Below are 1,112,082 nucleotides of genomic sequence, written 5' to 3'. Positions count from 1 at the left end.
TAGACCATAACACAGAGGGGAAGGATCTCTGTGCGGTCCAATGTTCTCCAAGAAATTGGTTTTACAGGTAAACCAAAACAATCTTATTTTCTTTACTGTACATCACAAGACACAGAACATCTTCTTAAATCCTTACCAACAGGGATGTCCCACTAAAACATGAGGGAAGGGCAACAAGCCAACAAGCACCAAAAAACAACCAGAAATTGTGAAAAACGCTCATGCAGCAGCCTGCAAAAATTCAGTGCCCAAAGGGCATTGTTTTCAGTTACCAACACCAACATCCACCTGGTAAACCTCATAAAGAGTGCACCGAAAACCAGGTAGAGGCTTTACCAACAGGATAGGATACATGGAAAAAGTTAGAAAGTGTTGTGCCCAATTAAAAACACTTGACAAAACACTTGACAAAACCTACACCCCTAGTGACTGAGCCTGAGGACAAAGAAGGTAACACACTATCTTAGTTGAGATGAAAAGGTAGAAACCACTTTAGATTAAAAAAAGATGGCCAAGGCCGAAAAAGCATCTTAGCATGAAGAAAAAGACCAGGAAAGAATCTTTACAGATAAGGACAACAATTTCCAAAACCCTATGAGCTGAAGTAATGGCAACCAGAACACAGAACCTTCCATGTCAAAGAACAAAATAAACAAAAATGGAAGGTCATGATTAAGCTCAAATGGAGAATTCTGTAAAAACAGAAAGAACCAGATTAAGATTCCATGGCTCTAACTGCAGGCTGACCAGTGGACCAATGTGTGCAAAATCTAGTACAAAGGCATGCACCAAGAAATGGCAAAAAAATCAACCTCTGAAAGATGAGACTACCAAGGCCTAAATCGGACCCTTGACCATACACAAGGCCAGACACAAATTAACACTTTTGGAGGAATCCAATTATGGCCCACAAGAAGAAAGAAACCTCTTAGGCCAACACCAAGCAACATACGATTGCCAAGACCTGTGGGAATTATTCATCGGCTTTTCCTTCTTAGCCTTCAAAAGAGCAGAAACAAAAGGTCCACACACCCATCTCTTAAAACCTTTTTGGCTGCAATAGCCAATTAGGTATGCCCACTAATATCATAAGGCTAGAGAAATCAGGCCTTGCAATGGCAGGGCTTGATTATCCGGAGATCCAAGGACTGTTCACTAACAAGTCACAACCTTGGAACACCATGTTCTCCTAGTCCAAGTACCTGAGTTCCCTGCACCTGAATCCCATGAAACAAATTAGGGAAGCCTGTTGAGAAGGAAAGGCAGAAGCAGGGATAATTGATCCCACAATGTCACCAGAGCAACTAACCAGATGCATGAAGAAGAACCCTGGTCTTAAGCCAAACTTGCCAAGTCCCCATTGAACCTGGACTTCAGATGTGAGCCCCACCATCAATAGTGCTCTGGAACACCTCTGAATAAATTGCTCACTCCAAAGACAAATGCTGACAGCTGAGGAAAATCCACCTGGCAATTTTCCATTCCTGGAGGGTGAGAGGCTGCTAGAGGGTGAACACAAAGATCCTCCCAAGACAGAGTGAAATTCAATTCCTCCTTCCCAATGAGTTACATATGTCCAGCCACTGTGTTATCTAAGTGAACATTCACAGGGACCTTAAAGAGGAGGGCCGTTTAAAAAAATAAATAAATTAAAAGTCAGCAGCTGCAAACACTGCAGCTGCTGACTTGATAAGCCGACTTACCTGTCCAGGGCGCCCGCGATGTCGGCCGCCCGAGGCTGACCCGTCCCTCGGCTCTCGGGTCCCGGCGCCGCCATTCTTTCTAAGGGAAACAGGCAGTGGAGCCTTGCGGCTTCACTGCCCGTTTCCTACTGCGCATGCGCGAGTCGCGCAGCGCTTTGTGAATGGGACGCGCTGTGTTCTGGGACACACAGTTCCCAGAACACAGCGCAACCCATTACCCAGAAGACAACGCGACAAGGAGAGAAGATCTCTGCGGAGGAGGAAGTGGCAGATTTGGATTATGTGCCTAGCAACAGGCATTTCTGGTAAGTAAAAAAAAAAAAAAAAATCGTTTTTTTTTTAGATTTTTTTCTAATTTTTAATGTATTTTTTTTTTCAGGGTGGCCCTCCACTTTAAGCCATGTTAATCAATGCAGGAAAAAAAGAATACGCCTGTATCAGGGCATTGTGAAAACCCCAGCTACAATATTGTATAAAAAGGGAAAAAACTTTCACAGAGATGACCACCAGTCCAGATCAAAGTTTGCCGGAGTGAAGACATAATGAAAATCAAATGAGTGTGCCCTCCCATCCCATGACATCAGGACATTCCACAGAAAAGGCCTGAAATGGAACTTGGAAAAAGGAAACCTACTTCCCAAGACCCTCAGGTGAAAATAAATAGAGGAACCTTTTAGCAGTGACCTGAACAAATCCACCTGAGCCTGTATAGCAAGGTTTTGTCCCCAGAGGGAGAACCACCCTTGCCTGAACAGTCTTCAAGGACAGGCCCTGATATTCCAACCAGGATTAATGCAACTTACTGGAAATGGAAAACCCAACAAATCTGTATAAAGTGGGCACCAGGAGAGACACCTTGTGACTAACTCACCTTGTGCAAAGAACTTGGCAATGTCTACCATGGCTTAATTAGATGGTTGTGTATTGCTATGGTAAAAGAGAGAGTTGTAATCATGACATTTGTAGGACTTAACCCAGTGGTATGTATATATATATATATATATATATATATATATATATATAAAACCTTCCCCATGACAGGCATACTCTCTCCAAACCCCATCCCCATTAACAACGACTGGACTAGATTTGGAGTAAATGGCCATCAGGCCTAAACTTTATTAACATAATATATTTTAATAAAATTCCATAAACCTTTTAATACTATAAACATTCCCAGCCTTTACAATGGGTCATGGGTACGTAGCATCACAACATACTGGTCACTGCGAACAACTTCAACTTTGACCTCTTGACCTCCAGACGGCAACCCCTGTCTCTGAGGCTATAACCAACTGTAGCAGTAACCTACCCTTTTAAACCCTTCCAGGTTAACCCCTCATAACCTGGAAGTACATTAAACCATCCCATCCCATGTATGGGTACAACAGGCTTTTTACGTGTACCTCACTTCTTCTAAAGCCCCAAGAACTGCCTAAAGGATTACACCCTGATACACCCCAACCCAACCCCCAGTAAAAAACAGGGAGGGTGGGTGGGGATCGCTTCCTCCTCCGCTCTCGGACTGGTACCCTTACACGCTGCTAGCACGTAAGAGTGCCGTGGCTCCGCCCCCAGCTCCGCCCACCCCTTTTCTTAAAGCGGCCAAAACCCTCTCTTAAGACGGCGACTGTGCAGTCCAGCACATGTCATGCCGTCCCTACGCCTACCCCCCTGTGGTTGTCAGCAGCGGGACTCTCTTTAGACATGTGCAGAATGGAAAAATTTGTTTTGATTCATATAGATTCTTTATGTTACTAATTTTGTTTTGTTATGGAATTCGTTTAGTTTGGTTTCGGAATTTATTTAGTTTAGTTTCGTTTTTGTTAAATTTCATTTTGTTTTTGTTAAAATTTTTTGATTTATTCATTTTTCTAATGAATTCCAACTTTTTAGAACGATTAGAATTCTGATCGGTCGACTATCGACTGATTCAAATTCTGTACGAAGAAATAGCTGGTTGTTAACCGCTTGTCGACCGCCGCATGTAAATTTACGTCGACACAATGGCACGGACAGGCAAATGGGTGTACCTGTACGACCCTTTAAATTTGCCGCCATGCCATTGCGTGCGCAACGCCACAAGCTCCGTGAGTGTGATTGGTGGACCCGATGTCCGCAGGGATACCTGCGATCGTACTCACGGAGAGGAAGCACAGGAAAATGCTGATATAAACAAGCATTTCCATGTTCTGCCTAGTGACTGGGCACTGATCACAGCTTCCTTTAATCGGGAACGGTGATCAGTGTCATGTCCTACACAGCCCCTCCCCCCCACAGTTAGAATCACTCCCCAGGACACATTTAACCCCTATAGCGCCACCTAGTGTTAACCCCTTCACTGCCAGTCACATTTACACAGTAAATGCATTTTTAATGCTGACCTCCTATTGAAGTCTCTGAGTCTGCCCATTGAATCTACAACTACTTAAAGGTGTCCTGACCCTAACCCTCTTTCCCCCAAAAATACATAAAGGACTATTAAGAGAAATAAAACCTTTTTTTACATCCAAGAAGTGTCTGGCACACAATGACTTTTTTTTTTTTTTTTACCAAAATCAAGTTTATTGAGCATAGAAATAAAAATGTCATCATACATATTTATAAGCCCTGGTGCAACAAGCACCAATATACACAGTACCCAATAACATAAGCATCTTACGTCTGACATACAAAAGTGAAACATCTTGACTGCTGCACATACAAACATTTTAAACTGATGTGATCAGGAACAAATGCCCCAAGAGGCCATGGTAGCGTAGGGGAGTAGAGGGGAGGCCGGGCCCCGCAATGGCATGGCATGTGCCCTTCAACCAGAGCAGCTATCTGCATTCTCCATCCAGCTATCCCACACTTTACCAAATTTGTCTGGGCACCCCCGGTTGGCATACATTACTTTTTTAAACGGTAAGACACTGTTCACTGCCCCTCTCCACTGCTGTATCGTAGGGGGAGTAGGCCTAAGCCACAAGCAGGCTATCTGCATCCGAGCAGTGAAGAGGACCTCCTGCAAAAATGGCCTAAAGTATTTGTCCTCCTCAGGAAGAGGAAGAAGACCCAGGATACACTGTCGTGGGCATAGGGCAACGGGGGAGCCCATATGGTCATGCAGGAACTTAATTACCTGCTCCCAGAAACCCTGGACAAGCGGGCAGGCCCAGATGAGGTGGTAGAAAGAACTGTTGGCGTCACCACAGCGGGGGCAAGCAGGGTCAGAGTCCGGCCTGAACCTGGATATGCGGCCAGGGGTAAGATACGTGCGGTGAAGCATGTATAGATGCGTGAGCCTATCTGACAGCCTCGGAGACACCACCCTAGATACATTCAGGACATCACTCCACTGGTCATCCTCCAAGGCCCCAACATCAACCTCCCAGCGTGCTTTTAACCTGTATGCTCTAGCCGTGGCCTGGGGGGTAATGAGAATCTGGTAGAAACAGGAAATCAACTTCCTCGAGTCGTCCCCAAACACCAAATCCGCCAAGGCTGTGGATTCCAGTGGTGGAGAGGAGCGCCCAAATTGGGTCTGAGCCGCATGACGGACCTGCAGGTAGCGAAACAACATAAAGTTCGGAAGGTCATACTCCTCCTTTAGCTGCTGAAAAGTTTTAATGCCCTGAGCCCCGTACAACTGGGACAAATACACTATCCCTCTGCATATCCACAGCTTATAATCCGGCACCCTCAGCATCTCGGGCAGGGAAGGGTTTTCCCAGAGAGGTGTGTGGGCATGTAGGGTGGGAGCCGCAGTCGCCTTCAGGGCCCCCTTCCAAATTCTACTATGGTGTAAAAGCATGAGCTGCCCCGACCCCAAGCGGGAAAGCCCCCGATGGCCACAAAATAGAATCTGAAAGGGGTGCGCAACCACGTCCGTCACCAGCGTACATAACAGAGTAGAGTAGCAAAGTCTATCATAAGTGTTAATATAGAAAAGGTGGGACAATTGGGAAGCCATGTAATAAGCCGCCAGGTCCGGAAGCGCCACCCCACCTAGATGGACAGGACATTTGAGAGTCTGCCAAGCCAACTTGCGCCTGGAAGACCCCCAAATAAAGGAGTTTAAAATAGATTCCATATCGCGGAAAACATGGGCTGGGATAGATACTGGAGCGTGCCAGAAGACATAAAGCAATTTAGGGAGGAGGATCATTTTCACAAGCCCCAACCGTCCCATAACCCCAAGCGGCAATCTAGACCAAACCTGGGTCTTATGTTTAAGGATGGGGAAGAGTGGCTGTATATTCAAACGGAGATAGTCCGCGATGGAGCGGGAGCACTGTATTCCCAAGTACTTGATCCGGTCCGTCCGCACCAGGGGAAGCGCCGCCTGCACCGACGTGGGGGCAGTCACATCTATGGGGAGGATTTGGGATTTAGACCAATTTATACGTAAGCCCGAAAAGTTGCCGAATCTCTGAATCAACTCCAATGCTGCCGCCAATGAGGGGCCAGCATCCTCCAGGTACAGCAGCATATCGTCAGCGTAAAGGCTGAGAACCTCTGACACCCGCCCCCTACAGAGACCCCGGATGTCAGGGTGAGCTCTGATGGCGATAGCCAGAGGCTCCACAGCCAGCGCGTACAACATAGGCGAGATAGGGCAACCCTGGCGCGTGCCGCGGGATAACGGGAAGGAGTTGGACATCTGTCCATTAACCAAAATACGAGCAGTAGGGGCCTGATAAAGAAGCTGAATCCAGCGAACAAATTTAGGGCCGAATCCGAACCTGCGGAGGCACTCCCACAAATACTCCCATTCCACAGAATCAAACGCCTTTGCGGCATCCAGGCTAACCACCACCCTGGCACCAGCGTTGTCATGAGGAGCCTGTAGATTCATGAAGAGCCTCCGCAGGTTAAACGCCGTGTTTTTCGTAGGCATAAAGCCAGTTTGGTCTGTATGGATAAGATGGAGAATTACTTTATTAAGTCTAAGGGCTAAAATTTTGGCTAATATTTTAACGTCCAATTGCAATAGGGAAATCGGTCTATACGATTCGGGGTAGAGGGGGTCCTTGTCGGGCTTCGGGATGAGAATAATCAGGGCCTCACTCATGGAACGGGGGAGGGAGCCGGTCATAAACACATGGGAATAAAGCGCTTGGAGCCTGGGAATCAACACCTCCTGGAACTGGGAATAAAACTCCCGAGGGAGGCCATCGGAGCCCGGAGCCTTAGCCGGCGCCAAGCACGCCACGGCCTCCGCAATACATTCTTCAGTGATGGGGGCATCCAGGAGCTCAACCTGAGAGTCCGTAAGAACAGGGAAATCTATCTCGTTCAACAAGGTATCTAACTGCTCTCGAGAGCCATCAGCTCCCGAGGCATAGAGATCCATGTAAAAGCGACGGAACGCACCCGCCACCTCCACGGGATCAGACAATAGTTCCCCCGCAGCCGAAGTCAACTGAACGACTACAGGAGGGCTATGGTCCATTCGAGCCAGATAGGCCAATATCTTCCCCGCTCTCTCCCCATACTCATAGGTTTTTTGTTTACTATAGAATATGGACCTGTCCGATTTTTCGTAGTGTAGTTGAGCTGTAAGCCTGGACTGCAGGCGCAACCTGGCAGAGTTCGAGGGCGTAGGATTCGCCACAAACTCCCCTTCAAGCTCCCTCAGTGTCTCCTCAGCCTGTCCCAACACCAGACGCGAGGAGGCCTTATGCCGGTTAATACGGGTAGTCAAAATCGTACGGGCATGCAATTTAAAGGCCTCCCAAACTGAGCCAAACGAGACCGAACCCACGTTGGTTTGAAAATAGTAGTCCCACTCCCGCTGGATCTCGTCCAGATCCGGGAGGACCGTTAACCAAAATGGGCTCAGCCTCCACAGGCGAACAGCGGAGCCAGATGGCACTCCAATACGGACCCAATAGGGCGAGTGGTCCGACAGGGCCCTATCTCCAAAACCCACCTCCCGCAAATACGGGAGCAGGGCAGGGGAGAGCAGGACCATATCTATACGGGACATGGCATTGTGCGCCGGTGAAAAGCAGGAATACGCCCTATCAGTAGGGTGCTTATACCTCCATGTGTCCGTCAACGCGAGCTCAGAGAGAAACTTACCGAATCTAGTGAGTGATGGACGGGACAAATGACCAGCAGAGTGAGTGACCCTATCAAGGGCAGGATCAATCACCGCATTGAAATCACCCGCCCATATAGCAGGCAACGCAGGGTGTTGCAACATATATTGGACCCCCTCTTGGAGTACCCCAAAATGAAAGGGGGGGGTATGTAAAAAGCAAGCAGGAGGAACTCCAACCCCCCCACCGTGACATGTAAAAAGAGGTATCTCCCATGTCTATCCGATTGCAGGCTGTGTAATTTAAACTGAGTACCCTTGGCCACGAGGACAGCCACCCCCCTAGAGTTGCTCGTGTATGAAGTATGGTACAACCACCCCACCCACGGCCTTTTAAGGGATAACTGTAGCTGACCCGTCATGTGAGTCTCAAGCAAAACCACTATATCCGCCCGCATCTGCTTAACACACGAGAGAACAGCCACTCGTTTCTGTCTGGTCCCCAAACCCCTCACATTCCAGGTGACCAACTTAAAGGTTCCCATCACCATTCAGTCAACTCACACAGAGCCAGAACCCCATCCGCGGGTCACCCCACTTCAAGGCCCAGATATGCACCCGAGCAGAGGGAACCAACCATACCCTCCCCACCTCAATCACCCTCCCACACCAGGTAAAACAACATAGCAACTACATAACACTTGAGCAGCAGTCAGATACAGTGATTAGGAAAACAAAAAATACAGACTTATAAGAGCTAAACAGTGCAAAAATAACTTGATCAACTCTGGACCGACAAAACAGCTCGAGCTCCACGCCACCCTCCACCTCCGCGTGGGCCGAGGCCGGCCAGGGAAACTCATCTTGAACAGTCTGTGGCGCCCGCATCGGTCCACAATGGCTTACGTGGAAGGCACCGGATGACAAATAAAAATGAGGGCCCGCTGCGTGCGCCACCGGCAAAAGGGACGAACAAGAGTTAACTGTGCTGCACAGCCGGGTGATGGCGTACGGCATCCAACACCAACAGAGGACGGGGTGCAAGTGTCCGGCTGTCAGAAATGGTTGTGAAAAGGGGGGACCGATCCAGTGTGTAAAATTGTAAAAATCAAAAGGAGGAGAAGATAAAGGATAAAAATAAAAATAAAAAACCGGGGGAGGGGGGGGGAACAGGTAGGAGAAAGACCCCCCGCTGCCACCATACACATAGGGCAAAGGTAAGTATCATGGAGTACGGAACCACATATGGACAGGCAACATCAGGAACCAAGGCAGTCATAAGGGTCCATCTCAGGGGGGCAACAGTCACGGGTACCTTACACGGTGAGTAGCATGTTTCCCCCTCCACAGCCTAGGGGCATAATGCAGCAGACGAACAAACATCCTTCGGGAGCAGCAATTCACACTGGGACAACTGCAGGGGCCTGCTCCAGCCAAGAGAGCACCGCATTGGGATCTTCAAAAAAATGCGCTTTTCCATCCCGGATGATCCGTAGTTTAGCAGGGAACAGCATGGCATATACCAAATGTCGGGCCCGGAGCCGGCGCTTCACCTCCGAAAACTGTGCCCTCCACCGCTGTACCTCGGAGGAGAAGTCCGGAAACACTGCAATACGCTGGTTTTCAAAGGGGATATTGCCTTTCTCCCGGGTAAGGCGCAAGACAGCATCCCGGTCGCGGTAGTTAAGCATCTTCGCAATGAATGTGCGGGGAGGGGCTCCTGCCGGCGGGGGTTTAGAGGCCAAGCGGTGTGCTCGCTCCACCGCAAAAGTAGTAGAGAAGGCCTCCCTACCAAACGTGGCAATAAGCAGGCGTTCCAGAAACACAGGAGGATCCGAGCCTTCAGCCCTCTCCGGCAGCCCCACAAAACGGAGATTACACCGGCGCAGCCTGTTCTCGATGTCATCTTGCTTGCTCAGTACAACCTGTAGCTGATGCTGCAGCCGTTCCGTGGTAACTTGGAGGGCGGGGATGTCATCTTCCACCTGCCCAATCCTGTGTTCCGTTTCGCCGACTCGTTCCCGCAATTTATGTAGGTCCTGGCGGATAAGGGAAATGTCCACCTTCACCTCCTCAATTCTGGAGGTAAGAGTCGTGCGGCAGAGCGTAACAGCCTCCAGGATACGCGCGGTGTCGCCCGATGGCACGGTGTCCTCGCTCGGGCCTGACGCGGCGCCATCTTCTTCCACGAGGTCCGGACCGTCCGCCCGGAATTTCCCGAGCTTCGCGATCGCGCTCTGAGCCCTCTTGGTCGGTGACATGCCACCGGGGTGTACACCGAAAGTAGGTAGTCCGAATTGCCCCCAGGGAAGTCAGAATCGGTCCTCTAGGATAAAAGTAGGATAGCAGGCAGCCGGAGCTCACACTAGAAGCGTCCTACGCCATGCAGCTTCAGGCCACGCCCCCCCCCCCACACACAATGACTTTTACCATCTTTGCACCCACTATGCCTCACAACCCACTACATACAGAAGGACGTCTGCTATCTTTGGCCTTAGAGGTACTCATTAGACTGGAAGAGGATAAAGACTTTGCTACACAAGTATTTGGGCAGAGGCTCTGAAGGTGGACAGGTTAGGGGCTGATCGGATATACAGGGGCAGAGAGTTCCAGAGGATGGGAGGGGCTCTGGAGAAGTACTGAAGGTGGACAGGATAGGGGCTGATCGTATGTACCGGGCCAGTGAGTTCCAGAGGATGGGAGAGGCTCTAGGAAAGTCCTGAAGGTGGGCAGGTTAGGGGCTGATCGGATATACCGCGGCAGGGAAATCCAGAGGATGGGAGAGGCTCTGGAGAAGTCCTGAAGATGTGCATGAGAGAAGGTAACAAGGGAGCTAGAGAGCAGGAGGTCCTGGGAGGAGTGAAGGGGATGATTTGGGCGATATCTGAAGATGAGGTTGGTGATGTAGATGAGGCAATGTTGTGGATGGCCTTGTATGTTATGGTTAGCATTTTGCATTTTATACAGTGGGGGAGGGGAAGCCAGTGAGGGGGTTGGCAGAGAGGGACGGCAGTCACGGATCAATTAGTGAGGTGTATTAGTCTAGCAGCAACATTCATAATAGACTGAAGGGGAAGAGCCTGCTTAAGGGTAGGCCATTAAGGAGAGAGTTGCAGTAGTCAAAGCGGGAAATAATTAGTCAGGAAGGGTCGTATTCTGGAGATGTTGCAGAAGTTAAGGCGGCAGGATTTAGCCAGTGATTGGATGTGGGGGCTGAAGGAGAGGTCAGAGTCAAGGATTACACCCAGGACCCTGCCATGTGTGGAGAGACCAATGGTTGTGCTGTTGATATTAATGGTCATGGGGGGAGGAAATATAACAAGCTCAGTTTTAGAAAGATTGAGTTTGAGGAAGTGGTGTGACATCCATACTGAGATGTCATTTAGTAAATTTGAGATCCATGAGGAGATTGAGGGGGTGAGTTGAGGAGTGGAGAGATAGATCTGGGTGTCATCGGCATAGAGGTGGTATTGGAAGCCATGGGAGGTTATTAACTGTCCCAGGGAAGAGGTATAGAGCAAGAATAGGAGGGGCCCAAGGATGGAGCCTTGGAATATCCCAACAGAGAGAGGAAGAGGAGTAGAGGAGATGGAGTTGTAAGTGACACTGAAAGTGCGCTGAGATAGGTAGGAGGAGAACCAGGATAAAGCAGAATCACGGAGGCCAAGGAAGTGTAGTTTGCTGAGGTGGAGCATGTGGTAAACTGTGTCAAAGGCAGCAGAGAGGTCTTAGCTCTTGTACACACGGTCGGACATTCCGACAACCAAATCCGTCGGATTTTTTCCGACGGATTTTGTCTGACCGTGTGTATGCAACAGTTTCGGACAAAATCCGTCTGAAAAAATCCGATCGTTCAGAACGTGATGACGTTATTTCGTTATGACGGGACTACGTTCACGCTAGTAGCCAATAGCTGGTTGGTGTAGGAATTTGATCTGAGCATGAGTGGCACTTTGTCAGATCGTAATTCTCTACACATGATCGGACAAAGTCCGATCGGATCATGTTGTCGGAAAATTTTATAGCCAAGCTGGAAAGCTTGGTCCGTCGGATATTCCGACGGAAACAGTCCGATGGAGCCCACGCACGGTCAGATTATCCGACAGATTATCCGACAACACGGTCCGATCGGACATTTTCCGTCGGAATGTCCGACTGTGTGTACAAGGGCTTAGAGTATGAGTATGGAGTAGTGCCCATTGGTTTTAGCAGTTAGTAGGTCATTGGTGAGTTTTAGTAGGGCAGTTTCAGTGGAAGGTTGTGGACGGAAGCCAGACTGTAGGGGGTCGAGAAGGTTGTTGTCCATGAGGTAGCGACTCATTCGGACAGGGAAAAGGTGTTTGATGAGCTTGGAGGCAAATGGGAGCAGGAAGATGGGTCTTAAGTTATTCAAACAGGTGGAGTCAAGTGAGGTTTTTTTTTAAGTATGGGGGTAACAAGTGCATGTTTGGGCGGGGAAGGAAAGGTGCCGGAGGAGAGGGAGAGGTTGAAGATATGGGTTAGGGAGTTTAGGATAGAGTGGGAAAGTGGTCTCAGTAATTGTGTGGGGAAATGGTCTTCTAGTTGATAAAGGGAATACTTACCTTTGTTACAGCAGCAGTCCGGTATAAGTTATTTTTGTAGGTATTTGACTTGTTACACATAGCACAGGTTTTATTCTATTTATATTGGTGACTAGGGATGAGCTCAGTGTTCGAGTCAAACGCATGTTCGACTCGAACACCAGCTGTTCGCCTGTTCTGCGAATCCAGAACTTTGTGGGCAGTTCGCGCCATATTCGTGTGGCGCTCATGGCCCACAATGCACTGCGCCATCGCAGTGCATTGCTGGCTGATGATTGGCCAAGCATTCACTGTGACTCTGCATGCTTGGCCAATCACAGCGCCGGCAGCGAGGATAGCCATAATTGACCACAGGCAGGATGCCTGTGGCCAATTATAGCTCAGGGGGTTTAGTACACGCCCCACACTATATAAGGCCGCCAGCGCGGCGGCCTTGTGTAGTGTGTTGGCGTGCTGGGAGAGAGCAGGATAGAAAGAGACAGTGTCATCTTTGCTTGTTAACCTAGCGTAGTTACTGTGGGGTTAGTGTGCCTCCTGCACAGTATACACCCGGAGCTACCCCTTATTCCTGGTGTTGTTCTGTTTCTGTAACACAGGCATCTGCAGCAGTTAAAGTGGGTGTAGTGTGCCTCCTGCACAGTATACACCTGAAGCTACCACTTAATTCTGGTGTTGTTATGTTTCTGTAACACAGGCATCTGCAGCAGTTACAGTGGGTGTATTGTGCATCCTGCGCAGTATACACCTGAAGCTACCCCTTATTGCTGGTGTTGTTCTGTTTCTGTAACACAGACATCTGCAGCAGTTACAGTTGGTGTAGTGTGCCTCCTGCACAGTATACACCTGAAGCTACCCCTTATTGCTGGTGTTGTTCTGTTTCTCTAACATAGGCATCTGCAGCAGTTACAGTTGGTGTAGTGTGCCTCCTGCACAGCATACACCTGAAGCTACCACTTATTGCTGGTGTTGTTCTGTTTCTCTAACACAGGCATCTGCAGCATTTAAAGTGGGTTTAGGGTACCTCCTGCACAGTATACACCTGAAGCTACCACTTATTGCTGGTGTTGTTCTGTTTCTCTAACACAGGCATCTGCAGCAGTTACACTGGGAGTAGTGTGCCTCCTGCACAGTGTACACCTGAAGCTACCCCTTATTGCTGGTGTTGTTCTGTTTCTGTAACACAGGCATTTGCAGCAGTTACAGTTGGTGAAGTGTGCCTCCTGCACAGGGTAAACCTGAAGCTACCCCTTATTGCTGGTGTTGTTCTGTTTCTCTAACACAGGCATCTGCATCAGTTACAGTGGGTGTAGTGTGCCTCCTGCACAGCATACACCTGAAGCTACCACTTATTGCTGGTGTTGTTCTGTTTCTGTAACACAGGCATCTGCAGCAGTTACAGTGGGTGTAGTGTGCCTCCTGCACAGCATATACCTGAAGCTACCACTTATTGCTGGTGTTGTTCTGTTTCTCTAACACAGGCATTTGCAGCATTTACAGTTGTTTTAGGGTGCCTCCTGCACAGTAAACACCTGAAGCTACCACTTTTTGCTGGTGTTGTTCTGTTTCTGTAACACAGGCATCTGCAGCAGATACACTGGGTGTATTGTGCCTCCTGCACAGTGTACACCTGAAGCTACCCCTTATTGCTGGTGTTGTTCTGTTTCTGTAACTAAGGCATCTGCAGCATTTACAGTGGGTATACTGTGCCTCCTGCACATTATACACCTGAAGCTACCCCTTATTGCAGGTGTTGTTCTGTTTCTCTAACACAGGCATCTGCAGCATTTACAGTGGGTGTAGTGTGCCTCCTGCACAGTATACACCTGAAGCTACCACTTATTGCTGGTGTTGTTCTGTTTCTGTAACACAAGCATCTGCAGCAGTTACAGTGGGTGTATTGTGTCTCCTGCACAGTATACACCCGAAGCTACCCCTTATTGCTGGTGTTGTTCAGTTTCTGTAACATAGGCAACTGCAGCAGTTACAGTGGGTGTAGTGTGCCTCCTGCACAGTATACACTTGAAGCTACCCCTTATTGCTGGTGTTGTTCTGTTTCTGTAACAGAGGCATCTGCAGCAGTTACAGTGGGTGTAGTGTACCTCCTGCATAGTGTACATCTGAAGCTGCACTTTATTTCTGTTGTTGTTCTGTTTCTCTAACACAGGCATCTGCAGCAGTTACAGTGGGTGTAGTCTGCCTCCTGCATAGTGTACACCTGAAGCTACACTTTATTTCTTATGTTGTTCTGTTTCTGTAACAGAGGCACCTGCATCAGTTACAGTTGGTGTAGAGTGCCTCCTGCACAGTATACACCTGAAGCTACCCCTTATTGCTGGCGTTGTTCTATTTCTGTAACACAGGCATCTGCAGCAGTTACAGTGGGTGTATTGTGCCTCCTGCACAGTATACACCTGAAGCTACCCCTTATTGCTGGTGTTGTTCTGTTTCTGTAACACAGGCATCTGCAGCAGTTACAGTGGGTGCAGTGTGCCTCCTGCATACTATACAGCTAAAGCTACCCCTTATTGCTGGTGTTGTTCTGTTTCTGTAACACAGGCATCTGCAGCAGTTACAGTGGGTGTAGTGTACTTACGGCACAGTGTACATCTGAAGCTACACTTTATTGCTGGTGTTGTTCTGCTTCTCTAACATAGGCATCTGCAGCAGTTACAGTGGGTGTAGTGTGCCTCCTGCACAGTGTACACCTGAAGCTACACTTTATTGCTGGTGTTGTTCTGTTTCTGTAACAAAGGCATTTGCAGCAGTTACAGTGGGTGTATTGTGCCTCCTGCACAGTATACACCTGAAGCTACCCCTTATTGCTGGTGTTGTTCTGTTTCTGTAACACAGGCATCTGCAGCAGTTACAGTGGGTGTAGTGTGCCTCCTGCACAGTATACACCTGAAGCTACCCCTTATTGCTGGTGTTGTTCTGTTTCTGTAACAAAGGCATCTGCAGCAGTTACAGTGGGTGTATTGTGCCTCCTGCACAGTATACACCTGAAGCTACCCCTTATTGCTGGTGTTGTTCTGTTTCTGTAACACAGGCATCTGCAGCAGTTACAGTGGGTGCAGTGTGCCTCCTGCACACTATACACCTGAAGCTACCCCTTATTGCTGGTGTTGTTCTGTTTCTGTAACACAGGCATCTGCAGCAGTTACAGTGGGTGTAGTGTACTTACGGCACAGTGTACACCTGAAGCTACACTTTATTGCTGGTGTTGTTCTGTTTCTCTAACATAGGCATCTGCAGCAGTTACAGTGGGTGTAGTGTGCCTCCTGCACAGTGTACACCTGAAGCTACACTTTATTGCTGGTGTTGTTCTGTTTCTCTAACACAGGCATCTGCAGCAGTTACAGTGGGTGTAGTCTGCCTCCTGCATAGTGTACACCTGAAGCTACACTTTATTTCTTATGTTGTTCTGTTTCTGTAACAGAGGCATCTGCATCAGTTACAGTTGGTGTAGTGTGCCTCCTGCACAGTATACACCTGAAGCTACCCCTTATTGCTGGCGTTGTTCTATTTCTGTAACAAAGGCATCTGCAGCAGTTACAGTGGGTGTATTGTGCCTCCTGCACAGTATACACCTGAAGCTACCCCTTATTGCTGGTGTTGTTCTGTTTCTGTAACACAGGCATCTGCAGCAGTTACAGTGGGTGCAGTGTGCCTCCTGCATACTATACAGCTAAAGCTACCCCTTATTGCTGGTGTTGTTCTGTTTCTGTAACACAGGCATCTGCAGCAGTTACAGTGGGTGTAGTGTACTTACGGCACAGTGTACACCTGAAGCTACACTTTATTGCTGGTGTTGTTCTGCTTCTCTAACATAGGCATCTGCAGCAGTTACAGTGGGTGTAGTGTGCCTCCTGCACAGTGTACACCTGAAGCTACACTTTATTGCTGGTGTTGTTCTGTTTCTGTAACAAAGGCATCTGCAGCAGTTACAGTGGGTGTATTGTGCCTCCTGCACAGTATACACCTGAAGCTACCCCTTATTGCTGGTGTTGTTCTGTTTCTGTAACACAGGCATCTGCAGCAGTTACAGTGGGTGTAGTGTGCCTCCTGCACAGTATACACCTGAAGCTACTCCTTATTGCTGGTGTTGTTCTGTTTCTGTAACAAAGGCATCTGCAGCAGTTACAGTGGGTGTATTGTGCCTCCTGCACAGTATACACCTGAAGCTACCCCTTATTGCTGGTGTTGTTCTGTTTCTGTAACACAGGCATCTGCAGCAGTTACAGTGGGTGCAGTGTGCCTCCTGCACACTATACACCTGAAGCTACCCCTTATTGCTGGTGTTGTTCTGTTTCTGTAACACAGGCATCTGCAGCAGTTACAGTGGGTGTAGTGTACTTACGGCACAGTGTACACCTGAAGCTACACTTTATTGCTGGTGTTGTTCTGTTTCTCTAACATAGGCATCTGCAGCAGTTACAGTGGGTGTAGTGTGCCTCCTGCACAGTGTACACCTGAAGCTACACTTTATTGCTGGTGTTGTTCTGTTTCTGTAACACAGGCATCTGCAGCAGTTACAGTGGGTGTAGTGTGCCTCCTGCACAGTATACACCTGAAGCTACCCCTTATTGCTGGTGTTGTTCTGTTTCTGTAACATAGGCATATGCAGCAGTTACAGTGGGTGTAGTGTGCCTCCTGCACAGTATACACCTGAAGCTACCCCTTATTGCTGGTGTTGTTCTGTTTCTGTAACTAAGACATCTGTAGCAGTTACAGTGGGTGTATTGTGCCTCCTGCACAGTATACACCTGAAGCTACCCTCATTGCTGGTGTTGTTCTGTTTCTATACCACAAGCAGCTGCAGGAGTTAGAGTCAGTGTATTGTGCCACCTGCACAGTATGCACCTGAAGCTACCCCCAATTTCTGGTGTTGTTCTATTTCTATAGCACAGGCAGCTGCAGCAGTTACAGTTGGTGTATTGTGCCACCTGCACAATATACATCTGAAGATACCCAGATTGCTGGTGTTCTTCAGATCCTATACCACAGGCAGGCAGCTGCAGTAATTACAGTCGATGTACTATGTCATCTGCTCAGTGTGCACCTAAAGCTACCCCAATTGCTGGTTTTTCCAATCTCCCTGCAGGCCATTAGTATGTCTGGAAGGCCAACAAGGAGAGGCAGACAGTCACGAGCCAGCAGGCTCTGAGTCTAGAGACAACAGTGCTGGTCGTGGATGCGGTGCATCGCCATCAGCACGTGGCTATGGGACACACTTGTCCTTATTTTCGGCAGCTGGATGTGTTGAGCCGCATCATGCCGAAGACTTGGTAGAGTGGATGACCAAGCCCTCCTCATCCTCCTCATCCTCTCTCACCCAGGCTCAGGGTACTGGCAAAGCAGCTGCCAACGCATACTCTTCCCTCGTCTCAATGTCATCAGTCACTCCTTCCTTAGACCCACCATGTCCTCCTAAGGAGTCCCCCGAACTGTTTGAGCACAGTGTTGGGTACATGCTCCATGAGGATGCCCAGCGTTTTAAAGGCTCTGATGATTCCCAGATAGAGGAAGGCAGTAGCGTGAGCGCAGAGAGAGGGGGTGCTCAAGAAGGACAGCAATCTGGCAGTTATGTTCCAACAGCTGCAGCATACTGCCAGGTTTGCTCCAGTGATGAAGAGGGAGGGGATGATGAGGTCACTTACTCCACATGGGTGACTGATAGGAGAGAGGAGGAGGAGGATGGGGCAAATCTCCAATGAGGCAGGATGCCCTCCAGGGACCAGCTTAAGGACAGCACACCAACTGAATCAAACCGCAGAGCTCCGCCTCTGCAGGGCTCTGCCTCTGCACGTTATTCCAAAAGTTCTTTGGTGTGGGCCTTTTTTGAGACGAGTGCATTAGATCACACCGCTGCTATTTTCAACATATGTCTCAAGCGTATCTTGCGTGGCCAAAACATCAGCCTCTTGGGCACCACATGCTTGACCAGACATATGTTGACCTGCCATGCAGCTCGTTGGCCAGCGTACCTTAAAGACCAACACCAAAGAACAAAGCGGGCCTCTCCTTGCTCCTCATCAGCTGGGATCTCCAACCCCCTATACCTTCAGTCCTCTCTGAAACATGCACTGAGAGGAATGAAGGTGTGTCACAGCCAAGTACTTGCGGGCACTCTGCTAGCAGTACACCGACGTCTGATTGTACCAGGCAAATTTCCCTGTACCAGCTGCTGGACCATCAAAAGAAGTTCACTCCCAGCCATCCACATGCCCAGCGGTTGAATGCTAGCTTGGCTAAATTGGTAGCACTTCATCTGCTGCTTTTTCAGTTGGTAGACTCAGCCCTCTTCTGTGAGTTTGTGCAATCTGCGGTTCCTCAGTGGCAGGTTCGCAAACTCCACTTTTTCTCACGGAAGGCGATTCCGGCTCTCTACCGGCATGTGGAAGGAAATGTCCATGATTCGCTGGACAGGATGGTCAGTGGTAAGGTGCATATTACCGCTGACTCATGGTCCAGCAGGCATGGACAGGGACGTTACCTATCTTTCACGGCACATTGGGTCACTCTTCTGGCAACTGGGAAGGATGCAGGACAAAGTGCAGTAGTGTTGGAGGTTGTTCTGCCACCACACCTCCAGAATGCTACTACTGGTTGTGACACACCTCTCTCCTCCACCCCCTCCTCTTCTTCTTCCTCCATGGCCTCTTCCTGTGCTTTGTCCTCAGATCCAGCGGTGCTCCATAGGCGTTCAAGGGGCTACGCAAGTATGCAGGCAAAAAGATGCCATGCCGTGCTTGCGCTGGTGTGTTTGGGGGACAGGAGCCACACTGGGGCAGATATTTTGTCAGCTCTGCAGGGGCAGGCCGAGAGGTGGTTGACGCCATGCCAGCTTAAGCCAGGATTGGTGGTCTGCGACAATGGCACCAACCTCCTCTCCATCCTCCGACAGGGACAACTGACCCATGTGCCCTGTGTGGATCACGTCCTTAACCTGGTGGTGCAGCGGTTCTTGGGCAGGTACCCGGGCTTACAGGATGTCCTGAGGCAGGCCAGAAAAGTCTGTGTGCATTTCCGCTGATCATTTAATGCCTGTGCTCGGCTGGCTGAGCTCCAAAAGGAGTTTAACCTACCCAAGAACCGCCTTATATTTGACATGCCCACCAGGTGGAACTCAGCATTGGCCATGCTGCAGCGGCTGCACATGCAGCAGAGGGCCATCAATGAGTACCTGTGCGACTATGGCACCAGGACAGGGTCAGGGGAGCTTGTTTTTTTTTCCCCATGCCAATGGGGCATGATCAGGGATGCATGCACTGTCCTGTAACCATTTGAGAAGGCCACGAGGATGGTGAGCAGTGACAGTGCATGCATCAGTGACACTGTACCTCTTGTCCAACTGTTGGAGCATATGCTGCGTGGAATAATGGACAAGGCACTTGAGGCAGAACAGAGGCAGGAAGAGGAGGACTTCCTTGCCTCTCAAGGCCCCCTTTATCCAGACAGTGTTCCTGCTGTCCCACCCATCACACATGAAGAGGACGAGGAGGAGGAGGCTTGTGTCAGCATGGAGGTGGAGCCTGGCACTCAGCATCAGCAGCAACAGTCTTTTAGGGATGATTTACAGTCCCAAGAAACCCCTGGACTTGTACGTGGCTGGGAGGAAGTGGCTGGGGATCATGTCGTCCTTAGTGACCCAGAGGACTCTGGACCAAATGCCTCAGCTAACCTACGCTGCATGGCCTCCTTGATCCTGCAAAGCCTGCGAAAGGATCCTCGTATTCTTCAGATCAAGGAGAGGGAACATTACTGGCTGGCAACTCTCCTTGATTCACGGTACAAGGGTAAGGTTGCGGACCCTATCTTGCCATCGCAGAGGGAGCAGAGGATGAGACATCTCCGGGAGGCCTTGCAGAAAGGTCTGTGCAACACGTTCCCAGAGACTGGGAGGTTACAAATTCCTGGTCCTGGACAACGTGTTGCTGAGGCTTCGGTCAGTCACAGAAGGAGCGGTGGAGAAGGTGGCCGTCTGACTGATGCTTTCAGACAATTTTTTAGTCCACAGCCCCAAGGTATGATCAGTTCCAGCAACCATCACCAGCATCTGATTTACATGGTGCATGAATACCATTACCTAGGGGCAAGGTCAGACTTGGACACCTTTCCCACCGAAAATCCTCTGGCTTACTGGGTCTTGAGGATGGATCACTGGTCAGAGCTTGCACAGTATGCAACTGAGCTACTGGCCTGTCCTGCATCCAGTGTTCTTTCGGAACGCACATTCAGTGCTGCTGGAGGCTTTGTAACCGATCACAGGGTGCGCCTGTCCGCCGACTCGGTTGATCAACTGACCTTCATAAAGATCAGTCTTGGATCACCACCAGCTACCAAGCACCTGAAGCTGATATATCCGAATATTTTTTTTTGAAATGTCACATCCCTTCAAGACTGCCTATGCTGAGTGACTGTCCTGTTATGTTGACTGACTATCCTCTTCCTCCTGAATGATCCTGCTGATAGCTTGGAAGGACATTTTTGGTTCTGGGTGTGCCACCAGAGGCCCAAATTTTCAGCCCCTGTATAACAGGGGTGTGTAATTACAATTTTTGATGCAATACTTTGCAGCAGGGCTCATTCCTGCGCTCCAACTAGAGTATCTGTGAGGGGTTGCAGTGTTGTGACACCAGTGCCTAAGGCCCCATTTTTCAGACCCTGTTTAACAGGTGCATGTAATTACAATTCTTGATATAATATTTCACAGCAGGGCCCGTTCCAGCGCCTACGGAGAGTAACTGTGAGGACTTACAGTATTGTGGCACCAGCACCACCACAACCACCAAAGGCCCAATTTTTCTACCTCTGTTCAACAATGGCATGCAATGACAATTCTTGATATAATAGTTCACAGCAGGGCGCTCTGAGGGCTTACAGTGTTAACTTGTGGCAACACCAACACCTTAGGGCCAAATTTCTGTAGAGCATATAGGGCAGGCCCCTACTTTCAAACATCAAACTTACAAACATCTCCTACTTGCAAACGGAAGGAGACAACAGAAAGTGAGATGAAAAAAGACGGACGGCCAAAAAAATTATACGGGGGTGATAACCCTTCCCTATGTTTTCCAAAAAGCTTAAAAATAGATTTTTTGACTAGAGCTACACTTTAAAAATGTACCGGCTCAAAATTACAAACAGATTCTACTTAACACAACAAACCTATACAGTCTCTATCTTGTTTGCACCACCTGTATACTGCTGTTCTGAGTATATATGGCCTGGGGGCCCCAAGCCTTTCCTTTTTTTAATTTGTGTATGGGTTTCCCCTTAATATCCGTACAAGACCCAAAGGGGCTGGTAGTGGGCAGGGGGGCTACCCATGCCATCTTTCTCAATGATTTTCATCCATATTGCCGGAACCAGACATTATATTAAAACCGCAAGCAGTCTTAAATTACTTTTTTTCCGTTAAATGTCATTTTGTGAAGGGTAGTGATGGACGAACTTCCGACGAGACGTTTCACGAACACGAACCGCGAAAGTGGCCAAAAGTTTGCGGCTGCCCCCATTGATTTAATGGCAGGCAAACCTTTAAAACCTACAGGTCATATTTTCAGCCACAAAATACTTAATAGCTGTGAACACATAGTCCCACAACATGGACACTGACATAACAAAAGTATTAAGTGAATCTGCGATCGACAACGACAAGCATTCTTTTATTTATCTGTGAAATTTTGACAATTCAGGAGCGCATGAAGGCCATGGAGGAGAGGCAAGGTCAGGGCAGGCTATGAAGGGGGTGCAGGAGATGATCAGTGCCACAGTCAGGGCATCGCAGTCCTGTGCCAGTGTCCCAGTGTGCCAACATGTGCTTGAGTCCCTCCCTCTGCCCGGCCCTTACCCCCACCTATGCAGGGCTCCAATGCGGTGGTCCAGAGGTGCCAGTCCAGTGCTGATCCTCAGCCATGGTGCTGGCACTGCCTGCTGATTGGCTTCTCTGCTGCTATCTTCCTCACGGTATGAAACCAGCACCGCGATAGAGACTGAACACTGCCACCAGCACCGTGATAGAGACTGAGCCCTAACACCAGCACCGAGATAGAGAGCATTGACACCAGCACCGTGATAGAGAGCACTGACACCAGCACCGAGATAGAGAGCACTGACACCAGCACTGTGATAGAGAGCACTGACACCAGCACCGAGATAGAGAGCACTGACCCCACACCAGCACCGTGATAGAGAGCACTGACACCAGCACCGAGATAGAGAGCACTGACACCAGCACCGAGATAGAGAGCACTGACACCAGCACTGTGATAGAGAGCACTGACACCAGCACCGAGATAGAGAGCACTGACCCCACACCAGCACCGTGATAGAGAGCACTGACACCAGCACCGAGATAGAGAGCTCTGACACCAGCACTGTGATAGAGAGCACTGACACCAGCACCGTGATAAAGAGCACTGACACCAGCACCAAGATAGAGAGCACTGACACCAGCACCATGATAGAGAGCACTGACACAAGCACCGTGATAGAGAGCACTTACACCAGAACCGTGATAGAGAGCACTGACACCAGCACCGTGATAGAGAGCACTGACACCAGCACCAAGATAGAGAGCACTGACACCAGCACCATGATAGAGAGCACTGACACAAGCACCATGATAGAGAGCACTTACACCAGCACCGAGATAGAGAGCACTGACACCAGCACCGTGATAGAGAGCATTGACACCAGCACCGTGATAGAGAGCACTGACACCAGCACTGTGATAGAGAGCACTGACACCAGCACCGAGATAGAGAGCACTGACCCCACACCAGCACCGTGATAGAGAGCACTGACACCAGCACCGTGATAGAGAGCACTGACACCTGCACTGTGATAGAGAGCACTGACACCAGCACCGTGATAGAGAGCACTGACACCAGCACCAAGATAGAGAGCACTGACACCAGCACCATGATAGAGAGCACTGCACAAGCACCGTGATAGAGAGGACTTACACCAGCACCGAGATAGAGAGCACTGACACCAGCACCGTGATATAGAGCAATGACACCACGCCAGCACCTTGATAGAGAGCACTGACACCAGCACCGTGATAGAGAGCACTGACACCAGCACTGTGATATAGAGCACTGACACCAGCATCGTGATAGAGAGCACAGTTGGTGGTAGTGTCTTTGAGGGTGCACACAGCAGAGAGTGAAGAGGGTGCAGATCGAGAGGATGAGGAGGGTGCAGAAGAGTAAGGCTGAGTGAGCCACTCAACCAAGTCTGGTGCATCCTTTGACGGAATCGCACGCACCTTCTGCAATTTGCCACTTTGGCTCAAGTCTGTTGCTCCGGCCCTACCCCTACCACCCCTGCGGAAGGGCCTGCCTCCTTCTCTGCCTGTCATTTTTTAAATGACCCTGTGACAAAAGTCTCTCGAGAAGTGCAGTATGTATGTGGAAAAAGGTATATAACACCCCGCTTCAATCTGTCGTTTCTGTGGGCCACTGGTCTATCACACCAGTTATAATACTTTTTTTATTGCATTTGTCACTCTTTGTAGTATCGCTGCAGAACCGCTCAGCAGTCACAATGCTGCACAGTGGAAATGCACTGTACTATGCTTTCTATATGTGCAAGTATTTTATACGTGTATTACACCCCTATATACTGCACACCAAATAGTACACCTATACCAGTCCTTAAAAGGACCTTTGTGGACCTAGTAGCTAGTGATTTGCAGACTGTCCCTCAGTCCCTACACTGATAAAAGACAGCTGCAGAATCGGTCAGAACTCAGTACAGCAGTCAAGTATAATATGCTTTCTATATTTGAAAGAAAGTATATTATACGTGTACAACCCTATATACTGTACACCTATACCAGTCCTTAAAAGGACCTTTTTGGACCTAATAGTAATAGCTAGTGATTAAATTGACTGTTCCTGCTCTACACAGCGTCCTGTCCCTACACAGACAAAAGACAGCTGCAGAATCGGTCAGCAGTGCACTCAGCAATCACCAGCACAGCAGTCAGCAGCAGTGCACCAGAACCCTATATACTGTACACCTATACCAGTCTTTAAAAGGACTTTTGTGGACCTAATAGCTAGTGATTTGTGTCACTACAGTCTGTCCCTGCTCCACACAGCAACCTCTCTCTACACTGACAAAAGACAGAATGTAAAATGGCTGCCAGATCAGGTTTTATTATTATTTATAAGGTAGGGGGAATGTCCAATTGTCCATGTGCTGAAATGTCTCAATTGGCTGTCCTGTACCCCATGATGGATGTGTCATCATGGGTCAAAGTTCTTTCACAATGTAAACGCATATGTCCGCCGCGTGAACAGCGCCAGAAGTCTGCCGGTTTGGCGAATCGCGAACACGCAAAATTTGCCACTAACAGACCGCCGGGCAAACCGCAAGGCCATCCCTAGTGAACGGACTGTTCTAAACACGGGAAACACGTGCCACTTCACAGGCATACTACTGTATGTCTACTATGTACGAGGCACGATATTTAAAGGAATATTTCACTTTTTTTTCACTTTAATCGTCATTAAAATCAGTGCTCCAGAAAAAACGTCAGTTTTAAAAAAAAATGTTTGCATTGATCCATGTCCCCTGGGGCAGGAGCCGGGTCTCCAAACCCTTTTTAGGACAATATCTTACATATTAGCCTTTAAAATTAACACTTTTGATTTTCAACGTTCGAGTCCCATAGACTTAAATGGGGTTCTAAAGTTCATACAAATTTTTGGTCTGTTCAAAGGTTCTGGTGCGAACTGAACTGGGGGGTGTTCGGCTCATCCCTATTGGTGGCATAATTGCCCAAATCTGGGGATCAGGAGCCATTTCCACCTTTACTCTCGGCTGGGTTTCCATATAAAAGATGTTCTACATGACTAAATCTGACATCAATTTTACTACAAAATCAAAGAGGCCAAAATGTCTTCCCCCCCGAGCAGTAATATATTTCTATCCCCCTTGGTGGGAGTGGAGATGACACGTCTATAAGGATATACAGTACATACACACACAGCACAAGGCTGGGTTCACACTACGAGATGGTTCTCAGGGCTGCAGTTCCTCTGATCTCCACAAGGTGGTGATCTCACCTCTACCCAGACAGGCAGTCTCTATGGAATACAGGAAGTGATGTCAGGTACAGACAGGAAGTGATGTCATATACACGGGACATTCCATTTTGTAAGACGTAGAAAGAGGAGACCTTGCTGAATCTGGTGACAGAGGAGGTAATACGTGGATTAACCCCTTCAGGGGGGATCAGTTGATGATGAATATATCTTCCTTCCAAAGCTGGCGATACATGGTTCAATTTTATCATTCATCCAGCGGCATGAGAGGAAAAAACTGAAGTGATTCCCCCATCTACACATTGGAGGGGAATGGGGGAATGCTGCCCACTGCACTATTGTATTCTGACAATGGGGGGCGCTCCTCCACTTTCAGAATACACAGATCAGTGATGAAGCTATTGGCTGCAGCCGCTGATGGAGTGACTTTTATCCGGCAGTGACCACACATGGATGGAAATGTGACCGATCCCTGCTGAACCAGCTGAATTTCCATGTCTCTATGGTCACCATAAGTCGGGGCTCAACAAATCTCAGGTCACCATGGTGACTAGAAATGGCGTCCTGGCCCCTGGGCTCTTGTCAGTCCATTCTCACTGTTGGTCTGAATATTGTTTCTGCCTGAAACCTGAACACATTATTCAGACAGGAATGTGGCTCAGAGCAAGGCCAGGTGAGAGGGGGAGGAGGAGATGAGGGCACCCGACCTGAAGTCAGGGGTGGACTGGGCAGGACAGCGGCATGAGAGGACTCATCTCACTGAGCTCCCGCTGCCGATCTTTCTCCTTTCTACGGCTGCATTACTGTCACCATCGGCTCCTCCTTCCACCCACAGCTGCCTGTGTCCCTGCAGAGCTCTCCGGCAGAACAGAGAGAAAGGAGCGGGACCGAATCTCCAACATGGTGCCCCCTCGGCACTGCCACAAAGATCCCCACAAGGTGCTGAGAAACAGGACTACAGGGTCCTTACAGGAGGAACCAGGACAAGCCTGCAAAGCAGCCAGCTAAGAGACCAGCCAGGGAGGGACATGCTGCTTTATGTACACAAGATGTCCTCTCCATCCACTCTGCTCTCACACATTGCTGGGGGAGATGTACAGGACATGCAGGAGGACACAGGGGAGGGGGGAATTGGATTTCTTTCCTGATTTCTAAACCCTTACCCTGCACCCCTTGTCCAGCGTTCTGAACCCCATGTCCTCTGAACGCCACCCTTCTCCTGTACCCCATGCCCTGTGGTGACCTGAACCCCATGTCCTACTTTCTGCACCCCATGTTTTGCACCCCTGAATCCCATGTTCTCCACCCCATGTCCTGTACACTGCACCCCTTGTCCTGTGTTTTTCACCCTGCACCCCACATTCTGCACATTGTACCCTTCCCCCCATATCCTGCACCCTTCTCTTGTACCCTGTACCCCATGTCCTGCATTCTGCACCTGACTCTCCATGTCCTGCATTGTGCAACCTGCACCCCATGTCCTGCAGTGACCTACACCCTTCTCTGGTACCCTGCACCACCTGTCCTCCATTCTGCACACTGTACCCCTGCAGTGACCTACAGTCTCTGGATTCTCTGGTATCCATCACCCCATGTCCTGTGTTCTGCACTCTGCACCACATGTCATGCATCCATCTCATGCACCCTGTATGCCATGTCCTACGTTCTGCACCTCACAAATTACTCACACATTACTTGCCCGGCCCCGGGTGCTGACAACCCACACTGCTCTAAAAAACTCTCCTAACTTTTTTAGCTGGCTCCTAGAGTCAAAGCAAATTTGTCAAGCCCCGCCTTAAGTGACTTCCTCCCCTCCCCCTCATTTCCTTCATTATGTAAGTCATGCTGAGATAATCTCCCATTGGCTGAGCCATATTCTCATTTGTCTCTGAGCTTTTTCTTGCTATTCCTCATCCTGCCGGTTTCCTTGGATTGATTTTCTGCGTAGTGACCCCGGCTTCATCTCTTGGATGCGCTCGTCTGTTGCTTGTCCTGACCTTTATCCTGATTCCTGGATCTCCTCCTCATCTCTCCTCCAAATCCTCTTACACAGCTTTTCTCCACACCTGCAGTGATCCTGGGGGGGTGGAAACTTGGCACCAGCACTCAGCAAAATCCATCCCCACCATTAGGAGCTCTGGAGAAATTTGTCTGCTATTTACACTCCATTCTCTGCACATCACCTGATCACATGAGAGCTTACTTTCACACATTCCTGTCAGATTTCTGTATGGTAAAGGTCAAAGTTAACTCTTCAGTTTAGGAGAGGAAGGGCACACCCAGGAACAATGATTTGGTTTGTACAGGAGCCTCAGATAGAGGACCCCTCAAATCTCCCCATCTCAATGTGCCTCCATACAGAGTCTGTATGTCCTATGACATCACACTGACCTCACAGCTCCTCCTCCCAATGTCCCTCCATCTGCTTTTTTTCCCCCTGATGCTCTTAGGATGTGGGCGGACCCTTGGCATCCTCACTTACAAAGTGGTACTGTTGGTCCTGCATTGTATGTATTGATGTCAGAATACCTGCACCAAGTTTTTATCCTGCATAGTGTGGGGGTCCTGTGTGGGTAAATTATATCTCAGACTGAAGTGGGGCTTTAATAAAATGGAGACCTGAATGGTGAGGTGAGGAGGATTCTGGGAATAACATTTAATTTTACTATTTCAGTTCAGATCTAGAGTTTTCCTCCTGTGAAGTCTGGAGATCATATGACATCACATTGCCTCCACCTCCCTCCCTGATAGAATAGAGAAATACAAAGAAGATTCTAGAAGTCACCAGAGAGATGATGGAGGAGAGGTGAGGAGGATTCTGGGAATTCTGGGACATTATCCAGTAACAGACAAGGGATGTGTCTGGATGGTGACTGTATCATTGTGTGTGTCAGGTTCCTATAAGGTGTCAGGATGTCACTGTCTATTTCTCCATGGAGGAGTGGGAGTATTTAGAAGGACACAAGGATCTCTACAAGGACGTCATGATGGACAATCAGCCGCCCCTCACATCACCGGGTAAGAGGAGACTTTATTGTAAAGGAGAGAGCAGTACGGAGGCTCCACCTAGATCCCCCATCATCTGATAAACACATAAAAACAATGTATTCAGTCAGTGTGTGTGTTTCCTACAGATGGATCCAGTAATGGGAACCCACCAGAGAGATGTCCCCGTCCTCTGTATTCCTGGGATTCCACACAGGATGGTCACACCATCCCTCACCATCATCAGGTAGATGAGGAACAATCAGTGATAGTATCATTAGGATCTGTACATTATCTGAATGGAAACCTGAGAGATTCTAATGTTGAGGTTAAAGAGGAGATAAAAGAGGAGGATGATGAGGATGGGGTGAAGGAGGAGTCAGAGTTTCTAAAAGAACACAAAGATCTGTACCAGGACACCATGATGGAGTCATCCAGCTACAGAAACCCACCAGAGAGATGTCCCCATCCTCTGTATTCCCAGGAAGATCACACCATCCCTCACCATCATCAGGTAGATGATTGACAATTATTGGTAGTTCTGATTTATACACAGCATGTTTGTTACAATGAATGTTTTATTATATATTCAGAGTGGAAATCTCGGGGATGATAATATTGATGTTAAAGAAGAGTATAAAGAAGAGGATGAGGAGTATGGAGTGATGGAGGAGTTTTCAGAAGGACACAAGGATATGATGGAGCCACCTAATATGAGGAACCCACCAGAGAGATGTCCCCGTCCTCTGTATTCCCGGGATTCCACACAGGAAGATCACACCATCCCTCACTGTTACAAGGTTGGTGGGATGGAGGTTATAAAACACACTTATAGAGACAATGTGTGGATTTTTTATGTGATGTCACAATATTAAAGCTTATATCTGACAGATGATATTCTCTCTCATTTTCTTGATTTAGAGTGGAGATCCAATCGATATAGAATTTGAGGTTAAAGCAGAAGAAGAAGAGAGGTATGTGAGGGATGATCAGCAGTCTATGGAGGAGGATGGAATAACGGGGACATTTATAGAGGAGGACACTCCTACAGAGATCAGCACAGGTGGGTCATTAACACTAAATACATTCCTCCACCCATACTGCTTACTGATTGGTCCAGAGTAGGATGAGGACCGGGTGATATCAGCCTGTAATCCCCTGGTCACTTTCCTGAGCTGTGTTCCTCATCCTTTATTCCTGTATTTCTTTCAGATAATCTTCCTTCTCTGTGCTGCAGACACAATTTATGTATCTAGACTGGATTTATGGAGATTCTGGGGTTCAGCTGGCAACAAAATGTTGGTTTTCACCATAGATGTTAGTAGACCTAGGCACCTGGGGCATGTGCTTTTGGGTCTTCTACCTCATGCCCAGGTCTAGCATGATCTCTGACAGAACAATTATCCCAAGATTACTTACTATGTTATCTGTTGGCTGTGCCGGGTGGAGGGATATGTCTGTATAGTCTCGGACCCAAGTCACTGAGTGCAGTCTCAGGAGATGGGAGGCAGCGGTGTGGGACCTCTGCAACTTGTCTCATGTAAACATTTAATCTTCCACTGATTACTGAATACCAATATTATGAGTCTTGACCCTTACACTGTATCATTTATATTGTACATTACATACTCCTGACCCTTACACCAGGGCTCAAAATTTCAAGTCTTGAGCTACTAGCCAGGCCTTAAGAGCTGCTCGCTACCAGTTGCTCCACCCAACCCAACCAGTCCCGCTCCTAAACACACCCTCATAAAATATATCATGAAATGACACTTAAATGTTTTATGTAGAATTAAGTTACAAAAATAAATATTAACAACTTTATCAGTGCCCCTCAGGACAGCCTCACTTTGCCCCTCAATACAGCGAGACCTGTGCCCATCAATACAGTCTCACCTGTGCCCGTCAGTACAGTCTCACCTGTGCAGAGGACGAGTCGAGCTGCCAATCATCAGAGAGCGGGGATTGCCCACTGTAACAGCTTTCATTTGAATTGCTGGGTTCCTGGTGCCGCTCACTGTAACACGGTCCCATCTCCTTGCTCGGCGCCTCCCGGCATTGGACCGATGTTCTGTCTATCAAATGCGGCGGGTGAGGAGGCGGGACTGTGTGACATGAGCAGTTTTGGGTGAGGAGGCAGGGCTGTATGTGGCGGTGAGCGGCGCCGTGAACCCAGATATTCAAATGAAACCTGTTACAGTGGGCAATCCTCTGTACTCTCCTCCTCTGTAGTCTATACTATACTTTGTATCTTTCTATAGAGGAACTCTATACTATACATTGGGGCTTCTTATAGGGGAACTCTATACTATACTTTGTAGCTTTCTATAGGGGCAATCTGAAGGCAGGCGGAGCCAGTGGGGGAGGGGGGTCCTGAAGTGGAGAAACAGGGCTGCTCTGTGCAGAACACAGAGTATATAGTTAAAAAAAAAAAAAAAAAATCCAACATTTACAATGACTTTAAAGAGGAAGTAAAGGCACTTTAAAAAAAAATGCATCCTTCAAGGCAAAGGCATAATGAGCTAGTATGCATAGCATACTAGCTCATTATGAATAACTTACCTGAGAACGAAGCCCCCGAAGCGGTCCTCCTTCTTCATCGCTGCCATGTATCCAGGAGTGACTTCCTGGACTCGCTGCTCCAGCGCTGTGATTCGCCGGAGCCACGATGACATCACTCCCGTGCATGCGCACGGGAGCCGACACTCGCAGCATATCGCCGTGATCTGCAGCCTGCCTAGTGCACCTGCGCGCCGCTGTCTATGGTGCATGCACCGTAGACAGAGGTGCCTGTCTTTTTGTAAATATCTCCTAAACCATATAGGTTTAAGAGCTATTCCTTGGACCTACAGGTAAGCCTTAATCTAGGCTTACCTGTAGGTCAAAGTGGTTTGTAAGGGTTTACAACCACTTTAAGGTCTCTGTGCAGAGAAGATCAGCATCTGACCCCAGAGAAGGTGGAGGCTGATAGACTGGAGGTGATAGAAGGCATTACTATTATATGCAGTAAAAGTTTACTGGTATTGTGCATTATATATAAAATTATTATATCCATGAAAAAGTCTCAGCTTTCAGTATTACTTTAATATAAATGTCCCCCCCTCCCCCCTCTAACCTCCATATATGTTCATGTGTGACTCCCAGGTAAAATCCCCATATATCCTACTTCTGGGTATAGTTATTATAATAGATATGATATAAGATATATTACTTTCACTATTTCACAGTATAAATAAATGCCTTATAGTAGTGATTATCTGCTGTTTCTGTACTATAAATGAATATTTTTTTAACCCCATCATAACACATGATTAAATAAAATCATGCTGCTGCTACTAAATGTCCTATGCTGGCCATACATGGTTTGTTTTTAGGATGAGAATATTCACACAAATATTTGCATGAAAATTATTTGTACATTCGATGAATGGAAGAGTGTAGTTAAAACATTCCACTTGCTTTTAACATTTAATTATAAAATGAATGTAACTTCTGAGCAAAAACCACATACACCATGTGAAAATTTGTTCGATGGAGAAAAGTTTTCTGTTCTGCTTCTTTGAATTTTCCCGTCACTGTGGTGGAAAATGAACACCGATTCGACCCACTAATGGTTAGAAAATTGGATGAATGTTTTTGTGAAAGAAAAAGGAGTTTGTGTACGGCCAGCATAAGTGACATCAGGTGCAGGGAGCTTGTACCCACCTACCTGTCTATGACAAGGGAGTCAGTCATCCATCATATTATATTACACTCCTGTCTGATCTTCTGCAAAACAGCGTTTTACATCTTTTTTTTTATATTTTAATAATGTTGATCGCTGATTTTGATATGTAGCAGATTCTCCCTCTAATAATACATCTATCTGTCTGTTATTCTCAGAGTGGATTAAATATCCAACTATATATCTGGATATTTATATTTACCGCTGTATATAGATATTCAAGAATATTAAATTAGACACCAACCTTTTTTTTGAGGTTTTTATCCAATTAGTCGATTAATCGAAATAATAATCGGCCAACTAATCAATTCTGAAAATAATCATTAGTTGCTGCCCTACAGCGGACCCATTTACTAGATACCTTGAGGGGGGAATTGTAAGATCCTCAGAGACAAAGCTGTCTGATGTGGGCGGGGTCCTGGTTTAGGGGAACCAATCAGCTCATGTCTAGTAATAATCTTTGTATTTCTATTTTAGTAGATGGACGGGAGATGAGGAAAACCTCAGAGGATTGTCTCACTTTGTCTCCAGACTGTAAAGTAGAAGATGAGGACATCACACAGTATAGTCCAGGAGAAAACCCGACTACCTCAAATGTCCATCCAGCACCACACAGTGTAGATGGACCATCGTATTCCTCTTATCCTGAGGAACCTCAGACTGTGAGGGACGGTGCCGTCCTTCCAACAGGGAAGAGGCTTTCCTGTGCTGACTGCGGGAAGTGTTTTTTACGGAAGTCTCATCTTTACAGACATCAGAGATCTCACACAGGAGAGAAGCCGTATTCCTGCCCTGAGTGCGGGAAATGTTTTTCAGTGAAGTACAATCTTCACACACATCAGAGATCTCACACGGGGGAGAAGCCATATTTCTGTCTTGAGTGCGGGAAATGTTTTTCAGTGAAGTACAATCTTCACACACATCAGAGATCTCACACGGGGGAGAAGCCGTATTCCTGTCCTGAGTGTGGGAAATGTTTTTCAGTGAAATCTGATCTTTACAGGCATCAGAGATTTCACACAGGGGAGAAGCCGTATTCCTGTCCTGAGTGCGGGAAATATTTTTCAGATAGGTCTAGTCTTTTAAAACATCAGAGATCTCACACGGGGGAGAAGCCGTATTCCTGTTCTGAGTGCGGGAAGTGTTTTTCACAGATCTCCAGTCTTTACACACATCAGAGATCTCACACGGGGGAGAAGCCGTATTCCTGTCCTGAGTGAGGGAATTGATCCTCACTGAAGTCCTGTCTTCCTGTACATCAGGGATCCCACACAACCCTTGATGTGTATTAGCACCTTGAGTGTGGGAAATGCCTTCTATATGAATGTTGCTGGACATCACAGCTCTCATGTGGGGAAGAAGCACACCCTGATATACACCTCAGATATACTCCATGGCTGATCTTCATCATGTTAGAATCAGTTCCAGGGGTGTGGAGATTTTATTGATAAAACGACTTGTGTAAGAGACTTCTGACAATCTCCTTGTTCCTCATCTACCAGAGAGCTCAGCAGCGATGTGGAAGTTCATTGAAAACTACAAGCCGACATCGACAAAGGACAGAACTCTGTGAATGAATAGCACGGCCGCACTCTTTTCATAAAGTGACAGCCAATACCGGGAACTTCTCCCCGCACTGCTGTCACACAGAGGACTCGGATCGCTGAGCCGCTGCAGGAACAGAAACATGTAACATCTTCCCGAAGGGGAACGCTTTCTTTAACCCTTTCAATGCCAGAGATGTTTTGGTGGGTTTTTTTTAGCCCCTTCAATACCAGACACTTTCCTGCCTAATTTTCATCTGTCAGCGCTCTCACACTTTGAATGACAAATGCGCGGTCATATAACACTGTACACATATGACATTTTTATCTTTTTTTTTACCCACAAATAGAGATTTCTTTTGGTGGTATTTGATCATCACTAGGATTTTTTTTGTGCTACAAATAAAAAAAAAAGATAGACAATTATGAAAAAAATAGTTTTTTTCTTTGTTTCTGTTATACAATTTTTTAAATAAGTAAGTTTTCTCCTTCACTGATGAGGAGGCACTAATATGCAGCACTGATGGGTGACACTGATGAGGCACTGACAGGATAGATACCTGGTGGGCACTGATTGGCACCACTGGTGATCATTACTGATGAGCCTGTACAGATAATCAATGCTGAATATTAGGTGCAGATCCTCCTCTATCAGGAGATCCACTGATTGGCTCTCCTCTACTCGCACCTTGTCAGCATGAATAAAGGAAAGCCGATAACCGGCACTTCCTCGTTACGATGTGATTAGCTTTGATTGGACACAGCTGATCACACGGTAAAGAGCCTACATCATAGGCTCCTTACCAAGATTGGAGATGTTGTGTGTCAGAGCGACACACGGTACCATCGATCACCGTGCACCCAAGCGGCTTATTCTTCTGGACATCATATGTAATCCAGTCATGATAGTGGAACCCCCGCCTGGCTGTCATTCTGCTATAGGCTGGGCGGGAAGGAGTTAAAAAATCCTTTTAGGCCTGAAGATTATATAAAACCCCAAAACATGATATATTTTCTGAAAGCAGACACCCTAGAGCAGTGATGGTGAACCTTGGCACCCCAGATGTTTTGGAACTACATTTCCTATGATGCTCATCTACTTGACACTGTTGTTGAGCATCATGGGAAATGTAGTTCCAAAACATCTGGGGGTGCCAAGGTTTGCCATCACTGTCACGTGATATTATTGCGAAAGTCTAGGAAACACAACATTTCTGTAAAAAAACACACTAAAGTTCATTTTAGGGGGTACAAAAACACAATCAATTACCCAATTTTTTGGTAAAATATAAAAGATGAGGTTGCATTAAATAGATAACCAACATGTCAAACCTTAAATTTGTGTGTGCCTGTGAAATGGTGACAAACTTCAGTACTCTATATTTTCTATAGGCGACGCTTTAAACGCACCATATAGGTCATCAGTTTAGTGTTATGGAGGAGGTCTGGTGATAGAATTATTGCTCTCATTCCGGTGTGTGTGGCGATATGTAACATGTGCATCACAATCTACCTTTTCAGGTGTAGGCACCCCAATGTGTGAGTTTATGTTTGTACATGTGTATATGTGGGGGCGGGGCCTCAGATTTTTTTTATTTTTTGGTGGAGGATTTATGTGCCTGGGTATAAATTAAATTTTGTACAATTACAAAAAAAAAAAATATTTTTCATCACATAGAGCAGCCTTTTTCAAGCAGGGTGCTTTGAGGTTTCTTCAGGGGCGCCTTGGCAAAATGCTGAACAATTGCCCCAAAATTGTATACAAGCCGGAGGGTGGATGAAGCCTTTTAGTTACGCAAAGCCTCAGGTTTTCATTGTACACCAACGTACTAGCTGCCAACCTCCTAACGACCAATGACATCATGAGCTGATAAGGAGGATGTCAGTTGCCAGAATATCATCCTTGTGTGACCCTCCCCCGCCTCTCTCCATCATCTTTGGGGTCTCATTAGCTGAGTGATGGAGAAAAACTGAGGGAGAAGAGAAACATTGGAATACTAGTCAGTACCAGTTTGCAAAAATGTATTTGCTTTTGAAGATCACTTATAACGTTGGATGTCGTACATGTGTTGATGTTGTTGCATTATGTGGAACTATTAGAATATTTTTTAATTTTTTTTATTGGGGCGCCTCAAGACTGCCCATAATATTGGAGGACGCCTCAAGACTGTCCATAATTTTGAAGGGCGCATCAAGACTGTCCATAATTTTGGAGGGTGCCTCAAGACTGTCCATCATTTTGGAGGGCGCCTTGACTGAAAAAAAGTTGAGAAACACTGACATGGAGGATAAAAAGTCCCCTATGTGATGATTTGTTTGGTGACAGGTTCTCTTTAATGAAACATCCAGGGTCTAAAAGACCCCCAATGTCTCCCCTGTGCTCCACTGAATGTAAAGTAATACAGATCACACGGCATTGTATTCTTTCCCAACCTTGATGGCTAGAAAACTGTCACCAGGGACCCGGAAGTGATGTCATACATGTCACTTCCGGGTCAGGAAGAAGAAAGGGAGGAGATCGGATGTGTGACCCCTCTTCTCCCTCCCCTCTACCCATCATCACCCGCTATGCTGGTCCCAGGTCCACAGTTGGGCAAGAGGAGCCTGGGATACATAGCGGGTGTGTGTCGGGATGGGGGCACTTTACCGGGGGGTGTGTGGAAACATTCACTCAGCCACCCGAATGCTTCCATATGACAAGTAAACCTGCTCCTTGTTCGCCCACAGCAGGGCTAAATGTTAAAGAAACTACGCGTCTGCCCCTCAGAACTGCATGTCTCGGGTGTCAGGCGATAGGAATTGTACATCCCTGAGTTCATAAGGAGATCAGAGATCACCAAAGACATGGATGAAGTGTTGTACCGTGTTGGCCATTGATAGCAGGAGAAAAATAAAAATGGAGTCATTACCTCCCTTTGGTTGAGTACATTTTGTGGTGTAAGGTTTCACAAACACTTAGAGGTCTATTTAAAAAAAAAAATAGTTAAATTAATGTGATCGACATTCACCCGGCTGTGATGAATATTGGATGTATTTTATTTCATACACTGATTTCCTTGGCTCCATCTAGTGGTCGTATTGTGCTATTTTTACTAATGGAGGTATGTCAGGAAAATACCCCATTATGGATTTCCTTGGCTCCATCTAGTGGTCGTAATGCAGTATTGTGCTATTTTTACTAATAGAAGTATGTCAGGAAAATACCCCATTATGGTCACTAGATGGAGCTGACAATCATAGGAAATCACTTTGTTACATTATGGTAAGAATATGTAATGACTGGAAGAGTGATTGTCAATTTCATCCCACAAATTTTCTATAAGTAGAGCCCTTAGTCTCCTTCATCAGACATGTCTTCATACTAATACCTGAGGTCATACTCATACACTTATAATTACCAAAACAGCACACAGATCCCCCAATGTATATATACAAGGAGTATCTCACCCCATGCCTTGTGTCAGTGCAGTCTTGATTAAGAGAGAAGTATTTTTGTGGATATGGTGATATATGGGGCTCATCCATCAGTGGTTATTTGTGTCCACATGAATGAGTTGTACCCGTATTACATATCTGAGAGATCATTTCATAGGGCAGAAGACCGATAGCCCATATCTTCAGTAAGACATTTACTGGCATACTTTATCTTTTTCTGTTCATCTCATTTTTATATGTGGCCAATAGATGAGAGGAGAAACAGATATACCCCCAGCTCTTGATACCAGGTGGTGTCGGTGAGTAGATGGTGAGTAGACCTTGAATTTACACATCCTCTATACAGCCTGGAGCCTTATATTAAATGTAGGAGGGGAGAACATTATAACCCTCATATTGTCTATATGTATATATCAAGAGAAGTTTCACTATTTAAACTCTGTGGATGTTATTACCACATAGAGATAAAAAACTTTGATTCATATATAATGGCATTGACCTCATTCTATAGGTATACCTGATATGGTCATACCATACATACATACATACCTTTTATGATTTACAATAACGGTTACGTTTCAGTTAAGTGGCCTTTGGTGCGCAGGAACACGCACCCTCATCTAGTTCTAGACCATTATTATTTACATAAATTGTTTATTGCTCAAGGAACCGCTAGAAACATTTGAAGGAACCCTGGCTGAGAAAAGCTAAACTAGACAGTAATATATTTCTATCCCCCTTGGTGGGAGTGGAGATAACCCATCTATAACCACATCCCGACTGCCTGGCATCGTTTGACGGTGGCAGAATGGCTTCCCTGTGTGAATCGCAGTAGCTGTACGTCGGCCGCTTTAAGGGGTATAGGGGGCGCATGGGCACGCCAGACGCATCACTGAGGAGCCGATGTGCGTGCCCGGCGGCCACAATGTCCACTGGGCACCCGTGATCGCTCGTGATAGAGCAGAAACGTGGATCTGTGTGTAAACACACAAATGCACATCCCGTCAGGGGAGAGGAGACAGATCGTGTGTTCCTAGTATATAGGAACAATGGTCGGTCTCCTTCCCCAGTCAGTCCCATGTGCCCATAGTTAGAACACACAATGAGGGAATACATTTAACGCCTTGATCCCCCCTAGTGTTAACCCCTTCCCTGCCAGTGACATTTATACAGTCATTCCTAGATTGTAAGCTCTCGTGAGCAGGGCCTTCTGATTCCTCTTGTACCAAATTGTAAAGTAACTGTAATGTCTGCCTTTATTTTGTTAAGCGCTGTGCAAACTGTTGGTGCTATATAAAGCCTGTATAATAATAATAATAATCATTGGCTATTTATAGCACTGATCACTGTATAAATGTCAATGGTTTCAAAAAAGTGTACAATCTGTCAGCTGCAATGTCGCAGTCCTGATAAAAATCACAGATTGCCACCATTACTAATAAATAATAATAAAAACATCATAAATCAATAACCTATTTTGTAGGCGCTATAATTTTTGCGCAAAGGAAATCAATATACGCTTAGTGTGATTTTCTTTTTTTTATACCAAAAATATGTAGAAGATTACATATTGGCATAAACTGAGGGAAAAAAACGTTTTTTAAAAAAATTGGGATATATTATAGCAAAAAAGTTAAAAATATAGTGTTTTTTTTTTTCTAAATTGTCGCTTTTTTTGTTTATAGAGCAAAAAAAAGAAAAAATCACAGAGGTGTTCAAATACCACCAAAAGAAAGCTCTATTTGTGGGAAAAAAAGGACATCAATTTTGTTTAAGTACAACCTTGCACATTTTTCAGTTAAAGGGACGCAGTGCCGTATCGCAAAAAATGTCTCGGTCAGGAAGGGGGTAAATTCTTCTGCGGCTGAAGTGGATAAGGATATACATGTAGTGGATGACATTTTGGACAAAGTGTCACACAGGTGTAAATGTAGTTTTTTGCCTCAGAACAGTAGGAGTTCTGTGGGTTAATTATGTAGGTTCACTTTGACGTTTGGCTGGGCTGTGTTGGAAGTTCTGCCTGGTCATGTGTACAGTGAGGTGCACATGACAAGCCAGAACCAGGCCTGGTTGAATATTTTGAGTATCAGCCTTCTCGGAACCAATCAGTGGGTGTGCCGGGTCTCTCTGAGGAGTCTGGGAGGGGGAACTTTAAGATGTTGGGGGTCACGTGTTAGGGAGAGGAGTTCGTGAGGCCCGTGTGGTCTGTTCTGGTTCCAGGACCGGGGTAGCCCCGTGAGGGGTCCTGGTCACGGGGTGTTCGACATCCCGCAACACTCTTCTGTTGGTTACCCCCAATAGACCCGTCTGGTCTGGGGTAGGGATCCGTCTGTTCCCGAGTCTCGGAAGCGGCTGGTCCGAGGCGCAGTAACTGAGGGAGGATTCAAGGTGTCCAGGTGTGCTCTCGGCTTGGAGAGGCACCACAGCTCGTGGAAGTGACCGGGGTAGGACTCTTCGGAGGAGGGCCGACAAGTGGCATCCTGAGAAGTGCCTGGTTACTGAGTTGGGAAGGACATTGACGAATCCACGCTTTTTCCAGTACTATTAAGGAGAGAGAGAACGTTCCAGGTACTGAGGAAAAAGGTTCCTATTCACTCTTAGTTACAACTTGTACACATTCATAGGATTGTTTCAAGTTTTGAATCAATGCACTGATTGGCGCAATCTCTGGCTAGAGATCTATTCAGCCTTGAAGTGCCCAGCTGGGAGTGGATACTCTCTGGGTGGAATTAGAGACTTTGTTATATCTGCAGTTCAAGGTACCTAAGTTCTTCACCCGTGCCCTCTATTCCCATATGAGACTGTGTTATCGGATGTTATCACTGCAAAATAAAACCTTCCAAAATTACTTTATTGGTGTCAGCATCCAAGTTGTTGGGTATCAACCCTGGGAACCCCTAGACGTGGAGGAACAAGCCAAACAGAGGTAACCAGTAAGCCCATTAAGTCAAGGCCCCCCTACAAAGGGTTATGGCTGCTACATACTGTACATACACACACAGCACAAGGCCGTGTTCACGCTATGAGATGGTCTGATCTCTGATCTCCACAAGGTGGTGATCTCACTTCTACCCAGACAGGAAATCTCTATGGAATACAGGAAGTGATGTCAGGTACGGACAGGAAGTTCCGGGTGAGAGACGAGTCGGGAGGAAATAGAGCGAAGACATTGCTGGATCTGGCAGCAGAGGAGGTAATAAGATCTTATTCTCTATTTACACCCAGTAACCCCCCGTCATGTCCGTCCTCTTCCTCCATAGTCACTGTGATGTCTTTTATCTCCAGCAGATGATGATACACACATATATAGTGTGGAGACCTAGATTAACCCCTTCAGAGTCAGAACATTTCCCACTTGTGGGGCCGGAACATTCTCCTCATTTTGGAGATGTGTCACCTTTCCGACCAATCACCTTCTCACCTCATCAGTCTTACTAACGGGTTATATGACTTTTATTAATGATGGGGAAGGGGGGTTATTTAGGGGGGATTGGAAAATGTATGTCTTTATTTTATAAGATTCAAACAGGAATTTTTTTTTTAATTTGTAGTAAATGTCCTGAAAACAAAGTTCTCCATAATGATCCCAGTCTCAGATATTCATCCTAAAATGTGATCAGTAAAGTCTCCAGAGTACACGGAGATCACAGGAATATGACGTGTCCTGGCAAAGCCCAAGGACAAAGTTCATCTTTCAGTTTGGGAGAGGTGGGACACACCCGGGAGAAATGATTCTATGTACAGAGACCTCACAGCTCCTCCTCCCAAATTCCTTCCAATCCGAGCAAGAGAATCGTATGACATCACACTGACCCCACAGCTCCTCCTCCCAATATCCCTTCATCCAGTGTCAGAGAATTCTATGACATCACACTGACCTCACAGCTCCTCCATCCAATGTCCCTTTCACAAGCAAAGCACGATTGTTGGTCCCAGAATTTCTTGCAACCTATAGAGTGGGGGACCCTGTCTGGGTAAATTATATCCCAGTGGGGTTTTGATAAAAAATGGAGGCCCAATTGGTGAGGTGAGGATGCTTCTGGGAAATATCATTTGATTTTACTATTTGTGTTCAGATCTAGAGTTTTCCTTCTGTGAAGTCTGGAGATCATATGACCATCACATTGCCTCCACCTCCCTCCGTGATAGAATAGAGAAATACAAAGAAGATTGTAGAAGCCACCAGAGAGATAATCAAGCTGCTGACAGGAGAGGTTATCAGAGCTGGGAAGGACAACATGATGGAGAATCAGCCGCCCCTCACATCACCGGGTAAGAGGAGACTTTATTGTAAAGGAGAGAGCAGTACGGAGGCTCCACCTAGATCCCCCATCATCTGATAAACACATAGAAACAATGTATTCAGTCAGTGTGTGTGTTTCCTACAGATGGATCCAGTAATGGGAACCCACCAGAGAGATGTCCCCGTCCTCTGTATTCCCGGGATTCCACACAGGAAGGTCACACCATCCCTCACCATCATCAGGTAGATGAGGAACAATCACTGATAGTATCATTAGGATCTGTACATTATCTGTATTGTTACCATTGATGTCATTTTTATTCTATATTCAGAGTGGAAACCTGAGAGAATCTAAAATTGAGGTTAAAGAAGAGATAAAAGAGGAGGATGATGAGGATGGGGTGATGGAAGAGACGGAGTCTCTAAAAGAACACAAAGATCTGTACCAGGACACCATGGTGGAGTCATCCAGCTACAGAAACCCACCAGAGAGATGTCCCCGTCCTCTGTATTCCCGGGATTCCACACAGGAAGATCACACCATCCCCCACCATTATCAGGTAGATGATTGACAATTATTGGTAGTTCTGATTTATACACAGCATGTTTGTTACAATGAATGTTTTATTATATATTCAGAGTGGAAACCTCGGGGGTGAGAAGTTTGTTGTTAAAGAAGAATATAAAGAGGAGGATGAGGAGTATGGAGTGATGGAGGAACTTTCAGATGCACACAAGGATACGATGGAGCCATCTAATACCAGGAACCCACCGGAGAGCTGTCCCCATCCTCTGTATCCCCGGGATTCCACACAGAAGGATCACACCATCCCTCACTGTTACAAGGTTGGTAGGATGGAGCATCCAAAACAGTGGTCTCCAAACTGCAGCCAGATGTGGCCCTTTGCTTTCCTTTTTCCGGCCCTTGGGGCACTATTCCTCTCACTGATCTGACTCGCTATTCTGCCAACTGACACCAATAATGGGGCGCCATTTCTTCTAAAGGTGCACTTATCCTCCCACTAAGGCCAAATATGGAGATGTTTATGCCCACTGATACCAGGACAATTTTCACTGCTACTGGCCACAGTTCAGCCCCCCTAAAGTCTGAAGGACAAGAAACCGGCCCCTTGCTTTGAAAGTTTGGAGACCCCTGATCTAGAACATGGACTTATGGAGGATATTTTATGTGAGCTTATATTTTACAGATGATATTCTCTCTCATTTTCTTGGTTTAGAGTGGAGATCCAATCGATATAGAATTTGAGGTGAAAGCAGAAGAAGAAGAGAGGTATGTGAGGGATGATCAGCAGTCTATGGAGGAGGATGGAATAACGGGGACATTTATAGAGGAGGACACTCCTACAGAGATCAGCACAGGTGGGTCATTAACACTAAATACATTCCTCCACCCATACTGCTCACTGATTGGTCCAGAGTAGGGCGGGGACTGGTTGATATCAGCCTGTTAGACCCTGCAATTTATCACACAGAACTGTCAGGTAGTGTGTGAGTCAGCGCTCACTGGCAACTATAAGGTGGATCATAAGGTATTAATAACAGGGAGGGGGCAAACAACAAGATATACCCAAAATGAATTAATAAGAATTAGTCCATAGTAGTAAGGGATATCAAGAAGAAGGCCACAGACTGATGGATCCACAGGTGGATTTTATGGGCCAGATACATTGACAACATCCTCCTCCTACGGAATGGCACTGAGGATTCTTTGAAACAGTTTTTTGTCTCTCTGAATTTGAATGATAGAGGCATTTCCCTGTCATTCAAATCCAGTCGAAGTAAAATTCATTTTTTAGATCTTGAAATTGAACTTAAGGATTAACAGTTCAAATTTCAAACTTATTTTAAACCTACTGACCGTAACCCCATCAACAGTTGCCATCATAGATCTTGGCTTCGCTCTGTACCACGTAGCCAGTTTCTGTGATTACGCAGGAATTGTACTGAAACAGAGACTTTCAAAATGCAAGCCATGGTCCTCAGACAGAGGTTATGATCCAGTTGGGTTAGACTCCAAGTTACAGAATACTCTAGGTGTCGAGAGGAGTTCTCTATTGGCCGTTGAAGACAATTATAAATGGTCCATGGTGACCTCATTTTTGACACAACATAAACAAATCAAAATGATTATGAATAAACATTGGGATATACTTAAGAGTGACCGTATTCTCGGTACCACACTATCTGACCAAGTCAAGGTCATTTTTAGGGGGCCTCCTTCTCTACATAGTAGAGTAGCACCCAATATAATTAATCCACCTATTCGTACATCTTTTTTTCACAATTTGATTGTTTTTTTCATGCAAAAGATGTGGTGTTTGTCAACACAACTCATTGGGAAGGCCCTAAACAGTAGAGGTTAAATCTTCCATAACCCATCGCGTGTATCCCATTAAACATTATGGCACTTGTGCGACCAAACATGTTGTCTATTTGATCACTTTCCTGTGTGGCAAACAATATGTTGGCGGAACAATTCAAACATTCTCCATCAGAGTCAGTGAACACATTGCCTTGATTGATCAAAAGTGGGGATACCAAACACAATGGGCCTAGACACTACAGACAGTGTCACAACAGAGATCCCAAAGGGACTGAATTCTTAGTCATTAACAGTCCTTGGAGGAGAGGTACCATGACTAGAGGCGTCTCACGTTTACTCTCACTGTCCTTCTGGGCATTTACTATTAACTATTGTTGGACTGTTATTCACATCCCCTATATTTTTTTATCAATGCAGGCACTTTAAGGCATGTTTGGACATCATGTCCTCGCTCCCCCTCTTGGGGGGCATGCTGTGTACGTCATCGTGCCTTTCCTCTGTGGGTTATTTGGCACATGTCTCCCCTTGTGAGAGAGGTGCGCGATGCGTGTCCTTTTTTCTAGGGGAAGTGACGTACTTCGGCTGTATGCGTGCCTTGCCATTCATTGGTGGGCTTGACGTGCATCCAGCTTTTCCATACACTTTCCTTAGAGCGAGGCATGGAGCGCACGTCTCCACGCATGTGCGCTCTACAGTTTCAGTGAGATTCCAATGCAAGGAGTGATACACACGCCGATTCGCCATCTTTATTTCACAGGAAGTGATCGCTGACTTGCACTTCCGAGATTGATGTTGCATCACGGGTCTGTTTCTCATTATTGGGGTCATATTTCTTATATAATCAGAATGGCTACAGTGGACTGGCACCCCAGATGATGTCTGTTTAGACTAAACGCATCGGGACGGACTTCACTGCTGCCATACACATTTCTTAAGCACTGTTTATTTTTCTGAAAGATATGAGGTTTTTAACTTTATTAAATTTCAAATTTTTATACGGAATTACGCTTTTTTAGTCTCCTTTCCTCGATATATACATGAACATATGGGAGAAACTGTCAATTTTTCTTATGAAATACCCTCTATGGAGACTACTACCCCAATGACTGTGTGAGGACCTGGCTTCCGTGTCAAAGGTCTTCAGATCGGATGTCTCCAATTTTGGCATTTGGCAATACAAGCCCGTTTGACTCATAGGACGGATGTCCTTTTGAGTTCAAACCATCTGGTAAGCCTTCGTCCTATCGGTGGTGGACTATATTCACACATTGTTCCAATATTGTTTTATCATTCATTCACCATTTTCAGATGTCTTAAAGATGTAATGAACAATTGGTGAATGTTCCTTTTTAAGGTCCATCCAGATTCATCAAATTTTTCACTTCACCTATGGACTCAATGTCTATTTTTTTTTTTATACAGAATTACTGAACATTTATCGCATTGGAGTTCCACATCACTTGTATTTATTATTTGTGAGATTTACTTTGTCTTCTTGCTGTGTTAGCTGCTTTTTATCAGGGCACAGCACGGTATTATATTTGCACTTTCTATATGGAGGTGAATAACCAGCAGCATCTCCAGCTCTCACACCGGCTTTCACAGAGCTAGCAAGAAACCAAATCAGGACGGGGGTGAGCCAAAACACGTTTACGAGGTGCCGCCTCCTTCTTCAGGCTAAACTTTTTTCTCTTATGATGCCTGACTGCTTGATTGTTGATCCACATACACCCTGTGTGCAGCTTGCAAGATACGTTTATGTAAGTGTATCTGAATAAAGTGTTACTTGCTTTTTTTATCACACCAATCCAGGCGCCATCTTTCTGATATTTTTGTAATCCCCTTGTCACTTTCCTGAGCTGTGTTCCCCGTCCTGTATTCCTGTATTTCTCTCGGATAATCTTCCTTCTCTGTGCTGCAGACACGATTTATGTATCTAGACTGGATTTCTGGAGATTCTGGGGATCAGCTGGCAGCAAAATGTTCATTTTCAACATAGGCGTTACTCAACCTAGGCACGTACCTTGGATCTTCTTCCCCGTGCCTGGGTGGGGACACTTGTCCTATAATCCCCTTATCATTGTCACTCCTATAAAAGACAGTTCTCATTGTTATCTCACTCTCTAAGGTCCATGAATAAAGAAATCAATTCTGAAAATAATCATTAGTTGCCACCCTACAGAGGACTCATTTACTAGTTACCTTGAGGGGGGAATTGTAAGATCCTCAGAGACAAAGCTGCCTGATGTGGGCGGAGTCCTGGTTTAGGGGAACCAATCAGCTCATGTCTAGTAATAATCTTTGTATTTCTATTTTAGTAGATGGACGGGAGATGAGGAAAACCTCAGAGGATTGTCTCACTTTGTCTCCAGACTGTAAAGTAGAAGATGAGGACATCACACAGTATAGTCCAGGAGAAAACCCGACTACCTCAAATGTCCATCCGGCACCACACAGTGTAGATGGACCATCGTATTCCTCTTATCCTGAGGAACCTCAGACTGTGAGAGACGGGGCCGTCCTTCCAACAGAGAAGAGCTTTTCCTGTACTGAGTGCGGGAAGTGTTTCCCTTCTAAATCCCATCTCAATGTGCATAAAAGATCTCATACAGGAGAAAAGCCGTATTCCTGTCCCGAGTGTGGGAAATGTTTTTCACAGAAGCATCATCTTTACACCCATCAGAGATCCCACACGGGGGAGAAGCCGTATTACTGTTCTGAGTGCGGAAAATGTTTTTCACAGAAGCATCATCTTTACACCCATCAGAGATCTCACACGGGGGAGAAGCCGCACTCTTGTCCTGAGTGCGGGAAATGTTTTACACAGAAGGCCAGGCTTTACACACATCAGAGATCTCACACGGGGGAAAAGCCATATTCCTGTCCTGAGTGTGGGAAATGTTTTACACAGAAGTCCATTCTTTACACACATCAGAGATCTCACACGGGTGAGAAGCCGTATTTCTGTTCTGAGTGCGGGAAATGTTTTTTACAGAAGTCCCATCTTTACAGACATGAGAGATCTCATACGGGGGAGAAGCCATATTCCTGTCCAAAGTGTGGAAAATGTTTTTCAGTGAAGTCCAGTCTTTACAGACATCAGAGATCTCACATGGGTGAGAAGCCGTATTCATGTCCTGAGTGCGGGAAATGTTTTTCAGTGAAGTCCAGTCTTTACAGACATCAGAGATCTCACACAGGGGAGAAGCCGTACTCCTGTCCTGAGTGAGGGAATTGTTCCTCACTGAAGTCCTGTCTTCCATCAGGGATTCCACACAACCCTCGAGGTGTATTAGTGCCTTGAGTGTGGGAAATGTCTTCTATATGAATGTTGCTGGACATCACAGCTCTCATGTGGGGAAGAAGCACACCCTGATATACACCTCAGATATACTCCATGGCTGATCTTCATCATGTAAGAGACAGTTCATAAGGAAATCAGAGATCACCAAAGACATGGATGAAGTGTTGTACCATGTTGGCTTTTCATTGGCTGAGTACATTTTGGGGTGTAGAGAGGTAAGTAGAGCCTTGAAATGAAGGACATCCCATTTAGAATGTCTTGTCTGTGTGACGTTTACTGATAATGATATAGCGGGTTACAGAACTAGAAGCTGTGAGATCGGATATATCTTTATCAGTAAACTTTACACAGGCAAGACAGAAATTGTGAAGTTGATGTCCTTCATTTCAAGGCTCTACTTACCAGTGGTGATCCCGAAGTGCGTCTCTCTGTCTTCAGTCCATCCTTCTCCCATCCCCCAACAGGAAGGAAGGAGAACTTGGAGATAAATTAGATGGGAACTTCTTTCCTTTGCTCCTGTGTGGGTTTGGGTGGCTTGGCGGAGTGCGGGACGAGAGGGAACACCGCGTGTCTTTATATCTATACATATCTTGTCTGGGTAGAGGTTATTGATTGGAAAATATTTATACTGATTGATTTTGTGTAAATCATTTCTGTTTTCACTTTGAAGGGAGATATTATTTGTTGTTTGATAAAGTGATTGGCTCCATAGTTACCACTTCACTTACATGTTTAGTTTTTAAGTAATAGATGAACAAATATGACAAACATTCATTCATCCATATAAGATATAAAATTAAAAACAAGAGCTAAGCGGGACTTTAAATGAAGTACGGGGTCTTTTATTGAAAAAAAAAGAGAAATATTGTTATGCGATTATATGATGCGACAAAATTACATGTATATTGAAGAGGTGCACAGACAGACACATTATTAACATTGACATTTTGTTTTATATAATCTTACTGACCAATACAGAGTAGGTTATAAAAGCGCACCTCCATTATATACATAAGACAACCAAATATGGAAATAAATTAAACAAATAATACAATGTAGGCAACAACTTTGAATCTATGACTTCTTGGTTGTTGCAGTGGATTAGTAAAAAAAAAAAAAAAAAAAAACATAGTTGATGCAATGTTTCAAGAATTGATGCTAGTTGAAATTGGGGTACCAAAATACACGGCGATTATTGGCTCTACGCGTTTCGCGGCTTACTACCGCTCGTCAGGAGCAAGCTCGTGATTGGTCTGAAAATACAGAGTAGTGGTAAATTAATGTTTGCAATGATGGAACATGGGGAGATTGAAATGTCCCTACCTAGTGGTCACTTACACATAGCCATGCAGTCAAAAGTGCAGCGCCGAAAGCCTAGGCACCCAAAGCGATGATACGGGAGTTGAGGAGGCCCATCCAAGGGCGAGGAGGCCCACAGAATGCACACACAGGCAACCACCGGGACAACAAGGGCGTTTAGTAAGTGAAAACGAATATGGAAATATAAAACTGAGCCTAATGGGTGAAAAAATGCATGGTAAGAACTACAGATAATCTGAGAATTGTGAAAGAAAAATGCGTTGAAAAAAGAAAATGTTGGGGTGGATGTGTGATGAGTGTAGGAGAGGGTTAGCATGGGAAAGGGGGGGAGGGGGAAGAGGGCGGAAGAAAAAGGGGAAGGAGGGGGAAGGTGGCTGTGTGTGACATGACCCAGTCTGAATGCCAGGTGACAGAGTGAGTAGTAACAGAAAAAAGTAAAGAAAGAGGGACATATGGATTGATTGTGCAGAAATACCTTGTGTGTGGAGAAAACGCGAAAACAAGAGGTGACAGTGTATGGTAGGTGAATAGCCCCAGTTGTTCCGGTCCCGCCTGCCGCCGCCAACCATGGATACAGCCAAACCGCCGTCTGGGGGCCCCCAGCGTCACACACTCAAGGACACCAAATGGAAGAGTGAGCAATGCCAGACCCGGGATAAATACACACTCCGAGTCAGCGTCCACACCCACACTCCAGGTGAAATGAGGATGTAAATCAACCTAGCCTGAAAGGCGGCACCCATAACAGTGATGCCGTACAACCGGCGGTGAAAAATATTTCCATATTTGGTTTTTCCCTTGGCTGGGAGGCGGGGCGCGTTCACCCACTGCGTATCGGCGTCACACTTTCACCGCCGGTTGTACGGCATCACTGTTATGGGTGCCGCCTTTCAGGCTAGGTTGATTTACATCCTCATTTCCCCTGGAGTGTGGGTGTGGACGCTGACTCGGAGTGTGTATATATCCCGGGTCTGGCGTTGCTCACTCTTCCATTTGGTGTCCTTGAGTGTGTGACGCTGGGTGCCCCCAGACGGCGGTTTGGCTGTATCCATGGTTGGCGGCGGCAGGCGGGACCGGAACAACTGGGGCTATTCACCTACCATACACTGTCACCTCTTGTTTTCGCGTTTTCTCCACACACAAGGTATTTCTGCACAATCAATCCATATGTCCCTCTTTCTTTACTTTTTTCTGTTACTACTCACTCTGTCACCTGGCATTCAGACTGGGTCATGTCACACACAGCCACCTTCCCCCTCCTTCCCCTTTTTCTTCCGCCCTCTTCCCCCTCCCCCCCTTTCCCATGCTAACCCTCTCCTACACTCATCACACATCCACCCCAACATTTTCTTTTTTCAACGCATTTTTCTTTCACAATTCTCAGATTATCTGTAGTTCTTACCATGCATTTTTTCACCCATTAGGCTCAGTTTTATATTTCCATATTCGTTTTCACTTACTAAACGCCCTTGTTGTCCCGGTGGTTGCCTGTGTGTGCATTCTGTGGGCCTCCTCGCCCTTGGATGGGCCTCCTCAACTCCCGTATCATCGCTTTGGGTGCCTAGGCTTTCGGCGCTGCACTTTTGACTGCATGGCTATGTGTAAGTGACCACTAGGTAGGGGCATTTCAATCTCCCCATGTTCCATCATTGCAAACATTAATTTACCACTACTCTGTATTTTCAGACCAATCACGAGCTTGCTCCTGACGAGCGGTAGTAAGCCGCGAAACGCGTAGAGCCAATAATCGCCGTGTATTTTGGTACCCCAATTTCAACTAGCATCAATTCTTGAAACATTGCATCAACTATGTTTTTATTTTTTTATTTTTTTTACTAATCCACTGCAACAACCAAGAAGTCATAGATTCAAAGTTGTTGCCTACATTGTATTATTTGTTTAATTTATTTCCATATTTGGTTGTCTTATGTATATAATGGAGGTGCGCTTTTATAACCTACTCTGTATTGGTCAGTAAGATTATATAAAACAAAATGTCAATGTTAATAATGTGTCTGTCTGTGCACCTCTTCAATATACATGTAATTTTGTCGCATCATATAATCGCATAACAATATTTCTCTTTTTTTTTCAATAAAAGACCCCGTACTTCATTTAAAGTCCCGCTTAGCTCTTGTTTTTAATTTTATATCTTATATCTGATAGGGATGGAGGCTATGACCTCATTTAAAGTCCCAAAATTTCCCCCTCCCCTTTTCCCATCATGTTACTATTCATTCATTCATGTTGGTCTTATTTTATTTCATACAGTGATTTCCTATGATCATTGGGTCCATCTAGTGGCCATAATGTGGTATTGAACTATGAAATCTTTTCTACAATACTGTTATAATAAAGTAACATGTTGTGTATTGTAGTGTACACAAATTAATAATGACTCCGCCTCCACATTCCAGACAAGTGATCATCCTGACCAATTGGATTTCTACCTTTACTAATTCCTGATTTTTTTTTTTTTTCACTCTTGGTAAAAGTAAAATTGTAATAAAAAAAGCTGCGTGTGTCGGTGCAATGATGAAAATATGTTATACAAAACATTTCTCACCGGTAACGCTTTAAAAGTCATCCCGCTGTATTTGTTGTCTTGCCGTGTTTCCAATGATGGAGATCCAGAGGTTGACTTCTCAGTGTCACCAGTAGAGGTCGACCGATATGGGTTTTTCTCTGGCCGATGCCGATGCCGATATTTAGAAATCATGGCGGCCGATAGCCGATATATGATGCCAATTTTTTTTGGGCCGATATGTTAGGCCGATTTTATTTTATTTATTTATTTATTTTTAATCCCCCTTGATCTAACACACCTTTCCCACTGTGGCGTTTTAAGGCGCTTTTGGGCTAAAAATAGTGCCTGTAAAGTGCCTGTAAAATGGCTCCCCTGCAGTCTGTGTGAAAGACAGAGTGCTTTCACACTGAGGCGATGCGCTGGCAGGATCTTAAAAAAAAGTCCTGCAAGCAGCACGTTTGGAGTGGTGTATACCGCTCCTCCACCCCTCCTGCCCATTGATATGAATGGGCACCACTGCCGAAGCGCATGCAATGCGTTTTGGCAGCAGTGCTTCATGGGCGCATTTAACCTCTTCCTTGGCCGCTAGCTGGGTTATAAGTGCCCCACTAGCAGCCAAATAGCACCGCTAAAATGATGGTAAAGAGCCGCTAAAACTTGCGTTTTACCATCAACGCCTGTCCGCTCCAGTGTGAAAGCAGCCTTCATAAGTGATACAGAAAATTTCTTACAGTTAAACATTTATTAAACAAAACAAACCTCCAATCAGTTTACTTGTATGTATGATTTAGATAAAAAATATATATATATATATTAAATAAAAACAGGTAGTCAAAACTTTTGGACAAAAAAAAAAAAATGGGCTAACTTTACTGTTTTTATTTTATTTTTATTTTTTAAATGGTGTATTTTTTTCCCAAAAAAATGCATTTGAAAGACCACTGTGCAAATGCCGTGTGACATAAAATATTGCAACAACCGCTATTTTATTCCCTAGGATCTCTGCTAAAAAATATATATATAATTTTTGGGGGGGTCTAAGTGATTTTCTGGCAGAAAATACAGGATTTTTACTTGTAAGCAACAAGTGTCAGAAAAGATTTAGTCTTTAAATGGTTAAACTGAGAACTTCTACACACAGAGATGATTTCATTCATTCAAGTGTAAACATTGCATCATTTTGTTCTTTTCTTGGCAGCCTGCCCAGAGAGGAGGAAAGGGTTGCTATGACGACTCAGTCAACTTAGACTGACTTCTATACAGAAGTCATTTCAAAGTCCCGCTGTAGTTCTAAATCGGCTTTTTATCAGCACAAATCGGCCGATGCCGATTATTTAAAAAACGGCAAATATCGGCCGATATATCGGTCGACCTCTAGTCACCAGACCACCTCTTCCTCTACTATTGGGGGTGTCTTATGTTGTACAGATTCCTCATCTCATGTTCCTCGATACGAGCTCATCCATTGTGCTTGTTTAACTTTCCAACCAGGAGTGAATGGACTTGGTAAGATATCCTCCTTATATTCAGGGCATGTGGCCTGGTATGGTTCAGGAGAGGAACACTCACCCCATCTCCTTCCCCACCCTTTTCTGGCCACCCAGGCTGCATGCTCGGATTAGTGTCTGGTATGGATTTTGGGGAGTACACCACACTTTTTTCTTGTTTTTTTTTTGCATAGGGTTTTTCTGTTAAGACTTAGTATCTATTATAATTTTTTCACGGGAAGATGTGACCCCCTTAACCGCTTGCCGACCACCGCATGTACATTTACATCGCCAGAATGGCATGGCTGGGCAAATGGGTGTACCTGTACATCCCTTTGAATTTCCCACCGTGCCGCTGCGCGCGCCCCCGCCACTGTGGAGAGATAGGAGCTGGCAATTAGCCGACAGCTGAGTGGCCAGCTCAGAGAGGAAAGGGCTGGGCCCAGCCCTGACAGTACCCCCTCCTCAGTGACCCCTCCCCCTCAGAGGACCACCAGGCTTGAGGGGAAAACATCTATGGAAATCACAGAGGAGGACAGGGGCATGTACGTTCCAAGGATGAGACCCAAGAGCGTTCCTCCGGACCATATCCTTTCCAATGCACCAGGTACTGTATGCGCCCACGGAACCTACGGGAGTCAACAATGGACTGTACTTCCTACTCCTCATAGTTCTCAACCTGAAGGCCCCATTCACACCTGAGCGTTTTGTAGCTTGAAGCCTGAAGCTACAAAACGCTGGAGGGGAAAAAATCCATTATTCTCAATGGAAATGGTTCACATCTCCACTCCAAGTCGCCTGAAGCCCTACGCCTGAAGCTCAAACAAGTTCTGGACCCTTTTTTGTCGGGCTGATTTGGGCGTTTTTATTACCATAGAAACGAATGGAAACGCTCGATTCAATCGTTTTAGCGCGACAACGAGCGTTTCTATGGGCGTTTTGTCGCTGTATCTGCTCAAGAGAAAATATAATTTACATAAGGAAATTACATAAAACATTCACAGGAAGTGCACAGATCACCATTTTTAGCACACATGGAGACCAGCAATATGGAAGAACTGGATGAGACAGTATGTCTCCTAGATCAGGAGAGCTTCATAAGAATGGTGAAGGAGCACCCCTGTCTGTATGATACTAGAGATCCATGCTAACAAACTGCGAGCGAGCAAGAGGAGGGCATGGAACCAGATTGCCATCCAAGTTTTTACAAACTGGGCAGACCTAACTGGCCGAGTGAAGGATGAGAAAGGTAAGAGAAACCCCTGCAAACATAACCACAATAGGGACATAATAGGATGATTAGTACATTATGAGGCCCCTTTCACACTGGGGCAGTGTGGGGGTTGGTGCTTTGCCGTCATTTTGTTGGCGGTATGCGGCCACTAGCGGGGCTGTTTTAACCCCCACTAGCGGCCGAAAAAGGTTTAAAATCGCACACAAAGCACCGCTGCAGCGGCGCTTTGCCAGCGTTCTAGCGGCCGCTAGCAGGGCGGTTTTAACCCCCGCTAGTGGCCGAAAAAGGGTTAAAATCGCACACAAAGCACCGCTGCAGTGGCACTTTGCCAGCGTTCTAGCGGCTGCTAGCAGCGGTGCTTTGCCGGTGGTATAGCCACACTGGCCTATTGATTTCAATGGGTAGGAGCGGTATTCACCGCTCCAAAGATGCTGCTAGCAGGACTTTTTTTACCGTCCTGCTAGCGCACCGCCCCAGCACTCCTGCTTTCACAGTGCAGTGAAAGGAGTAGCTTTTTCAGGTGCTATACAGGCTCCTTTCTCTCCATTGTGAAAGCTGGAGGACTTTCACACGAGCGGTGCGCTAGCTAGTGAATACACCGCTCCTTCACTGCTCCGCCCGAACAATGCCTCAGTGTGAAAGGGGCCTATGCATGGGAGTATGAGTATAGTATTAGCAGAATGTCATAAATACATGATGACACACTCTCACCCCTAGTGGATATTGTAAGGATACTGCACACAAATATAAATATATATTTCTAAAAAAAAAAAAAACATGGGACTTCTTATCAATACATCAAGCATTTTTATTAATAATTCAGTACAGCATAGTATATGGTCGTATTTACAAAGAACTAAAGTTTTTAATTTATTATATTGCCTCAAGCTGCCATGGGACCTGTCCTGCTGGAGACATGAAGTAGGAGGCAAATTGATCCCTGACCTGTGTCCCTTGTCTGCTTCCACAAACACCGGTCCAATGAGCTCTTTCCATGTTCTCATGTACTGGGTCCTCGAAGTCAAATCCATCCCGCTGCCGAACAAAATTATACAAGGCACATGCAGCTTTAACAACACAGACTGCATTTTGCATGTTCAGAACAATGGGAGTGTGCAGTACCCGCCATTTGTTTGCCAATATGCCAAATGCACATTCGACAACGCGACGTGCTCGTGTTAGTTGATAGTTAAACACACTCCTCTGTACAGTCAGGTTATGCCCAGAGTAAGGCCGTAGAAGATGCTCACTCAGAGCAAAGGCCTCATCTCCCACAAAAACACTGGGTAGGGGAGGGCCATTTGTGCCAGGGAGTGGGCTGTTTTCTGGAAGGTTCAGAGAATTGTTACACAGCAGGTGTCCAAATGATGAATGGGAAAAAAATAGCAGTCAGAGTCAGCGCTGCTGCCATATGATCATATGTCAATGTAGCTGAAGCAATAATTAGCATCAGCCACTGCCATTAACACAAAAGAAAAATATTTCTTATAATTAAAATACTGGCTTCTGCTACCCATGGGCTTTATGATGCGAATATGTTTCCCATCGATGGCTCCAACACAGTTGGGGAAGTTGCAGCGTTGCCAGAAAGCATCTGAGATCCTTGACCAATCTTCCGCTGTAGGTTTTTTGAAAACAATATCCTTTAGAATGTCATAAATAGCAGAGCAAGTGTCAGAAACTATGTAACTTGCTGTGGATTTTCCAACACGAAAGGCATAGTGTAAACTCGATAAAGATTATCTGGTTGCTAGGTACCTACAAAGAAATAAACATATATATTTTAATGTGTTTTTTAACAGTTAAACTGCTCAAAATAAAGTGGAAGAGTATACGTAATCCCTACACTCAACATCTAAGACTGCAAAGGGAATTTAGGAGTGGATCTGGGGCATGTGCTCCGAGAGATTATCTGCATGCAAAAGAAATGGAATTCCTTCGGCCATTGCTGACTTTGGGGCGGTAAGCTATCATCTGTACGAATGTCATTAAACAAAATGTAAAGAGAAAGTTATAATAATTCAATTCTATTTTCAGGACTGAAAACTGCTGGGAGGACAGTAATCCAAATGATGATTTGGACACAGATGCTAGTCAGCAAGCAAGCCAAGCATCAGGTGATCAAAGTCAGCAAGCAAGCCAAGCATCAAGTGATCAAGCAGGCCAAGATCTGGAGAGCCAATTGTCAACTCCAGCACGGTCTACATCTGAGACACCTGTGGGAGATGAGGAGTCCCCACCATCCATTTCTGCTCATGTACCTGCTAGAGCAACAAGAAGGAGGGCTCCTGAACCTGACTTCAACCGCATGCTGGACATTATGGCCAGTATGTCAGAAAAAATGAACAGCAACAGGTCTCATGTGCAGGTTTCTGCAAGATGTCTGGAATTTCTGATGGAGAAGGTACCATCAGAACTCCAGGCAGACATGTTGGCAGGTACCATACGCTATATTGCGACTTTTATTCCACCAACCGCCACATATAGGTCCTCAGAGCCTCCGCCAGCTTATGGTCCCTATGCAAATCACCCCCTGCCCCATCTGCCAGCACCACCACCCTCTAATTACCTTCCTCTGCCAACACCACCACCTTCAAATTACTTTCCTCTGCCAACACCACCACCTTCTAATTGGCAGCAAAATGAGAATCCCTCTACCTCCACCTGGTCACAATATGGCCATGAATGTGGTGAATACACCCAATGAGGGAGTCAACTCCTCCCAAACATTCCATCGCCTCTAATTTTTTATTTTTTTTGGTTTATGAGCTACGTTAGCTCTATTTCTTTGTTGAGCTGTATATGTGCAAAACGAACAAATGAAGAGAAAAAGTTATATTTCAGTAATATTTTAAATGAAAAAAATAAAGTTTTTATTTGGCTTTTAAAATGTGTGATTGGTGTTTATTTTATGCATATAAAAAATTATTCATATTAGGTTCTTCATTAATCTCAGTTAAGCCCCAAACCAATTTGCAGCCAAAGGACCAGGCCCCTTTTTGTGATTCGGCACTGCATCGCTACAATTGCGCGGTCATGCAACGTGGCTCCAAAACAAAATGTATGTCCTTTATAGGGAATAGGGGATAGTTTTATAGCATTTTTATCATTTTTTTTTCTGTAATGGCGGCGATCAGCGATTTTTATTGTGACTGCGACATTTTGGCAGACACATGGGACATTTTTAACACATTTTTGGACACTGGCAGGAAGGTGTTAACCACTAGGGGGCAGTGTAGGTGTTATGTATGATGTTATCTGTTTTTTATTTTAGGGGGCGTGGCCTGGCATGTGACGTCACTGATTGTCTTTCCGATCGGTGACAGCCACAGTAGGAAGCACGGGGAGAGGTTTGTCTACTCGGATCTCTCCTAGTTCTTCAGCTCTGTGACCCGATTGCGGGACACCAGCGGCGATCAGGTCCGCTGGTCCCGAGGCCACGGTCACAGAGCTCAGGACCGGGTCAGGAACGCACCACCGGCGGGGCACTCCCGATCCACGGCTGGGCACTGAGCAATGTACAGGTATGTGCTTGTGCCCAGCCGTGCCATTCTGCCAATGTACATTGGCGTGAGGTGGTAAGTGGTTAAAAAATTAAATAGAAATATGAAAATATTACCTCAGTGTGATAATTAGTCGTTCCACAGAGGGTATACTGTTCCGAAAATATGTGTCCATTCGTTGCAACCGACTACTGAGTAAACCCAGTAACTCATCAAAGCTGTGAAAAAAAAATAACAAATATGGCGTTTATTAGTGGACGTTATAAAATAAGACAGGAACAATATCAAACATCATGAATCCAATTATTTTGACTAACCTTTTTATGGACATCCTGGTGTAGTCCAAAAATTTATCTTCATGGTCACGTAGGTCACTGTACATAACCCAAAATTGCCCTCTCTCTTCCCGATCGGCAATTACGGGGTGGATCCAATATCTGCGTGCCCTCTTCTTCCTCCTCTCTCGTTCATGCAGACAAAATGTGGCAACAGCAGATGCTGCCACAAAACACGCCATCTCATCATCACTCATCTTTGTAGTAGATAGTAGATATGGAGCAGGGAGCACAATGCTGAACCGGAAGTACAATAACCAAGTACAGTACCCAAGAAGCAGATGAAAAAAGAGATGAATATTTTTCCTATTGGCTAAAAAAAAAACACCAAAGTTAAAAAACGCTGCAAAATGCTGTATGCAAACGCGCGAATACGCGTGACAAAACGCTCAAAAACGCTACGCTGAGGTGTGAATGCAGACGAACAGGGTGAGGACGTGGCACCAAGGTGGTAAAGTGGTTGCAGACCAAAGGTTATAATAAGGAGACATAAGATACATTTGAGATACGCATATTAGAAGGAAGGTCTAATGCGTAAGCCACTGGGTTAATCCTGCTAAAAATACGGGAAGGCCCAATAAACCGAGGTGTGAAATTCAGAGAGGGAACACAAAGTCAGAGGTTGGGAGATGAAAGCCAGACCCTGTCCCCAACCTGGTAGTAAGGCGCAGGCAGGCATCTGTGGTCAGCATGGAGTTTGTACCTATCATTTGAATGTCGCAAATCCTCCTGGACTTGTGCCCAAATGGAACGAAGACCACGGAGATGCTCCTCTAACGCAGGAATACTCTGCAGAACAAAAGAGTCAGGCAACATGGAAGCTTGGAAACCATAGTTTGTCATAAACGGTACAATCGGGAAGCAGAATTCAAGCACTATTGTGAGCAAACTCTGCCCACGGTAAGAGGTCTGACCAGTTATTATGATGGTAAGAAATAAAGCAATGTAAGAATTGCTCCAAGGACTGATTGGCTCGTTCTGCGGGTGATACGCAAAGGAGAAAGCAAGCTGGATTCCCAACTGTGCACAAAAGGCTCGCCAGAACCGGGACACAAACAGACTACACCTGTCCGAGACAATCACCTTGGGTAGCCCATGTAAGCAAAAGATCTTCTGTGGAAAAATGGAAGCCAGTTCCTTAAAAGTGGGCAACTTCTTAAGTGGAATACAATGAGACATTTTCAAGAACTAGTCAACCACTGTAAGGATAACTGTGTTGCCCTGGAATTTGGGTAACTCCACAATGAAATCCATAGACAGGTGGGTCCAGGGCCTCTCTCCATTGGGTATGGGTTGTAGGAGACGCACTGGAAGATGTCACACACGGAGACTAGGCCACCAGAATTGTTGGGAAATGGCCCAAAAGAGTTGATTCTTTCAAGGGTTGCCAGCAGCCTTGGGAGAATGGTAATTCTGGAGCATGGCAGTACGGAGACTCTCTGGGACAAAGCAGAGGCCACAAGGTTTCTCAGGAGGGGCATGGACCTGAGCAGCGAGAATTTTGTCACCCAAAGGAGAAGTGAGACTGGTGCGAACTGTAGCCAGAATACGATCAGGAGGAATCACAGAAACCAGAACCAACTCCATCTTGGAAGTGGAGGAACATTGTGACAAAGCGTTAGCCTTACATTCTTAGTACTAGGTAAGAATGAGACAATGTAATTGAATCTTGACCAGAAAAGAGCCCATTGTGCCCTTCTGGGAGAGAGGCGTTTAGCCTCAGAAAAGAATTTGAGATTCTTATGGTCAGTCATGCCGCGTACACACGATCAAACAATCCAGTGGAAAAGTCCGGCAAACTCAAGTCCGCCAAACAATCCCCCCCGTGTGTAGCCTCCGGCATACTTTTTTGACCCGAAAGTACAGCGGAATAAGAATGCCGTGTTGCACTCCAATCTTCCCGCCGGACTCGCATTTCGGCGGACAATCCGGCCGTGTGTATGCCAGTCCGCCTGTTAGGATTTCAGATAGTGAGTCTTACTTGGTGGAAGGAGACCTCTCTTACGACTCTGGTTCAAGTCTCTCTGGAATGGGAACAGGGAGACAGGAGCGCAGCGGGGTAGGAGTGTCCGGCCAGGTGCAGCAGCAGATGCTAGGCAGATGGAGATCTTCAGGTGCAGGAGCTCCCTGTAGCAAGAAGGCAGCTGGTGGAGAAAGGCCACGGGCCGTGGAACCAGGATGGATGGATCTCTGGATGAGGAGGTAGCAGACACAGAAGCAAGCAGGAGCCAGCAGAAGAATCAGATAACAAGCAGAGGTTCGGCAACAGGTATCAGTCCAAGAAGGGTCAAACAAGCCGGGGTCGGAGCAGGAGAGATCAGCAGAGTCAAACGGAGCCGGGTCAGGTATCAGATAGGGTTCAGGCAGAATATCAGATCACTTCAGGTACTAGCTGCAGACGAACAGCACAGAACCTCCGCAGCTGTGCCTTTAAAAAGGGCCACTGGCGCCAATCGTACTAACGCGCACACGTGCGTGCGTGTGCCGCGCGCACATACGAATGGCGTGCACCCGCGCGCGTCTGAAGACGCGCATGCCCACGACGACCCGCGGCACGAACTCGCGTGCGCGTACGGAGACCCGATCGCACAGAACGGACGGATTCCTGACATTGCCCCCCCACAAGGGGCAACCTCCGGGTGCCCCTAGCGACTCTTTTCTCTGGATGTGCAGCAAAAAAGGCCTGGATTAATCTATTAGCATGTAAATTAGCAGCAGGTTCCCATGAATTATTCTCCGGGCCATAGCCCTTCCACTTAATCAGAAACTGACCTTGTCCTCATCGTCTTCTGAAGTCCAAGATGGCTTCTACTTCATATTCCTCACTGCCATCAATCAGCACAGGGTCAGGTGGCCTTGTTCCTCTACCAGGGAAGGGATCAGGTACAGCAGGCTTAAGCAGAGCTACATGGAAGACTGGGTGTATTCTCATGGAATCAGGTAAGGACAATTCATATGACACCTCGTTAATCCTCCTCTTAACTGGAAATGGACCCAGAAATTTGGGTGCCAACTTCTTAGAGGGGCAGGCTAATTTTAAGTTAGAAGAAGACAGCCATACCTGGTTCCCGACTTGAAGGATCAATTCTCCCCTTCTCCCTCGATCGAAGCTCCTCTTGCTGTCAGCCTGAGCCTGGGTTATGGCCTCCTGCAGGGTCCGGTTATTCCGCTGAAGAAAAGATACTGTGTCCTGTACCGCTGGAACATGGGACTCTGTAAGGATATCGGGAAGAAAAGACAGGTTAAAACCGTAATTAGCAAAGAACGGGAATTGCCCTGTGGTAGCATGGCTGGCATTGTTGTAGGCGAATTCCGCCAGAGGTAACAGGGAAACCCAATCGTCCTGAACAAAGATGAAAAACATCTGATGTATTGCTCAAGGGTTTGGTTGGTGCGTTCCGTTTGCCCATTGGTCTGCGGGTGGTAGGCGGAGGACAAGGCCAATTCTATTTTTAAAGCTTCACATAGGGCTCTCCAGAAACGAGAGGTGAACTGGACCCCTCTATCAGATACGATGTTGATGGGTACCACGTGAAGCCTGATTATCTCCTTGATGAAAATGTGGGCCGTCTCAGTCGCGGAGGGGGTTCCCTTTAAGGGTAGGGAGTGGGCCATCTTAGACAAACGGTCACAAACCACAAAGATGGCTGTACAGTTCTCAGAAGGGGGAAGTTCCACAATAAAATCCATAGTAATCATCCGCCAGGGGCGGTCGGGTGCGGGAAGTGGTTTAAGCAGCCCCCAGGCCTGGTTTCTGGGGACCTTATTCCGGCTACACACGGGGCAAGAATTCACGTATTGCTTGCAGAACTCCCTCATGCCTGGCCACCAGAAGGAGCGTTGTACAAGCTCCAAAGTCTTGCGGACACCAAAGTGCCCTGCGAGAGGATGATCATGGAGGAGACCCAAGATCTTTATTCTGACGTCTTCAGGGACGAAGATCAGATTGTCCTTCCAAAGCAGACCCTCTCTGGATGCTAATGAAATTCCTGGGGGACAGGAGGATGTGGAGGAAGCTCTTTTTAACAGAGACACTAGGTCTGGCTGAACGAGTAGAAAGGTGTTAGCAGGGAGGATGGTATCCGGGGGTGCGGTGTCCTTGGAGCTATCAAACATGCGGGAGAGCACATCCGGCTTCACATTTCTTGACCCAGGGCGATAGGTAATGTGAAAGCAGAACCGAGAGAAGAAGAGGGCCCAGCGGGCCTGCTGAGGTTTTAGACGTTTAGCGGTACGGAGGTACTCGAGGTTCTTGTGATCCGTGTAGATGAGTACAGGGTGTACCGCCCCCTCAAGTAAGTATCTCCACTCCTCCAAAGCAGACTTAATGGCAAGTAATTCTCGGTCCCCCACATCATAATTCCTCTCTGCCGGAGAGAGTTTTCGAGAAAAGAACCCCACGGGGTGCATCAGGTCATCTTTACCTAGATGCTGGGAAACCACTGCCCCTACTGCTATCTCAGAGGCATCTACCTCCAGAATATAGGGTCTAGACGGATCCGGGTGGCTGAGGATGGGAGCAGAGGTAAACAAGTCCTTGAGTTTCTTGAAGGCGGCCTGGGCCTCAGGACCCCAATGAAAACGCATATTTTGTTTAGTGAGCTGGGTGATGGGAGAGATAATGGCTGAGAACCCCTTAATAAATTTTCTATAAAAATTGGCGAAGCCCACAAAGCGTTGGATTCCCTTTATGTCGGTGGGGGCTGGCCATTCGAGGACAGCAGCAACCTTTTGCGGGTCCATCCTGATGCCTGCTGGGGAGATTTCAAGGCCGAGAAATTGGATATCCTGTTGCTCAAATTTACATTTTTCGGCTTTAGCGTAAAGTCCGTGTTGCCGGAGCCGAAGCAGTACTCTGCCGACGTGTCCACGGTGCTGTTCCAGGGACCTGGAGAAAATCAGGATGTCGTCAAGGTATACGATAACGAAAATGTCCAAAAAGTCCCGGAAAACTTCGTTAATCAGGTGCTGGAAGGTGGCTGGGGCGTTGCACAACCCGAAAGGCATCACTAGGTACTCGTAGTGCCCAAAGCGAGTTCGGAACGCAGTCTTCCACTCGTCACCTGCTCGTATACGGACCAAGTTATAGGCTCCCCTCAAATCCAACTTGGTGAAGATAGTAGCCGACCTCAGTTTTTGAAAAAGTTCCGGAATCAGGGGTAGGGGATAGCGATTTTTAATCGTGATTCTGTTCAGCTCCCGGTAGTCCACACAAGGTCGAAGGGTCTGGTCTTTTTTAGTAACGAAAAATATTCCAGCACCGGCAGGAGACGTGGAGTGACGGATGAACCCCTTCTTGAGGTTCTCGGAGATATAGGCCTTCAGGGCCTCTTGCTCCTTCTCGGACAAAGGGTAGACACGTCCAAACTGAATCTCTGCCCCAGGAAGGAGCTCAATGGGACAATCGTAAGGGCGATGCAGGGGAAGGGAATCAGCCCCCTGTTTACTGAAGACGTCCAGAAACTCGTGGTAAGGCTCGGGGACTGACTGACATAAGTCCAGGTCTGGGTCCAGGCAGAGAAGCGTTCTGGGCTGTACAGAAGCCCCAGGAAGACAGTGGTCCTGGCAGTAAGGGGAGAGGAACCTCACCTCCCCGGAAGACCAGTCAATGGAGGGATTATGTGCCTGCAGCCATGGTATGCCCAGGATCACAGGGAAAAGTGGTGATGAAATGACGTCAAGAGTTAATAGTTCCGTATGTTGGCAGGAGGTGGTGGTTGGTAGTGGAAGGGTCTCCTGGGTGACTCGGCCGGATTTAATTTGGGAACCATCGGCCAGGAAGATAGAAAGTCCATGAGATTTTTTCTGAAGAGGAATGGAGTGTAAGTTGGTGAAGGCAGCGTCAATGAAGCAACCGCAGGCCCCGGAGTCAAGGATGGCGTTGACGTGGATCGTTCTTTCCTGCAGCTGAAATGAGAGCAGAAGGGCAACATGGAAAGTGTTGGGAGGCAGGGTTACGGAACTGTGAGACACAGAAGAGAGGCACTTACGTGTCTCAACAGGGCAGTTGGCCACGTAATGTCCGGAACCGCCACAATACAAGCACAAGTTCATCTGTCGGCGGCGGGCTCGCTCTTCAGGAGACAGAGTAGGCCGGAGTAATCCGAGCTGCATGGGTTCCTCAGGAGCAAGAGCAACACTGGCAGGCCCCCCTTGAGGGGGAGGAGAGAAGAAAGGTGTGGAAGACGGGGTTCTGGCGGTCATCCAGGCTGGTCTTTGGGGTTGGGAGGAGCGTTCGGCCCTACGCTCGCGAAGTCTCCGATCGATCCGAATGGCCAGGGCAATTAAGTCCTCCAAAGAGTCGGGGGTACCAACACGGGCTAATTCATCCTTAAGGCCCTCAGACAGGCCCATGTGAAATTGATGTCTTAGGGCCGACTCGTTCCACTGGGTATCTGCGCTCCAGCGTCTAAAGTCCGAGACATAGTCCTCAGCCGTCCTACGGCCCTGCTGGAGCGCAGTTAAAGCGGACTCCGCAGTGGCAGCCCGCTGAGGATCATCGTAAAGTTGAGCCATCCCCTCGAAGAAGGTAGAGAGAGTCTGGGTAAGGGGATTGTCATTCTCTAGAAGGTGGTGGGCCCAGGACTGAGGTTCTCCTTGCAGAAGGGAGATAACGAACCCCACTTTAGTTGCCTCCAGAGAGAAGGTTCGGAATTTAGAGCGGTCCCCTGCAAACCTCTCCGGAATGGGAACCCTAAGTTCAGGTGGAAGCATCATGACGGCCGAATGGGTGGCTGGCTGAACAGGAGGAGGCTGAGGTGCGGTGACTGATGAACCGGGAGTAGAGAGATGCTGAACACGCTCCTCCAACCTGGTGTAGCCATCCTGAAGGGACTTCATGGCCTGGGTGAGAGCCGCAAGGTGCGAGCAGATCTCCTTCATGGCGGAGGCCCCTTCCGCAGACTCAGTCATGGCTGTTCGTACTGTTAGGATTTCAGATAGTGAGTCTGACTTGGTGGAAGGAGACCTCTCTTACGACTCTGGTTCAAGTCTCCCTGGAATGGGAACAGGGAGACAGGAGTGTAGCGGGGTAGGAGTGTCCGGCCAGGTGCAGCAGCAGATGCTAGGCAGATGGAGATCTTCAGGTGCAGGAGCTCCCTGTAGCAAGAAGGCAGCTGGTGGAGAAAGGCCACGGGCCGTGGAACCAGGATGGATGGATCTCTGGATGAGGAGGTAGCAGACACAGAAGCAAGCAGGAGCCAGCAGAAGAATCAGATAACAAGCAGAGGTTCGGCAACAGGTATCAGTCCAAGAAGGGTCAAACAAGCCGTGGGTCGGAGCAGGAGAGATCAGCAGAGTCAAACGGAGCCGGGTCAGGTATCAGATAGGGTTCAGGCAGAATAACAGATCACTTCAGGTACTAGCTGCAGACGAACAGCACAGAACCTCCGCAGCTGTGCCTTTAAAAAGGGCCACTGGCGCCAATCGTACTAACGCGCACACGTGCGTGCGTGTGCCGCGTGCACATACGAACGGCGTGCACCCGCGCGCGTCTGAAGACGCGCGTGCCCACGACGACCCACGGCACGAACGCGCGTGCGCGTACGGAGACCCGATCGCACAGAACGGACGGATTCCTGACACCGCCGTACTTTTGAAATGAGCAGACTTTTCCCGCCCGGAAAAAAGTCCGCTCATTTTGAGCGGGTCTCCAGGTAGGCGGGGCCCGCGAAGGAGACGTCGCTGGCCCCGCCGCCTGGTATGGACTGAAAAAAAAAATCGGAGTGGGGTCCCCCCCAAGTGGCCCGGCCTTCTGTCGCCGCCGCCGCCTTCCGTTCTTCTTCTTCTCCAGGAGATGTTGACTCGACGATCTCTCCGGCCGCAATGCCAGGGACGTGCTGCGCTGCCACTTATATAGGGACAAGGGGCGGTGTCACATGGGTTTATGTCACATGGGTTTATGTCACATGGGTTGATGTCACATGGGTTGATGTCACATGGCGACAGTCCCAGCATCCTCCGGGACTGTGACATCGTAAGGGGGCGGGGTCACCATGTGACACCAACCCATGTGACATAAACCCATGTGACACCGCCCCTTGTCCCTATATAAGTGGCAGCGCAACGCGTCCCTGGCATTGCGGCCAGAGAGATCGTCGAGTCAACATCTCCTGGAGAAGAAGAAGAAGAAGAAGAACGGAAGGCGGCGGCGGCGACAGAAGACCGGGCCACCGCCTGTAAAAGAGCTATAAGAAGGCGCGGTGGCCCGGCAGAAGAACCGAAGAGGGGGACAAGACCCCCGAAGTCGGAAGAAGAGGCCGGCGGCGAGGAAGAAAGCCGGACTCCTCCGCTAGCAAAAGAGCTACAAGAAGATAGCGGAGGAGTCCGGCGAGAAGACCCCCGAAGACGGAAGACCCCCGGAGCTGTGCAATAAAGTATTTTATCTTGTGTGTTGTGTTTTTTTTGTACTTTTATTTTACAGGTGAATGGGTAGGGGTACATTGTACCCCATACTCATTCACATAGGGTGGGGGGCCGGTATCCGGGGGCCCCCTTATTAAAGGGGGCTCCCGGATTCCGATAAGCCCCCCGCCCGCAGACCCCGAAAACCAACGGCCAGGGTTGTCGGGAAGAGGCCCTTGTCCTCATCAACATGGGGACAAGGTGCTTTGGGGTGGGGGGCCGCGCGGCCCCCCCTTCCCCAAGGCATCCCCCATGTTGAGGGCACGCGGCCTGGTACGGCTCAGGAGGGGGGGCGCTCGCTCGTCCCCCCCTTTCCTGGCCGGCCGGGTAGCGTGCTCGGACAAGGGTCTGTTGTGGACTTGGGGGGGACCCCCACGCCGATTTTTTTAGGCGTTGGGGTTCCCCTTTAAGTCCATACCAGGCGGCGGGGGCCAGCGACGTCTCCTTCGTGGGCCCCCCCTACCTGGAGACGCGCTCGAAATGAGCGGACTTTCCTCTGCGTGTGTGCGCGAGTCCGTTCATTTCAAAAGTAGGGCGGATAGTACGGCGGACTTAGTACGCCGTGTTCTGGTATTAAACGCAGTTTTCCACTCGTTGCCCTCCTTAATCCTCATGAGATTGTATGCTCCTCTCATATTAAGCATCGTGAAAACCGTTGCTCCCTTGAGTCGGTCAAATAACTCTGTAATCAACGGAATCGGATAGGCATTCTTAATCGTGAAACGATTGAGACCCCTATAATCAATACAAGGTCTCAGTTCATCACTCTTCTTCACAAAGAAGAAACCAGCGCCAGCAGGAGACAAGGATTTGCAGATGAAACCTCAACAAAAGTGCGTCTGCAACATGCTCCTCCATGGCCTTATCCTCCAAGACTGACAAAGGGTAAACCCGGCCACAAAGGGGTATGGCACCAGGTTGAAACTTCCGGCTTGACCTGTGTCATAGACATCACTAAAATCGCGGTACTCCTCTGGCAGGGAGGAGAGTGAAGAGGTGCATAGGACCTTGGCTACCTTCTGGAAGCATGTCTTACTGCATTGTGGGTATCTTAAACCTTGCCACACATTGGGCTTAATTGTATTACCGATGTTCAGACATAACAAGTCTTTACTAAGACACCCACAACAATGCCAAGGATGAGCTCCTAGTCCCAGAGTGCATCTGTGGGCATTTACCCTAGTTTCCCCAGAAGGAACCGACACCTTTAATTCAGAACCTTGGAACCCTATTGTCTTAGGATAGTCTTCATCGGTGTCTAACTCTGCTCTCTCTCAGGTATGGCCAAGGCATCCTTCATGTCCACAGGGACCTCACTCTGGACTTTCTGGCTGTTTGTGCTCAGATATCAGGGCCCTCCTATATAAGCCTGAATGCTAATGAAAATGGTGAGACAATGACAACGTATCCCTGTGATCAGTTCATCAGACTATTCATAGAGCTATAGAACAAACTAGTATTCTGCTGCCACCTGCTGGACACTACCTGGTATCACACTAGTCTCAGTTTCCTTTATTGGTGTGTACAGTATTTATCACCGACAATGTATAAAGCACTTATTGTACAGTCACTTCAGTCTCTGCCCCAAGAAGCTTACAATCTAAGGCCCCATCTCACATACAGTCATATATTGTATGAAGTTCATTAGAGGAACATTTGTTGTATTTTTATATTTCTATATTTCCTCTTATTGGGTGTAGCGGTATCGCCGTAGGGGCTGCTGAATAATGTGATCCCACCTGTCACCTCTGCCCAGCCTTGCATTCACTTCTCAGACACACTTGAGACAATGAACAGTCCTGTGAATTGTTTTTGTAGTTTTATTGAGGGATTTGAACTTGGATGGGTATAGGGAATTACAGGATACCCCGAAATCAATTAAAGAATCAATATATTGATAACTTGGAACCTTTATTTACACTTCTAGAGCACCAGTCTCCTCCAGCACAATGCTATCTTGCAGACTGTTAGTCCATCTCTCCTGTACAATACTTGTTTCCTGGTACAGCTAGCACATGGTTAGGCCCAACACTGCCACAGTCAGACCTCAGCAATTGCCATTTGCAAGCAGGGACCGCGGGCCCATCTGGTGTAGCAACAACAATAATAAAAAGTCATTAGTGCTAGCTGACCTATGGAGGACTACTGCTCCCAGTCAGTCCTTTTTAGGCCCTGCCCAACTGTGCCTGTCACTCACCACCCCTCCTGGCTGTGAACTGGGGGATCCCTCCTGAAGACTGGCCTGGCAACACTAGCTCCTGTTGTCCTCTTTAGTTCCTCTCCTGGTGCCTCCTGTCCAGATCCTTGCCGCTTATCGGAAAGGCCTCTGTCCTGTGCTCAAACCCTCAGGCCCATGGTCACGCCCCCCCCCCCCAGACTATGGCGCTCCTTCAAAGATGCCGACAACCTAGTGCTCCATCTCGAGTTCTTCCACCCGGACAACTCCTCAAGGCTGACCCTGGGTATATCAAGGAGGCCTGCCCCCTGCCAATCCTAGTTGGGGATTGGTCAGAGCTCCCTGAGACACCTCATGCCACTCCAATCCTTTTCCCCGTGTTTCTTCTAGAATCCTCTAGAAGCAAAATGGAGGTGACAGAGAAGTGACGCTGCATGTGAGTCACCCGCTACTACTCTAGGCCACTTCCAGCCCACACAGATCAAAACAAACAGGCCTAGCTTGCATCTAGACCTGAATAAATTTACCTGCACTCACAAAAATTCTCACCCCCCACCAGAATCCAGCTGGTCCCTCAGCTGTGAAAATTTGAAAAAAAGTGGCTCCTGGGCAAGGGCATCCCATAAGATAAATTGGAAGGGGGAAAGGAAAACAACTTGCATGGAGAACTGTACAAATAAATTACGCACAAAAATAGACCGATATATTTCTGATAAGTATTTACATCTGTACAGAATAGATAAAGCACTCCTAACTACAGGTCTCTGCTGCTAACAGCATATACACATTTTGTGCCAGAGCATCTCTCCCTCAAGAAAAATACTCTGCCCACCAGAAACCTTGTCTCCAGATGAAAAATTTTGATTTACAGCCGTCCCATCCCAGGAGATCCTAAGAGAAGACAAAAACAACACATACAACGCTTACACCTAGCTTTACACTGTACATGATTTCTGTTGGGAGGGGGGTTAGCATCCTGCCAACAGAAATATAGAAGAAAACAAAAGCACACACATTTTTCTTGTCTTGTTCTGTCAGGAAGGGGTTATAACCTAACATAAACAATATGGAAAAAAACATATGTACAAAATGAACAGTCTTCTTCAGGGTTCCTGGTGGGAGGGGCCCCTCCTCAAACAGACAGGCTCCTAAAAGATTTAGTGTGGGAACAAACCTCGCCCAAGTGTCCTTGCGACAGGAAGTGCTTCCATCGGGCACACAGGGCGGCAGGCTGGTTTGTTCCTGCAAGTCACGAAAAAACAGAAGGACATACTCTGCTACTCCTCCAGCAGTTCATGTGGCTCACTCCTATGTATCCTGTGGCTCCTTACAGTCCTCTTTAGGCATAGAAGCGATGATCAGGCAACCTCTTCCGGTTCCCTCCTTCCCTGGAGACCGAGTAACTCTACGTGGACCAACCCGCCCTGGGACACAAGTACTCAGTCTCTGTAGATCGATCTCTCAAGCCTCCATTCCTCCTGAATGTCTTTAAAACAGGCCCAGGCCTCACTGTCTTGCACCCACAATGGCTTGGCGACATGTAGGTAATCCCAGACTAGGTTGTCCTTCCACTCTTCTCTGGAGTTCTCCACAACATCCATAACCTGGGATGGGACATATGGGAAGTCCAGGCTCCACTCCAGAGCTACCTTCCTTTGCACATCTCATTGGAAACAGGAGAATCTCTGCAACTTTGTGGGATTCCCTCTCCCCTGGAGAACGCAGGCATCTGGGAACCTCACGACCCACTGACTGGTGGGCGCTCTGGTCTGGGTGGTGGAAGGCCTGTTCAAGAAGAGCTGCCTGCTACTGGTCAGAGCCCCTGTGGCTCCTTCAGATTCCAAAACTGGCTCTAGCCCATCTCCACTTCCATGGACTTGGGATTCCCCGGTTTCCTATTCCTCTTCAGAACTCTCACTAGGGGATGACCACTTCACCAATCTCCCCAGAGATCCAAACTCAGTCTGCACACTGAGGGCATCCCAATCAATGACCCGGCCGTCACTTTCCCTGTCCAGCTCACCTGAAGGTGCACCTTCCTCTGACATTGGCTACCTCCGGATGGCAGTACTTACAGTCGCCAGGTCCCTGGCCAGGCCACAGGTCAAGGCAGTCTCTCCTCTTCTGATGTCCTCTTTCTTCACGGTGGGAGTCACTAGGCCGCAACTCTGCTGTGCCCTCTCCAGCCTTCTGGTACTTTCACGGTTGCAGACTACAAAGTCCTGAAAGCAGATCCATGGTGTAGTATTTCGGCTCCTGCTGGATGGGCCCCAGTCAGGTAAGTTGTTCCTCACAATGGCCGCACTGGGCTCAGGCAGTGACCACCGTGGTCAGAATATAGCACTCTGAACAGAGCAAGCACAGTCACTCCGCTCCATCGATCACCCCAAGGGCGAATCCCCTGCAAGGCTCCAATCAGACACTGGTGTCCACCAGCGTCTTTTCCTGCTTGTCAGGCAACCACGTTAGGGTGGGTATCAGCGGCTACTTTCCTCCATCTTCCTCAGTCTCCTGGTGTCTGCTGCTAGCAGGAAACTTTTCATCTCCTCCAGGACGTGGCACCGCCCCCTCGCTTCAAGACGGGCTGGCGCCTTTGGAACTGATGGACCGGCTCCTCCCTGGGCACGCTGCTGTAACACCTTGTTAGACACACTGAAGTTTGCAGGCATGCTGATGCTAGCAGGACTTGTCCAGGCATGTCGCTCTGCACTGACTATGCCCAAGCATAGGGGGTAGATGACTGCTGAATTTTCTGATGATTGCCGGTAGCAACAATAAAGATTGAAGCCAGTGTCCTACTGAAAGGATCAATTTTAGTACAGTCCCCCCCCCACAGGCACCCACAGGTTGACCTGATCACCCCGGGCAACAGTAAATACTCTCAGGCATTCTTTATTGTCTATAGCAGAAGGTTGGAGCAACAGTTCAAGATGTCCAGCATTTGCAGAGCACTGGGCATATTTGTAATCTTACTATTATGGTACTGTAGAGCAGGCAGAGCACACAAGTCCTTACCAAGGTTCAATTTCCTCAATACTGATGGAACAAAGCAATTCCCCAGCTCGCTTCCATGGTTGTTAGGGGCAACGACTGGCAGGTCACATGAACAGGTGGTCCCAGAATGAGCCCCCAAATGTAGTGGTACCATTGCAGGGGTTGCTGAAAGATGTGGTCCACCTGTCCCCTCTGCCCAGCCCAGTATTCACTCCTCAATCATTCCAGAGACAGTGAACAGTCCAGTGCATTGTTCTTGTTTTATTGAGGGGATATTGAACTTGAATGGGTTAGGGGATTATGGGATGTTTAGAACAAATTAGTAGATCAATTGATAGAACACTTGGTTGATCGCACAACACTTGCTTTCAGACTGTTACTCTCTCCTTCTCTCTTGCACAACACTTCTCTTCCCAGTACTTGCTAGCACATGGTTAGGTCCAACACCAAACTCAGTTAAGCCTTAGCACTGACCATTTGTAGGCAGGGACCACTAGCCCCTTTAACTGATTGTCGACCAGCCACCATCATTATACTGCGGCATGTTCCAGCGAACTGTTGTAGCTATACGCCAGGATAGCAGGCGCGTGCCCGCTACACTACGGGGATGACGATGCGCATGGCCGACCGTCGCGATGATGGCTGGCCATGTACGATCACGGGTACAAGAGCCAAAACAGGGATGTGTGTGTGTGTGTGTAACTTTAAATTACAATGCCGCCTATCAGTGCCTATCCATGCCGCCTATCAGTGCCCATCCTAGCCACCTATCAGTGCCCATCCATGCCCATGCGTGCCGCCTATCTATGCCCATCCGTGGATGGGCGCCTATCCATGCCGCCCATCCGTGCCACCTATCAGTGCCTATTTGTGCCACCTATCTGTGTCGCATATCAGTGCCGCCTATCAGTGCCACTTCATTAGTGCCACCTCATCGGTGCCCATCAGTGCCCGTCACTGCAGCCCCGTCAGTGCCCATCAGTGAAGGAGAAAACTTACTTATTTACAAAGTTTTGTAACTGAAACAAAAAAAACATGTTTTTTTTTCAAGATTTTCGGTCTTTTTTATTTGTTTAGCAGAAAATAAAAATCCCAGAGCCGATCAAATACCACCAAAAGAAAGCTCTATTTGTGGGAACAAAATGATAAAAATTTAGTTTGGGTACAGTGTAGCATGACTGCGCAATTGTCATTCAAAGTGCAACAGCGCTGAAAGCTCAAAATTGGTCTGGGAAGGAAGGTGTATAAGGGCCGGGTATTGAAGTGGTTAAGAACAAACCTAAAGTCCCTGTCTTGTTTGCACCACCTGTATACTGCTGTTTAGAGTATATAGGGCCTGGGGGCCCCACGTCTTTCCTTTTTTTAATATGGGTACAGGGTTCCCCTTAACATCCATACAAGACCCAAAGGGCCTGGTAATGGGCTGGGGGGTACCCATGCCTTTTGTCTCACTGATTTTCATCCATATTGCTGGGACCCAACATTATATTACAGGTGCAAGCAGTTTTAAATTACTTTTTTCCTTTAGAAATGTAATTTTGTGCAGGGACTGTTCAAAATGACATTTTTTTTCCATTGATACATGTCCCCTGGGGCAGGACCCGGGTCCCCAAACTCTTTTTAGGACAATAACTTGCATATTAACCTTTAAAATTCACATTTATCACGTTCAAGTCCCATAGACTTTAACGAGTTTCGCACAAACTATTGGTCCGTTCGCAAGTTATGGTGTGAACCGGGGGGTGTTCGGCTCATCCCTACTCAAGATGAATGTCTGCTGAGTTAAAGGAGACCAAAAAGCTCAAGAGTCAGTTTCCATACTCACTCTTATGCCCTGTACACGTGGCCAGACTTTCCGACAAAAAATGTGCGATCAGACCGTGTTGTTGGAAAATCCAATCGTATTTTTCCATCGGAATTTCCAACACACAAAGTTTGAGAGCTGGATCTAAAATTTTCCGACAACAAAATCCGATCATTTAAATTCCGATCGTGTGTAGACAATTCCGACGGACAAAGTGCCACGCATGCTCAGAATAAATTACGAGACGAAAGATATTGGCTACTGGCCTCTTTATAGTCCCGTCACATGTGTTGTACATCACCTCGTTCTGAAGGATCGGATTTTCCGTCAATTTTGTGCGACCGTGTGTATGCAAGACAAATTTGGGCCAAAATCCGTCGGAAAAAATCTGATGGATTTTGTCGTCGGAATGTCCGGCCGTGTGTACAGGGCATTACTCCAGAGAGGTTAGCTTCTGCATTTCTGGCTGGGAGTCAGTAAAGAGTTCCCTGTCAGGATGCTTTCTGGTATGTTGGGATTGTGCCACCCATACATGCCCTATGGGCACTTTGTGGCTCATCTGTGGACATAGGTAAGGCTTTGGTGATTGACACATGGTCCCTTAAAGTGGAGTTCCACCCTAAGAAATAAAATGTCATTTATTTCCATAAAAAAAAAAACATTTGGAGAAATTATTTTTTTTACTCACCTCTAAATACCTGTTGCTAGGGGGTCCCTCATAGTCTGCCTCCTTCAGTGCCTGGGCTCTTGACCTCAGTTCCCTCGGTGCAGGAAGGGAGATCAGCTCTCCCCCTCCCTCTTGTCAACCATCTGGGACACGTCACAGGTCCCAGATAATAGTGCGGCCAATCACGGCGCACAGCGCCACTCACGCATGCGCAGTGGGTGCCTGGCTGTGAAGCCACAGCCGGGCGCCCACAGTTACAATGCCCGCCGAGCGGAGGGGGAGATGAGCAGGGCTTCAATCCCCCACATCGCTGGACCCTGGGACGGGTAAGTGTCCGATTATTAAAAGTCAGCATCTTTAAGGCAAGCATTTTAGGCCATATTTGGAGATCTTTCATCCTTCACATACAGTGGTGTGAAAAAGTGTTTGCCCCCTTCCTCATTTCCTGTTCCTTTGCATGTTTGTCACACTTAAGTGTTTCGGAACATCAAACCAATTTAAACAATAGTCAAGGACAACACAAGTAAACACAAAATGCAATTTTTAAATGAAGGTGTTTATTATTAAAGGTGAAAAAAAATCCAAACCATCATGGCCCTGTGTGAAAAAGTGATTGCCCCCCTTGTTAAAACATACTATAACTGTGGTTGTCCACACCTGAGTTCAATTTCTCTAGCCACACCCAGGCCTGATTATTGCCACACCTGTTCACAATCAAGGCATCACTTAAATAGGAGCTGCTTGACACAGTAAGGTCCACCAGAAGATCCTTAAAAGCTACACATCATGCCGAGACCCAAAGAAATTCAGGAACAATTGAGAAAGAAAGTAATTGAGATCTATCAGTCTGGAAAGGGTTATAAAGCCATTTCCAAAGCTTTGGGAATCCAGCGAACCACAGTGAGAGCCATTATCCACAAATGGCGAAGACATGGAACAGTGGTGAACCTTCCCAGTAGTGGCCGGCCGCCCAAAATTACCCCAAGAGCGCAGCGACGACTCATCCAAGAGGTCACAAAAGACCCCACAACAACGTCCAAGGAACTGCAGGCCTCACTTGCCTCAGTTAAGGTCAGCGTTCATGCCTCCACCATCAGGAAAAGACTGGGCAAAAATGGCCTGCATGGCAGAGTTCCAAGGAGAAAACCACTGCTGAGCAAAAAGAACATCAAAGCTTGTCTCAATTTCTCCACAACACATCTTGATGATCCCCAAGACTTTTGGGACAACATTCTGTGGACCGATGAGACAAAAGTGGAACTCTTTGGAAGGTGTGTGTCCAAGTATATCTGGCGTAGAAGGAACACTGCATTTCATAAAAAGAACATTATACCAACAGTAAAATATGGTGGTGGTAGTGTGATGGTCTGGGGCTTTTTTGCTGCTTCAGGACCTGGAAGACTTGCCGTGATAAAAGGAACTATGAATTCTGCTGTCTACCAAGAGATCCTGAAGGAGAATGTCCGACCATCTGTTCGTGTACTCAAGCTGAAACGAACTTGGGTTCTGCAGCAGGACAATGATCCTAAACACACCAGCAAGTCCACCACCGAATGGCTGAAGAAAAACAAAATGAAGACTTTGGAGAGGCCTAGCCAAAGTCCTGACCTGAATCCTATTGAGATGTTGTGGTATGACCTTAAAAATTGGATTTTTATATACAGCTTACCTGTAAAATCCTTTTCTTGAGAGTACATCACGGGACACAGGAGCTTCATTACATAGTGGGTTATATAGGCACCTCTGGTGATTGGACACTGGTTGACCCTAATTAAAGAGAATTCCTCCCCTATATAACCCCTCCCATTTGGGAGGCACCTCAGTTTTGTAGCAAAGCAATAAGAACCACGTAAAACCCAAGAGGGGCGGGAGCCCTGTGTCCCGTGATGTACTCTCAAGAAAAGGATTTTACAGGTAAGCTGTATATAAAAATCCCATTTTCTTGATCATACATCACGGGACACAGGAGCTTCATTACATAGTGGGATGTCCCATAGCAATGCTCAGGTTGAGGGGAGGGAGACACAGATCATAAATATAGACCGCCAGGGACCTGAGGACCTAAACTGCAGCCTGCAGTACACTGCGCCCGAAGGCGATATCCTCTTGCCCTCTGACATCCACCTGATAGAATCTGGTGAATGTGTGGACTGATGACCAAGTCGCAGCCTTACAGATCTGAGCCAGGGAGGCCTGGTGATGCACTGCCCAAGAAGCACTGACAGCCCTAGTAGAGTGCGCTTTCACCTGAAAAGGAGGAATCTTCCCCTTTAAGCTATAGGCCTGAGAAATAACCTGTCTGATCCACCTCGAGAGAGTGGACTTTGACGCTGCCTGACCCCTTCTAGGGCCTTCTGGCAGAATAAATAAACAGTCAGTTTTTCTTATCTGAGCAGTTGCTTGAAGATAAAGACTGATTGCTCTAACCACATCTAAAGTGTGTAAGGACTCTTCCTCTATGGACTGAGGATTTGGAAAAAAGGATGGTAGGATTATATCTTGATTCAGATGAAAACCTGAAACCACCTTAGGTAGAAAGGACCTATTGGGACGCATAACCACCCGGTCCTTATGGATAATTAAATAGGGCTCTTTACAAGAAAGAGCTGCCAATTCTGATACCCTTCTAGCCGTGGATATGGCTACTAGGAAAACTAGCTTCTTTGTCAAGAGGACTAAAGAAGCCAGATGCAAAGGTTCAAATGGTTGGGCTTCTAAGGCCGAGAGAACCAAATTCAGATCCCATGGGCATACCGGAGGTCTGACTGGCGGTCTTATCCGCATAGCCCCCTGGATAAAGGCCCGTACCAGGGAATGTGATGCAAGCGGTCTTTGAAAAAAGACCGACAGGGCCGAAATCTGCACTTTAATGGTGCTTATGGCCAAATTCAATTCAAGGCCTGATTGGAGAAAGGCCAAGATTCTGCTAATGACATACCTTCTGGGATGCCATCTCCTGGGTTCACACCAGGAAACATATGCCCTCCAGATCTTGTAATAGATACGCCTGGAGGCCGGTTTTCTGGCATTGACCAGAGTGGAAAGGACTGGCCCCGAAAGACCACGGCCTTTTAAAATGTGGGTCTCAGCAGCCAGACCGTCAAATTCAGACTGCGTAAAGCAGGATGGTAAATTGGACCCTGTGAGAGCAGATCTGGCCGGAGAGGGAGGGTCCATGGCCTGCCCACTGCCAGCTTCATGATTTCTGCGAACCATGGTCGCCTGGGCCAAGCCGAGGCCACTAGAAGGACCGACTTCGCCTCCCTCTTGACCCTTCCCAGGAACCGTGACAGTAGCGGGCTCGGGGGGAAGGCATAGATCAGATTGTACTGATCCCAGGGAACTGTCAGAGCATCTGACCCCTGAGCAAGTGCATCTCTTGTCCTTGACACAAAGTTGTCCAGTTTCCTGTTGAATCTGGATGCAAACAGATCCACATCTGGAGTGCCCCACTTGTAACATATGTCTCGAAACACATCGGGGTGCAGAGCCCATTCTCCTGGGCACAACTGCTGGCGGCTGAGATAATCCGCCTGCCAATTCTCCACTCCTGGGATTGTGAGGATCAAGGTATAAGAAAACCAAGATGGTTGACAGTATGTTTCACTAAATGCTTATCTTGTCTGTTTCATTCTTAGTATCTTAAAGACACCTCATCCTTAAGTCCTTAGTATCTTAAAGACACCTCATCCTTAAGTCACGTACACACAAGAGGAAACCTTATCTTAAGGACCATCTGCCACATCAGCTCTAAAAGCAGAAGACGCCTAGAGAATTGCCTTTTATGGAAACTTGTTGTTGTGTTTCAACATTCCTGAAACCTGTCTTTTGTGTATATAAGAGCTGTGTTAATAAAGAGACTCAGAGAGAGTTGGGTGCGACCGTCTGAGCAGATATACTGAGAACTTCTTTCCGTGTCTCCTTGCTTAGATAAGAACTCTACTAATAATTGGGAAACGGTAACATAACTTGACAGATAGGTGACTTGCTGTAGTCACACCTAACATTTTTGGCGCCCGAACACGGACTTCGCTGAAGAAACTACAAGAGGCGAACGAACATAAGGACAGAACAAAGAGGTCGGGCACATCAGGAACCACAGACAAAAACCTGCGCAGGTAAGAAAAGCTTTATTTTCTTATAAACTCTGTGCTTCTTAGATTTGTGCCCACCCGATCTGTCTGTATTGTTCTTCAGGTAAATACCAACCTCTGTAGTAAGCGAGTCTTGAATTTAATATTTTGACTTATGTTACCGTTGTTTCTTGTCTGTCTCCTTGTCATCTGTCTGTTGTGACTGAGATAAGCCCTGTTTGTATGGTGTGAATTGAAACATATATCATCCCAATGAGTAACGGAATGCGCCTTTAACTCGTAAGAGTACTTTGGGGGTCCGACACTTAAGTTTGATATACGCTTTTTGATTCATGAGCCTAAAAACGGGTTGAAAGTATAAGTCCTGACTGCCTCGATAAAGCAGGAATAAGAAACGAATGCTGAGAGATTCCATGGTAATGGGAAGGGAATAAGGTCTCCACAAAGTCCGGAGATCTAGTTATATGTGTTTGGCCACCAAAAGGAATGCTTGTATATGTTGTAGCCGTCAGTCTGGTCATAATATTTGTCAGTTGGCTAGCATATAAAGTAATTCGATTTCAGAAATCTCATCTAGGAGAGGTTTTTAGTATTTTGGCACCCTAGGAGGAGAAGGCAACGAGACACTTAGTAAGTGATCCAAACGTCACCTAGGCAAGACTGTCAAAATGGGCCAGACACATGGTATACCCCAGGAGGAATCTCAGAAATGTTATGCTGTTAAAGACATAATTACAATGTTGTATGGGAAGGACAAGGCACAGGGCACGAATAGAGTTCTCAAGAAATTTGGAATGGATGGAGAAAATGGGCTAAGTGTAGAAGGTTGGGAGAATATAAAGAGAGACAGACAGGGAGAGGTCCTGCAGAACAGATGGGTATCACAAATACAATGTTTAATTAAGGTTTCCAACAGGGCTAAAGAGGAGGGATGGAAGTATTGTCATGAACAGGGTGGATGGGATATGAAGGTCCGACGCAAGAGTCTCCCTTCAGCTCCCGAGGATGGAGTAGAAACGGAAGGTACTCCACCTCCTTATAGCACTACCAAACCGGGTAACGAAAGACCAAAACTTTATCCTTCCTTAAGAGGAAGAGGATGGGTATGCCGAGTATGCGGTACCCAAAATACAGACTGGGCACAGGAATGTGTACATTGCGGAGCTCAAAGACCAGAGCCCGTAGCTCCAGTCCACAGCCGGACTAGGGTAATACAAGTAAATAATCCAAATGCGGGTCAAGCAGGACAGCCACCTACAGTGACTCGACAAGTCGTTCTGAGGACATGGACACCTTGGTCGGCTGACACTCTTATGGCATTAATACAGAATGCTCCTGATCCCGTAGCAAAACCTGCCGCATTCTGTAGATTCGTGACACAATTACTAGACACACATGAAGCAGCTTGGCAAGATGGGGAAGATTTGTGTAGACATAAAATGACACTGACGATGTTTAATCAATTTATGAATGAAATTGCTCCACATAGACCACAAGGGGATCCAGCGGCAGATCCACCAGGAATACACCCCCGTCATATAGACTCTAGACCCCTGTTTATTAATCAGTTACGAGAATTTTGCCAAGGGAAACAGCAGGAAAGGGGTTCGACAGCGCCCATAAAACAGGCCCCAGGTCAGACTGTTACAGAATTTTACCTCAACATGGAAAGCATGATGGCTGACGAAGGTCTAGATTTAGCCTTACCCGTCACCATTAGGGCTTTCAATCGACAGTTTATGGAAGGACTAGTACCCCAAATAGGTGACAAATTGAAGGCATGTACTCCCGAATGGAGAGCCATACGGGACAGAGGAACATTGTTGCAGAAAGCACAAGGCATAGAGGCTGATTTAGCAGAAGCTAAACACAGAAGGACACCGGGAGTTAACACTGTTGCCCGGGTCAATGAAGGAGGGAATTCCTCCCGTAAACCTCTTACCTGTTATTACTGCAACAAGGTGGGACATATAAGAAGAAACTGTAGGAAAAGAATAAAGGACGAACAGGAAGCACCAGAGGGCGCGGACATGGATGTGAGCCAGGCCTAGGACATTTGTTAACATAATGGTGTTGAGAAGGCTAGGGACGGCCCTTTGTGGTGCAGGAGGAGCAGATAGTCACTACTATAAGGGGTTAATTTGTACTGTAGATCTGTGAAAGTGTTGTTTTTTTTTGTACAATAGAGGGCTCAATTTTGTTTCTTTAACCCCATTATGTTACTGGCCGATTGATCGATTTGTGAAGGTAGTAGTCAATTGATTTCATGGCCGATTGATTGTCGATTAGTTGTTTCGGCCCTAGTATGAATCTGTCTTTTTGTGAACTGCTAACTGTGGATGGTAAGCTTTGTAATTAGACCTGTAAACATTATAAATGCTCGGAAAGAATTTCAAACTTACCAAACAGACGTTATGGGTTTAACAAGAAGTACAGGTTCTGATAGAAAACATGTTAGTAGGTGTCATATCTTTTAGCAGATGATCAAAGCTCGCCACAGCGCCTAGAGGCGATTCAGTTCGCATTGTGCGCTATATAAGTATTTCATTCATTCATTCATTCATTCATATCTAGAGGTCATCTTTGACCTAATTTTGTGAGTGTGGGGGGTGTGGAGTATGCAATACTGATGTGTCCTGTGAAGTTTGTTCACAGCTGCTGACAGCCCATTCAAATGACCCCCCCTTCTTTCTGACCAGGTCAGTGAGAATGTAAAGCAAACTGTATTGACATGCAAATGACCTGAGCCAAGACTTGTACTAATGAACTGAAAAGGTGCATTTACTAAATTGTGTTTGTTTAAAGGAATTTTTTGGCGGTGTGTGTGGTTTTCATTCAGAAATTACGTTGATTTTTATGTTAAAAACAAGTTAAATTTCAAACATTCAGCGAATGTACATGGATTTTTCGTCAATGTTTTCTCGCCTGAGAGTTTATATGTGTGGCCAGCATGGAGCTTGGTGCAGGCCTATGCAATTTGCTTTTGATCTATTTCTGCAGTGCCTTTTTGCTGTGCGTTTTTGATACCCCCGGTTACTCTACAAATGAAATGTTTCTGGGAATGGTGTCATATTGTAGACAATGGATACCACATGCCAGTTCTCTGATGCAGCCATTATATGATTGCTTGAAAATAGTACCCTATGTACTCACAGAAGCAGGTCATAAGTCTTTTAGCACCTTAAGAAAGTTACTAATTTCGGCACCTGCGATCGGGATTCCTGACTATACCAAAACATTTCATTTGTACATTGCTGAAATCACGGGACATGCAACAGGGGTGTTGACACAACAACACATCAAACAAAGGCCGGTAGCATACTTCTCAGCGGCTCTCGATCCTGTCTCTAGAGGATCACCGTCCTGTGTACGGGCAGTCGCAGCAGTGTCAATTATCATTGACAAATCCTCAGAAATTGTCTTAGACAATCCTGTAGTGGTACACACCACACATGACATACACGCCATCTTGTCACAGGTTCAGCCAAAACACATATCAATGGCGAGGCAGCTGCGTCTGCAATGCACCTTGCTCCTACCTCCCAATGTTACCTTCCAGCGATGCACTTCCTTTAACTTAGCACAACTTCTACCCTTACAGACAGATTTGACAGGGGGGAGTAATGGTGAAGGCACAGCACAAGAAACTCAGGATTCTGACACACTTTCATTTCATGACATAACATCTGATGAACACGATTGTTTTCAACTTATGGAACAAGAGACCACGGGGTTCCCACATGTCACAGACACACCCATTGCAAATGCAGAACACACACTGTACATAGATGGTAGTAGATTTGCCGATGACAAAGGTAAATATCACACAGGTTATGCTGTGGTAACGGACACACAGGTAATTGAGGCAAAGTCACTACCAGCACACATGTCTGCACAAGAAGCGGAACTAACAGCTTTAGAAAAAGCCTTAGAACACTTAGAGGGACAAGAAGGGAACGTTTACACTGATTCTGCATACGCCTACGGTGCGGCACATGATTATGGCCACATATGGAAAGCTAGAGGTTACCTTACAGCAGCAGGCACACCTGTTAAACATGGTGAAGGAATCAAAAGAGTCCTGAACAATCTTCAAAAAGTTAAAAGAGTAGCCATTATGAAGATAGCGGCACACACGAGCGCAAAAACAACTGAGGCAAAAGGAAACGCATTTGCAGATTTAGCTGCAAAGAAGGCAGCTCTAGGGGAAGTAAGCCCTGAGACCTTAGCCACGGTACAGGTGAGTATGCCCGAAACCACATGGCAGCAGCTGATCGAACTACAGGAACAAGCAGGGACTACTGAGAAGGACCGTTGGGTTAAGGAGGGAGCTGCACCAGGCCTTGACAATGTATGGAGAGAGGGAGGAAAAATATGTCTACCCGCCTCTCTATACCCCGCAATGGCAGCAGCTGTCCACTTGCCCACTCATGTCAGCTCCAATTCTATGTATAGGATTGTAAGCCAAGGATGGCTAGCCCCTGGATTCAGTAGTACTGCAAGGAACTACTGTGCTGCATGCCAAATCTGTCTGTTAAATAACCCAGGACAGAGAGTGAAAACCCCACGTAAACATCAGGTTCGGGCCCAATATCCCTTTCAGAGACTGCAAATTGACTACATACAAATGCCTAAGAGCGGCCCCTTTGAATTTGTTCTCGTGTGCATCTGCCTATTTTCAGGCTGGCCAGAAAGTTATCCTGTGAAATCAGCTACGGCAAAAGCCACCGCCAAGAAACTGATTACTGAGCTGATACCTAGGTTTGGTCTCCCAGAAACAATAGAATCGGATAGGGGGACACATCTCACGGGAGAAATAATGCAAAATGTGATGGCAATGTTAGGGGTTCAACAAAGTTTTCACACCCCTTACCACCCACAGAGTTCAGGATCAGTAGAAAGAGTAAATGGGACAATAAAGCTAAAAATACAAAAAGCCATGCAAGAGTTAAATAAACCATGGCCTGAGTGTCTACCCTTAGCTTTGTTCTCTATTAGGTACACCCCAACAGGAAAAACAGGGTTATCCCCATATGAAATACTTTTTGGGAGTGTACCCAGATTAGGTTTATATTTTCCTCAAAGTATGCAATTGCAATGTGATAGTTTAACTACATATGTGATACAATTGCAACAGCGTCTAACTAAAATCCACAAGAGTGTGTATTCTTCTCTTCCAGACCCTAATTCTGTCACAGGTACTCACGACTTACAACCGGGAGACTATGTGTATGTAAAGAAACATACCAGGAAGACACTGGAACCAAGGTTCGAGGGTCCTTTCCAGGTGCTATTGACTACAGCAACCTCAGTGAAATTGGAAGGGAAACCTACCTGGATCCACGCTTCACACTGTAAAAAGGAGCCAGTCGGCAAATGACAATATGTATCTTTTTATTCTTTTTGTTTCAGTAATCCTGACCAATTGTTTGGTTACCTCACAGAATGAAATTCATAAGGATGAAGGATTTTCTAAAAAAATGTTATTACTGAAGTTTAAATATGCTTATGCTCGGAAGTCAGGATATGAGAAATGTTGGGTTTGCAGTAAATTACACCCCAGCACGGCTAAAATACCACTGATGGCAGTTCCTATAAATTATACTGATCTTGCTAACAGTAGCATTAACATAATTGGAACAAATACCAGCAAGACAGTAATGTTTAAATCAAATGGCCTCGCCTTTCCCCCTGATTGGTGTTTCAACCTAGGAAACACAACGGGAGGAAATAGAAAATGCCAAGACAGCAAGTTTAACTTGTCCATTGTCGTATTAAATGGAAGCTTCTACCCCAGTAATACCAGTACACACCAGACATTATCTGACTTCCTCACTAACATTGTGGATAATAAGGTTAGGTGGTTAGTGTCCAACCTTTCCCTCTATGGATACACCTCTCGTTATAGACGTAATATCAGTTCAAGTCCAGTAGCCTTAGGAAACAATATATACATCTGTTGTGGGGATAAGTGTTATACCTGGATACCTAGAAGGGCTCAGGGATGGTGCTACCTCGCAAGTTTGGTACCAGTAATGGGAGTAGTGGGTGATGAACGAGGTGATCACCTACTAGAAGCTAGTATGCACCCCAGATATCCCCTCAGATATCGTAACAAAAGAGAAATATTTTTAGAGCAGGACATGGCATGGGCTTGGTTCCCGTCCTGGACAGGATGGGGTATAGACTTAATGAAGCGACTAAATAACTATACTGGAATAATTTATGATATTTTGGAGAAAAACTCTGATGACATTACTAAGTTAAATCTAGAGACCAGAGCCATCACAAAACAAATAGAATTACATGAGTTAGCGATTGAAAGTATGAGTGCAGCATTAACAGGACTCTGTGAGACCACAGAAGACTATGAATGTTGTACTTGGATACATAACACCAGCATCGAAGTACCCGATTATTATGACATCATTGCACAACACCGCACGGAAGTAAAGGATCTACAGGAGAAGGCCCGTAATATTGGCCGTGACTGGGATCCTTTTGGTGGAACTTTTAGTTTCTCAGGGTTATTTTCTTGGTTCAAGAAGGCAGCAATGATGATTATAGTAGTGCTTATATTCATATTTCTCATTTATTTGTGTTTTAAGTTGTTTATGTGTTTTTGCAAGAAAGCCAAGGTAAATGCTGTAGAAAAGATGGAACTTTTGTAAGTTGATAAGTTGGATGAGATAGGTGGATTTAGTTTCTTGACATCACCCATCTTTCAGAAAGGCCACTCTTCCTGAATTTTAGATGTTGGTACTATCCAGGGGGATGGGTGTATACCCCTCTGACAACTCGCGGTCAGGGAGAGTACTTTGGACATAGGCCGACTAGAACTTGTTCAGGTGGACCCAGGGTAAGAGGGAAGGGTGATGTCAAAGGGGGAAATTGTGAGGATCAAGGTATAAGAAAACCAAGATGGTTGACAGTATGTTTCACTAAATGCTTATCTTGTCTGTTTCATTCTTAGTATCTTAAAGACACCTCATCCTTAAGTCCTTAGTATCTTAAAGACACCTCATCCTTAAGTCACGTACACACAAGAGGAAACCTTATCTTAAGGACCATCTGCCACATCAGCTCTAAAAGCAGAAGACGCCTAGAGAATTGCCTTTTATGGAAACTTGTTGTTGTGTTTCAACATTCCTGAAACCTGTCTTTTGTGTATATAAGAGCTGTGTTAATAAAGAGACTCAGAGAGAGTTGGGTGCGACCGTCTGAGCAGATATACTGAGAACTTCTTTCCGTGTCTCCTTGCTTAGATAAGAACTCTACTAATAATTGGGAAACGGTAACATAACTTGACAGATAGGTGACTTGCTGTAGTCACACCTAACAGGATGAAGACTGCAGAGAGGCACGGAACATGCTCCTCTGGCCAGACAAGTATGCGATTCACCTCCTTTTGGGCCACCAGACTTCTGGTACCGCCCTGGTGATTGATATAAGCCACTGCGGTGGCATTGTCGGACTGAATCCGAACTGGGAAACCTTGCAGTCTGTGAGACCACTCTCTGAGTGCCATGTAAACTGCCCGAATCTCCAGGATATTTATGGGCAGCAGACTCTCGGTCGCAGACCATTTTCCCTGCGAGCATGTTCCCTCTAATACGGCTCCCCAGCCTGTCAGGCTGGCATCCGTTGTGACAATCTTCCATGAGAGGGGAAGAAAAGTTTTGCCTTTCAGCAAATTTCTGGTTTGTAACCACCAGACAAGACTCTTGCGTGCCCGGGGGGATAAACGCATAGGAAGATCCAGGGATTGGGGTTTCCTGTTCCAAATCGCAAGGATGCATCTTTGCAGGGGCCTTGAGTGGAACTGGGCAAATGGGACGGCCTCGAATGAGGCGACCATCTTTCCCAACAGTCTCATACATAGGCGAATAGGGGAAGATCTTCTGCCCAGAATCAGGCGCACCAGATCTCCAATGGCCAAGGCCCTTGGCCCTGGAAGGAACACCCTGCCCTGAGCGGTGTCGATAATGAGACCCAGGTAATCCAACCTGGTGGTCGGTTGCAAAGACGATTTTTCTAGGTTTATAATCCAACCTAGGCGGCCCAGATGTTCTAGCGTTTTGGTGACGCTGCGACTTAGGCTCGTTGTAGTTCTCTCTACGAGAAGCAAATTGTCTAGGTAAGCCATGACGGCTATGCCCTGAACTCTTAAAATTGCTAAGAGAGGGTCTAGAATCTTCGTGAAGACTCGGGGGGCCGTAGCTAGGCCGAACGGCAGGGCCACAAACTGAAAATGGCGCTGCTCTACCGCGAACCTTAGAAACTTCTGGTGTGCGGGAAATATTGGCACATGGAGATATGCATCTTTGATATCTATTGATGCCATGAATTCTCCTCCCTGCAGGGAGGAAACCACAGTGCGTATTGACTGCATCCGGAAGGTCTGGATGTGTAGAAACCGGTTTAAGTCTCTCAGATCCAAGATAGGTCTGACACTTCCGTTTGGTTTTGGAACGGTGAAGAGATTCGAATAAAAACCTGAACCCTGATCTTTCGGGCTCACCTCTACTATCACACCTTGGGATAGTAACTGATCTAAGGCCAGGAATAGCGGTTTCCGCCTTATCGGATCCTTGGGGATCCTTGACCTTAGAAAACGAGAAGGTGGAATCTTCTGAAACTCTAGCCTGTAGCCCAGAGATACTGAAGAGATCACCCATTTGTCCTGAATCTCCTCCCGCCAGGCGCCTGCAAACTGCAGGAGCCTTCCCCCCACTCGGCCGAGCGGGGGCGCCCCTTCACAAGGAGGTCTTGGAGGTCTGCTTGGCAGGCTTCCGCCCCCAAGTCTTTTTCTGTCCCTGGGCTCTGCCCTGAGGCTTTATAGCAGCGGAGGGCTGGGAAGGCCGTCGCCACTGTTTAGAGCTTGACGCTTCGGGAGAAAGAGTACGCCTGAATGAGGGACGTTTACTCTTCTTGACTGGAAGGAGTGTAGATTTACCTCCCGAAATATTTTGGACGAATTTATCTAATTCTTCTCCAAACAAACGCTCCCCTTTAAATGGGAACCCAGCCAAATGCTTCTTGCATGACATTTCAGCAGCCCAATTTTTTAGCCATAGAGCCCTACGCATGTGTACCAACATGAGGGATAAACGTGATGATTGTTGGACAGAATCCAAAATCGCATCAATTATGAAACATAAGATGTGAGGCATCTCTGCATATTTCTCTACTTCCTCGCTGGGGAGGAGTTCAAACATTTGTTTGACCTGTTCCTTAAGGAACTGACACAACCCCACGGCTGCGACTGTAGGTTGCACCACAGCGCCGGCCATGGAAAAGGAGGCTTTTAACAAGGTTTCCAGCCTTTTGTCAGCTGGATCCTTAAATACCTGCGCATTATCCAAAGGACAAGTTAGGCTTTTATTCACACAAAAGATAGCCGCATCGACAGATGGGGCCCCCCATTTCTTGGTGAAACTCTCCTCCACGGGATAATACATGGAAAACCTCTTGGGAGGAGTAAACAGTTTATCGGGATGTCCCCAGTCCTCATACATCAAGTCAGCCATTAAAGGATGAATTGGGAAGGAACAAGCAGTCTGTGGGGCTTTCCTGATTCCCAGGGAAGAGACAGAGGATGTAGCGACTTCAGCAGCCGGCATTCTGAACGTGGTACGCACCAATTCAGTGTAATACTGCACCTGCTTTCTGAGTGCCTGGGAGGAGGGGACTAACTCCTCATCCTCTGACTGATCCGACTGCTCATGATCCCTATCCAAAGATAGGGATCTCTCCTCATTTTCAGAACAACTGTCTGAGAGAGGGATTTCAGCAGAGGGAGGGGATCTACCCCTTTTTCTGCTATCTTTTAGGGAAGCAGAAATAAAATTCATTATCCTCCCTTCAAAACTCTCCAATGTAGCCCTCAGGGAGTCCTCAGTGACATAGACCGGGGCTGCGACATTAGGAGAGGCTGCAAAGCCTGAAAGGGGCACTGACTCGTCTTGAGATGCAGGCTCCACTCTTGCAGAGGGGGATGGTAATCTGCATGCACTTTTGGAACCCCTGGACCTAGGCGGTGATTTGCCAGTGCTTTTGTTACCTGCCCCTGAAACCCTCTTATGAGGAGACATAGTACTGAGCTACAAAGCAGAGGTACTAGTACAAAATGCAATCACTTGTTGTGCTTAAAGTCTCACAATAAATCAATATAAGCTTAACTGCACAATATGATGCCGAGTAGGTGTCTTAAGGTTCGCCTGGATCCAATCCCACGGATGCTTACAGCCCACAGCTCCTGTGTCTCACCTTACAGTCCCCTGACGCTCTGGGCTTTTTAAAACGGCCGTTTGGCGCCTGCACTGCAGCATTGAGCACCTAATTGTGCACAGCTGGCAACCACACACCCCCCCCCTCCTCCATTAGGCCGGGAGCGCGCCCAGCGCGCGTGCACGCGCCCGCGCGCGTGCACGAGAACCGCGGGATCCGGGGGGGGGAGGAGAACCCAAAGGAGTAACGTGGGACCCCCTGATCTGCGTGGGACCCTCTTTTACCTTTATTGTGGCAGGGACTGCAAGGAGACGTGAGTAGCTGGGAGAACCAGGCATTCACTGAGCGTGTTTGTATTGAAAGGCATGTAAGTATGCATCAGGCTGCTCTTACTCCCTCAAGTGGTGGAAACCAGGTAAGACATACAACTACTCACAATGAAGAAATCCATTCATATATTAAATATATAGGATGACTTCCCATACCTGTTCCCCGCCGCAGGAATTGCTGATTTCAGACCAATCCCAGCCTTCACCCATCACGGCGGGTATTGTTAGCCAACCTTCAGGCGTATCTGGGGTTCTTACGAAAAGATCCTCCTACCTGGGCCTTGTAAAAAGCTCTGCCAGAAACTTACGGGCGCCCTGAGTAAACAGTACCCCAAGTCTGGTTGTCCCAGAGCCCAGTCTTCCAATGGAGAGGACTTACAGGCAGAACCTCGTTTCTTCGGCAGACGAGGCCCGGGTACCATACCATCTTGGGAGTCAATTATCGGCCCGAGGTATGGATCCGGTTTGTTATAGCCCTTCGGCCCTCGCCGGGACCCGCATAGAGCTAAGTTTTACGTGACCATCGACCAGACACTGGCGAAAAAACTGAGGTGCCTCCCAAATGGGAGGGGTTATATAGGGGAGGAATTCTCTTTAGTTAGGGTCAACCAGTGTCCAATCACCAGAGGTGCCTATATAACCCACTATGTAATGAAGCTCCTGTGTCCCGTGATGTATGATCAAGAAAAGGCCGTTCATGCTCGAAAACCCTCTAATGTAACTGAATTAGGACAATTCTGCAAAGATGAGTGGGCCAAAATTCCTCCAGGACGCTGTAAAAGCCTCATTGCACGTTATCGCAAACGCTTGGTTGCAGTTGTTGCTGCTAAGGGTGGCCCAACCAGTTATTAGGTTTAGGGGGCAATCACTTTTTCACACAGGGCCATGATGGTTTGGATTTTTTTTCACCTTTAATAATAAACACCTTCATTTACAAATTGCATTTTGTGTTTACTTGTGTTGTCCTTGACTATTGTTTAAATTGGTTTGATGTTCCGAAACACTTAAGTGTGACAAACATGCAAAGGAACAGGAAATGAAGAAGGGGGCAACCACTTTTTCACACCACTGTATTAGATTGAGCCATAGAAATTGCCTCGCTCCAGCACCTTAGGTAGGCTCAGTTTAAATCTCGCTCCCATTCAAGTCTAGTTTCTGGACTAGTGGCCTAAACTTGGGGTTGAAGAAACAAAATCATCTGCAAGGTCATCCCTTTCTGGGGACCTAGATGCTGGTGGTGCAGTCAGACACCAGCAAAGTAGTAGGGGAGCCCTACTTCAAGAGCAATGGGCTCAGGGCCAATAGTCTTTTTCAAGGGTCCAAGATGGTGTCCTACGTCCTGGAGTTGAAAGCAGCATTTCAGGCTCTTAGATTTCAGTCACCTCATCCGTGGTAAGCCTGTCCTGGTAAAGTTGGACAGCGCAACGGCTGTGGCCTACATCTGGAAACAAGGCTCCGTCTCTCCCTTCTGAAGAAGGTTTCTCTAATTCTAGAATATACCCAAGTCAATCTTCTGCAGCTATCTGTGGCCTATGTGCCTGGTCAGAAGAATCTTCAGGCAAACTATTTGTCCAGGACAAGTCTGGATGACAATGAATGGTCCAGACTAAGTCTTTTGAGAACTAACACAAAAATTTTGCAAATAAGTAATTTTTCTTCATAAATTTGGGCCAAAATTTATACTGCTACATATCTTTGGTAAAAATAACCCAAATTAGTGGATATTATTTAGTCTGTGTGAAAGTTATAGAGTCCACAATTTAGGGTGCAAATCACTGAAAATTGATCACATCTGATCACACCTGATTTACTGAAGACCCTAACAATCAAGGAAAGTACAAATACCCCCAAATGACCCCTTTTTGGAAGGTATTTCCAAGGTATTTAGTAAGAGGCATGGTGAGTTTTTTGAAGTTGTAATTTTTTCCCACAATTCTTGCGAAAATTGAGACTTTTTTTTTTTTTTTTACACAAACTTATTGTATTGACAGGTTATTTCTTGAACACAGCATGCGCATACTTGCAACAACACCCAAAAATACATTCTGCTACTCCTCCTGAGTATGGCAATACCACATGTGTGAGACTTTTACATAGCCTGGCCACATAAAGAGGCCTAACATCCAAGTAGCACCTCCAGGCATTCTAGGAGCAAAATTTCACATATAATTTCATGATGACCTAGCTCACTTTTGAAGGCCCTGGAGCATCAGGACAATGGAAAAGCCCACAAAATGACCCCATTTTAGAAAGCTAACACCCCAACGTATAATCTATGATGCATAATGAGTCTTTTAAACGGTTCATTTTTTCCAGAAGTTTTCGGAAAACATGGAAAAAAAATGAAAACGCATTTTTTTTTTACACAAAGTTGTCCATTTACAAGATATTTTCAATTCATAGCATGTACATAGCAAAAATGACACCCCAAAATGCATTCTGCTACTCCTCCTGGGTTTAACGGTACCAAATGTGTGACACTTTTACACAGTCTGGCCACATACAGAGGCCTAATATCCAAATAGCACCTCCAGTCGTTCTAGGAGCCTAAATTACACATATCATTTCCTGACTACCAATCACATTTTTGAAGGCTCTTCATATTTCTAACACATAACGTGTACAGTACATACCAAATAACAAAAGATTACCTGTGGTCTTAGTAGTGTAGTGGTCTACAGAAGAGAGCATCGGTCCAGGCAGCAGGCAGGGATATGGTCAGCGAAAGCAAAAGCAATCGTCCAGGCAGCAGGCAGGAATACTGTCCATAGTTAGTTCAGGCAGAGATACTGTCAGCACAGCCAAAGCATTGGTCCAGGTAGCAGGCAGAGATGTTCAGGCAGAAATACTGTCTATAGTCAGTAGAGGCAGCAGGCCGAGATATGGTCAACACAACCAAATTATTGGTCCAGGCAGCAGAAAGAAACACAGTCCATAAAGTCCTGGGTCATTAGAGGCAGCGATATGGTCAGCACAGCCAAATTATTGGTCCAGGCAGCAAGAAGGGCCATCAAGCTTAGGGCCAGGGGGGCAGGGGTAGAGGCTTCTCCCACCCAAATCTCTTTGAAGCCTCCGGGCAACCAGACCCTGATCTGGGAGCACAGAAAACCAAAAACTGATTTTCTCTATTCAGAACGCTATTCTGAAGCCCTTCACATATGTGAGATCCCTGTGTACTGAAGTAGAAGGGCAAAAGATCAGTCCAAGTGGCAGGCATAAACATGGTCGATTTAACAGGCCGAGGTCGGTGCACGTGGAAGTCAGAAACGTAGTTAAAAAACGTCAGGCAAAGGCATCATCGGTAAACAGGCTGAGGTTGGTGCACGTGGAAGTCAGAAATGTGGTTAAAACGTCAGGCAAAGACATCGTTGGTAAACAGACCAGGGTCAGTTAACATGTAAGGTAGAAACAGGGTGGCAGGCAAATGATGCACACAGGTAATTGAAATGGGGAAATGGCAGTCTGTTACTAATAAGGGGAACTAATATCTGATGCATGTGTGATAATTTTTGAAGCAATTACCAATACATAGGCCAGGTTGGGAGGGACAATCGGGACAATAATAACTTGTATCTCTTCTAGCTCCTCTACTTGCGCATACACAACATTTCTTTTGGCGTCTTCTTCCGGATTCTGTTAGTGGAAACTTAAACCGGAGGTCCACCCTAAAGTGTAGCTTCCGCTCATTGGAACCCTCCCCCCCTCCGGCGCCACAATTGGCACCTTTCAGGGGGGAGGGGGGTGCAGGTACCTGTACAGTACAGTTATCTGCACCCACTTCCGGCATAGATATCTGCAGAATATACGCCCCTTTCCGCAGATATCTACGCCCCTTTCCGAAGGTCCCCCGCTGTCTGCTGGGAAACACACGGACCCCAGAGACAGCGGGGACGATCCTTATTGCACAGCGCGACTCGCGCATGCGCAGTAGGGAACCGGGAAATGAAGCCGCAAGGCTCCACTTCCTGATTCCCATACCCAAGATGGCGGTGGCAGCACCCGAGAGACGATCGAGAGATCGGCTTCGGGTGCCGACATCAAAAAAAAAAAAACGGCAGACTCCCGCTTTAAAAGGGAAAATGTTGCTCATGAAGTCGACTCACACTATCAGAGTGAATGCTTCCTGGGGTGGGTCCTTGCTGGTAAATAAGGGCAGTGATAATGTTTTTAATATATTTGAGGTAGCTGATGGGTTGGTTTTCGGGTGATTTTTGATAGCAGACAAATGAATTGAACAGGGCCATATGAAACAGATGAATCGCAACTTTTTTATACCAATAATAGGACTTGCGGGTTGACAAATATGGTTGCAGCATCTGATCATTTAAATCCACCCCCCCATATAAACATTGTAGTCATGGACACATTTGGGCTTTACTACGGGGCCACGTCTTCTCTGAATCTCCACCAAGGTGTCATTGTGAATGGTAGTTATCATGTGCATATCCTTCTTGTCCCACCGCTTCATGGCCAACACCTCCTCATTCCTCATGAATGCGGGTTCCCCCTTTTGTAGCCGTTTTGATAATAAATTCTGTGGGAAGCCCTTCCTATTTTATCGGAAGGTACCGCAGGCCAGGGTTTTTTCATGATACAGGTGACGGAAAAGGGGCAAGCTGCTGTAGTAATTATCTACATATAAGTGGTAACCTTTTTTGAACAGGGGGTATGCAAGGTCCCACACAATTTTACCACTGGTTCCTATATATGTGGGGCATTCACAGGGCTGGAGCTGGGAGTCTTTGCCCTCAAATACGAAATGAGTACATGTACCCGTGGCTCGGTCACATAATTTATTCAATTTCACCCCATACCTGGCTCTCTTACTTGGGATATACTGCTTCATATGCAGCCAGCCAGTAAAGTGGATAAGGGATTAGTCTACACAAATATTTTGGTATGGGATAAAGACTTCAGAAAATCGTTTGGTAAAAGAATTTATTAGGGGACGAAGCTTATATAATTTGTCGTGGTTGGAATGATCTTGGGGAGGGCACTGCGAGTTGTCGTTGAAATTTAGGAAACGTGTAATCATATTGTAGCGTGTCCTGGACATAACAGAAGAATATAAGGGCATTGGGTGGGTGGATCAGTAGGTATGCTGATCGTTTTTCTTTGTAAGCCCCATGTTAAAAGTAAGGCCCAAAAACAATTTGAATTAGTCTAGTGTGAGACGTCGCCAATTGAACAATCGGGCGTAGGACGAACTGGGGGTTGGCAGCAATAAATTGCTCTGCATAGAGATTTGTTTGGTCCACCATGTACTGAAAAAACAAATAGAAAAACAAATAGAAATAGTCCAATTGTGCAAAATTTGAGGTGTTGGGCTGCACACCTGGCTGTGCAGTGAAAGGGGGGATTGTAGCGGATCCTGAGTTGGCAGGCAACCATAAGGGGTTTGCCTGGGCATCGGGAAGGTAGGACTGGGTCCGGATTCTTTTGGCTGAATGTGCAATTCCAGTACTTGTACTGGGCTCCTCTTCTTGGGGTCTGGCACTGCTGGCGGTAGGCAGGTGTTCTGATCTTGGTCCTGATCTAGGTCCTGATCGCCTTACTCTTTTAGGAGGGGGGTTTCCTCCACTGACTCGGACTCCGATCCACTACCCTCCAATTTCATTGGCTGTTTACCCTGATCTGGGATGCGCTGTGTACGAGGGACAAGCGTCATCCCCGATCGCCGTGGTGCGCGCCCCCGGGGGCGCGCAATAGGGGTGAATCCTGAAGGACATCCTATGGAGGTCCAGTCAGGATTTTAAAGCACTTTGCAGCCGTCATTTTACAAATCGGCGGGCGGCAAGTGGTTAAATGGATTTTCCCTGCAAGCTTTCTTTATTTAGTAAACAATGGATTGGGGAGACAGTCTCTAGGATGAGGCCACAATTTAGTGCACTTGGAACAAGATTAGAGATTTTTTGTATACATTCTGGTGTCTTTTTGGCAGAAGGAGGAAATGGAGGAGGACACGGAAATGGGACTGGAGGAGGACACAGAGGGGGACTGGAGGAGGATATAGAGGGGGACTGGAGGAGGACATGGAGGGCATACCTCCCAACTATTTCTGATGGGAATGAGGGACACCTATCAGCAAAAGTATGCAGGCATAGGACACACCTCTTGCCACGCCCCATTAAAGGAGAGTTGCACAAAAAAAACAAGATTGGTTAAACCCACAAATGCTTTTTTTACCACTATTCCTTTATATTGGCTTTTGGAATTTACAAATGCAGACATTTAGAAATCAGTGCCCCCTGTGGCCAGGCTGAACATCTTACAGTTCAGTCAGACTGATGCTGAGGCCCAATTTAGACAATTGGGCCCAAACCAAACTGCAGTTTAGGCAATGTACCCAACACTGTGCTCAAACAGTTCGGGGGACTCCTCAGGAGGACATGGTGGGTCTAGGGAAGGAGTGACTGATGATGACATTGAGACGAGGGAAGAGGACGCGTTGGCAGCTGCTTTGCTAGTGCCCTGAGCCTGGGTGAGAGGATGAGGAGGATGAGGAGGGCTTAGTCATCCACTCTACCAAGTCTTTGGCATGATGTGGCTCAACAAGTCCAGCTGCTACTGACGTACAGTCTGCTAATCAGTCACACACAACCTACTTGTTCCACAAAGGTCCTTATAAGGACTGGTAATAACCTAGTGTAGGGTGCTATAGTACATAGGGTTGAGTGAGGTACAGTCTGCTATTCTATAAGGACTGGTATAGGTCCACAATACATAGGGTTGAGGTGCACTACTGCTGACCGCTGCCCTATACTGCAGCAGTCCTTTATCAGTATAGGGACTGACGTACAGTCTGCTAATCAGTCACACACAACCTACTTGTTTCACAAAGGTCCTTATAAGGACTGGTAATAACCTGGTGTAGGGTGCTATAGTACATAGGGTTGAGTGAGGTACAGTCTGCTATTCTGTAAGGACTGGTATAGGTCCACAATACATATGGTTGAGGTGCACTACTGCTGACCACTGCCCTATACTGCAGCAGTCCTTCATCAGTATAGGGACTGACGTACAGTCTGCTAATCAGTCACACACAACCTACTTGTTCCACAAAGGTCCTTATAAGGACTGGTAATAACCTGGTGTAGGGTGCTATAGTACATAGGTTTGAGTGAGGTACAGTCTGCTATTCTATAAGGACTGGTATAGGTCCACAATACATAGGGTTGAGGTGCACTACTGCTGACCACTGCCCTATACTGCAGCAGTCCTTCATCAGTATAGGGACTGAGAGTTTTGTCACAGTGTCATTTAAAAAATGACAGGCAGAGGAAGAGGCAGGCCCTTCCGCAGGGGTGGTAGGGGTAGGGCAGGAGCAACAGGCTTGAGCCAAAGTGGGAAGTTGCAGAAGGTGCGTTCAATTCATTTAAAGGGCGCACCAGACCAACACCACCACCACATACCTTCCGCTTGAGTCACAGGAATTATTTTCAGATCCATATCAAGACATTTCTGATGCGCAGCCACTCTTGGTATTGGATCAGGAAGAGGAGGTAGCAACAACCGCTACTCAGCAATCTGACGACAGTACCCAGATCAACCCAAGGAGGAGGTTGGTCCCCAGTGTTGCTGCCTACTCCGAGATCTCTACTTATGGAGAAGGTGACGTCGATGATGACGTGTCTAGTGATGTCACGTGGGTGCCCATAAGAGAGGAAGAGGAGGGGAGTTCAGAGGGAGATATGGACCAGCAGATAGGGAGGAGAAGCAGGAATAACTTACATTGCACAGGAGGGACAAAGCAGACTGCAAATATATCAGGAGCGAGTCATCGACCATGTACGGTCACATCTGGCGCTCCCAGGACACCGGCACATGGCTCCGCAGTGTGGGCTTTTTTTAACGTGTCCGCTGCTGACAATAGCGTTGCCATCTGCAATCTTTGCAGTCAACGCATTAATTGCGGTAAGCCCAACACTCACCTAGGGACGACCTCCTTAAGAAGGCACATGAGCAGCCATCACCGAGCCCAGTGGGAGCAACGGAACACACAAAGCCACACTCCAGGCTCTCACCGTCCAGCCTCGTCTTCTACTTCTCCTCTCTCCTCACAATTGTCCTCCACTCCACCTTCCATCACGCCAAGCTCATGTTTTTCTGCAAAAAGGCAGGCTTCCGTGGGCCTAATGTTCGAGCGTAAAAAAATGATGACACCGGATAACCCTCTTGCCCAACGGTTGACGGCTGGCTTGTCAGAACTCATAGCCCGCCAACTACTGCCATATAAACTGGTGGACTCAGAGGCCTTTCGCAAGTTTGTGGCCATTGGAACACCACAATGGAAGGTCCCAGGAAGGAAGTATTTCTCACAGAAGGGCATCCCAGAGCTATATGGCCATGTTCAGCGGCAAGTGAATGTATCTCTGGCACACAGTGTCGGTGTCAAGATACATCTGACCACAGACACGTGGTCTAGCAAACACGGGCAGGGAAGGTATATCACTTTTACTGCCCACTGGGTGAACCTTCTGACAGCCGTCAAGCATGTAACCCGTGGCACCCGTGTAGATTTGGTTTTACCGCCACCGATTGCATGCAGGCCTGACTCTTCTTCTCCTCCTACTCCATCCTCCTCCCTCTCCTCCTCGGCTGACTCCTCCTTTTCCGCTGCTAGCGTCTCTTCCGCTGCGCCACCCAAGCTCCCCAGAACCTATTCGACATGCCAGGTGAGACGTTGCCGTGCCGTGCTGCATCTGTTGTGCCTGAAAGTCAAGAGCCACACTGGCCCGGCACTCCTTTCAGCTTTGCGAACACAGGCAGATCAGTGGCTAACACCGCTCAATTTGACAGTTGGTAAAGTGGTGTGTGACAACGGTGCCAATCTGCTCAGCGCATTGAAACAGGGCAAAATCACGCACGTGCCATGCATGGCACACGTCTTAAACTTGGTCGTGCAGCGATTCGTTGTCAAATACCCTGGGGTCCAGGACATCTTGCGGCAGGCAAGGAAAATCTCGGCCCATTTCAGAAGATCTTACACGGCCATGGCTCGCCTTGCTGATATTCAGCGGCGACACAATCTGCCGGTCAGACGTCTTATTTGCGATTGCCCAACGTGATGGAACTCAACCTTCTATATGCTTGTTAGGCTGCTCCAGCAGAAACATGCAGTTAACGTCTACCTGTATGAACTCTGCGGCAGAACAGGTTCTGGGGAGCTGGGTTTTTTTCACTGCGCCAGTAGCTGCTCATGCGCGAGGCATGCAGACTTCTGCGGCCATTTGAGGAGGAGATCACCAAACTGGTCAGTCGCAGCCATGGCGCCATCAGTGACATGATACCTTATGCCTTCTTTATGGAGCGTGCATTGCGTCGTGTCATTGATCAAGCTGTGGAGGAGCAGGAGCAGGAGCGGGAAGATGAGGAAGTTGCAATGCTGGATGAATTCCCAAGGGGGGCTACTCTATCGGAGACAAGTGAACAACAGGAGTCTGAAGAGGAGTCAGAAGAGGATGGTGCCTGGGCGGATGAGGAGGAGCAAGAAGAGCATGCTTTAAACCTTTCTGGGACCCCTGTTGTTGTGCGTGGATGGGGAGAGGAGAATGAAGAAGACGACATTATCCTGGATGATGAGCAGGAGCCAGGCCACCACACCGCTTCCACTTTAGTGCAAATGGGGGCCTTCATGCTCCAGTGTTTTAATAGGGACCCCCGTATAAAAAGCATAAGGGTCAAGGACCAGTACTGGGTGGCAACGTACTTAGACCCCCGGTACAAACACAAAATGGCGGAAATGTTACCGCCGTCACAGAGGGCTGGCAGAATGGAGCACTTCCAGGCCTTGCTTCGAGAAATGCTGCATTCTGCCTTTGCGTGCGCTGGCAGAGGAGCAATTCTCACTCCCAGAGAAGGAGTTGCGGGTACCAATCCAACAGCGCCTGCAAGAAGAGGCCGGCTTGAAGATGTGTTGGTGACTTCGGATATGAGGTCATTCTTTCAGCCGACCCATCGACAGGTGTCATCCGGATCCAGCATCAGGGAACGCCTAGACCGTCAGGTGTCCGACTACATCGGGTTAACGGCCGATGTGGACGCTCTGAGGTGTGATGAACCCCTGGACTACTGGGTGGGCAGGCTTGACCTCTGGCCAGAGCTTGCCCAATTTGCAATCGAACTGTTGGTTTGCCCCTCATCCAGTGTCCTGTCCGAAAGGACGTTCAGCGCAGCAGGAGGGATTGTGACCGATAAGCGTACTCGCCTAGCTCACGACAGTGTTATCTACCTCACATTTCTAAAAATAAATGAGGCATGGATCTCGGAGGAATTCAACACGTGACCAGTAGACCATGTACATGTCTATAAACAATTTTTGGAATTGAGCGCACAGACCTTCTTTCTTCATTTGGCTCACTTCCTTGTCCAAAAAAAGCACACCATACTATATGCCCGTACCCTCCTGTTTGAAGAGGTTGAGCGGTGTCATATTTCTACTGGGGCTGCTTATTATGAGGGGCTTCCACCATCCCTGTGCTATGCTGACTTCCTCCTGGGGCTGTACCTCTGCTGTGCATATTAGGAGGGGCTCCCACCATCCCTGTGCTATGCTCATTATGAGGGGCTCCCACCATCCCTGTGCTATGCTCATTATGAGGGGCTCCCACCATCCCTGTGCTATGCTGACATCCTCCTGGGGCTGCTCATTATGAGGGGCTCCCACCATCCCTGTGCTATGCTGACTTCCTCCTGGGGCTGCTTACGATGCAGGTGTCAGTGCTGTATATCACGGTGCTGGTGTCAGTGCTGTATATCACGGTGCTGGTGTGAGTGCTTTATGTCACGCTGCTGATGTCAGTGCTCTCTATGACGGAGCTGCTGTCAGTGCTGTATGTCATGGTGCTGGTGTTAGTGCTTTATGTCACGCTGCTGATGTCAGTGCTCTCTATCACGGTGCTGGTGTCAGATCACTCTATCATGGTGCAGGTGTCATTGCTGTATGTCACGCTGCTGATGTCAGTGCTCTCTATCACGGTGCTGCTGTCAGTGCTGTATATCACGGTGCTGGTGTTAGTGCTTTATGTCACGCTGCTGATGTCAGTGCTCTCTATCACGGTGCTGGTGTCAGATGACTTTATCACGGTGCACGTGTCATTGCTGTATGTCACGCTGCTGATGTCAGTGCTCTCTATTAGGGATGAGCTTCGTGTTCGAATCGAACGTACGTTCGACTCGAACATTGGCTGTTCGTCCGTTCGGCGAAATTCGAACTCAAAATTTGTGTGGCGCGCACGGCCCACAATGCACTGCGATGGCGCAGTGCATTGCTGGCTCGTGATTGGCCAAGCATGCACTGTGACCCCGCATGCTTGGCCAATCACAGCGCCAGCAGCGAGGAGAGCCATGATTGGCCACAGGCATCCTGCCTGTGGCCAATCATAGCTCAGGCTGTGTAGTGCACGCCCCACACTATATAAGGCCGCCTTTGAGGCGGCCTCGTGTAGTGTGTTGGCATCTGAAGCAGTGGGTGTTCTGTGTACCTTCAACACAGTTACACACCAATCGTTTTTGGCTGATTTCCTATCTTGCTCTTGTGTAGTGGTTATTGTCTGTGCCCTGACCGCAGTATACACCACTATATTCACCTCACCTATATAGCTAGTGATCTAGCTTTAATAATAGAGCTTGCAGTCAGTAGTGTTAGGAGATAGTGCGTGCTGTCTGCGTGCTCTGTACCCAGTACATACCGCTATAATCCACCTACATAGCTGTTCTCTATTTGAGCCCAATTGCCATCTGCAGGAGTTATTGGAAGTTGTGTGTGCTTCCAGCACAGCACAGTATACATCTGTATATACCCCTTTAACTCTGCTGTTTTCTGGTTATTGTCTGCGTGCCCTGACCGCAGTATACACCGTGATATTCACCTCACCTATATAGCTAGTGGTCTATCTTTAATAATAGAGCTTGCAGTCAGTAGTGTCAGGAGATAGTGCGTGCTGTCTGCGTGCTCTGTACCCAGTACATACCGCTATAATCCACCTACATAGCTGTTCTCTATTTGGGCCCAATTGTCATCTGCAGGAGTTATTGGAAGTTGTGTGTGCTTCCAGCACAGCACAGTATACATCTGTATATACCCCTTTAACTCTGCTGTTTTCTGGTTATTGTCTGCGTGCCCTGACCGCAGTATACACCGTGATATTCACCTCACCTATATAGCTAGTGGTCCATCTTTAATAATAGAGCTTGCAGTCAGTAGTGTCAGGAGATAGTGCGTGCTGTCTGCGTGCTCTGTACCCAGTACATACCGCTATAATCCACCTACATAGCTGTTCTCTATTTGGGCCCAATTGTCATCTGCAGGAGTTATTGGAAGTTGTGTGTGCTTCCAGCACAGCACTGTATACATCTGTATATACCCCTTTAACTCTGCTGTTTTCTGGTTATTGTCTGCGTGCCCTGACCGCAGTATACACCGTGATATTCACCTCACCTATATAGCTAGTGGTCCATCTTTAATAATAGAGCTTGCAGTCAGTAGTGTCAGGAGATACATCTGTATATACCCGTTTATCTCTGCTGTTCTATAAAAAAGGCATCTGCAGGAGTTAGTGGGTGTTGTGTGCCTCCAGCACAATATAAACTACCCAACTACTGTTTTACCCAACTCCCTTCAGGCCATTACCATGTCTGGAAGGCCAGCAAGGAGAGGCAGACAGGCGCGAGCCGATAAAAGAGGGCAAGCAGGCTCTGTGTCTAGAGACAACAGTGCTGGTCGTGGACGCGGTGCATTGTCATCAGCACGTGGCCATGGGACATGCTTGTCCTTCTTTTCTGCAGCTGGACATGTTGAACCGCAACATGCCAACGACTTGGTAGAGTGGATGACCAAGCCCTCTTCATCCTCCTCATCCTCTCTCACCCAGTCTCAGATAAGTAGCAAAGCAGCTGCCAACGCATCGTCTTCCCTCCTCTCAATGTCATCATCAGTGACTCCTTCCCTAGACCCACCACGTCCTCCTGAGGAGTCTCCTGAACTCTTTGAGCACAGTGTTGGGTACATGCTCCAGGAGGATGCCCAGTGTTTGGTGGGCTCTGATGATGACACTCAGCTAGAGGAAGGCAGTAGCGTGAGCGCAGAGAGAGGGGATGCTCAAGAAGGACAGCAATCTGGCAGTCATGTTCCACAAGCTGCAGCATACTGCCAGGTTTGCTACAGCGATGAAGAGGGAGGGGATGATGAGGGCACTGACTCCACGTGGGTGCCTGGAAGGAGGGAGGAGGAGGAGGAGGCACATGTCCAATGAGGCAGGATGCCCTCCGGGGGCCAGCTTAGGGGCAGCACACCGACTGAATCACACCGCAGAGCTCCGCCTGCGCAGAGCGCTTCCTCTGCGCGTTATTCTAAAAGTTCTTTGGTGTGGGCCTTTTTTGAGACGAGTGCATCAGATCACACCGCTGCTATTTGCAACATATGTCTCAAGCGTATCTCACGTGGCCAAAACATCAGCCACTTGGGCACCACATGCTTGACCAGACATATGTTGACCTGCCATGCAGCTCGTTGGCAAGCGTACCTCAAAGACCCACACCAAAGAACAAAGCGGACCTCTCCTTGCTCCTCATCAGCTGGCATCTCCAACCCCACTAGACCTTCAGTCCTCTCTGAAACCTGCTCTGAGAGGAATGAAGGTGTAGAATTAGGTGTGTCACAGCCAAGTGCTTCCGGGAACTCTGCTAGTGGTACATCCACATCCGATTATAGCAGGCAAATGTCCCTGCCCCAGCTGCTGGACCGGCAGAAGAAGTTTACTCCCAGCCATCCACATGCCCAGCGGTTGAATGCTAGCTTGGCTAAATTGCTAGCACTTCAACTGCTGCCTTTTCAGTTGGTAGACTCGGCCCCCTTCCGTGAGTTTGTACAATGTGCGGTTCCTCAGTGGCAGGTCCCCAAACGCCACTTTTTCTCACGGAAGGCGATTCCGGCTCTCTACTTGCATGTGGAAGGCAATGTCCTTGCCTCGCTGGACAGGGCGGTCAGCGGTAAGGTGCATATTACCGCTGACTCATGGTCCAGCAGGCATGGACAGGGACGTTACCTGTCTTTCACGGCCCATTGGGTCACTCTTCTGGCTGCTGGGAAGGATGCAGGACAAGGTGCAGTAGTGTTGGAGGTTGTTCCGCCACCACGCCTCCAAAATGCTACTATTGGTTGTGACACACCTCTCTCCTCCACCCCCTCCTCTTCTTCTTCCTCCATGGCCTCTTCCAGTGCTCTGTCCTCAGAACCAGCGGTGCTCCGTAGGCGTTCCAGGGGCTACGCAAGTACGCAGGCAAAACAATGTCATGCCGTGCTTGCGCTGGTTTGTTTGGGGGACAGGAGCCACACTGGGGCGGATGTTTTGTCAGCTCTGCAGGGGCAGGCCGAGAGGTGGTTGACGCCACGCCAGCTTAAGCCAGGAATGGTAGTTTGCGACAATGGCACCAACCTCCTCTCCGCCCTCCGACAGGGACAACTGACCCATGTGCCCCGTGTAGCTCACGTCCTTAACCTGGTGGTGCAGCGGTTCTTGGGCAGGTACCCCGGCTTACATGATGTCCTGAAGCAGGCCAGGAAAGTCTGTGTGCATTTCCGCCGATCATTTAATGCCTGTGCTCGGCTGGCTGAGCTCCAAAAGGAGTTGAACCTGCCCAAGAACCGCCTTATATGTGACATGCCCACCAGATGGAACTCAACATTGGCCATGCTGCAGCGGCTGCACACGCAGCAGAGGGCCATCAATGAGTACCTGTGCGACTACGGCACCAGGACAGGGTCAGGGGAGCTTGTTTTTTTCTCACCACGCCAGTGGGGCATGATCAGGGATGCATGCACTGTCCTGTCACCATTTGAGGAGGCCACAAGGATGGTGAGCAGTGACAGTGCATGCATCAGTGACACTGTACCTCTTGTCCACCTCTTGGAGCATACGCTGCGTGGAATAATGGACAGGGCACTTGAGGCAGAACAGAGGCAGGAAGAGGAGGACTTCCTTGCCTCTCAAGGCCCCCTTTATCCAGACAGTGTTCCTGCTGTGCCACTCATCACACAGGAAGAGGGTGAGGAGGAGGAAGAGGAGGAGGAGGATGATTGTGTCAGCATGGAGGTGGAGGCTGGCACTCAGCATCAGCATCAGCAGTCTTATAGGGATGATTTACAGTCCCAAGAAACACGTGGACTTGTACGTGGCTGGGAGGAGGTAGCTGCGGATCATGTTGTCCTTAGTGACCCAGAGGACTCCGGACCGAATGCCTCAGCTAACCTACGCTGCATGGCCTCCCTGATCCTGCAAAGCCTGCGGAAGGATCCTCGTATTCTTCGGATCAAGGAGAGGGACCATTACTGGCTGGCCACTCTCCTTGATCCACGGTACAAGGGTAAGGTTGCCGACCTTATCTTGCCATCACAGAGGGAGCAGAGGATGAGACATCTCCGGGAGGCCTTGCAGAAAGCTCTGTGCAACGCGTTCCCAGAGACTGGGAGGTCACAAACTCCTGGTCCTGGACAACGTGTTGCTGAGGCATCAGTCAAAAGGAGCGGTGGAGAAGGTGGCCGTCTGACTGATGCTTTCAGACAATTTTTTAGTCCGCAGCCCCAAGGTATGATTGGTTCCAGCACCCATCGCCAGCGTCTAATTTACATGGTGCAGGAATACCTAGGGGCAAGGTCAGACTTGGACACCTTTCCCACTGAAAATCCTCTGGCTTACTGGGTCTTGAGGATGGATCACTGGCCAGAGCTTGCACAGTATGCAATTGAGCTACTGGCCTGTCCTGCATCCAGCGTTCTTTCGGAACGCACCTTCAGTGCTGCTGGTGGCTTTGTTACCGATCACAGGGTGCGCCTGTCCACCGAATCAGTTGATCGACTGACCTTCATCAAGATGAATCAGTCTTGGATCACCCACAGCTACCAAGCACCTGAAGCTGATGTAACCGAATAATTTTTTTGGAAATACCACATCCCTTCAAGACTGCCTATGCTGATGCTGAGTGACTGTCCTGTTATGTTGATTGTCTATCCTCTTCCTCCTCCGCTGATATGTTGGAAGAACATTTTTGGTTCTGGGTGATGCCAGCAGCCCAATTTTTCTGCCCCTGTTTAACAGGGGCGTTTAATTACAATTTTTGATGCAATGCTTTGCAGCAGGGCTAATTCCTGCAATCAAACTAGAGTATATGGCAGAGGTTGGAGTGTGGTGGCACCAGCACCAGTGCCTAAGGCCCAATTTTTCTGCCCCTGTTTAACAGGGGCGTTTAAGTACAATTTTTGATGCAATGCTTTGCAGCAGGGCTAATTCCTGCAATAAAACTAGAGTATATGGCAGAGGTTGGAGTGTGGTGGCACCAGCACCAGTGCCTAAGGCCCAATTTTTCTGCCCCTGTTTAACAGGGCCGTTTAAGTACAATTTTTGATGCAATGCTTTGCAGCAGGGCTAATTCCTGCAATAAAACTAGAGTATATGGCAGAGGTTGGATTGTGGTGGCACCAGCACCAGTGCCTAAGGCCCAATTTTTCTGCCCCTGTTTAACAGGGGCGTTTAAGTACAATTTTTGATGCAATGCTTTGCAGCAGGGCTAATTCCTGCAATAAAACTAGAGTATATGGCAGAGGTTGGAGTGTGGTGGCACCAGCACCAGTGCCTAAGGCCCAATTTTTCTGCCCCTGTTTAACAGGGGCGTTTAAGTACAATTTTTGATGCAATGCTTTGCAGCAGGGCTAATTCCTGCAATAAAACTAGAGTATATGGCAGAGGTTGGAGTGTGGTGGCACCAGCACCTAAGGCCCAATTTTTCTGCCCCTGTTTAACAGGGGCGTTTAAGTACAATTTTTGATGCAATGCTTTGCAGCAGGGCTAATTCCTGCAATAAAACTAGAGTATATGGCAGAGGTTGCAGTGTGATGGCACCAGTGCCTAAGGCCCAATTTTTCTGCCCCTGTTTAACAGGGACATGTAATTACAATTCTTGATATAATATTTCACAGGAGGGCCCCTTCCTGTGCCCACCCAGAGTAACGGTGAGGACTTATAGTGTTGTGGCACCAGCACCACAACCACCAAAGGTCAATTTTTCTACCACTGTTCAACAATGGCATGTAATTACAATTCTTGATATAATCGTTCACAGCAGGGCGCTCCAGCGCCCACCAAGAGTCACTTTGAGGGCTTACAATGTTGTGGCAAAACCAACACCTTGTTCCGCCATTTCTGCAGAGCATATAGGGCAGGCCCCTTCTTTCAAACATCCAATTTACAAACATCTCCTACTTGCAAACGGAAGGAGACAACAGCAAGTGAGATGAAAAAAGATGGACGACAAAACAAATTATACAGGGGTGATAACCCTTCCCTATGTTTTCCAAAAAGCTTAAAAATAGTTTTTTTGACTGGAGCTACACTTTAAAAATGTACCAGTTGAAAATTACAAACAGATTCAAGTTAACACAACAAACCTACACAGTCCCTGTCTTGTTTGCACCGCCTGTATACTGCTGTTCTGAGTATATAAGGCCTGGGGGCCACACGTATTTCCTTTTTTTAATATGGGTACGGGGTTCCCCTTAATATGCGTACAAGACCCAAATAGGCTGGTAATGGGCAGGGAGGGCTACCCATGCCATTTTTCTCAATGATTTTCAACCATATTGCAGGAACCAGATATAACATTAAAACCGCAAGCAGTTTTAAATGGTGTTATTTCCGTTTAATGTCATTTTGTGCAGGGACTGTTCTAAACACGGGAAAGACGTGGCACTTCACAGGCATACTACAGACACCCCCCAGGCACCATATTTAAAGGAATATTTCACTTTTTTTTTCACTTTAATCGTCATTAAAATCAGTGCTCCCGCCAAAACGGCCATTTTTAAAAACATTTTAGGCATTGACCCATGTCCCCTGGGGCAGGAGCCAGGTCCCCAAACCCTTTTTAGGACAGTATCTTGCATATTAGCCGTTAAAATTAGCACTTTCCATTTCGAACGTTCGAGTCCCATAGACTTCAATGGGGTTCTAATGTTCATAACGAACGTGGGGTCCGTTCGAAAGTTCTGGTGCGAACCGAACCGGGGGGTGTTCGGCTCATCCCTACTCTCTATCACGGTGCTGCTGTCAGTGCTGTATATCACGGTGCTGGTATTAGTGCTTTATGTCACGCTGCTGATGTCAGTGCTCTCTATCACGGTGCTGTTGTCAGATCACTCTATCACGGTGCAGGTGTCATTGCTGTATGTCACACTGCTGATGTCAGTGCTCTCTATCACGGTGCTGTTGTCAGATCACTCTATCACGGTGCAGGTGTCATTGCTGTATGTCACGCTGCTGGTGATCATCTCCTGCACCCTCTTCTTTGCCTACCCTGGTCCCTGACCTTCCCTCTCCTCCATTGCCTTCATGCGCTCCACAGTCCTGAATTGTCAGAACAATTTCCCATATAAAAAAAAGAATGCTTGTAGTTGTCGATCCCAGATTCACCTCATACATGTGTTATGTCATTGGCCATGTGGTGGGACTATGTTTGCACAGCTATTAATTATTTTGTGGCTGCAAATTTGACCTGTAGGTTTGCAAAGTTCGCCTCCCATTGAAGTCAATGGGGCTCGCTGCGAACGTTCCGGTTCGCAAACTATCGGCCGCGTTCGCGAAACGTCCCGTTGGAAGTTCGTCCATCACTACTGAGGAATGTTTCTGATGGAGAGTCTTTTTATTCTTATATAATGAGGTTTATTGGAATTCTAAAAGAAATGAATATTTGGACTTTTTCTGTTGATTCTTTTGAATACCAACATAGTGACCCCTCAAAAATCCTCCAACCAGATCGCTCCAAATTTACACCCCCCCATACACCCAGCCTGAGGGAGGTTTAGACTTGTTCTGATCTCTGTGTACAAAGAGGAAATGGGATGCCCAGAGAGGAGTTTTCTAAGAAATGACGGAAATCAGAGCAGACTCTAACAATGGTGTAATTAGGAAACCCCCCTCCCCCCTCTTCATCCCCCTTCCCCCTCTTCCTCCTCCTCCCCTCTCCTCATTTTCCTGTGTCAGACATAATTTCAAGTAAAGTGCAGAAAAACAACTCCGCTCACTTCTGGTCTTCATACAGTAGAAGAAGTTGGACTCTCTTGGTGCCGTGGTTCCGGGTTTTATCTTCCAGAATCTTCTGCGATTGGACTCTTCACCTTTCTAGAACTATCTTCAGGTCTCTTCATTGTCAGGAAGTACAAACAATCCGATTGGAGGATGTATGGGCAGATCTAACAAGGTGAGACCCCACCAATCATTCTTCTGACTGCTCTAAACAAAGTCTATATCCATATAGATAATGTATAAATGAATGATGTATACCCTATATAGATAGGAGAGTCTGTATCATTTGTAGTATGGGGGATTGTTCAGCTCAGTGGTAGATGCGTTTTTATGTAGTGAGTCCACATCAGACAGACATTTATAGTTAAAGAGGTTGTAAACCCTTACAACACACTTTGACCTACAGGTAAGCCTAGATTAAGGCTTACCTGTAGGTCCAAGAAATATCTCCTAAACCTACACGGTTTAGGAGATATTTGCCGAAAGACAGGCACCGCTGTCTACGGCGCATGCGCCGTAGACAGCGGCGCGCAGGCGCACTGAGCGTGCCGCGGTCAACGGCGATATATGTCGCGAGTGGCGGCTCCCGTGCGCATGCGCGGGAGTGACGTCATCGCGGCTTTGCCGAATGACAGTGGCTGAGCAGCGAGACCCACCGAGAAGATGGATGCGGCGGACTACAGGGGACAGCGGTGACTTCGCTGGCTCCTGTGTCAGGTAAGTGACACATAATGGACTACTATGTGATACGTAGTAGTCCATTATGCTTTGCCTTTGCAGGGAATGAAAGAGGAAGTAAACTCATCAGGGTTTACTTCCTCTTTAAGGGCCTGGTAGCCCACGTTTATAGAATGATGAACACAAAGCAAAAGTCCACTCAAGAATCCCACCCCGGGGTTTAAACTTCATTCAGACACAACTGAATATAGAAGCCCACCTGGCTACTCTTCAACAGCACTGCTGTTACAGGTACTGGTCCTCAAACCACCGGCTCTTCTAGCAATCAAACAACAATCAACTTCTGCTCTACCGAGCCTTACTGTGTCCTTAGACTGACCAGTCTTTGGTCTTGTAGTAAGTGTCCTTACAAACGCAAATCCTTTATATCCAACATCAGGGATGAGCAGCCGTGCTCCTGGGTGTCTCCCCACATGGAGATACACTCTCTCTGAGAGCTAGGACCGGCTGCCTTAATCAAGACCTGAAAAGAAAACATTAAACTGCGGTCCCCGGACTTGGGAGTCTGTCCCACCCGGATCTCTATCAGACTCCCAATAAAACCTCCAGATCCCCACAAGACCACCTGTACCTAGCTGAATAAAAGACAGCCCCTCCCTCAACTAGGAGGTTCTTCTTCTTTTGGTCTGCTCTAGGCCACCTATTGATTGGAGTTGGTAAGTAATTTGTTTGCTGCATCCCCCCTGCTGAGCCTCCCCCTCCATGTTCTAACACCCTCCCTTCCCATCTCTTTCACGGGCTGTACGGTGTGAGTTACTGGCCCCGCTATGATTCATGTAAAAAAAGTGTCAGCCTGTTCTGTACAGGTCCTCATACCACCCGCGGAAAATGCTCTGTCTTCTCTTCTGCACACCCTGCAGAAATTGTCCTGGAGCGCTGAGAGGTGGGCGTGTCCAGCGGAGGGAAAACCATCTCACTGCTCACGTGCTCGGTCCGGAGACCTGAGCTGCAGACAACGGGGTTGACTGCTTGGTGAAGCCTCGCCCCCCACGTGTGTTGTGGATTCACCCCAGCAATGCAGAAGCTTCTCTGGGTGCCAGTAGTCTGATGAGTTTGGGGATTGGGGCGAGTCCGATGACAGGGAGGATCAATTTTTCTGCACACACATGACCGCTCTGCCCATCACCCAGCAAACTACTCCTCTTCCATGTGACCCCCCTCTTCCCCCTTTCCTTGTCCCCATCTCACCTCCTCCCTCCTCTCCCTCTATCCACCCTCCCGCTCTCTCTCTCTCCCTTCTCCTCCATCTCCCTCTCTCCCCTCCCTCTCTATTCTCTCCTTCTCCCTCTCTCCTTCTCTCTCTCCCCTCCACTCTCTCCCCCCCCTCCCGCTCTCTCTCCCCCTTCTCCTCCTCCCTCTCTCCTCTCTCTACCATGTCCCTCTCTCTCTCTCTTCTATCCCCCTCTCTCTATCTGTCTCCTTCCTCTCTCTCTCTCTCCCCTGCCCACTCTCTCCCCCTTGCTCTCCTCTCTCTCCCCCTCCCACCCCTCCCTCTCTTTCTCTCTCCCCCTACCTCCTCTCTCATCCCTCTGCCTCTCCCCCTCCCTCTATCTCTCTCCCCCTTGCTCTCCTCTCTCTCTAACCTCTCCCTCTCTTTCCTCCCTCTTTCTCTCTCTCTCCCTCCTCTCTTCCCCCTCTGCCTCTTTCCCTCCCCCCTCCCTCTCCCCCTCCCTACTCTATCTCCCTCTCCCATCCCCCTCTCACCCCTTTGCCTCTCTCCTCCCTCGCTCTCCTCTCTCTCATCCCCCCGCTCTCTCTCACCCCCCGCTCTCTCCCATCTCTCCCCCCTACCCATCTCTCTCTTCTCCCCTCCTTCTCTCTTTTTTACCCTCTTTCTCCACTCCTCACCCATCCCTCTCTTTGTCTCTCACCCTCACACTATTTTGCTCCCCTTTTGTCTCTCTTTCTCACAAACTCTCTGCCCCCACCCCCCCTCCCCACACTCTCTCACATATTTTCCTACTTCCTTCTTTCTCTTCTTCCCTTTCACCCTCCTCATTCACCCTTTTTGCTCCCCCCTCTCTTTGCAATGTATTCATTTTTAATTGCTTGAATTAATTTTTCCCCATTATGGGCGTGAGTGGGCCCTCGTGTCTAAATTTTGCCTAAGGCTTCACAAAGCCTAGAGCCGCCTCTCTCTGATATTATAAGAGCTCTGCAATGTCATCATTGCCTCTCCTTTTGTTTTTCCTGTCTTTATATGCAGTGCACCGCACTGCTCTCCTGGTTTTATTGTCAGTCTGAGAGCGGCTGTGAATGGTGTCACAGGGGGGCGGGGAGAATGGTGTGGGAACCGCCAGACGTCATACAATGGGGTAAATAATCTTGGAGGTCTGCAGTTTTGAGGGCTTCTCTCCCTCTCTCGCTGTAGTCCTGCCAGGTAAAGGACTTACCTCAGATTCTGAGTCTCCTGTCTGTCCTGGCTACCCTGCTATGCTGTGTACTTCTGTGGGTTTGAGGGTCTAACTGTTTTTTGTCTCAGACTCTGACTGTGTCTGCTGTCTGCCTTTGGAAATGCTCCCTGACCTCACCTGATGATGCTTTAAAGTGAGTGGATGGAGGCAGATGGCTCTTATAAAGACAGTGTACCTGTTTTTTTTTTTTTTTTAGCTTGGTACACCTGTTAGTGGCACAGAAGATTAGCAAAGGTAGACGGGGCCAAGTGGGGCATGGTTCTTAAAAAAGTGCTCAAGGAAAATATGCAAATTAGGTGTTTTGCATTATTTTAGGAGCAGAAATCCTGAACGCAACCGCTCCAAAAAACATAAGACCCACCAACGATCATCTTATCCCGACCAGGATGACGACACCTAACAGGTTGTCACATTCATAAAGCATGTGGTCAATATACTCAAAAGGAGTTGTTTCCACTTACCCTGTGAAAGGACACAATCCAGGAGATTGGCACATGCATTTATACCAGTATAATAGGAAATGCCTTTCCCAGCTCAGGGTGCATTTTGGGCCTGCATGCAGTCTGCAGTGGCAGAGAAATGAAATTGCACAGGTTGCCTCACAAGGATTGGGGGTTGTGCAAAATTCTAAGTCCTATCAAAGCGGCTATAGCAGAAAGTATGCTGCAAATATCCACACCACAAGCAACACCCACAATGATAGAGCGTAAATCACTCGCTGATGGAGGATGGTCTTTTCCCATAATGATAAGAGCGTAAATCGCTCGCTGATGGAGGATGACAGAGACCTCGTCAGAAGGTCAATTTACAATAACAGCTTTATTCATATAATGGATATGATGTATACCTAGTTCCAGGGGGTCAAGTCCTGGGGGAAAAAGTGTGGGAACTCCCACCCAAGATCCACTCCCCTACCAAAAAAATAAATATGGATACACTTATATGCACGAACGCTTCAAAAGTGGTATTTTTCATCCAATTTTCGTATCGTGTGTATGAAGCCTAACTGTTAGTACATAAAAAAAAAACAATCCTCAATAAACAAGAATACGGTAATTCTCAGAATAATCAGCATTCATTCAATTGTGCTTCCATGCAAATGTGAACATCATGTTCTGATCTTTATTGGGGAATGTTATTTTGTATATAGAGTGTTTATGTGGTGAGTTTATACTTTTTATTGAACAGAGTTTGGATAACACAGGGTTAAACGGAAAGGTCATAAATGAACTGCACATTATCTGGACAGAATGCTTGGGGAGATAGTGATGTGTTCCTGCTTAGATGTATGTTAGCTTGGGGGGCTGTAAACTCTGCAGGGGCTCCAACACACACTCGCTGCTATTCCAACCCTTCACATATTTCCACATAAACTTTCCTCCTGGCATTAAACTTTGCCAGGTATTGTGCTCAGCTTACCACCCCAAACTGATGTTCCTCCCTCAGCTCACCTCTCTCCCTGCATGTCCTGTGAGCAGAATAGCTGTGCTCCTCCTCTGGGTTCTCTCATCATATGGCACTGAAAATAGAGGAGGGGAAATTCAGCGGGACACACAGAGCAAGGATGCAGGAGACTGGAGGGGGGAGATGAGGAGACAGAAAATCAGGAGGGGCCAGCGGTGAGGAGTGCACCATGAGAGGTCTGACTAAATACAATCTCTTAGCAGCAGGGACCTGATCTACCCGTCAGCCATCTGTGATTGACAGGTAGATTGAAGAGGAAGCTGTCATGGGGCCCCCTACTGGCAATGCCTGAATGGTCAGGTGTGTGGCACTTACTATTGCGAGCTGTGTCGGCGGCTGCTGGTGTAGCACCGGCCACACAGCTTGCATACTTCAAAGTCTTTCAGGACGCGGATGCTAACGGGAACTGAGTTCCTGTTGTGGAAAAATTACAGGAACTCCGTTCCCATGCGTTCCCGCAGGACTTGAGCCCTGCCTAGTTCACACCAGTACAGCAAATTCTAGTCCAGTCTACAAAAGTAGAATGTTGCATTGTTTCTGTATGGAACACATCTGCAAAGTGGCAAAACACATTGAGAATGCATCAAAAACACTCATGCAGAAGCACATCTGGAACACAGAAATTGTGGTGATCTGGCCACCAGGCTTGCACAGAATCTATACAGTGACAGATTTTTCCTGCCAATCAGCAATAGAGTTAAAGAGGGAGTCCACCTAAAAAAAAAATATATATATTAAAAGCCAACAGCTACAAATACTGCAGCTGCTGACTTTTAATAAATGGACACTTACCTTTCCTGGAATCCAGCGATGTTGGCAGCCGAAGTTAAACTTTGGTATATTCCGTTATGTGCTGACAGGAGGTTGGGCCAGGAAAGGAAAAGTACAAGTATTTGATAACAATTTCCTGTTATAGGTGGATAGGTATACAGAGAGAGGTGGATACTGTAGGTATACAGGCATATATACATAGAGTGGGGTATACAGGCAGATATACAGAGAGGGGGGTATACAGGCAGATATACAGAGAGGGGGGTATACAGGCAGATATACAGAGAGGGGGGTATACAGGCAGATATACAGAGAGGGGGGTATACAGGGAGATATACAGAGAGAGGTGGAAAGGTATAGAGAGAGGTATACAGAGAGAGGTGGAGAGGTATACAGGGATATCTACAGAGAGAGGTGGAGAGGTATACAGGGAGATATACAGAGAGAGGTATACAGGGAGATATACAGAGAGAGGTGGAGAGGTATACAGGGAGATATACAGAGAGAGGTGGAGAGGTATACAGGGAGATATACAGAGAGAGGTGGAGAGGTATACAGGGATATATACAGAGAGAGGTGGAGAGGTATACAGGGCTATATACAGAGAGAGGTGGAGAGGTATACAGGGCTATATACAGAGAGAGGTGGAGAGGTATACAGGGCTATATACAGAGAGAGGTGGAGAGGTATACAGGGCTATATACAGAGAGAGGTGGAGAGGTATACAGGGCTATATACAGAGAGAGGTGGACAGGTATACAGGGCTATATACAGAGAGAGGTGGACAGGTATACAGGGCTATATACAGAGAGAGGTGGACAGGTATACAGGGAGATATACAGAGAGAGGTATACAGGGAGATATACAGAGAGAGGTGGAAAGGTATAAAGGGAGATATACAGAGAGAGGTGAAGGGGTATACAGAGAGATATACAGAGAGAGGTGAAGGGGTATACAGGGATATATACAGAGAGATATACAGAGAGAGGTGAAGGGGTATACAGAGAGATATACAGAGAGATATACAGAGAGAGGTAAAGGGGTATACAGAGAGATATACAGAGGTGGAGAGGTATACAGGGAGATGTACAGAGAGAGAGGTATACAGGGAGATGTACAGAGAGAGAGGTATACAGGGAGATGTACAGAGAGAGAGGTATACAGGGAGATGTACAGAGAGAGAGGTATACAGGGAGATGTACAGAGAGAGAGGTATACAGGGAGATGTACAGAGAGAGAGGTATACAGGGAGATGTACAGAGAGAGAGGTATACAGGGAGATGTACAGAGAGAGAGGTATACAGGGAGATGTACAGAGAGAGAGGTATACAGGGAGATGTACAGAGAGAGAGGTATACAGGGAGATGTACAGAGAGAGAGGTATACAGGGAGATGTACAGAGAGAGAGGTATACAGGGAGATGTACAGAGAGAGAGGTATACAGGGAGATGTACAGAGAGAGAGGTATACAGGGAGATGTACAGAGAGAGAGGTATACAGGGAGATGTACAGAGAGAGAGGTATACAGGGAGATATACAGAGAGAGAGGTATACAGGGATATATACAGAGAGAGAGGTATACAGGGAGATATACAGAGAGAGAGGTATACAGGGAGATATACAGAGAGAGAGGTATACAGGGATATATACAGAGAGAGAGGTATACAGGGATATATACAGAGAGAGAGGTATACAGGGATATATACAGAGAGAGAGGTATACATGGATATATACAGAGAGAGAGGTATACAGGGATATATACAGAGAGAGAGGTATGCAGGGAGATATACAGAGAGAGAGGTATGCAGGGATATATACAGAGAGAGAGGTATGCAGGGAGATATACAGAGAGAGAGGTATGCAGGGAGATATACAGAGAGAGAGGTATGCAGGGATATATACAGAGAGAGAGGTATGCAGGGATATATACAGAGAGAGAGGTATACAGGGAGATATACAGAGAGAGAGGTATGCAGGGATATATACAGAGAGAGAGGTATACAGGGATATATACAGAGAGGTATTCAGACAGATATACAGACATATATACAGACAGAGGTATACAGACATATATACAGAGAGAGCTATAGAGGGAGAAGGTACAGAGAGGATATAATATAAAAGAAGATGGACAGATGGAGGGAGAGATCTCTTCATGATAATAACATGTGATCTGCTTGCAGCCTCCTATTCACCTCACTTTCCCGCCCTTTATTTCCTGCTTCCTGGTCACATGTTTCCTGTGACATCACAGAGCAATCTACATGATAGGAAGTAGCTGCTACTATTCGGAAAGACGTAGAGAGGAGATGTTGCCGGATCTGGCGGCAGAGGAGGTAATATGTAGATTAACCCCTTCAGGGGGATCAGTTGATGATGAATATATCTTGCTTCCAAATCTGGCCATACATGGTTCAGTTTTATCGTTCATCCAGCGGGATGAGAGGAAAAAACTGAAGTGATTCCCCCATCCACACATAGGAGGGGGATGGGTGAATCCTCCCCACTGCACTATTGTATTCTGACAATGGGGGGCGCTCCCCCGCTCTCAGAATACACAGATCAGTGATGAAGCTATTGGCTGCAGCCGCTGATGGAGTGACTTTTATCCCGCAGTGACCACACATGGATGGAAATGTGACCGATCCCTGCTGAACCCGCTGAATTTCCATGTATCTATGGTCACCATAAAGCAGAGTTCCACCCATGAAAATAAATTTTCATGACTGTGCAGCAAATAATCTTATAAATGACATTTGGAGATTTTTTTTTTACTTACCATGTAATCCCTGTTGCTATGTGGTCCCTTCAAATCTTCCCCTTCCTCACCGCGGCTCCTGACGTCACTTCCCTAGGTTGCCATAACAACGGGACGGGCACTTCCGACAATGCCGCCTGTTGTGATGACAACCTCTGTATAGTTTATAGCGCTGCTACGTGCTATTACTGCGCATGCGCGAGAATGGGCGGTGCATGCTGGGAATACAGCAGCACCGTATCCTGGAACAATATGCTTGTGGGCTTCTCCTGCCCACAAGTAAGATGGGAATCCCCCTGAACTAAGAATATAAGGTATTTTTTTTTTAATTATTATCTTTTAAAGGCAGCGCTAATGACAATTCAATTTTAATGATATTCATTATGCAAGACTAATAATTATTAAAAAAGAACAAAGATGTGGGTGGAACTTCGATTTAAGTCAGGGCACAACAAATCCCAGGTCACCATGGTGACTAGAAATGGCGTCCTGGCCCCTAGGCTCTTGTCAGTCCGTTCTCACTGTTGGTCTGAATAATGTTTCTGCCTGAAACCCGGACACATTATTCAGTGGGGCCAGGCGGGAGGGTGAGGGGAGGAGGAGGTGGGAGATAATGGCACCCGACCTGTGAAGTCAGGGGTGGACTGGGCAGGACAGCGGCATGAGAGGACTCATCTCACTGAGCTCCCGCTGCCGATCTTTCTCCCTTCTGCGGCCGCATTACTGTCACCATCGGCTCCTGCTTCCACCCACAGCTGCCTGTGTCCCTGCAGAGCCCTCCGGCAGAACAGAGAGGAAGGAGAGGACCGAATCTCCAACATGGCGCCACCTCGGCACTGCCACAAAGATCCCCACAAGGTGCTGAGAAAGGAACCAGGACAAGCCTGCAAAGCAGCCAGCTAAGAGACCAGCCAGTTAGGGACATGCTGCTTTATGTACACAAGATGTCCTCTCCATCCACTCTGCTCTCACACAGTGCTGGGGGAGATGTACAGGACATGCAGGAGGACACGGGCAGGGGGGATTGGATTACTGTCCTACACCCTATACCCCATTCCTTCAGTGACCTACAGCCTTCACCCCACTTTCTGCTCCCTGCACTCCATGTCCTGCCTTCTGCACCCTTCTCCTGCCCCCTATGTCCTGCAGTGATTTTCACCCTTCACCCCATGTCTTGCATTCCTCACCCTGAACCCCATGTCCCTGCACCTCCTATTCTACACCCTGCACCCGATGACCTGTGCTGTACACACTGCAACCCATGTTCTGCATTCTGCACCTCATATCTTGCAGCCCAAGTCCTGTGTTCTGCATGCTGCACCACATCTGCACCCCATGTCCTGCATTCTGCACCACATGTCCTGCATTCTGCACCACATGTCCTGCACCCTTCTCCTGCATATTGCACCCAGTGTTCTGCACCATGAAACCCATTTTCTGCACCCCATGTGCTGCAATGTGCACCTCACAAAGTACTTATAAATTACTTGCCTTGCCCTGGGCACTGACAACCCACAGTGCCCCCAAAAAAACGGTCTCCTAACTTTTTTAGCTGGCTCCTAGATTCAAAGCAAATTTGTCAAGCCCCACCTTAATTGAATTCCCCTCCTCCCCTCATCTCCTTCATTATATAAGTCATGCTGAGATCATCTCCCATTGGCTGAGCAATATTCTCATTTGTCTCGGAGCTCCTTCTTGCTATTCCTTGTCCTGCCTGTTGTTTCCTTGGATTGATTTTCTGTGTAGTGACCCCGGCTTCATCTCTTGGATGCGCTCGTCTGTTGCTTGTCCTGACCTTTATCCTGATTCCTGGATCTCCTCCTCATCTCTCCTCTATATCCTCTTACACAGCTTTTCTCCACACCTGCAGTGAACCTGTGGAAACTTGGCACCAGCACTCAGCAAAATCCATACCCACCATTAGGAGCTCTATATGTCCTATGACATCACACTGACCTCACAGCTCCTCCTCCCAATGTCCCTCCATCCAGAGTCTATATGTCCTATGACATCACTCTAACCTCACAGCTTCTCCTCTCAATGTCCCTCCATCCAGAGTCTATATGTCCTATGACATCACATTGACCTCACAGCTCCTCCTCCCAATGCCCCTCCATCCAGAGTCTATATGTCCTATGACATCACACTGACCTCCCAGCTCCTCCTCCCAATGTCCCTACAACCAGAGTCTATATGTCCTATGACATTACACTGACCTCACAGCTCCTCCTCCCAATGTCCCTCCATCCAGAGTCTATATGTCCTATGACATCACTCTGACCTCACAGCTCCTCCTCTCAATGTCCCTCCATCCAGAGTCTATATGTCCTATGACATCACATTGGCCTCACAGCTCCTCCTCCCAATGCCCCTCCATCCAGAGTCTATATGTCCTATGGCATCACACTGACCTCCCAGCTCCTCCTCCCAATGTCCCTCCACCCAGAGTCAATATGTCCTATGACATCATACTGACCTCCCGGCTTCTCCCCCAATGTCCCTCCTCCTCCCAATGCCCCTCCATCCAGAGACTATATGTCCTATGACATCACACTGACCTTGCAGCTCCTCCTCCCAATGTCCCTCTATCTGGCTTTTTTTCTAATGCTCTTAGGATGTGGGTGGATCCATTGACATCCTCACTAGCAAATTAGGAATGTTGGTCCTGTCTTGTATGTAATGACATCAGAATGCCTGCAACAAGCTTGTAACCTGCATAGTGTGGGGTTCCTGTGTGGGTAAATTATACCTCAGTGGGGCTTTAATAAAATGGAGACCTGAATTGTGAGGTGAGGAGGATTCTGGGAATATCATTTTATTTTACTATTTGTGTTCAGATCTGGAGGGTCCACCTAGATACCCCATCATCTGATAAACACATAGAAACAATGTATTCAGTCAGTGTGTGTGTTTCCTACAGATGGATCCAGTAATGGGAACCCACCAGAGAGATGTCCCCGTCCTCTGTATTCCCGGGATTCCACACAGGAAGGTCACACCATCCCCCACCATCATCAGGTAGATGAGGAACAATCAGTGATAGTATCATTAGGATCTGTACATTTTAAAGAAAAAAGGACCATTTGAGCAGACTTTAATGGTACCAGAAAAGGAACAATACATAATGCTATGAAATACATAGATATATATATATATATATATATATATATATATATATATAAAGTTATAAGAAGAAATATTTAAAAACAAGAAAATTTGACCTCTCATTGATATAATCACATCATGTATGTAAAATGTATTAGATCCCTATTACTGTCAGAGAGGTTGACGTTTCGCTTTTATGCTTCCTCAGGACCTTCATTCTTTGATTGTAAGTAGGGGGGTTCTGTATGGTAGACAAAGGAGGGAAACATCATGTTTCAGCAATGGATACAAAATGCAGCAAAAATTTAATAATGTAGTCCCCATATTGAATATGGAGATACGAGTGCCACTCACATGTCGGTGAGCGCTCATACTTGTAACATGCCATGTGCTATCCAAGGGCATCTAGATCAGCGATAGCCTCTGAAGATCAATCGGCCAATAAATCGAAACGCCCCTTCTATGAAATGGACAGAAAAGGAAAATCAGCCTACAGAGAATAAGCACAGTAATAGTCGCTGCCAGTCAATGATAATAATACTTACTGGACAAAAGAACCCCCAGAGTCACTACCCTGGGATAAGGGTTAATAACCAGTATACCGTGTTGTATCAACAAACGGTAACGAAAGTGCAGAATCCGAAAACCGAAAGATCCGACATTCAATACAAACAAATGCTTTATTTTCGTTTTCGTTGTGACAACATTTTGATATAGATAAGAGATTCGACATGACGCTGACAATAGTGATCTGTGTCCATCGAACCTGTGGTCGAATGTGCCTAACCTTAGCTCTATTAGTCCAAGATTATTTGACATAGAGAGAAAAGATTTGACATTATAGAAACAATAGCAAAAAAGGTTGAATGTGCCTAACCTAACTCTATTAGTCCAAGATTATTCGACATAGAGAGAAAAGATTTGACATGAAGATTCAGTGAAGCAGTCTCCGCAAGTGGACATTTATGGTCAAATGCTCCGTCCATAGGCTATAGAAGAATTCTAATGTTGGTTGACTACTAATAATTAGACATGTGCAGAGTGAAATATTTTGTTTCGGAAATTTAGTTTTCGTCCGAAAAATATGTTTATTTAGTTACTCCCGAAAATTAGTTTTTATTTATTTCGCTTTTCGTTCAAAAATTGTATTCGTCCGAAAATCCACATGAATTACGGTCTGAAATGGATATTTTATAGATAGGCAAATCCTATCCTCATATTGATTAGTGGTTCCAAATTAACAACTACTGCAGTAGGGAACAGACACAAAAGATACGCTCGGCATCTTTCCAAATAACCGTTCTCCTTTATTATGACGCATTTGAAGGTTGTTATACACATGATTACGTAGATAGGTACAGTTTCGATGCTCCGTCGAATATTATTATAAAAGTGTGTGTTTTTCGTTGCTTTGTCGAATCTCCGTCGTTCATGTTGAATGAATGGTTTAAGTCTCACAGTGTCAGGTTTCAGATAGTGAGTGACTGATAATAACGAATATGGCGGCAACCTATTGTGAGAGCTACATGGAGGCATTGGAGGATGTTCCAGGGCCATCTACAAGTGTTTCTGTATGTATATATATTCAAACTGGTGATAGCGATCACTGATCAGACAGGTAACAAGATTCTATAATAATAAATCCCCCCCCCACAACACAGGCAGCCTCTGGCCTCAGGCTATCACAACAACACTAGCAGCAACATTATATCACTATAAGGATTCTCACACTAACACAATAGCAGATTATTAGGAAAAAGCTAAGTTGAACTGTAACTTACTTCACTATTGTTCTGCTGCTGTGCTTATGCTAAATAATAATTCGGGTTCTCTGACAAGTGACAATTCAAACTGACCAGCTAAGATTGACTGTCTTCTGAAATGATTCAGTGTGTGTCTCTCTCTGCTAGCAATCGTAAGTAAAAGTAAATTGGCTGTACGTGTGTACTTAGTTTTAGCTATTTTACTGCTCATTCTCTTTGGTTACAATCAGCCAATAACATTCCTCACCATCATTATTTTTATTTTACTTCCCCCACCCAATTCCAGAATCTTTTCTCTCTATGTCGAATATTTTCTCTCTGTCAAATCTTTTCTCTATATAATCTTAGAGGTAAAGTTAGGCACATTCGACCACAGGTTCAATAGACACAGATTGTTATTGTCAGGCCGCGTACACACGGGCGGATTGTCTGCCCAACTAAGTTCGTCAGACAATCCGACAGACAGTCCGTTCAACTTTTGAATGAACGGATTTGACCACACACGATGAGCAGACAGTCCGCCGAAAGCTTGCGCGATGACGTGTACGGCACGTACGACGGGACTAGAAATTCGACATCCAATACACTGCAATGCAACCTTCGGCGTGTAAATCCTTTCTGAGCATGCGCCATACTTAGTCCGTCCAACTTGCCTACACACGAGCGGACTGTCCGCTGAAACCAAGTTTGGACGGACAAAATTACGGAAATTCCGAAAGACTTAGTCCGTCAGACTGTCCGCTGAAAAAGTCCGCTGAAGCTCACACACGAGCGGATTGTCCGCTGAAACACGGTTCAGCGGACTAAGTTCGGCAGACAATCCGCCCGTGTGTACGCGGCCTCAGAGTCACCTCGAATCTCCTATGCTATATCAAACTGTTGTAACGACGAAAACGAAAATAAAGCATTTATTTATGTCGGATCTTTCGAAAATACCTGAAATTCAGACGAAAATACATTCAGGCGAAAACGAATGCACATGTCTAGTAATAATAATTAATAAATATAATTACTAGTGTCATACAACATTAGAATTCTACTATAGCTTGTAGGCGGAACATTCCAATGGGAAATGTACGATTGCAGCGTCGTACAGTTTAGCTGCTCCGTCAAATCTTCTTAGAACATTTGACAGATACCATAAGCCTTCAATGACAGATTTGACCTTAATTATTTCGTATTTTTTAGACTAATGCATTTTTTAACGAAACAAAATAAATAAAAACGAATTTCGGGAGTAACTAACTACATTTTTATTTTTCAGACAAAAAAACGAAATTCCGAAACAAAATATTTCAGCGTGCACATGTCTACAGACCAAGCAGTGAATAGTCCGAGATAAAAAGTCATAATAAATTCTCATAAAAATAGCCACCAGACAACTGAATGCAATCAGTTACCATGTGATTGCACAGTACAGATCTAATCAACGTTCACTGGCGACAATATCAGCGAAGATGTCTAATAATAATTAAAAATAATTCTAAACACTCTGTAGTTCCATGGCGCACATCAATAACACTGACAATGATAATAAGAATCACCATCATAGTACAATCACTAAGACCTCACCCTAGATCCAGCCACAACAACACCTCCTGCTAACACCATCAGCCTTAAATAGAAACTGGTAAGTAATTGCTGACTTCAATCAGGCGTGAAGGCACACACCCCGGGGGTCGGAGGGGGAGGCATGACCTTACATGAATATGTAGGGCTGATAATTAAACCATAAAGAGACCAAACCTCCAATGGTAGTGATGTCACAAAGACAACCGAGACAGAACAGGGACACCTGTGGCCAGATGTATTCTACCATATTAATATATAGACTGCTCACAAGGGGCTATGTTAGATGACAGCACCATAATCTACCAACAAGGGCCTATTTCTAGTACAAAATAAGGGCATGTCTGTATGATCCACGCCTTTAGGGGGACTACATTATTCAATGTTTTGCTGCATTTTGTATCCATTGCTGAAACATGATGTTCCCCTCCTTTGTCTACCATACAGAATCCCCCTACTTACAATCAAAGAATGAAGGTCCTGAGGAAGCATAAAAGCGAAACGTCGACCTCTCTGACAGTAATAGGGATCTAATATGTTTTCCATACATGATGTGGTTATATCAATGAGAGCTCAACTTTTCTTGTTTTTTATTTATTTTTTAATATTTCTTCCAAATGTTTGTAATAAATTGTATTTCATAACATTATGTATTGTTCCATTTCTGGTACCGTTAAACTCCGCTCAAATGGTCCTTTTTTTCTTTAAACAGTCTATATATGGATGTGGTACCCCCTTAGCTATTCTTTTTTTAAATACAGGATCCGTACATTATCTACATTGTTACCATTGATGTCATTTTTATTCTATATTCAGAGTGGAAACCTGAGAGAGTCTAAAGTTGAGGTTAAAGAAGAAATAAAAGAGGAGGATGATGAGGACGGGGGGATGGAGGAGTCTCTAAAAGAACACAAAGATCTGTACCAGGACACCATGGCGGAGTCATCCAGCTACAGAAACCCACCAGAGAGATGTCCTCATCCTCTGTATTCCTGGGATTCCACACAGGAAGATCACACCATCCCCCACCATCATCAGGTAGATGATTGACAATTATTGGTAGTTCTGATTTATATACAGCAGGTTTGTTATATTGAATGTTTTATTATCTTTCAGAGTGGAAACCTCAGGGATGATAATATTGATGTCAAAGAAGAGTATAAAGAGGAGGATGAAGAGTATGGAGTGATGGAGGAGTTTTCAGAAGGACACAAGGATATGATGGAGCCACCAAATACCAGGAACCCACCAGAGAGATGTCCCCGTCCTCTGTATTCCCGGGATTCCACACAGGAAGATCACACCATCCCTCACTGTTACAAGGTTGGTGGGATTACATAGTTACATAGTTAGTCAGTCAGGTTGAAAAAAGACACAAGTCCATCCAGTTCAACCATAAATAATATAAAAATATCATACAATCCCATATACCCAATCCTATACCCACTGTTGATCCAGAAGAAGGCAGAAAACCCCTCAGATAAGCATGATCCAATTTGCTACAACAGGGAAAAAATTATTTCCTGATCCCAGAGAGGCAATCAGATTTTCCCTGGATCGACTTTACCTATAAATGTCAGTACCCAGTTATATTCTGTAAATTTAGGAAATAATCCAGGCCTATTTTTAAAGCAATCCACTGAGCTGCCCAGAACCACCCCTGCAGGGAGTCTATTCCACATTTTTACAGCTCTCACTGTAAAGAAACCTTTCCGTATTTGGAGATGAAATCTTTTTTCCTCTAGACGTAAAGAGTGCCTCTTGTCCTCAGTAATGACCGTAAAGTAAATAACTCGACACCAAGTTCACTATATGGACCCCTTATATATTTGTACATGTTGATCATATCCCCCCTTAATCTCCTCTTATCAAGAGAGAATAAATTCAGTTGGATGGAGCATCTAGAACATGGATTCCTAGAGATGATGTGTGGATTTTTTTATGTGATGTCACAATAATAAATCATATTGTTTACAGATGATATTCACTTTCATTTTCTTGATTTAGAGTGGAGATCCAATCGATATAGAATTTGAGGTGAAATCAGAAGAAGAAGAGAGGTATGTGAGGGATGATCAGCAGTCTATGGAGGAGGATGGAATAACGGGGACATTTATAGAGGAGGACACTCCTACAGAGATCAGCACAGGTGGGTCATTAACACTAAATACATTCCTCCACCCATACTGCTCACTGATTGGTCCAGAGTAGGGCGGGGACTGGGTGATATCAGCCTGTAATCCCTGGTCACTTTCCTGAGCTGTGTTCCCCGTCCTGTATTCCTGGATTTCTCTCCGATAATCTTCCTTCTCTGTGCTGCAGATGCTATTTATGTATCTAGACTGGATATATGGAGATTCTGGGGTTCAGCTGGCAGCAAAAGTTTGATTTTCACCATAGATGTTACTAGATCTAGTCACCTGGGGTATGTGCTTTGAGTCTTCTTCCCCATACCTGGATCTAGCAAGATCTCTGACAGAACAATCCCCCCAGGATTACTTGCTCTGTTGTCTGCTGGCTGTGCCGGGTGGAGGGATATGTCTGTATAGTCTCAGACCCAAGTCACTGAGTGCAGTCTCAGGAGATGGGAGGCAGCGGTGTGGGACCTCTGCAACTTGTCTCATGTGAATATTGAATCTTCCACTGATTACTGAATACCAATATTATGAGTCCTGACCCTTACACTGTATAATTTATATTGTACATTACATACTCCTGACCCCTGCACTATATACTCTATGGTGTACATTACATACTCCTGACCCCTGCACTATATGTTCTATGGCAGGGGTGGCCAACCACATTTTTTACCAAGTTACCGCAAAGAGCCACATCATTCGCATGGGCACACATGAACATCACCCCATCCCTTCCTCATACACACATACTTTTGCTCAGCTGGATTTATTGTAAATGTCACACACTGTTTTAACACTACAAAGACCACAGGCCAGTCATTTTCATCAAGTCAGTAATCTTCCTTTGAAAGTACATCCATGTGACAGAAGACAGCAGCTCATCTAATTTCCAAAATACAAATTGTCTTACAAACAGTGAACTGGTCAGGATAAGAATAAACAGTTAATGGGTCTTCTAGCCTGAACTAGCAGTACATTCTTCCAAAAAATATCACAGAAAGCATGCAGCACACACAGAGCTCTGGATAAATCAGTGAAAAGAAGCTGAAATGGTTAACAGCCAGCCGTGTGTCACACTATCAACAGACAGAGAATGTGCTGAGCAGATCTTATCAGTGTGCAGGTAAAACAGTTATTTAAAAAAAAAAAAAAAAGTACAGAGCAAGAAAGAGGGAGAAGGGAGGACAGATCAGTAACCTGCACACTTGTGGTCATACCTTCTTGTATCTCATCGGCTTCAGATACAGTGTGTTTCTCCTTCCTCTGCCCCCCTCCAGCCTCACTCCAGCGCTTACATATGCAAATGTGGCGGGCTGGGGACACTACATGCTGATTGGCTGTTGATGTGTGGGAGGAGCGGAGCAGGTCCTCGCTTATACTCTCATAAGCAGAGGAGTGCCTAGACTCAGGCTGCCTGTCACTGTAAACCAGCCCACTGAACCATCGGCCCAGTCCTAACGCAAGAGCCGCAATGAAACAGTCCGAACGAAGAGCCGCATGAAACCGGGCAAAGAGCCGCATGCGGCTCGGGAGCCGCGGGTTGGCCACCCCTGTTCTATGGTGTACATTACATACTCCTGATCCCTGCACCATATATTCTATGTCGTACATTACATCATTTTGATACTATATAGTCCTATCTGTTGTGTCTTATACAATATGTTGTACATTACATAGTCCTGACTTCTGCTCTCTCCCCTCTACCCACTGCTATATATACACATAATATGTATTCTCTTTTGTTGCACCCATTTTCTACCAGCTGGACGTTTTATATTTGATGATTTGATTGGAGCACAGCAGGAACCAATCTGCTCATTTTACATAGTTACATAGTAGGTGAGGTTGAAAAAAGACACTACTCCATCAAGTTCATCCTCTGTGTGTGATTATTTGTCAGTATTACATTGTATATCCCTGTATGTTGCGGTCGTTCAGATGCTTATCTAATAGTTTCTTGAAACTAACAATGCCCCCCGCTGAGACCACCGCCTGTGGAAGGGAATTCCACATCATTGCCTCTCTTACAGTAAAGAACCCTCTACGTAGTTTAACCACTTCAGCCTCGGACCAATAAACACCTTAAGGACCAGAGGTCTTTTTACAATTTTGCACTGCGCTGCTCTAACTGGTAATTGCGCGGTCATGCAATATTGCACCCAAAGGAAATTTGCGTCCTTTTCTTCCCACAAATAGAGCTTTCTTTTGATGGTATTTGATTGCCTCTGCGATTTTTATTTTTTGCGATATAAATGGAAAAAGAGCGAAAATTTTGAAAAAAAATGATATTTTCTTCTTTTTGTTATAAGAAAAATCGAATAAACTAAATTTTAGTCATACATTGAGGGCAACATTTATTCAGCCACATGTCTTTAGTAAAAAAAATGTCAATAAGCGTATATTTTTTGGTTTGCGCAAAAGTTATAGCGTCTACAAACTAGAGTACATTTTCTGGAATTTACACAGCTTTTAATTTATGACTGCCTATCTCATTTCTTGAGGTGCTAAAATGGCAGGGCAGTACAAACCCCCCCCCAAATGACCCCATTTTGGAAAGTAGACACCCCAAGGAAACTGCTGATGGGTATGTTGAGCCCATTGAATATTTTTTTTTTTTTTTGTCCTAAGGGATTGAATAATGACAAAAAAAAAATAAAAAATTTACAAAAAGTTGTCACTAAATGATATATTGCTCACACATGCCATGGTTATATGTGGAATTGCACCCCAAAATATATTCCGCTACTTCTCCTGAGTACGGGGATACCACATGTGTGGGACTTTTTGGGAGTCTAGTCGCGCACGGCACCCCGAAAACCAATCACCACCTTCAGGATTTCTAAGGGTGCAAATTTTTGATTTCACCCCTCACTACCTATCACAGTTTCGAAGGCCATAAAAAGCCAAAATAGCACAAAACCCCCAAAAATGACCCCATTTTGGAAAGTAGACACCCCAAGCTATTTACTGAGAGGCATGTTGAGTCCATGGAATATTTTATATTTTGCCACAAGTTGCGGGAATATTACAAACTTTTTTTTTTTGCACAAAGTTGTCACTAAATGATATATTGCTCACACATGCTATGGGCATATGTGAAATGACACCCCAAAATACATTCTGCTGCTTCTCCTGAGTACAGGGATACCACATGTGGGGGACTTTTTGGGAGCCTAGCCGCGTACGGGACCCCGAAATCCAAGCACCGCCTTCAGGATTTCTAAGGGCATTAATTTTTTCACTCCTCACTACCTATCACAGTTTTGAAGGCCATAAAATGCCAAGATGGCACAAAACCCCCCCAAATGACCCCATTTTGGAAAGTAGACACCCCAAGCTATTTGCTGAGGGCCATGTTGAGACCATTGAATATTTTTTTTTTTTTGTTCCAAGGGATTGAATAATGACAAAAAATAAAAATATTTATTTTTTTTACAAAAAGTTGTCACTAAATTATATATTGCTCACACATGCCATGGTTATATGTGGAATTGCACCCCAAAATACATTTTGCTGCTTCTCCTGAGTACGGGGATACCACATGTGTGGGACTTTTTGGGAGCCTAGCTGCGTACGGGGCCCCAAAAACCAATCGCCACCTTCTGGATTTCTAAGGGCGCAAATTTTTTATTTCACTCCTCACTACCTATTACAGTTTCGAAGGCCATAAAATGCCAAAATAGCACAAAACCCCCCCAAATTACCCCATTTTGGAAAGTAGACACCCCAAGCTATTTACTGAGAGTCATGTTGTCTGAACGAAAAAAAAGAGATTGATCGGTGGGTATGCCCACCATTAGATACCTCCCTTCATCCACCCACTTCTAATGATGGACATACATGCACCATTTATATATGCCGAAGCATGGGGGCATCCTCCTGCAAAAAAGTAATGCCGCGTACATACGTTCAAAATTTTCCATGGGCAAGCCCTCCGTCGGAATTTTGACTGTATGTACGCGGCATTAGGAGCAAAATCGCTCCTCCACCCCTTATGCCCCCATGCTTCGGCATATATGCTCTTTTTTAACTGTGGTGGTGAAATCACCGCCTACAGCACTGGAGTCGCAGCTTTATGTATCGTGGGAGCAAACGCTGTTGCTGTCAAGATAAATAAATCCGCGCTGCAGCTGAATGGCGTACCTGCTAAGCAAATTATGGTTAACATTAAAACAAAGTAACATCCCAGTATAACAGTAAAACCTTACCATACCATACCTGCAAAGCAATTGCCAAAAAAAACAGTAAAAAATAAAACATTTTTTAACACAACCTGTGCCTAAAATATATATATGCCGAAGCATGGGGGCATCCTCCCGCAAAAAAGTTATGCCGCGTACATACGTTCAAACTTTTCCACGGGCAAGCCTTCCGTCGGAATTTTGACCTTATGTACGCGGCATTAGGAGCAAAATCGCTCCTCCACCCCTTATGCCCCCATGCTTCGGCATATATGCTCTTTTTTAACTGTGGTGGTGAAATCACCTCCTACAGCACTGGAGTCGCAGCTTTATGTATCGTGGGAGCAAACGCTGTTGCTGTCAAGATAAATAAATCCACGCTGCAGCTGAATGGCGTACCTGAAAACATGAAAAATGGTTAACAATAACACAGTAAACAGTAAAGTATAAAAAATTAGAGAGAAGAGAGAGAGAGAGAGAGAACAATAAAACGACAACTATTTTTGGTTTTTATATTTTATATTTTTTTTGGTTTTTTTATTTTACTTATTTTTTTTTTTTTATACACTTTTTTTTTAACTGTAAACTGTAACGGTTCGGGTCTCTCAAAATGCGATGGCATCTTGGGAGACTCTGTGTTAGTGTGCCTAGCCTGTGAAATGCTGTACCCTACGCTAATACTTCACTAGTGTGTGGTAGCGTTCAAAACACTCACCCTGACAAAGACCAGGATTGCCAGGACAGCGTGGACAATAAGAACGGGTGTCACGCCTAAATCCCCGCTTGGTACAGATACGACATCTTTTTTGGGGGGCTCGTTGGGTAGGGGTACTTGGGAGGACATAAGAAAAATGCCTCTCATGCAGCCGGCTTACTGCATTTGGTTGGGAATGGTGAGGTACAGAACCGTCTGGAAACAGAAGCTCTGTGACAACCTCTCTTTGGAAGAAAAGAAAGGTTAATGTCCCGCCTGAAGTTTTGTATAGCACAAAAGCATTCAGCAAAGCCAATTGAAATAAGTAAACAGACACTTTTTTGTACCAGCGTCTGGCCTTACGGGAAGCTAGATACGGTGCCAACATCTGGTCATTGAGGTCCACCCCTCCCATATTTTTGTTATATTCGTGGACACAGAGGGGTTTCTCCACAATACCAGTCGCCGTAGAAATTTGGACCGTCGTGTCTGCATGAAGGGAGGTAAGAACGAAAACATTCTTATTATCCCTCCACTTCATAGCGAGCAAATTATTACACCGATAGCAGGCTCTCTCTCCCACAGCCTAAGACGGGAATCTACAAGCCGCTGGGGAAATCCCCGGCGATTAGGTCGCACGGTGCCACATGCTCCAATCTGATGATCAAATAAATGACTAAACAGTGGCACGCTGGTGTAATAGTTGTCCACGTACAAGTGGTACCCCTTTCCGAATAAGGGTGACACCAATTTCCACACTATCTTGCCAGCGCTTCCTATGTAATCAGGGCAGTTCTCCGGCTCTACGTAACTATCTTTACCCTCATAAACCATAAAGCTCCATGCATAGCCTGTGGCCCTGTCACAGCACTTATAGAGCTTGACCCCGTATCTGGTACGCTTGTTGGGAATGTACTGTTTGAATGACAAGCGACCAGTAAACTTAACCAGGGACTCATCAACGCAGACAACTTTTTGGGGAGTAAACAAGTCTGCAAAACGTTGGTTGAAGTGATTTATGAGGGGCCGAATTTTGTAGAGCCGATCGTATTCAGGGTCTCCACGTGGACGACAAAGTTCATTGTCACTGAAGTGCAAGAACCGCAAGATCTGCTCGTATCGTTTCCTGGACATGGAGTTAGAGAACACGGGCATGTGGTCAGCCGGATGCGTGGACCAATAAGCCCGCATCCGCATGAATTTATGTGTGCCCATGTTGAGGGAAAGGCCCAGAAACGTCTTAAATTCGGAAACCGTAACTGGTTTCCAATCTCTGGCAAGAGACGGCAACTGGGGATTAGCGGCGATGTGTTGACCAGCATATAAATTGGTTTGGTCCACAATAGATCTATAGAGATCTTCCGTGAGATACAGAGAATAAAAATCGAGTGGCGTAAAATCATCTGTATCCACCTGAATACCGGGTTGGGCAGTGAATGGGGGAAGTACTGGTGCTGCAGAAGTGGTGGGCACCCAATCAGGATTGGCGAATTCTGCAGGAAGGGCACTATGGGAACGACGGGCCTGTCTTCGTCTTCTTGGTGGCAGCAGGACACTACTTGTGTTTGCCACCTCGCCAGCTTGAACTGCACTTATGGGACTCGCCACGTCACCACGTGATACTGCAGTGCTGGATGTACGTCCAGGGTGTACTAGGCCGCTGGTGCTTGCCAGTTCACCAAAAGGATGAGCGGCGCTAGTACTGGCTCTATACTCCATACGAGGGACTTGCGGTTCCTGCACCTCAACAACATCAGAAAATCGGGGTCGGGTACGCCTGACGTTAGCAGGGACCTCTTCTTCGTCATCAGAGCTATCTGACATGGAGGCGCTGTCCTCTACAGGTTCGTATTCTGAGCCTGAATCTGACAGATCAGTGTCTTCCTCTTCACTATCTGTCATGCTCAGAAACGTGTAGGCCTCTTCACTAGTGTACCTTCGCTTTGCCATTTTGGGCTCCAAATTTAGGGGTATAGTAGTTAGACTCACAGGTAAAAAAGCACCTAGCCTGTCAGCGACTGTATAAAACGCTACAAAAAAAACTGTTAGCGATCGCAGGGATCAGGCCTGACTCTGCGAACGCTGCAGTTATGTGTGTTGTGTTTTGTAAGTGACAGTGATCGATCGATACTGCACTTGGGTGGGCTGGGCTGGGCTGGGCTGGGCAGAGGGGCAAAACGCAGGTGCTAGCAGGTATCTGGATTGATCCTGCTAACAATGCATTTTTTTAGAACCCTAAATTGCTGGGCACGCTAGTATAGATCTGATCAGATCAGATATTGATCTGTTCGGATACTATACCACTAAGGTAGGTGTATGCTTTGCGCGTGGGTGTTAGCGGTACTGGCACTAACCTAGCACTGCCTGGGGCGACGCAGACCCTTTCTGACCCTAAAACCAAATTTATATCACCCGCCGGGTGATCAGAGGGTTAAACCTTTATTAGGTAATAAATGGCGGGTGCCCTGATGCTATAAAAAGCGAACTACCTAACCAGCGTCACCCGTAACACTTATACGGCGATCACTGGTGAAAGGGTTAACTAAGGGCAATCAGGGGTTAAAACCTTTATTGGGTATTTATATGGGGGTACCTGAAGCTTTATAAAAACCTGACGGGGAACCTAAATAACTAACTGGCTAACCAGCGTCACCAGTGACACTTATGCAGCGATCGCTGGTGAAAGGGTTAACTCTAGGGGCAATCAAAGGGTTAAAACCTTTATTAAGTTAATATCGGGGTACCTAACGCTATAAAAACCTGGTGTTGAACCTAAAAAAAAAACTAGCTTCCTAGCGGGACCAGTGACACTATTGCAGCGATCAGAAAAACGATCGCTTAGTGACACTGGTAAAAGGGAGTGAAAGGGTTAACTGGGAGGGCAATCAAGGGGTTAAACCTTTATTAGGGGGGGGTAGGGGGCTACCCTGGACCTAAAGGGGCCTAACACTAGCTGCCCTGACACTTTTTACAGTCACAACTGACACTAAATGTAGTGATCAATAAATAAATGAACACTACATTAGTGACACTGTGACTGGGGGGGGGCGGGGGGCCGATCGGGGGGTGACTGGGGTGAAATGTGTGCCTATGTGTCAGTGGACTGTTGGTGCACTTACTTGGAAGTCTTCACTCCTCGCTGTCCGGTTCAAAAAGACCGCCACGAGGAGTGTGACGTCACTTCCTCCTCCTGTGTTTACATTTTCACAGGGGAGGAAGTTCGTCACTGGCCAGGAGCGATCGAGAGGTGATGGCCAGAAACCAACGGCCATCCCCTCATCGCGGATCGCTCCGGCACAGAAAGGGACCGCCGTATCTAGCGGGAGGGGGTCCGATCGGACCCCCCACCCGCTGGAAGGCAGGCACGTACATCTACGTGCTTGTGCCTGCCTGTGCCATTCTGATGACGTATAATGGCAATACGGCGGTCCTTAAGTGGTTAAGGTTTAACCTCTTTTCTTCCAATTTTAATGAGTGGCCACGTGTCTTATTAAACTCCCTTTTATTTAAGTTTTGTCCCTATTGTGGGGTCACCAGTCCGGTATTTGTATATTGAAATCATATCCCCTCTCAAGCGTCTCTTCTCCAGAGAGAATAAGTTCAGTGCTCACAACCTTTCCTCATAACTAATATCCTCCAGACCCTTTATTAGCTTTGTTGCCCTTCTTTGTACTCGCTCCATTTCCAGAACATCCTTCCTGAGGACTGGTGCCCAGAACTGGACAGTATACTCCAGGTGCGGCCGCACCAGAGTCTTGTAGAGCAGGAGAATTATCATTTTATCTCTGGAGTTGATCCCTTTTTTAATGCCAATATTCTGTTTGCTTTGTTAACAGCTGCTGAGCCTATCATCTACTAGGACCCCCAGGTCCTTTTCCATCCTAGATTCCCCCAGAGGTTCTCCCCCCAGTGTATAGATTGCATTCAGATTTTTTCCACCCAAATGCATTATTTTTCATTTCTTGCCATGTAGTTGCCCCTCCCCCCATTAATTTGTTCAGATATTTTTGCAAGGCTTCCACATCCTGCGGAGAAGTTATTGCCCTGCTTAGCTTAGTATCGTCCGCAAATACAGAGATTGAACTGTTTACCCCATCCTCCAGGTCGTTCATGAACAAATTAAACAGGATTGGTCCCAGCACAGAACCCTGGGGGATCCCACTACCCACCCCTGACCATTCAGAATACTCCCCATTTATCACCACCCTCTGAACTCACCCTTGTAGCCAGTATTCAATCCATGTACTCACCCTATGGTCCATGCCAACGGACCTTATTTTGTACAGTAAACGTTTTATTTCGGAACTGTGTGAAATGCTTTTACAAAATCCAGATACACCACATCTACGGGCCTTCCTTTATCTAGATGGTAACTCACCTCCTCATAGAAGGTTAGTAGATTGGTTTGACAAGAACGATTCTCCATGAATCCATGCTGATTACTGATAATGATACCGTTCTCATTACTAAAATCTTGTATATAGTCCCTTATCATCCCCTCCAAGAGTTTACATACTATTGATGTTAGGCTGATCTGTAATTCCCATGTCTAGTAATAATCTTTGTATTTCTATTTTAGTAGATGGACGGGAGATGAGGAAAACCTCAGAGGATTGTCTAACTTTGTCTCCAGACTGTAAAGTAGAAGATGAGGACATCACACAGTATAGTCCAGGAGAAAACCCGACTACCTCAAATGTCCATCCGGCACCACACAGTGTAGATGGACCATCGTATTCCTCTTATCCTGAGGAACCTCAGACTGTGAGGGACGGTGCTGTCCTTCCAACAGAGAAAAACTTTTCCTGTACTGAGTGCGGGAAGTGTTTCCCTTCTAAATCCCATCTTAATGTGCATAAAAGATCTCACACAGGAGAGAAGCCGTATTCCTGTCCTGAGTGTGGGAAATGTTTTTCACAGCAGTCCCATCTTTACAAACATCAGAGATCTCACACAGGGGAGAAGCCGTTTTCCTGTTCTGAGTGTGGGAAATGTTTTTCACAGAAGTCCCATCTTTACACACATCAAAGATCTCACACAGGGGAGAAGCCGTTTTCCTGCCCAGAGTGCGGGAAATGTTTTTCAGTGAAGTCCAGTCTTGATACACATCAAAGATCTCACACAGGGGAGAAATCGTATTCCTGTCCTGAGTGCGGGAAATGTTTTTCACAGAAGTGCAGTCTTTACACACATCAGAGATCTCACACAGGAGAGAAGCCGTATTCCTGTTCTGAGTGCGGGAAATGTTTTTCACAGAAGTCCCATCTTTCCAAACATCAGAGATCTCACACAGGGGAGAAGCCGTTTTCCTGTCCTGAGTGCGGGAAATGTTTTTCAGTGAAGTTTCATCTTTACAGACATCAGAGAACTCACACAGGGGAGAAGCCACTTTCCTGTAATGAGTGTGGGAAATGTTTTTCGGTAAAGTCCAATCTTTACACACATCAGAGATCTCACACGGGGGAGAAAATGTATTACTGTTCTGAGTGCGGGAAATGTTTTTCACACAAGTCGCATCTTGACACACATCAGAGATCTCACACGGGGGAGAAGCCTTATTCCTGTTCTGAGTGTGGGAAATGTTTTTCAGTGAAGGCCAATCTTTACTCACATCAGAGATCTCACACAGGGGAGAAGCCGTATTCCTGTCCTGAGTGCGGGAAATGTTTTTCACAGAAGTTCAATCTTGACACACATCAGAGATCTCACACGGGGGAGAAGCCGTATTCCTGTTCTGAGTGTGGGAAATGTTTTTCAGTGAAGGCTAATCTTTACTCACATCAGAGATCTCACACGGGGGAGAAGCCACTTTCCTGTCCTGAGTGAGGGAATTGTTCCTCACTGAAGTCCTGTCTTCCTGTACATCAGGGATCCCACACAACTCTCAATGTGTATCAGTGCCTTGAGTGTGGGAAATGTCTTCTATATGAATGTTGCTGGACATCACAGCTCTCATGTGGGGAAGAAGCACACCCTGATATACACCTCAGATATACTCCATGGCTGATCAGCATTAGCCAAGGAGGCCAAATGTTATGTTAAGATAAGGGACTCCTAGGTTTCAAATAACAGTGAACAGACATTGGGGGTCATTTACTATAGCGCCAGGAAGTACTGGGCACTATGGCAAATAATAGCGCGAAATCAGCACAAATTAGCGCTTCTGCGCATATGCACATGCCAATTTCTACTAAGTTGTTATATAGCACTACACGGTAACCATGATCCATGTATGTGAAAGATTTTTTTTTATGTGAGATATGCTCTACCTCGTGTGCTTCTATTGATGTGTATTGCAATTAGTATTTCTATTTTTTTCTCCTTCTTTTGCTAACGAATGCAGTTATGAATGATTATTACAGAGTAATGTCTAATATTCTGTAAAGTTGCATGTATTAAACCTTTAGGTTACCTATTTGTTGTATGTTGTTTTTTACTTTTTTAATTTAGGTGACTATAAATCAGCAATTATTTATGTTCATTCTTTAATCATACTACACTATTATGTAGGTTTGGTACTTAGCACAATGGCTTAGTGATCTGCTCAGAGGTCTCCACCGCACTCATGGTGCAAGTTCACATCCCAGCCAACCTACCATCCACCATCTGTGTTTGTTTATTTTAATTCGCTTGTCCTCTGAAAAAAGAAATGTAAACTGACTGTTAGGCCGCGTACACACGCGGGGACTGTTCGCTCAACTTTGTCCGCTGAACAGTGTTTCAGCGGACAGTCCGCTCGTGTGTGGGCTTTCAGCGGACAGTTTCAGCGAACAGTCTGCTGAACAAAGTTTTTCGGAATTTCCGAAAAACTGTCCCCTCGTGTGTAGGCTTGTTTGTCAAACTAAGTTCCGCGCATGCTCAGAAAGGATTTACATGCCGAAGGTTGCATTGCAGTGTATAGGACGTCGTTTTCTAGTCCCGTCGTACGTGCCGTTCACGTCATCGCGCACGGTTTCAGCGGACTGTTCGTTCATCGTGTGTGGGCAAGTCCGTCCATGCTAAGTTTGAGCGGACTGTCCGCTGAAACTGTTTGACAAACAAAGTTGAGCGAACAGTCCCCGCGTGTTTACGCGGCCTTAGCTAGTGTGTGGTGTTTGGAATTTCACACCATAATATTATTGAATACTTACATATCATTGCATGCATTTGAAGAGTTAATATAATAGAATCAGCCAAAGTAAAGTGCATTGGCATTCAACTATTTTCAGCATATGCTTCTTTGGCTAATTGCCATTTTTTCACCAATTACAATCTTTTAGTATCTCTCTGTGGGATTTGAACCCATGAGTCCTTCAAAGCCTGAGTTTTTCAAGGTAGAAGTCAAAGACAAAATGCTCCGATCGGACATACTCCGATCATGCGTAGAGAATTCCGATCGGACAAAGTGCCACGCATGCTCAGATCAAATTGCTACATCAAAGCTATTGGCTACTAGCCTGAACTTAGTCCCGTCGTAACTAAATAACGTCATCACGTTACGTACGATCGGATTTTACGACAACTTTGTGTATGCAACAGTTTCGGACAAAATCTGACTGATTTGGTTGTCGGAATGTCCAAACGTATGTACAAGAGCTCATACCTCTCCCCCTGAGAGGTGCTAGGCCTGAGAACCATATACAGGGGTCTGCATCTTTGTAGCCTGGGTTAGACTATTTTCTTTTTGGCCTTTCCAAACTAAAGTGTTTTTGGAGTACTACAAGCATTGAAAATAGGATCAAAGTTGAAGAGTGACCTAGAATTGGCCCTTCTTTAAGGATAACACGAAAAGGCTCAGTAGGCCTAATGGCATCTGAAGAAGACAATCACTGTTCAGCGAAGACTTGAAGGCCCCCACTGGCAGATGCAGTGGTGGAAGGGGAGACACTGGAACTGGAGATGCAGGAGACCAACCATCACCCTTGGAAAAAAAACATCTTGTGGCTCTACTGAGATCATGCAAAACTCACGGCTGCACTTGGATTATTGTTAGTAAGGATTCCAACTTGCAGATATTTAACCACCTCAATACCGGGCACTTAAACACCTTCCTGCCCAGACCACTTTTGAGCTTTCAGCGCTGTCGCAATTTGAAAGACAATTGCGCGGTCATGCTACACTGTACCCAAATGAAATTTTAATAGGTGGCACTGATGGGCGACACGGATGGACACTGATAGGTGGCACAAATTGGCACTGATAGCTGGCACAGACTGGCATGGATAGGCAGCACGAATGGGCATGGATAGGCGGCACCGATGGGCATGGATAGGTGGCACAGATGTGCATGTATGGGCACTGATAGGCGGCATGGATGGGCACTGATAGTTGGCATGGGTGGGCACTGATAGGTGGCACGGATGGACACTGATAGGCGGCATTGTATTGTATTGTTTTGTACTGATGGATGCCAATCAGTGCCAAACAATAATGCATGCCAATCAGTGATGCCCTTGTGGGCACTGATTGGCATCCATTGTGGGCACTGACTAGCATCACTGGTGGTCTAGGGTGGCATACCTGGTGCTGGGCATCCCTGGTGGTCTGGTGGCATCCCTGGTGGTCCAGCGTGGGCATCCTCAGGGGGGCTGCTCTGATAATCGATCAGCACAGACCCCCCCTGTCAGAGGAGCAGCCGATTGGCTCTCCTCTACTCGCATCTGACAGACACGAGTGAGGAAAAGCCGATCACCGGCTCTTCCTATTTACACTGTGATCAGCCATGATTGGACACGGCTGATCACGTGGTAAAGAGTCTCCGACCCCGCAACAATGATTGCCGCGATGCGCACCCCCAGGGGCGCGCAGCAGCTCAAAATCCTGAGGACGTCATATGACTCCCAGTCAGGGTTTTTAAACCACTTTGCAGCCGTCATTTGCCTATAGGGCGGGCGGCAAGTGGTTAAGTGAAGGAAGAGAAATAGAGGATTCAAATACACTCCTGGACTTCATTCCCCATTCTTTTGGGGAAAACAACCAGAAGCGTTAAAAAGAGCCCTTTGAGTCTCCTACCGTTGCAGGGAGACTGGAACTTTGCTCAGGAAACCAAACTTACGGGGGATGGACTGAGAAGTCCAGAAATGCCCAAAATGGATGGTGGATACTATTCATGAATCCTTGCAACGGCTGGACCAGACCCCAGGGAATTGACTCAACCTGGCCCCGACCGGAAATGCTTGAGATAGTCCTGCATCAAAACGGTTTCGCACCATACTGGGGATTGGGGAGATTCCATTGCTTACTAGATTTTAAGACAGTGGCTTGAGTGTTTTTCCAAATCTTTTTAGGATATCTGTTCTGCCGGAACCGTGCCTGGATTAATTCATTTTGGAGGAAAAACTCGAACGTCTGCCCTCCTCCGTCTCGAGGAAGAAAGCCCCAACTTCCCTTGAGTCACCTGGGAGCATGCCTTCTAAATTAAGACCTTCTTGTGACAGGGAGCTTTGCATTTAGAGGATGCATAAACAGCCCAAGACTTCAGCCATAGGTCCCGCTTGGCCATGATCATATGCAACATAGGCCCCTTGAGCTCCCCCAGTGTCTCTACGATATCCTCCTTTGGCACAACTTGCCGATGGCCACCTCAATGTCCTCAGTCCAGAACCCTATGGAGTTTGCGACTGACATAAATGCCACCTAGTCCCTGACGACCTTCTTGATTAAACCTGTCACTTGGGCATCAGTGACATGGCTTTGAAATAGTCCTTGCAGAAAAGCATATCTGCCATAGGGACAGCCCCGCAAGCTTGACACCTCTCTGAGCTTTCCCGTCTGGGAGAATTTGATGAATGGTGTCCCATAGATGTGGACCTTTCACCGGAATGTCTGTTTGGAGCTTGGCTGGGAATGACAGCTGCAGCGACCAGAAGTCTTGTTAGACTTGTATTGGCGCATAGGGCTGAAACAAACGTAACAGCGTAAGGCCCCTTTCACACTACCGATCCGTTCAGGTCCGCCTGTCAGTTTTTCAGGCTGACCTGAACAGATGCTCCATAGAGCTCTATGGAGCGTCAGATGTCAGCAGTGACATGTCCGCTGACATCCGACTCGCTCCGATCCGAAAAAGTGTGATGGATGAAAAAGCTATTTTTCCATCCGTCATCGGATCGGGTGACGACGGACACTGCGGTCCGTCGTCACCCGATCTCCCATAGGGGAGAGCGGCACTGTGACAGGTCCATCCCTGCACAGTGTGCAGAGACGGACCTGTTCTCTGCCTGCTCAGCGGACATTGCTCCGGTGAAAACAGATTACAAGAGTGAAAATAACAGAAAAGAAATGGTAAGAAAAAATACTTCCCTTTTAAAACATTCACAATCTAAAGCTTCAGAAACTATAATATTAAACCTTATACTACTTTCTTTCCCCCTTTTAAAAAAAAACATTTTTACAACAAAGAAGCTACTCATCAGAAATTATTTTTTTTATGGAACCAGGAGCACTCAGAGAAAGGCCCTGCTAGATCGGATGCAGAGTGCGCCACTAACTTCCCCCCATTCTAAAGTAGGACAATATCTGCAGTGAGGGAAAAATAGTAAGGTCTTTCCCTCAAGCATGCGCAGTAAGGCAGACAGCACCGCTCCGGACCCGCCCATGATTTCCGGAAACACGAGGACCAGACAAAGGGAGAAGTCGGCGGCGCACTCGCGCTCCTGCAAGTTCTCCTTTCACAACCTAAAGTCTTATGTTCCAGCTGAGACTCGCATCCAGCTGAATGTTAAACGGCCAAAACTGGGGAACATATCCAATTTCTAAGAGCCCCCTCCTAACAACGGTCATAATACACACCCTCTAGTATGAGATGAGATGGTTTCGCACACTAGACCCTAAACAAAGCCATGCAGGATAGAGAAAAAAAAAGACCAAAAAAAATAGGATTTTTGTACTCACCCTAAAATCCTTTTCTCTGTAATTCACCGACCGACACAGCTCCTCTCTTAGCCATTGGGTTGTATACCTTACCTCTAGAAATACTAGATAAAGTTGTAATACAACACTCAGAACTTTCAGTTCCGCCCATGAGGGCGGTCCCTTAGGTATCAACCTTCCTGCCTGCTAGCAGACCTCATTACGTCAACATAAAGATAAAAGGAGGGGCGGGTGCTGTGTCGGTCAGTGAATTACAGAGAAAAGGATTTTACAGCGAGTACAAAAAATCCTATTTTCTCTTATATTCACCGGCCGACACAGCTCCTCTCTTAGCCATTGGGACGTCCCCAAGCAGTGCCAAAACGTGGGGTGGGAAAACAGCATAAAAACTTCATCCACCGTGGAAAGTGGGAACTAGTTACCCATAAAAAAAAACAGTGCATGGAGAAATCCACCACAAAACCAGGGTACCCTCAACAGGAGTGACTACCCACAACTGCACAAAAAAACTGCGGAATGTAATGCAACAGTGCATTAACTTAACGGTACTGTTCAATTGCAACTACACAGCCGCCTGAAAAACTTTGTGGCCAAAAACAGGCATCAGCCGATGCACTAACGTCTACCTTGTAGAACTTGGTAAACGTGTGGACAGACGACCAGGTCGCTGCCCTACACACCTGAGCGACAGACGCTTGGTGTCGGAAGACCCAAGACGTTCCGATTGCAATTGTGGAGTGGACCGTAACCAGAAAGAGGGGGACCTGCCCCTTTAAGGCATAGGCTTGTACTACAATCTGTCTGATCCACCTGGAAATGGTGGCTGATGAGACCGCTATGCCTTTCTTGGAACCAACTACCGAGACAAACAACGACTCTGACTTCCGAAAGGTAGCAGTGGTAGACAAATCCACTTTCAGAGCCCGAACCACGTCCAGAGCATGAAGGGCCACCTCCTTAGGGTGTTTCGGCCTAGGACAGAGAGATGGTAACACAATGTCCTCGTTAATGTGAAAAGCCGACCACCTTCGGTAAAAAGGACTGTTGCGAACGCAACACCACCTTATCCTATGTATAACCAGATAAGGCGACTTGCAAGACAAGGTCGCCAGATCCGAGACCCTCCTGGCCGATGTGATGGCCACTAGAAAGACCACTTTCTGAGAAAAAGTCAACAGGGGAAAACACCCTGATATTTTTAAGCAACGGTTTTTGAAGCGCCAATAACACCAGGTTCAATTCCCGCGGGGGTAACGGTGGACGCACCAGAGGGACTACATGACGGACCCCCTGAACAAAGGTACTCACTAATGAGTGAGAAGCCAGGGGTCGCTGAAAAAAGACAGTCAAAGCTGAAACTTGCCCTTTACCAGTGCTTAACGCCAATCTCTGGTCTACTCCTTGCTGAAGAAACAGCAGGATCCTGGATATAGAAAAAGATGCCAACCTTTCTCCTCACATATAATGGAAATGTAGGCCATTCAGGTACGATGATATATCTTCCGAGAAGATTTACATGCTCTCAACATAGTTGGGATCACCGAGTCCGACAGACTCTGATGATCCAGGGACAACTGAGATTTGTCCCATTTTGACAAGATAACCTTCTGCAGGACTCTGGTGTAGAACTGGGCAACCAGTATAGCCTCAAAGGAGGTCACCATGAGCCCCAGGACTCACATGCAAAGGCGAAGCGATGACCACCTGTGGTTTATCAGCAGTCTTACCACGGATCTGAGAGTCTGCAGCTTGTCTGAAGGGAGAAAAAACTCACGCTTCCATGGAGTCTAGCAGCAAACCTAGGCACTCCAAATGCTGAGTCGGTACAAACACAGAGTTCTTTAGGTACAACAGCCACCCAAATTCTCGCAGAGTCTGCATGGTGATCGCTACATCCTCCTCTAACTCTGAGGCGGAAGATGCTCTCAGGAGGAGAACGTCTAGATATCCCACGATCTCGATCCCACGTTGCCTTAGCAACGTCAAAACCGGAGCCAAAACCTTGGTAAAGACTCGGGGGCTGATGTTAGACCAAAAAGGAGAGCCACAAACTGGTAGTGGGCTTCCCTGACTGCAAATCGCAGAAACTTCTGCTGCCTCAGGCATATGGGTATGTGCAGGTACGCATCCTGGATGTCCAAGGGCACCAGGGAGTACCCTTGATGGAGTGCAGCAACTACTGGGCGACTGATTCCATTCTGAACCTCTGCACATTAACAAAGTGATAGAGGGCTTTTGGGTCCAGGATTGGACGTACCCCTTCCTTCTTGGAAACTACAAACATATTTGAGTAGAATCCTTGGAAACGTTCCGATTCCGGAACCGGTACAACCACCCTGCGACTCAGCAGATCCCTTACTGCCCCCAAGAGGGCCTGCCGGCAAGCCGGGGATACGAGTATGCTGGAAGGGAAGAATCTGTTTGGCGACCAAGAGAGCAACTCTATCTTGTAGCCTGAGGAATTCAGATCGCAGGTCCACTGGTCGAAAACCGAGGGGACCACCGGGCTGCAAACTCCCAAAGGCGACCCGCCACCCGAGGCATGGATGGGGAAAAACCTTCATGTGGTAGCACTTATACTCGCAGGCTTGTTAGGCTTGCAGTTCCAGGGACGTTTTTGTCCGTCCGTGGTCGTCCTGTCGGGCTGGGGACATTATACCGAAGCTCCAGGCGGACGGAAAATCTGTTAGTGAATGGAAAAAGAGGGCCCTTGCCTACGGTGTGGCTCCTTAGCCTTCCTGGCCTGTGGGTGTAATACACTGTTACCACCGGTGGCATTTTTACTAATGCCATCCAAAGAGGCTCCAAAGAGCCAGTCGCCAAGGAAGGGAAGATCCCTCGGGGCCTTTTTTAGATGCCTGGTCAACAGACCAGCATTTGAGCCAAATCAGGCGCCTCAGCACCACAGCTGACACTGAAGCCCTAGATACAGAGGGAGGGTATCCAGGGCCACGGCTCAAATGTACTTAAGGCCTTGCACTAGTTGTGCCCACTCAGTCAGTGTCTGCGGCACAAGTGCGGATCCCAGTACTGGTCGCACAGCGGACCCCACAACTGTAAACAAGGAACAAGCCACTGCCTCAACCTTCCTGACCACGGGATCCTCAAATGCAGGAGTTCCCACTACCGGGATCATGGTTAGTTATTTAACCTGGATACTGGAGGGTCCATGACCGGAGGAGCCGACCACTTCGTGAGAAGGCTTTCCTCAAAGGGGTAACGCACTGCCCTGTGTCTAGGGACCAGAAGGTCTGTTGTGTCGACCCCATTCCCTGTAAGTGAACTTGTCAAGTAAGTCAGATACAGGAACACCATAGGTAAACATGCTGGCTTGCGGGACCCAAAAGGGACCAGTACATCAGCAGGGGGACCTGCTGGCTCCTGAATCTTCAGGGTATTATGCACAGCTGTGATAAGTGCTCCAACAAGCGCTTTTTTGCGCCCGGACCTGGACGGGGACTCATCCTTACTGTCCGAACGGTCAGCGTCAACTGACAAGACAGAGCAGGGGTCACCAGCCTCAGCAGGGCCTGAGTCTGTGCCAGAGCTCTCCCCAGAGGACGGGGGAACAGGGGCCACCTTATTGCACCCAACTTCCCACGCACTGCTTCCATCTAGCAATGAACGAGTTGAGGACCGCCATCAGGGTGTCCATGGACACTGCACAGTCTGCAGGTGACCCGGTTGCCATTGCCTGGATTTTGGGGGAAGAAACACCAGTTTCTGAAGCCATGCTGACCCTATCCTGTCTGCCACCCGAAGGGGACTTAGGACAGTGACAGTCCCACCCTCTGTGCTGCTGCTGACTGAAGGGCACATTCCTGCCAGACTCACCACCCTGGGGAGTTCTGCGCTGTCCACAAGTGGTGCCTGTAGTCTCTGAGTGCGCCCAGGTGCAGAGGAAACCAAAAACTGAGTTGGTGATAACCGCTGGAATGATCGCTAAAAAGATCAGAAAAAATGCACAGGCTTCAATAAAATGGCCGCTCAGCGTCCAGTACACAGACAGGAAACACAGCGAAAAAGGCTGTGAGGGCACCTGAGCCATGCTGCTGCCCGGGAACACTGCAAATATGTTCAGGCTTCCAGAAAATGTCCGCCAGTGCCTTGAATATGAATCACATAGAAAATGGCCGCTGAAGCCCAGACAGTCAGCCTGCTCTGCCCACACTTAAAACATCGCCATGAGGTAGAAATAAAAAAAACCCTGCAAAGTCACAGTGCTGCACTATTCACAGCAGACCCTCACAGGCACCTTTCAGGGGCATACCATACAGGCCCCAGGACCACCGCCATTCAGCCAGCCCCCCCCATGTCAGATGAGAGCCCACAGAGAGCCCCTATATAGGCACACACACACACCGCTCAGCAGCCACATGCAGCATCCCCCCTGAAGGGGGGAGGGAGGGAAGATAGGGACAGGGGAGAGAAGAGAGGGAGGTGAGGGACCCCCAAATCGACCTCCCAGGGAATGCCAAGCTGCTCAGCCCCATCAGAACAGGGAGAGCTCTACTTACCAGTCCTGAAGAGCTGGGAGACATTCCACTGTAGACCTACTCCTGATCAGTACAAGGAAGGCTACTGGCCTTGGCATACTGTGACGCAGACATCAGTAGCCCGGTCATATGTACGCCCCGGAGCATAAAAGCTCACCGACCACCTCTGGAGCTGAGGTATGTCATGGCCTGCCGGCCCATAGCTGCGACCTGCACGCGCTCGATGGCCTGACTGGGGAGACTACAAGGATAAGTGAACCAGCCTGTAACCCAGCCGGCTGTTGATAGAAGATCACAGGATCATTCATCTTGCGCAAAAAGCGAAGCTTCTGAATAAAAAACACGGACCTATGGGCCCGCAGGGTTCCTAGGTCTTTCTCCTTCACTAGGCAAAATAAAACTGAGGTCTGCTAGCAGACAGGAGGGTTGATACCTAAGGGACCGCCCCCATGGGCGGAACTGAAAGTTCTGAGTGTTGTATTACAACTTTGCCTAGTATTCTCCTAGAGCAGTGATGGCGAACCTTGGCACCCCAGGTGTTTTGGAACTACATTTCCCATGATGCTCATGCACTCTGCAGTGTAGTCGAGCATCATGGGAAATGTAGTTCCAAAACATCTGGGGTGCCGAGGTTCGCCATCACTGTCCTAGGGGTAAGGTATACAACCCAATAGCTAAGAGAGGAGCTGTGTCGGTGGGTGAATATAAGAGAAAAAGGAGTTTTGTTTTTTCAGAACCTATAAAAGCAAAATATGACAGCAGTGAGTTTTAGAAAGGAAAAGAAAGTTGCCTTACCTGCCTCACAGCATGGTACTAGCCAAAACCAATAAGCAGAACTAATACTCCAGGACAGGAGACAGCTGCCCCCCCAAAAGACCTTCAGAAGGGGCTCCCCACCTTAACAGCGTTTTTAGCAGCCCAAGCATAGGGACTGCGCCTGGGAGAGGCATGAACCCAGATGGAAGCTGCATGAAGCAGAGGCAAGAGGCAAGGACACACATCACCACTATCCATCAGGTATGAGTAAAAACAGGAGAATGCTAATGTAGGGTATGGTTGTCACTTTTATAATGTATTAACTATCCGGAGGGGAGGAGCTTATCACAGGTATGCTGTCATGGAGGTACCAGGAAATATATTTTACCAAAACATTCCACATTCTAGCATTCTTAAAAACAAAATAGATGAGAAAAAACAAAGTAGAAGCAGCAACATTGTTGCAAGGAACATTTATTTCACAGAAAGATACATTTCATTTTAACATTAAAAGTATTTATTTATTGTACCATTAGAATCAATGGCTGAAACTTGCATTGGACTATAATAGCGCCGACTTTCATTCTCAAAAACGCATTTTAGCCAAGCACTAATTTTGGTATTTACTATAGCGCCTGGTAAAAAAGACACTGGAGCTAAAATGAGAGCTATTTGCCGGTCTGAGCATGCTCAATTGTGTTGGCACCTAGTAGTACAGAAACATGGAATTTATCTCTTCTCAGACTTTTAAAGATATTTCAGTGTAGAAATCACTTTTTCATAGTTTAAAAGCAGATTATATTTAAATAATACTATTTAGGCAATTATATCATGCTCTAAACATTATTTCCATGAGCAAGTCTCCAGGTTTTAGCAGAGTAAGGATTTGGGAGCTATTTAGTTTCAGGGAACTCTAGTAAATTCGATTTTGGGAGTATTTTCTCACCAGTGCTATAGTGAATACAGTTTTTGCACGAATTAGCGCCACAGCGCTATAGTAAATGACCCCCCAATGTCTGTTCACTGTTATTTGAAACCTAGGCGTCCCTTATCTTAACATAACATTGGCCCTCCTTGGCTAATACCTTAACTGATTAACTGACAAGGATTCATAATTTACAACTTAGTAGAATATATGGCGAGGCCTTAAAACTTTCCTATGAAAATCTCTTCTCTAAGGACAGTGAACTTCGTTTAACCTCTTAGAAAAAAGATTTTGAACAAGATGGCTACTACTCATGTCCAGAGAATCACATTTAAAAAGAATATATTTAGACCATTATAAATTCATTATTTTTAACCTCAATAGTTCTGACAATATACAGACACTTTTGTGTACCAGCATCTGGCTTTATGGGGAAATAAGTACAGCTTCATTATCTGGTCATTGAAGTCCACCCCTCCCATATAAAGATTATATTCGTGAACTCAGAGAGGCTCTTCAAATACATCACACACCATGCAAATTTGAACCATAGTTTCTGCATTAATGGAGTTAACCACTTGCCGCCTGCCCACCGTCAAATGACGGCAGGGCGGTGTGGCTCTCGTTCTGGGTGGACATCATATGAAGGTGCCCAGGACGGCTGTTCTTTGCGCGCCTAAAGGGCAACCGCAGTTGCACCGTGTTGCTAAGACATGGTGCGACCCCGATCTCTGTAAAATGCAGCAGCGACAGCTCTTTAACCATGTGATTGGCTGTGTCCACATGGAGATGCACTGACAAAGTGTGAGAAGAGGAGAGCCGATCGGTGGTATCTCCTCGCAGAGGACATCTAGATATGTAATCAGGGCACTGATCATCAGTGTCCTCATTACAATAAAGCCCCCACAGTGCCAGCAATTAGTGCCCACAAGTGCCAGCAATCAGTGCCCATCAGTGCCACCTATCAGTGTCCATAAGTGCGGCATATTCGTGCCACCTCATCAGTGCAGCTTACCAGTGCCCATTAGTGCCACCTCATCAGTGATGGAGAAAAAATACTTATTTACAAAATGTACTGACGGAAACTGAGAAAAAAACATTTTTTTCAAACTTTTCGGTATTTTTTTTTGGGAAAAGATAAAAAACCCAGAAGTGATTAAATGCCACCAAAAGAAAGTTCTATTTGTGTGAATAAAATTATACAAATTTCACATGGTTACAGCGCAGCATGACCATGCAATCATTATTCAAGGTATGAAAGCTGAGAAATGGCGTGGGCAGGACAGGGGTGAAAGTGCCAGGTTTAGAGGTGGTTAATAGTCCTTCCACTTCACTGCAAGCAATTCATTAGTTCTCAAGCAGGCTTTCTCCTTTATTCTAAGTTGGATGTTGGGGGAGGCCCTGGCATTTAGGTCACAAAGTGCCACGAACCAATTCCAAGATTGTGTAAGTGTCTAAAAAGTGGCACGCTTGTATAGAAGTTGTCCTCATACAAGTGTCCCATGTAGTCTGGGCAGTATGGTTGGCTCTACTTCCCTCATAAACTCTAAAATTACATTTATATTTGCCTAGAGAAGTCTCCAATGTGATATCTCAAACTTACCAACTATTATTATCCCAGACCCCAGACTTTAGACCTCCATATGTTGCCAAATGGGAACAAGATCTGGGACTACAATTTACGGAGAAACAAGTCAATAGACTTTTCCTACAAAACTTCTATCTGTGCCGGATATCAAGAGTCAGGATTTAAGGTGCTGACCCGCTGGTACTACACACCGGAGAGGATCCATAAGATGTTCCCCCAGAGCTTAGCGCTATGCTGGAGGTGTGGGGAGGACACTAGTTCACTCCTCATCTTCTGGTCCTGCCACCTCCTTCACTCCTTCTGGAAGGAGGTACACCGCATAGTCCAGAAGTTCACTGACAGAGAACTACCATGGACCCCCAAGTTCTTTCTTCTGCACCATGAGATTCCAACCAAGATTTACAGAGATCCATATCGCCTCTCATGCACACAGCAGCAGAAAGGCTGCATCCTTCTGTTTTGGAAGCAGACGCAGCCACCGTCGGTCACTGGTTGACTGAAAACAGTGGTGGGCATTAATGCAATGGAGGACTTTGAGGCCACGGAGAAGGGCTGGAGAAATTTCTCACAAAATGGTTCTATTGGAACAAATTTGTCTATTCCGAGAAATACGCAGAGCTGGTGGATTAGTTCCAATTGTGTGCCGCCGGTTGGGCGACTGGATGTGGCACCCCTTCCCTCCTTAGCCCCCTTTTTTATTTTTCCTTCTTCTTACTCTTCCTCTACTTTTGCTCCATTGTTCTCTGTTAGTAGAGACCCTGTGGGTCATCTCTACCTTATTTTTCTATCTGGCATCTATAAATACTGTGACTGACATGGAAAATTGTCATGCGGGCTGCAGAGACTCCCTAGACCTGGAAGTCCAGGGAAGGTCTCCCTGAGATTGTGGGTAATTTACTAATGTAAAGTGGTATTTATGTGCTGGATTTTATATTTCAACTGTTGCTTTGTATGCACACCAATGATGCACAGATTCTGTATTAATAAATAAATAATTGAAAAAAAATGACATGTATAGCCTGTGGCCCTATCACAGAGCTTCTACATTTGGACCCCAGATCTGGCACACTTGCTGGGGAGATGCTGTTTGATTGGACGGTGCCCAGGGAAATGTATGATGGACTCATCTACATAGATGGTTTGTTGGGACACATCTGCAAATTTCTGGGAGAGGTAGTTTATGAGTGCCAGAATTTTGTAAAGCAGATCATATTCAGGGTCACCCCGAGGACGACAAAATGTGTGATCACTAAAATGCATAAAACGCATTATCGTCTCATATCTATGCCTGGCCATTGCAGCAGAGAACACGGGCATATGATGAATCAGGTCTCTGGACCAATATGATCGCAGCTCATTCTTTTTAGTAACGCCTATGTTGAGGGTTAGGCCCAAAAAAGTTTTAAATTTATAAACCTCGATGGTCTCTAATGCGAATTGTCTGGCAAGAGTCGAATTTGGGCTGGTGGCGATGTACTGTTGTGTGTATAAATTCCTTCAGTTCACAATCGATCTATACAGTTCTTCCATGAAAACACCAAAAAAAACAAATCTAGGGGAGTTGTTAAATTTGCGGTTTCCACCTGAATTCCGGGTTGGGCAGTGAATGGGGGGGGGGGGGTTATGAGCGCTGCAGAATCAGTATTACTGGGATCCCCTCGGCCTCCACTCTGCGGAGTAGACGTGATAACAGTTTCGGCGGAGGAAAGGCATAGATCAGCTGGTACTGATCCCATGGAGCCACCAGCATGTCTGACGCGTCTGCCCAAGGATCTCTTGTCCTGGACATGAATCTTCCACGTCTGGTGTGCCCCATCGCAGGCACAGTAGCCTGAACACCTCTGGATGCAACGCCCATTCTCCTGGGTCCAGCATCTGGCGACTTAGATAGTCCACCTGCCAGTTCTCCACTCCCAAGATGTAAATGGCCAACAGGGCCGGTACATGTCGCTCTACCCACTGAAGGATGTTAGCAACCTCCCATGCGGTAGCTGAGCTTCTTGTTCCTCCTTGGTGATTGACGTATGCCACCGCCGTGGCGTTGTCTGACTGGATCCTGATCGGATGCCCGAGAAGTCTTATCGACCATGTGGAGAGCCATAGCCTGATCACTTTCAGTTCGAGCAGATTGATCGGCAACTTGGATTCCTCCACCGACCAGAGGCCGTGGGTCGACTGAACTCCCATTACTCCACCCCAGCCAGATAGGCTGGCATCCCTTGTGATCACTGAGCCAGGGATCTCAGGCACCAGATCAGGGAATCCCTGACTAACTGGCTCACCTGAATCTGCCAATCCAGGGACAAGGGAGATTTGTCCCATTTTGTCAAAATCTCCTTCTGCAGGACTCTGGTGTGAAACTGGGCATACGGTAATGCCATCAAGGAGGCCACCATGAGTCCCAGAACTCGCATGCAGAAGCGTAGCGATGACCACCTGCGGTTCATCAACAGTTTTACTGCGGCTCTGAGAGTCTGCAGCTTGTCTGAAGGGAGAAAAACTCTCGCTTCCATGGAGTCTAGCAGCAAGTCTAGGTACTCCAAACACTGAGTCAGTACGATCACCGTTTTTTTTAGGTTCAACAGCCACCCAAAATCCTGCAGGGTCTGCGTGGTGATCGCCACATCCTCCTCTAACTCTGAGGTGGAAGATGCTCTCAGGAGGAGATCGTCTAGGCATCCCACGATTGCGATCCCGCATTGCCGCAGCAAAGCCAAAACAGGAGCCAATACTTTGGTAAGGACTCGGGGGGCTGATGCCAAACCAAAAGAGAGAGCCACAAACTGGTAGTGGGCTTCCCCATCTGCAAATCGCAGAAACTTCTGATGCCGGAGGCATATGGGTATGTGCAGCTAAGCATCCTGGATGTCTAAGGACGCTAGGTAGTCCCCTTGATGGAGTGCAGCGACTACTGAGCAAACTGATTCCATTCTGAACCGCTGTACTTTCACAAAGTAATTGAGGGCTTTCAGGTCCAAGATTGGACGTACCCCTTCCTTTTTTGGGGATTACAAACAGGTTTGAGTAGAACCCCTGGAAACATTCTGAGTCCGGAACAGGTACTATCACCCTGCGACTCAGCAGGTTCCTTAATGCCCCCAAAAGGGCCTCCCGGTGAAGCGGGAGTACGGGTATGCTGGAGGGGAAGAATCTGTTTTGCAGCCAAGAGAGGAACTCTATCTTGTAGCCTGAGGAAATCAGATCACAGACCCATTGATTGGACAGTCGAGAGGCCCACCAGGCTGCAAACTCCCAAAGGCGACCCCCACCCGTGCTGCGGTAGCACTTTTGCTCGCAGGCTTGTGGTTCCAGGGAGGCTTTGGTCCTTCAGAGGTCGTCCTGTCGGGCTGGGGACGATTGTTCGAAGCCCAGGGCAGACGAAAAAGCCGATTGTGAGCGGAGAAAGAGGGCCCTTGCCTACGGCGTGGCTCCTTAGCCTGTGGGAGTAGTGTACTCTTACCACCTGTGCCATTTTTAATAATGTCATCCAAGGAGGCTCCAAAGAGCAGTTCGCCAAGGAAGGGAAGATACGTCAGGGTGTTTTTGGATGACTGGTCAGCAGACCAGCATTTTAACCAAACCAGGCACCTCAGCACCACTGCTGACACTGAAGCCCTGGATAACAGAGGAAGGGTATCCAGGGCTGCGTCACAAATGTACTTCAGGCCTTGCACTAGTTAGTCTGCTAGTTCCACGCAGACAGGAGAAGCCTGTTGTTTTCCCAATTTGCGGTGCAATAGTTTTGCCCACTCGGTTAGTGTCTATGACACAAGTGCGGATGCCAGTACTGGGTCGCATGGTTGACCCCACAACTGTAAACAAGGAATGAGCCACTTCCTTGGCCTTCCTGTCTGTGGGGTACTTAAATGCAGCAGTCCCCTCTATCAGGATCGTGGTAAACCTGGTTTAACCTGGATACTGGGGGGTCCAGACCGGAAGAGCTGACCATTTTTTGAGAAGGCTCTCCTCAAAGGGGTAATGCACCATGTATTTGGGGACCGAAAAGGTCCGTTGTGGTTGACCCCATTCCTTGTAAATGAACTTATCAAAATAAGTCAGATATGTGAACACCTTAGGTGAACGCGCTGGCTTACGGGACCCAAAAGATCAAAAAACATCAGCAGAGTGTGTGGTGTATCTACCTGATGGATGGATGCTCTGTAGTGTAGTCTTCTTGGCTGATATCCTTTCAGGATACTGCTGTGTCCCTTGTAGCTTGGATCCTGTCTATGGACTGATTGTCTGAGAACACTAGTTAATTGAGAACAACAGCTCCAATATGGGAGGCCCTCTTGTGGCCAATACTAGGTTGCCAACTTTGTTTTCTCTTCTGTATACATGTGTTCATAGCTAACTTGAGGGGATATCCTGATACGACAGTAACAGATCCATTTGAATGCTATCCCCGGATCCTGGGCTTGCGCAAGCATCGTCCACCTCTTCCCTAAGTTCTATCTAAGGGTAATCCCCCTCCTCCACGGTATGGGCCTTTCTTTGAGGTCTGCCTGACTGGGGCTATACACATATTCTGTGGTCATACTTACCTGGTTCTGAGGAAGATATCGGTGAAACGCGTCAACCAGTGTCTAGGATCCTGACTACTAAAGTATACTAGAACATGTGTTCTTATTTTTAATTAATTTTTATATGTATGTGGTTCGCATTTTGTATCAATAAAATTAGAAATGTATTACATTTTGTTTGTATATCTTGTTCAGGTACCGGTATAGTCCGTTTCTTCCTTCCTTTTTTTGTTTATGCTATTTAGTATGAGGTACCCCCTTAGCTTTTATCATATATTTTGGACATCAGCAGAGGGATCTGCTGGCTCCTGAATCTTCGGGGTATCAGGCACAGCTGTGATAAGTGCTCCAACAAGCGCTTTGTCACGCCCGGACCCGGACGGGGATGCATCCTCACTGTCCGATCGGTCCTGGTCAGCGTCATCTGAAACGACAGAGCAGGGGTCACCAGCCTCAGCAGGGCCAGAGTCTGCGTCAGAGCTCTCCCCAGAGGACGGGGGGCAGGGGGCGCTTTTCACCAGCTTTGCACCCACGCACTGCCTCCATCTTGGCAATGAACGAATTGAGGACCGCCGACAAAGCGTTCAGAGGCACTGCACAGTCTGCAGCTGAACCGGTTGCAATTGCCTGGATTTTGAGGGAAGAAACACCAGTTTCTGAAGCCATGCTGACCCTACCCTGTCTGCCACCTGATGGGGACTTAGGACAGTGATGGCCCCACCCTCCTAACTGCTGCTGGCTGAGAGGCTCTTTCCAACAGGACTCACCACCCTGACTTGTTCTGCGCTGTCCAGCTGGTAGTGCCTGTGTCCTTTATCAGCTCCCAGGTGCATAGGAGATCACACTGCACTGTCCAGAGCTGCTGCAAATGGCGCTGAAACTGATCAAAAATGTGTTCAGGCTTCAAGAAAATGGCCGCCGAGCATCCAGTATAAAGGACATAGACACAAGGAAAATGGCCGCGGAGCTACAGGAAAGCATGCTGGTCCTTGCCCCACCAAAGATGGCCACCGAACACTGTATACCATGAGGGACAGTGGAACAAAACAGGCAGAGAAATGGCAGTGAACAGTGATCGACAGGTACAGCCTCCAGACACCCCCAGGGAGAGATCCACACACATCCAGGGCACAGCCAGCCAGCGCACTCACCCCCAGGCGAGAGCCCCTGCATATGACACACACACTGCTCAGCAGAATATCCCACAGGGAGGGGGTGAGGGAAGATAGGGACAGGGAAACATGAGAGGGAGGTGAGGGACCCCCGAATCGACCTCCCAGGGAATGCCCAGCTGCTCAGCCCAACCGAAGCAAAGAGAGCTGTACTTAACAGTCCTGCAGAGCTGGGAGACATTCCATTACATACCCACTCTCCGATCACTACGGGATGGCTGCTGGCCCGGCACACTGTGACACAGACATCAGTAGCCCGGTCATATGTGTGCCCCGGAGGATTAACATTCACCGACCACCTCTGGAGCTGAGGCCTGTCGTGGCCGACCCAGCGTGGAGCTCTGGTTTGCACACGCTCACTGGCCAGGCTGGGGAGATTACAAGGATCTAGATTATCCAGCCTGTCACCCAGCCGGCTGTTGATAGCAGATCACAGCTTCTGCAGAAAAAACATGGACCGATGGGTCCATCAGGGTTCCTAGGTCCTTCTCCTTCACTAGACAAAATAAAACTGAAGCTGCAGGGCAGGCTGAGGGGTTGCCCCTTGGGCGGAACTAGAAGTTCTGAGTTTTTTATTACGTTAACATGTTATGCCTAGTCCTCTCCTAAAGGTGGCGTAACAACCCAATGGTCTAAAGAGAGGAGCTGCGTCAGTCGGTGAATATAAGAGAAATGTAAATTTTGCTCTCTGACTGTTATAAACACGGGAAACATGCGCCCCTTTAAAGGCATACTATAGACACCCCCCAGGTACGAAATTTAAAGGAATATTACACTTTTATTGTTTCACTTTAAGCATTATTAAAATCACTGCTCTGGAAAAAACTTTTTAAAACTTTTTTTTTGCAATGATACATGTCCCCTGGGGCAGGACCCAGGTCCCCAAACACTTTTTAAGACAATAACTTGCATATTAACCTTTAAAATGAGCACTTATGATTTTTCATGTTCATGTCCCATAGACTTTAATGGTGTTCGAACAAATGTTTTGCCCGTTAGCATGTTCTGGATGCAAACCGAACAGGGGGGTGTTTGGCCCATCCCTATTCATGATCAGGATATTGATCCATACAGACACTATACTAAGGGGGGTACTAACATAGTTCTGTTCATGATCAGAATATTGATCCATATAGACACTATACTAAGGGGGGTACTAACATAGTTCTGTTCATGATCAGAATATTGATCCATATAGACACTATACTAGCAATGTCAGTGATCAGGATATTGATCCATACAGACACTATACTAGTAATGTTGGTGTTCAGGATCCTATAGCGTGAGTGCGATAGTGTGCGGGCAATCTAATGCTAGCTGAACCTGGCGCTATCTGATGTAGGAGGAAACGGTTTCTTCGTTTGGATTTGTTTATTTTCAGTGAAAACTAGGACCTGGAGAAACCATGGGGTTAATGATTATTTATCACTCCCCTGGTAAAACAGCTGATTTCCTAGAGGAGATGTGCCAAGTACTCATTAACTAGTCCTTGTGTTATAATAAAAACATTGTGCTTGGAGATTTCAACTGTTGGGCAGATAATGTTGATCATCTAGTTGCCCAGCAGCTGATACATTTTGCAGCAAGTGTGGGGTATATCAGGGTGTTAGTGGTTCCACTCATTCAGCAGGCTACACCCTGGATTGGGTTTTATATGCTGGGCTCCTACTTAATTTTTTTCCATCATGTGAGATGATTTGGAGCGACCATCATTTAATCTGGTTTACCCATGATGTAAAAATGAATAAAAAGGAACCTCATATTCCTAATAGAAACATCCCTGTAAAAATGATACGGAATATATCCAAAGTGTCTGCCGATGATTTTGGCAGACACTTTGTGAAAAATATAGATAATCGAAGCATTTTTAAATCTGAGTCGGTTGCTGTTTTTTCAACGCTGCTATTATAAAAACCCTTGATTTCCTAGCTCCTTTAAAAAAAATCTCCATCATAAGGGAACCTGAGAAAAATAAGCTCTGGTTCTCCCAGCTGACAAGAGAATTAAAATGGCAATGTAGGGCTGCTGAAAGAGCATGGAGAATCTCCAAATGAATCATCAAAATTTAATTATATGGTTAATCTAAAAAGCTATAAGGAAGGCATTAGAAGTGGCAAGAAAGAATGTTTTACAAGCAAAATAAACAATGCATCTAACTCATCGGCGGAGCTCTTCAGGGTGGCCAGGCGATTGGCTAATCCCAAGTGTGGTCAACCTGAAGAGAAAAACTCTGCTGAATTGTACGACATTTTATCTTGTTATTTTAAAGAAAAAAAATATAAATTATTATTAGAAAAAATATTTCATATGTGCAGGTGGAAGAAACATGCCCACCATACATAGGGACCTGCTTTTCGGTATTTCATTCGATGACTCCAGAAGATATTAAAACCATTCTCAAGTCTCTCAGAGCCTCATCCTCATCACTTGATCCCTGCATTGCGCAGTTGGTGAAGGACTCCTCAGATGCTCTGGCGCCTTTTATTGCAGACATTGTCAGCATGTCTTTTGCTACCGGTGTCGTTCCATGTATTCTGAAGCAGGCGGTGCTTATACCCCTGCTAAAGAAAGCTAACGTGGACCGCACCATGTTGAGCAACAATCGCCCTATTTCCACCTTGCCATTTTTGGCAAAAATTATGGAGCGTGCTGTGTTACGGCAACTTCAACCTCACCTGGAGTCTATTAAAATTTTTGATGACTTACAGTCAGGATTTCGTCCAGGGAGAGGTTCGGAAACGGCCCTCATAAAAGTCCAGGACGATTTGCTCTGGGCCTTGGATGAGAATGAAGCTTCGGCCTTGGTACTTCTGGATCTGTTGGCAGCTTTTGATACCATCAACCACTCTATACTTGTGAATGGGTTGAAGATGGTGGTGGGAATGGATGGTATAGCTCTGGCATGGGTAGCCTTGTTCCTGCTAGACAGGGTTCAGAGGGTAAAGTTGGGACCATTTTATTCCTCCGATAGTCCTCTGTCTTGCGGGGTCCCACAAGGATCGGCTTTATCTCCGATCCTGTTTAACATCTATATGAGGCCACTGCTGTACATCATTCGCCGTCACAATCTCCCATTCCATGTATATGCTGACGGCACCCAGATCTACTTCAAACTATCCAAGAAAGGGGAGGATCAGGTAAAGCTGGCATCCTGTATGGAGGAAGTCTAGTCCTGGATGGGTGCCAATTATCTAAAGTTAAATGGCACCGAAACTGAATGTATCATCTTCAGTAACCAGGTGTATCCCAACTTGTTTGCGTTATGGCCGGAATCTTTCAAACCTTTTCTGATTCCGGCCACTCAGGTCAGGGACCTGGGTGTCATCTTTGACTCTAAGTTGAACTTGCGCCCTCAGGTAAATCAGGTGGTGAGTTAATGTCACTTCTACCTTCGACTCCCGAGGTCGACTTTTCGCTATATCGCAGATTCTGATAAGATCGCCATGGTCAATGCCATTATCAGCAGTCGATTGGACTACTGTAATGTCCTGTATTTGGGTTTACCTGCTTGTACCATTTACAAGCTCCTGTTGATTCAGAATGCCACAGCAAGGTTACTGACAGGTGTTGGTCGCCGTGATCACATCACTCCTTCCCTTAGAGCCCTGCATGAAAGAACAGGTTCTGTTTAAAACTGGATGTCTTGTCCATAAGGCACTGCATGGACGTGGCCCAGAGTATCTGAAGGAAAAATTTGTCAAGTATGTGCCTACCCGATCCTTGAGATTGGCAAACTTGGCCATACTGAAGATTCCAAAATTTAGAAAGAAAATATGTGGAGGGAGAACGAGTGAAGTACAAGGAGCTGTATTTTGGAACTCCTTGCCTTTGAAACTGAGACTTGAGAATGACTTTTTTGAAATTTCGAAAGAAATTAAAAACCGCACTTTTTGTACAATCTTTTGGAGTCACCTAATTTTTAATTGGGGTGTGATGGACAGGCTCTCTGGCTTTTATTCTGTATCTTGCTATGCTGGTTTGTTGGTTTTCTTAACCACTTCCCACCCGGCCAATGCACATATACGGCCGGGTGGGAGCCGTCTACTCCTGATAGGACGTTCAGGAACGTCCATCAGAAGGAGCGGGATCGCCCGCGCAGCGGCGCGATCCCGATGCGCCCGTGTCACCCGGACATGGCGCATCTCAGATCGGCAGGAGGGCTCTGTGATTGGCCCTCCTGATCACATGACGGCCGTGTCCAATCAAGGCCGTCATGTGATGTAAACAAACAGCCGGTTGCTAGGCAATCGGCTCCTCCTCTCCTCACACAGAAGTCATCGCTGAGGAGAGGAGAGCAGATCGCTGCAGCCGGCTGATGATCAGTGAGTATGAGCTGTTTTTACAGCTTTTTACTCACTGATCACCAGTCTAGTGTACACACAAATCACCACACAGTAAACACACCACACAGTATAAACACAATGTCCCCAAAACATACATGTCCCCAAAAAATAAAAACACATGTCCCTAATAATAAAAACATGTCCCCCACATATGTCCCACTAAAATCACATGTCCCAGTGATTATCTGCACACATATGTACGTGATCACCTGCACACATATGTACATGATCATTTGCGTACATATGTCCGTGATCACACAAACCAATTATTATACACTTAACTGAATTTTTTTTACCCAAAACATGTAGCAGAATACATTTTGGCTTAAATTTATGACAAAATTTGATTTTATTGGATTTCTTTTAAAATAGAAAAAAGAAAATATTTTTTTTTTTTCCAAATTTCCGCTTTTTTGCGCTTATATCGCAAAAAATAAAAAACGGAGTTGTGAATAAATACCACCAAAATAAAGCTCTATTTGTGCGAACAAAATGATAAAAATTTCATTTGGGTACAGTGTAGCATGACCGCGCAATTGTCACTGAAAGCGCTAGAGCGCTGAAAATTGGGCTGGGAAGGAAGGGGGCGAAAGTGCCCTGTATTGAAGTGGATAAGGTCTTTTAATGTCAATGTTCTTTTGTTTTTGCGCATCGAGGCCTTCGGGTAAGACTGCATAGGTTAAGCATTTTAATAAATAAATGTAACAACGCTAATACAGCGATTGGTGAAAAATATTGTACACTGATGCTGTACTAATGGCACTGGTTGGGTGACAGTGGTGATGAAAGGGTGAATGAGGGCAATCAATGGGGTTAAATGTGCCAATCTAAGGTGTGTGGGTGTAAAGTGTGGTGATTATACTCAGTGTGGTGTTCTCTTCTCTTCCTGAACCGAAAATGACTCGGGAAGAGAAGAAATCACAAGATAGCTCCCTGTGTTTACAAAATAAAACACAGGAAAGATTTGTCATTGGCTGCAGGTGATCAGCAGGGTACGGGGCAAAATCATTGGCTGGGACCTGCTGACAAACTTGTCCTGCAGCCAATGACAGTGGAGGTTTCTGGGTGTGCACATGCATGGGTGCGGACCTGGAAGAAAGCCATGACATAAAAGTACATTACCAGACCTGTATGAGCCGCCCATCAATTGTATTTTTACAACACGTCATCCATGTCTTTGGTGATCTCTGATCTCCTTATCAACTGTTTCTTACATGATGAAGATCAGCCATGGAGTATATCTGAGGTGTATATCAGGGTGTGCTTCTTCCCCACATGAGAGCTGTGATGTCCATCAACATTCATATAGAAGACATTTCCCACACTCAAGGCACTAATACACCTCGAGGGTTGTATGGGGTCCCTGATGTACAGGAAGACAGGACTTCAGTGAGGAACAATTGCCTCATTTAGGACAGGAAAGTGGCTCCCCTCCCCCGTGTGAGATCTCTGATGTCTGGAAAGACTGGACTTCATTGAAAAACATTTCCCACACTCAGAGCAGGAATATGGCTTTTCCCCCGTGTGAGATCTCTGATGTCTGTTAAAACTGGAATTGTCTGAAAAACATTTCCTACACTCAGGACAGGAATACGGCTTATACCCCGCGTGAGATCTTTGATGTGTGTAAAGATGGGACTTCTGTAAAAAACATTTCCCACACTCAGCACAGGAATAAGGCTTCTCCCCTGTGTGAGATCTCTGATGTATGTTAAGACCAGACTTCTGTGAAAAACATTTCCCGCACATGAATACGGCTTCTCACCTGTGGGAGATTTCTGATGTGTGTAAAGAGTAGACTTCATTGAAAAAAAAATTCCCACATTTAGGGCAGGGTTATGGCTTCTGCCCTGTGTGAGATCTCTGATGTTTGTAAAGATTGGACTTCCGTGAAAAACATTTCCCACACTCAGGACAGGAATACAGCTTCTCTCCTGTGTGAGATCTCTGATGTGTGTAAAGATGGGACTTTATTGAAAAACATTTCCCGCACTCAGGGCAGGAAAATGGCTTTTCCCCCGTGTGAGATCTCTGATGTCTGTTAAAACTGGAATTGTCTGAAAAACATTTCCCACACTCAGGACAGAAATACGGCTTCTCCCCTGTGTGAGATCTCTGATGTTTATAAAGACTGGACTTCAATGAAAAACATTTCCCGCACTCAGGACAGGAATGCGGCTTCTCTCCTGTGTGAGATCTTTGATGTGTGTAAAGATGGGACTTCTGTGAAAAACATTTCCCACACTCAGCACAGGAATATGGCTTCTCCCCTGTGTGAGATCTCTGATGTGTGTTAAGATCGGACTTCTGTGAACAACATTTCCCGCACTCAGGACATGAATACGGATTCTCACCTGTGTGAGATTTCTGATGTGTGTAAAGAGTAGACTTCGTTGAAAAAAAATTCCCACATTTAGGGCAGGGATATGGCTTCTGCCCTGTGTGAGATCTCTGATGTTTGTAAAGATTGGACTTCCGTGAAAAACATTTCCCACACTCAGGACAGGAATACGGCTTCTTCCCAGTGTGAGATCTCTGATGTATGTAAAGATGGGACTTAATTGAAAAACATTTCCCGCACTCAGGACAGGAATATGGCTTTTCCCCCGTGTGAGATCTCTGATGTCTGTTAAAACTGGAATTGTCTGAAAAACATTTCCCACACTCAGGACAGGAATACGGCTTCTCCCCTGTGTGAGATCTCTGATGTTTATAAAGACTGGACTTCACTGAAAAACATTTCCCGCACTCAGGACAGGAATGCGGCTTCTCTCCTGTGTGAGATCTTTGATGTGTGTAAAGATGGGACTTCTGTGAAAAACATTTCCCACACTCAGGACAAGAATACGGCTTCTCCCCTGTATGAGACCTCTGATGTGTGTAAAGACCGGACTTCACTGAAAAATATTTCCCGCACTCAGGACAGGAATACGGCTTCTCTCCTGTGTGAGATCTTTTATGCACATTAAGATGGTATTTAGAACTGAAACACTTCCCGCACTCAGTACAGGAAAAGCTCTTCTCTGTTGGAAGGACGGCACCATTCCTCACAGTCTGAGGTTCCTCAGGATAAGAGGAATACGATGGTCCATCTACACTGTGTGGTGCCGGATGGACATTTGAGGTAGTCGGGTTTTCTCCTGGACTATACTGTGTGATGTCCTCATCTTCTACTTTACAGTCTGGAGACAAAGTGAGACAATCCTCTGAGGTTTTCCTCATCTCCCGTCCATCTACTAAAATAGAAATAAAAAGATTATTACTAGACATGAGCTGATTGGTTCCCCTAAACCAGGACTCCGCCCACATCAGACAGCTTTGTCTCTGAGGATCTTACAATTCCCCCCTCAAGGTAACTAGTAAATGGGTCCTCTGTAGGGCAGCAACTAATGATGATTTTCAGAATTGATTATTCAAAACAATAATAAACCCACTAATCAATTAATTGGATAAAAACCTCAAAAAATGGTTGGTGTATAATTGAGTTAATATTCTTGAATATCTATATACAGGGGTAAATATAACTATCCAGATATATAGTTGGATATTTAATCCACTCTGAGAATAACAGACAGATAGATGTATTATTAGAGGGAGAATCTGCTGCATATCAGAATCAGAGATCAACATTATTAAAATGTAAAAAAGAGGTAAAACGCTGTTTTGCAGATGATCAGACAGGAGTGTAATATAATATGATGGATGACAGACTCCCTTGTCATAGACAGGTAGGTGGGTACAAGCTCCCTGCACCTGATGTCACTTATGCTGGCTGTACACAAACTCATTTTTCTTTCAAAAAAACATTCATCCAATTTTCTAACCATTAGTGGGTCAAATCGTCGTTCATTTTCCACCACAGTGATGGGAAAATTTAAAGGAGCAGAACAGAAAACTTCTCTCCATCGAACAAATTTTCACATCATGTATGTGGTTTGTGGTCAGAAGTTACATCCATTTTATAATTGAATGTTAAAAGAAAGTGGAATTTTTGAACTACACTCGTCCATTCATCGAATGTACAAATAATTTTCATACAAATATTTGTGTGAATATTCTCGTCCAAAAATGGATCCGTGTATGGCCAAGCATAGGACATTTAGTAGCAGCAGCATGTTTTTTTTTTAATCGTGTTATGATGGGGTTACAAAAACAGGGTTACCTGTTAACGATCTTTTCCAGGACGGCTTACAGAGAAAAAGGCTCCTCTCACCTAGTGCAGGAAACACATGAACCACATTATAAAAGACTTCCCATAGGCCATGGCCCCTCAGTTAACAAATAATTGAAGGCGCAAATAAAATAATAACACTTCCATTGGTGCAGCCACCTTAGTTTTACATAATTATTCCTATGAAACAGGGGGGAGGGGGGGGGGCTCCGTCCTGGAAGAAAATCCAGCCTATAGTGCTTTACAAACATATGAAAGCTGGACTAGGTTGCCACTTTGTATATCTGGAGTGGCAAAGCTCCGACCCTTGCAGCCCAAGATGTAGATACGGCTCTTGTGGAACGAGCATTGACTCCTGTTGGTGGTGGTAGAGATGCTGTCTTGTATGCTTCTATGATTGCCGACTTCATCCACCTGCCGATAGTATTTTTTGATGGCGTTTTACCTTTGTTGGGACTGGCGAACAGTATGAACAGACTCGTGGAGGATCTCCACTCTTTGGTGCACTCCATATATGCAATCACGCATCTTCTTACGTCTAGATTATTAAACTTGGCCTCCTTATTTTTAGGATTACCACAAAAAGACGGGATTACTATTTCTTCCAATCGGTGGAAATTACTTTAGGCAGGAAAGGAGAGTCAAGAGAAAGGATAATTTTGTCCTGAGATATTATGCAAAATGGTTCTGCCATTGAGAGGGCTTGAATTTCTCCGACCCTCATAGTGGAGACAAGTGCCACTAAAAGGAGCGTTTTTAAGGTGAAAAGTTTTATGGAGCAGTCTTCCAGTGGCTCAAATGGCTCCCTACAAAGACTCTGTAGTACCTGAGATATGTCCCAAGAGGGGAACCTCCTAGATTTGGGAGGCCTTCTTCAACTTTTAGCTGTGGGAAACGTTTTGATTAGGGGTTCTTCTGATTCCGGGAAGCTCGATCTAGGTCTGCACCTGCTTGGAGGAATTGTAGAACCACCGGTATCATAGGGCATGGGATTCTGTTGTTGATTGTACACCAAACACCAAACTTTTTCCATATCTTGTTGTATATAGTATTGGCTTTCCTGCTGCTAAGATTAGTATCTATTACTGTTCCTGACAGCTCTAAAAGCTTCTTTCCCGTCGGCTGGCCTTTCATGTACCGGCTCCAACTCTTTCCAGAACAACAATTCGCCTGAAAAAGAAAGAAGACAGAGCTTACTTTTTTAGACTGTATCCTCTTCCCAGGATATTAACCAGATAGCTCTCCTGGCCTCATTAACTAAGGCTGTAGCCCCGGTCGTAAATCTCACAGATTCTGTGGAAGAACCCGCTATATAAGCCACTGCCTTGTTTAATGTTGGTAGAGCCTCCAAGATCTCTTCTTTTGGAGTATCTTACTCTAGAAGTGAGCAGAGCTGTTTTAACCACAAATCCAAAATACGGGCTACACAGGTAGTGGCTAGAGCAGGTTTAAAGTTCGCTGAACAGGCCTCCCATGCCGTTTTCAAGTAATCTTCAGCCTTCCTGTCCATGGTCTCTTTTAATGAGCCTGTATCCTAAAAAGAGAGTTCCGCTCCCTTTGAGACCTTCGATAGGGAGGTGTCTAACTTGGGACACTTCTCCCATAGACTTGTATCCTCTTCTTTGAAAGAAAACCTCATTTTGAAGTTTTTGGGGAGAAAGATTATTTTTCTCTGGTACTTTCCACTCCTGCAACACTGTTTCTTATAGTGAAGCATTAAAGAGGAAGTAAACTCTCTCACTCTGATGCTTCTTTTCATTTAGTCCATTATAATAAGTAATTATCAGACTATAGCCACTGTAATCCAGCCCAAATCGCATATTACTTACTGTTTAAAGAAACTTTAAAAAAACTTGTTACCAGGGGTTAGGCAGCGCCATCTTAAGTATTGTTTTCTGAGTCCACAGTGGAGTGTTTTTCCGCCCTTACATTGAGCACTTCCTGTACTGTAAACCAAGCCTCCTTCTCAATCCAACGTTTCTATGGCAACCCTGCTTCCCTGTTCATAGCTTACTTGTTTATTTCATAGTATTTACTTGTGCCGATGTCTAATGTTTGCCTTTGTCACATTTATCAGCTTCAGCTGATAAGACTGCAGTAATGGCCAAATTTAGACTGTATGTGAGGTCACATGGTGTGTAGGAGGAAGTTCTGAGTGATTAGCAGAGTTCAGTGTTGTGCCATAGGAAGTCCTGATAACAGATAGATAAGCACATAGAGAGTGTACCGTAAATCAGGGGAGATCTGGGCATGCTCAGTGACTTCATTCTACAGAACAAAAAGGATTACAACAATACTAAGCAAGTAAGGAGATATATACAAGCAGTGTTCATTAGGGTTTTTTATGCTGATTTACATGGGACAAAGTTGTGGGGGAGGGTTTACAACCACTTTAACCAAAAAGGTTCTGGCCTGCTTGCTTGGAGGCCTGCATATAACAGGTCATGCACAGACAGTTCTTTATCTTCTGGCTCCAGGGTATGCAATATGGCCTTTAATAACTCATCTGTCTTCTCTGAGGGAAACAGGAATCTTTTGGTTTTATTTGGCTTGTCCTCATTAAACTCCATTTCATTCAAATTCAAAGCCAACTCAAAACTTTCCTCCAGCTCCTCCGGTATCCCCTGATCAGGAGTCACCTGCCTGATAGAAGAGGCTATCGGCATCGTCCTAGTGCTGGTACCGGATGTGCTGGGGACAGGATCTGCCCCAGAATATTGTGCATGGAGTTTAAATGATTTTTAGAGTCTGCCTCATCTACTTTTTCATTGAATCCATGAAATGTTTGAATAGCAGGGTTGTTTCTTTCTTGACCAGGTTATCAATGCAATCTTGACATATGTCCTTTTTCCAACCACAGGGCATTTTTCTAGTACAGACTGGGCATCTCTTTCTAGAAGCATCTGTCTTGCTTGCTTTGGGCTCTCGATTTTTGTCCTGGAAATAACCAAAGGACAAAACCAAACCAGTGTTACTTCAACTGAAGTACAAACTGAATGGAAAGAAAACACCCAGTTGGATAGCAAAAAATTCCTCCCTTAGAATTTTTAACACAAACACCCACCACCAGGACCTGTGGTGCTTCATGTGACTCAACCCTCAACTAGAGGGAGGTTACACCAATGCATCTACAAAAAGGCCCACATAATCCCTCTGTGCCCCCACCACAGGAGGGTAAGAAAAGAAGATAGGAGCGCCCTAGCCCCCCCTTTTCTTACCTTAGGGCCGAAGTCAAGTGATGGCCCCTCCAGACCTGCATCCGCAGTCCCCTGCTCTTCCATGTCCACCATCCAGGAAGCAACCCAGTGCCATCTTCTGCCAGTGCCCTTTATTTATACTGGCATGGAGGACCCGGGATGGTGCTGTGGATCTGGCGCTGTCCCTGTGGATAGCGTGCCTGCCTTCCTCTCCTTGGTACAGGTTAGGTTTCCCCTGTGGGTGTACCAAGATGGCCGCCCCATGACTTCTGGCAACCGCATCACTTCCTGCCTGTGCATCTGCCCGCTCCGGCGAGATGGATTCGGCCACACGAGGATGCCAGCATGGAAACAGGCTTACCATGATCCCCACGCTCCAACATTGGTGGGAATGAGAAGCAGGCTACCCCCTGCTATGAGAGACCAGCCTGCTGTATGCATGCTACCACCAGGGATGGACTCATCTTAGCACACATCCTCCTGCACCAAGGAGGCACCTTACACTGAAGGTACAACTGACAGGGAGATGAGAGGGGGTCCCTTCTTACACATCCATGAGTCCCTATCAGAGGGGCCCAGGATAATGCAAGCCAACCAGCTCCCCAGAAGCACTGCTCCTGTTAGAGGGATCTGGCTTCTGGGAGGCCCCTGCTACCTAGAATGTAGGCCAGACAAAATAAAAAACAACTTGCTTGAAGTTCCTGTCTGGTCGGAGGAAACACATAACACTGAGGGGCCATGGCCTATGGGTGGTCTTTTATAATGTGGATCATGTGTGTCCTGTACTAGGTGGGAGGAGCCTCTCTCTCTGTAAGCCATCCTGGAAGATGACTGGGAAAAAAATAGTCCTTTATAGTACATAAACAGCAGATAATCACTACTGTAAGGGATTCATTTATACTGTGAAATAGTGAAAGTAATATATCTTATATCATATATATAATAATAAATATACCCAGAAGTAGTATATATGGGGATTTTACCTGGGAGTCACACATGAAGATATATGGAGGTTGGAGGGGGGACTTTTATATTAAAGTAATACTGAAAGCTGAGACTTTTTTTTCATGGATATAATAATTTTATATATAATACACAATACTGGTAAACGTTTACTTTATGTAATAGTAATGCGTTCTATCACCTACAGTCTATCAGCCTCCACCTTCTCTGGGGTCAGATGCTGATCTTCCCTGCACAGAGACATTAAAGTCATTGTACATGTTTGGATTTTTTTTTTTTTAATTGTCATACTTACCTGCTCTGTGTAATGGTTTTGCACACAGCAGCCCTAATTTTCCTTTTCTGGATAAAGTTCCCCTATAGGAAGCCGCAAACTATAGTATAGAGTTCCCCTATAGGAAACCACAAAGTATAGTATAGAGTTCCCCTATAGTAAGCAGTACATGTCCCATGAGACATTGCTCCTCACGCATTTCTTTATTCATGGACCTTAGTCAGAGAGTGAGGAAACAACTGTCTTTTATAGGGGTGACAGTAATGAGGGGATTATAGGACGAGTGTCCCCACCCCCTGTATCACTCATTGCCATCTTCCCAACACAAGAAGTCCTGCACTTCCTTATTTAGTCCATGATTTAGTCATGAATAACAGTGGGGCTGAGCCCCAACAGAGGTCAGAGAGTGAGGATGGGGGGAGAACAACCAAGATGAAGACTGGACTGACCCTGAAGACCCCCATCATTGGGTTATTGACTCCACCCTCATTATCACTTTCTGTTAAAAGAAAGTTCAAAAGTTTGAGGATGTTATCTCATTATTACCAACATGTAAAACTCTGTGCTTCAATCAGATCATCAGATATAAAATGTCCAGCTGGTAGGAAATGGGTGCAAAACAGGTAAGGCCTATGCAATGTACAACTTATTATGTAGGATACAACAGTTAGGATTTTACAGTATCAGAATGATGTAATGTACACCATAGAGTATATAGTGTAAGGGTCAGGACTCATAATATTGGTATTCAGTGATCAGTGGAAGATTAAGTGTTTACTGGAGACATCTCACACAGCTGCCTCCCATCTCCTGAGACTGCACTCAGTGACTTGGGTCTGAGACTATAAAGACATATCCCTCCACCCGACACAGCCAGCAGACAACAGAGCAAGTAATCCTGGGAGAATTGTTCTGTCAGAGATCTTGCCATACCTGGGTATGGGGCAGAAGACCCAAAACACATACTCCAGGTGTCTAGGTCTAGTAGCTCCTATGCTGAAAATGAACAGTTTTCTGCCAGCTGAAACCCAGAATCTCCATAAATCCAGTCTAGATACATAAATTGTGTCTGCAGCACAGAGAAGGAAGATTATCTGAGAGAAATTTAGGCATACAGGACGTGGAACACAGCTCACAGAAGTGACCAGGGGATTACAGGCTATCACTCAGTCCTTGACCTACTCTCGAACAATCAGTGAGCAGTATGGGTGAAGGAACATATTTAGTGTTAATGGCCCACCTGTGCTGATCTCTGTAAGAATGCCGTCCCCTAGAATTAGCCTCATTATTCCATCCTCCTCCATAGACTGCTGATCATTGCTCACATAAGTCTCCTCTTCTTTCACCTCAACTTTAGAATCTCTCGGGTTTCCACTCTGAATATATAATAAAAATGACATCAATGGTAACAATGCAGACAATGTACAGATCCTAAGGATATTATCAGTCATTGTTCCTCATCTACCTGATGATGGTGAGAGATGGTGTGATCTTCCTGTGTGGAATCCTGGGAATACAGAGGACAGGGACGTCTCTCTGGTGGGTTCCTGGTATTAGGGGTCTCCATCATATCCTTGTGTCCTTCTGAAAATGTCTCCATCACTCCATACTCCTCATCCTCCACTTTATACTCTTCTTTAACAACAATATTATAATTCCCGAGGTTTCCACTCTGAAAGATATAATAAAACATTAAATTGTAACAAACATGTTGTGTATAAATCGGAACTGCAAATAATTGTCACTCATTTACCTGATGATGGTGAGGGATGGGGTGACCTTCCTGTGTGGAATTCCGGGAATACAGAAGGTGGGAACTTCTCTCTGGTGGGTTCCTGGTATTAGGTGGCTCCATCATATCCTTGTGTCCTTCTGAAAACTCCTCCATCACTCCATACTCCTCATCCTCCTCTTTATATTCTTCTTTAACTTCAATATTATCATTATTTCCACTCTGAATATATAGTAAAACATTCGATGTAACAAACATAATTGTTTAAAAATAATCACAAGTTATGGTTCCTCATCTACCTGATGATGGTGAGGGATGGTGTAATCTTCCTGTGTGGAATCCTGGGAATACAGAGGACGGGGACATCTCTCTGGTGGGTTCCCATTACTGGATCCATCTGTAGGAAACACACACACTGACTGAATACATTGTTTCTATGTGTTTATCAGATGATGGGGGATGTAGGTGGACCCTCCGTACTGCTCTCTCCTTTACAATAAAGTCTCCTCTTACCCAGTGATGTGAGGGGCGGCTGATTGTCCATCGTGACGTCCTTGTAGAGATCCGTGTGTCCTTCTAAATACTCCCACTCCTCCATGGAGAAATAGACAGTGACATCCTGAAAACCTTATAGGAACCTGACACACACAATGATACAGTCACCATCCAGACACATCCCTTGTCTGTTACTGGAGAATGTCCCAGAAATACCAGCACCGCTCACCTCTCCTCCATCATCTCTCTGGTGACTTCTAGAATCTTCTTTTTAATTCTCTATTGTATCAGGGAGGGAGGTGGAGGCAATGTGATGGTCATATGATCTCCAGACTTCACAGGAGGAAAATTCTAATTCTAAAAACAAAAGGTAAAATGAATTGATAGTCTGAGAATCCTCCTCAACATTCAGGTCCCCAATTTATTAAAGCCCCACCTAAGGCTGATGTATCATTTATAATTTACCCATAAAGAACCCCCACACTCCGTAGGTTAAAAGCTTGTTGCAGGTATTCTGACATCAATACATACAATGCAGGACCAACGGTCTCACTTTTCTATTGAGGATGCCAAGGGTCCACCCACATCCTAAGAGCATCAGAAGAAAACGTCAGATGGAGGGACATTGGGAGGAGGAGCTGTGAGGTCAGTGTGATGTCATAGGACATATAGACTCTGGATGGAGGGGCATTGGGAGGAGGAGCTGTGAGGTCAGTGTGATGTCATAGGAAATATAGATTCTGGATGGAGAGACATTTGGATGGGGAGATTTGAGGGGTCCTCTATATGAGGCTCCCATGCAAACCAAATCATTGTTCCTGCGTCCTACCTTTCCTAAACTGAAGGGTTAACTTTGACCTTTACCATACAGAAATCTGTCAGGAATCTGTGAAAGTAAGCTCTCATGTGATCAGGTGACGTGCGGAGCAACGGAGTGTAAATAGCAATTTTCTCCAGAGCTCCTAATGGTGTGGATGGATTTTGCTGAGTGCTGGTGCCAAGTTTTCACCCCCCAGGGTCACTGCAGATGTGGAGAAAAGCTGTGTAAGAGGATATGGAGGAGAGATGAGGAGGAGATCCAGGAATCAGGATAAAGGTCAGGACAAGCAACAGATGAGCACGAAGAATAGCAAGAAGGAGCTCAGAGACAAATGAGAATATTTCTCAGCCAATGGGAAATTATCGCAGCATGACTTACATAATGAAGGAGATGAGGGAGAGGGGAGAAAGTCACTTAAGGTAGGACTTGATAAATCTGCTTTGAATCTTGGAACCAGCTGAAAAAGTTAGGAGACAGTTTTTTTTAGGGCAGTGTGGGTTGTCAGTGCCGGGGCCGGGTAAGTAATTTGTGAGGAATCTGTGAGGTGCAGAACGTAAGACAAGGGGTGCAGGAGATTGATGCATGTAATAGTGTGCAGAAGACAGGACATGCAGTACAGGGTACCGGAGAAGGGTGTAGGTCACTGCACATGGGATACAGGGTATGGAAGAAGGGTGCTGGACATGGGGTGCAGTATATGAGGTTTGGGGTGCAAAACATGGAGTACAGAAAGCAGGACATGTGTTGCAGGGTGCAGAACACAGGACATGGGGTGCAGGGTGCAAAATGCAGGACATGGGGTACAGGGTGCAGAACAGTAATCCAAAACTCCCCTCCCCCTGTGTCCCCCTGCATGTGCTGTACATCTCCCTCAGCAGTGTGTGAGAGCAGAGTGGATGAAGAGGACATCTTGTGTACATAAAGCAGCATGTCCCTCCCTGGCTGGTCTCTCAGCTGGCTGCTTTGCAGGCTTGTCCTGGTTCCTCCTGTAAGGACTCTGTAGTCCTGTTTCTCAGCACCTTGTGGGGATCTTTGTGGCAGTGCCGAGGTGGCACCATGTTGGAGATTCGGTCCCGCTCCTTCCTCTCTGTTCTGCCGGAGGGCTCTGCAGGGACACAGGCAGCTGTGGGTGGAAGCAGGAGCCGATGGTGACAGTAATGCGGCCACGGAAAAGAGAAAGATCGGCAGCGGGAGCTCAGTGAGATGAGTCCTCTCATGCCGCTTTCCTGCCCAGTCCACCCGACTTCACAGGTTGGGTGCCATCATCTCCTCCTCCTCCTCCCCTCACCCTCCCACCTGGCCCCGCTCCGAACCACATTCCTGTCTGAATAATGTGTCCGGGATTCAGGCAGAAACATTATTCAGACCAACAGTGAGAATGGGCTGACAAGAGTCCTGGTTGCCAGGACACCATTTCTAGTCACCATGGTGACATGGGATTTGTTGAGCCCTGACTTATGGTGACCATAGAGACATGGAAATTCAGCTGGTTCAGCAGGGATCGGTCACATTTCCATCCATGTGTGGTCACTGCCGGAAAAAAGTCACTCCATCAGTGGCTGCAGCTGATAGCTTCATTACTGATCTGTGTATTCTGAGAGCAGAGGAGCGCCCCCCATTGTCAGAATACAATAGTGCAGCGGGGAGGATTCCCCATCCCCCTCCAATGTGTGGATGGGGGAATCACTTCCGTTTTTTCCTCTCATCCCGCTGGATGAACGATAAAACTGAACCATGTATGGCCGGATCTGGAAGGAAGATATAAGACATTTCCTGACCTGTATAGCTGAGGACCAGGAAATGTCTCACTGTCTGTGATTAGCGATGTGCAGTGTCAGCTTCCTGGTGGGATCAGGAATGTGGGATTTCCAACACACCCGAGCCCATCACTATTCATCATCAACTGATCCCCCTGAAGGGGTTAATTTAGCCTCCCACACCATATATGTGTGTATCATCATCTGCTGGAGATAAAAGACATCACAGTGACTATGGAGGAAGAGGACGGACATGACGGGGGTTACTGGGTGTAAATAGAAAATAAGATCTTATTACCTCCTCTGCTGCCACTTCCAGTAACGTCTTCTCCTTACATCCACCCAACTCACCTCTCACCCGGAACTTCCTGTCTGAACCTGACATCACTTCCTGTCTTCCATAGAGACTTTGTGTCTTCCATAGAGACTTCCTGTCTGGGTTGAAGTGAGATCACCATCTTGTGGAGATCAGAGGAACTGCAGTCCTGAGAAACATCTCATAGTGTGAACACGGCCTTGTGCTGTGTGTGTATGTACTGTATATCCTTATAGATGGGTCATTTCCACTCCCACCAAGGAGGATAGAAATATATGACTGCCTACTCCAGCCTTTCTCAGCCAGGGTTCCTCCAAAGCTATTGTGGAGCCACTTATTAAGAGGGTGGTGGAGGTCTGATGGGAGCACAATCTGAGTATGAGCACCAAGAGAGCACGGGATTGGTGTTTGGGGAAGGAGGTGTTTTGTAGTCCAATACACACAGTTTGCGGGAGCATAGACTGAGATTTGGAGGAAGAAGCTCTGGAGGTTTTGAAGACATTTATTGGTGGTGATATCATTTATTGAAGTATAAAGTAGACGTTGTATGGACTTTGATGTCACTTTATGGTTTATCACTGGATACTGATGAGGTGAAATGCGTTGATGATTTATCACAGAGGTTTTCACATCTTTGATGATAAGACGACGGGATTTATTGATATAAGGGGATGAATCATTGTATTTGTCCCCATCTCCTGGTGCTGGATGATGCAAGAAGCTGACACTTTATAAGAAGTATTGTTTTTGCCAGCTGGGGAAATAGCGAGTGGGAAAACTAGTTGTTGAGAATTTGAATAGTAAACTCCTTCATTGTTCTCAGCTGGAAGTGTCGGGGGTTACATTGACTTGTACACAACGTCACTTTCACAACAAACTCTTCTCTAGGAATCTATGAATTGGGGGATGGATTGTGTCTTTGGCCCCAAAATGATCTTTACTGAGTTTTTTACTGACATTTTGTCTTTCCTAAAACATTTCACTAATATAGTGTGACATAAAACATTGGAACTACCTCCATTTTATTCTCTAATGGGTAAATGGGTGTTAGTAGGCTGCAGGAGATCTGCTGAGACTATGCACTATGTGTTTTGTCATTTAACTTTACCCTTGAACTACAGTTTGGTTTTGGGTTTAATTACTCAAAATTTTGACCTCATCACCAGTCTGACTGGACTGCATGGTGTTCTGCCTAACCATAGGTGGCGCTGTCATCTCTGGCAGGGTGTAGAATGTGGTTTAGTTGGGTGCATTAAGGGTTTACTCTCTCTCTCGGAACCAGCCCAGTGGGAGTTATCCAAGAACTCAGAACACTCCAGGTGTAGGGAAAGTCTCAAGGTGGATTTAGAGAAAAGAAAAAGCACAGTTTGAAAAAGACTCAAACTGCAGAAGAGGTTACTTTTGGGCTCCAAAAAAATCTCTGGATAAAGTTAATGCAAAATAATTATATTTTTATTTTTATGTATTGAATTACAATATTCACCATAATTAAATTATTAAAAAACCCAGAAGGCAATTCATAAGGAATACCCATATTTAACCACCACTTTCAGACCGGACCAATTTGCTGGTCAAAGACCAGACCACTTTTTGCGATTCGGCACTGCGTCGCTTTAACTGACAATTGCGCGGTCGTGCGACGTGGCTCCCAAACAAAATTGACGTCCTTTTTTCCCCACAAATAGAGCTTTCTTTTGGTGGTATTTGATCACCCCTGCGGTTTTTATTTTTTGCACTATAAACAAAAATAGAGCGACAATTTTGAAAAAAACGCATTCTTTTTTACTTTTTGTTATAATAAATATCCCCCAAAAATATATAAAAAAACATTTTTTTCCCTCAGTTTAGGCCGATGCGTATTCTTCTACATATTTTTGGTAAAAAAAATCGCAATAAGCGATCATTGATTGGTTTGCGCAAAAGTTATAGCGTTTACAAAATAGGGATAGTTTTATAGCATTTTTATTAATAATTTTTTATTATTTTTTTTTTACTAGTAATGGCGGCGATCAGCGATTTTTATTGTGACTGCGACATTGTGGGGGACCCATCGGACATTTTTGACACATTTTTGGGACCATTGTCATTTATACATATAAATGCAGTGATTCCTGTGTAAATGACATTGGCAGTGAAGGGGTTAACCAGTGGGTGGCAGTGTAGGGGTTAAGTGTTCCTAGAGGTGTGTTACTAACTGTGGGGGGGTTGGGCTTTCATTTAGTGAACACTGATCTCTGCTCCAATCACATGGAGCAGAGATCAGCGTCACTAGTTGCTAGGCAGAATGGAGAAATGTTGTTTACAACGGCACTTCTCCATTCGGCCGCTCCGTGAGATGATCGCGGGGATGCCCGCGGCGATCGAGTCCGCGGGTCCCGCGACCGGACTCACGGGGGTCCCGACCAGTGCGGGAGCGCGCCGGCGGCGGAGCGCTCCCGATGGCAGGGCGGCAAATTTAAAGGGACGTACGTGTACGCCCATTTGCCTGCCCGTGCCATTCTGTCGACGTACATCGTCGTGCGCTGGTTGGCAAGTGGTTAAATAGACAGTACATATATAGAAAAGATGAACTACCAACAGGACATACATAAATAACACATACAAACAAACATAGAGACTGACGCTGGTCCGGACCGATTACTGTTGGCTGCCGTAATTAATCAAGGAGGAATTCTCCGGTTTCTTTAAACATTTAATTAGCAGTCAACAGCAAGTTTTGGGGAGAAGACCATATAATCCATGGTTATAACCAACAGCCTGGTTTCTACCTAATTTTATAGCAGAGTGTTCGTTGATGAATAAATATAAGGTGCTAGTCCGTGCACCAATGTTATTGTAAACAAATTTGTTATAAATACGTTTTTCTCTTTTTTTTCTCTTAAACCAAGTTACTTTGTTTCAGGAAAATATTTGTCCATACAGATATCAACTCTTCTAGATAAACTAAGACCGGAATCATTCAGGGTAAATATGTTACTGCCCAGCAAGGTTATTCATTGCAGTTATGTTTATAAGCCCCGCAGTATCCCAATATTCGTTCAGCTAATCCCAATATTCGTTCGGCTAATTCAAAAGTATACAGGTGGATGTACGTTACCACGGCTCTGCTGAGCACCGTTGCCAGGTTCTCCGTTAAAGCAAAGACCGAATGTCCAGCCCTTCACCGTTCACTTTGCAGGTGTATCGTGGGTACTATAATCCAACCTATAGCCGAGTTCACTCAATGTGCCGCATACACAAACCGACCGTATGTCGGACGTATGTTTTCCGAAGTTGATTGTTTTTATCAGCACGTATGATCCTGTATAGTTGGGGATCCGCCTTGTATAGCTCGTAAGGGCTTATGAAAACATCAGTCCTTATCACCTGAAACGAAGAGTTTTGTAGCCGTTTTTTTTTTAGAAGATAAGCACTCTGCTAGCCAAGCTGTGTCTCCTATCTCCAACCAATACAAGGTTCGTTCAGCATCCTGGTGTGACGTCAAGGTGGATTTAGCCTATCATTTATCATAGGTAGAAATGTCCACACATGGATTTCCACAGGGACCACCGAGACTACATATATAACATGTACAGTATCCCCAGGTCTCCAGTTGGATTTAGCTTGGAATTAGCTGCTTCTCGTCAAACCGATAGCAGCATGATGGACAAGTGGGAGCTCTCCCATCCTGGGTGGACATCATACAAAGTCCTCCAAGTCTAGTAGCCATGCTGCAGCTCCACTAAATGACAGATCATTGTACCGGGCTGGTCCCAGTACTATGTGATCTCTGTGACCAATCACAGTGATCACATGACAGTTGTACACAATGAATGGCTTTCATTCATAGCCATTCGTGTACTATTATGATGATCTCTGTGATTGATCAGTGATCACATGGTACAGACAGGGCCTATCACATCTTTACCATGTGAGAGCTGTGGCCAATCACTGCTATCACATTGTCATTCATAAAAATGATTGCTTATAACAATGATCATCAACAAAGAAAAAATCCTGATCATCTCTCCAGAGTAGTAAAGGGTCAATATGTTAACACTGAATGCGTCACTATGTAAAAAAAAAAAAAATGTAAGAAAAAAATAAAAGATAAAATTTGAAAATAAAGTATTATCATTTTAATTTGTTTTAATCTATTTTGTTACATACTGCTACCAGTCCGTATCCCTGATCACCACCACACCAGTCATATTATGCTGAACTGCTCTGGTGACAGTGTGTAAAAAGAAGAATGTAAAAAATAATATTTTTTTCTTCATTTTCCATAAAATTGTGATAAAAAATTACAACTTAAAAAAACTCAGTAAGCCTCTTACTAAATATTAGGGATGAGCCTGATGTTCGAGTCGAACAGAAAGCAATTTGGGGTGTTCGTGGAAAACTCAAAAGCCACGGAACACCCTTTAAAAGTATATGGGAGAAATCAAAAGTGCTAATTTTAAAGGCTTATACACATGGTATTATCATAAAAAGTGTTTGGGGACCCAGGTCCTGCCCCAGGGGACATGTATCAATGCAAAACAAAGTTTTAAAAACTGCAGTATTTTCAGGAGCAGTGATTTTAATGATGCTTAAAGTGAGGCAATAAAAGTGTAATATTCGGTTAAATTTCGTACCGGGGGGGGGGGGGGGGGTATCTATAATATGCCTGTAAAGTGGCGCATGTTTCCCGTGTTTAGAACAATCCCTGCACGAAATAACATTTCTAAAGGAAAAAAGTCATTTAAAACTACTCGCGACTATAATGAATTGTTGGTCCCGGCAATACAGATAAAAGAAGTAATTGAAAAAAAAATGACATGGGATCCCCCCGGTCCATTGCCAGTCCCTTTGAGTCTGGTATGGATTTTAAGGGGAACTCTGCACCAACATTTTTAAAAAAATGGTGTGGGGTTCCCCCCAAAAATTCCTACCAGACCCTTATCTGAGCATGTAACCTTGCAGGCTGCAGGAAAAGAGGGGGGAGGAGAGAGCCCCCACTCCTGAACCGTACCAGGCCACATGCCCTCAACATGGGGAGGGTGCATTGGGGTAGCCCCCAAAGCACCTTGTCCTCATGTTGATGGGGACAAGGGCCTCATCCCCACAACCCTTGCCTGGGGGTTGTGGGGGTCTGTGAGGGGGGATTATTGGAATCTGGATGCCCCCTTTAATAAGGAGACCCCCAGATCCCGGCCTCCCCCCGTGTCAAATATACCTCTACCGTTTCACAAAAAAAGTGTCAAAATGGTAAAAATTACAAGACACGGCTTGAGACATGTCCTTTATTAAAAAAAAAAAAAAAAATGTCCTACAAAGTCTTCTTCTTCTCTTGCTCAGCCAACGGAACGAAAAAGAAAAAAAAAACGAGACTGACCCGCCTCCGAGGGAGGCTCCAGCCATATGACGCGACTTCGCTTTGATAGTTCTTAGAACTGAGGGCGGGGCCACACCATGACGTTCCCGAGGGACTCCCCCTCCTCTGACGTATGGGGACTTCCCTAATTCTTTTCCGGGGGGGTGTCAGAGGGGGGAGTGACCACCCGGTTATGTAAACAGGTGGCCCGCCTCCCTCTGGCATCCTGAGAAAGCCATAGGGAAGTCCCTGTGCGTCAGAGGGGGCGGGGTCACCCGGGAACGTCACAGTGTGGCCCGCCCTCAGTTATAAAAGAACTGCCAAAGTAAAGAAGCATCATACGGTGGGAGCCTCCCACGGAGGCGGGATGGTCGCGTTTTTTTTTTCTTCTTTTTAAGTCCATCGGCGGAGCAAGGGAAGAAGAAGAAGACTTTGTGGGACTTTTTTATTTTTTAATAAAGGACTTGTACCAAGCCGTGTTTTGTAATTTTTACCATTTTGACACTTTTGTTTGTGAAATGGTAGGGGTACAGTTGTACCCCATGCCATTTTTTTAAAATTTTGGCACAGGGGTTCCCCTTAAAATAAATACCAGGCCTGAAGGGCCTGGTATGGAATTTGGGGGGACCCGCACACAATTTTTTTTTTCAATTTTTGGTTCGGGGTTCACCTTAATATTCATACCAGACCCAAAGGGACCGACAATTCATTATAGTCGTGAGGACTTTTAAATTAAGTTTTTTCCTTTAGAAATGTAAGTTTGCTCTTGGACTGTTGTAAACACGGGAAACATGTGGCACTTTACAGGCATACTATAGACACCAAATAGGAAAAATGTAAACCGCGCTAGGAAAAATAGTGTAAAATTGACAAACTAACAAAATAGGCGGCAGCAATAAATGTGATATGCCACCCAACAGTAATAAAGTATATATAAAGCCGCGCGGCTTTATATATACTTTAATACTATAGACACCCCCAGGTACAAAATGTAACCAAATATTTCACTTTTATTGTTTCACTTTAAGCATTATTAAAATCACTGCTCCTGAAATAACAGATGTTTTTAAAACTTTTTTTGCATTGATACATGTCCCCTGGAGCAGGACCTGGGCCGCCAAACACTTTTTATGATAATACCATGCATATTAGTTTTTAAAATTAGCACTTTTGATTATTTATGTTCGTGTCCCATAGACCTTAATGGTGTTTGCGTGTTTGAATATATTTTTTGCCTGTTCGCATGTTCTGCTGCGAACCAAACACCGGGGGGGGGGGGGGGGGTGTTCAGCTCATCCCTACTAAATACCTCAACTGTCTTCTTTCCAAAAAGGGGCCATCTGGGGGTATTTGTACTGTCCTGGTATTTTAAGGGCTTGGGAAATGAGATTGGCTATTGTGACATCCGGATTGATCCATTTTTAAATATATATCCATAGTTTATAGACTCTATAGCTTTCACAAATATTAAATAAAGACTAAATAATAACTAAATACACTGATTTGGGTTATTTTTTTACTGAAGAAATGTAGCAAAATACATTTGTGCCTACATTTATGAAGAAAGATTATTTGCAAAATTTTATAAGAGAGACTAAGAAAAAAATTTTTTTCATATTTTTTTTATATTTTTACTTATTTGGCATGAAATAAAAACCCAGCGGTTATTAAATACCACCCAAAAAAACGCTGTCTTTCTAAAAAAATCCTAAACATTTCATATGGGTACCGTGTAATATGAATGAGTAATTGTCATTCAAAGTGTAACAGCCCTCAAAGCTGAAATTTGCCCTGGGTAGGAAGGGGGTGAAAGGGTCGGGTACTGAAGTAGTTAATAATGCACAAATGTCCATATATATGGATTTCTACAGGGACCGCCACCAAGATCATCTATGCATGGCTTGGATGTCAGCCAAATTACTAGGAGACCATAAACAGAAGACCATAGAAAGATATAAATGTCCACTCACAGCCACGGAAATTCAGATTGAAGGAACTTCATTCCAATCACTCCATTCATTTTTTTCACATAAGGACCAAGTTGGTGTTGGTAGAGCACTAGCAAAAAAATGGGAGCATTGGGGGGAGGGGGCAGGAATAGAATAAGGAGAAAGAGGAAGGGATCTTAGTCAAGGAGGGGGAATAGGAAGGGAGGTGGGAGGGAGGTTCTCCACAAATGGGGGTATTCACTCAAAGTGTAACCACAAAATCACGGAGTGGGGGGGGGGGCAGGAGACAGGGAATAGAACAAGATATACACAGGATGGACAAACAATGGATGAAAGTGACTTTACAATCTTCAGACTTTCCAAAGTTACCCTCTTTGCTGCTCACATTCTTCCTCTTTCTAATGCCGCGTACACACGACTGGACTTTTTGACAGCAAAGGTCCGGCAGAACGAGTCAGTCGGACAATTTGATCTTGTGTGGGCTCCATTGGACCTTTGCTTGCCAAAAATCTGGCAGACTTTAGAAATAGAACATGTTTTACATTTTTCCACCGGAACTCCGCCGGACCGAGAAATCCGTTCGTGTGTATGCTAGTCCGACGGACAAAAACCGACGCTAGGGCAGCTATTGGCTACTGGCTATGAACTTCCTTATTCTAGTCCAGTCGTACGTCATCACGTTCGAATCCGTAGGACCTTGGGGGGATTGTGTGTGGCCAAGTCCGTTCATTCGGAAAGTCCGTCGGAACTCCGCCGAAAGTCCGTCAGAAAGACCGTCAGACCCAGTCCCTCAAAAAGTCCGGTCGTGTGTATGCGGCATAAGGGTTTGAGGTTTTGCTCTTTTATGAAAGGTCTGAGCTTTGAAGCAGTTAAATATTTATATTTATTTACCCGTAACAGTGGCGGCTGCTGCTCAAAATGTTTTGGAGGGTCAAACAAACTGAAAAATTCTAAAAAATACTGAAAAAAAACCATCAATTGCAGCCTCACTGTGCCATCAATTGCAGCCACTGTGCCCATAAAATGCAGCCACTGTGCCCATAAAATGCAGCCAATGTGCCCATCAAATGCAGCCACTGTGCCCCATAAAATGCAGTCACTGTGCCCCATAAAATGCAGCCACTGTGCCCATCAAATGCAGCCTCTGTGCCCATCATATGCAGCCCCTGTGCCCATCATATGCAGCCTGTGCTCATTATATATGCAGCCTCTGTGCCCATCATATGCAGCCTCTGTGCCCATCATATGCAGTCTGTGCCCTTCATATGCAGCCTCTGTTACCGTTGCACTCACAGGTGATGGCGGTGAGCTGTGGGACATGCAGCAGGTCAGGTGAAGGCTCCTGTGTCCTCCATGGTTCTCTTTCCTCCTGTGTGTCTCTTCTTCTGTTCCGTTAGGCATCCAATTGGAGTGCCTGTGCCTTCAGCCAATGAGGTGATGGGTATTAGTTCTGCACCTCCTGGCTGAGAGGTGGTTCAGTGTTAGAAAAGCAAATATTAATTTCCTTGCTAACACACCTGGGTGGACTGCGAGTGCAATGCTTTGCACTCCTAGTCCACCTTTTTTGAAGCCGAGTCTCCAATCGGGTGCTTCAAAATAACACCCCTGCCACTGTAAGTCAGGTGCCTGGCGTCTGAAAAGGGGCTGGACGCCTGAATAGGGGGTGGCTACAACGCCCATGGATAGAGTCATGGTATGCATGAATCTATCCATTCTACACACAGGGGGGGTGGCGTGACAGAGGGGGCGGCCCCCATGCACAATTAATGGACAAACTGCCACTGACCCCTTAAGTTGGTCATGAAAACATTACATTCTAGAAACAATAAATTAGATGATCCTTTTGATGGACTTATTAAGGTTTGCTCCCAGCTCTGGAGAAAGGAGTATAGAGCTTTAAGACATTGTGTAGCCCTATAGGAAGAAAGTCATGTAGAGGGTATTGAAGGTGATTTAGTTGACAGTTGGCTTTAGAACTGGTGGAGACAATTCAGAGATGTGAGAAGTGTGAGGAACACATGGTCCTGTCCAAAGTAAATAATGTGAGTTTACATGTTAAATATTCTTCTTTTCCCTTATCGGTAGCACCTGGAGTACAGTGTTTTGTGACTGCAGTTAATAGAGAATTAAAAATTGTGAATTTTGAAAAGATGGCATCTTATAATCCTATGGGTGAAGAACATGTTGCTTTGGAACAGCTCGACGAGAATTGCCATGACATTGTGATCAAGCCTGCCAGCAAGGAGGGAAACATTGTCATCATGGATTGACAAAGATATGTGTTGATGTGTCAAAAGATCTAAAAAGATAAGGAATGGTACATTAAGATAACAACCATCAACCTGGAGAAGGATCATAAGATCTTCTTTGGTATGATTGAGAAATGTTTCTCAAGACTGCAGTTCCTCTGATCTCCACAAGGTGGTGACCTCACTTCTATCCGGACAGGAAGTCTCTATGGAAGACAGGAAGTGATGTCAGATACAGAGCCGACAAAGGACATTCCATTTGGAAGGACGGAGAGAGGAGACATTGCTGGATCTGGCGGCAGAGGAGGTAATATGTAGATTAACCCCTTCAGGGGGATCAGTTGATGATGAATATATCTTCCTCCCAAATCTGGCCATACATGGTTCAGTTTTATCATTCATCCAGCGGGATGAGAGGAAAAAACGGAAGTGATTCCCCCATCCACACATTGGAGGGGGATGAGGGAATCCTCCCCTCTGCACTATTGTATTCTGACAATGGGGGGCGCTCCTCCGCTCTCAGAATACACAGATCAGTGATGAAGCTATTGGCTGCAGCCGCTGATGGAGTGACTTTTATCCGGCAGTGACCACACATGGATGGAAATGTGACCGATCCCTGCTGAACCAGCTGAATTTCCATGTCTCTATGGTCACCATAAGTGACTCCCTCCCCTCCCCCTCATCTCCTTCATTATGTAATCATGCACAGATCATCTCCCATTGGCTGAGCAATATTCTCATTTGTCTCTGAGCTCCTTCTTGCTATTCCTCGTCCTGCCTGTTGTTTCCTTGGATTGATTTTCTGTGTAGTGACCCCGGCTTCATCTCTTGGATGCGCTCGTCTGTTGCTTGTCCTGACCTTTATCCTGATTCCTGGATCTCCTCCTCATCTCTCCTCCATATCCTCTTACACAGCTTTTCTCCACACATGCAGTGATCCTGGGGGGTGGAAACTTTACACCAGAACTCAGCAAAATCCATCCCCACCATTAGGAGCTCTGGAGAAAAATTGTCTGATATTTACACTCCATTCCTCCGCACGTCACCTGATCACATGAGAGCTTACTTTCACACATTCCGGACAGATTTCTGTATGGTAAAGGTCAAAGTTCACTTTTTAGTTTAGGCAAGGAAGGACGCACCCAGGAACAATGATTTGGTTTGCACAGGAGCCTCATATAGAGGACCCCTCAAATCTCCCCATCCAAATGTCCCTCCATCCAGAGTCTATATGTCCTATGACATCACACTGACCTCACAGCTCCTCCTCCCAATGTCCCTACATCTGACTGTCTTTTTTTCCTGATGGTCTTAGGATGTGGGTGGATCCTTGACATCTTCACTTACAAAGTAGGACTGTTGGTCCTGTGTTGTATGAAATGAAGTCAGAATAGCTGCAACAAGCTTTTAACATGCATAGCGTGGGGTAAATTTATACCTCAGCCTTAAGTGGGGCTTTAATAAAATAGAAAACTGAATCATGAGTTGAGGAGGATTCTGGGAATATCATTTGATTTTACTATTTGTACTCAGATCTAGAGTTTTCCTCCTGTGAAGTCTGGAGATCATATGACCATCACATTGCCTCCACCTCCCTCCCTGATAGAATAGAGAAATACAAAGAAGATTCTAGAAGTCACCAGAGAGATGATGGAGGAGAGGTGAGGAGGATTCTGGGAATTCTGGGACATTATCCAGTAACAGACAAGGGATGTGTCTGGATGGTGACTGTATCATTGTGTGTGTCAGGTTCCTATAAGGTGTCAGGATGTCACTGTCTATTTCTCCATGGAGGAGTGGGAGTATTTAGAAGGACACAAGGATCTCTACAAGGACGTCATGATGGACAATCAGCCGCCCCTCACATCACCGGGTAAGAGGAGACTTTATTGTAAAGGAGAGAGCAGTACGGAGGCTCCACCTAGATCCCCCATCATCTGATAAACACATAGAAACAATGTATTCAGTCAGTGTGTGTGTTTCCTACAGATGGATCCAGTAATGGGAACCCACCAGAGAGATGTCCCCGTCCTCTGTATTCCCGGGATTCCACACAGGAAGGTCACACCATCCCTCCCCATCATCAGGTAGATGAGGAATAATCACTGATAGTATCATTAGGATCTGTACATTATCTGCATTGTTACCATTGATGTCATTTTTATTATATATTCAGTGTGGAAAACTGGGAGATTCTAAAGTTGAAGTTAAAGAAGAGATAAAAGAGGAGGATGATGAGGATGGGGTGATGGAGGAGTCTCTAAAAGAACACAAAGATCTGTACCAGGACACCATGGTGGAGTCATCCAGCTACAGAAACCCACCAGAGAGATGTTCCCGTCCTCTGTATTCCCGGGATTCCACACAGGAAGGTCACACCATCCCTCACCATCATCAGGTAGATGATTGACAATTATTGGTAGTTCTGATTTATACACAGCATGTTTGTTACAATGAATGTTTTATTATATATTCAGAGTGGAAAACTCAGGGATGATAACATCGATGTTAAAGTAGAGTATAAAGAGGAGGATGAGGAGTATGGAGGGATTGAGGAGATTTCAGAAGGACACAAGGATATGATGGAGCCACCTAATACCAGGAACCCACCAGAGAGATGTCCCCGTCCTCTGTATTCCCGGGATTCCACACAGGAAGATCACACCATCCCCCACTGTTACAAGGTTGGTGGGACAGAGGATATAAAACACAGACTTATAGAGACAATGTGTTGATTTTTTATGTGATGTCACTATATTAAATCTTATATCTTACAGATGATATTCTCTCTCATTTTCTTGGTTTAGAGTGGAGATCCAATCGATATAGAATTCAAGTTTAAATCAGAAGAAGAAGAGAGGTATGTGAGGGATGATCAGCAGTCTATGGAGGAGGATGGAATAACGGGGACATTTATAGAGGAGGACACTCCTACAGAGATCAGCACAGGTGGGTCATTAACACTAAATACATTCCTCCACCCATACTGCTCACTGATTGGTCCAGAGTAGGGCGGGGACTGGGTGATATCAGCCTGTAATCCCCTGGTCACTTTCCTGAGCTGTGTCCTGTATTCCTGTATTTCACCTGGGGTATGTGTTTTGGGTCTTCTGGTTAGGACAATGACTCCCGTTCAACCCCCGCCTGCTGGTGGTGCTCCCCCCTCCTCCAAAGCAGCCCACGCTCGCCAGCCATCATTTTCCACTCGCAACATGTGAGTAGGTGAGTGCAAAATTTGAGGGCCACCTTACACTATATACTATATATGTTGATGTTGGAGCACAGACTTTTACATGTTGATAATAATGTGATAACATCCTCAAACTTTGGAACCTTAAACAGAAAGTGATAATGGGGGGAGGAGTCAATAACCCAATGATGTTGATCTTCAGGATCAGTCCAGTCTTCATCTTGGTTGTTCTCCCCCCATCCTCACTCTCTGACCTCTGGTGGGGCTCAGCCCTGCGGGTTATTCATGGTTAAATCATGGAATAGATAAGAAAGTGCAGGACTTCTTGTGTTGGGAAGATGACAATGAGTGATAGAGGGGGAGGGGACACCTTTCCTATAATCCCCTCATAACTGTCACTCCTATAAAAGAAAATGTTTATTATAATCGATTATGAAAATAGTTGTCAACTATTTTCATAATCGATTAGTTGGTCAGTCGATTAGTTGGTCTGTATACAGAATGTATTATTTCTTTACATTTCAGAAAATACAGCTCAGTACACCATCCATACATGTCAGTAAAGGATTGAGAATTTGAATGCATGAAGAGCAATGCCTCATGGGACATAGTCCTGGGCAAGAGAAGGAAGCAAGTGATTCTAAAGGCAGAAGTTTTTTTATCTTGCTATAGGGGAACTGTATACTATACTCTGTACCTTCCTATAGGTGAACTCTGTGCTATACTTTGTAGCTTCTTATAGGGGAACTCTGAAGGAAGAAGGAGCCAGAAGTAGGGGAGGGGTCCAGAAGAGGAGAATCAGGGCTGCTCTGTGCAAAACTATTAAACAGAGCAGGTAAGTATGACAAGTTTGTTTAAAAAAAGTAATTCAACATTTTACAAGGACTTTAAGGTGAGCAGGGAAGATCAGCATCTGACCCCAGAGAAGGTGAGGCTGATAGACTGGAGGGGATAGAATGCATTACTATTACATAAAGAAAAAGTTTACTAGTATTGTGCATTATATATAAAATTATTATATCCATGAAACAAAAAGTCTTAGCTTTCAGTATTACTTTAATATAACCCCCCCTCCCCCAACCTCCATATAACTTCATGTGTGACTCCCAGGTAAAATCCCCATATATCCTACTTCTGGGTATATTTATTACTATATATATGATATAAGATATAATACTTTTTCTAATTCACAGCATAAATGAATCCCTTGAAGTAGTGATTATCTGCTGTTTTTGTACTATAAAGGAATATTTTTTTTAACCCCACATAACAGATGATTAAACAAAATCATGCTGGATCACTTATGAAAAGCTGGAACCATTAATGTTATTTGAACTTGGGGATTATTGGACTCATAATGGCCAATCGACTTCCCCAGCCGTAGTGTGGTGGGATGCATTTAAAGCATATGGCAGAGGTAGATATCAGTTTAATATATCCAAAGTTAGTAAAGAGTCCAGATTGGAACTTTCAGAGGCTGAAAAGCAGGCCCTGCATTTGGAGGCGCAGTACACAAGCTCCCCTGACCAAAGTTCACATACTGATATGCTCATAGCCTGTAGGGAACTGGCGCTCATTCGCGCTTCCTCCTGCCGTCGCTTCCTCCTCGCTCAGACCCAGCGCATATTTGAGCAGGGTGAGTGTTCGGGTAGACTACTGGGCTGGTTGGAAACTGAACGATCGCGGAGCTCCTGTATTGTGAATATTAGAGATGAGGACGGTACCTTGCTCTCAGATCCTGTAAATATTTAATGCGAGATTTGAGCAGTACTGTCAACAACTCTACACCTCCAGAGCAACGTACTCCCTTGAGGAGTTAGAGTCGCTCCTCCTAGCGATAGAATTCCGGACCCTAACAAATGAAGCTAGTCAGGCTCTCAAAAGTCCCATTACGCTAAAAGAGGTCCATAGAGCTATTAAGTCCCTTCAGGCAGGCAAGACCCCAGGCCCTGACGGACTCCCCATGGAGTTCTAAAAAACCTACTTGGAAGTAGTAGGCCCACACTACCACTCTACGCTTACCAAAGCACCGACGCAACTGTGCCTCCCGGCCTCTATGATGGAGACAGTAATTGTTGTAGTGCCTAAACCTGGGAAGGATCCAGAATTGTGCTCATCCTATCAGCCCATATCTTTACTAAATGTGGATGCCAAAATCCTCACTAAGATCTTGGCCAATAGATTGAACACAGTGATACTCTCCCTAATTCATGGTGACCAGACAGGGTTTATGCTGCATAAAGGTACAGACATAAATATTTGTAGGCTTCACACCAATATAGCAATATCTCGAGATCACAATAATAATGGGGTCGTGGCATCATTAGATGCGGAAAATCTAAATTTATTAGCTGGATCAAGTTTATAGATCACCAGTAGCCCGTGTACGCCCTGGTTGTGTCCTCTCCCCCCCCTTCACCTCTGTAGAGGGACGAGACAAGGATGCCCATTGTCTCCAGGGCTGTTTGCCCTGGCCATTGAACCCATGGCTATATTACTCCACTCGGCAACTGCGGTGAAGGGACTAGAGATTGGACCACTGATAGAACGAATATATCACTATATGCTGACGATATGCTTTTATATCTTGGCGACGACTCTCACTCCCTTGTGGCGGCTCTGGAGATTATAGATCAATATGGAAGTTTCTCAGGGGTTAAAATCAATTGGAGTAAATCCAGCCTGTTTTGCCTGTCCGACCTTACTCCCCCCACCTCTGACTTGACTCCCCTCCATAGAATCTCCCAGTTTAGATATCTTGGTATTGAAGTCCGAAATGACCTGACTCAATACCTGACTGATAACCTGTATCCGGTCCTCCAGGCCCTGATCTTAAAATGCCAGTTCTGGAAAACACTCCACCTAACACCGGTGGGGATAGTGTACCTATTAAAAATTACGTTCTCTCTAAATTCCTCTATATTTTTAGAAACACCCCGGTCCCCATCCCTGTTTCCTTCTTCCACAAACTGGATGGAGTAGTCTCCTCCTTTATTTGGGGTGGGAAAACTCCTAGAATATTTTTTTTAACTTACCAGAAATGCCTGTTGCTAGGCACATCATCCTAATCTGCCTCTTCCTCCTCCGCGGAGATCTTCTTTCTTCTCTCCTCCGCGCGGCGTCTTCTGGGTAATGGGTCGTGCTGTGTGCTGTATGCCCCAGGGGACATGTATCAATGCAAAAAAAAAAAGTTTACAAATTGATGTTTTTTCAGGAGCACTGATTTTAATGACGCTTAAAGTGAAAAAAAAAGTAAAATATCCCTTTTATATATTGTGCCTGGGGGTGTCTATAGTATGCCTGTGAAGTGGCACGTGTTTCCCGTGTTTAGAACAGTCCCTGCACAAAATGACATTTAATGGAAAAAAAGTCATTTAAAACTGCTTGCGGTTTTAATGTAATGTCTGGTTCCGGCAATATGGATAAAAATCATTGAGAAAAATGGCATGGGTAGCCCCCCCCCTGCCCATTACCAGCCTCTTTGGAACACAGCAGGACCGTGGATCTGTATGTAAACACACAGATCCATGTCCTGTCAGTGGAGAGGAGACCGATGGTGTGTTCTCAGTACAGAGAAACACAGATCAGTTTCCTCCTCTTGTGAGTCCCCTCCCCCCACAGTTAGAATCACTCCCAGGGAACATAATTAACCCCATGCACCGCCCCCTAATGTTAACCCCTTCCCTGCCAGTCACATTTACACAGTAATCAGTGCAATTTTATAGCGCCGATCGCTGTGTAAATGTGAATGGTCCCAAAAATGTGTCAAAAGTGTCCAATGTGTCCGCCATAATGTCGCAGTCACAAAAAAAAAACGCAGATCGCCGCCATAAATCTATCCCCTATTTTGTAGATGCTAATCAATATACGCTTATTGCAAAAAAAATTTTTTTACCAAAAATATATAGAAGAATACGTATTGGCCTAAACTGAGGAAATTTTTTTTTTTTTTAATTGGATAATTATTATAGCAAAAGTAAAAAATATTGTGTTTTATTCAAAATTGTCGCTCTTCTTTTGTTTATAGCGCAAAAAATAAAAACCGCAGAGGTGATCAAATACCACCAAAATAAAGCTCTATTTTGTTTGGGTGCAACGTCGCATGACCGCGCAATTGTCAGTTAAAACGACACAGTGCCAAATCGCAAAATGTGCTCTGGTAAGGAAGGGGATAAAATCTTTCGGGGCTGAAGTGGTTAAAGTGTAGCTCCAGTCAAAAAATATATTTTTAAGCTTTTTGGAAAACATAGGGAAGGGTTATCAACCCTGTATATATTTTTTTGCCGTCCGTCTTTTTTCATCTCCTTTCCTGTTGTCTCCTTCCATCTGCAAGTAGGAGATGTTTGTAAGTTGGATGTTTGAAAGTAGGGGCCTGCCCTATATGCTCTACAGAAATTTGGGCCTAAGGTGTTGGTGTTGCCACAACACTGTAAGCCCTCAAAGTGACTCTTGGTGGGCACTGGAGCGCCCTGCCGTGAACTATTATATCAAGGATTGTAATTACATGCATTGTTGAACAGAGGTAGAAAAATTGGGCATTTGGTGGTTGTGGTGGTGGTGCTGGTGCCACAACACTGTAAGTCCTCACAGTTACTCTCGGTGGATCCTGTGAAATATTATATCAAGAATTGTAATTACATTTACCTGTTAAACAGGGGCTGAAAAATTGGGCCTTAGGCACTGGTGCTGGTGCCACAACACTGCAACCCCTCATAGAAACTCTATTTGGAGAGCAGGAATGAGCCCTGCTGCAAAGTGTTGCATCAAAAATTGTAATTACATGCCCCTGTTAAGCAGGGGCTAAAAAATTGGGCTTTAGCCACTGCTGGTGGTGCCCAGAAAATGTTCTTCCAAGCTATTAGCAGGATCATTGAGGAGGAAGAGGATAGTCAGTCAACATAACAGGACAGTCACTCAACATCAGCATAGGCAGTCTTGAAGGCATGTGACATTTCAAAAAAAAAAAATTTGGTTACATCAGCTTCAGGTGCTTGGTAGCTGGTGGTGATCCAAGACTGATTCATCTTTATGAAAGTCAGTCGATCAACCGAGTCGGTGGACAGGCGCACCCTGTAATCGGTTACAAAGCCTCCAGCAGCACTGAATGTGCGTTCCGAAAGAAGGCTGGATGCAGGACAAGCCAGTAGCTCAATTGCATACTGTGCAAGCTCTGGCCAGTGATCCATCCTCAAGACCCAGTAACCCAGATGATTTTCAGTGGGAAAGGTGTCCAAGTCTGACCTTGCCCCTAGGTATTCCTGTACCATGTAAATCAGACTCTGGCGATGGTTGCTGGAACTGATCATACCTTAGGGCTGCGGACTAAAAAATTGTCTGAACGCATCAGTCAGATGGCCACCTTCTCCACCACTCCTTCTGTGACTGACCGAAGCCTCACCAACACGTTGTCAAGGACCAGGAGTTTGTAACCTCCCAGTCTCTGGGAATGCGTTGCACAGACCTTTCTGCAAGGCCTCCCGGAGATGTCTCCTCCTCTGCTCCCTCTGCGACAGCAAGATAATGTCCGCAACCTTACCCTTTTACCGTGGATCAAGGAGAGTGGCCAGCCAGTAATGATCCCTCTCCTTGATCCGTTGAATACGAGGATCCTTCCGCAGGCTTTGGAGGATCAGGGAGGCCATGCAGCGTAGGTTATCTGAGGCATTCAGTCCGGAGTTCTCTTGGTCACTAAGGACGATATGATCCGCAGCCACCTCCTCCCAGCCACGTACAAGTCCACGGGTTTCTTGGGACTGTAAATCATCCCTAAAGGACTGCTTCTGCTGATGCTGAGTGCCAGGCTCCACCTCCATGCTGACATAATCCTCCTCCTCCTCATCCTCTTCCTGTGTTATAGACGGGGCAGCAGGAACACTGTCTGGATAAAGGGGGCCTTGAGAGGCAAGGAAGTCCTCCTCTTCCTGCCTCTGTTCTGCCTCAAGTGCCCTGTCCATTAGTCCAACAGGTGGACAAGAGGTACAGTGTCACTGATGCATGCACTGTCACTGCTCACCATCCTCATGGCCTCCTCAAATGGTGACAGGACAGTGCATGCATCCCTGATCATGGCCCGCGTGGGAAAAAAAAAACGAGCTCCCCTGACCCTGTCCTGGTGCCGTAGTCGCACAGGTACTCATTGGTGGCCCTCTGCTGCGTGTGCAGCTGCTGCAGCATGGCCAACGTTGAGTTCCACCTGGTGGGCATGTCACAGATAAGGCGATTCTTGGGCAGGTTCAACTCCTTTTGGAGCTCAGCCAGCTGAGCACTGGCATTATATGACCAGCGGAAATGAACACAGACTTTCCTGGCCTGCCTCAGGACATCCTGTAAGCCAGGGTACCTGCCCAAGAACCGCTGCACCACCAAGTTAAGCACGTGAGCCACACAGGGCACATGGGTCAGTTGTCTCTGTCGGAGGGCGGAGAGGAGGTTGGTGCCATTGTCGCAAACCACCATTCCTGGCTTAAGCTGGTGTGGTGTCAACCACCTCTAAGGCCGCGTACACACGAGAGGATTGTCCGTCCAACTTAGTCCGCTGAAACGTGTTTCAGCAGACAGTCCGCTCGTGTGTGGGCTTCAGCTGACTTTTTCAGCGGACAGTCTGGCGGACTAAGTCTTTCGGAATTTCCGTAATATTGTCCGTCCAAACTTGGTTTCAGCGGACAGTCCGCTCGTGAGTAGGCAAGTTGGACGGACTAAGTATGGCGCATGCTCAGAAAGGATTTACATGGCCGAAGGTTGCATTGCAGTGTATTGGACGTCGTATTTCTAGTCCCGTCGTACGTGCTGTACACGTCATCGTGCAAGCTTTCAGCGGACTGATTGTTCGTCGTGTGTGGTCAAGTCCGTTCATTCAAAAGTAGGACGGACTGTCTGTCGGATTGTCTGACGGACTTAGTTGGACGGATAGTCCGCCCGTGTGTACGCAGCCTCAGTCTGCCCCTGCAGAGCTAACAGAATATCTGCCCCAGTGTGGCTCCTGTCCCCCAAGCACACAAGCACGGCATGGCATATTTTTGCCTGCGTACTTGCATAGCCCCTTGAACGCCTATGGAGCACCGCTGGTTCTGAGGACAAAGCACAGGAAGAGGCCATGGAGGAAGAAGAAGAAGAAGAGGGGTGGAGGAGAGAGGTGTGTCACAACCAGTATTAGCATTTTGGAGGCGTGGTGGCAGAACAACCTCCAACACTACTGCACCTTGTCCTGAATCCTTCCCAGCTGCCAGAAGAGTGACCCAATGCGCCATGAAAGATAGGTAACATCCCTGTCCATGCCTGCTGGACCATGAGTCAGCGGTAATATGCACCTTACCACTGACCGCCCTGTCCAGCGAGGCATGGACATTGCCTTTCACATGCCGGTAGAGAGCCGGAATTGCCTTCTGTGAGAAAGTGGCGTTTGGGAACCTGCCACTGAGGAACCGCACATTGCACAAACTCACGGAAGGGGGCCGAGTCTACCAACTGAAAAGGCCCACACCAAAGAACTTTTAGAATAATGCGCAGAGGCAGCGCCCTGCACAGGCAGAGTTCTGCGGTGTGATTCAGATGGTGTGCTGCCCTTAAGCTGGCCCCTGGAGGGCATCCTGCCTCATTGGAGATGTGCCTCCTCCTCCTCCTCCTCCTCTCTTCTATCAGGCACACACGTGGAGTCAGTGACCTCATCATCCCCTACCTCTTCATCACTGGAGAAAACGTGGCAGTATGCTGCAGCTGGTGGAACATGACTGCCAGATTGCTGTCCTTCTTGGGCATCCCCTCTCTCTTGCTCACGCTACTGCCTTCCTCTAGCTGGGTATCATCATCAGAGCCTTCAAAACGCTGGGCATCCTCCTGGAACATGTACCCAACATTGTGCTCAAACAGTTCGGGGGACTCCTCAGGAGGACATGTTGGGTCTAGGGAAGGAGTAACTGATGCCATTGAGACGAGGGAAGAGGACGTTTGGCAGCCACTTTGCCAGTACCCTGAGCATGGGTGAGAGAGGATGAGGAGAGCTTGGTCATCCACTCTACCAAGTCTTCGGCATGTTGCGGCTCAACACGCCCAGCTGCCGAAAATAAGGACAAGCGTGTCCCATGGCCATGTGCTGATGGTGATGCACCGCGTCCACGACCAGCACTGTTGCCTCTAGACACAGAGCCTGTTTGGCCTCTTTTATTGGCTCGTGACTGTCTGCCTCTCCTTGTTGGCCTTCCAGACATACTAATGGCCTGCAGGTTGATGAGAACACCAGTAATTGGGGTAGCTTTAGGTACACACTGAGCAGATGACACAGTACACCAACTGTAATTACTGCAGCTGCCTGCCTGTGGTATAGGATCTGAAGAACACAAGTAATTGGGGTAGCTTCAGGTGTATACGGTGCAGGGGGCACAATACACCGACTGTAACTGCTGTAGCTGCCTGTGGTATAGGAACAGAACAACACGACCAATTGGGGTAGCTTCAGGTGTATACTGTGCAGGTGGCACAATACACAGACTGTAACTGCTTCAGATGCCTGTGGTATAGAAAGGGAACAACACCAGCAATTGGGGGTAGCTTCAGGTATATAAAAAAAAAAGGGCCTTTGCGCTACTACTTATAGGGGAAAAACTATGAATAGGAAAAAATAGTGATGGACCACATACAAGAGAAAAATATATATGAGTAAATAAGTGATAAAATAAATACACTAAACAAGTGTTAACAACACTAAATAAATGTGCACATGCAAATTGCAAATAAAGTGCTAATAACTGCAGCTGGACCTAGTAGTATTCCCATAATACCAAACAATAAAAGATAAAATCCATAATGATCCTGCGCAGATAAAATGTGCAATAATAAATATATAAAGTGCTACGTGCTAAAAATAAATAATAAATTATTTAGAGAGCAGGCAAAAAATGTAGTCCATATAATGTCTTTAAATGTTGTTCAATGGCACCAGAGGTTTTCAGATAGATTCAACTCAGAGAAACAGCAGGTGAAAAGTATTCATATAGCATGGAAAGATATGGGCTCTCAGAACTCTCACCTCCACTCCTTGATAAAATAGCACATCAAGTAAAGTATAGTAAATAGCCTCCGTTCTCTCCTTTACCACCAGGGGGTTTTCAACTTTAAATAACTCGAGAATCATGGACATCCACACTGGGCCACCAGAGGGCCATTCATCCCTGTATCAACTGTATTGTGAACCAGGTAGCGATTTCCACGAATATATGCCACTCAATGAAAATATATAGGGAGAAGGAAAAGGCTCCAGTAGTGTAGTATTTTAGTAAGACGAATGGTTTAATTTATTAAAATACGAATCAGACTCTCACATTTGATAAAAAAGTAAACAGCACATAAAGAAAATGGTGTCCTAGCGTCTTCCGCCGGTATTGCGTCACGATCACTCCCTACGCGTTGCGTCAATCACGTGACTTCCTCAGGGGATCAATCACAGGGTCAATCGCAGGTCCAAGAGTAGTCAGGCATGGTCCGGGTCACAAGGGGTAGGCACAGGAACACTGGAACTGAAGGGACAAACCAGCAATGATACTGAGCACACTGTTGCCTTTTATAGGCCTCTCACACGCACCAACCTGCAGCACTGTGTGCACGCGGGCCCGCTAATTCAAGCACCCGTATGCGCAAACCTGCCGCATTATGCACCCGTGTGTGCCGTTGCGCCATTCTGCTCCGCAGGCGCACAGGGAAGCACCAACGCTGACAGGCCCGTAATCTGTATGTTGTGCCTTGTTGCTGGTTACAGTGTGAACTATCATGCAGTCCAGGGAACTACACACTATTGACCTCCTGCCACCCTGACGACACAGCAGTCTACCATCCCATCTGTCTTGCCCCCCAAGGTCGCTCGGATTGGAGGGTGCTTGAAAGGCTCACTCAGATACTGATTTTTTTCTCAAAATGGCAGGTATGCCTTTGATTTTCTGGAACGTTAGGGGCATGAACTCCCCCTTAAGTGCACAATGATATTTACATGTATGAAAAAGTTTTATCCTTCTGTCTTATGTTTACAGGAAACACATCTTACAAATGATACCAAAAGTTGCCTGAAATATTCCTGGGTGGGCTGAGCGTACCACTCCACCCACACCTCCTTCTCCCGGGGTGTGAGTGTAGTGGTGCATAGGTCCCTGGATTACTAGGAATACGCTCCTAGAATAGACCCAGAGGGAAGATTTGTGTTTTTATATTGTTGCATAGGCATTTTGAAATGTATTTTGGCATGTGTGTACATACCCCTCATTTGATTCCCCATAAAGTAACCCCTTCTGGCCAGACTGTTACAGGAGGTGGGGTGGCTAGACATATGGAGACAGCAAAACAATTCTGCTTCTCGAAAACACATGGGTCTTTGTCCAGGATAGACTTGGCAGTGGGTAACTGGGCTATGCTCCCCTTGGTTTCAGATATCTCCTACAAACCAAGGTGTATAACTCTTATCTAGTGGTAAACCTCACTGTGACTCAAACATTTGCACTCCCAAAAGCACCCTAGAAATTTAATGCCTTTTGGCTTCAGCTATTTACATCCCCTGAGGAACTAGAGGGGTGCATCCAGAAGTTCTTTACCCACTCAGAATCCGTACTGACTGAATGGGAGACTTTTAAGACTTATCTGAGATGAGTACTTAGTAATGAGGTTACCAAGGTTAAAAAACAATCTGAGGCCCTCAGAAAGGCACTGGAATTACAGGTCCACTCCCTGGAGGTAAAATACATCCAAGATCAGACTCCACTAAAGGGGCCTGGCAGGCGTCTAAACCAGCTTACAAGCACCTGCTGGCCTCTTCAGCGGAAAGGAAGAGGTTCTTTTCTAAGACCGCTTTTTTTGAAGCGGGGGAGACGACTTTTGGCTAGAATTTCCAACTCTGAGTATAAATCTCCAGTTATTGGATCTATAAGGACGGCAGGGGGGCGGCTGGTACATTCCCCAGATATAATACTATTAAAACGCTGGCAGACTTCTATGAACCGTTATACTGCTCGGCTTAAGAGTATAGCTCTGGGGATCTATCCGCCTCTCTAGATGAGATCATGTTCCCAAACCTTTCTAATTCTCAAAGTGAGGATCTAGACTCTCCATTAACTTTGGAGGCGCTACAGACAGTGGTGACAGGGTTTCCCAATTGTAAAGCTCCAGGGGGGGTGGCATCCCAATGGAGATTTACAAACAGTATTCAGAGATATTACTACCTAAGTTGTTAAAGGTGTTTAACCACTTAAGGACCGCCGCATGCCATTGTACGTCATCACAATGGCATGTACAGGCACAAGCACGTACATGTACGTGCTTGCCTTCCAGCGGGTGGGGGGTCCAATCGGACCCCCTCCCGCTGGATGCGGCGGTCCGTTTCGCTGCAGGAGCGATCCGGGATGAGGGGATGGCCGTTGGATTCTGGCCACCCCCTCTCGATCGCTCCTGGAGAATGAGAAGCTTCCTCCCTCTGTGTATAGTAAACACAGGCAGGGAGGAAGTGATGTCATTCTCCTCGGGGCGGTCTTATTGACCGGACTACGAGGAGAAGTGAAAGTAAGTGTGCACCAACACTACACTAACACATAGGCACACATAGGTACATAGGCCAGGGACCCCCATATACTACCTAATAAAAATTTGAACCCCCTGATTGCCCCTAGTTAACCCTTTCACCAGTGATCACCGTATAAGTGTTACGGGTGACTCTGGTTGGTTTGCTTTTTATAGCATCAGGGCACCCACCATTTATTACTACTGATGAGCCGAACACCCCCCGGTTCGGTTCACACCAGAACTTTCGAACGGACCCCAAATTCGTACGAACGTTAGAACCCCATTGAAATCTATGGGACTCGAACGTTCAAAATTAAAAGTGCTAATTTTAACGGCTAATATGCAAGATACTGTCCTAAAAAGGGTTTGGGGACCTGCCTCCTGCCCCAGGGGACATGGTTCAATGCAAAAAAAAGTTTTAAAAACTGCCGTTTTGGCGGGAGCACTGATTTTAATGACGATTAAAGTGGAAAAAAAAGTGAAATATTCCTTTAAATATGGTGCCTGGGGGGTGTCTGTAGTATGCCTGTGAAGTGCCACGTGTTTCCCGTGTTTAGAACAGTCCCTGCACAAAATGACATTAAACAGAAATAACATCATTGAAAACTGCTTGCGGTTTTAATGTTATATCTGGTTTCTGCAATATGGTTGAAAATCATTGAGAAAAATGGCATGGGTAGCCCTCCCTGCCCATTACCAGCCCCTTTGGGTCTTGTATGCATATTAAGGGGAACCCCGTACCCATATTAAAAAAAGGAAATGCGTGTGGCCCCCAGGCCCTATATACTCAGAACAGCAGTATACAGGCGGTGCAAACAAGACAGGGACTGTGTAGGTTTGTTGTGTTAAGTTGAATCTGTTTGTAATTTTCAACTGGTACATTTTTAACCACTTGCTTACTGGGCTAAATAAAACCCCCCTCAGTCCCAGACCAATTTTCAGCTTTCAGCGCTGATGCCCTTTGAATGACAATTGCGCAGGCATACATCACTGTACCCAAATGAAATTTTTATCATTTTTTTCCCACAAATAGAGCTTTCTTTTGGTGGTATTTAATCACAACTGGGAGTTTTATTTTTTGCTAAACAAACAAAAAAAGATGCAAAAAAAAATAAAAAAAATCATGTTTAATAGTTTGTTATAAAATTTTGCAAACAGGTCATTTTTCTCCTTCATTGAAGTGCGCTGATGAGGCGGCACTGATAGGCTGCACTGGTGGGCACTGATAGGCTGCACTGGTGGGCACTGATAGGCTGCATTGGTGGGCACTGATAGGCTGCACTGGTGGGCACTGATAGGCATAGTTAAGGTGGCACTAATAGGCACAGATAAGGCGGCACCGATGGGCACAGATAGCGCGGCACTGATGGGCAAAGACGGGCACAGATAAGATGGCACGGATGGGTGGCACAGATGGGTGGCACTAAGGGGCACTGATAGGTACCACTGATAGATGGGACTGCTGGGCACTGATAGATGGCACTGATAGGTGGCTCTCACTAGCTATATAGGTGAGGTGAATATAGCGGTGTATACTGCGGTCAGGGCACGCAGACAACAACCACTACACAACAGCAAGATCGAAAATCGTCCGAAAACGTTCGGTGTGTACTGTGTTGAAGGTACACAGAACACCCACTAACTCCTGCAGATGCCTTTATTATAGAACACTAGAGATAAAGGGGTATATACAGATGTATACTGTGCTGTGCTGGAGGCACACACAACTTCCAATAACTCCTGCAGATGGCAAGTGGGCTCAAATAGAGAAGAGCTATGTAGGTGGATATAGCGGTGTGTACTGGGTGCAGAGCACGCAGACAGCACGCACTAGCTCCTAACACTACTGACTGCAAGCTCTATTATAATAGATCACTAGCTATATAGGTGAGGTGAATGTAGTGGTGTATACTGCTGTCAGGGCACACACACAACAACCACTACACAACAGCAAGATCGAAAATCGGCCGAAAACGATCGGTGTGTACTGTGTTGAAGGTACACAGAACACCCACTAACTGCTTCAGACGCCAACACACTACACAAGGCTGCCGCGCTGGCGGCCTTATATAGTGTGGGGCGTGCACTACACAGCCTGAGCTATGATTGGCCACAGGCATCCTGGCGAACAGCCGATGTTCGAGTCGAACGTATGTTCGACTCGAACACGAAGCTCATCCCTATTTATTACCCAATAAAGGTTTAACCCCCTGATCACCCGGCGGGTGATATCAATTAGGTTTTAGGGTCAGGGTCTGTGTTGCCCCAGGCAGCGCTAGGTTAGTGCCAGTACCGCTAACACCCACGCGCGAAGCATAAACCTCCCGTAGTGGTATAGAATCTGAACAGATCAATATCTGATCTGATCAGATCTATACTAGCATCCCCAGCAGTTTAGGGTTCCAAAAAAACACATTGTTAGCAGGATCAACCCAGATACCTGCTAGCACCTGCGTTGTGCCCCTCCGCCCAGCCCACCCAAGTGCAGTATCGATCGATCACTGTCACTTACAAAACACTAAACACATAACTACAGCGATCGCAGAGTCAGGCCTGATCCCTGCGATCGCTAACAGTTTTTTTTGGTAGCGTTTTATATTTAAATCCGGTAGGCAGTGCTTGGTTTTCGGGGTCCCGTACGTGACTAGGCTCCCAAAAAGTCCCACACATGTGGTATCCCCGTACTCGGGAGAAGCAGAAAAAATTTTTTTGGGGTGTAATTTGACTTATGCCCATAGCATGTGTGAGCAATATATCATTTAGTGACAACTTTGTGCAAAAATAATTTTTTTTTAAATATTCCTGCAACTTGTGGCAAAATATAAAATATTTCATGGACTCAACATGCCTCTCAGTAAATAGCTTGGGGTGTCTACTTTCCAAAATGGGGTCATTTGGGGGGGGGGTTTGTGCTATTTTGGCATTTTATGGCCTTCGAAACTGTGGTAGGTAGTGAGGAGTGAAATCAAAAATTTGCACCCTTAGAAACCCTGAAGGCAGTGATTGGTTTTCGGGGTGCCGTACGCAGCTAGACTCCCAAAAAGTTCCACATATGTGGTATCATCGTACTCAGGAGAAGCAGCAGAATATATTTTGGGGTGCAATTCCACATATAACTATGGAATGTGTGAGCAATATATCATTTAGTGACAACTTTTTGTAAACTTTTTTTTTTTTTGTGTCATTATTCAATCACTTGGGACAAAAGAAACAAAATATTCAATGGGCTCAACATGCCTCTCCACAACTTCCTTGGGGTGTCTACTTTCCAAAATGGGGTCATTTGGGGGGGGGGGGGGGGGGGGGGTTGCGTTATTTTGGCATTTTATGGCCTTCGAAACTGTGATAGGTAGTGAGGAGTGAAATCAAAAATTTGCACCCTTAAGCCCCGTACACACTATCAGATTGTCTGCTGAGTTTTTTCTTCAGATTTACCAAAGCCATATAATATGAGGTCAAATCGTGGAGTTTCAATGTGTATGCAATCAGGCAGGCCCTTCTACTACATGGTTTTGGTAAATCTGAAGGAAAAACTCAGCAGACAATCTGATAGTGTGTACGGGGCTTTAGAAATCCTGAAGGCAGTGATTGGTTTTCCGGGTGCCGTACGCGGCTAGACTCCCAAAAAGTCCCACATATGTAGTATTCCCGTACTCAGGAGAAGCAGCAGAATATATTTTGGGGTGCAATTCCACATATAACTATGGCATGTGTGAGAAATATATCATTTAGTGACAACTTTTTGTAAACTTTTTTTTTTTTGTGTCATTATTCAATCGCTTGGGACAAAAAAAAAAAATATTCAATGGGCTCAACATGCCCTTCAGCAATTTCCTTGGGGTGTCTACTTTACAAAATGGGGTCATTTGGGAGGGGGGGGGGGGAGTTGTACTGCCCTGCCATTTTAGCACCTCAAGAAATGAGATAGGCAGTGGTAAATTAAAAGCTGTGTAAATTCCAGAAAATGTACTCTAGTTTGTAGACGCTATAACTCTTGCGCAAACCAATAAATATACGCTTATTGACATTTTTTTTACTAAAGACATGTGGCTGAATACATTTTGCCCTAAATATATGACTAAAATTGAGTTTATTTGATTTTTCTTATAACAAAAGTAGAAAATATCTTTTTTTCTCAAAATTTTCGGTCTTTTTCCATTTATATTGCAAAAAATAAAAATCGCAGAGGCAATCAAATACCATCAAAAGAAAGCTCTATTTGTGGGAAGAAAAGGACGCAAATTTTGTTTGGGTACAACATTGCATGACCGCACAATTACCAGTTAAAGCAGTGCAGTGCGAAATTGTAAAAAGACCTCTGGTCCTTAGGCTGAAAATTGGTCCGGGGCTGAAGTGGTTAATGCTGCAAGGGAAAAAACAGAAAATTGTACCATACTTACCGTAATTTTCTTTTCCTGGTGCCTATCCATGGCAGCATACCTGTGACAAGCTCCGCCTTGGCTCCTCCCTCAGGACTAGTGAATATTATAAAAGAAAAGGTTAGTACAGCCCCCGCATTCTCGTTAATATAGAATACCGAGGGTGGGAATGTATGCTGCCATGGATAGGCACCAGGAAAAGAAAATTACGGTAAGTATGGTACAATTTTCTGTTTTCCTGGTGCCTCCATGGCAGCATACCTGTGACAAATAACTAGCTGAGACGGATGGGATAATGCTTAGAGGTTTATTAAAGAATTTATTATTTAGAAGAGGCGAAGGCCGAAGTGACTGCCTGTCTGCCAAACTCCACTGAGGAGAGAGCTCCTGGGTCCACCCTGTAATGTTTCAGGAATGTGTGTTGGGACGACCAGGTCGCTGCCCGACAAATAGTTTCGATCGACACATTCGCTCTTGCCGCCCAAGAGGCAGAAACCACTCTTGTGGAGTGCGCCCTGACCGCCGAAGGGGTCTCTAGTCCCTTTGTCCTGTACACCTTGTGGATGAGTTTGACGATCCATGAGGCGATCGTTCTGGCTGATGCCTCCTTTCCTTTGTATTTTCCCCAGGGAATTATGAACAGTCTGATGGAAGCCCGGAATGAAGCTGTGGCTTGCAGATAGCATTTCAGAGTGGAGGCGATGTCTAATTCATGAAGAGCGACAGAGTCCTGTTCAGAAAATGTTGGGAGTGCCCAGGGTTCTGACATGCTCAAGGATGAAGCGACCTTGGGAATGAACCCTCGTACTGTTCTGAGTTCCACTCTATCTGGGTAAAATATAATGTGATCCTGATCTGCTCCCAAAGCTTGGAGCTCTGACACCCGTCTGCCGGAGGTTATGGCTATCAGAAAGGCTCATTTTAAAGTTAGATTCCAGAGCGATGCTGAGTTCGAAGGGGCAAAGGGTGGATTGGCTAAGGACTCCAGGATGACCGTAAGGTCCCAAGTGGGAAAAGATTGTTTGGTTGGTGGTCTGATCTTCCTGACGGCCTTAAAGAATTGGATTAACAATGGATCCTCCGCCCATCTTTTACTGGTTGCTGCTGAGATCGCTGATACCTGTACCTTCAATGTACCCAACGCAAGGCCTAGGTCCAGGCCTGCCTGTAAGAACTCAAGAATTTGAGATGACGAAGGGGGACCTGGGTCACAGTTTCTATCAAGCATGAAGGCCCTGAACTTGTTCCATACTTTATCGTATATGTTGTTCGTGGATGGCTTTCTCGCTTTGAGCAGGGTTGCGATCACTTTGTCGGAGCACCCCAGGGATTGGAACCTTTTCCTTTCAGTTGCCAGATGTGAAGGTCCAGCCTGTGGGGATCTGGGTGGATGTGGGATCCTTGTGACAGGAGGAGGGGTACTATTGGAACCTTGACTGGAGGACTGGTGCTCAAATCCATTGCCGTAGGGAACCAAGGCCTTCTTGGCCAGTATGGTAGAATCGCTATCACCGTCGATGTCTCCCTCATGAGTCTTGACAGGAACCTCGGTATGAGGGGCCGCGGAGGAAAAGCGTAGGCCCGATCGCATGCCCAAGGGGCTAAGAGGGCATCTGTTGCCTCCGCCTGGGGGTGCGGAAACCTCAAGATAAACCTTGGAAGTTTGGTGTTGGATTCTGTCGCAAAGAGGTCTAGCTCGAGGGGCCCCCACTGGATCACTATCCAGCTGAAGATTTTCGGGTGTAAGGACCACTCGTTGGTATCTGCGAACCTGCGGGAAAGGTCGTCCGCCCTTGAGTTGAGATGGACTGCCCTCAGGTCCTTCAGATTCCTTTCGGCCCAGAGGAATATGGGTTCCACCTCATTCAGGAGAGATCTGCTGCGTGTTCCCCCTTGTCGGTGCACATAGGATACCGCGGCCCTGTTGTCCATCCTGAGGAGAACTGGTTTGCCCGAAATCTCGAACTCCAGGGCTAGCAGTGCAAGATAGGCCGCTCTGAGCTCCAGGACATTGGACACCATGCCGGCTGCATTGAAGGACCATCTTGCTTGTACTGAAGTCTGGTTGGAATGTGCTCCCCAACCAGCTGCGCTGGCATCGGTAGTAATTATGATCCAGTCGACATGCCCTAGCGGGCGAGACTTCAGAAGCGTCTGTCTCTTCATCCACCAATGTAGACTCCTGAGCATCCGGGTCGTCAGGTGTATGGGTTGGGATAGATATCGTCTGTTCCACAGTCTTAAGAACTCCAGCTGAAAATGTCTCAAATGCCAGTGGGCCCAGGGGACCATAGGGATGCATGATGACATCCGTCCTATCAGGCTCAAACAATTTGAGGCTGTCCGGTAGGATCTCGAGCTCACCTTCTTCATTTGTTGGACAATGGAAGATACCTTCTGAGGTCACCGTTCCGTTCATTGTATTGAACAGGGCTCCCAGATAGACCATCTCTTGAGTCGGAGAGAGGAGACTTTTCTCGTGGTTTATCTTCCATCCAAAATCCACTAGTGTTGTCAACAGGATATTCCTGTGTTCCAATAACTGGGTTGGGTCCTTCGCCAGGAGTAGAAGGTCGTCCAGATAGTGATACACCCGGAGCCCCAATTCTCTCAGAGGTGCTATGATGGCAATCAGGGTCTTTGTAAAGACTCTTGGTGACGTGCAGAGGCCAAATGGAAGGCTCTGAAATTGGAGATGTACTTGCCCCACCGCGAATCTCAGGTATTTCTGGAACGTAGGGAGTATGGGTATTTGTAAGTAAGCGTCTTGCAGGTCTATTGACAACATCCAATCCCCTGGTTGGACTACGCGAATAGTCGTCTGTAGAGACTCCATCTTGAATTTTTCCAGAAAGATATAGCGATTTAGCCTCTTTAGGTCTATCACGGGTCTCCACCCTCCGTTTCTCTTGGGGACTAGAAACAGGGTGGAATAGAAACCTAAAAATCTCTCGGATGGAGGCACTGGAACTACTGCTCGTTGCTCCTGTAGGGAAAGAAGAAATTGCTTTAGAGCTTCCGCTTTTTGAGGGGATCTTGATACCCTTGTCGGGGAAAAAAAGTCCTTGGGAGGTTTGTTTAGGAAAGACCAGAAGTGACCGTGTTTGACTGTTGCAACTACCCAAGGATCCCTGCATTTTTGTTCCCAAACCTTTGAGAACTGTTTTAACCTGGCCCCCACAGGGATCACTTGGGCTGGCCTGGCGTCAAAAGGATTTTGATGGATCCTGTGGGGTGGGTACTGGCCTCTGCCTCCTGGACTTGAGAAACATAGACTGTGTGCTTTTCCAGTTGTGCCTGAAGCCTTTCCCTTGTCTGGATTGACGGTAGTCCCTATTTTTGGAGTATTGGGACCTTGGTGCGGATGATCTGAAACGTCTGGATCGCCTGTCTTGGGGAAGTAGGCCTGACTTTCCGCCAGTGACCCGAGAGATGGCCTTGTCAAGTTTTTCCCCAAACAAGGCTCTACCGTCAAAAGGTATCTTGCACCAATTTTGCTTCGAGGCAACGTCCGCTGCCCATGGTTTTAGCCACAATGCCCTTTTGGCCATTACTGTGTGAAGCATTGCCCTTGCGGAGTCGATGGCGGCCTCCTCAATGAAGTCAGCTGAGAGCTTCAGCTCATCCAATGCCTTGATTATATCTTTAGGGATATCCTGTTGGATTGCCGACTCTATATTATCTGTCCAGACGCGTAATGCGCTGGACACTGATGTCAGGGCTATTGCAGGTTTACAGGCATTTCCTGCCATCTGATAGGCCTTCTTAAGGTCGAGGTCCATCCTCCTGTCCAGAGGGTCCTTGAAGGAAGTTGAATCTTCTAGGGGCAAAGTGACATTCTTTGCCAGCCTTACCACTGCGGCATCTACCACCGGAGGGCCCTCCAGCATTTTGGAATCTGCCTCAGAGAGAGGGTATAATTTTCCCAATCGATTGGTGGAAAGTCTTTTGTCTGTCCTCGCCCATTCTTCCTCGATCACTTCCCTAATTTCCTCCATAAGAGGGAAGAAGGAGATCTGGCGCTTAAGGAAGGGGAAGTATGATTTGGACTTCCTGACCTCCATGATGGAATCCTCCCAACCGATTGTTTGACAGCCTGCACATAAGGCTGGACCATGGTGAAGGCAAAGCCAGAGGCATCTGCGTCATCTGAAGAATCCTCTGAAATGGCCATTTCGTCCTGATGCTTAGAGGAGGAGGGAGGGAACGGACGACCACCTGCACTCGTGGATGGTCCAGGAATGGAGGCCTCAGCCATCTGTTCCTGAGGAGGGGATGCCGGTTGTTGCGTTGGCATTGTGGCGACCAATTCCGCAAGGGAGTCTTTTACTGCCTTTTTGAGGAGATCTGCCACTTGAAGGCCCTCAGACTCTCTGTCCGCTGCATAGTCTCTAAGGCAATCTCGACAAATCAGTTTATCTGGAAGCGGAGTGCCTCCGCAGGCCTGACATCTATTAGGTCTAGGTCTCGGGGAGTGCGAATGACGGCGCCTCTTGGCTGAAGCTTTCCTGCCACTTCTGTAATGCCCATGTCTGGGCGACCTGTCCCTGCTGTGACAGGAATCATCATCATCATCTTCATATCGCCTTGAGGTCTTCTTAGACGTCTTCTGGCGCACAGGACTGAAATACAAAAAGTACCGTCCTTAGTGCACTCTTTTTTTTTTGTTTTAAACTTACCTGGGCGTAGGTCCTTACCTTGGGAGTAGAGTAGGATCTTGAGCGGGCGGCGAAAGGCTCATGTTAGGTGGCTTAGCAGAGGTAACGGCTAGGAAAGAGTCAGAGGAAAAGACGTCAACCGGTCGTGCGCTGATTCACGGAAAAAAAGGGAATTTGCCTACATAAGTAACGACTCCCCCCCCCCCCCCCTGTTACTGTGTGCTGTGGTTTTTTTTTTTTTTTTTTGGAGGCTCCGATGAAAAAAGAAATTTTTAAATAATTAATTTAATAAATTAATAAATCAATAAATTAATACATTAATAAATTAATACACTTTCAATGAACGAGTTATTCCTTCAGAGCTATACATATATATTCGCATACTCACATGTATAAGAAAACAAATGCATAAGACATGCCTTACCTTAACAGGGGTGGGTATAGCCTGGAACTCTAGAGTGTAATTCTCTTGTTGACCACAGGCATTTCACTTGTGCTGCTGGGGAAATAAATAGGATGAGGGGGAGTGATGGCACGCTTGAGCTCCTCCCCTGACGCTCTGAGGGCAAAAGGAACCATTCGCCCTCAGTCAAAATGGCCGTCGAATCCTCCGACGCTACCGCGTATGCGCCGAACGTCGAGACTGGCCGTCGAAACATACGACCCGCCGGCGCATGCGCAGACGACGGCGGGAACGCTGAACTATCATAAAATAACACAGACTCGCCGCGCGCGGCCCCTAGTGAGTCTAAGGATGACAAACGCACGTGGGAAAGGAAGGGGGACCTCCTAAAACTATGGGAACCAGGGGAACCAGAGCGCAAGAGAGAGAGAGAGAAAGGACAGGTGAGACTGGAGAGGAACAACAAGTCTCAGGAACAGAGCAAAGCTGCCATCTCTGCTGCCATAGACTGGAGCCTGAACGCCCATACTGCAGGTAAAGCTCTTACTTAAGAGACAAACTGCTTGTCCCAAAAGATCCTACAGAAGGGACTTCCAACCTTATAAGCGCGTTTAGCTGCCCAAGAGAAGGAACTGCGTCCGGGAGAGGCTGAACCCGGACGGACGCTGCCGAATGCAGAAGGTAAGGACGCCGACCAGGATTCACTGCCATGAGGTATGAGGAAAAAAAGGAGAATGCGGGGGCTGTACTAACCTTTTCTTTTATAATATTCACTAGTCCTGAGGGAGGAGCCAAGGCGGAGCTTGTCACAGGTATGCTGCCATGGAGGCACCAGGAAAAAGTCTTACCCTCCTCTATGTCTAAGGCCCATATTGTGTTAATCCCAGTCCCAGTGGACCCAGCCTCATACAGGCTGATTTCGCTACTACAGTCAGATATAAAAAATACTAGCAAAAGTATTGTCTCTCAGGCTAAATAAGGTAATCACCTGAATTATACACCCTGACCAGGTGGGTTTTATGCCAAACAAATCAATGGCAATAAACCTTTGAAGACTGTTTCTCAATATGCAATCCCAAGCTGATAATTTGGGCAAGAGGGCTCTTTTGTCATTAGATTCTAGGAAAGCATTTGACAGTGTTGACTGGCCGTATCTCTGGGAGGTACTGAAGCGATTTGGCTTTGGTGAAGTGTACATTTCATGGGGGCGTCTGCTGTATTACTGCCCCCAGGTGGTCATTAGAGAGGCGGGTAGAGTGTCGCTGTCATTTGCTCTGGGCCAGGGCACGCAGCAGGGGTGCCCTTTGACCCCCCTGCTGTTTGCCCTGGCAATAGAACCGCTGGCAATTCAGATCAGAGAGCACAAGGATATCACCGGCTTCTGCTACAGGGAGAGACAGGAGAAGGTGATGCTCTACGCTGACAATACGATGATTTTGCTGGGTGATATAGAGCAATCCTTGAACAAGACGATGGACACAGTGGTCCATTTTGGGGAGTTCTCAGGCCTAAATATAAACTGGACCAAGTCAGCTCTAATGCCTATAGATGACGTACATCCACAACATGGAGAATGAGTGGGTGACATCCCTATAGTCACCTCCTTCAAATACCTGGGGATTCAGGTAATGCTGCAAATCAGAGAATATAGCCAACTAAATATCTCCCCGCTGTTGGCCAGGTTTCACTCAAGAGCCAAGACTTGGAATGCCTTATGTATGTCGGTTGCGGGCAAGGTGAATCTGATCAAAATGATCTTCATGCCCCAGCTGCTATACATGCTGCACAACTCCCCAGTAATGATTCCTCTAAAGACCTTCAGAATAGTGAACACTATATTTCGCAAGCTGATATGGAAGAACAGACCCCCTAGGATAAAATTAGAACACCTACGACGGCCCAAGGAGGACGGCAGCCTTGCGCTGCCCAACCTTGGCTGTATTATTTGGCTTTGCAACTGCAACATCTGATAGCTACTATGGTCCAGGAGGGAGACCCAGTAGACAGAAACCCCAGCGCCTCAGAAAACATTATGCTCCATACGGTAGGTGAAAAATCCATTCTAACTGCTCTTGAGGCGTTAGACTTCAGAAAACCCCAAAAAAGCTTCCCCTCATATAGCTTCATACATAAGATATGGAATAAAACCAAGTATCTGCAGGGAGCGACGGGTATTAGTGAGTTCAGTCCCATTTGGGCAAATGATTCCTATGCCAAGCTAGCCAAACTGCAGCATGCGGAAAGGTGAAAGAGGTGTGGTGTTCTCTACTTGACACAAATTATCAGCAATGGTAAATTACTGCCATTTGAAACTCTGAGGTAGACATATATGCTGCCAGCGCATATGCATTTTTATTATATGCAACTCAGCCATGCTTTCATAGCCCAATCAAGGGCCTCCGAGTGGCATGTGGATGCTACACCCCTCCTCTTTCAGCTTAAGACCTCTAAAGGATTCATTTCCCAGAATTATGGAATGTTACTGAGCAAGTACCTCACTAAACACCCCTTGACTGTTAAAAGAAAACGGGAATTGGATGTAGGACCCCTGGACGATGATCAGTGGGGCGAAGCCCTACAGTCAGTGGCCATATGCTCTCTAAACGTGACACTAAGGTTGACACAACTATATACTTTGTTGAGAGTACAATACACGCCTCACAGATTGCATAGTATGGGACTGCTACCCACTTCTATGTGCACTAGATGTAAAAGGGGCCATGTGGACTTGATACATATGCTCTGGCGCTGCCCCAAACTGCATGTGTACTGGAGGGTGGTCATAGACACCTTGAGCACAGTGTTCCAGGTATCAGTCCCATGGGACCCTGGGAGTTGCATTCTGAATTTGCTAGACAAACTGGAGTGGGAACCACACATCAGAGAGGCCCTATCTAGGGCCCTCTTTATGCTACATTGGAATTCTGATTCAGTTAAGGAATGGACTACTGCACTAGGCAATACACTAAGAATGGAAAAAGTCATATACCAGCATAGAGGATGCTCTAAAAAATTTGAAAAACTCTGGGAACCATGGCTGGGAACCCCGGGACTTGCTCAAGAAGACCTAGTCATGGATAAACTTTTTAGACTCCACATGGGATAAAGGTTCTACTTAATTGGAACTATCACTGGTCTGAGGAGGGCGAGGTGATCTGCCATAGAACATTGGCAGGGAGTGATGTGGAATATGGTCCTAGATGCATGATATTTGGTGATGGTGACTATACTACTGAGTAAAGGCACGGTTTTTACTATGTTTGGAAATGTATATACTTGCCATATGTGATCTAACTGTGGATTCTTGGACTGTATGCGTTTAATACCAAATAAAACTTTTCTGGATAAAAAAAAAAAAAAATGAGGAACAATGGTAAGTTACCAATGGAACTTATCTGGAAGTTACTCTACTAATGTCTTGAATACCTCACTATTTTATACTTATGATGTACTGTTGTTTTTTCTCTGTTTTGTATAGTTTTGTTTTTGTTATTAACCGCTTCACGCCCCTCATAGACAAAAGACGGCTACAGAGCGGACGCTAACTGCCGGGAGGCCGTCCCTGGACATCCTCCTGTTTACTTCCCTAATGCGCGCCGCCGCGGGCACGCATCGGGGAAGTTCTGTGTTGGCCGTGTCCCCCAGACACAGCCAATCACAGATCGTGCTAAATGGCCAATCACAGTGGCCATTTAGCACTCGATCGGGTTATCCAATAAGTGGTGATCTCATATGTAAACATATGAGATCATCTCTCATCGCCGGCTCCCCTCCTCACACAGAGACAGCGCGTGAGGAGGGAGAGCTTCCGTGCTGCAGCTGCAGCGTCTGTGACTAACAGTGAGTGTACACACACACACACACAGTGAAACACACACACACATGCCTGCCTGTCCCCAGTGCCACCTATCAGTGCCATCTGTCCCCTGTGCCACCTATCAGTGCCATCTGTTCCTAGTGCGACCTGTCTCCAATGCCACCTATCAGTGCCATGTGTCCCCAGTGCCACCTATCAATGCCACCGGTCCCCAGTGCCACCTAACAGTGTCATCTGTTCCCAGTACCACCTGTCCCCAGTGCCACCTATCCGTGCCACCTGTCCCCAGTGCCACGTGCCACCTGTCCCCAGTGCCACCCGTCCCTAGTGCCATGTGTCCCCAGTGCCACCTGTCCCTAGTGCCATGTATCCCCAGTGCCACGTGTCAGTGTCACATGTCATCAGTGGCACGTATCAGTGCCACCTGTCAGTGTCACATGTCATCAGTGCCACGTATTAGTGCCATCTGTCATCAGTGTCAGGTGTCATCAGTGCCACGTATTAGTGCCATCTGTCATCAGTGCCACGTATTAGTGTCATCTGTCATCAGTGCCACATCAGTGTCACGTGTCATCAGTGCCACAGATTAGTTCCATCTGTCATCGGTGTCAAGTGTCATCAGTGCCACGTGTTAGTGCCATCTGTCATCAGTGTCACGTGCCATCAGTGCCATGTATCAGTGCCATCTGCCATCAGTGCCACGTCAGTGTCACGTGTCATTGTCCTGGTGCTCCAGGGCCTTCAAAAGTGTGATAGGTAGTCAACAATTTAGATGTGTAATTTTTGCTCCTAGAACACGTGATGGCGCTCCCTGCATGTTGGGCATCTCTAAGTGGCCAGGCTGTGAAAAAGTCCCACACATGTGGTATTGTAATACTCAGAAGGAGTAGCAGAATTTAATTTGGGGTGTCATTTGTGGTATACACATGCCATGTGAGAGAAATAACCTATTACAATGACAATTTTGTGGGGAAAAAAATAAAAAAACAAAAAAATCTTCATTTTGCAAAGAATTGTGGGAAAAAATGACAACACCAAAAACCTCACTATGCCTCTTACTAAATACCTTGGAATGTCTTCTTTCCAAAAAGGGGTCATTTGGGGGGTATTTGTACTTTCCTGGCTTGTTCGGGTTGCAAGAAATTAGATAGGCCACCAGTACATCAGATGTGATCAATTTTGTATGATTCGCACCACAGCTTGTAGACTCTCTAACTTTCACAAAGACCAAATAATATCCACTAATTTGGGTTATTTTTTACCAAAGATATGTAGCAGTATAAATTGTGGCCAAAATTTATGAAGAAAAATTAATAATTTGCATAATTTTATCACAGAAACAAAGAAAAACGCATTTTTTTTTCAAAATTTTTGGTCTTTTTTCATTTATAGCGCAAAAAATAAAAAACCCAGAGGTGATCAAATACCACCAAAAGAAAGCTCTATTTGTGGGAAAAAAAGGACAAAAAATTAATTTGGGTACAGTGCTGCATGACTGAGTAATTGTCATTCAAAATGTGAGAGCACCGAAAGCTGAAAATTGGTCTGGGCAGGAGGGGTGTTTAAGTGCCCAGTAGGCAAGTGGTTAATAAAAACTTTTCTGTTAAAAAAAATAATGCTGCTGCTACTAAATGTCCTATGCTGGCCATACATGGATTGATTTTTGGACGAGAATATTCACACAAATATTTGTATGAAAATTATTTGTACATTCGATGAATGGACGAGTGTAGTTTGAAAATTCCACTTGCTTTTAATTCAGTTTTAAAATTAATGTAACTTCTGAGCAAAAACCACAAAATTTGTTCGATGGAAAAAACTTTTCTGAATTTTCCCATCACTGTGGTGGAAAATGAATGCCGATTTGACCCACTAATGGTTAGAAAATTGGATGAATGTTTTTCTGAAAGAAAAATTAGTTTGTGTATGGCCAGCATAAGTGACATCAGGTGCAGGGAGCTTGTACCCACCTACCTGTCTATGACAAGGGAGTCTGTCATCCATCATATTATATTACACTCCTGTCTGATCATCTGCAAAATGGCTTTTTAACTCTTTTTTAAATTTTAATAATGTTGATCTCTGATTCTGATATGTAGCAGATTCTCCCTCTAATAATACATCTATCTGTCTGTTATTCTTAGCCCTTGTACACACGGTCGGAGAATCCGTCGGAATGTGTCCTATCGGACCGTGTTGTCGGATAATCCGACTGTGTGTGGTATGCATCGGACTGATTCCGTCGGACCAAATTTTCCAACTTGTTGGAAATATTTTCCGACCATTTGGTCGATCGGACATACTCCGATCATGTGTAGAGAATTTTGATCGGACCAAGTGCCACGCATGCTCAGATCAAATTCCTACATCAAAGCTATTGGCTACTAGCCTGAACGTAGTCCCATCATAACGAAATTACGTCATCACGTTCTGAAAGATCGGATTTTTCGACAACTTAGTCCGACCGTGTGTATGCAACAGTTTCGGACAAGATCCGATGGACAAAATCCGACGGATTTGCTTGTCGAAATCTCTGACCGTGTGTACAGGGGCTTAGAGGGGATTAAATATCCAACTATATATCTGGATATTTATATTTACCGCTGTATATAGATATTCAAGAATATTAATTCAATTATATGCCAACATTTTTTTGAGGTTTTTATCCAATTAGTTGATTAATCGAAACAATAATCCGCCAACTAATCAATTATGAAAATAATCATTAGTTTCCGCCCTACAGAGGACCCATTTACTAGTTACCTTGAGGGGGGAATTGTAAGATCCTCAGAGACAAAGCTGCCTGATGTGGGCGGAGTCCTGGTTTAGGGGAACCAATCAGCTCATGTCTAGTAATAATCTTTGTATTTCTATTTTAGTAGATGGACGGGAGATGAGGAAAACCTCAGAGGATTGTCTCACTTTGTCTCCAGACTGTAAAGTAGAAGATGAGGACATCACACAGTATAGTCCAGGAGAAAACCCGACTACCTCAAATGTCCATCCGGCACCACACAGTGTAGATGGACCATCGTATTCCTCTTATCCTGAGGAACCTCAGACTGTGAGGGACGGGGCCGTCCTTCCAACAGAGAAGAGGTTTTCCTGTCCTGAGTGCGGGAAATATTTCCATTTTGAATCCAGTCTTAATGCGCATATAAGATCTCACACAGGAGAGAAGCCACATTCCTGTCCTGAATGTGGGAAATGTTTTTCAGTCAAGTCTCATCTTCACAGACATCAGAGATCTCACACGGGAGAGAAGCCGTATTCCTGTCCTGAGTGCGGGAAATGTTTTTCACAGAAGTCCCATCTTCACATACATCAGACGTTTCACACAGGGGAGAAGCCGTATTCCTGTCCTGAGTGCGGGAAATGTTTTTCACAGAAGTCCCATCTTCACAGACATCAGAGATCTCACACAGGGGAGAATCCGTATTCCTGTCCTGAGTGCGGGAAATGTTTTTCAATGACGTCCCAGCTTCACAAACATCAGAGATCTCACATGGGAGAGAAGCTGTATTCCTGTCCTGAGTGCGGGAAATGTTTTTCAATGAAGTCCCAGCTTCATACACATCAGATATCTCACATGGGGGAGAAGCCGTATTCCTGTCCTGAGTGCAGGAAATGTTTCCATTTTGAATCCGGTCTTAATGTGCATATAAGATCTCACACAGGAGAGAAGCCATATTCCTGTCCTGAATGTGGGAAATGTTATTCAGTGAAGTCCCATCTTTACAGACATCAGAGATCTCACACAGGGGAGAAGCCATATTCCTGTCCTGAATGTGGGAAATGTTTTTCAGTGAAGTCCCATCTTTACACACATCAGAGATCTCACACGGGGGAGAAGCCGTATTCCTGTCCTGAGTGTGGGAAATGTTTTTCACAGAAGTCCCATCTTCACATACATCAGACATCTCACACAGGAGAGAAGCCATATTCCTGTCCTGAGTGTGGCAAATGTTTTTCACAGAAGTCCCATCTTCACAGACATAAGAGATCTCACACAGGGGAGAATCCGTATTCCTGTCCTGAGTGCGGGAAATGTTTTTCAATGACATCCCAGCTTCACAAACATCAGACATCTCACACGAGGGAGAAGCCGTATTCCTGTCCCGAGTGTGGGAAATGTTTTTCAATGAAGCCCCAGCTTCACAGACATCAGAAATCTCACATAGGGTAGAAGCCGTATTCATGTCCTGAGTGTGGGAACTGTTTTTCAGTGACATCCCAGCTTCACACACATCAGAGATCTCACACAGGGGAGAATCCGTATTCCTGTCCTAAGTGTGGGAAATGTTTTTCAGTGAAGTTCCATCTTCACAGACATCAGAAATCTCACATAGGGTAGAAGCCGTATTCATGTCCTGAGTGTGGGAACTGTTTTTCAGTGACATCCCAGCTTCACACACATCAGACATCTCACACAGGGGAGAATCCGTATTCCTGTCCTGAGTGCGGGAAATGTTTTTCAATGACATCCCAGCTTCACAAACATCAGACATCTCACACGAGGGAGAAGCCGTATTCCTGTCCCGAGTGTGGGAAATGTTTTTCAATGAAGCCCCAGCTTCACAGACATCAGAAATCTCCCATAGGGTAGAAGCCGTATTCATGTCCTGAGTGTGGGAACTGTTTTTCAGTGACATCCCAGCTTCACACACATCAGAGATCTCACACAGGGGAGAATCCGTATTCCTGTCCTAAGTGTGGGAAATGTTTTTCAGTGAAGTTCCATCTTTACAGACATTAGAAATGTCACATAGGGTAGAAGCTGTATTCCTGTCCTGAGTGTGGGAAATGTTTTTCACAGAGGTCCCATCTTCACACACATCAGAGATCTCGCACAGGGGAGAAGCCATATTCCTGTCCTGAGTGCGGGAAATGTTTTTCAGACAATTCCAGTCTTTACAAACATCAGAGATCTCACATGGGGGAGAAGCCGTGTTCCGGTCCTGACTTTCATTGCTGGGTGATTACAGATGCTGTGTGAAGCCCAAACTGTATACGCATATGTAAAACATGCAGGTAACAATCAGGGCATATCACAGCCATGAATCACTGAGCTCAGTTGGTAACCTCTCTACATAAAAGGGCAGTATGTACCAGAACACAATATACAAGAATATCGAGAGCAAAGAGAACAAGAAACAGATCAAAAAAATAATAATTTAGTGTGTATAACAGGTTGTGTTAAATCGAATTAGGACACTAAAAATAATAATATAATAATTCTAATACTAAATAAATATCCCAAAAAATCCATGTATGATAATGGATCAAACAAAAATAAATTCTTATATATCTTATTCAAAATACTGGGATTGAGATATTAAAAATGTGAAGCCCTAATCAAGATTGGTTAATGAAGGCATTGATATCCCAATCTATGTTTAACCCATGGGGGTATAACATTTCAGCTGGTATATCCAGAAAGTTTCAAGTTTGGACACAACCCTCAAATTGGACTTACCCCTCCCATGGAGGACAAAGTTATCTATAAGAAGTATTTGCATGAGATAGTGCTGCACAATGTAAGAGAGGGGACAAGAGGGAAAGGGAATTGGTAAGGTTAGAGGAAGGGAAAGGGGGGAAAAAGGGAGGGGTATATATGATAATACAAGATTGAGGCTATTTCAGGTCAATGTGACATAATCCCGTGAGTGTACTATTAACAGTATTCCAATCTCACTCTATCCTTATAAACTCCTTCTAATAAAAAAAATGACTGAATATGGTGTAAAATATATCAGTGAATATTCATACGGAACTCTAAAAAGAGAAAATTTTACCAGCTTAAAAAAATGTCCATACAGGCTATTGCCATATAAAGTTTGTATCGTGTGATGATCCAAGAAAATTATATAAAAAGTGCAAGTGCCAAATAAAAATAATGTCCATGCAATCACTGCAAACAATGTGTAAACTTCACAATAAATGCAATACACAAAGGGTCCGTGCAATCAATACAAGGAAATTTTGCAAACTTCAAATGACCAAAGGTATCCCAGGTAAAGGGCTAGTGCTCCTAGGTAGTACAGTAATAGAGAAGGGGTGATCCTCTTTTCCTTTACTCCATTCATTAAGTAGGTGGATGTTCCCTTACCTTACTGCTGTAAGGTTACAGCATAAACATATTTTTTTAAACCCTTGTGTGCCCCCAAGCGGGGATGCACTTAAAAATTATATGCAGTCTCTCTTTTCTCATCAAATGCAGTAGATGTACCTTCTTTTATTTATTCCTCCAACCCTCACACAGCTCAGCCGCCATCTTGTCTGAGAGACAAAACGGAATTTAGGGGGACCCCCACACATTTATTTTTTAATTTTGGTTTGGTGGTTCCCTTGTGGAGAAATCCCCATGCCGTTTTTATCAATGAACTTTTAAGTGTATTGTGGACCGACAATTCATTGTAACCACGAGTAGTTTTAAATTACTTTTATTCCTTTAGAAATTTTATTTTTCTGTCAGACTGTTCTAAACACGGGAAACATGCGCCCTTTTACAGGCATACTATAGACACCCCCCAGGTATGAAATTTAAAGGAATATTACACTTTAAACATTATTAAAATCACTGCTCCCGAAAAAACTGACATTTTTTAAACTTTTTGCATTGATACATGTCCCCTGGGGCAATACCCAGGTCCCCAAACACTTTTTATGACAATACCATGCATATAAGCCTTTAAAATTAGCACTTTTGATTATTCATGTTCGTGTCCCATAGACTTTAATGGTGTTCGTGTGTTCAAACAAATTTTGTGGCTGTTCGCATGTTCTCGATGCGAACCGAACAGGGGGGGTGTTCGACTCATCCCTAGTCGACATAAAGGCATCAAGGGAGTCACGGGGATGTCGTCAATATATCTGGTCCAGAGAACCATCTCAGGTGGGTCCATGGCATAGACAACACCCTCCTTCCAACGGGCCATGAAAATATTGGCTAAACTGGGGGCAAACTTGGCAGGTGCCCATAGTGCAGGGTGTCCCAGGTCCTTGTATCACATCTGCCAGCAGTACACCACCAGCTGTTGACTATAGCTGGCAAATTTCTCTGCCCCATCTGCTGCAGTGGAAATTAATATATGATTATTTGAGCAGATAAAAACAGAAAAGATCCCATAGCGTAACTCCGCAAATAATTTTATTAAAACACATATGCGTCAATTATACACTTACAGTTAAGCTGTATAAAAAAATGTATCCAAATAACAAGCCGGCCAGCTCTCTCTCACTGCCCCTCACTTCCTGGACCGACAGGGAATGGTGGTGACGTCAGCACGCTGCTCAACCCGGCTATACTAATATTATATGGCTGGGAGGAGAGACTAAAGCAGGAGGTATTTGGATCCAAGTGGACCATCATATGCAATCCAGCACAAAGACCCAGGCAGGGGGATAAGCCATAGGCACGTTGGATCTCCCTAAAAAGAGATCTAGCCAGCTGGTAAGCTGCAGTAGATTTATTGGTGGAGGATCTTCCCCTTGGTGTATTCTGTCACTTCTTGAGGGTGTTGTGTGCAGTGTCACTAGAGAAGATTGAAAATCTATCTTTACATTTCTTTTACTTCAATTGTGGACTTTCCATTAAACTGTGGACTATGTGCAGTTGTTATTCACTTTTATTTGGAAAACATTTTTTATTTATTTACACGGTTCATTTCATGTGGGTTATTGAAAAAAAATACACAAATGTGATTTTGATTGATTAACATTTTTGCACGGTAGCAGTGTTTATTCATACTGCAATTTGTAGCACTTATTGTTATATAAGTGTATAGTATATCATGTACACTTATGATTTTTAAGCGCAACTTTTTCTTTTGAATGATAAGATACTGTGTGCATGTGTTGTGTCATTATGAGAAGACCTTAACAAAAAAAGAACTCCGTGTGCACGATAAACAAAATGGGTATGATCCATGGAAAATCTGTTGGTATGAATGAAGATGCTAAGTATATGTGTAGTCTAGACAAAGTGAATGTGAAATTTCTTAAAATGTGGAAAACAAAGTATGATTTTGATGCATTTTGAAATAAGGATTGTTGTGTAATACTGTGTAGAAAGCTTAAAAATTATGCCGGCACGAAAATTAGGAAACAGAAGAAATTAGGCCTTCCCCAGGCAAAGAAATGGCTTGAGGAGGCTAACTGTGGGTTAAATTCAGAAAACCATGAAAACACTATGTTTATGGACAAAGAGGAGGACAATAATATGACCGTCCTCCGAAGTTTAGTTCAGCAAGTATTGGCTGAACAAAACGCAACAAACCAAATGCACCCGACAGCCCCCACACATTCTTTGGAGAACTCCCCAACCCCACCGACAGTCGCTGCTCCCCCTCTGACTTCAGGACCCGCTCCCAATTCCCTATAGCCTATCACAGACCTGTAGTCCCCACCACCGTATGGGACAGAGGCATGCAATAAGCCACCCCCACTGACCCCCAAGTATCAACGAATAACCCTTTTACCATGCAACCTGACTCTCCACTGTTTGTTGTTCCCCCTGGTCACCTGGGTCACCTGCAGATGCAACCGATTCTCCTATGGCTGCAGCTAACCCCCCTCTCAAGACTCTTGCTGTCCAGAGGAGTCCACAAGTGAACCCCCTTACAGAAACGGTTACAAAATTTCTTGGGGACCTGGTGAACAAATTGATATCCCCCTCAACTGGGGAACAAAGAGAATGTGTAGAGGAAGAGTTTCCACTAATTGAAGTTCCCAACCCTAGGGCATGACAAAATCTAGGAGGTATAGTAATCCCCAACACTATGATGGTCTATCGCCCCTGGACCCCCGAGAATGTTAAAAAAGCTATTGAAGGGATACCATATCCCAAGGCCAACATAGTTCAATTTAGGGAAGGTATCATGGGAATGATTGCTAGATATCATCTTAATGGGAGGGAAAAAGAGCAGGTCATCAGCCAGATCTTGGGTCCCAACTGGCATCATGTAGTGGGAGATTGGAGTGGATTAAACAACCAGAGAGTGGTGTTGCCTCATGATGATGCAGCACTCGAAAACAGGAGAAATGCCCTTATAGCAAGGATAGAGAATAGATGGATACATCGAGCCGACTGGTCCATTATAAATCAGTGTGTGGAAGAAGATATAACAGGGGATAATTTAATTGTTAGGATGAGGGAGATTTTCAATAATCACTCTGGAATAGAAGTCCCAGGAAACAAAGTGAACAATAGCCCATATGAGCAACAGCTAAAGAATGCAATCTTAAAGGGGCTGCTTGCACCTATGTCAAGTTTTTTTTACCAAACACATGATCAACCATAGGATCTGTAGACTTCAGGAGCCAATCGAGTATGCGAGTCATGCTGAGCGGCACTTCCAATAAAAAAAAAATGAAGTAAAGAAAGGGAAGGTGAACAGAAGGATGGGAAACACAAAGGCAAGGCCCCGCATTCAGGATTATGAGGGGAAAAAGAAGAGGGGGGAGTTCTTCCTGTGTGGTAAAAGAGGGCATTTGGCAAAAGAATGCAGGTCAAACAGAGAGGAAGAAGCATGTTGGTATGTCTGCAGAGAGAGATACAGAAGAAAATGATGAGAAAGAATCTGAAATTTTGGATGTGTGCACTGTTGAAAATTGTTTGCATGCTGAAGTCAAGCCAGAAATAACCTTGGTTGTGAAGGGTAGATGGGTAACACTTCTTTGGGATACTGGGGCTTGTAGGACCCTAATACACCCGCTGGATATGCCCCCAGGAGTAGAGAAAAAAGGTATATGTAAAATCTGCAAATGCGTTGATGCACCAGGAGGCCGTGTCTGAAGACCTTACTGTGGAAGATCCACAGACAGGTAAAAAGGCTCAGTGTAAAATTGTGATTTTGACTAAATGTCCTGTTAATTTGTTGGGTAGAGACATGTTGCAGGCTCTTGATATTTCTGTTGTACCAGTGGAGGGTAGTGATGGGCGAACGGTTCGCCCGGCGGTCGTTTCGCGGCGAATTTCGGCTGTTCGCGGTCCGCCCGTTCGGCAGACTATTGGCGCCGTTCGCCCGGCGGACTTCTGCATTTACTGTGTAAAAGAACTTTGACCTATGATGACACATCCATCATGGGGTACAGGACAGCCAATTGAGACATTACAGCACATGGACACTTGGAAATTCCCCCTAACCTATAAATACACCCGATCCGGCGGCCATTTTACATTCTTTCTTCTGTCACTATAGGGAGAGGTTGCTGTGGGGAGCAGGGAGAGATTACAGTGACCCAAATCGCTAGCTATTTGGTACACAAAAGTTCTCTTCAGGACTGGTATAGGTGTTAGGTGTAGTTCAGGATAGACAGTGCTGTGCTAGTGATTGTTGCAGCAGCCTGAGTGTCTTTTGTCAGTTTAGAGAAAGGGACAGGACGCTGTGTCTGCTGTAGGGACAGTCAGTTTAGTCATCATCATTAGCTGTTACTATCAGGTCCACAAAAGTGCTATTCCAGTTATTGTTCCAGTAGCCTCTGTTTTGTCAGTTTATATAGGGACAGGCAGGAAGCAGTGTGTGAGGCAGTGAGGGTCAGTTTAATCAGTAGCTGTTACTATTAGTTCCACAAAGGTTCTTTTCAGGACTGGTATCAGTGGTATGGTAATAGGCTTGTACACGTATAATATTCTTTCTTCCAAATATAGAAAGAATATTATACTTGACTGCTGCCCTTCTGCTGCAGTCTGCTAATCATTCACAACCCACTTGTTCCACAAAGCTCCTTATAAGGACTGGTAACTTGGTCTGTCTAGGGTGCTACAGTACATAGGGTTGAGTGAGGTACAGTCTGCCATTCTATAAGGACTGGTATCGGTCCACAATACATAGGGTTGAGGTGCACTACTGCTGACCGCTGCCCTATACTGCAGCAGTCCTTCATCAGTATAGGGACTGACGTACAGTCTGCTAATCACTCACACACAACCTACTTGGTCCACAAAAGTCCTTATAAGGACTGGTAAGGTATAGGGTGCTACAGTACATAGGGTTGAGTGAGGTACAGTCTGCCATTCTATAAGGACTGGTATAGGTCCACAATACATAGGGTTGAGGTGCACTACTGCTGACCGCTGCCCTATACTGCAGCAGTCCTTCATCGGTATAGGGACTGAGAGTTTTGTCACAGGGTCATTTAAAAAATGACAGGCAGAGGAAGAGGCAGGCCCTTCCGCAGGGGTGGTAGGGGTAGGGCAGGAGCAACAGGCTTGAGCCAAAATGGGAAGTTGCAGAAGGTGCATTCATTTACTTTAAAGGACGCACCAGACTTGGTTGAGTGGCTCGCTCAGCCTTACTCTTCTGCACCCTCCTCATCCTCTCGATCTGCACCCTCTTCACTCTCTGCTATGTGCACCCCCAAAGACACTACCACCAACACCACATACCTTCCGCTTGAGTCACAAGAATTATTTTCCGATCCATATCAAGAGGACATTTCTGATGCGCAGCCACTTGGTATTGGATCTGGAAGAGGAGGTAGCAACAACCGCTACTCAGCAGTCTGACGACAGTACCCAGATCAGCCCAAGGAGGAGGTTGGTCCCTGGTGTTGCTGCCTACTCCGAGATCTCTACTTATAGCGGTGGGGAAGGTAACGTTGATGATGACGTGTCTAGTGATGTCACGTGGGTGCCCACAAGAGAGGAAGAGGAGGGGAGTTCAGAGGGAGATATGGACCAGCAGATAGGGAGGAGAAGCAGGAATAACTTACATTGCACAGGAGGGACAAAGCAGACTGCAAATGTATCAGGAGCGAGTCATCGATCATGTACGGTCACATCTGGCGCTCCCAGGACACCGGCACATGGCTCCGCAGTGTGGGCTTTTTTTAACATGTCCGCTGCTGACAATAGCGTTGCCATCTGCAATCTTTGCAGTCAACGCATTAGTCGCGGTAAGCCCAACACTCACTTAGGGACGACCGCCTTAAGAAGGCACATGGGCAGCCATCACCGAGCCGAGTGGGAGCAACGGAACACACAAAGCCACACTGCAGGCTCTCACCGTCCAGCCTTGTCTTCTACTTCTTCTCCTCTCTCCTCACAATTGTCCTCCACTCCACCTTCCATCACGCCAAGCTCACGTTTTTCTGCAAAAAGGCAGGCTTCCGTGGGCCTAATGTTCGAGCGTAAAAAATGATGACGCCGGATAACCCTCTTGCCCAACGGTTGACGGCTGGCTTGTCAGAACTCATAGCCCGCTAACTACTGCCATATAAACTGGTGGACTCGGAGGCCTTTCGCAAATTTGTGGCCATTGGAACACCACAATGGAAGGTCCCAGGAAGGAAGTATTTCTCACAGAAGGGCATCCCAGAGCTATATGGCCATGTTCAGCGGCAAGTGAATGTATCTCTGGCACACAGTGTCGGTGCCAAGATACATCTGACCACAGACACGTGGTTTAGCAAACACGGGCAGGGAAGGCATATCACTTTTACTGCCCACTGGGTGAACCTTCTGACGGCCGTCAAGCATGTAACCCGTGGCACCCGTGTAGATTTGGTTTTACCGCCACGGATTGCATGCAGGCCTGACTCTTCTTCTCCTCCTCCTCCTACTCCATCCTCCTCCCTCTCCTCCTCAGCTGACTCCTCCTTTTCCGCTGCTAGCGTCTCTTCCGCTGCACCGCCCAAGCTCCCCAGAACCTATTCCACATGCCAGGTGAGACGTTGCCATGCCATGCTGTGTCTGTTGTGCCTGGAAGCCAAGAGCCACACTGGCCCGGCACTCCTTTCAGCTTTGCATTCACAGGCAGATCAGTGGCTAACACCGCTCAATTTGACAGTTGGTAAAGTGGTGTGTGACAATGGTGCCAATCTGCTTAGCGCATTGAAACAGGGCAAAATCACGCACGTGCCATGCATGGCACACGTCTTAAACTTGGTCGTGCAGCGATTCCTTGTCAAATACCCTGGGGTCAAGGACATCTTGCGGCAGGCAAGGAAAATCTCGGCCCATTTCAGAAGATCTTACACGGCCATGGCTCGCCTTGCTGACATTCAGCGGCGACACAATCTGCCGGTCAGACATCTTATTTGCGATTGCCCGACCCGATGGAACTCAACCTTCTATATGCTTGATAGGCTGCTCCAGCAGAAACGTGCAGTTAACGTCTACCTGTATGAACTCTGCGGCAGAAACGGTTCTGGGGAGCTGGGGTTTGGGCAGCCAGTGGCTGCTCATGCGCGACGCATGCAGACTTCTATGGCCATTTGAGGAGATCACCAAACTGGTCAGTCGCAGCCATGGTGCCATCAGTGACATGGTACCTTATGCCTTCTTTATGGAGCGTGCATTGCGTCGTGTCATTGATCAAGCTATGGAGGAGCAGGAGCGGGAAGATGAGGAAGTCGCAATGCTGGATGAATTCCCAGGGGGGGCTACTCTATCTGAGACAAGTCAACAACAGGAGTCTGAAGAGGAGTCAGAGGAGGATGGTGTAGGGGCGGATGAGGAGGAGCAAGAAGAGCATGCTTTAAACCTTTCTGGGATCCCTGTTGTGCGTGGATGGGGAGAGGAGAATGAAGAGGACGACATTATCCTGGATGATGAGCAGGAGCCAGGCCACCACACCGCTTCCACTTTAGTGCAAATGGGGGCCTTTATGCTCCAGTGTTTTAATAGGGACCCCCGTATAAAAAGCATAAGGGTCAAGGACCAGTACTGGGTGGCAACGTACTTAGACCCCCCGGTACAAACACAAAATGGTGGAAATGTTACTGCCGTCGCAGAGGGCTGTCAGAATGCAGCACTTCCAGGCCTTGCTTCGAGAAATGCTGCATTCTGCTTTTGCGTGCACTGGCAGAGGAGCAATTCCCACTCCCAGAGAAGGAGTTGCGGGTACCAATCCAACAGCGCCTGCAAGAAGAGGCCGGTTTGAAGATGTGTTGGTGACTTCGGATATGAGGTCATTCTTTCAGCCGACCCATCGACAGGTGTCATCCGGATCCAGCATTAGGGAATGCCTAGACCGTCAGGTGTCCGACTACATTTGGTTAACGGCCGATGTGGACGCTCTGAGGAGTGATGAACCCCTGGACTACTGGGTGGGCAGGCTTGACCTCTGGCCAGAGCTTGCCCAATTTGCAATCGAACTGTTGGCTTGCCCCTCATCCAGTGTCCTGTCCGAAAGGACGTTCAGCGCAGCAGGGGGGATCGTGACCGATAAGCGTACTCGCCTAGCTCACGACAGTGTTAACTACCTCACATTTCTAAAAATGAATGAGGCATGGATCTCGGAGGAATTCAACACATGTGACCAGTAGACCATGTATATGTCTATAAACAATTTTTTTAATCAAGCACACAGACCTTCTTTCTTCATTTGGCTCACTTCCTTGTCCAAAAAAAGCACACCGTACTATATGCCCCTACCCTCCTCTTTGAAGAGGTTGAGCGGTATCATATTTCTACTGGGGCTGCTTATTATGAGGGGCTCACACCATCCCTGTGCTGTGCTGATTTACTCCTGGGGCTGCTTATTATGAGGGGCTCACACCATCCCTGTGCTGTGCTGACTTACTCCTGGGGCTGCTTATTATGAGGGGCTCACACCATCCCTGTGCTATGCTGATTTACTCCTGGGGCTGCTTATTATGAGGGGCTCACACCAACCCTGTGCTGTGCTGACTTACTCCTGGGGCTGCTTATTATGAGGGGCTCACACCATCCCTGTGCTGTGCTGACATCCTCCTGGGGCTGCTTATTATGAGGGGCTCACACCATCCCTGTGCTGTGCTGACTTACTCCTGGGGCTGCTTATTATGAGGGGCTCACACCATCCCTGTGCTGTGCTGATTTACTCCTGGGGCTGCTTATTATGAGGGGCTCACACCATCCCTGTGCTGTGCTGACTTACTCCTGGGGCTGCTTATTATGAGGGGCTCCCACCATCCCTGTGCTATGCTGATTTACTCCTGGGGCTGCTTATTATGAGGGGCTCACACCATCCCTGTGCTGTGCTGACTTACTCCTGGGGCTGCTTATTATGAGGGGCTCCCACCATCCCTGTGCTGTGCTGACATCCTCCTGGGGCTGCTTATTATGAGGGGTTCACACCATCCCTGTGCTGTGCTGACTTACTCCTGGGGCTGCTTATTATGAGGGGCTCACACCATCCCTGTGCTGTGCTGATTTACTCCTGGGGCTGCTTATTATGAGGGGCTCACACCATCCCTGTGCTGTGCTGACTTACTCCTGGGGCTGCTTATTATGAGGGGCTCCCACCATCCCTGTGCTATGCTGACTTCCTCCTGGGGCTGCTCACGGTGCAGGTGTCAGTGCTGTATATCACGGTGCTGATGTCAGTGCTCTCTGTCACGGTGCTGCTGTAAGTGCTGTATATCACGGTGCTGGTGTGAGTGCTTTATGTCACGCTGCTGATGTCAGTGCTCTCTATCACGGTGCTGTTGTCAGATGACTCTATCACGGTGCAGGTGTCATTGCTGTATGTCACGCTGCTGATGTCAGTGCTATGTATCACGGTGCTGCTGTCAGATGACTCTATCACGGTGCAGGTGTCATTGCTGTATGTCACGCTGCTGGTGATAATCTCCTGCACCCTCTTCTTTGCCTACCCTGGTCCCTGACCTTCCGTCTCCTCCATTGCCTTCATGCGCTCCACAGTCCTGAATTGTCAGAACAATTTCCCATATAATAAAAGAATGCTTGTAGTTGTCGATCCCAGATTCACCTCATACATGTGTTATGTCATTGGCCAAGTGGTGGGACTATGTTTGCACAGCTAATAATTGTTTTGTGGCTGCAAATTTGACCTATAGGTTTGCGAAGTTCGCCTCCCATTGAAGTCAATGGGGCCCGCCGTGAATGTTCCGGTTCGCGAACTATCGGCCGCGTTCGCGAAACGTCCCGTCGGAAGTTCGTCCATCATTAATCAGAAGTAGTTTGGAAGTACAGAGAGTAACAGAGGAAATCATTTTTATAGGAGAGTCCTTAGAAGTTTTGAGATTTTATATTTAACACCCCCTACTGTCTACAATGTAGCGGACAAAGTAGAGTAAGGCCGCGTACACACGCGGGGACTGTTCGCCCAACTTTGTCCGCTGAACAGTGTTTCGGCGGACAGTCCGCTCGTGTGTGGGCTTTCAGCGAACAGTCTGCTGAACAAGGTTTTTCGGAATTTCCGAAAAACTGTCCGCTGAAACCTTGTTTCAGCGAACAGTCCCCTCGTGTGTAGGCTTGTTCGTCAAACAAAGTTCCGCGCATGCTCAGAAAGAATTTATACGCCGAAGGTTGCATTGCAGTGTATAGGACGTCGTTTTCTAGTCCCGTCGTACGTGCCGTTCACTTCATTGCGCACGGTTTCAGCAAACTGTTCGTTCGTCGTGTGTGGCCATGTCCGTCCATGCTAATTTTGAGCGGACTGTTCGCTGAAACTGTTTGACGGACAAAGTTGGGCGAACAGTCCCCGCGTGTGTACGCGGCCTAAGAAACTAGAAAACTTTTGCCTGAATGTTTTCTTATATTTTATCAAGCCCCTAAGGGGATCTTGGACTCTCTCCCTATGGGATTTGATTTGATGTTTGGAGACTTAATACAGCATCTAGTTCATGTACAGTTTTGAAGGAAATGTCACCTGGATCCACACCAGACACTGCAAAAATGAATAAATTAAAGAAATCTCTGTGTTTGATTTGTTTCCCTCTTCCGATCCATCTAGGGTACTTTTTGATTCAATTATTGTAATTGTAAAGAGGAGATATATACCGTATTTGAAAAGTAGTTTAGCCATGTTGAAGTCATATTTGGCTTTTGTACATCTTCCATTTTATATAGAATTGTCTGTGTTTACATGTGCTGATAAGTCAGCATACCAACAATTAAGCTAGAAGGCCATTCTGGCCACAGGAGTGTACAGCCAGTACTCTGTAAATATGTCTTGTCAATCATTTGTTTTTCACAATGAAAAGTCATTTTGTAAAGAAAAAAGCTGCCCCAGCTAATATTTTCTCCACAATGGAGTTTTTGCCTTCCTGACCAGACCAATTTTCAGCTTTCAGCGCTCTCACAGTTTGAATGACAATTACTCAGTCATCCTACACTGTATCCATATGAAACTTGCATCCTTTTTTCCGCACAAATAGAGCTTTCTTTTAGTGGTATTTAATCACTAGTGGGTTTTTTATTTTTTGTGCTATAAATAAAATAAAACGTAAATTTTTTGAAAAAAATGCCTTTTTCTTCGTTTCTGTCATAAATTTTTGCTAATTAGTAATTTTTCTTCATACATTTTGGCCAAAATTTATACTGCTACATATCTTTGGTAAAAATAACCCACATTAGTATATATTATTTGGTCTTTGTGAAAGTTATAGAGTCTACAAACTATGGTGCCAATCACTGAAAATTGATCACTTCTGATCAGGCCTTCAGTACATCAGGTGTACCTCATTTCTTGAGACACTAACAAGTCAGGAAAGTACAAATACCCCCCAAATGACCCCTTTTTACAAAGTAGACATCCCAAGGTATTAAGTAAGTAGCATGGTGAGTTTTTTTAAGTTGTCATTTTTTCCCACAATTCTTTGCAAAATGAAGATTTTTTTTTTTTTTTTTTACTAAATTGTCATATTATCAGGTTATTTCTCACACACAGCATATGCATACAACAAATTACACCCCAAAATACATTCTGCTACTCTTCCCGAGTACGGCGATACCACATGTGTAGGACTTTTACACAACCTGGCCACATACAGAGCACTAACATTGATGTAGTACCTTCAGACGTTCTACGAGCAAAAATTACGCATCTCATTTCTCAACCACCTATTACACTTTTGAAGGCCCTGGAGTACCAGGACAATGGAATTTCCCATAAAATTACCCCATTTTGGAAAGCAAACACCCCAACGTATAATCTGTGAGGCATAATGAGTCTTTTGAACGGTTCATTTTTTTCCAGAAGTTTTTGGAATATGTGGAAAAAAATTAAAACGCATTTTTTTATTACACAAAATTGTCAATTTATAAGATATTTCTAACACATAGCATGTATATAGCAAAAATTACACCCCAAAATACATTTTGCTACTCCTCCCGAGTATGGCGATACCACATGTGTAGGACTTTTACACAGCCTGGCCACATAGAGAGGCCGAACATTGAAGTAGTACGTTCATGCGTTCTAGGAGCATAAATGACACATCTCATTTCATTCCTACCCATCACACTTTTGAAGGTCCTGGACCACCAGGACAGTGAAATTACCCACAAAATGACCCCATTTTGGAAAGAAAACACCCCAACGTATATTCTATGAGACATGGGCTGGAGATAGGTACTCGGGTACTCTGATGGCCTGGTGACAGGTACTCGGGTACTCTGATGGCCTGGTGACAGGTACTCGGGTACTCTGATGGTCTGGTGACAGGTACTCGGGTACTCTGATGGTCTGGTGACAGGTACTCGGGTACTCTGATGGTCTGGTGACAGGTACTCGGGTACTCTGATGGTCTGGTGACAGGTACTCGGGTACTCTGATGGCCTGGTGACAGGTACTCGGGTACTCTGATGGCCTGGTGACAGGTACTCGGGTACTCTGATGGCCTGGTGACAGGTACTCTGATGGTTTGGTGACTGGTATTTGGGTACTCTGAAGGGCGGTGACAGGTACTCATATGGACTGTGACAGGTACTCGGGTACTCAGATGGACTGTGACAGGTACTCTGGTACACAGATGGACTGGAACAGGTACTCGGGTACTCAGATGGGCTGTGACAGGTACTCGGGTACCCTGATGGACTGTGACAGGTACTTGGTACTCTAATGGACTGTGACAGGTACTCAGTACTCTGATGGACTGTGACAGGTACTCGGGTACTCTAATGGACTGTGACAGGTACTCGGTACTCTAATGGACTGTGACAGGTACTCGGGTACCCTGATGGACTGTGACAGGTACTCGGTACTCTAATGGACTGTGACAGGTACTCGGTACTCTAATGGACTGTGACAGGTACTCGGGTACCCTGATGGGCCGTGACAGGTACTCGGGTACCCTGATGGGCCGTGACAGGTACTCGGGTACCCTGATGGGCCGTGACAGGTACTCGGGTACCCTGATGGGCCGTGACAGGTACTCGGGTACCCTGATGGGCCGTGACAGGTACTCGGGTACTCTGATGTGCCGTGACAGGTACTCGGGTACTCTGATGTGCCGTGACAGGTACTCGGGTACTCTGATGTGCCGTGACAGGTACTCGGGTACTCTGATGGGCTGTGACAGGTACTCGGGTACTCTGATGGGCTGTGTCAGGTACTCGGGTACTCTGATGGGCTGTGACAGGTACTCGGGTACTCAGATGAACTGTGACAGGTACTTGGGTACTCTGATGGGCTGACAGGTACTCTGATGGGCTGTGACAGGTACTCGGGTACTCTGATGTGCTGTGACAGGTACTCAAATACTCTGATGGACTGTGACAGGTACTCTGATGAACTGTGATTGACAGGTACTATGAGGGGTGGTGACAGGTCCTCTTTATTGGGGGGGGCAATCAGTATGATTGGTGTACACTGTATGCGGTAACGAGATGTTACCGCAATCTCCTCCTCACACACGATCGGTGTGTGAGGAGGAGAACCCGGTAACATCCCGTTACCGCGGTTTGTTTACATTTTAGTGATCGGCTGTGAAAGGATCACAGCCGATCACGTGGGTAAACAGCCGGCCAATGGCTGTTTACCAGCGTCGGTGACGAGCAGTGTTCCCGGGGAACACGCCGCCACCGACGTGCACGCGCAGCGCGCTTGCGATCGCGCGCATGCGCCGTGCACGTTCGGGGTGTGACCATCTGTGATCGGCCGTGACTTCATCACGGCCGATCACGTGGTAAACAGCCATAACGAATGGCTGTTCACCCCCTTCGGTGGCGAGCGGTGTCTCCGTGACACGCCGCCACCGAAGAAACAGGGATGCGCGCGCACGATCGCGCGCATTCCCTGTTTAAACAGGAGGCCGTCATATGACGGCCTCCCGCCACAATAGGTGTGCCGCCTGGCCGTCATTTGACGGCCGGCGGTCAGCAACTAGTTAAAGGTGATAGCAGGTATGATTAGTGATCAAAATATTGATCAAAAGAGAGGAGACTATAATGTAAATTTGTAAGTTCTGTATATAATTGTATTCTATTTTATATGTATTGCACAATGCCCTCACTGTGCACACGGCTCTAATAAGGTTTTCAGTACATGTTTTGCATTCTTTCGAGTCTTGATTAGAATTAGCCTATTAGCCTGCCTATGTAACGCCCCCTCTTACCATAAACGTACAATTGTAATATTAATGTGATACATACGTAATCATGTGTATAAAAACCTTCAAATGCGTCATAATAAAGGAGAACAGTTATTTGGAAAGATGCTGAGCGTATCTTTTGTGTCTGTTCCCTACTGCAATAGTTATTATTAATTTGGAACCACTAATCAATATGACGATAGGAGTTGCCTATCTATAAAATATCCATTTCATACATCCACATCTATGTTAGTCATACAATAAGCAACATTTTTAGGTGATTTCTGCCCAGAAATAATTTCTGTGGAACATGTCTAAATATATGTTTTTAACCTTAAAGCGGAGGTCCACCCTAAAGTGGACCTTCCGTTCATCGGAACCCTCCCCCCCTCCGGCGCAACAATTGGCACCTTTCAGGGGGGAGGGGGTGCAGGTACCTGTACAGTACAGGTATCTGCACCCACTTCCGGGATAGCTCTCTGCGGAAAGGGGCGTAGATTACGCCCCTTTCCGAAATTCCCCCGCTGCCTGCTGGGAAACACACAGATCCCAGAGGCAGCGGGTCCATCCTTATTGCGCAGCGCGACTCGCGCATGCGCAGTAGGGAACCGGGAAATGAAGCCGAAAGGCTCCACTTCCTGATTCCCATACCCAAGATGGCGGCGGCAGCACCCGAGAGACGATCGAGAGATTGGCTTCGGGTGCCGACATCGCGGGCGCGCTGGACAGGTAAGTGTCACTATTTTAAAAGTCAGCAGCTGCAGTATTTGTAGCTGCTGGCTTTTAAAAAAAAAAAACACGGGCTCCCGGCGGACTCCCGCTTTAAGCTCTTATATTTTGAACATAAAACCACAGCATAATGTTCCTACTACGCCCTATATGTTCTAAGTATGCAAAACCCAAATGTCAGCTGTGACCACAGGCACATCCTGCTTCTTGCACTTCAGAAGAAACCTGCAAAGCATAGCTTGTGGAGCAGTTTCAGTGACCCTTTAGTATATATTTGTTTTTGCAATCAGACTCTAAATGTAATAAGAAGTGTATAAACTTAGGGTTGAATATATTTTTATTTAATGCCAGGTAATATGAAATAACAAACATGAAAACAGGCAACCACAATATGTATGCCACCATTAACATCAAGATAGGCACATTGGTGAGAACAAGAAAGGAAAGAAAGCGGGGGGAGGGGGGGGGGGAAGCACAGCAAATGCATTTACCAGAGAAGTTACGTGTAGGACATTCTCACTTGTTGGTATAAATTTCACTGTAAAGGTCGGGCTTAGGGGTAGGCTCAAGTAATTTCCACCTCTAAATGTTTTTCGTGGTCACCTCAGCGACACCAATCTCCATTCAAAAATGACAGTGGGCCTACTTGTTAGATCCTAAGATTATTAAGAAACAGTTCAGTCTTGGAATGGTGACGCCAGAGTGACCACAACATGGTGAACTTATTGTAAGTGTCCTCCGCCTTCGCCTGCAACTCCTCCATGAGCATTATGTCATTAAGGATGTCCTCCCACTTGGAGATAGAGGGGATGGAGTCCTTCTTCCAGTATAAAGAAATGACATGGCGAGCTGCTGATAAGAAAAATCTTAAAAGACCACATCTCTGAGATTGGATCGTTCCTGGGAGGATGGATAGGAGAGCAGACAGAGGCGAAGGAGGTATCGAAGTCTGATATACGTCATTGTAAATCTCAAAAATCTTATCCCAGAATGGGCGAACCTTATCACAATCCCACCATACATGTATGTAGGATCCTTGCGCTCCGTGACATCGCCAACACATGTTTGTGGTTGATGGGAACATCCTGTGCACCGAGACCGGAACCCTATACCATCTCGACAACAGTTTGTAGTTCTTCTCTTGTGTGAACCCGGACCTGGATGACTTATGTGTGAGTGCAAACGAGGTAGTCCACTGTGCTGGGGAGATCTCCACATTCAGATCTCTAGACCATTTACTTGTGTATGCGGGAAGAGTGTCATGTAAGTGGGTTTGAATGTCTTTGTATATTAATGATAAGGTGTGTCTTGGTGTTTGAGAAAGACTGCAGAGGTCCCCAAATGACGTAAGTGGTCTGTGGGCCCTCCCTGATAGGTGGGGATTTCTGCAAAGTTGGTTTAGCGAGATTGTGGTCAGCCAGTCCGTCATGACAGCACTCTGCGGGACTGCTGGGGGGCGAAAATGTCCAGTAGTGGGATGGACAAATTGATTAGCTGTCGGCCAATTTTCACGCGTGTATGTCCCGCAGTATTCTTTGGCTGAGAGAGCAGGTAGGGCTAAGTTGTCAAATAGCGGAGATAGAGGGCTGGGATCGGTAGACAGGGCATAAAGATTAGCCTTATTGTACCACAACGTAAGGGCCGCCTTCGTTAGAGGGGAGATTCCCTGCATTGTGCGAAGCTTAGTGTAATACCCCCATAGAAGGGCTCGTAGATCTACTTTAGCTATATCCTGTTCAATCAGGGTGGAGGGTTAAGTACGTGGCCTCGGGAACCATTCCAATAGTCGGGAAAATAGCGCTGAGGAGTGGTATAGTTGGAAGTCCGGGAGACCAGTACCTCCCTTATGTTTGGGGGCACATAAAACTTTGTGTTTAAGTCTAGGGGGATGGTGTTGCCACAGGAATTTGCCTACCATAGAGCGCAATGCGAGGAAAAAAGTCTTTGGGAGGAGGATGGGAAGCGTTTGAAACAGGTATAATGTCTTTGGAAGTATGTCCATTTTAATAACACTCATTCTGAGGTATTTGATCGAGCGTGATTGCCATTTTTTTTTTTCTTTTAATTCATCTTTATTATTTTCTTATATAAAGTTCAACAAACAATTACATTCGATCCTAAGACATTGAGGTTTACACAAATCCCTCAATGTCTTCACATTTACATACATACTTATCCATAACATATCTATAACAGTATTAGATGGTGGCCTGGGGGAGGGAATACTGGAGGAGAGACATCCTGTGAGAGAGAAAAAAAAAAGGGGGGGTGAGCGCGATTGCCATTTAAAGGGGAATTGCTTTTGAATGAAGTCCAGGTCTTTCGCCTGTAAAGATATATTTAGAGCTTCCGTTTTGTTTAGGTTCAGTTTGAAGTTGCTATGCGCTCCGAAACGGTCAAGCTCCTCCAGGATGGCTGGAAGACTGATTCGGGGTTGGGTGACATAGTGGAGTAAATCGTCTGCGTAGAGTGATAGCTTACGGGGAGCTGAGGGAGTAATGATCCCATGAATAGAGTTATTGTTACGAATGGCTTGAGCCAAATGTTCAACAGTAATTGCGAACAGAAGTGGCGATAATGGGCATCCCTGCCTGGTGCCGTTCTTGATTCCAAAGGCTGCAGATGATTCCCCATTGGCTAAGACCCTCGCAGATGGGCTTGTATACAAAGCCATGATTTTAGTGAGCATTCGTGGGCCCAAGCCTATTTGTTGTAGAGAGGTCTGGAGAAACGTCCAGTTCACTCTATCAAACGCCTTTTCGGCATCACAAGCCAGAAGGCAGGTTGGAATGTTGTGGAGTTTGGCATACGAGATAAGGTGGAGGGTTTTAGTGGTATTATCTCTGGCCTCTCGGCCTGGGATAAAGCCCACTTGGTCACTGTGAATAATCGAGGGGAGCAGGGGAGCAAGGCGTGTTGCTAAAATATTGGAGTAAAGCTTTAGATCAACGTTCAGTAGGGATATGGGCCTATAATTCCCACAGTGTGCATGGTCTTTCCCCGGTTTAGGTATTACAACTATCTGGGCTTGGAGAGTATGTGGTGATAGGGGATGTGTTTCGTCTGTTTTGAAATGCCTTGGCCATAATCGGGGCAAGTTGATGTGCAAATTTTTTGTAGAATTGAGGGGAGTATCCGTCAGGGCCTGGGCTTTTACCATTCTTTAGTTTTTTAATCGACATTAGAAAGTCAGACGTGGTGAGAGGTTGTTCTAGATCATCCCTATCATTTGAGGAGATGGTAGGTAAGGCTGTACTTTGAATGTAGCGATGCAGGTCAGATAATGAAGCAGGGCTCGATGTTCCTGGTGCGGGAAGGTTGTAAAGGGAGGAATAAAAGTCCCTGAATTCGGAGACAATCTCAGAATTCTTAAACTTCTTCTGTTGGTAAGATGATATAATGTGAGGGATGTTTTGTCTATGTTGTCTAGGATGTATAACTCGGGTGAGGTGTTTTCCGCACTTGTTCACTTGTGAATAGTGGATATGTCGGCCTTTGTTGTAAGCATTCAGCGATCTTGCCGTAAAGATCTGAAGCAAGTCCCGCCTCGCGTTAGACAGTTCCGTTAGGGTCCGTATGTCTAATGTGCGTTTGTGTGAGGCCTCAAGGGAAGCTATCTGCAAGAAAAGTTGGCGTATATCCTCAGTACGTGCTTTTTTCAGTCTAGAACCGCGTTGTATAAAAATACAGCGAAGGACGCATTTCAGGGTCTCCCATTTGGTCATATTACTAGTCTCGTCGTGGGCATGTTCATTGGTGAAGTCTGTGATTGATTGCTTTTGACACCTCTGCCACGCACACCGTGTCATTCAGTAAGTTGTCGTTCAGCCTCCACGTACCACGACGAGGGTATCGAGGGAGTTTCCCAAGAGTTAAGTGTATTGGAGCATGATCTGACCACAGCTTCACCCCAATCTCACACTGAGGGTCTAGGTCCAGAAGATTTTGACTGAGGAGGATGTAGTCTATCCTACTGTAGGATTTGTGTGCAGGGGAGTAGTAGGTATAGTCCCTATCGGAAGGGTGTAGCAGTCTCCAGGGGTCTACCAGGGACATGTCTGCTAAGGCGGCCCTTAGTTTGGTCAGTGAGGTAGGTGATATGTGGGACTTACCGGTAGAGGAGTCCAGTCTCGGCACGAGGGGGACATTCAAGTCACCTCCTAGAATCAGGTTAGGAGTCCGGAAGGATCTGAGGTGAGCGGTCACGGAGCAAAGGAATTGAAGTTGGTTCTGGTTCGGGAAATAAACATTGGCAACAGTTAATACAGTTTGTAAATATTGCAATTTCAAGAATAAAAACCTTCCCTTGGGATCTATGTCACTTTCAAGTACTTGTGGAGTAAAGGATTTGTGAAAAGCCACCGAGACTCCTTTTGTTTTTGCTAGGGGATTTGTGCTGTGAAACAAAGTTGTGTAGTGTCTATCCGGTAAGGGGGGCACCTTATCAGTTCGTAAGTGAGTCTCCTGTAGTAACAGGACTTGTGAGCCAGCTTTGTGAAAGTGATGTAGGATCTGTCTGCGTTTTTCCGGGGTGTTAAATCCTCTACAGTTGAGAGAGGAGAATTTAAGGTCTAGGGCGGTGGCCATGGCGAGGGGGAGTGGAGGGAGTGCCCTGTTGAGCTACGGAGTGTAACTGAGTGGGGATGGGTATGAGAGAGCTGTGCAACAGTAATAAGATAGGGGAGGGAGGAGGGGGAAGATAAGATAGGAGGGGTAGGAAAAGGGTCAAAGCACTGAGTCAGAATAGTGCTCATGCGCACCTGAAAAGGGGTATGTGAGGTGTAATGCAAGCAGGAATGGAAACAGGATTCCTGTGTCAGTGTGGTAATTTGCTTGCTATGAAGCTGAAGGTGAAAACTTGTAGGGAGAATGCTCCCTCTAGTGTCCGTGTGGGGGTAGGTGTGATGGACACTACAAGGTAATGCTAGGGGATATACCAGTAACAGAGGCACTGAAGACTCTGTACACCCTATCGTGGGGGAACGTGGACAAACTAAACCCAAGGGCTCTGCCCCAACTATTATAAACTGTAAAACTGGATATGCTGATGTATAGCACACAGCGCCTAATATTTCTCAAGTCATCTAAAGGTATATGTAAGTTCAAATGTTTAGCTAACTTAAAGGGTAGCTATCTATCTGTGAAAGCACTAGAAGCACATACTATCAAACCGGTAGGTTAGACCAAGAGGGTCTATTATATACATGCTTAACCTTAACTGTAACCTGATGAGCATGATAAACCGTACATAAGAGTAGAGCCGGAACAATCGTTTCTTAGACCCACTCGGTCCTCTCCCCTCCCCCACCCCCCCAGCCACAAAATATAAACCCACATCATCGGGAACCCAATGTGGAAGAGGGGCGGGCCACGGCCCCTGTAGCAAGGGGGGGGGGGGCGGGGGAGGATGGTCCACAGACGAAACAGGAGAAATAAAATAAAAAAGTGCAAAAACGAAAAAATTACAAAATGCAAAATGAAAGATAAGGAGGAAAAGTAGTCAGATGAATGACATTTAAGTCATGGGGTAAAGGGGGTTTTCCTGAGCCACAGGACCTCAAAGAACTGAAGAAGAAATATGGAAGTCAGACACCCACCGCCCGGTGGGGCATAGAGCGTTCATCCTGGTGGGGATTTGGCAGTGCAGGAGCGGGACCTCTTCTTCTTGGTTTGTTTTTCCCAGGCCGAGGTGCTGGGAAGACCAGGGGTGACGGCAGTCAGTGGCCAGTCCGGGATCCTGATTTGGGGCAATTCAAAAGTGCCAAGGAAGTTGGGCAGGTCCCCCAGTGTGCGGAAGGTGGCCGATTTACCCTCATGGGAAGCGAAAAGATGAAACGGGAACCCCCATCTATATTTGATCTGTTTAGCGTGCAAAGCGTCCGTGACCGGCTTCAAGGCTTTCCTCATCAGCAGCGTCTGTTTTGAGAGATCCGTCAGGAGCATGATAGGTGTGCCTTTAAACAGGATGGATTCCTGAGCACGTGCAGCTTGCATTATCTCAGCCTTAACGTTAAAGAAATGGATGCGGCAGATGACGTCTCTGGGGTACGCTGGGTTAGGATTGCGAGGGCCAAGGGATCTGTGAATCCTATCTATCTCAATCAGTGTTTCTTTGGGTTTGTTCAGCAGCTGGTTAAACATGGTGGTGGCTGCCAACAACAGATCCTTATTTTCAATCGCTTCCGGGACACCGTGTATACGTATATTGTTGCGGCGACTTCTATTCTCCTGGTTATTGAGACCATAGAATAAGTGGTGAATTTGATTAGTGTGTTGTTGCAAGATATGGTCATGTTCTTTGAGTCTATTCGCTGAATCCTCAACATGGAGCTCAATGTCCTCTATGCGTTGGCCTACGTCTTGGTGCAATTCTTTGATCTCCCTTTTGTATGATCTCTCCAGTCTACTAATGTATGCCTCAATGTCTCCTTTAGTGGGGAGAGCTTTAATGTAGCTCTCCATATCCCAGTCCCTGTTCTGCTTGTCCGAGGCCGGGGAGGGGCTTCTCGAGTGTGCTGGACTCTCTGGGCACCTACTGTGCAATTCAGGGGACCGGGGAGAGGTTGGAGGTCAGGAGAGCCGAGAGGCCTGTACCTTGGAGGCAGTGTGTGCTGCCTGTGCTGCCGCCGAGCGGGTCGCCGCCATCTTGGATTCCGGGGCGGCCTTGCTGTTCGGCCCTCTCGCGGGGAAAAAACTGCCGACATCCCCCGGTTTCTGGGTCCCCGAGGTGCGGGGGGTGTTGGTGCCTCCTCTCCTACTCATATGGAAGCCAGGTGTGGCATGGAGTGGCGGCGCTGTGTGCCGTTCGGGTCGGTGGAGCGGGAGCTGGGCTCTCACACGTCCTTCTCCTCCATGCGCTTGGCCACACCCCCCCAAGTGTATAAACTTAAAGGGCGACTCTTCCTATCCTTACAATGACTATATCATTGTGTGTATCAGGTTCCTATAAGGTGTCAGGATGTCACTGTCTCTTTCTTCATGGAGGAGTAGGAGTATTTAGAAGGACACAAGGATCTCTACAATGACGCCAGGATGGACAATCAGCTCCCATAGAGGGTTAGCCCAGGCCAAGGCTCTATCAGAAAGCAAAGATATCACCAAACCTACTTTGCTTATGTCCGTGGGAAACGTCTGGGGCAGCATCATGAACCTGATTGAGAAACCCTCTGCATTGAACTGGATCGCCCCCAAATTGCTGGGGAAGCGGAGTGGAACCAGACATACCTCTTATAGAGGTAATACTCAAGGCGGGTGCCTGCACAGAGACTGATGCAGCAGCAAGGACGGCCTGCCACTCAGGTTGTACCGGAGCAGCCACAGTGGGGGTTTCCAGGTGAGCCGTGTGACCCAGGAGCATTTGTAATGCCATGGCAAACTGATCCATGCGGTGATCTTGCTCATCCAATCTGGAAAAAATATTATCAACAAGTGGATCGACTGTATCTCCTGAATTCATGGCCTTTGCCTACTGTCAGAAACCATGAATCAGACCGAGACAGAAGTACAATTAAATCACACTTGTTTATTAAATAAAAATAAAAAGGTAAATAGAGTAAGCGTAGTCAAAGCATAGCCAGAGTCCAGTAACCGGATCGAGTAGTCAGCCAGTCCAGAGTTCAATAACCAGATCGGGTAATCAGCCAGGCCAGAAGTCAGGGATCCAAGTGGAGCAACAGCAAGCAGGATAAGGAGCCAGAAGGGATGTCAGCAAACCAGTCTTTAAACAGAACTGCAGGAGATGGTTTCTTGTGATGTGACCAAGGCGAAAGCAGAGATGAAGTGAGCTGGACAGCTTTAAGTAGGCAGGTCAGACGAGCAGAATCAGGGACAGCTGGGTAACTGTGGAGAGAGATGAGAGCTGGCAATTAGCGGACAACTGAGCAGCCAGCCCAGAGAAGGAAGGGCTAAGCCAGCCCTGACAGTGGGAGGGAGCAGAAGAGGTAGGTGAGGAGGAGCGAAAGGAGGACTGGGGCATGCCAGGATGACACCCCTGCAATGGGTGGCACCATTTTCTGCTCCATTATTGGCAATATTTTACTTTCGGCAATGTGCTGAAAACACAATTTTCGGCAGTTTTTTTCGGCCGCCAAAATTTGTGTATCCCTAGAAAAGAAATAAAACATTTACAATGACTTTAAGGTTTCTGTGCAGGGAAGATGAGCATCTGACCCCGGAGAAGGTGAAGTTGATAGACTGGAGGTGATAGAAGGCATTACTATTCCATAAAGTAAATGTTTACTAGTATTGTGGTTTATATATAAAATTATTATATCCATGAAAAAAAGTCTCAGCTTTCAGTATTACTTTAATATAAAAGTCCCCCCTCCCCCCTCTAACCTCCATATATCTTCATGTGTGACTCCGTGTTGGCCATTGATAGCAGTAGAAAAAAAAAATGAAGTCATTACCTTTCATTGGCTGAGTACATTTTGTGGTGTAAGATTTCACAAACACTTAGAGGTCTAATTAAAAAAAAAAGTTGAATGGTTGACCGGCATTCGTCCAGCCATGATGAATATTGCCTGTATTTTATTTTATACTCTGATTTCCTTGACTCCATCTAATGACAATAATGCAGTATTGCACTAATTGGGGTATTTCAGGAAAAATACCTGATTATGGCCACAAGATGGAGCTGATGATCATAGGAAATCACTGTGTTACGTCACAGCTAGAAATTGTAACAGCTGGATGAATGATTGTCACATTAGTCCAATCATTTTTTTGAAAAATAGACCTCTTAGTCTCCTTCATCAGACATGTCTTCATACTAATACCTGAGATAATACTCATACACTTATCAGTACGGTACACACTGAAGGATAGAAATTAAATAAGCCAACACTATTAGACTAACCATTGAATTAAAATGAGAAATACTATGTTTGGACTTTAGATGGCGCTAAGTATAATAGCAATTATCTCCAGCTAGTTGCAAATGTAGTATTTTCTATTTTAAATCAATGGAAATCATTCGACCAGCAAATAGCCAATTAAACTCCATTTCCTCTCATTCACACAGAAGGAATGTACATGTAATTTCATTGGGTGAATTATTATGTAAATTTATGACTAGACCCCTAAATGTCAGGAGACATTTATATAAAGATGGGAAGTATGTAGCAGATAAATGAATTGTCCTCCTAGCAATGTTATTACCAGGCTGCAGATAGGGGGAGCTCTAATATTTAGAGTGTGACCACAGCAGAGTGATCCCATCTAGCTCACATAACATATATTTTCTCAAAGCAGAGGCCCTGGAGAATAAAATGGTGGTAATTGTTAAGGTGTTCCTCATACACAAATGTCACCTTCATATCCGGGATTGTTTTCTACTGCCCCCCCATTTTCTATGGTGTGATCTTTTCTACAATACTTTGTTACAATAATGTAACACGTTGTGTATTGTATTGTACACAAACTAATAATGACTCCGCCTCCACATTCCAGACAAGTCATTTTCCTGACCAATTGGATTTCTTCCTTTACTATTTCCTGATTTTGACTGCAATCTTGTTATAAGTAAAACTATAATAAAAAATTTATTGAATGGAAAAAAAGTTGTGTGTGTGTGTGTGTGTGTGTGTGTGTGTGTGTGGGGGGGGGGGGGGGGTGCAATATTGAAAATCTTTGGTACTCAAAATTGGTCATAGATGACGCTTTAAATCCTTTACAGGTCATCAGTTTAGAGAACCAGAAAAAATGGCCCAGAGTGCAGTGGGCAGTAACATGTCATATACAGTCCTGTTTATATAGTGCGGTGGTCAGGAATATGTCATATACAGTCCTGTGTATAGAGTGCAGTGGTCAGGAACATGTCATATACAGTCCTGTGTATAGAGTGCGGTGGGAAAAATATGGGAAAAATATCCCCCCCAGAGTTGCCACCTCATCCCTTTAAAACCAAACACGTATTAATTACACGGGTTTTGTGGCCAGTTAAGGTGGCAATTAAACTCACTTAGTGGCTTATCTGCATTACATTAGCCTCAGAATCTGTGTAATTAATATGTGTTCGGGTTTAAAGGGATGAGGTGGCAACCCTACCCCCCAAAAAAATAAAAATACAATAAATTAAAGTAAAAAAAACTTGACACACACACAAACCTTTTCAGGGCAAGGTAAAGAATGCTATCTGCAAGTTTTATATAACATAGGTTTGTGTGCTAATGAGGCAATTGAAAACACACGTCCACGAAACACACAAAATGCAAGTTCACCCAATGTAGAGACTAGAGCTGCACAATTAATCGTCAAGAATTGTTATCGTGATCTTGACTAAAGTGTTTCACAATTCTTTCTATGCAAAGAATTCCCTCAGCTCTTCTGAAGCCACAGCCCTCTAAAGCAGGGGTCTCAAACTGGTGGCCCTCCAGCTGTTGCAAGACTACGAGTCCCATCATGCCTCTGCCTGTGGGAGTCATGCTTGCAACTGTCAGCCTTGCAATGCCTCATGGGACTTGTAGTTTTGCAACAGCTGCAGGGTGGTCAGTTTGAGACCCCTGCACTAAAGAAAGAAAGAGAAATACTGGGCAGTCTGCCAAGAATCACAACATTCTTTATCAGTTGAACTTAAGTATAAACATTGTAATAAATTCTCAATGGAATAGACCGTGTGTAATGTTTGGAACCCCCAAACATTATATATATATTTTTTAGTAGACACCCTAGAGAATAAAATGGTGGTTGTTGCAATATTTTATGCCACACTGATCTTTCAAATGCAATTTAAAAAAATAAATAAATACTTTAATGTGTATAAAAAAAAACAACCAGTAAAGTTATCCCCCTTTTTTTTCTGTATAATGTGAAAAAATTTACGTTGCGAGAATCATGATCTTTTTATTCTAAGCAAAAAAAAAATTGTGATTCTCATTTTGGCCAGAATCGTGCAACTCTAGTAGAGACAGAACTCCAAAGTGGGTACACCTGTTAAGTATTCCTTATCCACCTCAATACAGTGCAGTTACACCCCCTTCCTGACCAGACCAATTTTCAGCTTTCAGCGCTCTCACAGTTTGAATGACAATTACTCAGTCATCCAACACTGTATCCATATGAAACTTGCGTCCTTTTTTCCACACAAATAGAGCTTTCTTTTAGTGGTATTTAATCACTAGTGGGTTTTTTATTTTTTGTGCTATAAATAAAATAAAACGTAAATTTTGTGAAAAAAATGCCTTTTTCTTTGTTTCTGTCATACATTTTTGCTAATTAGTAATTTTTCTTCATAAATTTTGGCCAAAATTTATACTGCTACCTATCTTTGGTAAAAATAACCCACATTAGTATATATTATTTGGTCTTTGTGAAAGTTATAGAGTCTACAAACTATGGTGCCAATCACTGAAAATTGATCACATCTGATCAGGCCTTCAGTACATCAGGTGTATCTCATTTCTTGAGACACTAACAAGTCAGGAAAGTACAAATACCCCCCAAATGACCCCTTTTTAGAAAGTAGACATTCCAAGGTATTAAGTAAGTAGCATGGTGAGTTTTTTTAAGTTGTCATTTTTTCCCACAATTCTTTGCAAAATGAAGATTTTTTTTATTATTATTTTATTTTATTTTTACAAAATTGTCATATTATCAGGTTATTTCTCACACACAGCATATGCATACAACAAATTACACCCCAAAATACATTCTGCTACTCTTCCCGAGTACGGCGATACCACATGTGTGAGACTTTTACACAGCCTGGCCACATACAGAGCACCAATATTGATGTAGTACCTTCAGACGTTCTACGAGCAAAAATGACGCATCTCATTTCTCAACCACCTATTACACTTTTGAAGGCCCTGGAGTACCAGGACAATGGAATTTCCCATAAAATGAAACCATTTTTGGAATATGTGGAAAAAAATTAAAATGCATTTTTTTTTACACAAAATTGTCAATTTATAAGATATTTCTAACACATAGCATGTATATAGCAAAAATTACACCCCAAAATACATTCTGCTACTCCTCCCGAGTATGGCGATACCACATGTGTAGGACTTTTACACAGCCTGGCCACATAGAGAGGCCGAACATTGAAGTAGTACGTTCAGGCGTTCTAGGAGCATAAATGACACATCTCATTTCATTCCTACCTATCACACTTTTGAAGGTCCTGGAGCACCAGGACAGTGAAATAACCCACAAAATTACCCCATTTTGGAAAGCAAACACCCCAACGTATATTCTATGAGACATGGGCTGCAAATAGGTACTCTGATGGGCTGGAGATAGGTACTCGGGTACTCTGATGGCCTGGTGACTGGTATTTGGGAACTCTGAAGGGCTGTGACAGGTACACAGATGAACTGTGACAGGCACTCAGATGAACTGTGACAGGTACTCAGATGGGCTGTGACAGGTACTCGGGTACTCAGATGGGCTGTGACAGGTACTCGGGTACTCAGATGAACCGTGACAGATACTCGGGTACCATGATTGACTGTGACAGGTACTCGGGTACCCTGATGGACTGTGACAGGTACTCGGTACTCAAATGGACTGTTACAGGTACTCAGATACCCTGATGGGCCGTGACAGGTACTCGGGTACTTTGATGGGCCGTGACAGGTAGTCGGGTACTCTGATGGGCCGTGACAGGTACTCGGGTACTTTGATGGGCCGTGACAGGTACTCGGGTACTCAGGTGGGCTGGGACAGGTACTCGGGTACTCAGATGGGCTGGGACAGGTATTTGGGTACTCTGATGGGCTGTGACAGGTACTCTGATGGACTGTGATTGACAGGTACTATGAGGGGTGGTGACAGGTCCACTTTATTGGGGGGGGCAATCAGTGTGCTTGATGTGTACTGTAGGCGGTAACGAGATGTTACCGCAATCTCCTCCTCACACACGATCGGTGTGTGAGGAGAAGAACCCGGTAACATCCCGTTACCGCGGTTTGTTTACATATTAGTGATCGGCTGTGAAAGGATCACAGCCGATCACGTGGGTAAACAGTCGACCAATGGCTGTTTACCAGCGTCGGTGACGAGCAGTGTTCCGGGGATCACGCGCATTCCCTGTTTAAACGGGAGGCCGTCATATGACAGCCTCCCGCCACAATAGCTGCGCCGCCTGGCTGTCATTTGACAGCCGGCGGTCAGCAACTAGTTAAATTACTAACCAAAAAAAACACTCTCTGAGCATGCCCAGAAACATCCAAGGAACACACAAAAAGCAGCCAAACCCCCCCTCCCCCTGCCAATGTCCCTGAGTATGCCCAGACCAAACCAAATGCATTTCACACACCAAAAGGCACAAGAAAAAAAAATCAAAGTCCCTGAGCATGCCCAGACCAACCCAAATGCAGCTAGCACAAAATAAGCCACCCTCTCCTGTTCAGAATGAAGCACATCATCCAGCGTGCTACAAAATAACAGAGATAGGACAAACACCCCCCGATCCAGAGGGAGCAAACAAAGAGCCTAACATGGGCCAAAGCTATACAACAAATACCATTGCAGTCTATGGGAACTGACGTGTTCATTTTTCTAGTCCCCACCTTGCTGGGTTATCTTCTAGTTATTGGCCTTAAAATGGATATGGGGGCCCAGGTCCCACCCTAAGGGACATATATCAATGTCACCAATTTGGAGAACCCCAAAAACTTAACAAGGAGAAGTGCCTTTAAATATGCAAAATTGCTTAAGGGCCAGTTCACACCACATGCAGTCCAGTGCGTTTTTTTTTTTGCATCAAAAATGCATGAAAAGTAGGTTGTTTTTCAATGGCATAGTTCACACCATTGCTTGCAGTTCCAGAAAATAAAGTAAAACGTGCTGCATTTTTCCTGCACTGGAATGCTGTAAAACACATCAGAAACGCACCGGAAAACATCAAACATGCAGAAAAGCATCTGGACTGCATTTCTATAGAGTGAACTTGCCCTAAAGCTAGTAACTTGGGGGGGGGGGGGGGTTACTCTGCCTGTAAAGTGGTGCATCTGTAGCATGTATACAAAATGCTGCTTCAAAGATGTACGGCTTTAGAGAAAACGTACAAATCTACATTGCAGCTGCAAGATGTTAACATAAAAAAATAGCCCCCCCCAATACATACAAGGCCATTTGGGTCTGGAAAGGCTTAAAATGAGAACCCCCCACGTGAAAAATACCACCCCCTCCCACACACTAACAAACACCTAGCCAAACACAGCAAGCCAGCCCATGAAAGGGGGGTATATGCTGGGGGCCAGGGGGGCTCGGGCACTCCAAGAGTCAACCACCTTGTTCCCCTATTCAGGGGCACGAGGGCCTCTTCCACACAGCCCTAGGCTGTGTTTTGGGGGAAAGAGGGTTAGGGGCAGGACACCCTTATATAGTTGCAAGTGCAATTAGCAGACTCCGAGACTTCAATAGGAGGACAGCTGTGCAGGGAAAGGCATCCAGCAAGACGCCACATCTGCATGTGCAGGAATGCTGTCTCCTATGGCAACAGTCTTTCACAGTTCCTAACACAAAGGATAACCGTTCTTTCACCTACACTACAACTTCTTGTAGTTCTTCAGCCCACTGAGCTCACAGTCTCTCACTAGACCCTCTGATTCACTGACTCTGAATCCCTTGAGCTTCTCCAATCTTCAAGGTGGTATCTTCCTCAAGTGTCACCCCCGCCTCTCTGCTGGGTCCCTAGCTTGGCACTCCGGATACTTCTCAAGCTTCACCCCACTGGCCTTCTTGGTCCCTGACTTGACACACAAGGCTGTTCTGCAAGCGTCACCTCCGCTGGTTGGGTCCCTGGCTTGATCATCGCCTTAAGTTTCCCTATTCTCCACCATGTCCGTACCGGTACTTGCTTCAGTTACTCACTAAGGTCCCTGGTAATAAGGTGATTGGTCCCTTAGTGGTGACAGCTTCCCCTCTACCTCCAACCATGACAGGTTCTCCAGCCAGCAGAACTGTCACTTTTGGTTGGACTGCAAGCCACAGTCCCAATACTGCTCTGCTGTCTTGCTTCTGGATAGGACTTCAGACAGCCTAGCAGCCAGATGTGCCCAGGATAAGCCCAATCTCCAGTCTAGCAGCCCGGGACATACGACACACATCCACCTAGACAGCCGTCCAGGTGGCACAGAACATCGATCACCTGACTCCACCCGAATATATACACTCTCCCAGCGGGCCAAGGGATTCAAGAAAACTACTGCCCATTGGCTGAGATACCCCGTATACCCATAACCTGACCTTGGGTTTCCCTTCTCATATCTAGTACCATCAAGTGCCCGGCCACCTAGTGGTAGAAGAAAAAAGTGTAACAAGGCCAAATTTAGGGAGGAATCAATAGATCTCTAACAATCAACCAGTATAACTACTCCTGGTAAGTAAATTTGTGAGGAACTCCCTGCCTAAACTCCAGGGTGCTACACAAATACAACTTACCTGCTAGTGCTAGAAGAGATCTGCGGTTATGTGTGCAATGTATCAGAGGTGCCGGTGATCTACTGACACTGCACTTGTTGGGGGGCAGAAGGGCTGATCCTGCTAACGATGCGTTATTAGGGACACTATACTAAGGGGGGACACTAATATTGTTCTGTTCATGATCAGGATATTGATCTATACAGAAACTATACTAGTAATGGCGGTTATCAGGATGTTGATCCGTACAGACATTATACTAGTAATGGTGGTGATCAGGATATTCATCCGTACAGACACTATACTAGTAATGTTGGTGATCAGGATCCTATAGCGTGAGTGCGATAGTGTGCGGGCAATCTAATGCTAGCTGACCCTGGTGCTATTTGATCTAACAAGTGACCCTAATACAGCGATTGATGAAAAATACTGTACACTGACGCTGTACTAATGGCACTGGTTGGGCGATCAAAGGGTGAATGAGGGCAATCAATGGGGGTAAATGTGCCAATCTAAGGTGTGTGGGTGTAAAGTGTGGTGATTATACTCAGTGTGGTGTTCTCTTCTCTTCCTGAACCGAAAAGGACTCGGGAAGAGAAGAAATCACAAGATAGCTCCCTGTGTTTACAAAATAAAACACAGGAGTGATTTGTCATTGGCTGCAAGTGATCAGCAGGGTACGGGGTAAAATCATTGGCTGGGACCTGCTGACAAACTTGTCCTGCAGCCAATGACAGTGGAGGTTTATGGGTGTGCGCATGCATGGGTGCGGACACAGAAGAAAGCCATGACATAAAAGTACATTACCAGACCTGTATGAGCCGCCCATCCATTGTATTTTTATAACACTTCATCCATGTCTTTGGTGATCTCTGATCTCCTTATCAACTGTTTCTTACATGATCTCTGATGTCTGTAAAGACTGGACTTCTCTGAATAACATTTCCCACACTCAAGACAGGAATATGGCTTCTTCCCCGTGTGAGATCTCTGATGTGTGGATAGATGGGACTTCCGTGAAAAAAATTTCCCGCACTCGGGACAGAAATACGGCTTCTCCCCTGTGTGAGATCTCTGATGTGTGTAAAGATAGGACTTCCGTGAAAAACATTTCCCGCACTCAGGACAGGAATACGGCTTCTCCCCTGTGTGAGATCTCTGATGTGTGGAAAGATTGCCCTTATCTGAAAAACATTTCCCACACTCAGGACAGGAATACGGCTTCTCCCCCGTGTGATATCTCTGATGTGTGGAAAGACTGGCCTTCTGTGAAAAACATTTCCCGCACTCAGTACACGAATACGATTTTTCCCCTGTGTGAGATCTCTGATGTATGTGAAGATGGGATTTTTGTGAAAAACATTTCCCGCATTCAGGACAGGAATACGGCTTCTCTCCTGTGTGACATCTCTGATGTAGGGAAAGACTATACTTCTCTGAAAAACATTTCCCACACTCAGAACAGGAATATGGCTTCTCACCTGTGTGAGATCTCTGATGTGTTTGAAGATTGACCTTATATAAATAACATTTCCCGCACTCAGGACAGGAGTACGGCTTCTCCCCTGTGTGAGATCTTTTATGTACGTTAAGATGTGATTTATAATGGAAACACTTCCCGCACTCAGTACAGGAAAACCTCTCATCTGTTGGAAGGACGGCCCCGTCCCTCACAGTCTGAGGTTCCTCAGGATAAGAGGAATACGATGGTCCATCTACATTGTGTGGTGCCGGATGGACATTTGAGGTAGTCGGGTTTTCTCCTGGACTATACTGTGTGATGTCCTCATCTTCTACTTTACAGTCTGGAGACAAAGTGAGACAATTCTCTGAGGTTTTCCTCATCTCCCGTCCATCTACTAAAATAGAGATACAAAGATTATTACTAGACATCAGCTGATTGGTTCCTGCTGTGCTCCAATCAGACCATCAGATATAAAATGTCATGTGACAGAACCCACTGTCACTGTGTGTTTTGGAAGGGGCTGTGGGCTCGCCTCCTACACACAGACTATGGCCCAGCAGAGAATGGGAGATTTGGAGGGCTATTTACCATCTCTCACCACCTGGAGAAGATGCCACCCCCAGACATTTGTGTCCGCGGTCGTCGGTTTATCAGAACCGGGTGAACGCGGTGTCTGTGGCTGGGCTTGTGGAGTTTTTTCCGGCTACCTAAACCTATTGGCCCGGGTTGGGCTAAATATATACTTTTATTCCACAAACAATGTACTTTTCGCTGATAAAGTCATATACAAGATGGCGGTATTCCCAAAGCGTGGGGCTTCGAGACTTGGGGACAAAATGACAATGGGACAATGTAATGAAGGTCCCGATATCGGCTCATGATTGAGGGGATAAGGGCTGGTTATGGTGAGTCTGCAGGCTGTGGGTGCGTTTGGAGGACAGGAGACACAGGTCTGGTGGAGGTTCCCATACGGGGTATCCGAGATCCGTCACAGACCAGTTGGAAGAAAATGGGTGCAAAAGAAGTCAGGACTATGTAATGTACGACATATTGTATGAGATACAACAGATAGGACTATATAGTATCAGAATGATGTAATGTACAATATAGAGTACCGTATATACTCGAGTATAAGCCGAGATTTTCAGCCTCTTTTTTGAGGCTGAAAGTGCCCCCCTCGGCTTATACTCGAGTCATCGCTGTCTGCCCGCTCGATCAGCGTGTCGAGCAGACAGACAGCGGCCATTCTGATTCAAAAGCCGCGCCTCCGGCTCCGCCTTCGCCTGTGATAGGCGGAACACTGAATTTCCCAGCAGCCTGTGTTCCGCCTATCACGGGCATCTTCTCATCCTCGTACTACGGACGAGGATGATACGACGTCCGTGATAGGCGGAACACAGGCTGCTGGGAAATTCAGTGTTCCGCCTATCACAGGCGAAGGAGGAGGCGCGGCTTTTGAATTTTACAATGGCCGCCGACGAAGAGGGCACGGGACGGAGGCAAGGCAAGGCACGGCACGGGACAGGACAGGACGGGACGGGACGGGACGGGACGGGACGAAGGCAAGGCACGACACGGGACGGAGGCTCGGGACAAAGGCTCGGGACACAGGTAGGCTGGACACACACACACACACACACACACACACACACGGATGGAGACACACACACACGGATGGATGGATGGATGGATGGAGACACACACACACACAGGGATGGATGGATACACACACACACAGGGATGGATGGATGGATGGATGGAGACACACACACACAGGGATGGATGGATGGATGGATGGATGGAGACACACACACACAGGGATGGATGGATGGATGGAGACACACACACAGGGATGGATGGATGGATGGACACACACACACACAGGGATGGATGGACGGACACACAGGGATGGACGGACACACAGGGATGGACGGACACACAGGGATGGACGGACACACACACAGGGATGGACAGGCATGTCTCACCCTCGGCTTATACACGAGTCAATAAGTTTGCCAGTTTTTTTGGGGGTAAATTGGGGGCCTCGGCTTATATTCGGGTCGGCCTATACTCGAGTATATACGGTATATAGTGTAAGGGTCGGGAGTATGTAATGTAGAATATACATTATACAGTGTAAGGGTCAGGAGTATGCAATGTACAACATAGAGTATAAAGTGTAAGGGGCAGGAATATATAATGTACAACATAGAGTATATAGTGTAAGGGTCAGAAGTATGTAATGTACAACATAGTGTATTAAGTACAGGGGTCAGGAGTATGTAATGTACAAGATAGAGTATAAAGTGCAGGGGTTAGGAGTATGTAATGTACAATATAAATGATACAGTGTAAGGGTCAGGACTCATAAATATTGGTATTCAGTAATCATTGGAAGATTCAATATTCACATGAGACAAGTTGCAGAGGTCCCACACCGCTGCCTCCCATCTCCTGAGACGGCACTCAGTGACTTGAGTCTGAGACTATACAGACATATCCCTCCACCCGGCACAGCCAGCAAATAACAGAACAAGTAATCCTGGGGGGATTGTTCTGTCAGTAATCTTGCCATACCCAGGTATGGGGCAGAAGACCCAAAGCACATACTCCAGGTGCCTAGATCTAGTAACATCTATGGGGAAAATGAACATTTTGCTGCCAGCTGAACCCCAGAATCTCCATAAATCCAGTCTAGATTTATAAATTGTGTCTGCAGCACAGAGAAGGAAGATTATCCAAGAGAAATCCAGGAATACAGGACGGGGAACACAGCTCAGGAAAGTGACCAGGGGATTACAGGCTGATATCACCCAGTCCCCGCCCTACTCTGGACCAATCAGTGAGCAGTATGGGTGGAGGAATGTATTTAGTGTTAAAGCGGGAGTCCGCCGGGACTCCGCGTTTTTTTTTTTTTTTTAAAGTCAGCAGCTACAAATACTGCAGCTGCTGACTTTTAAAATAGTGACACTTACCTGTCCAGCGCGCCCGCGATGTCGGCACCCAAAGCCGATCTCTAGATCGACACTCGAGTGCTGCCGCCGCCATCTTGGGTATGGGAATCAGGAAATGGAGCCTTTCGGCTTCATTTCCCGGTTCCCTACTGCGCATGCGCGAGCCGCTCTGCGCAATGAGGACGGTCCCCACTTGTGGAAGGGGGCGGGCACTTGCGGAAAGGGGCGTAATGTACGCCCCTTTCCGCAGAGAGCTAGCCCGGAAGTGGGTGCAGTTACCTGGATTATCCAGGTAACTGCACCCCCCTCCCCCCTGAAAGGTGCCAATTGTGGCGCCGGAGGGGGGGGAGGAATCCGATGAGCGGAAGGTCCATTTTAGGGTGGACCTCCGCTTTAATGACCCACCTGTGCTTATCTCTGTAGGAGTGTCCTCCTCTATAAATGTCCCCGTTATTCCATCCTCCTCCATAGACTGCTGATCATCCCTCACATACCTCTCTTCTTCTTCTGATTTCACCTCAAATTCTATATCGATTGGATCTCCACTCTAAATCAAGAAAATGAGAGAGAATATCATCTGTAAAATAAGGTTTATTACTGTGACATCACATAGAAAATCTGCACATTGTTGTTGATTTACTAAAGGCAAATCCACTACACACTACAAGTGCACATGGAAGTGTAGTCGCTGTAGATCTGAGGGGAAGATCTAAAATGAGAGGAAGCTCTGCTGATTTCTATCATCCAATCATATACAAGCAAAAATGCTGTTTTTTTATTTTCCTTCTATGTTCCCCTCAGATCTATAGCGACTGCTATAGCGTGTTCTAGATGCTCCACCCCACCAACCTTGTAACAGTGGGGGATGGTGTGATCTTCCTGTGTGGAATCCCGGGAATACAGAGGACGGGGACATCTCTCTGGTGGGTTCCTGGTATTAGGTGGCTCCATCATATCCTTGTGTCCTTCTGAAAACTCCTCCATCACTCCATACTCCTCATCCTCCTCTTTATACTCTTCTTTAACATCAATATTATCATCCCCGAGGTTTCCACTCTGAATATATAATAAAACATTCATTGTAACAATCATGCTGTGTATAAATCAGAACTACCAATAATTGTCACTCATCTACCTGATGATGGTGGGGGATGGTGTGACCTTCCTGTGTGGAATCCCGGGAATACAGAGGACGGGGACATCTCTCTGGTGGGTTTCTGTAGCTGGATGACTCCACCATGGTGTCCTGGTACAGATCTTTGTGTTCTTTTAGAGACTCTGACTCCTCCATCACCCCATCCTCATCATCCTCCTCTTTTATCTCTTCTTTGACCTCAACTTTAGACTCTCTCAGGTTTCCACTCTGAATATATAATAAAAGGACATCAATGGTAACAATGCAGATAATGCACAGATCCTAATGATACTATCAGTGATTGTTCCTCATCTACCTGATGATGGTGGGGGATGGTGTGACCTTCCTGTGTGGAATCCCGGGAATACAGAGGACGGGGACATCTCTCTGGTGGGTTCCCATTACTGGATCCATCTGTAGGAAACACACACACTGACTGAATACATTGTTTCTATGTGTTTATCAGATGATGGGGGATCTAGGTGGAGCCTCCGTACTGCTCTCTCCTTTACAATAAAGTCTCCTCTTACCCGGTGATGTGAGGGGCGGCTGATTGTCCATCATGACGTCCTTGTAGAGATCCTCGTGTCCTTCTAAATACTCCCACTCCTCCATGGAGAAATAGACAGTGACATCCTGACACCTTATAGGAACCTGACACACACAATGATACAGTCACCATCCAGACACATCCCTTGTCTGTTACTGGATAATGTCCCAGAATTCCCGGCACCGCTCACCTCTCCTCCATCATCTCTCTGGTGACTTCTAGAATCTTCTTTGTATTTCTCTATTCTATCAGGGAGGGAGGTGGAGGCAATGTGATGGTCATATGATCTCCAGACTTCACAGGAGGAAAACTCTAGATCTGAACACAAATAGTCAAATTAAATGTTATTCCCAGAATCCTCCTCACCTCACCATTCAGGTCTCCATTTTATTAAAGCCCCACTTCAGACTGAGGTATAATTTACCCACACAGGGCCCCCACGCTATGCAGGTTAAAAGCTTGTAGCAGGTATTCTGATGTCATTACATACAATGCAGGACCAACAGTCCTACTTTGCTAGTGAGGATGCCAAGGATCCGCCCACATCCTAAGAGCATCAGAAAAAAGCCAGATAGAGGGACATTGGGAGGAGGAGCTGTGAGGTCAGTGTGATGTCATAGGACATATAGACTCTTGATGGAGGGACATTGGGGGGGAGGAGCTGGTAGGTCAGTGTGATGTCATAGGACATATAGACTCTGGATGGAGGGACATTTGGATGGGGAGATTTGAGGGGTCCTCTATATGAGGCTCCTGTGCAAACCAAATCATTGTTCCTGGGTTTGTCCTTCCTCTCCTAAACTGAACAGTGAACTTTGACCTTTACCATACAGAAATCTGTCAGGAATCTGTGAAAGTAAGCTCTTATGTGATCAGGTGACGTGCGGAGGAATGTAGTGTAAATAGCAGACCATGAAGCCGGGGTCACTACACAGAAAATCAATCCAAGAAAACAACAGGCAGGACGAGGAATAGCAAGAAGGAGCTCAGAGACAAATGAGAATATTGCTCAGCCAATGGGAGATTATCTCAGCATGACTTACATAATGAAGGAGATGAGGGGGAGGGGAGGAAGTCACTTAAGGCGGGGCTTGATAAATTGCTTTGAATCTAGGAGCCAGCTAAAAATGTTAGGAGACAGCTTTTTTGGGGCACTGTGGGTTGTCAGCGCCCGGGGCAAGGCAAATCATTTTTAAGTAATTTGTGAGGTGCACATTGCATGACATGGGGTGCAGAACACAGCACATGGGTTTCATGGTGCAGAACATTGGGTGTAATATGCAGGAGAAGGGTGCAGGACATGTGGTGCAGGATGCAGAATGCAGGACATGGGGTGCAGGAGATGTGGTGCAGGGTGCAGAACACAGGACTTGGGGTGCAAGACATGAGGTGCAGAATGCAGTAGATGGGTTGCTGTGTGCAAAACACAGGACATGGCGTGCAGTGTCCGAGTTTCAGGCAGTGTCTGGGTTTCAGGCAGAAACATTATTTAGACCAACAGTGAGAATGGACTGACAAGAGGCCAGGACACCATTTCTAGTTGCTATGGGGACCTGGCACCTGGGATTTGTTCAGCCCTGACTTAAAGCGAAGTTCCACCCACAACTTTGTTTTTATTTTTTTTAAATAATTATTAGTCTTGCATAATGAATATCATTAAAATCAAATAGTTGTCATTAGTGCTGCCTTTAGAAGATAATAATTTTAAAAAATACCTTTAGATTTTTCGTTCAGGGGAATTCCCATCATACTTGTGGGCAGGAGAAGCCCACAAGCATATTGTTCCAGGATACGGTGCTGCTGTATTCCCAGCATGCACCGCCCATTCTCGCGCATGCGCAGTAATTAGCACGTAGCAGCGCTATAAACTATACAGAGGTTGACCTCACAACAGGAATGCCCGCCCCGTTGTTATGGCAACCTAGGGAAGTGACATTAGGAGCTCTGCTTTAAGGTGACCATAGATACATGGAAATTCAGCTGGTTCAGCAGGGATCAGTCACATTTCCATCCATGTGTGGTCACTGCCGGATAAAAGTCACTCCATCAGCGGCTGCAGCCAATATTTTCATCACTGATCTCTGTATTCTGAGAGCGGAGGAGCGCCCCCCATTGTCAGAGTACAATAGTGCAGCGGGGAGAATTCCCCCATCCCCCTCCAATGTGTGGATGGGGGAATCACTTCAGTTTTTTCCTCTCATCCCGCTGGCTGAACGATAAAACTGAACCATGTATGGCCAGATTTGGAGGGAAGATATATTCATCATTAACTGATCCTCCATGAAGGGGTTAATCTACATATTACCTCCTTTGCCGCCAGATCCGGCAACATCTCCTCTCTACGTCTTTCCAAATAGTAGAAGCTACTTCCTATCATGTAGATTGCTCTGTGATGTCACAGGAAACATGTGACCAGGAAGCAGGAAATAAAGGGTGGGAAAGTGAGGTGAATAGGAGGCTGCAAGCAGATCACATGTTATTATCATGAAGAGATCGCTCCCTCCATCTGTCCATCTTCTTTTATATTATATCCTCTCTGTACCTTCTCCCTGTATACCTCTCTGTATATCTCCCTGTATACCTCTCTCTGTATATATGTCTGTATACCTCACTCTGTATATCTCCCTGTATACCTCTCTCTGTATATATGTCTGTATACCTCACTCTGTATATCTCCCTGTATACCTCTCTCTGTATATATGTCTGTATACCTCACTCTGTATATCTCCCTGTATACCTCTCTCTGTATATATGTCTGTATACCTCTCTCTGTATATCTCCCTGTATATCTCCCTGTATACCTCTCCACCTCTCTCTGTATATCTCCCTGTATATCTCCCTGTATACCTCTCCACCTCTCTCTGTATATCTCCCTGTATACTCATATCTCTGTATATATGTTTGCATACCTCTCCATCTCTCTCTGTATATCTCCCTGTATACCTCTCGCTGTATATCTCCCTGTATACCCCTCTCTCTATATCTCTCTCTCTGTATATCTCTCTCTCTGTATATCTGTCTGTATATCTCTCTCTCTGTATATCTGTCTGTATATCTCTCTCTCTGTATATCTGTCTGTATCTCTCTCTCTGTATACCTCTCTCTGTATATCTGTCTGTATACCCCTCTCTCTGTATATATGTCTGTATACCCCTCTCTGTGTATATCTGTCTGTATTTCCTTCTCTCTGTATAATGGGAAATTGTTATGAAATACTTGCTGTAATTTTCCTTTCCTAGCCCATCCTCACATCAGCACATAACGGGGTAACACCTCCTCCGGAGCCCCACGTGACCACCTGTACCTGGCGGAATCCCCCAACTAGGATGTTTAACAACTTTAGCCTGGGACAGGCCACTAGGGAGGGAGTCCTGTGCTGATGTGCGGATGGACCAGGAAAGGAAAATGACGGTAAGTGATAACAATTTTCCGTTTCCCTGGCCCATCCTCACATCAGCACATAATGGGATATACCTAATATAGGGCGGGAGAGAACACATGAAAAGACACTGAAAATCAAAGAAAAGCTGCTAAAGCCAGAAGGAATTGATCTCTCTTGTCCCAAACTTGCTGGTCACATATTTAGATTGTAAGATTGAATGAAGACCGCACCAGACCTTCAAGCTATCCCTTACCTATATCTTCCAAGCAATCCTGGCATAACTACCCCAAAAGGCTGCCACCCCTCTAGTCACATAGGCTTACAATTGTTTCAGAGCAGAAAAGTGTACTTCCTGCATGCCAAACTAATCACCCTGGTAACCCAAGATTGGATGACTCTTGAGGGCCTGATGACTAAATGAAAAGATTGTACACTTTCCTCTTTTGACCAAGTACACTGTTAGTAATTCGAAAACTGAAGTCTTCCTGCTTTGCACTCAGTGCCTCTCGTGTGAAAACTTAGAGGGACTACTTCCCAGTTTTTTCTGGAAACTGGATTCCACTTTAAAATTGAACTTTGGCGATAGACATGGTATCCCTATCTCTGGTAAAAGAGAACAGAAAAAACATACACTAAAGCGCCCATGCTGGAAAGTTTTGCAATCTTCAGCATCCTTCTGTCTGAAGTAGTTGCTGTCAGGAGAACTAGTTTTACCGTGAGGTACATCAATGGAAATGAAACCTATTGGAGCAAAGAGTGTTCTCAGTATTTTTGGGCGGAAAACCGCTTTAACTAAGTGGTTCTCTTCCCCTCGAAAGGCTTCTTTGCAGGATTTAACAATAAAAGACTGGGTGTCCCCTTGTCAGGAAATGTAGGCCACTATTGTCTTGTTGTAAACCTTACTCAGCCCCCTTGAAGACCCGGAAAGGCTCATAGGTTAAAAAAGGCAAATTGAAACGCCCTCATGTGCCACCTTGCCCAAGGTACCACCACTGCCAATAAGATAATTAAAAGGTCTGTGCCAATTATGTAAAAGGCAGACACCTGAACTGGAAGTGACACCTGGCCACCGCAAATCTCACACGCCTCTGGTGCTCAGCATTGATCAGTACATGGAAGTATGAGTCGGCCGGTCAAATGATACCGAATGGTCCTCTTGCTGAACTGTCCTTGTGACTGTCCACATGGACTCCATCTTGAACGTCTTGTTGTATATGAACACCTTTGATTCCTTCAGACTGAAACAGGCCAAAAGGCTCCTGCCTTAAAGAGGAAGTAAACCCTGATGAGTTTACATCCTCTTTCATTCCCTGCAAAGGTAAAGCATAATGGACTACTATGCATCGCATGGTAGTCCATTATGTGTCATTTACCTGACACAGGAGCCAGCGATGTACCCGCTGTCCCCTGTAGTCCGGTGCATCCATCTTCTCGGTGAGTCTTCACTGCTCCGCCGCTGTCATTCGGCGAAGCCGCGATGACGTCACTCCCGTGCATGCGCACGGGAGCCACCACGCACGGCATATTCGCCGTTGATGGTGCCACATTCAGTGCACCTGCGCGCCTCTGTCTACGGCGCATGCGCCGTAGACAGCGGTGCCTGTCATTCGGCAAATATCTCCTAAACCGTGTAGGTTTCGGAGATATTTCTTGGACCTACAGGTAAGCCTTAATCTAGGCTTACCTGTAGGTCAAAGTGGTTTGTAAGGGTTTACAACCACTTTAAGTACTATAAAAACTGGGGAGAAAGGTCCCAAGATGATTCTATGTTTCCAGCATCACTGTCATGATGGCCTTGTAGCAGTATAAAAATCTTGCAAACATTTTCTCTTCTAAGATCTGTTGAACATAAATTAAATTAATTCAGTGGTCAACTTTGGAAATCTCCCTTGTACTTCCACCTGTCTTCTGGACCCACTGGTCTATGATGATTGTTGTCCAAACCCTCCAGAAGGAGGCTACACTCATCTACTTCACTTAAGAGACTGGTTGGATGCACCTTTAAAAAGACTTTCCAGCCATCTTAGCAGCTTGTCCTGGACTTGATTTTGTGTCAAAATAACTTTGAGACACCTCCACTGTGATCTGTTAAATCTGCAGCTTGTCCGATAAGATTTGGCCTCCTGCACCCTCTGAATTTCAGTAGGCTTGAGTGAAGGATGGGGGCTTCCTCTTACTAGTCTGTGACCACAGTCCAGACTTGTCCTCCTGTCATTCACTTAATTGTGTTGTTCAGCATTTGGACAAATAATAACCTCCCATTATAGGAAATGTCGAAGGCTTGTTTAGAAGTTCCATCTGTCCTCCAGTGGCCATAACCACAATGCTCTCCTAGCAGTGACTGAGTGTGCCAGCGCTTGTACTAGGTCTATCAAAAGTATCAACCAAAAGTCAGTTGGCACGTTCTACTCTTTCCAGAAACTGTGCCAAATCTTGTCGTTTTCAGTGTTGAATGTAATGCCATTTCTGAAGTTTATATAGCTAAGTTAGCTCTATTGCTGATTGGCAGGCAAAATCTGTCACTGTAAAGATTCTGTGCAAGCCTGATGGCCAGATCACCACAATTTCTGTGTTCCAGATGTGTTTCTGCATGAGTGTTTTTGATGCATTCTCAATGAGTTTTGCCACTTTCCAGATGTGTTTTATACAGAAACAATGCAACATTCTACTTTTGTTGACTGCACTAGAATGCCCTGTACTGGTGGGAACAAAGTAATTGGAATCAAAGTTAGACACTGTCTATGCGTTCTTGATGCAGAATAAAAATGCACTGTACATCTGGTGTGAACAAGTCCACTTTCTCATCCATAGGATGTCTAAAGGTAATTCGAGTTATAAAAAGGCAAAGACACTTGCTGCCCCAGACACTAGAGGGCAGCATCCACCCCTGGAAGTGCAGTGCATAAACATACATCAGCCATCTTATATGAATAAAGCTTAGGGAACCTGTTAGGCCGCGTACACACGCGCGGACTGTTCGCCCAACCTTGTTCGTCAAACAGTTTCGGCAAACAGTCCGCTCAAAATTTGCATGAGCGGACTTGCCCACACACGAGCGGACTGTTTCAGCGAACTGTTTGCCAAACAGTTCGCTCAACTTTTGAAATGAACGGACTCGCCCACGTAAGGCGGAGGCAAGTCCGCCCATTTCGAGCGCGTGTGCAGGTAGGCGGGGCCCGCAACGGAGACGTCGCGGGCTCCGCCGCCTGGAATGGACTTAAAGGGGAACCCCAACGCCGAAAAAAATCGGCGTGGGGGTCCCCCCAAAGTCCACAACAGACCCTTGTCCGAGCACGCTACCCGGCCGGCCAGGAAAGGGGGGCGAGCGAGCGCACCCCCCCTCCTGAGCCGTACCAGGCCGCGTGCCCTCAACATGGGGGGTGCCTTGGGGAAGGGGGGGCCGCGCGGCCCCCCCACCCCAAAGCACCTTGTCCCCATGTTGATGAGGACAAGGGCCTCTTCCCGACAACCCTGGCCGTTGGTTGTCGGGGTCTGCGGGCGGGGGGCTTATCGGAATCCGGGAGCCCCCTTTAAGAAGGGGGCCCCCGGATACCGGCCCCCCACCCTATGTGAATGAGTATGGGGTACAATGTACCCCTACCCATTCACCTGTAAAATAAAAGTACCCAAAAAAAAACACAACACACGAGAAAAAATATTTTATTGCACAGCTCCGGGGGTCTTCCGTCTTCGGGGGTCTTCTCGCCGGACTCCTCCGCTATCTTCTTGTAGCTCTTTTACTAGCGGAGGAGTCCGGCTTTCTTCCTCCCCGCCGCCGGCCTCTTCTCCCGACTTCGGGGGTCTTGTCCCCCTCTTCGGTTCTTCTGCCGGGCCACCGCGCCTTCTTGTAGCTCTTTTACAGGCGGTGGCCCGGTCTTCTGTCGCCGCCGCCTTCCGTTCTTCTGCCGGGCCACCGCGCCTTCTTATAGCTCTTTTGCAGGCGGTGGCCCGGTCTTCTGTCGCCGCCGTCGCCGCCTTCCGTTCTTCTTCTTCTTCTTCTTCTCCAGGAGATGTTGACACGACGCTCTCTCCGGCCGGAATGCCAGAGCCGCCCTGCGCTGCCACTTATATAGTGACAATGGGGCGGTGTCACATGGTATATGTCACATGGGTTGGTCACATGGGTTGATGTCACATGGTGACCCCGCCCCCTTACGATGTCATAGTCCCCATGTGACATCAACCCATGTGACCAACCCATGTGACATATACCATGTGACACTGCCCCATTGTCACTATATAAGTGGCAGCGCAGGGCGGCTCTGGCATTCCGGCCGGAGAGAGCGTCGTGTCAACATCTCCTGGAGAAGAAGAAGAAGAAGAACGGAAGGCGGCGACGGCGGCGACAGCGGCGACAGAAGACCGGGCCACCGCCTGCAAAAGAGCTATAAGAAGGCGCGGTGGCCCGGCAGAAGAACGGAAGGCGGCGGCGACAGAAGACCGGGCCACCGCCTGTAAAAGAGCTACAAGAAGGCGCGGTGGCCCGGCAGAAGAACCGAAGAGGGGGACAAGACCCCCGAAGTCGGGAGAAGAGGCCGGCGGCGGGGAGGAAGAAAGCCGGACTCCTCCGCTAGTAAAAGAGCTACAAGAAGATAGCGGAGGAGTCCGGCGAGAAGACCCCCGAAGACGGAAGACCCCCGGAGCTGTGCAATAAAATATTTTTCTCCCGGATTCCGATTCCGATAAGCCCCCCGCCCGCAGACCCCGACAACCAACGGCCAGGGTTGTCGGGAAGAGGCCCTTGTCCTCATCAACATGGGGACAAGGTGCTTTGGGGTGGGGGGGCCGCGCGGCCCCCCCTTCCCCAAGGCACCCCCCATGTTGAGGGCACGCGGCCTGGTACGGCTCAGGAGGGGGGGCGCGCTCGCTCGCCCCCCTTTCCTGGCCGGCCGGGTAGCGTGCTCGGACAAGGGTCTGTTGTGGACTTTGGGGGGACCCCCACGCCGATTTTTTTCGGCGTTGGGGTTCCCCTTTAAGTCCATTCCAGGCGGCGGAGCCCGCGACGTCTCCGGCGCGGGCCCCGCCTACCTGCACACGCGCTCGAAATGAGCAGACTTCCCTCCGAGCGGGAACAGTTTGCTCATTTCGAAAGTAGCCTACACACGGGCGGACTGTTCGCTCAAACCAAGTTTCAGCGGACAGTTTTTCGGAATTTCCGAAAGACTTTGTCCGTCAAACTGTCCGCTGAAACTGTCCGCTGAAAGCCCACACACGAGCGGACTGTCCGCCCAAACACTGTTCAGCGGACAAAGTTGGGCGAACAGTCCGCCCGTGTGTACGCGGCCTTACTGTAAACTGGTCTTCTGATGAGGTCTCCTGTCATCCTTCATCAACCAGCAATTTATGCTCTATACTTATAGGAAAAGACCATCCTCCATCAATGAGCAATTTACGCTCTATCATTGTGGGAGTTGCTTGTGGTGTGGATATTTGCAGCATACTTTCTGCTATAGCCGTCTAAATAGGTTTTGCACAACCCCCATCTTTTTGAGGCAATCTGTGCAATTTCATTTCTCTGCCACTGCAGACTGCATGCAGGCCCAAACTGCACCCTGAGCTTGGCAAGGCATTTCCCATCATGCTGGCATAAACACATGTGCCATTTTCCTGGATTGTGTCCCTTCACAGTGTAAGTGGAAACAACTCCTTTAGAGTATATTGACCACATGCTGTATGTGACAGCCTGTTAGGTGTCGTCATCCTGGTCAGGATAAGATGATTGTTGGTGGGTCTTATGTTATTTGGAGCGGTTGCATTCAGGGTTTCTGCTCCTAAAATAATGCAAAGCACCTTAATTTGCATATTTTCCTTGGGCTCTCTTTTAAGAACCATGCCCCACGTCACCCCCCTGCTACCTTTGCTATTTTTCTGTGTCACTAACAGGTGTGGCAAGCTCATATTTGTACAAAATATATGGAGAAAAGCATATTACTTCTCACCAAAAAACAGGTACACTGTCTCCTTAAGAGTCATCTGCCCTTATCTACTCACTTTAAAGCATCGTCAGATGAAGTCAGGCAGCATTTCCAAAGGCAGACAGCAAACAAAAACCAGTCAGACTGTCAAACCCACAGAAGTACACAGCATAGCAGGGGAGCCAGGACAGACATCCAGAGACAGATAGGAGACTCATAATCTGAGGGAAGTCCTTTACCTGGCAGGACTGCAGAGAGAGAGAAGCCCTCCCAACTGCAAACATCCAAGATCATTTACCCCACTGCATGGCATCTGGCAGTTCCCATCCCATTCTGCCCATCTCCCCACCCCCTGTGACACCATTCACAGCCGCTCTCAGACTGACCATAAAGCCAGGAGAGCAGTGCGGTGCACTGCATATAAAGACAGGGAAGAAACCCAAAGTCTCCCAGTCTGACATTGCAGAGCTCTTATAATACCAGACCTGTACAATATCAATGCTGTTTAAGCATCATTTTGCCCGCGTACTTGGAACAAGGCACCCAGTTTTTAGAAGGATTTACCTTCAGCATTCAGGGTCTTCCAACTCCATAAGAAGCAATAGGGATGAGCTTCGCGTTCGAGTTTAACCCATGTTTGACTCGAACATTGTCTGTACGCCCATTCGGGGAATTCCAAACATTATGGGCTGTTCGTGCCAAATTCGAGTGGCGCGTCACGGCCCATAATTCACTGCGGCATCACATCACATGATGATTGGCCAAGCGTGTACTATGACCTGCATGCTTTGGCCAATCACAGCATGGAAAAAACGGAGAGCCGTAATTGGCCAAAGCCAGGGTGGCTTTGGCCAATTATGGCTCAGGGGGTTTAGTACACGCCGCCACACTGTATTGTGCCACCTGCATAGTGTACACCTAAAGCTACCCCAATTGCTCGTGTTCTGCTGATTCTATACCACAGGCAGCTGTAGCAATTACAGTCGGTGTATTATGCCACCTGCACAGTGTACACCTAAAGCTACCCCAATTGCTGGTGTTCTGCTGATCCTATACCACAGGCAGGCAGCTGCAGCAATTACAGTCTGTGTATTGTGCCACCTGCACAGTGTACACCTAAAGCTACCCAAATTGATGGTGTTATGCTGATCCTATACCACGGGCAGGCAGCTGTAGCAATTACAGTCGGTGTATTGTGCCATCTGCACAGTGTATGCCTAAAGCTACCCCAATTGCCGGTGTTCTGCTGATCCTATACTGCAGGCATCTGCAGTAATTACAGTCGGTGTACTGTGTCATCTGCACAGTGTGCAGTTGCTGGTGTTCTTCAGATCCTATACCACAGGCAGGCAGCTGCAGCAATTACAGTCAGTGTATTGTGCCATCTGCACAGTGTAGGCCTTAAGCCACCTCAATTGCTGGTGTTCTGCTGATCCTATCCACAGGCAGCTGTAGCAATTACAGTCAGTGTACTGTGCCATCTGCATAGTGTACCCCTAAAGCCACCTCAATTGCTGGTGTTCTGCTGATCCTATCCACAGGCAGCTGTAGCAATTACAGTCAGTGTATTGTGTCATCTATACAGTGTGCACTTAAAGCTACCCCAATTGCTGGTGTTCTGCTGATCCTATACCGCAGGCATCTGCAGTAATTACAGTCGGTGTACTGTGTCATCTGCGCAGTGTGCACTTACAGCTACCCCAATTGCTGTTTTTTTTCAGATCCTATACCGCAGGCAGCTGCAGCAATTACAGTCGGTGTACTGTGTCATCTGCACAGTGTGCACCTAAAGCTACCCCAATGGCTGGTGTTCTTCCAATCCTATACCATAGGCAGGCAGCTGCAGTAATTACAGTCGGTGTATTGTGTCATCTGCACAGTGTGCGCCTAAAGCTACCCCAATTGCTGGTGTTCGTCTGATCCTACACCACAGGCAGGTAGCTGCAGTAATTACAGTCAGTGTATTGTGTCATTTGCACAGTGTGCGCCTAAAGCTACCCAAATTGCTGGTGTTCTGCTGATCCTATACTGCAGGCAGCTGCAGTAATTACATTCGGTGTACTGTGTCCTCTGCACAGTGTGCACATAAAGCTACCCCAATTGCTGGTGTTCTCATACTAATAATACTACAGGCAGGCAGTTGATTCTGCTAGCTGCAGTATATCAGTATATACATCCCAGCTTTGTGCAGCTACAGCTCCCTGCAGGCCTTTATTATGTCTGGAAGGCCAACAAGGAGAGGCAGACAGTCACAAGCCAATAAAAGAGCGCAAGCAGGCTCTGTGTCTAGAGGCAACAGTGCTGGTCATGGACACGGTGCATCCTCATCAGCACATGGCCATTTGACACGCTTGTCCTTATTTTCGGCAGCTGGACATGTTGAGCCGCAACATACTGAAGACTTGGTAGTGTGGATGACCGAGCCATCCTCATCCTCTCTCACCCAGGCTCAGGGTACTGTCAAAGCAGCTGCCAAAGCGGCCTCTTCCCTCGGCTCAATGGCATCAGTCACTCCTTCCCTAGCCCCACCATGTCCTCCTGAGGAGTTCCCTGAACTGTTTGAGCACAGTGTTGGGTACATGCTCCATGAGGATGCCCAGCATTTTGAAGGCTCTGATGATGATACCCAGCTAGAGGAAGGCAGTAACGTGAGCCCAGAGAGAGGGGATGCCCAAGAAGGACAGCAATCTGGCAGTCATGTTCCCCCAGCTGCAGAATACTGCCAGGTTTGCTCCAGTGATGAGGAGGGAGGGGATGATGAGGTCACTGACTCCACGTGGGTGCCTGATAGGAGAGAGGAGGAGGAGGGGGCGACACATCTCCAATGAGGCAGGATGCCCTCTAGGGGCTAGCTTAAGGGCAGCACACCAACTGCATCACACGACAGAGCTCTGCATGTGCAGGGCCCTGCCTCTGCACGTTATTCCAAAAGTTCTTTGGTGTGGCTCTTTTTTGAGACGAGTGCATAAGATCGTACTGCTGCTATTTGTAACATATGTCTCAAGCGTATATCGCGTGGCCAAAACATCAGTCGCTTGGGCACCACATGCTTCACCAGACATATGTCGACCTGCCATGCAGTTCATTGGCAAGCGTACCTAAAAGACCCACACCAAAGAACAAATCGGACCTCTCCTTGCTCCTGATCAGCTGGGATCTCCAACCCCACTATACCTTCAGTCCTCTCTGAAACCTGCACTGAGAGGAATGAAGGTCTAAAATTAGGTGTGTCACAGCCAAGTACTTGCAGGTAATCTGCTATCGGTACACCAACGTCTGATTGTACCAGGCAAATTTCCCTGCTCCAGCTGCTGCACCGCCGAAAGAAGTTCACTCCCAGCCATCCACATGCCCAGTGGTTGAATGCTAGCTTGGCTAAATTGCTAGCACTTCAACTTTTGCCTTTTCAGTTGGTTGACTCTGCCCCCTTCCATGAGTTTGTGCAATGTGCGGTTCCTCAGTGGCAGGTTCCCAAACGCCACTTTTTCTCATGGAAGGCGATTCCGGCTCTCTACTGGCATGTGGAAGGCAATGTCTTGGCCTCGCTGGACAGAGCGGTCAGCGGTAAGGTGCATATTACCGCTGACTCATGGTCCAGCAGGCATGGACAGGGACATTACCTATCTTTCACGGCACATTAGGTGACTCTTCTGGCAGCTGGGAAGGATGCAGGACAAGGTGCAGTAGTGTTGGAGGTTGTTCCGCCACCACGCCTCCAAAATTTTACTACTGGTGATTCTGACACACCTCTCTCCTCTACCCCTCCTCTTCTTCTTCCTCCATGGCCTGTGCTTTGTCCTCGGAACCAGCGGTGCTCCGTAGGCGTTCAAGGGGCTACGCAAGTACACAGGCAAGAAGCGAAGCGGTGCTTGCACTGGTGTGCTTGGGGGACAGGAGCCACACTGGGGCAGAGATTCTGTCAGCTCTGCAGGGGCAGGCTGAGAGGTGGTTGACGCCAAGCCAGCTTAAGCCAGGAATGGTGGTTTGCGACAATGGCACCAACCTCCTCTCTGCCCTCCGACAGGGACAACTGATCCATGTCCTTAACTTGGTGGTGCAGTGGTTCTTGGGCAGTTACACAGGCTTACAGGATGTCCTGAGGCAGACCAGGAAAGTCTGTGTGCATTTCCGCCGGTCATATAATGCCAGTGCTCGGCATTCCAATAGGAATTGAACCTGCCCAAGAATCGCCTAATCTGTCACATGCCCACCAGGTGGAACTCAATATTGGCCATGCTGCAGCGGCTGCACACGCAGCAGAGGGCCATCAATGAGTACCTGTGCAACTAGGGCACCAGGACAGGGTCAGGAGAGCTTGTTTTTTTTCCCCCACACCAGTGGGTCGTGATCAGGGATGCATGCACTGTCCTGTCACCATTTGAGGAGGCCAAGAGGATGGTGAGCAGTGACAGTGTATGCATCAGTGACACTGTCCCTCTTGTCCACCTGTTGGAGCACACGCTGTGTGGAATAATGGACAGGGCACTTGAGGCAGAACAGAGGCTGGAAGAGGAGGACTTCCTTGCCTCTCAAGGCCCCCTTTATCCAGTGTTCCTGCTGGCCTGCCGATCACACAGGAGGTGGAGCCTGACACTCAGCATCAGCAGCAGTCTTTTAGGGATCATTTACAGTCCCAAGAATCCCGTGGACTTGTATGTGGCTGGGAGGAGGTGGCTGTGGATCATGTCATCCTTATTGACCCAGAGGACTCCGGACCGAATGCCTGCAGAAGGATTCTCGTATTCATCGGATCAAGGAGAGGGATCATTACTGGCTGGCAACTCTCCTTGATCCACATTACAAGGAAGGGTTGCGGACCTTATCTTGCCATCGCAGAGGGAGCAGAGGATGAAACATCTTCAGGAGGCCTTGCAGAAAGGTCTGTGCAACGCATTCCCAGAGACTGGGAGGTTACAAATTCCTGGTCCGGGACAACATGTTGCTGAGGCTTCGGTCAGTCACAGAAGGAACGGTGGAGAAGGTGGCCGTCTGACCGATGCATTCAGACAATTTTTATTCCACAGCCCTAAGGTATGATCGGTTCCAGAAACCATCGCCAGCATCTGATTTACATGATGCAGGAATACCTAGGGGCAAGATCAAACTTGGGCACCTTTCCCACCGAAAATCTTCTGGGTTACTGGATCTTGAGGATGGATCACTGGCCAGAGATTGCACAGTATGCAATTGAACTACTGGCCTGCCTGCATCCAGCGTTCTTTCAGAATGCACATTCAGTGCTGCTGGAGGCTTTGTAACAGATCACAGGGTGCACCTGTCCACCGACTCGGTTGATCGACTGACCTTCATAAAAATGAATCAGTTACATACCCTGTTTCCCCGAAAATAAGACAGTGTCTTATATTAATTTTTGCTCCCAAAGATGTGCTAGGTCTTATTTTCAGGCGATGTCTTATTTTTCCATGAAGAAAACACGTTACACATTTATTGTTGAACAAAAAAAAGGTAATTTATTACCTGTATATAGTATGGTAGTACCAGTAGTTGTCATCACAAACCAGCATAACCAGACCATTATTTCCATGTACAACAATCTATGGTACATTTACTGATACCGTATTTACCGGTATGAACACAAAGTAAGATTTATTCAATGACAGTCATGTCATCATCTTCTGGAACATCATCATAACAATCCAAATCCTGAATTTCCTGGTAAATGTCTTGTGACTCCATTTCTTTCAGAATCAGTGGACCAAATCTCTCATGTTTAGCAATAGCACTGTCCTTAAATGAGTACTTCTTGTCAAGGTAGCCTGCTCGTAGTGCATTTGCAATGCAACTGTCAGTGATTTTCTCCCATGAATTCTTCACCCAAGTCACAACCTCTTGCAGTTTAGGTTTCACAAAGTTGCCACGCTGATTTCTCTCCATTCTATTTTCAATGTAGTCATTAATTTCCATGCGCAAATTGTCCTTGAATGGCTTGTTTATTGCAATGTCAAGAGTCTGGAGATAGGCCGTCATTCCTGCGGGAATCATTATTTGATCTATTCTTCTTTCGTGAAGAAATTTCTTCATGTCTTTAGCACAGTGAGTGCTTGCTGCATCCCAGACTAGCGGACCTCTTTGGCTCCCTCGCATAACAAGCGGCAGCATTAAATCGACCCACTTCCTTATAACTGCTTGTGTGGCCCAGGCCTTTTCAGTTTCAAGAATAAAAATGCCCGAAACACGTTCAATCTCTTCCTTCTTGCCCTTAGAAATGATTAAAGGTGGTATTTTAGTGCCATCCAGACGAATTGCCAAAATACAGGTAACACGTGCACTTTCGTAAGCAGTGGAGGGAATGTAGACTGAGGAGGCACCCCACTGTTCAATTGTTGTTTGAGATGATTGGCCCATAAACACTGCAGTTTCATCCATAGCAATCATTATGGAAAGACTGTATTTAGAGAAGTCAGCATCATCAATAAAGGACTTGAATACAAGTGCTCGCTTAATAACTTGAGCATCTTCCAGCCTAAACAGTGTTGTGGATCTTCTTAAAGACAGTTCACTTCGCTGAAGGAAATTATCCAGCCAGTGTTGTGATGCCTTGAAGTCTTCGGGGGCTATGTCAAACTGTGTTGCTATTGCAAGGGCAAATTCTTGAATCTGAGCCCTATTCACAACCAAAGCCTTTGCTCTCCTGTCAACAACCCATTCACAGATCAGGTCTTCCAGCTCGGAAAATAATGGTTGCCGACCTGAACCACACTTGCGCTTTTTAGCATTTCCCTTGTCCACTTGTTCAATGAGGTTACCATACTCTGCTCGCCATTTTCGGACCAATCGGATATTCAACATCTTCTCTTTGCAGAAAGCATTAAGATTTTGGCCCAGAGAGTCTTCCACGATTACTTTCCTGTACTCCATGGAGTAGCTTTTTTTTTGCGCTCATGTCTATGGGTAAAAATATACCAGCACTGTTTACCAGTTACCAGATTACCATTTTAGTACCCCTTCTAATCCACCTGTGCCATCTTGATCCCCCCCTTCTAATCCACCTGTGCCATTTTGATCCTCCACTTCTAATCCACCTGTGCCATCTTGATTCCCCCTTCTGATCCTCCTGTGCCATTTTGATCCCCCCCTTCTGATCCACCTGTGCCATCTTGATCCCCCACTTCTAATCCACCTGTGCCATCTTGATTCCCCCCTTCTGATCCTCCTGTGCCATGTTGACCCCCCCTTCTGATCCACCTGTGCCATCTTGACCCCTACTTCTAATCCACCTGTGCCATCTTGATCCCCCACTTCTGATCCACCTGTGCCATCTTGACCCCCACTTCTAATCCACCTGTGCCATCTTGATCCCCCACTTCTAATCCACCTGTGCCATCTTGATTCCCCCTTCTGATCCTCCTGTGCCATTTTGATCCCCCCCTTCTGATCCACCTGTGCCATCTTGATCCCCCACTTCTAATCCACCTGTGCCATCTTGATCCCCCCTTCTAATCCACCTGTGCCACCTTGATCCCCCCCTTCTAATCCACCTGTGCCATCTTGATCTCCCCCTTCTAATCCACATGTGCCATCTTGATCCCCCCCCTTCTAATCCACCTGTGCCATCTTGACCCCCCCTTCTAATCCACCTGTGCCATTTGAACCCCCTCAAATCCACCCTGTGAGCCCCCCACCCGTGTGGATTATTTACCCTCTCTCCTTCAACGACTCCTGCCCCACACGACTCACTGTCTTGTGAAGCAGACTCCGTCAGGTGGCATGGCTGCGGCGCGGGCTCTCTGATGACGGTGACATCACTCGCCACCGCTACGGTCCAGAGGAGTCAGACTCCTTACGGTACCATAGCTTCAGGTGGCTTTATTATCGGAGAGGACTTATGTTCGGTGGAGGACTTATTATCGGGGATGCCTTATTATCGGGGATGCCTTATTATCGTGGAGGACTTATTATCGGGGGGCCTTATTATCGGGGGGGCCTTATTATCGGGGGATGCCTTATATTTCTGCAAAATGGAAACCTGGTGGGAGGTCTTACTTTCGGAGGATGTCTTACTTTCGGGGAAACACAGTAGTTAGTCAGGTTGAAAAAAGACACAAGTCCATCCAGTTCAAACACAAAAAAAAATAATAATAATATCATACAATACCATATACCCAATTATATACCCACAGTTGATCCAGAGGAAGGCAAAAACCCCAGCAGAGCATGATCCAATTTGCTAAAGCAGGGGAAAAAATTCCTTCCTGATCCCCCAAGAGGCAATCGGATTTTCCCCTGATCAACTTTACCTATAAATGTTAGTACCCAGTTATATTATGTACACTTAGGAAATAATCCAGGCCCTTCTTAAAGCAATCCACTGAGCTGGCCAGAACCACCTCTGCAGGGAGTCTATTCCACATTTTCACAGCTCTTACTGTGAAGAAACCTTTCCATATTTGGAGATGAAATCTCTTTTCCTCTAGACGTAAAGAGTGTCCCCTTGTCCTCTTTGTTGACTGTAAAGTGAATAACTCGACACCAAGTTCACTATATGGACCCCTTATATATTTGTACATGTAGATCATATCCCCCTTAATCTCCTCTTATCAAGAGTGAATAAATTCAGTTCCTCTAATCTTTCCTCATAGCCGAGTTCCTCCATGCCTCTTATCAGTTTGGTTGCCCTTCTCTGCACTTTCTCCAGTTCCCCGATATCCTTTTTGAGAACTGGTGCCCAAAACTGAACTGCATATTCCAGATGAGGTCTTGCTAATGATTTGAACAGGGGCAAAATGATATCTCTCTCTCTGGAGTCCATAACACTCTCAATACAGGAAAGGACTGCTTGCTTTGGAAACTGCAGCTTGGCATTGCATGCTATTATTGAGCTTATGATCTACCAAAACCCCCAGATCCTTCTCCACTATGGATGGATTCCCCCAGTTGTACTCCCCCTAGCATGTATGATGCATGCATATTCTTAGCCCCCAAGTGCATAACTTTACATTTCTCAACATTAAACCTCATCTGCCACATAGTCGCCCAATTAGACAGAGCATTAAGGTCGGCTTGTAAATTGGAGACATCCTGTAAGGAGGTAATTCCACTGCATAGCTTGGTGTCATCTGCAAAGACGGAAATGTTACTTTTGATCCCAGACCCAATATCATTTATAAAGATATTAAAAAGTAAGGGTCCCAGCATTGAACCTTGGGGTACACCACTGATAACCTTAGACTATTCAGAGAAAGAATCATTAACCACTACTCTGAATTCTGTCTTTTAGCCAGTTTTCTGTCTTGGATCACCACCAGCTACCAAGCACTGAAGCAGATCCCTTCAAGACTGCCTATGCTGATGCTGATTGACTATCCTGTTATGCTGAGTGACTATCCTCTTCCTCAATGATCATGCTGATAGCTTGGAAGAACATTTTTGGTTCTGGGTGCCGCCACCAGTGGCTAAGGCCCAATTTTTTACAGGGGCATGTAATTACAATTTTTGATGCAATACTTTGCAGAAGTGCTCATTCCTGCGCTCCAACTAGAGTATCTGTGAGGGGTTACAGTGTCGTGGTACCAGCACCAGTGCCTAAGGCCCAATTTTTCAGCCCCTGTTTAACAGGGGCGTGTAATTACAATTTTTGATCCAATACTTTGCAGCAGGGCTCATTCCTGCTCTCCAACTAGAGTTTCTATGAGGTGTTGTAGTGTTGTGGCACCAGTGCCTAAGGCCCAATTTTTCTTCCCCTTTTCAACAGGTGCATGTAATTACAATTCTTGATATAATATTTCACAGCAGGGCCCGTTCCAGTGCCCACCAAGAGTCACTTTGAGTGCTTACAGTGTTGTAGCAACACCAACACCTTAGGGCCAAATTTCTGCAGAGCATATAGGGCAGGCCCCTACTTTCAAACATACAACTTAAAAAGTCTCCTACTTGCAAACGGAAGGAGACAACAGGAAGTGAGATGAAATCTACCCCTAGGAAGGGAAATTCTCGCCTGTAAGAGTTGATATGGGAAAAGCGTGTCTCCTCTCCACTAATGCTTTATCCCAATCATTGTTTTACTAAAAACCCCACATTTTCTAAAAACATTTGTCATTGGGACAGAAAGTGAGGTGAAATCTTCTGAAGAAGTGCACAGACAGCAAAAAAAAAATGTTACAGGGGTGATAACCCTTCCCTATGTTTTCAAAAATGCTTAAAAATTTATTTTTTGACTGGAGCTACACTTTAAAAATGTACCAGTTCAAAATTACAAACAGATTCTACTTCACAACAAACCTACACAGCGACTGTCTTGTTTGCACCGCCTGTATACTGCTGTTCTGAGTATATAGGACCTGGGGGTCTCACGCCTTTCCTTTTTTTAATTTGGGTACGGGGTTCCCCTTAATATCCGTACAAGACCCAAAGGGGCTCGTAATGGGCTTGGGGGGTACCCATGCCATCTTTATCAATGATTTTCATCCTAATTGTCGGGACCAGACATTACATTAAAACCACAAGCAGTTTTAAATGACTTTTTTTCCTTTAGAAATGTCATTTTGTGCAGGGACTGTTCTAAACACGGGAAACACGTGCCACTTCACAGGCATACTATAGACAACCCCCAGGTACGATATTTAAAGGAATATTTTCACTTTAATGCCGCGTACACCCGATCAGATTGTCCGGCGTACTTAGTCCGCCGAAACGCATTCCAGCGGATAATTCGATCGTGTGTGGGCTTCAGCTGACTTTTCCAGCGTCCTGCGGACTAAGAAAGTATTATTGCAGTCCAATCTTCCCGTCAGACTTCGGTTTCAGCGGACAATATGTTCATCAGTATGCTAGTACGGCGGACTAAGAATGACGCATGCTCAGAAGCAAGTATGAAAAAGGAAGCTATTGGCTACTGGCTATTGAACTTCCTTTTTCTAGTCCCGTCGTACGTGCTGTAGGTCATCGCGCAAGCGAACGTTGGACTTTCTGTGTGTCCGTGTGTGGCCAAGTCCGTTCGGTAGAAAGTCCGCCGGATTATCCGCCGGATTGTATGTCGGACTAAGTACGCCAGACAATTCGATCGTGTGTACGCGGCATGAGTGTCATTAAAATCAGTGCTCCCGAAAAAACTTCCCTTTTTAAAACTTTTTTTGCATTGATTCATGTCCCCTGGGGCAGGACCCGGTTCCCCAAACCCTTTTTAGCACAATAACTTGCATATTAGCCTTTAAAATTTGCTCTTTTGATTTTGAACGTTCGATTCCCATAGACTTTAACGTGGTTCTAAAGTTCGCACAAATTTTCGGTCCGTTCGCAGGTTCTGGTGCGACCGGAACTGCAATCAATAGGTGGCCTGGAGCAGACAAAAAAAGAAAAACATCCTAGTTGGGGGAGGGGCTATCTTTTATTCAGCTAGGTACCCCAGGTGGTCATGTGGGGCTCCGGAGGAGATGTTAACTCATTATGTGCTGACGTGACGTGGATCAGGAAATAATGATACAGACTCTCCTCTCTATATACAGTATACATCATCCATTATCTATATGGCGACTACACAATATACAGACTTCTGATCTATGTTACCAGTGGGGGGATGTTATACACAGAGATATATAGAATGATACAGACTCTCCTCTCTGTATACAGTATATATCATCCATTTATACATTATCTGTATGGATATAGACTTTATTTAGAGTAGTCAGAAGAATGATTGGTGGGGTCTTACCTTGTTAGATCAGCCCATTCATCCTCCAATCAGATTGTTTGTACTTCCCGACAATGAAGAGACCTGAAGATAGTTCTAGAAAGGTAAAGAGTCCAATCACAGAAGATTCTGGAAGATAAAACCCGGAACCACGGCACTAAGAGAGTCCAACTTCTTCTACTGTATGAAGATTGAATGTGTGTGAATAGGAAGTTAATCTGAATGTTACGTACAATGATTTCCTAATGCAGGAAGAGGAGGCGGGGGAGGGGGGTTTCTTCTACTTCCTCTATCGGAGTCTTCTTACACAACTCATTACTCGGAATTTCCAACTTCCTCTTTATATACAGAGATCAGAACAAGTCTAAACCTTCCTCAGGCTGGGTGTATAGGGCATGTAAATGAGGAGTTATATGGTCAGAGGATTTCTGAGGGGTCAATATGTTGGTATTCAGAAGAATCAACAGAAAAAGTTCCAAATATTCATTTATTTTAGAGTTCCAATAAAACCGCTTTATATAAGAATAAAAAGACTCTCCATCAGAAACATTCCTCAGACTTTGATGTGATAATCCATTGTCTCCATGTATACATCCACCATACATAGACTGTCTGGTGGGATTATCTGAGGAGACTTAAACCACTGGTTATCTGCCACAAATTCCACCAACAGATTGTACAGACAGACCACGGACAGTCCTCCACCTTTCACAGAAGACTTCTCCTTCTTCACACTGAGATGGAGGATCTACAATTCTATAAATCCTGATCAATAAGATCTGATCACACCGATTGATACAATAGTCCTGTGTCCAGTATTTTTGGTGTCTTCCTATGTACAGTATGTGTAGCGGACCTCTGACTTGGTCCGCCGATCTGATCCCAGGTTCTGATCTCTTAGTAGAGCAAGCAACCAGGCATGGGGTATTCTCAGGCACATAAATAAAACTTCACTCAGTCCTCAGCAAGGCAGCCATCAGAAACCTTGGGGCCCTTACACAGCTTTAGGCCTAGGCCCCCGGGCCTTATCACCAACATCCCCCAGGCTGCAAGATACTGGTACCATATGAGGGCTCTCTAAATTTGTCTACATCCTTCAGTTACTACAAGTGTTCTATAACAAGTCTGTGGCAGAGACTTTACTACAAGTGTTCTACAACAAGTCTGTGGCAGAGACTTTATTCAAACGTTCTATATGCAAGTCTGTGGCAGAGGCTTTATCCGAACACTCTATCGGCTGCTAGGCCTAGTGAGAGAAGGTCTATCCGGTAGTGGTGAGGATCCAGTTGTGAGTGGCCATTCTCTGGATTTCTATAGTGAGAGACTTCCTCTTTTTGAGTAGTTCCAAGAGTACCTGAATTTTCTACCTAAACCCTCATTGAGAGACTGTGTTTTGTCTATGCTTTTTTGCAAATAAAAATCCTTAAAGTGGATCCAGTGTCAGTTTCTACAATTCTTTCGGCCATCTACCTTGGGAAACCCCTAGACATACACGAGGTCAAGAAGGTAACGGTAAGCCCAACAAAATCAGCCGTTCCTTCGTGGGTCAGTGCTACACACAATTAAGTCTCAACTTCTAACAGAGCCAAAAAACTAAATTCAGCTCACTTCTAGAACCTGACCTAGGATGGCACTACATATGGATGACTTCAGAATGATGAGGGAATAAAGTCTACACTTGTAGTCACCAGGGGTGTGTTTAGGGTTTGTTATTTTAATTTTACAGTAAATTCTTCGGGTTTGAAATTTGCAGTCTCTGAAAATTTATATACAAATATACTTATGAAAGGAGGGCTCCGAGAGGCCAATGAATGGAACCCGGACAGACTGGCTGATCCCTAGTAAGGATAAGGAGTGAGTTCACGGTTTTCTGCAATCTGTGACTGTTCTGAATTAAACAGTCTGTCCACCACCTTCTCAGTGAAGTCTGAGCCATGAGGTGCCGCCACAATGACACCTGGAGAGGTGCGATACACGCTCTGGAAGAAATGGTGAATCTCCCCCTGGGATGTGTGGGAGCGGGTTGCTCTAGCTGATGATCTGGTCCTGTACCTTTTCACAGCTAGCATGCCGGTAAAACAGGCGATCGGATAATATGTCGAGATAGGCAGAGGAAGGCCAGGAGCTCATAGAAGACACGTCTTCAAACAGCCATGTCCAGGCCATGCCCCCAGTCTACAATGTTCTAGAGGACCTGGATGTCCTGTCACAGATCAATTATTCAGATCTAAACGTCACAGACCAGCGTTTGCTTCACATAAAACAGCTCACAGAAATTGACGAGAGTTTGCAAGCACGTAAATCTGCTGTTCTTAATGGTTGGCTAGATTCAAAGATGGAAGTGCCATTACTTGTGAGAGAATATTGGACTTTCAGATATGAAATCGTCATTCAGGATGATATACTTTACAAGGGGCCAAGAGCGGGGTGGACTGACAACTCATGGGACCCCTGGGCAATAGAAGATCATGGGGCCCACTTGGTCCCCACACTCAAGCCACACCTGCCCAGGGAGACACGGAGAGGAGGGAGAGCACACAGGGGGACACTGGGGGGAGAGAAAACAGGGGGACACTTGGGGGGGAGAGCACACAGGGGGACACTGGGGGACATTGGAGGGGGGGAGAGCACACAGGGGGACACTGGAGGGGGGAAGCACACACACAGGGGGGCACTGGGGAGGGAGCGCACAATGGGGGACACTGTGGGGGGGAGAGCACAAACAGGGGGACACTGGGGAGGGAGAGCACAATGGGGGACAGTGTGGGGGAGGAGAGCACAAACAGGAGGAAACTGGAGGGGGGAGCACACAGGGGGACACTGGAGGGGGGAAGAGCACACAGGGGGTCACTGGAGGGGGGAGAGCACACAGGGGGATACTGGATGGGGGGGAAACACACACCCAGGGGGACACTGGGGAGGGAGAGCAAAATGGGGAACACTGTGGGGGGAGAGCACACACACAGGGGGACACTGGAGGGAGAACGCAAACACACAGGGGGACACTGTGGGGGGAAAGCACAAACAGGAGGACACTAGAGGGAGAACGCACACACACAGGGGGACACTGGAGGGAGAACACACAAACACACAGGGGGACACTGGAGGGAAAGCACACAGAGGGGGACACTGGAGGGAGAACGCACACACACACAGGGGGACACTGGAGGGAGAATGCACACACACACGGGGCATGCTTGCGGGAGAGCACACACACAGGGGGACACTGGAGGGAGAACACACACAGGGGGACACTGGAGGGAGAACGCACACACACAGGGGGACACTGGAGGTAGAACACACACAGGGGGACACTGGAGGGAGAGCACACACACAGGGGGACACACACACAGGGGGACACACACACATAGGGGGACATACGCACACAGGGGGACACTGGTGGGAGAACACACACACAGGGGGACACTGGAGGGAGAGCACACACAGGGGGACACGCACACAGGGAGACACTCACAGGGGGACACTCACACAGCGGGACACGCACACAGAGAGACACGCACACAGGGTGACATGCACACAGGAGGACATGCACACAGGGGGACACACACACAGGAGGACATGCACACAGAGGGACACACACACAGGAGAACACACAAACAGGAAGACACACACACAGGGGGACACACACACAGGGACACACACACACAGGGGGGCAGGTGATGTCACAGCGCATACAGTATGAGCACCTGGGACAGGTGGGAGGGAAGGAGGGGCCGGCGGGGAGCAGCGCGCGTTAACACTGCAGTATTATTATCGGCATCACGGCATGTGATACAGCCGCTTCAAGTGGCCTCTCATGTGGCCGAGTCCGGGTCCCTAATGGGGGGATGCTGGAGGGAGAGCACATACACAAGGGGACACTGGAGGGAGAACACACACAGGGGGACACTGGAGGGAGAACGCACACACACAGGGGGACACTGGAGGTAGAACACACACAGGGGGACCTCTGGAGGGAGAGCACACACATAGGGGGACACACACACATAGGGGGACATACACACACAGGGGGACACTGGTGGGAGAACACACACACAGGGGGACACCGGAGGGAGAGCACACACAAACACAGGGGGACACGCACACAGGGAGACACTCAGAGGGGGACACTCACACAGCGGGACACGCACACAGGGGGACACGCACACAGAGGGACATGCACACAATAGGACATGCACACAGGGGGACACGCACACAGGAGGACATGCACACAGAGGGACACACACATAGGAGAACACACAAACAGGAAGACACACACACAGGGGGACACACACAGGGACACACACACAGGGACACACACACACACAGGGGGACATGCACACAGGGGGACACACACACACGGACACACACACACAGGGGGACACACACACAGGGAGACACACACACACAGGGGGACACACACACACAGGGGGACACGCACACAGGGGGACACACACAAGGGGACACGCACACAGGGGAACACACAGGAGGACACACACAGGGACACACTTGTGGCGGCCCTGGTGTCTCAATCTCGGCTTCACTCACTGGATGCCGATAACAATACTTCTAATGGCGCGCTGCTCCCTGCCCCCCCCCCCACTCTTCTCGTCTGTCCCAGGTGATGTCACAACGCATACAGTACGAGCACCTGGGACGGGTGGGAGGGAAGGAGGGGCCGGCAGGGAGCAGCGCGCGTTAGCACTGCAGTATTATTATCGGCATCACGGCATGTGATACAGCCGCTTCAAGTGGCCTCTCATGTGACCGAGTCCAGGCCCCTAATGGCCTCGGGCCCTCGGGCGGTGCCCGAGTGACCGACCGGTCAGTTCACCCCTGGCCAAGAGTCATCATTCCTAAATCTCTTAAGATCGGTGACACGCATTAATGCCAGTCACATTGGTGGACAAGAATGCTATAGGCAGGCACAAGATACCTTATATTGGCCCAACATGCAAAATTAGATTAGAGACTTTGTTAGCCGTTGCTCAGCATGCAATGATTATGTACAGGCACAACAGAAAGAACCCATAATGTCACATGCGCTGCCAACCCGGCCTTGGCAAATTGTAAGCATGGATTTACTGAATTATGCCAGGCAAAATGTTCTACTGATTGTGGATCACTATTTTTGGGGGATTGAGCACCTTCCTGACCTGTCTGCTGAAACTACGATCAAGTGTTGTAAAGTACAGTTTGCACGTTATGGCCTGTCGGACAGAGTAATCTAGAATAATGAACCTCAATTTGCATGTGAGCAATTCAGACGGTTCTCTACAGATTGGGGATTTGAACATCTTATCTCATCCCCGCGGCACCCACAAGCTAATGGCAAAGCAGAATCAGCTGTAAAGATAGTAAAGAATCTTTGCAAAAAGTCCCAATATGATGGTAAAATTACCAGTGGAAAGTCATTCTACATTGGAGGAACACCCCAACCAAAGGTATGGACAGTAGTCCTGCACAGCGCTTGTTGTCAAGAAGACTGAAGACTTCATTACCTGTGGCAAACAAATTGCTTGAACCTTGTGTGGTTACAGGTGTACTTCAGAGACTCTGACATAGAAAACAGATCTCCAAACTGACATTTGATGTGTCTGCCAGACTTACCTGAGCTAAGAACTGGAGAGTCAATCCCTATGAAGCTGCTGCCTGGTGACAGGACTGGAGACTGGGCTAGGGTTGCCACCTTTTCTTTAAGTCAATCCCGAAAACTTTAGTGGTGCAAAGCTATTTTCTTTATAGTGTAAGCGATACATATATCTTGTGATTAAATAATATTTCTAATCATATAAAGTTAATTACAAGAGTCCCCCTTTACATCAGAGACCACAGAATTCCCTTTTATACCTGAATCTACAGAGTTCCCTTTTTACATCTAAATCCGCAGAGTTCCCCTTTTGCATATGAACTCACAGAGTTCCCTTTCACTGTAAGGGGGGACTCTGTAGACTGTGATGTAAGGGAGAACTCTGGGGACTCTGACATAAGGGGTGCTCTGAGAACTCTGATTTAAGGGTGAATACTGAGAACTCTGATGTACAAGGAGGACTCTGTAGTAAGGGGGAACACTGCGGCCTCTGGTGTAAAGGGGAACACTGCGGCCTCTGGTGTAAAGGGGAACACTGCGGCCTCCGGTGTAAAGGAGAACACTGCGGACTCTGATATAAAGGGGAACACTATGGCCTCTTGTGTAAAAGGGAACACTGCGGCCTCTGATGTAAAGGGGAACACTGCGGCCTCTGGTGTAAAGGGGAACTCTGATGTAAGGGGTGCTCTGAGAACCCCGATTTACCTTAGTATACTCTCTCAGAGGCAGGAGAGAGAAAGGGGAGACTTCATTCATAGACAGGAATGGATGGTGAGCTCACTCACCCATTGGCAGTCAGCACCTCTCATCCAGATGTATCTGCGACTGCTGGGCTTCACATTTCCTGACCCCGCTTTCCTTTTTTGAGGCACAGTGCTGGGGATTGGAGTGTGGGCAGACACAAAGGGGTAGGGGCAGAAGAGGAGCAGATTGAGCCCTCTCTCCTCTCCCGTCAGTGTGGGGGGCAGAGGGGGGATTGTTAGTGCTGACTTTAGGCAGTGGGAAAGAGTGTAACAAACACTCTTGGCTTAGACATCAGCAGCCAGCAACCCTGCTGGGAAGCCATAGTCCAGTCTGAATAAAGTGTCCGGGTTTCTGGCGGTCTGAAACTCGAACACATGATCCAAAACCCAAACTGTCCGGGTGAGTCCTGGACAGGTGGCAACCCTAGTCAAGGCACCTCTGTTCAGAGAATTATTCCTCAATCATATCTTGTGTATGTGGAAGGCAATCTCTACTGCCGCAATCAGGTGGACCTGTGAGTGGCAGAACAACTCACAGCACAAGCCTATGAGCATCCTGCACATGATCCTCCTGAGTAGTGATGGCCGAACGGTTCGCCCGGCGGTCGTTTCGCGGCGAATTTCCGACATTCGCGGTCCGCACGTTCGAACGCCTTTTTCCGTCGTTCGCCGCGGCGGACTTACGTGTTTAATGTATACAAGAACTTTAACCTTTGGTGACACGTTTATCATGTGATACAGGACAGCCAATTGAGACATGACAGCACATGGACACTTGTACATTCCCCCTAACCTATAAATACACCCGATCCGGTGGCCATTTTACATTCTTTCTTCTGTTAAGATAGGGACAGGTTCCTGTGTGGAGTAGGGAGAGATAAACCACTAGCTATTTGGTACACAAAAGTTCTTTTCAGGACTGGTATAGGTGTTAGGTGTTGATAGGTTTGCTGTGCTGCTGATTCTTGCAGCAGCCTGAGTGTCTTTTGTTAGTTTAGAGAAAGGGAAAGGACGGTGTATGCTACAGGGACAGCCAGATTAGTCTTTCATCATCATCATCATCATCATCATCATTAGCTGTTACTATCAAGGTCCACAAAAGAGCTGTTCCAGTAACCACTAATCGTTCTCTTTTTTTGCCAATTTGTATAGGGACAGGAAGGAAGCAGTGTTGTCAGGCAGTGAGGGTAATTTTAAAGACTTGCTGTTATTATTAGTTCCACAAAGGTTCTTTTCAGGACTGGTATCAGTGGTACAGTAATAGGCTTGTACATGTATAATATTCTTTCTTCCAAATATAGAAAGGATATTATACTTGACTGCTGCCCTTCTGCTGCAGTCTGCTAAACATTCACAACTCACTTGTTCCACAAAAGTTCTTATAAGGACTGGTAACTTGGTATAGGGTGCTACGGTACATAGGCTTGAGTGCGGTACAGTCTGCTGTTCTGTAAGGACCGCTATCGGTCCACAATAGATAGGGTTGACGTGCACCACTGCTGACCGCTGCCCTATACTGCAGCAGTCCTTCAGCGGTATAGGGACTGACGTACAGTCTGCTAATCACTAACACACAACCTGCTTGTTCCACAAAAGTTCTTATAAGGACTGGTAACTTGGTATAGGGTGCTACGGTACATAGGCTTGAGTGCGGTACAGTCTGCTGTTCTGTAAGGACCGCTATCGGTCCACAATAGATAGGGTTGACGTGCACCACTGCTGACCGCTGCCCTATACTGCAGCAGTCCTTCAGCGGTATAGGGACTGACGTACAGTCTGCTAAACACTAATACACAACCTGCTTGGTCCACAAAAGTTCTTATAAGGACTGGTAACTTGGTATAGGGTGCTACGGTACATAGGCTTGAGTGCGGTACAGTCTGCTGTTCTGTAAGGACCGCTATCGGTCCACAATAGATAGGGTTGACGTGCACCACTGCTGACCGCTGCCCTATACTGCAGCAGTCCTTCAGCGGTATAGGGACTGACGTACAGTCTGCTAAACACTAATACACAACCTGCTTGGTCCACAAAAGTTCTTATAAGGACTGGTAACTTGGTATAGGGTGCTACGGTACATAGGCTTGAGTGCGGTACAGTCTGCTGTTCTGTAAGGACCGCTATCGGTCCACAATAGATAGGGTTGACGTGCACCACTGCTGACCGCTCACCTATACTGCAGCAGTCCTTCAGCGGTATAGGGACTGACGTACAGTCTGCTAATCACTAACACACAACCTGCTTGTTCCACAAAAGTTCTTATAAGGACTGGTAACTTGGTATAGGGTGCTACGGTACATAGGCTTGAGTGCGGTACAGTCTGCTGTTCTGTAAGGACCGCTATCGGTCCACAATAGATAGGGTTGACGTGCACCACTGCTGACCGCTGCCCTATACTGCAGCAGTCCTTCAGCGGTATAGGGACTGACGTACAGTCTGCTAAACACTAACACACAACCTGCTTGGTCCACAAAAGTTCTTATAAGGACTGGTAACTTGGTATAGGGTGCTACGGTACATAGGCTTGAGTGCGGTACAGTCTGCTGTTCTGTAAGGACCGCTATCGGTCCACAATAGATAGGGTTGACGTGCACCACTGCTGACCGCTGCCCTATACTGCAGCAGTCCTTCAGCGGTATAGGGACTGACGTACAGTCTGCTAAACACTAATACACAACCTGCTTGGTCCACAAAAGTTCTTATAAGGACTGGTAACTTGGTATAGGGTGCTACGGTACATAGGCTTGAGTGCGGTACAGTCTGCTGTTCTGTAAGGACCGCTATCGGTCCACAATAGATAGGGTTGACGTGCACCACTGCTGACCGCTCACCTATACTGCAGCAGTCCTTCAGCGGTATAGGGACTGACGTACAGTCTGCTAATCACTAACACACAACCTGCTTGTTCCACAAAAGTTCTTATAAGGACTGGTAACTTGGTATAGGGTGCTACGGTACATAGGCTTGAGTGCGGTACAGTCTGCTGTTCTGTAAGGACCGCTATCGGTCCACAATAGATAGGGTTGACGTGCACCACTGCTGACCGCTGCCCTATACTGCAGCAGTCCTTCAGCGGTATAGGGACTGACGTACAGTCTGCTAAACACTAATACACAACCTGCTTGGTCCACAAAAGTTCTTATAAGGACTGGTAACTTGGTATAGGGTGCTACGGTACATAGGCTTGAGTGCGGTACAGTCTGCTGTTCTGTAAGGACCGCTATCGGTCCACAATAGATAGGGTTGACGTGCACCACTGCTGACCGCTGCCCTATACTGCAGCAGTCCTTCAGCGGTATAGGGACTGACGTACAGTCTGCTAAACACTAATACACAACCTGCTTGGTCCACAAAAGTTCTTATAAGGACTGGTAACTTGGTATAGGGTGCTACGGTACATAGGCTTGAGTGCGGTACAGTCTGCTGTTCTGTAAGGACCGCTATAGGTCCACAATAGATAGGGTTGACGTGCACCACTGCTGACCGCTCACCTATACTGCAGCAGTCCTTCAGCGGTATAGGGACTAAGAGTTTTGTCACAGGGTCATTTAAAAAATGACATGCAGAGGAAGAGGCAGGCCCTTCCGCAGGGGTGGTAGGGGTAGGGCAGGAGCAACAGGCTTGAGCCAAAGTGGGAAGTTGCAGAAGGTGCGTTCAATTACTTTAAAGGATGCACCAGACTTGGTTGAGTGGCTCGCTCAGCCTTACTCTTCTGCACCCTCCTCATCCTCTCGATCTGCACCCTCTTCTTCACTCTCTGCTATGTGCACCCCCAAAGACACTACCACCAACAACACGACCACCACCACCACCACCACATACCTTCCGCTTGAGTCACTGGAATTATTTTCCGATCCATATCAAGAGGACATTTCTGATGCGCAGCCACTCTTGGTATTGGATCAGGAAGAGGAGGTAGCAACAAGCGCTACTCAGCAGTCTGACGCCAGTACCCAGATCAGCCCAAGGAGGAGGTTGGTCCCCGGTGTTGCTGCCTACTCTACTTATAGCGGTGGGGAAGGTGACGTTGATGATGACGTGTCTAGTGATGTCACGTGGGTGCCCACAAGAGAGGAAGAGGAGGGGAGTTCAGAGGGAGATATGGACCAGCAGATAGGGAGGAGAAGCAGCAATGACTTACATTGCACAGCAGGGACAAAGCAGACTGCAAATGTATCAGGAGCGAGTCATCGACCATGTACGGTCACATCTGGCGCTCCCAGGACACCGGCACATGGCTCCGCAGTGTGGGCTTTTTTTAACGTGTCCGCTGCTGACAATAGCGTTGCCATCTGCAATCTTTGCAGTCAACGCGTTAGTCGCGGTAAGCCCAATACTCACCTAGGGACGACCGCCTTAAGAAGGCACATGAGCAGCCATCACCGAGCCCAGTGGGAGCAACGGAACACACAAAGCCACACTGCAGGCTCTCACCGTCCAGCCTCGTCTTCTACTTCTCCTTCTCCTCTCTCCTCACAATTGTCCTCCACTCCACCTTCCATCACGCCAAGCTCACATTTTTCTGCAAAAAGGCAGGCTTCCGTGGGCCTAATGTTTGAGCGTAAAAAAATGATGACGCCGGATAACCCTCTTGCCCAACGGTTGGCGGCTGGCTTGTCAGAACTCATAGCCCGCCAACTACTGCCATATAAACTGGTGGACTCGGAGGCCTTTCGCAAATTTGTGGCCATTGGAACACCACAATGGAAGGTCCCAGGAAGGAAGTATTTCTCAGAGAAGGGCATCCCAGAGCTATATGGCCATGTTCAGCGGCAAGTGAATGTATCTCTGGCACACAGTGTCGGTGCCAAGATACATCTGACCACAGACACGTGGTCTAGCAAACACGGGCAGGGAAGGTATATCAGTTTTACTGCCCACTGGGTGAACCTTCTGACGGCCGTCAAGCATGTAACCCGTGGCACCCGTGTAGATTTGGTTTTACCGCCACGGATTGCATGCAGGCCTGACTCTTCTTCTCCTCCTCCTACTCCATCCTCCTCCCTCTCCTCCTCAGCTGCCTCCTCCTTTTCCGCTGCTAGCGTCTCTTCCACTGCACCGCCCAAGCTCCCCAGAACCTATTCCACATGCCAGGTGAGACGTTGCCATGCCGTGCTGCGTCTGTTGTGCCTGGAAGCAAAGAGCCACACTGGCCCGGCACTCCTTTCAGCTTTGCGTTCACAGGCAGATGAGTGGCTAACACCGCTCAATTTGACAGTTGGTAAAGTGGTGTGTGACAACGGTGCCAATCTGCTTAGCGCATTGAAACAGGGCAAAATCACGCACGTGCCGTGCATGGCACACGTCTTAAACTTGGTCGTGCAGCGATTCCTTGTCAAATACCCTGGGGTCCAGGACATCTTGCGGCAGGCAAGGAAAATCTCGGCCCATTTCAGAAGATCTTACACGGCCATGGCTCGCCTTGCTGACATTCAGCGGCGACACCATCTGCCGGTCAGACGTCTTATTTGCGATTGCCCGACGCGATGGAACTCAACCTTCTATATGCTTGATAGGCTGCTCCAGCAGAAACGTGCAGTTAACGTCTACCTGTATGAACTCTGCGAAAGAAACGGTTCTGGGGAGCTGGGTTTTTTTTCACCGCGCCAGTGGCTGCTCATGCGCGACACATGCAGACTTCTGCGGCCATTTGAGGAGATCACCAAACTGGTCAGTCGCAGCCATGGCGCCATCAGTGACATGGTACCTTATGCCTTCTTTCTGGAGCGTGCATTGCGTCGTGTCATTGATCAGGCTGTGGAGGAGCAGGAGCGGGAAGATGAGGAAGTCGCAATGCTGGATGAATTCCCAGGGGGGGCTACTCTATCTGAGACAAGTCAACAACAGGAGTCTGATGAGGAGTCAGAGGAGGATGGTGCCGGGGCGGATGAGCAGGAGCAAGAAGAGCATGCTTTAAACCTTTCTGGGATCCCTGTTGTGCGAGGATGGGGAGAGGAGAATGAAGAGGACGACATTATCCTGGATGATGAGCAGGAGCCAGGCCACCACACCGCTTCCACTTTAGTGCAAATGGGGGCCTTCATGCTCCAGTGTTTTAATAGGGACCCCCGTATAAAAAGCATGAGGGTCAAGGACCAGTACTGGGTGGCAACGTACTTAGACCCCCGGTACAAACACAAAATGGCGGAAATGTTACCGCCGTCGCAGAGGGCTGTCAGAATGCAGCACTTCCAGGCCTTGCTTCGAGAAATGCTGCATTCTGCTTTTGCGTGCGCTGGCAGAGGAGCAATTCCCACTCCCAGAGAAGGATTTGCGGGTACCAATCCAACAGCGCCTGCAAGAAGAGGCCGGTTTGAAGATGTGTTGGTGACTTCGGATATGAGGTCATTCTTTCAGCCGACCCATCGACAGGTGTCATCCGGATCCAGCATCAGGGAACGCCTAGACCGTCAGGTGTCCGACTACATTGGGTTAACGGCCGATGTGGACGCTCTGAGGAGTGATGAACCCCTAGACTACTGGGTGGGCAGGCTTGACCTCTGGCCAGAGCTTGCCCAATTTGCAATCGAACTGTTGGCTTGCCCCTCATCCAGTGTCCTGTCCGAAAGGACGTTCAGCGCAGCAGGGGGGATTGTGACCGATAAGCGTACTCGCCTAGCTCACCACAGTGTTAACTACCTCACATTTCTAAAAATGAATGAGGCATGGATCTCGGAGGAATTCAACACATGTGATCAGTAGACCATGTATATGTCTATAAACAATTTTTGGAATCAAGCACACAGACCTTCTTAATTCATTTGGCTCACTTCCCTGACCCAAAAAAGCACACCGTACTATATGCCCCTACCCTCCTCTTTGAAGAGGTTGAGCGGTGTCATATTTCTACTGGGGCTGCTTATTATGAGGGGTTCCCACCATCCCTGTGCTGTGCTGACTTCCTCCTGGGTGTTCTTATTATGAGGGGCTCCCACCATCCCTGTGCTGTGCTGACTTCCTCCTGGGGGTTCTTATTATGAGGGGATCACACCATCCCTGTGCTGTGCTGACTTCCTCCTGGGGCTGCTTACGGTGCTGCTGTCAGCGCTGTATGTCACGGAGCTGCTGTCAGCGCTGTATGTCACGGAGCTGCTGTCAGCGCTGTATGTCACGGAGCTGCTGTCAGCGCTGTATGTCACGGAGCTGCTGTCAGCGCTGTATGTCACGGAGCTGCTGTCAGCGCTGTATGTCACGGAGCTGCTGTCAGCGCTGTATGTCACGGAGCTGCTGTCAGCGCTGTATGTCACGGAGCTGCTGTCAGCGCTGTATGTCACGGAGCTGCTGTCAGCGCTGTATGTCACGGTGCTGCTGTCAGCGCTGTATGTCACGGAGCTGCTGTCAGCGCTGTATGTCACGGAGCTGCTGTCAGTGCTGTATGTCACGGAGCTGCTGTCAGCGCTGTATGTCACGGAGCTGCTGTCAGCGCTGTATGTCACGGAGCTGCTGTCAGCGCTGTATGTCACGGTGCTGCTGTCAGCGCTGTATGTCACGGAGCTGCTGTCAGCGCTGTATGTCACGGAGCTGCTGTCAGCGCTGTATGTCACGGAGCTGCTGTCAGCGCTGTATGTCACGGAGCTGCTGTCAGCGCTGTATGTCACGGAGCTGCTGTCAGCGCTGTATGTCACGGTGCTGATGTCAGTGCTCTGTATTACGGTGCTGCTGTCAGTGCTCTGTATCTCCTGCACCCTCTTGTTTGCCTACCCTGGTCCCTGACCTTCCCTCTCCTCCATTGCCTTCATTAGCTCCATAGTCCTGAATTGTCAGAACAATTTCCCAAATAAAAAAAAAATGCTTGTAGTTATCGATCCCAAATTCACCTCATACATGTATTATGCTATTGTCCAGGTGGTGGGACTACGTGCTACCCCCTAATAATTACCCCGTGGCCGCAAATTCGACCTAAAGGTTTGCGAAATTCGCCTCCCATTGAAGTCAATGGAGCCCGCGGCGAACGGTCGTTTTCGCGAACGTTTGTGTCCGTTCGCGTTTCGCGTTCGCGAAACGTCCCGTCGGAAGTTCGTCCATCACTACTCCTGAGGTGCTCAATGCCCCTAGTCCTACAATGTCCCTAGTCCTACAATGTCCCAAGACCTACAATGCCCTGTGTCCTACAATGCCCGATACCCTACAATGCCCCTAGTCCTACAATGTCCCAAGACCTACAATGTTCCTAGTCCTACAATGCCCCTTGTCCTACAATGTCCCTTGTCCTACAATGCCCCTAGTCCTACAATGTCCCCTGTCCTACACTGTCCCTAGTCCTATAATGTCCCGAGGCCTACAATGCCCTGTGTCCTACAATGTCCCATGCCCTACAATGCCCCTAGTCCTACAATGTCCCTAGTCCTACAATGTCCCGAGACCTACAATGCCCCTAGTCCTACAATTTCCCTAGTCTTACAATGCCCCTAGTCCTACAATGTCCCTAGACCTACAATGCCCCTAGTCCTACAATGCCTCTAGACCTACAATGTTCCTAGACCTACAATGCCCCTAGTCCTACAATGTCCCTAGACCTACAATGCCCCTAGTCCTACAGTGTCCCATGTCCTACAATGTCCCTAGACCTACAATATTCCTAGTCTTACAATGTCCCTTGTCCTACAATGCCTCTAGACCTACAATGCCCCTCCTTGTCCTACTGGACCACATAAGCAAGGCAGAGACAATACTTTGTTCATATCTGAAGGATACCACGAGGATGGCATAATGAAGCCACATATACCAGTAAGTTCTCCTGTACCAAACAAACCAGCCGGGAAAGAGAGCAGCTCTTCAACACCTTCTGGAGCTAAACAGCATTTCCCAGGCAAAATCAATGTGGCCTTGTGTAGCGTTCAAGTTTCAAGACCATCAAATAGACTCCATCTGTAGTGTATCTACCAGTAACACCATATGTTATGTTTAAGACTGTTCACAATCTGTTTTTAGGTTGTTTACACATTTTTGGATTGAATGTAAAAAAGGGAGATGTTATGGAGTTCTTCTACAAATACAGGGACTCTATGGTTATATACTCTATGGTAATATTGCATTGCTTGTACTTCCTGTTTCCTGTTCTGTGTTTGCTGTTCCTGTTATACAATTCAATATGACGCCACAAACAGCTTGCAGTGTCTTCATTTCTATACTGTGAAGCGCTGTAAACTGTTGGGACTATATAAATCCTGTATAATAATAATACTTGAAACAGCCTAGTTCACACTATGAGACGTTTCTTCAGCTGCAGTTCCTCTGAGTTCCACAAGGTGGTGATCTCACCTCTACCCGGTAAAAAACGTCTCTATGGAATATAGACAGGAAGTGATGTCTGATACAGACAGGAAGTGATGTCAGATACACAGGATATTCAATTTGGAAGGACGTAGAGAGGAGATGTTGCCGGATCTGGTGGCAGAGGAGGTAATATGTAGATTAACCCCTTCAGGGGGATCAGTTGATGATGAATATATCTTCCTTCCACATCTGGCCATACATGGTTCAGTTTTATGGTTCATCCAGCGAGATGAGAGGAGAAAACTGAAGTGATTCCCCCATCCACACATTGGAGGGGGATGGGGGAATCCTCCCGCTGCACTATTGTATTCTGACAATGGGGGGCGCTCCTCCGCTCTCAGAATACACAGATCAGTGATGAAGCTATTGGCTGCAGCCGCTGATGGAGTGATTTTTATCCGGCAGTGACCACACATGGATGGAAATGTGACCGATCCCTGCTGAACCCGCTGAATTTCCATGTCTCTATGGTCAGCTGATGATCTATGGTCAATAGTATGGCAGCTCTTGGAGGGGATGATAAGGGACTATATATTTTAGTAATGAGAACGGTATCATTAGCAGTAATCAGTATGGATTCATGAAGAATCGTTCTTGCCAAACCAATCTATTAACCTTCTATGAGGAGGTGAGCTGCCATCTAGATAAAGGAAGGCCCGTAGATGTGATGTATCTGGATTTTGCAAAAGCATTTGACACAGTTCCCCATAAACTTTTACTGTACAAAATAAGGTCCGTTGGCATGGACCATAGGGTGAGTACATGGATTGAATACTGGCTACAAGGGCGAGTTCAGAGGGTGGAGATAAATGGGGATTACTCTGAATGGTCAGGGGTGGGTAGTGGGGTCCCCCAGGGTTCTGTGCTGGGACCAATCCTATTTAATTTGTACATAAACAACCTAGAGGATGGGGTAAACAGTTCAATCTCTGTATTTGCGGGCGATACTAAGCTAAGCAGGGAAATAACTTCTCCGCAGAATGTGGAAACCTTGCAAAAAGATCTGAACACATTAATGGGGTGGGCAACTACATGGCAAATGAGGTTCAATGTAGAAAAATGTAAAATAATGCATTTAGGTGGCAAAAATCTGAATGCAATCTATAGACTGGGGGGAGAACCTCTGGGGGGATCTAGGATGGAAAAGGACCTGGGGGTCCTAGTAGATGACAGGCTCAGCAATGCCAAGCTGCTGCTAACAAAGCAAACAAAATATTGGCATTAAAAAGGTGATCAATTTCATAGATAAAACGATAATTCTCCCGCTCTACAAGACTCTGGTCCGGCCGCACCTGGAGTATGTTGTCCAGTTCTGGGCACCAGTCCTCAGGAAGGATGTACTGGAAATGGAGAGAATACAAAGAAGGGCAACAGATGATGGCACCCGACTTGTGAAGTGAGGGGTGGCCTGGGCAGGACAGCGGCGTGAGAGGACTCATCTCACTGAGCTCCCGCTGCCAATCTTTCTCCTTTCCGCGGCTGCATTACTGTTACCATCGGCTCCTGCTTCCACCCACTCTGGCAGAACAGAGAGGAAGGAGAGGACCGAATCTCCAACATGGCGCCACCTCGGCACTGCCACAAAGATTCCCACAAGATTCTGAGAAACAGGACTACAGGGTCCTTACAGGAGTATCCCAGACAAGCCTGCAAAGCAGCCAGCTAAGAAGAGACCAGCCAGGGAGGGACATGCTGCTTTATGTACACAAGATGTCCTCTCCATCCACTCTGCTCTCACACACTGCTGGGGGAGATGTGCAGGACATGCAGGAGGACACGGGCAGGGGGGATTGGATTACTGTCCTGAATACTGCACCCCATGTCCTGTGTTCTGCACCCCATGTGCTGCGTTCTGCACCCTTGTCCTGCATCCTGAAGGTCCTGAGATGACCTACACCCTTTTCCGGTACCCTGTACCCCATGTGCTCCATTTTGCACCCTCTACTCATCCCCTGCACTCCATATCCTGCATTCTACACCCTTATCCTGTATCCCATATCCTTGCAGTGACCTGTACCCTTCACCCTGCACCACATGCCCATCACCCTTCTTCTGCATCCCATGTCCTGCATTCTGCACTTTTTTTACCCTTCCCCTGCATCCCATGTCCTGTGTTCTGCATCCCATGTGCTGCAGTGACCTTTACCCTTCTCTCATACCCTGCACCCTATGTCCTGTATTCTGCACAATGTACCCTTCCCCTGCACCCCATATCCTGCATTCTGCACCCTTCTCCTGCATCCCATGTGCTCCGTGACCTACACCCTACTCTGGTACCCTGCACCCCATGGGGGGAGAACTTCTGGGGGAGTCAATAATGGAGAAAGATCTGGGGGTCCTAGTAGAAGATAGGCTGAGCAATAGCATACAATGTAAAGCTGCAGCTACCAAATCTGGCAGATTATTAGCATGCATAAAAAAAGGGAATTTTCTCAAGTCGTCTTGCAGGACGGCACCCTGAGAGATGACTGGTCCCTCCTGACAGGAAACACAAATAAATAGGTCTTTAACCCCTGCCCCTCCCTGTGCTCCTTAGTTTTTTGATTGTGTTTCCCCATAGCGAAACATTTTGTTGTTTTCTAATAGACCCGAAGCAGAGGGCTGGTGGTCTCTCCCTGGGAGCTGGACCACAGGCTTCTGAAGCCTTTGGTTCTGGTAGGGCTTGCCCTTCCTGGGGGGGGGTTTCCCCATCATCTTTAGGGAGGCAGCAGAGCTTGGAAGAGCCCCCTGATGGCTGAAGGACCCTGGGTACAGTGGGGTACCCAGAACTTCAGGGACCATTGTTTCCTGCTTTCTCCCCCTTACCTGGCAGGTGTCCGTTTAGCCGAGGGAGCTGGCGGTCAGATTTCCTGTGGGGCATGCCACTGCAGCGGGCCCCCAACTCTTGGGCCTCCGGGTCACGTATTGTGGCTTTCAGGGGAGAGGAGATGGCGCTGGCCGGTGCTCTAGCACCATCTTGCCAGCAACAGGGAGAGGAATGACGCAGCTCCCTCCCTTGCACCAGAAATGACGCCGCCGCCACGTGTACCAGGAGTGCAGGTTACTTCCGGGTCTCTGAGACTTTGCAAAATGGTGGCGTCCTAGGACTCCAGGAGCGGAGGTCTGGCCATCAGTGGAGACAGGCGTCTACAGCCTGCTCTGGCCAGCATCAAGCACCACTCAGCAGGACAAGCTGCAGTGTAGAGATGGAGTGAGAGGAGGGGCCAGCAGTGGAGGAGACCACTGGGGGTGTGTTTACCTTGCTGGCGTGGGCAGTGCCGGGTTCAGTAGCAAGTGATGCAGAGCTCAGGAATGGGGGAAAAAAATTAAGGATTGTGGAAATGGGGTTCAGAAGACTGGTATAAAACCCAAGATGTTATATATATTGCAGCTTAACAATCATTAGATGTGGTGGCTGCATTAGTTTTTTTCTGGGAAGGAGGGTAGTGTTAGATGTGCTAGCAGATTTAGCAACACTAACAAGTTGAAGCCAAACTCACTAGCGTATGGAAAACAGGATCACACATTCTCCACACTTCAGCACACTGGACTCCTCTACTTTCTGCTATGCTGTCTAAAGTCAACATGGGAAAGAGAATGAGGACACACTATGACACACGGGGGGGGGGAGGGATATGACACACACGGGGGGGGGGAGGGATATGACACACACGGGGGGGGGGAGGGATATGACACACACGGGGGGGGGAGGGATATGACACACACGGGGGGTGGAGGCATATGACACACACGGGGGGGGAGGGATATGAAACACACGGGGGGGGAGGGATATGAAACACACGGGGGGGAGGGATATGAAACACACGGGGGGGAGGGATATGAAACACACGGGGGGGAGGGATATGAAACACACGGGGGGGAGGGATATGACACACACGGGGGGATATGACACACACGGGGGGATATGACACACACGGGGGGGATATGACACACACGGGGGGGATATGACACACACACGGGGGGGATATGACACACACACGGGGGGGGCTCTGACACACACACGGGGGGGGCTCTGACGCACACGGGGGGGGCTCTGACGCACACGGGGGGGGCTCTGACACACACGGGGGGGGGGCTCTGACACACGCGGGGGGGGGGGGCTCTGATTCCCAACAATGTCTATGGCATTTGCAGCTTGCTGAAATGTTTCCCCAGCCCTTATCCCCAGTCTGCACATATACAGAGCTCTATGCCAACACCTCAGCTCTTTTCTGGGAATGTGGGGCTGACAGAGCAGGGGAGGGCTCCATACACTGACATCAGATGGGGCTAATAGGGACAGTTTTTTTTTTTTCATTGCACCCAGCTTATTTCAGGCAAATAATCTAGTAAGTACACAGTGAGACATATCCTGTGTTCGGGATAGGAGACAGCAGGGGGGAGATAGTTAAGCACTGGATCCCCTCCCCCGCCATGCACAAGTACTGGATGGATCAGCAGAGAACGTTAACAACTGAAAAGTCCCAGAATATTCCCAACGTATATAAGAATTGTTCTTCTCTTTTTGTAAACCTGCTCTGCAAAGTACAGGGTGGGTTTACAGCACAGCCAGGTACAGTTTGGAAGGCAGAGCAGTGGCCACTGTAGAGAGGAGGCAAGCAATATGTATGGGCGCATCCTCACCCCACTTTTTGGGCAGGCTGTAGCATTGAGTGGAGCCATAACCTAAATATTCTCTGCCCAGATTCCTGTGCATGCTGCTGCCGGCGACCCAGCGCCCCCTCCCACATTCCGCCCAGGACAGCCGCCCCTCCCGCCCACCCCTTGTACCGGCCCTGGGCGGGGGTAATGAGGGGAGAGGGTCCCCCTAACTCTTACCCCTGCAGGGGTACAGTAGCAGGTTTTTTCTGTTTAAAGTAAGCGTGAAAATGTGTCGCTTTCAGGGGAGGACGTTACTGCCCAGGTGGTCGCCAGCCGTTCTTAGTCTAAGACCCCTTCCCGGTCGAAGAGGTGTGGATACTGTAATGACAAGTTGTCACAGGACCACACAAAATTATTTTGCTACAAGTGTATCCAAAAGTTAGCTGGGAAGGAGACCTCTCAGGTCATGAGTGACTTTCTCTCCATACAGATGGAGAAGTTAATGACCCTTAAGGCAGTGCTCGACAAAACCCGGTCGCCAGGTCGCATTGGCGACTAGAATCAGCGACCTTGCGCCTGGGGCAGCATAGCTGGGGGTATCCCGTCTCCGTGGACCCCCCCCCCCCGCGCGATCGCGTCGGGCCGCGCGATCGCGTCGGGCCGCAGGCGGCCGGTAATTGAGCCCCCGGCTTTGAGGCCTTCTGTGATCCTATGGTTCCTTCTGGAATCTGGCGCCCTCTTGTGGTGGCCGTTGGAATTACAACCAACAATGCTAATGGGCCAGTCTTTCTCCATCCCTTTACTTAGAACCCCTAAAAAAAAAAAAAAAAAAAAATTATATATATATATATTTTTATTATTTATTCTAACACCCTAGAGAGTAAAATGGTGGTCGTTGCAATACTGTCTGTCACACCATATTTGCACAGCGGACTTACAAGCGCACTTTTTTTGGGGAAAAAATTTTTATTTAATAAAAAAAAAAAAAGACAACAGTAAAGTTAGCCCAATTTTTTTTTTTATATTGTGAAAGATAATGTTACGCCGAGTAAATCCATACCCAACATGTCACGCTTCAAAATTGCGCCCGCTCATGGAATGGCGACAAACTTTTACCCTTTAAAATCTCCATAGGCGACGTTTAAAAAATTCTTCAGGTTGCATGTTTTGAGTTACAGAGGAGGTCTGGGGCTAGAATTATTGCTCTTACTCTACCGATCGCAGCGATACCTCACATGTGTGGTTTGAACACCGCTTTCATATATGCGTTCGCTTCTGCACGCAAGCTTGGCAAGACAGGGCGCATTTAAAACAATTTTTTTTTCTTATTTTAACTTTTATTTTAAATTTTTTTTCACTGTTCTTTTAAAAAAAAAAAAATGTGTGTCACTTTTATTCCTATTACAAGGAATGTAAAAATCCCTTGTAATAGAAAAAAGCATGACAGGTCCTCTTTTATATATGAGATCTGGGGTCAGAGAGACCTCACATCTCATATTTACACTAAAATGCAATTTAAAAATGTCCCTCTAAGAGCTATGGGCAATGACTTGGAGACAGGTGGGGGGCTGGGGGCTATCTTCCCCTCACTCGTCTCCATGTCAGGCCAGGGACAGGTCCAGATCGCCGTCACGGACCTGGCTCCTAACTTTTTTAGCTGGCTCCTAGATTCCAAGCAAATTTGTCAACCCCTGCCTTAAGGCTTTCCATGCAACCCTGAAACCCGGGAACCAGAGCCCCACTCTAGTAGGGCCAGGCAGGGGAAGGTTCATCCTCACAGGAGGGCCCCACCACTAATAGAGCAGAAAATCAGGATCCAGATGGCAGATTTAGACACCCTGAACCCCTGCGGTCACTGCCCTCTCAGGACTCTGAGGAGAAGAAGACAGAGGTCTCCGATCGGAGCTTTTCTGATGAGGGGGAGGGAATAGAGGATAGCCATGGGGAGGAAGAGGACTCCAGACCAGGCAGACACATCTTTTCCGCAGATGATGTGGAGGGTTTCTTTAGAGCAGTGTATTCGTCAGAAGAGATCCACAAGCCTACAGCTCAGTTTCCTGCCCAGGACAGGATGTATAGAGGCCTGGCTAAACCCCAATCCAGGGTTTTCACAATCCACCAGGCCCTCAAAGACATCATTCTGAGAGAATGGAAGGAGCCTGAGAGGAAGCTATTAAAATTTAAGACCTGGGAGTGTGCATGAGCGGCACCCTGTGATTGACGTTTAATGCAGGGCTCTGCACCGCTTCATCCCGCCTAAGCTCCCTGAAGCAGAACACCGTCCGCCACAGCCTATAGACTGGGACAGGAGGCTCCCGCAGACACCGGGGCACATTTTGATGCGCGGAGAGGCCTGGGATCACAGCTAGCAGGCCTGGGAGCAGCCGAGATCCACAAGATGGCAATGGAGCGGCCACCTCATGAGGCATACACGGGGCACAACAGCTCCTCTACATGGCGTGACAGGCTGCATGATGATGTATGTGGAGGGGCCCCTTCACCCACACCCAGCGGAGGCCCTCTGTCCCCAGCCACCACAGTCTCCCTGCATAATGCCTCTTTTCAGGAAGCAGCCCAGCACATCTCGCAGCCCCTACACAATTTGCAACCTCAGGACATTTCTCTCATGTTCTCTAAGTTTGCAGAAATGTTAGATAAAGGATTGTCTCAAACTGCTTCCAGAATCGCCTCTGATATAAAGTCTGACCTCCCAAATTTTAGGCTCCCACATTGAAAGCATTGAAAATAAAGTCGATGCCACAATCGATCGAGTAAACCAAAATTCTGATCACTTTCAGGAATTGCATGATCAACTAGAAGGGGCCCTGGCTAAAATTGATGATTTGGAAAATAGGTCCAGAAGACTCAATTTCCGGATCAGGGGTCTCCCTGAGTCTATTACAGACATCCCAGATGCAGTGCATTGCCTCATCAAATCTCTCATCCCTGATGTCAGGGTTGACACGCTAGAGTTGGACCGAGCACATAGGGCTCTGGGACCCCCACGCCAGGATGGCCTTCCGTGTGATATCGTGGTCAAGCCACACTACTATAGTGTCAAGGAAGAGGCCATGAAAAGGGCCCGGACATCCCCGCAGATACAATTACTGGGCCACCAGATCCAAATCTACGCAGATATTTCGCCCTTCACCATCCAGAAGAGAAGGTCTCTTAAGCCACTCCTGACGGTTCTAACACAAAAGAATATCAAGTACTTATGTACGCTTCAGAGGCAAAGGCCTCGTGTTACTAATGTTAATATCTTTACTCTTATCTGTCTTCTGAACAATAGCTTGCGGTCTCGCAAGTTCTGGTCTTTCGTTTTGCTAATTAATAGGGTCTCCGGACCAGTAGGCCTAGGTGTTCATTCAATTTGCTACTACATGTTTATCCATTAGGGGTTCGGAGGACGGAGGGGTCCTCTAACGCACTCCCCCGCACTTGGACAGGCTGACCGCGTGGTCTCGCCTTTCCTGGCATGGGTACTTCCTCCTCTGTGGGGAACACCATGTTGGTTTCCTCAGCATTTGAAGTGGTCTCTCTCGTCCGTGGTGGTCGACGGGATACTTGGTTGCTTCCGCTTATGTCCCATGGCACACAGTGGAATTCTAGCATGAAGGTAAGTGGTCAAGGGTCACAAGACTTCACTCCCGCTCTGCTCCATGGCTAACTCACCCACTCAGAGACCTTCCCTACGCATAGCCTCTCACAACGTGCAGGGTCTTAATTCCCAGATTAAACAAAAGAAAATATTTCAACATTATCATTCCCAAAAAATTTATATTTTATTCAGGAAACACATTTTCCCCAAATCTTTTCAACCCTCCTTCATTCACGCCAAATACCCCAGATTTTATTTAGCCAACTCTGATAACAAAACTAAAGATGTCGACCTGTTTTTCTTGTGTAGGACTCAGTTCTCTCTGGTTTCTGAATTTAGGAACCCAGAGGGCAGATTCCTGATGATTAAAATCCTCATAGATGAACAACTCTATTCCCTCATTTCGTACTATGCACCCAACAAGGGGCAAGCAAAGTTCTTTCAATCCCTCTTCCAAATTTAACTCCGCTTACAGAAGGTATAGTCATCTACGGGGGCGACTCCAACATAACTTTTGATGCAGGTACCGATAAAACGCGTCCTCCAGGCAGAGTCTAAAGGTGGCCAGGCAATTATTTCACTACGGTTTGGTGGATGTTTGGAGGGAACTGAACCCCAGGGCTCCAGATTACACTCACTACTCCAGCCCTCATCAAACCTTTGCGAGAATTGATCATCTTTTTATTTTTCAACAACATGTCCCGATGGCTCAGCGATCGGTCATTAGGGACTCTGTCTGGTCGGACCATTCTCTTGTCCTCATGTCTCTATGTGGCGGCCCAATGCCACGCTCTGGGTTCCACTGGAGACTGAATGCCTCCATTCTTAGCAACCCTACCGAGGTCCGAGAAATAGAAAAACACATTCAGGAGTACTTCCTATTAAATGACGTGGACGAGGTCTCACCCTCCTCTCTGTGGGCGGCCCATAAGGCCACGATTAGAGGTTATCTAATCCAAATCTCAACTAGATTGCGTACGGCTCAAAAGGCAGATATCGAGAGGCTGGAGAGGGATTTTACCTCTTTAAGCAAACTGCAAAAATCCAAACCCTCTTCGGGCTCTGCATCAAGACTGAGTTGAACTTGGCCCTAACTGCGCTGGCAGAAAAGGAACTCAGATGGGAGGGAGGACGCTTCTATCACCAATCTGACAAACTTGGCACATTGTTGGCGAGACGGTTAACCCCTAAAACCAGATCCTATACACTCCCCAAAATAAAATTGAGGGATGGCTCCCTCACTCGGAATCCCCCAAAATTTATGGAAGCTTTCCATAAGTTCTACCTCTCTCTACAGCAAATCTGGGTCGTAACCTTCCCCTGAAGCTATAAATTCATTTTTGCAGTCGGTACAACTACCCAGTCTGAAGGAACAGCATAGGGAGGAAGTTGAATCCCCAATCTCTGCCGAAGGAAGTAGAGCAGGTCATTAAAAACCTTAAAACTAATTCAGCACCGGGCCCAGATGGCTTCTCTGTTCCGTATTACAAACACTTTTCCCCGATCCTCACCCCGTACCTAGCATGCTTCTTTAATCATCTTAGGTCAAGAACACCCCTGGCTACAACCATGAATTCAGCATTTGTAACCGTAATACCGAAGTCAGGAAATGACCCCAGTTGCACCTCTAATTATAGACCCATATCCTTGATCAATAATGACCTCAAAATCTTAACAAAAATTTTGGCTGATTAGAATCTCTAACTTCATTAGCCTTTACATTCATGGGGACCAGGTCGGTTTTTTCCCTGGGCGGCAGGGGCCGGATCGGATCCGGAGGGCTGTAGATATAATCTCGCTATTGAGATGGGATGGGGGCCCCCGCCAACAGGGCTTCCTGCTTTCCCTGGATCTTATGAAGGCCTTCGACTCGGTCTCCTTGTCTTTTCTGGTCCCCATCCTGGAGAAATGGGGATTTGGTCAGTCCTTTATGAACATAATTAATGCTTTATATTCAACCCCAGAAGCCCAGATTAAGATGCCAGGGCATTACTCAAACCCTTTCCCAATTTGTCGAGACACGAGACAGGGATGCCTCCTATCACCGCTGATCTTTACCATGATCATTGTGACGCTGGCTATCGCCATCAGAGCTCATCCCAATATTAAAGGGATCCAATGTGGAACCAAAAGCTCATAAGTGCGCCCTATTCGCTGACGATGTGTTACTTTTCATATCGTCTCCAAGCACCTCGCTTCCGATTATATGCCGGTTGCTGGATGATTTCGGCAAAGTGTCAGGACTTACGGTCGACTATTCTAAGTCCCTAGCACTCAATATTAACTTACCATCTTAGATGGTAGCTCAACTCAAAGACAGTTTTAGGTTTTACTGGTCGGAATCTGTGCTTCCATACTTGTGGATCAATTTGACAGCTTCTATAGACAAACTTTACTCGGCCAACTACCCTGCCACGTTTCGGAGACTGGAGGACGACCTAGCCTTTTGGGATAAACTGAGCATTTCTTGGTTACACAGGCAACTCTATAAAAATCACTTTACTCCCACGTATCTTATATCTCTTTAGATCCCTACCTATCCCCGTCCCTAAAGACAGTCTTTGTTCCTCTCAGTCCAAAATTATGACATTTATCTGGGGATCCAAGGGTCATAGAATTTCCAGGGGAACCCTCTTCCGCAAAAGAGACCGGGGGGGACTGGGAGTGCTGAACGTGATCTGTTACTACCGGCAGCTCAGCTTTCCCAACTATCCACCATCTATTCTAAAATTGCTCACCCAGATTGGGTACACATGGAGAGGCAGACCATCCCTGGCTACACCCTTGACTACATCTTGTGGTGACCATCCAAGGACAGACCGGCCATTTTGGCACCCTCACTTTCACACTCACTAGCTCTCTGGGATTCCCTTAAAAATAGCCCACACTTGACCTCTTGCTGGAAGCCACTCTCCCACATTAAGGCCTTTCGCTGGTGGCTAGATAAGGGGATATACGGGATTGGTCACTTTGTAACCCCCTCAGGACCCATCACTTTAGCCCACTGCATTAGTAAGCTTGAGGTGCCAGGAAGGGAAAAATTAAGATTTCAACAAATCTCCCACTTAGATCCTTAGGGCTCTCTACTCCTCAACCTCCATCCATAATGGAATACCAGCTGAATACCAGCATGGAGCAGAGGGGGGGATTTTGGTGATTTACCGAACACTCGCTCAGGCTGACTCTAAAACGCTCTTCACATGCAAATGGGAAAATGATCTACAACAACAATGGACTGTAGCTGAATGGCATAACGCATCAGTTGCTGCCTCAAAAGGTCTACTTAACAAAGCTTTGGTCGAAGCCAACTTGAAAATACTAATGCAGTGGTATATGGTGCCTCTGCGACTGTCCAGGATCTACATGAATGTGTCCCCCTTATGTTTCCGCAATATGGACCTGGAGTGGTGTTTTCAGGCTTCCAGCTCCCTTTAGGGGTGCTGGAGCTTGGGTGCATACCCCCTACTTAGGTTCAGATAAGTTTGGGGAGGGAATGAGCGTATGTTACGTGCCTTTATTTGAAGTTTTTGATAATCATCTGACAAGACCCATCAGTTTAGAACTGTAATCTTTGGGTTCCATTCTGGGTCTCTTGGTCAGCAAATGTCTTTTGGCGACACAATACTATTGTCTGTAATACTAAGCAATGTTCATGATACTTTGTTTGCTTCTTTGTATACTCAATAAAAATTATTGAAAGTAAAATGTAGGACCTGGAAACGCAAGTACCCCTTCAAGGAGGAAGAGGAGGAAAGATTTTTTAAGATACCCGGACTAGATGCTTCCCTTGCACAGGTGTCCAAACAATCTGACCTCTCTTTCAAGGATGCAGGCAATATCGGGGATCAAATGGGCTGACAGTCCGAGACCCTTCTGCGCAGGGCCTAGGAGGAGAATGCTGTGGCCATGAGTTCATCTTTGGCTTCGCGCTGATCCCCTATCTGGATGACTTTTTTGGTTTACAACCAGAGTCGCAATCCCCTACTGTCCGACCTGGACAAGGTAGTAAGTACCTTGGAGTCCCTGGGGTGGTTAATCAGCCAGGAAAAATCCTCTCCGACTCCGGCGCAGTCCAAGGTTTACCTCGGGTTACTGGTAGATTCGGTGGCACAGAAGCTTGTGTTGCCCCTGGGGAAAGTAGAGGGCCTGATAGCTGCAGTCGCGTCCCTCCTAGAGACAGAGGAGGTCTCCTTCAGAGGAGTTATGAGAGTCCTTGGGTTAATGACAGCTTGTATTACTGCGTTGCCATGGGCTTCACTCCAGGACTCTCCAGCAGTTCCTCCTATCCTCCTGGGATGGAAAAAGGGGAACCTTAGATGAAAAGGTCTCCATTCCAGGAGTCTTTACAGTGGTGGCTCAATGTTCAAAGGTTGGGGGAGGGTCACCACTGGGCTCAGCTCTAACCCCTCAGGGTGAAGACCGATGCCAGTGCCTGGGGTTGGAGGGTCCCATCTGAAAGAACTGTGGGGCCCAGGGTGTCTGGAACCAAGTTCATTCTCCAACTTCCGGGAGTCAGGGAAGCCTCAAAAGAGAGACCGGGGATAGATAGAGATAGAATAGGAAGGTCAAGAGGTTCTTTTCACTGTCCAGGGAGTAATGATCCAAGAGGGTGGATGCGTTGGCCCAAGACTGGGACTTTCACTTTGCCTATGCCCCCTTGGCTCTGATCCCAAAGATAGCGGAGAAGCTACGTCAGTCCGAGGGCAGACTGATTTTAATTGCTCCCTGGTGGCCCAAGAGGACCTGGTTCCCTACCCTGGGAAATTTGTTTGTGTCCCCTCCACAGCATCTTCCGGAGCATCAGGACCTTCTCCTACAGGGTCCAGTCTGCCAACCAAACTCCGGTTTCTTCAAGCTAGCAGCTTGGCTCTTGAAAGGGAGAGCCTGAGGAAGAGGGGTTGTTCAGAGAGAGTAATTGACACCCTGTTACAGAGTAGGAAGCCGGTTACCAGGGGTATTTATGCCAAATTCTGGGTAGTCTTCTCGCATTGGTGTCAGACGAGGGGGACTTCTCAGCAGAAGATCCCTGCGATCCTGGATTTCCTCCAGGACGGCGCAAATCAGGGTCTAGCTACTAAGGCACTCGGGGGTCCAGGTAGCAGCCTTGTCCAGTTTTTTTGGAAATGAGACTGGCACTGAACCCACTGATCAAGAGATTTTGTTGGCTAGGGAGAGGATGTCCCCGGTGCAAATGAACCAAAGGATCTTACCCTATCCTTGGAGCCCTGACCAAGGCACTGTTCAAGACCTTGGCTCATATCCCGCTTAAATTACTTTCCCTTAAAACAACCTTCCTGCTGGCCATTACAACAGCCAGGCGGACAAGTGATCTCCAGGCTCCGTCTGTAAAAGATCCCCTTTTTCTTATTATTTGCCCTGTACCTTTCCGAGAGGTGGCCTCACGGTTCCGCAGGACGCAGGAGATCATCCTTCCTTTGTTTTGTGCCAATCCTCAGAACAAGAAGGAAAGTTCATTTCATTGTTTAGATGTCTGAATGACCAGTTACACTTACTGGTAACCATGTTTCTGGGAAGTCTTCCCGGGCGGCATGCCTACTTCCCACCCGTTTTTTGTGTGTTGGTGTTGTATGAACATTTGGGGTGGTTCTCTCTTGTGCACTGGTGTGGGTCAATACTTTTTCACGACTGAGGAGCTCAGGGAGGGGCGGGTGTTTTTGACCTCTTCTTTGATTGTGTTTCTTGTCAGGTGGGACCAGTCCTCTCTCTGCTGTCCTGGAAAACTTCTCAGAAACACTGTTACCGGTAAGTGTAACTGGTAATTTTCGCCAGAGATAAAACTATAATTCTACCACTTTATAAAACTCTGGTCAGGCCACATCTGGAATATTCCATCCAGTTTTGGTCTCCAGTCCTCCAAAGGGATGTGCTGGAGAAAGTCCAAAGAAGGGCAACTAAATGAATTATGGGGCTGTGAAACCTCAAATACGAGGAACGACTACAATCGCTAAATGTATTCACGCTGGAGAAAAGACACTTGAAAGGAGATATGATAGCTATTTACAAATATCTCAGTGGTGATCCCAGCATAGGAAAAAAGCTATTCAATCTCAGGGGGTGTGAGAGGACACGGGGACACACAATGAGATTGGAGGATAATCGGTTTAATCTTAAGCTGCTTAGGGTTTTTTCACTGTCGGTAGTAAGAATGTGGAACTCTCTTCCACAAGTGGTGGTGGCTGCGGGGAGTATTGATATTTTTAAGAGACTCTTGGACGTGCATCTTAAAGAACATAATATACAGGGATATTGGAAATGATTTACACTGACACACGTGCACCTACACAGGTCAGACTGGATGGACTATTGTATTTATTCAACCTTACCTACTATGCAACTATGTCCTGCATTCTGCACACTGTACCCTTCTCCTGCATCTCCTGTCCTGTGGTGACCTACACCCTTCTCTGGTACCTGGCACCCCATGTCTTGCATTCTGTACCCTACACCACATGTCTTGTATTCTACACCACATGTCCTGCATTCTACACACAGCACAACATGTCCTGCACCCTTCTCCTGCACCTTGCACCCCATGTCCTGTGTTCTGCACCTCACAAATAACCTGCCCTGCCACAGGTGCCAATAACTCACACTTCCCTTAAAAACTTTCCAAACTTTTTTAGCTGGCTCCTAGATTGAAAGCAAATTTGTCAAGCCTCACCATACGTGACTTCCTCCCCTCCCCCTCACCCCCTTCATTATGTAAGTCATGCTGAGATAATCTCCCATTGGCTGAGCAATATTCTCATTTGTCTCTGAGCTCCTTCTTGCTATTCCTCGTCCTGCCTGTTGTTTCCTTGGATTGATTTTCTGTGTAGTGACCCCGGCTTCATCTCTTGGATGCATTCGTCTGTTGCTTGTCCTGACCTTTATCCTGATTCCTGGATCTCCTCCTCATCTCTCCTCCATATCCTCTTACACAGCTTTTCTCCACACCTGCAGTGATCCTGGGGGTGGAAACTTGGCACCAGCACTCAGCAAAATCCATCCCCACCATTAGGAGCTCTGGAGAAAATGGTCTGCTATTTACACTCCATTCCTCCGCACGTCACCTGATCACATGAGAGCTTACTTTCACACATTCCTGACAGATTTCTGTATGTAAAGGTCAAAGTTCCCTCTTCAGTTTAGGAGAGGAAGGACACACCCAAGAACAATGATTTGGTTTGTACAGGAGCCTCATCTAGAGGACCCCTCAAATCTCCCCATCCAAATGTCCCTTCATCCAGAGTCTATATGTCCTATGACATCACACTGACCTCACAGCTCCTCCCCCCAATGTCCCTCTATCTGGATTTTTTTCTGATGCTCTTAGGACATGGGCAGACCCTTGGCATCCTCAATAGCAAAGTGGGACTGTTGGTCCTGAATTGTATGTAATGACATCAGAATGCCTGCTACAAGCTTTTACCCTGCATAGTGTGGGGTTTCTGTGTAAGTAAATTCTACATCAGCCATAGGTGGGCTTTAATAAAACGGAAACCTGAATGGAGGGTGATGAGGATTCTGGGAATATCATTTGATTTTATTATTTGTGTCCAGATCTACATTTTTCCTCCTGTGAAGTCTGGAGATCATATGACCATCACATTGCCTCCACCTCCCTCCCTGATAGAATAGAGAAATACAAAGAAGATTCTAGAAGTCACCAGAGAGATGATGGAGGAGAGGTGAGGAGGATTCTGGGAATTCTGGGACATTATCCAGTAACAGACAAGGGATGTGTCTGGATAGTGACTGTATCATTGTGTGTGTCAGGTTCCTATAAGGTGTCAGGATGTCACTGTCTATTTCTCCATGGAGGAGTGGGAGTATTTAGAAGGACACAAGGATCTCTACAAGGACGTCATGATGGACAATCAGCCGCCCCTCACATCACCGGGTAAGAGGAGACTTTATTGTAAAGGAGAGAGCAGTACGGAGGCTCCACCTAGATCCCCCATCATCTGATAAACACATAGAAACAATGTATTCAGTCAGTGTGTGTGTTTCCTACAGATGGATCCAGTAATGGGAACCCACCAGAGAGATGTCCCCATCCTCTGTATTCCCGGGATTCCTCACAGGAAGATCACACCATCCCCCACCATCATCAGGTAGATGAGGAACAATCACTGATAGTATCATTAGGATCTGTACATTATCTGCATTGTTACCATTTATGTAATTGTTCTTCTATATTCAGAGTGGAGACCTGAGAGATTCTAAAGTTGAGGTTAAAGAAGAGATAAAAGAGGAGGATGATGAGGATGGGGTGATGGAGGAGTCAGAGTCTCTAAAAGAACACAAAGATCGGTACCAGGACACCATGGTGGAGTCATCCAGCTACAGAAACCCACCAGAGAGATGTCCCCATCCTCTGTATTCCCGGGATTCCACACAGGAAGATCACACCATCCCCCACCATCATCAGGTAGATGATTGACAATTATTGGTAGTTCTGATTTATACACAGCATGTTTGTTACAATGAATGTTTTATTACATATTTCAGAGTGGAAACCCCGGGGATGATAATATTGATGTTAAAGAAGAGTATAAAGAGGAGTATGGAGTGATGGAGGAGTTTTCAGAAGGACACAAGGATATGATGGAGCCACCAAATACCAGGAACCCACCAGAGAGATGTCCCCATCCTTTGTATTCCCAGGATTCCACACAGGAAGATCACACCATCCCCCACTGTTACAAGGTTGGTAGGATGGAGCATCTAGAACATGGACTTGTGTGAATTTTTTTATGTGATGTCACAATATTAAAGCTTATATTTTGCAGATGATATTTTCTCTAATTTTCTTTATTTAGAGTGGAGATCCAATCGATATAGAATTTGAGGTTAAAGAAGAAGAAGAAGAGACGTATGTGAGGGATGATCAGCAGTCTACGGAGGAGGATGGAATAACGGGGACATTTATAGAGCAGGTCACTCCTACAGAGATCAGCACAGGTGGGTCATTAACACCAAATACATTCCTCCACCCATACTGCTCACTAGGGATGGGCTATCTGTTCGAGATGAACAGGAGTTCGACTCAAACATTTGCCCGTTTTGGGTGTATGCGGCAAATTCGAAAAGCCGCGGGAACACCCTTTAAAAGTCTATGGGAGAAATCTTAAGTGCTAATTTTAAAGGCTTAAATGCAAGTTATTGTCATAAAAAGTGTTTGGGGACCGGGGTCCTGCCCCAGGGGACATGTATTAATGCAAAAAAAAAAGTTTTAAAAACTAAAGTTTTTTTCGGGAACAGTGATTTTAATAATGCTTAAAGTGAAACAATAAAAGTGAAATATTCCTTTAAATTTCGTACCTGGGGGTGTCTATAGTATGCAGTACTTGCGCTAGTGACAGCTATTAAAGTGGTTGTAAACCCTTACAAACCACTTTGACCTACAGGTAAGCCTAGATTAAGGCTTACCTGTAGGTCCAAGAAATATCTCCCAAACCTATACGGTTTAGGAGATATTTGCCCGAAGACAGGCACCGCTATCTACGGCGCATGCGCCGTAGACAGCGGAGCGCAGGCGCACTGAGCGGGGCATCGTCGATGACGGCAATGCCGCGAGTCTCGGCTCCCGTGCGCACGCGCGGGAGTGACGTCATCGCTGCTCCGGCGAATCACAGCGCCAGAGCAGCGAGACCCACCAAGAAGATGGACGCTCGGAACTACAGGGGACAGCGGTGACTTCGCTGGCTCCTGTGTCAGATAAGTGACACATAATGGACTACTATGCGATGCATAGTAGTCCATTACGCTTTGCCTTTACAGGGAATCAAAGAGGAAGTAAACTCATCAGGGTTTACTTCCTCTTTAATGACTTGTCGGTCCCGACAATACACATAAAAGTCATTGAAAAAAAAAATGCGTGGGGGTCCCCCAAAATTCCATTACCAGGCCCTTCAGGTCTGGTATGGATATTAAGGGGAACTCCTCGCCAAAATGTGAAAAATTGGCGTGGGGTTACCCCCAAAAATCCATACCAGACCCTTATTCGAGCATGCAACCTGGCAGGCCGCAACAAGAGAGGGGGGACGAGAGAGCGCCCCCCCCATCCTGAACCATACCAGGCCACATGCTCTCAACATGGGGAGGATGTTCCCATGTTGATGGGGACAAGGGCCTCATCCACACCAAACCCTTATCCGAGCACGCAACCTGCCAGGCCGCAGGAAAAAAGTGGGGACGAGAGAGCGCCCCCCATCCTGAACCCTACCAGGCCACATGCCCTCAACATGGGGAGGATGTTCCCATGTTGATGGGGACAAGGGCCTCATCCCCACAACCCTTGCCCGGTGGTTGTGGGGGTCTGCAGGCGGGGGTCTTATCGGAATCTGGAAGCCCCCTTTAACAAAGGGGACACCCAGATCCCACCCCTATGTGAATTGGTAAGGGATACATTGTACCCGTACCGTTTCACAAAAAGAAAGTGTCAATGTTAAAAAACCACAGGAGACAGCTTGGGACAAGTCCTTTATTAAAAAACAAAACGGGGGGCGTGGCCTGACCTTGCATGGAGTAGGACGCGTGTCTCCGGAGCTCCGCCGAGGAATCCTGTCTCCCACGCTGATCCTGTGACACCACAGCACCGATACTTACCTGAACACGTCTGGCAGGCGTCCCTCCATTCCGGCGCATATGTCTCCCTCGAAATCCCAACGATCTGCGGGGGCGCGGTTGTCACAATACCGCTGACATGTGAGTGAGGAGGGGGAGGAAAATGGCAGCGCGGAGGAGCCGGGAGGGCCGCGTGTGGCGGGAGACACGGACAGGCTTCTTGAAGCCATTACATTATGCCGCACGTCCCTTACATCCCAAATTGAGGAAGTGCAAATGGACATCTCTTTATTGAGGCAGGACTTTCAGAAACTGCGTGACCGGGTAAGGGACACTGAGACCCGTATTAGCAATGTGGAAGACGCTCTCCCACCACTGCAAAATGATGCTGACCACATGCAGAAGCAAATAGACCTCCTGATTACTAAACAGGACGAAATGTAAAATCCCATACGCAGATGCAACATCCGATTGATTGGTCTTCCGGAGGGGGCTGAAGGTAAGGACCCCACAACTTTTCTGGAACAATTGCTGATAAGTACCTATGGCCGAGAGTCTTTTTCCCCCATGCTGGCGGTTGAACGCGCGCATCGTATGCCTGCCAGGCCTCCACCTCAGGGTGCACCTCCACGCACCTTTATTGCAAAACTCCTGAACTATAAGGACAGAGATGCTGCCCTCCGCATGGCCCGGGAAAAGGGTAATATCCCTGAGGGCAATACTAAAGTTGCAATCTTTCCTGATTTTTCCGCGGACGTCCAGAAACGCCGACCGAGTTTCATGGAGGCCAAAAGATTACTACGTGCACAGCAAGTGAAATACTCTATGCTATTCCCAGCACGCCTCAGGGTGGAGGCAGGAGACCGGGCGCTCTTCTTTGAACAACCCAGAGAGGTCATAGCATGGCTAGAACGCAGAGTGCCTCAAGATGGAGCTGCCTGAGACCCTTTGGGACGTGTGAGCTAACACTTTTTTTGTTTTCCCCCTGGTGTCCTGGAACTGTGGCAGGTTGCCTGATCTCTCTTTGCTGCTCTATTATCGCTAGGGTGCTTGCATCTGAGGCGTATGTTACCTTGATGCCCTTTCTACTTTGAGATGTGCTGAACTTTCCGATTCTGGGACTTCTGCGCCTGCTGATGGTGTCAACGTTCATGGATCACTTTTTTCCCTTTTTTCTTAGTGTCCCTGTTGAGGGACCTTTTCTGCAATACATACCTGTTTGTTTTGTTTCAACAATTTTGGTTTTCCTTTTTTTCTTTCTTCTTTTTTCTCCCGGAGCAAGGGGAGACATGTTAGACCTACGGTCTAATTGCACGGTGCAGCGGAAATCTGCTCCATTGTCTGCTGGGACCTCTTCTTGTCATGAGGGAACTGGTCACTGGGACTGGACAGCAACTGACACGTTTGCCTATTTACCCGGGTCACCACTGTGTGCTGTTATACAGGGGGCTCTGGTACCGGTGGCCACGACCCTCTTTCAAAATAATTGTTCTAAATTTTCTTATTGATTTAATGAAACTGGTTTTCCCAGCCAGGCATGTTTGGTTGTTCAGGGAATATGCCCGCACAAGTTGGGGTTGGTGCAGGGTAGGGTGGGGGGAGGGGGGTGGTTTGGTTGGGGTTTCCATGCAGAAGATTACTATAAATAAGTTGAAGTATGTATCTGGACTAAGTGTTGCTTTTACAGAATGTTTTTTACCACCACTGCATATGCAGCCCCTGTTTGGGCTGGATCAAGCACACCTGTATTGGGGTGCGCTTATAGGAGGGCTGTTAGGGGGAAAGCCGACTGCACTCATTACTTTATATGACTATATATGGCATCTATACGGTTTCTTACCTGGAACGTGAGGGGCCTGCGTGATAAAATTAAGCGCGCGGCAGCCTTCACGTTCCTCAAAAAGCAAAGGGCAGAAGTGATGGTGCTAGTGAGACACATGTGGAGGGTGGACTGCATATGGCCCTTAAACGCCCTTGGATTGGGTGGGCATTTCATTCCACCTACACGTCTCATTCGAGGGGGGTTTCGGTATTTGTAGCTAAGTCTGTCCAATTTGAACTTTGCAAAATTCTTACTGACCCACAGGGCAGGTTTGTTTTTCTACATGCTAAATTGTATGGGGAACCCTACCTTATTATGGCCTTTTATATCCCCCCTCCATTTACCATGACGTTGGTTGTTGAGGGACTGTCTTTTATGTCCAGACATCCGGCGGTTCCGGTTATCTGGCTGGGGGATTTCAACACTACGCTTAACCCTTCCCTGGATAGGCTCAAACCCCCCGAGTTGATGATGGGGCAAGCTAGGACCACTAGGTTGTCCAGGCTTATAACCACCATTCACCTTGTGGACACTTGGAGACACAAATTCCCTCAAAAGAAGGAGTATTCATGCTTCTCACCCACACATGGTTCTCTCTCCCGTATTGACTTTATACTAATATCTCAACAACTCACTCCCAGACTCAGGGAAGTATTGTTCTGCCCCAGACTACTTTCGGACCACAGCCCCTACTCTGTAGTGCTTGACGTACCCCTGGGTAGGCCTCCGCGGGTGTGGCGGCTAAATCCGTTCTGGCTGACATTATTACCTGAAGATGACACTATTGAGGCGGAGTGGATAAAAAATTTTGAGGACAATGACCACACGGCCTCAGTTCCAGCAGTGTGGGATACATTTAAATTACACGCTCGATCGGTGCTGACTGCCCACATTATTAGGCTCAAAGCTGACTCGGCTACTGTCATTATGGAGGCTGAGGCAGATTTGAGCTCCATGGAACGCACCTACATAGATGACCCGTCTACGGCAAACGCTGATGCACTTAGACTACAGTCGAGAGTGGTCTCCCAGCTACACCACGACAAGGCCCGACAGAAACTTTTTTTTACCAAACAAAAATAATTTGAACCCGGGGAAAGAGCTGGTAAGTTGCTAGCATACTTGGTGCACAGGGAAGACAGGCCCCCGGTTGTTATTTCTTTGCGGGGTCAGGGTGATACAATGATCACGGACCCTTCTGAGGTGACAGCTAGATTTCAGGAATTTTTTGCAGACTTATACACCACTACAGTCTCAGACGACACCACTCCGATGGACAGCTTTTTGGCTCAGGTTTCCCTCCCCCAAGTTACGGAGGAACAGGTGCAGGCTCTGGAGGCTCCCCTGACCATCGATGAAATAGTGGGTGCTATTGCGGAATTTGCAAAATCCAAGTCGCCGGGGTCAGATGGTCTTCCTATTGAATTTTATTCCCGTTACCAAGACGTGCTGGCGCCTAGGCTTCTCGCCCTCTATGGGAGTCTCTTTGATACACTGACATTGCCTCCGTCCATGAGGGAGGCAACGATAGTATTGATTCCCAAACCTGGAAAAGATCCGGGTTTCCCGGAATCACACCGCCCAATCTCCCTATTGCAGGTAGATATTAAGATTTTAGCTAAAATACTCGCTACTAGATTGAACGGAGTGATCCTTAACCTGATTCAGGCTGACCAGGCGGGCTTTATGCCGGGGCGGAATACGTCGTTCAATCTACGCAGGCTCTATATAAATCTACAGGCAACGCATGAGGCGGTGGGTGAGCGTGTGGTAGTGACACTTGACACGGCTAAGGCATTTGACTCAGTGGAATGGGAGTATTTGTGGAAGTGTCTAGCGGGATACGGCTTTGGCCCGAACTTTATCCGGTGGGTGAGGCTGCTGTATCATCACCCAACGGCTAAGGTGGTGGCGAATGGATGGTCCTCCCGGGCGTTTGGACTTAGTAGGGGTACCAGACAGGGGTGCCCACTGTCCCCGCTACTATATGCCTTGGCTGCTGAACCTTTAGCGGTGTCGATTCGTGCGGACCCTGCGATCAGGGGACTGACGATGGGTCGACTAACGGAAAAAATCAGTCAATACGCTGATGACACGCTGTTATACCTGGCGGACTCTGGCCCTTCCCTCGCAAAGGCCCTGCACATGATAGAGTGGTTTGGTAGCTTTTCCGGTCTTCGTATAAACTGGGAAAAATCCCAAATTTTACCTATTGACAGTTTTCCACAGTCAGAATCTCAGGCCAGTCTGCCTCTTCAGCGAGTTGGCACTATTAAGTATCTGGGTGTATATGTCTCTAGGAATCCAGCAGATTACATTGCGCTGAATGTAGAACCATTATTCTCCCTGGTGCGTGCCAAGATTCAGGCCTGGTCTCGCCTCCCCCTTGGGGTTTGGGGGCGCGTTAATCTGATTAAAATGGTCCTATTACCTAAAGTACTGTATGTGTTGTGGCATGCCCCGGTATACTTGCCGCTGAAATATTTTAAATCCCTTGAAAGTCTCCTTAGGCCCTTTGTGCGGGGGAATAATAGACACAAGCTTGCTTGGCAGGCTTTGAAAAGCCCGACTGATATGGAGGGCATGGCTCTTCCAGATCTAAATCACTACTATGTTGCCTCACAACTGTCTCAGCTTTTTCATGTAGACAAGACTGATAAACAACGTTTTCTCACCCTTCTCTGCCCTACTTGGGCACAAATTGCAGATGATCCGATAGCTGCTATCTCGACGGGGGCGGGGAGCTCTGCAGTGGAGCCAGGTAAACACTCCATGCTTTTTCACTACAGAAGGATTTGGGATCTGGCATCCACTAAATTGAATGTTACATCACCAAATGACTATACCCCACTTTGGCATAACAAACAATTGCCGGAACTTCAAAAGATCCAGGGTGTTCAGTTATGGGTATCGAGGGGAATATACTACCTGCATCACCTGATTCACCATGGCACTATTAAAACGTTTCAGGCGCTACAGGAGGAATTTGGTATTCCAAACACAATGCTATTTCAGTACCTACAGGTTCAGCATGCACTTAGAGCACAATTTCCGCAGTCATTCCCTCGGCCTGCTCCCAATCCTATTGTCGCCATAGTGAAGGATACTGATCCCAAAAAGCTTATCTCGTGCTTTTATGGTATGCTTACGGCCCCCGTCTCGGCGAGACTAGCGTATGCTCTGAAGTCCCGCTGGGAGGGTGATGTGGGTGAACTGACAGACGAGGAATGGGAGGAGGCTCTGGAGACGTGCAAGTTGGTGTCCCCTAGGCTCCAAGACAGGCTTTCTCAGATCTACATAGTGCATAAAGCATACCTCACCCCCCTCAGGACCGCCAAATATAATACGAATCAATCTGTGCTCTGCCCGATGTGTACTTTTGAGACTGGGTTGTTCTTCCATCTTATCTGGTCTTGCCCCAAACTGCAGGAACTTTGGAAACAAGTAGTATCATTTCTACATGATGTTATGGGCTCGCCCTTGGCTCTCGACCCCAAACCCTGTCTACTAGGGATATTTCCTGACGTATTAGATAAAGTTACTGGCACTTTCCTGCAGGAAACCTTGTTTTCTGTTCGAAAAGTGATAGCTAGACAGTGGATGAGGCCCCTTCCACCCCGGGTTGAGGACTGGAAACGGGAAGTTAATTCTACGCTCCCATATAAAAAATTCTTATATAAAAATAGGGGTTGCCCAGCTAAATATCATAGAATTTGGCATAGATGGCTGCAGGAGGCTGCCACGTGTGATGAGGGAATTTGATGTAATGTTGCAGTAAATAACATGTCGATGTTAGGACTTTCCTTGGCTGTGATACATAATGGCTACTGTAATGGAGAAATGTCTCTTATCTACTGTTATGGTTATGACGCAACACCTTTTGAATGTTCGGTGTATGCCACTGTGATTGTAATCTCTGCAATAATGTTCAATAAACATTACCGGTTTAATGAAAAAAAAAAAAAAGCAGAGATTCCAGCAATGACGCAGCGCTAACTTGACAGGTCGTATGTAGCTGAGGGCTGGGCCACCCGTCACGTGACCCCATCCACCTCTGACAAGGGTGAAAACGCTGGGGTTTCTCAGTGAGGTGCATGGGTGACCCCGCCCCCCTCTGATGCAACGGGAATCCTGCGTTGCATCATAGGGGGGTGGGGTCACCCGTACAAGTCACTGGGAAACCCCAGCATTTCCCTTTGTCAGAAGGGGACTTGGTGGCCCCTGTCACGTGACAGGTGGCCCCATCCTCAGCTACATAAGAAGTGTCAAGCTGGTACCGCATCATTGGCTGGGTGCCTCCGGTGGAGACAGGATCCTGTGTGTGTGTTCCTCGCTTGAGTTGCTGGAGATCAAGTATTGGATTACATCGCTGGAGTAGGAGCATAGATTTATTGGATTACATCGCTGGAATCTTTTTTGTTTTTTATTTTTAATAAAGGACTTGTCCCAAGCCGTCTCCTGTGTTTTTTTTTTTTTGTTTTTGTTTTTTAACATTTTGACACTTTCTTTTTGTGAAATGGTAGGAGTACAATGTACCCCTTACCAATTCACATAGGAGTGGGGCCAGGATCTGGGTGTCCCCTTTGTTAAAGGGGGCTTCCAGATTCCAATAAGCCCCCCCCACCCGCAGACCACCACAACCACCGGGCAGGGGTTGTGGGGATGAGGCCCTTGTCCCCAGCAACATGGGGACACCCTCCCCATGTTGAGGGCATGTGGCCTGGTACGGTTCAGGAGGGGGGCGCTCTATCGTCCCCACTCTTTTCCTGCGGCCTGCCAGGTTGCATGCTCAGATAAGGGTTTGGTGTGGATTTTTGTGGAAACTCCACGCCATTTAAAAAAAAAATATATAAAATTGGCGCGGCGTTCCCCTTAATATCCATACCAGAGCTGAAGGTTCTGGTATGGATTTTTGGGGGGAACCCCAAATTTTGGCGTGGAGTTCCCCTTAATATCCATACCAGACCTGAAGGGCCTGGTAATGGAATTTTGGGGAACCCCCACCCTTTTGTTTGTTTTTTTTGTTTTTTCAATTACTTTCAATGACTTTTATGTATATTGTCGGAACCGTAATAGCCGCCACTAGTGCTAGTACTGTTAAATTACTTTTTTTTCCTTTAGAAATGTCATTTTGCTCTCGGACTGTTGTAAAATGGTCTTCTGCCCCATACCCGGGTCCAGTAAGATTTCTGACAGAACAATTCTCCAGGGATTACTTGTTCTGTTGTCTGCTGACTGTGCCGGTGCTGACTGTGCTGGATGGAGGGATATGTCTGTATAGTCTCAGACCCAAGTCACTGAGTGCAGTCTCAGGAGATGGGAGGCAGCGGTGTGGGACCTCTGCAACTTGTCTCGTGTAAACATTTCATCTTCCACTGATTACTGAATACCAATATTATGAGTCCTGACCCTTACACTGTATAATTTATAATGTACATTACATACTCCTAACCCCCGCACTATATACTCTATGTTGTACATTACATCATTCTGATACTATAGAGTCCTATCTGTTGTATCTTATACAATGAACAGCAATTGCCTATGCCTCAATACCATCACATTACCTATTTAAGGGTAAGAGTGTTAGGACAAAGGTTTTTGTTCCTGCTCTTCCCAGTGTAATTACCATTAATTACTAATTTTATATTATGTTATATTTTAGGCACTTCCAATAAACTGCTCCTGATGAGTGGACCATCTTCAACGAAATTGCGTTGAGCCTATAGACTTGCTGCCATGCCACAGCACTATTATATTTATCATGGGTGCCTAATATTTGAGTCATTAACCCTGTTCTGGTTTTATTTATCTAGTTGTTGGGGGTAGTGTTTGTTATTATCAGTGATCAGGTGCTACATTATTTACTATGCTACTATTTATTATTAATGTGATTTAATAATATTATGTCTTACTGTATAATGGGGATGAGCCGAACACCCCCCGGTTCGGTTCGCACCAAAACTTTCGAACGGACCGAAAATGCATGCGAACTTTAGACCCCCATTGAAGTCTATGGGACTCGAACGTTCAAAATAAAAAGTGCTAATTTTAATGGCTAATATGCAAGATATTGTCCTAAAAAGGGTTTGGGGACCTGGCTCCTGCCCCACGGGACATGGGTCAATGCCTAAAATGTTTTTTAAAAGTAGCTGTTTTTTCGGGAGCACTGATTTTAAAGACGAATAAAGTGAAAAGAAAAAGTGAAATATTACTTTAAATATCATGCCTGGGGGGTGTCTATAGTGAGCCTGTGAAGTGACACGTGTTTCCCGTGTTTAGAACAGTCCCTGCACAAAATGACATTTAATGGAAAAAAAGTCATTTAAAACTGCTTGTGGTTTTAATGTATTATCTGGTTCCGGCAATATGGATGAAAATCATTGAGAAAAACGGCATAGGTAGCCCCACCTTCCCATTACCAGCCCCTTTTGGCCTTGTACGGATATTAAGGGGAACCCCGTACCCATATTAAAAAAAGGAAAGGCGTGGGGCCCCCAGGCCCTATATACTCAGAACAGGAGTATACAGGCGGTGCAAACAAGACAGGGACTGTGTAGGTTTGTTGTGTTATGTAGAATCTGTTTGTAATTTTGAACTGGTACATTTTTAAAGTGTAGCTTCAGTCAAAAAATCTATTTTTAAGCTTTTTGGAAAACATAGGGAAGGGTCATCACCCCTGTATAATTTGTTTTGTCGTCCGTCTTTTTTCATCTCACTTCCTGTTGTCTCCTTCCGTTTGCAAGTAGGAGACGTTTGTAAGTTGGATGTTTGAAAGTAGGGGCCTGCCCTATATGCCCTGCAGAAATGGTAGAACAAGGTGTTGGTTTTGCCACAACATTGTAAGCCCTCAAAGTGACTCTTGTTGGGCTGGAGCCCCCTGCTGTGAACGATTATATCAAGAATTGTAAATACATGCCATTGTTAAACAGTGGTAGAAAAATTGGGCCTTTGATAGTTGTGGTGGTGGTGCCACAACACTATAAGTCCTTGCAGTTACTCTCGATGGGCGCAGGAACGGGCCCTGCTGTGAAATATTATATCAAGAATTTTAATTACATGCCCCTGTTAAACAGGGGCTGAAAAATTGGGCCTTAGGCACTGCTTGCTGGTACCACAACACTGCAACCTCTCCCAGATACTCTAGTTGGAGTGCAGGAATGAGCCCTGCTGCAAAGCATTGCATCAAAAATTGTATTACATGCCCCTGTTAAACAGGGGCAGAAAAATTGGGCCTATACACTGCAACCTCTTCCATATACTCTAGTTAGAGTGCAGGAATGAGCCCTGCTGCAAAGCATTGCATCAAAAATTGTAATTACACGCCCCTGTTAAACAGGGGCTGAAAAATTGGGCTGGTGGCATCACCCAGAACCAAAAATGTTCTTCCGAGATATCAGCGGAGGAGGAAGAGAATAGACAGTCAACATAACAGGACAGTCACTCATCATCCGCATAGGCAGTCTTGAAGGGATGTGATATTTCCCAAAAAATTATTCGGTTACATCAGCTTCAGGTGCTTGGTAGCTGGTGGTGATCCAAGACTGATTCATCTTTATGAAGGTCAATCGATCAACCGAGTCGGTGGACAGGCGCACCCTGTGATTGGTTACAAAGCCACCAGCAGCACTGGTGCGTTTCCCGAAAGAACGCTGGATGCAGGACAGGCCAGTAGCTCAATTGCATACTGTGCAAGCTCTGGGCAGTGATCCATCCTTAAGTCCCAGTAAGCCAGAGGATTTTCGGTGGGAAAGGTGTCCAAGTCTGACCTTGCCCCTAGGTATTCCTGCACCATGTAAATCAGACGCTGGTGATGGTTGCTGGAACCGATCATACCTTGGGGCTGCGGACTAAAAAATTGTCCGAATGCATCGGTCAGACGGCCACCTTCTCCACCGCTCCTTCTGACCGAACCCTCAGCAACACGTTGTCCGGAACCAGGAGTTTGTAACCTCCCAGTCTCTGGAAACGTGTTGCACAGACCTTTCTGCAAGGCAATGCAACTCCCGGAGATGTCTCATCCTCTGCGACGGCAATATAAGGTCGGCAACCTTACCCTTGTACCGTGGATCAAGGAGAGTGGCCAGACAGTAATGGTCCCTCTCCTTGATCTGAAGAATACAAAGATCCTTCCACAGGCTTTGCAGGATCAGGGAGGCCATGCAGCGTAGGTTAGCTGAGGCATTCAGTCCGGAGTCCTCTGGGTCACCGAGGACAACAAGATCCGCAGCTACCTCCCCCCAGCCACGAACAAGTCCACGGGTTTCTTGGGACTGTAAATCATCCCTACAAGACTGCTGCTGATGCTAAATGCCAGGCTCCACCTCCATGCTGACACAATCATCATCCTCCTCCTCCTCCTCCCTGTCCCACCCATCACACAGGAAAGCAGGAACACTGTCTGGATAAAGGGGGCCTTGAGAGGCAAGGAAGTCCTCCTCTTCCTGCCTCTGTTCTGCCTCAAGTTCCCTGTCCATTATTCCACGCAGCGTATGCTCCAAGAGGTGGACAAGAGGTACAGTGTCACTGATGCATGCACTGTCACTGCTCACCGCTCACCATCCTTGTGGCCTCCTCAAACGGTGATAGGACAGTGCATGCTTCCCTGATCATGCCCCACTGGCGTGGTGAGAAAAAACTGAGCTCCCCTGACCCTGTCCTGGTGCCGTAGTCGCACAGGTACTCATTGATGGCCCTCTGCTGCATGTGCAGCCGCTGCAGCATGGCCAACATTGAGTTCCACCTGGTGGGCATGTCACATATAAGGCGGTTCTTGGGCAGGTTCAACTCCTTTTGGAGCTCAGCCAGCTAAGCACTGGCATTAAATGATTTGCGGAAATGCACACAGATTTTCCTGGCCTACTTCAGGACATCCTGTAAGCCTGGGTACCTGCTGCTCCACCAGGTTAAGGACGTGAGCCACACAGGGCACATGGGTCAGTTGTCCCTGTCGGAGGGCGGAGAGAAGGTTGGTGCCATTGTCGCAAACCACCAATCCTGGCTTAAGCTGGCATGGCATCAACCACCTATCGGCCTGCCCCTGCAGAGCTGACAAAATATCTGCCCCAGTATGGCTCCTGTCCCCCAAACAAACCAGCGTAAGCATGACATGGCATCATTTTGCCTGCGTACTTGCGTAGCCCCTTGAACACCTACGGAGCACCGCTGGTTCCGAAGACAGAGCACTGGAAGAGGCCATGGAGGAAGAAGAGGGGGTGGAGGAGAGAGATGTGTCACAACCAGTAGTAGCATTTTGGAGGCGTGGTGGCGGAACAACCTCCAACACTACTCCACCTTCTCCTGCATCCTTTCCAGCTGCCAGAAGAGTGACCCAGTAGTCCGTGAAAGACAGGTAACGTCCCTGTCCATGCCTGCTGGACCATAAGTCAGCGGTAATATGCACCTTACCGCTGACCGCCCTGTTCAGCGAGGCAAGGACATTGCCTTCCACATGCCGGTAGAGAGCCGGAATCGCCTTCCGTGAGAAAAAGTGGCGTTTGGGGACCTGCCACTGAGGAACCGCACATTGCACAAACTCACGTAAGGGGCCGAGTCTACCAACTGAAAAGGCAGCAGCTGAAGTGCTAGCAATTTAGCCAAGCTAGCATTCAACCGCTGGGCATGTGGATGGCTGGGAGTGAACTTCTTTCGACAGTCCATCAGCTGGGGCAGAGAAATTTGCCTGCTATAATCAGATGTAGGTGTACTGCTAGCAGAGTGCCGCAAGCATGTGGCTGTGACACACCTAATTCTACACCTTCATTCCTCTCAGTGCAGGTTTCAGAGAGGACTGAAGGTCTAGTGGGGTTGGAGATCCCAGCTGATGAGGAGCAAGGAGAGGTCCTCTTTGTTCTTTGGTGTGGGTCTTTGAGGTAAGCTTGCCAACGAGCTGCATGGCAGGTCAACATATGTCTGGTTAAGCATGTGGTGCCCAAGCGGCTGATGTTTTGGCCACGCGAGATACGCTTGAGACATATGTTGCAAATAGCAGTGGTGCGATCTGATGTATTCATCTCAAAAAAGGCCCACACCAAAGAACTTTTAGAATAACGCTCAGGGGCAGCGCCCTGCACAGGCGGAGCTCTGCGGTGTGATTCAGTCGGTGTGCTGCCCCTAAGCTGGCCCCCGGAGGGCATACTGCCTTGTTGGAGATGTGCCTCCTCCTCCTCCTCTCTCCTACCAGGCACCCATGTGGAGTCAGTGCCCTCATCATCCCCTCTCTCTTCATCACTGGAGCAAACCTGGCAGTATGCTGCAGCTTGTGGAACATTACTGCTAGTTTGCAGTCCTTCTTGAGCATCCCCTCTCTCTGCGCTCACGCTACTGCCTTCCTCTAGCTGAGTATCATCATCAGAGCCTACAAACCACTGGGCATCCTCCTGGAGCTTGTGCCTTGAACTGTGCTCAAACAGTTCGGGGGACTCCTCAGGAGGACATGGTGGGTCTAGGGAAGGAGTCACTGATGATGACATTGAGACGAGGAAAGAGGATGCATTGGCAGCTGCTTTGCTAGTACCCTGAGCGAGAGAGGATGAGGAGGATGAAGAGGGCTTGGTCATCCACTCTACCAAGTCTTCGGCATGATGCGGCTCAACACGTCCAGCTGCCAAAAATAAGGACAAGCATGTCCCATGGCCACGTGCTGATGAAGATGCACCGCGTCCACAACCAGCACTGTTGTCTCTAGACACAGAGCCTGCTTGCCCTCTTTTATTGGCTTGTGCCTGTCTGCCTCTCCTTGTTGGCCTTCCAGACATGGTAGTGGCCTGCAGGGAGATGGGAAAACCAGCAATTGGGTAGTCTATATTGTGCTGGAGGCACACAACACCCACTAACTCCTGCAGATGCCTGTATGATAGAACACCAGCAATAAAGGGTAGATACAGGTGTATACTGCGCTGGAGGCACACAACACCCACTAACTCCTGCAGATGGTTGTATTAGAGAACACCAGCAATAAAGAGTAGATACAGGTGTATATTGTGCTGTGCTGGAGGCACAACTAACTCCTGCAGATGGCTCAATTAGAGAAGAGCAAGATAAGTAGCTACAGGTTTATACTGCGCTGGAGGCACACACCACCAACTAACTCCTGCAGATGGCTCAATTAGAGAACAGAAATATGGGTAGATACAGGTGTATACTGTGCTGGAAGCACACAACACCCACTAACTCCTGCAGATGGCTCAATTAGAGAACAGATATATATAGGTAGCTACAGGTGTATACTGCGCTGAAGGCACACAGACAACACCCACTAACTCCTGCAGATGCCGGAACACTACACAAGGCCGCCGCGCTGGCGGCCTTATATAGTGTGGGGCGTGTACTACACAGCCTGAGCTATAATTGGCCACAGGCAATCATGGCTCTCCTCACTTCCGGCGCTGTGATTGGCCAAGCATGCGGGGTCACAGTGCATGCTTGGCCAATCATGAGCCAGCAATGCACTGCGATAGCGCAGAGCATTGTGGGCCGTGAGCGCCACACGAATTTGGCGCGAAACAGCCCACAGAGTTCTGGCTTCGCCGAATGGGCGAACAGCTGGTGTTCAACTCGAACATCAAGCTCATCCCTACTATTAAAGTCTATGGGACTCGAACGTTCGACATCAAATGTGCTAATTTTAAATGCTAATATGCAAGATATGCAACAGACAACACCAGCAATAAGGGGTATCTTCAGGTGTATACTGTGCTGGAGGCACACAACACCCACTTTAACTCCTGCAGATGTCTGTATTAGAGAACACCAGCAATAAAGGGTAGATACAGGTGTATACTGTGCTGTGCTGTCCTGGAGGCACACAATACCCACTAATTCCTGCAGATGCCTGTATTAGAGAACACTAGCATAAAAGGGTAGACACAGGTGTATACTGTGCTGGAGGCACACAACACCCACCAACTCCTGCAGATGCCTGTTTTAGAGAACACCAGCATGTGTTCGACTCGAACACCAAACTCATCCCTACTGTATAATATATGTATGATGAATTATAATGTTTGTGTCATCTAATGCACTATGCTTCCATAGGTTATTAATAAATATTTATCTTTTTTACCCTATGTTAATGACTCATTATGCCGTAGTGTGTTGCTTCATGTAAAGTCCCAATTGCCTCTCTTGCCCCTTTCTCCCTTCCTGATCTTATACTATCGGGGATGGAGACCAATGTACTGGTGTCGTGGTCTCATGTAAAGTCCCAACCTATTCTCGCTTTGATTTATACAATATGTTGTACATTACATAGTCCTGACTTCTGCTCTCTTCCCTCTACCCTCTGCTATATATACACATAATATGTATTCTCTTTTATTACATCCATTTCCTACCAGCTGGACATTTTATATCTGATGATGTGATTGGAGCACAGACTTTTACATGTTGATAATAATGTGATAACATCCTCAAACTTTGTAACCTTAAACAGAAAGTGATAATGAGGGAGGAGTCAATAACCCAATGATGGGGGTCTTCAGGATCAGTCCAGTCTTCATCTTGGTTGTTCTCCCCCCATCCTCACTCTCTGACCTCTGGTGGGGCTCAGCCCCGCTGTTATTCATGACTAAATCATGGACTAAATAAGGAAGTGCGGGACTTCTTGTGTTGGGAAGATGGCAATGAGTGATAGAGGGGGAGGGGACACTCGTCCTATAATCCCCTCATCACTGTCACTCCTATAAAAGACAGTTCTCGTTGTTTCCTCACTCTCTGACTAAGGTCCATGAATAAAGAAATGATCTGGTAGGAGATCAGAGGACCCATTTACTAGTTACCTTGAGGGGGGAATTGTAAGATCTTCAGAGACAAAGCTGCCTGATGTGGGTGGAGTCCTGGTTTAGGGGAACCAATCAGCTCATGTCTAGTAATAATCTTTGTATTTCTATTTTAGTAGATGGACGGGAGATGAGGAAAACCTCAGAGGATTGTCTCACTTTGTCTCCAGACTGTAAAGTAGAAGATGAGGACATCACACAGTATAGTCCAGGAGAAAACCCGACTACCTCAAATGTCCATCCGGCACCACACAGTGTAGATGGACCATCGTATTCCTCTTATCCTGAGGAACCTCAGACTGTGAGGGACGGGGCCGTCCTTCCAACAGAGAAGAGGTTTTCCTGTACCGAGTGCGGGAAGAGTTTCAATTTTAAATGCCTTCTTAAGGTACATCAGAGATCTCATACAGGGGAAAAGCCGTATTCCTGTCCGGAGTGCGGGAAGTGTTTCTGTTTTAAATCCAAACTTAATGAGCATAAAAGATCTCACACAGGAGAGAAGCCGTATTCCTGTCCTGAGTGCGGGAAATGTTTTGCAGTGAAGTATAATCTTTATTTACATCAGAGATCTCACACAGGGGAAAAGATGTATTCCTGTTCTGAGTGCGGGAAATGTTTTTCACACAAGTGCCATCTTTACACACATCAGAGATCTCACACAGGACAGAAGCCGTATTCATGTCCCGAGTGCGGGAAATGTTTTTCAGTGAAGTCTAGTCTTTACACACATCAGGGATCTCACACAGGAGAGAAGCCGTATTCCTGTCCTGAGTGCGGCAAATGTTTCTCACTGAAGTCCAGTCTTTACAGACATCAGAGATCTCACACGGGGGAGAAGCCGTACTCCTGTCCTGAGTGCGGGAAATGTTTTTCAGATAAGTCCAATCTTTCCATACATCAGAGATCTCACACAGGTGAGAAGCCGTATTCCTGTCCTGAGTGTGGGAAATGCTTTGTACTAAAGTCACGACTCTTCACACATCAGAGTTCTCATAACAGGAATAGTCCAGGAGAAAACCCGACTACCTCAAATGTCCATCTGGCACCACACAGTGTAGATGAACCATCATATTCCTCTTATCCTGAGGAACCTCAGACTGTGAGGGACGGTGCCACCCTTTCAACAGAGAAGAGATTTTCCTGTACTGAGTGCGGGAAGTTTTTCAGTTCAAAATATTATCTTCATATTCATAAAAGATCTCACACAGGAGAGAAGCCGTATTCCTGTCCTGAGTGCGGTAAATGCTTTTCAGTGAAGTCCAGTCTTTATACACATCAGAGATCTCACACGGGAGAAAAGCCGTATTCCTGTCCTGAGTGCGGGAAATGTTTTTCAGATAAGGCCAATGTTTCCACACATCAGAGATCTCACACGGGGGAGAAGCCGTATTCCTGTCTTGAGTGTGGGAAATGTTTTTCATCTAAGTACAATCTTTCCACACATCAGAGATCTCACACAAGTGAGAAGCCATATTCCTGTCCTGAGTGCGGGAAATGTTTTTCACAGAAGTCGGCTCGTGACACACATCAGAGATCTCACACAGGGGAGAAGCCGTATTCCTGTCCTGAGTGTGGGAAATGTTTTTCAGTGAAGTCCAGTCTAGACACACATCAGAGATCTCACACGGGGGAGAAGCCGTATTCCTGTCCTGAGTGTGGGAAATGTTTTTCACAGAAGTCCCATCTTTATACACATCAGAGATCTCACACGGGGAAGAAGCCGTATTTCTGTCCTGAGTGAGGGAAAAGTCCTGTCTTCCTGTACATCAGGGATCCCACACAACCCTCGAGGTGTATTAGTGCCTTGAGTGCGGGAAATGTCTTCTATATGAATGTTGCTGGACATCACAGCTCTCATGTGGGGAAGAAGCACACCCTGATATACACCTCAGATATACTCCATGGCTGATCTTCATCGTGGAAGAAACAGTTGATAAGGAGATCAGAGATCACCAAAGACATGGATGAAGTGTTATAAAAATACAATTGATGGGCGGCTCATACAGGTCTGGTAATGTACTTTTATGTCATGGCTTTCTTCCAGGTCCGCACCCATGCACGCGCACACAAGGAAACCTCCACTGTCATTGGCTGCAGGACAAGTTTGTCAGCAGGTCCCAGCCAATGATTTTGTCCCCCGTACCCTGCTGATCACCTGCAGCCAATGACAAATCACTCCTGTGTTTTATTTTGTAAACACGGGGAGCTATCTTGTGATTTCTTCTCTTCCCGAGTCCTTTTCTGTTCAGGAAGAGAAGAGAACACCACACTGAGTATAATTACCACACTTTACACCCACACACCTTAGATTGGCACATTTACCCCATTGATTGCCCTCATTCACCCTTTGATCACCACTGTCACCCAACCAGTGCCATTAGTACAGCATCAGTGTACATCAGATAGCACCAGGGTCAGCTAGCATTAGATTGCCCGCACACTATCGCACTCACGCTATAGGATCCTGATCACCAACATTTTTTGTAAAGTGTCTGTATGGATATCCTGGTCATGAACAGAACTATATTGTGACAAAAATGTGATCTGCAAAATACTGACCATTCCTTTTATGAAATTCCTTGGGGTGTCTACTTTGCAAAAAGAGGTCATTTGGGGGCATGTTTTTACTGTAGAGGAAATGTGTAATTCTGTATATAATTGTATTCTATTTTGTATTTATCGCACATGGCATTAATAATGTTTTCATTACATGTTTGCATTATTTAGAGTCCTGATTAGAATTAGCCTTCCTATGTTACACCTCTTGTTACCATACAAGTACAATTGTAATATTAATGTGAAAACCTACATAATCATGTGTATAAAAACCTTCAATTGCGTCATAATAAAGCAGAATGGTTATTTGGAAAGATGCAGAGTGTATTTTTTGTGTCTGTTCCCTACTGCAGTAGTTATTATTAATTTGGAACTACTAATCAATTGGTGGATAGGAGTTGCCTTTCAATAAAATTCCATATCAGATGCCGAGCTTTGCCCAGGAGGTGATTTACAGGTGACCCTGAGAATCCAAAATGAGGAGCTTGAGACTATCTGGGAAATTCTGATAATCAGCATTTCTCATATATTCACCGACCAACACAGCTCCTCTCTTAGCCATTGGGTTGTTACGCCCACCTTTAGGAGAATACTAGGCATTTGTTGGAAGTGAACAAGAAGTAACGTTATATATCTAAAGTTCTACACATCTGTTGGTACAACTGAACTCAGCCATATTGATGTTTGCAGTCCCACATGTTTAGAATGTGTAGAGGAATGTGGTAGAATCTGCATAGCAAAGGAGTTATCTTCAGCCCACCTGGTATGCACAAAGCTTCAAAGAGATTGATGACTAAGACGGCCCAGGGCACATCGACTGCAATACTGGCCACAGAAGCCAAGTATGGCAGGACAGTCAGTAATTTTAGGAGGGCTGTCATGTGAACACTGATTGGTCCAAGCAAATGGGACTGGCAGTAGGGTGTGGTATGGCTGAGGTATGTTTAACCACTTCAATACAGGGCACTTAAACACCTTCCTGCACAGACCAATTTTGAGCTTTCAGCGCTGTCGCACTTTGAATGACAATTGCGCGGTCATGCTACACTGTACCCAAATGAAATTTTTATCATTTTTTTCCCACAAATAGAGCTTTCTTTTGGTGGTATTTGATCACCTCTGCGGTTTTTATTTTTTGTGCTACAAATAAAAAAATACCGAAAATTTTGAAAAAAAAAATGTTTTTTTTTTTGTTTCAGTTTCAAAACTTTGTAAATAAGTACGTTTTCTCCTTCACGGATGGGCACTGATGGGGCTACACTAATGGGCACTGATAAGGCGGCACTGATGGGCACCAATGAAGTGGCACTGATGAGGTGGCATTGATGGACACTGATAGGCGGCACTGATAGGCGACACGGATGGACACTGATAGGTGGCACAAATTGGCACTGATAGCTGGCACGGATTGGCATGGATGGGCGGCACAGATGGGCATGGGTAGGCGGCACAGATGGGCATGGGTGGGCACTGATAGGCGGCACAGGTGGGCACTGATAGGCGGCACAGGTGGGCACTCATTAGCGGCACAGGTGGGCACTCATTAGCAGCACAGGTGGGCACTCATTAGCAACACAGGTGTTATACTGTACTAATGGATGCCAATCAGTGCCAAACAATAATGCATGCCAATCAGTGATGCCCATTGTGGGCACTGATTGCCATCCATTATGGGCACTGATTGGCATCCATTGTGCCTGACTGGCATCCCTGGAGGATTACCTCTGCTGGGCATCCCTGGTGGTCTGGTGGCGTCCCTGGTGGTCCAGTGTGGGCATCCTCGGGGGGGCTGTGCTGATAATCGATCAGCACAGACCCCCCCTGTCAGAGGAGCAGCCGATCGGCTCTCCTCTACTCGCGTCTGACAGACGCGAGTGAGGAAAAGCCGATCACCGGCTCTTCCCATTTACACTGTGATCAACCGTGATTGGACACGGCTGATCACGTGGTAAAGAGTCTCCGTCGGAGACTCTTTACCGAGATCGTAGTTGCCGGGTGTGAGACTGACACCTCGCAACAACGATCGCCGCAATGCGCGCCCCCGGGGGCACGCAGCGGCTCATAATCCTGATCACGTCATATGATGTCCGGTCAGGATTATGAAACCACTTTGCCGCCGTCTATTTGTAATAGGGCGGGCGGCAAGTGGTTAACAAAAAGGGTTGCAACAATGAGTTCGCTCTCTCACTTCCATCATGAGGCTTAGCTGCGAAGGTCTGATAAGTATGGCTTATATTGTACTTTGATTGTATGCTATGTATTATTGTAACTTATATTGATACCTTATGCACGTTTTCTTATTTTCTTGGGAAATAAATGAGATTTAATTGAACTTAGACTGTGTATTGATTTCATAGCCAATGGCGATAATATTGTGATATTAACGATAGCATGTGCTTGGCGTATTGATAGACTAGCTGAACTATAGGGACTAGACAAAGGAATACATAACTAAATAATAATAATAATTGATTGAATTGATCAGTTACTTCAGCATTACTTGTTATGTAACACACAGAACTTTCCAGTTCCGCCCTGGGGGCGGTCCCTTAGGTAACAACCCTCCAGCCTGCCATTCAGTCATCAGTTTTATTTTGACTAGTGAAGGAGAAGGACCTAGGAACCCTGACGGGCCCATCTGTCCCAGTTTTTTTTTCTGCAGAAGCTTGGCTTTTTGCTCAAGATGATAGATCCTGTGATCTGCTATCAACAGCCGGCTGGGTGACAGGCTGGATACCCTTTTCCTTGTAGTCTTGCCAATCCGGCCATCGAGCGTGTGCAGGTCGCAGCTCCGCGATAGGCCGGCCACGACGAAATTTCAGCTCCAGAGGTGGTCGTGAGCTTTTATGCTCTGGGGCACACATATGAACGGGCTACTGATGTCTGCATCACAGTGTGCCAGGCCAGCAGCCACCCTGTATTGATCAGTGAGTGGGTCTGTGATGAAATGTCTCTTAGCTCTTCAGGACTGATAAGTACAGCTCTCCCTGCCTCGGTGGGGCTGAGCAGCTGGGCATTCCCTGGGAGGTCGATTCGGGGGTTCCTCACCTCCCTCTCTTCTCTCCCTGTCCCTTTCCCCCTCCCTGGGGGGATGCTGCTGAGCGGTGTGTGTGTGTGTGTCTGTGCAGGGGCTCTCCGGGGGGGGTTCTCGCCTGAGGAGGTGGCGCTGGCTGGCTGTGTCCTGTTTTCCATGCCCCTGGAAGGTGTCTTTGAGGCTGGGCCTGTGTCATGTGCAGCGCTGTGTCCACCGCAATTGTTCTCCTCTGTCCCTCAAGGTTCTGCATTCAGCTGCCATTTTAGGTGTGGGCAAGGGAAAGCATGCTCTCCTGGGCTTCAGCGGTCATTTTCCCTGTGATTTGTCCTATACAGGACACCGGCTGCCATTTTCTAGGAGCCTGAACACGTTTTTCAGTGTTCTCTAGCAGCAGCATGTGCTCCTGTGCTCTGGCAGCCATTTTCCATGTGTTTTATGTCCTTATACTGGATGCTGGGCGGCCATTTTCTTTGAGCCTGAGCACACTACAGAGCAATTTGAGCGCCATTAGCAGCTGCTTCCACTGACACAGGGCTGTTTCCTCTGCACCTGGGAGCCAACAGAGACTACAGGCACTCCCTGCTGGATAGTGCAGAACCCCTCAAGGTGGTGAGTCCTGCGGGAAATAGCCCCTCAGCCAGCAGCAGTAAGGAGGGTGGGACTGTCACTGTCCTAAGTTCCCTTCGGGGGCAGACAGGGTAGGGTCAGCATGGCTTCAGAAACTGGTGTTTCTTCCCCCGAAATCCAGGCAATTGCAACCGGGTCACCTGCGGACTGCGCAGTGCCCATGGACACCTTGTCGGCGGTTCTCAATTTGTTCGATGCCAAGATGGAGGCGGCGCGTGGGCGCAAAGGTGCTAAAAAGCGGCCCCCGTCCTCTGGGGAGAACTCTGACGCAGACTCTGGTCCCACTGAGACTGGTGACCCTTGCTCTGTCTTGTCAGATGACGCTGACCAGGACCGTTCGGACAGTGAGGATGAGTCCCCGTACGCGAAAAAGCGCTTGTTGGAGCACTTATCCCAGCTGTGCGTGATACCCTGAAGATTCAGGAGCCAGAAGGTTCCTCTGCTGATGTACCGGTCCCTTTTGGGTCCCGTAAGCCAGCCCGTTCACCTAATGTGTTCCCGTATCTGACTTATTTTGACAAGTTAATTTACAAGGAATGGGGTCGACTGCAACGGACCTTTTTGGTTCCCAAATACATGGCGGTGCGTTACCCCTTTGAGGAGAGCCTTCTCAAAGTGTGGTCGGCTCCTCTGGTCGTGGACCCCCCAGTACCCAGGTTAAACAAAGTAACCATGATCCCGGTAGAGGGGACTCCGCATTTCTGGATCCCACAGACAGGAAGGCAGAGGCAGTGGCTTGTTCCTTGTTTACGGTTGTGGGGTCAGCTGTACGACCAGTACTGGCATCCGCACTTGTGTCGCAGACACTAACTGAGTGGGCAAAATTGGGTGAACAACAGGCTTCCCCCTGTCTGCGTGGAACTAGCAGACCAACTTGTGCAAGGCCTAAAGTACGTTTGTGACGCGGCCCCCCTGGATACTCTCCCCCTGTTATCCAGGGCTTCAGTGTCAGCAGTGGTGCTGAGGCGCCTGATTTGGTTAAAATGCTGGTCTCCTGACCAGGCATCTAAAAAAGCCCTGACGGATCTTACCTTCCTTGGCAACCAGCTCTTTGGAGCCTCTTTGGATGACATTATTAAGAATGCCACAGGTGGTAAGAGTACACTACTCCCACAGGCCAGGAAGGCTAAGGAGCCGCGCCATAGGCAAGGGCCCTCTTTTTCCGCTCACAAATGGCTTTTTCGTCCGCCCGGAGCTTCGGCTAAACGACAGGACGACCACGGAAGGACAGAAACATCCCTGAAACCACATACCTGTGAACAAAAGTGCTACTGCATGAAGGTTTGCCCCCACCCATGTCTCGGGTGGGGGTCGCCTTCGGGAGTTTGCAGCCTGGTGGTCCTCTCGACTGTCTGACCAATGGGTCGGTGATCTGATTTCCACAGACTACAAAATAGAGTTTCTTTCTTGGCCGCCAAACAGATTCTTCCCCTCCAGCATACCCGTTTCCCCCGGCTTGCCGGGAGGCCCTCTTGGGGGCAGCAAGGGACCTGCTGAATCGCGGGGTGACTGTACCTGTTCCAGAATCTGAGCATTTCCAGGGGTTCTACTGAAACCTGTTTTGTAGTTAACAAGAAGGAAGGGGTTCGGCCAATTTTGGATCTAAAAGCCCTCAATCCTTTGTGAAAGTACAGAGGTTCAGAATGGAATCAGTTCGCTTAGTAGTCACTGCACTCCATCAAGGGGACTTCCTGGCGTCCTTAGACATCCAGGATGCGTACCTGCACATACCCATATGCCTCCGGCATCAAAAGTTTCTGCGGTTTGCAGTCAGGAAAGCCCACTACCAGTTTGTGGCTCTCCCTTTTGGTTTGGCATCAGCCCCCCAAGTCTTTACCAAGGTATTGGCTCTAGTGCTGGGGTTTGCTGCGACAACGTGGGATCGCGATCATGGGATACCTAGACGATCTCCTCCTGAGAGCATCTTCCGCCTCGCAGTTAGAGGACGATGTGGCGATCGCCATGCAGACCCTGCAAGAGTTTGGGTGGCTGTTGAACCTAAAGAAGTCGGTGGTAGTACCGACCCAGCATTTGGAGTACCTAAGCTTGCTGCTGGACTCCAGGGAAGCGAGAGTTTTTCTCCCTTCAGACAAGCTGTAGACTCTCAGAGCCACAGTAAAGCTGCTGATGAACCGCAAATGGTCGTCGCTTCGCTTCCGCATGCAAGTCCTGGTGGCCTCCTTCGAGGCAGTACTGTATGCCCAGTTCCACACCAGAGTTCTGGAGAAGGAGATTTTGTTGAAATGGGACAAATCTCAGTTGACCCTGGATCGGGAGATCCAGGTGAGCCAGCTAGTCAGGGATTCACTGATCTGGTGGCTGAGGTCCCCGGTGCTTCAGTCCGGGAATTCGTTCCTTCCTCTAAAATGTACAGTGATCACAACAGATGCCAGCCTATCCAGCTGGGGTGGAGTGATGGGGGTTCAGTCGGCTCAGGGCCTCTGATCGACGGAGGAATCCAAACTGCCGATCAATCTGCTCGAGCTGAGAGCGATCAATGTAAAGCCTCTCCACATGGTCGATGAGACTATAAGGGCCTTCCGATCAGTATCCAGTCAGACAACGCCACTGCGGTGGCGTATGTCAATCACCAAGGAGGAACAAGAAGCTCAGCTGCCGCACGGGAGGTCACTCACATACTTCAGTGGGCAGAGCGACATGTACCAGCCCTGTCGGCCATGGTACGCAGACCTAGTACGGCTGGTGGCAGACGCGCCCTGGCAACTGCCATTATGAGAGGACCTTCTGTCAAAGTCCGATTTTCCATCCTGCTTTACCATCGCTGGCTTTAACGGCATAGCTATTGAAAGCCAGGTGTTGAGGAACAGGGGTCTGTCGGACTCAGTGATCCCCACTATGTTGAGAGCATGGAAATCCTCTTCCAGGAAGATTTATTATCGTACCTGGAAGGCCTACATCTCCATGTGTTAGGAGAAAGGATGGCATCTGCGCTCCTTTGCTATATCCAGGATCCTGCTGTTTCTTCAGCAAGGAGTAGACCAGAAGTTGGCGTTAAGCACCATTACAGGACAAATTTCAGCCTTGGCTGTCTTTTTTGAAGGACCCCTGGTGTCTCACTCACTGGTGAGTACCTTTTGTTCAAGGGGTGCGACATGTAGTCCCTCCGGTCTGTCCACCATTACCCCCAGGGGATCTGAACCTGGTGTTATCAGCGCTGCAAAAACCCACCATTTGAAACTATCAGGGAGATCCCTCTGTTGACTCTTTCCCAGAAAGTGGTCTTTCTAGTGGCCATTACATCAGCCAGGAGGGTTTCGGAACTGGCGGCCTTGTCCTGCAAGTCGCCCTACCTGGTTATCCACAACGATAAGATGGTGTTGCGTCCGCGACCATCTTTTCTGCCGAAGGTGGCTTTGGCGTTTCATGTCAATGAGGACCGTGGGGCTGATTTACTAAGACGAATGCGCTGCGCTGGTTCACACCTTAATTGGTGCGCCTGATAAAGCATTAATTGAGCGTGCGAACTGGGGCATTGAGGTCTGAACTGGCGCATTGAGGTGTGAACTGGCGCGCGCATATGCGCAGCACAACAATAGCGCACGCTTATCATTCATAATGGCGCACGCCCATCTCAGTACTTGTTCTCACTTAATTAAACCCTCTGATGCTAATCTTATTCCTATGGTAAAAGTGAGTTTATCATTAATATCAGCGCACACTCAATGCAATTACTTCCTTTAATCGAATTGGGTGTCTTGCTACACAATTAGTATCTGTTCTCATTTAATTACCCCCTTTTGTTACTAAGCTAATTCTTGTTCTTCTAATATATCTTTGAATGTTTTTTCTTTTTGTACCCAAATCTTTCAATACAATACAAAGAACAGAGAAGTGTTTCTAAACAACAGAAATTCATGTTTTCATATCTTGAAAGGTGACCATACACTGGGCAATCAGTTAGATCTTCCATAAATTCGATTCAGTGCACGAGCCTGTTTGATTTTCTACAATTATAAGTAATTCTTCTAGTGCATCTTGCTATTACCGCTTTAGCCTAATGCTTTGTTTCCACCACTTCAACCCCAAAGTTGCGTAATTTACAATGTTCATTTTTGGCTTGGCTTCCACTATTGTGACTTGTCATGCGACTTGGGACTGAAAAGTTGCATGACAAGTTGTACCCCATGATTTACAATGAGTACCGTTCATATGTCTGCGTCTTCAAGTCGCAGCAACGTCAAAGTAGTCCCTGCATTACTTTGTTCCCACTTTGATGCAACTTGAGGTCCCTAGACCACAAAAATACACAGGCATTGCTTCAAGTTGCATCACAACTGAGGAAAAAATTGTGGTTAAATTGCGGCAAACAAAGATGTGGGAAAGGGCGTGACTTTGGGTTTGCAATAGTGGGAAACCGGGCCTCAATGTCAAATTGGACAGAGATTGTACAATCAGATTGTGTAGTGTCTGACCATCTTAATTTAAACATTTGGAATGGAGATTTTTACAGGACTTTATTGTTTAAATAAATCAGATTTTCGGTTTCTATATGACTGTGCTTACCTGAACTCGTTTTACTAAAAAGCACATTTAGCCTAGGTAATCGCTGAGCTGGACTCGCACAATTTTACACTAGCGTGTCAGTTCAGATCAATGGAAATCGCAGCTCAAAATTGCAAAAAGTAGTCCATAAAATATTTAACAATTGTTGCGGCACTGAAAATGCAGCGTTACACCGATTAGGATGATGCCATTGCTGCCAATTTGACATGTCAAATTGTACCCAACTACCAATGTGAACCAGGGCTTATGGATTGTCTTTGGCCCACAACCAGTGTCAGCTTTATGATCTTCTCAATGCTAGGGCCCACGCTGGACTACATTTGGAGAAATACGATTTAGTATTTAATTATTTCTCAAGGATCTATTTGGCTAGGAGTCTATTTGGAATGCTCACACAAATGCCCAGCTCTTTGACAACACATGGCACCTCCACCTTTGGAAAGAAAAAGGTCTCAGATGTAAGTTTCATTATATTTTATTTTTTAAAACACAACATAGAGGAGAGGGATGAGGAAATAGCTGTGCAGCTTCCAAACCACCTCTGACATGCCAGGGTGTTTAGGCAGGTCCAAGATGCCAGTTCTTGCCTTGTTCCCCAACATATCCACTTTCCACAAATGAAGATGAGTGGAGCATGTGAAGATGGCTTCCTACAAACAGGATCCGTAAGCAGTACCACTCCTGTACAATGAGATAGGAGTCACATTTCACAATAGGCTTTCATTTATTGCAGGCTAGTTCAGGGGCGGATCCAGAGCCTAGTCTCGGGGGGGCACTGCCAGAAAATTTTGCGGGCAATTTGTTGGGGCAATGGCTGGTGTTGGCGCTTCAATCACCATGCCGCCGTGGTTGATATGGTGTCAGGATGATTGAAGCGCATTATTTCTATTAATACATTGTAATATAAAATTAAATAATTCAACTCACCATAATGCAGAATCAGTATGAGCCCTGTGCGTGTCACTTGCTACCGTTGCCTGCCACCAGATGCAGCGCGTCGTCACTTGCCACTGTTGGCCGCCACTAAATGCAGATTGTCACTTGCCATGTCACGTGCCGCATCCCCTGCCACCAGATGCGGATTGTCACTTGCCAATGTTGCCTGCCACAAGATGCGGATTGTCACAAAGTGATGTTGCATTGTGGCCATTTTGGTACACCCCCACTTGTCGGCAGTAAGCCTAGAGTTAGAAGTCGGTAAGCGGGCATCTTTACACACCCCCCGGAGTCTTGCTTTTCATAGTTATTTTTAACAGTCAAATCAGCTTATTTAGTGAAATATAAGTTGAGTTTACTTTTAAAAATACCTGTGAAAATGTATAAAGATATCCGCTTGCCGACCTATAACACTAAGCTTAAGTGGACAAGTGCGGGAGTACCAAGATGGCCGCGACGCAACGTCCCTTATGTCACATATTCAGATGGGTAGAGGCTTCTTGACAACTCCTGCCTGCTTGCTCAGTCACACGCCAGCCCAACCGCCCGTCGGTATGATTGCTCGTTCCCCCGCCGGCCTGCTCAGTAAGGTTGCCACCTCATCCCTTTAAACCCGAACACCTTTGAATTACATAGGTTCTGAGGCTAATTTAATGCAGATAAGGCATCAAGTGAGTTTAATTACCACCTTAATCAGCCACAGAACCTGTGTAATTAATATGTGTTTGGGTTTAAAGGGATGAGGTGGCAACCCTCCTGCTCAGTCACCCGCTCATTATTTTCTCGGGGTGAGCAATTTGCCCGATGACCCTCCCCTGGATCCACCCCTGGGCTAGTTACATTTTATCATAGTTCAGGAATAAAACAAACATATTGGTTGCAAACACATGTTGATTAGCACAGTATCGTTACTTCATGTGGGGCATACAGGACAATTTAGGTCCAGGTTTGTCATTGGGCACCTATAGACTCAGGAGAGCCATGTGTATGCATGCTGGTGTGTGTAGTGTGCTACATCCATGACAGCTGTGCATTTTTTGGTGTTTGATGTTGGCAATCAATCACAAAGTTCAAAAAGATGTTCCTAATTTATGAAATTACAAACAGCTTTGCTTCCTGGAGGGGGAGCTGTGATTGTGCTCCAGGTAACACATGGGTACTAATTAAGGCACGCACCTGTGACTCCAGACAGTCCTTCTGAACAGGTTTTCCAGGGTCCAAAAAAGGTCATGTGCTCATTCAGCTAAAGAACAAAAAAAAATTACAAACATCAAAAACATAGCAGAAGTTATTTCATAATAGACAGTTTAGCTCCCTCTAAAAGGGACAAACACCTGACAGTTGTTCTACTCCCTCTCCACTACATGTCAGGAAATAAACAATGCTTGCCATTTATCTTGGGGTTGTGCTGTCCAGTGGCATCATGTTGACAACAGACTCCATATAATGCCAAGAACAGGCGATAGATATTTCTTAGTGTGTGTGTCCATGTCATGGAAAGATTTCATTGTGATTTTTCTTTCATATTCACAACTAGGTATGATTACTTACATGTAAAGTATCTGCCGATCAGCTCATACCGAGTAGCCAATCCTTCCTCAGTACTCTCCCTTCTGGCGACTGGTGGCTGACGGACCTCAGGCCCCCTCTCCTCAGAAGGCTCCCAGGATTCATTCCTTACCAGGCAAATGTTGTGCAAAACACAGCAGGCAAGAATGATCCTGGCAGCCTTCCGAGGAGCGTACAGGAGTTCTCCCCCAGGCTTGGCTAGGCACATGAACCGGCTTTTCAGAAGGCCAAATGTGGTCTCAACAATGGTTCTGGTTTTCTGATGTGCCCTGTTGTACCGGTGCTCAACCTGGCTCTGGGGGTACCTGACTGGAGCCATAAGCCACGCCAGTTGCGGGTAACCAAAATCCCCTGCCAAAATAAAAATCACAATTACTAAATATCATGTTTGCAATGCGCCTTCCCCACTCCATCGCCCACAAAAAGTGAACTTCAAGGGTTAGGTTATTTTTCCATCAAGCTTACACTATATATACTTACTATACTATATATATATACAATACATATACTAGATTCTATATATTAGCCCTTGTACACACGGTCGGAGATTCCGACGGAATGTGTCCGATCGGACCTTTTTGACAGATATTCTGACTGTGTGTGGTCTCCATCGGACTGTTTCCAACTTGTTGGTAAAATTTTCAGACAAAATGCTCCGATCGGACATACTCCGATCATGTGTAGAGAATTCTGATCGGACAAAGTGCCACGCATGCTCAGATCAAATTCCTACACCAAAGCTATTGGCTACTAGCGTGAACGTAGTCCTGTCATAACGAAATAACGTCATCACATTGGATTTTCCAACAACTTTGTCCGACCGTGTGTATGCAACAGTTTCGGACAAAATCCGTCGGACAAAATCTGACGGATTTGGTTGTCGAAATCTCCGACCGTTTGTACAAGGGCACCTACACTTCCACCTTGGGGTCCCAGAGCCCTTCAGATGAAGACAACTCTCAGAGTCCTTTAGTCCCACTACCACCTCAGAGACCCCTCAGCTCCTCTAGTTTACTCAGAACCAGTGGCAGAACTAATATGGTCACAAAGGTCATACTTGCGACCCTGGCATTCTGCCAAGGCGGGGGGGCACCAATACAGCAGGAGAGGGTCTTGCTGCCGGAGTAAAGGGTCCCAGGATCAGCGGAGGCTCCCCTGGTGATTGCCAATTAGCATTGCTGAGAACAGAGTGTTCAGCACATTCAGCCTTTGCAGAGTCCCCTTGCTGTGTCTGATCTGCTCCCAACATGGGCACAGTGCCCTCCAACATCAGCCAACTCCTCTCCCCACTTCTCCTCCCCCACACGCAAGCTCCAAGTTCTCCATATTGGGAAGACTCTGTGCCCTGTGCCGGCTGTGAGGGACCTGTCACTGATGCCAGCTGTAGCGCCCGGTGCCTGGCGAGTGCCTGTATGAGGTGTGGGGGTCCTCGGTGTGTGTGGGGCCCTTGAGATGTGTGAAGAGGGCAGGATCAGCTCTCTGCACATCTCCAACTCCTCTCCTACCTCTGCCAGCTGCTCTCTGGAGTTTCTTCCTAGTCCCCGCCACCCCCCCCCAACACCTATGTGCCCCTTCCAGGGCTGCCCATATTATTTCTCCTTCATCTGTCCCACCCATTTTTATCCATCCTCCTCATCTCATCTCTCTGCCACCCATGCCCATAACCCCCTCTGACTGGCACCCCAGTACAAACCCCCTCCCCCCAGTTCATGCACTTCATCTCAGCCTTTGTCATCACTTGGGAATCTCAGTGGCTGCAATGTGCCATGTTTGGGGTCACCGAGAACAAAGTGTTTCACTGGGCACTGCGGGAAGTGATCGGGGGAGGTGAGCCCAGTGTGTGTAAATAGAAAATAAGATTATATTTTTTTTATTTTACCAAAAGAGAACATAACAATTAAGTTTGTTGCAAATGATACATATCATTGTAATGAAAAAACATTGTAAAGGCCTATAAAATAGGTTTTGTTCAAATCTTGATGGCCCAATCCAGCCTACCCCAAATGGGTTCACGCTGTAGGTCTGGGAGGTCACCACATTGAGCCGCTAGTCAGCCTGTACAACTATAAGTAAGGGAATAACATTCTGAAGGGGGAGGGTAACAATATAGGAAATTCAGGGAGTAGAGGATAACATATGTGGCACCTTCTTGACCTCATGTGCGTCTAGGGGTTTCCCGAGGTAGATGGCCCAAAGAATTGTAGAAACTGACACTGGATCCACTTTTTGGGATATTTATTTGAAAAGGTAGACAAAAACAATCTCTCAATGAAGTGTTGAGGGTTGGGTAGGAAGTTCAGGTACTTTTGGAACTCCAAAAGATAGGAAGTCTCTCACTATATAAATCCAGAGAATTACCGTATCACAACTGGATTCTCACAGCTACCAGATAGACCTCTTCTCACTAGGCCTAGCAGCCGATAGAGTGTTCAGATAAAGCAAAGTCTCTGCCACAGACTTGAATGTAGAACACTTGTGAATAAAGTCTCTGCCACAGATTTGAATGTAGAACATTTGAACAAAGTCTCTGCCACAGACTTGAATGTAGAACACTTGAACAAAGTCTCTGCCACAGACTTGGATGCAATTGAGAGACATAGGTAAATTTAGAGAGCTCTCATACGGTACCAGTATCTTGCAGCCGGTCCGGCGATACCATATGAGTGTAGATTCACTTAGTGTCCTTCAACTGAGCCTCCAGGCTCCTTCCGAGAAGCCAGCCTTATGCATGGCCTTCTCCCGAAGAGTCCTCCCCTGGGTGCTTCTCCAGTTGCTGGGCCTCTCCACAGAGGAGATGGCACCGAACCACCTTTGAATCCTTCTCTCAGTTACTATGTCTCGGGCTAGCCAGCCCGAGACTTGGAATTGGGTGGATCCACACCCCAGGCCATGAGGGCCACGGGGGCTGGTCAGGAGGACCAATACCAAAAGACAGAAAAGATCTTCTGGACCGGAACCCAGAAGCACGTGATGTCAGAACCTTAAATACCCTTTCCCAGAATGCACAGCAGAATGACACACCCACTGGGTTGATTCAGAGAAAGAATGACACTCAATACGCCTAGCAAGACTGCTTTCTCACACTTGCCAGTGGTGACAGCGACACCTGGGGCCAAGGAGAACCCAGTGCAATCCAGCTAGACTGGTACTGAAATCATAATTTGGCATAATTAACCCTAAAACCCAAATGTGATTTTAGGAATATTAAATAGAAAAAAAACACATAGCGCGTGCTCATCAGGAGCCTGGCGCTACACATAGATAGCGTTCTACATCTGCCTATTACTTAGTTAATTGAACAGATTCTTTCAGGCTGTGGGGTAAGTTAGAATTTGCATTCTTTTAAACAATTGGAGGCTCTAGGGTGGGATATCCAAGTCTTCCATTTTTTACTAAATGTGGTAATGGAATGATTTTTGTAAGCAAGCATTAATTCAAATTGTGCTTGTGTATTGGATCTGGTTATAACAGTAGATAGGCTGGGTGCTTCTGTAGATTTCCAGAGGTTAGCTATTGGAAGTCTTGATGCTATTTAGATGTGGACCACTATAGTTCTATGTATAATGGGATATTTCTCAAGGTCAATACCTAAAAGAGCTGAGGCTAGAGTAAGCGTGGAAAGGTTTCCTGTTATATCTGCTATAAAGGATGAAACTTGAGTTCCAAAAGCTTCTCAGGTTTTTGCAACTCCAGAGGGTATGTATAAGATTTCCAGTTTGCTCATTACACCGCCAACAAATATCAGTTGTTAGTGGGTACATTTTAGATAATTTATAAGGTGTTAAATACCACCTGTTAGTTATTTTCTGGGCATTGTCCCAGTGTTCTATGCATGAAGATGATTTGTTCATTATTTGGAGAGATTTTGTTCCACTGTTCCCAGTAGAAGTTTTGATCTAAATCTCTCTCCAATTTCAACATGTGAGCATTTTTATTGACTGGTTGGGAGGATTGTATCTCATAGAAGAAGGAAATTCCCTTCCTATTATTGTCCTTATGGTTTAGATATATATTCCCATATAATTGATGGAACTCTATTTTGTTATTGGGATTGAAGTCCTTTAGTCATTTACACTTTTTAACCACTTGACCACTGGGCACTTAAACACCCTTAATAAAACCAGACCAATTTTCAGCTTTCTGTGCTCTCACATTTTGAATGACAATTACTCAGTCATGCAACACTGGACCTAAATGAAATTTTGGTCCTTTTTTTCACACAAATAGAGCTTTCTTTTGGTGGTATTTAATCACCGCTCGTTTTTTTATTTTTTGTGCTATAAAAGAAAAAAAGACCGAAAATTCTGTAAAAAAAATGATTTTTTCTTCGTTTCTGTTATAAAATTTAGCAGATTAGTCATTTTTCTTCATAAATTTTGGCCAAAATTTATACTACTACATATCTTTGGTAAAAATAAGTACAAATTGGTGGATATTATTTGGTCTTTGTGAAAGTTATAGAGTCCACAAGCTATGGTGCCAATATCTGAAAATTGATCACACCTGAAGTACTGACGGCCTATTTCAATTCTTGAGACCCTAACATGCTAGAAAAGTACAAATACCCCCCAAATGACCCCTTTTTGGAAAGAAGACATTCCAAGGTATTTAGTAAGAGGCATGATGAGTTTTTTGAAGTTGCAATTTTTACCCACAATTCTTTGCAAAATCAAGATTTTTTTTACTTTTTTTTTTTTCACAAAATTGTCATATTATCAGTTTATTTCTCACACACAGCATATGTATACCACCAATTACACCCCAAAACACATTCTGCTATTACTCCCGAGTACGGCGATACCACATGTGTGAGACTTTATCACAGTGTGGCCACATACAGAGGCCCAACATGCAGGGAGCGCTATCAGGCGTTCTGGAGCACCCAGGACAATTCTGACATTTCCCTCCTACATGTAAAAATCATCATTTATTTGCTAGAAAATTACATCGAATCCCAAAACATTATATATTTCTTTTTAGCAAACACCCTGGAGAATACAATGGTGGTCGTTGCAACTTTTTATCTCGCACGGTATTTGCGCAGCAATTTTTTTCGAATGCTTTTTTTTGGAAAAAAAAACAATTTTGTGCTTAAAAAAAAAAAAAAACAAAACAGTAAAGTTAGCCCAATTTTTGCATAATGTGAAAGATGAAGTTACGCCGAGTAAATAGATACCCAACATGTCACTCTTCAAAATTGCACACGCTTGTGGAATGGCGCCAAACGTCGTTACTTAAAAATCCCCATAGGCGACGCTTTACATTTTTTTTACTGGTTACATGTTTTGAGTTACAGAGGAGGTCTAGGGCTAGAATTATTGATCTCACTCTAACTTTCTCAGCGATACCTCACATGTGTGGTTTGAACACCGTTTTTATATGTGGGCGGGACTTACGTATGCGTTCGCTTCTGCATGCGAGCACAGGGGTCCTTTAAAAAAAAAAAAATTCTTATTGTTCATTTTATTTTATTTATTTTAGTTTGACATTTTTTTCCACAAAAATAAATTTTTTGATCACTTTTGTGATGTAAACATCCCTTGTAATAGGAATATGGCATGACAGGTCCTCTTTACAGTGAGATATGGGGTCAATAAGACCCCACATCTCACCTCTAAGCTGGGAAGCCTGAAATAAAAATAAAAAAAAAGATTCTGGCTTTGATTGTATTGGCGAGTCGGTAGAAGCACCGGAGGGCGGCGGGAGGGGGGGGATGTCTATGGCTGGGTATTGCAGGGTATCACCGAGTATGGCTGGGTATCTCCGAGTATGGCTGGGTATCTCCGAGTATGGCTGGGTATCTCCGGGTATGGCAATTTATGGCAGGGTTTGCAGAGTATTGGCAGGGTATTGCAGAGTATTGGCTGGAATTGTACTGCAGAGTATTGGCGGGTACTGCAGAGTATTAGCGGGTATTGCAGAGTATTGGCGGGTATTGCAGAGTATTGCAGAGTATTAGCTGGTATTGCAGAGTATTGGCGGGTATTGCAGAGTATTAGCTGGTATTGCAGAGTATTGGTGGGTATTGCAGAGTATTAGCGGGTATTGCAGAGTATTGGCGGGTATTGCAGAGTATTAGCTGGTATTGCAGAGTATTGGCGGGTATTGCAGAGTATTAGCTGGTATTGCAGAGTATTGGCAGGTATTGCAGAGTATTAGTGGGTATTGCAGAGTATTGGCAGGTATTGCACAGTATTAGCGGTTATTGCAGAGTATTGGTGGGTATTGCAGAGTATTGGCTGGCATTGCAGAATATTAGCGGGTATTGCAGAGTATTGGTGGGTAATGCAGAGTATTAGCTGGCATTGCAGAGTATTGGTGGGTATTGCAGAGTATTAGCTGGCATTGCAGACTATTGGCGGGTATTGCAGAGTATTAGCTGGTATTGCAGAGTATTGGCAGGTATTGCAGAGTATTAGCGGGTATTGCAGAGTATTGGCGGGTATTGCAGAGTATTGGTGGGTATTGCAGATTATTAGCGGGTATTGCAGAGTATTGGTGGGTATTGCAGAGTATTAGCTGGCATTGCAGAGTATTGGTGGGTATTGCAGAGTATTAGCTGGCATTGCAGAGTATTGGTGGGTATTGCAGAGTATTAGCTGGCATTGCAGAGTATTGGTGGGTATTGCAGAGTATTAGCTGGCATTGCAGAGTATTGGCTGGTATTGCAGGGAATTGAGGGGTTAATTTTCGGTGAGCAGCGATGTGGGCACTGCAGATGCAGCCCACAGCGCTGCTGACACCGATCTCTTCCCCCTCCGCTGTACCGATCGGTACTTAGAGGGTGATCACTCCGTCATTTGACGGAGCGATCACGTGGTAAACGGCCGCGATGAGCGGCCGTTTACCGTGATTCGTGATCCGCGAAAGATCTGGATAGCATACCTGAAGAAAAAACTTTTGCAGTAAGGTAAGAATATAATGCCATAATGGCAGAGTGAATGAAGCCCTGAATGCCAAATTTGGATAGGGTTTTTGAAATATATTCCCAGTGCATTCTATCGAATGCTTTCTCAGCATCTAATGCTAGGAGTAGGGAGGGTATTCGGTCATTATGTATCATACTGATAATGTTTAACATCCTTCCGGTACTATCGGGTGCTTGCCTCCCTTTAACAAAGCCTACTTGGTCAGGTTTAATTAATGAGGGGGTTATATTGACTAATCTATTGGCCAGTATTTTTGCATATATTTTAAGATCGGAATTTAGTAAAGATATGGGTCTATAATTTAAGGGGGGCGTAGGGTCTTTTCTTGATTTTGGTAATGTTATTATTATGGCCTCTAGAAGTTCTTTTGAGAAGGTTTTTGAGTTTGCTGCTTGATTAACTAGTTGCTGACCGCCGGCCGTCAAATGACGGCCAGGCGGCGCACCTATTGCGGCGGGAGGCCGTCATATGATGGCCTCCTGTTTAAACAGGGAATGCGCGCGATCGTCCGCGAGCATCCCTGTTTATTCGGTGGCGGCGTGTCACGGAGACACCGCTCGCCACCGAAGGGGGTGAACAGCCATTGGTTATGGCTGTTTACCACGTGATGGTCACAGATGGTCACTCCCCGGCTGTGCACGGCGCATGCGCGCGAGCGCGCTGCGCGTGCACGTTGGTGGCGCCGTGTTCCCCGGGAACACTGCTCGTCACCAACGCTGGTAAACAGCCATTGGCCGGCTGTTTACCCACGTGATCGGCTGTGATCCTTTCACAGCCGATCACTAAAATGTAAACAAACCGCGGTAACGAGATGTTACCGGGTTGTTCTCCTCCTCACACACCGATCGTGTGTGAGGAGGAGATTGCGGTAACATCCCGTTACCGCCCAGTGTACACCAATCACACTGATTGCCCCCCCCCCAATAAAGAGGACCTGTCACCACCCCTCATAGTACCTGTCAATCACAGTCCATCAGAGTACCTGTCACAGTCCATCAGAGTATTTGAGTACCTGTCCCAGCCCATCAGAGTACCCGAGTACCTGTCCCGGCCCATCAGAGTACCCAAGTACCTGTCACGGCACATCAGAATACCTGTGTACCTGTCACAGTCCATCAGAGTACCCGAGTACCTGTCACAGTCCATCAAGGTACCCGAGTACCTGTCACAGTCCATCAGGGTACCCGAGTACCTGTCACAGTCCATCATGGTACCCAAGTATCTGTCACGGTTCAACAGTGTACCCGAGTACCTGTCACAGCCCATCAAAGTACCCGAGTACCTGTCACGGCCCATCTGAGTATCCGAGTACCTGTCACGGCCCATCAGAGTACCCGAGTACCTATCACGGCCCATCAGAGTACCCGAGTACCTGTCACGGCACATCAGGGTACCCGAGTACCTGTCACGGCACATCAGGGTACCCGAGTACCTGTCACGGCACATCAGGGTACCCGAGTACCTGTCACGGCACATCAGAATACCTGAGTACCTGTCACAGTCCATCAGAGTACCCGAGTACCTGTCACAGTCCATCAAGGTACCCGAGTACCTGTCACAGTCCATTAGGGTACCCGAGTACCTGTCACAGTCCATCATGGTACCTAAGTATCTGTCACAGTTCCACAGTGTACCCGAGTACCTGTCACAGCCCATCAAAGTACCCGAGTACCTGTCACGGCCCATCAGAGTACCCGAGTACCTGTCACGGCCCATCTGTGTACCCGAGTACCTGTCACGGCCCATCAGAGTGCCCGAGTACCTATCATGGCCCATCAGAGTACCCGAGTACCTGTCACGGCACATCAGGGTACCCGAGTACCTGTCACAGCCCATCAGGGTACCCGAGTACCTGTCACGGCACATCAGAATACCTGAGTACCTGTCACAGTCCATCAGAGTACCCGAGTACCTGTCACAGTCCATCAAGGTACCCGAGTACCTGTCACAGCCCATCAGAGTACCCGAGTACCTGTCACAGCCCATCAGAGTACCCGAGTACCTGTCACAGTTCATCTGAGTACCCGAGTACCTGTCACAGTTCATCTCAGTACCCAAGTACCTGTCACAGTCCATATGAGTACCTGTCACTGCCCTTCAGAGTACCCAAATACCAGTCACCAAGCCATCAGAGTACCTGTCACCAGGCCATCAGAGTACCCCAGTACCTGTCACCAGGCCATCTGAGTACCCCAGTACCTGTCACCAGGCCATCTGAGTACCCGAGTACCTGTCACCAGGCCATCTGAGTACCCGAGTACCTGTCACAGTTCATCTGAGTACCCGAGTACCTGTCACAGTTCATCTGAGTACCCGAGTACCTGTCACAGTTCATCTGAGTACCTGTCACAGTTCATCTCAATACCCGAGTACCTGTCACAGTCCATATGAGTACCTGTCACTGCCCTTCAGAGTACCCAAATACCAGTCACCAAGCCATCAGAGTACCTGTCACCAGGCCATCAGAGTACCCAAGTACCTGTCACCAGGCCATCAGAGTACCCGAGTACTTGTCACCAGGCCATCAGAGTACCCGAGTACTTGTCACCAGGCCATCAGAGTACCTGAGTACTTGTCACCAGGCCATCAGAGTACCCGAGTACCTGTCACCAGGCCATCAGAGTACCCGAGTACCTGTCACAGCCCATCAGGGTACCCGAGTACCTGTCACGGCACATCAGAATACCTGCGTACCTGTCACAGTCCATCAGAGTACCCGAGTACCTGTCACAGTCCATCAAGGTACCCGGGTACCTGTCACAGCCCATCAGAGTACCCGAGTACCTGTCACAGCCCATCAGAGTACCCGAGTACCTGTCACAGCCCATCAGAGTACCCGAGTACCTGTCACAGTTCATCTGAGTACCCGAGTACCTGTCACAGTTCATCTGAGTACCCGAGTACCTGTCACAGTTCATCTCAGTACCCAAGTACCTGTCACAGTCCATATGAGTACCTGTCACTGCCCTTCAGAGTACCCAAATACCAGTCACCAAGCCATCAGAGTACCTGTCACCAGGCCATCAGAGTACCCCAGTACCTGTCACCAGGCCATCTGAGTACACGAGTACCTGTCACCAGGCCATCTGAGTACCCGAGTACCTGTCACAGTTCATCTGAGTACCCGAGTACCTGTCACAGTTCATCTCAATACCCGAGTACCTGTCACAGTCCATATGAGTACCTGTCACTGCCCTTCAGAGTACCCAAATACCAGTCACCAAGCCATCAGAGTACCTGTCACCAGGCCATCAGAGTACCCGAGTACTTGTCACCAGGCCATCAGAGTACCCGAGTACTTGTCACCAGGCCATCAGAGTACCCGAGTACTTGTCACCAGGCCATCAGAGTACCCGAGTACCTGTCACCAGGCCATCAGAGTAACCGAGTACCTGTCACCAGGCCATCAGAGTACCCAAGTACCTGTCACCAGGCCATCAGAGTACCCGAGTACCTATCTCCAGCCCATCAGAGTACCCCAGTACCTATTTGCAGCCCATGTCTCATAGAATATACGTTGGGGTGTTTGCTTTCCAAAATGGGGTCATTTTGTGGGTAATTTCACTGTCCTGTGGTCCAGGACCTTCAAAAGTGTGATAGGTAGGAATGAAATGAGATGTGTCATTTATGCTCCTAGAACGCCTGAACGTACTACTTCAATGTTCGGCCTCTCTATGTGGCCAGGCTGGGTAAGAGTCCTACACATGTGGTATTGCCATACTCGGGAGGAGTAGCAGAATGTGTTTTGGGTTGTAATTTTTGCTATATACATGCTATGTGTTAGAAATATCTCATAAATTTACAATTTTGTGTAAAAAAAAATGCGTTTTAATTTTTTTCCACATATTCAAAAAACTTCTGGAAAAAAAATAACCATTCAAAAGACTCATTATGCCTCACAGATTATACGTTGGGATGTTTGCTTTCCAAAATGGGGTCATTTTATGGGCAATTCCATTGTCCTGGTACTCCAGGGCCTTCAAAAGTGTAATAGGTGGTTGAGAAATGAGATGCGTAATTTTTGTTCGTAGAACGTCTGAAGGTACTACATCAATATTGGTGCTCTGTATGTGGCCAGGCTGTGTAAAAGTCTCACACATGTGGTATCGCCGTACTCGGGAAGAGTAGTAGAATGTGTTTTGGGGTGTAATTTGTTGTATGCATATGTTGTGTGTGAGAAATAACCTGATAATATGACAATTTTGTAAAAAAAAATAATAATAAAAAAAAATCTTCATTTTGCAAAGAATTGTGGGAAAAAATGACAACTTAAAAAAACTCACCATGCTACTTACTTAATACCTTGGAATGTCTACTTTGTAAAAAGGGGTCATTTGGGGGGTATTTGTACTTTCCTGACTTGTTAGTGTCTCAAGAAATGAGACTCACCTGATGTACTGAAGGCCTGATCAGAAGTGATCAATTTTCAGTGATTGGCACCATAGTTTGTAGACTCTATAACTTTCACAAAGACCAAATAATATATACTAATGTGGGTTATTTTTACCAAAGATATGTAGCAGTATAAATTTTGGCCAAAATGTATGAAGAAAAATTACTAATTAGCAAAAATTTAGGACAAAAACAAAGAAAAAGGCATTTTTTTCACAAAATGTACGTTTTATTTTATTTATAGCACAAAAAATAAAAAACTCACTAGTGATTAAATACCACTAAAAGAAAGCTCTATTTGTGTGGAAAAAAGGACGCAAGTTTCATATGGGTACAGTGTTGGATGACTGAGTAATTGTCATTCAAACTGTGAGAGCGCTGAAAGCTGAAAATTGGTCTGGTCAGGAAGGGGGTGTAAGTGCACTGCATTGAGGAGGTTAAACATTTTGGACAGATATGGAGTTAAGCTATCTTTGAAGGCTAAGTAATATTCTGCTGATAGGCCATCAACTCCTGGTGCTTTATTTTTGGGTAAATCATTTATGACCTTTATCATTTCTTCATTGGTTTATTTAGTTGATCTAAAGACATGGGGTCAATGGAGGGTAGAGTGACATTGTCTAGGAATGCTATAATTTTGTTGGTGTCCGGTTGGGGGATAATTTTATCATCTTTTAGGTTTTATAACGCCTCATAGTATAGTGAAAATGTGTCTACTATTTCTTGGGGATTAAGTATTACTTTGCCTGAGTTGTGATTGATTAATTTCAGGATTTTATTTTTTTTGTTGACGTTGGCGTAGTTGAGAAGCTAGTAATTTACCCGCTCTGTTTCCTTGGGAGTAATATTTGAAATTAATTTTTTTTAAGTATTTACAGGCATACCCCACTTTTAACCACTTAAGGACCGCCGCATGCCAATGTACATCATCACAATGGCACCGACAGGCACAAGCACGTACATGTACGTGCTTGCCTTCCAGCGGGTGGGGGGTCCGATCGGACCCCCTCCCGCTGGATGCGGCGGTCCGTTTCGCTTCAGGAGCGATCCGGGATGAGGGGATGGCCGTTGGTTTCTGGCCACCCCCTCTCGATCACTCCTGGCGAATGAGAAGCTTCCTCCCACTGTGTATAGTAAACACAGGCAGGGAGGAAGTGATGTCATTCTCCTCGGGGCGGTCTTTTTGACCGGACTACGAGGAGAAGTGAAAGTAAGTGTGCACCAACACTACACTAACACGTAGGTACACACAGGCACACAACCCCCCCGATCACCCCCCTCCCGATCGCCCCCCCCCCCCAGTCACAGTGTCACTGATTGCAGTGATCATTTATTTACTGATCACTGCATTCAGTGTCAGTTGTGACAGTAAAAACTGTCAGGGCAGTTAGTGTTAGGTGATTGCCCCTAGAGTTAACCCTTTCACCCCCTTTTGCCAGTGTCACTAAGCGATCATTTTTCTGATCGCTGCATTAGTGTCGCTAGTGTTGCTAGGTAGCTAGTTATTTTTTTAGGGTCACCGCCAGTTTTTTATAGCGCTAGGTACCACGATATACTACCCAATAACGGTTTTAACCCCCTGATTGCCCCTAGTTAACCCTTTCACCCCCTTTTGCCAGTATCACTAAGCGATCGTTTTTCTGATCGCTGCATTAGTGTCACTGATGCCGCTAGGTAGCTAGTTATTTTTTTAGGTTCACCGCCAGGTTTTTATAGCGCTAGGTACCCCGATATACTACCCAATATTGTTTTTAACCCCCTGATTGCCCCTAGGTAACTCTTGCACCCCCTTTTGCCAGTGTCACTAAGCGATCATTTTCCTGATCGCTGCATTAGTGTCACTGATGCCGCTAGGTAGCTAGTTATTTTTTTAGGTTCACCGCCAGGTTTTTATAGTGCTAGGTACCCCGATATACTACCCAATAATGGTTTTAACCCCCTGATTGCCCCTAGTTAACCCTTTCATCCCCTTTTGCCAGTGTCACTAAGCGATCATTTTTGTGATCGCTGCATTAGTGTCACTAGTGTCGCTAGATATTTTTTTAGGTTCACCGCCAGGTTTTTATAGCGCTAGGTACCCCCATATACTACCCAATAATGGTTTTAACCCCCCGATTGCCCCTAGTTAACCCTTTCACCCCCTTTTGCCAGTGTCACTAAGCGATCATTTTTCTGATCGCTGCATTAGTGTCACTAGTGTCGCTCTGTAGCTAGTTATTTTATTAGGTTCACCGCCAGGTTTTTATAGCGCTAGGTACCCCCATATACTACCCAATAATGGTTTTAACCCCCTGATTGCTCCTCGTTAACCCTTTCACCAGCGATTACAGTATAAGTGTCACTGGTGACGCTGGTTAGCCAGTTAGTTATTTAGGTTCCCCGTCAGGTTTTTATATAGCGCCAGGTACCCCCATATACTACCTAATAAAAATTTGAACCCCCTGATTGCCCCTAGTTAACCCTTTCACCAGTGATCACCGTATAAGTGTTACGGGTGACTCTGGTTAGTTTTCTTTTTATAGTATCAGGGCACCCACCATTTATTACCCAATAAAGGTTTAACCCCCTGATCACCCGGCGGGTGATATCAATTAGGTTTTTAAGGTTAGGGTCTGCGTCGCCCCAGGCAGCGCTAGGTTAGTGCCAGTACCGCTAACACCCACGCGCAAAGCATAAACTTCCTGTAGTGGTATAGAATCTGAACAGATCAATATCTGATCTGATCAGATCTATACTAGCGTTCCCAGCAGTTTAGGGTTCCAAAAAAACGCATTGTTAGCAGGATCAGCCCAGATACCTGCTAGCACCTGCGTTTTGCCCCTCTGCCCAGCCCACCCAAGTGCAGTATCGATCAATCACTGTCACTTACAAAACACTAAACACATAACTGCAGCGATCGCAGAGTCAGGCCTAATCCCTGCGATCGCTAACAGTTTTTTTTGGTAGCGTTTTATATTTAAATCCGGCAGGCAGTGCTTGGTTTTCGGGGTCCCGTACGTGCCTAGGCTCCCAAAAAGTCCCCCACATGTGGTATCCCCGTACTCGGGAGAAGCAGGAGAAATTATTTTTGGGTGTAATTTGACTTAGGCCCATAGCATGTGTGAGCAATATATCATTTAGTGACAACTTTGTGCAAAAAAAAAAAATGTAATATTCCTGCAACTTGTGGCAAAATATAAAATATTTAATGGACTCAACATGCCTCTCAGTAAATAGCTTGGGGTGTCTACTTTCCAAAATTGGGTCATTTGGGGGGGTTTGTGCTATTTTGGCATTTTATGGCCTTCGAAACTGTGATAGGTAGTGAGGAGTGAAATCAAAAATGTGCACCCTTAGAAACCCTGAAGGCAGTGATTGGTTTTGGGGTGCCGTACGCGGATAGACTCCCAAAAAGTCCCACATATGTGGTATCCTTGTACTCAGGAGAAGCAGCAGAATATATTTTGGGGTGCAATTCCACATACAACTATGGCATGTGTGAGCAATATATCATTTAGTGACAACTTTTTGTAAACTTTTTTTTTTTTTTTTTGTGTCATTCAATCACTTGGGACAAAAAAAATATTCAATGGGCTCAACATGCCCCTCAGCAATTTCCTTGGGGTGTCTACTTTCCAAAATGGGGTCATTTGGGGGGGTTTTGTGTTATTTTGGCATTTTATGGCCTTCGAAACTGTGATAGGTAGTGAGGAGTGAAATCGAAAATTTGCACCCTTAGAAATCCTGAAGGCAGTGATTGGTTTTCGGGGTGCCGTACGCAGCTAGACTCCCAAAAAGTCCCACATATGTGGTATCCTCGTACTCAGGAGAAGCAGCAGAATATATTTTGGGGTGCAATTCCACATATAACTATGGCATGTGGGAGCAATATATCATTTAGTGACAACTTTTTGTAAACCTTTTTTCTTTTTTTTTGTGTCATTATTCAATCACTTGGGACAAAAAAAAAATATTCAATGGGCTCAACATGCCCCTCAGCAATTTCCTTGGGGTGTCTACTTTCCAAAATGGGGTCATTTGGGGGGGTTTTGTGTTAGTTTGGCATTTTATGGCCTTCGAAACTGTGATAGGTAGTGAGGAGTGAAATCAAAAATTTGCACCCTTTGAAATCCTGAAGGAAGTGATTGGTTTTCAGGGTTATAAAGGTTTTAACCCCCTGATTGCCCCTAGTTAACCCTTTCACCCCCTTTTGCCAGTGTCACTAAGTGATCGTTTTTCTGATCGCTGCATTAGTGTCACTGGTGCCGCTAGGTAGCTAGTTTTTTTTAGGTTCCCCGACAGGTTTTTATAGCATTAGGTACCCCCATATACTACCCAATAAAGGTTTTAACCCCCTGATTGCCCCTAGAGTTAACCCTTTCACCAGCGATCACCGTATAAGTGTCACTGGTGATGCTGGATAGCCAGTTAGTTATTTAGTTATCCTGAAGGCGGTGCTTGGATTTCGGGGTCCTGTACACGGCTAGGCTCCCAAAAAGTCCCCCACATGTGGTATCCCCGTACTCAGGAGAAGCAGCAGAATTTATTTTGGGGTGTTATTTCACTTATGCCCATAGCATGTGTGAGCAATATATCATTTAGTGACAACTTTGTGCAAAAAAAAAAAATTGTAATATTCCTGCAACTTGTGGCAAAATATAAAATATTTCATGGACTCAACATGCCTCTCAGTAAATAGCTTGGGGTGTCTACTTTCCAAAATGGGGTCATTTGGGGGGTTTTGTGCTATTTTGCCATTTTATGGCCTTCGAAACTGTGATAGCTAGTGAGGAGTGAAATCAAAAATTTGCACCCTTAGAAATCCTGAAGGCAGTGATTGGTTTTCGGGGTGCCCTACACGACTAGGCTAGGCTCCCAAAAAGTCCCACATATGTGGTATCCTTGTACTCAGGAGAAGCAGCAGAATATATTTTGGGGTGCAATTCCACATATAACTATGGCATGTTTGAGCAATATATCATTTAGTGACAACTTTTTGTAAACTTTTTTTTTTTTTGTGTCATTATTCAATCACTTGGGACAAAAAAAAAATATTCAATGGGCTCAACATGCCCCTCAGCAATTTCCTTGGAGTGTCTACTTTCCAAAATGGGGTCATTTGTGGGGGGTTTGTACTGCCCTGCCATTTTAACACCTCAAGAAATTAGATAGGCAGTCGTAAATTAAAAGCAAACCAATAAATATACGCTTATTGACATTTTTTTTACTAAAGACATGTGGCTGAATAAATTTTGCCCTAAATGTATGACTAAAATTGACTATTCGATTACAAAAAGTAGAAAATATATTTTTTTCTCAAAATTTTCGGTCTTTTTCCATTTATATTGCAAAAAATAAAAATCGCAGAGGCAATCAAATACCATCAAAAGAAAGCTCTATTTGTGGGAAGAAAGGGACGCAAATTTTGTTTGGGTACAACATTGCACGACCGTGCAATTACCAGTTAAAGCAGTGCAGTGCGAAATTGTAAAAAGACCTCTGGTCCTTAGGCTGAAAATTGGTCCGGGGTTGAAGTGGTTAAAGCGGGAGTCCGCCGGGACTCCGCGTTTTTTTTTTTTTTTTTAAAAGCCAGCAGCTACAAATACTGCAGCTGCTGACTTTTAAAATAGTGACACTTACCTGTCCAGCGCGCCCGCGATGTCGGCACCCGAAGCCGATCTCTAGATCGTCTCTCGGGTGCTGCCGCCGCCATCTTGGGTATGGGAATCAGGAAATGGAGCCTTTCGGCTTCATTTCCCGGTTCCCTACTGCGCATGCGCGAGTCGCGCTGCGCAATAAGGACGGTCCCCGCTGCCTCTGGGAGCTGTGTGTTTCCCAGCAGGCAGCGGGGCACTTGCGGAAAGGGGTGTAACCTACGCCCCTTTCCGCAGAGAGCTATCCGGGAAGTGGGTGCAGATACCTGTACTGTACAGGTATCTGCACCCCCCACAATTGGCACCTTTCAGGGGGGAGGGTTCCAATGAGCGGAAGGTCCACTTTAGGGTGGACCTCCGCTTTAAGTACACAATGTGGTTTATTTACTAAATCTGTAAAGTGCAAAATCAAGCTCCCTTCTGCATAGAAACCAATCAGCTTCTAACCTCAGCTTGTTCAATTAAAGTGGAGGGCCACCCTGAAAACAAAAATTTTTTAAAAATTACAAAAAAATCTAAAAAAAAAAATGAAAAAATTATTTATTTTTTTACTTACCAGAAATGCCTGTTGCTAGGCACATAATCCTAATCTTCCTCTTCCTCCTCCGCGGAGATCTTCTGTCTTCTCTCTTCGTCGCGGCATCTTCTGGGTAATGGGTCGTGCTGTGTTCTGGGAACTGTGTGTTCCAGAACACAGCGCGTCCCATTCAGAAAGCGCTGCGGGACTCGTGCATGCGCAGTAGCTGCGGGACTCGCGCATGCGCAGTAGGAAACGGGCAGTGAAGCCATAAGGCTCCACTGCCTGTTTCCCTTAGAGGGAATGGCGGCGCCGGGACCCGAGAGCCGAGGGACGGGTCGGCCTCGGGCGGCCGACATCGCAGGCGCCCTGGACAAGTAAGTGTGTTTATTAAGTCAGCAGCTGCAGTGTTTGCAGCTGCTGACTTTTTTTTTTTTTTAAACGGCCCTCCTCTTTAAGCTTTGGTAATAAAACCTGGAAGCTCATTGGTTTCTATGCAGTAGTCAGCCTGATTTTGCACTTTCCAGCTTTAGTAAATAAACCCCATTGTGTACTTAAAAGCGGGGTATGCTTGTATCATGATCAGTAATTAGGACAGATCTGAGTTCAACTCTAAGGTTACTAAAGTGACGTTCTAAATTTATATCTTGGGTTTTTTTTTAATGTGAGTCTTCCAGATTGGATATATCCTTTAGTAGTGTGTTTATTTTGTTCTTTTAAATTTTTTTTTTTTCCTGGCAGCTATCTGTATTAGTAGGTCTCTAGCATAGGCTTTGTGAGAGCACCATAGTGTAGAGTCATGAACTGAACCATTATCATTCAATATAAAATATTCCTCAATGCTTTTCTTCATCACCGACCGATGTTTCTCCTGAGAAAGAATAAATGTATTATTCCTCCATAAGTAATTATTGGGGCAAATTTGGTTAGGTTTGATTTCAAGTGTAATTGGTGCGCGATCTGACCACGTTAAGTTGTGGATGTTAGCATTTGTAATTTTTGGGAGGAGATTTTTGTCTGTGATGAAGTAGACCAGGGGTGTCCAAACTACGGCCCTCCAGTTGTTCAGGAACTACAATCCCCATCATGCCTAGTCATGTCTTTGAATGTCAGAGTTTTACAATGCCTCATGGGATGTGTAGTTCTGCAACAGCTGGAGGGCCGTAGTTTGGACACCCCTGAAGTAGACTATTCTGGAATAAGACTTATGAACGCTAGAAAAAAAAGTAAAGTCCTTTTCTGTTGTGTGTAAACATCTCCAGGGGTTGTACATATCTTCGGCTGAAAAGATGTTGGCCAATCCTTTTCTGGGGGTTTTTCCTTTCTTGGATGTGTCCATGTCCGGATCCATTGGCGCATTAAAGTCTCCACAAACAATGAGGGGTCCCTTCTGTATTTTTTTTGTTTTCTTTATCACTTTCCGAATGAATTGGTGAGGGTTTTTATTAGGAGCATAGATATTGACAATTGTATATCCTGTATTGCAGGGGTGCCCAACCTTTTGAAGAGCGAGGGCCATATAAGCAACTTGGTAACCGGTCGGGGGCCACAATGAGCGGAGCGGGTGGATGGCATGTCCGTATCCACTCTGCATTTGGAGAGCAGACATGGACGCAGCCCATGATACTTTTTAGCGGATCGTATTGGAGGTACAACACAAGTCGGTTTATGTCTGCCACTACTTAGAGGTGAATGGAGGGTCCAATTGGTCAGACTGTCAGAACTGACCATGTGAAAGGGGTCCAAGGTTGCTTTCACACTGATCCGCTGCGGTTTACCCGCACCCCGTGTGCAACGCAGTGTACCTTTGGCTTTCCTGCAGTTTGCAATAGACTTCTATTATATTCTGCAGGTTTGGTGCACTTTCAGAAAGCTCACCAAACTCGCAGGTAATAATAGAAGTCTATGGCTCAGTGCAGGTAATTGCTCTGCATCTGCGGATCAGTTTGAAAGCAGCCCAGTAACCACTGCAGAAAAGCTATGCCCATATATACACTATGGTTTTAGTAATAAACTGACCTTTAATAGCAGTATTCTTTCTATTCTATCCCAGAGCAGGAGGTCGCGGGCCACAACAGAGGGCTCCACAGGCCACATGTGGCCCCTGGGCCACTGGTTGGGCACCCCTGCTGTATTGTCTAATGAGGCTACCAGAATTATGAATCTTCCTTGGGCGTCTGTTTTGATGTCAATTTGCTGAAAAGAAATAGTGTATTTTATAACCGTAATCACTCCTTTTTTCTCTTTGGTGTTGCTAGAAGCGAAAATTTGTGATGTTTGAATGTGGGTGGGTTATTCTTAGCGAAGTGGGATTCTTGGATACAAACGACGTCGCTTTCAAATTTTATAGCATCCGACTAGAGAGCTCTCCATTTAAATGGGCTATTTAAGCCCTTCACATTCATTGATAACAGTTTAAGAGACATTGATGAAGTAAGGATGGATGCTGAGGTAATATAGCATACTTGTATATAAGGTGGTTGCTGAGATATGTAAATAGTAACATGACGATGTAGATATACTTTTCCTCCAGTAGATGGAGGTGTTGTACTAAGGAAGGAATAGTGGTGAGAAGTAACAGGGAAAGTCAATCAACAAAAACAGAGTAAGAACATGAAAAAGGGAGAGGAGTTGTGATGCAACTCCAGTGTACAGTAACATGTACTCACGGACAGGGGGTTATTGGGAATAATACAAAATTTCCCGGAGTCTGGCTTCCCGGAGCTTCCTTTGAATCCGGAGAGGAGGAAATGGAAGATACTTGTAGAGGTTCAAAATGAAAATGAGAAAGGAACCTTGTCTTATGAGGACCGTGCTCAATGTTTTTTTTTATACCTGGTGCCTTGGTATCCATTTTGTTATTTTCCAGATTGGTGATCAAACCCCATGAGCGCAGGGTTTTCAGACCTTGTTCCATGCTATTGATTGAGTAAGCGGTCCCTTTGTAGTCCACTAGTAATTTTGTTGGGAAACCACATTTGTAGATCACACTTTGGTTGCGCAGGATTTTCATAATTGAATTCAGGTTTTTGCGAGCTTGAATTGTCGCTTGTGATAGCTCTGAGTAGAGGATAATACCCGCATAAGGGTCAGGGAGTTGTGAGTGGCGGCGTGCGTATTGCATAAGTTGGTCCTTCACTCCAAAAAAAGGAATTCTGACAATGACATCTCTCTGCAGTTTCTCTGCAACATGATGCGGTTTAGGTAGCCTGTGAGCTCCATCAATTTCAAGCTCTTGTTGTGGAATTGAAGGAATAAACTCTGAAATCATGTTTTTAATGAAGCTTTTCAGATCCGATGGCTTCACATTTTCCGGTATTCCTCTAAATTTAATATTATTTCTTCTACTTCTGTCTTCGATGTCTCCGACTTTGATTCTGAGCTGCCTCACTTCTTCTTCAAGTTCAAAGTGAGAGCCTACTAAATCATTGTGCGCTGAGGTGAAATCGCACATTTTATTCTCCATGTAGTCCACTCTTTCACCTAATGCATCAATCTCCATTTTAGATTCATGCATATAGTTCATCATATCATGTTGCATGGCACCTCTGAGTGACATTATCATATCTTTGATTGTTGTGTCAAGAATGGGTTGCCCTGCTGTTGGTATGGCATTTAGTTTATCATCATAAGGGTTGTTTTCTAGTGTGTATGTGTGGTCTGAGGGAGCTTTGGTAGGTTTACCTTCATTAGAAGAGATTCTTTTTCTTTGCTTCACTGGGCTCAGAATATCATCCTGGAAATCAGTGTTGTTCTGGCACTGTGAGGCTGGGTACTTGTCTCCCTCTTGTTCTGAGTGATAGGATCAGAGTTCTAGCTTAAGTTATGACTTGACATTATTTGTACAAAATTGCTGTGTTAAGAGATAGGTATTGTGAAAAGTGTAAAGTCACTCAGACTACGCCCATCTGCTGACCACACGATGGGGAAAGGCTGTTTTCTCCTTATCTGGTATTTTTGTGTATGACTCGTCATTTTTGAGTGTATAAGAACTGTCAAACAATAAACGTCTGGGGCCATTCAGCTTGGATTTGAGCTACAGAAAGGTCTACTGTATTTCATTTCTATCAGAAGCATAAGATTTGAACTCAGCATTACAAAGAGGAAAAAGCAATTGGTTTGAGAATTGCACTTAACAATTTTGGCGCCCGAACATGGACTCATCAATGATCTTACTAGAGGTGGACGAACGGAGCTGACGGAACCATAACACTGGGGCACTTCGGGAACCACAGACCACGAAGCCTGGCCAGGTAAGAGAAAGCCTTTATTTCTCTTTATACTCTGAGCTTCCCTAATTTGTGCCTTTAGCCAGTTCTGTCAGAAACGGGTCTCCACGCAGCATATTAACTGCAACCTCTGTAGGGGTGAGTCTTGAACTATTATAAGTAATACCTTTGTTTTGCTGATAATTTGTTGTCTGTGCATGTTGGGTGAAAGAATGAGCCATGTTTAGGATGGTATGAATTAGAAGGAGGATTGCCGTACTAGGCAAGTGAAAGCGCCCTTTCGGGGGGTCAACATTCACATCTAAGTCATAAACCATAAGACTGGTTGAAAGTATAAGCCCTGTCTGCTCCATAAAGCAGGGATAAGAGTGCACGAGAGGGATCCCAGATACAGGGGGGAATAAGGTCTCTATAAGCCCGGAGATCTAGTCGGATACCTGGCCACTTAAAGGAATGCTTGTATATGTTGTAGCCGCCATTCTGGTTATAATATTTGTTAGTTGGCTAGCATATAAAGTAATTCAATTTCAGAAATCTCATCCCGGAGAGGTTTTTAGTATTCTAGCACCCTAGGAGGAAGGCAACGAGGAACTGTTGTAGGGTCCCGCATATACACATTTTTCTTTTTTATTTTGGGACATATAACAGTGTCCCACACGCTACCTAGGCACAGACTGTTAGAATGGGTCAGAGGTACACAAAACCCAGTCAAGGAACTGTGGCCCACTTTACGGTGCCACAGATAATTAAGAACATATATGGGACAGATGAAGCACGAAATTTAAAAACTATACTTCATAAATTTAAGGTAAAAGGAGCAGCGGGTTTAGACCCAGACTTATGGAAGGAAATAAAAAGGGACAGACAAGGAGAGGTGTTAGAGAAGAAATGGATGCGTCAGGTTCAGTGCTTAATTAAGGTCTCCAATAGAGCAAAAGAGGAGGGGTGGAAATATAACCCAGATTGTGATGGTTGGGACATGAAGGATAGAAGAACAAAAAATGCTGAGGCTCTGGTTGACCCCAGCTCAGCCATTCCACCCCCATACACTGACATAGAACATAAACCACATAAGATATATCCTTCACTCCAAGGCAGGGGATGGGTTTGTCAGGTTTGTGGAACACAAAACCCAGAATGGGCAATAGAATGTGTGCATTGTGGGGCACAAAAACCTCATCCAGAAACTGTAGCCCCCGTATGCACTGATACACACATTGTACAGGTAAATAATCCGGAATTTGGACAAGTAGCCCATCCAAATGCCCCACCTACTGTTACTCGTAGGATGCAGATAAGGACCTGGGCACCATGGACACCAGACGCCCTTATGGCACTAATACAGAATGCCCCAGACCCAGTAGCGAAACCAGCAGCGTTTTGTAGATTTGTAAGACAGTTGATGGGTACACATGATGCAACATGGCAAGATGGGGAAGATTTGTGTAGACATAAAATGACTCCTACTCTCTTTCAGCAATTTGTGACAGAAATAGGTCCGCACCGACCTATAGACCATTTTGACGCAGACGGCAACCAACAGGCAGGACACGTCAGACACATAGATTCAAGGGCCCCATTTGTTGTTAGGTTGGAAGCTTTCTGTACGGCAAAACAAATAGAGAGAGGGTCCATATCACCCATGAAACAAACTCCAGGACAGACAGTATCAGACTTTTACTTGTCTATGGAAAGTATGATGGCAGATGAAGGATTGGATTTGGCTCAGCCAACTACGATCCGAGCCTTCAATAGACAATTTATGGAAGGATTAATTCCACAGATAAGTGAAAGACTGAAAGCCTGTACACCGGAGTGGAGAGCAACTAGAGATAGAGGAACATTGTTGCAAAAAGCACAGGGAATAGAGGCTGACCTGGTAGAGACGAAAACCCGAAGACACCCTACAGTTAATGCCATAACCACCACACAAGATAGGGAAAAAGGACAGTATCGCAAACCTTTGACCTGTCACTACTGCAACAAAATTGGCCACGTGAAACGCCATTGTAGGAAAAGAATGAGAGATGAAGGAGACGACTTTTCATCTCCAGCCAGGTTTGATACTAGATATGGATCTAGACAGACCTCTGGACCTCCAAATCAATTGGAGGATCAGAGGGCATGATTCGCTCCTGTCTTAGGAAAATCACATACAAAAATGTTACACATCCCAATACAAATAGACAATAGAAACATCTCATGTTTAGTGGACAGTGGAGCTTCGCGCAGCCTGCTTTCAGACTCGGTGATACGGCCCGGCCAGGAGTCCACTGAAACAGTATTAATTACAGGGTATGATGGAATTTTATCTGACGCTCCCCTGACAAAGCCCCTAAAGGTTAAAGTTGGAAATAGGATTTTTCTTTCTCGGTTTTTAATATCACGAGGAGCACCAACAAATCTGCTGGGAGCAGATATTTTACAAAAATTGGGAGCCAATATTGCATATCATACAGATGGTACAGTAACATTAAGGATAGATGAGGAACAACACCTCGACACGTGTAATGTGATCCAATATTTTGAGGAGGAACCCGAAATTCCGTGTCACCCTCCTCCAGATATATATCAGGCTCTACAAACAGTGCTAGAGGAATGGTTACCTCCAGACTCTTGTGTATTGCTACAATATGTGGATGACTTATTGCTATGCTGTCCAGATAGGGAAACATGTCTCCATGCCACTTTGGCACTTTTGCAATTCTTGGCAAAAAAGGATTGCAAGGTTAACAGGAAAAAGTTACAAGTGTGTCAGGAAAAAGTTGTCTTCTTAGGACATTGCATATCACAAGGAACAAGACATCTCACAGACGAGAGAGTACAGGCGATAAAGGGACTCTTACCCCCACGAAATTTCAAACAATTGCGTATGTTTGTGGGTATCGTGTCATATTGTAGACAATGGATACCCCACGCTAGCTCTTTGATGCAGCCATTATACGATTGTTTGAAAATCGTACCGTATATGCTTACAGAAGTAGCTTATGAGTCGTTTGTCACTTTGAAACAGTTGTTGATTTCTGCACCGGCTCTAGGTATACCCGATTATACAAAAACATTCCATCTATACATTGCTGAGATCACCGGACATGCAACAGGAATTTTGACACAGTCACACATAAAACAAAGGCCCGTTGCTTACTTCTCAGCAGCACTAGATCCAGTGTCCAGAGGTTCACCGTCCTGTGTCATCAGAAATTGTTCTAGACAATACAGTTGTAGTGCACATCACACATGACATACATGCAATCTTGTCTCAAGTACAGCCCAAATACATTTCAATGGCTAGGCAACTAAGGTTACAGTGTACTTTACTTTTACCTCCAAATGTCACTTTTCAGCGCTGTACAACTTTAAACTTGGCCACCTTTTTGCCTCTTCAGTCACCAGATTTGACAAGGGGGAATAAGGAGGAAGGAAATGAGGAAACTGACACTCTTCTGTTTAAAGAGGTAGTTGCGCACGACTGTTTTCAGCTCATGGAACAAGAGACAATGGGGTTACCTCATGTTATAGATACACCAATTTTAGACGCTGAGCACACTTTGTATATAGATGGCAGCAGATTTGCTGATGATAAAGGAAGATATCACACAGGATATGCAGTAGTAACTGATACACAGGTGATTGAAGCACAGCCCTTACCAGCCCACATGTCAGCACAGGAAGCAGAATTAAAAGCTTTAGAACAAGCCTTAGAATATTTGCAAGGACAAGAAGGAAATATTTACACTGACTCTGCCTACGCTTATGGTGTAGCGCACGATTTCGGCCATATATGGAGAGCTCGAGGGTATCTGACAGCAGCAGGTACACCAGTAAAGCATGCGGAAGGAATAAAACGGGTTTTGACACATCTTCAAAAAGTTAAAAGGGTAGCCATCTTGAAGATAGCGGCACACACAAGTGCAAAGACAAGGGAAACAAAAGGAAATGCCTTTGCAGATTTAACTGCGAAACAGGCAGCCCAGAAAGAGATGTACCCTGAGGCAGTGGCAGAGGTAAGTACAGTAAAGCCTTCATGGCAACAGTTGAGCAAGCTACAGGAGCAAGCGGCGGACAGTGAAAGAGACAAGTGGGTAAGGATGGGAGCCCAAATTGACCCTGACAATGTATGGAGGGCAGGAGGTAAAGTATGCCTACCGGCGTCTCTGTACCCAGCCATGGCCACGGCAATCCACCTACCTACCCATGTCAGTTCCAATTCCATGTATAGAATTGTGAACCAAGGATGGCTTGCACCAGGATTCAGTAGTATGGCCAAAAACTACTGTGTGGCATGCCAAATCTGTCTCCTGAATAATCCAGGACAAAAAGTAAAAACGCCACGAAAACACCAAGCTCGGGCCCAGTACCCCTTTCAAAGGCTGCAAATTGACTACATACAGTTGCCAAAAAGTGGCCCCTTTGAATTTGTACTTGTGTGCATTGATTTATTTTCGAGAAGCCTATTTATTAAAATCAGCCACGGCAAAAGCCATGGCTAAGAAACTGATCACTGAATTAATACCAAGGTTTGGATTACCTGAAACAATAGAATCAGATAGGGGGACACACTTTACAGGTGAAGTAATGCAGAATGTGATGACCATGTTAGGGGTTCAACAGAGTTTCCACACCCCTTATCACCCACAGAGTTCAGGATCAGTAGAAAGAGTAAATGGGACAATAAAGCTAAAAATACAGAAAGCCATGCAAGAGTTAAACAAGCCATGGTCAGAATGCCTGCCTTTGGCTTTGTTCTCCATAAGATATACCCCAACAGGAAAAACGGGGTTGTCTCCATATGAGATACTTTTTGGGAATGCACCTAGATTAGGTTTATACTTTCCACAGAGTATGCAATTGCAATGTGATAGTTTGACTGCGATATGTGATACAATTACAACAGCATCTAACCAAGATCCACAAGAATGTGTATTCTTCCCTTCCAGATCCCAACTCTATAGCAGGTACTCATTCACTGAGCCCTGGAGATTGGGTCTATGTAAAGAAACATACCAGAAAAGCTTTAGAGCCACGGTTTGAAGGACCATATCAAGTACTGCTGACCACTCCCACATCGGTCAAGTTGGAGGGAAAAGCAGCCTGGATCCACGCATCACATTGCAAAAAGAGTCCTGAACCGAGAGAAACAGAATGACGATCTTTCTAACTATGATAATAGCGCTTGAATGTTTTCAAATGTTTGTTTACACATGGACTCCCTGTATCAATGTAACAGTTCATGAAAACAGTACTGATCTTAGATGGATAAATCAGGATAAGCGTATAACGCAATATCCTTACTATGAATGGTATACTGTGGGAAATTTTACTGTGTCAGGACAGGAGGGTCCTTTTTACATGATGCAGAATATGGATTCACCAGTAGTGTGGATAAAAGCTAAATCACAAGCACAAGTAAACATAACTTTCCATTGGAGGGACAATTTAACATCACCCTTTAATAACACACCACATAAATGTCATAAGTTAGGTCCATCTGAAACATGGAGGGAAGTATTTGATAAAACACAAGAATTACTTAGAGTCCCTAATTCTCAGGCATATGATGTATATAAAGTAGAAAGGATTGAGGTAATGTGTAAGTTAATAGCAATGCCACTCTTGATAGGAAAGGATCTACCTGAATTTTGGTATCCTGAGATCTATGGGCATTATGTAGATACACGAAACTCATGATGACTCATGATCTAAGTCTATGTACTAAAACTAATAAGGGAATAGTTTGTGGAAGAAGTTCTCCAGTCTATGAACCTTGCTTATTGAAACATCAATCTAACATATGTAAGTTTCAGAGACTACCAGTAAGTGTAGGAAACAGATTTATGGAGATAGGATCACAACATATTTGTTTAGTTACAAATGATCAGGAAACTATGGAAAGTTTAAATAAAACAGCTCCTTATTCAGGATGTGTAAAGAATGTTAAAATGCTTAAATGGCAGAATGAAACTTTCTTTTTTGAACCAGATGCACATAGAATATTCAATCAAGAATGGACGGTAGATAATCTTACTGATACTACACCTTTCATAATATCATTAGAGCCCTTACAACAAATCTTAAGAGAGTCCGAAATACTTAGAAAACACATAGAGACACAGGAACATACCCTTCAAAATAATCTAATATCTGCGGTTATAGATAAAGGAAAATTAATACATTTATCCTCACAGATAAGAGATGAAACTACCCACCACTGGTACAATGTTTTCAGTGGATGGTCCCCTACAGCCACTACTATACTTAATTGGATGTTGAGTCCTATACTAATACTTATGTTTGCTTTTGCTATAATGACAATTATTAATTGTTGTATATACAAGAGAATTCAAAAGAAAGTTAAATTAATGAATAGGGGTGCACTATAGAACTCTGAGTTTGAGATTATGAGTTGACGTCACCCTTCTCTTAGATTCTCTTTGCTTTTGAGATGCTGATATGGAACTGGGGGATGAGGACATTGTTCTCCTCTGACAACCCGCAGTCAGGGATAGTACTCAGGAAAGTATTGGCTGTAACTCATGAGTAAGGACCCAGAGTTGGGAGAAGGATGATGTCAAAGGGGGAAAATGATAGGATCAGAGTTCTAGCTTAAGTTAGGACTTGACATTATTTTTACAAAATTGCTGTGTTAAGAGATAGGTATTGTGAAAAGTGTAAAGACACTCAGACTACGCCCATCTGCTGACCACACGATGGGGAAAGGCTGTTTTCTCCTTATCTGGTATTTTTGTGTATGACTCGTCATTTTTGAGTGTATAAGAACTATCAAACAATAAACGTCTGGGGCCATTCAGCTTGGATTTGAGCTACAGAAAGGTCTACTGTATTTAATTTCTATCAGAAGCATAAGATTTAAACTCAGCATTACAAAGAGGAAAAAGCAATTGGTTTGAGAATTGCACTTAACATGAGCCAGCAGCATGTCTTTCTGTGTTACAGGGAGGGGGGAGGGGGGGGGGGTGCTGGCTCCATCTTGGTCTCTCAGTATCCTGGCTGGGCTACAGAAGGCACTTAATTTGCGGGGCCCCTCTCTCGTTTTCCGCTTGGCCGACATAATCATTGTGTTCCTGCTCTCAAGGCTTACAAGTCGCTTTGTAGTCTGCTTTGTAGTCTGCTCAGGGGAGTCTGTGATAGCAGAGCTCTCTAAGCCCTTGTACACACGGTCGGATTTTGTCCGACGGATTTTGTCCGAAACTGTTGCATACACACGGTCGGACAAAGTTGTCGGAAAATCCGATCGTTCAGAACGTGGTGACGTTATTTCGTTACGATGGGACTATGTTCAGGCTAGTAGCCAATAGCTTTGGTCTAGGAATTTGATTTGAGCATGCGTGGCACTTTGTCCGATCGGAATTCTCTACAAACGATCGGACAAAGTCCGATCAGACCAAGTTGTCGGAAAATTTTATAGCCCTGCTCTAAAACTCAGTTGGTCGGATATTCCGACGGAAACAGTCCGATGGAGCCCACACACGGTCGGATTATCCGACAACATGGTCCGATCGGACATTTTCCATCGGAATGTGCGACCGTGTGTACAAGGGCTTAGAGTGCTGCAATTCACTTTCTCGGCTAGCCACGCCCCCCTTGGGAGTTATGTTTTTAACTTTGCCCTGTTATACATGGTTATAATGAGTCATTTCTTGGGGCTGCAGTTCCTCTGAACTCCACAAGATGGTGATTTTACTTTTACCCAGACAGGAAGTCTCTATGGAATACAGACAGGAAGTGATGTCAGGTACACACAGGAAGTTTCCGGGTGAGAGGTGAGTCGGAAAGTAGCGAGGAGGCGTTGCTGGAAGTGGTAGCAGAGGAGGTAATAAGATCTTATTTTCTATTTACACCCAGTAACCCCTCCGTCATGTCCATCCTCTTCCTTCATAGTCACTGTGATGTCTTTTATCTCCAGCAGATGATGATACACACATATATAGTGTGGAAATGTAGATTAACCCCTTCAGGGACAGAAAACTTCCCCACTTACGTGGCCAGAACATTCTCTTCATTTTGGAGATAAATTCTAGTAATATGGTCCTCTAAACAAACAGCACTGACAATAAACAGACAAGACAATGACCATCCTGACCATACATGGCCTACAAAGGACAATTATTACACTACACAGGCTGTTGGTCTCTGATAGTCCCCTCACCCACCTGCACATACTTTTCTGACCTCCTTAAGGCTGGGTTCACATTGCAGCGGTGCGGGAACGCCACGAATCCGCTGCGGGTTCCCGCATCGCATACCTCCCGGCGGCAGTTCACACTGCCCTATGCGAACTGCTGGGAGTGTCAGTGAAACGTTAATGACACCCCCAGATCAGTACGCATATCGCAGTGCGATCTGCTAATTCGGATAGGAATCGGATCGCATGGTGTGAACATCCATGCGATCCGATTCTGCTGTAGACCAAAAAAAGGGTCCTGTGCAAGTTTGGGCCGGGTGCGATGCGAATTCAGCCATACTATCTGTATGGCTGAACTTGCATCGCACAGAGATCGGATGTGATTTGCACTGCAGTGCGGTGCGAATCACATCCGTTCTCATAAACTGCTGCAGTGTGAACCCAGCCTAAAGGAGAAGTCCAGCCTGAGATGGCTTGGCTGGGCTTCTCCTATGGGTTACAGGAGTGCAATTCATTTTGCACTCTTGTGACCTGTTTTCAGCAGAGAGTGGGTTGAAGTCGGCTCTCTGGTGACATCACTGGAATCAGTCCAGGCACCGCATCATCACGACAATGAAGTCTGGACATCTCAGCCTCTCATCGAGCCACTGAGAGACTGAGACAGGCTCTCCCCGCCCCTCCACAGCTCCAGTGAGCGCAGGGGGCAGAGCTGTGAGAACGGAGCCATCGCAGATGTTAGATCGCTCGGTTCTCAGTGAAGAGGCGCCGGGGGACAGATTCTACATCCACCTAGGTAAGTATGAATCTGAAAGAAAAAAAAAATCATACTTCTCTTTTAAAGACCTTCTGCCAGCAAGTGAAGGAAGCCTTCACCTCACCATTTCACCATTCTAGAAATATGTTGCAGGATACAAAATAGAAACAAATCCCTCCCCCCCGCTGTCCTCCTACCAGCACTGAAATAAACACACACACACCAGTAATGTGCACTACAAGGTCCAGCCCAACATACAGCAGTCTATGGTAACAGCATGATGAGGACAAATGTTCATTCCAACATACAAGGGTCCTGCAGCTTACCAGATAAAGATCGGGGGAAGATCCAAGGAGCTCAAACAACAAAGAAATGACTGCGCAAGGTCCTCATTAGAATGATGAAGTCATTTATTCCATAAAAACAAATAGTACACTTACATGTTAAAATCTTGATAATCAGCATAGATGGCAGATGGGTTGCTATTGGAGAGAACAAAACCGACTCCTCCCCCACAGTTCTGTAGTCCACCAGTAGCATCCTCCTGCTATCCAATCCCATCCCTTCTCTTGCTGCAGAGAGTGACAGTGACATCACTCAGATCAGTCAGCAGGCTGCCGGAGATTGGAGCCTTACAGCTGGAGTTCTGGTAATTATCCTGATTAGCCGACAACTCCAGCCAAAAGTCAGCAAGTTTCTCTTCCTGTACATCATGATGACCCGACATTGTCCTCACAGCACTGCCTCAGAGCAAACAAGTCAAAGGAAGGATCGTATTTATCATTCATTGTCTGCAGATCTAAAACCAATCATATCCAGTTCAGAAACTAAACATACCCAACATAGAAAAGGCAATATCTGATCCAGCAGACAAAGAGGGTCCCACACCTCAAAAATCTAGCAAACAGTCCAAACTAAATATGTTCCCATGGGGGGGGAGTAGTTGTTAAATGTACAACAACCCTCCTATTACCCCCCTCACATCCACATCCTATTATTGTGTGACCAACACCATCCAAATAATTCTTACTTTCATTTCCCAAAGTTATCCATCTACAAGGAGACCTGTATAGATCAAATGACGGCACCAATGAGGATGGAGGAGGACCGGAGTCACATGACTGAGAAGATACTAAACCTCACCCTGGAGATCATCTACCTGCTGACCGGAGAGGTGAGGAGGATTCTGGGAGGTCACATGACATCACTCTTATCTCTATTATTAAAACACAGACCTGACTGGAGAGGTGAGGAGGATTCTGGGAGGTCACATGACATCACTCTTATCTTTATTATTAAAACACAGACCTGACCGGAGAGGTGAGGAGGATTCCGGGAGGTCACATGACATCACTCTTATCTCTATTAATAAAACACAGACCTGACCGGAGAGGTGAGGAGGATTCTAGGATTCTAACATGATATTCCTATTGGTTCCTCAATACAGAGATTTCCTTTTGTGAAGTCAGGTGATCATATGACCATCACAGTGCCTCCATGTGACTCCCTAAAACCTGAGAGACACAACATGCAGAAGATTCTAGAAGTCACCAAGAAGATGATGGAGCTGCTGACAGGAGAGGTGAGGAGGATTCTGGGACATTATCCAGTAACAGACAAGGGATGTGTCTGGATGGTGACTGTATTATTGTGTGTGTCAGGTTCCTATAAGGTGTCAGGATGTCACTGTCTATTTCTCCATGGAGGAGTGGGAGTATTTAGAAGGACACAAGGATCTCTACAAGGACGTCATGATGGACAATCAGCCGCCCCTCACATCACCGGGTAAGAGGAGACTTTATTGTAAAGGAGAGAGCAGTACGGAGGCTCCACCTAGATCCCCCATCATCTGATAAACACATAGAAACAATGTATTCAGTCAGTGTGTGTGTTTCCTACAGATGGATCAAGCTACAGAAACCCACCAGAGAGATGTCCCCGTCCTCTGTATTCCCGGGATTCCACACAGGAAGATCACACCATCCCTCACCATCATCAGGTAGATGATTGACAATTATTGGTAATTCTGATTTATACACAGCATGATTGTTACATTTAATGTTTTATTACATATTCAGAGTGGAAACCTCGGGAATGATAATATTGATGTTAAAGAAGAGTATAAAGAGGAGGATGAAGTGATGGAGGAGTTTTCAGAAGGACACAAAGATGTGATGGAGCCACCAAATATCAGGAACCCACCAGAGAGATGTCCCCGTCCTCTGTATTCCCGGGATTCCACACAGAAAGGTCACACCATCCCTCACTGTTACAAGGTTGGTGGTACCGAGGTTATAAAATACAGAGACAATTTGTGAATTTTTTATCACAATAATAAATCTTATATTTTACAGATGATATTCACTCTCATTTTCTTGATTTAGAGTGGAGATCCAATCGATATAGAATTTGAGGTTAAAGCAGAAGAAGAAGAGAGGTATGTGAGGGATGATCAGCAGTCTATGGAGGCGGATGGAATAACGGGGACATTTATAGAGGAGGACACTCCTACAGAGATCAGCACAGGTGGGTCATTAACACTAAATACATTCCTCCACCCATACTGCTCACTGATTGGTCCAGAGTAGGGCAAGGACTGGGTGATGTCAGCCTGTAATCCCCCAGTCACTTTCCTGAGCTGTGTTCCCCGTCCTGTATTCCTGTATTTCTCTCAGATAATCTTCTCTGTGCTGCAGACACAATTTATGTATTTAGACTGAATTTGTAGTCAGAGTCTTCACTGGGAATGCGATACCCTAACTACCAAGGCCTGAGGTGAGAACCCTGAAAATGAGCCGACACAGCCTGTGGCCAGCCTTCTAACTTGTAGTCAGAGTCTTCACTCAAAATGCGTTACCCTAACTACCAAGGCCTGAGGTGTGCCTTGGCCTAGCTGGTCAGTAAGCCTGAAAGAGGGCAAAAAGACACAAAAGTAGGTGTAATAAGAAACTTTGATGAGCATCCCATGAATTGATAAGAATGGACCCCTACCACCACACCCTCCCTTTAGAATGTAAGCTCTATGAGCAGGGCCCTCCTGTACCTTTTGTATTGTACTGTAATTGTGTTGTCCCCCCTACACATTGTAAAGCGCTGCGTAAACTGTTGGCGCTATATAAATTGTTAATAATAATAATAAACTGCCCAGAACCCAATCAATGTCCCTTGCATGATGGATTAAGCCTAAGGTCCGGGAAACGCAGCCATGAGAATGAACTGTTGTATTGAGAGGATACGACGGGAGAAAGGGAGCGAGGGGCTGAACCGAGGAGCCCCTGCGAAACCTGCAGAGAAGATCAAATACTTCAAATGGACATCAGTTGAGTAGCCCTGTTAAACACCTACGAACCCCTGGCCTGAATGACTATCCGCTGTATGGGGAAATCTGAGAGGGTAAGCTGCAAAAATGAATGAACTGAGAGGAGTTTGCAGGGGTCTGAAGTGCTGGATACCTGATGGATATGTATGATCGTGTTGGTGGCTAGGCCAATGTGTTATGGCAATATGCATCGCTAAACATGGAGAAATCATACCAGACACCCAGCACTGGTCCCATATCCAAAGTGACTGTGTGCCCCCCCCCCCCCCCGGAACAGGCTCGGAATCGGGAGCAAAAGAATGGAGCTGAGAGAGGAACCTAGAATCATGATGACGTCTGGCCCGAACCTACCACTTGTGGACTGTGACGGGGACGTGGCTCAGCCCACAACCTGAGCAACAAAGACAAGAGAAAATGACAACAGACAACCAGACATGAGAACAACAACTTCCCTCTGTGCCTATCTACGTGTGAGAACCAGAGCAGAAATGACAAGACCACAGCGTGTGAATGAACCTGATGACACCCTCCCCCAGTGTAAATGGTAGTGAGCCAGAGTAACCTGCAGTGCAGAGACAGGTAATTAACCGAACCCTCAGGGCTAATGCACCCACAGACCGTGGTGGGTAATCGTACAGGTGTAATGAATGAAATGTGCATTGTATGACGTATGGTATACAGGTGAGAAGATTGTGGTCAACAATCATTTACGAAATTAAACCTCAGCCCGTATGGATCTGTAGACGTGACAGATCCCGAGATGTGACCACTGGCTAACTAACCCAGGTTACAAGAAACATGTAAGACTGTATGATGACATGGCAACCAACGAAGATGAAACAGCTACCGGTGTATATGCCGTGACTGCGTGGCACCAATACACTACGACATCACACGCTGAGACAGAATCCGCTATGACAGAGATGCTATGGCACAAACGCAATATCAAAACAGCAATGGCAGAACATTCTGACAGAACACTGAGACTGGACGCAGAGACCGAACGCAGAGACTGACATTCTATGGGAGAACCGCAGAGACAAACGCTGTGACTAAAACGCAATGACAGAGAGGCTATGGCAGAAATGCTCAGACAGAAACGCTGAGACTGAACGCTATGGCAGAAACGCTATGGTAGAAACGCTGTGGCAGAAAACACTAAGGCAGAATGCCATAGCAGAAACTTGTGACAGGAAGCTATGGCAGAAACGCTAAAGACAGAATTGCTAATGGCGTGAATGCTCGGACAGAAACGCTATGACAGAAAATGCTGTGACAGAAACGCTATGACAACCGCTAATGGCAGAACCCTGGAACAGAACCGCTATGACAGACACGCTAATGGCAGAACCGCTATGACAGAAACTCTGATGGCATGAACGCTGGAACAGAAACGCTATGACAGAACCTCTAATGGCAGAAACGTTGACAGAAATGCTAATGGCAGAAACGCTATGAAAGAAATGCTAAGGGCAGGAACGCTATGACAGACATGCTAATGGCAGAAACGCTGATGGCATGAACGTCGGGACAGAAACCCTATGACAGAACCTCTAATGGCAAAACCGCTGGGACAGAAACTCTATGACAGACACGCTAATGGCAGAACCGCCATGACAGAAACATCCTGCATGTGAAACTGCCCAGCTCCCCTCGGAATCTCAGACACCCGCCCCCCCGTTGGTGGACCCGGGATCTTGGAGCACCCCACCTGGTGCCTGAAGGTAATGACCCATATTGTCAGCTGGAACTGGAATGCTGACACCTGAACAATTGGTGTCCCACTCCTCTGACCCTGATGCCCCAGGAAAGGATGAACGGAGAGGCATACGGCGCCCCCTCGGCTGATCCCTCCACCTACTGAACCAGAAACATGGAACTGAAGAGGTGAACCACCATCAGACTCCTGACTTTTTATTGGCATTGCAAGAGGTTGGACGATGTGAGAGTTGTATCCAGTATTATATTCTTGAATAAATTACAACGATAAGCTGGTGTTGTATCGCGGAGATGGGAAATACGGGGAGTGCATGTTTGCTGAAGAGTGGATAGATGGAGGGATTTGCCGGGAATGATGGTTAATGGGCAGTGGCTGCTGCATACTAGTGAACCGTTTCCTTTGTCCTATAATCTGTTTATGTGTGTGCAACACGAAGATTCCCTATTTGCTAAACCGGTTAAAATAAAAGAAGTCTTCCAAGTTCAGCTGCACAGGGAGAAGCGGCAGCGCCCCCCCCCCCCACCATGCAGGATTGAGCCCAGGAGAAGTGGTGGTGGACGGACAGCCCCCCTTTCCCCGGCGGGAGCCCCAGGGGAAGCGGGCGGGGCTGGTGGCCTCCCCTCTGCCAGAGAGAGCGCTGGGCAAAGTGGGTGGGTGTACGGCCCCCCGCCCCCCCAGAACGAGCACCGGGAGAAGCTAGCGGCGGCCCCCGCGATGCCGGTGGACCACTGGATGAATGAACGGATGGTCTCCCCCAATGGTGCCCAGCGTGAGCACTGGGAGAAGAACCGCCAAGATTGTTGCGGCTAACCGCCGCTCTGTGGGCAGCCTGAAGTGACGTGCGTCGGCCGCGTCCACCCTGAAAATGAGCCGACGCAGGCTCCGACAGAGGAGGAGGGATATATACCCAGCCTTCTAACTTATGGAGATTCTGGGGTTCAGCTGGCAGCAAAATGTTCATTTTTACTATATACGTTACTAGACCTAGGCACCTGGGGTATGTACCTTGAGTCTTCTTCCCCATACCCGGGTCTAGCAAGATCTCTGACAGAACAATTCTTCCAGGATTACTTGTTCTGTTGTCTGCTGGCTGTACCGGGTGGAGGGATATGTCTGTATAGTCTCAGACCCAAGTCACTGAGTGCAGTCTCAGGAGGTGGGAGGCAGCGGTGTGGGGCCTCTGCAACTTGTCTCATGTAAACATTTAATCTTCTACTGATTACTGAATACCAATATTATGAGTCCTGACCCTTACACTGTATCATTTATATTGTACATTACATACTCCTGACCCCTGCACTATATACTCTATGGTGTACATTACATCATTCTGATACTATATCGTCCTATCTGTTGTATCTTATACAATATGTTGTACATTACATAGTCCTGACTTCTGCTCTATCCCCTCTACCCACTGCTATATATACACATAATATGTATTCTCTTTTGTTACACCCATTTCTTACTAGCTGGACATTTTATATCGGATGATGTGATTGGAGCACAGACTTTTACATGTTGATAATAATGTGATAACATCCTCAAACTTTGGAACCTTAAACAGAAAGTGATAATGAGGGAGGAGTCAATAACCCAATGATGGGGGTCTTCAGGATCAGTCCAGTCTTCATCTTGGTTGTTCTCCCCCCATCCTCACTCTCTGACCTCTGGTGGGGCTCAGCCCCGCTGTTATTCATGACTAAATCATGGACTAAATAAGGAAGTGCAGGACTTCTTGTGTTGGGAAGATGGCAATGAGTGATAGAGGGGGAGGGGACACTCGTCCTATAATCCCCTCATCACTGTCACTCCTATAAAAGACAGTTCTCGTTGTTTCCTCCCTCTCTGACTAAGGTCCATGAATAAAGAAATGATCTGGTAGGAGATCAGAGGACCCATTTACTAGTTACCTTGAGGGGGGAATTGTAAGATCCTCAGAGACAAAGCTGCCTGATGTGGGCGGAGTCCTGGTTTAGGGGAACCAATCAGCTCATGTCTAGTAATAATCTTTGTATTTCTATTTTAGTAGATGGACGGGAGATGAGGAAAACCTCAGAGGATTGTCTCACTTTATCTCCAGACTGTAAAGTAGAAGATGAGGACATCACACAGTATAGTCCAGGAGAAAACCCGACTACCTCAAATGTCCATCCGGCACCACACAGTGTAGATGGACCATCGTATTCCTCTTATCCTGAGGAACCTCAGACTGTGAGGGACGGGGCCATCCTTCCAACAGAGAAGAGGTTTTCCTGTACCGAGTGCGGGAAGTGTTTCCCTTCTAAATCTAAACGTAATGTGCATAAAATAACTCATACAGGAGAGAAGCCGTATTCCTGTCCTGAGTGCGGGAAATGTTTTTCACACAAGTCCCATCTTTTCACACATCAGAGATTGCACACAGGGGAGAAGACATATTCCTGTCCTGAGTGCGGGAAATTTTTTTCACACAAGTCCAGTCTTTGCACACATCAGAGATGTCACACGGGGGAGAAGCCGTATTCCTGTCCTGAGTGCGGGAAATTTTTTTCACACAAGTCCAGTCTTTGCACACATCAGAGATGTCACACAGGGGAGAAGCCGTATTCCTGTCCTGAGTGCGGGAAATGTTTTTCACAGAAGTCCCATCTATCCACACATCAGAGATCTCACACGGGGAAGAAGCCGTATTCCTGTCTTGAGTGTGGGAAATGTTATTCAGAGAAGTCCAGTCTTTACAGACATCAGAGATCTCACACGGGGGAGAAGTCGTATTCCTGTCCTGAGTGAGGGAATTGTTCCTCACTGAAGTCCTGTCTTCCTGTACATCAGGGATCCCACACAACCCTCGAGGTGTATTAGTGCCTTGAGTGCGGGAAATGTCTTCTATATGAATGTTGCTGGACATCACAGCTCTCATGTGGGGAAGAAGCACACCCTGATATACACCTCAGATATACTCCATGGCTGATCTTCATCATGTAAGAAACAGTTGATAAGGAGATCAGAGATCACCAAAGACATGGATGAAGTGTTGTACCGTGTTGGCCATTGATAGTAGGATAAAAATGGAGTCATTACCTTTCATTGGCTATGTTTCGTTTATCGTCTTCAGGAAGCTGGAAATCGCTTCCTGAAGACATGAAAACTAAATGTACGTCGAGGCAGTACCTGGACACGTTCGTTTATGCAACGTCCGGTTCTCTTGGTTGTCGGCTGTACCCGGTGGAACGCACGCCGCACCTAACGAGGAACCACAAGCAAATTATAAAATAACCTGTTAAGCGAGCAGCCCCAGTGCCAGGTCGGGCACTGTGTAAAGTAAGCAGCCATTTGGCTTTATGTTTTGAAATTTCATTTTAATAAATAGTATTACGCTATGGCTATTGTTTGCTCTTTCTTTATGCCCCGTCTGAGCCTATGAGGAGGAAGTGATATCTCTAGATTCCATGTAATAGTCCATGTGAGCTCAGCACATACCTGCACAAGCTCAGATGACTATCTTTTTAATTAAAGTAGTCATTTCAATCTGGTAAGGAGATCATTTTACCATCACGATTGGGTGTCTACGTGTTCAAACCTGTGGTAAAGGGATCTCTAAATAGCTACTGCATTCTGGGAAATCGAATAAGTTGGAGTGTATGAATGACTTGTATAGCGCTACCTATGCGAACTGAATCGCCTCAGGGCGCTTTCTTGCCACCGGTGTCCATCTGCAGCTTTTACGCGGTCCTTTAACATGTAGGGTCCCGACACACTTACAACATTGACATACACATATCATGGCCAATTTTTTTGGACAGGGTCTAATTAACCTACCAGCATATCTTTGGAGTGTGGGAGGAAACCCACGCAGGCACAGGGAGAACATGCAAGCTCCAGGCAGGTGTCATGGTCGGGATTTGAACCAGCAAGCCTATTGCTGCTAGGTGAAAGTGCTAACCACTACACCACTGTGCTGCCCTGTGGTGTTTAGTACTTGCATGGACTTTGGCTATATATTTTTTCCTAATATCTAAATGGGAACTACTTAAAGAGGAAGTAAACTCTCCCACTCTGATGCTTCTTTTCATTTAGTCCATTATAATAAGTCATTATCAGACTATAGCCACTGTAATCCAGCCCAAATCAGATATTACTTACTGTTTAAAGAAACTTAAAAAACTTGTTTCCAGGGGTTAGGCAGCACCATCTTAAAGCGGGAGTCCGCCGGGACTCCGCGTTTTTTTTTTTTTTTTTTTTAAAAGCCAGCAGCTACAAATACTGCAGCTGCTGACTTTTAAAATAGTGACTCTTACCTGTCCAGCGCGCCCGCGATGTTGGCACCCGAAGCCGATCTCTAGATCGTGTCTCGGGTGCTTCCGCCGCCATCTTGGGTATGGGAATCAGCAAATGGAGCCTTTCGGCTTCATTTCCCGGTTCCCTACTGCACATGCACGAGTCGCGCTGCGCAATAAGGACGGTCCCCGCTGCCTCTGGGATCTGTGTGTTTCCCAGCAGGCAGCGGGGCACTTGCGGAAAGGGGCGGGCACTTGCGGAAAGGGGCGTAATCTACGCCCCTTTCCGCAGAGAGCTATCCCGGAAGTGGGTGCAGATACCTGTACTGTACAGGTATCTGCACCCCCCTCCCCCCTGAGAGGTGCCAATTGTGGCGCCGGAGGGGGGGAGGGTTCCGATGAGCGGAAGGTCCACTTTAGGTATTGTTTTCTGAGTCCACAGTGGAGTCTATTTCCGCCCTTACATTGAGCACTTCCTGTACTGTTAACCAAGCCTCCTTCTCAATCCAACGTTTCTATGGCAACCCTGCTTCCCTGTTCATAGCTTACTTGTTTATTTCATAGTATTTGTCTAATGGAGGGATGAGCTTCGTGTTCGAGTCGAACGTACGTTCGACTCGAACATTGGCTGTTCGTCCGTTCGGCGAAATCCGAACACTTGGTCCGTTCGCGTCAAAATTTGCGTGGCGCTCACGGCCCACAATGCACTGCGATGGCGCCGTGCATTGCTGGCTCATGATTGGCCAAGCATGCACTGTGACCCCGCATGCTTGGCCAATCGCAGCGCCAGCAGCGAGGAGAGCCATGATTGGACACAGGCAGGATGCCTGTGGCCAATCATAGCTCAGGCTGTGTAGTGCACGCCCCACACTATATAAGGCCGCCATTGAGGCGGCCTCGTGTAGTGTGTTGGCATCTGAAGCAGTGGGTGTTCTGTGTACCTTCAACACAGTACACACCGATCGTTTTTGGCTGATTTCCTATCTTGCTGTTGTGTAGTGGTTATTGTCTGTGCCCTGACCGCAGTATACACCGCTATATTCACCTCACCTATATAGCTAGTGATCTATCTTTAATAATAGAGCTTGCAGTCAGTAGTGTTAGGAGATAGTGCGTGCTGTCTGCGTGCTCTGTACCCAGTACATACCGCTATAATCCACCTACATAGCTCTTCTCTATTTGAGCCCAATTGCCATCTGCAGGAGTTATTGGAAGTTGTGTGTGCTTCCAGCACAGCACAGTATACATCTGTATATACCCCTTTATCTCTGGTGTTCCATAAAAAAGGCATCTGCAGGAGTTAGTGGGTGTTGTGTGCCTCCAGCACAATATAAACTACCCAACTGCTGTTTTACCCAACTCCCTTCAGGCCATTACCATGTCTGGAAGGCCAGCAAGGAGAGGCAGACAGGCGCGAGCCGATAAAAGAGGGCAAGCAGGCTCTGTGTCTAGAGACAACAGTGCTGGTCGTGGACGTGGGACATGCTTGTCCTTCTTTTCGGCAGCTGGACATGTTGAACCGCAACATGCCAACGACTTGGTAGAGTGGATGACCAAGCCCTCTTCATCCTCCTCATCCTCTCTCACCCAGTCTCAGGGTAGTAGCAAAGCAGCTGCCAACGCATCGTCTTCCCTCCTCTCAATGTCATCATCAGTGACTCCTTCCCTAGACCCACCACGTCCTCCTGAGGAGTCTCCTGAACTCTTTGAGCACAGTGTTGGGTACATGCTCCAGGAGGATGCCCAGTGTTTGGTGGGCTCTGATGATGACCCTCAGCTAGAGGAAGGCAGTAGCGTGAGCGCAGAGAGAGGGGATGCTCAAGAAGGACAGCAATCTGGCAGTCATGTTCCACAAGCTGCAGCATACTGCCAGGTTTGCTACAGCGATGAAGAGGGAGGGGATGATGAGGGCACTGACTCCACGTGGGTGCCTGGGAGGAGGACGAGGAGGCACATGTCCAACGAGGCAGGATGCCCTCCGGGGGCCAGCTTAGGGGCAGCACACCGACTGAATCACACCGCAGAGCTCCGCCTGTGCAGAGCGCTGCCTCTGCGCGTTATTCTAAAAGTTCTTTGGTGTGGGCCTTTTTTGAGACGAGTGCATCAGATCGCACCGCTGCTATTTGCAACATATGTCTCAAGCGTATCTCACGTGGCCAAAACATCAGCCGCTTGGGCACCACATGCTTGACCAGACATATGTTGACCTGCCAAGCAGGTCGTTGGCAAGCGTACCTCAAAGACCCACACCAAAGAACAAAGCGGACCTCTCCTTGCTCCTCATCAGCTGGCATCTCCAACCCCACTAGACCTTCAGTCCTCTCTGAAACCTGCTCTGAGAGGAATGAAGGTGTAGAATTAGGTGTGTCACAGCCAAGTGCTTCCGGGAACTCTGCTAGCGGTACACCCACGTCCGATTATAGCAGGCAAATGTCCCTGCCCCAGCTGCTGGACCGGCGAAAGAAGTTCACTCCCAGCCATCCACATGCCCAGCGGTTGAATGCTAGCTTGGCTAAATTGCTAGCACTTCAACTGCTGCCTTTTCAGTTGGTAGACTCGGCCCCCTTCCGTGAGTTTGTACAATGTGCGGTTCCTCAGTGGCAGGTCCCCAAACGCCACTTTTTCTCACGGAAGGCGATTCCGGCTCTCTACCGGCATGTGGAAGGCAATGTCCTTGCCTCGCTGGACAGGGCGGTCAGCGGTAAGGTGCATATTACTGCTGACTCATGGTCCAGCAGGCATGGACAGGGACTTTACCTGTCTTTCACGGCCCATTGGGTCACTCTTCTGGCAGCTGGGAAGGATGCAGGACAAGGTGCAGTAGTGTTGGAGGTTGTTCCGCCACCACGCCTCCAAAATGCTACTATTGGTTGTGACACACCTCTCTCCTCCACCCCCTCCTCTTCTTCTTCCTCCATGGCCTCTTCCAGTGCTCTGTCCTCAGAACCAGCGGTGCTTCGTAGGCGTTCCAGGGGCTACGCAAGTACGCAGGCAAAACGATGCCATGCCGTGCTTGCGCTGGTTTGTTTGGGGGACAGGAGCCACACTGGGGCGGATGTTTTGTCAGCTCTGCAGGGGCAGGCCGAGAGGTGGTTGACGCCACGCCAGCTTAAGCCAGGAATGGTGGTTTGTGACAATGGCACCAACCTCCTCTCCGCCCTCCGACAGGGACAACTGACCCATGTGCCCTGTGTAGCTCACGTCCTTAACCTGGTGGTGCAGCGGTTCTTGGGCAGGTACCCCGGCTTACAGGATGTCCTGAAGCAGGCCAGGAAAGTCTGTGTGCATTTCCGCCGATCATTTAATGCCTGTGCTTGGCTGGCTGAGCTCCAAAAGGAGTTGAACCTGCCCAAGAACCGCCTTATATGTGACATGCCCATCAGGTGGAACCCCATGTTGGACATGCTGCAGCGGCTGCACACGCAGCAGAGGGCCATCAATGAGTACCTGTGCGACTACGGCACCAGGACAGGGTCATGGGAGCTCGGTTTTTTCTCACCACGCCAGTGGGGCATGATCAGGGATGCATGCACTGTCCTGTCACCATTTGAGGAGGCCACAAGGATGGTGAGCAGTGACAGTGCATGCATCAGTGACACTGTACCTCTTGTCCACCTCTTGGAGCATACGCTGCATGGAATAATAGACAGGGCACTTGAGGCAGAACAGAGGCAGGAAGAGGAGGACTTCCTTGCCTCTCAAGGCCCCCTTTATCCAGACAGTGTTCCTGCTGTGCCACCCATCACACAGGAAGAGGATGAGGAGGAGGAAGAGGAGGAGGATGATTGTGTCAGCATGGAGGTGGAGGCTGGCACTCAGCAGCAGCAGCAGCAGTCTTGTAGGGATGATTTACAGTCCCAAGAAACACGTGGACTTGTACGTGGCTGGGAGGAGGTAGCTGCGGATCATGTTGTCCTTGGTGACCCAGAGGACTCCGGACCGCATGCCTCAGCTAACCTACGCTGCATGGCCTCCCTGATCCTGCAAAGCCTGCGGAAGGATCCTCGTATTCTTCGGATCAAGGAGAGGGACCATTACTGGTTGGCCACTCTCCTTGATCCACGGTACAAGGGTAAGGTTGCCGACCTTATCTTGACATCGCAGAGGGAGCAGAGGATGAGACATCTCCGGGAGGCCTTGCAGAAAGGTCTGTGCAACGCGTTCCCAGAGACTGGGAGGTTACAAACTCCTGGTCCTGTTGCTGAGGCATCGGTCAGAAGGAGCGGTGGAGAAGGTGGCCGTCTGACTGATGCTTTCAGACAATTTTTTAGTCCGCAGCCCCAGCGTCTGATTTACATGGTGCAGGAATACCTAGGGGCAAGGTCAGACTTGGACACCTTTCCCACCGAAAATCCTCTGGCTTACTGGGTCTTGAGGATGGATCACTGGCCAGAGCTTGCACAATATGCAATTGAGCTACTGGCCTGTCCTGCATCCAGCGTTCTTTCGGAACGCACCTTCAGTGCTGCTGGTGGCTTTGTTACCGATCACAGGGTGCGCCTGTCCACCGAATCAGTTGATCGACTGACCTTCATCAAGATGAATCAGTCTTGGATCACCCACAGCTACCAAGCACCTGTAGCTGATGTAAAAGAATATTTTTTTTTGAAATATCACATCCCTTCAAGACTGCCTATGCTGATGCTGAGTGACTGTCCTGTTATGTTGATTGTCTATCCTCTTCCTCCTCCGCTGATATGTTGGAAGAACATTTCTGGTTCTGGTTGATGCCATCAGCACAATTTTTCTGCCCCTGTTTAACAGGGGTGTTTAAGTACAATTTTTGATGCAATGCTTTGCAGCAGGGCTAATTCCTGCAATAAAACTAGAGTATATGGCAGAGGTTGCAGTGTGGTGGCAACCGCACCAGTGCCTAAGGCCAAATTTTTCTGCCCCTGTTTAACAGGGACATGTAATTAGAATTCTTGATATAATATTTCACAGGAGGGCCCCTTCCTGTGCCCACCCAGAGTAACGGTGAGGACTTATAGTGTTGTGGCACCAGCACCACAACCACCAAAGGTCAATTTTTCTACCACTGTTCAACAATGGCATGTAATTACAATTCTTGATATAATCGTTCACAGCAGGGCGCTCCAGAGCCCACCAAGAGTCACTTTGAGGGCTTACAATGTTGTGGCAAAACCAACACCTTGTTCCCCCATTTCTGCAGAGCATATAGGGCAGGCCCCTACTTTCAAACATCCAACTTACAAACATCTCCTACTTGCAAACGGAAGGAGACAACAGCAAGTGAGATGAAAAAAGATGGACGACAAAACAAATTATACAGGGGTGATAACCCTTCCCTATGTTTTCCAAAAAGCTTAAAAATAGTTTTTTTGACTGGAGCTACACTTTAAAAATGTACCAGTTGAAAATTACAAACAGATTCAACTTAACACAACAAACCTACACAGTCCCTGTCTTGTTTGCACCGCCTGTATACTGCTGTTCTGAGTATATAGGGCCTGGGGGCCACACGCATTTCCTTTTTTAAATATGGGTACGGGGTTCCCCTTAATATGCGTACAAGACCCAAAGGGGCTGGTAATGGGCAGGGAGGGCTACCCATGCCATTTTTCTCAATGATTTTCAACCATATTGCAGGAACCAGATATAACATTAAAACCGCAAGCAGTTTTAAATGGTGTTATTTCCGTTTAATGTCATTTTGTGCAGGGACTGTTCTAAACACGGGAAACACGTGGCACTTCACAGGCATACTACAGACACCCCCCAGGCACCATATTTAAAGGAATATTTCACTTTTTTTTTTTTACTTTAATCGTCATTAAAATCAGTGCTCCCGCCAAAACGGCCATTTTTAAAAACATTTTAGGCATTGACCCATGTCCCCTGGGGCAGGAGCCAGGTCCCCAAACCCTTTTTAGGACAGTATCTTGCATATTAGCCGTTAAAATTAGCACTTTTAATTTCGAACGTTCGAGTCCCATAGACTTCAATGGGGTTCTAACGTTCGTTCGAATTTGGGGTCCGTTCGAAAGTTCTGGTGCGAACCGAACCGGGGGGTGTTCGGCTCATCCCTAGTGGAGATGATACCTTCTGAATGAAAATGTCATTCTCTAAGTCATCCTAAGTTCCTAGGTTGACATTTATTGGTGTATTAATTATTGGCACTTAAAGCGGAGGTCCACCCTAAAGTGGACCTTCCGCTCATCGGAACCCTCCCCCCCTCCGGTGCCACAATCGGCACCTTTCAGGCGCTGAGGGGGGTGCAGTTACCTGGATAATCTAGGTAACTGCACCCACTTCCGGGATAGCTCTCTGCGGAAAGGGGCGTAGATTACGCCCCTTTCCGCAAGTGCCCGCCCCTTTCCGCAAGTGCCCCGCTGCCTGCTGGGAAACACACAGATCCCAGAGGCAGCGGGGACCGTCCTTATTGCGCAGCACGACTCGCGCATGCGCAGTAGGGAACCGGCAAATGAAGCCGAAAGGCTCCATTTCCTGATTCCCATACCCAAGATGGCGGCGGCAGCACCCGAGAGACGATCTAGAGATCGGCTTCGGGTGCCGACATCGCGGGCGCGCTGGACAGGTAAGTGTCACTATTTTAAAACTCAGCAGCTGCAGTATTTGTAGCTGCTGGCTTTTAAAAAAAAAAAAAACGTGGAGTCCCGGCGGTCTCCCGCTTTAAACACCCTTCCTGCCCAGACCAATTTTCAGCTTTTGGTGCTCTCACAATTCAAATGACAATTACTCAGTCATGCGACACTGTACCCAAATGAATTTTTTGTCCTTTTTTTCCCACAAATAGAGCTTTCTTTTGGTGGTATTTGATCACCTCTGGGGTTTTTATTTTTTGCGCTATAAATGAAAAAAGACCGAAAATTTTGAAAAAAAACGCATATTTCTTTGTTTCTGTGACAGAATTATGCAAATTATTAATTTTTCTTCATAAATTTTGCCCACAATTTATACTGCTACATATCTTTGGTAAAAATAACCCAAATTAGTGGATATTATTTGGTCTTTGTGAAAGTTAGAGAGTCTACAAGCTGTGGTGCGAATCGCACAAAATTGATCACATCTGATGTACTGGTGGCCTATCTCGTTTCTTATGACCCGAACAAGTCAGGAAAGTACAAATACCCCCCAAATGACCCCTTTTTGGAAAGTAGACATTCCAAGGTATTTAGTAAGAGGCATAGTGAGCTTTTTGATGTTGTCATTTTTTTCCCACAATTCTTTGCAAAATTAAGATTTTTCATTATTTTTTTTTTCTCCACAAAATTGTCATTGTAATAGGTTATTTCTCTCACGTGGCATCTGTATACCACAAATGACACCCCCCAAAAAATTCTGCTACTCCTCCTGAGTATTACAATACCACATGTGTGGGGCTTTTTCACAGCCTGGCCACATAGAGAGGTCCAACATGCAGGGAGCGCCATCATGTGTTCTAGGAACATAAATTACACATCTAACTTGTTGACTACTTACCGTATATACTCGAGTATAAGCCGAGATTTTCAGCCTCTTTTTTGAGGCTGAAAGTGCCCCCCTCGGCTTATACTCGAGTCACCGCTGTCTGACTGCCCGAACAGTGTGTCGAGCAGACAGACAGCGGCCATTCTACCTTTCAAAAGCCGCGCCTCCGCCTCCGCCTCCGCCTGTGATAGGCGGAACACTCAATTTCCCAGCAGTCAGTGTTCCGCCTATCACGGACATCGGCTCATCCTCGGATGAGCCGATGTCCGTGATAGGCGGAACACTGACTGCTGGGAAATTGAGTGTTCCGCCTATCACAGGCGGAGGCGGAGGCGCGGCTTTTGAACAGGGGAATGGCCGCCAGGGCGCCGACGAAGAGCGGCGATCCTGGCATGGGACGACACGGAGGCTCGGGACGGGACGACACGGAGGCTCGGGACAGGACGACACGGAGGCTCGGGACGGGACGACACGGAGGCTCGGGACGGGACGACACGGAGGCTCGGGACGGGACCGGACGGAGGCTCGGGACACAGGTAGGCTGGACACACAAGGCTGCACGGACACACACACACACACACACACACACACACACACACACACACACACACACAGGGATGGATGGATGGACACACACACACACACAGGGATGGATGGATGGATGGACACACACACACACACAGGGATGGATGGATGGATGGACACACACACACACACACACAGGGATGGATGGATGGATGGATGGACACACACACAGGGATGGATGGATGGACACACACACAGGGATGGATGGATGGACACACACACAGGGATGGATGGATGGACACACACACAGGGATGGACGGACACACAGGGATGGACGGACACAGAGGGATGGACGGACACACACAGGGATGGACAGGCATATCTCACCCTCGGCTTATACACGAGTCAATAGGTTTCCCAGTTTTTTGGGGGTAAATTGGGGGCCTCGGCTTATACTCGGGTCGGCCTATACTCGAGTATATACGGTATTACACTTTTGAAGCACCAGGACAATGACACATGACACTGATGACAGATGGCACTGATACGTGGCAATGATGACACTTATACGTGGCACTGATGACACGCGGCACTGATGACAGATGGCACTAATATGTGGCACTGATGACAGATGGCACTAATATGTGGCACTGATGACACGTGGCACTTATACGTGGCACTGATGACACGTGGCGCTGAAGAAACGTGGAACTAATACGCGCCACCAATGACAGATGGCACTAATACATGGCACCGATGACGCGTGACACTGATGACAGATGGCACTGATAAGTGGCATTGATGACACGTGACACTGACAACAGATGGCACGTGACACTGACAGGTGGCACTGATGACAAATGGCACTGATATGTGGCACTGATGACAGATGGCACTAATACGTGGCACTGATGACAGATGGCACTATGTGGCACTGATGACACGTGGCACTGATGACAGATGGCACTTATACGTGGCACTGGGGACAAATGGCACTTGGGGCAGGTGGCACTGGGGGCAGGTAGCACTGGGATGGATGGCACTGGGGGCAGGTAGCACTGGGGTGGATGGCACTGGGGCGGATGGCACTGGGGCAGATGGCACTGCTGGGGGAGGATGGCACTGCTGGGGAGGATGGCACTGCTGGGGGAGGATGGCACTGCTGGGGGAGGATGGCACTTTTTTTTTTTTTACTTTTTTTTTTTTTTTCAGCTCAAGATCATCTCCCATTGGATACGCCGATCACGCTGTAAACGGCCGCTGTGATTGGCCGTTTACAGCGATCTGTGTTTGCCTGTCCCCGGGGGACACGGCGAACACAGAACTTCTGCGTTGCGCGCCCGCGGCGGCGCACATTGCGGAAGTAAACATTAGGACGTCCAGGGACGGCCTCCCGGACGAACGCGCCTGCTCTACGGCCGTCATTCGGCTATAGGGCGGGCGCGAGGTGGTTAACAATCTCAGGAACTGTTGTATATTGATTAATTAATCAATATTGCTGACTTGGTTAATCATATAAACTTCCTGATAATGTGGAGACTCAGAGGTATCAGATCCAATAGCTGGCAAGAGCTTGACCTTAGTACCAGAGACTGGCTGGGCAGCAGGATCAGTAGAGGTAGGCTGTACAGCAGACACTGGATCAGCAGAGGTAGGCTGGGCAGAAGACACAGAATCAGCAGAGGTAGGCTGGGCAGGAGACGCTCTCCTCAATTTTGATCTTAACAGGGATGGAAACGCATGGCCTTACCGGGCCATGGTTTTATCTAAAGTCCCAAGGGATGGAAATACTTGGTCTTACCAGACCAAAATTTCTTTGGTTCGTTGTTGTTGCTGGTGTTCTGGGTGGTCGGGTTGTTATGCCGGTGGTTCAGGTTTCCTCCTATCTGGGAGCTTTGACCCACCTGATGGCACCTCCCCCTTTATCTTGCACCAGGGGGGTGGATGTGCCGTCACTGCACGTCAACGTCACGCATTTCACGTCGGGCGTGCGCGCCCAATGGATGCCGATGCGCTCGTTCAGATGGTTACCAAGCTCGCGCACTACACAGCAGAGATGTTGGTGACGGTTAGCCGGGCACACCAGTGCCCTTTGAACGGTGCCCCTCCTCTCTCCCTCTTTGCACGGAGTGACATTGGTGGGCGGTCCCCATGGCTGCGCCTACATAGGCGTTGCCTCGGCGGTGTTGGCTCTCGAGGCTCCCATAACACCGGATGTCACACATGTTTGGGAATTGCTCTTCTCCCCCTATTGGTTTCTCCTCACACACCAGGTACATTTCACTATCCACACACTGCTTCACCGGTCTTTCTCCTTCACCTCTCCCCAATGAGCTTCACTCCCATCTATGTGACACCAGGTCTATCCCCTCTCCTCTCTCTGTTTTCATTCACTCAATGGCCAGCTTCAGTTTTGTTGGCTCTTCTCCCCTTCACTACCACCGACAATCTGTTCATTCTACACTTTATTTTCTCACTCCCTATACAGATATGCCTCGTTTGTCTATGCCTGCCTTGGCTGATGCCTGTGCTGGTAGCCCCTGCCGACTTGTCCGCCTCAGCTCCCGGTTGGTGGTGCCCGCCTCCTAGCCACCATCACACGCACCATAGTACATAAGCATGTACCTCGTGTGGGGTACAGGTATAACCCCATCCCTGTTTCATGTCTGCATATAATAGATTACACTTATACAATACCTTCTAGTCTAGACACTTCACGTGCTTTCTCCTGATGAGTGGCATATCAGCCATGAAACACATAGAGCTACCAAATGTCGTGCTTTCTCCAATATCCACACAAATCCCTACAGCTGTTATGTAATCTGTACTTAAAGTGGTTGTAAACCCTTACAAACCACTTTGACCTACAGGTAAGCCTAGATTAAGGCTTACCTGTAGGTCCAAGAAATATCTCCTAAACCTATACGGTTTAGGAGATATTTACCTGAAGACAGCCACCGCTGTCTATGACGCATGCGCCGTAGACAGCGGCGCGCAGGCGCACTGGGTAAGCCGCAGATCACGGAGATATGCCGTGAGTGTCGGCTCCCATGCACGGGAGTGACGTCATCGCTGCTCCGGCGAATCACAGCGCCGGAGCAGCGAGACCCACCAAGAAGATGGACACTCGGGAACTACAGGGGACAGCGGTGACTTTGCTGGCTCCTGTGTCAGGTAAGTGACACATAATGGACTACTATGCGATGCATAGTAGTCCATTATGCTTTACCTTTGCAGGGAATCAAAGAGGAAGTAAACCCATCAGGGTTTACTTCCTCTTTAACAGGATAGTGAGGCCATCGGTCAAGCAGGCCTCATCTTTTATGGTTTTATGCAAACTCGATTTTGGTGAACTGTGGAATACTATTGTGTTCATATTATCAAATACCCTTGTTATTATCATGTTTATTGTAACTACCTTCTCATTGTCTGTAATTGATATCATGATTCTATGTATATTTATACCATTTATGAACCAATAAATTTCCCCATTTGCTCACCAATTCTACCTCATTTTCAATCACGTACTACATGTAAAGTCCCACCCCCACAGGATCAGCAAAGGCAGGCTGGGCAGAATACACAGGATCAGCAGAGGCAGGCTGGTTAGGAGACACAGAATCAGAAGAGGCTGGCTGGGCAGAATACACAGGATCAGCAGAGACAGACTGGGCAGAATACACAGGATCAGCAGAGACAGACTGGGCAGAATACACAGGATCAGCAGAGGCAGGCTGGGCAGCAGACACAGGATCAGCAGAGACAGGCTGGGCAGTAGACACAGGATCAGCAGAGACAGGCTGGGCAGTAGACACAGGATCAGCAGAGACAGGCAGGGCAGTAGACACAGGATCAGCAGAGGCAGGCTGGGCAGCAGACACAGGATCAGCAGAGACAGGCTGGGCAGTAGACACAGGATCAGAAGAGTTAGGCTGGGCAGCAGACACAGGATCAGCAGAGGCAGGCTGAGCAGCAGCACAGGATCAGCAGAGACATGCTGGGCAGAAGATACAGGATCAGCAGAGACAGGCTGGGCAGCATACACAGGATCAGCAGAGACAGGCTGGACAGCAGACAGAGGATCAGCAGAGGTAGGCTGAGCAGCAGCACAGGATCAGCAGAGGCAGGCTGGGCAGCAGACAAAGGATCAGCAGAGGCAGTCTGGTTAGCAGACACATGACTAGTGTATCACATATGTGCATCTGCTACCAACCTATACTGCAACTTACTCCCCCATTTATATAATAAATAAGACCATACAACTTTTGGAGGAAAATAGGCCATAGCATTCTTTACCACAAACCTGCTGTTGTCTCTGTTTATTTTACGTCTGGCCCTGTTCACTCCCTCCACTGATCTGGCCATCCTCCAAGACTTACGAGCCACCATGTTGGACCACACTATGATAGTATCCAGATAAGACATACGCAGCCGCAGTATGTCGAACTTCATATCCCGTGTGATATCCAACATGGACCAGACTCCTAAATCATTTCCCCCCACATGTAAAATCAAAACATCAGGAGGCCTGTCCCGCCGTGCAAAATGGTAAACCTCCAATACCATTCTGCTCCATAACATACCAGGAAACCCCAACCAACAGACACAGGCGTCTTGCTTTGAAAACCCCAGCCGCCCGTTATGCCTGACATCCACCCTTCGTCCCCCCCCAGCAAACATATGAATGGCCCAAAATCCGGATCAGGCACTGCACCGCATCTGGAATAAAAGAAAGACAAACGCGCCACCATGACCTTCAAAAACCAACGTTAACACAAATTCCACAGATCCTTATCCCCCAAAACCAACTGTCGTCACAACAATTGAGGGCGAACATATAGTTTAAACCTCTTGGATTCCCACTGCCCGATGCGTTTTACTGCTTCCTCGTCTAGACCTGACCTAGCCGCTTCAGTCGCTGCCCCTATCCTGAACGAATGAGAAGAGAAACCTTTGTCCTCCAAGCCCAGACCCCGTAAACACTTCAGAAAAATAGATACAAACTGAAACTTCGAAAGGGGGGACCCATCCCCATGCATTAACAAGGAACCTGGAACCCCCGGTCTGTGTTCCAAGAATCCCTTTACCTCCTCCACTGGACATAAAGCCGATCCTGGCAAGGGATAGAGGTATATCATCTTACCCCTGCCCGCTTTATCCGTTTTGGATCTCCGCAACAGAATGGAAACCCCTTCCTGTTTACACTGTACATCCTGGCACCCAATGCCTCCCTGCACTTTCTTAGATGGGCTCAACGATTCCCCAATTCTAAACGTCCCAAAAAGGCCAACAGAAAAGCCACCCTGAATAACCCCCAACTCGTAGTTCAAGGAGTAAACCCCCACCAGTTGCTCCAGAATGCCCCTCAGAATCTCAAAAGACACAGGTCGCCTAGCATCCTTATGCCCTACCGTCTTCTTGTAGCCTTTTATCGCCTGGCGCACCAAGAAATCCTTCGTAAAGTCGGGAAGCTCCTGCCATTTAAACAAAAATGCTAAACCCGCCATCTTCCTGCTTACCACTACCCCTGAGGCTCCCTCTTCCATGTGTCTGGATACAGTACAGCACCATCCATCAAACTACCGTGCCCGAGGGATCCAACTCCCGGAACCTGTCCCACTGAAAGTGAGACAACGCATCAGTAATCATATTCTTGACACCTGCCAAGTGCACCGGATAAACTAAGATATTCAGCTGTAAGCAACGCAAAACCAGGTGTTGCAGCAGATTTTTATGACAGGAGGAGATGCTGCAGATACTCTGTTGATCACCTGCACCACCCCCAGGTTATCACCGTGGAACCGCACCTTCCTGTCTCAGAATGATGCCCCCCACAGCTCCACTGCCTGCACCACTGGAAACAATTCCAGTAGCACTAGATTTGTGGTGAACCCCGCATCAACCCACGACTTCGGCCAAGGGTCTGCACTCCAGCGACCCTGGAAAAAATCTCCAAAACCCAATGCCCCAGCTGAGTCAGTGACCAATTCTATATCAAAATGACTCCCCAGGCCAGTCATCCACAAAGCCCTCCCATTGAAGGCCTCCAAGAAATGGTGCCAAATCCAAAGATCATCCCTATGCACTTTCAGCAGCCGCACATAGTGCACGGGCGACCTCACCCCGGCCGTGCTCACCGACACCCGTCGACAAAACACCCTACCCATTGGAAGAATTCTACAAGCAAAATTGAGTTTCCCCAACAGTGATTGCAGAACCTTAAGCTGCACCTTGCACTTGTCCAGTAGTCCTTGAATCCCGGTCTTAAGGTCCGCGAGCTTGTCCTCTGGCAACATGCATTCCATCGCCTCAGAATCCAACATAATACCAAGAAAGGTGATGACCTTCCTGGGTCCCTCCATCCTTTCGGGTGCCAAGGGTATGCCGAACCGTTCCGCTACGTGTTCCAACATCGCCAGCAACACCCCGCACACTCTGGAATCCGGCTGTCCCACGCAGAGGAAATCATCCAAATAATGGATAATAGAATTCAGGCCTGCGACATCCCGTACCACTCATTCCACAAATGAGCTAAATGTTTCAAACACTGTGCATGAAATGGAGCACCCCATGGGGAGACAACGGTCAACATAGAACATGTTGTTACACTGATACCCCAACAGCCGAAAACTTTCGGGATGGACGGGTAGCAACCAAAAAGCCGACTCAATGTCAGTTTTTGCCATCAGTGCACCCAGCCCATAACGGCGAACCCAACCCACCGCCGCTTCAAAGGACGTGTAGCTAACTGTACACTCCTCCGGATCAATGGCATCATTAACCGCCCCCCCTTTGGGAAAAGACAGGTGGTGAATTAACCTAAATGTGTGTGGTTTCCGCGGTACCGGAGGGACCACCTCCAACCTACCCGGTATCTGAAATCCCTCTGTGAAACCCTCCTCCAATATGTGTGCTGCTTTCCTATCCGGATACCTACCTAGAAACGGTTGCATCCTTTCCACCATCCCCGGCGTCCTCCCTCTTTTGCACAGCATCTCCAGTCCTGCCTCTGCCTTGCTTAAAGCAGTGTGACATAAGGGGCGTTCCCCCGCAGCCGGAACATTCGTGCTTGTACCGACACGATCCACCAAACTTACAGGATCCCTCGTTGTACTGCCAACACGTTCCCTTTTTTCTACTGGCCGATTGTCCCGGAGCGGAAGATCCACCACCCTCCCCCTGAAAAAACTGTCCGACGCCATCAGGCGCATCCACAGACTAATGTCTTTGTGGTCCCAACTCAGTGACGGCCGCACCGCTCTACGCTGGCGAAACTCTTCATCATATCTCAGCCACGCGGTTCCCCTGTACAGCTTCCCCTACCGAATCTATATAACAGAAAAGAGCCGAGCAATGCTCAGCGTTATTTTTTCCAATCACACTCGCCATGATGGTGAATGCCTGCAACCAATTCACAAAGGTCCTTGGTGTCAGTCTGTACCTATGCTTCTACTCGTCGTCTTTTTTCGTATCGTCTGGCTTGACCCTGCCAAGATTGAACTTCTCTAGTGGTAGTAGGGAAAATATCTCCACATACTCACCCTTCCATATTTTCTCTCTTACCTCCGGCTTTAAATGAGCCCCCAATGGCCCCTCAAAGCAGACATACACCTCGCATTTCGATAAGTCTGCCAAACGTACAATGTCCTACCTGGTGGAGGACTCACTCCCACTGGAGGCCTTAGGGGGCACTGGCGTTTCCTGCCCTGCAGGCCCAGCGAGCACAGTGACAACTGCCACTTGGGAGCCGACCTCCTCTCCTGCGCCTTTGGCGCCCCCCCTGACACCCCACCTGCGGGAACCCAAGCAGCGGCCCTCTCCTGGTTCTCAAACCTGCCTACTAGCTCCTTAATCCCATCCAAAAAAAACAATAGCCTACTCTCAGCCCTGACAGCCCCACCTGTCCCCAAGCCTACTTGCTTCGCCACAGCCTGTGTACCCGCTCCCCCAGCACAGACCGCATCAGCCAATACAACCCCCCCACCAATAGGTAAACTTAAAGGGTACTCACCGGGCTGCACAGGAGCGATCCCACCAGCCGATCTCTCGGACTCCCTTGCAGGGGTTAGCCTCCTCTGAACCTCCTCCTCCGATCCGGACACCTCACCCTCCGACCTGTGACCAGACATCAGCACGTCATCTCCGGACAGCACACCAGGGGACACGGCCCTGGCTGCCGAGGGTAAAACAGCTGACCTGGCCTGCGCCGTGCTGCATACCCGCTTGTGGATTTTCTGGTTGCCTTTGCTGGGCCGGAGCCGACCACCGCAGCCCCGCCCGACCGTTCCCCACTTGCTGACACAAGCCTCCATCCCTGCTCACCTGACCTGGTGACGCCAGCCACGGGGGGGAGACCCTCCCCTGCGGCACAAGATCTCCCTCACTGAGGCCCTGTCCCAGCGCGCCATGCTGGGGGGGGGCCCCGCATCAGCTCCTTCCTTCTGCCTGTGAGGCCTGGCAGCCCCTGCTGATCCACCCTCTGGCCTGATCTTCTGCCCCAGGCTTTGGGGGATGGACTCCTCGGTCTCCCCCCTCCTGTCCTTGTCACCTTCTTTGCCGGGGGGGGCCCGATGGAGCCCGCCCTGGACTACTGGCATCCACCCTCTCTCTCCTAGGGGGTTCAGGGGAGAATCTCGATGGCGGCTGGGACCTCCGAGTGCGCCCCCCCTCCCGCCATCCGCGGATGTCTCCGCCAGTTGCCCCAACAAAGATCCAAGAGTCTCCTACACCCATTCCTCCCCCCGAGTGGCTGCCTCCTCCCTGAGCCTTACAATCAGTGCTTCTATGGCCGCCATGCTCACCTCTCTCTGCCCAACTTTATTCCAACTGTTGCCTCATGGAGGGGGCGGGATCAACTTCCCTGCACATTGTAAACCCACCCCCTACACTCCCAGCCAATCCCGCGCCCTTTAACACTCAGGGCTGACATGCACTGTTCACACAATCATGGGTTTTGTTAACCCCTGCAGCACGGGGCTTTACTGGATCAGCAGAGGCAAGCTGGGCAGCAGCACAGGATCAGCAGAGGCAGGCTGCGTAATAGACACATGATCAGCAGAGGCAGGCTTGGCAGTAGACACAGGATCAGCAGAAGTAAGCTGGGCAGTAGACACAGGATCAGCAGAGGCAGGCTGCGCAATAGACAGGATCCGCGGAGGCAGGCTGGGCAGTAGACACAGGATCAGCAGAGGCAGGCTGCGCAATAGACACAGGATCAGCAGAGGCAGGCTGTGCAATAAACACAGGAGCAGCAGAGGCAGGCTGGGCAGTAGACACAGGATCAGCAGAAGTAAGCTGGGCAGCAGACACAGGAACAGCAGAGGCAGGCTGAGCAGCAGCACAGGATCAGCAGAGGCAGGCTGGTTAGCAGACACAGGATCAGCAGAGGCAGGCTAGGCAGCAGACACTGGATCAGCAGAAGCAGGCTGGTTAGCAGACACATGATCAGCAGAGGCAGGCTGGGCAGCAGACACAGGATCAGCAGAGGCAGTCTGGGCAGTAGACACAGGATCAGCAGAGGCAGGCTGGGCAGTAGACACAGGATCAGCAGAATTAAGCTGGGCAGCAGACACAGGATCAGCAGATTTAAGCTGGGCAGCAGACACAGGATCAGCAGAGGCAGGCTGGGCAGTAGACACAGGATCAGCAGAGGCAGTCTGGGCAGTAGACACAGGATTAGCAGAGGCAGGCTGGGCAGTAGACACAGGATCAGCAGAATTAAGCTGGGCAGCAGACACAGGATCAGCAGAATTAAGCTGGGCAGCAGACACAGGATCAGCAGAGGCAGGCTGGGCAGTAGACACAGGATCAGCAGAGGCAGGCTGGGCAGCAGACACCGGATCAGCAGAGGCAGGCTGGGCAGCAGACACCGGATCAGCAGAGGCAGGCTGGTTAGCAGACACAGGATCAGCAGAGGCAGGCTGGGCAGCAGACACTGGATCAGCAGAGGTAGGCTGGGCAGCAGACACTGGATCAGCAGAGGCAGGCTGGGCAGCAAACACAGGATCAGCAGAGGCAGGCTGGTTAGCAGACACAGGATCAGCAGAGGCAGGCTGGTTAGCAGACACAGGATCAGCAGAGGCAGGCTGGGCAGCAGACACTGGATCAGCAGAGATAGGCTGGGCAGCAGACAAAGGATCAGCAGAGATAGGCTGGGCAGCAGACAAAGGATCAGCAGAGGCAGTCTGGGCAGCAAACACAGGATCAGCAGAGGCAGGCTGGGCAGCAGACACTGGATCAGTAGAGGCAGGCTGGGCAGCAGACACTGGATCAGCAGAGGTAGGCTGGGCAGCAGACACTTGATCAGCAAAGGTAGGCTGGGCAGCAGACACTGGATCAGCAGAGGCAGGCTGGGCAGCAGACAAAGGATCAGCAGAGGCAGGCTGGGTAGCAAACACAGGATCAGCAGAGTCAGGCTCGGTAGCAAAGACAGGATCAGCAGAGTCAGGCTGGGAAGCAGACACAGAATCAGCAGAGGTTGGCTGATTAGCAGACAAAGGATCAGCAGAGGCAGGCTGGGCAGTAGGCACAGGACCAGCAGAAGCAGGCTGGGCAGCAGACACAGGATCAGTTGAAGCAGGCTGGGCAGCAGACACAGGATCAGCAGAGGTAGACTACGCAGCGGGCACACAATTACCAGAGGCAGGCTGGGCAGTGGGCACAGGATCAACAGAGGCAGGCTGGGAAGCAGCACAGGATCAGCAGAGGCAGACTGGGCAGGAGGCACAGGCAGGGGAGGACTTAGGGTGGTCAGGGCCCCTGTGCTTGAGTCACTTTCGGGCCCTACCTTCTATACATTACCGTATAACACGCGCCGGTGTATACCACGCACCCAAAGTTTAGGAGGGAAGTTTAAGGAAAAAAACATACATTTAAATGCCCATCAATGCAGCCTTATCAGTGTCATTGCAGCCTTGTCAGTGTAGCCTTGTCATTTGCAGCCTTGCCCCAGTGTCATCTGCAGCCTTGTCGTCATTGCAATCTTGAAGTTTAAAAATGACGCCGCAGAGATACAGTCCTGAGCGGAGCCGAGAGTAGCCAAGTACTCGGCTTGGCTCATAGTCACAGACATCCCAACTAGGGATAAGCTCCGGCAAGTTTGTACACTCCACGTGCAGAGCCCACCAGGAAGTCAGTGCAGCACTGTGCTAATCACAGGCAGTGAGACATTGCCCCGATGTGTGCTGCACTGACTTCCTGGCGGGCTCTGCACATAGAGTGTGGGAACACGCCAGAGCTCATCCCTAATCCCAACCTGCAAAAACTAATTTCAGGGAGGCGACGCAACAAGACCCCCCACATGACACATTAATATATGTGTGAACATTTTCTGTGTACAATGTCACTCATATGCAGCATATGTCACACATATACACCTCATATCACTCACATACAGCCTATGTAGGCTGTGTGTGTGAGTGATGTGAGTTGTATATGTGTTAAGCCTTGTACACACGATCAGTGAATCTGTCATAATGTGTCCTATCGGACCGTGTTGTCGGATAATCCGACTGTGTGTGGTATGCATCGGACTGATTCTGTCGGAATATCCGTCGGACCAAATTTTCCAACTTGTTGGAAATATTTTCTGACCAACTGGTCCGATCAGACATACTCCGATCATGTGTAGCCTACTCCGACGGACAAGGTGCCACGCATGCTCACATTCAAATTCTGACACGGAAGCGCTCGTTCAGGTAAAACTACTGCTTGTAAGCGATATAGCACATTCGTCACGCTGCAATGTTAAAAATTCTTTCATGAAGCGCATTTTCTTGTTCTTTACAATGCTGCAAGAAGGAACTTCTTTAGATGCTCATAGTCACACACACACTTCTCCCGAACGGATTTCATTACTCTTTTGTAACCATTTCAGCAATACAATTTTAGTTTGCGTCACATCTACACTTTTAGATTTTGTTTATTCTTTTTTGGATGCTTTTTTTTGTGATTCCCTAAAAATCTCCTTTAAAGACAGTTTGCTCATTTGTCCTGTTTTTGGGGTTTTTTTGGTGTGTAAACTTACCACAACAACATTATTCTATTTTTTATATTTTGTTTTTCTTTTTTTAATCTACAGGAGGTTGTTTAGTGTTGGCACCCCTTGTTATTTATTTCACTTTGTATTTTTGAAATGTACCTGCCTGCTCACAAATAAACTGGCCTTTTGGAAGGAAAACACATACGCAAGTATTTCTTCAAACCAAAAAATACCTTTATGTCTTGATCATACATCACGGGACACAGGAGCTTCATTACATAGTGGTTATATAGGCACCTCTGGTGATTGGACACTGGTTAACCCCAATTAAGGAGAATTCCTCCCCTATATAACCCCTCCTATATGGGAGGCACCTCAGTTTTTTCGCCAGTGTCTATGGTGCTTGGTCACGTAAAACTTTAGCTCTGTGCAGGTCCCTGCGGGGGCCTAAGGGCTACAACAAACCAGATCCATACCTCGGGCCGATATTTGACTCCCAAGATGGTATGGTACCCGGGCCTCGTCAGCCGAAGATACGAGGTTTGGCCTGTAAGTCCTCTCCTATTGGAAGACTGGGCTCTGGGAAAACCAGACTTGGTGTACTGTTTATACAGAGCACACGAAAGTTTCTGGCAGAGTCTTTTACATGGTCCAGGTAGGAGGCTCTTCCGAGAAAGAGCCCCAGATAAACCTGAAGGTTGGCTAACACTGCCCGCCGTGATGGGTGAAGGCTGGAATTTGTTTGTTTCAGCAATTCCTGCGGCGAGGACAGGTAAGGGAAGTTAATCCTATATACCGGTATGTAATTATATGATGGATTTCTTCATTGTGAGTAGTTGTATGTCGTACCTGGTTTCCACCAATAGAGCGAGTAAGAGCAGCCTGATGCATACTTACATGCCTTTCAGTACACACGCTCAGTGAAGCCTGGTTCTCCAGCTGTCTCACGTCTCCACTGCAGTCCCTGTCACAACAAGGTAACACAGGGGTCCCACGTAGTCTGGGGGTCCCACGCAGCTCCGGCGGAGTTCTCCTTTCCCCCCCTGGATCCCGCGGTCCTCTTGCACACGCGCGCCGGGCGCTTTCCCGGCCTAATGGAGGAGGGGGGAGTGTGGTTGTGAGCCGTGCACATCAGTGTGCATGGCGCTGTACTGCGCTGGCACCAGGCGGCAGATTTAAAAAGCCTTAGACACCTACTCAGCATCAGGTTGTGTAGTTTGAGCATATATAATTATTGTGAGACTTTAAGCACAACAGTGATTGCACTTGTACTAGTACCTCTGCTTTGTAGCTTAGGACTATGTCTCCTCGTAAGAGGGTCTCAGGGGCAGGTAGCAAAGGCATTGGTAAATCACCGTCTAGGTCTAGGGGTTCTAAAAGTGCCTGTAAGTTACCATCCCCCCCTGCAAGACTGGAGCCAGCCTCTCAAGACGAGTCAGTGCCCCTGTCAGGTTTTGCAGCCTCTCCTAATGTCCCAGCCCTGGTTTATGTCACTGAGGACTCCCTTAGGGCTACATTGGAGGGTTTTGAAGGGAGAATAATGAATTTTATTTCTGCTTCCCTGAAAGATAGCAGGAAAAGGGGTAGATCCCCTCCCTCTGCTGAAATTCCTCTCTCAGATGATTCTTCTGAAAATGAGGAGAGATCCCTGTCTTGGGACAGGGATCATGAGCAGTCGGATGAATCAGAGAAAGAGGAGAGAGTCCCCTGCTCCCAGGCGCTCAAAAAACAGGTGCAGTATTATACTGAATTGGTGCGTACCACATTCAGAATGCCTGCTGCTGAAGTTGCCACATCCTCTGTTTCTTCCCTGGGAGTCAGGAAAGCCCCACAGACTGCCTATTCCTTTCCAATTCATCCCTTAATGGATAAATTGTTGTATGAGGATTGGGGACATCCCGATAAACTGTTTGCTCCTCCTAAAAGGTTTTCTATGCATTATCCTCTGGAGGAAAGTTTCACCAAGAAGTGGGGGGTCCCATCTGTTGATGCGGCTGTTTCTTGTGTGAATAAAAACCTGACTTGTCCCTTGGATAATGCGCAGGTATTTAAGGATCCAACTGATAAGAATCTGGAAACCCTATTAAAAGCCTCCTTTTCCATGACTAGCGCTGTAGTGCAACCTACAGTCGCAGCCGTGGGGTTGTGCCAGTTCCTCAAGGAACAGGTTAAGCAGATGCTTGGGCTCCTTCCCAGCGAGGAAGTAGAGAAGTATGCAGAAATGCCTCATATTCTGTATTTCATGATTGATGCGATTTTAGATTCTGTCCAACAAGCATCTCGTTTGTCTCTCCTGTTGGTACACATGCGAAGGGCCCTATGGCTAAAGAATTGGGCAGCTGAGCTGCCATGCAAGCAGCATTTGATTGGGTTTCCGTTTAAGGGGGAACGTTTGTTTGGAGAAGAATTAGATAAATTCGTCCAAAAAATTTCAGGGGCTAAATCTACTCTCCTTCCAGTCAAAAGGAGCAAGCGTCCTTCATTCAGGCGTGCTCTCTCTCCCGGAGCATCAAGCTCTAAGCAGTGACGACGGCCTTCTCAACCCTCCTCTAAAGGAAAGGCTCAGGGCCGAGCCCAGGGGCAGAAAAAGACTTGGGGGCGAAAGCCTGCCAAGCAGAGCCAAAAGCTTCCTTGTGAAGGCTCGCCCCCGCTCGGCCGAGTGGGGGGAAGGCTCCTGCAGTTTGCAGGAGCCTAGCGGGAAGAGATCCAGGACAAGTGGGTGATCTTTTCGGTATCTCTGGGCTACAGGCTAGAGTTTCAGGAGATTTCACTTTCTCGATTTCTAAGGTCAAGGATCCCCAGGGATCCAGTAAAGCAAAAACCGCTATTTCTGGCCTTAGATCACTTACTATCCCAAGGGGTGATAGTAGAAGTGGACCCAAAAGAACAGGGTTCAGGGTTTTACTCAAATCTCTTCACCGTTCCGAAGCCAAATGGAAGTGTCAGACCTATCCTAGATCTGAAGGATCTGAACAGGTTTTTACGCATCCGGTCCTTCCGAATGCAGTCAATCCGCACTGTGGTCTCCTCCCTGCAAGGGGGAGAGTTTATGGCATCAATAGACATCAAGGATGCATATCTCCATGTGCCAATTTTTCCCGCACACCAAAAATTTCTAAGGGTCACGGTAGAGCAGCGCCATTTTCAATTTGTGGCCTTGCCGTTCGGGCTTGCTACAGCCCCTCGAGTCTTCACAAAGATTCTGGACCCTCTCTTGGCAAACCTAAGAGCTCAGGGTATAGCCATCATGGCTTATCTAGACGATTTGCTTCTCATGGAGAAAACAGTAGCGTTCCTGAACCACAGCATCACCAGAACACTAGAACACCTGGAACGCCTAGGTTGGATCATAAACCTAGAAAAGTCGTCCCTACAGCCTGCCACCAGGTTGGAATACCTAGGTATGTTCATCGACACCGCTCAGGGCAAGGTGTTTCTTCCAAGGCCAAAGGCCTTGGCCATTGGGGATCTGGTGCGCCTAATTCTGGGCAGGAGATCTTCCCCCATTCGATTGTGCATGAGACTGTTAGGGAAAATGGTCGCCTCCTTCGAGGCCGTCCCATTCGCCCAGTTCCACTCAAGGCCTCTGCGAAGATGCATCCTTGCGGCTTGGAACAGGAAGCCCCAATCCTTGGATCTTCCTATGCGTCTATCCCCAGGGACACGCAGGAGTCTCATCTGGTGGTTACAAACCAAGAATTTGCTGAAGGGCAAAACTTTTCTTCCTCTTCCATGGAAGATTATCTCGACAGATGCCAGCCTGACAGGCTGGGGAGCAGTGTTGGAGGAGACGTGCTCGCAGGGGAAATGGTCTGCGATTGAGAAGCTATTGCCCATAAATGTCCTGGAGATCCGGGCAGTTTATATGACTCTCATAAAGTGGTCTTACAGACTACGAGGTCTCCCTGTTCGGGTTCAGTCCGACAATGCCACGGCAGTGGCTTATATCAATCACCAGGGCGGTACCAGGAGTCTGGTGGCCCAAAAAGAGGTGAATCGCATACTTGTCTGGGCAGAAAAGCATGTTCCGTGTCTTTCTGCAGTCTTCATTCCAGGAGTGGAAAATTGATTTTCTGAGCCGCCAGCAGTTGTGCCCAGGAGAATGGGCTCTGCACCCCGACGTGTTTCGGAACATATGTCACAGGTGGGGTACTCCAGACGTAGATCTGTTTGCATCCAGGTTCAACAGGAAACTGGACAATTTTGTGTCAAGGACAAGAGATACACTTGCTCAGGGGTCAGATGCTCTGATAGTTCCCTGGGATCAGTACAATCTGATCTATGCCTTTCCCCGGAGCCCGCTTCTGTCGTGGTTCCTGGGAAGAGTCAAGAGGGAGCCAAAATCGGTCCTTTTGATGGCCCCGGCTTGACCCAGGCGACTGTGGTACGCAGAGATTATGAAGTTGGCAGTAGGCAGGCCATGGATCCTCCCTCTCTGGCCAGATCTGCTCTCACAGGGTCCAATTTACCATCCTGCTTTACGCAATCTGAATTTGACGGTTTGGCTGCTGAGACCCACATTCTGAGAGACCGTGGGCTTTCGGGGCCAGTCCTTTCTACTCTGGTCAATGCCAGAAAGCCGGCCTCCAGGCTTATTATTACAAAATCTGGAGGGCATATGTTTCCTGGGGTGAACTCAGGAAATGGCATCCTAGAAAGTATGTCATTAGCAGGATCTTGGCCTTTCTCCAGTCAGGCCTAGAAATGAATTTGGCCACCGCCTGGCTGCCGCTTACTCCCGCCTCCTCCTGACTGCCACTTTCCACAGCCACCTCCTGGCTGCTGCATTCCACACCCTCCTCCTGGCTGATGTCTTCCTGTGTATGAAAAAGGGACATCGTTTGAGTTTTTGGTTCATCAAACACACACAATTTTCACATCAACACTGTTGCAAATTGTTAACCAATAGAAAAGACTATCATTCTGAGCCCAGCATTTTTCTTTCTTGTCCCAAAGGTTTTGGCCACTACTGTCTATTGATATGTGAAACACTTTCTAAACTCAGCAATTAGTGAGCAAAAATGAAGTTATCATTCATTTTGACTCCACAAATATGTACAACAATACTATACCTGGCTCAAGCTGGGCTCCCACAGTTCTTCCTGAGTGGAAGGCCCAGGTTGGGCGTCGGAAGACTCAGCGGGTTTGGAATGGAGCATAGGACATGTAGAAGGAAGGGTAGAGAGGGATTCCCTGACATCAGCCTGGTCTGCCAGAAAATGCATCCTGTCATAATACCACAGGGTGGGTACATAAACGTCATCTGCTGAAGCTCCAGATTTCACAGACTTCAACACCTTCTTCCTCTCCTTCAGATATGTACTCCTGAGGTTACCAATTTTCTTTTTTAAATATCTTACATCTGCCCTGGGGACCACCGGCTTCACAAACTCAACCAGTTGCAACATTGCTGCCTGCCTCTTTTGTTTGTTACTATATAGTGGGTGTGTTGCTTGACACAGGATGGGCATGTCTCTGTATTTATCGATGAACAGAGGGAGGAAGCTATGGTCATTGAACCCGTCCATAATGTCTGCAAGACACAACACAAGACAAACCCTAATGTCAGGCTAAACTCCACTAATGCAGGCCTCAATCTAGAAGCAGTGTAGCCTAGTGATGTACCAAGTTCAAAATTTTACCTTCGTTTGCACGTTCGTCGCCTCAGCTTCTCCCTCTGTTCACCGATCGTACGGACGACACACGCGTGTTGCGTTTTATATATAGTGCGCATGTGTCAAACTCCGGTCGCCCCTGACGTTCTTTCCAGACTACTCCCCGCCCCTTCGCTCCTGGCGCAGTGGGGAGAGCACATGGCGGAGAGAACACAGGTGCGCACTAATAATTACACTAACGAGGAGGAGGGTGAGGAAATCCCGGAGCCTGAAATGCCCCGATCCAGGAAGACAAGATTTAAGGCCTCAAATATGTCTTTTGGAGAGATGTTGGAGATGGTGGACATATTGAACAGGACCGACTATGATGGGAAGTATGGACCTTACCCAAACTCAAATATCAAAAAGGCCAAGATCATGACTAAAGTTGTGAAGAGTCTTCAGAAGAATTTTGGGGTACACCGATCCATGGATCAACTGAGAAAACGCTGGTCAGACCTGAAACTGAGGGAGCACGAGCAGTACATAAGGATCAAGCGTGTTCTTGACAAAAGTAAGTAGTTGTCGTGTGTTCATATGATTATTATTGCTTGCATACTGCTCCATGTGCTTTGAGTTCATGTTGTGCATTTTAAAATGGCCACTTTCAAGTTCATGGTTTCATTCGTTCGTAGGAAACATTGTTCTTCCGGTAAGTATTCCAGCTGAACACAGTGTCCCCATTAATGTTGTATCGACCTTAAAGCTTGGCCAAAATAAACAATTGAACAACACTTCCAAACAATGTTTCATATTGTTAAATCTGCCCTCTGTGTGCTAATTCTTTATTTTTTTCCAATCTCATAGGGGAGAGAAGACTCGGCAAGTATGAGGACACCAGGGACCCCAACCCTCACAAAGAAGGACAACTTCCAAAAGCACAAACAGAGGAGCAGGAGGAGGAGGAGGAGGAAGGAGAGATCGTGGAGGTTGGGCAAATTGTCCCCACAACAGGTGAGTGTGGGAGAACACAGCTTCCGGTAAGCTCATCAATGTATGTCACCATATTTATATTACATGTTTTTTTTTTTTTTGCTTTGTTTTGTAGGTGATGTGGAAGAAGATTCTTGTTTTACCAGTGAATGTGCCCAGATCGGGGAGATAATGAGGTGCAATCAGTATTGGGAACATATCCTGCAAAACATCAATGATGTAACTCAAAAATTGAAGAACATCATTGGTGTTTTGGGGAGAGTGTGAAACACCCAAAACTAGATAGGGTCTTTTTTTTTAATTTTAAAAACAAAATGTTGTATTTCTCAAAATTCTACATTTAGAAGATGCACAGAGTGTGTAAACATGCATTATCTCCCATCATGGGGGATCAATGTACGTGTTTTGTGTAAAGTGTCTGAGATGAAGGGGTTGCAGCCCCAAAGCATGTACATTGATCCCCCATGATGGGAGATAGCACATGTTGACACACTGTGTACATCTTCCAAATTTGGATTTTTCAGGGGTGACACCCCATGTGATGAAGGCAATATCAGCCCAGTTTGTACATACTCATGTCTGATATTGTCTTCACTTTTCAAAGTTGAACTTTGTAAGTTCCTGTGTTCTGTATTTTACAGTTAGATACATGCCTGTTTACCCAAAAACACCATGTAACCCACATTTTTATTAAACTCTGTTTTTGAAACACACAGTTTCTTGGTTGGTTGTATAAACCTTTTCAAAACGCACATGTGAATGTGCTTGGATTAAAAAGTTAAATTATCAACAATGTGTGGCTTCCTTTTTAATGGCAACAAAAATGTACTTGGAATACAATTTGAGTTTGTGCTGAGAAGGAGTGTGATTTACTAAAGTCAACTCCACTTTGCACTCCAAGTGCAGTTTCAGGTGTACTTTTGCAGTGCACTTGGAGGACATAGTGGATGTGCCTTTAATAAAAAAACACCCACAGTGATGTGTAAATTTTTACAATCATGCCATTTTCCTGCCATGGTGCTGAAAATTAGCACGATTTTGGTCAGTAATGCACTACATACATCAGTTACCAAAAAAGAAGGTGTGTGTGTAGCAGACCCACAACATAATAACATTATCTTAAGAAGAGACTGTCCCCTCATCTCGCTCTGAACTTGGGTTTGCACTGTTGGTGAAAAAAGGCACAACTTGAAAAAACCTAATTATACCTAGGAGACACCTAAAACCAAGCCAAGCAGTAAATGAAGGAGTTTCAGATCAAAATTTATTTTTAAAATGCCGCTCAGACATTGTCTGGCATATCAATGGCCCCCCTACCCACAAAGTAGTCCATGTATTGTGTTCTAACCTCACGGGCGCTTTGGGGGGCAAGCCAGGATGAGCATGTTGAAGTCCTGTGAGGTTATCTGCATTTTCCATCAAGTCTGCTTCTTGTTGGCCAACTGAGACCGCATAGTTCACAGAAACTTTTTTCAAATAATTGTGAAGAACACAGCACGCCAGCACTATGTGATTCAGTTTGTATTCCGCCATGTGAATAGGCGTAAGAAAAAGGCGGAACCGGCTGGCCAGTATACCAAAAGTGTTCTCCACCACTCTTCGGGCTCTGGACAGACGGAAATTAAAAATACTCTGGTCTGGGGTTAGGGTCCTCATGGGGAAAGGCCGCATCAGATGGTTCGCCAGGGCAAATGCCTCATCCGCGACAAAGACGAACGGGAGTCCTTCCTGATTCTCCTCTGGGGGTGGCAAGCCCAGACTGCCACTCTGGAGACGCCAGTAGAACTCCATCCGTGCGAAGACTCCACCATCCGACATCCGTCCATTTTGCCCCACGTCCACCTACAAAAACTCATATGTCGCAGACACCACCGCCAACATCACGATACTATGAAACCCCTTATAATTATAATAGTACGACCCCAAGTTGGGTGGTGGGATGATGCGGACGTGCTTCCCATCTATTGCTCCTCCACAATTGGGAAAGTCCCAATGACTGGCAAAGTGGGAGGCCACAGTCTGCCATTCCTGTGGCGTTGAAGGACACTGTGGAGTGAAACAAGAACAAAAATGATTAATTTCACCAATCAACATTACAAGCAGATTACACACAAACATTTTGTGACAAAATTAGTCAAACATTTTGGGAACTGAGTATTTAAAGCTTAAACTCTAATGTCCCCTTATGAGAGTCATCACCCCCCCACCCCCCCCCCCCCCCATATGATGGGCCCTTGATAAAAATTGAGGGGGGGGGGGTGTTTAGGACAGGTAACCCTCTCCACTTGATTGAGAGCTGAATGGCTAAATAATGTGTGCTACTTTGGGAAGCTCCTCCTTAGTTACACTATTGGCAGCCCACCGGACAGGTAAGAAGTGTCATAATACCAAAAATAAACCAAAATGGAAGCACTTTTTGACATTCTGCTATTACATATCCAGATAATTAATAGGTTAAAACCCCAAAAAAAAGCATTTTAAAGTATTGAGGCAGGCCCTTGCACTACATGCTTAGGTGAATTCATCCATAAATGTGAGCATCAAAAAGGTAGGTATAGTGTGTATTGAGTTTGGTAAAGTCATCAGATAGAGGATTGCTATCAGCTGAGCTAGCAGTTGGGGGGGGGGGGGGTTCCTAATGAGTTTGGCACAACCCCCCCCCCCCCCAAAAAAAAAATATCACTCTGCATGAATTGAAGCACACACATCACATTTGTAGACATTTTAGGGGAAAGCAATACTATGGAGCTGCCAAAAGACATTGTTAAGTGAGTAGACTATAGTTTTATGGGCCAAGAAGAGCATGGTGGGGAAGTTAGTGAGGCAAATATGCATGAGGACAAAGGGGCAGAGTATATGAATTAGAGCATATTGCAATGATGGTAATTAGGGAATGAGGAAAGAAATGCAAGACATTAGCAATCATGAAATACATAGAATGTGATGTTAAAGGATAAAACTTACCTTCATATAGTCCTTCTGCAGGACCTGAATGATGGCAGAACAGGTCTCTGGAATAATGAGCCCCAGAGCCTGGGGGGAGATGCCTGTAGAGAACTTGAGGTCCTGAAGGTTTCTCCCAGTCGTCAAGTAGCGCAACGTGGTGATGAGCCTCTGCTCCGGAGTGATGGCTTGCCGCATGCAGGTATCCTGCCTGGTGATATAAGGGGTCAGCAAAGCCAGCAGACGGTGAAAAACGGGGTCCGTCATCCGGAAATCATCAGGATTATTCTCCTGGATCTCACAGAGCAAAGGCATGTGCGAGAACTGGTCACGCTGGCGCAACCAATTCTTGGTCCACAAACGCCTCCCCTCCCTGTTCATGGACCGGGCTTGTGTCAAAGTAACAACCCCAACACAAAGCCCCTGCACAGCAGAAACTCTACGACGAGCACGTAGAGGAAACATGGTTTGAAAACGGACGGCTCTTCAGAACGGACACCAGAAAGCACCGATAAACAGCAAGGCCTGAAAGAACGACCTGAATAGCAGAAGCAAGCAGACAATAAGAAATGCCTTTCAAAGCGTACTATACCAAGATATAGTCCACAATGATCAACAAATACTTACTGACTGCACGCACTGATTATCAGATACGCAAAGACAAGCACAAACTGAAGAGCGGTAGCGATCTGAATCAGTAATCTGAAAAGCGCGAATCGTCTCTCACCAAACTTCTACTAACATGCGATAGACACGAGATCAGCAAATAGAGCACAAAGGGTGCCGGACGTGGAGCTGAACTTCCCTTTTCTAGTCCCGCCGTACACGGCTTACGTCACCGCATTCTTGGCAACCGCTAAATCAGACAACTTGGCCCGACCGTGTGTATGCAACAGTTTTGGACACAATCCGTCGGACACAATCCAACAGACAAAATCAGACGGATTTGGTTGTCAGAATGTTCGACCATGTGTACGGGGGCTAAGAGCTGTGAAAATGTGGAATAGACTCCCTGCAAAGGTGGTTCTGGTCAGCTCAGTGGATTACTTTAAGAAGGGCCTGGATTATTTCCTATGTGTACATAATATAACTGGGTACTAACATTTATAGGTAAAGTTGATCAGGGGAAAATCCGATTGCCTCTTGGGGGATCAGGAAGGAATTTTTTCCCCTGCTTTAGCAAAATGGATCATGCTCTGCTGGGGTTTTTTGCCTTCCTCTGGATCAACTGTGGGTATATAATTGGGTATATGGGATTGTATGATATTATTATTATTATTTTTTTGTGGTTGAACTGGATGGACTTGTGTCTTTTTTCAACCTGGCTAACTATGTAACTGATTCATTTTTTATGAAGGTCAGTCGATCAACCGAGTCGGTGGACAGGCGCACCCTGTGATCGGTTACAAAGCCTCCAGCAGCACTGAATGTGCGTTCTGAAAGAACGCTGGATGCAGGCAGGCCAGTAGCTCAATTGCATACTGTGCAATCTCTGGCCAGTGATCCATCCTCAAGATCCAGTAACCCAGAGGATTTTCGGTGGGAAAGGTGCCCAAGTTTGATCTTGCCCCAGGTATTCTTGCACCATGTAAATCAGATGCTGGCGATGGTTGCTGGAACCGATCATACCTTGGGGCTGCGGAATAAAAATTGTCTGAATGCATCGGTCAGACGGCCACCTTCTCCACCGCTCCTTCTGTGACTGACCAAAGCCTCAGCAACACATTGTCCAGGACCAGGAATTTTTAACCTCCCAGTCTCTGGCAATGCGTTGCACAGACTTTTCTGCAAGGCCTCCTGAAGATGTTTCATCCTCTGCTCCCTCTGCGATGGCAAAATAAGGTCCGCAACCTTTCCTTGTAACGTGGATCAAGGAGGGTTGCCAGCCAGTAATGATCCCTCTCCTTGATCCGATGAATACGAGAATCCTTCCGCAGGCTTTGCAGGAGCAGGGAGGCCGTGCAGCGTAGGTTAGCTGAGGCATTCGGTCCGGAGTCCTCTGGGTCACTAAGGATGACATGATCCGCAGCCACCTCCTCCCAGCCACATACAAGTCCACGGGATTCTTGGGACTGTAAATGATCCCTAAAAGACTGCTGCTGATGCTGAGTGTCAGTCAGGCTCCACCTCCATGCTGACACAATCCTCCTCCTCCTCTTCCTGTGTGATCGGCAGGCCAGCAGGAACACTGGATAAAGGGGGCCTTGAGAGGCAAGGAAGTCCTCCTCTTCCTGCCTCTGTTCTGCTTCAAGTGCCCTGTCCATTATTCCACACAGCGTGTGCTCCAACAGGTGGACAAGAGGGACAGTGTCACTGATGCATGCACTGTCACTGCTCACCATCCTTTTGGCCTCCTCAAATGGTGACAGGACAGTGCATGCATCCCTGATCACGACCTACTGGTGTGGGGGAAAAAAACAAGCTCCCCTGACCCTGTCCTGGTGCCCTAGTCACACAGGTACTCATTGATGGCCCTCTGCTGCGTGTGCAGCCGCTGCAGCATGGCCAATATTGAGTTCCACCTGGTGGGCATGTGACAGATTAGGCGGTTCTTGGGCAGGTTCAATTCCTTTTGGAATGCCGAACACTGGCATTATATGACCGGCGGAAATGCACACAGAGTTTCCTGGTCTGCCTCAGGACATCCTGTAAGCCTGGGCAACTGCCCAAGAACCACTGCACCACCAAGTTAAGGACATGAGCTAGACAGGGCACATGGGTCAGTTGTCCCTGTCGGAGGGTGGAGAGGAGGTTGGTGCCATTGTTGCAAACCACCATTCCTGGCTTAAGCTGGCGTGGCGTCAACCACCTCTCAGCCTGCCCCTGCAGAGCTGACAGAATCACTGCCCCAGTGTGGCTCCTGTCACCCAAGGACACCAGCGCAAGCACCGCATGACATCTTGCCTGCGTACTTGCGTAGCCCCTTGAACGCCTACGGAGCAGCGCTGGTTCCGAGGACAAAGCACAGGCCATGGAGGATGAAGAAGAGGAGGGGTAGAGGAGAGAGGTGTGTCAGAATCATCAGTAGTAAAATTTTGGAGGCGTGGTGGCGGAACAACTTCCAACACTACTGCACCTTGTCCTGCACCCTCCCCAGCTGCCAGAAGAGTCACCCAATGTGCCGTGAAAGATAGGTAATGTCCCTGTCCATGCCTGCTGGACCATGAGTCAGCGGTAATATGCACCTTACCGCTGACCGCTCTGTCCAGCGAGGCCAAGACGTTGCCTTCCACATGCCAGTAGAGAGCCGGAATCGCCTTCCATGAGAAAAAGTGGCTTTTGGGAACCTGCCACTGAGGAACCGCACATTGCACAAACTCATGGAAGGGGGCAGAGTCAACCAACTGAAAAGGCAACAGTTGAAGTGCTAGCAATTTAGCCAAGCTAGCATTCAACCACTGGGCATGTGGATGGCTGGGAGTGAACTTCTTTCGGCGGTGCAGCAGCTGGAGCAGGGAACTTTGCCTGGTACAATCGGACGTTGGTGTACGGATAGCAGATTACCTGCAAGTACTTGGCTGTGACACACCTAATTTTAGACCTTCATTCCTCTCAGTGCAGGTTTCAGAGAGGACTGAAGGTATAGTGGGATTGGAGATCCCAGCTGATGAGGAGCAAGGAGAGGTCCGCTTTGTTCTTTGGTGTGGGTCTTTTAGGTACGCTTGCCAATGAACTGCGTGGCAGGTCGACATATGTCTGGTGAACCATGTGGTGCCCAAGCGACTGATGTTTTGGCCACGCGAGATACGCTTGAGACATATGTTACAAATAGCAGCAGTACGATCTGATGCACTCATCTCAAAAAAGAGCCACACCAAAGAACTTTTGGAATAACGCGCAGAGGCAGCGCTCTGCACATGCGGAGCTCTGCCGTGTGATGCAGTTGGTGTGCTGCCCTTAAGCTAGTCCCTAGAGGGCATCCTGCCTCATTGGAGATGTGTCGCCCCCTCCTCCTCTTCTCTCCTATTAGGGCACCCACGTGCAGTCAGTGACCTCATCATCCCCTCCCTCCTCATCACTGGAGCAAACCTGGCAGTATTCTGCAGCTGGGGGAACATGACTGCCAGATTGCTGTCCTTCTTGGGCATCCCCTCTCTCTGGGCTCACGTTACTGCCTTCCTCTAGCTGGGTATCATCATCAGAGCCTTCAAAATGCTGGGCATCCTCATGGAGCATGTACTCAACACTGTACTCAAACAGTTCGGGGGACTCCTCAGGAGGACATGGTGGGGCTAGGGAAGGAGTGACTGATGCCATTGAGCCGAGGGAAGAGGCCGCATTGGCAGCTGCTTTGCCAGTACCCTGAGCCTGGGTGAGAGAGGATGAGGATGGCTCGTTATCCCCACTAATAAGTCTTCAGCATGTTGCGGCTCAACACGTCCAGCTGCTGAAAATAAGGACAAGTGTGTCAAATGGCCACGTGCTGATGAGGATGCACCGTGTCCATGACCAGCACTGTTGCCTCTAGACACAGAGCCTGCTTGCCCTCTTTTATTGGCTTGTGACTGTCTGCCTCTCCTTGTTGGCCTTCCAGACATATTAAAGGCCTGCAGGGAGTTGTAGCTGCACAAAGCTGGGACGTATATACTGATATACTGCAGCTAGCAGAATCAACTGCCTGCCTGTAGTATTATTAGTATAAGAACACCAGCAATTGGGGTAGCTTTATGTGCACACTGTGCAGAGGACACTTTACACCGAATGTAATTACTGCAGCTGCCTGCGGTATAGGATCAGCCATACACCAGCAATTTGGGTAGCTTTAGGCGCACACTGTGCAAATAACACAATACACTGACTGTAATTACTGCAGCTACCTACCTGTGGTATAGGATCAGACGAACACCAGCAATTGGGGTAGCTTTAGGCGCACACTGTGCAGATGACATAATACACCGACTGTAATTACTGCAGCTGCCTGCCTGTGGTATAGGATCGGAATAACAGCAGCAATTGGGGTAGCTTTAGGTGCACACTGTGCAGATGACACAGTACACCGACTGTAATTGCTGCAGCTGCCTGCCTGTGGTATAGGATCTGAAGAAAACCAGCAATTGGGTAGCTGTAAGTGCACACTGCGCAGATGACAGTTCACCGACTGTAATTACTGCAGATGCCTGCGGTATAGGATCAGCAGAACACCAGCAATTGGGGTAGCTTTAAGTGCACACTGTACAGATGACACAATAGACTGACTGTAATTGCTACAGCTGCCTGTGGATAGGATCAGCAGAACACCAGCAATTGAGGTGGCTTTAGGGGTACACTGTGCAGATGGCACAGTACACTGACTGTAATTGCTACAGCTGCCTGTGGATAGGATCAGCAGAACACCAGCAATTGAGGTGGCTTTAGGCCTACACTGTGCAGATGGCACAATACACTGACTGTAATTGCTGCAGCTGCCTGCCTGTGGTAAAGGATCTGAAGAACACCAGCAACTGCACACTGTGCAGATGACACAGTACACTGACTGTAATTACTGCAGATGCCTGCGGTATAGGATCAGCAGAACACCAGCAATTGGGGTAGCTTTAGGCATACACTGTGCAGATGGCACAATACACCGACTGTAATTGCTACAGCTGCCTGCCTGTGGTATAGGATCAGCATAACACCATCAATTTGGGTAGCTTTAGGTGTACACTGTGCAGGTGGCACAATACACCGACTGTAATTGCTGCAGCTGCCTGCCTGTGGTATAGGATCAGCAGAACACGAGCAATTGGGGTAGCTTTAGGTGTACACTGTGCAGGTGGCACAATACAGTGTGGCGGCGGGTACTAAACCCCCTGAGCCATAATGGGCCAAAGCCACCCTGGCTTTGGCCAATTACGGCTCTCCGTTTTTTCCATTATGTGATTGGCCAAAGCATGCATGTCATAGTGCACGCTTGCCCAATCATCATGTGATGTGATGCCGCAGTGAATTATGGGCCGTGTCGCGTCACTCGGATTTGGCGCAAACAGCCCATAATGTTTGGAATTCCCCAAATGGGCGAACAGACATTGAACATGGGTTCAACTCGAACGCGAAGCTCATTCCTATTGGTAAGTAACCTCCCCCTCCATGTTCAGCTTCTTATGGAGTTGGAAGACCCTGAATGCTGAAGGTAAATCCTTCTAAAAACTGGGTGCCTTGTGCCAAGTACGTGGGCAAAATGATGCTTAAACAGCATTGATATTGTACAGGTCTGGTATTATAAGAGCTCTGCAATGTCATCATTCCATCTCCCTTTGGGTTTCTTTCCTGTCTTTATATGCAGCGCACCGCACTGCTCTCCTGGCTTTATGGTCAGTCTGAGAGCGGCTGTGAATGGTGTCACAGGGGGTGGGGAGATGGGCAGAATGGGATGGGAACTGCCAGATGCCATGCAGTGGGGTAAATGATCTTGGATGTCTGCAGTTGGGAGGGCTTCTCTCTCTGCAGGCCTGCCAGGTAAAGGACTTCCCTCAGATTCTGAGTCTCTTATCTGTCTCTGGATGTCTGCCCTGGCTCCCCTGCTATGCTGTGTACTTCTGTGGGTTTGACAGTCTGACTGGTTTTTGTTTGCTGTCTGCCTTTGGAAATGCTGCCTGACTTCATCTGATGATGCTTTAAAGTGAGTAGATAAGGGCAGATGACTCTTAAGGAGACAGTGTACCTGTTTTTTGGTGAGAAGTAATATGCTTTTCTCCATATATTTTGTACAAATATGAGCTTGTCACACCTGTTAGTGACACAGAAAAATAGCAAAGGTAGCAGGGGGATGACGTGGGGCATGATTCTTAAAAGAGAGCCCAAGAAAAATATGCAAATTAAGGTGTTTTGCATTATTTTAGGAGCAGAAACCCTGAACGCAACCACTCCAAATAACATAAGACCCACCAACGATCATCTTATCCTGACCAGGATGACGACACCTAACAGGCTGTCACAGACAGCATGTGGTCAATATACTCTAAAGGAGTTGTTTCCACTTACACTGTGAAGGGACACAATCCAGGAAATTCGCACATGTGTTTATGCCAGCATGATGGGAAATGCCTTGCCAAGCTCAGGGTGCATTTTGGGCCTGCATGCAGTCTGCAGTGGCAGAGAAATTAAATTGCACAGATTGCCTCACAAGGATGGGGGTTGTGCAAAACCTATTAATACGGCTATAGCAGAAAGTATGCTGCAAATATCCACACCACAAGCAACTCCCACGATGATAGAGCGTAAATTGCTCATTGATGGAGGATGGTCTTTTCCCATAATGATAGAGCGTAAATCACTCATTGATGGAGGATGGTCTTTTCCCATAAGTATAGAGCATAAATTGATGGTTGATGAAGGATGACAGGAAACCTCATCAGAAGACCAGTTTACAGTAACAGGTTCCCTAAGCTTTATCCATATAAGATGGCTGATGTATGTTTATGCACTGCACTTCCAGGGGTGGATGCTGCCCTCTAGTGTCTGGGGCAGCAAGTGTCTTTGCCTTTTTATAACTCAATTACCTTTAGACATCCTATGGATGAGAAAGTGGACTTGTTCACACCAGATGCAGTACAGTGCATTTTTATTCTGCATCAAAAACGCATAGACAGTGTCTAACTTTGATTCCAATTACTTAGTTCCCACCAGTACAGGGCATTCTAGTGCAGTCAACAAAAGTAGAATGTTGCATTGTTTCTGTATGGAACACATCTGGAAAGTGGCAAAACTCATTGAGAATGCATCAAAAACACTCATGCAGAAACACATCTGGAACACAGAAATTGTGGTGATCTGGCCATCAGGCTTGCACAGAATCTATACCAGGGGTGCCCAACCTTTTGAACAGCGAGGGCCATATAAGCAACTTGGTAACCGGTCGGGGGCCACAATGAGCGGAGCGGGTGGATGGCATGTCCGTATCCACTCTGCATTTGGAGAGCAGACATGGACGCAGCCCATGATACTTTTTAGTGGATCGTGTTGGAGGTAGAACACAAGTCGGTTTCTGTCTGCCACTACTTAGAGGTGAATGGAGGGTCCAATTGGTCAGACTGTCAGAAATGACCGTGTGAAAGGGGTCCAAGGTTGCTTTCACACTGATGCGCTGCGGTTTACACGCACCCCGTGTGACACGCAGTGTACCTTTGGCTTTCCTGCAGTTTGCAATAGACTTCTATTATATTCTGCAGGTTTAGTGCACTTTCAGAAAGCTCACCAAACTCGCAGGTAATAATAGAAGTCTATGGCTCAGTGCAGGTAATTGCTCTGCATCTGCGAATCAGTTTGAAAGCAGCCCAGTAACCACTGCAGAAAAGATATGCCCACATATACACTATGGTTTTAGTAATAAACTGACCTTTAATAACAGTATTCTTTCTATTCTATCCCAGAGCAGGAGGTCGCGGGCCACAACAGAGGGCTCCACTGGCCACTGGTTGGGCATCCCTGCTGTATTGTCTAATGAGGCTACCAGAATTATGAATCTTCCTTGGGCGTCTGTTTTGATGTCAATTTGCTGAAAAGAAATAGTGTATTTTATAACCGTAATCACTCCTTTTTTCTCTTTGGTGTTGCTAGAAGCGAAAATTTGTGATGTTTGAATGTGGGTGGGTTATCCTTAGCGAAGTGGGATTCTTGGATACAAACTACGTCGCTTCCAAATTTTATAGCATCCGACTAGAGAGCTCTCCATTTAAATGGGCTATTTAAGCCCTTCACAGTCATTGATAACAGTTTAAGAGACATTGATGAAGTAAGGATGGATGCTGAGGTAATATAGCATACTTGTATATAAAATGGTTGCTGAGATATGTAAATAGCAACATGACGGTGTAGATAAACTTTTCCTCCAGTAGATGGAGGTGTTGTACTGAGGAAGGAATAGTGGTGAGAAGTAACAGGGAAAGTCAATCAACAAAAACAGAGTAAGAACATGAAAAAGGGAGAGGAGTTGTGATGCAACTCCAGTGTACAGTAACATGTACTCACGGACAGGGGGTTATCGGGAATAATACAAAATTTCCCGGAGTCTGGCTTCCCTGAGCTTCCTTTGAATCCTGAGAGGAGGACATGGAAGATACTTGTAGAGGTTCAAAATGAAAATGAGAAAGGAACCTCGTCTTATGAGGACCGTGCTCAATGTTTTTTTTTATACCTGGTGCCTTGGTATCCATTTTGTTATTTTCCAGATTGGTGATCAAACCCCATGAGCGCAGGGTTTTCAGACCTTGTTCCATGCTATTGATTGAGTAAGAGGTCCCTTTGTAGTCCACTAGTAATTTTGTTGGGAAACCACATTTGTAGATCACACTTTGGTTGCGCAGGATTTTCATAATTGAATTCAGGTTTTTGCAAGCTTGAATTGTCGCTTGTGATAGGTCCAAGTAGAGGATAATACCCGCATAAGGGTCAGGGAGTTGTGAGTGGCGGCGTGCGTATTGCATAAGTTGGTCCTTCACTCCAAAAAAATGAATTCTGGCAATGACATCTCTCTGCAGTTTCTCTGCAACATGATGCGGTTTAGGTAGCCTGTGAGCTCCATCAATTTCAAGCTCTTGTTGTGGAATTGAAGGAATAAACTCTGAAATCATGTTTTTAATGAAGCTTTTCAGATCCGATGGCTTCACATTTTCCGGTATTCCTCTAAATTTAATATTATTTCTTCTACTTCTGTCTTCGATGTCTCCGACTTTGATTCTGAGCTGCCTCACTTCTTCTTCAAGTTCAAAGTGGGAGCCTACTAAATCATTGTGCGCTGAGGTGAAATCGCACATTTTATTCTCCATGTAGTCCACTCTTTCACCTAGTGCATCAATCTCCATTTTAGATTCATGCATATAGTTCATCATATCATGTTGCAGGGCACCTCTGAGTGACATTATCATATCTTTGATTGTTGTGTCAAGAATGGGTTGCCCTGCTGTTGGTATGGCATTTAGTTTATCATCATAAGGGTTGTTTTCTAGTGCGTAAGTGTGGTCTGAGGGAGCTTTGGTAGGTTTACCTTCATTAGAAGAGATCCTTTTTCTTTGCTTCACTGGGCTCAGAATATCATCCTGGAAATCAGTGTTGTTCTGGCACTGTGAGGCTGGGTACTTGTCCCCCTTTTGTTCTGAGCCAGCAGCATGTCTTTCTGTGTTACAGGAAGGGGAGGGGGGGGGGGGTGCTGGCTCCATCTTGGTCTCTCTGTATCCCGGCTGGGCTACAGAAGGCACTTAATTTGCGGGGCCCCTCTCTCGTTTTCCGCTTGGCCGACATAATCATTGTGTTCCTGCTGATCTCTCTTACAAGTCACTTTGTAGTCTGCTCAGGGGAGTCTGTGATAGCAGAGCTCTCTAAGCCCTTGTACACACGGTCGGACATTCTGACAACCAAATTTTTGTCCGAAACTGTTGCATACACGCGGTCGGACAAAGTTGTCGGAAAATCCGATCGTTCAGAACGTGGTGACGTTATTTCGTTACGATGGGACTACGTTCAGCCTAGTAGCAAATAGCTTTGGTCTAGGAATTTGATCTGAGCATGCGTGGCACTTTGTCCGATCGGAATTCTCTACAAACGATTGGACAAAGTCCGATTGGACCATGTTGTCGGAAAATGTTATAGCCCTGCTCTAAAACTCTGTTGGTCGGATATTCCGACGGAAACAGTCCGATGGAGCCCATACACGGTCGGATTATCCGACAACACGGTCCGATCGGACATTTTCCGTCGGAATGTCCGACCGTGTGTACAAGGGCTTACAGTGCTGCCATTCACTTTCTCGGCTAGCCACGCCCCCCTTGGGAGTTATGTTTTTTAACTTTGCCCTGTTATACATGGTTATAATGAGTCATTTCTTGGGGCTGCAGTTCCTCTGAACTCCACAAGATGGTGATTTTACTTCTACCCAGACAGGAAGTCTCTATGGAATACAGACAGGAAGTGATGTCAGGTGCACACAGGAAGTTCCGGGTGAGAGGTGAGTTGGGAAGTAGCGAGGAGGCGTTGCTGGAAGTGGTAGCAGAGGAGGTAATAAGATCTTATTTTCTATTTACACCCAGTAACCCCCCGTCATGTCCGTCCTCTTCCTCCATAGTCACTGTGATGTCTTTTATCTCCAGCAGATGATGATACACACATATATAGTGTGGAAACCTAGATTAACCCCTTCAGAGTCAGAACATTTCCCCACTTCATTTTGGAGATAAATTCTAGTAATATGGTCCTCTAAACAAACAGCACTGACAATAAACAGACACGACAATGACCATCCTGATCATACATGGCCTACAAAGGACAATTATTACACTACACAGGCTGTTGGTCTCTGATAGTCCCCTCACCCACCTGCACATACTTTTCTGACCTCCTTAAAGAAGTCCAGCCTGAGATGGCTTGGCTGGGCTTCTCCTATGGGTTACAGGAGTGCAATTCATTTTGCACTCTTGTGACCTGTTTTCAGCAGAGAGTGGGTTGAAGTCGGCTCTCTGGTGACATCACTGGAATCAGTCCAGGCACCGCATCATCACGACAATGAAGTCTGGACATCTCAGCCTCTCATCGAGCCACTGAGAGACTGAGACAGGCTCTCCCCGCCCCTCCACAGCTCCAGTGAGCGCAGGGGGCAGAGCTGTGAGAACGGAGCCATCGCAGATGTTAGATCGCTCGGTTCTCAGTGAAGAGGCGCCGGGGGACAGATTCTGCATCCACCTAGGTAAGTATGAATCTAAAAGAAAAAAAAATCATACTTCTCTTTTAAAGACCTTCTGCCAGCAAGTGAAGAAAGCCTTCACCTCACCATTTCACCATTCTAGAAATATGTTGCAGGATACAAAATAGAAACAAATCCCTCCCCCCCGCTGTCCTCCTACCAGCACTGAAATAAACACACACACACCAGTAATGTGCACTACAAGGTCCAGCCCAACATACAGTAGTTTATGGTAACAGCATGATGAGGACAAATGTTCATTCCAACATACAAGGGTCCTGCAGCTTACCAGATAAAGATCGGGGAAGATCCAAGGAGCTCAAACAACAAAGAAATGACTGCGCGAGGTCCTCATTAGAATGATGAAGTCATTTATTCCATAAAAACAAATAGTACACTTACATGTTAAAATCTTGATAATCAGCATAGATGGCAGATGGGTTTCTATTGGAGAGAACAAAACCGACTCCTCCCCCACAGTTCTGTAGTCCACCAGCAGCATCCTCCTGCTATCCAATCCCATCCCTTCTCTTACTGCAGAGAGTGACAGTGACATCACTCCGATCAGTCCGCAGGCTGCCCGGAGATTGGAGCCTTACAGCTGGAGTTCTGGTAATTATCCTGATTAGCCGACAACTCCAGCCAAAAGTCAGCAAGTTTCTCTTCCTGGACATCATGATGACCCGACATTGTCCTCACAGCACTGCCTCAGAGCAAACAAGTCAAAGGAAGGATCGTATTTATCATTCCTTGCCTGCAGATCTAAAACCAATCATATCCAGTTCAGAAACTAAACATACCCAACATAGAAAAGGCAATATCTGATCCAGCAGACAAAGAGGGTCCCACACCTCAAAAATCTAGCAAACAGTCCAAACTAAATATGTTCCCATGGGGGGGGAGTAGTTGTTAAATGTACAGAAACCCTCCTATTACCCCCCTCACATCCACATCCTATTATTGTGTGACCAACACCATCCAAATAATTCTTACTTTCATTTCCCAAAGTTATCCGTCTACAAGGAGACCTGTATAGATCAAATGACGTCACCAATGAGGATGGAGGAGGACCGGAGTCACATGACTGAGAAGATACTAAACCTCACCTTGGAGATCATCTACCTGCTGACCGGAGAGGTGAGGAGGATTCTGGGAGGTCACATGACATCACTCTTATCTCTATTAATAAAACACAGACCTGACCGGAGAGGTGAGGATGGTTCTGGGATTCTAACATGATATTCCTATTGGTTCCTCAATACAGAGATTTCCTTTTGTGAAGTCAGGTGATCATATGACCATCACAGTGCCTCCATGTGACTCCCTAAAACCTGAGAGACACAACATGCAGAAGATTCTAGAAATCACCAAGAAGATGATGGAGCTGCTGACAGGAGAGGTGAGCGGTGCTGGGAATTCTGGGACATTATCCAGTAACAGACAAGGGATGTGTCTGGATGGTGACTGTATCATTGTGTGTGTCAGGTTCCTATAAGGTGTCAGGATGTCACTGTCTATTTCTCCATGGAGGAGTGGGAGTATTTAGAAGGACACAAGGATCTCTACAAGGACGTCATGATGGACAATCAGCCGCCCCTCACATCACCAGGTAAGAGGAGACTTTATTGTAAAGGAGAGAGCAGTACGGAGGCTCCACCTAGATCCCCCATCATCTGATAAACACATAGAAACAATGTATTCAGTCAGTGTGTGTGTTTCCTACAGATGGATCCAGCTACAGAAACCCACCAGAGAGATGTCCCCGTCCTCTGTATTCCCGGGATTCCACACAGGAAGATCACACCATCCCCCACCATCATCAGGTAGATGATTGACAATTATTGGTAATTCTGATTTATACACAGCATGATTGTTACATTTAATGTTTTATTACATATTCAGAGTGGAAACCTCGGGAATGATAATATTAATGTTAAAGAAGAGTATAAAGAGGAGGATGAAGTGATGGAGGAGTTTTCAGAAGGACACAAGGATGTGATGGAGCCACCTTATACCAGGAACCCACCAGAGAGATGTCCCCGTCCTCTGTATTCCTGGGATTCCACACAGCCAAATCACACCATCCCTCACTGTTACAAGGTTGGTGGTATGGAGGTTATAAAAAACAGAGACAATGTGTGAATTTTTTATCACAATAATAAATCTTATATTTTACAGATGATATTCACTCTCATTTTCTTGATTTAGAGTGGAGATCCAATCGATATAGAATTTGAGGTTAAAACAGAAGAAGAAGAGAGGTATGTGAGGGATGATCAGCAGTCTATGGAGGAGGATGGAATAACGGGGACATTTATAGAGAAGGACACTCCTACAGAGATCAGCACAGGTGGGTCATTAACACCAAATACATTCCTCCAACCATACTGCTCACTGATTGGTCCAGAGTAGGGCAAGGACTGGGTGATTTCAGCCTGTAATCCCCCAGTCACTTTCCTGAGCTGTGTTTCTCGTCCGGTATTCCTGTATTTCTCTCAGATAACCTTCCTTCTCTGTGCTGCAGACACAATTTATGTATTTAGACTGAATTTGTAGTCAGAGTCTTCACTGGGAATGCGATACCCTAAATACCAAGGCCTGAGGTGAGAACCCTGAAAATGAGCCGACACAGGCTCCGACAGAGGAGGAGGGATATATACCCCTCAGACTCCTCCCACAAGTACAGGCTGGCCTGTGTCCAGCCTTCTAACTTGTAGTCAAAGTCTTCACTCGAAATGCGTTACCCTAACTACCAAGGCCTGAGGTGTGCCTTGGCCTAGCTGGTCAGTAAGCCTGAAAGAGGGCAAAAAGACACAAAAGTAGGTGTAATAAGAAACTTTGATGAGCATCCCATGAATTGATAAGAATGGACCCCTACCACCACACCCTCCCTTTAGAATGTAAGCTCTACGAGCAGGGCCCTCCTGTACCTTTTGTATTGTACTGTAATTGTGTTGTCCCCCCTACACATTGTAAAGCGCTGCGTAAACTGTTGGCGCTATATAAATTGTCATTAATAATAATAAACTGCCCAGAACCCAATTAATGTCCCTTGCATGATGGATTAAGCCTAATGTCCGGGAAACGCAGCCATGAGAATGAACTGTTGTATTGAGAGGATACGACGGGAGTAAGGGAGCGAGGGGCTGAACCGAGGAGCCCCTGCGAAACCTGCAGAGAAGATCAAATACTTCAAATGGACATCAGTTGAGTAGCCCTGTTAAACACCTACGAACCCCTGGCCTGAATGACTGCCCGCTGTATGGGGAAATCTGAGAGGGTAAGCTGCAAAAATGAATGAACTGAGAGGAGTTTGCAGGGGTCTGAAGTGCTGGATACCTGATGGATATGTATGACCGTGTTGGTGGATAGGCCAATGTGTTATGGCAATATGCATCGCTAAACATGGAGAAATCATACCAGACACCCAGCACTGGTCCCACACTAAATAATCGGGTCGTGCTTCTTTTTGTAATCTGACAACCGAGTCTGAGTCCTGAACAGAAGAAGGAGGGCCAGACTCCATCCCAGGGAACGAGTTTCATGCCATGATTCCACATATCCAAAGTGACTGTGAGCCCCCCCCCCACCCCCGCCGGAACAGGCTGGGAATCGGGAAAAAGATAACTGGTCTGACGTACCTGAGCAGTTCTCCCGGCAACATCCTAAGCAAAAGAATGGAGCTGAGAGAGGAACCTAGAATCATGATGACGTCTGGCCCGAACCTACCACTTGTGGACGGTGACGGGGACGTGGCTCAGCCCACAACCTGAGCAACAAAGACAAGAGAAAAGGACAACAGACAACCAGACATGAGAACAACAACTTCCCTCTGTTCCTATCTACGTGTGAGAACCAGAGCAGAAATGACAAGACCACAGCGTGTGAATGAACCTGATGACACCCTCCCCCAGTGTAAATGGTAGTGAGCCAGAGTAACCTGCAGTGCAGAGACAGGTAATTAACCGAACCCTCAGGGCTAGGGATGAGCTTCGAGTTCGAGTCGAACTCATGTTCTACTCGAACACTGCCTGTTCGCCTGTTCAGCGAACAGTGAACAATTTGGGCTGTTCGCAGCAAATTCGAAAAGCCGGAACACCCTATACAAGTCTATGGGAGAAATCTAAAGTGCTAATTTTAATGGGTAGTATGCAGGTTACTGTCCTAAAAAGTGTTTGGGGACCCGGGTCCTGCCCCAGGGGACATGTATCAATGCAAAAAGAAGTTTTAAAAACGGCCGTTTTTTCAGGAGCAGTGATTTTAATAATGATTAAAGTGAAACAATAAAAGTGTAATATTCCTTTAAATTTCGTAGCTGGGGGGTATCTATAGTATGCCTGTGAAGGGGCGCATGTTTCCCGTGCTTAGAACTGTCCCTGCACAAAGTGTCATTTGTGCAGGAAAAAAAGTCTTTTAAAATCACTTGCAGCTATTGTCGGGTCCCGTAATACAGAGAACACTCAATGAGTGTTCTCTGCATTAGCCGACAATTCATTCATTCATTGATAAAAAAAAAAAAAAAAGCGTGGGGGTTCCCCTAAATTCAACTACCAGGCCCTTCAGGTCTGACATGGATATTAAGGGGAACCCCGTGTCAAATAAAAAAAAAATTGACGTGGGGGTCCCCCTAAATATCCATAACCAGATCCTTCAGGTCTGATATGGATATTAAGGGGAACCCCGCATCAAATTAAAAAAAAATTGACGTGGGGGTCCCCCTAAAAATCCATATCAGACCCTTTATCCGAGCACGCAACCTGGCAGGCCGCAGGAAAAGAGGGGGGGACGAGAGAGCGGCCCCCCCTCCCTCCTGAACCGTACCAGGCCACATACCCTCAACATTGGGAGGATGCTTTGGGGGTCTGTGACCCCTCAAAGCACCTTGTCCCCATGTTGATGAGGACAAGGGCCTCATCCTCACAACCCTGGCCGTTGGTTGTGAGGGTCTGCGGGCGGGGGGCTTATCAGAATCTGGAAGCCCCCTTTAACAAGGGGACCCCCAGATCCCGGCCCCCCCCCTGTTTGAAATGGTAAGGGGGTACAAAAGTACCCCTACCATTTCACAAAGAAAGTGTCAAAATGGTTAAATAAGACAAACACACATTTGAAAAATTCCTTTATTAAACATAAAAAAAATAAAAAAAAGATTCCAGCGGTGCTAATCCACTCTTGCTATCCAGCGACGGATCTCCGGGGTCCAGCGATGGATGATCATATCCAGCGACGGGGGATCTCTCAGTCCAGCGCTGTCCATACATCTTTCTTCTGTCTCCACTGCGGAGACTGTGGAGATCCCAGCGCTGACGTTTCTTATATTAGGAGGGCGGGGCCACTCGTCACCTGACCCCGCCCCTCTGACGCTGGAGAGGGAAGCCAGGGGTTCCCCAGTGACGTGTGGGTGACCCCGCCCCCTCTGATGTAACGGAAACCTGCGTTACATCAGAGGGGGCGGGGTCACCCACACGTCACTGGGGAACCCCTGGCTTCCCTCTCCAGCGTCATAGGGGCGGGGTCAGGTGACGGGTGGCCCCGCCCTCCTAATATAAGAAACGTCAGCGCTGGGATCTCCACAGTCTCCGCAGTGGAGACAGAAGAAGCATGTATGGACAGCGCTGGACTGAGAGATCCCCCGTCGCTGGATATGATCATCCATCGCTGGACCCCGGAGATCCGTCGCTGGATAGCAAGAGTGGATTAGCACCGCTGGAATCTTTTTTTTATGTTTAATAAAGGAATTTTTCAAATGTGTGTTTGTCTTATTTAACCATTTTTACACTTTCTTTGTGAAATGGTAGGGGTACTTTTGTACCCCCTTACCATTTCAAACAGGGGGGGGGCCGGGATCTGGGGGTCCCCTTGTTAAAGGGGGCTTCCAGATTCTGATAAGCCCCCCGCCAGCAGACCCTCACAACCAACGGCCAGGGTTGTGAGGATGAGACCCTTGTCCTCATCAACATGGGGACAAGGTGCTTTGAGGGGTCACAGACCCCCAAAGCATCCTCCCAATGTTGAGGGTATGTGGCCTGGTACGGTTCAGGAGGGAGGGGGGGCCGCTCTCTCGTCCCCCCCTCTTTTCCTGCGGCCTGCCAGGTTGCGTGCTCGGATAAAGGGTCTGATATGGATTTTTAGGGAACCCCCACGTCAATTTTTTTTAAATTTGATGCGGGGTTCCCCTTAATATCCATATCAGACCTGAAGGGTCTGGTTATGGATATTTAGGGGGACCCCCACGTCAATTTTTTTTAAAAATTTGACACGGGGTTCCCCTTAATATCCATGTCAGACCTGAAGGGTCTTGTAATTGAATTTAGGGGAACCCCCACGCTTTTTTTAAAAAAATTTTTTATCAATGAATGAATGAATTGTCGGCTAATGCAGAGAACACTCATTGAGTGTTCTCTGTATTACGGGACCTGACAATAGCCGCAAGTGATTTTAAAAGACTTTTTTTCCTGCACAAATGACACTTTGTGTAGGGACAGTTCTAAGCACCAGAAACATGCGCCCCTTCACAGGCATACTATAGATACCCCCCAGCTAAGAAATTTAAAGGAATATTACACTTTTATTGTTTCACTTTAATCATTATTAAAATCACTGCTCCTGAAAAAACGGCCGTTTTTAAAACTTTTTTTTGCATTGATCCATGTCCCCTGGGGCAGAACCCGGGTCCCCAAACACTTTTTAGGACAGTAACTTGCATATTAGCCTTTAAAATTAGCACTTTAGATTGTGAACGTTCGAGTCCCATAGACTTTAATAGGGTTCTAAAGTTCACACGAAGTTTAGGTCTGTTCGCAGGTTCTGGTGCGAACCGAACAGGGGGGTGTTCGGCTCATCCCTACTCAGGGCTAATGTACCCACAGACCGTGGTGGGTAATCGTACAGGTGTAATGAATGAAATGTGCATTGTATGACGTATGGTATACAGGTGAGAAGATTGTGGTCAACAATCATTTACGAAATTAAACCTCAGCCCGTATGGATCTGTAGACGTGACAGATCCCGAGATGTGACCACTGGCTAACTAACCCAGGTTACAAGAAACATGAAAGATGTGTATATGCCGTGACTGCGTGGCACCAATACACTACGACATCACACACTGAGACAGAATCCGCTATGACAGAGATGTTATGGCACAAACGCAATATCAAAACAGCAATGGCAGAACATTCTGACAGAACACTGAGACTGGACGCAGAGACCGAACGCAGAGACTGACACTCTATGGGAGAACCGCAGAGACAAACGCTGTGACTAAAACGCAATGACAGAGAGGCTATGGCAGAAATGCTCAGACAGAAACGCTGAGACTGAACGCTATGGCAGAAACGCTATGGTAGAAACGCTGTGGCAGAAAACACTAAGGCAGAATTTCATAGCAGAAACTTGTGACAGGAAGCTATGGCAGAAACGCTAAAGACAGAAATGCTAATGGCGTGAATGCTCGGACAGAAACGCTATGACAGAAAATGCTGTGACAGAAACGCTATGACAAACGCTAATGGCAGAACGCTGGAACAGAACTGCTATGACAGAAACGCTAATGGCAGAACCGCTATGACAGAAACTCTGATGGCATGAACGCTGGAACAGAAACGCTATGACAGAACCTCTAATGGCAGAAACGTTGACAGAAATGCTAATGGCAGAACCGCTGGGACAGAAACGCTATGAAAGAAATGCTAAGGGCAGGAACGCTATGACAGACATGCTAATGGCAGAAACGCTGATGGCATGAACGTCGGGACAGAAACCCTATGACAGAACCTCTAATGGCAAACCGCTGGGACAGAAACGCTATGACAGACACGCTAATGGCAGAACCGCCATGACAGAAACATCCTGTATGTGAAACTGCCCAGCTCCCCTCGGAATCTCAGACACCCGCCCCCCGTTGCTGGACCCGGGATCTTGGAGCACCCCACCTGGTGCCCAGGGCCGGACTGGGAATGAAAACCAGCCCTGGAAATTATTACATACCAGCCCCATAGCATTATTATACCAGCCCAGAAGCATAACGTCATTATTTTCTTGTTCATAAAAGAGAAAACCAGACATTTTAAAGCATATTTGGAGAGTGCATTATATATGGATATGACACATATAAAAGCACATAGGGCTATATGTATAACCAGCTTAGTTATGTAGCATGAGGCTGTATATTCTGCAATATTTTTATTTTTGGTAAACTCATTCAATTAATCCAAGCTCTGCAAGATAACATGCACTGCATTGGTGTCACAGTAACCATGAACAAAGTTCAGGAATATTACTTATCCCATTGTTTTGCAAATCTATGTACACTAAAAACTGTATTTGCTGTATTCACTGTTTTACTAACCTGACAAGCTTATTATTCTAAATAGGAAACCTTCATTTTGTTTGCAAATATTAAAGATTCTAACTACCAGCAAGAATGAGTCCTTTCATTTAAAGAGCACCTGTCATTTCAGATCCACCATGGCAGCGCCTGTTAGCGGGCATCCACTCGCCTGCTGCCCCCACGTCACCCTAACCTTGTTGTGTCACTGCCACATCACCAGCCATCCCATTAAAGTGAATGGGACTCACGGTGAGTCAACCGCGGGTCAGAAGAGGAGCCGCTGCGGAATAGAGATGACAGTTGCTCTTTAACCACATCCCACCCGGCCACTGCACACATACGGGCGGGAGGGCACTTCCTCCTTCTAAATGGACGTTCAAGAATGTTCCTCAGAAGGAGGGGGATCACGCGTGTGCATGCCCCTGCAGCGGCGCAATCCCGATGCGCTTGTGTCACTTCGACAATCACAGCCGGCATGTGATGTAAATAGAGAGTCATTTGCTAGGCGATCGGCTCTCCTCACACGGAAGCTGTCAGTGAGGAGAGGAGAGCGGATCTCTGCAGCCGGCTGATGATTAGTGAGTATGAGCTGTTTTTTTACAACTTTTTACACACTGATCACCAACCTAGTGTCCCCACACATGTCCCAACACAATGTAAACTCACAAAGTCCCCAAAATAATGTCCCCACACAGTAAAAACACCTATCCCTCACATATATAACAGTAAAATCACATGTCCCAATGATCATCTGCACACATCTGTACATGATCACACAAACCTACTATTATACACTTAACAGGATTTTTTTTTTTACCAAAGACATGTAGCAGAATACATTTTGGCTTACATTTATGACAAAATTAGATTTTATTTTATTTCTTTTAAAATAGAAGGAAGAAAATATTGCTTTTTTTTTTCAAAATTTCCGCTTTTCTTTCGCTTATATTGTAAAAAATGTAAAAATGAGTCATGAATAAATACCAACAAAAGAAAGCTCTATTAGTGTGAACAGCATTGCATGACCGCGCAATTTTCATTGAAAGTGCGAGAGCGCTGCAAGTTGAAAATTGGTCTGGGAAGGAAGGGGGTGAAAGTGCCCAGTAATGCACACAAATTGCCAGCACACCCAGGGGCGTACCTAGAGCATTTGGCACCCCGGGGCCGATCCTATATCTGGCACCCCCCACCCCCCCCACCATAAAATGTAAAAACACCCACCGTGTCCCCTGCATACCTCTGCATCCTTCAATATCTTTTTGTCACTACTGTGTACCCCCCCTCTCCACAACTGCACCTCTGGACCCCTTTAAATTACACAGCACCCTGCACCTCTGGACCCCTTTACATTACACAGGACCTTGCGCCTAAGGACCTCTTTACATTACACAGCAGCCTGCACCTCTGGACCCCTTTACATTACACAGCTCTTGTACCTCTGGACCCCTTTACATAACATAGCACCCTGAACCTCCTGACCCCTTTACATTACACAGCCCTTGTACCTATGGATCCCTTTACATTACACAGCACCCTGAACCTCTGGACCCCTTTACATTACACAGCACCCTGCACTTCTGCACCCCTTTACATTACACAGCCCCTCACAGCTCTGGACCCTCTGCATGTTACACAGATCCCCTACAGTGCAGACCCCCCTCCCTACCATACAGACCCCCATCTACAGTGTAGACCCCCCTACAGTACAGAATCCTCCCCTACAGTGCAGACCCTCCTACAGTACAGACCCCTCCACCCTATAGCGCAGACCCCCCCCCTACAGTGCAGACCCTCCTACAGTACAGACCCACCCCCCTACAGTACAGACTCCCCTACAGTACAGAATCCTCACCTACAGTACAGACCCCCCTACAGTGCCGAATCTTCCCCTACAGTACAGACCCCCCCTACAGTGCAGGACCCCTTCTACAGTGCAGGACCCCTTCTACAGTGCAAGACCCCCCTACAGTGCAGGACCCCCCTACAGTGCAGGACCCCTTCTACAGTGCAGGACCCCCCTACAGTGCAGGACCCCCCTACAGTGCAGGACCCCTTCTACAGTGCAGGACCCCTTCTACAGTGCAGGACCCCCCTACAGTGCAGGACCCCTTTTACAGTGCAGGACCCCTTCTACAGTGCAGGACCCCCCCTACAGTGCAGGACCCCTTCTACAGTGCAGGACCCCCCTACACTGCAGACCCCCTACAGTGCAGGACCCCCCTACAGTGCAGGACCCCCCTACAGTGCAGGACCCCCCTACAGTGCAGACCCCCTACAGTGCAGGACCCCCCTACAGTGCAGGACCCCTTCTACAGTGCAGGACCCCCCTACAGTGCAGGACCCCCCCTACAGTGCAGGACCCCTTCTACAGTGCAGGACCCCTACAGTGCAGGACCCCTATAGTGCAGGACCCCTTCTACAGTGCAGGACCCCCCTACAGTGCAGGACCCCCCTACAGTGCAGGACCCCTTCTACAGTGCAGGACCCCCCCCTACAGTGCAGGACCCCCCCTACAATGCAGGACCCCCTACAGTGCAGGACCCCCCTACAGTGCAGGACCCACCACAGTAAAGAACCCCCCTACAGTGCAGGACCCCTTCTACAGTGCAGGACCCCCCTACAGTGCAGGACCCCCCTACAGTGCAGGACCCCTTCTACAGTGCAGGACCCCCCTACAGTGCAGGACCCCCCTACAGTGCAGGACTCCCCCCTACAGTGCAGACCCCCTACAGTGCAGGACCCCCCCTACAGTGCAGACCCCCCTACAGTGCAGGACCCCCCACAGTAAAGAACCCCCTACAGTGCACAGCCTCCCCTAAGGACCCATAGTGTACCTGGAGCCCAAGGCAGCGGCATTGCAGGGTGGAGGTGTGAGCAGCACCCGAGTGGAGTGTCACCTGTCGGCTCAGTGATCCGGGACCCGGCACAATAATCCCCTTCTCTCTGTGGTCACGTGACTCACGTCGCGCCGTTCTGATCAGTCTCGGGCAGCGGCTGTCACTCACAGCCGAGCAGAGTGAAGCCGCCTCCCCCTCCTTGTCTACACAGTGCTGTGCATGGAGGAGGGGGAGGCGGCTTCACTCTGCTCGGCTGTGAGTGACAGCCGCTGCCCGAGACTGATCAGAACTGCAGCGCAACGCGACCACAGAGAGAAGGGGAGCCGGGTCCCGGATCACTGAGCCGGCAGATGTCACTCCACTTGGGTGCTGCTCGCACCCCCCCCCCCCTGCAATGCCGCCCACTGCCAGTGCCTCGGGCTCCTCACGGCGCTGTCTGACACTTCAGTTGCAGAGGGGGGGTGCGCTGGCCTGACACCCCCCCCCCCAGTGTGTGGCACCCGGGGCGGCACGCCCCCCCGCCCCCCCACTTAGTACGCCTCTGAGCACACCATTACTCTTTACACATGTATGGTGTTAGGGTGTATCAAAATTTAAGAAGTGTTTACTCTGTCCCTTAATGCTCACCTCCTTTTTATAGGGCACACAGTGTATAGGGAGATATAATGTAAAACATGGTGGTATTTCCCCACCCAGGGGAAATACAACCGGGCAGTGGCGGTGCATCCATAGAGGGTGCAGGAGCGCAGCCCCCTCTCTCCTGCACCCGTCAATCTTCATTAGATAGATTCATGCATTGCATGAATCTATCATCGCCGCTGCTGCCCCCTATTCAGTTGTCCGGCCCCTTGCCAGGCGCCAGGCATCTGAATTACAGGGGGTGTTTTTGGAAGTGCCTGATTAGAGCCGTGGGCTCTAATAGGCTTCCAAATTGGTAAACAGCGGGCACACTGCTGTGCGTTTGCTGCTTACACAGTGCTGTGTTAGGGAATCAAATAAATTGCTTCCCTAACACTGACCCGCCTCTCAGCCAATCAGGTGCATCGGGTCTGGTTACCTGTCACCTGATTGGCTGAAGCGAGAGGCGCTGTGATTGAATGCCTATCAGGCGTCCAATCATAGCAGGAGCAGGAGAGGACGGGAGAAGACATTGAGGACTTGGAGGGAGCGTGGAGGACAGCGCTGACCCGAGACAGGTAAGGGGGGACACTGGCAGCATTTGATGGGGCAAACTGCTGGCAGTTGATGGTTACAGTGGCTGCGTTTGATGGCAGTGGCACAGTGGCTGCGCTTGATGGCACAGTGGTGGCAATTTATGGGCACAGTGAGGCTGCAATTGATGTTTTATTTTATTTTTTCAGTACTTTGCGCCCCCCCAAAAAACTGCAAAAACATATTTAAAAAAGCACTCTTTTTTTAGCTGCAAAAAACGAGAGAGAGAGAGAGAGAGACGGGGAGAGAGAGAGAGAGAGAGAGAGAGAGACGGGGAGAGAGAGAGAGAGAGAGACGGGGAGAGAGAGAGAGAGAGAGAGACGGGGAGAGAGAGAGAGAGAGAGACGGGGAGAGAGAGAGAGAGAGAGAGAGAGAGTGGCTGCGTTTGACGGGCAGGATGTCTGCGTTTGACGGGCACAGTGGCTGCGTTTGACGGGCACAGTGGCTGCGTTTGATGGGTACAGTGGTGGCAAGTTATGGGCACAGTGAGGCTGCAAATGATGTTTTATTTTATTTTTTCAGTACTTTGCCCCCCCCCCAAAAACTGCAAAAACATATTTTAAAAAGCACTCTTTTTTTAGCTGCAAAAAATGAGAGAGAGAGAGAGAGAGAGAGAGAGAGAGACAGGGAGAGAGACGGGGAGAGAGAGAGAGAGTGGCTGCGTTTGACGGGCACGGTGGCTGCGTTTGACGAGCACGGTGGCTGCGTTTGATGGGTACAGTAGTGGCAATTTATGGGCACAGTGAGGCTGCAATTGATGTTTTATATTATTTTTGTCAGTACTTTGCGCCCCCCCCCCCCCCAAAAACTGCAAGGTGGCTGCGTTTGACGGGCAGGGTGGCTGCGTTTGACGGGCAGGGTGGCTGCGTTTGACGGGCACGGTGGCTGCGTTTGACGGGCACGGTGGCTGCGTTTGACGGGCACGGTGGCTGCGTTTGACGGGCACAGTGGCTGCGTTTGATGGGCACAGTGGCTGCGTTTGACGGGCACAGTGGTGGCAATTTATGGGCACAGTGAGGCTGCAATTGATGTTTTATTTTATTTTTTCAGTACTTTGCGCCCCCCCCCCAAAAAAAACTGCAAAACATATTTTAAAAAGCACTCTTTTTTTAGCTGCAAAAAATTAGAGAGAGAGAGACAGGGAGAGAGACGGGGGGAGAGAGAGAGAGAGTGGCTGCGTTTGACGGGCATTGTGGCTGGCTTTGACGGGCGCGGTGGCTGCCTTTGACGGGCACGGTGGCTGCCTTTGAAGGGCAAGGTGGCTGCGTTTTTGACGGGCACGGTGGCTGAGTTTGACGGGCACGGTGGCTGAGTTTGACGGGCATGGTGGCTGCTTTTGACGGGCACGGTGGCTGCTTTTGATGGGCACGGTGGCTGCGTTTGACGGGCACTGTGGCTGCGTTTGACGGGCACAGTGGCTGCGTTTGACGGGCACAGTGGCTGCGTTTGGAGGGCACAGTGGCTGCGTTTGGAGGGCACAGTGGCTGCGTTTGACGGGCACAGTGGCTGCGTTTGGCACAGTGTCTGTGTTTGATGGGTACAGTGGTGGCAATTGATATTTGTTTTTTCAGTACTGTGCACCCCCCCCCAAAAAAAAAACTGCAAAAACAAATTAAAAAATGCACTGCTTTTCTACTTGCAAAAAATTAGAGAAAGAAGAGAAACAGGGGGAGAGAGAGAGAGAGAGAGAGAGAGACAGACAGGGAGAAGGAGAGAGAGACAGGGAGAGAGATAGAGAGAGAGAGTGACAGAGAGAAAGAGAGAGAGACAGACAGAGACAGAGTGAGAGCTCAGGGCAGCAGGGGTACCTTCTTCTGTTCTGATCTAGGGGCGGCCGTCCTCCTATTCTCCTCGTGCAGACAGTGCAGTCTAGTGGGCGGGCCGAGTCAAAGCAGAAGAAGAAATCAACGGTGCTGGCGCCGCACGGGCTGAAATTCAATTAGGAGTCAGCGTCCTCATGCTCCTCCCCTCACTCTCAGGCATTTCAATGGGCGGAGCCAGATCAGAAGAGGCGGCACAGGCACACACAGGCAGTGCCAGTGCGTGCATTGCAAAGTGCGGCGGCCGCCACTGCAGTTTATTGGGCTGACGCCAGCCAGCACAGGGACAAAAGCGGCCCCAGGGCACTGAATGCAGACGGCCTACCAGGAAATTTCCCGGTATCCCGGTAGGCCAGTCCAGCCCTGCTGGTGCCTGAAGGTAATGACCCATATTGTCAGAACAACTGGAATGCTGACACCTGAACAATTGGTGTCCCACTCCTCTGACCCTGATGCCCCAGGAAAGGATGAACGGAGAGGCATACGGCGCCCCCTCGGCTGATCCCTCCACCCACTGAACCAGAAACATGGAACTGAAGAGGTGAACCACCATCAGACTCCTGACTTTTTATTGGCATTGCAAGAGGTTGGACGATGTATTATCCAGTATTATATTCTTGAATAAATTACAACGATAAGCTGGTGTTGTTTCGCTGAGATGGGAAATACGGGGAGTGCATGTTTGCTGAAGAGTGGGTGGATGGAGGGATTTGCCGGGAATGATGGTTAATGGGCAGTGGCTGATGCATACTAGTGAACCGTTTCCTTTGTCCTATAATCCGTTTATGTGTGTGCAACACGAAGATTCCCTATTTGCTAAACCGGTTAAAATAAAAGAAGTCTTCCAAGTTCAGCTGCACAGGGAGAAGCGGCAGCGCCCCCCCCCCACCATGCAGGATTGAGCCCAGGAGAAGTGGTGGTGGACGGACAGCCCCCCTTTCCCCAGCAGGAGCCCCAGGGGAAGCGGGCGGGCGGGTGGCCTCCCCTCTGCCAGAGAGAGCGCTGGGCAAAGTGGGTGGGTGTACGGCCCCCCCAGAACGAGCACCGGGAGCAGCTAGCGGCGGCCCCCGCGATGCCGGTGGACCACTGGATGAATGAACGGATGGTCTCCCCCAATGGTGCCCAGGGTGAGCACTGGGAGAAGAACCGCCAAGATTGTTGCGGCTAACCGCTGCTCTGTGGGCAGCCTGAAGTGACGTGCGTCGGCCACGTCCGCTCTGAAAATGAGCCGACGCAGGCTCCGACAGAGGAGGAGGGATATATACCCAGCCTTCTAACTTATGGAGATTCTGGGGTTCAGCTGGCAGCAAAATGTTCATTTTTACTATAGACGTTACTAGACCTAGGCACCTGGGGTATGCACCTTGAGTCTTCTTCCCCATACCCGGGTCTAGCAAGATCTCTGACAGAACAATTCTTCCAGGGTTACTTGTTCTGTTGTCTGCTGGCTGTGCCGGGTGGAGGGATATGTCTGTATAGTCTCAGACCCAAGTCACTGAGTGCAGTCTCAGGAGATGGGAGGCAGCGGTGTGGGATCTCTGCAACTTGTCTCATGTAAACATTTAATCTTCTACTGATTACTGAATACCAATATTAAGAGTCCCGACCCTTACACTGTATAATTTATATTGTACATTACATACTCCTGACCCCTGCACTATATACTCTATGGTGTACATTACATCATTCTGATACTATATAGTCCTATCTGTTGTATCTTATACAATATGTTGTACATTACATAGTCCTGACTTCTGCTCTCTCCCCTCTACCCACTGCTATATATACACATAATATGTATTCTCTTTTGTTACACCCGTTTCCTACCAGCTGGACATTTTATATCGGATGATGTGATTGGAGCACAGACTTTTACATGGTGATAATAATGTGATAACATCCTCAAACTTTGGAACCTTAAACAGAAAGTGATAATGAGGGAGGAGTCAATAACCCAATGATGGGGGTCTTCAGGATCAGTCCAGTCTTCATCTTGGTTGTTCTCCCCCCATCCTCACTCTCTGACCTCTGGTGGGGCTCAGCCCCGCTGTTATTCATGACTAAATCATGGACTAAATAAGGAAGTGCAGGACTTCTTGTGTTGGGAAGATGGCAATGAGTGATAGAGGGGGAGGGGACACTCGTCTTATAATCCCCTCATCACTGTCACTCCTATAAAAGACAGTTCTCGTTGTTTCCTCACTCTCTGACTAAGGTCCATGAATAAAGAAATGATCTGGTAGGAGATCAGAGGACCCATTTACTAGTTACCTTGAGGGGGGAATTGTAAGATCCTCAGAGACAAAGCTGCCTGATGTGGGCGGAGTCCTGGTTTAGGGGAACCAATCAGCTCATGTCTAGTAATAATCTTTGTATTTCTATTTTAGTAGATGGACGGGAGATGAGGAAAACCTCAGAGGATTGTCTCACTTTGTCTCCAGACTGTAAAGTAGAAGATGAGGACATCACACAGTATAGTCCAGGAGAAAACCCGACTACCTCAAATGTCCATCCGGCACCACACAGTGTAGATGGACCATCGTATTCCTCTTATCCTGAGGAACCTCAGACTGTGAGGGACGGGGCCGTCCTTCCAACAGAGAAGAGGTTTTACTGTACTGAGTGCGGGAAGTGTTTCCCTTCTAAATATAAGCGTAATGTGCATAAAATAACTCATACAGGAGAGAAGCCGTATTCCTGTCCTGAGTGCGGGAAATGTTTTTCACTGAAGTCCAGTCTTTCCATACATCAGAGATCTCACATGGGGCAGAAGCCGCATACCTGTCCTGAGTGTGGGAAATGTTTTTCACAGAAGTCCAATCTTTACATACATCAGAGATCTCACACAGGGGAGAAGCCGTATTCCTGTCCTGAGTGCGGGAAATGTTTTTCAATGAAGTCCAGTCTAGACACACATCAGAGATCTCACACAGGGGAGAAGCCGTATTCCTGTCCTGAGTGTGGGAAATGTTTTTCACACAAGTCCCATCTTTTCACACATCAGAGATCTCACACAGGGGAGAAGACATATTCCTGTCCTGAGTGCGGGAAATGTTTTTCACATAAATCCAGTCTTTGCACACATCAGAGATCTCACACGGGGGAGAAGCCATATTCCTGTCATGAGTGCGGGAAATGCTTTTCACACAAGTCCAGTCTTTGCACACATCAGAGATGTCACACGGGGGAGAAGCCGTATTCCTGTCTTGAGTGCGGGAAATGTTTTTCACAGAAGTCCCATCTATCCACACATCAGAGATCTCACACGGGGAAGAAGCAGTATTCCTGTCTTGAGTGCGGGAAATGTTTTTCACAGAAGTCCCATCTATCCACACATCACAGATCTCACACGGGGAAGAAGCCGTATTCCTGTCTTGAGTGTCTGAAATGTTATTCAGAGAAGTCCAGTCTTTACAGACATCAGAGATCTCACACGGGGGAGAAGCCGTATTCCTGTCCTGAGTGAGGGAATTGTTCCTCACTGAAGTCCTGTCTTCCTGTACATCGGGGATCCCACACAACCCTCGAGGTGTATTAGTGCCTTGAGTGCGGGAAATGTCTTCTATATGAATGTTGCTGGACATCACAGCTCTCATGTGGGGAAGAAGCACACCCTGATATACACCTCAGATATACTCCATGGCTGATCTTCATCATGTAAGAAACAGTTGATAAGGAGATCAGAGATCACCAAAGACATGGATGAAGTGTTGTACCGTGTTGGCCATTGATAGTAGGATAAAAATAAAAATAGAGTCATTACCTTTCATTGGCTATGTTTCGTTTTTCGTCTTCAGGAAGCTGGAAATCGCTTCCTGAAGACATGAAAACGAAATGTACGTCGAGGCAGTACCTGGTCACGTTCGTTTATGTAACTTCCGGTTCTCTTGGTTGTCGGCTGTACGCGGTGGAACGCACGCCGCACCTAACGAGGAACCACAAGCAAATTATAAAATAACCTGTTAAGCGAGCAGCCCCAGTGCCAGGTCGTAATGTAAGCAGCCATTTGGCTTTATGTTTTGAAATTTCATTTTAATAAATAGTATTACGCTATGGCTATTGTTTGCTCTTTCTTTATGCCCCATCTGAGCCTATGAGGAGGAAGTGATATCTCTAGGTTCCATGTCATAGTCCATGTGAGCAGGCACATACCTGCACAAGCTCAGATGACTATCTTTTTAATTAAAGTAGTCATTTCAATCTGGTAAGGAGATAATTTTACCATCACGATTGGGTGTCTACGTGTTCAAACCTGTGGTGAAGGGATCTCTAAATAGCTACTGCATTCTGGGAAATCGAATAAGTAGGAGTGTATCACAATTATATTCTGAATGAATGGATGACTTGTATAGCGCTACTGATGCAAACTGAATCGCCTCAGGGCGCTTTCTTGCCACCGGTGTCCATCTGCAGCTTTTACGTGGTCCTTTAACGTGTAGGGTCCCGACACACTTACAACATTGACATACACATATTATGCCCAATTTTTTTTGGACAGGGTCTAATTAACCTACCACCATGTATTTGGAGTGTGGGAGGAAACCTGAGTACCCGGAGGAAACCCACCCAGGCACAGGGAGAACATGCAAACTCCAGGCAGGTGTCATGGTCAGGATTTGAACCAGCAAGCCTATTGCTGCTAGGTGAAAGTGCTAACCACTACACCACTGTGCTTCCCTGTGGTGTTTAGTACTTGCATGGACTTTGGCTATATATTTTTTCCTAATATCTAAATGGGAACTACTTAAAGAGGACGTAAGCTCTCCCCCTCTGATGCTTCTTTTCATTTAGTCCATTATAATAAGTCATTATCAGACTATAGCCACTGTAATCCAGCCCAAATCGCATATTACTTACTGTTTAAAGAAACTTTAAAAAACTTGTTTCCAGGGGTTAGGCAGCGCCATCTTAAGTATTGTTTTCTGAGTCCACAGTGGAGTCTATTTCCGCCCTTACATTGAGCACTTCCTGTACTGTAAACCAAGCCTCCTTCTCAATCCAACGTTTCTATGGCAACCCTGCTTCCCTGTTCATAGCTTACTTGTTTATTTCATAGTATTTGTCTAATGTTTGCCTTTGTTAGACTTACCAGCTTCAGCTGATAAGACTGCAGTAATGGCCAAGTTTAGACTGTATGTGAGGTCACATGGTGTGTAGGAGGAAGCTCTGAGTGATTAGCAGAGTTCAGTGTTGTGCCGTAGGAAGTCCTGATAACAGATAGATAAGACATAGAGAGTGTGCCTTAAATCAGGGCAGATCTGGGCATGCTCAGTGACTTCATTCTGCAGAACAAGAATTACAACAATACTAAGCAAGTAAGGAGATATCTACAAGCAGTGTTCATTAGGGTTTTTTATGCTGGTTTACATGGGACAAAGTTGTGGGGGAGGGTTTACAACCACTTTAATTAAGTCATTTTTGACGCAATTGTTTATTTTTGTATTTTTGTATGTACAGTTGATTTCAACATTAATGCACTACGTTTTGGTGGTACTGTAGTATATTTCACTATAAGCCCTTGTACACATGGTCGGACATTCAGATGGAAAATGTCAGATCGGACCGTGTTGTCGGATAATCCGACTGTGTGTGGGCTCCATCGGACTGTTTCTGTCAGAATATCCGACGGACAAAGTTTTAGGGCTGGGCATATTAAACTTTCTGACAAAATGCTCCGATCGGACATACTCCGATCATGTGTAGAGAATTCCGATCGGACAAAGTGCCACGCATGCTCAGATTAAATTGCTAGACCAAAGCTATTGGCTACTAGCCTGAACGTATTCCCATCGTAAGGAAATAACGTCATCACGTTACGTACGATCGGATTTTCCGATAACTTTGTCCGACCGTGTGTATGCAACACCAGTTTCGGACAAAATCAGTCGGACAAAATCCGATGGAATTTGTTGTTGGAATGTCCGACCGTGTATACAAGGGCTAAGAATTATATAAATGTAATGCCTAGGTAATTTAGGTTTGTTTCTCAGCAGCGCCCCCTATGGTCACTAGTTCAGTAATTAAGTATCTTTTCTTTGATTCTTTCTATGGAGCAGCTCTAAAAAATATCACCATATTTTTAGTTTTTTTTTTAATCAGTTTAATTATAATGATTTTCACGAGATATATAACAAGTGGCGCGGAGTTTATTCCAGCTGTTATCAGCTGTATGTACACAACCCTTTCACTGCCAGAGCTGGTTTTCTATTATTTTTGCACACATGGTAAAATGCAGATTCTGGGTCTGAAGATTAGATAAAACCCCCAAACATATATTTTCTGAAAGTAGAGGCCCTGGAGAATAAAATGGTGGTAATTGTTAAGGTGTTCCCCGTACACAAATGTCACCTTCATATCCGGGTTTATTTTCTACTTTCCCCCCATTTTCTATGGTGTGATCTTTTCTACAATACTTTGTTATAATAATGTAACATGTTGTGTATTGTATGGTACACAAATTAATAATGACTCCGCCTCCACATTCCAGACCAAGTAATTTTCCTGACCAATTGGATTTCTTCCTTTACTAATTTCTGAATTTATGACTGCAATCTTGTTAAAAGTAAAATTATAATAAAAAATGTATTGAGCGGAAACAAAGTTGTGTGTGTCGGTACAATAATGAAAATCTTTGGTATCCAAAATTACTCATAGATGATGCTTTAAATCCTTTACAGGTCAACAGTTCAGAGATAACCAGAAATAAGGGCCCAGAGTGCAGTGGTCAGGAACATGTCATATACAGTCCTGTGTATAGAGTGCGGTGGTCTGGAACATGTCATATACAGCCCTGTGTATAGAGTGCGATGGTCAGGAACATGTCATATACAATCCTGTGTATAGAGTGCGGTGGTCAGGAACATGTCATATACAGCCCTGTGTATAGAGTGCGGTGGTCAGGAACATGTCATATACAGTCCTGTGTATAGAGTGCGGTGGTCCGGAACATGTCATATACAGCCCTGTGTATAGAGTACGGTGGTCGGGAACATGTCATATACAGTCCTGTGTATAGAGTGCGGTGGTCAGGAACATGTCATATACAGTCCTGTGTATAGAGTGCGGTGGTCGGGAACATGTCATATACAGTCCTGTGTATAGATTGCGGGGGTCGGGAACATGTCATAGCCCACATACACACGGTCGGAGATTTTGCCAACCAAATCCGTCGGATTGTGTCCGAAACTGTTGCATACACACGGTCGGGCCAAGTTGGCGAAAAATCCGATCTTTCAGAATGTGATGACGTAATTTCGTTACGATGGGACTACATTCAGGCTAGTAGCCAATAGCTTTGATGTAGGAATTTGATCTGAGGATGCGTAGCACTTGGTCCAATGAAAATGCTCTACACATGATCGGATTAGGTCCGTCCGGCCCAGTTGGTCGGGAAATATTTCCAACATGTTGGAAAATTGGGTCAGACGGAGATTTGGACGGAATCAGTCCGATGCATACCACACACAGTCGGATTATCTGACGACACGGTCCGATAAGACTCATTCCGACAGATTCTCCGACCGTGTGTACAAGGGCTTATACAGCCCTGTGTATAGAGTGCGGTGGTCAGGAACATGTCATATACAGCCCTGTGTATAGAGTGCGGTGGTCAGGAACATGTCATATACAGCCCTGTGTATAGAGTGCGGTGGTCAGGAACATGTCATATACAGCCCTGTGTATAGAGTGCGGTGGTCAGGAACATGTCATATACAGTCCTCTGTATAGAGTGCGGTGGTCAGGAACATGTCATATACAGCCCTGTGTATAGAGTGCGGTGGTCAGGAACATGTCATATACAGCCCTGTGTATAGAGTGCGGTGGTCAGGAACATGTCATATACAGTCCTGTGTATAGAGTGCGGTGGTCAGGAACATGTCATATACAGCCCTGTGTATAGAGTGCGGTGGTCAGGAACATGTCATATACAGCCCAGGGTACAAAGTGCAATGGTCAGGAGTAAATCATATGCAGCCCAGCATGCATAGTGCAGTGATCAGGTAACACAAAACACCCACAGACCATAAACAAAGCAAAAGTGAAAAATACTTGTGTCAGTGAAGCAAATAACCAACCAACCTAACTATAATACACTGTGTAGAAATGCTCACATGAACAGGGTATGACCAGGACTGGAAATGGCAATTAAGGGAAGCAGAAATTAGGTAACAGGATGCAGGAAACCAAATTCAATGTAAAGTATATAGAATACAGGATCAAGCAAGGAAGAGGCTCACAGGTAGGGATGAGCTTCGTGTTCGAGTCGAACATACGTTCGACTCGAACATTGGCTGTTCACCCGTTCGGCGAATTCCGAACGTTATGGGCCGTTCGCGCCAAATTCGTGTGGTGCTCACGGCCCACAATGGACTGCACCATCGCAGTGCATTGCTGGCTCATGATTGGCCAAGCATGCACTGTGACCCCGCATGCTTGGCCAATCACAGCGCCGGCAGCGAGGAGAGCCATGATTGGCCACAGGCAGGATGCCTGTGGCCAATCATAGCTCAGGCTGTGTAGTACACGCCCCACACTATATAAGGCCGCCAGCGCGGCGGCCTTGTGTAGTGTGTTGGCGTCTGTAGCAGTTAGTGGGTGTTCTGTGTACCTTCAACACAGTATACACCGATCGTTATCGGCCGATTTTTCATTCTTGCTCTTCTGTAGTGGTTGTTGTCTGCATGCCCTGACCGCAGTATACACCGCTATATCCACCGCTATATCCACCTATATAGCTAACTATCTTGCTCATTTTAAATAGAGCTTGCAGTCAGTGTTAGGAGATTGTGGGTGCTGTCTGCGTGCTCTGACCTGTCCTGTGACTGTGAGAACTTCCAGAGAGGTGGAGGAGGAGAGGGAGCTGATGGCATCGGCCAGCCCAGGTCCGGGGCCCTCTTCCCAGCCTGGGCCCACGGTTCATCCCCCTGGAGTGAAAGACCTCTCCAGGGAGGAGAGATTGTTCCTGCAAACGTAGTTTGAGCTGCTGGACTGGACCCGGGCCCAGCCGGGAGAGGACCTGGGGAGGATGCAAAAGCGCCGATCAAGGATTAAAGTCCTTGTACAGAAGGCCACGTTGGCCTATGTACTGAAATCTGAGAGACTAGCGGACCTGCGGAATCGCAGAGACCGCTCAGCCAGTAGCAGAAGGGGGGAATACCGGGAGGCCATTGAGGGCCTGAAACATGAATGCAGAGACCTATGGCGGTTGCTTGGCGGTCTCTGCGAACGCGGTGTTGGTGAGAGGGGCTTCCTCTCCGAAGTAAAGAAAGAACTCCTGAGGGCGAGCCAGGAGGGATCCCAGGCGGTTTCCGGGGGTGCGGCCGGAAGTGACCTCCGTGGACCGGAAGTGCCGCTCGCGGTGACCCCGGAGGTCATGGAAAGATGTACTGAGGAGGTGGGGACACCCCGGGCCTCTGTGACCATGTCTCCTGCTCCCTTGGGTTAGGTAGGGGCTTTGGGGATCTCGGGAGCTCCTCTGGTGGCTACTGCCTTGGGTACCCTGAAATCCCCCGGTGGAACTTTACCCGGTAGGCAGATGAGTTGGGGGGAGTCTCCTATGGGGGAACTAAGGGGAGAATGCCCGGCCCTGGACTTCATCAGGGAGCTGGAGGGGTCCCAGCGGCAGGAGCAGGATATGGTACAGGGGATGGAAGTAGCTTCCTCTCAAGCCCCCGCCGCTGTGGGGGGGTGTGGTTACGTCCCCATCTGCGGAGGTGGTTAAAAACAGGGCACCTATTGGGGGGGCGGAGGGGTGAGAGTGGGGGGATGTGTGCTGCTCCGTCAGAGCCCATGGGCTCTTCTCAGCGGGGGTCTGGCCCTTCCCCCACAGTCCCGAATCCCATCTTGGGCACGTAGGAAGAGGCAAACCTCTTAGGTGCCCTGAAAGCTGGGCGCTCATTTGCCCAGGTGGCAGGTTCCTCTGTTCCTCTGGGCCCCCTGTATGGCCAGTTTGGTGCCCAGAACTTCAGGGCCCCCCCTGAGGAACAGCTCCAGGGGGCACAGGCTTGGTCGGGAGGTACGGGGGGTCTGGAGAGGCGCAGGCGGAATGTGGTGCAGCTCAGGTGGGAGGGGACGTCCGCGTGTCCCAGTAGGGGTCAAGTAATTGACTACCTGCTGGGATTGCGCTTCAAGGTTTCTGGCCTGTTCGCGGTCATACATCCTGCGAACAGCAAGGAGTTCGATGTGAGCTTCGTCTCCGTGGTCTCTATGGAACTTTTCCTGACCCTGTACGAGATCGTCAGGAAGTCGGATCCCTGGAAAGGTTTCCGTGTAGTACCTCTCTCGAGGCAGGAGGAGATAAAGAACGTGACCGTCTTGGTTAGAAACGAGTCCCTTCCTCCTGAGGACATCGCAACCTGGCTGGCGCGGTATGGGCAGCTCCAGACAGGGTTGAGGAAGAATTTGAATGAGCGCGGGGTCTGGACAGGCACCTGGTTGGTCAGGATCCAGCTCAAGCGCCACAACAACACCGTGGCGCATGTACCCGGGAGCGCGTTTATAGGGAGAGACCGGATCCTGGTCTTCTACCCTGGCCAGCCCCGTCGCTGTTTCAAATGTGGCAGTCCTGTGCACCTTAGCGCGGACTGCACTATGCCTCGCTGCGTGAGGTGTAATGGCTTTGGCCACTCATCTGAGGGTTGCAGACTTATAGTTTGCAACCTCTGTGGGGAAATGGGGCACCCCTTCAGCCGCTGCCCCAAAGCTTTTAGGGGGTGCCAAGCTGAGGAGAGTGCTCCAGGCCCGGAGGGTGGGCGGGTCCCTAGACAAAGTGGGGGCCCCAATCCTTCTGGGTCACAAAATGAGGGCGCCCCTCTCCCTCAAAGGGTCAGACCCCCCAGGCGTGAGCAGGGGGCGGGTACTGCAAGGGTGGGTATGTCAGTAGGTTCCCCGGCCCCGTCCGGTTCTGTGCCCGATGGGGCGACGGTAGAAAATCCAGCAGAGGTTCAGGGTAAACCTAAAAAGCCCTCTGTTAAGAAGTATCCTCCCCCCCCCCCTTGTTTCCCCTCCCCCCCTTGTTTCCCCTCTCCCTGCCTCCCCTTCCCGTCCCCTATCACCTTCTCTTTCCCCCCCTTCTTCTCCTCCCCCACCCACCTCTCCCCCCCAGATGTACCATGTCCACCTCCAGATCCGGCAGGCCCTTCTCATGCCCCCTCCCGCCTCCACGGAGGTAATGGGTGGTCGGCAGGTTGGCATGGGGGGAGGTGTCCCAATGGACACCTCTGAGGTGGGTAAGGGGATGAATAAGCGCCCCAAAGAGGTGTCTAGTGGGAGGTCGGACGGTGAGAGCGGGAGGGAGCCCCCCAAGTCGGGCTGGGTTAAGAAAAAGACAAAAAAACGGAAGAGGAAGGGCCTGGGGAAGGAGGGTGGTGAGGACCCCCAGCCCAGCACCAGTCTGGGGGCGGGTGGGGGATCCTCGCTCGCCCTCTGGAACCGTTTTGGGGTCCTATCCTCTGATTCTGAGGAGGATTGACTTAGGTTTGTAATATAGAGAGGAACGTAAACTTTAATCACTAAGGATGACGGTACCCGCTCCAATACGCCTTGCGCCGATTAATGTTGCAAGTGTGCGTTCTGCGGCGGCTAGGTTTTCAGCCTTTGATTTTCTCGGCCACGTTGAAGCCGACATTTTGTTTTTGCAAGAGACCTGGCTGGCATCTGTGGCAGAGATGCACCTAGCAAAGAGGAAGTGGAGACATGGGTCCTTCCTCTGGTCTCTTGCGGCTGAGCCCTGCAGTGGTGTCCTTTTTAAGACCGGTTCGGTGGCTTGTCAACGAGTGATTGAATTAGAAATCGGTGGGTGTTTGATTGTGGATGCAGTCGTGAGAGGGAGGAAGGACCTTCTTGCGCTGCTAAAACCATACCTGTTTACATCCCAGCAGGTGGTCTTTGGTGGTGACTTTAACTTAGTCACCAGGTCAAAGGACCGGGCAGGCACCTCAGGCCCTCTGGGATATGATAGTATCTTTTTGAATCGCATAGTGAGGGAGGCCGGGTTGGTGGATGTGCACGTTCACCACTTCCCCAACTTCACTGGTTTCACATACTCCAGAGGTAGAAGTAAGAGTAGATTAGATTAGGTTTTTTTTGAAGGGGGACTCGTCCTTTGCGGCTCCTGTGCTGCATGCGGGCGAGTTTTCCGATCACTGTATGGTATCGGTCATTCTGAATGTGGCGGACACCCCTCAGAAGGGTAGGGGCCTGCGACGACTAAATGGGTCGCTACTTGAGGACCCTGAAGTCAGGTCGGCCTATGAAGACTTCTTTATGGAACAAGCTTCGCTCCTTGAGAGCGGCTGCTCTCGCCAGGAATGAAAGTAGTGAAGAAGAGGTCGGAAAGGCTTCTTCCGTGAAGTCTCTGGTCGTCGGGCAGCTTCCCAGGACCAGGCCTACCAGAAGTTGCGCAGGCAGCTTGACCGCTTGGTTTCTGATGGTGGCCCTCAGGACCAGATTTCAGGTCCGAAGCTTCAGATGAAGGAGTGTCAGTATGACCGTCTCGCCTCCCTGGTTCTTGAGAGGGATTACGGGAAGTTCACCAACCCAGACCCCTACAAGAGCTGTGGTGACGCGGTGAGTGGGAAGGTCATTCACGGACTGAGGGATCCCTCAGGTTCTTTGGTGAGGTCCAGGCCGGGAATCCTGGGGATCGTCAGAGCCCACTTTTCAGACCTCCTGAAGAGGAAGCCTTTGGACCTTGTAAGAGCCAGGAAATTTCTTGATGAGACTTCACTTGAGGTGGGGTCTGACCCCCTTGGCTCTTTGACGGAGATCTCTGTGGCTGAAGTTGAACAGGCCATAGACTCTTTGTCTCTAAAGAAGTCGCCGGGACCCGATGGGTTCACTGCGGAGTTCTACAGGACCTTTAAGGGCCTCTTGGCTCCTTGTCTGAGGGAGGTTTTCAGCGAGTGTTTGGCATCTGGCCTGCTTCCTCCCTCGATGAGAAGGTCGGCCTTGATCCTTCTGTCAAAGGGGAATGATCCGTCCCTGGTGGAGAATAGGCGCCCTATCGCCCTTCTCTCCACGGATAGAAAGATCCTGGCAAAGATACTGTTTGTGCGTATGTCTGCAGTCGCGAGCAAGCTATTGTCTGTTTCCCAGCACTGCACGGTTCCTGGCCGCAGCACCTTTAGTGCTGTCCTTAACGTCCAGGAGGCTGTGTAAAGGTGCAGGGCAACGGGTAACGGGCGGTATCTGTTGGCATTAGACCAGGCGAAAGCTTTTGACCGGGTGAACCATGAGTATCTCTGGCTTCTCCTAGGAAGATACGGTCTGCCTGATCAATTCATCAATTGGCTCAGAGTTTTGTACTGGTGGGCTGAGAGCTTCCCTCTTGTCAATGGTTGGGTGGGTCCTACCTTTCCGGTGGACTCTGGTGTTAGGCAGGGCTGCCCACTTAGTCCGCTGCTCTACGTCTTTGCGGTTGACCCCTTCGTAAGGAGGCTAGACTGCAGACGCCTGAGGGGGGTCCAGGCGGAGCCCTGCAGTGGCCCGGACAAAGCGGTAAGGGTGGTGGCCTATGCGGACGACGTCTCGGTGGTGGCTAGCCGAAAGGAGGCCCAGTTTGTGGAAACACAGATTGGAGATTACTCCGAGGCGTCCGGCTCGCTGGTCAACTGGACTAAGAGTGAAGTTCTCTGGTTGGGGAGGGAGGGTGAGCAGTTTGCCCTCCCGGACGTGTTCCCCACGCCCCGGCCAGAAATTAGAATTCTGGGCATTTTTTTGCCAGGGTAACTATCCCAAACTAAACTGGGAGCGCAGGCTGGTGAGTGCCACCCAAAAGATTAATGTCTGGAAAGGCTGGAAGCTGTCACTGAGGGAAAGGGTGAGCCTGGTCAAAACCTATTTGCTTCCCGAATTCCTCTTTGTCAGCTACGTTTGTCTTCTGCCAAGGTCGCTCTATGCGCGGATCTGCGGTCTGTTCTTCCTGCTTTTGTGGGGAAACAGGCTGAATCTGATAAAGAGGGAGGTCACATACCGACGGAGGAGGCAGGGTGGGTTGGACATGATTAATCCCATGGTTTTCTTTACTGTGGTGTTTCTTAAGTTCAACCTGCAATCCATTTTTCGGGACAAACCCTCCCTGTGGGAACGCTCATGTAAGAACTGGTTTCTGGTTTTCCTGAGTGGGTGGGAGGGGGGAGGTCGCCCCCGGTGATCTACGGAGATCCCATGGGTACCTCCCCGCCTATGTTCCAACTAAGGGTACTGAGGCGGTGGAGGATAACGGCCCTGGAGGTGGGCTCATTGGGTCAGCGCGAGCTGTACCTACGGGTCATGACCTCAGACTTTTTGAGACCACTAGCCTTAAGGGATTGTCCGGACAGGGTTCTCAGGGAGGGATTAGCCCTTCTGAATTCCAAGAGAATTCCGGCCAAGTTCTGGGATCTTGCATTGAGGGCGTTCCATGGACGGCTCTATGTGAGGTCGAACTTAAAGTACCGGAGTCCTGAGGACAGGGGCTGTCCTCGTCCCGAGTGTGGAGGGGCACTGGAGACCATGGACCACTTTTTGGTTGAGTGCCCTTTCAACTTGGAGGTTCTGGGGGAGGTTGGGGATGCCATCGGCTATCCCCGTCTCCGGGCCCTTACCTATTTTGAGAGGGTGTATGGCGACTTCAGGGCCCGGAGGGGTTATGAGTTATCTTCACTGTTTTTAGTTAGTATAGTTTGCCTTTATTACACCTGGCACGCGCTGTGCTTAGTGTCCACTATGGGCAAGTTCCTGCCCGTGCATGAGGTGGCGGGTGATATCTTTCGGGAGTTGGTGAAGGTGAGATATCTTGAAGGAGAAAGAATGGGCAGGGAAAGGTGTGCCAGATTGTGGAGGGGCTTTTCTTTCCGGCCACCTTGATGATCTTCCCCCTTCCTTTTGCTTAGGTGGTGGGTCTGTCTGTCCTGTCCCCCACGATTAGTCTTTTGGGCAATCTAATTTTAAAAGCATGGTAGGCACTGATGGTTTCGTTACGTTCCTGTCTATAAGGGGTGTGTGGTGTATATAGATAGATTGTTATAGATAAGTCCTTATAGATAAACTGTTCTAATCCGAGTGACTTTTCTTTATAAGCTGGTGAAGAAGGCATGTTTTCTTTTCTACTTTTAAGTCTGTTTAAGTTGGTTTTCTTTTCTTCTTTTCAAGAATGAGTATTTATGTCTTTGTTTTGTAAATACAACTGGTAGCAGCTTTTTTTAATAAAAACCTCCACCTATATAGCTAACTATCTTGCTCGTTTTAAATAGAGCTTGCAGTCAGCGTTAGGAGATTGTGCGTGCTGTCTGCGTGCTCTGAACCCAGTATACACCGCTATATCCACCTATATAGCTAACTATCTTGCTCGTTTTAAATAGAGCTTGCAGTCAGTGTTAGGAGATTGTGCGTGCTGTCTGTGTGCTCTGAACCCAGTATACACCGCTATATCCATCTATATAGCTAACTATCTTGCTCGTTTTAAATAGAGCTTGCAGTCAGAGTTAGGAGATTGTGCGTGCTGTCTGCGTGCTCTGAACCCAGTATACACTGCTATATCCACCTATATAGCTAACTATCTTGCTCGTTTTAAATAGAGCTTGCAGTCAGTGTTAGGAGATTGTGCGTGCTGTCTGCGTGCTCTGAACCCATTATACACTGCTATATCCACCTATATAGCTAACTATCTTGCTTCTTTTAAATAGAGCTTGCAGTCTGTGTTAGGAGATTGTGCGTGCTGTCTGCGTGCTCTGAACCCAGTATACACCGCTATATCCACCTATATAGCTAACTATCTTGCTCGTTTTAAATAGAGCTTGCAGTCAGTGTTAGGAGATTGTGCGTGCTGTCTGCGTGCTCTGAACCCAGTATACACCGCTATATCCACCTATATAGCTAACTATCTTGCTCGTTTTAAATAGAGCTTTCAGTCAGTGTTAGGAGCTTGTGCGTGCTGGCTGCGTGCTCTGATCTCTGAGGACTTCCAGAGAGGTGGAGGAGGACAGGGAGCTGATGGCGTCGGTCAGCCCAGGCCAGGAGCCTGTTTCTCGGCCTGAGGAAAAGCGTGGAGCCCTGAAGCTCCTGGAGTTCGTTGAGGAGGAGAGGCTGTACTTAGAAAACCAGCTTGACTTGGTTGACTGGTCCCTGAGACAGCCAGGAGAAGACGTGGAGAAATCTGCGGAGAGGAAAAGAAAAGCCCAGAGCTTAATGGTAAAGGCTTCTCGCTGTTACTGCGAAAAAATGAAAGTTTTGGCCGAGCTGAGGAATAGACGCGACAGATCAGGTATCAAGAAGAGAACAGAATTCAAGCCTGTCATAGATGGACTGAAAGAGCAGTGTAACATGCTTGGTGAGCTTTTATCAAATCTAATTGAAAGTGCCTCAAGCGAAAAGGACTTTCTGTTGAGAATAGAAAAAGTTATGAGAGTGGCGTGCGATGAGGGCTCTCAAGCGGTAAGACGCCGCAACCGGCGTCTATCACAGGCGGCGGAGCCCATGAGAGAGGCGGAGGAACCCACAAGTGAGAGTGCACAGACAGATGGAGGAGAAAAGCAGAAGGTTGTGTCCCCGGAAAAGATAAGGACCAAGGCAAAGACAGAAGGTGACATGAGAGACTCTATCCCAGTGACTAAGGGCTTAGGTAGCGCTACAGTGGGTCCCGGCAAGCCTAGTGGTTCTCAGCCTGTTGCCAGGGCTGCAGACCCGGTGGTAGCTGTGGACGCCAGTGGTGCAGTGCCAAGCCAAGGTCAGAGAGGAAAGCAGAGTTTAGTGGTACAGCTGGAAAGACTGATGGAGACTAAAAAAGCCACGGACTTACCTTGTAAATCCCCAGTGAACCCAGCCGGCATGCCGTCAGCTGAGTTGTCGGCTGCCACTGCTGCAACCCGGTCACAGGGTAAGGGGAAGGAGCTCCAGGGTAAAGGTGGACAAAAGACTCAGGTCAGCCTGGCTACCTCTGTAGTAAACACAGCGGTGTCCAGTAGTGAAGCAATGGCGGGACAGCATGGAGGGACGCCGTCTTCCCATGCTGACACTAACAATCGTTTGGCGGGAGAATTTGGCGGGGTTTCTGTAAGGAGGAAAGCTGCGGTCGCGCCCGAAGTGACGCCAGGGCCGGAAGCGGAAGTTGGCCGCGTGAAGAACGTCCGGTCGGCAGCTTCCGGTATAGCATCCGAACGGGAGAACGTTCGTTCGATCCGAACGGGAGGAAGTTCGGTAGCATCCGAACGGGAGGAAGGGAAAGTTGGCCGTGTGAAGAATGTTCGGTCGGCAGCTTTTGTAGTATCCGAACGGGAGGAAAATGAGTGTATGGAAATCTCGGACAATCTACCCCCTAGACAAGTGTCAGCATGGGGTGATTGTCCCATGGGGGATGTAGATGAGGCTGACGATCCAGCATTGGTGTTTATTAAAGGCTTGGAAGGGTCACAAAATGTACAAGTGGACTCATGTGGGGCTCATGAGACTGCAGAGGAGTCGGATGGCCTGGATGCCCTTCTCCGTGACCAATCGCTAAGTGGTCTGGTGGAGGGTCTCCCGGAGGTCCAGCAAGGAGGTATGGAGTTGGAGGAAGGTATTCGGGGCTTGGAAGCTGGGGTGGCTCATCCGGATCCTAAAGAAGGGGTTAAATAGAGCTTTCAGTCAGTGTTAGGAGATTGTGCGTGCTGTCTGCGTGCTCTGAACCCAGTATACACCGCTATATCCACCTACATAGCTCTTCTCTATTTGAGCCATCTGCCATCTGCAGGAGTTAGTGGAAGTTGTGTGTGCCTCCAGCACAATATACACTACCCAATTGCTGGTTTTCCCAACTCCCTTCAGGCCATTACCATGGCTGGAAGGCCAGCAAGGAGAGGCAGACAGGAGCACGCCGATAAAAGAGGGCAAGCAGGCTCTGTGTCTAGAGACAACAGTGCTGGTCGTGGACGCGGTGCATCGTCATCATCAGCACGTGGCCATGGAACACGCATGTCCTTCTTTTCGGCAGCTGGACATGTTGAGCCGCAACATGCCAACGACTTGGTAGAGTGGATGACCAAGCCCTCTTCATCCTCCTCATCCTCTCTCACCCAGGCTCAGGGTACTAGCAAAGCAGCTGCCAACACGTCGTCTTCCCTCCTCTCAATGTCATCATCAGTGACTCCTTCCCTAGACCCACCACGTCCTCCTGAGGAGTCTCCTGAACTCTTTGAGCACAGTGTTGGGTACATGCTCCAGGAGGATGCCCAGTGTTTTGTAGGCTCTGATGATGATACTCAGCTAGAGGAAGGCAGTAGCGCGATAGCAGAGAGAGGGGATGCTCAAGAAGGACAGCAATCTGGCAGTCATGTTCCACAAGCTGCAGCATACTGCCAGGTTTGCTCCAGCGATGAAGAGGGAGGGGATGATGAGGGCACTGACTCCACGTGGGTGCCTGGTAGGAGAGAGGAGGAGGAGGAGGAGGCACATGTCCAACGAGTCAGGATGCCCTCCAGGGGCCAGCTTAGGGGCAGCACACCGACTGAATAACACCGCAGAGCTCCACCTGTGCAGGGCGCTGCCTCTGCGCGTTATTCTAAAAGTTCTTTGGTGTGGGCCTTTTTTGAGACGAGTGCATCAGATCGCACCGCTGCTATTTGCAACATATGTCTCAAGCGTATCTCGTGTGGCCAAAACATCAGCCGCTTGGGCACCACATGCTTGACCAGACATATGTTGACCTGCCATGCAGCTCGTTGGCAAGCGTACCTCAAAGAAAGCGGACCTCTCCTTGCTCCTCATCAGCTGGGATCTCCAACCCCACTAGACCTTCAGTCCTCTCTGAAACCTGCTCTGAGAGGAATGAAGGTGTAGAATTAGGTGTGTCACAGCCAAGTGCTTCCTGTCATGGTTATGCAATAGAGTTGTTCTGCTTACCTGTCTGCATGTGTTCATTTCTAGAGACCAGCCGAGCTTCACCTGACTGCTTTTATTTCCTTCCTCTGGCATGGCTCCACCCTAGCTCCTATCAGACAACTCTATATTAACCTGTGCACTGCTAGCTTATCCTGCTGATCAACCTTTGTGTGTTAGCTTCCTGTTTCCTGCCGTGTGCTCTGCTACTGTTTTCCGTTACCGACTTTGGCGTGTTCTGACTATCCCTGCTTGCCTGTGACCCTGACCTTTTGGCGTGTACCCGACTATTCTTTTCTGCTTGTGGCCCCGACCTTGGCTTTGTCCCTCACCATCCCTATCCTCCTGTTGCCTACTGTGGGTGTGAGCTGGGGGACTCTGGGGGTCGCGACCTGGAGCCAGTTGCAGCCAAGTCCATCCTCACCACTCGAGGCTCTGGTGAACACCTGCTGGCTCTTAGACTCCGCGCCCCGGGGAATCTTACGCTCTAACCCCAATGGGATCTGTCCCCCGTCTGCAGCAGTCAGCCGTAGGGTCCACAAACTTGCGGTGCACCCCTAACCCTATGGTGTGCATCTGTCACCTGGGCTCTAGGTGACCTGACAGTTTGATCAGCCATGGACCCGGCTGACGAGCCGCTCCCTGCAGTCGATCCATTGCAGGGCATAGTGCGGAGACTCGAGACCCAGGAATCTAATCAGACTCAGGTGATGCGATTCCTTCAAGATCTGGCTTCTCGCTTCGAGCAGCTACAGGCTTCCTTGGGAACCCGGAACCTGCAGCCTCAAGTACAGTCTGCGACTGCACCTATTGCACCAGTCGCATCCACGCATTCATTAGTACTGCCAGCTCCGTCCTGTTTCTCTGGGGACTCCAAGGCCTGCAGGGGCTTCCTCAGCCAGTGCACCATTCATTTTGAGCTCCAGCCTCAAAACTTTCTATCCGATCGGGCAAAGGTAGCCTATATCATTTCCCTCCTCTCCGGTGAAGCTTTAGCCTGGGCTGCTCCCCTGTGGGAGAAAAATGATCCAGTGGTTTCCAGCCTGTCCAACTTCTTGAAGCTCTTTCGTAACATCTTCGAGGAGCCAGCTCGGGTTTCTTCTGCGGCTAGTGCCCTTTTACGCCTTCGCCAAGAATCTTGTTCAGTGGGCCAATATGCACTTAAGTTCCGTATCCTTACGGCGGAATTGAGCTGGAACAATGAGGCCCTGGTCGCAACCTTTTTATATGGCCTCTCTGACCGAGTGAAGGACGAATTAGCAGGAAGAGCTATCCCCACCGGTCTGGATGATGCCATTTCCTTATGTAATCAGATTGACATTCGTTTCCAGGAGAGGTCCTTAGAAAAAAAGACGCCAGTACCCCCTAGGTTCTAGTCAGCCTGAGCTTTTTCCCCGTCGCCCTGTGGAGTATCCTCTGTCTGCTGAGGAACCCATGCAGCTGGGCCGGACCAGACTAACCCCCGAAGAACGTGCTAGACGCAGAACTCTGGGCTTGTGTCTTTATTGTGGGGGCAAGGGTCATTTTCGTGACTCCTTCTCGCTCCGTCCGGGAAACGCTGGGGTCTACTACATTTGGAAGGTGGAGTATTGGACCCAGAAACATCACCTTCTCATCTCCTTCTTCCGGTGTTCCTCCATGTAGGCACTTCTTCCCAATCGGTCCTAGCATATCTGGACTCCGGGGCTGCCGGCAATTTTATGGACTGGAGAACTGCTTCTTCTATGAAGCTTACCCTTTCTCCCCTCGCTACTCCACTAGTAGTCTCGGCAATTGATGTCACTGTGCTCCCAGGGGGCCCTATCCGTTTCCAGACGCTACCTATTAGGATGTCGGTAGGGATACTCCACCAGGAGTGGATCTCCTTCCTCATCCTACCCAAGGCCTCTACCCCCATTGTATTGGGCCTTCCTTGGCTACAGCTCCACTCGCCACATGTGGACTGGGTATCTGGGCAGATCCTGGCCTGGGGTCCTTCGTGTTTCTCGTCTTGTCTTCCCAAGGTGACCCCCCAAGAGGAAACTTCCCATTGCTACCACATCTATATCGTCTGATCTTCCCGCGGCATACAGCGATTTCCGGGATGTGTTCTGCAAGAAGTCTGCTGAGGTGCTTCCTCCTCACAGATCTTTTGACTGTGCTATTGACCTTGTCCCTGGAGCAACCCTGCCCAGGGGTCGTACCTACCCTTTGTCCATTCCAGAGACCCAGGCCATGTCTGAGTATGTCCCTGAGAATATGGAGAGAGGTTTCATCCGGAAATCCTCATCGCCTGCAGGAGCAGGGTTCTTTTTCGTTGCCAAAAAGGATGGTACCCTCAGGCCCTGCATCGACTATAGAGGTTTAAACGCTGTGACTATTAAAAACTGTTAGCCCTTACCTCTAATATCTGATCTATTTGACAGGTTGAAGGGGGCTTCCATTTTCACTAAGTTGGATCTCAGAGGTGCATACAATCTCATTCGAATACGGGAAGGTGACGAATGGAAGACCGCATTTAACACTAGGGACGGGCATTACGAGTACTTGGTTATGCCTTTTGGTTTGTGTAATGCTCCAGCTGTGTTCCAGAACTTTGTCAATTAAATATTCAGGGATCTATTGTACCAGTTTGTTGTCATCTATCTGGATGATATTCTCATCTTTTCCGAAAATCTGCCTGCTCACAGAAACCATGTACGCACCGTACTTCAGCGCCTTAGAGAGAACAATCTCTGTGCCAAGATGGAGAAATGTTCCTTTGAATGTTCCGAGGTCCTGTTTCTGGGATGTTTTGTTTCTAGTGCGGGTCTTCGCATGGATCCCGGAAAGGTCTCAGCCATTACCAACTGGCCCCTTCCCGCTAGCCTCAAGGCCACACAGCGCTTCCTTGGCTTCACAAATTATTATAGGCAGTTCATAAGGAATTACTCTTCCATTGCTGCGCCTATTATCGCTTTGACCAAGAAGGGTGTGAATGCCAAAGACTGGCCTTCCGAGGCTGTCTCTGCGTTTCACGATCTGAAACAGGCCTTTGTCTCTGGACCCCTCTTGAGGAGACCAAATCCTGAGGACCCATTTTTTATTGAAGTAGACGCTTCTTCGATGGGGGTGGGAGCTGTGCTTCTTCAGGACTTTGAGAAGAAACGTCAACCATGTGCGTTCTTCTCCAAAAAAATTTCTCAGGCAGAGAGAAATTATGCCATTGGTGATCGGGAACTTCTCGCAATTAAATTGGCGTTGGAGGAGTGGCGTCATCTCTTGGAAGGTTCCCCTCACTCCATAACGATCTTTACCGATCATAAGAATCTACAGTACCTACAGAATGCTTAACGTCTGAACCCCAGACAGGCCAGGTGGAGTCTCTTCTTTTCTCGTTTTAAATTCACGATTACGTACAAACCTGGTTCCTGCAACGGTCGAGCTGATGCGCTCTCTAGGTCATTTGACACTTTGGACGAGGAGTCCAACCCTGATCCTGAGCCGATCATTCCTATCTCTTGCATTGTTGCCCATTCTACCACCCTGGAATCAAAGATTCCTCCTGGTAAGACCTTTGTTCCCACGGAGCTAAGAACCAAGATCCTTCGTTGGGGACATGATTCCAAGGTGGCAGGTCATGCTGGGTTCCTCCGATCCTTCCTGCTTATCAGTCGTCACTACTGGTGGCCTAATCTCTGCTCGGATGTTAAAGACTATGTTAAGGCTTGTCACGTCTGTGCTCAGTCTAAATCTTCCACTCAAGCCCCTGCTGGTCTTCTCATGCCCTTGCCCATTCCTAAGGAGCCCTGGTCTCATATCGCCATGGATTTCATCACTGATCTTCCACTATCGGAGAATAATACGGCCATTTGGGTAGTAATCGATCGGTTCTCCAAGATGGCTCATTTTGTTCCTCTTCCTGGTCTCCCTTCTGCCCCTGCCTTGGTTCCCATTTTTGTACGAGAGATTTTCCGCCTTCATGGTGTTCCTTCTCATGTCGTCTCGGACAGGGGTGTGCAATTTACTTCTCGTTTTTGGAGAGCCTTTTGCAAATCCCTCGACATTACCTTGGATTTTACCTCTTCTTATCACCCTCAATCCAATGGCCAGACTGAGAGAGTTAATCAGGAGTTGGAGGTCTTTCTCCGTACCTTGGTCTCTGCCCATCATGATGATTGGGCATCACTATTACCGTGGGCTGAGTTCTCCCACAATAATCATGTTAACGTCAGTTCTCAGAAAACACCCTTTCTCACTGTTTATGGAAGACATCCTCAGCTTCCTCTTCCTATGACTTGTTCTTCTGACATTCCAGCTTTGGCTACTGTTCAGGAATCATTCAATTCCATGTGGGCTGACGTTCATGATTCCCTCCAGAAAGCTGCCAACAAATTCAAGAGTTTTGCTGACCGTCGCAGGCGTAAGCCAACTTATCTTCAGCCAGGAGACAAAGTCTGGCTCTCCACCAGGAATATCAAACTCCGGGTTCCTTCCCTCAAATTTGCCCCAAGATTCATTGGTCCATACACTGTAATTTCTAAACTGAATACGGTTTGTTTCAAGCTCCAGATACCCAAAAGCCTCAAAATCTCTAACTCCTTCCATGTTGCCCTTCTAAAGCCTTTAGTCCTCAATAAGTTCTCTCGTCCTCTCTCTACCGTAGCACCGGTCTCTGAGGATGATCAGGAGTACGAGGTTAGCCAAATTTTGGATTCCCGACTCTGTAGAGGCATTCTCCAGTACCTCGTGCACTGGAAAGGTTTTGGCCCTGAGGAGAGGTCTTGGATTTCGGCTTCCGAGGTATTTGCACCTCGTCTGTTGAGGAAGTTTCATTTGAAGTTCCCCTCTAAACCTGGTCCCAGGCGGGGAAGGGGGAGGCCTCGTAAGAGGGGGGGTACTGTCATGGTTATGCAATAGAGTTGTTCTGCTTACCTGTCTGCATGTGTTCATTTCTAGAGACCAGCCGAGCTTCACCTGACTGCTTTTATTTCCTTCCTCTGGCATGGCTCCACCCTAGCTCCTATCAGACAACTCTATATTAACCTGTGCACTGCTAGCTTATCCTGCTGATCAACCTTTGTGTGTTAGCTTCTTGTTTCCTGCCGTGTGCTCTGCTACTGTTTTTCGTTACCGACTTTGGCGTGTTCTGACTATCCCTGCTTGCCTGTGACCCTGACCTTTTGGCGTGTACCCGACTATTCTGTTCTGCTTGTGGCCCCGACCTTGGCTTTGTCCCTCACCATCCCTATTCTCCTGTTGCCTACTGTGGGTGTGAGCTGGGGGACCCTGGGGGTCGCGACCTGGAGCCAGTTGCAGCCAAGTCCATCCTCACCACTCGAGGCTCTGGTGAACACCTGCTGGCTCTTAGACTCCGCGCCCTGGGGAATCTTACGCTCTAACCCCAGTGGGATCTGTCCCCCGTCTGCAGCAGTCAGCTGTAGGGTCCACAACCTTGCGGTGCACCCCTAACCCTACGGTGTGCATCTGTCACCTGGGCTCTAGGTGACCTGACACTTCCGGGCACTCTGCTAGCAGTACACCCACGTCTGATTATAGCAGGCAAATGTCCCTGCCCCAGCTGCTGGACCGGCGAAAGAAGTTCACTCCCAGCATCCACATGCCCAGCGGGTGAATGCTAGCTTGGCCAAATTGCTAGCACTTCAACTGCTGCCTTTTCAGTTGGTAGACTCGGCCCCCTTCCGTGAGTTTGTACAATGTGCGGTTCCTCAGTGGCAGGTCCCCAAACGCCACTTTTTCCGGCTCTCTACCGGCATGTGGAAGGCAATGTCCTTGCCTCGCTGGACAGGGCGGTCAGCGGTAAGGTGCATATTACCGCTGACTCATGGTCCAGCAGGCATGGACAGGGACGTTACCTGTCTTTCGCGGCCCATTGGGTCACTCTTCTGGCAGCTGGGAAGGATGCAGGACAAGGTGCAGTAGAGTTGGAGGTTGTTCCGCCACCACGCCTCCAAAATGCTACTATTGGTTGTGACACACCTCTCTCCTCCACCCCCTCCTCTTCTTCTTCCTCCATGGCCTCTTCCAGTGCTCTGTCCTCAGAACCAGCGGTGCTCCGTAGGCGTTCCAGGGGCTACGCAAGTACGCAGGCAAAACGATGCCATGCCGTGCTTGCGCTGGTTTGTTTGGAGGACAGGAGCCACACTGGGGCGGATGTTTTGTCAGCTCTGCAGGGGCAGGCCGAGAGGTGGTTGACGCCACGCCAGCTTAAGCCAGGAATGGTGGTTTGCGACAATGGCACCAACTTCCTCTGACCTCTGACCCATGTGCCGTGTGGCTCACGTCCTTAACCTGGTGGTGCAGCGGTTCTTGGGCAGGTACCCGGGTTTACAGGATGTCCTGAAGCAGGCCAGGAAAGTCTGTGTGCATTTCCGCCGATCATTTAATGCCTGTGCTCGGCTGGCTGAGCTCCAAAAGGAGTTGAACCTGCCCAAGAACCGCCTTATATGTGACATGCCCACCAGGTGGAACTCAACGTTGGCCATGCTGCAGCAGAGGGCCATCAATGAGTACCTGTGCGACTACGGCACCAGGACAGGGTCAGGGGAGCTCGGTTTTTTCTCACCACACCAGTGTCCTGTCACCATTTGAGGAGGCCACAAGGATGGTGAGCAGTGACAGTGCATGCATCAGTGACACTGTACCTCTTGTCCACCTTGGAGCATACGCTGCGTGGAATAATGGACAGGGCACTTGAGGCAGAACAGAGGCAGGAAGAGGACTTCCTTGCCTCTCAAGGCCCCCTTTATCCAGACAGTGTTCCTGCTGTGCCACCCATCACACAGGATGAGGAGGAGGAGGATGATTGTGTCAGCATGGAGGTGGAGGCTGGCACTCAGCAGCAGCAGTCTTGTAGGGATGATTTACAGTCCCAAGAAACCCGTGGACTTGAACGTGGCTGGGAGGAGGTAGCTGCGGATCATGTTGTCCTTAGTGACCCAGAGGACTCCGGACCGAATGCCTTAGCTAACCTACGCTGCATGGCCTCCCTGATCCTGCAAAGCCTGCGGAAGGATCCTCGTATTCTTCGGATCAAGGAGAGGGACCATTACTGGCTGGCCACTCTCCTTGATCCACGGTACAAGGGTAAGGTTGCCGACCTTATCTTGCCGTCGCAGAGGGAGCAGAGGATGAGACATCTCCAGGAGGCCTTGCAGAAAGGTCTGTGCAACGCGTTTCCAGAGACTGGGAGGTTACAAACTCCTGGTCCTGGACAACGTGTTGCTGAGGCATCGGTCAGAAGGAGCGGTGGAGAAGGTGGCCGTCTGACCAATGCTTTCAGGCAATTTTTTAGTCCGCAGCCCCAAGGTATGATCGGTTCCAGCAACCGTCGCCAGCGTCTGATTTACATGGTGCAGGAATACCTAGGGGCAAGGTCAGACTTGGACACCTTTCCCAACGAAAATCCTCTGGCTTACTGGGTCTTGAGGATGGATCACTGGCCAGAGCTTGCACAGTATGCAATTGAGCTACTGGCCTGTCCTGCATCCAGCGTTCTTTCAGAACGCACCTTCAGTGCTGCTGGTGGCTTTGTTACCGATCACAGGGTGCGCCTGTCCACTGAATCAGTTGATCGACTGACCTTCATCGAGATGAATCAGTCTTGGATCACCCACAGCTACCAAGCACCTGAAGCTGATGTAACCGAATATTTTTTTTTGAAAAATCACATCCCTTCAAGACTGCCTATGCTGATGCTGAGTGACTGTCCTGTTATGTTGATTGTCTATCCTCTTCCTCCTCCGCTGATATGTTGGAAGAACATTTTTGGTTCTGGGTGATGCCATCAGCCCAATTTTTCTGCCCCTGTTTATCAGGGGCTTTTAATTACAATTTTTGATGAAATGCTTTGCAGCAGGGCTAATTCCTGCACTAAAACTAGAGTATATGGGAGAGGTTGCAGTGTCGTGGCACCAGCACCAGTGCCTAAGGCACAATTTTTCTGCCCCTGTTTAACCGGGACATGTAATTACAATTCTTGATATAATATTTCACAGGAGGGCCCGTTCCTGTGCCCACCCAGAGTAACTCTGAGGACTTATAGTGTTGTGGCACCAGCACCACAACCACCAAAGGTCAATTTTTTTTTTAATTACAATTCTTGATATAATCGTTCACAGCAGGGCGCTCCAGCGCCCACCAAGAGTCACTTTGAGGGCTTACAATGTTGTGGCAAAACCAACACCTTGTTCCGCCATTTCTGCAGAGCATATAGGGCAGGCCCCTACTTTCAAACATCCAACTTACAAACATCTCCTACTGCAAACGGAAGGAGACAACAGCAAGTGAGATGAAAAAAGACGGACGGCAAAACAAATTATACAGGGGTGATAACCCTTCCCTATGTTTTCCAAAAAGCTTAAAAATAGTTTTTCTGACTGGAGCTACACTTTAAAAATGTACCAGATGAAAATTACAAACAGATTCAACTTAACACAACAAATCTACACAGTCCCTGTCTTGTTTGCACCGCCTGTATACTGCTGTTCTGAGTATATAGGGTCTGGGGGCCACACGCATTTCCTTTTTTTAATATGGGTACGGGGTTCCCCTTAATATCCGTACAAGAACCAAAGGGGCTGGTAATGGGCAGGGAGGGCTACCCATGCCATTTTTCTCAATGATTTTCAACCATATTGCAGGAACCAGATATAACATTAAAACCGCAAGCAGTTTTAAATGACGTTATTTCCGTTAAATGTCATTTTGTGCAGGGACTGTTCTAAACACGGGAAACACGTGGCACTTCACAGGCATACTATAGACTTTCTGGGAAAGAGTCAACAGAGGGATCTCCCTGATATTTTCAAATGGTAGGTTTTTGCAGCGCTGATAACACCAGGTTCAGATCTCCTGGGGGTAATGGTGGACACACCAGAGGGACTACATGTCGCACCCCTTGAACAAAAGGTACTCACCAGTGAGTGAGACACCAGTAGTCCTTGAAAAAAGACAGCCAAGGCTGAAATTTGTCCTGTAATGGTGCTTAACGCCAACTTCTGGTCTACTCCTTGCTGAAGAAACAGCAGGATCGTGGATATAGAAAAAGAGCGCGGATGCTATCCTTTCTCCTCACACATGGAGATGTAGGCCTTCCAGGTACAATGATAAATCTTCCTGGAAGAGGATTTCCATGCTCTCAACATAGTGGGGATCACTGAGTCCGACAGACCCCTGTTTCTCAACACCTGGCTTTCAATAGCCATGTCGTAAAAGCCAGCGATGGTAAAGCAGGATGGAAAAATCGGACCTTGACAGAAGGTCCTCTCGTAACGGCAGTTGCCAGGGCACGTCTGCCACCAGCTGTACTAGGTCTGCGTACCACGGTCGTTGAGGCCAATCTGGGGTGAACAGAATTACTGGAATCCCCTCGACTTCCACTCTGCGGAGCAGACGTAGCAGCTTCAACAGGAGGAAAGGCATAGATCAGCTGACACTGACCCCATGGAGCTACCAGCGTGTCTGACGCGTCTGCCCAAGGATCTCTTGTCCTGGACAGGAATCTCGGCACCTTCCAATTGAGACGGGAGGCCAGATGATCCACGTCTGGTGTTCCCCACCACAGACACAGTAGCCCATTCTCCTGGGTCCAGCTCTGGCAACTCAGATTGTCCACCTGCCAGTTCTCCACTTCTGGGATGTAAATGGCCGACAGGGCCGGTACATGTCGCTCTGCCCACCGAAGTATGTGAGTGACCTCCCGTGCAGCAGCTGAGCTTCTTGTTCCTCCTTGGTGATTGACATACGCCACCGCAGTGGCATTGTCTGACTGGATACTGATCGGAAGGCCATTGTAGTCTCATCGACCATGTGGAGAGGCTTTACATTGATCGCTCTCAGCTCGAGCAGATTGATCGGCAGTTTGGATTCCTCCGTCGATCAGAGGCCCTGAGCCGACTGAACCCCCATCACTCCACCCCAGCCAGATAGGCTGGCATCTGTTGTGATCACTGTCCATTTTAGAGGAAGGAAAGATTTCCCGAACTGAAGCACCGGGGACCTCAGCCACCAGATCAGTGAATCCCTGACTAGCTGGCTCACCTGGATCTCCCGATCCAGGGTCAACTGAGATTTGTCCTATTTCGACAAAATCTCCTTCTGCAGAACTCTGGTGTGGAACTGGGCATACGGTACTGCCTTTAAGGAGGCCACCAGGACTTGCATGCGGAAGCAAAGCAACGACCACTTGCGGTTCATCAGCAGCTTTACCGCGGCTCTGAGAGTCTACAGCTTGTCTGAAGGGAGAAAAACTCTTGCTTCCCTGGAGTGCAGCAAGCCTAGGTACTCCAAATGCTGGGTCGGTACTACCACCGACTTCTTTAGGTTCAACAGCCACCCAAACTCTTGCAGGGTCTGCATGGCGATCGCCACATCCTCCTCTAACTGCAAGGTGGCAGATGCTCTCAGGAGGAGATCGTCTAGGTATCCCATGATCGCGATCCCACCTTGTCGCAGCAACCCAAACACTGAAACCAATACCTTTGTAAAGACTCGGGGGGCTGATGCCAAACCAAAAGGGAGAGCCACAAACTGGTAGTGGGCTTTCCAGACTGCAAACCGCATAAACTTTTGATGCCGGAGGCATATGGGTATGTGTAGGTACGCATCCTGGATGTCCAAGGACGCCAGGAAGTCCCCTTGATGGAGTGCAGCGACTACTAAGCGAACTGATTCCATTCTGAACCTCTGCACGTTCACAAAGTGATTGAGGGCTTTTAGATCCAAAATTGGCTGAACCCCTTCCTTCTTGGGAACTACAAACAGGTTTGAGTAGAACCCCTGGAAACGCTCAGATTCTGGAACAGGTACAGTCACCCCGCGATTCAGCAGGTCCCTTACTGCCCCCAAGAGGGCCTCCCGGCAAGCCGGGGAAATGGTTATGCTGGAGGGGAAGAATCTGTTTGGCAGCCAAGAAAGAAACTCTATCTTGTAGTCTGTGGAAATCAGATCACTGACCCATTGGTCGGACAGTCAAGAGGACCACCAGGCTGCAAACTCCCGAAGGCGACCCCCACCCGAGACATGGGTGGGGGAAAACCTTCATGCAGTAGCACTTTTGTTCACAGGTTTGTGGTTTCAGGGACGTTTCTGTCCTTCCGTGGTCGTCCTGTCGGGCTAGGGACGTTTTGCCGAAGCTCCGGGCGGACAAAAAAGCCATTTGTGAGCGGAAAAAGATGGCCCTTGCCTATGGCGTGGCTCCTTAGCCTTCCTGAAAATTCCCTGGAGAGTCACTTATGGTGGAGAGCTCTATATAAGAGTATTTAGAAGCCTGATTGATCCTTCGAATATATTCGCTTGGATCCATTCAATTTGGTAAGCTTACATCCTATTTGGTGATGGAAATGCCACAGGGTGCCTGCATGTGGTCCTCATAAGAAGAAGGTGGATGGTTCTTTCCCTCTCACGTGTGGATTGGATTTAATTTAAATTAAACAATAGACTTTTTTTTTTTATATTTTGGACTTTTTCACATTATTTGATTTCTTCAGTTCATTATTTTTTCACGATTCTATGCAAGTGTGATGCAGTCTGAGAAGCATCACTGAGTGTTATTTAATTTTGACACTTATATAATATTGTTATATCACTAAGTAGTTTAAATAGGCTATTTTTCTTCTTTTTTATATAGCGCTACACTATAATTTAATATTTGGTATTTTGTTCACTATTTTATCCTTGTGATCGTGTTAGCAGCTTCTTTTTGTATATAATTTTTTGGGGATAGCGCAGTGTTGATTGTCATCGACAGCTTTTGGATACACATTGTTTGGATATATACATTGCTGCCACCTAATACCAACTATAAAAATCAGGATTTTCGGGAGGATCCACACACCCGAAAAAGGGACCAAGATCCAAGAGAGGGTGCAGAGGGGGAGAACGAGTACAAAGGAGGAAAAAGAAGGCGTGTTTAATAGGACAGGGCGTTTTTAACTTGAGTAAGAAAACCTTTTCTCAGGCTGAACTGTCAGTGCTTGACAAAGGATTGAAGTATGCACCTCCCAAACAACTTAACAAGTTTGGCACATTTATAGACATACATAAATTTATTAGAAAAATTAATATTCAAAGGTATTTAACAACTAACCCCTTTAGGACTGATTATTTGGCGGCTACATCAGGAACGGTACATTCAGGGTTGGCTAACCCATCTTTATTCGTACCCCCTGTACCCACTGCGCCAGCTGTAAAAATATTTAAGGATTTATTACTAAACGATCTGGACAAATTGCCTGCTAGACGTGTAAACCGACCTTCCTTCTCGACAACTGGTTTTAGATCCTTGTGTGAGCAAAAGGATGTCGTTATACGTCCAGCGGACAAGGGTGGGGGGGTTGTGATTTTAGATAGAGAACATTATGAAATTGAAATGCAGAGAATTCTGGATGAACCAGGCACCTATAAACGACTCCCCAATAATCCCACGAATTCATATAAGAGACAACTTAAAGATCTGGTAAATAGAGGTTATGAATTAAAAATTCTGAATAGTAAAGAGAAAGCATTTCTAGTTCCCATCGCTCCACGGATTCCCACAATCTACTATCTACCGAAGATCCATAAGGATCCAGTGAACCCTCCTGGTAGGCCTATAGTGAGTGGCATTAATTCGGTCACTTCACGCATAGGCCGTTATATCGACTTTTATTTGCAACCCCTTGTCAAGAAAACTCCTTCCTATCTCAAAGATACTGGGGCTACAATTAGGAGACTTGAAGGTATTGAGCCTTATGAACAATGTATTATGGCCACGGCGGATGTAGCGTCCCTTTATACATGTATCCCACAAGGGATGGGGATTGAGGCTGTTCGGCATTATTTAAATCTTGATGACTCTTTGGCATCATTCCAATGTGAATATCTTGTGGAGCTTTTGGAATTTGCCATGGAGCACAACTATTTTTGGTTTAACGATAATTTTTATTTACAACAACAGGGTGTTGCAATGGGGGCAAAATTTGCCCCTAGTCTTGCGAATTTATTTATGGCCAAATGGGAGGAGGATGTCGTCTATGCCCAACGGAACCCTTCATTGGTCCTATGGGCTAGATATATAGACGACATCCTCCTCCTATGGAATGGCTCTCCAGAGTCTTTGGTTGAATTTTTTGATGATTTGAATCGCAATGACAGGGGTATTTCACTTTCCGTTGAAATGAGTTCTTCCAAGATTATTTTCTTAGATTTAGAGATAGAGATTGTGGATAGTAAATTTGTGTTTAAGACACATTTCAAACCAACAGACCGAAATAGCTTCATTTCCCTTGACAGCTGTCACCATAAATCATGGTTGAGTTCGGTTCCACGTAGCCAATTTTTACGTCTGCGGAGGAACTGCACCGACCTTGACACGTTTAAGACTCAGGCAGAAATCCTCAAGCAAAAATTTGAGGTTAAGGGGTATGATGCCAGGATTCTAGATGGGGAAATACAGAAAGTTATTGACACCAACAGGGAAACTCTCGTTGCGGAGAAAACATATAGGGAGTCGGATGACACTTATAGATGGTCTATGCTGACATCTTTTTCGATACAGCACAGACAAATTAAGACCATTATAAACAAACACTGGGATGTGTTGAGGAGTGATCCGGTTCTAGGCTCTAAGTTGCCAGAACGGGCGAAGGTTCTCTTTAGGGGAGCACCCTCCTTACGTAGTTTAATTGCTCCCAATGTCATCAATCCTCCTAGGCGCCCATCGTTCTTTCATAATCTAACGGGCTATTATCCCTGTAAGAAATGTATTGTGTGCCAATTTAACATTGCTGGTAGGCATAAAACAACTGAGTTCACATCAACAACAACCAATAGAACACATACTATTAAGTCATTTTGTACCTGTAACACCAGATACGTGGTATATCTAATAACTTGCCCATGTGGGAAACAATATGTGGGGAGGACCACGAGAACATTTGCAACTAGAGTAGGAGAGCATATATCCCTGATAAAAAGTAGGATTTCTAAACATACTGTCCCGAAACATTATAGGGAATGTCACAATAGCGACCCTACAGGCACACAGTTTTTGGCTATCGATAAATATACACCCCCTTGGAGGGGTGGAGCCATGATTCGTGGTGTTTCCCAGTTAGAGACCTACTGGATATACACGATTCGATCTTATTTTCCGTTTGGTTTAAATATAGAATGGGACATTAATGCGTTCATTAGTGATAGGTAGGTCAAAAAAATGGCAAGGTCCTGATGGTTCTAGCTTCCAGCTGTTTGAATTTTTGTTGTCCACCTTATGTGAACATGGATTTTTTCTGTATATTTTATTTTCTGCGTAGCTGCTATTTATGTAATGTATGGTTCGTGGGATAGAATTCTATCTGCCTCTTGTGTCAACGCATTGGTTCTTATGTTCTTATGTGCTTACTGGCATACAGGAAATTACGGTGTGTCCTATATGCACATATGTGTATTACCATGTATATATTTATTCCTGGTAATTTCTGTGATTGAGGTTCCACTGTACTGAGTTTGTGGTAAAAATCCGTTTATTTTGTATAATTTGACATTTTTGACAAGCACAATCTGGCATGTAATATTTTTTGCCAAATTTGAATCTGATATGGAATACATCTGTTACGTTTTTTATAATATATTTTTTATCTTTCATATTTGTTTTTTTTGCCTTCCTGATATGAGGGTAGTGTATTTATTTTCAAATAAGTTTATTTTTTGCCTTTTCTTTTTCTTTTCTTTTTCCCTTTACTAGTTTCTGAGACCCGGAATTATTGTGGATAGTAAATTATTATGGGTCCTGATGGAACGTGTGCGCTTCTGCGCACGTTCATTTGCGTTCCATTAGCAACTGGTAGTTGAGCGTCATTATCTGATGTTATTTATCCCTACAATAAAGTTTTAGTTTACAAGATGTGCGCACCGGCGCACGTCTATTTGCGTTCCATCATTAACTGGCATTGGGGCGTTTCTATCGACATCACTTCCGGGATCTGACGCATCCCCACGTGGGAGCTCTGTAGGTGCGGTGCGTCTCAGCCTCTGTCTGGTCGTAGCCCAGCGAAGACCGGAAGTGGTGTCGGAATAGTTTTTGGGTCGTTCCCCTGATTGGCTGATGAGTTCACTGCTACCCATGACCCGGAAGTGACGTGCTGTGTATAGCGTCACGGTTTTTGAATACTCACTTTTCTGCGTCATGGAACGTTCGTAAGGCCGGCTATGATATTTATTATGGAAGGCTTTATTTTTAATATCTCGTGACATATGATTATGGGGTCGTTTATATAATAACACGGCAATGAGGCGTGGAACGCACGCCGGATGCCAGGTCAAACCGGAAGTAACATGCGGTGACACAGGCAGATCGAATTTTCGCCCAGATTGGTATGTCTAGTATATAAGTAAGTGGTCTGCAGTGGAGTAGTACCCCAGATGACGTCTTTTGAGGACGAAACGCGTCGGGACTCCTACTGCAGCTCTATTTTTTATATGATATAAGCGCTTAATTCATTGGATACATGTAAGTTCATTACTTATTTTATTTAAAAAAATTTTAAACGGATTTACACTATTGTGGCCCTCATTTTCTTCCTGTATGAGTTCCATAATGTGCGTTGGAGTTTAAAGCGGAAGATTTTCCCATCGTTTGAGTACTTGGTTGAAAATTCCCTGGAGAGTCACTTATGGTGGAGAGCTCTATATAAGAGTATTTAGAAGCCTGATTGATCCTTCGAATATATATTCGCTTGGATCCATTCAATTTGGTAAGCTTACATCCTATTTGGTGATGGAAATGCCACAGGGTGCCTGCATGTGGTCCTCATAAGAAGAAGGTGGATGGTTCTTTCCCTCTCACGTGTGGATTGGATTTAATTTAAATTAAACAATAGACTTTTTTTTTGTATATTTTGGACTTTTTCACATTATTTGATTTCTTCAGTTCATTATTTTTTCATGATTCTATGCAAGTGTGGTGCAGTCTGAGAAGCATCACTGAGTGTTATTTAATTTTGACACTTATATAATATTGTTATATCACTAAGTAGTTTAAATAGGCTATTTTTCTTCTTTTTTATATAGCGCTACACTATAATTTAATAATCCTTAGCCTTCCTGGCCTGTGGGAGTAGAGTACTCTTACCACCTGTGGCATTCTTAATAATGTCATGCAAAGAGGCTCCAAAGAGCCGGTCGCCAAGGAAGGGAAGATCAGTCAGGGCTTTTTTTTAGATGCCTGGTCAGCAGACCAGCATTTTAACCAAATCGGGTGCCTCAGCACCACTGCTGACACTGAAGCCCTGGATAACAGGGGGAGAGTATCCAGTGCCGCTTCATAAACGTACTTTAGGCCTTGCACAAGTTGGTCTGCTAGTTCCACGTAGACAGGGGAAGCCTGTTGTTCACCCAATTCGCGATGCAACAGTTTTGCCCACTCAGTTAGTGTCTGCGACACAAGTGCGGATGCCAGTACTGGTCGTAAAGCTGACCCCACAACCGTAAACAAGGAACAAGCCACTGCCTCGGCCTTCCTGTCTGTGGGATCCTTAAATGCAGGAGTCCACTCTACCGGGATCGTGGTTACTTTGTTTAACCTGGGTACTGGGGGGTCCACGACCAGAGGAGCCGACCATTTTTTGAGAAGGCTCTCCTCAAAGGGGTAACGCATCGCCATGTATTTTGGGACCAAAAAAGGTCTATTGCAGTCGACCCCATTCCTTGTAAATTAACTTCTCAAAATAAGCCAGATACGGGATTAGGTGAACGGGCTGGCTTACGGGACCCAAAGGGACCACTACCTCAGCAGAGGAACCTTCTGGCTCCTGAATCTTCAGGGTATCACGCACAGCTTAGATAAGTGCTCCAACAAGCGCTTTTTCGCACACGGACCCGGACGGGGACTCCTCACTGTCCGAACGGTCCTGGTCAGCGTCATCTGACAAGACAGAGCAAGGGTCACCAGTCTCAGTGGGACCAGAGTCTGCGTCAGAGTTCTCCCCAGAGGACGGGGGCTGCTTTTTAGCACCTTTGCGCCCACACACCGCCTCCATCTTGGCAACTAACAAATTGAGAACCGCCTACAAGGTGTCCATGGGCACTGCGCAGTCCGCAGGTGACCCGGTTGCAATTGCCTGGATTTCGGTGGAAGAAACACCAGTTTCTGAAGCCATGCTGACCCTACCCTGTCTGCCCCCCAAAGGGGACTTAGGACAGTGACAGTCCCACCCTCCTTACTGCTGCTGGCTGAGGGGCTATTTCCCGTAGGACTCACCACCCTGAGGGGTTCTGTGCTATCCAGCAGGGATTGCCTGTAGTCACTGCTGGCTCCCAGGTGCAGAGGAAACAGCCCTGTGTCGGTGGAAGCAGCTGCTAATGGTGCTCAAACTGCTCTGTAGTGTGCTCAGGCTCAAAGAAAATGGCCACCCAGCATCCAGTATAAGGACATAAAACACAGGGAAAATGGCCGCCAGAGCACAGGAGCACATGCTACTGCTAGAGAACACTGAAAAACATGTTCAGGCTCCTAGAAAATGTCCGCCGGCGTCCTGTATAGGACAAATCACAGGGAAAATGACCGCTGAAGCCCAGGAGAGCATGCCTTCCCTTGCCCACACCTAAAATGGCAAAGGAGAATAATGGCGGTGGACACAAGGCTGCACATGACACAGGCCCAGCCTCAGAGACACCTTCCAGGGGCATGGAAAACAGGACACAGCCAGCCAGCGCCACCTCCTCAGGCGAGAGCCGCCCCCGGGGAGCCCCTGCACAGACACACACACACCGCTCAGCAGCATCCCACCAGGGAGGGGGAAAAGGACAGGGAGAGAAGAGAGGGAGGTGAGGGACCCCCAAATCAACCTCCCAGGGAATGCCCAGCTGCTCAGCCCCACCGAGGCAGGGAGAGCTGTACTTACTAGTCCTGAAGAGCTAAGAGACATTTCATCACAGACCCACTCACTGATCAGTACAGGGTGGCTGCTGGCCTGGCACACTGACGCAGACATCAGTAGCCCAGTCAAATGTGTGCCCCGAAGCATAAAAGCTCACCGACCTCCTCTGGAGCTGAAATTTCATTGTGGCCGGCCTATCGCGGAGCTGCGACCTGCACACGCTCGATGGCCGGATTGGCAAGACTACAAGGAAAAGGGTATCCAGCCTGTCACCCAGCCGGCTGTTGATAGCAGATCACAGGATCTATCACCTTGCACAAAAAGCCAAGCTTCTGCAGAAAAAAAACAGGGACCGATGGGCCCGTCAGGGTTCCTAGGTCCTTCTTCACTAGTCAAAATAAACTGATGACTGAATGGCAGGCTGGAGGGTTGTTACCTAAGGGACTGCCCCCAGGGCAGAACTGGAAAGTTCTGTGTGTTACATAACAAGTAATGCCTAGTATTCTCCTAAAGGTGGGCGTAACAACCCAATGGCTAAGAGAGGAGCTGTGACAGTCGGTGAATATATGAGAAATGCTGATTATCAGAAATTCTCAGATCGTCTCAAGCTCCTCATTTTGGATTCTCAGGGTCACCTGTAAATCACCTCCTGGGCAAAGCTCGGCATCTGATATGGAATTTTATTGATAGGCAACTCCTATCCTCATATTGATTAGTAGTTCCAAATTAATAATTACTACTGCAGTAGGGAACAGACACAAAAAATACACTCTGCATCTTTCCAAATAACCGTTCTGCTTTATTATGATGCAATTGAAGGTTTTTATACACATGATTATGTAGGTATCACATTAATATTACAATTGTACTTGTTTGGTAACAAGAGGTGTAACATAGGAAGGCTAATTCTAATCAGGACTTGAAATAATGCAAACATGTAATGAAAACATTATTAATGCCATGTGCAATAAATACAAAATAGAATACAATTATATACAGAATTACACATTTCCTCTACAGTAAAAACATGCCCCCAAATGACCTCTTTTTGCAAAGTAGACACCCCAAGGAATTTCATAAAAGAAATGGTCAGTATTTTGCAGATCGCATTTTTGTCACAAGGTTTTTAAAAGTAAAAAAAAAAAATTTCCTTTTTTTCCCCTCTTTATTTTCCAAAAACTTGTGGTAAGAAATACGATCTACAAAATACTCACCATGCCTCTTAGCAAATACCTGGGAGTCTTCTTTCCAAAAAGGGGTAATTTGGGGGTGTTTATCCTGGCATTTCAGGTCCTCCAAAACTGTGACAGGTAGTCAAGAAGTGAAATAAGGAAATTACTCCCTAAAGGTGGTTATTGGATTTTGAGCTGGACATCCATGCAGGGAAAGGCATCCAGCAAGACACCACATCTACAGGTGCAGAAATGCTCTCCTATGGAAACTGTCCTTAATAGTTCCTAACACAAAGCATAACAGTTCTTTCACCTTCACTACAACTTCCCCTTGTAGTTCTTCACCACACGGCACTCCTGGTCTCTCACTAGACCCTCTGATTCACTAACTCTGAATCCCTTGAACTTCTCCAATCTTCATAGTTGTATCTTCCACAAGCATCCCCCCGCCTCTCTGCAGGGCCCATAGCTTGGCACTCCAGATACTTCTTAAGCTTCACCCCACTGGCCTGCTCGGTCCCTGGCTTGACACACAAGGCTGCTCTACAAGCGTCACCTCCGCTGGTTGGGTCCCTGGCTTGATCACCGTCTGAAGTTTCCTGATTCTCCACCATGCCCGTTCAGTGAGAATACTATTCCGGTTCTTGCTTCACTTACACACTGAGGTCCCTGGTAATAAGGTGGTTGGTCCCTTAGTGGCGATAGCTTCCCCTCTAACTCCCAGCCAGCAGAACCGTCCCTTTTGCTTGGACTGCAAGCCATAGTCCCGACCCTGGGCTGCTCTTATTTCTGGATAGGACCCCAGACAGCCTAGCAGCCAGATGTGCCCAGGATAAGCCCAATCTCCAGTCTAGCAGACCGGGGCATACAACACACATCCACCTAGACAGCCGTCCAGGTGGCACAGAACATCGATCACCTGACTCCACCCGAATATATAGGCTCTCCCAGCAGGCCAAGAGATTCAAGAAAACCCCTGCCCATTGGCTGAGATACCCCATATACCCATAATCTGACCTTGGGTTGCTCTCCTCCTATCCAGTACCACCAAGTACCCGGCCACCTAGTGGTAGAAGAGAAAAGTGCAACAAGGCCAAATTTAGGGAGGAATTAACAGATCTCCAACAATCAACCAGGATAACTACTCCTGGCAAGTAAATTTGTGAGGAGCTCCCTGCCTAAACTCCAGGGTGCTACACAAATACAACTTACCTGCTAGTGCTAGAAGAGATCAGGCCTGATTCTGCCAACACTGCGGTTATGTGTGCAATGTATCAGAGGTGCCGGTGATCTGCTGAAACTACACTTGTTGGGGGGCAGAAGGGCTGATCCTGGTAACGCTGCGTTATTAGGGACACTATACTAAGGAGGGATACTAATATAGTTCTGTTCATGATCAGGATATTGATCCATACAGACACTATACTAAGGGGGAACACTAATATAGTTCTGCTCATGATCAGGATATTGATCCATACAGACACTATACTAGTAATGGCGGTGATCAGGATATTGATCCATACAGACACTATACTAAGGGGGAACACTAATATAGTTCTGCTCATGATCAGGATATCCATAGACACTATACTATTAATGTTGGTGATCAGGATCCTATAGCGTGAGTGCGATAGTGTGCGGGCAATCTAATGCTAGCTGACCCTGGTGCTATCTGATGTACACTGATGCTGTACTAATGGCACTGGTTGGGTGACAGTGGTGATCAAAGGGTGAATGAGGGCAATCAATGGAGTAAATGTGCCAATCTAAGACGTGTGGTGATTATACTCACAGTGTGGTGTTCGCTTCTCTTCCTGAACAGAAAAGGACTCGGGAAGAGAAGAAATCACAAGATAGCTTCCCGTGTTTACAAAATAAAACACAGGAGTGATTTGTCATTGGCTGCAGGTGATCGGCAGGGTACGGGGCAAAATCATTGGCTGGGACCTGCTGACAAATTTTTCCTGCAGCCAATGATAGTGGAGGTTTCTGGGTGTGCGCGTGCATGGGTGCGGACCTGGAAGAAAGACATGACATAAAAGTACATTACCAGACCTGTATGAGCCGCCGATCCATTGTATTTTTACAACACTTCATCCATGTCTTTGGTGATCTCTGATCTCCTTATCAACTGTTTCTTCCATGATGAAGATCAGCCATGGAGTATATCTGAGGTGTATATCAGGGTGTGCTTCTTCCCCACATGAGAGCTGTGATGTCCAGCAACATTCATATAGAAGACATTTCCCACACTCAAGGCACTAATACACCTCGAGGGTTGTGTGGGATGTACAGGAAGACAGGACTTCAGTGAGAAACAATTCCCTCACTCAGGACAGAAATACGGCTTCTTCCCCGTGTGAGATCTCTGATGTGTATAAAGATGGGACTTCTGTGAAAAACATTTCCCGCACTCAGGACAGGAATACGGCTTCTCCCCCGTGTGAGATCTCTGATGTGTGTCTAGACTGGACTTCACTGAAAAACATTTCCCGCACTCAGGACAGGAATACGGCTTCTCCCCTGTGTGAGATCTCTGATGTGTGTCACGAGCCGACTTCTGTGAAAAACATTTCCCGCACTCAGGACAGGAATATGGCTTCTCACTTGTGTGAGATCTCTGATGTGTGGAAAGATTGGACTTCGATGAAAAACATTTCCCACACTCAGGACAGGAATATGGCTTCTCCCCCGTGTGAGATCTCTGATGTGCGGAAAGATTGGCCTTATCTGAAAAACATTTCCCGCACTCAGGACAGGAATACGGCTTTTCTCCTGTGTGTGATCTCTGATGTGTGTAAAGACTGGACTTCACTGAAAAGCATTTACCGCACTCAGGACAGGAATGTGGCTTTTCTCCTGTGTGAGATCTCTGATGTTTGTAAAGACTGGACTTCACTGAAAAGCATTTACCGCACTCAGGACAGGAATACGGCTTCTCTCCTGTGTGAAATCTTTTATGAATATGAAGATAATATTTTGAACTGAAAAACTTCCCGCAATCAGTACAGGAAAAGCTCTTCTCTGTTGGAAGGACGGCACTGTCCCTCACAGTCTGAGGTTTCTCAGGATAAGAGGAATACGATGGTCCATCTACCCTGTGTGGTGCCGGATGGACATTTGAGGTAGTCGGGTTTTCTCCTGGACTATTCCTGTTATGAGAACTCTGATGTCTGTTAAGACTGGACTTCAGTGAGAAACATTTCCCGCACTCAGGACAGGAATACGGCTTCTCTCCTGTGTGAGATACCTGATGTGTGTAAAGACTAGACTTCACTGAAAAACATTTCCCGCACTCGGGACATGAATACGGCTTCTGTCCTGTGTGAGATCTGTGATGTATGTAAAGATTACACTTGTGTGAAAAACATTTCCCGCACTCAGAACAGGAATACATCTTTTCCCCTGTGTGAGATCTCTGATGTAAATAAAGATTATACTTCACTGCAAAACATTTCCCGCACTCAGGACAGGAATACGGCTTTTCCCCTGTGTGAGATCTCTGATGTGAATAAAGATTATACTTTGATGCAAAACATTTCCCACACTCAGGACAGGAATACGGCTTTTCCCCCGTGTGAGATCTTTTATGTACATCAAGACCAGATTTAAAATTAAAACACTTCCCGCACTCAGGACAGGAAAACCTCTTCTCTGTTGGAAGGACGGCCCCGTCCCTCACAGTCTGAGGTTCCTCAGGATAAGAGGAATACGATGGTCCATCTACACTGTGTGGTGCCGGATGGACATTTGAGGTAGTCGGGTTTTCTCCTGGACTATACTGTGTGATGTCCTCATCTTCTACTTTACAGTCTGGAGACAAAGTGAGACAATCCTCTGAGGTTTTCCTCATCTCCCGTCCATCTACTAAAATAGAAATAAAAAGATTATTACTAGACATGAATAGATTGGTTCCTGCTGTGCTCCAATCAAATCATAGGATATAAAATGTCCAGTTGGTAGGAAATGGATGTAATAAAAGAGAATACATATTATGTGTATATATAGCAGTGGGGGGAGGGGAGAGAGCAGAAGTCAGGACTATGTAATGTACAACATATTGTATAAGATACAACAGATCGGACTATATAGTGTCAGAATGATGGAATGTACAACATAGAGTAGATAGTGCAGGGGTCAGGAGTATGTAATGTACAATATAAATTATATAGTGTAATGATCAGGACTCATAATATGGGTATTGTTACAATACCTGGTATACCTAGTCTACTGGAAAAAAAGTTACCAGTAAGTCTAACTTGAATTTTCCAAAACGACTTTCAGGACAGCCACCCGAGAGGATTACCGAGACTTACTCCATTCAGGGCGGGACGACAGCCTGTAAGACTTTCCTTCCAAAAGCCTGATCCCCAGCCGATAACAGATCTAATCTATAATGGCGGGCAAACGTCGTTAGACTTGACCAGGTAGCAGCCTTACATATCTGTTCAGGGGTGGCGCCAGCTTTCTCTGCCCAACTCACCGCCGTAGCCCTTGTGGAATGCGCCCGGACGTTCACTGGATTCTTCTGACCAGCACAGGAATATGCTTCCCGAGATCGTCATTTTCAGCCATCTGGCTATGGTTCCCTTGGATGCCTGCTTTCCCTTTTTAGTGCCAAAAAATGAAACAAAAAGAGCATCTAACTGTCTAAAGTCTTTAGTGGCCTCCAAATAACTTAGAACTGCCCTCTTAACATCCAAGGTGTGGAAATCTTCTTCTTTCCTACCTGAAGGATTAGAGCAAAATGGAGGGAGAACTATCTCCTGGGAACGATTTTGAAGTGATGCCACTTTGGGCAAAAAATTTGGGTCTGTTTTGAGCACTAACCTGTCCGGAAAAACAAAAAAAGAACGGTTCCCTGATTGACAAAGCCTGTAGCTCGCTAACTCTGCGAGCTGAAGTAATGGCTACTAAAAAAAACGGTCTTCAAAGTAATCCATTTCAGGGAAACTGAACTAATAGGCTCAAAGGGGCCCCTAGTCAGGGCCTGTAAGACGGTAGATAGGTGGCAGCTCCTAGATACTACCTCTCTAGAGTGAGATAGAGCTCTAAAAAACCTGATTACTAAGGGATCTGATGCCAGAGGCTTCTCCAAAAAGACTCCTAACACGGCCACCTGCACCTTCAAGGTGCTGATTGACAACCTACTATCCGCACCTTCCTGTAGGAACTCCAGAACTGAGGCAATTTGACTTGGTGACCTAGCTGAAGTCCTGCACCAGGAGTTAAACACCTTCCAATATTTGAAATTTATTGCCCTGGTAACTTTCTTCCTACTGGACAATAAGGTAGCAACCAGCCTGTCCGAGAAACCCCTTTCTTCAAGAGCTGCTCTTCAGAAACCAAGCCGTGAGCCTTAGTTTCTCTAAGTCTTGATGGACTAGAGGGCCCTGCTGCAGAAGATCTTGTCTTAGGGGGAGATGCCAGAACGTTCTTGGTTGCATCTGAAGAAGGACCGAGAACCATGGCCGTTTGGGCCATAAGGGGGTGATCAGAATTACCCCTGCATCTTCTTTCCTGATCTTCCCTAATACCCGGAGAATCAATTGAAACGGGGGGAAAGGCATAGGCTAGACGAAAATTCCAGCTGTGCGCTAGTGCATCTACTCCCAAAGACCTCTCATGCTTGTTCAGAGAGAAAAACAGGAGGGACCTGGGCATTTTCCTGAGTGGCAAAAAGATCTACCTCTGGCTGGCCCCATCTCTCCCCAATCAGTCTGAAGACTTCTGGATTCAGATGCCACTCTGCCTCTAGAACATGGTTCATGCTGAGAAAGTCTGCCTTTTTGTTCAAGGACCCCTTTAGGTGGACTGCTGATAAGGACTGAGTAAAGCGCTCTGCCCAACCCAAGATACCTTTTACTAAAACCTGTAGCGCTCTGCTTCTGGTTCATCCATGTCTGTTCACATACGCCACTACCGTGGCATTGTCAGACAGAATCTGGACGTGGCTATTTTGAACCATGTCTATGAAGGCCCATAACGCCTTCTCCACTGCCTTCAGTTCCCTCCAATTTGAGGACCTCTGTGCCTCTTCCATGGACCATGAGCCCTGGACCCACTGGGTGTCCACATGGGCCCCCCAACCCCAGGCATCTGTTGTCAGCCGGACCTGGACGGGGAAGGACCATAACAGGCCTTCTGAAAGTAAATCTGGGTTTCTCCACCAGCACAGATCCCTTCTCACTGAGGTGGGGATCCTCACCAGATTGTGCAGAGAACTCCGACAACGATCCCAAGCCTCCAGCAGAAAAGCCTGAAGGGGCCTAAAGTGATGTTTCGCCCATTGGACCGCCAGAATGGAGGAAGTCAATGTCCCTAGAACCGACATCACCTTCCTGATGGGTTGAGGCTGATTGCACTGTAACTGTGCTATACCCTGGACCAGTTTCTCCCTTTTTTCCTCCCGCAGGAAGATCTTTTGGTCTATGGAGCTGATTCGAAACCCCAGGAATGTGACTTCCTGAGTGGGTATCAGGTTTGACTTTTGAAAATTTATGACCCAACCTAGCTTCCTTAAGTGGCCGCAAGCTCTGTCTAGGTCTTTTTGCAACCCCTCTCTGGTCTGGGCAAAAAACAATAAGTCGTCCAGATATGGGATCACTGAGATTCCTTCCAGGCGAAGGGGAGCTAATGCTTCTGCCAAAATTTTGGTGAATACCCTCGGGGATGACGACAGACCAAAAGGGAGGGCCCTGAATTGTAGATGAACAATCCTGCTCCCTTCCCTTAAAGCCAACCTCAGAAATCTCTGAGACCCGCTCCAAATCGGGACATGAAGGTACGCATCCTGTAAATCCATGGAGGCCATATAGCATCCCGGGGACAGGAGGTTTCTTACTGAAAAAATAGAATCCATCCGAAACCTCTCGTACCGTACTGACTTGTTTAGTCCCTTGAGGTTTAAAATTAGACGGAACTTTCCCGAAGGTTTCCTGACCAGGAACACATGAGAGTAAAATCCCTGACCTACCTCTTCTGCTGGGACCGGCAAGACAACCCCCTGAAACATCAGGTCCTGAATTAGGGCCTTCATAGCAAGGGCCTTGACTGGGTCCCTGGGAATACTGGTGACCAGGAATCTTTGAGGGGGGGCCTTGGTAAACTCGATTTTGTAACCCTGAGAAACCATCCTCAGGACAAATTGATTTTGAGTTATGGTCTCCCACTGAGGGAAAAACTCCCGAAGTCTCCCCCCTACTTTGACCAAAGAGTCACTGTGACTTGGAGGTGGATGCAGGAGGATTGAGGAGGACTCCTCCTTTACCCTTGGGCTTCTGTGCCCAAGAGTTCCTCCCGTTTTGCATACCAACCTCCGCTTGACCCCAAGGTCCCCGAAAAAAAAAAAATGCTTACGCGCCTGCGCCGGCTTTTTCTTTACAGGAAAAGACTTCTTCCTGTCCGCTGTTCGGTCCAGAATAGAATACAACTCTGCACCGAACAATAAATCCCCTGAAAAGGGTAAGCCACAGAGCCTATTTTTCGAGGCCGCGTCCCCTGGCCAGGTCTTCAGCCACAAGGCCCGCCTAACCGAATTGGTCAGTGCGGCTGTCCTAGCTGACATACGGACAGATTCTGCCGAGGCATCAGCAATATAGGCAATAGCCGCGGTCAGAGTAGTAAAGGAATCCAGGATCTCTTGTTTAGGGGAATCAGCCATATGATGAGATTTTAATTGGTTAACTCAATGGTCCAGATTCCTTGCCACACAGGTTGTTGCCATGGCTGATTTCAAATTTATCATCATTGACTGCCAGGCCCTTTTCAGAAGCAGATCCATCTTCTTATCCATAGGTTCCTTTAAAGTGCCCATATCCTCCTAGAGCTAGATCCGTTGACTTTGACACTTGGGAGAAAGCTGAATCCAGCTTCGGAACCTTGTTCCACACTAAGTCTGGACTATCTTCAAAGGCAAATCTCTTCCTATGAGATCTGGAAAAAAAGTTTTTTTTCTCCGGCTCCAACCACTCCCTTTTAATCATGTCGGACACCAGGGAGTGCACCGGGAAGGTGCGAGATCTGGAATCTCCTAGGCCCGCATACATACGATCATGCAAGGATAACTCCTTCTCCTCTTCAATACCCAAAGTGGCATAAATCACTTTATGGAGGCCCCCCACTTCTTTCAATGACAATTTGTACTTGGAAGCTGAGTCCACATCCTCTTCTTCCTCAGAGTCGGATTGCTCTAGGGCCAATAAAAAGGAATCCTCTGAGGCGTCCTGGGACAAACCTCCCCCCGACAGCAACTGCGAACCTCCCGGTTCTGCAGGGGACTGCTGAACTCTAGACTCCCCCGATGTTCCAGCTTCTTCTAACAGTTTAGACCTGCACACCTGAAAAGTTGCTTTAAACTCGTCCTTAATGGACGACACCAAGTCACCACATGACGGGGACTCCTCCCTGACTAGGCTGGCGATACAAGTCGCACAGAGCGTTTTGGCCCAGGTTTCGCTGAGTTTTTCCTTACAAACAGGACATCTCCTTTTGATAGGCTGGGCAGAGCTCTTCGCCTAAAAAAAAAAAAAAAAACAGAAAGAGACAAAAAAAAAACCAAATGCAAAACACCCAGGTGCAACTAAGGGAGTAAAACTAGCATTCCCCAGTGCCCTCGCAAGCCAACACCCCCCAGAATCTTCCACCATTGCACACCTAGCAAGGGAGGGAAAGGGAGGAGGGGGGGGTGTGGGGAGTGAGGAGGGAAAGAAAGGGTGAACACCTCCCCCCCCTCACACAGGAGCCTAGGATCCAGTACATCAGAGCCCCGCTCCTACCTTTGCCTTGCTGGCGCCTTGGCTTGCCCCCTTATCCGTATCGCTATCCATCGCTAGGACATACACCGCCGCCTGTCCGGATTCAAAAACGCTGCTGCGCACGACCGGAACCGGAAATAAGGCGCCAGTTGGTCCTCCTCTCTCTTCCTGCGTTCCAACTCCAGGAAATGACACGGAACGCCGCCGGAAGTCCCGCCCCTATGCCCGAAGGACGCGGCCGAGCCCTCTCGGTCGCCAGAGACGAGCGATCGCTCTCCCGCGATGCAGCGTGTGCTGCACGCAGGAGTTTTGAAAAAAAGAATGCGGTCACCACTCTGATAGGGGACAGAGGAAACCCCGGCTTGCTGGCTCTCCCCGAGCACGGAAGGAGGAGAGAGAGTCCATGCTGCCATCCATGACAGGAGGAGAATGGGAGGACCGCTCCTGAAAAAAAAAGCTCTGATGGAGGAGGTGTTTCCTTTGGGAGGTGGAGCCATGATCTCTCGGGTGGCTGTCCTGAAAGTCGTTTTGGAAAAGATTATTTCTAGACATGAGCAGATTGATTCCCCTAAACGAGGACTCCGCCCACATCAGGCAGCTTTGTCTCTGAGGATCTTACAATTCCCCCCTCAAGGTAACTAGTAAATGGGTCCTCTGATCTCCTAGCAGATCATTTCTTTATTCATGGACCTTAGTCAGAGAGTGAGGAAACAACGAGAACTGTCTTTTATAGGAGTGACAGTGATGAGGGGATTATAGGACGAGTGTCCCCTCCCCCTCTATCACTCATTGTCATCTTCCCAACACAAGAAGTCCTGCACTTCCTTATTTAGTCCATGATTTAGTGATGAATAACAGCGGGGCTGAGCCCCACCAGAGGTCAGAGAGTGAGGATGGGGGGAGAACAACCAAGATAAAGGCTCCCATCATTGCGTTATTGACTCCTCCCTCATTATCACTTTCTGTTTAAGGCTCCAAAGTTTGAGGATGTTATCACATTATTATCAACATGTAAAAGTCTGTGCTCCAATGAAATCATCAGATATAAAATGTCCAGCTGATAGGAAATGGGTGTAACAAAACAGGACTATGTAATGTACAACATATTGTATAAATCAAAGCGCGAATAGGTTGGGACTTTACATGAGACCACGACACCAGTACATTGGTCTCCATCCCCGATAGTATAAGATCAGGATGGGAGATAGGGGCAAGAGAGGCAATTGGGACTTTACATGAAGCAACACACTACGGCATAATGAGTCATTAAAGAGGAAGTAAACCCTGATGGGTTTACTTCCTCTTTTTTTCCCTGCAAAGGTAAAGCATAATGGACTACTATGCATCGCATAGTAGCTCATTATGTGTCACTTACCTGACACAGGAGCCAGCGAAGTCGCCGCTGTCCCCTGTAGTCCGCCGCATCCATGTTGCTGGTGGCGTCTCGCAGCTCCGACGAATCACAGCGGCGCAGCCGCGATGACATCACTCCCGCGCATGCGCACGGGAGTCGCGTCTCGCAGCTCCGCCGCTGCCATACGGCGAAGCCGCGATGACGTCACTCCCGCGCATGCGCACGGGAGTCGACAAATTAGGCAAATCCATTCTTGGATTTGCCGCATTTAGTGCGCCTGCGCGCCGCTGTCTACGGCGCATGCGCCGTAGACAGCGGTGCCCATTTTCGGGCAAATATCTCCTAAACCATATAGGTTTAGGAGATATTGCTTGGACCGACAGGTAAGCCTTAATCTAGGCTTACCTATAGGTCCAAGTTGTTTGGAAGGGTTTACTTCCTCTTTAACATAGGGTAAAAAAGATAAATATTTATTAATACCCTATGGAAGCATAGTGCATTAGATGACACAAACATTATAATTCATACATATATTATACAGTAGGGATGAGTTTGGTGTTCGAGTCGAACACATGCTGGTGTTCTCTAAAACAGGCATCTGCAGGAGTTAGTGGGTGTTGTGTGCCTCCAGCACAGTATACACCTGTATCTACCCTTTTATGCTAGTGTTCTCTAATACAGGCATCTGCAGGAATTAGTGGGTATTGTGTGCCTCCAGGACAGCACAGCATACACCTGTATCTACCCTTTATTGCTGGTGTTCTCCAATACAGGCATCTGCAGGAGTTAAAATGGGTGTTGTGTGCCTCCAGCACAGTATACATCTGAAGATACCCCTTATTGCTGGTGTTGTCTGTTGCATATCTTGCATATTAGCCTTTAAAATTAGCACTTGATTTCGAACGTTCGAGTCCCATAGACTTTAATAGTAGGGATGAGCTTGGTGTTTGAGTCAAACACCAGCTGTTTGCCCGTTCGGCGAAGCCAGAACTCTGTGGGCCGTTTCGTGCCAAATTCGTGTGGCGCTCACGGCCCACAATGCACCGCGCCATCGCAGTGCATTGCTGGCTCATGATTGGCCAAGCATGCACTGTGACCCCGCATGCTTGGCCAATCGCAGCGCCGGCAGCGAGGAGAGCCATGATTGGCCCCAGGCAGGATGCCTGTGGCCAATTATAGCTCAGGCTGTGTAGTACACGCCCCACACTATATAAGGCTGCCAGCGCGGCGGCCTTGTGAAGTGTTCTGGCGTCTGCAGGAGTTAGTGGGTGTTGTCTGTGTGCCTTCAGCGCAGTATACACCTGTAGCTACCTATATATATCTGTTCTCTAATTGAGCCATCTGCAGCAGTTAGTGGGTGTTGTGTGCTTCCAGCGCAGTATACACCTGTATCTACCCATATTTCTGTTCTCTAATTGAGCCATCTGCAGGAGTTATTTGTGCCTCCAGCACAGCACAGTATACACCTGCATCTACCCTTTAATTGCTGGTGTTCTATAATACAGCCATCTGCAGGAGTTAGTGGGTGTTGTGTGCCTTCAGCACAGTATACACCTGTATCTACCCTTTATTGCTGGTGTTCTATAATAAAGGCATCTGCAGGAGTTAGTGGGTGTTTTGTGCCTCCAGCACAGCACAATATACACCTGTGTCTACCCTTTATTGCTGGTGTTCTCTAATACAACCATCTGCAGGAGTTAGTGGGTGTTGTGTGCCTCCAGCACAATATACACTACCCAATTGCTGGTTTTCCCATCTCCCTGCAGGCCATTACTATGTCTGGAAGGCCAACAAGGAGAGGCAGACAGGCACAAGCCAATAAAAGAGGGCAAGCAGGCTCTAGAGACAACAGTGCTGGTCGTGGACGCGGTACATCATCATCAGCACGTGGCCATGGGACATGCTTGTCCTTATTTTCGGCAGCTGGACATGTTGAGCCGCATCATGCCGAAGACTTGGTAGAGTGGATGGCCAAGCCCTCATCATCCTCCTCATCCTCTCTCACCCAGGCTCAGGGTACTAGCAAAGTAGCTGCCAATGCATCCTCTTCCCTCGCCTCAATGTCATCATCAGTGACTCCTTCCCTAGACCCACCATGTCCTCCTGAGGAGTCCCCCAAACTGTTTGAGCACAGTGTTGGGTACATGCTCCAGGAAGATGCCCAGTGTTTTGTAGGCTCTGATGATGATACTCAGCTAGAGGAAGGCAGTAGCGTGAGCGCAGAGAGAGGGGATGTTCAAGAAGGACTGCAATCTAGCAGTCATGTTCCACAAGCTGCAGCATACTGCCAGGTTTGCGGAGGAGGAGGACATTTGAAATTGATATTTATCCGTCTGCTTAGACGATTGTATAGATATATGAAATTGTTATTCTTACTTGTACTTGGCTCATAGCACTATTGCACTTTTTCTACTTTTTTAATAATCCCATATTCTTTCACTCGATACTACTGTTTTATTTTGCACGTATATTTATCACCACAAATTATCACCAATTTTTTATTATTACTTTTATCATTCATTTGTTTTGTTGTTTATGTTGGTTTTTACTTTATTGATATACGAGACCATATGATAATTATCACAATACATTTTACTTTGTTATATAGATGTGTTAGTAGCTGATATCCACTTACCTTCACACACACTTTGACTATATATTCAATTTTTCTTGGCCACTTTTGCTGGCTTTGCTGTAATTAAATTTTTTTTTACTTTGTTAAGGTACACCACTATTGTGAATCTACATATCTCTTAGTATAGCGCACCACTATTCTTATACCGTTTTCTTTCCTTGGTTCAGACATTTTCCCCTCAGTGAGTGCAGCAGTACCCTAGCCCAATAATATAATATCCTTTCCCATTTTGGCGCAGAAATATTTTTTCTGATTATTCTGACATAATATTATTAAATCACATTAATAATAGTAGCATAGTAAACAATGTAGCACCTGATCACTGATAATAACAAACACTACCCCCAACAACTAGATAGATAAATAAAACCAGAATCGGGTTAATAACTCAAATATTAGGCACCCATGATAAATATAATAGTGCTGTGGCTTGGCAGCAAGTCTATAGGCTCGACGCATTTCGTGGAAGATGGTCCACTCATCAGGAGCCGTTTATTGGAAGTGCCTAAAATATAACATAATATAAATTAGTAATTAATGGTAATTACACCGGGAAGAGGAGGAACAGAAACCTTAGTCCTTACACTCTTACCCTTAAATAGGTAATGTGATGGTATTGAGGCATAGGCAATTGCTGTTCATTGTATAAGATACAACAGATAGCACTATATAGTATCAGAATGATGTAATGTACAACATAGAGTATATAGTGTGGGGGTCAGGAGTATGTAATGTACATTATAAATTATACAGTGTAAGGGTCAGGACTCATAATATTGGTATTCAGTAATCAGTGGAAGATTAAATGTTTACATGAGACAAGTTGCAGAGGTCCCACACCGCTGCCTCCCATCTCCTGAGACTGCACTCAGTGACTTGGGTCTGAGACTATACAGACATATCCCTCCACCCGGCACAGTCAGCACCGGCACAGTCAGCAGACAACAGAACAAGTAATCCCTGGAGAATTGTTCTGTCAGAAATCTTACTAGACCCAGGTATGGGGCAGAAGACCATTTTGCTACCAACTGAACCCCACAATCTCCATAAATCCAGTCTAGGTCCATGATTTGTGTCGGCAGCACAGAGAAGGAAGATTATCCGAGAGAAATACAGGAATACAGGACGGGGAACACAGCTCAGGAAAGTGACCAGGGGATTACAGGCTGATATCACCCAGTCCCCGCCCTACTCTGGACCAATCAGTGAGCAGTAGGGATGGGCTGAACACCCCCCTGTTCGGTTCGCATCCAGAACATGCGAACAGGCAAAAAATTTGTTCAAACGCACAAACACTGTTAAAGTCTATGGGACACGAATATGAATAATCAAAAGTACTAATTTGAAAGGCTTATATGTATGGTATTGTCATAAAAAGTGTTTGGGGACCCGGATCATGCCCCAGGGGACATGTATCAATGCAAAAAAAGTTTTAAAAACTGAAGTTTTTTTCGGAAGCAGTGATTTTAATAATGATTAAAGTGAAACAATAAAAGTGTAATATTCCTTTACATTTCGTACCTGGGGGGTGTCTATAGTATGCCTGTAAAGTGGCGCATGTTTTCCGTGTTTACAACAGTCCGAGAGCAAAATGACATTTCTAAAAAGGAAAAAAAGTCATTTAACAGTACTAGCGCTAGTGGCGGCTATTACGGTCCCGATAATATAGATAAAAGTAATTGAAAAAAAAACAAAAAAAAAAACAACAAAAGGGTGGGGGTTCCCCAAAATTCCATTACCAGGCCCTTCAGGTCTGGTATGGATATTAAGGGGAACTCCGCGCCAAAATTTGGGGTTCCCCCCACAAATCCATACCAGACCCTTGATCTCTGGTATGGATTTTAAATGGAACGCCGTGCCAATTTTTTTTTTTTTTTTAAATGGCGTGGGGTTCCCACAAAAATCCACACCAAACCCTTATCCGAGCACGCAACCTGGCAGGCCACAGGAAAAGAGTGGGGATGAGAGAGCGCCCCCCCTCCTGAACTGTACCAGGGCACATGCCCTCAGACCTGAAGGGCCTGGTAATGGAATTTTGGGGGACCCCCATGCATTTTTTTTTTCAATTACTTTTATGTGTATTGTCGGGACCGACAATTCATTAATAGCCGGCACTAGCGCTAGTACTTTTAAATGACTTTTTTTCCTTTAGAAATGTAATTTTGCTCTCTGACTGTTCTAAACACGGGAAACATGCTCCACTTTACAGGCATACTATAGACACCCCCCAGGTACGAAATTTAAAAGGAACATTTCACTTTTATTGTTTCACTTTAAGCATTATTAAAATCACTGTTTCCGAATAAAACTTTCGTTTTTAAAACTTTTTTTTTTGCATTAATACATGTCCCCTGGGGCAGGACCCGGGTCCTCAAACACTTTTTATGACAATAACTTGCATATAAGCCTTTAAAATTAGCACTTAAGATTTCTCCCATAGACTTTTAAAGGGTGTTCCGCGGCTTTTTGAATTTGCCGCGTACACCCCAAACAGGGGCGAATGTTTGAGTTGAACTCCTGTTCATCTCGAACAGACAGCCCATCCCTAGTGAGCAGTATGGGTGGAGGAATGTATTTGGTGTTAATGACCCACCTGTGCTGATCTCTGTAGGAGTGTCCTCCTTTATAAACGTCCCCGTTATTCCATCCTTCTCCATAGACTGCTGATCATCCCTCACATACCTCTCTTCTTCTTCTGCTTTCACCTCAAATTCTATATCGATTGGATCTCCACTCTAAATCAAAAAAATGAGAGAAAATATCATCTGTAAAATATAAGCTTTAATATTGTGACATCACATAAAAAAATGTACACAAGTCCATGTTCTAGATGCTCCATCCTACCAACCTTGTAACAGTGAGGGATGGTGTGATCCTCCTGTGTGAAATCCCGGGAAAACAGAGGACGGGGACATCTCTCTGGTGGGTTCCTGGTATTAGATGGCTCCATCATATCCTTGTGTACTTCTGAAAACTCCTCCATCACTCCATACTCCTCATCCTCCTCTTTATACTCTTCTTTAACATCAATATTATAATTCCCGAGGTCTCCACTCTGAATATATAATAAAACATTCATTGTACCTAGAGATGGGCCGAACACCCCCCTGTTTGGTTTGCACCAGAACTCCCGAACAGAGAAAAAGTTGTGACTGAAATGGCAAACCCTATTAAAGTCTATGAGACCCAAACTTGAAAAATCAAAAAGTCCCCATTTTGAAGGCTTATATACAAGAATTTGGCCATAAAAAGGGTATGGGGGCCAGGTACTTCCCTGGGGGCCAGGCACTTCCCTGGGGGACATGTATCAATGCAAATTTTTTTTAAAAAAATTGTTTTTCCAAGAGAAGTAATTTTAATGATGCTCAACCACTTGCCTACCGGGCTCTTATATCCACTTCCTAACCAGACCAATTTCCAGCTTTCGGCGCTCTCACACTTTGAATGATAATTACTCAGTCATGCAGCACTGTACCCATATGAAATGGGTGTCCTTTTTTCACACAAATAGGGATTTCTTTTGGTGGTATTTCATCACCACTGAGGCTTTTATTTTTGCATTCATAGATAAAAAAAGACAGAAAATTTTGTTTAAATAATGCATTTTTTCTTAATTTGGTTAGAAAATTTGTAATTTTTCTTCATAAATTTGGGCCAGGATTTATACTACTACATATCTTTGGTAAAAATAACCCAAATCAGTGTATATTATTTGGTCTGTGTTAAGGTTATGGAGTCTACAATCTATGGTGCCAATCTCTGAAAATTGATCACAGCGGATGTACTGACGGTCTATCTCATTTCTTGAGACCCTAACAAGTCAGGAAAGTACAAATACCCCCCAAATCAGCCCTTTTTGGAAAGTAGACATTCCAAGGTATTTAGTAAGAGGCATGGTGAGTTTTTAGAAGTTGTCATTTTTTTTCCCACAGTTATTTACAAAGTGATGTTTTGTTCCCAAAATTGTTATATTAACCACTTCACACAAATTGCAGTACCCGTACGTCGGTATTTTGACACTAAATACCATTGTTATGGCAGCAGCTAGCTGCCATGACCCCTGTATTTTCAGGAACGGCGTGCGTTTCTCTAGATAAAAGTGGTTACTGCATCTGCTCCCCTCACTGCCTGGATGCCGAGTGAGGGAAAGATGGCCCCCCTCAGCTCCATAGCATTGGAGGGCGGAAACTACGTCAAACGTCACTTCCGCCCAATGCTCTTAAAAGGGGATTTTTTTATTTATTGCATTTTAGTGTAAATATGAGATCTGAAGTCGTTTTGGCCCCCAGATCTCATATTTAAGAGGTCCTGTCATGCTTTTTTCTATTGCATGGGATGTTTACATTCCTTGTAATAGGAAAAAAAGTGACCCAAATTTGTCTTTTTAAAAGGACAGTGTAAAAAATAAAAAAGGTAAAATAAATAAGAACTTTTTTTTTTAAAGCGCCCCTGTCGCGCCCGCATATGAAAACGGTGTTTAAACTACACATGTGAGGTATTGCCACGATCGGTAGAGCGAGAGCAATAATTCCAGCACCTCCTCTGTAGCTCAAAACTGGTAACCTGTAGAAATGTTTAATTGTCACCAATGGAGATTTTTAAGTGCCAAAGTTTGTCACCATTCCATGAGCGGGCGCAATTTTGAAGCGTGACATGTTGGGTATCAATTTTCTCAACATTATCTTTCACAACATATAAAAACAAAACGTTACTATTGTTTTATTTTTTAACTAAAAAAACTGCGCTTGTAAGACCGCTGTGCAAATACGGTGTGATGTAAAGTATTGCAATGACCGCCATTTTATTATCCAGGGTGTCTGAACAAAATATATATGTTTGGGGATTCTAAGTACTTTTCTAGCAAAAAAAATGGATTTTAACTTGTAAAAAACAAATCTCAAAAAGAGTCCGAGGGCTGAAGTGGTGAACAGGTTAGGTAGAATAGTTCACCTCTAGTGGGGTGGAGGAGAAATTGCCCACATCCCTAATAGGAACCACAAAACAAAAAGAAAACCTCTGGTGGGACTTTGAAGGACAATGACTCCAATTGGGTGTGGACCAGTTGAATATGTAAAATATTGATTTTAATAATACAAAATATAAAATAGGACACAGAATAAAATATGTCAAGCAAAATACAATTAGACAAAATACATAAATGATGTGTAGCATAATACTCATGAAATCACAACTAATAATGCTTGTCGTTTCATGAGTATTATGCTACACATCATTTATGTATTTTGTCTAATTGTATTTTGCTTGACATAGTTAATTCTGTGTCCTATTTTATATTTTGCAATATTAAATCAATATTTTACATAGTCAACTGGTCTACACCCAATTGGAATCATTGTCCTTCAAAGTCCCACCAGAGTGTCTCTTTTTGTTTTGTGGTTAACAGGTTATTTCTCTCACATGGCATATGTATACTTGCAACTAAACCCCAAAACACATTCTGCTACTCCTCCTGAGTATGGCGATACCACATGTGTGAGACTTTTACACAGCCTGGCCACATACAGAGGCCCAAAATGCAGGGAGCACCTTCAGGTGTTCTAGGAACATAAATTAAACCTCTAATTTCCTGACTACCTAGCACACTTTTGAAGACCCCGAAGCACCAGAACAACAGAAACGCCCACAAAATGACCCCAGTAGTGGCACTGATAGCACTTGGGATCATGCCAACTCACGCTGCTGTGGCGTTTCACTCTCCTCACACTGATACAGCGTGTGCGGCGAGGACAGAGAAACACAGCAGCTGCGTGAGATGAACCGGGCTTGATCCCGATTTGTTGACAGTGATCACTCCATCATTGGACAGAGCCATCACATGGTAAAGGGCTGCTGTGATTGTCCCTTTACCTCGATCCATGATGCACTAGGTCCCACAGACCCAGCAATCACGGACACTTTCAGGTGAGCACCCCAGCGAGCTCGCGGGGACGGCGGGTGCTTTAAAAAAAATCTTTTCTTTTTTTATTTATTTTATTTATTTTAAAATAACTAAATTGTTTAAAAAAATAAAAATAAAATTGATCACTTTTATTGCTGTCACAAGGAATGTAAACATCCCTTGTGACAGTAATAGGTGGTGACAGGTACTCTTTATGGAGGGATCGGGGGTCTAAAAGACCCCCCCACCCCTCCTTTACACTTCAATGTATTCAGATCGCCGAAAACGGCGATTCTGAATACCAGATATTTTTTTAAAACCGGAGCCATTGGCAGCCGAGTAAACGGGAAGTGACGTCCTGACGTCGCTTCCGTGTTTACGATGAGGAGACTGGAACAAAGCCGATTACGGCTTCGTTCCAGTTCCTCCGCAGCAGCCGGAGGCATCGGACACGGAATCGGTGCTCCCGATCGAGCGGGAGAACCGGTAGCAGCGGCGAGAGGCGGCGGGAGGGGGGGGACGTCCCCTCCCGCTCCTCCGGCATAACAGCCGAGCGGCTTTTAGCCGCATTGGTTGTTATACCTGGATAGCCAATCGCCTGCTGCAAAAAACGGTACCGGGATGATGCCTGCAGGTGCGGGCATCATCCCGGTATAACCCCCGGAAGCCGAGTACGCATATCTGCGTACGCTCGGCGGGAAAGGGTTAAATATAGTGCCTGGGGGTTCCCTTATTATGCATGTAAAGTGGTGCATCTGTACCATGTATAGAACCTGCTGCAGCAAAACTGACATTTCTAAAAAATAAATAAAAATAAAAAATGAATTAAATGACATTAAAATTTTCGGCAATAGAAAAATATATAAAAATAAAACAGCATGGTGGTCCCCCAATCCATACCGGGCCGTTCTGGTCTGGATTTTAAGGGGAACCCCACAGAAAATAAAAAACGACATGGGGTCCCCCCAGAATTTATACCAGACCCCTATCTGAGCATGCAGCCTGGTAGGTCAAGAATGGGGAGGGACCAGCGAGCACCACCACCCCTCCCGAACCCTACCAGACCACATGCCCTCTACATAGGGGGGTGCCTAGCATTTAGTGGTCCGTGACGTCACAAGTGGGGCAGTGCCACAAGCTGATGTCGCTGAGTGGCTCCGCCTTTTAACTATACAAGAACTGTCAAATGGCAAGCCAGGCATTTTGACTGTGGAGCGGTCTTTTTTTTCGGGTTGGCGGTGCAGCGGGCATCGTAATTGAAAATGGATCGACATGGCTTTTTTATTGTTTTTAAAAAGCCGCCATACTCATTCACATGGGGGACCAGGATCTTGGGGCCCCCTTGTTAATGGATCTTCTAGATTTAAATAAGCCCCCGCCCACAGATCCCCACAACCACCGCCCAGGGTTGTCGAGAAGAGGCACTTGTCCCCAATCAACATGGGGGAAAAGGTGCTTTGGGATGTGAGGCCCCACTGCTCCAAAGCACTCCCCCATGTTGAGGGCATGTGGCCTTGTATGGTTCAGCTCGTCCCCCCCCAGTTCCTAGCCTATCAGGCTGCATGCTCATATAAGGGTCTGGTATGGATTGGAGGGGGGCTCCCACGGTTTTTTTTTCTTCACTTTTTTTTATTGCAGACAATGTTTTTTTTTCTATTCAACTGTCGGGGGGGGGGGGAGCCCATTGACAGTTGATGACTCATTGGTTGTGAAGGATGCCACGGCCGGCTTCCTGGCCCCACTCCTTAATAACCAGCTATTCCCTGCACCCTGATTGGACAAGGCATTACCCAATCAGGGCTTAGAATGCACTGTGCGGCGTGTAGTGCATTGCAGAGAATTCAGCGGGGCGAACACCCACCGAATGCTCTGCAAATTTGGGTGTTCGCCAAACGGGCAATGTTCAGACCAAACCGCTTGCCCAACTTTAATTGCAAAAACCATGCCGTGTATAAATTATAACTACCAATAATTGTCAATCATCTACCTGATTATGGTGGGGAATGATGTGACCTTCCTGTGTGGAATCCCGGGAATACAGAGGACGGGGACATCTCTCTGGTGGGTTCCTGGTATTTGGGGGCTCCATCATATCCTTGTGTCCTTCTGAAAACTCCTCCATCACTCCATCTTCCTCTTTATACTCTTCTTTAACAACAATATCATCCCCGAGGTTTCCACTCTGAATATATAATAAAACATTAATTGTATCAATCATGCTGTGTATAAATCATAACTACCAATAATTGTCAATCATCTACCTGATTATGGTGGGGAATGATGTGACCTTCCTGTGTGGAATCCCGGGAATACAGAGGACGGGGACATCTCTCTGGTGGGTTTCTGTAGCTGGATGATTCCACCATGGTGTCCTGGTACAGATCTTTGTGCTCTTTTAGAAACTCTGACTCCTCCATCGCCCCATCCTCATCATCCTCCTCTTTTATCTCTTCTTTAACTTCAACTTTAGAATCTCTCAGGTTTTCACTCTGAATATATAATAAAAATTACATAAATTGTAACAATGTATATAATGTACAGATCCTAATGATACTATCAGTGATTGTTCCTCATCTACCTGATGATGGTGGGGGATGGTGTGACCTTCCTGTGTGGAATCCCGGGAATACAGAGGACGGGGACATCTCTCTGGTGGGTTCCCATTACTGGATCCATCTGTAGGAAACACACACACTGACTGAATACATTGTTTCTATGTGTTTATCAGATGATGGGGGATCTAGGTGGAGCCTCCGTACTGCTCTCTCCTTTACAATAAAGTCTCCTCTTACCCGGTGATGTGAGGGGCGGCTGATTGTCCATCATGACGTTCTTGTAGAGATCCTTGTGTCCTTCTAAATACTCCCACTCCTCCATGGAGAAATAGACAGTGACATCCTGACACCTTATAGGAACCTGACACACACAATGATACAGTCACTATCCAGACACATCCCTTGTCTGTTACTGGATAATGTCCCAGAATTCCCAGAATCCTCCTCACCTCTCCTCCATCATCTCTCTGGTGACTTCTAGAATCTTCTTTGTATTTCTCTATTCTATCAGGGAGGGAGGTGGAGGCAATGTGATGGTCATATGATCTCCAGACTTCACAGGAGGAAAACTCTAGATCTGAACACAAATAATAAAATCAAATGATATTCCCAGAATCCTCATCACCCTCCATTCAGGTTTCCGTTTTATTAAAGCCCACCTATGGCTGATGTAGAATTTACTCACACAGAACCCCCACACTATGCAGGGTAAAAGCTTGTAGCAGGCATTCTGATGTCATTACATACAATGCAGGACCAACAGTCAAACTTTTCTATTTAGGATGCCAAGGGTCCGCCCACATCCTAAGAGGAGCAGAAAAAAAGACAGATAGAGGGACATTGGGGGGAGGAGCTGTGCGGTCAGTGTGATGTCATAGGATATATAGACTCTGGATGGAGGGGCATTTGGATGGGGAGATTTGAGGGGTCCTCTAGATGAGGCTCCTGTACAAACCAAATCATTGTTCCTGGGTGTGTCCTTCCTCTCCTAAACTGAGTGAACTTTGACCTTTACATACAGAAATCTGTCAGGAATGTGTGAAAGTAAGCTCTCATGTGATCAGGTGACGTGCGGAAGAATGGATTGTAAATAGCAGACAATTTTCTCCAGAGCTCCTAATGGTGGGGATGGATTTTGCTGAGTGCTGGTGCCAAGTTTCCACCCCCCAGGATCACTGCAGGTGTGGAGAAAAGCTGTGTAAGAGGATATGGAGGAGAGATGAGGAGGAGATCCAGGAATCAGGATAAAGGTCAGGACAAACAACAGACGAGCGCATCCAAGAGATGAAGCCGGGGTCACTACACAGAAAATCAATCCAAGGAAACAACAGGCAGGACAAGGAATAGCAAGAAGGAGCTCAGAGACCAATGAGAATATTGCTCAGCCAATGAGAGATGATCTCAGCATGACTTACATAATGAAGGGGATGAGGGGGAGGGGAGGAAGTCACGTATGGTGAGGCTTGACAAATTTGCTTTCAATCTAGGAGCCAGCTAAAAAAAAGTTAGGAGAGTTTTTAAGGGAAGTGTGAGTTATTGGCACCTGTGGCAGGGCAGGTTATTTGTGAGGTGCAGAACACAGGACTTGGGGTGCAAGGTGCAGGACATGTTGTGCTGTGTGTAGAATGCAGGACATGGGGTGCCGGGTACCAGAGAAGGGTGTAGGTCACCACAGGACAGGAGATGCAGGAGAAGTGTACAGTGTTCAGAATGCAGGGCATAGTTGCATAGTAGGCAAGGTTGAATAAAGACAATAGTCCATCCAGTCCGACCTGTGTAGGTGCATGTGTGTCAGTGTAAATCATTTCCAATATCCCTGTATATTATGTTCTTTAAGATGCACATCCAAGAGTCTCTTAAAAATATCAATACTCCCCGCAGCCACCACCACTTGTGGAAGAGTTCCACATTCTTACTACCGACAGTGTAAAAACCCCTACCCCCTTAAGATTAAACCGATTATCCTCCAATCTCATTGTGTGTCCCCATGTCCTCTCACACCCCCTGAGATTGAATAGCTTTTTTCCTATGCTGGGATCACTACTGAGATATTTGTAAATAGCTATCATATCTGCTCTCAAGTGTCTTTTCTCCAGCGTGAATTTAGCGATTGTAGTCGCTCCTCGTATTTGAGGTCCCCCAGCCCCATAATTCATTTAGTTGCCCTTCTTTGGACTTTCTCCAGCACATCCCTTTGGAGGACTGGAGACCAAAACTGGATGGAATATTCCAGATATGGCCTGACCAGAGTTTTATAAAGTGGTATAATTATATTTTTACCTCTGGAGAAAATTACCAGTTACACTTACCGGTAACAGTGTTTCTGGGAAGTTTTCCAGGACAGCACTCAGAGAGAGGACTGGTCCCACCTGACAAGAAACACAATCAAAGAAGAGGTCAAAAACACCCGCCCCTCCCTGAGCTCCTCAGTTGTGAAAAAGTATTGACCCACACCAGTGCACAAGAGAGAACCACCCCAAATGTTCATACAACATCAACACAAAAAACGGGTGGGAAGTAGGCATGCCGCCCTGGAAGACTTCCCAGAAACATGGTTACCAGTAAGTGTAACGGGTCATTCAGACATCTAAACAATGAAATTAACTCTCCTTCTTGTTCTGAGGATTGGCACAAAACAAAGGAAGGATGATCTCCTGCGTCCTGTGGAACCGTGAGGCCACCTTTCGGAAAGGTACAGGGCAAATAATAAGAAAAAGGGGATCTTTTACAGACGGAGCCTGGAGATCACTTGTCCGCCTGGCTGTTGTAATGGCCACCAGGAAGGTTGTTTTAAGGGCAAGTAATTTAAGCGGGATATGAGCCAAGGTCTTGAACTGTGCCTTGGTCAGGGCTCCGAGGATAGGGTAAGATCCTTTGGTGGAAATTGGTTCATTTGCACCGGGAACATCCTCACCCTAGCCAACAAAAATCTCTTGATCAGTGGGTTCAGTGCCAGTCTCATTTCCCAAAAAAAAACTGGACAAGGCTGCTACCTGGACCCCCGAGTGCCTTAGTAGCTAGACCCCTATTTGCGCCGTTCTGGAGGAAATCCAGGATCGCAGGGATCTTCTGCTGAGAAGTCCCCCTCGTCTGACACCAATGCGAGAGGACTCCCCAGAATTTGGCATAAATACCCCTGGTAACCGGCTTCCTACTCTGTAACAGGGTGTTAATTACTCTCTCTGAACACCCCCTCTGCCTCAGGCTCTCACTTTCAAGAGCCAAGCTGCTAGCTTGAAGAAACCGGAGTTTGGGTGGCAGACTGGACCCTGTAGAAGAATGTCCTGATGCTCCGGAAGATGCTGTGGAGGGGACACAAACAAATTTCCCAGGGTAGGGAACCAGGTCCTCTTGGGCCACCAGGGAGCAATTAAAATCAGTCTGCCCTCGGACTGACGTAGCTTCTCTGCTATCTTTGGGATCAGAGCCAAGGGGGCATAGGCCAAGGGGAAGTCCCAGTCTTGGGCCAACGCATCCACCCTCTTGGATCCTTACTCCCTGGACAGTGAAAAGAACCTCTTGACCTTCCTATTCTATCTCTATCTATCTCCGGTCTGCTGAAACGTCGACACATGAGGGAGTACACTTCAGGGTTCAACATTGCAGATCCCCTTTATATGCACTGCTGAAATTGAGGATTGAGGGGATCCTCTGTTCTGCCCACCTTAGGAGTTACTGAGTCAGGCCCAAAAGAGTGCTGGACCTGGTACACCCCCCCCCCCCGTGATTCGGGAAGGCTGTGTTTGAATTGTCGGAAAGCATCTGAACCTCTTTCCCCCAGATTCTCTCTTTTGAGGCTTCCCTGACTCCCAGAAGTTGGAGAACGAGCCCCTCTGAACTTGGTTCCAGACACCCTGGGCCCCACAGTTCTTCCAGATGGGACCCTCCAACCCCAGGCGCTGGCATCGGTCTTCACCCTGAGGGGTTAGAGCTGAGCCCAGAGGTGACCCTCCCCACCTTTGAACATTGAGCCACCACTGTAAAGACTCCTTTACCTCTCCTGAAATGGAGACCTTTTCATCTAAGGTTCCCCTTTTTCCATCCCAGGAGGATAGGAGGAACTGCTGGAGAGTCCTGCAGTGGAGCCCATGGCAATACAGGAATACAAGCTGTCATTAACCAGAGGACTCTCATAACTCCTCTGAAGGAGACCTCCTCTGTCTCTAGGAGGGATGAGACTGCAGCTATCAGGCCCTCTACTTTCCCCAGGGGCAACACAAGCTTCTGTGCCACCGAATCTACCAGTAACCCGAGGTAAACCTTGGACTGCGCCGGAGTCAAAGAGGATTTTTCCTGGCTGATTAACCACCCCAGGGACTCCAAGGTACTTACTACTTTGTCCAGGTCGGACAGTAGGGGATTGCGACTCTGGTTGTAAACCAAAAAAGTCATCCAGATAGGGGATCAGCGCGATGCCAAGGATGAACTCATGGCCACAGCATTCTCCTCCTAGGCCCTGCGCAGAATGGTCTCGGACTGTCAGCCCATTTGATCCCTGATATTGCCTGCATCCTTGAAAGAGAGGTCAGATTGTTTGGACACCTGTGCTAGGGAAGCATCTAATCCGGGTGTCTTAAAAAATCTTTCCTCCTCTTCCTCCTTGAAGGGGCACCTGCGTTTCCAGGTCTTACATTTTACTTTCAATAATTTTTATTGAGTATACAAAGAAGCAAACAAAGCATCATGAACATTGCTTAGTATTACAGACAATAGTATTGTGTCGCCAAAAGACATTTGCTGACCAAGAGACCCAGAATGGAACCCAAAAATTACAGTTCTAAACTGATGGGTCTTGTCAGATGATCAAGAAAACTTCAAATAAGGGCACGTAACATACGCTCATTCCCTCCCCGAACTTATCTGAACCCAAGTAGGGGGTATGATCCCATCTCCAGCACCCCTAAAGGGAACTGGAAGCCTGAAAACACTCCACATCCATGTTGCGGAAACATAAGGGGGACACATTCGGGTAGATCCTGGACAGTCGCAGAGGCACCATATACCACTGCATTAGTATTTTCAAGTTGGCTTCGACCAAAGCTACGTTAAGTAGACCTGTCGAGGCAGCAACTGATGCCTTATGCCATTCAGCTACAGTCCATTGTTGTTGTAGATCATTTTCCCATTCGCATGTGAAGAGCGTTTTAGAGTCAGCCTGAGTGAGTGTTCGGTAAATCACCGAAATCCCCCCCCCTCTGCTCCATGGCATGGCCACACCAAAGCTGGTATTCCGTTATGGATGGAGGTTGAGGAGTAGAGAGCCCCAAGGATCTAAGGAAGTGGGAGATTTGTTGAAATCTGAATTTTTCCCTTCCTGGCATCTCAAGCTTACTAATGCAGTGGGCTAAAGTGATGGGTCCTGAGGGGGTTACAAAGTGACCAATCCTGTATATCACCTTATCTATCCACCAGCGAAAGACCTTAATGTGGGAGAGTGGCTTCCAGCAAGAGGTCAAGTGTGGGTTATTTTTAAGGGAATCCCAGAGAGCTTGTGAGTGTGAAAGTGAGGGTGCCAAAATGGCCGCTCTGTCCTTGGATGGTCACCACAAGATGTAGTCAAGGGTATAGCCAGGGATGGTCTGCCTCTCCATGTGTACCCAATCTGGGTGAGTAATCTTAGAATAGATAGTGGATAGTTGGGAAAGCTGAGCTGCCTGATAGTAACAGATCACGTTCAGCACTCCCAGTCCCCCCCGGTCTCTATTGCGGAAGAGGGTTCCCCTGGAAATTCTATGACCCTTGGATCCCCAGATAAACTTCATAATTTTGGACTGAAAGGAACAAAGACAGTCTTTAGGGACGGGGATAGGTAGGGATCTAAAGAGATATAAGATACGCGGGAGTAAAGTCATTTTTATAGAGTTTACCCTGCCTAACCAGGAAATGCTCAGCTTATCCCAAAAGGCTAGGTCGTCCTCCAGTCTCCGAAATGTGGCAGGGTAGTTGGCCGAGTAAAGTTTGTCTATAGAAGCTGTCAAATTGATCCACAAGTATGGAAGCACAGATTCCGACCAGTTAAATCTAAAACTGTCGAGCTACCATCTGAGATGGTAAGTTAATATTGAGTGCTAGGGACTTAGAATAGTTGACCATGAGTCCTGACACTTTGCCGAAATCATCCAGCAACTGGCATATAATCGGAAGCGAGGTGCTTGGAGACGATATGAAAAGTAACACATCGTCAGTGAATAGGGCGCACTTATGAGCTTTTGGTCCACATTGGATCCCTTTTATATCGGGATGAGCTCTGATGGCGATGGCTAGCGTCTCGATGATCATGGCAAAGATCAGCGGTGATAGGGGGCATCCCTGTCTCGTGCCTCGGCAAATTGGGAAAGGGTTTGAGTAATACCCTTGCATCTTAATCTGGGCTTCTGGGGTTGAATATAAAGCATTAATTATGTTCATAAAGGACTGACCAAATCCCCATTTCTCCAGGGGTGGGGACAACAAGGAGACCGAATCAAAGGTCTTCATAAGATCCAGGGAAAGCAGGAATCCCTTCTCGATCTCAATAGCGAGATTATATCTACAGCCCTCCGGATCCGATCCGGCCCCTGCCGCCCGGGGATAAAACCGACGTGGTCCCCATGAATGTAAAGGCTAATGAAGTTAGAGATTCTAATCGGCCAAAATTTTTGTCAAGATTTTGAGGTCACTATTGATCAAGGATATGGGTCTATAATTAGAGGTGCAACTGGGGTCCTTTCCTGACTTAGGTATTACGGTTACAAATGCTGAATTCATGGTTGTAGCCAGGGGTGTTCCTGACCTAAGATGATTAAAAAGCATGCTAGGTATGGGGAGAAGCCATCTGGGCCCTGTGCTGAATTAGTTTTAAGGTTTTTAATGACCTGCTCTACTTCCTCAGCAGAGATTGGGGATTCAACTTCCTCCCTATGCTGTTCCTTCAGACTGGGTAGTTGTACCGACTGCAAAAATAAATTTATAGCTTCAGGGGAGGGTTCCGACCCAGATTTGCTGTAGAGAGCTAGAACTTATGGAAAGCTTCCGTAATTTTTTGGAGATTCTGAGTGAGGGAGCCACCCCTCAATTTTATTTTGGGGAGAGTATAGGATCTGGTTTTAGGGGTTAACCGTCTCGCCAACAATGTACCAAGTTTGTCAGATTGGTGATAGAAGCGTCCTCCCTCCCATCTGAGTTCCTTTTCTGCCAGGGTGGTTAGGGCCAAGTTCAACTCTATGCGAGCAGCATCTAGTCTTGATGCAGAGCCCGAAGAGGGTTTGGATTTTTGCAGTTTGCTTAAAGAGGTAAAATCCCTCTCCAGCCTCTCGATATCTGCCTTTCAAGCCGTACGCAATCTAGTTTTTTGGATTAGATGACCTCTAATCGTGGCCTTATGGGCCGCCCAAAGAGAGGAGGGGGAGACCTCGTCCGCGTTGTTTAATAGGAAGTACTCCTGAATGTGTTTTTCTATTTCTCGGACCTCGGTAGGGTTGCTAAGAATGGAGGCATTCAGTCTCCAGTGGAACCCAGAGCGTGGCATTGGGCCGCCACATAGAGACATGAGGACAAGAGAATGGTCCGACCAGACAGACAGAGTCCCTAATGACCGATCGTTGAGCCATCGGGACATGTTGTTGGAAAATAAAAAGATGATAAATTCTCGCAAAGGTTTGATGAGGGCTGGAGTAGTGAATGTAATCTCGAGCCCTGGGGTTCAGTTCCCTCCAAACATCCACCAAACCGTAGTGAAATAATTGCCTGGCCATCTTTAGACTCTGCCTGGACGGGCGTATCTGTTTTTTGCCTGGAGGACGCGTTTTATCGGTACCTGCATCAAAAGCTATGTTGAAGTTGCCCCAGTAGATGACTATACCTTCTGTAAGCGGAGTTAAAGTTTGGAAGAGGGATTGAAAGAACTTTGCTTGCACCTTGTTGGGTGCATAGTACGAAATAAGAGAATAAAGTTGTTCATCTATTAGGATTTTAATCATCAGGAATCTGCCCTCTGGGTCCCTAAATTCAGAAACCAGAGAGAACTGAGTCCTACGCAAGAAAAACAGGCCAACATCTTTAGTTTTGTTATCAGAGTTGGCTAAATAAAATCTGGGGTATTTGGCGTGAATGAAAGAGGGTTGAAAAGATTTGGGGAAATGTGTTTCCTGTAAGAATAAAATGTCTATTTTTTTGGGAATGATAGTTTTGAAATATTTTTCTTTCGTTTAATCGGGGAATTAAGACCCTGCACGATGTGAGAGGCTATGCGTAGGGAAGGTCTCCGAGTGGGTGAGTTAGCCATGGAGCAGAGCAGGAGTGAAGTCTTGTGACCCTTGACCACTTACCTTCATGCTAGAATTCCACTGTGTGCCATGGGACATAAGTGGAAGCAACCGAGTATCCCATCGACCACCACGGACGAGAGAGACCACTTCAAATACTGAGGAAACCAACATGGTGTTCCCCACAGAGGAGGAAGTACCCATACCAGGAAAGGGGAGACCACGCGTTCAGCCTGTCCAAGTGCGGGGGAGTGCATTAGAGGACCGTTCCGTCCTCCGGACCCCTAACGGAAAAACATGTAGTAGCAAATTGAACGAACACCTAGGCCTACTGGTTCGGAGACCCAATTAATTAGCAAAACGAAAGACCAGAATTTGCGAGACCACAAGCTATTGTACAGAAGGCAGGTAAGAGTAAAGATATTAACATTAGTAACACGGCTCCTTCTCCTCTGAATCGTACATAAGTCCCAAACAATAAATAAATAAATAAAGGAAGAGATCCCGTAGGAGGTGGGGGCACCCACGGGTGATAGGCAGTCCTGGGCTATGACAGTGAAAACCAGGGGGTAGGGAAGGAGGCCTGGCCATAGACAATGTCCAGGAGACAGGCCCATCTTGACCCAAAAAGTGGGAGAAGTAGTTTGAAATGGCAGGGGTGCAAGGGGTCTAGTGGGGATTCTGACCCAAAGAATGAGTCAAACATTGTGGCGAGGGAGGGTCCCCTCAGCGTCATGGAGGTAGTCCATCTGTAGCTCTCTTGTTCCTGGGTGTATTCCAGAGGGAGGTGAGCGGGCTAGAAGGTGGTGGGCGTTTGAACATTCCAGAAGAGGAGGTCTGCATGGGGGATGGAGGATCCTTAGAGAGTAGTCCTAGCTTCCGTAGTAAAAGTTCCCCTTCTTGGAGTGATGAAATTCGAAACGGTTTGCCATTAAAGTCAAATTTCAGGCTGAAAGGGAAAAGCCACCAGTACTTGATATTCTTTTGTGTTAGAACCGTCAGGAGTGGCTTAAGAGACCTTCTCTTCTGGTTGGTGAAGGGCGAAACATCTACGTACATTTGGATCTGGTGGCCCAGTAATTGTATCTGCGGAGATGTCCGGGCCCTTTTCATGGCCTCTTCCTTGACACTATAGTAGTGTGACTTGACCACGATATCACGCGGAAGGCCATCCTGGCGTGGGGGTCCCAGAGCCCTATGTGCTCAGTCCAACTCTAGCCTGTGACCCCTGTGACATCAGGGATGAGAGATTTGACGAGGCAATGCACTGCATCTGGGGTGTCTGTAATAGACTCAGGGAGACCCCTGATCCGGGAAATTGAGTCTTCTGGACCTATTTTCCAAATCATCAATTTTAGCCAGGGCCCCTTCTAGTTGATCGTGCAATTCCTGAAAGCGATTGGAATTTTGGTTTACTCGATCGATTGTGGCATCGACTTTATTTTCAATGCTTTCAATGTGGGAGCCTAAAATTTGAGGTCAGACTTTATATCAGAGGTGATTCTGGAAGCAGTTTGAGCCAATCCTTTATCTAACATTTCTGCAAACTTAGAAAACACAAGAGAAATGTCCTGAGGTTGCGAATTGTGTAGGGGCTGTGAGATGTGCTGGGCTGCTTCCTGAAAAGAGGCATTATGCCTGGGTGTGTGAGCTCCTGAGGGGGAAAGTCCCTGCATCTCCTCCAGTGTCTGGTCAAGCAGGGAGACTGTGGTGGCTGGGGACAGAGGGCCTCCGCAGGTTGTGGGTGAAGGGGCCCCTCCACATACATCATCATGCAGCCTGTCACGCCATGTAGAGGAGTTGTTGTGCCCTGTGTATGCCTCATGAGGTGGCCGCTCCATTGCCATCTTGTGGATCTCGGCTGCTCCCAGGCCTCTCCGCGCGGTCCCTCCGTGCATCAAAATGTGCCCCGGTGTCCAGGGGAGCCTCCTGTCTCAGTCTATAGGCTGTGGCGGCCGGTGTTCTGCTTCAGGGAGCTTAGGCAGGATGAAGCGGTGCGGAGCCCTGCGTTAAGCGTCCATTACAGGGTGCCGCTCATGCACACTCCCAGGTCTTAAATTTTAATAGCTTCCTCTCAGGCTCCTTCCATTCTCTCAGAATGATGTCTTTGAGGGCCTGGTGGATTGTGAAAACCCTGGATTGGGGTTTAGCCAGGCCTCTATACATCCTGTCCTGGGCAGGAAACTGAGCTGTAGGCTTGTGGATCTCTTCTGACGAATACACTGCTCTAAAGAAACCCTCCACATCATCTGCGGAAAAGATGTGTCTGCCTGGTCTGGGGTCCTCTTCCTCCCCATGGCTATCCTCTATTTCCTCCCCCTCATCAGAAAAGCTCTGATCGGAGACCTCTGTCTTCACCTCCTCAGAGTCCTGAGAGGGCAGTGACGGGTGTCAGGATGTCTAAATCTGCCACCTGGATCCTGATTTACTGCTCTATTAGGCTGCATTCACACCTGAGTGTAGCGTTTTCAAGCGTTTTGCGCATTTTTTACCGCGATTCGTGGCATTTTTTACCACGTTATTTACCATGATTTGCCACGATTTTGTGCAGGGCAAAAGGTCACCAATGTTAAAAGAAGAAAAACACCCAAATCTGCTCAATTCGAGCGACAAAAAAGGGTCCGGAACTTGTTTGAGCTTCAGGCGTTCGGCTTCAGGCGACATGGAGTGGAGATGTGAACCATCTCCATTGAGAATAATAGAATTTTTCCCCTCTAGCGTTTTGTAGCTTCAGGCTTCAAGCTACAAAACGCTCAGGTGTGGTGGGGCCCTCCTGTGAGGATGAACCTTCCTCTGCCAGGCCCTACTAGAGTGGGGCTCTGGTTCCCTGGGTTTCAGGGTTGCATGGAAAGCCTTGAGGGTCGTTAACATCTCCATCTGTATGGAGAGAAAGTCACTCATGACCTGAGAGGTCTCCTTCCCAGCTAACTTTTGGATACACTTGTAGCAAAAGAATTTTGTGTGGTCCTATGACAACTTGTCATTACAGTATCCACACCTCTTCGAACGGGAAGGGATCTTAGACTAAGGACGGCTGGCGACCACCTGGGCAGTAACGTCCTCCCCTGAAAGCGACACATTTTCACGCTTACTTTAAAGTGGAAGTAAACCCATCGATTTAAATAGTTAAAAAAAAAGGCATGCCGGGAATGCTAACTGGACATTGGCTGTGCTCTCAACCAAACTGTCAAACCACCCAATGGCTCGTGTCATAATGGATCACATGTGCAGCACCGTGGCAGCTTAAGATTAAAACAGAGGCAAAGATGGCAGCTTCCGTGGATGAAAACGATAGGGGAGTTTACTTCCACTTTAAACAGAAAAACCCTGCTACTGTACCCCTGCAGGGGTAAGAGTTAGGGGGACCCTCTCCCCTCATTACCCCCGCCCAGGGCCGGTACAAGGGGTGGGCGGGAGGGGCGGCTGTCCTGGGCGGAATGTGGGAGGGGGCACTGGGTCGCCGGCAGCAGCATGCACAGGAATCTGGGCAGAGAATATTTAGGTTATGGCTCCACTCAATGCTACAGCCTGCCCAAAAAGTGGGGTGAGGATGCGCCCATAGATATTGCTTGCCTCCTCTCTACAGTGGCCACTGCTCTGCCTTCCAAACTGTACCTGGCTGTGCTGTAAACCCGCCCTGTACTTTGCAGAGCAGGTTTACAAAAAGAGAAGAACAATTCTTATATATGTTGGGAATATTCTGGGACTTTTCAGTTGTTAACGTTCTCTGCTGATCCATCCAGTACTTGTGCATGGGGGGGGGGGGGGGGGGGGATCCAGTGCTTAACTATCTCCCTCCTGCTGTCTCCTATTCTGAACACAGGATATGTCTCACTGTGTACTTACTAGACTATTTGCCTGAAAGAAGAGAAAAAAAAAAAACTGGCCCCATCTGATGTCTGTGTATAGAGCCCTCCCCTGCTCTGTCAGCCCCACATTCCCAGAAAAGAGCTGAGGTGTTGGCATAGAGCTCTGTACATGTGCAGACTGGGGATAAGGGCTGGGGAAACAGTTCAGCAAGCTGCAAATGCCATAGACGTTGTTGGGAATCAGAGCCCCCCTCGCGTGTCAGAGCATGTCCTCCTCATTCTCTTTCCCATGTTGACTTTAGACAGCATAGCAGAAAGTAGAGGAGTCCAGTGTGCTGAAGTGTGGAGAATGTGTGATCCTGTTTTCCATACGCTAGTGAGTTTGGCTTCAACTTGTTAGTGTTGCTAAATCTGCTAGCACATCTAACACTACCCTCCTTCCCAGAAAAAAACTAATGCAGCCACCACATCTAATGATTGTTAAGCTGCAATATATAACATCTTGGGTTTTATACCAGTCTTCTGAACCCCATTTCCACAATCCTTAATTTTTTTTTCCTCATTCCTGAGCTCTGCATCACTTGCTACTGAACCCGGCACTGCCCACGCCAGCAAGGTAAACACACCCCCAGTGGTCTCCTCCACTGCTATTGCCACTGCTGGCCCCTCCTCTCACTCCATCTCTACACTGCAGCTTGTCCTGCTGAGTGGTGCTTGATGCTGGCCAGAGCAGGCTGTAGACGCCTGTCTCCACTGACGGCCAGACCTCTGCTCCTGGAGTCCTAGGACGCCACCATTTTGCCAAAGTCTCAGAGACCCGGAAGTAACCTGCACTCATGGTACACGTGGCGGCGGCATCATTTCTGGTGCAAGGGAGGGAGCTGCGTCATTCCTTTCCCTGTCGCTGGCAAGATGGAGCTAGAGCACCGGCCGGCGCCATCTCCTCTCCCCTGAAAGCCACAATACGTGACCCGGAGGCCCAGGAGTTGGAGGCCTGCTGCAGCGGCATGCCCCACAGGAAATCTGACCGCCAGCTCCCCCGGCTAAACGGACACCTGCCAGGTAAGGGGGAGAAAGCAGGAAACAATGGTCCCTGAAGTTCTGGGTACCCCACTGTACCCAGGGTCCTTCAGCAATCAGGGGGGCTATTCCAAGCTCTGCTGCCTCCCTACAGAAGATGGGGAAACCCCCCCCTCAGGAAGGGTAAGCCCTACCAGACCGAAAGGCTTCAGAAGCCTGTGGTCCAGCTCCCAGGGAGAGACCACCAGCCCTCTGCTTCGGGTCTATTAGAAAACAACAATGTTTCGCTGTGGGGAAACACAATCAAAAAACTGAGGAGCACAGGGAGGGGCGGGGGTTACTGACCTCTTCTTTATTTGTGTTTCCTGTCAGGAGGGACCAGTCATCTCTCAGGGTGCCGTCCTGCAAGACGACTTGGGAAAATTCCCATTTTTATGCATGCTAATAATCTGCTGGATTTGGTAGCTGCAGCTTTACATTGTATGCTATTGCTCAGCATATCTTCTACTAGGACCCCCGGATCTTTCTCCATTATTGACTCCCCCAGAAGTCCCCCCCCCCATGGGGTGCAGGGTACCAGAGTAGGGTGTAGGTCACGGAGCACATGGGATGCAGGAGAAGGGTACAGAATGCAGGATATGGGGTGCAGGGGAAGGGTACATTGTGAAGAATACAAGACATAGGGTGCAGGGTACGAGAGAAGGGTGTAGGTCACTGCAGCACATGGGATGCAGAACACAGGACATGGGGTGCAGGGGAAGGGTAGAAAGTGCAGAATGCAGGACATGGGGTGCAGAAGAAGGGTGAAGGGTACTGGAGAAGGGTGCAGGTCACTGCAGCACATGGGATGCAGAACACAGGACATGGGGTGCAGGGGAAGGGTAGAAAGTGCAGAGTGCAGGACATGGGGTGCAGAAGAAGGGTTATGGGCATGTGGAACAGGGTGAAGGATACTGGAGAAGGGTGCAGGTCACTGCAGGATGTGGGATACAGGATAAGGGTGTAGAATGCAGGATATGGAGTGCAGGGAAGAGTAGAGGGTGCAGAATGGAGCACATGAGGTACAGGGTACCGGAAAAGGGTATAGGTCATCTCAGCACATGGGGTGCAGAACACAGGACATGGGGTGCAGTATTCAGGACAGTAATCCAATCCCCCGTCCCCCTGTGTCCTCCTGCATGTCCTGTACATCTCCCCCAGCAGTGTGTGAGAGCAGAGTGGATGGAGAGGACATCTTGTGTACATAAAGCAGCATGTCCCTCCCTGGCTGGTCTCTTAGCTGGCTGCTTTGCAGGCTTGTCCTGGTTCCTCCTGTAAGGACTCTGTAGTCCTATTTTTCAGCATCTTGTGGGGATCTTTGTGTCAGTGCCGAGGTGGCGCCATGTTGGAGATTCGGTCCTCTCCTTCCTCTCTGCTCTGCAGGGACACTGGCAGCTGTGGGTGGAAGCAGGAGCCGATGGTGACAGTAATGCGGCCGCGGAAAGGAGAAAGAAATCGGCAGCGGGAGCTCAGTGAGATGAGTCCTCTTGTTCAACTCCCTTCCATAAAAAAGTTTTATCCCTATTGTGGGGTCACCAGTACGGCATTTATATATTGAAATCATATCCCCTCTCAAGCGTCTCTTCTCCAGAAAGAATAAGTTCAGTGCTCCCAACCTTTCCTCATAACTAATATCCTCCAGACCCTTTATTAGTTTTCTTGCCCTTCTTTGTACTCGCTCCATTTCCAGTACATCCTTCCTGAGGACTGGTGCCCAGAACTGGACAGCATACTCCAGGTGCGGCCAGACCAGAGTCTTGTAGAGCGGGAGAATTATCATCATTTTAATCCATGGAATTGATCCCCTTTTTAATGCCAATATTTTGTTTGATTTGTTAGCAGCAGCTTGCCATTGCTGAGCCTATCATCTACTAGGACCCCCAGGTCCTTTTCCATCCTAGATCCCCCCAGAGGTTCTCCCCCCAGTCTATAGATTGCATTCAGATTTTTGCCACCCAAATGCATTATTTTACATTTTTCTACATTGAACCTCATTTGCCATGTAGTTGCCACCCCATTCATTTGTTCAGATCTTCTAGCAAGGTTTCCACATCATGCGGAGAAGTTATTTCCCTGCTTAGCTTAGTATCGCCCGCAAATACAGAGATTGAACTTTTTACCCCATCCTCTAGGTTGTTTATGTACAAATTAAATAGGATTGGTCCCAGCACAGAACCCTGGGGGACCCCACTACCCACCCCTGACCAGTCCAAGTACTCCCCATTTATCACCACCCTCTGAACTCGCCCTTGTAGCCAGTTTTCAATCCATGTACTCACCCTATGGTCCATGCCAACGGACCTTATTTTGTACAGTAAAAGTTTATGGGGAACTGTGTCAAATGCTTTTGCAAAATCCAGATACACCACATCTACGGGACTTCCTTTATCTAGATGGCAGCTCACCTCCTCATAGAAGGTCAATATATTGGTTTGGCAAGAACAATTCTTCATGAATCCATACTGATTACTGCTAATGATACCGTTCTCATTACTAAAATATATAGTCCCTTATCATCCCCTCCAAGAGCTGGCATACTATTGGCCATAGATCATTAGCTGACCATAGAGACATGGAAATTCAGCTGGTTCAGCAGGGATCGGTCACATTTCCATCCATGTGTGGTCACTGCCAGATAAAAGTCACTCCATCAGCGGCTGCAGCCAATAGCTTCATCACTGATCTGTGTATTCTGAGAACGGAGGAGCGCCCCCCATTGTCAGAATACAATAGTGCAGCGGGGAGGATTCCCCCATCCCCCTCCAATGTGTGGATGGGGGAATCGCTTCTGTTTTTTTCTCTCAGCCCGCTGGATGAACGATAAAACTGAACCATGTATGGCCAGATGTGGAAGGAAGATATATTCATCATCAACTGATCCCCCTGAAGGGGTTAATCTACATATTACCTCCTCTGCCACCAGATCCGGCAACGTCTCCTCTCTACGTCCTTCCAAATGGAATATCCTGTGTATCTGACATCACTTCCTGTCTGTATCAGACATCACTTCCTGTCTATATTCCATAGAGATGTTTTTTACTGGGTAGAGGTGAGATCACCACCTTGTGGAACTCAGAGGAACTGCAGCTGAAGAAACGTCTCGTAGTGTGAACACGGCTGTTTGAAAGTATTATTATTATACAGGATTTATATAGCCCCAACAGTTTACACAGCGCTTCACAGTATAGAAATGAAGACACTGCAAGCTGTTTGAGGAGTCATATTGAATTGTATAACAGGAACAGCAAACACAGAACAGGAAACAGGAAGTACAAGCAATGCAATATTACCATAGAGTATATAACCATAGAGTCCCTGTATTTGTAGAAGAACTCCATAACATCTCCCTTTTTTACATTCAATCCAAAAATGTGTAAACAACCTAAAAACAGATTGTGAACAATCTTAAACATAACATACGGTGTTACTGGTAGTTACACTACAGATGAGTCTATTTGATGGTCTTGAAACTCGAACGCTGCACAAGGCCACATTGATTTTGCCTGGGAAATGCTGTTCAGCTCCAGAAGGTGTTGAAGAGCTGCTCTCTTTCCCGGCTGGTGTGTTTGGTACAGAAGAACTTACTGGTATATGTGGCTTCATTATGTCATCCTCGTGCTATCCTTCAGATATGACCAAAGTATTGCCTCTGCCTTGCTTATGTGGTCCAGTAGGACAAGGAGGGGCATTGTAGGTCTAGAGGCATTGTAGGACAAGGGACATTGTAGGACTAGGAATATTGTAGATCTAGGGAAATTGTAGTACTAGGGGCATTGTAGGTCTAGGGACATTGTAGGACAATGGACACTGTAGGACACGGGACACTGTAGGACTAGGGGCATTGTAGGTCTAGGGACATTGTAGGACTAGGAACATTGTAGGTCTAGAGGCATTGTAGGAGTAGGAACATTGTAGGTCTAGAGGCATTGTAGGACAAGGGGCATTGTAGGACTAGAGGCATTGTAGGTCTAGGGACATTGTAGGACTGGGGGCATTGTAAGACTAGGGACATTGTAGGACTAGGGGCATTGTAGGTCTCGGGACATTATAGGACTAGGGACAGTGTAGGACAGGGGACATTGTAGGACTAGGGACATTGTAGGACTAGGGGCATTGTAGGACAAGGGACATTGTAGGACAAGGGGCATTGTAGGACTAGGAACATTGTAGGACTAGGGGCATTGTAGGGCATGGGGCATTGTAGGACACAGGGCATTGTAGGTCTTGGGACATTGTAGGACTAGGAACATTGTAGGACTAGGGGCATTGAGCGCCTCAGGAGGATCATGTGCAGGATGCTCATAGGCTTGTGCTGTGAGTTGTTCTGCCACTCACAGGTCCACCTGATTGCGGCAGTAGAGATTGCCTTCCACATACACAAGATATGATTGAGGAATAATTCTCTGAACAGAGGTGCCTTGTCTAGGGTTGCCACCTGTCCAGGACTCACCCGGACAGTTTGGGTTTTGGATCATGTGTTCGGGTTTCAGACCGCCAGAAACCTGGGCACATTACTCAGACTGGACTATGGCTTCCAAGCAGGGTTGCTGGCTGCTGTTGTCTAAGCCAAGAGTGTCTGTTACACTCTTTCCCACTGCCTAAAGCCAGCACTAACAATCCCCCCTCTGCCCCCCACACTGGAGAGGAGAGAGGGCTCAATCTGCTCCTCTTCAGCCCCCTACCCCTTTGTGTCTGCCCATACTCCAATCCCCAGCACCGTGTCTCAAAAAAGGAAAGCGGGGTCAGGAAATATGAAGCCCAGGAGTCGCAGATACAGGTGCTGACTGCCAAGGGGTGAGTGAGCTCACCATCCATTCCTGTCTGTAAATGAAGTCTCCCCCTCCACTCTCCTGCCTCTGAGAGAGTATACTAAGGTAAATCAGGGTTCTCAGAGCACCCCTTACATCAGAGTTCCCCTTTACACCAGAGGCCGCAGTGTTCCCCTTTACATCAGAGGCCGCAGTATTCCCCTTTACACCAGAGGCCATAGTGTTCCCCTTTATATCAGAGTCCGCAGTGTTCTCCTTTACACCAGAAGCCGCAGTGTTCCCCTTTACACCAGAGGCTGCAGTGTTCCCCTTTACACCAGAGGCCGCAGTGTTCCCCCTTACATCAGAGTCCTCCTTGTACATCAGAGTTCTCAGTGTTCACCCTTAAATCAGAGTTCCCAGAGCACCCCTTATGTCAGAGTCCCCAGAGTTCTCCCTTACATCACAGTCTACAGAGTCCCCCCTTACAGTGAAAGGGAACTCTGTGAGTTCATATGCAAAAGGGGAACTCTGCGGATTTAGATGTAAAAAGGGAACTCTGTAGATTCAGGTATAAAAGGGAATTCTGTGGTTTCTGATGTAAAGGGGGACTCTTGTGATTAACTTTATATGATTAGAAATATTATTTAATCGCAAGATATATGTATCGCTTATACTATAAAAAAAATAGCTTTGCGCCACTAAAGTGTTTGGGATTGACTTAAAGAAAAGGTGGCAACCCTAGCCCAGTCTCCAGTCCTGTCACCAGGCAGCAGCTTCATAGGGATTGACTCTCCAGTTCTTAGCTCAGGTAAATCTGGCAGACACATCAAATGTCAGTTTGGAGATCTGTTTTCTATGTCAGAGTTTCTGAAGTACACCTGTAACCACACAAGGTTCAAGCAATTTGTTTGCCACAGGTAATGAAGTCTTCAGTCTTCTTGACAACAAGCGCTGTGCAGGACTACTGTCCATACCTTTGGTTGGAGTGTTCCTCCAATGTAGAATGACTTTCCACGGGTCATTTTACCATCATATTGGGACTTTTTGCAAAGATTCCTTACTATCTTTACAGCTGATTCCGCTTTGACATTAGCTTGTGGGTGCCGCAGGGATGAGATAAGATGTTCAAACCCCCCAATCTGTAGAGAACCGTCTGAATTGCCCACATGCAAATTGAGGTTCATTATTATAGATTACTCTGTCCGGCAGGCCATAACGTGCAAACTGTACTTCACAACACTTGATTGTAGTTTCAGCAGACAGGTCAGGAAGGTGCTCAATCTCCCAAAAATCTGAATAGTGATCCACAATGAGGAGAACATTTTGCCCGGCATAATTCAGTAAATCCATGTTTACAATTTGCCAAGGCCGGGTTGGCAGCATATGTGACATTATGGGTTCTTTCTGTTGTGCCTGTGCATAATCATTGCATGCTGAGCAACGGCTAACAAAGTCTTTAATCTCATTTTGCATGTTGGGCCAATATAAGGTATCTTGTGCCTGTCTATAGCATTCTTGTCCACCAATGTGACTGGCATTAATGCGTGTCACCGATCTTAAGAGATTTAGGAATGATGACTCTTGGCCAGGGGTGGACTGATCAGTCGGTCACTCGTGCACCGCCCGAGGGCCCGAGACCATTAGGGGCCCGGACTCGGCCACATGAGAGGTCACTTGAAGCGGCTGTATCACATGCCATGCTAACGCACGCTGCTCCCAGACTGCCCCTCCTTCCCTCCCACCCATCCCAGGTGCTCATACTGTATGCGTTGTAACATCACCTGGGATGGACGAGAAGAGTGGGGGGGCCGGCAGGGAGCAGCACGCCGTTAGAAGTATTGTTATCGGCATCCAGTGAGTGAAGCCGAGATTGAGACACCAGGGCCACCACAAGTGATGGGGGGCGGTAAAAATGTATGGTCCTGGGTCCCACCACCCCAAAGTGTACCCCTGTGTGTGTGTCCCTGTGTGTGTCCTCCTGTGTGTTCCCCTGTGTGCGTGTCCCCTTGGGTGTGTGTCCCCCTGTGTGTGTGTCCTCCTGTGTGCGTGTCCCCCTGTGTGTGTGTCTCCCTGTGTGTGTGTCCCCCTGTGTGTGTGTCCCTGTGTGTGTGTCCCCCTGTGTGTGTGTCCCCCTGTGTATGTGTCCCCCTGTGTGAGTGTCCCCCTGTGTGTGCGTGTGTCCCTGTGTGTGTCCCCCTGTGTGTGTGTGTCTTCCTGTTTGTGTGTTCTCCTGTGTGTGTGTCCCTCTGTGTGCATGTCCTCCTGTGTGCGTGTCCCCCTGTGTGCATGTCCTCCTGTGTGCATGTCCCCCTGTGTGCGTGTCCCCCTGTGTGCATGTCCCCCTGTGTGCATGTCCCGCTGTGTGAGTGTCCCCCTGTGAGTGTCTCCCTGTGTGCATGTCCCCCTGTGTGTGCGTGTGCTCTCCCTCCAGTGTCCCCCTGTGTGTGTTTTCTCCCACCAGTGTCCCCCTGTGTGTGTATGTCCTCCTATGTGTGTGTGTCCCCCTGTGTGTGTGTCCCCCTGTGTGTGTGTGCTCTCCCTCCAGTGTCCCCCTGTGTGTGTTCTCCCTCCAGCGTCCCTCTGTGTGTGTGCGTTCTCCCTCCAGTGTCCCCCTGTGTGTGCTCTCCCTCCAGTGTCCCCCTGTGTGTGTGCTCTCCCTCCAGCATCCCCGTGTGTGTGTGCGTTCTCCCTCCAGTGTCCCCCTTTGTGTGTGTGCGTTCTCCCTCCAGTGTCCCCCTGTGTGTGTTTTCCCTCCAGTGTCCCCCTGTGTGTTTGTGTGTTCTCCCTCCAGTGTCCCCCTGTGTGTGTGCGTTCTCCCTCTAGTGTCCTCCTGTTTGTGTTCTCCCCCCACAGTGTCCCCCTGTGTGTTTGCATTCTCCCTCCAGTGTCCCCCTGTGTGTGTGTTCTCCCTCCAGTGTCCCCATGTGTGCTCTCCCCCACAGTGTCCCCCATTGTGCTCTCCCTCCCCAGTGTCCCCCTGGGTGTGTGCTTCCCCCCTCCAGTATCCCCCTGTGTGCTCTCCCCCCTCCAGTGACCCCCTGTGTGCTCTTCCCCCCTCCAGTGTCCCCCTGTGTGCTCCCCCCTCCAGTGTCCCCCTGTTTGTGCTCCCCCCCACAGTGTCCCCCATTGTGCTCTCCCTCCCCAGTGCCCCCCTGTGTGTGTGCTTCCCCCCTCCAGTGTCCCCCTGTGTGCTGTCCCCCCAAGTGTTCCCCTGTTTTCTCTCCCCCCAGTGTCCCCCTGTGTGCTTTCTCCCCCCCACACACACAGTGTCCCCCTGTGTGCTCTCCCTCCTCCCCGTGTCTCCCTGGGCAGGTGTGGCTTGAGTGTGGGGACCAAGTGGGCCCCATGATCTTCTATTGCCCAGGGGTCCCATGAGTTGTCAGTCCACCCCGCTCTTGGCCCCTTGTAAAGTATGTGATCCTGAATGCCGATTTCATATCTGAAAGTCCAATATTCTCTCACAAGTAATGGCACTCTCGTCAATTTCTGTGAGCTGTTTTATGTGAAGCAAACGCTGGTCTGTGACGTTTAGATCTGAATAATTGATCTGTGACAGGACATCCAGGTCCTCTAGAACATTGTAGACTGGGGGCGTGGCCTGGACATGGCTGTGTGAAGACATGTCTTCTATGAGCTCCTGGCCTTCCTCTGCCTATCTCGACATATTATCGGATCGCCTGTTTTACCGGCATGCTAGCTGTGAAAAGGTACAGGACCAGATCATCAGCTAGAGCAACCCGCTCCCACACATCCCAGGGGGAGATTCACCATTTCTTCCAGAACATGTATCGCACCTCTCCAGGTGTGATTATGGCGGCACCTCGTGGCTCAGACTTCACTGGGAAGGTGGTGGACAGACTGTTTAATTCAGAACAGTCACAGATTCCAGAAAACCGTGAACTCGCTCCTTATCCTTACTAGGGATCAGCCAGTCTGTCCGGGTTCCATTCATTGGCCTCCTTACATAAGTATATTTGTATATACATTTTCAGAGACTGAAAATTTCAAACCCAAAGAATTTACTGTGAAATTAAAATAACAAACCCTAAACACACTCCTGGTCACTCCTAAAGTGTAGACTTTATTCCCTCATCATTCTGAAGTCATCCATATGTAGTGCCATCCTAGGTCAGGTTCTAGAAGTGAGCTGAATTTAGTTTTTTGGCTCTGTTAGAAGTTGAGACTTAATTCTGTGTAGCACTGACCCACGAAGGAACGGCTGATTTTGTTGGGCTTACCGTTACCTTCTTGACCTCGTGTATGTCTAGGGGTTTCCCGAGGTAGATGGCCGAAAGAATTGTAGAAACTGACACTGGATCCACTTTAAGGATTTTTATTTGCAAAAAAGCATAGACAAAACACAGTCTCTCAATGAGGGTTTAGGTAGAAAATTCAGGTACTCTTGGAACTACTCAAAAAGAGGAAGTCTCTCACTATAGAAATCCAGAGAATGGCCGCTCACAACTGGATCCTCACCACTACCGGATAGACCTCCTCTCACTAGGCCTAGCAGCCAATAGAGTGTTCGGATAAAGCGAAGCCTCTGCCACAGACTTGCATATAGAACGTTTGAATAAAGTCTCTGCCACAGGCTTGTTGTAGAACACTTGTAGTAAAGTCTCTGCCACAGACTTGTTATAGAACACTTGTAGTAACTGAAGGATGTAAAAAAATTTAGAGAGCCCTCATATGGTACCAGTATCTTGCAGCCTGGGGGATGTTGGTGATAAGGCCCGGGGGCCCAGGCCTAAAGCTGTGTAAGGGCCCCAAGGTTTCTGATGGCTGCCTTGCTGAGGACTGAGTGAAGTTTTATTTATGTGCCTGAGAATACCCCGTGCCTGGTTGCTTGCTCTACTAAGAGATCAGAACCTGGGATCAGATCGGCGGACCAAGTCAGAGGTCCGCTACACATACTGTACATAGGAAGACACCAAAAATACTGGACACAGGACTATTGTATCAATCGGTGTGATCAGATCTTATTGATCAGGATTTATAGAATTGTAGATCCTCCATCTCAGTGTGAAGAAGGAGAACTCTTCTGTGAAAGGTGGAGGTCTGTCCGTGGTCTGTCTGTACAATCTGTTGGTGGAATCTGTGGTAGATAACCAGTGGTTTAGGTCTCCTCAAATAATCCCACCAGACAGTCTATGTATGGTGGATGTATACATGGAGACAATGGATTATCACATCAAAGTCTGGGGAATGTTTCTGATGGAGAGTCTTTTTATTCTTATATAAAGCGGTTTTATTGGAACTCTAAAATAAATGAATATTTGGACATTTTCTGTTGATTCTTCTGAATACCAACATATTGACCCCTCAGAAATCCTCTGACCATATAACTCCACATTTACATGCCCTATACACCCAGCCTGAGGAAGGTTTAGACTTTTTCTGATCTCTGTATAGAGAGGAAGTTGGAAATTCCGAGCAATGAGTTGTGTAAGAAGACTCCGATAGAGGAAGTAGAAGAAACCCCCCTCCCCCGCCTCCTCTTCCTGCATTAGGAAATCATTGTACGTAACATTCAGATTAACTTCCTATTCACACACATTTGATCTTCATACAGTAGAAGAAGTTGGACTCTCTTAGTGCCGTGGTTCCAGGTTTTATCTTCCAGAATCTTCTGTGATTGGACTCTTTACCTTTCTAGAACTATCTTCAGGTCTCTTCATTGTCTGGAAGTACAAACAATCTGATTGGAGGATGAATGGGCTGATCTAACAAGGTAAGACCTCACCAATCATTCTTCTGACTGCTCTAAATAAAGTCTATATCCATACAGATAATGTATAAATGGATGATATATACTGTATATAGAGAGGAGAGTCTGTATCATTCTATATATCTCTGTGTATAACATCCCCCCACTGATACCATGGATCAGAAATCTGTATATTGTGTATTCTCCATATAGATAAAGTATAAATGGATGATGTATACTGTATATAGAGAGGAGAGTCTGTATCATTCTATATATCTCTGTGTATAACATCCCCCCACTGATACCATGGATCAGAAATCTGTATATTGTGTATTCTCCATATAGATAAAGTATAAATGGATGATGTATACTGTATATAGAGAGGAGAGTCTGTATCATTCTATATATCCCTGTGTATAACATCCCCCCACTGATATCATAGATCTGAAGTCTGTATATTGTGTAGTCTCCATATAGATAATGGATGATGTATACTGTATATATAGAGGAGAGTCTGTATCATTCTATATATCTCTGTGTATAACATCCCCCCACTGGTAACATAGATCCGAAGTCTGTATATTGTGTAGTCGCCATATAGATAATGGATGATGTATACTGTATATAGAGAGGAGAGTCTGTATCATTATTTCCTGATACACCTCACGTCAGCACATAACGGGTTAACATCTCCTCCGTAGCCCCACATGACCACCTGGGGTACCTAGCTGAATAAAAGATAGCCCCTCCCCCAGCTAGGATGTTTTTCTTTTTTTGTCTGCTCCAGGCCACCTATTGATTGCAGTTCGGTTCGCACCAGAACCTGCGAACGGACCGAAAATTTGTGCGAACTTTAGAACCCCGTTAAAGTCTATGGGTATCGAACGTTCGAAATCAAAAGTGCTAATTTTAAAGGCTAATATGCAAGTTATTGTGCTAAAAAGGGTTTGGGGACCGGGTCCTGCCCTAGGGGACATGAATCAATGCAAAAAAAGTTTTAAAAAGGGAAGTTTTTTCGGGAGCACTGATTTTAATGACACTTAAAGTGAAAATATTCCTTTAAATATCGTACCTGGGGAGTGTCTATAGTATGGCTGTGAAGTGGCACGTGTTTCCCGTGTTTAGAACAGTTCCTGCACAAAATGACATTTCTAAAGGAAAAAAAGTCATTTAAAACTGCTTGTGGTTTTAATGTAATGTCTAGTCCGGGCAATTTGGATGAAAATCATTGATAAAGATGGCATGGGTACCCCCCCCCCCCCCCAGCCCATTACCAGCCCCTTTGGGTCTTGTACGGATATTAAGGGGAACCCAGTACCCAAATTAAAAAAGGAAAGGCGTGAGGCCCCCAGGTCCTATATACTCAGAACAGCAGTATACAGGCGGTGCAAACAAGACAGTCACTGTGTAGGTTTGTTGTGAAGTAGAATCTGTTTGTAATTTTGAACTGGTACATTTTTAAAGTGTAGCTCCAGTCAAAAAATAAATTTTTAAGCATTTTTGAAAACATAGGGAAGGGTTATCACCCCTGTAACATTTTTTTTTGCTGTCTGTGCACCTCTTCAGAAGATTTCACCTCACTTTCTGTCCCAATGACAAATGTTTTTAGAAAATTTGGGGTTTTTAGTAAAACAAGGATTGGGATAAAGCATTAGTGGAGAGGAGACACACTTTTCCCATATCAACTCTTACAGGCAAGAATTTCCCTTCCTAGGGGTAGATTTCATCTCACTTCCTGTTGTCTCCTTCCGTTTGCAAGTAGGAGACGTTTTTAAGTTGTATGTTTGAAAGTAGGGGCCTGCCCTATATGCTCTGCAGAAATTTGGCCCTAAGGTGTTGGTGTTGCTACAACACTGTAAGCACTCAAAGTGACTCTTGGTGGGCACTGGAACGGGCCCTGCTGTGAAATATTATATCAAGAATTGTAATTACATGCACCTGTTGTACAGGGGCAGAAAAATTGGGCCTTAGGCACTGGTGCTGGTACCACGACACTGCAACCCCTCACAGATACTCTAGTTGGAGCGCAGGAATAAGCCCTGCTGCAAAGTATTGCATCAAAAATTGTAATTGCATGCCCCTGTTAAACAGGGGCTGCAAAATTGGGCCTTAGGCACTGGTGCTGGTGCCACAACACTGCAACCCCTCACAGATACTCTAGTTGGAGGGCAGGAATGAGCCCTGCTGCAAAGTATTGCATCAAAAATTGTAATTACATGCCCCTGTAAAAAATTGGGCCTTAGCCACTGGTGGCGGCACCCAGAACCAAAAATGTTCTTCCAAGCTATCAGCATGATCATTGAGGAAGATGATAGTCACTCAGCATAACAGGATAGTCACTCGGCATCAGCATAGGCAGTCTTGAAGGGATCTGCTTCAGGTGCTTGGTAGCTGGTGGTGATCTAAGACAGAAAACTGGCTAAAAGACAGAATTCAGAGAGTAGTGGTTAATGATTCTTACTCTGAATGGTCTAAGGTTATCAGTGGTGTACACCAAGGTTCAGTGCTGGGACCCTTACTTTTTAATATCTTTATAAATGATATTGGGTCTGGGATCAAAAGTAACATTTCCATCTTTGCAGATGACATCAAGATATGCAGTGGAATAACGTCCTTACAGGATGTCTCCAATTTACAAGCCGACCTCAATGCTCTGTCTAATTGGGCGACTATGTGGCAGATGAGGTTTAATGTTGAGAAATGTAAATTTATGCACTTGGGGGCTAAGAATATGCATGCATCATACATTCTAGGGGGAGTACAACTGGGGGAATCCATCCATAGTGGAGAAGGATCTGGGGGTTTTGGTAGATCATAAGCTCAATAATAGCATGCAATGCCAAGCTGCAGTTTCCAAAGCAAGCAATACTTTCCTGTATTAAGAGTGTTATGGACTCCAGAGAGAGAGATATCATTTTGCCCCTGTTTAAATCATTAGTAAGACCTCATCTGGAATATGCAGTTCAGTTTTGGGCACCAGTTCTCAAAAAGGATATCGGGGGGACTGGAGAAAGTGAAGAGAAGGGCAACCAAACTGATAAGAGGCATGGAGGAACTCAGCTATGAGGAAAGATTAGAGGAACTGAATTTATTCACTCTTGATAAGAGGAGATTAAAGGGGATATGATCAACATGTACAAATATATAAGGGGTCCATATAGTGAACTTGGTGTCGAGTTATTCACTTTACAGTCAACAAAGAGGACAAGGGGACACTCTTTACGTCTAGAGGAAAAGAGATTTCATCTCCAAATACGGAAAGGTTTCTTCACAGTAAGAGCTGTGAAAATGTGGAATAGACTCCCTGCAGAGGTGGTTCTGGTCAGCTCAGTGGATTGCTTTAAGAAGGGCCTGGATTATTTCCTAAGTGTACATAATATAACTGGGTACTAACATTTATAGGTAAAGTTGATCAGGGGAAAATCTGATTGCCTCTTGGGGGAACAGGAAGGAATTTTTTCCCCTGCTTTAGCAAATTGGATCATGCTCTGCTGGGGTTTTTTGCCTTCCTCTGGATCAACTGTGGGTATATAATTGGGTATATGGGATTGTATGATATTATTATTATTATTTTTTTTTTGTGGTTGAACTGGATGGACTTGTGTCTTTTTTCAACCTGACTAACTATGTAACTATGTAACTGATTAATTTTTTATGAAGGTCAGTCGATCAACCGAGTCGGTGGACAGGCGCACCCTGTGATCGGTTACAAAGCCTCCAGCAGCACTGAATGTGCGTTCTGAAAGAACGCTGGATGCAGGCAGGCCAGTAGCTCAATTGCATACTGTGCAATCTCTGGCCAGTGATCCATCCTCAAGATCCAGTAACCCAGAGGATTTTCGGTGGGAAAGGTGCCCAAGTTTGATCTTGCCCCAGGTATTCCTGCACCATGTAAATCAGACGCTGGCGATGGTTGCTGGAACCGATCATACCTTGGGGCTGCGGAATAAAAATTGTCTGAATGCATCGGTCAGACGGCCACCTTCTCCACCGCTCCTTCTGTGACTGACCGAAGCCTCAGCAACACGTTGTCCAGGACCAGGAATTTTTAACCTCCAGTCTCTGGGAATGCATTGCACAGACTTTTCTGCAAGGCCTCCTGAAGATGTTTCATCCTCTGCTCCCTCTGCGATGGCAAGATAAGGTCCGCAACCTTTCCTTGTAACGTGGATCAAGGATGGTTGCCAGCCAGTAATGATCCCTCTCCTTGATCCGATGAATACGAGAATCCTTCCGCAGGCTTTGCAGGATCAGGGAGGCCGTGCAGCGTAGGTTAGCTGAGGCATTCGGTCCGGAGTCCTCTGGGTTACTAAGGATGACATGATCCGCAGCCACCTCCTCCCAGCCACGTACAAGTCCACGGGATTCTTGGGACTGTAAATGATTCCTAAATGACTGCTGCTGATGCTGAGTGTCAGGCTCCACCTCCATGCTGACACAATCCTCCTCCTCCTCTTCCTGTGTGATCGGCAGGCCAGCAGGAACACTGGATAAAGGGGGCCTTGAGAGGCAAGGAAGTCCTCCTCTTCCTGCCTCTGTTCTGCCTCAAGTGCCCTGTCCATTATTCCACACAGCGTGTGCTCCAACAGGTGGACAAGAGGGACAGTGTCACTGATGCATGCACTGTCACTGCTCACCATCCTCTTGGCCTCCTCAAATGGTGACAGGACAGTGCATGCATCCCTGATCAAGACCCACTGGTGTGGGGGAAAAAAAAACAAGCTCCCCTGACCCTGTCCTGGTGCCCTAGTCGCACAAGTACTCATTGATGGCCCTCTGCTGCGTGTGCAGCCGCTGCAGCATGGCCAATATTGAGTTCCACCTGGTGGGCATGTGACAGACTAGGTGGTTCTTGGGCAGGTTCAATTCCTTTTGGAATGCCGAGCACTGGCATTATATGACCGGCAGAAATGCACACAGACTTTCCTGGTCTGCCTCAGGACATCCTGTAAGCCTGGGTAACTGCCCAAGAACCACTGCACCACCAAGTTAAGGACATGAGCTAGACAGGGCACATGGGTCAGTTGTCCCTGTCGGAGGGCGGAGAGGAGGTTGGTGCCATTGTCGCAAACCACCATTCCTGGCTTAAGCTGGCGTGGCGTCAACCACCTCTCAGCCTGCCCCTGCAGAGCTGACAGAATCTCTGCCCCAGTGTGGCTCCTGTCCCCCAAGCACACCAGTGCAAGCACCGCATGGCATCTTGCCTGCGTATTTGCGTAGCCCCTTGAACACCGCTGGTTCTGAGGACAAAGCACAGGCCATGGAGGAAGAAGAAGAGGAGGGGTAGAGGAGAGAGGTGTGTCAGAATCACCAGTAGTAAAATTTTGGAGGCGTGGTGGCGGAACAACCTCCAACACTACTGCACCTTGTCCTGCACCCTCCCCAGCTGCCAGAAGAATCACCCAATGTGCCGTGAAAGATAGGTAATGTCCCTGTCCATGCCTGCTGGACCATGAGTCAGCGGTAATATGCACCTTACTGCTGACCGCTCTGTCCAGCGAGGCCAAGACATTGCCTTCCACATGCCAGTAGAGAGCCGGAATCGCCTTCCATGAGAAAAAGTGGCATTTGGGAACCTGCCACTGAGGAACCGCACATTGCACAAACTCATGGAAGGGGGCAGAGTCAACCAATTGAAAAGGCAACAGTTGAAGTGCTAGCAATTCAGCCAAGCTAGCATTCAACCACTGGGCATGTGGATGGCTGGGAGTGAACTTCTTTCGGCGGTGCAGCAGCTGGAGCAGGGAAATTTGCCTGGTACAATCAGACGTTGGTGTACCGATAGCAGATTACCTGCAAGTACTTGGCTGTGACACACCTAATTTTAGACCTTCATTCCTCTCAGCGCAGGTTTCAGAGAGGACTGAAGGTCTAGTGGGGTTGGAGATCCCAGCTGATGAGGAGCAAGGAGAGGTCCGCTTTGTTCTTTGGTGTGGGTCTTTTAGGTATGCTTGCCAATGAACTGCGTGGCAGGTCGACATATGTCTGGTGAAGCATGTGGTGCCCAAGCGACTGATGTTTTGGCCATGTGAGATACGCTTGAGACATATGTTACAAATAGCAGCAATACAATCTGATGCACTCGTCTCAAAAAAGAGCCACACCAAAGAACTTTTGGAATAACGCGCAGAGGCAGCGCCCTGCACATGCGGAGCTCTGCCGTGTGATGCAGTTGGTGTGCTGCCCTTAAGCTAGCCCCTAGAGGTCATCCTGCCTCGTTGGAGATGTGTCGCCCCCTCCTCCTCCTCTCTCCTATCAGGCACCCACGTGGAGTCAGTGACCTCATCATCCCCTCCCTCCTCATCACTGGAGCAAACCTGGCAGTATGCTGTAGCTGGGGGAACATGACTGCTAGATTGCTGTCCTTCTTGGGCATCCCCTCTCTCTGGGCTCACGTTACTGCCTTCCTCTAGCTGGGTATCATCATCATATCCTTCAAAATGCTGGGCATCCTCATGGAGCATGTACTCAACACTGTGCTCAAACAGTTCGGGGGACCCCTCAGGAGGACATGGTGGGGCTAGGGAAGCAGTGACTGATGCCATTGAGCCGAGGGAAGAGGCCGCGTTGGCAGCTGCTTTGCCAGTACCCTGAGCCTGGGTGAGAGAGGATGAGGATGGCTCGGTCATTCACACTACCAAGTCTTCAGCATGTTGCGGCTCAACACGTCCAGCTGCCAAAAATAAGCACAAGTGTGTCAAATGGCCACGTGCTGATGAGGATGCCATGTCCATGACCAGCACTGTTGTCTCTAGACACAGAGCCTGCTTGCCCTCTTTTATTGGCTTGTGACTGTCTACCTCTCCTTGTTGGCCTTCCAGACATATTAAAGGCCTGCAGGGAGTTGTAGCTGCACAAAGCTGGGACGTATATACTGATATACTGCAGCTAGCAGAATCAACTGCCTGCCTGTAGTATTATTAGTTTGAGAACACCAGCAATTGGGGTAGCTTTATGTGCACACTGTGCAGAGGACACAGTAGACCGAATGTAATTACTGCAGCTGCCTGCGGTATAGGATCAGCAGAACACCAGCAATTTGGGTAGCTTTCGGCGCACACTGTGCAAATGACACAATACACTGACTGTAATTACTGCAGCTACCTGCCTGTGGTATAGGATCAGACGAACACCAGCAATTGGGGTAGCTTTAGGCGCACACTGGGCAGATGACACAATACACCGACTGTAATTACTGCAACTGCCTGCCTGTGGTATAGGATCGGAAGAACACCAGCAATTGGGGTAGCTTTAGGTGCACACTGTGCAGATGACACAGTACACCGACTGTAATTGCTGCAGCTGCCTGCCTGTGGTATAGGATCTGAAGAAAACCAGCAATTGGGGTAGCTGTAAGTGCACACTGCGCAGATGACACAGTACACCGACTGTAATTACTGCAGATGCCTGCGGTATAGGATCAGCAGAACACCAGCAATTGGGGTAGCTTTAAGTGCACACTGTACAGATGATACAATACACTGACTGTAATTGCTACAGCTGCCTGTGGATAGGATCAGCAGAACACCAGCAATTGAGGTGGCTTTAGGGGTACACTGTGCAGATGGCACAGTACACTGACTGTAATTGCTACAGCTGCCTGTGGATAGGATCAGCAGAACACCAGCAATTGAGGTGGCTTTAGGCCTACACTGTGCAGATGGCACAATACACTGACTGTAATTACTGCAGCTGCCTGCCTGTGGTATAGCATCTGAAGAACACCAGCAACTGCACACTGTGCACCGACTGTAATTACTGCAGATGCCTGCGGTATAGGATCAGCAGAACACCAGCAATTGGGGTAGCTTTAGGCATACACTGTGCAGATGGCACAATACACCGACTGTAATTGCTACAGCTGCCTGCCTGTGGTATAGGATCAGCATTACACCATCAATTTGGGTAGCTTTAGCTGTACACTGTGCAGGTGGCACAATACACCGAATGTTATTGCTGCAGCTGCCTGCCTGTGGTATAGGATCAGCAGAACATCAGCAATTGGGGTAGCTTTAGGTGTACACTGTGCAGGTGGCACAATACACCGACTGTAATTGCTACAGCTGCCTGTGGTATAGGATCAGCAGAACACGAGCAATTGGGGTAGCCCCTGAGCCATAATTGGCCAAAGCCACCCTGGCTTTGGCCAATTACAGCTCTCCGTTTTTTCCATGCTGTGATTGGCCAAAGCATGCAGGTCATAGTGCATGCTTGGCCAATCATCATGTGATGTGATGCCGCAGTGAATTTTGGGCCATGACGCGCCACTCGAATTTGGTGCAAACAGCCCATAATGTTTGGAATTCCCCTGAATGGGCGAACAGACGTTGAACATGGGTTCAACTCGAATGCAAAGCTCATCCCTATTGGTAAGTAATTTGTTTGCTGCATCCCCCCAGCTGAACCTCCCCCTCCATGTTCAGCTTCTTATGCCCCGTACACACGAGCGGACTTTTCGACATCCAAACTCCGACGGACTGAGTCCGGCGGACTATCCGATCGTGTGTGGGCTGCAACGGACTTTAGCGAAGCTAAAGTCTGACGGACTTTAGAAATGAAGCATGCTTTAAATTTTCCCGACGGAACTCCGCCGGACCCGGTCCCCTTTGAAAAATCCGCTCGTGTGTGTGCTACTCCGACGGACTATAACCGACGCTAGGGCAGCTATTGGCTACTGTCTATGAACTTCCTACGTCGAATCCAGTCGTACGTCATCACGTTCGACTCCGTCGGAGTTTGGTGTGATGGTGTGTGGTCAAGTCCGTTCGGTCGAAAAGTCCGCCAGAACTCCGTCGGAACTCCAGCGGAACTCCGGCGGAACTCCTTTGGAGGTCTGTCAGACTTAATTCCTCTCGTGTGTACGGGGCATAATGGAGTTGGAAGACCCTGAATGCTGAAGGTAAATCCTTCTAATAACTGGGTGCCTTGTGCCAAGTACGCGGGCAAAATGATGCTTAAACAGCATTGATATTGTACAGGTCTGGTATTATAAGAGCTCTGCAATGTCATCATTCCCTCTCCCTTTGGGTTTCTTTCCTGTCTTTATATGCAGCGCACCGCACTGCTCTCCTGGCTTTATGGTCAGTCTGAGAGCGGCTGTGAATGGTGTCACAGGGGGTGGGGAGATGGGCAGAATTGGATGGGAACTGCCAGATGCCATGCAGTGGGGTAAATGATCTTGGATGTTTGCAGTTGGGAGGGCTTCTCTCTCTCTGCAGTCCTGCCAGGTAAAGGACTTCCCTCAGATTATGAGTCTCCTATTTGTCTCTGGATGTCTGTCCTGGCTCCCCTGCTATGCTGTGTACTTCTGTGGGTTTGACAGTCTGACTGGTTTTTGTTTGCTGTCTGCCTTTGGAAATGCTGCCTGACTTCATCTGACGATGCTTTAAAGTGAGTAGATAAGGGCAGATGACTCTTAAGGAGACAGTGCACCTGTTTTTTGGTGAGAAGTAATATGCTTTTCTCCATATATGTTGTACAAATATGAGCTTACCACACCTGTTAGTGACACAGAAAAATAGCAAAGGTAGCAGGGGGGTGACGTGGGGCATGGTTCTTAAAAGAGAGCCCAAGAAAAATATGCAAATTAAGGTGTTTTGCATTATTTTAGGAGCAGAAACCCTGAACGCAACCGCTCCAAATAACATAAGACCCACCAACGATCATCTTATCCTGACCAGGATGACGACACCTTACAGGCTGTCACATACAGCATGTGGTCAATATACTCTAAAGGAGTTGTTTCCACTTACACTGTGAAGGGACACAATCCAGGAAATTGGCACGTGTTTATGCCAGCATGATGGGAAATGCCTTGCCAAGCTCAGGGTGCATTTTGGGCCTGCATGCAGTCTGCAGTGGCAGAGAAATTAAATTGCACAGATTGCCTCACAAGGATGGGGGTTGTGCAAAACCTATTAAGACGGCTATAGCAGAAAGTATGCTGCAAATATCCACACCACAAGCAACTCCCACAATAATGGAGTGTAAATTGCTCATCGATGGAGGATGGTCTTTTCCCATAATGATAGAGCGTAAATCACTCATTGATGGAGGATGGTCTTTTCCCTTAAGTATAGAGCATAAATTGCTGGTTGATGAAGGATGACAGGAGACCTCATCAGAAGACCAGTTTACAGTAACAGGTTCCCTAAGCTTTATCCATATAAGATGGCTGATGTATGTTTTCGAACTGCACTTCCAGGGGTGGATGCTGCCCTCTAGTGTCTGGGGCAGCAAGTGTCTTTGCCTTTTTATAACTCCATTACCTTTAGACATCCTATGGATGAGAAAGTGGACTTGTTCACACCAGATGCAGTACAATGCATTTTTATTCTGCATCAAGAACGCATAGACAGTGTCTAACTGTGTTCCCACCAGTACATGGCATTCTAGTGCAGTCAACAAAAGTAGAATGTTGCATTGTTTCTGTATGGAACACATCTGGAAAGTGGCAAAACTCATTGAGAATGCATCAAAAACAACCATGCAGAAACCCATCTGGAACACAGAAATTGTGGTGATCTGGCCATCAGGCTTGCACAGAATCTATACAGTGACAGATTTTGCCCGCCAATCAGCAATAGAGCTAACTTAGCTATATAAACTTCAGAAATGGCATTACATTCAACACTGAAAACTACAAGATTTGGCACAGTTTATGGAAAGAGTGGAATGTGCCAACTGACTTTTGGTTGATACTTTTGATAGACCTAGTACAAGCGCTGGCGCACTTAGTCACTGCTAGCAGAGCATTGTGGTTACGGTCACTGGAGGACAGATGGAACTTCTACACAAGCCTTCGACATTTCCTATAATGGGAGGTTATTATTTGTCCAAATGCTGAACAACACAATCGCGAATGACAGGAGGACAAGTCTGGACTGTGGTCACAGACTAGTAAGAGGAAGCCCCCATCCTTCACTCAAGCCTACTGAAATTCAGAGGGTGCAGGAGGCCAAATCTTATGGGACAGGCTGCAGATTTAACAGATCACAGTGGAGGTGTCTCAAAGTTACTTTTGACACAAAATCAAGTCCAGAGCAAGCTGCTAAGATGGCTGGAAAGTCTTTTTGAAGGTGCATCCAACCAGTCTCTTCCAGTTGTGGCCAGGGGGCTTAAGTGAAGTAGATGAGTGTAGCCTCCTTCTGGAGGGTTTGGACAACAATCATCATAGACCAGTGGGTCCAGAAGACAGGTGGGAATACAAGGGAGATTTCCAAAGTTGACCACTGAATTAATTTAATTTATATTCAACAGATCTCAGAAGAGAAAATGTTTGCAAGATTTGTATACTGCTACAAGGCCATCATGACAGTGATGCTGGAAACATAGAATCATCTTGGGACCTTTCTCCCCAGTTTTTATAGTACTTAAAGTGGTTGTAAACCCTTACAAACCACTTTGACCTACAGGTAAGCCTAGATTAAGGCTTACCTGTAGGTCCAAGAAATATCTCCTAAACCTACACGGTTTAGGAGATACTTGCCGAAAGACAGGCACGGCTGTCTACGGCGCATGCGCCGTAGACAGAGGCGCACAGGCGCACTGAGCGTGGCACCGTCAACGGCGAATATGCCGCGCGTGGTGGCTCCCGTGCGCATGCGCGGGAGTGACGTCATAGCGGCTTCGCCGAATGACAGCGGCGGAGCAGCGAATACCCACCGAGAAGATGGATGCTCCAGACTACAGGGGACAGTGGGTACATCGCTGGCTCCTGTGTCAGGTAAGTGATAAATAATGGACTACTATGCGATGCATAGTAGTCCATTATGCTTTACCTTTGCAGGGAATAAAAGAGGAAGTAAACTCATCAGGGTTTACTTCCTCTTTAAGGCAGGAGCCTTTTGGCCTGTTTCAATCTGAAGGAATCAAAGGTGTTCATATACAACAAGAGGTTCAAGATGGAGTCCATGTGGACAGTCACAAGGACAGTTCAGCAAGAGGACCATTCGGTATCATTTGACCGGCCGACTCATACTTCCATGTACTGATCAATGCTGAGCACCAGAGGCCTGTGAGATTTGCGGTGGCCAGGTGTCACTTCCAGTTCAGGTGTCTGCCTTTTACATAATTGGCACAGACCTTTTAATTATCTTATTGGCAGTGGTGGTACCTTGGGCAAGGTGGCGCATGAGGCAGGGGCGGATCCAGGGGGGGGGCAACGGGTCAATTGCCCCCCCCGAGAATACCGGCAGGCTGGTTCCGCGGGTCCAATCGCGGCCGGTTCCGCGGGTACCAGCGGACCGGTTCCGCGGGTCCAATCGCGGCCGGTTCCGCGGGTACCAGCGGGCCGGTTCCGCGGGTACCAGCGGGCCGGTTCCGCGGGTACCAGCGGGCCGGTTCCGCGGGTCCAATCGCGGCCGGTTCCGCGGGTACCCGCGCGGCCGGTTCCGCGGGTCCAATCGCGGCCGGTTCCGCTGGTACCCGCGCTGAGTGGATGGTGAGGGGGGGGGGGGGCAGCTGGGCGGCTTAGGAGGGCTGCTGGCCAATCAGGAAGCCAGCAGGCAGGGGAGCAGGGAGATGACATCATCTCTCACTGCCCTGCATCCCTCCAGTTCTGCCCTCACTGTGTAGGAAGCTGTGTGCAGCAGAGAGATTGCAGAAAAGTGACACAGTAGGTGACAATCCGCAATGTGTGGCAGGCTACGTGGCAAGTGGCAATCCGCAATGTGTGGCAGACTACGTGGCAAGTGGCAATCCGCAATGTGTGGCAGGTGACATGGCAAGTGACAATCCGCAATGTGTGGCAGGCTACGTGGCAAGTGGCAATCAGCAATGTGTGGCAGGCAACGTGGCAAGTGACAATCCGCAATGTGTGGCAGGTGACGTGGCAGGTGACGTGGCAATGTGTGGCAGGCTACGTGGCAAGTGGCAATCCACAATGTGTGGCAGGCAACGTGGCGAGTGACAATCCGCAATGTGTGGCAGGTGACGTGGCAAGTGGCAATCCGCAATGTGTGGCAGGCTAAGTGGCAAGTGGCAATCCGCAATGTGTGGCAGGCAACGTGGCAAGTGACAATCCGCAATGTGTGGCAGGTGACGTGGCAATGTGTGGCAGGCTACGTGGCAAGTGGCAATCCACAATGTGTGGCAGGCAACGTGGCAAGTGACAATCCGCAATGTGTGGCAGGTGACGTGGCAATCCGCAATGTGTGGCAGGCTAAGTGGCAAGTGGCAATCCGCAATGTGTGGCAGGCAACGTGGCAATCCGCAATGTGTGGCAGACTACGTGGCAAGTGGCAATCCGCAATGTGTGGCAGGTGACGTGGCAAGTGACAATCCGCAATGTGTGGCAGGCTACGTGGCAAGTGGCAATCCGCAATGTGTGGCAGGTGACGTGGCAAGTGACAATCCGCAATGTGTGGCAGGTGACGTGGCAGGTGACGTGGCAATGTGTGGCAGGCTACGTGGCAAGTGGCAATCCACAATGTGTGGCAGGCAACGTGGCAAGTGACAATCCGCAATGTGTGGCAGGTGACGTGGCAAGTGGCAATCCGCAATGTGTGGCAGGCTAAGTGGCAAGTGGCAATCCGCAATGTGTGGCAGGCAACGTGGCAAGTGACAATCCGCAATGTGTGGCAGGTGACGTGGCAAGTGGCAATCCGCAATGTGTGGCAGGCTACGTGGCAAGTGGCAATCCGCAATGTGTGGCAGGCAACGTGGCAAGTGACAATCCGCAATGTGTGGCAGGTGACGTGGCAATCCGAAATGTGTGGCAGGCTACGTGGCAATCCGCATCTGGTGGCAGGCGGCGTGGCAAGTGACAATCCGCAATGTGTGGCAGGTGACGTGGCAAGTGGCAATCCGCAATGTGTGGCAGGCTACGTGGCAAGTGGCAATCCGCAATGTGTGGCAGGCAACGTGGCAAGTGACAATCCGCAATGTGTGGCAGGTGATGTGGCAATCCGCAATGTGTGGCAGGCTACGTGGCAAGTGACAATCCGCAATGTGTGGCAGGTGACGTGGCAAGTGACAATCCGCAATGTGTGGAAGGCTACGTTGCAAGTGGCAATCCGCAATGTGTGGCAGGCTACGTGGCAAGTGGCAATCCGCAATGTGTGGCAGGCTACGTGGCAAGTGGCAATCCGCAATGTGTGGCAGGCAACGTGGCAAGTGACAATCCACAATGTGTGGCAGGTGACGTGGCAAGTGGCAATCCACAATGTGTGGCAGGCAACGTGGCGAGTGACAATCCGCAATGTGTGGCAGGTGACGTGGCAAGTGGCAATCCGCAATGTGTGGCAGGCTAAGTGGCAAGTGGCAATCCGCAATGTGTGGCAGGCAACGTGGCAAGTGACAATCCGCAATGTGTGGCAGGTGACGTGGCAATGTGTGGCAGGCTACGTGGCAAGTGGCAATCCACAATGTGTGGCAGGCAACGTGGCAAGTGACAATCCGCAATGTGTGGCAGGTGACGTGGCAATCCGCAATGTGTGGCAGGCTAAGTGGCAAGTGGCAATCCGCAATGTGTGGCAGGCAACGTGGCAATCCGCAATGTGTGGCAGACTACGTGGCAAGTGGCAATCCGCAATGTGTGGCAGGTGACGTGGCAAGTGACAATCCGCAATGTGTGGCAGGCTACGTGGCAAGTGGCAATCCGCAATGTGTGGCAGGTGACGTGGCAAGTGACAATCCGCAATGTGTGGCAGGTGACGTGGCAGGTGACGTGGCAATGTGTGGCAGGCTACGTGGCAAGTGGCAATCCACAATGTGTGGCAGGCAACGTGGCAAGTGACAATCCGCAATGTGTGGCAGGTGACGTGGCAAGTGGCAATCCGCAATGTGTGGCAGGCTAAGTGGCAAGTGGCAATCCGCAATGTGTGGCAGGCAACGTGGCAAGTGACAATCCGCAATGTGTGGCAGGTGACGTGGCAAGTGGCAATCCGCAATGTGTGGCAGGCTACGTGGCAAGTGGCAATCCGCAATGTGTGGCAGGCAACGTGGCAAGTGACAATCCGCAATGTGTGGCAGGTGACGTGGCAATCCGAAATGTGTGGCAGGCTACGTGGCAATCCGCATCTGGTGGCAGGCGACGTGGCAAGTGACAATCCGCAATGTGTGGCAGGTGACGTGGCAAGTGGCAATCCGCAATGTGTGGCAGGCTACGTGGCAAGTGGCAATCCGCAATGTGTGGCAGGCAACGTGGCAAGTGACAATCCGCAATGTGTGGCAGGTGATGTGGCAATCCGCAATGTGTGGCAGGCTACGTGGCAAGTGACAATCCGCAATGTGTGGCAGGTGACGTGGCAAGTGACAATCCGCAATGTGTGGAAGGCTACGTTGCAAGTGGCAATCCGCAATGTGTGGCAGGCTACGTGGCAAGTGGCAATCCGCAATGTGTGGCAGGCTACGTGGCAAGTGGCAATCCGCAATGTGTGGCAGGCAACGTGGCAAGTGACAATCCACAATGTGTGGCAGGTGACGTTGCAAGTGGAAATCCGCAATGTGTGGCAGGCAACGTGGCAAGTGACAATCCGCAATGTGTGGCAGGTGACGTGGCAAGTGGCAATCCGCAATGTGTGGCAGGTGACATGGCAAGTGACAATCCGCAATGTGTGGCAGGCTACGTGGCAAGTGGCAATCCGCAATGTGTGGCAGGCAACGTGGCAAGTGACAATCCGCAATGTGTGGCAGGTGACGTGGCAAGTGGCAATCCGCAATGTGTGGCAGGCTACGTGGCAAGTGACAATCCGCAATGTGTGGCAGGCAACGTGGCAAGTGACAATCCGCAATGTGTGGCAGGTGATGTGGCAATCCGCAATGTGTGGCAGGCTACGTGGCAAGTGACAATCCGCAATGTGTGGCAGGTGACGTGGCAAGTGACAATCCGCAATGTGTGGAAGGCTACGTTGCAAGTGGCAATCCGCAATGTGTGGCAGGCTACGTGGCAAGTGGCAATCCGCAATGTGTGGCAGGCTACGTGGCAAGTGGCAATCCGCAATGTGTGGCAGGCAACGTGGCAAGTGACAATCCGCAATGTGTGGCAGGTGACGTTGCAAGTGGAAATCCGCAATGTGTGGCAGGCAACGTGGCAAGTGACAATCCGCAATGTGTGGCAGGTGACGTGGCAAGTGGCAATCCGCAATGTGTGGCAGGTGACATGGCAAGTGACAATCCGCAATGTGTGGCAGGCTACGTGGCAAGTGGCAATCCGCAATGTGTGGCAGGCAACGTGGCAAGTGACAATCCGCAATGTGTGGCAGGTGACGTGGCAAGTGGCAATCCGCAATGTGTGGCAGGCTACGTGGCAAGTGGCAATCCGCAATGTGTGGCAGGCAACGTGGCAAGTGACAATCCGCAATGTGTGGCAGGTGACGTGGCAATCCGAAATGTGTGGCAGGCTACGTGGCAATCCGCATCTGGTGGCAGGCGACGTGGCAAGTGACAATCCGCAATGTGTGGCAGGTGACGTGGCAAGTGGCAATCCGCAATGTGTGGCAGGCTACGTGGCAAGTGGCAATCCGCAATGTGTGGCAGGCAACGTGGCAAGTGACAATCCGCAATGTGTGGCAGGTGATGTGGCAATCCGCAATGTGTGGCAGGCTACGTGGCAATCCGCATCTGGTGGCAGGCGACGTGGCAAGTGACAATCCGCAATGTGTGGCAGGTGACGTGGCAAGTGACAATCCGCAATGTGTGGAAGGCTACGTTGCAAGTGGCAATCCGCAATGTGTGGCAGGCTACGTGGCAAGTGGCAATCCGCAATGTGTGGCAGGCTACGTGGCAAGTGACAATCCGCAATGTGTGGCAGGTGACGTGGCAAGTGGCAATCCGCAATGTGTGGCAGGTGACATGGCAAGTGGCAATCCGCAATGTGTGGCAGGCTAAGTGGCAAGTGGCAATCCGCAATGTGTGGCAGGCAACGTGGCAAGTGACAATCCGCAATGTGTGGCAGGTGACGTGGCAAGTGGCAATCCGCAATGTGTGGCAGGCTACGTGGCAAGTGGCAATCCGCAATGTGTGGCAGGCAACGTGGCAAGTGACAATCCGCAATGTGTGGCAGGTGACGTGGCAATCCGAAATGTGTGGCAGGCTACGTGGCAATCCGCATCTGGTGGCAGGCGACGTGGCAAGTGACAATCCGCAATGTGTGGCAGGTGACGTGGCAAGTGGCAATCCGCAATGTGTGGCAGGCTACGTGGCAAGTGGCAATCCGCAATGTGTGGCAGGCAACGTGGCAAGTGACAATCCGCAATGTGTGGCAGGTGATGTGGCAATCCGCAATGTGTGGCAGGCTACGTGGCAATCCGCATCTGGTGGCAGGCGACGTGGCAAGTGACAATCCGCAATGTGTGGCAGGTGACGTGGCAAGTGACAATCCGCAATGTGTGGAAGGCTACGTTGCAAGTGGCAATCCGCAATGTGTGGCAGGCTACGTGGCAAGTGGCAATCCGCAATGTGTGGCAGGCTACGTGGCAAGTGGCAATCCGCAATGTGTGGCAGGCAACGTGGCAAGTGACAATCCGCAATGTGTGGCAGGTGACGTTGCAAGTGGAAATCCGCAATGTGTGGCAGGCAACGTGGCAAGTGACAATCCGCAATGTGTGGCAGGTGACGTGGCAAGTGGCAATCCGCATTGTGTGGCAGGCTACGTGGCAATCCGCATCTGGTGGCAGGCGACGTGGCAAGTGACAATCCGCAATGTGTGGCAGGTGACGTGGCAAGTGACAATCCGCAATGTGTGGCAGGCTACGTTGCAAGTGGCAATCTGCAATGTGTGGCATGCTACGTGGCAAGTGACAATCCGCAATGTGTGGCAGGTGACGTGGCAAGTAACATTCCGCATTTGGTGACAAGTGACGTGGCAAGTGACAATCCACATTTGGTGGCAGGCGACATGGCAAGTGACATCCTCAGGGCTCCCACTGATTCTGCATTATGGTGAGTTGAACCATTTAATTTTATATTACAATGTATTAATAGAAATAATGCGCTTCAATCATCCTGACACCATAACAACCATGGTGCCGTAATGATTGAAGCGCAAATACCAGCCATTTCCCATATAAATTGCCCCCAAAAAAACATATTTTATAGCAGTGCCCCTCCCGAGATTAGACTCTGGATCCGCCCCTGGCATGAGGGCGTTTCAGTTTGCCTTCTTTAACCTATGAGCCTTTCCGGATCTTCAAGGGGACTGAGTAAAGCCGCGTACACACGGGCGGACTGTATAGCCAACTTAGTCCGTCGAAACACATTTCAGCGGACAGTCCGCTCGTGTGTGGGCTTCAGCGGACTTTTTCAGCGTGCAGTCTGGCGTACTAAGTATTTCGGAATTTCCGTAATACTGTCCGTCATACTTTGGTTTCAGCGGACAATCCGCTCGTCAGTAGGCTAGTTCGACGGACTAAGAATGGCGCATGCTCAGAAAGGATTTACACGGCGAAAGGTTGCATTGCTGTGTATTGGACTTCCTATTTCTAGTCCCGTCGTACGTGCTTTACACGTCATCGCGCAAGCTTTTGACGGACTGTTTGTGCATCCGTGTGTGGTCAAGTCCGTTCATTCGAAAATATGACGGACTGTCCGTCGGATTGTATGACGGACTAAGTAGGCCATACAATCCGCCCGTGTGTACACGGCTTTAGGTTTACAACAAGACAATAGTGGCCTACATTTCCTGACAAGGGGACACCCAGTCTTTTCTTGCTAAATCCTGCAAAGAAGCCTTTCGTGGGGAAGAGAACCACTTAGTTAAAGCGGTTTTCCACCCAAAAATACTGAGAACACTCTTTGCTCCAATAGGTTTCATTTCCATTGATGTACCTCACGGTAAAACTAGTTCTCCTGACTGCAACTACTTCAGACAGAAGGATGTTGAAGATTGCAAAACTTTCCAGCATGGGCGCTTTAGTGTATGTTTTTTCTGTTCTCTTTTACCAGAGATAGGGATACCATGTCTATCTCCAAAGTTCAATTTTAAAGTGGTATCCAGTTTCCAGAAAAAACTGGGAAGTAGTCCCTCTAAGTTTTCACACGAGAGGCACTGAGTGCACAACAGGAAGACTTCAGTTTTCTTACACATGGTCAAGTTACTAACAGTGTACTTGGTCAAAAGAGGAAAGTGTACAATCTTTTCATTTAGTCATCAGGCCCTCAAGAGTCATCCAATCTTGGGTTACCAGGGTGATTAGTTTGGCATGCAGGAAATACACTTTTCTGCTCTGAAACAATTGTAAGCCTTTGTGACTAGAGGGGTGGCAGCCTTTTGGGGTAGTTATGCCAGGATTGCTTGGAAGATATAGGTAAGGGATAGCTTGAAGGTCTGGTGCGGTCTTCATTCAACCTTACTATCTACATATGTGACCAGCAAGTTTGGGACAAGAGAGATCAGTTCCTTCTGGCTTTAGCAGCTTTTCTTTGATTTTCAGTGTCTTTTCATGTGTTCTCTCCCGCCCTATATTAGGTATATCCCATTATGTGCTGATGTGAGGATGGGCCAGGGAAACGGAAAATTGTTATCACTTACCGTCATTTTCCTTTCCTGGTCCATCCTCACATCAGCACAGGACTCCCTCCCTAGTGGCCTGTCCCAGGCTAAAGTTGTTAAACATCCTAGTTGGGGGAGGGGCTGTCTTTTATTCCGCTAGGTACAGGTGGTCATGTGGGGCTCCGGAGGAGGTGTTACCCCGTTATGTGCTGACGTGAGGATGGGCCAGGAAAGGAAAATTACAGCAAGTATTTGATAACAATTTCCCATTATACAGAGAGAAGGAAATACAGACAGATATACACAGAGAGGGGTATACAGACAGATATACAGAGAGAGGTATACAGAGAGAGAGAGAGAGATATACAGACAGATATACACAGAGAGAGAGAGATATACAGACAGATATACAGAGAGAGATATAGAGAGAGGGGTATACAGGGAGATATACAGCGAGAGGTATACAGGGAGATATACAGAGAGAGGTGGAGAGGTATACAGACATATATACAGAGAGAGGTGGAGAGGTATACAGGGAGATAAACAGAGAGGGGTTGAGAGGCATACAGGGATATATACAGAGAGAGGTGGAGAGGTATACAGACATATATACAGAGATATAAGTATACAGGGAGATATACAGAGAAAGGTGGAGAGGTATACAGGGAGATATACAGAGAGAGGTGGAGAGGTATACAGGGAGATATACATAGAGAGGTGGAGATGTATACAGACATATATACAGAGAGAGGTGGAGAGGTATACAGGGAGATATACAGAGAGGTGGAGAGGTATACAGAGAGAAGTGGAGAGATATACAGGGAGATATACAGAGAGAGGTGGAGAGGTATACAGACATATATACAGAGATATGAGTATACAGGGAGATATACAGAGAGAGGTGGAGAGGTATACAGGGAGATATACAGAGAGGTGGAGAGGTATACAGAGAGAAGTGGAGAGATATACAGGGAGATATACAGAGAGAGGTGGAGAGGTATACAGACATATATACAGAGATATGAGTATACAGGGAGATATACAGAGAGAGGTGGAGAGGTATACAGGGAGATATACAGAGAGGTATACAGGGAGAAGGTACAGAGAGGATATAATATAAAAGAAGATGGACAGATGGAGGGAGAGATCTCTTCATGATAATAACATGTGATCTGCTTGCAGCCTCCTATTCACCTCACTTTCCCGCCCTTTATTTCCTGCTTCCTGGTCACATGTTTCCTGTGACATCACAGAGCAATCTACACGATAGGAAGTAGCTGCTACTATTTGGAAAGACGTAGAGAGGAGACGTTGCCGGTGTAGTGTCACAGTTTGATGCCTATCACAGGATGGTGCGGAAGTGACGTTGTTGCGTACTGCGCATGCGCGATGCGCTCCAAACGCTCGCGCCGTGCGTTCCAACATAGTTTCGGCAATACAGTTCAGCGAAACCATCACATAATGTTACGGAAGTGATGTTACACACAACACAAACACGGCCACGTTGTTGCGTACTGCGCATGCGCGATGCGTTCCAAACACTTGCGCCGTGCGTTCCAACATAGTTTCGGCAATATAGTTCAGCGAAACCATCACATAATGTTACGGAAGTGAAGTTACACACAACACAAACACTGGGCCGTTCGTTACAACACTAATACTTCCCTTGTTACCTAGTAGGTTTTGCATTGCTGGGACTTGTAGTGCCTATCCTGAGCTACATGCTTCAATGTTCAGTGTCCTCATCCCTATCCCCATGCTTCAATGTTCAGTGTCCATCCTTATCCCCGTGCTTCAATGTTCAGTGTCCTCATCCTTATCCCCGAGCTTCAATGTTCAGTGTCCATCCTTATCCCCGTGCTTCAATGTTCAGTGTCCTCATCCCTATCCGCGAGCTTCAATGTTCAGTGTCCTCATCCTTATCCCTGTGCTTCAATGTTCAGTGTCCTCATCCCTATCCCCATGCTTCAATGTTCAGTGTCCTCATCCCTATCCGCGAGCTTCAATGTTCAGTGTCCTCATCCTTATCCCTGTGCTTCAATGTTCAGTGTCCTCATCCCTATCCCCCTGCTTCAATGTTCAGTGTCCTCATCCCTATCCCCCTGCTTCAATGTTCAGTGTCCTCATCCTTATCCCCCTGCTTCAATGTTCAGGGTCCTCATCCCTATCCCCCTGCTTCAATGTTCAGTGTCCTCATCCCTATCCGCGAGCTTCAATGTTCAGTGTCCTCATCCTTATCCCCCTGCTTCAATGTTCAGGGTCCTCATCCTTATCCCCGAGCTTCAATGTTCAGTGTCCTCATCCCTATCCCCCTGCTTCAATGTTCAGTGTCCTCATCCCTATCCGCGAGCTTCAATGTTCAGTGTCCTCATCCTTATCCCCCTGCTTCAATGTTCAGGGTCCTCATCCTTATCCCCGAGCTTCAATGTTCAGTGTCCTCATCCCTATCCCCCTGCTTCAATGTTCAGTGTCCTCATCCCTATCCGCGAGCTTCAATGTTCAGTGTCCTCATCCCTATCCGCGAGCTTCAATGTTCAGTGTCCTCATCCTTATCCCCGAGCTTCAATGTTCAGTGTCCTCATCCCTATCCCCCTGCTTCAATGTTCAGTGTCCTCATCCCTATCCGCGAGCTTCAATGTTCAGTGTCCTCATCCTTATCCCCCTGCTTCGATGAGGACACTGAACATCGAAGCATGGGGATAAGGATGAGGACACTGAACATTGAAGCTTGCGGATAGGGATGAGGACACTGAACATTGAAGCACAGGGATAAGGATGGACACTGAACATTGAAGCTCGGGGATAGGGATGAGGACACTGAACATTGAAGCAGGGGGATAGGGATGAGGACACTGAACATTGAAGCTCAGGGATAAGGATGAGGACACTGAACATTGAAGCACAGGGATAAGGATGAGGACACTGAACATTTAAAGCTTGCGGATAGGGATGAGGACACTGAACATTGAAGCACAGGGATAAGGATGAGGACACTGAACATTGAAGCTTGCGGATCGGGATGAGGACACTGAACATTGAAGCATGGGGATAGGGATGAGGACACTGAACATTGAAGCACAGGGATAAGGATGAGGACACTGAACATTGAAGCTCGCGGATAGGGATGAGGACACTGAACATTGAAGCATGGGGATAGGGATGAGGACACTGAACATTGAAGCACAGGGATAAGGATGAGGACACTGAACATTGAAGCTCGCGGATAGGGATGAGGACACTGAACATTGAAGCATGGGGATAGGGATGAGGACACTGAACATTGAAGCACAGGGATAAGGATGAGGACACTGAACATTGAAGCTCGCGGATAGGGATGAGGAGACTGAACATTGAAGCATGGGGATAGGGATGAGGACACTGAACATTGAAGCACAGGGATAAGGATGAGGACACTGAACATTGAAGCTCGCGGATAGGGATGAGGACACTGAACATTGAAGCATGGGGATAGGGATGAGGACACTGAACATTGAAGCACAGGGATAAGGATGAGGACACTGAACATTGAAGCTCGCGGATAGGGATGAGGACACTGAACATTGAAGCACGGGGATAAGGATGGACACTGAACATTGAAGCTCGGGGATAAGGATGAGGACACTGAACATTGAAGCACGGGGATAAGGATGGACACTGAACATTGAAGCATGGGGATAGGGATGAGGACACTGAACATTGAAGCATGTAGCTCAGGATAGGCACTACAAGTCCCAGCAATGCAAAACCTACTAGGTAACAAGGGAAGTATTAGTGTTGTAACGAACGGCCCAGTGTTTGTGTTGTGTGTAACTTCACTTCCGTAACATTATGTGATGGTTTCGCTGAACTGTATTGCCGAAACTATGTTGGAACGCACGGCGCAAGTGTTTGGAACGCATCGCGCATGCGCAGTACGCAACAACGTGGCCCGTGTTTGTGTTGTGTGTAACATCACTTCCGTAACATTATGTGATGGTTTCGCTGAACTGTATTGCCGAAACTATGTTGGAACGCACGGCGCGAGCGTTTGGAGCGCATCGCGCATGCGCAGTACGCAACAACGTCACTTCCGCACCATCCTGTGATAGGCATCAAACTGTGACACTACACCGGATCTGGCGGCAAAGGAGGTAATATGTAGATTAACCCCTTCATGGAGGATCAGTTGATGATGAATATATCTTCCCTCCAAATCTGGCCATACATGGTTCAGTTTTATTGTTCAGCCAGCGGGATGAGAGAAAAAAATGGAAGTGATTCCCCCATCCACACATTGGAGGGGGATGGGGGAATCCTCTCCGCTGCACTATTGTATTCTGACAATGGGGGGCGCTCCTCCGCTCTCAGAATACATAGATCAGTAATGAAGCCTGTACCCTTCTCCTGCCCCCTATGTCCTGCACCCTTCACCCCATGTCCTGCATTCCTCACCCTGCACACCATGTCCTGTGTCCTGCACACTGTAACCCATGTTCTGCATTCTGCACCTCATGTCTTGCACCCCAAGTCTTGTGTTCTGCACCGTGCACCACATCTCCTGCACCCCATGTCCTGCATTCTGCACCACATGTCCTGCACCCCATGTCCTGCATTCTGCACCCCATGTCCTGCACCCCATGTCCTGCATTCTGCACCACATGTCCTGCACCCTTCTCCTGCATATTACACCCAATGTTCTGCACCATGAAACCCATGTGCTGTGTTCTGCACCCCATGTCCTGCAATGTGCACCTCACAAATTACCTAAAAATTACTTGCCTTGCCCAGGGTGCTGACAACCCACAGTGCCCCAAAAAACCTGTCTCCTAACATTTTTAGCTGGCTCCTAGATTCAAAGCAATTTATCAAGCCCCGCCTTAAGTGACTTCCTCCCCTCCCCCTCATCTCCTTCATTATGTAAGTCATGCTGAGATCATCTCCCATTGGCTGAGCAATATTCTCATTTGTCTCTGAGCTCCTTCTTGCTATTCCTCGTCCTGCCTGTTGTTTCCTTGGATTGATTTTCTGTGTAGTGACCCCGGCTTCATGGTCTGCTAATTACACTCTGTTCCTCCGCATGTCACCTGATCACATGGGAGCTTACTTTCACAGATTCCTGACAGATTTCTGTATGGTAAAGGTCAAAGTTCACTGTTCAGTTTAGGAGAGGTAGGAAGCACCCAGGAAGAATGATTTGGTTTGCACAGGAGCCTCATAGAGGACCCCTCAAATCTCCCCATCCAAATGTCCCTCCATCCAGAGTCTATATGTCCTATGACATCACACTGACCTCCCAGCTCCTCCCCCCCAATGCCCCTCCATCCAGAGTCTATATGTCCTATTACATCACACTGACCTCACAGCTCCTCCTCCCAATGTCCCTCTATCTGTCTTTTTTCTGATGCTCTTAGGATGTGGGCGGACCCTTGGCATCCTCACTATCAAAGTAGGACTGTTGGTCCTGCATTGTATGTAATGACATCAGAATACCTGCTACAAGCTTTTATCCTGCATAGCGTGGCGGTCCTGTGTGGGTAAATTATATCTCAGACTGAAGTGGGGCTTTAATAATATGGAGACCTGAATGATGAGGTGAGGAGGATCCTGGGAATAACATTTGATTTTACTATTTGTGTTCAGATCTAGAGTTTTCCTCCTGTGAAGGAAATCATATGATCATCACATTGCTTCCACCTCCCTCCCTGATAGAATAGAGAAATACAAAGAAGATTCTAGAAGTCACCAGAGAGATGATGGAGGAGAGGTGAGCGGTGCCGGGAATTCTGGGACATTATCCAGTAACAGACAAGGGATGTGTCTGGATGGTGACTGTATCATTGTGTGTGTCAGGTTCCTATAAGGTGTCAGGATGTCACTGTCTATTTCTCCATGGAGGAGTGGGAGTATTTAGAAGGACACAAGGATCTCTACAAGGACGTCATGATGGACAATCAGCCGCCCCTCACATCACCGGGTAAGAGGAGACTTTATTGTAAAGGAGAGAGCAGTACGGAGGCTCCACCTAGATCCCCCATCATCTGATAAACACATAGAAACAATGTATTCAGTCAGTGTGTGTGTTTCCTACAGATGGATCCAGTTATGGGAACCCACCAGAGAGATGTCCCCGTCCTCTGTATTCCCGGGATTCCACACAGGAAGGTCACACCATCCCCCACCATCATCAGGTAGATGATTGACAATTATTGGTAGTTCTGATTTATATACAGCATGTTTGTTACAATTAATATTTTATTATATATTCAGAGTGGAAACCTCGGGGATGATGATATTAATGTTAAAGAAGAGTATAAAGAGGAGGATGAGGAGTATGGAGAGATGGAGAAGTTTTCAGGACACAAGGATATGATGGAGCCACCTAATACCAGGAACCCACCAGAGAAATGTCCTCATCCTCTGTATTCCCGGGATTCCACACAGGAAGATCACACCATCCCTCACTGTTACAAGGTTGGTGGGATGGAGCATCTAGAACACGCTATAGCAGTCGCTATAGATCTGAGGGGAACACAGAAGGAAAATAAAAAAAACAGCATTTTTGCTTGTATATGATTGGATGATAGAAATCAGCAGAGCTTCCCCTCATTTTAGATCTTCCCCTCAAATCTACAGCGACTACACTTCCATGTGCACTTGTAGTGTGTAGCGGATTTGCCTTTAGTAAATCAACAGCAATGTGCAGATTTTATATGTGATGTCACAATAATAAATCTTATATTTTACAGATGATATTCTCTCTCATTTTCTTGATTTAGAGTGGAGATCCAATCGATATAGAATTTGAGGTGAAATCAGAAGAAGAAGAGAGGTATGTGAGGGATGATCAGCAGTCTATGGAGGAGGATGGAATAACGGGGACATTTATAGAGGAGGACACTCCTACAGAGATCAGCACAGGTGGGTCATTAACACTAAAGACATTCCTCCACCCATACTGCTCACTGATTGGTCCAGAGTAGGGGGTGGGGACTGGGTGATATCAGCCTGTAATCCCCTGGTCACTTTCCTGAGCTGTGTTCCCCGTCCTGTATTCCTGGATTTCTCTTGGATAATCTTCCTTCTCTGTGCTGCAGACACAATTTATGTACCGTATATACTCGAGTATAAGCCGAGATTTTCAGCCTCTTTTTTGAGGCTGAAAGTGCCCCCCTCGGCTTATACTCGAGTCATCGCTGTCTGCCCGCTCGATCAGCGTGTCGAGCAGACAGACAGCGGCCATTCTAGAATTCAAAAGCCGCGCCTCCGGCTCCGCCTTCGCCTGTGATAGGCGGAACACTGAATTTCCCAGCAGCCTGTGTTCCGCCTATCACGGGCATCGTCTCATCCTCGTACTACGGACGAGGATGAGACGATGCCCGTGATAGGCGGAACACAGGCTGCTGGGAAATTGAGTGTTCCGCCTATCACGGACATCCGATAGGCGGAACAGCAGTCAGTGGGAAATTGAGTGTTCCGCCTATCACCGACGGAGGCGCGGCTTTTGAATCCTAGAATGGCCGCCGACGAAGAGCTGAAGGACGGAGGCTCGGCTCGGGACGGGACGGGCCGGGACGGGCCGGGCCGGGCCGGGACGGGACGCAGGCTGGACGGGACGCAGGCTGGACGGGACGCAGGCTGGACGGGACGCAGGCTGGACGGACACAGGCAGGCTGGACACAGGTAGGCTGCACGGACACACACACACACACACACACACACACACACACACACACACACACACACACACACACACACACGGATGCATGGACACACACACACACACACACACACACGGATGCATGGACACACACACACACACACACGGATGCATGGACACACACACAGGGATGGATGGACCCACAGGGATGGACGGACACACAGGGATGGACAGGCATGTCTCACCCTCGGCTTATACACGAGTCAGTAATTTTTTCCAGTTTTTTGGGGGTAAATTGGGGGCCTCGGCTTATATTCGGGTCGGCCTATACTCGAGTATATACGGTATCTAGACTGGATTTATGGAGATTCTGGGGTTCAGCTGGCAGCAAAATGTTAATTTTCACCATAGATGTTACTAGACCTAGGCACCTGGGGTATGTGCTTTGGGTCTTCTGCCCCATACCCAGGTATGGCAAGATTACTGACAGAACAATTCTCCCAGGATTACTTGTTCTGTTATTTGCTGGCTGTGCCGGGTGGAGGGATATGTCTGTATAGTCTCAGACCCAAGTCACTGAGTGCAGTCTCAGGAGGTGGGAGGCAGCGGTGTGGGACCCTTACACTGTATCATTTATATTGTACATTATATATTCCTGACCCCTGCACTATATACTCTATGTTGTACATTACATACTCCTAACCCCTGCACTTTAAACAACAGGAGTGCTTTATTGTCAAATAGTTATAGACAGTACAGTAAAACAGAAGACAGAGGGTCAAACCACATCAAATCCGGAGTACAGTATGGTACAATACATATTTAATTACATTAATACAATCGATTTATCAAAATTCAGTCAACAAGTCAAAGTGTTAGCCCCTGTACACACGGTCGGAGATTTCGACAACCAAATCCGTCGGATTTTGTCCATCGGATCTTGTCCGAAACTGTTGCATACACACGGTCGGACTAAGTTGTCGAAAAATCTGATCATTCAGAACGTGATGACGTAATTTCTTTACGATGGGACTACGTTCAGGCTAGTAGCCAATAGCTTTGATGTAGGAATTTCATCTGAGCATGCGTGGCACTTGGTCCGATCAAAATTCTCTACACATGATCGGAGTATGTCCGATCGAACCAGTTGGTCGGAAAATATTTCCAACAAGTTGGAAAATTGGGTCCGACAGAATCAGTCCGATGCATACCACACACAGTCGGATTATCCGACAAAACAGTCTCCGACCGTGTGTACAAGGGCTAAGAGCCTCTACCCAGGTCATCAAGATGCTTAAAGGCAGGAGCCCCCGCTGCATAAGATCCTACAACAGATATCAAGTTATAGTATTAGTATGGGGGGGGAGAGAGGGGGAAGGAAGGGGGGAGAGGAAAAGGGGGAGGGGAGGGGAAGGTCCCCCCAGGGAACAAGGGGAAGAGAGAAGACCCCCACAGCCCAAACAAGAGTGTCTAACCAGAGGTCCATGGGAGCCAAACCTTGTCGAATTTCCATGGACAGCCTCGATTAAGTTACGTTAATTTATATAGTGGTAAGATATTGTTTACTTTTTTTTCCCATAAAGCTACACTAGGCGGGGTAGAGGAGAACCATCTACATATTATCTCCTTTTTAGTGTAGAAGAGAAGGTATGAGATCAGCAGCTTAGTATGGTAAGGTTTTTGTTCATCTTCGTGAATGCCCAGCAAGGCCAACTCAGGAGTCCTGGGAACATCCAAGCCCAACCGGGTATTTAAGTGATCAAAGATCTCTGACCAAAACCTAGACAGCTTACGGCATTCCCAAAACATATGAAGGTACGACCCAAGCTCCGACTTGCATCGAGGGCAGTGAGGATCCCTGGCAGGGTAAATCTTGGGCAAACACACGGGGGCGTGATACACCCTGTGTAAAAATTTTGTTTGGATAAGCTTGTCCCCCGCGGATATAACCAACTTGGGGCCCCTCTCCAAGCAGTCCTCCCTGTCCCCCCTCTCCAGTGTTGGGATATCAGCCTTCCATTTACCCTAGAGTGCGTCTAGTTTGGGAGAGTCTATCGGGAAGATGGTTCAGTACAAGGCTGACAACGTTTTTTTCGGGCCTTCCCCCGTAAACAACTCCTCCAGCAGGTTGACTTGTAGGGTCCGGGGGTCAGGGAACTGAGCCCTGGCCACGTGGCGTAGCTGGGCATATCTGAAATACATCCAACCAGGTAGCGCATGGGAGAGGGTCAGTTGGTTGAACGATAGCAAGGTACCCGATGACATGATGTCCCCCAATGTTTTAACACTGAAACGCACCCACACCTGCGGATCCGGAATTGTCCGGAACCTTCATTACATTGTCCCATTGTCATTTTGTCCCCAAGTCTCGTAGCCCCACGCTTTGGGAATACCGCCATCTTGTATATGACTTTATCAGCGAAAAGTACATTGTTTGTGGAATAAAAGTATATATTTAGCCCAACCCGGGCCAATAGGTTTAGGTAGCCGGAAAAAACTCCACAAGCCCAGCCACAGACACCGCGTTCACCCGGTTCTGATAAACCGACGACCGCGGACACAAATGTCTGGAGGTGGCATCTTCTCCAGGTGGTGGGAGACGGCAAATAGCCCTCAAAATCTCCCATTCTCTGCTGGGCCATAGTCTGTGGGTAGGAGGTGAGCCCACAGCCCCTTCCAAAACACACAGTGACAGTGGGTTCTGTCACATGACATTTTATATCTGATGATCTGATTGGAGCACAGCAGGAACCAATCAGCTCATGTCTAGTAATAATCTTTTTATTTCTATTTTAGTAGATGGACGGGAGATGAGGAAAACCTCAGAGGATTGTCTCACTTTGTCTCCAGACTGTAAAGTAGAAGATGAGGACATCACACAGTATAGTCCAGGAGAAAACCCGACTACCTCAAATGTCCATCCGGCACCACACAGTGTAGATGGACCATCGTATTCCTCTTATCCTGAGGAACCTCAGACTGTGAGGGACGGGGCCATCCTTCCAACAGATAAGAGGTTTTCCTGTACTGAGTGTGGGAAGTGTTTCCGTTATAAATGCAGATTTATTGCTCATAAAAAATCTCATACGGGTGAGAAGCCGCATTCCTGTCCTGAGTGTGGGAAATGTTTTTCAGAGAAGTCAATTCTTTCCCTACATCAGAGATGTCACACAGGAGAGAAGCCGTATTCCTGTCATGAGTGTGGGAAATGTTTTTCACAAAAATCCAATCTTCACATACATCAGAGATCTCACACAGGGGAAAAGCCATATTCCTGTACTGAGTGCGGGAAATGTTTTATAATCAAGTCCCATGTTCACGTACATCAGAGATCTCACACGGGCGAGAAGCCGCATTCCTGTCCTGAGTGCGGGAAATGTTTTTCGCTGAAGTGCAATCTTTACAAACATCAGAGATCTCACACAGGGGAGAAGCCATATTCCTGTTCTGAGTGTGGGAAATGTTTTTCAGTGAAGTCCAGTCTAGACATACATCAGAGATCTCACACGGGGGAGAAGCTGTATTCCTGTCCTGAGTGTGGGAAATGTTTTTCAGATAAGTCCTATCTTCACAGACATCAGAGATCTCACACGGGGGAGAAGCCGTATTCCTGTCCTGAGTGTGGGAATTGTTTCTCACAGAAGACCAGTCTTTACACACATCAGAGATCTCACACGGGCGAGAAGCCATATTCCTGTCCCGAGTGCGGGAAATGTTTTTCACAGAAGTCCAGCCTTTACACACATCAGAGATCTCACACAGGGGAGAAGCCATTTTCCTGCCCTAAGTGCGGGAAATGTTTTTCAGTGAAGTCCCATCTTTACACACATCAGAGATCTCACACGAAGGAGAAGCCGTATTCCTGTCCTGAGTGTGGTAAATGTTTTTCACAGAAGGCCAGTCTTTCCACACATCAGAGATTTCACACAGGGGAGAAGCCGTATTCCTGTCCTGAGTGCGGGAAATGTTTTTCACAGAAGTCCTATCTTTACACACATCAGAGATCTCACACAGGGGAGAAGCCGTATTCCTGTCCTGAGTGCGGGAATTGTTTCTCACAGAAGTCCCATCTTTACACACATCAGAGATCACACACAAAGGAGAAGCCGTATTCCTGTTCTGAGTGTGGGAAATGTTTTTCACAGAAGTCCTATCTTTACACACATCAGAGATCTCACACAGGGGAGAAGCCGTATTCCTGTCCCGAGTGCGGGAAATTGTTTTCACGGAAGTCCCATCTATCCACTCATCAGAGATCTCACACGGGGAAGAAGCCGTATTCCTGTCTTGAGTGTGGGAAATGTTATTCAGAGAAGTCCAGTCTTTACAGACATCAGAGATCTCACACAGGGGAGAAGCCGTATTCCTGTCCTGAGTGCGGGAAATGTTTTTCATGGAAGTCCCATCTATCCACACATCAGAGATCTCACACGGGGGAGAAGCCGTATTCCTGTCCTGAGTGCGGGAAATGTTTTTCACAGAAGTCCCGTCTATCCACACATCAGAGATCTCACACGAGGGAGAAGCCGTATTCCTGTCCTGAGTGAGGGAATTGTTCCTCACTGAAGTCCTGTCTTCCTGTACATTGGGGATCCCACACAACCCTCAAGGTGTATTAGTGCCTTGAGTGTGGGAAATGTCTTCTATATGAATGTTGATGGACATCACAGCTCTCATGTGGGGAAGAAGCACACCCTGATATACACCTCAGATATACTCCATGGCTGATCTTCATCATGGAAGAAACAGTTGATAAGGAGATCAGAGACCACCAAAGACATGGATGAAGTGTTGTAAAAATACAATGGATGGGCGGCTCATACAGGTCTGGTAATGTACTTTTATGTCATGGCTTTCTTCTGGGTCCGCACCCATGCACGCGCACACCCAGAAACCTTGTCAGCAGGTCCCAGCCAATGATTTTGCCCCGTACCCTGCCGATCACCTGCAGCCAATGACAAATCACTCCTGTGTTTTATTTTGTAAACACTGGGAGCTATCTTGTGATTTCTTCTCTTCCCGAGTCCTTTTCGGTTCAGGAAGAGAAGAGAACACCACACTGAGTATAATCACCACACTTTACACCCACACACCTTAGATTGGCACATTTAACCCCATTGATTGCCCTCATTCACCCTTTGATCACCCAACTAGTGCCATTAGTACAGCGTCAGTGTACAGTATTTTTCACCAATCGCTGTATTAGGGTCACTTGTTAGATCAGATAGTGCCAGGGTCAGCTAGCATTAGATTGCCCGCACACTATCGCACTCACGCTATAGGATCCTAATCACCAACATTACTAGTATAGAGTCTGTATGGATCAATATCCTGATCACCGCCATTACTAGTATAGTGTCTGTACGGATCAATATCCTGATCACCGCCATTACTAGTATAGTGTCTGTACGGATCAATATCCTGATCACCACCATTACTAGTATAGTGTCTGTATGGATCAATATCCTGATCATGAACAGAACTATATTAGTGTCCCCCCCTTAGTATAGTGTCCCTAATAACACAGCATTCGCAGGATCAGCCCTTCTGCCCCCCAACAAGTGCAGTATCAGCAGATCACCGGCACCTCTGATACATTGCACACATAACCGCAGTGTTGGCAGAATCAGGCCTGATCTCTTCTAGCACTAGCAGATAAGTTGTATTTGTGTAGAACCCTGGAGTTTAGGCAGGGAGCTCCTCACAAATTTACTTGCCAGGAGTAGTTATACTGGTTGATAGAGATCCATTGATTTCTCCCTAAGTTTGGCCTTATTACACTTTTCTCTTCTACCACTAGGTGGCCGGGCACTTGGTGGTACTAGATATGAGAAGGGCAACCCAAGGTCAGGTTATGAGTATATGGGGTATCTCAGCCAATGGGCAGTATTTTTCTTGAATCCCTTGGCCTGCTGGGAGAGTGTATATATTCGGGTGGAGTCAGGTGATCGATGTTCTGTGCCACCTGGACGGCTGTCTAGGTGGATGTGCGTCGTATGTCCCGAGCTGCTAGACTGGAGATTGGGCTTATCCTGGGCACATCTGGCTGCTAGGCTGTCTGAGGTCCTATCCAGAAGCAAGACAGCAGAGCAGTATTGGGACTGTGGCATGCAGTCCAACCAAAAGTGACAGTTCTGCTGGCTGGAGAACCTGTCATGGTTGGAGGTAGAGGGGAAGCTGTCACCACTAAGGGACCAATCACCTTATTACCAGGGACCACAGTGAGTAACTGAAGCAAGTACCGGTATGGACATGGTGATCAAGACAGGGACCCAACCAGCGGAGGTGACGCTTGCAGAACAGCCTTGTGTGTCAAGTCAGGGACCAAAAAGGCCAGTGAGGTGAAGCTTGAGAAGTATCTGGAGTGCCAAGCTAGGCACCCAGCAGAGAGGCGGGGGTGACACTTGAGGAAGATACCACCTTGAAGATTGGAGAAGCTCAAGGGATTCAGAGTCAGTGAATCAGAGGGTCTAGTGAGAGACCGTGAGCTCAGTGGGCTGAAGAACTACAAGAAGTTGTAGTGTAGGTGAAAGAACTGTTATCCTTTGTGTTAGGAACTGTGAAAGACTGTTGCCATAGGAGACAGCATTCCTGCACATGCAGATGTGGCGTCTTGCTGGATGCCTTTCCCTGCACGGCTGTCCTCCTATGGAAGTCTCAGAGTCTGCTAATTGAACTTGCAACTATGTAAGGGTGTCCTGACCCTAACCCTCTTTCCCCCAAAACAATTGTAAGAGAAATAAACATCTCTTTTGCATTCAAGAAGTGTCTGGCGCCCAATAACTTCCGCATTGCACCCACTATGCCTCACAACCCACCACATACAGAAGGACGTCAGCTATCTCTGGCCCTGGAGGTTCTCATTAGACTGAAAGTGGCTGGAGACCTTGCTACATTTGTTGTAGTTCAAGCAGTCCCTGACAGCCAGGAGCTCTTTTTCCCATGAGTTGCACTAGGCATCTGTGAATTTAGTGGCCAAAATGTCCCAACAAAGGTACTCTAGTGAAGAGGCCTACAGAATTCTGAGTATGACAGCAGAGAGCGAAGGAGGAGTCTTCACTGACAGAATCAGGCTCCGAATACAAACTTGTACAGAGCAGCGGCACCCTGACAGGGAGCTGAGAGGATGGAGGAGAGGTCCCTTCTAAGGTCAGGTGTACCCGACCCCGGGTAGTGCTAGGAACACTTGATTTGTCTTATATCCTGCAAGATGCCAGTACTAGTGCCACACTACCTTTTGGTGAGCTGGCAGGTACCAGTGACCTAGTACATCCTAGTCTCTTACATACCAGGACAGAAGTATTTCGTGGTGACCTGCTGGGTCCCAAAAATGCAGCCCAAGCTGGTGAGGAGGCTAGCACTAGTGGCATCCCACAGCCACCAAGAATTCGACCATAGAGCCCATAGGGGCTGATTTATGAACCGTTTGTGCCATGATTTGAGGCGCACACAGAGGCACAACGTACGTTTTGGTATTTACGAAACATTTGCGCCGGTAACACAGCGCTATTCCCCATTTACTATAGTAATCTTGCCGCACAGGAGAAGGCGATCAGTGTGCCACTATGGACATGGCACAGGGCATCTTCAACTCAAAATTAAAAGAAGCTGGAAGTGCCAATATTATGGAGTGATGTGAAGAAGTATAGTAATAACTGCCCAAGGAACAAATATGCCCAAAATAGAATGAGCCTGCAAGTACGTTTAGAAGTGCGTGAGGTAAATTAATGCACTGCGCATGCGCAAACGGCATTTGCGTTGGTTCACTGCACCGGCAAAATCTTAGTAAATGTCAAGCAAGGTAAATGCATTTGCGTGGTTTGAATGAGCGCAACTCTAAACTTGACATTTTTTTTTACGTTGGTTCACTTTTACTTTCACTTTTTTATGTTGCCAATATGCGACATGTACCTTCTTATAATTATGTAAAAAGACTCTCTCTACTCTAGCTCCTCCTAAAAGTGCATCTAACCTCCCCCTCTAATGCTTATGATTTCTTTGGGCTAGTTTTTTTCTTTTAAAGGGGAACTCTACACTCCATTCTCCAAAGGCTTTGAGCTGCCTTCACCAATCCAAACCACATCCTTTTTTCAGAGCAAACAACAGTGCCAGCTAGGAAAGGGGCAAGAAGAGCGATCGCCCAACCCCCTCCTGAACCATACAAGGCCACATCCACTCAACATAGCTTGCTGCCTTTGGGGCATGTTGGGCTCAGCCCAATGCCAACCACAAAGCACCTTGTACCCACTAGTTTAGAGGGGATTTCCACATTCCGTAAAGCCCCCCTGCCTGAAGCCGCCACAACCCCAGCCTAGGGCTGTGTGGAAGAGGCCCTCACCCCCCTGAATATGGGAACAAGGTGGTTGAGTTTTGGGGTGCCCGAGCCCCTCCTGCCCCCAAGCATACACCCCCCTTTCATGGGCTGGCTTGCTGTGTTTGGCTAGGGGTTTGATGGTGTGTGGGAGAGGGTGGTATTTTTCACGTGGGGGTTCTCATTTTAAGCCTTTCCAGACCCAAATGGCCTTGTATGTATTGGGGGGGCTATTTTTTTATGTTAAAATCTTGCAGCTGCAATGTAGATTTGTATGTTTTCTCTAAAGCCGTACATCTTTGAAGCAGCATTTTGGATACATGCTACAGATGCACCACTTTACAGGCAGAGTAACCCCCCTCCCAAGTTACTAGCTTTAGGGCAAGTTTACTCTATAGAAATGCAGTCCAGATGCTTTTCTGCATTTTTGATGTGTTCCGGTGCGTTTCTGATGTGTTTTACAGCATTCCAGTGCAGGAAAAATGCAGCACGTTTTACTTTATTTTCTGGAACTGGAAGCAATGGTGTGAACTATGCCATTGAAAAACAACCTACTTTCCATGCGTTTTTGATGCAAAAAAAATCGCACTGGACTGCATGTGGTGTGAACTGGCCCTTAAGCAATTTTGCATATTTAAAGGCACTTCTCCTTGTTACGTTTTTGGGGGTCTCCAAATTGGTGACATTGATATATGTCCCTTAGGGTGGGACCTGGGCCCCCATATCCATTTTAAGGCCAATAACTAGAAGATAAGCCAGCCAAGTGGGGACTAGCAAAATTAACACGTCAGTTCCCATAGACTGCAATGGTATTTGTTGTATAACTTTGGCCCATGTTAGGCTCTTTGTTTGCTCCCTCTGGATCGGGGGGTGTTTGTCCTATCTCTGTAATTTTGTAGCACGCTGGATGATGTGCTTCATTCTGAACAGGAGAGGGTGGCTTATTTTGTGCTAGCTGCATTTGGGTTGGTCTGGGCATGCTCAGGGACATTAGGGGGTTTTTTGGGTGCTTTTTGTGTGTTCCTTGGATGTTTCTGGGCATGCTCAGAGAGTGTGTTTTTTTGGGTTAGTAATTTAAAGGGGTTGTAAAGGTTTGTTTTTTATTTTCTAAATAGGTTCCTTTAAGCTAGTGCATCGTTGGTTCACTTACCTTTAACTTCGATTTCCCTTCTAAATGTTTTTTTTCTTTGTCTGAATTTCTCACTTCCTGTTTCTCCTCAGTAAACTTCACACCATCATTCGAGCGGTGTTTAGTCAGCCAGAACAGCTTACTGAACAGCTTACTGAGGAGGAACAGGAAGTGAGAAATTCAGACAAAGGAAAAAAAATTTAGAAGGGAAATCAAAGGAAAAGGTAAGTGAACCAACAATGCACTAGCTTAAAGGAACCTATTTAGAAAATAAAAAACGAACCTTTCCAACCCCTTTAAGGAATCCTTAACAGATGTACCCACTTTGGAGTTCTGTCACTACTAGAGCTGCACGATTCTGGCCAAAATGAGAATCACTATTTTTTTTTGCTTAGAATAAAAAGATTCTCGCAACGTAAAATTTTTCACATTATACAGAAAAAAGATGGGATAACTTTACTGGTTGTTTTTTTTATACATACATTAAATTATTTATTTATTTATTTTTAATTGCATTTGAAAGATCAGTGTGGCATAAAATATTGCAACAACCACCATTTTATTCTCTAGGGTGTCTACTAAAAAATATATATAATGTTTGGGGGTTCCAAAAAAAAATAAAATGATTTCAACTTGAAACCAACAAATGTCAGAAAAAGGTTTAGTGTTTAAGTGGTTAAAGTTTTTTCACTTACACACAGTCTATTCCATTGAGAATTTATTACAATGTTTATACTTAAGTTCAACTGATAAAAAATGTTGTGATTCTTGGCAGACTGCCCAGTATTTCTCTTTCTTTCTTTAGAGGGCTGTGGCTTCAGAAGAGCCGAGGGAATTCTTTGCATAGAAAGAATTGTGAAACACTTTAGTCAAGATCACGATAACAATTCTTGACGATTAATTGTGCAGCTCTAGTCTCTACATTGGGTGAACTTGCATTTTGTGTGTTTCGTGGACATGTGTTTTCAATTGCCTCATTAGCACACAAACCTATGTTATATAAAACTTGCAGATAGCATTCTTTACCTTGCCCTGAAAAGGTTTGTGTGTGTGTCAAGTTTTTTTTACTTTGATTTATTGTATTTTTAGTTTTTGGGGGCGGGGGGGTAGGGTTGCCACCTCATCCCTTTAAACCCGAACACATATTAATTACACAGATTCTGAGGCTAATGTAATGCAGATAAGCCACTAAGTGAGTTTAATTGCCACCTTAACTGGCCACAAAACCTGTGTAATTAATACGCGTTTGGTTTTAAAGGGATGAGGTGGCAACTCTGGGGGTGGGATATTTTTCCCACATTTTTGCTGCCGCACTCTATAGACAGGACTGTATATGACATGTGCCTGACCACTGCACTCTATACACAGGACTGTATATGACATGTTACTGCCCACTGCACTCTGGGCCATTATTTCTGGTTCTCTAAACTGATGACCTGTAAAGGATTTATAGCGTCATCTATGACCAATTTTGAGTACCAAAGATTTTCAATATTGCACCCACACACAACTTTTTTTCCATTCAATACATTTTTTATTATAGTTTTACTTATAACAAGATTGCAGTCATAAAATCAGGAAATAGTAAAGGAAGAAATCCAATTGGTCAGGAAAATGACTTGTCTGGAATGTTGACACGGAGTCATTATTAGTTTGTGTCCAATACAATACACAACGTGTTACATTATTATAACAAAGTATTGTAGGAAAGATCACACCATAGAAAATGGGGGGAAAGTAGAAAATAATCCCGGATATGAAGGTGACATTTCTGTACGAGGAACACCTTAACAATTACCACCATTTTATTCTCCAGGGCCTCTGCTTTGAGAAAATATATGTTATGTGAGCTAGATGGGATCACTCTGCTGTGGTCACACTCTAAACATTAGAGCTCCCCCTAGCTGCAGCCTGGTAATAACATTGCTAGAAGGACAATTAATTTATCTGCTACATACTTTCCATCTTTATATAAATGTCTCCTGACATTTAGGGGTCTAGTCATAAATTTACATAATAATTCACCCAATGAAAATACATGTACATTCCTTCTGTGTGAATGAGAGGAAATGGAGTTTAATTGGATATTTGCTGGTCAAATGATTTCCATTGATTTAAAATAGAAAATACTACATTTGCAACTAGCTAGAGATAATTGCTATGATACTTAGCGCCATCTAAAGTCCAAACATAGCATTTCTCATTTTAATTCAATGGTTAGTCTAATAGTGTTGGCTTATTTAATTTCTATCCTTCAGTGTGTACCGTACTGATAAGTGTATGTGTATGATCTCAGGTATTAGTATGAAGACATGTTTGATGAAGGAGACTAAGAGGTCTATTTTTCAAAAAAATTATTGGACTAATGTGACAATCATTCATCCAGCTGTTACAATTTCTAGCTGTGATGTAACACAGTGATTTCCTATGATCATCAGCTCCATCATGTGGCCATAATCAGGTATTTTTCCTGAAATACCCCAATTAGTGCAATACTGCATTATGGTCATTAGATGGAGTCAAGGAAACCAGAGTATAAAATAAAATACAGGCAATATTCATCATGGCTGGATGAATGCTGGTCAACCGTTCAACTTTTTTTTTAATTAGACCTCTAAGTGTTTGTGAAATATTACACCACAAACTGTACTCAGCCAATGAAAGGTAATGACTTCATTTTTATTTTTCTACTGCTATCCATGGCCAACACGGTACAACACTTCATGTTTTTGGTGATCTCCGATCTCCTTATGAACTGTTTCTTACACGATGAAGATCAGCAATGGAGTATATCTGATTACCAACAATACAAACCAACAATGCAGATGTCACGGATGTGGAAATACGGGGCAATTTAGGTAACAGCGATCACAGGTCAATTGGCTTCAGTATAAATCACACAAATAGGAAACATAAGGGGAATACAAAGACAGTGAATTTCAAAAGAGCCAACTTCCCTAAACTACGAACCTTGTTAGAAGGCATGAATTAGGATAAAATCTTAGGAACAAAGAACATGGAGGAGAAATGGATTTGCTTTAAGAGCATATTAAATAAGGGCATTAGCCAATGCATCCCATTGGGTAATAAATTTAAAAGAGCAACCAAAAGTCCTGGATGGCTTAACTCCAATGTAAAAATGAATATAAAAGAAAAGGAGAAGGCCTTCAAAAAATACAAGGTTGAGGGATCATCATCAGCATTCAGACTTTATAAAGAATGCAACAAGAAATGTAAGGGTGCAATAAGGACGGCTAAGATAGAACATGGAAGACACATAGCGCAGGAGAGCAAAAAAATACCAAGAAATTCTTTAAGTATATAAACAGTAAAAAAAGGGAGGACAGAACATATTGGCCTCATAAAGAATGGGGAAGGACATCTGGTTACAAAAGGATGGGGAGATGGCAAAGGTATTGAATTTATTCTTCTCCTTATTCTTCAAGAGGGAATCGGGGGGCTTCAGTAACCAAAACTGCAGTGTTTATCCTCATGACACATCACAGGAAGCACCTCCATGGTTAACAGAGGACAGAATTAAAATGAGACTTGGGAAACTTAACATTAATAAATCATCGGGACCAGATGGCTTGCACTCGCGGGTACTTAGGGAACTTGGTCAAGTAATTGTCAGACCAGTCTTCCTAATTTTTACTGACAGTCTACTAACTGGAATGGTACCAGCTGATTGGAGAAAAGCCAATGCAGCACCAATATTTAAAAAGGGCCCAAAACACATCCATGTGAATTACAGACCAGTTAGCCTAACATAGTTTGTAAACTCTTGGAGGGGATGATAAGGGACTATATACAAGATTTTAGTAATGAGAACGGTATCATTAGCAGTAATCAGCATGGATTCATGAAAAATCTTTCTTGCCAAACCAATTTATTAACCTTCTATGAGGAGGTGAGTTGCCATATAGATAAAGGAAGCCCCACAGATGTGGTGTATCTGGATTTTGCAAAAGCATATTACACAGTTCCCCATAAACATTTACTGTACAAAATAAGGTCTGTTGGCATGGACCATAGGATGGAATGAAAACTGGCTACAAGGGCGAGTTCAGAGGGTGGTGATAAATGGGGAGTATTCTGAATGGTCAGGGGTGGGTAGTGGGGTCCCTCAGGGTTCTGTGCTGGGACCAATCCTATTTAATTTGCTCATAAACTACCTGGAGGATGGGGTAAACAGTTCAATCTCTGTATTTGCGGACGATACCAAGCTAAGCAGGGCAATAACTTCTCCGCAGGAGGTGGAAATCTTGCAAGAAGATCTGAACAAATTAATGGGGTGGGCAACTACATGGCAAATGAGGTTCAATGTAGAACATTTTTAAATAATGCATTTGGGTGGCAAAAATATGAATGCACGCTATATACGGGGGGGAGAACCTCTGGGGGAATCTAGGATGCAAAAAGACCTGGGGTCCTAGTAGATGATAGGCTCAGCAATGGCATGCAATGTCAAGCTGCTGCTAACAAAGCAAACAGAATACTGGCATGCATTAAAAAGGGCATCAACTCCAGAGATAAAACGATAATTCTCCCACTCTACAAGACTCTGGTCTGGCCGCACCTAGAATATGCTGTCCAGTTCTGAGCACCAGTCCTTAGGAAGGATGTACTGGAAATGGAGCAGGTACAAAAAGGTGTCACGGTACTACATACAGTGATCCCACAGGCGATCAGGTGACACGGGATCACCAAGGGCATGGAGTCTAAGGGTCAGACTGTATTCTGCCAGGGACCCCCTCACGAGGGTTTGGGCTTAGCTGCCTGCTGACCCCAGGTCACGACTCCTGGGTTCACCCTGCTCTCTAGGGAGAGCTGGATAGTGAGCCAAAGGTCAGGGCAGGCTGCAGACAACGTAATCAGAACAAGCCGGGTCGGTACACAAGAGATCAGTTCACATGAGGTCAGGTTAAGGCAGGGTACACAAAGGGAGCTCATAAACAAATGTTGCTCAAGCAACCAGTAGCTCGTTTGAAAGGGATTTAAATAGAGAAGCACATGAGGAAGGAAGGAAGTAGCAGGAAGGAATTATATATTAGGCAACAGGTGAAAGCGGCGACAACCATAGTTGCAGAGTGCACAGAGCTGAACACAAGCTAGTGGAACAACAGGTGCCAGCCATGCTACAGCAGTAAAGGTGAGACATAGATCAGCTCTGCAGCTGATCTGTGACAATACCCCCCTCTTACGAGGTCCCCCTACATGTTTGGGGGCTGGCTTGGAGGGAAATTTCCAATGGAATCTGGTCACCAAACGTGGGGCTGGGACATCAGTGGCAGGACAACGGGAATGGGGTGAGAAGAAGGGCGAGAGAAGCGATTGATGACCAGTGGCCTGAGCAGGGAGACATAGAAGGCGTTGGGTATCCTGAGATGAGAGGGCAGACGTAGCTTGAAAGCAACTGGATTGATCCAATGGAGAATAGGAAATGGACCAATGAAGCGAGGGGCAAATTTCATTGAGGGCACATGGAGTCGGAGGTGCTTGGTAGAGAGCCAAACTATCGCCAGGTAGGAACTTAGGAGCTAGACATCAATGACGATCTGCTGCCATTTTATCCCTGGAAGCAGCTAGATGAAGATTCCCAGAGACTTCTTTCCAGATTGAGTTGAAGGACCTTTGGGTCTCAGCTGCTTCTGGTACAAGAGGAGAAATGGGAACAGGAAAGGGAACAGATGGATGCTGCCCGTAAACAGTGAAGAAAGGAGATTTTCCAGAACTGGCATTGGAGTGATGGTTTAAGGCAAACTCTGCCCAGGGTAAAAGGTGCACCCAGTCATTTTGCTGGGCTGAGATGAAGGCACAGAGAAAATGTTCTACATTTTGATTGACACGTTCCGTTTGCCCATTGGACTGCATATGAAAAATCCAATATAATCCCCAAGGAGCTGGCCAAGGTTCTCCAAAACTGAGCAGTAAATTGAACTCCTCCGTCAAAGACGATACGAGAAGGCATCCCATGAAGACAAAAAATCTCCTTAATGAAAGTTGTGGCAAGACTGGGAGCAGAAAGTAAGCCTGGGAGAGGAATCAAGTGACACATTTTGGATAACTGATCCACCACTACCCAGATGGGTGTAGAACCTGTTGAGGGAGGCAGCTCTGAGATAAAATCTATGGAAATACAACACCAAGGTATATCGGGCACTGGTAAGGGTAAAAGCAACCCAGCAGGAGCAGACGTGGAAGATTTGGATAGTGCACAAACCATACAAACTTGCTTACGAAGAGAAGGCCACCAATAATGACACTGAAGAAGATCACAAGTACGAAGTATGCCAGGATGTCCAGAGAACTGGGAGTCATGTGCCCAAGCAAGGAGTTTGGGACAAAGTGCGGGAACTACAAAAGTTTTACCTGGAGGAGGCTGCGTAGAATGGAGCTGAATAGTGTCTAGAATACAATAAAGGGATGATGGGACCAGGATCTAGGTGATTCTCAGAATCATTGACATCAAACAACCTGGACAAGGCATCGCCTCAAAGGTTTTTGGCACCTGGATGAAAAATAATGTTAAAATTGAAGAGGGCGAAAAAGAGGGCCCAGCGAGCTTGACGTGGTTTCAAGCGTTTTCGCGGATTGTAAATACTGCAGATTTTTATGCTCAGTATAGATGGTAATACAATGAGGAGAACCCTCTGAAAGATATCGCCATTCTTCAAGAGCTAGTTTAATAGTGAGTAGCTCACGGTCCCCAATGGTATAGTTCCTCTCCGCATCAGAAAACTTATTGGAAAAGAATCTGCAAGGCTGAGACTTGCCCTTCTGAGCTTGGAGTAGGACGGCACAGACTCCTACTGAAGAGGAATCTATGGATCGGACGTAGCAGAATTTGGGTGGAGAGGAAGGCTGCCTTGAGTTTGAGGAATGCATCAATGGCTTCAGGGGACCACAGCCGAGCATTGACACTCTTGCGGGTGAGAGATGTAATAGGGGCCACCAAGGTGGAGTAGTTACGAATGAATTGGCAATAGTAATTGGTGAAGCCCAAAAAGCATTGGGTGGCTTTAAGATGAGAGGGCTGGGGCCACTCGGAGATGGCTGAAGTTTGGCTGGGTCCATGAGGAGGCCCTGTGATGAGATTATGTAGCCCAGAAATGGAACTTGTGTTTGTGCAAATAGACATTTCTCCAATTTTGCATATAGACAATTGTCCCGTAGATGCTGTAGCACAGCTTTCACGTGAAGACGATGGGTAAGTAAGTCTGGGGAGAAAATAAGAATGTCATCTAGATATACAACAACACAGACATACAGAAGGTCGTGGAAGATCTAAACCAAATTTTAGAAGACCGCTGGGGCATTGCATAAGCCAAAGGGTATCACAAGATGCTCATAATGTCCGTCCCTGGTGTTAAAGGCGGTCATCCATTTGTCTCCTTCCCGGATTCTTATCCAATTATCCAATCTTAAATTGTATGCCCCTCTAAGATCCAATTTAGTAAAAACATGAGAACTTTGCAGTCTGTCAGAGTTCTGAAATTAAAGGAAGAGGGTATCGGTTCATCATGGTGATGGCATTAAGACCCCTGTAGTCGATGCATGGACAGTGTTGTGATTAAGATGGTATTTCTATATACCTGACAAAGACCAGCTAGAGGTATAACTAATGCAATTACAATACTCACGAAACCCTTTACTTAACACTGCAGTATTAAGGAGACAACAAGAAGGTGATGAGTCAAGCGGTTGTCTGGTTTATTGTGGGAGGGGCTGCATTTTATATGCACCCTTATCAGCCAATCATTGCATAGAACATGGGTGTGGTTAACACAGAGGCGTACATTACATATCATCATTACATATCATTAATTATGTCATCTGCTTCTGAATCACAGTCATGAGATATGTGGCTCACACATATTGTGACACAATTTCTTTATTTAGACAGTACAGAATAAAACTGCCTATGCAAGCTATATTTTCTTTTCCTGACAGACTCCATGGCAGCCTACGTATGGGTTAACCCCGCCTCTCCTACCTCATAGGACTCCACTCCCATAAATCTTTGCTTCTGGTCAGAGACCACGTTCCTTTTTTGTCCTCCTCCTAGGACTAAGGTTTTGTGAAGTTGGATCCAGGCCGGCTGGTTTGTGCACGATTTCAGGATGGCGGTTCTTCTGGAGCTCAATTACCCAGCTATTAGCAGGAGGCCCCCCCATTTATGATGCCCCGAATGCACTGAGCCCTTCAAGCTCCCAGTACCAGGTCGGATCAGGTGATGTGCGGGACTGGTAATGTATTCATATTTTATCTATGGCAGCAGTTTTTGTTTGTTTGTACCGTTTTGTCTGTGGTCTCCTGGTTATGGCGCTGGGACGCTCCTGCGTTCCATCTCGCCGCTTCCTGCTTCGTTCTGCGCAGCTGCCGAGTCTCATTTGAAACCGAGGCTTGGTTTGCACAGGTGCGGTCGGGGCAAGATGGCGGCGGCCGCGCATGTGCGCGGGCGCTGTACGACGGCGCGGTGGGCGTGATGATGTCATCACTCGGCGGCAGATTCAAATAGCTGTCAGAGACAGCTATCTGATTGGGATGTTTTTTGAGCTCTGCTGTGATCCCGGTGTCTGCTCTCTGTCTTCTCAAGGTATGTCTCCCTCATTCTCACGATCAGCTGGGGCTACTCTGCTTTTAATACTCTGTAAGCACTGTATTTATTTTCACTTCCTAGCTGTTTGAATCTGCTGCTATGGACGTATCGCCGCCCCCCAGTGGCCAACCCTTATGCCGCAGGTAGGAATGAATTTTTTCCTTTCATTCTGCCTGTATTGCTTGGGTTAGGATTAGGATGACTTTGTTTTGCATGTTTTTTCTTTCCAGCCCTTCCAGGTCTGAACCTCAGTTATCAGCACACAAGGATTCACAACATCACCATTCCATGTCAAGTTCTAGACTTACCAGGTCACCATCCAAACAACATAAAGAAAGGTCTAGGTCTGAGTCTGGTCGTCATTCTCACCGCCATACCAGCCGCTCAGAGAAAAGAGCCTGCTGGGGATGTAATGCTCAGGTCCCAGAGGGTAAATCTCTCTGTGAGCTATGTTATGCTAGAGCCATAAAGGAGAGAGGAGCTGGGGACCAGCAAGTAGAAGCTCTGGTCAGGAGAGTAGTTCAAGAATCACTGAATAAAACAGATTCTGATCAACCGTTTATCCCTCCTTCCGGTACGGCTCTAGCCACTGATGTTTCGGATTCAGAGGTTCCCGGTCCGTCTCGTCATAATCCCTCCTTTTCCGGCTCTTCTGACAGTGAAACTGAAAGTTTGGAACCTGGTGCCGGTTTTGACTTTTCCTTAGTTCCGCAGTTGGTCAGGGCGGTCAAGGAGACGTTGAGATGGGAAGATCCTGTAGAAGCTCCCTCTAAACAGAGGAAATATTTTAAGCATCTCAAAAAGGAGCGCCCAAACTTCCCCTTCTTGGGTGAACTTGGTGAAATTATTATGGACGAGTGGAGTAAAGTTCAGAGAAAAAACTCCCTGATTTCGAAAATTTCAAAAATTTACCCATTTAAGAGCGATGAGGTGAAACATTTAGAGTCGGCCCCTCTTATTGATGCAGCCTTGATGAGGCTAGTGAGACATGTTACACTTCCTCTGGAAGATACTGGGTCCTTCAGGGATGGCCTGGAAAGAAAGATTGATACGGACTTGAAACGTATTTATATAACAGCAGGTATGGCTTGTAAACCAGCCTTAGCTCTGGCAGCATTATCAAAAGCTATGGAGGCCTGGACAGATGAAGTTGGTGCAACCCTGGGCAGTATGTCCGAAGAATTGGTCAGGAGATCACCATTACATGAGCTGAGACTCGCTTCGGTCTTTCTGGGGGAGGCGTCCCTTGATATTATTCGCCTTGTAGCACGTGTTATGCTTTCCTCTGTTACGGCTAAACGTGCCCTATGGCTTCGTCCCTGGGTTGCTGATCCTGCCTCCAAACAGGCATGGTGCAGAATTCCCTTTGAGGGATCTTCCCTTTTTGGGAATAAATTGGTTTCTGCCATTACACGCGCTACAGGTGGTAAGTCGGGATTCTTACCCCAGGATCGCCGTCTCCTGGGTCAGAGGAGATCTCAATATAGATCAGATCCAGAACGCGCTAGAGATGCCCGTCGCTACAGGCCTGGTCGTGAATTTAGAAAAAACTGGAGGAGAAATCAGCCCTCTGGCCAGAAGGCCTCAAAGTCAGCCACATCTGGGGGACGGGAGCCTTCCAAGTCTTTTTGATATAGAGCCTGTCCAGGCGGAGCGGGTTGGGGCCCGGTTACTCCTTTTCCAGCACGTCTGGGCAGCCTCAGTCAAAGACTATTGGACAATCAAAACAGTGTCAACGGGCCATTCCTGGGTGTTCAGCAGCCCACCCATACACCGATTTGTTCCGACGGTTCTGCCACACTCAGAAGAAAAGAGACAAATTCTCCTATCTTATACAGATTCCCTGTTGGCCCAAGGAGCCGCCGTTCGGGTTCCAACCGAGGAAAGGTTCAAAGGCATTTACTCCCCCCTTTTCATGGTCCTCAAGAAGAGTGGTTCCTGGAGGCCGGTCATCGATCTAACACACCTGAACACATTTATAAAGAAAGAAAGGTTCAAGATGGAGACATTGCTAACAATACGCCAGACGATCCAACCAGGCGATTGGCTTATTTCCATAGACCTGAAAGACGCTTACTTTCATGTTCCGATCGCAAGGGAGTTTCAGAAGTATCTCCGCTTTGCAGTGGGTCAAACGCACCTTCAGTTTACATGTCTCCCATTCGGGCTTACAACATCGCCTCGAGTATTTTCCAAGCTCTTACTGGCCATTGTAGCTCTAATCCGGGTCAATGGGATTCGTTTACACCATTACTTGGACGATCTGCTCTTACTCTCTCAAAACAGAGACCATCTTTTGGCAGATCGGGACCAGGTCATTTCTACCCTCACGGAGTTCGGGTGGCTACTGAACAAGGAGAAAAGTCATCTAATTCCAACCCAGTCCTTAACGTTTCTTGGAGCCCGATTCAACACAGTAAAGAGTACAATCTCCTTACCTCTAGAGAAGATTCCGGTGATTCGCGACAGAATCTATCTTGCAATGTCATCTCCCCTTCTCAGGGCCTCGCAGTGTATGATGATAATAGGTACCATGGTGGCCACAGCTCCAATGGTGAAGTGGGCGCAATGGAGAATGCGTCCCTTTCAGAGGGGCTTTCTCCAGCAGTGGGATCCGAACTCCGGAGATCATCTGGTTCGGATAACCCCTTCAATGAGGGAGAGTCTTCCTTGGTGGTTACAGCAGAAGAATCTTCTGAATTGCCATTCAATAGCCCCGGTCTCCTGGATAACAGTGACAACGGATGCCAGCAACAGAGGTTGGGGTGCTCTATGCTTGTCGGAAGTAGCCCAGGGCATGTGGGACTTCCCGTCCCAGAAGGTAGTCTCAAATGTGCTGGAACTTCGGGCCGCCTTCCGTGCCTTACAGGCCTTTCTCCATCTGACATCAGGATCCTCAGTCCTTCTAAGGATGGACAATACGACGGCTGTTTCCTACATCAAAAGACAAGGGGGCACCCGCAGTCTTTCCTTACTGAGGGAAGTAAAGCCAATCATGACCTGGGCCCAGTCAAATCTGTTGAATCTAACGGCAGTCTATCTTCCGGGAATTCAAAATGTCCAGGCGGACTTTCTATCAAGATTTTCTCTGGACAACAACGAGTGGTCTCTCCACATCGAGGTGTTCAACTGGGTTCTGTCTCTGGGAGTTCTACCAGAGGTGGACCTGTTTGCCTCCCCGTGCAACTTCAAGCTGGAGAAGTATTACACGAGATGTCGTTGTCCCCAGGCATTCGGAGTGGATGCATTGACGGACCAGTGGAGGTTCCACAAGGCTTATGCCTTTCCCCCCGGTTCCAGTCATTCTCCGTTTTCTGTCCAGGCTCAGGTGGGAAGAAGTCGATGTAGTAGCAGTTGTTCCATACTGGCCCAACAGACCATGGTTCCCTCTCTTATTACAACTCAGCTACCGGGATCCAGTTCCGCTCCCTCTCAGGCCGGACCTCTTGTCACAGGGAACAATCTATCACCCTTGCCCATCTCAGCTTCATCTGATGGCTTGGTTTTTGAAAGGGAAAGGCTGGAGGCATTAGGCTGTCCTGATACAGCCATTTCTACTCTACTAAATGCCAGAAGACCAGGTACCAACAAAGTTTATCAGAGGATTTGGGCAAAATTTGCGGACTATGTGTCTACATTCAACGGCTCATGTAGAGATCCGAAGATAGGAGATGTTATCGGTTTTCTTCAGAAGGGTCTAGACTTGTCACTATCTGTAAGTTCCTTGCGGGTCCAGGTCTCTGCGATCTCTGCATTTTCAGGTGTTTCCTGGGCCAAGCATCCTCTCACTAGGCAGTTTTTCAGAGGAGCAAGAAGCCAAGGTTTCCAAAATGGGATCTTCCTTTCGTCTTGGATTTTTTCTCAGAAATGCATATGGGTCAAGCATCTATTAAAGATCTCTCTCTTAAGACTGCCTTCCTTGTGGCCATAACATCGGCCAAAAGGGTCTCTGAGATTAGTTCCCTAGGCTGCAAGGAGCCTTTTCTCACCTTTTTCCCAGATCGGACAGTCCTGATTCCTATGTTAGGTTCAAATCCGAAAGTAACAACTGTTTTTCACGAAAATCAGGGAATTGTCCTTCCAATTTTCCAGGCAGATGAAGACTCCAATATTCATCCTCTGGACGTCGGAGAAGTCTTAAAGCAATACCTAGAAGCCACAGCTCCTTTCCGGAATTCCGACCACTTATTCATCTACTTTTATGGGAAGAACAGCATCTTGGATTGTCCAAGCTATCCAAAGGGCATATAAGGCTAAGGGTCTGGCTCCCCCGGAAGCGGTTACTGCTCATTCTACCAGGAGCATTTCTACATCATGGGCAGCTTCCTGTCACGTTTCCCCGGAAGTGATCTGTAAAGCGGCCTCATGGTCGTCAATTAATACTTTTATGACACACTATTGTGTAGAGCCGGCTTCCTTATCCTCAGTTAATTTTGGTGTGAATGTCTTATCTGTTGACGGTGCCAATTAAACCTTCTTTTCTTTATCCAGCAATTGCCCACCCGGGTGTGTATGGCTAGTCATTTCCCATACGTAGGCTGCCATGGAGTCTGTCAGGAAAACTGAAAATTTATATCAAATACTTACCGTAATTTTCCTTTCCTGATGGACTCCATGGCAGCAGGAGTTCCCTCCCATTTGCTGGAGTAGGCTAAGTTACGGAACGTGGTCTCTGACCAGAAGCAAAGATTTATGGGAGTGGAGTCCTATGAGGTAGGAGAGGCGGGTTTAACCCATACGTAGGCTGCCATGGAGTCCATCAGGAAAGGAAAATTACGGTAAGTATTTGATATAAATTTTCCGTTATATGCATGTTTTATAGAAAAACTGATACAGTCTGCAGATACAGAGTCTAAGCTAACTAATAAGTTAACCCAAGTTAATCTTTTGTGAACCTATAAAGTAGAGGTCGACCGATATGGGTTTTTCTCTGTCCGATGCCGATATTTAGAAATCATGGCGGCCGATGGCCGATATATGATGCTGATTTTTTTGGGCCGATAGGTTAGGCTGATTTTTTTTATTAATTTTTTTATCCCCCTTCATCTCATAAAACCTAACAGACACCTTTCCCACTGGGGCGTTTTTTTTAGGCGCTTTTGGGCTAAAAATAGCGCCTGTAAAACGGCTCCCCTGCAGTCTGTGTGAAAGACAGAGTGCTTTCACACTGAGGTGATACGCTGGCAGGATGTTAAAAAAAAAGTCCTGCAAGCAGCCCGTTTGGAGTGGTGTATACCGCTCCTCCACCACTCCTGCCCATTGATATTAATGGGCACCACTGCCGAAGTGCATGCAATGCGCTTTGGCAGCGGTGCTTCACGGGCGCATTTAACCTCTTCTACCTTGGACGAAAAAAAAAATGGGCTAACTTTACTGTTTTAGGGTTTTATTTTTAGTTTTTTTAAATCATTTCGTGTATTTCCCCCCCCCAAAAAAAATGCATTTGAAAACCTCTGCGCAAATGTCGTGTGACATAAAATGTTGCAACGACCGCTATTTTATTCCCTAGGATCTCTGCTAAAAAAATATATATAATTTTTTGGGGGGTCTAAGTGATTTTCTGGCAGAAAATACAGGACTTTTACTTGTAAGCAACAAGTGTCAGAAAAGATTTAGTCTTTAAATGGTTAAACTGAGAACTCTACACACTGAGTTGAGTTAATTCATTCAAGTGTAAACATTGTATCTTTTTGCTCTTTTCTTTGCAGACTGCCCAGAGAGAAGACAAGCCGTTTCTATGACGACTCAGGCAACTTACACTGACTTCTATTACAGAAGTCATTTCCAAGTCCCGCTGTTCTAAATTGGCCTTTTTATCAGCTCAATCGGCTGATGCCGATTAATTAAAAAACTGCAAATATCGGCCGATATATCGGCCGGCCGATATATCGGTCGACCTCTACTATAAAGATGGAGTCACTCTGGTTCAGCCATATCACAACAGACGGAGTGAACCATCTTTTTTTGCTACAAAGAAGAACCCGGCTCCGGCAGGTGAGTTCGATTTCCTGATGAAACCCTTTTGCAGGTTTTCCCAAATGTATCCAGACATGGCTTGTGTCTCAGGGATAGATGGAGGGTAGACTCGGCCTCGGGGAGGAGGGGTCCCAGGTAACAGATCAATGGAGCAGTCAAAGTCTCTGTGAGGAGGAAGGCGATTCAGTGGACTTTTTGCAGAAAGCCTCTCAGAAGGACTGATATTGGGCAGGCAACATGGGAGATGTGGAGGTCTGAGCCAGAGGAATGGAAGGAGGAGGTAGCACCTTGGAAATACATCGTTGCTGACATAGAGGACCCCAAGCCAATACTTGTCCAGAATTCCAGTCAAGATGCAGGGACTGGAAGATTTAGGCAAAATTAGGAAAGATCTACTCACCATGCAAAACCCCAATGCGTAACTCAATAGGAGGGGTTTTAAACCGGAAGGGACTCATAGGCAAACAGGAGCCATCTACTGCAGTCATAGAGAGGGGTATAGCCAAAGCATAATAGGCGATACCCAACTCAAAGCTAAAGATTGTTCAATTAAATTCCCCGCAGCACCAGAGTCCACGTATGCAGAGAGTTGATAGGCATTTTGAGCCCAGTGGATAGCCACGGGAAGGGTAAAATGAGGGAAGCGGAAAAAATTAAATGGATCTGTCTAGCTCATCTCCCTCAGGGTCTAGGTCACTCTGGATTTTCCCGAACGGACTGGACAGGAGTTCAAAAGATGTCCTTTATCGCCACAGTAAAGGCACAAGCCCAATCCCATGCGTCGGGCATGTTCCTCGGGAGTGAGGTGGGTTCGCCCAAACTGCATAGGTTCTTCAAACGTGTGAGAGGTTGAAGACTGAGAGGATTCCACAGGTCTTTGGACTACCTGTGCTGGATGGCCAGCAGGGGGATGACTGGATCTGGATTTCTCCAGAGCCCGCTTCTGGAAGCGAATGTCTATTTGAATGCTCAATGTGATTAAGTCATCCAATGTGTTAGGAATGGTGCATCCAGCGAGTTCATCCTTAACACGCTCAGATAAGCCTTGCCAGAAGGTACCAGTAAGCGCCTCATTATTCCATTTGAGTTCAGCGGCCAGCGTAGGGAATTAAACTGCGTATTGGCCCGACTGTCATTTCTTTCTGACGAAGATGAGGAGGGCACCAGTAGCCGAAGACACTCTGCCGGGCTCATCAAAAGTTTTCCGGAATGCATCCAAAAAGAGCTGGAGGTCGGAGTTGATAGAACCGTGTGATTCCCAGAGTGAGGAGGCCTAATCTAGGGCATCACCGGAGAGGAAAAAGATGATATATGCGACTTTGGTGCGATCAGTTGGAAAATGGTGGCTGGAAAGTTCAAAGTGGATGGAACACTGATTAATGAAGACCCAACAAGCCTTAGGGTTGCCAGAAAAACAAGGTGGTGATGGCAGATGCAGGCAGGGATTGCTAGGTGAAGCAGGTAAGATGGTAGCAACTGAAGCAGAAGCAGGAACGGGAGGAGCTGAAGTTGCAGCGAGTTGCAGACGATCCAGACAGGAGGCTGAAGAACCAGCATTATTTGCTCTTGATTTGCTTGCTGGGAGTTAAGTCTCTGAACTAGATGTTGCATTTGATCCTCGGTCAGTGACCGATTCTCAGAGGCACTCATGGCTTGAGCAAATTGTCACGGTACTACTTACAGTGAGCCCACAGGCGAGCAGGTGACACGGGATCCCCCAGAGCATGGAGTCTAAGGGCCAGCCAGTATTCTGCCAGGGACCCCCTCACAAGAGTTTGGGGTTAGCTGCGTACAAAGCTAATAAAGGATCTGGAGGTTATTAGTTATGAGGAAAGGTTGCGAGCACTGAACTTATTCTCTCTAGAGAAGAGACACTTGAGAAAGGATATAAGTTCAATATACAAATACCGTACTGGTGATGCCACAATAGGGAGAAAACTTTTTTGCAGAAAGGAGTTTAACAAGACATGTGGCCACTCATTAAAATTAAAAGTAAAGAGGTTTAACCTTAAACTACGTAGAGGGTTCTTTTCTGTAAGAGCAGCAAGGATGTGGAATTCCCTTCCACAGGCGGGGGTCTCAGTGGGGGGCATTGATAGTTTCTAGAAACTATTAGATAAGCACCTGAATGACCGCAACATACAGGGATATACAATGTAATACTGACATATAATCACACACATAGGTTGGACTTTTTTTTTTTTTTTTTTTTACAAAGAAAGTGTTTATTGAGTTGAGGTGGTTCACAAATACAGGGTACAAAATACATACAGTAGGCAGTTAAAGCAAAAATACATCATGCTGGATGAGAGCAGAAAGTAACAGAAACCAAACGGATGGAGAAGGTACATTGCAGAGTCGCTAACAGGGTCACATAAATAGGAGGTAGATTACTGCACTGGGGCAGATCGGTAAAGGAGCTATAAACCTTCAATACTGTAAGTCCTGGGGAGGGGAGGGGAAAGAAGGGCGAAAACAAAGAGGATAGACAATCTAAATGGCTAACACGTTTGGGATCAAGGATTGTCATCGATGGCATTGCAAGTAGCTGCATTGTTTAACCATACGTCCCAAATTTTCCCGTATTTAGCTGGGCAGCCCCTGTGTGCATATATTTCTTTCTTATATGGAAAGACACCATTAATGGTAGCTATCCATTCTTGCATGCTCGGGGGCGTCTCTCTCATCCATTTCCTTGCTACCAATAACCTGGCAGTAAATAGTACCTCTTGTAGAAAGGTGATATGGGGCTTGTCAAAGTCTGCATCTGGGAATATACCCAATAAACATTGTTTAGGGCACAGGGTCAGGGGGGATCCCATCTCGTCGTGTATGAATTTAACAATGTGGGACCAGTAGTCGTGTATTACCGGACATGACCACAAAAGGTGAAAGAAAGTACCGGGCGAACTGTTGCACCTGGGACAGTTGGGGTTCTGGGCCGGACTAAACTTAGCGAGGCGGGAAGGGGTTATGTAGGCCCTGTGGATGATGTATATTTGTGTCAGGCGGTCAGAGAGTTTGGTAGACACCTTTTTACAGGTATTGAGTGCATCCTCCCATTCCTCATCCTCCAACTGCCCCACGTCCCCGACCCATCTATCCCTCAGTGTGTATGCAGAGGCAGTTGCTACGGGATGGAGAAGATCATTGTAGAAGAGGGAGATTAGTTTGGAGGGGTTCTGTCCCAGTAAGGTATCTTGAATGCTCGTACGTTCCAGATTCGGGGGATGGTCTTGAAATTGGGTTTGAAGGGCGTGCCGAAGCTGGAGATATCTAAAGAACATGTGGTTGGGGACGTGGAATTCATCTTTGAGCTGTTGGAAAGATTTAGGAACCTGATTACTATAAACATCTGAGAGGTATGCCACCCCCCCTGGTTAACCACAGGCCACAGTCTGGTATTGACAATAGTTCTTGTAGTCCAGGATTGTTTCATAAGGGGGTATGTGAGTGTGTGGCGGGTCGTCCCAGCCTGCGCCCCACCAATTCCCATATTCTGCAATGAGTATGCAGCAGACCCCGACGATGTCGCAGCGCCTCTGGGTCTATTGGATTTTTAAATAGCACCTGAAAGGGGTGGGTGTACACATCAGACAAGGAAGAGCACACTAGGGTCAGATACCGTTCCTTGTCCTGTTTGTCTAAATAAAAAAAGTGAGAAAGCTGCGCAGCTAGGTAATACAGGTTAAAGTCGGGTAACGCCGCGCCGCCTAAATCAGTGGGACGCTTTAATGTTTGCCATGACAATTTGTGCCGGTTCCGCCCCCACACAAAGGAGTTGAGGATCACTTCAATATCTTTAAAGGTTCGAAGGGGTAGATATATTGGAGCGTGCCAGAGAACATACAAAAATTGGGGGAGTAGAATCATTTTTATCAGGTTGATGCGGCCCATTACCCCAAGGGGAAGTTTAGCCCATGTTTGCGTTTTGGTTTTAAGGGTCGCAATCAGAGGTTCTATGTTGAGCTTAGTAAAATCTGCGGGGGAGCGAGTAATCGTGATACCCAAATATTTCAGGGAGCTTACCCGGATAAGGGGGGAGGAAGCCTGTCCTGCCGTGGGAGGGCCAAAGTCTATGGGGAGGATCTGGGATTTATCCCAATTAATGCGCAGCCCCGAGTAGTCGCCGAAAACGCTAATGGTGTCCAGGGCCGCCTGTGGAGATGGGCCAGAGTCCGCGAGATACAGCAGCATGTCATCAGCATAGAGACTGATCTTGTCATGTAGCTGGCCATGCCGCAGGCCTCCTATACCAGGATGATTACGCAACGCAGAGGCAAGGGGCTCCACTGCAATCGCATATAGGAGGGGCGATAGAGGGCACCCTTGACGCATCCCCCTGGACAGGGGGAAAGCATCTGAGACCCTGCCATTAACGAGAACCCTGGCACTAGGGCTCTGGTATAATAGGTGCATCCAGTTGGTGAATTTGGGCCCAAAACCGAATCTCCCCAGGCAGCCCCATAGGTACCTCCACTCCACGGAGTCGAAGGCTTTGGCGGTGTCCAACGACACCACCACCCTGGACCCCATCTGATCGTGGGTAGCCTGCAGGTTCTTATGGAGTCTGCGGAGGTTATGTGCAGTATTGTAGGAAGGCATGAACCCCGTCTGGTCCGGGTGAATGAGGGCCAAGATCACCCCATTCAGCCGGAGCGCCAGGATTTTGGCTAGGATTTTAATATCCAATTGGAGGAGGGATATTGGGCGATAGTTTTCCGGGAGTTCGGGATTTTTGCCGGGCTTAGGTATCAATACGATGTAGGCCTCGCGCATGGACTGTGGTAGGACACCGGTGGAGTATATGTGAGAGAACAGTTCCTGCAATCTAGGGAGAAGTGCTGCCCGGTACGTAGAATAAAATTCGAGGGGCAGGCCGTCCGAGCCAGGGGCCCTGGAGGGCTTGAGGTGAGATATGGCATTAGTAATGGGGTCGTCGAGCAAGTCTACTTGGGGTCTTGTCAATGTGGGCAGATCTATACCAGCTAGAAACGTTTCAATGTCCTCCTGGGAGCTGTCATTAGTGGAAGAGTATAGGGATGTGAAGAAGGAGCGAAACTCTCCCGCCACCGCATCAGGATCTGTGACCAAGCCTCCGGTCAGGGAGCGGAGAGAGACCACCGTTGGGGGCCTGTGGTCCAGGTGCACCAGGTAGGCCAAGAGCCGCCCCGCCCACTCCCCACACTCATACGCCCTTTGCTTATTATAAAAAATCTTCCGTTCAGCCTTTTCAAATAAAAGAGTATTCACAATACGGGCCTGCAATTTTAACTTATCAGCATTATGGGGGGAGGGGTCATTAGAAAACTCCAGTTCAGCCGCTGTTAGAGCTTGTTCCGCCTGGTGAACCACTTGGGAAGAAGTCTTCCTGTATCTGGCTATGCGGTGGGCTAGTGTCATACGGGCGTGAGATTTAAATGTGTCCCACACGACCTCAAAAGGGGCCGTGCCCACATTGGCCTGAAAAAATATATCCCACTCACCGCCAGCTTCCTCCAAATCTGGAACTACTGTTAACCAAAAGGGATTGAGTCTCCAACTGTATGTCGAGGGTAGAGAATCTATGGAGAGCTCGATCCAGTAGAGTGAGTGATCCGAGAGCATCCGGGGGCAGAATCCCACCTCCCCCAGCAATGGAAGAAGGGACCGTGAAATAAGGATGAGGTCAATACGAGACATGCTGCCGTACGTCGCGGAGAAACAAGAAAAAACCTTATCTTTAGGGTGACAGTGTCTCCAAGTGTCCACTAGGGACAACTCAGTGAGAAACTTTCCAAAACAGGTGCCCGAGTGTGTGGATGGGCTCCTCGGGACCGTCTGCAGCCTATCCAGCTCTCTGTCCATCACATTGTTAAAATCCCCCAGCCAAATAGCTGGTAGTGAGGGGAATTGAGCCATAAATGCTAAGCCTTCTGTGAGAACAGCGAACTGGAAAGGTGGTGGTATATATATTGCCAGTATCAATGTCTCTAGACCACCCACCCTAGTGTGTAAAAAGAGGAACCGGCCTTGCGGGTCGGATTTGATGGTGAGCAAAGAGAACCGGACGGTCTTGGCCACCAGCACCGCAATCCCTCTAGAATTAGTGGTATGCGGTGCCTGGTACACCCAGCCCACCCACAGTTTTTTGAGGGATAGCATCAATTGGCCAGTCAAGTGTGTCTCAACTAGCACCATCAGGTCGGCCCTTTGCGCCTTCAGGTACGATAGGACTGCATTTCTTTTGGGCCTGGCCCTAATACCCCTCACATTCCAAGTTATACATTTCAGTACAGACATTCCTAAATAAGAACATATAGATCACCCCCCCCATCCCTGCGCCACCACACGTCCTCTGCACCCAACCCCAAACCCCAAAACGGAGGCCCGGGGCCCCCCCACAACCGCGTCACAGTGCACCCCTTCCGCATACCCGCATCCAGCATACCGTACAAATAACATACATAGCCATAGTTGGCGTACCATACTGTACTTCTCTATACCAAGAATAGAAATCAGGAAAAACATGCAAAGCTTATAACAGAACAAAAACTTTAACTTTAACTCACTGTCCGGGTCGGACAGCCAGCACCCCCCAGCCACAACAAGGGTGGGTCACCAGGTCCGATCAGTCCAGGGAAACATTGCTTGCGCTCTAGGACAAGCAGAACCTAGAAAACTATAGTAAGCAGGGCCATTCACTGCACCCGCGCCCGGGGGGGGGGGGGGGGGGTGATTCGTCGCTGCAAATCAGGCAGCAGCGCAGGGAGGGTGGCCTCCAGGTCAAGGACTCCAGGATGCTGCAGGATCAGTGTACAGGAGTATGAAAAACGTTGAGTCCATGTCACGGATGCCACAGTGGGTATTAGCCTGCCATTCAGGTAGGGGGGGGATAAAAAGCAAGGGGGAAATATCTGCAGGATTGCATAGAAAAACCGGGGAGGGGGAGCACTTGGTGAGATCGGGATGAATGGGAGAAAAACATCCAGGGAGCATAAGGGAGCCCTCCATATAGCATAAGGCATTGGTATCGTCAATAGAGGGCAGGAAGAAGGGGGGATATAAGACAGTACCTAGTGAGCGGAGCAAAGCGGTGTTCAGAGCACAGAGGATTCCCAAGCTGTATCACATCCGTTTCAGCCGAGGTCGTGAAGATTGTCAGGGAAGCATACCAGAAGATCAGGCTTGGTCTCGCACCTGTTCCACTCTCCCCTCAAGCCAGGCAAATACCGCTTCTGGAGTATCAAAAAAGTGTGTTCTGCCCTCTCCAATGACCCGGAGCCGAGCGGGAAAGAGCATTGCGTAGGAGTAGTGGCGGATGCGCAACTGTCGCTTGGCCTCTGTAAATTGCGCCCTCTTCTTCTGCACCTCAGCTGAGAAGTCGGGGAATACTCTAATGTCGCCGTTCCGGAAGGGTATGTTCCCCTTCAATCTGGTAAGGCGAAGGACCGCACCCCGGTCACGAAAGTTCAATAACTTCGCAATGAAGGTACGTGGGGGCGCGCCCTGGGGAGGCGTTCGGCCCGCCAGCCTGTGGGCTCTCTCCACCACGAACGATGAGGAGAATTCGGCCCTCCCGAACGTATTGATCAGCAGATCTTCCAGGAACGAGGTGGGGTCCGAACCTTCCGCGCCCTCCGGCAGGCCCACGAACCGCAGTTTGCATCTCCGGAGGCGGTTCTCCATATCATCTTGTTTGGAAAGGACCATGGTAAGTTGGTGTTGCAACCGTTCGGTGGTAGTATGAAGCGGCCGGAAGTCATCCTCCACCTGGGATATGCGGGCCTCCGTTTCAGTGACGCGGTCCCTAAGCTTCTGCATATCTTGACGGATCAGGGAGACATCGACCTTCACCTCATCAATCTTGCAAGCTAGAGTACTTTTACAATCGGAGATAGCTTCCAGCACCCGGGCAGTGTCAGCAGCCGCCAAACTTTCCGTGGGAGGCACGCCAGCGCCATGTTCTTCCAGGCCCCCCGCCTCGCTGTGACGGTATTTAGCCAGTTTAGCTGCCGGATCAGTCGCCCTCTTCGGTGGTGACATGGTCCCCGGTGTATAGCCCACGAGTTGAGGCAGGAAAATAGTAGATTTATCCCCAGGATATGGTAAAATGGAGTTTAGGCAAGCGGAGCTCCCGTCTAGCACCTACACCATGCCGGTGTCCAGGCCACGCCCCAGGTTGGACTTTTTTAAACCTCACCTACTATGTAACTATATCTGAGGTGTACATCAGGGTGTCATATAGAAGACATTTCCCGCACTCAAGATACTAATACACCTCAAGGGTTGCGTGGGATCCCTGATGTACAAGAAGACAGGACTTCAGTGAGGAACAATTCCCTCACTCAGGGCAGGAAAGTGTCTTCTTCCCTGTGTGAGATCTCTGATGTGTGGAAAGATGGGACTTCTGTGAAAAACATTTCCCGCACTCAGGACAGGAATACGGCTTCTCCCCTGTGTGAGATCTCTGATGTTTGTTAAAAGTGGAATTGTCTGAAAAACATTTCCCGCACTCACGACAGGAATATGGCTTCTCCCCCGTGTGAGATCTCTGATGTGTGTAAAAATTGGACTTCTCCGAAAAACATTTCTTGCACTCAGGACAGGAATACGGCTTCTCCCCCGTGTGGGATCTCTGATGTCTGTAAAGCTTAGACTTCTCTGAAAAACATTTCTTGCACTCAGGACAGGAATACGGCTTCTCCCCCGTGTGAGATCTCTGATGTTTGGAAAGACAGGCCTTCTCTGAAAAACATTTCCCGCACTCAGGACAGGAATACGGCTTCTCCCCCGTGTGAGATCTTTGATGTGTGTAAAGATTGGACTTATCTGAAAAACATTTTCCGCACTCAGGACAGGAATACGGCTTCTCCCCCGTGTGAGATCTCTGATGTCTGTAAAGATTGAACTTCTCTGAAAAACATTTGCCGCACTCAGGACAGGAATATGGCTTGTCCCCTGTGTGAGATCTCTGATGTATGGAAAGACTGGACTTTTGTGAAAAACATTTGCCGCACTCAGGACAGGAATACGGCTTCTCTCCTGTGTGAGATCTTAGATGCACGTCAAGTTTGGATTTAGAAGGAAAACACTTCCCGCACTCAGTACAGGAAAACCTCTTCTCTGTTGGAAGGAGGACACCGTCCCTCACAGTCTGAGGTTCCTCAGGATAAGAGAAATACAATAGTCCATCTACACTGTGTGGAGCTGGATGGACATTTGAGATAGCCGGGTTTTCTCCTGGACTAAACTGTGTGATGTCCTCATCTTCTACTTTACAGTCTGGAGACAAAGTGAGACAATCCTCTGAGGTTTTCTTCATCTCCTGTCCATCTACTAAAATAGAAATACAAAGATTATTACTAGACATGAGCTGATTGGTTCCCCTAAACAAGGACTCCGCCCACATCAGGCAGCTTTGTCACTGAGGATCTTACAATTCCCCCCTCAAGGTAACTAGTAAATGGGTCCTCTGTAGGGCGGCAAATAATAATTATTTTCAGAACTGAACTGATTAGTTGGTTGGCTGATTATTGTTTTGATTAATCAACTAATTGGATAAAAACCTCCAAAAAAAGGTTGGTGTATAATTTATTTAATATTCTTGAATATCTATATACAGCGGTAAATATAAATATCCAGATATATAGTTGGATATTTAATCCACTCTGAGAATAACAGACGGATAGATGTATTATTAGAGGGAGAATCTGCTACATATCAAAATCAGAGATCAACATTATTAAAATGTAAAAAAGAGGTAAAACGCTGTTTTGCAGATGATCAGACAGGAGTGTAATATAATATGATGGATGACAGACTCCCTTGTCATAGACAGGTAGGTGGGTACAAGCTCCCTGCACCTGATGTCACTTATGCTGGCTGTACACAAACTCATTTTCTTTCAAAAAAAACATTCATGCAATTTTCTAACCATTAGCGGGGTCAAATCGTCATTCATTTTTCACCACAGTGATGGGAAAATTTAAAGGAGCAGAACAGAAAACTTCTCTCCATCGAACAAATTTTCACATCGTGTATGTGGTTTTTGCACAGAAGTGAAATTAATTTTATAATTGAATGTTAAAAGCAAGTGGAATTTTCTAATCACACTTGTCCATTCATCAAATATACAAATATTTGTATGAAAATTATTTGTACATCAAAAATTGATCCGTGTATGGCCAGCATAGGACATTTAGTAGCAGCAAAATGTTTTTTTCTTTAATCATCTGTAGAGATGGGGGTTAAAAAAAAAATCCTTTATAGTACAAAAACAGCAGATAATCACTACTATAAAGGATTCATTTATTCTGTGAAATAGTGAAAGTAATTATATATATATATATATATTACCCAGAAGTAGTAGATATATGGGGATTTTACCTGGGAGTCACACATGAAGATATATGGAGGTTAGAGGGGGGAGGGGGGAGGGGGGACTTTTATATTAAAGTAATACTGAAAACAGACTTTTTTTCATGGATATAATAATTTTATATACAGTATAAAGCACAATACTAGTAAATGTTTACTTTATGGAATAGTAATGCATTCTATCACCTCCAGTCTATCAGCCTCACCTTCTCCGGGGTCAGATGCTGATCTTCCCTGCACGGAGACCCTAAAGTCATTGTAAATGTTGGATTTCTTTTCTAGGGATACACAGAAAATTTGGCGGCCGAAAAAAAACTGCAGAAAATTGTGTTTTCAGCACATTGCCAAAAGTAAAATATTGCCGACAATGGAGCGGAAAATAGAGCCACCCATTGCAGGGGTGTCATGCTGGCATGCCCCAGTCCTCCTTTCGCTCCTCCTCACCTACCTCTTCTGCTCCCTCCCACTGGCAGGGCTGGCTTAGCCCTTCCTTCTCTGGGCTGGCTGCTCAGCTATCGGCTAATTGCCAGCTCTCATCTTTCTCCACAGTTACCCAGCTGTCCCTGATCCTGCTCGTCTGACCTGCCTACTTAAAGCTGTCCAGCTCACTTCATCTCTGCTTTCGCCTTGGTCACATCACAAGAAACCATCTCCCGCAGTTCTGTTTAAAGACTGGTTTGCTGACATCCCTTCTGGCTCCTTATCCTGCTTGCTGTTGCTCCACTTGGATCCCTGACTTCTGGCCTGACTGATTACCCGATCTGGTTATTGAACTCTGGACTGGCTGACTAATCGATCCGGTTACTGGACTCTGGCTATAATTTGACTACGCTTACTCTATTTACCTTTTTATTTTTATTTAATAAACAAGTGTGATTTAATTGTACTTCTGTCTCGGTCTAATTCATGGTTTCTGCCAGCAGGCAAAGGCCATGAATTCAGGAGATACAGTCGATCCACTTGTTGGTAATATTTTTTCCAGATTGAATGAGCAAGATCACCGCATGGATCAGTTTGCCATGGCGTTACAAATGCTCCTGAGTCACACAGCTCACCTGGAAACCCCCACTGTGGCTGCTCCGGTACAACCTGAGTGGCAGGCCGTCCCTGCTGCTGCATCAGTCTCTGTGCAGGCACCCACCTTGAGTATTACCTCTATAAGAGGTATGTCTGGTTCCACTCCGCTTCCCCAGCAATTTGGGGGCGATCCAGTTCAATGCAGAGGGTTTCTCAATCAGGTTGAGATATACTTCGTGATGCTGCCCCAGGCGTTTCCCACGGACATAAGCAAAGTAGGTTTGGTGAGATCTTTGCTTTCTGATAGAGCCTTGGCCTGGGCTAACCCTCTATGGGAGATGTAAAACGTTGTCTTGCGTTACCCTGAGTTTGTGGCCTCCTTTAAAAGGGTATTTCCAGGTGCCTCATGTCCATCAAACAGAGTACGAGAACTGTTGCCGACTACGCCATTGAATTCCGTACTCTGGCAGCAGAGGTGGTTTGAAGGTTGTTTGGAACAATGAGGCCCACATGTCTGCTTTTTCTTATGGTCTCTCGGATTCCATCAAGGATGAGATAGTTGCTCGAGATATACCCACTGAGCTGGAGAGCTTGATCTCGTTTGCCATTCTCATTGACTGCAAAATCAGAGAAAGGCTTTCTTTTAAGGAGCGCTTGTGGAAGCCTCCTGTACATTTGCCTCCAAGCTTTGTAGTCCCACCCATGTCTCCCTCACCTCCCATGCCTGCTGGTACAGAGTCGGTCAGTGAAGATGAACCCATGCAACTAGGCTTCACACGTCTCTCTGCGGATGAGAGAGCCTTTAGGAGGAGGGAGAAATTGTGCCTTTATTGTGGCCAAGCAGGTCACATTTTGAAGTCTTGTCCTACCCGTCCAGGGAACGCCCGAACCTTGAGGTCCTGTCATGGACAGTCCTTAGGTGGTGTTGTTTCATCCCCAGTTATCCAGAAGGATAAGCCCCTGGCTTTGGTCGCCCTTTCATGGGCTGAATCGTCCATCAAGATACAGGCTCTAGTCGATTCTGGGGCTGCAGGCCTGTTCATTGATGCTGCATTTGTTTCTCAGCACTCAATTCTGCTGCAGCTGCATGACATTCCACTTGCCATTGAGGCTCTTGATGGGAGACCTTTACAGCCTGCCCATGTGACTCATGAAACGGTTCCGTTGTTCATGGCCGTAGGGGCTGTTCACCAGGAGATAATCCAATTCCAATTTATTTCCTCACCCAGGTTTCCGCTGGTTAATGGTTATCCTTGGTTACAGAGGCACAACCCCTCTTTTGATTGGCTCCGTGCTGAGGTTCTCTTCTGGTCACCACAATGCAGTGAGACATGCTTCCTGAAGGTATCCAAGGTCCTGTGCACCTCTTCACTCTCCTCCCTGCCGGAGGAGTACCGTGATTTTAGCGATGTCTTTGACAAAGGTCAAGCCAGTAGTTTGCCTCCGCACCGGGCTTATGATTGCGCAATTGACCTTCAATCTGGTGCCATACCTCCTGGTGGCTGGGTTTACCCTTTGTCGGTCTTGGAGGTTAAGGCATGGAGGAGTATGTTGCTGAAGCACTTTCTCAAGGTTTCAGCCACAAATAATCATCTCCTGCTGGTTTCTTCTTTCTGAAGAAGAGGAGCGGTGAACTGAGACCTTGTATAGATTATAGGGGTCTCAATCGTGTCACGATTAAGAATGCCTACCCAATTCCATTGATTACAGAGTTATTTACCACTTTGATGCCATGTCCTCACCCTATTCAGGTTGGGAACCATGAGGAGTATGAGGTACAATCCATTGTTGACTCCTGTAGGTTTCGTGTGCGCATACAGTACCTGATGCATTGGAAGGGGTACGGTTCCGAGGAATGCTCCTGGGTTTCATCCTCGGACGTACATGCCCTTGTCTTCCTCCGCGAGTTTCATAGACTTTTTCCCCTCAAGCCCGGTGGCCCTCCGAGGGAGAGGGGTCATTGAGGAGAGGGTACTGTCAGGGCTGGCTTAGCTCTGCCTTCTCTGGGCTGGCTGCTCAGCTGTCGGCTAATTGCCAGCTCTCATCTCTCTCCACAGTTATCCAGCTGTCCCTGATCCTGCTCGTCTGACCTGCCAACTTAAAGCTGTCCAGCTCACTTCTTCTCTGCTTTCGCCTTGGTCACATCACAAGAAACCATCTCCCGCAGTTCTGTTTAAAGACTGGTTTGCTGACATCCCTTCTGGCTCCTTATCCTGCTTGCTGTTGCTCCACTTGGATCCCTGACTTCTGGCTTGGCTCAATACCCCGATATGGTTATTGAACTCTGGACTGGCTGACTACTTGATCCGGTTACTGGACCCTGGCTATGCTTTGACTACGCTTACTCCATTTACCTTTTTATTTAATAAACAAGTGTGATTTAATTGTACTTCTGTATTGGTCTAATTCATGGTTTCTGACACCCACAGAGCGGCGAACTCTGTGTGTCACAGAGCTGAATTGCCCGGGTCTCAGTAACAGCATCCTGCCTCCTGTGATAGACAGCACACTGATCCAGACAGACATTGAATGTGTGAAGTGAGGGACATTGTGACTGTGACCTGGGCAATTCAAATACAGCCCTGTGACACAAGGAGATCGCCACTTTAATCCGTGCACTGGCAGGCTGCATGATGGGCACTGGTGAGGCTGCATCTGACAGGCACTGGTGAGGTTGCATTGATCTCCTGCATCATGTCTGCAGTCTCTGATCATCTCCTGTATCATGTTTTCAATTTCTGACCATATCCTGTATCATGTTCACAGTCACCATCTCCTGTACTATGTCTGCAGTCTCTGACCATCTCTTGAACTATGTCTGCAGTCTCTGACCAACTCCTGTGTCATGTCTGCAGTCTCTGACCATCTCCTGTATCATGTCTGCTAGAGGTGCACCAAATGGACATTTTGCTAATGCTATAGCAGTGTGTTTCAGTAAGAAATTGCAGACATGAAACAGATGTCAAAAACCGAGGACACGATACAGGAGAAAGTTAGAGACTGGGGACATGATACAAGAGATGGTTAGAGACTGAGGACATGATACAAGAGATGGTTAGAGACTGAGGACATGATACAGGAGATGGTTAGAGACTGAGGATATGATACACGAGATGTTTATATATAAATGCTGGTTGTAGATAAAAATATACATTTTTTTTTTTAAATGTCATTTTCAGAATTGGTTTTCGGCCTAGTGCATACTTCATTTTTGGTTTTGGCACCAAAATTTTCATTGGGTACACCCCTACTTACCTTCTCTGTGTAATGGTTTTGCACAGAGAAGCCCTGATTCTACTCTTCTGGAACCCCCGGGACTTTTGGCTCCTTCTGCCTTCAGAGTTTCCCTATAGGAAGTTACAGAGTATAGTATAGCGTTCTCCTATAGGAAGGTACAAAGTATAGTACAGAGTTCTCCTATAAGAAGCTACAATGTATAGTATAAAGTTCCCCTATAGGAAGCCACAAAGTATAGTATAGAATTCCTCTATAGGAAGGAACAAAGTATAGTATAGAATTCCCCTACACAAAGCCACAAAGTATAGTATAGGTTTTCCCTATAGGACGCTACAAAGTATAGTATAGAGTTCTCCTATAGGAAGGTACAAAGTATAGTATATTCTCCTATGAGAAGCCACAAAAGTATAGTATAGAGCTCCCCTATAGGAAGATGCAAATTATAGTATAGAGTTCTCCTATAGGAAGGTACAACAAAAACTTCTGCCTTTAGAATCACTTGCTTCCTTCTCTTGCCCAGGACTACATGTCCCATGAGGCATTGCTCCTCCCACATTCAAGTTCTCAGGAATTTACTGACATGTATGGATGGTGTACTGCGTTGTATTTTCTGATGTGTAAAAAAAATAATGCATTCTCTATGCAGGCCAATTAATTGACTGACCAAGTAATCAATTATGAAAATATTTGATAATTATTTTCATAATCAATTGTTTCAGCCCCACATCTTTGAATCTCCTACCAGTTCATTTCTTTATTCATGGACCTTAGTCAGAGAGTGAGAAAACAATGAGGATTGTCTTTTATAGGAGTGACAGTGATGAGGGGATTATAGGGTCTAGTGTCCCCACCCTCTCTATCACTCATTGCCATCTTCCCAACAGAAGAAGTCCTGCACTTCCTTATTTAATCCATAATTTAGTCATGGATAACAGCGGGGCTGAGCCCCACCAGAGGTCAGAGAGTGAGAATGGGGGAGAACAACCAAGATGAAGACTGGACTGATCCTGAAGACCACCATCATTGTGTGTGTTATCTCCTCCCTCATCACTTTCTGTTTAAGGTTGCAAAGTTTTAGGATAATATATATCTATATATATCTATATATATATATATATATATATAGATATATATAGAAAATGGGTGTAAAAGAAGTCAGGACTATGTATTGTACAACTTATTATATAGGACACACCGGTTAGGATTTTATAGTACCAGAATGATGCATTGTACAATATAGAGCAGGGGTCTCAAACTGGCGGCCCTCCAGCTGTTGCTAAACTACAAGTCCCATGATGCATTGCAAGGCTGACAGTTACAAGCATGGCTCCCACAGGCAGAGGCATGATGGGACTTGTAGTTTTGCAACAGCTGGAGGGCCGGCAGTTTGAGACCCCTGATATAGAGTATATAGTGCCGGGGTCAGGAGTATGTAATTTAGAATATAAATTATATAGTGTAAGGGTCAGGACTTATAATATTGGTATTCAGTAATCAGTGGAAGATTAAATGTTTACATAAGACAAGTTGCAAAGGTCCCACACTGCTGCCTCCCATCTCCTGAGACTGCACTCAGTGACTTGGGCCTGAGACTATACAGACATATCCCTCCACCCAGCACCGCCAGCAGACAAGTGAACAAGTAATCCTGGGAGAATTGTTCTGTCAGAGATCAAGTCATAACTGGGTATGGGGCAGAAGACCCAAACCACATACCCCAGGTGCCTAGGTCTAGTAACATCTATGGTGAAAATTAACATTTTGCTGCCAGCTGAACCCCAAAATCTCCATAAATACAGTCTAGATACATAAATTGTGTCTGCAGCACAGAGAAGGAAAATTATCTGAGAGAAATATAGGAATACAGGATGGGAACACAGCTCAGGAAAGTGACCAGGGGATTACAGGCTGATATCACCCTGTCCCCGCCTTATTCTGGACCAATCAGTGAGCAGTATGGGTGGAAGAATGTATTTAGTGTTAATGACCCACCTGTGCTGATCTCTGTAGGAGTGTCCTCCTCTATAAATGTCCCCATTATGCGATCCTCCTCCATAGACTGCTGATCATCCCTCACATACCTCTCTTCTTCTTCTGCTTTAACCTCAAATTCTATATCGATTGGATCTCCACTCTAAATCAAGAAAATGAGAGAGAGAATATCATCTGTAAGATATAAGCTTTATTATTGTGACATCACATAAAAAATCTACACATTGGTGTTCATTTACTAAAGGCAAATCCACTACGTACTACAAGTGCACATGGAAGTGCAGTCACTGTAGATCTGAGGGGAGGATCTGAAATGAGGGGAAGCTCTGCTGATTTCTATCATCTAATCATATGCAAGCAAAAATGCATTTTTTTTTATTTTCCTTCTATGTTCCCCTCATCTACAGCGACTGCACCTCCAAGTGCACAGTGGATTTTCCTTTAGTAAATAAACCCCCTGTCTCCTCAAGTTCATGTTCTAGATGATCCATTCCACCAACCTTGTAACAGTGAGGGATGGTGTGACCTTCCTGTGTGGAATCCTGGGAATACAGAGGATGGGGACATCTCTCTGGTGGGTTCCTGGTATTTGGTGGCTCCATCACATCATTGTGTCTTTCCGAAAACTCCTCCATCACTCCATACTCCACATCTTTATACTCTTCTTTAACATCAATATTATCATCCCCGAAGTTTCCACTCTGAATATTTAATAAAACATTCATTGTAACAATCATGCTGTGTATAAATCAGAACTACCAATAATTGTCAATCTACCTGATGATGGTGAGGGATGGTGTGACCTTCCTGTGTGGAATCCTGGGAATACAGAGGATGGGGACATCTCTCTTGTGGGTTCCCATTACTGGATCCATCTGTAGGAAACACACACACTGACTGAATACATCGTTTCTGTGTGTTTATCAGATGATGGGGGATCTAGGTGGACCCTCTGTACTGCTCTCTCCTTTACAATAAAGTCTCCTCTTACCCGGTGATGTGAGGGGTGGCTGATTGTCCATCATGGCGTTATTGTAGAGATCCCTTTGTCCTTCTAAATACTCCCACTCCTCCATGGAGAAAGAGACAGTGACATCCTGACACCTTATAGGAACCTGACACACACAATGATACAGTCACTGTAAGGATAGGAAGAATCGACTTTTAAGTTTATACACTTCTTATTACATTTAGAGTCTGCTTGCAAAAACAAATGTATACTAAAAGGTTACTGAAACTGCTCCACAAGCTATGCTTTGCAAGTTTCTTCTGAAGTGCAAGAAGCAGGATGTGCCTGTGGTCACAGCTGACATTTGGGTTTTGCATACTTAGAACATATAGGGCGTAGTAGGAACATTATGCTGTGGTTTTATGTTCAAAATATGATAAGAGCTTAAGGTTAAAAACATATATTTAGACATGTTCCACAGAAATTATTTCTGGGCAGAAATCACCTAAAAATGTTGCTTATTGTATGACTAACATAGATGTGGATGTATGAAATGGATATTTTATAGATAGGCAACTCCTATCCTCATATTGATTAGTGGTTCCAAATTAGTAATAACTAATGCAGTAGGGAACAGACACAAAAGATACGCTCAGCATCTTTCCAAATAACGGTTCTCCTTTATTATGATGCATTTGAAGGTTTTTATACACATGATTACGTATGTATCACATTAATATTACAATTGTACGTTTATGGTAACAGGGGGCGTTACATAGGCAGGCTAATTCTAATCAGGACTCGAAAGAAGGCAAAACATGTACTGAAAACATTATTAGTGTCGTGTGCACAGTGAGGGCATTGTGCAATACATATAAAATAGAATACAATTATATACAGAACTTACAAATTTCCACTACAATGTATATGATTGGTTGCCCAAGGGGCCTTCCCTCTTGCGCTTTGTGTATATATTCAGTACTCAGGAAATAAAGAATTGTACTCTTGATAAGCCATACATCCTGCATGGTGTCTTGACTACCCGACCGGTCAGAGAGTTTTTCCAATGACCAGTTCGAGCGGAACTAGAGGGGCGTACCTTACAGTCACCATCCAGACACATTCCTTATCTGTTACTGGATAATGTCCCAGAATTCCCAGCACCGCTCACCTCTCCTGTCAGCAGCTCCATCATCTTCTTGGTGACTTCTAAAATCTTCTGCATGTTGTCTCTCTCAGGTTTTAGGGAGTCACATGGAGGCACTGTGATGGTCATATTATCACCTGACTTCACAAGAGGAAATCTCTGTATTGGAGAACCAATAACAATATCATGTTGGAATCCCAGAATCCTCCTCAACTCTCAGGTCAGGTCAGTGTTTTATTAATAGAGATAAGAGTGATGTCATATGACCTCTCAGAATCCTCACCTCTCCGGTCAGGTCTGTGTTTTATTAATAGAGATAAGTGCGATGTCATGTGACCTCCCAGAATCCTCACCTTTTCGGTCAGGTCTGTGTTTTATTAATAGAGATAAGAGTGATGTCATGCGACCTCCCAGAATCCTCCTCACCTTTCTGGTCAGGTCTGTGTTTTATTAATAGAGAAAAGCGTGATGTCATGTGACCTCTCAGAATCCTCCTCACCTCTCCTGTCAGCAGGTAGATGATCTCCAGGGTGAGGTTTAGTATCTTCTCAGTCATGTGACTCCGGTCCTCCTCCATCCTCATTGGTGCCGTCATTTGATCTATACAGGTCTTCTTGTAGACAGATAACTTTGGGAAATGAAATGGTAATGGTCACATAATAATAGGATATGGGTGTGGGGGGGGGGGAATAGGAAGGTTGCTGTACATTTAAGAACTACTGCCTTCATGCCCCTCTAAAAATGTCCCTGTCTATTTTGTGTCTGCAACATATTTCTTGATCAGTGAGATGGTGAGGTGAAGGCCCTTCGCTTGCTGGCAGGCGTTCTTTAAGAAGGTCCATCAGAGACCCCTATGAGCCCTAAAGCCACCTCTTACCTGAGAGCCTTGCAGCCTGACTACCATCTTAGAGGACCCCACAGCCCTTCAGTCCCACTAACCTCTCAGAGTTGTTCATCCCTATTAATTCCTAAAAGACCCCTAAAGTCCTTCAGCTACACTTCCTCCTCAGAGGTCCTAGAGTCTTTCAGATGAAGTAAACCTTCAGAGTCTTTCAGAATCCTTTAGTCCCACTACCTCCTCGCAGACCCTACTTTACTTGGAACCAGTGGCGCAACAACCATGGTAACAAAGGCCCCACCTGCCACCATGGAGAGGGCACCAATACAGCAGGAAAGAGTCCTGGGATCAGTGGAGTCTTCCCCGATAATCACCAAGTAGGACTGCTGAGAACAGGGTGTGAAGTACATTCAGCCTTTGCAGAGCCCTCTTGCTGTCCCTGATCTGCCCCAAACGTGGGAACAGCACCCTCCAACATCAACGGCTTGAAGTTCTACATACCGAATGGACTCTGCGCCGGCTCTGAGGGACCATTCACTGATGCTAGCTACAGGGTGGCGAGTGCCTGTATGTGGGTTGGGAGTCCTCGTTGTGTGTGGGGCTCTTGAGATGTGTGTGGGGGGCAGGATCAGCTCTCTGCACATCTCCAACTCCTCTCCTACCTCTGCCAGCTGCTCTCTGGAGTTTCTGCTCAGCCTTCTGTCCCCCCCATCTCTTCTCTTGTGTCCCTTCCAGGTCTGCCCATATTATTGCCCCTCCATCTGTCCCACCTATTCCTAACCATCCTCCTCATCTCATCCCCATGTCACCCCTGCCCATAACCCCCTCTGACTGGCACCCCAGTTGAGACACCCCCCCATTCCTGTGCCTCATACCACCCTTTGTCATCACTTGGAAACTTCAGTGGCTGCGATGTGCCAGATTTGGGGTCACAAAGAGCAAAGCACCTCACTGGGCACTGCAGGAAGCGATCAGAGGAGGTGAGCCCTGTGTGGGTGCGATCGGCAGAGGTGAGCCCTGTGTGTGTGTGCGATCGGCAGAGGTGAGCCCTGTGTGTGTGTGCGATCGGCAGAGGTGAGCCCTGTGTGTGTGTGCGATCGGCAGAGGTGAGCCCTGTGTGTGTGTGCGATCGGCAGAGGTGAGCCCTGTGTGTGTGTGCGATCGGCAGAGGTGAGCCCTGTGTGTGTGTGCGCGATCGGCAGAGGTGAGCCCTGTGTGTGTGCGCGCGATCGGCAGAGGTGAGCCCTGTGTGTGTGTGCGCGCGATCGGCAGAGGTGAGCCCTGTGTGTGTGTGCGATCGGCAGAGGTGAGCCCTGTGTGTGTGTGCGATCGGCAGAGGTGAGCCCTGTGTGTGCGTGCGATCGGCAGAGGTGAGCCCTGTGTGTGCGTGTGATCGGCAGAGGTGAGCCCTGTGTGTGCGTGCGATCGGCAGAGGTGAGCCCTGTGTGTGCGTGCGATCGGCAGAGGTGAGCCCTGTGTGTGCGTGCGATCGGCAGAGGTGAGCCCTGTGTGTGTGTGCGTGCGATCGGCAGAGGTGAGCCCTGTGTGTGTGTGCGTGCGATCGGCAGAGGTGAGCCCTGTGTGTGTGTGCGTGCGATCGGCAGAGGTGAGCCCTGTGTGTGTGTGTGCGATCGGCAGAGGTGAGCCCTGTGTGTGTGTGCGATCGGCAGAGGTGAGCCCTGTGTGTGTGTGCGATCGGCAGAGGTGAGCCCTGTGTGTGCGCAATAGGCAGAGGTGAGCCCTGTGTGTGCGCAATAGGCAGAGGTGAACCCTGTGTGTGCGCAATAGGCAGAGGTGAACCCTGTGTGTGCGCAATAGGCAGAGGTGAGCCCTGTGTGTGTGCGCAATAGGCAGAGGTGAGCCCTGTGTGTGCGCAATAGGCAGAGGTGAGCCCTGTGTGTGCGCAATAGGCAGAGGTGAGCCCTGTGTGTGCGCAATAGGCAGAGGTGAGCCCTGTGTGTGCGCAATAGGCAGAGGTGAGCCCTGTGTGTGCGCAATAGGCAGAGGTGAGCCCTGTGTGTGCGCAATAGGCAGAGGTGAGCCCTGTGTGTGCGCAATAGGCAGAGGTGAGCCCTGTGTGTGCAATAGGCAGAGGTGAGCCCTGTGTGTGCAATAGGCAGAGGTGAGCCCTGTGTGTGATTGGCAAAGGTGAGCCCAATGCGTGCGATTGGTGGAGGTAAGCCCTGTGTGTGCAATCGGCAGAGGTGAGCCCTGTGTGTGCACAATTGGTGGAGGTGAGCCGTGTGTGTGTGTGCGATCGGTGGAGGTGAAACCACCAGGTTGCAAAGGTCGTACTTGTGATAGGGCCCTGCTGTTCCACTATCATGGGGGGCAAAGAGAGCAGGAAAGGGTCCCACTGCAGAAGTAAAGGGCAACAGAATCAGTGGAAAGGGCCCTATGACCAGTGGGCCCTTCATGGTTTCTTGCACCAAGGCACTGAAGGTTCTAATTACACCTCTGTTCAGAATCTTCAGTATTCTTCATGGCAGGCTGAGGAATGTTTTCTTCCTCCTGACCAGCAATGTAAGAGGCTCTATGCTTCATACTCCTGACCCCCGCCTTCCATCATTTTGTTGGCTGCATATTGTAATGATTGCCCATTGGATGCCTGTGTAGTGTAATAATTGCCCTTTGTAGGCCATGTATGGTTAGGATGGTCATTGTCGTGTCTATTTATTGTCAGTGCAGTTTGTTTAGAGGACCATATTACTAGAATGTATCTCCAAAATAAAAAGAATGTTCCGGCCCCATAAATAGGTGAATGTTCTGACCCTGAAGAGGTTAATCTACAAATAAATGTTTGGTCAGCGCTTGCACTATGGACAAAATATCTGAATTCACAACATAATAGTTCCAATAAAACTTTCTAATAACAAAGTGTCAGACAACGCCTGGGGTAACCTGCCAGCACTTACAAACCCAGCTGTAGATGATAGGTGTGCTGGGCTCTGTAGTCCCACAGAGTTCATGGTGCCTATGAAGCAATAATAACTTCTATAGCAGTAAATAGGGAATACTGACATAAGGAGCAGAAGAGCCAATCCACTGCCAGAGTACTCCAGCAGATGGTGGGCCGGATTCCCATTAGATGTAAACAGAGAGGGTGCTTCTCCTAACCCGGTGACATCCGATGTGTTTGGATTGGAAAACACCAATCATTGTCCAGGAGGGCTATTGGCAGATGAAGAGGTTAAAATGCGCTCCTACCCCCACCTAGATTCCTTAACCATTTATAGCCCAGAATTACATCTTCTATATCATCATATATCACTAAATTCATACAAAACTTTATTTGTAATCATAAATAACTGGTAGAATTATATAAAAATGCATAAAACAGATGAATCAAAAACAAACAACTCAATATCAATATTCAGTCCAGTCGGAACAATTGTATTCAGCTGAAAAATCCACTTTGATTCCCATCTGGACGTCTTTTTGATAAAATTGTCCCCACCACTCGAGGTTCTCCATCTCATCCCTCCAAAATCCAGCCCCTTTCAGTGTCTCTGGAGGGGGCGCTGATCATTACTGTGCAAAATCTTATAGAAATCTTCCCTAATCCCAACCTTTAATTATCATTTCATTCCCCCCACATACAATGTCTGGAACCGATATTTACTGACATCAATAACTCCCCTCGTGGTACAGACTAAGGATGAGCTCTGGCGTGTTCGCACAACCCACATGCAGAGCCCGCCAGGAAGTCGGCATTGTGCTAATCACAGGCAGTGAGACATTGTCTCGAAGTCCAGCTGCAGAGATGGGGAAATATCTCACTGCCTGTGATTAGCGCAATGCCGACTTTCTGGTGGGCTCTGCACGTGGGCTGTGCGAACACGCCGGAGCTCATCTTTAGTACAGACCATAAATTCCCTCATTGTAATATACAGGGATATTCTACATTTCCACACTATATATGTGTGTATCATCATCTGCTGGAGATAAACGACGTCACAGTGACTATGGAGGAAGAGGACGGACATGACGGGGGGTTACTGGGTGTAAATAGAAAATAAGATCTTATTACCTCCTCTACTGCCACTTCCAGCAATGTCTTCTACTTCCTCCCGACTCACCTCTCACCCGGAACTTCCTGTCTGTACCTAACACCACTTTATGTCTTCCATAGAGACTTCCTGTCTGGATATGAGTGAGATCACCACCTTGTGGGGTTTAAAGGAACTGCAGCCCCAAGAAATGTCTCATAGTAACCATTCCTTTAAAGTGGTTGTAAACCCTTACAACACACTTTGACCTACAGTTAAGCCTAGATTAAGGCTTACCTGTAGGTCCAAGAAATATCTCCTAAACCTACACGGTTTAGGAGATATTTGCCAAAAGACAGGCACTGCTGTCTACGGCACATGCGCCATAGACAGCGGTGCACAGGTGCACTGAGCGCGGCACCCGTCAACGGTGATATGCCATGCGTGGCGGCTCCCGTGCACATGCGTGGGAGTGACGTCATCGCGGCTTCGCCGAATGACAGCGGCGGAGCAGCGAGACCCACCGAGAAGATGGATACGCCGGACTACAGGGGACAGCGGTGACTTCGCTGGCTCCTGTGTCAGGTAAGTGACACATAATGGACTACTATGCGATGCATAGTAGTCCATTATGCTTTACCTTTGCAGGGAATGAAAGAGGAAGTAAACTCATCAGGGTTTACTTCCTCTTTAACCACCTCAATATTGGACACTTTCAACCCCCTTTCATGCAACTCTGTACCCATATAACAGTTTTATCATTTTTTTCACACAAATATAGCTTTCTTTTGGTGGTATTTAATAACCACTGGGTTGTTTATTTTTTAAGCTACAAATGAAAAAAGACTGAAAATTTTTCATAGTTTCTGTTATACATTTTTTTTCAAAAATTTTATTGAAATTTGCAAATTACAAAAGACAGAGGTGACAAGACACCTCAACAGACAGAGGGTAGCAGATAGCAGATACAAGGAATGAGAATATATTTGAAAACCACCACTGATTGAGGCAACAACCGATAGGAAAGTAGGGTATCAAACGTTGCTAAGATCAAGGAGACGTGGATGGATGAGAACAGAGGAAAGGTGATAGACCTCACATAGGGTCCAGAAAGGTGCCCTAAAAGCAGTGCATCTCCTGACCCTAAGATAAAGCTAGTGGTTGGAATGAAGAATATAGCTAGATCTAGCTACTAGAACTCTCAGAACGTTGCAGGAGTTGATCTTGATCATAACAAAATGAAGTGAGTAAAGCCAGCAATTCTGAGTCTGAAAACGTGCAAACGATAAATACTTGCCATCTGGAAGTAAAACTTATTGCACATTTCCAGGTCAAGCTTTTCATGCTAGAACAAGGTTTTTAATTCCTTATTTTTTTTGAGAATGGCCCTTCATGCCACTAGCAGGTAAATTGTGATCCAGTGTCAGTGAGCGATTCTCTGCTGTGATGATGGTGGCTTGGGAATAAAAATGGGTCATTCAGGATATGCAGTTAGGTGACTCCGTAGATGAAGGTAATCTAAAGGTAAAGAGATAGGTTGATAGCACCCAGGTTCTAAGGGATCTTTGCCTTTCTTAGCTAATAGTTTAATATACACCTGATTGCCAGTTGACAAATAGGTGCCATCTGACCAAATCTTATTATATACGTCTGCCAAAGCTGGATGAATAATGTCTTTAAAATCACTTAAAGAATGCCCCAGTGAACCCGTCAGGGCCAGGGGATTTATTGTTTGGTAAATGCTGTATAAATTCCTTATTTCATCAGAGGTAGGGTTGCCCCCTCATCTCTTTAGACCTGAACACATATGAATTACACGGGTTCTGAGGCTAATTTAATGCAGATAGGCACCAAGTGAGTTTAATTAATACCGTAATCAGCCACAGAATCTGTGTAATTCATGTTTCAGTTTTGAAGTTATGAGGTGGCAACCCTAGGAGATAGGCATATTTAAAGTAATTGTAAAGTCTAATTTTTTTTCTCTAAAAATACCAGACATGTTATACTTACCTGCTCTGTAATGGTTTTGCACAGGGCAGGCCTCTTCTTGGGTCCCTCTTTGGCTCTCCTGGCCCCTCCCACCTGTAGAGTGCCCCCACAGTAAGTAGCTTGCTATGGGGGCACCCGAGCTGAGTCACAGCTCTGTGGGTCCATTCAGACACGGAGCCCCCATTCGGCCCCCATCCTCTCTAACTGACTTGGACTGAAAGCAGCAGAAGACAATGGTACTGCTGCTGTGTCCCAGCCCATCAGGAGGAGAGTCCTGGAAGGCTGAGGCACTCGTGGACATCGCTGAAAAGATATGGGGGCTCAGGTAAGTATTAGGGGGGTGAGGGGGGCTGTTGCACACAGAGGGCCTTTTATCTTAATGCATAGAATGCATTTTCTGCCTTTGCAACACCTTTAAGAGCTCTAGTCGGGAGGACGCTATGGTAGGGAGCCTTCCTGTCTGAACATGACATCACTTCCTGTCTGTACCTGACATGGCTTCCTGTCTCCCATAAAGACCTCTGGGTAGAAGTGAGATCACCACCTTGTGGAGATCAGAGGAACTGCAGCCCTGAGAAACATCTGGTAGTGTGAACACGGCCCTGTGCTTTGTGTGTATGTACTGTATATCCTTATAGATGGGTAATCTCCACTCCCACCAAGGGGGATAGAAATATATTACTGCTCGGGGGGGGGGGGGGGACATTTTGGCCCCTTTGATTTTGCAGTAAAATTGATCGCAGATCTAGTCATGTAGAACAGGGGTGCCCAACCTTTTTAAGAGCGAGGGCCACTTAAGCAACTTGGTAACCAGTCGCGGGCCACAATGAGCGGAGCGGGTGGATGACAGGTCGCGGCTACTCTATAGGCCCTCTGATCCGATTCACCCAGATGGAAGGGGACAAATTCCCTTCTATTTTTTTTTATCTGATTTTTAGGATCAGATTGGAGGCAGGCGGGAGTAAATGGACAAAAGTCTGTTTACATCTGCCGCTCTGTAGAGGTGAATTTAGGATCCGATTGGGTTGGGCCGATCGTGTGAAAAGGGCCTAAACTGCTTTCACACTGATGGGCTCCGGTTTACCCACGCCACAGGTACAGCGTAGTGCACCTGTTTCTATCCTGTAGGTTAACTGAACTTTGCCATAGACTCTGCCTGTGTCAAAAGCCGACGCTGTACAGGAAGCATCGGCTTATGGGGCTCTGCACTGCAGCCACTTTCTTCCTCTACCACCAGCTTCATTCACAACACTGATGCTGTGGTATGACGGGTCGGCAACCTGCGATCTGGGCTTGCTAACCCACCATTCCCGAGCAGGAGGTCGTGGGCCACATCAGAGGGCTCCGTGGGCCACATGTGGCCCCCGGGGCGCTGGTTGGCCACCCCTGATGTAGAACATCTGTTATATGGATACAAAGAGCCCCAGCCGAGAGTAAAGGGTGGAAATGGCTCCTGATCCCCAGATTTGGGCAATTGTGTCACCAATAAAAATAGAATAAAACCTGTGCTTAGTGTAACAACTCAAATACCTACAAAAATAACCTATACCGGACTGCTTCTGTAACAAAGGTAAGTATTCCCTTTATCAACTAGAAGAGCATTATGTGTCACAGCGCTGTCCTATTGTGTGTGCACATAAATCATCACAAATACACTAAAATATGTGGAGACATTCATATATAAAGTGCTGGGAGCTCAAATAATATTCTCTGAAGATCTACTGCTTCCACTTTACACCTACTTCACTGATCTTACGGTGTTTATCAATAAATGAAGTAAACTGATCCATGTGCAAATTCATATACACCATAAAGTGCTTTGTGCTCAAGATGCTGTTCCCTGGAGATGATAGCAATTGTATCCAGGTAAAGCTTTATGTGCACACTGTGCAAAGGAAACAGTACACTAAGTGAAAATAGTGCAGCTCCCTACCTGTTAGTATATTATGAAGAGAATAACAGGAACGGATCCAGTTAAACTGAATACAGTGTATAAATATATATATATACAACACACCTGGGATGAATATATATCGTCGACATACTATAACTGAAGCTAACCGACTCGCCTGCCTATTCTATCTAACTTAAATCAAATGACACTGTCTCTCTGTCTATCTCTCTTCACTACTGCAACACACTACACAGGGCCACCACACAGGCGGCCTTATATAGTGTGGGGCATGTACTAAACCCCCTGAGACATAATTGGCCAAAGCCACCCTGGCTTTGGCCAATCATGGCTCTCTGTTTTTTCTGTGCTGTGATTGCCCAATGCATGCGGGTCATAGTGCATGGTTGGCCAATCAGCAGCCAACAATGCACTGCGATGCCCCAGTGAATTATGGGCCATGGTGTGCCACTCGAATTTGGCAAGAACGGCCCATAATGTTCGTAATTTGCCGAAGGGCCGAACAGACGATGTTCGAGTCGAACACGAAGCTCATCCCTAATCTTCACACATCCTTGTCCAGGCCATGCCCCCAGTCTACAATGTTCAACAGAACCTGGATGTCCTGTCACAGATCAATTATTCAGATCTAAACGTCACAGACCAGCGTTTGCTTCACATAAAACAGCTCACAGAAATTGACGAGAGTTTGCAAGCACGTAAATCTGCTGCTCTGAATGGTTGGCCAGATTCAAAGATGGAAGTGCCATTACTTGTGAGAGAATATTGGACTTTCAGACATGAAATCGGCATTCAGGATGACATACTTTACAAGGGACCAATAGTCATCATTCCTAAATCTCTTAGCCCTTGTACACACGGTCGGACATTCCGATGGAAAATGTCCGATCAGACCGTGTTGTCGGATAATCCGACCGTGTGTGGGCTCCATCGGACTGTTTCCGTCGGAATATCCGACGGACAAAGTTTTAGAGCTGGGCTATAAAACTTTCCGACAACATGATCCGATCGGACTTTGTCCGATTGTGTGTAGAGAATTCCGTTCGAACAAAGTGCCACGCATGCTCAGATTAAATTCCTAGACCAAAGCTATTGGCTACTAGCCTGAACGTAGTCCCATCCTAACGAAATAACGTCATCACGTTACGTGCGATCGGATTTTCCGACAACTTTGTCTGACCGTGTGTATGCAACACCAGTTTCGGACAAAATTTGTCGGACAAAATCCGATGGATTTTGTTGTCGGAATGTCCGACCGTGTGTACAAGGGCTAAGATCGGTGATATTCATTCATGCCAGTCACATTGGTGGAGAAGCATGCTATAGACAGGCACGAGATACCTTATATTGGCCCAACATGCAAAATGAGATTAGAGACTTTGTTAGCCGTTGCTCAGCATGAAATTAATATGCACAGGCACAACAGAAAGAACCCATAATGTCACATGTGCTGCCCACCCGGCCTTGGAAAATTGTAAGCATGGATTTACTGAATCATACCGGGCAAAATGTTCTACTGATTGTGGGTCACTATTCTGATTTTTGGAGGATTGAGCAGCTCCTGACCTGTCTGCTGAAACTACAGTGGAAAAGAAATGGGGAAGAAACTGTGCTACAGTATAAATTAAAACAATCTCCAGAGGGATATGGTAATAAATGAAAGCTGCAGTTCTATCTTGTACCAAAAAATACAGCATATACATGAATTTGTAGAAATAAAGAACCGCGCTAACTCACAATAAAGTGATATAATACCCACCAATCAGGTCCACCCTCCCCTTAGCCAACCGTGCAAACCCCAGTGCTAATTGGTCAAGCCAATAAAGGATGAAAATTGCTCACCAATATATTGACTCAAAAATTTGTAAATATAAAAAGTCCATCCAGAAATCTTATGCTGTGAGCCGTGTAGAATCCACCACCACCTATGTATAAAATGGCTTCTTACCAGAACCCTCAGACCCCAGAGGGTCAACAATCGCTCATCAAAATTTTGGGACCCAATTGCAGCTGGTATACACAGTGGAGATGATTCTGGATGGCTGTGGATTGTGAAGGATGGAGAAGCTGCCACAATTATGATGAGCGATTGTTGACCCTATGGGGCCTGAGGGTTCTGGTAAGAAGCCATTTTATACATAGGTGGTGGTGGATTCTACACGGCTCACAGCAGAAGATTTCTGGATGGACTTTTTTATGTTTAGTTATTTATATCATTCATAAGTTTATCAGTCATGTTTATGGTCACAAGTGGTGTTTATTTTTGACGTTGACATTTTAGAGGATTCGTTTATTACTAGTCACATATTTTGCTTCATTTATTTGGAGCATCTATACACATTTTGTTTATGTCACAAATTTTTGAGTCAATATATTGGTGAGAAATTGTCATCCTTTATTGGCTTGACCAATTAGCACTGGGGTTTGCACTGCTGAAACTACAATCAAGTGTTGTGAAGTACATATGGCCTGCCGGACAGAGTAATCTAGGATAATGGACCTCAATTTGCATGTGAGCAATTCAGACGGTTCTCTACAGATTGGGGGTTTGGACATCTCAGCCCTGCGGCACCCACCAGCTAGTGCAAAGCAGCTGTAAGCCCTTGTACACATGGTCGGAGAATCCATCAGAATGTGTCCTATCGGACCGTGTCGTCGGATATTCCGACTGTGTGTGGTATGCTTCGGACTGATTCCGTCGGAATATCCGTCGGACCCAATTTTCCAACATGTTGGAAATATTTTCCGACCAACTGGTTCGATCGGACATACTCCGAACATGTGTAGAGAATTTTGATCGGACCAAGAGCCACGCATGCTCAGATCAAATTCCTACATCAAATCTATTGGCTACTAGCCTGAACGTAGTCCCATCGTAACGAAATTACGCCATCACGTTCTGAATGATCGGATTTTTCGACAACTTAGTCCGACCGTGTGTATGCAACAGTTTCGGACAAGATCCGACAAACAAAATCCGACGGATTTGGTTGTCGAAATCTCCGACCGTGTGTACAGGGGCTAAAGAAACTAAAGCATCTTTGCAAGAAGTCCCAATATGATGGTAATGACCGGTGGAAAACAATTTTACATTGGAGGAACACCCCAACCGAAGGTGTGGACAGCAGTCCTGCGCAGCGCTTGTTTCCAAGGAGACTGAAGACTTCATTACCTGTGGCAAACAAATTGCTTGAACCTTCTGTGGTTGCAGGTGTACTGGAGAAACTCTGACGTAGGAAGCAGATCTACAAACTGACATTTGATGTGTCTGCCAAAGACTTACCTGAGCTAAGAACTGGAGAGTCAATCCCTATGAAGCTGCTGCCTGGTAACAGGACTGGTCCCTGGAGACTGGGCTAGGGTTGCCAGCTTTTCTTTAAGTCAATCCCGAACACGTTAGTGGTGCACATTTTTTTATAGCATAAGCAACACATATATCTTGCGAGTAAATAATATTTCTAATCATATAAAGTTAATCACAAGACTCCCCCTTTACATCAGAGACCACAGAATTCTCTTTTATACCTGAATATACAGAGTTCCCTTTTTACATCTAAATCCGCAGAGTTCCCCTTTTACATCTGAACACGCAGAGTTCCCTTTCACTGTAAGGGGGGACTCTGTAGACTGTGATGTAAGGGAGAACTCTGGGGACTCTGACATAAGGGGTGCTCTGGGAACTCTGATTTAAGGGGGAACAGTGGTGTAAAGGGGAACACTGCGGCCTCTGGTGTAAAAGGGAACACTGCGGCCTCTGGTGTAAAAGGGAACACTGTGGCCTCTGGTGTAAAGGGGAACAATGTGGCCTCTGGTGTAAAGGGGAACTCTGATGTAAGGGGTGCTCTGAGAACCATGATTTACCTTAGTATACTCACTTAGAGGCAGGAGAGAGAAGGGGGGGAGACTTCATTCACAGACAGGAATGGATGGTGAGCTCACTCACCCCTTGGCAGTCAGCACCTCTCATCCAGATGTATCTGCGACTGCTGGGCTTCAAATTTCCTTACCCCGCTTTCCTTTTTTGAGGCACAGTGCTGGGGATTGGAGTGTGGGCAGACACAAAGGGGTAGAGGGCAGAAGAGGAGCAGATTGAGCCCTCTCTCCTCTCCAGCCAGTGGGGGGGGGGGGCAGAGAAGGGGGATAGTTAGTGCTGGCTTTAGGCAGTGGGAAAGAGTGTAACAAACACTCTTGGCTTAGACAACAGCAGCCAGAAACCCTGCTGGGAAGCCATAGTCCAGTCTGAATAAAGTGTCCGGGTTTCTGGCGGTCTGAAACTCAAACACATGATCCAAAACCCAAACTGTCTGGGTGAGTCCTGGACAGGTGGTGACCCTAGACTGGGCACCTCTGTTCAGAGAGATGCTCCTCACTCATATCTTGTAGATGTGGAAGGCAATCTCTACCGCTGCAATTGAGTGGACCTGTGAGTTGCAGAACAACTCACAGAACAAGCCTATAAGCATCCTGCACTTGATCCTCCTGAAGCACTCAATGCCCCTAGTCCAACAATGTCCCTTGTCCTACAATGTCCAGTGTCCTACAATGCCCCTAGTCCTACAATGCCTCTGGTCCTACAATGCCTCTAGACCTACAATGTTCCTAGACCTACAATGCCCCTATCCCTACAATGCCCCTAGTCCTAAAATGCCCCGAGACCTACAATATCTCTAGACCTACAGTGCCCCTAGTCTTACAATACCCCTAGACCTACAATGTCCCTTGTCCTACAATGCCCCTAGACTTACAATATCCCTTGTCCTACAATATACCTAGACCTACAATGCCCCTAGTCCTACAATGTCCTTAGACCTACAATGCCCCTAGTCCTACAATGTACCTTGTCCTACAATGCGTCTAGACCTACAATGCCCCTAGTCCTACAAAGTCCCTTGTCCTACAATGCCTCTCCTTGTCCTACTGGACCACGTAAGCAAGGCAGAGACAATACTTTGGTCATATCTGAAGGATACCACTAGGATGACATAATGAAGCCACATATACCAGTAAGTTCTCCTGTACCAAACAAACCAGCCGGGAAAGAGAGCAGCTCTGCAACACCTTCTGGAGCTGAACAGCATTCCCCAGGCAAATCACTGTGTTCTTGCGTAGAGTTCGAGTTTCAAGACCACAAATAGACTCCATCTGTAGTGTATCTACCGGTAACACCGTATGTTATGTTTAAGACTGGTCACAATCTGTTTTTAGATTGTTTACACATTTTTGGATTAAATGTAAAAAAAGGTAGATGTTATAGAGTTCTTATACAAATACAGGGACTCTATGGTAATATACTCTATGGTAATATTGCGTTGCTTGTACTTCCTGTTTCCTGCTCTGTGTTTGCTGTTCCTGTTATAAAATTCAATATGACTCCTCAAACAGCTTGTAGTGTCTTAATTTCTATACTGTAAAGTGCTGTGTAAACTGTTGATGTTATATAAATCCTGTATAATAATAATACATGAAACAGCCGTGTTCACACTATGAGACGTTCCTTCAGCTGCAGTTCCTCTGAGCTCCACAAGGTGGTGATCTCACCTCTACCCAGTAAAAAAAATCTCTATGGAATATAGACAGGAAGTGATGTCAGATACATAGGATATTCCATTTGGAAGGACTTAGAGAGGAGACATTGTTGGATCTGGTGGCAGAGGAGGTAATATGTAGATTAACCCCTTCAGGGGGATCAGTTGATTAACCACTTGAACACTGGGCACTTAAACATTATAATTTTAATAATAATTTAATAATTTTGAATGACAATTACTCAGTCATGCAACACTGGACCTATATGAAATTTTTGTCCTTTTTTTCACACAAATAGAGCTTTCTTTTGATGGTATTTAATCACTGCTCGGTTTTTTATTTTTTGTGCTATAAAAGAAAAAATACAGAAGATTCTGTAAAAAAAAGAATTTTTCTTTGTTTCTGTTATAAAATTTAGCAGATTAGTAATTTTTTCTTCATAAATTTTGGCTAAAATTTATACCACTACATATCTTTGGTAAAAATAAGTACAAATTGGTGGATATTATTTGGTCTTTGTGAAAGTTATAGAGTCCACAAGCTATGGTGCCAATATCTGAAAATTGATCACACCTGAAGTACTGACGGCCTATTTCAATTCTTGAGACCCTAACATGCTAGAAAAGTACAAATACCCCCCAAATGACCCCTTTTTGGAAAGAAGACATTCCAAGGTATTTAGTAAGAGGCATGATGCGTTTTATGAAGTTGTCAGTTTTTCCCACAATTCTTAGAAAAATCAAGATTTTTTTTACTTTTTTTTTTTTTTTTCACAAAATTGTCATATTGTCAGTTTATTTCTCACACACAGCATATGCATACCACAAATTACACCCCAAAACACATTCTGCTATTACTCCCGAGTATGGCGATACCACATGTGTGAGATTTTTACACAACGTGGCCACATACAGAGGCCCAACATGCAGGTAGCGCCATCAGGTGTTCTGGAGCACCCAGGACAATTCTGACATTTCTCTCCTACATGTAAAAATCATCATTTATTTGCTAGAAAATTACATAGAATCCCAAAACATTATATATGTTTTTTTAGCAAACACCGTGGAGAATACAATAGTGGTCATTGCAACTTTTTATCTCGCACGGTATTTGCGCAGTAATTTTTTGAATGCTTTTTTTTTGGAAAAAAAACTGTTTTGTGCTTAAAAAAAAAAAAAAACACAGTAAAGTTAGCCCAATTTTTGCATAATGTGAAAGATGAAGTTACGCTGAGTAAATAGATACCTAACATGTCACTCTTCAAAATTGCACCCGCTCATGGAATGGCGCCAAACGTCACTACTTAAAAATCCCCATAGGCGACGATTTAATTTTTTTTTACTGGTTATATGTTTTGAGTTACAGAGGAGGTCTAGGGCTAGAATTATTGCTCTCGCTCTAACGTTCGCAGCGATACCTCACATGTGTGGTTTGAACACCGTTTTCATATGTGGTCGGGACTTGCGTATGCGTTCGCTTCTGCATGCGAGCACATGGGGACAAGGGCGCTTTAAAAAAAAAAATTTTTTTTTATTGTTCATTTTACTTTATTTATTTTAGTTTGACATTTTTTCCCCAAAAATAATTTTTTTTTTATCACTTTTATTCCTATTACAAGGAATGTAAACATCCCTTGTAATAGGAATATGGCATGACAGGTCCTCTTTACAGTGAGATATAGGGTCAGTAAGACCCCACATCTCACCTCTAAGCTGGGAAGCCTGAAAAAAAAAAAAAGATTCTGGCTTTGATCGTATTGGCGAGTCGTTAGACGCACCGGAGGGCGGCAGGAGGGGGGGGGATTTGTATGGCTGGGTATTGCAGGGTATCACCGACTATGGCTGGGTATCACCGACTATGGCTGGGTATCTCCGAGTATGGCTGGGTATCTCAGAGTATTGCGTTGCAGAGCATTGCAGGATATTGGCGGATGTTGCGGAGCATTGCAGAGTGTTGCAGGGTATTGGCGGGTGTTGCAGAGCATTGCAGAGTGTTGCAGGGTATTGGCGGGTGTCGCAGAGCATTGCAGAGTGTTGCAGGGTATTGGCAGCATTGCAGAGTGTTGCAGGGTATTGGCGGGTGTTGCAGAGCATTGCAGGGTATTGGCAGGTGTTGCAGAGCATTGCAGAGTGGTGCAGGGTATTGGCGGGTGTTGCAGACCATTGCAGAGTGTTGCAGGGTATTGGCGGGTGTTGCAGAGCATTGCAGAGTGTTGCAGGGTATTGACGGGTGTTGCAGAGTATTGACGGGTGTTGCAGAGTGTTGCAGAGTATTGACGGGTGTTGCAGGGTATTGGCGGGTATTGCAGAGTGTTGCAGGGTATTGGCGGGTGTTGCAGAGCGTTGCAGAGTGTTGCAGGATATTGGCGGATGTTGCAGAGCATTGCAGAGTGTTGCATGGTATTGGCGGGTGTTGCAGAGCATTGCAGAGTGTTGCAGAGTGTTGCAGGGTATTGGCGGGTGTTGCAGAGCATTGCAGAGTGTTGCAGGGTATTGGCGGGTGTTGCAGAGCATTGCAGAGTGTTGCAGGGTATTGGCGGTGTTGCAGAGCATTGCAGAGTGTTGCAGGGTATTGGCGGGTGTTGCAGAGCATTACAGAGTGTTGCAGGGTATTGGCGGGTGTTGCAGAGCATTGCAGAGTGTTGCAGAGTATTGACGGGTATTGCAGAGTGTTGCAGGGTATTGGCGGGTATTGCAGAGTGTTGCGGGTGTTGCAGGGTATTGGCGGGTGTTGCAGAGTGTTGCAGGGTATTGGAGAGTGTTGCAGGGTATTGGAAAGTGTTGCAGGGTATTGGAGAGTGTTGCAGGGTGTTGAAGAGCATTGCAGGGTGTTGCAGGGTGTTGCAGAGTGTTGCAGGGTATTGGCGGGTGTTGCAGAGCATTGCAGAGTGTTGCAGGGTATTGGCGGGTGTCGCAGAGCATTGCAGAGTGTTGCAGGGTATTGGCAGCATTGCAGAGTGTTGCAGGGTATTGGCGGGTGTTGCAGAGCATTGCAGGGTATTGGCAGGTGTTGCAGAGCATTGCAGAGTGGTGCAGGGTATTGGCGGGTGTTGCAGACCATTGCAGAGTGTTGCAGGGTATTGGCGGGTGTTGCAGAGCATTGCAGAGTGTTGCAGGGTATTGACGGGTGTTGCAGAGTATTGACGGGTGTTGCAGAGTGTTGCAGAGTATTGACGGGTGTTGCAGGGTATTGGCGGGTATTGCAGAGTGTTGCAGGGTATTGGCGGGTGTTGCAGAGCGTTGCAGAGTGTTGCAGGGTATTGCAGAGTGTTGCAGGATATTGGCGGGTGTTGCAGAGCGTTGCAGAGTGTTGCAGGGTATTGCAGAGTGTTGCAGGATATTGGCGGATGTTGCAGAGCATTGCAGAGTGTTGCATGGTATTGGCGGGTGTTGCAGAGTGTTGCAGAGTGTTGCAGGGTATTGGCGGGTGTTGCAGAGTGTTGCAGGGTATTGGCGGGTGTTGCAGAGCATTGCAGAGTGTTGCAGGGTATTGGCGGTGTTGCAGAGCATTGCAGAGTGTTGCAGGGTATTGGCGGGTGTTGCAGAGCATTACAGAGTGTTGCAGGGTATTGGCGGGTGTTGCCGGGTATTGGCGGGTGTTGCAGGGTATTGGCGGGTGTTGCAGGGTATTGGCGGGTGTTGCAGGGTATTGGCGGGTGTTGCAGGGTATTGGCGGGTGTTGCAGAGCATTGCAGAGTATTGACGGGTATTGCAGAGTGTTGCAGGGTATTGGCGGGTATTGCAGAGTGTTGCAGGGTATTGGCGGGTGTTGCAGAGTGTTGCAGGGTATTGGCGGGTGTTGCAGAGTGTTGCAGGGTATTGGAGAGTGTTGCAGGGTATTGGAGAGCGTTGCAGGGTGTTGCAGAGTGTTGCAGGGTATTGGCGGGTATTGCAGAGTGTTGCAGGGTATTGGCGGGTATTGCAGAGTGTTGCAGGGTATTGGCGGGTGTTGCAGAGCGTTGCAGGGTATTGGAGAGTGTTGCAGGGTGTTGAAGAGCATTGCAGGGTGTTGCAGAGCATTGAAGGGTGTTGCAGGGTGTTGCAGGGTGTTGCAGGGTGTTGCAGGGTATTGGCAGGGAATTGAGGGGTTAAATTTCGGTGAGCAGCGATGTGGGTACTGCAGATGCAGACCACAGCGCTGCTGACACCGATCTCTTCCCCCTCCGCTGTACCGATCGGTACAGAGAGGGGGAGGGAGGAACCGGCGTCATAAGATGACGTCGGTTTGTTTACAAGTGATCACTCCGTCATTTGACGGAGCGATCACGTGGTAAATGCCCACGAAGCTCTCGAGTGCGCGCCCCAGGGGGCGCGCGAGAGCGGAATTCTGTGAGAACGTCATATGACGGCTTCCCAGAGTTAAACAACCGCCCTATAGCCGTCATTCGGCTATGGGCCGGTTGTTAAGTGATTTTCTGTGTAGTGCCCCCGGCTTCATCTCTTGGATGCGCTCGTCTGTTGCTTGTCCTGGCAATGAACACCTGGGAACAATGGTTCAATGATTTGGTTTTCACAGGAGCCTCATATAGAGGACCCCCCATCCAAATAAGTCTTTATGTCCTATGACATCACACTGACAATGGAAGCCTGAAAGGTGAGGTGAGGAGGATTCTGGGAATATTATTTGATTTTACTATTTGTGTTCAGATCTAGAGTTTTCGTCCTGTGAAGTCTGGAGATCATATGACCATCACATTGCCTCCACCTCCCTCCCTGATAGAATAGAGAAATACAAAGAAGATTCTAGAAGTCACCAGAGAGATGATGGAGGAGAGGTGAGGAGGATTCTGGGAATTCTGGGACATTATCCAGTAACAGACAAGGGATGTGTCTGGATGGTGACTGTATCATTGTGTGTGTCAGGTTCCTATAAGGTGTCAGGATGTCACTGTCTATTTCTCCATGGAGGAGTGGGAGTATTTAGAAGGACACAAGGATCTCTACAAGGACGTCATGATGGACAATCAGCCGCCCCTCACATCACCGGGTAAGAGGAGACTTTATTGTAAAGGAGAGAGCAGTACGGAGGCTCCACCTAGATCCCCCATCATCTGATAAACACATAGAGACAATGTATTCAGTCAGTGTGTGTGTTTCCTACAGATGGATCCAGTAATGGGAACCCACCAGAGAGATGTCCCCGTCCTCTGTATTCCCGGGATTCCACACAGGAAGGTCACACCATCCCCCACCATCATCAGGTAGATGCGGAACAATCACTGATAGTATCATTAGGATCTGTACATTATCTGCATTGTTACCATTGATGTCATTTGTATTATATATTCAGAGTGGAAACCTGAGAGATTCTAAAGCTGAGGATAAAGAAGAGATAAAAGAGGAGGATGATGAGGATGGGGTGATGGAGGAGTCAGAGTCTCTAAAAGAACACAAAGATCTGTACCAGGACACCATGGTGGAGTCATCCAGCTACAGAAACCCACCAGAGAGATGTCCCCGTCCTCTGTATTCCCGGGATTCCACACAGGAAGATCACACCATCCCTCACTGTTACAAGGTTGGTGGGATGGATCATCTAGAACATGGGCTTCTAGAGATGATGTGTGGATTTTTTTTTTTTTGAAAACTGACAATTTTATTAATTGCAAAAAGAAAAACGAGAGGGGAACAGAAACGAGAGGGGATCAACAAAAAGAGGGGAAAAAAGAATAAAAAAGAGAACAAAGCATTTCCAATAAAGAGCACAGGATGATGCATAGTACAATAATAATCACAACATCAGATTGTCAGTTAATCCAGCATCCCGACTAGGGGTAAGAGTAGGTGGCGGTTCGTAAAGTTTATGACCCCTGAGATCATAGTGAGCTACTATAGAGTAAAAGGGCCGCAATAGCGGATCTCCTGTGACAGGTCACTTCAACCAATAGCAATAGGAGCATTAGAGAAGGGAAAAGCTAAGTCAGGAAGAGGGGAGAAAGAATAGAGATAGGGTGTAAGAGGGTTAAGGCAGCCTCCCGCCCCCAGAGCCCAGGGCTGTCCCAAAAAACAGCCACCTCAGGCAGCATTAGGCCCATGAGAAGAGAACCATGCATCAGTAGGCTGGGGGAGTCTCCAATAGGACCCAAGGCTCCCAGATTCCATCATGTTTATCAAGGGTGTCATTCAGGGAGGCTGTCAGGTATTCCATTCTCTTAACATCTCTGATCCTGGTGTGCAGTTCAGATAAGATGGGGGGGGGGGTCCGTCTGTTTCCATTTTAGGGCCACCAGGCAGCGGGCTGCGGTTAATACATGCGACAATAGTTTCTGTGACATTTTAGTGAAGGAGACGGGTGGTAGACCTAACAGATACATTTTGGGATCTAAGGGCACCTCAGCGCCGAAGATAGATTGGTGCAATCCTTGCTCCAATCAGCCAGTATGGGTAAAGTAAGGGGCACATCCAGTAGATATGGAATAGCGTTCCCCTATCTTTATGGCAACGCCAGCAACGGGAGTCAGTCAGTGGGTATATGGAGTGGAGCAGGTCCGGGGTCTGATACCAATGGAATAAGATCTTGTATTGGTTCTCCTTGTAGGGCGTGCAGATGGAGCTTCTGGAAGCCTGCGACCAGATACGCTGCCACGTGCTTAGAGGTATAGTTTCACCCAGGGCCTGCTCCCACTTGCCCATATAGGCATGTCTTGGCCCGTCCGGTGAGGGGGACGCAATCAGAAGCTGGTAGGTGCAGGAGATCATACCCTTTGGGGAAGAGCCCTCCAAACATATTTTTTCAAATTCAGTTAAAGGGGAAAAACAAAGGTTGGCCACAAACGATTGGGCATAGTGCCGTAGTTGCAGATAACTGAAGAAGGCCTGTTTGGGTAAATTAAAGGTGTTTTGTAGGTCCTGGAAGGATTTCAAAAATCTAGTTCTGGGGTCTATCAGGTGGCCATAGTGGAAAAGGTCTCTGTCCATCCAAAAGTGGGACATCTGCGAGGTCAGGCTGTCCAGGATATTTGGCGTGAACAGGAATGAGGTCACCGGTGAGGAGGTAGTAGTAAGCGGATACGACAGTTTCGCACGCCGCCAAAGCGTGCGCAGCAGCGCCATGGGGCCCAGGAGGTGCGCCCCCCATGTGTTATATCCGAGCTCCAAAGCATGGAGTTCAGATGAATGGGGGCTAACCACAGTTTCTCAATCTGCGTCCAGCGATTAAAAGCGTGGAGAGTACACCAGGAGGCCACAGGACGCAACTGGGCAGCCAAGTTGAAGGCTGGCCGCAGGCCAGCCTGTATTTGTAGGAGGAGCCTGAGAGGGCTATTTAAACCTCCTCCTCTGTCAGGGCCAGTGTCGGTAGGTTTTCTGGGTGGTAGCATGTCGTTTCAGAGCTGCGGTCGGCCGCGGCCATGGTCCCCCCCCCCCCCCATCACTGGCTTATGGAGGCCACCCTGCCGCCCCTCCCCCTTTATTTTATTTTTCAGCCCATGTTCCAGCATGGAGGGGGGTGGCAAGCTGTCGGCAGTGGCTTCTCCCAGCGTTCAGGCATGGGGGCGGGGACAGTCCATCTCTCCCGCTCTAAATCTTCCCCACAGCTTCGTGGGGGCAGCCTGCAGCCCTCCTCTCCCCTTCAGGCACCGAGCGCCCGCTGTTCTCCTCGTGGGGGGGGGGGTGATCGGCTGCGCTGGCTCCCCCCCATATGCAGTGCACCTGACCGATTCTCCTGGTGGGGGGGAGGGGGAGGTAATCGGCCGTGCCCTCCCCTCACTTATGCTGTACACCCGCCGATTCGGCCGTCCTTCGCCTACACTCTCCCCTCCCTCAGCTCTCCAGCGGGCAGTCCGCTCGGTATTCCTGCCGGGGGGAGGGGGGTGGGCAGTCGTCCTCCTCCTTGCGATCCCCCCTCGGCTCCGGGTGGCCAGTGTGCAGCCGCCTGGCGCTCATGGGGGGGGGGGGGGGGGTTCGTCTGCCTCCTTGCACCTGCCTTGAGCTGCCTACAATGGTATGGTTTTTTTTTTTGTTTTTGTTTTTTAACTCTTTTCTGCTTGACTTGTCTATTCATACCAGATGTGTTGGGACAACTTTGAGTGGCTATTCCAATACTTTTGCAAGACAAGGAGAAATGCCTGGTCTCTTATATGCCGCTTCACACCACCTGATTGGCTAACTCACATTGATTGACGCTGTCAGTCATTTAAGATAGATGTCCAGAGCACCCCACCCTGATATATTCAACAGCACCACACCATTAGATGGGTGCTCGCCGATTCTCCTGGCGCGGGGGAGGGGGAGGTATTCGGCCACGCCGGCTCCCCCTCCCCCCTCACATTTGCAGGGTACCTGCCGATTCTCCTGGGGGGGAGGGGGAGGTAGTCGCCGCCGTCGGCTCCCCCTCCCCCCTCGCATAAGCCTTTTTCGTCCGGCCATCTACAACTATCATATCATTGGAAACTGTGAGGCCGCGTACACACGGGCGGACTGTTCGCCCAACTTTGTCCGCTCGTGTGTGGGCTTCAGCGGACAGTTTCAGCGGACTGTTTGACGAACAAAGTCTTACGGAATTTCCGTAAAACTGTTCGCTGAAACTTTGTTTCAGCGGACAGTCCGCCCTTGTGTGTGGCAGTCCGCTGTACTTTCGAAATGAGCAGACTGTTCTCGCCCGGAGAAAAGTCTGCCCATTTCGAGCACGTCTCCAGGTAGGCGGGGCCCGCGAAGGAGACGTCGCGGGCCCCGCCGCCTGGTATGGACTTAAAGGGGAACCTCAACGCAGAAAAAAATCGGTGTGGGGGTCCCCCCAAAGTCCACAGCAGACCCTTGTCTGAGCACGCTACCCGGCCGGTCAGGAAAGGGGGGCGAGCGAGCGCGCCCCCCCTCCTGAGCCGTACCAGGCCGCGTGCCCTCAACATGGGGGGTGCCTTGGGGAAGGGGGGGCCGCACGGCCCCCCCACCCCAAAGCACCTTGTCCCCATGTTGATGAGGACAAGGGCCTCTTCCCGACAACCCTGGCCGTTGGTTGTCGGGGTCTGCGGGCGGGGGGCTTATCGGAATCCGGGAGCCCCCTTTAATAAGGGGGCCTCCGGATACCGGCCCCCCACCCTATGTGAATGAGTATGGGGTACAATGTACCCCTACCCATTCACCTGTAAAATAAAAGTACCCAAAAAAAAACACAACACACCAGATAAAATATTTTATTGCACAGCTCCGGGGGTCTTCCGTCTTCGGGGGTCTTCTCGCCGGACTCCTCCGCTATCTTCTTGTAGCTCTTTTGCTAGCGGAGGAGTCCGGCTTTCTTCCTCGCCACGGCCTCTTCTTCCGACTTCAGGGGTCTTGTCCCCCTCTTCGGTTCTTCTGCCGGGCCACCGCGCCTTCTTATAGCTCTTTTAGAGGCGGTGGCCCGGTCTTCTATCGCCGCTGTCGCCGTCGTCGCCGCCTTCCGTTCTTCTTCTTCTTCTTCTTCTTCTTCTTCTTCTTCTTCTTCTCCAGGAGATGTTGACACGACGCTGTCTCCGGCCGGAATGCCAGAGCCGCGCTGCGCGGCCACTTATATAGTGACAATGGGGCGGTGTCACATGGTATATGTCACATGGGGACTATAACATCGTAAGGGGGCGGGGTTACCATGTGACACTGCCCCATTGTCACTATATAAGTGGCCGCGCAGCGCGGCTCTGGCATTCCGGCCGGAGACAGCGTCGTGTCAACATCTCCTGGAGAAGAAGAAGAAGAAGAAGAACGGAAGGCGGCGGCGATAGAAGACCGGGCCACCGCCTCTAAAAGAGCTATAAGAAGGCGCGGTGGCCCGGCAGAAGAACCGAAGAGGGGGACAAGACCCCCGAAGTCGGGAGAAGAGGCCGGCGGCGGGGAGGAAGAAAGCCGGACTCCTCCGCTAGCAAAAGAGCTACTAGAAGATAGCGGAGGAGTCCGGCGAGAAGACCCCCGAAGACGGAAGACCCCCGGAGCTGTGCAATAAAATATTTTATCTCGTGTGTTGTGTTTTTTTTGGGGTACTTTTATTTTACAGGTGAATGGGTAGGGGTACATTGTACCCCATACTCATTCACATAGGGTGGGGGGCCGGTATCCGGGGGCCCCCTTATTAAAGGGGGCTCCCGGATTCCGATAAGCCCCCCGCCCGCAGACCCCGACAACCAACAGCCAGGGTTGTCGGGAAGAGGCCCTTGTCCTCATCAACATGGGGACAAGGTGCTTTGGGGTGGGGGGGCCGCGCGGCCCCCCTTCCCCAAGGCACCCCCCATGTTGAGGGCACGCGGCCTGGTACGGCTCAGGAGGGGGGGCGCGCTCGCTCGCCCCCCTTTCCTGGCCGGCCGGGTAGCGTGCTCGGACAAGGGTCTGTTGTGGACTTTGGGGGGACCCCCACGCCGATTTTTTTTCGGCGTTGGGGTTCCCCTTTAAGTCCATTCCAGGCGGCGGAGCCCGCGACGTCTCTGTCGCGGGCCCCGCCTACCTTGACACGCGCTCGAAATGAGCGGACTGTTCCCTCGTGTGTGGGCGAGTCCGTTCATTTCAAAAGTTGCGCGGACTTAGTACGACGAACTTAGTTTGCCGTATTAGTCCGCTCAAAAAGTGCCGTGTGTGGGCAAGTTCGTTCATTCAAAAGTTTGAGCGGACTGTTTGACAAACTTAGTTTCGGCAGACAGTCCGCCCGTGTGTACGCCGCCTGAGTGTGCCAGTTGGGATTTCCTGTTCAATATAGATTGTGAGTCTTCACATACTGGCTAAAATACCAATATTTAACAAGAGGTAAGTCGATAATATGACTTGTAGTAATGTACAGCATTGCATTTCATTCCATCTTCCGGGTCTATTCTTATTGAAGTCCTGTGTATGTGGGGGCAATAAAAAAAAAAAAAAAAAAAATGCAAGCAGTACATCTCTGCAAACATACACTTCCCCCATGTTTTATCCCGTAACCTCTTGCCGACGGCATACAACGTGTGTGCGACAGCAAGAAAGTTGTCTTTAACGCCCAGCCGCCACATACACTGTATTTCCAAAAGTGTTGGGACGCCTGCCTTTACATGCAAATGAACTTTAATGACGTCTTGATCCATGGGATTCGGTGTTGAGTTGGCCCGCCCTTTGCGGCTATGACGGCTTCGACTCTTCTGGGGGGGCCGTCCGCGGGGGCTGGGGGTGTGTCTGTGGAAGTGTTTGGCCATTTTTCCGGAGGTGCATTTGTGAGGTCAGGCATTGACGTTGCACAAGACTCTTGTCCAATCTCGAGATTCTGGTTCTAAATCATACCATAGGTGTTTTATCAGGTTGAGGTCAGGACTCTGTACAGGCCCCCCCCTTCCTGAGCTCCATGTGGTGGGCCTCCTGAGCTCCACGTGATGGGTCTCTCCCCCCCTGAGCTCCACGTGGTGGGCCTCCTGAGCTCCACGTGGTGGGTCCCCCCCTCCTGTGCTCCACGTGACGAGTCTCTCCCCCCCTCCTGAGCTCCACGTGGCGGGTCTCTCCCCCCCTCCTGAGCTCCACGTGGCGGGTCTCTCCCCCCCTCCTGAGCTCCACGTGGCGGGTCTCTCCCCCCTCCTGAGCTCCACGTGGCGGGTCTCTCCCCCCTCCTGAGCTCCACGTGGCGGGTCTCTCCCCCCTCCTGAGCTCCATGTGGCGGGTCTCTCCCCCCTCCTGAGCTCCACCTGGTGGGCCTTCTGAGCTTCACATGGTGGGCCTTCCCCCCGCCTGTGCTCCTTGTAGTGGGGTTCCCCCCCCACCCGCCTGAGCTCCACGTGGCGGCTCTCCCTACCAGCCTGAGCTCCACGTGGCGGGTCTCCCTACCCACCTGAGCTCCACATGGCGGGTCTCCCCACCCGCCTGAGCTCCATGTGGTGGGTTCCCCCCTCCCCCCGCCTGAGCTCCACGTGACATTTCTGTCACAGCGCTCAGTCTAGCATTTCTGTCACGGCGTTTCTGTCATGGCGTTCTGAACCAGGTTTTTTGTCTTTGCATTTCTGGCTCTGCATTCAGTCTCGGCGTGTTTTCAGGCTCTGCATTTCTGGCCAGGATTCTGCTGTTGCGTCGCTGTCTCAGTTTTTCTGTTATAGCATTTCTGGCCCAGGATTTCTGCCATTTCATTTATGCCTCAGCGTTTCAGTCTTGGTTGTTGCTGTCATTGCGTTTTGCGTTCTGTCACTACGTTTCTGCATCAGCATTAAGTTTCAGCATTTTCTGTCATGGTTTTTCTTCATGGCAAGTTGCGTTTTCTGTCTCAGCGTTTTCTGTCTCAGCGTTTTCTGTCTTTGTGTTGCTGCCAGCATGCCTGTCATGGTATTTCTGACTTGGTGTTCAGTCTCAGAGTTTCTCAGAAGGGCGTTGTTCACTCATGGCATACTCCGGTAGTCGTTTGTCCTTGTTGATTGTCATGTCTCATCGTGTCTGTGTCATGTTTGTACCTGGGTCAGGTAGCTAGGGCTCACACGTCAGGATCTGTCACGTCTATAGATCCATACGGGCTGAGGTTTCGTTTATTAATTGATTGTTGTCCACAATCTTCTCGCCCGTATACCATACGTCATACGTTGCATGTTCATTCATCACATCTACACAACTACCCACCATTGCCCGTGGGTACACTAGCCCTGAGTTTTCAGTTAATTACCTGTCTCTGCTGCAGGGTACTCGGGCTCACTTACCATTTACATGTGGGTGGGGGTCCGTCCGTCAGGTTCTGTTACGCGCAGTGGTCTTGACTTTTCTGCTCATATTTCATTCTTAGTTAGGCAGGGGGGTATTTTTGTTCTCATGTCTGGTTGTCTGTCATTCTCTAGTTTGTGTTTCAGGTTGCGGCCGTCTTGGCATCCAAACCGATTTCATCCATGCTTGCTATCACGTCCTTGAGCCCGGCCGTTGTTGGGGCTAGTTGATTGGTGCTGATGTCTTGTCACCACTGGGCTTACCCTTTGGGTCAGAAGCAGTCGTAAAATTTTCCTTCAGTTGATGTCCTGTTGTGTTGAGGCCCTGGTTACTGCCCAGGGATGTATAGTCTCTCTCAGGGTGTTTGTTAAGCCACATTCCCGTGACGGTCCTTGGAGGGTAGGTTGGGCTGATGTCATAATGGTTTGGATTCCACTCTTGGCTCTGTTCTTGTTTGAACTTATTGCCTGGAGTTCCACTTAGGGACATCAGTCCAGTCGTCTTTGCCAATCCCCAGCTTGTTCCAAGTAGGGGGGGTTTGGGTATGTCTGTATCAGGCCATGGGGACTATTTCCCCGGTTTGGCCCTTCTTGGTTCAGGATGCTGTCCCAGCTGTCGGGTTCAGGCTGTAGCATGACCCGATCGTATCTGGTGGGACCTGGGTCCTGCGTCCGGTATGGTTTCTCCAAGTTGGCAGTATTATTATTAGTATTACTCCGTCACATCCATCAGGTTTCCAGCTTTTTACACTCCTGCTAGTGGTCTTTTTGCCACTCACCCTCTTGGGGGGGGGGGGGATATGTCTCTGGGCTATTTCACTGGTGTTCATTGGGGTATTTCACGATCTTTTGCAGGGGTTTCCTCGGGTCAGGCCTTGTTCCATTCCCCTCTCGTATCCTCTCATTTCACAAGCAGTTCATTCTCGGGTCTGGGTGTTACGGGCATCCGGCTCAATTCAATCTTTCAGGGGATGTTCAGTTGGGTTTAGGGTAGTGTCACAGGTTCGACAGGTTCCTTCTCATCGCCAAGTCAGGAGTCGGTGTGTTCTTTTGCCATTGCGAACGCTTTCCGGTTACTTGCTGGATACGTACTGCTGCCGTCCGGGAGCACACCTTTATCCATGATGGTTCTTTACCTTCCCTTCTTCACCTAAATTTTGTGTCTTTTTGCCCTCTTCTCAGGCATACTGACCAGCTAGGCCAGGGCACACCTCAGGCCTTGGTTCTTAGGAGTATCGCATTTCCCGCTTGAAGACTCTGACTACAAGTTGAAGGCTGGCCGCAGGCCAGCCTGTATTTGTAGGAGGAGCCTGAGAGGGCTATTTAAACCTCCTCCTCTGTCAGGGCCAGTGTCGGTAGGTTTTCTGGGTTCCCTCCCACCCGTTCCCCAGTTTCATACATTCTCATAGTATTTTGTTCTTATTCTTACATTCAGGGTATGCCCTCTTCTCAGGCATACTGACCAGCTAGGCCAGGGCACACCTCAGGCCTTGGTTCTTAGGAGTATCACATTTCCCGCTTGAAGACTCTGATACGCCCTGGATACGGGGGGCGTACAGAACCGATTTGCTGATCCGGTGTCTCTTATAGTTCCAGAAAAAATTTAGAAGGTCACCCTGGAGTTTTTTAAAAAACAAGGCAGGGACAGGGATGGGCAAAGTCTCAAAAAAATACAGAAGTTTGGGTAAAATGGTCATTTTTAGTGTTGCAAGACGACCAAGCAGCGACAGCCTCAGAGATCTCCACTTGGTTAAGGATGCTTTGATAGATACAAGCAGTTGGGGAAAGTTGGCTGCATAGAGAGAGTCGTAGGAAGGTGTTAGGTGGACCCCCAGGTATTTTAGAGAAGACGTCCTCCACGCATAATTAAATGATTGTGATAATACCGATATAGTTTGGGGGGGGGTATTAAGGGGGAGGGCTTCCGTTTTTAGAGCTATTGATTTTGTACCCCGAAAGAGCACTATATCTATCCAGTTCGAGATGTAAGTTCGGGAGAGAGATATGGGGCTGCGTAAGAGTCAGGAGAACGTCATCAGCGAATAGAGAGATCTTGAAATCGCGAATACGGACCGGAAATCCCATGGATGTTCGGGTTTTGTCTGATGTGGGCCGCTAGGGGTTCAATACACAGAGCATAGAGGGGGGAGAGCGGGCAGCCTTGCCGGGTCCCGTTAGAGATCCGGAAGGCAGGTGAGGTGGCAAATTGGGTGCGTACACTGGCCGAGGGGGATGAGTACAGGTGCATAATGGCTCTGAGGAAGGGGCCCTCGATGCCCACCCGTCGGAGTGTTGCGAACAAGAAAGGCCAACTCAGCCTATCAAAGGCCTATTCCGCATCTAAACTGAGCAGTAAAGCCTGCATCTTGGCCTTGTTCGCAACATCCACTAGATCGATGACCCTCCTTGTGTTGTCCCCAGCTTGGCGAAGGGGAACAAAGCCCACTTGATCTCTGTGAATGAGGGACGGCAGAAGAGTATTTAATCTGCCAGCTAGCGTTTTTGTAAATATCTTGAGATCAGTATTGAGGAGTGCTATTGGTCTGTAATTAGACGGGAGGGTGTGGTCTTTGCCGACCTTAGGAATGAGCGTAAGATAGGAGGCCTGCATGTCCCTTGGGACAGGCATGGATGAGAGGAACAAGTTGAACAGGGTTGTCATATGGGGCAATAAATGTGGGAGAAAAGTCTTATAGTACCGGTACGGAAGGCTGTACAGGCCCGGAGCTTTGTCTTTGGGTAGAGATTTTACCACGTCCCCGATCTCCTCTTCCGTGATTGGGGAGTTAAGGGTCTCAAGAGCCGCAGGGGAGAGGACAGGGAGGTCACAGTCCCTCAGGTAGGAGTTGATATCTCGGGACAAGTCAGATGAGGGAGGGGTATGTGGGACATTCGGGTCATTGTAGAGAACGGAGTAATAGTCATGAAATATTTGGGCGATGCTGGCGGGATGGGACTGGAGAACGCCTTTGGGGTCTTTAAGGAGGGCAGGCGACGAAGTCGCCACTCGTTCGCGAAGTTGTCGGGCTAAGAGTGTGTGCGGCTTGTTGGCCTTGTCATAGTATGTTTGCCGAAGGAGGGCCTTCTCTACCTTACCCACGTCTATGTCCTTCAGCCCAGCCCGAACACTGATAAGCTCCCTAAGAGTGGCCAGGGATGGGGAGGTGAGCAGCCTCGCTTCCAGACTTGGAAGTCTATCCAGGAGTGCTCTACGGGCGGCATTGGCGTTTCTCTTTAAGGCAGAGGAGAGGGATATGCACTGGCCCCGAAGGACTGCCTTGTGGGCCTCCCAGAGAGAGGAAGTGGAAACCCCCCGAGGAGCCATTCTCAGCAAAATATAATTCCAATGTTCGCTCCAGTTCCACTCTGGTCGGGCCATATTTAAGTAAGAAGTCATTCAAGCGCCAGTTACATGTACGAAAAGTGCCTGGGGAGAGTGCAAGGGAGAGTTTGATGGGAGCATGGTCCGACCATGATATGGCTTGAATGTGTGAGTCCGTACAGGCCCTCAAGGTTGGGGCATTAACAAAGAAATAGTCCAGTTGTGAGTGGGATTTATGGGGATGGGAATAGAAGGTGAATTGTTTCGCTGATGGGTACCTGGTGCGCCAGGTGTCAAACAGGGCGTGTTTCCTGGTCAGCTGGTGAAAAAGGGTAGAGTTTCTAGCAGTAGTCTGAGGTGGTTTTCGGCCTCCCAGGGAGTGTTTGTCTATACCGGGGGAGTAAGCCAGGTTGAAGTCCCCTCCAAGGGATTGCACCCGGAAAGGGGCGCCCTGTTTAAAGAGAATGGCCACCCCGCTCGCTTGCGAGGATTGGAGGCCATGTATATTTGCGGGTAAGACTTGAGGGCAAAAGCCATGGTGCCCGTCTTGGACAGATGCGTCTCTTGAATAAAAATAATATCAGCTGCAGAGCGCTTAAACTCTCGCAGTGCCAGGCTCCGTTTAATATTGGAATTTAGGCCCTTCACATTAAGTGATAGTATGTCAATCATGGTGGGTGCGTTGCAGGGGGAGGAGGTAGCTTACCTGACAGACTCAGGGAGATCCAAGTGCTCGCAGGGGCCACTGAATGTACCCTCGGCACAAGCAGAAGTCGAGGAGCTGCGGTCTCGGAATTGGAACCTGAGCCCCAGAGGCAGGAGGCGTCCACTTGGGTGGGGATGAAAAGAGTAAGAAGAGGAAAGGAGGGAGGAGAGAAAGAAAGGAGGCACAAAAATAAAAACATTAAAATACTAATAATACCAGCACAATATAACCCACCTAAAAAAGGCGGCGGGTTGGGGATCTCCGGAGGGCCCCCCCCAACAGGAGGGGCAAAAAAGTCCCCAAGAAAGAGACCAGAGCGGGGAACTGTCCGGAGAGCCCCCGGGGGGGAGGAAGGTAGACTCAGGGCGGAGGTGATCCGCTCCAAGGCCTGCCTGCATTACAAGCCTATCTGTAAAAACAACACAAAGAAAAGGATAGAAACCTGCACATATCATATGGGGAGTCTGTATCCAGAGCCAGGGCTGGGCCCAGAAAGAGCAAGAGACAAAAAACTGAAAAACCTGTAGGGAGAAAAACAACAAAAGAAAAATCCAGCATAAATTGAAACCAACCGGTGAGACCGTTAACCCAAGGGGGGGGGGGGGGGGGAACAAAGGGAGGGGGAGAGTGGGAGAGAAAAAAGGGGGAGAGGTGGGGTAAGGGAGAGGGGGAGAAAAGAGGAGTGGGGGAGGGTAGGCAGGGGAGGGGGGTAGGGGGAGTGGAGGAAAAAAGGGGGTGAGGGAGGGAAAGCAGCCAGCAACAGAGGGGTGACCAAGAGGCACCCCTGCCACCAGTCCCATGCTAAATATAGTCCATAGCGGGTTGTCTTCTCAGGAAAGTCTCATCAGCAAAGTCCAAGCTGTAGGGTGGAGGGAGGGCAGTAAACACTGGCAAAGGGGCCATGAAACAAAGTGCATGAACTGGGCCCAAAATAAACAAGGTGACTCATACAGAGGGGGTTCCCGGAAGTGCAGGAAGTCATCTCTGGGGGGTCAACGGAGGGAGAGTGCCCGCTGGGGGGGCCCCTCGGGCGTCTTCTCCCCGGCACTTGGATCCAGGGTTCCGGACGAGGAGGGGGGGCCGGCAGGGGATCCCATCCTGGGGTAGGTGGAACTGGGATATCCAGGGCTTTGCAGAAGGACTGGAGGTCTTCAGGGTATCGCAATGATCGTCCGTCCCGCTTTGCAGTAAGGCTAAAGGGGAAGCCCCAGTGATACCTGAAATCGCGTTCTCTCAGGGAGGTAAGGAGCGGTTGCAGGGATCGTCGCTGCTGGAGGGTTAGCCAGGACAAGTCCGGGAAAAGTTGCAGAGGGGCTCCATCAAAGTCAGTGGTGCGCATGTTGCGGGCTTTCCTCATAATATCCTCCTTGAGAGTGTAGTTGTGGACCCTGCAGATCACATCCCTTGGTCTGGTCCCAGGGCCGTGAGGGTGAAGGGCCCGATAGGCACGATCCAGTTTAACTTTAAAATGTTCCGGGCGGCCCAGAATATTATTAAAGATAGCTTGCAGGGTCACGGGGAGGTCCTCATCCTGGGTGGCTTCCGGGAGGCCTCGGATCCTGATATTGTTTCGCCTGCCCGGTTATCAAGGTCTTCAAGGTGGCGTTGGAAGTCCCTGAGGGTGGCGGCCTGTGCGGTCAGGCGTTCGTGTATTTGCGAGATTTCGGTCTTGGTATCATCCACCTCCTCTTCCAAGGATGTGACTTTAGCGGATAGGTGGTGGAGGTCAGTGCGGAGGATACTAATCTCGGATCTGCAGGTCTCGTGGACTTCTTGGATAAGCATACGGAAGTCCTGTTTCGTCGACATGCAGCGAACATAATCTCGCCAAGATGAGCACGCCTCGGGTTCAGGATCAGAGTCCAGTACAGCCTGAGGGTCGGAATCCCGGATGGGAGCCGGGCGGATGTTTGGGAGGGGGCGGCCAGCCTGGGGCGCACGGGAGGGGGTGCCAGCTGGATGCATGGCTCTCTTGGAGGTACCCTGAGCTCCTGTGGGTGAGAGAGAGGTCTCCAGAGGCTCTGGGGGCTGTGGAGCCAAGGGATGGACCAGGGCCTGTGAGTAGGCTCTCCTGGAGGGGGAAGGAGGGGGGAGGCCTGTCCCTCCCAGCCAGAGATCTCTGTGGTAGAGAGGAGGGATCTCAATCAGGGATGGATGAGTCCCAGGAGGGAGAGGGGGAGGACGGCTTATCCCCAGGTGTCTGGAGGGGTGACAGGGAGTCCATCGGGGGGGGGGAACGGCTGTGACAAGCTCCCCACCCCACATCCATCAACGGTGGCAGAGAATCCATCCGGGGGGGAGAGTGAGGCATGTCCCGCAGTAGGATCCCCCTGTGGGGCGTACCTGTGGCCCGAAGCATCCCGCGGTGGTGGAGAGGAGACGGTCGCCGGGCGGTCCCGTGGTGGCGATGGTGATGTCGGTGCCATATTGGCCGCGTGGGAGCCTGCCGGTGGTTCGGAGTTAAAATACTCCGTTATGAGCGGCGGCGGAGCGGAGGAGACCCTGATGGAGTGTCCCCGGGATCCCGCCGTCTTATCCTTGCGGGATTTGCCCATAATGAGAGGCAGGAGCAGTGTCGATCCGCGATGTGCAGGCAGGCCTTGCGGGAGCTTTAGAGAGACACGTACGCTCCGGAGGCCATCCAAGTCACGCCCCCCCCCCCCCCCCCCCCCCCCCGATGTGTGGATTTTTTATGTGATGTCACAATAATAAATCCTATTGTTTATGGATGATATTCACTTTCATTTCCTTGATTTAGAGTGGAGATCCAATCGATATAAAATTTGAGGTTAAAGCAGAAGAAGAAGAAGAAGAAGAAAGGTATGTGAGGGATGATCAGCAGTCTATGGAGGAGGATGGAATAACGGGGACATTTATAGAGCAGGTCACTCCTACAGAGATCAGCACAGGTGGGTCATTAACACTAAATACATTCCTCCACCCATACTGCTCACTGATTGGTCCAGAGTAGGGCAAGGACTGGGTGATAATCTTCCTTCTCTCTGCTGCAGACACAATGTATGGATCTAGACTGCATTTATGGAAATTCTGGGGTTCAGCTGACAGCAAAAGGTTGATTTTCACCATAAATGTTGCTCTACCTAGGCACATGCTTTGGGTCTTCTACCTCATGCCCAGGTCTAGCATGATCTCTGACAGAACAATCCTCCCACGGTTACTTGCTCTGTTGTCTGCTGGCTGTGCCGGGTGGAGGGATATGTCAGTATAGTCTCAGACACAAGTTACTGAGTGCAGTCTCAGGAGATGGGAGGCAGCGGTGTGGGACCTCTGCAACTTGTCTCATGTAAACATTTAATCTTCTACTGATTACTGAATACCAATATTATGAGTCCTGACCCTTACACTGTATCATTTATATTGTACATTACATACTCCTGACCCCTGCACTATATACTCTATGGTGTACATTACATCATTCTGATACTATATCGTCCTATCTGTTGTATCTTATACAATATGTTGTACATTACATACTCCTGACTACTGCTGTCTCCCCTCTACCCACTGCTATATATACACATAATATAGATTCTCTTTTGTTACACCCATTTCATACCAGCTGGACATTTTATATCTGATGGTCTGATTGGAACACAGCAGGAACCAATCAGCTCATGTCTAGTAATAATCTTTTTATTTCTATTTTAGTAGATGGACGGGAGATGAGGAAAACCTCAGAGGATTGTCTCACTTTGTCTCCAGACTGTAAAGTAGAAGATGAGGACATCACACAGTATAGTCCAGGAGAAAACCCGACTACCTCAAATGTCCATCCGGCACCACACAGTGTAGATGGACCATCGTATTCCTCTTATCCTGAGGAACCTCAGACTGTGAGGGACGGGGCCGTCCTTCCAACAGAGAAGAGCTTTTCCTGTACTGAGTGCGGGAAGTGTTTCCGTTTTAAATCCAAGTTTAATGAGCATAAAAGATCTCACACAGGAGAGAAGCCGTATTCCTGTCCTGAGTGCGGGAAAGGTTTTTCACAGAAGTCTGATCTTTCCATACATCAGAGATCTCACACAGGAGAGAAGCCGTATTCCTGTCATGAGTGTGGGAAATGTTTTTCAATGAAGTCCAATCTTTACACACATCAGAGATCTCACACGGGGGAGAAGCCGTTTTCCTGTCCTGAGTGTGGGAAATGTTTTTCACAGAAGTCCCATCTTTACAAACATCAGAGATCTCACACAGGGGAGAAGCCGTTTTCCTGTCCTGAGTGCGGGAAATGTTTTTCACAGAAGTCCAGTCTTTCCACACATCAGAGATCTCACACAGGGGAGAAGCCGTTTTCCTGTCCTGAGTGCGGGAAAGGTTTTTCACAGAAATCTGATCTTTCCATACATCAGAGATCTCACACAGGAGAGAAGCCATATTCCTGTCATGAGTGTGGGAAATGTTTTTCAATGAAGTCCAATCTTTACACACATCAGAGAACTCACACGGGGGAGAAGCCGTTTTCCTGTCTCGAGTGCGGAAAATGTTTTTCACAGAAGTCCCATCTTTACAAACATCAGAGATCTCACACAGGGGAGAAGCCGTATTCCTGTTCTGAGTGTGGGAAATGTTTTTCACAGAAGTCCTATCTTTACAGACATCAGAGATCTCACACGGGGGAGAAGCCGTATTTCTGCCCTGAGTGCGGGAAATGTTTTTCAGTGAAATCCACTCTTGACACACATCAGAGATCTCACACAGGAGAGAAGCCGTATTCCTGTCCTGAGTGTGGGAAATGTTTTTCAGTAAAGTCCAATCTTTCCACACATCAGAGATCTCACAGGGGGGAGAAGCCGTATTCCTGTCCTGAGTGAGGGAATTGTTCCTCACTGAAGTCCTGTCTTCCTGAACATCAGGGATCCCACACAACCCTCGAGGTGTATTAGTGCCTTGAGTACATATATCTATATACACACACACACATCCTTTTACAATTAAAGTATTTGAATAAATAGTGATTTTTGCAGTGTCTGGTGTGGATCCAGGTGACTTTTCCTTCAAGTTTTGCACAACTTGTACATGAAATTGTAATGTTTATGCAGAATCACTGTGACCCTTAACCCCTTTCTCCTGATGCATGCTGGGGGTGGGGGGGGGCTGTACCAGGAAGTCATGCACTGTGTGTGTGTGGGACTGGAAGCAGCAGCATGTTACTTAGAGGGCGTTCTGTTGTATATGACTCCTCCATGTAAGAATGTACATGGCTTTCTGAGCGAGTAATAAACCCTTCCCTGGTTAACCACTTGCTTACTGGGCACTTAAACCCCCTCAGTCCCAGACCAATTTTCAGCTTTCAGCGCTGATGCACTTTGAATGACAATTGCGCGGGCATACAACACTGTACCCAAATGACATTTTTATCATTTTTTTCCCACAAATAGAGCTTTCTTTTGGTGGTATTTAATTACAGCTGGGAGTTTTATTTTTTGCTAAACAAACAAAAAAAGATGCAAAAAAAAAAAATCATGTTTAATAGTTTGTTATAAAATTTTGCAAACAGATCATTTTTCTCCTTCATTGAAGTGCGCTGATGAGGCGGCACTGATAGGCTGCATTGGTGGGCACTGATAGGCATAGTTAAGGCGGCACTAATAGGCACAGATAAGGCGGCACTGATGGGCACAGATAAGATGGCATGGATGGGTGGCACAAATGGGTGGCACTAAGGGGCACTGATAGGTACCACTGATAGATGGGACTGATGGGCACTGATAGGTGGCACTGACAGGTGGCACTGATGGGCACGGGTAGATGACACTGATGGGCATGGATATGTGGCACTGGGGTGCAGCACCTTTGTTGAGGCAGATTGTGGGCACTGCTGGGTGGCACTGACGGGGGGCACTTATTTTTTAATCATGTTTAGTGATGGGGGGGCAGGTGGGCACTGGCAGGGCTGGCCGTGATCGGGACTGATGTCCCGATCACGGCCGCCGGTGATCGGCTCTTTTTTTTTCTCCTCGCGCTGTCAGCGCGAGGAGGAATAATAGCCGATTACCGGCTCCGTTATATCACATGATCAGCTGTCATTGGCTGACAGCTGATCACGTGATAAGGGGTCGGGATCGACCCCTTGCTCGGATCGGTGATCAGGCGAGTCTCATAGAATCGCCGATCACAAGGGCGCGCAGGCCGCTCGTGCACGGGACGACGTCAATAGACGTAGTCCCGGGAAAGGAGATCTGCGCTGTAGCCGTCATTCGGCTATAGCGCGGGTCTCAAGTGGTTAAGAAATGCATCCAGCCTGTGTGTAACTTGCTGAGCAGACACTGGCAGCATTGCTAGCAACACCCTGAGAGACCCTGTGTCAAAGGGACATAACAGTGGCGACGAGGATTGTGGATTTTAGCACATATGGCTTTCATAGGGTTCATTCAACCATCCTGCTGCTGAATCATGGAGCTCCTGGGTGGAGAGGCTGGAGCAGTATATGGAAGCAAATATTGTGGCTGTAGAAAAGAAAGTTGCAATTTTCCTCATAGCATTGGGTCAAGCTGCATATGGCTCTCTCAGAGACTTAATTTCTCCAGACAAGCCGGCCTCTAAGCCCTTACCTAAGTTAATTCAGAGGCTACATGAGCACTACAACCCAAAGCTGTTAGAAATTGCAGAGCGGTTTAACGTCTACCGTAGGAGGCAGCATGCTGGGGAGGATATAAAGACTTATATCATTGCTTTACGTAAACTAGCTGCCACTTGTCAGTTTGGAGACTACCTGCAGGTGGCTCTCCGTGACATGTTTGTCATGGGACTCTGCGACCCAGCCATACAGAAACGTTTACTCACAGAACCTGACTTGACTCTGATGAAAGCCACGGACCTTGCTACGGTCATGGAGTTGGCTACACCCTACTGAAGGCACCACCTGAACCTCTTATAAGCCAGGGAGAGGAAATATTCCACAATGCTATCACACGACAGCCGTCGCCAAATCAACCTAAACCTCGCCACCCTAATTCTTCTGTCTCTAGGATACCAACTTGCTACCGTTGTGGTAACACTTCTCACAGTGCACTTGCTTGCAAGTTCAAGGATGTCATTTGTTTTCTTTGTGGAAAGACTGGTCATATTGGGCGTGTGTGCCACAGCTCACACTCGAACACTACCACAAAAGGTAGACGTAAACAGACATTTCATGCGGATACTGACAAGAACGGCTCCAGCTCTGATGAGGAGACCTGTGGCCAGCATGTTGGACTGTTTCGGGTAGCTGGGAACACTCCTGCGATAAAAGTGGATGTCACACTCAATGGCTGTCATCTCTCCATGAATGTTGATACAGGGGCAGCTGTGTCCGTCATTTCATGGACTGATTTAAAGGCATCGGGTCTGTCCCTACTGCTCCAACCAACAAATCTCACACTACAAACCTACAGCAAGGAACTGCTACAGCCCTTAGGTTATAAAACCCATTGTGACATTAGGCAAGCGCAGTAAACCTCTACGCCTTTATGTTGTAAGTAAAGGAGGCCCTCCGCTGTATGGTAGGGACTGGATCAAAGCCCTGGGCATGCACCCTCTTGCCATTGCTCAATGTACATTGCTTTCTGAGGTAGACCATTGGGTGGAATCCCTGAAATCACGCTTTAAGGAGGTTTTTGAGGACTCTTTGGGCTCGGTAAAAGGAAAAATGGCCCACCTTATCTTAAAGCCTGGCGCTACACCTCGTTTGTGTAAGGCAAGATCAGTGCCCTTTGCCTTGCGGAAGAAAGTGGAAGCAGAGCTGGACCATCTATTGGCTGAAAAGATCATAACTAAAGTTGATAGAAGTGAATGGGCATCGCCAATTGTGCCTGTCAAGAAAAAGAATGGAGACTTTAGAATTTGTGGGGATTTCAGGGTTGCCCTGAACAACCAACTTCTTGTGGATCAATACCCGTTGCCTCGATTTGAAGATCTATTTGGCTCACTGGCTGGGGGGCAATAGTTTACAAAAATAGACTTAAAGCAAGCTTACCTGCAACTGCAAGTTTCACGCCATTCACGCCATCTGTTGACCATTAACACCCATAAAGAATTATTCCAATATAACCGCATGGTTTTTGGCATAGCCCCAGCTCCAGTCATCTGGCAGCGGATCATGGATGAGGTCCTGGCAGGCATACCTTTCACCCAATGTTTACTAAATAACATGCTCATTACTGGTCCCACTGATGAAGAACACAGAAAAAATGTTGAAGCTGTGCTAGAGAGACCCCCAACAGTATGGTTTACGTGCCAATCTTTCAAACTGCAAATTTTTCAAGTCTCAACTGGAATTTTGTGCCCACACTGTGGACCGCCTTGGGTTACACACTACTGAAGAAAAGGTGAAAGCACTTACCCATGCCCCTACTCCCCAGAATGTCACACAGCTCAGGTCCTACCTTGGCCTCCTAAATTACTACCACCGTTTCTTGCTGAACCTAGCACACCAGCTCTACCCGTTACATCGCTTACTGGATACAAGAGCTAAATGGATATGGACAAACAAATGTAAAGAAGCTTTTTCGGCTTTCTAAGGAGCTCATTCTGTCTTCTCAGGTTCTGGTCCACTACGATTTAAAGAAACACGTCACCTTGGCTTGTGATGCCTCACCTTATGGCCTTTGGGCCGTGCTTTCCCATGTCATGCCCGATGGCACGGGGTGCCCTATTTATTTTGCCTTCAGGTCTTTAACCTCAGCAGAACAAAACTATTCCCAGATAGACAAGGAAGCTTTGGCCATTGTATGGGCCACAAAAAAATTTCACACGTACATCTATGGATGGGAGTTCACACTTATTACTGACCACAAACCTCTGTTGTCCATACTGAATCCTGAGAAGGGAATTTCTACAACAACCGCATCTCGCTTACAAAGGTACGCTTTATTCATGGGAGGTTATACTTATTCTATCAGATACGGATCCCACGAGGCCCATGGCTAAGGAACACCCCCCTGTTCGGTTCACACCAGAACCTGCGAACAGACCTAAACTTCGTGTGAACTTTAGAACCCTATTAAAGTCTATGGGACTCGAACGTTCAAAATCAAAAGTGCTAATTTTAAAGGCTAATGTGCAAGTTACTGTCCTAAAAAGTGTTTGGGGACCTGGGTCCTGCCCCAGGGGACATGGATCAATGCGAATAAAAGCAAAAAATGCAAAAGAAGTTTTAAAAACAGCCATTTTTTCAGGAGCAGTGATTTTAATAATGATTAAAGTGAAACAATAAAAGTGTAGTATTCCTTTAAATTTCATACATGGGGGGTGTCTATGGAGCATGGAGGTTCCCCTAAATTCAATTACCAGGCCCTTCAGGTCTGGCATGGATATTAAGGGGAACCCCGCATCAAATTAAAAAAATTCTTTTACATGCGGGTGCCCCAAAAAATCCATACCAGACCCTTTATCCGAGCACGCAAACTGGCAGGCTGCAGGAAAAGAGGGGGGGATGAGAGAGCGCCGTACCAGGTCACATGCCCTCAACATTGGGAGGATGCTTTGGGGGTCTGTGACCCCTCAAATTACCATGTCCCCATGTTGATGTGGAGAAGGGCCTCATCCCCACAACCCTGGCCGGTGGTTTTAGGGGTCTGCGGGCGGGGGGCTTATCAGAATCTGGAAGCCCCCTTTAACCATGTGCGTTACATCAATGGGGGCGGGGTCACCCATACGTCACTGGGGAAGCCCATGGCTTCCCTCATCAGCATCAGAGGGGGCGGGGTCAGGTGATGGGTGGCCCGCTCTCCTAATATAAGAAACGTCCGCACTGGGATCTCCGCAGTGGAGACAGAAGACGGATGTATGGACAGTGCTGGACTGAAAATCACCCGTCGCTGGATCAGATCAGCCATCGCTGGACCCCGGAGAGATGATCATCCATCGCTGGATAGCAAGAGTGGATTACCACCGCTGGAAACTTTTTTTATTTTTAATAAAGGAATTTCTCAAAAGTGTTTTTGTCTTATTTAACCATTTTTACACTTTCTTTGTGAAATGGTAGGAAAGTACCCCCTTACCATTTCAAACAGGAGGGGGGCCGGGATCTGGGGGTCCCCTTGTCACAGACCCCCAAAGCATCCTCCCAATTTTGAGGGCATGTGGCCTGGTGCGGTTCAGGAGGGGGGCGCTCTCTCGTCCCCCCCCCCTCTTTTCCTGCGGCCTGCCAGGTTGCGTGCTCGGATAAAGGGCCTGGATTTTTAGGGGGACCCCCACGCCAATTTTTTTTTAAATTTGATGCCGGGTTCCCCTTAATATCCATACCAGACCTGAAGGGTCTGGTATGGATATTTAGGGGGACCCCCACGTCAATTTTTTCAAAAAAATTTGACACGGGGTTCCCCTTAATATCCATACCAGACCTGAAGGGCCTGGTAATTGAATTTAGGGGAACCCTCACGTTTTTTTTTTTTTTTTTTAATCAATGAATGAATTGTCGGCTAATACAGAGAACACTCATTGAGTGTTCTCTGTATTATGGAAGCCGACAATGGAAAGTGATTTTAAAAGACTTTTTTTCCTTGCGAAATGACACTGTGCAGGGACAGTTCTAAGCACGGGAAACATGCGCCCCTTCACAGGCATACTATAGACACCCCCCAGGTACGAAATTTAAAGGAATATTACACTTTTATTGTTTCACTTTAATCATTATTAAAATTACTGCTCCTGAAAAAACTTCCATTTTTAAAACTTTTTTCTGCATTGATACATGTCCCCTGGGGCAGGACCCAGGTCCCCAAACACTTTTTAGGACACTAACTTGCATATTAGCCCTTAAAATAAGCACTTTAGATTTCTCCCATAGACTTGTACAGGGTGTTCTGGCTTTTCGAATTTGCCGCGAACAGCCCAAATTGTTCACTGTTCGCTGAACAGGCGAAATAGGGCAATGTTCGAGTCGAACATGAGTTCAACTCGAACTCGAAGCTCATCCCTACCCATGGCAATGCAGATGCATTTTCCAGATTGCCAATTGGAGACCACCCACCTAGACACATACACATAGTGGAAGTACACAGGCCACGGTCCTGCATGTCCACCTCCCTAATTGCCAGACATACAGCCACAGATCCCTTCCTCTCTCAGATATTCTCGTATGTTCAGGCTGGATGGCCAGAGAAAGTCCCAAGTGAATTTCGTCCATACTTTACCAAAAAATGTGAGCTTGTGACTAATGCTGGTTGCCTACAGTGGGGCAATAGTGATTATACCTCAGTATTTGCAACCAAAAATGCTAAGGATACTGCATGAGGGCCATCCTGGCCTGGTGCGCATGAAGCAGTGAGCCCGGAGCTATGTTTGGTGGCCACAAATGGATAAAGCAATTGAAGATTATGTGGCTCAATGTCCTGGGTGCTGTCAAGCTCAGCGACCCCAAAAGAAAGGAATCCTGCTACCTTGGCCGTGGCCGACAGACCCGTGGTCAAGACTCCATCTTGATTTTGCTGGCCCAATCCAGGGTAAAATGTATTTGATCGTGGTAGATGCACATTTAAAATGGCCGGAGGTATTTCAAATGCCTTCTACTACCTCAGCTGCTACCATTCTAGTCTTAAGGAAGCTCTTTGCTCAATATGGCTTGCCAACAGCCATAGTCTCGGACAATGGAACTCAATTTACATTGTATGAGTTTCAATCCTTCCTCAGTGGCTTGAGCATCCAACACTACAAAACAGCTCCTTATCACCCAGCTGTCAGGGCTGGCTTAGCTCTTCCTCCTCTGGGCTGGCTGCTCAGCTGTCGGCTAATTGCCAGCTCTCTTCTCTTTCCACAGTTACCAGCTGTTCCCGATGATGCTCGTCTGACCTGCCTATTTAAAGCCTTCCTGCTCACTTTTCCATTTGCCTTCGCGTTGGTCACTTCACAAAGAACCATCTCCTGCTGTTTGTTTCAAGACTGGCTTGTTGACATCCCTCCTGGTTTTCTATCCTGCTTGCAGTTGCTCTCCTTGGATCCCTGACATCTAGACTGGCTGATTACCCGATCTGGTTTATGAACTTTGGGCTGGCTGACTACCCGATCTGGCTACTGGACTCTGGCTATGCTTGACTACGCTTTTTTCTATTTACCTTTTTATTTTTTATTAATAAACAAGTGTGATTTGATTGTACTTCTGTCTCTGTCTGTTTCATGGTTTCTGACAGTACGCAAAGGCCATGAATTCAGAAGATACAGTCAATCCACTTGTTGGTAATATTTTTTCCAGACTGGATGAGCAAGATCACCGCATGGATCAGTTTGCCTTGGCGTTACAAACACTCCTGAATCGCACGGCTCACCTGGAATCCCCCACAGTGGCTGCTCGGGTACAACCTGAGTCGCAGGCCATCCCTGCTGTTGTGCCAGTCTCTGCGCAGGCACCCACCTCAAGTATTACCTCTATAAGAGGTATGTCTGGTTCTGCTCCGCTTCCCCAGCGATTTGGGGGTGATCAATGCAGTTCAATGCAGAGGGTTTCTCAATCAGGTTGAGCTATACTTCGAAATGCTGCCCCAGGCGTTTCCTATGGACAGAAGCAAAGTAGGTTTCATGATATCTTTACTTTCTGAGAGAGCCTTGGCCTGGGCTAACCCTCTATGGGAGACGCAAAAACCTGTTGTCTTGAGTTACCCTCAGTTTGTGGCTTCCTTTAAAAGGGTTTTTGATGTTCCCGCACGCTCCGCTTCTGCTGCCAAGTGCCTCATGTCCATCAGAGTACGAGAACTGTTGCCGACTACGCCATTGAATTCTGTACTCTGCCAGCAGAGGTTGCTTGGAACAATGAGGCCCTCGTGGCTGTTTTTTCTCATGGTCTCTCGGATTCCATCAAGGATGAGATAGCAGCCCGAGATATACCCACTGAGCTGGAGAGCTTGATCTCGTTTGCCATCCTCATTGACTCCAGACTCAGAGAAAGACTTTCTCTTAAGGAGCGCTTGCGGAAGCCTCCTGTACGTTTGCCTCCGAGCTTTGTAGTCCCACCCATGCCTCCCTCACCTCCCATGCCTCCTGGTACCGAGTTGGCCAGTGAAGATGAACCCATGCACCTGGGCTTCACGCGTCTCTCTGCAGATGAGAGAGCCTTTAGGAGGAGGGAGAGATTGTGCCTTTATTGTGGCCAGGCAGGTCACTTTTTGAAGTCTTGTCCTACCCGTCCAGGGAACGCCCGAACCTTGAGGTCCTGTCATGGACAGACCTTAAGTGGCGTTGTTTCATCCCCAGTTATCCAGAAGGATAAGCCCCTGATTTTGGTCACCCTTTCTTGGGCTGAGTCGTCCATCGAGATACAGGCTCTAATCAACTCTGGGGCTGCAGGCCTGTTCATTGATGCTGCATTTGTTTCGCAGCACTCGATTCCGCTGCAGCTGCGTGACACTCCACTTGTCATTGAGGCTCTTGACGGGAGACCTTTATAGCCTGCCCATGTGACTCATGAGAAGGTTCCGTTGTCTATGGCCGTAGGGGCTCTTCACCATGAGATAATCCAATTCCAAGTTATTTCCTCATCCAGGTTTCTGCTGGTTATTGGTTATCCTTGGTTACAGAGGCAAAACCCCTCTTTTGATTGGCTCCGTGCTGAGTTTCTCTCCTGGTCACCACAATGCAGTGAGACATGCTTCCTGAAGGTATCCAAGGTCCTGTGCACTGCTTCACTACCCTCCTTGCCGTCCCGTGATTTTGGCGATGTCTTTGATAAAGGTCAAGCTAGTAGTTTGCCTCCACACCGGCCTTATGATTGCGCAATTGACCTTCCCTGGTGCCATACCTCCCCGTGGCCGGGTTTACCCTTTGTCGGTCTTGGAGGATAAGGCCATGGAGGAGTATTGTCATGGTTATGCAATAGAGTTCGTCTGCTTACCTGTCTCTATGTGTTCATTTCTAGAGACCAGCCGAGCCTCACCTGACTGCTTTTATAATCCATCCTCTGGAATGGCTCCACCCTAGCTCCTATCAGACTACTCTACTACTATATTAACCTGTGCACTGCTAGCCAATCCTGCTGAACAACCTTTGTGTGTTAGCTTCCTGTTTCCTGCCGTGTGCTCTGCTACTGTTTTCCGTTACCGACTTTGGTGTGTCTTGACTATCCCTGTTTGCCTGTGATCCTGACCTTTTGGTGTGTACCCGACTATTCTTGTCTGCTTGTGGCCCTGACCTTGGCTTTGTCCCTCACCATCCCTATCCTGCTGTTGCCTACTCTGGGTGTGAGCTGGGGGTCGCGACCTGGAGCCAGTTGCAGCCAAGTCCATCCTCACCACCAGAGGCGCTGGTGAACACCTACTGGCTCTTAGACTCCGCGCCCCAGGGAATCTTACACTCTAACCCCAGTGGGATCTGTTCCCTGTCTGCAGCAGTCAGTCGTAGGGTCCACAACCTTGCGTTGCACTCCTAAGCCCTACAGTGTGCATCTGTCACCTGGGCTCTAGGTGACCTGACAGTTTGATCAGCCATGGACCCGGCTGACGTGCCGCTCCGTATCCTTACAGCGGAATTGAGCTGGAACAATGAGGCCCTGGTCGCAACCTTTTTACATGGCGTCTCTGACCAAGTGAAGGATGAATTAGCAGGAAGAGCTATCCCCGCCGGTCTGGACGATGTGATTTCCTTATGTAATCAGATTGATATTCATTTCCAGGAGAGGTCCTTAGAAAAAAAACGCTAGCACCCCCTAGGTCCTAGTCAGCCTGAGCTTTTGCCCCGTTGCCCTGTGGAGCATCCTCTGTCTGCTGAGGAACCCATGCAGCTGGGCCGGACCAGACTAACCCCCGAAGAACGTGCTAGACGCAGAACTCTGGGCTTGTGTCTTTATTGTGGGGGCAAGGGTCATTTTCGTGACTCCTGCTTGCTCCGTCTGGGAAACGCTCGGGTCTAATACATTTGGAAGGTGGAGTATTGGACCCAGAAACATCACCTTCTCGTCTCCTTCTTCCGGTGTTCCTCCGTGTAGGCACTTCTTCCCAATCGGTCCTAGCATATCTGGACTCTGGGGCTGCCGGCAATTTTATGGACTGGAGAACTGCTTCTTCTATGAAGCTTACCCTTTCTCCCCTCGCTACTCCACTAGTAGTCTCGGCAATTGATGGCACTGTGCTCCCAGGGGGCCCTATCCGTTTCCAGACGCTACCTATTAGGATGTCGGTAGGGATACTCCACCAGGAGTGGATCTCCTTCCTCATCCTACCCAAGGCCTCTACCCCCATTGTATTGGGCCTTCCTTGGCTACAGCTCCACTCGCCACATGTGGACTGGGTCTCTGGGCAGATCCTGGCCTGGGGTCCTTCGTGTTTCTCATCCTGTCTTCCCAAGGTGACCCCCAAGAGGAAACTTCCCATTGCTACCACATCTATATCGTCCGATCTTCCCGCGGTATACATCGATTTCCGGGATGTGTTCTGCAAGAAGTCTGCTGAGGTGCTTCCTCCCCACAGATCTTTTGACTGTGCTATTGACCTTGTCCCTGGAGAAACCCTGCCCAGGGGTCAAACCTACCCTTTGTCCATTCCAGAGACCCAGGCCATGTCTGAGTATGTTGCCGAGAATCTGGAGAGAGGTTTCATCCAGAAATCCTCATCGCCTGCAGGAGCAGGGTTCTTTTTCGTTGCCAAAAAGGAGGGTACCCTCAGACCCTGCATCGACTATAGAGGTTTAAACGCTGTGACTATTAAAAACCGTTACCCCTTACCTCTAATATCTGAGCTATTTCACTAAGTTGGATCTCAGAGGTGCATACAATCTCATTTGAATACGGGAAGGTGACGAATGGAAGACCGCGTTTAACACTAGGGATGGGCATTACGAATACCTGGTTATGCCTTTTGGTTTGTGTAATGCTCCAGCTGTGTTCCAGAACTTTGTCAATGAAATATTCAGGGATCTACTGTACCAGTTTGTTGTCATCTATGTGGATGATATTCTCATCTTTTCCGAAAATCTGCCTGCTCACAGAAACCATGTACGCACCGTACTTCAGCGCCTTAGAGAAAACAATCTCTATACCAAGATGGAGAAATGTTCCTTTGAATGTTCCGAGGTCCTGTTTCTGGGATGTTTTGTTTCTAGTGCAGGTCTTCACATGGATCCCAGAAAGGTCTCAGCCATTACCAACTGGCCCCTTCCCGCTAGCCTCAAGGCCACACAGCGCTTTCTTGGCTTCACAAATTATTATAGGCAGTTGATAAGGAATTACTCTTCCATTGCTGTGCCTATTATCGCTTTGACCAAGAAGGGTGCGAATGCCAAAGACTGGCCTTCCGAGGCTGTCTCTGCATTTCACGATCTGAAACAGGCCTTTGTCTCTGGACCCCTCTTGAAGAGACCAAATCCTGAGGACCCATTTTTTATTGAAGTAGACGCTTCTTCGATGGGGGTGGGAGCTGTGCTTCTTCAGGACTTTGAGAACAAACGTCAACCATGTGCGTTCTTCTCCAAAAAAAATTCTCAGGCAGAGAGAAATTATGCCATTGGTGATCGGGAACTTCTCGCAATTAAATTGGCGTTGGAGGAGTGGCGTCATCTCTTGGAAGGTTCCCCTCACTCCATAACGATCTTTACTGATCATAGGAATCTACAGTACCTACAGAATGCTAAACGTCTGAACCCCAGACAGTCCAGGTGGAGTCTCTTCTTTTCTCGTTTTAAATTCACGATTACGTACAAACCTGGTTCCTGCAACGGTCAAGCAGATGCGCTCTCTAGGTCATTTGACACTTTGGACGAGGAGTCCAACCCTGATCCTGAGCCGATCATTCCTACCTCATGCATTGTTGCCCATTCTACCACCCTGGAATCAAAAATTCCTCCTGGTAAGACCTTTGTTCCCACGGAGCTAAGAACTAAGATCCTTCGTTGGGGACATGATTCCAAGGTGGCAGGTCTTGCTGGGTTCCTCCGATCCTTCCTGCCCATCAGTCGTCACTACTGGTGGCCTAATCTCCGCTCGGATGATAAAGACTATGTTAAGGCTTGTCACATCTGTGCTCAGTCTAAATCTTCCACTCAAGCCCCTGCTGGTCTTCTCATGCCCTTGCCGATTCCTAAGTAGCCCTGGTCACATATCGCCATGGATTTTATCACTGATCTTCCACTGTCGGAGAATAATACGGCCATTTGGGTAGTAATCGATCGGTTCTCCAAGATGGCTCATTTTGTTCCTCTTCCTGGTCTCCCTTCTGCCCCTGCCTTGATTCCCATTTTTGTACGAGAGATTTTCCGCCTTCATGGTGTTCCTTCTCATGTCGTTTCGAACAGGGGTGTGCAGTTTACTTCTCGTTTTGTGGAGAGCCTTTTGCAAATCCCTCAACATTACCTTGGATTTTACCTCTTCTTATCATCCCCAATCCAATGGCCAGACTGAGAGAGTTAATTAGGAGTTGGAGGTCTTTCTCCGTACCTTGGTCTCTGCCCATCATGATGATTGAGTTCTCCCACAATAATCATGTTAACGTCAGTTCTCAGAAAACACCCTTTGTCACTGTTAATGGAAGACATCCTCAGCTTCCTCTTCCTATGACTTGTTCTTCTGACATTCCAGCTTTGGCTACTGTTCAGGAATCATTCAATTCCATGTGGGCTGACATTCATGATTCCGTCCAGAAAGCTGCCAACAAATTCAAGAGTTTTGCTTACCGTCGCAGGCGTAAGCCACCTTCTCTTCAGCCAGGAGACAACATCTGGCTCTCCACCAGGAACATCAAACTCCGGGTTCCTTCCCTCAAATTTGCCCCAAGATTCATTGGTCCATACACCATAATCTCTAAACTGAATCCAGTTTGTTTCAAGCTCCAGATTCCCAAAAGTCTCAAAATCTCTAACTCCTTCCATGTTGCCCTTCTGAAGCCTTTAGTCCTCAATAAGTTTTCTCGTCCTCTCTCTACCGTAGCACCGGTTTCTGAGGATGATCAGGAGTACGAGGTTAGCCAAATTTTGGATTCCCGACTCTGTAGAGGCATTCTCCAGTACCTCGTGCACTGGAAAGGTTTTGGTCCTGAGGAGAGGTTGTGGATTTCGGCTTCCGAGATCTTTGCACCTCGTCTGTTGAGGAAGTTTCATTTGAAGTTCCCCTCTAAACCTGGTCCCAGGCGGGGAAGGGGGAGGCCTCGTAAGAGGGGGGTACTGTCTATGCAATAGAGTTCGTCTGCTTACCTGTCTCCATGTGTTCATTTCTAGAGATCAGCCGAGCCTCACCTGACTGCTTTTATAATCCATCCTCTGGCATGGCTCCACCCTCGCTCCTATCAGACTACTCTATATTAACCTGTGCACTGCTAGCCAATCCTGCTGATCAACCTTTGTGTGTTAGCTTCCTGTTTCCTGCCATGTGCTCTGCTACTGTTTTCCGTTACCAACTTTGGCGTGCCTTGACTATCCCTGTTTGCCTGTGATCCTGACATTTTGGCGTGTACCCGACTATTCTTGTCTGCTTGAGGCCCCGACCTTGGATTTGCCCCTCACCATCCCTATCCTGCTGTTGCCTACACTGGGTGTGAGCTGGGGGACCCTGGGGGTCGCGACCTGGAGCCAGTTGCAGCCAAGTCCATCCTCACCACCAGAGGCGCTGGTGAACACCTGCTGGCTCTTAGACTCCGCGCCCCAGGGAATCTTACGCTCTAACCCCAGTGGGATCTGTCCCCCGTCTGCAGCAGTCAGCCATAGGATCCACAACCTTGCGGTGCACTCCTAAGCCCTACGGTGTGCATCTGTCACCTGGGCTCTAGGTGACCTGACAAGTATGTTGCTGACGCACTTTCTCAAAGTTTCATCCGCAAATCCTCGTCTCCTGCTGGTGCTGGTTTCTTCTTTGTGAAAAAGAAGAGCAGTGAAGTGAGACCTTGTATAGATTATAGGGGTCTCAATCGTGTCACGATTAAGAATGCCTACCCGATTCCATTGATTACAGCGTTATTTGACCGCCTCAAGGGAGCAACAGTTTTCACAAAGCTTGACCTGAGAGGGGCATACAATCTCGTGTGCATTAAGGAGGGCGACAAGTGGAAAACTGCGTTTAATACCAGAACAGGCCATTATGAATACCTGGTAATGCCTTTTGGCCTTTGTAACGCCCGGCAGTTTTCCAGGAATTTATTAACGGTGTCCTCCGAGATTTCTTGCAATTGTGTGTGGTGGTTTATCTTGTTGGTATCCTCATATTTTCATAGTCCCTGGAGAGCCACCACACAGATGTCTGTCGTGTACTTCAGAAACGAACAGAGAACAATCCCTATTGTAAACTGGAGAAGTGCAAGTTCCATTGTGAACAGGTTACATTCCTGGGCTATGTCATTTCCACTGCTGGTTTTCGATGGACCCAGAGAAACTTTCAGCAGATCTACAGTGGCTTCGACCCGTGGGTTTACGTCCTCTGCAGCATTTCCTGGGCTTTGCCAACTACTATCGGAAGTTTATTTGTAACTTCTCGTCTCTGGTCAAGCCTCTAACTGATATGACCAGAAAGGACAGTAACCCACAGAGCTGGTCTCCGGAATCCATTAAGGCCTTTGAGACTCTCAAGGCTGCCTTTGTTTCTGCTCCTGTGTTGGCACATCCTGATCCTACGTTGCCTTTTATCCTAGAAGTTGATGCTTCTGAGACTGGAGTTGGTGCCCTTCTGTCTCAATGTCCTAACTCTGAGAGCGCTATGCATCCGTGTGGCTACTTTTCCAAGAAATTGTCACCTGCTGATTGCAATTATGAGATTGGTGACAGAGAGCTGGTGGCGATCATTTTGGCCTTGAAAGAATGGAGACATCTCCTTGAAGGTACCACTGTGCCCGTTCTTATTCTTACTGACCATAAGAATCTTTCATTCTTGTCCGAGGCTAAGCAACTCTCTCCCAGAAGGGCGCGATGGGCTCTTTTCTTGTCGAGCTTTAATTACATTGTCTCTTTCTTACCTGGTACTAAGAATGTAAGGGCTGGTGCCTTGTCACGACAATTTTCCTCCACTTCCAAGTCGGAGTCGGTTCTGGTTCCTATGATTCCTCCCGATCGTATCTTGGCTACAGTTCGCACCAGTCTTACTTCTCCTTTGGGTGACAAAATTCTTACTGCTCAGGTCCATGCTCCTCCTGATAAACCTTGTGACCGCTGCTTTGTCCCAGAGAGTCTCCGTACTGCAGTGCTCCAGACTTACCATTCTTCCAAGGCAGCTGGCCATTCTGGGAAGAATCAACTCATTTGGGCCATCGCCCAACAATTCTGGTGGCCTAGTCTACGGGCTGATGTTACTGCCTTCGTAGCTGCCTGTCCTGTGTGTGCTCAGAGTAGGACTCCACGACACCTTCCAGTGGGCCTCCTACAATCCATACCCAATGGAGAGAGGCCCTGGACTCACCTGTCTATGGATTTCATTGTGGAATTGCCCAACTCCCAAGGCAACACTGTTATCCTTATGGTGGTTGACCGGTTCTCAAAGATGTGTCATTGTATTTCACTTAAGAAGTTGCCCACCCTTAAGGAACTGGCTTCCACTTTTGCTCAGGAGATCTTTCGCTTACATGGGCTACCCAAGGTGATTGTCTCAGATAGGGGCAGTCAGTTTGTCTCCCGGTTCTGGCGAGCCTTTTGTGCACAGTTGGGAATCTAGCTTGCATTCTCTTCTGCGTATCACCCACAGTCTAATGGGGCCGCAGAACAAGCCAATCAGTCCTTGGAGCAATTCCTACGTTGCTATATTTCTGACCATCATAACAACTGGTCTGACCTATTACCTTGGGCAGAGTTTGCTCACAACAGTGCCTTGAATCCTGCCCCCCGATTGTCTCCATTTATGGCGAATTATGGTTTCCAACCTTCCATGTTGCCTGACTTGTTTGTTCCGCAGAGTATTCCTACGTTAGAGGAGCATCTCCGTGGTCTTCGTTCCACTTGGGTACAAGTCCAGGAGGCTTTGCGTCATGCTAATGATAGGTACAGACTCCATTCTGACCGCAGAAGCCTGCCTCTGCCTTCCTACCAGGTTGAGGACAGGGTCTGGCTGTCATCTCGCAACCTCTGGCTTCGTGTTCCCTCACTGAAGTTTGCACCTCGGTTTATTGGGCCGTTCTGTATCCTTCGCAGGATTAACCCAGTAGCTTATGCGTTGGACCCTCCTCTTAGTATGCGCATCTCTAATGTGTTTCATGTCTCCTTATTGAAACCGTTGGTCTGTAACTGATTTACCACCTCGGTGCCACGTCCTCACCCTATTCTGGTTGAGAATCATGAGGAGTATGAGGTACAATCCATTGTTGACTCCCGTAGGTTCCATGGACGCATACAGTACCTGGTGCATTGGAAGGGTTACAGTCCGGAGGAATGCTCCTGGGTTTCATCCTCTGACGTATATGCCCCTGTTCTCCTTTGCGAGTTCCATAGACGGTTTCCCCTCAAGCCCGGTGGCCCTCCGAGGGAGAGGGGTCATTGAGGGGAGGGTACTGTCAGGGCTGGCTTAGCCCTTCCTCCTCTGGGCTGGCCGCTCAGCTGTCGGCTAATTGCCAGCTCTCTTCTCTTTCCACAGTTACCAGCTGTTCCCGATGATGCTCGTCTGACCTGCCTATTTAAAGACTTCCTGCTCACTTTTTCATTTGCCTTCACGTTGGTCACTTCACAAGGAACCATCTCCTGCTGTTTGTTTCAAGACTGGCTTGCTGACATCCCTCCTGGCTTCTATCCTGCTTGCAGTTGCTCTGCTTGGATCCCTGACATCTGGACTGGCTGATTACCCGATCTGGTTTATGAACTTTGGACTGGCTGACTACCCCATCTGGCTACTGGACTCTGGCTATGCTTGACTACACTTTTTTCTATTTACCTTTTTATTTTTATTAACAAACAAGTGTGATTTGATTGTACTTCTGTCTCTGTCTGTTTCATGGTTTCTGACACCAGCCTTGAATGGGCTAGAAGAACGGTTTGTGCAGACGTTTAACCACCTCAATACAGTGCAGTTACACCCCCTTCCTGACCAGACCAATTTTCAGCTTTCAGCGCTCTCACACTTTGAATGACAATTACTCAGTCATCCAACACTGTATCCATATGAAACTTGCGTCCTTTTTTCCACACAAATAGAGCTTTCTTTTAGTGGTATTTAATCACTAGTGGGTTTTTTATTTTTTGTGCTATAAATAAAATAAAACGTAAATTTTGTGAAAAAAATGCCTTTTTCTTCGTTTCTGTCATAAATTTTTGCTAATTAGTAATTTTTCTTCATAAATTTTGGCCAAAATTTATACTGCTACATATCTTTGGTAAAAATAACCCACATTAGTATATATTATTTGGTCTTTGTGAAAGTTATAGAGTCTACAATCTATGGTGCCAATCACTGAAAATTGATCACTTCTGATCAGGCCTTCAGTACATCAGGTGTACCTAATTTCTTGAGACTCTAACTAGTCAGGAAAGTACAAATACCCCCCAAATGACCCCTTTTTACAAAGTAGACATCCCAAGGTATTAAGTAAGTAGCATGGTGAGTTTTTTTAAGTTGTCATTTTTTCCCACAATTCTTTGCAAAATGAAGATTTTTTTTTTTTTTTTACTAAATTTTCATATTATCAGGTTATTTCTCACACACAGCATATGCATACAGCAAATTACACCCCAAAATACATTCTGCTACTCTTCCCGAGTATGGCAATACCACATGTGTGAGACTTTTACACAGCCTGGCCACATACAGAGCACCAACATTGACGCATCTCATTTCTCAACCACCTATTACACTTTTGAAGTCCCTGGAGTACCAGGACAATGGAATTTCCCATAAAATGACCCCATTTTGGAACGCAAACACCCCAACGTATAATCTGTGAGGCATGAGTCTTTTGAATGGTTAATTTTTTCCAGAAGTTTTTGGAATATGTGGAAAAAAATTAAAACGCATTTTTTTTTACACAAAATTGTCAATTTATAAGATATTTCTAACACATAGCATGTATATAGCAAAAATTACACCCCAAAATACATTCTGCTACTCTTCCCGAGTACGGCGATACCACGTGTGTGAGACTTTTACACAGCCTGGCCACATACAGAGCACTAACATTGAAGTAGTACCTTCAGACGTTCTGAGCAAAAATTACGCATCTCATTTCTCAACCACCTATTACATTTTTGAAGGCCCTGGAGTACCAGGACAATTGAATTTCCCATAAAATGACCCCATTTTGGAAAGCAAACACCCCAACGTATAATCTGTGAGGCATAATGAGTCTTTTGAACGGTTCATTTTTTTCCAGAAGTTTTTGGAATATGTGGAAAAAAATTAAAACGCATTTTTTTTTTACACAAAATTGGCAATTTATAAGATATTTCTAACACATAACATGTATATAGCAAAAATTACACCCCAAAATACATTCTGCTACTCCTCCCGAGTATGGCGATACCACATGTGTAGGACTTTTACACAGCCTGGCCACATAGAGAGGCCGAACATTGAAGTAGTACGTTCAGGCGTTCTAGGAGCATAAATGACACATCTCATTTCATTCCTACCCATCACACTTTTGAAGGTCCTGGACCACAGGACAGTGAAATTACCCACAAAATGACCCCATTTTGGAAAGTAAACACCTCAACGTATATTCTATGAGACATGGGCTGCAAATAGGTACTCGGGTACTCTGATGGGCTGGAGATAGGTACTCGGGTACTCTGATGGCCTGGTGACAGGTACTCGGGGACTCTGATGGCCTGGTGACAGATACTCGGGTACTCTGATGGCCTGGTGACAGGTACTCGGGTACTCTGATGGCCTAGTGACAGGTACTCGGGTACTCTGATGGCCTGGTGACAGGTACTCGGGTACTCTGATGGCCTGGTGACAGGTACTCGGGTACTCTGATGGCCTGGTGACAGGTACTCGGGTACTCTGATGGCCTGGTGACAGGTACTCAGGTACTCTGATGGCCTGGTGACAAGTACTCAGGTACTCTGATGGCCTGGTGACAAGTACTCAGGTACTCTGATGGCCTGGTGACAGGTACTCTGATGGTTTGGTGACTGGTATTTGGGTACTCTGAAGGGCGGTGACAGGTACTCATATGGACTGTGACAGGTACTCGGGTACTCAGATGAACTGTGACAGGTACTCAGGTACTCAGATGGACTGTGACAGGTACTCGGGTACTCAGATGGACTGGAACAGGTACTTGGGTACTCTGATGGCCTGGTGACAGGTACTCGAGTACTCTGATGGCCTGGTGACAGGTACTCGGGTACTCTGATGGACTGTGACAGGTACTCGGGTACTCTGATGGCCTGGTGACAGGTACTCGGGTACTCTGATGGCCTGGTGACAAGTACTCAGGTACTCTGATGGCCTGGTGACAGGTACTCTGATGGTTTGGTGACTGGTATTTGGGTACTCTGAAGGGCGGTGACAGGTACTCATATGGACTGTGACAGGTACTCGGGTACTCAGATGAACTGTGACAGGTACTCGGGTACTCAGATGGACTGTGACAGGTACTCTGGTACACAGATGGACTGGAAGAGGTACTCGGGTACTCAGATGGGCTGTGACAGGTACTCGGTACTCTAATGGACTGTGACAGGTACTCGGTACTCTAATGGACTGTGACAGGTACTCGGGTACCCTGATGGACTATGACAGGTACTCGGGTACCCTGATGGGCCGTGACAGGTACTCGGGTACCCTGATGGGCCGTGACAGGTACTCGGGTACCCTGATGTGCCGTGACAGGTACTCGGGTACTCTGATGTGCCGTGACAGGTACTCGGGTACCCTGATGTGCCGTGACAGGTACTCGGGTACTCTGATGTGCCGTGACAGGTACTCGGGTACTCTGATGTGCCGTGACAGGTACTCGGGTACTCTGATGGGCCGGGACAGGTACTCGGGTACTCTGATGGGCTGGGACAGGTACTCGGGTACTCAGATGAACTGTGACAGGTACTCGGGTACTCTGATGGGCTGGGACAGGTACTCGGGTACTCTGATGGGCTGGGACAGGTACTCGGGTACTCTGATGGGCTGGGACAGGTGCTCGGGTACTCAGATGGGCTGGGACAGGTACTCGGGTACTCCGATGGGCTGTGACAGGTACTCGGGTACTCTGATGGGCTGGGACAGGTACTCGGGTACTCTGATGGGCTGGGACAGGTACTCAAATACTCTGATGGACTGTGACTGGTACTCTGATGGACTGTGATTGACAGGTACTATGAGGGGTGGTGACAGGTCCTCTTTATTGGGGGGGGGCAATCAGTATGTTTGGTGTACACTGTATGCGGTAACGAGATGTTAACGCAATCTCCTCCTCACACACGATCAGTGTGTGAGGAGGAGAACCCGGTAACATCCCGTTACCGCGGTTTGTTTACATTTTAGTGATCGGCTGTGAAAGGATCACAGCCGATCACGTGGGTAAACAGCTGGCCAATGGCTGTTTACCAGCGTCGGTGACGAGCAGTGTTCCCGGGGAACACGCCGCCACCGACGTGCACGCGCTCGCGATCGCGCGCATGCGCCGTGCACGTTCGGGGTGTGACCATCTGTGATCGGCCGTGACTTCATCAGGGCCGATCACGTGGTAAACAGCCATAACGAATGGCTGTTCACCCCCTTCGGTGGCGAGCGGTGTCTCCGTGACACGCCACCACCGAAGAAACAGGGATGCGAGCGCACGATCGCGCGCATCCCTGTTTAAACGGGAGGCCGTCATATGACGGCCTCCCGCCACAATAGGTACGCCGCCTGGCCGTCATTTGATGGCCGGCGGTCAGCTACTAGTTAAGAAGCACTTACTGTCCACTCTGTATCAGATTGGACTGTCAGAGGAGAAGCTGCTGGGCTTCTTGACCATGTACCGAAACACAAAACACGCTACTACTGGGCTATCCCCTGCTTTTCTTATGTTTGGCAGGCATCTCCGCACCAAACTGGATTTAGTCCGTCCACAGGAACAGTCACCAACACCTCCTCCACCAGGCCATCCTGGATTCCGTGCCGTTGATTTTGTATGGTTTCGGAATTACAGAGGTTTGCCTCATTGGCTTCCTGGCATAATTGATAGACCTCTTCGAAGAAGAATGTACCTTGTTCGCCTGGAGAATGGCGCTTATGTTCGACGACACCTTTCACAATTGAGGAAGCACATTTGCTGACCACTTGAGACAAACCCAACCCCTCTTTCTAATCAACCACCAGAGTCTACTCCTGGTGACATATGGCATGGTGTCTGGCATGATCCCACAAGTTTACAACCAACCCCTGAAAAGGCTGGTGACTATATTTCTGAGGAGTCTGGACATGTGCCTGGAGTCGCAGAGACTGATTGGTCTGTTGGACACCCACTGACATCTCCAGAACCCTTGACTGACTCTATCCCTTCCAGTGCTGTGCCACTTCGTAAGTCTGCCCGCCAAAGACATCAGACTCCTCTTTGGCAAAGCACTGAAATCTTACGGGACAGGAAATGGAGAAAAAGGGCTCCTGAAGTGCTGCGGGAGCCACAGGACTGAGTTGGAGATACTACTTGCTGAACTGATCCTGTTTGCCTTGTTCTTTGTGTTGAGTATTTTATATGTTGTGTATTTGTTCTCTTATTTTATATATATATATATATATATATATATATATATATATATATATATATATATATATATATTATGTTTTATTTTTTTCTTCAAGAAAAAGAGGAGGTGTAATGTTTATGCAGAATCACTGTGACCCTATCTCCCGATGCATTCTGGGGGAGGGGCTGTACCAGGAAGTCATGCACTGTGTATGTGGGACTGGAAGCAGCAGCGTGTTACTTAGAGGGAGTTCTGTTGTATATGACTCGACCATGTAAGAATGTACATGGCTTTCTGAGTGAGTAATAAACCCTTCCCTGGTTAAGAAGTGCATCCAGCCTGTGTGTAACTTGCTGAGCAGACACTGGCAGCATTGCTAGCAACACCCTGAGAGACCCTGTGTCAAAGGGACATAACAGAAATAGATGCTGTATTGAGTCTCCAAACATATTATATATATCTTAACCATCCACAAGTCACCTGGCTTTAGTTTTAAATCCTTCCAGACTTTTAGGATCTGGAATTGGGGAGAAAACACAAAAATGAGTTTGTCAAAAGCCTTAAAAGATCAGCAACATTTTCTGTGAAATCTGGAGGACTTCAGCTGCTGAGAAAAAAAAAAAGCAAATGAGTAACACACTCCCAAACCAAATCCCATAGGGAGAGAGTCCAACATCTCCCTAAGAGGCTTCATAAAATAAAACATTTAGGAAAAAGTTTTCTTGTTTCTTACTCTACGTTTTCTGCTACATTGTAGACAGTAGGGGGTGTAAAAATAAAACCTCAAAACTTCTAGTAAGGACTCCTATAAAAATGATTTCCTCTGTTACGCTCTGTAGATTCTACACTCTGTACTTACAAACTACTTCTGATAACACTTTTTACTGTGGCCTTTGCAGTAGCATTTGCCACTGGACATCCAGAAAACATGTCCATACAGAAAAAAAAATACTCGTAAGATCCTGACTTGGGCATCTATATATATCTTTTTGTAATCTCTGGAAGGGATGTCCAGCTTTTGGTAAAATTAAGTGGTATTATATAAAAACAACCATGGAGAACCCGGGCTCTATCCCACACTTATTTACTAAGGCAGCCATAATTGCTTGTGACTGATGACACGGTCCATGTGTCAAGCTTTAGGGAAAAGAGTGGCTGGCAGACTATAAATGATCACCTTTTCCAAAGTCCTGTTTTATAAGAAGTTGCCCTCTGTGGATCACTTGTTCTCCAGTTTCATGTTTCAAAAAGACAACTTTTTCCTGGCAATATTATAATAAATAATAACAATACCCTGCGGTCATGCAGAGATGTCCATAAATCCAAAATATTATTCTGCTTATACCACGGCACTTACAAGTAAAGGGGCACATCATTTCACAATCCACACATTCTGCTTTGGATTTCAAAAATACATAAAAACAAAAAGGACCAACAATCTGTATGATGGACCAGAAAGCTCTCAGCCACATCAAAAACTATAAAACAACTGGCTGCAGGTGGGATCTATCCTAACAGGGTGTGTGGACTTGATGTGATGGATCTATTATATTTAAATGTTATTTATTATTACTCTCACATCATGGACCGCATATCAAGTTATTATCAGACTTTTAGATTTCATGTTTGTAGAAAAACTTCTTATGTATCCCATCCATTTTAGCTTTGCTAAATATTATGGCAGCTGTATTCCAATTAACAACCTCTCTTAATCTTTTTTCTCTCATAAATGTAAAATTACAAAATTGTTATCTTAATCTAAACTAATCCCATTTTACAAATTTCCCCAATAATCTGGATTTCATTTCCAACCAAAGGTTGTCTAAACCAGTTACAATATATCTATATTATTAATAAAATTGTTATACTCATATCAGAAATTAATACTCAAGTGATTATCTCAATATCATACCCTAATACTAATATATATCCACAGCTATATTTTCTTAAAGGAGGACATTTTACTTAAATTCCCTGTTTTAAAAGCATTGTTTCCACTATCAAAGGATATTCAATTTGTGTAATACACGGTTAAATGTAACCTTCATTTTACCCTGTTTGGAAAACAGATTCAAAATAATTATGATCACATTGTTTATCATTAAATTAATTAACCCGACACATTTTGTTATAAATGTTTTGTCTAAAAAACAGAAATTGGCATGGTGTCCTTCCAGCTTATCACTGATTTCTCATCCCAGCTATATTCTTTCATTAGAGCGCAAAGGAGGGGCTCACATCTGCATACATGACACACACAAGTGATAGAACTAAAGGTTCCAGCATTCACACACATACACGAATATCTCTCTAAAACACATTTTTTTCCCATTAGTACACAACACATGCACATCATTCTCTCACTTTCTTTTAACTCCCTTTAATATTACCCTGCTTAAATTCTGCTTTCCTTATTTTGTACTGATATCCTTTGCATCCCATGTATTGTAATCCCATACTTCACATACTCTAGATTCTATGATCCGACAGGCAGCCATAGTGCTCATCCCATCTTCCCACTCTGACAACATATAAAGTATTCTGTTTTAACTCTCATTTCTCTGTTTTAACTTTACTAGTTGTAGTGCCTGACCCCTAATTCATCCCACAACTTAACATTAAAATGTTGAGTTGAATTTCATCTTGATATAGCACACTCATTTAACCCGCAGGGTCCTGATGCGCTTACAAACACATACACATACTAGGGACAATTGTATAGGCAGGATCTGATTAACCTACCAGCATGTCTTTGGAGTGTGGGAGGAAATCGGAGTACCCGGAGGAAACCCACGCAGGCACCGGGAGAACATGCACACTCCAGGCAGATGGTGTCCTGGTTGGGATTTGTACCAGCGACCCTATTGCTGCTAGGTGAGAGTGCTAACCACTACACCACTGTGCTGCCCATACAAAATAAAATGTCCCTTTCTGTCTAGTGTTAATTGTCACCCTTTTTTTTTTTTTTTTTAATTATTAATCTTTATTAAATTTTCACATTTATACAGACCACATTTTAAAATAACATTACCAGGGTTCAAATACCTCTTTCTTCCCTTCCGAGATCTGAGTTTTAGAGTTCTAGGAAGGGAAGGGGGACATGAAGATACATCCATACATCACATATAATTAGCAAAAAAAAACAAAAGCACATTATCTAAACAGTACCATATCCCCCCTTCTCCTACCATCACTATTTTTGCAATTCCTACGTTTTTCCTATTGTTATAACCCCACCCCTCCCTCCCATCCCTTCTATCAACCCCGCCCCCCCTCCCCTCCCCTCTTATATATATATTGGTGCTTTTATCCTACAGTATAGCATAAATGTGTTATAATAATTCCCGAACCTTTAATGTACCCTACCCTACTCCTTCCCATTACCCATCCCCCCTCCCCTCTTCCCTTTCCTATCATGGTTTAAACTGGGGTATGCATCACTTCTATCCACTCTCGCCAGTTCCTATTAAACTCCTTTAGGTTATTTCGTTTTGCATATACTGCCCTCTCCTTACATAGATAGTCATTTACCGCCCTTGTCCAATCCTCTACTGTAGGGGGTAGCTTTGATTGCCATCTCCTAGCTATCATCCTTCTAGCTTGAAATAAACATCTTAGGATTGCCGTTGTTATTCCCTTCCTTTCTACTTCCTCCTCTCTGTAGCCTAAAATGCACACTATGGGATTTAACTCTATTACCGTCCCAAAAACCCTACTTATTATCTTTACCACTCCTTCCCAGTATCTAAATAATTTGGGACATTTCCAAAGCATGTGCATTAAATTCCCTGACCCCCCACACCTGGGGCAAAAGTCATCTGTTCTCTTACCAAATTTAAATAATTTCTGGGGAGTATAGTATGCTCTATTAATTACCATTAAATGGGAAATCCTCTGAGGAGGAGAGACCGAGACCTTTGGGCATGCCGCTAGGATATTTTTCCACTGTGCTCGTGTTATATTACCTAGGTCCTGCTCCCATTTCCCTTTCTCAACCCTCCCTTTCCTCTCACTATTAATCTGTTCACCCAGCTGGGCATAGAATTTAGATATTAATCCTTTAGTGGGTCCTGCTTGTGCTACTGGGTATAGCAAGGGCATTTCCTCCCATGTTAATAACAGGTTTCCAAACTGGGTCCTTAAAGCATGCCTCACTTGTATATAGGCATAGAATGAATTTTGTGATATCTTAAATTCTCTTTGCAGCTGGTCGAAAGATTTAATACCCCTGCCGCCATATAGATGGCTTAGCCTTACAATGCCACATTTTTCCCAATCTGCAATTTTTCCAACCCGCCATATTTCCTGTAGCTTCTTATTGTTCCATAGAGGCGTATACTTTGTTATTTCACTATATCCCATTTTTTTTTTAACTGTACCCCATAGCTTTAACATCATTTTTACTGTAGGACATCTACACTGGAATGAGTCCGCTTCCAGGGTCTCGATCAGGGTACTATGTGGGGAGCCTGTTAATACTAATCTCCCATTTGGGGTTCCTCCGTTCTTCTCATCGATCCCCCCTAGCTGTTGTAATTGGGACGCCCAAAAATAGCACTCCGGATAAGGGACCGCGAATCCTCCTTCCTCTCCCGGTAGCTGAAGCATCCGCAATTTCAATCTAGCCTGTCCTCCCCTCCATATTAGCTCCCTAAACAGCATCTCGATTTTATCAAACCAACTTTTGTTAATCCATATTGGGGCATTGTGTAATATGTATAAAAGTTGGGGCATCCATATCATTTTTATCAGATTGCATCTGCCAGCGACCGAGAGAGGCAATCGTTTCCATATAGCAATTTTTTGTTTAAACTTAGCCAGTAATGGGACTAAGTTATAACTTATATATTGCTTAGGATCCCTTGACAAGGTTACTCCCAGATATTTCAACTTATCCACCATTGGCATTTGGGGGGTTCCCAGGGCCGTTTGCTGACCAATTGGGTCCAAAGGGAGACATTCCGATTTTTCCCAATTTATCTCCAGCCCAGTGAAGCCTCCAAACCTTTGCACCAGTTCCATTGCCCTTGGTAGTGAGTATCTCATATCCCCTAAGAACAATAGGATATCGTCTGCATAAAGTGAGATTTTTTCCTCTCCAGTTTTTCTTACAAAACCGACAATATCCCGGTTTGCTCTAATTGCACATGCCAGGGGCTCTATGGCCAATGCAAAGAGCAGGGGTGATAGTGGACACCCCTGCCTCGTCCCTCTCCCCAACTCTATTTTCCCGGATAACTCGTTATTAATTTTTAGTCTCGCACTAGGTTTGTCATATAGCATCCTAATCCATCTTATAAAGGAAGGACCCAGGCCAAATTTCTCCAAAACTTTCCATATATATCCCCATTCTACGCTATCAAATGCTTTCCTTACATCCAATGCCACCACTGCACCCGGAGTATCGTTATCCATTGGGACCTGCAAGTTCAAAAAGGCTCTTCTAATATTTATACTCGTTGACCTGTTGGCTATAAACCCTGTTTGGTCCATATGGACCAATCTTGCTATGACTCGATTAAGCCTAGTCGCTAATACCTTGGCCAATATCTTTGTATCAGTACACAGGAGAGAGATTGGCCTATACGCTGCAACATCTAAGGCGTCCTTCCCTTCTTTGTACAACAGGGTTATAACCGCCTCCATCATTGATGGGGGCAATTTACCCTCCCCATATGCTCCTCTTAACATCTCCAGAAGTTCAGGAATCAGTATCTCGCCAAAGTTTTTATAGACTTCAATCGGTAGTCCATCCGGCCCAGGCGATTTCTGATTTGGCATACTCGCAACTGCTTCCTGAAGTTCTTTCAAAGTTATTGGGGCTTCCAGTTCCTCTCTTTCTTCTTGTTTCAAACATGGTACCTCTAATTGACCTAAAAATGCTTCCATTTGCTCATCCATCCCCACTTTTTGTGCAGTATATAGGTTTTTATAATATCCTTCAAATGCTTGGGAAATACTCCCCGTTTCTGTTATAACCTTTCCCTCAGATATCCTAATCGCCGAGATTGAGGAAGGACCCGAGTTATTCTTCACCAGTTGTGCCAACATTTTTCCCACGCTTTCCCCTTCCGCGAAGGAGGCTTGGCGTTGGAACATATGCTGAATCTCTGCTTTCTTTAGGGCTAATAACCTAAGTTCTTCTTGTTTATCTAACCAGATTTTTTCTTTGCCCTGCGTGGGGTCACTAATAAAATCTCTTTCAGCCTCTGACACTTCTCTCCCTATTTGTACCTCCTGTTCCCTAGATTTCCTGTTTATTTTTGCTATTGATTGGATCATAAGGCCCCTTAAGAAAGCTTTCAGAGTGTCCCACAGGATCCCCGATGTTACTGTACCCCGGTTATTTTTTAGAAATTCTTTTAATTCCCACTGAATTCTCTCAGGGCATTCTTCTGTCTCTTTTTTTATCAGTTCTAACCAGAGCGGGTTCACTTTCCACAACCTCTGTACCTTACGTTCTCTCATTTTTAATACTGCTGTCACTGGGGAATGATCTGAAATCCCCCTGGGCTGATATTCAACCTTTTCCACCATTTGTAAGGCCAGGTCATTCCCCAGTATCATATCAATCCTGGATAACGTAGTATGTGTGGACGAGTAGCAACTATACTGCCGAACTCCCGGGTTCCCAGTTCTCCATAAATCCCGTAGTCCTACTTCTTCCAGGTACTGTCCCAACCTCCCCTGCCAAGCTGGTTCCGCCAGTGTTTTTTCTGGGAATCTATCAATTTTAATATCCAATACCGTGTTGAAATCCCCTACTATTATTATAGGGACACCATCTATCCCCACTAAAAATTCCTGTAATTTAAAAAGCACTTCCATTTTAAATGGTGGAGGGATGTAGATGTTTGCCAGCATACATTCTCTATTTTCAATTAGGCACTGTAAGAAAATGTATCTGCCTTTTTCATCCAGGCTAACCCGTTTGCATACAAAATTCACCCCCGTTTTTACCAATACACTCACCCCTCTGCTATATGTCGAATAAACAGAGTGATATTGAAATTGATATTTTCTGCTCTGCAGCCGGTATATTGTATCTCTATTTAAATGGGTCTCCTGTATGCAGAGCAACTCTACTCCACATCCCTCCAACAAGGATAGCACAGCTTTTTGTTTCAGCCGCGTCCCCAGACCCCTCACATTCCAGGAGCCTATCTTAATTTTACCATCCTGCATAGCCATAAACAAATATAGAGGAGAAAAAGAAAAAAAAAAGAAAAACCTAAGGTAGTAAAGAAAGAGAGCGAAATAACCAGTCTACTGATGACACTATTGAGAACCATTTGTCTCCCAGTACCCACCAACTCCCCTCTAACTTCTTTTATTACCTTATACCACACTCCCCATATATTACTCCCTTGTATAATAACAAATTTATTAGGCGTCACCATTAACTCGTATGTTATGTGTCTTTGAATATACATTATACTGTATGATCGTTTATTACCATTTTCCCCCTTGTGATCAATACATTTTCCTTGTTTTTTTATCACCCCTAGTTTTACCACCCCACAGTTTGTGTCCTTTTTTGCTTTGAATTATTTCCTGTACTACATTTATTAGTGCATACTTATATTTTTTTTCCCCCTTCGACCTCCCCCCTATTTTCCCTACTACACCCACCCCCTCTCCCCCCTTTCTACCTCCCTCCCGCCCCTCCCCCACCTTCCTAGGTGTTACCCTAGGGGCTATTAGTGACCTTATACCACTCTCTTCACAACCTATTTACCACCCTCACCTAGTGCGCTCGCCGTGTATTACCTCCCTCCCACCCCCCTCCCATACAGACACAGACAGCACACACCCAAAAAAAAAAAAAAAAAAAAAAAAAAAAAAAACCCCAAAAACACACATACTTCATCCCCCCCTCTCCTTCTATCTTCCCATCCCACTCAGTACTAGAAACCCCAGCAACTACAACTTTTCTTTATTTTCTTCTATCCATTTTTCCACTTCTATCGGGGAACTAAAAACCTGAGTATGCCCTAGTGCATTAATCCGTAACTTTGCAGGATAAAGCAGAGCATACGGCACCCTGAGCTTCTGTAACCTGCGTTTCACCTGGAGGAACTCTACCCTTTTTCTCTGAAGTTCTGGGGAAAAATCAGAATATAATGAAATTCTAACACCCTTATACAATACATTCCCCATTTCCCTTGCCTTCCGTAATAATACCACTTTATCTTTATAGTTTAATAACTTCATTAATAATGGCCTAGGACGGCCCCCCTCCAATGGTGCTCTAAAGGGTACCCTATGCGCCCTCTCTATTGAGAACGCTGTTGAAAAAGCATCCCTCCCAAACAGTTCAACCAGAAGATGCTCCATAAACTCAGCAGGGTTTACACCCTCACTTTTTTCCGGAAGCCCCACTACTCGCACATTGTCCCTCCGGAGCCTATTTTCCATTTCGTCCATTCTTGTTCTATATCCGCTGAACTGCTCCTTCAGGCTTTCTACTTCTTTAATTAGGAAGGTTGAATCATCTTCTAATCTACTAGTCCTTATCTCAAGTTCTGTCGTCCTTTCCACCACTTTCTGTAGGTCCTGCCTTACCACCAGTAAATCCTCCTTCACTCCCTTCATTTGGTTACAAAGTTCTTTCAGTGAGATGTTGCATGCATTTACGGCCAATAGCACGTCCTTTATAGTTGGCTCTTTTTCTAACGGGGGGGAGTCGCTTGCTGTCGTTTCTATATACTGTTCCCCTGCGTCCGCATTTTTATTTACTGAGGATTTTGCCACTGCTCCAACCTGTGTGTTAATATTAATGTTTGACTGTCCCATACTTTTCCTTTCGGTCATTACACCTTGCTGCCCCTTTAACTGTCCTTTTTTTGGAGGGGTCTGAGATGACTGTACCGGGTTATGAGCATACTGTTCTAACTTAGCTGCTGTGGCGGACTGTTGCGAGCTTTTTTCCCCCCTTTCTTTTGCAGAGCGCAGATGTTGCATCTTACTTTCCCTTTCTCACCTCTTACTTCAGAACAATCAGAACAGAACAGTCCTGGTTATAGCGTGTTTTTAAGAGGGTTTTGACCCGACCGCACACCACACAATAATCACTGAATGCAATAGTAGCCGTGTGCCAATGTTCATTTCAAGTATCACAGACACTTCCTATCACATTAACTCAGGTACCGTTTAGCCTGTTAATAATTAGCACAAACACCATCCCTCAGTTGATAAATTAATGATGCACTGAGCTAGCCTTATAATCAGTCCACAGGCCACAGGTTCAGATATTCCTGGAAACTGCTTACAAAAATGTTCGGGTTTTTTTTTTTTTCCTTTTCCAGGAGGTATTCCTTTACGTGTGTTACCCAGGCTAATAGATTAGATTAGCAGACACATACACAAGGCGAAGGGATCCGGGCATCCAGACATCCAGAGGAGACAAACTGACAGGAGAACGTAAATGATTCTTACCCCCTTCGGTGCCCTCCTGATTAAATATTACCAGTCCACAGGCATCACAGGCATCACTGTGTCTCAGCTTTCTCCACCAGATCACCACCTACAATGCCCCTCAGACTGCCGGTTTCTTCCTCCCCTCAATCCCGCCGCTTACCTCCTTCCTCCTGTTGCGGCTTGCCGGGGAGCGGGGGAGCCTTCGGTGGTTTGATGTGAGCGGTGTCTTCTCGGTAGATGGTTCGGCGTTGGTCGGAAGTACTCGTGAGCTCGTACTTCACTTCGGCCGTCGGGACACGGAGCCCGGAAGTCAGCGGGGATCCCCGAGAGCTTGGCACGATAAGGTAGTGTCACGCCGTCGCTCCTCCTCCCGTCCAGTATCCAGCTATGCTGCTCAACTCCAGCCCTCCTTGCACTGCACTGCACCCGGCCGTAATTTTAAGCGCTCCACGCTTTCGCCATGGGGGCTTGGGAGGGAGACACACACGGCGTCTTCCTCACACACTCACTCCGCTCCACCCATCCGGCCACGCCCCCCCCTATGTATGTTTAACTACAATACTCCACCCATCATCCCCATGTAGAAAGATAATTATATGCATAATCTTAGCAGAAATGGGTTTAATATATTCCTATGTATGTTTAACTACAATATTCCACCCATCATCCCCATGTAGAAAAATAATTATATGCATAAACTTATCAGAAATGGGTTAAATAGGTTGCTATGTATGTTTAACTACAATATTCCTCCCACCATCCCATAGTTAAATACATAGTTACATAAGGACACCAGTTCATCCAGTTCAACCTGAGTGGGTGTCTGCAATTGTCCCTATCCCTGTACATTGCACACTCACATCGGTCTCCACCCTCACGGAGCCCACAATCCAAGGTCCCCATTCTTCAACCTCCCATCCTTATTTTCACCCCTTTGTGCAGTGATGCTGGCTATTCAGTGTTATTACATGTAGTGATATATTGCTTCCCAGTCCCCTGTCAACCGCTCTCCAAAAATTGAGCCACCACAGATCACTTATCAGAGGGGTGGCAAGGGCTGATGAATGTGTAAACGAGCCCTAAAAGCTGTAACTAGATAACCAAATCCATAAAACGTTTTACTAATGACCAAGATCTTCTTGTCAGTGTGTCTCTCCTTGTTATGATAAATCTTCCTGTATATACAGTACTATAAAATATTGTACAGTAGGTTATCAATATGCTTTTGTAGAATCACGCCCATTTTATTTGAATGCCCGCCCCTAATTAATGGGAATTATCCTCCCATGATGGCTTGCTGGACACAGAGCAAAAAAATGGTTTACCTGGAAATGTGTATGAAATGATGGAAACTATGTAGATGAGATGATCTCCACTCCCACCAAGGGGGATAGAGATATATGACTGCCTGGTCCAGACTTTCTCAGCCAGGGTTCCTCCAAAGATTTACACATGACTGTACTGTATATGACATGTTCCCAACCACCGCACTCTATACACAGGACTGTATATGACATGTTCCTGACCACCGCACTCTATACACAGGACTGTATATTACATGTTCCAGACCACCGCACTCTATACACAGGACTGTATATGACATGTTCCAGACCACCGCACTCTATACACAGGGCTGTATATTACATGTTCCAGACCACCGCACTCTATACACAGGACTGTATATGACATGTTCCAGACCACCGCACTCTATACACAGGACTGTATATGACATGTTCCAGACCACCGCACTCTATACACAGGGCTGTATATTACATGTTCCAGACCACCGCACTCTATACACAGGACTGTATATGACATGTTTCAGACCACCACACTCTATACACAGGACTGTATATGACATGTTCCAGACCACTGCACTCTATACACAGGGCTGTATATGACATGTTCCAGACCACCGCACTCTATACACAGGACTGTATATGACATGTTCCAGACCACTGCACTCTATACACAGGACTGTATATGACATGTTCCCAACCACCGCACTCTATACACAGGGCTGTATATGACATGTTCCTGACCACCGCACTCTATACACAGGACTGTATATGACATGTTCCAGACCACCGCACTCTATACACAGGACTGTATATGACATGTTCCAGACCACTGCACTCTATACACCGGACTGTATATGACACTCTTCCGACCACTGCACTCCATACACAGGGCTGTATATGACATGTTCCAGACCACTGCACTCTATACACCGGACTGTATATGACACTCTTCCGACCACTGCACTCCATACACAGGGCTGTATATGACACGCTCCTGACCACCGCATTCCATACATAGGGCTGTATATGACATGTTTCAGACCACCGCACTCTATACACAGGACTGTATATGACATGTTCCTGATCACCGCACTCTATACACAGGACTGTATATGACATGTTCCCGACCACTGCACTCTGGGCTGTTATTTCTGGTTATCTCTAAACTGATGACCTGTAAAGGATTTACAGAAATTTTTGACACACAACTTTTATTTTTGTTCAAAACATTTTTTATTATAATGTTACTTATAACAAGATTGCAGTCATAAAATCAGGAAATAGTAAAGGAAGAAATCCAATTGGTCAGGAAAATGACTTGTCTGGAATGTGGAGGCGGAGTCATTATCAGTTTGTGTACAATACAATACACAACGTGTTACATTATTATAACAAAGTATTGCAGAAAAGATGACACCATAGAAAATGGGGAAAGTAGAAAATAAACCTGGATATGAAGGTGACATTTGTGTACGAGGAACACCTTAATAATTACCACCATTTTATTCTCCAGGGCCTCTGCTTTCAGAAAATATATGTTTGGGGGTTTTATCTAATCTTCAGGCCCCAAATCTGCATTATCCCCATGTGTGCAGAAATAATAGAAAACCAGCTCTGGCAGTGAAAGGGTTAATGTGAGCTAGATGGGATCACTCTGCTGTGGTCACACTCTAAACATTAGAGCTCCCCCTAGCTGCAGCCTGGTAATAACATTGCTAGGAGGTCTATTCATTTATCTGCTACATACTTCCCATCTTTATATAAACGTCTCCTGACATTTAGGGGTCTATTCATAAATAATTTACATAATAATTCACCCAATGAAAATACATGTACATTCCTTCTGTGTGAATGAGGGGGAAATGGAGTTTAATTGGCTATTTGCTGGTTGAATAATTTTCATTGATTTAAAATAGAAAATACTACATTTGCCACTAGCTGGAGATAATTGCTATTATACTTAGCGCCATCTAAAGTCCAAACATAGCATTTCTCATTTTAAATCAATGGTCAGTCTAATAGTGTTAGCTTATTTAAGTTCTATCCTTCAGTGTGTACTGTACTGATAAGTGTATGAGTATGATCTCAGGTATTAGTATGAAGACATGTCTGATGAAGGAGACTAAGAGGTCTATTTTTCAAAAAATGTATTGGACTAATGTGACAATCATTCATCCAGCTGTTACAATTTCTGTCTGTGATTTAACACAGTGATTTCCTATGATCATCAACTCCATCTAGTGGCCATAATCAGGTATTTTTTTCCTGAAATACCTCAATTAGTGCAATATTGCATTATGGTCATTAGATGGAGTGAAGGAAATCAGAGTATGAAATAAAATACGGCCAATATTCATCATGGCTGGGTGAATGCCGGTCATAAACGTTCAACTATTTTTTTTTAAACAGACCTCTAAGTGTTTGTGAAATCTTACACCACAAACTGTACTCAGCCAATGAAAGGTAATGACTCCATTTTTATTTTTCCACTGCTATCAATGAGCAACACGGTACAACACTTCATCCATGTCTTTGGTGATCTCTGATCTCCTTATCAACTGTTTCTCACATGATAAAGATCAGCCATGGAGTATATCTGAGGTGTATATCAGGGTGTGCTTCTTCCCCACATGAGAGCTGTGATGTCCAGCAACATTCATATAAAAGACATTTCCCGCACTCAAGGCACTAATACACCTCGGGGGTTGTGTGGGATCCCTGATGTACAGGAAGACAGGACTTCAGTGAGGAACAAGTCCCTCACTCAAGACAGGAAAATGGCTTCTCCCTCGTGTGAGATCTCTGATGTGTGTAAAGAGCAGACTTCTGTGAAAAACATTTCCCGCACTCAGGACAGGAATACGGCTTCTCTCCTGTGTGAGATCTCTGATGTGTGTAAAGATGGGACTTCTGTGAAAAACATTTCCCGCACTCAGAACAGGAATACGGCTTCTCCCCTGTGTGAGATCTCTGATGTTTGTAAAGATGGGACTTCCGTGAAAAACATTTCCCGCACTCAGGACAGGAAAGTGGCTTCTCCCCTGTGTGAGATCTCTGATGTCTGTAAAGATTGGACTTCTCTGAAAAACATTTCCCACACTCAGGACAGGAATACTGCTTATCCCCCGTGTGAGATCTCTGATGTGATAAAAAGATGGGACTTCTGTGAAAAACATTTCCCGCACTCAGGACAGGAATACGGCTTCTCTCCTGTGTGAGATCTCTGATGTGTGTAAAGATGGGACTTCAGTGAGGAACAATTCCCTTACTCAGGACAGGAATAAGGTTTCTCCCCTGTGTGAGATCTCTGATGTCTGTAAAGATTGGACTTCTCTGAAAAATATTTCCCGCATTTAGGACAGGAATACGGCTTCTCCCCTGTGTGAGATCTCTGATGTGCGTAAAGACTGCACTTCTGTGAAAAACATTTCCCACACTCAGGACAGGAATACGGCTTCTCTCCTGTGTGAGATCTCTGATGTGTGTAAAGATGGGACTTCTGTGAAAAACATTTCCCGCACTCAGAACAGGAATACGGCTTCTCCCCTGTGTGAGATCTCTGATGTTTGTAAAGATGGGACTTCCGTGAAAAACATTTCCCGCACTCAGGACAGGAAAGTGGCTTCTCCCCTGTGTGAGATCTCTGATGTCTGTAAAGATTGGACTTCTCTGAAAAACATTTCCCACACTCAGGACAGGAATACTGCTTATCCCCCGTGTGAGATCTCTGATGTGATGAAAGATGGGACTTCTGTGAAAAACATTTCCCACAATCAGGACAGGAATACGGCTTCTCCCCTGTGTGAGATCTATTATGCACATTAAGATCAGATTTAAAACGAAAACACTTCCCGCACTCAGTACAGGAAAATCTCTTCTCTGTTGGAAGGACGGCCCCGTCCCGCACAGTCTGAGGTTCCTCAGGATAAGAGGAATACGATGGTCCATCTACACTGTGTGGTGCCGGATGGACATTTGAGGTAGTCGGGTTTTCTCCTGGACTATACTGTGTGATGTCCTCATCTTCTACTTTACAGTCTGGAGACAAAGTGAGACAATCCTCTGAGGTTTTCCTCATCTCCCGTCCATCTACTAAAATAGAAATACAAAGATTATTACTAGACATGAGCTGATTGGTTCCCCTAAACCAGGACTCCGCCCACATCAGGCAGCTTTGTCTCTGAGGATCTTACAATTCCCCCCTCAAGGTAACTAGTAAATGGATCGTCTGATCTCCTACCAGATCATTTCTTTATTCATGGACCTTAGTCAGAGAGTGAGGAAACAACGAGAACTGTCTTTTATAGGAGTGACAGTGATGAGGGGATTATAGGACGAGTGTCACTCCCCCTCTGTCACTCATTGCCATCTTCCCAACACAAGAAGTCCTGCACTTCCTTATTTAGTCCATGATTTAGTCATGAATAACAGCGGGGCTGAGCCCCACCAGAGGTCAGAGAGTGAGGATGGGGGGAGAACAACCAAGATGAAGACTGGACTGATCCTGAAGACCACCATCATTGGGTTATTGACTCCTCCCTCATTATCACTTTATGTTTAAGGTTCCAAAGTTGGAGGATGTTATCACATTATTATCACCATGTAAAAGTCTGTGCTCCAATCAAATCATCAGATATAAAATATCCAGCTGGTAGGAAATGGGTGTAAAAGAAGTGAGGCATATGTAATGTACAACTTATTATAGAGGATACAACAGTTAGGATTTTATAGTATCGGAATAATGTGTTGTGAATTCATGAAGAAATACATTTAATATTCACTGGTAGAGATGAGAGATTTCAGTAGGCCTAAAAAATGAAGTAAACTATTGCTCTTGAAAAGCAGATGAGCTTGTTTTCTCTTTTACAAGTCTCAAATATATCAACTATTTAAGGTTTTTACAAGCAGATGTTGGGACAGAGATTTGCCTGAACAATAGGGTCTTTTGTCACAGACACCAGAAAAACATTTATCTGCCCTTGTCGAATGGACGAGGAAAGCAGCGCAAATATATGGCGAGATTTGGTCCTACATAGAATTTACCCGTGACTAACAGTCGTTAAACCTGAACAGCTAGAAGCAATAAAAAGGGGGAAGAAGGAGAGAACGGACTATACAGGTACCTGAACAAGATATAACAAACAATTTGTAATAGATTTTTAATTTTATTGATACAAAGTCCACACTATACAAATATAAAATTCATTAAAAAAAACATATGTTCTAATATACTTTTAGGTGGTTGGTGTACTCATTTGATGGATGGTTGCTTTGAAGGAGAACATTGAACCTCTGCTAGTTTGGACTTGATCTATGGACTGGGTGTTTGGGAATACTAGCTGCTGGTGATCTTACGGTTTTATTTGAAGAGAGGCCCTCTAGTGGCCAATATTAGGTTGCTGCTTGAGCCTTCTCTTCTTATGCATATTTATATTTAACTTGAGGGTACATCTTGGTCCGGCAGCTATATATCTTGTTGAATGCTACTCCCGCATTTTGGGGTTGCACAGGCACCATCCAAATTCTTGTACACATGGTTGGAGATTCCGACGGAATGTGTCCTATCGGACCGTTTTGTCGGATATTCCGACTGTGTGTGGTCTGCATCGGACTGTTTCCGTCGGAATATCCGACGGACCAACTTTTCCAACTTGCCGGTAAAATTTTCCGACAAAATGCTCCGGTCGGACATACTCCGATCATGTGTAGCCTACTCCGACGGATAAAGTGCCACGCATGCTCAGATCAAATTCATAGACCAAAGCTATTGGCTACTAGCCTGAACGTAGTCCCGTCATAACAAAATAACGGAATCACGTTATGTACAATCGGATTTTCCGACAACTTAGTCCGACCGTGTGTATGCAACATCACTTCCGGACCTCTTCCGGAATTAATCCATCGGAATAACTCCGACGGATTTGGTTGTCGGAATCTCCGACCGTGTGTACGGGGGCTAAGGGTGATACACCTCCTCCAGAGTACAGGCCTCCTTTCTAGGCTGGCCTGACTTAGGCTATACGTATGTTCTATAGTCATATTTACCTGGTTCTGAGGAAGCCATCGGCGAAACGCGTCAACTAGTATCTATGATTTTGACTGCAAAAGTATATTAGAACATATTTTTTATTTTTTTTTAATGAATTTTATATTTGTATAGTGTGGACTTTGTATCAATAAAATTAAAAATCTATTACAAATTGTTTGTTATATCTTGTTCAGGTACCGGTATAGTCCGGTCTCTCCTTCTTCCCCCTTTTTTTGCTTATGTTATTTAGGATGAGGTACCCCCTTAGTTTTTTTTTCATATATTTTGGATACTGAATAGCTAGAACAAATATCCCATTGTTTCAGAAAGTAAGATGGCTCACTAAGCAAAGTAGCCTGTATTGTCTCAGCTTCTCATAAGACAACGGCAGGAGACTTCAGTTAATTACAAGCCAGCATGACAACAGTTACAGAAACCAATGTGAAATGACAAATACATGTATCTACATATGATAAGGACATATAATATGTTATGTTGCAATGGATGTTATAAGAATCAAGGAAAATACACCAAAGTCATCCATATCTTTTATAAGCCATTCAAATTATATGTAAGTCACAAAAGAGATATTATCATTTTAGTATCTAATGATCTAAAGAACTTTGTTATAAAGAAAATATATATGAAAGTGTGATTATAGATAGAAGTGTTTTAGCAACAAATTAGTACTATGAAAAACATATAATCGTGATTATAACTCTATAAGAATTTAACCTATGTTTAGATAAACAAATATTGATTGGATACCCGAATTATACATGTGTCCATATAGATAATAATTTTATGTGATTTTGATTGATATATATAACCCGTGTCCTTTCTAAATGGACTCAATTTTTATAGACATACATTAATATACATATATTTATGGTTTGGAGCCCTATGGCCGATACGGATATGGATAACATTCAGAGTTAACATAAAACTTACCACATGAAATGGACCTGAAAGTGTGCCTTGGTCTAATGTACGGTATACCAAAATAAGGGGGCATACCCTAGATAAGAAATGAGAAATGAAATGAAATGAAATGAGATGAAAGGAGTACTCTTGTGAGGAGTATGAATACCTTGAGAAATGCCCTAAAAAGGGGATGGGAGGGTGGGTATCGCACACAGGAAACCGACAAAGACCACAGGCGAACGGGCTGGTTAAATACGCCCCGGGCTCCTCCCATAAATTCAGGCCACCATACTGGCCTTCTAATTTATGGTTTGGAGCCCTATGGCCGATACGGATATGGATAACATTCAGAGTTAACATAAAACTTACCACATGAAATGGACCTGAAAGTGTGCCTTGGTCTAATGTATGGTATACCAAAATAAGGGGGCAAAAATATTCCGGTAGGGGATAGTTCTTTATTAATTGAGTTTTGATCATTGAGTAAGTTGAATAAATAAGTAATTTCCCCTTGCGGATTGGGGATGTACCGGGCAAGGCAGGCAGATTCCCACCTGCCAAGCCTTTTAATGACATGGTCTGGGTTCCCGTGCTGGGATGCTGCTGAGGCTGCCCCAATGCGGAAGGAGTGACAGGAGTACTGGCTAGGGTTTAGGTGAAGGTTGCGGAGAAGTACCCTCATGTGTTTCGTGAACTGACTGGTACTCAAGGGCTTGACGTGAAAGGAAGAAGGGGACTGGAGTCCGACTGTTCGGGCAGTAGTGTCGACAGTTGGTTGAGTGTGGCAACTGGACACCCGCTATTATCGGTTCGGTAAAGGTGGATGTCTATCCCGAAGCCTACTTGCTGTTTTTTAGAAACCGCTAGTTGAAGTATGAAGTGATCTTTGTAGCGGACTAAGTGGTGTCTACGTAGCTCTTGGCCTGCTGGATGCTGCAGGTGAACTTTCCAGGTCGCAGGAACCCGTAGTAGGCCAAATACCTGGCTGCTTGTAGGACCATACTGGGGGGGGGGGGGGGAGACCAAACAGAGAGGTAGTCAGGATGGTCGGCGACTCGGCATACCCCTAAGGATGTCACCCGTTTGGGTAAGAGTTTGGCGCTGACCACTGGTTGGAGTTTCTGGATGTCACGTAGCATGGCTCAAATAACGTGGGACATTTTGCGGGGTCCCGCAAGGACAAGAAATGTTGGATGCCAGCTAGGTATAGCCGAATAGTGTTGTGGGATAGCGCCAGCTGGCTAGGACAGTATGAGATAAAGGCCAGTATCTGCTTGATGTTTGAAGTTTCCTAGAAGTGGTGTGTCAGGAATTTGTTGAAGGCCCTCCAGGCCATCTGGTAGGCTTTGAGGGTATTGCGAGATAGTGAGACGTTGATGAGCTGGGTTGCTGTTTGCAGATGTTGTGCTAATCAAGGGTTAGCTGAAACCAAGCAAGGATAGTGGCTTCTACTGGATCGGCTCCGGGCACCTGTTCAAAGGAGGTGTAGTTAAACGCGATAGCGCATCTGCTGCAAGATTGCGCTTGCCCGGGAACAAATGTATAGTCAACTTTGAACTGAACCTGTAATGAGAGCTGTACCAGCCTATGCAGGAAGGACATGACTGCGAGGGATTTAGACCTGCCTTTACAATAATCTCTGCTGTGGCTTAGTTGTCGGTGGTGAAGGCCATAGTTTGCCCTGTCCAGCAATGACCCTATGGGATAGAGCTGCCATGACGGGGTTTAGCTAAAAGAGGGAGGAAATCTGGGTAAACCCAGGGTTTAGGAGTATCTCTGGAGGCCATGGTCCTGTATACCAATGGTGGCCAAAAATTGCAGCGAAGCCTGTGGTGGCCACTACATCTGTCACTACCTGGGGTAATAGGGGCGAGAAAGATGGTATGAACATTGATATACCGATCTACGTAGTACGGAACCTCCGACATTGATAGGTCCGCGACTTCCAGATTAAGGATCTGACAAGGCTCTTGTGTGTCTAAGGAGGGGAATACCAGGAAGCATGACATAAAGATCAACCCTGGGGAATGACCCGTATTGCAGAACTGAGCATTCTCAAAACAGACTGAAGCTGCTTCCTGGTACACCCCTGTGTATGGGCGAAGTGTTGAAAAACTGATCTGATAGGGTCAGCTTGTCAAGGGGGAGGCTGGCCTGCATGGAGTTGTTAATACAAAAGAGGTTAATGTAGAGCTCGGGCCCGGATTGTTGAGTTTTGGAAACCGTAAGCTGAAGGACGTATATATATATATATATATTTTTTTATATAAACGAGTCAGGTGATATCTGTATAGCACCTGGAACTGGTAGAACTCGACTGTCCTAAGGGAGAAATGACAGACAGGAACGGCGAGTGGCTCGTATGAAAATGCCACTGGGGACAAGTGGCCAATCGAGTACCGCTGAAAATGATGTGTGGCTGTATGAGTGCCACCGAGAATGTGCTTGCAACGATTACAAGCTATGCTAAGTTGCGTGCCTTGCCACAATAGCAAGTGTTGTGCTTAAATGTGTGCTTGCAACGATTGCAAGGGAGTTAATGCCACTGGAGATATGTTCGTAGTGACTGTGAGAAGTATGACTGCATGTGCTTGCGAAGACTGAGGAAGTTATGCCAGGATGCGTGCTTGCAACGATTGCAAGAAGCTATGGTAGGACGCATGGTTAGCTAGGTCGAAAAGACAAAAGTCCACCCAATCCCGCCACAATAAATCAACAATTAAACAAACAAAATATCGCACAATCCAACACACCCAATACTACACCCACAGCTGATCCAGAAGAAGGCAAAAAAACCCAGAAGAACGTGCTCCAATTTGCTACAGCAGGGGAAAAAATTCCTTCCTGATCCCCCAAGAGGCAATCAGATCTCTCCCTGGATCAACCTACCTATCATATTAGTACCCAGTTATATATCGTACATAAGGAAAGTATCCAGGCCTTACCCAGAGCAATGCACTGAGCTAGCCAGAACTGCGTGTCAGCAATGATTGCAATAAGTTTGTGCCTGGGGCTTGCTTGCGACAATTGCAAAGCTTATGCTTGGATGTGTGCTTGCAACCATTGCAAGAAGTCTACGCTTGGATGCGTGCTTGCAACGGTTGCATAAAGTTATGCTTGATGTGAGTTTGCCATGATTGCAGGGAGTTATGCTTGGGTTCGTGCTTGCAGCAATTGCAAGACGTTTGTGATTGGATGCGTGCTTGTAACAATTGCAAGACGTTGTACTTGGATGTGTCTGAAATGAATCCGATATGAATCGGACGTAAGTATGAAATGAATCCTATAAATTGATTGTATGAGATAAATCTGATACGAAGCGATTGTAGAGTGTATGAAATTAATCCGATATGAATCGGTTGAGTTATACCCGTAAGGCTGAAATGATGGGTACGGATTAATGCGTTGCTGGTTTGAGTGGATTCGACTCGATAAAGCGATGAGTGTGTGAAATGAAATGAAATGAAGGAAATGTTTGCCGTGATATAGGCAAGAATTGATATGCTGCAAGTAACGATGAGTTAGACTGTGGAGCACAGAACGAAATGAGGTCAATCATGGATGCTACTGGATTTAAATCGGGACACGGTACGAGACAGTGAAATTAGTGAAATGATGAAATAAATGAAATGATTGCCATGACGGAGGCACGAATCGATGAGCCATGAACTGCGACTGAAAACAAACCGGACTCTGGAGCATGTACTGAAATTAGGCCAAACAACCTGGGGCACGCCGAGACGAATTAGTGCATAGATGTGACTAGATTCATGTCGGAGCGTAATACGTGACAAAGAAATGATATGCCATGAGGGAGACAAGAATCAATGACCGAACCAACAACTGACAAGTGAATCCGTCTCTGGAGCATGTACTGAAATGAGGCTAAGAACAACTGGGAACACTGGAGCGAATTGGTGCATCTTAGGCCGCGTACACACGCGGGGACTGTTCGCCCAACTTTGTCCGTCAAACAGTTTCGGCAAACAGTCCGCTCAAAATTAGCATGGACGGACATGGCCACACACGACGGACGAACAGTTTGCTGAAACCGTGCGCGATGACGTGAACGGCACGTACGACGGGACGAAAAATACGACGTCCTATACACTGCATTATAACTTTCGGCGTGAAAATCCTTTCTGAGCATGCGCGGAACTTAGTTTGACGAACAAGCCTACACACGAGCGGACTGTTCGCTGAAACAAGGTTTCAGCGGACAGTTTTTCGGAAATTCCGAAAAACCTTGTTCGTCAAACTGTCCGCTGAAACTGTCCGCTGAAAGCCCACACACGAGCGGACTGTCCGCCCAAACACTGTTCAGCGGACAAAGTTGGGCGAACAGTCCGCCCGTGTGTACGCGGCCTTAGATGCGACAAGATTCGTATCGGAGTGTGATACATGACAAGAAATGATATGCCATGACAGAGACAAGAATCAGTAACCGAACCCACAACTGACAAGTGAATCCGTCTCTGGAGCATGTACTGAAATTAGGCCGAAAACATCTGGGCATACCAGTGCGAATCAGTGCATCTTTAGATGCGACTGGATTCGTATCGGAGCGTAATACGTGACAAGAAATGATATGCCATGACAGAGACAAGAATCAGTAACTGGACCCACGACTGACAAATGAATCCGTCTCTGGAGCATGTACTGAAATGAGGCCAAAAACATCTGGGCACACCAGAGCGAATCGGTGCATCTTTACATGCGGCTAGATTCGTATCGGAGTGTAATACGTGACAAGAAATGATATGCCATGACAAAGACAAGAATCAATGACCGAATGCACGAGTGACAAATGAATCCGTCTCTGGAGCATGTACTGAAATGAGGCCGAGATCCACTGGGGCACACCGGAACGAATCGGTGCATCGAAGATGCGGCTGGATTCAAATCAGAGCGCGGTATGTGACAGAAATGAATTAAATGATTCGAAATGCTTTGAAATGATTAGAAATGATTCAAAATGTTTAGAATTTATTCAAAATGGTTAGAACTGATTAGAAACGATTAGAAATGATTAGAAATGATTTGAAATGGTTGGAAATGGTTTAGAAATTGTTAGAGATGATTAGAAATAATTTGAAATGATTAGGAACGATTCGGAAAGATTTGAAATGATTGAAATTCTTGCGAAATGAATGCCTGATGTGGCATCGACCGTGTGTCACAGGCAAGCGACTACGAGCCGTCTTGTGAAGCATGGTAACAAACGGTGTTTGGTTGCAAACACGTGCTGGTGAGAAGTACACGTTACGATTATGAAAAGTTTGTGAGTAATTCGTGAGTTTTGGATGTCACAGTTTAGTGACATGGCAATTACAGTGCGTGAAATTATAAAAGTGATCTTGCGGCGAATCCATCTGAGAGAACACTATTATCGAAAACCAGACCGCCTGCTGAAGAAGAGGATACCGGGGTTAGGGCAGCTAGCTGCTCTCATAACAAAGATGAGAGCAGCTAGCCCTTCAAACAGCCGACATATATCGGCGTTAGGGGTGTTCAGATCACTAGCTGCCATCACATCCGTGGGATAAGGGCAGTGGCAGAACAATCAGGGTTGCCAAAGTCGCACTTGTGACTGGGCCCTGGAGATCCTGCACTGTGGGGGGGCCCATACAGTGGCGTCCGTAGGACAGGATGATCAGTGTGTACATTTAGGGGCCGGTGGCTGCAGCTGAGCAGAGTGTCTCTGACACTCGTCTCTCACACAGCCCAGCGAAGTTCACTCCCGCCTCCCAGCAATAGACGGGAGATGAACGATGCATACAGCTGCCTCTCCTCCTCTCACCCCCTGTGTCTGCCAGGTCCGCCCACTCTCCCATCCTGACGTACAGCTGTAAAGGAGAGAGAGGAGAGGGGGGGTGTGCGGGAGATATGAAGAACAGTCAGCAGCTACACATTCCAAGCTGTGTGAGCTTCCAGCCTCGTCCCTCCAAAGAGTGAGCTCTGCATTTTTCATTACACATTCAATCACTGAACTGTCCCTTTCTCTCCCCTGTCTCCCTCCCCCGCTCTGTTCTTCCAAGATCCAGTTAGAACTAAACCACTTATGCAGCCCATATATTGATCACCTTTTTCTTTTTACATTTGGTCATTACACTGGAAAAAAAATATGATCCAATTCCCCCATTTACACATTCCAGGTGTCCTGGCACTGCTATTGACAGTGCCGGTCTCTGTCTCCATGGCAACAGCAGCGCATTAGAACCTAGTGCTGGCTACTTGACGCAAAATGTCTGCAGTGTCTGATCATCTCCTGTATCATGTCCTCAGTCTCTGACCATCTCCTGTATCATGTCCTCAGTCTCTGACCATCTCCTGTATCATGTCCTCAGTCTCTGACCATTTCCTGTATCGTGTCCTCAGTCTCTGACCATTTCCTGTATCATGTCGTAAGTCTCTGACCATTTCCTGTATCATGTAGTAAGTCTCTGACCATTTCCTGTATCATGTCGTAAGTCTCTGATCATCTCCTGTATCATGTCATAAGTCTCTGATCATCTCCTGTATCGTGTCTGCAGTTTCTGATCATCTCCTGTATCGTGTCTGCAGTCTCTGATCATCTCCTGTATCGTGTCTGCAGTCTCTGACCATCTCCTGTATCATGTCCTCTGTCTCTGACCATCTCCTGTATCATGTCCTCTGTCTCTGACCATCTCCTGTATCATGTCCTCTGTCTCTGACCATCTCCTGTATCATGTATGCATTCTCTGACCATTTCCTGTATCATGTCTGAAGTCTCTGACCATCTCCTGTGTCATGTCTGCATTCTCTGACCATTTCCTGTATCATGTCTGAAGTCTCTGACCATCTCCTGTATCATGTCTGAAGTCTCTGACCATCTCCTGTATCATGTTTACATTCTCTGACCATTTCCTGTATCATGTCTTTAGTCTCTGACCATCTCTTGTATCATGTCTGCAGTCACTGACCTTCTCCTGTATCATGTCCTCAGTCTCTGATCATCTCCAGTATTGTGTCTGCAGTCTCTGATTATCTCCTGTATCGTGTCTGCAGTCTCTGATCATCTCCTGTATCATGTCTGAAGTCTCTGATAATCTCCTGTGTCATGTCTGCAGTCTGTGATCATCTCCTGTATCATGTCTGAAGTCTCTGATGATTTCCTGTATCATGTCTGAAGTCTCTAACCATTTCTTGTATCATGTCTGCAGTCTCTGACCATCTCCTGTATCATGTCTGCAGTCTCTGACCATCTCCTGTATTATGTCTGCAGTCTCTGACCATCTCCTGTATCATGTCTGCAGTCTCTGACCATCTCCTGTATCATGTCCTCTGTCTCTGACCATCTCCTGTATCATGTCCTCTGTCTCTGACCATCTCCTGTATCATGTCCTCTGTCTCTGACCATCTCCTGTATCATGTATGCATTCTCTGACCATTTCCTGTATTATGTCTGAAGTCTCTGACCATCTCCTGTATCATGTCTGCATTCTCTGACCATCTCCTGTATCATGTCCTCTGTCTCTGACCATCTCCTGTATCATGTCTACATTCTCTGACCATTTCCTGTATCATGTCTTTAGTCTCTGACCATCTCCTGTATCATGTCTGCAGTCTCCGATCATCTCCAGTATCGTGTCTGCAGTCTGTGATCATCTCCTGTATCGTGTCTGCAGTCTCTGATCATCTCCTGTATCGTGTCTGTAGTCTCTGATCATCTCCTGTATCATGTCTGAAGTCTCTGATAATCTCCTGTATCATGTCTGCAGTCTGTGATCATCTCCTGTATCGTGTCTGCAGTCTGTGATCATCTCCTGTATCGTGTCTGCAGTCTCTGATCATCTCCTGTATCATGTCTGATGTCTCTGACCATCTCCTCTAGCATTTTTTTGGGGGGGACCTGGAACTCCTATAAGTTGTTGTCTGCTGTGTTTAGACTTTGCTGCATGCAGGGAGTGTTTTTTTTTTTTTTTTTTTAGAACATAAAAAAAAAATTAAAATTAAGTTCTCCTGACTGCTTGAATTTTTTTTATGAGCACAGTAATCGTGATGCATCGCGGAATTGAAACTAATCATTGACATGATAATTGAAACGAAAGACCAGTGAAGATGCACACCTCTAATTGGCGCGCGGCAGTTCAGAAGTGGTTAATATTTATTTTTGGAACTTATTTCTGCATAAAACATTTAAGTATTATTTCATATGATCATTTATGAGGGTGTTTTTAGGGGCGGGGACTGGTTAGGTTGGGTGGAGCAACTGGGGGTGAGTAACCCTTAAGGCCTGGCTAGTAGCTCAGGACTTGAAATTTTGAGCTCTGGTGTAAGGGTCAGGACTCATAATATTGGTATTCAGCAATCAGTGTAAGATTAAATGTTTACATGAGACAAGTTGCAGAGGTCCCACACCGCTGCCTCCCATCTCCTGAGACTGCACTCAGTGACTTGGGTCTGAGACTATACAGACATATCCCTCCACCTGGCACAGCCAGCAGATAACATAGTAAGTAATCCTGGGGGGGATTGTTCAGTCTAGATACATAAATTGTGTCTGCAGTACAGAGAAGGAAGATTATCCGAGAGAAATACAGGAATACAGGACGGGGAACACAGCTCAGGAAAGTGACCAGGGGATTACAGGCTGATATCACCCAGTCCCCGCCCCCTACTCTGGACCAATCAGTGAGCAGTATGGGTGGAGGAATGTATTTAGTGTTAATGACCCACCTGTGCTGATCTCTGTAGGAGTGTCCTCCTCTATAAATGTCCCCGTTATTCCATCCTCCTCCATAGACTGCTGATCATCCCTCACATACCTCTCTTCTTCTTCTTCTGCTTTAACCTCAAATTCTATATCGATTGGATCTCCACTCTAAATCAAGAAAATGAGAGAGAATATCATCTGTAAAATATAAGATTTATTATATAAAATCCACATTGTCTCTGTAAGTGTGTTTTATATCCTCTGTTCCACCAACCTTATAACAGTGAGGGATGGTGTGATCTTCCTGTGTGGAATCCAGAGAATACAGAGGACGGGGACATCTCTCTGGTGGGTTCCTGGTATTAGGTGGCTCCATCATATCCTTGTGTCCTTCTGAAAACTCCTCCATCACTCCATACTCCTCATCCTCCTCTTTATACTCTTCTTTAACATCAATATTATCATCCCTGAAGTTTCCACTCTGAATATATAATAAAACGTTCATTGTAACAAACATGCTGTGTATAAATCAGAACTACCAATAATTGTCAATCATCTACCTGATGATGGTGGGGGATGGTGGGATCTTCCTGTGGTGAATCCCGGGAATACAGAGGACGGGGACATCTCTCTGGTCGGTTTCTGTATCTGGATGACTCCACCATGGTGTCCTGGTACAGATATTTGTGTTCTTTTAGAGACCCTGACTCCTCCATCACCCCATCCTTATCATCCTCCTCTTTTATCTCTTCTTTAACTTCAATTTTAGACTCTCTCAGGTTTCCACTCTGAATATAGAATAAAAATGACATCAATGGTAACAATGCAGATAATGTACAGATCCTAATGATACTATCAGTGATTGTTCCTCATCTACCTGATGATGGTGAGGGATGGTGTGATCTTCCTGTGTGGAATCCCGGGAATACAGAGGACGGGGACATCTCTCTGGTGGGTTCCCATTACTGGATCCATCTGTAGGAAACACACACACTGACTGAATACATTGTTTCTATGTGTTTATCAGATGATGGGGGATCTAGGTGGAGCCTCCGTACTGCTCTCTCCTTTACAATAAAGTCTCCTCTTACCCGGTGATGTGAGGGGCGGCTGATTGTCCATCATGACGTCCTTGTAGAGATCCTTGTGTCCTTCTAAATACTCCCACTCCTCCATGGAGAAATAGACAGTGACATCCTGACACCTTATAGGAACCTGACACACACAATGATACAGTCACCATCCAGACACATCCCTTGTCTGTTACTGGATAATGTCCCACAATTCCCAGAATCCTCCTCACCTCTCCTCCATCATCTCTCTGGTGACTTCTAGAATCTTCTTTGTATTTCTCTATTCTATCAGGGAGGGAGGTAGAGGCAATGTGATGGTCATATGATCTCCAGATTTCACAGGAGGAAAACTCTAGATCTGAAAACCAATAGTAAAATCAAACTTTATTTGCAGAATCCTCCTCACCTCACCTTTTAAAATTCTCCATTTTTATTAAAGCCCCACTTCAGGCGGAGGTATAATTTACCCACACAAAAGAATTCTGGTGTCATTACAACAGTCCTGCTTTTCTTGTGAGGATGCAAAGGGTCCGCCCACATTCTTAAACCACAGAATAAAAAGAAAAGTGCCAGATGGAGGGACATTGCGAGGAGAAGCTATGAGGTCAGTGTGAAGTCATAGGATTCTCCAATTCTTGGCACTAATAAAAGTGGTATAGACTGATGAGGGGAGAAGGTGATTGGTGAGAAAGGTGACACATCTCCAAAATGAAGAGAATGTTCCGGCCCTGTAAGTGGGGGAAATGTTCTGCCCCTGAAGGGGTTAATCTAGGTTCCCACACTATATATGTGTGTATCATCATCTGCTGGAGATAAAAGACATCACAGTGACTATGGAGGAAGAGGACGGACATGACGGGGGGGGGGGGGGGTTACTGGGTGTAAATAGAAAATAAGATCTTATTACCTCCTCTGCTGCCACTTCCAGCAACGTCTTCTCTCTACTTCCTCCCCACTCACCTCTCACCCAGAACTTCCTGTCTGTACCTGACATCACTTCCTGTCTTCTGTAGAGACTTCCTGCCTCGTCATTTTGACGAATTTCACCAAAGAGATCCGTCGGGATTAATATTTTATGGTATAGACTGTATTAAGGATAATTGGAGGGGAGGCAATAAAACAACTTTGATTTCACAAAATGAAACTGCATGGATATATAGGTGGGGGTCCCTTGCCCCACGGGGCCTCAACCTTGATATAGATCTAAATTGTTTTATAGCTAACCCTTAGATATTTAATATAATTATTTCCTTTTCTTTTTGGGTATTTTTCCTTTATATTTTTACACTTACAGTTTTATTTATTTATTTATTTCTGTGGGGAGGTTTCTTCTCTCCTTTTTTCCCTTTTCCCATATATATATGTTTTTTACCTCTCTCCTTATCAGTTTATACTGGTTATTAACCACTTCAATACAGGGCACTTAAACACCTTCCTGCCCAGACCAATTTTGAGCTTTTAGCGCTGTCGCACTTTGAATGACAATTGCGCGGTCATGCTACACTGTACCCAAATGAAATTTTTATCATTTTTTTCCCACAAATAGAGCTTTCTTTTGGTGGTATTTGATCACCTCTACGGTTTTTATTTTTTGCGCTACAAATAAAAAAATACCGAAAATTTTGAAAAAAAAAATGTTTTTTTTTGTTTCAGTTTCAAAACTTTGTAAATAAGTATGTTTTCTCCTTCACTGATGGGCACTGATGGGGCTACACTGATGGGCACTGATAAGGTGGCACTGATGGGCACCAATGTGGCACCAATGAAGTGGCACTGATAGGCGGCACTGATGAGCGACACGGATGGGCGACACGGATGGGCGACACGGACGGACACTGATAGGTGGCACAAATTGGCACTGATAGCTGGCACGGATGGGCGGCACGGATGGGCATGGATAGGCGGCACAGGTGGGCATGGATAGGCGGCACAGGTGGGCATAGATAGGCGGCACAGGTGGGCATACATAGGCGGCACAGGTGGGCATAGATAGGCGGCACAGGTGGGCATAGATAGGCGGCACAGGTGGGCATGGATAGGCGGCACAGGTGGGCACTCAGGCGGCACAGGTGGGCACTCAGGCGGCACAGGTGGGCACTCATAGGCGGCACAGGTGGGCACTCATAGGCGGCATCGGTGTTATAGTAATGGATGCCAATCAGTGCCAAACAATAATGCATGCCAATCAGTGATGCCCATTGTGGCCACTGATTGGCATCCATTATGGGCACTGATTGGCACCCATTGTGCTGACTGGCACCCTGGTGGTCTAGGGAGGATTATGGATTTTTATTACCTTTTCCCTGGTGGTCTAGTGGTGTCCCTGGTGGTCCAGTGTGGGCATCCTCGGGGGGGCTGTGCTGATAATCGATCAGCACAGACCCCCCCTGTCAGAGGAGCAGCCGATCGGCTCTCCTCTACTCGCGTCTGACAGACGCGAGTGAGGGAAAGCCGATCACCGGCTCTTTCCATTTACACTGTGATCAGCCGTGATTGGACACGGCTGATCACATGGTAAAGAGTCTCCGTCAGAGACTCTTTACCGAGATCGTAGTTGCCGGGTGTCAGACTGACACCCCGCAACAACGATCGCCGCGATGCGCGCCCCCGGGGGCGCGCAGCGGCTCATTATCCTAATCACGTCATATGACGTCCGGTTAGGATAATGAAACCACTTTGCCGCCGTCAATTTGTAATAGGGCGGGCGGCAAGTGGTTAATGGGTAGAGGTATTTACTTATATATTTTTATATATGGGATAGGGAATTTTTTTGTAGATTATATTACTATCTTTTAGATTTATAACCTTGTGGAATGAACTTAGATCAATATGGATTTATATCGGTTTCTCTCCCTTCGTCTCATTTATCGTCAGTTTTCATTTTATCTTCAATTTGAGACAGATCTCCCTTGATATAATTTTACTTGATTATATCTGGATTGGTATATATTTTTTTTGAGTATTTATGTTTTTTTAGTTTTACGGGTTAGTATCTGGCTTTGTGAAGATGAAAGAAAGAGATACTTCCTTCCTTTAGAAGCCAGGGTTTTTTGTCCCCCCGTCTATTAATAAACATAGGGCTGGCTGTTGTCGATGTTGTCCAGTCGTAGTACTGGACAGGGAAATCTTTTAGCCGATGTGATATAGTTTTTGATTTGTATAAGATTTGGCTTCTATTTGGTGTTTCTTTTTATCTTATTAGGGAATTTTGCTTTCTTTACTGAAGATCCTGGTTCGCTTTTTATTCATATTTTTATTTATATAATTTTTAATTTTACTTCATATATTTTTTCTTTATATATTTTTTCATTGTATTTTGTTTTATCTTATTTGTTTCTTTTGCTCTATTTTTCAATTTATGTTATTCATGGAAATGCTTTATTAATAATGAATTATAATTTTTCGGATAGAAGATCTCGTTTATAGAGATAAGGAGTGTGTTACTCTCTGCATACAGTTCCTGAGGTTCCTCTCCCTATGCCCGCCTTTCATGACCGGATTGGTCCGTTTATGGGAGGTGTGGGTATATCGAGATGTCCTCATTGTGTACAAGTATGGTCATGACGGCCCCTCCCCGTGCTTCTCGCCTATGATTTTGATTGCGCCTTTATGGTGATTGACATGTGGAGGGGTTCTATATAATACGTGGTGTGTAGTGGCGTGGCACCGCCGCTGAAGACGTCAATGACGAAACGCGTCCGACGGAGCCATGCACACTACGTCATTTCCGGGTCGCCATGAACGGGTGGAACGCAGTTGGAGCGCATGCTGCGTATCCTCCGATCGGGTCCCTATTAAGTTTTTTGAAGCCTGCAGAGGGTGTATGTATGTATGTATTTTTTCTAGCCACAACCCGGGGGTTAGCAGTGGGGTTTCCGCATTTTTAAACAGCGGATTGCTGACACTACTAACTATTTATGAAATGGATATATATCCTCTTTAGTTTGCCGGCCCCTTGCTGACTGTTAACTTGGGACCTATTATGGAGTGAGCTATTTGAAAGTCTTTACTCTGCCCTCTGCTAGCTTTTTTCAAAACTTTATTATAACTTGTCTGAGACTGTTTTTTTATTATTTTTTGTCCTTTTACTATTTTTTATAAGTTTGTGATAATTAATTTTTGGATATATTTTATATATATATATATATATATATATATATATATATATATATATATATATATATATATATACTTTTTATAAAAAAAATTTTTTTGGCATATGTGCTTCTTAAAAATAAAAGTCTTCTTTTGCCATTACAATTAGTGCTAGAGGTCGACCGATATATCGGCCGATATTTGCCGTTTTTTAAATAATCGGCATCGGCCGATTGTGCTGATAAAAAGCCGATTTAGAACTACAGCGGGACTTAGAAATGACTTCTGTATAGAAGTCAGTGTAAGTTTCCTGAGTCGTCATAGAAACACTTTCCTCCTCTCTGGGCAGGCTGCCAAGAAAAGAACAGAAAGATACAATGTTTACACTTCAATGAATGAAATCATCTCAGTGTGTAGAAGTTCTCAGTTTAACCATTTAAAGACTAAATCTTTTCTGACACTTGTTGTTTACAAGTAAAATTCCTGTATTTTCTGCCAGAAAATCACTTAGACCCCCCAAAAATTATATATATTTTTTAGCAGAGATCCTAGGGAATAAAATAGCGATTGTTGCAATATTTTATGTCACACGGCATTTGCACAGAGGTCTTTCAAAAATATTTAAAAAATAAAAATAAAATAAAAACAGTAAAGTTAGCCCATTTTTTTTTTTTTCGTCCAAAAGTTTTGACTACCTGTTTTTATTTAATATATAGGTTTTTTTTTTTAAATCTAAATCATACATACAAGTAAACTGATTGGAGGTTTGTTTTGTTTAATAAATGTTTAAATGTAAGAAATTTTCTGTATCACTTATGAAGGCTGCTTTCACACTGGAGCGGGCAGGCGTTGATGGTAAAACGCAAGTTTTAGCGGCTCTTTACCATCATTTTAGCGGTGCTATTTGGCTGCTAGTGGGGCACATATAACCCAGCTAGCGGCCAAGGAAGAGGTTAAATGCGCCCATGAAGCACTGCTGCCAAATCGCATTGCATGCGCTTCGCCAGTGGTGCCCATTCATATCAATGGGCAGGAGTGGTGGAGGAGCGGTATACACCACTCCAAACGTGCTGCTTGCAGGACTTTTTTTTAAGATCCTGCCAGCGCATCGCCTCAGTGTGAAAGCACTCTGTCTTTCACACAGACTGCAGGGGAGCCATTTTGCAGGCACTTTACAGGCGCTATTTTTAGCCCAAAAGCGCCTGAAAAACGCCCCAGTGGGAAAGGTGTGTTAGATCAAGGGGGATTAAAAAAAAATAAAAAAGGAAAAAAAATAAATAAAAATAAAATAAAATCGGCCCAAAAAAAATCGGCATCATATATCGGCTATCGGCCGCCATGATTTCTAAATATCGGCATCGGCCAGAGAAAAACCCATATCGGTCGACCTCTAATTAGTGCCCCTATTTTTTTGATCACATTTAAAATTACTACACTATGGAGATTTTATTTTTTCTCCTATGAGGATTAAATTGGACTCCCTCCTTTCTTTGGATTGCGCATATGGTGCCTGAAAACTGGGTTCGCATTTAAAGGTGGAGTACCCCGGGAGGGGTGTATTTCTTGGATCAATCGCATCGTATACGGATTTGAAAGTTTGTAATCACATAAAGACTTATCTGAAGGCTTATTACCCCTGCAAGGGTGTATCATTCTGGTGAGTGGGGAACCTTGTGGGGGAGCACACAGTCACCTGGAGAATTCAGTCACAAGCACAAAAGTCACCTTATTCCTGCTGGATTTGCACAATCAAGGATTTTGTTTGATGATTTTTTCCATTTTTTTATTTTTTCTTCTCCTTTTTTTCACGTGTGGACATTAATAGACTCTTTTTGTGTTTTTTTTTCTTTTTTTGTTTTATCACTTTTTTGCTCTATTGTTTGCTTAATGTTGTTTTTGAACAACTTTTTATTTCTGATTTAAATTAATTTTTTATGCACATAATTATATATATATATAATCTTTTTCCCCTTTCTTTATATAATATATAAATACCCTGGTTGATATTTATTGTATATGCATATATTTGGTAAAATTATCTTGCTATTTTGCACATGAGGTTTGGGGTCTGGTGCCTATAGAAATTTTTTTATAGCTATATTGTTTTTGTTTTTTCACATTTAAAAAGGTTTTTATTCAAAAATGTAGGCGATACATGAGAAAGTACAGGCGTATAGAACATAAGATGCACAAAAAGAAAAATTCAAACATAGGCATAAGAGATCCAACAGTCGTATAAAATAACAACAATGACGTGTGAGACTACCCTCATCTTTTGGATCTGATCTTTATCTATGTGCAGATTGGTAACAGAAAACAACGCCAAACGGCCCTGGTATAATGACAATACCAAGCTGCGAGCAACAGCTGTACTTCGTAAGAGAGTGGAAATGCAGAGAGTAAAGAAGGAAGAAATAAATGTTAGAAAGAGAGAGGGGAAAGAAGAGAACCAGATACGTAGTGTGATAATGCTCAATACATAGGAGCTTCAACTATTAACCCATGAAAGGTGGCCTGTAGGTCGACTCCATCGACCACTCATTTTCGGCTCATCATGTACATTCCTCCAGTGTGCAGGTCACCCGACCAGTGACTTGTATTCTTGAGAATACCGGTATTCGAACCAAGGAGACCAGGTTTTGTGATGTCGTGCTACAGCTTCCTCTGATTGTGCCTTAGTATCTTCCAGTTCACATATATGGGAAACCTTCAACAACCACTCCCTCAGAGAAGGGGTGTGCGTGGTCCTCCAATATAGAGGTATAAGCGACCTAGCCGCATTTAATAGGTGCCTTGACAGAGAATTTGCGTGTTTTTTCAAAGAGAAATCAGAAATGTTGAGAAGACAACATGCAGCATCTAAGGTAATTACGGTCTCCGTGATTCGATACACCAACCTCCTAACATCATCCCAGAATGTACTAATTCTATCACAACTCCACCATACATGAAGCATGGTACCCCTCTCCTGGAGACAACGCCAACATAAATCGCTGGATTGGGGGTACCATTTATGAGTCTTGTCAGGTGTGACATACCAGCGGGTAAGTATTTTATATGCAGTTTCCTGCATTCTTGTACTGATAGAGCATTTGTGGGCTAATATGCAGGCCTTCTCCCATTGAGCATCTGAGAAGTCTATTTCCAAATCTGCCGACCATCTCTCTCTAAACCGATCTCTCGGTCCCGTTGCCAGATGCTGCAACCAATCGTATGCGGTAGAGGTAGTGTTTAATACCTGTTCCCCTTTAAGGCACACCGACTCCAACTCCGTGAGTTCTCTAATAAAATGTTCCCTACGAGGTGACTTGTTAACAAAGGACCGTATCTGAAAATACGTCCATAGAGGCAGTAAAGGGATGTCATTATCCGACTTCAACCTTACAAAGTCCTTCATCACCCCCCTATCAAAGCAGTGCATAGCTAAGAGTGGAAGTCGTCTGTCAGTGGGCCTTAGTGTTTGATTCCCCAGTCCTGGAGCGAAGTCAGGGTTATTTTGTAACGGAGTAAGCGGGCCTCCAGGGGAGGAGAGCACGTGTTGTTTAGCCAACTGATGGAAAACTTCAAGGGTGGTCCCTATTAAAGGGTGTTTCGACATTGCCAGGGGGTACATGGCCCTAGGGGTCCATGGGGAGAAAGACAAAGGTACCGGAACTGATTCCCTCTCTAACATCACCCAATCCTTTGCAGCAGAATGACAATGCCAGTCCACTATTCTTGCAATATGGGAAGCCCGGTAGTAGTTCCGAAAATTAGGTATTCCCAGCCCACCCAGACTCTTGGACTTCATCAGTAGAGAGAATTTGATACGGGGCGTTTTATGGGCCCATAGAAATCTCAGTAATATGGCCTGGAGAGATCTAAAAAAACTCTGCGGGATCCTAATGGGTAGGGCTCGGATTAGGTATAAAACCCTAGGCAGGACGTTCATTTTGCATGTGGCCGCCCTTCCAAACCAGGAAATAGGTTTAGTGTGCCAGTGTTGCAAATCTCTGTCAATGGTCTTAAGTAGAGGTATGAAGTTACGGGCAAAAACGGCGTCTATCTTGGGTGTTAGCCACACTCCTAAATATTTAATGGCATGGGACACCCACTTAAAAGAACTATTCTCCATCGCACTGTGCAATATTGGGGCTGACAAGGTAACATTCATCGCCTCCGACTTAGAGTAATTAATCTTGAGATTAGATATGTACCCATAGACCGAAAATTCCTTCACAAGTGACGGTATAGACAAGTGTGGATCAGTAATAAAAAACAGGAGGTCATCGGCATAAGCTCCAACTTTGAACTCCCTTCCTTCCACTCTGAAGCCCCGTACCGAACTGTTAGCTATGACTCTCCTAATAAAGGGTTCCAGGGATATAATAAACAATAGAGGGGACAGGGGGCAGCCCTGTCTCGTGCCATTTCTTATGTCTACCCTGTCTGATAAGGCCCCATTGATTTTAAGTTTAGCCGAAGGGTTCTGATACAAAGCGGCTATCCAGTTCATCAAACCAGGTCCCAGCCCTATGTGTCTACATGACTCAAACATGTAGTCCCAAGCTACTCTATCGAAGGCCTTCTCCGCGTCGGTAGACAGGAGAAGGCCCTCGATGTTTCGCACATGGGCCGCGTGTATCAAATCTAAGGCCTTGGTGACATTATCCCTCGCTTCTCTACCTGGCATAAAGCCAACTTGGCTCGGGCCAATCAGCCTACAAAGGAAGGGGGACAGTCTCGTAGCAATTATTTTCGCCAATATCTTAACATCTAAATTCAACAATGAAATCGGTCTATAACTTGCGCAGTGTGTGGGGTCCTTGTCCGGTTTTGGAATGACTGCAATGTGTGCAGATAAAAATTCAGGGGGAACCCTCCCACCTTTCGCCAAGGAGTTTAGTGCCGTGTGTAAATGTGGGGTTAGGGTGTCTATAAATGTCTTATAATAAATTGCCGTGTAGCCATCAGGTCCAGGGCTTTTACCCTTTTTAAGTCCTTTAATGGCAAATCTGATCTCATCCTGATCAATAGGGGCATCTAGTATTTCCGCATCCTCTTTTGAAAGTGAGGGTAGACCCGACCCCTCCAGGTAGTCCCGAATGTTTTGAAGTCTCCCATTACTCATATCAGAGGGCCTATGTTGTGGCGGGAGATTATAGAGTTTCGTATAGAACTCTTGGAAATGTTGGGCTATAGCGTCAGTCGTTCTGTCTAAACGTCCCTCTTGATTCCGAATTCCCGGGATGTTGGTCTTGGTGTTGAGATCCCTCAGCGCCCTGGCAAGTAGGTGGCCCGTTTTATCCCCTTGTCCGTAATACATCTTCTTCCGCAAAAATAAAAGTCTCCTAGTTTGCGAGTCCAATATCTGCCGGAGAGCCAACCTTGCCTCAAGAAGCTCCTTCGCTGATCTCTCCGACAGAGACTGTTTGTGAAGAGTTTCTAGATGTCGGATCGTGTGAGTAAGTCTGCCTATGTCTTTCTCCCTTTCTCTTTTCCTTTGAGCTCCCAATGACATTAGTAACCCCCTGACCGTACATTTGTGAGCCTCCCATATCGAAAAGGGATCCATACCTGGAGTCACATTGTGCTCAAAGAATTCCTTCAGGGTCGTTTCAATCTTGGGAAACAAAGATGGGTCAGTCAATAGGGAGGAATTCAGCCTCCACATCGGAGTCTTTCTGGGAGTATCAGATTGAGTGAGGCTAACAGAAATTGGGGCGTGATCGGAAATAGATTGAATCCCTATATGGGAGTGATGGACCTTATGTAAATCTCTTTGGGTAATGAATAAATAGTCAATCCTAGAATGACGGTCGTGAGGAATCGAGTAAAAGGAAAAGTCTTTGTCGGATGGATGTAAGTAACGCCAGGTGTCCACCAAGTCCAGGGAGTGGAGAAGAAGTTTAATGGCCTTCAAAGTATGGAAGGAGACCGCCGTCTTCCCCGAAGACGTATCTAAAAGAGGGTCCAGCGGGATATTGAAGTCACCTCCTAGAAGCAAGCAACCCGCCCCAAACCCCTTGTTTTTGTTTTTTCATGAGGTTGCACCATAGCCTAATTTTTTGTAGTTTATAAATGCTGAATAATATAACACATATAGGGAATTGTGTGAATTGCATGTGATTCACAACAAGTATTATATGTAGCACTTATCCTTGCACAAAGCACTTTATAAGATTTTCTGTAGTCCCTTTATGCACAGTTTATTGTATTTTTTGGTGAGGATTCGATTGTTTCCAACAAATTTATAACGATTAACCTACTGTCTTGTGGTAATATTGTGTCTAGTGGAAATAAGGGTGGTACTCATCTTTGATAATAGGTAGCGCCGGACACCCCATATTCTCTTGAGAGTATTAATTATCCAATCTTTTTAATTTCAGAAGTGAGATCACCACCTTGTGGAGTTCAGAGGAACTACAGCCCTGAGAAACATCTCGTAGTGTGAACACGGCCTTGTGCTGTGTGTGTATGTACTGTATATCCTTATAGATGGGGTCATCTCCACTCCCACCAAGGGGGATAGAAATATATTACTGCCTACTCCAGCCTTTCTCAGCCCGGGTTCCTCCAAAGCTATTGTGGAGCCACTTATTAAGAGGGTGATGGAGGTCTGATGAGCGCACAATCTGAGTGTGAGCACCAAGAGATCAGGGGATTGGTGTTTGGGGAAGGAGGTGTTTTGTAGTCCACTACACACAGTTTGCTGGAGCATATACTGAGATTTGGAGGAAGAAGCTCCGGAGGTTTTGGAAATATTTATTGATGGTGATATCATTTATTGAAGTATAAAGGAGACGTTGGATGGACTTTGATGTCACTTTATGGTTTATCACTGGATACTGATGAGGTGAAATGTGTTGATAATTTATCACAGATGTTGTCACATCTTTTACTTTGATGATAAGAGGGCGGGATTTATGGATATAAGGGGAGGGGTCATTGTATTTATCATCCATCTCCCGATGCTGGATGATGCAAGAAGCTGACTCTCTATAGGAAGTCTTGTCTCTGCCAGCTGGGGAAATAGCGAGTGGGAAAACTAGTCATTGAGGATTTGAATAGTAATCTCCTTCATTGTTCTCAGCTGGGAGTGTCGGGGGTTTCATTGACTTGTACACAACTTCAGATTGTGTCTATGGCCCCAAAATTACCTTTACTGAGTTTTTTACTGACGTTTTGTGCTTCCTAAAACATTTCACTAATATTGTGTGACATAAAAAATTGGAGCTACCACCATTTAATTCTCTAATGGGGAAATGGGTGCTAACAGGCTGCAGGAGATCTGCTGAGACATAGAAATGGGAAATGGGTGCTAATAGGCTGCAGGAGATCTGCTGAGACATAGAAATGGAAATGGGTGCTAATAAGCTGCAGGAGATCTGCTGAGACATAGAAATTAGAAAAATAGGATGTAGGAGATCTACAGGAAAAAAAATACAAGTAAATTGGTGCTAATAGGCTGCAGGAGATCTGATAAGAAAAAAGGAGGGGGTTGAAGAGAAGCAGATCTCCTGCAGCTTATCGCCACCTATCCCCTTTTTTCAGCGGATCTCCGGCAGTCTATTAGCATCTATTTCTCCTGCTGAGAATAAAATATTTTTTTCCTTTATTTCATTTTATTTTTCTTATTAAGTTGTATATTCATGTACTACGCACCAGAACATGATACCCACCCACCAGAACATGATACCCACCCACCAGAACATGATACCCACCCAACAGTACATTATACCCACCCACCAGAAAACATTATGACCACCCACCAGAACATTATAACCACCCACTAGAACATTATAACTACCCACCAGAACATTATACCCACCCACCAGAACATTATACCCACCAGAACATTATAATTACCCACCAGAACATTATACCCACCCACCAAAACATTATACCCACCCACCAGAACATTATACCCACCAGAACATTATAACTACCCACCAGAATATTATACCCACCCACCAGAATATAAGGACCACCCACCAGAACATTATAACCTCCCACCAGAACATTATATTCACCCACCAGACATAATAACCACCCACCAGAACATTAGCTACACCCACCAGAACATTATAACTATTCAACAGAACATTATGACCACCCACCAGAACATTATACCCACCAACCAGAACATGATGACCACCCACCAGAACATTATGACCATCAATCATAACATTAGAATCACCTACCAGAACATTATACCCACCCACCAGACATTATAACCACCCACCAGAACATTATATCCACCCACCAGAATATTATACCCACCAGAACATTATACCCACCCACCAGAATATTATGCCCACCAACCAGATCATTATACCCACCCACCAGAATATTATACCCACCCACCAGAACATGATAACCACCCACCAGAACATTATGACCAACAACCATAACATTGGAATCCCCTACCAGAACATTATACCCACCCACCAGAACATTATACCCACCCACCAGAATATTAGGACCACCCACTAGAACATTATAAGCACCCACCAGAATATTAGGAACACCCACTAGAACATTATACTCACCCACCAGAATATTAGGACCACCCACCAGAACATTATGACCACCCACCAGAACATTATAACTGCCCACCAGAACATTATATCCACCCACCAGACATTATATCCATCCATCAGTACATTATGATCACCCACCAGAACATTATACCCACCCACCAGAACATTATGACCACCCACCAGAACATTATACCCACCCACCAGAACATTATGACCACCCACCAGAACATTATACCCACCCACCAGAACATTATACCCACCCATCAGACATTATATCCACCGACCAGAACATTATGACCACCCACCAGAACATTATGATCATCCCTCTAATATTTAGTTGGTCCCCCTTTTGCTGCCATCAAGGCATGGACTCCACCAGTCAAATCATCACACTGCCTCCACCGGCTTGTCTTCTTCCCATACTGCATCCTGGTGCCATCTCTTCCCCAGGTAAGTGACGCACACACACCCGGCCATCCACATCCCACACAGCCCCATACATAATGTAGCACTGACTCCCGAAGGAGTGGCTGGTTTGATTTGGGCCTGCACTCTGCTAATGAACCCCCACTGAATTGGCTCAGTCCCCTTGACACAGCTGTGGTGCAATACAATACAATACAATATAATATATCACAATATACCTGTATTGTCCTCTCAGGATTCACTGGCTCCACCTGCTGGGAGAAAACAATACTCCACACAAGAGGTACTTAACCAAAGTATATTTTACTATATATAATTGTAAATAGGTGATTACAGCAATTGTACTGTCATCCAACATAGATTGACAGGACAATGAACTTTGATAAAACAGTTGCCAACAATATATATATATATATATATATATATATATATATATATATATATATATATATATATATATATATATATAGGCGCTCCCCTTACTTTTATAGCTATGCGTAAGATCTCACTTAAAGTACTCAGTATTTATCTTCTGGACTTCGCTAGCAATGATAACTCCTTATAAATTTGTAATCTGAGGTTAAAGCAGTTAAAGTTAAATTAAGGATGATCCTAGTGTTGCTTCCGCGAATATAGTAGAATGCTTGAAGTGTGATTATAAGTAGGCCTTATGCCTGCCTAGCGTCAGTTGCTATACTCTTCCTCTGTGGGACTAAGTATCCTAGCGAGGCCTGTATATAAGTCTGACTAGGTGCAATGGTTTAGAAAACGGTGGGTAGCAACCTGCTCACCAACTGGATTGGAAACTTGTTATGGTAACTTTGGTCCGGTGGTTGCAGCTTGCTCCTGCATTAGCTGGCTCCGTCACTCCATCTCTTTCCGATGGAGGGGACCTGGTCTTCCCATGCTCAAACGAGTGTCTCTGGATCATCTCAATCCAATCACTGTGTTTCTGGCACTTCAGGTCACTCCCACAACCGAGCAGGGTTGCGCTCCGCACAGGCGATAGGCCGCTTCCTCCATGAGGCCCCTGCACAAGTCCTCACAGGCAAACCATGCGTTCCCAAGCGAGCTAAAATGGCTGCTCAGGGTCCTTTTATCTCCTACTCAGCATGCAATGCAAGAGAGGGTGTCCATTGGTAGGTCACTCAGCATCCTGGGTAAAGGGGTCAACTCTCCAACGTAAATAACAGTCACTTCCTGTAAATAGTTCAATGCTTGAAAGCCAAAAATCATTTAAGTTCACTTTCAGTATTTGGCCGCTAGATAGCGCCAAACACTAAGCTATAGAACCGTCCATAGACGTTCATTGTAATTCTAATACACATCAGAAGACAAGGATACCAGCGCTACATAACAGACTGTAATGCCCATTTTATTTGCTTTCAACACATCAACTTCAGGGACAACATGTTTACCTGCTTCCTAATATCATAGCTCCCAACAGTCCCTGATTTAGAACAAAGTTCCTCCTCCTCACTTGTCCCTCATTCTGGTCTTATCTATATAGTTGTATATAAAATGCACTATTTATCTCCCAGTGCTAAACCTTTCATTAAATTTTTAAATTGCTGTATTTGTAAATTTCAAAAGCCAATATAAAGAAATTATAGTGGTAAAAAAAGCACTTGTGGGTTTAAAGCGGTTCTGCACCTAAAAAAAAAATATTAAAAGCCAGCAGCTACTAATATTGCAGTTGCTGACTTTTATTAAATTGACACTTACCTGTCCCAGGGTCCAGCGATCGCTCGTGTCTCTGCTGCCCCCGCCGCCATCCTCTGTCAGGGAATCGGGAAGTGAAGCGCTGCGGCTTCACTGCCCGGTTCCCTACTGCCCATGCGCGAGTCGCGCTGCACGTCTCTTCTGGTCCCCGCTGTGTCCTGGGAACTGTGTGTTTCCCAGAACACAACGGGGGGCGGGGCATCTGCGGCGGTCTGTCCCGGACGTGGGTGCAGATACCTGGATTATCCAGGTAACTGCACCCCCCTCCCCCCTGAAAGGTGCCAACTGTGGCACCGGGGGGGGGGGGGGGAGGGATCAGATTAGCGGAACTTCCACTTTAGGGTGGAGAACCGCTTTAACTAATAATTATTTTTATAACTTGCGTTTAAGGGGGCGTGGTGAAGGTGTGTGTCCTACACCTACATATTTTTGCTAATAGGTGTCCCTTGTTTTCATCTCAGAAAGTTGGGAGGTGTGTAATATATTCCACCCGCTTCCAGATGCCATTATAATGAGATAATCAATGTTATTAATTTCACCTATCAGTGGTCAGAATGTTATGGCTGATCGGTGTAGGGTACATACACACACAGCACAAGGACGTGTTCACAGTACATTATGTTTTTCAAGCTGCAGTTCCTCTGATCTCCACAAGGTGGTGATCTAATTTCTACCCAGATAGGAAGTCTCTATGGATGACAGACAGGAAGTGATGTCAGTTACAGACAGGAAGATCCGGGTGAGAGGTGAGTCGGGAGGAAGTAGAGAGAAGACGTTGCTGGAAGTGGCAGTAGAGGAGGTAATAAGATCTTATTTTCTATTTACACCCAGTAACCCCCCGTCATGTCCGTCCTCTTCCTCCATAGTCACTGTGATGTCTTTTATCTCCAGTAGATGATGCTACACACATATATAGTGTGGAAACCTAGATTAACCCCTTCAGGGGCACAACATTTACTCATGTACAGGGCCGGAACATTCTTTTGGAGATAAATTCTAGTAATATGGTCCTCTAAACAAACAGCACTGACAATAAATAAACAAGACAATGACCATCCTGACCATACATGGCCTACAAAGGACAATTATTACACTACACAGGCAGCCAATGGGCAATCATTACAATATGCAGCCAACACAATGATGGGGTGCAGGGGTCAGGAGTATGAAGTATAGAGCCCCTTACATTGCGGGGAGGAAGAAAACATTCCCCAGTCGTCCATGAAGAATATGTTCCATCATTGGTGCCAGAGGGAGAAAATACTGAGGGAAGTTGAGGAGCTGAGAGGCTGTGAGGGTTTAGTAAAACTGAAAGACTTTAGGGGCCTCTGAAGGGGTAATGTAGCTGAAGGACTCTGGGACCCTTGAGGGGGTAGTCCAGCTGCAGAGTGGGAACCTTGAGGGGGTAGTCAGGCTGGATGACTTTGAGGGAATAGGGGACTGGAGAGCTCAGGGGGCTCTGAGGGACATAAGTGGGTCTGTGATGGCCCTCCCAGCCCACTTTCAGACCTTCCGGAACTGACAACCTTAACCATCTTATTGTCTCAGTGGTCATGTGATTTTTTTTTTTCTGGAATATCAGGTAAGATGAAGAAGGACATTACTTCACTCGTTGATGAGCACTTGTTCTTAGAGGAGTTTGGTTTCAGGTGCAAACCAGTTCAGAAAGAAAGCAAACCCAACAGAGTAAAGAGGAATATCTGATCCTGCAGACCAAGAGGGTTCCCGGTCCTCCAAGATGTAACAAAAACTACACAGTCCAGACTAAATGTGTTCCCATGGGGGACAATAGTTTATTTCTTAAATGTACAGCAACCCTCTTATTACCCCCTCACATCTACATTAGGAGTCGATCGATTATCAATGTGGCTGATATTCACTTTTTTTGAAGAATCGGTATCGCTAACATACTTCCCGATATTAACAATATTTCTTCTAGGGATTGTACCGGAGTGATGCATTAAGCTATGGGTAACCCAGTACCGTTCTTTAGCGTGGACGGTCAGCTTCATTGTAATAACAACCGATGTCGCTAAGCAGCCACTCAGCTGTTATTACAAGCAGCGGGCGGAGACCCCCCTCTTCCTGCCACTCCGCCCAGGTCTCCCGTCCCACCGGCTGGCCGGAGACCCGAACAAAGCTGGAATCGGCACTGTTCAGGTCTCGGATCTAGTAACCTGAAAGCGATGTCATGATATCACTTCCCGAATACTGGCATCCTAAAGGCACCAGTTTTAAAAAATAGAAAGTATTCAAAACGCCAATCTTGGCGTTTTGAATACTTTCAAGTGCAAAGGAGGGATTTGGGGTTTTATAGACCCCCCCCCCCAATTTCTCCATAAAGAGTACCTGTCACTTAGGGGTGCACCGAATGGGTTTTTTGGTGCCGAAACCAAAAATGAAAAATACACTAGGCCGAAAACCGATACCGACAATGACTGTATACGTTTTTATATGACACATTGCTAATAGTATTAGCAAAATTTCCATGCAGTGTACCTCTAGCAGATATGACGCAGGAGATGGTCAGAGACTGCAGACATGGTACAGGAGATGGTCAGAGTCAGAAGGATCCCAATAAGCTTTGATTATACTACTGCAGCGCTTTCATGTGCAGTTAAAAAAAAAAAAAAAAGAAGCAGAGTGCTGCATTTTTATGTGCCGCAAATGCACATGAAAATTTACAAACATGACTTTAGCCGGAACCACATGAGTGTAGTACGTTCTTTTCCCTGTCACATTTTCTATGTATGTTTTTAGGTTTTTAGATGTGCTAAAGTATGCATATTTTATGAAGGCGAGGTGGTATGCAGGAGTTTGATGCACTTTCATGAAAACATTTACTTTTACATGGCATGCTGGGAGTTGTAGTGCTACCTTAAACTTGTTGCTCCTCTTCCAGTCAGGGCATGCTGAGACCTGTAGCCTTCTCCACCATCACCTCTCCTGGAAGTCCCCGAGGTCCCAGATCTGGAGTTTGTAGAACTCCTTGCTCTCCTCGGTGACGGGCTCCCCTCTGGTCCTGTCCTCTGCCGCCTTCTTCCCGCCCACGTTCTTTTTTCCCTTCTCCTTGGACGGCGTCACACCATAATACCTTACGCCACCACTTCACCATCTACAGCGTCCCATTGCTAGGAAACCACGGGGGAGGAGCCGCAGCCAGACACTGAAGCTGCGATGGTAGATTGGGCAGGCTGAGGACAGGGTTTTTCTGAGCAGGGAGGGAAGCTGGCGTTCCTATGATGAAGCAGGCGACGGTCCGCCCCTGGGTGGGTGTGCCACACTAGTGCCCCTGCTAACACAAGGAGAGCAGGAAAGAGAGACACTCCCACAATGGGCGGCACCCGGGGCAGACCACTCCCCCCTTTTCGGTATCGGCTTTTTTTGTCATTCGGCCGATAATTTTCGGCAGGCGAAATTTCGGTGCACCACTACTGCCACTGCCTATTATTGTCAAGAACTGGAACAAAGCAGCGCCTTCTAAGTGTAGCAGTTAAGACATTTCATGAATTCAAATCATAAACACTCACAAACCAGCGATATAAAACCCACATAGATATCGGTGTCATCCGCGCCTTCCCGGGAACTGCCTGGTGTTGCTGGCTGGAATGTCCGTGTGTCCGTCCTTTATCCGGTCACATTGGTGGAGCCCAGCGGTCCTGGAAAGCTGGGACAGGGATTGGCGATGCACAGGAACATGGCAGGGTGTCGTCACTTCCGGGCACAGGGTCAGCGGGGAGGAGCGTGTGTTCGGAGCATGCGTGCTCCTTCCTCAGGCTCTGCTGGGGGGCCATCTTTGAAGAGGGTTTTTTATATATACGCATAGACTAAGTACTAAGTGACTGGCTAAATGGGTAACCATGGGAACATGTAAACATTGAGGCAAATTACAATTCCACCAGCTGAACATACTATTTTGACACTCTTAAACAATTTCACGTGATTATGACTAAAATTACCAATAAACTGAAAGGTGAAATTAATAGGTTTAGAAAATTATTATTTAAAATTATACTTTTAAAAAATTAAAAAATTAATAAGCTTAAACGAATAGACTAAATACTTATCTACATCGACATATTTGGCAGAACAACCCCTACGCCTCCCATTTAGTATTCTATGGACTTGATATCGATGACGTTGTCATTATTTGGGATGGGCCAGATACTCTAATCTCTGGATTTCTACAACATTGCAACACCAACACTATGGGCTTGTCATTCACTGCAGTATCTGATGACAATAAGCTTGCGTTTTTGGATCTAGAATTGTTCCATCATGACAACAGTATTTGTGCTCAGAATTTCACAAAACCCACCTCCGGCAACTCCTATTTGCACTATAGGAATTGTCACCATCCACGTTGAGGGTGAACAACATCCCGAAGAGCCAGTTCTGCCGTCTTAAGCATAACGCTACTCGTACACAGGACTACAATACCCATGGTCAGATACTCAAGACCAAATTTAACCACTTGCCGACTGCCGCACGACGATATACGTCGGCAGAATGGCACGGGCAGGCATATGGGCGTATATATAAGTCCCTGCCTGCCCGCGGGTGGGGGGCCCGATCGGGCCCCCCCCGGTGCCTGCGGCGGTCGGCATTCCTTCGAGAGCGATCCGGGATGAGGGGGCGGCCATTCATTCATGGCCACCCCCTCGCGATCGCTCTCGACGAATGGAAATCCCCCGTGACATCACTTCCTCTCCTGTAATGTAAACACAGGAGAGGAAGTGATGTATTCTCTCCTCCGTGTCGGTATTTTTCGTTCCGACACGGAGGAGAGCGGATCGGTGAGTTGCACCAACACTCTACACACACAGTAGAACATGCCAGGCACACTCACACCCCCCCTTTACCCCCCGATCACCCCCCCAATTACCCCTGCCCCCCAGTCACAGTGACACCAATGTCATTTTTTTTTTTTTTTTTTTTTTTTTTTTTTGCATTGGTGACATTTGTGACTGTAATAACTGTTAGGGCAGTTAGGGTTAGCCCCCTTTAGTTCTAATGTACCCCCCTAACCCCCCCAATAAAGGTTTAACCCCGTGATCACCCCCCGTCGCCAGTGTCACTAAGGCTGGGTTCACATTGCAGCGGTTTGAGAACGGATGTGATTCGCACCGCACTGCAGTGCAAATCACATCCGATCTCTGTGCGATTCGAGTTCAGCCATTCGCCGCACCCGCCGCAAATTCGCACGGGACCCTTTTTTTGGCCCGCAGCAGAATCGGATCGCATGGGTGTTCACACCATGCGATCCGAGTTTGCAGATCGCACTGCGATATGCGAACTGATCTGGGGGTGTCAGTAACATTTCACTGACACTCCCAGCAGTTCGCATAGGGCAGTGTGAACTGCCGCCGGGAGGCATGCGATGCGGGAACCCGCCGCGCATTCGTGGCGTTCCCGCATCGCTCCAGTGTGAACCCAGCCTAATAAGCGATCGTTTTTCTGATCGCTGTATTAGTGTCACAGGTGACGCTAGTTAGGCAGGTAGGTATTTAGGTTCGCCGCAGCTTTTTATAGCGCCAGGGACCCCCATATACTACCGCATAAAGCCCCCTGATTGCCCCCTAGTTAACCCTTTCACCAGTGATCACCATATAACTGTTACAGGTGACGCTGGTTGGTTAGTTATTTTTTTATAGTTTCAGGGCACCCGCCATTTATTACCTAGTCTCACTAGTGTACCCCTAAATTTAGGGGTGTCTACTTTCCAAAATGGGGTCATTTGGGGGGGGTTTGTGCCATCTTGGCATTTTATGGCCTTCAAAACTGTAACGCCCTTAGAAAGCCTGAAGGCGGTGCTTGGTTTTCGGGGCCCCGTACGCGGCTAGGCTCCCAAAAAGTCCCACATATGTGGTATCCCCGTACTCAGGAGAAGCAGCAGAATTTATTTTGGGGTGTCATTTCACATATGCCCATGGCATGCGTGAGCAATATATCATTTAGTGACAACTTTGTGAAAAAAAAAAAAAAAAAAAAAAAGTTTGTAATTTTCCCGCAACTTGTGGCAAAATATAAAATATTCCATGGACTCAACATGCCTCTCAGCAAATAGCTTGGGGTGTCTACTTTCTAAAATGGGGTCATTTGTGGGGGTTTTGTGCCATCTTGGCATTTTATGGCCTTCAAAACTGTAATAGGTAGTGAGAAGTGAACTCAAAAATTTACGCCCTTAGAAAGCCTGAAGGCGGTGCTTGGTTTTCGGGGCCCCGTACGCGGCTAGGCTCCTAAAAAGTCCCACATATGTGGTATCCCCGTACTCAGGAGAAGCAGCAGAATTTATTTTGGGGTGTCATTTCACATATGCCCATGGCATGTGTGAGCAATATATCATTTAGTGACAACTTTGTGAAAAAAAAAAAAAAAAAGTTTGTAATTTTCCCGCAACTTGTGGCAAAATATAAAATATTCCATGAACTCAACATGCCTCTCAGCAAATAGCTTGGGGTGTCTACTTTCTAAAATGGGGTCATTTGTGGGGGTTTTGTGCCATCTTGGCATTTTATGGCCTTCAAAACTGTAATAGGTAGTGAGAAGTGAACTCAAAAATTTACGCCCTTAGAAAGCCTGAAGGCGGTGCTTGGTTTTCGGGGCCCCGTACGCGGCTAGGCTCCCAAAAAGTCCCACATATGTGGTATCCCCGTACTCAGGAGAAGCAGCAGAATTTATTTTGGGGTGTCATTTCACATACGCCCATAGCATGTGTGAGCAATATATCATTTAGTGACAACTTTGTGTAAAAAAAAAAAAAAAAAATTTTTTTTTGTCATTATTCAATCGCTTGAGGCAAAAAAATAAAATATTCAATGGGCTCAACATGCCTCTTATCAATTTCCTTAGGGGGTCTACTTTCCAAAATGGGGTCATTTGGGGGGGTTTTGTACTGCCCTGCCATTTTAGCACCTCAAGAAATGAGATAGGCAGTCGTAAACTAAAAGCTGCGTAAATTCCAGAAAACGTACCTTAGTTTGTAGATGTGACAACTTTTGCGCAAACCAATAAATATACAATTATTGACTTTTTTTTTACCAAAGACATGTGGCTGAATACATTTTGGCCTAAATGTATGACTAAAATTGAGTTTATTGGATTTTTCTAATAACAAAAAGTAGAAAATATCATTTTTTTTCAAAATTTGCGGTCTTTTTACGTTTATATCGCAAAAAATAAAAATCGCAGAGGCAATCAAATACCATCAAAAGAAAGCTCTATTTGTGGGAAGAAAAGGACGCAAATTTTGTTTGGGTACAACATTGCATGACCGCGCAATTACCAGTTAAAGCAGCGCAGTGCCAAAGTGTAAAAAGACCTCTGGTCATTTACCAGCAAAATGGTCCGGTCTGAAAGTGGTTAAAGAAAAAGTCTACATCGAGGATATTGTTGAAGAATCTTTTCAACACTATCTTCATATAGATGTAAAAAGTGACAGGCTAAAACAGAGCATAGTATGCAACCAGTGTGGTTTGTCACACAGTTCCATACAAGTCAAATAGCTCTCAGTAAAATATAACCATCACTACCGATCACTAGTGCTTCCCTGACATTCTTTAACATCAAGGGAATGTATCAGTGCAAAAACCCCTATGTCTCCCGTGTAAACACGTGACACATAGACAACAAGATTTCACATGTAAAGGAGAGCAGTACACCATACCGGATTTCTTTACATACTCATCTGATTACGTTGTATACCTCTTGATGTGTCCATGCGGCCTACTCTATGTAGACAGCACCATCCATACTCTCCAAAAAAAGTTGGATGAACGCCGTAACTTTGTTGAGAAGGGTGTGGATAAATATAGAGTCTCGAGGCACTTAAAAGAGTTTCACAAGCTGTCATCTTTAGGGCTTTGCGTTTGGGTCATAGAGGCCAAATCCAACCACTTTCCCGAAGCAGTACCCTATAAACGGCTATGTGAGAGGGAAAATTACTGGATTTATACTTTGGATAGTCTATCGCCTGGGGGCCTTAATGAGGGCATTGAAATGAATATTCTACTATGACCAGATCTGTCCTCGTTGGTCCATGTTGAGTGTGTGTGTACGTATGCACTTATGTACGTCTTGTGTGTGTATGTACCGTATATGTACACACATATGCATAGATAGATAGGATGTTCACATTCATTATAGACCCCAGATCTCTCCATAAAGAGGACCTGTCACCTCCTATTACTGTCACATTGGATGTTTACATTCATTTTCATGTTTACCACCCCCTCCCTTTAGAATGTAAGCTCTACGAGCAGGGCCCTCCTGTACCTTTTGTATTGTACTGTAATTGTGTTGTCCCACCCTATACATTGTAAAGCGCTGCGTAAACTGTTGGTGCTATATAAATCGTGAATAATAATAATTATAGACCCCAGATCTCTCCATAAAGAGGTCCTGTCACCACCTATTACTGTCACATGTGATGTTTACATTCATTATAGACCCCAGATCTCTCCATAAAGAGGACCAGTCATCTCCTATTACTGTCACATGGGATGTTTACATTCATTATAGACCCCAGATCTCTCCATAAAGAGGACCTATCACATGGGATGTTTACATTCCTTATATACCCCAGATCTCTCCATAAAGAGGACCTGTCACTGTCTATTACTGTCTAATGGGATGTTTACATTCATTATAGACCCCAGATCTCTCCATAAAGAGGACCCGTCACCTCCTATTACTGTCACATGGGATGTTTGCATTCATTATAGACCCCATATCTCTCCATAAAGAGGACCTATTATTGTTCGACCAATTCCATCCAAACAATTCTTATTTTTATTTCCCAGAGTTATCTGTCTACAAGGGGACCTGTATAGATCAAATGATGGCACCAATGAGGATGGAGGAGGACCAGAGCCACATGACTGAGAAGATACTAAACCTCACCCTGGAGATCATCTACCTGCTGACTGGAGAGGTGAGGAGGATTCTGGGAGGTCACATGACATCACTCTTATCTCTATTAATAAAACACAGACCTGACCGGAGAGGTGAGGAGGATTCTGGGATTCTGACATGATATTCCTATTGGTTCCTCAATACAGAGATTTCCTCCTATGAAGTCAGGTGATCATATGACCATCACAGTGCCTCCATGTGACTCCCTAAAATCTGAGAGACACAACATGCAGAAGATTCTAGAAGTCACCAAGAAGATGATGGAGCTGCTGACAGGAGAGGTGAGCGGTGCTGGGAATTCTGGGACATTATCCAGTAACAGACAAGGGATGTGTCTGGATGGTGACTGTATCATTGTGTGTGTCAGGTTCCTATAAGGTGTCAGGATGTCACTGTCTATTACTCCATGGAGGAGTGTGAGTATTTAGAAGCACACAAGGATCTCTACAAGGACATCATGATGGACAATCAGCCGCCCCTCACATCACCGGTTAAAAGGAGACTTTATTGTAAAGGAGAGAGCAGTACGGAGGATCCACCTAGATCCCCCATCATCTGATAAACACATAGAAACAATGTATTCAGTCAGTGTGTGTGTTTCCTACAGATGGATCCAGTAATGGGAACCCACCAGAGAGATGTCCCCGTCCTCTGTATTCCCGGGATTCCACACAGGAAGATCACAACTATCCAAAACATTATTAGGTAGAAGAATAACACTTATTGGTAGTTAAAGGAGAAGAACAGCCAAAGCTTGTTTGGCTGTGTTTCTCCTGTGGATCACAAAAGTGCAGTTCTTTCTGCACTACTGTTATGCCTCCTTACACATGATAGGATTTTCTGATGGAAAATGTTTGATAGGAGCTTGTTGTCGGACATTTTCCATCGGAATTTCCGTCACACAAAAGCTGGTTGAAAAAAAAATCGAGCTGGTTCTCAAATTTTCCAACAACAAAATCCTTTGTCGTAAATTCCGATCGTGTGTACACAATTCCGACGCACAAAGTGCCATGCATGCCTGCAATCAAGCAGAAAAGCAGCACTGGCTATTGAAGTTAATTTTTCTCGGCTCGTCATTCGTGTTGTACGTCACCGTGTTCTTGACGTTCGGAATTTCCAACCAACTTTGTGTGACCGTGTGTATGCAAGACAAGTTTGAGCCAACATCCATCGGAAAAAAAGCTTTTGTTGTCGGAAAATCGTATCGTGTGTAAAGGGCATTATACATTTTCAGCTGACAGCTGTATGAAGTCCGCTGTCAGCTGACATCATAGAGCCGGCCCAGGCAAGATCACGACAATGAAGTCGGAATCCACCCACGTGTCTGGACCGGCACCCGGCTCAGCCTCTCAGCAAGCTGCTGAGAGCCCAAGTCGGCCACTCGCGCCCTCTCCATAGCCCAGTGCTCCAGTGAATGCGGGGAGGAAGAGCAGAGTGCCGATGACTGACAGTCACCAGCTCTCTGCTCATGGATCTATGGGAACCGAGTGATAGGCGGCGTTCATTTGCTCGGGTGTCAGAGGCAGTGGGGACAGATACTTCATCCACCTAGGTAAGGATAATTCTTAAAAAAAAAAAAAATACATCTCTTTTAACCACATCAATACCGGGCACTTTCACCTCCATCCTTCCCAGACCAATTTTCAGCTTTCAGCGCTGTCACACTTTGAATGAGAATTGCGTGGTCATGTGACCCTGTACCCACATTTTTTCACACAAATAGAGCTTTTTTGGTGGTATTTAATCGCCACTGGGGTTTTTATTTTTTAAGCTACAAATAAAAAAAGACTGAATATTTTCAAAAAAATTCATTTTTCTTAGTTTCTGTTATAAAATTTAACAAATAAGTAATTTCTCTTGATAAATTTTGACCAAAAATTATGCTGCTACGTTTCTTTTTAAAAATAACCCAAATCAGTGCTTATTTGGTTTTGGCCACTGAAATTTGTATAGGGACAGGGGTATTAGTGGTGCCTGGTGTACTTTGTGGTGTGATCTGTAACAGCTCTCTATGTAAAATCATCCTCACACAGAGAGCTGTCATGGATCTGCAGATTCCTCCTCTCCCCCCCGCACACTGAGCTCGGTGGGGAGAACTGTCACTGTTTACATTGTGACGGCTGTGATTGGACACAGCCGTCAGGTGATTGGGAGGGCCAATCACAGTACCCATATCCTGATCTCTGCTCAGCTGGATCCTGTGATCAAAGTGATCACAGGATTGAGGCACAGTGCGCCTCCTGGCTGCGCTGCGAGCACTCGTTCTGAGGGACATTCCTTATAGTCCACTCAGAACGAAGAAAGGACCACAGAGGTGTTTATGTGCAGTGGCCGGGTGGGAGGTAGTTAAGACCTATACATAAGTATGTTTATTACAAATAATGTTTTATTATATATTCAGAGTGGAAACCTTGGGGATGATAATATTGTTCTTAAAGAAGAGGAGGATGAGGAGTATGGAGTGACGGAGGAGTTTTCAGAAGGACACAAGGATATGATGGAGCCACCTAATACCAGGAACCCACCAGAGAGATGTCCCCGTCCTCTGTATTCCCGGGATTCCACACAGGAAGGTCACACCATCCCTCACTTTTACAAGGTTGGTGGCATCTAGAACATGGACTAGTTGAAGTGATATGTTCATTTTTTAAATATGATGTCACAATATTAAAGCTTATGTATTACAGATTATCTCTTTTTTTTATTATTTTCTTGATTTAGAGTGGAGATCCAATCGATATAGAATTTGAGGTTAAAGCAGAAGGAGAAGAAACATATGTGAGGGATGATCAGCAGTCTATGGAGGAGGATGGAATAATAAGGCTAATTATAAAGGAGGACACTCCTACAGAGATCAGCACAGGTGGGTCATTAACACACTCTGTTGTACATTACATACTCCTGACCCCTGCACTATATACTCTATGGTGTACATTACATACTCCTGACCTCTGCACTATAAACTCTATGTTGTACATTACATAATTCTGACACTATATCGTCCTATCTGTTGTATTTTATACAATATGTTGTACATCACATAGGCCTGACTTCTGCTCTCTCCCCTCAACCCACTGCTATATATACACATAATATGTATTCTCTTTTGTTACACCCATTTCCTACCAGCTGGACATTTTATATCTGATGATTTGATTGGAGCACAGATTTTTACATCTTTATAATAATGTCATAAAAATGTAAAAAGATGGAGCGCTAGAAACGCAGCTAGTGCGATATGGAAATGGTTCCAAGGTCCAGGTTTGCCAGTAGGCAAAGTTAATTTACTGATGAGGCCACACCAGGGTTTAGGGGTTATAGTCTATATCAGTGTGGACAGCAAGCTGTAGAGAGCAGAAGTGCCTTGTGCTCCTGTAGTCCAGCTGGGCAGCGGTGGTGGTCAGCAGTTCCCGGCAGCTCCGAGGCTGAAGACGGTCACACAACAAGCACGTCAGCGGTGATGGACGGGAGGCGTGGTCGAGGTCGCATTCAGGGCATGCGTGCTCCTTCTTTAGGCATATGTTGATATGCCTGATGAAAGAGAATGCATGCTCCAAGAGCACGCCTCCCGACCATCACCGCTGTCCAGCTGGACTACAGGAGCCCAAGCTACTTATGTCATGCACACTATATCTCAACAAAATGTGAGTTGATCTTACTTTTATTAAACATTGAATTTTAACTGACTGCACTCATAATAATGTCATAACATCTTCCAACTGTGGAACCTAATATTGTTTAACCAGTTCCCGACCGACACACGCCGATGTACATCGGCAGAATGGCATGGGCAGGCATATTGGTGTACAGGTATGTCCATTTGTATATGCCGCCCTGCCATCGCATGCGCGCCGGCGTGCTTGTGTGCCGGTCGGGACACCCATGAGTACGGTCGCGGGTCCCGTGTCCCGTGGACTCGATCACCGTGGGCATACCCATGATCGTCTCGCGTGAAGGCTGAACAGGGAGATGCCTTTGTAAACAGCATTTCCCCGTTCTGCCTAGCAACAAGTGACGCTGATCTCTGCTCCATGTGATTGGAGCAGAGATCAGTGTTCACTAACACAAAGCCCAGCCCCTCACAGTTAGTAACACGCCCCTAGGAACACTTAACCCCTTCACTGCCAGTGTCATTTACACAGGAATCAGTGCATTTGTATAGCACTGATTGCTGTATAAATGACATCGGTCCCAAAAATGTGTCAAAAATGTCCGATGTTTCCGCCATAATGTCACAGTCACAATAAAAATCGCTGCCATTACTAGTAAAAAAAAAATATAAATAAAAATGCCATAAACCTTTCCCCTATTTTTTAAAAGCTATAACTTTTGCGCAAACCAATCAATAATCGCTTATTGGGATTTTTTTTTACCAAAAATATGTAGAAGAATACGTATCGGCCTAAACTGAGGAAAAAAATGTTTCTTTTTTTATATATTTTTGGGGGATATTTATTATAACGCAAAAAATAAAAATGCAGGGGTGATCAAATACCACCAAAAGAAAGCTCTATTTGTGGGAAAAAAAGGACGTCAATTTTCTTTCGGAGCCACGTCGCATGACTGCGCAATTGTCAGTTAAAGCGACGCAGTGGTGAATCGCAAAAAGTGGTCTGGTCTTAAGGCAGCAAAATGGTCCGGTCTGAAAGTGGTTAATATGAGTTTTTTTTTTGGAATTTTAATAGGGGAATCCTTTGGGGGTTTTTTTTTGGGGGGGGGGTAAGGAAAGGAGGGGAAAATGGAGAAATGGCAGATGGACTATCGAGAGGTAGTTGGAGTGCTCCGATGGGGTCGGCGGGAAGCACCTCCCTCCTGACGCAGCATGGAGTAACAACATGGTGGATGGAATTAGAAGAGAAAGTTCTTCTTTCTCTGTCTCTGTCATTAGGGATGAGCCGAACACCCCCCTGTTCGGTTCGCACCAGAACCTGCGAACAGACCTAAACTTCGTGTGAACTTTAGAACCCTATTAAAGTCTACGGGACTCGAACGTTCACAATCTAAAGTGCTAATTTTAAAGGGTAATATGCAAGTTACTGTCCTAAAAAGTGTTTGGGGACCTGGGTCCTGCCCCAGGGGACATGGATCAATGCAAAAAAAAGTTTTAAAAACGGCCGTTTTTTTCAGGAGCAGTGATTTTAATAATGATTAAAGTGAAACAATAAAAGTGTAATATTCCTTTAAATTTCGTAGCTGGGGGGTATCTATAGTATGCCTGTGAAGGGGCGCATGTTTCTGGTGCTTAGAACTGTTCCTGCACAAAGTGTCATTTGTGCAGGAAAAAAAGTCTTTTAAAATCACTTGCGGCTAAATTGTCGGCTCCCGTAATACAGAGAACATTCAATGAGTGTTCTCTGTATTAGCCGACAATTCATTCATTCATTGATAAAAAATAAAAAAAGCGCGGGGGTTCCCCTAAATTCAATTACCAGGCCCTTCAGGTCTGACATGGATATTAAGGCTAACCCCGTGTCAAATTTTAAAAAAAATTGACGTGGGGGTCCCCCTAAAAATCCATACCAGACCCTTTATCCAAGCATGCAACCTGGCAGGCCGCAGGAAAAGAGGGGGGGACGAGAGAGCGGCCCCCCTCCCTCCTGAACCGTACCAGCCCACATACCCTCAACATTGGGAGGATGCTTTGGGTGTCTGTGACCCCTCAAAGCACCTTGTCCCCATGTTGATGAGGACAAGGGCCTCATCCTCACAACCCTGGCCGGTGGTTGTGAGGGTCTGCGGGCGGGGGGCTTATCAGAATCTGGAAGCCCCCTTTAACAAAGGGACCCCCAGATCCCGCCCCCCCCCTGTTTGAAATGGTAAGATCATTCCATTAGATCAGACCATTTCACAAAGAAAGTGTAAAAATGGTTAAATAAGACAAACACACTTTTGAAAAATTCCTTTATTAAAAATAAATTTTTTTTTAAAAATATTCCAGCGGTGCTAATCCACTCTTGCTATCCAGCGATGGATCTCCGGGGTCCAGCGATGGATGATCATATCCAGCGACGGGGGATCTCTCAGTCCAGCGCTGTCCATACATCCTTCTTCTGTCTCCACTGCGGAGACACTGCGGGGATCCCAGCGCTGACGTTTCTTATATTAGGAGGGCGGGGCCACCCGTCACCTGACCCCGCCCCTCTGACGCTGGAGAGGGAAGCCAGGGGTTCCCCAGTGACGTGTGGGTGACCCCACCCCCTCTGATGTAACGCAGGTTTCCGCCCTCCTAATATAAGAAACGTCAGCGCTGGGATCTCCGCAGTGTCTCCGCACTGGAGACGGAAGACGGATGTATGGACAGCGCTGGACTGAGAGATCCCCCATCGCTGGATATGATCATCCATCGCTGGACCCCGGAGATTCGTCGCTGGATAGCAAGAGTGGATTAGCACCGCTGGAATCTTTTTTTTTATTTTTTTTATTTTTAATAAAGGAATTTTTCAAAAGTGTCTTTGTCTTATTTAACCATTTTTACACTTTCTTTGTGAAATGGTAGGGGTACTTTTGTACCCCCTTACCATTTCAAACAGGGGGGGCTGGGATCTGGGGGTCCCCTTGTTAAAGGGGGCTTCCAGATTCTGATAAGCCCCCCGCCCGCAGACCCTCACAACCACCGGCCAGGGTTGTGAGGATGAGGCCCTTGTCCTCATCAACATGGGGACAAGGTGCTTTGAGGGGTCACAGACCCCCAAAGCATCCTCCCAATGTTGAGGGTATGTGGCCTGGTACGGTTCAGGAGGGAGGGGGGCCGCTCTCTCGCCCCCCTCTTTTCTTGCGGCCTGCCAGGTTGCGTGCTCGGATAAAGGGTCTGGTATGGATTTTTAGGGGGACCCCCACGTCAATTTTTTTTTTTAAATTTGATGCGGGGTTCCCCTTAATATCCATATCAGACCTGAAGGGCCTGGTAATTGAATTTAGGGGAACCCCCACGCTTTTTTTTTATCAATGAATGAATGAATTGTCGGCTAATACAGAGCACACTCATTGAGTGTTCTCTGTATTACGGGGAGCCGACAATTTAGCCGCAAGTGATTTTAAAAGACTTTTTTTCCTGCACAAATGACACTTTGTGCAGGGACAGTTCTAAGCACCAGAAACATGCGTCCCTTCACAGGCATACTATAGATACCCCCCAGCTACGAAATTTAAAGGAATATTACACTTTTATTGTTTTACTTTAATCATTATTAAAATCACTGCTCCTGAAAAAAACGGCCGTTTTTAAAACTTTTTTTTGTATTGATCCATGTCCCCTGGGGCAGGACCCAGGTCCCCAAACACTTTTTAGGACAGTAACTTGCATATTACCCTTTAAAATTAGCACTTTAGATTTCTCCCATAGACTTTTATAGGGTGTTCCGGCTTTTCGAATTTGCCGCGAACAGCCCAAATTGTTCGCTGAACAGGCGAACAGGCAATGTTCGAGTAGAACATGAGTTCGACTCGAACTCGAAGCTCATCCCTATCTGTCATACAGGAGTGCATGGAATGTAACGAGTTATTACTATGTTCTTATTTTTATTTTTTCTGTTTGGCTGTATGTATAGAAATGAAATGTTATATACAGAAAGATTGTTCATTTTTTCTCCTGTTATAAAAGAAAAATAAAGAAATTATAAAAAAAAACTTTGGACCCTTAAACAGAAAGTGATGATGATGGAGGAGTCAATAACCCAATGATGGGGGTCTTCAGGATCAGTCCAGTCTTCATCTTGGTTGTTCTCCCCCCATCCTCACTCTCTGACCTCTGGTGGGGCTCAGCCCCGCTGTTATTCATGACTAAATCATGGACTAAATAAGGAAGTGCAGGACTTCTTGTGTTGGGAAGATGGCAATGAGTGATAGAGGGGGAGGGGACACTCGTCCTATAATCCCCTCATCACTGTCACTCCTATAAAAGACAGTTCTCGTTGTTTCCTCACTCTCTGACTAAGGTCCATGAATAAAGAAATGATCTGGTAGGAGATCAGAGGACCCATTTACTAGTTAATCTTTTTATTTCTATTTTAGTAGATGGACGGGAGATGAGGAAAACCTCAGAGGATTGTCTCACTTTGTCTCCAGACTGTAAAGTAGAAGATGAGGACATCACACAGTATAGTCCAGGAGAAAACCCGACTACCTCAAATGTCCATCCGGCACCACACAGTGTAGATGGACCATCGTATTCCTCTTATCCTGAGGAACCTCAGACTGTGAGGGACGGGGCCGTCCTTCCAACAGAGAAGAGGTTTTCCTGTCCTGAGTGCGGGAAGTGTTTTCATTTTAAATATGATCTTAATGTGCATAAAAGGACTCATACAGGTGAAAAGCCGTATTCTTGTCCTGAGTGTGGGAAATGTTTTTCACAGATGTCCAATCTTTATAAACATCAGCGATCTCATACGGGGGAGAAGCCATATTCCTGTCCTGAGTGTGGGAAATGTTTTTCACAGAAGTCACATCTTTATGGACATCAGAGGTCTCACTCGGGTGAGAAGCCATATCCCTGCCCTGAGTGCGGGAAATGTTTCCATTCTAGATCCAAACTGAATGTGCATAAGAGGTCTCACACCGGGGAGAAACCATATTCCTGTCCTGAGTGTGGGAAATGTTTCTCCCAGAATTCCAATCTTTACAAACATCTTAGATTGCATATGGGGCAAAAAATGTATTCATGTCTAGTGTGCGGAAAATGTTTTTCACAGAAGTTCAATCTTTACACACACCAGAGATCTCATACTGGGGAGAAGCCGTATTCCTGTCCTGAGTGCGGGAAATGTTTTTCACAGAAGTCCCATCTTCACAAACATCAGCGATCTCACACGGGGGAGAAGCCATATTCCTGTTCCGAGTGCGGGATGTGTTTTTCACAGAAGTCACATCTTTACAAACATCAGAGGTCTCACACGGGGGAGAAGCCGTATTCCTGTCCTGAGTGTGGGAAATGTTTTTCACAGAAGTCTGATCTTTACAGACATCAAAGATGCCACACAGGGGAGAAGCCACATGCCTGTGCTGAGTGCGGGAAATGTTTTTCACAGAAGTCCGATGTTTACAAACATCAGAGATCTCACATGAGGGAGAAGCTACTTTCCTGTCCTGAGTGAGGGAATTGCTCCTCACTGAAGTCCTGTCTTCCTGTACATCAGGGATCCCACACAACCCTCAAGGTGTATTAGTGCCTTGAGTGTGGGAAACGTCTTCTATATGAATGTTGCGGGACATCACAGCTCTCATGTGGGGAAGAAGCACACCCTGATATACACCTCAGATATACTCCATGGCTGATCTTCATCATGTAACAAACAGTTGATAAGGAGATCAGAGATCACCAAAGACATGGATGAAGTGTTGTACCGTGTTGGCCATTCATAGCAGTAGAAAAATAAAAATGGAGTCATTACCTTTCATTGGCTGAGTACATTATTGTGTAAGCTTTCACGAAAAGGCAGATGTAAAATTTTTTGAAATTAGTTAAATGAATGTGACCAATATTCGCCAAGCTATGATAAATATTGACCATATTTTGTTTGCTATATTGATTTCCTTATTTCCTTCCAGTAGCCATAATGCGGTATTGTTCTGTTTTTTGACTGAGATATTTCAGGAAAGATTTTTCATTATGGCCACTAGATGGAGCTGACCATCATAGGAAATCAAAGTGTGAAATAGAATATGGCTAGAATTTGTCACGGCTGGGGAAATGTTTGTCACATTTGTCCACCAATTTTTCAAGTTGATTCCTTAATTTCCTTCATCAGGCAAAAGGAATGAAATTACGGGGGGGGGGGGGGGGGGGAATGAAGAAATAAGAGAGTAGGTATGACACCAGGTGATCATGTGAAAAGAGCTATCTATTCACATCTGGGCAAATGTCAATCAGAGTAGGACAAATGCGGGGGAAGGGATGGATTCCATCACTGAGATAATAATTGCCGGTCAGAGACGATGGAAAATATTTACAAGGACAAGGTACAAGAAGAGTTCTGCATACAAGAAGACCAGTTAAAGAAAAATTTGTCTTGTAAAACCTGTGAAGATGTATTCAAATAGGATACATTTGTTTAGAATTCTGATGTGGTTTAACCATCGGGGGCATTGCTTCTGGTTCTGAGCAAGAGTTCACCTACCTGCTATAAATACTGTAGGTGTGACATTCGAAAAGGCCAAGACCTATTTCCGGCAAGGTTAGTTTTGGGTCAGGTTTAAATGTTACACCAGTAATGGAGGAGGCCAATGAGAAAACGGCAGACCAGGAACTGTTGATTGGGCAATGCCACCAAACATGAGATATATTGATCCGACAGAGGCACAATTTCTTCAGCACAGTGGGTAGTGATCTGGGAATATGGCGGCTAGTCTGTCTGGGGTGTAGTACCACTTGTGTAAGCCCTTGTACACACGATCGGAGATTCCGAAGGAATGTGTCCGATCGGAGCGTTTTGTCGGATATTCCGACTGTGTGTGGTTTGCATCGGACTGTTTCCGTTGGAATATCCGTCCGACCAAATTTTCCAAGTTGCCGGAAATATTTTCCGACAAAATGCTCCGATCGGACATACTCCGATCATGTGTAGAGAATTCTGATTGGACAAAGTGCCACGCATGCTCAAATTCCTACATCAAAGCCATTGGCTACTAGCCTGAACGTAGTCCCGTCGTAACGAAATAACGTCATCACGTTCTGAACGATCGGATTTTCCGACAACTTCGTCCGACCGTGTGTATGCAACAGTTTCGTACAAAATCCAACGGATTTGGTTGTCGGAATCTCCTATCGTGTGTACAAGGGCTTAGAGTTTCTGGAAGGAATCTCAATGAGAAAGACATTGAGAATTGTTGAGGCAATTGAGTAGCAAGGCAACATTGAGGTGGGGTGGCTGAGAATTGAAGGGCGAGTACCCAGGAAAGCATGGAAGCATTTTTTTGTGGAGAAGAATGGTGGGAGAGGAGACGATAAAGAGGTGATCCTCCCAAATGGAGAGATGGTGGGGTGTCCATGAGTTTTAAAAGTGGGAGGGAGGAGCCGTTAACCAATAAGAAACAATGCAGGGCCTATTGAGAGGCGATGTAATCTTGCTTGAGAGAGTCCGTGAGACTAGTCCATAATAGAAAGGCAAATGGAGTGAGCACCGCTCCTAGGTGCCTGCCTGGGTCCACAAACCTTGCAAGGATTAAGCACAGGAGTGTGAAACGTATCTGCTGACCCTCCGTGGGTTGAGTGTGTGGGTCATGTCTCTCATTTTTATTTTTGCATAATAACAGGAGCTGCTTTCATTCTCTGGAAGTGCCGCCATCTCTTTTTTTTTTTTTTTTTGGTCCACAATAGAGTTCCAAACTTTACAAGCAGCTTTGATGGTATCCAAAAAGTGGTTTTCTGGAGCTCTCTTGATCCATACGGCCCCCAGAAGCAATTTAGGTTCAAACTTTAAAACTGAAAATTGTTATCAATACTCACCATAATTTTCCTTTCCTGGTCCGTCCTCCTGTCAGCACACTATGGATTAACTCCTCCTTTCAACCCCCCCAGGACCACCTTCTTCTAGTTTAGTAAAGTTAGGTCCTCCCCTCCCCCTCTTGTTCTTTGCATAGCGGTGACAGGCAGCTTGGCGAGAGAAGGCTAATTGTGCTGACGTGAGGACGGACCAGGAAAGGAAAATTACGGTGAGTATTAATAACAATTTTCTGTTTTCCTGGTGTTCCTGCTGTCAGCACACTATGGGATATATCCTAGCCAATATAGGGTGGTAAAGAAAAGACAAATTTGCCAGATTCCATACTTCACCACACTTTAATTAACTTAACAAAGAAGCCGATACCAAAGCCGTTCCAAATAAAGAAGAACTAGCATAAAGTACATCTAATTTCAAGTGATAAGCAAAAGTCTTGCAAGAACTCCAGCTAGTGGACCTGCATATGTCTTCAACCGGTACTTTTGCCACGGATGCCCATGAGGCTCCCATGCCTCTAGTCGAGTGAGTTCTTATACACTGCAGAGGAGCAGGCCAAGTTGTTTGTAAACCAAGAAAATAACCTTTGTGATCCAGGTAGCCAGAACTCTTTATGAAGCTGCCTCCCCTTTCCTAGGCCTGCAAGGGGAGATAAATAGGTTCTCAGACTTGCATGTCTGCTGAGCCCGCTGTAGATATATTAACTAGATATGTGCAATTTGTTTAGTTCCGAATTAGTTTTTTAAAGAATTTTGAAAAATTCGTTAATTCCGAAATGTCCGAATTTTCAGAATTTTTCAATTTCCAAAATTACCGAATTTTGAATTTCCAAATTTCGTATTTCTAAATTTCGGATTTATGAATTTCCGAAATACAAATTTTTGAATTACGAATTTTTTGGATTTTCGGAATTAGGAAATTCAAAAATGTGAAAGTCCGAAAATCTGAAAAAAAGAAAGAAAATCAGTAAAATTGGAAATAATAACTAACTATTGAATTATAGGTATTGGAATTTCCTTTCAAATTTGGTTGTTTGTGAACATAATGAATACAAATTTATCTGAAATAATGAATGCCGCATCTAAATGAATGGAAAGTAACAATCTAATAATAATAAACCTTTTTATTATTTTTTTTTTTATTAATTTGTTCCTTTCCATTTGTTTAGATGCAGCATTTGTTATTTCGGATAATGTGTAACTTCAGATAAATTTATATTTCTTACGTTCACAAACAGCCAAATTTGAAAGGAAATTCCAATACCTATAATTTAAAGAGGAAGTAAACCCTGATGGGTTTACCTCCTCTTTGTCTCCCTGCAAAGGTAAAGCATAATGGACTACTATGCATCGCATAGTAGTCCATTATGTGTCACTTACCTGACACAGGAGCCAGCGAAGTCACCGTTGTCCCCTGCGTCCATCTTCTTGGTGGGTCTCGCTGCTCCGGCGCTGTGATTCGCCGGAGCAGCGATGACGTCACTCCCGCGCATGCGCACGGGAGCTGACACTCATGGCATATCGCCGCGATCTGCGGCTTACCCAGTGCGTCTGTCTGTCTTCAGGTAAATATCTCCTAAACCGTGTAGGTTTAGGAGATATTTCTTGGACCTACAGGTAAGCCTTAATCTAGGCTTACCTGTAGGTCAAAGTGGTTTGTAAGGGTTTACAACCACTTTAATAGTTATTATTTAAAATTTGACAGATTTTCGTTCTTTTTCTTTCTGATTTTTGAATTTCCAAAAAATTTCGAATTTCGTAAATTTGGAAATCGGAAAAAAGCAAAAATGAATCAAAAACTATTTTTTTTTTGTCAGTGCACATGTCTAATATTGACTGACATGACAAGATCTAGATGGTTTGTCTTTTCTCGTGGCTGTGTGAAACTAGGTAGCACCGCCTCACAGTCTAAGTGAAATTTTGAGATTACTTTAGTGGCCAAGCCCAGTGAGGGACACAGGATCGCCCTATGTGGATAAATGATGCAAAATGTCTCTCTGCAGGATAGGGCAGCCAACTCTGACACCCTCCTGGCTATTGTAATGGCTGTAAGAGAGATTAATTTGATTGTCAAAAACCAGAGTGGACCAGACTTAGTGGGACCAAAGGGGGGGGGGCTGCAATAGAGATTTCTCTTACTTTCACTGACTGACACAGCTCCTTTACTTAGACCATCAGGAGAGGATGGAGACGCCACCTTCGGGAGAGGACTAGGCAGAACATGTTAACATGTACAATAAAACCAGAACTTTCTAGTTCCGCCCAAGGGGCGGTCCCTTCAGTAACAACCCCCCAGCCTGCATCCTGCAGCCTCAGTTTTTTTCTGACTAGTGAAGGAGAAGAACCTAAGAACCCCGCGGGCCCATCGGACCATGGATTTTTTCTGCAGAAGTTTGCCTTTTGCACAAGATTAAGATCCTGTGATCTGCTATCAACAGCTGGCTGGATGACAGGCTGGATACCCTTATCATTGTAGTCTCCCCAGCCTGGCCAGCGAGCGTGCGCAGACCAGAGCTCCAGGCTCCAGGGGCGGCTGGTGAGCGTAATGCTCCGGAGCACACATATGACCGGGCTACTGATGTCTGCATCACAGTGTGCCAGGCTAGCAGCCACCCCGTACTGATCGGAGAGTGGGTCTGCGATGGAATGTTCCCAGCTCGTCAGGACTGGTAAGTACAGCTTTCCCTGCCTCGGTGGGGCTGAGCATCTGGGCATTCCCTGGGAGGTCGATTCGGGGGTCCCTCACCTCCCTTTCTTCTCTCTCTGTCCTTATCTTTTCTCCCCCCGTGGGGGATGCTGCATGGCCTGCTGAGTGGTGTGTGTGCCACATAGACAGGGGCCCCCTGGGGGGGCTCTCACCTTGGGTGGGGGCTGCGCTGGGTGGCTGTACCCTGGATGTCTGTAAGGTCTCTCCCCTGGGTGTCTGGAGGTCTGTGTCTGCTGATCGCTGTAGCGCTGTTTGCTGAGATTTCTTCTGCCTGTTTTTCCATTGTCTCTCAATGTATACAATCTCAGCGGCCATTTTTGGTGTGACCAGGGAGAAGTGTGGTCAGACTCCATTTTTCTGTAGTCCTGCTGCCATTTTCCCTGTGATTATGTCCTTTGTACTGGACGCTCGATGGCCATTTTGTTGAAGCCTAAACATGTTTTTCGTGCTCAGCTGTTCTCTGAGGCTCAGCACAGCGCGGTTTTCTCTCACAAGCATCTAGGAGCTGACAGAGGACACAGGCACACCTAACTGGACAGTGCAGAACTCGGTCAGGGTCGTGAGTCCTGTGGTGGGGGCCCCTCAGCTTGCAGCAGTTAGGAGGGTGGAACCATCACTGTCCTAAGTCTCCAACAGGTGGCAGACAGAGTAGGGTCAGCATGGCTTCAGAAACTGGTGTTTTCTTCCCCCGAAATCCAGGCAATTGCAATCCGTTCGCCTGCAGACAGTGCAGTGCCTCTGGACACTCTGTCGGTGGTCCTTAACACGTTCGTTGCCAAGATGGAGGCGGTGCGTGGGCGCAAAGGTGGTAAAAAGCGGCCCCTACCCCCCGTCCCCCAGGGAGAGCTCTGATGCAGACTTGGGCTCCACTGAGCCTGGTGAATCCTGCTCTGTTGTTTCAGATAACGCTGGCCAGGACCGATCGGACAGTGAGGATGAGTCCCCGTCCGGGTCCACGCGCGACAAAGCGCTAGTTGGAGCACTTATCACAGCTGTGCGTGATACCCTGAAAATTCAGGATACAGCAGATCCCTCTGCTGATGTAGTGGTCCCTTTTGGGTCCCGTAAGCCAGCCCGTACACCTAACGTGTTTCCGTATCTGACTTATTTCGATAAGTTCATATACAAGGAATGGGGTTGACCGCAACTGACCTTTTCGGTCCCCAAATACATGGTGGTGCGTTACCCCTTTGAGGAGAGCATTCTCAAAAAATGCTCCTCCGGTCATGGACCCCCCAGTATACAGGTTAAACAAAGTAACCACGATCCCGGTGGAGGGGACTCCTGCCTTTAAGAACCCCACGGACAGGAAGGCCGAGGCAGTGGCCCGTTCCTTGTTTACGGTTGTGGGGTCAGAAATGAGACCAGTACTGGCATCCTCACTTTTGCCACAGACAAAAGTGTCTGAAATGTGTCTGAGTGTGCAAAACTTTTGCACTGAGAATTGGGGGAGCAACAGGCTTCTCCTGTCTGCGTAGAACTAGCAGACCGGTTAGTGCACGACCTTAAGTACGTTTGTGACGCAGCCCTGTATACCCTCCCTCTGTTATCCAGGACTTCAGTGTCAACAGTGGTGCTGAGGTGCCTGATTTGGCTAAATACCTGCTCTGGTGGCTGAGATCCCTGGCACTTCGGTCCGGGAAGTCATTCCTACCTCTGAACTGGACAGTGATCACAACAGACACCAGCCTAACTGGCTGGGGTGGGGTACTGGGAGCACAGTCGACCCAGGGCCTCTGGTCGGAGGAGGAATCCAAGCTGCCGATCAATGTGGTCGAGCTAGGAGCAATCAGGCTATGTCTCTCCACATGGTCAATAAGACTTTGAGGGCGTCCGATCAGGATCCAGTCAGACAGTGGCATATGTTAATCATCAAGGAGAACAAGAAGCTCGGCTGCCACACGGGAGGTCACTCACATCCTTCAGTGGGCAGAGCGACATGTACCAGCCATTTACATCCCGGGAGTGGAGAACTGGCAGGTGGACTACCTAAGTCACTAGATGCAGGACCCAGGAGAATGGGTGCTGCATCCGGAGGTGTTCAGGCTGCTGTGCCTACGTTTGGGCCCACCAGATGTGAATTTTCTGGCCTCCTATCTCAATCGAAAGGTGTAGAGATTCATATCCAGGTCAAGATATCCTTGGGCAGACGGGTCGGGCGCGCTAGTGGCTCCGTGGGGTCAGTACCAACTGATCTATGCCTTTCCTCCGCTAAAGCTGCTACCACGTCTGCTTCACAGAGTGGAGACCGAGGAGATTCCAGTAATTCTGATTGCCCCAGATTGGACTCAGTGTCTCTGGTACGCAGACCTAGTGCGCCTGGTGGCAGACTCCCCCTAGCGACTGCCGTTACGAGAGGACCTTCTGTCTCAAGGTCCGATTCTCCATCCTGCTTTGCCTTTGCTGGTTTTAATGGCATGGCTGTTGAGAGCCAGGTGCTAAGGAACCAGATTCCAACTATGTTGAGAGCATGGAAATCTTCTTCGAAGATATATCATCGTACCTGGAAGGCCTACATCTCCATGTGTGAGGAGAAAGGATGGCGTCCGCGCTCCTATTCTATATCCAGGATCCTGCTGTTTCTACAGTGAGGAGTAGACCAGAAATTGGCTTTAAGCACCATTAAAGGACAAATATCAGCCTTGGCTGTCTTTTTTCAGCAACCCCTGGCATCTCACTCCTTAGTCAACACTTTTGTTCAGGGGGTCCGACATGTAGTTCCTCTGGTGCTTCCACCATTACCCCCGTAGTATCTGAACCTGGTGTTATCGGCGCATCATGAACCGCCATTTGAGAATATCGGAGAGATTCTGCTGTTGACTCTTTCCCAGAAACTGATGTTTCTGGTGGCCATTACATCGTCCAGGAGGGTTTCGGAACTGGCAGACTTGTCTTGCAAGTCGCCCTATCTGGTTATCCACAAGGATAAGGTGGTGCTGCGTCCGCAACCTTCTTTTCTGCCGAAGGTGGTTTCAGCGTTCCACATCAATGAAGACATTGTGCTACCATCTCTGTGTCCTAAACCGACACATCCTAAGGAGGTGGCCCTCCATTCCCTGGACGTGGTCCGGGCTCTGAGGGTGTTTTTGTCGGCTACGGCTCCCTTTCGGAAGTCAGACTCTTTGTTTGTTTCGGTGACTGGTCCAAAAAAAAGGCATGGCGGTCTCGTCGGCCACCATTTCCAGGTGGATCAGACAGATTGTAGTACAGGCCTACGCCTTAAAGGAGCAGGTGCCCCCCTTTCCGATCACGGCCCATTCCACCAGGGCAATTGGAACTTCTTGGGCCTTCTGACATCAAGCGTCTGTCGCTCAAGTATGTAAAGCGGTGACTTGGTCGTCTGTTTACACCTTTACAATGTAGATGTCAGTGCATTGGCTGATACCTGTTTTGGCTACAAAGTTTTGCAGGCGGCTGTGTAATTTGCAATTGCGCTTTATTTATTTTTTTACAAGAAACACAGTTACTTTTAAGTAAATGCACAGTTGCATTGTTACCACAAGTCCCGAGGCGGTTAGATAAGGTGGGGACTCCCAGATTAAGGAGCACTCTGTTTTTGTCGGTGAAATTTTTATGCTGTTCCCACATTCTGTTTTTGTGGGTGAAGCTTTATGCTGTTTCCCACATGCCTTGTGGATGACGTTTTTATGCTGTTTCCCACCCCTCGTTTTGGCACTGCTTGGAGACGTCCTGAAGGTCTAAATAAAGGAGCTGTGTCAGTCATTGAACGTAAGAGAAAATGGGATTTTTTGTACTCACCGTAAAATCTCTTTCTCTGTAGTAAACTGACTGACACAGCACCCTCCCCTCCTATTTTTTAAGTTATACTGCTTGTTGATGTACTGAGGCTGCAGGATGCAGGCTGGGGGGTTGTTGCTGAAGGGACTGCCCGTTTGGCGGAACTAGAAAGTTCTGGTTTTATTGTATATGTTCTGCCTCGTCCTCTCCTGAAGGTGGTGTAACAACCCGATGGTCTAAGTAAAGGCGCTGTGTTGTCAGACAGTGAACTACAAAGAAAAAGGATTTTACGGTGAGTACAAAAAATTCAATTTTTAATACCATACCCAAGTGAAAAAGAATGTACAGGACAATTGTGATAAAAGGAGAAGTGTATGGCCACATCCATAAATACAGACCACAAGACCAAACCAACTTCTTAGTGGGACTTTGAAGGGCATAAACAACAGCTACATGTATAAAATATCCACAAAGATTTATTATAACAAATTAAAATGATACAAAGTATGAAATAGTTGATGTGATTACAAAACAATTGTTGATGAATATGAGCCGATAATCATATGATTCTGTCGGCCAGCTCATAAAGGGGACAGATAACATCTGTTCCCTTAATCAAGTGGCTGACAGAATCATATGGTTCACGATTCGCTTCCCTTTGCAATTTGCACCAATGTGCATCTTCAGAAGATGAACATTAGAAAATGCACATTAATGCAAATTGCGAAGGGTAGGGTCCTATAGTGTGAACGTCAGGCCACCACAACATTGTACCAGGTGGCGGCATATGATTTGAGTTAATCGGTCATCCATTTTATTTGTTTTAGTTGTTTTTATGCATTTGGATTTTATCCTGATGTTTTAACTGTATGTCCAAGTATTGAAATAAATACTACACTATGGAGTACCTTTTTTGTTTATTGCTCATGGTACTTTGGGTCAAATGAATGGAGCACTACTCAGAGAAAGGAGAGAGTCTGGGAAGGAGTTTACCTTCTACCAGTGTCCACTTCACCCATAACACTGTTTAGAAATCTAGTTGGTGGTGAGTGCGCGATACATGGGGGTGAAGGCTGGTGACCGGTGATTGCACACTCATTTCTATGTATTGTCACTATACTCACCTGGGTGCGATTATCGCTTATATTAACCACTTAAGGACCGCCGTATTGCCATTGTACGTCATCACAATGGCACAGGCAGGCACAAGCACGTACATGTACGTGCCTGCCTTCCAGCGGGTGGGGGGTCCGATCGGACCCCCTCCCGCTGGATACGGCGGTCCGTTTCCCTCCGGGAGCGATCCGTGATGAGGGGATGGCCGTTGGTTTCTGGCCACCCCCTCTCGATCGCTCCTGGCCAATGACGAACTTCCTCCCACTGTGTATTGTTTACACAGGAAGGAGGAAGTGATGTCATTCTCCTCAGGGCGGTCTTTTTGACCGGACTACGAGGAGAAGACTAAAAGTAAGTGCACCAAAACACTACACTGACACATAGGTACACATAGGTACACAAACCCCCCCCCCCCCGATCCCCCCCCGATCCCCCCCCCCCAGTCACAGTGTCACTGATTGCATTGATCATTTCTTTACTGATCAATGCATTCAGTGTCAGTTGTAAAAGTAAAAACTGTCAGGGCAGTTAGTGTTAGGTCCAGGGTAGCCCCCTATCACCCCCCAATAAAGATTTAACCCCCTGATTGCCCCTAGAGTTAACCCTTTCACCCCCTTTTGCCAGTGTCACTAAGCGATAATTTTTCTGATCGCTGCATCAGTGTCGCTAGGTAGCTAGTTATTTTTTTAGGTTCACCGCCAGGTTTTTATATCGCTAGGTACCCCGATATACTACCCAATAATGGTTTTAACATCCTGATTGCCCCTAGTTAACCCTTTCACCCCCTTTTGCCACTGTCACTAAGCGATCATTTTTCTGATCGCTGCATCAGTGTCGCTACTGTCGCTAGGTAGCTAGTTATTTTTTTAGGTTCACCGCCAGGTTTTTATAGCGCTAGATACCCCGATACACTACCCAATAATGGTTTTAACATCCTGATTGCCCCTAGTTAACCCTTTCACCCCCCTTTTGCCACTGTCACTAAGCGATCATTTTTCTGATCGCTGCATTAGTGTCGCTACTGTCGCTAGGTAGCTAGTTATTTTTTTAGGTTCACCGCCAGGTTTTTATAGCGCTAGGTACCCCGATACACTACCCAATAATGGTTTTAACATCCTGATTGCCCCTAGTTAACCCTTTCACCCCCTTTTGCCACTGTCACTAAGCGATCATTTTTCTGATCGCTGCATCAGTGTCGCTAGGTAGCTAGTTATTTTTTTAGGTTCACCGCCAGGTTTTTATAGCGCTAGGTACCCCGATACACTACCCAATAATGGTTTTAACATCCTGATTGCCCCTAGTTAACCCTTTCACCCCCCTTTTGCCACTGTCACTAAGCGATCATTTTTCTGATCGCTGCATTAGTGTCGCTACTGTCGCTAGGTAGCTAGTTATTTTTTTAGGTTCACCGCCAGGTTTTTATATCGCTAGGTACCCCGATATACTACCCAATAATGGTTTTAACATCCTGATTGCCCCTAGTTAACCCTTTCACCCCCTTTTGCCAGTGTCACTAAGCGATAATTTTTCTGATCGCTGCATCAGTGTCGCTACTGTCGCTAGGTAGCTAGTTATTTTTTTAGGTTCACCGCCAGGTTTTTATAGCGCTAGGTACCCCGATATACTACCCAATAATGGTTTTAACCCACTGATTGCCCCTAGTTAACCCTTTCACCAGCGATCACAGTATAAGTGTCACTGGTGACGCTGGTTAGCCAGTTAGTTATTTAGGTTCCCCGTCAGGTTTTTATATAGCGCCAGGGACCCCCATATACTACCTAATAAAAATTTGAACCCCCTGATTGCCCCTAGTTAACCCTTTCACCACTGATCACCGTATGAGTGTTACGGGTGACTCTGGTTAGTTTGCTTTTTATAGCATCAGGGCACCCACCATTTATTACCCAATAAAGGTTTAACCCCCTGATCACCCGGCGGGTGATATCAATTAGGTTTTAGGGTCAGGGTCTGCGTCGCCCCAGGCAGCGCTAGGTTAGTTCCAGTACCGCTAACACCCACGCGCAAAGCATACACCTCCCGTAGTGGTATAGAATCTGAACAGATCAATATCTGATCTGATCAGATCTATACTAGCGTCCCCAGCAGTTCAGGGTTCCAAAAAAACGCATTGTTAGCGGGATCAGCCCAGATACCTGCTAGCACCTGCGTTTTGCCCCTCTGCCCAGCCCACCCAAGTGCAGTATCGATCGATCACTGTCACTTACAAAACACTAAACACATAACTGCAGCGATCGCAGAGTCAGGCCTGATCCCTGCGATCGCTAACAGTTTTTTTGGTATCATTTTATATTTAAATCCGGAAGGCAGTGCTTGGTTTTCAGGGTCCCGTACGTGGCTAGGCTCCCAAAAAGTCCCCCACATGTGGTATCCCCGTACTCGGGAGAAGCAGCAGAATTTATTTTGGGGTGTAATTTGACTTCTGCCCATAGCATGTGTGAGCAATATATCATTTAGTGACAACTTTGTGCAAAAAAAAAAAGTTTGTAATATTCCCGCAACTTTTAGCAAAATATAAAATATTCCATGGACTCAACATGCCTCTCAGTAAATAGCTTGGGGTGTCTACTTTCCAAAATGGGGTCATTTTGGGGGGTTTTGTGCTATTTTGGCATTTTATGGCCTTCGAAACTGTGATAGGTAGTGAGGAGTTAAATCAAAAATTTGCACCCTTAGAAATCCTGAAGGTGGTGATTGGTTTTCGGGGTGCCGTGCGCGACTAGACTCCCAAAAAGTCCCACACATGTGGTATCCCCATACTCGGGAGAAGTAGCGGAATATATTTTGGGGTGCAATTCCACATATAACCATGGCATGTGTGAGCAATATATCATTTAGTGACAACTTTTTGTAAAAAAAAAAATATTTTTTTTTTGTCATTATTCAATCCCTTGGGACAAAAAAAAAAATATTCAATAGTCTCAACATGGCCCTCAGCAAATAGCTTGGGGTGTCTACTTTCCAAAATGGGGTCATTTGGGGGGGTTTTGTGCCATCTTGGCATTTTATGGCCTTCAAAACTGTGATAGGTAGTGATAGGTAGTGAGGAGTAAAATAAAAAAATGTATGCCCTTAGAAATCCTGAAGGCGATGCTTGGATTTCGGGGTCCCGTACGCGGCTAGGCTCCCAAAAAGTCCCACACATGTGGTATCCCCGTACTCAGGAGAAGCAGCAGAATGTATTTTGGGGTGTCATTTCACATATGCCCATAGCATGTGTGAGCAATATATCATTTAGTGACAACTTTGTGCAAAAAAAAAAAAGTTTGTAATATTCCCGCAACTTGTGGCAAAATATAAAATATTCCATGGACTCAACATGCCTCTCAGTAAATAGCTTGGGGTGTCTTCTTTCCAAAATGGGGTCATTTTGGGGGGTTTTGTGCTATTTTGGCATTTTATGGCCTTCGAAACTGTGATAGGTAGTGAGGAGTTAAATCAAAAATTTGCACCCTTAGAAATCCTGAAGGTGGTGATTGGTTTTCGGGGTGCCGTGCGCGACTAGACTCCCAAAAAGTCCCACACATGTGATATCCCCATACTCGGGAGAAGTAGCGGAATATATTTTGGGGTGCAATTCCACATATAACCATGGCATGTGTGAGCAATATATCATTTAGTGATATAGGACAAAAAAAAAAATATTCAATGGGCTCAACATACCCATCAGCAATTTCCTTGGGGTGTCTACTTTCCAAAATGGGGTCATTTGGGGGGGGTTGTACTGCCCTGCCATTTTAGCACCTCAAGAAATGAGATAGGCAGTCATAAATTAAAAGCTGTGTAAATTCCAGAAAATGTACTCTAGTTTGTAGACGCTATAACTTTTGCGCAAACCAAAAAATATACGCTTATTGACATTTTTTTTACTAAAGACATGTGGCTGAATAAATTTTGCCCTCAATGTATGACTAAAATTTAGTTTATTCGATTTTTCTTATAACAAAAAGAAGAAAATATCTTTTTTTTTCAAAATTTTCGCTCTTTTTCCATTTATATCGCAAAAAAAAAAATCGCAGAGGCAATCAAATACCATCAAAAGAAAGCTCTATTTGTGGGAAGAAAAGGACGCAAATTTCGTTTGGGTGCAATATTGCATGACCGCGCAATTACCAGTTAAAGCAGCGCAGTGCGAAATTGGAAAAAGACCTCTGGTCCTTAAGGTGTTTATTGGTCCGGGGCTGAAGTGGTTAAGCAGTATTGCACTATATTCGTTTATTTTATGGATTTACAATTGTAGTCCTAAATATCGAGGATTACTAAGAAGAATCATCTGTCCCCTGAGGGTGATGCTATTTATGCGTGTTCCCTGCACTTAATGGAGCAGTCAAGATTTCTGGTAAGCCTCTGATCTTGTATCCCAATAAGACACTGGTTGGGAACGCATTTAGCAGTACAAAGTCCATGGTGATTATCAAAAATACTCTATACAGTATAAATGTAACCTTTTCTATAGAATGGGCTTTCCATCCAGAGGTGTCATAATACCAACTGCCACAACTTATGGTAAGTTCCACACAGATATGGTGGATGGCTATATCCTTCAGGAAGAATCATCCAAACTGTAATAATGAGGCTATCTGGGTTTACCAGAATCTGGGAAGAGGACCACTGGTACAAGGAGTACCCCCACTGACCACCAATGCTGGGCTGGAGTTATACTTTATTTTCACTGACACCAACATTGGGGCTTATTTTATCTCACTGACACCAACAATGGTTCTTATTTTATCTCAGTGACACCAACTTTGGTTCTTATTTTATCTCAGTGACACCAACAGTGGTACTTATTTTATCTCACTGACACCAACAATGGTACTTATTTTATTTCACTGACACCAACAATGGTTCCTATTTTATCTCAATGACACCAACAATGGTACTTATTTTATCTCACTGACACCAACAATGGTTCTTATTTTATCTCAGTGACACCAATAATGGTACTTATTTTATATCACTGATACCAATGATGTGACTTACTTTATTTCACTGACACCAACAATGGGTTTTATTTTCCTACTGACCCCGATGATGGAGATTATTTTATCTCACTGAAACCAATGATGGGGCTTATTATATTTTACTGAAGCCAAAGATTGGCTTTTATCTCACCAACACCAATGATAACACTTTTTTTTCTATCTCATGGATGTGCCGGGCAGTGATACACACACACACATACAAATCCCTGTCTGCCAGATACAATCACTTCCACACACTGACAATAATCTGCATTAGGGAGGAGCTCCGTGTCTGAACAGAAGATTGGATTGATTTTGGCTCCTCCCACATCCTTCTGAACAGCCGTTTATGGCATTTGGTGCAGATAAATGTGACAGCTTCCAGCTGTCACTGGTTTCTAGGGAAGCAACGGCCGCCTGCAACAGCTGTGTCCTTAGCAACTTCTGACTTCCCCCCGCCCATTCCCTTACATGGCCGTGTAGGCAAATGGGTGGGGTCTAGATCATGACATCATTGTCTGAATATGACCATATTTGGGGAATGATATCACCACTATCCCCGCCCTTTCCTTTATATAGCTGATGACTGCTCAGGATGCTATCAGTTACTGTCAGAGATCGCTCCTGTGTGGCGGGTCATTGGGGGGTATTGGGCAGTCAGTGGGGGGTTGGCATCATGATTGATGATGGATTTACAATTATAGACTTTTTGGGGGATTTAAAAAAAGGACATTGAGTGTCTTTATCGATTTTTCTTTTTTTTTTTTTATGAATGTACCCCAAATGCATTCACATGGGGGACTGGACACTTCGAGATTCTGATAAGTCCCCCCGACCCCCCACAACCACTAGGCCAGAGTTGTGAGGATGAGGCCCTTGTCCTTATCAACATGGGGACAAGGTGCTTTACTATGAGGAGTCCCCCTAGGGAAGGCCCCCTATGTTGAGGGCACATGGCCTGGTATGGTTCAGGAGGAGGGGTTTGGAGCCACAAACGCTCGTACTTCCCCTTTCCTGGGTAGCCAGGCTACATACTTGGATTATGGATCTGGTATGGATTTTCTGGGGGGCACCTAACTTTATTTTTGTGTGAGGTTTCCCCTTAAATTCCAACTTACACTTAGAGGGTCTTGTACTGTATGTATTGCGGGCTACAGAAAAAGTGACCTTTACAAAGAAAAATTAATCATTTTAAATTGCCAGAAAATGACATTTCATTGCCGGCTTCTTTTATTTTATTTTATTTTTTTAACAGCACACAGACCCTCCAAAGGTCCCCCAAATACATAGAAAAACCTAGGGGGGTCTGTTTTTGTAATTTTTCCTTAGTAAAAGTCAGCACAGGTGCAGCACTATCTACACATCATATAGTCCCTTCACAGACAGCATTATGACCCCCCCCAGCATTAGGACCCCACCATTACTAGGACTCCCCAGGATTATGACCCCGCAGCATTAGGGCCCCCCAGGATTAGGTTCCCCAGACATGATTTGTAACCAGTTTAGATCTTTGGAGGTACATAGTACACCCAGAGAGTGAAGGGTTAATCACAAGCTGATGACGGCAGTAGCAGTGCTTGTTTTCTTCAGCCGGCTCCCAGCTGCACAGTAAGAGTGATCCGGGGAGCTGTATAGCTGCCTGATCCCATTTACACTGAAGCCCAATTCCCTCCACCATGATGCCCCAGTGTAGTTCCTGGGCTCTCCTGCTCATCCTGGGAACCTGAGACCTCACCCAGCAGCTTCAGGAGGCCAAGATGGAGGTGACCGTCCATTCCCCAATCTCCTCTGCACTGAATGAAGCCGGTGTTCTGACAGATACAGTCCGCCTATCAAAAAGTGTCTGCTCTGAACTGCGCAGGCACATCGCTTGCGCAGTACGGAGCACAAGGAGATTCGGAAAATCTCCGAAGATGAACGGCGCCTGTGCCGTGAGTCCAGGTGCAAGGCCCTCCATCCAAGTGGACATAGGGCTGCACATATTAGAGGGTCCCTCGTGGGATCGCTTTGCTCGCCATGCTTTGCTCGGCTCTTTTTATTCTAACTTTATGTCCACTTGGATGGTGGGGCTTGAACCTGGACTCATGGCGCAGGCGCCGTTCATCTTTCGATATTTTCAGAATCTGCTTCTCCTGTGTACTGCGCATGCGCAGTACACAGCAGACACTATCCGACGGGGGACACTATTTGACACGACACCGGCAGTCCTCAGCTCTGAGTGTTTCCCGTTTCTGATCCATCATTCCCCAGATGATACTGCCAAGGAAGCATCTGAGTGCCATCTGTGCATTGGAGGGTAGAGGAGTCATTGGAGGTCTAATACACCCCCCCATGTCTCATAAAGAGGACCTGTCACCTGCCCAATAATATAACATTGGGGTTGTTATATCTTTGTAATAGTAATAAAGATAAAAAATAAAAAATATGAATTATAAAAAAAAGTATTAAAAAAAATAAACAAGTTAAAAAAAATGATGCCAAAATGTATATAATAAAAATGAAAAGTAACCCCCATTGCCCCGCACACACCTGTAAACAAACCCATACTGTGTATGTGTTTATGTAAAGCGTGATTGCACCACACATGTGAGGGATCACCACGAATGTCGGAGTGAGAGGAATAATTCTACCACCAGAGATCACACTTATCTCTAAACTGATGAGCGGGAAAGCGCCTCCTATGGAGATTTTTAGGTACTGTAGTATTTTGCCATGTCACCGGCACACACAATGTTATTACTTGACATGTTTGGTATCTATTTACTCATCACAACCTCATCTTTTATATTTACCCTAAAATTGTGTATAATGTGTGTTCCCACCCATAAAAGTGGGGGGCATATAGTTCCGATGAGTAACACCCAGAGGGGGGAGGGGGGGACACAAGCACTAAGTGGTGTATATATAAAGGGAATGGAGCGATTTCTTCTTCACACTTATTAATGGACTTTGTTTGAGGAATGTTTGGAATGTGATGTTTGCACATCTTTTCACTTTTTTTTTACGGTTTGTATATTTTCATTGTGGCACCAATATGAATGGAGCAGAGGTGTTATGGTTATTACACTAATTTTTCCACTATTTTATATATATATATAACAAAGTATTGTAGAAAAGATCACACCATAGAAAATGGTAGAAAGCAGAAAGTAGAAAATAAACCCGGATATGAAGGTGACATTTGTGTACGAGGAACACCTTAACAATTACCACCATTTTATTCTCCAGGGCCTCTGCTTTCAGAAAATATATGTTTGGGGGTTTTATCTAATCTTCAGGCCCAAAATCTGCATTTTACCATGTGTGCAAAAATAATGTAAAACCAGCTCTGACAGTGAAAGGGTTAATGTGAGCTAGATGGGATCACTCTAAATATTAGAGCTCCCCCTTGCTGCAGCCTGGTAATAACATTTCTAGGAGGTCTATTAATTTATCTGCTACATACTTCCCATCTTTATATAAACGTCTCCTGACATTTATTATTATTATTATTATACACAATTTATATAGCGATCTGCTGAGTTGGTTGAAAGTTTTCCATCGAATGAAAATAAAAAAGGTTGCATTTGTTCACTAGATAACTTCTATGATACTTAGCGCCATCTAATGGCCAAATGCAAATTTTCAGGTTTAAATCAATTGTTGGTTTAATATTGTTGCTTTGAATAACTTTTACCCTTCAGTGTGTACTGTACTCAACAGTGTATGAGTATGATCTCAGGTATTAGTATGAAGACATGTCTGATGAAGGAAACTAATGGGCTCTACATATAGAAAATTCATGGGATGAATGTGACAACCATTCATCCAGCCATTACATATTCTGGCCATAATATAACAAAGTGATTTCCTATGATGGTCAGCTCTATCTAGTGACCAAAATGGGGTATTTTTCCTGAAATACCTCAATAAAAATAGCACAATACCACATTATGGCCACTAGATGGAGCCAAGGAAATCAGTGTATGAAATAAAATACATCCAATATTCATCACAGCTGGGTGAATGTCGGTCATAATCATTCAATGATTTTTTTTTTATAAATAAAAAAAAAAGAGGAAGATTTGGCTACTATAAATGTACCACATTCATAATATTTATCATTTCAAAAAGAACCTTGTATGTCGGACTTTATTGGTATAAAAAAAGGCAGAACACAAAAATTACAAAAAATATAAATCTTTCTTACAAATATTAAAATGATGTGTTAAAACCACATGGGAACAAATTCATCAAACATAAGGCCATATATATATATTATATATATATATATATATATATATATATATATATATATATATATATATATTCATAATGACTCATTTAGCTTTGCTGAATTGTGCGAAAAGCCAACGTGTTTCACATCAATAAGCTTCATCAGGATCTTTTATGCCTTGGCAGCAAATAAAATCAGCCTAACTAAAAAACATACAGAATATAAATACATAGCACTCTCATATTTTTTAAAACATTGTAAATCATCATCTGTGCCACTTACACAACGCTTGGGGGACATAGCAAGGAGATGTTGATAAATGGCAGAGTCAAAGTATCTTGCACAATCAGCTGGTCATGAGTTATGAAGATTAGCGGGATAATAGATATGTGCATGACAAAAAGTTAAGTACATTAAAACATTTTTTTTTACTTGTACAAAATTCAAGTTACACCCAAGCACATAAAATTAAGTTAGTCACCAATTCCCAGGCGCACACAAATTTAAAGTTTGACATGTTGGTTATCTATTTACTCAGTGCAACTTCTGCTTTTATATTGTAAAAAAAAAATTGTTCGTTTTTTGTGTTTTTCTGCCCCTAAGATTAAGATAAGTGTGTTTTTTACAAAAACAATTGTGTTTCCTAGACTTATTCAGTAATATCATGTAACATAAAAATATGGAACTACTGCCATTTTATTCTCCAGACTGTCTGCTTTCAAAAAATATATAATGTTTTGGGTGTTTTATATAATCTTCAGGCCTAAAATTATTTTTCATATGTGGGCAAAAAAAAAACCACAAAAACGGCTCTGGCAGTGAAAGAGTTAAAGAAAACGTTCACCTTCGGGAAGATGTTACATGTTCCTGTTCCTGCAGTGGCTCAGTGATCCGAGTCCTCTGTGTGACAGCAGTGTGGGGAGATGTTCCCCGTACCGGCTGTCACTTTATGAAAAAAAAAAAAAAAAAACGGCTGTGCCATTCATTCACAGAGTTCTGTCCTTTGCCGATGTCGGCTTGTGAGCTCTCTGGTAGATAATTGGTTCTTCCTGTCACTGTAACTGCCTTCCTGTATAATGTACAGGCAGACAGATTACAAGGACAGTCTGCAGGAGTCCTGCATAGCACCAGCTATCAGCACATCATGGCTGCAATGCTTTCCAGGCTCCTCAAAAAAAAAAAAAAAAATTGTAAATTAAAATTTTTTTACCTGCAGAAAATGTGAATTTATTATTTTTTATAAAAGGTGAACTTTTCCTTTAACAGAGCGGACAGAGGACTTCGGTGAGGAACAATTCCCTCACACAGGACAGGAATACGGCTTCTCCCCTGTGTGAGATCTCTGATGTGTGTCAAGATTGGACTTCACTAAAAAAACATTTCCCGGACTCAGGACAGGAATACGGCTTCTGCCCCATGTGAGTTCTCTGATGTGTGTAAAGATTGGACTTCTGTGAAAAACATTTCCCACACTCAGGACAGGAATATGGCTTCTGCCCCATGTGAGTTCTCTGATGTGTGTAAAGATTGGACTTCTGTGAAAAACATTTCCCACACTCAGGACAGGAATATGGCTTCTGCCCCATATGAGTTTTCTGATGTGTGTAAAGATTGGACTTCTGTGAAAAACATTTCCCGCACTCAGGACAGGAATACGGCTTCTCCCCTGTGTGAGATCTCTGATGTTTGTAAAGACAGGACTTCTGTGAAAAACATTTCCCGCACTCAGGACAGGAATATGGCTTCTCCCCTGTGTGAGATCTCTGATGTGAGTAAAGATTGGACTTCTTTAAAAAACATTTTCCGCACTCAGGACAGGAATACGGCTTCTCCCCCGTGTGAGATCTCTGATGTGTGTGAAGACTGAACTTCACTGAAAAACATTTCCCGCACTCAGGACAGGAATATGGCTTCTCCCCCGTGTGAGATCTCTGATGTGTGTAAAAATGGGACTTCACTGAAAAACATTTCCCGCACTCAGGACAGGAATACGGCTTCTCCCCCGTGTGAGATCTCTGATGTGTGGAAAGATTGGACTTCATTGAAAAACATTTCCCGCATTCAGGACAGGAATATGGCTTCTCCCCCGTGTGAGATCTCTGATGTGTGTAAAGATGGGACTTCACTGAAAAACATTTCCCGCACTGAGGACAGCAATAAGGCTTTTCACCTGTGTGAGATCTTTTATGTACGTTAAGATGTGATTTATAATGGAAACACTTCCCGCACTCAGTACAGGAAAAGCTCTTCTCTGTTGGAAGGATGGCACCGTCCCTCACAGTCTGAGGTTCCTCAGGATAAGAGGAATACGATGGTCCATCTACATTGTGTGGTGCCGGATGGACATTTGAGGTAGTCGGGTTTTCTCCTGGACTATACTGTGTGATGTCCTCATCTTCTACCTTACGGTCTGCAGACAAAGTGAGACAATCTTCTGAGGTTTTCCTCATCTCCCGTCCATCTACTAAAATAGAAATAAAAAGATTATTACTAGACATGAGCTGATTGGTTCCCCTAAACCAGGACTCTGCCCACATCAGGCAGCTTCGTCTATGGGATCTTACAATTCCCCCCTCAAGGTAACTAGTAAATGGGTCCTCTGATCTCCTACCAGATCATTTCTTTATTCATGGACCTTAGTCAGAGAGGAAGTAAACAAGGAGTGTTCTGTCTCTCCAATCTAAGCTTTGAAAGTGTTATCTCTGTAAATTACAGTTGTGTTGAGATATTGGTAAAGCAATCTTTGTTTATTGAGCTGACAGTGACTCGATCCAGATGACACCTTGAAGATCTTGTGAAGTTTAACCACTTCCCATTCCACGTATCATCATACGATGTCTGCAAGGTGGCTCTCTCATCCTGGGTGGGCGTCGTATGATGTCCTTGGCTTCCCGCTGGCATAGGGGCACACGTGCCTGCCACGTCGCCAAGGAACTGATGCATGTGCCTCGTGGCCACGATGTCCGCCGGGCACACGTGATCGCTTATGACAGAGCAGTAACGTGGATCTGTGTGTGTAAACACACAGATTGTCACGTACCTGGTGAAGATCGAGCTGGAGAGAGGGCTTCTCCGGCACCTCCTGGCCGACACCTCTGATAGTGGTGACAGGGAGTGAAGGACACAAAGTGGCACGAGGGCCGATCTAGTGGACGGTGCTGGCCGGACCTTGACAGGAACCAGATGGCTGTAGAGTGCTGGACAGACTCTGAGGATCGGAGCTCCGTATCGCTGGGTCAGCAGATAGAGGCGTAGCCGGGATGTAAGCCAGTAGGTCATCAACAGCCGGACAGAGCAGGTACCGAGACAAAAGGCAGAGGCTTAGACGGGACACGGGCTGTGTTCGGTACATAGACGGGCAGTGAGGTACAAGAGCATCAGGCAATAGCAGAGTCAAACGCAAGCTGGGATCAGGCAGGCAGGCGGAGGTCAAGGAGAAGGTTCAGATGAAGACGGGTCAAGATACTGGAAACAGGAACAGATCAGGTTAACAAGCACTAGCTGAAAGACCGCTCAGCAAGGTTCATGTGTCAGTGCTCAGTTTAAATAGCTACTTGGCGCCCTTACGTGCACATGTGCGCACATCAGCACGCACCTGTGTGTGCATGTGCGCATTATCGCGCACCTATGTGCGTACCCGCCAATGCAAGTCCTTCTTTACACTGTACATATGTGCTGGCATGCGTCTGTTAGCTGAACGTCTCTTACACAGATCCACGTACTGTCAGGAGAGAGGAGACAGATCATGTGTTCCTAGTATATAGTCTCTGATCGTCTCCTCCCCTAGTCAGTCCCATCCCCCACAGTTAGAACACACAGTCAGGGAACACATTTAACCTCTTGATCGCTCCTAGTGTTATTTACACAGTAATCAGTGGCTATTTATAGCACTGATCGTTGTATAAATGTCAATCGTTTCAAAAAAGGTGGCAAAAAAGTGTTCGATCTGTTCACCACAATGTCGCAGGCACAATGAAAATTGCAGCTCACCACCATTACTAGTTAAAAAAAAAAAAAAAAAAAAGAATAAAAATGCCATAAATCAATAACCCATTTTGTAGGCGCTATAACTTTTGCGCAAACCAATATACGCTTATTGCGTTTTTTTAACCATAAAAATGTAAAAGAATAAATATCGGCCTAAACTGAGGAAAAAAAATATATTTTTTTAAAATTGGGATATTTATTATAGCAAAAAGTAAAAGATATTGTGTTTTTTTCCCCAAAATTGTCACTTTTTGTTTATAGCATAAAAAATAAAAACCACAGAGGCGATCAAATACCACCAAAAGAAAGCTCTATTTGATAAGACAAACTTATGATTGTGAGACGAATTTCCTTAATTAGTTCTGAGTCAGCGTAAATCAAAATGTGTGTTTTATTGTACACACCAAAATAGAAACATAATACTTACAAAAATAGTACAATGATAAAATTCTAGTATTGTTCATTCGTTTCAAAAGATATAAAAAGAGTTCTTACAAGTTAGATCATGTGTTCTATTGTCTTCGCTTTTAGAAATGGCGGAATAACCCTTTGTATGCTGAAGAGTAGCTGAAAGTCTGTGTGCTGAAATATATGGATGTATTCATAGCTGAGTGTAGGAGCAGAAGGCTAGTCTTCCAACTAGCTTTTGCTTATATGAACTCAAAGCTTCTAAATGTGTGCCAAAAGAATAAACCCTCCTTCTAATTAACACTCCCTCACAAGGGTGTGGGCTAAGGAGTGGTTACCATAGCTATTCAACATCTGGTATCATTCAGACAAATAGACTGACCATTCTAATGACAGGAAGTGGGGGAAGGAGAATCTTAGACTTTAAACAAAATATCAGTTACATAGGGATATGTCTTTAAAAGCATATATAAGATTTACAATATTCATCAAAATCCTGACAAGTTTTAAATGTTTACTTTTTCAGTTTCAGCATGTCATCATCTGGAGATATTAATCCAAAGCTATCATACACACAATTATGGAGAATTCATATTCTAAATAAAGTATAATAAAGCCAAATAAAATTTTAGATATTAAGAATATAACATTCCCCTCTGAAATATGAATACTAATCATATTTTCAGATATAAATCCATTCAAACATTCATGTATCAATCAAGCAGACTTTGATTCAATAACTCCAAATGTTCTATCATGTGTAACTGAATCCGTAACTCCAAAACCCATTCTCCTTTTAAGCTTATTTTGCAATAAATCATCGCCTTTCCTAATTTCACTTCTAATTCGAGAATATAATTTTTTCATTCTAAACATCAAACATAACTGGAATATAAGGAATAACATAATAATAAAAAGAATAAACAATAGGATGTGATAAAATATTTCCTGCTGCTGAAGTTATCAAAGTTTTTCTCCAAATTGATTCACTATTACTAAATTTTTTCCACCAATTACTTCCTGAAAATTCTGATCATTGATGTGATATTTCTTGCAAATTACCTTGTTCATGTTTAAACAATACTTCGGCATTTTGCAATTCCTTAGCCAAAGCTATTAATAAACCTTGATCCTTTTGAATTATATTTGCCCATTTTTCCCATGGAAATTCATCTATTTGGGAAATACTATACTGTGTAGGAAGAGCGCTAATATTTTTCATAAACATATTTGTTAAATTTGTTCTCAACCTATTAATACTTATTGCAACAATGTCTCCTTCTATACAATACAAACCTTGATTTAGGTTTTCTGCATTTGTACAAGAAGAGAAAAAAGTTTTAACCCTTTCTGTATCTGACATAATCTGAAAACAAACCTTCTTTTTATCTACACGAGTAATTAATTCAAAAATTGTTTCAACTTTTTCTATTCTTGCTGAACATAATGTGTGATTATGATAACAAGAATGAAATATATTTTTATCTTGATTAGGTAAACAGATAACTTTAGACTGGAATTGTAAACATGATGACAAATCTAATTGTTCTAATTCAAAATTTTCATTGTTAAATACAAAATCTGTATACTGTAATTTATAGTGTAATAATTGTGTATTGCTGACAGGTAATCCCAAAACAGTGATTGGAACCAAAATGTGTTCTTTTCCGGCTATTGGAATCATAGAAGAACTATAACATACATCCTGTTTGCATCCTAGCCATTTATTTACCCATAAATCTGTATGATTTATAACATATGCATATTCTCTGGGTAAATATTGTAAAATACCAAGAGGAGTTATTCCACTCTGAAATGCTTGCGCAATTATTTTAAAATTAGTGGAATATTCAGTTTGAATCTCTAAGCATGCTCTGGCTATACGAGAATGTTGTTCACTTCTCATCAAATCAAGAGTAATATTTTGAAGATGTACAATAGATGGACCCATGATATTAGCAGTTTTAATAACTATATTTTCTAAAATCTGATTTACATATCTTTGTATTTTAATACCATTACTTCCCACTAAACCAGAAGTTTCTAGATCAGACTTTAAAGTATTAATATCCATACTATTTGTTATACTCCCGATTGTGCCAATCCCTCCTAAAATACCTTCAACAATACCACGCTTATTTCTGTTATAATTTCTATTATTAATTCCAAACCATCTCTCAATACCCAATTCCATATTAACCAGATGTCCTTGACATTGTGGAAACCTTGTAGAAATTTTCCATTTTCCATTCTGAAACATTAAAGTTCCACAAAATAATGACAAACTTTCCCTCTCTCAAAAGAGTTCTGGATTAGAAATGGTTAATCTGAAAAGGACTCGCAGAGAAACTTTTCTGATTGACACATTGAGTTTTCCTTGGAGACATAACAACAACACTTGCCTTAGCACATTTCACCGGATAATTTCCTATTGATATGCAACATTCATATATACACCAGTATCATTCAAAGATACTCTCATTTGTTGATAAACAATTCCTTTATGAATTATGATAGTAGAACTGTAAAGAAAACTACCCAAAAATTCATCATTCCTTTTCCAAGTTAACAATGAATTTTGAGGTAAAGATATTTTTGTATTACATATCAAATGCAAATTCTCTTTATCTTCCATAATTTTTGAAGATTGTGGGAAAATATTAATTTCTGGAACAATCCTATCAACTATAGAAATATAAATTTTGACCCTTATTTGAGTAAATTTTCTTGTTACTTTAAAATCCCATGTTCTTATAACGTCCCCTTTTTCATCTCCAATTATATTTAAATGTTTTGGATTTAATATCTTCACGAAACTTTGAAAAAGGTAATAAAATTGATCAAAGGGATAAAGTATTTTCCCAGATTATGACATAGTATTAGTAACATCTCCAGACCACATTGTTGAATCATTACCTTTTAAATATATAGACCAGAAACTCCAACAATATGTTGCATTCAAAAGTTCCGGTTTTGTTATTTAGTCTATAAGATCCCTGCATTTTAACAAAATGTGTTTTGGATTCTATTTTAACTTTGATTTCATTATTATTGCTGTGAATGAAATACAATTGTAAACAGAAATCATATCCCTGTCCTACACATACAAATCCATACAAATCTTCTGCTGTATTAATATCAACATCTCTAAAATTATGATTTTTGTCATATGCATTAATATCAATAACTCTATCATTTTTGTCCTTTGTAATGATATCAATGTTCTTATTTTTTTAGTTCATCTGCATTGATATCAATGTCTACATCTCTCTTATTTCTGAACAATATGTGATCTTTGTTGTGTAGTTCTTCTATCCTGTTAACCTCTGCATAACTGGAATAGTTTGTGATATATTTTACCACAGATAAAATGAATCCTGTGATGATGATGCATTTTCTCTCTTTAAAACTTTTCTTTTGTTGAGCTGACATCTTTTTGGGATCCATGATTTCTCCAGATTAGATTTTTATAATTCATTCCTGAAAAAAGGAATGCAGCATCATTATCTCGGCATATACAATTTGTTATACCCACATTTTATTTCTACATACATTTTTCACTGAACTGAGAAGATATTTGTACCCCTTGAACATCCAAAATGTCAATGGACCTTCCCAATTACTTTTCCATGTTCCAACTCCTGAAACTTTAGCTCCGCCTGTGACATGCATCTCACCATCTCTGGGTGTGACCTTACATGTGACAATTCTTTAATCACCATTATCCTTTCTGTCTTAGACTTGTGCTAACAACATCTAATTTTGTTTTAAATAAACCTTTCCGTTCTTGGTCAACTTGATAGACCACTTATCTTGTACAAAAGATAATTTTGGTTTAATAACAAAATGTTACAAGAACAATATCAATTGTAGAATATCAAAAATAGATTATTCTTACAATGAAGATTAAATCCGATATGTGTGTGGATGTAACAATAATTCTTCATGCTGTATGTGTGTCTTATGTGTACTGGAGTGAAAATCTCTCTGGAATGTGTGCCCTCCATTAATTGACTCTCCTGTTACAAGTTTCTACTCCTAAAACTCCAACCCCCACCTTTTTCCTTCCTAAGATTAGTTTAAAAGTTTGTCTGGGCTATACAGTTCCACAGAATGAGCAATTTCCCTCCCACCTTTCTAAAACAATGGGCGTTACTCATTCTAAAATTCCTAAGGATATGCCTATGAGTACTATGTATAAAACATTTTAAACATATACAATCCTTTTTACCTTAAAAACAAATACTACATATCAGTATATATACAAATTATTTCTTAATAATCTCCTAATCAAGAAATATTGTAATATAAAAGACTTATATTTTTAGCTAACACAATAACACTTTTTATCATGAATTAACTTCCTTTCTCAACTGGAAATGTGTAGAGGGACCATTTTTTTCATAACCTCTGCAACCAATTTGACTTCTCTATTGGCTCTCTTTGAGGTGAAAACAAAAAAATTCACAGGGAAACACAAACGCCATTTTCCTTCCTGTTTTAAGCTCAAAAGGAGAATACTTTCTTACACCCATTAAAATGAATGGAACAGTTTGCTGTTATACCCAAACTCAAAAAACATGATTAAATCAACATCCCAACAATTGTTAAAGCATCATCATTAGTGAATCCCACCTGTAGGTGTTGTAGTATATGAAACACAAAAACCCTTTTAGTCATGACACAAGATCATGGTCTACTGACCCAAAAAATGATAATGTGCCAACCGGAGAAAAAACGCAAAGAAATCACCCCTTCAATTTTCTCTACAAATTAAGAATTCTGTGTGTCTATTCTCTTCACAACATACATTTTAACCATTCAGGATGAAATCACTAATTCTCCATACAAATCTGTTTTCTTAGCTAATTGAATGTGTCTGTAGTTCTACTGTCTACAGCTAACTCTCTGTTGTCTTAAACATAAGGTATTCAGTTGCTAATTGAGTACCAAGCTGAAAATGTATTCAGTTACTAATTGAATACAAAGCTGTTCTTTACCCTCCTTTTCAGGTGAACTAAACCTTTCAATGTTCAGCCTGAACAAAACAAAAAATAAATAAAAAACATAATAATCATAACAAGGAAAAATTAATAAAAAACAAACAATAATCCAGAGGATTATCCTTGAAAATATAAAAAATATATCAAATTCCTCAATAATATTCTAAACGTCAAAACCAAATCTCTGAAGCTCAAATCATAACCTATTTCATAGCAAATAAACATCAACCAGAAAATTCTTACCATCCATGCAGTTCATTTAAGGACTGCTAATATTGTTTTTCACAGTGTTATATGCTACATAATGATACCTTTCCTGTCTTAATGGACTATTTTCAGTTTGCAATCTTTGCATTTGGGTCTTAGAAGGGAAATAAGTTTGATTATGATGACCTCTATACTTCAAATTACTACACCAGCGTACAGAATATACTTCATAACGCCTTGGCATGGTTTTCGGATAACACAACCTCTTTTGTATATCATTATTATTATTATTAGCCAACAAACAAAACCTGGCTATGTGACCCTCTCGTTTGCTAACAAAACATTTAAGAGTTGCTCTTTTTGCATAAACTTTTCTCTGAGCATATGGCGATGGAAATTTACATTTTTGTTTAATATTAGTCTTATTGAAGTCAATTGACTTCCCACTTTCATTGTCTGATGAATTACTAACAATTGACTCATCAGAAGACTCCATTGTTTCAATTCCTGAGTCAACGTCATAAACTCTCACATCCGACTTTGTCACATGTTCAAGAGCCTCCATTTTTGAGCACTGAGCATGTGCAGAAGACTGAGCTTGCAGTAATTGTTTTTTAAGCAGACTTCGCATATTCTCATGTTCAATCCTTTCCTGAGTCAAAAAAACGATTTGACTTTCTTTTTCTTTAAACGACTGCAATAATGCATTCATTTTATGTTCCAATTAAACTTTTTCAGTCAATTGTTAAGTATATATCTTCTCCTGCGTTTGTGCAATTTCTGTTACACTTTGCATTTGTTTTCCTGGCATATCAAACCCCATAGTATTAAAAACTGTAACTAGCTTCATTACATTACGTAATTTTTTCTTTGTTTTAACTGATGAGAATCTATCCTTCTCAATGTCAGTATTTGCCTGAAAGCATTGATTATACATTGATTTCCATAAAACAGCATCAGAGACCTGTTTCGATAAACCTTTAAATTCCAATGTACTTTCATCAGCTAAAACATCTACAAATTCCATATTAATTTTCTACTCACCAAATATAAAACTTTTCCGCTGGACTCGAATTCAACCATCTGTCAAGACTTCTGTATATCTGAAATTCTCCGGTCTTTCACAATCATCAATATCATAATTTTCTTCTAGGTTCTTTTCAATCTTTGCGGAGTTAATTTCTGTTCATCACTTCTTTCCCCTCTGATCAAAGGAAGGAAGTTGAAAAAAAACTTCCGACGTACGATTGACTGTCTGGCTGAGCCAATGTAAAAAATTTTCCGGGGCTGAACTGGTTACTGTAAAAAGTGTCATATATATATATATATATATATATATATATATATATATATATATATATATATTTTGATAAGACAAACTTATGATTGTGAGATGAATTTCCTTAATTAGTTCGGAGTCAGCGTAAATCAAAATGTGTGTTTTATTGTACACACCAAAATAGAAAAATAATACTTACAAAAATAGTACAATGATAAAATTCTAGTATTGTTCATTTGTTTTAAAAGATATAAAAAGAGTTCTTACAAGTTAGATCATGTGTTCTATTGTCTTCGCTTTTAGAAATGGCGGAATAAGCCCTTGTATGCTGAAGAGTAGCTGAAAGTCTGTGTGCTGAAATATATGGATGTATTCATAGCTGAGTGTAGGAGCAGAAGGCCCGTCTTCCAACTAGCTTTTGCTTATATGAACTCAAAGCTTCTAAATTCGTGCCAAAAGAATAAACCCTCCTTCTAATTAACACTCTCTCACAAGGGTGTGGGCTAAGGAGTGGTTACCATAGCTATTCAACATCTGGTATCATTCAGACAAATAGACTGACCATTCTAATGACAGGAGGTAGGGGAAGGAGAATCTTAGACTTTAAACAAAAATATCAGTTACATAGGAATAGGTCTTTAAAAGCATATATAAGATTTACAATATTCATCAAAATCCTGACAAGTTTTAAATGTTTACTTTTTCAGTTTCAGGATGTCATCATCTGGAGATATTAATCCGAAGCTATCATACACACAATTATGGAGAATTCATATTCTAAATAAAGTATAATAAAGCCAAATCAAATTTGAGATATTAAGACTATAACAGTTACCTTCTACTTTCCCTACTTTTTCATCGTTACTTAGCATAGTCTTTGTAATAAGACCCATAGGCCAATAGTTGTGATGGAAGAAAAACATCTGGCCTTCAGGAAGAAGCTCAAGACCCATCTCTTCTGAAGACCCAACTGGACACTGGTGGCAAAAGCGCCTTGAGGCAATTTAGTTTGCATATGTAGTGCTATACAAAAGTTATTCATTCATTCAGAATCTGTCTCTTTCAAGAGAACTATGTCTCCCACTTGTAGGTTGGGTTTGCTAGTTTGCCATTTACTACGACTTTGAAGTTTAGAATGGTACTCCATCTTCCAGCGGTTCCAAAACACAATAGAAAAATGTTGAACCGGTTTCCATTGATGCTAGTAAACGTTAGAGTAATCAACTTCCTCTGTGGGAATAGTGGCAATCCCAATATTTCGGGTAATAAGAGTGGCTGGAGTGAGCAATACTGGATACACTGGATCTGAGGACACAGGGATCAGTGGCCTTGCATTGATTATAGCAAACACCTCTGCAAGAAGACTAAGATTTCATGGGTAAGCTGGGAGGTTTTCTGGTCCAGTAGCATAGAGTCCCGGATTTTTCATACAACTCCAATCATGCGTTCCCAAGAGCCTCCCATGTGAGAGGAATGAGGTGGGTTGAATTCCCATTTACGCTTGTTGTCATTCAAGAAGTTCACTATCTTTACTGCTCCTGTAAAATTAGTCCCACAGTCAGATCTAAGTAACTTTACAGGTCCTCGCACAGAAACACATCTTATGAAGGCATTAATAAAACAGGAAGAGACCACTGATTCTATCACTTTGATGTGCACTGTCTTACTAACAAAGCAAGAATGTGATGATGTCCTTGAATAATGAGGGGCTTTTTTTCTCCACTGAACGAATTAGATCTTCCAATGTGACCACCAACTTGAAATAACTTGTGATCAATTATCGGATTTAATTTGTACAAAGGACGATCCTTAGAGGTTGAGTTCCTTTGATATGTTAACAATCTCTTATGAATACACTTTATGTTAGACACATTGGATGATAACCCTTTCTGCTTGAGCGACCTCCTCAATTGAGGAGGGGCCTTTACAGATGTCCCATTTGTGACACTCCTTTTCAGTGCTAGAGCAGTTTGCAAATTGATGAGCAATGTGAATAAGATGTGCAATGGCTCATACAACAAAGGACCACTTAGAAAAGTGTTCAAAACAGGGAGGACTCAGCCTTACCTTGCTTTCACGGGTGTTGAGTTTTACAGTAACAGCTCTGATTTCCTTATCAGATTCCAGATAAACCAGTTCAAAGGGTAGAATTTGTAGAAATTAAGATGAGTTTATCATTCAAGAGTACTGGTGGAGATAGCCATGATGTGTCCATAAATGCAGTAGTGGGTACTGCATGACTGCCGCAATTAGCAGGGTTGAGGTTAGTGGGAACATAGTTCCATTGTTCAAGCATAGAGAACTTACCGTATATACTCGAGTATAAGCCGAGATTTTCAGCCTCTTTTTTGAGGCTGAAAGTGCCCCCCTTGGCTTATACTCGAGTCATCGCCGTCTGCCTGCTCGATCAGCGTGTCGAGCAGACAGACGGCGGCCATTCTACCTTTCAAAAGCCGCGCCTCCGTCTGTGATAGGCGGAACACTCAATTTCCCAGCAGTCAGTGTTCCGCCTATCACGGACATCCGCTCATCCTCGTACTACGGACGAGGATGAGAGGATGTCCGTGATAGGCGGAACACAGACTGCTGGGAAATTGAGTGTTCTGCCTATCACAGACGGAGGCGCGGCTTTTGAACAGAGGAATGGCCGCCGAGGCGCCGATGAAGAGCGGCGATCCTGGAAGGACAGAGGCTCGGCACGGGATGGAGGAGGCACGGGACGGAGGAGGCACGGGACGGAGGCTCGGGACGGAGGCTCGGGACGGAGGCTCGGGACACAGGTAGGCTGGACACACAAGGCTGCACGGACACACACACAGGGATGGATGGACACACACACAGGGATGGATGGACACACACACACAGGGATGAATGGATGGACACACACACAGGGATGGATGGATAGACACACACACAGGGATGGATGGATGGACACACACACAGGGATGGATGGATGGACACACACACAGGGATGGATGGATGGATGGACACACACACAGGGATGGATGGATGGACGGACACACACACAGGGATGGATGGACGGACACACACACAGGGATGGATGGACGGACACACACACAGGGATGGATGGACGGACACACACACAGGGATGGATGGACGGACACACACACAGGGATGGACGGACGGACACACACACAGGGATGGACGGACACACACACAGGGATGGACGGACACACACACAGGGATGGACGGACACACACACAGGGATGGACGGATACACACACAGGGATGGACGGACACACAGGGATGGACAGGCATGTCTCACCCTCGGCTTATACACGAGTCAATAAGTTTTCCAGTTTTTTCGGGGTAAATTGGGGGCCTCGGCTTATATTCGGGTCGGCCTATACTCGAGTATATACGGTACTAATGTGTTCCACTCTGTTACCAACATACACATAGAACTGCCATATTTGAATGTGTATATATCCTAGCACTATTTGGTTGTCTGTATAAAAGTCAAAAAGGGTCTATTTCAACATCTGTTTCAAGTTCTATAAACTCAGCCATTTTCACAGCTAACACAGCTGCACAAAGTTCAAGCCTTGGAATAGTCTGTGCAGATTTGGTGTGAGCTTGGCCTTGCTCACGATAAATCCTACACCTACTTCACCATTGGGATTTGTAGCTCGAAGATAGGTGATGGCAGCAATGGCTTTGTTGGATGCATTGGAGAAGACAATGGTTTCTCTTCTGATGGCATGCTTTAAGGATGCTAAAGTGTAAGAGCATTGTATCTGGAGTTGCTATAATGCTTTTAGAGATCGTTTCCAGGATTCCCACCTTTGTTGTTTCTCCTCGGGTAAGGGGAAAATCCAAGACTGCTTTTTGTAATTGAAAGGTCAGAGCCTAGTTGGAATTTCTTGACACTGATAGCAATGTCATGAGCAGGAAAGGCTCTCATGACTTTGTCACCGTTGGAGATGATTTTGTGAAGTCTAATGTTTGCAGTGGCAAGCATGTTCTGGGTTCTAGTGAGAAGGTCAATAGCTTCTTCCGTAGCCAGAGATTTGAGTCCATCGTTACAAAGAAATTACTTTCCACGAACTGTCGTCCAAATTCCCTCTCACCTTCGGGCCATTTTCCTCAGTCCATAAATTGCTACTGCAGGAGAAGGACTGTTACCAAAAAACATGCACCTTCATCCTGTAGTCTATGAGTTCATCAATTACATCATTATTGCAGTAGCTTCAAAAACCTGAGGAAGTTTCTGCAGGTTTCATGGAAGATGAAACAGTGGAACGTTTGCTGAATGTCAGCCATAACAGCAATTGGCTCTTGTCTGAAGCAAAGTAAAACTCCTATAATATTGTTGTTCATATTAGGCCCAGTCAGAAGATTGTCATTGAGGGAGACACCTTTATGACGAGCACTGGAGTCGAAGACCACCCTAATCTGATCAGGCTTACAAGGATGATAGACACCAAAGCATGGTAGGTACCAACAGTTTTCTCCTTCCTCAAGAGGAGGTGCAGGCTCAGCATGATCTCTCTCAAACACCTTCTGCATAAAGTCCACAAAGTGCTTTTTTCTTCTCAGGCTTCTGGTTCAAACGGCACTTTAAAGAAACAAACCATGATTCTGCATGTTCTCTGGTAGTCTCTTTTTTGGGGTGTGAAATTGTAGAGGTGCTACCCAACTGTTGGAATTCTTTTGGTACAACTCTTTACTCATGGTTTTCAAGAATTCTTTGTCTTCCATGGTAGCTGCCAACTCATTTTCTTTAGTGGTTATCTCAAACACTGTGTTGCCAATGTTCTCATCCCAGAAGTTAAGAGCTTATAGTCTTGTATGATGTGCCGTTGTGCACCTTTTTTAAACAGCCTTTCTTTCACATTATATTGATGTGGTCGTTGTGCAGAACAAGTAGACTGTCCGTTTGACAGTATGTGTGTTTTAAAGGAAGAGACCGAGTAAGACCTTCTGCCTTTGTCTTGACAGACATTGCCTATGATGACCCAGCCTAGATCCAAACACTGAGCATATGGTGCAACTAGTGGACGTTGATATGCTGACGAATCTTATGCACCCTTAAGATGTCTCGGCTGAGTAACAGCAGGATATCAGCACTTTCGTTGAGGGCTGCTATTTGGTCAGCTATGTTCTTCAAGTGAGAATGGTGAAAGGCAGCTTCAGGAGTAGGGATCTCCTCTTTGTCGATTGGAATCTAGTTGCAGTGATAGTGGGCAATGATATTTCCACATTGTCATTCAGAGGAGCAACTACAAAACCACTGGCTCTCCTACCTAAGACTTCTGTAGTGCCGAACAAGTGCTTAGGGTATCAGGTAGAGCATCTCTTGTTATCTTCAATAGCTCTTGCAAGAGATCTGTTGCTCTGATCATCCAGATTAGTATACAGTCTTATGGCCCATTCAGGCTGACTCATGGTTATGCAGTAATCCTTCTCTGTCTGCTTACCTTTCCTCGTGTGTTAAGACTGAGAGGCCAGCCACTGCCACCTGGTAGTTTTCATAACCTCTCCTCTAAGCATGTCTCCACCCCAGGCCCTTTCAGGGAACCCTATATTAACCTGTGCACTGCTAGTCAGTGGTGCTGATCAACCATTGTGTATTAATTGTGCGTTTGGCTTCCTGTTTCCTGCTTGCCATGTGCTCTTCATTTGTCTCCGTTGCCGACCTTGACATGTTCTCGACTATCCCTGTTTGCCTGTGATCCTGAACCTTTGGCGTGTACTCTGTTGTTCCTGACTGCTAGTTGCCCTGACCTCTGCTTTATTTCTTTACTGTTGTTCCAGCCTACTGCTTCAGTCTCCTGTAGTCTACCGTGAGCTGTGAGACCCTAGGGGCCGCAACCTGGAGTCAGACTGCAGCGCAGTCCATCCTCACCACTAGAGGCTCTGGTGAACACCTGCTGGCTCTTAGACTCTGTGCCCTAGAGAATCTATTCTCTAGCTTCAACTGGGATCTGTGTTAATGATCCAGTAGACTTGCTTCCTTAACCACCTACAGACTGGACCATTTTGCTGGTCAAAGACCAGACCACTTTTTGCGATTCGGCACTGCGTCGCTTTAACTGACAATTGCGCGGACATGCGACATGGCTCCCAAACAAAATTGACGTCCTTTTTTTCCCACAAATAGAGCTTTATTTTTGTGGTATTTTATCACCCCTGCGGTTTTTATTTTTTTGCGATATAAACAAAAATAGAGCGACAATTTTGAAAAAAAACGCATTATTTTTTACTTTTTGTTATAATAAATATCCCCAAAAATATATAAAAAAACATTTTTTTCCCTCAGTTTAGGCCGATACGTATTCTTCTACATATTTTTGGTAAAAAAAAAAAATCGCAATAAGCGATTATTGATTGGTTTGTGCAAAAGTTATAGCATTTACAAAATAGGGATAGTTTTATAGCCTTTTTATTAATAATTTTTTATTTATTTTTTTACTAGTAATGGCTGCAATCACCGATTTTTATTGTGACTGAGACATTATGGCGGACACATCGGACAATTTTGACACATTTTTGGGACCATTGTCATTTATACAGTAATCACTGCTATATAAATGCAGTGATTCCTGTGTAAATGACACTGGCAGTGAAGGGGTTAACCAGGGGGTGGCAGTGTAGGGGTTAAGTGTTCCTAGGAGTGTGTTACTAACTGTGGGGGGGGGGTTGGGCTTTCGTTTTGTGAACACTGATCTCTGCTCCAATCACATGAGCAGAGATCAGCGTCACTAGTTGCTAGGCAGAATGGAGAAATGCTGTTTACACAGCATTTCCTCCATTCAGCCGTCCTGTGAGACGATCGCGGGTATGCCCAGCGCGGCATTGAAGATTGGACGTAAATGTACACCAATATGCCTGCCCGTGCCATTCTGTCGACATACATCGTCGTGCTGGTCGGGAACCGGTTAACCTCCCTGGGTACAATCAGCAGCAGTCCATCCTAGGGTCCACTATCTTAGTGGTGCACTGCCGATTCCTACGGAGTGCATCTGTCACCTGGTCTCAGGTGACCTGACACTGACACTGACCTTTGTGGTATGCATATCTTTGCACAGGATTTGTCACAGATTAGAACACACTGAAGTGGAGGGTGCGGTTTGATCTGTGCACTCCCTGCCTTGCTTTGCCTCAGGAAGATTGTTTGTGAACATAGTAGAGTTGTGCGCATATTGATGAAGAGCTTGCACATGGTCAACACTCTATACAATTGATGATAGCTTTACAATCCTTTACAAAGTGCTCTGTGGAGGCACAGCATGTGTAGCAAACCCCAAATTTCTTTAAAAGTTCCTTACGTTCTTGTAGGGTTTTCTTTCTGAAGCTGATACATTTCCTAAGTGTATGTGGTTTGTTATGTTTTTGACATTGGCAATTTGGGTTTTCAATTGTCCTATTTTGATCAGTCTTTTCAAGAACTGTAGCAGGTGTGGGTAGAACATTAGTCCTTTTTACTGAAAATGGAGCTCTATGGTCTGTGTGTTCATAGGTTTTGGAGAGGGTGAACTGAGAGGGTTACAGTCACCAAAGGAGAAACTCGAGTCATTCTTAGTGTCTGTAATTCTTTTGATGAAATCACAGAAGTAGCAAAATGGAGGAAAGGCAACTTGATGTTTTTTCTTATACTTTGATTCAAAGTATAGTAGCTGTATATAGTAGCTGCCCATTTTTTCCCGAATGCCATATGGTAGCTTGAGAATAATAGGGTTGATGCCACGAGGGGTGTCAAGGTAACTGAGACCAGGTAAGTTGATGTCAACTTTAGCAAGTTTTAATACAACATCACTGAGTTATTTAAACTTTAAATTGTCTCTAGAAGAGATCTTTGGGAAGCTTTGCAAGCTTTTGAATAAGGCCTCTTCAATGGCCCCTGGACTACCAAAGGCATGTTCAAGTCTGTCCCAAGCAGCATAAAGGCCTGCAGCAGGGTTATCAATATGAACTGCTTTGAGCCTCTTGATGCAATCCGTAGACTGGGGACCTAGCCATCTGATGAGCAAATCTAATTCCTCTGTGGCATTGATGTCTATGTCACTCATTGTGGCCTTAAAGGTGGATTTTCCAGCCTTTCATTTTCAGGCTTGTCACCACGTGGTGAGGCCTGTCTTAGTGAGGTCTCTATGAGGAGCATGTATTTGGCAAACTGTGACATGACCGTGTTCTCATGACTGCAGGTGGAACAGAGTTAGTTGTGATGGCTGGTGCAGTGATGTTGAGTGACTTGGGAACATATGTTGGTGCTAAGGCATTCAACGCTGGAACTGGCTTAAAGGTCATTGATATGTTGGCTTGCAGCTGTGGAGTAATGCGCTTGCTAGGAGGTACTTGGTTAGTGCCAGAGTAAGGTGGACAGTCTATTATATGCATACCAGTGTCTGCTTCTTGCTGGAAGATATAAAGACAAATCATGAGGTACAGCAGATGCAGAGCCCTCAATTGAGTTCCTTGGCTGCTGTGACAGGGAGCGACAGTGTTCTGGATAACGATGTAAAGAATCTGAGGCATAAGATACAAATGAGTGTCTGCAACTGTTGTCTCTTTTGCTTTAGCTAGCAGCTTGTTCTAAGACCCTTAACCTTGCCATGGCTGTGGCATGCTCACATTGTTTTTCCAAAACTTCAACTTCTGGTTTCTGGCGTGCAGCTTGAGCTTGCATCCCTTCTTTCTGGCGTGCAGCTTGAGCTTGCATCTCTGCTTTCTGGCGTGCAGCTTGAGCTTGCATCTCTGCTTTCTGGCGTGCAGCTTGAGCTTGCATCTCTGCTTTCTGGCGTGCAGCTTGAGCTTGCATCTCTGCTTTCTGGCGTGCAGCTTGAGCTTGCATCTCTGCTTTCTGGCGTGCAGCTTGAGCTTGCATCTCTGCTTTCTGGCGTGCAGCTTGAGCTTGCATCTCTGCTTTCTGGCGTGCAGCTTGAGCTTGCATCTCTGCTTTCTGGCGTGCAGCTTGAGCTTGCATCTCTGCTTTCTGGCGTGCAGCTTGAGCTTGCATCTCTGCTTTCTGGCGTGCAGCTTGAGCTTGCATCTCTGCTTTCTGGCGTGCAGCTTGAGCTTGCATCTCTGCTTTCTGGCGTGCAGCTTGAGCTTCCATCTCTGCTTTCTGGCGTGCAGCTTGAGCTTCCATCTCTGCTTTCTGGCGTGCAGCTTGAGCTTCCATCTCTGCTTTCTGGCGTGCAGCTTGAGCTTCCATCTCTGCTTTCTGGCGTGCAGCTTGAGCTTCCATCTCTGCTTTCTGGCGTGCAGCTTGAGCTTCCACCTCTGCTTTCTGGCGTGCAGCTTGAGCTTCCACCTCTGCTTTCTGGCGTGCAGCTTGAGCTTCCATCTCTGCTTTCTGGTGTGCAGCTTGAGCTTCCATCTCTGCTTTCTGGCGTGCAGCTTGAGCTTCCATCTCTGCTTTCTGGCGTGCAGCTTGAGCTTCCATCTCTGCTTTCTGGCATGCAGCTTGAGCTTCCATCTCTGCTTTCTGGCGTGCAGCTTGAGCTTCCATCTCTGCTTTCTGGCGTGCAGCTTGAGCTTCCATCTCTGCTTTCTGGCGTGCAGCTTGAGCTTCCATAGCTGCTTTCTGGTGTGCATCTTGAGCTTTCATTTCTGCTTTCTATTGGGCAAAAGCTAACTGAATTTTAGAAGCTTCAGCATCTGCACAGTCTTTTGAGTTGTTGACTGAGCTTGACTGTAGGGATTAGGAAGATCTTGCGGAGTGTCTAGTAGATGGAGAGCGATAAGATCTGGATTTTTGAAGCTGAGTTATTCTCAATTATGTCTTTGTATGCACCACTAAATGATGTCTTTCAAGATTGAGCTCCTCAAATTCCTTTAATTCTTTCAATGACCCTTGAGTGTTGTACCGCTTTAAGGAGATCAGTATATTCAACACAGTCTTTGATAACTCTCATAAGAAACATTCAATTTCTTGATAGTGCCCTCTAGCTGTATTGGCTCATGAGATTGTTGTGAGAGAGCAGACATGCATTTAACAGTATTAGAACATAACTCATTGATATTAGACAGCAGTTCTTCCTTGTCAGCTTTAAGATTCTCTAATGCCCCATACACATGGTCAGATTTTCCAATGGAAAATGTGCAATCGGACGTGTTTTTGGAAATTCCGATCGCGTGTGGGCTCCATCGGACTTTTTCCATCTGATTTTTTGACGCACAAAGTTTGAGAGCAGTATTTAAAATTTTCCGACAACAAAATCCGATCATTTAAATTCCAATTGTGTGTATACAATTCTGACTGACAAAGTGCTAAGCATGCTCAGAATAAACTAGCAGACTAAATCTATTGGCTACTGGCCCATTTATACTACGGACGTATGTGTTTGATGTCACCTCGTTCCGAACGATCAGATTTTCTGACAACTTTGTGCAACCATGTGTATGCAAGACAATTTTGGGCCAAAATCAGTCGGAAAAAAAACGACGGATTTTGTGGTCGGAATGTCCGACCCTGTGTATGGGGCATTAAACTTTCAAGTTTGGTTTTGTTAAGCATTTCTCTCTTTTGTTTGATTCAGGGTTTAATTCCTGATCTGGTAGGAGTTCTAATGCTGGTTGTGTCTTAGTTTCCCCAGATTGCATATTAATTTGCTGAACCACTTGCCGACCGCCGCACGCTGATGTACGTCCTATTTTTGAAGAGGGATATCTCGGTAACGGCAGCAGCTGCTGCCACAACCGAGATATCCATCTCTTCAGGCGGCGGTCGGCTGTATGATAACGGTGGTCTCCGCGGCGGATTCGCTGCGAGATCACCGCCATCGGCGGCGGGAGAGGTGCCACCCCCCCTCCCGCCGCCCTCCAGCACCTTCCGCCACTTACCGGAGCCGTCGGTAGCGGCGGAGGCGATCGGGTCCTCTTCCTAGCTGGGCATAGAGACAAGTGAGGCTAAGATGGCCCCCACTCGTCTCTATATCATAGGAGGGCGGAAGCGACGTCAAAACGTCACTTCCGCCCATACCTCTTAAAAGTATATTTTTTTTAAACGTAATTTTTTCTTTTGTTGCATTTTAGCCCAAATATGAGATCTGAGGACTTTTTGACCCCAGATCTCATATTTAAGAGGACCTGTCATGCTTTTTTCTTTTACAAGGGATGTTTACATTCTCTGTAATGGGAATAAAAGTGATCCATTTAAAAAAAAAAAAAAAAACAGTGTACAAATAAATAAAATCAATTAAAATAAATAAGAAAAAAAAAGTTTTTTTAAAACACCCCGTCACAACGAGCTTGCGCACAGAAGCGAGCGCATACGTGAGTAGCGCCCGCATATGAAAACGGTGGTCAAACCACACATGTGAGGTATCGCCGCGATCGGTAGAGTGAGAGCAATAATTCTAGCCCTAGACCTCCTCTATAACGCAAAAAATGCAACCTGTAGAATTTTTTTAATGTTGCTTATGGAGATTTTTGAGGCTAAAAGTTTGACGCCATTCCACGAGCGGGCGCAATTTTGAAGCATGACATGTTGGGTATCAATTTACTCGGCGTACCATTATCTTTCACAATATAAAAAAAATTGGGCTAATTTTACTGTTGTCTTATTTTTTTATTCAAAAAAGTGATTTTTTTCCAAAAAAAGTGCGCTTGTAAGACCGCTGCGCAAATACGGTGTGAAAAAAAGTATTTCAATGACCGCCATTTTAATTCTCTAGGGTGTTAGAAAAAAAAACAATATAAAATGTTTGGGGGTTCTAAGTAATTTTCTAGCAAAAAAAAATGTTTTAAACATGTAAACACCAAGTCTGAAAAAGAGGCCTGGTCCTTAAGTGGTTAAACATTGTGAGAGGGTTAATAGTAAAGTCCTTCCAGCAGCAATGTATGATTTTGCTGTGTCTGAGCTCAGGTTTCCAAGGATACAGTTACAGAAAGGTGTGCTTTGACTTTCTTATAAGATTTCACAGACAAAAAGCCATATGCTAATGCATACAGAGGCAGTGTATAAACTGTTTGTATGGCACAGTTGTATGAACATTCACAGCAGTAATATTGCCCTATGGCTGACTGCTATGCTGAGATTTGCTTGCAGACACATACAGGCTTGTGTAGTAATGGTTTCACTGTCTGTTAGCTCCTATTTCCAGTGACCACATAACATCTCACTGTGTAGCCAGAAATAGAAAGGATCCTATGAAAGACATTTCACTGATCTTTCTAGCGATCTTTTGACTGTTCTGTCTCTCTAATCTAAGCATTGAAAGTGTGATCTCTGTAACTTACAGTTGTGTTGAGATATCAATAATCCAATCTTAGCTGAATAAACAGTGACAATCCAGATGACATCTTGAAGACTTTGTGAAGTTTAATCTATAAACTGAGGATCTTACAACAATAAACATCAGATAGATCAAAAGATTGTAATGTGATCCACTCCATGAGACATGAGGCTAAGATGCATTACCGGGAGAATGAACAAAGGGCGGAGCTAACTATACATGATAAATCTGAGCTACAGGAAGGAGAGGAACCAGGGACATAATAATATATATATATATATATAACATTTAAAAGGCATATCACAAAGCATGTGAAACATGACAACAAGAACTGTCTTTTATAGGAGTAACAGTGGTGAGGAGATTATAGGACGAGTGTCCCCTCCCCCTCTATCACTCATTGCCATCTTCCCAACACAAGAAGTACCGCACTTCCTTATTTAGTCCATGATTTAGTCTTGAATAACAGCGGGGCTGAGCCCCACCAGAGGTCAGATAGTGAGGATATGAGGATAGGGGGGAGAACAACCAAGATGAACACTGGACTGATCCTGAAGACCCCCATCATTGGGTTATTGACTCCTCCCTTATCACTTTCTGTTTAAGGTCCCAAAGTTTGAGGATGTTATTATCACATTTGTATCAATATGTATAGGTCTCTGCTCCAATCAAATCATTGGATATAAAATGTCCAGCTGGTAGAAAATGGGTGTAACAAAAGAGAATACATATTATGTGTATATATAGCAGTGGGTAGAGAAGAGAGAGCAGAAGTCAAGACTATGCAATGTACAACATATTGTATAAGATACAGCAGATAGGAATATATAGTATCAGAATGATGTAATGTACACCATAGAGTAAATAGTGCAGGGGTCAGGAGTATGTAATGTACAATATGAATTTTACAGTGTAAGGGTCAGGCAATCAGTGCTATTCTAAATGCTCACATGAGACAAGTTGCAGAGGACCCAACCCACTCCCTCCCATCCCCTGAGACTGAACACATTGTTTCTATGTGTCTATCAGATGATGGGGGATTTAGGTGGAGCCTCCGTACTGCTCTCTCCTTTACAATAAAGTCTCCTCTTACCCGGTGATGTGAGGGGTGGCAGATTATCCATCATGACATCATTGTAGATATCCTTGTATCCTTCTAAATACTCCCAGTCCTCCAAGGAGAAATAGATAGTGACATCCTGACATCTTATAGGAACCTGACACACACAATGATACAGTCACTATCCAGACACATCCCTTGTCTGTTACTGGATAATGTCCCAGAATTCCCAGAATCCTCCTCACCTCTCCTGTCAGCAGCTCCGTCATCTTCTTGGTGACTTCTAGAATCTTCTTTGTATTTCTCTATTCTATCAGGAAGGTGGAGGCAATATGGTGTGCATATGATCACTGGATGTCATAGGAGGAATACTCTAGATTTGAATACAGATAGTAAAATCAAACAATACCCCCAGAATCCTCCTCACCAGTCCATTAAAATAAATTTAAATACCGTATATACTCGAGTATAGGCCGACCCGAGTATAAGCCGAGGCCCCCAATTTACCCCCAAAAAACTGGGAAACCTATTGACTCGTGTATAAGCCGAGGGTGAGATATGCCTGTCCATCCCTGTGTGTGTCCGTCCATCCCTGTGTGTCCGTCCATCCCTGTGTGTCCGTCCATCCCTGTGTGTGTGTCCATCCATCCATCCCTGTGTGTGTGTGTGTGCGTCCATCCATCCATCCATCCCTGTGTGTGTGTGTGTGTGTGTGTGTGTGTGTGTCCATCCATCCATCCATCCCTGTGTGTGTGTGTGTCCATCCATCCATCCATCCCTGTGTGTGTGTGTGTCCATCCATCCATCCCTCCCTGTGTGTGTGTGTGTGTGTGTGTGTGTGTCCGTGTGTGTGTGTGTGTGTCCGTGCAGCCTTGTGTGTCCAGCCTACCTGTGTCCCAAGCCTCCGTCCGGTCCCGTCCCGAGCCTCCGTGTCGTCCCGTCCCGAGCCTCCGTGTCGTCCCGTCCCGAGCCTCCGTGTCGTCCCGTCCCGAGCCTCCGTGTCGTCCCGTCCCGAGCCTCCGTGTCGTCCCGTCCCGAGCCTCCGTGTCGTCCCATGCCAGGATCGCCGCTCTTCGTCGGCGCCCTGGCGGCCATTCCCCTGTTCAAAAGCCGCGCCTCCCGCCTCCGCCTGTGATAGGCGGAACACTCAATTTCCCAGCAGTCTGTGTTCCGCCTATCACAGACATCGTCTCATCCTCGTCCGTAGTACGAGGATGAGCCGATGTCCGTGATAGGCGGAACACTGACTGCTGGGAAATTGAGTGTTCCGCCTATCACAGGCGGAGGCGGAGCCGGAGGCGCGGCTTTTGAAAGGTAGAATGGCCGCTGTCTGTCTGCTCGACACGCTGTTCGGGCAGTCAGACAGCGGTGACTCGAGTATAAGCCGAGGGGGGCACTTTCAGCCTCAAAAAAGAGGCTGAAAATCTCGGCTTATACTCGAGTATATACGGTATATTTAAAAAAAAAATAATAGAATAAAGTTGGACTCTAATTGTGCCTCAGAGGAGTACAAAAAAATTGAAAGACAAATGTGATTATACAAAAATAAACAATTTTTTTTTCTAAAAAACAAAAATGTAAGATACATTACAGTCTTAATGATTCAATTTGAGTTCAGGGATGTGCTAGTTCCCAGCATGTTATATAGAAAATGGGCTATACATTTAACGGGTCATTCCGCTTCGTCAGGGCCTTGATGATAGCATGGATGTAAACGTCATGTGAACTCAAATTGAATGCATCTTAAATTTTGTTTTTTAGAAAATAAAAATGTGTTCATTTTTGTATAAATGTCTTTCAAATTTTTGTACTCTGAGGCACAATTAGAGTCCCACTTTATTCTATTATTTAAAAAAAAAAAACATATTCTCTCTGGGATGGTGCCTCTGTAGGAGTATCGGTGTTCCACGCCCACCCCATCCCTACACATATCCATTATAGTAAAGCCCCATTTCAGGCTGAGGTATAATCTACCCACACAAGAACCCCACACTATGCAGGTTAAAAGCTTGGTGCAGGCATTCTGATGCCATTACATACAATGCAGGACCAACAGTCCCACTTTGCAAGTGCCAAGGGTACGCTCACATCCTAAGAACCTCAGAAAAAAAAGCCAGATGGAGGGACATTGGGAGGAGGAGCTGTGAGGTCAGTGTGATGTCATAAGACATATAGGCTCTGGATGGAGGGACATTGGGAGGAGTAGCTGTGAGGTCATAGGACATATTAACTCTATATGGAGGGACATTTGGAGAAGGGGATTTGAGGGGTCCTCTATATGAGGCTCTGTGAAAACCAAATCATTGTTCCTGGGTGCGTCCTTCCTCTCCTAAACTGAAGAGTGAACTTTGACCTTTACCATACAGAAATCTGTCAGGAATCTGCAAAAGTAAACGCTCATGTGATCAGGTGACGTGCGGAGGAATGGAATGTAAATAGCAGACAATTTTCCCCAGAGCTCCTTATGGTGGGGATGGATTTTGCTACACACTGGTGCCAGGTTTCCACCCTAGGGTTGCCACCTGTCCAGTTTCACCCGGGCAGTCCAGTTTTTCAATGATGTGTTCAGTTTTCCATCTTCCTCAGACCCAGACTGCAGCGGGAATGAAGAGTCTGGTCGCCATCTGATGTGCGTCTCCCCTCCCGACGGCAGCCTGTTTCAGAACAGCAAAGTGTCAGTGGATCAAAGCCCCCCCCCAACCCCCCCCTCCTTCTCCACTCTTTTTACACACACACACACAGGGGGACACGCTGATCGAGGTCTGTACAAAGTTTTCTATGCTCTGTAGATGAACAGGGAGGAGGGGGAGAGTGGCTGGGAAGGAGAAAAATGGAAAACATGTGTAGCGATTGGGGGGTTAAGAGGATATGTGTTGGGGGTTGCACTTTGGCAAATCAGACCCCCAAGCGCCCCCCAGAAAATATCTGACCCCCTTGCACTAGCCCTCTCCTCTCATAAAGCGTCCCCCCACCCCCATCTTGCACTAGCCCGCTCCCCTCCCAAAAGGACCCCCAGCACATATTAGACCCCCAAGGTGCCACCCAGCACAACATATCTAACCCCCACCTCCTTACACTCACCGTCACAAAACACCCCCACACATATCAGACCCCCAAACGCCCCCCAGCACATATCCGACCATATCTGACCCCCCTGCACTATCCCTCTCCCCTCACAAAAGCACCCCCTCAGCACATATCTAACCCCCACCCCCTCACACTAGCCCTCTCCCCTCACAAAGCACCCCCTAGCACATATCTGACCCCCTTGCACTAACCAACTCATCTCTTAAAGCGTCCCACCAGCGCATATCTGACCCCCCACCCCCATATTGCACTAGCCCTCTCTACTCCTAAAGCACCTCAGCACATATTAGACCCCTAAGCACATATCTAACCCGCTTGCACTAGCCCTCTCCACTCACAAAACACCCCCGAAGCACATATCAGACCCCCAAGCAACCCCCAGCAAATATACAACCCACCCTTGCACTAGCCCTCTCCCCTCTTAAAGTGCGCCCAGCACATATCAGATCCCCAAGCATCCCCCAGCACATATCTGATCCCTGCATTTTGTGCATTATTTATTTCTGACCCACACTTTCCATGCAGAGCACTCACAATTTGGCTGCATGCACCATTCACCATGGCACTCTAGTCATGCCACAATACTGCTCTCTTTCGGGCCACCAAAAGTGTCATAGGTCTTTTACAATCTTATAGCGTATACGCAACAAAATGCCACCACTAAAGTGTTCGGGTTTGACTTTAAGAAAAGGTGGCAAACCTATTCCATCCCCCCCAGGGTCACTACAGGTGTAGAGAAAATCTGTGTAAGAGAATATGGAGAATCTATGATGGAAAAGGGCCTGGGGGTCCTAGTAGATGATAGGCTCAGCAATGGCATGCAATGCCAAGCTGCTGCTAACAAAGCAAACAGAGAGGAAACAACAATTCTCCCGCTCTACAAGACTCTGGTCCAGCTGCACCTAAAGTATGCTGTCCAGTTCTGGGCACCAGTCCTCAGGAAGGATGTACTAGAAATGGAATACAAAAATAGAGTACAAAGAAGGGCAGCAAAGCTAATAAAGGGTCTGGAGGATATTAGTTATGAGTAGGGATGAGCTCGGTGTTCGAGTCGAGCGCTTGTTTGACGCGAAAACACCACCTGTTCGCCGAATAATTTTGTGGGCCGTATGCGCCATATTCATGTGGTGCTCATGGCCAACAATGCACTGCGCCATCGCAGTGCATTGCTGGCTCATAATTGGCCAAGCATGCACGGTGACCCTGCATGCTTGGCCAATCACAGTGCCGGCAGCGAGGAGAGCCATAATTGGCCATAGGCAGGATGCCTGTGGCCAATTATAGCTCAGGGGGGTTTAGTACACACCCCACACTATATAAGGCCACCAGCGCGGTGGCCTTGTGTAGTGTGTTGGCGTGCAGGGAAACAGCAGGATAGGCAGGGACAGTGTCTTTTTGCTTGTGAACCTAGCGCTGTTACAGTGGGTGTTGTGTGCCTTCTGCACAGTATACACCTGAAGCTACCCCATTTGCTGGTGTTCTTCAGATCCTATACCACAGGCAGGCAGCTGCAGTAATTACAGTCGGTGTACTGTGTCATCTGCTCAGTGTGCACCTAAAGCTACCCCAATTGCTGGTTTTCCCATCTCCCTGCAGGCCATTACTATGTCTGGAAGGCCAACAAGGAGAGGCAGAAAGTCACGAGCCAATAAAAGAGGGCAAGCAGGCTCTGTGTCTAGAGACAACAGTGCTGGTCGTGGACGCGGTGCATAGTCATCAGCATGTGGCCATAGGACACGCTTGTGCTTATTTTTGACAGTTGGATGTGTTGAGCCGCATCATGCTGAAGACTTAGTAGAGTGGATGACCAAGCCCTCTTCATCCTCTCTCACCCAGGCTCAGGGTACTAGCAAAGCAGCTGCCAACGTGTCCTCTTCCCTTGTCTCAATGTCATCAGTCACTCCTTCGCTAGACCCACCATGTCTATTTGACCACAGTGTTGGTTACATGCTCCAGGAGGATGCCCAGCGTTTTGAAGGCTCTGATGATGATACCCAGCTAGAGGAAGGCAGTTGCGTGAGCGCAGAGAGAGGGGATGCTCAAGAAGGACAGCAATCTGACAGTCATGTTCCACCAGCTGCAGCATACTGCCAGGTTTGCTCCAGTGATGAAAGGGGAGGGGATGATGAGGTCACTGACTCCACGTGGGTGCCTGATAGGAGGGAGGAGGCATATCTCCAACGAGGCACGATGCCCTCCGGGGGCCAGCTTAAGGGCAGCACACCGACTGAATCACACCGCAGAGCTCCGCCTGTGCAGGGCGCTGGCTCTGCGCATTATTCGGAAAGTTCTTTGGTGTGGGCCTTTTTTGAGACGAGTGCATCAGATTGCACCACTGCTATTTGCAATATTTGTACTCAGAGACTCTTGTAATAGTTAGGGAAAGGGAAAATAGAAGAAAGCTGAAAAGGTGACCTGGGATGTGCCATGGTCACGAGGTCAGTATGCCTAAAAGGGGGTAACAAATACAAAAGACAGTAGGATGAAAATACAGAAGAAAGTTTATTTGACAAATAACAATTAATCAGCCAAATGAAGAAACACTTGAGACATCTCCAAAAGTAGCTCGGGGATGTACCTGGAGTAGCATGATGACCTCCACCTGCCTAATATTTTTATGACATGAACAGGGACCCCCTGGCACGAGGCCGCGGAAGCTGCCCCAATCCTAAAAGAATGACCTGAGTAGGATTTGGGGTTGAGCCCCAGATTCCCCAAAAGAGCACGGCAATGCTTGATGAAAAGCACTGAGGTGAGAGGGGCCCTGTTAAAAGGCAAAAGAGGACTATCCCGGAGAAAGGAAGCCTATTATTGGGGCCCGGTGGGTTACTCTTTTGAATACCCCCAAGAATAGCCTTGACCGAATAAGCTGCAAACAAATGTATTGAACATCAAAACAGTTCGACCTGGGGTACAAAGTGCGAAAAGTCTGAAAGGTTTTCCAAGCTGTGTGGTAAGCCCTCCTGGTGTTGACGGACAGTGACCTGTCGATCAACCCCAAAGCGCCTGCCCAATGTGTACCTAATCCATCCTCAGGAGCAAGAAATGTGGGGCGGGGGTAGTCGAGATGTCTGAGTCCGGAACCTGATGGAAAAGGGATGAAAAATCAAAATGGAATAGAGAGTCTGCTGCTTAATTTTGCAGACCACTAATGAAACTGCAACTCCCTGTAAGGAAGACATTGAAACAGCTGAAATGAACATGGAAACGCCGTTCCAGTGGTGGAGGGACTCATCCCACATACGTAAATCGGACAAAGCCGCTGAATCTAATTTGACCTTGGAATCAGAATCAGGGACTGCGGGTAGCAAAGCCAGCAACCGGGAAATGAAAGACCTGCCCTGAGGAATGATCCTAATGGCGAAGTTCAACATGCCCAGTAGTGACTAGATCTTTCCTGGAAGTGGCTTGAGAAACTAAGAACCCATGGATCCGTTCTCGGATTCTGACCAATTTATCTACTTGCAGGCTGGCCTGCATGGTCTGGGAATCTCACACGATACCTAAAAAGGTCAGAGTGGTAGCGGGGCCTTCCATCTTCTTACTTGCCAAAAGAACATCAAGAGCAGAAAACACAGCCACCAGTTTCTGAAGATCCGATGGTGCTCAGCCTGAATTCTCGATCAGGAGGTAATCATCTAAATAATGTATGACCTCTTGACAATGCCCCCTCTGAGTGAGAATCCAATTGAGCGCATCAGCAAACACATTGAAAAGCCAAGGACTAATTTTGGACCCGAAGGGGAGTTTAATGGCGAAATAGTACATACCCCTCCACTTGATCCCATGCTACTGCCAAAGAGCAGGCTGAATAGGAAGGAGCTTGAAAGCATGAGAAATGTCAGCTTTGGACAGCCAAACATTCCTTCCTATGCAGATGATGCGCTGGATAGCTAAATCCACCGATGCATATTTAAGCGAAAATTCCTCCAATGGAACTAAGGAATTTAAGCTAGGCACCACTGAGCAATGAGGCGCTGACAAATCGTAGATTAACCTTAGTTTATTAGAGAATTTGCCTTTGACCAAGCCACTGGTGATAAGGAGGTGTGGGGGGAAGGATGGAACGCCAAACAGGCACGCAAAAAAGACATATTGATACGGCTTAGTCAGGAAGACTTCCCTTGTTTGAGAGAACAAGTCGATTTGGGATGCGCCCTAAAACAGCTGACACAGACATGCAGGAGGGGACACTGGCTGTAGTTGCATGAACCCTAGTTGAAGTTGTTACATACCTGTGACTGAAAAATTGAATGGGGCGGCCAAGTTTATCAAATGAAGTTGAAAGACCCTGAGTTGTCAACAAACCAGAGGGCCCCCTGGAGGTACCTGGCACCGCAGGGGGGCCCACGAGAGGGCACCAGTAAGATGTATGAGCAGAAGACTGGCATTTGATGCAGACGGGGGACCTTAACCTGGCAAAATGACGACAAAAAAGTTCAGTGTCCACATTGCTCCAGTCAGTTATGACCTGGTGCTGAGCAAACACCGCCGCCGCTTTAGCAGAAAAGGACCGATGGTAGTCATAAAAAGCCGAACCGCCATACTTTTGACCCAATTCAACTACTGCGTATAAATAAAGGTCAAGCTCCTCCCTCCGCTGTGGACTGACTGAGCAAACGACATCCCTGAAGATGCTGAAAGCTAGAACAAAATCAGGGATGGAAAGTTTACGACTGAGCCTGGGGTCCCTGGTTTTGACCACCAGCGAGACATCGCCAGAAGCGTATGACTTGTTGTCCACTATGTCATGGGCTGCAATCAAAAGGGAGGCTAGGTTAACGTCCTTACCATCCAAAATATCTTTTTTGATACTAGCCGGGATGAAATGGGCTGGAGTGACAGATAATGAACTAGCGCTTTTACCTGACGCTGTCGGAATGACCAAAGGTAACACAGGGACAACTGACGTGTCAGGTATCGCAGGTGCCAATGGTGCCGGGGCACGGAGAACTTTCCAAGACCTCTACCCTGGCTCGTAACTCCTGAAAGGATGTTGCCAACACATTGAGGGAGGAGTGAATTAACGTGAGAGATGCACCAACAGAACGAAGGGTAACTTGCTCGGGGGTGGAGCCTGAAGCACTGGGGAATAACAGTCTGAAAAGTTCCGCTTTGCGTTCTGAAGCCGAGTATGCGACCCCTTTACGTCCAAGTTTGGCTATTAATCTGGGGACTGTCCAAGACCTCATGGATGGTGTGCTGTCATGTTCGGAATCCCTAGCCTGGGAAGGAGAGATAATTTCAGAATCTTTGATGTCTGCAGCCTGAGACATGATCTAATTGACACAAGTGACAGTGAGTTAGGAAACAACATGACAAGCCTGTAACCGTGACCGTTTGTCACAATGAAATGGCGAGTGAGTGATAAATCCGTGAAACGAAGACCCAGCCCCTGACCAAAACATTCTCCTTGTTACAAATCTAACAATACTCCCGTGCGTAGGTTGTGACATTGTGAAGAAAAGGAAACTGGAAATGTGTTAGTATACGAAATAGATAGAGCCGAGCCGCATGCGGTTTTAGCAGGTAATTAAAAATGTACACTCAGGCCCTATGACCTGAAAATGTGTCAGGTAAGATATCAAGGTAGTGGAATGATGACGTGTGTGAAACGGATGAGGGGACTTGCCACCACCCTGGACAATCAAACGATCGCCTCAACCTGTATGCGCTTAAGCATGATAGGCACCTCAGAGATGGAGTAATGCCGTGAAATCCAAACAGGTGAAACCTAACCCAGCCCTACTGTGAATAACCTGAAACTCAAGGTAAACAATCACATACCTACCTGAAATAAGCCAGAACTGTAAAAACTAAAGAAGAAACAACCCCAGGTCCTGATAGACGTGCAGAAAGCTTGATAGTACGTATAACCGACTAAAGAACAATGGGAATGAAACATGCCAACAAATAACCTTGCGAAACATAATTGGAGCAACAGGAAAACAAGTTCTGAAATGAGCAGCAATATTACTGATCCAAACAAGATTGTGTGAAATGCAAACACCGCAAGACTTCCTGGTGACGGAGGTCATGGAAAACCCTGTCCAAGCGCCCCCCCCCCCCTTCTCGACCTGAAGTGGGCTGCCCCAAGTGAAACCTGAAGGTGCCCTTGTGAGCCCCTCCCATCTGATGTGGTATATGAACCAGACAGAATAAGTGACAATGACAATGAAATAAGTGAAAGTGACAATGAAAGAAAGTGAGTTAGGCCGTGATGACCTATGAGCCCAGAAGAGACCCGACAACAACCGTAACAATACCAAGTTTTTTTTTTGCGTGTATGGAAACCCCTCAGATGAACCCTGCCCTGTATCCCTGTGAACAAAGCATGTGCCTTCTGCCTGGGACCTATAACCAGACCGTGGCTACCAAGTGAAATCAACCCAAATCTGAAAAGTACAGGCACTTACTAAGCTTACTGACAAAAAAAAGAGAAAACTCGTATTGGCTGATCACACACACACACACACACACTCCAACCAGCTCCTGGGGAAAAAAAAAAAATAAGCATGAAATGCGACATTACAGGATAGTTTGAAAAGCGAAAGCCCAAATTATCAACCGTGAAATGTAGCAAGGTGCCAGAGCCCCGGGAAATGAGATGAACATGATACTGAAACCTGAAATGCATGACCCCTCTGACCAACTAGCCTGGTGCTGATACCAGTAGTCATCCTGCGAAAAGACACAGATGAGGCTGCCCAGCTGCACCGCTGCTGCTGAACTGTGAGCAAAGAGCTCCAAGCCATGCTGCAGCTGCACCGCCTCATGAAGTTAAGCCTGCAGCATTGGAATGTACCCGCAGCCATCCGTGTTTAAATGAACAAAGATAAAAAAGAATGCCTGTAAACACACCAGCTATGCCAACCTTGCATGAACATGACTCTCTTTTTTTTCCCCCATGTAGCAGCTGACACATCTAAAAAACAAGAAACATTCTATATTGAGCAAGTCGCCAGCCAGTGATCGAATCCTGGTGTTTATAGCTTCCTGAATAAGTCTAAATTGCGACATGCAGCACCTGACTACATGGACCAGGGTGATGCAGAAAAAAATTGCAAAGCTCAAAATGCTCAGCAGACCCCAAGACCAGTGCCATGCACCCCCCCCCCCCCCCCGAGTGCCAACCCCCCCCTCCCCCCCGAACAGTAATTATGGTAGCGTCTTCCACCGGCAGTGACAATCCCCCCCACCTCGGAATAGAAATTATGAACCCCACATGGTAATGGCGTCTTCCTCTGGCAGTGACAATCCCCTCACCGCCTCGGAATAAAAATTATGAACCACATATGGAAATGCATCTTCCGCCGGCAGTGACAATCCCCCCGACCCCCCAATTGCTACCTGCACCTGCACGAAAGCAGGGAAAAATGCAACCCTCAGCAGCCGTCCGAGTCCACAAGTGATACCGGAAATGACGTGAGCACGAGTGTCCAAAGATCACACAATGCCCCCTAACCATCAATAAAACTCCCACAACTGACGAGAAAAGCCGATAGGTCAGGGAGGACCCGGGGCCGGCTTATAACGGCGAGGCTCCTCCTACAAATTCAGGTGGGCCTACGCACCACCTTCCTACATGTCTCAAGTGTATCTCGCGTGGCCAAAATATCAGCCACTTGGACACCACATGTTTGACCAGACATATGTTGACCTGCCATGCAGCTCGTTGGCAAGCGTACTTTAAAGACCCACACCAAAGAACAAAGCAGACCTCTCCTTGCTCCTCATCAGCTGGGATCTCCAACCCCACTATACCTTCAGTCCTCTCGGAAACTTGCACTGAGAGGTGAAGGTGTAGAATTAGGGGAGTCACAGCCAAGTACTTGCGGGCACTCTGCTAGCAGTATACCGACGTCCGATTGTAGCAGGCAAATTTCCCTGCCACAGCTGCTGGACCGTCAAAAGAAGTTCACTCCCAGCCATCCACATGCCCAGTGGTTGAATGTTAGCTTGGCTAAATTGCTAGTACTTCAACTGCTGCCTTTGCAGTTGGTATACTCGGCCTCTTCCGTAAGTTTGTGCAATGTGCGGTTCCTCAGTGGCAGGTTCCCAAACGCCACTTTTTCTCATGGAAGGTGATTCCGGCTCTCTACCGGCATGTGGAAGGCAAGGTCCATGCCTTTCTGGACAGGGCGGTCAGCGGTAAGGTGCATATTACCGCTGACTCATGGTCCAGCAGGCATGGACAGGGACGTTACCTATCTTTCACGGCCAATTGGGTCACTCTTCTGGCAGCTGGGAAGGATGCAGGACAATGTGCAGTAGTGTTGGAGGTTGTTCCATCAACACGCCTCTAAAATGGTACTACTGGTTGTGACACACCTCTCTCCTCCACCCCCTCCTCTTCTTCTTCCTCCATGGCCTCTTCCTGTGCTTTGTCCTCGGAACCAGCGGTGCTCTGTAGGTGTTCAAGGGGCTATGCAAGTATGTAAGCAAAAAGATGCCATGCCGTGCTTGCTATGGTTTGTTTGGGGGACAGGAGCCACACTGGGGCAGATACTTTGTCAGCTCTGCAGGGCAGGCCGAGAGGTGGTTGACACCACACCAGCTTAAGCCAGGAATGGTGGTTTGCAACAATGGCACCAACCTCCTCTCCGCTCTCCGACAGGAACAACTGACCCATGTGCCCTGTGTGGATCACATCCTTAACCTGGTGGTGCAGTGGTTCTTGGGCAAGTACCCGGGCTTACAGGATGTCCTGAGGCAGGCCAGGAAAGTCTTTGCGCATTTCCACCGATCATATAATGCCAGTGCTCAGCTGGCTGAGCACCAAAAGGAGTTGAACCTGCCCAAGAACTGCCTTATATGCGACAAGCCTACCAGGTGGAACTCAACGTTGGCCATGCTGCAGTGGCTGTACACGCAGTAGAGGGCCATCAATGAGTACATGTGTTACTACGGCACCAGGACAGGGGCAGGGGAGCTTGTTTTTTTTTCACCACGCCAGTGGGGCATTATCAGGGATGCATGCACTGTCCTGTCACCGTTTGAGGAGGCCACGAGGATGGTGAGCAGTGACAGTGCATGCATCAGTGACACTGTACCTCCTGTCCACCTGTTGGAGCATACGCTGTGTGGAATAATGGACAGGGCACTTGAAGAAGAACAGAGGCAGGAAGAGGAGGACTTCCTTGCCTCTCAAGGGCCCCTTTATCCAGACAGTGTTCCTGCTGTCCCACCCATCACACAGGAAGAGGAGGAGGAGGCTTGTGTCAGCATGGAGGTGGAGCCTGGCACTCAGCATCAGCAGCAGCAGTCTTTTAGGGATGATTTACAGTCCCAAGAAACACGTGGAATTGTACGTGGCTGGGGGGAGGTGGCTGCGGATCATGACGTCCTTAGTGACCCAGAGGACTCCGGGCCGAATGCCTCAACTAACCTAGCTGCATGGCCTCCTTGATCCTGCAAAGCCTCATATTCTTCGGATCAAGGAGAGGGACCATTACTGGCTGGCCACTCTCCTTGATCCACGGTACAAAGGTAAGGTTGCGGACATAATCTTGCCATCGCAGAGGGAGCAGAGGATGAGACATCTTCGGGAGGCCTTGCAGAAAGGTCTGTGCAACATATTCCCAGAGACCGGGGAGCTTACAAACTCCTGGTCCTGGACAATGTGTTGCTGAGGCTTCGGCCAGTCACAGAAGGAGCGGTGGAGAAGGTGGCAGTCTGACCGATGCGTTCAGACAATTTTTTAGTCCGCAGGCCCAAGGTATGATCGGTTCCAGCAACCATCGCCAGCGACTGATTTACATGGTGCAGGAACACCTAGGGGCAAGGTCAGACTTGGACACCTTTCTCACCAAAAATCCTCTGGCTTACTGGATCTTGAGGATGGATCACTGGCCAGAGCTTGCACAGTATGCAATTGAGCTACTGGCCTGTCCTGCATCCAGCGTCCTTTCAGAATGCACATTCAGTGCCGCTGGAGGCTTTGTAACTGATCAAAGGGTGTGCCTGTCCACCGACTCAGTTGATCGACTGACCTTCACAAAGATTAATCAGTCTTGGATCACCACCAGCTACCAAGCACCTGAAGCTGATGTAAACAAAAAAATTTTTTTTAAATGTCACATCCCTTCAAGACTGCCTATGCTGATGCTGAGTGACTGTCCTGTTATGTTGACTAACTATCCTCTTCCTCCTCAATGATCCTGCTGATGGCTTGGAAGAACATTTTTGGTTCTGGGTGATGCCACGAGTGGCTAAGGCCCAATTGTTCAGCCCCTGTTTAACAGGGGCATGTAATTACAATTTTTGATGCAATGCTTTGCAGCAGGGCTCATTCCTTCACTCCAACTAGAGTATCTGGGAGAGGTTGCAGTGTCGTGGCACCAGCACAAGTGACTAAGGCCCAATTTTTCAGCCCCTGTTTAATAGGGGCATGTAATTACAATTTTTGATGCAATGCTTTGCAGCAGGGCTCATTCCTGATCTCCAACTAGAGTTTCTGTGAGGTGTTGCAGTGTTGTGGCACCAGTGCCTAAGGTCCAATTTTTCAGCCCCTGTTTAACAGGTGCATGTAATTACAATTCTTGATATAATATTTCACAGCAGGGCCCGTTCATGCGTCCACTGAGAGTAACTGAGGACTTACAGTGTTGTGGCACCAGCACCACAGCCAAAGGCCCAATTTTTCTACCACTGTTCAACAATGGCATGTAATTACAATTCTTGATATAATCGTTCACAGCAGGGTGCTCCAGCGCCCACCAAGAGTCACTTTGAGGGCTTACAGTGTTAACTTGTGGCAACACCAACAACTTAGGGTGAAATTTATGCAGAGTATATAGAGCAGGCCCCTACTTTCAAGCATCCAACTTACAAACATCTCCTACTTGCAAACGGAAGGATACAACAGGAAGTGAGATGAAAAAAGACGGACAGCCAAAAGAATTATACAGGGGTTATAAAAATTCCCTATGTTTTTCAAAAAGCTTAAAAATAGATTTTTTTGACTGGAGCTACACTTGAAAATGTACCAGTTCAAAATTACAAACAGATTCTACTTAACACAACAAACCTACACAGTCCCTGTCTTGTTTGCACCGCCTGTATACTGCTGTTCTGAGTATATAGGGCCTGGGGGCCCCACATCTTTCCTTTTTTTAATATGGGTACGGGGTTCCCCTTAATACCCCTACAAGACCCAAAGGGGCTGGTAATGGGCAAGGGGGGTATTCATGCAATTTTTCTCAATGATTTTCATCCATATTGCTGGAACCAGACATTACATTAAAACCGCAAGCAATTTTAAATGACTTTTTTTCCGTTAAATGTCATTTTGTGCAGGGACTGCTCTAAACACGGGAAACACGTGGCACTTCACAGGCATACTATAGACACCCCCCAGGCATGATATTTAAAGGAATATTTCACTTTTTTTTCAGTTTAATGGTCATTAAAATCAGTGCTCCCAAAAAAACATCAGTTTTTAAGAAAACATTTTGCATTGATACATGCCCCCCTGGGGCAGGAGCCAGGTCCCCAAACCCTTTTTAGGACAATATCTTGTATATTAGCCTTTAAAATTAGCACTTTTGATTTCGAACATTCGAGCCCCATAGACTTCAGTGGGGTTCTAAAGTTCGTACAAAGTTTTGGTTCGTTCGAATGTTCTGGTGCGATCCGAACCGGGGGGGTGTTCGGCTCATCCCTAGTTATGAGGAAATGTTGTGAGCACTGAACTTATTCTATCTGGAGAAGAGACACTTGAGAGGGGATATGATTTCAATATACAAATACCGTACTGATGACCCCATAATGGGGATAAAACTTTTTGGCAGAAGGGAGTTTAACAAGACTCATGACCACTCATTAAAATTAGAAGAAAAGAGGTTTAACCTTAAACTACGTAGAGGGTTATTTACTGTAAGAGCGGCAAGGATGTGGAATTCCCTTCCACAGGCGGTGGTGTCAGGGGGGGGGGGCAGGAGCATCGATAGTTTCAAGAAACTATTAGATAATCAGATAATGGAGGGACATTGGGAGGAGGAGCTGTGAGGTCAGTGTGATGTCATAGGACATATAGACTCTGGATGGAGGGACATTGGGAGGAGGAGCTGTGAGGTCAGTGTGATGTCATAGGACATATAGAATCTGGATGGAGGGACATTTGGATGGGGAGATTTGAGGGGTCCTCTATATGAGGCTCCTGTGCAAACCAAATCATTGTTCCTGGATGTGTCCTTCCTCTCCTAAAGTCAAGTGGACTTTAACCTTTACCATACAGAAATCTGTCAGGAATGTGTGAAAGTAAGCTCTCATGTGATCAGGTGACGTGCGAAAGAACGGAGTGTAAATAGCAGACAATTTTCTCCAGAGCTCCGAATGGAGGGGATGGATTTTGTTGAGTGCTGGTGCCAAGTTTCCACCCCCCAGGATCACTGCAGGTGTGAAGAAAAGCTGTGTAAGAGGATATGGAGGAGAGATGAGGAGGAGATCCAGGAATCAGGATAAAGGTCAGGACAAGCAACAGACGAGCGCATCCAAGAGATGAAGCCGGGGTCACTACACAGAAAATCAATCCAAGGAAACAACAGGCAGGACGAGGAATAACAAGAAGGAGCTCAGAGACAAATGAGAATATTGCTCAGCCAATAGGGATGAGCTCAGGCGTGTTTGCATGGTCCACGTGCAGAGCCCGCCAGGAAGTCGGCACAGCGCTAATCACAGGCAGTTAGACATTGCCCAATCTCTGCAGCCGCGCATCAGGGCAATGTCTCACTGCCTGTGATTAGCATAGCTAATTATCTCAACATGACTTACATAATGAAGGAGATGAGGGGGAGGGGAGGAAGTCACTTATGGTGACCATAGAGACATGGAAATTCAGCGAGTTCAGCAGGGATTGGTCACATTTCCATCCATGTGTGGTCACTGCCAGATAAATGTCACTCCATCAGCGGCTGCAGTCAATAGCTTCATCACTGATCTGTGTATTCTGAGAGCGGAGGAGCGCCCCCCATTGTCAGAATACAATAGTGCAGCGGGAAGGATTCCCCCATCCCCCTCCAATGTGTGGATGGGGTAATCACTTTTTGTTTTTTCCTCTCATCCCGCGGGCTGAACGATAAATTTGAACCATGTATGGCCAGCTTTGGAAGCAAGATATATTCATCATCAACTGATCCCCCTGAAGGGGTTAATCTACGTGTTACCTCCTCTGCCACCAGATCCAGCAAGGTCTCCTCTAACACATGGAACTTTCTGTCTCTAGATGACTTTACTTCCTGTTGTTCCTCACATCATTTCCTGTTTGTATTCCATAGAGACTTCCTGTCTGGGTAGAGGTGAGATAACCATCTTGTGGATCTCAGAGGAACTGCAACCCCGAGGAACATCTGGTAGTGTGAACACGGCCTTGTGCTGTGTGTATGTACTGTATATCCTTATAGATGGGTCATCTCCACTCCCACCAAGGGGGATAGGAATATATTACTGCTGGGGGGGGGGGGAGACATTTTGGCCCCTTTGATTTTGCAGTAAAATTGATGTCAGATTTAGTCATGTAGAACATCTGTTATATGGATACAAAGAGCCGCAGCCGAGAGTAAAGGGTGGAAATGGCTCCTGATCCCCAGATTTGTGCAATTATGTCCCCAATATAAATAGAATAAAACCCGCGCTATGTGTAACAACTCAAATACCTACAGAAATAACTTATACCGGACTGCTGCTGTAACAAAGGTAAGTATTCCCTTTATCACCTAGAAGAGCATTATGTGTCACAGCGCTGTCCTATTGTGTGCACATAAATCATCACAAATACACTACAATATGTGGAGACATTCATATATAAAGTGCTAGGGGCTCAAATAATATTCTCTGCAGATCTACTGCTTCCACTTTACACCTACTTCACTGATCTTATGGTGTTTATCAATAAATTAAGTAAACTGATCCATGTGCAAATTCATATACAACATAAAGTGCTTTGTACTCAAAATGCCGTTCCCTGCAGATCCACTGCTTCCACTTTACACCTACTTCTTTCATCTTATGATATTTGCTGCTATATTAAATAAACTAACAACCTGTGCAAATTCATGTAATCATACAATATTTTGTGCTCAATATAGTGTTCTCTGCAAGTCCACTGCTTCCACTTTGCATCTACTTCAATGAACTTATTTAAAAAAAAAAATTAAATAAATCCACTATTCAATGAAAAGTTGATAAGGTGTAAAGTTCTCGGAGCTCCAAACTGTGGCAGCTGTAGTGTAGCCACGCCTTCTTCCTCCTCTTACACACGTGATGGTGAGGGCGCCCCCTTAGTGGTGCTTCCCCACTCACCAGACCAATATGACTCCCAACTTTTCATCTACCAGAGTCACCCACATCCTTCACATTCTCCTCACCTTTGACGGCAAAGGAACCGGATCCTCGTCACTCACTCCTGCAAGTCTGCTGCGCTTTCTGTCATCTCCCTCCTAGACTCCTCCTCCTCCGACCAGAAGGAGCTCTGCCCCTATATACACACGCAGGGCTCCGCCTCTTCATACACACTCAGAGCTCCGCCCCTTCATACACACTCAGAGCTCCTCCCCTTCATACACACTCAGAGCTCCTCCTCTTCATACACACTCAGAGCTCCTCCTCTTCATACACACTCAGAGCTCCTCCTCTTCATACACACTCAGAGCTCCTCCTCTTCATACACACTCAGAGCTCCGCCTCTTCATACACACTCAAAACTCCGCCTCTTCATACACACTCAGAGCTCCGCCTCTTCATACACACTCAGAGCTCCGCCTCTTCATACACACTCAGAGCTCCGCCTCTTCATACACACTCAGAGCTCCACCTCTTAATACACACTCCGGAAGGAGAGAAAGGGGAAGGATATACAGTACATACACATACAGCACAAGGCCGTGTTCACACTACGAGATGTTTCTCTGGGCTGTAGTGATGTCCAGTTCATGAACGAATCGTTCTTTTGAATCGATTCTTTTTAGTGAACTGGATGAATCGATTCTTTTCAGTGAACTGATTCGTTTGGAACAGTTCACTCTGCACTCAGTACATAGCAGAGCAGCAGAGCTGGCAGTGGTAATATGATCCTAGAGTGAGAGAGCTCCGCCCCTCCCTGCAACCAATCAGCTGACTCGAAGCACAGTGACACTCAGGAACTGGATACAAACTTAAAACAAGAGCCAGGAGTACACAGTACACCGAGATAAAGAATCATACAAGTTACCGAGTTAAAGAATCATACAGTACACCGAGTTAAAGAATCATACAAGTTACCGAGTTAAAGAATCATATCCGTTTTTAGAACACTGAAAGAAACATGAGTCACCACCAGTAGTTATAACACATTTCCCTATGATCCAATTGATTATAACTCTGATCATACTGATCAAAAAGGAAGGAAAGTGTTAAATTCTCAATGGATGACAATTTAAAAGCCTGTACAGTACATTCATTAACCATGAATTATATTTCTAGAATTATTGCAGTCACTCTAGCGTTTGTGGTGACACCTAACGTGTGAAGCAATCATCGTTTATGTACACGCTCATGCCCTACGCACATTTATTCACATGCAGATATCAGGGTTGGTGGGGATGGTTTTAGTTTTTATTTTATTAATTTTTTTCACTTAACAAGCCCCTATGTGATCGTTTGTGGAAGTGACAGGTTCTCTTTATTGCATATGGGGTCTGGTATATGATTATATGAGTATAGGATTGTGCTCAGTAACCTGGGTAGCAGGTGTTCTGTCAGATCAAGCAATCTATAGGAGCAGCCAATATTGCGACTTACGGTGATGCACAAACAGTTGTGTAAATGAAAAGCGTGTTTTTGTGTGTATTTTCTGCATTCTGATGGGCCAACTTCACAGGTAAGATTGCTAGCCATCAGATTTGTCCGTAGTCTTTACAGTGCATAATGAGGCTCCTTTTACACTTGTGTGACTTATCATGCAACTTGGGACTACAAAGTCGCATGACAAGTCGTACCCCAAGATTTCCAATGAGTACCGTTCATATCTGTGGGTCTTCCAGTCACAGCGACTTCAAAGTAGTTACTGCACTACTTTGGTCCGATTTTGATGCGACTTGAGGCAGAGACCTCAAGATTACATAAATATTCCTTCAAGTCACATCAAAATCGCATCAAAGTCACGGTAAAAATCGTGGCAAAAATTGCATGACTTTCAAGTCGCACAAGTGTGAAAGGAGCCTAACGATTGGATTTTACTACCGTGGATACTTCGCCTGCACGCGGAAGTAAAATACAATCATTTTTCCTGTGCATGCACTGTAAAGAGAACGGAAAAATCTGATGTCTAGCAATGTTAACTGTGTAGTTGGCCCATCACATGCACAAAAATCAGCTTTTCATTTTCATAGCTTTATGTGTGTCACCAAAATTGATGACGCTGGCTGATCTGACAGAATAATAGGATTGTGCTTGTGCTTGTAGCAAGGAACTAAATGCAAGTAAACCTCCCCAGGAGCTGCCAACCTTCTGAGAAGAATCATTCTTTTGATTCTAATCATTTAAGAAGGTTGAGTCAGAGCTTCAGTTCACTTGCTTGTCAGTAGACTCAGCAAGTGAACCGAAGAACCGAAGAATCGGTTCATTAAATCGGTTCATTTCACTGAGTAGTTCTAAATGAACCGATTCAGTTAAAAGATCCGGACTTCCCATCACTACTGGGCTGCAGTTCCTCTGAGCTCCACAAGGTGGTGATCTCACCTCTACCCAGACAGGAAGTCTCTATGGAATACAGACAGGAAGTGATGTCAGGTACAGACAGGAAGTGATGTCATGTACACAGGCCATTCCAAAGGACGCAAGGAAGAGACATTGCTGGATCTGGTGGCAGAGAAGGTAATATGTAGATTAACCCCTTCAGGGGGATCAGTTGATGATTAATATATCTTCCTTGCAAAGCTGCCCATACATGGTTCAGTTTTATTGTTCATCCAGTGGGCTCAGTCAGGTTGTCACCTTATCCCTTTAATCCCGAACACATATGAATTACACGGGTTCTGTGGCTAATTAAGGTGGTAATTAAACTCACTTGGTGCCTTATCTGCATTAAATTTGCCTCAGAACCCGTGTAATTCATATGTGTTCGGGTTTAAAGAGATGAGGGGGCAACCTTAGGGCTGAGTGAAAAAGGGAAGTGATTCTCCCATCTACACATTGGAAGGGGATGGTGGGAATCCTCCCTGCTGCACTATTGTATTCTGACAATGGGGGGCGCTCCTCCACTCTCAGAATACACAGATCAGTGATGAAGCTATTGGCTGCAGCCGCTGATGGAGTGACTTTTATCCGGCAGTGACCACACATGGATGGAAATGTGACTGATCCCTGCTGAACCAGCTGAATTTCATAGTTGCCAACATTGTAAAAAAAAAATCCGGGACACTTTTTTGGCAGTAGGCGGAGTTGTATTATCATTAGGGGGGCGGGGCATGCAGTTATAGGTGTGGCATATAAAAAGGTGAAAAAATGTGGGCGTGGTTTATGTAAAATAGTGGGCGTGGTGCAAAGGGGTGTGGTTAGAGTCTGAGATTCGGGGGGAGAGGGAAAGGAGAGACAGCAGCCCCCCGATCCTACACAATAGAAATATGTGTTTTCCAGAGTTTGACAATCAGCAGATAAAGATACTCCAAATACCTGGTGTTGGCGCTTCAGTCATCCCGGCGCCATGATTGTTATGGTGTCAGGATGATTGAAGCACATTATTTCTATTATTACATTGTAATATGAAATGAAATCATTCAACTCACCATAATGCTGAATCAGTGGGAGCCCTGAGCGCGTCACTAGCCACGTTGCCTGACATCAGATGTCCCAAGCGATGTCTGTCCTTACATCAGGTGCCCTATCAGAGATACCTTCTGATAGTAGAAGCAAATTTGTCAAGCCCCACCATAGGTGACTTCCTCCCCTCCCCCTCATCTCCTTCATTATTTAAGTCATGCTGAGATCATCTCCCATTGGCTGAGCAATATTCTCATTGGTCTCTGAGCTCCTTCTTGCTATTCCTCGTCCTGCCTGTTGTTTCCTTGGATTGATTTTCTGTGTAGTGACCCCGGCTTCATCTCTTGGATGCGCTCGTCTGTTGCTTGTCCTGACCTTTATCCTGATTCCTGGATCTCCTCCTCATCTCTCCTCCATATCCTCTTACACAGCTTTTCTCCACACCTGCAGTGATCCTGGGGGGTGGAAACTTGGCACCAGCACTCAGCAAAATCCATCCCCACCATTAGGAGCTCTGGAGAAAATTGTCTGCTATTTACACTCCATTCCTCCGCACGTCACCTGATCACATGAGAGCTTACTTTCACACATTCCTGACAGATTTCTGTATGGTAAAGGTCAAAGTTCACTCTTCAGTTTAGGAGAGGAAGGACACACCCAGGAACAATGATTTGGTTTGCATGAGAGCCTCACATAGAGGACCCCTCAAATCTCCCCATCCACATGTACATCCATCCAGAGTCTATATGTCCTATGACATCACACTGACCTCACAGCTCCTCCTCCCAATGTCCCTATCCAGAGTCTATATGTCCTATGACATCACACTGACCTCACAGCTCCTCCCCCTAAATGTCCCTCCATCTGGCTTTTTTTTCTGATAGGATGTGGGTGGACTCTGGACATCCTCGCTAGCAAAGTGGGACTGTTGGTCCTGCATTGTATGTAATGACATCAGAATTCCCGCTGCAAGCTTTTAACCTGCATAGTGTGGGGGTCCTGTGTGGGAAAATTATACCTCAGTCTGAAGTGGGGCTTTAATAAAATGAAGACCTGAATGGTGAGGTGAGGAGGATTCTGAGAATATCATTTGATTTTACTATTTGTGTTCAGATCTAGAGTTTTCCTCCTGTGAAGTCTGGAGATCATATGACCATCACATTGCCTCCACCTCCCTCCCTGATAGAATAGAGAAATACAAAGAAGATTCTAGAAGTCACCAGAGAGATGATGGAGGAGAGGTGAGGAGGATTCTGGGAATTCTGGGACATTATCCAGTAACAGACAAGGGATGTGTCTGGATGGTGACTGTATCATTGTGTGTGTCAGGTTCCTATAAGGTGTCAGGATGTCACTGTCTATTTCTCCATGGAGGAGTGGGAGTATTTAGAAGGACACAAGGATCTCTACAAGGACGTCATGATGGACAATCAGCCGCCCCTCACATCACCGGGTAAGAGGAGACTTTATTGTAAAGGAGAGAGCAGTACGGAGGCTCCACCTAGATCCCCCATCATCTGATAAACACATAGAAACAATGTATTCAGTCAGTGTGTGTGTTTCCTACAGATGGATCCAGTAATGGGAACCCACCAGAGAGATGTCCCCGTCCTCTGTATTCCCGGGATTCCACACAGGAAGGTCACACCATCCCCCACCATCATCAGGTAGATGAGGAACAATCACTGATAGTATCATTAGGATCTGTACATTATCTCCATTGTTACAATTGATGTCATTTTTATTATATATTCAGAGTGGAAACCTGAGAGATTCTAAAGTTGAAGTAAAAGAAGAGATAAATGAGGAGGATGATGAGGATGGGGTGATGGAGGAGTCAGAGTCTCTAAAAGGACACAAAGATCTGTACCAGGACACCATGGTGGAGTCATCCAGCTATAGAAACCCACCAGAGAGATGTCCCCGTCCTCTGTATTCCCGGGATTCTACACAGGAAGATCACACCATCCCCCACCATCATCAGGTAGATAATTGACAATTATTGATAGTTATAATTTATACACAGCGGGTTTGTTGCAATTAAAGTTGGGTAAACGGTTTGGTCCTAACGTTGCCTGTTTGTCCCAATTTGCAGGGCATTCGGTGGGTATTCGTCCCACTGCCTGATGCACAGTGCATTCTAAGCCCTGATTGGGTAATGCCTTACCCAATCAGGGTGCAGTGAATAGCTGGTTATTAAGGAGTGGGGTCATGAAGCTGGCCATGGTTTCTGTAGCTGGATGAAGAGGCGGAGCTCTGAGTGTGTATGAAGAGCTGCATTCTTGGGGTCTGGTATAGACTTTGGGGGGACCCCACACCATTTATTTATTTTCCGTGGGGTTCCCCTTAAAATCCATACCAGACTAGAAGGGCCTGGTAAGGATTGGGGGGGGGGGCATCATGCTTTTTTTTTTTACATATATTTTTATTTTTCTGGAAATGTATATGTCATTTAATTCATTTTTTTTTTTTTTTTTTAGATATGTCAGTTTTGCAAAAGGTTTTTTATTTTTATTGTTTCACTTTAACCACTTGCCAATTGCTGTTCAATATATTTTCCTATAGCTGAATGATGGCTACAGTGTGACTGGCTAGTTCTGGGAGGGCATCTATCGACATTCTCTCATGCTCAGGCTTCTCACATGCCCCCAGGGGTGCGCACCTGGAAGTGTCTGTGTTTGCTGGATCTGTGGGACTCAGCGCATCATGGATTGAGGTAAAGAGCCAATCACAGTGGCCCTTTACCATGTGATGGCTCTGTTCAATGATCAAGCGATCACTTTGTCAACAAACTGGGATCATGCCCGGTTTATCTCATGCCACTGCTGTGTTTCTCTGTCCTCTCCTCACACGCTGTATCATTGTGAGGAGAGAGAAACACCGCAGCAGCATGAGTTGGCATGATCCCGAGTGCCCCTACAGTGCCATCCCTGTGTCCCTTCAGTGCAACTATTAGGTTGGGGTGTTTGCTTTCCAAAATGGGGTCATTTTTGGGGAGTTTCCATTGTCCTGGTGCTCCAGGGCCTTCAAAAGTGTGCTAGGTAGTCAGGAAATTAGAGGTGTAATTTATGTTCCTAGATAACCTGAAGGTGCTCCCTGCATTTTGGGCCTCTGTATGTGGCCAAGCTGTGTAAAAGTCTCACACATGTGATATCGCCGTACTCAGGAGGAGTAGCAGAATGTGTTTTGGGGTGTAGTTGCAAGTATACATATGCCATGTGAGAAATATCCTGTTTACCACAAAACAAAAAGAGACTTTCTGGTGGGACTTTGAAGGACAATGACTCCAACTGGGCGTAGACCAGATGAATATGTAAAATATTGATTGTAATATTGCAAAATATAAAATAGGACACAGAATTAACTATGTCAAGCAAAATACAACTAGACAAAATACATAAATGATGTGTAGCATAATACTCATAAAAAGACAAGCACTGTTGTGATTTCATGAGTATTATGCTACACATCATTTATGTATTTTGTCTAATTGTATTTTTGCTTGACATGGTTAATTCTGTGTCCTATTTTATATTTTGCAATATTAAAATCAATATTTTACATATTAAACTGTTCTACGCCCAATTGGAGTCATTGTCCTTCAAAGTCCCACCAGAGGGTCTCTTTTTGTTTTGTGGTTCATATTATGGATGTGGGCAATTTCTCCTCAACCCCACTAGAGGTGAACTATTCTACCTAACCTGTTCACCACTTCAGTCCTCAGACTCTTTTTGAGATTTGTTGTTTACAAGTTAAAATCATTTTTTTTTTGCTAGAAAATGACTTAGAAGCCCCAAACATAATACACACACACACACTATCTCAAAAAAGTGAGTACACCCCTCACTCACTTCTTTGTAAATATTTTCTTCTATCTTTTCATGTGACAACACCGAAGAAATGACACTTTGCTACAATGTAAAGTAGTGAGTTTACAGCTTGTATAACAGTGTAAATTTGCTGTCCCCTAAAAATAACTCAACACACAGCTAATTAATGTTTAAACCGTTGGCAACAAAAGTGAGTACACCCCTAAGTTGAAATGTGCAAATTGGGCCCAATTAGCCATTTTTCCTTCCCAGTGTCATGTGACTCGTTAATGTCACAAGGTCTCAGGTGCGAATGGGGAGCAGGTGTGTTAAATTTGGTGTTATCGCTCTCACTCTCTCATTCTGGTCACTGGAAGTTCAACATGGCACCTCATGGCAAAGAACTCTCTGAGGATCAGAAACCAAGAATTGTTGCTCTACATAAAGATGGCCTAGGCTATAAGAAGATTGCCAAGACCCTGAAACTGAGCTGCAGCACGTTGGCCAAGACCATACAGTGGTTTAACAGGACAGGTTCCACTCAGAACAGGCCTCGCCATGGTCCACCAAAGAAGTTGAGTGCACATGCTCAGCATCATTTCCAGAGGTTGTCTTTGGGAAATAGACGTATGAGTGCTGCCTGCATTGCTGCAGAGGTTGTAGGGGTGGAGGGTCAGCCTGTCAGTGCTCAGACCATACGCCGCACGCTGCATCAAATTGGTCTGCATGGCTGTCATCCCAGAAGGAAGCCTCTTCTAAATATGATACACAAGGAAACCTACAAACAGTTTGCTGAAGACAAGCAGACTAAGGACTTGGATTACTGGAACCATGTCCTGTGGTCTGATGAGACCAAGATAAACTTATTTGGTTCAGATGGTGTCACGTGTGTGGCGGCAACCAGGTGAGGAGTACAAAGACAAGTGTGTCTTTCCTACAGTCAAGCATGGTGGTGGCAGTGTCATGGTCTGGGGCTGCATGAGTGCTGCCAGAACTGGGGAGCTACAGATCATTGAGGGAACCATGAATGCCAACATGTACTGTGACATACTGAAGCAGAGCATGATCCCCTCCCTTCAGAGACTGGGTCGCAGGGCAGTATTCCAACATAATGACCCCAAACACACCTCCAAGATGACCACTGCCTTGCTAAAGAAGCTGAGGGTAAAGGTGATGGACTGGCCAAGCATGTCTCCAGATCTAAACCCTATTGAGCATATGTGGGGAATTCTCAAATGGGAGGTGGAGGAGCGCAAGGTCTCCAACATCCACCAGCACTGTGATGTCGTCATGGAGGAGTGGAAGAGGACTCCAGTGGCAACCTGTGAAGCTCTGGTGACCTCCATGCCCAAGAGGGTTAAGGCAGTGCTGGAAAATAATGGTGGCCACACAAAATATTGATGCTTTGGGCCCAATTTGGAGTTTTTCACTTAGGGGTGTACTGGCTTTTGTTGCCAGCGGTTTAGACATTAATGGCTGTGTGTTGAGTTATTTTGAGGGGACAGCAAATGTACACTGTTATACAAGCTGTACACCCACTACTTTACATTGTAGCAAAGTGTCATTTCTTCAGTGCTGTCGCATGAAAATATATAATAAAATATTTACAAAAATGTGAGGGATGTAGTCACTTTTGTGAGATAGTGTGTGTGTGTGTGTGTATATATATATATATATATATATATATATATATATATATATATATATATAGGGCGAAAGTGACGTTTGATGTAGTTTCCGCCCTCCAATGCTATGGAGCTGAGGGGGGCTATCTTTCCCTCACTCGGCATCCAGGCAATGAGGGGAGCGGATGCAGTAACCACTTTTATCCTAAAGAGAAATGCACGCCGTTCCTGACAATACTGGTACAACAACGGTATTTAGCATCAAATGACAATTTTGGGAACAAAACATCACTTTGCAAATAATCGTGGGAAAAAAATTACAACTTCTAAAAACTCACCACGCCTCTTACTAAATACCTTGGAATGTCTACTTTACAAAAAGGTATAATTTGGGGGGGTATTTGTACTTTCCTGGCTTGGTAGGGTCTCAAGAAATGAGATAGACCTTCAGTACATCCGCTGTGATCAATTTTAAGTGATTGGCATCATAGATTGTAGACTCCATAACCTTCACACAGACCAAATAATATACACTGATTTGGGATAATTTTACCAAAGATATGTAGCAGTATAAATTCTGGCCCAAATTTTGAAGAAACATTACTAATTTTCTAAATTTTATAACTGAAATTAAGAAAAAAAAACATTTTTTAAACAAAAGTTTCTATATGTTTTTTTTAATTTATGGTGCAAAAATAAAAGCCTCAGTGGTGAGTAAATACCACCAAAAGAAATCTCTATTTGTGTGAAAAAAAGGACATAAATTTCATATAGGTATAGTGCTGCATGCATAAATCGGAAAAAGTTTAAATCTTCTATAACGTGATAAACCGTCCCTTCACCAACCAACTTATGGATAAGGAAAAAACAACACCCCACTTTTAAAGATAAAGATGTCTTCTTACCAGATGCTGTTGACTACTTTAATTAAAAAGATAGTCAAATAGGCTTATGCAGGTTGATTCCCTGCTGACATGGAATGTGATGGACCTCATATGGACAGAAGCTTCTTCCTCATAGGCTCAGATAGGTCATAAAAAAAGCCAAACAAAAATCCCATAGCATAATACCGTTTAATCATAAAATCAATTTAAAAAACATAAGGCCAAGTGGCTGCTTACATGTGTAGGTGCCCAACCTGGCACTGGGGCTGCTTGCTTAAAACAAAAATTTCGTAATGGATACGTAGTTCCTCGTGGTGTAAGGCGTGCGTTCCACCGAAGGACAGCCGATGACCAAGGACGACCGGAACTAGACGTAAACGAACGTGACTGGATACCGCCTCGACGTACGTTTCGTTTGACACGTCATCAGGAAGCGTACCCAGTAACAAAAGTCAATGTTCTTTATAGTGTCTTGATTAATCCATAGACCAATCAAGAAACACTAAATTTAATGCGCAGCCTCAGTCCCACTTAAGGCTAACAACAATAATGATTCCTTAAAACATAACTAAAAAAATATATAATAAACATTTCGAACATATTACTCCCAAAACGAAGGGATGAGTTATATATTCTAAAATAAAAAAGTTTTTTTATAGAGAAATATAAGAAGGAATGTACTTATAATCAAATGGAATTGTCCATTGGAAAAAAAAAAAAAAATAAAAAATAAAAAAAAAAAAGGGGGGGGGGCAAGTTCCTTGCAATTTGTAAATTGACCACTAGATGTCAGTCTAAAGACCAGAAATTTTTTTTTTTTTTTTTTTTTTTCAGTCAAAAACTTTATTCATTTATACGTTAAAAGAGCCAAAAGAAGGGGACAACAACCAAGTCATTCTATAATATCTCTTTAAAATATACCCCTTAACTTCCTTCACATATAACTTCACTTAAATTTATTCCCGTCCCCCCTAACCCTCTCCCTTTTTCCACCTTTATTATGGATACAAAGAGAGGAGGTACACGACCCGCAACCAACGGCAAGACATCAAACCCAAATCTCGTTCGTATCTCCTCCTCTCCTTGTACCCCTAAACTCTCTTTTACCCCCTCCCTCCCCCCTCCCTGTTCCTGGTTTCTATCCTTCAGGGTTCTACTTTAAACCTTACTTCCACTATACCTTTCCCATATTTATACCTGCGTTATTTCCTCCACGTATCGCCAAGATTTTTTAAATTTTTCCCATAGATCCCATTTCCTGCCCCTCTCCTCCTTTATGGCTACTACCTCATCTCCGCCCTCATCAATTTCCATGTATTGAATTTCGGTTACCCGGCGAATCCAATCCTGGATTTTGGGGCTTTCTTTTTCTCTCCATTTTCTCGGGATAAGGTTTTTTGCGACGTCTAGTAAAATAGGAACTAATGATGTTTTGTATTGGTTAATTGTGTCCTCTGTCCCATGAAATAACACAGTCCATGGGTCCTCTCTGATCGTTTTTCCCGTGACCACCTTTATTAGTTCTATTATCTTTTTCCAATAATCTCGTATTTTGGGGCAATCCCACCATATATGGCCCATACTCCCAATTGACTTACATCCTCGCCAGCACTCCGGCGATTGATCGTTTCTAAACCTACTGAGTTTATCAGGGGTGGCATACCACCTTGCTATACATTTATAATTTGTTTCTATTAATTTATTCCCTCCCCCCGCAAAGTGAATTAAAGTTAATATTTTCTTTCTAATTTGGGTATTACATTGTACCCCCAAATCCTTTTCCCACTTTTTAAAGAATGCCGGTTCCTCCAGTTCATCCCCCTCTGAAAATATTTTATAAATCGAACCAATATTTTTTCTTTTTTTTTTTGTTGTTTTGTCCTGCTGACATAGTTGTTCGAAGGGTCCCAGTTCTTCCTTACTCCGTAAAGGATGGGGAAGCTTTAAGACAAATGTTCTTAACTGGAGGTACCGCCATTCATCCAACCTCATTAAATCTGTGTCTTCTCTTAGTGCTTGAAATGTGATTAAATTATCATCAACTAATATATCTTTTAATTGTGCATTATCTTTTAAAATCCAATTTCCCCCTATCTCTCGTTGTCCTGGAGGAAAATAAACATTGTCTTTCAAATAGATCAACGGTGAATTATAATTCCACTTTTTTTGTGTGTACAATTGGTCCCATAGTTTGAAAACTAATCGTGTAATCTTGTGAGTGTTTAAACCTAAAATCCTATATCGTGGCGGATTCCAAATTATTCTTCCTAAAAGTGTTTGTGAAAGTGTATTTTCAATACCTACCCACCTTTTATCCTTTGCCGCTTTCACCCAATCTACCACCCGTGACAAAACTATAGCCTTATAATATCTTTTTAAATCTGGGGCTGCCACCCCCCCTTGATCTTTCCCTCTCCTTAATACCGCGTATGAAATTCTCGGTTTTTTATTTTGCCAAATGAACTTCGATATAATCTTCCTTAAAACTGAAAAATAAGTCGCAGGGAGTGCAATGGGCATCATTTGAAATTTATATGTTATCTTTGGAACTAAGATCATTTTTACCACATTTATCCGGCCTAACCACGAAAGATGGCTAGCTGAGATTTTCTTTATTTCGCTCTTGATTTCGTCTAATAAAGGGATATAGTTTTTTAGGTATAGTTTTCTTAAATTATTCAACAGGAGGACCCCCAGATATTTAATTTCTTTACGCCAGGGAAAGAAGAATTGTGCTCTTAATCTCTCCTCTTCTTGTTTGCAGATATTTATGTTTAAAGCTTCTGATTTACCGAGGTTAATTTTTAAATTGGAAATCTGTCCAAACTCTTCCAGTATTTTTAACAGATTCGGGATCGTAATCCTGGGATTTGTGATAAAGAAGAGCACATCGTCCGCATAAGCAGCTAATTTGTGTTCCTCTTGCCCTATTCTAATCCCTGTGATATCTAAGTTATTACGAATTGCAGCCAGCAGGGGTTCAAGGGAGATCACAAACAATAAGGGCGACAATGGACACCCTTGTCTGGTCCCATTGCTCATTTGCAGCAGAGTCGAAGATTCTCCATTGACCTTGACCGTCGCTTGTGGGTTCTTATATAATGCCTTGATCCAGTAGATCATCCTCGGGCCCACCCCCATCTCTTCTAGTGTTTCTAGCATGAGTCCCCAGTCTACCCTGTCAAATGCTTTTTCAGCATCAATTGACAGGAATAGACCTGGGGACCCACTATCTTTTAAAGCTTGGGTAAGGAGTAAGGCCCTTATTCCGTTATCCCTGCCCTCTCTCTCAGGGACAAACCCGACTTGGTCCGGATGGATCAGTTTTGTCATGTTTCTTTTTAATCTTGCGGCTATTACTTTAGCGTATAATTTTACGTCCGTATTTAGGAGCGCAATAGGCCTGTAACTACCGCAAAGAGTCTGATCTTTCCCCTCTTTCGGAATTAAAGTAATCGCTGCCCGTAATGATTCCCTCCCTATATCGAAGTCAGTACCTAATCCATTAAAATATTTACACAAGTGGGGGACTAAGAGTTCCTTAAATTTTTTATAATACGAAATTACGAACCCATCCGGACCCGGGCTCTTCCCTGAGGCTGTCTCTTTTAAGGCCTTATAAATTTCTTCTTCAATGATGGGACTCTCCATATCCTCCCTCTCCCCATCTGTTAAACAGGGCATTTTGGCTTTCCTCAAAAACTCTTTCGTTTTCTCTTTTTGCCCTGTTCCCTGTTCTCCTCTCTTTTCTACATTATACAAGGCCTCATAATATTGTTTGAATACTTCAGCTATTTTCCCAGACGTGTATACCATTTTACCCTTCTTATCCTTTATTTTGTCGATGAAATTGACCCCTCTTTGGCTTTTCACTTGTCTCGCTAAATTTTTTCCTATTTTATTTTCCCAGTAGTACCTTTCTCTGGCTTTACCTAAAAATGCCCTTCTAGTTTCTTCCTCATAGATATCCTTTAGTTCCTCTCTCTTATTGATCAGTCTATGGAAGGTCTCCTGTTGTTGGCCCCCTTGCATTTTATGCTTCTGCTCCAGACTATAGACCTCTCTCATTAACTTCTCCTTTTCTTCTTTTTTTTCCTTTTTTTTTCTGGACCCTATAGCTATAAGGATACCCCTGACATATGCCTTATGGCCCTCCCATAGGGCAGCTCCCGATACCTCTTCTGTACTATTTGTTCTAAAGTAGAATTCAATCTCTTTCTGTATGATATCCACCACTTTCTTATCACAAAAGAGCTCCTCATTTAACCTCCAAGAGTAGGAGCGTCTCTGTGTCCCAGGTATCTTCAACATCATAACAACTGGGGAATGATCTGAGAAAGTTGCAATTTCTATTTTCGTTTCTGAGACCCACTCCAGTAACCTATGATCGACCAAGAAATAATCCAGCCTAGTATACGTCCCGTGCACTGGGGAAAAAAACGTGTAATCATTTGTTTTTTCATGCTGTATCCTCCATACATCTATCAGTTGACTATACCTCAACTGAGATTTTACTTTTTTTATATTTTTCACATTCCTCCCCCTTGCACCGGACGTACTATCAACGGCTGGATCCAAGCAAAAGTTAAGGTCCCCTGCTACTATTACCTCTCCTTTCTTGAACTCCGCAAGCCTCCCCAACATTTGCATCAAATATCTCTCTGGGTTTTTGTTTGGGCAATATAAGTTAGCTAGGGTAATCTTTCTATCTCCTATTGTCCCGTTCAAAAATAGATATCGCCCCTCTGGGTCAATCAGCCTGTCACAGACCTCATATTTAATGCCCTTCTTAAACCCAATCGCCACTCCCTTAGCCCTCTTAATTGGTGAATCTCCGTAAATCCAGGTTGGATAGTTCGCGGAGTACAATTTTACATTTGTGTCTTGTGTTAAGTGCGTCTCTTGAAGAAAAATTATTTCTGCATTAAGTTGTTGTAATTCTTTTAAGAGCTTAAACCTCTTATCTGGCGAATTCAGACCCTTAACATTGTATGACACTAGTTTTATCTCAGCCATCCGGGCCTTTTTTGGGAACCCTTACTCCACGCCTTTTGGTAAATCTTGATGCCCCCCCAGGAACAATTCCCCCCCCTCACCCCTCTCCCTCCCCAACCCACTCTCCCCTCCCTACCCACCCTCCCTGCCCATTCCGGGCTTCTGCTTTGCATAATGAGTATTACTCCCTTTGCAAGCCCAATCACCTAGGGTATGACCTTGACTGCGTCCCTCCTCCTTCCACCTCCCCAAAGACCCCGGTCCCCCTCCCTCCCCCTCCACCGCACCCCCCCCCCCCCCCCACCCCAAGATCAACAAAACAAAAAACAACATTGGGAAAAACAGGCAGAGGACCATTGAACCACTACTGAGTTGCCTACAGTTCCCCCTTCCTGGGCATCTTCATCCATACACCTCCCAAGGATCTAATGGGAACAGTGGGATTGGGATTCCTATTTTATTGCAAAAATCCTTAGTTTCATCTAGGGTTTTGAGCTTAAGCGTCCTCCCCTCCCTCTGTACTACAAGGGCTGCTGGGAAACCCCAGCTATATTTTACATTTGCGTTTCTCAGTTGATCTAATAAGGGCTTTAATCTTCTTCTGCGAGCCAGGGTTCCCGGAGCCAGGTCCTGGAAAATCTGTAACGCTGCACCATCATATTGAATTGGGGCCAGGCCTTTCAGCTTACTCCAGATCTTCGCCTTATTTTCATATTGCTGAAACTTTATTATTACGTCTCTAGGAGTTTCTTCCCTCAGCCCTTGAGGTTTCCTTATTCTAAGTACGCGTTCTAACTTTAACTCTGACCCTTCTTCTTTTCCCAATAAGGGGTTAAATATCTTTCCCATTTTTATGCCCAGATCTTCTCCCGATTTTTCCGGCAATGATCTAATTCTCAGATTTTGTCTTCTGCTTTGATTTTCCTGTTCCTCTAACTTATACCGGGTCTCTCTATGCGCTTCCTGCGATTTCTTTACTTGTATTTTTAATTCCATTATTTCCCTGGCCTGTCTTCCAGTTTGGTCCTCCATTTCTTCTACTCGCTTCAATAAGTACCCCATGTCCTTCCTTACAGTTAGGATCTCGGCTTTAATTGTATTTTCTAATTTTAAGAACATTTCCTGCATTTCTCCCTTTGTGGGTATCTGAGATGGGGTCTCATCTTGCTTTCGACCACTCTCCTGATCCCCCTCTTCTCCCGAAGAGTCTCCTCTTGCCTCCTCCGGTTTTCCAACTTCCCTCCTCCGTTCTCTCCCCCCTCTCTGAAGTCCCTCCAGACCTGGGCTTTTTTGGCTGGTTTCTTTTAAATATTTTTGAATTGAACTGGAATTCAAGCTCTCCCTTGAGTTTTTAGGCTCATTCGTTCTCGTATTTTTTCCCTTCATGTTTCCCTTCGTCCTTCTTTTCCCCAGGATTTCTCCGGGACCGCTTTCCCAGTGGTTCTCTTCTTAGGGATTACTCTTGTCTTATTACCGTGCTACCTCAGGTTTTACCCTCCCAGGCTCGTAATAGAGGTGGCTTGCCTAAAAACCGGCACCGACCTTTTAACTACTTTTGCTCCTTCTTTGCCATATAATTGGGCCAAAATCAGGGGAGAAAAAAAAAAAAAAAAAAAAATAACAAAATTCCTGAGTCCCAACTTTATTATTCGCTTGTCATATGTCTCCTTATCTATATCCAGTTCAATACGCTTTTATTTGTTTATCTTTCCTTTTTTTCCTTTTTTTTTTTTTTCTTCTTTTTTCTTTTTCCCCCCTATTCTTTTTCTTTCTTTCTTCCCCTTCCTTCTTCTGACCGTTCCTACTTTGGAGTCAGCTTGCGGTAATTACACTATTGAACTTCAAACTTGCAAACGTTGTCTGCCAAAGTTATTAGTACTCTTGGTTGAAGATACACTGTACAAAAGGATACCGTCCCCTTAAATCACTTCAACAAACCATGAAGAAAAGAAAGAGAATAAGAGAGGGAGAGAGGGGGGGATATTGGGACCATTACACACCGTTGGGACAGGTAGACGCAGCGAGATTTTCATACAGGTGCAAACAAGTTTTCAAACAGGAACCATCAGTCAGACCCTTATATATTTATCCTGCCATTTTCAGGGAACGGGATCTGCATTACCCATTTAACTGCTTCTTTCTTTGAAGGCTTCAGCAGAACCTTATCTCTTATGCCATATCACAGTCTATCCAATATTGCATTGTAATTGTAAACGTATTCCATCACAATAAAAAATTAGGCAATAAGGAACAGTCTGACCTTATCATCCCCTCCTCTGTGTCCTCATCGAGGAGAACGGGGATCGTTACAGGTTAACCGGGATTCCGGCGCGAGCTCCGCTGTCTCTAAGAGAGAGTCTCCGATCTTACCCCTCATTCGGCTGCTCTCCTCCCGCTCTCCAGCCCTGCTCTCACCAACGCTGGAGGTTGTTCGGGCTGAGCAGCTGAGCAGCCCCTTATCCGTCATACACCGCTGTTCGCTGAAGTCGATCTCGGGGGGGGGGGGGGACGAAGCTGGAAATCGGCGCGGTCGGTCGTTTCTCACGCCGGGGCAGAGCACCCTCTCACTGCGCTCGCCTCCGGTTCTCTCCTCGGGGCCTCCACCATCTCCCACGAGGACGCCGCAGTCAGGCCCCTCCCCTCACCTCTCTCACATCCGCCCCATGTCCGAAAAAGGTACTGACATATTTTGACATGACCAGAAATATTCTAACTCTAGCCAGACATAGAAGACAAAAAAAGGGGCGGGCTATTTTTTGTAATTAATAATTAGATAATTCTTAAAAAATATATATATAAAAAAAATATATATATAAAAAAAATTCCTGAATATCCTACTACCAAAAATCCGGCCTTGTCTCTATCTGCCAGATGTGAGGGAATATCAACCAAACTCAACAGGCAGAAGAGAACGCCAAGTAACTCTAAAAAAAGGTTGAAAATAAGAAGAATGGGAAACTTTTTAATCATTGGACAGAAAGCAATTTAGATCGAGCTCTATATTCATTCCTAGGGGTTGCATAGTCTGTAAATTATATATCCACTTCGTTTCGTTCTTTGATATTTCCCTTGTCATATGGGTTCCTCGCCAATGTCTTGAGATCTTATCGATCCCATAAAATTTACAGAGTGAAGGATCGCTATCATGATGTGTTTTAAAATGTCTAGACACGCTATGATTGGGAAACCCTTTTTTTATATTTGTAAGATGTTCATTAATTCTAATTCTTAGCTGTCTAGTAGTTCGACCTACATACTGCATGGAACAAGGGCATTCAAGCACATAGGTTACATGGTCTGAGTTACATGTAATTAGTGGTTTGATTTTGTAATCCCGTTTAGTGACTTGAGATTGAAACTGAGTAATCTTCCTTGATGAACCGGGTCCTCTGGTGGTCTTGCAGGCTTTGCATCTAGTGCAATAATGGAAGCCGGATCCATCAAGGAAGGTTACAAGTTTTTTTGGGGGGTCCGGAACATTAGGAGCTAATTGGTTTCTCAAACTCGGTGCCCTTCTGTAAATAAATTTAGGATTCTGGGGAATGATCGAGGCCAGATCTTTATCACGTTGTAAAATGGGCCAATATTTTTTAAAAATGGTTTCAACTTGTCTATATTGCCTATTAAACCCTGTCACAAAAGGTATTACTCCTTGATGTTCAGTTTTAACCTTTGATACCAATAAAGATTTTCTATCCATCTGTGACACCTGTGTTACCACTTTCTCTAAAGTTTTTTGTGAGTAACCTTTTTCCAAGAACCTACTGGTTAGCACTTTAGCTTGTGAGTGGAAATCTGACTCCTCCTCACAATTCCGTTTTAATCGCATATACTGTCCTTTTGGAACAGCCCCTATCCACTGTGGGTGGTGGCAGCTATGTGTGGGCACATACCCATTTCTGTCAGTGACTTTAAAATAGGTTTTAGTCACAAACTTATTGTGCTTTTTTGTAATAGTAAGGTCCAGGAAGTTCACCTGCACCTTACTAAATTCAGCTGTAAACTTCAGGCAATATTGATTAGCATTCATATTGCTCAAGAAGTCTTTGAAGCTCTCTAAAGTACCTCTCCAAAAGAGAATTGCATCATCTATATATCTTTTATAAAAAACAAGAGATTTATGCATGTTTTTATAGATGGTTTCTGATTCCCATTTATTAAGGACAATATTGGCTACACTGGGAGCATAACGCGCTCCCATGGCCACTCCTGATACTTGATTGTAATACTCATTGTTGGCCCAAAAAAAATTATTGGTCATAGCGAGATCTAGGCCTCTGATCAGGTAATTTATCTGGGCCTTTTTTAATTCAGATTCTTTTGTTAGTGCCCACTTTGTTGCTGTAAGTGCATCTTTATGCTGGATGTTAGTATAGAGTGACTCAATATCTACCGTAATCATAATGATATCTTCTGATGCCACCAAATCCTGTAAAAGTACTAACAGATCTCTGCTGTCTTTTAAATACGAGGGACTGTTTCTCACTAGTGGTTTAAAAAAACCATCTAGATATTCTCCCAGCCTGGCTAACAGGGACTCTATCCCGCTTATTATAGGTCGACCTGGAGGTGGGGGGGAGGACAAGGACAAGGGGGGAGGCCTCGTGATATTATCCCGAGACTATTATTATCAGGAAATGGGACGATTATTAAATGACACCCACACCTACAAAAAATTAAACAGTGATCCGACGTCAAAAATAAAAACATTATTGATAGAGTGGGTAACTGAGGGCCTATATAAAGATATTTTAAATAAAAAAGAAGCAGATTATCTCATACCACACGCTCCCAAAATTCCGGTTATGTATATTTTACCAAAAATACACAAAAATAATGAAAGACCTCCAGGTCGACCTATAATAAGCGGGATAGAGTCCCTGTTAGCCAGGCTGGGAGAATATCTAGATGGTTTTTTTAAACCACTAGTGAGAAACAGTCCCTCGTATTTAAAAGACAGCAGAGATCTGTTAGTACTTTTACAGGATTTGGTGGCATCAGAAGATATCATTATGATTACGGTAGATATTGAGTCACTCTATACTAACATCCAGCATAAAGATGCACTTACAGCAACAAAGTGGGCACTAACAAAAGAATCTGAATTAAAAAAGGCCCAGATAAATTACCTGATCAGAGGCCTAGATCTCGCTATGACCAATAATTTTTTTTGGGCCAACAATGAGTATTACAATCAAGTATCAGGAGTGGCCATGGGAGCGCGTTATGCTCCCAGTGTAGCCAATATTGTCCTTAATAAATGGGAATCAGAAACCATCTATAAAAACATGCATAAATCTCTTGTTTTTTATAAAAGATATATAGATGATGCAATTCTCTTTTGGAGAGGTACTTTAGAGAGCTTCAAAGACTTCTTGAGCAATATGAATGCTAATCAATATTGCCTGAAGTTTACAGCTGAATTTAGTAAGGTGCAGGTGAACTTCCTGGACCTTACTATTACAAAAAAGCACAATAAGTTTGTGACTAAAACCTATTTTAAAGTCACTGACAGAAATGGGTATGTGCCCACACATAGCTGCCACCACCCACAGTGGATAGGGGCTGTTCCAAAAGGACAGTATATGCGATTAAAACGGAATTGTGAGGAGGAGTCAGATTTCCACTCACAAGCTAAAGTGCTAACCAGTAGGTTCTTGGAAAAAGGTTACTCACAAAAAACTTTAGAGAAAGTGGTAACACAGGTGTCACAGATGGATAGAAAATCTTTATTGGTATCAAAGGTTAAAACTGAACATCAAGGAGTAATACCTTTTGTGACAGGGTTTAATAGGCAATATAGACAAGTTGAAACCATTTTTAAAAAATATTGGCCCATTTTACAACGTGATAAAGATCTGGCCTCGATCATTCCCCAGAATCCTAAATTTATTTACAGAAGGGCACCGAGTTTGAGAAACCAATTAGCTCCTAATGTTCCGGACCCCCCAAAAAAACTTGTAACCTTCCTTGATGGATCCGGCTTCCATTATTGCACTAGATGCAAAGCCTGCAAGACCACCAGAGGACCCGGTTCATCAAGGAAGATTACTCAGTTTCAATCTCAAGTCACTAAACGGGATTACAAAATCAAACCACTAATTACATGTAACTCAGACCATGTAACCTATGTGCTTGAATGCCCTTGTTCCATGCAGTATGTAGGTCGAACTACTAGACAGCTAAGAATTAGAATTAATGAACATCTTACAAGTATAAAAAAAGGGTTTCCCAATCATAGCGTGTCTAGACATTTTAAAACACATCATGATAGCGATCCTTCACTCTGTAAATTTTATGGGATCGATAAGATCTCAAGACATTGGCGAGGAACCCATATGACAAGGGAAATATCAAAGAACGAAACGAAGTGGATATATAATTTACAGACTATGCAACCCCTAGGAATGAATATAGAGCTCGATCTAAATTGCTTTCTGTCCAATGATTAAAAAGTTTCCCATTCTTCTTATTTTCAACCTTTTTTTAGAGTTACTTGGCGTTCTCTTCTGCCTGTTGAGTTTGGTTGATATTCCCTCACATCTGGCAGATAGAGACAAGGCCGGATTTTTGGTAGTAGGATATTCAGGAATTTTTTTTATATATATATTTTTTTTATATATATATTTTTTAAGAATTATCTAATTATTAATTACAAAAAATAGCCCGCCCCTTTTTTTGTCTTCTATGTCTGGCTAGAGTTAGAATATTTCTGGTCTTTAGACTGACATCTAGTGGTCAATTTACAAATTGCAAGGAACTTGCCCCCCCCCTTTTTTTTTTTTTTTTTCCAATGGACAATTCCATTTGATTATAAGTACATTCCTTCTTATATTTCTCTATAAAAAAACTTTTTTATTTTAGAATATATAACTCATCCCTTCGTTTTGGGAGTAATATGTTCGAAATGTTTATTATATATTTTTTTAGTTATGTTTTAAGGAATCATTATTGTTGTTAGCCTTAAGTGGGACTGAGGCTGCGCATTAAATTTAGTGTTTCTTGATTGGTCTATGGATTAATCAAGACACTATAAAGAACATTGACTTTTGTTACTGGGTACGCTTCCTGATGACGTGTCAAACGAAACGTACGTCGAGGCGGTATCCAGTCACGTTCGTTTACGTCTAGTTCCGGTCGTCCTTGGTCATCGGCTGTCCTTCGGTGGAACGCACGCCTTACACCACGAGGAACTACGTATCCATTACGAAATTTTTGTTTTAAGCAAGCAGCCCCAGTGCCAGGTTGGGCACCTACACATGTAAGCAGCCACTTGGCCTTATGTTTTTTAAATTGATTTTATGATTAAACGGTATTATGCTATGGGATTTTTGTTTGGCTTTTTTTATGACCTATCTGAGCCTATGAGGAAGAAGCTTCTGTCCATATGAGGTCCATCACATTCCATGTCAGCAGGGAATCAACCTGCATAAGCCTATTTGACTATCTTTTTAATTAAAGTAGTCAACAGCATCTGGTAAGAAGACATCTTTATCTTTAAAAGTGGGGTGTTGTTTTTTCCTTATCCATAAGTTGGTTGGTGAAGGGACGGTTTATCACGTTATAGAAGATTTAAACTTTTTCCGATTTATGGATTCAGAAGGAGTTTTTCACTGAAAAAATCACATTTGTTTTCGGACTTTGGAGTTCCATTACCTGAACGTGGGACTTTATTTACTTTGCTTGCATTTTTTGTTGTTTATTGCAGCTTTGTGATATGGTGTGGATTATTTTAGATGTTTTATGATTGTCACTTTTTTTCAAATTTTTTTGTTATTTACATCTGCACTAGCGCCCCTATCATTAGTATATTTCTAGTATGACAAGTTTTTCCTTGTTTTTTTAGGGAGCAGCTATTAGTTATCTATTTTTCACTGATTATTGATCAAATTCACGATTATTTTTAGTGGCGCGGAGTTTAATAATCGCTGTTTATCAGCTATTTTGTTCACATAGTGCTGCATGACTGAGTAATTGTCATTCAAATCGTGAGAGCGCTGAAAGCTGGAAATGGCTCTGGGCAGGAAGTGGATATAAGAGCCCGGTAGGTAAGTGGTTAAGCATCATTAAAATTTCTTCTCCTGGAAAAACAATCTTTAAAAAAATATATATATTTTTCATTGATACATGTCCCCCAGGGAAGGACTGTATATAAGCTTTCAAAATGGGGACTTTTTCTCATAGACATTATTACGGTTCGCTGTTTCAGTCACAACTTTTTCTCTGTTCGGGAGTTCTGGTGCAAACCAAACTGGGAGGTGTTCAGCCCATCTCTAGTTACAATGAATGTTTTATTATATATTCAGAGTGGAATCCATGGGGATTATAATATTGTTGTTAAAGAAGAGTATAAAGAGGAGGATGAGGAGTATGGAGTGATGGAGGAGTTTTCAGAAGGACACAAGAATATGATGGAGACACCAAATACCAGGAACCCACCAGAGAGATGTCCCCGTCTTTTGTATTCCCGGGATTCCATACAGGAAGGTCACACCATCCCTCACCATCATCAGGTAGATGATTGACAATTATTGGTAGTTCTGATTTATACACAGCATGATTGTTACAACGAATGTTTTATTATATATTCAGAGTGGAAACCTCGGGAATTATAATTTTGTTGTTAAAGAAGAGTATAAAGTGAAGGATGAGGAGGATGGAGTGATGGAGGAGTTTTCAGAAGGACACAAGGATATGATGGAACCACCTAATACCAGGAACCCACCAGAGAGATGTCCCCGTCCTCTGTATTCCCGGGATTCCACACAGGAAGGTCACACCATCCCTCACTGTTACAAGGTTGGTGGGACAGATCATCTAGAACATGGGCTTGTGTGACAATGTTTGGATTTTTATGTGATGTCACAATATTAAAGCTTATATCTTATTTCTCTCTCATTTTCTTGATTTAGAGTGGAGATCCAATCGATATAGAATTTGAGGTGAAATCAGAAGAAGAGAGGTATGTGAGGGATGATCAGCAGTCTATGGAGGAGGATGGAATAACGGGGACATTTATAGAGGAGGAGACTCGTACAGAGATCAGCACAGGTGGGTCATTAACACTAAATACATTCCTCCACCCATACTGCTCACTGGTCCAGAGTAGTGTGGGGAGTGATATCAGCCTGTAATCCCCTGGTCACTTTCCTGAGCTGTGTTCCCGTCCTGTATTTCTCTCAGATAATCTTCCTTCTCTGTGCTGCAGACACAATTTATGTATCTAGACTGGATTAATGGACATTCTGGGGTTCAGCTGGCAGGCCAATGGTCTTCTGCCCTATGCCCAGGTCTAGTAAGATCTCTGATAGAACAATTCTCCTCCCAGGGTTACTTACTCTGTTATTTGCTGGCTGTACCGGGTGGAGGGATATGTCTGTATAGTCTCAGACCCAAGTCACTGAGTGCAGTCTCAGGAGATGGGAGGCAGCAGTGTGGGACCTCTGCAACTTGTCTCAAGTAATTGTTTAAGCTTCACTGAATACCAATATTATGAGTCCTGACCCTTACACTATATAATTGATATTGTACATTACATACTCCTGACCCCTGCACTATATACTCTGTTTGGGAAAAGGATCGTGCTATACTGCAGATGGACACCGGCGGCAAAAAGCACCCTGAGGCGATTCAGTTCGCATAGGTAGCGCTATACAAGTCAATCATTCATTCATTAATTTATGTTGTACATTTCATCATTCTGATACGATATAGTCCTATCTGTTGTATCTCATACAATATGTTGTACATAAGGATGAGCCGATGAGCCCCCCCCCCCCGGTTCGGTTCGCACCAGAACCTGAACAGACCTAAACTTCGTGTGAACTTTACAACCCTATTAAAGTCTATGGGACTCGAATGTTCAAAATCTAAAGTGCTAATTTTAAAAGCTAATATGCAAAATATGCAAGTTACTGTCCTAAAAAGCATTTGGGGACCTGGGTCCTGCACCAGGGGACATGTTGCAATGCAAAAAAAAGTTTTAAAAATGGCCGTTTTTTTGGGAGCAGTGATTTTAATAATGATTAAAGTGAAACAATAAAAGTGTAATATTCCTTTAAATTTCGTACCTGGGGGGTGTCTATAGTATGCCTCTAAAGGGGTGCATGTTTCCCGTGCTTAGAACTGTCCCTGCACAAAGTGTCATTTCTGCAGGAAAAAAAGTCATTTAAAATCACTCGCGGCTATAATGAATGGTTGGCTCCCGTAATACAGAGAACACTCATTGAAAGTCATTGATATAAAAAAAAGCGTGGGGTTCCCCCAAATTCAATTACCAGGCCCTTCAGGTCTGGTATGGATATTAAGGGGAACCCCGCGTCAATTTTTTTAAAAAAAGACGAGAGAGCGCCTCCCCTCCTGAACCGTACCAGGCCACATGCCCTCAACATTGGGAGGATGCCTTGGGGTCCCCCCAAAGCACCATGTCCCCATGTTGATGAGGACAAGGGCCTCATCCCCACAACCCTGGCCGGTGGTTGTGGGGGTCTGTGGGCCGGGGGCTTATCAGAATCTGGAAGCCCCCTTTAACAAGGGGACCCCCAGATCCCGGCCCCCCCCTTGTTTGAAATGGTAAGGGGGTACAAAAGTACCCCTACCATTTCACAAAGAAAGTGTAAAAAATTGTTAAATAAGACAAACACACTTTTGAAAAAGTCCTTTATTAAAAATAAAAAAAGATTCCAGCTGTGGTAATCAATTCTTGCTTTCCAACGACGGATGATCATCTCTCCGGGGTCCAGCGATGGCTGATCTGATCCAGAGACGGGTGATCTCTCCCTCCAGTCCAGCGCAGCACAGTCCATCCATCCTTCCTCTGTCTCGACTGGAGGAGACACTATGGGATCCCGGCAGCCTGACATTTCTTATATCAGGAGGGCAGGGCCACCCGTCACCTTACCCCGCCCCCCTCTGACGCAACTGGGGAAGCCTGGCTTCCCCAATGACGTATGGATGACCCTGCACAGGTTTCCGTTACATCAGAGGGGGGCGGGGTCACCCACACGTCATTGGGGAAGCCAGGCTTCCCCACTAGCGTCAGAGGGGGGCGGGGTAAGGTTACGGGTGGCCCCGCCCTCCTCATATAAAATATGTCAGGCTGTCGGGATCCCATAGTGTCTCTGCCAGTGGAGACAGAGGAAGGATGGATGGACTGCACTGCGCTGGACTGGAGGGAGAGATCACCCGTCGCTGGATCAGATCAGCCATCGCTGGACCCCGGAGAGATGATCATCCGTCGTTGGAAAGCAAGAATTGATTACCACCGCTGGAATTTTTTTTTTTTTTAATAAAGGAGTTTTTCAAAAGTGTGTTTGTCTTATTTAACTATTTTTTACACTTTCTTTGTGAAATGGTAGGGGTACTTTTGTACCCCCTTACCATTTCAAACAAGGGGGGGCTGGGATCTGGGGGTCCCCTTGTTAAAGGGGGCTTCCAGATTCTGATAAGCCCCCCCCCACTTGCAGACCCCCACAACCACTGGCCAGGGTTGTGGGGATGAGGCCATTGTCCTCATCAACATGAGGACATGGTGCTTTGGGGGGGACCCCAAAGCATCCTCCCAATGTTGAGGGCATATAGCCTGGTACGGTTCAGGAGGGGGGGGGGGCGCTCTCTCGCCCCCCCCCCCCCACTTTTCCTGCGGCTTGCCAGGTTGCGTGCTCGGATAAAGGGTCTGGTATGGATAATTAGGGGGAACCCCACGTCATTTTTTTTTTTTCAAATTGATGCAGGGTTCCCCTTAATATCCATACCAGACCTGAAGGGCCTGGTAATTGAATTTGGTGGAACCCCACGCTTTTTTTTATTTTTTATCAATGTCTTTCAATGAGTGTTCTCTCTATTACGGGAGCCGACAATTCATTATAGCCGCGAGCGATTTTAAAATACTTTTTTTCCTGCAGAAATTACACTTTGTTCAGGGACAGTTCTAAGCATGGGAAACATGCGCCCCTTCACGGGCATACTATCACTACTACTGAAAAAACAAGTTTTTAAAACTTTTTGCATTGATCCATGTCCCCTGGGGCAGGACCCAGGTCCCCAAACACTTTTTAGGACAGTAGCTTGCATATTAGCTTTTAAAATTAGCACTTTAGATTTCTCCCATAGACTTGTACAGGGTGTTCCGCGGCTTTTCGAATTTGCCACGAACAACCCAAATTGTTGACTGTTTGCCTAACAGGCAATGTTCAAGTCGAACATGAGCTCATCCCTAGTTGTACATTACATAGTCCTGACTTCTACTCTCTCTCCTCTACCCACTGCTATACAGTATATACACATAATATGTATCTAATGATTTGATTGGAGCACAAACTTTTACATGTTGATAATAACTTGATAAACTTTTTAACCTTAAACAGAAAGTGATAATGAGGGAGGAGTCAATAACCCAATGATGGGGGTCTTCAGGATCAGTCCAGTCTTCATCTTGGTTGTTCTCCCCCATCCTCACTCTCTGACCTCTGGTGGGGGTTCATCACTAAATCATGGACTAAATAAGGAAGTGCAGGACTTCTTGTGTTGGGAAGATGGCAATGAGTGATAGAGGGGGAGGGGACACTCGTCCTATAATCCCCTCATCACTGTCACTCCTATAAAAGACAGTTCTCGTTGTTTCCTCACTCTCTGACTAAGGTCCATGAATAAAGAAATGATCTGGTAGGAGATCAGAGGATCCATTTACTAGTTACCTTGAGGGGGGAATTGTAAGATCCTCAGAGACAAAGCTGCCTGATGTGGGCGGAGTCCTGGTTTAGGGGAACCAATCAGCTCATGTCTAGTAATAATCTTTGTATTTCTATTTTAGTAGATGGACGGGAGATGAGGAAAACCTCAGAGGATTGTCTCACTTTGTCTCCAGACTGTAAAGTAGAAGATGAGGACATCACACAGTATAGTCCAGGAGAAAACCCGACTACCTCAAATGTCCATCCGGCACCACACAGTGTAGATGGACCATCGTATTCCTCTTATCCTGAGGAACCTCAGACTGTGAGGGACGGGGCCGTCCTTCCAACAGAGAAGAGCTTTTCCTGTACTGAGTGCGGGAAGTGTTTCCATTCTAAATCCAAACTTGATGTGCATAAAAGATCTCACACAGGAGAGAAGCCGTATTCCTGTCCTGAGTGCGGGAAATGTTTTTCACTGAAGTCCAGTCTTTACACACATCAGAGATTGCACACAGGGGAGAAGCCGTATTCCTGTCCTGAGTGCGGGAAATGTTTTTCACTGAAGTCCAGTCTTTACACACATCAGAGATTGCACACAGGGGAGAAGCCATATTCCTGTCCTGAGTGCGGGAAATGTTTTTCACAGAAGTCCCATCTTCAAATACATTATTCAACTCTGCACAAGGGAGAGAAGCGATATTCTTGTCTTGAATGTGGGAAATGTTTTTCACAGAAGTCCAATCTTTATACACATCAGAGATTTCACACAGGGGAGAAGCCGTATTCCTGTCCGGAGTGTGGGAAATGTTTTGTAATTAAATCACATCTTGCCACACATCAAAGGCTTCACACAGGGGAAAAACCGTACTCCTGTTCTGAGTGTGGGAAATGTTTTTCAAGCCAATCCTTTTATCACCGACATCAGAGATCTCACATGAGGGAAAAGCAATATTCCTGTCCTGAGTGCGGGAAATATTTTGTACAAAAATCAGAACTTGTCATACATCAGAGATCTCACACGGGGGAGAAGCCGTATTCCTGTCCTGAGTGCGGGAAATGTTTTTCAGTAAAGTCCAGTCTTTCCGCACATCAGAGATCTCACACGGGGGAGAAGCCGTACTCCTGTCCTGAGTGCGGGAAATGTTTTTCACAAAAGTCCAATCTTTTCAAACATCGGAGATCTCACACGGGGGAGAAGCCATATTCCTGTCCTGAGTGCGGGAAATGTTTTTCACTGAAGTGCAATCTTTTCAAACATCAGAGATCTCACACAAGGAGAAGCCGTATTCCTGTCCTGAGTGAGGGAATTGTTCTTCACTGAAGTCCTGTCTTCCTGTACATCGGGGATCCCACACAACCCTTGAGGTGTATTAATGCCTTGAGTGCGGGAAATGTCTTCTATATGAATGTTGCTGGACATCACAGCTCTCATGTGGGGAAGAAGCACACCCTGATATACACCTCAGATATACTCCATGGCTGATCTTCATCATGTAACAAACAGTTTATAAGGAGATCAGAGATCACCAAAGACATGGATGAAGTGTTGTACCGTGTCGGCCATTCATAGCAGGAGAAAAATAAAAATGGAGTCATTACCTTTCATCTATTTTGTAGCTTTTGTAAATATTTAGTTGTCTATTAAAAAAATAGTTAAATGAATGTTGCACGCATTCCTCCAGCTGTAAGAAATATTGGTTATTTTTTATATTTACAAAAATATTTGATTAGAAAAGAGGTGAAGGGAGATGGGCCCAAAGGCCGTCCTCGGAATACACAAAGGGGCAGTGACTACAATCATCAGTAACATGCAATTGTAGAAACAATATTCAGTATAATAAAGACATGTGAAATCTGTTGATATTCAGAGACTGTGACGGGGAGAGCGTCTTGCCTCCTATAGCTAACATTTCAAAGCTGGTCATGGAAAGTCCAGTAATAATTGTAGGAAGTGTGTACTGAAATGTAGTCTTGGAACAGAGAACATCATATTTTATTTCATACAATGATTTCCTATTACCATTGGTTCCACCTAGTGGCAATAATGTGGTATTGCTCTAATTTGCCGGATGGAGGTATTTCAGAAAATAAATACTTATTACAATCTCTAGATGGAGCTGACGATCATAGGAAATCACATCGATTTTAATTATATCACAAATTTTGTAATAGCTGGGACAATGCTTGACATGCTCTTCCAACACATTTTCTATTTATAGTCCCGTTCGTTTCCTTCATCAAGAATGATGTCATACTAATACCTGAGATCATGCACTTATCAGTACAGTACACACTGAAGGATATAAGTTAAAGAGTATGTAAACCCAACATGTCATATTCCTGATATGTGCCTGCTGTCCCATGTACTGGTATGAAGAAGTCTCCTGTTCTCTTTGTATTGCCTCCTTTGTGTGAAATCTCTGGTGATCCTGCCACTCCCTCTGCTTTCCTATTAAAAAACAATTTACTATTTACACTAGGCATGAGCACAGTGTGGTCAGGGTGCGGGCTGTACTGAGAACTCAGCCTGCTCTCCTCCAAAGCTTAGACTTCTGCTGGTACGTCTCATCCACTGGGAAGACCAGTGTACTGCTTTTTATCTCTCCCAGCTCTCTATGCAGTTGAAAATAGAGGGTATGTTATTACTTATAAAAAAAAAAGGGGGGGGGGGGGAGTATTTAAAATATTTGCATTTGCCGGTGTGTGCAGGGAAACTTTTTTATTAATACACTTTATTAGAATTTTTAAGTGTGATCTCTGGTGGTAGAATTATTCCTCTCACTCCGATATTCGTGGTGATCCCTCACGTGTGGTGCGATCACGCTCTACATACACATATACACGGTATGGGTGTGTTTACAGGTATGTACGAGGCAATGGGGGTTACTTTTATTTTTTTACATACATTTTATCATCTTTTTTTTTTAATTTTTTTTTTTTTACTTGTTTCATTTTTTTTAATACTTTTTTTATAATTCATATTTTTTAACTTGTTTATTTTTATTATTTAGCTGTATTGCTATCACAAGTGTATAACAAACCCCAATGTGATATCAGTGTGCAGGTGACAGGTCCTCCTTATGAGACATGGGGGGTGTATTAGCCCTCACATGTCTCCTCTACCCTCCAATGCACAGATGGCGTCCAGTTACATGTTTCCTTTGCCAGTGAACAACGAGGACTGCCGCCTTCATTCAGAGGAGATCAGGGGGTGGACTGTCACCAGTCTCCTCTCTCTTGGCTTCCTTCCTGGATGTGGTCTCAGGCTCCCAAGATGAGCAGGAGAGCCCAGGAACTACACTGGAGGGGTCATGGTGGGGGGACCGGGCCATCTGCAGTGTGAATGGGATCAGGCTGCTATACAGCCCCCTGGATCACTCTTATGCCGCGTACACACGATCGGAATTCCAGCCAGAAAAAGGCTGATGAGAGCTTTTCATCGGAAAATGCGACCGTGTGTATGCTCGGAATTTAGCTGTCCGAATTTCCGCCAGCCAAAAAATGATAGCATGTTCTCAATTTTCCCGACGGAAAAACTTTCTATGGATAATTCTGATCGTGTGTATGCAATTCCGACACGCCAAAAATCACGCATGCTCAGATTCAACTACGAGACAGAAGCTATTGGCTACTGGCTATTGAACTTCCTTTTTCTAGTCACGTCGTACATGTTGTACGTCACCGCGTTATAAATGATCGGAATTTGATGTGACCGTGTGTAGGCAAGACAGCTTGAGCCGAATTCCGTCGGGAAAACCATCAGAGCTTTTTCCGACGAGTATTCCGATCGTGTGTATGCGGCATGAGAGATGTGGAATAGACTCCCTGCAGAGGTGGTTCTGGCCAGCTCAGTAGATTGCTTTAAGAAAGGCCTGGATTATTTCCTAAGTGTACATAATATAACTGGGTACTGATATTTATAGGGAAAGTTGATCCGGGGAAAATCCGATTGCCTCTCGGGGGGGATCAGGAAGGATTAATTTCCCCTGCTTTAGCAAATTGGATCATACTCTGCTGGGGTTTTTCACCTTCCTCTGGATCAACTGTGGGTATAGAATTGGGTATATGGGATTGTGTATATATATATATATATATATATATATATATATATATATATATATATATATATTTTTGTGATTGAACTGAATGGACTTAGTCTCTTTTTTCAACCTGACTAACTATATGTAACTATTGTACACTTTATTTAGTCTATCCTTGACATACAATATAGAGGCCATAACTCTTACAGTCAGGGGTTACATGTAACTGAGCAGATCTGTACTGGGTTACATGCTGTGAAGGACGGGGAGTCATTGGAGGTCTATTAGACCCCTAATGTATCCATAAATTGTAAATATAGGAATGAATTAGCCTCACAAGCCCAGAAACACTACAGCACTCAGGAGTGGTCTGATAAACCAGACATGATGTGGATTGTAGTTGTAGTGAATCATATTCATCATACAATATGTATAAAATAAATAAACGTACCAAATAAGAAGTAAGGGATAGAAATTGTGGAAAATAATAATTGGTGAATGACAATAATATTCATATATACCAACAGTAATAAAAGGTCTGGGTAGGATTGCCCAGAGTGCTAAACATAGCTAAAACTAGGAGCTGCCACTAGAAGACCAGAGAGGGTGCTCCCTTTCTAACCACTGGAAGAAACAACAGTACAGCCCCATAGAGTAGCATTAAAAATAATTGACAATCTATTGAAAAATAAAAATGCACTCACAAAGTATGCATGTGTAAGGTATAGCAGGGTAGGGTATAGCATAAAGGTGACTTGGGGGCCAGAAATGTCAGAGGGGCAACCAGAGAACCACTAGCCTTGGTTACCAGCTGAAGATGGAGGCGGCCTGTCACTGCAACTGCAATTTGGGTTCAACCCGAGACTGGAATCCTCAATGTCACTGTAGACGGCCAAAGCTTTGTGCTATTAATAAAATACAGACCTGACCGGAGAGGTGAGGGGGATTCTGGGAGGTCACATGACATCACTCTTATCTCTATTAATAAAACACAGACCTGACCGGAGAGGTGAGGGGGATTCTGGGAGGTCACATGACATCACTCTTATCTCTATTAATAAAACACAGACCTGACCGGAGAGATGAGGAGGATTCTGGGAGGTCACATGACATCACTCTTATCTCTATTAATAAAACACAGACCTGACCGGAGAGGTGAGGGGGATTCTGGGAGGTCACATGACATCACTCTTATCTCTATTAATAAAACACAGACCTGACCGGAGAGATGAGGAGGATTCTGGGAGGTCACATGACATCACTCTTATCTCTATTAATAAAACACAGACCTGACCGGAGAGATGAGGAGGATTCTGGGAGGTCACATGACATCACTCTTATCTCTATTAACCCCCCTGACGGTATTCCCGAGTCTGACTCGGGGTGGATTTTTTATACCAAGAGCGGTATCCCCGAGTCAGACTCGGGACTGCATCGCTGGATCCAGGAGGAGGTTTACTTACCTTCTCCCTCGGATCCAGCGTTGTCTCCCCGCTGTACGAGCGAGCCGTGTCTCGCTCGATGCATTACATCGCCAATCTCCGTGCCCTGCGAGCGTTGCGACGCACGGGCACGGAGATCGGCGCCAAATTCAAAAAGTGAAACACACAGTATACATACAGTATAATGTAATCTTACAGATTACATTGCTGTATGTAAATATTTCACATCCCCTTTGTCCCTAGTGCTCTGCCCAGTGTCCTGCATGCAGTTTTATATAATAAAAACTGTTCTTTATGCCTGGAAACTGGAGATTGCCCATAGCAACCAAAACTGTCACTGTACATCAAAAATGATTTTAGACCAGCTAGAAAACAGCGATAATAAATTAGAATCACTCGCAGAATTGAGCGATAGCGATTTGTGGGGAGATCCGTCATCAAATACTGAAAAGTAATGACAGTGACAATTCTGCAACTGAGCAAATTTCAGTGTTTTTGATTTGATTACATTATTGAATAATTTTTATTATTGTTATATTATTATTTGGTACAATTATTTATAATTATTTATTATATTATAATTTATGATTTAATTTTTCAAACTTTATCATACCCGGGATGTCTGCTAGACTCTGGTTTGGACAGATTTAAGAGAGTTATTCCTAAGAATTGGAGGACTACAATATAAAACGCCAAATTTTCATGCAAAATAATGGTACCGCTTTTAGCACCTAAAATCCGAAATAATCGTACCGCCAGGGAGGTTAATAAAACACAGACCTGACCGGAGAGGTGAGGAGGATTCTAGGAGGTCACATGACATCACCTTATCTCTATTAATAAAACACAGACCTGACCGGAGAGGTGAGGAGGATTCTGGGAGGTCACATGACATCACTCTTATCTCTATTAATAAAACACAGACCTGACCGGAGAGGTGAGGGGGATTCTGGGAGGTCACATGACATCACCTTTTCTCTATTAATAAAACACAGACCTGACCGGAGAGGTGAGGAGGATTCTGGGAGGTTTACATGACATCACTTATCTCTATTAATAAAACACAGACCTGACCGGAGAGGTGAGGGGGATTCTGGGAGGTCACATGACATCACCTTTTCTCTATTAATAAAACACAGACCTGACCGGAGAGGTGAGGAGGATTCTGGGAGGTTTACATGACATCACTTATCTCTATTAATAAAACACAGACCTGACCGGAGAGGTGAGGGGGATTCTGGGAGGTCACATGACATCACCTTTTCTCTATTAATAAAACACAGACCTGACCGGAGAGGTGAGGAGGATTCTGGGAGGTTTACATGACATCACTCTTATCTCTATTAATAAAACACAGACCTGACTGGAGAGGTGAGGAGGATTCTGGGAGGTCACATGGCATCACCTTATCTCTATTAATAAAACACAGACCTGACTGGAGAGGTGAGGGGGATTCTGGGAGGTCACATGACATCACTCTTATCTCTATTAATAAAACACAGACCTGACCGGAGAGGTGAGGAGGATTCTGGGAGGTCACATGACATCACTCTTATCTCTAATAATAAAACAGACCTGACCGGAGAGGTGAGGAGGATTCTGGGAGGTCACAGGAAATCACTCTTATCTCTATTAACCACTTCAGCCCCTGAAAAATTGGCCCCTCAATGACCAGAGCACTTTTTACAATTTGGCACTGCACTGCTTTAACTGGTAATCATGCAGCCATGCATTGTTGTACCCAAACAAAATTTGCATACTTTTTTTCCCACAAATGGAAATTTCTTTTGATGGTATTTGATTGCCTCTGCGATTTTTATTTTTTGTGATATACCGTATTTATCGGCGTATAACACGCGCCGGCATATAACACGCACCACAAGTTTAGGAGGGAATTTTAAGGAAAAAAACGTTTAGGAGGGAAGTTTAAGAAAAAAAAAATTTACATTTAAATGCCCATCAATGCAGCCTTATCAGTGTCCATCTGAAGCCTTGTCAGTGTCATTTGCAGCCTTGTCATGCAGCCTGTCCATCACTGCACCCTTGTCGGTGTCATATGCAGCTTTGTCATGCAGCCTTGTCCACCATTGCAGCCTTGTCCATCAATGCAGCCTTGTCCCCTTGTCTGTGTCATTTTCAGCCTTGTCTGTTTTATTTTTAGCTTTTCTTTTTAAAAATGGCGTCGCCGAGATGTCCTGTGTATCTTGGCGGCGCTCGGTAGTTCTCGGCCGCCTTCGGCCGTTCTCGTTGGCTTTCGGCCCTTCCCGTCGGCTTTCGGCCGCCTGCGGCCCTTCCCGTCGGCTTTCGCCAGCCTTTGGCCCTTCTCGGCGGCTTTCGGCCATTCTCGCCGTGTCTCGGTCGATGAAAAGAGCCGAAGGCGGCCGAAAGCCCCCGAGAAGGGCCGAAGGCGGGCGAAAGCAGCCGAGAACGGCAGAAGGAGGCTAAAAGCCTCCCAGAGGCTGCAAAATGGTGGGGAATCAGCATATAACACGCACACGCAATTTTCCCCTGATTTTAAGGGGAAAAAAGTGCGTTTTATACGCCGATAAATACGGTAAGTATGGTAATTGTCGTAATTATACCTAGCTGGTCTTTGTCAGGTACATAGAAATACCATTTTAATCACAACAAATGGAAAAAGAATTTTCTAATTTTTGTTATAAAAAAAAAATCCAATAAACCCCAAAGTAGACATCCCAAGCTATTTGCTGAGAGGCATGGTGAGTATTTTGCAGATCTCACTTTTTGTCACAAAGGTTTGAAAATTGAAAAAAGAAAAAAAAAAATCTTTCCTTTCTTAATTTTTCAAAAACAAATGAGAGCTGCAAAATACTCATCATGCCTTTTAGAAAATACCTTGGGGTGTCTACTTTCCAAAATGGGGTCCTTTGGGGGGGGGGGGGGGCTGTGCTATCTGGACATTTCAGGGCCACCGTAACTGTGATAGGTAGTGAGGAGTAAAATTACAATTTCCTGACAGGCTCCATGGCAGAATATGTGTGGTTTCACCCCACCTCCATAACTACCCAATAGGACCCCTCTCCCATAAATCTTTGCTCCAGGCTGCTATCCGTGTTCCTTTTTTGTCCTCCTCCGTAGGACGAGATGGTTCTCCTACCTGAAGATGACTTCACCACGATCATTTGGCCGAGTGACAAGTTATTTTCCTCCAATAGGCCCTGACTGTTAAGCAGGGTATGGAGTATATTGCAGAGTAGCACTGAAGGACTGGATTCTGATCATCCAAGTGCGTATGGCCTTTTGCCTGTTGCTATAGGTGGCCATTATCTGCCAGGAGGTCCGGTTTGTGTGTGTACCTAAACATCTCGGCCAGGTTATCGTTGGTGGTGTGGTGAGTCTCTATATCTACATGGCAGCAGTGTTTATGTGTATTTTGCATGTACCTCTATTTTCCTGTATTGTCTATAGCTGGTTCTGTGCTGGCCACTGACGCTTCTGTGTTCCCTGGCCGCTCTTTCCTGTTTCCGGGTATTGCGCAGGGTTCTGCACATGCGCGGCCCCAGTTCGAAAGCGAGGCTTGGTTCTCAAGCATGCGCGCGAGCGCCTCGCGTCTTACGTTGCCGATGACGTCACGAGCACCACATTTAAAATCTGTAGAGAGCTGTCAGAGCCCCGGGAATGATCGTAGAGGATACATCGGCTTCTCGGGGCTATTATTGTGGCGAATTAAGGTAGGAACAATCCCTTATGCTAGGGATTGTTTTTTCTTGGTTGACAGCTTAAAGAGGAGGGCCGGTTTAAAAAAAAAAAAAATTAAAAGTCAGCAGCTGCAAACACTGTAACTGCTGACTTTATAAACACACTTACCTGTCCAGGGCGCCCGCGATGTCGGCCGCCCGAGGCTGACCCATCCCTCGGCTCTCGGGTCCCGGCGCCGCCATTTCAAATAATGGAAACAAGCAATGGAGCCTTGCGGCTTCACTGCCCGTTTCCTACTGCGCATGCGCGAGTCGCGCAGTGCTTTGTGAATGGGGCGCGCTTTGTTCTGGGACACACAGTTCCCAGAACACAGCGTGACCCATTACCTAGAAGACGCCACACGGAGGAGAGAAGAAAGAAGATCTCCGCGGAGGAGGAAGAGACAGATTAGGATGATGTGCCTAGCAACAGGCATTTCTGGTAAGTTAAAAAAAAAATTTTTTTTCATTTTTTTTTTAATGATTTTTTTTTTTCATATTTAATGTATTTTTTTTATCAGGGTGGCCCTCCACTTTAATGGGGGTTTTTATTTCTACAGTTCTCAGTGTTGGTGATATTATGGATTCCTCACTGCCCCCTAGTGGCCAGCCCACTCATAATAGGTATGTCAGCCTGGTTTTCTGTCAATTTTAAGGAGAGCGTTGAGCATAGGTTACTAGTTGACTTCTATGTATTTCTTCCTGTCTTTCTGTTTTACAGCCCTTCTAGGTCTAATCCACAGCATAGTTCTCATAGACGAGTGGATCGTCAAAATCACACCACCGAAAATCCTCCTCAAGGTCTAGCCATCATAGGTCTTCTACCAGATCTGAACAGCACAGTAAAGATTTTACTCGCCCCCTTTAGTGAGAACTCTAGTAAGAGGCCAGAAAAGTCATGCTGGGGGTGCAGGATGCCTGTTTCAACAGACAAATCCCTCTGTGATCACTGCTTCTCTAAAGCCACAGATGAGAGGGATGGCGCAGACCAGTGTTTAGAGTCAATGGTGAGATGGGTTGTGAAGGAGTCCCTGCAGGAAAGGGAAGCTCAACAGCCCTGTGAGTCCCCATCAGACCCATTATGCCCTCCAGTGGGAGAAGTTTTGTTGCAAGAGACATGGCAATTCTCCCAACCAAGTCGCCACTCTGCTCCTGTCTCAGACAGCGAATCGGATCTGGAAGATCCAGGAATGGGATTTGAATATGGATTGGTTCCTTCCTTGGTCAAGGCAGTGAGAGAGGCTCTGAAGTGGGAAGACCCTATTACTTCCCCCCAAAAGAGAGAAAAAATTTTAAGCAGCTCAATAAGGAGCGACAATATTTTCCTTTTCTTTCTGAATTGGGTGATATCATCTCTGATGAATGGAGCAAGATGGACAAAAAGAGTTCCATGCAGTCAAAAATTCTGAAGCTGTATCCTTTCAAGGAAGAGGAAGTAAAACACCTTGAGTCAGCTCCGTTGGTGGATGCAGCGCTCATGCGTTTAGTAAGATATGTAACTCTTCCCTTAGAGGACACTGTATCTTTTAAAGATCCTTTGGAAAGACGGATCGATTCAGATTTAAAAAGGATTTATCTGACATCTGGAATGGCATGCAAGCCAGTACTTGCGATAGCGGCAGTTTCCAAGGCCATAGAATCCTGGGCTGACAATATTGATGAATTCCTAAGAGGTATTTCCATTGAAACTGCTAAAGATTCTCCTATCCAGGAAATCAGGCTGGCGTCTGCTTTTTTTGGGGAGTCCTCTATTGATGTCATCCGCCTGATGTCCCAGGCTATGATGGTGGCTGTTTCAGCACGCCGTGCGTTATGGCTCCGTCCATGGTTGGCGGATCCAGCGTCAAAACAGGGTTGGTGCCGTATCCTATTTGAGGGAACATCTTTATTTGGCAATAAACTTGATAGTGCCACAACCCGGGCCACAGGTGGGAAATCTGGTTTCCTCCCTCAAGACAGACGAACCAGAAACATTCTTTCCCAAGGAGGCAAAACTCTGATCATGCTAGGGAAGCGTGCAGCTATAGGCCTGGTTGGGAGTTTTCAAGATCCTGGAAGTCCAGACAATCTTGCTTTAAAAAAAACACAAAAGGTGGTTCTGGTTCCTCCGGCAACCAGGATTCCACTAAATCCTTTTGAAATTGGGTCCGCTCAAACATGTCAGGTGGGGGCTCGGCTTCTCCACTTCCGGCATGTTTCGGCGGCCTCAATTTGGGATTATTGGAATGTCAAGACGGTATCCTCTGGTCACAAGTGGGTCTTCATCAACACCCCAAGACTAAGATTTGTTCCCACAGCTCTTACAGGTTCAGAGGAGAAAAAGCAGGTCCTATTGACCTACGTGAACTGTTTACTGGATCAAGGCACAGCCATACCCATTCCAGAAGACGAATGTGGCAAAGGTATTTATTTTCCCCTATTCATGGTACAGAAGAAAAATGGCACATGGAGGCCAGTTATAGACTTAACCCATCTTAATTCCTTTATTCGGAAGAAAAAATTCAAAATGAAATCCTTACTTACAATTCAACAGTCAGTACATCTAGGAGACTGGTTTATTTTGATCGATCTGAAGGATGCATACTTTCACGTGCCAGTGGCAAAGGACTTTCAGCAATTCCTCCGCTTTGTGGTAGGTGATCAGCATCTACAGTTTACGCGTCTTCCCTTCGGGTTAATAATATCACCTCGAGTCTTCTCCAAGGTCCTGTTAGCCATCGTGGTTCTTCTTCGGGTCAAAGGTGTTCGCCTCTACCACTATCTGGAAGACTTGCTTCTACTATCCCGGAACAGAGATCAGCTCTTAGAGCACAAGAATTTAGTCATCTCAACCCTGCAAGAATTTGGATGGCTTCTGAATTTAGAGAACAGCCATCTAGATTCAACGCAATCCCTTGTGTTTCTAGGGGCTCAGTTCAACACGGTAGAAGGCACTATTTCCCTTCCAGAAGAGAATATTGGAGTGATCCGAGACAGAATACACACAGCCCTCATGTCTTCTCAACTTGCTGCTCTACAATGCCTGAAAGTAATTGGCACAATGACAGCCACCATTCCTATGGTGAAGTGGGGCCAATGGCACACACGGCCTTTCCAGAAGGGGTTTCTACAGCAATGGGATTTGATCAGCCAAACCCAGTGCATACTCCTTACTCCAACCATGAGGATGTCTCTCCTTTGGTGGCTTCAAGGGAAGAATCTGCACAATCATGATTCGATCATTCCCATTTCATGGGTCACGGTAACATCAGGGATGGGGCGCTCACTGTCTTTCGGAAGTGGCTCAGGGCAGGTGGTCATTCCCTTCTCAAGGGGTTGTCTCCAACATTCTGGAGTTGAGGGCAGCCTTTTAGGCACTCCTATCATTTCGCCATCTAGTGATGAATTCATCAGTAATGTTAAGGTTGGACAATACAACCGGTGTGGCTTACATAAGGAAGCGAGGTGGGACTCGCAGCTGGTCCCTATTACAGGAAGTGGAGCCAATAATGAGCTGGGCTCAGAAGAACTTGTCCAACATCTCTGTGGTTTACATTCCAGGGATTCAGAATGTTCAGGCGGACTTCCTATCACGTGTCCAAATGGACAACAAAGAGTGGTCTCTCCACAGAGAAGTATTCGATTGGCTTCTGACCCTGGGAGTGTCTCCAGAGGTCAATCTATTTGCTTCCCCTTGCAATCACAAGATGAACAAATATTACTCAAGGTTCAGAGACCCTCAGGCATATGGGACGGATGCTCTCACAGATCATTGGAGGTTTCGGAAAGCCTATGCCTTCCCTCCGGTGCCAGTGATTCTTCAATTCCTTTGGAGACTCAAAACAGAGAAGGTCGAGATCATAGCGGTGATTCCATACTGGCCCAACAGGCCTTGATTCCCTCTGTTATTACTCCTCAGCCATCAAGACCCAGTTTCCCAGCCTCTCAGGCCAGATCTATTGTCTCAAGGCACGAGGTTACACCCGTGTCCATCCTGCCTACAACTCAGGGTGTGGTTCTTGAGAGCAGAAGGCTAGAAGCTCTTGGCTGTCCAGAAGAAGCTATTCCAACCCTTCTCAGTGCCAGATGGAAAAGTACTAATAGAGCATATGAGCGCATATGGTCCAGATTTGTGATTCACATGTCATCCAGGTCGAATTCTTGTAATTCTCCAGCAGTCCAAGATATTCTGAGTTTTCTTCAGTCAGGTCTGGATCTATCCCTAGCAGTTAGTTCACTAAGGGTTCAAGTATCGGCCATTTCGGCCTTCACTGGAGTTTCCTGGGAAAACCATGCCCTGATACGACAATTCTTTAAAGGAGCAGTCAGGCTTAGACCTCAAAGGAGACCTAGGTTCCCCAAATAGGACCCCCCCCTTGTTCTGAATTTTCTTTTCAATCTCGGATTAGATCCTGACAAACCTCTGTCCTTAAGAGACCTCACACTTAAGACTAATTTCCTGGTGGCTATAACTTCAGCCAAAAGAGTTTCAGAAATTAGAAATCTAGGTTCAGAGGAACCTTTTCTGACCTTTTTCTCAGACAGAGCAGTCTTAATTCCCATGTTAGGGTCAAACCCTAAAGTGACCTCAGTATTTCACGAAAATCAGGAGATTGTGCTCTCTACTTTTAAAACATCAGACAATCGAGATGTTCATCCGCTGGATGTAGGTCACACTCTAAAGCAATATCTGGAGGCTATGGCTCCTTTCAGACAAACAGAGTTTCTCTTCGTTCTTCTCCATGGCAATAACAAGGGAATGCGAGCTTCGGGTAGATCAATTTCTTCTTGGATTGTACAGACCATTCAGAGGGCATAAAGAGCAAAGGGCTTAGCTCCTCCTGAGGCAAAGATGGCTCATTCGACCCGGCGTATCTCGACCTCATGGGCAACAGTTCGGCATGCCGCGCCTGAAATCATTTGCAGTTTGGCTTCGTGGTCTTCTATTAACACGTTTGTTTCTCATTATTGTGTTGAACCAGCTGCTCTGTTGTCCATTAATTTTGGTTGACAATGTTAAATAAATTTTGGTTTCTTTGCTCAACATTTTGTGTTTGGCGAGTTATTTCCCACACGTATGCTGCCATGGTGCCTGTCAGGAAAACTGAAAATTTATGTCAATTACTTACCGGAATTTTCCTTTCCTGATAGGTTCCATGGCAGCAGGAGTTCCCTCCCAAATGTCTAGAGAAGGCTAGTTACAGAACACGGATAGCAGCCTGGAGCAAAGATTTATGGGAGAGGGGTCCTATTGGGTAGCTATGGAGGCAGGGCTAACCCACACATATGCTGCCATGGAGCCTATCAGGAAAGGAAAATTATGGTAAGTATTTGACATAAATTTGTGATTGGATTTTGGGGTCCTGTACGCTAAGCTCCCAAAAAGTTTATATATATATATATATATATATATATATATATATATATATTTTTTTTTTTTTTTAATTTTCCCAAAACTTGTGGCAAAAAATTAAATATTCCATGGACTCACCATGTCTCTCTGCAAATAGCTTGAAGTGTCTTCTTTCCAAAATTGGGTCATTTGGGAAGGGGGGGGGGGGGGGGTTTGTGCTATCTTTTCATTTCATGGCCTCCAAAGCTGTGATAGGTAGTGTGGAAGTGAAATCACCATTTTACGCCCTTAGCAATCCTGAATGCGGTGATTGGTTTTCAGGGTCCTGTACACGGCTAGGCTCCCAAAAAGTCTCACACATGTGGTATCCCTGTACTCAGGAGAAGCAGCAGAATGTATTTTTGGGTGTAATTCCACATATACCCATGGCATGTTTGAGCAATATATAATTAAGTTTGTAATTTTCCCGAAACGTGTGACTCCTGGGATGAAACAGTAAGACCCATGACTGCGTATTTATGCGTTACTGATTCCTATTGGGGTAACAACTGTGATTCCTGGGGAGCAGTGGGTTGGAACACTGGGGCTACAAACTGGGGGAACAAACCTGAAAATGCCCCAAAATAAAAAGGACAAAAATGGGAAGTCACTCTTAGATAGAATGACAATCAACAAGCACACAGATCAGTATTACACCAAAGACTTCAGGTTGACCATTGAGAATCCTAGCCCAGGAGACAGCGAGACCTATGTTTTGGGCCTATGGTGGGGAAGTGGGTATCCCAGTTTTAGAAAGCCTTTCCAACTCAAAGATATGTTCAATAACCCAGAGTGGGGAGTTCCCCAATCCACAGCTAGCCCAAACCCCCTGAAGCCCCATATACAGACATTAAAGACATGGTGTCCATAGCAGACCTTACCTTTGAGGATACTATGGCTGCAGAAACCAGGTTGTCAGATGTCAACTTGTGGCTCGAGTGGATGAGGTACAGTACAGGGAAACACAATAAGACCAACTGCTATGTGTGTGTGGGGGGACTAGACCACATTTAGGAACGGTACCCCTAAACATACCCCCCAAACATGAGACATGTTTCCTGCCTATTTACCAACACAACCACTAACCACTCCCTGTGTGAACATTGGAAGAAGGAATATCCCATAGTCACCAAGAACCCCAAGTCAGGAGAAGGTATCACCATATATCCTGGCAATTACACATGCTATGGACAGTATCAGAGAGTGGGGAAATCTCTAGGGAATTTCACTAAGGGTTACTGTGGATCTTATAGTGAGGTGTCTGCATTTCTGGTGCAAAATCAAGTCTAGTCTTTGGGAGACGTGTACTGGGTCTGTGGAGACATGAAAATTAGAAGAGGATCGGCAGGACAGTGGATAGGAGAATGTGCACTTGACAAGGCCCTAATGCCTCTACATATTCTCTCAGAGAACCCAAAGCCAGATACAAACAACGCACCCAGGCCTAACAGGAGGCGTAGGAGTGCCCCAGCAGGGAGCTTTGACCCTCATGTATATATAGACGCCATAGGGGTCCTAAGAGGGGTCCCATATGAGTTCAAAGCAAGAGACCAAGTAGCAGCAGGATTCGAATCCCTAATCCTCATCATCACTGTAAAAAAGAATATAGACTGGATAAATTACATCTACTATAACCAACAAAGGTTTGTTAATTACACTAGAGATGCACTCCAAGGTTTAGCTGAACAACTAGAAGCCGCTTCACATATGACCTTCTAAAACCGTATGGCATTAGATATGGTCCTAGCTGAAAAGCGCCTAGAGGCGATTCAGTTCGCATTGTGCGCTATATAAGTATTTCATTCATTCATTCATTCAAAAGGGTGGTGTATGTAAGATGATGTCCGAAACAAGTACATGCTGTACCTATATCCCAGATAACACAGGCCCAAATGGTAAAGTGACTTTAGCCATCGAGAACTTAAGGATTTGTCCAAAGAATTAAAGAAGAATTCAGGGCTCTCCAACCCCTGGGATCAGTACTTCACCTAGATCAAGGGGGGATGGCAGGGAATTTAAACACAGATTGGAATAGTCATTCTGATAATTCTAGTGACCCTAACTGTCATGCTCTGCTGTGTTCTTCCCTGCTTTAAGAAGTGTGTAGAAAAAGCTGTTAACCAAACGACTCCCGTGTTTGTGAACCAGTTAATACCAGATGATGATAATGAAGATTATATAAGACTTGATGATGATTATGTGTTACGCTCCATTACAGTCACACACCATAGGATTACAGGGACAGACAGCACCTGATTGCCCCTTTCTAAGCTGTATCGAGGGGGGTAGTGAATTAGTCACTGCTCTTCTCTATATACAGCCCAAAAGAGTTGCAGAGGAGAATGGGCCAGGGGAATATGACTTTTAGTATGAGGGACAGTTTAAAATAGACAGTTTCAAGAGGGGATTGTAATGGATCTGATTAAGAAATGTGATCATGGTGAAATGTCTATTCCAATACATGCTTTATATACCTAACATATATATATATCAGCTTCTACGCTTAATAAGCCTTAAAGCGGTAGTAAACCCGCAATTTTTTATTTTTTTAACACCTGCAAAGCAAAAGGCATAATGAGCTAGTATGCACCGCATACTAGCTCATTATGAAATACTTACTTTAGAACGAGGCCCCGACATCTGGCACGATCCACGCCGAGGGAGCTGACATGCTCCCTCGGCGTTTCTTCCGGGTATCGCGGCTCCGGCGCTGTGAGTGGCCGGAGCCACGATATCGTCACTCCCGCGCATGCGTGCAGGAGATTTCTTTCCAGCCGCCAGCCACTGCCGGATTTTCAGGCCGAGAATCCCCTCGTGCGCATGCGCCGCTGCAGTCAGCGTCGCATACCGAGGGGAATATCTCCTAAACCGTACAGGTTTAGGAGATATTTTTTTTACCTACAGGTAAGCCTTATTATAGGCTTTCCTGTAGGTAAAAGTTACAAAAAAGGGTATACAACCACTTTAAGCCCTTGTACACACGGTCGGAGATTCCGACGGAATGTGTCCGATCGGACCGTTTTGTCGGATATTTCGACTGTGTGTGGTCTACATCGGACTGTTTCCGTCGGAGTAGCCGACGGACCAAGTTTTCCAACTCGTTGGTAAAATTTTCCAACGACATACTCCGATCATGTGTAGAGAATTCCGATCGGACAAAGTGCCACGCATGCTCAGATCAAATTCCTACACCAAAGCTATTGGCTACTAGCGTGAACGTAGTCCCGTCGTAACGAAATAACGTCATCACGTCGGATTTTCAGACAACTTTGTCCGACCGTGTGTATGCAACAGTTTCGGACAAAATGCGTCGGACAAAATCCGACAGACAAAATCCGACGGATTTGGTTGTCGGAATCTCTGACCTTGTGTACAAGGGCTTAGACATATTCAGATATTTTGCAAAAGCTTATAATACACTCAAAGTTAACACCAACATTTCAGAAGAAAGAAAACGCTGCAAGAACAAAGCTACTTCCTCAAATGGGCACCCAGCTAAAGGCCAAAACTTTGTCACATACTTTGTCCTAATTTATTAATATATTTGTGGCTGTTTTGTGGTTTGCATGTGCTAGTCTTATTGATGTATCTTAATCTTTTCACAAAATTGTATAAAAGTCTGGAAAAGAGGAAATTAAAAACAGAAAGTAATTTGACTCTGAACTAAGTGTCAGCGCGAGTTGCTTGAAGCATGCATGCTTTATATTCAATAATTTGACCAGGGGAAGAAATAATATCGGACCTTGGTTCTGGTTCCGGTCCAAAACAGTGGCAAAATATAAAATATTCCATGGACTCAACATGCATATCAGCAAATAGCTTGGGGTGTCTACTTTCCAAAAAGGGGTAATTTGGGAGGGGTTGAACTGTCCTAGCATTTTATGAACAACATTAGAAGCTTATGCCACACATCACCCATTCTAACCGCTTGAAGACAAAGCCCTTTCTGACACTTTTTGTTTACATGAAAAAATATTTATTTTTTGCTATAAAATTACTTTGAACCCCAAACATTATATTTTTTTTAAAGCAAAGGCCCTACAGATTAAAATGGTGGTTGTTGCAATTTTTTTTTTCACACAGCGATATTTCAAATGCAATTCTTTTGGGAAAGAATGCACTAAAACGCACTATATTGCCCAAATGTTTGATAAGATGAAAAAGATGATCTTATAGCGAATACATGGATACCAAACACGATATGCTTTAAAATTGCGCACAAACCTGCAGAGGCGACAAACTACATTTTTAAAAAGACTTTAAAATCCTTTACATGCTCCCACTTTAGATTTACAGAGGAGATCTACTGCTAAAATTACTGCCCTTGATCTGACCTTCGCAGTGATACCTCACATGCATGGTGCAATTTCTGTCTACATATGACACCAGACCGACGCTTGCGTTCGCCTTTGCCCGTGAGCACGGAAGGGACAGCAGTGCTTTTCTTATTATTTATTTTGCTTTTTTAATTTTATTTTTAAACTGTTCCTTTTTTTTTTTTATCATTTTCTCAGGGAATGTAAATATTCCCTATAATAGCAATAGGTAGTGACGGGTACTCTTTTTTGAAAAAAATGCCCCTAGATCTCTCCTCTGCCCTCAAAGCATCTGAGCACACCAAGATCTGTGTGATAAATACTTTCCCAATTTCCCAATGGTGCTGTTTATATTCGGTGAAACCTAAGTCTTAAAGTGCTTGTAGCTTCTGGTTTCTTAGGCCATAGAGAGGATTGGAGCAGTTCTGGTCCCTGTCAGCTCTATGGTCAGCTGGTGGAACCACTGGCTGCATTTTCGAGTTCTCTGGTGGGATAGGAGAGCCCGAGAAAACCGTGGAAGATGGCGGGAAGTGGACGTTCCCTCCCATACTTGTAAAAGCAGTCTAGAGGCTAATTAGCCACTAGGATTGCTTTTACATGAAAGCCGACCGCTGGCTGAAAAGAATGATACCAAGATGATACCTAAACCTGCAGGCATCATTCTGGTATAACCACTCAAAGTCCAGCAACATACCAGTACGTTGCTTTTCCTTGTTGGGCATATATTGTAATGTTCTTTTTTTCATACAGCCTGTGGGCTGAACGAAAAAAAGAGATTGATCGGTGGAAATGCCCACCCTTCATCCACCCACTTCTAATGATGGGAATACATGGTATGGTATATAGTGTTGAAATCACCTCCTACAGCGCTGGAGTCACGGCTTTATGTATTGTGGGAGCAGACGCCTGTCTGTCTTATCTGTCAAGATAAATAAATCAGTGCTGCAGCTGAATGGCGTACCTGAAAAGAAAACAATGGTAAAAATAAAATCACCCATCCGCCCTGCCCCCATGCTTCGGGATATATGCTCTTTTTTTAACTGTGGTGGTGAAATCACCTCTTACAGTGCCGGAGTCACGGCTTTATGGGAGCAAACGCTGTTGCTTTCAGAATAAATAAACCTGTGCTGCAGCTAAATGACATACCTGCTAAGCAATAAATGGTTAACAATAAAACAAAGTCGCATTACAGTATAACAGTAAGACTTACCATACCTGCAAAGACAAATACAATAAAACATAGTAAAAATAAAACAGAGAGAGAACAATAGATATAGAACAGTAGTGAGCGGACAATAGATAGCGAACGTACGAGAGAGAGAACAATAGTGAGAGAGAGAAGAAAAATAAAACCACAACTATCTTTGGCTTTTTTATTTAAAAATGTTTTGTGTTTTTTTTTATTTTTTTTGCACTTAAAGGGGTTTTAAAGGTAAATGTTTTTTCACCTTAATGCATTCTATGCATTAAGGTGAAAAAACATCTGGAACTGCCTGCGCCCCCAGCCCCCCCCGTTTTACTTACCTCACGCCTCAAAAATCCCGCGCTCGCCCCCGCCGTCCTCTTCACCCTTCAGCCTGGCTGCTGATTGGCTGGAGTGGATGGAGGGAAAGCAGCACAGCCATTGGCTCGTGCTGCTGTCAATCACATCCACTGACGCGGAGCGCGGGGGGCGGGGCCGTGTGATACAGCGATCGGCTATAGCCGCCGGCTGTATCACGGGAGCGCGCCCGCAGGTGCTTCTCACCATGCGAGGGAGCTCACATGAATGTGAGAAGTACCTGTGGGAGGAAGCCGAGACTGCCACCGAGGGACCCCAGAAGAGCAGGGGGCCGCTCTGTGAAAAACGAGCTGCACAGTGGAGGTAAGTATAACATGTTTGTTATTTAAAAAAAAAAAAATTTTACTTTACAACCCCTTTAAACACTATAAACATTCCAGATTAGGGTATCGCAAAATGTGATGGCCATCTCATCTTTGGAGACCCTGTGTAACTGTGCCCAAGGACTGTGCAATGCTGTACCCTACGCTAATACTCCAATAGTGTGCGGTAGCATTTGAGACATTCACCAATGCAAAGACCAGATTGGTCAGGACAGGAGGGACAATAAAAGTGGGTGTCACACCTATATCCATGCTTTCTACAGACACAACATTTTCTTTGGGGGGCTCGTTGGGTAGGGGTACCAGGGAGGACATACGGAAAATGCCTCCCATACAGCCGGCTCACTGCATTTGGATTGGGAAGTTGGGCCAAAGCACCGTCTGGAAACAGAAGGGCTGTGGTGATCTCTTCCTGGAATTTAAGGAAGGATCCAGTTCATCCTGAAGCTTTGTATAGCACAAAAGCGTTCAGCAAAGCCAATTGGAATAAATATACAGACACTTTTTTATACTCGCACGTGGCCTTACGGGCAATTAGGTATGGCGCCAACAACTGGTCGTTGAGGTTCACCCCTCCCATATTAAGGTTATATTCGTGGATACAGAGGGGTTTCTGCACAACACCGGTCGCCGTAGGAATTTGGGCCATCGTGTCTACGTGAAGGGAGGACAGAACGAAAACATTCTTATTATCCCTCCACTTCACAGCGATCAAATGAATACACTTCAAGCAGGCTCTCTGCCCCAGCCTAAGACAGGAATCTACAAGCCTCTGGGTTAAGCCCCAGCAATTAGATCACATGGTAACACATGTACCAATTTCGTGATCAAACAAGTAACTAAAAAGTGGCACGCTTGTGTAATAATTGTCCACGTACAAGTGGTACCCCTTTCCAAATAAGGGTGACACCAAGTCCCACACAATCTTGCCAGAGCTCCCTATGTAGTATGGGCAGTTCTCTGGCTGGCTGTGATTATCTCTTCCCTCGTAAACCATAAAACTACATGTATAGCCTGTTGCCCTGTCATACAGCTTATACAACTTGACCCCGTATCTGGCACGCTTGCTGGGAAGATACTGTTTGATAGACAGGTGGCCAGTAAACTTAATCAGGGACTCATCAAGGCAGCCAACTTGATGGGGAGTAAACAAGTCTGCAAACTTCTGGTTGAAGAGGTTTAAGAGGGGCTAAATATTGTATATATATATTGTACTGAATATTGAGCTGATGGTATTCAGTGTCACCCCAAGGATGACAGAGTTCATTATCATTGAAGTGCATGAACCGCAAGATCTGCTCGTATCGTGTCCTGGTCATGGAGGCAGAGAACCCGGGCATATGGTGAATTGGGTCAGTGGACCAATATGAACGCAACTCACTTAGTTATGCCCATGAGGAGGGATAGGCCCATGAAGGTATTAAATACGCAAACCGTAATTGGTTTCCAATCTCTGGCAAGGGAGGACTGGGGAATAGCAACGATGTATTGACCAGCATATAAATGGCTTTGGTCCACAATAGATCTATAGAGATCTTCAGTGAAAAAGAGTGAATAAAACTCAAGTGACGTAAAATCAACTGTTTCCACCTGAATTCTGGATTGGCCAGTGAATGGGGGAAGTACGGGTGCTGCAGAAGTGGTGGGCTCCCAATTAGGATTGACAAATGCAGCAGGAAGGTCACTATGGGCTCAATGGGCCTGTCTTTGTCTTCTTGGTGGCTGTGAGACACTACTTGTGCATACCTCACAACATTTTGAGATGGGAATACGGACACCTACCAGCAAACATATGTAGGCATATGAGACGCCCCTTGCCACACCCCCTTAAAGGAAAATTAACTAAAAAAAAGTTAAATCCACAAGGGCTTTTTTTACCACTACTATTCCTTTATATTGGCTTTCAAAATGAATAAATGCAGAAATTTAGAATTTGAATGAAAAGTTTAGCACTGGGAAACACTTTTTGAAAGATAAAAAGTGCATTTTATATACAGCTATATGGATCAGACCAAAATGAGGGACAAATGAGCGGGAAAGAAGAACATTGCTCCCTCCAAATCAGGGACAGTCCCTCAAAATCAGGGACAGTTGGGAGCTATGCTTGTGCTTGCCACCTCATCAGCTTGAACTGCACTTATGGGACTCGCCACTTCACCAAGTGTTACTACAGTGCTGGATGTACAACCAGGATGTACTAGGCCGCTGGTGCTTGCCAGTTCACCAGAAGGAATAGCGGTGCTAGTTCTGGCTCTCTGCTCCATACAAGAGACCTGTGGTTCTTGCACCTCAAAAGACAGCAGAAGAAGATCGGGGTCTGGTACGCCTGACCTTGGTAGGGACCACAACTCCATTGTCAGAGTTAACTGTCAGGGTGCTGCTGCTGCTGTGTACAGGTTCGTATTCTGAGCCTGAATCTGACAGATGTGTGACTTCCTCTTCTCTATCTGTCATGCTCAGAAACATGTAGGCCTCTTCACTAGTGTACCTTGGATTTAACATTTTGGTCTCTAAATTTACTGGTACACTAGTGAGACAAGAAAAAGAGCTACTGACTGTCAGCGACTAATTCAAACACTACCAAAAAAAACTGTTAACATTCTCAAGGATCAGGCCCGACTCTGCGAACGCTGCAGTTATGTGTTTAGTGTTTTGTAAGTGACAGTGATCGATTGATACTGCACTTGGGTGGGCTGGGCTGAACGGAGAGGCAAAATGCAGGTGCTAGCAGGCATCCGGGCTGATCCCGCTAACACTGTGTTTTTGGGAACCCTAAACTTCTGGGGACGCTAGTATAGATTTGATCAGATCAGATATCGATCCATTCAGACACTATACTACTAAGGGAGGTGTATAGTGCGTGCGTGGGTGGTTCTCCTCCTGCTTATCTCAGAGAAATTATTTAGAGAAGGAAGAGAGGGATCAACATAATAAGAAGCAGAAGAAATTTAACCGGGATACAATTGATTATAAAATTAATCTCGTTTTTGGTTGGCAGAAAAAGATTGGTCCCTCAGTATCATTGCAGGATGAATCTGTAGAGATGGAGATTATCGACTCCACTCAACCGACTGTCGATAGGACGTTGGTATATGCACCAGCTGTGAAGGAGGGTCCAATCAAATCACACCAACCCCCACAAGGTTCCGTTAAAGCCCAGATGTCCAGGGATGGACCACATACCCCTTTAAAATTTGACCCTGCCTGTCTGTCAGAAACCATGAAACAGACTGAGACAGAAGTACAATCAAATCACACTTGTTTATTAATAAAAATAAAAAGGTAAATAGAAAAAAGCATAGTCAAGCATAGCCATAGAGTCCTGTAGCCAGATCGGGTAGTCAGCCAGTCCAAAGTTCATTAACCAGATCAGGTAATCAGCCAGGCCAGAAGTCAGGGATCCAAGGAGAGCAACCACCAGAAGGATAAGAAGCCAGGTGGGATGTCAGAAAGCCAGTCTTGAAACAAACAGCAGGAGATGGTTCCCTGTGATGTGACCAACGTGAAGGCAAATGAAAAAGTGAGCAGGAAGGCTTTAAATAGGCATCATCGGGAACAGCTGGTAACTGTGGAAAGAGAAGAGAGCTGGCAATTAGCCGACAGCTGAGTGGCCAGCCCAGAGGAGGAAGGGCTAAGCCAGCCATGACACTATCGTCCTTTAAATAGAGGGAGGGGAGGAAGAAACAATGGTAGAGGGTTACCGCGTGCCGGGGAAGAAAACCTCATCAGAATGAGGGAATGAGAGCCCCTCCACCATGGTGGCAAAACCACGGGGAAGAGTATGGTCGTGATGTCTATAAACAGGAATATACCACAAGAAAACCTGTTTATACACATAATCGATTCCTCCCCCTACAGGGTAGGTGACCTAGGGCTATGTACCAGGACCCATATGGTTATGCTGGGGGGGGGGGGGTGACTCATTTAGTGGCTCCCCCAACAGTACAATCAGAATCAACCTGGACCTTCCTATCAGTCTGGTTTTCCCGGGTCAACCCAAGAATACCTAGGAAGTCCTGAAAGAAGAGAGGTACCAGAGGGGGTGGAAGATCCAAGGCAAAAAGAAAAAGGACCTAGCCTGCCCTGGTATTTTTAATTTAAGCTCAGTATCTTTAACTAGTGAAGAAAAGTTGGTGTTAGACAGGGGATTGAAATACATCCCTCCAAGACACTCATTACATTTTCCACTTTTATTGATATCCAAAAATTCATTATAAAACTAAGCATTCAGAGACATTTTCTTTCTTCCCCTTCCAATACGAGTTCTGTCATTGAGGATGGGTATACATACGGGTCTTTCAAACCAGTCATTGTTCAACCCTCCTGGCACTATGGCTCCAGCCATTAGTGTGTTTCGCAATTTAGTTTTGCAAGACTTAGATAAGCTACCTCCCAAAAAAACGTATTGAAATCACTTTGCGAGCAAAAAAATTTGATTATACGCCCCACCGACAAGGGCGGAGCAATAGTCATATTAGACAAAGATAAATGCATAGCCAAAATGGATGAGATACTGATACCCATTCTCTTATCCATTGTGATCCTACTAATGGCTTAAAACGATCTCTGACTGAATTGGTCAATGAGGGTTACGGTATTTTAGATAAAAAAGAAAGTAGCCATTTAGTTCCCCTTGCACCTCGGATTCCAAGCATTTACTACCTTCCAAAGGTTCATAAAAACCCTGTCGATCCCCCTGGACGACCTATAGTCAGCGGGATCGACTCGGTTACATCTAGAATCGGGAAGTATGTAGGTTTTCACCTTCAGCCTCTGGTCCGCCGTGTACCTTCATATTTGAAGGACACTGGGGATACTATTAGGTTGTTGCAGACAGTTAAATACGAAGAAGGCATGATCCTTGTTACAGCGGATATGGCTGCATTATATACGTGCATTCCACATCAGTTGGGGTTCAGTGCTATTGAATACTATCTATCTAAGAACACCTCCCTCCCTTTGCTTCAACGTAATTTCATAATGCAACTTCTTAAGTTTGCTACTCAGCATAATTATTTTTGGTTTCAGTAAAAGTTTTTCTTGCAGATTACAGGTGTGGCTATGGGGGATAAAAAAGGCCCCAGCCTGGCCAATTTATTTATGGCCAAGTGGGAGGAGGATGTCATCTATGCCCTCAGGAGACCAGAGTTGGTCTTATGGGCAAGGTACATAGATGACATCCTCCTCAGGGACATACATACAAATGCAGCCGTCCAGGAGTGCCCCAGAGGAGAGAGAAGAATCCTGGTCGGTATTTGTAACACTCTTGTAGTATATAAGGAAATACTTCCTATTGTGGTTCTGGTCGCGCCGCAGAGGGAGAACCCTAAGGCCGCGTACACACGGGCGGACTGTTCGCCCAACTTTGTCCGCTGAACAGTGTTTGGGCGGACAGTCCGCTCGTGTGTGGGCTTTCAGCGGACAGTTTCAGCGGACAGTTTGACGAACAAGGTTTTTCGGAATTTCCGAAAAACTGTCCGCTGAAACCTTGTTTCAGCGAACAGTCCGCTCGTGTGTAGGCTTGTTCGTCAAACTAAGTTCCGCGCATGCTCAGAAAGGATTTACACGCCGAAAGTTATAATGCAGTGTATAGGACGTCGTATTTTTCGTCCCGTCGTACGTGCCGTTCACGTCATCGCGCACGGTTTCAGCAAACTGTTCGTCCGTCGTGTGTGGCCATGTCCGTCCATGCTAATTTTGAGCGGACTGTTTGCCGAAACTGTTTGACGGACAAAGTTGGGCGAACAGTCCCCGCGTGTGTACGCGGCCTTAGTGTGTTCTCAGCACTACACACTGGGGCTGCTGTGTGTATATGGGAATATATGTAAACTGTGATATACCTAGACCATACTAGACAGTGTAATCACTATGCTCTGAGGCATTGAATGTATGTTTTTTTGCTTTTTAGAAATAACATTTTGTTTACATTTATTCTTTTTTTAATTTTATAAAATCTATGTTTATGCCTGAAAAGTCCACCACTACCAACAATAGTTGTTTAGCTTTCCAATGAATTCATATATCGGGACGTGGCATGTCTATTTTGCAGTGTATCCTCAGAACCACCCTGGGCTAGATACACACCAAACATTTTAAAAGCGTAAAAGCGAGACATTTTTATCTACAGTCACACAACACTTTACCACCTGTGCAACCAAGTTTGTTGACCTGTGTTTGTAATAAAAAATATATAGGACGCACTATTAGAACATTTTCTATCCGGGTCAACGAGCATCTGACCAACATAAAAGGTGGTAAGATCAATCATAGTGTTCCTCTGCATTTTCTGGAACACCACGATCGAGACCCTACAGGAACACAGTTTGTCATTATTGACAAATTCGTTCCTCATTGGAGAGGTGAATCTTGCCTTCGGGGAGTTTCTCACCTCGAAACCCAATGGATTTATCATCTCAAAACCTACTCTCCATTCGGTTTGAATGTAGAGTGGGACATCAACTCGTTTATAAATAAAGCCTAAGTTTGGGGGTCATTCCTTCTTTTTTAAGTCTTCTATATAAGCTGGTTGATATTGTAGTTATTTGTACTTATGCTGAGTAGGGTGATTAATATATATTGAGAGGCTAGTGATTTGACTGCAGAGGTTTATTGTATGGGATTATTATGTATTTTTGTTCATGTTGTTTTATATTCATTGAGGCTTTCTATACATGCATTTTGTTGAAAGTCAGGACGCTCTTAGATCCATCATGTGGTGGAAAGGGACACTGACCATAGGCGGCACCTTGCGGCGCGCATCTGGCAGTTAACCCCCCACCCAATTGGATGGAAGGTATAGGTGCAATATGCACCCTCGTTCCTTATGGTGTGGTCACACGGGTGCATATGCGCATGAGGGGCATTTTATGATTTATTTTCTAGGGTGTCCAGTTTTGGGCATTATTGGTGACCCGGTATATACCTCTGTGATGACACTTTTGATGTGGTGGCCCGACTACGTCTTATTATTTTTTTTTTTCTACAAGATGGGAGTTTTTTGTGCCAGCTGTTCTTTAAGTTGGCGGGTGTGCACCCACTGTCCTTTTGCTGGCTTTTTCCTGTTTTCGTGGGCATTTTTGAGATGGTTCAAAGCATAACCCCATTTCCTCAAGTTCCTGGATTTCTGAGTATTGGAGGGTGAGTTTCATGGGTGCGGAGCAATTGGTGTGATTATTGTTAACCATGAGTTGTTTTCCCTCCTATCCGGGAATGTTTTATTACCAATGGTTGATTGCGATAAGGGATTGGTGTTTGGCTTTCTACAGTTATTTATATATATATGAGCAATATGGGGGAACAGTTAGATGCCCCAGTAGAAGTCCCCTGGGACGAAACGAATAGGGCTGGTTTCTATTTTCCCTATATTGATTTTAAACATTGTGATCACTTTTTATTTTACTATTTTTTATATTTCGTGTATGCTGGTTTTATGCTTTTTATGTGAGCCTGTGAGCCTCTTCTACATTCATCGGAGACCCATTGCTTCGTGGTTGCTCCCCAATCTTTGGACTTCATTGAGAGAAGGTCGGGATCCCTGAAGATACCATGGTTCGTCTACTTCTAATTAGGGATGAGCCGAACACCCCCCGGTTCGGTTCCCACCAGAACTTTCGAACGGACCGAAAATTCATACGAACTTTAGAACCCCATTGAAGTCTATGGGACTCGAACATTCGAAATAAAAAGTGCTAATTTTAATGGCTAATATGCAAGATACTGTCCTAAAAAGGGTTTGGGGACCTGGCTCCTGCCCCAGGGGACATGGGTCAATGCCTAAAATGTTTTTAAAAATGGCCGTTTTGGCAGGAGCACTGATTTTAATGACGATTAAAGTGAAAAAAAAAAGTGAAATATTCCTTTAAATATCGTGCCTGGGGGGTGTCTATAGTATGCCTGTGAAGTGCCACGTGTTTCCCGTGTTTAGAACAGTCCCTGCACAAAATGGCATTTAACAGAAAAAAAGTCATTTCAAACTGCTTGCGTTTTTAATGTAATATCTGGTTCCAGCAATATGGATGAAAATCATTGACAAAAATGGCATGGGTAGCCCCCCTCCCCCCCTGCCCATTACCAGCCCCTTTGGGTCTTGTACGGATATGAAGGGGAACCCCGTACCCATATTAAAAAAAGGAAAGACGTGGGGCCCCCAGGCCATATATACTCAGAACAGCAGTATACAGGCGGTTCAAACAAGACAGGGACTGTGTAGATTTGTTGTGTTAAGTAGAATCTGTTTGTAATTTTGAACTGGTACATTTTTTAAAGTGTAGCTCCAGTCAAAAAATCTATTTTTAAGCTTTTTGGAAAACATAAGGGTTATCACCCCTGTATAATTTGTTTTGCCGTCTGTCTTTTTTCATCTCACTTCCTGTTTTCTCCTTCCGTTTGCAAGTAGGAGACGTTTGTAAGTTGGATGTTTGAAAGTAGGGGCCTGCCTTATATGCTCTGCAGAAATGGCGGAACAAGGTGTTGGTGTTGCCACAACATTGTAAGCCCTCAAAGTGACTCTTGGTGGGCGCTGGAGCACCCTGCTGTGAACAATTATATCAAGAATTGTAATTACATCCCATTGTTGAACAGTGGTTGAAAAATTTACCTTTGGTGGTTGTGGTGCTGGTGCCAGAACAATATAAGTCCTCACAGTTACTCTGGGTGGGTACAGGAACGGGCCCTGCTGTGAAATATTATATCAAGAATTGTAATTACATGCCCCTGTTGAACAGGGGCTGAAAAATTGGGCTGCTGGCACTGGTGCTGGTGCCACGACACTGCAACCTCTCCCATATACTCTAGTTGTGGTGCAGGAATGAGCCCTGCTGCAAAGCATTGCATCAAAAATTGTAATTAAACGCCCCTGTTAAACAGGGGCATAAAAATTGGGCCTTAGGCACTGGTGCTGGTGCCACGACACTGCAACCTCTGCCATAGCCAAGCTAGAATTCAACCGCTGGGCATGTGGATGGCTGGGAGTGAACTTCTTTCGACGGTCCAGCAGCTGGGGCAGGGAAATTTGCCTGCTATAATCGGAAGTGGGTGTACTGCTAGCAGAGTGCCCGGAAGCACTTGGCTGTGACACACCTAATTCTACACCTTCATTCCTCTCAGAGCAGGTTTCAGAGAGGACTGAAGGTCTAGTGGGGTTGGAGATCCCAGCTGATGAGGAGCAAAGAGAGGTCCGCTTTGTTCTTTGGTGTGGGTCTTTGAGGTACGCTTGCCAAAGAGCTGCATGGCAGCTCAACATATGTCTGGGCAAGCATGTGGTGCCCAAGCGGCTGATGTTTTGGCCATGCGAGATACGCTTGAGACATATGTTGCAAATAGCAGCGGTGCGATCTGATGCACTTGTCCCAAAAAAGGCCCACACCAAAGAACTTTGAGAATAACGCGCAGAGGCAGCGCCCTGCACAGGCGGAGCTCTGCGGTGTGATTCAGTCAGTGTGCTGCCCCTAAGCTGGCTCGTTGGACATGTGCCTCCTCCTCCTCCTCCTCTCTCCTACCAGGCACCCATGTGGAGTCAGTGCCCTCATCATCCCCTCCTGCCTGTGGCCAATCATGGCTCTCCTCGCTGCCGGCGCTGTGATTGGCCAAGCATGCGGGGTCACAGTGCATGCTTGGCCAATCATGAGCCAGCAATGCACTGCGATGGCGCAGTGCATTGTGGGCCGTGAGCGCCACACGAATTTGGCGCAAACGGTCCATAACGTTCGGTATTCGCCAAACGTGCGAACAGCTGATGTTCTAGTCGAACGTATGTTCGACTCGAACACGAAGCTCTTCCCTACTTCTAATTAAAGGATCATCTGTGATCGGTTGGATTGTCCCAGAGAGATCGAGGACCTATCCATTGTTCCTGTGGGATCGAGGACTCACCTGTTCATGCCTGGTTGACCTGGTGTTATCCACATGCAGGTCCACAGACTCTGGTAAGAGTACCCATTCTTTATTTATCTGCCTGGTGTTATTGCCTTCGGATGCCTATTGGATGTCTCCCCATTCCTCCATAATATGAACTATTACATCTGTGATTGACATATAGGAGTTTGTGACTAAACTATTTGTTTATCAAATTTTCAGATTACATAATATTTTTATGGACACTTACTATGTTTTACCAGTTTGAGTGATACCCCGTTTATTGACACAAGGTTTTCTTTTCAACATATAACACTTTTTAAAAATTTTCATATCAATATTGTTTTCTGTTAGCGCTACATTGTTACTTTTCCACCTTTAGGAGATCCCTGAAAACTCGCTTATAAACAGAACAACACCAGCAATAAGGGGTAGCTTCAGGTGTATACTGTGCAGGAGGCACAATACACCCCCTGTAACTGCGCTAGGTTCATAAGCAAAGATATCACTGTCTCTGCCTATCCTGCTCTCTCCTTCTCTCTCCCTGCACGCCAACACACTACACAAGGCCGCCGTGCTGGCGGCCTTATATAGTGTGGGGCATGTACTAAACCCCCATGAGCTATAATTGGCCACAGGCATCCTGCCTGTGGCAAATTATGGCTCTCCTCGCTGCCGGCGCTGTGATTGGCCATGCATGCGGGGTCACAGTGCATGCTTGGCCAATCATCAGCCAGCAATGCACTGTGATGGCGCAGTGCATTGTGGGCCGTGAGCGTCACACGAATATGGCGCGAACGGCCCACAAAGTTCTGGATTTTCCGAATGGGCGAACAGCCGGTGTTCGAGTCAAACATGCATTCGAATCGAACACTAAGCTCATCCCTATCTGAGACTATACAGACATATATCTCCCAACCCGGCACAGCCAGCAGACAACAGAACAAGTACCCTGGGAGAATTGTTCTGTCAGAGTTCTTACTAGACTTGGGCATGGGGCAGAAGACCCAAAACACATACCCCAGGTGCCTAGATATACTGTAGTAACATTTATGGTGAAAATCAACATTTTGTTGCCAGCTGAACCCCAGAATCTCCATGAATCCAGTTTAGATACATCAATTGTGTCTGCAGCACAGAGAAGGAAGATTATCCAAGAGAAATACAGGAATACAGGACGGGGAACACAGCTCAGGAAAGTGACCAGGGGATTAGAGGCTGATATCACCCAGCCCCCGCCCTACTCTGGACCAATCAGTGAGCAGTATGGGTGGAGGAATGGATTTAGTGTTAATGACCCACCTGTGTTGATCTCTGTAGGAGTGTCCTCCTCTATAAATGTCCCCGTTATTCCATCCTCCTCCATAGACTGCTGATCATCCCTCACATACCTCTCTTCTTCTTCTACTTTAACCTCAAATTCAATATCGATTGGATCTCCACTCTAAATCAAGAAAATGAGAGAGAATATCATCTGTAAGATTTAAGCTTTTGATATTAGGACATCACATATTCTGGAAATACAGAGGATGGGGACATCTCTCTGGTGAGTTCCTGGTATTTGGTGGCTCCATCATATTCTTTTGTCCTTCTGAAAACTCCTCCATCACTCCATACTCCTCATCCTCCTCTTTATACTCTTCTTTAACAACAATATTATCATCCCAGAGGTTTCCACTCTGCAATATATAATTTATGTAACAAACATGCTGTGTATAAATCAGAACTACCAATAATTGTCAATCATCTACCTGATGATGGTGGGGGATGGTGTGACCTTCCTGTGTGGAATCCCGGGAATACAGAGGACGGGGACATCTCTCTGGTGGGTTCCCATTACTGGATCCATCTGTAGGAAACACACACACTGACTGAATACATTGTTTCTATGTGTTTATCAGATGATGGGGGATCTAGGTGGAGCCTCCGTACTGCTCTCTCCTTTACAATAAAGTCTCCTCTTACCCGGTGATGTGAGGGGCGGCTGATTGTCCATCATGACGTCCTTGTAGAGATCCTTGTGTCCTTCTAAATACTCCCACTCCTCCATGGAGAAATAGACAGTGACATCCTGACACCTTATAGGAACCTGACACACACAATGATACAGTCACCATCCAGACACATCCCTTGTCTGTTACTGGATAATGTCCCAGAATTCCCAGAATCCTCCTCACCTCTCCTCCATCATCTCTCTGGGGACTTCTAGAATCTTTTTATTTCTCTATTCTATCAGGGAGGGAGGTGGAGGCAATGTGATGGTCATATGATCTCCAGACTTCACAGGAGGAAAAATCTAGATCTGAAAACCAATAGTAAAATCAAAACAATTCCCAGAATCCTCCTCACCATTCACATTTCCATTTTATTAACCACTTTCAGACCGGACCATTTTGCTGGTCAAAGACCAGACCACTTTTTGCGATTCGGCACTGCGTCGCTTTAACTGACAATTGCGCGGTCGTGCGACGTGGCTCCCAAACAAAATTGACGTCCTTTTTTCCCCATAAATAGAGCTTTCTTTTGGTGGTATTTTATCACCCCTGCGGTTTTTATTTTTTTCGCTATAAACAAAAATAGAGTAACAATTTTGAAAAAAACGCATTATTTTTTACTTTTTGTTATAATAAATATCCCCCAAAAATATATAAAAAAACATTTTTTTCCCTCAGTTTAGGACGATACGTATTCTTTTACATATTTTTGGTAAAAAAAATCGCAATACGCGATTATTGATTGGTTTGCGCAAAAGTTATAGCGTTTACAAAATAGGGATAGTTTTATAGCATTTTTTAAAATAATTTTTTATTATTTTTTTTTACTAGTAAGGGCGGCGATCAGCGATTTTTATTGTGACTGCGACATTGTGGGGGACCCATCGGACATTTTTGACACATTTTTGGGACCATTGTCATTTATACAGTAATCACTGCTATATAAATGCAGTGATTCCTGTGTAAATGACACTGGCAGTGAAGGGGTTAACCAGTGGGTGGCAGTGTAGGGGTTAAGTGTTCCTAGGGGTGTGTTACTAACTGTGGGGGGTTGGGCTTTCATTTAGTGAACACTGATCTCTGCTCCAATCACATGGAGCAGAGATCAGCGTCACTAGTTGCTAGGCAGAATGGAGAAATGCTGTTTACAACGGCATTTCTTCATTTGGCCGCTCCGTGAGACGATCGCGGGGATGCCCGCGGCGATCGAGTCCGCGGGTCCCGCGACCGGACTCACGGGGGTCCCGACCAGCGCGGGAGCACGCCGCCGGCGGCGCGCTCCCGATGGCAGGGCGGCAAATTTAAAGGGACGTACATTTACGCCCATTTGCCTGCCCGTGCCATTCTGTCGACGTACATCGTCGTGCGCTGGTCGGCAAGTGGTTAAAGCCCCACTTTAATACTGAGGTATAATTTACCCACACAGAACCCCTACACTATGCAGGTTAAATGCTTGTTGCAGGCATTCTGACATTATATACAATGCAGGACCAACAGTCCCACTTTGTAAGTGAGGATGCCAAGAGTCTGCCCACATCCTAAGAGTATCAGAAAAAAAAAAGGAGCTGGATGGAGAGACATTGCTAGGAGAAGCTGTGAGGTCAGTGTGATGTCATAGGAAATATAGGCTCTGGATGGAGGGACATTGGGAGGAGGAGCTGTGAGGTCAGTGTGATGTCATAGGACATATAGACTCTGGATGGAGGGACATTGCTTGGAGAAGCTGTGAGGTCAGTGTGATGTCATAGGACATATAGACTCTGGGTGGAGGGACATTGGGAGGAGCTGTGAGGTCAGTGTGATGTCATAGGACATATAGACTCTGGGTGGAGGGACATTGGGGGGAGGAGCTGTGAGGTCAGTGTGATGTCATAGGACATATAGACTCTGGGTGGAGGGAAATTTGGATGGGGAGATTTGAGGGGTCTTCTATATGAGGCTCCTGTGCAAACCAAATCATTGTTCCTGGGTGCGTCCTTCCTCTCCTAAACTGAAGAGGGAACTTTGACCTTTACCATACAGAAATCTGTCAGGAATCTGAATGAGTGAATGAGGAATCTGTGAAAGTAAGCTCTCGTGTGATCAGGTGATGTGCGGAGGAACGGAGTGTAAATAGCAGACAATTTTCTCCAGAGCTCCTAATGGTGGGGATGGATTTTGTTGGGACATATTAAGAAGAATGACAGAAAGGAATGCCCATAGGCTTTAACAGGGAGATGGAATACCCATGGAGAATAATGGAATAAAATGGAATGCCCATAGAAAATAATGAAAACAACAACATATTATTATTATTATTATACAGGATTTATATAGGGCAAACAGTTTACACAGCGCTTTACAATATAAAAAGGAGACAATACAGTTATAATACAATAAAATACAAGAGGATTAAGAGGGCCCTGCTCAGAAGAGCTTACAATCTAATAAGGTGGAGTATGTGGTACAAAAGGTTGTAACTGTGGGGAATGATCTGATGGAAGTAGTAAAAGATTTGTTAGAGGCCTCATAGGCTTCCCTGAAGAGATGAGTTTTCAGGGATCGCCTGAAGGTAGCAAGAGTAGGGGATAGCCAGACAGGTTGAGGTAGGGAGTTCCAGAGGATGGGAGAGGCTCTGGAGAAATCCTGAAGATGAGTATGGGAGGAGAAGATGAGGGAGCTTGAGATTAGGAAGTCTTGTGAGGAGCAGAGAGGATGGTTTGGGTGATATTTGGAGACAACATTGGTGATGTAGCTCGGATCAGAGTTGTGAATGGCTTTGTATGTTATGGTTAGTATTTTGAACTTAATTCGCTGGGCGATTGGGAGCCAGTGTAGGGATTGGAGGAGAGGGTTGGCAGACACTGAGCGGTTGGTAAGGTGGATAAGTCTGGTAGCAGAATTCATGATAGACTGAAGAGGGGAGGAGCCTATGGAGAGGCAGATGTCACGGTACTACTTACAGCGAACCCACAGGCGAGCAGGTGACACGGGATCCCCCAGGGCGTGGAATCTACAGTATGAGTCAGCCAGTGTTCCGCAAGGGACCCTCTCATGAAGGTTTGGACTTAGCTGCGTGCTGACCCCAGGTCACGACCCCCGGGTTCACCCTGCTCGCTAGGGAAGTACCAGAAGACACTGTAGACAAGGATGGATGGATGAAGCAAGGAAAGCCAGGTAGTGAGCCAAGGTCAGGGCGGGCTGCAGACAACGTAATCAGAACAAGTCGGGTCGGTACACAGAAGATCAGTTCACGAGAAGTCAGGTAAACCAGATTACACAGGGAAGCTTCAGAAACAAACGTTGCTCAAGCAATGGTGGCTAGTTAGGAAGGGATTCAAATAGAGAAGCACATGAGGGGCTGGACAGGAAGTAGCAGGAAGGAAACATATATTAGGCAACAGGTGAACGACACTCATAGCTGGAGAGTGCACAGAGCTGAACACCAGACAGTGGACAACAGATGCCAGCCGACCCACTGCAGTAAAGGTGAGACACAGATCAGCTCCGCTGGCTTGGAGGGAAATTTCTGATGGAATCTGGTCCCCAGACGTGGGGCGCAGACATCAGTGGCAGGGACCCAAGACCTCTCCTCCGGACCATAGCCCTTCCAATCAATGAGATAGAATAACTTCCCCTGGGAGTACTTGGAGTCCAATATTACTTTAATCTCATACTGATCCGAGGTATCAGCCACAGGAGCGGGGTGAGAAGAAGGGCAAGAAAAGCGATTGAGGACCTGTGGCCTGAGCAGGGAGACATGGAAGGTGTTGGGTATCCTGAGATGAGAGGGTCGACGGAGCTTGAAAGCCACTGGATTGATCTGGCGGAGAATAGGATGGACCAATGAAGCGAGGGGCAAATTTCATTGAGGGTACCCGGAGTCGGATGTGCTTGGTAGAGAGCCAAACTCTATCGCCAGGCAGGAACTTAGGAGCCGGACGGCGATGACGATCTGCTGCCGTTTTATGCCTGGAAGCAGCTAGATGAAAATTCCCAGAGACTTCTTTCCAGATTGAGTTGAAAGACCTTTGGGTCTCAGCTGCTGCTGGTACCACAGGAGAAATGGGAACAGTTAAGGGAACAGATGGATGCTGCCCATAAACTGTGAAGAAAGGAGATTTCCCAGAACTGGCTTTGGCATGATGGTTTAAGGCAAACTCTGCCCAGGGCAAAAGGTCCATCCAGTCATCTTGGTGGGCTGAAATGAAGGCACGGAGAAAACGTTCTACATTTTGATTGACACGTTCCATTTGCCCATTGGACTGGGGATGAAAGGCAGATGAAAAATCCAATTTAATCCCAAAGGAGCTGGCCAAGATTCTCCAAAACCGGGCAGTAAATTGAACTCCTCTGTCAGAGACGATATGCGAAGGCATCCCATGAAGACGAAAGATCTCCTTAATGAAAGTTGTGGCAAGACTGGGAGCAGAAGGTAGGCCTGGGAGAGGAATCAAGTGACACATTTTGGAGAACCGATCCACCACTACCCAGATGACTGTAGAACCTGTTGAGGGAGGCAGATCTGATGAGTCCATGGCAATACAACGCCAAGGTACATCGGGCACACTGGTAAGGGCAAAAGCAACCCAGCAGGGGCGGACGTAGAAGATTTGGAAAGTACACAAACTGTACAAGCTTGAATGTATTCCTTGACATCCTTACGAAGAGATGGCCATCAATAATGAAGCTGAAGAAGGTCACAAGTACGAGGTATGCCAGGATGTCCAGAGAACTTGGAGTCATGTGCCCAAGCAAGGAGTTTGGGACGAAGTGCAGGGGCTACAAAAGTTTTACCAGGAGGAGGCTGCGTAGACTGGAGCTGAGTGGTGGCTAAAATACGATGCGGAGGAATGATGGGACCAGGATCTAGGCGATTCTCAGAATCATTGACATCAAACGACCTGGACAAGGCATCGGCTTGAAGGTTCTTGGCACCTGGACGGAAAGTAATGTTAAAATTGAAGCGGGCGAAAAAGAGGGCCCAGTGAGCTTGGCGTGGGTTCAAGCGTTTCGCGCATTGTAAATACTGCAGATTTTTATGATCAGTATAGATGGTAATACAATGGGGAGAACCCTCAAGAAAATGTTGCCATTCTTCAAGAGCTAGTTTAATGGTAGCTCACGGTCCCCAATGGTATAGTTTTTCTCAGCATCAGAAAACTTCTTGGAAAAGAATCCGCAAGGTTGAGACTTGCCCTGCTGAGCTTGGAGTAGGACGGCACCGACTCCTACAGAAGAGGCATCAACCTCCAAAGAAAAGGGTTTAGTAATGTCCGGGGCGTAGAAGAATAGGGGCGGAGAGGAAGGCTGCCTTGAGTTTGCGGAAAGCTTCAATGGCTTCAGGGGACCAGAGCCAAGCATTTACACCTTTGCGGGTGAGCGATGTAATAGGAGCCACCAAGGTTGAGTAGTTACGAATGAATTGGCGGTAGTAATTGGTAAAGCCCAAAATGTGTTGGGTGGCTTTAGGACCAGAGGGCTGAGGCCACTCGGAGATGGCCCGAAGTTTGGCTGGGTCCATGAGGAGACCTTGTGACGAGATTATATAGCCCAGAAATGGAACTTGTGTTTGTTCAAATAGACACTTGTTCAATTTAGCATATAGACAATTGTCCCGTAGACGCTGTAGCACAGTTTTTACATGAAGACGATGGGTAGGTAAGTTTGGCGAGAAAATTAGAATATCATCTAGATATACAATAACACAGACATACAGAAGGTCGCGAAAGATCTCGTTAACAAAATTTTGGAAGACCGCTGGAGCATTGCATAAGCCGAAGGGCATCACCAGATACTCATAATGTCTATCCCTGGTGTTAAAGGCGGTCATCCATTCGTCTCCTTCCCGGATTCTTATTAAATTGTAGGCCCCTCTAAGATCCAATTTAGTAAAGATATGAGAACCTTGCAGTCTGTCAAAGAGTTCGGAAATTAAAGGAAGAGGGTATCGGTTCTTCGCGGTGATGGCGTTAAGAACCCTGTAGTCGATGCATGGACGGAGTGAACCATCTTTTTTCGCTACAAAGAAGAATCCGGCTCCGGCAGGTGAGTTCGATTTCCTGATGAAACCCTTTTGTAGGTTTTCCTGAATATATTCAGACATGGCTTGTGTCTCGGGGATAGATAGAGGGTAGACTCGGCCACGGGGAGGAGAGGTCCCAGGTAAAAGCTCAATGGAGCAGTCAAAGTCTCTATGAGGAGGAAGGCGATCGGCGGCCTTTTTGCAGAAAACATCTCGGAAGGACTGATATTGGGCAGACAACATGGGAGTTGTGGAGGTCTCAGCAAGAGGAATGGAAGGAGGAGGTAGCACCTTGGAAATACATTGTTGTTGGCATGGTGGTGCCAATACTTGTCCAGAATTCCAGTAAAGATGTGGGGAGTGTTTCTGCAACCATGGAAGGCCCAAGATGATGGGACTGGAGGATTTAGGTAATATTAGGAAAGAAATCTCCTCACTATGCAAAGCCCCAATGCGTAACTCTATAGGAGAGGTTTTAAACTGGATTGGACTCATAGGCAACAAGGAGCCGTCTACTGCGGTCACGGAGAGGGGTATAGCCAAGGCAACAAAGGTGATGCCTAACTCAGAAGCTAAAGATTGTTCAATGAAATTCCCGGCAGCACCAGAATCCACGTATGCAGAGAGTTGATTCTGAGCCCAGCGGATAGCCATGGGAAGGGTGAAACGAGGGAAGCGAGGGAAATTAACGGATCGGTCTAGATCACCTCTCTCCGAGTGAGCTAGACCCTGGAGTTTCCCGGACGGACTGGACAGGAGTTCAAAAGATGTCCTTTATTGCCACAGTAAAGGCACAAACCCAGTCCCATGCGTCGGCCACACTCCTCGGGAGTGAGGCGGGTTCGCCCAAGCTGCATAGGTTCCTCCAACACGTGAGAGGTCGAAGACGGAGAGGATTGCACCGATCTTTTGACTACCTGTGCTGGACGGCCAGAAGGGGGGTGACTGGATCTGGATTTCTCCAGAGCCCGCTCCTGGAAGCTAATGTCAATTTGAATGCTCAATGCGATTAAGTCATCCAATGTGGTGGGAATGGTGCGTCCAGCGAGTTCATCCTTGACACGGTCAGATAGGCGTTGCCATAAGGTAGCAGTAAGGGCCTCATTATCCCATTTGAGTTCAGCAGCCAGCGTACGGAGTCGAATTGCGTATTGGCCGACTGTCATTTCTTGCTGACGAAGGAGGGCCCCAGCAGATGAAGACACTCTGCCGGGCTCGTCAAATGTTTTCCAAAATGCATCCAAAAAAGAGTTGGAGGTCAGAGGTGATAGGAGCGTGTGATTCCCAGAGTGGAGAGGCCCAAGCTAAAGCATCATCAGAGAGGAGAGAGATGATATATGCGACTTTGGTGCGATCAGTAGGAAAATGGTGGCTGGAAAGTTCGAAGTGGATGGAACACTGATTAATGAAGCCCCGACAAGCCTTAGGATCACCGGAGAACCGAGGTGGCGACGGCAGATGCAGGCAGGGATTGCCAGGTGCAGCAGGTAAGACCGGAGCAACTGAAGCAGGAGCAGGAACGGGAGGAGCTGAAGTTGCAGCGAGTTGCAGACGATCCAGACGAGAGGCAAGATCCTGGAGAACCAGCATTATTTGCTCTTGATTAGCTTGCTGGGAGTTAAGTCTCTGAACTAGATGTTGCATTGGATCCTCAGTCAATGGCCGATTCTCAGAGACGCTCATGGCTTGAGCAAACTGTCACGGTACTACTTACAGCAAACCCACGGGCGAGCAGGTGACACGGGATCCCCCAGGGCGTGGAATCTAAGAGTCAGCCGGTGTTTCGCCAGGGACCCTCTCATGAAGGTTTGGACTTAGCTGCGTGCTGACCCCAGGTCACAACCCCCGGGTTCACCCTGCTCACTAAGGAAGTACCAGAAGACACTGTAGACAAGGATGGATGGATGAAGCAAGGAAAGCCAGGTAGTGAGCCAAGGTCAGGGCTGGCTGCAGACAACGTAATCAGAACAAGCCGGGTCGGTACACAGAAGATCAGTTCACGAGAAGTCAGGTAAACCAGGTTACACAGGGGAGCTTCAGAAACAAACCTTGCTCAAGCAATGGTAGCTAGTTAGGAAGGGATTTAAATAGAGAAGCACATGAGGGGCTGGACAGGAAGTAGCAGGAAGGAAACATATATTAGGCAACAGGTGAAGGGCGTTGACACCCATAGCTGGAGAGTGCACAGAGCTGAACACCAGACAGTGGACTACAGATGCCAGCCGACCCACTGCAGTAAATGTGAGACACAGATCAGCTCCGCAGCTGATCTGTGACAGCAGGCCAATGAGAAGGGAGTTGCAATAGTCAAGGCGAGAGATAACAAGGGAGTGAATGAGGAGCTTGGTGGTTTCATTTGTTAAAAAGGGGAACATTTTAGAGATGTTACAGAGGTGAATTCAACAAACTTTTCACAATGATTGGATTTGAGGCTGAAATGACAAGTCAGAGTCCTGGATTACACCCAGCACTCTGGCGTGATGGGAGGGACTGATGGTTGCATTGTTGATTTTGATGGAAAAGTCATGGAGGGGGCATGGGCGGGGCAGGGGGATAAGAATAGCTCAGTTTTAGAGAGATTTTGTTTAAGGGAGTGGTGTGACATCCATGTTGATATGTCAGTTAGTAAGTTAGTAATGCGAGAGGAGACTGAAGGAGTGAGGTGAGGAGTAGACAGTTAGATTTGGGTGTCATCGGCGGTGGTATTGGAAGTCTTGGGCGTAAGTCTTGGGTGGTTATAAAGTGAAGAAGGAAGAGGTGCAGATAGAGAGGAGAAGGGGGGTCCAAGAACAGAGCCTTGGGTGACCCCCACAGAAAGGGGTGATGGAGAGGAGGAGACAGAGTTCTAGGTAACACTGAAGGAGCGCTGTGATAGATAGGCAGAGAACCAGGAGAGAGCAGAATATTGGAGGCCAAGGGAATGGAGTTTATTGAGAAGAAGCGGGTGGTCAACAGTATCAAAAGCTGCAGAGAGGTCAGGTACTAGAAGTATGAAGTACTGGCTGTTGGTTTTAGCACTTAGTAAATCGTTAGTGAGTTTTAATAATGCAGTTTCTGTGGAGTGCTGAGAGCCAAAGCCAGACTGCAAGGCGTCAAGAAGTTTATTTTTACTGAGGTAGGAGCCAAGACGGTTGTTGATTAATGCCGCATACACACGATCAGACTATCCGGCGGACTTAGTCTGGCGGAAAAACCACCGGAAAGTCCGCCAGACTTTCCGAATGAGTGGACCTGCCCACACACGACCAGACTTTTTCGGTGGACTAGGTCCGCCGGACTATGGTGGGAGTCCACCGTACTTTTGAAATGAACAGACTTGCCCACATACGGAGGAAAGTCCGTTCATTTTGAACGCGTCTCCAGGTAGCCGGGACTAGCGAAGGAAGTCAAATGTCGCCGCCTTCGGTGGCGAGATTGATACGTCACTGGTCCCGTCACCTAGCATGGACTTAAAGGGGAAGCTCTATGCCGAAAAAACGGCGTGGGGGTCCACCCTAGGTCCATATCAGACCCTTATCCGAGCACGCAGCCCGGCCGGTCAGGAAAGGGGGTGGGGATGAGCGAGCGCCCCCTCTCCTGAGCCGTACCAGGCCGCGTGCCCTCAACATGGGGGTGCATTGGGGAAGGGGGGGCCACGCCTCCCAAAGCAACTTGTCCCCATGTTGATGAGGACAAGGGCCTCTTCCCAACAACCCTAGCCGTTGGTTGTTGGGGTCTGCGGGCGGGGGGCTTATCGGAATCCGGGAGCCCCCTTTAATAAGAGTGCCCCCAGATAACGGCCCCCCCAACCTATGTGAATGAGTATGGGGTACAATGTACCCCTACCCATTCAACTGTGAACAAAAATGTAAAAAAAACACAACACACAAGGGTTTAAAATTATTTATTGCACAGCTCCGGGGGTCTTCTTCCGTCTTCGGGGGTCTTCTCGCCAGTCTCCTCCGCTATCTTCTGCTAGCTCTTTTACTAGCGGAGGAGCCCGGCTTTCTTCTTCGTCGCCACCCGGGGGTCTTCTTCCGACTTCGGGGGTCTTGTCCCCCTCTTTGGGGGTCTTGTCCTCCTCTTCGGTTCTTCTTGCTGGGCCTCCGCTTTCTTCCTTTAGCTCTTTTACTAGCGGTGGCCTGGTCTTCTGTTGCCGCCGCCGCCTCTTCTTCCGATTTCAGGTGTCTTGTCCCCCTCTTCGGTTCTTCTTGCCAGGCCTCCGCGCCTTCTTCCAGTTCTTTTACAAGCGGTGGCCCGGTCTTCTATCGCTGCCGCCGCTGCCTTCTCTTCTTCTTATTCTTCTTCTTCTTCTTCCTTGAGATGTTGACTCGCCGCGCTCTCTGGCCGCAATGACAGGGACGCGGTGTGCGGTGACTTATATAGGGACATCGCTGGGTGATGTCCCAGTCCATTATGATGTCACAGTCCCAGCATCCTCTGGGACTGAGTTTTAACAAAAAAAAGTTATAAAAAATGAAGTTTTTTCAGGAGCAGTGATTTTAATGATGTTTAAAGTGAAAATATAAAAGTGAGATATTCCTTTAAATATCATGCCGGGGGGGGGGGGGGGGGTGTGTGTTTATAGTATGCCTGTAAAGTGACACGTGTTTCCCGTGTTTAGAACAGTCCCTGCACAAAATGACATTTATAAAGGAATAAAATTCATTTAAAACTGCTTGCGGCTTTAATGTAATGTCTGGTCCCGGCAATATGGATTAAAATCATTGAGAAAAAAGGCATGGGTACCCCCCCAGCCCATTTGGGTCTTGTATGGATATTAAGTGGAAATCTGCACCCAAATTAAAAAAAGGAAATACGTGTGGCCCCCAGGCCCTATATACTCTGAACAGCAGTATACAGGCGGTCCAAACAAGACAGGGACTGTAGGTTTGTTCTAAAGTAGAATCTGTTTGTAATTTTGAACTGGTACATTTTTAAAGTGTAGCTCCAGCCAAAAAATCTATTTTTAAGCTTTTTGGAAAACATACGGAAGGGTTATCACCCCTGTAACCTTTGTTTTGCTGTATGTGCACTTGTTCAGAAGATTTCACCTCTCTTTCTGTCCCAATGACAATTGGATTTAGAAAATGTGGGGTTTTTAGTGAAACAAGGATTGGGGTAAAGCATCAGTGGTGAGGAGACACTTTTTTCCCATATCAACTCTTACAGGAGAGAATTTCCCTTCCTAGGGGTAGATTTCCTCTCACTTACTGTTGTCTCCCTCTGTTTGAAAGTAGGAGTCATTTGTAACTTGGATGTTTGAAAGTAGGGGCCTGCCCTATATACTCTACAGAAATGTGGGCCTTAGGTGTTGGTTTGCCACAACACTGTAAGCCCTTGCAGTTACTCTTGGTGGGCGCAGGAACGGGCCTTGCTGTGAAATATTAGATCAAGAATTCTAATTACATGCCATTGTTGAACAAGGTCGGAAAAATCGGACCTTTGGTGGTGGACGGTGTGCAGGGCCAGACTGGAAATAAAAACCAGCCCTGGAAAAAATTTCATACCAGCCCCACAGCATTATTTTACCAGCCCAAGCATAACGTCATTATTTTCTTGTTCATGAAAGGGAAAACCATACATTTTAAAGCACATTTGATGAAGAGAGTATTATATATAGATATGAAATCACATAGGGCTTTATTATATTCAAATTCCAGACTCCCTCAGAGACTGCAGACATGATACAGGAAATGGTCAGAGACTGCAGACATAATACAAGAGCTCAATGCAGCCTCAGTAGTGCCCATCAAATGCAGCCTCACTGTCCCCATCAATGCGGCCTCACTGTGCCCACAAATGCGGCCTCACTGTGCCCACAAATGCGGCCTCACTGTGCTCACCATTGCAGCCTCACTGTGCCCACCATTGCAGCCTCACTGTGTCCATCAAATGCAGCTTTACTGTGCCGTGAATGCAGTCTCACTGTGCCCATCATTGCAGCCTCTCCTGTGCCCCATGTCCCAGTCTGCAGTCCCTGTCTGTGGGAAGGTGTGTTGTTGCTGCTCGGTACAGTACCTTGCATGCCAGCAGGATATCCATTACGGCCAGCAGCAGGCAGGGTCTATTCTCGTTTTGGATGGGGACGGCGCTCCTTCCAGAGGATCTGTTTGCTGTGAGTTGGAGTGGTCCCTGGCCACCTGCACCTTCAGCCGTCCTCAAAGAACAGGGGGGAGTGGAGATCACAGGGGTGGGGAGCAGAGAGCGCTGGGGGGGAACTTGAGAGTGCTGGGGGGGAACTTGAGAGCACTGAGGGGGCCAAAAAGAACAGGGGTGGAGAGCATGGTAGGCTGAGAGCACTGGGGGGCTAAGAGTGTGGGGTGGTGAAATGCACGGGGGGGGCAGAAAAACAGGGGTGGAGAGCATGGGCGCTGGAGAGTACTGGGGGGTACAAAGAGCAGGGGGGAGTGGAGAGCAATGGGGGGGAGCTTGAGAGCACCAGTGGGGGCCAGAAAGAACAGAGGTGGAAAGCACGGGGGATTGGAGAGCACTATGGGGGGTGGAGAGCACTGGTAGGTTTGGAGAGCACATGGGTGGGGCAAAATGCAGGGGGGAGTGGAAAGTACAGGGGTGCGAAGTGGAGAGTGCTGGGGGGAGCCAAAAAGAACAGGGGTGGAGAGCACCGAGGGGGGGGGTAGAGAGCACTGGGGGGGGCTGGAGAGCACCAGAGGGCCAGAAAGAACAGGGGTGGGGAGAATGGGGGGCTGAAGAGCACTGGGGTGGGGGCTGGAGAGTGATGGGGAGAGCTGGAGAGCACTGGGGGGGCGAAAGAACAGGGGGGAGACCACTGGGGGGAGTGGAGAGCACTGGGGGTGGAAGAAAGGGGGGGAGGAGAGCACTGGGGGGGAACGTGGGGAGAGCACTGGGGGGGGAAGAACAGGGGGAGAGCACTGGGGGGAGTGGAGAGCACTTGGGGGAGCACTGGGGGGAGTGGAGAGCACTGGGGGGAAGAAAAGGGGGAGAGCACTGGGGGGAGTGGAGAGCACTGGGGGGTGGAGAACGGGGGAGAGCACTGGGGGGGAAAGAACAGGGGGGAGAGCACTGGGAGAGTGGAGAGCACTGGGGGGGAAGAACAGGGGGGAGAGCACTGGGGCGAGTGGAGAGCACTGGGGGGGAGAACAGGGGGGAGAGCACTTGGGGGGGGAAGAACAGGGGGGAGAGCACGGGGGGGGGAGAACAGGGGAGAAACAACTTGGGGGGAAGAACAGGGGGGAGAGTGCAGAGCACTGGGGGGGGGGACAGGGGGGAGGGCACTGGGGGAGTGGAGAGCACTGGGGGGAGAACAGGGAGGAGAGCACTGGGTGGTAGAACAGGGGGGAGAGCTCTGGGGGGAGTGGAGAGCACTTGGGGTGAGAACGGGGGGGAGAGCACTGGCGGGGGAACCGGGGGGAGAGCACTGGGGGGGAGAACAAGGGGGAGCACTGGGGGGGAAGAACAGGGGGAAGAGCACTTGGGGGAGGGAAGAACAGGGAGAAGAGCACTGGGGGGGGGGGAAACAGGGGGGAGAGCACTGGGGGGAAGAGCAGGGGGGAATGCAGAGCGCTGGGGGGAGAACAGGGGGGATGGCACTGGGGGAATGGAGAGCACTGGGGGGTAGAACAGGGGAGAGAGCACTGGGGGGTAGAACAGGGGGGAGAGCACTGGGGGGATAACAGGGGGGAGAGCACTGGCGGGGGGACGGGGGGAAAAGCACTGGGGGGAGTGGAGAGCACTGGGGGGGAGAACAGGGGGGAGCACTGGGGGGAGCACTGGGGGGAGTGGAGAGCACTGGGGGGGAGAACAGGGGGGGGAGCACTGGGGGAAGTGGAGAGCACTGAGGGGGGGAGAACAAAGGGGAGAGCACTGGGGGGACGGGGGGAGAGCACTGGGGGGAGTGGAGAGCACTGGGGGGGAGCACTGGGGGGAACAGAGGGGGAGAGCACTGGGGGAGGAGAATAGGGGGGAGCAGTGGGGGGAGTGGAGAGCACTGGGGGGATGGGGGGAGAGCACTGGGGGGAAGAACAGGGGGGAGAGCACTGGGAGGGGGAACAGGGGGGAGAGCACTGGTGGGAGTGGAGAGCATTGGGGGGAGGAGAACAGGGGGAGAGCACTGGGAGGAGGAACAGGGGGAGGAGAACGGGGGAGAGCACTGGGGGGAATAGGGGGGAGCACTGGGGGGAGTGGAGAGCACTGGGGGGAGAACAGGGGGAGAGCACTGGGAGGGGGAATGGGGGGAGAGCACTGGTGGGGAGAGCACAGGGAGGGGAGAGCACAGGGGGGAGAACAGGGGGGGAGAGCACGGGGGGAGAGCACTGGGGGGGGCAGGGGAAGAGCACTGGGGGGAGTAGAGAGCACTGGGGGGGAGAACAGGGGGGAGAGCACTGGGGGGAACAGGGGGGAGATCACTGGGGGGGGGGAGAACGGGGGGAGCACTGGGGGGGCCAGGGGGGAGAACACAGGGGGAGGGGAGAGCACTGGGGGGGACAGGGGGGAGAGCACTGGGGGGAGTGGAGAGCACTGGGGGGGACAGGGGGAACACTGGGGGGGAACAGGGGGAAGAGCACTGGGGGAAGTGGAGAGCATTGGGGGGAGAACAGGGGGGAGAGCACTGGGGGGAACAGGGGGGAGATCACTGGGGGGAGAACAGGGGAAGAGCATTGGGGGAGGGGAAAGCACTGGGGGGGACAGCACGGGGAGAGAACACTGGGGGGAGTAGAGAGCACTGGGGGGACAGGGGGGGACATGGGGAGAGCACTGGGGGAGTGGAGAGCACTGGGGGGAGAACATGGGGGAGAGCACCGGGGGGGGAGAAAAGGGGGGAGAGCATTGGGGGGAGGGGAGAGCACTGGGGAAGAACAGGGGGGAGAGCACTGGGGGGGAGAACAGGGGGGAGAGCACTCACTGGGGGGGAGAACAGGGAGGAGATCACTGGGGGGGAGAACAGGGGGGAGATCACTGGGGGGAAGAACAGGGGGGAGAGCACTGGGGGGAGAACAGGGGGGAGAGCATTGGGGGGGGAGCACTGGGAGGAACATGGGGGAGAGCACTGGGGGGGAACAGGGGGGAGAGCACTGGGGGAAGAACAGGGGGGAGAGCACTGGGAGGAGAACGGGGGAGAGCACTGGGGGGAGTGGAGAGCACTGGGGGGAGAACAGGGGGGAGAGCACTGGGGGAAGTGGAGAGCACTGGGGGAGAACAGGGGGTGGAGAGCACTGGGGGAGACAGGGGGAGAGCACTGGGGGGAGTGGAGAGCACTGGGGGGAACAGGGGGGAGAGCACTGGGGGGTAGAACGGGGGGGAGAGCATTGGGGGGAGAGCACTGGGGGGGAACAGGGGGAGAGCACTGGGGGGACAGGGGGGAGATCACTGGGGGGGAAGAACAGGGGGGAGAGCACTGGGGGGAGAACAGGGGAGGAGAGCACTGGGGTGAGGGGAGAGCACTGGGGGGGGGAACAGGAGGAGAGCACTTGGGTGGGAGAGCACTAGGAGGAGTGGAGAGCAACGGGGGAGAGCACTGGGGGAACAGGGGGGAGAGCACTGGGGGGAACAGGGGGGAGCACTGGGGGGAGTGGAGAGCACTGGGATGGTGGCTATAGAAGGATGGGGAGAGCTGGAGAGCGGGGGGGCAGGCAGGCAGCAAGAACAGGGGAGGAGAGAACTGTGGGGGGCAGGAGAGTGTTGTGGTGGAGGAGAGCACTGGGGGGGGCAGGGAGCACAAGGTGAACTGGGGACAGTAAAATAAGTTGGATAGGAGAATCGGCAGAGGGAGAGCACTGGGGGGAACAAGGGGGAGATCACTGGGGGGGAGAACAGGGGGGAGAAAAGGGGGGAGAGCATTGGGGGGAGGGGAGAGCACTGGGGGGAAACAGGGGGGAGAGCACTGGGGAAGAACAGGGGGAGAGCACTGGGGGGAGAACAGGGGGGGATCACTGGGGGGGAAGAACAGGGGGGAGATCACTGGGGGGGAAGAACAGGGGGGAGAGTATTGGGGAGGGGAGAACACTGGGGGAACAGGGGGGAGAGCACTGGGGGGGAACAGGGGGAGAGCACTGGGGGGGAACAGGGGGAAAGCACTGGGGGGAAGCACTGGGGGGAAGAACAGGGGGGAGAGCACTGGGGGGAGAACGGGGGAGAGCACTGGGGGGAGGGGAGAGCACTGGGGGAAGTGGAGAGCACTGAGCGGGGGAGAACAGGGGGTGGAGAGCACTGGGGGGAGTGGAGAGCACTGGGGGGGAACAGGGGGGAGAGCACTGGGGGGTAGAACAGGCGGGGGGAGCATTGGGGGAGGGGAGAGCACTGGGGGGGAACAGGGGGGAGAGCACTGGGGGGACAGGGGGGAGATCACTGGGGGGAAGAACAAGGGGGAGAGCACTGGGGTGGAGAACGGGGGGGAGAGCACTGGGGGGAACAGGGGGAGAGCACTTGGGGGGGAGAGCACTGGGAGGAGTGGAGAGCAACGGGGGGAGAGCACTGGGGGGAACAGGGGGAGAGCACTGGGGGGAACAGGGGGGGCACTGGGAGGAGTGGAGAGCAACGGGAGGGAGAGCACTGGGGGGGGAACAGGGGGAGAGCACTGGGGGGAACAGGGGGGAGAGCACTGGGGGGAACAGGGGGGAGAGCACTGGGGGGACTGGAGAGCACTGGGATGGTGGCTATAGAAGGATGGGGAGAGCTGGAGAGCGGGGGGGGCAGGCGGGCAGCAAGAACAGGGGAGGAGAGAACTGTGGGGGGGGCAGGAGAGTGTAGTGGTGGAGGAGAGCACTGGGGGGGCAGGGAGCACAAGGTGAACTGGGGACAGTAAAATAAGTTGGATAGGAGAATCGGAAGGGGGAGAGCACTGGGGGGAACAGGGGGGAGAAAGGGGGGGAGAGCATTGGGGGGAGGGGAGAGCACTGGGGGGAAATAGGGGGGAGAGCACTGGGGAAGAACAGGGGGGAGAGCATTGGGGGGGAGAACAGGGGGGAGATCACTGGAGGGGGGAAGAACAGGGGGGAGAGCACTGGGGGGAACAAGGGGAGAGCACTGGGATGGTGGCTATAGAAGAATGAAGAGAGCTGGAGAGCGGGGGGGGGGGGGGGCAGGCGGGCAGCAAGAACAGGGGAGGAGAGAAATGTGGGGGGGCAGGAGAGTGTGGTGGTGGAGGAGAGCACTGGGGGGGGGCAGGGAGCACAAGGTGAACTGGGGACAGTAAAATAAGTTGGATAGGAGAATCGGCAGGGGGGCCCCCTGCAGCCCTCAGCCCGCCGACCCTCCTATCCAGGCACACAGGACGGGCTGTCCCTGCAGCACCTCCTCCTGCGGATCACAGCGCTAGCAGTGGCTCTGTGTTCGGCGGCCGCTCTGTAACACGGCCCCACCCCCCCAGACCTGCTCGTGTGATAGGCGGAAAGTTGATTCTATATACTATCACACGAGTCGGTTTGAGGGGGCGGGGCCATGTTACAGAGTGGCCGCTGAACACAGAGCCAGCCAGCTCTGTGATCCGCAGGAGAGAGCGGAGGATGCATCCGCAACTAAAAGCAGCCCCAGGGCAGGCGGCCTACCGGGAAATCTCCCGGTATCCCGGTAGGCCAGTCCGGCCCTGATGGTGTGGTGATGTTGCCACAACACAGTAAGGCCTCACAGTTGTTCTACATTATAAACATATTAACATTTAATTTATATTAACAATATAAACATATTAACATCTTACTAATGTTAATATGTTTATATTGTAGAACATGTAGATATGAGATGACATAAATGCCTGTGAAAAAGGACGCACAGTCTGAAACATGTCAGTGTCATCCTCAGCGAATTACCTGTTCTAGGCCCCATGCAGGGCAGCTATTGTGATGTAAATGTTTCTGTATTGATCGACTTTGTAGTTTTCTACTAATTTATATTATATGAACTTTTTCTAATAAAACCAATATACATTTTAAATATCCTGAGGGGTCTTTTTCTGTGCCTTGTGCACTAGGCTTATCTTGTTTATATATGAATGTCTCCACATATTTTAGTGTATTTGTGATGATTTATGTGCACACACAATAGGACAGCGCTGTGACACATAATGCTCTTCTAGTTGATAAAGGGAATACTTACCTTTGTTACAGCAGCAGTCCGGTATAAGTTATTTCTGTAGGTATTTGAGTTGTTACACATAGCGCAGGTTTTATTCTATTTATATTGGTGACATAATTGCCCAATCTGGGGATCAGGAGCCATTTCCACCCTTTACTCTCGGCTGGGGCTCTTTGTATCCATATAACAGATGTTCTACATGACTAAATCTGACATCAATTTTACTGCAAAATCAAAGGGGCCAAAATGTCTCCCCCCCCAGCAGTAATATATTTCTATCCCCCTTGGTGGGAGTGGAGATGACCCATCTATAAGGATATACAGTGCATACACACACAGCACAAGGCCGTGTTCACACTACGAAATGTTTCTCTGGGCTGCAGTTCCTCTGAGTTCCACAAGGTGGTGATCTCACCTCTACCCAGACAGGAAGTCTCTATGGAAGACAGGAAGTGATGTCATGTATACAGGACATTCCATTTGGAAGGACGCAGAGAGAAGATGCTGCTTGATCTGACGGCAGAGGAGGTAATATGTAGATTAACCCCTTCAGGGGGATCAGTTGATGATGAATATATCTTCCTTCCAAATCTGGCCATACATGGTTCAGTTTTATTGTTCATCCAGCGGGATGAGAGGAAAAAACGGAAGTCATTCCCCCATCCACACATTGGAGGGGGATGGGGGAATCCTCCCCGCTGCACTATTGTATTCTGACAATGGGGGGTGCTCCTCCGCTCTCAGAATACACAGATCAGTGATGAAGCTATTGGCTGCAGCCGCTGATGGAGTGACTTTTATCTGGCAGTGACCACACATGGATGGAAATGTGACCGATCCCTGCTGAACCTGCTGAATTTCCATGTCTCTATGGTCACGTTAAGTCAGGGCTCAACAAATCCAAGGTCACCATGGTGACTAGAAATGATGTCCTGGCCCCTGGGCTCTTGTTAGCCCATTCTCACTGTTGGTCTGAATAATGTTTCTGCCTGAAACCCAGACAGATTATTCAGTCAGGAATGTGGCTCGGAGCGGAGTCAGGTGGGATGGGGGGGGGGGGGGTGGTGGTGGTAGGAGGAGGAGAAGATGGCACCCGACCTGTGAAGTCAGGGGTGGACTGGGCAGGACAGCGGCATGAGAGGACTCATCTCACTGAGCTCCCGCTGCCGATCTTTCTCTTTTCTGTGGCCGCATTACTGTCACCATCGGCTCCTGCTTCCACCCACAGCTGCCTGTGTCCCTACAGAGCCCTCCGGCAGAACAGAGAGGAAGGAGAGGACCGAATCTCCAACATGGCGCCACCTCGGCACTGCCACAAAGATCCCCACAAGGTGTTGAGAAACAGGACTACAGAGTCCTTACAGGAGTAACCAGGACAAAGCAGCCAGCTAAGAGACCAGCCAGGGAGGGACATGCTGCTTTATGTACACAAGATGTCATCTCTATACACTCTACTCTCACACACTGCTGGGGGAGATGTACAGGACATTCAGGAGGACACAGGGGGAGAGGGGATTGCACCCCATGTCATGTGTTCTGAACCCCATGTCCTACGTTATGCACCACATGTCCTTTACCGTTCTCTGGTACCTTGCACCCCTTGTCCTGCATTCTGCACACTCTTCCTTTCCCCTGCACCCCATGGCCTGCATTATGCACCCTGCACCACATGTCCTGTACCTTGCACCCCAATGTTCTACATCCTGCACCACACGTCCTGCATTCTGCACAATGTACCCTTCTCCTGCATCCCATGTGCTCCGGTGACCTGCACCCTTCTCTGGTACCCTGTACCCTTCTGCACCCCATGTCATGCATTCTGCACCCCATGTCATGCATCCCATTTGCTCCAGTGACCTACACCCTTCTCTGGTACCCATCACCCCATTTGGGGAGAACCTCCTGGGGGAGTCAATAATGGAGAAAGATCTGGGGGTCCTAGAAGAAGACAGACTGAACAATAGCATACAATGTGAAGCTGCAGCTACCAAAGCCGGCAGATTATTAGCATGCATAAAAAAGGGAATTTTCTCAAGTCGTCTTCCAGGACGACACCCTGAGAGATGACTGGTCCAACCTGAAAGGAAATACAGTTAAAGAAGAGGTCAAAAACCCTGCCTCTCCCTGTGCTCCTCAATTTTTTATTAAGTGTTTCCTCACAGCAAAACGTTTTGTTGTTTTCTAATAGACCCAACACCGAGGGCTGGTGGTCCCCCCCAGGCTTGTGAATCCTTTGGGTCTGGTAGGGCTTGCCCCATCTTCCTCGGGGGGCAGCAGAGCTTGGAAGAGCCCCCCTGATTGCTGAAGGACCCTGGGTACAGTGGGGTATGGCAGTTGGATTTCCTGTGGGGCACACTGTTGCAGCGGCCCCCGACTCCTGGGCCTCTGAGTCATGCGGCCTGGCTTGCAGGGGAGGGGAGATGGTGCTGGCCGGTGCTCGAGCGCCATCTTGCCAGCAGCAGAAAGAGGAATGATGCAGCCTCCTCCCTTCCCCCGGAAATGACACCACCGCATTTCCCACGAGGGCAGGTTATGTCTACGTCTCTGAGAGTTTGGTAAAATGGTGGCGTCCTAGGACTCCAGGAGCGGAGGCCTGGCCATCAGGGGAGGCAGGCGTCCACAGCCTGCTCTGGCCAGCATCAAGCACCACTCAACAGGACAAGCTGCAATGGAGCGAGGGGAGGGGCCAGCAGCGGCAATAGCAGTGGAGGCAACCCTGAAACCCAGGGAACCCGAGCCCCACTCTAGTAGGGCCCAGGCAGGGGAAGGTCCATCCTCACAGGAGGGCCCCCCACTAATAGAGCAGAAACTCTGGATCCATGTGGCAATTTTAGATGCTCTGAACCCCTGCGGTCACTGCACTCTCAGGACTCTGAGACTTTTCTGATGAGGGGGAGGAAATAGAGGACAGCCAGGGGGAGGAAGAGGACTCCAGACCAGGCAGACACATCTTTTCCACAGATGATGTGGAGGGTCTCCTTAGAGCAGTGTATGCGTCACAAGAGATCCAAGAGCCTACAGCTCAGTTTTCTGCCCAGGAAAGAATGTATAGAGGCCTGGTTAAACCCCAATCCAGGGTTCTCCCAATCAACCAGGCCCTCAGACATCATTCCAAGAGAATGGATGGAGCCTGAGAGGAAACTCTTAAAATTTAAGACCTGGAAACGCAGGTGCCCCTTCAAGGAGGAAGAGGAGGAAAGATTTTTTAACCAGGCCCTTTCTAGGTCTACATAGAAGTTTCTGGTAAAGCCTAAGAAAGAGGTTTTTTTGAGGCCTCCAGGTTAAGAACCGATTCAGGGATAAGAAGGAGTGGAAGACCTATTTCCACTCCAGGGCAAGCCATCAAGAGGTAGCGGTACTGAATCCTGTTCTAGACTGACCCATAACTTGTGTGATTTATGCCTGCACCAGTCCACCACCCTGATCATGTAGACTGCTGTGCAATATAGGGCTGGGTCAGGGAGACCCATCCCCTCTCTGAGTTTTGATTGTTGTAATAGGGAACTTTTGAGCCGCGAGGGTTTGCCATGCCAGACATATTTAACGAAGACTGTGCGCAATTTACGGAAGAAGATCCAGGGTATCCTTACCGGTAGAGCTTGTAAGAGGTAGAGCAATCTTGGCATGATATTCATCTTTAGTACGTTGCTTCTACCAAACCAGGAGATTGCCAGGCCCTTCCACCTATCTAGGTCTGAGGAGAAGGTGTTCAGGAGTGGTTGAAAATTAAGTTGGTAGATGAGGTGCAAGTCTGCAGGGATTTTTGTGCCTAAATACTTGATGGCTTGGGGAGACCACCGGAAGGGGAAGTTGTCTCTAAGGGAAGCCCGGGAGCCAGGATATAGGGAGACGTTCAGTGCCTCTGATTTTTGGAGGTTAATTTTAAAATCTGAGAGCAACCTGTATTGGCGTATTGCCGACAACAGGATTGGTAGCGAGGTGTGAGGGTTTGAGATGTAAAATAGCAGGTCGTCTGCATACGCAGCAATTTTATGGTGGTATGTGCTAGTTTCAAGTCCTCTGATACCCGAGTTAAGCCTAATGTGTTGTAGCAGGGGTTCTAAGGAGATTATGAACAGGAGTGGGGAGAGTGGGCACCCCTGTCTCATCCTATTGCTTATCTTAAATGGGTTGGAGGCCACCCCGTTCACTCTTAAGCCCCGTACACACGAGCGGACTTTTCGACATCCAAACTCCGACGGACTGAGTCCGGCGGACTATCCGATCGTGTGTGGGCTGCAACGGACTTTAGCGAAGCTAAAGTCTGACGGACTTTAGAAATGAAGCATGCTTTAAATTTTCCCGACGGAACTCCGCCGGACCCGGTCCCCTTCGAAAAATTCGCTCGTGTGTGTGCTACTCCGACGGACTAAAACCGACGCTAGGGCAGCTATTGGCTACTGTCTATGAACTTCCTACGTCGAATCCCGTCGTACGTCATCACGTTCGACTCCGTCGGAGTTTGGTGTGATGGTGTGTGGCCAAGTCCGTTCGGTCGAAAAGTCCGCCAGAACTCCGTCGGAACTCCAGCGGAATTCCGGCGGAACTCCTTTGGAGGTCTGTCAGACTTAATCCCTCTCGTGTGTACGGGGCATAACTGATGCGGAAGGACAAGAATAAATGGCCGATATCCAGGACAGGATGGAGGCTAGCATTCCAAGGTGTTGCAGGTTGGCTAGTAGGAAAGTCCAATTTACCCTATCAAACGCCTTTTCGGCATCCGTCGACAATAGGATGAAAGGAACATTGAGGTGTTTGGCCCTTGCCACCACATCTATCATCCTGATCGTGTTGTCCTACGCCTCTCTGTTACAGATGAAGCCGACCTGGTCTAAAGGGATTATACGTTGGAGGACAGAGCCTATTTGTTCTGCCAATATTTTTGTAAATTATTTCAAGTCGCAATTCAGTAAGGAAATAAGCCAATAGCTTGCGCAAAGAAGCGGGTCCTTCTCTGGCTTTGGAATAACAGAGATGCTGGTTTGCAGCAGGTCTGGAGGTACGGCATGATTATCTAGTATTGCGTTGAAGGCACTGACAAAGTGGGTTGCCAATTGAGTTTGGAAAGTTTTATAATAAGAATTTGTGAAGCCATTGGGGCCGGGTGTCTTTCCCCTCGGAGCTCTAGCTAAGGCATTTGTGAGTTTGTCTGAAGTTATAGGCTGCGAAAGTAAGTCAGCTTCCTCTTCGTTAAGAGAGGGCAAGTCCTCCGCTTCCAGGTATGTCTCTATGGCTTCTAAACTACTCTGGGGCCAATCTCCCGAAGGGTGGGAATGTAGATTGTAGAGCGCTTCATAGAAAACCGGGAAAGACTCTGCCATTTCTGCTGAGTCGTGGATTTTAGCTCCTGTGGAGGTAGACAAGGCGGGAATATAGGAAAGGTTACGTTGGGTTCGTATGGCGTTCGCTAAGGTTCTGCTGCATTTATCTCCAAACTCATAAAAATGTCTGCGTACCTTCAAGAGATTGTTCCTGGAGTGGAACAAAGAATGCTCTTTGATTTGCTCTCGGAGGGTAGTTACCTCTACCTCTAGGTCTCTGTCTGGTTGGCTTTTATGGTGTTTTTCACACTCGTGGAGCTTTACCAGCATCTCGGACAATGTTTTCTCTCTGGCTACTTTAAGTCTGTGGCCATGTTTTCTGAATATACCTCTTATGTAACACTTATGCGCTGACCAAATAGTTGGAGGATTAGGGACCGAGTCTTTGTTACTCTCGAAGAGTCCTAGTTCTCGTACAATGTCCACTCTAACCTCGGGATCTTGCATAAGGGATTAGTTTAGTCGCCATGTAGCCATTTTGGTTGTTGGGCGCTGTGTGGCTATGGTTATGGAGATCGGAGCATGGTCTGCGAGCACAATATGCCCAATCTGAGCCCCAGAGACAAATGGGATCGTAGCATGGGAGACCAAGAAGAGGTCTATCCTGGAGTATGAGCCATGTACTGGCAAGAAGGTGTAATCCCTCTCTTGCGGGTGAAGGATACGCCAGATGTCAACCAATCGATAGGAGTGTAGCAATTCTCTGATACGGTTTCGGACTCTCAGGGAAAGGGCAGAAGATCCCGTCGACGATTCTCTCCGGGGATCAATGGTAAGATTAAGATCTTAGATTAAGAAAAGGGGAAGGGGGGTACCACCTATGGCAGAGTGCCCTCTCTAATTAGGCCTATATCTCTATGTCTTATTAAAGCTGAAGACATATAATTCGGCCTTTGTGCTAGCGATCTACGTTAGTGGAAGGGAGGGCCCCAGACAAGCCGTGACTGTCGTGAACAGGGGAACCCCAACCTAATCTCAGCTGGTAAGTATCCAGTCGAATCTTCCCGGGGGGCCACCCCCCCCACCAGCACCGAACACCAGAGATGGGTGACATCATAACTAATGCCGCGTACACACGGTCAAACTGTATGACGTACTTAGTCTGGCGGAAAAGTACGCCAGACTGTCCGTCAGAATTTCCGAACGGGCTACTTGCCCACACACGGCACTTTTTGAGCGGACTAATACGGTGTACTAAGTCCGCCGTACTATCCGCCCTACTTTTGAAATGAACGGACTCGCCCACACACGCGGAGGAAAGTCCGCGTGTGTGTACGCGGCATAAGGCACACTTATGTTTACCCTTTTGTGGAACAGGCCCCTTTAACTGGTAGGGCCCCCGCGGGTAGGGGGGTCTCACTCTCAACATAAGTTTTAAAGTAGTCTGTTATCTTTAAACTGTAAGGCCAAGTGGGCCTGACCCCCCTTGTGGCAAACCTACGTATAGGTGTAACGGATAGGTCCATATGCCCTCTCCACACCCCTCCCCAACATAAGGCTGAGCCAGAGTAAAGAAATTTGGGCCTAACGGGCCCAAGGAGCTTATGATAATTAGGTTAAGCGGGCCAGGGATGCTTTTCTAAGAGAGCCTGTATTTCTACTAGTCAAAGGGTGATGGGGTAGTACATCCATATCCCTGAGAGGTAGACTAGTATTTATAGGGGGACATAAACAACAAAAAACAAAACAAAGGAAAAAAGGGAGAGAACAGAAGTATTCCAGTCTTACTCCAGGAGCTCACGGTTTGGAGTCCTGGGGAGCCTGCAATCTTCTGCGAAAAAAGGTTCATCTCTGTGTTGTTGTTGCTGGTATGCTGGGCATGCGCTTAGCAAAACTAAAAAAAAAAACAGCAAAACGAGGCAAGCAGTAATCAAGGCTCGTTGTCTTGAGGATCTTGTGGTCTTCTGCATTGAGGACGACAGTTGCGTCTGGACCTCTGGGGTCTAGCCGCGATGCTTGCTGGTGGGGTATCGTTGCTAGTAGGTAGAACAAACGATAGCCAGTTGGGTAACTGTAGAGAGGGTAGACCAAGAGCCCTGAGGAAGTCGCAGACATCTGCGGGGTGCCGGAGGGTATATGATCTGCCATCTTTACGTGCAATCGGGTGGAACGGATGACCCCACTTGTAGGTGATCCCCTGTTCGTTGAGTCTCTCAAGTAGGGGTTTCATGCAGTGATGCATCTGGAGGGTCCTCCGTGACACATCTGGCAGGAGGATAATATGGGCGTCATCAAAGTCAATGTTCCCTCTGCGCCATGCCTTTTTGAAGGATGTCCTCTTTAACAGTGTAATTGTGTAAGCAACAAAGAACATCCCTGGGTCTGTCTTCAGTGGGACCCCTGGGACCCAGTGTTCTATGGACCCTGTCAATTGCGACTGGCGTCTCTGGTGGGCGCTCCAGGCAGTTATTGAAAATGCCCATTACAGTCGCCTTGAGGTCAATCTGTCGGGTCGCTTCCGGTAAACCTTGCATTCTTATGTTGCGCCTGCGGTTGCGATTTTCCAGGTCGTCTATTGTGAGGTAAAGCTGTGCAAATTCTTCTGTCACCTCTTCCTTAGTGTTTTGTAGGTCGGAGACGAGACCTCCTGTCGGAGGGCTGAGGTGCCTGTTTCAAGTGTGGAGACTCGTGCGGTCACATCTGTCATCTCCTGCCTGATCCCCGCAATCTCTCCCCGCATTGCACCCTCAATTCTGGACACCCACTGAGTCCAAGTCTTCTCTGGTGGGTAGCTTTTGCAGGAGTGCCCAGATTGCCTGCTCATTACAGTGCATAGGTGAGGGATCCTGCAAGGGCACTGCCTGTAAGAGTATCGCGGCTTGCTGCTGCTGCTGCATAGGGGTTAGTGGTGTGCCTGGTAGAGAATGCTGGGAGGCCAAGGTGCCCCCCCGGCCCCACTGCATGGATCTGATGTGTTCTCCCTCTGGGCTGCCAAGCGGTGTAAGAGATAATGAGTCAGGGAAGCAGGGGGAGAGATCGCTAGGTGGGGAGAAAGGAGGCATGTCATTGCACAGTTCGGGTCTCTCACCTCTCCCGCCGGCGATCCGGGCTCTGTCCTCATGGCAGATGCCGGCGCCATGTTGGCCGCGGCTGGATCGGTACTAGGAATCTCTCCATTCAGGCTGCGGAAGTCCTGGAGTGAAGGTACAGCTTCTCTGGGTCTATGGTCAGTGCTGAGATGCTGAAATGTGGGGTAATTCTGCAATGCCTGATCACTAGACAGCCGTGAACCTGGAGCCCCAGGAAGGTGTGGCTTCACTCTTCCATGCCGAGACCACGCTCCCAATTCTACCACTTTATAAAACTCTGGTCAGGCCACATCTGGAGTATTCCATCCAGTTTTGGTCTCCAGTCCTCAGAAGGGATGTGCTGGAGAGAGTCCAAAGGAGGACAACTAAATGAATTAGGGGGCTGGAGGACCTCAAATACGAGGAGCGACTACAATCGCTAAATTTATTCTCACTGGAGAAAAGACACTTGAGAGGAGATATGATTCTATTTACAAAGATCTCAGTGGTGATCTCAGAATAGGAAAAAGCTATTCAATATCAGGAGGTGTGAGAGGACACACAATGAGATTGGAGGAGAATCGGTTTAACCGTAAGCTGCGTAGGTTTTTTTTCACTGTTATGCCTTTTACACACAGTCGGACATTCCGACCACAAAATCCATCAGGTTTTTTTTTTTACGGATTTTGTCCAAAATCGGTGTTGGATACACACGGTCGGACAAAGTTGTTGGAAAATCCAAATGTTCGGAGCGTGGTGATGTTCATTGCATACGACAGGACTACGTAGAGCCTAGTAGCCAATAGCTTTGGTCTCGTAATTTAATCTCAGCATGCGTGGCACTTTATCCGTCCGAATTCTCTACAAACAATCGGAAAAAGTCCAATCTGATTTTTTTGTCGGAAAATTTTAGATCCGGCTCTCAAATTTTTCCCGTCGGAATTTCCGATGGAAAAATTCTGATAGAGCCCACACACGATCGGATTTACCGACAATATAATCCGATTGGACCTTTTCCGTAGGAATTTCCGACCGTGTGTACAGGGCATTAGGGTGGTAAGAATGTGGAACTCTCTTCCACAAGTGGTGGCTGCGGGGAGTATTGATATTACTAATGCCGCGTACACACGAGCGGATTGTATGGCGTACTTAGTCCGTCATACAATCTGACGGACAATCCGTCGTAGTTTCCACTGAACGGACTTGACCACACACGGATACACAAACAGTCCGTCGAAAGCTTGCGCGATGACGTGTACAGCACGTACGACGGGGCTAGAAATAGGAAGTCCAAGACACAGCAAAGCACCCTTCCGCCGTGTAAATCCTTTCTGGGCATGCGCCATTCTTAGTCCGTCGAACTAGTATACTGACGACCGTATTGTCCGCTGAAACCAAAGTACGACGGACAGATTTTTGGAAAATCCGAAATTCTTAGTACTCCGGACTGCACGCTGAAAAAGTCCGCTGAAGCCCACACACGAGCGGATTTTCCGCTGAAATGTGTTTCAACGGACTAAGTACGTCAAACAGTTCGACCGTGTGTACGCGGCATAAGAGACTCTTGGACGTGCATCTTAAAGAACACAATATACAGGGATATGGGAAATGATTATCGACATTGACACATGTGCACCTACATAAGTCGGACTGGATGGACTATTGTCTTTATTCAACCTTACCTACTGTGTAACTATGTCCTCCATTCTGCACACTGTACCCATCTCCTGCATCTCATGTGCTGTGGTGACCTACACTCTTCTCTGGTACCTGGCACGCCATGTCTTGCATTCTGCACTCTACACCACATGTTCTGCGTTCTGCACCCTACACCACATGTCCTGCACCCCAAGTTCTGTGTTCTTCACCTCACAAATTACTTGCCCTGCCCCAGGCTCTGATAACCCACACTTCCCTTAAAAACTCTCCTAACTTTTTTAGCTGGCTCCTAGATTCAAAGCAAATTTGTCAAGCCCCACCTTTAGTGACTCCCCCCCCCCCCCCCCCCCATCTCCTTCATTATGTAAGTCATGCTGAGATCATCTCCCATTGGCTGAGCAATATTCTCATTTGTCTCTGAGCTCCTTCTTGCTATTCCTCATCCTGCCTGTTGTTTCCTTCGATTGATTTTCTGTGTAGTGACCCCGGCTTCATCTCTTAGATTTGCTTGTTCTGACCTTTATCCTGATTCCTCATGTCCCCTCCATATCCTTACACAGCTTTTCTCCACACTTGCCGTGACCCGGGGGAGTGGAAACTTGGCACCAGCACTCAGCAAAATCCATCCCCACCATTAGGAGCTCTGGAGAAAATTGTCTGCTATTTACACTCCGTTCCTCCGCACGTCACCTGATCACATGAGAGCTTACTTTCACACATTCCTGACAGATTTCTGTATGGTAAAGGTCAAAGTTCACTCTTCAGTTTAGGAGAGGAAGGACACACCCAGGAACAATGATTTGGTTTGCACGGGAGCTTCATATAGAGGACCCCTCAAATCTTCCCATCCAAATGTCCCTCCATCCAGAGTCTATATGTCCTATGACATCACACTGACCTCACAGCTCCTCCTCCCAATGTCCCTACATCTGGCTTTTTTTCTGATAATCTTAGGATGTGGGCGGACCCTTGGCATCCTCACTAGCAAAGTGTGACTGTTGGTCCTGCATTGTATGTAATGACATGAGAATGCCCACAGCAAGCTTTTAATCTGCGTAGTGTGGGGATTCTGTGTGAGTAAATTTTATCTCAGTCTAAAGTGGGGCTTTAATAAAATGGAAACCTGAATGATGAGGAGGGTTCAGAGAATGGCATTTATTTATTTTTTATTTTATTATTTGTGTTCAGATCTAGAGTTTTCCTTCTGTGAAGTCTGGAGATCATATGACCATCACATTGCCTCCACCTCCCTCCCTGATAGAATAGAGAAATACAAAGAAGATTCTAGAAGTCACCAGAGAGATGATGGAGGAGAGGTGAGGAGGATTCTGGGAATTCTGGGACATTATCCAGTAACAGACAAGGGATGTGTCTGGATGGTGACTGTATCATTGTGTGTGTCAGGTTCCTATAAGGTGTCAGGATGTCACTGTCTATTTCTCCATGGAGGAGTGGGAGTATTTAGAAGGACACAAGGATCTCTACAAGGACGTCATGATGGACAATCAGCCGCCCCTCACATCACCGGGTAAGAGGAGACTTTATTGTAAAGGAGAGAGCAGTACGGAGGGTCCACCTAGATCCCCCATCATCTGATAGACACATAGAACCAATGTATTCAGTCAGTGTGTGTGTTTCCTACAGATGGATCCAGTAATGGGAACCCACCAGAGAGATGTCCCCGTCCTCTGTATTCCCGGGATTCCACACAGGAAGGTCCCACCATCCCCCACCATCATCAGGTAGATGAGGAACAATCACTGATAGTATCATTAGGATCTGTACATTATCTGCATTGTTACCATTGATGTCATTTTTATTATATATTCAGAGCGGAAACCTAAGAGATTCTAAAGTTGAGGTTAAAGAAGAGATAAAAGAGGAGGATGAGGATGATGAGGATGGGGTGATGGAGGAGTCAGAGTCTCTAAAAGGACAGAAAGATCTGTACCAGGACACCATGGTGGAGACATCCAGCTACAGAAACCCACCAGAGAGATGTCCCCGTCCTCTGTATTCCCGGGATTCCACACAGGAAGGTCACACCATCCCTCACCATCATCAGGTAGATGATTGACAATTATTGGTAGTTCTAATTTATACACAGCATGATTGTTACAATGAATGTTTTATTATATCTTTCAGAATGGAATTCTCTGGGATGATAATATTGATGTTAAAGAAGAGTATAAAGAGGAGGATGAGGAGTATGGAGTGATGGAGGAGTTTTCAGAAGCACACAAGGATATGATGGAGCCACCAAATACCAGGAACCCACCAGAGAGATGTCCCCGTCCTCTGTATTCCCGGGATTCCACACAGGAACATCACACCGTCTCTCACTGTTACAAGGTTGGTGGGATGGAGCATCTAGAACATGAACTCATGGAGATGATGTGTGGATTTTTTATGTGATGTCACAATAATAAATCCTACTGTTTACAGATGATATTCACTTTCATTTTCTTAGAGTGGAGATCCATTCGATATAGAATTTGAGGTGAAATCAGAAGAAGAAGAGAGGTATGTGAGGGATGATCAGCAGTCTATGGAGGAGGATGGAATAACGGGGACATTTATAGAGGAGGATACTCCTACAGAGATCAGCACAGGTGGGTCATTAACACTAAATACATTCCTCCACCCATACTGCTCACTGATTGGTCCAGAGTAGGGCGGGGACTGGGTGATAATCTTCCTTCTCTGTGCTGCCGACAATTTATGTATCTACACTGGATTTATGGAGATTCTGGGGTTCCGCTGGCAGAAAAAAGTTCATTTTCCCAATAGGCATTACTAGACCTAGAGACCTGGGGTATGTGTTTTGGGTCTTCTGCTCCATAACCGGGTATGGCAAGATGTCTAATAGACAATTTTGCCAGGATTACTTGCTCTGTTATTTGCTGGCTGTGCCGGGTGGAGGGATATGTCTGGATAGTCTCAGACCCAAGTCACTGAGTGCAGTCTCAGGAGATGGGAGGCAGCGATGTGGGACCTCTGCAACTTGTAAACAAATAATCTTCCACTGAATACCAATATTATGAGTCCCGACCCTTACACTATATAATTTATATTGTACATGACATACTCCCGACCCCTGCACTATATACTCTGTCCTGTACATTACATTATTCTGATACTATATAGTCCTATCTTGCATAGTAGGTGAGGTTGAAAAAAGACACTACTCCATCAAGTCCATCCTCTGTGTGTGATTATATGTCAGTATTACATTGTATATCCCTGTGTGTTGCGGTCTTTCAGGTGATTATCTAATAGTTTTTTTAAATTATCGATGCCCCCTGCTGAGACCACCACCTGTGGAAGGGAATTCCACATCCTTGCCGCTCTTACAGTAAAGAACCCTCTATGTAGTTTAAAGTTAAACCTCTTTTCTTCTCATTTTAATGAGTGGCCACGTGTCTTGTTAAACCCCCTTCCGCGAAAAAAATTGTATCCCTATTGTGGAGTCACCAGTACGGTATATATAAAATGAAATCATATCCCCTCTCAAGCGTCTCTTCTTCAGAGAGAATAAGTTCAGTGCTCGCAACCTTTCCTCATAACTAATATCCTCCAGACATTTGATTAGCTTTGTTGCCCTTCTTTGTACTCGCTCCATTTCCAGCACATCCTTCCTGAGGACTGGTGCCCAGAACTGGACAGCATACTCCAGGTGCGGCCGGACCAGAGTCTTGTAGAGCGGGAGAATTAATGTTTTATCTCTGGAGTTGATCCCCTTTTTAATGCCAATATTCTGTTTGCTTTGTTAGCAGCAGCTTGGCATTGCTGAGCCTTTCATCTACTAGGACCTCCAGGCCCTTTTCAAACCTAGATTCCCCCAGAGGTTCTCCCCCCAGTCTATTGATTGCATTTCTATTTTTGCCACCCAAATGCATTATTTTACATTTTTCTACATTAAACCTCATTTGCCATGTAGTTGCCTCTCCCCCCATTAATTTGTTCAGATATTTTTGCAAGGTTTCCACATCCCGCAGAGAAGTTATTTCCCTACTTAGCTTAGTATCGTCTGCAAATACAGAGATTGAACTGTTTCCCCCATCCCCATCCTCCAGGTCATTTATGAACAAATTAAACAGGATTGGTCCCAGCACAGAACCCTGGGGGACCCCACTACCCACCCCCGACCATTCCGAGTACTCCCCATTTATCACTCCATGTACTCACCCTATGGTCCATGCCAACAGACCTTATTTGGTACAGAAAACGTTTATGGGGAACTGTGTCAAATGCTTTTGCAAAATCCAGATACACCATGTCTACGGGCCTTCCTTTATCTACATGGCAAAAAATGTCCCAACAAATGTAATATCTGTTGTATCTTATACAATAGGTTGTACATTACATAGTCCTGACTAAATAATGAAGTGCAGGACTTCTTGTGTTGGGAAGATGGCAATGAGTGATAGAGGGGGAGGGGACACTCGTCCTATAATCCCCTCATCACTGTCACTCCTATAAAAGACAGTTCTCGTTGTTTCCTCACTCTCTGACTAAGGTCCATGAATAAAGAAATGATCTGGTAGGAGATCAGAGGACCCATTTACTAGTTACCTTGAGGGGGGAATTGTAAGATCCTCAGAGACAAAGCTGCCTGATGTGGGCGGAGTCCTGGTTTAGGGGAACCAATCAGCTCATGTCTAGTAATAATCTTTGTATTTCTATTTTAGTAGATGGACGGGAGATGAGGAAAACCTCAGAGGATTGTCTCACTTTGTCTCCAGACTGTAAAGTAGAAGATGAGGACATCACACAGTATAGTCCAGGAGAAAACCCGACTACCTCAAATGTCCATCCGGCACCACACAGTGTAGATGGACCATCGTATTCCTCGTATCCTGAGGAACCTCAGACTGTGAGGGATTGGGCCGTCCTTCTAACAGAGAAGAGGTTTTTCTGTACTAAGTGCGGGAAGTGTTTCCCTTCTAAATCCCAGCTCAATGTGCATATAGGGTCTCGCACGGAGGAGAAGTCATATTCCTGCCCTGAGTGCGGGAAATGTTTTTCACGGATGTCCCATCTTTACACGCATCAGAGATCTCACACAGGGGAGAAGCCGTATTCCTGTCCTGAGTGTGGGAAATGTTTTTCAGTGAAGTCCAATCTTTCCACACATCAGAGATCTCACACAGGGGAGAAGCCGTATTCCTGTCCTGAGTGTGGGAAATGTTTTTCACGGAAGTCCAATCTTTACACACATCAGATATCTCACACAGGTGAGAAACCATATTCCTGTTCTGAGTGCGGGAAATGTTTTTCAATGAAGTCACTTCTGTGCGGACATCAGAGATCTCACACAGGAGAGAAACAGTATTCCTGTCCTGAGTGTGGGAAATGTTTTTCAGTGAAGTCGCATCTTTACAGACATCAGAGATCTCACAGGGGGGAGAAGCCATATTACTGTCCTGAGTGCGGGAAATGTTTTTCAGTGAAGTCTAATCTTTCCATACATCAGAGATCTCACACAGGGGAGAAGCCGTATTCCTGTCCTGAGTGCTGGAAATGTTTTTCAGATAAGTCCGTTCTTTACAGACATCAGAGATCTCACACGGGGGAGAAGCCGTATTCCTGTCCTGCGTGTGGGAAATGTTTTTCACTGAAGTCCAATCTTTCCAGACATCAGAGATCTCACACGGGGGAGAAGTTACTTTCCTGTCCTGAGTGCGGGAAATGTTTTTCAGATAAGTCACATTTATACAGACATCAGAGACTTCACACAGGTGAGAAACCATATTCCTGTTCTGAGTGCAGGAAATGTTTTTTACAAAAATCAGAGCTAGTCCAACACCAGAGATCTCACACGGGGGAGAAGCCATATTCCTGTCCTGAGTGCGGGAAATGTTTTTCACAGAAATCCAATCTTTCCAGACATCAGATATTGCATATGGGGGAAAAGCCCCTTTCCTTGTCCTGAGTGAGGGAATTGTTCCTCACTGAAGTCCTGTCTTCCTGTACATCAGGGATCCCACACAACCCTCGAGGTGTATTAGTGCCTTGAGTGCGGGAAATGTCTTCTATTTGAATGTTGCTGGACATCACAGCTCTCATGTGGGGAAGAAGCACACCCTGATATACACCTCAGATATACTCCATTGCTGATCTTCATCATGTAAGAAACAGTTCATAAGGAGATCAGAGATCACCAAAGACATGGATGAAGTGTTACAATTGATGGGCGGCTCATACAGGTCTGGTAATTTACTTTTATGTTATGGCTTTCTTCCAGGTCCGCACCCATGCATGCACACACCCAGAAACCTCTACTGTCATTGGCTGTAGGTCAAGTTTGTTAGCAAGTCCCAGCCAATGATTTTGCCCCGTACCCTGCTGATCACCTGCAGCCAATGACAAATCACTCCTGTGTTTTATTTTGTAAACACGGGGAGCTATCTTGTGATTTCTTCTCTTCCTGAGTCCTTTTCGGTTCAGGAAGAGAAGAGAACACCACACTGAGTATAATCACCACACTTTACACCCACACACCTTAGATTGGCACATTTAACTCCATTGATTGCCCTCATTCACCCTTTGATCCCCCCTATAAGCCAACCAGTGCCATTAGTACAGTGTCAGTGTACAGTATTTTTCACCAATCGCTGTATTGGGGTCACTTGTTACATCAGATAGTGCCAGGGTCAGCTAGCATTAGATTGCCTGCACACTATCGCACTCACACTATAGGATCCTGATCACCACCATTGCTAGTATAATGTCTGTATGGATCAATATCCTGATCATGAACAGAACTATATTAGTGTCCCCCTTAGTATAGTGTCTGTATGGATCAATATCCTGATTATGAACAGGACTATATTAGTGTTCCCCCTTAGTATAGGGTCCCTAATAACGCAGCGTTAGCAGGATCAGCCCTTCTGCCCCCCAACAAGTGCAGTGTCAATAGATCACCGGCACCTCTGATACATTGCATACATAACCGCAGTGTTGGCAGAATCAGGCCTGATCTCTTCTATCACTAGCAGGTAAGTTTTATTTGTGTAGCACCCTGGAGTTTAGGCAGGGAGCTCTTCACAAATTTACTTGCCAGGAGTAGTTATCCTGGTTCATTGTTGGAGTTCTATTGACTTCTCCCTAAGTTTGGCCTTGTTGAGGGGGCGTGTCCAAGATGGCGACCGTAGCGGACCTGTTTTAGCTCCGCTCCTCCGTCCGGATCATTTATCCTGCATTCCTGCGGTGCTGGGACCCTATCCACCGCCACACCAGCCCTGTTGGGTCCCCTGGAAGTGCCCGCTCATGCCTGGACACAAAAGAGGGGGCACAGCGGGCTGACAGAGCCACAAGAATCCCGGGACCGCACAGCACATGGTGGAGAAGGCCGCAGCTGTCCCCATCAGCATGTCTGCACGGGGAGAGGAGGTGAGTCATGAGGCTGCAGCTCCTCAGGCCCCCCTGAACACACAGCCCTCCTGGAAGCTATTAATGGGTGCAAAACAGCCCTTACAGAGAAAATAGACAGTGTGTATATTGAACTGGGCCTGATCAGGAGAGACATTGATGGTTTTAAGGGCGGAGTGGCTGAGGTGGAACATCATGTGTCTGCTGTTGAGGATGTGCAGAGTGAACATGCGACTGACCTCCACTCATTGAAGATCAGGGTCAAGCATCTAGAATCCCGCTGTGAGGATGCTGAGAATCACAACAGACGCAACAACCTGCGTATCATTGGTCTGCCTGAGGGGAATGAATCACTTTTGCCTCATGCCCCCTTCTCCCCTCACTTCGTGGTGGAACGTGCCCACAGGATCCCCGCGGTTAGAGGTCCACAAGGGGCCCCCCCACGTACGTATATCTTTAAACTGCTGAATTATCGGGATCGTGACCTTATTCTGCGGGAAGCCAGAAGTGTGTGAGACCTCAAGTATGAGAATGCCAAGCTCCTTCTCTTTCCGGACTATTTGATCGAGACACAGCGACAGATGAAATCATTCGACCATGTGTGCTCCCACCTTCGCACCAAGAATCTGCAATACAGCATGCTTTTCCCCTCCAGACTCAGAGTCCAAGATGGAGAGCGGGTGAGATTTTTTATGTCGCCTGAGGAGGCGTCCTGATGACGACACGATCCAAGCGGGCTGAAGTAAGTGATGCAAGTATACCATCAGTACCTCCTACAACTTACTTTTACAATTTGGCGCTATCACTGTGACTTCCTGGCCTTCTTTGATGTCTGATTTTAACCCTCCCTCAGTAACTGGGACTAAGATGTCAGTGGCAATGTTACCCCCCCCCTTTTTTTTTTTTTTTTGATCCTGTTTTCCCCCTGCATCCACTGGGAGAGGGGATCGCTATCCGACACCTTTCTGCTGTGGGGAGCCCTGGACACCCCACTTGCCTGTAACTCCCCTTCCCCCTTATGCCACCTGATGTCGTCTACGGAGGACCAGTTTATCCTAGCCGGAAGCCCTGATAACTACCCTTCTCTAATTTTTTTTTTTTTTTTGGCACACTTGCACTAAGTTTTGTACCCCCAGCTTTTTGGGAGACCGGCACCACAACTTATATCCAGACGACCCTTTCTGTTATGAGTCAGCAGACGTATGTTCAGTAAGCCTCTTGCACACATTACCTCCAAAGCATGGCCGCTTGCCGTGCTGTTTTTGGGAAGAAATGCCACCCATAGTTTTGGAGGGGGGGGTTGTTTTGTTCTTGTTTTATTGCTTACTCTGCATATGTATTTGTGACACAGTCTAATGGGCTTATAGTCTTATTGCCCCTTACGGTCTACTCTCTTGGCACAATGTGGCTGTCTGATGTTTTCGCTCCATCCGGGTCGGGCCGATCCCCTGGAAGCTCTTCATTACTGCTATACTGGGTATCTGAATGGCATTGTTAACAATAGTTTCATGGAGGCCTTAACTCCCCTGTGAAACGGTCAGTGGTGTTCCAGTTTCTAAGCTCCTACAACCCTCATATCTGCTTCCTCCTGGAGACCCATCTGGTGGGCAGGAAGGTCCTTAGCTTAAAGAAACCCTGTGTTGGCCATCACTATCACTCAACCTATTCTAATTTTTGCTAGGGGGGTTAGCATACTGGTGAGCAAATCCCTGCGATTTCGACTTCTGGGGCTTGAGCTTGACCCGGATGGGCGTTGCATAATCATGCATGCAATGGTGGAGAGCCTGGAATTGGTGTTGGTGGGAGTATATTTCCCCCCCCCCCCCCGGCCTCAATTAAACGACTCCATAAACTGGGCCCCCTTTTAGCTAACTATGGCACTGATAATTTGCTGTACATGGGGGACTTTAACATGACGCCAAACCCGGGGCTCAATCGTTTGCAATCCTCGGATGGAACCACCTCAGACCTGTCGGTCTGGGTGGAGACATATGGGTTGACGGATCTGTTGGGGTGGAGGCACCCCTCAGACAGGTCTTTCACCTGCCATTCCGCTACTCACAGAACTCTCTCGCGCATTGACCTTATGTTCGCAGGGAGCTCCTTATTGCCCGGGGTTCAGCAGGTTTCAATCCTTCCGAGGGGGATATCCAACCACGCACCGCTTCTCCTTCAGCTGTCCTTGGAAGGATCCCCCACGGATGGGTTGTGGCGGCTGTCTAGATTCTGGATCTCTGACCCTGGGGTGGATTCTGGATTTCGCTCACAAATGGCTACCTATTGGGCACTCAATCCAGGGATGGCGGCGGTGGTGTGGGATGCCTTTAAGGCCTCGGCTAGGGGTCATTACCAGTCACTTATTGGTGGAGCTTACAGACAGATGAAGGCGGATTTGGCCAGGGCTGAGGAAAGGGCTGCCTCCTTAGAGCGGCAGTATACCCAAAATAGGGACCAGGAGACCTATACTAGGCTCCAGGAGAGCACTAGGGAAGTTATGCTGATCCGTACATCACTCACCAAAAAGAAGCTACTTCAGCAATCTCAGGATTTTTGAGGAGGGGGAAAGGGGTGGTAGACTTTTGGCTTGGCTGGCAAGGGAACAGTCGGACTCTGAGTGTCCCCTCGTTGATCGGCGGGGATGGGGTCAGACGGACCTCCTCCAGAGCGATTAACGAGGGCTTTGCATTCTACTACGCTCACCTCTACTCCACTCGGGTTGACTATTCCATGGAGGACCTACACATATATCTCTCAGGCGTAGACTTCCCTGTCCTGACTGAAACATACCGAAACCAACTTGACTCCCACATCACTCTCACGGAGGTGCACCGGGCTATGTCATAATTTCAGGCTGGGAAAACACCGGGCCGGACGGATTCCCTATGGAATTCTACCGAATGTATGCAGAGGATTTAGCTCCCAAGTTTCACTCCATGCTCCTGACCTCATTGAGAGAGGGGGTGCTCCCGGCCTCCATGTCAGAGGCAGGGGCGTAACTATAGGGGTTGCAGCAGTTGCGACCGCAACTGGGCCCTGTGCTGCAGGGGGCCTATGCAGCCCCCTCTACATATGGCTGGCAGCAGCATAGGCAGCTAGGGGTACCAGTGCACCATGCACACGGGTGGCTGGAGGTGGAGGGTGACAAGCAGAGCTCCATGCTCGACTATCGCACTGGTTGCTCTTTAGTTGTGCATTCCCCGCATGACCCGTGTCCTCGGCTGGCTCCTCAGAGTACCCCTCTCCTCCATGCATTGCCGCTCAGTCCGATGTCTGTTTTCCCCAGCCAGAGTCCCGCCCCCCCCCCCCTGAGTCCGGCCCACACTGCACTGCATACTTCTCCCAGGTAAACAAACTTTAAGCACACAGATGCAGTGCAGCCCTATGAGAGCCAGCCGGCTCCCGGAGGACACTGCAAGCTTGTCTGCCAGCCCCCTCCTCCCCGTCATACACAGATGATGAAAGGTCTTTCTGGGAGTGTGACAGTGGGGTCACTTTGGACACAGGGTGAATAAAAGAAACCCCCGATATGGTCTGTGATAGCCATATTCAAGGCTGTATATACATTGTATATAGATTGGATGTATACTGTATATGGGGGTTAAGTATCATTGCTGTGAGGAATTAAGTTGTTTTGCATTTCTATTGTTCATTTAAGTCTGTCCTTGTGTGTATTGTAAAGTGCCAGACAGACTGGCTGCCAACCCTTTGTGAAAAGATGTGTATTGGGTGGGATCGTTTGAAGCCTAGCAGACGTCAGGATGAGGTGTTGAGTCTTGGGATGTGTGGGTGGAGCTGGGCCCTTGTTCATGTTAACGCATGTGCCTTGAATTGTGTATAAAGTTACAATGTTTCTCAATAATAAAGTCATTCCTACTACAGAAGAGACAGAGTGCGTCTCGTCTTTCTGCAAGAGGGTTGGCTCCTATAGGAAAGGGTCGTTTAGCTGTGGATATTGGTAGCGAGTGGATGTGTGTCTAGGAGAGGGAACATCGTAAACGGCGTTAACCCCCTTTATATTAGGGGTGCCGTTACAGGGAGATATGCTGATCACCCGTCCAGCACACTGGATGGAGCCCAGGCCAACATGGATGAGTGCACGGCCTGCAGCTTGGTTATGGCGAGTGAGAGGACCCCATCCCCCACACACCATTACTTACCCCCTCCATCTCCACCTGGGGACAGGGACCCCCATCTCCCCTGGGGGCAGTAACTTCATCTGCCCTGGAGAAAAGGACCTCATCTCTTCTGGGGACGGGCACCTAAAAATAAAAAAATAAATAATAAAAAAAAACTACCGATGCCAGTGGTGGAACTACAGGGCTCACAAAGGTCATACCTGTGACCACACCCTGGAGTTCCACCGCCGGACTTGGAGGGAAGGGCCCTGGCTGGGGTTCAGGGGGGCCCTTCATGGTTTCTTGCATCGGGGCCCTGAAGGTTCTAGTTATGCCACTGGTCAGAGGCGGTGATTGTGGTCATTCCTAAACCAGGCAAAGACCCTGAACTCTGCAAGTCATATCACCCGATCTCTTTGACGTGGATGCCAGGTTGCTGGCCAAAATTTTGGCGACCCGGCTGAATGGGGTGATCACGGCTCTGGTCCACCCAGATCAGTCTGGCTTTATGCCGTGCAGAGGCACGGACATTAATATCCGTAGGCTATTTACCCATATTGACCTGGCAGCGGGAGAGGGGGCGGGAGTGGTGGCTGCGCTTGATGCTGAAAAGGCATTCGACTCAGTCGAGTGGCTCTTCCTCTGGGAGGTGCTGGAGCGTTTTGGATTTGGACCCAGATTCATCTCCTGGATCCAGCTACTCTACAGAGACCCATTTGCCCAGATAAGAGTTAATGGCCTGTTGTCCCCCCGTTTAGGCTCCACAGGGGAACCAGGCAGGGTTGCCCCCTGTCCCCAGGGCTTTTTGCCTTGGCCATTGAGCCCATGGCGATCCTTTTACGGCAAAATCAGCGAGTTAAAGGCATACAGGTTGGAGTGCTCCAGGAAAAAATCTCATTGTATGCGGACGATACCCTATTATACCTGGCTGACACTGGCTCCTCTTTAACCTCTGCGCTTGAGATAATTAAGCAGTTCGGGAATTACTCAGGGGTTCGAGTTAATTGGGATAAGTCGGTCCTTTTCTCACTTAATCACCTGAACCCCAGGGTGGCTACTAACACACCACTCCAATGGGTGGAAGAATTTAAATACCTTGGGGTGGTCACCGGGAAATCCCTGCGGGCATACATGGATGACAATCTCTCCCCCCTCCTGACCCAACTTGGTAAGAAATTTCAGTTATGGAAGACCCTGTCGCTGTCCCCTTTGGGCAGAGTGAATCTAATAAAAATGATTTACCTTTCCAAAATTCACATATTTTTTTTTAGAAATACTCCTTGCCTTATCCCCAAAACCTTTTTCTCAGAAACTGGACTCTATTATTTCTGCCTTTGTCTGGGCCGGGAAAACCCCGAGATTGGTGAGGGGGACGCTCCAGCTTCCCCTGTCCGGGGGGGCCTGACGCTACCCCACTTCCAGCTATATTTTTGGGTGGCAGTTTTGGTGACCGTCCGATGGTGGTTTGACCAACCCAGGCAGAACCCGTCGGTGGCCCTTGAGGCATCTTGGGATCTTATGCAGTGCTAACTAACTTGCCCTATAGGGGGCCTAGGGCCCACCCCCACATAGCTCTTATGCGTACTACTATACAGGTGTGGCACAGGGCGAGAGCCATCTACAGGTCAGACTCTACCATCTCCCCCCACACGCCTCTTTGGGGAAACCCCCCGCTGCCACACCTCTGCGGGCTTCCGGACCCTCAGTTGTGGGCGGCTAGGGGGATACTCACCGTTAAGCACATTTACATTGATGGGTCCTTCTCCTTTGAGACACTGAAAGCTAAACATAACCTTCCTGCCTTCATGAAGTTTAGATACTATCAACTCAAGCACGCAACACAAGCCCAGTTTCCTGGCCCTTTGACCATACAGACTGACGCAATTGAATGACTGCTCATTGCCAATGTAATGGTCAAACCCTTGTCCTCCCTATATTTTTACCTCTCCGTTGCATACATGACATCTCTAACAAAGGTCCTTACTAAGTGGAGGGCTGACATCACGGGGTTGACAGAGGACAGCTGGGAGGACATATTATCTGAGTACACCACAAAAATGATTTCAGCAAGGGACCGTTTTATTCAAACCAAATTCCTACATAGGGCATATTATACCCCTGTGCGATTGGCCAACATATTTTCTGTAACGAGTGATCTTTGTTCCAGGTGTGGAATGTCCCCCGGCACTTTTTTTCCACATGGTGTGGTCGTGCCCTGTGCTGCGGCCATATTGGGAAGGGGTCATGGGCACTCTGGATGCATTTGGGGATTGGTCCCTCGGACTGGATCCGGCCCTAGCCTTATTAGGCAGCATGGAAAATGTTGAACCATCTAGGCATGAGAAACTGTTTTTGTTTTATGCACTATACGATGCCAGGTGGGAAATTCTACTCAGATGGAAGCAGCCTGCCCCCCCCCCCCCCCCCAGGCATCATATGTGGACAGCCACGATAAATTCTGTTCTGCCTCTGTACAAGCTAACATACGAGAGTAGAAACTGCCCTAAAAGGTTTGATTGGTCTCAATGGGTTGATGCATATGGATAGGAGCCTTAGGGCAAACGGGTGTATCCCGGATGCTCGGGCTCCCCTCCAATAATGCTCCATGGCTGTAGCTGGTAATGTCACTTTCATGTGAGATCCCTCTAACGCCCCCTCCCCCCCACCCACTGCTCCCCCCCTTTTTCCCCCCTCTTCTTCCTTCCTGAGCCCCTTCCCTCCCCCTCTCTCCCGCTGTAATTCTGCAATTGTTACCAGAATTATGAATACTGCTATGTTTACACTGTTGATTCTTATCATGTGCCCGATTGAATGTCTGCTAGCTGTAGCTCTATTGTTAACTCAGACCTTGTGACCTACTACATATATCTGTTGTCCATGTACTGTGTCAATGTCACCTTTTATACTGTTTTTTCTAAATAAAAAACGTTAACTGTTAAAAAAAAAGTTTGGCCTTGTTGAACTTTTCTACTCCACCACTAGGTGGCTGGGTACTTGGTGGTAATAGATATGAGAAGGGCAACCCAAGGTCAGGTTATGGGTATATGGGGTATCTCAGCCAATGGGCACGGGTTTTCCTGAATCCCTTGGCCTGCTGGGAGAACCTATATATTTGGGTGGAGTCAGGTGATCGATATTCTGTGCCATCTAGATGGATGTGTGTCATATGCCCAGGCTGCTAGACTGGAGATTGGGCCTATCCCGGGCACATCTGGCTGCTAGGCTGTCTGAGGGTCCTATCCAGAAGTAAGAGAGCAGTGCAGGGTTGGGACTGCGGCTTGCAGTCCAACAAAAAGTGACGGTTCTGCTGGCTGGAGAACCTGTCATGGTCGGAGGTAGAGGGGAAGCTGTCACCACTAAGGGACCAACCACCTCATTACCAGGGACCTCAGTGAGTAACTGAAGCAAGTACTGGAGCAGTATTCTCTCCGAACGGGCATGGTGGAGAATTGGAAAACTTCAGGCAGTGATCAAGCCAGGGACTCAGCCAGCGGAGGTGACGCTTGTAGAAATTGTGTGTCAAGCCAGGGACCAAGCAGGCCAGTGGGGTGAAGCTTGAGAAGTATCTGGACTGCCAAGCTAGGGACCCAGCAGAGAGGGGGGTGACGCTTGAGGAAGATACCACCGTGAAGATTTGAGAAGCTCAAGGGATTCTGAGTCAGTGAATCAGAGGGTCTAGTGAGAGACCGGGAGCTCACTTGGTTGAACAACTACAAGGATAAGTTGTAGTGGAAAGGTGAAAGAACTGTTATGCTTTGTGTTCGGAACTATTAAAGACTGTTGCCATAGGAGACGGCATACCTGCACCTGCAGATGTGGTATCTTGCTGGATGCCTTTCCCTGCATGGCTGACCTCCTATTGAAGTCTCGGAGTCTGCTAATTCATCTTGCAACTACTCAAGGGTGTCCTGGCCCTAACCCTCTTTCCTTCAAAAAGTTTGTTAGAGAAATAAACATCTCATTTGCATTCAAGAAGTGTCTGGCACCCAATAACTGCCACCTTGCACCCACTATGCCTCGCAACCAACCATATACGGAAGGATGTCAGCTATCTCTGGCCCTGGAGGTTCTCATTAGACTGAAGAGGCCAGAGGCCTTGCTACATTGCTCCCTGACAGCCAGGAGCTCTTTTTCCTGTGAGTCGCACTAGTTACCTGTGAATTTAGTGGCCAAAATGTCCCAACAAAGGTACTCTAGTGAAGAGGCCTACAGGATTTTGAGTATGACAGCTGAGAGAGAAGGAGGAGTCCTCACTGACAGAATCAGGCTCTGAATATGAACCTGTAGAGAGCAGCGGCTCCCTGACAGGAAGCTCAGAGGATGGTGGAGAGGTCCCTGCTAAGGTCAGGTGTACCCGACCCGGGTAGCTGAAGTGCTAGGAACACTTGATTTTTTTAATATGCAGCAGGATGCCGGTACTAGTGCCCCATTACCTTTTGGTGAGCGGTCAGGCACCAGCGGCCTAGTACATCCTAGCCTCTTACTTACCAGGACAGAAGAATTTTGTGTTAACCTGTCGAGACCCACAAATGCAGTCCAAGCTGGTGAGGTGGCTAGCACTTGTATCATCCTGCAGACACCAATAATTCAACCATAGAGCCCATAGTGTTCCCCCAGATGTGCTTGCAAATGCTGATTGGCAGCCCACAGATTCTGCTGCGCCCTTACTCACCCCCCCCCCCCCCCCCATTCACTGCCAAACCCGGAATTCAGATGGAAACAGCAAATTTAACAACTTGCCTAGATTTTTGTTTTAGGTGTTTTTGACTGAAGATCTGTATCGATCGATTGTGGAGGAATTTATACACACAAAAGTAAATCGCCACCAGCCCAAATTCAACTCTTAACAGGCAATTTGCATGGAGACCTATCAAGGTTTATAAATGTAAAACTTTTTTGGGCCTAACACCCAACATGGGTGTTACTAAAAAGAATGAGTCGCAATCATATTGGTCTAGAGACCCGATTCGTCATATGCCCGTGTTCTCTGCTGCAATGGCCAGGCATAGATACGAGACGATAATGCATTTTAGTGATCACACATTTTGTTGTCCTCGGGGTGACCCTGAATATGATCAACTTTACAAAATTCTGCCCCTCATAAACTACCTCTCCTCTTTCAGATTTGTATACGCCCCAACAAACCATCTATGTAGAGGAGTCCATCATACATTTCACTGACCACCTTGGAGGGTGGGGGGTACCCCTCTCCCGCCACCGATAAAAGTGATTTTGCGGCGAATCCTCCGCAGACACCACTTTTATTTAAAGAGAAATGCATGCTGTTCCTGAAAATACTGGGGTCATGGCAGCTAGCTGCTGCCATAACAATGGTATTTGGCGTCAAAGTAACAACGTACGGGTACGGTGATTTGGGTGAAGTGGTTAAAGATTAACTCCACTTTTGTGAGGGGAAAAAATGGAAAATAAAGAAAAGATAATATAGCGAATATAATTGCAACACTAATCATATTAAATGTTATTAAAAATCACATTTCCTTTTCAATCTGCAGCCGCTGTCATTTTCTGACAATACATTGCAATATGGCTACCTGGAGTTGTTCTGTACACAGAGTGTGTACTGACCACTCCCCAGAAACATAATTTTCTGCTTGTGTGATTGGCTCACCAATTTTCCCAGAAGTCCTCCCTAAAATACAAGTTAGATTTCAGGCATCCATGCAACAAAAATGTTATTTTTTGGAGAGATACTTTCAATAGGAAGTCTAAAGGGATGCATGCCCAGCAGCTTTCCTCATTAGTGCCCTGAAGCTGCACACCTGACAGTTAATTATGAAACCACTCCCATTAGACTCATTTAGAACAGAGACAAACACACATGGATTTCTTCAGAATAACAAAAGTTAGGAATCTGCAACAAAGGTTGTTATATTCCTTGCAATGTGCTTAGATCACGCAGAAGGGAATTTATTTTCTCAACAAAAGTGGAGTTACGCTTTAAGCATTGTAGTTTACTTTGCAGGAGCACCAATCCACTGCAGCACTGATCTGTTTATTCTAACAGCAGCAGGGTGCTGTTCTCAGAATGCTTACATCCATGCCTGTAGTGCTGCAGGAAGAGATTTCTCATCCACTGTTTAAAAAAATGTGTATGCCCAAGCATGAGGAGCCTGTGTAGTCAGTAAATTCATTGCTGCTTTGCTTCAGCATATATATTTCTCTTTCGTTCACTGACTGGCACAGCTCCAGTAATCTTGACCGTAGGGTTATTACGCCACCTTCAGGAGAGGACTAGGCAGAACATGTAATACATGTGAAAACAGAACTTTACAGTACTGCCAAGGGGGCGGTCCCTCTGATAATAACCCCTCAGCCTGCTTCCTGCAGCTCAGTTTTTTTCTGCCTAGTGAAGGAGAAGGAGTAGGTTCCCTGTGGGACCATTGGTCCTCGGATGTTTTGCTGAATGTTTGCCTTTTGCGCAAGATTTTAAGATCCTGTGATCTATCAACAGCCGGCATGGTGACAGGCTGGATTATCTAGATCCTTGTAGTCTCCCCAGCCTGGCCATTGAGCGTGTGCAGACCCTAGCTACGTGCTGGGTCGGCCACAGCATGCCCCTCAGGCTCCAGGGGTGGCCGGTGAGCACAACGCTCTGGGACACATATATGACCGGACTACCGATGTCCTTGTCACAGTGTGCCGTGGCCGACAGCCACCCCATACTGCTCGGAGAGTGGGTCTGTGATGGGATGTCCCCAGCTCGCCCAGATGGTAAGTACAGTTCTTCCTGCCTCAGCGGGATTGAGCAGCTGGGCATGCCCTGGGTCGATTAGGGGGTCCCTCTCTTCTTTCCCTCCCTCCTTGGGCGATGCAGCATGATGGGCTGCTGAGCAGTGTGTGTACCTGAGGGGTCCTCTGGGAGGCTCTAACCTTAGACTGGGAGTCTGTGTCCCTGGGTGTCTGTGGTCTCCCCGCTGGGAGTCTGGAGTTCTGCATGTGACGATTACCATAGCGCTGTTCTGCTGCCATGTACAGTGGTTTGTCGGCCATTTTTTGTGTGCCTCAGTGGAAAACATGGTCGGGGGCCATTTTTCTGTAGTTTGGTGGCCATTTTCCTTGTAATTTTGTCCCTTATACAGGGCGGCTGGTGGCCATTTTGTTGTAGCCCAGCACGGTTTTTTATCCTCAGCACTGGCCCTTGCTGCTCAGAAGTGCGCATTTTTTTGCTCAGGACACCTGGGAGCTGACACAAGACGCAGACACCTATAACTGAACGGCGCACAACTTGATTGGGGGGTTGAGTCCTGCGGTGGGGGTCCCTCAGTCTGCAGCAGCTAGAAGGGTGGGATTGTGCACCTGTCCTAAGTCCCCAAGGGTGGCAGACAGGGTAGGTCAGCATGGCTTCAGAAACTGTTTCTTCCCCAGAACTCCCTGCAATTGCAACCGGCTCGTCTATAAAACAGTGCAGTGCCTTTGGACGCTTTGTTGGCTGTCCTTGAAATGTTCGTTGCCAGGGTGGAGGCGATGTGCGGGTGCAAGGTGGTAAAAATGGGCCCCAGCCCCCCCTGTCCTCAGGGGAGAGCTCTGGCTCAGACTCTGGCCCTACAGTGACTGGCGGCCCCTGCTCTGATGGATCAGATGGTGCTGACCAGGACCGATCGGACAGTGAGGATGATTCCTCGTCCGGGTCCGCACAAGACAAAGCGCTAGTTGGAGCACTTATCACAGCTGGGATACCCTGAAAATTCAAGATACAGCAGGATCCTCTGCTGATGTAGCGGTCCCTTTTGAGTCCCGTAAGCCAGCCCGTACACCTAAGGTGTTTCCGTATCTCACTTATTTTGATAAGTTCATATAGAAGGAATGGGGAAGCCTGCAACGGACCTTCTCAGTCCCTAAAAGAATGGCGGTGCGCTACCCCTTTGAGGGGAGCCTTCTTAAAAAATGTCTGGATCCTCCGGTCGTGGACCCCCCAGTATCCAGGTTAAACAATCCCGGTAGAGGGGACTCCTGCATTTAAGGACCCTACCGACATGAAGGCCGAGGCAGTGGCCCGTTCCTTATTTACGGTTGTGGGGACAGCAATACGACCAGAACTGGCCACAGCACTATTGTCACAGACACTTACTGAGTGGGCAAAACTTTTGCACTGTGAATTGGAGAAGCAGCAGGCAACTCCTGTCTGCGTGGAACTAAAGCCTTAAGTACGTTTGTGACGCGGCTCTGGATACGCTTCCTTTGCTCTCCAGGGCTTCAGTGTCAGCAGTGGTGCTGTGGCGCCTGATTTGGCTAAAATGCTGGTCTGCGGACCAGGTATCTGAGAAAGCCTTGACAGATCTACCCTTCCTTGGTGAGTGGCTCTTTGGAGCCTCATTGGATGACATTATTAAGAATGTCACAGGTGGGAAGAGTACCTATCTCCCACAGGCCAGGAAGACCAAGGAGCCACGCCGCAGGCAAGGGCCCTCATTTTCTGCTCAAAAGAGGCTTTTTCGTCCATCTGGGACCTCTGAGGGACAAAAGCATCCCTGTGCTCGCAAGCCTGCGAACAAAGGACCTCATGAAGGTTTTTCCCCGCCCGACACTCAGGTGGGAGGTCGCCTTCGGGAGTTTGCAGCCCGGTGGGCCTCTCGGCTGTCCGACCAATGGGTCTGTAAACTGATTTCATCGGGCTACAAGATAGAATTGCTCTCTTGGCCCCCCAACAGATTCTTCCCCTCCAGTATACCCTTACTCTTGGACCTAAAACCCCTCAATTGCTTTGTAAAAGTAAAGCGGTTCAGAATGGAATCAGTTCACTCAGTTGTCGCTGCACTCCAAGTGGACTCCCTGGCATCTTTGGACATCCAGGATGCACACCTGCACATACCCATATGCCTCAGGCATCAGTGGGTTCTGCGATTTGCAGTAGTGGAAGCCTAGTACCAGTTTGTAGCTCTTCCTTTTGGCTTGGCTTCAGCACCCCGAGTCTTTACCAAAGTATTGGCTCCAATTTTGGCGTTGTTGGGACAACGTAAGATTGCAATCGTGGGTTACCTAGACAATCTCCTCCTGAGAGCAGCTTCTGCCTCAGAATTAAAGGAGGATGTGGCGATCACCACGCAAACCCTGCAATAATTTGGGTAGCTGTTGAATCTCAAAAAGTCAGTCCTTATACCGACTCAGTGCCTGGAGTACCTAGGCTTACTGCTGGACTCTGTGGAAGCGAGAGTGTTTCTCCCTTCAGACAAACTGCAGACTCTCAGAGCTGCGGTAAAGCTATTAATGAATGGCAGGTTGTCGTCTCTGCGCTTCTGCATGCCAGTCCTGGGTCTCATGGTGGTACCGTACGCCCAGTTTCACACCAGAGTCTTGCAGAGGGAGATATTGACAAAATGGGACAAATCTCCATTATCCCTTGATCGGCAGATTCAGTCAGGGACTCCCTGCTCTGGTGGCTGAGGTCCCTGGCACTTCGGTTCCGGAAGTCGTTTCTACCTCTGCATTGGACAGTGATCACAATGGACAACAGCCTGACTGGCTGGGGTGGAGTACTGGGGGTACAGTTGACCCAGGACCTCCGGTCGGAGGAGGAATCCAAGTTGCTGATCAATGTGCTTGAGCTCTTGAGCGATCAGGCTATGTCTCTCCACATGGTCGATGATATTAAGAGGGCGTCCGATCAGGATCCAGTCAGACAACGCCATGGCGTTGGCATATGTAAACCATCAAGGAGGAACAAGAAGCTTGGCTGCAGCACGTGAGGTCACTCACATCCTTCAGTGGGCAGAGCGACATGTATCGGCCCTTTCGAATAGAGAGAGAGAACCACCTCTCCAGGCCGATCCGCCAAGATAAGTCCTTTTCTTTTCAGACAGAGAGCCCCAGGTGCTGGCTAATACATGCACAGATGAAGAGAGTTGAAAAAACTCTGGACAGTGCGGCTGTCCAGAGTTTTTTCGTCTCTCTTCATATGTACTGCCCTGTCGGCCATTTACATCCCGGGAGTAGAAAACTGGCAGGCGGACTATCTAAGTCGCCAGATGCTGGACCCAGGAGAATGGGCATTGCATCTGGAGGTATTCAGGCTGCTGTGCCTGCAGTAAGGCACACCAGACGTGGATCTCCTGGCCTCTCGACTCAATCAGAAGGTGCCGAGATTGGTATCCAGGACAAGAGATCCTTGGGCAGACGCATTGGTGGCTCCATGGGATCAGTACCGACTGATCTACGCTTTTCCTCTGCTAAAACTGTTACCACGTCTGCTCCGTAGAGTGGAGGCCGAGGGGATCCCATTGATACTGATTGCCCCAGATTGGCCTTGGCGTCCCTGGTACGCTGACCTAGTACTCCTGGTTGCAGAAGCTCCCTGGCAACTACCGATGCAAGAAGACCTTCTCAATGTCTGGTTCTCCATCCTGCTTTACCATCGCTGGTTTTAATGGCATGACTGTTGAGAGCCAGGTGCTAAGGAACCGGGGCCTGCCAGACTATACCTGGAAGGCTTACATCTCCATGTGTGAAGAGATGGGGTGGCGTCCCTACACCTATTCTGTTTCCAGGATCTTGCTGTTCCTACAGTGAGGAGTAGACCAGAAATTGGCTTTAAGCACCATTAAGGGACAGATATCAGCTTTGGCTGTTTTTTTCCAATGACCCCTGGCGTCTCACTCTCTAGTGAGCACTTTTGTACAAGGGGTCCGGCATGTAGTCCCTCTGGTGCATCCCATGGTATCTGAATCTGGTGCTATCGGCACTTCGGAAACCGCCATTTGAGAACATCAGGGAAATTCCCTTGTTGACTCTTTGTCAGAAAGTGGTCTTCCTAGTGGCCATTACATCGGCCAGGAGGGTTTCGGAACTGGTGACCTTGTCTTGCAAGTCGCCCTATCTGGTTATCCACAAGGATAAGGTGGTGTTGCGTCCGCAACCTTCTTTTCTACCGAAGGTGGTTTCGGCTTTTCACATCAATGAAGACATTGTGTTGCCATCTCTGTGTCCTAAACCGACACATCCTAAAGAATTGGCCCTTCATTCCCTGGACGTGGTCCGGGCTCTAAGGGTATATTTGTCTGCCACAGCTCCCTTTCAGAAGTCAGACTCTGTTTGTTTCGGTAGCTGCTCTGAAAAAAGGGATGGCAGTCTCATCGCCCACCATTTCCAGGTGGATCAGACAGATTGTGGTCCAGGCCTACGCCCTGAAGGGGCAGGTGCCCCCGTTTCCTGTCACGGCCCATTCCGCCAGGGCAATTGGAACCTCTTGGGCTTTCTGACATCAAGCGTCAGTCACTCAAGTGTGTAAGATGGTGACTTGGTCGTCCGTTCACACTTTCTACAAAGTGGATGTAAGCGCATCATCTGATGCCTGTTTTGGCCGCAAAGTTTTGCAGGCGGCCGTGTAATGTTGCAATTCTGCACTCTTTCTTCTGTTTAAAAAACAGTTATTTTTGAGTATCAATGCACTGTTGCATTGTTGATCACAAGTTCTGATGCGGCTAGTAAGATGGTGACTCCCCTGTTAGGGAGCACCGCTGGTTGTGGGTGAAGTTATGTTGCTGTTCCCACCCCTCGTTATGATACTGCTTGGGGACATCCCTATGGTCAAGATTAATGGAGCTGTGTCAGTCAGTGAACGAAAGAGAAAATAGGATTTTTGTACTCACCGTAAAATCCTTTTCTCTGAAATTCACTGACTGACACAGCACCCTCCCCTCCTTTTGGTTTAAGTATTACTGCTTGTTGACATACTGAGCTGCAGGAAGCAGGCTGAGGGGTTATTACCAGAGGGACCTCCCCCAGGGCAGAACTGTAAAGTTCTATTGTTTTCACATGTATTACATGCTCTGCCTAGTCCTCTCCTGAGGGTGGCATAATAATCCTACGGTCAAGATTACTGGAGCTGTGTCAGTCAGTGAACTTCAGAGAAAAGGATTTTATGGTGAGTACAAAAATCCTATTTTTTCACTTTTTTGGTATAGATTTCAGTTAAAACAACTTTTTTTATTAAGTTAATCTCATATCATTATTGTGTTTTATTGTTAACCATTGCTTGCTGCAGCAGGAATGTCAATCTGATGCAGCACTGATCTGTTTATTCTGACAGCAGCAGGGCATTGCTCTCAGAATACATACATCCATGCCTGCAGTGCTGCAGGAGATTTCTCATCCACAGTTAAAAAAAAAAAAAAAAGGGGGGGTACGCTTAAGCATGAGGAGCCTAGAGTGGTTAGTGGGCCGATCACTCCTATGCTTCAGCATATAATTGTTTCACTTTTTTCTGGCAGATATTTCTTCATCCACATTGGTCAATGTGAATGGAGGAATCCGTTTTTATTTTATATGCTCAAACATTACAAGCATGGGGTGGTCAGTGGGCGGTAGCTCTTTTACTTCACCATATACTTTGTTCATTCATGCTGAGAGGCATGTTGAGTGCATGGAAGAATTTATTTTTTGCCACAAATTTTTGGAAAATTACAAACTATGGAGATTCAACATGTGGGAGACTTTTTGGCAGTCTAGACACGTACAGCAGCCCAAAATCCAATAATTTCCTTTTTTCACTTCTTGACTACCTATCACAGTTTCGGAGGCCCTGAAATGCCAGGATAAACACCCCCAAATTACCCCTTTTTGTAAAGAAGACAGTCCAAGGTATTTGATAAGAGGTATGGTGAGTATTTTGTAGATCTTATTTCTTGCCACAAGTGTTTAGAAAATAAAGAAGAAAAAAAGGTAAATTTTATTTTTTATTATATTTTTTTTAATTTTCAAAACCTTGTGGCAAAAATGCGATCTGCAAAATACTGACCATGCCTTTTATGAAATTCTTGAGGGTGTCTTCTTTTCAAAAATAGGTAATTTGGGGCATGTTTTTATTGTAGAGAATATGTGTAAGCTCTGTGTATAATTGTATTCTATTTTGTATGTATTGCACACGGCACTAATGATGTTTTCATTACATGTCTTTATTCTTTCAAGTCCTAATTTCAAGTCTTTCTGCAGAATCTACGCCCCTTTCCGAAAGTCCCCCACTGCCTGCTGGGAAACACACAGATCCCAGAGGCAGTGGGTCCGTCCTTATTGCGCAGCGCGACTCGCGCATGCGCAGTAGGGAACCGGGAAATGAAGCCGAAAAGCTCCACTTCCTGATTCCCATACCCAAGATGGCGGCGGCAGCACCCGAGAGACGATTGAGAGATAGGCTTCGGGTGCTGACATCGCGGGCGCGCAGGGCGGGTAAGTGTCCTTATTTTAAAATTCAGCAGCTGCAGTATTTGTAGCTGCTGGCTTTTAAAAAAAAAAAAACAGCGGAACTTCCGACGGACTCCCGCTTTAATGAAACAATATTGATTGGTGGCTATATGTTATTTTGTCACTGTTTGCTCTCCATCGGAGCGTTCACAGGTATATGTAGTACACATCTGCTAGATAAAGTAGTTTAGAGGCAAGAATTTATAGGCAAAAGTAGAGAAGACTGACCAGTCATTATGGGTATTAAATTAAGTAAGGGAATGAAGTATAAGAGACCCTAAAAAAAAACAAGTCTTAACTTAGATGTGACATAGAACCTGTGACAGACTCCCGCCACCCCAACTGGGTATCTCTGCCAAGAAGCTGCTTTCCAAGTTCAGGAACACAAGACCAGTGGATCTGACTTTATTTACCCCAAGAATTAGACAGCACCAGTCTTGGAGTAAACCAGAATAAGAACTGTTTATTTGAACAAGAATACAGGCTTTTATACACTTGAGAAGGAGGTCACTCACCACATTAACAACGACCCAAATATTTACCCAAAACATCACACAATGGTTTAGCTAATGAGCTACAGCTGACTCAATGCTAATCCCATCACAGAGGATCCTTCATTAGCCACCTGGATGACTCAGATGTCTTATTGCAGATCAGACTTGCAGGCTTCAAGCTGAGAAGGTAGAATACACATTCACATAAGTATATGTAGCACCTTCTACTTTAGGTAGGTGCTAGAAGTAGGTTTTTGGAAACGGCAGGTAAATCTAGGCAGACCTAGCTGAAGGCTAGGCTTGTTTGTTTTGATCTGTGTGGGTTGAGAGTGGCCTAGAGCAGAGATGGTGACTCACAGGCAGCATCACCTCACTGTCACCTCCCTCTTTCTTCTGGAGGATTTTAGAAGGGAGGAGGAGCTGTCTGGGGTGCCTCAGGGAGCCCTGACCAATCCTCAACTAGGATGGCAGGGGGCAGGCCTCCTTAAAATATCCAGGGTCAGCCCAGCTGTGGAGGAATTGTTTGGGTGGAAGAACTGGAGATGGAGCACTAGGTTGTCTGGGCCTTTGAGGGCGATCCCCAGTCTGGGGTTGACTTTGGGCCTGGGAGTTCGGGTGCAGGACAGAGGCCTTTCCAATAAGTGACAAGGATCTGGACAGGAGGCACCAGCAGAGGAACTAAAGAGGACAACAGGAGCAAGTGTTGCCAGGCAAATCTGCAGGAGGGAACCACCAGTCGCAGCCAGGAGGGCTGGTGAGTGACAGGCACAGTCGGTAGGTCCGGGGAGGCATGCCTGAGAGGACTAGGAGTGAGCAGTCTGGGATGGGTGCAGAGCCAGTGGAGTTTGGGTAGCTACAGCCAGGAGAGCTGGCAGGGCCTGAAGGGGACTAGCTGGGAGCAATAGTCCACAATAGGACAGATAGCACCAAGGTCTTTGTCATTATTTCTGCTACATTAACCACTTCAGCCCTGGAAGATTTGGCTGCTCAATGACTGCTCAATGACGTCGCTTTAACTGACAATTGCGTGGTTGTGCGACTCTTTCTTTTGGTGGTATTTGATCATCTGTGTTTTTTATTTTTTGCTCTATAAACAAAAAAAGTGACAATTTTGAAAAAAAAACAATATTTTGTACTTTTTGCTATAATAAATATCCCCATTTTTTTTTTCTCAGTTTGGGCCGATATGTATTCTTCTACATATTTTTGGTAATAAAATTTGCAATAAGCGTATATTGATTGGTTTGCACAAAAATTATAGCGTCTACAAAATAGGCTAAAGATTTATGGCATTTGTATTATTATTTTTTTTTTTTTTTACTAGTAATGGCGGTGATCAGCAATTTTTATCAGGACTGCGACATTATGGCGGACAGATCGGAAACGTTTGACACATTTTTGGGACCATTATCAAATATGCAGCGATCAGAGCTATAAAAATGCACTGATTACTGTGTAAATGTCACTGGCAGGGAAGGGGTTAACACTAGGGGGCGATCAAGGGGTTAAAGTGATCGGCGTCTATAGACACAAATGCTGGACTCGGCCCCGCCCCACCATTACCTGCGTTGTTGGATTTGATTAACAGCAGCGGGAGCCAACGGCTGCTCTGCCATCAATCTATCCAATCAAGAGACGGGACACTATGCAGAGAGGGACAGGGCATCTCCGCCGAGGGAAATACGGGGCTCAGGTAAGTAAAATGGGGGGCCGGTCACTGCCAGAAGTTTTTTCACCTTAATGCTTGGGTGTTCTATCTGTAGGGGGAGGGGACTGACTAGAGGAGATAACAGATGATCATTGTTCCTAGCTAGTAGGAACACACAATCTGTTTCTCCTCTCCTCACAGAACAGGGATGTCCCTGTTCTGGCTCTTGTGCCCAAGATCACACCTGGCCGGCTGTTATCGCCACTGCAGGCCACGCGCATCGGCACCCCTATAGTGCAGCGGGCGCACGCCTGCTATCCCGACGTACAGCTACGACAGTTCGTGGGAATGTGCTGACCTGCCACAGTATAATGATGGTGGCTGGTCGGCAAATGCTTAAAGGGGCCCACGGTCTCTGCCTGCAAATGGTCAGTGCTAAGGCCTGACTGAGTTTGGTGTTGGCTGTTGGGCCTAACCATGTGCTAGCAAGTCCTGGGAAGAGAAGTGTGCAAGAGAGAGGGAGAGTAACAGTCTTCAAGGAAGTGTTCCGGAGGAGACTGGAGTAAGAGAGTGATCTAAAAATTGATCAACCAAGTGGTCTACCAATTGCTCTACTAAATTGTTTTGGACAAGCTATAATTCCCTTACCCGTCCAAGTTAAATATCCCCTCAATAAAATAACAAGAACAACACACAGGACTGTTCACTGTCTCTGTAGTGAATGCTGGGCTAGGAAGAGGTAACAGGTGGACCACATAATTCAGCAGCCCCTACTTTGGTACCGCTACATTTGGGGGCTCATTCCGGGACCACCTGTTCACGTGACCTGCCAGCCGTTGCCCCTAGCAACCATGGAAGCGAGCTGGGGAATTGCTTTGTTCCATCAGTATTAAGGAAATTGAACCTTGGGAAGGACTTGTTTGCTCTGCCTGCTATACAGTACCATAAAAGTAAGTGTTGTTGCCCATAGCAACCAACTGGAGCTGTGTCAAGTATTGCTACCTGCTCACCAGCTGCCCAAACCAGCGCAGGGGCAGACACCTATATGTATCCTGCAATTCATTGACTTTTTTACATGTGCCGTTAACCGTGGCTTCCACTGCAGGTGATCTCACCCATGGATTACAAATATGTTCAGAGCACTGCTAATACTGGACATTCTTCACTGGATTACAAATATGCCCAGTGTTCTGCAAATGCTGGGCATCTTGAATAGGGATGAGCTTGATGTTTGGGTCGAAACATGAGTTCGACTTGAACATAGGGTGTTTGCCTCTTTGCCGAATTTAGAACATTATGGGGCATTTGCAGGAAATTAGAGCACCTGCGGAACGCCGCATAATGCACTGCGAGATCGCCTTCCAATGCAGCTGCTAAAGCGGCCTATTCCACCGGCTCCTTGTCCATGGTCACTCCTTCCGTAGCCCCACCATCATGCATGGAGGAGCCCCCCGAACTATTTGACCACAGTGTCGGGTACATACTGATGGAGGATGCACAGTGATTAGAAGGCTCTGATGTTGGCTCCCAGGTTGAGGAAGGGAGTAACGTGAGCCTAGAGACAGGGGGTGCCCAAGAAGGGCAAGAAACTGTCAGTCATGTTCCCCCAGCTGCCGCATACTGCCAAGTTTGCTCCAGTGATGAGGAGGGAGGGGAGGATGAGGTCACTGACTCTACTTGGGTGCCTGATAGAAGAGAGGAGGAGGCACAACTCCAACTAGGCAGGATGTCCTCTAGGGGGCAGCTTAAGGGCAGCCACCCTACTGCATCACACCGCAGAGCTCCGCAAGTGAAGGGCGCTCCTGACTCCCCACTGATTTTAAAAAGTTCCTTGGTGTGGGCCTTTTTTGAGACGTATGCAGCAGATCGCACTGTTGCTGTTTGCAACCTATGTCTGAAGCGGATCAAGCGTGGCCAGAACAGCAGCGGCTTGGGCACCACATGCTTGACCAGACATATGATGACCTCCCATGCAGTCCGTTGGCAACAGCACTTGAAAGACGCACATCAAAGAAAAAGGCAGACTTCTCCTTGCTCCTCATCTGGGATCTCCAACCCCACTATACCTCCAGTCCCCTCAAAAACCTGCACTGAGAGGAATCAAGGTATAGCAATATGTGTCCCAAGTACTTGCAGCCAATCTGCTATCAGTACACCTCCATCTGATTTTAGCAGGCAAATTTCCCTACCCCAGTTGCTAAACCGAAAAAAGAAATTCGGTCCCAGCCATCCACATGCTCAGCGTCTGAATGCTAGCTTTGCCAAATTGCTAGCACTGCAACTGCTGCCTTTTCAACTGGTAGACTCTGCCCCCTTCCGTGAATTTGTGGAATGTGCTGTACCTCAGTGGCAGGTTCCAAAACACCATTTATTTTCACAGAAGGCAATTCCGGCTTTCTTCCGGCATGTTTTGGCCTCGTTGGACAGGGCGGTCAGCAGTAAGGTGCATATTACCGCTGTCTCATGGTCCAGCAGGCATGGGCAGGGTTGTTACCTTTCCTTCACGGCGCACTGGGTAACTATGCTGGCAGCTGGGAAGGATGCAGGACAGTGTGCAGTATTGTTGGAGCTTGTTCCGCCACCACACCTTCAAAATGCTAGTAGTGGTGATTCTGCCACAGCTCTTTCCTCCACCCCCTCCTCTTCTTCTTCCTCTATGGCCTCTTCCTCTGCAGATTTGTCCTCTGAACCAGTGGTGCTCCATAAGCGGTCAAGGACCTATGGAAGAAGTTAGGAAAAAACATGCCATGCAGTGTTTGAGTTGGTCTGCTTAGGGGACATGAGCCACACTGGGGCAGAGATTCCATCAGCTCTACAGGGGCAGGCTCAGACGTGGTTGACACCACGCCAGCTTCAGCCAGGAATGGTTGTATGCCACAATGCCACCAACCTCCTCTCTGCCCTCCGGGGACACTTGACCTATGTTTGGCACACATCCTGAATTTGGTGATGCAGCTGTTCTTGGACAGGTACCCAGGCTTACAGGATCTCCTGAGGCAGGCCAGGAAAGTCTGTGGTCATTTCGGCCGGTCATATAATGCCAGTGCTCAGCTGGCTGACATTCAAAGGGAATGCAACCTGCCCACCAACCGCCTCATTTGTGACAGGCCCACCAGGTGGAACTCAATGTTGGCAATGCTGCAGCGGCTGCACACACAGCAGAGGGCCATCAATGAGTACCTGTGTGAGTATGGCACCAGGACAGGGTTAGGGGAGCTTGGCTTTTTTTCCGCCACACCAGTGGCTACTGATCAAGGATGCATGCACTGTCCTGTCACCATTTGAGGAGGCCACGAGGATGGTGAGCAGCGACAATGCATGCATCAATGATACTGTCCCTCTTGTCTTCCTGTTGGAGCACATGCTGGAATCATGGACAGGGCACTTGGAGGCAGAACAGCGGGAGATAGAGGAGGACTTCTGTAGCCATGGTGTGAGCACTACTGACAAATGATCCGGCAAATCACCCCACTGCCAGACTTCATACATCCTTTCCAGAGACAATGAACAGTCATTTGTGAGCTTTGTTTATGTTGTATGTTGTGAACAACTCCCTTTGTTGTTGTTCAAAGGGAGCAAGAGCGAGCTAGATGGCTCATCGTTAATAGAGACACTGATCAATAGTAGACAATACAGCATGCTTCCTGAAGAATGGACATACATGTGAAGGAATACCTCTTGGCGAAATCTATTGGATGGAAGGCAAATGGGGGTGGCTACGAGTGGGCGTGTATGTTTGAATGAAAAGGCTCACACACAGACAATGCTCTCTCTTTTTTGCTGCAAGAGCCTGCCATTTGGTGGTTCGGCCTACTCTGGGTGATGGCCCCGGCCTAAACCTCATGGTGAAGACCCTCTCCTGGTCTGAGCCTAGCCGGTGCAGCAAAGCCTCACGGAGGACCGTGTGATAAGTATCTTTCATATTCTTGTATCATATGTTCTGATTATAAGCTTTGTGATATTGTAATGTCTTTTTAATACTTTATGTTAGCTTTCCTAATTTCTTGGGAAAAATAAATAAGATAGTGTTTTACTAGCAGCAATGTGTGTGTTTTCATAAGTAACTTTATATCAGTGTGCCTAGTAGGGTTTTATAAACTAGATAACTATGGGAAGAGACAAGGTAATAATAGTTTGTAGAGCACAGAATGTCTTTCATATCCAAATGAAGTAACTGATAAATACAACCTATTATCATCAGTTATGTATTACTTTGTCTAGTCCCTATAGATTAGTTAGTCTATCTAAACTCTGAGCGCATGCTATCGTTAATATCACAATACTATAACAATTAGCTATGAAACCAAATACACGGTCTAGGATCAATCAAATCTCATTTATTTCCCAAGGAAATAAGAAAGCTTGCATAAGGTATCAATAGAAGTTACAAGAATACATAGCATACAATCAGAATACAATATAAGCAGTATACTTATCCGACCCTCGTGACTGGACCTCCTGATGGAAAGAGAGGGATATGAAGGATATTCTGTGCTCTACAAACTATTATTACCTTGTCTCTTCCCATAGTTATCTCGTTTATAAAACCCTACTAGGCACACTGATATAAAGTTACTTATGAAAACTACTACATTGCTGCTAGTAAAACACTATCTTATTTATTTCCCAAGAAATTAGGAAAGCTAACATAAAGTATTAAAAAGACATTACAATATCACAAAGCTTACAATCAGAACATATAATACAAGAATATGAAAGATACTTATCATACGGTCCTCCGTGAGGCTTGGCTGCATCTCCTGGTCAGTTGCAGCCATGGCGCCATCAGTGCCATGTTACCTTATGCCTTCTTTATGGAGCGTGCATTGCATTGTGTCATTGATCAAGCCGTGGAGGAGCAGGAGCGGGAAGATGCGGAAGTCGCAATGCTGGATAAATTCCCAGGGGGGGCTACTCTATCTGAGACAAGTCAACAACAGGAGTCTGAAGAGGAGTCAGAGGAGGATGGTGCCGGGGCGGATGAGGAGGAGCAAGAAGAGCATGCTTTAAACCTTTCTGGGATCCCTGTTGTGCGTGGATGGGGAGAGGAGAATGAAGAGGACGACATTATCCTGGATGATGAGCAGGAGCCAGGCCACCACACCGCTTCCAGTTTAGTGCAAATGGGGGCCTTCATGCTCCAGTGTTTTAATAGGGACCCCCGTATTAAAAGCATAAGGATCAAGGACCAGTACTGGGTGGCAACGTACTTAGACCCCCGGTACAAACACAAAATGGCGGAAATGTTACCGCCGTCACAGAGGGCTGGCAGAATGGAGCACTTCCAGGCCTTGCTTCGAGAAATGCTGCATTCTGCTTTTGCGGGCGCTGGCAGAGGAGCAATTCCCACTCCCAGAGAAGGAGTTGCAGGTACCAATCCAACAGGGCCTGCAAGAAGAGGCCGGTTTGAAGATGTGTTGGTGACTTCGGATATGAGGTCATTCTTTCAGCCGACCCATCGACAGGTGTCATCCGGATCCAGCATCAGGGAACGCCTAGACGGCCAGGTGTCCGACTACATCGGGTTAACGGCCGATGTGGACGCTCTGAGGAGTGATGAACCCCTGGACTACTGGGTGGGCAGGCTTGACCTCTGGCCAGAGCTTGCCCAATTTGCAATTGAACTGTTGGCTTGCCCCTCATCCAGTGTCCTGCCTGAAAGGCGTTCAGCGCAGCAGGGGGGATTGTGACCGATAAGCGTACCCGCCTAGCTCACGACAGTGTTAACTACCTCAAATTTCTAAAAATGAATAATTCATGGATCTTGGAGGAATTCAACACATGTGACCAGTAGACCATGTATATGTCTATAAACATTTTTTTTAATCAAGCACACAGACCTTCTTTCTTCATTTGGCTCACTTCCTTGTCCAAAAAAAGCACACCGTACTATATGCCCGTACCCTCCTCTTTGAAGAGGTTGAGCGGTGTCATATTTCTACAGGGACTGCTTATTATGAGGGGCTCCCACCATCCCTGTGCTGACTTCCTCCTGGGGCTGCTTATTATGAGGGGCTCCCACCATCCCTGTGCTGTGCTGACTTCCTCCTGGGACTGTACCTCTGCTGTGCATATTATGAGGGGCTCCCACCATCCCTGTGCTATGCTCATTATGAGGGGCTCCCACCATCCCTGTGCTGTGCTGACTTCCTCCTGGGGCTGCTTATTATGAGGGGTTCCCACCATCCCTGTGCTATGCTGACATCCTCCTGGGGCTGCTTATTATGAGGGGCTCCCACCATCCCTGTGCTGTGCTGACTTCCTCCTGGGGCTGTACCTCTGCTGTGCATAATATGAGGGGCTCCCACCATCCCTATGCTATGCTCATTATGAGGGGCTCCCACCATCCCTGTGCTATGCTCATTATGAGGGGCTCCCACCATCCCTGTGCTATGCTGACTTCCTCCTGGGGCTGCTTACGGTGCAGGTGTTAGTGCTGTATATCACGGTGCTGGTGTGAGTGCTTTATGTCACGTTGCTGATGTCACTGCTCTCTATCACGGTGCTGCTGTCAGTGCTGTATGTCACGGTGCTGGTGTTAGTGCTTTATGTCACGCTACTGATGTCAGTGCTCTCTATCACGGTGCTGGTGTCAGATCACTCTATCACGGTGCAGGTGTCATTGCTGTATGTCACGCTGCTGATGTCAGTGCTCTCTATCACGGTGCTGCTGTCAGTGCTGTATATCACGGTGCTGGTGTTAGTGCTTTATGTCACGCTGCTGATGTCAGTGCTCTCTATCACGGTGCAGGTGTCATTGCTATATGTCACGCTGCTGATGTTGTGATGGATGAGAACTATAAACTAGTTCTTGGTTATCTGCTGCTATTCCTAATTAAAAGTATAAATGTGCATGCACATTAGAAGTAAACACTCTCTGAGATATGTTCAGTTCAGGCTACTTCTAAATACTGATTTATTCGTGGGCGGTGTTAATATTTTATACAGAAATATACGTCATTACTATGTCAGTCTAATTGGTACATCTTATTGGTTACAATATAAAAAAATGAAGAAACTTGATGCTTGAAGCTTGGTTGAAGCTGGTTCTGTTATCTCGAATACATTCTTCTGCACGCGTGGGATGTGGGGGGTAGACGCCATCTTGGCTCCGCAGAACAGGGTCAATCTGTATACTACATAATAAGTAAGGAACATGTATACACATAAGCAAATAGACATTTTCTGATTATCATTATGTACATTTGATTCCTCAACAGTCCCCCCTAAAATGGCTATTTTCTTCTGTCCCTCATCTAAAGGTCCTACTCACCTGGCCCATTCTCCTCAGCAACTCTTTTTAAGCTGTATATAGAGTTGGGCAGCAACTAGTTCACTACCCCCCTCGATACAGCTGGAGAAGGGCAATCAGGTGCTATCTATCCCTATAACCCCTAAAGGATTGTGAGATTATGGACAGGGAGTGACTGTAGAGGAGTGAAGGGTTTGTCATCCTCCATCATAAGAGGGTCCTCTTCTTCTTGGTGGAGAAATGTAGGTGGGCTGTTGTCTACAGCCTTGCTCATTAACTTCTTTACGAAAGGTAGAATACAGCATACAATCGGGGGGTAAGAGAACCAGGATTATTAGTACCGTTACCCCTATCTGGGCGACCACCTTCTGCCATCCACTCATCCAGCTAAAATATTGATCCCATGGGTCTGTAATACCGGAGTTCTTCTTCAACTCCAATGACAAATCTTCTCATTTCTTTATAGCTAAAGTTATTTTACCATTTGGGCCGGTATTATCAGGAATGTAGGTGCAACAGGTCCCCGTTTTTTCTATCATTTTACAGACACCTCCTTTCTCAGCTAACACCATGTCTAAGGCCATCCGGTTCTGGAATGTCATGTAGGAAGTGGGGGGTAACTGGCCAGCAATTCCCTGGCTTTGAATTAATCAGGGACCCCCCTTGGGACCCCTATAGCATCTATGTACACATGAGGGTCAAAGCTTCCGGAGAGAGCTGCTCGCTTCCTCCTCTGACTATATGCTGGGTCAGTGTATGTATCAGGGGTATCTTCTGCTAGGATATGGAGGGGCGTAATCACCTTTTCAAGGGCACATTCACCGGTCCAGATACCCTCTAATCTGGTCCTATGTTCCAACCCACTGTCCCTCCCAGGAACCACAATTCTGGCCCCAGTAACTGTCTGTAAAACACACATGTATATCCTTACCATCAGGGATGTCACTGTACCAATGGCATTGCCATGAGAGAGTCAAACGGACAAGGTACTATGTCACAGTAATCAAAGGTAAAGGTGGTCACATGTGTACCTGAAGAGTTGTACCAAAATGTAATTATGTTATCATTTTTTGTGATGACCCCCTCCTGGGCCTCCCCCCCTAGACCAAACAGAAAAAGGATATGCAGCATGGTCGTCATGAAGTGGGCGGGATCTTGTCCTTGGGGGTGGAGCTTTCTTGCAGTGGGAGGCGTGTATTCAGGTGTTCTTCCCGGCCAATTCCACTGAGGTGGCTGTGGTCAGCAAAACTTGGAATGGACCATCATATCTGGGTTCAAGAGAATGTTTTCTCACAAATTTCTTTACCAGCCCCCAATCTCCAGGCAGTAGTTGGTGTGTTCCTGTATCTAATTCAGGATCTGGAATGGAAGAAAACACCTGGACATGCATTTGGGTTAATTCTCGTGATAATGCGGTTACATAATTAGTCAACACATCAGATTGCAACTGTAACTGTTGTGGAAAGTAACAGCCAAGTCTGGGGCTGAACCAAACTAAATTTTATAAGGGGATAGGGCATATTTCCCCCGGGGTGTGTGTCTGACACTGAACAGGGCAATGAGCAAACTGTCTGGCCGACTCATGTTAGTCTTTTGGGCCATCTTCTAACATCCTGTTTTTCTAGTGTCCCTTTCATCCTTTCTACCTTCCTGCTACTTTGAGGGTGGTAAGAGGTGTGTAGAGCCAACTGAACCCCCAGTGCTGCCCTAATCTTTTGTAAGGGTTGCTGTGAAGACTGGGCCTGATCGCTCTCTATCACCTCTGGGACCTCAAATCTACATACTATCTCACTCAGTAGTTCCTTAGCTGTGGTCCTGGCAGTCATGTCCACCTCCACTAGGGGGCGTATTCGAATCTGTCACTCCTTTGGCATTTGGGAGTGATCAATTTGTATCCTCTGGAAGGGGTATAGAGCTTTTGCCAGGTGCTTCTTCTGTGCCTTTTCTGTACATTCTGGGTTACATTTGTCGCAGATAGTGCATGATCTGCAGAAGTTGTTGGTCAATGAAGTAACTCATAAGTTCATAAGAGTCTTTGTCAAGTGGGCAGTTCCATTTGCCCATTGCACCATGGCTGGGTACATACTCCTGGGTAGACAAGGCTTCTTGTTGCACTCGAATAGTCCATCTCTGAGAGTTCCTCCTCTCCGTTTCCAGCTTTCCTTCTCATCCGGACTTGCTACTTCCTGTAATTATTTCAGATAAACTCTGTCCACTGGGAGAGTCTGTAGGATAAGCATGGAGTGGTCTTCTTCTACCACCCTGCTGTCCACTTCCCGTGGAACACTGGCTGTCTGTTTGGCAGCTGAATCGGCTAGATTGCCTCGAGCTTCCTTCGAGTTTAGTTTGTCGTGTGCTTTACTTTAGAATAGTCACTTGGGTTGGGAGAAGCAGGGCGTCCATCAAGTCCTTGATGGCTGAGCTATGTTTCACAGGTGTTCCTGCAGCCATCAGGAACCCTCTGTCCTTCCAGATAACACCAAAATCATGGGCAACGCTGAAAGCATATCTTGAGTCCGTATGAATGTTGGCTCTTTTTCCCTCTGCCAATTTACATGCTGTAGTAAGTGCTTGCAGCTCTGCCACCTGTGCAGACATCACCGGCGGTAAGGTTTCAGTTTGGAGAACCGAGTTTTCAGTGGTGACCTGGATCCTGCAGGGGTATTTCACTCACAGTGGGGAGATGCGTGGTTTCCAGCCGCATTCGTTCGATGCAGTTATGGGGTGACAAGTCAAGACTCGACTCCTCCTCCTTACCCCCCTCGAGAAGTGGAAGAAGGGTGGTAGGTTTCGGTGTTTGACAACGTAATAGAGTAATGCTGTCTAGAAGGTAGGAACACAGGAGTCTCAAGTGTCTGGCAATGGACAGATGTTTCGGCTGGATCTTGGTGGAGTATGGGAGCAATGTCATGGGAGCAAGCAGAACGAGGCAGAGTCCGAGAGCCAAGTCCAAAGTTTTGTCAAACAAGGCTTGTGCAGCAAAGACAGCTCACAGACACGATGGGCCTCCTCTTGCTATCGCATCCAGCCGACAGGAATAATATCCTATAGGGCGTAGGCAGATGCTGTGTGATTGGGCGAGTACACCTGTAGCATGTCCCAGATGTTCGGATACAAAGGGCTTGAACGTTTTGTCGTAGTCTGGGAGCCCTAGCGCCAGAGATGGTGTGCTTGAAGGCCTCAAAGTTGGATATTGCTTCAGGAAACATCTGGAAGGGGTCTGATTTCAGGGCATCATACAAAGCTTGCATCAGTAGGGAGAGTTCTGGAATCCATGCTCTGCAATAGGAAATTAGTCCAAGGAAGGAATGAAGGGGCTTCTGGCCTTGTGGCAGTGGGATGTCAGAGATTGCTTTCACCCTGTCTTCAGTGAGGTGTCTTGTCCCATGGGACAAGACAGTGTCCAAGAACAATTACAGATGTTGAGCACCACTGCAATTTGGGCTTTGAGGCTTCGCAACCCTGTGTGGCAAGATAGCCCAACTGGCTTTCTGAGGTGACTTCAACAGTGGGTAAGTCAGCTGCACAGTGGAGAAGGTCATCAACATATTGGAGGAGAATCACTTCCAGGTGATCCTCTTGTTATGTGTCAAGGATGATAGCCGTAGCATTTGCAAACTAGCTTGGAGAGTTCTGTGCCCCTTCTGGCATAACTGCCCAGGTATACTGTTTCTTTTCGTGGGAGAAGGCAAAGAGGTACCTGCAGGAAGGATGCAGGGGTACACTGTAGAATGCATTTGCCAGGTCCACCACAGTGAAGTACTCAGCCATTGGAGGTACAGCTGATAATAAGGTATGTGGATTTGGCACAATTGGGGTGTCCAACACTGTGACTTCGTTAATTGCTCGCAGATCCTGCACCATCCTGTATCTGTCAGGTTCTCCCTTAGGTGTTTTCTTCTTGACAGGAAAAAGAGGTGTATTACATGGTGAGGTACAGGGGATCAAGGCCCCATTCTGGACCAAGGCAGCTACATGTTTCGAGATAGCTTCTGATTGCGCCAACTTAAGTGGGTATTGTGGTTTCCGGGCAATGATGCGCCCTCTTTGAGCTTGACTGAAACTGGTGGCACTTTTAAGTGACCAATGTCTTCCGGGCCTGTGGACCATAGACACGCAGGAATTCTGTCAAGTACTTCTTTTGGTATTGAACTTGGAGTTATTGCTTCATGAAGTGTCATCAGGAGAGGCAGAGAATACAAAGCAGATGAGTCTTCCAAGGATAGGGGAGTATGTAACCTCACCCCCCCCCCCCCCCCCATAGGTGTGAAAATGATTGAAGCCTGTAGTCTGGACAGCACATCAGCTCCTTGTAGATTCAAGGGACATGTAGAGGACACCACAAATCTGGTAAGCAAATCAGGAAATGTCCACACTTGGAGAGGCTCAGTGAGTGGACTGGAGCGGGGCACCCCATCCACTCCCACGCAGGAAACATCAATAGTGGAAAGGAAAGAATTATCAGGCAGGTCCTCAGCCCTCAACACACTCCTGGCTGCACTCATGTCAATGAGAAAAGTGGTAGGTTTTCCTTGTATAGGTAACGTGACCTTTTCTAGGGGTCCCCCAGTCTCATTTGAGGACACTGTCATAAGGGGTGACACGGGTTTTCTCATTTCCTAGCATGAGTTGGGGCGTGGTGGTGAAGGTCCATGTCCACGTTGCCCTTCGCGGGGATCCCTGTCATGTCTCAGATGTCTTGGGGCTCTGCATACTCTTCTGATGTGACCCCGCTTCCCACAGTTGTAACAGATGATCTTTTCCCTGGTATTGGGCAGTGGTGGTGGACGAGTGTAGGCAGGATCTTCGTTTTGTGTTACCATGAGGGGCGTTGGTTTTTTTCCTTTTTGGTTTTCTATCCCTCTGGCCACCAACAGTAAATTGGACATTTTCATTGAGCGATATTTAGGGTGGGCCACCATCAGGCTTTTTCTGATATCCTCTCTGAGTCCTGAGACAAAAGCAGATGATAACATGTGTGTGTGTGTGGCTTTTCATAGAGGGAGAAGCCCAGATGTTCAAAGGCCTGTATGAGTCTAGCATGATACTTCTCCACAGACTCCCCTTTATCTTGGGCAATATCTTGGATTGTGGTGGTCTGATCTGCCAATTTCTCCTTTGCCCAGTCGCGGAGTTGTGCACAGAACTCCAAGCCTGAGGTATAAGAAGTGGCACTTGCCAGGCAGGCATCATTGAAGGCTGTCTGCATGACTGGCCAAAAGACATGTCCTGCTTTAATTTGGCATAGGCTGATCAAGTCTCTCCAGGCAGCTGAGTAAGTTTCTTGTATCTGCACTATCCTGCGGTAGAAGAGCATTGGCTGTTTCTCTGGGTCAGGCAGACTTGTCACTAAGGTTGCTGCTTGTGATGGAGTAAAAGCGACATACATCACCAGTGCCCCTTCTGGTAACCGAGACTGGTGTTGGGGCAGGGAAGGGGCACTGTTCTTTATGGTTGTCAGCATACGTTTGAGATCCTCCCGGAACTGTGAGTCCGGAGCCGGATTAGGGGTTAAATCAGCAGGTGGCCTTGGTGCCTGTTGTTGGTCTTCCCACTCGCACGCTTCTTCATCATTAACATATCCGGCCTGTGAAGGTAGTGCTTCCATATTAGGGAAGACAGGTGTGTGGTAGGAACCATCCTGGTTTAAAATGGGAAGAACTGGTTATATGCCACGGCTGGGCCTATTGGGTGTACCAAGATGGACGCCGGCAGTAAGTGCACTGGGCTGTGCTTGAAGCGAGGGCTTGGGTGTACCAAGATGGCCGCCTGGGAGTGGTCACAGTGGGTTATGCTCGGGTTGGGGTGGTGAGAAGGGAGTGGGCGTTAGTTGTCCCTCTCCTCCTTCGTTCCAGTTTTTGTATATGGGGGCGGTACAGCCACATGATTATTAACTCTGTGATTCACATACATAGCAAAATTCGCATCTTTCTTGATTTCCTCTTCTATCCAACCTTCTTTGTGCAATGACCTTGCCGTCCTGTACCATGCTTCTGCCACATCCAATAAGCCGTTATCACACAGACTCTACTTTTTTTTCTTATCAGCACATGCCATTCTTCTGCTTCTTGCAACATCTTTTCTCCTTTCTTAATATCACATTCTAGCATTCCCTTCTCTCTCTCCTTCTCTCTCTCCTCTCTCTCTCTCTCTCAGCGGACGGCTTAAGAGGAGAATACAGGCAACAAAGTGGTTAATACTCCTCTGACTGCTGTCTTATCAAAGAATTCCTAGGGTGGGGGCTCGCATCCCTGCGAGAGATCTGTCTCCTAGCACACTCCTGACTGTTCGAGGGTCAAAACTAGCACGTCAGAGGTGGTGTGGAGCAGTGGCTTATGGCCCAACTGATCCTTCAGGTAGCCACTTTCTCTCACTGTCACCCTCTTCCTGTATATCAAACAGTAATGGACAAATACACACAGGACATGACACCTGACACTCTTTGAACTGCAAAGATAGCTCTCGGGAAAAGCTCACCTGAGTCACAAGACTGCCAAATTCCAGCTAGCCTTCTTTCAAACTGCCCTCATTCACAGTTTGAGCTAAACCCTCAGGAACGCTTTCCCGAGCAGAACATTCATAGACGGTTGCAAGGCTGCCACATCCGCAAGCCTTCTTTCAAACTGCCCTAATTCACAGTTTGAGATTAACCCTCAGAGGTCCTACACAGCCAACCTCGAGTAACCCCGTCTATAAATGCCTGCAGAATTCCACCCCACCACCAGAGACACAATCTAGGGGTGAGGATGGACATACGCCTGCAGCTGCACTTTCAGTCTGCTAAATTTGCAATCCTTCAGAATGACAGACACTGAACAGATAATAGTCAGCAGAAAACCATTAGCAGGTTCGTTAAAACAGCTTCAGGCGAGAAATAAGTTACCTGCCTCTTTGAACAATCAAAAGGAGCCAACAAGACCAAATAAACCAGGCAAACCAGAGAAGTCGTACAAATGGTAAGGATAAATATGCTTACCGTACTGTTAGGGCTGCGCGCTTAACCCCCTTCTCTGATCTGGCCAGCTGTTCGGTCCTGGAATGCGGTCTCCCTTCGATTGAAGCCTGAAGCCCCACAGATTAGGGCGCCAGTTGTGATGGATGAGAACTATAAACTAGTTCTTGGTTATCTGCTGCTATTCCTAATTAAAAGTATAAATGTGCATGCACATTAGAAGTAAACACTCTCTGAGATATGTTCAGTTCAGGCTACTTCTAAATACTGATTTATTCGTGGGCGGTGTTAATATTTTATACAGAAATATACGTCATTACTATGTCAGTCTAATTGGTACATCTTATTGGTTACAATATAAAAAAATGAAGAAACTTGATGCTTGAAGCTTGGTTGAAGCTGGTTCTGTTATCTCGAATACATTCTTCTGCACGCGTGGGATGTGGGGGGTAGACGCCATCTTGGCTCCGCAGAACAGGGTCAATCTGTATACTACATAATAAGTAAGGAACATGTATACACATAAGCAAATAGACATTTTCTGATTATCATTATGTACATTTGATTCCTCAACAATGTCAGTGCTCTCTATCACGGTGCTGCTGTCAGTGCTGTATATCACGGTGCTGGTGTTAGTGCTTTATGTCACGCTGCTGATGTCAGTGCTCTCTATCATGGTGCTGTTGTCAGATCACTCTATCACGGTGCAGGTGTCATTGCTGTATGTCACGCTGCTGATGTCAGTGCTCTCTATCACGTTGCTGGTGTCAGATGACTCTATCACTGTGCAGGTGTCATTGCTGTATGTCACGCTGCTGATGTCAGTGCTCTCTATCACGGTGCTGGTGTCAGATGACTCTATCACGGTGCAGGTGTCATTGCTGTATGTCACGCTGCTGGTGATAATCTCCTGCAACCTCTTCTTTGCCTACCCTGACCTTCCCTCTCCTCCATTGCCTTCATGCGCTCCACAGTCCTGAATTGTCACAACAATTTCCCATATAAAAAAAAGAATGCTTGTAGTTGTCGATCCCAGATTCACCTCATACATGTGTTATATCATTGGCCATGTGGTGGGACTATGTTTGCACAGCTATTAATTATTTTGTGGCTGCAAATTTGACCTGTAGGTTTGCAAAAGTTCGCCTCCCATTGAAGTCAATGGGGCCCGCCATGAACGTTACGGTTCGCGAACGATCGGCCGCGATCGCGAAACGTCCCGTCGGAAGTTCGTCCATCACTATTGGTGACATAATTGCCCAAATCTGGGGATTAGGAGCCATTTCCACCCTTTACTCTTGGCTGGGGCTCTTTGTATCCATATAACAGATGTTCTACATGACTAAATCTGACATCAATTTAACTGCAAAATCAAAGGGACCAAAATGTCTCCCCCCCGAGCAGTAATATATTTCTATCCCCATTGGTGGGAGTGGAGATGACCCATCTATAAGGATATACAGTACATACACACACAGCACAAGGCCGTGTTCACACTACCAGACGTTTCTCAGGGCTGCAGTTCCTCTGATCTTCACAAGGTGGTGATCTCACTTCTACCCAGAGGTCTTTATGGAAGACAGGAAGTGATGTCAGATACAGACAGGAACTGATGTCATGTACAGACAGGGACGCTCCCTACCATAGCGTCCTCCTGACTAGCACTCTTAAAGGAGTTGTAAAGGCAGAAGATGCATTCAGATAAAAAGCCTTCTGTGTGCAGAAGCCCCCCTAATACTTGCCTGAGCCCCCATCTCTTTTCAGCGATGTCCACGAGGGCCTCAGCCTTCCAGGACTCTCCTCCCGATTGACTGAGACACAGCAGCTGCACTATTGGCTTCTGCTGCTGTCAATCCAAGTCAGTTAGCCAATCAGGAGAGAGAGGGGGGGCCGAATGAGGGCTCCATGTCTCAATGGACACACAGACCTGTGACTCAGCTCTGGTGCCCCACTGCAAGCTACTTGCTGTGGGGGCACGCTACAGTTTGGAGGGCAAGGAGAGCCAAAGAGGGACCCAAGAAGAGAAGAATCTGGTCTGCACTGTGCAAAACCATTACAGAGCAGATAAGTATAACATGTTTGGTATTTTTAGAGAAAAAAAATGAGACTTTACAATCACTTTAAATATGCCATCTCCTAGGTTTGCCACCTCATACCTTCAAAATCGAACAGATATGAATTGCTCAGATTCTATGGCTGATTAAGTTGGTAATTAAGCTCACTTGGTGCCTTATCTGCATTAAATTAGCCTCACAACCCATGTAATTCATATGTGTTCGGGTTTAAAGAGATTAGGGGGCAACCCTACTATCTCCTCTGATGAAATAAGGAATATATACAGAATTTACCAAACAATAAATCCCCTGGCCCTGACGGGTTCACTGGGGAATTCTTTAAATGGTATAAAGACATTATTCATCAAGCTTTGGCAGATGTATGTAGCACTGACCCCCGAAGGAGCGGCTGATTTAATTGGGCTTACCGCTATCTTCTTGACCTCACGTGTGTCTAGGGGTTTCCCGAGGTAGATGGCCCAAGAACTGTAGAGACTGACACTAGATCTGCTTAAGTATTTTTTATGCAAAAAAGGGTAAACGAACACAGTCTCTCAACGTAGGGTTAGAGGGCTTAGGTAGGAAAGTTAAGGTACTCTTAGTGCTAAGCCAAATAGGAAAAAAGTCTCTCACACTAGGAAATCCAGAGAATAGCCATTCACAGCTGGATCCTCACCCTTATCGGATAGTCCTTCTCTCACCAGGGCCAGCAGCCAACAGGGTGCTCAAATCAAACCAAGTCTCTGCCACCGACTTGTTATAGAAAACGTGCATAAAGTCTCACCACAGACTAGTTGTAGAACACGTGAATAAAACTGAAAGGTGTAGACAACTCGGAGAACCCTCGTATGGTACCAGTGTCTTGCAGCCGGTCCGGCGATACCACTCTTTCTCCCAAAGAGTCCTCCCCTGGATGCTTCCACAGTTGCTGGGCCTCTCCACAAATCGAGACGGCACCAGACCACCTTTGAATCCTTCTTTCAGTTTCTTTGCCTCAGGCCAGCCAGCCCCGAGACTTGGAGTCGGGTGGATCCGCACCCCAGGCCATGAGAGCCCTGGGGGCTGGTCAGGAGGACCAAGACCAAACAGCCAGAAAGCACTTCTGGACCGGAACCCCAAAGCACGTGACGTCAGCACCTTAAGTACCCTTTCCCAGAATGCACAGCAAGGGTGACACTCCCACTGGGCTGGTTCAGAGAGAGAATAAACTTTTAATGCACCTAACTAGACGGCGTTCTAAACCCTGCCAGGGATGACAGCTCCACCTATGGTCAGGCAGAACACCATGCAGTCCAGCCAGACGGGTACTGAGGTCAGAATTTAGAGTAATTAAATCCAAAACCAAACTGCGGTTCAAGGGAAAAGTTAAATGACAAAACACATAGCGTGTGCTCTTCAGGAGCCTGTGCTACATGTATATAAGATTTGGTCAGACTGCACCTATTTGCCAACTGGCAATCAGGCATATACTAAACTATTAGCTAAGAAAGGCAAAGATCCCTAAGAATCTGGGCCCTATCAACCTTTCTCTTTATTAAACTTAGATATGAAAATACCTTCCAAGATTGTGACCACACGCTTGGCTGAAATTTTCCCAACTTTGACTCACCCTGTGCAATTGGGTTTTATCAAAGGCCGGACAGCCTCAATCACAGGGTAACCCGATGTTCCCTGAAGGTATGCAACATGGGGCCTTCACGACATGGAAACTTAGAGGATTAACATTGGTTTCTTCGTTATTTGATATGGAATCTGGTAACCTATACTCCTTCCAAACTCTGGCAAAAGACTTTTCATTTCCAACCCACCACCTATTTCATCACTGGGAATGCATCAGATATGCATCATCATGCTGCCTAGACCAGACGAAAAGATTTCATTTGTTACTGGAAGAGCGTTTTATCTTCACTCAAGCTTATTCCATCTCGGACATTTACTGTAACCTCAACCTTAAAGCCTTTGTGACCCTAATGTTAAAGTTAAACAGCACAGTGCTTGTGCTGTCATTTGACACCCTGTATAACCTGAAATACCTGGCTGATCCTGCCTGGTTCTGCCCTCCCCCTGTAAACTGACCACAGTTTATCATGGCTGCTGAGCCCTGACAATGTGGTCAGCTTATGTGCCCCCTTCATCCGCAGCTCTCCTTTCTGCTCTCCCCCCCTCCCTGCCTGTCAGCTAGTAACAGTGCCCCCCTCCTTCAGCTGAAATTACAGTGTAAATTACACGCAATCCCCTCTGTTAGAAAGCATCCTATGCTGCAGTGTCTGTGCTTTGTAAAACATTTGACCATTTCTACGCCGCTGGACACTCAGATGACTCCTTGTTGCTCCTGTCCTCCCCGGCTGACGTCTTGGCTCTCTCCTCCTTTCCTCACCACTGAAGTCAGCGGGGGATTCTCGGCCCCTCCCACTCTAGCTGTCAGATCGGGAGAGGGATCAGCAAGGAGTCACACGAGCGCTGAGTGGTGCTGTGAATTCAGGTAGAAATGGGTATTTTTCTTACAAAGCACTTACACTTGTTACCCTCCCCCTTCCCAATGTTATTCCCTTACTTATAGTTGTACAGGCTGATTAGCGGCTCAATGTGGCGACTAAGGATGAGCTCAGGCGTGTTCGCATAATCCACGCGCAGAGCCCGGCAGGAAGTCGGCACAGCGCTGCGCTAATCACAGGCAGTGAGACATTGCCCAATCTCTGCAATGTCTCACTGCCTGTGATGCGCCGACCTCCTGGCAGGCTCTGCACGTGGAGTATGCGAACACGCCTGAACTCATCCTTAGCGGTGGCCTCCCAGACCTACAGCGTGAACCCATTCAGGGTAGGCTGGATTGGGCTATCAAGATTTGAACGAAGCCTATTTTATATGCCTTTACAATGTTTTTTTAGAACAATGATATGTACCGTTTGCAACAATCTTAATTGTTATGTTCTCTTTTGATAAAAGAAAAAATTATGGAAAAAAAAAAAAGAAAGTGTCCAATATTGAGGTGGTTAAAGTGGTTGTAAACCCTCCCCCACAACTTGGTCCCATGTAAATCAGCATAAAAATCCCTAATGAACACTGCTTGTAGATATCTCCTTACTTGCTTAGTATTGTTGTAATCCTTTTTGTTCTTTAGAATGACGTCACTGAGCATGCCCAGATCTCCCCTGATTTATGGCACACTCTCTATGTCTTATCTATCTGTTATCAGGACTTCCTACGGCACACAGCACTGAACTCCCAGGAGGCTGCATAATCACTCAGAGCTTCCTTCTACACACCATGTGACCTCACATACAGAGTAAAGCAGGGCATGGGACAGAAATAACTGCAGTCTTATCAGCTGAAGCTGATAGGACTCATACAGGCAAACACTAGGTAATCAGCACAAGTAAATACTATGAAATAAAACAAGTCAGCTATGAACAGGGAAGCAGGGTTGCCATAGAAACATTGGATTGAGAAGGAGGCTTGGTTAACAGTACAGGAAGTGCTCAATGTAAGGGAGGAAATACACTCCACTGTGGACTCATAAAACAATACTTAAGATGGCGCTGCCTAACCCCTGGAGATTTTTAAAGTTTCTTTAAACAGTAAGTAATATGTGATTTGGGCTGGATTACAGTGGCTATAGTTTGATAATTACTTATTATAATGGACTAAATGAAAAAAAGCATCAGAGTGGGAGAGTTTACTTCCTCTTTAAGGGAATGGTTAATATGAGACATTTCTTGGGGCTGCAATTCCTCTAAACTCCACAACGTGGTCATCTCACTCATATCCAGAAAGTCTCTATGGAAGACAGGAAGTGATGTCAGGTACAGACAGGAAGTTCCAGGTGAGAGGTGAGTCGGGAGGAAGTATAGAGAAGACATTGTCGGAAGGGGCAGTAGAGGAGGTAATAAGATCTTATTTTCTATTTACACCCAGTAACCCCCCGTCATGTCCGTCCTCTTCCTCCATAGTCACTGTGATGTCTTTTATCTCCAGCAGATGATGATACACACATATATAGTGTGAAAATGTAGAATATCCCCGTATATAAATAATGAGGGAATTTATGGTCTGTACTAAGGATGAGCTCCGGTGTGTTCCCACACCCCAATTGCAGAGCCCACCAGGAAGTCGGCGCAGCGCTGCACTAATCACAGGCAGTGAGACATTTCCCCATCTCTGCAGCCGCACATTGGGACAATGTCTCACTGCCTGTGATTAGCACAATGCCGACTTCCTAGCGGGCTCTGCACGTGGGCTGTGCGAACACGCCGGAGCTCATCCTTAGTCTGTACCACGAGGGGAGTTATTGATGTCAGTAAATGTCGGTTGCAGACATTGTATGTGGGGGGAATGAAATGATAATAAAGGTCGGGATTAGGGAAGATTTCTGTAAGGTTTTACATGGTAATGATCAGCGCCCCCTCCAGAGACACTGAAAGGGATTTTGGGGGGATGAGATGGAGAACCTGTAGTGGTGGGGACAATTTTATCAAAAAGACGTCCAGATGGGTATCAAAATGGAATTTTCAGCTGAATACAATTGTTCCAGCTGGACTGAATATTGATATTGGGCTGTTTGCTTTTGATTTATCTGTTTTATGCATATTTATATAATTCCACCAGTTATTTATGATTACAAATAAAGCTTTGTATGAATTTAGTGATATATGATGATATAGAAGATGTAATTCTGGGCTATAAATGGTTAAGGAATCTGGGTGGGGGTAGGAGCGCATTTTAACCTCTTCATCTGCCAGTAGCCCTCCTGGACAATGATTGGTGTTTTCCAATCCAAACACATCACCAGGTTAGGAGAGGCGCCCTCTCTGTTTACATTTAAGGGGAATCCGGCCCGCCATCTGCCGGAGTACTCTGGCAGTGGATTGGCTCTTCTGCTCCTTATGTCAGTATTCCCTATTTACTGCTATAGCGGCGTCTGTTGCTTCACAGGCACCATAAACTTTGTGGGACTACAGAGCCCAGCACATCTAGTCATCTACAGCCGGGTTTGTAAGTGCTGCCAGGTTACCCCAGGAGTTGTCTGACACTTTGTTATCAGAAAGTTTTATTGGAACTATTATGTTGTGGATTCAGATATTTTGTCCATAGTGCAAGCGCTGCCCCATCATTTATTTGTAAATTAACCCCTTCAGGGTCAGAACATTCACCTATTTATGGGGGCGGAACATTCTTTTCATTTTGGAGATAAATTCTAGTAATATGGTCCTCTAAACAAACAGCACTGACAATAAATAGACAAGACAATGACCATCCTGACCATACATGGCCTACAAAGGGCAATTATTACACTACACAGGCAGCCAATGGGCAATCATTATACTATGCAGCCAACACAATGATGTTATTATACAAGTAAATGCGGGCCCCTTTCACACTGGGGCGGTGCGGCCATCGGCGCTTTACCGTCGTTTTAACGGCAGTCTGCGGGCGCTAGCGGGGTGGTTTTAACCCCTGCTAGCAGGCGAAAAAGGGTTAAAACCGCCCACAAATTGCTGCTGCAGCGGCGCTTTGCCGGCGGTATTACCGCTCTATCCCATTGATTTCAATGGGTAGGAGCAGTTTAGGAGCGTTGAATACACCGTTCCTTCACCGCTCCAAAGATGCGGCTAGCAGGACTTTTTTCACCGTCCTGCCAGCGCACCGCTCCAGTGTGAAAGCCCTCCGGCTTTCACACTGGAGTGAAAGGGGCCGGTTTTTTCAGGCGCTACACAGGCGCTATTTTTAGCGCTGTAACGCCTGAAATCCGCCCCAGTGTGAAAGGGGCCTAAGAATTTTTTACACACACAGATTAGGTAGCCTGAGATTATATACACATGCTGTTTAAGCAAACAGAGTCCATATAATATAAAGTGTCCATAAAGGATTTTAGTTAGAGATGAGGATCCGATGGCAGGGAGTTCATACACACAGGGCAGCCCCAAGGGAAACAGAAACCATGTTCCAAACTGTAAAAGATACACAAAAGGAGAGGCGCCTCTGGGTGTAGATTTAAAAACAGTTTTAATCACATAAAGTTAAAAAACTCACATTTCAAAGGTTACAAAAAGTGCGATGGATAAAACAATCCAGGGAGTGGGAGTCATCAGATCAGTCTGCGCATCCTGCCGGCTGAGACACTGGAAGCTGTCAAATCCAAGAAACTGCTGTGGATAGAGCAGGTGGAGGAACACAGGCGGAGGATGATGACGTCACTGGCATGCTGTGACCGGTTTTGTGAGTGTACGGGCTGAGAAGGTGAGTCAGCCGCACTCCTTCATCAAGCTGAGGGGAGAGAAAGTAAGGACGGATAGCCAATACAATGATTGAATGTAGTGCTCATGAGTATGGAGCATAGAGCCCCTTACATTGCTGGTCAGAGGAAGAAAACATTCCCCAGCCTGCCATGAAGAATATGTTCCATCATCATTGTCAGAGGGAGGAAAATACTGAGGGTTCTGAGCAGAGGCATAATTAGAACCTTCAAAGCCCTGGTGCAAGAAACCATGAAGGGCTCCACTGGTCCTAGGGCCCTTTCCACTGATTCTGTTGCCCTTTACTTTTGCAGTGGGGCCCTTTCCTGATCTCTTTGCCCCCCCCCCATGATAGTGGAACAGCAGAGCCCTATCGCTAGTACGACCTTTGCTACCTGGTAGTTTCACCTCCACTGATCTCGCACACAAGGCTCACCTGCGCCGATCGCATGGTTTTGAATAAAGTAGGGTCTCTGAGGAGGTAGTGGGACTAATGAACTCTGCAAGCCTCTGAAGGTTTACTTTATCTGAAAGACTCTAGGACCCCTGAGGAGGAAGTGTAGCTGAAGGACTTTGTGGGTCTCTTAGGAAATAATAGGGCTGAACAACTCTGAGAGGTTAGTGGGGCTGAAGGGCTGTGGGGGCCTCTAAGGCTGGATTCACACCTATGCATTTTTAGTTCTTCCTGCATTTTGCATATTTGCACTACAGTCCATTTAACATGGTTTCCTATGGAACACGTTCTGTAGTGCAAAACTGCAAAATGCAAAAAGCACTAAAAATGCATTGGTATGAATCCAGCCTAAGAGGGTAGTCAGGCTGCAAGGCTCTCAGGTAAGAGGTGGATTTAGGGCTCATAGGGGTCTCTGATGGTCCTCCCACCCCACCTGCACTTACTTTTATGACCTTGTTAAATAACTCCTGCCAGCAAGTGAAGGGCCTTCACCTCACCATCTCACTGATCAAGAAATATGTTGCAGACACAAAATAGACGGGGACATTTTTAGAGGGGCATGAAGGCAGTAGTTCTTAAATGTACAGCAACCCTATTATCCCCCCCCCCATATCCTATTATGTGATCAATACCATCCAAATAATTATTACTTTCATTTCCCAAAGTTATCCGTCTACAAGGAGACCTGTATAGATCAAATGACTCCACCAATGAGGATGGAGGAGGACCGGAGTCACATGACTGAGAAAATACTAAACCTCACCCTGGAGATCATCTACCTGCTGACCGGAGAGGTGAGGAGGATTCTGGGAGGTCACATGACATCACTCTTATCTCTATTAATAAAACACAGACCTGACCGGAGAGGTGAGGAGGATTCTGGGAGGTCACATGACATCACTCTTATCTCTATTAATAAAACACAGACCTGACCAGAGAGGTGAGGAGGATTCTGGGAGGTCACATGACATCACTCTTATCTCTATTAATAAAACACAGACCTGACCGGAGAGGTGAGGAGGATTCTGGGAGGTCACATGACATCACTCTTATCTCTATTAATAAAACACATACCTGACCAGAGAGGTGAGAAGGATTCTGGGGGGGTCATATGACATCACTCTTATTTCTATTAACCACTTAAGCCCCGTACCATTTGGCTGGCCAAAGACCAGAGCACTTTTTGTGATTCTGCACTGCATCGTTTTAACTGACAATTGCGCGGTCGTGCGACATGGCTCCCAAACAAAACTATTTCCCCATGAATAGAGCTTTATTTTCGTGGTATTTGATCACCCCTGCGGTTTTTATTTTTTTGTGCTATAAACAAAAAAAAGCGAAAATTTTGAAAAGAAAGCAATATTTTTTACTTTTTGCTATAATAAATATCCCCAAAAAATATATACAGTACAGACCAAAAGTTTGGACACACCTTCTCATTCAAAGAGTATTCTTTATTTTCATGACTATGAAAATTGTAGATTCAAACTGAAGACATCAAAACTTTTGCTTTGATTACTGCTTCGCACACTCTTGGCATTCTGTTGATGAGCTTCAAGAGGTAGTCACCTGAAGAGGTTTTCACTTCACAGGTGTGCCCTGTCAGGTTTAATAAGTGGGATTTCAAGCCTTATAAATGGGGTTGGGACCACCAGTTGTGTTGTGCAGGAGGTGGATACAGTACACAGCTGATAGTCTTACTGAATAGACTGTTAGAATTTGTATTATGGTAAGAAAAAAGCAGCTAAGTAAAGAAAAACATGTGTCCATCATTACTTTAAGAAATGAAGGTCAGTCAGTCCGAACAATTTGGAAAACTTTGAAAGTGTCCCCAAGTGCAGTGGCAAAAACCATCAAGCGCTACAAAGAAACTGGCTCACATGAGGACCGCCCCAGGAAAGGAAGACCAAGAGTCACCTCTGCTGCGGACGATAAGTTCATCCGAGTCACCAGCCTCAGAAATTGCAGGTTAACAGCAGCTCAGATTAGAGAACAGGTCAATGCCACACAGAGTTCTAGCAGTAGACACATATCTAGAACAACTGTTAAAAGGAGACTGTGTGAATCAGGCCTTCATGGTAAAATAGCTGCTAGGAAACCACTGCTGAGGACAGGTAACAAGCAGAAGAGACTTGTTTGGGCTAAAGAACACAAGGAATGGACATTAGACCAGTGGAAATCTGTGCTTTGGTCTGATGAGTCCAAGTTTGAGATCTTTGGTTCCAACCACCTTGTCTTTGTGCGACGCAGAAGAGGTGAACGCATGGACTCTACATGCCTGGTTCCCACCGTGAAGCATGGAGGAGGAGGTGTGATGGTGTGGGGGTGCTTTGCTGGTGACACCGTTGGGGATTTATTCAAAATTGAAGGCATACTGAACCAGCATGGCTACCACAGCATCTTGCAGCGGCATGCTATTCCATCTGGTTTGCGTTTAGTTGGACCATCATTTATTTTTCAACAGGACAGTAGGTGGCTACTTTGAAGAACCTAGATTATAAAACATATTTTCAGTTGTTTCACACTTTTTTGTTCAGTATATAATTCCACATGTGTTAATTCATGGTTTTGATGCCTTCAGTGTGAATCTACAATTTTCATAGTCCTGAAAATAAAGAAAACTCTTTGAATGAGAAGGTGTGTCCAAACTTTTGGTCTGTACTGTATATAAAAAACATTTTTCTGAAGTCATTTTCCAGGGCGGCACACCTGAGAGATGAGAGGCTCCTCCCTACAGGAAATACAATCAATCGATGGTTTCTTTGGCCGGACCTCTACATCTTAGAATGAGGTCTGACTCTATATAATGGTGGTGCGTTGCCGCGTGCCCGTTCCCCATTGAAAACGCGTCACGTCTGACGAAACACGTATGGGAGGGCATGCTGTGACATCACCATGCTGTACAAGAGGAGGACGGGCTCCCGATTTGCCAGCCGGCTTGTTACTTATGCGATCTAACTGTGTTTTTATGTAAGTGCATTTTCGTTATAATTAAAAGAGTATTGAAGTTTTTTACACTATGAGAAGCTTCTCTCTCTTTATATTCTGAACATATTCATTGGGTGTGAGTGAAAGCGTGGGCATCCTAAGGACCTACAGCATATGGAGCGTTTGTTCCTGAATTACAAGGCATCTGGTGTAGACGAGGGGTTGCGATTGGTTTGTTACCATAACGCTCCTTACGCTCTATCATCTGGTAAGCTCATCTCTTTGTCGGTGGTTGAGCACATTAGCGATAAGAAAGTGTGTAATCACTGTGGTGTGTTCGGTTTGAAGCTAAGTGATTTTTCTTCAACACCAGGATCCTCTTGCTATGGACATTTATTAAGGTAATAAGTCTGGGAATATAGTGCTGTTTTTTATTGGAGCAGCTCCTTTTCTTTTCTTTCATTTTCATTGTTGTTGTGTATGTATCCCACAGTAGAGCAGCAGCCTTACATTTTTCAATATTCACTGTAATTTATAATATTATTTTCATTTTATTATTTAATTTATTTTGAATTTTTTACTTTCATCATTGAGCATTGTTTTTAGGTCCCAGCGCGGTTTTACCCCTTTTTATTTTGACAATCAATCAACAGCTGTTTTAAGTCCCCACCCTTCCCCTTGATCCTCAGTTTTTGATATTGTTTCTCCTTACACAGCAAAACTGTTTGTTTTTTTCCAAATGACCCGAAGCCTGGGGCTGGTGGTCTCCCCCTGGAGAGCTGGACCACAAGCTTGGGAAGCTTCTGGGTCCAGTAGGATATTCTTATCCTTCCTGGGGGGTTCCCCTATCTTTTCCTCAGGGGCGGCAGCAGAAATTGGAAGAGCCCCCCTGAGAGCTGAAGGACCCTGGGTACAGTGGTGTACCCAGATATTCAGGGGCCATTATCCTGTCTCCCCTCCTTAGCTGTCCAGGCGTCTGTTCAGAAGGGGGTGCTGGCCATCGGTTCTTTCCAGGGGGGAGCGTGTCCCCAACTCCTGGGCCCCCGGTAGCTCGCGTGGGCTGCTGGAGAGGGCGCTGTGTCAAGCACCTGCGTCATTTTCAAACTTTGGGGAAATGGCGGCGGTGTTCTTACCCCGGAGGGAAGGCTGAGAGTCAGCAGGAGCAGGAGCACACATCCTCCTTTCGCTAGCGCGAGGAGGCACCAGTTCACTATGGTGGATGTCTGCCTAAACCACCTCAGATGGGAATGAGGAACAGAAGGCATTCCCCCCCCCCATGTGTATATACTGACTGGCACAGTGCAGGACACAGCCTAACCTTGCACCTCCCTATGGGGACAGCAGTTGAGGGGGCACTTTGGCGACTATCCTCCTTGCGTGTGGACCATAAGGATGGAAAAGCAAGCCCGGTGGCTGTGGCAAAAGGGGAAGAATACAACGGTGAGTACTTTCCTTTGCCTTGGGAATTTAGCTGCAAAATCCCCAATTCCAGCCAGATGGATTCTGGGCAGTTCAGATAATCTCCCCTGGGGTCTGGATTCAAATAGCCCAGAAGCTTCTGCTAAAAACACCAGCCACAGCTCCCTCTTACGTCAGAGAGGCTGTATGGTGGACAGGTGGTGCAGAGGAACAAGTGTGCCTAAACCACCTCAGATGGGAAAGAGGTAGGTAAGGCATTGCTTCCCCGTGTGTATACTGACTGGTGCAGTGCAGAACCTGGGGTCGGGATACAAATAGCCCAGAGGCTACTGCTAAAACCACCAGCCACAGCTCCCTCTTACAGCAGAGACACTGTGGTTATCGCAACAGTGGGTTGCCAGCCTCTCCCTACATGCCCAGTTGTGGTACATTAGTAGGGATGAATATAGCGAACAGAGGGGACCTGGTACTATTACTTACAGGCCAGGTATATCACTGAACAAGTTATTAATTGTGCAGTGGGTGGTGGATTCAGAAGCTCCCCTGGTCAGCAGGTGCACTAGGTTACCGGCCCTATTAGCCCAGCTGCTAGGAATCTGAAGTTGTTGTTCAAGATGCTTAAAAGCTGACCTAACATTCAACGATGGGCAGGGACCAGGCTTCTGTGTGGCACAGTAGGGTTTCCCTTGTTACAGATCCTCCTTTTGGGGGTTGCTTGCTATAGGTAACTTTCATAAGCTCCAACCTCCCACTCCACCTTTACACTGCGGTTATATTATAGTGTAGGAGGTAAGAAAAACCTTTTATGTTGGTTTGTGCTACAATCCACTCAGTGGCAGATCTAAAGGTGATTTACCATAAATCGCTTCCTACATCCTTTTAATTGAGGATTTTCTGTGCAAACCTATGCAAGAGCTACATGCTTGCTTGTTTAAAGCCTGCAAGTAGCTATTTACCTCCAGGTTAATTGGTAACCACCTCTTCTAGAGGCTGTTTTAAATTGGTCTCTAGGGCTGGGCTCATTGAGACTTTAGTTGCTGATCAGCCCCACCTGGGTATGAGCTGGCTAGTGTTTGCTCAGTCTATGAAGGTAAGGTAGGACAACTACTATAGTAGGGTGTCCAACCAATTTAGGATGTGTTCCTTCACTGATGGTGAAGGGTTAGTATCTACAGCCCAGGCTATGACTATGAAATTGCCCCTGTTGGTTATTTCATAAAGGAAAGAAATTGGTTGGTATGTAGGTGCCAAAGTAGTTGCTCATACTGACCCTGTGCAGCTACACCCAAAAAGATTATATATATTCTCTTGCTCTGTTATGTTTTATTCAAATGTATTTCTGCTTTATAGATCATTCTCCTGATGAAGCGTTTTGATGCAAAACTAGTTGAAGGAATTGTGTATACTCCTCTTCATTCGAAAATCATTATCCATTTTTTGATTACCAAGTATCGGGATAGTTCAACCAATAATCTTTTTGGGTGTAGCTGCACAGGGTCAGTATGAGCAACTAATTTGGCACCTACATACCAACCAATTTCTTTCCTTTATGAAATAACCAACAGGGGCAATTTATTTACTCAAGGGATTATATTACAAACAATGTAAAGATAAGGAGATCAGCTTACCCTCACCAAGGCAAAACTCGCAGACCAGAGGGCCCATCAATTCCCCCGGCGGCGGACACAGGGGATTGCATTCAACAGCCAGTATGTACACACAACCAGGTGTGACCAGGTGGCCAGAACATCAACCAGTGGGACGTGAGTGGTAGGGGGAGGGGGGAGGAAAAGGAGAGGGGAAAGGGGTAAAGGATAGGGAAGGAGGAAGAGGGAAAAAAGGGAATAGTAGGACAGGGAAAGATGACCTTATTAGCATAGGGGGGAGTGCAATGTTGTGCAAAAGGAGAAACCTGATTGAGGCAATGAACAGGAACTCACCACCAAAGCCACTCTTTCCACCGAGGTACATAGGGGTTAAAATCAACTTACCAAGAGTATCAAGGTAGTTAAAGTAATTGCATGGGCTGGAGTAACACGGATGGATGGAGGTAACACAAGCAAGGCAGTGACCAGAAAGCCAAACGCTGGTGCAGTGAACAGAAATGATACGACTGACACAGCAACCAAAAGAGCCATAAAAAGATACACTGCTCTGCAAAAGGAAGTTAAATCTGTGAAATATGGGGTCAATAAGATCTCACCTCTAGGCTGGGAAGCCTAAAATAAAAAAAAAGATTACGGCTTCCCAGCCAAATCGGCGCCATTATTTTGAATGCAGAGGCCGGGCGTGACGTCATAACATTGCGCCCGGCCTCCGAACGATCATAGAGACTCCGGGGACCATCTGGTCCGCCGGAAATCTCTAAGGTATCATGGGGGGGGGGGGCAGCGGATCCTATGACCGACTCACCGATGGAAGCTGTGAGTCGGTAGAAGCGATCAAGCGGTAGAATAGCCGATATCTGAATGATGTCTGTAACCTCAGGCATCATTCAGATATACCCCCGGAAAGTCAAGGACGTCCCTGGACGTACCTTGGGCGGGAAGTGGTTAAAAAAAAAACTGTAAAGTTAGCCCAATGTTTTTGCATAATGTGAAAGATGAATTTACGCCGAGTAAATACATACCTAACATGTTACCCTTCAAAATTGCACACGCTCGTGGAATGGCGCCAAACGTCGCTACTTAAAAATCTCCATAGGCGATGCTTTAAATTTTTTTACTGGTTACATGTTTTGAGTTAGAGGAGGTCTAGCACTAGAATTATTGCTCTTGCTGTAACGTTCACAGCGATACCTCACATGTGTGGTTTGAACACCGTTTTCATATGTGGGCGGGACTTAGGTATGCGTTCACTTCTGCATGCGAGCACATGGGGACAGGGGTGCTTTAATTTTTTTTTTTTTTATTGTTCATTTTACTTTATTTAATTTGACATTTTTTTTACCTAAAAATACATTTTTGATCACTTTTATTCCTATTACAAGGAATGTAAACATCCCTTGTAATAGGAATATGGCATGACAGGTCCTCTTCACAGTGAGATATGGGGCCAATAAGACCCCACATCTCACCTCTAAGCTGGGAAGCCAGAAATAAAAAAAAACGATTCTGGCTTTGATCGTATTGGCGAGTCGGTAGAAGCACCGGAGGGCAGTGGGAGGGGGGATTGTACCCTCTCGCCTCCTGTAAGAACGATCAAGCAGCGGAACAGCCGCTATGATCATTCTTATGGCGCAGGGAATCGCCGGCTGAAAAAGCTGATATCTGAGTGATGCCTGTAGCTACACCCATCATTCAGATATCCCCACACAAATGCAAGGACATCATATGACGGCCGGCGGGCGGGAAGTGGTTAAAATGTTTTTTGTTTTGTTTTTTAACACAAAGTTGTCCATTTATACAATATTTCTAACACATAGCATGTACATAACAAAAATGACACCCCAAAATATATTCTCCTACTCCTCCTGAGTACGGCGATACCACATGTGTGAGACTTCCACAGCCTGGCAACATACAGAGGCTGAGTACAGCCAAGCATGGCTGGGACGAATTCGAAGGGTCACATTTTTTATATAGGTGCTCACTGAGTTGGTACCTTAGATTTTGTAGATCAATGGATATGTTCTTGGATGGTGTTTGTTTATTGACATGTTCTAATGCACAAATTTTGTTTTAATAATTTTTCAGTGGTCGCTGCATATGGCTTTTTTGCCTGTGCTCCAAATTTTGTAAAAAGGCCACGTAAGAAAGCTTTGTGCGCATGCCAAATAATTGGTCATCAACAGAATACTAGTTATTTTCAAAGAAGTTCTTAATTTCGGATCGAATTCCTCCTCCAAATGTTGAGTTGGTGAGTAGGGATGTGTTTAGTCTCCAAATAGTGTATTTTGTAGATTTGGTGCTGTTAAATATTGTGATTGATATTGGCGCGTGGTCAGACTGGAGCGGCTTCTTTCCTTGTGAGCTCCATTCGGCACTCCTTTAACCCGGATCCAGGGCAGTCTATTAACCCAGCATATAGCCCTTACAGGCCGTGAGGAATGTGCCTGATAGGGCCGTGGCCCAGTTGGGGAGGCTGCATTCCTCCACGGCCCCCTCGAGTATTTAGGCCGCAGCCGCGGCATTTCCTGGCAGCCTCCGCCCAATGGACTGGACTCGGCGCTCCCGGCGGGACAGATCGGGGACATCTGCAGCCTGTGGGCCGCGTGTGGCAGAGGAGAGGTCCCTTCCACCTCGGGTGCTGGTGGCCCTGAAGTCTGAGTCTGATCCGGTGGTGAGTAGGCCGCGACCGCGGCCTTTCCTGACAGCCCCACTCCGGTTGGAGGCCCCAGCTTCTGGCCTCCCCCTACACGGTGGGGAGGACCCCTCTATAGCCGCACATTACATGCAGAGGCGTTAGGGCCTGGACTGGGGCAGATGCTGGCTCCCACCTGGGACACATAGGGGCCTTCCAAGCGTGACTGGGCCGCGGCTACAGCACCTCCTGACGGTCCATGTGGAGTGGGACCAGGACAGCGAGCTCTTCTGCCCCAGCTTCTGGAAATCTTGGGGGGACCCCGGCCCACAGACGGTGGACAGAAGCTGGCCCTAGAAACGAGACCGGGCCCTTCCACCCACGCAGGCCGCGACCGTGACGGGCCCACCCTCTTCTGACAGCCCAACGACACCCAGACAAGATGGCCGTGGTCTCCGGAGACTGCCTATAAGGAGGTGGGTTTGCCTGGGGGGCCCCTGATTGGTACTGGCGTTCTTCCTGATATCCCCTGGCCCCATTGAACTTATCCTGCACCACCCAATCCACACACAAAGCAGTGAGGGCCTTAACCACCTGAATGAGGCGCCAGAACTCAGGCGCAAATTTTAGTAAAGGGGGTAAGCAACTGACTTTCCTGTCTCAGCCAGAGCCCCCCTAGGCTCCCACGGAACTCCAGGAGGAGACCCGCACCACCCGGAGTGCCCACAGAGCCCCCCAGACGGGCCCCATGGACGCGGCCGAGTCCCGACCCCCCCCCCCCCCCGGCTGGCGGAGGTCATGGCAGCCATCGCCACTTGTCAAACCACCCTAACGGAAAAAATAGAAGCTGTGCAGCTGGATATGGGTCTCATCCGACAGGACATAGACAAACTCCGATCCAGGGTCGCTGAGACCGAGCAAAAGGTGAGCAATACTGAAGATACAGTGTCAGAACATGGAGCAGCACTCCGCAACCTTCAAACCAAAATCAAGGCCCTGCAGTACAGAGCTAAAGATGCCGAAAATAGGAACCGGCGCAATAACCTCCGCATTGTTGGCCTGCTGGAGCGAGCTGAGGGGAACAACCCCACCTGTTTCGTGGTGGGTATGCTACATGACCTCCTCCCTGATGCTCCCTTGTCGCCTCACTAAGCGGTGGAACGGGCACACCGCATACCGCCTAAACCGGGGCCTCCTGGATCCCCCCACGAACCTTCATCCTCTGCCTCCTCAATTTCAGAGATAGAGATGAAATTCTCCACGCTTCTAGAATTGTCGGGGACCTTCGGTGGAGACTCAAAAGCTCAGGAAATCTTTCGACCATGTTAAAGCGGCATTGAGGGCACGCAACATCCGATATAGCATCCTCTTTCCAGCCTGTCTAAGAGTCCAGGACAGCGAGACGATCCACTTCTTTAACACCCCCAGGGAGGCATCTGCCTGGATTGACTTGGTGCCGCCGGCCCGTTGATCGACCATATCCCCAGAGTTGGGTGACACCCTTACTTCTACTTAATTGATCACGACCAATTCCACTGTTGAGATGCCCGCATCTTTTGTTGCACCTGTTGTGCCCTGTTTGCATCCATAGTGGGTCCACCTCCAATGGTGGAAGTAATCTCCCCGGTGAGGGGAGTTTAAGTTGTTGCCCCTGACAAGAGACATGGTCAGGAGAATGATGAGACTTCCGGCTCCTTTTTGCCCTCCCTTTCTTTTTTCCCCCTTCCCCCCACCTTTTTTTAACTTTTCTTCCCCTCTCCTGGAGCACAGGGGGCTCATACTATTTGTACCATTTACCTTTTGGATCATTTCTACTAAAGGGACACACTACGGATGTCCCTTACAGCTTCCTCTGTTGAGCGGGCGGTTGTCTCATGCTTAGTAAGCCGCTCAATTCATTGCCTGACCCCCCCGGGAAGTTTAGGGGGGCGGAACTTGCCTCTTGCACGGACCCCCCCCCCCCATTGCAGCCGGCAAGCTGACACGGTTTGGGATGTATACCCTCCTCAGTTTAAGGGGGTTGGGTTGGGTTGGGTGGGGTGGGGTGAGGGGTGGGGAATGTTCCCCTAACGGGGCCAGTGATTTTTATTTCCTTTTTTCTGCCTTTCAGTATGGTTATTGGGGTTACTCAAATGTTCTTAGTTTGGTTTTGTTATATTTATATACTAAAAATCTTGATATTTCAGCGTTGCACTGTCCTCGGAAATGTATGTCTTGGGTCCAGCGGTCCAATCCCGGAGCCGGGTTCCACAATCATCCTGAGTCCTCTATAGGGATGAGCCGAACACCCCCCGGTTCGGTTCGCACCAGAACTTTCGAACGAACTTTAGAACCCCATTGAAGTCTATGGGACTCGAACGTTCAAAATTAAAAGTGCTAATTATAATGGCTAATATTCAAGATACTGTCCTAAAAAGGGTTTGGGGACCTGGCTCCTGCCCCAGGGGACATGGGACAATGCCTAAAATGTTTTTAAAAATGGCCGTTTTGGCGGGAGCACTGATTTTAATGACGATTAAAGTGAAAAAAAAAGTGATTCCCGTGTTTAGAACAGTCCCTGCACAAAATGACATTAAACGGAAATAACACCATTTAAAACTGCTTGCGGTTTTAATGTTATATCTGGTTCCTGCAATATGGTTGAAAATCATTGAGAAAAATGGCATGGGTAGCCCTCCCTGCCCATTACCAGCCTATTTGGGTCTTGTACGCATATTAAGGGGAACCCTGTACCCATATTAAAAAAAGGAAATGCGTGTGGCCCCCAGGCCCTATATACTCAGAACAGCAGTATACAGGCGGTGCAAACAAGACAGGGACTGTGTAGGTTTGTTGTGTTAAGTTGAATCTGTTTGTAATTTTCAACTGGTACATTTTTAAAGTGTAGCTCCAGTCAAAAAAACTATTTTTAAGCTTTTTGGAAAACATAGGGAAGGGTTATCACCCCTGTATAATTTGTTTTGTCGTCCATCTTTTTTCATCTCACTTGCTGTTGTCTCCTTCCCTTTGCAAGTAGGAGATGTTTGTAAGTTGGATGTTTGAAAGTAGGGGCCTGCCCTATATGCTCTGCAGAAATGGCGGAACAAGGTGTTGGTTTTGCCACAACATTGTAAGCCCTCAAAGTGACTCTTGGTGGGCGCTGGAGCGCCCTGCTGTGAACGATTATATCAAGAATTGTAATTACATGCCATTGTTGAACAGTGGTAGAAAAATTGACCTTTGGTGGTTGTGGTGCTGGTGCCACAACACTATAAGTTCTCACCGTTACTCTGGGTGGGCACAGGAAGGGGCCCTCCTGTGAAATATTATATCAAGAATTGTAATTACATGTCCCTGTTAAACAGGGGTAGAAAAATTTGGCCTTAGGCAGTGCTGCTGGTGCCACGACACTGCAACCTCTCCCATATACTCTAGTTTTATTGCAGGAATTAGCCCTGCTGCAAAGCATTGCATCAAAAATTGTAATTAAACACCCCTGTTAAACAGGGGCAGAAAAATTGGGCCTTAGGCACTGGTGCTGGTGCCACCACACTGCAACCTCTCCCATATACTCTTGTTTGATTGCAGGAATTAGCCCTGCTGCAAAGCATTGCATCAAAAATTGTACTTAAACGCCCCTGTTAAACAGGGGCAGAAAAATTGTGCTGATGGCATAATCCAGAACCAGAAATGTTCTTCCAACATATCAGCGGAGGAGGAAGAGGATAGACTATCAACATAACAGGACAGTCTATCAGCATCAGCATAGGCAGTCTTGAAGGGATGTGATATTTCAAAAAAAATTACTCTGTTACATCAGCTTCAGGTGCTTGGTAGCTGTGGGTGATCCAAGACTGATTCATCTTGATGAAGGTCAGTCGATCAACTGATTCGGTGGACAGGCGCACCCTGTGATCGGTAACAAAGCCACCAGCAGCACTGAAGGTGCGTTCCGAAAGAACGCTGGACGCAGGACAGGCCAGTAGCTCAATTGCATACTGTGCAAGCTCTGGCCAGTGATCCATCCTCAAGACCCAGTAAGCTAGAGGATTTTCGGTGGGAAAGGTGTCCAAGTCTGACCTTGCCCCTAGGTATTCCTGCACCATGTAAATCAGACGCTGGCGATGGGTGCTGGAACCGATCATACCTTGGGGCTGCAGACTAAAAAATTGTCTGAAAGCATCAGTCAGACGGCCACCTTCTCCACCGCTCCTTCTGACCGATGCCTCAGCAACACATTGTCCAGGACCAGGAGTTTGTAACCTCCCAGTCTCTGGGAACGCGTTGCACAGACCTTTCTGCAAGGCCTCCCGGAGATGTCTCATCCTCTGCTCCCTCTGCGATGGCAAGATAAGGTCGGCAACCTTACCCTTGTACCGTGGATCAAGGAGAGTGGCCAGCCAGTAATGGTCCCTCTCCTTGATCCGAAGAATACGAGGATCCTTCCGCAGGCTTTGCAGGATCAGGGAGGCCATGCAGCGTAGGTTAGCTGAGGCATTCGGTCCGGATTCCTCTGGGTCACTAAGGACAACATGATCCGCAGCTACCTCCTCCCAGCCACGTACAAGTCCACATGTTTCTTGGGACTGTAAATCATCCCTACAAGACTGCTGCTGCTGCTGATGCTGAGTGCCAGCCTCCACCTCCATGCTGACACAATCATCCTCCTCCTCCTCTTCCTCCTCCTCATCCTCTTCCTGTGTGATGGGTGGCACAGCAGGAACACTGTCTGGATAAAGGGGGCCTTGAGAGGCAAGGAAGTCCTCCTCTTCCTGCCTCTGTTCTGCCTCAAGTGCCCTGTCCATTATTCCACGCAGCGTATGCTCCAAGAGGTGGACAAGAGGTACAGTGTCACTGATGCATGCACTGTTACTGCTCACCATCCTTGTGGCCTCCTCAAACGGTGACAGGACAGTGCATGCATCCCTGATCATGCCCCACTGGCGTGGTGAGAAAAAACCGAGCTCCCCTGACCCTGTCCTGGTGCCGTAGTCGCACAGGTACTCATTGATGGCCCTCTGCTGCGTGTGCAGCCGCTGCAGCATGGCCAACGTTGAGTTCCATCTGGTGGGCATGTCACATATATGGCGGTTCTTGGGCAGGCTCAACTCCTTTTGGAGCTCAGCCAGCCGAGCACAGGCATTAAATGATCGGCGGAAATGCACACAGACTTTCCTGGCCTGCTTCAGGACATCCTGTAAGCCGGGGTACCTGCCCAAGGACCGCTGCACCACCAGGTTAAGGACGTGAGCTACACAGGGCACATGGGTCAGTTGTCCCTGTCGGAGGGCGGAGAGGAGGTTAATGCCATTGTCACAAACGACCATTCCTGGCTTAAGCTGGCGTGGCGTCAACCACCTCTCGGCCTGCCCCTGCAGAGCTGACAAAACATCTGCCCCAGTGTGGCTCCTGTCCCCCAAACAAACCAGCGCAAGCACGGCATGGCATCGTTTTGCCTGCGTACTTGCGTAGCCCCTGGAACGCCTACGAAGCACCGCTGGTTCTGAGGACAGAGCACTGGAAGAGGCCATGGAGGAAGAAGAAGCGGAGGGGGTGGAGGAGTGAGGTGTGTCACAAACAATAGTAGCATTTTGGAGGCATGGTGGTGGAACAACCTCCAACACTACTGCATCTTGTCCTGCATCCTTCCCAGCTGCCAGAAGAGTGACCCAATGGGCCGTGAAAGACAGGTAACGTCCCTGTCCTTGCCTGCTGGACCATGAGTCAGCGGTAATATGCACCTGACCGCCCTGTCCAGCGAGGCAAGGACATTGCCTTCCACATGCCGGTAGAGAGCCGGAATCGCCTTCCGTGAGAAAAAGTGGCGTTTGGGGACCTGCCACTGAGGAACCGCACATTGTACAAACTCACAGAAGGGGGCCGAGTCTACCAATTGAAAAGGCAGCAGTTGAAGTGCTAGCAATTTAGCCAAGCTAGCATTCAACCGCTGGGCATGTGGATGGCTGGGAGTGAACTTCTTTCGCCGGTCCAGCAGCTGGGGCAGGGACATTTGCCTGCTATAATCGGACGTGGGTGTACCGCTAGCAGAGTTCCCGGAAGCACTTGGCTGTGACACACCTAATTCTACACCTTCATTCCTCTCAGAGCAGGTTTCAGAGAGGACTGAAGGTCTAGTGGGGTTGGAGATACCAGCTGATGAGGAGCAAGGAGAGGTCCGCTTTGTTCTTTGGTGTGGGTCTTTGAGGTACGCTTGCCAACGAGCTGCATGGCAGGTCAACATATGTCTGGTCAAGCATGTGGTGCCCAAGCGGCTGATGTTTTGGCCACGCGAGATACGCTTGAGACATATGTTGCAAATAGCAGCGGTGCGATCTGATGCACTCGTCTCAAAAAAGGCCCACACCAAAGAACTTTTAGAATAACGCACAGAGGCAGCGCCCTGCACAGGCGGAGCTCTGCGGTGTGATTCAGTCGGTGTGCTGCCCCTAAGCTGGCCCCCGGAGGGCATCCTGCCTCGTTGGACATGTGCCGCCTCCTCCTCCTCCTCTCTCCTTCCAGGCACCCACGTGGAGTCAGTGCCCTCATCATCCCCTCCCTCTTCATCGCTGTAGCAAACCTGCCAGTATGCTGCAGCTTGCAGAACATGACTGCCAGATTGCTGTCCTTCTTGAGCATCCCCTCTCTCTGCGCTCACGCTACTGCCTTCCTCTAGCTGAGTGTCATCATCAGAGCCCACAAAACACTGGGCATCCTCCTGGAGCATGTACCCAACACTGTGCTCAAAGAGTTCAGGAGACTCCTCAGGAGGACGTGGTGGGTCTAGGGAAGGAGTCACTGATGATGGCATTGAGAGGAGGGAAGACGATGCGTTGGCAGCTGCTTTGCTAGTACCCTTAGACTGGGTGAGAGAGGATGAGGAGGATGAAGAGGGCTTGGTCATCCACTCTACCAAGTCGTTGGCATGTTGCGGCTCAACATGTCCAGCTGCCGAAAAGGAGGACAAGCGTGTCCCATGGCCACGTGCTGATGACAATGCACCGCGTCCACGACCAGCACTGTTGTCTCTAGACACAGAGCCTGCTTGCCCTCTTTTATCGGCTCGCGCCTGTCTGCCTCTCCTTGCTGGCCTTCCAGACATGGTAATGGCCTGAAGGGAGTTGGGTAAAAAAGCAGTTGGGTAGTGTATATTGTGCTAGAGGCACACAACACCCACTAACTCCTGCAGATGCCTTTATTATAGAACACCAGAGATAAAGGGGTATATACAGATGTATACTGTGCTTTGCTGGAGGCACACACAACTTCCAATAACTCCTGCAGATGGCAAGTGGGCTCAAATAGAGAACAGCTATGTAGGTGGATTATAGCGGTATGTACTGGGTACAGAGCACGCAGACAGCACGCACTAGCTCCTAACACTACTGACTGCAAGCTCTATTATAAAAGATAGATCACTAGCTATATAGGTGAGGTGAATATAGCGGTGTATACTGCGGTCAGGGCACGCAGACAACAACCACTACACAACAGCAAGATTGAAAATCGGCTGAAAACGATCGGTGTGTACTGTGTTGAAGGTACACAGAACACCCACTGCTTCAGACGCCAACACACTACACAAGGCCGCCGCGCTGGCGGCCTTATATAGTGTGGGGCGTGCACTACACAGCCTGAGCTATGATTGGCCACAGGCATCCTGCCTGTGGCCAATCATGGCTCTCCTCGCTGCTGGCGCTGCGATTGGCCAAGCATGCGGGGTCACAGTGCATGCTTGGCCAATCATGAGCCAGCAATGCACTGCGCCATCGCAGTGCATTGTGGGCCATGAGCGCCACACGAATTTGGCGCGAGCGGACCAAAATGTTCGGACTTCGCCGAACGGACGAACAGCCGATGTTCGAGTCGAACGTATGTTCGACTCGAACACCAAGCTCATCCCTAGTCCTCTACTGCCCCCAGAGTCCATGTCTCTTGTATAAAAATTACATCTACCGTTCGCTGTTTGATTTCTTTAAGAATTTGGCATGGTTTTCTCAGTTCCACTGAGCCTTGTCAAGCTTTTTTTCTTTTTTTTTTTATTCTTTATTTAAATTTTCAATTTTACGCACATAATAAAAAAGTAGAACATTGGTGACTGATGCAATACACCCAAATTACATCACAAATGCATCCACAGTCCCTTTCAATCCCCTATTCCCATACCCTCTACCCGCCCCTCTCCCTCCATGCACGCCCCCTCTAAACCACTAATTCATCTTATTGATCCTTCCACTTATCCTATATGCTCTTTTTCTAGCTCCGATTCTAGGTCTCTTGGGTTATCTCCCACACGTATCTCCATGAGTTTTTGAAGCCCTCCCACTCCTTCCATTTATCTTCCTTATCTGTTTCCCTTTCCTCCTCCCTCTCTTTATCCATGTCTACTCTTAACATCCTCTCCTTAAAGCCTATAACCCACATATCTGCGTGCTCCAGGAGATGCACCTCATCGGGAGCAGGCTTCTCTCCCTCAAAAAACCCTGGGTGGGATATCATTACCACTCCACTCACTCTAGTTTTGCCAGCAGTGTAAGTGTCCTAGTGTTGAAGTCCCTCCCCTTCAGGCTCCTGGATCTGGCCTTGGACCCGGATGGTAGATATGTCATTATTCATGCGACAATTTACTCAATGACCTGGACCATTGTGGGATTATACTTGCCCCCACCGGCCTCCTTGCTGGTGCTGAATCAAATCCCTGGCAAGATGGCTGAGTTTGCCTCCTGACAATACTCTCATCCTGGGTGATTTCAATTTAGTTCCTGACCCAGACATGGATAGACTGACGCCAGGGGGACACCACTGCCCTGCGCTGGCTGAATGGGCGGACACCTATGGCCTGACAGATGTTTGGAGGTGGAGACACCCCAGGTCTTGTGCATTTACATTTCACACTGCCTCCTATAAAATGTTCTCTCGCATAGACTTGGTTTTTGCGGGAAGGCCAGTCCTTCCAAGGGTCTTCGACATACAAATATTGCCTAGGGGAATATTGGATCATGCACCTCAACTTTTGACATTGGATCTTTCCCTGGTGCCAGCGGTTAGATTATGGAGGCTCTCCAGATTCTGGATTTCAGATACCGCTGTGGATGCTCTATTCAGGACTGAGTTGAACAGCTATTGGGCGGTGAATGCAGGCTCGCCAGGGGGATACGGGTGTGTGGGATGCCTTCAAGGCTACCACGAGGGGACACAGAACTGACTAGGGTTGAGGGAGAGATGGTCTGCGCAGAGGCTCCTTGTCTGCACCCGGGACCCCCAACACTATATGCAACTGCAGACCCTGACCAGGGAGGCTGTCGGCCTCTGCACCTCTCTTATCCAGAAAAAAATGCTGGCACAGTCCCAAAGGATCTTTGAGCAAGGGGAGAGGTTGGGGAGGCTGCTGACCTGGCTCTCCAAAGAACAGGTGGGGGCTCAGTATCTCGCATATCAGGGATCAATCTGATCAGCTGGGATTAACCACTGGTTTGTGGAATTTTACAAATCTCTATACACATCTAGGTCAGACTATAGTAAGGAAGACCTGACGACATACTTGGTTGACATTGATGTACCAACCCTTACGACAACATTTTGAAATAGGCTGGACGCCCCTGTCACGGTTCTGTAGATTCTCCAGGCGCTTAAATCCATGCAGGCGGCAAAATATTGAAATAGGCTGGATGCCCCTGTCACGGTTCTGTAGATTCTCCAGGCGCTTAAATCCATGCAGGCGGGTAAGACGCCGGGGCCAGATGGAATTCCGGTGGAATTCTATAAATACTAAGCTGCGGAGCTCGCTGACAGACTTCACCACCTATTTTCCGCGTCGCCGTGTATCGAGAAGCTTCCTGACACTATGAGCGAGGCGATCATAGTCGTGATCCCCAAGCCGGGAAAAGACCCCACCTTATGTTCATCGTACCGCCCTATCACGCTGTTAAATGTGGATGCAAAAATATTGGCCAAAATCCTGGCCAACAGACTAAGCCTGGTCATTACGGCTCTTGTCCATAGTGACCAAACAGGCTTTATGCCGGGCAGAGGTACAAACATTAATATTAGAAGACTACTCACAAACGGAGATAGAGCGGACGAGGGGGCGCCGGTCACGGGGGCCTCACACGATGTGGAGAAGGCTTTCGACTCTGTCGAGTAGGGTTACCTATGGGAGGTGCTCTCACGATTTGGATTTGGCCTGGGATTCACAAACTGGTTCTGCATGCTGTACCACAGCCCCTCAGCTAGAATCCGTACTAACGGCTGCCTCTCCGGGCAGTTTCAATTGGCCCGGGGCACAAGATAGGGGTGCCCCCTCTCTCCGGCCTTATTTGCCCTCTCAATGGAGCCCCTGGCTATATTGCTGAGAGCGGATCCTGGGATAAAGGGAATAAAGGTGGGCCCAATCGAAGAAAAGCTGTCATTGTATGCAAATGACGCCCTGCGGACGCGTTGTCATCTTTACATTGGAACTGATTAACCGATTCGGCCGATATTCAGGAATCCGCATTAACTGGGATAAATCGTTCCTTTTCCCGCTCCTCTCCTTGACCCCTCGAGTGCCTCATCTGCAGCTTAAGTGGGTGGAAAGCTTTACATACTCGGGGATTAAAATCAATGGTAAAGTTCAGAACTATATAGACGACAATATACAGCCACTCATGATACAATTGGGGGCCAGATGTGCGGCATGGCGATCCCTTCCCTTGTCCCTAGTGGGCAGAGTCAATCTGCTAAAAATTATCCATCTCCCCAAGTACCTGTACTTCTTTTGCAACACCCCCATACACATCCCCAGGACTTTCTTCCGTAGGCTGGAGAGTCTGCTGATATCCTTTGTCTGGGCGGGGAGGCCCCCAAGGGTGGCCAAGCAGATACTATACCTCCCACTATGAGGGGGGGTCTGGTGCTCCCGAACTTTCAGATTTACTACTGGGTGGCCGTCCTGGTCACAATTCGATGGTGGTTCTCCCAGCCCAGACAAAACCTAGTGGTCACCCTGGAGGTGGCCATCCTTGGCTCACTTGCAGCTCTGAGTAACCTCCCGTTTTGGGGACATAGGGCTAGCCCATCCGTGACGACTCTGATGCGGACCACGGTGCGGGTCTGGCGGGAGGCAAGGAAGAGCTACGGGAAGCCGAACCACATCTCCCCACACATGCCCCTATGGGGTAACCCCATGCTCCCTCAACTAAACAGTATCCCAGACCCTTCTCTCTGGGCGAAAAAGGGAATCATCACCTTAAAACACATAGTTCATCAGGGTAGGCTAATGACTTTCCAGAAATTGAGACGTATATGTGCACTTCTGATCTCCTTTCAGTTCAGATACTGGCAGCTGAGGCATGCCTTTGAGGCCCAATTTCCTGCCCCTTTGACTCTGGAATCAGACTCAATTGAACGTCTACTGACCTCCAGGGTAATGGGGAGACCCCTTTCGACCTTATATCTTTACCTCACGGTAGAATACGACACTAAACTAACCAAAGCCTGGGAAAAATGGAGGGCAGACATTCCATCTTTAGATAAGGAAGAATGGGAGGCGTGCCTAACCTCATACATTCCATCAATGATTGCTGCGAAAGACAGGTTCATACAATTTAAGTTCCTGCATAGGGCCTATTCCACTCCACAAAGGCTGGCGCGTATTTACCCTCAAAGAGACACTAACTGTCAAAGATGTAAACAGGAGGTGGGTACCTTCTGGCACATGATCTGGTCGTGTCCCAAACTCCAACCCTACTGGTCGGAAGTGGTTTCTATGCTGAATAATGCGACCTGGTCGAACCTCCAGGTTGAACCGCAAACCATACTTCTAAGTCACTTAGCAGATGTTGAGGGGGACAGATATTGTAAACTGTGCCTTACCTTCCCACTGTACTATGCCAGACGTGAGATTTTGTTGAGATGGAAATTAGAAGACCCCTCCACCCCACCCTTGCCTCGCGGACGTAAACATGGTGCTCCCCCTGTATAAGCTGACCTATGAGAGTAGACAAAGCCCGGGTAAGTTTGATAAAATCTGGTCCTCCTGAATAGATGCGTCTGCTGACCTTGGTCCCCCCCTCCCCCTAATTATGAATCGGACTGGGCCAGTTGGGAATCTTCCCCTCCTGTTGAGTGTCATATCTCCCCTTCCCCGTCCATTACCATCCTGACCTCCCTGACCCCCTTTCCCTCCCACCATGTGCTTGAGTGAATGTCAGATACCTACATGATGAATGTGAAGCTTCACTGACAATGACATGCATCTACGATAGAGTGTAACTGGTACTTATGACACTTGTACTGCTGGATCAATACTTTAAGGATGACTGCCGGATGAAGGTGGCTTCTCCTGTTTATAACTATGTAATACCGGACATATTGTGCTTTGTAATGTAATGCTGATTTGTCTAATAAAATCTTCTGTTAAAAAAAAAAAGATTGTTGGGGGTTGGAGTAAAAAGTGTAATCTCGCTCTGTGTCATGCGTGCATCTCCAGGGATCATAGAGGAAAAGAGACGGATGAGCTAATTGCTATCATCTTCCCTCTTTTTTGGCAGGGGCACTGGCAAAGAAGCAGTGTGGATATCGTGAGTGCATTTTGGGGGTTTGTCTTTGGTGAAATGCGTTTCCTGTACGCAGAATATGTCTGCGCATTGGGACACTGCTTCTTTCCAAAGGAGATTGCGCTTGAAGGGGAAATTGAGGCCTTTGACTTGAATGAGGTGATTTTGATGGCCATTTTATTAGGGAGTGTCCTGGGATTGGGACGAGGGGAGCAAGATCACACTTACAATGTACACAACTTTTGTTTTTGTGAGGGAAATAAAGGAGTATACAGGTATACTAAGTGTGTCTATTATATGTGTTATGTCACTGGGTATACTGTTTGGAACTGTACTGAGTTATCAAAGGTATCACAGTGTGGTAGCAGGCAGAACAATCAAGAGGAGAAATAAACAATCAGAAAGAAAAATATATAAAGTTAATAGAAAAGGCTTCCCAAATTCGGGGTTTTTAGGCAGCAAAGAAAGTCATGAAACTAATTGGTAATGTAAGAACAATTATATTTATTCAAAAATAGAGCAAAAATGCCCCCTTAACATGATAATAAAAACATGAGCTCCAGTGGAAAGACTTATTAAAAAAGAAAGAAACAGGTACATATCATCAGACAGTAATTACATATCGACTTTGTGTATTATAAGTCAAAGAATATGATACATAGGTAGCTCCGATGCGTTTCAACCCACACTGGGGTCTTCCTCAGAGGGACTTGCTGCTGAAAAGATATGTAACAATTATTTTCTACACATAATGTTCGGCATAACATCGTCACATAAATAGTTATAATTACCACATTAGTGTATCGAACAAGAGAGAAATTAATTTCCACATGTAGTGCTTCTTGCTTAGGAAAGGGAGATAAAAGAAAACAAAAAAAGATCCTTTGGTTCACCATCCAGGGCTCCGAGATGCTCCGCAGGTGCCGCACTCAGGGGTGGTCAGAGGCCACAAGGTGCCTTACGAGAGGTCACACTAATATCTACACCCCCCTCCCCTAAATTGGGGGAAAAAAGGGGGCACAGTCACCCGATGGTGGGGTTATGGGTGGACAACACCTGCAGCAAAGAAAAATTCAAAAGATGGAATTATACCGAATATAAAAAATGTATGCTACTTAGTGCAAACCATATAAAATATATGGTGGTTGTGACATAGTGTGTCGGGGGGAAAAAAGCACAAATAAATATGTGTGCTGCCCCCACAATTTATTTTGAATTTGTCATATTCACTGGTTATACCCATATATGTGCAAACACCTACCCAGAAAAAACAGCAAGAGGCATCGTATCAGACACCCATATATAATATGGTAGTGGAAAAAACTTATGTGTATGTATATCATATCAAAATATCAATGTATCGTGTGTCCGTAAAGTAATAATATCACCCACCCATATATAATGTGAAAAATGAGTGCAAACCATACTACCAAAATTAAACCAAAGAAAAATTTGATTATTTATTTTAGAAATATATTGTGCAGAAAGTTAGTACCCTAAATGCTGCAACTGGGTAATCTGGGTGAAACAGAGTGACCATACACTGAGAGCCCCACAAAAAGAAGAAAAGTGAAAGTGACATGGTGATGAGTCATATAAAACTTGTAGTTTGCTATCACTGAAATGGTTTGCACTAAGTAGCATACATTTTTTATATTCGGTATAATTCCATCTTTTGAATTTTTCTTTGCTGCAGGTGTTGTCCACCCATAACCCCACCATCAGGTGACTGTGCCCTCTTTTTTCCCCCAATTTAGGGGAGGGGGGTGTAGATATTAGTGTGACCTCTCGTAAGGCACCTTGTGGCCTCTGACCACCGCTGAGTGCGGCACCTGCGGAGCATCTCGGAGCCCTGGATGGTGAACCAAAGGATCTTTTTTTGTTTTCTTTTATCTCCCTTTCCTAAGCAAGAAGCACTACATGTGGAAATTAATTTCTCTCTTGTTCGGATACACTAATGGGGTAATTATACCTATTTATGTGACGATGTTATGCCGAACATTATGTATAGAAAATAATTTTTGCATATCTTTTCAGCAGCAAGTCCCTCTGAGGAAGACCCCAGTGTGGGTTGAAACGCATCGGAGCTACCTATGTATCATATTCTTTGACTTATAATACACAAAGTCGATATGTAATTACTGTCTGATGATATGTACCTGTTTCTTTCTTTTTTAATAAGTCTTTCCACTGGAGCTCATGTTTTTATTATCATGTTAAGGGGGCATTTTTGCTCTATTTTTGAATAAATATAATTGTTCTTACATTACCAATTAGTTTCATGACTTTCTTTGCTGCCTAAAAACCCCGAATTTGGGAAGCCTTTTCTATTAACTTTATATATTTTTCTTTCTGATTGTTTGTTTCTCCTCTTGATTGTTCTGCCTGCTACCACACTGTGATACCTTTGATAACTCAGTACAGTTCCAAACAGTATACCCAGTGACATATAATAGACACACTTAGTATACCTGTATACTCCTTTATTTCCCTCACAAAAACAAAAGTTGTGTACATTGTAAGTGTGATCTTGCTCCCCTCGTCCCAATCCCAGGACACTCCCTAATAAAATGGCCATCAAAATCACCTCATTCAAGTGAAAGGCCTGAATTCCCCCTTCAAGCGCAATCTCCTTTGGAAAGAAGCAGTGTCCCAACATACAGACATATTCTGCGTACAGGAAACGCATTTCACCAAAGACAAACCCCCAAAATGCACTCACGATATCCACACTGCTTCTTTGCCAGTGCCCCTGCCAAAAAAGAGGGGTGATGATAGCAATTAGCTCATCCGTCTCTTTTCCTCTATGATCCCTGGAGATGCACGCATGATACAGAGTGAGGAGATGGACACCCTGCCCTGACCGGACACCTCATCCTCCCAAAACAACACGGATAGAGGTAAGAAGCTGGCTTCTTCTCCAGCCCTCTCCCCCAGCAAAGAACCCCAGCCCAAGAAACACCAGTGGGCTGGCAGGGAGACTGATACAACACACACCCAGCTCTTGCGGCCATCCCTGCATCAGATAACCCTGTGACAGAATCCATGGGTCCTGCCCCAGGGGACATAGATCAATGCAAAAAAAAGTTTCAAAAATGGCTGTTTTTTCAGGAGCAGTGATTTTAATAATGATTAAAGTGAAACAATAAAAGTGTAATACTCCTTTAAATTTCGTACCTGGGGGGTGTCTATAGTATGCGCATGTTTCCCGTGCTTAGAACTATCCCTGCACAAAGTGTAATTTCTGCAGAAAAAAAAGTCATTTAAAATCACTCGCAGCTATAATGAATTGTCGGCTCCCGTAATACAGAGAACACTCATTGAAAGTCATTGATAAAAAAATAAAAAAGTGTGGGGTTCCCCCAAATTCAATTACCAGGCCCTTCAGGTCTGGTCTGGATATTAAGGGGAACCCCGCGTCAAATAAAAAATCCATACCATACCCTTTATCCGAGCACGCAACCTGGCAGGCTGCAGGAAAAGAGGGGGGACGAGAGAGCGCCCCTCCTCCTGAACCGTACCAGGCCACATGCCCTCAACATTGGGAGGATGCTTTGGGGTCCCCCCAAAGCACCATGTCCCCATATTGATGGGGACAAGGGCCTCATCCCCCACAACCCTGGCCGGTGATTGTGGAGGTCTGCGGGCGGGGGGCTTATCAGAATCTGGAAGCCCCCTTTAACAAGGGGACCCCCAGATCCTGGACCCCCTGATTGAAATGATAAGGGGGTACCCTTTCACAAAGAAAGTGTAAAAAAATAGTTAAATAAGACAAACACTTTTGAAAAATTCCTTTATTTAAAAAATAAAAAAAGATTCCAGCGGTGGTAATTCACTCTTGCTATCCAGCGACGGATGATCATCTCTCCGGGGTCCAGCGATGGGTAATCTCTCCCTCCAGTGCAGTCCATCCATGCATCCTCTGTCTCCACTGTCAGAGACACTACAGGATCCCGGTGGCCTGACGTTTCTTATATGAGGAGGGCGGGGCCACCCGTCACCTGACCCCGCCCCCCTCTGTCCCTAGTGGGGGAAGCCGGGCTTCCCCAATGGCGTATGGGTGACCCTGACCCCCTCTGATGTAACGGAAACCTGTGGTACATCAGAGAGGGGCGGGGTCACCCATACGTCATTGGGGAAGCCCGGCTTCCCCATTCGTGTCAGAGGGGGCGAGGTCAGGTGACGGGTGGCTCCTCCCTCATATAAGAAGCGTCAGGCTTCCGGGATCCCCGCAGTGTCTCCACCGGTGGAGACAGAGGATGGATGCGCTGCGCTGGATGGATCACCCATCACTTGATCAGATCAGCCATCGCTGGACCCCGGAGAGATGATCATCCGTCGCTGGATAGCAAGAGTGGATTACCACCGCTGGAATCTTCTTTTATTTTTAATAAAGGAATTTTTCAAAAGTGTGTTTGTCTTATTTAACTATTTTTTACACTGTCTTTGTGAAATAGTAGGGGTTCATTTGGGGCCTTGGACCGCCCCTGAGTGCGGCACCTGCGGAGCATCTCGGAGCCCTGGATGGTGAACCAAAGGATCTTTTTTTTGTTTTCTTTTATCTCCCTTTCCTAAGCAAGAAGCACTACATGTGGAAATTAATTTCTCTCTTGTTCGATACACTAATGTGGTAATTATAACTAGGAGGAAGTAGAGAGGAGACATTGCTGGAAGTGGCAGTAGAGGAGTCCTCTCTGATCTATCCCTTTGAGTATACCCTTTAATACACACGAGGAAGTCGGAGGAGTCTCCAAGAAGCTGCTGCATAGCCATCCCCGTGATCGTCCCTGGTTACCTGGTTGCCCTGTACTAATTCCGCTGTTTACCTCACAGCGTTGAGGTAATTGCACTATATTAGCATCACTTGCACGGACCATCACAGAAGGATCGCTGGCTCAGCACGTCGCACTTTAATTGAGTGTGTTTATTAAGTCACACTATCTGATTATGCATGGGACAGTCTAATGTGCTTCACTGCAACCACGAAGATTTGGCTCTGTACTTATATCATTGCCTGTCATTTTCTGTTATAAACACTTTTTTCACTTAATTAATCACTTGCACATCATACCCTCATTTTGATGTTTTGTAGCATGTTATATGCATTTTGGTGTTTGTAGCATATTATATGCACTTAGTCACTGTTTGAACTATTTTTCATATACTTTTAAATATTATGCACTGGACCACTTTATGCATTAATGCACGTTTGCACTTTTAAAAATATTGTTTATATTTTTTTTCATTTTATATGCACTCCACCATTCTTTACCTATTTTGAAGGTTCAGCTTATCCATTTATTATTGTTTTATATGCACGATTACAAATTAGCGCATCACATTTTTACCTTGTTTGAAATCTACACTAGTGAGAGCCAACTCATATAGTGATTGCTGCTTTTTTTCTGCGATTCGTTGCTTGCTTCTATTTCCCATAGAGCGCAGAAGTCTCTAGATATACATAACTATTTATGTGACGATGTTATGCCGAACATTATGTGTAGAAAATAATTGTTACATATCTTTTCAGCAGCAAGTCCCTCCGAGGAAGACCCCAGTGTGGGTTGAAACGCGTCAGCGCTACCTATGTATCATATTCTTTGACTTATACACAAAGTCGATATGTAATTACTGTCTGATGATATGTACCTGTTTCTTTCTTTTTTTTTTATTTATTTTTTTAACAGGTATGTTTTTATTTATCACCATTGAGGAAAAAATCATTGGTACAATACAACAGTGCATCGTACAATACAACACAACATAACACAGTGTTCAGTGTACAATCAGTCTAAGAGACATTACATATCAACCCAGAGCAGGTCAAAAAGAAGAGGAGAGGAAATTGGGTAAAAGGAAAAAAGGAGGATGAGAGAAAGAGGGGGGGGGGAGGGGAAAAGGGGGGGGAGAACAGAAGCCAGGCTCCCGGAAGCAGCTCATAGAAAAAGGCAGACCTTAGCAATACATCATTCGTCCCCCGGCAGTCAACATTTTTTTCGGATAAGTGCAAGAGAACATCGCAGACCCCAGAACCAAACCACCCTCAAAGTATACCATCTATACTCCCACCCAGCATCCCCAGATCTTGTCGAATTTGGACGGACATTTCCTACTCATATACATCAGTTTATATAAAGGAAGAGCGGAGTCAATCAACCCTTTCCATTGAGAGATCCCAGGGGGGTCAGCCCTCTTCCAATTAAGCAGAATGGTCTTCCTGGCATAAAATGCCGCATAAAATACAAACAGTTGTTTATGTGTACCCACCGCCACTCCCTCACATACCCCCAAAAGCAGGACCACAGGGTCCATCGCCAACGAGAGACCCCCCCACCGAGTTCAGGACCCCCACCACCTCCCTCCAGAAGGTCTGAATAACTGGGCATTCCCACACTACATGCATAAATGTCCCAACCGCTGTGTCACATTTCGGACACCTATCGGAGCACAATGGGTATATTCTCGAGAGTCTCTGTGGAGTGTAGTAGGCCCTATGAAGAAACTTCAGTTGAATAAACCTATCCCGTGCAGAGATCATCAGGGGAATATAAGTCTGGATCCCCTCCAGCCAGTCCTCCCCCCTCAGAGACGGGAGGTCAGGCTTCCATTTGCAAAAAAGCGCAGACTCCTCCACGGGTTCTGAAGTGGAGAGCCTAAGGTATAGGGAGGAAAGGATACGATCCGCGTGTTTGGAAATTAGAAACTTCTCAATCTGGTGTGAGCAGATAGAGATTGGGGTAGGGAATTGGGCCCGTGTCGCATGGCGCAGCTGCAGGTATCGAAAAAACATTTTATTCGGTAGCCCGAAATCCGCCTTGAGGGTGTCAAAATTGAGGAGGACCCCCCTAGGCATAACATGTTGTATGGTCGTAATGCCATATTTGGCCCACAGTGCAGGGTCCGGGATAGAGTTGAAGTGTTGCAAATTCGGATTGCCCCACAACGGCATATGGGGTGAGACCTCAAGAGGGCCATTAAGTTTCCTCGACACCTGCATCCACACACACACCGTCGTTGCCATGGTTGACGTGACTGTTGGGTGGGCTTTAGGGCCTCTAAATACCAGAATACTAAGTGCGGCATATGACCCCAGAATGGCCGCCTCTAGGTTAACCGACGGATTGGACCGCGATTGCACAAACCACCACCGCACCGTCACCAGCACCGCCGCCCAGTAGTACTGTTTCAGGCACGGCAAGGCCAGCCCCCCAGCAGAAAGGGGCAGCTGAAGGGCAGTCCTCGCCACCCTGGGTACCGCCCCGGCCCAAATAAACGAAGTGATCACCCGATCAACCCTCAGGAAGAAGGAGTTAGGGATCGGGGTAGGGGTGTTCCGAAAGACATACAAGAACTTTGGCAAAAAGGTCATTTTTAAGAGGTTGATTCTACCCACCGGTGATAAGGGCAAAGACTTCCACATTTGGCATTTGGCAATCAGGTCATCTAAGATTGGGTATACATTATCATCTAGATATTGTTTGGGATCCTCTCGCACTACTATCCCTAGGTATCGGAATTTTTGAACAAATTTCAGGGGCGTCGGCGTGGTCACGTCTCGGGGGTTCTGGGAGAGTGAGAACAGCAAGCATTTGTCCCAATTGATCCTAATCCCCGAGAAGGAAACAAACTCCTCCATTATACACAGGGCCTGTTGCAGGGAGCCGGATGCGTCAGGGAGGTACAGGAGTGCGTCATCCGCATATAACGAAATTTTTTCTCTAAGGGGGCCCACCCGTAGCCCTTCAAAATCCTCCGATGCCCTTAAAAGTATGGCCAGGGGTTCTACTGCCAGCGCAAAGAGGCCAGGGGACAGAGGGCAGCCCTGCCTCGTGCCCCTGCCCAGCGCAAACTCCGCAGACAACGTACCATTGGTGTGAATTCTGGCAACGGGGTTGTTATAAAGCAGCCGAATCCAGGATATAAATTTAGGGCCAAAGTGAAAGCGTTCTAAAACCCCCCAGAGGAATTGCCATTCGACAGAGTCAAACGCTTTTTCTGCGTCGAGCGACGCAACGACTCCCTGCCCCTGCCCAGTCCTAGCCCTGGAGATGTGGGTATACAAGCGCCTAATGTTAATGTCAGTACCTTTGCCTGGCATAAAGCCCGTTTGATCTGTTTCTTTCTTTTTTAATAAGTCTTTCCCCCGAGCTCATGTTTTTATTATCATATTAAGGGGGCTTTTTTGCTCTATTTTTGAATAAATATAATTGTTCTTACATTACCAATTTGTTTCATGACTTTCTTTGCTGCCTAAAAACCCTGAATTTGGGGAGCCTTTTCTATTTACTATTTGTCTGGGGTGAGCAGCGCTCTTTAACCCTTTTGGGATATCTTTCCCTTGTTTTAAAAATATAAAGTTAACAGCAATAACAACAATATCGGTGTGCGTGGCACACTATAACCTGAGGGATTGGAGTCGACAACTAAATCATTGTGCACTTAGGATCCTACGAACGTGTGGGACCGCAGGCCTTAGGTTTGTGGTAGCTCTCGCCTTGATCGTGGGGCCAGTTCTGGGATGTAGTGGAGTTCAAATGGTAGCCCGTGTGATCGGTCGTGGCAGGAAGAAGAGGAAGAAAACCCCAGTTGGTCAAAAAAAATTTTGTACCCTTCTTTGGAAGTAAGGATGGGAATCATTTGTTGTTGGTATGTTACCAAGAGCTTGGTTGGGAAGCCCCACTTGTATGTGATATTTTTTTATTTTTTATTCCTGTAGTATAGTGGTGATGGGTTGAATGCTCTTCTCATCTCCATGGTGGCTTTGGAGAGGTCACTGAACAGGAGGACATTCGTGTACGGTGCTGGTAGTGGTTTAGTGGATTTGACCACCTGTAATATTTGCTCCTTAATATGGAAGTAATGCACCCTTGCTAGAATATCTCTCTGAATGTCAGGGGAGAGGTGTGCAGGTTTGGCGATTCTGTGCGCCCTGCCAATTGTGATGTCTCGTGCATTTAAGCGAGGGAGTAAACGTGAGAATAGCTGTTGTAGGTAAGGAGTAAGGATGAGCCGAACACCCCCGATTCGGTTCGCACCAGAACCTGCGAACAGACCTAAACTTCGTGTGAACTTTAGAGCTCTATTAAAGGACTGGAACGTTAAAAATCTAAAGTGCTAATTGTAAAGGCTAATATGCAAGTTACTGTCCTAAAAAGTGTTTGGGGACCTGGGTCCTGCCCCAGGGGACATGGATCAATGCAAAAAAAGTTTTAAAAACTAACGTTTTTTCGGGAGCAGTGATTTTAATAATGATTAAAGTGAAACAATAAAAGTGTAATATTCCTTTAAATTTCATACCTGGGGGGTGTCTATAGTATGCCTGTGAAGGGGCACATGTTTCCTGTGCTTAGAACTGTCCCTGCACAAAGTGTCATTTCTGCAGAAAAAAATAAGTCATTTAAAATCACTCCTGGCTATAATGAATTGTCGGCTCCCGTAATACAGAGAACACTCATTGAAAGTCATTGATAAAAAAAAAAAGTGTGGGGTTCCCCCAAATTCAATTACCAGGCCCTTCAAGTCTGGTATGGATATTAAGGGGAACCCCGCGTCAAATTTGGAAAAAAAAATTGACGTGGGGGTCCCCCTAAAATCCATACCAGACCCTTTATCCGAGCACACAACCTGGCAGGCCACAGGAAAAGAGGGGGGACAAGAGAATGCCCCCCCCCTCCTGAACTGTACCAGGCCACATGCCCTCAACATTGGGAGGATGCTTTGGAGTCCCCCCCAAAGCACCATGTCCCTATGTTGATGGGGACAAGGGCCTCATCCCCACAACCCTGGCCGGTGGTTGTGGGGGTCTGCGGGCGGGGGGCTTATCAGAATCTGGAAGCCCTCTTTAACAAGGGGACCCCCAGATCCCAGCCCCCCTGTTTGAAATGGTGAGGGGGTACAAAAGTACCCCTACCATTTCACAAATAAAGTGTAAAAAAATAGTTAAATAAGACAAACACACTTTTGAAAAATTCCTTTATTAAAAATAAAAAAAAGATTCCAGCGGTTATAATCCACTCTTGCTATCCAGCGACGGATGATCATCTCTCCGGGGTCCAGCGATGGCTGATCTGATCAAGCGATAGGTGATCCATCCAGCGCAGCGCATCCATCCTCTGTCTCCACCAGTGGAGACACTGTGGGGATCCCGGCAGCCTGACACTTAATATATAAGGGCGGGGCCACCCGTCACTTGACCTCGCCCCCTCTGAAATGAATGGGGAAGCCGGGCTTCCCCAATGACGTATGGGTGACCCCGCCCCTCTCTGATGTAACGCAGGTTTCCGTTACATCAGAGGGGGCGGAATCACTCATACGTCATTGGGGAAGCCCGGCTTCCCCCACTAGAGACAGAGGGGGACGGGGTCAGGTGACGGATGGCCCTGCCCTCCTCATATAAGAAACATCAGGCCGCGGGGATCCTGTAGTGTCTCTGACAGTGGAGACAGAGGATGCATGGATGGACTGCGCTGGAGGGAGAGATCACCTGTCGCTGGATCAGATCAGCCATCGCTGGACCCCGGAGAGATGATCATCCATCGCTGGATAGTAAGAGTGGATTACCACCGCTGGAATCTTTTTTTTTATTTATAATAAAGGAATTTTTCAAATGTGTTTGTCTTATTTAACTATTTTTTACACTTTCTTTGTGAAAGGGTACCCCCTTACCATTTCAAACAGGGGGTCCAGGATCTGGGGGTCCCCTTGTTAAAGGGGGCTTCCAGATTCTGATAAGCCCCCCGCCCGCAGACCCCCACAACCACTGGCCAGGGTTGTGGGATGAGGCCCTTGTCCCCATCAATATGGGGACATGGTGCTTTGGGGGGACCCCAAAGCATCCTCCCAATGTTGAGGGCATGTGGCCTGGTACGGTTCAGGAGGGGGGGGCGCTCTCTCACCCCCCCTCTTTTCCTGGTGCCTGTCAGGTTGCATGCTCAGATAAAGGGTCTGGTATGGATTTTTAGGGGGGCCCCCACGTCAATTTTTTCTTATTTGACGCAGGTTCCCCTTAATATCCATACCAGACCTGAAGGGCCTGGTAATTGAATTTGGGGGAACCCCACACTTTATTTTTATTTTATTTTTTTATCAATGACTTTCAATGAGTGTTCTCTGTATTACGGGAGCCGACAATTCATTATAGCCGCGGGTGATTTTAAATGACTTTTTTTTTTCTGCAGAAATTACACTTTGTGCAGGGACAGTTCTAAGCACGGGAAACATGCGCCCCTTCACCGGCATACTATAGACACCCCCCAGGTACGAAATTTAAAGGAGTATTACACTTTTATTGTTTCACTTTAATCATTATTAAAATCACTGCTCCCGAAAAAACGGCTGTTTTTGAAACTTTTTTTTGCATTGATCCATGTCCCCCGGGGCAGGACCCATGGATCCTGTCACAGGGTTATCTGATGCAGGGATGGCCGCAAGAGCTGGGGTGTGTGTTGTATCAGTCTCCCTGTCAGCCCACTAGTGTTTCTTGGGCTGGGGTTTTTTGCTGGTGGAGAGGGCTGGGGAAGAAGCCAGCTTCTTACCTCTATCCGTGTTGTTTTGGGAGGATGAGGTGTCCGGTGAGGGCAGGGTGTCCATCTCCTCTCTGAGGTAGTTCTCCTTGGGTGATATGGCTGAGTATTCCTCCTGTGGGGGAGCCAAGTGATATGCCTCAGCTGCCTTGGAGCGGGATGTCACTGAGGCATTGTACCCGGAGCCGGCGCCATTTTGGGCCTCGTTCATGGCTGCGCTGGGATAATAGTCTGTGAGACGACATGTTGCGGGCAGCTTATACCGCCTTCTATATACCACCTTCTAGACCTGCCTGGGATGGTCTCTTGTCCTTTCCCCCTCCGTGTAGCCGGATTGGGGGTCGGATCTTTGCCATATGTTGCTTCTTTGTTGTTCCTGTCCGTGGAGCGGAGCTCTGGCTTCAGGCATCCATTACTCTCCGCGGCAGGCCACGCCCCCTGGTGATCAGCTATTTTATCGTAACTGTGACATTATGGCAGGCAGATTGGTCACTTTTGGTGCTATTTTGGGACCATTCATATTTATACAGCGATCAATGCGAATAAAAATGCATTGAATACTGTGTAAATGTGACTGGCAGTGAAGGGGTTAACCAGGAGGGGGTGCTACAGGGGTTAAGTGTGTCCTAGGGATGTGTTCTAACTGTGGGGGGAGGGGCTACACGTGACACGACACTGATCACCGCTCCCGATTACAGGAATCTGTGATCAGTGACAGCGTTGCTAGGCAGAACAGGGAAATGCTTGTTTATATTAGCATTTCACAGTTCTTCAGCTCCGTGAGACGATCGCGATCACACTCACGGAGCTCGTGGCAGAGTCGTGCGCGCCTGCGACCACACAGCGGCAAATTCAAAGGGACGTACAGGTACGCCCATTTGCGCAGCCGTGCCATTCTTCCAACATAAACGTACATGCGGCGATCGGCAAGCAGTTAATAAAACACAGACCTGACCAGAGAGGTGAGGAGGATTCTGGGATTCTAACATGATATTCCTATTGGTTCCTCAATACAGAGATTTCCTCTTGTGAAGTCCGGTGATCATATGACCATCACAGTGCCTCCATGTGACTCCCTAAAACCTGAGAGACACAACATGCAGAAGATTCTAGAAGTCACCAAGAAGATGATGGAGCTGCTGACAGGAGAGGTGAGCGGTGCTGAGAATTCTGGGACATTATCCAGTAACAGACAAGGGATGTGTCTGGATGGTGACTGTATCATTGTGTGTGTCAGGTTCCTATAAGGAGTCAGGATGTCACCGTCTCTTTCTCCATGGAGGAGTGGGAGTATTTAGAAGGACACAAGGATCTCTACAAGGATGTCATGATGGACAATCAGCAGCCCCTCATATCACTGGGTAAGAGGAGACTTTTTATTGTAAAGGGGAGAGCAGTACGGAGGGTCCACCTAGATCCCCCATCATCTGATAAACACATAGAAACAATGTATTCAGTCAGTGTGTGTGTTTCCTACAGATGGATCCAGTAATGGGAACCTACCAGAGAGATGTCCCTGTCCTCTGTATTCCCAGGATTCTACAAAGGAAGGTCACACCATCCCTCACCATCATCAGGTAGATGAGGAACAATCACTGATAGTATCATTAGGATCTGTACATTATCTGCATTGTTACAATTAATGTCATTTTATTCTATATTAAGAGTGGAAACCTGAGAGAGTCTAAAGTTGAGGTTAAAGAAGAGATAAAAGAGGAGGATGATGAGGATGGGGTAATGGAAGAGTCAGATTTTCTAAAAGAACACAAAGATCTGTACCAGGACACCATGGTGGAGTCATCCAGCTACAAAAACCCACCAGAGATATGTGCCCATCCTCTGTATTCCCAGGATTCCACACAGGAAGATCACAAAATCCCTCACCATCATCAGGTAGATGATTGATAACTATTGGTAGTTCTGATTTATACACCGCATGATGGTTACAATGAATGTTTTATTATATATTCAGAGTGGAAACCTCAGGGATGATAATTATGATGTTAAAGAGGAGGATGGAGTGATGGAGGAGTTTTCAGAAGGACACAAGGATATGATGGAGCCACCAAATACCAGGAACCCACCAGAGAGATATCCCCATCCTCTGTATTCCCGGGATTCCACACAGGAAGATCACACCATCCCTCACTGTTACAAGGTTGGTGGGATGGATCATCTAGAACATGGACTTAAGGAGACGGGGGGACGGGGGGTTGGTGGGGTTATTTACTTAAGGCAAATCCACTGTGCACTTGGAAGTGCAGTCGCTGTAGATCTGAGGGGAACATAGAAGGCAAAAATTTAAAAACAGCATTTTTGCTTGCATATGATTGGATGATAGACATCAGCAGAGCGTCCCTCATTTCAGATCTACAGCAACTGCACTTCCATGTGCACTTATAGTGCGTAGTGGATTTGCCTTTAGTAAATCAACACCAATATGTGTTTTTTTTATGTGATGTCACAATAATAAAGCTTATATCTTACAGATGATATTCTCTTTCATTTTCTTGATTTAGAGTGGAGATCCAATCGATATAGAATTTGAGGTTAAAGAAGAAAAGTTTGTGAGGGATGATCAGCAGTCTATGAAGGAAGATGGAATAACGAGGACATTTATAGAGGAGTACACTCCTACAGAGATCAGTACAGGTGGGTCATTAACACTAAATACATTCCTCCATCCATACTGCTCACTGATTGGTCCAGAGTAGGGCGGGGACTGGATTATATCAGCCTGTAATCCCCTGGTCACTTTCCTGAGCTGTGTTCCCCATCCTGTATTCCTGTATTTCTCTTGGATAATCTTCCTTCTCTGTGCTGCAGACACAATTTATGTATCTAGACTGGATTTATGGAAATTCTGGGGTTCAGCTGGCAGCAAAATGTTCATTTTCACCATAGATGTTACTAGACCTAGGCACCTGGGGTATGTGGTTTGGGTCTTCTGCCCCATACGCAAGTATAGCAAGATGTCTGACAGAACAATTCTCCCAGGATTGCTTGTTCTGTTGTCTGCTGGCTGTGCCGGTGGAGGGATATGTCTGGTATATTCTCAGACCCAAGTCACTGAGTGCAGTCTCAGGAGATGGGAGGCAGCGGTATGGGACCTCTGCAACTTGTCGCATGTAAACATTTAATCTTCCACTGATTATTGAATACCAATATTATGAGTCCTGACCCTTATACTATATCATTTATATTGTACATTACATTCTCCTGACCCCTGCACTATATACTTTGTTGTACATTACATTATTCTGATACTATAAAATACTAACCAGTGTATCCTATATAATAAGTTGTACATTACATAGTCTTGACTTCTTTTACGCCCATTTTCTACCAGCTGGACATTTTATATCTGATGATTTGATTAGGAGCACAGACTTTTACATGTTGATAATGTGATAACTTCCTCAAACTTTGGAATCTTGAACAGAAAGTGATAATGAGGGAGGAGTCAATAACCCAATGATGGTGGTCTTAAGGATCAGTCCAGTCTTCATCTTGGTTGTTCTCCCTCATCTTCACTCTCTGACCTCTGGTGGGGCTCAGCCCTGCTGTTGTTCATAACTAAATCATGGACTAAATAAGGAAGTGTAGTACTTCTTATGTTGGGAAGATAGCAATGAGTGATAGAGGGGGTGGGGACACTTGTACTATAATCCCCTCATCACTGTCACTCCTATAAAAGTGAGGTCTCGTTTCCTCACTCTCTGACTAAGGTCCATGAATAAAGAAATTAACTGGTAGGAGATGTAGGGCAGAAACAACTAATTGATTTTGAAAATAGTTGTCAACTATTTTCATAATCGATTAGTTGGTCTGTTGATTAATTGGCCTGCATACAGAATGCTTTATTTATTTACACATCAGAAAATACAGCTCAGTACACCATCCATACATGTCAGTAAATGCCTGAGAACTTGAATGTGAGGAGCAATGCCTCATGGGACATGTAGTCCTGGGCAAGAGAAGGAAACAAGTGATTCTAAAAGCAGAAGTTTTTTTATCTTCCTAAAGGGGAACTCTATACTCTAATTTGTGGCTTACTATAAAGAACCTCTATACTATACTTTGTGGCTTCCTATAGGGGAACTCTATACTATACTTTGTACCTTCCTTTAGGGACCCTCTATACCAGGGGTGCCCAAACAGTGGCCCGCGGAGCCCTTTGATGTGGCCCACGACCTCCTGCTCTGGGATTGAATAGAAAGAATACTGTTATTAAAGGTCAGTTTATTACTAAAATCACAGTGTATAAATGGGCATATCTTTTTGGTGAGCTTTCTGAAAGTGCACCAAACCTGTAGAATATAATAGCAGTCTATTGCAAACTGCAGGAAAGCCAAAGGTACACTGCGTTGCACACGTGGGGCAAGTAAACCGCAGCGCATCATTGTGAAAGCAGCCTTGGACCCCTTTCACACTGTCAGTCCGATAGTCCAACCAATTGGACCCTCCATTCACCTCTAAGTAGTGGCAGACATAAACCGACTTGTGTTCTACCTCCAATACAATCCACTAAAAAGTTGTGGGCTGCATCCGTGTCTGCTCTCCAAATGCAAAGTGGACACGGACATGCCACCCACCTGCTCCGCTCATTGTGGCCCATGACCGGTTACCAAGTCGCTTAAGTGGCCTTTGCTCTTCAAAAGGTTGAGCACCCCTGCTCTATACTATACTTTGTAGCTTCCTATAGGGGAACTCTATACTATACTTTGTACCTTCCTATAGGAGAACTCTATACTATACTTTGTACCTTCCTATAGGGGCACTCTATACTATACTTTGTAGCTTCCCATAGGGGCCCTCTATACTATACTTTGTAGCTTCCTATAGGGGAACTCTGTACTATACTTTGCGTCTTCCTATAGGGGAGCACTATTCTATACTATACTTTGTAGCTTCCTGTTTCAATATTTTTTATTACATTTTCAATTTTTAACAAACACATTTAAACAAACATACATTATTTACACACACTACTTGGGGTTAGGTTATGTTTCTTTACCATATTGCATATTTATAATAGTAATTACAGTAACGTCATTGTAATGAGGTTAGGCAGTGCTAGTTAATCAATGTATTCAAAGTTGAATAGAGCATTAGTTGACTTTGTTTTTCAGTCCATGTTTTCCAATGGCTGTCAAATGTTTTACATGTCAAAGAATTGATAGCCTGTAGGTGTTCAAAGGTGTGATTTCTCTTGACTAGTGTAATAACCTTAGATGTGTTGATGGCCAAGGTGTTTTTCCATTTTGGAAGGATAAGGGTACAGGTTGCCAGTAATATGTGTGTGGTGACTGATCTGTAGTCTGGTGGAAATCTCTCTATCCCAATGTGAAGGATTAAGTGACAGAGGCCTTCGATCTACTAAAAACAGTGTGTCTAAAACAAAGAACAAAACACAAATAAGTGATAATCCAAGTGAAATAGTGCTCCAAAAATTATATAAGGTGCTTATATAAATAGACCTGCTGCAAAACGTATTCGTGTTCACAATACACAAAGAAAGAATAAAAAATGAAATGGTGATCTTGTGCAATAGTGTATAAGCACTCAGCCTGAAAAAACAGCCTGAAATTAAATGTGATAATCAATAATAATAAAATCCAAGTGAATGGTCAGTTAATAGGAAATGGTGAGTATCCAAAAACTAAACAAAAAGAAATATACTAAAATATTAGCTCACAGAACTCTCAGCTTAAATCTGTATAAATCCAGCATTCAAATCCTATTTGACTTCATGTATATCTCCAGATATCATTCACCCATATAGGCATAGATAAAGGACACAGAGTGTCCGGCCCTAAATGCTCCAATTTTGGTGTAACTCGCAAAGGATGAAAAAGCCTCCAATAGTATAGTATAGTATGTTAAATAACTAACAATATTCTATTAAGTGCAAAAAGTTGCAAAAGATTTTAAAAACATGGAAGATAAAAAGTGTGGCGTTCTGTTTGCCTTCTCACTTATTTGAAGTTATTAGGTGACCCTACCAGTAAATACAAGAAAGAATTATAATTAGAATTACTGGTCAACCTAGGCATTAAGAAAGACATATTAAACAAGAAGGAGTCTAAATATCTCATGCCATAGCAATGTAGAATTCCAGTGATATATACTATCCCAAAGATCCATAAGAATAGAGAACATCCACCAGGCAGACCCATCGTCAATGGGATAGACTCATTGAAATCAAGGATGGGACAGTATATTGATCATTTCATCCAACCGGCAGTACAGAATACATTGGCATACCTCAAAGACACTAAACATGTCTTTCAATTGTTAGATACACTGCCTGTATTAGAGGGTAGAACTCTCTTGGCCACGGCAGATGTGTCTTCATTGTACACGATTGTACAACACTATGTGCTGCAACCAAATGGCTTCTTATGAAACATAGTGCACTAGTGTGCAAACAAAGAAAGTTCCTAATTAAATGTTTAGAATTTTGTTTAAAGTATAGTTGGGAGCGGAATTTGCACAGTGTTGCTAATGCTTTCATGACACACTGGGAAGAAGATGCTGTATATAAAGATACACTTGCCGAGTTGACTTTGTACAAAAGATGCATTGACGACTAAATTATTGTATGGAATGGCAGTCTGAATTTATTGGAGAAGTTTTTACATAAATTGATCGATAATGATTAGAATATACATCTGGTATGGAAAATAGATGAACAATCTGTTGACTTTTGGATCTGAACGTTGTCTTGGAGGGGGATGTCAAAGACTTATTTTAAGAATGTTGACACCACACGCTATCTATCTTTGGATAGCTGTCACTTTAAGCCTTGGCTATACAATATTCCCAAGGGACGACTCATCAGGCTTAAAAGGAACTGCACAAAAGAAGCGGTCTATAAGATACAGGTAGAGCTGATTGGAGCTTCAAAGAAAAGGGATACAATGACAATATGCCCGTCTGTGTGCTAGTCCACCGAACTTTTGAAATGAACGGACTTTCCCACACACGGAGAAAAGTCCGTTCATTTTGAACACGGCTCCAGGTAGACGGGACTAGTGAAAGAAGTCAATGTTGCCGCCTCCATCAGCGAGATTGACACCACGCTAGCCCCGTCACATGGTATGGACTTAAAGGGGAAGCCCTACACCGGATAAAGACCGCACGTGCGTGAGAAGCTCCCGCAGGGTTTCTCTGAGATTAGAAAGCGTGTTCGCCATAGCTGCTGTTGGTGAAATTTTGTTTTGGGTTTCCATTTTGTGTATGTTTGATAGTATGTTGTTTAGTTTAATGGAGTGTCGTTTATTTTCTTTGGCTCCTAGCTGTATTAGTATGCCTCGCATGTATGCTTCATGTGCATTCCATAAAGTGAATGGGTCTAACGTAGTTGTGCAATTGATACGGAAGAAATCATGCAGATACTGAGAGATCACAGAAAACGTTTTTGTGGTTCTACGGTCACTCCCTAGTATGGCAAACTACTAAAAGCTATGTATTCATTGATTCTACTACAACCTGTCTTTTCAGACCGCAATATGGTGATGCGTCGTTGTTGTTGGCCACTTTTGCATTAATTTTATATCCTACTCAAACCTTACAAATCACTACAGATCTCGGGGAATCCTGGTAAATTGTTAAGATCACTAGCTGCTTTATTTCCAAAGAAGCTCGAACTTGAGTGAAACATGTAGAAAATTGCAGCTCGGCTTTGCTTTTGCTTTTATGTATAAATTTGGGTAACTCTGGTTTTTCCACGCTGTATCTTGTATGATCATCTTTATGGCTATATAGTGATGTCTTGTTCATTATTTATGTAAGATGTACAAAATAAAATTGTTTTATTTTTAATAATTGATATTTAATTGTTGACTTTGTTGATTTGATACCAGTAAAAGTCCCGGGGTTGGCACTTCCCAGCCCTTCTTTTGGCCCCTTCAATCTTTTTCCATTGGAAGTTTTAGTTGGCCTCAGCTGCCTGTGGCCATAGAGGGGAAGCAAGAAATACATAACCCCACCCCCTCATTACACACTGGCTTTAGTGGAAGGTCTATATTCAATGGTATGTGACGTCCTTCACATTGCACCCCATCACATTACAGGCGCACTGTGAAGGAGTTCCCAGCTCAATTTTAGACGGGGAGTAGCAAGAGGGGGGTGCGGATGGGTTGGGGGGTGGCAAATTAATCTTCGCCTTCCTAGTCAGAAATCCTTGCGAGTGCTCTTCTCCCTCCTTCTCTCCATGTGTCACACACACCGCATGAGTTTTGCTCTGAAATGCCCGGTGGCGCTGTGAAATTGAACCAGTGTGACTTTTACCATAGGAGCCTCGAACTGGTCTAGGAGGCAGGACTTTGTCACAGTGGCTGCCCGGGCAATTAAAATCCAAGCTCTGCGACAGCAGGATATTGCTCCTCTGTGTGATCCAGGGGTACTGGTAGGCTGAAATTGGTGAGCACTGATAAGGCTGCAATTAGTGGGCACTGGTAAGCTGCATTTGGTGGACACTGGTAAGCAAGCTGCATTTGGTGGGCACTGGTAAGCTGCATTTCGCGGACACTAACAAGGATTCATTTAGTGGGCACTAGTAAGGCTACATTTGGTGGGCACTGGTAGGCTGCATTTGGTGGGCACTGGTAGGCTGCATTTGATGGGAACTGGTGAGGCTGTATTGATCTCTTGTATCATTTCCGCAGTCTCTGACCATCTCCTGTACTGGGGGCTCTTTCTAAACAGACTCTCTAAACAGACTCTCTAACACAGTGTTTCTCAAATCCAGTCCTCAGGCCCCCCCAACAGGTCATGTTTTCAGGTTTTCCATTATTTTTCACAGGTGATTTGATCAGTTTCACTGCCTTAGCAATTACCACAGCCGTTTCATCTGAGGGAAATCCTGAAAACATGACCTGTTGGGGGGGCCTGAGGACTGGATTTGAGAAACACTGCTCTAACAGAAGCCCTCTCTGTATCCATTAGAGAGACCCCCCTCCAGGTCCAATTAGAGTACTCTGCTTCTCTTCCTGTATTTTGTTTATTGTGAAGAGATTGTGGGAGGATCCCAGGGTAAAGATGACTCCTTAGGGGAGCATCTCTGTATTTGAGTCATTGCCATAGAAACGTTTGTAAAGGGGGGTGAGTTGGTAAGGTGACCACGCCCTTGTAGGGGCGCCAGATATATTTCTGCACCCAGGCGCATGTAACTCTAGGATCAGCCCTGTATATGATATAAGATATAAAATTCCACTTGCTTTTAACATTCAATTATAAAATGAATGTAACTTCTGAGCAAAAACCACATACACTATGTGAAAATGTTTTTTCTTTGTGTACGGCCAGCATAAGTGACATCAGGTGCAGGGAGCTTGTACCCACCTACCTGTCTATGACAAGGGAGTCTGTCATCCATCATATTATATTACACTCCTGTCTGATCATCTGCAAAACAGCGTTTTACATCTTTTTTTATTTTTTAATAATGTTGATCTCTGATTCTTATATGTAGCAGATTCTCCCTCTAATAATACATCTATCTGTCTGTTATTCTCAGAATGGATTAAATATGCAACTATATATATGGATATTTATATTTACTGCTGTATATAGATATTCAAGAATAATAACCAAATTATACACCAACCTTTTTTTTTTGTTTGTTTTTTTTTCCAATTAATCGATTAATTGAAATAATAATCATCCATCTAATCAATTCTGAAAATAATCATTAGTTGCCGCACTACAGAGGACCCATTTACTAGTTACCTTGAGAGGGGAATTGAAAGATCCTCAGAGACAAAGCTGCCTGATGTGGGCGGAGTCCTGGTTTAGGGGAACCAATCAGCTAATGTCTAGTAATAATGTTTGTATTTCTATTTTAGCACATGGACGGGAGATGAGGAAAACCTCAGAGGATTGTCTCACTTTGTCTTCAGACTGTAAAGTAGAAGATGAGGACATCACACAGTATAGTCCAGGAAAAAACCAGACTACCTCAAATGTCCATCCGGCACCACACAGTGTAGATGGACCATCGTATTCCTCTTATCCTGAGGAACCTCAGACTGTGAGGGACGGTGCCGTCCTTCCAACAGAGAAGAGGTTTTCCTGTACTGAGTGCGGGAAGTGTTTCCGTTTTAAAGCCCATCTTAATGATCATATAAGATCTCACACAAGAGAGAAGCCGTATTCCTGTCCTGAATGTGGGAAATGTTTTTCACAGAAGTCCCATCTTTCCAGACATCAGAGATCTCACACAGGGGAGAAGCCATATTCCTGTACTGAATGTGGGAAATGTTTTTCACAGAAGACCCATCTTTCCAAACATCAAAGATCTCACACAGGGGAGAAGCCGTATTCCTGTCCTGGGTGTGGGAAGCGTTTTTCAGTGAAGTCCCATCTTTCCACACATCAGAGATATCACACGGGGGAGAAGCCATATTCCTGTACTGAGTGTGGGAAGTGTTTCCAATTTAAATGCAATCTTAATGTGCATAAAAGATCTCACACGGAGAAGCCGTATTCCTGTCCTGAATGTGGGAAATGTTTTTCACAGAAGTCCAATCTTTCCAAACATCAAAGATCTCACACAGGGGAGAAGCCGTATTCCTGTCCTGGGTGTGGGAAGCGTTTTTCAGTGAAGTCCCATCTTTTCGAACATCAGAGATCTCACATGGGGGAAAAGCCATATTCTTGTATTGAGTGTGGGGAGTGTTTCCAATTTAAACCCAATCTTAATGTGCATAAAAGATCTCACACGGAGAAGCCGTATTCCTGTCCTGAGTGTGGGAAATGTTTTTCAGAGAAGTACAGTGTTTACAGACATCAGAGATCTCACACAGGAGAGAAGCCGTATTCCTGTCCTGAGTGCGGGAAATGTTTTTCAGAGAAGTCCTATCTTAACACACATCGGACATTACACACAGGGGAGAAGCCGTATTCCTGTCCTGAGTGCGGGAAACGTTTTTCAGTGAAGTCCCGTCTTAACACACATCAGAGATTTCACACGGGGGAGAAGCCGTATTCCTGTCCCGACTGTGGGAAATGTTTTTCACTGAGGTCCAATCTTTCCAGACATCAGAGATCTCACACAAGGAGAAGCCGTATTCCTGTCCTGAGCGAGGGAATTGTTCCTCACTGAAGTCCTGTCTTCCTGTACATCAGGGATCCCACACAACCCTCGAGGTGTATTAGTGCGGGAAATGTCTTCTATATGAATGTTGCTGGACATCACAGCTCTCATGTGGGGAAGATGCACACCCTGATATACACCTCAGATATACTCCATGGCTGATCTTCATCATGTAAGAAACAGTTGATAAGGAGATCAGAGATCACCAAAGACATGGATGAAGTGTTGTACCGTGTTGGCCATTGATAGCAGTAGAAAAATAAAAATGGAGTCATTGCCTTTCATTGTGTGGTGTAAGATTTCACTAACACTTTAGAGGTCTGTTTAAAAAATAAATATTTGAATGGTTATGACCAGCATTCCCCAAGCTGTGATGAATATTGGCCGTATTTTATTTCATCCACTGATTTCCTTGACTCCATCTAATGACCATAATGCAGTATTGCACTAATTGAGGTATTTCAGGAAAAATATCAGATTATGGCCACTAGATGGAGCTGATGATCATAGGAAATCACTGTGTTAAATCGCAGACAGAAATTGTAACAGCTGGATGAATGATTGTCACATAAATCTAATAATTTTTTTTGAAAAATAGACTTCTATGTCTTCATACTAATACCTGAGATCATACTCATACACTTATCAGTACAGTACACACTGAAGGATAGAACTTAAATAAGCCAACACTATTAGACTGACCATTGAATTAAAATGAAAACTACTATGTTTGGACTTTAGATGGCGCCAAGTATAATAGCAATTATCTCCAGCTAGTGGCAAATGTAGTATTTTCTATTTTAAATCAATGGAAATTATTGGACCAGCAAATAGCCAATTAAACTCCATTTTCCCCTCATTCACACAGAAGGAATGTACATGTATTTTCATTGGGTGAATTATTATGTAAATTATTTATGAATGATAGCACCATTGTGGATAACCTCGAGGATACCCTCTAAGAAAAAATGGTGGAGAGTTTAACTAAATTATTGATGAGAGAAAAACGAACATACCAACATAGAAATGCCCCATGTAAATTTCAAGCGATGTGGCGGCCGTGGTTGGAAACCCCTGGCTTAGCCCCCCATCAACTAATTCGTGACAGACTATTGTTGGGGTGATGAAAGGTGATCGACTATATGGTGGTGGATATTATATATGGGGGACCATATAAGACATAAAACGTTAACGTAAGAGGTCAAGGGGTAGAGGTATCAGAAACACACCCCTATGCCATAAGATGCTGTTGGACTGGACTGGTTTTAAAGTACTTCACGGGTTGTCTTTTTCTACGTTGTAATCCTTTTGCTTCACTTTTGTGCCTCGATATTGGCGATGTTAATCAGAGAAAGTTTTGCACAGACCCTTATAATGCAATGCCTCAGATGTATACTTATCCTTGTTTGGTTTATCCTGATTTTACTGATCTATGATTGTATATTGCTTACGCTGATTGTACTCTGTGCAAAATAAAAACTATTTCTGATTTAAAAAAAATATATATTTATGTATAGACCCCTAAATGTCAGGAGATGTTTATATATAAATGGGATGTATGTAACAGATAAACGAATAGAGCTCCCCCTAGCTGCAGCCTGGTAATAACATTGCTAGGAGGTCTAATGTTTAGAGTGTGACCACAGCAGAGTGATCCCATCTAGCTCGCATTAACCCTTTCACTTCCAGAGCTGGATTTCTATTATTTTTGCACACATGGTAAAATGCAGATTTTTGGGCCTGAAAATTAGATAAAACCCCCAAAGAGATATTTTCTGAAAGCAGATGCCCTGGAGAATAAAATGGTGGTAATTATTAAGGTGTTCCCCGTACACAAATGTCACCTTCATATCCGGGTTTATTTTCTACTTTCCCCCCATTTTCTATGGTGTGATTTTTTTTTCTACAATACTTTGTGTACAATACAATACACAATGTGTTACATTATTATAACAAACTATCAATGACTCCGCCTGCACATTCCAGACAAGTGATCATCCTGACCAATTGTATTTCTTCCTTTTACTATTTCCTAATTTTATGACTTCAATCTTGTTATAAGTAAAACTATAATAAAAAATGTTTTGAACAAAAATAAAAGTTGTGTGTGTCGCTGCAATGAGGAAAATCTTTGGTATCCAAAATTGCTCATAGGTGATACTTTAAATCCTTTAAAGGTCATCAGTTTAGAGATAACCAGAAATAACGGCCCAGAGTGCAGGGGTCAGGAACATGTCATATACAGTCCTGTGTATAGAGTGCGGTGGTCAGGAAAAATGTCATATACGGTCCTGTGTATAGAGTGCAGGGGTCGGGAACATGTCATATACAGTCCTGCGTATAGAGTGCGATGGTCGGGAACATGTCATATACAGTCCTGTGTATAGAGTGCAGGGGTCAGGAACATGTCATATACAGTCCTGCGTATAGAGTGCGATGGTCGGGAACATGTCATACAGTCCTGTGTATAGAGTGCGGTGGTCAGGAACATGTCATATACAGTCCCGTGTATAGAGTGCGTGGTCAGGAACATGTCATATACAGTCCTGTGTATAGAGTGCAGTGGTCAGGAAAATGTCATATACAGCCTTGTGTACAGAGTGCAGTGGTCAGGAACATGTCATATACAGTCCTGTGTATAGAGTGCGTGGTCAGGAACATGTCATATACAGTCCTGTGTATAGAGTGCAGTGGTCAGGAAAATTTCATATACAGCCCTGTGTACAGAGTGCAGTGATCAGGTACAGGTCATATACAGCACTGTGTATAGAGTGCAGTGGTCAGGAACATGTCATATACAGTCCTGTGTATAGAGTGCGGTGGTCAGGAAAATGTCATATACAGCCCTGTGTACAGAGTGCGGTGATCAGGTACATGTCATATACAGTCCTGTCTATAGAGTGCAGTGGTCGGGAACATGACATATACAGTCCTGTGTATAGAGTTCAGGGGGTCAGGAACATGTCATATACAGCCCTGTGTATAGAGTGCAGGGGTCAGGATCATGCCATATACACAGGAGCTTAGATATGGGGGGGGTTGGGGGTTGAACCCCCCCAGAGCGTCAGTGTACATTGCAGATGAAATAGAAGTTATGTGTGCTGCTCTGCCTTTAACTAGCGGCGCCGGCAGTGCCTCACTCGGCAGTGACTTTCACATGTTGTGTGTTGACTGAGCCTGGTCTGCTGTTACACCTCCTGACTACCGGGCTCAGCTTGGGGAGGGAGGCTATGTGCCCTGCCTTGCCCCATGCAGCCTGTATGTGCTTAGAGGCTCGGAGAAGCAAAGAAACCCAGCGGGAGCACTGAGTGCACCTCCCCAAGACCCATGAGAGCCCTGCCCCCGAGCCGATAAGAGAGCTCCCGAACCGGTGATAGCCCTGTCCCAGACCGACGAGAGCCCCGGACCGGCGATAGCCATGCCCCCAGACCATCGAGAGACCCGCCCCCAAACCAGTGATAGCCCTGCCCCCAGACCAGCAAGAGCCCTGCCCCTAGACCGGTAAAAGCCCTGCTCCCGAACCAATGAGAGCCCTGCCCCTGAACGGTCAGACCTCTGAGAGCGGGAGGTGAGCCCGGCTGGTCAGGTAGGTCTTTCTGCCCACAGGAACTTGCAGTGTATTTCTAGTATGTACAGCTGACAGTGTAAATACTAATATGTCTGCATGTTAGTAGATTTTAGTTAAGCAGAGGCTGCAGGATATTATCTCGTGTTTATGTTGTAAAATCATCCTATGCTATGCTATACCTACACTGTCATTCTCTCACTAAAATAATGACTTAGCACTGTCCAGATGTTACATCCAATAATCCTTTATGAGCTGATGATTGGGAATGGTTGGAAATACCTGACTATTGACCCCTTTAACTTACATGTGAACATAACCGTTAGACCTCTTTCACAAGGGGGTGGGGGCAGCGTCTGCAGTAATTCGCTGCTATTCTTAGTGGCGTGTAAGCTGATGTCGGGTGTAGCGGGGGTAAGGTGTAGAGGGTATAGCGTCTTCACCGAGGAATTCACACGTACTGACTTTAAAAAACAGACAACGTTTATTAATGGAGAGACGGTAGTAGGAAGAGTATTTCCAGCAGTAAGGCGCGTAGTTTCTCTCCAAGCATGGAGGCTCAGATACGCAGAACTGTCACTTCTCATGTAAGCAGTAGTTGTATTCGTCAGCACTATAGGCACTTCCCATTGACTAACAGTATAAACCCGATGCACACAATGGGGCTGATTTGCTGCTCTGGTTCATACCTTAATTGTTCCCCTGGATAAATCATTGACTGGGCGCACGCAGACGCGCAACGCGATATTAAATATGTAAATGACAACTGTTGCCAGGGTAACGGCTGTTTTCTCATTGATAATAGCGCACGCCCATCTCGTCGGGTGTGTCTTGTTACGTAATTAGTAGTTGTTCTCACTTAATTAACCCTTTTGATGCTAATCTCATTCCCATTACTTCATATATATCGTTGAAATCTTTTTTTTCTATTTTTACACAAATATTTCAATACATTACAAAGAACAGAAAAGTGTTTCTAAACCCCCAAAAAATTATATTTTCAGATCTTGATCTTTAAAAGGTGACCATACACTGCAAATCTTTAAAAAAAAAAAAATGGAAAAAAATGATAAAAATGTATTTAGGCAAAAGCCTGTTTGTTTTCCAAAAATTTGAAGTCAGTCTTCCTATTACCTATTTTTCCGAAATATCGAGTTGAACAGCGATTGGCCAATCAGATTGCATAGTGCATGACCACCTTAAGTGCCAAATTTGGAATGTAGATGTGCCGTGACCCCCTTGTATTTTCACAAGTGGACACAAGAACCTACATCTCTAAAGATATATTTGTGCAGCGCAGTGGTGTAGTGGTTAGTACTTTCACCAAGCAGCAAAAAGGGTCACTGGTTCGAATCCTGCCCGTGACACCATCTGCCTGGAGTTTGCATGTTCTCCCTGTGTCGGTGTGGGTTTCCTCCAGGTACTCCGGTTTCTTCCCACACTCTATAAACATGCTGTAAATCAGATCCTTTTAAAATTGGCCCTAATATGTATGAATGTGTGTTAGGCACTCACACAAACACCACCCCATGTTAAAAATAAATATATTTTATTATTCATTTCCATCAAAATTGGGTTTCTGCAGCTAGATGCGTGACTGATGTGTATGTGAGATGTGTGAGTGCTGTGTGTGGCGGTATGTACCCATGGTGTGTATGTGGTTCTCAGAAAGCAGTGGCCAGAATGACATCACACCCCTACAGGAAGTTGCTTGTACTGCTGCTAAGTTCTCTGAGGAAGAGATGATCTTTATTTGCACATTAAGAAAAAAAATAGGATTTTTTTGTACTCACCATAACATCTTTTTCTCTGTAATTCACCAGCTGACACAGCTCCTCTCTTTAGCCATTGGGTTGTTACGCCACCTTTAGGAGAGGACTAGGCATAACATGTTAACATGTAATGAAAAAATTCAGAACTTCTATTTCCGCCCAAGGGGCGGTCCCTTAGGTAACAACCCCTCAGCCTGCCATGCAGCTTCAGTTTTATTTTGCCTAGTGAAGGAGAAGGACCTAGGAATCCTGCTGGCCCATCAGTCCGTGTTTTTTCTGCAAAGCTTTGCTTTTTGCTCAAGACTAAAGATCCTGTGATCTGCTATCAACAGCCGGCTGGGTGACAGGCTGGATACCCTTATCCTTGTAGTCTCCCCAGCCTGGCTAGCGAGCGCGTGCAGACTAGAGCTACGTGCTGGGTCGGCCATGACAGGCCTCAGCTCCAGAGGTGGTCAGTGAGCGTTAATGCTCCGGGGCACACATATGACCGTGCTACTGATGTCTGCGTCACAGTGTGCCGGACCAAAAGCCACCCCATACTGATCAGAGAGTGGGTCTGTGATGGAATGTCTTCCAGCTTTGCACGACTGGTAAGTACAACTCTCCCTGCCTCAGTGGGGCTGAGCATCTGGGCATTCCCTGGGAGGTCGATTCGGGGGTCCTTCACCTCCCTCTTTTCTTTCCCTGTCCCTATCCCGCCCCTCCCTGTGGGGGATGCTGCATGAGACTGCTGAGCAGTGTGTGTCTCTGCAGGGGCTCTCCGGGGGGCTCTCACCTGGGGGGACTGCGGTGGCTGGCTGTGCCCTGATGTGTGTGTTTCTCTCCCTGAAGGGTGTCTGCTGGCTGTGCCTGTCGATCGCTGCAGCGCTGTGCACCACCATTTCTCTGCCACTGCCCCTTATGGTATACAGTGTTTGGCGGCCATCTTAGGTGGGGGTAAGGAACAGCATGCTTTCCTGTATCTCAGTGGCCATTATCACTGTGTTGTTGTTATGTCATTTATACTGGACGCTCTGCGGCCATTTTCTTGAAGCCTGAGCACGTTTTTTGGTCAGTCTCAAGGAGCAGCATGCTTTCCTGTAGCTCTGCGGCCATTTTCCCTGTGTTTTATGTCCTTTATACTGGTCGCTCGGTGCCCATTTTCTTGGAGCCTGAACATGTTGTGGATCAATTTCAACACCATGAGCGGCAGCTCTGGACAGCGCAGTGTGATCTCCTATGCACCTGGGAGCTGACATGGGACACAGGCACTACTGCTGGACAGCGCAGAACCAGTCAGGGTGGTGAGTCCTGTGGGAAAGAGCCTCTCAGCCAGCATCAGTTAGGAGGTTGGGACCATCACTGTCCTAAATTCCCATCAGGTGGCAGACAGGGTAGGGTCAGCATGGCTTCAGAAACTGGTGTTTCTTCCCCTGAAATCCAGGCAATTGCAACCGGTTCGCCTGCAGACTGTGCAGTGCCTCTAGACACTTTGTTGGCGGTCCTCAATTCGTTCGTTGCCAAGATGGAGGCGGTGCGTGGGCGCAAAGGTGGTAAAAAAACAGCCCCTCCCCCGTCCTCCGGGGAGAGCTCTGACGCAGGCTCGGGTCCTGCTGAGGCTGGTGACCCCTGTTCTGTCGTTTCAGATGACGCTGACCAGGACCATTCGGACAGTGAGGATGAGTCCCCGACTGGGTCCGTGCACGACAAAGCACTTGTTGGAGCACTTATCACAGCTGTGCGTGATACCCTGAAGATTCAGGAGCTAGCAGATTCCTCTGCTGATGTAGCGGTCCCTTTTGGGTCCCGTAAGCCAGCCCGTTCACCTAAGGTGTTCCTGTATCTGACTTATTTTGATAAGTTAATTTACATGGAATGGGGTCGACCGCAATGGACCTTTTTGGTCCCCAAATACATGGCGATGTGTTACCCCTTTGAGGAGAGCCTTCTCAAAAGATGGTCGGCTCCTCCGGTCGTGGACCCCCCCAGTATCCAGGTTAAACAAAGTAACCACGATCCACAGACAGGAAGGCTGAGACAGTGGCTCATTCCTTGTTTATGGTTGTGGGGTCAACTATGCGACCAGTCCTGGCATCTACACTTGTGTTGCAGAGACTGAGTGGGCAAAACTGTTGCACCACGAATTGGGAGAACAACAGGCTTCTCCTGTCTGCGTGGAACTAGCAAACCAACTAGTGCAAGGCCTTAAGTACGTTTGTGACACGGCCCTGGATACTATCCCTCTGTTATCCAGGGCTTCAGTGTCAGCAGTGGTGCTGAGGCACCTGATTCGGTTAAAACGCTGGTCTGCAGACCAGGCATCTAAAAAAGCCCTGACTGATCTTCCCTTCCTTGGTGTTGGCTCTTTGGAGCCTCCTTGGATGACATTAATAAAAATGCCACAGGTGGTAAGAGTACACTACTCCCACAGGTCAGGAAGGCTAAGGAGCCACGCCGTAGGCAAGGGCCCTCTTTCTCCACTCACAAACGGCTTTTTTTGTCTGCCCGGAGCTTCGACCAAGCGTTCCCAGCCTCACAGGACGGCCTCTGAAGGACCTACAAGCCTAACACGCCTGTGAGCAAAAGTGCTACCGCATGAACGTTTGCTCCCACCCGCAACACGGGTGGGGGGGGGTCGCCTTCGGGAGTTTGCAGCCCGGTGGACCTCTCGGTTGTCTGACCAATGGGTCTGCGATCTGATTTCCTCTGGCTACAAGATAGAGTTCCTCTCTTGGCTGCAAAACAGATTCTTCCCCCCCAGCATGCCCATACTCCCGGCTCGCCGGGAGGCCCTATTGGGAACGGTAAAGGACCTGCTGAGTCGTGGGGTGATAGTACCTGTTCCGAACGTTTCCAGGGGTTCTACTCCAACCTGTTTGGACGTACCCCTTCCTTCTTGGGGACTACAATCTTGGATCTAAAAGCCCTCAATTACTTTGTGAAAGTACAGAGGTTCAGAATGGAATCAGTTCGCTCAGTAGTCGCTGCACTCCATCAAGGAGACTCCCTGGCGTCCTTAGACATCCAGGATGCGTACCTGCACATACCCATATGCCTCCGGGATCAGAAGTTTCTGTGATTTGCAGTCAGGGAAGCCCACTACCAGTTTGTGGCTCTCCCTTTTGGTTTGGCATCAGCCCCCCGAGTCTTTACCAAGGTATTGGCTCCTGTTTTGGCATTGCTGTGGCATCGGGATCGCGATCGTGGGATACCTAGACAATCTCCTCCTGAATGCATCTTCCGACTCAGAATTAGAGGAGGATTTGGCGATCACCATGCAGACCCTGCAGGAATTTGGGTGGCTGTTGAACCTAAAAAAGTCGGTGATCGTACCAACTCAACAGTTGGAGTACCTAGGCTTACTGCTGGACTCCATGGAAGCGAGAGTGTTTCTCCCTTCAGACAAGCTGCAGACTCTCAGAGCCGCTGTAAAACTGCTGATGCACCACAGGTGGTCATCGCTACGCTTCTGCATGTGAGTCCTGGGAATCATGGTGGCCTCCTTCGAGGCAGTACCGTATGCCCAGTTTCACACCAGAGTCCTGCAGAAGGAGATTTTGACAAAATGGGACAAATCTCCATTGTCCCTGGATCGACAGATTCAGGTGAGCCAGTTAGTCAGGGATTCCCTGCTCTGGTGGCTGAGGTCCCCAGCACTTCGGTCCTGGAAGTTGTTCCTACCTCTGAAATGGACAGTGATCACAACGGACGCCAGCCTCTCAGGCTGGGGTGGAGTAATGGGAGTTCAGTCGACCCAGGGCCTCTGGTCAGTGGAGTAATCCAAGTTGCCGATCAATCTGCTTGAACTTAGAGCTATCAGGCTATGCCTCTCCACATGGTCGATAAGACTGTGAGGGCGTCTGATCAGGATCCAGTCAGACAACGCCATGGCTGTGGCATACCAATCACCAAGGAGGAACAAGAAGCTTGGCTGCCACACGGGAGGTTGCTCACATATTTCGGTGGGCAGAGCAACATGTACCGGCCCTGTCGGCCATTTACTTCCCGGGAGTGGAGAACTGGCATGTGGACTATCTAAGTCGCCAGATGCTGGACCAAGGAGAATGGGCGTGCATTCGGAGGTGTTCAGGCTACTGTGCCTGCGGTGAGGCACACCAGGCGTGGATCTTCTGGCCTCCTGTCTGAACCGGAAGGTGCACAGATTCATGTCCAGGACAAGAGATCCATGGGCAGACGCGTCAGACGCGCTAGTGGCTCCGTGGGATCAGTATCAGCTGATCTATGCCTTTCCACCACTGAAGCTGTTACCAAGTCTGCTCCACAGAGTAGAGGCCAAGGGGATTCCAGTAATACTGATTGCCCCAGATTGGCCTCAGCATCCCTGGTACGCAGACCTAGTGTGCCTGGTAGCAGACACTCCTTGGCGACTACTGTTACGAGAAGACCTTCTGTCTTGAGGTCCGATTCTCCATCCTGATTTACCATCGTTTTTAATGGCATGGCTATTGAGAGCCAGGTGTTGAGGAATCGGGGTCTTTCGGACTCGGTGATCCCAACTATGCTGAGGGCATGGAAATCTTCTTCTCTGAAGATATATCATTGTACCTGGAAGGCCTACAGCTCCATGTGTGAGGAGAAAGGATGGCGTCCGCGCTCCTTTTCTATATCCAGGGCTCTGCTGTTTCTTCAGCAAGGAGTAGACCAGAAGTTGGCTTTGAGCACCATCAAAGGACAAATATCAGCTTTGGCTGCCTTTTTTTTTTAGCGACCCCTGGTGTCTCACTCTCTAGTGAGCACCTTTTGTTCAAGGGGTCCGACATGTAGTTACTCCGGTGCGTCCACCGTTACCCCGTGAGATCTGAATCTGGTGTTATTGGCGCTTCAAAAACCGCCATTTGAGAATACCAGAGAGATCCCTTTGTTGACTCTTTCCCAGAAAGTGGTCTTTCTAGTGGCCATTACATCGGCCAGGAGGGTTTCGGAACTGGCGGCCATGTCCTGCAAGTCTCCCTATCTGGTTATCCACAAGGATAAGGCGGTGTTGCGTCCGCAACCTTCTCTGCCGAAGGTGGTTTTGGCGTTTCACATAAATGAAGACATTGTGTTACCATCTCTGTGTCTGAAGCCGACACATCCCAAGGAGGTGGCCCTCCATTCCCTGGACGTGGTCCGGGCCCTGAGGGTGTATTTGTCTGTCCTTTCGGAAGTCAGACTCCTTGTTTGTTTCGGTGGCTGGTCCGAAAAAAGGCTTGGCAGTCTCGTTGGCCACCATTTCCAGGTGGATCAGACAGATTGTAGTGCAAGCCTATGCCTTGAAGGTGCAGGTGCCCCCCTTTCCAGACACTGCCCACTCCACAAGGGCAATCAGAACGTCTTGGGCCTTCTGACATCAAGCGTCTGTCGCTCAAGTGTGTAAAGTGACGACTTGGTCGTCTGTTCACACTTTTACAAAATTCTACAAGGTAGATGTCAGTGCATAGGCTGATGCCTGTTTTGGCCGCAAAGTTTTGCAGGCGACCGTGTATTTGCAATTGCACATACAATTTTTTCCTGTTTTTATGGGGTAAAAACGCAGTACTTTTAAGTTAATGCACTGTTGCATTTGTTACCGCAGTTCTGGTGCGGTTTTGACGGTAGTGTCTCTCTGTTGAGGAGCACCTTGTTTTTTTGTGGGTAAAAAAAGTTTGCTTATCCCATACACTGTCATTTTTTTGTGGGTAAGGTTTATACTAGTTTCCACATGCCATGGTGGATGAAGTTGTATGCTGTTTTTTCCATCCCTCGTTTTGGCACTGCTTGGGGACATCCCAATGGTCTAAAGAGAGGAGCTGTGTCAGGCCATGTTTGCAGGTTTTCCTTCATCTTGTACAGGTGCTTTAAATCACAGTCAATGGCTTGGTATTTTGGACAGCTATTCTAGATGAGATAAATTCACAAAACATGTCCTGTCTGGGGTACTTGAGGACTGAGGCGGAGAACCACTGTGCTAAAATGGAAAATTTGGAGTACTTACCTCTCTCTGTAATTTTCCTTTCCTGGTGCCTATCCACGTGCAATCCATGCATATATTACCATGAAGGCACCAGGAAAGGAACTGACAAATCACACCGGTTTTGTTTTGACATGCCAATCAGCCTAGTTAAGCTGCAGCTGGGAAATCTGTTCCATGAAAAATAACAAAAACCGCAAACATCACAATTTGCATCAAATTTTATTTGTCAACAAAACAGGACTTGGAAAAGAGCAAGGAAAGCAAAAAACACATGTATGTTAATTTGAGACACTAACAGAATATGGTTTTTGAGGTCCGACCATTTTGCATTGGAAATTAACAGGAGATAAAAGGACTGGGCCCACAAATGGATTAAGGATTTAAACATTAATTAGTCACAACATCTTGAGAAAGAATTTGCAAAATAATTCAGCACAGACAATTAAATCAAAGTGAACAACCTACAAACATTGACAACATCAAAAATATTTCACGGGAAAATATTCCCCACCCCAAAAAAATACAATAAACCAAAGTTTAAAAAAAAAAAAAACTTGCTCGAAAACACATCTTGCCTCTTTTCAGGTAAAGAATGCTATCTGCAAGCTTTATATAACATAGGTTTGTGTGCTAATGAGGCAATTGAAAACACATGCACAGTCCACGAAACACACAAAATGCAAGTTCACCCAATGTAGAGACTGAACTTCAAAGTGGGTACACCTGTTAAGGATGTCTAAATTACTAACCCAAAAAACACACTCTCTGAGCATGCCCAGAAGTATCCAAGTGCTGTTCACACACAAAAAGAAGAAAAAAAGCAAAGTCCCTGAGCATGCCCAGACCAACACAAATTAATTTCACACACCAAAAGGCACAGGAAAAGTGGTGCATCTGTAGCATATATCCAAAATGCTGCTTCAAAGATGTACGGCTTTAGAGCAAACTTACAAATCTACATTGCAGCTGCAAGATTTTAACCCAAATCAAAAAATAGCCTGCCCCCCCCCCCCCCCCCAATACATAATACAAGGCCATTTGGGTCTGTTAAGGCTTAAAATGAGAACCCTCACATGAAAAATCCCACCCCAAACTAAAAAAATATTGTGCCCCTTCCACACACTAACAAACCCCTAGCCAAACACAGCAAGTCAGCCCATAAAAGGGGGGTGTATGCTTGGGGGCAGGAGGGGCACGGGCACCCCAAAAGTCAACCACCTTCTTCCTATATTCAGGGGGACAAGGGCCTCTTCCACACAACCCTAGGTTGGGGATGTGGGGGGCTGCAGAAAGGAGGCTTTATGGAGTGTAGTAAGCCCCTTTAAACTAGTGGGTAGAAGGTGCTTTATGGTTGGTATTGGGCTGAGCCCAACATGCCCCAAAGGCAGCAAGCTATGTTAAGTGCATGTGGCCTTGTATGTTTCAGGAGGGGGTTGGGCGATCGCTCTTCTCGCTCCTTTTCTAGCTGGTCCTGTTGTTTGCTCTGAAAAATTATGTGGTTTGGATTGGTGAAGGCAGCTCAAAGCCTTTTGAGAATGGAGTAGAGTGTGGCGTTCCCCTTTAAAAGCAAAAGCAAGCCCAAAGAAATCCAAGGAGTTAGAGGGTGAGACAAGAACATTGGAGCGTAGAGTTCCCCTTTAAAAGCAAAAGCTAGCCCAAAGAAATCAAAGGGATTAGAAGGTGGAGACAAGAGCATTGGAGAATTGAGTGTGGAGTTCCCATTTAAAACCAAAAGCTAGCCCAAGGAAATCATATGCATTAGAGGGGGGAGGGTAAATGCCTTTTTAGGAGGAGCTAGAGGAGCGAGAGTCTTTTTACATAATTGTAACAAGGTGCATGTCACATGCTGGCAACATAACACGCTAACATGTCCTGTGTGCAAATATCCTTAAAAAAATACATAGCGGTGGACCAGCGTAAACAAAAAAACGTCAAGATTAGAGTTGCGCCTGTTCAACCCACGCAAATGCATTTACGTTGCTTGACATTTACTAAGATTTTGGCTGCGCAGTGAACAAACGCATTTGAACAAGCACAAGTGCTGCTTGCGCATGCGCAGTGCTTACATTGATCTCACACAGTTCTAAACGTACTTGCAGGCACAGCAGGCTTGTTCTGAAAAAGTTACTTTCTCAGTCTATTTTGGGCATATTTGTTACTTGGGCAGTTATTACTAAACTTCCTCACATCACCCCATAATATTGGCACTTCCAGCTTCTTTGAATTTTGAATTGAAGATGTCGTGTGCCATGTCCATAGTGGTGCACTGATCGCACTTCTCTCGTGCGCTGAGATTACTTTTGTAAATGGGGAGTAGCGCTGTGTTACTGGCCCAAATGTTTGGTAAATATGAAAATGTACATTGCGCCTCGCCGTGCACCTCAACTCATGGCGCAAATGTTTCGTTAATCAGCCCCAATGTCTGTTCACTGTTATTTGAAATCTAGGAGTCCCTTATCCATGGCTGCCATCAGGGGGGTACAGCCGTCACAACTGTAAGGGGCCTCGGGCCCGCCCGGGCCAGAAGAAGGCAGGATGGGTGAAGGGGTGCCGTGCCCGCCCGGGCTAGAAGAAGGCTGAACGGGTGAAGGGGAGCCGTGCTGTGCCCGCCCGGGCCAGAAGAAGTCAGGAGGGGTGATGGGGAGCCGTGCTGTACCCGCCCGGGCCAGAAAAAGTCAGGACGGGTGAAGGGGTGCCGTGCCCGCCCAGGCCAGAAGAAGGCTGGAAGTGTGAAGGGGAGCCGTGCTGTACCCACCTGGGCCTGAAGTCAGGACAGGTGAAAGGGAGCCGTGCTGTGCCCGCCGGGCCAGAAGAAGTCAGGACGGGTGAAGGGGAGCCGTGCTGTACCCAACCGGGCCAGAAGTCAGGACGGGTGAAGGGGAGCCGTGCTGTGGCCAACTGGGCCAGAAGTCCGGACGGGTGAAAGGGAGCCGTGCTGTGCCCAACTGGGCCAGAAGTCCGGACGGGTGAAGGGGAGCCGTGCTTTGCCCAACCGGGCCAGAAGTCAGGACGGGTGAAGGGGAGCCATGCTGTACCCGCCCGGGCCAGAAGAAGGCAGGATGGGTGAAGGGGAGCCGTGCTATGCATTACAGAAAGTTTTCACAGCTTCTGCTGTTCTCGTCTCATTGAGATTAGACATCGAGCTCTTTACTGCCACCCCTGGCTACTATGTGATCTGCACAATGCTTCTCAGCAACATGTCAGCTTTGTGAAAACGAGCTGGGACCCTGTGGGAAGATCTTCTTTACAAGTAGGGGCTGTGAGGGAAAGGGAGGGGGGCTGTTTGTGTACAGGGAGGGGCCAGAGCCTTGTGTGTTAACAGATTTGTGTATGTGAGGGGCTGGCATATACACAGGGTTTTGTCAGGGGGCTTGCATATATACAGGTGGGGATTTGTGAGGGGGCTTATACATACAGTTGTGTGGGGGCTGACATTATATATATATATATATATATATATATATATATATATATATATATATATATATATACGTGTGTGAGGGCGATATATACATGTGGGGGGTGGGGCTGACATATATACAGGTGTGTGTGGGGGGCAATGACATATATACAGGTGTGTGTGGGGGGTGCTGACATATATACAGGTATGTGGGGGGGCTGACATACTGTATATACAAGTGTGTGGGGGGCTGGCATATATACAGGTGTGTGGGGGGCTGACATATATACAGCTGTGTGGGGGGCTGACATATATACAGATGTGTGTAGGGGCTGACATATATACGTGTGTGGGGGGCTGACATATATACAGGTGTGTGGGAGGCACAGACATATATACAAGTGTGTGGGGGGCTGACATATATACAGGTGTGTGGGGGGTGCTGACATATATACAAGTAGGGATGAGCTCAGGCGTGTTCGCATTGAACACATGCAGAGCACGCCAGGAAGTTGGCGCTGCGCTAATTACAGGCAGTGAGACATTGCCCGATCTCTGCAGCCGCACATCGGGACAATGTCTCACTGCCTGTGATTAGCGCAGCACTGAGCCGACTTCCTGGCGGGCTCTGCAGGTGTTCCATGTGAACACGCCTGAGCTCATCCCTATATACAAATGTGTGGGGGGCTGACATATATACAGGTGTGTGGGGGGGCGCTGACATATATACAAGTAGAGATGAGCTCAGGCATGTTCGCATGGAACACGTGCAGAGCCCGCCAGGAAGTCGGTGCAGCGGTGCGCTAATCACAGGCAGTGAGACATTGCCCAATCTCTGCAGCCGCGCATCGCGGCAATGTCTCACTGCCTGTGATTTGTGCTGCGCCGACTTCCTGGCGGGCTCTGCACGTGGACCATGCGAACACGCCCGAGCTCATCCCTATATACAAGTGTGTGGGGGGCTGACATATATACAGGTGTGTGTGTGAGGGGCGCTGACATATATATAGGTGTGTGGGGGGGTGCTGACATATATACAAGTGTGTGGGGCGCTGACATATATACAGGTGTGTGTGTGGGGGGGGCGATGGCATATATACAGGTGTGTGGGGGTCTGAAATATATACAAGTGTGTGTGTGGGGCTCTGACATATATACAGGTGTGTGGGGGCCTAACATATATACAGGGGTGTGGGGGCTGACATATATACAGGTGTGTGTGGGGGCTGACATATACAGGTGTGTGGGGTGTTGGCATATATACAGGTGTGTGGGGGCTGGCATATATACAGGTGGGGGTGGGGCTGACATATATACAAGTGTGTGTGGGGGACTGACATATATACAGGTGTGTGAGGGGGGCTGACATATATATAGGTGTGTGGGGGGGTGCTGACATATATACAAGTGTGTGGGGCGCTGACATATATACAGGTGTGTGTGTGGGGGGGGCGATGGCATATATACAGGTGTGTGGGGGTCTGAAATATATACAAGTGTGTGTGTGGGGCTCTGACATATATACAGGTGTGTGGGGGCCTAACATATATACAGGGGTGTGGGTGAGGGGGTGACATATACAGGTGTGTGTGGGGGCTGACATATACAGGTGTGTGGGGTGTTGGCATATATACATGTGTGTGGGGGGCTGGCATATATACAGGTGGGGGTGGGGCTGACATATATACAAGTGTGTGTGGGGGACTGACATATATACAGGTGTGTGGGGGAGGGCTGACATAGATACAGGAGTGTGTGGGGGCTGATATATATATATATATATATATATATATATATATACAGGTGTGTGGTTTGTTGACATATATATAGGTGTTTGGGGGCGCTGACATATATACAGGTGTGTGGGTTGTTGACATATATACGTGTGTGCATGTGGGGGGCTGGTATATATACAAATGTGTGTGGGGGGCTGACATATATACAGATTTGTGGGGGAGGGCTGACATATATACTGGTGTGTGGGGGAGGCACTGACATATATACAGGTGTGTGGGGGAGGGCTGACATATATACAGGTGTGGGGGAGGGCTGACATATATACAGGTGTGGGGGGCTGACATATATACAGGTGTGTGGAGGGCTGACATATATACACACGTGTGTGGGGGTACTGACATATATACAGGTGTGTGGAGGGCACTGACATATATACAGGTGTGTGGGGGCGCTGATATATATATATATAGGCAAAGGCATAATGAGCTAGTATGCATAGCATGAATAAATTACCTGAGAACGAAGCCCCTGAAGCGGTCCTCCGTCTACCTCTTCGCCGCTGCCATGGATCCCGGAGTGACTTCTGGGTCTCACTGCTCCAGCGCACCGGAGCCGCGATGACGTCACTCCCGCGCATGCGCAAGGGAGTCGACTCTCGCGGCATATCGCTGCGGCCTGCCCAGTGCTCCTGCGCGCCGCTGTCTACGGCGCATGTGCCGTAGAAAGCGGTGGGCGTCTTCGGGTAAATATCTCCTAAACCGTATAAGTTTAGGAGATATTTCTTAGACCTACAGGTAAGCCTTAATCTAGGCTTACCTGTAGGTCGAAGTGGTTTGTAAGGGTTTACAACCACTTTAAAACCTTACTATGAAAATCTAAGGACAGTGAACTTTGTTTAACCACTACAGATCCGCGCTATTGCCAAATGACGGCATTAGCGCGGACCTACATTTCCGGGACGACGTCTATTGACGTCGTCCCGGTTACGAGCGGCCTGCGCGCCCCCTGAGGGGCGCGCGCGGCGCGCTCTGTGATCGGCGAGTCCGTGAGACTCGCCTGATCACCGATCCGTGTAAGGGGTCGATCCCGACCCCTTATCACGTGATCAGCTGTCAGCCAATGACAGCTGATCATGTGATAGAACGGAGCCGGTAATCGGCTATTATTCCTCCTCGCGCTGACAGCGCGAGGAGAGAAAAAAGAAAGCCGATCACCGGCGGCCGTGATCGGGACATCAGTCCCGATCACGGCCATCAATACAAGGGACCACCTGCCACCTGCCTGTGCCCACCTGCCTCCCGCAGTGCCATCCTGAAGTAAAATAAAAGCAAAAGTAAGTGCCCCCCGTCAGTGCCCATAGTGCCCACAGTGCCACCCACAGTGCCACCCCACAGTGCCACCCAATCTGCCTCAAAGGTGCTGCACCCCAGTGCCGCCCATCAGTGCCCAGCAGTGCCGCCCATCTGTGCCCAGCAGTGCCGCCCATCAGTGCCCAGCAGTGCCACCTATCAGAGCCACCTATCAGTGCCACCTATCAGTGCCCATCAGTCCCATCTATCTGTGGTACCTATCAGTGCCCATCCGTGCCACCCATCCGTGCCACTTATCCGTGCCACCCATCCGTGCCATCTTATCTGTGCCCATCTTTGCCCATCAGTGCCGCCTTATCTGTGCCCATCGGTGCCGCCTTATCTGTGCCTATTAGTGCCGCCTTATCTGTGCCTATTAGTGCCGCCTTAACTATGCCTATCAGTGCCCACCGGTGCAGCCTATCAGTGCCCACCAATGCAGCCCATCAGTGCCCACCAATGCAGCCCATCAGTGCCCACCAATGCAGCCTATCAGTGCCGCCTAATCAGCGCACTTCAATGAAGGAGAAAAATGACCCGTTTGCAAAATTTTATAACAAACTATTAAAACATGATTTTTTTTTTTTTTTTTGCATCTTTTTTTGTTTGTTTAGCAAAAAATAAAACTCCGAGCTGTAACTAAATACCACCAAAAGAAAGCTCTATTTGTGGGAAAAAAAGGATAAAAATTTCATTTGGGTACAGTGTTGTATGACCGCGTAATTGTCACTCAAAGTGCATCAGCGCTGAAAGCTGAAAATTGGTCTGGGACTGAGGGGGGTTTAAGTGCCCAGTAAGCAAGTGGTTAATCTCTTAAAAAAAAGATTTTGAACAAGATGGCTACTACTCATGTCCAGTGATACACATTGAAAAATAATATATATTTAGACCATTACAAATTATTTCTTTTTAACCTCAATAGTTCTGACAATATACAGACACTTTCATGTACCAGCATCAGGCTTTACGGGAAAATAAGTACAGCTTCATTATCTGGTCATTGAAGTCCACCCCTCCCATGTAAAGATTATATTCGTGGACACAGAGAGGCTCTTCAACTACATCAGATACTGTGCAAATTTCTACATTAATGGAATTAATCACTTGCCCCATGCCCCACTGTCAAATGACGACGGGTGGCTCTCATTCTGGGTGGACGTCATATGATGGCGCCCAGAACGGCCACTCTCGCGTGCCCATGGGGGATCGCAGCTGCTCCATGTTGCTAGGACACAGAGGGGACCCCGATCTCTGTAACAATGTGATCAGCTGTGTCCAATTACAGCAGGTCACATGTAAACACGGAGATGCCAGTAATCGGCGCTCCTTGCCTCACACTGACAGAGTGTGAGGAGAGGAGAGCCAATCAGCGGCATCTCCTCGCAGAGGACATTTAGGTATGTAATCAGGGCACTGATCACCAGTGATCTGATTACAATAAAGCCCCCACAGTGCCAGCAATAAGTGCCCACCAGTGCCAGCAATCGGTGCCCACCAGTGCCAGCAATCAGTGCCTATTAGTGATGCCCATCAGTGCCGCCTGTGCTCAGTGCCCATAAGTGTGGCATAGTTGTGCCTCCTCATTAGTACCCATCAGTGAAGGAGAAAAAATACTTATTTACAAAATTTATTGGCAGAAACTAAGAAAAACCTTTATTTTTTTCAACATTTTCGGTCTTTTTTTAGTAAAAGATAAAATATCCAGAAGTGATTAAATACCACCAAAATAAAGCTCTATTTGTGTGAAGAAAATGATAAAAAAAATCATATAGTTACAGTGTAGCATGACTGCGCAATTGTCATTCAAAGTGTGACAGCGAAGCTGAGAAATGGCCTGGGCAGGACGGGGGTGAAAGTGCCTGGTATTGAGGTGATTAATTGTCCTTCCATTTCACTACGAGCAATTCATTAAGGCCCATACACACGATCAGACTTTTTGACAACAAACATGCAAATTAGCTGTTTTGGAGCAACATCCGACCATGTGTACGCTCCATCGGACAAACTTTTTTGGTTTTCATCTGACTTTTGTTGGCTGTGCGAACGACAAACTTTCTGGCAACAAAAGTCTGATGGAGCAAAGTCTGATCGTGTGTACAGAAAACCATAGGACTTTTGTACAAAGTACAAACAGGCATGCTCAGAACCAATGCAAAAAATCAGACAACAATACAGAAGTTGACCAAAGGTGGCGGTAAAGAGCAGAAAAACCACGTGATTTGGTGAAAGTTGGCTGAAAAAGTCCTGCCGTGTGTATGCAATACAAGTTCTTGGCCGACGCCCTTTGTACAAAAATCCTCAGGAAAGTTTGAACAAAGGCCGATCGTGTGTATGAGGCTTAAGTTTTGATGTTTTTACAAGCCGTGGAAGCCCCGGGATTTAAGTCGCATGGTGCCGGAGCCAATTCCAAGATTGAGTCTAAAAAGTGGCATGCAGGCTGCAGAGACTCCCTAGACCCGAAAGTCCAGGGAAGGTTTCCCAGAGATTGTTATTAATTTACTAATGTAAAGTGGTGTTTATGTGCTGGATATTATATTAAAAAAATTACATGTATAGCCTGTGGCCCTATCACAGAGCTTATTCATTTGTACCCCAGATCTGGCACGCTTGCTGGGGAGATGCTGTTTGATTGGAAGGTGGCCAGTGAAATGTATGATGGACTCATCTAAATAGATGGTTTGTTGGGGCATATACACATCTGCAAATTTCTGAGAGAGGTAGTTTATGAGGGGTGGAATTTTGTAACGTTGATCATATTCAGGGTCACCCCGAGGACGACAAAGTGTGTGATCACTAAAATGCATAAAACGCATTATCGTCTCATATCAATGCCTGGCCATTGCAGCAGAGAACATGGGCATATGATGAGTCGGGTCTCTGGACCAATATGATCGTGGCTCATTCTTTTTAGTAATGCCCATGTTGGGTTTTACATTTATAAACCTTGATAGGTGCCCAAAAATCTAGGGGAGTTGATAAATTTGCTGTTTCCACCTGAATTCCAGGTTGGGCAGTGAATGGGGGGAAGTACGGTCACTGCAGAATCTGTGGGCTGCTAATCAGGACTTGCACAAGCACATCTGGAAGAACATTATGGGCTCTATGGGTCAGTGGTCAAACTCATGGTGTCTGCAGGATGATACTAGTGCTAGCCACATCACCAGCTTGGGCTGCATTTTTGGGACCCGCCAGGTCACCACAAAATACTGCAGTGCTGGTATGTAAAAGACTAGGATGTACTACGCTGTAGTGATGGACGAACTTCCGACGGGACATTTTGCTAACGCGGCCAAAAGTTTGCGAACCGCAAAGTTCGCGACGGACCCCATTGACTTTAATGGCAGGCGAACCTTAAAAACCTACAGGTCATATTTTCAGCCACAAAATACTAGCTGTGCACACACAGTCCCACCACATGGACACTGACATAACAAAAGTATTAAGTTAATCTGGGATCGACAACGACAAGCATTCTTTTTTTATCTGTGAAATGTTGACAATTCAGGAGCGCATGAAGGCCAAGGAGGAGAGGCAAGGTCGGGGCAGGCTATGAAGGGGGTGCAGGAGATGATCAGTGCTACAGTCAGGGCAGCGCCATCCTGTGCCAGTGTCCCAGTGTGCCAACCTGTGCTTGAGCCCCTCCCTCTGCCCGGCCGTTACCCCTACCTATGCAGGGCTCCACTGCGGTGGTCCGGAGGTGCCAGTCCAGTGGTGATCCTCAGCCATGGTGCTGGCACTGCCTGCTGATTGGCTTCTCCGCTGCTATCTCCCTCACTGTCTGAAACCAGCACCGTGATAGAGACTGAGCACTGACACCAGCACTGAGATAGAGAGCACTGACACCAGCACCGAGATAGAGAGCACTGACACAAGCACCGAGATAGAGAGCACTGACACCAGCACCGTGATAGAGAGTACTGACACCAGCACCGAGATAGAGAGTACTGACACCAGCACCGCGATAGAGAGCACTGACACCAGCACCGCGATAGAGAGCACTGACACCAGCACCGCGATAGAGAGCATTGACACCAGCACCGTGATAGAGAGCATTGACACCAGCACCGAGATAGAGAGCACTGACACCACACCAGCACCGTGATAGAGAGCACTGAGATAGAAAGCACTGACACCAGCACCGTGATAGAGAGCACTGACACCACACCAGCACCGTGATAGAGAGCACTGACACCAGCACCGTGATAGAGAGCACTGACACCACACTAGCACCGTGATAGAGAGCTCTGACACCAGCACCGTGATAGAGAGCTCTGACACCAGCACCGTGATAGAGAGCTCTGACACCAGCACCATGATAGAGAGCACTGACACCAGCACCGAGATAGAGAGCACTGACACCAGCACCGAGATAGAGAGCACTGACACCACACCAGCACCGTGATAGAGAGCACTGACACCACACCAGCACCGTGATAGAGAGCTCTGAGACCACACCAGCACCGAGATAGAGAGCACTGTAACCACACCAGAACCGTGATAGAGAGCACTGACACCAGCACCGTGATAGAGAGCACCGACACCACACGAGCACTGAGATAGAGCACTGACACCACACCAGCACCGAGATAGAGAGAGAGCACTGACACCAGCAGCGAGATAGAGAGCACTGACACCACACCAGCATTGTGATAAAGAGCACTGGCACCACACCAGCACCAAGATAGAGAGCACTGACACCACACCAGCACCAAGATAGAGAGAGAGCACTGACACCAGCACCGAGATAGAGAGCACTGACAGCAGCACTGATACCAGCAACTCGCTGCAGGACCCAAAAATATGACACCGCTCAACCTCTTCAAACAGGAGGGTACAGGCATATAGTACGGTGTGCTTTTTTTGTACAAGGAAGTGATCCAAAAGGTAGAAAAAAGGTCCGTGTGCTCGATTAAATAAATCTTTTATAGAGTTATGCATATACATAGTTAGTCAGGTTGAAAAAAGACACAAGTCCATCCAGTTCAACCTTAAAAACAAATAAATAAAATAAAACATAATCGTACAATCCAAATACCCAATTTTTTGCCCACAATTGATCCAGAGGCAGGCGAAAAAAAAACCAGCAGAACATGCTCCAATTTGCTACAGCAGGGGAAAAAATTCCTTCCTGATCCCCCAAGAGGCGATTGGATTTTCCCTGGATCAACTTTACCTATTTTAGTACCTAGTTATATTATGTACCATCAGGAAAGTATCCAGGCCTTTCTTAAAGCAATCTACTGAGCTGGCCAGAACCACCTCTGGAGGGAGTCTATTCCACAACTCTAACTGTGAAGAAACCTTTCCGTACTTGAAGATGAAATCTCTTTTCCTCTAGATGTAAAGAGTGCCCCCCTGTCCTCTGGGTTGACCGTACAGAGAACAACTCAACACCAAGTTCACTATATGGACCCCTAATATATTTGAACATGTTGATCATATCCCCCCTTATTCTCCTCTTCTCAAGAGTGAATAAATTTAGTTCCTCTAATCTCTCCTCATAGCTGAGCTCCTCCATGCCTCTTATCAGTTTGGTTGCCCTTCTCTGCACTTTCTCCAGTTCCCCGATATCCTTTTTGAGAACTGGTGCCCAAAACTGAACTGCATATTCCAGGTGAGGTCTTACTAATGATTTGAACAGGGGCAAAATTATATCTCTCTCTCTGGAGTCCATACCTCTCTTAATACAAGAAAGGACTTTGCTCGCTTTGGAAACAGCAGCTTGGCATTGCATGTTGTTATTAGCTTATGGTCTACCAAAACCCCCAGATCCTTCTCCACTATGGATTCCCCCAATTGTACTCCCCCTAGCATGTATGATGCATGCATATTCTTAGCCCCCAAGTGCATAACTTTACATTTATCAACATTAAACCTCATCTGCCACAGTCGCCCAATTAGACAGTGTATTGAGGTCGGCTTGTAAATTGGAGACATCCTGTATTGGTCTACTGTTCACATGTGTTGAATTCCTCCGAGATCCATGCCTCAATAATTTTTATAAATGTGAGGTAGTCAACACTGTCGTGAGCTAGGCAAGTGCGCTTATCGGTCACGATCCCCCCTGCTGCGCTGAGCGTCCTTTCAGACAGGACACTGGATGAGGGGCAAGCCAACAGTTCCATTGCAAATTGGGGAAGGTCTGGCCAGAGGTCAAGCCTGCCCACCCAGTAGTCCAGGGGTTCATCACTTCTCAGAGCGTCCACATCGGCTGTTAACCCGATGGAGACGGACACCTGTCGGTTTAGGCGTTCCCTGATGCTGGATCCGGATGAGACCTGTCGATGGGTCGGCTGAAAGAACAACACATCTTCAAACTGCCCTCTTCTTGCAGGCGCTGTTGGATTGGTACCTGCAACTCTTTCTCTGGGAGTGGGAATTCCTCCTCTGCCAGCGCACGCAAAAGCAGAATGCAGCATTTCTCGAAGCAAGGCCTGGAAGTGCTCCATTCTGACAGCCCTCTGTGACTGTGGTAACATTTCCGCCATTTTGTGTTTGTACCGGGGGTCTAAGTACGTTGCCACCCAGTACTGGTCCTTGACCCTTATGCTTTTTATACGGGGTCCCTGTTAAAACACTGGAGTATGAAGTCCCCCATTTGCACTAAACTGGAAGCGTTGTGGTGGCCTGGCTCCTGCTCATCATCCAGGTTAATGTCGTCCTCCTCTTCCCATCCACGGACAACAACAGGGATCCCAGAAAGGTTTAAAGCATGCTCTTCTTGCTCCTCCTCATCCGCCCCGGTATCATCCTCCTCTGACTCCTCTTCAGACTCCTGTTGTTGACTTGTCTCAGATAGAGTAGCCCCCCCTGGGAATTCATCCAGCATTGCAACTTCCTCATCTTCCTGCTCCTCCACGGCTTGATCAATGACACGACGCAATGCACGCTCCATAAAGAAGGCATAAGGTACGATGTCACTGATGGCGCCATGGCTGCAACTGACCAGTTTGGTGATCTCATCAAATGGCCGCAGAAGTCTGCATGCGTCGCGCATGAGCAGCCACTGGCGCAGTGAAAAAAAAACAAGCTCCCCAGAACCTGTTCTGCCGCAGAGTTCATACAGGTAGTCGTTAACTGCATGTTTCTGCTGGAGCAGCCTATCAAGCATATAGAAGGTTGAGTTCCATCGCATCGGGCAATCGCAAATAAGACGTCTGACCAGCAGATTGTGTCGCTGATAAATGTCAGCTAGGCGAGCCATGGCCATGTAAGATCTTCTGAAATGGGCCGAGATTTTCCTTGCCTGCCGTAAGATGTCCTGGACCCCAGGGTATTGGACAACGAATCGCTGCACGACCAAGTTTAAGACGTGTGCCATGCATGGCACGTGTGTAATTTTGCCCTGTTTCAATGCGCTAAGCAGATTGGCACCGTTGTCACACACCACTTTACCAACTATCAAATTGAGCGGTGTTAGCCACTTATCTGCCTGTGAACGCAAAGCTGAAAGGAGTGCAGGGCCAGTGTGGCTCTTGGCTTCCAGGCACAACAGACGCAGCACAGCATGGCAACGTCTCACCTGGCATGTCGAATAGGTTCTGGGGAGCTTGGGCGGCGCAGCGGAAAAGGAGGAGTCAGCCGAGGAGGAGGGAGTAGGAGAAGAAGAGTCAGGCCTGCATGCAATCCGTGGCAGTAAAACCAAATCTACACAGGTACCATGGGTTACATGCTTGACAGCCATCAGAAGGTTCACCCAGTGGGCAGTAAAAGTTATATACCTTCCCTGCCCGTGTTTGCTAGACCACGTGCCTGTGGTCAGATGTATCTTGGCACAGACACTGTGTGCCAGAGATACATTCACTTGCCGCTGAACATGGCCATATAGCTCTGGGATGCCCTTCTGTGAGAAATACTTCCTTCCTGGCACCTTCCATTGTGGTGTTCTAATGGCCACAAATTTTCGAAAGGCCTCCGAATCCACCAGTCTTTATGGCAGTAGTTGGCGGGCTATCAGTTCTGACAAGACAGCCGTCAACCGTTGGGCAAGAGGGTTATCTGGCGTCATAATTTTTTTACTCTTGAACATTTGGCCCACGGAAGCCTGCCTTTTTGCAAAAAAACGTGAGGACGGCATTATGGAAGGTGGAGTGGAGGACAATTGTGAGGAGAGAGGAGAAGTAGAAGACGAGGCTGGACGGTGAGAGCCTGGAGTGTGGTTTTGTTGGTTCCTTGCTCCCACTGGGATCAGTGATGGCAGCTCATGTGCCTTCTTAAGGCGGTCGTCCCTAGGTGAGTGTTGGGCTTACCGCGACTTATGCGTTGACTGCAAAGATTTCAGATGGCAACACTATTGTCATCAGTGGACACGTTAAAAAAAAAGCCCACACTGCGGAGCCATGTGCCGGCATCCTGGGAGCGCCAGATGTGACCGTACATGGTTGATGCCTCGCTCCTGATACATTAGCAGTCTGCTTTGTCCCTCCTGTGCAATCTATGTCCGCCTGCTTCTCCTCCCTATCTGCTGGTCCATAGCTCCCTCTGAACACCCCTACTCTTCCTCTCTTGTGGGCACCCATGTGACATCACTAGACACGTCATCATCGACGTCACCTTCCCCACCGCTATAATTAGAGATCTCGGAGTAGGCAGCAACAGCGGGGACCAACCTCCTCCTTGGGCTGATCTGGGTACTGTCGTCAGACTGCTGAGTGGCGGTTGTTGCTACTTCCTCTTCCTGATCCAATGCCAAGAATGGCTGTGCATCGGAAATGTCTTGTGATGGATCGGAAAATAATTCCTGTGACTCAAGCGGAAGGTATATGGTGGTGGCAGTATTGGTGGTAGTGTCTTTGGGGGTGCACATAGCAGAGAGTGAAGAGGGTGCAGATCAAGAGGATGAGGAGGGTGCATAAGAGTAAGGCTGAGTGAGCCCCTCAACCAAGTCTGGTGCGTCCTTTGACGTAATCGCACGCACCTTCTGCAATTTGCCACTTTGGCTCAAGTCTGTTGCTCCTGCCCTACCACCCCTGCGGAAGGGTCTGCCTCTTCCCCTGCCTGTCATTTTTTAAATGATCCTGTGACAAAAGTCTCTAGAGAAGTGCATGTATGAGGAAGAAGGTATATAACACCCCGCTTCAATCTGTCGTTTTTGGGGGCCATTGGTCTATCACACCAGTTATAATACTTTTTTTTTTATTGCGTTTGTCACTCTTTGTAGTATCGCTGCAGAACCGCTCAGCAGTTACAATGCTGCACAGTGGAAATGCACTATACTATGCTTTCTATATGTTCAAGTATTTTATACGTGTATTACACCCCTATATACTGCACACCAAATAGTACACCTATGCCAGTCCTTAAAAGAACCTTTGTGGACCTAGTAGCTAGTGATTTGCAGACTGTCCCTCAGTCCCTACACTGATAAAAGACAGCTGCAGAATCAGTCAGCAGTCAAGTATAATAGGCTTTCTATATTTGAAAGAAAGTATATTATACGTGTACAACCCTATATACTGTACACCTATACCAGTCCTTAAAAGGACCTTTGTGGACCTAATAGTAATAGCTAGTGATTAAACTGACTGTCCCTGCTGCACACAGCGTCCTGTCCTTACACTGACAAAAGACAGCTGCAGAATCGGTCAGCAGTGCACTCAGCAATCAGCAGCACAGCAGTCAGCAGCAGTGCACCAGAACCCTATATACTGTAGACCTATAGCAGTCCTTAAAAGGACTTTTGTGGACCTAATAGCTAATGATTTGTGTCACTACAGTCTGTCCCTGCGCCACACTGCAACCTCTCCCTACACGGACATAAGACAGAATGTAAAATGGCCACCAGATCAGGTCTATTTATAAGGTAGGGGGAATGTCCAATTGTCCATGTGCTGAAATGTCTCAATTGGCTGTCCTGTACCCCATGATGGATGTGTCATCATGGGTCAAAGTTCTTTCACAATGTAAACGCATATGTACACCGTGCGAACAGTGCCAGAAGTCCGCCATTTTGGCGAATCGCGAACACGCAAAATTCGCCAGCGCACCGACCGCCGGGTGAACCGCAAGGCCATCCCTACTAGGCTGCTGGTACCTTCCAGCTCACCAAAAGGTAGTGTGGCACTAGTACTGACATCTTGCTGCATATAAGAAAAATCAAGTGTTCCTAGCACTTCAGCTATCAGGTATGCCTGACCTTAGGAGGTCTCCTCCATCATCTGAGCTTCGTGTCAGGGTGCCGCTGCTCTCCACAGGTTCATATTCAGAGCCTGATTCTGTCAGCGAGAACTCCTCCTTCGCTCTCTGCTGTCATACTCAGAATCCTGTAGGCCTCTTCACTAGAGTACCTTTGCTGGGAAATTTTGGGCACTAAATTCACAAGTACCTAGTGCGACTCACGGGAAAAAGAGCTCCTGGCTGTCAGCGACTGCTTGAACTACTACAAATGTAACAAGGTCTCCAGCCATCTTCAGTCTAATGAGAACCTCCAGGGCCAGAGATAGCTGACATCCTTCTGTATATGGTTGGTTGTGAGGCATAGTGGGTGCAAGTTATTGGGAGCCAGACACTTCTTGAATGCAAAAGAGTTTATTTCTCTTACTAACTTTTTGGGTGAAAGAGGGTTAGGGCCAGGACACCCTTACTTAGCTACAAGTTCAATTAGCAGACTCCGAGATTTCAATAGGAAAGCCGTGCAGGGAAAGGCATCCAGCAAGACGCCACATCTGCACGTGTAGGAATGCTGTCTCTTATGGCAACAGTCTTTAACAGTTCCTAACACAAAGCATAACAGTTTTTTTACCTTCACTACAACTTCTCCATGTAGTTCTTCAGCCCACAGCGCTCCGGGTCTCTCACTAGACCCTCTGATTCACTGACTCTGAATCACTTGAGCTTCTCCAATATTCACGGTGGTATCTTGCTCAAGCGGGGTCCCTAGCTTTGCACTACAGATACTTCTCAAGCTTCACCTCACTGGCCTCCTCGGTTCCTGGCTTGACACACAAGGCTGCTCTACAAGTGTCACCACCGCTGGTTGGTTCCCTGGCTTGATCACCGCCCAAAGTTTTCGGATTCTCCACCATGCCCGTTCAGTGAGAATACTGCTTAGGTACTTGCTTCAGTTAGTCACTGTGGTCCCTGGTAATAAAGTGGATGGTCCCTTAGTGGCAACAGCTTCCCTTCTACCTTTGACCATGACAGGTTCTCCGGCCAGCAGAACAGCACTTTTGGTTGGATTGCAAGCCACAGTCCCAACCCTGCACTGCTCTCTTACTTCTGGATAGGACCCGGTATAGGCCCAATCTCCAGTCTAGCAGCCAGGGGAAATATGACACATCCACCCAGACAGCCATCCAGGAGACACAGAACATCGATCACCTGACTCCACCACTATATATAGGATCTCCCAGCAGGCCAAGGGATTAAAAAATACCCCATATACCCATAACCTGACCTTGGGTTGCCCTTCTCATATCTAGTACCACCAAGTGCCCGGCCACCTAGTGGTGGAAGAGAAAAGTGCAACAAGGCCAAGGGAGAAATCAATAGATCTCTAACAATCAACCAGGATAACTACTCCTGGCAAGTAAATTCGTGAGGAGCTCCCTGCCTAAACTCCAGGGTGCTACAAAAATACAACTTACCTGCTAGTACTAGAAGAGATCAGGCCTGATTCTGATAACACTGCGGTTATGTGTACAATGTATCAGAGGTGCCGGTGATCTACTGACACTGCACTTGTTGGGGGGCAGAAGGGCTGATTCTGCTAACGCTGTGTTATTAGGGACACTATACTAAAGGGGGGGACACTAATATAGTTCTGTTCATGATCAGGATATTGATCCATACAGACACTATACTAAGGGGGGGGGTCACTAATATAGTTCTGTTCATGATCAGGATATTGATCCATACAGACACTATACTAAGGGGGACACTAATATAATTCTGTTCATGATCAGGATATTGATACATAACAACACTATACTAGCAATGGCAGTGATCAGGATATTGATCCATACAGATACTATACTTAGGGGGGACACGAATATAGTTCTGTTCATGATCAGGATATTGATCCATACAGACACTACACTAGCAATGGCAGTGATCTGGATATTGATACATACAGACACTATACTAGTGATGTTGGTGATCAGGTCAGCTGACCCTGGTGCTATCTGAATGATCTGTAACAAGTGACCCTAATACAGCGATTGGTGAAAAATACTGTACACTGACGCTGTACTACTGGCTCTGGTTGGGTGACAGGGGTGATCAAAGGGTAAATGAGAGCAATCAATGGGGTAAATGTGCCAATCTAAGGTGTGTGGGTGTAAAGTGTGGTGATTATACTCAGTGTGGTGTTCTCTTCTCTTCCTGAACCGAAAAGGACTCAGGAAGAGAAGAAATCACAAGATAGCTCCCTGTGTTTACAAAATAAAACACAGGAGTGATTTGTAATTGGTTGCAGGTGATCAGCAGGGTACGGTGCAAAATCATTGGCTGGGACCTGCAGACAAACTTGTCCTGCAGCCAATAACAGTGGAGATTTCTGGGTGTGCACATGCATGGGTGCAAACCTGGAAGAAAGCCATGACATAAAAGTACCTTACCAGACCTGTATGAGCCACCCATCCATTGTATATACTAACGCAGGTCAGAAACTGGTTAATATTGTTGCTTTAATTGACCAATTCCCGCCTAGCCTTTAGCAGAATGACTGTCAGGCAGTGGTTCAGTTATCCTGACTGGGTGTCATATGACGTCCAGCAGATAAGTGGTGCAGTGTGTCACTTTGAAACACCACATCTCCGATCGTGGTAAGTAGCCTCTGACAGAGGCACCTTACCACATGATCAGCTGTGACTAATCACAGTGTAAACCAGGAAGTGGCGGTAAATGGCTTTCCCCGCTTCGTGCCGATCGTGGCTCTTCCTGTCAGAGGGGGGTCTGCGCTGATAATCAGCACAGCCCCAACAGAATTGCCACAAACCATGCCAATCAGTGCCCATGAGCTTTCAGTCAGTGCCCCATCAGAAAAGCCTGTTAGTGCCCAATGTGCCAATCAGTACCCACAACAGTTCCAAACATTGGCCATCAATAAAATCTGTCAGTACCTCATCATCAGTGCTGCCCATCGTGCCATCTATTAGTGTCCATCAGTTTCACCTGTCAGTGCCCATCAATTATCGGTGCCCATCAATTCCACATATCACTTCCAACTCATCAGTGCCCATCAGTGTCGCCTGTCAGTTCCCTTCAGTGTCGCCTGTCAGTGCCCATCAGTACTGCATATCAGTGCCGCCTATCGGTGCCAACTCATCAGTGCCCATCAGTGCCACCTCATCAGTGCCCATCAGTGAAGGAGAAAACTAAATTTTACAACAGAAACAAAGAAAACTTGTTTATCTTTTTTAGTTTAGCAAAAAATAAACCCCCCCCAGTGGTGATCAAATAACACCAAAGGAAAGCTCTATTTGTGGGAAAAAAATGATAAAAATGTTGTCTGTGTACAGTATAGCAATGACCGTGCAATTATCAAAGTGTGAAGGCGCTGAAAGCTGGAAATTGGCCTGGGCAGTATGGGGGGGGGGGGAAGGTCCGGTATTATAGAACTTCTATCCTTCAGTGTGTACTGTACTCACCAGGGTATGAGTATGAAACCATGTCTGACAGAGGAAACTAGGGGGTCTACTTCTAGAAAATTCATTGGATAAATATGACAATCATTCATCCAACCATAACACATTCTGGTCATAAAGCAACACAGTGATTTCCTATCATCATCAGCTCCATCTAGTGGCCATAATGAGGTATTTGATCTGTCATATAATATCACAATCTTGCATTATGGCCACTAGATGGAGCCAAGGAAATCAGAGTATGAAATAAAATACATCCAATATTCATCACAGCTGGACGAATGTCGGTCACATTCACTCAACTATTTTATTAAAAACAGACCTCTAAGTGTTTGTGAAATCTTACACCACAAAATGTACTAAATTTTTATTTTTCTACTGCTATCAATGGCCAACACAGTACAACACTTCCTCCATGTCTTTGGTGATATCTGATCTCCTTATGAACTGTTTCAGCCATGGAGTATATCTGAGGTGTATATCAGGGTGTGCTTCTTCCCCACATGAGAGCTGTGATGTCCAGCAACATTCATATAGAAGACATTTCCCGCACTCAAGGCACTAATACACCTCAAGGGTTGTGTGGGATGTACAGGAAAACAGGACTTCACTGAGGAACAATTCCCTCACTCAGTACAGGAATGCGGCTTCTCCCCGTGTGAGATCTCTGATGTGTGGAAAGACTGGACTTCTGTGAAAAACATTTCCCGCACTCAGGACAGCAATATGGCTTCTCCCCCATGTGAGATCTTTGATGTCTGGAAAAATTGGACTTGTCTGAAAAACATTTCCCACACTCAGGACAGGAATACGGCTTCTCCCCTGTGTGAGATCTTTGATGTGTGTAAAGACTGGACTTCTGTGAAAAATATTTCCTACACTCAGGACAGGAAAGTGGCTTCTCCCCTTTGTGCAATCGCAGATGTGTGTTAAGATGGGACTTTACTGAAAAACATTTCCCACACTCAGGACAGGAATATGCCTTCTCCCCTGTGTGAGATCTCTGATGTCTGGAAAGATTGAACTTCTGTGAAAAACATTTCCCGCACTCAGGACAGGAATACGGCTTCTCCCCTGTGTGAGATCTCTGATGTATGTAAAGATCGGACTTCTGTGAAAAACATTTTCCACACTCAGGGCAGGAATGCAGCTTCTCCCCTGTGTGAGATCTCTGATGTTTGGAAAGATGAGACTTCACTGAAAAACATTTCCCGCACTCAAGACAGGCATACGGCTTCTCCCCCGTGTGAGATCTTTGATGTGTGTAAAGATTGGACTTCACTGAAAAACATTTCCCGCACTCAGGACAGGAATACGGCTTCTCCCCCGTGTGAGTTCTCTGATGTTTGGAAAGACTGAACTTCTCTGAAAAACATTTTCCGCACTCAGGACAGAAATACGGCTTCTCCCCCGTGTGAGATCTTTTATGCCTATTAAGATTGGATTTAAAATTGAAACTCTTCCCGCACTCAGTACAGGAAAACCTCTTCTCTGTTGGAAGGACGGCACCGTCCCTCACAGTCTGAGGTTCCTCAGGATAAGAGGAATACGATGGTCCATCTACACTGTGTGGTGCCGGATGGACATTTGAGGTAGTCGGGTTTTCTCCTGGACTATACTGTGTGATGTCCTCATCTTCTACTTTACAGTCTGGAGACAAAGTGAGACAATCCTCTGAGGTTTTCCTCATCTCCCGTCCATCTACTAAAATAGAAATACAAAGATTATTACTAGACATGAGCTGATTGGTTCCCCTAAACCAGGACTCCGCCCACATCAGGCAGCTTTGTCTCTGAGGATCTTACAATTCCCCCCTCAAGGTAACTAGTAAATGGGTCCTCTGATCTCCTACCAGATCATTTCTTTATTCATGGACCTTAGTCAGAGAATGAGGAAACAACGAGAACTGTCTTTTATAGGAGTGACAGTGATGAGGGGATTATAGGACGAGTGTCCCCTCCCCCTCTATCACTCATTGCCATCTTCCCAACACAAGAAGTCCTGCACTTCCTTATTTAGTCCATGATTTAGTCATGAATAACAGCGGGGCTGAGCCCCACCAGAGGTCAGAGAGTGAGGATGGGGGGAGAACAACCAAGATGAAGACTGGACTGATCCTGAAGACCCCCATCATTGGGTTATTGACTCCTCCCTCATTATCACTTTCTGTTTAAGGTTCCAAAGTTTGAAGATGTTATCACATTATTATCAACATGTAAAAGTCTGTGCTACAATCATATCATCAGATATAAAAATGTCCAGCTGGTAGGAAATGGGTGTAACAAAAGAGAATACATATTATGTGTATATATAGCAGTGGGTAGAGGGGAGAGAGCAGAAGTCAGGACTATGTAATGTACAACATACTGTATAAGATACAACAGATAGGACTATATAGTATCAGAATGATGTAATGTACAATATAGAGTATATAGTGCAGAGGTCAGGAGTACATTACATAGTTAGTCAGGTTGAAAAAAGACACAAGTCCATCCAGTTCAACCACAAAAAATAAATAAATAATAATATCATACAATCCCATATACCCAATCCTATACCCAAAGTTGATCCAGAGGAATGCAAAAAACCCCAGCAGAGCATGATCCAATTTGCTAAAGCAGGGGAAAAAATTCCTTCCTGATCCCCCGAGAGGCAATCGGATTTTCCCCAGATCAACTTTATCTATAAATGTCAGTACCCAGTTATATTATGTACACTTAGGAAATAATCCAGGCCTTTCTTAAAGCAATCCACTGAGTTGGCCATAACCACCTCTGCAGGGAGTCTATTCCACATTTTCACAGCTCTTACTGTGAAGAAACCTTTCCCTATTTGGAGATGAAATCTCTTTTGCTCTAGATGTAAAGAGTGCCTCTTGTCCTCTTTGTTGACTGTAATGTGAATAACTCGACACCAAGTTCACTATATGGACCCCTTATGTATTTGTACATGTTGATCATATCCCCCTTAATCTCCTCTTATCAAGAGAGAATAAATTCAGTTCCTCTAATCTTTCCTTATAGCTGAGTTCATCCATGCCTCTTATCAGTTTGGTTGCCCTTCTCTGCACTTTCTCCAGTTCCCCGATATCCTTTTTGAGAACTGGTGCCCAAAACTGAACTGCATATTCCAGATGACGTCTTACTAATGATTTGAACAGGGGCAAAATTATATCTCTCTCTCTGGAGTACATACCTCTCTTATACAAGAAAGGACTTTGCCCGCTTTGGAAACCACAGCTTGGCACTGCGTGATATTATTGAGCTTATGATCTACCAAAACCCCCAGATCCTTCTCCATTATGGATCCCCCCAGTTGTACTCCCCCTAGAATATATGATGCATCCATATTCTTAGCTGCCAAGTGTATAACTTTACATTTCTCAACATTAAACCTCATCTGCCACATAGTCGCCCAATTAGACAGAGCACTGAGGTTGGCTTGTACATTGGAGACATCCTGTAAGGAGGTTATTCCACTGCATAGCTTGATGTCATCTGCAAACACAGAAATGTTACTTTTGATTCCAGACCCAATATCATTTATAAAGAGATTAAAAAATAAGGGTCCCAGCACTGAACCTTGGGGTACACCACTGATAACCTTAGACCATTCAGAGTAAGAATCATTAATCACTACTCTCTGAATTCTGTCTTTTAGCCAGTTTTCTATCCATTTACAAACTAATATTTCTAAACCTGTAGACTTTACCTTACACATGAGTTGTGTGTGGGGAACTGTATCGAACGCTTTTGCAAAATCCAAGTATATCACGTCCACCGCCAGCCCTCTGTCCAAGTATACCATGTCCACCACCACCCCTCTGTCCAAGGTTTTACAGTACTTACTGCCTCATAAAAAGAAATCAGGTTTGTCTGACAACTTCTGTCTTTCATGAATCCATGCTGTCTGTTGATTAAAATATTTTTTTCCTCCAAGAACTCGTCTATGTGGTCTTTTATTAATCTCTCCAGAATCTTCCCAACTATAGAAGTTACGCTAACAGGTCTATAGTTACTTGGTAAAGACGTTGTTCCCTTTTTAAATATAGGCACCACATTGGCCCTGCGCCAATCCAGTGGTACTATTCCCTAAAAGTCCCTAAAATATTGGTATTCAGTGGAAGATTAAATGTTTACATGAGACAAGTTGCAGAGATCCCACACCACTGCCTCCCATCTCCTGAGACTGCACTCAGGGACTTGGGTCTCAGACTATACAGTCATATCCCTCCACCCAGCAGACAACAGAACAAGTAACCCTGGGGGGATTGTTCTGAGATCTTGCTAATGAACATTTTGCTGCCAGCTGAACCCCAGAATATCCATAAATCCAGTCTAGATACATAAATTGTGTCTGCAGCACAGAGAAGGAAGATTATCCAAGAGAAATCCAGGAATACAGGATGGGGAACACAGCTCAGGAAAGTGACTAGGGGATTACAGGAAGATATTACCCAGTCCCCGCCCTACTCTGGACCAATCAGTGAGCAGTATGGGTGGAGGAATGTATTTAGTGTTAATGACCCACCTGTGCTGATCTCTGTAGGAGTGTCCTCCTCTATAAATGTCCCCGTTATTCCATCCTCCTCCATAGACTGCTGATCATCCCTCACATACCTCTCTTCTTCTTCTGCTTTAACCTCAAATTCTATATCGATTGGATCTCCACTCTAAATCAAATGAGAGAAAATATCATCTGTAAGATATAAGATTTATTATTGTGACATAACATAGAAAATCCACACATTGTCTCCATGAGTCTGTTATTTAAGCTCCGTCCCACCAACCTTGTAACAGTGAGGGATGGTGTGATCTTCCTGTGTGGAATCCCGGGAATACAGAGGACAGGGACATCTCTCTGCGGGGTTCCTGGTATTAGGTGGCTCCATCACATCCTTGTGTCCTTCTGAAATCTCCTCCATCACGCCAAACTCTTCATCCTCCTCTTTATACTCTTCTTTAACATCAATATTATCATCCCCGAGGTTTCCACTCTGAATATATAATAAAACATTCATTGTAACAAACATGCTGTGTATAAATCATAACTATGAGTGACTGTTCCTCATCTACCTGATGATGGTGAGGGATGGTGTGACCTTCCTGTGTGGAATCCCCGGAATACAGAGGACGGGGACATCTCTCTGGTGGGTTCCCATTACTGGATCCATCTGTAGGAAACACACACACTGACTGAATACATGGTTTCTATGTGTTTATCAGATGATGGGGGATCTAGGTGGAGCCTCTGTACTGCTCTCTCCTTTACAATAAAGTCTCCTCTTACCCGGTGATGTGAGGGGCGGCTGATTGTCCATCATGACGTCCTTGTAGAGATCCTTGTGTCCTTCTAAATACTCCCACTCCTCCATGGAGAAATAGACAGTGACATCCTGACACCTTATAGGAACCTGACACACACAATGATACAGTCACCATCCAGACACATCCCTTGTCTGTTACTGGATAATGTCCCAGAATTCCCAGAATCCTCCTCACCTCTCCTGTCAGCAGCTCCATCATCTTCTTGGTGACTTCTAGAATCATCTCCATGTTGTGTCTCTCAGGTTTTAGGGAGTCACATGGAGGCACTGTGATGGTCACATGATCACCTGACTTCAGAAGAGGAAATCTCTGTATTGAGGAAACAATAGGAATATCCTGTTAGAAATCCAGAATCCTCCTCACCTCTCTGGTAAGGTCTGTGTTTTATTAATAGAGATAAGAGTGATGTCATGTGATCTCCCAGAATCCTCCTCACCTCTCCGGTCAGCAGGTAGATGATCTCCAGGGTGAGGTTTAGTATCTTCTCAGTCATGTGACTCCGGTCCTCCTCCATCCTCATTGGTGCCGTCATTTGATCTATACAGGTCTCCTTGTAGACGGATAACTTTGGGAAATGAACATAAGTATTATTTGGATGGTGTTGGTCACATAATAATAAGATGTGGATGTGAGGGGGGTATTAGGAGGGTTGCTGTACATTTAAGGACTACTGCCCCCATGGGAACACATTTAGACCGGACTATTTAGCGTATGATTTTTTCTTGTGCTCCTGGGACTGTCTTGTCCTGCTTGATCAGAAATTCCTCTTTCCCTGTTGGGTTTGTTTGGTTTCTGAACAGGTTTTGATTAGTTTTAAATCTGCAGACAAGGAATGATAAATACGATCCTTCATTTGACTGGTTTACACTGAGGCAGTGCTGTGAGGACAATGTCGGGTCATCATGATGTCCAGGAAGGGGAATTTGCTGACTCTTGGCTAATCAGGATAATTTCCAGAACTCTGGCTGCAGGGCTCCAATCTCCGGCAGCCTGCTGACTGGCAGGAGTGATGTCACTGTCACTCCCTGCAGTAAGAGAAGGGATCGGATTGGATAGCAGGCGGATGCTGCTGGTGGAGTAGAGAGCTGTGGGTGAGGAGTCTGTTCTGTCCTTTTCAATAGCAACTCAGTGTGTGTAGGAGGAGGACAACAGGGGGAGGGATTTGTTCTCTTGGTCTTTTGTGTGGAACATTATTTTCTGGAATATTTTTCTTGACTAGTGATATGGTTAGGTGAAGGCTTCCTTCATTTGTTGGCAGGAGTTCTTTAAGAAGGTCAGAAAAGTAAGAGCAGGTGGGGTGGGAAAATCATCAGAGACCAAGAGCCCCTATGAGCCCTAAAGCCCCCCTTTTACCTCAGAGCCTTGCAGCCTGACTACCCCTTCAGAGCCCCCACAGCCCTTCTGCCCCACTAACCTCTCAGAGTTGTTCAGCCCTATTGCTTCCTAAGAGGCCCCCAAGGTCCTTCATCTACACTTCCTCCTCAGGGGTCCCAGAGCCCTTCAAGTGAAGTCAACTCTCAGAGGCTCCCAGAGTCCTTTAGTCCCACTACCACCTCAATGACCCCGCAGAACTCAGAACCAGTGGCAGAACTATTATGGTCACAAAGGTCACACCTGCGAACCCTGGCATTCTGCCAACTCAGGAAGGGGGGCACAAAGACAACAGGAAAGGGTCTTGCTGCTAGAGTAAAGGGTCCCAGGATCAGGGGAGGCTCCCCTGGTGATCACCGATTAGGATTGCTGAGAACAAAGTGTGCAGCACATTCAGCCTTTGCAGAGCCCCCTTGCTGTCTCTGATCTGCTCCCAACATGGGCACAGCGACCTCCAACATCAGCCAACTCCTCTCCCCACTCCTCCAGACACAAGCTCCAACTTCTCCATACTGGGTAAACTCTGTGCCCTGTGCTGGCTCTGAGGGACCCGTCACTGATGCCAGCTGTAGCACCCAGAGCCTGGTGAGTGTCTGTATGTGGGGGTCCTCGGTGTGTGGGGGGCCCTTGAGATGTGTGAAGGGGGCAAAATCAGCTCTCTGCACATCTCCAACTCCTCTCTTACATCTGCCAGCTGCTCTCTGGAGTTTTGGCCCTCCCCCCGACACCTATGTTCCCCTTCCAGGGCTGCCCATATTATTGCCCCTTCATCTGTCCCACCCATTCCCATCCATCCTCCTCACCTCTCTGCCACCTCTGCCCATAACCCCCTCTGACTGGCAGCCCAGTACAGACCCCCTCCCCCCATTCATGCACCTCATCTTAGCCTTTGTCATCACTTGGGAATCTCAGTGGCTGCAATGTGCCATGTTTGGATCACAGAGAACAAAGAGCCTCACTGGGCACTGCTGGAAGTGATCGGCGTAGGTGAGCCCGGTGTGTATAAATAGAAAATAAGATCGTATTACCTCCTCTGCTGTTACTTCCAGGGATGTTTTCTCTTCCCTGCCACATGGAATGTCTTGTCATTAGTCCAGATTACTTCCCGTCTGTGACTGATATCACTTCCTGTCTGTGACTGACATCACTTCCTGTCTGTGACTGACATCCTTTCCTGTCTGCATTCCATAGAATCTTCCTGTCTAAATATGAGTGAGATCACCACCTTGTGGAGTTCTGCAGAACTGCAGCCTCAAGAAACGTCTCATAGTAACCAGTCCTATAAAATATCTTACAGAGCTAGCACAGAAGTTCAAATATAGCATAAAAATAGTAAGAACAAATAAGAAAAATAGATACAGTTCTTATGTAACCAATTGTTTACCAAGGATATTTTTTATTACATATAGAAAAGTCTTAAAGACATAGAATACAAAATTAACATCAAATGTATCGCTAATAAAACAGATATCCCCCAAAATTTATCCTTTTGGTGAAGAAAATGCATAAATATATCTAAAAGCACAAAAATATATATCAATCCACTTATAATGAAAATGTTAAACATAAATTGCAAGGATGTAATGTTCATATAGGAATGGTGGTGGAGATCTCTCAAAGTAAGAACACTTCCTTGAATGCTTATATATATATGTAGCGGCCATAACCCGTTGCAGGGTGGCCTTGACTTAATGGGCTTACCAGTTACCTTCTCTTTGCCTGCTCTTCCATTTCTAGGGGTTCCCAGGGTTGATACCCAACGACTTGTACACTGACACAGATGAAGTCCTTTTAACCACTTCCCACCCGGCCAATGCACATATACGGCCGGGTGGAAGCCGTCTACTTCTGATAGGACGTTCAGGAACGTCCATCAGAAGGAGCGGGATTGCGCGTGCCCGCGCAGCGGCGCGATCCCGATGCGCCCCTGTCACCCAGACACGGCGCATCTCAGATCGGCAGGAGGGCTCTGTGATTGGCCCTCCTGATCACATGACGGCCGTGTCCAATCACGGCCGTCATGTGATGTAAACAAACAGCCGGTTGCTAGGCAATCGGCTCCTCCTCTCCTCACACAAAAGTCATCGCTGAGGAGAGGAGAGCAGATCGCTGCAGCCGGCTGATGATCAGTGAGTATGAGCTGTTTTTTACAGCTTTTTACTCACTGATCACCAGTCTAGTGTAAACACAAATCACCACACAGTGTAAACACACCACACAGTATAAACACAATGTCCCCACACATGTCCCCAAAACATACATGTCCCCAAATAATAAATACACACGTCCCTAATAATAAAAACATGTCCCCCACATATGTCCCACTAAAATCACATGTCCCAATGATTATCTGCACACATATGTACGTGATCACCTGCACACATATGTACATGATCATTTGCGTACATATGTCCGTGATCACACAAACCAATTATTATACACTTAACGGAATTTTTTTTACCAAAAACATGTAGCAGAATACATTTTGGCTTAAATTTATGACAAAATTTGATTTTATTGGATTTCTTTTAAAATAGAAAAAAGAAAATATTGTTTTTTTTCCAAATTTCCGCTTTTTTTGCGCTTATATCGCAAAAAATAAAAAACGGAGTCGTGAATAAATACCACCAAAATAAAGCTCTGTTTGTGCAAACAAAATGATAACAATTTCATTTGGGTACAGTGTAGCATGACCGCGCAATTGTCACTGAAAGCGCTAGAGCGATGAAAGCTGAAAATTGGGCTGGGAAGGAAGGGGGCGAAAGTGCCCTGTATTGAAGTGGTTAAAAAGGTTTTATTTTGCAGTAGAACATTCAATTAACACAGTCTCTTAGGGAACAGAGGGCACGAGTGAAGAACTTAGGCACCTTGAACTCCAGGTCTAGCAAAGTCTCTATTTTCACCCAGAGAGTAGCCACTTGCAGCTGGGTACTTCAAGGCTGAACAGATCTATAGCCAGAGATCATGACAGTCAGCACGTTGACTCAAACTTGAACAAATAACTAAGGGCAAACAGGAACCTTTTTCCTCCGTACCTGGAATGTTTCCAGTCTCCTTTCTGGTTCTGGAAAAGTGTGGACTCGTCAATGTCCTTCTCAACTCAGTAACCAGGCACTTCTCAGGATGCCACTTGCCAGCCCTCCTCTGAAGAGTCCTCCCCCGATCACTTCCACGAGTTGCGGTGTCCCTCCAAGCCGAGAGCACACCCGGACACTTGGAATCCTCCCTCAGTTACTGCGCCTCGGACCAGCAGGTTCCAAGACTTGGGAACAGATGGATCCCTACCCCAGACCAGGCAGGTCTATCAGGGGCCACTGACAGGAACATGTTGCGGGGTGTCGAACACCCCGGTCCTGGAACCAGACCAGACCACACGGGTCTCTCGAACAACTCTGGAACCCCGAACACGTGACCCACACCTGTTTAAGTACCCTCTCCCAGACTCCTCAGCGGGCCCCGGCACTCCCACTGATTGGCTTAGAGAAGGCCGATACCCAAACACCCAACCAGACTTAGTTCTAGCCTGTCATGTGCACCTCACCGTCCACATGACCAGGCAGAACTTCCAAACACAGCCTGGCCAGACTGGTGTTAAGGCCCACCTACACAATTAACCCTCAGAACCTTTACTGTTCTGAGGCCAAAAACTAAATTTACAGACGTGTGACATTTGATCCCAAATGTCATCCGCTACATACAGTATCTGACAAAAGTAAGTATACCCCTCAGTCACATTTCTGTAAATATTTTCTTCTATCTTTTCATGTGACAACACTGAAGAAATTACACTTTGCTACAATATAAAGTAGTGAGTGTACAGCTTGGACATTTTCACTAGGGGTGTACTGACTTTTGTCGCCAGCGGTTTAGACATTAATGTCTGTGTGTTGAGTTATTTTGAGGGGACAGCAAATTTACACTGTTATACAAGCTGTACACTCACTATTTTACATTGTAGACAAGTGTCATTTCTTCAGTGTTGTCACATGAAAAGATAGAAGAAAACATTTACACAAATGTGACTGAGGGGTGTACTTACTTTTGTGAGTTACTGTACATAAAATAATAAATTATGGAGTGAGAAAAGCTGTAAAGCAATAAATAATATATAAACTGAGTCATCCACTTCATCCATAAAGACATTGTGACTCCAGATCTTCTAGATCACATAAGAGGAGGACTCATCGATGATTTCATACATTTGTTTGGAAGGATAGAAGAATCCTCAGAAAGGATCATGTAGGATGACAGGAAAGTCTCCTGACTGGTGAGATCATTCAAACATAATAATTACATCCATGAACTGGAGCAAGCTCGTTGGGGTGATAAAGACAAACTGTAAACACCGTAGACATTTTCCAAGACCTCAGAACACTCCAGGTGTGGAGAAAGTCTCAAGGTGGATTTATGCTGTCATTTATCATAGGTAGAAATGTCCACACATGGATTTCCACAGGGACCACCGAGACTACATATATAGCCTGTACAGTGTCCCCAGAACTCCAGGTGGATTTAGCCTGGAATTAGCTGCTTCCTGTCAGACCGATAGGAGCATGGTGGACGAGTGGGAGCTCTCCCATCCTGGGTGGACATCATATGAAGTCCTCCAAGTCTAGTAGCCATGCTGCAGCTCCATCAGATGACAGATCATTGTACAGGGCTGGTCCCAGTACTACGTGATCTCTGTGACCAATCACAGTGATAACATGACAGTTATACGCAATGAATGGCTTTCATTCATTGTGTACTATTGTGATGATCTCTGTGATTGGTCAGTGATCACATGGTACAGACAGGGCCTATCGCATCTGTACCATGTGATAGCTGTGGCCAATCACAGCTATCACAGTAGTACGCCCTGTGTCATTCATAAAAATGATTCCTTATAACAGTCATCAAAAAAAAAAAATCCTGATCATCTCCCCGGAGTAGTACAGGGTCAATATGTTAACATTAATGTGTCACTATGTAAAAACATTAAAAAAAAATTATAATAATTGTAAGAAAAAAAAAAAAATTATTATTATTTTAATTTTTTATTATTTATTTAGTTACATACTGCTACCAGTCAGTATTCCTGATCACCACCACACCAGTCATATGATGATGCTGTACTTCTTTGGTGACAATGTGTAAAAAAATGTAAAAGAAATATTTAATTCTTCATTTCCCCAATAATTGTGAGAAAAAAATTACAACTTACAAAAACTCAGTAAGCCTTTTACTAAATACCCTGACTGTCTTCTTTCCAAAAAAGGGGCATTTGTACTGTCCTGGCATTTTAAGAGCTTTGGGAAATGAGATCGGCCATCGTGACATCAGGATTGATCGATTTTTAATTATATCTCCATAGTTTATAGACTCTATAGCTTTCACAAATATTAAATAAAGACGAAATAATAACTAAATACACTGATTTGGGTTAGTTAGAAGTCGGTAAGCGGGCATCTTTATACACCCACCGGAGTCTTGCTTTTCACAGTTATTTTTAACAGTCAACTCAGCTTATTTAGTGAAATATAAGTTGACTTTACTTTTAAAAATACTTGTGAAAACCAAGACTCCGGTGGGTGTATAAAGATGTCCGCTTGCCGACTTATAACACTAGGCTTAAGTGGACCAGTGCGGGAGTACCATGGTTCAGTTCAGATGGGTAGCGGCTTCTTGACAACGCCTGCCTGCTTGCTCAGTCACACTCCAGCCCAACCGCACGCCGGCATGATTGCTCGTTCACCTGCTGGCCTGCTCGCTCGTTCACCCGCTGGCCTGTTCAGTTACCCGCTCATTATTTTCTCGGGGGGAGCAAGGAAGGGGAATAGGAAGGGAGGTGGGGGAGGGGAGGGAGGTTCTCCACAAATGGGGTTTTCATTTGAAGTGTAACCACACAATCACGGAGTGGGGGGAGGAAAGGTCCCAGGAGATAGGGAATAGAACAAGATATACATAGGATGGACAAACAATGGATGAAAGTGTCTTTACAATCTTCAGACTTTCCAAAGTGACCCTCTTTGCTGCTCACATTCTTCCTCTTTCTAATGCCGCGTACACACGACCGGACTTTTCGTCAGCAAAGGTCCGATGGAACAAATCTGTCAGACAATTCGATCATGTGTGGGCTCCATCGGACCTTTGCTGTCCAAAAACCTGACGGACTTTAGCAATAGAACATGTTTCAAATTTTTCGGCTGGAACCCAGTTCCTAACGAGAAATCCGTTCGTGTGTATGCTAGTCTGACGGACAAAAAAACGATGCTAGGGCAGCTTTTGGCTACTGGCTATGAACTTCCTTATTCTAGTCCAGTCGTACGTCATCACGTTGGAATCCGTCAGACTTTGGTGTAATTGTGTGTGGCCAAGTCCGTTCATTCGGAAAGTCCATCGGAACTCTGCCGAAAGTCTGTTGGGAAGACCGCCAGACCTAGTCCGTTGAAAAAAAGTCCGGTCGTGTGTACGTGGCATAAGGGTTTGAGGTTTTGCTCTGTTATGAAAGGTTTGTGCTTTGAAGCAGTTAAAGATTTATATTAATTTACCCGTAACAAACTGAAAAATTCAAAAAAATACAGAAAAAAATCAATTGCAGCCTCACTGTGCCATCAATTACAACCACTGTGCCCCATCAAATGCAGCCACTGTTCCCATCAAATGCAGCCACTGTGGCCAGTATACAGCCTCTGTGCCCATCATATGCAGCCTGTGCCCATAATATGCAGCCTCTGTGCCCATTATATGCAGCCAGTGCCCATCATATGCAGCCTCTGTGCACATCATATGTAGCCTCTGTGCCTTTCATATGCAGCCTCTGTGCCCATCATATATGCAGCCTCTGTGCCCATTATATGCAACCTCTGCTCTTCATATGCAGCCTCTGTGACCCCACCACTCGCCGTCTGACCGACACACACACTTACCCCATCCTGGTGGTGGGTGATGGCGGTGAGCTGTGGGACATGCAGCAGGTCAGACGATGGCTCCTCTGTCCTCCATGGTTCTCTTTCCTCCCATGTGTCTCTTCTTCCAATCAAAGCGCCTGTGCCTTCAGCCAATCAAGTGATGGGTTTAGATCTGCAATTCCTGATTGGCTGAGAGGTGGTTCAGTGTTAGAAAAGCAAATATTAATTTCCTTTGCTAACACACCTGGGTGGACTATGAGTGCAATGCTTTGCGCTCCAAGTCCACCTTTTTTTTAAGCCTATTAGAGCCCATGGCTCCAATCGGGTGCTTCAAAATAACACCCCTGCCGCTGTAAGTCAGGTGCCCGGTGTCTAAAAAGGGTCCAGACACCTGAGTAGGGGGTGGATAGATTCATGGTATGCATGAATCTATCCATTATACACACAGGGGGGTGGCGTGACAGAGAGGGCGGTCCCCATGCACCCCTAATGGACACACCATCACTGAACATGTAAGTTGGTCATAAAAACATTACATTCTAGAAACAATAGACAAGATGATCCTGTTGATGGGCTGATTAAAGTTTGCTCCCAGCTCTGGAGAAAGGAGTATAGAGCTTTAAGACATTGTGTAGCCCTATAGGAAGAAAGTCATGTAGAGGGTATTAAAGGTGATTTAGTTAACAGTTGGCTTTAGAACTGGTGGAGAAAATTCAGAGATGTGAGAATTGTGAGGAACACATGGTCATATCGAAGTAGATGATGTGAGTTTACGTGTTAAATCTTCTTCTTTTCCCTTATCGGCAGTACCTGGAGTAAAGTGTTTTGTGGCTGCAGTTACCAGAGAATTAAAAATTGTGAATTTTGAAAAGATGGCATCTGATAATCTTATGGGTGAAAGACATGTTGCTTTGGAACAGCTCGACAAGAACTGCCATGACATTGTGATCAAGCCTGCCAGCAAGGAGGGAAACATTGTCATCATGGATTGACAAAGATATGTGTTGATGTGTCAAAAGATCTAAAAAGATAAGGAATGGTACATTAGGATAACAACCATCAACCTGGAGAACGATCATAAGATCTTCTTTGGTATGATTGAGAAATGTTTCTCAAGACTGCAGTTCCTCTGATCTCCACAAGATGGTGATCTCACTTCTATCCAGACAGGAAGTCTCTATGGAAGACAGGAAGTGATGTCAGAAACAGAGAAGACAAAGGATATTCCATTTGGAAGGACGTAGAGAGAAGACGTTGCTGGATCTGGTGCCAGAGGAGGTAATATGTAGATTAACCCCTTCAGGGGGATCAGTTGATGATGAATATATCTTGCTTCCAAATCTGGCCATACATGGTTCAGTTTTATCGTTCAGCCAGCGGGATGAGAGAAAAAAACGTCAGCGATTCCCCTGTCTACACATTGGAGGGGGATGGGGGAATCCTCCCCGCTGCACTATTGTATTCTGACAATGGGGGGCGCTCCTCTGCTCTCAGAATACACAGATCAGCGATGAAGCTATTGGCTACAGCTGCTGATGGAGTGACTTTTATCCGGCAGTGACCACACATGGATGGAAATGTGACCGATCCCTGCTGAACCAGCTGAATTTCCATGTCTCTATGGTCACCATAAGTGACTTCCTCCCCTCCCCCTCATCTCCTTCATTATGTAAGTCATGCTGAGATCATCTCCCATTGGCTGAGCAATATTCTCATTGGTCTCTGAGCTCCTTCTTGCTATTCCTCGTCCTGCCTGTTGTTTCCTTGGATTGATTTTCTGTGTAGTGACCCCGGCTTCATCTCTTGGATGCGCTCGTCTGTTGCTTGTCCTAAACTTTATCCTGATTCCTGGATCTCCTCCTCATCTCTCCTCCATATCCTCTTACACAGCTTTTCTCCACACCTGCAGTGATCCTGGGGGGTGGAAACTTGGCACCAGCACTCAGCAAAATCCATCCCCACCATTAGGAGCTCTGGAGAAAATTGTCTGCTATTTACACTCCGTTCCTCCGCACGTCACCTGATCACATGAGAGCTTACTTTCACACATTCCTGACAGATTTCTGTATGGTAAAGGTCAAAGTTCACTCTTCAGTTTAGGAGAGGAGGGACGAACCCAGGAACAATGATTTGGTTTGCCTGAGAGCCTCATATAGAGGACCCCTCAAATCTCTTCATCCAAATGTCCCTCCATCCAGAGTCTATATGTCCTATGACATCACACTGACCTCACAGCTTCTCCTCCCAATGTCCCTCTATCTGTTTTTTCTCTGATGCTCTTAGGATGTGGGCGGACCTTTGGCATCCTCACTAGCAAAGTAGAACTGTTGGTCCTGCATTGTATGTAATGACATCAGAATACCTGCTACAAGCTTTTATCCTGCATAGTGTGGGGGTCCTGTGTGGGTAAATTATATCTCACCCTAAATTGGGGCTTTAATAAAATAGAGACCTGAATGATGAGTTGAGGAGGATTCTGGGAATATCATTTGGTTTTGCTATTTGTGTTCAGATCTAGAGTTTTCCTCCTGTGACGTCTGGAGATCATATGACCATCACATTGCCTCCACCTCCCTCCCTGATAGAATAGAGAAATACAAAGAAGATTCTAGAAGTCACCAAAGAGATGATGGAGGAGAGGTGAGCGGTGTTGGGAATTCTGGGACATTATCCAGTAACAAAAACTATACACGGGAAGGAGGTAACAAACCTCCAGGACTTTTAACAGTATCAGGTACGAAGTCGTTTGTGGGAACCGATAATGATCAAGAAACAGACCATAAGTAAAAATAAAATCTGAAATTTATTAACAAATACATATACTGAAGTTATCTAAAAACAACCACAAAACATGTGGGTACATCCAAAAGACAGCGGAATTTCTACAATTCGTTCAATTTGGGTAAGAGTAACTTTTACCACACTCGACATGTTTCACTCAGTTCGAGTTTCATCAGGAGCTTTTTGTGGTACAAGTTGCTTGTAATACTGTAATGGATGATAAGTATAGAAAAAAAGAGGAGAAAAATTTAAATACAGTTGGCACATTACGAAGAATGTTGCAAAAAAACACATGTGATCGGGTATTATGGGTCAGACTCAAACAGATATATACAATATAGTCAGCATAAAGACATTAATAGCATGTGGTCATAGATATGGGAAATGCCGATCTCACCTCCAATATGTTGAAAGAGATGTTAAAATGCACAAATTGAAAGCTGAAAGGTAAGGACAGAGGAGCCTCGAATAGGTGGGAGGGCCAGGATATTAGATGCTTGCAGAGAGACCTTCCAAAAAGTTGAGATGTAAAATTTCACATATTGGTTCCCACAAACTACTTCGTACCTGATACCGTTAAAAGTCCCGGAGGTTTGTTACCTCCATCCCCGTGTATAGTTTTTGTATAAAATTTTGGGATGTGGTATCTTTTGGTTTGGTTGCTTCACCTTGGTTTATAACAAAATTATCCAGTAACAGACAAGGGATGTGTCTGGATGGTGACTGTATCATTGTGTGTGTCAGGTTCCTATAAGGTGTCAGGATGTCACTGTCTATTTCTCCATGGAGGAGTGGGAGTATTTAGAAGGACACAAGGATCTCTACAAGGACGTCATGATGGACAATCAGCCGCCCCTCACATCACCGGGTAAGAGGAGACTTTATTGTAAAGGAGAGAGCAGTACGGAGGCTCCACCTAGATCCCCCATCATCTGATAAACACATAGAAACAATGTATTCAGTCAGTGTGTGTGTTTCCTACAGATGGATCCAGTAATGGGAACCCACCAGATAGATGTCCCCGTCCTCTGTATTCCCGGGATTCCACACAGGAAGATCACACCATCCCCCACCATCATCAGGTAGATGATTGACAATTATTTGTAGTCCTGATTTATACACAGCATGTTTGTTACAATGAATATTTTATTATATATTCAGAGTGGAAACCTCGGGGATTATAATATTGTTGTTAAAGAAGAGTATAAAGAGGAGGATGAGGAGTATGGAGTGATGGAGGAGTTTTCAGAAGGACACAAGGATATGATGGAGCCACTTAATACCAGGAACCCACCAGAGAGATGTCCCCGTCCTCTGTATTCCCGGGATTCCACACAGGAAGATCACACCATCCCCCACTGTTACAAGGTTGGTGGGGCAGAGCTTATAAAACACAGACTCATGAAGACAATGTGTGGATTTTATATGTGATGTCACAATAATAAAGCTTATATCTTACAGATGATATTCTCTCTCGTTTTCTTGGTTTAGAGTGGAGATCCAATCGATATAAAATTTGAGGTTAAAACAGAAGAAGAAGAGACGCATGTGAAAGATGATCACCAGTCTATGGAGGAGGATGGAATAACGGGGACATTTATAGAGGAGGACACTCCTACAGAGATCAGCACAGGTGGGTCATTAACACTAAATACATTCCTCCACCCATACTGCTCACTGATTGGTCCAGAGTAGGGCGGGGACTGGGTGATATCAGCCTGTAATCCCCTGGTCACTTTCCTGAGCTGTGTTCCCCGTCCTGTATTCCTGTATTTCTCTTGAATAATTTTCCTTCTCTGTGCTGCAGACACAATTTATCTATCTAGACTGGATTTATGGAGATTCTGGGGCTCAGCTGGCAGCAAAATGTTTATTTCTCCAATCATCTTCCAGGACGGCACACCTGAGAGATGACTGGTCCACCTGACAGGAAACACAATCAACAACAAGTTTAAAAGTTCCCACCCCTCCCTCAGACCCTCAGTTCTTGATTGTGTTTCCCACAGGATGGCAGCGAAACCAAGTTTCTCCTTTTTTGTTTTTTTCTGAGGGGTCTGGGACCCCGTTTTTCTCTAAACAGGATTATTTTTCCTGGGACTCAGACAGACAGGGTCTGTGATGGTCTCGTGTAACCCCCAGGGGCACCTGGGGGGATAGGGTAATCCTCACTCAAGGTCTTTCCTCAGGAAAGCCTTGTTTTCAGCCGCAGGGGACAGGGGAGTTGTCCTAATCGTGCTGCTCCCCATTTGTGTTTGTGCCTTACCTAGAACTGTGTTCGTTGGTGGAGGCGGTGAGCTGCATCTTTCCAAGCAGTGCTGAACGCGGATGGTGTGCGTTCCAGCACTACTGTGTATGTCCGGAAGTTCGTCGAGAGACGCATCACTTCCGGGCATCGAGTTTCCGGATAGAGGAGATCTCGCTGGGTCTGGACGCCGGCGTGTGTTCCAGCATCACTGCGCAAGACCGGAAGTCCGGCGGGAGGGCCCGACGTCCTTTCCGGGCGACGGACCTCCAAAAAATGGCGCCAATCAGCGGTCATATAAACGGCAGAGGGTGCAGTGGAAAGCACCCAGGCAGCATTTCTGGTGAAGCGCTTCATGCATTGCAGCATCTCCAAGACAAACAAGGGGAACGCTCAAGACAGCACCTGATCCAGCGATCCTGCAGGGCAGCTAAATCGCTATGGAAGTGGAAAGTCCGTCTGAGCAAACAGCCATTGAGGTCGCCACAGGGGGTGAGTGATCCAGCTGTGTTTTAGGGGCAGGGTACTCTGAGGCAGACCCCTCTTGCCCCTTTCCAGGGACTGAAGGCTCTACCCAGGGGTCAGCCTGTAGGTCTAAAGGAAAGGCTACTTCGAAGTCCAGGCGTCGTGGTTATTGTAATTCTAAATTAGCACAAGACCACAGCAAGCCTTTCTGCGATAGATGTATCTTTAAGCTCGCAGGCAAGGAGACCGCCCAGGTTGTGAAAGAATGTAGGGCCTTACACTCAGAGATGTTAGCCACCCTCCAGTCTTTCCAAACTACTCTATTAAAGAGTCAGGATGAGGGTCCTTCTGGGAGAGAGACCCCTCATTCACAGGAAAACTTTTCCACATCTTATACGGAAAGTTCCCAGGGCCAGGTCTCCCTGTTGTCTGAGGTGGAGGAAGACAGGTCCCAGATTTTAGTACTGGGGAGGAAGATTCAAACCAGGATAGCCAGGGGGAGGCTAAGCCTAGGGGACTTTTGTTCTCGACTGAGGACATGGAAGGCCTATTAGAGGCCATTTACACCTCAGAAGATATCCAGGTCCCCTCTGCACAGGATAGGGTGTATAGGGGCCTAGGAAGGTTACAGGCCAGAACCTTTCCCATCCACCAGTCTCTGAAGGATATAGTCCTCAGAGAATGGAAGGAACCTGAACGTAAGCTCCTCAAACTGAAAGCTTGGAAGAGAAGGTGTCCCTTTAAGGATGAGGAGGAGGAGAAATTTTTTAAAACTCCTCGTTTGGATGCAGCCCTAGCACAGGTGTCTAAGAGGTCTGATTTATCCTTCGAAGACTCTGGAAACATCCAGGATCAGATGGATAAAAAGTCTGAGACATTACTCAAAAGGGCCTGGGAGGCGAATGGCGCCGGCCCTAGCCTCCGCCTGTGTAGCCAGAAATGCAGACGCCTGGCTTGGCAGATTGATGGATCACGTCTCCCGGGGTAAGGAGACTAAAGAAATTGTAGACTCGCTGGAGGTAATCAGTCGAGCGGTAGCGTATGTGGCAAATGCAGCGGTGGAGACTGTTAGGACCACAGCTAAGTCAGCAGCACTTCTAAACTCCACCAGGCGGGCCCTATGGGTAAAGACCTGGGATGGAGATTTCACTTCCAAGTCTCGCTTATGCGGCATTCCCTTTGAGGGTTCCCTGTTGTTTGGGTCAGGGCTAGATCATATCCTGTCCCGGTCTACTGAAAAGGGAAAGAAGTTCCCTGTGAGGCCCAAGAGGGAAAGGGGTAAGAGATTTTTTTCAAGGCCCCCACTCAAAGACTCATCATAAGGGGAAAGTTGAACAGAGGAAGAAGTGGAACCTTGGAAAGGGAAAAGAAAAAAGTGCAATTCTTTTCTCCAGTTCCGGAGCCTCTCAGAAAGAAGGCAAATGACGCCACCGTAATGGTAGGCGCAAGACTCAGCGACTTCCTTCCCCAGTGGGAAAGGATTACACAGTCCATATATTTTAAATCTTTTAAGGGAGGGGTACAGACTGGAATTTCAGAGTCTTCCCCCACAGAATTTTCTTATTACCCTTCTTCCCAGGGACCCAGCCAGGGCAGAGGGGTTACTGGGAAATTTAAAGGAGCTGGCAGAGCAAGGGGTTATTGCTCCAGTTTTTACTCACACGTGTTTGTGGTTCCAAAACCCTCAGGCAGATTTCGGTTAATAATAAATTTAAGAGAACTCAACCGTTACTTACTTCCCAAGAGGTTCAGAATGGAGAGTATTTACTCAGTAAGAAAACATCTTAGGGCAGGAGTCTTTATGGTCACTCTGGACCTGAAGGACGCATATCTACACGTACCCATTGCTCCCAAACACCAGAAGTACCTACGCTTCGCAGTTTGCATACAGCAGAAGGTACAACACTGGCAGTTCAGAGCTCTTCCCTTTGGGCTGGCGGCAAGCCCAAGGGTATTCACAAAGGTGATGGCCGAAGTCGTAGCATACCTACACCTGCAGGGGATAGGGTTAATACCCTACCTGGACGACTTGCTGATCTACAGTGTGGATGAGAGGCAAGCGGTGATAGACAGAGACATCATGTTAGAGACTCTGGAGACCTTGGGCTGGATGGTCAGTCGGGAGAAGTCCTCACTGACGCCATCTCAATCCAAACTATACCTAGGCTACCTGTTAGACTCGCAGGCACAGAGGGTATTCCTACCAATAGAAAAGGTAGTGAAGGTCCAGAATGCGGTTGTCACCCTTCTCGAAAGAGGAGAAGCCTCTCTGAGATATGAGTCTGCTGGGTCCCATGACGGCCTGCATACCGGCAGTAACCTGGGCACAACTACTTTCTCAGCAGCTTCAGGCCTTCCTACTTGCCTCATGGGGAGGAAAAAGAGAAACATTGGAGAGGAGAGTGTCCCTCACAGAGGAGGTCTCTCTCTCTCTGCAGTGGTGGCTCGACCCACACAATCTGTTGAAAGGTCGCCCCTGGTCCCAGGTAGACCCATTGGTCTTGACCACGGATGCCAGCGCTTGGGGGGCTCATCTGGGAGACCGATATACCCAGGGGTCCTGGAACCACAGCCAAGCCAGGGAATCCTCCAATTTCAGGGAGCTTCTGGCAGTAGGCAAAGCCCTAGACTATTTCCAAGAGCAGCAGCAGGACAGAGAGGTTCAGGTCCTCTCAGACAACCTGGTCACGGTTGCATACCTAAACCACCAAGGAGGGACAAGGTCGGGCAAACTGAGGGAGTTAACACAACAGATCCTTGGGGAAGCAGAAAGGAAGGTCCTTTCACTGTCAGCGATTCATATAAAAGGCTCACTCAATCTGCAGGCAGATTTCCTAAGCAGACAGCCCATCCTTCAGGGAGAATAGGGATTGAGCAAAGGAATCTTCTTCCTGGTGTGCAGACATTTTGGCAAGCCAGAAATAGATTTGTTCGCTTCCCGGAGGAATGCGAAGGTCCGCAGGTTTTTCTCCCTTTACAAGGATCAAGAAGCAGAAGGGATAGACGCTCTTGTACAGGGGTGGGATTTCAGGCTGGCTTATGCCTTTCCCCCACTGGTACTCCTTCCCAGAGTTCTACAGAAGTTAACCTACTCAAGGACAGACCTGGTGCTGATAGCACCCTGGTGGCCCAAGAGGGTTTGGTTTCCCACCATTCAGAGTCTCTCGGTAGCTCCCCCGCTGCATCTTCCGGTGCAACGAGGTCTGCTCAGTCAGGGTCCAGTCTTTCACCCCGACCCGGGACGTCTCTCTCTGACAGCATGGCTATTGAGAGGGAAATACTCAGTGACAGGGGCTGTTCGGAGAGAGTGATAGACACTCTTCTCCTCAGTAGGAAAGGCGTCACCAGAAAATTGTATGCAGTCTAAGGAGGGGGCTCTCCAGATGATACCTACCATCCTAGACTTTCTTCAAGAGGGGGTGGACCAGGGTTTGGCAGTCAGCACCCTCAAAGTCCAGAGTGGCAGCCCTGTCCGTGTTTTTTGACAGGGAGCTAGGACAAGAACCACTGATAAAAAGATTTTTGTTGGCCAGGGAAAGGGTAGTCCCAGTCAGGTCGGTCAGTTGCCCTCCATGGGACCTGTCCCTGGTATTAGATGCCCTAACAAAGGGGCCTTTTGAGGCGGTGACTCAAATTTCTGTTAGACTTTTATCATTTAAGTTGACCTTCCTTCTGGCTATCACTACGGCCAGAAGGGTGGGTGATATACAGGCCCTTTCAATTAAGGAGCCGTTTTTGCGTATCCTAGAGGATAGGGTAATCCTCACTCAGGATACCCTTTATTTTCCAAAAGTGGCTTCGTTATTTCACAGAGATTATTCTCCCGTCCTTTTGCCAGAATCCCAAGAATAAGGAAAAGGAAAGGTTCCATTTCTTAGATGTCAGGCGCTGTCTCCTAGTCTATTTAGAAAGGGTTAGAGACTGTAGGAGGTCCAGTCACTTATTGATCACCTTCTCAGGGAAGAGAAGGTCTACAAGCCTCTAAGGCAACGATGGCTAGATGGGTCGGACAAACCATATCTATTGCTTATAGGCAGGCAGGTAAACCAGTGCCAGCCCGCCTTAAGGCGCATTCAACCAGATCCCTGGGGACCTCCTGGGCAGAAAGGGCAGGCGCCTCAATCGACCAGATCTGCAGGGCAGCAACATGGACGAGCAATAGGACATTTCTGAGGCACTACAGAGTGGAGCTGTTGTCCCCTCATCATTTGGCATTTGGCAGGAAGGTCCTACAAGTGGTTGTCCCGCCCTAAAGGTAGGCCTGAACTTCTTATCGTCTCAGGTGTGCCGTCCTGGAAGATGATTGGAGAAAATGACCAGTTACACTTACCGGTAACGGCTTTTCTAGGAAATCTTCCAGGACGGCAGGCCTACTTCCCTACCCTTGTTTTATTGGTGTGGTATATTCATTCCTCACAGAATGTTCCCTCTGACACCGGTGTGGGCTTTTCTTTACCATAACTGAGGGTCTGAGGGAGGGGTGGGAACTTTTAAACTTGTTGTTGATTGTGTTTCCTGTCAGGTGGACCAGTCATCTCTCAGGTGTGCCGTCCTGGAAGATTTCCTAGAAAAGCCGTTACCAGTAAGTGTAACTGGTCATTTTTCTCAAGTCATCTTCCAGGGCGGCATTTAGAGATGAATGATCTCACCTGACAGGAAACGCAATCAGCAAAGAGGTTAAAACCCCCGCCCCTCCTCAGTTCTTCATTGTGTTTCCCCATAGCGAATGAGCTGGTGAAGGTTTTGGGTATGGTAGGGCTTGCCATTCCTGGGGGATGGGTCTCCCCATTTTCTCAGGGGGAAGGCAGATTTGGGTAGAGTCCCCCTGAAAGCTGAAGGACCCTGAGTACAGTGGGGTACACAGAACTTCAGGGACCATTTTCCCGTTTCTCCCCCTTACCTGGCAGACGTCCATTCAGGGGGGGGGGCTGGCGGTTGGATCTCGCTCGGGGCGTCGGGTGCGGCATACCCCCCAACTCCTGGCACTCCTGCAGTGAGTGATGACGCTGTTCAGTGGGGCTAAGAGGACTCGTTGCCATCTTGCCGGTGACAGGAAGAGGAATGATGTGGCTTCCTCCCTAGTGCCAGAAATGATGGGTCACTTCCAGTCTGGGGCTTTAGAAAAATGGCAGCGTTCTGAGCTGGGAGCAGAGGTCTGACCAATGGCGGAGCAGGCATCCACATCCTGCTCTTACCTGATCATCAGAACCAGTCTTAGCAAGAGTTGGAGAACTCTGGTGACAAGATAGACAGAGAGGAGAGGCCCTCAGTGGCCGCAGCATTAGAGGAGACCACGGGGGGAGTCGACCTAGCTGGCAGGGTTAATGATGGGGGCGGGGGACCCCGACTCTTACTCCTGTGGGACATAGCAAGTGGGGCATTGCTTTCTAACTTGCGTTTATATCTCTTATAGGGGAGGACCATACTGCCCAGGTGGTCACCAGCCATCCTAAAGCCCCTTCCTGCTGTAAGAGATGCTTATATTGTAATGATAAATGACCACAGGATCACTCTAAAACTTATTTTACAAGTGTATCCACAAGCTAGCAGGGAAAGAAACCTCTCAGGTTCTGAAGGACTTGCTCTTTGTTCAGTCAGAGATGCTGACAACCCTTAAAGCTTTCCAAGTGACCCTCAAGCCTAGGGACCCTGAACCCCAATACTAGCAGAGAGGGTTCTTCCCAGGAGGGCTCCTCCTCTAATAGAGCAGAGGGTAGCAGACATAGACGTCCGGAATCCCTGAGACCTCTCCCCTCTCAGGATTCTGAGGAGGAGGAGGCTGAATCTCCCCAGAGTGGTTCCCTTGGGGCCATTGAGGACAGTCAGGAGGAGGACTCCAGACCAGGCAGATATATCTTTTTCACCAATGATACGGAGGGCCTTCTTAGAGCAGTGTATGCGTCAGAAGAAATTCAGGAACCCGCAGCACAGGTGTCCGCACAAGATAGAGGCTTGGTTAAACCCCCAATCCAAAGTCCTCTCGATCCACCAGGCCCTCAAGGATATCATCCTGAGGGAGTGGAAGGAACCTGAAAGAAAGCTTTTGAAGTTTAAAACATGGAAAGGGCCTGGGTAGCCAATGAAGCTACTATGAGTCCTGTCTTGGCTTCAGCTTGTGTGACGAGGAACGCAGACATGTGGGTCACCAAACGAATGGATCATGTGTCGCAATCCTCTAAGTCCAAACAGGTCTTGGTCTCTTTAAAGGTGATTGGTAGGGCAGTAGCCTACCTGGCAGATGCAGCAGTGGAAACGGTGCACACAACCGCTAAACCGGTGCCCTTTTGAATTCCGCAAGGAGAGCTTTATGGGTCAAGACCTGGGATGGGGAACACTTCTAAGACTTGGCAGTGTGGCCTTCCATTGGCCTTCCATTGGAGGGTTCCCTGCTCTTAGGCACTGGGTTGAATCAGGCCCTTTCTAGGCCTACAGAGAAGGGCAAGAAATTTCCCATAAAACCTAAAAGGAGAGGGGAATTTTTTTCCAAGGCCCCCAGGCTAAGAACCGATTCAGCGATTAAAAAAGAAAGGTACTGTTACCAGGCCCTGGGGGGGTTGTTAAAGGCAAGCAGAAGGGGGGGTCTTCTCTTCCCCAGCCAGAAGTCTGTGTACGCGGCATAAGAAGGTTAAACATGTTCCTGCGTTAGAAAAGGTTCCACATGGAAAGCGTCTATACTCTCAGAAAGCACTTTTTGAAGGACTTGTTTCTGTTACCGATAGACATGATGGATGGCTATCTTCACATCCCTATTTTTCCAGAGCACCAGGCCTTTCTAAGGTTCGCTATCCCCTCGGAGCAGAGAGTGCAGCACTGGCAATTTTCTGCCCTACCCTTTGGACCAGCAGCTAGTCTGAAAGATCCTGGCAGAGGTGGTTGCATTCCTCCGTCTCCAAGTGGTAACGCTGATCCCCTATCTCAATGACATACTGATTTACAACTAGAGCTTCTCTCTGATCTGGTCAAGGTGGTGAGTACCTTGGAGTCCCTGGGGTAGATTATCAGCCCAGAAAACTCCTTGCTGGTTCCTGCCCCAGACCAAGGTCTATATAGGTATGGATTCAACAGCATAGAAGCTTGTTTTGCCCCAGGGAAAGGTAGAGGGTCTTATTGCAGCAGTAGCTTCCCTTCTAGAATTAGAAGAGGTCTCTTACAGAAGGGTCATGAGAGTTCTCGGGTTGATGACATCCTGTATCCCCGCGGTCCCATGGCCTCAGCTCTATTCCAGGACTCTCCAGCAATTCCTCCTGCCCTACTGGGATGAGAGAAGAGGAACGCTGGACATCTCTCTCTCTCTCTCTCTCTCTCTCTCTCTCTCTCTCTCTCTCTCTCTCGAGAGAGAGAGAGAGAGAGAGAGAGAGAGAGAGAGAGAGAGAGAGAGAGTGTAATAGACACCCTTCTTTTGAGTAGGAAGCCATTCCAAGTGTATTTATGCCACAATCTGGGAAGTCTTCTCGCGCTGATGCCAGGCAAAGGGGACTTCCCAACAAGAGATCCCTGCCATCCTGGATTTTCTCCAGGATGGTACGGATCAGGGGTTGGTGACTAAGATTCAGGTGGCAGCCTTGTCAAGTTTTTTTGGACAGGGAGTCTAAAGCATCCATAGCAAGATGGATCAAGCAGACTATTACCTCAGCCTATGATCAGGCTGGTAGACCAGCCCCAAATAACCTTAAGGCACATCCCACTCCATCTCTGGTGACCTCTTGGGCAGAAAGGGCTGGAGCATTGGTGAGCAGATATGCAGAGCAGCTACAGAGCAAGCCAGAACACCTTCCGGAGACAGTACAGGGTGGAGTTGCTGTCACCTCAGGATCTGGTGTTTGGTAGGGCAGGACAACATCTTGTAGAACCTTCCTAAGGTAGGCCTGAGCTACTTTCTCTTCTCTCATGGTGCCGTCCTGGGAGACAACTTGAAAAAAATGACCAGTTGCACTTACCGGTAACATTGTTTCTTCGAAATCTTCCACGACCGCAGGCCTTCTTCCCACATGCTCTTTTTGTATATTGGTTTTGTATGGAGATTTGAGGTGTTTCACTCTTGTGCACTGGTGTGGGTGAATACTTTTTCACAACTGAGGAGCACAGGGAGGGGCGGCGGTTTTAACCTCTTTGATTTATTATGTTTCCTGTCACGTGAGACCAGTCATCTCTCAGGGTGCCATCCTGGAAGACTTTCCAGAAACACCGTTACCGGTTAGTGTAACTGGTCTAGGTGTTACTAGACCTAGGCGCTTAATGTATGTACCTTGAGTCTTCTTCACCTTGCCCGGGTCTAGCAAGATCTCTGACAGAACAATTCTCCCAGGGTTACGTTACCATATTTATCGGTGTATAACACGCACTTTTTTCCCCCACTTTAAATCGGGGGAAAAATGTGGATGCGTGTTATACGCCGATCCCCTCTGACTGTGAGCGGAGATGAGCGAGCGCCGGTGACATACAGAAAGCCAAGTGTATTCGGCTAGCCTCGGCTCCTCTCGCAGTCCTGCCCCTGACTGTGAGCTAAATCTAGCCGAATACACTTGGCTTTCTGTATGTCGCCGGCGCTCGCTCATCTCCGCTCATGGCCAGCGGACGTCGGCACCAATTGTAAATAATCAGTGGCTGCAAAGGCACTGGGCAAGGATGCAGATGGATACTGATAAGGCTGAAGTTTTTTTTTCCTTAAAATTCCCTCCTAAACTTGGGGTGCGTGTTATACGCCGATAAATACAATACTTGCTCTGTTATTTTCTGGCTGTGGTGGGATATGTCTGTATAGTCTCAGACCCAAGTCACTGAGTGCAGTCTCAGGAGATGGGAGGCAGCGGTGTAGGACCTCTGCAACTTGTCACATATAAACATTTCATCTTCCACTGATTACTGAATACCAATATTAGGAGTCCTGAGCCTTGCATTATATAATTTATATTGTACATTACATACTCCTGACCCCTGCACTATATACGCTGTTGTACATTACATACACCTGACCCCTGCACTATATACTCTATGTTGTACATTACATCATTCTGATACTACATAGTCCTGACTTCTGCTCTCTCCCCTCCCCCCACTGCTATATATAAACATAATATGTATTCTCTTTTGTTACACCCATTTCCTACCAGCTGGACATTTTATGTCTGATGATTTGATTGTAGCACAGACTTTTACATGTTAATAATAATTGGATATCCTGAACCTTAAACATAAAGTGATAATGAGGGAGGAGTCAATAACCCAATGATGGGGGTCTTCAGGACCAGTCCAGTCTTCATCTTGGTTGTTCTCCCCCCATCCTCACTCTCTGACCTCTGGTGGGGCTCAGCCCCGCTGTTATTCATGACTAAATCATGGACTAAATAAGGAAGTGCAGGACTTCTTGTGTTGGGAAGATGGCAATGAGTGATCGTCCTATAATCCCCTCATCACTGTCACTCCTATAGAAGACAGTTCTCGTTGTTTCCTCACTCTCTGACTAAGGTCCATGAATAAAGAAATGATCTGGTAGGAGATCAGAGGACCCATTTACTAGTTACCTTGAGGGGGGAATTGGAAGATCCTCAGAGACAAAGCTGCCTGATGTGGGCGGAGTCCTGGTTTAGGGGAACCAATCAGCTCATGTCTAGTAATAATCTTTGTATTTCTATTTTAGTAGATGGACGGGAGATGAGGAAAACCTCAGAGGATTGTCTCACTTTGTCTCCAGACTGTAAAGTAGAAGATGAGGACATCACACAGTATAGTCCAGGAGAAAACCCGACTACCTCAAATGTCCATCCGGCACCACACAGTGTAGATGGACCATCGTATTCCTCTTATCCTGAGGAACCTCAGACTGTGAGGGACGGTGCCGTCCTTCCAACAGAGAAGAGGTTTTCCTGTACTGAGTGTGGGAAGAGTTTCCATTATAAATCCAAACTTAATAGGCATAAACGATCTCACGTGGGAGAGAAGCCGTATTCTTGTTCTGAGTGCGGGAAATGTTTTTCAGAGAAGTCCAGTCTTTACAAACATAGCAGGTCTGACACAGGGGGTGAGCAATTTTCCTGTTCTGAGTGTGGGAAATGTTTTTCAAGGAAATGCAATCTTTCCATACATCAGAGATTGCATGTGAGTGAAAAACCATATTCCTGTCCTGAGTGCGGGAAATGTTTTTCAGACAAGTCCAATCTTTACACACATCAGAGATCTCACACGGGGGAAAAGCCGTATTTCTGTTCTGAGTGCGGGAAATGTTTTTCCGTGAAGTCTCATCTTTCCAGACATCAGAGATCTCACACAGGGGAGAAGCCGTATTCCTGTAATGAGTGCGGGAAATGTTTTTCACAGAAGACCAATCTTTATACACATCAGAGATCTCACACGGGGCAGAAGCCATTTTTTTGTCCTAAATGTGGAAAATGTTTTTCAGTGAAGTCCAATCTTAACAGACATCAGAGATCTCACACGGTGGAGAAGCCGTATTCCTGTCCTGAGTGAGGGAATTGTTCCTCACTGAAGTCCTGTCTTCCTGTACATCGGGGACCCCGCACAACCCTCGAGGTGTATTAGTGCCTTGAGTGTGGGAAATGTCTTCTATATGAATGTTGCTGGACATCACAGCTCTCATGTGGGGAAGAAGCACACCCTGATATACACCTCAGATATACTCCATGGCTGATCTTCATCATGTAAGAAACAGTTGATAAGGAGATCAGAGATCACCAAAGACATGGATGAAGTGTTGTACCGTGTTGGTCATTGATAGCAGTGGAAAAAAAAAGGAGTCGTTATCTTTCATTGGCTGAGTACATTTTGTGGTGTAAGCTATCACAGACACTTAGAGATCTATTTTTTAAAACTTAGTTGAATGAATGTGATCAGCATTTTCCCAGCTGTGACAAGTTCTGGCCATGTTTTATTTCATATGATGATTGGATTAGTGTCTTTATAGTCGTATTGCACTCTTTTTACTGATGGAGGTATTTTAGAAAAAAATACCATATAATGGCCACTAGATGGACCTCACCATCATAGGAAATCACTGTGTTATTTAAATACAGTGCTAATTTTTCATGGCTGGATGAACGCTTGCCACACTCATCCCATGAAATTTCTACAAGTAGACCCCTTAGTTTCCTTCATCAGGCATGGTTTCATACCAATACCTGAGGATATACTCATACACTTGTGAGTATAGTAGTCATTGAAGGATATAAAGGGTACATTTCAGTGAAAAATACACTAAATGTAATTTTAGAGCACACAGACGCAATATTTTACACAATTGATTTGTTAAAGTATAAAAGATGAGGTTGTGCTGAGTAAATAGATACCCAACATGTCCATCCTTATAATTGTGAGAGTCATTGAAATGATTAAAAACCTTGGTACTCAAAAACATCCCATAGATGATACTTTAACCCTTCAGCTGCCATTGATGTCATACTGACCTACAGAACTACTTCCAGCTGGCCAGGTCAGTACTACATATGTCTATGGCATTCCCCCTCCTGCTATAAGCTTATGGTCTGCTGAGCTTCCCTTCACTCCACAGGTGGTCTGCCTCTCCTCTAAGATGTCCCCCCACAGCTCTAACATCCCCACCACAGCACTGATCCACCTATGGTTGCTTCTTCTCTCCTCTCCCACAGGCTTCAGCTGCTGCAGGGGAATCCCAGGGAGATCAAGAAGTCCAAATAAACCCCCCTCCCGCCACTGAAATTCCCCCCCCTGTACTGGGACCTTCTACTGATGCCCCAGAGCCCCCTCCCCTGGCCGGCTTCCCCTCCATCCCCATCCATTGGTTGCAGCTGCTGCTGGGGTTGGAGATCAGTGCGTTGTTCAGGATGGAGAGTGGGGGGTTTCATGTCATGTTTACCAGCCTCTTCCTGAATGAACACAGTGAGGCTACCGATCACTCCTGTGTTCATTCATCACTGAAGCATAGTAAGGAGTGTTTACTGTGCTTACATTTTGTGAATGAATAGGGGCCTCTGTACAGAGTCTTCCTAGAAATCACACCCATATTGGAGATAACAGCCGTATTGTCTTCCCCAATCACAGCCCAGATATTTCCCAGTACAGGACAGGAGGGGGAGAGGGATGGGTTATAGTACAATAAGGGCCCCATAGACATGACATGACAGAGACCCTCATAGAAATGACTTTGTCATCTGATCTATCAGGAAATGACCAGATTGGAGGACAGTCTTGTGTCTGGGAGGTACCTGCACACAGTGGAGGCTCCTCGGGGGATATTGTGATTGGACGGGTCAGAATACCCCATGGTTTCCCCTCATTAACCACCACTGGGCAGAGTCTGTGTAATCCTCTCCCTCTCCTCTGCATACCATTAAAGTAGACCTGTCAGAAGAGCAAAATGTAGAAATTCTGTGAACCATCAGGAGACAGAAAAAGAGGATAAAAGATAATGGGAGAGATGGGACTAAGTGTAGTAATAATACCAGAAGGTGTGAGATGATGGCAAACCTTGGCACCCCAGATGTTTTGGAACTACATTTCCCATAATGCTCTTGCACTCTGCAGTGTAGAAATGGGAAATATAGTTCCAAAATATCAGGGGTGCCAAGGTTCGCCATCACTGTCCTAGAAGATCGGTAGAAGTACGGGGCATGGACTCACATCTGTGAGGTTGTGGGGAACCCATGCAGGGATCAGACAACCTATCTCCTCATGGAAGTCAATGGGTGGTCAGACTTCATGGTCATTAGGGAATTCCGGATGGTCATATACTAAGCAGTATTTGGATCCCAGTGGAGAACTTTCTCCCCAAGAAAAAATGAGGGTAAGATCGTAAGAGGCTCTCATAGCAAAAATGGGAACTCTGAAATGTTTTCTTCTTAAGGGGGATTTTTAAAGGACAAGCAACTCTAAATTACATCAACGCGTTTCATGACTTCAAAGTGTCACTTTATCAGGACAGGTGTAAGAAGACGATATAAAAATAGGGAATGAAGTAAAAGTCCAATATATCGTATTATAAAGACCCAAGTCAGATACAATTCATGGACAGGACTGAGATTTATAACATTTAGGATTTGTATTATGTTAGACAAGGTGAAGAGATATTTGGAGAGGATGATCAATACATGGATAAATCAATATATTCTGTCATATAAAGCAATCAAAATATCAATAAATGAAATAAACAAATTAATAAGATCCATTTCATGTGATAGATTTATAATTCTGTGCACTGGTTATGTTGGGGGATCAAACCGTGATTACTGGATATTGGAAAGATTCCTATTGATCTGATGACTGCTGGCATGGATTCCTGATTGATTATTGCTGGGAATAAAGTCCAATAAAAACAGAGATTTGATGGATTATTGATAAAAAAAAAATCTCTTCATATTACATGGATAAATATGTGTAAAATAGTTTTGGATTGGATGTAATAAATCTCTATAAAAAGACTGTGGTGTTTGTTAGATCTTTTCTATTCCTCTCTTGGTCTGGATTTCAGGACAAAGAAACAATTCCTCCAATTTCAATTAGATGGTGAGGGGGGGGGGGGGGTGTTTGGGGTAGTTTTGTACATACAGGAAGTAATATAGAGAATCCGGCTAGTAATTGATGAGTGGAGATTTTACTGGAGAGTTCCATTGAAGAGAATTCAGGGCTGGTGTGCACTGCTGGGGCCCAGAGTGTTCTGATTGGACCACCAGTACATAGGTTGTATTAATCTGGGGGTGTGCACTGCTGGGGCCTGGAGTGTTCTGATTGGACCACCAGTACACATGTCATATTAATCTGGAGATGTTCATTCCACCAGTGGAATGATTCTGGGAAGATGAGCTCCAGCTGTGCACATGGGTGGTGTTCTGGGATGTGTACAATGTAGAGGGCAGACCTATGGATGGATCAGAGTAGGGAGTTGGGCCAATGGAGAGAAACAATAAAGTGCAATAGGCAATTGTGTCTTTGGGAGGGATGTGAGTATTAACTTAAAATGGAATATCACTCCTGATTTTGTTAAATCCTGCTTTATATGTAATATAGAAAAGCCCTTGATCTACATACTCACCTACCAAGAAAACCCAGAGCTCTTTTGCTCAGGTGCCACAGCCCAGGTCCCATGCAGCCATCTTCCCTGAACTCAGCAGAGGCAGCTGGGCCCCTGATGATGTACTCAACCTTAGAGATGGCCTTGCGGTTCACCTGGCGGTCGATTCGCTGCAAATTTTGCGTGTTCGCGATTCACCAAACCGGCGGACTTTTGGTGCTGTTCGCCCGGCGGACATGTATGTTTACATTGTGAAAGAACTTTGACCCATGATGACACATCCATCATGGGGTACAGGACAGCCAATTGAGACATTTCAGCACATTGGCAATTGGACATACCCCCTACCTTATAAATAGACCTGATCTGGCGGTCATTTTACATTCTGTCTTATGTCAGTGTAGGGACAGGACGCTGTGTGGAGCAGGGAGAGACTGTAGTGACACAAATCACTAGCTATTAGGTCCACAAAAGTCCTTTTAAGGACTGGTATAGGTGTAGTACAGTATATAGGGTTTGCTGCACTGCTGTGCTGGTGATTGCTGCTGACTGATTCTGCAGCTGTCTTTTGTCAGTGTAGGGACAGGACGCTGTTTGGAGCAGGGACAGTCAGTTTAATCACTAGCTATTACTATTAGGTCCACAGTATATAGGGTTGTGGTGCACTGCTGCTGACTGCTGCCCGATTCTGCAGCTGTCTTTTATCAGTGTAGAGACTGAGGGACAGTCTGCAAATCACTAGCTACTAGGTCCACAAAGGTCCTTTTAAGGACTGGTATAGGTGTACAATATATAGGGTTGTGGTGCACTGCTGTGCTGCAGATTGCTGCCCGATTCTGCAGCTGTCTTTTATCCGTGTAGGGACTGAGGGACAGTCTGCAAATCACTAGCTACTAGATCCACAAAGGTCCTTTTAAGGATAAGGCTTTCTATCTCGGTGCTGGTGTCAGTGCTCTCTATCACGGTGCTGGTATCAGTGCTCTCTATCTGTGCTGGTGTCAGTGCTCTATATCAGGGTGCTGGTGTCAGTGCTCTCTATCAAGGTGCTGGTGATCATCTCCTGCACCCTCTTCATAGCCTGCCCTGACCTTTCCTCTCCTCCACGGGCCTTCATGCGCTCCTGAATTGTCAAAATTTCACAGATAAAAAAATAATGCTTGTCGTTGTCGATCCCAGATTCACTTCATACTTTTATTATGTAAGTGTCCATGTGGTGGGACTATGTGTGCACAGCTAGTAAGTATTTTGTGCCTGAAAATATGACCTGTAGGTTTTTAAGGTTCGCCTGCCTTTAAAGTGAATGAATGAATGAATGAAATACTTGTATAGCCCACAATGTGAACTGAATCGCCTCTAGGCGCTGTGGCGGGCTTTGATCGTCTGCTAAAAGAGGAAGGTCTTGAGTTTTTTCCTAAAAGCCAGGTGATTTTCTTCCAGGCGGATGTTGATTGGTAGAGCATTCCATAGCTGAGGACCTTGCACAGCGAATCTCCGATCCCCCTTGGATTTATACCGGGCTTTGGGCACGAGGAGGAGGTTTTTGTTGGCTGATCGAAGACTGCGGTTTGGTGTGTAATGATTTATTTTCTCCATTAAGTATTGCGGAGCTTCTCTATGCACGCATTTGTGGGTGAGACAAAGGGTCTTGTACGTGATCTGATTTTTTACAGGTAGCCAATGTAAGCTCCTCAGCGAAGGAGAGATGGATTCCCAGGGTTTTTTTCCTGTTATCAGCCTTGCCGCCGTGTTTTGGATCAGTTGTAATTGCGCAAGTTGATATTGTGGTAATCCTATGTAAAGCGAGTTTGCGTAGTCCAGTCGTGCATTAATGATTGTTCCAACTACCACTGCTTTGTCATTCTTTGGGATAAAAGGGATGAGTCTGCGAAGCATGCACAGCAGGTGGTGAGATCCACTGACTACTGCTCCTATTTGTGCATCCATTGACATTTGTGCGTCTAAAATAACCCCGAGACTCTTGGCTTTGGTCTTTGGGGAGATAGTCTGCCCAAAGACGGTTGGTGGAGAACAGGAGGTTTTGGTTGCGGGCTTATGATTTGGGTGTAAGATAAGAAGCTCTGTCTTTGATTCGTTCAGCTGGAGTCAATGGGGCCCGCCGTGAACTTTGCGGTTCGCAAACTTTTGGCCGCGTTCGCATTCGCGAAACGTCCCGTCGGAAGTTCGTCCATCACTACTCAACCTCTGCCCACCAGGAGCTTTGTATCTCTGCTCCTACAGCCTCCTGGGATAATGATATGAGTGTGGATGGGTGCAGCGTGGTGGCAGTAATCACTCTCAGTCCAGTTCAAATAATAAAACTTGTAGTGAACGGCTCAACGGTACAAGCCGTGCAGCAGAAGACATCCAACGGCACTCACAGTTCTGTGAGGCAATGTAAGTGGAGCAGGTTCTGATGCACTGACAATGTCTGCCTCGAAGGGTGGAATACGGTCTGGCGAGTCTGTGTCCAACTTGGGAGGATTCTTAAGCTCCATAATAGGGATGAGCTTTCTGTTCGGGTCGAACATTGGCTATTCGCCCGTTCTTCAAAAAACAAACATTATGGGCCGTTCATGCCAAATTTGAGAGGCGCGTAAGTGCCATAATGCACTGCGGGAGCCAAGCATGCACTATGACCCACATGCTTTGGCCAATCACAGCGCTGTCAGCAAAGAGAGCCATAATTGCCCAAAGGCAGGGTGCCTTTGGCCAATTATGGCTTAGGGGGTTAAGTCCACACCCCACACTATATAAGGCCGTCTGCACATCGGCCCTGTGTTGTGTGTTGCAGGCGTTGACCGAGAGAGTGTCATTTCATTTAGATTGAGCAGGCAGGGAATTCAGTTAGCTGCAGTGTGTTATATATATATATATTTATTTATTATACATCCAGGCTTTTATATATATATATATATATATATATATATATACACTGTATCCAGTTTAGGTAGATCTGACTGCAGTCCGTTCCTGGTGTACTCTTTCTAATATACTTCAGGCAGGCAGGTGATTCAGTTAGCTGCAGGCACATAACATCCCCCCCCAAAAAAAATCAGAGGCCCACCCCCACATATACAATACACATGTACAAGCAAACTCAGACATTGGGGCGCCTACGTCTGAAAACGTTGATTGTGATACATGTTACATATTGCTGCGCATACCAGATTGACAGCAATAATTCTATCACCAGACCTCCTCAGTAACAGGGGCATGTAATTACAATATTTGCTCTAATATTTCACAGCAGGGCTCGTTCCTGCGCTCAATAACAGAATCTGTGAGGGGTTACAGTGTTGCGGCACCACCACCACTGCCTAAGACCCAATTTTTCTAATTACAATTTGTAATCTAATATTTCACAGCAGGCCCGTTCCTGCGCTCACCAAGAGTAACTGTGAGGGCTTACAGTGTTGTGGCACCACCACCACCAAAGGCCCAATTTTTTCTGCCCCTGTTTAACAATGGCATGTAATTACAATTCTTGATATATTTCACAGCAGGGCCTGTTCCAGCGCCCACCAAGAGTAACTGTGAGAGCTTACAGTGTTCTGGTACCACTAAAACCTAAGGCCCAATTTTCTGCAGAGTATATAGGGCAGGCCATATAGTATATACAGGTGGTCCCCTACTTTCATACATCCAACTTACAAACGACTCCTACTTACAAACAAAGGGAGACAACAGGAAGTGAAAGAAAATCTACCCCAGGAAGGGAAATTCTCTCCTGTAAGCCCTTGTACACACGGTCGGAGAAGAGAAGAGCCCTGAAAACACATCTCTTCAGAGAGGCCCATCCTGCCCCCACCTAACAACTGTACATTATATTCTTCATCAGCCCATCCCCCCACAGTTATTATCTTTTGTATCTCTTGACCCTCCCTCTTAGCCCTTGTACACACGGTCGGAAATTCCGTTGGAATGTTTCCTATCGGACCGTTTTGTCGGATATTTGTGTGTGGTCTGCATCGGACTGTTTCCGTTGGAATATCCGACGGACCAATTTTTCCAACTTGTCGGTAAAATTTTCCGACAAAATGCTCCTATCGGACATACTCCGATCATGTGTAGCCTACTCCGACGGACAAAGTGCCACACATGCTCAGATCTAATTCCTAGACCAAAGCTATTGGCTACTAGCCTGAATGTAGTCCCGTCGTAACGCAATAACGTCATCACGTTATGTACAATCGGATTTTCCGACAACTTAGTCCGACCGTGTGTATGCAACATCACTTCCGGACCTCTTCTGGAATTAATCCGTCTGAATTACTTTGACGGATTTGGTTGTCGGAATCTCCGACCGTGTGTACAAGGGCTAAGAGTTAATATGGGAAAAAGGTGTCTCCACTGATGCTTTATCGCCAATCCTTGTTAACCTAATAACCCCAAATTTTCAAAATCCAATTGTCATTGGGACAGAAAGTGAGGGGAAATCTTCTGAACAGGGGCACAGACAGCAAAACAAATGTTACAGGGGTGATAACCCTTCCCTATGTTATCCAAAAACCTTAAAAATGTATTTTTTGGCTGGAGCTACACTTATAAATTGTACCTGTTCCAAATTACAAACAGATTATACTTAAGAACAAACCTACAGTCCCTGTCTTCTTTGGACCGCCTGTATACTGCTGTTCAGAGTATATAGGGCCCATGCCTTTTCTGTTTTTAATTTGGGAGCGGGGTTCCCCTTAATATCCATACAATTTCCTCTTCCCTATACTATATTTTCACTGGACATTTTAATTTTTAACTCAGTTCACCTTGATAATATGCTCCACAATATACTTCTATACTGTGGTGATGGGTCTAATCTATATGACATTTCTTTTTATTTATACCAATATGGTAACAAACCACTTACTTATACTTATTGTATACTTATGGTATACAATATACAACCCCATATATATATATATATATATATATATATATATATATATATATGGTTTTGTCTGGCTCTGACCCACGCACCTCATCTAAAGTCCCACCCTCCCCATGCTTTTTTGCATAAGCAACCAGGGATGGAGGCGCAATATTCCCTGTTGCGTCTCATTCAAAGTTCCATATATTCCCTTTTATCTTTGTTAATATCTATACAAGACCCAAAGGGCCAGGTAATGGGAGGGTACCCATGCCATTTTTCTCAATAATTTTCATACATATTGCCGGAGCCCGACATTACATTACAGCCGCAAGCAGTTTTAAATGACTTTTATTCCTTTAGAAATTTAATTTTGTGCAGGGACTGTTGTAAACACAGGAAACGCACCACTTTACAGGTATACTATAGACACCCCCCAGGTACGATATTTAAAGGAATATTTCACTTTTATTTTTAGAGTTAAAGCATTATTAAAATCATTGCTCCCGAAAAAATGCCAGTTTTAAAAAAGTCTTTTTGCATTGATACATGTCCCCGGGAGCTGGACCCGGGTCCCCAAACAATTTAGGATAATAATTTGCATATTAGCCTTTAAAATCCGCACTTTTGATTTTTCAATTTCGGGTCCCATAGACTTTAACGGTGTTCGAATGCTCGCGCAAACTTTTGGTCTGTTCGCATGTTCTGCCGCAAATCGAACCGGGGGGGGGGGGGGGGGGGGTGGGTGTTTGGCTCATCCCTACCCCATAAACACTATTAGATTTTCTGCAGATTTTTGTCTTCAGATTGACCAAAACCATGTAGTTCAAGGGCCTGCATGATTGCATACAAATTTAAAATCTTAAGGTTTGACCTCATATTATATGGTTTTGGTAAATCTGAAGACAAAAATCTGCAGAAAATCTAATAGTGTGTATGGGGCTTTATAGAGGATAGCATGTCCCTGACCTATCCCTACTCATCCAGAATCTTTTCTTACTGCTATTCTCTGTCCCTAGTAGGTGGGTAACCTGTCCCTACTCTAACCACTCGCAAAATGCAGGCCAATCCTAGGAGCCAGGGTTTTAAACAGACTCTGCCTGACCTAAGATGGCCACCAGAGTCACATGGGACAGCGTCCTATGGACCCAGGAAACCATAGAGGAGTAAGTTCCTCCTGAATTAATTTCCCTCTGCAATGCTGCTGTGTTTGAGCACCACCTGCATGCCATCTGTATATGTGGAATTACACCCCAAAATACATTCTGCTACTTCTCTGGAGTATGGGGATACCAAGTGTGAGATTTTTTTGAGAGCCTAGCAGCATACAGGAGCCAGAAATCCAATGAACCCCTTTGAAAGCCTGAAGGTGCAGAATTTCCTCATTACATTTCCTCACTACTTATCACAGTGGCCCTGAAATGCCAGGATACAACAAAACACCCCCAAATGACCCCTTTTTGGAAAGTAGACACCCAAAGGAATTTGATAAGAGGCATGGTGAGTATTTTGCAGATCTCCTTTCTTTTGTCACAAGGCTTTGAAAGCTAAAAAAAAAAAAAATACATTTTTGTTTTATTTCTTCATTTTTCAAAAACTTGTGCAACAAATGAGATCTGCAGAATACTCACCATGCCTCCTAGCAAATACCTTGGGGGTGTATATTTTCCAAAAAGGGGTGTTTTGTACTATCTTGGCATTTCAGGGCCTCCAACACTGTAATAAGTAATCAGGAAGTGTAATGAGGAAATATTTAAAAGCCTGAAGATGCTCATTGGAGTTTGGTGTTCTGTACATAGCTAGACTGCCAAAAAGTCTCACACATGTGGTATCCCCGTACTGAGGAGAAGCAGCAGAATTTATTTTGGGGTGTAATTCCACATATACTCATGGCATGTGTGAGCAATATATCATTAAAGTGACAACTTTGTGTAAAACAAAATATATTTTTTTAGGGATGCACGAATGGGTTTTTTGGTGCCGAAACCGATACCGAAAATGAAAAATACACTAGGCCGAAAACCGAAACAGCACCGATACCGAAAATGACTGTTTTTAAAAAATATTTTTATACAGGAGGTGGTCAGAGACTGGCGACATGGTACAGGAGGTGGTCAGAGACTGGCGACATGGTACAGGAGGTGGTCAGAGACTGGCGACATGGTACAGGAGGTGGTCAGAGAGTGCATGCATGGTTCAGGAGGTGGTCAGAGACTGCATGCATGGTTCAGGAGGTGGTCAGAGACTGCATGCATGGTTCAGGAGGTGGTCGGAGACTGCATGCATGGTTCAGGAGGTGGTCAGAGACTGCATGCATGGTTCAGGAGGTGGTCAGAGACTAGGGACATGGTACAGGAGGTGGTCAGAGACTGCTGGCATGGATCAGGAGGTGGTCAGAGACTGGGGACATGGTACAGGAGGTGGTCAGAGACTGGCGACGTGGTACAGGAGGTGGTCAGAGACTGGCGACGTGGTACAGGAGGTGGTCAGAGACTGGCGACATGGTACAGGAGGTGGTCAGAGACTGGTGACATGGTACAGGAGGTGGTCAGAGACTGCATGCATGGTACAGGAGGTGGTCAGAGACTGGGGACATGGTACAGGAGATGGTCAGAGACAGGGGATACGGTACAGGAGATGGTCAGACTGGGGATACGGTACAGGAGATGGTCAGAGACTGGGGACGTGGTACAGGAGATGTTCAGAGACTGGGGACATGGTACAGGAGATGGTCAGAGGCAGAGGACGTGGTACAGGAGGCATCCCCCATTGCAGCCAGTGTGCCCCATTTTGCAGCCAGTGTGGCCCATTTTCCATTTTGCAGCCAGTGTGTCCCATTTTCCAGCCAGTGTGTCCCATTGCAGCCTGTGTGCCATTTTGCAGCCAGCCTGTGCAGGGAAGAGAGCCGAAAGAGAAAAACGGCGACTTTGATAGACAGATCATCCGTCCAATCCTGCGGATGATCTGTCTATCTAAGTGCCCGGACAAGGGGGAGGGGCTGTGTGTGACGGCGCGCGGCCGGGAACACACAGCTATTGAAATGAAAGCTGTGATGTTCCCGGCGCTGTGATCAAACAGGCGGCGGAGGCGGCTCTCCTGCGCTATGCACCCCCCATGATGGGCGTCACCAGGGGCGGCCACGCCCCATTTTCGGCTCCATTATCGGCCGTTTTTCTCTTTCGGCAAATTGCCAAAAAGGGCATTTTCGACCGATATGTTTCGGCGGCCGAAATTTCGGTGCATCACTATTTTTTTTTTGTCATTTTCCAAAGTTGTGTGGCACCACTGATGTACGTATTCTGAAAGCACACCCTTCTGCTTTCAGAATACACAGATCAGTGCTGCAGCTGAATGGCATTGCTTGCTGCAAAGCAAATAACAATGGCTAAAAATAAAACCCCAGTAACAACAGAACATTAACTCAATAAAATGACAAATATTTTTGTGACTTTATTTTATTTGCTTTTTTATTTACGGTTTACATTTTTTATGCTTTTTTTAACTTTTTTGTAACTTATAAAAACTGTAACTGCAACAGTGGCGGTGCGGCCATAAGGGTGTACGGGTGCCACCCCCTCTAGCACCAATAGCATGAATCTCTCTATGGCTGCCACTGCCACCCCCTATTTAGGCGCCCGACCTCTTTTCGGGCACTGGGCACCTGAATTACAGTGGCAGTTTTTTTTAAGCACCTGATTAGTGCCATAGGCTCTAATATGCGTCAAAAAACGTGACCTGCGAGCGCCATGCTGGGTGCTCACAGGTCACTCAGCTGTGTTAGAAAAGCAAATGAATAAAATTTGCTTTCCTAACACTAAACCGCCTCTTCGCCAATCAGGTGCTAGGATCTGTTACCCATCACCTGATTGGCTGAAATGGCAGGCGTCCAATCATAGCAGAGGACGGGAAGAGAGGATGGGAGAAGACATCGAGGAGCTGTCCCACATAAACAGGGTAAGTGCAGATGGCAGGCCGGTGGGTAGGGAGCACACTGGCAGCATTTGATATGGCACTGTGGCTGTGTTTGATGGGGCACTTGTTGGGGGTGGAAGGGCTAAATGCAGGTGCTAGCAGGTATTGGAGCTGATCCGGCGTTCTTAGGGACACTATACTAAGGGGACACAAATATAGTTCTGTTTGTGATCAGGATATTGATCCATACAGACTCTATACTAACAACGGTGGTGATTAGGAACCTAGAGCGTGAGTGCGATAGTGTGCGGGCAATCTAATGCTAGATGACCCTGGTGCCATCAGATGTGACCCTAATACGTTGATCAAAAAAATACTGTACATTGACTCTGTACTAATGGCACTGGTTGGGTGACGGGGGATGATCAAAGGGTGAATTGAGGCAATCAATGGGGTTAAATGTGCCAATCTAAGGTTTGTGGGTGTAAAGTGCGCCACTTATACTCACAGTGTCGCGTTCTCTTCTCTTCCTGAACAGAAAGACTCTGGAAGAGAAAAAAGTGCTAGATAGCTCCCTGTGTTTACAAAATTAAACACAGGAGTGATTTGTCATTGGCTGCAGGGTACTGGGCAAAATCATTGGCTGGGACCTGCTGCCAAACTTGTTCTGCAGTCAATGAGAGTGGGGGTTGCTGGGTGTACGTGTGCAGACCCGGAAGAAAGCCATGACATAAAAGTATATTACCATATCTGTACGAGCTGCCCGTCCAGTGTAATTTTACTGTGGCAAGTCAGAAACCAGTTAATATTACTTGATTAACTTATATCCTTCAGTGTGTACTGTACTTACAAGTGCAAGATTATGAAACTATGTCTGACAGAGGAAACTAAGGGGTCTACTTATAGAAAATTCATTGGACAAATAGGACAATCATTCATCCAGCCATTACACATCCGGCCATAAAGCAACACAGTGATTTCCTATGAGCATCAGCTCCATCTAGTGGCCATAATGAGATATTTTTTTCATCATATCATATCAATACTTCATTATGACCACTAGATGGAGCTCATACATGGATGGAAATCAGTGTATGAAATAAAATACATCCAATAGTCATCATTGCTGGGTGAACGTTGGTCACACTCATTCAACTATTTTATACAAAAATAAACCTCTAAGTGTTTGTGAAATCTTACAAAATGTACTCAGCCAATGGTAAAAAACTCCATTTTTATTTTTCTACTGCTATCAATGGCCAACACGGTACAACACTTCATCCATGTCTTTGGTGATCTCTGATCTCCTTATGAACTGTTTCTTACATGATGAAGATCACCCATGGAGTATATCTGAGGTGTATATCAGGGTGTGCTTCTTCCCCACATGAGAGATGTGATGTCCAGCAACATTCATATAGAAGACATTTCCCGCACTCAAGGCACTAATACACCTCGAGGGTTGTGTGGGATCCCCGATGTACAGGAAGACAGGACTTCAGTGAGGAACAATTCCCTCACTCAGGACAAGAATACGGCTTCTCCCCCGTGTGAGATCTCTGATGTTTGGAAAGATTGGACTTCTGTAAAAAATGTTTCCCGCACTCAGGACATGAATATGGCTTTTCCTCCATATGCAACCTCTGATGTCTGTAAAGATTGGCCTTCTGTGAAAAACATTTCCCACACTCAGGACAAGAATGTGGCTTCTCTCCTGTGTGAGTTCTCCGATGTTTGGAAAGGCCGGACCTGTCTGAAAAACATTTCCCGCACTCGAGACAGGAATACGACTTCTCCCCCATGTGAGATCTCTGATGTTTGTAAAGCTGGGACTTCCGTGAAAAACATTTCCCGCACTCGGGACAGGAATATGGCTTCTCCCCTGTGTGAGTTCTCTGATGTTTGGAAAGATTGGACTTCTGTAAAAAACATTTCCCGCACTCAGGACATGAATATGGCTTTTCCTCCATGTGCAACCTCTGATGTCTGTAAAGATTGGCCTTCTGTGAAAAACATTTCCCACACACAGAACAAGAATGTGGCTTCTCTCCTGTGTGAATTCTCTGATGTTTGAAAAGGCCGGACCTGTCTGAAAAGCATTTCCCGCACTCAGCACAGGAATACGACCTATCCCCCGTGTGAGATCTCTGATGTTTGGAAAGATTGGACTTCTCTGAAAAACATTTCCTGCACTCAGGACAGGAATACGGCTTCTCCCCCGTGTGAGATCTCTGATGTTTGAAAAGATGGGACTTCTGTAAAAAACATTTCCCGCACTCAGGACACAAATATGGCTTTTCCTCCATATGCAATCTCTGATGTCTGTGAAGATTGGCCTTCTGTGAAAAACATTTCCCGCACTCAGGACAAGAATGTGGCTTCTCTCCTGTGTGAGATCTCTGATGCTTGGAAAGGCCGGAACTGTCTGAAAAACATTTCCCACACTCAGGACAGGAATACGGCTTCTCCCCTGTGTGAGACCTTTTATGCACATTAAGTTTGAATTTAGTACGGAAACACTTCCCACACTCAGTACAGGAAAAGCTCTTCTCTGTTGGAAGGACGGCCCCGTCCCTCACAGTCTGAGGTTCTTCAGGATAAGAGGAATACGATGGTCCATCTACACTGTGTGGTGCCGGATGGACATTTGAGGTAGTCGGGTTTTCTCCTGGACTATACTGTGTGATGTCCTCATCTTCTACTTTACAGTCTGGAGACAAAGTGAGACAATCCTCTGAGGTTTTCCTCATCTCCCGTCCATCTACTAAAATAGAAATACAAAGATTATTACTAGACATGAGCTGATTGGTTCACCTAAACCAGGACTCCGCCCACATCAGGCAGCTTTGTCTCTGAGGATCTTACAATTCCCCCCTCAAGGTAACTAGTAAATGGGTCCTCTGATCTCCTACCAGATCATTTCTTTATTCATGGACCTTAGTCAGAGAGTGAGGAAACAACGAGAACTGTCTTTTATAGGAGTGACAGTGATGAGGGGATTATAGGACGAGTGTCCCCTCCCCCTCTATCACTCATTGCCATCTTCCCAACACAAGAAGTCCTGCACTTCCTTATTTAGTCCATGATTTAGTCATGAATAACAGCGGGGCTGAGCCCCACCAGAGGTCAGAGAGTGAGGATGGGGGGAGAACAACCAAGATGAAGACTGGACTGATCCTGAAGACCCCATCATTGGGTTATTGACTCCTCCCTCATTATCACTTTCTGTTTAAGGTTCCAAAGTTTGAGGATATCACATTATTATCAACATGTAAAAAGTCTGTGCTCCAATCAAATCATCAGATATAAAATGTCCAGCTGGTAGTAAATGGGTGTAACAAAAGAGAATACATATTATGTGTATATATAGCAGTGGGTAGAGGGGAGAGAGCAGAAGTCAGGACTATGTAACGTTTAAGGTAAAACAGATAGGACTGTATAGTATCAGAATTATGTAACATATAACAGAGTATATAGTGCGGGGGTCAGGATTCATAATATTGGTATTCAGTGGCAGTCAAAATGTTTACACGAGACAAGCTATAGAGGTCCCACACCGCTGCCTCCCGTCTCCTGAGACTGCACTCAGTGAAGGAGAAGGGATCTCATCGCTCCAGAAGCACACCGTAAACTGTCTCTTCGGCTGGGAAGCCACAGGTTCTGGCTATTACCAGTAGCAACAGACGAAAAACAAGCTCTGGACTGCCGCACTCTTCAGAAGACCACTTTCTTTTATTGGAAAAATCACATCACAGCTCAACAAACACAGCAAACAAGGAAAAATTGCTGACGTTTCGCACTAGCAGTAGTGCTTATTCATAGCAATTTTTCCTTGTTCGCTGTTTGTTGAGCTGTGATGTGATTTTCTAATAAAAGAAAGTGGTCTTCTGAAGAGTGCTGCAGTCCAGAGCTTGTTTTTCGTCTACTGCACTCAGTGACTTGGGTCTGAGACTATATTAGGGCTGCAACTAATTATTATTTTCATAATCGATTAGTTGGCCGATTATTGTTTCGATTAATCAGATAATAACCTTAAAAGTGTGGTGTATAATTTAATATGTAAAGTTTAAAAAAAGTCAATTCATTCCATATTTAGACGTGGAAACCATTCTCGGCACAGCACCGGCCCGCCTCTCGCCTCTCTCGAGTCCTGACGTCAGCTGGGAATTCTCAGCCCCGCCCGGTGACTATAGTTATCATATCAGAAGAGAGGCGGGTGGGGCTAAGAATTCCCCGCTGACGTCAGGACTCGAGAGACGCGAGAGGAAAGAGGAGGGAGGCAAGAGGCAGGCCGGGCTCGGCATGGCACATGATCGGGATGTATTTACTATGAATTTCGGGAATCAAGTGACACATTTTTTTTAAAAGCACATACAGCGGGGCACATCATTCACTGTAAGTCGCCATTTATTTAAAAAAAAAAAGTCATTTTAAAACTGCTCGGAGTGCTTTCCTGGGAGGAGCGGGGTAAGTTTTTATGACATCACCCGCAATCGATTTTCTGGTACCTATGCATCGATGCTGAATCGGGAACACCCGAATCCCGATGCATCGATTAATTTCAGCACTATAATATATATATATATATATATATATATATATATATATATATATATATATATATATATATATATATATATATAGAAAGGCCAGTATGGTGGCCTGGAATTATGGGAGGAGCCCGGTGGGGTATATAACTAGCCCGTTCGCCTATCTTCCTCGTCGGTTCCGGTGCGCGATATCTGATACGTCAGAAATCAAGGGCCGACTGTTCGAGACCAAACGTAGCGAGTTGTGTTCGTGAGTTCCCGTGTTTGTCTTGATCGTGTCCGTGTTGTGAGTCGTCTTATCGTCGTTGGCGTTCGTGTGTTTTCCGTCCGAGTGTCGCAATACTCAAAGAAATTGCCGTTGTCGTACAACGCGTCTGGGCCGGCTGTCGCAGGTAGGGCTTCGGCACCCATTTTTTCATTTCATGTGTTACAATGTCACTTAAACACGATACCCTGAACTCACGGACCTCTCACTTTTCATTTCACGAACGTTTTAAACCGTATCACTCGTACTCGTTACCTCATGTCACTACTCCTTTCCCTTTCGAAGGAAAGTCGTTATTTCCTTTCGAGACACGTCGATCGTGCCACATCAGGCACTTCATTTCGTAGGCACGTCATTTCGAGCCGAACGACTCCCCAATCATTTCTTAAATATTCGAATCGGTCGAATCACTTCGATACCACAGCCGACTGCTCGTTACGTTAAATCAAGCAGTCCGGATCATTTCAAATGTCGTGTCCTTTCAAACGGTAAATCGGTCCGACCATTTCTAATGCGATTCATTTCATATATTTGAGTCATTTCAATCATTTCATTCCGTTCGACTTATTTCGATCATTTCATGTCATTTCATATCATTTCAATCTCTGTTATGTCAGATCGAATCATTTCAATCATTTCATTTCTGTCACTTACCGCGCTCCGGTGCGAATCCTGTCGCATCCCCGATGCACCGATTCGCTTCGAAGTGCCCCAGTTTTCGGCCTCATTTCTATACATGCTCCAGAGACTGAGTCACTCGCAGGTTCAGGCACAGTCCCTGATTCTAGTCTTTGTCATGGCATACCATTTCTGTCACTTATTACGCTCCGATTCGAATCCCGTCGCATTCATTGATGCACCGATTCGTTCCGGTGTGCCCAGCTGTTACGCCTCATTTCAGTACATGCTCCAGAGACGGATTCTTTGTTGTAACCATCTGTCCAGTCGTTGATTCTTGTCTCTGTCATGGCATATCATTTCTGTCACTTATCACGCTCCGATTCGAATCCTGTTGCATTTATTGATGCACCGATTTGTTCCGGTGTGCCCAGCTGTCACGCCTCATTTCAGTACATGCTCCAAAGACAGGATTCGTTTGTTTCATTCATGGGCACATCCTCTGATTCTTGTCTTTGTCATGGGTATCATTTCATCTCACCTATCACGCTCCGGTACGAATAGTCACATCCGTGTACCAAATTTGTCTCGGCGTGCCCTAGGACAGGCCTCATTTCAGTACATGCTCCAGAATCCGTTTCGTGCTCGGTCGCAAGATTGTGGCATGGCGATCCGGACATCTGTCATGGCGGATTCACTCATTTCACTGTCATACCGCTTCCCGGTTTGAGTCCAGTTGATTCTTCAAACTTTGGATTCCTACCGGGGGCCTGGCTCATCGACCGCATTTCACTATAAATTGCTTCAAAATTTCATACATAAAAAAAAAAAAAAAAAAAGGAGAAGGAAGCTACATTTCATTTGGTTGTTTGTTTCATTTCTTTTATTTTATTTCATTTCATTTCTAAAATCTCACCTCCATGAAGTCACTATTTTGGCGCATTTCTGTTCAGGTATAGAACTCTCAAACTTCACCTTCATCTCCTCAGGTCAGTCGAGTTTTCAGTAGGTCCACCCTGCACCTGGTGGGACGGTGCCTCCTTAGGTAAGAAAAAAAAAAACGTCATCTGGGAGGAAACGCTCATGAGCGGAAGCATCCTTCTTGTTAAGCATATATTCTTTTCAGGAGTCTCCATCAAGTCTTGTAATCCATGTCACCCTCATATAGGTTCCGCGTAGGAGAAAACCCGAACCCAAGGACTAATAGGCTCGCCAGGCCTGGATTACGCCACCATGTCTCGGGCTGGCAGCGAGGACCTCACTGCCCCATTATCTCCGTCTCTAGTCTCAGAGAGTGGCAGCCAACGGTCCCTCAGAGCATGGACTATTCCTAAGCTGACAGCTGAGCTTAGGCGCAGAAGCGTACCCTTTCCGGCTACAGCCAGAAAGGCCGAGCTTTTCAGGCTCCTCTTTCCTCCCCCAGCTGCGGCTGAGGCTAGTACCCAGCAGGCCTCACTGGGCTCTATCGCTTCTTCTATTTCGCAGCTCCATACCTTGGTGTCTTCCCTGACGACCTCAATGTCAGAGGTCCAGAATCGGGTGGCCCTCCTCGAGACCCACCCGCCCGTGTCTCCTCCAGTACCAGCATCCCAGGCAGTGACTAACCCTCTTGCAGGTACCACCGGGTGTACATCAGTGGTGTACCCTTCTCATCTGGTATCAGCTAGCATCAGGAAGGACATCCTAGAGGGCAAGGACGTCAATCTGGCTTCGCTTCTCATCTCCATTCATGAACTGGCGGAAAACAAGGCTTATACATGGGGGGACGTGTCGGTGGTCCTCAAGACCAAAGACCCCAGGCTGGACAGGAAGCTTTCTGTCACCGAATTTACATTGGCCTTCGGCATGATGAGGGACATCATCTGCTTAGTCTCCCCTGGCAGGAGGGAGGAGCTGGATCGCTACCTCCATGTGGTAGTAGATCTAGGTTATAAATACGGCGGTTTTTCATTTTACGACTACCACCGCTCCTTCTCTGCTAAGGCGGCCGCCAGGCTCTTCCAGTTCCAGACGCCTACTGATTGGAGCTTAATGGATACAGAGCTATTCTGCCGCCACTTCGCGGGGCTACGGTCTCCTCTTTGTGCGATTTGCCAATCGGCTACTCATACCGCGACTTGGTGCGCTAGCTCAGTGGCAGCCCCGCCCTCAGACGGTCCTTCTACCTCAGGTACCGCTCAGGGCCCACAGGCGCCGGCACGCCTGCCGCAGACGGATAAAATTGGGCACCCGGTCAAGACCATGGGAGGTGCAGCAATCTACAACAATTATAATAGCGGCTCATGCAATTTCAGTCAGTGCAGGCTGCTCCACGTATGCACGCAGTGTCATAGGGCTCATCCCAGGCTTATGTGCGAGGTCAAACAGATTAAGAAATCTTGACTAAGCCGGGTCAACGTCTCGTGGCTCAGCATCTACCTTACCGATCATCCTACCCCCTCACTATCCGTCTACCTTGTTCAGGGCTTCACTCAGGGCTTTCACACTGGACTTATTTCTCTCCCTCACCTCACGCACGAATGCCAGAATCTGCGGTCAGCAGCTATGGATGAACGAGCCATTGACCAACTACTACAGTCAGAGTTAGACCGAGACTTCATCATAGGCCCTTTCACACAGCCCCCATTTAACACCTGGAGAGTCAGCCCTATTGGGCTTGTCAAGGGCAAGTTCTCTAATAAACTCAGATTGGTGTACGATTTGTCAGCGCCTCATTCCTCTTCTGTCCCCAGTCTTAATTCCCTTATCCCCTCAGAGGAGTTCTCCCTCAAGTATGCATCTGTAGAGACGGCCATCCAGGCCATTCTCAAAACAGGCACAGGAACCTGGCTCTCCAAGGCCGACATCTCGGACGCCTTCAAGCTCCTTCCCATCCACCCATCTCTCTGGTGCTGGCATGGCATCAAGTGGAAGGAGCGGTACTATTTTGCCACCAAACTAGCATTCGGGTCCAAAAGCAGCCCCTGGCTCTTCGATGCTTTCGCACAGACTCTCACGTGGATCCTGCTGCACGTAGCCCAGCGTCGGGGAGTCATACACTATCTGGATGACTTCCTGCTGATCGAGCCACCCGGCTCACCTCCAGGAGATCTGGATAAGTTGAGGGCGGTCTTCAGTAACCTCAACGTCCCCATTGCCGAGCACAAGGTGGATGGTCCGACGCAGACCATCACCTTTCTCGGGGTCAGCCTAGACACCAACACCATGCAGGCCAGCCTCCCCCTGGATAAACTGGCCCGCATCAGGACGGTCCTGAGGGACTTCACCCATGCCAGAACTTGCACCAAAAGACAGCTACAGTCCCTACTCGGCATGCTGAATTTCGCCATGCGCATCATCCCTCAGGGTCGCGCATTCGTGTCACGCCTATTAGTCTTACTGTCCCTCTCACAGGACCCGGAGCAAGTCCTCAGCCTGGATCCCGCGGCGATAGCAGACCTTGCTATGTGGGAGGAGTTCCTATCCTCTTGGAATGGCGTGTCCCTGTTCATTCCCTCTGTGTCTTCCCTGTCACCCCAGGTGGTGACCGACGCAGCGGCCTCCACAGGCTTTGCGGCAATTTTTGGCCATCTGTGGCTCGCAGCTCCCTGGCCTCCCCAGATACTGGCTATTCCTGGCTTCGCCGAGACGTCCTCCCTCTTTGAGTTGTACCCCATCGTAGCTGCAGCACACACGTGGGGCCGCAGTTGGTCGGGGCAAACGGTGACCTTTTCAACAGATAATTTAGCCACTGCGGAGATAATTAATAAAGGCAGATCCAACTCTCTAGCGATTATGTCCTTCCTTCGTCGACTGGTCCAGCTCTCTTTATCATTTCAGTTCAACATCCATTGTTCCTTCATCCCCGGTAAATTCAATCAGGCAGCGGACGCCCTCTCCCGCTTTAATTTTGTCTCTTTTTTTGATCAGGTACCCGGAGCCGGACCAACATCAGCGGCTATCCCGGACTGGTCTCAGCTGACCCTGGATTAGCACCACACCTCCTAGCGGCGACCCAACTCATCGAACACTCCCTCTCACGCAATACCCTCAAGGCCTATCAATCGGCCTGGAGGGCCTTTAACCGCTTCATGACGTGTCACAGCACAGAAACGTCCCGTGTTAAGCAAGTTCTAGCCTTCATTTCCTACTGCCACTCGGAGCTGGCATTATCCTTTAATACGATCCGGCTATATCTGGCCGGTGTACAACATTTCTCGTCCCTCCAGGACCCTACCGAACCTTCCTTATTTTCTTATCACGCCGTGCGGGCTGTTATGCGCGGCATCCAGAAGCGCCAGCCAGTGGCCCGCACCAAACGGCTGCCTATTACAGGAGACGTTTTTAGAGATATGTCAGATATTCTGGCCACTTCACCTTTCGGTCTCCGCATAAGTATCATCTTGCAAGCAGCCATACACCTGGCCTTCTACGGCTTCTTACGGCCAGGCGAGTTTACCTGCAATGGTCCCACGGCACGTATGCTGTGCAAGCACCACCTGGTCCGATACGAAGACCATTACATTCTGCACTTAGTAGTCTCCAAGACGCAGCAGCTTGGCTCGGGTACGGACATACATTTATATAAAACCAACAACCGCTGGTGCCCGGTCACCGTTTTCACCCGCTTGTTAACCCTTCTGGCCGGTCAACCAGGGTCTGGCCCGCTTCTGCCATTTCACACCAAACCACTGAACGCTGCCCAGTTTATGGAACATGTCAGGATACTTCTGGGCATCCTTCACCTCAATCCTACTCACTACTCTGGACATTCTTTCCGTATCGGAGCAGCTTCAACCGCCTCCCGCCAAGGGGTCCCGGACCATGTTATCAAGAAGTTGGGCAGATGGAAGTCCACCTGTTTCGCCCGTTACATACCCAATCCGCAAGTGGAGATGGCCCAGGCCTTTGTCAAACTCACCCAGTCTCAAACTTGAAACAATAAAATACAACCCCTACCTGAGTGTTTTTGCCCCCTTATTTTGGTATACTGTACGTTAGACCAGGGCACACTTTCAGGTCCATTTCAAGGAAGAGAGTTTATGTTAACCTTGTTTGTCATCCGTATCGGTCAGAGGGCTCTGGACCATAAATAGAAAGGCCAGTATGGTGGCCTGGAATTATGGGAGGAGCCCGGTGGGGTATATAACTAGCCCGTTCGCCTATCTTCCTCGTCGGTTCCGGTGCGCGATACCCACCCACCCATCCCCCTTTTTAGGGCATTTCTCAGGCATTATACTCCTCATGAGAGTACTCATTTCACTCCATTTCATGTTCATCTCATTTATACAATTTCTTTATCTAGGGTATGCCCCCTTATTTTGGTATACTGTACGTTAGACCAGGGCACACTTTCAGGTCCATTTCAAGGAAGAGAGTTTATGTTAACCTTGTTTGTCATCCTTATCCGTATCGGTCAGAGGGCTCTGGACCATATATATATATATATGTGTGTATTAGTCCATCCACACATATACATGGTACAATATTATTACTCCTTCCATATAGTTCCAATCTGAGCCGAGAGCCAGGGGGAACAGGATTTCGATGGGGAAACCATTCTCGGCACAACACCGGGCACGGCCTATGATCGGGATGTATTTACTGTAAAATGCGGTATAGTGACAATTTTTAAAAAAGTACATACTTTTTTTTAATAAATACAGTGGGGCACATCATGCAATGTAACAGTAAGTAGAGTACAAATCAGTTTGTACTCTACTTACACCTCATGCTGGCTGCGTTTGACGGGCACAGGTGGCTGCGTTTGACGGGCACAAGTGGCTGCGTTTGACGGGGGAGGTTCAGTATTTTTCAGTTTGTTTAACCACTTAATAACTGGCCTATAGCCGAATGACGGCTACAGGGCGATTTCTTAACTCTGGGAGGCCGTCATATGACGTCCTCCCAGAATTCCGCTCTCGCGCGCCCCCTGGGGCGCGCACTCGAGAGCATCCGTGACCGCCGGGTCCACAGGACCCGGCGCATCACGGTAAACGGCCGCTCATAGCGGCCGTTTACCACGTGATCGCTCCGTCAAATGACGGAGTGATCACTTGTAAACAAACCGGCATCATGTTATGACGCCGGTTCCTCCCTCCCCCTCTCTGTACCGATCGGAACAGCAGAGGGGGAACAGATCGGTGTCAGCAGCGATGTGGGCTGCATCTGCAGTGCCCACATCGCTGCTCACCGAAAATTAACCCCTCAATTCCCTGCAAATACTCTGCAATACCCTGCCATTACTCTGCAATACCCTGCAACACTCTGCAACACTCTGCAACACTCTGCAACACTCTGCAACACCCTGCAATACCCTGCAACACTCTGCAACACCCGCCAATACCCTGCAACACTCTGCAACACCCGCCAATACCCTGCAACACTCTGCAATGCTCTGCAACACCCACCAATACCCTGCAACACCCACCAATACCCTGCAACACCCACCAATACCCTGCAACACTCTGCAATGCTCTGCAACACCCGCCAATACCGTGCAACACTCTGCAATGCTCTGCAACACCCTCCAATATCCTGCAATGCTCTGCAACGCAATGCTCTGCAACGCCATACTCTGAGATACCCAGCCATACTCTGAGATACCCAGCCATAGTCGGTGATACCCTGCAATACCCAGCCATAGACACCGCCCCCCTCCCGCCGCCCTCCGGTGCTTCTACCGACTCACCAATACGATCAAATCCAGAATCTTTTTTTTTTTTTCAGGCTTCCCAGCTTATAGGTGAGATGCGGGGTCTTATTGACCCCATATCTCACTGTAAAGAGGACCTGTCATGCCATATTCCTATTACAAGGGATGTTTACATTCCTTGTAATAGGAATAAAAGTGATCAAAAAATTTATTTTTGGGGAAAAAAATGTCAAACTAAAATAAATAAAGTAAAATGAACAATAAAATATATATATAAATTTTTTTAAAGCGCCCCTGTCCCCATGTGCTCGCATGCAGAAGCGAACGCATACGTAAGTCCCGCCCACATATGAAAACGGTGTTCAAACCACACATGTGAGGTATCGCTGCGAACGTTGGAGCGAGAGCAATAATTCTAGCCCTAGACCTCCTCTGTAACTCAAAACATATAACCAGTAGAAAAAAAATTAAATCGTCGCCTATGGGGATTTTTAAGTAGCGACGTTTGGCGCCATTCCACGAGCCTGTGCAATTTTGAAGAGTGACATGTTGGGTATAGATTTACTCGGTGTAACCTCATCTTTCACATTATGCAAAAATTGGGCTAACTTTACTGTGTTTTTTTTTTTTTTTTTTTTTTTTTAGCACAAAACTGTTTTTTTTTCCAAAAAAAAGCATTCGAAAAATTGCTGCGCAAATACCGTGCGAGATAAAAAGTTGCAACGACCACCATTGTATTCTCCAGGGTGTTTGCTAAAAAAAAACATATATAATGTTTTGGGGTTCTATGTAATTTTCTAGCAAATAAATGATGATTTTTACATGTAGGAGAGAAATGTCAGAATTGTCCTGGGTGCTCCAGAATGCCTGATGGCGCTCCCTGCATGTTGGGCCTCTGTATGTGGCCACACTGTGTAAAAGTCTCACACATGTGGTATCGCCGTACTCGGGAGTAATAGCAGAATGTGTTTTGGGGTGTAATTTGTGGTATGCATATGCTGTGTGAGAAATAAACTGATAATATGACAATTTTGTGAAAAAAAAAAAAGTAAAAAAAAATCTTGATATTGCAAAGAATTGTGGGAAAAAATGACAACTTCAAAAAACTCATCATGCCTCTTACTAAATACCTTGGAATGTCTTCTTTCCAAAAAGGGGTCATTTGGGGGGTATTTGTACTTTTCTGGCATGTTAGGCCGCGTACACACGGGCGGACTGTTCGCCCAACCTTGTTCGGCAAACAGTTTCATCAAACAGTCCGCTCAAAATTTGCATGAGCGGACTTGCCCACACACGAGCGGACTGTTTGACGAACAAGGTTGGGCAAACAGTTCGCTCAACTTTTGAAATGAACGGACTCGCCCACGTAAGGAGGAGGCAAATCCGCCCATTTCGAGCGCGTGTACAGGTAGGCGGGGCCCGCGAAGGAGACGTCGCGGGCTCCGCCGCCTGGAATGGGCTTAAAGGGGAACCCCAACGCCAAAAAAAATCGGCGTGGGGGTTCCCCCAAAGTCCACACCAGACCCTTGTCCGAGCACGCTACCCGGCCGGCCAGGAAAGGGGGGCGAGCGAGCGCGCCCCCCCTCCTGAGCCGTACCAGGCCGCGTGCCCTCAACATGGGGGGTGCCTTGGGGAAGGGGGGGCCGCGCGGCCCCCCCCCACCCCAAAGCACCTTGTCCCCATGTTGATGAGGACAAGGGCCTCTTCCCGACAACCCTGGCCGTTGGTTGTCGGGGTCTGCGGGCGGGGGGCTTATCGGAATCCGGGAGCCCCCTTTAAGAAGGGGGCCCCCGGATACCGGCCCCCCACCCTATGTGAATGAGTATGGGGTACAATGTACCCCTACCCATTCACCTGTGGAATAAAGTACAAAAAAAAACACAACACATGGAAAAAGTATTTTATTGCACAGCTCCGGGGGTCTTCCGTCTTCGGGGGTCTTCTCGCCGGACTCCTCCGCTATGTGTGTGTAGCTCTTTTACTAGCGGAGGAGTCCGGCTTTCTTCCTCCCCGCCGCCGGCCTCTTCTCCCGACTTCGGGGGTCTTGTCCCCCTCTTCGGTTCTTCTGCCGGGCCACCGCGCCTGGTCCGGTGGCCCGGTCTTCTGTCGCCGTCTTCCGTTCTTCTGTCGCCGCCTTCGGTTCTTCTGCCGGGCCACCGCGCCTTCTTGTAGCTCTTTTACAGGCGGTGGCCCGGTCTTCTGTCGCCGCTGTCGTCGCCGCCGCCGCCGCCTTCCGTTCTTGTTCTTCTTGTTCTTCTTCTTGTTCTTCTCCTGGAGATGTTGACTCGACGATCTCTCCGGCCGGAATGCCAGAGCCGCGCTGTGCGGTCACTTATATAGTGACAATGTGGCGGTGTCACATGGTATATGTCACATGGGTTGGTCACATGGTGACCCCGCCCCCTTACGATGTCATAGTCCCCATGTGACATCAACCCATGTGACCAACCCATGTGACATATACCATGTGACACCGCCCCATTGTCACTATATAAGTGGCAGCGGAGCGTGTCCCTGGCATTCCGGCCGGAGAGATCGTCGAGTCAACATCTCCAGGAGAAGAAGAAGAAGAACAAGAAGAAGAACAAGAACGGAAGGCGGCGGCGGCGACGGCGACAGAAGACCGGGCCACCGCCTGTAAAAGAGCTACAAGAAGGCGCGGTGGCCCGGCAGAAGAACCGAAGGCGGCGACAGAAGAACGGAAGACGGCGACAGAAGACCGGGCCACCGGACCAGGCGCGGTGGCCCGGCAGAAGAACCGAAGAGGGGGACAAGACCCCCGAAGTCGGGAGAAGAGGCCGGCGGCGGGGAGGAAGAAAGCCGGACTCCTCCGCTAGTAAAAGAGCTACACACACATAGCGGAGGAGTCCGGCGAGAAGACCCCCGAAGACGGAAGACCCCCGGAGCTGTGCAATAAAATACTTTTTCCATGTGTTGTGTTTTTTTTTGTACTTTATTCCACAGGTGAATGGGTAGGGGTACATTGTACCCCATACTCATTCACATAGGGTGGGGGGCCGGTATCCGGGGGCCCCCTTCTTAAAGGGGGCTCCCGGATTCCGATAAGCCCCCCGCCCGCAGACCCCGACAACCAACGGCCAGGGTTGTCGGGAAGAGGCCCTTGTCCTCATCAACATGGGGACAAGGTGCTTTGGGGTGGGGGGGCCGCGCGGCCCCCCCTTCCCCAAGGCACCCCCCCATGTTGAGGGCACGCGGCCTGGTACGGCTCAGGAGGGGGGGCGCGCTCGCTCGCCCCCCTTTCCTGGCCGGCCGGGTAGCGTGCTCGGACAAGGGTCTGGTGTGGACTTGGGGGGAACCCCACGCCGATTTTTTTCGGCGTTGGGGTTCCCCTTTAAGCCCATTCCAGGCGGCGGAGCCCGCGACGTCTCCCTCGCGGGCCCCGCCTACCTGTACACGCGCTCGAAATGGGCGGACTTTCCGAGCGGGAACAGTCCGCTCATTTCGAAAGTACAGCGGACAGGCCCACACACGGGCGGACTGTTCGCTCAAACACAGTTTCAGCGGACAGTTTTTCGGAATTTCCGAAAGACTTTGTCCGTCCAACTGTCCGCTGAAACTGTCCGCTGAAAGCCCACACACGAGCGGACTGTCCGCCCAAACACTGTTCAGCGGACAAGGTTGGGCGAACAGTCCGCCCGTGTGTACGCGGCCTTAGGGTCTCAAGAATTGAAATAGGCCGTCAGTACTTCAGGTGTGATCAATTTTCAGATATTGGCACCATAGCTTGTGGACTCTATAACTTTCACAAAGACCAAATAATATCCACCAATTTGTACTTATTTTTACCAAAGATATGTAGTGGTATAAATTTTGGCCAAAATTTATGAAGAAAAAATTACTAATCTGCTAAATTTTATAACAGAAACGAAGAAAAATTCATTTTTTTACAGAATTTTCTGTATTTTTTCTTTTATAGCACAAAAAATAAAAAACCCAGCGGTGAATAAATACCACCAAAAGAAAGCTCCATTTGTGTGAAAAAAAGGACAAAAATTTCATATAGGTCCAGTGTTGCATGACTGAGTAATTGTCATTCAAAATGTGAGAGCACCGAAAGCTGAAAATTGGTCTGGTTATTAAGGGTGTTTAAGTGCCCAGTGGTCAAGTGGTTAAAAAAGACACTAGGCGGCCCAAGCGGAAGTGGGAGCTCGTCGGTAATTGTGATGCATTGCGGAATCCAATCGAATCGTTGACCAGATAATCGTTATCAAATCGTATCGTGAGCCCAGTGAAGATGCGCACCCCTAATTATATATATATATATATATATATAATGTAAATGGAAACAACCAACTATATGGTTAGGGAGCAAAATCTCTAATCCACTGTGAGAATAACAGACAGTGATCTCAAAGCGAGTGAGAAAGAGGACCTGGTGGATGGAGAGTGTGATGAGTCTGAAGCATTATGGGTTGAACTGCATACAGATGGGCGTAGTTCAAAGTTAATCGTTGGAGTTTGTTATAGACCACCCAATGTTAATGAGTTAGTCGAGACTCAGTTCCTTGCACAGATAGAAAGGGCTGCAAGGGCTGGGACAGTGATAATAATGGGGGATTTTAACTACCCAGAAATTGACTGGGGTAATGGCACTGCTGGGGCAGTTAAAGGGCAAAAATTTATAAACCTATTACAGGACAATGTTCAGATAAAGGAACATCTGGGTAGCAGTGACCATAACTTGATTTCATTTGATGTTAGCTGTAAGCAAAAATCACATACGGGAAAGATAAAAACACTTAATTTCAAGAGAGCAAATTTTCCAAGGATGAGGGCTGCTCTCCAGGACTTAGACTGGGAGAGAATATTGGCACCAATGGGCACAGAACAGAAATGGGAATTCTTCAGAAAGACTGTTTGTGATCTCACGGCAAAGTATATTCCCATGGGCAATAAGTTTAAAAGACTAAAAATAAAACCGATGTGGCTCACGGCCAAAGTTAAAAAAGCTATAAACTATAAAAAAAGAGCTTTTAAAAAATATAAAAATGAAGGAACTCTAGTGTCATTTAAAGAGGAAGTAAACCCTGATGAGTTTACTTCCTCTTTTATTCCCTGCAAAGGCAAAGCATAATGGACTACTATGCATCGCTACCTGACACAGGAGCCAGCGAAGTCGCCGCTGTCCCCTGTAGTCCGCCGCATCCATCTTGTTGGTGGGGTCTCGCAGCTCCGCCGCTGTCATTCGGCGAAGCCGCGATGACGCAACTCCTGCGCATGCACACGGGAGCCGACACGCACAGCAGCTCCGTCACTGAGAATGCCACGCTCAGTACGTTAAATGTTACAAGGAATATAACAGAATATGTAAAAAGGAAATCAAGGATGCAAAAATTCAAAATGAAAGACAGATTGCAAAAGATAGTAGGACAAACCCCAAAAAATTCTTAAAATATATTAATAGTAAAAAGGTCAAGTCTGAGCATGTAGGCCCTTTACAAAATAATCTGGAGTGGGTGACTGGGGACAAAGAGAAGGATAATTTATTAAATACATTCTTCAGCTCTGTGTATACAAAGGAGCATGGGGGAGCTCATGTCCATAATGGGGGTGGTAGTGACGCAGCCCCAAATCCACAATGGCTCAAAAGTGATATGGTCCAGAAATATTGGGACAGAATAAAGGTGAATAAAGCACCTGGACCTGATGGCATCCACCCACTGATCCTAAAAGAATTGAGCTCTGTAATTTAAAAGCCATTGTATTTAATTTTTAGGGACTCATTAATGACAGGAATAGTACCACTGGATGTGGTGCCTATATTTAAAAAGGGAACAAAGTCTTTACCAAGTAACTATAGAACTGTTAGTTTAACTTCTATAGTTGGGAAGATACTGGAGGGATTAATAAAAGACCACATAGACGAGTTCTTGCAGGAAAAAAAATATTTTAAGCAACAGACAACATGGATTCATGAAAGACAGAAGTTGCCAGACAAACCTGATTTCTTTTTATGAGGAGGTAAGTAAAACCTTGGACAGAGGGGCGACGGTAGACATGGTATACATGGACAGAGGGGTGGCGGTGGACATGGTATACGTGGACAGAGGGGTGGCGGTGGACGTGATATACTTGGATTTTGCAAAAGCGTTGGATACAGTTCCGCACACACGGCTCATGTGTAAGGTAAAGTCTACAGGTTTGGAAATATCAGTTTGTAAATGGATAGAAAACTGGCTAAAAGACAGAATTCAGAGAGTAGTGGTTAATGATTCTTACTCTGAATGGTCTAAGGTTATCAGTGGTGTACCCCAAGGTTCAGTGCTGGGACCCTTACTTTTTAATATCTTTATAAATGATATTGGGTCTGGGATCAAAAGTAACATTTCCGTGTTTGCAGATGACATCAAGCTATGCAGTGGAATAACGTCTTTACAGGATGTCTCCAATTTACAAGCCGACCTCAATGCTCTGTCTAATTGGGCGACTATGTGGCAGATGAGGTTTAATATTGAGAAATGTAAAGTTATGCACTTGGATCATACATGCTAGGGGGAGTACAACTGGGGGAATCCATAGTGGAGAAGGATCTGAGGGGTTTTGGTAGATCATAAGCTCAATAATAGCATGCAATGCCAAGCTGTGGTTTCCAAAGCAAGCAAAGTCCTTTCCTGTATAAGAGAGGTATGGACTCCAGAGAGAGAGATATCATTTTGCCCCTGTTCAAATCATTAGTAAGACCTCACCTGGAATATGCCGTTCAGTTTTGGACACCAGTTCTCAAAAAGGATATGGGGGAACTGGAGAAAGTGCAGAGAAGGGCAACCAAACTGATGAGAGGCATAGAGGAACTCAGCGATGAGGAAAGATTAGAGGAACTAAATTTATTCTCTCTTGATAAGAGGAGATTAAGGGGGGATATGATCAACATGTACAAATATATAAGGGGTCCATATAGTGAACTTGGTGTCGAGTTATTCACTTTACAGTCAACAAAAGAGGACAAGAGGCACTCTTTACGTCTAGAGGAGAAGAGATTTCATCTCCAAATACGGAAAGGTTTCTTCACAGTAAGAGCTGTGAAAATGTGGAATAGACTCCCTTCAGAGGTGGTTCTGGCCAGCTCAGTGTATTGCTTTAAGAAAGGCCTGGATTATTTCCTAAGTGTACATAATATAACTGGGTACTAACATTTATAGGGAAAGTTGATCCGGGGAAAATCCGATTGCCTCTCGGGGGATCAGGAAGGAATTTTTTTCCCCTGCTTTAGCAAATTGGATCATGCTCTGCTGGGGTTTTTTGCCTTCCTCTGGATCAACTGTGGGTATAGAATTGGGTATATGGGCTGGTATAATATTATTTTATATATATATATATATATATATATATATATTTTTTTTTTTGTGGTTGAACTGGATGGACTTGTGTCGTTTTTCAACCTAACTATGTAACTATGTAAGAGATATACTGTATATACTATTGGAGGTTGAATCTGGTAAATATCAGACTCAGAGATCACATTTTTTATTTAGACCCCTTTCACACTGGGGCACATCTAATGTGCCCTGCCCCCACGTAATGTGCCTTGCCTCCATGTAAAAGTTTACTTTAAATGTAATTGCAATGCGTCTTATTACCTCCAGTCTATCAGCCTCCACATTCTCTGGGTTCAGATACTTAAATTCTGTGCAGGGAAGATCGAGTATTTTTTATTTTTTTTTAAACAACAAACATGTTATACTTACCTGCTCTGTGTAATGGTTTTGCACAGAGCAGCCCCGATTCTTCTCTTCTGGGGTCTCCCACCGATGCTTCTGGCTCCTCCCGCCTTCAGGGTGCCCCAATAGCAAGCTGCAAATTATAGTATAGCGTACCCCTATAGCAAGGAGGGAAAAACAACTTCTGCCTTTAGACCCACTCACTTCCTGCCCAGGGCTACATGTCCCATGATGCATTGCTCCTCACACATTCACAAGTTCTCAGGCACTTACTGACATGCATGGACGGTGTACTGAGCTGTATGTGTGCTGCACTGCATTTCCTGATATGTAAACAAATAAGGCATTCTGTATGCAGGCCAACTAATTGGCTGGCCGATTAATCGATTAAGAAAATAGTTGACAACTATTTTCAGAATCGATTAGTTGTCGATTAACTGCTTCAGCCCTAGACTATACAGACATATCCCTCCACTAGGCACAGCCAGCAGACAACAGAGTAAGTAACCCTGGGGGGATTGTTCTGTCAGAGATCTTACTAGACCTGGGCATGGGGCAGAAGACGCAAAGCACATACCTCATTTGCATAGGTCAGTCAACACCTATGGTGAATATCAATATTTTGATTCCGGCTGAACCCCAGAATCTCCATAAATCCAGTCTAGATACATAAATTGTGTCTGCAGCACAGAGAAGGAAGATTATCAGAGAGAAATACAGGAATACAGGGCGGGGAACACAGCTCAGGAAAGTGACCAGGGGATTACAGGCTGATATCACCCAGTCCCCGCCCTACTCTGGACCAATCAGTGAGCAGTATGGGTGGAGGAATGTATTTAGTGTTAATGACCCACCTGTGCTGATCTCTGTAGGAGTGTCCTCCTCTATAAATGTCCCCGTTATTCCATCCTCCTCCATAGACTGCTGATCATCCCTCTCATACCAATCGTCTTCTTCTGCTTTAAACTCAAATCCTACATCGATTGGATCTCCACTCTAAATCAAGAAAATGAGAGAGAAGATTATCTGTAAACTATAAGCATACATAAAAAAATCCACACATCATCTGTGTCCATGTTCTAGAACCTTGTAACAGTGAGGGATGGTGTAATCTTCCTGTGTGGTATCCCGGGAATACAGAGGACGGGGACATCTCTCTGGTGGGTTCCTGGTATTTGGTGGCTCCATCATATCCTTGTGTCCTTCTGAAAACTCCTCCATCACTCCATACTCCTCATCCTCCTCTTTATACTCTTCTTTAACAATAATATTGTAATCTCCAAGGTTTCCACTCTAGAAGATATCATAAAACATTCATTGTAACAAACATGCTGTATATAACTCAGAACTACCAATAATTGTCAATCATCTACCTGATAATGGTGGGGGATGGTGTGATCTTCCTGTGTGGAATCCCGGGAATACAGAGGACGGGGACATCTCTCTGGTGGGTTTCTGTAGCTGGATGACTCCACCATGGTGTCCTGGTACAGATCTTTGTGTTCTCTTAGAAACTCTGACTCCTCCATCACCCCATCCTCATCATCCTCCTCTTGTATCTCTTCTTTAACTTTAATTTTAGAATTTCTCGGGTTTCCACTCTGACAATGTAATAAAAATGACATCAATGGTAACAATGCAGATAATGTACAGATCCTAATGATACTATCAGTGATTGTTCCTCATCTACCTGATGATGGTGAGGGATGGTGTGACCTTCCTGTGTGGAATCCCGGGAATACAGAGGACGGGGACATCTCTCTGGTGGGTTCCCATTACTGGATCCATCTGTAGGAAACACACACACTGACTGAATACATTGTTTCTATGTGTTTATCAGATGATGGGGGATCTAGGTGGAGCCTCCGTACTGCTCTCTCCTTTACAATAAAGTCTCCTCTTACCCGGTGATGTGAGGGGCGGCTGATTGTCCATCATGACGTCCTTGTAGAGATCCTTGTGTCCTTCTAAATACTCCCACTCCTCCATGGAGAAATAGACAGTGACATCCTGACACCTTATAGGAACCTGACACACACAATGATACAGTCACCATCCAGACACATCCCTTGTCTGTTACTGGATAATGTCCCAGAATTCCCAGAATCCTCCTCACCTCTCCTGTCAGCAGCTCCATCATCTTCTTGGTGACTTCTAGAATCTTCTCCATGTTGTGTCTCTCAAGTTTTAGGGAGTCACATGGAGGCACTGTGATGGTCATTTGATCTGACTTTGGAATTGGAAACCTCTGTATTGGAAAAAAAACAATAGGAATATCATGTTGGAATCCAAGAATCCTGCTCACCTCTCCAGTCAGGTCTGGGTTTTATTAATAGAGATAAGAGTGATGTCATGTAACCTCCCAGAATCCCCCTTACCTCTATGGTTAGGTGTGTGTTTTATTAATAGAGATAAGAGTGATGTCATGTGACCTCCCAGAATCCTCCTCACCTCTCCGGTGAGCAGGTAGATGATCTCCAGGGTGAACTTTATTATCCTCTCAGTGATGCGACTCCGGTCCTCCTCCATCCTCATTGGTTCGGTCATCTATGAAGGTTTCCCTGTAGACAGATAACATTGAAAAGAGAATTATCTGGATAGACATCTTACAATCAATACCAATGTGATCTCTATGGCCTCTATGTTGGCTGAGCTTTGTTTCTGCTATCATTTTATTTTGTTTTGGGACTTTATAGATGTAATAATAAATAGGATCTTCTGACTTCTTGAATAGGCACTGCTGTGGGGGTCATTATAAAATCAGTGTGATGTCATAGGATGTTCTGACATTGGTTGGAGGAGCTGTGAGGTCAGTGTGATGTCATAGGACATATAAATTCTGATTGGAGGAACATTTGGAGAGGAAGATTTATGGGTCCCTCTATATGAGGCTCCTTTGCAAACCAAATCATTGTTCCTGGGTGCGTCCTTCCTCTTCTAAACTGAAGAGTGAACTTTGACCTTTACCATACAGACATCTATCAGGAATCTGTGAAAGTAAGCTCTCATGTAGAAAGATAGGAAATACGAGATGGGGAAGGATTATTGCGGTGCCAATGCTACTTGAGTAGTAAATATGTTTTATTATATTAAAAAAAAACATATTTTATTACATTACTACTCAAGTAACATTGGCACCACAATAATCCTTCCCCATCTATTCCCCAGGTTTCTAAATTTACTGAGGTGCCTTATCTAACACGGACATACCCGCCACTTTCTGCATTTTCTAAGCTCTCATGTGATCAGGTGATGTGTGGAGGAATGGAGTGTAAATATCAGTTTTCTCCTAATTATTTTTATTATACAGGATTTATATAGCGCTGGCAGTTTACTAAAACATGAGGCTGTACACACGGTCGGAGATTCCGACAATCAAATCCGTCAGAGTAATTCCGGAAGAGGTCCGGAAGTGATGTTGCATACACACGGTCAGACAAAGTTGTCGGAAAATCCGATCGTACATAACGTGATGACGTTATTTCGTTACGACGGGACTACGTTCAGGCTAGTAGCCAATAGCTTTGGTCTAGGAATTTGATCTGAGCATGCATGGCATTTTGTCCGTCGGAGTAGGCTACACATGATCGGAGTATGTCCGATCGGAGCATTTTGTCGGAAAATGTTACCGGCAAGTTGAAAAAGTTGGTCCGTCGGATATTCCGACGGAAACAGTCCGATGGAGACCACACACAGTCGGAATATCCGACAAAACGGTCCGATAGGACACATTCCGTCGGAATCTCCGACCGTGTGTACAAGGGCTAAGAGGGAGGGTCAGGAGATACAAAAGATAATAACTGGGGGGGGGGTGGGCTGATGAAGAATATAATGTACAGTTGTTAGGTGGGGCAGGATAGGCCTCTCTGAAGAGATGTGTTTTCAGGGATCTTCTGAAAGTGGATAGAGTAGGAGATAGTCGGATGGATTGGGGTAGGGAAGAGGATGGGAGAGGCTTGGGAGAAGTCCTGGGCTAAGCATGGGAGGAGGTGACAAGGGAGCTGGAGGGCTGCAGGTCTTGGGAGGAATGAAGAGAATGATTGTTTTTTTTTAGACTAGGTTAGTGATGTAGCTGGGGGCCGAGTCGTGGATGGCTTTGTAAGTTATTGTTAGGATTTTAAATTTAAAATTAGTTGGGTGAGCAGAATCCAGTAGAGGGATTGGCAGAGAGGAATAGCAGACGCTGAACGGTTTGTAAGAGGGATGAGTCTGGCTGCAGCATTCATGACAGACTGAACGGGGATAACCTATGTAAAGGTAAGCCAATAAGGAGGGAGTTGCAGTAGTTGAGGTGGTAGATGACCAACAAGTGAACTGGAAGCTTTGTGGTGTCCTTGGTTAGGAAGGGACGTATATTGGAGATGTTGCGGAGGTTGAGGCAGCAAGCTTTGGACAGTGATTGGATGTGGGGCCAAAAAAGATAGTTCAGAGTCCAGGCTTACACCTAGCACCTTTGGCATGCGGGACAGGTAGATGGTTGAGCCGTTGATTTTGACAGAGAAATCAGGGGAATGGGCACGTGGGGGAGGAAATATTATGAGCTTAGTTTTGGATAGATTGAGTTTCAGAAAGTGAGGCGGCATCCAGGCTGATACGTCTGTTAGTAAATTGGTGATGCGTGAGGAGACAGATGGAGTGAGCTGAGGGGTAGAGATAGATATGGGGGTCAATGGTGTAGAAATGATATTGAAAGCCACGACCCAGGGGGGGAGGTGTAGATGGAGAAAAGAAGAGATCCAAGAACAGAACCTTGGGTAGACTCTGATTGAGAAAGGAAGGAGAAGAGGGAGTAGAATTATAAGCGACACTGAAGATGCGGTGGGATAGTTAGGATGAGAATCATTGAAGAGCACAGTCGTGGAGACAAAAGGTGTGGAGTTTTGTGAAGAGGAGGGGGTGGTCAACCATATCAAAAGGCACCAAAGAGGTCCAGGAGGAGTAGTGCAGAATAGTGTCTGTGCCAAGAGCTTGGTAGGAGGCCGAGTAGCTGAGAGGGCTCCCCTTGTGGCCGAGCACAGCACAACCCTGAAGATGACACAGGGATGCGGTGCCCACAGAAGCATGGGTTGCGTGGTTGGTGAAGCTGGTCGCCAGGCAACGTTACTGGAAGCAGGTGTACTTAGGAGGTCGAGTGAATGGGGACCAGTGGAATATTCAGGTAGCATAATCAGGAGCCAGGCCAGGGGTCAAACACAGCAAGACAGTCCGAGATCAAAGAGTAGCTGAGCCCATAGCACAGGAGACAGGAATAGGCGCAGTCCATTAGCCAGGTCGGGGTCAGATGCAGGAAGCAGGCAGAGGGAACTCAGGTACAAGCCAAGGAATCAGAAGGAGCAGGTCAGCCAAGCCGGGTTGGTACACAGGAGATCAGATCAGCAGGAGATACAAGGCACAGGAACACAAGGGAAGCCGACGATAAACCAGCGATGCGCCACTGTCAACAGTGAGTTTAAATAGGCAGTGGCGCCCCTATAAGGTTGTGCGTGTGCCGTTGCGTGTTCACCTGATCGCAGCACTGCGCATCCTTGTGCACTGATGCGCGTCAGCGTGTCCTTGCCTATACCAGTTCACCAGCCTTGTAGTATTGCGCATAGGGATGCGCCTATTTCCCTGACAGTCTGTTGGTTTTAGCCATGAGTAGGCAATTTTTTGAGTTTTGGGAGAGCAGCTTCTGTGGAGTATTGAGAGTGACATCCAGACTGAAGGGGATCAAGAAGTTTGTTCTTAGTCAGATGCTCGTTCAGTCTGTTGCAGACCAGATATTGTTGAGGGCATGTGGCCTGGTACAGTTCAGGAGGTGGGGACCCCCCTTTTCCTGCAGCCTGCCAGGTTGCATGCTCGGAAAAGGGTCTGGTATGGGTTTTGGGGGGACCCCACACCAGTTTTTGAGCAGAGTTCCCCTTAAATTCCATACCAGACCCAAAGGGCCTGGTAATGGACTGGGGGAACCCATGCCGTTTTTTTTCAATGCTTTTTATGTATGTTGCCGGGATCCAGCAATACATTACAGCCGTGAGCAGTTTTAAATTACATTTTTTTCCTTTACAAATGTAATTTTGCTGCTCTCATTAATAAAACTATGTATGGCCGCTATGTAAGCAGCTTAACAGTGTGGGATGTGGACTTAACCCCCTGAGCCGTGATTGGCCTAAGGCACCCTGTCTTAGGCCAATCATGGCTCTCACAGCAGAGCGTGCTGTGATTGGCCAAAGCAAGCAGGTCAGGTGCATTTTTTTGCATTGATACATGTACCCTGGGGCAGGAGCCGGGTCCCCAAACACTTTTTATGGCAATAACTTGCATATAAGCCTTTAAAATTAGCACTTTTGTTTGTGTCCCATAAACTTTATCGGTGTTCGCACAAATTTTTTGCCTGTTCCCAAATTCTGGTACGAACCAAAAATGGGGGGTGTGCGGCTCATCCCTAGTAGAAAAGTGTTGATGGGGACTGGATGAGGTGGTGTTAATGAGAGTGATAAAATAGGTCTGCCTGGCAGTGTGAAGGCAGCAATTGTATTTTTGGAGGGCAGATTTATCGTCTTTCTGGAACTTAGTCTTATGCCACAGGTGCTCATGAGTGCGGCTACACTTTCTAAAGCCTCTGCTGTCATCTGTTTGCCCAGGTTGTAGGGGGTTGGGGCCCTGATTCTGTGTGGTGAAATGGTGAGCTTGTCTAGGGAGGATGACAGTGAGCTGTTGTAGGTAGAAGTGGCTAGGTTGGGGCAGGACAGGGATGAGATTTTATCGTAGAGGTGGTAAGTAGCAAAGAAAAGAAGGTTTAACCACTTCAGCCCCGGATGATTTGGCGGCTCAATGACCAGGCCATTTTTTTGCAATACAGCAATGCGTCGCTTTAACTGACAATTGCGCAGTCGTGCGACACTGTACCCAAAGACGTCCTTTTTTCCCCCACAAATAGAGCTTTCTTTTGGTGGCATTTGATCACCTCTTTTTGCACTATAAACAAAAAATAAATAAAAAAAGAGCGACAACTTTGAAAAAAAAAATAAAACAATAATTTGTACTTTTTGCTATAATAAATATCCCCAATTTTTTTAAAGCACATTTTTTTCTCAGTTTAGGCCAATACGTATTCTTCTACATATTTTTGGTAATAAAAAAAAATCAAAAAAAAAATCGCAATAATCGTATATTGATTGGTTTGCACAAAAGTTACAGTGTCTACAAAATAGGGGATAGATTTGTAGCATTTTTATTTTATTTTTTTACTAGTAATGGTGGCGATCTGCGATTTATTTATTTTTTATCGGGGCTGCGACATTATGGCGCACACATTGGACACTTTTCACACATTTTTGGGACCGTTGGCAATTGTACAGCGATCAGTGCTATAAATATGCCACTGGCAGGGAAGGGGTTAACACTTGGGGGGGGGGGGCAATCAAGGGGTTAACTGTGTTCCCTTGTATGTGTTCTAACTGTAGGGGGAGAGGACTGACTACAGGAGATGACAGATCGTGGTTCCTAGCTATTTGGAACTCACGATCTTTATCTTCTCTCCTCACAGAACAGGGATGTGTGTGTTTAGAGACACACACACACAGGTCCCTGTTCTGCCATCGTGACTGCCAGTTACGAGCATCGGCACCCCCGCAGTACAGCAGGTGAGCTCGTGCCCACTATCCTGCTTAAAGGAGCTGACATACAGCTATGACGGTTCATGGTATCACGCCGACTTGCCGCCGTATAATGACGGTGGCTGATCGGCAAGTGGTTAAGGTGGGAAAAAGTTTATATGGGTAACTGTTAGGCGGTTGGAGGGAGAGGAGATGGAAGACAGGGAGAGAGCAAAACTAATAAGGTGAAAATCAGAGAGTGGGAGAGGAATGTTGGAGAGGTTGCACTAGGTGCATAGTAGTGGTGCGCATCTTCACTGGTCTCACGATTCGATTATGATTATCTGGTCAACGATTCGATTCAGCGATGCATCACGATTACCGACATGCTCCCACTTCCGCTTGGGCCACCTAGGCGGCCCTTCCTCTCTGCAATCTTCTGGGACACATCACAGGTCCCAGAAGATTGCCCGGCTGTGCAGGACAGCGCAGTGAGACATGCACACCTGGATGCCCACAGTAGTATTGCCAGCGCCATGGACAGGCAGGGGAGAGAATGGAGGGTTCGGGTGGCCACATCGCTGGATTGTGGGACAGGTGAGTGTCTTTTTTAAAAGTCAGAAGATACACTTTTTTGTAGCTGCTGACTTTTAATAAACAACAAAAATAGTAGGCGGCCCCTCTCTGCCAGCGATCTTCTGGGACCATTGTCTGGCCAATGGCAGAGGGGGAGAGGAGCGATGCTCTGTGCGGCCACATCGATGGACCGTGGGACAGGTGAATGCGATTATTAAAAGTCAGCAGCTACACTTTGTAGCTGCTGACTTTTTTTTTTTTTTTTTTATTCTTTATTTATGGATTGCAGGTAATACAGAAGCAAACTGTAAAAGAAACAATAGACGCCCAGTCGTCTCATTACATCAAATAATACATTCAGTACATGGTGGGGAGCATTTGATAGTTTATCACAGTACATCTGTATCAGACCTAGAGTAGCCAAGGCCCCAACCCTTACTGGGTTCTTTGAGTCTCCCGCTCGGTACTTCCTTTTATAGTAATGCGGCACATGGGGTGGTCCCTTCTAGGCCGACTCCGAGGGGTCTTCTTTAATAGCTTGGGGTCACTCGCAGAATGGGAAGCCCAGTCGGGGCCACTCCCATGGCCAGCAGCCAATTAGAAAGAAAACTGGGTAAATAGCGTGGTAAAGCCCTCGCAATCACTAGTTATTTTTATCGGGATTGTGGGGAGTGGAAGAGGGAATGGAAGGGGGGTGGGGGGCAGGGAGGCTAAGGAACAGGAAGAAAAGAGGGGGGGTAAATTGGGTTAAAAGGTAGAAGGGGAATAAGGGGGGGTGGTGTGGACCCTAACGGTCCTCAGGTGGAGGTACAGACTGTGGTGATCCCGGTGATGAGCCCATACCGGAACTGTCTTTCTATTCCCATGCCAAGTATCACAAGTAAGTTCTGTATGCATCAGAATACCTAAACAGGCTCCAAGGCATCCATCGAGCGGTGTGTTCCTCCTCTCTATCATGCAAGGATGCTGTAAGCTGTTCCATTCGATAGATGTCGCAAACTCTCGCAAACCATTGAGACACCGTCGGGGCGGCCTGCTGCTTCCACATACTAGGTATGCATGCCCTGGCTGCGTTCAAAAGGTGTTTTAAAAGTGACTTACGAAACCTCTTACCAGAAAGTGGAGTCAGGTTAAGAAAGACTGCCGCTGGGTCATTCCTAAGATCGACAGCTGTGAGATCAAGTATAATCTTGAGAACTTGCCCCCAGAAATGGGACAATTGCGGGCATTCCCAAAATATATGGAGCAGAGTACCTGCATGTGCACTGCATCTCCAACACCCAGGGCTATGTCCTGGGAACATGACTGATAGGACTGCAGGAGTCCTGTACCAGCGGGTCAAGATCTTATATGTGATTTCCTGATACTTGCTGCACAGGGATGACTTGTGTGCAAACAGAAGCACTCAAGCCTTTTGTTCCGTCGAGAACCTGACATCAAGGTCCCTCTCCCACTTTCCTATAAACGCCGGGTCTCCCCGAGATAGAAGGTCCATTAAGATCCCATACGATTGGGAAAGAGACCCACGGATCGGCCCCTCACCCAAGCACAGGTCTTCGAACGGAGTTAACGGTCTGCGAAAGCTCTCACTGTTGGGCAAGGACTTCAAAAAGTGAGAGAGTTGGGCCAGTTTCCACCTGCCCAGGGCAGTGTGCCCCAACTGCTCATAAATATTCAAGACACTCTTCCAAGCCCTCGGGCCCAAGAAGTGGGAAGCTCTGATCAGATCCTGGTCTGGAATGAGGCGAAAGGACCGGTCTACCATGCCCGGAGCAAATTGCGGGTGTCCAATAATTGGAGTCATTGGTGAGGAAAAGCTGGGCACCCCCGCTAGTGAAAAGTATCTGGCCACCTCTCGTAGCGTGGACTCAACAAGGGGGTGTGCCAGCATCACCCCCGAAGAGATAGGCCCAACCCAGGGTAGTCCTTCAATCGGGAAGGGCATGGACTCTCGTTCAAGACGAACCCACAGCTTATCCTCCAAGTGCCTACACCAGTCAACCGTCCGGTTCATATGGACTGCTGTATAGTACCAAGCTGGGTCAGGAAGTCCAATCCCTCCCCTGTGTTTCGGTCTAAGTAGTAAAGTTTGACTGAGCCTTGGGGGTTTGCCTTGCCAAACGTATCTAATAAAGATGGATCGTAGAGTCTTGAAGAATGACTGGGGAATTCGTATTGGCAGGGCCTGCATAAGGTACAGGATCCGCGGCATTATATTAATTTTGAGCACATTACACCTTCCGAACCAGGAGGTCGCCAAATGTGACCACCTCTCCAGGTCCGAGGTAATGGTTTTCAGGAGGGGCTGGAAATTCAGTTGGAAAACCAGCTGCGGGTCTGCGGGTATCTTAGTCCCCAAGTATTGTATGGCCGTAGATGCCCAGCGAAAGGGGAAGTTTTTGCTCATAGACGTCTAAACGGTGCGGGGTATGGAAACGTTAAGTGCCTCTGATTTCTGCAAATTGATTTTGAAGTCTGAGAGAGTTCCATACCGCCTTATCTCCGAGAGCAGATTCGGTAAGGTGGTGTGTGGCTCTGAGATATAAAAGAGGAGGTCAGCTGCTGACTTTTAATAAACTAAAAAATGGGTGGAACTCTGATTTACTGAGTGCACTAATCTGGTGCACTACAGGGTACAGGAATTCACACACACCCGGCTGCTGGGAGGTCAGGAGGGATTAGAATCCAAATCCACAACTGACAAACAGCCCTGTGAAGTTCCCTGTACTGTCTCTGTGATGACATTTACTCACCCCCCCTCCCCCCTCACGTTTGTACCTTCCAGCACACTAGGAGTTAACACAGTGGAATGTGCAAACGAGGGGGGGGGGGGAATGGCCAGGGAAATGTCATCACAGAGCACATGTAGGAGCCAGTGTATGTAGAGTACAAACCTAGTTGTACTCTACATACTCCTGCTAAAAAATGCCTGTGTGGTGATATAAATGCAATTATAATCCATTAAATCGGGAGTCCGCTTTTTTTTTTTTTTTTTTTAAAGCCAGCAGCTACAAATACTGCAGCTGCTGACTTTTAAAATAATGACACTTACCCGCCCAGCGCGCCCGCGATGTCGGCACCCGAAGCCGACCGTCTCTCGGGTGCTGCCGCTGCCATCTTGGGTATGGGAATCAGGAAGTGGAGCCTTGCGGCTTCATTTCCCGGTTCCCTACTGCGCATGTCACACTGCGCAATAAGGATGGTCCCTGCTGTCTCTGGGATCCGTGTGTTTCCCTGCAGACAGCGGGGGACCTTCGGAAAGGGGCGTAATCTACGCCCCTTTCCGCAGATACCTGTACTGTACAGGTATCTGCACCTCCCTCCCCCCTGAAAGGTGCCAATTGTGGCGCCGGAGGGGGGGGGGAGGGTTCCAATGAGCGGAAGTTCCACCTCCGCTTTAAGTGCATTCTAAAATATATGCAGCTTTTCATACTGCGTTTCTTAGTGTCTGTGTAACTGTATAAGCCGCTCAAGTGACTGCTCTCTGCTCTCCTCGTTCTGGCCCTCCTCTCTTGTCTCTCAGGCTCACGTCTCTCCTCAGGTCAGTAGGAGTTCTTAGCCCCGCCCACCGACTGTAGCTATCCGATTAGAAGAGAGGCGGGCGGGGCTGACGTCACGAGAGACGCGAGGAGGAGAGGGGCTGGCCGGACCGAGCAGTCACATGAGCGGTGTATACAGTTATATACACACGCTATAAAAAAAGGTATAAAGCTGCATAAAAAAAAAAAAAAAAAAAAAAAAAAAAAAAAAAAAACCACACACACAGAGGTGACCACTTAACGGATGGTCATTGTATGTATAAAAAAAAAAGGATTTTGATAAAAATGCTCGGATTGCTCTTCCGGGAGGGGCGGGGCATGTCGGCATGACGTCACCCAACATCGATTTTTTGGGTCGCATGCATCGATGACGCATCGGGGACCCCCCGAATCGCGATGCATCGATTAAATTCCACACCCCTAGTGCATAGATAGGAGAATACAAGGTCAAGGGTGTTGCCATCGGAATGAGTAGGAGCCTTTATCTATTGCTTCAGGTCAAGAGATGAGGTTAGACTGAGAAGTTTAGAAGTGGTATTAGTATACCACCCCCCCCCCCCCCCCCCAGCAACGATAGCCTTAGGGGTGATCTAAGAAGAGCAGAACAATAGCTATCTCCAGTCAGACTGTCCTAATGGTGGGGATGGATTTTGCGGAGTGCCGGTGCCAAGTTTCCACCCCCCAGGATCACTGCAGGTGTGGAGAAAAGCTGTGTAAGAGGATATGGAGGAGAGATGAGGAGGAGATCCAGGAATCAGGATAAAGGTCAGGACAAGCAGGAAACGAGCGCATCCAAGAGATGAAGCCGGGGTCACTACACAGAAAATCAATCCAAGGAAACAACAGGCAGGACGAGGAATAGCAACAAGGAGCTCAGAGACAAATGAGAATATTGCTCAGCCAATGGGAGATGATCTCAGCATGACTTACATAATGAAGGAGATGAGGGGGAGGGGAGGAAGTCACTTATGGTGACCATAGAGACATGGAAATTCAGCTGGTTCAGCAGGGATCGGTCACATTTCCATCCATGTGTGGTCACTGCCGGATAAAAGTCACTCCATCAGCGGCTGCAGCCAATAGCATCACTGATCTGTGTATTCTGAGAGCGGAGGAGCGCCCCCCATTGTCGGAATACAATAGTGCAGTGGGGAGGATCCCCCCATCCCCCTCCAATGTGTGGATGGGGGAATCACTTCTGTCTTTTCACTCATCCCGCTGGATGAACGATAAAACTGAACCATGTATGGCCAGATTTGGAAGGAAGATATATTCATCATCAACTGATCTCCCTGAAGGGGTTAATCTACATATTACCTCCTCTGCCGCCAGATCCAGCAGTGTCTTCTCCCTATGTCCTTCCAAATGGAACTTCCTGTCTGTATATGACATCACTTCCTGTCTGTATTACATAGAGACTTCCTGTCTGGGGAGAAGTGAGATCACCACCTTGTGGAGCTCAGAGGAACTGCAGCCCACAGAAACGTCTCGTAGTGTGAACACGGCCTTGTTCTGTGTGTGTATGTATTGTATATCCTTCCCCTTTCTCTCCTCCCTGAGTGTGTATGAAGAGGCAGAGCTCTGAGTGTGTATGAAGAGGTGGAGTTCTGAGTGTGTATGAAGAGGTGGAGTTCTGAGTGTGTATGAAGAGGCGGAGCCCTGAGTGTTTATGGAGAGGCGGAGCCCTGAGTGTTTATAGAGAGGCGGAGTTCTGAGTGTGCATGAGGAGGCGGAGCTCTGAGTGTGCTTGAGGAGGCGGAGCTCTGAGTGTGCATGAAGAGGCGGAGCTCTGAGTGTGTGAAGAGGCGGAGCTCTGAGTGTGTGAAGAGGCGGAGCACTGAGTGTGTATGAAGAGGCGGAGCTCTGAGTGTGTGTGAAGAGGCGGAGCCCTGAGTGTTTATGGAGAGGCGGAGTTCTCAGTGTGCATGAGGAGGCAGAGCTCTGAGTGTGCATGAAGAGGCGGAGCTCTGAGTGTGAATGAAGAGGCAGAGCTCTGAGTGTGTGTGAAGAGGTGGAGCTCTGAGTGTGTGTAAAGAGGCGGAGCTCTGAGTGTGTGTAAAGAGGCGGAGCTCTGAGTGTGTATGAAGAGGCGGAGTTCTGAGTGTGCATGGAGAGGCGGAGCTCTTAGTGTGTATGAAAAGGTGGAGTTCTGAGTGTGTATGAAGAAGCTGAGTTCTGAGTGTGTATGAAGAGGCGGAGCCCTGAGTGTTTATGGAGAGGCAGAGCCCTGAGTATGCATGAGGAGGCAGAGCTCTGAGTGTGCATGAGGAGGAGGAGCTCTGAGTGTGTATGAAGAGGCGGAGCTCTGAGTGTGTGTGAAGAGGCGGAGCTCTGAGTGTGTATGAAGAGGTGGAGTTTTGAGTGTGCATGAGGAGGCGGAGCTCTGAGTGTGTGTGAAGAGGCGGAGTTCTGAGTGTGTGTGAAGAGGCGGAGCTCTTAGTGTGTGTGAAGAGGCAGAGCTCTGAGTGTGTGTGAAGAGGCGGAGCTCTGAGTGTGTGTAAAAGGGCGGAGCTCTGAGCGTGTATGAAGAGGCGAAGCTCTGAGCGTGTGTGAAGAGGCGGAGCTCTGAGTGTATGAAGAGGTGGAGCTCTGAGTGTGTATGAAGAGGCGGAGTTCTGAGTGTGCATGGAGAGGCGGAGCTCTTAGTGTGTATGAAAAGGTGGAGTTCTGAGTGTGTATGAAGAAGCGGAGTTCTGAGTGTGTATGAAGAGGCGGAGCCCTGAGTGTTTATGGAGAGGCAGAGCCCTGAGTATGCATGAGGAGGCAGAGCTCTGAGTGTGCATGAGGAGGAGGAGCTCTGAGTGTGTATGAAGAGGCGGAGCTCTGAGTGTGTGTGAAGAGGCGGAGCTCTGAGTGTGTGTGAAGAGGCGGAGCTCTGAGTGTGTATGAAGAGGCGGAGCTCTGAGTGTGTATGAAGAGGTGGAGTTTTGAGTGTGCATGAGGAGGCGGAGCTCTGAGTGTGTGTGAAGAGGCGGAGTTATGAGTGTGTGTGAAGAGGCGGAGCTCTTAGTGTGTGTGAAGAGGCAGAGCTCTGAGTGTGTGTGAGAAGAGGCGGAGCTCTGAGTGTGTGTAAAAGGGCGGAGCTCTGAGCGTGTATGAAGAGGCGAAGCTCTGAGCGTGTGTGAAGAGGCGGAGCTCTGAGTGTATGAAGAGGTGGAGCTCTGAGTGTGTATGAAGAGGTGGAGCTCTGAGTGTGTGGGAAGAGGCAGAGCTTTGAGTGTGTGTGAAAGGGCGGAGCTCTGAGTGTGTATGAAGAGGCGAAGCTCTGTGCGTGTATGAAGGGGCGGAGCTCTGAGTGTGTATGAAGAGGCGGAGCTCCTGCTGGTCGGAAAAGGAGTCTGGGGGGAGATGACAGAAAGCACAGCGGACTTGCAGGAGTGAGCGAGGAGGATCCGGTTCCTTTGCCATCGGAGGTGAGGAGAGTGTGAAGGATGTGGGTGACTCTGGTAGATGAAAAGCTGGGAGTCATATTGCTCTGGTGAGTGGGGAAGCACCACTAAGGGGGCGCCCTCACCATCACGTGTGTAAGAGGAGGAAGAAGGCGTGGCTACACTACAGCTGGCACAGTTTGGAGCACCGAGAACTTTACACCTTATCAACTTTTCACCGATTGGTGGATTTTGTTAACACAAAATTAGTTCATTGAAGGAGATGCAAAGTGGAAGCAGTGGACTTACAGAGAACACTATATTGAGCACAAAATATTGTATGATTACATGAATTTACACAGGTTTTTAGTTTATTTAATATAGCAGCAAATATCATAATATGAATGAAGTAGGTGAAAAGTGGAAGCAGTGGATGTGCAGGGAACAGCATCTTGAGCACAAAGCACTTTATGTTGTATATAAATTTGCACATGGATCAGTTTACTTCATTTATTGATAAACACCATAAGATCAATGAAGTAGGTGTAAAGTGGAAGCAGTAGATCCGCAGAGAATATTATTTGAGCCCCTAGCACTTTATATATGAATGTCTCCACATATTTTAGTGTATTTGTGATGATTTATGTGCACACACAATAGGACAGCGCTGTAACACATAATGCTCTTCTAGTTGATAAAGGGAATACTTACCTTTGTTACAGCAGCAGTCCGGTATAAGTTATTTCTGTAGGTATTTGAGTTGTTACACATAGCGCGGGTTTTATTCTATTTATATTGGTGACATAATTGCCCAAATCTGGGGATCAGGAGCCATTTCCACCCTTTACTCTCGGCTGGGGCTCTTTGTATCCATATAACCAGGGTCAATCCTGGGCGGGTGCACGGGGTGTAGTGCACCCAGGCGCCACAGAGGTGGGGGTGCCGAAGTGCCAGAGTGCTCCTCTCCCTCCTCCTTTTCCTCTCCTTGTCCGTAGGTGGCTCTCTCCGCTGGTCATCGCCGCCGCTGTGTTTCCTGCCAAAGCCCCTCCCTCCTGTGAGAGGAGGAGAGCGAAACAGCCGGAGATTGGAGCAGCTGTCTCTCTGTGCAGAGAGTCCAGCCATGCAGTGACATCACTGAGGGGGGTGGTCCGTGCCAACGTGTTCCAGTTCTCCTCCTGTGTGTAACTCCTGCCTGCTGCTCAAGCCTGACATGCTCTGTTCTTCACCCAGGCAACTCAGCTGCACACTGTCCTCTTCTCTCCAGCTGCCGCCCGGGTGTTTTTAATTAGCCTAATGGAGGGGGGGATGGTTTGTGGGGGGTCTGTACTAATGTAGGGGTGTGGTTTGTCCTGGGGTGTCTAAACTAATGGAGGGGGGTGGTTTGTCCTGGGGGGTCTATATTAATTTGCAGGTGGTGGTATGTCCTGGGAGGATCTAAACTAATGGAGGGGGGTGCTTTGTCCTGGGGGTCATACTAATGTAGGGGGGTGGTTTGTCCTGGGGGTCATACTAATGTAGGGGGGTGGTTTGTCCTGGGAGTCTGTACTAATGTAGGGGGGTGGTTTGTCCTGGGAGTCTGTACTAATGTAGGGGGGGGGGTGGTTTGTCCTGGGGGTCTGTACTAATGGAAGGGGTGGTTTGTCCTGGGGGTCTGTACTAATGGAGGGGGTGGTTTGTTCTGGGGGCTGTACTAATGGAGGGGGTGGTTTGTCCTGGGGGTCTGTACTAATGGAGGGGGTGGTTTGTCCTGGGGGTCTGTACTAATGGAGAGGGTGGTTTGTCCTGGGGGTCTGTACTAATGGAGGGGGTGGTTTGTCCTGAGGGTCTGTACTAATGGAGGGGGGTGGTTTGTTCTGGGGGTCTGTACTAATGGAGGGGGTGGTTTGTCCTGAGGGTCTGTACTAATGGAGGGGGGTGGTTTGTTCTGGGGGGCTGTACTAATCGAGGGGGTGGTTTGACCTGGGGGTCTGTACTAATGTAGGGGGGTGGTTTGTTCTGGGGGGCTGTACTAATGGAGGGGGTGGTTTGTCCTGGGGGGCTGTACTAATGGAGGGGGGGTGGTTTGTCCCGGGGGGCTGTACTAATGGAGGCGGTGGTTTGTCCCGGGGGTCTGTCCTAATGGAGGGGGAATGGTTTGTCCTGAGGGTCTGTACTAATGGAGGGGGATGTTTGTTCTGGGGGCTGTACTAATGGAGGGGGGTGGTTTGTCCTGGGGTCTCTACTAATGTAGGGGGGTGGTTTTTCCTGGGGGTCTGTGCTAATGTAGGGGGGTGGTTTGTCCTGGGGTCTGTACTAATGGAGGGGGGTGGTTTGTTCTGGGGTCTATACCAACGTAGGGGGTGGTTTGTCCTGGGGTCTGTACTAATGTAGGGGGGTGGTTTGTTCTTGGGGGGTCTGTACTAATGGAGGGGGGTGGTTTGTTCTGGGGGGGTCTGTACTTATGGAGGGGGGTGTAAAAATTTTAGATTTTAAATGAAGCATGTCAACTGAAAATAAAAATAATAAATACATGTGAGTAGATGAAATGATTTAGATTTAATTTATAATCAATAACCCCTAGGGGTAGTCCATGATCGGAATGCATACAATGGTAATACATTAATATAAATATAGATATAAAATTAATATATTTTCATAATAATCAGAAAATTTGGAGTATAGACAAATCAATGGACATACATGGATGCAGTTCATATCAGAAATACATAAATTACTAATGAATGAATGAATGAAATACTTGTATAGCGCACAATGCGAACTGAATCGCCTCTAGGCGCTGTGGCGAGCTTTGATCATCTGCTAAAAGAGGAAGGTCTTGAGTTTTTTCCTAAAAGCCAGGTGATTTTCTTCCAGGCGGATGTTGATTGGTAGAGCATTCCATAGCCGAGGCCCTTGGACAGCGAATCTCCGATCACCCTTGGATTTATACCGGGCTTTGGGCACGAGGAGGAGGTTTTTGTTGGCTGATCGAAGACTGCGGTTTGGTGTGTAATGATTTATTTTCTCCATTAGGTATTGCGGAGCTTCTCTATGCACGCATTTGTGGGTGAGGCAAAGGGTCTTGAACGTGATCCGATTTTTTACGGTTAGCCAAAATCAAATCAGCTGTGTGAAGTTGGCACCCCATGTTTGTAAAACCTGAATAAAAATATACCATTAGTTTGTGCTGATTTGTGCCACAAAAATGAGCGTTTGTGCCGGTTCGGTTTCTGAGATATTAAGCATCCAATTTAATGCAAGCCCCGCCCACTTTGCACCCCATGTTGCTGAATTTTAAAAACAAATGCGCCATTCATTTGTGCCGCGTTTGTGCTGCAAAAATAAACATTTGTGTCGCTTTGGTTGCGGAGATATTGTGCATTATAGTTGCTGCAACCCCGCCCACTTTGCACCAAATAGTGCTGAATTTTAAAAACAAACGTGCCATTCGTTTGTGCCGCGTTTGTGCTGCAAAAATAAACATTTGTGCAGCTTTGGTTGCGAAGATATTGTACATTATAGTTACTGAAACCCCACCCACTTTGCATCCCATGTTGCTGAATTTTAAAAACAAAACGCGCCATTCATTTGTGCTGCAAAAATAAACGTTTGTGCCGCTTTGGTTGCGGAGATATTGTGCGTTATAGTTGCTGCAACCCCGCCCACTTTGCACCCCATGTTGCTGAATTTTAAAAACAAACACGGCACAAACGAATGGCACGTTTGTTTTTAAAATTCAGCTGGTTTGTTCATGGTTTGTGCAGATTTGGTGGATATTGTACAGGTTTTACTTCACATGCATAGTTTTGCCACCCCCACAGGGATTCTCTTGCGCTGACTAGAAGAACAGACGGAGGAGGAAATCTGGGGAGGGGGAGGGCACAGCTGGCGCTGGCTCTAGTGAGGCAGAATCAGCTGTCAATCAGGCGGCAGGGTGGATCTCAACAGTATTGTCAGGATCTGTCCCGGCTGCATGGCGGCTCTGTGCTGTCAGGATATAGTGGGCAATAGCCCGCCACATGCACATGAGTTTTTTTGTCACGGGAGAACATACTATATGTCATCTTGTGAACAAAAAAAAGAACTAAGGCCAAAAAAGGTTGGTCCATAGTTCTCTTTTAAACCAGGTGTTAACCAAGCAAAACAGCACTCCAGTAAATTCTCTTATATAAGTCCCTTCTTTTTTTAATTGCTTTTTTGAAAAACATCTATGTCAGTAAACATTTTTTTTCTGACAGACTCCATGGCAGACTATGTGTGGGTTAACCCCGCCTCCTCTCCAATGCTATAGGACCCCACTCCCATAAATTTGAGCTCACCACTAGCGACTGCGTTCTGTAATTAGACCACTCATGACCAAAGGGTGGGAACACCGTCTGCCATGGAGTCCATCGGAAAAGTAAAATTACGGTAAGTATTTGATAATAAATTTTCAGTTTTCCTGACAGACTTCATGGCAGACTACGTGTGGGAAATAACTAGCTAAACCACACGGGTGGGTATGCTGATAAAAAGAAGTTTAGTTCTCCCCGTCAACCGACTGGATTCTTAAAACAAAGATCGAAAGATGCAAAGATTGCAATAATGTGAGATAAAGGTATTAATGGAGGCCCATGAGACCGCCTAGTAGATGAGATCAGGAGCCACATGTCGGGCTGCTGCCCACGAAGCCGTCATACCCCTGGTAGGATGTGCTGTCACCGCCTCTGGAGGAGTCAGGCCCTTAGCCCTATAAGCCTGCTAGATAGACTGGATGATCCAGGTCACAATCGTTCTGGACGAAGCACATTTCCCCTTGTTGTTGCCGGAGTGTAGAACAAAGAGTAAATCGGAGCATCTACAGGTGGAAGTAACTCGTAGGTATTCCTTCAACATTTCGCCTACATCCAGAGGATGAACTTCAGAGGAACCTGGGGTCCTGAATGTAGGTAGGACAATTTCTTGGTCCTCATGGAACACTGAAGAGACTTCGGATTTGAGCCGAGCATAGGGTTGAGGACCACCCGGTCCGGGAAGAAAGTCATGAATGGTTCTACATGACCCAAGGACCCATTCTCAGAAACCCTTTTAGCCAAAGTGATGACTACTAGAAAGGTGACTCTTGCAGAAAAGTTCTTAATAGAAAGCGGGGCAGATCCAGTGGTGCTTAATCCAGACAGTGAGTTGAGGACCAGGGGAATCTTTGAAGCCTGTTGCCCCACAGAAAAACTGCAGAGTTAAAGGGGGAACAGCCCACGATGTACCAGAGAAGGCCGACAAGGCAGAGACTTGGAGATTGAGAGAGCTGATGGACAGAGACAGATCTAGAATGGATTGAGGAAAGCTGAGAATTTCCTGGGATTCCCAGATACCTGAATGATCTGCCCATAGAGGATGAGAATTTGACAAACTTGGCCCAAATTCTCTCATATACTTTATTTGTGATTGCCCTTCTCGAGCCCATGAGGGTGGAAATTACTCCTGAAGCACCCCCGAGAGACTCCAGCCTTCCATCAGTCTCAGTAATACCGAACAAGGGTGCAGGACTGCCCGTCTGAGAAAGAAGGTCCAGCCTGAGAGGAAGAGGTAGCAGATCCCAGAAGCTGAGCTGGGTCAGGAGGGAAAACCATGGCCTGTTTGGCCAGTAAGGTGCTATCATTACCACCTCGACCGCCTCCGCTTGAAGCCTCCGTAAGAATCTGAGGATGATCAGGAACGGGGAAAAGGCATATGCCCTGTTGGAGCTTCCACTGATCTGTCAGGGCATCTATTCCGAAGGCCTGGCTGCAACGGCCCCGAGTGTATAACTTATTGATTTTGAAGTTGCAGGGGGATGCAAATAAATCTACTTCGGGATTGACTCCCAAGGAAAGAATCCACTTGAACGTCTGCGCATGCAGTGACCACTCATTGTTGTCCAGCTGAGTGTGCGACACGAAGTCCACTTGGACATTCTAGACTCCAGGGATGAAGACTGCTGAAATATTGGCCAGATTTTTCTGAGCCCAGGACATGATGGGCTCGACTTCTTGGAACAGAGTAGAGCTCCAAGTGCCCTCCTGTCTCTTCACATATGACACTGCTGTGGTGTTGTCCATCTTCAGTAAAACTGACTTCCCCTTCAGGAGATGAGTGAAAGATTGGAGGGCAGACCAGGCTGCCCATAACTCCAGGACATTCAAGCTCAGGTTGTGAAGACGGGCACCCCACTTGCCTTGAGCAAGTTCTGACCCGCAAATGGCTCCCCAACCAGTACCACTGGCATCGGTCTGAAAAGGGCGTAACCTCCCCAGAGACCACTTGATCATTGTGCCTATAATCTTTAAGCGTTGTGAGGCTTTTAGGTGTGGAGAGATCGGCGCTCGTGAGATTCTTCCTTGAATGACTGGAATCTTTTCCACGGGGTGAGAGATGGAACTTTCTACCGCATGGAACTAAGTACAGTATATCAGGCCTTGGACTGGTTCCAGATTGCTTTTTCCCAGATGTGCTGGAAGAGAAGCAGACGCGCCCCCACCCGACCCGCCTGGGCAGGCCCAAACTCAAAATGGCTTCCCCGGCTTTCGTCCGCTGGACGCCTGGCTCTTAGCGTGCTTCTGGAAGGATGCCTGTCTTCTGCTCCAATTCCTTGTGATATCTCGGCCGGGCCTGTAAGCCCTTGTAATTCTCTACACACAATCGGACAAAGTCCGATTGGATCTTGTTGTCGGAAAGTTTTATAGCCCAGCTCTAAAACTTTGTTCGTCGGATATTCCGATGGAAACAGTTCGATGGAGCCCACACACAGTCGGATTATCCAACAACACGGTCCGATCGGACATTTTCCGTCGGAATGTCCGACCGTGTGTACAAGGGCTTAGAGTGTGCTTCCCTTGAATGCTTAGTACTATGTCTTCTGTGCTGAGGCCTTTTCTGATTGAACAGATGCCTAACCTGAGGCAGGAAGCCCGACCTCCCCCCTGTGGCCCGGGCTATGGCACTATCCAGCTTGTCACCAAACAGTGAGGACCCTTTAAGGGGATCCTACACTAGGCCTGCTTGGATGCTGGGTCAGTGAGCCAGGGGCGCAACCACAATGCCCGCTTGGCAGTGACCAAGGACAGTCAGGGGTGACAGGTGGATAAGGTTGATTGAAGCTTTCCCCAGGAAGGTCACCGCCAGCTTCAGCTCCTGGATTACCGAGCCCCTGGCCAGTTCTTCTGAGACTCCTCTGATCATGGAGTCTACATTTTCCATCTAGACCTCCATGGCCTTGGACATGGCTGCAAGGGCCAAGGCGTGTTTGCAAGCTATCCCGGCTGACCCATAAAACCTTTTAAGATCTTGATATATTCTTCTCTCAAGCCCATCTTTGAAGGATACCGCATCTTCCAGAGGAAGAGTGACGCGTTTAGCTAGTCGCATCAGAGCTGCGTCTACGAGGGCAGCGTTTTCTAGATATTTCACTTCCTAAGCCTTGAAGGGGTATAACCTGGAGGTTCCTTTAATTCAGAAAGGAGTGGAAAATTGGAATGTTCTTTCTCCAGATGCTTAAAGAATTTCTTCTGTTTAGCCGTGGGAGTAAAAGAGTTTTGCCACTTTAGACCTCTTTGACCGCTTTAATTAGTGGGGAAACCAGGGTGAAGTCAAAGCCTCCAACAAACTCATCTCTCTCCATCTCGCAATGCGAGGAATCAGGGGAGGAATCATAAGGCTGGAATGGGCCCGGATCCTCCTGGGCCTCGTCAGCCAGGGAGCAAGATAATGTGGTGGACTGGCTCTGCGTGTAAAAAGTACCCCACTCTTTGAGGGATTGCACCACTCCTTTGACCAGAGTCTCCATTTGCCAGCTTTCATCATCTTTTTTCCGACCGCCTTGGCATAACAAGGGTCACATAAGGACTTGACTTCCAGGACCCAGGTTCCACAACCCCAGCAGGATCTGTGATTAAAACGGCTGGCGTGGCGGAGGGTGTGGTGTTTGGAGGAGGAATGGTAACATCTCCTCTGTTGAGGAGAGGAATGGTAACATCTCCTCTGTTGAGGAGAGGAATGGGAACATCTCCTCTGTTGGGAGGAGGAATGGTAACATCTCCTCTGTTGAGGAGAGGAATGGAAACATCTCCTCTGTTGAGGAGAGGAATGGGAACATCTCCTCTGTTGAGGAGAGGAATGGGAACATCTCCTCTGATTTTGGGTCCTAGATGGAGAGTCACGCCTGGACCTTGATGAAGAAGGTGGGCATTGTGGCCTGGCAAGGTCCCTGTCATCTTGGACAGTAAGCTGATTGTCTGACCTGGAAGGGCTAAAAAAGGGAGAAGGGAGAACGTGACATTTAGGGAATCAGTCCATCTGCATGTGGACCTGACCCTCCCCTTCTCATGCCCCACATACCTAGAGCACGAGGGCTGGTCGTATGGAGGCGGTGATCTGTCCATGGCACCCTGGCGGACGAATAGGAGGGGATTTTGCAGCATTGTAGGAACACTCACACATCCTGGAACAAAGGAGTACAAATAGCAGTGCAGCTTCCCCTTTAAAGCCCCCTTCCCTCTTTTACCATAGCCCCAGGCTGAAGCTAACCATGAGCTGGGAATCTGGGGCCTGAGGAGCGGACGCAAGCTGCCTGTAGTAATCCTTACAATGACAGGGCTCTCAGGGATTCAAACATCCCCGCCGGAATGACATCACTGCCATGCCCGGCCTGCGCAGTGGTGACCTGCCGTAGAGCGCCTGCATGGCCGCCGGGCCCCCTGCCACACTGCGCATGCGCGAAACCAAGCCTCGGCTTCATCCGAGGATCGCACATGCGCAGAAGCGAGCCGGAGCCACGACCCGGAAGATGCACTTAAGTTCCAGGCGCCATAGAAGCAAAAAAAAAAAGACAGCAAGGTACATGAGGGAAAAACAAACAGGGAGCTTTTACATACAAGAACAGCTGCCATGGAGAATCTTCAGACCTGCCAGCCGTTCCACTGAGCCTGGGCATATGAAAGCCATCCCCACCACAGGACACAGGGGCCTGGAGCCACACACCTGCCCATGGCTGGGTCCTGGGCTATCTTGAACCTGCCTGGCATCAACTTCTACAATAAATTTTCGTAAATGCAAGGAGGTTCAATGAGGAGGACAAAAAAAGCTCTAGTGGTGAGCTCAAATTTATGGGAGTGGGGTCCTATAGCATTGGAGAGGAGGCGGGGTTAACCCACACGTAGTCTGCCATGAAGTCTGTCAGGAAAAGAATGTTTACTGACATATATGTTTTTTCCAAAAAAGCAATTTAAAAAAAAGTGACTTATATAAGGCCGCGTACACACGCGCGGACTGTTCGCCCAACCTTGTCCGCTGAACAGTGTTTGGGCGGACAGTCCGCTCGTGTGTGGGGCTTCAGCGGACAGTTTCAGCGGACAGTTGGCCGAACAAGGTCTTACGGAAATTCCGAAAAACTGTCCGCTGAAACAAGGTTTCAGCGGACTGTTCGCTCGTTTGTAGGCTTGTTCGGCCAACTAAGTCTCGCGCATGCTCAGAAAGGATTTCCACGTCGGAAGGTTGCATTGCAGTGTATAGGACGTCGTATTCTTCGTCCCGTCGTACGTGCCGTTCACGTCATCGCGCACGGTTTCAGCAAACTGTTCGTCCGTCGTGTGTGGCCATGTCCGTCCATGCTAAGTTTGAGCGGACTGTTCGCTCAAACTGTTGGACGGACAAAGTTGGGCCAACAGTCCGCGCGTGTGTACGCGGCCTAAGAGAATTTGCTGGAGTGCTGTTTTGCTTGGTTAACACCTGGTTTAAACTTTTGTTAAAAGAGAACTATGGCCCAACCTTTTTTGGCCTTAGTTCTCTTTTTGTTCACAAGATGACTTTTAGCAGATGATCAAAGCTCGCCACAGCGCCTAGAGGCGATTCAGTTCGCATTGTGCGCTATACAAGTATTTCATTCATTCATTCATTCATATAGTATGTTCTCCTGTGACAAAAAAACTCATGTGCATGTGGCGGGCTAGAGAATCGGAAGAGGCGGGATCCCTGTGGGGGTGGCAAAACTACGCATGTAAAGTAAAATATCATGTACAATATCCACCAAATCTGCACAAACCGCAAATAAAAAAGTCTAGTTGTATGTAAGATTTAATAACGAGGTGTAAAGTCAGTGTGGTTTGACAACATATATCCCACAATATCTCCGAAACCAAAGCGGCACAAACGCTTATTTTTGCAGCACAAATGCGGCACAAATGAATGGCGCGTTTTGTTTTTAAAATTCAGCAACATGGGGTGCAAAGTGGGCGGGGTTTCAGCAACTATAACGCACAATATCTCTGCAACCAAAGCGGCAAAAACGTACTATGTACTCCTGTACTATGTCTGCAGTCTCTGACCGTCTTCTGTATTATATCTGCAGTCTCTGACCATCTCCTGTACTATGTCTGCAGTCTCTGACTGTCTTCTGTATTATATCTCCAGTCTCAGACTGTCTCCGGTATCATGTATGCAGTCTCTGACCGTCTCCTGTAATATGTCTGCAGTCTCTGACCATCTCTTTTATCATGTCTGCAGTCTCTGACCATCTCCTGTATTATATATCCATCTCTGACCATCTCTTGTAACATGTCTGTAGTCTCTGACCGTCTCCTGTAATATGTCTGCATTCTCTGTCCATCTTCTGTATTATATCTCCAGTCTCTGACCATCTCCTGTAGTATGTCTACAGTCTCTGGCTATCTCCTGTAGTATGTCTACAGTCTCTAGCCATCTCCTGTACCATGTCTGCAGTCTCTGACCATCTCCTGTATTATGTCTGCAGTCTCTGACCGTCTCCTGTAGTATGACTGCAGTCTCTGACCATCTCCTGTAGTATGTCTGCAGTCTCTGACCATCTCTTGTAACATGTTTGCAGTCTCTGACTATCTTCTGTATTACATCTCCAGTCTCTGACCGTCTCCTGTAATATGTCTGCAGTCTCCGACCATCTCTTGTAACATGTTTGCAGTTTATGAACATCTCTTGTGTTATGTTTGCAGTCCCTGACCATCTCCTGTACTATGTCTGCAGTTTCTGACCATCTCCTGTATCATATCTCTAATCTCTGACCGTCTCCTGCACTAAGTCTGCAGTCTCTGACCATCTCCTGCATTATGTCTGCAGTCTCTGTCCATCTTCTGTATTATATATCCAGTCTCTGACCGTCTCCTGCAGTATGTCTGAAGTCTCTGACCATCTCCTGTAGTATGTCTGCCGTCTCTGACCATCTCCTGTAGTATGTTTGCAGTCTCTGACCATCTCCTGTAGTATGTCTGTCACCTCTGACCATCTCCTGTAGTATGTTTGCAGTCTCTGACCATCTCCTGTAGTATGTCTGCAGTCTCTGACCATCTCTTGTATTATGTCTGCAGTCTCTGACCATCTCTTGTACTATGTCTGGGGGCTCTTTCTAACAGACTCTCTAACAGAAGCCCTCTCTGTGTGCAGCAGAGAGACTCCCTTCCAGGTCTCATTAGTGTACACTCTTCCTGTATTTTTTTTTATTGTTAAAAGATCATGAGAGGATCCCAGGGTAACGAAGACTTCTTAGGGGAGCATCTCTGTGCCATTGCCATAGCAACATTTGTAAAGGGGAGGAGTTGGTAAGATGACCATGCCCATGTGGGGGTTCCAGAAATATTTCTGCCTCCAAGCGTCTGTGACCCTAGAATTGTCCCTTCATATAACAGATGTTCTACGTCAATTTTACTGCAAAATCAAAGGTGCCAAAATGTCCCCCCCCCCCCCCCCGAGCAGTAATATATTTCTATCCCCCTTGGTGGGAGAGGAGATGACCCATCTATAAGGATATACACATGGGCGTCCGCAGCAGGGGGCAAGGGGAGTCAAGTGCCCCCCCCGGAATCCCCAAGGTATTGCAGCCGCCGCCATGGTGCATTTTTATTACTGAGTCCGCTGGCAGATGCATCCTCTGCTCTCTCCTCTGGATCACAGCGCTGGCTGGCTCTGTGTTCGGCAGCCGCTCTGTAACATGGCCCTGCCCCCCCCAGACCAGCTCGTGTGATAGTAAAGACAATCAACATTCCACCTATCACACGAGCTGGTCTGGGGGGGCGGGGCCATGTTACAGAGCGGCCGCCGAACACAGAGCCAGCCAGCGCTGTGATCCAGAGGAGTAGAAGCCCATCTGTACAGCTCGACCCTGTGTGCCACAGTGCCTGGATAGGAGGATCGAGGGGGGGGGGGGCTGCAATGCTCTCCTCCACCACCACACTCTCCTGCCCCCCCAGTGCTCTCCTCCACCACCACACTCTCCTGCCCCCCCCCCCCCCCAGTGCTCTCCTCCACCACCACACTCTCCTGCCCCCGTGCTCTCCTCCACCACCACACTCTCCTGCCCCCCCAGTGCTCTCCTCCACCACCACACTTTCCTGCCCCCCCCGTGCTCTCCTCCACCACCACACTCTCCTGCCCCCCCGTGCTCTCCTCCACCACCACACTCTCCTGCCCCCCAGTGCTCTCCTCCACCACCACACTCTCCTGCCCCCCGCCCCCCTGTGCTCTCCTCCACCACCACACTCTCCTGCCCCCCCATGCTCTCTTCCACCACCACACTCTCCTGCCCCCCGCCCTAGTGCTCTCCTCCACCACCACACTCTCCTGCCCCCCCAGTGCTCTCCTCCACCACCACACTCTCCTGCCCCCCCAGTGCTCTCCTCCACCACCACACTCTCCTGCCCCCCCCGTGCTCTCCTCCACCACCACACTCTCCTGCCCCCGCCCCCCCCAGTGCTCTCCTCCACCACCACACTCTCCTGCCCCCCATGCTCTCCTCCACCACCACACTCTCCTGCCCCCCCAGTGCTCTCCTCCACCACCACACTCTCCTGCCCCCCCCCCCAGTGCTCTCCTCCACCACCACACTCTCCTGCCCCCGTGCTCTCCTCCACCACCACACTCTCCTGCCCCCCCAGTGCTCTCCTCCACCACCACACTTTCCTGCCCCCCCGTGCTCTCCTCCACCACCACACTCTCCTGCCCCCCCGTGCTCTCCTCCACCACCACACTCTCCTGCCCCCCAGTGCTCTCCTCCACCACCACACTCTCCTGCCCCCCGCCCCCCCGTGCTCTCCTCCACCACCACACTCTCCTGCCCCCCCATGCTCTCTTCCACCACCACACTCTCCTGCCCCCCGCCCTAGTGCTCTCCTCCACCACCACACTCTCCTGCCCCCCCAGTGCTCTCCTCCACCACCACACTCTCCTGCCCCCCCAGTGCTCTCCTCCACCACCACACTCTCCTGCCCCCCCAGTGCTCTCCTCCACCACCACACTCTCCTGCCCCCGCCCCCCCAGTGCTCTCCTCCACCACCACACTCTCCTGCCCCCCATGCTCTCCTCCACCACCACACTCTCCTGCCCCCCCCAGTGCTCTCCTCCACCACCACACTCTCCTGCCCCCCCCAGTGCTCTCCTCCACCACCACACTCTCCTGCCCGCCCAGTGCTCTCCTCTACCACCACACTCTCCTGCCCCCCCCCAGTGCTCTCTTCCACCACCACACTCTCCTGCCCCCCCCCCCCAGTGCTCTCCTCCACCACCACACTCTCCTGCCCCCCCCCAGTGCTCTCCTCCACCACCACACTCTCCTTCCCCCCCGTGCTCTCCTCCACCACCACACTCTCCTGCCCCCCCCCCCCACAGTTTTCTCCTCCCCTGTTCTTGCTGCCCTCCCTGCTCTCCAGCTCTCCCCATCCTTCTCTAGCCACCATCCCAGTGCTCTCCCCCCTCCTGTTCCCGCCAGTGCTCTCCACTCCCCCCTGTCCTTTCCCCCCAGTGCTCTCCCCCCCGTTATTTCTCCTCCCCAGTGCTCTCCCCCCTGTTCTTTCTCCCCCCAAGTGCTCTTCAGCTCTCCCCATCACTCTCCAGCCCCCATCCTAGTGCTCTCCAGCCCCCCCAGTGCTCTCTACCCTCCATGCTCTTCACCCCTGTTCTTTTTGGCTCCCCCAGCACTCTCCACTCCCCACCCCTGCACTCTCCACTCCCCCTGCATTTTGCCCCCACCCATGTGCTCTCCACCCCCCATAGTGCTCTCCAGTCCCCCGTGCTTTCCACACCTGTTCTCTCTGGCCCCCACTGGTGCTCTCAAGCCCCCCCATTGCTCTCCACTCTCCCCTGCTCTTTGTACCCCCCCAGTACTCTCCAGCCCCCGTGCTCTCCTGTTTTTCTGCCCCCCCAGTGCTCTTCACCACCCCACACTCTTAGCCCCCCCAGTGCTCTCAGCCTACCGTGCTCTCTACCCCTGTTCTTATTGGCCCCCCCAGTGCTCTCAAGTTCTACCCCCAGCGCTCTCCGCTCCCCACCCCTGTGATCTCTACTCCCCCTCGCTCTTTGCCCCCACCCATGTGTTCTCCAACCCCGCCAGTACTCTTTGCTCCCCCTTCTCTCCAACTCTCACCCAGTGCTCTCCACTTCCCCAGGACCAGAGGGCAGGCTGACTGGGGCCGGAAAATGAGGAAGGCTGAAGGTGTAGGTGGCCAGGGACCACTCCATCTCACAGCAAACAGATCCTCTGGAAGTAGCACCGTCCCCATCCAAAATGAGAACAGACCCTGCCTGCTGCTGGCCGTCATGGATATCCTGCTGGCATGCAAGGTACCGTACCAAGCATCAACAACACACCTTCCCACAGACAGGGACTGCAGACTGGGACATGGGGCACAGGAGGGCCTGCAATGGTGGACACAGTGAGACTGCATTCACGGCACAGTAAAGCTGCATTTGATGGGCACAGTGAGGCTGCATTTGGTGGGCACAGTGAGGCTGCATTTGGTGGGCACAGTGAGGCTGCATTTGATGGGCACTGGGGAGGCTGCATTGAGCTCTTGCATCAAGTCTGCAGTCTCTGACCATCTCCTGTAGCATGTCTGCAGTCTCTGAGGGAGTCTGGAGAGGAGTCAAGAGTGGGAGCACCTCCGGGATGGGGGTCATGGGAGAAGTCAGACTTGTGTGGACTGTGGACAGGAGACTATAGGATAAAACCAGACCCACCGAACTGGAGCCGACTGACTGAGCCCTGCACAGTGCACCTGAGAGGAGGTCAGTGAAAGCACCACCAGGCCAGTCGGGGGTGTCACTGATGTAAGGGGGAGTGAATACGATAATGTAAGGGGCACTGCTATAAAGGGTTTCCTCCTTATATTAGTAACCCATCCCCCCTTACCTTAGAGTATTCTTTCTGCAGAAGGTGGTCCCCCCACGTTCTGAATTTCTGGGGTCCCCCTTAATGATTGATCACTTACCACTATTAACTGGAATTTGAATATATATGTGTGTGTGTGTGTGTGTGTATACAGTGGTGTGAAAAAGTGTTTGCCCCCTTCCTCATTTCCTGTTCCTTTGCATGTTTGTCACACTTAAGTGTTTCAGAACATCAAACCAATTTAAACAATAGTCAAGGACAACACAAGTAAACACAAAATGCAATTTGTAAATGAAGGTGTTTATTATTAAAGGTGAAAAAAAATCCAAACCATCATGGCCCTGTGTGAAAAAGTGATTGCCCCCTAAACCTAATAACTGGTTGGGCCACCCTTAGCAGCAACAACTGCAACCAAGCGTTTGCGATAACGTGCAATGAGGCTTTTACAGCGTCCTGGAGGAATTTTGGCCCACTCATCTTTGCAGAATTGTCCTAATTCAGTTACATTAGAGGGTTTTCGAGCATGAACGGCCTTTTTAAGGTCATACCACAACATCTCAATAGGATTCAGGTCAGGACTTTGGCTAGGCCACTCCAAAGTCTTCATTTTGTTTTTCTTCAGCCATTCGGTGGTGGACTTGCTGGTGTGTTTAGGATCATTGTCCTGCTGCAGAACCCAAGTTCGTTTCAGCTTGAGTACACGAACAGATGGTCGGACATTCTCCTTCAGGATCTCTTGGTAGACAGCAGAATTCATAGTTCCTTTTATCACGGCAAGACTTCCAGGTCCTGAAGCAGCAAAACAGCCCCAGACCATCACACTACCACCACCATATTTTACTGTTGGTATAATGTTCTTTTTATGAAATGCAGTGTTCCTTCTACGCCAGATATACTTGGACACACACCTTCCAAAGAGTTCCACTTTTGTCTCATCGGTCCACAGAATGTTGTCCCAAAAGTCTTGGGGATCATCAAGATGTGTTGTGGAGAAATTGAGACGAGCTTTGATGTTCTTTTTGCTCAGCAGTGGTTTTCTCCTTGGAACTCTGCCATGCAGGCCATTTTTGCCCAGTCTTTTCCTGATGGTGGAGGCATGAACGCTGACCTTAACTGAGGCAAGTGAGGCCTGCAGTTCCTTGGACGTTGTTGTGGGGTCTTTTGTGACCTCTTGGATGAGTCGTCGCTGTGCTCTTGGGGTAATTTTGGGCGGCCGGCCACTCCTGGGAAGGTTCACCACTGTTCCATGTCTTCGCCATTTGTGGATAATGGCTCTCACTGTGGTTCGCTGGATTCCCAAAGCTTTGGAAATGGCTTTATAACCCTTTCCAGACTGATAGATCTCAATTACTTTCTTTCTCAATTGTTCCTGAATTTCTTTGGGTCTCGGCATGATGTGTAGCTTTTAAGGATCTTCTGGTGGACCTTACTGTGTCAAGCAGCTCCTATTTAAGTGATGCCTTGATTGTGAACAGGTGTGGCAATAATCAGGCCTGGGTGTGGCTAGAGAAATTGAACTCAGGTGTGGACAACCACAGTTATAGTATGTTTTAACAAGGGGGGCAATCACTTTTTCACACAGGGCCATGATGGTTTGGATTTTTTTCCACCTTTAATAATAAACACCTTCATTTACAAATTGCATTTTGTGTTTACTTGTGTTGTCCTTGACTATTGTTTAAATTGGTTTGATGTTCCGAAACACTTAAGTGTGACAAACATGCAAAGGAACAGGAAATGAGGAAGGGGGCAAACACTTTTTCACACCACTGTGTATATATATATATATATATATATATATATATATATATATATATATATATATATATAACAACAGCAGGTATACTTTAAAACGGCCTATCATATACCTCTCTGCGCCAAACTAAGACCTTCATACACCTCCAAAAATTATATATATATACTCACGTATATGAGCCCCCTTAAACAGTGAACGCACACACGTAAATAAAAGAGTATATATATATATACATGCACATATACACTTCCTTTCAAGCGGATACCTGCATATGTAATAAATGCTAGAACCACACTATACTTGATAGTAACTGCTGAGTATATTAAAACCCAGCAGAGCGGACAATAGTAGCAGCCATTAAAAATGTTATAATAAAAATATATAAAAAAAGTTATACGAACAATTCATCAATATATACGAGAATATCAGTATAAAAACAGCGCTTATTTTTATAACAAAAAGTCCTTTGTAGAAGTCGTAATAAACAAAAAAATCACTAGACAGTTCCAAAATGTGCAGATAAAGTGCCTATAGTGATCTAATCAACATTGTAAGGTGATCAAAGGTGCTGCCAAACTTTCTTCCACCATAAACCGGGAGTGCTTCACCACATGCCATGCGTACCCCCCTCGGGGGTTAAACTCACCAGACACAGCTGATAAGATAAGCCTTAAGGAGTGATCACTTCAATGGATATAGTAATATTCATATATATCCCCCTTTAGCGTTGCAGTCACAAGTAGTCCTCCAAGTATATCATAGAAATGAAACAGAATGTATACATAGCATAATACTGTTTTATTTTTTAAAAAGTTTGACACATATCAGCAAAGTCACCCACTTCAATATATGCGTACATTAACAAAGAGTAACATCAGCGTTAAAATTGTGTACTTCACCGAATTATCGATTCCAGAACCATATATATATATAAAAATAATATTTCATATCTATATCTAATACTCTCTTCATCAAATGTGCTTTAAAATGTATTGTTTTCCCTTTCATTAACAAGAAAATAATGACGTTATGCTGTTGGGCTGGTATAATAATGCTTTGAGGCTGGTATGAAATTTTTTCCAGGGCTGGTTTTTGAAAGCATGGGCGTCCGCAAGGTTACTCAGGTGGCTGCGTACCATGCCCATATAGCCTAGAGAATGTACATCTTTTTACATTGCAATACATCTGTTGTTGCCATATTTTTATCTTGATGAAAACAACCTATACAGTGACAGTATGAGATCAAAATATGGCCACAACAGATGTATTGCAATGTAAAAAGATGTACATTCTCTAGGCTATATGGGCATGGAACACAGCCGCCAGAGTAACTTCCAATACAAAGTGAAGATGAATTATCTGTTATATAACACATATGTATTACCAGTGGAAAGATTTTCATGAGATTGTCAAAAAGGGGCGGAGCATGAGTGGCCTTAAAATGATGCCCCCCCCCTTGGAAAAAGTTCTGCGGACGCCCATGGATATACAGTACATACGTACACAGCACAAGGCCGTGTTCACACTACGAGATGTTTCTCTAGGCTGCAGTTCCTCTGAGCTCCACAAGATGGTGATCTCACCTCTACCCAGACAGGAAGTCTCTATGGAAGACAGGAAGTGATGTCAGGTACAACCAGGCCTTCCGTAGGATGTAGAGAGAAGACGTTGCTGGAAGTGGCAGCAGAGGAGGTAATAAGATCTTATTTTCTATTTACACCCAGTAACCCCCCGTCATGTCCGTCCTCTTCCTCCATAGTCACTGTGATGTCTTTTATCTCCAGCAGATGATGATACACACATATATAGTGTGGAAATGTAGAATATCCCCGTATATTACAATGAGGGAATTTCTGGTCTGTACCACGAGGGGAGTTATTGATGTCAGTAAATGTCGGTTGCAGACATTGTATGTGGGGGGAATGAAATGATAATAAAGGTCGGGATTAGGGAAGATTTCTGTAAGATTTACACAGGAATGATCAGCGATCCCTCCAGAAACACTATGATGAGTCTAACAATAGGAGTCTGAAAGGGACGGGATATTGGGGGGGGGGGGGGGGGTGAGATGGTGAACTGGGAGTGTGTGTGTGTGTGGGGGGGGGGGCAATTTTATCAAAAAAGACATCCAGATTGGACTCAAAATTGATTTTTCAGCTGAATACAATTGTTCCAGCTGGACTGAATATTAATATTAAGCTGTTTGCTTTTGATTCATTTGTTTTAGGCTGGGTTCACACTTCCGTGGGAGTCTACGCCTCTTCCCATAACCCTGCGCTGTCTGCTGGGACACACACGGGTCCCAGAGATAGCACCGACTATTCGGATTGCACAGCGTGACTTGCACATGCACAGTAGGAAACCAGGAAGTGAAGTTGCAAGGCTTCCCTTCCTGATTCCCTTACCGAAGATGGCGGCGGCAGCATCCGAGGGAGAGATCAGCTTCGGGTGCCGACATCGCAGGTGCCCTGGACCTGAAGTGAGTGTCCTTATTTTAAAAGTCAGCAGATGCAGTATTTGTAGCTGCTGACTTTAAAAAAATAACATTTTGGTGGACCTCCGTATTAAGTGGTTAACAAGAATTCAACTACAGGTGAGTCTAATTATTCATTAAACAGGTGTCCAGCAGGCAGGCGATTATAAAAGGGAGTTACTTAAAATGTTTGTTAAGCCACTTGTATAAAATGCTCCCACCCCCTCTGTATTAGAACAATAAGTTCCACTGTGCCTGTGTTATATCATATATATGCTTATCTGTACTGATAATACACCTTCTTCCTACGATCAGTTGCCTTTTCTCTCCTCTGCCAGCTGAGAGTTCTGGCGGGGGGGGGAAGCACTGCCACTTACGTCAGCCGGGGAGGATAGGAGAGACAAAGCCGAGAAGTCACATGATCGCAGGGAGCCAATGTGTTATCTGTACAGATAAGCATATATATGATAAAACACAGACACAGGGGAACGTCTTGTTCTAATACAGAGGGGATGGGAGATTTTCAGGTTAAGTAGAGTTGAGCAGACAATCGGAGAGGCTACGTGTTGACAGGAAGAGGGAGGGAGGGAGGGGGAGCTGAAGACGGGCACAGAGGAGAATAGGAGAGCTGCGTGTGATGCACAGACTACGATCTCTCGGCTTAGCAGACATGGTAATCGTGGTCAGAACTCAGAGGGAGAGTCAGGACATGGCAGTATCAAACAGCTATTGTAGGAGATACAGAGGGATCATTTAAAAAGCAAAAGCACCATGCAGCTATTTGCACATTAAAGGGACAGGAGCAGCATTTTTTATTATTTTTTTGGGGTTAACAAACGCTTTAACAAAAAAAAACCCTTCCCGTTTCATGCTGCCAGCATTGGCACCACATGGAGGAGAAATATCACAAGGCATGAGAAAGAAAATCATTTCTTTAGACAAGAAAGATGAAGGCTACAAGAAGATCAGCAAAGCTTTACTTATCAGTCAGAATACTGGAGCAAAAGTGATACAAAAACGTAAGAAAGATGGAACTGCAACCATCCCACAGAGAAGTCCAGGCTGTCCACAGAAGTTGTCACCTCAACAGGAGCGTCTTCTGATGAGAAGGGTTGAAGGAAACCACCATGCAAGTTCACTGCAATTAGCTAAAGAAGTAGAAAGCAAAACTGGGGTGATTGTTTCCCGTGACACAATAAGATGGAGCAAGCCTCTCCTAAAGCCCGTGCACAAAAAGACCACCTAGAATTCGCCAGGGTCCATGCTGAAAAATAAGATGACTACTGGGACTCTGTACTCTGGAGTGATGAGACCAAGATAGACCTTTTTAGAACTGATGGCTTCAAAACTGTATGGCGCCTCAAAGGTGAGGAGTACAAAGAAAAATGCATGGTGCCTACTGTTGAAACATGGTGATGGCAGTGTGCTTCTGTGGGGCTGCATGAGTGCTGTTGGTGTCGGGGAGCTGCATTTCATTGATGGTATCATGAATTCACAGATGTACTGCTCTATATTGAAAGAGAAGATGCTACCATCACTTCATGCCATTGGTCGTTGTGCACTTTTTCAACATGACAATGATCCAAAAACACACATCTAAGGCCACTGTTACCGTACATTCCTGAAGAAGAACCGGGTGAAAGTGGTTCAGTGTCCATCTCCTGATCTGAACCCAATCTAACACCTTTGGAGAATTCTAAAAAGATGAGCATCGCTCTCTATCCAGCAGCCAAGGTCTAAAAGAGGTCGTTCTTGAAGAATGGAAAAAGATTGATGTTGCACTATGTCACCAACTTGTTCATTCCATGCCTAGAAGACTTGGTGCTGTCCTTACAAATCACGGAGGTCATACAAAATAATAGATGTAGATTTTGTTGTGGGGTGTATTCATTTTTTGCATCAACGAATTAATTTGAGTAAAACTGAAGATTTTGCAATCTAAGTTATATTATTAACCTTACTTTCATGTAATCAGCTAAACAAATGTTCTATAAAACTCATATTTGTCACAATGTTGGAAAATTTTCTTGTGTTCATTGAGATATTAAAGTGGTTGTAAACCCTTACAAACCACTTTGACCTACAGGTAAGCCTAGATTAAGGCTTACCTGTAGGTCCAAGCAATATCTCCTAAACCTATATGGTTTAGGAGATATTTGCCCGAAAATGGGCACCGCTGTCTACGGCGCATGCGCCGTAGACAGCGGCGCGCAGGCGCACTGAGCGCGGCAGTTCCAAGAATGGAGCTGCCGCATTTGTCGACTCCCGTGCGCATGCGCGGGAGTGACGGCTTCGCCGAATGACAGCGGTGGAGCTGCGAGACGCCACCAGCAAGATGGATGCGGTGGACTACAGGGGACAGCGGCGACTTCGCTGGCTCCTGTGTCAGGTACGTGACACATAATGGGCTTCTATGCGATGCATAGTAGTCCATTATGCTTTACCTTTGCAGGGAAAAAAAGAGGAAGTAAACTCATCAGGGTTTACTTCCTCTTTAATTACAATCTTACTTTTTGCATAGGGGTGTACTCATTTATGCTGAGCATATGTTTATCTCATAGTTTGTGGACTCTAGAACTTCCCTACAGACTAAATAATATACACTGGTTTGGGTTATTTTTACCAATGAAATAAAGAAAAATAAAGTTTGAAATGATTCAAATGGAGTATATATATCACCAAAAGAAAACTCTGTCTAAAAAAGATACTAATTTCATTTGGGTACAGTGTTGCATGACTGAGTAATTGTCATTCAAGGTGTGAGAGCACCGAAAGCTGAAAATTGGCCTAGGCAGGAAGGGGGGAAAGTGTCCTGTCCTGGGGTAGTTAAATGTACAGCAACTCTCGTATTACCCCCCCCCCCCCCCATCAACATCCTATTATTGTGTGACCAACGCCATCCAAATAATTCTTTCATTTCCCAAAGTTATCCGTCTACAAGGAGACCTGTATACATCAAATTACGTCACCAATGAGGATGGAGGAGGACCGGAGTCACATGACTGAGAAGATACTAAACCTCACCCTGGAGATCATCTACCTGCTGACTGGAGAGGTGAGGAGGATTCTGGGAAGTCACATGACATCTCTCTGATCTCTATTAATAAAACACAGACCGGAGAGGTGAGGAGGATTCTGGGATTCTAACATGATATTCCTATTGGTTCCTCAATACAGAGATTTCCTCTTGTGAAGTCAGGTGATCATATGACCATCACAGTGCCTCCATGTGACTCCCTAAAACCTGAGAGACACAACATGGAGAAGATTCTAGAAGTCACCAAGAAGATGATGGAGCTGCTGACAGGAGAGGTGAGCGGTGCTGGGAATTCTGAGACATTATCCAGTAACAGACAAGGGATGTGTCTACAACATGAACTCGCGGAGGCGGTGAGTTGATTTATTTTACAGTATGTGATATCAGAAGAAGAAGATTAACCCTTTTTAAAAGTGATCTTGTGTATCATTTTTTGGATTAGGGTGAAGATCTGATAGATATAAAATTTGAGGTTAAAGCAGAAGAAGAAGAGAGGTATGTGAGGGATGATCAGCAGTCTATGGAGGAGGATGGAATAACGGGGACATTTATAGAGGAGGACACTCCTACAGAGATCAGCACAGGTGGGTCATTAACACTAAATACATTCCTCCACCCATACTGTTCACTGATTGGTCCAGAGTAGGGCGGGGGCTGGGTGATATCAGCCTGTAATCCCCTGGTCACTTTCCTGAGCTGTGTTCCCCGTCCTGTATTCCTGGATTTCTCTCGGATAATCTTCCTTCTCTGTGCAGTGTGGGACCTGTGCAACTTGCCTCAAGTAAACATTTAAGCTTCCACTGATTACTGAATACCAATATTATGAGTCCTGTCAAGGGATGGGTGAACGGTTCAGCCCGAGTTTGGGCAGAACATTTGCCTGTTCGGCCAATCGCCAAACAGCCAAATTTGCAGGGTATGCGCCTCCACAAACACCTTGCAATGCACTGAGCCTTGCTTAGTGCATTCTGTGCCCTGATAGGGCGCAGTGTAAACTGGTTGTTAAGTAGATGGGCCGGGAAGCCGGTTGCAGTGTCTTTAACAACCGATGAGTCATCAGCTGTCAATGGGTTTTCCCTCTGACTGCTGAACAATAAAAAAATAAAAATAAAGTGTCGAAAAAAATAAATAAAGAAGAAAATAGAGTGGGGTCCCCCCCCCAGTCCATACCAGGCCCTTCAGATCTGGTATGGATTTGGAGGGGAACCCCACGCCAAATAAAAAAAAACGGCATGGGGTCTCCCCTAAAATCCATACCATACCCTTATCCGGGCACGCAGCCTGGCAGGTCAGGAAATTGGGGGCGCACTCCTTAAAGTGGGAGTCCGCCGGGAGTCCGCGTTTTTTTTTTTTTTTTAAAAGCCAGCAGCTACAAATACTGCAGCTGCTGACTTTTAAAATAGTGACACTTACCTGTCCAGCGCGCCCGCGATGTCGGCACCCCGAAGCCGATCTCTCGATCGTCTCTTGGGTGCTGCCGCCGCCATCTTGGGTATGGGAATCCGGAAGTGGAGCCTTTCGGCTTCATTTCCCGGTTCCCTACTGCGCATGCGCGAGTCACGCTGCGCAATGAGGATGGACCCGCTGCCTCTGGGATCTGTGTGTTTCCCAGCAGGCAGCGGGGGACTTTCGGAAAGGGGCGTAATCTACGCCCCTTTCCGCAGAGAGCTATCCAGGAAGTGGGTGCAGATACCTGTACTGTACAGGTACCTGCACCCCCCTCCCCCCTGAAAGGTGGCAATTGTGGTGCCGGAGGGGGGGAGGATTCCAATGAGCGGAAGGTCCACTTTAGGGTGGACCTCCGCTTTAACCATACCAGGCCACATGCCCTCAATATGAAAGGGTGGGGGGCTCTACTTTTGATAGTTCCTTTATTTAAAAAATAAAAAATATTTATATAATGTGTCCCTTGATGATGTAAATCCATTGTCAATCACGATGCCCACCTGACACGAAACATAAAAAAAATAAAAATATGCTCTCACTTCCTGGGAGGAATCCCGCCGAATTCCTCCTCTGAACTTCGACATTTCATATATAGGTAGGGGGCAGAGCCATCTGGCTACATCACCTGGTGGCACCGCCCCTTCTGACATCACAGACTGGTGCATGCTGGGCATGTGACATCAGAAGGGGTGGTGCCACCAGGTGACCTAGCCAGGTGGTCCCACCCCTTGCCTGTATAGGAAATGTCAAAGGGCAGCCGTGAGAGGCCTCCCAGGAGGCGAGAGCCTTTTTAATTTTTTTTTATCTTTCGGGTCCGGTGGGCAGCGTGATGGATTTACATCGAAGGACACTATTGTTTTCTTTTTTAATAAAGGAATTGTCAAAAACTGTCTCTTGTGTTTATTAGTGTTTGACACTTTTTTTAGTGAATGGGTAAGGTTACTCTGTACCCAATAAAAAAATTAACAGTACATAGGGAGGGGCCCTTGTTAAAGGGGACTTCCAGATTCCAATAAGCCCCCCACCCTTGAAATGGATAAGAACTACAATCTAGTTCTAGGTTATCTGCTGCTATTTCTAATTAAAAAGTATAAATGTGCATGCACATTAGAAGTAAACACTCTCAGACACGTTCAGCTCAGGCTACTTCTAACTTCTGATTTATTGGTGGGCGGTGTTAATATTTTATACAGAAAGATACGTCATTGCTATGTCAGTCTAATAGGTACATCTTATTGGTTAAAATACAAGAGAAATGAAGAAACTTGATGCTTGAAGTTTGGTTGAAGCTGGTTCTCTTATCTCAAATGCATTCTTCTAATGTGTGGGAAGCAGGGGGTACCCGCCATCTTTAAGAGCCAATCTGTATACTACATAATAAGTAAGGAGTTGCATAGGAACATGTATACACATAAGCAAATAGACATTTTCTGATTTATCATTATGTACATTACATTCCTTCACAGTCCCCCCTAAAATGGCTATTTTCTTCTGTCCCTTATCTAAAGGTCCTCCTCACCTGGCCCATTCTCCTCAGCAACTCTTTTAGGCTGTATATAGTTAGGCAGCAGCTAGTTCACTACCCCCCTCGATACAGCTGGAAAAGGGCAATCAGGTGCTATCTATCCCTATAACCCTATAGGATTGTGAGATTTTGGACAGGGAGTGACTGTAGAGGAGTGAAGGGTTTGTCATCCTCCATCATAAGAGGGTCCTCTTCTTCTTGATGGAGAAATGTAGGTGGGTTGTTGTCTACAGCCTTGCTCATTAATTTCTTTACGAAAGGTAGAATACAGCATACAATCAGGGCTAAAAGAACCAGGATTATTAGTACCGTTACCCCTATCTGGGCGAGCACCTTTTTCCACCCACTCATCCAGCTAAAATATTGATCCCATGGGTCTGTAATACCTGAGTTCTTCTTCAACTCCAATCTACATTTAGGTTGACAGTTATTATGGGGATCAAAGATTCAAAATCAGCTTTTACCTGATCCCTGGATTTGAATTCATCAGGGATCCCCTTGGCCTATGACATGTACAAATCAGGGTCAAAGCTTCCGGAGAGAGCTGCTCGCTTCCTCCTCTGACTAGGTGCTGGGTCAGTGTATGTATCAGGAGTATCTTCTGCTAGGATATGGAGGGGCATAATGACCTTTTCAAGGGCACTTTCACCGGTCCAAGTACCCTCTAATCTGGTCCTATGTTCCAACCCACTGTCCCTCCCAGGAACCACAATTCTGGCCCCAGTAACTATCTGTAAAACACACATATATATCCTTACCATCAGGGATGTCACTGTACCAATGGCATTGCCATGAAAGAGTCAAACGGACAAGGTACTATGTCACAGTAATCAAAGGTAAAGGTGGTCACATGTGTACCTGAAGAGTTATACCAAAATGTAATTATGTTATCATTTTTTGTGATGGTCACCTCCTGGGCCTCCCCCCTAGATCAAACAGAAAAAGGATATGCAGCATGGTTGTCATGAAGTGGGCGGGATCTTGTCCTCGGGGGTGGAGCTTTCTTGCAGTGGGAGGCGTGTATTCAGGTGTTCTTCCCGGCCAATTCCACTGAGGTGGCTGTGGTCAGCAAAACTTGGAATGGACCATCATATCTGGGTTCAAGAGAATGTTTGTTTGTTTTCTCACAAATTTCTTTACCAGCCCCCAATCTCCAGGCAGTAGTTGGTGTGTTCCTGTATCTAATTCAGGATCTGGAATGGAAGAAAACACCTGGACATGCATTTGGGTTAATTCTCGTGATAATGCGGTTACATAATTAGTCAACACATCAGATTGTAACTGTAACTGTTGTGGAAAGTAACAGCCAAGTCTGGGGGCTGAACCAAACAAAATTTTATAAGGGGATAGGGCATGTTACCCCCAGGGAGTGTGTCTGACACTGAACAGGGCAATGGGCAAACTGTCTGGCCGACTCATGTTAGTCTTTTGGGCCATCTTTAGCATCCTGTTTTTCTAGTGTCCCTTTTATCCTTTCTACCTTCCTGCTACTTTGAGGGTGGTAAGGGGTGTGCAGAGCCAACTGAACCCCCAGTGCTGCCCAAATCTTTTTTGTAAGGGTTGCTGTGAAGGCTGGGCCTGATCGCTCTCTATCACCTCTGGGACCTCAAATCTACATAATATCTCACTCAGTAGTTTCTTAGCTGTGGTCCTGGCAGTCATGTCCACCACCACTAGGGCATATTCGAATCTGCCATTCCTTTGGCATTTGGGAGTGATCAATTTGTATCCTCTGGAAGGGGTATAGAGCTTTTGCCAGGTGCTTCTTCTGTGCCTTTTCTGTACATTCTGGGTTACATTTGTTGCAGATAGTGCATGATCTGCAGAAGTTGTTGGTCAATGAAGTAACTCATAAGTTCATAAGAGTCTTTGTCAAGTGGGCAGTTCCATTTCCCCATTGCACCATGGCTGGGTACATACTCCTGGGTAGACAAGGCTTCCTGTTGCACTCGAATAGTCCATCTCTGAGAGTTGCTCCTCTCCGTTTTCCAGCTTTCCTTCTCATCCGAACTTGCTGCTTCCTGTAATTATTTCAGATAAACTCTGTCCACTGGGAGAGTCCGTAGGATAAGCATGGCGTGTTCTTCTTCTACCACCCTGCTGTCCACTTCCCGTGGACCACTGGCTGGCTGTTTGGCAGCTGAATTGGCTAGATTGCCTCGAGCTTCCTTCGAGTTGAGTTTGTCATGTGCTTTACTTTAGAATAGTCACTTGGGTTGGGAGAAGCAGGGCGTCCATCAAGTCCTTGATGGATGAGCTGTGTTTCACAGGTGTTCCTGCAGCCATCAGGAACCCTCTGTCCTTCCAGATAACACCAAAATCATCGGCAACGCTGAAAGCATATCTTGAGTCCGTATGAATGTTGGCTCTTTTTCCCTCTGCCAATTTACATGCTGTAGTAAGTGCTTGCAGCTCTGCCACCTGTGCAGACATGACCGGCGGTAAGGTTTCAGTTTGGAGAACCGAGTTTTCAGTGGGGACCTGGATCCTGCAGGGGTATTTCACTCATGGTGGGGAGATGCGTGGTTTCCAGCCACATTAGTTCGATGCAGTCATGTGGTGACAAGTCAAGACTCCACTCCTCCTCCTTTCCCCCCTCGAGAAGTGGAAGAAGGGTGGTAGGTTTCAGTGTTTGACAACGTAATAGAATAATGCTGTCTAGAAGGTAGGAACACAGGAGTCTCAAGTGTCTGGCAGTGGACAGATGTTTCGGCTGGATCTTGGTTGAGTATGGAAGCAATGTCATGGGGAGCAAGCAGAACGAGGCAGAGTCTGAGGACCAAGCCCGAAGTTTTGTCAAACAAGGCTTGTGCAGCAAAGACGGTTCGCAGACACGATGGGCCTCCTCTTGCTATCGCATCCAGCCGACAGGAATAATATCCTATAGGGCGTAGGCAGATGCTATGTGATTGGGTGAGTACACCTGTAGCATGTCCCAGATGTTCAGATACAAAGGGCTTGAACGTTTTGTCGTAGTCTGGGAGCCCTAGCGCCAGAGATGGCACGCTTGAGGGCCTCAAAGTTGGATATTGCTTCAGGAGACATCTGGAAGGTGTCTGATTTCAGGGCATCATACAAAGGTTGCATCAGTAGGGAGAGTTCTGGAATCCATGCTCTACAATAGGAAATTAGTCCAAGGAAGGAACGAAGGGGCTTCTGGCCTTGTAGCAGTGGGATGTCGGAGATTGCTTTCACCCTGTCTTCAGTGAGGTGTTTTGTCCCATGGGACAAGACAGTGTCCAAGAACAATTACAGATGTTGAGCACCACTGCAATTTGGGCTTTGAGGCTTTGCAACCCTGTTTGGAAAGATAGCACAACTGGCTTTCTGAGGTGACTTCAACAGTGGGTAAGTCAGCTGCACAGTGGAGAAGGTCATCAACATATCGGAGGAGAATCACTTCCAGGTGATCCTCTTGTTATGTGTCAAGGATGATAGCCATAGCTTTGCAAACTGGCTTGGAGAGTTCTGTGCCCCTTTTGGCATAACTGTGTAGGTATGTTGCTGTGTTTTTTTTTTTTTTTTGTGGGTGAATGCAAAAGGTACCAGCAGGAGGGGTGAGGGTGGACACAGAAGAGAGTGTTTGCATGATCCACCACTGTGAGGTACTTTGCAGTCAGGGACACCCCCGCAAGTAGCTGGTTCTCTTTTAGGGGTTCTCTTCTTCCTAGAGAACAGAGGTGTGTTGCATGGAGGTGCGCAGGATATCAGGGCTCCATCTGACACGAGGGCCTTGACATGCTTCAAAATAGCTGCAGATTGAGCTAACTTTAGGGGGAGGTATTGTGGTTTCCGGGGCAATGATGCGCCCTCTTTGAACTTGACTGAAACTGGTGGCACCTTTAAGTGACAGTTTTCTTCCGGTCCTGTGGATCATAGGCACGCAGGGATTCTGTCAAGTACTTCCTGTGGTATTGAACTTGGAGTTATTGCTTCATGAAGTGTCATCAGGAGAGGCAGAGAATACAAAGCAGATGAGTCTTCTAAGGATAGGGGAGCAAGCTTTTTCTGATATCTTCTTTGAGCCCTGAGACAAAAGCAGTTTATAACGTGTGTGTGTGTGTGTGTGTGTGTGTGTGTGTGTGTGTGTGTGTGTGTGTGTGTGTGTGTGTGTGTGTGTGTGTGTGTGTGTGTGCCTTTCCATAGTGGGAGAAGCCCAGATCATCAAAGGCCTTTATGAGTCTAGCATGATACTTCTCCACAGACTCCCCTTTATCTTGGGTTGTGATAGACTGATCTGCCAATTTCTCCTTTGCCCAGTCACGGAGTTGTGCACAGAACTCCACGCCTGAGGTGTAGGAAGTGGCACTTGTCAGGCAGACATCATAGAAGGCCGCCTGCATGACCGGCCAAAAGACATGTCCTTCTTTAATTTGGCATAGGCTGATCAAGTCTCTTGTATCCGCACTAACCTGCGGTAGAAGGGCATTGGCTGTTTCTCTGGGTCAGGCAGACTTGTCACTAAGGCCGCTGCTTGTGATGGGGTAAAAGCGACATACATCACCGGTGCCCCTTCTGGTAACCGAGACTGGTGTTGGGGCGGGGGCTGAGAATGGGCACTGTTTCTTATGGTTGCCAGCATATGTTTGAGATCCTCTCGGAACTGTGTGCACGGAGCCGGATTGGGGGTTAAATCAGCAGGTGGCCTTGCTGCCTGTTGTTGGTCTTCCCACTTGGGCGCTTCTTCATCATTAACATATCCGGCCTGTGAAGGTAGTGCTTCCATATTAGGGAAGACAGGTGTGTGGTAGGAACCATCCTGGTTTAAAACAGGAAGAACTGGGTATAGGCCATGGCTAGGCCTACTGGGTGTACCAAGATGGGCACCGGCAGGAAGTGCACTGGGCTGTGCCTGAAGTTAGGGCTTGGGTGTACTAAGATGGCTGCCGGCAGGAAGTGTACTGGGCTGTGCCTGAAGTGAGCTTGGGTGTACCAAGATGGCTGTGACTGGGAGTTGTCACAGTGGGTTGTGCTTGGGTTGGGGTGGTGAGAAGGGAGTGGGCGTAAGGCGGATGGCAGGGTTGTCCGTCTCCTCCTTTGTTCCAGTTTTTTGTATATGGGGCGGTACAACCACATTATCAACTCTGTGATACACATACATAGTACAATTGGCATCTTTCTTGATTTCCTCTTCTATCCAACCCTCTTTGTGCAATGCCCTTGCCGTCCTGTACCATGCTTCTGCCACATCCAATAAGCCGTTATCACACAGAGTGCCCCTTTTTTCTCTTATCAGCACACGCCATTCCTCTGCTTGTAGTCTAGCAACACAGCCTTTCAAATCACAAACCTTTGCTATCTTGGACAACCTTTTAACTGCTTCACTGCCCTCTCTCCTCTTCACAATATCACAAGCTAGCATTCCTTTCTCCGGCTTAGTGTTTCCTTGTGACCCATCTCCCCCTCCTCTCTTTGGGCCTCCCAACACGTAACCACTGTTTTTTACTTTGTTCTGCTCCTCTACAGCAGTCTCGACTGACGGTTTGAGGGGGGAGTGAGGACAACTGATAGCTTGATAACCCTCCTGCGTGGCTCTCTGTTCTCTCTTTGAGGGTCTGCCCAAACCCCCCTTTCACTGGGTAATGTACGTTTAATCTCAAAACTAGCACGTCAGGGGTGGTGGGGAGCAGTGGCTTATGGCCCAACTGATCCTTCAGGTAGCCACCTTCTCTCACCTTCACCAATCCCCAACCCTCTTAGTGTATGGCAAACAGTAATCCACAAAAACACTCAGGACAAGACATTACACCTGGCACTCTTTGAACTGCAAATATAGCCCTCGGGAGCAGCTCACCTGAGTTGCAAGACTACCAAATTCCAGCAAGCCTTCATTCAGTCTGCCAAATTCCCGCAGCTGAGAAAAACCCTCAGGAAAAGCTCACCCGAGAAAAACGTTTATAGACGTTTGCAAGACTGCCAAATTCCAGCAAGCCTTCTTTCAGACTGCCAAATTTCCGCAGCTGAGAAACCCCTCAGAGGTCCTACACTGTCAACCTCGAGTAACCCGTCTATAAACGCCTGCAGAATTCCATCCCACCACTAGAGGAAGAATCTAGGGGTGAGGATGGACACACGCCTGCAGCTGCACTTTCAGTCTGCTAAATTTGCAGTCCTTCAGAATGACAGACACTGAACAGATAATAGTCAGCAGAAAACCATTGGCAGGTTTGTTAAAACAGCCCCAGGTGAGAAATAAGTTACCTGCCTCTTTGGACAATCTAAAGGAGCCAACAAGACAAAATCAACCGGACCAACCAGAGAAGTCGTACAGTGGTAAGAATAAATATGCTTACCGTACTGTTAGGGCTGCACGCTTAACCCCCTTCTCTGATCTGGCCAGCTGTTCAGTCCTGGAATGCGGTCTCCCTTCGATTGAAGCCTGGAGCCCCAACAACCATAGCCCAGGGTTGTTGGGAAGAGGCCCTTTTTCCTATCAACATGGAGACAAGGCGCTTTTGGGGTGGGTGAGCAGAGCCACCCCTGCCTCAAAGCACCCACCTCCCATGTTGAGGGCATGTACCCTGGTGTAGTTCAGGAGTGGTGGTGCTCGCTCGTCCCCCCCCTTTCCTGACATGCCAGGCTGCATGCCTGGATAAGGGTCTGGAGTAGAGTGGGGGGACTACACTCCGGGTTTTTCTTTATTTTATCAATAGCCAGGTGTCGGCAATTGTAACCACAAGTCATGTTCAATGTGATTTGACCATTTTTTTCCTTTTAGAAATGTTGTTTTTGCTGCCACATGTTCTATACATGCTACAGATGCACCACTTTACAGCCACATTAAGGGGACCCCACAGGCACTATATTTAAAGGCATTTTTCATTTTTATTGTTGCACTTTAACCACTTCCCGCCCGCCATATAGCAAAATGATGGCCAGAAAGTGGTTCTGTTATCCTCACTGGGCGTTATATAACATGCAGCAGAATATGCTGCCCACGGGTCAGTGTGCCCACGGGTCAGTCTAACAAACCGCATCTCTGATCGAAGTAAAGAGCCTATGACGTAGGCTCTTTACCACGTGATCAGCTGTGTCCAATCACAGCTGATCACAGTGTAAACAGGAAAAGCCGCGCATCGGCTTTTCCTCTAGAACAGAATATTACAGCGCATACATGCAAAAATTACATTTAACTCCTGCAAGGCTATTTAAAACATTTGAACATTTTCACAATTGCAGGAGTTAAATGTAATTTTTGCATGTGTGTGCTGTAATATTTTGTTCTGTCTGTATGGTCTTATGGCTGCACCATCTTTAATGCATCTTTTAGGGTGTGCTCCCCAAATCTTTGTTTGGCTTTTCCGCTACTCGCACTGACAGGGGTGAGTAGAGGAGAGCCAATCGGCTGCTCTCCTGGCAGGGGGAGTCTGAGCTGATAATAAACACATTGATTATCAGTGCAGACCCATCGAGAATGCCCACTCAGGACCACCAGGGAATGCGCACTTATGACCACCAGGTAAGCCCACTAGAGCCCACCAGGGGTGCCCATTAGGGATTGCATGTGATGCCTGCCAGTGCCTCCTGATCAGTGCTGCCTATCAGTGCCGCCCATAAGTGCCCACCAGTGCCACCCATCAGTGCTGCCTTTGAGTGCCCATCTGTGCTGCATATAAGTTCCTCATCATCAGTGCCACCTCCTCAGTAGAGTTGCCACTTCATCCCTTTAATCCAGGACACATGAATTACACAGGCTGATTTAATGCAGATAAGGCACCAAGTGAGTTTAATTACCACCTTAATCAGCCACAGAACTTGTGTAATTAATGTGTGTCCTGGATTAAAGGGATGATGTGGCAACCCTACTCATCAGTGCCAATCAGTACTGTCTCATTAGTGCCCATCAATACAGTTTCATCAGTGAAGGAGAAAACTTATTTACATTTGTTACTTTTTCATTTGTAGCGCAAAAAATAAAAACCCCAGTGGTTATCAAATCCTGCCAAAAGGAAGCTCTATTTGTGGGAAAGAAATGATAAACATTTTGTTTGGCTATAATGTCACATGGCCACGCAATTGTCATTCAAAATGTTGAAAGCTGAACATTGGCCTGGGCAGGAAGGTGTATAAGTGCCCTGTATTGAAGTGGTTAAGTATAATTAAAATCACTGATCCTGAAAAAAGATTGTTTTTAATTTTCTTTTATTATTGACACATGTCCCCAGGACAGTAGTCAGACCCCCCCCCCCTCATACAACTTTTATGGCTACATAAGCCTTCAAAATGGGCACTTTTGATTTCTCATGTTTGGATCCCATACACTTCAATGAAGCCCGCTGTCCGGGTTAGAATATTTCCCCTGTTCGGGAGTTCTGCTGTGAACTGAACAGGACAGTGTTCGGCCCATCCCTAGTTTTGACCCTTACACTATATAATTTATATTGTACATTACATACTCACTTTATACTCTATGTTGTACATTACATAATCCTGACTCCTGCACTATATACCCTATGTTGTACATTACATGGTCCTGATACTGTACAGACCTAACTGTTGTATTGTGTACTGTATAATATTTTGTACATTACATTGTCCTGAATTCTGCTCTCTCCCCTCTACCCCTCTTTTGTTACACCCATTTTCTACCAGCTGAACATTTTATATCTGATGATTTGATTTTAGCACAGACTTTTACATGTTGATGATAATGTCATAACAGCCTCAAACTTGGAAACCTTAAACAGAAAGTGATAATGAGGGAGGAGTCAATAACCCAATGATGGTGGTCTTCAGGATCAGTCCAGTCTTCATCTTGGTTGTTCTCCCCCCATCCTCACTCTCTGACCTCTGGTGGGGCTCAGCCCCGCTGTTATTCATGACTAAATCATGGACTAAATAATGAAGTGCAGGACTTCTTGTGTTGGGAAGATGGCAATGAGTGATAGAGGGGGAGGGGACACTCGTCCTATAATCCCCTCATCACTATCACTCCTATAAAAGACAGTTCTCGTTGTTTCCTCGCTCTCTGACTAAGGTCCATGAATAAAGAAATGAACTGGTAGGAGATCAGAGGACCCATTTACTATGAAGGTGAGTGGTGAGGCTCCTTATCCCCTCCACCTTGAGGGGGGAATTGTAAGACCCTCAGAGACAAAGCTGCCTGATGTGGGCGGAGTCCTGGTTTAGGGGAACCAATCGGCTCATGTCTAGTAATAATCTTTTTATTTCTATTTTAGTAGATGGACGGGAGATGAGGAAAACCTCAGAGGATTGTCTCACTTTGTCTCCAGACTGTAAAGTAGAAGATGAGGACATCACACAGTATAGTCCAGGAGAAAACCCGACTACCTCAAATGTCCATCCGGCACCACACAGTGTAGATGGACCATCGTATTCCTCTTATCCTGAGGAACCTCAGACTGTGAGGGACGGGGCCGTCCTTCCAACAGAGAAGAGGTTTTCCTGTAATGAGTGCGGGAAGTGTTTCTATTTTAAATCTGAACTTATTACCCATAAAAGATCTCACACAAGTGAGAAGCCATATTCTTGTCCAGAGTGCAGGAAATTTTTTTCACAGAAGTCCAGTCTTCGCAGACATCAACTGTTTCACACGGGGGCAAAGCCATATTCCTGCCCTGAGTGTGGGAAATGTTTTTCACAGAAGTCTGATTTTTACACACATCAGAGATCTCACACAGGGGAGAAACCGTATTCCTGTTCTGAGTGCGGGAAATGTTTTTCACAGAAGTCCAGTCTTTGCAAACATCAGAGATCTCACACGGGGGAGAAGCCATATTCCTGTACAGAGTGCGGGAAATGTTTTCCAGAGACGTCCAGTCTTTACAGACATCAGAGATCTCACACAGGGGAGAAGCCGTATTCCTGTTCTGAGTGCGGGAAATGTTTTTCACTGAGGTCCTGTCTTTACAGACATCAGAGATCTCACACGGGGGAGAAGCCATACTCCTGTCCTGAGTGCGGGAAATGTTTTTCACTGAAGTTCAATCTTTACAAACATCAGAGATCTCATACGGGGGAGAAGCCCCTTTCCTGTCCTGAGGGAGGGAATTGGTCCTCACAGAAGTCCAATCTTTACACACACCAGCGATCTCATACGGAGGAGAAACCACTTTCCTGTCCTGATTGAGGTCATTGTTTCTCACTGAAGTTCTGTCTTCCTGTACATCAGGGATCCCACACAACCCTCCAGGTGTATTAGTGCCTTTGGTGCGGGAAATGTCTTCTATATGAATGTTGCTCAACATCACAGCTCTCATGTGGGGAAGAAGCACACCCTGATATACACCTCAGATATACTCCATGGCTGATCTTCATCATGTAAGAAACAGTTGATAAGGAGATCAGAGATCACCAAAGACATGGATGAAGTGTTGTACCATGTTGGCTATTGATAGCAGTAGAATAATAAAAAATGGAGTCATTACCTTTCATTGGCTGAGTACATTTTGTGGTGTAAGATTTTACAAACACTTAGAGGTCTGTTTAGTTGAATGAATGTCACCAGCATTCGCCCAGCCATGATGAATATTGGATGTATATAATTTCATACACCGATTTCCTTGGCTCCATCTAGTGGCCATAATGCAGTATTGCACTACGAGGGGCATTCAGGTCAAACCCAGAATTTTAATTTTACAGGTATAATAAGGGATGGTAGCGTGGCAGTACTGCATGCAGTGGTAAGTGTGTCCTATTACTAATGGGCAGCGCTCATGTCACCGCCAGTCCAGAGGCCGTTATTCAAGATGGCAGATAACAGTGTTGGTGTGTGCGTGGAACAGCGTGTGGTGATGGAGTTTCATGTGAATGAAAGTGTAAAACCCGCAGATATCTACAGAATACTTCCAATACAGTACGGCGATGAGACGCTCAGCTGCAGGAGGAGATTTGAATGGTGTAAACATTACAAATATGGCTGTCAGTGACGATCCCGGCCGTGGTGGTTCCCAGCCCACAGCAGTCTTTCCTGTGATCATTCAGCATTAGGCCGCGTACACACGGGCGGACTGTTCGCCCAACTTAGTCCGCTGAACAGTGTTTCAGCGGACAGTCCGCTCGTGCGTGGGCTTCAGCGGACAGTTTCAGCGGACAGTCTGACGAACAAAGTTTTTTGGAATTTCCGTAAGACAGTCCGCTGAAACTTGGTTTTGTCCGTCCAAACTTGGTTTCAGCGGACAGTCCGCTCGTGTGTAGGCAAGTTGGACGGACTAAGTATCGCGCATACTCAGAAAGGGTTTACACGGCCGAAGGTTGCATTGCAGTGTATAGGACGTCGTTTTTCTAGTCCCGTCGTACGTGCTGTACACGTCATCGCGCACGTTTTCAGCGGACTGTTCGTTCGTCGTGTGTGGTCAAGTCCATTCATGCTAATTTTGAACGGACTGTTTGTCAGACTGTCTGACGAACCTAGTTGGGCGGACAGCCCGCCCGTGTGTACGCGGCCTTAGGGATGAGCTTGAGCGAACATGTGTTAGACTAGAACATTGGCTGTTCACCCATTCACCGAATAGCGAACAATTTGGGGTGTTCTCTGCAAATTCCAAAGCCGCGGAACATCCTTTAAAAGTCTATGGGAGAAATCAAAAGTGCTAATTTTAAAGGTTAATATGCAAGTTATTGTCATAAAAAATGTTTGGGGACCTGAGTTCAGCCCCAGGGGATATGTATCAATGCAAAAAAAAGTTTAAAAAAAAGGTAAAAACCCCTGAGCCTACTTCCTGCAGCTCAGTACGTCAACAAGCAGTATAACATAAACCAATAGGAGGGGCGGGTGCTGTGTCAGTCAGTGAACTTCAGAGAAAAGGATTTTACAGTGAGTACAAAAATCCTATTTTCTCTTTCATTCACTGACGGACACAGCTCCATTAATCTTGACCGTAGGGACGTCCCTAAGCAGTGTCAAAACGAAGGGGTGGCAACAGCAAAAAAACTTCACCCACAACCAACGGTGTTCCCTAACAGGGAAGTCACCATCTTAACTAACCGCATCAGAACTTGCGGTCAACAAATGAAACCGTGCATTAATACTCAAAAGTAACTGTTTCTTTAAAACCGAGGAAAGAGGAGTGCAGAATTGCAACATTACACAGCCGTCTGCAAAACTTTGCGGCCAAAGCATGCATCCGAAGATGCACTTACATCCACTTTGTAGAATTTGGTAAATTGTGAACGGATGACCAAGTCACCGCCTTAAACACTTGAGCGACTGACGCTTGATGTCGGAAAGCCCAAGAGGTTCCAATTGCCCTGGTGGAATGGGCCGTGACAGGAAAGGGGGGCACCTGCCCCTTCAAGGCGTAGGCCTGTACCACAATCTGTCTGATCCACCAGGAAATGGTGGCTGACGAGACCGCCATACCTCTTTTCGGACCAGCTACCGAAACGAATAGAGAGTCTGACTTACGAAAGGGAGCCGTTCATCAATAGTTTTACCGCGGCTCTGAGAGTCTGCACTAAGCCTAGGTACTCCAAGCGCTGAGTCAGTATAAGCACTGACTTTTTGAGGTTCAACAGCCACCCAAATTCCTGCAGGGTTTGCATGGTGATCGCTACATCTTGCTTTAATTAGGAGGTAGAAGCTACTCTCAGAAGGAGATCGTCTAGGTAACCTACGATTGCGATCCCGCGTTGTTGCAACAATGCCAAAATTGGAGCCAATACCTTGGTAAAGACTAGGGGTGCTGATGCCAAGCCAAAAGGGAGAGCCACAAACTGGTAGTGGGCTTCCCCTACTGCAAATCGCAGAAACCTCTTATGCCTGAGACATATGGGTATGGGCAGGTACGCATCCCGGGTAGGGATGAGCTTCGAGTTCGAGTCAAACTCATGTTCGACTCGAACATTGCCTGTTCAGCGAACAGTGAACAATTTGGGCTGTACGTGGCAAATTCGAAAAGCCGGAACACCCTATACAAGTCTATGGGAGAAATCTAAAGTGCTAATTTTAAAGGCTAATATACAAGTTACTGTCCTAAAAAGTGTTTGGGGACCTGGATCCTGCCGCAGGGGACATGGATCAATGCAAAAAAAGTTTTAAAAACAGCTGTTTTTTCAGGAGCAGTGATTTTAATAATGATTAAAGTGAAACAATAAAAGTGTAATATTCCTTTAAATTTCGTACCTGGGGGTGTCTATAGTATGCCTGTGAAGGGGCACATGTTTCCCGTGCTTAGAACTGTCCCTGCACAAAGTGTCATTTCGCAAGGAAAAAAATAGGATTTTTATATACAGCTTACCTGTAAAAATCCTTTTCTTGAGAGTACATCATGGGACACAGGAGCTTCATTACATAGTGGGTTATATAGGCACCTCTGGTGATTGGACACTGGTTAACCCCCAATTAAGGAGAATTCCTCCCCTATATAAACCCAAGAGGGGCGGGAGCCCTGTGTCCCATGATGTACTCACAAAAGAATTTTACAGGTAAGCTGTATATAAAAATCCTATTATTTTGATCATACATCACGGGACCCAGGAGCTTCATTACATAGTGGGATGTCCCAAAGCAATGCTCAGTTTGAGGGGAGGGAGACACCGATCAGAATTATAGACCGCCAAGGACCGGAGGGTCTAAACTGCAGCCTGCAGTACACTGCGCCCAAAGGCGATATCCTCTTGCCCTCTGACATCCACTTGATAAAATCTGGTGAATGTGTGGACTGATGACCAAGTTGCAGCCTTACAGATCTGAGCCAGGGAGGCCTGGTGATGCACTGCCCAAGAAGCACTTATAGCCCTCGTTGAGTGCGCTTACACTTGAAAAGGAGGGACCTTCCCCTTTACACTATAGGCCTGAAAAATAACCTGTCTAATCCACCTTGAGAGAGTGGATTTTGATGCCGCCTGGCCCTTCCTAGGGCCTTCCGGCAAAATAAATAAGCAATCAGTTTTTCTTATCTGAGCAGTTGCCTGAAGATAAATACTGATTGCCCTAACCACATCTAAAGTGTGCAAAGATTCTTCTTCTGCGGACTGTGGGTCCGGAAAAAAGGATGGTAGGATTACATCTTGATTCAAATGGAATCCTGAAACCACCTTAGGTAGAAAGGACCTGTTGGGACGCATTACCACCCGGTCCTTATGAATAATTAGATAAGATTCCTTGCTGGAGAGAGCTGCTAGTTCTGACACTCTTCTAGCTGAGGATATGGCTATCAAGAAAACCAATTTTTTAGTCAAAAGAACGAATGAAGCCTGATGCAAAGGTTCAAATGGTTGCCCCTGCAAAGCCGAGAGAACCAAATTCAGATCCCATGGGCATACCGGAGGTATGACTGGCGGCCTTATCCGCATAGCCCCCTGGATGAAAGCCCGCACAAGGGAATGTGATGCAAGTGGCTTCTGGAAAAACACTGACAAAGCCGAAATCTGCACCTTAATAGTGCTTACGGCCAAATTAATTTCTAGGCCTGACTGGAGGAAAGCCAAGATCCTGCTAGTGACGTACTTTCTAGGATGCCATCCCCTGGGTTCACACCAGGAAACATATGCCCTCCAGATTTTGTAGTAAATAAGCCTGGAGGATGGCTTTCTGGCATTGACCAGAGTAGAAAGGACTGGCCCCGAAAGCCCACGATCCCTCAGAATGTGGGTCTCAGCAGCCAAACCGTTAAACTCAGACTGTGTAAAGCAGGATGGTAAATTGGACCCTGCGAGAGCAGATCTGGCCGGAGAGGGAGGATCCATGGCCTGCCTACTGCCAACTTCATGATCTCTGCGTACCAAGATCGCCTGGGCCAAGCCGGGGCTACCAAAAGAACCGACTTTGTTTCCCTCTTGACTCTTCCCAGGAACCGTGACAGAAGCGGGTACGGTGGGAAGGCATAATCAGATTGTACTGATCCCAGGGAACTGTCAGAGCATCTGACCCCTGAACAAGTGCATCTCTTGTCCTTGACACAAATTTGTCCAGTTTTCTGTTGAATTGGACGCAAACAGATCTACGTCTGGAGTGCCCCACCTCTGACATATGTTCCGAAACACGTCGGGGTGCAGAGCCCATTCTCCTGGGCACAACTGCTGGCGGCTCAGAAAATCCACCTGCCAATTTTCAACTCCTGGAATGAAGACTGCAGAAAGGCATGGAACATGCCTTTCTGCCCAGGCAAGTATGCGATTCACCTCTCTTTGTGCAACCAGACTCCTAGTGCCACCCTGGTAATTGATATAGGCCACTGCTGTGGCATTGTTGGACTGAACCCGAACAGGGAGACCCCGTAGTCTGTAAGAGCAGTTTATGAGAGCCATATAAACTGCCCGGATCTCCAAGACATTTATGGGCAATAGCTTCTCGATCGCAGACCATTTCCCCTGCGAGCACATCTCCTCCAACACTGCTCCCCAGCCTGTCAGGCTGGCATCTGTAGTTATAATCTTCCATGGAAGAGGAAGAAAAGTTTTGCCTTTCAGCAGATTCTCGGTTTGTAACCACCAAACGAGACTCTTGTGTGTCCCTGGGGATAGACACATAGGAAGATCCAAGGCCTGGGGCTTCCTGTTCCAAGCCGCAAGGATGCATCTTTGCAGAGGCCTTGAGTGGAACTGGGCAAATGGAACGGCCTCGAAGGAGGCGACCATTTTCCCTAACAGTCTCATGCACAACCCAATGGGGGAAGATCTTCTGCCCAGAATTAGGCGCACCAGACCCCCTATAACCAAGGCTTTTGGGCTTGGTAGAAACACCCCGCCCTGAGCGGTGTCGATGACCATGCCCAGATACTGATATTTAAATGAAAAAAGTGTGTATCTGTCACAGGGTGTTGTCTGTGGATACACTGATAAACAAAATGCCACGTCCTAGTTATCACTTTATAAATGTAAACATTGACAAGGAAAAAGGGAAATTGGGGAGAAAAATAAAAAAATTATAAAGGAACCTTCACATAAAAGACCTCGAAAAAATGTGGGTTCAGTTGGACTTTTTAGGCATAAAAAAAAAAGTTGTGAACACAACCAATATATTCAAAAAGAATTATTTCTATTTATTAAAACAGAAGTAAAAACAGAAAATAAATAAAAATTCAATTTTCTTTTTACAAAAAAGAGAGATATTTTCTCCTTATAACTACACATTTAGGACCTAGTTGACATCCTATCAAAGGTAATAAAGTCCATTTCAAATTTCCAAAAGGGAAAACAAAAAAACAAAGTACATATCTATATAAATATAGAATCAAGGATATCAACCATACAGTCAACAGTTACATGTATTTTTGGTGCTCTACATGTTTCGCGTCTGTAATGACGCTTCTTCGGGAGCTGATAACAGTGTTATTCCTTCACAACGTGTGTCCCAGATGAAGAGACCACCATTTCCGAAGGAGAGTGGGGAAGTTGGTACGATTGTTTACACACCCATTTCCCCACAAAGGAGAAAAAGGGGGGGAGAAAAAGGAAGGGGAACGGGAAAGAGAGAGTAATTGTTGAACAAATAAATGTAAATATGGATTTTAAACTTGGTGGTGATCACTTTAAAGGTGTATTTAACCCATGAGGCTTCCGACATTCAATTTTTAATAGGTGTTCTTGAAACGTAAGTGACCAGAAATAAGATTGGTGATGGGTACTTTTAGTATCCCCTGAGCTCAAGGTGCAATAAAACGGACCAAATTCCCACTGGGTAAAGGGGGAAGGCAGAGGGGGAATCAAATAGACAGACTATTCGGTCCATTCACCCCTATCATCATATTGATTTTTGTAAACAGATGGCCGCCATTGATCGGACCAACTTCCCCACTCTACTTCGGAAATGGTGGTCTCTTCATCTGGGACACACGTTGTGAAGAAATAACACTGTTATCAGCTCCTGAAGAAGCGTCATTACAGACGCGAAACATGTAGAGCACCAAAAATACATGTAACTGTTGACTGTATGGTTGATATCCTTGATTCTATATTTATATAGATATGTACTTTGTTTTTTTGTTTTCCCTTTTGGAAATTTGAAATGGACTTTATTACCTTTGATAGGATGTCAACTAGGTCCTAAATGTGTAGTTATAAGGAGAAAATATCTCTCTTTTTTGTAAAAATAAAATTGAATTTTTTATTTATTTTCTGTTTTTACTTCTGTTTTAATAAATAGAAATAATTCTTTTTGAATATATTGGTTGTGTTCACAACTTTTTTTTTTATGCCTAAAAGTCCAACTGAACCCACATTTTTTCGAGGTCTTTTATGTGAAGGTTCTTTTATAATTTTTTTATTTTTCTCCCCAATTTCCCTTTTTCCTTGTCAATGTTTACATGCCCAGATACTCCAACCTGGTAGCAGGCTGTAGGGACGACTTTTCTAGGTTTATAATCCAACTTAGGCGTTCCAGGTGTTCTAGCATTCTGGTAACACTGTGGTTCAGGAGCGCTACTGTTTTCTCTATGGGAAGCAAATCGTCTAGATAAGCCATGACAGCTATACCCTGAGCTCTTAGGTTTGCCAAGAGAGGGTCTAGAATCTTTGTGAAGACTCGAGGAGCCGTAGCGAGACCGAACGGCAAGGCCACAAATTGAAAATGGCGCTGATCTACTGCGAACCTTAGATACTTTGGTGTGCGGAAAATATTAGCACATGAAGATATGCATCCTTGATATCTATTGATGCCATAAACTCTCCCCCTTGCAGGGAGGAGACCACAGAGCGTATTGACTGCATTCGGAAAGGACCAGATGCGTAAAAACAGGATCAGATCCAGGATAGGTCTGACACCTCCATTTGGCTTTGGAATGGTGAAGAGATTTGAGTAAAAGCCTGAACCCTGTTCTTTTGGGTCCACTTCCACTATCACCCCCTGGGATAGTAAGTGATTTAAGGCCAGAAATAGCGGTTTTTGCTTTACTGGATCCCTGGGGATCCTTGACCTTAGGAAGCAGGAAGGTGGAATCTCCTGAAACTCTAGCTTGTAGCCCAGAGATACCAAGGAGGTTACCCACTTGTCCCGGATCTATTCCCGCCAGGCTTCTGCAAACTGCAGGAGCCTTCCCCCCACTCGGCCGAGCGGGGGCGCCCCTTCACAAGGAAGCTTTTGGGCTCTGCTTGGCAGGCTTTCGCCCCCAAGTCTTTTTCTGCCCCTGGGCATGGCCTTGAGCCTTTCCTGTAGAGGGAGGTTGGGAAGGCCGTCGCCACTGCTTAGAGCTTGATGCTCCGGGAGAAAGAGAATGCCTAAATGAAGGACGTTTGCTCTTTTTGATTGAAAGGAGAGTAGATTTACCCCCTGAAATTTTTTTGGACGAATTTGTCTAATTCTTCTCCAAATAAACGTTCCCCCTTAAACGGGAACCCAATCAAATGCTTCTTGCATGATAGCTCAGCTGCCCAATTTTTTAGCCATAGGGCCCTTCGCATTTGTACCAACAGGAGAGACAAACGAGATGCTTGTTGTACAGAATCCAAAATCGCATCAATCATAAAACACAGAATTTGAGGTATTTCTGCATAATTCTCCACTTCCTCACTGGGAAGAAGGCCAAGCATCTGCTTAACCTGTTCCTTGAGGAAATGACACAACCCCACGGCTGCAACTGTAGGCTGCACTACAGCGCCAGTCATGCGCTGTAGTGGAGGAGGCTTTCAATAAAGTTTCCAGCTTCTTATCAGTTGGATCCTTAAATACCTGAGCATTATCCAAAGGACAGGTAAGGTTTTTATTCACACAAGAAACAGCCGCATCTACAGATGGGACCCCCCCCCCCCCCATTTCTTGGTGAAACTTTCCTCCAGAGGATAAAGCATAGAAAACCTTTTAGGAGGAGCAAACAGTTTATCGGGATGTCCCCAATCCTCATACAATTTATCCATTAAGGGATGAATTGGAAAGGAATAGGCAGTCTGTGGGATTTTCCTGACCCCCAGGGAAGAAACAGAGGATGTGGCTACCTCAGCAGCGGGCATTCTGAATGTGGTACGCACCAATTCAGTATAATATTGAACCTGTTTTCTGAGTGCCTGGGAGGAGGGGACTCTCCTCTTCCTCTGATTCATCCGACTGCTCATGATCCCTGTACCAAGATAGGGATCTCTCCTCATTGTCAGAGGTGTCATCTGAAAGAGGAATCTCAGCAGAGGGAGGGGATCTACCCCTTTTTCTGCTATCTTTTAGGGAAGCTGAAATAAAATGAATGATTCTCCCTTCAAAACCCTCCAATTAAGGGAGTCTTCAGTGACATATACCGGGTCTGAAACATTAGGAGAGGCTGCAAAACCTGACAGGGGCACTGACTCATCCTGTGAGGCTGGCTCCAGTCTTGCAGGGGGGGATGGTAATCTACAGGCATTTTTAGAACCCCTAGACCTAGGTGGTGATTTACCAGTGCCCTTGTTACCTCCCCCTGAGACCCTCTTACGAGGAGACATAGTCCTAAGCTACAAAGCAGAGGTATTAGTACAAGTGCAATCACTGTTGTGCTCCAAGTCTCACAATAAATATATATGCTTAAACTGCACAACCTGATGCTGAGTAGGTGTCTTAGGTTTGCCTGGATCCAATCCCTTAGGCTGCTTACTGCCCACAGCTCCTGTGTCTTCCACTTACAGCACCCTGGAGCTCTGGGCTTTTTAAAATTGCCGATTTGCGCCTGCGCAGTAAAGCGCCGTGCACGGCTCGCAACCACACCCCCCTCCATTAGCATGGGAACGTGCGTGCACGAGGACAGCTGGTCGTCCAGGGGGGAAGGAGATCACCAACGGAGCCGTGCGGGACCCCTAGACTACGTGGGACCCCTGTTTTACCTTTATTGTGGCAGAGATTGCAGTGGAGACGTGAGTCATCTGGAAGAACCAGGCTTCACTGAGCGTGTGTATCTGAAAGGCATGTAAGTATGCATCAGGCTGCTCTTACTCCCTCTAGTGGTGGAAACCAGGTAAGACATACAACTACTCAAATGAAGAAATCCATAATATATAATTTATATAGGATTAACTTCTCTTACCTGTCCTCACCGCAGGAATTGCTGAAAACAGACAGATTCCAGCCTTCACCCATCACGGCGGGCAGAGTAGTGCCAACCTTCAGGATTTTTTGGGTTCCTTCTCAGAGGAACCTCTTACCTGGACCTTGTAAAAGACTCTGCCAGAAACTTTCGTGCCACTATGTAAATAGTACACCAAGTCTGGTTTTCCCAGAGCCCAGTCTTCCAATAGGAGAGGACTTACAGGCAAAACCTTGTTTCTTCGGCTGACGAGGCCCGGGTACCATACCATCTTGGGAGTCAAAATATCGGCCCGAGATATGGATTCGGTTATCAAAGCCCTTAGACCCCCGCAGGGACCTGCACAGAGCTTTCTTCATAGCACATGTTTTACGTGACCAACCACCTTAGACATTGGCGAAAAAACTGAGGTGCCTCCCATATGGGAGGGGTTATATAGGGGAGGAATTCTCCTTAATTGGGGGTTAACCAGTGTCCAATCACCAGAGGTGCCTATATAACCCACTATGTAATGAAGCTCCTGTGTCCCGTGATGTATGATCAAGAAAAGTCTTTTAAAATCACTTTGAATTGTCGGCTTCCCTAATACAGAGAACACTCAATGAGTGTTCTCTGTATTACAGAGCCGACAATTCATTCATTGATGATAAAAATAAAAAAGCGTGGGGTTCCCCTGAATTCAATTACCAGGCCCTTCAGGTCTGGTATGAATATTAAGGGGAACCCCGTGTCAAATGTAAAAAAAATTGCTGTGGGGGTCCCCCTAAATATCCATACCAGACCCTTTATCCATGCACGCAACCTGGCAGGCCGCAGGAAAAGAGGGGGGGACGAGAGAGCGCCCCCCCTCCTGAACCGTACCAGACCACATGCCCTCAACATTGAGAGGATGCTTTGGGGGTCTGTGACCCCTCAAAGCACCATGTCCCCATGTTGATGGAGACAAGGGCCTAATCCCCACAACCCTGTCCGATGGTTGTGGGGGTCTGTGGGCAGGGGGCTTATCAGAATCAGGAAGCCCCTTTTAACAAGGGGACACCCAGATCCGGCCCCCCCCCTGTGTGAAATGGTAAACAAAAGTAAAAAATAATACTAAATAAGAAAAACACATTTTTAAAAAATTCCTTTATTAAAAATAAAAAATAAATAAAAAAAGATTCCAGCGGTGCTAATCCACTCTTGCTATCCAGCGATGGATGATCATCTCTCCGGGGTCCAGCGATGGCTGATCTGATCCAGGGACGGGTGATTTTCAGTCCAGCGCTGTCCATACATGCATCCGTCTTCTGTCTCCACTGAGGAGACACTGCGGGGATCCCAGTGCTGACATTTCTTATATTAGGAGGGCGGGGCCACCCGTCATCTGACCCCACCCCCTCTGACGCTGGTGAGAGAAGCCAGGGGTTCCCCATGACGTATGGATGACCCCCGCCCCCCTCTGATGTAACGGAAACCTGCGTTACATCAGAGGGGGGCAGGGTCACCCAGCACTTTTGCTCACATGCTTGCGGTTCCAGGGATGCTTTTGTCCCTCAGAGGTCGGACTGGGAGCATTTAGCCGAAGTCCTGGACGGATGAAAAAGGCCCTTTTGAGTGGAAAATGAGGGCCCTTGCCCGTGGCGTGGCTCCTTAGTCTTCCTGGCCTGTGGGAGCAAGGTACTTCCCATCTGTGACATTCTTAATAATGTCATCCAACGAGGCTCCAAAGAGCCGCTCACCAAGGAAGGGTAGATCCATCAAGGCTCTTTTGGATGCCTGGTCGGCAGACAAGCTTTATGGCCAAATCAGGCTCTGCAGCACCACTGCTGACACTGAAGCCCTGGAGAGCAAAGGAAGCGTATCCAGGGCCGCGTCACAAACGTACTTAAGGCCGTGCACCAACTGGTCTGCTAGTTCCACACAGACGGGAGTAGCCTGCTGCTTCTCCAATTCGTGGTTCAAAAGTTTTGCCCATTCAGTAAGTGTCTGCGACACACGTGCTACATGTGATTGGCCATTTAGCACGATCTGTGATTGGCGGTGTCCAAGGGACACGGCCAACACAGAACTTCCCTGATGTGCGCCCACCATTAGGGAAGTAAACAGGAGGACGTCCAGGGACGGCCTCCCGGCAGTTAGCGTCCGCTCTGTAGCTGTCTTTTGGCTATAGGGCGGGCACGAAGCGGTTAATGAAAAGATTTTATTATTGTTATTTATTATTATTAGATCATTACGTTCCATTTGTTTAGATACGGCATTCCTTATTTCAGATAATTTGTTCAAATACATTCATTAACAGCCAAATTTGAAAGGAAATTCCAATACCTATAATTGAATATTTATTATTAGTTACTTATTTCAGATTTTCAAATTTTCAGCTTTTCATTCTTTTGAATGTTCATATTTTCATTCTTATTTTTGAATTTAGAAATTTTGAATTTCCAAAAATTCGTAAATTAACGAATTTTGTTAAAAAAACGAATTCGGAACTAAACAAATTGTACAATTCTAGTGGGGTCAGAGAGAGTCCTGGGAAACCCAGAGGGTATACGCTGGGAATTGGTTGTGTACCTGACTGGGGATGTCCAGGCTCTCTATTCGCCCATAAAGTATAGAAACTGGGTGGTCTGGCAGCAATCAATTTACCATCTGGATAATACCAGCAATGGAACTCGCTAAGCACTGTTAGGAGATCACATTTTACTGTAGGCTTATTCACAAGCGAGTAGGGATATGGTGCAAAGTTGCAATGTGTGGCAGTTCAAGGTAGGTATACACTGTAAGTTGAGGAGAGTGTGATAGACTTTTGGCAATAGTCAGTGGCCAAGCGAGTGGCAGTTCACAGTTTATATGAAGACAGCGGGAGGCCAGTGATGATAAGCAGTCCGCAATAGTCAGGTAATACTATCCATTGATTTTAGCCCAGGCAGAGGTTTTCAACCATAATAGTGTCCCTGTAATAAACACCTTGTATGTTTAATCACATCAGCCTCGGAAGGATGGGTAAATCCTTCCTGACTAGAGCACTTTTTGTGATTTGACACTGCGTCGCTTTAACTGACAATTGCGTGGTCGTGCAACGCTGTACCCAAACAAAATGTATATCCTTTTTTTCCCCACATATAGAGCTTTCTTTTGGTGGTATTTGATCACCTCTGCGGTTTTTATTTTGTGCCAAAAAAAAAGAAGAGCGACAATTTTGAAAAAAACACAATATCTTTTACGTTTTGCTATAATAAATATCCCACATTTTAAAAAAATAATAATATTTTCCTCAGTTTAGGCCTATATGTATTCTTCTACATATTTTTGGTAATAAAAAAAAAAAATCGCAAAAAGCATATATTGATTGGGTTGCACAAAAATGATAGCGTCTACAAAATAGATTTATAGCATTTTTATTATTATTTTTTTTACTAGTAATGGCAGTGATCTGCGATTTTTTATCTTGACTGCGACATTAAGGGGGACACATCGGACACTTTTGCACTGATTACTGTATAAATGTCACTGGCAGGGAAAGGGGTTAACACTAGAGGGCAATCAAGGGGTTAACTGTGTTCCCTGACTGTGTGTTCTAACTTTAGGGGGAGGGAACTGACTAGAGGGGATGACAGATCTTGGTTCCTAGCTAATAGGAACTCACGATCTGTCTCTCCTCACAGAACAGTGATGTATGTGTTTATACACACACACACACACACACCCCTGTTCTGCCTCTTCGATGGTCATCGGCACCACTGCAGTGCAGCGGGCGCGTGCCTGCTATCCCACCTAAAGGAGCCAACTCATAGCTACGGTGGCTCGCACCGACCTGCCGCAGTATGGCGGCGGCTGGTCGGCAAGTGGCTAATAAAAGCGGGTATGTGAGTATCCACACACTGCTCGCTGGTTACTTCAATCCTTACAGAGGAAACTCACATTCTCAGAAGCTGTAGAGACTTTTTCTGCTGCTGCATTTAGGTTGGTATTACTTGTTGCTGTGTCTCTTGTCCTCCTGGCAGTATTCATAGGTGATGGTTCACTGAGCAGTGAAGCACTAGAAATCGCAATGGGCCGTCCGGCCATTCACTCCTGGTTTCCGGTTCACTTCCAGCCGATGGTGGTGTAATGGGGCTGTGGAGTTGTAAGTAGCCCCTGCATGGTCTGGATGGTGGGCATGCTTGGATGATTCCCTTTGATTATGATGTATAGATGCATTAGCATATCTGTGATCCCGGGCATGCGTTTTTAAACTAGACAACATTGTCATTTTTTTACGGCCACCTAAAAAATAGTTTATTCCTTTCATGTATTTTGTATAAATTTAATAAAGTTTGTTGAAGGAGAAAACCGCACTCTGTTCCCTCGGTTCCTTTCCTCCCCGCTTTATTTCTTGAACTCTAAACATGTAACCTGTTAACATTTTTAAAGTGTCACCTAAGGAGATTTTTACATACCGTAGTTTGTCGCAATTCCATGAGCGTGCGCAATTTTAAAGCATGATATTTTAGGTGTCTACTTAGCATAACACCTTCTGTCATAGTATACAAAAGAATTGGGGTAACTATTGTGTTTTATTATTTAATTCATTAAAGTTTATTTTTTCCAAAAAAAATTGCATTTGAAAGGCTGCTGTACAAACATGGTGTTACATAAAATATTGCAACAATCACAATTTTATTCTTTAAGGTCTCTGTTAAAAAAAAAAAATAATAATAATAAAAAAAAATATATATATATATATATATATATACTTTTGTATATACCGTATATACTCGAGTATAAGCCGAGATTTTCAGCCTCTTTTTTGAGGCTGAAAGTGCCCCCCTCGGCTTATACTCGAGTCACCGCTGTCTGACTGCCCGAACAGCGTGTCGAGCAGACAGACAGCGGCCATTCTACCTTTCAAAAGCCGCGCCTCTGCCTCCGCCTGTGATAGGCGGAACACTCAATTTCCCAGCAGTCAGTGTTCCGCCTATCACGGACATCGGCTCATCCTCGGATGAGCCGATGTCCGTGATAGGCGGAACACTGACTGCTGGGAAATTGAGTGTTCCGCCTATCACAGGCGGAGGCGGAGGCGCGGCTTTTGAACAGGGGAATGGCCGCCAGGGCGCCGACGAAGAGCGGCGATCCTGGCATGGGACGACACGGAGGCTCGGGACGGGACGACACGGAGGCTCGGGACGGGACGACACGGAGGCTCGGGACGGGACGACACGGAGGCTCGGGACGGGACGACACGGAGGCCCGGGACGGGACCGGACGGAGGCTCGGGGCACAGGTAGGCTGGACACACAAGGCTGCACGGACACACACACACACACACACACACAGGGATGGATGGATGGACACACACACACACACAGGGATGGATGGATGGATGGACACACACACACACACAGGGATGGATGGATGGATGGACACACACACACAGGGATGGATGGATGGATGGACACACACACACAGGGATGGATGGATGGATGGACGCACACACACACAGGGATGGATGGATGGACACACACACAGGGATGGATGGATGGACACACACACAGGGATGGATGGATGGACACACACACAGGGATGGACGGACACACAGGGATGGACGGACACAGAGGGATGGACGGACACACACAGGGATGGACAGGCATATCTCACCCTCGGCTTATACACGAGTCAATAGGTTTCCCAGTTTTTTGGGGGTAAATTGGGGGCCTCGGCTTATACTCGGGTCGGCCTATACTCGAGTATATACGGTAATTGTATTCTATGTATTGCACACTGCCCTCACCGCGCCGTACACATGGCACTAATAATGTTTTCATTACATGTTTGCATTCTTTTGAGTCCGGATTAGAATTAGCCTGCCCATGTTACGCCCCTTGTTACCATAAACTAACAATTGTAATATTAATGTGATATCTACATAATCATGTGTATAACAACCTTCAATTGCATCATAATAAAGCAGAACAGTTATTTGGAAAGATGCTGAGCGTATCTTTTGTGTCTGTTCCCTACTGCAGTAGTTATTATTAATTTGGAAGCACTAATCAATATGAGGATAAGAATTACCAATCTATAAAAATGGCCAGGTCAGACTTCCGGTTCCGGCGCCGCATGGACTAGCTGCCCTCCACGTCGGCTCCCGCAGCTAGACTGCAAAACTCACCACACTCACAGGTGACACCTCCACATAACACCCGGCCACGTTATGGACAGATTCATTGAGATAACCGACCTGCAATCATACGTGGCCACAACGGCCCACACAGCTCAGCCACAAATCGAGGCCCTGGCTCCGGACTACACGGCTTCTATGGAGGAGACGGTGCCTGACATGGAGGTAAGCGGCGGCCCACCCCCCCACAAGCTGACAATACAACACAGCTCACAGGGGACCACAACACAAACCTCATTGCCCAGGCTGTGGCAGCCCTGCTTTCCCCAATGATAACGGCTTCTGTGGAGAAAGCTGTTAGTGCAGGCATGCAGCAGCTACAGGGCCATCTAGGGGAACATGCTTCCAGGCTTACTGATGCAGAACACCACATAGCCAACATAGATGAGGAACTGTATCAGGCACAAGCCACTGAACAAATATGTTCTAGAGAAATTGGACAATTTGGAGAATAGGTCCAGAAGGAGTAATCTGCGATTTGTGGGTATCCCAGAATCAGTACAACCTTCAGCCCTCACGGACTTCTGCGCAAAACGCATACCTGAATCGCTAGGTCTCCCCTGCACCATAGAGTGCGCCCACCGCATGGGAACTTTCAACTCCGATCGCAAAACGCCCCGACCTACAATGGCCAAATACCTCAAATTACTCGGACAAAGCCCTCATCCTACAGAAATTCAGGCAACCCAGATCCCTCCAGATCGACAGAATAAAAATCTTGATTTTCGCGGACTACAAAAGGAAAGCATTCCAACAAATTTGCTCAGAGCTACATCAGCAACAAATCAAGTTTAACTTGGCCTTTCCAGCCACTCTGCAGCTCAAAGCCCCTAATGGCGACCAGCTCTCTTTCCATCCGTGGCGGAGGCCTTCCTAAGATCAATACGCTCAGGCTCACACCTCAGCCCCTCTACCAGAACACCTCCTATCAACCGTGCTCTAGACCAAAAGGAGCCCACGCAAAGACTCTCCGAAGCGATTCAGATCATCTGGCCCTGACCAATGCCGTTCCACACCCCATTGAGAGAGCAGTTAAAAACCACCATTGTTGGTCTCAACTGCAACTGCTCTTCCAAAGGCCAGGCCGGTTTCAACCCTAGACATGATGACTCTCGCAAGCTTTGTTGTTATCTTTTCCTAACAGCTATGTTCTTTCCTCCTCACCAGATACTTCAGATATTGATAGGCCGAACTTTTTCTACTGTTTTCTCATGTTTCACATACTACTAAAATGTTGAATTTGATCTAACATTTTACCTGTTGTCATAAGTTTTCCCCCTGGCATCCCTGTGAAGCTCGGATCATTCCTCCCATGCATAACCCTAACTGTCAGCATATACCACCTTCTATATCGTGGGTTTAAGTGCTGCAGTCAATTGGGTCTGGCACTGGGAGCTGACCTACTCTGTGACTTCATGTGGAAAAAAGTGAAGTTTCGCGACTATGTTTTCTCCTTTTAACCCCCATCCTCCTGAACCCTCTTCTATCCCAACTACCCTCATCCTGTGTTGCACTTGCACCAAATGACCCTCAGTTCACCCATTCAGTCTAAGCTCCTTCAAATCTCCAAATACACTTTCAGCATACCGTCAAACGCCATCAGACTCGACCAATACAACACCAGCCCCTACCCTCACTATGGACCCTCCGATATGAAATTGGTCTCCTGGAATGTGAAAGAGCTTAGTTCCCCCAATAAAAGAATGAAAATCTTACGCCACCTTAAAAGACTCAAAACTCACATTGCTCTACTCCAAGAAACCCACCTTTCCACTCCAGACTTCCACAGTATGAAAAAACTATGGGTAGGCACAGTTCTAGGCTATGACTCAAACAGACGCAAAGCAGGAGTCCCCAGACCCCCAGGGACACTTTCTATCAGTCCATGTTCAAAAAGGGACCAGGGATTTGATCTCAAACATCTATGCTCCTAATAACCCCACTAAACAGAGTTTTAGCAAACTTTCTTCCTGGCTCCTACGTGACCCACACCTCCCACACATAATCGGTGGGGACTTCAATTCCAGAATGCACCCAATTGACGATAGATCCTCTCCCAAACGCTCATGTACCCCACCGGACTCAAATACCCAGACACTCCTAGCCTCCACGATAGACTGTTTACATCTCCACAACACCTGGTGTCTTCAGCACCCTACTGACAGAGAATTCTCATTTTACTCAAACCCCCATAATGTTTTCACCAGAATTGACTACTTCTTCTGCTCAGACGATCTTGTCCCACTGATATCTGACGGTGACATTCAGGACATTGTTATATCAGACCACTCCCCAAACCATCTCTATAATACTTGACAACCCTGATATACATCCGAGCCCCAAAATATGGCGCTTCTCATCCTACCTTCAAAATAACTCAGACTTCCGACAGTACATGGAGCGTGCATGGTCTGAATATACTTCGACCAATGCACTGCACTCTGATGACCCAAATCTATTCTGGGAAGCAGGCAAAGCCTTCCTCAGAGGTCGTATAAAATCATACGCAGCCTTTTTCAAAAGGAACACCCTCAAAAATTACAAAATGGCCAGCTCACGTCTGCACCTAGCCCAACGAGACTTATACACAAACGACTCGCCTGACAATAGGAAGACATGACTGTCAGCAAAGCAATCCTTTGACGCTTGGGCTGAAAATCTTGAACAAAACTCAAAAAAACACACATGGAAGCCACCCTTCACAAATTCGGCAATAAGACAGGCAAATTACTTTCAAGACTCTGTAAGGGCCCCTACCGCCTGACCTATATTACTTCCCTTCGAGAAGCATCAGGTAACATTCATTCTACTCAAAAAGGTATAAACGATGGCATGCTACACTATTACTCATCTCTTTACGCGGCAGAACCAATAGATGTACCGACAGCACTCTCCTTTGAGAAAATACCTTTAACCCAGATCTCTTCCTCTCAACTAGATGCTCTAAACACACCCATCTCCCTCCCTGAAATTTCCAATGCCATCAGAAATCTAGCCCCCATCTAAAGCCCCAGACGGTTTCACGGGTGAATTTTATAAATCCCTGCGAACACTCCTGGAACCCACCCTCCATGAAGTCTACCAACACATATGGTCAGGAGGCTCCTACCTACCACAGGCAACCAAGCGATCATCAAATTACTAGCAAAAAAGGTAAAGATCCAAAGAACCAGGCTCATATAGACCTATGTCGCTCCTAAATATTGATGCCAAGATCCTTTCCAAAATTGTAGCAAATAGTCTAGCCGCCATCATACCCTCTCTGATACACTCTGCCCAATCAGGGTTCGTGAAAGGCAGGACAGCCACCATGAACTTCAGAAAGGTGATGATGGCCCTGGAACACGCCAAAAGCAACCCTGAGGGGGATCACGCTATTATCACCTTAGATGCAGAAAAAGCCCTCGATAACGTGAGCTTCGAATGGCTCTTCATGGTCATGTCCAAAATGGGATATTTCGTCTCTTTCGCCCACCTTATAAACACCATGTATGCCGCCCCGGCAGCTAGGCTGGTAGCGGCAGGCCTATTAGATCAATTCCGTCTCCACAAAGGCACCAGACAAGGCTGCCCCTTATCCCCTCTCCTTTTCAATATTGCATTAGAACCCCTGTCTACAGTGGTGTGAAAAAGTGTTTGCCCCCTTCCTCATTTCCTGTTCCTTTGCATGTTTGTCACACTTAAGTGTTTCAGAACATCAAACCAATTTAAACAATAGTCAAGGACAACACAAGTAAACACAAAATGCAATTTGTAAATGAAGGTGTTTATTATTAAAGGTGAAAAAAAATCCAAACCATCATGGCCCTGTGTGAAAAAGTGATTGCCCCCTAAACCTAATAACTGGTTGGGCCACCCTTAGCAGCAACAACTGCAACCAAGCGTTTGCGATAACGTGCAATGAGGCTTTTACAGCGTCCTGGAGGAATTTTGGCCCACTCATCTTTGCAGAATTGTCCTAATTCAGTTACATTAGAGGGTTTTCGAGCATGAACGGCCTTTTTAAGGTCATACCACAACATCTCAATAGGATTCAGGTCAGGACTTTGGCTAGGCCACTCCAAAGTCTTCATTTTGTTTTTCTTCAGCCATTCGGTGGTGGACTTGCTGGTGTGTTTAGGATCATTGTCCTGCTGCAGAACCCAAGTTCGTTTCAGCTTGAGTACACGAACAGATGGTCGGACATTCTCCTTCAGGATCTCTTGGTAGACAGCAGAATTCATAGTTCCTTTTATCACGGCAAGACTTCCAGGTCCTGAAGCAGCAAAACAGCCCCAGACCATCACACTACCACCACCATATTTTACTGTTGGTATAATGTTCTTTTTATGAAATGCAGTGTTCCTTCTACGCCAGATATACTTGGACACACACCTTCCAAAGAGTTCCACTTTTGTCTCATCAGTCCACAGAATGTTGTCCCAAAAGTCTTGGGGATCATCAAGATGTGTTGTGGAGAAATTGAGACGAGCTTTGATGTTCTTTTTGCTCAGCAGTGGTTTTCTCCTTGGAACTCTGCCATGCAGGCCATTTTTGCCCAGTCTTTTCCTGATGGTGGAGGCATGAACGCTGACCTTAACTGAGGCAAGTGAGGCCTGCAGTTCCTTGGACGTTGTTGTGGGGTCTTTTGTGACCTCTTGGATGAGTCGTCGCTGTGCTCTTGGGGTAATTTTGGGCGGCCGGCCACTCCTGGGAAGGTTCACCACTGTTCCATGTCTTCGCCATTTGTGGATAATGGCTCTCACTGTGGTTCGCTGGATTCCCAAAGCTTTGGAAATGGCTTTATAACCCTTTCCAGACTGATAGATCTCAATTACTTTCTTTCTCAATTGTTCCTGAATTTCTTTGGGTCTCGGCATGATGTGTAGCTTTTAAGGATCTTCTGGTGGACCTTACTGTGTCAAGCAGCTCCTATTTAAGTGATGCCTTGATTGTGAACAGGTGTGGCAATAATCAGGCCTGGGTGTGGCTAGAGAAATTGAATTCAGGTGTGGACAACCACAGTTATAGTATGTTTTAACAAGGGGGGCAATCACTTTTTCACACAGGGCCATGATGGTTTGGATTTTTTTCCACCTTTAATAATAAACACCTTCATTTACAAATTGCATTTTGTGTTTACTTGTGTTGTCCTTGACTATTGTTTAAATTGGTTTGATGTTCCGAAACACTTAAGTGTGACAAACATGCAAAGGAACAGGAAATGAGGAAGGGGGCAAACACTTTTTCGCACCACTGTAGATATCTGTCCCATATAGCCCCATTACATGGCATCAACATTGGTAAACACGAACTACGTACCTCACTCTTCACGGACGACGTCCTCATATTATCAGAAAATCCCTCTTCTGAGATGTCAACGATTAAATCAATATAGACTATGTTCGGGGTTTTGCATTAATTATAACAAAAGCGAAATCCTCCCCTTAGGTACCCTGTCTAATCCCTCCATGGGCTCAAAAATCCATATTCTCAGTAGCGAAATCGCACATCACCTATCTAGGAATAAAAATAGGGAAACTACCCTCTTCTCTGTATCACCTCAACTTTCCCCCCTTGTGCTCAAAAATCTCTCAGGAACTTGATAACTGGATGAATCTACCCCTTTCGCTCCTGGGAAGATGCCATCTAGTGAAAATAGTCAGTTTCGCCCATTTACTCTACCCACTTCAAACCATTCCCTTGCTTCTACACCATAAAGACACAAAACTTCTCGACATTGCCATCTCCAAAATTCCTTTGGTGAAACAAAGACCACGTATAGCCTTTGCAAAGCTATATTTTCCCAGACGCGAAGGGGTTATCAGTCTCCCAAATGTCAGAACCTACACCCTGGCCTGTCTATTGAGGACAGGATTAGACTGGATTGCCCAAACGTCTCGCTACTCCAACTTTCCCAGTGAAACAGCAATGGTTCAACCATACTCCTTGGTGGCCCTACTCCACTGCAAGTGGAAGTCCTCCCCACAGCCTCTTCAACATGACCTCCTACTACAGGACACAGCCATTGCTTGGAGGGAAGTCCGCAAAAGCCTCAAAGCTCTCACCCTTCATATCCAGCCACCTTCCAATACAAGGAAACCCAAGCTTCCTCCCAGGTCTGGAACATCAACCTTACGTCACCTGGCAACAGAATGGCCTTACAAAATTCTCCTCCCTATGTGACATGGAGACTGGTCGCCTCATCACATTCCAATCTTTAGCTGAAAAGTTTTCACTTCCCCAATCACATGCCTTCCATCACAATGTATCAGCTTCATAAAGAACGCTTTCTTAGAAGAGTGCAAAAGATTCAAATCGTCTCTCATGGACACCCTTCTCTAAGAGGGCTCATACAAAATATTGAACATTTACAAACCACTCCTGCTGAAAACTACTCCTTCTCTCACATCCTCATCAGCAGCCAACTGGGCAAAAGACTTTCTGGATGCCGCGATAGTAAACAAACTTCTACAAGGTCTCAATACCACCCACAAACTAGTTCCCAACGAATCCTGGAGGGAAACACAATTGAAAATTGTACACCGAGCTCACATCCGCTTCCTTTCGAACAAACAGACTCACACCGCGCCCAGCTATCCTCTCTGTCAGCACCCCAGGCTACAATGACCCATCGCTTCTGGTCGTGTAGGTTCATTTCCACCTTTTGGGATCACGTCCTCTCATACATCTTTGAAGTAACTCTGCTGAAACTACTTAAAGACCCTCGACTTCTCATCTTTGGCCATTGGGACCCCCAATTTCTACCCTGGTCACTCAACTCTACCCCCCCCCCTCCGGCAAAGACTGGACCCTGATATGCCTCCTACTCGCCATCCTGAAAAATTGGATCTCCAACATTCACCCAAACATCTCACAGGTCAAAAGAGACCTCCTACAACTACTCTAAAAGGGCAAGCTTAATACGGACTTAACACACAAAAAGACTAAAACACGATTCTACCATAAATGGCATGCTTTCATGGCCTCAACACTCTCTCCCATGGATATAGCGAACTTTGAGAATCTCTCATTTTCATATTATGGATCACCACCTACATCATAAGTGATGCTGCTCCCTTCAAACTAAAAGACCAACAACATAAGGAACCCAACTCCTGTCAAGGCATCAATCACCGTGCGAGAACACTTCTCACTCCTTCTCTTCCTTCAAACTCAACGACGGGAAATGCTACCTTTGAAACTGATGCCACAACCTCACTGTCTACTAACATTATGCAACCACTCTGGGAACTTGGTGCCCTTTACCCCCCCACCCTCCTGCCACCTCTCCCTACCCTCCCACCTCTTTTAGGAATCGTCCAACAGTACCCTTTTGGTAAGCCTAGGACCCGACTCCTTCTTAGATCCATCCAGTTACTTTCTTTGGTTCAACTTCAAACTTCTGAATTGTTCTTCTTGTTCACGTTGCTACTCCTCCAATGTGGGCACAAATTCACTACCCCTAGGGTGCAAGATCCTCTGTTTTTGTTCTGTTTTTCTTTGGTTTCTGTTATGGTATGTACCCTGCTACTATTGTCATAACTGCCATTGTGTACAAAAAAATTGTATGATGTATCCTTTGTAGACATGTCACTGGAGAAGTGGTTGAGGGGGTGTACATCTCACCTAGGTTGCTACACAGTGTGAGATGGTAAGTCCAGGATGGATCAGTTTCTCAACAGCAATATGCTGCTGAGTTGTTATTTAAATCTTGCCGGGCCTGGGTTTATATGGAATGGCAGGTAGGTTTGGTAGAGGGACCTGTCATTCCACACCCCCCTTCCCTCGTTCCAGTTCTGGGTTTTGGATCAGGTGAGCTTTAATCCTAATTAGCCTGGGAAGGTAAAGGCTCTGCGGGCCTGCAGGTGTTTGCTCTCAGCCAGGGAAACGAACAGTCTGTGTGTTTGAGGAAGCTGCAAGCACAGCCAGTGCTGGAGCTAAAATCCACCCTGCGATATCCAGGCGAAAGACGCTGTGTTTATAAGTGTCAGATAGGTGAGAAGAACCTGTTAGTAAGCGCCCAGCCGGGCTAGGTTGTTTTGTTTTTGTTATTATTTTGTGCCTGTTATACACAAGAAGCACGGTGTTGCTGTATACTTTGTTTGTTGGACTGTTTGTACCACGAATAAACGCCAAGTTCTACTTTATAAAGTCCAAGTCTGCTGTGAACTGTGTCCAAACACACCCTACCCCGGGAAGATCCCTTACAATTGGTGGAGGTAGCGGGCAACACGGTTGCTAGGGGCAACGGTGTGGACAGACTTGGCTACAGCTGCTGATGTCCTGGGTGAAAGCTGCAACTACACTCCAAGAACAGTCCAGCAACATGGAGGAGATGCTGAAGCAGTTTATGCAAGTGAGTTTGCAACAACAGCAGGGTCAGATAGAGGCCAATAGACGACATGAACAGTCCATGGCTGCACAACAACAACTTATCGAGCACCTGATAGCAAATCGAGAGGCGCCTGTGGTTGCTAATCCACCCACAGTGATGGGAGCCGCTCCAGAGATTTTTTTTGGGAGAAGGACTGTGCAGAAAGCGCTGCAAAAGATGACTGCTGAGGACGATGTTGAAGCCTATCTAACAGTATTTGAGCGCGTGGCTGAGCGAGAGAAGTTACCAGCCGCTGAGTGGGCAGAGGTAATTGCGCCCTATTTAACAGGTGAACCTCAAAAGGCCTACTATGACCTCAGTGAGCAAGAGGTTAAGGACTATACTCGGCTAAAAGAGGAGATACTTGCCCGACTAGGAGTTACTACTGCAGTCCGTGCCCGGAGGGTACGCAACTGGAGCTACAGTCTGGACAAATCAGCGAGGTCCCAGATGTATGACCTAATCCATTTGGCAAGAAAGTGGTTGGAGCCAGACACTTCTACTCCTGCACAAATCCTAGAGAAGGTCGTGATGGATCGCTACCTCCGAGCGCTTCCTACTGACCTGCAACGCTGGGTGGGACAAGGTGATCCTAAGAACGCAAACGAACTTGTCAACCTTGTGGAGAGGTTCCAGGCGACTGAGGACTACCTCCGTGATGTTCCTGCAGCATCTTCACCTCCCCGGAGCGCCAGATCTGTGCCGTCAGCTGGTAAGAGACTTCCATCTATTGGGGGAGTGTGGAGGGGTGCTGATGGAGGGAAAAGGGCTCAAATGGTGTCTCAGGGACAAAAGACTGGTGATGGTCCCGGGTGGCTAAGGGGCTCTGAAAAGGACTCCTTGCCAAAGAGACCAGGCCCTATCCAGTGTTGGAAATGCCATGAGGCGGGACACGTGTCGGCCCATTGCCCTCTTACCACTGAACCCATGGAGTGTGACGCTGGCCGGCGTCAGTCGCTGTTTGCGGAACCATCTTGTGCTGCAGTTCCTGGACTAGAGATTGAACCGCAAATCTGCAATATTACCATCAATGACCTTCCCGTTGAGGCGTTAATGGACTCGGGAAGCCTCGTAACCTTGGTGCATGCTAGCCTGAGTCTAAAAAGCATATGAGTGTTGTGTGCATACATGGTGATACAAAAGTGTACCCTATAGTGCTGGCTAAAGTCGGGACTGAACAAGGCACCGTACAATATGAAGTGGGTGTGGTTAAAAACCTCATGCATAATGTAATATTGGGGCGCGATTTTCCATTATTCTGGGCTCTCTGGGAAAAAAGAAAAATCCCCAAAAGGAGTGAGGATACCTCTAAGGTGGTTGCCTTGTCCACTGTGAATGATAAAAGTGTACAGGATGAAAATGATTGTTTTCCTTTGCAGGTCCTGGCTGGGGAGGAGGAGGCTCCTCCCACTGAGCAAAATATACTAGACTTAGAGGTGTCTAGAGATAATTTTGGGGCTGCACAATTACAGGACCCCACTCTCAAAAATGCGAGAGAGCAGGTTGCTGTAATGAATGGGGTACCTCAGGAACCAGATGCTGAAAAAAGGTTTCCACATTTTTCGGTGACTAATGATCTTTTCTATAGAGTCAATAAGATTAAGGATGAGATTGTGAAACAGCTTCTGGTACCTAAGCCGTACCGGCGTCAGGTGCTTGACATGGCACATAACCATGTTCTTGGGGGACACTTGGGGACTGACAAAACGCGAGAGAGGGTTCTCCAGAGGTTTTTTTGGCCGGCGATATATGATGACATTAAAAAATACTGCGAGTCGTGCCCCACATGTCAGGTTAGTGCCCCAGTGTCACATTTTCGCAGTCCTTTGGTTTCGCTCCCTATTATAGAGGTGCCTTTTGAGCGTATTGCCATGGATTTAGTGGGTCCCGTGGTAAAGTCAGCTAGAGGACACCAGTATATTTTGGTAGTCATAGATTATGCGACCCGCTATCCTGAGGCTGTACCCTTAAGAAACACTGCATCTAAAACAATTGCACGTGAGTTGTTTTATATGTTCTCTAGGACTGGGATCCCCAAAGAAATCCTAACTGACCAAGGCACACCATTTATGTCAAAACTGATGAAGGAATTATGTAAACTATTTAAAGTCTCACACATCCGTACCTCTGTATACCACCCCCAGACGGACGGATTGGTGGAGAGATTTAATAAAACTTTGAAACATATGTTGAAGAAAGTGGTGGCAAAAGTTGGTCGTGACTGGGATCATTTATTACCCTACCTCATGTTTGCTATTAGGGAAGTGCCCCAAGCGTCCACAGGGTTCTCACCATTCGAGTTGGTCTATGGTCGTCACCCTAGGGGTCTACTGGACATTGCAAAAGAAACATGGGAGAGTGAGTCCACCCCATACAAGAGTGTTATTGAGCATGTAGCACAAATGCAGGACCGTATAGCCACTGTAATGCCCCTGGTAAGGGAACACCTCCAGAGAGCTCAAGAGGCCCAAAGTAGAATTTACAACCGATCCGCAAGAATCAGGACATTCAACCCAGGTGATAGGGTTCTTGTACTAGTCCCCACTGTTGAGAGTAAATTCTTAGCGAAGTGGCAAGGTCCTTATGAAATTGTTGAAAAGATCAGTGAGGTGAACTACAAGGTGCACCAACCAGGTAGAAGGAAGCCTTTCCAAGTTTATCACATAAACTTGATCAAGCCCTGGAAAGACAGGGAATCCTTGGTGGCGACAAATACTGTTAATAATTTGTCACCACCAATCCCTCCAGTCAAGGTAGGTGATGCTCTATCAGTGTCACAGAA

At 46.7% G+C, this 1,112,082-nt stretch overlaps 16 protein-coding genes across 19 annotated transcripts in view; 11 read left to right on the top strand and 5 right to left on the bottom strand.

Moving 5' to 3' along the window:
• Window positions 1-25,446: 25,446 nt before the first annotated feature.
• Window positions 25,447-34,655, top strand: LOC143989817 (uncharacterized). Its single transcript, XM_077490091.1, has 4 exons — window positions 25,447-25,513; window positions 28,029-28,160; window positions 28,249-28,372; window positions 32,541-34,655. Exons 3-4 carry the CDS (start codon window positions 28,288-28,290, stop codon window positions 33,281-33,283), a joined length of 828 nt encoding a protein of 275 aa, XP_077346217.1. The 5' UTR covers window positions 25,447-25,513; window positions 28,029-28,160; window positions 28,249-28,287; the 3' UTR covers window positions 33,284-34,655.
• Window positions 34,656-38,780: 4,125 nt separating this feature from the next.
• On the top strand, window positions 38,781-47,752 carry LOC143989664 (uncharacterized). Its single transcript, XM_077489924.1, has 7 exons — window positions 38,781-40,235; window positions 41,119-41,314; window positions 41,431-41,528; window positions 41,618-41,845; window positions 41,925-42,131; window positions 42,524-42,665; window positions 45,948-47,752. The coding sequence occupies exons 2-7, from the start codon at window positions 41,281-41,283 to the stop codon at window positions 46,856-46,858; spliced, it is 1,620 nt and encodes a 539-aa protein (XP_077346050.1). The 5' UTR covers window positions 38,781-40,235; window positions 41,119-41,280; the 3' UTR covers window positions 46,859-47,752.
• Window positions 47,753-107,054: 59,302 nt separating this feature from the next.
• On the top strand, window positions 107,055-135,119 carry LOC143989608 (uncharacterized). Of its 2 annotated transcripts, none has more exons than XM_077489826.1 (5): window positions 107,055-107,284; window positions 118,175-118,272; window positions 122,808-123,014; window positions 123,699-123,840; window positions 133,284-135,119. In XM_077489826.1, exons 3-5 carry the CDS (start codon window positions 122,880-122,882, stop codon window positions 134,528-134,530), a joined length of 1,524 nt encoding a protein of 507 aa, XP_077345952.1. In that variant the 5' UTR covers window positions 107,055-107,284; window positions 118,175-118,272; window positions 122,808-122,879; the 3' UTR covers window positions 134,531-135,119. The 2 variants fall into 2 exon arrangements, with proteins under 2 accessions (XP_077345952.1, XP_077345951.1); XM_077489825.1 differs by lacking the exons at window positions 107,055-107,284; window positions 118,175-118,272 and adding exons at window positions 114,629-114,832; window positions 122,508-122,729.
• A 10,143-nt stretch (window positions 135,120-145,262) lies between these two features.
• On the bottom strand, window positions 145,263-247,022 carry LOC143986878 (uncharacterized). Its single transcript, XM_077485284.1, is given in 8 exon segments — window positions 145,263-159,112; window positions 159,179-160,591; window positions 167,201-167,336; window positions 167,426-167,632; window positions 167,714-167,914; window positions 167,992-168,089; window positions 168,206-168,317; window positions 245,808-247,022. Coding segments are annotated over 8 exon segments (3,582 nt in total). The 5' UTR covers window positions 246,852-247,022; the 3' UTR covers window positions 145,263-158,741.
• A 426-nt stretch (window positions 247,023-247,448) lies between these two features.
• Window positions 247,449-272,212, bottom strand: LOC143986877 (uncharacterized). The gene is made up of 8 exons (XM_077485283.1): window positions 272,028-272,212; window positions 251,253-251,380; window positions 251,043-251,166; window positions 250,829-250,926; window positions 250,513-250,740; window positions 250,227-250,433; window positions 249,571-249,924; window positions 247,449-247,454 (listed from the first exon to the last, which is right to left on the bottom strand). The coding sequence occupies exons 3-8, from the start codon at window positions 251,125-251,127 to the stop codon at window positions 247,449-247,451; spliced, it is 978 nt and encodes a 325-aa protein (XP_077341409.1). The 5' UTR covers window positions 251,128-251,166; window positions 251,253-251,380; window positions 272,028-272,212.
• A 22,631-nt stretch (window positions 272,213-294,843) lies between these two features.
• LOC143989868 (uncharacterized) lies at window positions 294,844-303,870 on the top strand. The gene is made up of 3 exons (XM_077490145.1): window positions 294,844-301,560; window positions 303,361-303,488; window positions 303,577-303,870. The coding sequence occupies exons 1-3, from the start codon at window positions 301,347-301,349 to the stop codon at window positions 303,766-303,768; spliced, it is 534 nt and encodes a 177-aa protein (XP_077346271.1). The 5' UTR covers window positions 294,844-301,346; the 3' UTR covers window positions 303,769-303,870.
• Window positions 303,871-363,689: 59,819 nt separating this feature from the next.
• Window positions 363,690-366,681, top strand: LOC143989889 (gastrula zinc finger protein XlCGF66.1-like). The gene is made up of 4 exons (XM_077490170.1): window positions 363,690-363,747; window positions 365,859-365,987; window positions 366,261-366,395; window positions 366,475-366,681. The coding sequence occupies exons 2-4, from the start codon at window positions 365,892-365,894 to the stop codon at window positions 366,664-366,666; spliced, it is 423 nt and encodes a 140-aa protein (XP_077346296.1). The 5' UTR covers window positions 363,690-363,747; window positions 365,859-365,891; the 3' UTR covers window positions 366,667-366,681.
• A 38-nt stretch (window positions 366,682-366,719) lies between these two features.
• Window positions 366,720-373,214, top strand: LOC143989783 (uncharacterized). Its single transcript, XM_077490053.1, has 4 exons — window positions 366,720-366,812; window positions 366,892-367,089; window positions 367,198-367,339; window positions 371,882-373,214. The coding sequence occupies exons 2-4, from the start codon at window positions 366,955-366,957 to the stop codon at window positions 372,622-372,624; spliced, it is 1,020 nt and encodes a 339-aa protein (XP_077346179.1). The 5' UTR covers window positions 366,720-366,812; window positions 366,892-366,954; the 3' UTR covers window positions 372,625-373,214.
• Window positions 373,215-415,898: 42,684 nt separating this feature from the next.
• Window positions 415,899-433,502, top strand: LOC143989612 (uncharacterized). Its single transcript, XM_077489830.1, has 7 exons — window positions 415,899-416,388; window positions 416,516-416,650; window positions 416,737-416,860; window positions 416,977-417,074; window positions 417,154-417,351; window positions 417,460-417,601; window positions 431,837-433,502. The coding sequence occupies exons 1-7, from the start codon at window positions 416,293-416,295 to the stop codon at window positions 432,913-432,915; spliced, it is 1,872 nt and encodes a 623-aa protein (XP_077345956.1). The 5' UTR covers window positions 415,899-416,292; the 3' UTR covers window positions 432,916-433,502.
• Window positions 433,503-466,895: 33,393 nt separating this feature from the next.
• Window positions 466,896-676,379, bottom strand: LOC143986875 (uncharacterized). Its single transcript, XM_077485282.1, is given in 17 exon segments — window positions 466,896-470,936; window positions 571,738-572,461; window positions 579,749-579,890; window positions 580,249-580,449; window positions 580,526-580,623; window positions 580,740-580,863; window positions 581,869-582,003; window positions 582,344-582,472; window positions 652,693-653,085; window positions 653,087-654,021; window positions 665,582-665,726; window positions 665,833-666,039; window positions 666,119-666,346; window positions 666,436-666,533; window positions 666,650-666,773; window positions 666,862-666,989; window positions 675,593-676,379. Coding segments are annotated over 17 exon segments (5,919 nt in total). The 3' UTR covers window positions 466,896-469,615.
• On the top strand, window positions 537,095-548,746 carry LOC143989558 (uncharacterized). Of its 2 annotated transcripts, XM_077489735.1 has the most exons (6): window positions 537,095-537,232; window positions 537,319-537,442; window positions 537,559-537,656; window positions 537,736-537,939; window positions 538,245-538,386; window positions 541,922-548,746. In XM_077489735.1, exons 2-6 carry the CDS (start codon window positions 537,358-537,360, stop codon window positions 543,670-543,672), a joined length of 2,280 nt encoding a protein of 759 aa, XP_077345861.1. In that variant the 5' UTR covers window positions 537,095-537,232; window positions 537,319-537,357; the 3' UTR covers window positions 543,673-548,746. The 2 variants fall into 2 exon arrangements, with proteins under 2 accessions (XP_077345861.1, XP_077345862.1); XM_077489736.1 differs by lacking the exons at window positions 537,559-537,656; window positions 537,736-537,939; window positions 538,245-538,386.
• Window positions 596,171-617,708, top strand: LOC143989642 (uncharacterized). The gene is made up of 7 exons (XM_077489897.1): window positions 596,171-596,228; window positions 600,745-600,872; window positions 600,961-601,084; window positions 601,201-601,298; window positions 601,388-601,615; window positions 615,480-615,630; window positions 616,391-617,708. Exons 3-7 carry the CDS (start codon window positions 601,000-601,002, stop codon window positions 617,551-617,553), a joined length of 1,725 nt encoding a protein of 574 aa, XP_077346023.1. The 5' UTR covers window positions 596,171-596,228; window positions 600,745-600,872; window positions 600,961-600,999; the 3' UTR covers window positions 617,554-617,708.
• A 5,651-nt stretch (window positions 676,380-682,030) lies between the features above and the next one.
• Window positions 682,031-941,850, top strand: LOC143986874 (uncharacterized). The gene is given in 34 exon segments (XM_077485281.1): window positions 682,031-682,195; window positions 690,198-690,328; window positions 690,456-690,590; window positions 692,711-692,908; window positions 693,031-693,172; window positions 698,320-699,395; window positions 765,047-765,136; window positions 765,226-765,453; window positions 783,089-783,295; window positions 783,375-783,581; window positions 783,695-783,833; window positions 787,594-788,727; window positions 788,730-788,800; window positions 790,468-790,520; window positions 797,358-797,515; window positions 798,934-799,664; window positions 811,206-811,295; window positions 849,263-849,388; window positions 849,477-849,600; window positions 849,717-849,814; window positions 849,904-850,137; window positions 850,218-850,424; window positions 850,543-850,684; window positions 852,764-853,989; window positions 853,991-854,203; window positions 894,982-895,038; window positions 898,508-898,636; window positions 931,482-931,616; window positions 931,703-931,826; window positions 931,945-932,042; window positions 932,131-932,358; window positions 932,438-932,623; window positions 932,985-933,117; window positions 940,317-941,850. Coding segments are annotated over 33 exon segments (9,474 nt in total). The 5' UTR covers window positions 682,031-682,195; window positions 690,198-690,232; the 3' UTR covers window positions 941,576-941,850.
• On the bottom strand, window positions 718,617-743,021 carry LOC143989733 (uncharacterized). The gene is made up of 3 exons (XM_077490007.1): window positions 742,892-743,021; window positions 742,680-742,803; window positions 718,617-720,963 (listed from the first exon to the last, which is right to left on the bottom strand). The coding sequence occupies exons 1-3, from the start codon at window positions 742,913-742,915 to the stop codon at window positions 719,852-719,854; spliced, it is 1,260 nt and encodes a 419-aa protein (XP_077346133.1). The 5' UTR covers window positions 742,916-743,021; the 3' UTR covers window positions 718,617-719,851.
• Window positions 941,851-970,412: 28,562 nt separating the features above from the next.
• LOC143989924 (uncharacterized) lies at window positions 970,413-1,047,586 on the bottom strand. Its single transcript, XM_077490196.1, has 10 exons — window positions 1,047,511-1,047,586; window positions 1,036,953-1,037,062; window positions 1,036,618-1,036,749; window positions 1,036,406-1,036,529; window positions 1,036,192-1,036,289; window positions 1,035,875-1,036,102; window positions 1,035,588-1,035,794; window positions 1,035,356-1,035,497; window positions 1,016,292-1,017,519; window positions 970,413-974,391 (listed from the first exon to the last, which is right to left on the bottom strand). Exons 2-10 carry the CDS (start codon window positions 1,037,046-1,037,048, stop codon window positions 973,515-973,517), a joined length of 3,132 nt encoding a protein of 1,043 aa, XP_077346322.1. The 5' UTR covers window positions 1,037,049-1,037,062; window positions 1,047,511-1,047,586; the 3' UTR covers window positions 970,413-973,514.
• Window positions 987,575-1,112,082, top strand: part of LOC143989605 (uncharacterized) — a 270,608-nt gene continuing 146,100 nt past the window's right edge. Inside the window, exons 1-3 of one of the 2 annotated variants that reach the window (XM_077489821.1) lie at window positions 1,067,991-1,068,130; window positions 1,071,838-1,071,966; window positions 1,072,089-1,072,223. In XM_077489821.1, coding sequence (XP_077345947.1) covers window positions 1,068,062-1,068,130; window positions 1,071,838-1,071,966; window positions 1,072,089-1,072,223 — 333 coding nt within the window. In that variant the 5' untranslated portion in view covers window positions 1,067,991-1,068,061. Of the gene's footprint in view, window positions 987,774-989,007; window positions 989,136-1,067,990; window positions 1,068,131-1,071,837; window positions 1,071,967-1,072,088; window positions 1,072,224-1,112,082 lie in introns of those variants that run through there. The other variant, XM_077489820.1, reaches the window with a different exon arrangement.

This window comes from Lithobates pipiens, unplaced genomic scaffold (assembly GCF_037356315.1).
Source record: "Lithobates pipiens isolate NorthernLeopardFrog02 unplaced genomic scaffold, aLitPip1_a1.2 Scaffold_18, whole genome shotgun sequence".
NCBI lineage: Eukaryota > Metazoa > Chordata > Amphibia > Anura > Ranidae > Lithobates > Lithobates pipiens.
Note: the sequence above shows the minus strand (reverse complement) of the source record. Positions and strands in the feature narration are given on the sequence as shown.

What these genes read in the sequence shown, in the direction of transcription:
- LOC143989817 (XM_077490091.1), top strand. Translation starts at nt 28,288, where the DNA reads ATGGAGGAGTGGGAGTATTTAGAAGGACACAAGGATCTCTACAAGGAC. An exon ending in GCCGCCCCTCACATCACCGG is followed by an intron (nt 28,373 to 32,540) that starts GTAAGAGGAGAC and finishes TTTCTATTTTAG; the next exon opens with TAGATGGACGGGAGATGAGG.
- LOC143989664 (XM_077489924.1), top strand. Translation starts at nt 41,281, where the DNA reads ATGATGGAGAATCAGCCGCCCCTCACATCACCGG. An exon ending in CCATCCCTCACCATCATCAG is followed by an intron (nt 41,529 to 41,617) that starts GTAGATGAGGAA and finishes TTCTATATTCAG; the next exon opens with AGTGGAAACCTGAGAGAATC. An exon ending in CCATCCCTCACTGTTACAAG is followed by an intron (nt 42,132 to 42,523) that starts GTTGGTAGGATG and finishes TTCTTGGTTTAG; the next exon opens with AGTGGAGATCCAATCGATAT.
- LOC143989608 (XM_077489825.1), top strand. Translation starts at nt 114,761, where the DNA reads ATGATAGGAAGTAGCTGCTACTATTCGGAAAGACGTAGAGAGGAGATG. An exon ending in CCATCCCCCACCATCATCAG is followed by an intron (nt 122,730 to 122,807) that starts GTAGATGATTGA and finishes ATTATCTTTCAG; the next exon opens with AGTGGAAACCTCAGGGATGA. An exon ending in CCATCCCTCACTGTTACAAG is followed by an intron (nt 123,015 to 123,698) that starts GTTGGTGGGATT and finishes TTCTTGATTTAG; the next exon opens with AGTGGAGATCCAATCGATAT.
- LOC143986877 (XM_077485283.1), bottom strand. Translation starts at nt 251,127, where the DNA reads ATGGAGGAGTGGGAGTATTTAGAAGGACACGAGGATCTCTACAAGGAC. An exon ending in CCATCCCCCACCATCATCAG is followed by an intron (nt 250,434 to 250,512) that starts GTAGATGAGTGA and finishes TTATATATTCAG; the next exon opens with AGTGGAAACCTCGGGGATGA. An exon ending in CCATCCCCCACTGTTACAAG is followed by an intron (nt 249,925 to 250,226) that starts GTTGGTGGGGTG and finishes TTCTTGATTTAG; the next exon opens with AGTGGAGATCCAATCGATAT.
- LOC143989868 (XM_077490145.1), top strand. Translation starts at nt 301,347, where the DNA reads ATGCCTACTTCCCACCCGTTTTTTGTGTGTTGGTGTTGTATGAACATT. An exon ending in TCTCAGAAACACTGTTACCG is followed by an intron (nt 301,561 to 303,360) that starts GTAAGTGTAACT and finishes ATTTGTGTCCAG; the next exon opens with ATCTACATTTTTCCTCCTGT. An exon ending in AGAGAGATGATGGAGGAGAG is followed by an intron (nt 303,489 to 303,576) that starts GTGAGGAGGATT and finishes TGTGTGTGTCAG; the next exon opens with GTTCCTATAAGGTGTCAGGA.
- LOC143989889 (XM_077490170.1), top strand. Translation starts at nt 365,892, where the DNA reads ATGACGGCACCAATGAGGATGGAGGAGGACCGGAGTCACATGACTGAG. An exon ending in TCTACCTGCTGACCGGAGAG is followed by an intron (nt 365,988 to 366,260) that starts GTGAGGAGGATT and finishes TCCTCAATACAG; the next exon opens with AGATTTCCTTTTGTGAAGTC. An exon ending in TGGAGCTGCTGACAGGAGAG is followed by an intron (nt 366,396 to 366,474) that starts GTGAGGAGGATT and finishes TGTGTGTGTCAG; the next exon opens with GTTCCTATAAGGTGTCAGGA.
- LOC143989783 (XM_077490053.1), top strand. Translation starts at nt 366,955, where the DNA reads ATGGAGGAGTTTTCAGAAGGACACAAAGATGTGATGGAGCCACCAAAT. An exon ending in CCATCCCTCACTGTTACAAG is followed by an intron (nt 367,090 to 367,197) that starts GTTGGTGGTACC and finishes TTCTTGATTTAG; the next exon opens with AGTGGAGATCCAATCGATAT. An exon ending in TCCTACAGAGATCAGCACAG is followed by an intron (nt 367,340 to 371,881) that starts GTGGGTCATTAA and finishes TTTCTATTTTAG; the next exon opens with TAGATGGACGGGAGATGAGG.
- LOC143989612 (XM_077489830.1), top strand. Translation starts at nt 416,293, where the DNA reads ATGACGTCACCAATGAGGATGGAGGAGGACCGGAGTCACATGACTGAG. An exon ending in TCTACCTGCTGACCGGAGAG is followed by an intron (nt 416,389 to 416,515) that starts GTGAGGAGGATT and finishes TCCTCAATACAG; the next exon opens with AGATTTCCTTTTGTGAAGTC. An exon ending in GCCGCCCCTCACATCACCAG is followed by an intron (nt 416,861 to 416,976) that starts GTAAGAGGAGAC and finishes TGTTTCCTACAG; the next exon opens with ATGGATCCAGCTACAGAAAC.
- LOC143989558 (XM_077489735.1), top strand. Translation starts at nt 537,358, where the DNA reads ATGGAGGAGTGGGAGTATTTAGAAGGACACAAGGATCTCTACAAGGAC. An exon ending in CCATCCCTCACTGTTACAAG is followed by an intron (nt 537,940 to 538,244) that starts GTTGGTGGGATG and finishes TTCTTGATTTAG; the next exon opens with AGTGGAGATCCAATCGATAT. An exon ending in TCCTACAGAGATCAGCACAG is followed by an intron (nt 538,387 to 541,921) that starts GTGGGTCATTAA and finishes TTTCTATTTTAG; the next exon opens with TAGATGGACGGGAGATGAGG.
- LOC143989642 (XM_077489897.1), top strand. Translation starts at nt 601,000, where the DNA reads ATGGAGGAGTGGGAGTATTTAGAAGGACACAAGGATCTCTACAAGGAC. An exon ending in CCATCCCCCACCATCATCAG is followed by an intron (nt 601,299 to 601,387) that starts GTAGATGCGGAA and finishes TTATATATTCAG; the next exon opens with AGTGGAAACCTGAGAGATTC. An exon ending in TCCTACAGAGATCAGCACAG is followed by an intron (nt 615,631 to 616,390) that starts GTGGGTCATTAA and finishes TTTCTATTTTAG; the next exon opens with TAGATGGACGGGAGATGAGG.
- LOC143989733 (XM_077490007.1), bottom strand. Translation starts at nt 742,915, where the DNA reads ATGACGGAGCTGCTGACAGGAGAG. An exon ending in CGGAGCTGCTGACAGGAGAG is followed by an intron (nt 742,804 to 742,891) that starts GTGAGGAGGATT and finishes TGTGTGTGTCAG; the next exon opens with GTTCCTATAAGATGTCAGGA. An exon ending in GCCACCCCTCACATCACCGG is followed by an intron (nt 720,964 to 742,679) that starts GTAAGAGGAGAC and finishes TTTCTATTTTAG; the next exon opens with TAGATGGACGGGAGATGAGG.
- LOC143989924 (XM_077490196.1), bottom strand. Translation starts at nt 1,037,048, where the DNA reads ATGACCGAACCAATGAGGATGGAGGAGGACCGGAGTCGCATCACTGAG. An exon ending in TCTACCTGCTCACCGGAGAG is followed by an intron (nt 1,036,750 to 1,036,952) that starts GTGAGGAGGATT and finishes TTTCCAATACAG; the next exon opens with AGGTTTCCAATTCCAAAGTC. An exon ending in TCCTACAGAGATCAGCACAG is followed by an intron (nt 1,017,520 to 1,035,355) that starts GTGGGTCATTAA and finishes TTTCTATTTTAG; the next exon opens with TAGATGGACGGGAGATGAGG.